This window comes from Halichoeres trimaculatus, unplaced genomic scaffold, assembly GCF_033239565.1.
Source record: "Halichoeres trimaculatus isolate MK-OKI-2021-1 unplaced genomic scaffold, fHalTri1.1 fHalTri1_scaffold_8, whole genome shotgun sequence".
Taxonomy (NCBI): Eukaryota; Metazoa; Chordata; class Actinopteri; order Labriformes; family Labridae; genus Halichoeres; species Halichoeres trimaculatus.
In genome coordinates, this window is record NW_027437186.1 from 32,050,615 (window position 1) to 33,204,047 (window position 1,153,433).

The 1,153,433-nt window shown below is 40.2% G+C and overlaps 22 protein-coding genes and 1 long non-coding RNA gene across 58 annotated transcripts; 12 read left to right on the plus strand and 11 right to left on the minus strand.

Moving 5' to 3' along the window:
• The first annotated feature begins 345 nt into the window (after positions 1-345).
• pax2a (paired box 2a) lies at positions 346-32,432 on the plus strand. Of its 7 annotated transcripts, none has more exons than XM_074675053.1 (12): positions 347-975; positions 2,363-2,528; positions 3,161-3,181; positions 3,617-3,814; positions 7,325-7,410; positions 7,539-7,658; positions 8,608-8,652; positions 16,532-16,707; positions 20,289-20,409; positions 27,965-28,066; positions 29,552-29,638; positions 29,839-32,432. In XM_074675053.1, exons 1-12 carry the CDS (start codon positions 933-935, stop codon positions 29,958-29,960), a joined length of 1,287 nt encoding a protein of 428 aa, XP_074531154.1. In that variant the 5' UTR covers positions 347-932; the 3' UTR covers positions 29,961-32,432. The 7 variants fall into 7 exon arrangements, with proteins under 7 accessions (XP_074531157.1, XP_074531154.1, XP_074531155.1 ...); XM_074675055.1 differs by having other exon boundaries at positions 349-975; positions 29,820-32,432; XM_074675056.1 differs by lacking the exon at positions 8,608-8,652 and having other exon boundaries at positions 346-975.
• LOC141794668 (uncharacterized) lies at positions 29,017-97,922 on the minus strand. The gene is made up of 5 exons (XR_012598544.1): positions 97,780-97,922; positions 94,852-94,897; positions 91,596-91,694; positions 90,113-90,175; positions 29,017-29,116 (listed from the first exon to the last, which is right to left on the minus strand). It is a non-coding gene; the product is annotated as an uncharacterized LOC141794668 (long non-coding RNA).
• cuedc2 (CUE domain containing 2) lies at positions 97,200-100,977 on the plus strand. Of its 2 annotated transcripts, none has more exons than XM_074675062.1 (9): positions 97,200-97,332; positions 98,164-98,249; positions 98,333-98,476; positions 98,589-98,650; positions 98,934-99,064; positions 99,167-99,334; positions 99,442-99,506; positions 99,626-99,686; positions 99,773-100,977. In XM_074675062.1, exons 2-9 carry the CDS (start codon positions 98,176-98,178, stop codon positions 99,917-99,919), a joined length of 852 nt encoding a protein of 283 aa, XP_074531163.1. In that variant the 5' UTR covers positions 97,200-97,332; positions 98,164-98,175; the 3' UTR covers positions 99,920-100,977. The 2 variants fall into 2 exon arrangements, with proteins under 2 accessions (XP_074531163.1, XP_074531164.1); XM_074675063.1 differs by having other exon boundaries at positions 98,167-98,249.
• A 661-nt stretch (positions 100,978-101,638) lies between these two features.
• hif1an (hypoxia inducible factor 1 subunit alpha inhibitor) lies at positions 101,639-110,071 on the minus strand. Its single transcript, XM_074675061.1, has 8 exons — positions 109,618-110,071; positions 105,565-105,815; positions 104,906-105,054; positions 104,676-104,821; positions 104,475-104,581; positions 104,197-104,260; positions 103,991-104,101; positions 101,639-103,690 (listed from the first exon to the last, which is right to left on the minus strand). The coding sequence occupies exons 1-8, from the start codon at positions 109,795-109,797 to the stop codon at positions 103,634-103,636; spliced, it is 1,065 nt and encodes a 354-aa protein (XP_074531162.1). The 5' UTR covers positions 109,798-110,071; the 3' UTR covers positions 101,639-103,633.
• Positions 110,072-116,619: 6,548 nt separating this feature from the next.
• wnt8b (wingless-type MMTV integration site family, member 8b) lies at positions 116,620-122,971 on the minus strand. Its single transcript, XM_074675769.1, has 6 exons — positions 122,730-122,971; positions 121,089-121,122; positions 119,689-119,827; positions 119,068-119,193; positions 118,838-118,980; positions 116,620-117,697 (listed from the first exon to the last, which is right to left on the minus strand). Exons 1-6 carry the CDS (start codon positions 122,798-122,800, stop codon positions 117,128-117,130), a joined length of 1,083 nt encoding a protein of 360 aa, XP_074531870.1. The 5' UTR covers positions 122,801-122,971; the 3' UTR covers positions 116,620-117,127.
• A 2,257-nt stretch (positions 122,972-125,228) lies between these two features.
• On the minus strand, positions 125,229-136,302 carry scdb (stearoyl-CoA desaturase b). The gene is made up of 5 exons (XM_074676196.1): positions 135,810-136,302; positions 134,868-134,998; positions 132,933-133,138; positions 130,009-130,241; positions 125,229-126,904 (listed from the first exon to the last, which is right to left on the minus strand). Exons 1-5 carry the CDS (start codon positions 136,057-136,059, stop codon positions 126,705-126,707), a joined length of 1,020 nt encoding a protein of 339 aa, XP_074532297.1. The 5' UTR covers positions 136,060-136,302; the 3' UTR covers positions 125,229-126,704.
• A 2,485-nt stretch (positions 136,303-138,787) lies between these two features.
• On the minus strand, positions 138,788-143,726 carry trmt2b (tRNA methyltransferase 2 homolog B). 2 transcript variants are annotated; one of them, XM_074675089.1, is made up of 3 exons: positions 143,579-143,726; positions 142,223-143,159; positions 138,788-141,100 (listed from the first exon to the last, which is right to left on the minus strand). In XM_074675089.1, the coding sequence occupies exons 2-3, from the start codon at positions 143,084-143,086 to the stop codon at positions 140,477-140,479; spliced, it is 1,488 nt and encodes a 495-aa protein (XP_074531190.1). In that variant the 5' UTR covers positions 143,087-143,159; positions 143,579-143,726; the 3' UTR covers positions 138,788-140,476. The 2 variants fall into 2 exon arrangements, with proteins under 2 accessions (XP_074531190.1, XP_074531191.1); XM_074675090.1 differs by lacking the exon at positions 143,579-143,726 and having other exon boundaries at positions 142,223-142,402; positions 143,064-143,118.
• A 1,212-nt stretch (positions 143,727-144,938) lies between these two features.
• On the plus strand, positions 144,939-149,653 carry dnajb12a (DnaJ heat shock protein family (Hsp40) member B12a). The gene is made up of 9 exons (XM_074675051.1): positions 144,939-145,106; positions 145,440-145,617; positions 146,621-146,766; positions 146,861-147,031; positions 147,624-147,703; positions 147,793-147,902; positions 147,998-148,170; positions 148,429-148,570; positions 149,055-149,653. Exons 1-8 carry the CDS (start codon positions 144,974-144,976, stop codon positions 148,548-148,550), a joined length of 1,113 nt encoding a protein of 370 aa, XP_074531152.1. The 5' UTR covers positions 144,939-144,973; the 3' UTR covers positions 148,551-148,570; positions 149,055-149,653.
• Positions 149,654-151,380: 1,727 nt separating this feature from the next.
• LOC141795384 (DNA damage-inducible transcript 4 protein-like) lies at positions 151,381-152,633 on the minus strand. The gene is made up of 2 exons (XM_074676229.1): positions 152,354-152,633; positions 151,381-152,248 (listed from the first exon to the last, which is right to left on the minus strand). Exons 1-2 carry the CDS (start codon positions 152,520-152,522, stop codon positions 151,749-151,751), a joined length of 669 nt encoding a protein of 222 aa, XP_074532330.1. The 5' UTR covers positions 152,523-152,633; the 3' UTR covers positions 151,381-151,748.
• Positions 152,634-164,503: 11,870 nt separating this feature from the next.
• spock2 (SPARC (osteonectin), cwcv and kazal like domains proteoglycan 2) lies at positions 164,504-202,899 on the plus strand. Its single transcript, XM_074676282.1, has 10 exons — positions 164,504-164,878; positions 179,924-179,969; positions 192,978-193,092; positions 193,430-193,535; positions 196,144-196,252; positions 196,389-196,523; positions 198,281-198,499; positions 200,272-200,334; positions 201,271-201,402; positions 201,948-202,899. The coding sequence occupies exons 1-10, from the start codon at positions 164,690-164,692 to the stop codon at positions 202,091-202,093; spliced, it is 1,260 nt and encodes a 419-aa protein (XP_074532383.1). The 5' UTR covers positions 164,504-164,689; the 3' UTR covers positions 202,094-202,899.
• Positions 202,900-205,786: 2,887 nt separating this feature from the next.
• tysnd1 (trypsin like peroxisomal matrix peptidase 1) lies at positions 205,787-208,506 on the minus strand. Its single transcript, XM_074675864.1, has 4 exons — positions 207,202-208,506; positions 206,732-206,862; positions 206,413-206,598; positions 205,787-206,243 (listed from the first exon to the last, which is right to left on the minus strand). Exons 1-4 carry the CDS (start codon positions 208,275-208,277, stop codon positions 206,041-206,043), a joined length of 1,596 nt encoding a protein of 531 aa, XP_074531965.1. The 5' UTR covers positions 208,278-208,506; the 3' UTR covers positions 205,787-206,040.
• Positions 208,507-209,442: 936 nt separating this feature from the next.
• On the minus strand, positions 209,443-214,205 carry sar1ab (secretion associated, Ras related GTPase 1Ab). Its single transcript, XM_074676459.1, has 7 exons — positions 213,591-214,205; positions 212,383-212,453; positions 211,914-212,033; positions 211,763-211,828; positions 211,582-211,685; positions 211,366-211,497; positions 209,443-210,609 (listed from the first exon to the last, which is right to left on the minus strand). Exons 2-7 carry the CDS (start codon positions 212,438-212,440, stop codon positions 210,493-210,495), a joined length of 597 nt encoding a protein of 198 aa, XP_074532560.1. The 5' UTR covers positions 212,441-212,453; positions 213,591-214,205; the 3' UTR covers positions 209,443-210,492.
• Positions 214,206-214,733: 528 nt separating this feature from the next.
• ppa1b (inorganic pyrophosphatase 1b) lies at positions 214,734-219,151 on the minus strand. Its single transcript, XM_074675723.1, has 11 exons — positions 218,948-219,151; positions 217,424-217,488; positions 216,960-217,013; positions 216,576-216,695; positions 216,364-216,450; positions 216,131-216,257; positions 215,895-216,022; positions 215,598-215,683; positions 215,399-215,474; positions 215,267-215,306; positions 214,734-215,170 (listed from the first exon to the last, which is right to left on the minus strand). Exons 1-11 carry the CDS (start codon positions 219,006-219,008, stop codon positions 215,139-215,141), a joined length of 876 nt encoding a protein of 291 aa, XP_074531824.1. The 5' UTR covers positions 219,009-219,151; the 3' UTR covers positions 214,734-215,138.
• A 1,482-nt stretch (positions 219,152-220,633) lies between these two features.
• Positions 220,634-224,773, plus strand: eif4ebp2 (eukaryotic translation initiation factor 4E binding protein 2). The gene is made up of 3 exons (XM_074676522.1): positions 220,634-220,956; positions 222,052-222,231; positions 222,755-224,773. Exons 1-3 carry the CDS (start codon positions 220,824-220,826, stop codon positions 222,784-222,786), a joined length of 345 nt encoding a protein of 114 aa, XP_074532623.1. The 5' UTR covers positions 220,634-220,823; the 3' UTR covers positions 222,787-224,773.
• Positions 224,774-225,973: 1,200 nt separating this feature from the next.
• Positions 225,974-229,257, plus strand: rps24 (ribosomal protein S24). 2 transcript variants are annotated; one of them, XM_074676460.1, is made up of 5 exons: positions 225,974-226,067; positions 226,728-226,793; positions 226,893-227,102; positions 227,556-227,669; positions 228,594-229,257. In XM_074676460.1, exons 1-5 carry the CDS (start codon positions 226,065-226,067, stop codon positions 228,597-228,599), a joined length of 399 nt encoding a protein of 132 aa, XP_074532561.1. In that variant the 5' UTR covers positions 225,974-226,064; the 3' UTR covers positions 228,600-229,257. The 2 variants fall into 2 exon arrangements, with proteins under 2 accessions (XP_074532561.1, XP_074532562.1); XM_074676461.1 differs by having other exon boundaries at positions 225,975-226,067; positions 229,173-229,257.
• Positions 229,258-282,690: 53,433 nt separating this feature from the next.
• On the plus strand, positions 282,691-422,867 carry zmiz1a (zinc finger, MIZ-type containing 1a). Of its 5 annotated transcripts, XM_074675574.1 has the most exons (25): positions 282,693-282,859; positions 316,659-316,775; positions 336,905-336,981; positions 378,621-378,729; positions 381,304-381,417; positions 388,135-388,240; positions 400,711-400,746; positions 408,732-408,867; positions 411,905-412,019; positions 412,133-412,353; positions 412,450-412,651; positions 412,743-413,024; positions 413,742-413,921; positions 414,056-414,124; positions 414,212-414,377; positions 414,476-414,617; positions 415,535-415,745; positions 415,911-416,016; positions 416,187-416,347; positions 416,454-416,521; positions 416,619-416,687; positions 416,769-417,052; positions 418,641-418,843; positions 419,285-419,572; positions 419,744-422,867. In XM_074675574.1, exons 4-25 carry the CDS (start codon positions 378,661-378,663, stop codon positions 419,849-419,851), a joined length of 3,336 nt encoding a protein of 1,111 aa, XP_074531675.1. In that variant the 5' UTR covers positions 282,693-282,859; positions 316,659-316,775; positions 336,905-336,981; positions 378,621-378,660; the 3' UTR covers positions 419,852-422,867. The 5 variants fall into 5 exon arrangements, with proteins under 5 accessions (XP_074531678.1, XP_074531675.1, XP_074531677.1 ...); XM_074675577.1 differs by lacking the exon at positions 419,285-419,572 and having other exon boundaries at positions 282,691-282,859; XM_074675576.1 differs by lacking the exon at positions 400,711-400,746.
• A 1,433-nt stretch (positions 422,868-424,300) lies between these two features.
• Positions 424,301-428,399, plus strand: ppifa (peptidylprolyl isomerase Fa). The gene is made up of 6 exons (XM_074675320.1): positions 424,301-424,517; positions 424,617-424,647; positions 424,750-424,838; positions 424,917-425,013; positions 426,476-426,551; positions 426,654-428,399. The coding sequence occupies exons 1-6, from the start codon at positions 424,374-424,376 to the stop codon at positions 426,787-426,789; spliced, it is 573 nt and encodes a 190-aa protein (XP_074531421.1). The 5' UTR covers positions 424,301-424,373; the 3' UTR covers positions 426,790-428,399.
• Positions 428,400-429,704: 1,305 nt separating this feature from the next.
• On the minus strand, positions 429,705-473,773 carry zcchc24 (zinc finger, CCHC domain containing 24). The gene is made up of 4 exons (XM_074675319.1): positions 473,255-473,773; positions 469,593-469,793; positions 436,927-437,091; positions 429,705-432,726 (listed from the first exon to the last, which is right to left on the minus strand). The coding sequence occupies exons 1-4, from the start codon at positions 473,492-473,494 to the stop codon at positions 432,613-432,615; spliced, it is 720 nt and encodes a 239-aa protein (XP_074531420.1). The 5' UTR covers positions 473,495-473,773; the 3' UTR covers positions 429,705-432,612.
• Positions 473,774-475,561: 1,788 nt separating this feature from the next.
• On the plus strand, positions 475,562-485,205 carry anxa11a (annexin A11a). 2 transcript variants are annotated; one of them, XM_074675762.1, is made up of 15 exons: positions 475,562-475,708; positions 477,394-477,684; positions 478,534-478,616; positions 479,235-479,591; positions 479,769-479,856; positions 480,975-481,069; positions 481,394-481,507; positions 481,634-481,724; positions 481,959-482,038; positions 482,120-482,176; positions 482,287-482,380; positions 482,504-482,599; positions 484,025-484,083; positions 484,348-484,470; positions 484,575-485,205. In XM_074675762.1, exons 2-15 carry the CDS (start codon positions 477,396-477,398, stop codon positions 484,632-484,634), a joined length of 1,686 nt encoding a protein of 561 aa, XP_074531863.1. In that variant the 5' UTR covers positions 475,562-475,708; positions 477,394-477,395; the 3' UTR covers positions 484,635-485,205. The 2 variants fall into 2 exon arrangements, with proteins under 2 accessions (XP_074531863.1, XP_074531864.1); XM_074675763.1 differs by having other exon boundaries at positions 479,364-479,591; positions 484,575-485,199.
• A 3,725-nt stretch (positions 485,206-488,930) lies between these two features.
• Positions 488,931-545,756, plus strand: dlg5a (discs, large homolog 5a (Drosophila)). Of its 3 annotated transcripts, none has more exons than XM_074675434.1 (34): positions 488,931-489,672; positions 508,092-508,160; positions 509,777-509,951; positions 510,384-510,527; positions 513,871-514,054; positions 514,892-515,151; positions 515,242-515,554; positions 517,239-517,469; positions 518,467-518,651; positions 518,742-518,867; positions 521,390-521,522; positions 521,685-521,812; positions 521,895-522,070; positions 523,368-523,471; positions 524,656-524,748; positions 524,964-526,010; positions 526,612-526,732; positions 526,832-526,976; positions 527,227-527,360; positions 527,489-527,578; positions 529,400-529,568; positions 530,178-530,255; positions 532,510-532,672; positions 533,167-533,300; positions 535,514-535,678; positions 535,774-535,957; positions 536,804-536,952; positions 539,732-539,902; positions 540,783-540,973; positions 541,067-541,210; positions 541,359-541,486; positions 541,595-541,704; positions 542,051-542,160; positions 543,683-545,756. In XM_074675434.1, exons 1-34 carry the CDS (start codon positions 489,369-489,371, stop codon positions 543,784-543,786), a joined length of 6,162 nt encoding a protein of 2,053 aa, XP_074531535.1. In that variant the 5' UTR covers positions 488,931-489,368; the 3' UTR covers positions 543,787-545,756. The 3 variants fall into 3 exon arrangements, with proteins under 3 accessions (XP_074531535.1, XP_074531536.1, XP_074531537.1); XM_074675435.1 differs by having other exon boundaries at positions 527,227-527,327; XM_074675436.1 differs by lacking the exon at positions 530,178-530,255.
• A 6,991-nt stretch (positions 545,757-552,747) lies between these two features.
• On the plus strand, positions 552,748-772,963 carry kcnma1a (potassium large conductance calcium-activated channel, subfamily M, alpha member 1a). Of its 20 annotated transcripts, none has more exons than XM_074675283.1 (33): positions 552,749-553,887; positions 619,189-619,353; positions 669,275-669,336; positions 689,125-689,218; positions 689,953-690,064; positions 698,810-698,885; positions 699,104-699,179; positions 702,162-702,332; positions 703,950-704,041; positions 711,215-711,325; positions 711,449-711,554; positions 711,677-711,759; positions 711,865-711,934; positions 713,756-713,911; positions 714,433-714,542; positions 714,712-714,780; positions 716,420-716,431; positions 720,378-720,464; positions 720,702-720,778; positions 727,390-727,563; positions 732,106-732,186; positions 735,831-735,924; positions 741,307-741,433; positions 744,103-744,327; positions 746,297-746,489; positions 752,538-752,651; positions 755,364-755,447; positions 757,209-757,339; positions 759,682-759,876; positions 760,420-760,538; positions 761,909-762,133; positions 763,263-763,291; positions 768,446-772,963. In XM_074675283.1, exons 1-33 carry the CDS (start codon positions 553,597-553,599, stop codon positions 768,595-768,597), a joined length of 3,963 nt encoding a protein of 1,320 aa, XP_074531384.1. In that variant the 5' UTR covers positions 552,749-553,596; the 3' UTR covers positions 768,598-772,963. The 20 variants fall into 20 exon arrangements, with proteins under 20 accessions (XP_074531390.1, XP_074531394.1, XP_074531397.1 ...); XM_074675285.1 differs by having other exon boundaries at positions 732,109-732,186; XM_074675289.1 differs by lacking the exon at positions 763,263-763,291 and having other exon boundaries at positions 552,748-553,887.
• Positions 772,964-793,088: 20,125 nt separating this feature from the next.
• On the minus strand, positions 793,089-1,099,040 carry lrmda (leucine rich melanocyte differentiation associated). The gene is made up of 7 exons (XM_074676073.1): positions 1,098,805-1,099,040; positions 1,096,970-1,097,070; positions 895,994-896,120; positions 894,479-894,618; positions 888,877-889,003; positions 830,071-830,155; positions 793,089-794,317 (listed from the first exon to the last, which is right to left on the minus strand). The coding sequence occupies exons 1-7, from the start codon at positions 1,098,844-1,098,846 to the stop codon at positions 794,238-794,240; spliced, it is 702 nt and encodes a 233-aa protein (XP_074532174.1). The 5' UTR covers positions 1,098,847-1,099,040; the 3' UTR covers positions 793,089-794,237.
• Positions 1,099,041-1,106,290: 7,250 nt separating this feature from the next.
• On the plus strand, positions 1,106,291-1,109,139 carry znf503 (zinc finger protein 503). The gene is made up of 2 exons (XM_074675046.1): positions 1,106,291-1,106,914; positions 1,107,293-1,109,139. Exons 1-2 carry the CDS (start codon positions 1,106,660-1,106,662, stop codon positions 1,108,718-1,108,720), a joined length of 1,683 nt encoding a protein of 560 aa, XP_074531147.1. The 5' UTR covers positions 1,106,291-1,106,659; the 3' UTR covers positions 1,108,721-1,109,139.
• The last annotated feature ends 44,294 nt before the right edge of the window (positions 1,109,140-1,153,433 follow it).

The following is a 1,153,433-nucleotide window of genomic DNA, read 5'->3' on the forward strand; positions in this document are numbered from 1 at the left end:
TCACTCTGTGTTTTTATTGGGATCCCATCATAAGAAAACATTTGAGGATCGTCTCTTTAAACAACACACAGCAGCCTGACAGCGCTGTTCCTCTCCTCTTCCCCCTGCCTTTAATTTCCTTGATTCCTCACCCCAAAGTCTCATCATTTCCCATTTCGTCTCCCTCCCCTTCCTGGCTGTCGGATGCAGGGACCTCCTCATTTGAGCTGCAGGTTTTTACGTGGGCGAATCACAAAGTGTTGGAATCTATTGCCTTTGTCTGACAAGTCATCCATCTCTATGCGAGGGATCTGTGGGATGGAGGCAGCAGCAGCAGGAGGAGGAGGAGGAGGAGGTGGGGGAGAGGAGGGGGGTGATCTGTGGGACTGCAGCTTTTAGAAACAGACACACAAGCAGAGGGGTTTCATTCTCAGCCCAAAGCTCCGCTCAGGCACAGCCCATTCTGGAGGAGAGGGGGACACACACACTCACATACACACACATACACACACAGTGCTCCGTGCTGCTCCGTGTCCATGTTGTTGTCATCTCCGCCCAGATCTGATTAGAGCGCGAGCCCGCCGCTCCTCCGTCAGAGGAGAAGGATTGTTTTTCGGCCGCTGCGGACCCGTGGACCCTCTGCGTTCCTGCTTTTGTTTTCCTCATCATGTCCCTGAAAGACAAACTGTGAGCCGCTCTGAGTCCATGTTGCTGCGGCCGGTGCGCTCTGCACACGCGCGGGTCATGCTCTGCACCTGACATCCTCTCTGCACACCAAGAGTTTGAAGAGGAGGAAAACTCCACGAGAAGTTGTTGACCGCTGCAGCCCGCGGACTCTGCCCACACGGACTGTTTTACTCTAGGTCCTTTCCTTTTTTTTTTACTCCTTGAAAGCTGCATTACCGGGCGAAACGGCGACCTCAGTCGATTACCTTTCTTTCCTTTGCTATCCAATGGATATTCACTGCAAGGCAGACCCCTTCTCGGCGATGCACCGTGAGTATCTGAAGAAGTTTACACACTGAAACTCTTATGTGTTTATCATTTCACCCATGTTAAAAAATTAAATCAGGTATGTCTGCGAGGATTGCTGTAATTTACAAAGAAAACCGACCTGAAAACGCGCGCTTAGAGATTTTATTTGGTTTAATTGAAGTCCATTAAGACTCGTTAGGTTTGATTCTTGGTGGAAGCAGAGGTAGCTCTCAAAATTATAAAACGCCAAAGAAAAATCAGCCAATTGTAGATTTTACTCCTAAACACGTCAAAGTTTATCCTGGAGAAGCTTTCAAAATTAAATGTTTAATATAAATTGATAAATGCAATACAAAAAGCCTTCTTGTTTTTTTAAATCAGAAACAGATATTTTAAAAGTAGTGTACGACTAAAATTGTTTGTTTTTGGCATAAATACATTTTTAGTGTAAAACTGTATTAACTCACGTGTTACTTATATTTAAAACGTCTGTTTGACTTCGAGCAGCACTTTCCCTTCAGTAACAAATCCACAAATTTAAATACAAAGCTTTTATGACCTGTGAAATGACAGTTACAGAGACTCCAGCCTGCTGTGTGTAAATGGATGTAAACGTCTCTCTTTATTCCTCTCCACTTTATTCACCATGTCTCTCTTAACATTTCAAAATAAAAGAGGAAAAAAAAAACAGAAGCAGAGCTGTTTATGTTTTCCTCCTCACGATATGAGTAAAGGAGAGCCGGACTCAGCCTAAATAATTGATTCCTCTTCAATCGCACCGTCCGCGTTTGTAATATGAGTTATCAAAGCTACTTTGAATTATTTACAATAATTGTGCGAGGAAAATTAAACAGGCTGAAACGTAATATGTGCGACATGTGTTAGGCTGCAGAGGAGGAGAGGCTGCTGGAAAATATCAGCTAGGCAGTCCAGAATTTTTTAGAATGGAGAAAGAGTTTGCTTCCTATTTTTTGAGAATTAAACCAGCCAATAAGGAGCGTTTATTTTGATATTTAATATAGATCTTTTATTTAATTTTATTTTATTTGGCTTTTCCTTTTTAAATTTTCCTTTAATTTGAATGTTAAGACAATTTTATCTTCAGCATATTACGTGTATATTATTATTATTATTATTATTATTATTATTATTATTATTATTATAAGGCCTGTTATTAAATCATCCCAGGACCAAACCCAGCATAAAATGTGATTGGCTCTGCATGTTGGCTACATCACACTGTATTTAGGTGGGTATCAGTATGATGTTATCCAACCTGTCATGATGTAAATAAAACACGTAGAGGAGACTAAAAACACACCATCTTGGCTCCGTACCCACAGCCCCCGGTTTCCTCTGCAGGTATGTAATGTTATGCTCCCCTGTGCTGCTGTTGTGTCCCACGCAGGGCACGGCGGTGTGAACCAGCTCGGCGGGGTGTTTGTGAACGGCAGACCCCTCCCGGACGTGGTCCGGCAGCGGATCGTGGAGCTGGCCCACCAGGGCGTCCGGCCCTGCGATATCTCCAGACAGCTACGGGTCAGTCACGGCTGTGTCAGCAAAATCCTCGGCAGGTAAAAAGAGGGGATCCGACACCACTAACCACCACCTCCACCTCCACCACCACCAGAGCCCTTTAATGTGTGTCAAACATCAATCTTCTATAGAGCTCGTATGTGCGCACCCAGCTCTATTTCAGCCTCAGTCATCGGTTATATAGGCAGGTCATTTTTTTCTTTGCCCTTTTTTGCTTGAACACAGCAGTTCTGCGTCCGAGATTTTCTATCCATCACCTGCAGCCTTTGCAAGAGAAAAGCATCATAATCATGAAATAAATTTTTGGAGGCCTGGCATAAAAAATACGCACAAAAATATCACAGAGGATTATGAGGCTGTAATAATTTAATGGGAGACTGTATGCGATTTAAAAACATGTCAAACATGTCACATCATCAACCTGAAATTACATTTTCAAGATTATTTAAAGAAAAAAAAGAAAAAAAGGGTTGATTTCAAATGTTAAGAAAAAAATGCATTTCAAAGCCAGTAAAAACTCACCTTTGACTGCCATTACCCATGAGCAAACACCACACTTTTATTTTTCATCAGTCTTCTTTAAACCTGAGATTTTAGCTCTCTATATATAATTCTATAACTTCAGAGCACAGATGCTGTGAGATAATATTTTGAAATATATTTTTTTCAGCTATCAGAAGGCATTTCAGAGGTATTTCATTTCACACACACTGAATGTTTGTCACCAACATTTACAGACAGGTCATGGTGGCATGTCGTGCATGCTGCTGTAAGCTCATGGAGACTGAAAAACGAGCTCCAAATTGTCCTTTGTATTGTCCGTCTCACTGCTTATATTGTGTGATTTTAATGACACTGCTTTTCGTGGAAAAATCTGCTCTGTTCACCAACCAGCTGGCACCCAGTTAGCCCCATAATACAGCACATACCCAGGCAAATAAATAGGTTAAAACCGCCATTATATTTAAAGGTATTTTTTTAAATTATCATTATTATTATTGGACACAAATTCGGCGGAGATTTTTCTCCACACAAACGGTTTTGTTACAACTTTCCCATCATTTAGACATGATTGTTAATTTAAGGAAGGATCAATTCAGGAACAAATCCCTCTGTCCCCATGCAGGTACTATGAAACCGGCAGTATTAAACCCGGAGTCATTGGTGGCTCTAAACCAAAGGTTGCAACTCCGAAAGTGGTGGATAAAATAGCTGAATACAAGCGCCAGAATCCAACCATGTTCGCTTGGGAGATAAGGGACCGACTTCTAGCAGAGGCCGTCTGCGACAACGACACTGTTCCCAGCGTTTCATCCATCAACAGGTAGGTGGAAATTTCAGTTTTTATTTAATTTAGTTTTTAAAAAGGCATGCCGAATGGTTTGAAAGTGCGTGCATTCTGTGTGGGGCTTATTGTTTTAGATATTTGACGAAAATTGTGCGTAAAATGTTTGGATGAGTAAGATTTTACTGGAAAACAAGATGAGACCTTGCAAGAAAAATCCTTCCCCATGCGTAATTGGAATAAATCAGCTCTAAAACAAGCAGATCTGTATTTTATCTTCACACACTGAGCTGTAGATAGCCCCAGCACGACACTGTCCCCTACCCAGGGTGGTCTCACATGTGCAATTCAATCCCCTGCGCGGCCCTCCACAACACAGCCAGCACGGGGGCTGAGGCTGGGGCCACGAAGAATCACATCTGTCTCGATAAAAACCGATCAATACCGCGTAACCAGATCCAGAGGCGGAGGGAAATACCCAACAAAGTCGTTCAATACGCGGACCACACTGCGACAGGGACGGCAGCAGCCTCTTTATTGCCTACCGACTGCTCTGTTTCCCAACACGGAGGGGAATGTGGAGCGACAAAACAGTTCACGTTTACGCTCCTGATGTGGCTGAACGATTCCAGATTATTCCAGTGAAAATCACACACAGCTACCATTAGTATCATCCTCGTTGTTTGTTATTATTTTGTTCTATTTTAATCTAATAAATCAAGAAATTAAAGGCTACCTCCGCGCTACAACCGTGTCGATTTATGCGTAAAAGGACTATAAAAGAGTTTCTGTTCCAAAGCAGCAGACACCCTACACCCTCACCTTTCCTCGTGAAGCGGGACAGCAGTGGACAAAGTGTCTTTAGACAGAGGACACCGGTGAAAAGCCCTCATGTGTGCATGTGTGTGCAAAGTGAAAAAAAGCCCCATAGTGGCTGCGAGTGATGAACTTTGGTTAGGAGGCACTGTTCCAGAGAGCTGGTCATCCGCATTACATTTTAATGAGCTGAAGAGAGTCTCATAACACAGGCAGCTAAATGCAGGAGATGAATCCTCACGAAATATGATGGAAATATTACAGAGCGTATTACAGCAGTGGAAAATATGGTTTCAACAGGTTATTTGATGCCTTCCTCTGTTTCACCTGTTGTTTGGAAATGTCTTTGAGGGTGTTTTGGAGATTTTCTTTTCATGTTTCACTTCTGGAAAAAGTTTGATAATGAAACAAATTATTTCATTTAAAACAAAAATATTGTCTGATTAGTAATTAAAACTAGACCTTTGGTAAAATTGTCAAAACTGGCTTTTTAAATCAAAAAGTAAATAAATAAAAACGGTTATTTATGAATCACTTTTTAAAAAGGCACAAATAGGTGCACAAAGGCAGCAAACTTCAGATTTTATATCTCAGGTTGTAAAGGAATAAGCACATTATTTTAAGATTTAAACGTATATCTTATCACTAAATGGCCCTGAGCTGCTTTTATTCTCGAGGTTTTGCTGTTTTTTATGTGTATAAAAGAAGAAAAGTTAAATTGAATTCCTGTGATGAACTGAATAGTGTTTGGGAATGTATCAAAACCTTAACTCCAGTAATACCTTTCCATAGTTTTCTCATTACCGACTGTTTTTAATGCAGTTACAAGCTGTTGCTCTTAAAGGGAGGAATGGGAAACATGGAGGAGGAGGAGGAGTGTGAGGAAGAGGAGTCAAACAGGCAGGCAGAGGCAGAGGGAGACAGACACAGTGGACCCCTGGTGGTCTCTGTGGTTACAGAGGTCTGACCTCTGCTCTGTTGACTAAAGAGGATGTCCTGGCTTTAAACACATTTTTCCTGCATGAATTATTAAAGATTACACAGAGACTGGGTTGCACTTTGTTTTGCCGCCGCAGAGAGGAGTTTCCACCCGCTGGAGACGCAGGCGTACCCAGAAGCTCCTAAGCGGCTTTCAATCGTATCGATCCACATTTTAATCTTTCTTTGGAGATTTTTTTTTTCTTTACAACACCCAAACACAGAAGTCGTTAATTCAACCATCCAGATTGCTTATTCAATAGCCACAACATAGACTTGAAACAAAGTCCTTGAATTTATGAGGCTCCCTCGAGTCATGAGGTCAGATAACTGTTGTGGTGAGATGTTAGAAATTCAAATAAAATATTGATGTGTGTTTTCTGGAGGAGCCTTTGTTGCCCTGCCTGGAGGAGAGAGTGTGGAGGACACATGAGATAGTGAGGGGAATGAAAAGAGTGTGATGTACATTTTTGGCCCCTGAGGAACTTAACCCCATCGCTGCCTGAGTCAGAGCTGATGGCTCTCTGCTGCATGCATGAAACCTCATTCTCCTCATCTGCAGTCTGTAAAAGTCTGTTTTTGTCACACCTCTCCTACGAGAGGGGCGTCCATGTGGGATTTTCTGTCGGTACACAACGCTGCCTGTTAGTCAATGATCTCACGTTCATCTGTCAGTCAAAAGATTACCACAGTCATGGTTTAATGTAATGCGATCACGTCCCATAAGAGCTAAAGCTGAGCTACACTAAATCCCACTCTACCTTGAAAGAGTTACACCAAACCTCAAATTTGCAGATGTGAGATTATCTCTAAGGCCTTTAATTTCACATCATCAGACACTTCTTTTATTTACTTTATGTCATTAAAACGCACCTGATGTGGCTGTAGGTCTCAAGTTAGCCCAGCGAGACTCCATTGTTTTCCTGTTACATGTAATTCAAAGACCAACATTTGCATTTGAGGGTTTGTCACTGCCATTAGACGCCAACTTTTCTATCCTGGAGTCCTGATCGATATAGACTGCGGTCTTCAGTGAGCCTGTAGGACTTCTGTGTGCAACAACAAGAAAAAAAAACTACAACAGAGATCAGAGGGGAGGCAAAGAGGAATAAAAGAGAGGAGAGGGCAAGATGAGGGGTTTGGAAGACAGAAATTGTGAAGTACAGTACAAAGAAGAAATGAGAAAAAAAGGGGGATGAGGTTTGGAGAGAAGGAGCAGTGAAAGATCAGCTCTGAGCGATGGGGAGATAAAGGGAGAGGGTGAGGAGAAAAGAGGGAGAGGGGAGCAGGAGGGAGATTATTAGAGTTGGCCAGGTAGAGCCAGTGAAGCTGATCATTGAGGTGAATTGATGTGATTTCATGCTTTGTTTGCAAGATCATTCAGACCAAAGTGCAATGAAGACTTTCCCGCCACATCACATCTTACTGCTGCGGGGACTTTATCATATTTCTAACCTCAGAATCCAGCGAGATTGAATCCACAATCTCAGGGGGCAGAACCCATTCAGCCTCACATAGGAGCACAGAGATTGGCCCTAAAGCCCTGAGATTGGCTATTTGTGACAGGGAAGGGGGGCCTGAATTTGAGGATACAAGTGGCCCCCAAACGGTGGAGCACTTGTACATGCACGGGTATAAGTGGAGCTGATGTGGCGTGTTTAAGTGTACCGGCTAGGGGCGCCCGGGTTTTGGTGTGAAATCTCCATGCTCTGGAAGCCGTATTGATTGATCCGTGTCTGTTGTTCACTTTGCCAGGATTATCCGCACCAAAGTCCAGCAGCAATTCCACCCGTCCCCTGATGGATCTGTCACGCCACTCTCCACGCCCGGACACACTATAGGTGAGCGAAGAGGAGGCAGCACACAAAGTAGAAAGCCAGGAATAAAAAAAACAAAAATGCACATGAACATACTTTTTGGATTTTGTCCTCCACAAATAAAAACACACCAACTCTGTTTCCTCCATCAGTGCCCAGCACGGCCTCGCCCCCTGTGACCAGCGCCTCCAACGACCCTGTAGGATCCTACTCCATCAATGGCATTCTGGGTATCCCTCGGTCTAACGGCGAGAAGAGGAAACGTGATGATGGTAAGAAAAACTTAACATCCATCCCTTTAATTCCCTCCATCAGCCGTCTCCTACATTTTTCCCTGTGTGTGTGAAAAGGGAAGAAGATGGCATTTATGACAGCGCTGCAGCCAAGTGTGTTTCTGTGTGCTGTCTCCAGTGACTTGTTATGTTGTATATCAGGCTGGGGCGAGTGTTAAGAAAGAGTGTTGTGATTCAATCAGCTTTTTTTTTTGATGCCCTATGTTTTACCATACGCCTTCAGAGCTGCATCTCTATCTCATGCCATGCTTAGATGTACTGTAGATATCCTATATAGCTGTCATACAACTCTAATCCCCCTTTGGGAAGGCTTCACTGCTGCTGCTTCTTACTTTTGTTTCTAAGATGAAAAAAAGACGGAAAAAGAAGCTGTGACTTGATTTTATCAGCTAGTTATTTTAGATTCAGCACTTAAAGTCACATTTTCACTAGATTTTATGTAATTTTATGATGTTTGAGAGCATCAAAACATCCAGTTTGACGTATTTTTCGGCCTGCATACTAGACTATACACTACCAGGGAGCTGGCATGAAAACAGACCAAGATATGCTCAAAGATTAAGTGGAAGCTTATCCAGTCCAAGCCAGAATTTCTCATTCCAAGGCACGAGAGTGGACACACACCGCCTCAGGGCTAATAGATTATCGGTTTTGCAAACAATTGGCTTTTTTAATGCCTATGAATTAACATGTCCCTGGTGGAGGCCTGAACAGGTGTAGGAACAGACCGGTGCAGGCAGGCAGGCAGGCAGGCAGGCAGGCAGGCAGGGGAGGGAGTGGGGGCCGCCTGTGTGTGTGTGTTTGTGTGTGTTTTTGTGTGTGTATGTGCTGCTTTGAGGGGGCTGATGGGATGATATGGTTGAAAATGATCTCAAAGCGCACTCATCACAACAGGCCACTTCCTTCTTTTATGTTTCTGTCTCTTTAGTTCTCTGGAGTGGCAACCACTTGGATGGAAGGAAAATAGGACATTGTAAGTTGAAGTTAGACAACCTTCTTCTTCTGCTTTGGTCAATCAGATCACAACACTTTCCTCTCTATTTACTCTTTCTGCTCTTTCAGGGTTATGAGCTTATGAGGATGAGGTGGGGAGGATGTTTTTTTTTTTTTGATAAATAATCTCCTAAGAAATGAGAGAAAATGAAGCTTAAGTGTCTGTAGAAAATCCTATTTTCCATGAAATGGTTTTTGGTTGGATATACAGTGATCAAAATGTGGCTCATTTAAAGCTGTTTCTCAGGGAAAAATAACACAAAAATGCCCTTTTTTAACAAGCTTGGTTACTGCTTGCAATTTTTAATTGCTTATATGTAAACAAAAAATTCCAGCTTTGTTGTTTTTTAACAAAACAAACCATAAGAAAAGTCTGAGCTACCTGAGCCCAGTGTCTCAGAGAAAAATCACCACCTAAAATGAAGAGCTTAAAGGAAAAATAGATCTGTAAATTGAAAAAAAATCAGAGGAAACTTGGTGCCAAACAGTGTTAATGTTTAAGTCTTAGATTGTATTTGCATGTTTTGTGTTTTTGTCTCCACAGTGCAGTAATTTGCCTATGAAAAAAGCACTGCAAAGCGTTGTAATAGTGGTACCCTGTGATCTCAGTGTGGCTGAAGTCAGCGGTTGCCCTTTGAGGAAGAAAAAGGTCCCCATTACTGGAGGGCTGTAGAGATAATGTAGTGTGACACGCGTTATGTACACCAGGTCCCCCGTAAGACGAGCTTCAGGGACATAGGTGCCATAAGAGCCATTAATCTGTCCTTGTCATGTGTTATTGCAAATTAAAAGTAGCATGTTACACTGGACAGCTTCGAGAGTGAAGATGGGAGGAGGAAGAGGAGGAGCGGGAGGAGGGAGGGGAGTGGGAACGGATTAGTTTTAGGATTTGTGCATGCACGTAGACACACCTGATGCAGGGAAATACGTGTGTGCAAAGTGTCTGTTTGCAACTTCAGATGCTCCTCGCACGGTGAACATAGTGACATTTAAAAGAATTTGCAATTCTGCAGAGAAAAGCTATTAATTCACAAATTAACATCTCCCCCTTCTTCCCCTCCTTCTATCTTGGATGTGCAAGCTATCGCAAAGACAAAAGAAATAGCCTTAAGGGGGGAAAAGAGAGAGTCTCAGCCCTATCTGTGCAGAGATTGGTTTGCATGTCTGCAAGCAGCGATACCAATTATGCCAGTGCTGGGAGAATGCGTCTCAATGCACCCCCCCATAACGCCCCCCTCCCCACCCTTCTCCTCCTTCTCCCACCACCACCACCACCCTGAGTCTATCCATAGCCAGATTTATTTGTGTATCTCATTACAGGAAATGGAATGTTGTTCCTGCCAAATGCATTAATAGTGGAGTGGGGAAATTAGCCTGTTGTACAGCATGCTCTCGCTCAGTCATTTAAACCTATGGTGGAAGTGGGAGCCAAGAAACGAGGGAGAGGACTGGGTGACAACTGCAGGGAGACTGTCAAATGTGTGTTATTACTCAGGAGGTCTTGGAGAAGTTCAACTTTCTAGTTTCTTACGAGTGAAGGGTTTGTCTAATACTGCAGGACTACATCTAAAGTGCTAATTTTTATCAAGCAGAGTTTGTTCATCTGCACACAGTGACAGCTCACTCCTGACCCCGCTGCTGTACGCGCTCAGGTTGATGTGACCTCACTGAATGTTTCTCTCATCGTGGAGCTCAGGGGAGGACAGGCAGCAGGGAGCTGTGGTGATAAATCAGGTGGAGAAAGCAAAGGTCATAAGTTGTGATTGTAGCGTGGGTGTGGGATGAGTGTAGAAAGAGCTTATGAGTGTGTGAGCAGGGAGAGGAGGGGTTCATTCATGACATCAAAAGAAAGAGTCGTATCAACCTTGTCTGATAGGTGCAGGGAAAAAATGAACACAGCAGCTGTTTTGATTTGTTCAAATGTGATATTTGGCCTTTTTTGGAGTCGTTCGTTGTGTATCTTTTAACACACACGACCCATTTGTGGAGTTCAAATCAGTTAGTGTATGGATTTGAACCTGGGCCTACACTGGTTGGCTAGTCAAGCCAGTCCATGACAATGAGTCAATAGGGGATCACTTTAGAAAATAAATGCATCCAGAGCGAGGCAGAAATAAATGGAATCATGAGCACCATGATGGCCCTGATGTGGGGAGAGGCTCAGGTTTTGAGAGGGGCCACAGAGCGTAACACAGAGACAAGAAGCTGTTAGGGCCCCGACAGTAGAGGAGCGCACAAAAGAGTCCACATTACATCCCTCCTCCTCCTCCTCCTCCTCTTCTGCTCTTCCTCTTCAACATTTAATTTCTCCTCTTATCGTCCATCTTCTCCCTGAGTCTTGTGAGTTCTCTTATAAACATGGCCGTGTGAGACCCCACGTACAGTTGTAAACAACGCACAATGAGAGCCGTCACAAAAATATAAGGAGCGAGAATTCACTCAATGGAGAGGAATCATGTCAGAGAAAAGTCAATTACGGGCAGCAATGCCGGGAATTAATGGAGCGATGCATTACTCAGCTTGAGGAGGGAGAAAAGGCGAGAGAAAAGAGGGGATACGTTAATTGCATTTTCCACAAATACTTGCAGCACAGGGTGGCAACGCTAAACGACAGACTGGTCCAGAGGAGGGAGGGATGAAAGCAGAGGAGGACAAAGGAATAGAGACAGGAATGGAGTAACAGGGAAGAAGGAGGATGCACAACAAAGATATCCTTCTCATCAGGTCATTTTAAGCTTTAGTCAAACAGGAAAAGATGAAACAAGAGGGAAAATATTGTATATAGTGCAAACTTATGTTATTTTAGCTCTATTTTCTGCAATTGTCTTTCCAAATTTGGAATATTTTGGTTCAAAATTAAGATTTTTTCATTTTCAAAACTAACAGATTTTAGGAGTAGGAGAAAAAATCAATGTACCCTATTATTATTATTATTATTATTATTATTTTATCCCTCTTGAGACCCAACGTCCACATATGTGGACATTTCATTTCTGCCTCTCAGACCCATGGTCCTTCATTTTTTAAAACTTTGACCTTTAGCCACATTTGGGAACATGCCCATGTCATCTTTTGGTGAAATCACAACATTACACCCATTTTAGCAAAAAAACAAAACAAAAACAAAACAAAGAATTTAAGTAAAATAACACGAAGAGAACTCATAACACAAATAATCAAACTTTCCGTACAAAGACCAGGTTTAGTTTTTATCCTTATCAGGTCTTACTTATCCCAAATAACAAGGTGAAAGGTTGAATTAAAATATACACACCGGACAAAAGCTCAGGCCTTAAGAGGTTAATGTTTCTAAATCATGATTTTTTTTTTTTTATTCAAAACCAATTATTTTTCTAATTCAAATTGAAGTCCTTCATTTTAGTATTTGTTTAAAAGCTGGGTTGGAATAAAGTCAAGATGTCAGATCCCCTGACTAAATATTAAAAACTGACACACATGTGACATGCATTATTTGGGGAAATATGGCGCCTGATAAAGTCTGTAGACATCAATATCATCATTCAACTTTTTCCACATGGTCTGGGGTTAAAAAAAAGCAAAGTAAAAATTGCAAAAATCAGAAATACTGAAAGTTGTAATTTAAATCGAATCCAAAAAAGTAAAAGAATCGAATCCAAAAGTATATCGTCCAACTCAGCTTATCACCCAATCCTCAGCCTCCCCATATTCTCGTTACAGACTCAAAAAATGTGATGAAGTTGTACTTTTATTGGGCCTTCCTGCATCAGCCTGAATCTGAGGTTTAGGATGAAAGTAAATAAAATAAACAGAGTGCTTCAAAACACCATCACCTCACTCTCAGAGCTGGCACCGAGTGCAAACATCACATAAGCATCTCTCTGCCTGCTGACAGTCAGTACACTGGTTGGTGGTGCTAAATCGAATTAATAAAGCTCTTAAACACGCCACAACATAACAGGATCTTAACAGCCATGGCAGTGCTGCTGCTTCGCTCCCCCTCCTGCCCACCCCACCCACCACCTCTCTCCTTTCCGCTTCAGAGCTTTCATAAATATAGCTAGCTTACAGGGGAGGAGTGTTCACCCTCTGGGTATACCAGTTTGTTTGTGCTCCCCCCCTCCATCTCTCTGTCTTTCTCTTTTTTCCTCAAGCATAACTGCATTTTTAAAAACATCAACAAATGATCCACAATTTGCGATGGCATCATTTCACCTATCAGCGGAGCACTCGCAGCCTCTGATCTGGGAAACCCCGCGCCATTGATTTACGGAGAGCGCCAGGCAGTGTGGAGGAATTCATTTGCCTTTCAAACAAGCACCCCCTCCTCCACCACCACCTCCTCCTCCTCCCCCCACCTCTCCTCTCCTCTCCTCTGCTCTCCTCTGAGTTATCTTATCACAGGAACAGGGGAGATGAAAGAAGGACATAAAGTACCACCGTGCCACTGCAGGACGTTAACATCCCCCTCAGAGACAAAGCAAAACAGAGCAACGTTTGATACCATTGTGGTCTGTGTCAAAGCAGCTTCTGTCATTGGTTAGGGATGTAAGTGTGTATAAATAGCTCAAGGTACATGAGGTGAGCTTGTTTGCCTCTTTTCTTTTCAAACCGTTAAGCAAAAGCGAGGGCTGTAATTTTCTCTTTAGGTTGATAAAATCTAAACATCAAGACAAACCATGATAAATTAAAGAAATATAAAAGGATTCAGTGTTTTAAAACAATGACGGTTTAGTGCCGGGATGTATCTTTAAAAAACATACAGCAAATCTCATCTAACTTTGCAAACTCAAACTTCTCTGCCATGGTAACGACTGGTTTGGTTTCTTTAATTTCTGGTGGCTCAATGAGGCCGAGCAGAACTTGTCTGTTAAAGCTGATCAAAGAAAGTATCAAGCAGAAAGTAAGCCGCTTTGGTGTTGATGTGTGAGTGTCACTGCTGGAGAGTCTTGTTTTTATCTCGCTTTGTCTGCTCACACTTTGGTGTTAAAACGAAGAGACGCAGTCAGCTGGTGCTGTGGGAGAGATAAGAGAGTACCTGCTGAGACACCCAGAGGGGTTGAAGAAACACAGCGAAAATGAAACAAGGCAGTCAATGAGACACACACACACACACACACACAGAATCTGACAGTCGAGCTTCACACCCCACTTGACACGCTGACTGTCAAAGGATGAATCTGATTTATTGCAGCTATCTTATGATATGTGTCAAACATGAAGCTCTAATGGTGAATTCTGAGAATAAATGATTTACTACTTTTACCATTTAAAGGCCGAATCAGTAATTTTTTGAGCAGATAAGTTTGAAATATTCACTTTCCTAACAGAGAGGTAAGGGTTGGGAAAATGATGTAGTCCAAATGACTTCAAACACTCAACAGCATCCTGGGTAGGGGTGCACGATATATCGGTACCAATATCCGTAGCGGCCGATGTTAGTCATTTTTTTAATATATCGGTATCAGCCAATATTTACTCATTAGCTGCTAGCCATTTTCTGAGCATCTTGAACGATCTTTCAAGACCAAAATAATATTGTTTTCTATGACTATGTCAACACCAAAACTAGCTAAGAATAGTAGACTCTCTTCTTTCATGTCTGTCTTCCTGTTTTTGATCCAAAAAACTGACAAAAAAATACTTTTTTGATTGTGTTTTTCTTTGGCGCTCTATCCTTTGATCCTCTCCATGGTCGTCTTTTCTTACGATTGCACCACTCTTTATTTCTGAACTACTTTGACACATCATCTCAGATTGTTTATGTTTTTTTCAACCAATATTGATATCGGTAAATATCGGTAAATATCGGTAAATATCTGTATTGGCCAAAATTTTGTTATCAGTGCATCCCTATTCCTGTGTTTCTTTCTGGACTATGTGGACTTTACATTTCTGCCTCTCAGACCCATAATCCTTCATTTCTTTTTTTTAACTTTGACCTATTTGCAACATTTAGGGACATGCCCATGTCATCTTTTGATGAAATCACAACATTACACCTATTTTAGTGAAAAAAACAACATTTTCAAGTACAATAACACTAATAACAAGCAACTAATAGGGAATTCATAACACAAATAATCAAACTTTTAATGACCAAATATAGTTATTATACTTGTTAGGTCTTACTTATTCCCAAATAGCAAGGTGAATTAAAAATTGCATACCAGACAAAAGCTTAAATAGCTCTCAACCAACCTTTAATACTTTATTCTTTATTGTTTGTTTACAGTAGAAATCTGGCGCCAAAAATAGCTCCAACGCTGTCTGTGAGCAGCTCGTTGAGTCGGCCTTATTAAACGTGAGCTTAAGCTGAGCATAAGCACGCTCCTCCACAGTGAATGACAAACAGTTGCTATTGATCCGGCTTCCCTCTTTTCTCAGACCAGCTGATACGAGGTAATTAATGACTCCATTTTCCTCTGTACCACAGACAACAATTGAGTTTCTTACAGCAACACCACTGCTGGCCCTCCACCCAAGGGAGCAGTTTGAAAACCAGAGGAAAAGTAAAACTGGAGTATCTCCTGGGGAAAAGGAGAAAACTTGATTCTTTCATAAATGTAGGACAAAGCTACAGTCAATATAGTTTATCAGTGAAACACACGCTCACACACACACTCACACCACATCACAGTCCTCTATTCCATTCGCTCCATGGATCTATTTCTTGGTGCGAGTCGGGTTCATCCTCTGGCCTCAGCCATTGAAAAAAGGTCAAGCAGCCGAGCAGAATGGCAATAACGCCCCTGAAATGGTACCATCAGTGGAACATGATTGATCAATTGAATTCCATAGCACAGAAAAATGTGGGATTAAGTAGAGTATTATACGCACAATGAGTTGAGGCATGATGTTCATTCCAAGTTCATTTCGCCTCCCCTCCTCTGCCGGCGGATCAGGCAATCAATAGCGGCCTTGCATATCATATATCACCACCGGCTCGCCCAGGAGAGAACATAATCTGCTGCAAATTTAGAATGACAGATTTGTATGGGAGCTAAAGCCCTCATTCGCTGTTGGCGGCCGGGTAAAAGAGAGGAAGGGAGGGCGGCAGGAGCCAGGGAAGTGGAGTGGAGGGTTCCTGGGATACTGGCTGGAGGTTTTAGCAGCAGAATGGTTTTTTCGTTCTGTGTTCAGGACTTGATGAGAGCGCACGGGGCAGAGCTGCTGCAGCCGCAGTGGCCCAGTTGATAGGGTCAGAGATCAGCCGAACGAGGGAAGCACAAGCTCATTTGTTTATATAGAGTGTGACCAAGTGAGGAAATGCATACGCTTGCCCTCGACGCCCCGTCCTCACTCGGCCCTGAGTGCGGTCCCCACTCCATTCTGTTTTCCAGAAGACAGGTAATATGCAGGGGGGGATGGAGGGAGAGCCAGGAGAGACAGAGAGAAGGGAGGGTAATATGTTCAGGAGGAAATAGTGCAGTTAAATAATGGCTCTCCATTTCCCGGCAGCAGAATGAGAGGCTCTGTATGTAATCGGCAGCCCCAGTTTCTCCTCCTGAAACACACGCTCTCCCTTACAAGTATATATTTGCACTGAAGGTAATCCATCAATTACCATAGACCTATCACATGATGACCGTGCTGATGGTGGCCGCGAGGAGGGGTGGGGGAGCTGCTTGAGTGAGTGTCTATGTGTGTGAGGGGGAGATAAAAGACAGACATGCTGGTGGGTCTCCCTGAATTTACTCCTTCTCCTCATCCGCCATCATTCTCACACCCGATGAGCTCAAAACAAATTTCTCCTCATGCTTCCCTCTCACTGCTGGAACAAAATAGAGTAAAAGAAAAGACTCTCGCTCTATGCCCTGATGCAGGTGTTGTTGCCTTCTTCCCCCTCCTCTTCCCTTCTTCCTTTCCTTCCTTCCTAGATGGGTCTGATGGCTCGGGCCCTGGCAGCGACTCTCAGGGCAGCGTGGAGAGTTTAAGGAAGCACCTCCGGGCAGACGCCTTCACCCAGCAGCAGCTGGAGGCCTTGGACCGTGTGTTTGAACGTCCTTCTTACCCTGATGTCTTCCCCACTTCAGAACACATCAAACCTGAACAGGTAGAGCTGACAGATTCCCTTTTTTTGCAGTATTTGCACAATTATCTTGCTCTCTTTGCTTCCTATCTGTCCTCAAACTCTGGTACCCAAGAGTGAAATAATCTTCACTGAATTCTTGGAGAATTATCTGCTACACACGCTGGCACAGGTGACAGAAAGCTTTCTACAAGCAACCTACGAGCCTACAGCCTATTCCAGTGGATAACCTTTATTTACATTCATTAGACTGTTAAACAACAAGAGGACTATTAATTTTTCCATTGGAACTCTATGTGGGTGCCCATGCAGCCTTAGCAGTGCCCTAATTGAGTTCATTTTCATCTCTGTGCGATCGCGGGGAATTACAGCGGCGATAAATCAGAGGGACAGCCCCTCAGCCTGCTATACAGCCCCTAATGCAGCTAATTACCAAAGTGATTTCTACGGCAAGATCAATACCAAAACGAATTGGAAATGACTTGCAATCACAAAGACTGGAGGAGAAGGTATTAAAAAGGCGAGGAGAAAGTGGAGGAGGGGGGAGAAAAACGGCATCAGAATAGTCCAGAAAAATCAGTTTTAATTTAATGTAATATTAATCAGGCTGCTTTCCACTCGCTCCGCGCGCCTCCTCTTTTCTCCCTGTTTCCAACACCCCCTCCTTTTCTTAAACTGGTGAAAAGGTGGGATATTAGGCTATTAGGGGCTTGTCTGGTGTCTGCGTCAGGGCATTAAAAAGCCATTTTGAAGAGGCCGGGCTGAATAGGCCTCATCCCTCCCACACTTCTGGCAGCCATGTGGTCGGGTCATTCAGGCCCGTCTGAGCTCGCCACTCGCCCTCCACCCAGCCCTGCCCGGCCCTGCCCACAGCCCATCTGCATGACAAAATGGCTCTTGTGCTGCTGAGGCCCAGCGGAATAGAGGAGAACATCCAGCCCAGTGCCAGGGAACAGTTGTAAGCAGACAATTAGAGTTTATCTGGGATAGAAGCAGACAAGACCGGGGTCACCAGCTTGCCCCTGTGGGACCCCCGGCCCATTGAGACAAACAGATGCACTCTGATACAAACACTCGCAGACACAAACGTGTGCACACACACTTGTCCTTTCAAAGAAGAGGAAGAAGAGTCAGGTCAGGGAGAGTCATCTCATTAACAAACAGGATTTATCACAGCTGCTAGCAAAGCCTTCGCCTCAGATTAGAAGGAAAGAAAAGGGACGGATCTGGACCTCACATCAGGCTGTAGCTGCAGGACACCAGAAACCAAAGTGCTGTCTTTTCTGTTAGTCGGGATGGGTACCTTTCACATTCGAGTCGATACGGTACGGGTGCCCGGTACCTGGCAATCAGTGTTGATACTCAATGGTACCATATCTATTCTTCAATATATAACCTTGCAATGCTGTGTTCATGTCTGGCATGGAAAGTCACATACTCTTCCACTTCCTCACAGTCACAAGGATGCATTTAGGTACCTAAACATGTAGCTTTTGATTTTACATGAATCGGTACCCGGTACTTCTGACCAGACTGAACAATTAATCAATTTTAAACCGACATCGCAATGTAATAGAATGCAATTTTCAAATCGCAAAGGCTACAATTAGAAAAAAAAAAGTTTCATGTACACAGACCTGGAGGGAATATAGTAACTTGTACTTGTTTTCCCTTAAAACCAGCAAAAGTCAAAATGCTGTTTTTTTCTGGTAAAAAAAAGAAAAAACCCGTGGGCTACAAAGATCCATCCAGTAGATCATTGAGCCACTTGATCACTTTTTTCTGTATGGTTTTACTCTTACTGACAATTGGAGGCCAGTAAAATTTCACAGTGTTCCTTTTTCTTTTTCAATTAAAAAAATGCAAAAAAGACTTGTTTCAATGCTAACAGTATCTTTTGTTGGTTAGTCATACCATAAAATGACTTAAAACTCATGTTAAGTGAACGATGCAGACGATAAAGGTCCCCCCAAAAAACGCATGCTTAATCGCAATTGCAATATTGGTCTAAAAAAATCGCAATTAGATTATTTTCCAAAACCAATCAGCCCTACTTTTGACAGAATTCAGTCAGTACCTATAAAAGTAACTAATTCAGTACTCATCCCTTTCTATTAGAGTAGATTTTTGGTAGAGGGATGTTAAATTCTGAATTACAACATATCATCTCATAGGGTAGCGTCACCCGAGGTTGTCCATCATTTTTGTTACCGGCTTTAAAATAGTCTCTTTTTTTTTTCAGATGTTTTTTTTTCTTTGAATTGTAATGTGAGAAGAGTTTTGTTTGTGTTGTGCGTCAGTCCAAAAATGGAGGATTAAGTGTTTATCATGATCAGATGTGTTGCATCATATCTGGTCACATAGTTTGGCATCACATTATGTTGCATCATCTTATCGTATTCTCTCCAGTATATCTAGGAATAGGTACCAAATTAGTTACTTTTATGGGTACTCAAATTCTGTCAAAAGTACCAGGTACTGATTCACCTAAAAACGAAAGGTACCATGTTTAGGTACCTAAATGCATCCTCGTAAATGTGAGGGAGTGGAAGAGTAGGCGATTGTCCATGCTGGACATAAACACAGCATTGCAAAGTTATAAACTGAAGAAAAAATATGTTAAATTGAAAAAATATATATGTTTAAGTGTTAAACAAATTGATAATTTAACATGAAAAAAGTACCAAAATTGGTACCGTTGAGTACCGATACCGATTGCCAGGTACCGCATTGTTTCAAATGTAAAAAGTACCATCCCTAGTTTCCTATCCTTTCCCATCCTATCATCAGTATTGTATCATAATGTATCATATCCATTGTAACGTTAAGTATTGTGGGGTAAGGAATCACAATGAATCATATCTTATCATACTGTATTAAAGCAGGAGCTGCATGTTTGACACACAAAAGATGGCCGCTCCTGCATTTTTTCACAATTTAATAGAAATCCAAAACATTTAGACGTTTAAAGAAGTAAAGAACCATTTGAATAAAAAGAACTAAAACAATACCAACTATCTGAAATGATTCTTAAACCATTATTTTTGTGTTCCTGTTGGAAACAAAGCACAAAGGCTGATTTTGAGGTTGTACTCCCCTTTAAAAAAAGCACACCACATGTCTCTCCTGTAACAAAGCCCTGAATGTCTCCTCCCTTGACTGGTCACAGGGATGACTGCAGTGGAGCACAAAGAGCCAGCTGACACCCCGTCCTTTCACTCCTCTCCCAATCCCTCTCTCATCCCTCTTTCCCTTCCTGCCTTCTCCTCAGACGAGCCCTAATGCATGCATACATCATAGGTCTTGGTAAAGCACGGGGAGCAGGGATGGGACGGGTTGGTTGGGGGATTGTTCACAGGAAATATTCAGGAGGAAATACAGTGTGAGGATCACAGGCGGCTTTCTTAGATACACCAGGGGTTATATTTCACATATTGTCTCCCAAACTAGTAAATCTGCTCTAAATCTGACCCCCAAATTAACTAAATCATGGCACAATGACCTGGAATGTGACATTCTTTTGTGTCCAAAGTTACTGTTTCTGATTTCCACCTATGCTTTCCTCTGCTGACACCTTCCTGCATTTGTTGTGTGCTTGTCCACAGGCCAACGAGTACTCGCTCCCCTCCCTGAACGCTGGCCTGGAAGATGTAAAGCCGAGCCTTTCCTCCAGCGCCAGCTCCGAGCTCGCCTCCAGTGTCTCCCAGAGCTACTCTGTTGTGACAGGTACAGTCTGACTCACGCTAGATTGATCCCTGAAAGAATAAAACACAGCTGCAGCAGGTCGAGGACAACTGTGCCAAGGCAGAGCTTGACACAGATATCGTGGCGTATTTTGCTCTGCTTTTTGCTGTTGAGACTTTTCGTATTGTTGTGATGTGCTTGAGGTTTAAACAAAAACAGAAAACAAAGATCTTTACAGCTTGATGTGACTTTTTTCAAATCCTTTGTCACCTTTAAAAAGTGGAAGAAGTCCCTGAACTCGACTGACTAAATCTCACATTTCATCAAAGTTTTCTCCACCAAACAATGCTAACTAATAACAGCCAGAATCAGTCCTCTGTTTTTGGCTCCACTTCCCAAAATTTGGTCATTTCTGACAAAGTACACTGCACCATCATTGACTCATCACTTTTATAGCTCACACATTTCCCAGAGAAATAAAATCCTCAGACCAAATGGGGGAAAAAAACTCTTTCCAGCCACTTTTTGCTGCTCTCTGTGTGTTTATTTTCCGCCAGACAGAGAGAGGCGATACATCATCTGAGCCCATTAAATCCTACAGGCCTTTCACACGCTGCTCCTAACTGGCTATTGTGTTAGCCTGGATTGGCCCGCTAACAGATTGACTGGGAGCACTTCTCATGAGAGACAGCTGCTGTTCTCGCCGCGACACGACGTTGTCATCAAAGGCTATGATAGCCTGTTGATTGACAGCGGCTGGAATGGCAGCGAGGCTGGCTGGCTGCCTCATGCTGAGGAGAAACAGAGACAGACTGATACAGCATCTCTGGTTTTTCTATCCTTGGTTTTAACAGCAACTCTCACCAAGAGCCAACACGTAAAGGCAGGTGCGCCGTATTAAATATCATGTAGTTTTAACTATCTGTATCATGTTACCCACCCTGTATGGCACCATGGCTTCTTTTACGCTGCTGTCCAGCTTGATGTCCGTCTGCTTAATTGAAATATTGTTGCTGCTGAGGCTCTTTCCCAGGAGGGGTTAGGTTTACTGGCTTGAGAATAATATACCAGCCTTTTAATAAAACGCCCATAATTATGCAGTGGGCATGGAAGTCAATGAGACCCCTGTGTGTATCTATGTGTGTGTGTGTGTGTGTGAGAAAGAGACAGAGAAAAAGAGGAGGAGGACAGCATGATTGAAAACTGCCGTGCTCCTTCTCAAATGATCCCTATAGTCCGGCCTGGACCCTCACACACAGCTACAGGAAAAGAAAGACCCCTTTTTTCCCCCCTGAATATGTGGGAGGTAGATCTGCCCCAGAAAGTTGGGCCTCAGGAGAAGAAAGGTGTGTTTTTGTCTTTTATGCCGGGCTCCTCCTATGAAAGCCGTCTCGCTCCGGGGAGCACACTCATAGCAGGTGGCCTTCAAGCCACCTGGGGGCCTGAGGCCTCCTAAAGTGAGGGCCACAGATTGCATAATGAGGAGGTGGGTCAGCAAAACTTTTCTTTAAGTGAAGTTTGACAACATGCTTCAGATTTGTATTAGAAATATTGATCTATCTGGGTGCCAAATTAAACCAGGAAGTAATTCCCAGTAAACTTTTATTGCTTAATTTTAATGGCTATGCAAAGTAATGTCTGAGGCGTTTGATTGGATGTAGAATGTCGGTGCATAAGATTATTTTTTCTGCCATTAGCAAACCCTGTAAATAGGAATGTATGCCAAGGCTGAAAAATGCTAAATTACCTTCCTCACTTAGGCTGCGATCCAATTATCAATAAATTACGCTCTCATATTGGATGGAGCTATGAGATTATATTCATTCTTTAAATGTTTTCTGCTCCCAATTAAAATTCATACAGTTATTGATCTTGTTGATTTTTATGTCCCGGAATTTGCATAATCTATTAAAGATGAATGATTAATGAAGTGCTCAGTTTTGCATTCCAAGGGCGCCAAAGCGGAGGCAATGTCGGCCATTTTTGTGTCCTCTGTTTACTCTAATGTGTGAAAGAGACAGTTACCTAGGGAGGAGGGAGGATGGAGGAATTAAAGAGAGATTTAGGGCGCTGAAATGCTCCGCTGGTAGTTAGAAAGAAGAAACAGTCATTTAACAAAGACTAGCTTTAGTTTTTAGCATAGAAAAAAATATTTATGATGTTTTCAGTTTGTGACATGACTTCCTTTGACAGTAACAAGGAGTTTATGTTATTGGGAGAGTTTGTCTGTTTGTTTGTCTGTGAGCAAAATAACTCAAAAGGTAACTAACGGATCTTGATGAAATTTTCAGGAAATCTTCAAAATGAGATAAGGAAGCAGTGATTAAATTTGGAGGTGATCTTGATCACAGTCTGGATCCAGGATTTATTTAAAGGATTCTTTATCATTGTGAGATAGGGCCGTTTTCACCATATGTGTGTATGACTCCACGATAAATGGTCCGATTGCTTTGCAAAACAATACAAGACAAGGTCACCATAATTTCTGACAGATGTTAAAGTACGATACAGATCCAGGCAATATTCTAGATACTAAGATCCAGAATATGAAATATGTACTGGGTCATCATGATTTCCAGTCTGCTGAAAGGGAGTATAACATTAAAGTAGGACTGAAGAATTGCGTGACAATCTCAATATGCTTGACAGCGCTCCATGAGAGCTTTTCTGGTTCAGTATATTTAAATATAATCATATCTTTGGTAGTATTGCAGATTTTTTTTTTACTTAGGAACTCAGTTTCTGCCTTAGGACTTGTTTTTGTCTGGCTCTGCATAGGTATGTAAAGGTAGTCTAATGATACATTAGCATACCAATGCATGGCCAACAATAACAATAATATCGTGATGCAGTGATTCATTTATTGACAAATGAAAAATGGGTTTGTGAATGTGAAGACCCATTTCCGCAAAGCTCTATCTATCCTCCTGTGTTTGAATATCTCTCTTCATATGAATGAAAACAGACAGAACTTTAAAGATGAAAGAGTTCAGGTGAGAAGAGGCTTCATTTTGGATTAATTTCCTCTAAAATGAGCCCACTCTGAGACTTGGCAGTGCCAGCTTTCCTCTGCCGGGTGGGGAACAACAAGCAGCCACCGAACCTGCAGCGCCTGGTGTGTGGCCTGGTGACAAACGGCTTGTCTGCGCTCACAGCCTCCAGCTCAGAAATTAATGTTTATATCAACTCCCACAACAACACACTAACCTGTAAGCACACATTTGATAATGAATAACTCAAACCATGGGTGGAGGATTCACACTTTGTGGCCTCTTTAAAAATCACAACAGCGTTTGGCTTTTATGGTTATGTTGGACTCAAGGAACATTTCCATTATTCAAGAGAGTGAAGGTAGAAGTTTAACTCAAAGATCTTGTGCGTACTGTAGGAATGAGAAAGTTCCCTGCAGATTGAACGTCAGCGTTTGAAAACAAGAGTTCTGTCAGTAAATGTTTGTGCTCAGAAGTTCCTCTGTGTATGCTTAAAAATGAAAGGCCCACTTGAGAGAGGCTGTTGCAGCTATATCTGGACGCATCGCTCTGAGGACGGCTGTAGGTTGTGAACAGTTCATTTCTATGGTTGATGGGGTCTGTGGACGTAGCAGAGACAGATGTTGGAGAACTCTATAGCGTCTCCACTCGCTCAGAGATGTGTTTGGTGGGGAGAAGAGTCCCCAAGGACCCCGAGTTTATCTTCCATCTCCATCATCAGAGCCTGTGATTTGACAGGCTCCCTTTACCCGAGCTCTGCCTCGTCTCCAGGACAATAAGCAACACCATGTCTGATTAGTTTCAGAGTTCAGTGGTCTTGAACGCAGCGTTTGTAGCAGTTGTTGTTGCATCGTAACCTGTTGTCTGTTTGACAACGGTTGCTGAGGGGCTGAGAAAACAGAAGCTAACGGCTGAACACTGGAGGTCTCCGATACATGGTGCAGACAGGCTTTGTCTGGTCTTTGGGGTTGGTGCCCTCAGTGTTGTCTTTAAGATTCTTGTCCTAAAGTAAGGGTTACTGCTGCAAAGTCATCCTTCTGACAACATAAGGCCTCATGTAACATGCCCAACAGGCCACTATTGTTGTTTCAGGCTGTGACTTGTAAAGGATGTTATCCAAAATATGAATTTATTAAATTATTCCCAAAAGTTATAAAAACTGTTAAAGAGCCAGACTTGCACTGACCAATGTTAGAAATAATGAACTGGAGAACTGAACATTTGCACTCATTCCAGTAGATTTCAGGAGATTTATGTCATATTTTTACTGTGCATGACACAAACTTTAAGTCTGTCCAATTAAACGCAAAGTCCACTCATTAAATATTTCGGTACATGTTAGAGATTCATGTCAACCATTCCTTTTAATGATTTGATCATATGTTAAAAACATAAATTGTTAAACCTTATCTGGCATTTGTCTCTATAAGATGAAAGCATTTCGTGTAATTGCACTTCTTCTGTCTGAATCCACTTTTACAGCTGCCACAGAGACAAAGAGTGGGAGAAGCTGCTGTGGATTCTATGGGAAAAACAGTCAGTTACGTTGCCTGATTTCCTGGCATAAGGTTCATAGGGCTGACAGGGTTGCATCCCCCCTTTCCATAGAACAGCCCTTATCTTAATGAGGAATCGCAACACACAGTCCTGTTGTAAAATAACAATGACGGGGGAAGCAGCTAATGAGGCTATCATGGTGTCGGGAAAGAGCCATCTCTCCCCGCAGGCCCCAGCGAACAGAGCGGGCTCTGCGGCAGACGCTGCGAGGCCGGAGACGGAGACAGAGCTCACATTGATTGCACGGGTTCAAGAGGCAGAGCCGGTGAAATGAAAGATGCCAAGACTCATCAGCCAAATTAGATCAAAGTGTAGAGTTCTGAACTGTCTGCAGGCCGATTGTTTGGGTATTTGTGGGAGTGATTTTGTTGTGAGAAAGCAGCCGTGAGATTATGTTGTTTGTTTTCCCAAAACCTTTGGGAAATTTTTTACGCATTTGAGCTTGATTGATCAGGCGCGCTGTGTTGTTGCAACATTTCACTGGTGTATGTTCCCCACTTAGCTGAATGAATTACTGCAGGGTGCATATGAAATTATTATTATAAGCTATGTAAATGAACAAACCGACTGCTGAAGACTTCTTATCTATTCAGGACTCATATGAAATGTCAGATCTGGAGTTTGATGGAAATGAAAAGGGTGTTGTTTTGTAGCGATTGTCGTCTTGCAGCACTTATCCATCTTTTGGACCATTTTAGGCGTTATCTCTAACTAAGCTTTTGCAAGTTTAGACCAACAATAGAGATATTTTCCATGTTGAATTTAAAGTTTTGATGAGAAAAGAGATGATAACATCAAGTTTAATTCATCTGACAGACTCCCACCCAACACATCCACCTTCCATAGTTGCAAACCAGTTGTGGTTTCCTTTGCCCTCTCTAGATCTTCCTCTGATGGGGACTCTAGTCCAGCTGGCATCTCACTCCACCATCTAGACTCTCTGGAGATTTTTCTACTCCTACCACACCACCCAGCCTCATAAAGCAGGGTCAGATTTACCCATAAGGCCCTGTACACCAGCGCTAATGCTAACCCGTTTGCTCAGTTTTTAAGTTCTCATTTGCAAACTCCGAACCAAAGTGTTGCACGTTTAGTGGCTCCACCGATGTGTACACAGGAGCAAAACTGACTATTTGCCCCTCATTAACAGCGCCCAGTCCTCTCCCCCTCTCCACCAGGCTGACCCCTTACTCATCTCCCGTTTTAACAAAAGGCCTCCAGGTCCTTCCAGCCTCGTGACAGGCCCGAGGTCTGAGGGGCCAGAGGAGGCCAGATCAGGGAAGGGAGTGTTGGGTGCAGAGGCAGGAGATGTAGAGCTGATGCTGGGGCCTGATTTGGACCTGAGTCTCCCTGTCCTGTGTGACCCTTCATCCAGTGCTGTCACTGTTAATTAGTGGACTGAATGTGCAGCAGACAGAGCACCCGATGCCTCGTTTCAGTTTAAGCTGCAGGGAATGTTTTTAGTTCAGTGGTAACTGAGCAGGAGTTTCTGGTAAGGTACAGACTGAACCTATACCCAGACTTTCACTTCTGCATCCCCTGGTTTGTTGCTGGACCAGAAACAGTTCAGACTATAGATGGGCAAAATGGATCAAACACACTGCAATGTCTGTGCATCTAGTCTGTTATTGGCTCTTATTTCAGACTGTGAGAAATATCATTTTAAGAAACATTACTTCTTATTTTCAGTGACAAATGAGTGATTTCAGTGTGTCCTTTGTTTCTTCAATTGGTTGTAGGTGATGAGGATTTACCTTATGTTTAAGAAAACAGCATAAAGGCACATAGCTCAGCTAGTAGGGACTTCGCTTGACTTGAGGTTCATTTGTTCAAGTCCTTGTACAGACCAAAGTAACTATGGCGTCTTATCATTTGTGTAAGTTCTCAGGGCCCTGTATGTGTAAGTTAGGGATGGGTACCTTTCACGTTTGAAACTATACGGTACCTGGCAATCGGTATCGGTACTCAACAGCACCAATTTTCGGTACTTCTGTGTGTGTTTATATGAATCAGAATCAGAATCACCTTTATTCGCCAAGTATCTTCAAGAATACAAGGAATTTGACTCTGTTTTAAACTGCACTCTCACAGATCAATTACTGTGAATAAAAAAACCCGATATATTTCAAAAGTAGAAAAAAATAGAGCTTAAATAAACATTAGTTATTGATTTTTTTAAATAAAATTAAATATTAATTTATTCAATAATAAAATCTCAAATTTTTACAATTTTAAATATTTATTCTTCGATATATAACCTTGCAATGCTGTGTTCATGTCCAGCATGGAAAATCATCTACTCTTCCACTCCCTCACAGCCACAAGGATGTGTTAGGTACCTAAACATGGTAGTGTTTGATTTTACGAGAATCGGAATTTGGTTGGTACCTATAAAAGTACCTTATTTGGTACCCATCCCTAGTGCAAGTGTGTGTGTTTTCAGCCTGTGTGTGTGTATTCATCTTCAGAAAACAGTGAAGAAAGAGAATTGAATTGGGATTGATGAAATGTATCATCTTCTTCTCTGAATTCTGTGTCCCTGCTAATGAAGTAAAAGTAAAATAGTCAAAGGAAGTTAAATGCCAGCCTTATTTTTCCTATGACCGCATAACACCAAATTTCTGTTAGCTAATCTGACATGTTATAATATCATAAAGACAAATGATGATAGCTAGCAGTAAAGCACAGATCAGCAGCTAAAGAGTAATGCTCCTTTATGACAGTGTTTGGATGCCTGTAGAGCTTAGTTAAGATTGGCAGCTTGGGTAGAAAAGTCTGCAGAGACTTCCAGTCGGTGACAGACATGTTTTCTGTACGTCGTCATCTGTACTTCCTGAACTTTGACCACACAGCTCTTGATGCCTGAACCAAACCAAACCACACTGTGCATCAGGAAGCAGCACCTCTTCCACTTCAAAACATTTCCTGTGAAGAGCTGTTTTTTTTAACTGCATCATAACAAATCCAGTGGAAACAGAAAATATGAGTTTACATATTGACCTTCTCTTTTTGTTGAATCTTTCTAAGAATTTCCTCCTTTGTTCCTGCAGGTCGAGACATGGCCAGCACCACCCTACCTGGCTACCCGCCTCATGTCCCCCCTACAGGACAAGGCAGCTACCCCACCTCCACACTCGCTGGAATGGTTCCTGGTGGGTGACACTGCTCTCTTTTTATGGGGCCATTAATTCTACTTTTACATGCTTTCTTTTCACCACACAGTCCCCTTCAGTTGATCTTGTTGAGAGAACTTGAGCTAAACTGAGTGTAAATGCTTCTTTGTGTCATCATGTAGCAAGTAAAACATCCCAGAGGAAACCTTGAAGCGTTTCTCCTGACTCACAGGATTGAAGCAGGCTTGTTAGAGCTTTGTTAGACTGCGGTTAGCGTGCGGTTAGCGTCCACGTTCGAGGACATTAGATGAACTCGATAGACGATCACCACAATCAGTGGCCGTGAGATAGGACAGTTCCTCTCAGTTACACTCCAGCTCCCAGCGCTCATTACCCTCGCCGTGTCCACACAGCGCGCTCTCCCCGGCCCCGTCGATAAACACTGCTTTTCGCCTCCCCGGACACCCAGGGCTGCCGAGCGTATCTCTTTCCCCTCTACTTAACCTGCAGTTCAGGTTCACAGCAAACAGTTAAGGGTCAAAACACAGAGGCGTGGAGGGCCTGTAAATATTTAAATCACTATCTCTCTCAGGGATGAGCTCGAGTTACACGACCAGCGGTGAGGATGCTATAGCTGCCAGCATGTGTAGATCTCTCCACAAACAACTGAAAACACAATTCCCTTTATTGCTCTGAGACTTGTTCCTCTCGCACTGACCCATAATCAAAGCAGGCGTGCAGTATTTACAAGAGTGTTACATTTTCAGATATACATGGAGGTAAACGCTGATACCTCAAGTTAAATTACTCTGCTTCATTGGATTATAAGACACTGGAGAGTGCTTCTCACCAAGCACACAAGCACAGCTCGCTTTTTAATCCAGAGGTCGTAGTTTTTCTTTGCACCTGAGTGTGAATGACTAAGATTTAGTGACCGGCCCCAAACACTGTTAAAGCAAAGGCCATTCTTCAGCAGCTTCATATAAAACCCAGCCTTTATAGTCTCGTAAAAAGAAAGAAACCTGTGGACCCACAGCAGCGCTCTCCAGCGTCCCCGCAGCCTCCTCTCCTCGTCCTTTCCTCCACGACCTGAGCAGGGAGGACAAAGAGTGAATGAGACTCTCTCAGAAGCTATTAGGGAGTTTTGAAGCGGAGCATCGTCGCTTAAAAGCAGGAAAAGAGTGCTGAAATTCTCACTTAAGGACATACAGGAGGAATCCTGGAGACTAACAGAGGATTAATAGAACAATCAATTTGCTTTGAGGGAGACAAGCAGCCAGGACAGACATGTCCAGCGCTGGGGGAGCTGGTTCAGGAGTGTCGATTTTTAAGTTACAGAAATGGAGGAAGAGGAACCACAATGAAATGACAGGGGTGGAAAATCTAGTTTGGTTAAAGAAGCATGCAAAAATTACATGTTGTTGATAAATTCAAAAGAAATGGCACATTAGATGATGCATCACCTGAGCGGGATGGAAACAGAAGCAGGGCTGGCATTAATGAAATTGTTGTTTTGTGTTGCAGGAGGGGACTTTTCTGGAAACCCTTACTCTCATCCACAGTACACCACTTACAATGAAGCATGGCGGTTCAGCAATCCAGCATTATTAAGTAAGTCTCCCATCATAGAGTAAAATCACTGACATAAACGGTCATTTTATCGGAACATGTTTTCATGTTTTTATAACTGGAAAAAGTGATAAAAGTCTTTGTTTTGTAGTTTTTTCTCACGTGTCTCACATCATGTCTGACCTCGTGGTTTCCAACGCCTCGCTCTTCTGTTAACTTTCAGGTTCCCCTTATTATTATAGTGCCGCATCCCGTGGCTCCGCCCCTCCCACTGCTGCCACTGCCTACGACCGCCACTAGTTACCATGGAGACCAGCTCAAACTGCAGGGCCATGGCTTCGGCCTCCATATTGTCCCCGTCTGAGAAACTCTGAGGTCAAAGGGAAGCGAGGAGGAGGAGAAGGAGGAGGAGGAGGAACCCGAGCTGCGACGTGGAGGAAAGATCTGCAAGGTTGATGCCGCTCAGCCTTCGCCCCCAGCTTCAGCGTTACACACTTTGGGGTCAAACGGTCTCCTGTGGGCGTCCAGAACTCACCCTGAATCTCTCACAGGCCTGAATATTTCCAGAATGACTTTAAGAGATTATATAAATATATATATTATAAAATATAAACTGAAGAAACCGTGTGAAGAATACCATGTGGAAAACAATGTCGTGGGTTTTTATTTTTGTTTCTTTGTTGCTGTTGTTGTTGTTGTTATTTTATTCATGGATCCTCACATTCCTTCATGTGATGAACTGCAGTATTTTTCTGCTCTAAAGAGAAAAGTCCAGGGGAGACAACAACGGTCCCGTAGCATCATGGTTGCAGCAGCTCGAACCTGTGTGGTGGGACGTTAAATAAGATCCTGGTTACTCGCTGTAGGACGGCTTCACTCTGGTGCTTTGACTACGTCTTCTGCTCTCATCCCTCCACACACATCAGATCCACACAGCATGTCCTACAACCGACCCTCTACAGACACCATCACTCTCCCTGTGGCAAACAATCAGATGTAAAAATGTAAATCATTTTCTAAAGTATTTTAAAAAACTTGGTGACTTTAAATTGACTCACCAGAATTTTAAATACTTTAAATCATTTTTTGTCACTATTTTTTAATGTAAAATATCAAAGATTTCTTCAAAGTAGATGTCACATTTCCCTCATTCTCCAGCCATGTCTGTGTCCATGCATGATCGTCTTTGCTCTTGTTTTGCACTATAACCTCAGCTAATTTAATTTATTTGGTACATTCACTAATGATGACATTTAATTAACCTCCAATTGTACACAAACCTGAAATATTTATAAGGAATTCAAAGTAGAGGAACATTTTTCTTTGTGTGTGAACATCTTTTCCTGAGGACCTGAGGAGTTTTAAGCCATGGCCCGATGGCGACATGAACCAACTCTCCTGGGTTTAACTTCATTCAGCTACTTAGTCACACCACTAGATGCCTACACAGTTTAGAAAGCTGTAACAGTGGAGCGATCCGACTGTAAATGAGCTTCAACAATTGCCTTACAAACCTGTTATTCAACCTAAATTCATGCCTGTTTAATGAAATTATTGCCTTTACAAACACACACTCACCCGCCTCCTTGATTTACATTTTTCTCTCTGTCTGCTCTGAGAGGAGACACTGACTCAGTTTGCTTTTTGGAAAAAAAAAAAACATTTTGTGAATGTACTTTTAACCACATTTGCCAAAGACTTAGTTTGATATTTAATATTTTATTTACAGTATATGTATGCATAAATAAAGCAGTATTATCTTGGAAATAAGTAGTCAACACTGAACCTGTACGGCAAACATAGCGACTGTAATGAAAAAGGTGAAATTCAGTGAATCCATCGGTTGCAACAAAATGCTGCTTTGTAGAATGATTTGTGAATAATGTGAAGACAATTCTTCTCTGTAAATAATGTCACACACACACACACATGCACACACACCGTTGCAGTATCATACAAATGTACTGGCTCCCTTTGTAGATATACAGACAGAAAAAAAACATGCATTACATTGTGTCTTAATGTAATGTTGTGCTCTAAAGGAAAAGCACAACTCCTGTTCAACCTGCAGCTACATGTACTGTCGTAGCAGGTTTCAGATGCTAACATCACGTAACTTGTCTTTGTCATTTTATTTTGTTTTTCATGATAATGTCATGATGATGTTTTATGTCACTATGCAATGAGTTTAAATGGCTTTCTGTATCATCTTTTGTTGTTGGGCTCAGAGTACGAAACCCCCGCGGAGAGCAGCGTAAAAAGCTACAACATCCAAAATGAAGATCAAACTGAAGTCCTTGGCAACAATCAAAGATATCGTCCTGTTTGCTGTTAGTAGATGTTGTGATCATTGTGGTAATCCAAATTACAGTCATCTGTACCTCCATGTTAAAAAAACCATCACAGGCGCCCATCTCTCCTCCTTCCCTCCACTCTTACAGCATCTGAGATGGAGTTTATTTTCACACCACACAGGCAGATACATCATCTGGTACCAGGGTTAACTGTCATTGTTAAGGGGCATCAGATATCAGAGAGACTGACTCTTCAGGAGAAGCTATCCTCCACATATTGCACTTGGGATTTGCCTTTTTCTGTCCACATGTAGCTCAACATATCTGGAAATGAAACACTGGTGCAGAGTGCGAACCACCTCTGAAGGAACAGGTCTTCTGCTGTTGTAAAGATGAAACAGGAGACGTGTCATGGACATTAAAAAAAAAAGGATTTCTGATGAAAATCTATACGGAAAGCCTCGTGGCCTCAATCATTGTTCTGTTTCAGTTCTGTTCCAATTCTTTTTGTGCACATGAGAAATAAATTCTTTTATATGTCAGTCGTTGACTCGGTGTCCCCTCATTATTAACCCCATAAGAAAATGATTCAGGGTTCAAGGTTCCTGGGGAGCGGGCTGGCTGTGGGTGTATTGATGTTTAGTTTTATGAACAGAAGCTGCTCATATGGGTTACAGCCCTCAGATAACTACTGGAAAGCTGCAGAGCACGCTGTGTGTGTGTAGCAGAGAGTGGGAGAAGACATGCATGTGGACGTGAACGGTGGGACAAAAACAAAATGTTCTGATATTGTGTTTTTTTTTGTTTAACGATTGTATAGTATGTTTTTTTTTGTTGTTGTTCAAAAATCTTCTTTTTTTTTTTTTTTTCTTTAAATTTCATTCCCTCGTTTAATTCTTTGTTTATAAGCTGGCTTGGAAAAAAGTTGAGAAGTCAGATCACCTGAATCAATCTTTAAAACTGACTCACATGAGATGTGGATTTTTTGGGAAAACATGGTGCCTGATACAGTCTGTAGACATCATCATTATTCAACTTTTTCACTTGGTCTGGTATTTAAAAAAAAAATCTTAAAAGCCCCAAAACTATAAAAAAAAAATCTCAATTTAAATCAAATTGGCAACCTAAAAATCATGAAAGAATAGGATGAAAAGTCTATCATCCCAGCCGTAATGGACATGTTTCCATTATTTTGATTGGGTTTGTCGTATTAGTAGTATGCACAATATATATCATTGTGATAACTATAGGAACTACTAGGATTTTTATTAATAAGCCCACACGCTCTAATGCAGCAAATGATGGTTCGCAGTCCACAAAGGCGTACAGAGAAGAAGCGCAGCCGTAACAAAACAATGAGAGATTAAAAGTGATATCACAGTTCTTGATGATATAATGTAACTGCTATTTGTAAAACATGCGCTGAAGGTAATCTGAGTTTTAAGGCAAGCACATCAACAGAAGAGTCATCCCAACACATGTTGAAGATTCATGACTCAGCAGAAGCTACTTCCAGCATTAGCAGCCTTGTGCTGATTCAAAATGCATGTGAATGAGAACTACAGGAAGGTGACCTGAAACAGCCTAGAGCTAAAGCAAGTTATGGCAAAAGTCTGTCTGATGACACATCTTTTCAGAAATATCAGCAACAGAGTTGGTGACATAAGTTTTACCATGGTCACATGGACTTCTGAGGGTGGTTCAGTAAGTATGCTCAGTTTGACGATACAGCAGCAGAATGAAGACTAAATCCTAAGATATCAGGCATCCACAGGAAGGCGTGCAAAAGACAATAACTGTAGGTCAGAATTGGATTTGTTTTTGTTTTTGTGTTGACAAGTTTAACTTTGAATTTGTGATATTAATATATGTGCATTGTCACTAAGACTACCCTTTAATACTCCAGGTGTGCATAAACAGCTCATTTTGAAACACATAAATGAATAAAATAAAACAAAACAAAACAAAACAGAAAAAACGGTTGGAACAGATTAATATAGCTCATCTGTATTTGCCCATAATATCCTCTGTCATGCTCAAACTGTCGTGCATCCCTAGTTTGTTTTTATGAATCTGTCTTCTCAGCTCACCCAGTCAAGGCTCATGACTGCTCATCAATAAGTCTGGCTGAGGTCCAAGTTTTCCCTCCCATCACTGTTTAATGCTCACTCACAGGGGGAATAAACCTGAGTCTCTTTGAATAACAAAACAAAAAGTATGGTCCACCTTTTACACCCAAACAAGGACACACACCAACACATTTCACCCACAATCTTCTGAAGGTTACTGAACAAACAAATTGTGTTGTCCCTCCTCTTTTTTATTATATAGTTCTTCCTTTTCTGTTTTTTCTTTAATTTCTCATTATTTTGTAACTTTCTTTAAAGCTCCTGTGTCAAAGTTAACGTCACATCTCTTCTTTTGATCTATTACTGAACATGTGTCATCATGTTTGTTGACAAAAACAGTTCTGCTTTCTTCAAATAGTTGAATGTAGGTGTCTAACTTTAATGTGTTAACCACAGCATCTGACTCCTACCCACATGGCAGCCACTTAAGGCTTTGAAAAGAAATATCTAGATATATTGAAACTTACAGTGTTGATTTTCTCAGTCAAACAAAGCCAGAAGTATCAGTTTTAGTCTGTTACGTAACACTGGGGAACAATTTGGGAAAAAGTTTGATTTTTATGCTGATTAAAACTAAAATTGTTGTGCTGATTCCAAAATTGCAGTCATTTTTTTTTTCTGGCACATCAAGTTTTCTTCTACACAGCTTAACCTCCAGATAAGCAAAATTGGAGAGAAGACTGTAGTAAGACTTTCCAGCTGATTAAGATGGGACTAATCTACAGCTACATTAGTGCGCTAGGTCAGTACTATCAATATCTGCAAACAGAAAGCTAGCATAATAGGAATAAAGGGGATCTGTGCTGGCTTTTCTCTTAACTTTCTAATCATTGGCATACAGTAAGTGCTTTTCATTTTATGCTGTCTCGTTTTGGTTTTCAAAGCTTGTAACTATTCCATTTAAGTGTTTTATTTACAAAGGTTTGTATTTCCTTTGTTCCAGATCATGTCTGCTCCTGTAGCTCCTCCAGTCGCCACATGCTTTGTAAAAACGTAATAGTGTTAAATAAACATTGCAGCCATGCCTGTTTCTTTCACATTTCATTGTATGTCAGTATTTGAAGATTTTTAAAAAACAAGCACAAATCTGTTGTTAAATATTTTTCATACTTTTTTAAAGAAAACAGGGATCATAAAGTTCAAAACTTTGATGTGATAGAGAAAACTGAGACCAGTTTTAGATCCTGTCCCCTCCATCTACTATTATCTAATGTAAGACTATAGAATGACGTTTTAACATCGTGTTAGTCGCTTTTTGTGAGATCAACAGAGATAAATGCTACTGTTAATTCACACGTCCGCTATTATCTAATGTAAGACTATAATACGGCGTTTTAACGTCGTGTAAGTTCCTCATTGTTTTTTTCCCTTTTTTTATTTTTATACTTACTGTGTTTAAAGTTTGACTTATTTATTTAAGGTGTTTACAGTTTGACTTCTTTATTATTGTGTTTACAGCTTGTTCTTATTTATCATTGGTTTACACTACAGTTCTTATGTTGACAGTTTTATAATTTAAGTTCCTTGTTTAAATTTAATAGTGTTCTGTCTCTGTCTTGAATCATGTTGGTATTATAATGATTTGTGATTATATACAGTATATATCCTGTGTATATCAATTAATTTATTACATATATCAGCGGATGTATTGGATATCGGTTTTTTTTTTTCTCCAGTATAGGTATCGGCCCCAAAAATCCCACATCGGTCGGGCTCTACCTGAAACACAATATTTTGTGTGCTCCAAACTGTCCAGCACCTGTGTTGTCTTGACATTGTCACTACACTAAAAAGAACCACAGCGTAATGTCTAGACTTTGTCTTAATTTGAAGACAGGATCATGCTAATGCTAGCAGGAATCAAAACAGAAATAGGAAGGATGATTTTATTTTGCTTTGATGCAATTGATTGATTCTTGTAAACAGCAGCTTTGAATTAAAAGAACAGAGCAGCTGCATGAAGTTATCATGGGAGAGGTTTAAAAAAGACAGAAAGACAACGAGGAAGGACAGTTGGATAGAAAGGAAAGTGTTACTCCAGCTTCTGACTGGAGTTTATTTAATGATGCATCGCTTTCATCCTGCTCCAGCACACTGCTGCTGCCTCACCTCCTCTCCACACTCTCCACTCTAAAACACACAAACCCACTCGGTTGATATTCAATTTCCCTGCTTCCTCTGCCTATTGTTTATTTCATGGATCCCCTGTGAAGCATCAAAAGCTGCTGTTTCTGTCAGCCCCCTAACTGTCCTATGTGTTTGTCATTCAGGCCTTGTTAAAAGATAAAAAAACACACACACACACATACACACTCACACTCCTCTCTCCCTCTCCCAGCTGAGAATTCCCAGTGGTAAAATTATTCCATTTAGACGGGAACTTTTTTGTCACTACCCTGTCTAAATTGGCATATCTGGCTCTCTCGTAGAAACCAATAAACTGTGAACCCCGGATGCATCTGTCAGTCAAGCTCATCTTTACTTTAGCGGGCCAGATGACAACAACAGGAGAATAGACACACACACACCAGCAGAATGGGGCGCACTGATTGGCTCTCATCAGTTAGGCATTACGAAAAGCACCTGTCATCCTCGGGGCTTCTCAAACGCCGCGCGGAGAGGCCCTGCCACGGGGGCCAACGGGCCTCGTGCAAAGATTTACTCAAACACTTCACCCTCATTGTCAACTTGGCTCCGTGATGCCCTGCAGCTAGACCTCTCTATGATTCATGTCTGTCACTGGTAATATATACAGTGAAATAAGCCCATTTTAAGAGCTGGGAGCAGGATGAAGCAATCCCTTGCAAACTTTGAGTTATGCAGACAAAAACATATTGTATCCAGTTTTATCATGTATACGTCTAACTTTTTTTGTAATCTTAATTAAACATCTTTAAATCAGCGTGTGTTATCTGCAGATCAAAGACCATATGCTGCAAAAGCTCAGCAAATGAGCTGCATATACAATAAATGACAAAGTCAAAAACACTCAAAACCAACCAAAAAAAAAAAAAGGAGAGTGTTTAATTTGTAGCATTTCCTTTAATTGACTCGCTGACTTCGGATTTTTTAATTTTCAGTCACAGCCTGTTTCACCAAATGGAAATCATGTGGGCTGTTGTAGAGTAACTGCTCCTGTTCACCACCAAATAAATCAAACTAGTCCCAGATTTTAGGAGTTAGATACTTCATTATTTTTCAGATATCCTACTTTGTATTTATACATTACTTCATTTATCGAAGTGCTGTTGCAAAAAAGTAAAGCAACTAGGAGCCCAAATGTTTATGGTGTATGTTTGAGTCCATAAAAAGTAACACCTAAAATGTAAAAGACTGTTTTCGTCCCTGACTTTAAATCTCTCAAGCTTTAGCTGATTGGCTAATAGCATCCGACAATAACCACACCTTTTGAACTAACTCTGCAAAAGTAGACAGTCTATTTACTTGTGGGTATTGTGTCAATTTACTTAAGATTAACGTGCTTTACATTCACAGCTTGGATGCCATGTTCTGGCTTTTCAAGCTAACTTAGCTTTTGTATGCTAACTGATAACCAAAATTAGAATAGCAAAAAAAAAAAATTTAGACTCAACTTTTTGTGGCCATCTTATGAAACTATGTTCAGGTTTCATTGTTTCTTGTTTCTCTTCTAAATTTGATTTAATCAACTTAACACTGTTTGCCTCAGAAGTTGTTGTGTCCAAAACCAAACAAAGGTTAGCGACAGTCTGGGAGATGACGTGACCAAACAGTCTCAAGAGAGGATTTTTGTACAAGGTATCTTTTAACCATCCTTATTTAGAATTTTGTGCTTTTTTGCTGATAATTTTATTTCATGATCTTAATGTGCAGAGGCAGATGCCTGGATCCTATTCTGACAAAGCCTCTGATTGTCAAGCATCCAGGGATTAAAATCAGTTGTAAATTGATACTATACAAATAAGATAATTTATTGGCTTTCCAGAAAAAAAAAAAGATTATCTTAACACAATGGTTTGGATGTCTCCTCAGATTCCTTCCTTATAAAGCTGTTGACAGCCTTATAAGGGTCCAAAATATTTCCCCCTTAAAGATGCTATGAGGAGGATCTGTTTTAATTGCACTCCCTCGCTACCTTGTGGCCTGGAGTCTCATGCATGCTGTTGTAAATTACTTTTAGTGAGGCGTGTGTTTGTTTTGGAATTAAATGGAGATCAGATCAAAACAAATTTTCTTTTTTCAAGACAACTTTTCACTGGATACAATGCACCGAGGTAAAGTATCTATCAATACAGTTACGTAGCAAACATTGTAGCAGCCAGCTATATGTTAGCGACATCAGCAGCCCGGTGCTCTGACATATCTGTAACTAACGTGACAACAAGTAAACACTGACAGTTTATAAGTAGTGTAGTAGCCGTCTATATATTGTGCAGCTGGCAGCCCAGTGCTCTAAGACATGTCTGTAATGTGTAACGTTAGTAAATCCTGGTTAGCTATGTCCTGCCAGTCATCTACCAATCAGAGCTAACGCAACCTCACTCTTCATTTTATTGATAGACTTTCAAGTTTGAACAAACCACTGCAGAATAACTGCTGACTGTGGGTTGGAATGAACATTAGCACAAACAGTTAAGCCCCTGTGTTATAGCCTTAACTAAAGGCTACTTAGCCTTTAGCTAGGGCTGTATCACCCTCCTGTTTAGCTTTCTTTGGCTCTTCTGTCCTTTTTCTGTCTGACAGTTTGGCCCCTGTGTCCACCATCACTACAAAATTAATCACAGAAATCATTTTCTTTTCTCTTCTCACTGCTAAACTTTGTCAGTCATGGTGTTGTCATAGTGACGTAGATGTGCCTTAAATCAATCCGGTCCTGGTCGACCCGACCTTGGGGCTAAGAAGTACCAATTTAAAATAACCTGTAACCAGCGATATTGACACTGCTAACCTCATCTTAAAGTGTGGATTATGATCAGGCATATATCTAGAAAAGAGAGTTTTTCAAGATCACTTTCAAACTTCTCACAGCCTCTTTAATATTTCACCAAAACTCAAGCCCAGAGGAAAATCTAGTAAAGGGCATACAATCTTTGTGGATTCGAATTTTGACCTTCGACTTTTTCCACTGTCTTTTCTCCAATTTTGATCCTGGAAACCATTTGACCAAACAACACCGAGTATTTAATATAAACATCAACCCTTCTGGTCTAGCCACAACAGAAAAACCTGCATCGATGTTTATTATTACAAACAACTTCTCAGCCACACAGGCCAAAGCTTCTACTTTGACCCTCAGAATATATCAGAGTGATTTTTACTGTTCCGAACATTAAAATCAGGACTTTGACTGGGCTTACTGTTTCTTGCTTCTTACTGTTAAGAGACTTAAGGTGTGTGGGGTGTATCTAAGAGTATGAACCCTGAGTGGGTTCAGAGAGCAGGTCCGCATGAATCTCTGATCTGTATTGTTCAGAGGAGAGGTGCGGTGGTGGTCCAGCAGTGACGTCCTGTCATCTGCCTGCATGGGAGCCTGTCATCAGCCTCATCATGTGGCTGTCAGAGTTGATGCTGGCGAGGGGAGAGGCCAACCCCGCTGTGTCAATCAACAAGCCCTCATTAGAAGCAGCTTTAATTAGTGGCTGCACGGGCGCAGTATTGTTCACAACGGCGCCTTCGTTAACTCTGTTAATCCCAAATGGGGGGTTTGAGTCGAGAAGAGGAAGCAGTACAGCAGCAAAAAGGGAAGATGTGGAGCTGCTTTATGTGTGATGAGTTATTCCCTTTGTTTACTGCGAGTAGTTTTGTCTTACATGGATTAAAAAGTGCAGTTCAAGAAGAAACTGCATTAACAAAGAGGAATATTTGGAAAATTCAGATAAGAGTTTTATAAAATGACCTTGATTTCACAGTCAGATTTTATCTGTGTGGCAAGGGAGTCTGAGAGTTCAGGCCTGCTCTCTGATGATCCTGATCCTGACAGAACGATGATTATGAGGTTATTTTCACTGTCGGCGGGTGAGACCATCCAGGCGACAGGGACATGACTTTGTGATGTTTGTAATGAGTGAGCATTGATTGACTCAACACTGCCTAAAGAGGTTTTTTCCCCCATGTTCAAGCTCAAAGCGGCCCGGGCTCTGTGTGCACTCTGTACTGTAGATAGTCTGCAATTAGAATAATGAGCAGTCAGAGTGCTGTCTGCAGGAGTGCTGCGTTTCTCAACCCAGGCCTCATCTGCCAACTATCTGCTATTACACCATTCCCATCCCAGTTAGATCAGTCAGCAGTGCAGAGCGGTCTCCCTTCAGGAGCTAAATTATCGTTTTGAATGGCCATTGTGCGACACATTGTGTAATTAAGCACTAAATATGCCTCACTACCTGATTATACCATCCTCCAATAGGAGCGGAGGAGCAGGTCGGTGCGTCTGTGTTTGTGTTTGCACATCAAGTGTCAGGGAGGGATTTGAGGTAAAGGAGGAAGTGGGTAACAAAAGGTCAAAATGTGCAAAAGGGTAGCTCTGACCTGCGTGCCCCCTTCAAGCTGAGAGGAGCTCTTCTCTCCGACCTCAGGGGGGAGGGATTTGTTTGAGTTTTGGTAAAAATGGAGCAACAAGAGCATCCAGCTTTCTGCAGGAGAAGAAGAAAAAGAGACGATCCAAAGAGAGGAGAAAGAAAAGTGGGAGGCCACAATCAGCAGCCCCCTCCACCTCTGACTGCCTCCCCACACCGCTCCAACACACACACACATCCACACACACACACCCGCCCTCCTCTACCCAACACCCAGTCACTGTCAGGCCAAACACATGATGAATTGCCCTGTCAACAGAATTCATTCAGGGACCAATTAATTCAGCAGAAATGAACTAGAGCCATCAGTCGCTGAAAAACTCAGTGCAAAGAGAGCAAAGTAGCCTCACTTCAGAAAAACGAGGAAGCGAAGGGAGGGAGGGAGGGAACGAGGGAGGGAGAGAAAGAGGAGACGAGAGGGCAAGCAGAAGAGAGAGGGAGAGCGTGGTGGAAGTTAGTCTGACAGAAATTGGTCATTTAATGCTTTAGCGCACTGGAGACAGCCCCTGTCATAGACGGAGGCATGGCAGGGGCTCCCCTGGTATTTTATTTATTAATTATCCTATGCAGCGAGGGGCCTTTAACTGTCTCAGTCCGGCCCCGTCAGCCCGGCTCGCTGTCATTTTCTCTCCACAAACAGATCCTTTAACACCGTGCTCCAGGTTAATGGACACAAAGCCAGCATCCAACCAGCCCTGCCTCCTCCCCCAAATACAGTATTCATCTGTACCTTATCCAGGTAATTACGCCTCAGACGATCTCTTGAATATGTTGCTGGGATGCCACTTCAGAGCTGGTGTGCAGAACACGTCTGACCTTTTCAACTCCCTACTTCATGGTGGCTACGCCTCCCGGGGAGGGCGGCAATTATTTACACCTTATTGGGTATAAACATAGTCCCAAATAATTCAATGATGACTGTGCACATCATCCTAAGAAAGGGCCAACTTGTGTTTACTTCCTGTCTATATGCAACTTCACTGGAAAAAACCTGAAACCTTACCAAGTGTTTTGTCTCATTTTTGGCAGAAAATAAATGTTTTTCCAGACTTGATATGAGCCACATTCACCTGACCAGTCCAGAAAAATGTCTTGTGTCAAATTGTTTAAAGACAAAATGAGGTCTCAGTTGCTTGTATGAAGTTAAAAATATTTGCCAATGGAAGAAGAGAAAAGTTACTTGTATCAAGACATTATTCTAGTTTCAAGAAAATGTTCACATTTTTCTTGTCCCACAACAAAGGGAGACTGTAGGTGGGAGGTTGGCTTTATACCCTCCAAGATCCACCCAACAAGAAATGGCTACATGTGGGTGTGGCTGTAGTTTTCCTCTCTTGCCAGGTAAAGTGAGGGGATTTTTGATACGATACGATACAATACGATACGATACGATAGGATACGATACGATAGGATTCGATAGGATAGGATAAGATAGGATAGGATAGGATACGATACGATGCGATGCGATGCGATACGATGCGATGCGATACGATGCGATGCGATGCCATACGATACGATACGATACGATACGATACGATACGATACGATACGATACGATACGATACGATATACTTTATTGACCCCTAGGGAAATTTGTTTTGGACTCGCCTGCTGCTTACAAGTTTCCACAATCTGATAAAACAAACAACACAAAATTGAATATCACCAGTACTGCACATACAGACACATATTGCACATACCCAGCTACAAAAGAAAGAAAACCACATAAATATTGCACAGTCCCTGCACCCTCAAAAAGGACTATTCAAAAACTAAACGGAAGTAGGAACAAATGAGGTTTTGAATCTGTTTAGTTAGCACACTAAGGGCGTGGTCTCGCTGGTCATCCAAACCGTGATGTGCTTAAGCACGATTGCGCCCCCACAGTGCCATTTCCCTGCTGAAGAGTACGGCCAGTGGTCGCAGACTTAAGCAGGTATCTCACACGTGCATGGCCCGCCTACGTCATTGTGAAGCATCTGTTTACATGAAGCATGATCCCATCAGAGTCAGAACAATGAAACACAGGGAGAACTGCTACAACTTTAGGGACCTTTTGACTTATGGTAAGTCGTTTTGGTCTGACCCTCTAAGACCCCCGCCTTGTTTAAAATGATTGTCGAATGGTGCGCTTGCAGTAATCATACGTCATGGATCACACACCCTGTCCACATGCTTGTGCTTGTGCATGAAGTAAACCATGCCGAAGCCCACCTATCTGAAGCGTGCCAGAGCAAAGAAGTGAAACATGCTCAAGCACGGCACGGTTGTGGTCACACTGGCTATTCAAAACATGCTATACGCTGCAAAAAACTGAGATCTTATCAAGTGTTTTTCTCTGATTTTAAGTAAAAATTCTCCTTTTATACTCGATATGAGCCATATTCAACCAATCAGTCCAGAAAAATGTCTTGTTTCAAATTATTAAAAAACAAAAATAAGGTCTGAATTGCTTGTAACAAGTAAAAAAAATCTGCCAATGGAACAAGAGAAATTTGTAAGAAAATTTGCTTGAAATTAGAATAATGTCTTCCAGTAACTTTTATCTTGTTGCATCGGCAGATTTTTTTTTCTTGCTCCAAGCAACTTGAACTCATTTTTGTATTAGAATAACTTTAAACAAGATGTTTTTCTGGACTGGTCAGGTTGAATGTGGCTCATATTAAGTGTAAAAAGACTTTTTTTTATTAGTCAAAAACTATTGATAAGATTTCAGTTTTTTTAAGTGTAGGGCTGAAACGTGCTTAAGCATGGCACGGTTTACCTGTGTGACAGTGCAAATTCTTCAGTAATTACACCAATAATTCCACTGCTGGATGACTTAAAGATAACAGAACTGTGCATAAAGCTTGTTATATAACTTTGATATTAACATCTTTTATAATAATGAGGGGTTTAACAAGTCTAACTTTGTTGTCTGCACGGGCTGTACTATTATCCACGAGGGCAGATTTTCTTTTCCCCTTTGTCTTTTTCTTTTTGTGCTATCACATAATTATTGCTCTTTGCTTTGCAAATTAGACCCCAACACCAAGCAGAGAGTGAGAGCGAACGATGCAAATTTCTTGATGCTTTGAGCAGCTGCAGTCCATTATGAGTGTATCGCCCTTTTCAGACCTCTTTTTTTTCACGTTCGACCAAAAAAAATATCCAAAGCTTTCAATTGTCAAAATTGGCAAACACCTCACATCTCTGTGTTTGCCAATTTTGACACTTGAAAGCTTTGGATATGTTTAGGCAAAAACTGGGATAAAAGATTCCAAGGTTTATAAAACTTCTTACGCCCATCATTCACTGCAAAAACCTGAAATCTTATCAAGTGTTTTTGTCTTATTTTGAGTAGAAAATGTCTTTTTAGACTGCTAATAGAACAAGAGAAAAGTTACTTGTCTTAAGACATTACTCTAGTTTCAAGAAAATTTTCAAATTTTTCTTCTTGCAGATTTTTTTAAACTTGTTACAAGCAATTCAGACCTAATCTTTATCTTTAAACATCTTAAAACATTTTTCAGGACTGATTAGGTGAATGTGGCTCATATCAAGTATAAAAAGACAACTTTTACTTAAATTAAGACAAAAACACTGGGTAAGATTTCAGTTTTTTGCAGTGTTTTTGTAGACAGTGAAATCTCAAGGGAAACATTTCCCAGTACTGCCACCTGTCAGGACAGGTTTCTGTAAAATATTTGTTCCTTAAATGCTCTTAAGTCCAGCAGAACTGTGCATGCCAGGAGCTGTTTTGCTGGCGGTGACAAATTAGCGCTCTGAAGGGCGATATCAACACCAGCTAATTAAGGTGTCGTGTGATTTTGGGCTCCAGATCAAGAATCTGCTGAATCATCCCGCGGGTGATTATGATGTCCATATGGTCAATGTACAGAGAGCCTGCGCTGGGGAAACACTATCGGCCCCTCTGCTGCTCTGGCTTTGCCAAAAGTTTGATCTTCCCTTTTGTGGCGGTGTTGGGTAGTGTTCATTCAAGGCTCTGAATAATTGAGCGCACCTTTTCTTTGAGGCCAGGATCCTGGTGGAAAACAAGGGATGAGGGGCAGCTGGGAGGCTGCCTGCGACTGGCTCCCCCTCTTCTCTGACATCAGGAAGTGAAATTCAACGCTGTTTCCACTGTCGCTCATTGATGGGCTCGTGTACCTTGGATGCCCCCGTCTTCATGTCACTTAAGGAATTATCACACCTCGTGCAACGTAAAGGTGATTTGAGGATTGGTGTCTGTCTTTGGAGCTGTATAAAACATATTTACATCTTTAAACCATTAAAACTACACAAATTCCTCATTTTTCTCTCAGTGAAATAATCAGTAATTACTCCAGTGACTCCAGGGGCTAATAAACCCATTTCTTCTCCCTGTGTCTCATTCCTCTCAATTCAGACCTTTACTGTAGTGCTCAGCACAGTGAAAACACACCTAATAGACAACACTGGCACACAAGGCAAGTGAACCTGACAAATGGAACAGAAACGCTAACAGAGAAGAAAGAGGTGCTTAGGCCGACTGTCACAGGTAAAGTGCTTCCCTGATTTCTGTTTACTCACCGAGCTCGAAAACTTGACTTGTTTTCCTGCAGCTTACTGAAGAGATTCTGTCTGTGAGTCAGCTGGCTGTCAGCGGGATTTGTTAGCTGAAAACACTTTTTTAGAAACAGATGTTGACAGAAATGTTTCTGCGTGATGAGTTTGAGGGGATTATAAGATCACAAATTACCCTAAAATATAAGCTTAAAGGATTTAAAAACACCTCTCTAGTCTCTCTGACCACTCAAAGTGCTTTACCAAGTCACATACAGTGTTGGGCTAATCACTTTAAAAGAATAGTTATAGTTAGTGATGTAATGATACACTCAACTTACAACTTGATACAAGTTCTGATACTGGATTAACGATACAATTTTCTTATTAATGTTTTCTTTTCAACAGAATGAGTTTGCAGACAAAATATGACTGTGTTTTCCAGTTGCAGAAATAACTTAAAGAATTGTTCTCAAACCATGCAAAATATAAAACACACACACACATATTTTTAATTCATAAAAACTAAAAAAAAAAAAATTTTTTCTTATTTTTTTTACAAATCAAAAAGATTTTCCTTTTTAATTATCTAAGGTAATTATTATAATTTATAAGTATATATAAATAATTATATATAATATTTTATCTTGAATAAAAAAATATATAATAAATAAATATTTTTAAACTAATCTCACATCAAAGTAACTAAATGAATAATACAAATAAACAAAATCTCCTCGAATAAACAAACTCAAGTTTGCATGTGTTTCTACTTTAGGATTAACATGTTTTTTTTTTCGTTCTTTTATTGTTGTTTTTTTAAGGAAAAACAGCCCCCTGCTGTATAAATGGGGCATCACAATATTTTTCTAATCATCAAATCAAATCACACAATTGTATCGGTTTTTAACTGTAATGGGATGCATCTTTACATCCCTAGTTATAGTAACTCATATCTTTCCCTATGAAGTAACTAGACTAGTAACAGAATAATCCTTAGTTAATGTATCTAGTTACCAGGGAGGGTAATTATTGTGTTATTTTTTTGAAAAACATTTACATATTTAAAAGAATTGTGGTTTTGAGTGGGTTTTGCTCTGAGACATTATGTACACTTCACACGAACATTCTTGCCTTTTACATCAATGACGTTAAAATAGTGCCTGTACTTCCATTTTGAAAATGTGGGTTTTAACTCACACACTGCTCTGGACTCGCCATTGTTGCATTGTTGTTCTATGGATGGGTACCTTTCACATTTGAAACAATACTGTACCAATGCCCGGTACCTGGCAATCAGTATCGGTACTCAACAGTACTATTTTTTGGTACTTTTGTGTTTATTAAGTAATATATATTGGTTTGTTTGATAATAAAATCTAAAAACATTTTAATTTAACATATTTATTTTTCAATACATAAACTTTCAATGCTGTGTTCATGTCCAGCGTGGAAAATTCCCTACTCTTCCACTCCCTCACACTCACAAGGATGCATTTAGGTACCTAAACATGGTACCATTTGATTTTACATGAATCGGTGCTTGGTTATACAGACAGAATTTGGTCGGTATCTTGGTCGGTAAGTACCTAATGTGGTACCCATCCCTAGCTGCATCTAATCTCTTAAATTGAGGTTTTATTCAACAATTAAACCAACCTACCTGAACTCTGGTTCCTACTGGCTAACCACAGTATTGTTCCCTACCATTAGCCAATCATCATTAGTCTTTCCTTCAGCAAAGAAAGACAGTCATTCATTAGAGTTGTTTCTTTAATTGTTTTGTTTATTTTGTTTGTTTTTTTTTCTGTTAAAACATATCGTAGATCTTATATATCTCTGTTCTCTTTTGTTTTGTTTTGATATGTATTTTACCTGTTTGAATAAACAAATAAAATTAAATGAAATGAAATTACAAAAAAAGAAAAACATTTTATTTGCAGCTCCTGTCCTGTGCCTGGCTGAGTCAGGTAACAGCTGTTAGTTATAAATGCACAGTAACGCACCACATTTTTCTGTCAGTTACAGTAATGGCATTGTAACGTTTGAAAAAGTAACAGTTAGTAAGGCTGTTATTTATAATGCCATTTTTACCAACACTGGTCACATATTTTAAGGGCCAATGTTATAAGCTAATATCTATTGTACACATTCACATACTGCTAATCAACAATGGGAGCAATTTAAGATTCAGTGTCTTGAACAAGGGCACTTCAGCACGTGGCTTCAGGATCAAATCCCAAACTTTCCAATTGAGAGACGCCTGCTTAAACTTTGACTTTTATTAGCATCTACAGAGGCTAAAATAAAAGCACTGTAGCTTTTTCCAGTATTTCAACAAATTCCAACATGACTCCAATTAAGCTCACAGAAGACCTCTTATATCATCTGCATATAAAATGATCGGGAATAAGAAATGTGGAGGGATCGGAATGAGAGGGAAGCTACATATGCACAGAGAGGAGCTGTGCTGTAGAATATAATTAATTAAATGAGACTAATTAGGAACATGAGAGCAGGTGCCAGGCTCGGAGCTGACAGGGAAGACAGCGAGACAACATGCCAGTGCAAAAAAGAAAAAGCACAGCCACAGACACACACACACACGCACACAAACACACACAGCTGCGGTTATGAGGGTGTATCGTGACAGGCACGGGGACAAAACAAGTTTCTGCGTTTTGTCATGTGAAACCCCGCAGGAATACTCCTGACAGGAAGCAGAGACCCAGGCACCGTGGGGGTCTCTTTGCCTTTGTCTCACACACATTCTCTTTATTATTTTGTTCTGCAATGGTGGAAGGAAGTTTGCACAAGCCAAAGATTTCTCTACCCTAATTATTTCAGCACTTGCTCAAGAAGTCTAGAAGTGGTTTAAATTCAGGGACTGCTTTTTCTTCCTCCCAGACCACTTTAAATGCTTCTTCAGCAGGGAACGTTAAAGAGGGGGAAATAAATTCAAAATGGTAGAGGGTGATTGGAAACAGTTAGCAGCTTTAGAAATTAGTGATTCATAGCACCATGTTTTTCATTCTGCAGACATTATGAATTTCATAGTTTGCATGGACTTTAACTATACCTCTCTGCGTTGAACTGTAACCTTAATCCCATGAGCAGTTTTCTTTATCAAGAGGAAAAACAGTCCATTCCAGTTTAGGTGCAATCCATAGAAAGCAAAACAAATTTTCAGTTTTAGTCCTACTTTAATGTTATACTCCCTTTCAGCAGACTGTCTGCTACAGTTTGGTGTTAGTTGCAGGTTTGTATAATTTGTTTCCTGACTGTGTTGAAAATGATGATGACCCGGTGCATATTTCATATTCCAGATCTTAGTATCCAGAATATTGCCAGAATCTGGATTCTACTTTTACATCTATCAGAAATTATGGTGACCTTGTCTTGAATCGTTTGCGAAGCAATCCGACCATTTATGGTGGAGTTATATTCACATATGGTAAAAACAGCCCTATTTCACAATGACAAAGAATCCTTTAAAAAAATCATGGATCCAGACAGTGATCCAGATCACCTCCAAAGTTTAATCACTTCCTCCTTATCCCATTTTGAACATTTCCTGAAAATTTTATCAAGATCCGTTCGTTAATTTTTGAGTTATGTTGTTCACAGACAAACAAACTCCCAAAAACACAACCTCCTTGGCTGAGGTAATAACAGTCACATTATTTTTTCTCTCTCCATTAATCATATCTACTTTGGTTCCTGACTATCTAATATCTATCTGTATCCTATATGTTGTGATCCTGTGAATAACATTTTGAATGGAAAAAAGAGCCACAACACTGTGATAAAATTCAAATTTTTTGATATGAATTCTCTGAAAAAGGGACTCAAATTAAGAAGTTTATCCAAAGTTGGAATCTTAAGAACAAACAATATAAAAATGCAGAGAAAGCACACACACCCAAAAAAAAACATTTAGAAAAGAAACATTTTGCAAGTCAAACAGCCGTTCATAGTTCAGGGGTTCAGGGTTGGGGTGGCCAATAAGTTTCATATGGGGGTGGGGGGTTGGGGGGGACCATGCCAACCTTGGCCACCAGCTAGATCCACCCCTGGCTTTTCCAGGTTTGAGATTTCAAAGACTAAATCATAAACAGATCTGACTATGACGAATGTTTTTTTGTGTATAAGTGCGTACCTACGGTGGCCAGTGTGAGACAAACGATTTGCAAAAACTGCAACACAAAGGCAAACACCACAACACAACCAAAGTACAGCCACATCGGGAGTAAAAAGAGGTTACTTATCCAAATGGACACAGAAAAGTTGTAAAAGTAAGTAAATGTTTAACTTCATCATGATAAATATAGCTTTGTAGAGGTGTCACCTTGTGATATCCTTCATAGCTTTTGTATTTCTTTATTTATGTTGGTATTACAGCTATATTCATCATAGCTTTAGTTACAAAAGAAAACAGTCATTAACTTCCATTGTGGCTGTACTTCCATTGTGTTGTGTGGCGTTGGCATTTGTGTTGTTGCTTTTGCAAATCAGCTGACACCTATCAGCCACCGTACGAATCAGTCAACATGTAATTCTGTAAAAACAAAGGAACGATTAATGGTACAGCTCCTGCTTTTAGAAACTAAAATTAAAAATAATGTATAATAATGTATAAATGATACCATAAGAATGCTTTAAGATGCATTAAGTGACTTAAATCACATTAGAGTCACAAATTTTGGTGCTCACATCTCTCCTTCCTGCTCTCTGTAGGATCATCAAGCATAGTCTGTTCACAGAGAGAAGTGTAAAAAAGTGAAAGCACAAAGCCAACAACGTCCAGAGAAGAAAGGAGCTTGTACTCGTTCTTTCTGCCTGGTCTTGACAATGAGGTTAAGTACTTCTTTGCACAGGGCCAGGAATAAAAATGTCACTTGTCCCCGCCAACTAGAAATCCATGTCAGTGTGCTGCTTGTAATGCCTCCAACACAACTTACTGTCAGGTTTACAAAGTGTGTGAGCTTCTGTGCTGCACTGCACAAGAAAACTACACAGTGACTGTAAGACACAGTGTCATGGGGGCCTGTTAACATTTCCTCTGTACTCTGAACAAATCAGCCGATTTTATTTCCACAGCTTTCTCAGAGGCAGGTTGCAAAAATGGATGTTAAATGTTTGGACCTCTGATTTCTGTTTCTTGGTTTAAGGATCATTTTTGTCTTTGTGTCTGATTTTTCTTGAGGTTTAACTTTCTTTGTTGAAAACACAACACAGCAGCATTTAGCAGGCTCTACGTGGTGCTGCAGCCAAGACTCTGCGAAGCGGACAGCTCAATATCCAGCCTTAGTGCAGCTTGTCAATGCAACACCAAACTCAAGACAGAGGGAGACGGGGGGTGGGTGTGGGGAAGGCTTTTTTAATTATCTGTGGTTGGGTCGGACTGTGCATCATCATTAGAGAGACTAAATAGCAGTGGTCACTGACTCAGGTAGTGGTAAACGGCACAATTAACAAGCTGAGGAGGGAGAACTGTATTCAATTTGAAAGCCTTCTCTCCTAATCCATCTCCAGTGATCAGCAGTGCTGCTGAGCTACGCCCTTTTACATTCAATTACATTAATCAGGTTATTACCCAGCAAAAAGTCAACATTTTAATCAAGAACTGGCAAAGTAGGGCAGGACATTACAGCGAGACGGGGCTAAGTGACAGACAGAGAGAGGAGTGATGATACGCTATTGAAGATTATCTTTCACTTATACAAATCTGCACGGCTTTGAGGTATCTGTATGCTCTTTCATCTTTTACTTTGTTATTTATCTGGTTATTTAAAACATTATTGTCATGAGTGAGGAGGTCGAGTGTGGCCGTAACAATATTAGCCAAGCTGTGTTAGACTACCACAGAAAACAATGTAGATACGTGTGAAAAATACACAAAAAACAAACAATAGTGTAAGACCCTGCTCTGACACGATCATATCATACAAAGTCTGAAGAGCGAAGCTGTTGAGTGATTATTTTGCCAGAAATGTGAGAAAAAAAATCTTATACTGCATACAGTAAACTTTGGTCTACCTCTCTGGATTAAAGTTTTAATTAGGTTTTATTTTGGTTCAGAAATCTTTTTGAGTCCACAGTTAGATTTACTAGAAGATCAAAGAAAAAAGGAGGAAAACATGTCCAAGGTTGTTTTTCTGTGCTAATTTGGAAATTAATTTTTAGTGAAATTTTCTGCAACTTCAAGGATTTGTCTGATTGGTTGCAGAAACAGCATCTTATGGACGTACACTGCAGCAGAACTAAGTCCAGTCCAAACTCTAACTGTACAGCCAGCTCAATAAACCCTAAAAGACCCACTGAGGGCCTTTTAATGGCATAAAAATAAGGAATGAAACGCTTTTTTTGACACCATACCCCCAAAAACAAAGAAATATTTTCAACAATTATGTGTTCCAAACACAAATAACTCTTCGAACATGGGATAAATCATCACAGCAGAGATTAATTGAAATAAACTTGAGTCTCTTTCCCATATTCAGTTCTGAAATCATCCAAAAACAGCATGAAGTCTTCCCTGTTGGATAAGGACGGTGAGGGATGAGAGGGTTGAGTCATAGGAGACATGACATCACAATCATGCCAAAGAAGTCACATTATCACGAGAGCTACACGACATGATGACAGTTTTTAAATCTTTGTGGTTCTCCTCTTAAACAGACTGCCTTACACTCCTTTCTGTCTTCTATTTTTTTTTATTTGATACTTTGCTTACGTTCAGTGCTTGAAGCATGGGCAGTAAGGGGCATGTTTTATGAGTGAATCCTGACTTTGCTGTGATTTCCGTCTTTTGCTGTTGTTGGTTTTATTTGATGAGTTGTTATTCCAGCATTCCAATGTGACAAACTAAAGTGTTTTTTCCAAACAGCAACCTCTGGTCTAAGAATATGAGACAATGCTGAAGTGCTAAAATCTGCTGTTTCTCAAGTGTCCGCTTGAAGCTGGCTCTGGAAGTACTGCAAGTCAGATACACACCAAGCCAAAAAAAGCCATTTTCAAAGCAGAAATTAATCTATTTACAGCCTGGTTCAAAAAGCGTCTCCTGTCTGAATCACTAATTTCACTATCAGCACACACTGTACGGGGGGGTGAATTTTTTTCTAACTCGGCAGTTCAGAGGGTATTAAGGTCACAAGCTTGCCCAATCAGAGGCACAGCTCAGGGTCACGTGACCAACAGGCGCCCTGTAGCTGTACATGAAGCCCTTGCCTCTACCAATATGGCCGTGGTAGCTGATGTGCTTCATTTTCTGTGTTTTTTTCCCACCATGCAATAAACTTTGGACAAGTCTTTGGAAATTGTGCAAATGTTGTTTATGGAAAACTGTGAGTTAGCATTGCTGTTTTTAGTGGTGCATGATCTTAGTTTGTCTTTATTTGTTGACTTGTTGTTTCCCACAAAAGTATGTTTGCATCATTGACTGTATATAAAATGGACAGTATGGCTCCACCTTTTACCATTGTACGGTTTTTAAGCCAAAATATCCTTGTCTGAGGGGCTGCCATTTTGCTGCCAGAGTCTACGCAGTAGAGAATCTGTGAAGAGCCAGGTGACAAAAAAGGTTCAATTTCTTTCTTTTGAAAGTCTTCCTGATGTATCTTACTATTTCCAAATTAAAAAAATAAATGAATAAAAATACAAGTATGGCCGCTGTCAACAGCAACTGTGATGTTAAACCCTTTTTTAACCTTTAACAAATAATAAAAAAGTAACTTTTCACAAAAAAAAAAAAAACAGGACAAATCAAAGCAGGCCAATAATATCTTCATGTTAAATATTATCAAATATTTCAATGAAGTTTAATTATTTTATAAAGTTTGACCACAGCCCCAATCAAACTTACAGGGGAGACAAAGTTTTTGTCCTATACTGCAGAAAGCCACCAGGGGGAGCAGCTTTTATGGTCGCCTCACTTAAAACCAAGCCCATTGTTTTACAGTGTATGGTTTGCATTGCAGCTAAACCTTTTAATTTCAACAAAATAACCACAGCTGATAAAGTTTGAAGTTCAGATTTGTATAACTCTTGAATTATCTCATCTTTTTAGTGTGGACGTCATGTTCAGCTCCTGTTAAGAATTCAAACACTTTTTCGGGCTGCAAATCCTCTCGGCTCTAATCCTTGCAGGGGTGTTGTTAGAACAGCAGGTGTGTGAGAAATGTAAAAACACAGCTGCAGGGTTCACATCCCAATGACCATCCTGATATTCTGAAAATCCTCTGACATGTCCCTTAAAGAAAATACATTCTCTAACACCAGCCGTTATTCATGTATGGATGGAAACAACTTGTCTAAATGTATGTAGAGCTACCCACAGTGGTCACGTAGGGGATTATTTCATTCACAGCAAAAAAAGAAAAAAAAAGGCAATTTATATGAATATGTGCTTACTTCACAACCAGTTCGAGTTGCCTTTGCTGACTGACTGCTGACTGCACACACAAAGTGAATCTAATTTAGTAGAACCTCTGGCTAAGCAGTAGTTTCGCACCCGTTTTCTCCAACTAACAGGGAAAGAAATCAATCCTCAGGCATCTATGACATTCAGGAGATGCTTGTCTTGTTTTTATTTTTTATAACTGTTTTTTTTTTCACTCCCACACCCTCACTTTTTGCATTTTGGCTTGTTAGGATTTCTGTGATGGCTGACCCGGGAATTGGGTTCTGATTAAAGGAGGGAAATTCTCGTTGTCCACGCGATAATGAGAGAAGACAGAGGTGAGAACAGCTCAATAGGAGAGATAACCACTCTTTGATCCAAACGGTCATGCAGAACCTATACCCGCTGCATCGTCAGAAAGTGCACCACGCTTTTAAATCTCTCCTCATGCTCTTTGGGGACAGATATCCACTGATGGATACACTAATAATGCAAAACTTCACCAATTTGAGCTGAAGTTTGTCTTTTGTTAATAATATGGTTTGCAAATGATAGCAAACTGTCTGCTCCTGTTTCCAGATCACAGCCAGCAGACAATTGCAATATGATAATTGACTTCTTACACTCAGTTACACACAAACAGCAGCCCAGCGACACGGCATCTTCACCCATTTTCAAAATATTAAACTGTCTAAATGCCATTTCTGGATCCCCACTAACAAGACCCATCTCAACTTAAGATGTCTTGTTAAATTGAGACCTTGTTCCCCAGTGGACTTAAATGTAAAACATATCTCTACCCTTGACAAGCAATGTTAATCCATTTAGTGTAACGAACTAACATGTCCCTAATTAAAATATGCCTTTTAATGATACATACTGACATCCTGGAAAACACTGTCACGCTTCCCTCCTTTAATACAGGAATATGCTAATTGCTTCAGTAACACTGGTGTTCAAATCCCAAAGGCTGCACCGCCACATCCTGAGGGAGACGCTGTGTTGGGGTTTTGAAACCTTAGTTCAAATGAATAAAAGCGGTTTTAATGTACTGTTTCCTGAAGAGTGTTTGGTAAAAAAAAAAGTGAGGGTGCTTTTGGGATCGACTGTTGATTTTCATTCATTTCCAGACGTTTAATTTAGTGTGCAGGCTCCTCGCTCTGCAGTCCTTCAGTCCACCTCTTTACCTTCAGGTGCTGGAGGACGGAGAGTGAGTATCAAGCTTCCCCTGGCAGCTCATTTAAAACAAATCAGGCTGATTGCTGAGTTTCTGCACTCACACAGCCCAGGTGATAAAGCAATTAAATCCTTCTAATTCTTCAGTTTGGAAAAGGCCCGCCAGGTAATCAACCGATGAACTCCTTTTGATACCTATGGTTTTTCTGCAGATTTTGTTTTTTCTTGATGTGTGAAGCTGATGGTTTGATGGGCAGCGAGGGGCAGGATCATGTGGGTGGGGTCTGCGGCCTCTCTCTGGCAAGGACCCTGGATGAGAGTCGGGCTTTAGTTAATAGGCTCTCTCTGGACAGATGAGGTCCATTAGGAGGTTAATTTAAAAATGAGCAGAGGACACGGAGGGAGAGAAAGAGGCGGTGAAAGACCAAGGTTTGAGATCAGACCGCACAGTTTATTGCAAAAGCAAAATGCAGCTTCAAATGTTTATTTTTCAGTGCAGCTAATTAAGGAGGCGATAATTAAATAACCGCACATCCAGAGGAACCTATAAAGCAGATTCTCACAAACTAAAAACAAGGAAACCACCTCAGCCTCCAGCACAACTGAGCCCAATCACTTTCCATCCATGAGGCCATTTTCTTAAACATTGAGGCATTGTTCAGATGCATGGACTGCAGCCCCTGCCTGCCTCCCAAATTTCCATTTCTTTCCCCCCTGCAGAAAAAGGCTGAATCTGATCCGGACCCATTGGTGTGTGGATAATGAAGGGGTTACCAGTAGCTGGGAGAGGCCCAGTAATTCTCCCTCACCAGGGGAGTGGGTTTTTGGGTGGGGTTTGGATGAGTAGCCCTGCTCCGTGATGCATGCACTCATGTGAGCTTGTGACAGACTTTACCCAAATCCAAGGCCAGACACCGACACTGCATGTATGCTATAGAAATACAGGATAGAGCAGCATTTTTCTGCTGCAGGAACCTTATTATGACACAAATGGGAAACTGTGTGCAGCAGCAATTCTTCGAAATTGATCTAATCTTAAAATAGGGTTGCGGTAACATGAACAAAATTCATGTTACATTTTTATTATATCGATAAATATATTTTTTATTATCATTATTATTTTTCCACTGCCAGCAGCCTGAATTTCTCATTCATTATTTATTTATTGTTGCACTTCCTCTCCTGACCACAAATTCACACTGTGTTAGAGTGGCGCTGGTCCCGTCAGCTCAAAACTGGAAGTCCATGACCAGAGAGTGAAAGGATGCAGGGTCATGGGTGGGATGGAGCGTATGTAGGGTGACCAGGTGTCCTGTGCTTTGTCATTTTAATCACTTTTGCCACGTCTCTCATATTAAGACAATGTCCCATATTTGATCGACTCTTGCTCTCCAAAATGCAGCAGTCTCTTTTCTGAAATCGTGATTTTCATCCAATAGCTGAAAGAGGGCTATTGCCATTACATTTGAGGGCTGTCAATCAAACATACGTGTGGCGTCAGGAGTTTATCAACCTGTCACCTGCACCCTCCTTACCTCTGCCCACTGACACAAAAAAAGGTAAAAGCCTCAGACACCAAACTGCAGATTTTGGACAAGAAACATAAAATTCCTGGGAGAAAAACGGAGCTGCTAACATGTTTATTTAAGGTTGAAACCAGTGCAGGGTGATTCACAGTGAGTATTTAAGGATCTTGATCAGTTATTTCTCTGCTCCGCATTAAGGTGAGCATTGTGCAAAGCGACACACGTCATGATGTAAAACCTACAGAAACAGCCTGCACAAAAAGTTAAAATGTCATCACTTGTGCCTTTTTGTTTTATATCACACAGTCTAGTTGACCCTGAGAGCTGTGAACATACAATGGATGTACAAAATTGCCAATACTCTAAATGTATACAATAATAATATTTCACAAGCTCTAAGAAACTGTTTTTTTTTTTTTTTGAACTTTTACAAGTCGATTTATTCATAGTTTTTATGAGTTTCATTTTCCTGTGACAATGCATTTCCTTGTCTTTTGAGAAAGGAAAAAATTTCCATTAAAGGGAGAAAAAAACAAAATCAAAAAACAAATGGGCATATTGTGTGCAACCAAATCAAATTGTTGTTATTTGTATAATAATGTCCTTTGTCTCATTAGAAGTATTAATGTTTCAGGGTTAGATGGTCATTAATTAAATTTTTAGTCTATGTTTTGGCGTTGTAGTAACATGTCCCACATTGTCCCACATTGTCCCGCACAAACGCACTCCTTGTCCCACATTTGGACAGGACCTGGTCACCCCAAGCGTATAAGACAGTGGCTCTCTTAACAGTTGGAAACATGAGTACTTTTTTACAGAAATTGATCCCACAGCAGTTTGCCTAATATGTAGGCAGAAAGTTGCTGTTTTAAAAGAGTAAAATCTTTGTGAATTAATGTAAGTACAGTCGCCATTTATAGGGGAAAAACATATAAAGCAGGTGTCCAGTTTTATTACTATTCTGCATATTAAAAGGATGGAAAATGCACTATTTTGGTTTTATAGGAGCATGTTGTGTCCCATGTTGTTCAGGTTATATTGCACTGAATGTCTTTTAAGACATAGGCCTAGTATTCATGCCATATGGATGTTCAGTAGTTTCATGCTGGGAAACACAGTAAAGAAGTGTTTTCATTTTCAAAATTACTTGTTTGACTATTTATTTTGCACAATTATGCTATAGGCATATTTAATATCAATCACTGCAACATGAATGTTTAGTTTTAGCCTTTGACTCTTCACCCATATTTGGTTTTAGCCCTTTATTTAAAAGAATTTGGGCTTTTAGAATCTAAATCCTCATATCCATGCTGACTTGATCATCTTCTTTTTTTTCTCTAAACGTGGGAGTAACCCAGCTCAATCTAAGGTCACAAAAATTAGCATATCATCTGGCAAAATGGTTAGCCAATGTGTGGGCGTCTCCCCGAGGGGGGTCACCTTAAACATCAGTGTTAAGGCACTAAGAGACCCCCGCGCTCTCCAGGGTTAAGTATCTCCACTTCATTATGATAAAGATGTTAACAACTACCCAACCTACCGACGCTGTCAATAGACATCCAGTCCCTGCTCCATCCAGCCCAACTCACCACCCCTCTCTCAGGACCCAGCCTCAGCCTCCATCCATCATCTGAATACTCCAGGCCCGAATCATTGCCGATCATTATAGTAACAGAGAAAGAGTGCCAGTGATTGGCCGTGATTGTTAGATCACAGGGACCTGAGGGGTGATCCATCATGCTGGGTGGCACGCTAACACCTCTGTGTGATGGGGTTCAGCTTGGGGGTCAGGGCCGGGTCAGCGGGAGGAGATCCCCTCCACGGAGAATAACCCCAACACTCACAATAAGTCACCAGAGGATCCAAAAGAGAGGAAATACATTTCCTAAATGATTTAAAATAAAATTTTCAGTAGGATAAGTATGACTCAACCCTTAGACAGCTCCAGTTTTTGATTGGAAAGAAATGTAAAACTGTTCGATGCTCATACTACTGTGGTATGATCTATGTACACAAGACCCTAAACAAGAGGTTTCCAGAGGTTTCAGTCATTCGTGGTTTATCAGATTTACTCCCTGTGCTTCTAAACATAAGAGGAGCTCATGACCCCACCCGACTTGTTTCTCAAAACTGGTGCAACACAGCACAGAGACCCCAGGCTACGTGTTGTCATCCAAATGAGATAAGTTTATTTTCCCTAGACCGGCATTTGTTCCATCAGCCTGTAGGGTCGCACACCACACTAAGAAGCAGTGGGGAGTCCTTCTCAGCACCTGCAGCTCTAGCGAGGTGGCCCGCTAGCGAGGAAAGGCTTTGGCCGCTGCCCAAATATCTGCCTGCACCTTCTGTGCAAACGCAGCAGCCTTAGGAAACCAGGAGGCAGCAATATTGTGGAACAAATGTCCTCTAATCTCAGCCTGCTGGTCCAGGGTCCTGGGTGGGGGCCTCCATGGTTATCTGATACAAACACTTTATGATCTTAAAGTTTGATCCTGGGTGGTGGTTACACAGGGCTAAACAGGACACATCCACAGAGGTGTCACAGTAGGAGTGATATTGAGTATTCTCTGTTGCTTTAGAAATAAAAAAATAATTTAAAAAATCTAGGTTTCTTCTTTCTAATCGACGTGCTTAGTTTATGTATAATAATACAACATGCTCACTCTTCTTTGGAAGCTGGCTTTGTAAAAACTAAATAGAACCCAGAATAATCAAGAGATCAAAAGTATGATCAAATAACTTACAAAAAACAACATACAGATGTTTGTCATGATTTAATTACCGTCTGGTTACTTTAAAACTGATGAAATAGCCAATTACATTCTTTAGCAGCCATCTTGGATCCTATGCTTAAAGGGCTCTGACCCACCCCCCTGTCCCTCCTCAATTTTGGTCTTTTGTCCACATGTAAACCTAATTTTAGGACACAGAGAACAGTGAACTTTTCTGCAAAAGCTTTGTGCTGAGGAACACTCACATGAGCCAAGATGGTGGACAACTGTTTTGTTTACATCTTCTTGGGACTGTTAGTACTAATAGCTTGTTTAGGAAGAAGCAACACTGTGTCTCTAAATAGTTATTAATTCACTACTTACACAGTTTAAAAAACTGTGTACAATTACCCCTTGCTCAAAAAGAAGGTCAACACACATGTGCACAGTGTACTTCTTTTCTGTTAAAGTAATTGACTGAATACACGTTTTACCAAATAAATCAGTAACTTGGCTTAGTATGCTCATGCTGGTGTTCTCAAATGTTTCTGCATAATCACTTGGACAGGGAAATTTATTTAACACATCCAGGGTGAAAAGGTTCAAAATAAAAAAAAAAAGAGAAAATAAGAGTTTAGAAATAAGTACTTACTTGTGTTTGTAACCTTTGATAAACTGTTGTGACTTAAGTAAAAATTCATTAATTTTCTTGTAATTGTTTGGTTGTAATTTTATTTTTAAGGGGTCTTACAGAAAAAGTCAAACTTTGGCAAATGAATTTTTATTTTATTTTTAATTATTTATTCTTTTTAAATATCCTCTTTTAATCAATACAAGTCCCATTCACCTGAAAAGTCCAGAACTGAATCTTATTTCAAGACTTTACCATACAAAAATAAGAACATAGAAGCTTGTCATGATTATAAATATCAGCCAGTGAAAATCAATACAAAATCTTTCTGATATTTTTTCCTTTATAAATAAACATCATACCTATTATAGCAGGTCCTTTTTCCTTATAGGTAATCAAAATTCTTTTATTTTTTTAAATCATTTTTTAAAATGTATTAATTCTATTTATTTTTTCTATTTTTTTTTTATTTTTTTTTATTTTGAAGCTTCAAGTATTTTATTTTTTATAATGGCCCTGGTGTTTTTGTTGAAATTGTAAGCCACTGTATTAAATGAAAGGCAAAATATATGGTCTAAAGACTACAGACCATAAAGCAGGTTCCAAGGTTCTCCGCTTTTTTTTTAAGACACTTACAGGCTTGTGACACCTCTGTTGTTCCTATTGTTTTTTAAGCTTTGTCAGACTGGTTTGCCACTCGTTTTTTCACGTCTATTGTTTCCCTTTAGCTCCTCTTCACACTAACAATACTTGATGGTTTGATCCACGTTTTCTACTAAAGAGTATTTGAATACGCTTGATGCAGTCAAAGACAAACATAGATCACAGCGACTTTGGGAATAAATGATCCTTTAGCATTTGTACATTTTGAAACTTTGAATTTATCACCCGGAGCAGCTCCTGCATACAAATCCAATCCCAGTCCATTCAGTCAGTGAAGAGACCTGTATCTTTTGTAGCCTGGCACACAAGAAGTTGCCCTGTGGAGTGTGTTATTGGAAAATAATATTTGAAATTATTTTCCTGATCACTGGTTTATCTCTTGGAATTCTTCCATCTTCAGTGAAAAGTTCTGCAATTTGAGCAAAACAAACAGAAAGGCAGTCATCTACAGGGACGGAAATTTATTTTTACTGTTCCAAAAACTGACTTTCCATTTTTCATAATCAGTCCTAATAGATAAAAATTAAACCTTAGAGTGCATGAAAGGAGAAGAGTTTTCTTTTTTTGTATTCAGCGTGCTCATCTTTATGACTAAAAGCTGCTGAGGTTGAGAATACACTGAGAGGACGTGATGTAAGGTCAAAGGCCACAAAGAGATCAGAGATGATACTGTACACAGAATCTATACATATATGTGTGTGTGTGTCTCGGGGTTCATGTGTGTGTGTCTGTTTGCTTCAAATGAGCAGTCAGCTGGGGGAGGAGTGTGTATCTATGGTAACAGTCTGGTCCCCAGCTGTCATGGTGAAGAAGACGATGGGTGCCATGAGCGAGGAGACCACTTAACCTCAGCTGCTCCTCAGCTTAGGGGAGTCAAGATGCTGCTGAAACCCTCACAGACCCACGCTTAATATGTAGACAATAACCCCTCCCACACCCCCTCCTCACTTCACAAAAGACGACTCGAAAAAAAAGAAAAGACAGAGCGAACAGGGTGCTGGAAGAGGAGTTCAGATTCAGCAGATGGATTGTTTAGGGCTGTAAACGAGGGGGAAAGATGATCAGATGTGGTTGAACTGAAGTGGATTGTTAGAGTAAGGGAGGCTATGTTGGAGCAGACTGGTGTAAACATCTGCCAGAGTTACATCAAAGTACCAAGACAGTATATAATAAACCAACAAGCATTAGTATTTAATTGTTAGATAAAAAATGTATTTCTTTGCATTATTCTTGATCCTTTTTTACCTTTGCTCCACACATGGTTTTACAAGCTGTTGTTTTACTGTTGTTGCCTTTATTAGGGGGAGTTCAAAAAGTCCCCTTTAGATAAAGCTCTATCATTTTTTTTACAAATTTATTGCTGGAGTGATGGTTTTCAAATACCACAGATATTTGGTACACTTCACTTTAGAGTAAAGTAGAATAAAGCCTAAGCGTGAACTCAAACAATGGCAACAAAATAACAGGAGCACCAGGTTGACTCCGTGACAAGTCATACCATTACTAATAAACTTTACCAACTTACTTAAGTTGGTAAGTTGGTTAATAATAAATTAAAAGCCAAACAATCATAATCATAAGAAAGAGCATATTCATTTAAGAAACAGTACACAGCTCTTCAGATTTCATGAAACTTAGACTGCTTTGTTGAGCTGGTTTGGGTTATAACAGTAGGCTAAAAAAAACTGTACTTAGTGTCACCTTTTTCCTCCATCCTAACAGTTAAGAGTGCCGGCTGTCAGTCAGGTAAGTGTTGCCTCTAAATGGGAAAACTTGTGACCTTAAAATCTTCTTAACTGCTAAGTAATATAAATTTAAAAAGGGGGGGGGCACATGTGTAGTTAGGGAAATGAGCTATTTAGACTGAGGTCTTCTTTTGTGCCAGGCTGTAGACATGTTTGCAGTAAAATCAGCTTTTAGCTTGATGTGTATGTGGTTTAGGGTCCTTTTGGAGCCAGCCTCAAGCAGACACTCGATGAACTGCAGTTTCTAGCACTTTAGTATAGATGTCATTTCTGGAGGTTGCTGCTTGCACTATTTTCATCTATTTTTTTGTAATCTTTGTATTTGGAGTGGGTCATTATTTTGTCTGGTTCATTTGTTGGCCATGGACACCAAACTTGTTTTGTCTTCAGTGATATTTTTACTATTTTTGCTCCTGTGTTTTTCTGGAGATCCTACGTGTAACCATGGCTGCATTGTTTACATATGAGATCAGCTGTTAGCAGCCTGTAGCATGTCACTGCTAACTGGTGCAAGGCCTGATGTTTCCCCACAAGGTGAGGAGAAGGAGGTGAGGACGATGTGCTGGTTCTCAATTGTGAGCTAAGAAGTGACGACATCGACCTATCCTTCCATCCATCTTTATTGGGAACGTAAGCTCTATCTCCAATAAGATGGACGAGCTAGCCGTGCTAACCCAGCAACAGAGGGAATACCAGAAGGCAAAGTAGCATCATGCTATTCACAGACATGGCTAACGGAGCTAACACTGAACATGAACACCAAACCGGAAGAAAATCACCTGCTGTAAACAAACAGGATCCAGGAGACAGAGACTGAACAGACTGCTGAAGAAGCTCAGTCCTGGACCCTGTGGAGGTGGAGGCTGGCTGACTGGACAATGATGGACAAGCTGTCAGCGACTATTTTCTTGTGAAGCTTTTTGCACTTTCTATACACTTTCTTACTTTTGTTTTCTTGATTGCTGTCGTGACTTCTTAATTCCCCCTCAAGGATAAATAAAGTATACTCTTTTCTATTCTATTCTATTCTATTCTATCCACACACTTCCACCATAGATGTTCACAGAAAGACTGCATCTAGAAAGACTAAATCTTTGCCCCAATGGATGCATCTGAGTTATAGTAGTTATAATACAGATTTCTAAGATATACATCAGTTTTTTGTTACACTCCTATTTTTGCTGTGTCATATTTCTGATTTTTTGTATGATCAGACCCAAAGTTAAATACTTGCATAATCATTTCTTGTAATTCAAAACTTCAAATGCCAGGAAAAATAACTGGTGATTAAGGTGAGGAAGCTTGAAACTCCCTTTCCTCTTTATGTTGAAGGACTTTGAAGCAGAACTTCACTGAAGTCTAATTATCATAAAGACTGTGGGATCCCTTTTATCATACCTGCTGTTAGAAAAGTGAATAATTTTGGGTTCACCAGATGACAGGGTTGGACTGACACACTTGAGGTTGGGTGGGGGGGTGGAGAGAGTGGGAGGAGGGAGGCAGGGCGGGTTGAGTTTGACAGGGTGTCGTCCCGGCTGTGACACGTATTGCCAGTGACAGAGGTCAGAGGGTCAGACAGGAAGGTCTGTTGTTATGAAGGGGAAGCGGTGTGCATTGTTCAGCCCTCTCTGACTGAACAGCGACGGCCTAATCAGGCATTGTCGCTGCTGCCCGACATGGACGGCACAAGCTCATTCTATGTCGTCTCCTCTATGTCCCATTGTCTCTTTGTCTGTCCCTGTCTCTATCGTTTCTGTCTCCCTCTTGTTTTACACATCCAATCCTGCGAGCAATCCTTCTGTCTTTCTCTTTACGTCTTAAAAATTCCTTGTTTTTCTTTCTCCGTGAAGAGCCTACCCCTCTGGCGCTCACACATCTCCCTCTAGCTTTCTGTATGTGCATGCATTTTGTGTGTGGGAGTGTGTGTGTGTGTGTCTTCGCCTCAGGCCTTCCCCTGGGAGGCTTCACAGGCTTTAGAGGCCAAATGAGGTGTAAGTCTATTAAAGGAGGCAGAGCCGATGTGCAGATTCACCACTATGGCTTGTCATTCAGGTGAAGTTAATTTCCAGTTGATCAACAGTCGATGTGCTGCAGAGGTGAGCGCAGGGAGTCTGACAGGTCAGCATCAAAACATCTACCATCTCACTGCTTCTCCAGGCAGCCTCAGGTGAACCTTTAAGACCTCACTCGCTTAAGCTGCGGCTCCTACTGAGCTTTATGTCGCAAAAGCATCCAACACGTGTGCGGGTCTGATCTCATTCCAAACACTGTCAAAGTTTGCACATAAATTCAGAGAATGACGGATTGGTACGGCACTCTCTGCACTTCATTTGCAATGGAGATTCTGTTGATAACCATTCAGTGGAAAGAGGAGAAAACAAGCATGTTTGTAGGCTACACATAGACTGCTGTTAGTGTATATGTGCAGCCAAATCCCAGGGAAGGACCGAGAGATTAAATAGGCCTGTTTATTCATATGAAGATGACAAATGTTGGAAGCTGGAGGAAAACCAAAGGCTCTGAGGACACTCTATTTATTATAAAAGTGCCTGTGGGTCAATGTGTTTTTATCTAAATCAGGTCCCAGCCCGTTTTATCAAACCAGACCACCAGGCGGGATGCATGTGTGTCTGCTTAACCTACTTCAGGAGGTGTTTTTAATACACGTGGAGTTACAGGTCATACTAGAACACTGATAGGCAAAAATGAACATGGATGTAAATTTATACAAAGAGACACAAGTTTCTCATTTTTAGTGATTAGCTATGTAGATCTAAGCATCGTGTCACAGCAGTAGGAAAGTGACATGAGAGCAGAGCAGCCAGAGTCTGTCAGGGATAATTACAGGTGATTCTGAGGCTAGCTTGCACTGCTAAAAAATTTAATTTGCTATTGATTTGATACTTAAATGGTCTACGTCCAGTCCCATCATTATAACATGGGAGCAGGGCTGCCAATACACAAAGAGCACTGACTCCTCTCAGGGTGACTCCAGAAGCCAGTGGGAGAGTTTTTTTAAACACTCTTAAAGCCACATGAAGTCAAAGGATCACACTTTGAAATATGAAGCTACTTTCTTAAGATAGTGTGGATTCTGATTATCTCTACTTTCCACAAGATCCTCTATTTATCAGAAGACTTTTTTTCCAGATGTGTCTATTGAACATTTTAAATGCCTACATATGTATCACAATTTTACTCTTGTTTTTTTTAACACTATCCTAAAGGAGTTGTTTTATTTTAAAGCTGCTGTGGGTAACTTCCTCTTTGTGGTGCCCCCTGTGGTCAAAGCACTACCTCATGCCTTTTTGTTAATCTTGTTCTGTACATCACATGTGGCATTCCCTGATAAATAACGTGAATATAAACCTGCTTCATTTTAACAGCCAAATGTCATCTCACTGTGAATATTTGCTGTAGAAAAAGAAACAAAGGGTTTTTTATCGTGTGTGTTTGTGTTATTGGTTGTTTTTGTTCACTTCCCCTTAAAACTGTACTACAGAGAATATGAATCTTGTTTCTGTTGTTTGCTTTTGTAGGTCCTTCAAAGACTTCTTGGTGATTTCAGTCTTTTCCAGGAACACCTTAAACTCCTAAGGGGCTTGATTGGTGCTAGCGTAACAGTGGTACCCTGTTTTTGACTCTTCAGTCCACGTTGGGCTCAGTATGGCGGTTATGTGCAGGTGAACCATTGAAATTGTCCTCTAATGATTCTGTCCAAGTGATCAGAACAGGATCCATGTTTTCAGTTCCATGTGAGCAGGTGGATCTGATCCTTAAATATCTTCTCTAATGAACTCCCTACATTTACCAATCTGATTACCCGTCATCAGACATTAGAGCTAACGACTGACTCTGGCATTTCAAAAGTCTGACTTGTTCGCCGTTCACTGATTGATTCATTTCGCATTATCTTTTTTTATTTTATACATTTGACAGAAATTTGACAAATATTAAAACAGGTATTTGACAAAAAGGTTCAGAGCTGACTGTACTTCCTCAAAAAGCTTAGATCCTGTAACGCCTGAACCACGCTGCAGATGTTCTATCATTTGGTGGTAGCCAGAATCATCTTCTACGCCGTACTGTGCTGGGACAGGAGACTGAAGGCAGCTAATGCTAACAGACTCATCAAGCTCTTCAGGAGAACTGGCTCTGTCCTCTCAGTTGAGCTGGAGACTGTGGTGAAAGTGTCAGAGACAGGGTTGGGACGATATGCTATTCTCGCGATTTGGTTCTATTACGATTTTTTGGGTGCCGCTTCGATTTAAATTGTGATTCTTGGATATTTTCTTTTTTTTATTTTAAATTTGCTTTTATTTTAAATCAGACCATGGGAAACCATTAAATGATGATGTTAATGTCTACTGACTTGGCAGGAGCCATATTTTCCCATAAAATGCACATCAAATGAGTCAGAGAGAAACATTTCACCCTCTGCTGGAGAAAAGTGGTAACTTTTTTCCAATCCAGTTTATAAACAAAGACTGAAATTAAGAATTTAAATTTGCTCAGCATCATGGACAACACCTGCACGCCACACCGACGTCCTGTCAGAGCTCCTTCAGTGGCAGACTAAGACCCCCAAGGTGCACAACCCCTTCTGCAGGATGGACACATAACATTCAAACAATCAAACAGACCTGGACTATTAGTGCAATATCAATCAATAATGCTATGTGTAATAAATATTAGAGTATTTGTTAGGTTCCCTAAAGTACAACACTTTATTTATTGGTTCTAATTGTGCACTGTGCGATAATTTAATGCAATAGTTATTTGATGTCTAACCTCATCATTATTATCATCCTAAATCTTTCTCACTCATCTGTTCATGGAATCCATTTTTGACATTCTATTATTTAATAGACACCTGTTCAGTAGTCTGTTTCTTGTTCTTTACTTACCAAGACTTTGCACTCTGTATTTTACTACTACTAACTTTGTTTTGTATTTTACACTCTAGCAACACAATTTCTCTCAGGACTAATAAAATCAATCTCATCTTATCTCATCCCGTCTTATCTTATCTACTCAACTCTGGCTCTAACACAACTTTACAAGGCGGGATATGATTCTTTAAATCCACAATAAAGATCCAGATTATTGCAGGGACTTCAATGTCCAACATGCTGTTTTATGTCCCAAGGGAAAAAACCCTGACAGTAACTCAAACCGAGGTTTTTGCCTTTGTCATGAAAAGGATAACTGTACATCACTTCACTGTGGATGAGATTCATGATGCCTCATGTTGTATTCTTACCGTAGTTACTAATTTTCTCTTCCCGATAACAAGCATACAAAAGGAAAACTGCAAAACTATCTGTTAGAAAGTCTGTAAATTACAGGGTGAACACAGAAACATACGTCTGCCTTCAAACTGTAAATTTCACTGTGATCTGTGTCTGCCTGCTCTGTCTGTTTGCTGCAGCTGGAGAGGGCTGAGGTCAGGAGCTGGGCTTTGACCTCTCTGGACCCATTTCTCTGACAGACATTTGTCACTCTGTGTGCTGTAATAGATTATTGACTACCTCAGCAGTCCCATCCCTCCACACAGCAAAAACCCACCAACACAACCATCTTTAACACCACAGAGAAGCAGAAGGAAAGACGAGGAAGCAACAGCATGAGGAGTATGTGTGGATTTGTCAAGCATCAGGGTTATTTGCATGTGTTGGGGAAATAAAACCGCCCCTGTTGTAACAGAATTAAATGGCTTTTCAGAATTCATATCAATACCTGAATGACGGGGAACAAGCCAAACAATCAGTCTGACATTTAAAATGAACTGCAGCACATTATGGACAGAAATTTATTGACACTGCGGATTAGTGTCGAAGAAAGCAGGAGAGTAAATGAGCTACAAAGCCTGTTTCTTTAAAAGAGGATGCGACACCGGTCTGTCTCTGATGAATTCAGGGAAAAGTAGGTCTTTCCTCCATATTGTGTGTTTTGTCTTTTGGCACATTCTGGGGTCCTTAATTGTATGATAATTCATCTCGGAGCACTAATTTACCCCCTGCCAGTTGCTTTAAATGTTGGACCATTTTGTGAACCAGCACACAGAATAAGAAATGAGCCGGTGGCCCAAAGAAGTGTGTCTTCCAGCTAAGAAGCATATTTATACCCATATTCTTCATAGTTTTTTTTAACTATTAGAGCTTTGGGCATATGAGTGCACATATGTGGTATTTTCAGATAAAGACAAGAGTTTAAAGTCTTGTGATTGGCTGTACCTCTGTCTTTTTAAGAAGCTCATCAAAATAGGTAAAGAAATGTTTTGATTTTCAAAGTAAAGCTTTAAGAAATTAAGAAGATATATATAAATTCTCTGCTACAACAATGGTGGAAACACTGTGTGGCAAATGAGCATCCTCCCCCGACATAATGATTCAGATCCAGTGCAGTGTGATGGTTTTGATGTGGCATGTTGGGTCTGCAATATGTCCCTCTCCAGCAATTCATATAATAACTACCTGCTGTTCCGATTCTTGGGCCCTGTCTGTCATGCGATCGGGGGACATTTAGGCTTATTTCGCCATTGCTTATTTAGCCACGGGAGGCCTATTAATTTCAGCAGGGCCTGTCCTCTCCAGGGGCGATCGCTACCCGCAGCACGCGCGTCCCATTGTTTGGATCCATTTACATCTGTGGTCAATGAATAATGACAGCTCCAACACGGCAAAACACATACTTGCACACAAATGTATTGGGCCATGTGCCGACACAAGCTAAACGCAACTACCCAAATGTAGGGTTAACGAAATAGGAGGATAAAATGAGCAAAGATGTTTGATGAAAGAAGGATTTTAATAAAAAAGCTGCTAAACCAAACAGAGCTGCAACTTTCCTTTGTGGTTCTACGCCCTGTTAGAAATTCTGCTGGTACGGCTGTTGTTTTGGCATCCTCCCAACCGTATTTGACCCATTAAATTAGCCACATTGGTTGATATGGTGCCATGCTAATGTTGAGGGTTTCTCTCCATCGGGTGCACAGACTCCTGGCACACGCTATTTCACTCTGGCTGTGCAAAAGAGCCTGTGCCACTGCTACCACACATCATAGAATATTAACCCTTTTCTGTTCCCTGGCAAATGCACCAGATGGCACAGCACAATAACAGCTGTCAATTTCAAGGCAGCGCCTCGTCGGTGGATTTTTTTTTCCCTTCCCCTTGCTCTTTGGGACGCTGGGAGGATTTTTTAAGACATAATAAGCGAGGCTGATGTGCTGTTTCTGATCGTAATGAATCAAATGTTACAGCGGAGCAAGAAGCGTGTTTCCTCCCTGGAAAAGCAGAGAGGTGTTACAGAGAGACAGCAACAGCCAAACACACATAAACACTCACACACACACACACATGAGTGCAAGGATGGAGCTGTGGAAGAAGAGATGTTGCACATTGAAATGTACGGCACCAGGTTGAGGTTTCCCCTCCTTCCACCCGAGCGATCGTAGCAGTCATGAGATGAGGTCCCTGGTGCCCTCTCAGCTGCCACTCTAGTTAAATTAAAACTGAGGCCTGCAAATACATTCCTCATTGTGGGCCTAAAGCACAGGAAAGTTGTATTTGGCCCAAGTGGCGGCTGGGGAATTGTCCCCCTAACCCAGTCCCATTCGCCTTATTTACATGATAAAAGCTAGAGTCGGGCAGAGCCACAGGCGCCGGGGCTGTGCGGTATTTTTCTTCCCTCCATGTATTCATTTCTTTTACCAACATCACTTCTTCTGCTTGTGACAAAATGATAGTACCAATTTAGATTTGGTCCAACACACTCCCTGGGAACAGGACAGGGAATTGCCTCTGTGGCTGTGACGTGTTTCTCTCTGACTCCTGCCTTCCTGAACCAGAGGGATGGAGAGCGGCCCATCAGCATGCGATTTGCCCTGAAGAGGGCTTCTACAGTCTGTTTTTGTGCAAGCATTTCTAAAAGATATTGGTAAACTATAAATTTTACCTGTTTAATTACACGGAAACATTTATAAAGAGTTCCAGGATGAGATTTCTGATTCATGTTTTGTTTTGTTTTATGTTTCCAGTCAAGTAGCTATGCATGAGGTGGAGTATGCTCACTCCACTGGCTTTTTCAACACCTCCTAAGATGAAGTTTACAGTTTTCAGGGGTGTGTTTACCATAGTCTTCTTCTGGCCATGTCCACATGCAGCCGGGTATTTTCAAAAACAAATACCCCTCTTCCTGTACAGGGGGCAAATCCGCTGATAAGTGCGGCTCAAGGCATGCTAAACCCAAATGTGGCAGTGATTTCCAGGTGTAAAACCTATGCCAGCCAATTAGAATGAGCCTCTGTCATTCAGTGTTGATGTTTGAGAACTGAAAACTCTGTTTACTGGCATCTACACGAAACCATGGACCCGGAGTTTCAAAAGTCTGTACTTTTTGCCGGAGTTTTTAGAAAACATTGTTTTTAGTTACATAAAGCTGTGGTTTCGTGTGGATGACATGCGTAAACATTTAAAAATATCTATTATAAAATAATATCTGGTTTCCCTGATACCCAGCTACGTGTGGACATGGTCTTACTATTTGCTCTTCGTTAAAGGGGCTGTGAGGAGTTTCAAAGTAATCTTAAAAGTCTCTCTAGATATCTGCCTGATTGTAATCCACACTTTAAAATGAGATTATCAACTCTGATATTGCTGGTTCCAGGTTAAGGTTGAATTGGTACTTCTCAGCTTCCAGGACTGAACTCATAAACGACAGATCTAGATCTCTATGACAACACCACACCAGCTGACAAAGTTTAGTAAAGAACTGCTAAAAATAACTTCTTTCATTTATTTTGTAGTGATGGTGGACACTGGAGCCTAACTATCAGACAGAAAAAGGACAGAAGAGCAGAAGAAAGCTAAACAGGAGAGTGATAGAGCCCTGTATCAGTTATTCTGCAGTGGTCTGTTCAAACTTGAGAGTCTATCAATAAAATGAAGAGTGAGGTTATGTTAGCTCTGCTTGGTAGATGACTGACAGGACATAGCTAACCAGGATTTACTAACGTTACACATTACAGACATGTCTTAGCACCGAGCTATCAGCTGCGCTAAACATAGACGGATACTAAACTACTTACAAAATGACTGTGTTTACTTGTTGACACGTTAGCCTACAGATCAGAGCACTGGGCTAACATAGCCGGCTGCTACAACGTTTGCTTGATGTCACATTTCAAACCGTATCGCTACGTGAAAAGTAAAAAGTTGTCTTGAACAAAGAAAATTTGTTTTGATCCGACTTCCATTTAATTCCAAAATAAACACACGCCTTGTTAAAAGTAATTTTCAACAGTGTGCAGAGACTCCGGGCCAGAAGGTGGCGAGGGAGTGCAATTAAAACAGATCCTCCTCATAGCATCTTTAAAGATCAGCTGTTTTTGGAAGTGTTTCATTTCCACTTTATACTGACAACTACGGGTCTGGCATATATATTTTAGACAGTTTTAGTCATTTTTGTGATGTATCAATAAATCCATGTCTTTAAACTCAAAGAAGAGACTTTCCATTTGTAATGGAGTCATTCCCGTGCAAACAAGGCCTTTGTTTCTCCAGTACCATATTTCGAAGAGGACTCATCTTGCTTCAAGATTACAGGAGTATGAAGAGAGTATTATGGATTTCTGGTGTTTTTCTCCTCAGTTCAATCATCTCACTTTCTCCAGCTGGAGTTATGAGCAGCAGCCTCACACTGTATAACTGTCACAGAGGTCATCTATCCCTCTCATGCCGTGCTTTTGTAACTCAATTTCCCACCTGGCTTGAGCTGAGGGCGACACACACAGAAGTCAATTCCAATAGCAGCTCTTCAAAGTGCATGTCCAATCGAGAACTCTGCAGTTTAACCTGAACGGACTTCATCAATCGCAGAGTTGAGGTAAATCAATTTTGAATTGACCCGAGTCCCAGCGCTCTCTCAGGTGACACTGCATTGTCTATACGTGCTGCACGTCCACACCTGACTCTGCTAAACGAATCTGACTTAATGACATCACACTGGAGCGTGTCAGTAACGTGCTTGCCAGCTAAATCCACGCTCTCATCTCTTCTCTGAGAGTCCTTTATGCCACAGGTTTCTGGGCCTGAGGCTGAGAGTAGGGGAGTGCAGTCAGCAGGAGGTAAAATCCATACACATCTCCTGAGATCTCATCACACTCATCAGAGTAAGAACTCATACAATCCTGCTAATGTCTGCGTGCCTGTCAATAGCGGCTCTCGCTGAGACAAAAGTGTGCTAATTAGAAAATGAAAGTACAAACACACTTTATCTGTCTGTGTGATGACGGAGGGAGTGAAAATTAGATGATGAAAAGCCAGTTAGGTAAAAACTGGAACACACATCATTGAATTTGCATGAGTCAATCGTCTATTTGTGATTTTCATAATTAGCAGAATACCTCTCACGTCTACAAACGCCCTCTTCATATCCCCCCTGCCATTTCTCCAGAATGGTATCCTCCCCCTTAAAGATTAATTGAAGCTGGGATAAAACAAAATGGTTCCCAGGGGGTGGCCCACTGTTTGTTATTCATGTGGGTCTGAAAACAGCAACAGTAAATCCTCTAAGTTGTTGTTAAGCTGGAGATATTACCATATGTGTGCCATTTCCATAGACTGACAGCTCCCTCTGGATCAACTGGGGACTATTGATCTTGCAGCACTCCATTTCAAGTTAATTGTGCTTGAAATGAGGTCCACACTCCCAGGCATACCTTTGTTTGAAAGGTGGATATTCATTTTTATTTGGCAGGATGTTGATATCACAGACACAGGATATATTCTATATTTAGTTTATGTTTATCCTGCAGAAGCAGTTTCTCTTGCAGTGATTGGTCAAACAGTCAAACACTGATAATAGCCTGGAGTACACCAGCGCTTGTGTGTTTTTCTCAGTTGTGATTGGGCAGAAATAATGCTCCTCCTACACCGAGAGAGAAGGCAATGGAAAGAAGCCAGTGTTGTATTCATTGTGTGGTGGGAAATAACAGCTCCAAATTCTGTTTTTGTGCAACTGAGAGGGAATGTGAGTGAAAGTAAAATGTTTACCTCTATGAAGAAGAAAAGAGAGGTAGATTTTTTCTTTCTGAAACAAGCACAACAGTTTTAAGGATTCAAAGTTGTCAGCTAATCTTAGTCAAAGCATCTTTAAACAAGTAATGCAACTTGGTAAAAACCTAATATTTGATTCCAGCAACCCCAGCATAAACATTTCTATTCAACTTATTTAGATGAATGGAATTTCAAGGGAATGTTTTATAATTCATTACTTAAGTGTAGTATTTATGTGCCTCATCTTCTGAATGCCAAAAGATGACACCTTTACTTAAATGTAATATTCAAGAACAAAATAAATTCAATTACCCTCTATTATAGGTTTTACTCTGTAATATATTAGCCATAACATCTATTTTCCTGATCACTATGAAGTAAACAGTGATTATATCTCAACTCTCTAGTCCTCTGACTTCTCAGAGTGCTTTTACACAACATGTCTCATTCACCCGTGTAAGCCACTTTCACACACTGATAGCAGAAGATGCTATGTTAAGTGCCCATCAGTGTTAACTAACCCCTTTTACATGGCTTCACACACCACTGGCCATGCTACCAGAAGCCATTTTGGTTCAGCGTCCTGCCTAGAGACATTTTGGCATGTGGACTGCGACCAAGAGGAAATGTGGCAGATCACTTGTTTGTTCAAATCTAGTGGCTGATTTGAAAACGAGGCCATGGTAGACTAATTGTTCTTGATCTTTGATACACTATTTTCCCTTTAAGGCAGACGTGCAGTGTAAATGTCTGTTAGTCGTACAAGCATACAGTTAGCTTCCTAGCTCATAGCTGACTCACAGCAGCCCATGAGTTTGAGGGGCACGTTTCTCTGGTTCCCAACCAGAACTGTGACTTTATATTGGCAACAATTTGTAAAACTGTACAACACAAGTTTATTTTTTTATTAATTTTTATCAATTTATCCTTAGTGTAATGTCTTTATTTGTATACTGAATCAGATCTCACTGTACCACCACATTGTACTGTACTGTAGCTAGGGATGGGTACCTTTCACATTTGAAACATTACGGTACTGATGCCTGGTACCTGGTAATTGGTACCGGTACTCAACGGTATCAATTTTTGGTACTTTTTTTGGCTGTGTGTGGTAAAAAATATCAATTTGTTTAATAAAGAAATATATATTCTTTTTTATTTAACATATTTCTTCTTCAGTATATAACCTTGCAATGCTGTGTTCATGTTCAGTGTGGAAAATTGCCCACTCTTCAACTCCTTCACAGACACAAGGATGCATTTAGGTACCTAAACATGGTACCTTTTGATTTCACGTGAATCAGTACCCGGTACTTTTGACAGAATTTGGTCGGTACCTTTTAAAAGTACCTAATTCGGTACCCATCCCTAACTGTAGCCCAGTACATGGCATCACAGTACACTGTTTCATATGCTAACAAATCACATCATGTAGTGTAGAAATGTATCGTATCATGTTGTATCATGTTGTATTGCTTTGTATTGTTTCCTTTCCTATCATATCGTATCTTCTAAGAGCGACACAATCCACTGACTGTTTAAAAAAGGGGCTAAAGACATTTCTTTTTAGTAAAGCTTTTAGCCACACCTGATGCTTTTAGGATCCTCTGTCACATGAAACTGTTTTAGCTGTTTTTAAATGGTTCTTACTTGTTTTTGGACAGTTTTATTGCCCCTTTTTATCTTTTCTAGTTTCTTATTTTCTGTTTTTATAAAGCTCTAGCTCTTTGAGATCTTTTGCTGAAAAGGGCTTTATGAATAAAATGTATTACTATTCATTATATTTATATTATATCATGCCATGTTGTATCGCATCATATCGCATCACATCGTATTGTATCTTATTGTATCATGCCACATCTCATTGTATTGTATCGTATTATATCATATTTTTCCCTAATGTACTGTGTCATGTGTTGTGACCTTGTGCTTTGTTGATTATAATAAAGTGTTAGTCACCTTCCAGGCATCATCATGAAAGACATGACAAGATATGGTTTGCTATAGTAAAAAATCTTAATGTTTTAAACTATGCACATAGAAATGACCTCGTTTTCCCTTTTAAAGTTCACACGCTGCAGGGTAATGCCTTTTGAAGTGTCATAATAAGGAAATTTGGACTTCTCGGAAGTAACCTGCCTCGACAACTTTAGCAAAACCTTGAGCATTACCTCTTACTTACTGTGAGCATGGATTTGTGTGCTCATAGTTGCTCTTACTTAGAGGATTAATGATGTTGTTGACCCAGGAGAAATTAATTGTTTCTAATCACACTGTTTCAAGCTAAGAAGGCAAACTTTCCCACCAACTGGCCAATACACAAGCAAACAAACAATTGAGTCAGTAATTCATCCACTCATTTGCAGAGATTATTCAAATACAAAGCCTTAACAGGAAACCTTAAAAGCTACTTATGTAAAAGTTCTCAATATTTTTTACTTGGCTTGATTGAGTGAAAGTCCTGATCAGGGAAATTGCCTGCCCTGTAAACCTGTGCCAGACCATGGGGAGGTGAACTTTCCTGCTGGAAAACACTGAAAATTCAATGGAAGTTTCACAGCTTTGTAGCTACTGTACGTACAGTATAATCCCTGTCATGATTAGGAGCAAATCGGATTAGCATATGTGACATATGTGTGTTTATACAGCTACTTTTGACAGCCCGACAGGAACAGAGTGTGAGAGGTAGACTTCCAAGGAATGAAGCAAAGTACAACCTCATTAAGACAAAAGAGAAAACGGTAAGGTAAGCCCTGTTACGGCCCAAATGCTGCCACTCACACTGATTAAACCTCTCAGTCTCAACTGCATCATAATCCTGCCCGGAACTTGTGAAGGCGGATTCCTGAGGAGGAGAAAAACATCCAGAGACGATACCAGATGAGTGTCAGCCGCAATCTGAGAACCATCCTGGGATATTCCCAGAGCTGATCCCTCTGAGGTAGAGAGCTGGCTCAAAGAGGAGAGATGCGAACCCCATCTTCCCCAGTAATCACTCCCACACCAGTGTAATATCCCTGTCTGTCGCTGGAACAATATCTGTTTGCAGATCACAACAAATAAAAGGTGTGTAATGGGGGACATTAGAGGGGCTCGCACATAGAGGCAGGATTTAATTTGCATGGCAGATTAGCCTCCCAGTCCCACTGGTGGGGCCACAGCCTCAGGGGCAAAGTCACCCCTTTTCTCCTTCCCTCCATCTCTTTTATTCCTTTATTAATAGGATCCAGTCGCTTCGAATCCATTAAGTCAATTGAGAAGACCCGTACATAATCTGATTTCAAATCCAGCATGAAAATACTTAACCAGTAGCGCTGGCCTCACGCTGGTATTCCCTCTATGAGCCACTGGAAGGTACTGTTAGGGAGGAAGGAAAGGATAAGGAGGCGCTGGCTGAGGATGAACTAAGAGCTGTACACTGGTGCAAGGAAAGAAAAAGTGACATATCTGTCAAGTTAACCAGTGTTCAACACAATATGAAAATCTCTGCCGAGGTTTTTAGAAAACTGTTTCCTGTCGTGAGTCTTTTTAATTTGTACTTTTTCCTTCTTTTAACAACAGCTGTGAATGTTCCCTGACTTTAAATGGGTTGTAACTGTTTCAACTCTTCAACCTCAGCTTCATCTTTGTTTTTCATGGAGAAATTCCCCTGACGCTGAATTTGTTTTGCATCCAGATGAAAACGAAAGTTAGGTAGAATACACAACCTCAAAGACTCAGGTACCACAAAATTAACACACAAGGGATAAAACACGTTAGAACAAGACACTAAGTTTGTTCAGTTTGTCATCAAATCCACCATCAAAGCATGAGGTAAAACAATTATCAGCCATCAGAGGTGAAATGAAAATGCCTGATCTACTGAGTCATAAAGGATTATTCTCTTAAAACCCAGCCTCCACATATGTGGACATTACATTTCTGCCCCTCAGACCCATAATAAGTCTTTTTTTTCCAACTTTGACCTATTAGCCACAGTTAGGGACACTGTGCATATCTTCTTTTGGTAAAATCACAATATAACACCTATTTTAGTGAAAAATAAACAATGCATTTAAGTAAAATAACACTACTGACAAACAGCTAATAGAGAACTCATAAAACAAATAACCAAACTTCACATACAAAGGCCAAGTTAAGTTATACTTATTAGTTCTTACTTATTCCAAATAGCAAGGTTAATTAAAAAATTGCACACCAGACAAAAGGTCAAGTCTTAAGAGGTTAACTTATCCTTGGTGGCAGGACTCCAAACTTCCAGTGCCAAATCATGATGCCTACCACTTCCTGCTTCTCATCTTAAAAACAGTGTTGCCACAGTTACCTTGAAAAAGTAATCAGATTACACCTTTAAAAAGTAGTCTACTTACTTTACTGATTAATCAAGTTTAAAAGTAACTAAATTAGATTAAAAGTTACTTTATTAGTTACATTCAGCAGCTGCCTACATCACCTGCAGCTGCATGATTTAGCAAAACTGCGCGATTGCAATTAAAATGAATAATAATATGAGTCCAGGTGTTTTGCTTTAAAGGAATATGCAGAGATTATTGGTAGTTGTGTTATGTGTATTTTACAGTTTAAAACAAAAAGATTATTTTCATACAACTTGAATTTTAAAATACAACTAAAGAAAGCTTTTGAAGCACTGCTGCGTTACATTTTAGATTTAAATGATTTTTTAGATGGTTTGTATAATTTCTTTTTTCTTTCTCTTTTTTTTTTTGTAAGTACTTTTTTGGGGTTATTATGCCTTTAATTGGATAGTAGAGAGGACAGTAGATAGCGTAGGGAACAGGGCAAGAGTGGGGAGTATCATCCAGGAAAGAGGCCACAGGCTGGATTCGAACCCGGCCACCTGCGCAAGGGCGAACCTCATAGAGCACAACCTAAACCACTTGGCCATCCACGCTCTGTCTATGTTGTTTTTTATCAGTTTCATTTGTTGTTAAAGCTGTCGTTCGTTGATCCTGTTGTTTTAAAACAAATAGGAAAAGATAAATTTATTAGAGAGTCTGCTCACAAAATCCTTAGTGCCCTGCTCGGGGCACCCCAGTCTAAAAAGTCCAGTCACGCCCCTGCTTGTCCCCAAGTGCCTTGTTGTAGCTTACGTTGTGTTGCTTTCCTTATTAACAATGGATTGATGCTTAAAAATTAACACACAATGACTTTGATAAGTAACTTTCATCTGATTACTGGTTTGAAAAAAGTAACGTGTTAGATTAGCTGTTACAGAAAATAGTGCTCAAATTAGAGTAACGCATTATTATGTAACTAGGTGAGCTGGGATTTGTAATGTAGAGGCCACAAAAGTCTAAAATATCCAACTTGATCTCCTTTAACTCATGACTGCAATTGTCACTTGACCTGAGTGGGGATGTTATTACTGTTAACTCTTACAGTGAAAGTCCCCCAGATGAAAACAAAGGAATTTTATCCTCTCCATTATCACTCTGACCATGTTGCTTTTGCACCAAACCTGAGTTTTGAACGTTCAAACCAAAGTTTTTTCAGCTATTGTCTGCCAGTGATTGAGATCAGAAAACATTTCTATAATCTTCTGTTTTATTTTGAAGGAAAGTAACAAATAACACATTTTCACAAAGCTGCTTTTTTCTGTCACTGCACCATGAGTAAAAATTTACTGCATGTGCATTTACACAAGGCCAAAGAATCCCTGAGTGTTGTGTACAAAATAAATACATGTTACATCTTCCGGGCTACCTATTTCCAAATCCCAGAGGAAGAGAAGGAGATTGAAAGAGAAAGAGGGAGAGAGAGAAATCACGGCTGGAGGCTTTTTGGTCTCTGCCCTCTGCGCACTGGCCTGACTGGGGCCAAGTTTCGCCTCAGTGCCCCGGCGAGCCTGAGCTTTACACAGGCAGACAAACACACACACGCACACACGCACACACACACACACATACACACTCACAGCTGGGGTTACCAGTTATTAGACAGCAAGAGGAGAGCCAAGTACACACTTTCACAAAATCATGCATTCATAAATACATTTACACAGCCTGAACTCTTCTCTCTACAACACATAACTGAGTGACATGGACGCAGGCAGCTTGACAGCTCGAGATGCTGCATAAAAGGTGCAGCGACTACAAATACAGCAGGCTTGTAATGAGCCTGCAGGGCTTTCTGTGTCAAAATGTTACTGAATACATTTATTTCAGGATAAGATTTTGATTTCCTTTACATCATCTTTGAAAATTAAGCTGAAATATGCACTCCAAAATCAATTTGTCGGCAGTTATCTGAGCTGCCTCTTGTGAAATCATCTAATCGTCTCTTTTGTATTGACTTTAAAAGTTCACCTCAGGTCTGCTGAATACGAGGTACTCCTCGCTAAAGGTGCATTATAAATGTTGTGATGTCAACCTTGAATTACATCTGTGCACCCCTCCAATCCACGTCTTATTAACATAGAAGGCAACAGCAGCAGCAACAATGTTTTGCTAACAGTTCATGCATTACCACTCAGGGGAGGGTTAGCACCATGCATCCCTGCATCTCAAACACACACACGTGTTCCCCAGTGTGATCCAGTGAGAAAAAACATAACACAACAGCGCTGATCAGAGCTGCTCAGCCCGCCTGCTTCGCACTCAGGGCCCCTGACAGAAGCAGTGATGTTTGAGATGCAGGGAGCCCTGAGTTTGTCTATCACTGATTAGTAAAAACTCCAGCTCAATTCCTGCCCAGCTGCAGCCGATGTGCACGCCGCCAGATCCTGACACGAGCTCTGAACAAGCTTATTTTTACAATAAGACATAAGTGGACTAACACAAGAGCTCATGTAAACAAAGACACACAAACAGGCGTGCATGGGATGTGTGCGCTCGCTGACAAATGCTCTGCCGTGTGCAGGAGCTGTTGTTTAATTTGTAAAACACAGCTCAGCAAAGCTGGAGCAAAGCAGGCAATTAGAGGCTCTTCTTCCTGAGCACTTGACTGTATTCCTTTAACCTTTACACAATGATTTATGTCAAAGGATTTGTCACCTTCGCAGTGGGGCCTTCACACAGGGCTTTTCAAAAACACACAATGGGGGAAGAGGAGGGTAAAAAACTTACAATCCTCCTGTGAGGATCTTGGAACTTATATAACTCCCAATTATCAAAACTTCTTGCAGCCTGTGCAGGCCTCCTCTCTGTTTGTAAGACTCACAAAATAGCTACAGTGCCACTGAAGAGTGTATAATGCCTGTGTGCCCACATGACTGGCGAAAACACTCCTGCTCTTTCTGCCCCGCTGAGTCCTGCTGCATAATGGGGGTCTTGAAGGCTCTGGGCTCAGAGCGGGCCTGCCTAACAAAGCCTTGGTGGCTTGCAGCAGACAGGAGAGTGTGTTTGCGAACAGCTTGCCAAAAACTAATTTTCAGGAGGTTTTCTGTGGGATGCAGTGGCAGCGGCATGACAGTGTGAGGTTTAGATATCTTGGTGAGTGGGGAGGGCTGGGGGTGAGATATGTAGGTCTTTTGTGAAGGTCCAGAGAGTTGGTTCAAGGAGAGGAAGTTCACAAATTGGGAGTTCAGAATAAATTTAAGAAGTAAGTTGGGTTTAGCATTTTGTTTTTTCCAGTTTTACACTTTTTTTTGTTTGTGTCATTGCACTGAATTTGTATTTCACACCACTTTATGGAGCAGTTTTTGGAATTAATTTCAGATTAACCGCACTGAGAAATCCGCTCGCACCAGGCTGCCAACTAGTCACGTATTTATTTCACTCAATCTGTATCCATCTCTCATCAGTTTTTTCCCTCTATCCCCTCACCATTCACTTTCCTTTTTGCCCCACAGTAATGTACCTGTTTACCTTTTGGGTGGTCTTGAGCCGGGCTAAACTAAAGCCCCAGTCCCTGCAATGTAAGTGTAGAGTAGCTGCTAATCCGATTTCAGGAAACAGCCGAGCCCCCACCTCTCTACCCCCTAACCCCTCCTTCGCCTGTCCCCATCTGAGCTTGCCCCTTCTCCTCAGAGAGCGGAGGAAATAAAAGAAAAACTGAGTGACAGTGAGAGACTCAGAGGGAGGAATATTTTAAAGATTTTAGTTATTGGAGGATTTTCAGCATTCGCTTAAACACCTCAGGAATACATAACCAAAGATCTAATGTGCATCTGGCCCTTTAACAAGGTGTGACACAGGGGACATATTACCTGCTCACTGACTGGTCTCTCCTCTGAGTCCACTCTGCCCTCTCTGGGACGTTACCGGGGCTAAACATAAAGCAGTGTTTCATGGTGCGGGGGGCTTATCTGGCCTCTGAAAGTATGTGAGACATGCCAGGAAACAAAGGAGCGTCTCTGCGCCCACTAGCAGGGTAAGCATATCCCTTTCACAGGCCACACATCTCTCTGGATTTACTTATTTGACAGGCTCATGGTGGGTTTTCAGGGGAGAAGGTCTGCACCTGGAGAGAGGCTGACCGGCAGAGCAAATGGACCTCTGCTGCCAGGGGAGAAGCAGACACCAGAATCAGTGCTAATCTCAGACACGGTAGTTTTACGAAGCTTTTACGTAACTATGTACTCTTTTTTTAATACACACTAGGAGTTTAAAATCAACCCAAAACAGGACTTGGTTTTGGAAATTTCAAGTTTGGGCCTTTGGGTACTCTGCACTTTCTCCACCAAGGAGGCCATGCTTTTGGTAGAGTTTGTCTGTTTGTCTGTGAACAACATAACTCAAAAAGTAACAAACAGATCTTGATGAAATTTTCAGGAAATGTTCAAAATCGAATAAGGAAAAAGTGATTAAACTTTGACAGTTATCCGGATCACCGTCTGGATCCAGGATGTTTTTAAAGGATTCTTTATCATTGTGAGATAGAGCTGTTTTCACTATTTGTGTATATAACTCCACGATAAATGGTTGGGTTGCTTTGCAAAACAATACAAGACAAAGTCACCATAATTTCTGACAGATGTAAAAGTACGATCCAGATCCTGGCAATATTCTGGATACTAAAATCCAGAATAGAAAGAATGTGAAATATGTACTGGGTCATCATCATTTTCAACACTGTCAGGTAACAAATTATTGTACAAACCTGCAACTAACACCAAATTGTAGCATTGTCTCCCATAAAAAGGAGGGTTTTAATCTCAATGGGACCAACCTGCTAAAATAAAGGTTACTAATAATAAAAGTTCCAAGTATTTTTTGCACTTGTTTTACAGTTTTCTAGAAACCTGTGCTTCACACAGAATTACAGAGGCTTCAATTATGTTCTGTAGAAAAATCAGCTTGTCATTGTGAAAAACCTTGTAACAAAAAAACTATTTCTTGGTAAGAAGGCTACGATGGAGGTCCAAAATTAACCATGTCACCATTTATTGTGCTTTTTTTTTGTCAAATCATAGTAATGCTGCAGTAGCATCTTCCTGTTTCCTGCTTCCTGTTGACGCCATGGTGGAAAATAACACCACCACCAAGCAAGGCATCAGGGTTACTGTGAAACTGCACCAGCCAAAAAGCCACAATAAGGTCAACAAGCTGAGAGACATTTCATTTAAGAGACTCTGAGACTGCTTAATTTACAAATGGAAAATAATGATTTGCAAGTTGAGATATCATCAAAGACTTTTGAGTTTGAGCTGCCTCTTGGGAGCTAAGCATAAAGGTGCAGCACATCAAACTGATGCCAGGAGGCGGCCACATCACAAACACAAGTTGGGCACTATTTTGGAGTGTGTCAATCGCCACAGATCTGTGGAGGAATATGACAACACTGAGGAAAACTTTAGTTTATTTGGTTCCTGAGTAAAACCTGCTTAAGAGTGTTCAAACTGGCTTTAAAACATCATGAAATGCAATACCAAAAGTTAAACGGGCTATAAGAAATGCAATACCAAAATTCAGCGACTCATTGTGATTTCATAGAATATCATTATTTGACATTCCTGAAAAATATTCACAATGTTCTGAACAAAAAAGACCAAATCAAGAAGTTAATAAAATATAATGGCTAAAAGTCCAAATCTTTAAAACCATACTACAGCTGTATTAAGTACAGATCAAGAGATGTTTTCACAATTTTTTCCCTTTGCATGACCCATATACACAAAGAGGAGAAAGTGGGATGATGAGAGTGTGTGTTGAGCTGGAGTCAGACTCTGCTCACCCTGAGGAAAGCATGGCCTCAACTGGCCAAACATGAGCAGTACAACCAACATCACCTCTCAGCTTCTCCCTCTGTCTGCACACTCACTGACCTGATGGAATGAAAGCCTGAAAATTACACAAATACAAAAAAAACGTTTGATATTCTTATTTTGGAGTATCGAAAAAAAAAAAAGATATTAATGTGGTGGATGCGTTGTACTAAAAAGGTGCCACAAGAGAGTAAAAGCACTGATACACTTTATAGAGATGAATATATCTGCTGGTGTATATTTGACATAATGAAGTCCCACAACACGTCCATGGATTCACACTCACACACAGCGAGTCGGGACAGCTTTGTGTGAGTGTGTGTGTGTGTGTGTGTGACATGAGGGGATCGGTGTCACTGTGTCACAGCTGATCCCTGGTGTACTGTCAGACAGCAGAGACCCTCAGGGTCCTCCTTTACTGCTGAGAATACAACAGTCCATACGGCATCTGTCATACACACTGAAACACAAGCCTGCATGTTTATATGCGTGGGTGCAAGGGTGGGTATACATGTCCCTGAGGACAACACAAGCAGTGTGTTATTTTTTGTGTGTTAGTGAAAGTATTTTGTTTACAAGCCCAATTCTGCTGACTCAATCTTCTTCACCTTCAGATTTAACTTGGAAAAATCATCCTAAACTCTAACTGAAAAGACTCATTCCCCAGATTTCCTCCTAGGTTTATTAGCTCCAGCTCAAATGATGAGTTTCCTAGTCACAGCCACTGATGGCCCTGGACCAGTTGCACTAGGATTGCTCTGTAAACAGTGAATAAGGACTGTGTTTTAAAAGTCTTAACTGTCACAAAAAGGTGTATTATGCCAGCTAAATTGAGTTTTTAGTCAGATTTCTTCCCTTCCCTCATTTAGAAGGAGAAAAATAAAGTTATCAGCGAGAACTGGACAAATGAGGAAGTAAATTGTTTGGGGTGTTTTTTCAGTATTTCTGCTTCATATTCTCTAATTTTGACCAGGTATCAGTATGAGGTTTTAAACACTAAACCAAAAATGCAATACATACAAAACTGTAAAAGTTTTGTATTAAATGAGTGCCATTTTTAAAGTGTACAAACTCACAATGACCGGAGAGCCTGCCCACTCATCTGTTAAACCACTGTGTCTTCATTGGGGCGACTCAGAAAAGTGCTGATCTGACGCTTCTCCAGCTGCTGTGAACAGAAACCTCTTGAGAAGGCACCAAGGAGCTGGGCCCACTCCCTGGGAAGACACACACAGACTGCTCCAGATTAACTGGTTTTCTTAATGTCTCCTCTCTGGCGAGGTTTCTTTCAGACGACTGAGAGGCAAACAGGCGCTGGTGAAAGACTCACTCCCCATTAGCGGAGGTAAATGCCTCTTCTGTGAGCAACCGGTTAAAGCAGGGAGGGATAAAGGGCCTCTCCACACACTTCTTCAGCCAGATTAGAGAGGTGACTCTTGTCTCGAGGATGTAAATGTTTATACGCACACAGAGAGGAGCACTCTACCGTAGAAACCTCAGCAGTGTCACTATTACGTTTATCATCAGGAATTCATGAGGTTCTGGTTGAATGCAAAGAAACGGCTCATGATGACACCATTTTCCTGCATTTAATCACCTTTTATAAGGTTTTAATCATGTTTCAATTATTTAGAATACCTTAAATTTACTTTTTTATTTTAAAAGGTTGTATGTAGAGGGTTGAGTCACATGTCCAGTATGTAGAGGCCAAAGCCCTTGGGTAGGCGGCCTTGGTTTGATTACAACCTGGTTTCCAGCTCGGACAACTGTCTTATCCTCTCCAAATATGGCAAACAAAGCCTGAAATTAAACTTAAAAGAAAAACATTTTATGTAATGATCTGACTATTTGATGGTACCCCAGCTGACTAAGAGAGAATTATCATTGGCAGATTATTTATAGATGACAATAAATCAGCCAAAATGCTAAGTTTTAATTAAAAATCTGAGAGAACTGGTTCCAAACTGAGGAAAATATCTTTGCAACTTTTTTTAAAATCTAAAAATTTAACAATAATCATTGGGAAATGGGAGAACAGAAACTGGCTTGCATTGTTTAAAGCCTTGTAGGTAAACATTTCAACTGGTGATAGTCTTTACCTTCTATGGAACGTGCTCTGAGTTTATAAATGTAAGAAAAAAAAGTTTACTTCAAGTTTAAAATAAGAATTCAAGGTATAACACGTCTTTTCCCTCCCAGTTTTTCCAATTCAAACTCTTCCTGAGCAAGCGGGAGGGAGGAAAAACGGCCCCTAATCACCGGCTCATTGCTTCCTTGCCAGCTAGCAGCCCCTGATTGCATTTCAGCCGAGAAGTAAATACTACATGCTCAGTTACCAGGTGAAATCAAGCAGGCAGATGTGTCTGCAGCCTCAGTAGACACTCGCTGGACCCTGCTTCTGTCTACCTGTGCCACAGAGTTTCTAGCCAAGTCAGCTGCTGTCGATCCGTGTTGCTGAGTAGGTATATGTGTCTCTGTGTGTGTGTGAGGGGCTGAGAGGGAGAAACTAGAGACAAAGTTTGGACAGTTCTTTAAAAAAATTAAACTCAGAATATGCAACTAACGAAATTGATTGACTGATTGGTTGATGGATACATCAGGAGCACATGAACTCAGCTTCCTGTAGTGTCCATAAGCCTGACTTGTTATGAAGAGTGTGCAAAGTGAAAGAGCAGCAGAGGTGTGTTTGCCAGAGAAGGGGTGAGAATACAATAGCCCTCCTTCCAAGGGTCTGTAACCATAGACTCTAATAAAGTCACTGCCTGCAAATAAAGAGCCTCTGTGCAGCTCGCATTACAACAACAAGGACGGCATTATACAACTCGGCTCGTTTTGAAGTACACAGCCAATTGTTGGACAGGAACAAACACGGCACAATGCGTATGATATAATATTGATGATCAGGTAATATCCCATAGTATTCTTATTTGTGGAAGAGCTGATAATGAATCTACATTATTGATGCTACTGTTCACTGTTACTTTATATGTTGCACTGTAAAAAGTTTCTTCTTCTTTCTCAGGAAATTTGGTTCAGTGTGTTTACAACTGACGGATTAATACTTAGTGAACGTTAATGGCTCCATCTGAATGAAACAGCGCTGACATCTTAACAACAGGCTGGAAACTTAATGTAAAGGGTGAAAAAGCTAAATAAGTATATAATAGTTTGAAAAACAAGCATCATCATTTCTTTTTGAACAGTCTGCAGAAGAAAAGCAGTAAGTGTTCAATTACATGAAGTAGAAATAAAAAATATAAGTTTAATATTAACTTTTAGCACATTTTATGATGCAGCTCCAAAAATAACAGTGAAGTATTCTGATGTTGCATTTTCAAGTGGTCAGTTTTGGAGCTAATTTGCAAACTGCATTGGAGGCAAATAGAGGCAGAAAATACTCAATCATTACTTACTGAAGCCTAACTAAATTTAAAAAAAAAGATTTTCAAGTTAAGAATATTAATTTTACTTTTTTATGAGTACATGTGAAAAAATTCTAGCAGCTGTGTCTGAGTAAAGCCAGCAGAATCTGACTTCATTCTTTGACCATTCACCTTAAATTTATTTGCATTCATATAAAGTAAAAAAATAACATTAAGTCTGCTTAAATTTTCTCACTTGTAGTTTGATGCAGAGATAGACCGATATGGATTTTCTGGGGCTGATACGACACTGATTATTAGTGGGAAAGAAGGCCAATAACTGATATTTGAAGTTGATATTCATTGTAGTGAAAATGAAAATATTGGCGTAAAAAATTTTGATTAATACAAATTCCAACACTTAACTGCATCTAAATGCCCTCAAGCATTTGTTTCTCAAACAGCTCCCAGGATCAGCAGCATGTTTCATAAAGTTAAATAAGCAAAAAATAGCATACGATTTTTAAAGTGATTAAAGTTTTCCAAAATGTCAATGTAACTACAACAAAACTGGACCGAATTGAGTTTGTGCTGCCTTTTACAGGCGTGTAATGCAGCTAAATTAATTTTCTGTTTGGTGACTGATTTTAAATGTTTTGACAATCTAGGGCTTCCATAGTAGACAGGGATAAATTCTGTGCAGAGAAGCATCAACACACAGCTCCTGAATGTTTGCACTTTGAAACATTTCTTATCATTTTTAAGAGACTGAAAGATGTATTCAAAACATTTAAAAAACAAAACACGTAAAAACATAGTGACTGCAGACAGCGGTGCGGCTGCATCAGAGCTGAAACAACACAGTTTTGAATTGGTTTCGTATCGGCTGTCGGATACAAAGCGGCTGATGCCCATATGCCCCGAAATGCCAAATATCAACCCCGATAATCGGTCTATCCCTAGTTTGATGTTTAAAAGGTGCTGCAAAACAAAACTAACATTTAGACTCTTCAAATGCATCAAAGTTGAAGTATAAGGTCCAATTAAACCTCTTAAAACCCAGCCTCTACATATGTGGACATTGCATTTCTGCCTCTCAGATCTATGATCCTTCATTTTGTAAAACTTTGACCCATTAGCCACATTTAGGGACACTGCCTACATCTTTTGGTTAAATCACATCATTAGACCCATTTAAGTAAAAAAAACAATGTATTTAAACACAATAACACTACAAACAAACAACTAAAAGAGAACTCGTAACACAAATAATCAAACTTCCCGCACAAAAAACAAGTTTAGTCGTACTTATCCAAAATAGCAAGGTGAATTAAAAATCACACACCAGACAAAAGCTCAGGTCTTAAGAGGTGAAACTGCTGCAAAAATGTGTTTGAAGAGATTTAAAGTAAAAGGTTTTCAGAACAGTATTCTGAAGAAAAGTTGAGAAACCTAAAAACTCCACTCCCCATTAAGAGTTTTCACTTCATTATTTCCACCTCTGAAGGATAAACACCCAAAGACAACAATGCAGAGGCTGAATAGACTCCCCTTTAAATGATATACACTTGTCTGTAATGTGTCAATAGCTGCATCCAGACAAAGTTTGAAGAAGCCTCTCTTTACAAATCTCAGGCCTCCCTGTTGCTAAAGGTTGTGACCCTGCTTCTTATTTTTCCTGGGGCTGTTGGGTTAATGAAGTAACAACAAACTGGGCCTGCAGCTAATTTGGAGTGGCACTTCCTGGCCCCTCTTTTCTCCGCAAAGACGTATTTCATTTTCTCTTATCTCTGCCTCGGTCATGTGGCTTTCCGCATGGACGCCCATGTCTCCCTCGGTTGCAGGACTAATGGAAACTTCGTTAATGTCATTAATCTGCAGACCGGGACATGAACCAAACACGTTTAACCTTTCTAGGAAGGCCTCTGCCACCGACGCTGCGGTGACTGTCCGCACTCTCTGGACTTGTGGCTCAGTGTGACGTGTAATGATTTGAGATTCTCAGTTAAAGTCACCTTGTAGGAAAATAAAACTTTTCCAACATGATTTTAATTGGTCCGCTGACGGCAAAGTTTCAGCTGGAAACTAGAGACAACCCTGCGTGTCTGTATACACTGAATATCTATCTGTTCTAATCAGCCTCACATGAGTGAGCGGCTGTTTATAGATGACAGCACTCTCACTTCCACCATGCACATTTAAACAATGGTAACGTCAAAAGACTGCTTAATGACTTATCAGGTGGCTGTGATTCCTGCCTCATTCAGAGCCCTTATTCACACATTCCAGCCGCTCCATGAATGGACACTGTCAGCCCCACATGTCATATACTTTCATTCATAAAGGAGAAAACAGGAGAGGGGGAGCGTGGGTGAAAAAAGGACTCTCTCTGGTAGGATGGGTAACCCAGGGGACATTTTCTTTTGTGTGGCGCTCAGCTTATGGGGCCAAATGCCAGCAGGCTTACCTCCACACTGTCTGTCTCTGTGTGTCCCCCTTTCCTTTGCACACAGTAATTAGGAGGATCTTAATGGAGAGGGGGTTTATTAGTGTCTGAGGAAGGCTTTAAAAGTCACTTTAATTAAGGGGGATTCTGCAGACAGCTTGTGTGGCGATGTCACCCGTTTTATAAAATCCTTGTTTGGGCACAACAGGAAAATAGAAGTGGGGCTTTAAAAGGAAGGGAAAAAAAGGCTTTGCAGAGGAAGGCCGTCTAGACCTGCAGTCAGACACAGAATGGATACTTTGACCCTGGCTGAGCATTAAGATGACGGTCATTATCTGCCAAGAAATTCCACATGTGTGCACGCGGGGAGCAAACACCCCCCTTTATGGAAAAAATTGGCCAAACGAACCTCCCGTCCCACTGCAACTGTTTCATTCAAAAGATAACCTCTCTTAAAATTTTGGGGGGATTAATTTATTCTTAGCATATCCTATGGCCATTCATGCAGGATATAAAATCCTAGATTATTTCCTGCTTGGTTAACCCGCATCCGGCCAGTCCCTCTCACAAAGCCATTCTAATGTTGCCATTAGTTATGCTCCTCTGGTGGCCAAAAGATTGATCCCACAGACTTGGAATCCAATAAATGTGTACATGAATGGCAGAGGGAGATAACACGTTCCCCACAGATAGCGCGAGGGGACAATCAGGTGCTGAAACATGATTGGAAGAAGATGATGAATGATAATATTTGAAATTAACCTCCACATTTAAGTCAGGGTTTGTCACTCGACTCATCTTTTTTTTTCTAGATTCACAAGGAGAGATAAAAAGACGAAGAATTTCAGGGAAGCCTCTCAGTGAGAAGACAAAAAAAGGAAACTATCTTACCAAAGACAACACACACACTCATAAAAAAGCCACTGTTGTCACACACATCATGGTGCTATAAAAGTAAAGTCCTCCACAATAACCGCAGCTGCTGAGGGAGCCTACAGAGGGGATCTGATAATAGGCCCGAGGGGAAACGACAACGCGCTCAGGGACCAGGGATTGTCAGGAAGACAGATAAGAAGACACAGGAACAGGTTATCAGCTAGTTTATGAGGTGTCACTCTGCTCAAACACTCACCTGTTCTGCAGGAGAATCACAGAATCACAAACAGGCGGCCCATTAATTCACACAGGGATCTCCCTGTTATGAGGCAGAGAAATGCAGACTGGTTTTACACCTTTCCTCCAGTTTTTAGATCAGGGCTCAAACAGAATAATGAGATTTTTTTACAGAACAATTTGTTTTTTTGTGTAAGAAATAATAATTCTATGAATATGCTTTTTAGTGGTAAATGGTCGAACAGTTTATACAGTATTTTCACAGACTCACTTAAAAGTTTAATAAAATAATTGTCTTCTAACTGTTGTGTTCAAGGGTGATTAAACAACATTTTCTGATCTCTGTTTGTGTCTATGTTGTGTGCCTATGCATACCTTTGTATTTCGGTGTAGGGTGTATGATGGAAACAGGTTTTATGTGTTTGTTACTTAACTGGCAGAGGACCCCTAAACACAACATTCCTGATGTAAGTTTACTTATTACAATGAAAACCAGGGAGTCCAGGTGGCGCCATAGCTTCCGTTTTGTTTTATTTCCTACGCCAAGAAGGTTATCTTTTTGGAAGAGTTTGTCTGTTTGGATCTTGATAAAATTTTCAGGAAATGTTCAAAATGGGATAAGGAAGAAGTGATTGAATTTTGAAGGTGATCTGGATCACCGTCTGGATCCAGGTTTTCTTTTAAAGGATTCTTTATCATTGTGAGATAGGGCTATTTTCCCCACATGTGTATATAACTCCACCATAAATGGTCAGATTGCTTTGCAAAACAAGACAAGACAAGGTCACCATAATTTCTGACAGATGTAAAAGTACAATCCGGATCCTGGCAATTTTCTGGATACTGAGATCCAGAATATGAAATATGGACTGGGTCATCATAATTTTCAACACTGTTAGGAAATAAATTATCATTAAAACCTGCAACTAACAACAAATTGTAGCAGACAGTCTGCTGAAAGGGAGTATAACATTAAAGTAAGACTTAAGTGTTGGTGATAATCACAATATGCTTGACGGAGGTCTGTGCTCTCGTATTTTTGTTTTTTGGGGTTTGGTGTCAGTCCTTTTTATGCATACTTTTTGGCACTTGTGCCTCTTTTTTCAGTATTTCGTCTTGGGATTTTTTCAGTACATTTTCTAAAACTGAAATAAAAATGTGGTCCCCAAAAATGTATAAGTATAACCCGGATCATTTTCAGTGGAAACCAACATGTCATTCTGCTTTCATCCCATGTATGAACTGAGAAAAAAACCTTGATTATGTCAGCGTGGAAACTTGATGCTATGCTCTAAAACAAAGGGAACCAGCTAAAAAAAAAAGTCAAGTGTAGTCTGCTCTATGAGATCGTATTAACTCTTAAAATCCATCAAATTTATCCAAATGCAAAACTAATTTCATTACTTTGAAGTTCCTCTTGAGCTGAATTTATTATTTAGCCATGAATCTGTTGAGAAGAATATTTTAAAGAGACAGCTTGACTGAGATGGATGACATCTGACCTGGGAGAACATGGAGGTGATGTCCCTTGTGGCGTTGCTGGCAGGTGATCTCCAAACAAATCCTGTGCAAGTGGACAACAGTGGACAGTGAGGGCCATTCTGAAAAAAAAGTCAAAACACAAAAAAAGCTTCAGGTGATGATACATTTCATGCAGCCTCACCTCACCCCTGGATAGTTCCCAGCTTCCTTACAGCATGTGCTGAATTACTCTGACTGTTTTATTCACTCATAGAGAGCTGACAGGCGAGTTTGGGGTGTTTTACTTTTAATCCAAAGAGAAAACGTATTTCCCAAAAAGAAATTATTCTAAACAATAAGAGACAATGGCAATTTTCTATTTTCCAGTGACTTCTCCCACGTATGATAGCGATCACCACATCATGAATAATTAAAGAGTGTTTTTGTTATCATCTTTGAGCAGCTTGTCCAAAACACTGCGGTACAGGGCCTGTAGAATGTGAGTATTTCTGAAAACGTAAATTTGAAATGTTTCTTGCATTATATTTTGCTTCTATGTTAAATAATGTGGATACATGACATGCCTCAGTGTGCAGACCACAAAGTCACTAAATCAGAGAGAAATTTACCCCTGCACTGAAAGAAAAATAAAAGCCACACTGTAGACTGCTCTAATGCACAGTTACATCCTCTGATTTTTTTATCGTTATTCTTTCACCCACGTAAATGGTCAAAACAAATGACAATCTCTCTGCAAAGAAGAGACGGAGCCCACAAAAGAGAGTCTGACAGCCATTTCCACAACAGATGTTTTTACAGAGGGGTGTCTTCTCTCCGCTGAGCAGTCTCACACATGAGAGACCCCCAAAAGCTTCAGAGAAACGTCCAGAAAACCAACATGTAAATTTGTAACTGCCACGTCTCTGACTAGCAGGCCCGCGCTGATTTTATTTCTTTCTTTAGGGGGTAAAAAACACAAAAGGCATGTCACAAATATACATATCAGCATGGATGATTTACACAGGCAGAGGGTGGAATTAGAACTTCAGTATGAGAAAAAGACAACAGACAACATCGTTATGTGTTATCATGAAAAGATAAGTCCCTATTGATCCGCTTTGTGGGCAAAGGCTGCACTATTGACAGGAAGACGGAATATGTCGGAGGGGCAATATTTCATACATTTGGCCTGCTCACTCCATCACTGTGAGAGGCTGTTTTTCTGGGCTGTATATAATAACACGTGTGCTCTTTATTTCCCTCAGATCAATGGTAATGCGAGGGGGGCCACACAAGATGGATGCCAGGGGCAGGTTAACCTATCGACTGCTGAACAGAGACACACAGACCGGGACAGGGAAACAGAACCATTCACTGAACATAAGCTGTGGCTGTCTGTGAACAGCACTGATTAGTGACACCTAACTTTTAGATGTTTAAGTCCTATAAATTAATTCACTTTTATATCAAATCTGTCTTCTGTGGTGAATCTGTGACTGTGTGGATGTTTGGGGGAAGTTTTCAAGGTGGGAAAAAATGGTCAATGAGCTCTCAGACCACTTCCTGGAGGAAGCAGACGGGAGGGCTGGCTATAGCCCACACAGGTGGCCCGGATCTGGCCCAGGTCAGCCACGCCTTCAGACAACCAGCCAGCTAATCTCATGCTAACACTACGAGCCCCATTCAGGGTCTAACCTGCACCTTTTGACGACACAAAAAAAAGCGCAAGAGTGAAATTTAATTAAAAGCTTTTGATTTGAGTGTTTTTAATGCTGTGCTTAGATCAACACAATAACCCTTTGAATGAAAAGACCTTCAAAACCGGCAGAAAAAGGTGAAACTATCGGTAAGTTTTAGATTTGATTAAAGACGGCCTCTGATTGCGAAGGAGGCCTTGTATTGTCAAAAGTTTCAATTAATTAAACTGTTATGTGCTTGAATTCACTCTATAAATACACCTTTTGTGATGCTTTAGAGATACAGATTTGTTAAGTGTTTAAATATTTTTTAACAAATTCGTCCTCCAATTAACGTGTGGCTCCCATCTCTGCAGCACAGGTGATTCAACTCTCTGATAAAGCTTTGCCTTTCTATTGCTGATGCAAAGCCACACATTCACTTAGAAAATACAATAAAATCTAAATATGAAGTCACTCTGGCTGAACTGCAGATCGAACATTAATAGAATAATGCTGTTCTGACAGACAGCTCGGAGCATTTTTTTGTCTAAAGTTGGGTAAAGGGTAATTAATTTGGCAATAAATCATTCAGTGTTTTCGTGAGTCTGATGAGAATTCAGAAAAAGAAAATCTCTTTGCTCAGACATCCCCTGAGCCAACCCCCTCTCCCCATTGTCTGTGTGAAAATGGAAATCTGTGCCACCAGTACAATATCCACATTATGTGCCCTGCCTCGACATTGTTGCATGACATGCTTGATTGTACGCTGGCATATAGGAGCTGAAATGAGTAAACATACCATTAGCACATATTAGCGCCAGGCTTCCTCTTACAGTAATGCGTAAGATAATACCTGTAAGATATTTCAACAGCCGTGTTTTTATACCTAGAAGCAACAGCAAATACATTATTCCACAGGTTATTCTCTTTTTATAAAGTTTGTTCGATAAGGTGACGCTATCTCACATTTTTCTGGTATGAAAAATTCACTAACAAAGATTTAGTTTTGTCAGTGTTCAATGTCATTTTTCTTTTTGCTTGAGCTTACTTCATCAGGAAATTTAGGCAGTAATGTTGCTTCAGGCTAAAAGTTTGACACATCACTTGTTATTATTGAGGGTATTCAACAAATGCATAGATTAACTTTTTTTTAATGTAGTTGTAAGAAGACTTCCGGGAGCAGACAAACATCCCAGAAGACTATTTCAAACTTGTTCGTTTAATGCTAAATCCCTTATTCGGGCAATTTTTACCTTCAAGATGAATCTGGGTTATATCTTCTTTGGTTTTCAAGTGTGCAAAAATGCTCTATTTGAACCTCGTTGGAATTTAAAAACTGGGTAAGTTAGTCTGAGGGTACTTCTGACAGCTGGTGCGGTCATGTATGTCTACTTCTTTCACTCACACAAAGGTCTGGAATCCATGGAATCGTATACCAACTACTGAACCACTGCATGTAAAGTTCAGAAGTCCTTACTCATAGGGGCAAATTAATAAATGACAAAGCTTAAAACCTTGAGAGTGTTTTCTATGGATGATTTAAAAAAAAAACACCACCATCAGTCCTAAGTACATGACTTAAACTCAGAACAAAGTTAGGATTAAATATAATACTTACAGACTGTTGAACTCTGACCTGTGTGTTATAGGGCTAAGGTGGGTTCCTGCAAAAACAAAAAACAAAAAACAAAAAAACACAGTTTTAGAAGTGAGAATAAACGCATTTGGATGCTATTTATACATTTTTTGTGGATCTAATGTTGGCAATTAATCTTCCCTGATGTGTTTCTGCTTAAAGGGAGCAAAAGCAAACCATCTCCATCAGACATGAGCAAGATCCTGCTGGTACTTATAACTCAATGCTGCCACCTAGTGTTGGGCCACTTTCACAAGAAAAGATAGGTAAACAAGTCAGAGGTTAAGGAGTCTCTTCCTAATAAATTTTGATTGGCTGAAAAAAATAAAGGATTGTTGAATTACTTGGAATAATGGCACTGGCCTTGTTTTTTATTGTTGTCTGAGACTAAATGCGATCCTGCAAGTTCAGATTTGATCCTATTTGCAGGATCATGTGGCCCAACACAACAATTTGCTGTTCAAGTGTGATCGTATAGCTACAGTTAATTGAGTGGAATGCATACATTCAGGAGTATTAGTTTGTGTTTTATGGCTGGCAGGATGTTCTCAGTGTCAGCTGTTGACACACACAGAAAACTGAGATGCTCCCCTGTACTGTACATTGTACACGCTCTGCCTCGATACCTCAGCCCCACCTGTCTAGCCATGAGCTCAGAGTTGAAACAGAGTTCAGCCAAGTTGAGAATTGTTCCTTGCTTGTTTTATCAGCGGCGTGTACCATATTTCTCCATGAAATACTACAGCCGGCAAGGGATACTGCCAAGCGAGCGGGGAAACAATTGAATGGGCATTAATGATTTACAGGTACATATCTGCTATAATACCAACACAGGCGGAGGTAACTGAGAGGAGGATCTGATGACATCATTGATGCTGCCTCAGATAACACCTTGATCATCAACTATGTATGGATCTGGCAAAAGATATAAGATAATGTCCAAGTGAGAGTAGGCTATTTACTGGCCTGATGCATGCTAGACCAGGCTCAGACAGGAACCAATATACCCAAAGCTTCATGTTTACTGAGCACAACATTTGAACAATATGGGTTGTTTCTAGATATGACAGCTTAAATTTGCATTGAAGCTAGATAGTAAAAAAGACACATAACTTGTGAGGAAAAAAAATGGTTCTCTAAAATACTGTATGGATTTAATTCCCATATATGAACACCTCAAATGTGTAAATAACTGAATAAAAATGTTGTAATTAAGACAGACTGTTAAAAATATTCCCACTTTAATACAATGATGCAGTTTCCTTGCAGCAGTAAATTACACTGCTTTATCTAGTTGATTTATCTATTTTATTTAAGTAACAGAAAAAGGAGGAGATGCAGCTATGACAATAGGATTTTTAAGCATTGAACAATGAGGCAAAATTTTGTTATTTCCATAGTAGACTGATCTGCCTAAAGGATGAATTTGAGCAAGTATTGATTGATTTATTAAATTTCAGATGTTTTCATTGTTGTCAAGAGTGGGTGATGTTGTTAAATTACTCATTTTGTCATGACTTTCAAACCAACAGTCTTCTAATTGACAGTGTAACATCAACAAATATAATATAAATTTAAAAAATCCTTCATTTGGGACAGACGGACCAAGAACATTCCGGGCATTTTTGCTATTTCAGTGACTCATATGATTCAATATAGATCAAAAATGTATTTAGGAAGCAACTAAAATATATTTCATCACTATTTCTTTGAAATATTTTTAAATTATATATTTTCTTTCAGTTACTTTGAAGCACTTTGAACTGTATTCTGATTTAAACAAAAAGTGCTGTATAAATGCAAGTTAATTTATTGATGAGTAGAGAGAAAAGGCTTCTGACATCTGCTTTCTTGACTTAATACCATTGTTCACAGCATTTTCAAAAAGAGAGGGGTATTCAGACAAGTGTGACTTACCAGAGCTCTATAATGTGTTTTATAATATGTCCAAAACAAAGGCTGAGGACCAAAGGTGACCAGGCCATTTCATCTGAGTGTCCTTGTTTCGATGATTCGAGTCCCTGTTTCGGCGATTCCATTATTTTCTGTTTGCTTTGCTTTTGTATTTTTCTTCCTTCTGTATTTATTTTTATTTTTCTATTGCCAAATTGACCGAAATAAATAAATCAAATCAAAATTTAATACTTGAAATACTGCTTTTTTTCTCAATCAGTATCACATAAATGATCTTAACCCTTTAACTTTTTTTAATGTTTTATGTATTTTTATCTGATGGTAGTTTGTCAGCCCTCTAATATTCTTTCATTCTCATCAGTTATTTATGTAGTTTTAATCTTGGCCTCGCGTTTCTCTGTTTACAATGACAGGAAATGACGTCTTAATGTTTGAATCGTGCGGGCTAACAAGCAGCGGGGGTAGAAATCCTCTAACCACTGCACTGACCAGCATCCCCACATAGATTTGGGGAAAACTTGCATCTTCATGCTCTTGTAATTTCCCATAGTAAGTTTGACTCTATTTAAATCAATCAAATACAAATAACTACTGTTTGTGTGGCTTCGAGCGTTACCGTTACCTCGATGTTGTTGTTAGCAAATTAGCCCCTACTTAGCTAGCGCTGTGTCGCTATCATCCCACTGATGTATCTGTGCAGAGAGGACAGTGAAGATAAACTAACCTTGGGATGTAAGCAGGGGAATTTCTTGTATGACAGCTAAACTCCTCTTCGTGTGACATTAACAGCAAAAAATGTGCAACAGCAACGGTTTGAGTCGTAAAAACGCAGCCGTTAGTAATTAACTATTAGCTAGCTGAAACTAGCATTAGGTAATGTCCGAGTGTAAGTAATGCCAGCACTGGACATGAAAACTAACGGTAGCGTGCTTATATTACTTTACGTGTGTCGTGTGACAACGTTGATTTGAGTTACTTCATTGTTATTCAACTTACTTTTCAAATGAAGACGTTAAGTAATTATCTCGACGGGAGACTGCTGGGTATCGTTGCACCCTGGTGTTACACATCTTGGGGTGTTGGCAGGAATGAAACCTAAAGACTACCTTCTATTAAGTTCACGCAGGTCATGCGTACAAATCCACGCTGACCACCTTACAATGACATCATAGGATGCTGCAGCGCCAGCTAGCTTTCACAACCAAGCCTTCATAAGAGATGCTTTTTTTAACATTCCCATGTACGCCCGAGCTGAGGGTGTGCCATATTTGGTGCGTGGACAACTGTCATGTTTGGTTGTATAAAGGGTGGAGTGACATGTACTTGTTATGTGTCTGCTGTTACTCAACTTAAGCCTCATCCTTGTCATCTGCTGCTCAGTAGGAGAACGCGATGGACCTCCACAAAATCATCCACAATGCTCTGCATGAATTCATTCAGACCTATATTCCTGATGCAGATCTAAGGTACAGTCCTGCTCATTTTTTGGAGTTCTCTTAAAATTTGTGCTTTAAGCAGAGTAGAGTAACTTTTTTTTCCTTCAATACAGCACATTGGATGATGTACTTCTGTCTTACATTACTGGAGTCCTTGAGGATCTGGGCTCTCAGCAGAGTGTGGAGGAGAACTTTGACGTTGAAGTTTTTGGAGAGATGTTAGAAGCTTACATACCTGGTTTTGCTGAAATTGACAGGTATGCAAACAGTCTTCATTGCTAAATGTATCATATTAGTGTAAAGAGTACCAGAAGCCTACAAGACTTGCTTTGTCATGATTTTTTTCATGACATTTTTCTCATGTTGCAGTGTCAAAGTCTGTGAGATGATGTTCAGTATGGCTTCCAAACTTGCCATCGCTCGGAGTTCAGGTATTACTTTAATTATTATTGCTATTGTTGTTATCTTATAAGAGTCATAAGAACAAGTAACTTCATTTAAAGCTTCAATGAGGAACTTTTATCCCATGTTGGACACTTTAATATGATCTTGACAAATCACTTTGATCTTAATGAAAGAAATGTGGAAGAAAAAAACGACATAGCCTGCTGTCAATCTCTTCATTTGACACCAACCCCACACCAGAATTTACAGGCTTTTGATATCTGTATTAAGATAATACATTTACCTGCAAATTATATGTTTTGCTTTCAGCTGAGGAACTAAACCATGTGTCTAAAGAAAGGACAGAAGAGATTTCACTGAAACACACCTCATCTGCTGAACCTCCACCTGAAAGAAAAACGCAGTGCCTTAAAAATCAGACAGAGGGCGCCACTGCAAAGGTTATCATCCCACATTTTGGATACTTGTCATTTACTTTGATCAATTTTGTGTTTGACAGTTGGTTTATTTAAGGTGATGTATTAATATGTGTACATTTCCAGCCACAAGTGTCTGAATGGGAGGCTCAGGAGCAACACCTGCTGGAGATGTTTCCCAAATGTAGTCTCTCTGAGGCTCGCAGCGCTCTGTCTATTGCCAAAGGAGACATGGATGAAGCTGTGCGCCTTATCATAGAGGGCGATGTCCAACTCAGTCCTACACCTCTCAACGTGAGTCTTTACTACATATAAAAATCTTTATTTCACTTAAAATGTTGCTTTAGCTACTGTTTTATTCATGTGTGATAACTATCTATTTGATTGTTTTCTATCCACAGGTAAACCAAGGGAAGAATTTCTCCTCGCTGGCAGACCAGAAACTCAAAGAGAGCATCCTTGAAAAGTGAGTAAGATAGCTTTGGTTGTGAGGAAAGAAGCACTGACCTTACTTTTTTGTTTGAGGTTTCTATGACTACTTGACTTGAGAGATAAAGTCATCTGTTTGGGGTTTTCATTCCACAGGTACATGTTAGTGGACAGGGAGGATGACAAAAAAACACACCGGCCTGTTGCCCCCAAAGATGTAAGCATTCTGTTTTACTCCACTTTCTTTCGTAGCCTCAATAAATTGTTTACATAAAAGTAAACTTGATGTTTTTTGTGTCACAGGCTCCAAAGAAGCTAGTCCGTTACCACAGCAATCAGGTGGTCACCACAAAAGGAGAGAGATACCAGCTCGTGAAAACAAATGAGACAGAGGACATGAAGAAGACGTACGTCAACCTCAAGCCTGCACGAAAATACAGATTCCATTGACGACCAGCACAACACTGTAAGAGCAGCTACTGACATTTTTGTTTACACTATTTATAACTTCTTGTGTTTATCTAGCCTGAATTTGTGAGGTTGTTTTTCCCATGTGAAGGATGGTATTTCTCAGTGAGTCAGTGGCTTATTCTCCTAATTATGTTTTTATTTTTCATTAAAAAAATCCTACCATTATATGCCTTGGTTGAAACTTTAAATTACTGTGTTTTATTTGAATTTCTTTGTATTTCCTGGAGAGCTTTTGAAGATTTGTGTGATATTTTGGTATGGATGTTGTAGCTTGTGTTCTGGATTGTATAACAGCTTAACCTCTCTATGTTTTGTCATCTCAGCAGGTCTGATGTTGCACTGACATTATTGATATTTTAAACACCTAAACTTTTGTTTAAATCTAGCTGGTTTTTGTTTTTATATTTTTATTTGGATTTACTTCAGTTATCCAGTATGGATTCCTGATTATCATGAACAAAAGATGGCGGTGGAAAATATGGTTTAATTATATCCTTGAATATATTCTAGTGGTGCTGTAGAGTGTTGTTTTTTTTCCGGGATATTATTAATCTCCATGGCTTTCGTTTTCTTTTTTTTAACAAACATGTAAAATCAGTGATGCCAATGATTTAAAAATCTATTTTTACATCGTATAGGAATACTGCTGTTGAAATATTGGATCATGTTTTGTGATTAAGGCAATTTGTTGTGCTACAAAGTTATTTTCAAATGTAAAAATTGGCATGCATATTTTATTTTAATTTACCTTTTGTGAAGCTGCTATCTGTACCTTTAAGGGTTTGATGGTTGGTCACCCTTGGCTGGATACTTACATCTACAGACATTCAGTTAAAAGCACTACTCTCACAATAATGTTAATTTACAAACATATATAATCCACCTATTGCTATCCAGATAACTTTGATTAATACTTTAGTGTTTCTCACAGTTGTAGTTTTTGTAGCACAGCCAGTTCAGTTCACAAAGCGATCACAAATCATGACAGAACTATTTTTTGGCTTAATAATCCAGAGTACAGCAATTACCCCTTAAAAGCGAGCAGAACATGCTGCTGGAGAACGTTTTAAAGTCATTTCCAAAAGCGTTCTTTATTTTTGATATAGATGTTTAGATTTGCAGAGTCTCAAGTCATGTATTTATTGTGGAGAAGCCCGTTGTGTGATTTCAGGGTCTGTTTACATCAAGTATCTGAAGTGGTCCATTGTCCCAGCTCCATGTATCTCATTTGTGTTGTGTGCAATTTTGCTTCGCTTGTGGTTGTTGGTTGTGAATTTTTTGATTATGACTGGATTCCTATTTGATTCTTGTTAGTTGTACATTAGGATGTTCAGGTTTATTTTTTACTAATACACTTGTTAGTGTTTGTGTTAATCTGCATCCATTTGGAGCAGCTATAATGTTTTTGATTGGTGGTATATTATATTTTTCCTGACTGTAGGTGTGACACATTCTAGGGTTCAAAGATATGCGTTTACTGATAGCAGTCATTATCAGAAGAAAAGCCGTCTTTAATTAGTATATGATGGTGTTACTGTAAAGCTTGGATGGTTTTACTTAAGCTATAAGTCACAACTGAGATCAACCCTGTGCTTCAAAAACTGCTGACGCACAATTTATAGTAAATAAAAACTAACTTTTGTAGATCATATTCTGTATTCTCTGCATTATTTGTTCTTGTTACTTTATTCAAAAGCAGAAAATGTTTCGATTTTGCACATTTTTTTTCTTGTACAGAAATAACAGCTTCCCACATTTCATAAGAGCTTGACAAACTTTAATTGGGGGAACAAGGAGGGCACATACTGTATGTTCACAACAAAAACAGTCATTCAGCAGTTAAAAACATGCTTGTATCTCTATGAACCATCGTCTTTTCAAACTTTAAAGCTGTTAAATGCCAGATTGAGAGCAGACATCTAAACCAATAAATAAAACCTCAAAATCAAGTTCCTGCAACATGAAGTGCTATGCTATCTTTCAGCAAGGCACAAAAGAGTAATCAGGAGTTAACTAAGTAACTGGAGAAAAATGACAATAATTGTTACATCAAGCAACCTGTGGGGCTAGATCTACACAGTATCAGCAGTTTAGAGGTTTAACTTACAAAACAAAAGTCAGAAAACCCCAAACTATTTAAGTGCTAACTGTTTTCTTTTCTGTTTTGCAGTCTACAATCCACCGATTTGTTTAGTTTCATGGGCAAACAAAGCTTTCATAAAAAGGAGATGCACATATACCAATTTGGCACATACAGCAAAATTTTTAAAGGGACCCTTTTGTTTAGTTTTAACTACTTTTTTAAACCAGTTCAAGAGAGCACTTCAATGTGTAAACACCTTATTATTCTTTAAAATATGGCTGCATGGTGGTTAAAATATGCATTTTCATGAACCTACAGTAATCATAGGAGCAGCTACAAGAGAAGAAACACTTTACTTTCCTACACATTACAGCATTCCTCAATTTTAGCTTCTTAATCACTACAAACTGAATATTTGTATTATAGCATGTTTGTGTTGTGCGTGAATCAGGTAAATCATACATTAAGCTCAGCATGCAACTGCAAACCTGACCACTAGATGGAGCACTGCAATCACAGCAGAATATCCTAGTAGATCAGACCATTAAATCATTTAACTAGTTGACCTTAACCACTCCGTTTAAGCATCAGACCCAAGACAGTATTGCCTGTAAACACTTAGATTATTTTCTTTCAAGAAAAGCAACTTAAAGTATTTTCCTTTCATTTATAATGAATCTATATCTGCACCCGAAACTGCAGTATTTTGTTTGTTTTTGATATTGCCTCAAGTACTAAAAGGAAGGGAAGCACATTCAAGAAAAACCTTGTAATATCATTCAACAAGCAAAAGCATAAATAAAACAAAAATCAATTCCTCAGCTAACATAACTTAGCTGCAAGCTGTCACACACTCCTTCAGATGAACATATGATCTCTCTTTTTCACACTCACACATTTTAATCATGTTTCCTCAGAGTTTCGTATCACTGGACTTCTGTGTTTTATTATTAAATCCATCTTTTTTAGAAACAGGAACTCCGGCTAATGACTGATTTAAACTCTGTAGGTGGGATGAGAGATAATCCAGACACAAAGAACTATTTCAAAACACATCTTAAGTGATCCTAAAAGGCTGCAATGAAATCCCTTACAAAGCTATCTGTGATAAAGATGATAAATTTGGTTATTCCACAAATTTTCAGCTTAAAGCTGTGGTATAATGTATTGATAAGACATTTCTTGTATTTAACAAATCTGAACAGTATACGTATTACCCCTTAACTCATCCATTAGTGGTCAAAATATTGTGGTTGTTCCATAAAACAAAATCTCAAATACCAGCTTAATAAATGCAACTAAATGCCCAAAGCTTGAGTTATGATAATCTTGACGAACACAGATTTTGATTAACATGTATTCAGACTTTTCTCACAAACACAAGGAAAAAGGAGACTTCCTCAGGCGGTATTCATCTTCATCAGAAGATTTTTGTTCTGTAATCACATTTGCAATGACCATGGCACTCGAAGACTGAAGCAGAACGGTTTCAAGATGGCCGCTTATTGCCATGCAGCGTTACTTAACTCCAAAGTCAGAATGAGGAAACCACACAAAGCAGTCTCTCTTGCACAGGCATACAGTTTCTCAAGCTTTCAGGGTGGTGGACTCTAACTGAGATCCTGATCATATCGCCCTTTGATCATCGTTTTCAGTAAAGGTCCAACCTACAGAGAGACAGAAATTCTTGGTCAGAAAAAGCAACCACTGACATATCACATGCTCAATTCACAGTCCCTGACTGCATACATCTTTCCTTTGCACTAAATCAGGTATGCCATAAATATTCACAGTAATTAGGTTGCTGGAAGGGCCAGTATACCCCGAGGATTTCATATAACAGGTGACCTAAATATGAATCTATTTGATGTTCTAGAAACTGACAGTGTAGCTTTAATGAGTGACTTCTACAAACAGCACAGGGTTTGAGGTTTGAAGAGAGATGGTATAAAAGCATTTGTTTTCACCTCATGTGGGTTTCCAAGTGCTTCTCCCAGCATCTTCTCGATATTTCTCATGATGGCCACCTTCTGATGAGCCCGCAGGGGGTATTCTATCTTCTTGGGTGTTGGGGCACCCTAATCAAAAGTGTCAACAAAGCAGCTGAATTATCATAAAGGACACATGTATGGCAGAGTTAGCAAGATGATTGTGGAGACTGAAGTATGCGTACTTTGTACCAGAAGTTTACAGTGATCGTCACTCCGCCGTTCAGCAAGGATTCAATGTGATGCCACCTGAGGAAAGAAGAAAAACATGAATAGCCTGATTCTTATAATTCTTGTGAGGTTCCTTTTTGTTACTAAATACCCTGAAGTCTCCAGACAGAACATCAGCTGTTTTCACGCATGCACAAGAAAAAATCAATATCGTTTCTTTGATTCAGTTCTGAGTGAAAGAGACTCTGGGCCTTTTGTTCCCATAGAGAACCAAAACAAAAGCACATCTTACCAATACATGGGGATGTAGAGCACATCTCCTGGGCCCACAACAGCTTCATAGCCAACAACATTTCTAAAATTGGGAAACTTCTCAAAATCTGGGTTATCAAAATCCACCTGTAAAAATAAAAAATGTAGGTTTATTGATCTCATAAATTAAAATATACATATTTCTAAAAAATCTGTCCTCCAAGTATGTTTAACAGCTCACCTGGCTCTGTCTGTCACATGGATGGTGCACAGGATAGGGATAAAGACACTCAAACTGGTCAGGGGGGAATAGGATGCATCTCTTATGACCTTTGATTTGTGCAAAGAAGTTCTGCTGCTCGTCATAATGAGCTGGCGTCACATTACCTGTAATTAACAGAATATCTCAACTTAATGCGACGTAGGAAGAAAATTAATAACAATGCTTTAAAACATTCTCAGAACCCTTACCCTCCATCCCGATGAGCAGCAGGTTGGATGTCAGCTGTCCCCAGTTTCTCTTGGCTTGCTGCTTGTTGATCCAATTCCAGTTGAAACCAAGAAAGTCAACAACAATCTTCTTGCCTACTGTGTCGTTCAGGGTCTGCTGCAGATAAACCCTGAAAACCACATTAAATATGATGTGAGCTACTGTGTTTCACAATCAGAGACTGAAACTTTTCTATGTGTTTGTAGAGCACACGTTTGTTTACAAGGTGTTTGTATTCAAGCAGACTACAACTCCTTAAACTATGAACATTGATATGACTCACTGAAATACTAATACAGCAGATATGTGTCAGCAACTTAAATAAGGAATTGGGAAGTGATCTGTGTGTGTGTGCTGTCAGGCCAAGTCAGGTCACAGCAAAGGGCCTTTACACTGCGTCTCCTGTTTTAATGCTTAGTCATTTACTCCACTTTCCTGTGCTGTATTACATTTCATGAGAGAAAATACCCTTCACTGTCACACACCTGCAGTACAGTCACATCTTGTTCCTGACACTTGAGATACTTGCCTGATGCAGCTTTAAAGACAAGGTGTTGTCTAGATTGAATACTATAGCAGGCTCAAGTGATATAAGCATAGCCTAATCATAATCATGTTTCAAGAAAAATATCCTTCTTACCTCTCTTCTCCTCCCATTTCTTCCATCATGTGCATTTTTTCTACAAATTCTGTGAACTTCATTTCAGTCCTCTGAGACTTGGGTACAAAGTTCTCAAACAGAGACATTTTTTTCTCATCATAGTAGAGGAATTTGTGCTTTTCTGCAGTGTAAACAGAGAAGTCTCCATTTCCAATGTTCTCCTGGAGGTATGCAATGTCCCATTTGAGAGCTGGATACACAAGGTTTGTGTCCGTCAGAACCACTGGTTCCTGAAAACAGATAGAGAACAGTTAATTACAGTAATAAATATTTTAAAAATGTTTGATTCAAGTGCTCTTAAACTTCTTAAACACAGGCACAATCTTTGTCAGGAATAATGCACTGCAGAGATGCTAGCATGCAACACCATTTTTAAAGCAAGCAATATGAAATAATGTATTTCTTAATTATCAAACTTTATTTCATTTCTAGTAAAAGCATTGATGCACTTTCTTCCACGTTTTTTATATGGTTCACAAAGCACTAGAAATTTTATTCAAACTTAATGAATGCAACTTGAGTCATTTTGAGTGAAACAGTTATGCACATGCTTCTCTGGATTGTGTTACCAACTTCCTAAAAGTAACAAGAAAATAAATCTATTTCTGTTTTCATTAACTTTTTGATTATAAAAGCACATGAGTACTTGTAGACTCACGTGCAGAACAGTATATCTCAGTTTATTACAGTTGATGTGCTGAGCACCGAGGGCTACGTGACTGACTGAACGTACACCGCTGAGCGCGCTCTCGCTCCTTGAGTCTCCCTGCACCGCCTGTCGGTTTCACTTTCTCAGGGAAGCGCGGTTAGTTCCAGCAGTCCGGGAGAGTGAAAACATCCGAAAAGATGTCTGTTTTTACTCTTCAGGACCACAGAGACTTTGGCCTCTCGACTTTTCCTCTTTTTCAGCTGTCGGCAACAAATTCAACCGAGCCAATGATGCTGCGACACTGTAAAATCCGGTTGTTTTGTGTAAACTCGGCTTCTTTTTCCATTTCATTTACGAAAATAAAGTCTCTTCAAGGATCTCATGCCACTTCACACAACTTTGGGGCACATTATAACACAACGTGAGCATTAAATTTCAATACTGATGTCTTATTAAGATGTTTTGACGGCGTGCTGAACACATGCCCATTTTGGGCACATCCGCAATGTTCTTATAACACTGCAGCACGAGCGCGTTTCTGATTGGCTGTTGGGTGTTCTAAACTAGCGAGAGCGCTGAATGAGGAAAGCAAGGAAGGGGACCCATAATGTGTGTCATAACATGCATAACTTTTCTAAGAAGTCTTTTTTAAGTTCATTTTCAACCCCACTTCCTATTTCACACTCAGTCTGAGTCAACTTCTCTTCATAGATACAGAAGTGCAAAGTATGCCTCCTACAGCCAAATTAAACTTGTGTAAATGCTGATTACAATATTCCAAATGTGATACTATTTTAATCACAGACTGATGATTATTTTCAAGATAATGCTGAAATAAGTGACCTTAGGGCAATACTACAACCCCACTCAATGTAACAGTCTTTGAATGATATATTGTCCATCAGAACAAACTTCATTTACATATTTTAATTCAAAATTGAATTAACTCACTAAAAGACTTATTAAAATCACTCTATAAGCATCTAATAGTTGAAAACTATTCTGTATTGAGCCTTAGTTCATAGTGAATCAGTTAAGCCAGTTTGTTGGACCTTTTCTAATTATGAAGAAAGAGGAAAATCCGTCCAACCACTACTTGTTCGGGGTATCAAAATCATGTTAGTCATTCTTGAATTTTACATTGCAAAAATTAACATTGAGAATAGTTCAAACGTGTTGAATATTCATACTAAAAGGCCTGTTATAGTACACTCGTGCATTCGTTCTAAATTTGATGCCAGCAGCATGTATAAAAAATAATATATCTTTACATGCAACAATCATTTCACCGTAACAACCTTTAGATTGAAATCACTATTATTGGTTTTATTATGGAAAAAAATCTGTCTCAGGCAATTTGCCTACACATTTGATGTCAAACTTTTTATTGCCCTTTATTTGGTGTGCTTTCTGATAATTGCATTCTTTGAAAGAGTATTATCGCTGAAAAAGTTGTTCCATTCACTACTGGCGCTGTACAATTTCATTTCAAAAATTAGCTCATATGTGTTTCACTTCCAGCAGCTACATCCATCTGACAACTACATTATCTTTTTGCTAGGAGTCCAATGTGTAACTGGTTTATAATTTCAATTGTATATTCCTAATGTATCTCCACTTCTCATCTTGATCCTGTGTGAAGTATGTGATACAGTCTCATGTCCTTGTATGCAGGCTTCAAATTTATAAGAACATGATGTTCATCATTTTAAGAACACATGCAACTCATTCTGATTTTTCAGAACAGTTCCTTAATCTGACTTGGACTTCTCTCAGAAAACTTAGAAATTAATTAGATTTTTTTGAAAATGGTGGTAAGTGATGCCCACTGTCTGGATGGCAGCAAATGTTACTCCATAAAAATTTGTTCAGCTTGACTGGTTTGTGTAAGCTACTTCTGCAATGGGCACTTTTTCATCTCCATACCACCTCCAAAAGCTGGCTTTGAACATTGCACCAAAGAAAACTGGATGGTTAACACAGTCCATAAATAAATAAATAAATGAATGAATTACTTCTCTTCTCATGGTACAGTTCTGACCTGCATTTAGGGATGTAGCGTCACACAGGGTTTATGGATAACACCTCTTGAAAGTCACTGTTGTTGTTGTTGTGGTTCTTGTGCCCGCACTGTAATTTTAACAACTCATGTCTGTTTTTAATGAAGCGCTTACCCAGAAATCCCCTCCATCCAGTAATGATTTCCAGCCTTGTTCCTTCTTAGACTCCCAAATTCTTTGCAATTTTACAAAGAGGAACATCTTTCCTCCTCCCACCTCTCCTTCTGAGAGCCTCAACCTCTCTGTCATATTACTAACCTGTTGTAACTTAACCTTATTAGTAATTAGATGCATTGTTAACAGCAAGGTGTTGTCTTGTTTTTTAAAGCACTGCACAACTTATTCCCACCTTTTCTGAAACATGTTGCTGGCATCAAATTTAAAATGAGCATATATTTTTCATAGCACAATAAAAACGTTCAGCTTCAACATTTGACATGTTGGGGTTTTTGTTTAGATTTGGGGTTGCAGTGTGGGATAACCAGCTGAGACAGTAGGTTTATGTGCAACAGACTAATCTGAAACTGGGTGGAAGCAGGAGAACTAATGAATGACAAGCATTGTGTGATCGTGAATGAAAACAATGACTTCTAGGGTGTGTAAAAACTCGTTCTCTAGTAAAGGTAATTATTAATTAAAGTATTATCTGATTTTTCTCCTGGCCAGGAAGAGCACCACATATGACAAGGTAATATATGAAAAATAAACATGGCACACAAACAAAACTGAACAAGGCTAACCACCTGCTGTTATTAATCACTGGCGTGGCCTTGAAACAGAATCCCTTCAGCATTTGTAGTTTATTTTGAAGTCACAGGACAAAAGGACTGTATGTGTTGCATGTTGAATGTCATGTCAGTGTAGACAAACATCTTTTGGATGGAGCTGGGATGCATTTATGGCATATTTTTGGGCTATATACTTAAGTCTAAGTAGATTGAGATGGTAGATTTTTGGGGTAATATATAAATATATTAAAAAGATACTAACGTGGCTTCCAATTCTCAGAGTAGTTTAAGCTTTTTATTTATTTATCTCTAAGCTGCCATCTTTGATTTCACCATTACAAATGGAAACACTGATGTCTAAAATGAGGGCAAACACCAGACTATCCCAAACAGTACAATTCACTTTCAGTTTCACATGAACAAGAAGATATTCAAGTGATCAAATACAATTTTCAGGCTAATGTTTCTAAAGTTAGTATTTTATAACAATATGAGTAGCATCTGGAAGCTTCCCGCTGTGTTTATTACTATTAAACGATATATAGGTCAAATGAGGTGCGTTCAAAGTTTCAGCATGCTAACTCCGCTTGTTTACCTCGTTATTTAATAGCATCTCTGCTCTGGGATCCGTATGAGACAGCCGGGGGATCGGCTTGGTTTGGAAAGAATATGTCCGCAGCTGAGACTCATCCCAGCCCCGGTTATCTACTCCAGTGAACGCGGCACCTCCTTCGCTGGTCGCCGGGTCAGCCTCTACAACGGTCGCCGCTGCCATGGTCGTCGACAGGCGCTGATGAGCAGCCTCCGTCCCCCGCTCAGTGAAACAACCAGAGGCTGGCTTTTCTTCAGGACTTCACCCTGCTAGGCTCCAGGGGCAGCGGGGAGAATATCATACAACCTTTCCCATTCACAGTTATCTAATTAGAAGAGACTAACTTGTAACAGGCTGACTCCTGAAACCCTCTCCGTGGTTCTGTTCCGTGGAGGTGTTTACACGCCGTGTTGACAGGAGCCACAACACAAACGACGCAACTACTCAAGGAAACACTTCTGTGGTTTTATGTCCATAATATCAGACACTGACACCTAGCGGTCTGGGTGAGTAACTGCGTGTGTTGTAAGGGCGTTACTCTACCACAGGAGGGAGCTACAGTATTTGGGTTTTTTTTTTTAGAGTAAATCAACCATAGAGTGTCAACGTGCAATAAAATCATCAACCACACCTGAAATGCAAAGTAAAGACAAGTAAAATATATAAATTTAACTATAAACATCTGATATAATAAAATGATATTATTAGTAGTATCTCAAGGAAAATCACAAAGCCACATGGCCTTACGTTGAGTTTTTGCCTTAATAAAAAGACAGTTTTAAAGTGTGCAGACTTAACTAAACTAAACTAAAGGGCTTGTATCTTTTGTTTACACCTCTGCTTTATGAGAACATTAGGTAAGGGAACACTTTTTTTTTTACTCCCCCTAGAGTTGGTCTTCTATAAAGTCTTCTATGCCAACAGTGCTGCAGCATTTGTTTTGGACTTTTAAGGTTTTTTTGTTTGTTTGTTTTTTTGACAGAGCAAAAAAAAAAAAAAAAAAACTTTTCTTTAATCTTATTTTATGTATTTTTGCTTTGCCTGAGTATTTTTTAAAATTCTTTTTCACAATTTTACTCATGCAAACCATGTCACCTTGTGTCTATATCATCATAAGGGGCACGAAATCAGTGAGGAAAGTTGGGACATTTCTCAGGGCCTGTGTCTCCAAAAAAATTTGTCTAAAAATTTAGTGTTCGGCCCAATATTACAGTTTTTTAGGGCCAGAAATACCAGTGTCACCATGTCAGTGTTTCTTCTGTGAAGTCTCTTGAGTCTTAACTGTCCTATCTGGCATTGCATGGTCCTTGGGAAAAACATCAAATGTGTATTCAGTTTAAAACGTTAACAAAACATTGGCTGGTAATGTTTAATCTACCCAACCTCTAAAACTTACATCAACTATATTTTCATTTTTATCTATATATTTTGTATTCTTGCATTAATTTTAAAAATATCATATAAAACAAATGACATCAACAAGAAAATACTGAGGTATTTCAGTTTGTTCACCCTGGCCCACCTAAAGTAAATAATCAGTATATTCTTAGTATAAATATTCTAATGCAGTTTGTCCTCTCTCTTTATCTTCCTAAAAAAGTGGTAATGACAGGCTGAGCAAACATTTTTGAAACCCAGAGTCAATATTTAACTTGAGTTAACATCATTCAGCATCACCGTATTGATCATCCACTGATCAGTCCTCATCAGAGAGCAGCACACACTGTGCCTTGCTCAGTGGACTGATCAGCTGATGCTCTGTTCTGTCAATGTCAGAGTGGTATTGAACCTCGATGCAGCACATCTTATCAATCACTTTGATCATTAGCACAGTGTATTTTTAACCCTCAAACAATTGTGTTCAAAAGTACAAAAGCGTTTCCTGGATTCTGCGCCCACTGGAAACAGGGAGCATGTTTTCTCCTGAGTCAGGTTTTATCAGCAGATCTCCTCAGCAGGGGCTGGTGTGGCTCCCTGTTGAGTTCCCATGCTCCATGTTTCCTGTGTAGATCAGTGAGCTGAGCTGATCCCTCTGATGCTCCTCTCTCTCCATTCTTTCAGCCAGGAGATCGACCACCCTGGTGAGTCTCCAGAGGCTTGTATCTCGATCCTGCTGATAGGAGCAAACTGTTGTCTTCTCCACTACTGTCAAAACAACAGCTCTCTCGAGGAGCTATTGTTACAGTCAAACCAAAGATCTTATTTTCAGTCTAATCATGACACTTTTTAATTGAGCTTTGTAGCCAAAGATGGCAACGGTAAACAAGTTATTTACTTTTTTTTCTGAGAAAATAATGGATGAAACTTTAAATTATCTTGTCCAGTATGGTTTAGACCCCCAACAGATGTCCCACTTAAGCAGAAACACAACCTCATGTAAAATGTAAAATGCACTTAGATGTTTCTTGTATAAGCATACCCCCATATCAACAGCCAGTCAAACTGATCAACTTGATTTGCTGGTTTATTTTTGTCCTTGAGGCTCAGAGTTTCTCACACATCATGCTCACCAAGTGCCTTTTCTGTTCAGTCCAGATTTCCTCTCTTGTCCTTTTCATTAGATATTCTTTTTCATGTTGTTTTCTTTAACCTGCTTAGGTTGAATCTGTGAGAACGAAGATACATCACGTGCAAAGGTATTTTAGTACAGCTGCATTTGAACTTAATTAACTTCTTACCTTAGCTTAAAGAAGCTGTGAGAAGTTTTTAAGTGGTCTAGACATATGCCTGATAATAACCCATACTTCAAAATGAGTTTATCAGCCCTAGTCAAGGTTATCCTTAAATGCTCCTGGTCTAAGTGTCTTTGACAACATCACACCAGCTGGCAAAATTTAGCAGTGAGAAGAGAGATCTGTGTTTTTCTCTGCTAAAAATGATTTCTGTGGTTAACTTGGTGGACACAGGAGCCTAACTGTCAGACAGAAAAAGGACAGAAGAGCAGAAGAAAGCTAAACGGGAGAGTGATAGAGTATGAGTTACAGGCTAAAACACAGGCTAAAGGCTAACACAGGGGCTAATAAAATAATAAAATGAAGAGTGAGGTTACGTTAGCTCTGCTTGGTAGATGACTGGCAGGACATAACCAGGATTTACTAACGTTACAGACATGTCTCAGAGAACCTGGATGCCAATAGAGCTAAATGTAGCTGTCTACTAAACTACGGTACAAACTGACATAGTTTGCTTGTTGTCATGTTTCAAACCGTAACTCTACGTAACTGTTGATAAACACATTACCTTGTCATTGTATCAAGTTTTCTTGAAAAAAGATATTATTATTTCTAAAAACAAGACCCAATCTCCATTCATTTCCAAAACAAATGCACATCTTATTGAGAGTAACATCTTTACAACAGTGTGCGTGAGACTCCTGGCCAAAAGGTGTCGCAGCAGTCTAATTAAAACTTCCTCCTCACATCATCTTTAAGCAAGCACAATAAATTCTAACAAACTGACACATTGTTATATTACTTTTCCTCAAACACTGCCTGCATGTCCTCCCCTCTGTACTCATCAGTGTTGGCTTTCTCTCACATTCACTCTGACCCTCGCCCCTCTAGGTGTTGTAGGTCCAGAACCCTTAAGCCATAAATCCTATTAGTCAGGGAGTCTGTGAAGCATTAAAGTCGTTTTCCCATCTTTTCATTGACTGCATTATCACTCGCTACCTGAGAGGGACCTGCTGGACTCTTACATAACCAAGATGTTGGAAAAATCAGTCAAGTTTTAAACTTGAAAGAAAAGCTTTAGTACACTTAAATGTTGAAAACAATCTTACATGTTTGCTCTTCTCTTTGGTTAAATCAGTCTCATTTTTTATCAGTGCTTTAAATAATCTGTAATGGATTATTAAACCTTGTCTTTAAACCTCACTCCTCTTCTGTGGTGTCACTTCTCTCTCCGCCACCTTAGGCTCATGTGTTTGGTAAAATTAAAGGTGGCAGGGCCAGCCTGGGAGACGGAAGTTCAGATCCCTCGGTCGGAGGTCGTGTCACTCTCTGGGTGGGGGAAAGTTGTGTAGTCTGAGTCATGATCGACGTTGCGTGCTGTTTCACACGCTGTTACTGGGCATGTTTTACTCAGGGTTGCTCCTTTTCGTTTCTGCACTCATGAGGTTGTTGAATTTGGAAAATCAAATCAAGTAAATGGAGCTTTTGCATACTTTTGTCAGTCTCTGGTTTAGATTACAAAGTTGATAAAGAGGTAAAAGACGAACAACTGACCCAAGTTGAGTCACAGTAACATGTCTTCCAAAACACTTTGGTCAACTTTTTTCGGTAAACACTGACCAGCACAAGGAAGTCTCAGGCAAAGTGGGGGCCATGGTCCCATGTGGGGCTTCCAGGGGGGCATCAGAAAATTGGAGGGAAGGGAAAAATGGGATCCTATTATTATCATTATTATTATCATCATTATTAATATATTATATTTTATTATATCATATTATATATCATTAAAAACACACCTCTTTGCACTGGCTTTTAATACTGGTTGAGCAAGACATCCATGATTCTTTTTAACCTTTTTTCTATTTATTATGGGGTCCTCTTTAGCTATTTATTGTCTATTTGTTGTTTTTACCGTTTTTATTCTCTTTTAACACATTTTTATTTTTATTCTTATTTTTATTTTTATTTTTTTTTAAACTTGCTTTTATTTGATTGTGTTCTAAGACTGTGCAGCACTTTGGTCAACCTTGGTTGTTTTTAAATGTGCTATATAAATAAACATGATTGATATTATATTATATTATATTATATTATATTATATTATATTATATTATATTATATTATATTATATTATATTATATTATATTATATTATATTACATTATATTATATTATATTATAATTTTCTTTATTTTATTTTATTTTATTTCATTTATTTATTTATTTATTTATTTATTTTATAGCCATTTGTCCTGTCTGTCCTGTCCATAATTGTCAGATTGTACCTAGCCATTCCTTGTGTGACAACTGCAGCTTCGGCATGATGATGTCATGATCTGTGTTGACCTGGTTGTTTTCACCAATCATTAAGCTATCTGAAAAAAAACTGAACTGAACTCTGAGGCTCTTACCTGTCTAACTACTGGCTACATGTAAGAAAGGAGTATCCCACTTTGGCTGACAGAGCCCTGAAATGCCTTCTCTTTTTTGCAACAACCTACTTGTGACAGTCTACCCTTTGTTCGTTTATAACTTCCTGGTCAAAACAAATGTAACTGAACTATTTAAAAGTGAATAAAAGTTGGAATATACATTTCTTCACATATTTTGAAACATTGTCTGATTCCAAAGGGGCTCCCTGGTCAGAAGCAAATGCTGTTCAGGGGGCCTTGGTCTAGTAGTTTGGGAACCCCTGGCCTAAAACATTGTCTGTTGCTCCAACAAGGTAGCGGTGTACTCAGAGGTTATGCACCAAAAGCAAGAGCAGGGGAAGTTCTGTCAGAAACATCAATTTTCTCTGTTTTATTTGGGTAAACTGAGGTCATCATGCTCATCACCATTCACACCGCCTGCTCCTATGACTGATCTCTGTTTGAGCTCAAAGGTGTGTCAAAGTGCTGAACTTTGAAACAGTCAAACGTGTTTCAGACATGCTTTCCCACACGTCAACTTACTGCTGTGTCAGCACAGCTTCATGAGTTTTTATCCTGACGTGGGGATTTTTCTGCAGAGTGAGCAAAATTACGGTCGCACCCAGGTAAAGATAAGAAGAAGTTTACCTGTTTTTAAGAGTTGTTGTTGAGTTCCATTCAAAATATCATCATGAAACGGTGTGAATGAACATTTTGTTGTGCCTCCGTTGAGTCAGTGAGTTGCGGCTTTTGCACAGAGCTGCAGGCCAAAGATCTTGGTATGCCAGGTCTTTTGTTGCTCAGAGGGTTTTTTTCATGCATGCCAGGCAGAGCAATCCAGACAGCCCACAGGGGTCATCAGAGGAGGGAGGAGTTTTGATTATGATCATTATGCAGTAAATAAGATGTCAACAAGGTGTTTCCTTGACACCTCATTGAGTAAAAGGAGGAAGGTGCAGAAATGAACGCCCCTTTCTCAATGGGCCCTCTAATCTCCTCTTTCATGTCCCATCTCGTCTGAAGGGTTTCAGCCTCGGCTGCCATGTGCGGGTCCGCCTGGGCCTGGGCCTGGCACCTCTTACTCGCAGGTGGGGTGAGTATCCTGGCAAGCATGTGTTTATAAAACCCACTTGTTTGGGCACAATACTTGAACTAACTTCTTTTGAGAGAACAGTGTGAATCTGTGCAAAGCCTTTTCCCAAAGTCCTTTGGAAGGCGACGGCCCATTGAGAGCAGAGAAGAAGGGATTACCTTCCTCGACAGTGGTGCATTTCCGAGAGAGCTGATTAGCTCTGCATTCATTGTTAAATCGAGCAAAGGAAGGCCCTAGAGGAGTGAAAGGACCCAAATAGGTGGGCCCAGAAATAAAACAGCCGCAGGAAGCCTTGCACAGGCAACCCAAAGTTTTCCCAACATTTCTTTCCCCCACTTCTGAGGAGGTGCGGCGTGAAAAAGGAGATTAGCATACAAAATTAGAGGCGGGATGATTTTTTGAGGGCAACTTGCCTCATGCCCTCCACCCCCACAGCCCTGCTCCGCCTGGACAAAGTTAATTAAACTAGTATTAAACAGTAAAGAAACTTCCAAGCGCTGAGTAGTGAGGGGGCTCTTTGAGGATTACCATGATGAGGAGGAGAACGGGAGGTATTTGTTGAGGCCAAATTGAGAAAGGCGTGATGGAACGAAGAGTACACTGGAAAGTTTTCCTCTCTCGTTGCTTTGGCCCAGTGTGAAGAGAAAGGTTGTGTTTACTGCAAATCATCAGGTATTAATGTCACAAAGAGTGTGTTGAAGAAGGATGAACACTTTCCACAGGCTGAATGATGAGTAAGACTGAAGGATTTATTACTTTCCTTACGTTTTAATAGGAGGCAAACCATAAAAGGCAACTAACGACAAAGAAAAACTAGCAAATGCTGTGAAATAAATTAACAATGTACATTTCAAAGTGCTTCATTTAATATACAATTAAATACAACAAGAGGGCAGCAGGAGTCAGGGCGAGACATGAGATCTGGCGGTGAAATTTGAAAAATACAAAGATTACTTCTCGGCTGACAGATTTGAAGCTGTGCTCTGAATACAAAAGCTGAATAAAGTCGTGTCCAATTGTCAAACTTAACTGAAGTCAAAGGTTTTCTTGTGTAAAAATAAATAAACCAGGCTGTGGGGAATTTTAACTTCAGAGAAAAACTCTTTAAATGCTTTGAAATGACTTTTCAAAATGTTGCAAAAAGTATAAAAATATATCTTAAATACATATTTACCAAAAAATCTACAAAGTGTTCGACCCTTCACTTCTCTTTAACTTTAACTTTCAATATAGAACTGACAAAAATGGTCTTACTGTTTGTTTTTTTGCTAAGCATGAGTCCAAAATAAAGTTGCAATGGTACAAAAATGACAACAAAAGATGAATGCTCAGTGCAGCTCAGTGCTTCTTCCTCAGTCTGAGGTTCTTCCTGCGGCTTCCTGCGCTCTCGTTCCTTCCCCTCTGACCTCCTTTCTTCACGCAGAAGTACTTGGTCACTGTCTTTCTGCACTGCTCGCACTTCACCGCGCAGCACCAGTGGAATTTACAATTACAGCTCGATACCATCTCAGCTTTGCGTTCCTCCACGGCCAGCCCACACTCCCCGCACAGCCGCTTGCAGCTCCGCTTCTCCCACTTGCTCAAGTTCTTGCCCTTCTTGAGGCACTCTCGGCCCTCCGTGCCCGGCAAACCCAGAGTGCGGTTTTCTAGGCAGTAGTCAGGGGAGTCCTCGAGGTGCACGAGTTCTTTGCGGGAGATGGAGCTGAAAGTTTCTGCGATGGCTCCCCGGCTGGCTGCGCTGTTGCCTGCTCCTCGGAGGAGGTCCACCTTCAGAGCGCGGTGGTACTTCTCCTTCAGGTAGATCCCCACCTCTCTGAACTCCGGCAGCTGCAGCCAGCAGGTCTGAGTGGTGCAGCTACCCGAGACACCGTGGCACTTACACGTCCTCTGCATGGTCCCTTTAACAGCCTGGGGACAACAGAAATAACATTAACTTCACAGAAACTTATTTATACCCTAATAAAGATAAATTCCTTCAACATGCTGTTTCAAAACACAAGACGTGTTTTCAGTTATGAGGACATTTGCACCATTGTAGGCAGATGCGTGTGTGTGTTACAGACAGGATGTCCTTTGTCTTTTGATTGATGTGTTGTCAAATTAACTGATTGTAAGTCTTCCAGTTAAGTAAAAAAGGGATGAATACACCAAAAAGAAAAAGTGATAGCTTCAAGGGCCTTTGCTGAGTGTCTTTGTCGTCCTCAGTGTCTCCTGACTTTCCCCGACACAAAAACAGCTGCCGTTTGAAAAGGAAAACGTTTTCTTTCCTCCAGGACGGGGTGAACTTTCTCTGGAGGTGAGGCTGAATCAAAGTTTCACATTGAGCTCCATTGTCCCTCCAGAAGAAATAGGAGTATTTATTTAGCATGTTCATTATCAACATGTTTTTAGTGTGAGACGACCCAATGGAGAGTCCTATTGAGAGGAGAAATAAAAAAGGAGTTTTTCTCTCTTTCTATCCCCATTTTTTTCTGTTACAATGATGCTCCAGGTGCCGTGGGGATCCCCGGGCCCGACAGGGGGGAGCAAAGGCACCGTAAACAAAGAGCACTTCAGCTGCACGCCTGTGGTCCCCTCGGACTCCCCCCTGGGGCCCAACAAAGACCAACATAAATGTGGGATCCTTATTGCAAGAATAAAAACTAAACACTTATTTAAAAAAGCAGCATAATACAGAATGCTGTGCGATGTCTGGCTCTGCAGGATCTCTAATTAAAGCTTGCACCAGTGATCCTCAGATTCTGGAGTAGAGGTATTGTCGTAAGGGGCATTCAGCGGTGGTAAATAGGCCCTTCTGGTACACCGAACACACTGTTATTATCGGGGACGAGTGGCACCTCACTTATAGCGACGTGAAAGGGATGCTTGGGTGGCACACTCAGGGTTATTCTGAGCAGGGAAAAATGATTCAAAAGGTGCTTCACACGGTGAATCAGTTGGAGGGCTGGGAGTGTCTCAACATTTAATAGGAGCTGCCACCCAGTTTACCTACAGTAAGATCCAAATACAAGCTCAAACATGAAGCTGGACTCAGAGTATCAACTGTACCTTACGACCAGCTTCGTTATTATGAAGATTCATCGCTGCTCGTGCATCCTGCCCAGTCTCCAGAGCGTCCACAAACTGTTTAGAGATGGCCTCTCCAAAGCCAACGTTGTCACTGCAGCCGCCCCACAACCAACCGTGACCACCTGTCAGACGAAAAGAGGCGCTCAGATTCAGATACTGTGCGAGAAAAGGGAGAATAACTTCTGCTGTGTTTCGTGAGTTCCTCTGACCTCTCTGACCGTTCCTGCTGTCGTCGCAGCCGCAGTTGTCGAAGTCTCCGAGGCTGCAGTTCCTCGTTAGCGTGTACATGACCCCGGCAGAACTGATAGCATGGACGAACGCTGTCTCACGGTTTGCTGTTGACACAAACACAAATTTAACATCGTAATCCCAGATTAATGATACATTCAAGGGTCTGAATCTTGTATTCGGTGGTCTTAATGTTCGTATTTTCCTTGAAAGGCGAGCTGATGTGTTTTTCAATTTTATTGTGTAGGATGGCTAAAAATTCAACAAGCTCAGGACAGTAGCACCAGTCTCAAAGGCCACTCTTCTTAGCTGAAGTTTATTTTGTGCTGCTGAACTCATTGGGCTTTAATAAGCTGCATACAGACGCAGTGATTCTGGGGGATGTTGTGATACGGATTAATGTGTTTGTTTTGCCTCCAGCAATCCTGCCGACTGTAAGTATCCCAACAGGAGGGGGTGATAAGCAAACATTTCTTTTCCTCAAAGAGATAAACCCTCCTCTCTAACATAAAACAGTTAAAAAACATCTTTGAAATCACACCAGAAAAGCATCACCCTCAGATTGAGGACCTTGAGGGTTCAGGGGAGGACTCAGGACTCACCGCTGCGCAGGCTGCTGTGCGTGGACAGCTGCAGAGCTCTCTCGGGGCAGTTCCAGCGGTCCCACGCAAACTGGTATTTGCACTCTTCGATGCCGCTCTGAGCTCCTGCTGCTACACTGCTGGAGTAGATCAGGTACGCCTGCAGCCAGAGAGACATGGGGATCTTAGAAAAACACAAACATATGCTCAAGATGCATCAGTGATGAGATTGGTTTGAGGCATCTGGCACAGTTTACTACAAAGACAGCAAAGTACAGGAGTAACTGCCTGATATATCCAAACCAAACAGCAGAAATATAAATTATTTCACACTGTGGCTGTTAAAGAGCAACCAGGAAGGGTGCTTTGGATTATTTTAAGACTTCTTCACTGGTGTATTTTTTCACTTCTCACCTTGAGAATTAAAGAAAATTTTGGCTGATACCGATATCCGATATTAATATTGCTGTTTTGGCTGATAACTGATATTTACTGATATCAACATGGTAGGGAAAAAAACAAAAAACAATCTGAGAAGATGTGTCTAGGTCGTTCAGAGAGAAAGAGTGTCGCTATCTCGTAAGAAAAGACGACCATGGAGAGGATCAAAGGATGGAGCGCCCAAGATTATCCTGATCAAAAAAAGTACGTTTTGTCTGTTTTTTGGATCGAAAACAGGAAGAGAGGCGTAAAAGAGAATCCACTCTTCTTAGGTAGTTTTGGTGTTTACATAGTCATAGAAAACAATATCATTTGGGTCTTGAAAGATCATTCAAGATACTCTGAATGAGTAAATATCGTCCCTCTTTTACACATCGGCCGATACAGATATTGATACCGATATATCATGCATCTCTAAATAAAGTTTTAGTCAGGATGAAAAGGCCAAAGTGATATATTTATATTTATAACTGTTGTTAATTTTGAGACTGAGATTATATAACTTTTAAGTAGCATTTTACACATAGCACTTTACTTTAATTCGGTTTGGGCTTCCTTTAACTGGTCGGATGTGTCCTTGGCCCTCGCCCACAGCTCTGCTGCTTCTTCAGACTGTGTGAACGATAATATAACTAATATGTCTCAAGTGGCCTTTGGGAAGATGGAGTACCTCCTCTTTCACAGGGGTCCGGCTCGCTAATGATGACCACCCACTACAGCTGTGCCTACCCTGGCCTCTTAAAACATTCAACCGGCAGACACACAGAGCTTCTGGATGAGGTCAAGTGTATGACGGAGGGAGGGGGGATCACAAAGGGGCTGAGTATATCACTGATATAACAGACAGGTGCCAATACACTCCAGTTAAGATACCACAGGGGAAACATGTAGGCTCACACTCCACCTCATCCTCGCTATTTGTCTCTCTCTGACTTTTGGGGAACAGGACGGGGACGTAGATCAAAAGAAAGTTGGCTTACCTTGGGTCCAGTCATCAGGAAATTATTCACTGACCTGGAAAAAGAGAAAGCTTATTCACTCAGGGAAGCTCAGTGTCCTCCACAAATTCCTCCACTAACATCTCTAATTAGTGCGCTTTGTAACATGTTAAACCATGACACCACACTAAACCTCAGAGAAAATATCGCTGAATCTGCTTAGATAAGTTAAAGGACTTTGTTTTCCAACATTTACAAAAGCTGGTTTGTGAATCGTGCCTTTAGCTGGTGTTTAAACTCAAGTAACACGTTTAATTACTCCTGCAATTCTTTCTTTCCAGTGAGTTTGAGCGTGCATGCAAAGAAGTCAAGAACGGGGTGTTTTTGAACTATTAGATCAGCAGTGTGAAGAGTTTGTATGTTGTTAATAAAATGGATTTCTCTTTGAGATCATCTTTAGCATGACTCCGGAAATAAGCTGCAGATGTTCAGAGGAGCTTTCACACCCTTTACACTGCAAAAAACAGAAATCGTATCAAGTGCTTTCGTCTTATTCTTAGTAGAAAATGTCTTTTTAGACTTAATACGAGCCACTTTCCCCTGACTAGATCACTAAAATGTCTTGTTTCAAGTAATTTAAGGACAAAAATGAGGTCAGACTTGCTTTTTACAGGTTCAAAAAATCTGCCAGTGGAACAAGAATAAAATTACTTAAAGGAAGATGTCAATCTAGTTTCAAGCAAATTTTCTAGTAAATTTCTCTTGTTCCATTTGCGGATTTTTTGAACTTGTTACAAGCCAGTCAGACCTCATTCTTGTCTTAAAATAACTTGAAACAAGACATTTTTCTGGACTGATAAGTTTAATGTGGCTCACATCAAGTGCAATAAGACAATTTTACTGTAAATAAGACAAAAACACTTGATAAGATTTCGTTTTTTTGCAGTGTAGCTTTTGCAGCTTTTGCAATTCATTTAGTGAAATTAAAAGCATACAGCACTTCTAACCTCTGTAAACAGCACCACTTTTACTGGAAATCTAAAAAAAATTTAGGCACATAAAGAATAGATAATAACTTGTTATTGAGGCTAAAACAGAATTTAAATTCTGTGTTGCCAGTATGTAAAAAAACAGTGTTTAATGTGCAGTAATAAACTATGGTAAACCCTATAAAACACATGTGTTTCTTTCCAAAAAGCCAGAAACTCTGTGGTCATGAACGCACAACTGGAAGCAAAACTTTTTTTATCCATTTAGTATAGAGTTTTTTGTGTTTTAAAGTAGTAAATAAACAAATGTTGGCCAATATTAACACAGAATTTGTTCTTAATGGCTTAAAATTGATTGATTGAGTATAAGAAATGTTATATTAGCATTTTATAGAGCTAACTCAGGGTGTGCAAACAAAGTATGAAACATTTAAGTTATTAAAAGTGGTGGACCTACTGGTGGCTTTCATAAAACAATAATTTAAAGCAAATTCCTGATAAAATATGCATTTCATTCACCAAATTTTCAAAATTTCTTTTAAAATTGGTCACAAATACTTATTTTTAGACATACTGTGATGAAAGAGAAAATGACTGTGCTGCATACTTGGAGACATTTGCCTCTGAAGAAACGCTCTGTTCCCAAATTAATCTCCAAAAAACAAAACACTACTTTACGGCAGAAGAAACTCACCAGCAGTAGCAGCACCTCATGTTAGCCAGCAGAATGAAGATGTAATAGAAAACCTCCAAATGCATGAACATCCTGACAGGTGAGGGGGATCCAGTCCAGAGCCTGCAGACGGTCCAACGATGGAGAGGAAACTGAGGTAGCAGCACATGAAACTTCTTCAGGAGGCTTCCAGGATTCAAGGAGGGGGCTCTGAAATGGAGCTGCTCTCGTCCCCAACAAGAGATTATCTGCTTAATTAAAGATTTTCCCCCTTCTTACTCTCTGGGCCAATCAGAGGTTTTGCACCGAGGAGAGACTGAAATGATCAAAAGGGCACCCTGGGCCTTCAGGGCCGGCCAACGGTGGGCTCCCTGCCTCCATTCAGCAGCAAAGGAAGATCTGTTTAATCCTATAGGAAAAGTGTAACACTGATCCCCTGAATTCCTGCCTAGAAAAAAGAGTTTATTTAAACTATCTAACGCGGAGGGATTAGGGGAAGATAGTCATCTGGATGACGAATTGTTAGCTGGATAGGAACAAAAAATAGGTCCATATCGTTTCCTCCTGCGGAAGCATTTCGTGGTATGACAAAGGTGTGATTCAATCAGTTTATCAACCAGGAGCTCGAAACGTATTTTTTTGAGAGGAAAGACAAACAATTACATTTTTTTAAGTTATATTCTCAATTTTTGACTCCTACAATGGAATAGCCCATGATTAGTGACGTGTATTTGGTTTTTATATTCTAAGTTATATCTATTTTTGAGATTTTTACCGTTCGATTTTATAACTTTAATTTTATTTATTTCTTACTTTTATAGTATTTTTTTTTTTTTAAGAAAAATATTTTAACTTTTTTTTTTTTTTTTTTTTTTTTTTTACCTCAGTTAAAAAAATTTTTCCCCAGAAACGACATTTTCCTGTCATCCTGCAATGCGCATGTCATCTGTGAATAAATTCCCCAGGGCAGGCAAACTCCGGATTCAGCACGGAGTGAATGCCATTGATTAGATAGGCTATGGGGACATTTGCATCGCTAATCCAGACGGTCCCTACCAAACACTGGATAAAAGGTTATTCCCCACTAACCCCGTCTGACCCGTAAGGACCCTTCCCTTCGGCTCAGGCAGCCCTTTTGCAATCTTCTTGTGTGCAAATTAGGATTAGAGAAAAAAAAGTGATTTGGAGGGTGAAGAGGGGAGGATGAGGTGGCTTTTGAGGGATGTTTTTGGATTAAGATTCAAAGAGGAATGACAAGTTAAAAGAGATATCAGCAGGATCCAGCATGGTGACTGTTTCCCTCCTATAACCTATTTCACACTGTTGCAGCAAGACAGTTTTAACAAGAAGGCATAAATGTTTCCACTTATTGAACTGAAGTGAAGTGAAGTATATGACTGGTCGTGGTGAGCTGTCTGATCTCCAATACGCAGTGTGACCATCACCACACTGAGGTGTTAATGCCATGGAGAGCTGTGGCCTGACAGTCAGTAGCCAATAGACAGAGGGCTGATGTCACTGTTTGGGCAGCAGAGATCAGCAGTGGTGGGGCCACTTACAGTGGCTACATTACAAAGAGTCAGGCATGGTGGCTGTAACTCTGTAACAGACTGCTGCAATCTGAGGGAAAAACATCAATTGAGACATGCACATGGCACTCAGTGCTTTACACACAGCACAGGAAACATGCACTGTGGTAAAGGTCTGCGGTGGAGGAGTTGACCAGCAGAGGGAGCAAGTGCACAGATCCATCAAGAGGTTTAAATCTGTGTCCAGTTCTGTCAAATTGGCTTTGCACATCTCAGAGTATGTTTGATTTATAAACACAGGGGATGCATTTCACTAAACAGCTCATGCATGCAGCAACACTGACCTGTAGAAAGCTGGAACTCGCACGTCAACATTATTTTGTGTGTCATAATGACACTATTGTTTCTAAGAATGAGCAACCTCCACTAAAATGGCAAGATAAAGACACAAGGCAATGTTTATTTTAATCTTGAAGCCACCAACAACAGATGAAGAGCCTGGATCGCAGACAAGTGTGTTTATAATTGTGTGAAAATGTGCAAAAATAAATAGTTCCTCTGCATGAGAAACTAATTCCTGAGTGTGATTGTTGTGCGAAAATTGGTGAAACTCGAAATGTCATTGGAGAATTGAGTCAAAGCTGAGAAAAAAACTGATATCATGAATTATTTTTATGAAGGTCTGACTTTGCAGGTCCATCCATTGGTAGAAAAACTCTTCTGTCTCTGATCATCTCTCGGATTCAACACTGGAGTCTGCAGAAGTGGACACACAAAGCTGCAAAACATACCTCTCAGAATCTACAGGGATCTGTCTTTGAGAAACAAAAGCACGTGTCAGCTTTGAAGTAGATTCCCATCACTCCTGGCATGCAGACATCTCACACCTGACTGAGATACTGCTCTAAGAGGTCCCTATATTAGAGTAAATATGGTAAAATTAGTAGCTGTTCATTGAGTCATTACACAAGTATGAGTTGGACATAATTAGTATGATCATATCTTTATTCAGTATACAAATAAGGAGTATTACAGAATTCCAACAAAACCAACAAAACATACTTTGTCACAAGTAAAAAATTTGGTTTATTTACGGTACATACAGCGGGCAAAAACATTCTTCGAAAAATGTGCCATTTTTTAAGGCGTTCAAACTTCAAGAAGTTAACACTGTAAAAAATTGTTGCTCTGTAAAAGAGGGAGTTTGACAAATATTACAACAGTTTGATTAGTGATATCGTAGCAAGGTTGGACATAGTTAAAGAGCAAAGTGTCTGGTTACAAAAAAAAGGTAAATGACAGTAACCAATCGTTTACTTTAAGAGTCGTTGAATGGTCCCTGTTTTTGTTTCATCTTAAATAAATGAATTCAGGATAAATAGAGACAGTGACCACACAACTAGAATCACAGAAAGAAAATTAAGCCCTAATTTTTTTCTCTAAACTTTCACTTTTCATCTCTTAAACAGGTGCAAAACCATCATATAAGGCATTCAGGCAAGAGTCCTGAAACATGTCAATATATTGCACAGTACAAAAGGTAAACACACCTCCTGCTCATGCCTCAATGGCCTTATCTGAGGGAGAGGGAGACCTTGTATCCGATTGTTTTTCAAATAAATGCGGGTCAAAAATAAATCTTTTCTTTTTGGAGTAAGCAATGTTTTTCTGTGTTTCAGTCCATAAAGGGGTTATGATAAGTATGAGGTGGCTGCATCACTCAATAAGAGGTATATTCAGCATAAAACCAAAAAATGTAACCTTCATTAGGAGCCTCTGGGACAGTCAGAGCCAGTGGTAGGGTGTGAGAGGAACCCAAAGACAGTTTACAGCAAACTGTATTCAAATCGAGACAATGATATTGAGTGTTGCCATGACGTATCATCACAGCATCTAATGGTTTAGTGAGGCTAGCTTACCAAAAATAAGGAAACTGTAGCTTAAATAGACTAAATCAGGCTGAAACAAAGCAGATCTCACAGACGTCAGTGATAGGCCTGTCGAGCATTGTCACCATTTAGAGGTTACAATAAAGCTTCAAAGTGCCAAAAACTGGTAATAAGTAGCACACTAACAAATTAGACATACAGAAGATTATTCTGTGTTTACTGCTTTTACACACCACTCACACAGACTCATTTGGTTGCCTTTCTACTGCAAAGAGGGACTTATATCTCAGTTAAACTATTTTATTCTCTTTGTACCTGTCTTATGGCAAAAAAGCTGTGCTTGCACATGTAGCCAAGTGTAGCAATGGCCAACAGTTGGTGAGGACACTTCAAAACTTAAACAAGACCCATACGATTTATAGAAAGCCAATATTAGTCTCAGGAAGAGGTTTAACTTATAATCAAAAGCATGAAAACAACCCTCCCTCCTCCTGCACCTCTGAAATGCTGCTATGCCTGTTGCTACGTACTGTCTTGAACGTGTTTGTTTTGAAAAAAGGTTTTAAAGGTTGCACCAATCAGCCACTTTTGTAGCTGACGTCACCTGTTCGCTGAATGCGAGCAGAGACAACCTCCTTCGACACCCTCTTGGGATCCGTGGCCAAACCCAGGAAGCACATGAGGTCAATGAAGGCGGTGGTGAAGTTGAGCCTGCAGCCGAACTCACTGGCGGCGTAGTCGAAGGGAAACGTGTGATGGTAGTTGTGGAAGCCTTCACCTGGAAAAGAAAACCAAAGAAAAAAGTTTAAAACGTGTTTTAACACAACTGAAGCCTGGTTTATACTGCTGCAGTGACTCTACGCCACACTGTACAAAGTGAGCACATCATGGTTGTGCGTGGTTGTGTTGACGTAGCTCTGCAGTACTCCACCTACACGCTTGTGGGCAGTGGGATTTCCATGCTAGCCAGACTGGCTGCGCCTGTTCATAATACAGTGATTATTGAAAAGAAGAAAGTAGAGGAGGTGTTGATTTACAGCCAATGCACAGCCATTTACAGAAATGTTGTAAATGTGGGACTGTAGCAACATTTTTTGAGGAGACGCATGCCATATGCAATCGTGCAAATCAAGGTTTCTGCATCATGCTAAGGGCTACAAAAAAAAGATCTAAAATGAATGAATTTAGCAGATCAGTGAGAATTAGAGTACCTCTAAAGGAAATTTTGTTTTGTTTCCTAAATCAATCTACTGTCATGATACTATTTTTATCCTGGTTTAGTCCCCTTTGTTGTCTTTTTAACATGTTTTATTCATGTTAGCACTATACTGCTCTTGATTTACTATACTGACTTTATCTTGTTTTACAGACTTTCAAGCTTTTGTTTGTAGTACTTCGAGATTTCTTTGAAATGTAAAGTGCATTATGAATAAAACGTATTCTTCTTATTATTATAATTATTACTATTATTATTACTACCTTGGTGGTCTTGTGGCAACTAAGAAATGTAAAAAAAAAAAACAGTTTAAATGTGCTCTGTTTGCTTTGTCTTAAATAAAATTTAACCCCTATTTTGTTTTTAATTTTACATTAATGGAAGAAATATGAAATTGTAAATATTTTTTGATTTTTTTTGCAGGATAGAGCGGTTCTGGGGAAATTAGGCTCATTATTAAGCCCTGTTAGAGCCTGATATGCAGGGTTGGGAGGGTTACTTTAAAAATGTAATCTGGTACAATTACAAGTTACCTCTTAAAAGATGTAATCAGTAACTTACTTTAAATATCTCAATATTAAAGTAATGTACCTGATTACATTAAATTACTTTTTGATAACTTCAATACTAAACAAGCACATAAAGACAATAGAGTATTAAAGATGTGTCATCTGCTCAGTGTATTTTTAAGAAACATTCAATAAAATCTCCTTTTGCACTTTTAAGAAATCAGGCATCCATATACTGAATTTTGAAAAAAAGGAAAACAGAAAATTAAACTATAATGCAAATTCAGGCAGTACACCTACTAATTCCAAATTATCCAAGTATTTTCCTATCAAACAGTATTGTTTACAAAGTTGACAGAAGATTTTTCAAAGCTTAACAAACTTGAAATATTAAATGTTGCATGTGTGCTCACTGTGCATGTGTCTGCTACATTGAAGTATATCCCATTTGATTTTATAATGTTATCCTGCTAAATAATCCCAGTTTTCATCAAATATACCTGTAATCTGATTACATATTTTTTTCTGTACTGTAACGGTAATATGTTTACCCTAACAGTGTAGTAATGTTATAAAATCATAGAGTGAGTCAATAATTTATGGATTTAAGGGTGCAAAGTGCTTCAATATAGAGCATAGTGTCACACACAAATGCCCCATATATACTTTAAAAAGCCTTTTGAAGAACTGACGCATGACCTCTTAATGATTTGGTGTTATATTCTCACTCTTTTCACTTTGAGAGAACAGACGACCATAAATGACTTGGGCAACAGAAATTATACGTAAATATAATTAAGTGTATACAGATATATAAACTAAAGGTTTAAAGTCTCAGAACAGCCCCATTCTTCCGTGTTACTGAAACTGAACCAGAGGTTAACTGACCAGAAGTTAAAGAGGTTGTGTGTGATACTAAACTGTAAATTACAGCAATAAGCCCTTTAATCTATAAATTATTGACTCACTCTATGATTCAGTTAAATTATTGCACTTTTAAGAGGCAAATATTTTGCCTGTCCCTGTTATGTAATTACTGGAAACAGGCAAAAGGTAATTACATTTTAGGCTCAGCATCTTGTGACATTATTGACATGTTATTACATTTCAGGTTTTATTACTTTTTTTTATTGCATTTCCATTTTTTGTTACATATGAAGCTCTAATGCACCTGGTTTGGACATCAGAGAGGAGAGCAGTTCCCTCAATGACCTTGACCGTTGATGTGCTGACTTTTCCTGCACGTCTGTTTTCATGTTTTGGTTCTGGGGGCCATGGCAGCATAGGTATTATCAGTGTTCTTAATATCTGGAGCTTACTTGAGCAGAGCCTGGGTCTGTTGCCTTGGCAATGCTGTTTGGGTGGAGGCCACTGGGGCCATGGGATTTAACTCATCACTGGGGCATAAGTGTTGGGATGGGGGCGGGTTTCCTGCTGTCATGGTTAGTGTAAAGTGTGCTTTGGTGATTACTGTGTATGCTTCAACATGTCAAGTACTTTTTATTGGGATCAGTAAGCCTTTAAGTTGTCATTAAAAACTGTCAAGTGTGAGCGGAGGTAGGAAATTTCTCCTATAGCAAGTTTCTTTTATGACTCGTCTTTCTAAGAATATAATGCCTTCAGTTTCTGGGTGCTTTGGAAGAAGAGTGTAACATGGAAAAACAGTTTCCACTAATTAAAACGGCATCGGTAGGGGAGACTAACAAGGTGAAAATTGAGCCCACAGCATTCATGAGCTACAGAAAAAATACCTCACTCCCAAGCTTGGTAGGAAAAAATAGGTGGGAAACGTTGGTTCAAGTAAGACCGCCTGTAATACAGTTAAACTCAAACAACGTCCCCCAGAATTATGCAATCATCAGTTAGCTTGTGAACTTAGCGCTGTTTTCAGACAACAATGCTCGGTTCTGTTTGCAGCATCAAGCCCCCACAGTGTCAGCCACCACCAATAAAGCCTTGACTCACAGGAAACAATGAGACTGAAAATAACATCCAACATATCAAATGCCTAAATTCACAGTTAAGTAACAGCTGAGCAACACAAAGTTTTAAAGCTAACAGTGGCACAGCACAGGTAAAATAAACAGAAAGCACTGGATTAGCACACCAACCATCTACAGATGATGAAAGTGAATGATGAGCATGCTGTTTCCTTACCTATGGCACTGAAAGCAACCAGTGGGTTTTCCCGGGGGTTGATGGTCTTATCATACGGCCTGTTGCCCCATATGTGTGCAGCACTGTTCACCAGCCAGGAAGCGTTGAGAACCAAAGTGTACCGCAGCAGCCCGGGGACAAAGTATCCAACAACCAAGGACTCGCCCCAGAAGTACCAGGGAACCAGTGTGGGCACGAGGAAGCAGAGGATCACCACAGAGAGCTTGTAGTGCCTGAGTCGGGAGAAGATGTTTTATCTTATACAGATCTAAAAGTACAGGAATCTTGTTTGGTATATCATTTCTCTGTCGTAACATTACTTCTTAGCAATAATAAATAAATCTCTTACCATTTGAAAGTCTGTTTATTTCTCTTTTAATGGCCACATTTTTGAGAAACATAAATTTATAGGATAAGCAGCAGAGTTGAGTGTGTGGGTTGCACCCATTAAAAATCAGCTAAATCTTCTATAACCAATGCCAAGTAGCGTATTCTTCTGTTGCTATTGTCCAGGCTCGTAACAACTGACCCAAAATGTAACAAGTTATTACACTTTGAGTTTTTATAACTTTTTTTTTTCATTTCAAGCCCACTACTATTGTTACATTTTGGGTCATTATTATGTTTCAGGCTGTTGTGGTTGTGTACGTTTCTACCACACACCTCTGATGCTCCTGACTATAAAATGAATACATTCTTAAAGGTCCCACATTCTGCTCCTTTTCTGCAGTTTAATGTGGATCGTTGATGTTTTCATGAAATGGTTGTAACATCTTTTGGTCCAAAAAGTCAATAAATCAAGCACAGCAGCATTGTTTCCAGGCTCTCATAGCCCCTCTGTTCAGATCGCTCTTATTTAGTGGGCGCGGCCTTCATATGTAAATGAGCCACCGCTGATACCGCCTCGATCTTCCGCATCACTGAGAGCTGTGCCACGAGCTCCAAGTACACAATGTTTAGAAAACAGCGAAGCTCGTTTACTGTCACATTACAGGCTAAAACAACAGGCTAACCACAGCTAAAGTTAGCATCCTGAAGCTAACACAGAAACAGGGGGGACACTGAGGATGTGGCTGTTTACAGCTGAAAATAAGCAGTGAGGAGTGGGCGGGGAGGGGGTCTGGGGGTATCTGCTTCGGTGGACCAATCAGGTCAGACTTGCTCCTGATTGGTCAAAAAAGGGAATCGCTGACGTCGGCAAATCCCCAAAATCCAAACAGCTCGTTTTAGGTCAGGATTTTACATTCACAAGCACTACTTGGTACAGGTTTTTTCATTAAATATCACATTTTGTGGACTGTGAGGAAAGCCAGAGACCCACAAATTTCACTAAAAGACTTAATTAAGTGATTTTTGCATTATATGGGACCTTTAAATTGCCAATTTATCTTGTTTTAATGGCAGAATAAGCTGTTTGGCATCGGAGGAGAAGATTTGGCAAAGTTATCATGGGCACAACCCACAAACTCAGCTCTGCTGCTCATCCTATAAGAGCATGTTCCTCACAAATGCGGCTCCATTTAAAAAAGAATTAGAAAGATTTTCTGTGGTATAAGATTTAATGTCAAGGAGCAAAGGTAGCACAAACCAAACACCGATTTATTTGTAAGTTAAAGCTTCTGTGAACAGCATTTATCTGGTTATCTTACAGACTTGAATTATCCAAAAAAAGCAAACAAGAACATCAGCCACAGGTATAGTTATTAATGTGTGATATTTTTTATATCAGAAACCCCTGGCAGGGGGTGGGAATCGGTAGAGGTGTCAAACTGCATGCTTCAATAACAGCCCTTTTTTCCTCCATTAAAGACTCGGGATGAGTCATACATGTGACTGTTTATGAAGACGGATTTGAAACACTACCAAAATATCAATACTGATGCTTCTATAGGATCTATAAAAGCAAGCAAGATTTTCCGGTTACTGGTGCTGTAGGGTTGGTATTAGATGATGCACAAACAGCCACTGGCCACATTTTCCACAGCACAGATTCAAATGAAGTGACAATTTTGCAATTAAAAGAAAGCGGGGCAGAATTTTTTCTTTAGAAAGTTCAATTTAACTGTGTAAAGCTGATATATGAGCACCAAAATCAAATCAAACAAAATCAAAATCCTGCATCATTTTTGGCCATGGTACCACAATCTTTAAATCGAACGCCTGCAAATGCCACACCAATATCTTTCTTCATGTTGGAAAAAGGGTTCAATTAAAGGCCATAAAATTATTTCCATCCTGCCATGAGGGCAAATATGAGCATACTAACATGATTATCTCCACATTTTGCTCATAAATTCACAGTAAACGCTCGACGGTGCCGCTCACTGTGTGGCTCCAGTTAAAGTTAATCTCCTTTGCTTTGGAGCAGAGGAGAAAATCTGGGACTGTTTCCAAAAAGGAAGAGATGTCGTCAAATGACCACTTAGAGGATACCACATGATTCGGTGCCTGGTGGTTAGTAGATCTTATTAGCAGCACGGCCGCTCTGACCCCGAGTTTGTAGCTGACAGTCCAGGTCCAGACAAGAACGATGGTCAATTTTCACATTTTTATCATTGAAAGATGACTATTATAATTTGTTTTAAGAGATTCAAACTTGTCACCTAGCAAATTGTTGCTATTATTATTATTAATCTATGGTTTGTTTTTTTCAATACTGTGTATATTGGGTAGTTTTAGTATTCTGCAGGTAGGTGTATCCTTTCAAAACCCTCTCAATTTAATCCAAAATAGCTCCTCGGAAGACAAGATCAAAGCAGAATCCCAATGAAGAGTGCCACCTTGTAAACCCGGTACCTCTCAGTAAATATTCAGCACTGTCACTTGATAACATATACTGTTGGGTTTAAATCTTCTGAGCTCATCTCAGACAGACTTATTTGCTTTGAACCTCCAAAACCATCCCTCGGTGATTATTTTCTTACCTTCTCTGGAACATAACCACTTTATCTGCCTTGAGGTCTAACAGCTCCAGCTTTTTGCCCTTTTCAATGACGTCAGGGTGTTTACGAACCAGCAGCCAGCCAATGTGGGAGAAGAAGAACCCCCGCGTGGCGTTGTGAGGGTCTGCATCTGTCTCGGAGTACTTGTGGTGGACGCGGTGATCCCTCGCCCACTCGTATATGTCATTCTGTTCATGATAGATGGGCAGAGTTAGAGAGGATTATGTGAGGCACACAAAGGCTTGCAGTATGATCAGATCATGTGACTGGGACCAAAATAAATGCATACCCCTCCAAATTATGTAAAATCCAAACTATTGGTGCTCTATTGTTGCAAGAAAGTGTGATACAAACTTCATCAAATTCAAATTCAAAGTCCTCCTGTGAGGATCTTTTATGGGTACAGAAACAGACTGAAATCCAAAGGGATTCCTCTTTATGATGGACAAAAGCAAACCGGATTTCAATATCATCATATTCAATGCTTGTCACCAATGGAACTAGGTGGGTGTCAGGAAAGCATGCCAAAAAAAGCTTAGTCTCGCATTTTCCACAACAAATGTGAACAAGGACTGATGTATTTTGACTGTCAAAATAAAGCAGGGTGACTTTATCTGTCACAAAACACTACCTTTTGGTCTTGGGGTTAATTCGTGCACCCCATGTACAGACAGCTCTTGACGACATGTCAGTTTCATGCTCTGTCCCCTGTTTTATCTTCTCAATAAAGGCGTAGAGTTGAAGAAGAAACTACCTCAACATGTACAGAATGAACAGCAGAAGCATGAAAGGCACAGCTTTGTCTACACTTTGTCCAGAGGGGGCGCCAAAACACAAATTTTATGCATGTAAAAGGTGTGTTTATTAACTGTTACATCTATTCAGGCTTCTTGGCTAAAAATGACAAATTAACTCTTTCATAAGTTACCATAATGATACTTTAGAGGATTAGCAGTTCATTAAAAACATCAAGACATAGGTGTCTATTCTAATTTTGCATCCAGTGCAACACATTGTCAAATCCTTATGTTACAAAACATTTCTCTGCTTCTTTCTGTGTCTAAAGTCAGGAAGATTAGATCTTTTTAAAGCTAACCTGAAAGTAAAAAACACTTAGCTTTGATGTTGTCACAGAAGAATTGGAGCTACTGATCATAAGATGTCTCTCAAAACTCAAAAGACCCCTTTCAGTGTGGGTGGACAGTTTCCAGCACTCCCTAGTCTAAGTTGCAAACTAGATCACTATTCCCTCCAAGAGTGTTTTTATATCACAATATCCTGCTTTAACATGCACTGGTTAAACTCAGGGTAAATTAAGGTGTAATCAGAGAAACCTGTCCTGTTCAGAGGATTATTCTGGGATCGGCCTCCTTGAGTCAAACATAGACTTTTCCACACTTTTTTTTTTTTTTCAGTTTTTGAAAGTGTTTATCCAAGATTCAAACCTTTTTAAGGTTCTTTTTTTTTTTTTTTGTTAATCATTTTTTGGATGGTTTTGTTGACAAAACAGAAACTGTCAAAAGGAGAACATAGACAAGAAAGAAAAAAATGTCATATATATATATATATATATATATATATATATATATATATATATATATATATATATATATATATATATATATATATATATATATATACACTGGATCCAAATGTACCACATATTCTAAGATAAAGTCTCACTAAGTTAATAAAAAAGAAAAAAATACAAAGGAAAATAATAAAAATAATAAAAATAATCACTGCATGTAACATCATCACATCACATCAAAAGAACTATGACTGTCAGTTGTGTGGCAGGGCTGCAAGACTGGGATATTGATCCAAAAAAAGCCCACAGGGTGACACGGCTGATATAGGTCAGAAATGGAGTCCAAGTTGTGTGAAAGGTGTTTTCAGACTTTTTCACACTTTTACCTGAAATGCCATGGAGTTGGCGAGGGCCAGGAAGACTCGCAGGGGAAAAGAAGCCTTATAGGATCTGTGGCTCCATAATCTGTGCACACCTGCAGTCACACCGAGCCCGCTGTAGAGGTAGCACACTACAGCTGGAAGAGAAGGAGAGAGGTGAAAAGGACAGGTACCTTCAGGGAAAAGTGTCGCCTGTGCACTAAGATTAATTTTCCTCTCTTGAGAGCGGGGTCACTGGGACATCATGTCCTTTCCATTTCAGCCAGGCCTCTTCATACAGAGAAAAGTTAACTGTGTGCAGATATGGGATGGTGGGAGCACGCAGGTCTGCCCTCACACTCTTTGTTGTTATAAAACCGCTGAATGTGTTTCTATGTGAAGCCCAGACAAGACTGCCCAGGATTTGAGAACCGGGGGCTTCTGGCTGGTAAAGAGCGGTCTGTTGTGGTGTCACGCAGCTCACAATGGGATGTCTATGGGAATGTTGATTGTGCTTTGTCTTCCTCGCTGGAATAATATGCAGCTCAGCATTGCAAAGAGAGGGGAAAATTATGCAGTGCCAGTGTGGAAACAAAGTTGAGACTGTTCAGGAATTCAAGTCATGCTGCTATAGTCTAAATGTACATGGCACTAACTATAAACTGGCTTAAATCACTGAAATGGCACCACAAAGAATCTGAAATAGTTTAAACTCACCAGTTAATTTGATACCTTAGAGATCAGCCCAATTGATTCAGGAGTTTACAGGCACGGAGTATGAAATTGGCAAGCCCAGAGTGACTCATACTCCATTATTCCTTTAGGCATGACCCCCTCCCCTCCAGCTGCTCGTACTGTGGTTAGCAACAGTCACACCACAGCAGCACATCTTGTTTTCTAAATGTGGCTTTTAGAGAAATGAGAGCTAATACAGGATGCACAACAACGCCTTCTATGAAATATACTTACTCCATGCAAGAGTTGAAAGCGATGCAGAAGGAAGGAGAATGAGTCCGTAGAGCGCAGCGATATGTAGGAGGGTCATCATTATGATATTTCTCCACACCAGAATCCTCCGCGGTTTGGGACCATCTTTTTCTCTGTAGGTGTCGTCAAAAACATCATCCACCGTCGATGCTTCTGCCATAGCACCTCCGTTCAGATGTTTCTCATCGCCGGTCCCGGCTGCGTGTTGAGTCCAGGTTTCCGTTTTGCTCATGTTGCTGGAGTGGTTCTGTAACAGCAGTGCGCAGAGGGGAAAAGGCGCAGAGATGTTGCTCAGTGAAATGCGTACAGCAGGGATGCAGGAACAAGAGAGGGAAGTACGGCGGCTGGCTGTGAACAAGCAGGAGGCAGAAGCGAGATCGCGAAGTGGTTAAAGCATGACTCTTATTCAAGAGGAAGAATCTGAGAGTCATGTCACGGATACGTTTGAGTCGTCACTGCCCCTCTTTAACGTCATGTTTCCTGGTGGTGTGCCTGATTTTGATACTTCCTTCTCTTATTTAGCATTACCCGGCACCACAGACAGGGGAAAATGTAGCAAACGTACTACAGCATTGATTGGACAAGAGATATTCCGTCAAAGTAAAAACCACAGAAGCACTTTCCACTATATGCACCACTCTGTCTCAAATATCAACTCTACAGCAGCCAGTCTGCCTGGATTAGTAAACTGATACCACTTAATGTCATACAGTGAGAAGAAGTATGCAAACCCTTCATAATAACCTGGATTTCTGCATAAAAATGGTCATTGAATGTGTTGATTTTAGTCACTCACACATTCTGTTAATTAATTTACCATATGTGAAACATGAAAAAGATAGAGTTCATAGAAGGACACCATGGAAGAAGCCAGTATCCAATAAAATAAAGTTAAAATAAAACTAGAAAAGCACTTAGAGAGCACAGACCTTCACCGAGCATACTGTGATTGTGACTCAACACTTTAGTCCTACTTTAATGTTATACTCCCTCTCAGCAGACTGTCTGCTACAATTTGGTGTTATTTGCAGGTTTGTATGATAGTTTGTTTCCTGACAGTGTTGAAAACTATGATGATGATGATGATGATGATGATGATGATTTGATTTATTTCGGTCATGTCAGCACACTTATACAATATCACACATTTTCAATAGATCACATTGTACATGTCCGAAAGGGAAGACGGGAGAAGCAGAGCTTATCTAGTCCCGTCCCCATTCCCTCAATATTTAGTCTCCTCTTTTCACATATCATCAGATTATTATGAATTTTGATTCCATTTACAGATGTATGACATAATTCTTGATTGTCTTTTAGTGTCCATATTTGATCGTTACTGTCCATCACTTGTCTTACAACATCACTTCATTCACAGTCCCAGTACATATTTCATATTCCTGATCTTAGTATCCAGAATATTGCCAGGATCTGGATTGTACTTTTACATCTGTCAGAAATTATGGTTACTTTGTCTTGTATTGTTTTGCAAAGCAATCCAACCATTTATCATTGAGTTATATACACATATGGTGAAAATGACCCTATCTCACAAAGAAAAAAAGTCCTTCAAAAACATCCTGGATCCAGACGATGATCCAGATCACCTCGAAAATTGAATCACTTCTCCCTTATCCAATTTCGAACAATTCCTGAACATTTCATCAAGATCTGTTCCTTACTTTTTGAGTTATGTTGTTCACAGAACAACTCTCCCAAAAACATAACCTGCTTGACAGAGACAATCAATAAAAAATAAAATAAAATAATTAATAAACTTCCCCAAGTTTAAAGTTTGCAAAAGAGCACCTGGATGCTCCACAGCACTACTGGCAAAATATTTATTGGACTTAAATGAAGTCTAAGTAAGGTCTTTACAATAGGTTCAAATGTGTTTTCTTGCAACTGTATAAAATACACACAATCATATCTTTTCAAGGTGTGATGCTTTTGGAAACAATAAAGAAATACCACTATCAAGGTGATGCTATCAAACTTAATGTTAGATCAAATAATATACATGTCAATACTCAGTACAACATCACTCCCTCCTGTGCTATAAAAACTAAGTGATGCACTGTCCAGATGTAATCACTGAATGCCTTGGCTAAGCTTGCTATGCAACTAAAAAAAGGAAACAACAGTTTATTAATTTGATTAAACGTTATGGATGATTAAGAGCGATGTAAATTCTTTTCAAACTAGTATATCTATATGAGCAGCACTGATATGCTGAGTTCACAATCATCCATTTTATGGCTGTGGACATCTGAAGCTGGCAGTAACACACACCACAATGCAAATATTTACAATTTGCATATGCAGAACCACTGTCTGTAAAAACGCATGCGCACGTCTGCTTACCTAAGAGATGCTCCACAAACCTTGAAGAGGAAAATGCAAAAGCTGCAGCGGTTCCTGTTGCACTTGAAATGAAAAATGACGGAGGTAACACTGCCTCTTTGATTTAGCGTGATGGATGTCCAGCTGTTGCTTTTTCAGGGTTCATCAGAGGGCGTTTTAAAGCAAGTGGGGATGTTGAAATTGATGATACATGCCTGGACATTTCATTGGCTGTTAGCTTTATGTTTGTCACCCCCACCCAACCTCTTTTTTTTTTTAACCAAGGGAAAGAGTTCTTTCAAAAGCACTGTCTGCTGACCTTTGTCGATCTTTCATAACATCTTTTAACTAACACCAAATGTTTGAACATGTAACAGCATGCTGCAATAATGAAAAGACATGACATCATGCAGCATCGGCAGTGTCAACATAAGACAACACTACACCATCTAACTAAGCCCCACTTTTGCTCCCCTCTTTCTAACAAACTGCACTGACAGTGAAGTTCAATGTAAAATCTGCAGCTGTGATCCTCAGTTGGTAAATTAAGACAAGTCTAACTTGGTATTTAACTCTGGCCAAAAATATATTTTTTCTGAGATATAGATGGATGGAAAATATATTTAAATATATTAACTTCATTAGTTATTTATTATTTATTTTTGGCGTCAGCATTTCACGATATATTCCAAGTGCAATAATGTAGATGAGATTTGATGTTGGCATCCCCACCTTCGAAACTCATTCGTTTCATTTAATCTTTTCTGTTTAGCCAAGCCATCATCACTTCTGCTGTTTGTTGTTTTTTATGTAACTGATTGTTTTCTTGTTTTTATGAAACTAAACTTCTGCTTTGAAAGGTAACCTTGAGTGTCATCAAAGGCTCCCTCTAATAAAATGTGTTCTTATTATCATTAAACAGAAAACTGCAATCTTGTTGAGTCATTAACCACGAAGCTGCACTGTGAACCATTGTCACATTTTACCATAGTCCAAATAAGGAAATATTATGTACAAATAAAAATTGAGGCATGTGACCTGAGCCTGCTCATTGTCAGCCCTGTGGCTGTGTTGAGGTTAAAAAAGTTCATTTCTCTGTCTCTCTGTGAACCCTCAAGAGACAGAATGACATCCAATGGGTCAAGGCTGCCTTGATGTAATGTCTGACCACACATGAACGGCAGTAACCTCTGAGGAACAAAACTTGGCCACTCTTACTGTACACTTAGCATGTCATGACCTGAAGTACACTGGAAATTACATCAGGTACTGAAGAGGCTCCAAGTGAAACATAACAGTGCCATCTACTGTTCAAATATAGGTACTACATGAAGGAAAGTCTTGCAGAGAAACTGTTAGCTGTTGCGTATAAAAATGTAATCACTATCACTGTTCAGAATATTGAGCAAATTTACCAAGCTCGGGAACTCTAAAGAAAATTAAAGGTGGCCTGGAGAACAAAGGCAAACTCTGTTAAAAAGTGGCTGATAGCACAAAATAATTTAACACCAAATTATTCTTGATCCAAAATTTTCTTCTGTAAGGACTTACACTTTTTGTTTCTATTTCAAATGATTATAACCTGAATTTTATGCAAGAATAGGATAGTGTGTTGAACATGAAAAGTGGGGATGGGTACTGAATTAGGTACTTTTATAGGTACCGACCAAATTCTGTCAAAAGTACCTGGTACTGAAAACATGTAAAGCCAAAAGGTACCACGTTAGGTACCCAAACGTATCCTTGTGACTGTGAAAGAGTGAAAGAGTAGATGATTTTCCATGCTGGACATGAACACACCATTACAAGTTTATATATTGAAGAATAAAATGTTAAATTGAAAAATATATATATTATTATTATTTAACAAAGTGATATTTTTTACCATATAAAAAAAAAAAGTACCGAAAATTGGTACAGTTAAGTACTGGTACCAATTGCCAGGTACTGGGCATCGGTACTGTATCGTTTCAAATGTGAAAGGTGCCCATCTCTTAAGAAAAGTAAGTTGGGCCGTGTTTTGCTAATTTCAAACACAAAATAACAATAAAATATAAAAAATAATGGTTAATTATTTAAAATTATAGTTGAAGTATCTCAAACATTCATAACTAGGAGGATGTCACCTAGGGTTCATAAATAAACTCTTTGGGAGAATTTCAAGTTAATTATTTTTGTATTTTTTAACGTACATTTTATCATCATTCATCACACAGCACTTCATTATTCAGTCCTCTTTCATCCTCCTAAAGCAGCCTGAGTCTTTTTAAAGGAGTTGGAGCCCACCTCTGAACAAAATCTTTTAGCTATCTCTCAAGAAGAAGCACCAGTTCACAGTGACGCGTATGTGGGAACATGTCCACAGGCACAGCCAGAGTCGGGGTAAAAGCCTTTCCTGTAAGTTTCTTATGATGGTCAGGAGGACAGCAAAGCTCCCTAAAATTCCTCATTGCCTCTCCATCTGGTTTACAGGAAACAAACACCAACCTGCGGATACCTGGCTGGTTTCGTAAAGCCCGGATCACTCTGTAGTGCAGGCCTGCTCGAGAGGGATTCACAACAGCTGCCCTGAGATCTTCACCTGCAGAGCTCAGCTGAGTCATAAGACCGGGAAGCACCACCTCTGCTTTCCCGGGGATAAACTGACAGTTCAGTACGTTATTGAGAGCTGCGTTGTGTCTGGCGTCTTCCACCGCCTGTTCAACAAGCTCTACACCCATGATTCTGTCCACTCTGCGCGACATAGTGATACCGATAGCACCAGTCCCACAACACACATCCAGAAGTGTGCCACCAACTTTAGCTGTTCCTGAACTCTCCCCCTGGTCTGGGACACACAGGTCTCTCACTGTGCGATACAGCACCTCAGCAGCAGACTGGTTCACCTGGAAGAAGGCGTCGGCAGAGATACGGAACTTGAAGCCCAGCACCTGTGATGTATGATACAAACAGCCATTAAAAAGGCACATATTAGAGGTTCTCCACTCTTCTCTGCCTCTTATGTTATACATGTATTAATTTAAAGGCATCAATGGGTTTAAAGTAGGTGTGAAGTAAAAATACACTGCAAAGAATTAAACTTTATCAAGGGATTTTGTCTTGTTTTCAGTAGAAAATGTCTTTTTAGACTTAATATGAGCCACATTCACCTGACCAGTCCAGAAAAATGTCTTGTTTCAGGTTTTATAAAGATTAAAATGAGGTCTGAGTTGTAACTTGTAACAAGTTACAAAAATCTGCCAATGGAACAAGAGAAAATTATAAAGATGCAAAATTTTCCTACTCTATCGCCAGATTTTTTTTTAAACTTGTTACAAGCAATTCAGACCTCATTTTCTTCTTTAAACAACTTAAAACAAGACATTTTTCTGAACTGATAAGTTGAATGTGGCTCATATTAAGTCTAAAAAGACATTTTCTACTGAAGATGAGACAAAAACACTTGACAAGATTTAGGGCTGAACAATTAATCGATTTTAAACCAACATCGCAATGCAATAGGATGCAATTTTCTAATCAAAGGCTGTGAGTAAAAAAAAAAAAGTTTCATTTACACAGACCTGGAGGACGTATAGTAACTTGTACTTGTGCTACCTTAAAACCAGCAAAAGTCAAAATGCTGTTTTTTTCTGGCAAACTCGCCCCCCCTGTGAGCTACAAAGCTCCATCCTGTAGAATGATTGTGGCTGGCAGAGCCATACCCCTTAATTACTTTGTTCTGTATGGTTTGTTACTCTTACTGACAACGGGAGGTCAGTAAATTTTTCCAGTGTTCCTTTTTCTTTTTCATTCAAGAAATGCACAAAAAGACTTGTTTAAATGTCAACAGTATCTTTTGTTGTGTTAGTCATATTCTAAAATGACTTAAAACCTGTGTTAAGTGAACAATGTAAGAGATAAAAGTCACCCCTAAAAAATTGTATGCTAAATCGCAATCGCAATATTGGTCTGAAAAAATCGCAATTAGATTATTTTCCAAAATTGTTCAGCCGCAATAAGATTTCTGTTTTTTGGATGGAAAGTCACTGGCTTGTTTTCATGGTGAATTTTACCTCCTCGTATATGTGTGGCTGACCGTAGAGGAGCTGATAGGGAGACTCCTCATGGGAGCAGCGAGTCATCTTGCTCTCCAGAAAGAACAATGAATCCAGCTGACAGATGGAGCCAGGCCCCCGTGTGAAGTAATCCACCAGCTCAGCCTTGTGGTGCGCAACCTCCTCCGAGGTGAGCATCTGTGGATGAAAATACACTATAGCCATGGTGTGGCCCTGAGCGTTGGTCCTCACTGTCACCTCCCTCCAATGGCCCCCAGTGTGGAACAGCAGGCAGGGCTCCAAGGAAGAGAGGCGGACAAAGTCCTGGTAGCATCGAGCCACTAGTTTGTGCTTCTCTGGCATGATGAGCAGGTGATCACCATTGATGCATATAATGTTTCTTTCTTTGCCTGTGCCTACGTACAACCCAACAGTTTTGGGGTTTCCATCCACTCCCCTGTTGACAGAAAATGTAGACTTGTTGCGGTAGCCATCCCTCACTGGAGACGGCAAAACAGGTAGTATAGGAAAGGTGAGTGTACTTCTCACAGGTGATGCGGATTGTGACTGTGTGTCATTTAAAAGAAACCCACAGAGCTGAGACAGAATCCTTTCCTGATGCTTTCGCTTGACCTCAAGTTGCTCATCATAACTCAGCCTCCACAGAGGAGTGACTGCATCAGCCAGCCTGTCCTCCCACGACAGATTATCAGTCCAAGTAGGTCTCCTCCGACCTTTTCTCGGCTGTCTCTGAGATGGCTGTTTTCTCTGGTCAGCTAGAATGGTTCCATTAGTCGAAAGAAACAGGCGTTTTATCCACAAACCGTGAAAAATATTATGTTTGTGAAATAAAACTGACCTGCATGTGACTGCACAAGCCATTTGTTGACTTTCACCAAAGCTGTATGACTTGCTGAGTGCTCTGCCAGCGACGAAAAGTGTCCATGTGGCAAATCTGCAAATTAAAACAAATCTGTTAGGAAAATACACTGCATGGCCAAAAAATAGGTCACACACTCTAATATCTCCTTGGACCACCTAGCTTTAATTTTTCACCAATATCTTGCATTGATGGTAGTAAAGTCTGACCTCTATACAAAGCCTTCTCCAGCACATCCCAAAGATTCTCAACGGGGTTAAGGTCTGGACTCTGTGATGGTCAATCCATGAGTAAAAATGATGTCTGGTTACCCTCACTGATCACTGACCAATGATTTGACCCTTCTAAAACAGCCTGACATCATCTCCACGACCCCGGGATGTGACTTTCAACATGGTTGTTTATGAACTCACTGCACCAGTTGGGGTTAAATAACTTATTGCCAGCTGAAAGATAATCACTCATGCAGTAATAATTCAATAGGAGGCTCGTACCTGTTTGTTTAGTTAAATCCAGATGGCGTTTTTTTCCGACCAGGTAGTGTTTCTAAAACAAACGCTCTTCCGAAAACATGCTGCATATTGCGTTCACTTCTGTGACGTATAATTCACGCGACCGCTCTTGTCTCTGTATGGAAGGCCAAGAGTGCCATAATTTCCCCCTTTATTTTTTTCTTTTTGTTGTTAAAACACAACTCTAGAAAAAATTGGATTTTCAAACAAATGGTGGAATATTACTATGGCAAATAACGTCCACTACAGCCATTATTCTACCTGCCTGCTATGATATTAGTGCCCAGTGATTTGGTGAAAGTTTAGTATAAAGTGTGTGGTATGTGACAGAGAAAAATCTGCAATACTCAGGTGTACCCAGCCTATGTCTAGAAAGCCATTGAAAAACTTGTGAATTAATAACTTGCAAATATCTTCTTTGTGCTTTTACTTGGCATAATGAGTGTCTTAGGCTCCCATTATCATCAACACATCCAGCCAGGTTGCATGAATTAAATAATTCAGTCTATTTTATGTACAGTCAATCATATAGACAGTTCCACTTACCAGTGTGCTTCAGGGCGTATACAGACCTGGACTGTTTGGTCCACTTTAAACGGACCAGGGTTCGTTTCCCACGCTGGTTTCATGCAGGTGTGAATAGACACAAACGAACCCTGGTGAAGACCAAACAACCTTTTTGTGGTGGTCTCGGTCCGCTTCCAAACGAACTGTGGTGCGGTTTGTGGTTCTCCAGTGCAGGTCTGAATACAAACCAAGGTCCATCCGAACTAACTACAGGATACATGCGCCTTTTGGGCCTATAAAGCCACCGTAACCTAACCGTCTTTGGTTCATACCTGATCCTCGGTCTTCTGTTTAGCCACGCTGTTGCTAGCATGTTGTGGGTCAGGACACGCAGAGCATAGCGTCTCCTTGCTGCGCAAATTCGTCTTCGCTGTTCCAAAATTTGAAACAGTGGATGTGTTTACAGAATATAGTCCACTTGCAAAAAGTACAATCTGAATACAAACCGCACTAAACTAAAATAATAAAGTCCACTTTTGGTCTGGACCAAACAAGTGGACCAAAGGACTTTTCTGGTCTGAATACCGCCTTAGAAAAAATAAATTAAGCCATTAAAATGTATCTTTTGGATCAGAGTAGGGTGTGAGTTACTGTGTGTTACTTCACGGTTATTCTGTGGGGGGGGGGGGGGGGGGGGGGGGGGGGGGGGATCTATTGTTTACTTATTTATTCATTTTTTTTTATTTATTTCGTAAGAATAACATTTTTTTTCTATGAGATTGCCCTTCACAAAAATGGCACACTCAGACTTCCATATAATACGTCACCTCTGCGCGTCTTGGGCCAAGTAAACATTTCCGCTGTGTCGCGATGGACTCAAACAAGGACGAAGCGGAGCGATGCATTAAAATTGCCCTAATTGCAGTTAACAACAATCAACCAGACAAAGCGAGGAAGTTTCTGGAGAAGGCACAGCGTCTGTTTCCGACAGATACGGCCAAAAGTACGTCGAATTAAAGTCTGTTTTGGTGGTGATTAGATCTCTGATAAGGGGCCGTCGCTTTGAAACCGAATCAGCTAACGTTAGCATAAACGACTTAACGTTAAACCAGCTGCTCCCACCAGACACTGGTACTTGTAGTTTTTGTAAGACCCCCACTCGCAATTCTTTTTTTGTATTTAGTACCTCTATGTCTGAAATTTCCACACGTCCTGTGTCTTATTAATCACTTTCTTCACCCCTCGTTAGCACCTTCATTGCTAACCGTTAGCATGCTCGTCTGTAAAGCTTTCTCAGGTGGTACATTTGAATAACACGGCTCCAATTTCTTAACAGACTTATTGGAGTCCTTAGCACAGAATGGAAAGCCTCCAGATGAAAACGGCAGTCATGTTAATGGAGAGGGACCCTCGATGAGACACCGAGGCCACGCAGAAGAGCCCGATGGGTCCGCACAGGGGGCCCCAGAGACAGCCAAACCCTACACCGCAGATCAGCTGGAGGCTGTCAGAAAGTGAGTTTGCATGAGATCCTGTCCAAGGCTAAAATATTATTTTTAATGTTTTTTATATCTTTATGTCGTGAGGAATTTTGTCTTTATTATAAGGTCAGTTTTTAAATGCTGGTTGGATATACAGTTGTTTTTTATGTTGAAGTATTTAATTTGTATCATTGTTTTAACTATAGTTATTTTCATATTGGATGTTTGTTGGAGCACGTTCAAATAGAGATAAAATAAGCATTTTTAAATAAAATCTGTAGACTTAAAACCGTTATAAGACATATATATTCAAATGTAAAAGGTGAAATGCTACAACCCTCTACAAAAGATAGACCATAGATAAAGATGACAAAGATGGAGAGAGACAAATATGATTAATCCTGAAGGAAATCCAGGAGCTTATAAGGCACCTGACAAATAAGCAAACATGAAACACACCCCTGCTCTCCAAATTTTAAAGTTAATCTGTCTAAGAATAAAAAAAACAAGTATGCAATAAAACCTTTGTACATATAACTAAAGCACTGACTTACCTGACACTTACTGAGAGCAATAAAGTGAAGTAATTGTAGTCCTGCCTTCTTTGAGAATGATCACACTTGTTGTGCATTAATATGTTAATATGTTAAGAAATGTTTGCTGTCGGAAGTTGAATAAGTAACAGTTTGGCAATGTTTTTCTTTTTAACAAAGCTTTTTAGAACAAACAAGGTCTGAAAAAAACCTTTGATAATATGAGATTGTTTTGAAAATGCGAAATTGGGCCCAAAAACAAAACAAGATTAGGAAATAAAATATCCTTGCTAATCTTTTTCTCAATGCTAGCTGACCATTCACAGAAAACATCTCATAAAATTCAATCACATGCACAGGCTGGCTGTGATAATCTTGAAATTATTGTAATGTTAGCTGAAAAATGTAGCTGTTGGTGCCACAAATGTTTGACGTATGTGATAAAACATTCATATCCTGTGGGGCTCATCCAAACATTTTTCTCACCACTTTTTTTTTTGCAGGATTAAAAGCTGTAAAGATTATTACCAAATTCTTGGAGTTGAAAAGACTGCTTCTGAGGAGGATCTTAAAAAGGCTTACAGGAAACTGGCCCTGAAATTTCACCCAGATAAAAACCACGCACCAGGAGCAACAGAAGCATTTAAAGGTAATTTAACTCTACTCTTTGGTATTGTTCTGTGCGAAAAAAGGCAGTGTAAGCTAAAAGGAATGGTGAGTTCATGCTTTTTGATGTCTTGCAGCTATCGGTAATGCATATGCAGTGCTGAGTAACACAGAGAAACGAAGGCAGTATGACCAGTACGGGGAGGAGAGATCACACCCAACCAGACACAGACACTACCGTGATTTTGAGGCAGACATTTCGCCTGAGGACCTCTTCAACATGTTCTTTGGTGGTGGATTCCCAACAAGTGAGTGAAGGCCAAAGAAATACAGGACAGTCACCAAGCTGTTGATTCAGAGACCTGAGAGTGTGTTGTTTTTTTAATTCAGGCAAATATCGCCCTTGCTTTAAAGTGTGTGTGTACAGAGTCTTTCTCCATTTGCTCTGCTCAGCCCTTATCGGGGAACGGTCTTTTATCAGATATGCAGGGAACAGTCAATGAGACAGAGCTGTCCGACTGGATGATCAGCCTAGTGAGCCTTAGCGTTTCTCCATGCAAGAAAGGCTGCTGCCTCTTAAAAGGAGCACGGCATTGTAAAGCCATTATCTTCTCATTAACATCTCCGGCATTTTAAAAGCTTTATCAGATTCATAGCAACACGTGGATGGTCTGCTAGTTTGTTTTGTTCGTCTTACTGGGATGTTCATGGGTGTTAGTTTACAAAATATTTGTCACACATAATTTGTTGTGAACAGAAAAAAAGTAAAGGTAGGATAGATCAGTGTAAACAAATATTCGTATCTCGAACTGCTTTGAGTTAAAAAAAAAAAGTTCATAAACACTAGATGACTCTCAGATCTGTGTTTGACGTCTTTCATTTTCTTCTATCTCTTTCTAGGTAATGTACACGTTTACAGAAATGGAAGAATGCACTTTGCACAACACAACAGGCAAGAAAGAAGAGAACAACAGAGAGATGTAAGCTCCTGTTTTTAAACACCTGAATTTGAGCTGATTTGTTGTACTTTGAATCAGCTAATAACCATCTTGTTTTTCTGTCCCATCAGGGAGGTTTGGCTTTGTTTGTACAGTTGATGCCAATCTTAATCCTCATCATCGTATCAGCTCTCAGCCAGATGATGGTCACCCAGCCTCCATACAGCCTTAGCTATCGCCCGTAAGTGCTTCACGTGGCAGGGAACTCATTCCCTTTGTGCAGAAATGTCACAACATTGTGTTACATTAAGGTTTTATATCTCCTTCATACATAAGGTCAGCTGGACACATTCACAAAAGGCATACATCACACCTGAAGGTGCCTTTTTATGTGGGGGATCGTTTCAATGAAGAATTTTCGGGGGCTAACCTGAAGACCGTTGAGAGAAGTGTAGAAGAAGACTACATTTCTAATCTCAGAAACAACTGTTGGAAGGAAAAGCAGCAGAGTAAGTGACAACGCCTGACAATTTATTACATATATGAGCTGACAATGAGCCACCATCTTTCTGTGTTTAATACCTGAATGAAGATTTTCAAGGACTCAAATAAATTCAGTTCATGTAATTAATTTCTAGATTCATTAGTTTCCCAATTCAGCTATTTGTGTCAGGGTTGTACTTTTGAAATGAAACGACACATCCTGAATGCATAAAATAAGCTTCAAAGTGTACACTCACTGACGTTCTCTGCTCTTGCTCTTTCAGAGGAAGGCTTGCTGTATCGTGCTCGTTACTTTGGGGATTCTGAGTTGTACCAAAGAGCACAGAGAATGGGGACTCCCAGCTGTTCCAGACTATCTGAGATTCAGGTTATATTAGATGGTTAGAAACCATGTGCACTCAAACGGTAAGTTAAAACAAAGACTACAGTCTCATTGCTCTGAAAATGTTACTGCGTACAGTTCATTTATCATAAAGAGTTGAGTGTTTTGCATGTTGCCAGTCACCAGACTTTATATACTAGAATACAGTGTGTTTTAGCACAGAAATTAGATTAAAAACCTTCCCTGAAATGTTTCTTTCAGAAGAGCTGTAAGCTCAGATTTATATTTATCCTATTGAGACTTGGAAATGCAGTTGCAAGCAAAGGGTGACACCTGATATTTGGGAGTCAGCTGTGTTGTCTCAGATGTTTCCTGTAAGCACTTTAATACACCAACACACCCCACTTGCAACCACAGAGCCATGTGGTGTTCAGCCTGTTCATAAAACCGGATCAATTAAGGCAGCTGGTGCAGAACAAACAGTTTTTCTCGTGGTTATTCTCCTGGTAAAGCATCCTGCTTTTTCTGTATTTTTGATATTAACTCGTGTCATTTTTTGTTTTCCAGGTTTGTCGGTACTTGAATCTCATTCGATGGAAACGGTTGAAGCCTACTAAAATTGGAGCATATTTTTCTGCAGCGAACCAAGAGAATCAAAAATGCCTTACGTGAAGTGGGCAGTGAACTCATCAGGGAACCTCTCTGCAACTCTGTGTAGATTGACTTCCTGTAGAACTGTGAGAAGCTTTGAGTTGACTGCTGACGTTTTCCTACTCTAGTGTCTTCAGGATGGTGAAAGCCTGTCTGGCGTCGTTGCGGTGGAAAGTCGGAGCATAGCTGTTTGTTTGATGGTAAATGAAGCTGCTAAGATAAGCTTTCTCTGTCCCGGTCTTTTCTGTTTTTTCTTTTTAACATTTTGAGAAACCTCATGGCCTTCTCATAGACAGATGTCTGAGCCACTCACAAGGAAAGTGTGTAATTTTTATAGATCTTACCACTGTAAATATTCATTTTACTTTTAACAGTGCAGGGTTTTATTGGAGTTAATATCATTTACTATAATGTTATTATGTGGATTTGCTTGTAGCCTGTTGGATCATAAGTATTGAAATCAATGCACAAAACAAAAGTAAAGCATATTTATTAAATTAACATGCTAATACTGTATGAAAGTTTCTTTAAATTAAAACTGTCCAAATGGTTGACTCATGCATAGTTTCTCTTTTAAAGACGACTGTGTCCACAATCTTTCATTTATCCATTCCTCTGCTTTTATGCAGAGATATTTGGACTGAAATGTGGAAAAAAAACTTGTTTGGTTCATTTTGTCTTCCTTGTGCATGAAGTTAGGGCCTAAAACCAATGTCTCGATTCTAAACTATATCATGATACACAATGTACATCACAATATTCTGATTTTTCCACTTTATGAGTTTAAAACTCAACCCTTTGATGCATGAAATGACACCAGTAACGATTCAAGCAGACCCTTTGGTTGGGTTTTTAAAAAAATGTGCATTTGCAAACCCCAAACCTGCAAGTGACAAGATATGCAAGCAACTTTTTTTCCTTCCTCTCATAATTTAGTTTTCTGGGAGTGTGCTGGGGAAAAATTACCGACATCTTACAACATTTACGTGTCAATTTGAACTCGATGGTCACAAAATTGTCATTTTCATACCTCAACAACCCACGATATATTGAGTATATTAGCTATATCCCCACCTCTACATGAAGTTACCACTGTCTTTTCTTTCACTTCTAACCGCTATGGTGATAGGGTCTGTAACCTCCAGCCATATACTATTTGAACAGTTCATAATTGGATACTTTTGAGTTCAGTATACAAAGTATTACAGTTTTAACTAAACATTTTAAAAGTATCCTGAAATGTTCCACCTCTTATAATGAACTATCAAGTGAGTAGTTATAGCTTTAGACGTGCTGTACAGCAATCATAGTTGCTCTTGGAGGTAAAAAAGTCCTGTTGCAAATTAAAGGTTTGGCATCCCATCTTAGTATCACAAAACCTCTTCAATATTATTTTTTTCAAGTACTTGTGTTGTTGGTGTTTCAACAAAAAAAGAAAAAAAATCACATCCTGGTAGTTTTAACAGACAAATTTTAGTAAGAGAATTGAGGCTTCTGAACTTTTTATTCTGAGGATGGGACAGCTACAAAGTCTGATTTTAGAGTAGAAATTTTAAGATTTAACGTCAGAAATTAGACATTTTTTTATTTAAAGTCAATTTTCAAAAAGGAATTTCAGATGTATATATGTATATATTCCTAAAACCTCCCCAAGAAATATTTAGTCATCCTCTTTACAGACTTACCACTACTTTAGAAACTTTTCTCAATAACTAAAAATTACCATTTGTCAGCATTCACTGGACCACTTCCTCTTATGACTTAACCCTCAGCTGTGGTTCAGCTGTGAATATGTTAAAAATAGATAAACAGGAATCACATATCTTTATCTGGATTATCTTGTTTGAATTAATAAACTTAAAGATTTATTGAAGTTGGTTTCAAAACAGGATAAAGGCTTATCACAACAAGCCTCAATTCTTAAGAATTCTAGGAATATTCTGCACTAGACCACCACATACTTAGCATGATTTGTTTGCTAATATGCTACACTAATAGTAACATTTATAGTCTGCCATTGTACTACCTGACAAATATTGCTATGATAAAAAAAAGGTTGAGAGACAGTTGAAGTTATTTCAGTCATCTTGGAAGATAAATATTTGAGCTTTCATGTCTATCCTACAATTAGTTCAGAAATTTGGCTTCACACCATACACAGTTTGTCTTTAATGCCAAGTCATTGTTTCATTTTGAAGAAGTCACACACAAATGCATAAAAAATAATTTATTTAATCATGTTTTTATGTTGTTGCAGGTACAAAACACTACAGTTTCAGATGATATTTGACTATCAAATACATAAGCCCTTCCCTCATGGGTGGGGTTTTACATTCATAAGAAGTTAAGTGACCCACTTTAAACATGAGTCTTCACTGATGAGTCACCTGCAACCAGGTGAGCAGCTGCCCAGACACATTACTTAGTTTCTTCAGCCTTGGATTACACAACATTAACCAACAAAGAGAGTAACATTTTATTTCAGGACCATCTCGTCAGTGCCATTCACAGTCTGTTGGAGCTGTGAGATACAAGACAATGCCTAACCCAGCAGCCTCCTTTCTTTGCTCACATGATTTCAGCCCAGTTTATCAGACACAGAGCGCCTGGTCAGCAGCACTCCTCTATCAGCAGCTCTCCTGAACTGTACAGTTTTCTCTTGATAGCCCTGAAGCTTGTGCTCAGCCTCAGGCTGTCTTGGTGCCTCGCTGTAGGTGACTTGCTCCCCTGAAAGAGCTTTTGCACCTTTAGCCACAGCCCATTGGACTCTGGCCTCAGCACCAGGGTCACATGAAAGGTCGGGACCAGGGTGGAGTCCACTGCTATTTGGTCCACAGTGCAGAGTGGGCCCTGGTCCCCTCTGTCCACACACAGGTCAATGAATGCCCCCCTGAGGCCGCAGGGCTCGCTGACAGCCAAATGGAGCAGCTCTTGACGGACGTAGTGCAGGAGACAGTCAGGGAGGATGAGTTTGGAGCAGCCCAGGATGTGTGATGCATCTGAGAGGCTCTGGGCGATAGTTGCTACAACCTCTGCAGCCAAAGTCTCCTCCAGAGGGTAACAGAAGAAGCTGCTGTCTGATTCTGACAGGGACATGTCTGCTACAGAACCTAACACAAATGAAACAGGTTTTAGTATTAAAGAAAAGAAAAATCATGAATCAAACAAAGAGACAGTAGAGCCTCCCCAGACAATAGCCTGCCTGCAGTACTCACCAGTTTCACTCCTGCTGCACTGAGGATCCTCTGTGACCCTCTGATTGATCCCTTTCAGCTCAGTCAGCCTCTGCAGCAGACTGCCCCAGGACAGCCGTTTTGAACCCCGACCCTCCACTGGAGATGGTGGGAAGCTGCCATCTAAAGACTGGTTACAAGAAAAAGACATCTGTACGAACAAACAAAAAGACCCGACTGTAAAAAAAAAAAAGTGCAATGGTGTCCTCGGACACTGGGCCCCCTCTCCTGTGCCAGACCAGCTGGAAACACAGTCTGCAACAATGGAACAAAGCAATAAATACCCCAAGCTACAAAACCACGCCCCCTCTATATTTCAACCAATGAGAATCCAGTGTACGTTCCGAGCTCTCTACCCTGCCTGGTAACATTTTCGGTCCCTTTGATGAAGTAAAGACCAAGCCCCCTTTACAGACCCTGCAGGCGATCGACCCCCAACAGGACTTGTTTATTTAGTTTTATGGTGACTCTTTCTACAGTAATTCAACCGTTTGACATTAAATTTAACCACATTTCATTCCAACCAATCAAAGCCCGTCTGTAAGATCCAGGCAAATAATAAAGCGACACACCCCCTTGGATTTTTTGGAGAAGAAAGACATGATGAAATTTCTGAAAAGATTCATTCCTGTGGATCCCACCGACACGTATCGCACGTAGGAGCCGTGTTTTCTCGGGGGGTGATGGGAAACGACGAGAGATGGTTTCAGCACATTTTTTGTAAAGTAATCCAAACAAAGCCTGTTAACTAATTTGTGCCTTATTTTCTAACATAAATGAATAGTACGGCTAAGAGTTGTATAGTGATTTCCCATTGCCTCTTTGGGTATTTAGGCCATATGTGTTAACAGCTTAGCAAGGGGTTAATACTTTTGTATGTGTGCATTAGCTTACAGCAAAAGCGTCAGAGTAGGCGTCATTTGTCCCCTATTTGTTCAAGAAAATTATTTGCAATGTGATTTACAACTGTTAAAACGAGTGAAAAAGTCCTGTTGATGAGCTCCCAGGCTCCTGCTTTATAACACGTAGCCCTTACATTCACTTACCATCCCCCACACTCACCAAAAGTTTTACCCTTTTTAGCTTAGGATCGAAGTTATCATCACTTATCAATTCGTGTTTGTTTGTCCTCACATGCGTGAAGTATTTTCACTTTTAACAGCATTTTTTTTTTAAATGTGTGTAGTGTTTGTTTTGAGTTTGATGAAATGCATTGAAGTGGGATAGTACAAAGGCCTCTATGAATGCAAGTAAATAGTGTTGTTTAAATGTAGTTTTTCAGGAAGAGCTAAAAATGCTGTCCTGTAAAGACTAGCAGCTCTCCTATGAGTAAACTTTATTTCAAAATTTCTGATGGCGAAAAAAGCCTTTACAGGTAAAAAAAAATAAAAATAAAAAAAGGCTCTAACTGTGGATGAAAAATTGCTATTTTTATTCATTTATTTATTTACTTACTATTCTTCCTGAGAAAAAAAAGTCATTATTCTGAGATTAAAAGTCAGACCTGTGACCCTAATCTGAGAACTCATCAGAAAAAAAAGTCAGAATTCTGGCTTTAAACTCAGATAACTTTTTTCTCAGAAAAAAATAGTGATAAAAACTCCTTTTTTTAATTTTTGTTTTTCAGTGGCCCTAATCCCCTTTCGCATCTACTCTTCATAGGCAAGGCAAGGCAAGTTTATTTGTAGAGCACAATTCATACACAAGGCAATTCAAAGTGCTTTACAGCTAACATAAAATAAATCACAGTAGGCAAAATAAAATCATTGCATAAAATCACATCATAAAACATTGAAAATGATTAATTAAATTAAAAGAGGAGAGTGCAGATAAAATACTTTCAGTTGTGATATGCAATGCTAAACAGAACTGTTTTCAGCTGGGCTTTGAACATTGTCAGAGTTGAGGCCTGTCTCACATCTTCAGGAAGACTGTTCCAGATTTTGGGGGCATAAAACTGGAATGAAGCCTCACCGTGTTTAGTCCTGACTCTGGGCACCAGCAGGAGACCTCTCACTAAGGTGAAGGTTCATATGGTTCTAGCATGTCCTTGGGTGCTAGATCATGAAGGGACTTGTAAAGAAGCAGAGCTGTTTTAAAGTCTATTCTCTGAGCCACAGGAAGCAAGTGCAGAGACCTGAGCGCTGGACTTATATGGTTGTATTTCCTGGTTCTGGTCAGGACCCGAGCAGCAGCGTTCTGGATGTGCTGCAGCTGTCTTACAGCTCGTTTTAAGAGTCCAGTGAGCAGGCCGTTACAGTAATCTAACCTGAAGGAGACAAATGCGTGGATCAGTCTCTCTAAGTCAGGTTTAGACACTTTTCCTTTAATCCTGGCAATGTTTTTGAGATGGTTAAAAGCAGCTGATGTTATTGATTTGATGTGGCTGTTAAAGTTCAGGTCTGAGTCCAATATCACCCCTAGATTTCTAACCTAGTTACTCACATTTAGAGAGAGAGTCTGAAGGTGACTGATAACCCTTTCTCTTTGTTTCTGTGGACCACAGACAATAGTTTCCGTTTTGTCTGAGTTCAGCTGGAGGAAATTGTTCTGCATCCACACACTGATCTGTTCAACGCAGCGACAGAGTGAATCTACAGGCCCATGTTCACCTGCCGTCATTGACACTTAGATCTGAGTGTCATCAGCATAGCTGTGGTAGGACACATTATATAGACTCACCGTCAACAAGTTTTCACTCCTTTATGAAAGTGTGGTAAGTTTGTTGTTCTGAACAACAAAAAGACACATTTAGTGAAAAGACAAAGCATTAACTTTAAAAAGCCCCCTCTATTCTAAAGTTGCATGTTCCACAAGCAGTTGTAATACTCTCAACATACACACGATGGCGCCCATGTACAAATTACATACAACAATGAATCTTCAACTAGTGTTGTTTGTGCATGTCTTTATGATACGCTCATGCCTGAATGCATCTATTGTTTTGAGTGATTGTATGCACAGACAATCTGTTCACATGCATTCACCATCTGTATATTACTGCTTTATTATTAGTCTTTAGTTGTTTCTGCACGCTCTGTATCTATGATGCATCTATCATTCAACTGAAGCATAATCTTTTAAATTGTCACTGCTTGGGGTTTAACAGTATTCATACCACTGCGTTGAAAAAAAGGAAAGCTAGGAAGGATCAGAGGAAACAAAGCGTGACAGAGGCGGTGTTTTACAATTCAAGCAGACCTGAGAGAGCTGTTATAGGCTGGCCAGCCTCAGGCTATGTAATTCATGTATAATGGATCTACAACCAAATGGATTGTTAGGGAGGTGGTTTTTATTTTCTGGAATAATTTGCTTTAATCTGTTTAGCATTAGTGTGAAAAACGTTAGAAAAACCTTTGATTATTTTTTTCCAGAGGAACAATTTGTTTCAGTGACAGCAGCTATTATGAGGCACTTAAATGGAGAGGGCCGTATATTTACACCTGAGTTGGCTCAGATTCAACTCTCTGTCTTCAAGACTCCTTCAATATGCTAGTGTTGTTAATTAATTCAGGGAAGAGTAAAAGGGTCTCTGGATTGTGTTTGCCAGGCTGTAGCCATAGCAACAACATGCTGTTGTGAGCAAGGTCCATCACATCGAGACAAATGTTTTGTTGAGAATATCCACTGTTTGAATCCCTCTGTAAATTTTTCATCACTAATCATGATGTGGAAAGTGCTTCGGTGTCAGCTGCTCCTGCATGGTTTAAACAATAAAAGATATAAAGTATCGCCCCATCTCATTGGTAAAAATATCCCAGCATGCAGCCTCTCATTCCTCTGACATCTGAGCTCTGTGTTTACCCAAAAAGCTGTTAGCTCTGAGTGCAGTTTGGCTTCGTGTTCCTGCGTCTCCTGAAGTTGGAGCTGGGACGGCGGTCCATTTAGGGTTTGATTTATTGCTGGAGGAAGCAGAAACAGACCTGCTCTCTCAGGGGAGTTCAGGAGAAACTGTGATGTTCGGCAAGTTTTTGTAATACACATTCTTCTTTATCAAAGCATTGAGACTCCCACACCTGCTTTAAACAGCTCATATTTCAAATATCAGCTGGAGTTAAGGGCACTTTCTTCATTTTGGCTGACCTTGAATCAGTAATGAAGTCTGAGTTTCTTTAAAGTTACTGTTAGGAGTTTAAAGCAGAATATAAAACTTACTGATATGATGTTTGTCTTGACCTTCTGTGGCAAACAAAGCCATCAGGGAGAAGATGTACCATTAAAGAAAGATATTACTCATGTCTGACACTGCTGTGGCAGGGCAGGAGTCACAAGAAGTGATGAAAACAACGCTGCCAAAACAAAATTGTATTACCTCACCCATGCCAAAGATTCTTTATGAGCAACACGTTTGTCTGTTTAAAGAAAAGCAGACTGAGATTTTGTGTTAAATTGCTTTACACCCTCCTGTTCAAGACAAGGGAAGCATGTTTTGTTTTGTCCGCAGGGGGCGCCAAAATCAATGCAAATCAAAATATCCTAACAGGAGCTTCAAGTAGGAAAACACAGCACATTAAAAGGACAGTGAGGAGTTTTTTATATTCTGATTTTAGTGACTACTTTGGACGAAATGAAAGTTCATGGTAACTTTTAGGGTGATGCAGAGCAATGAGATGATTAATTGTTACATAGAAACATAAAATTAACGGTAACATAACAATGAAAAACTTTGTAAAGTAATTCATTATTACCAGGTAGCTCACAAAAAGTGACTAGATGTACTTTTTCAATGTTACCTGTCACAGCCCTGGTATCAATATGCATGCTCTGGTATCTCAACAATTCTCTGAATAACTTAAATAGTTTTTTTCATTTCAGCTCAGTGCTGGCATTACATACATTTTCCATACCATTTTCTTATATCAAAGAAAAATGATAAGAAAATTATTTTTCTTAACTCTCTGCACCAACAGAAAAAGAACAATTCTCTGTAATATAAAACTAATTGGCAATAAATCCGATTTTAAGTCCAGTGTTATTTGCTAATTTACTCCTTATGGTCAACTTCAGACCATTCAGACCCAATACATGCACTCACTGGAAAAAACTGAAATCTTATCAAGTTTTTTGTCTTATTTTTAGTAGAAAATGTCTTTTTAGACTTAATATGAGCCACATTTGCCTGACCAGTCCAGAAAAATGTTTTGTTACAAGTTATTAAACGACAAAAATAAGGTCTGAATTGTTTGTTACAAGTCCAGAAAATCTGCCACATTTGCCAGACCGTCCAGTTGAATGTGGCTCATATCAAGCAAAACAAGACAATTTTTCTTAAAATAAGACAAAAACACTTTATAAGATTTCCTTAATTTGTAGTGCTACAGTTTCAGCATAAAAATATAAAATATTCAGCCATGTCTTTGATAATTTCTTTTTACCACAGGACTGAAAGAGGCATCAGAGAAAGAGTGAAAGTTTTTTTTTTACAATCAGCTAAAAAATCTTTATAGAGAATACATTTTATTTGTTTTACTTGGTGGAAAAACAATAAAACACCAAAAGGGTGTCCAGAAGTACTATCCAGTCCATATTGCTGTGCCTCTGTACAAGCCTTATTGTTAATATTGCTTTAATGCTATTAGGCACACAGGCTGCTTTAGCGCGGTTGGCACACCCATGATGAGCTGTGACCACATGACATCACACAGAAAAGGATCTTGATTATTATTTATAAGTTCTCTTACCGTGACTGGTCCCTGAGTGAGCCTATCTCTCATTTTAGAACATGTGCATTATTTAGCAATGTGCCAATGGTTTGCTTTTTGTGTTCAGTTTTGAATTAAAGAGGACTTGAAGGCTTGTTTTGACTGTTCTTTGAATCATCTAGTCCTCGAGAAACCCAAGTCTTACTGATCTTAATATGCTAAAAAAAAATATTACTATCTTAAGGTAGGGTATTGGACATTTAGTTGAATAAACTTGTTCACTGATTTTGCTCAGAGTTAAGCAGTAGAAGCATGTTAGCTCAGTGCGGCATTAACAAGGACAGGAGGAAATAGCAGGCCTGGTATGTCAACAAATTGCACCCAAAGGATCAATAACATGAAAACAGAATAAAATCCAAACCCCACATCACTTCTTCACATATATAAATCAAAACTTTGGTTTTATTGTTTAAACTTGTGTCAGAATTTAAGTTACATGGCTCACAGTCTCACGTACAACTGATGCAGGAACAATTCTGTAACCCTTTGTTTACAAAAGGAAAGCAAGTTATTACTCTATCTTCTGAGAAGCTACTGTCTGCCTCTCCATTGACTTGTCAACTGAGCATTATTTTACGTCTTGGCATGCAAAGCTCCTGCTGACAACAGCAGCCAAAAAGCTTTGTTAATAAGCATCATCCAATCTTTACATGTCTCCGCCCTGCAGCACTTCCAGCCATCACAATCAGACTCCCTCTCTGCCACACAAAGCCTCAGACATGGGGGAAACCACACTCACATGACTGACAGGGGGAGAATTTCCCCCGCTTTATAAGAAGATTACCTGAAACCCCTTATGGCTCTGTGACTCTAGGATTACTCAGCCTTTTTTCTCTTTAACTGGCTCCAACAAATGAGATGAACATTGTTGACCTGCCATGTTGCGCCCTCCTTCTCTGTGACTGTCACACCACATCTGTCTGTGAGTTCATGACCGAGCCCCTGCATAAATCCTGTGCAACAGCCTCAAGCTTTCTCCCTAATAAGTGTCTTAAAGGATGCGCAATGTTAATCACACTGCCGTTTTGGTCCATTTTATTTGACTCACTGCTCTTAGTCTGATTACTGTCACTGAGAATGAAGCGGGCTCATAGCAGCAGCGTCACAGCTCTGTTACAGCTTTGGCTCGGTTCTTGTGGTATGACTGTAGAAATCATAAAAATAGGATGAATCCTGTCACCTCCCGTTCATATCAGTGTATAACAAAAAGGAGCATTTCTTATTCATCGTTACTTTTTGCACATTTTTTTTAGCACGTTTAAGGAGATGATTTAACACAACTCACCATTGTCACACAGCTGCCATTCTCCAGCCATGTCACCCAGTGAGGGAAGCTGTTGGCGAATTACTCTAGTGCTGTGTACTAAGATGTATTACTCAAAAGAATACAATCGAGTAGCAAAATCTGGAAGAATGCTGTGAAATATATCAGAGAACATTACATAACTGCTATCCATCTGAAAATTTACCTTGATACTCTAACCATAGTGGTATCACTGTACTCTAATAACCTCTGCCAAGGGGGTTAGGGAGAGTTTTTTTGTGTGTGTCTGTGGACAACATAACTCAAAAAGTAACAAACAGATCTGAATGAAATTTTCAGGAAATCTTAAAATTGGGATAAGGAAGAAGTGATTTAATTTTGGAGGTGATCCGGATCACCGTCTGAATCCAGGAGTTTTTTAAGGAATTCTTTATCATTGTGAGATAGGGCTGTTTTCACCATATGTGTATATAACTCCAGGATAAATGGTTGGATTGCTTTGCAAAACAATACAAGACAAGGTCACCATAATTTCTGACGGATGTGAAAGTACGATCAGATCCTGGCAATATTCTGGGTACTAAGATCTGGAATATGAAAAATGTACTGGGTCATCATAATTTTCAACATTGTCAGGTAACAAATTGTAGCAGACAGTCTGCTGAAAGGGAGTATAACATTAAAGTAGGACTAAAGTGTTGCGTGACAATCACAATATGCTTGGCGGAGGTCTTTGCTCTCTGAGTGCCTTTCTAGCTTATATGAAAACATTAGCTTCCCTACAGTGTGACATTGTGGGTCAATGGCAACTGATGTTAAATCTGTTTCAAGTAAAAAAAAAAAAAAAATTACTGGCCTTTCTTCCAATCAAAAGTGAAAACATTTCCTCTCAGTTCAAATTCTGAGCCTCCTCAAAACGTAGCATTGATTTTATCATGAAAATCGTCACATTGTTGGACTTTGCATGGCTGCTATCTTGAAAAGTACTCATAGAGGGGCTCCATGTGTAGAGAAAGCACCCCATGTACGAATGCTTCAGGCCAGTGGTGCAAGGGCAATTGTGGCCCATGTTGAAAAACAGTGCCCGCATAGAAGTTAAAACGGATGCCAAAGTGTAGGGCTGGGATGATATGCTATCCTCGTGATTCAATTCTGTTACGATTTTTGGGACGCAGATTGGATTTAAATTGCGATTCTTTGATATTTACAATTTTTACGATTTTTAGTATGCTTTTTTAACACCAGACCTCGGGAAAAAGTTAAATGATGATGATAATATCTACAGAGCATATAATTTTCCCATAAAGTGCACATCACGTGAGTCAGAGAGAAACATTTCACCCTCTGCTGGGGAAAAGTGGTAACTTTTGCCCAATGCAGTTTATTAACAAAGACTGAAAAGGAGAATTTGAATTAAAAAAAAAAAAAATTGACGAAAATTCCCGATTTTGATATTGTCCAACAAAAAATCATACTATATTGTATTTCGATTTTTTTCTCCCACCCCTACCAAAATGCCACCATGGCTTGTTATAAAACCAAGGGGCAACACTCAGTTTAGAAAAATGAGGCCTATGTGGAAGTGCTAAAAGTTGCTGTTCATCAAGAATCTGCATGAGGCTGGCTGTAGAAAGACTGGAAGTCACGTACACACCAAACCAGAAAAACAGACTTTATGACATTAAAAAGTATATTTACAGCCTGGTTCAGAGGCGCTGGGTCTGAAATGTTGATTTTGTTATCAGCACACACTGCACCGGCAGGGTCATTTTTTTTTCCAACTTTGTGGTTTAGAGGATATTACAACTGTCTCATCGTCCAATCAGAGACACAGCTCAGCTCATGTGACTGACAGGCGCCTTACAGCTGTTAGAAAAGAAGTTCAAAGCCAGCGTCATATCCAGAGATTGGCTTCATTTCACTGTGTCAGGAACAGACGTGTGGAGTCACAGAGGCTACATCCATATGGAATAGAAAGCCTTTATTGTCATGACGTGACTTGCACATAATGATATTATAAAATCTATGGTTAAAACATGATAAACCACCCTCCTGGGTGGCAAAAACGCGCTAAAGTGTCTTTGAAAACACGCTGAACTGTGCTCTCTTCAGTGACAAGAACATGCTGTGAGTGCCTTTTTTCTCTTTTCGCCCCTGCTTCCAAAAAGTCTGTGCACGCCACTGTTTCAGTCCTGGGATCATTTTCCATTCCTGACATGATTTGGTGCATGTCATCCCCCTCTCTCCCCTAGGAATGTTCTCACATTTATGTTAGAACAATACTGTCTATGCCTGCTGTGTATGTGGTGTGTCAAGAAAAATTCCCATGTCACTTCATTCTTACACACAAACAGTAGGCGCTGGTAGAGATGAAGCCTTTTTTTTGTGGTGATTAATCTTATGAACTTATGAACTGATTAAGGAAGAACCCTAATGCTGAAAACTTCAGATATGTTTTGAGTAGTGTGCCAGATGAAATGAGTAAAGATGCATCACGTAACACGTTTTTCTAGCAGAAGACAAAGTGTGCGAAGTCCAGCTCTATCAAACTGAATTATGCAGCGTCGTTGTTACACATGAATTATTTTTACTTATTTGAGTGTATAGCTGTGTTGAGCAAAGATGCTCCCCACTTGTATCAAATTACTTGGATTAAAACACGCTTCATGCTCTCAGACTGATTTTATTACACACCAGTGTCTGCTCTGAGTTCAATCTAAACAACTTCCTCCCTCTGTCTTTATCTTTGCCTGTAAACTTGATTGCGTTCAGCCGAGAGATTAGGTGACGCCCTGTCTCGTGCCTGCCTTTATTAAGAAGGCCTCAAAGACACTCTTTTCAGGATGAAGTGAAGATGGCATCAGTTAATCCAGCATTTCAATTACAGGCTGTCATTCAGGGTGCCGCTCCGGGGAGACTGGCTGAGACTGCAGAGGGGAGAGATACGGCATGCAGGGCAGATTCAGGCAGATAATGTTGAGTGGTGCAATGCAAATCACTCTGCTTCCCAGTTATGTATCAGAAAACATGCTCCTGTTATCTGAGGGCCATTAACACAACAGAGCAGAGATCAACTGAGAACTTATCCAGGTCTCTGAAGCTATTTTTAATGACGTCTTTCAATCCATCGAGTTCACAATTCTAAGAATGAGCCACTGCTTTAAATTTACATTTTCAGATTTGTAGTCATATTACACTGTTTTTGACAAGTATCCTTTCCTGTAAGTAACTCGAAGACTTCAAAAAGATCACACATCCAGCTCTGAAGCCAGTGCTGTGGCTTATAGAGTTAATAAATGAATCATAAATGTGTGGCATGTTTTGTTGATTCAGCTCAGTGACTACAGGCTAAATGTACCACATGTGTAAGCATGAAAAACACACACGGTATGTTATTAATAACATTAAATATGGCTGTATTGCATTTAGGTGTTCCAATTCTTGGATCCTGATATACGAGGCCTATGTGTGCTCTCGCTCCGAGTTCTGGTTTAATAGGGCACTTGTTGGGAACTGTGCCATGGTTGATGTTACAACATTTTTGTTCTTCCATGTTAAAATGTATGCTTTAAGAGTAGCCTACTGCCAAAATGCAAACCCCCCAAGATATCACTCCTCAGTTGCTTGAAATCTGAAGAGATAAATCTCTTAAGATGACAATTTGATCGAGTCATGTGACATGGCTGAGGACTCCAGAAAACAAGGAAGTAGTCTTTTAGCTGTTTTTGGTTGTCAAGCTTGGTTTCTGTTGACTAATGTTTGTGATGGGGGCTGTTTGATATTGACACATTAGGCGCTGCCGTTTTGTCTTTTGGTTTTCCTCTTAAAAACAGACCCTGAATCTTAGGACGTCAAACCTATGGAGAACATTTTTCCAATTCCATTTTTTAATCCATTCTGTGCTTTCATTAAAAGTAAAAAAATATGGTTTAATTGGTTAGATGCAGAACCCTGGGAACTGGTGAGTGTGTCTCAAAGTTTCTTTGTAATAAGGAAAATTTAAAGGTAGATAATCCACAGATATCCTAGGGAACAGGATTAGGGTCACAAAAAAAGGTCTACAGTTTTTTTTATTACTATTTTTACTGAGAAAAAAAAGTCTGAATTCTACGGAAGAGGATAAGGGCCACTGAAGAAAACGTCATTTTTTTAATTGCGATTTTTCCTGAGAAAAGTCAGAATTCCAAGGCAGAGGAAAAGGGCCAATTAATTTTTTTTTATATTCTGTTTTTTTGTGAGGAAAAAAAAATCAAAATTCTTTCATTAAAGTAATAATTCTGATATTCATGTCAGAATTCTGACTTAAAATCATAGACTGTATAAAACATGGACGTAGTCTTTCCGACGTCACCCGTCTGTTTCTATAATGGAAAAAGACGCACATTGGCTATCACGGCCATATTGGTAGTGGCAAGGGCTGCACAGCTGTAGGGTGCCTGTCGGTCACGTGACCTGAGCTGTGCCTCTAATTGGGTTAGCTCGCAATCTTAATAACCTCTGAACTGCTGAGTCAGAAAAAAATTCACCCCCCCGTACAGTGTGTGTCGGTAGTAAAATTGGCGACTCAGACAGGAGACGTTTTTCCGAACCCGGCTGTAAAAAGGTTAATTTCTGTTTTAAAAATTGTTTTGTTTTTTTTTGCTTGGTGTGTATGTGACCTCCAGTACTTCCGGAGCCAGCCTCAAGTGGACAATTGAGGAACAGCAGGTTTTAGCACTTCAGCATTGTCTCATATTCTTAGCCTGGAGGTTGCTGCTTGCTTGAAACTCAAAATTATAAGAAACATAGTGAGAATTCTGTCTTTTTTCTCAAACAAAAAAAAGAGAGATTCTTTCAGTGGTCATAATCCTCTTCCGTAGAATTCTGAGATTAGAGTCAAAATTCTGACTTTTATCCGAGAAAAAAAAATTTGGACATTTTTTTTTCAGTGGTCCCAATCCTCTTCCGTATTTTCTTTGCCCCAGTCTTGAATTCACGTTGCTCCACTTTTTGCCACCACCTGAGCAACCCGTGAGTGGGTGCAGGGCGTCACGTGACATCAGCAAGGTGCAGCACGCTGGAAGCCCACTTTAACTTAAAACGTATAGATTTCTGACGTAGTGACGTATAAATATACAACTGTCACATAACAGCAGGATTTACTTTTCCTCGCATCATCCAATAGGTCTCTCCCTCCCTCCCTCCCTCTCTGTCTCTCTCAGCAGCAGCAGCAGCAGGAGCAGGAGGAGCAGGAGCATCCTCTGGGCTAATCAGTTGGTACTTCTCAATCCATCCAGCCTCAGCACCCTCTCCCCGCTCCCAGAAGAGGACAGCCGACAGCCGGTGTGAGCGAGGTGTTTTTGTCCGCTAACCATGGTGGGAATTACGGATATCGCGTGCCTTCTGGTCCCGCTGGTGATGCTCGCGGGGTCCACCTTGCAGACCGACGTGAAGAGCGCCAAGGAGGCGGAAAAAACGGGGAATTTCATGGAAGACGAGCAGTGGCTGTCCACCATTTCACAGTACAGCCGCAAGATCAAGCACTGGAATCGCTTCAGAGACGTAAGTCCGCCGTGTTGACCGAGAGATGCGCGGTAATGCGGTAGAAGAAACACGCACGGCTCTTTGGACACAGAGAATAGTTATCACACACTTCTTTTGTAGGAAAACACGAAAACTTGGAGCTGCTGTTGTGACAGACACACAGAAACAGAAACAGAAACACACTCTTTAGGAATTGGCTTTACAAAATAAGCTAATGAAACATCACAATTAATAACTGTTGGATCTTCTATATAGTAAATACATTATGTTCTTTTATATTTCTGCTGTTTTTTTTTTATTATCTTTTACCAAAGGCTGAACTGGACTTCTACTTTTAGTTTATATTTCTTTAACCTGTGCTACATTTTCTGCCCCAAAAACATCAACACAAATTTAATGTGTAAATCTAATTTGTGATTCTCTGTTTGATATTGATCTGATTTGAGAGCTTACATAATGCGATAAGAAGATGGAAATAGAAAATATGTAAGCAGCCTTGTTTACAGTCTTGAAAGTATGCTTTACTCTGGGCTGGTGTCTCTTTGTGCACATTTAACCTGATTCATTGCTCGTTGTGTTTTTTTTTTTTTTTTACATAGAAAATGTGTATAATTTGTGTAGATTATTGTCGTCCCAAAGCCAAAACCTGACTGGACTTTTCAGACTCCTTCTTCATTAGTCAGGGCGTTAGGACGGAGAGCTTCCAGGATTGAAAATATGAAGCTTTGCCAGGAGCTCTAGGTCAAAATAAAGCAAATGTTAATGTATTAAAACGTGAAAAGGCTGCCACCTTTCATTGTGAGTGCATGCCCCTCTCAGTCAATTAAAAGCAATAAATGTTTCAGTCCCACTTGAACAGCAGGAGGAGAATAGACCTTTTCCATCATGCTGCTTTTAATGTGGGTTACCTCAGATGTGTTTCCAGACGTGTCTCAGGAGATTTCCACAAACAACAGAATTAAGTAATTAGAGCAGAGAGGGCGCTGATTGATTGATGTGCTTATTCACCTACTGAACAGACTGAACTGGGTTGTGGGGATTGATTAAAGCCTGCAGGGTCTGCGCGGTGATGTATGGCTGTGTCGCTGAATGTATGGACATTTAGTTCTGCCTCCAGCTCTGTGAAATGATTACTAATGATCCCGACAGGATTTGGACAATAGTGCACTCAGATTAGGTTCCATATAAGTCCTGTTAATTGGGTTTTAATTGATCTTGGGTGGATGCTAGCACGTGATAGGTATCATTATTGGATTGGAAATGTGAGCGTTTGGTTCAGGCTATTTATGAGGAGAATGCAATATCGTTTCAGGAGGAGAAGAGAGGTCTTTATATGTGATAACAACCCCCTGGAGGCTGCGGTGTCGTTTCTGATCTGCATTTATATGCCTCCTTAAATCACAGATCCTGGACGTCCCTGAAGAAAAGGTGAATGTGTGTGAAAATTGGCTGCTGCCCCCTCTTGGGGATGGATTACTTTGGCTTTGATTAGAGGATGTCCTCTGGAACTGTACTTAGGGAAGTAATGAAATTGTGCAAATGGAAAGCTTAAGTCAGAATTACTGTGGGATTATAACTCTCTGGATGTTTCTCTGTATATTTGTAGAGCTCTGATCCAAAATGTTAGTTAGAGCGGCAACTCCGCTCTGAATTCAGCACATCATGACTGGCTGTGCATGAAAGAAAAAGGCTTTTTCATGTGAGAATAAAAAACAAAAACACACTCATGGAGAATCTGGAGCATCCTAGGATAGAAACGGCTCGGGAAAGTGGGAACGTCTTCCTAATGTTGCTTTAGGGATTTCCATCCAGTGTGAAGATGTCGTTTGCTCCGCTTTCCATTTTTTCCCTGTGTTTTAACATCAAAGCTGCTGCTGTGTGACACAAACAGCCCCCCTACAGAGCCACACTCTATCTTTTTCACGATTCCCAGAGGTGGCTGTCTTAATACGTGTGCGTGTGCAGCTTCTGTGCATGTTTGTGTTGAGTTAAAGGGCAGGACTAGTGGCGGTGGTGGTGTGGTGCGAGTGGTTTGTCCCTGGTGAGGGTGATGATGACAGGAGAAACATCAGAGAAGCAAACCAGTGAGCCTACCCAGGGGAATCGCCAGTGGAAACAGCTTTGATTTCAGCTCGCTGCCGTAGCAACAGCAGCTTGTGTGTTATGGTGTTGAAATGGTGCGTGTATCGCTGAGGGTTTGATGACTCTATTCCCGTCACCGGTCCAGTTTTAGGGCGGAGAAAACAACCTGGATTTTCTTTATATCACTCCAACTCCTGCTACCAAAAACATCCTCTGCTTTAAACTGTAACAAGCATTTAAGCTGTGTTGTTTCATGTTATCATTTGAGATAAAAATGTAAAACACGAGTTTCAGTCCAAGGAGATTATTATGCATAAAAGACTTGTGATGACACAGTTATAGGTATTCAGATTACACAAATCGATGTTGACTTGCTCGGTCCTCTGAGAGCTGAACATTGAATATTAATTCAACACTGGAAAGCAATAATCAAGGCTGCACCACATGAAAGACGAGCTCTTTTATACTCCCTTTTTGCACGCAAACCTCTCACACATAAAAGACACACAATGCATACTGCAAGCTGCAGAATGCACACTGTAAATATTTCATGTTTATTCTCTTATGTAAAAAGCAGAATCAGGATAAGAGGCTCTTTCTCTTCCAATAAAAATAGCTCCCACACTTCAATTTAATCTATTTCACAGGGAGACAAGGCGATTAGATTTAACAGTTACAGTCAACAAATAACAGAATGGGATACCTTCAATCCTTTAATCTGACAGGTGCACTCAACATTTCATTCCACTAATGCACCAAATCCTGGGAAAAAAAGAGAAACGAGGGAGCAGGAAAGGCAAGTCATGGTAATATAACTCAGAGATGGGAAAAAATATGAGCTCTTATGAAACTGAAATGTCATAGAACAGACTCTTCTTCAAGGTTTTCTTATAGAAATTGATTGAATTCAGGTCTGAAATGTTAAATTTCCTGTATCTTAATTCCTTATTGGATTTATAACACAGGGAGGCAACCAAACCCTACAGTCCCCCCTCATGATGAACCTTCAGAATCAAATAAGACAGCTCGTTAATGGACAAATAAGAGATGGAGACATAAAGTGGCTGGAAAAAATGCAAATACTATAAAAAAAAATACATCTTGTTCTTCATCATGTACCCATTTTTATTTGAAGCAGCCATATACTCTGAATAAAAATTAGTTTTGCACGCAGAAATTTAAGGACTCAATTACAGAGACGATTACATGTCAGCTGAGATCATCTCCCCAATCTCTACGCTGTCTATTTTCATTTTACTATGAAATTAAATGGCTCGAGACTGCTGCGTTTTTATGCGCAGCAGATCCAATTTAAGAGCAAATCAACAGTAAATTCAATTTTTTGCTCAACTTCGCTTGTAAAAAGGATACTGCGTATAAAATCACCAAGCCATGAAATTGCTACGATGTTTTATTCTTGTTGATTTAAGATGAACTCAGATATGAGTCTAAAACGGGTGATGATTAGGATGTAGCTGCACAAGTTCACCCAGATGAGGGCTGTTTATTGTTGGTATCCATCATGCATGCATAAAGGGCTCAGTGTTCATGATTTTTTTTTTTTAATATTTTATCATTTTCTCCGCCTCCCATCCAGAGCTGTCTGTGCCTGGCAAATCCTTATCTTTGCCCCTTAAGTCAAGCAGTTCTGGATCACGCTGTACCAACTTACTGCATGCACCTCCTCTCCTTTCGCTTCATTTTTAAAGAACAGAAACACTCCGTGCCAGCACGAAAAAACATCCCATCCCTTGTCAATGCCAGAGGATTAAATATGCAGAATGAACGAAGCACTTGCGGCAGGTTCTGGTTATCTGGTGAGAACATTTGACTGGAGGTTTTTACTTTAGTTCAGCCTCTGGTGAACTTCAAATGGCTTCAGTCCAGCTGAGTTTTAACACTATGGGTGCAGACCTTAGTGCTGTTTTTACACTTTTTCAACATTGCATATGATAGCATAATTGTGGGTAATTGCATCTGTAAAACTGGAGCCAAATACTCTATTAAAGACCATCCACATGAACTGTATATTATAATCTCAAGCCCAGCCCAAGTCTGGATCCCCTTTCATACAGCCCCTTGACTATACTGTCTGCATGTTGGAGTAGACCGCCTCTGATGTGTTCCTGCTATGAACTGGGATAACAGCCTATCAGAGATCCATTAATCTATCCAGACAAGCTTTGTTCTGGCACGTGCTGTCCCTTATTGTGCTTGAGGTTCTCTATGAAGCTGCAAACATGCAGATGGAGTGCCTCTCAAGCAGTTTTGGGAGAGGTGGTCTGATTGTTTGGGTTTTGGACAGACTGCTGGTGGGCTGCAGGGTGTCTTGGCTGGCTACCAGGGGCCTAGGTGGGCTGTTATTGAGTTGAGAGGAGGGGGAAAAAAAAGGAAAAGAAGCAGCTTTTCATCATGCGCTGCTTGCATGGCTACAGCTGCTTCCCACTGCAGTACAATAGCCACAGCTGAAGGGCACAGGTGCCGCAGAGACAGGAGACCACTTGATAAGCAGTGAGAAAAGGTGATAAATATGAAATATCTGAGCAGATGCAATACACAAAATTGAATAAATGCATATTCATTTAAACACTCCATACAAATAACGGCATACAGCTGTAGACAAGAAACACGGTCTACAGTTCCCCAAACAGATGCCAAAATTTAGCATTTCAAATGCATGACTTGTCAGTGACCAGCTTCTGCACGTCTGTGTTGTTGGCTGCATCTGGGAGCCGGCAAGCTGAACAGGTTGTTTGCTGCAGAAACCACCTGACATCCATCAATCTACCTGTAGTGAGCTGTTTGTGGGATACTTCAAGTGTCCTCAGAAACATTCAGGAAACAGACAGGTAATTAGCAACTGTAGCAGCCCCAGACAAAGTTGAGTATCAAGAGTTGTTCATTTCATGATTACCTCTCGTTTCAAAGTGCACCACAGCTCCTAAGTGATCATACTTGGCTTCTACATTTCAGTGAGACAGGATCAATTAATCACACTGTTTTTTCTTTGAAAACTAACAATAACTCTAAGTGGCAGTGGCTGTCCTCACAGTAAATGCCACCCAAGTGTTATTACCTTTGGGTATGTGCCAGACTGAGAGAGGCACTGCCAGTGTACACTCAGCACCTCCTGTAGCTACAGCAGCCGACAAGAGAATTTGATTTGAAAAAGTTGAAAGTGGGTGAAAATAACAGGATGTTTTAGCGCCTGAGAGCACCTCAGAGTGGGCCGGTTGAGAATGTGTTTCCTGTCATCAGAATACACACTCCCACAAATGCACAGAGAGAGACACACACTGTGTTTGAAGGTAAGATACAATAGCCCGTCAGTTTCTCACGGTCAGAGATAAATGAAGATCGACTTGAAAAGTATTTTCTTCTGACTGTAGCGTAGCAACACTGGAAGTTGTCTATAACAAAAAAGTGTGAGAAAGACATAAAAGTACAGTATTAAGTACATTATTTCTTGCTTTTACAGATCACAGAAAAATTCTATTACAGTTGGTTATTGTTTATGCTAATCTTTGCGCTTTGGATTAAGGAAAATGTGAGACATTAGCATTCCAAGCTAAGTTTGTCCTGCTAACTATCACTGCATTCACCAACAGCTTGGTTTATACTAATCTTTGGGTTTAAAGTTAAGGAAAATGAAACTCAATAGCATTCCAAGCTAATTTTGTTTTGCTAAATAGCATTATATTCCCCAGCAGCTAGTAAAACAACGTAAAACTCCTCTAATTTAACCTCAGTAGTTGTAAAAAAAAAAGTAGATACAACTTCAACAATGAGTCTAACCTAAAGTAGCTTAGCCTAGCCAAGCAGCTATACAGTCAGATTCATTAAGTTCCCTTCACTTTAGGTTATCTATCCAGAGTTTGAGTCATTTAGACAACCTAACCATAGTTTTATTGACATGCTAGCTTCCCCTAAAGATAATGTAGCTAAGAAGCTAACTAAGATCTGCACAGTGTTGTTGTTTTTTTCCACTTTTACCTCACACACTGAGTGTTTTTGGTATTACAGGTTGAAAAATAAAGTCTTCTTTCATGAATATCTTTTCTATCAAAGTCTACTGAATTTCCCCAGAATGGGTGCTAGGCTAACACTAACGGCTGCTCATTTTGGGTGAGAGAAAGTTTCCATAAACATTTTTCCTTATTTTAGCTTTTCCTGGTTGTATTTTTACATCGGAGTTATCTGGAAACATTGTAAGTCAGGGAGATGTAGTGTTTTTAACTACCCCAGTCACCAACATTAGCTAAGCCTAGTTACTAGCTTGGTAGCTGTAGCTTATACAATGTTTGATTAAGGAGCTTGCAATTGGACCTTGCCTGTTTTAAATTTTATTTATTTATTTATTTATTTATTTATTTATTTTCTTATTTTCTTATGATAAATCTACCCTTGAATATCTTCTAAAAGAAAACAACAAGTAAGCTAGCATTAATAGGCTAATAAAGGTAGTTGTCAATGTTTACAGAGGCTGATCAGATTTAAGAAAATAAGACAAGTAATTAATTTTATAGAATATGTTTGCTAAATATATATGATTCAAAAGTGGAGTAAATTCTTTTTTTTTTTCTGGCATGTTTCATCATTAAGCGTGAGAAGCTTGATGGCTGGCCCTGTTAGGCCGTTTGCCTTTTCCACAAGTCAAGCCAAGGTTCAGCACTCAGATTGTAACTCTCTCATCCAATTACACTGTCCTGGACTCCCCCGTCTCAAATCATTGGCTAATTCTTATTCTTCACTGAGACCCCACAAAGGCAACTTCATTGATTTTCCATTGTTGTTCATGTCTTTTTTTCCAGTTGAGCCTGGTGTTTTCAGTGAAGTGTGAAGGTTCTCGTTTGTACCAGATTCTCCTGTGAGTTGCCGACTGTTTTCTTATTCCCTTCAGGGCCCTAAGAGGCATGAGGGTGAATTTTATTTATAGCCAGTGAGTAGAAAGCTGGTGTGAGAGGATTTTGGTGCTGGCTTTTATTCTTATCATGTGTGGTTGTGTTTTTATTGAAATTTTAAGCTGTGTGTGTGTGTGTTTCAAAAGCAATAAGGACAAAGCGTGAAAGTTAAGAACTTCACATCAAAACCTTTTTTGTCCAGTAAAACTTTTCTCTCCTGTGCCTCCAGTGAAATGAAAAATGCTTGGCACTTTTCACATAACTACTTGCTATTTTCTATCATTTGCTGCTTTTACAGCGTTTCTGACGTCACTCATCTCTACTCGAGTGTTAAGGCTCAGAAATTAACACCTTTCTTGATTGAACAACGCTGGGAGTCACAATGCTCACTATTATCGACACTATATAAGTGTCAGGCCATTCAGTGCAGACATAAATGAATACCTTTGTCCTTCTTCAGTATGAAATCAGCGACTAATGTATCCAGCAGTGCAACAAGGACAATGTGTCTTTTCATCTGTCAAAGAATATCTGAAGGTAGAAATCGCTCTGCAAACTGAAGCATAAGAAATGCATAAATTATTCACTCTGAATTACTTTCACTGAGGCCGATGTTGTGAACTATGATTGCTTTATGCATGATGTATCTTTGTTCATGCATAACACCTGCATCCAGAGTTGCTTGACTGATATATGAAATCAATATGTAAACATATCTCAGAGAGAAAATATTCTCTTTTCATCTGTTTATGTTACAGAAATCATTAAAAACAGTCAGCGTTGCTAAGACAAGGTCCACAGTTATTCTCTCTTGCATTTTTTTCTATCTGTATGATTTAACATCACATCCCTGTGATGTCAAATAATATGGCAAAAGAACCAGAAAAATCCTTCCGTACTTACTGAAAGATTTGCTCCTCCAACAAATGAGGGATTTTCTGCCGTTTTAACTTCCATTTGTTTAATCCTTTAATTTAATAATCGGATGTCCGTGCACAAGAAAAACATGAAACAGTAGGAAAGCAAGCATGCTTTTTGCACCGTATCCTACCTTTATCACAGAAGGATTTATTTTTTACCCAATTAGTTCCTGTTTTAGCCCCAAGTTGTGTCTGCAGGTGTTTCTTTCAGGCTGTGTGTGACAGCATTGAAAGGTAAAGCACGCGGCCTTAGAAGCAGATATCTGAGCACAATAAGTCCCCCAGCAGTTGACACATAAAAGGTCCTCTTCCTCAATAGAAGCAGGATAATAAATTTGATTCTTGTTGGTATTTCTTCATCGCTCTGACTTGCAGCACTTTGAATTTATTCTGCAACTTCAGGCTGGACTTTTTACATTCTACAGTGCTATTTCTTCACCCTTATTTTGTCTATCGATCCAGTTCCCAATAGTTCTAACCCCCGCTTTACCTTTTATTACCCGGTCCTCTCGGCTCTCTTACATAAGCCTCTCTCTTGACTCGGGCTTCTTGTAAAAGAGGCAGCCTAGACTCTCAGTGTTTGATTCTCTGCCTCTGCTCTGCAATGCCTCGTCTTTCTCTCAGCCGTGTGTGCGAGAGAAATATGGAATCAGCAGGCTTGCTTCTTGTGCCCTGCAGCCCAGTGTGCATGACGATAAGATGAGAACATATAGGACAGGAATATTGTTGAGGGGGGTTTGTTTCATCTCAGGCATGTCTCATGTGATCTGTAATCCAAAGCTGTGAACACTCATTATGTGAATCTCGAGGTGGGAGGAAGTGATATGATACATTGCTGTATGTAGTTTCGCTACTAAAGACTACCTCAGGGCAATGTAACAGTCGTCTTTCAGCTTTATTTCATCATATTTTTTAGGGTCATGTTTTATGCTATAACAGCTCACTTTGGCGCGGTGCTACCAGGGGAAAAAAAACAAAGTGCATAAATCTTTCTTGAAAACATTCAATTCAAGAGGATTTTTGACACTGTTGTTGAATAATGACCTGATTGTAAGTGTTCTTTTTACAAATTAAATGATAAAACCAGGATGTTTTGCTGCTTGCTGCTAAGCTAATTGGTGCTTTTCATCTGTAAGAGGAACCTTAAGTGTACATGACCAGCACCCTTCTCTCTGCACCCACTTTGAAGGGGTCCTTGTGTTTGTACAAGCCCCTTTGTCCGTCACAGAGTTGACTGGGAAAAGGATGAAAAAGGGGAAACCTCAGCAGCAGAAGTGGTGGGCAAGCGGCCCGGTACTCGATGAAACCTGGAGGGAGATTAAAGTGAGGTGGATTCTCAGGGTAGAATGGTTCTTAATCTTGTTCTTCAAAGCAGGTGACTGCCAAATCAAACAGCTCACTCTCCTGCGCGTACATTGCTCAGACTTTCCTCCAAAGATAAAAGTAAGCAACTGCTGCTTCCCAAAGTGTCGAAGAATAACAATATATGTTTATGTGGTGGATCTGACTTGGCAGAATGTTGCAAAGAGAGCAGAGACACATTTCCCACAACTGTTTATCAGACATTTATTTCCAAACCAGCTGCAACAGCAACTATGGTGACAGAGGAATAAAACATTCACAGTTTTTCTGGCACACATAATCTTAGAGCCTTCAAAATCCCAATGAACATACTGCTGCATCTCCCATACGGCTGCAACTGATGATTATTTTAGCTATCGTTGATGAACCTGCGATTGTTTACTTGATCATACATATAAAGAAACAACATTTTTGAACATAGTTTAAGCTGACCAGATGCTACATTTATAAAGTATACCAAATGACATGAATGTATTGTCACTTAAAGAATCAATAGTATGGGCAAAACTAGGGATGCGCCGATACCGAACCAGGTACCGGGTATCGGTGGATCAGTGCCCCTCAAAGTTGGATTGGTATTGGTGGAAAGGGGCCAATCCGGGCAACCAGCTTTGTCCCTTTTCTATTTTACTGTATTCTTGGATACTTAATTTGGAATATTACCTCTGATGCACTTTTATGTTTTTTGCAGAATTACCAGTCTACAGTGTAAAAAATATTCGAATTGAATATTAATTTCTGCACATTCTGAAGCATGGTTTTTGACAAACTGCTGGTAAAAATTTAAATATTTTAGGGTTTAAATAAATATTAACTTCAGTAACTCCATATACTTTTTTGCCTTTTACCTAAAACATTACCAGTCTTATCCCACAGTAGGGCATACAGGTTGTTATTAAACACTTATATCGGATCAGTATTGGTATCGCCGATACCTAAAGCCCATATGAATATATTAGTATCGGAACCAGAAAAGTTTGATTGGTGCATCCCTAGGCAAAATAATACAAAATATATTGTTATGTCATCAGATTAAGAACTTAGTGGACCAAAAAGGCAAATAAATAAAAACGTGTCCTCGATCTTTTCACCTGCAGGTCAAACAGTACACCTCCTCTGCCCTACCACTATCTGTAGCAGCTAACGCTAATGCTAACGTTGGTTTAATGAACTCCTCATGGTTTTTAAAGGGGTGACAATTTAATAAAAAGACAAAATGAGTCCTAAAAGACATACCATGCATTTCACAACAAATAAAAGGAGTGTATGTTGGATTTTGTAGCTCCTCACCTCGCTGTTGAGCTCCCCGGCTTGTCAGCGATGAGTCCAACATGTTTGCGTTTTAAGTGCTGGATCATTGCAGTCGTATAGGTCATTTATACTACACTCCCAAGCTCTAAAAAATTTTTGGACTAACAGCTTTCTCTGGACATTATTCGTGTGTTTACTTGTTTCCCTCACCTGCCGTCTCGGCTTCTCCTCCCCCACGCTGATCTGTCTACATGTGATGCATAGAGCCCCACAGCCCAAGTCATCTACACTCCAGTCCAGTAGGTGGTGGTAATGCACCTTCAGGTAGTTGCCAACTGCTAAATAATCGGACAAAAAAGAAGAAGACAAATAAACTAACACAGAAGAGAAACTAATGCAGTAATGGCACAGTCCAGTGCATGGATTATGGAAAATCGTTGTGAGATGCTTTAACTAATCGATTTTTATTGATTTTATCGATTCGTCGTTGCAGGATATATGTGTGGTTCTGCGTTGGCAAATGTTCAGTGCTTTTTATGACCCCTGGTGCTTTCTTGATACGTTTGGATACCTCGTGTAAATCCTCTGTAGGCTGATATTAACATTAATTGTGAGAAAAGGTCAAGTGTAAACCTTCATCCAGCAGTCGAACTGGCACAGATCCCCACATGGGAGTGTTATTACCGCGTCCTTTGTTACTGATGAGGCAGTGGTGCACTCTGCTGTCAGCATGGACCAACTCCCTCAGGACAACCACAGAGGAGAGTGGTTCTGACAGCTGACATTTACCTTGACACACCTGTCAGTCACACACATGACCTGTCAGATAGCAGCACACACTCCCGTCAACCAGTTTCCTGTTTGTCCTCCTTTGTGATCAACCTGGAAAGCACAAAATCTGTGTTTTGCTGTTGGTTTTTTTGAGGTTATTTTCTGCTGCTGTTCTTTAAAGCAGGGCTCAGTTTTATCACGGACAGGCTCATCGTATCACCCCACAGTTATGAGGGATTGTGATCTGTCAATCATTGTTGTGAAGCTCAGCAGCAGGGTGAGCAGTGCAATGTTTGATGCCCAGGCGAAGCTTCCTGGCTTTGTTTATCAGGAGATCTTTCTGATATTATCAGGTAAATCACAGAGCTCCTGGATACAGCCGAATGCTTTCAACCCTGAGCTTGCTTCCTCTAATCACGTCTGTGTAAAAACCTGCAGTCTTTTCTCCAAGAATTTGGTCTGTGAGTCATATTTTGAGTGATATAACTCCTCTGCTGTGTGCCAAACTTGTCAACGTACTCTTGTATTGTGCACTCAGGAGAATTTATTTTCCCCGGATACATTTTCTGCAGCCTGTCTTTTATGAAATCATTGATTTCCAGTCCTGTCAGCGCGGCAGGACACTTCCCTCATCGGTCCTGGCAGAAACACAAATACAGAAAGGCTGCTAAATAATGCAGGAGCTGGAGCATCAATAAAGGAGACATGGGAGGCTTCAGATTAACGGCCAGGTCGTAAACTGTTTGAGCTCCTGCTTATACGTGGCTCCATCAGGCCTAACAAGGTTGAACAACATAACCTGCAATCATTCAGGAAGCTAAACTGGAGTGTTGAGATGACCTTCAGTCACACCGAAGTTTGCTAGAAGTGATTTTTTTCCTGGCAGGTAGAAAAGCTTGGCGCCGCAGTGAGTAGAAACCGAGAGGTAAAGTGCAGTGTGGTTGGTTTCCACGCTCGAATGCAGTCCCTGTCAGCGTTGAAAATATTTACCTCTGTGAAATAAAACTGTGAGGGTCAAAGAAGAGGGTCTCGGCTTTCATGAGGATTGCAGATTTTACGTACGTGTCAGGATTTATCGCCTTCCGGGGAGCTGTTTGGCACACACTTGCAGTACAGTAAATGTTTACGGTGATGAGTAAGTCATCGCTGAGGAGGAGGGAAGATGGCCGATTGTAAATATCCTGAAATAACTCAGGTTTATTATTTTAGACACAGAGATATGCTCAGAAAGGTGTACACCTGTACTTTTCCTCCTGGATATCTCTTAGATTTAAAAAGTGATGTGATGTGTGTGGATTTAAATGTGTTAGATTTATCCTTTACAATTTTATTTAACCAAAAAGGCACATCAAGTTAGCATGTGCTACTTGTTTGATTTGATTTGTACTCATATGCGTTCGGTTTTGGAGGAAATGTCATTCTTATGTCCCTTCAAACAGTGTGGAACAGGTGACTAAATCATTAATTGTCACCTGGATTATTGTACACCTGTGTGCTCCTCTGCATCTAAGACACAGCTGAAGAAATTACAAACTGCCCAGACCAGAGCTGCTAGGTTTGTCTTACATTTTCCTATAAGAACAAACACTGTCAGTATGCGCTGTCAACTTTCATGGTTAACTGTTGGGAATAGGCTTTTTTTCAACAGTTACATTTTTCAGTGACGCTGTCTTTTCTACTCAACCAGTTTTTCTATACAAACAAATTGTCAGATGCAGTTAGCTTCATTCAAATTTTACCAGGTCAGCTGACGATGGCCAGATCATGTTGCTATATCCAAAGTCAATGCCATAAAGTTCCCATATTCTGCTCCTTTTCTGCAGTTTAATATGGATCATTGATGTCTTCATGAAATGTTAGTAACATGTTTTGGTCCAAAAACCAAGCACAGCAGCATTGTTTCCAGGCTCTCATAGCCCCTCTGTTCAGAACGCTCTGATTTAGTGGGCGTGGCCTTCATATGTAAATGAGCCACTGCTGATACCGACCCGCTCTTCGTCACTGAGAGCGGCGCCACGTACAATGTTTAGAAAACAGCGAAGCTCGTTTACCGTAATATTACAGGCTAAAACAACAGACTAACTGCAGCTAAAGTTAGCATCATGAAGCTAACACAAAGACAGGGGGGACACTGAGGAAAAGCTCTTACATCTGCTCCACAGCACACAGCATTTAAAATACTCACATTTCCAGGGTCCCAGGTTTGTTGGCGGATGGTTGGTAATGTGCCTGGATTCAGGACCAGTCTATTGGCTAGCCCTCTGTTGTACTGTCCAAAGCCGGAAAAGCAGTCGGCCGTGAAGTGACTAGCACACACATGCACAGTTTTACTGAGTGTAGCTGGCACATTTCCTTGATAAATGAACTCTAGACACTTAGTCTTGTCTTGTTCTGAGATGGGAAGCTTGTGTATGGAACTATGTGGCTGTTTACAGCCAAAAACAGAGCAGTGATGGCTCTTCAACTTTGGCATTCCTTTAAGATCTGCATTGTGGGTTATATTAGTTGTAACTATCATGTGCATCATATATGTTTTGTTTTGTCTTTCTGTGTGGACCCCAGGAAGGTTAGCTTGTCATCTTGGTGGCAGCTAATAGGGATCCTTTTAAACAATAAACGACAAATGAAAAGAAAAGACACTTTCAGTATTAACAAACCTAGTTATTTGATTTGTTTACACATTTAGGGAGCTTTGCCCACATTAAAGTAGTGCTTTGCTAGGTTTTGTGATGCGGCCTGATTAGCTGCGCCTGCATGCTTAGCTTGGAAGTGGTTAGCTCAATCTCAATGTAGTTTGGTGATATTTTAATTCGAAAAAAAGTTCATTTTAATATTAACCTGTCAAATAAACTGTCTCGGAGTTTATGAAGAGGAAATATGCTTTTTGAAAAGTGCAGTGTTGTTGTTATTTTCTTAATGATGTATTAACTGTGAAGCGCCAAAAGGGACAAAATAGCGTACAAGAAGACCTTGATTGCATCAGGATAAATGTGTTAATGATGACAGTCTCTTCAAATCATGCAAAAATAATGGTGAGCATTAAAATGAAACATGATGATAGTTGTGTTTCTGTTTCATTGTGTCTGACCCACTAAGTTTTTTAATGGTTAAAATCACAATAAGGATTGTTTGAGTTGAAGAAGTTAAAGGAACGTTGGACCTTTCAGTAAATGTACCTCTATACCTTATGACTGAAACTTCTCTTTCTTCTCCACTAATATTGCCTTTTTTCTCTCCTTTGCTGTCATTTCACCAGGAGGTAGAGGTCAGTTCTCTTCAGCTTTTCTTAACGCTCCTCCAGCTGCCTTTGTAAAATGTCTTTTTTATTCATGACTCATCCCCTTGTCTTTTTGTGTCTTTATCTCCGCTTCTCCGTCCATTTTCTCCCTCCCTTTTTTTATTTCATATCTCCCTCAACTTGCCCATTTTAATTAGAACGACTAATGTTGTAATTAACTTTAAAAAACAGGCACAGCATTTTAAAGACGGCGCAGCCTCGGTGCCATATGTCTCACACGTATAGGCGCCGGGTGCAGATTTGTGGGGCTCATTTGCATACAGATGTACAGCTGCAGTATAAAGTCATCTGTCTTATGTGACTCACTTGGCTAATCATCACATTGCTGCATGCTTATGTAGACATGATAATCAATACGCTATGGTAATGCAAAGGATATCACTTCACTGCAGATAAAAGGCTGTTAATATGTCTGGCATGCTGTGTGTTTCTTCTGTGGTGCCAGTATATGATTGATTATTTTTTTCTGTTTCTGCAGGATGATTATGTTCGTACCTGGGATGAAAATCAAGGGTCTAATGACAGTAAGTCTCACCCCATCTTTCCCTGTTTTACTCCCCTTGAAGGCCAGACTGAGTCCATTATAAACTTGGATTCTGCATATGGAGTAATCTTGATGCATGTATTTCCATCTGGAGCTGGCTGATTAATTATATTTTTAAAATAAAAACAGTATTAGTAAAAGAAAGTGGTATATTAATAGTCCTTTGGCTTCTTGTTATGCATTCTACACACAAAAAAAGGAGAAAAAATCTGTGTAAAACATTATAAATTGACTACAATGATGGTGATGCTGTATAAAAAGTCTCCCTAAGATGTTGAGCGTAAGATCCATACTTCTTGATGCTTCTTTAATGGGAGAGATGAAATACTTCCATTATGGTATAATGTAAATCCACTGTTGTTTATTATTGTCTGCTTGATGGATGATTCAAAGCTCAGTATGTTTTGGCTGAATGGATGCTTAAACTCACTCTTCAAGGATGTATCCACCATATGCAAGCAGCGGCAGTTTTTGTCACCACGGTGAAAATCTCAGGGCATGTTTCTCATCATGTGTTGTTTTGTTTTCCTGTTTGGTACCTTAGTTGTTATTTTGTCGCCTTCAACTTCAGTTTGCGTTTTTGTTTTCTTTAAGTATGGGTATTTTCATCCATGTACCTTGAATCTTTAGCGTTTCCTGTTTTATTTCATAGTTCTTGCTCCCTGTGTGTCTGCTTATGTTTTACTTCCTGCTTTTGAGTGATACCCTCCTCTTTGATTACACCTGATTAGTTTCAGCTGTGCCTCTTTGTCACACCTGTGTCTCGTTACTTGCTATCCTGTGTGTGTACGTAGTGTCTGTGTTTCCTTCTGTTAAGTCTTGATTGTGAAGCAACTGGTTTGACAATGAATCGTGGAAATCTGAATGGACATCAGGTCATAACCATAGATCAAACAGTGATCCCCAAACCTCGAGCCGTGGACCTGTACCAGTCCATGGATCAATTAGTACTGGGCTGCACATAAAAAATACTCAACTTACGTTATTTCAGTTTGGTTTATTATATAATTCTGAAAGATGTTTTATTTTGAAAATGGCCGGATTCTCTCTTTCATACCAGTCTATGACTCATTCTTGATGACGAACCCCCCAAGCTAGCAAAATGGACAAAAAACAAACATCTTTGGAAAGTTTCTTAAAGCAGGGTAAAAGAGCAAGTGAGGAGACAGAAGAATAGCCCATCCGTGAAAATATTGTCTGACACTTAACTTGTCTGTGGCGCAAAAAAGGTTGGGGACCACTGGTATAAAACATGAACGTAGCTTCTGCGACGTCACCCGTCTGTTCCTTAAACCGTGAAATGAAGCCAATCCGTGGATGCAGCCACATTCGCTACAGGGCGCCTGCCGGTCACGTGACCTGAGATGTGCCTCTGATTGGAAAATCATATGATCCTTATAACTTCTAAACCACAGAGACAGAAAAAAATTCATTCATCGTACAGTGTGTGCTGATAGTGAAATCAGCGTTTTAGACCCAAGCCGTTTTTTGAACCAGGCCGTAACCAATGCCATAAAAGTCTGTTTTCATGTCTGGGTGTGTACGTGACTTACAGTCTTTCTGCAGCCAGACTCAAGCGGATTCTCGACGAACAGCGACTTTTAGCACTTTTGCATAGGCTTCATTTTTTCTAATCGGATGTTGCCCCTTGGTTTTACACATACACTTAAGTTATACCTTCATTCAGCAGACTGTCTGCTACAATTTGGTGTTAGCTGCAGGTTTGTATTCTAATTTGTTACCTGACAGTGTTAATATTATTATGACCCAGTACATACTTTATATTCCGGATCTTAGAACCCAGAATATTACCAGGATCTGGATCGTACTTTTACAATTGTCAGAAATTATGGTGATCTTGTCTCATATTGTTTTGCAAAGCAATCTGACCAATTATCAAGAATCCTTTAAAAAAGACCTGGATCCAGGCGACGGTCTAGATCACTTCTTCCTTATCCCCTTTTGGACATTTCCTGGAAAATTCATCAAGCTCCATTGGTTAGTTTTTGAGTTATGTTGTTCACAGGCAGACAAACTCTCCCAAACACATAACCTCCTTGGCGGAGGTAAGAACAACTAAAAGAGCTGTAAACTACCATTTGATAACAGCTAACAGTAGCAGTAGCAACCAACTTACTCTTAAAAGGCATTGAAACAAATATATTAGTTTCAACAGGCATTAACTTTCCCTCTCCATGACACCTCACAGTTTATGATCTTATATAATTTGCTCTGGAGACACAGACAAATATCCATTCCTGCAGTCCAAACAAGAAGAACATCAGATGCCTTGGATGAATGCTGACGTAGTAAAAGCAGCGCTGCATGATTTATTGAAACTGGATGTCATTAGCCTGTACTGTGCTGTCCATGGCCTGCGTTTGAACCGTGATGCTTCCCAGACCGTCAGCAGTTCATCGCATTCGACAGCTCTGTGTTTGTATACTGGGGTCAGCCACTCGCTGTCCACACTTGTTCTGGGTCCTCAGTGAAAAGGGCTGAAGGATGTTATCTGCTGTTTTATCTGCTTCAGCACATCTGATGTGACTCCCCGAGGAAACACTAAACATCGACTTGACTTCAACCCATCACTACCTTGTTCTGCTTCCTACTTTTTCCTCCTGCACTTGGGAAAAGGAGCCGTGCGCGTAGACAGACTGTCCTCCTCCTCCTCCTTCAAATCCTTCTGCGACTTCAGGCTTAATTGAGCCCCTGCAAGAGGAAGTCATGACAGAGCCGTGTCCCCGGCCATTGTTGCTTGATTTGCAGTTTAAATGAAGTCAGCTGAATGGCAGAGTCCATTAGCGCAATTTCCAGGGGCTTAATGAACCACTAATTATGGCTTCCAATGAAAGGCCAAAGGGAGAGAAGTAAAAGCATGAGGAGAGATGGAGACAGGGGTGCAGGCTAATTTGCCCTGATTTAGTCTTAAGTGACTGACATTAATATTATTCCTGTCAACTCTGGAGCAGTTTGGTGATGAGGAAATTGTGAGTTCAGGGGAAGAAGCATGTTTACCAGTGTAGGAGGGTGTGATAGGAAGAAAATTCACCAGAAAAAGCAGAAAGATGAAAGCTGTTTACTTCTACGAACACTGGAGGAGGTCAGAAGTCTGTAAAATCCCCAGGCCAGAATCCTGAACACCAAAACCTTCATGAGTTGTAGAATATGTGTCAGGTTCATGTATATCTACAGAGCTTTATTGGTCTTTTTGAAATCAAACCAGAGCTCCACTTCTGCAGCTGTTGTGATGATACAACACCAATCTTTGTCTTGAATTCCTAATTCTGAAAAGTAACGCAGACATCGTAAAATGTAGTCTGGATCTTTGCCCGAACAGGAAGACCCAGACTAATATTAAATCATTTGAAGTCATAGTAATCTCAAACTTTTGGCTTGTGTTGATTTGGGCGCCGCCTGTAGGCAGCACTTCTCGTGCTCTCACATGTCAGAGTTTTTAACAGTTCATCCCTAAATGTAGTTTTTGCCAGGGAAACTGAAAAATAAAGCTTTTTTTTGCAGTAAGCAGTCAATCACTCTGTCCAAATCCTATCCTCTGGATTTCTCACATGACATAAAAATGGTCAGTCCTGTCACTGAGGGTCTGTTTTTACATTTGTAGAACATAAAGAGGCACCAGTATTAATTTCAGTCTGTTTGATCACCAGTTTGAACCTCCTCGCTGAGCTTTAAATAATGAAATATTTTTCTCAGATGCTACATTTATTTCTTGTGATTTGGCTTTTAGACTTTGGGTTGGATGGAGAGTGTTGGTTGGCTTATTGTAGCTTCACAGTGATTTCCAGCTTAGTTTTAATACCACTCGTGACATAATTGTAATCATTATATCCGTCACTGAAAACATAGTTTAAGTCTTGATTGAGAATGCTGTGAAATAAATCACTTAACACAGTTGGACAATATTGGAATTACAACTGTTTTTTTCAGTTTTTTATAATTATTATTTTGCTGTTTTATACCTTTTAATTTAGAGAGTACAGGGCAGTGAATGGAGCAGGAAACAGGGTGAGAGTGGAGACTGATGTGAGGAAGGTGCCACAGGTTAAATTCAAATCCTAGTGGCCCTCTAAAGAGCTAGCCTCGTGGATCACAACCAACCGTGTGGCTATTCCAGTTCCTTTCTAAAAAAAATTCAGAACAATTCTTAATTCTTATTTTAAGCAATCTTTGGCCACACCGTTGTAGCCCTGATTCCAAAAATCATTGGCACCGGGTGTTAAAAGAGTTGAACCCTATAAAAATGAAGTTGGGTTTAGTAGAAGAGCTCAATATTGACCCTCTTTCATGCTTCAATTCCAATTTTTATCTGTTTATAAAAGCTGATCCTGTAGTGTTTCATTCTGTCTTATTGTTTCCTCAGTTTACTTAAAGGGGCAGTCAGGAGTTTGAAAGTGATCTTTAAAAAGTCTCCCTTCTGGATATCAGCCTGACTATAATCCACACTTAAAAATGAGATTTTTCAGCGCCAATATTGCTGGTTACAGGTCATTTTAACTGCTGCTTCTTACCTTCCTGTTTGGGTAGACCAAGACCAGATTGATTTATGGCACATCTAGGTCTCTTTGACAACACCATGTCAGATGATGAAGTTGAGTAGTGAGAAGAGATAAAACACAGAGCTGTGTGTTTTTCTCTGCTGAAAATGATTTCTGTGACTAATTTTGTGGTGATGGTGGACACAGGAGCCTAACTGTACGACAGAAAAAGGACAGAAGAGCAGAAGAAAGATAAACAGGAGAGTGATACAGCCTGAGCTGATGGCTAATTAGCCTTTAGCTAGTGTTCATTCCAACCCACAGTCAGCAGTTATTCTGCAGTTGTCTGTTCAAACTTGAGAGTCTATCAATAAAATGACGAGTGAGGATATGCTAGCTCTGCTTGGTAGATGACTGGCAGAACACAGATAACCAGGATTCACTGACATTACACATTACAGACATGTCTCAGAGAACTGGGCTGCTAGCTGTGCTAAATATAAACAGCTACTAAACTACTGACAAACTGACAGTGTTTACTTGTTGTCACATTAGCCTACAGATACATTGAAGCACCAGGCTGCTGATGTCGCTAACATATAACCGGCTGCTATGTTTGCTTGATGTCACATTTCAAACTATAGCATTATGTAACTGTACTGATAAATACCTTACCTCAGCGCGTTGAGTCCAGGAAAAAATTGTCTTGAAAAAAAAAAAAATTGTTTTGATCTGATCCCCATTTAATTCCAAAACAAACACACAGCTCACTTACAAAAGTAACTTACGACAGTGTACAGAGCCTCCGGGCCACAAGGTGGCGACAGAGTGCAGTCAAAACAGATCCTCCTCATAGCATCATTAAAGGTACAGTGTGCTACCATGTTTCCCCGGTAGCACAAAATAGACAAACCACAGCGTTTTTGTGTTTAGTGAGTGGCTGTGTGACCTGTGAAAAGACAAAAAAGAAAAAGAGTGGTTGTTTAACGCTGAAGAACTTGAACTGATAGATGTTTTTGACGGTAAAAAAAAAGGAGAGTCATTGTTATCATGCATCACAGGAGCTTTTTGTCATCATTGCCTCAACATCAAGAGGTGTGAGAAACGTGATCTGAAAACTGACTTTTAGAAATTTTCATTTTTATCCACTGCTTTTTTTGTGTCAGCATCTATATTAGATTTTATTCTATATTTTAGCTCATGTATTTATTGTTGATGCTTGTTTTTGAGTCAACTTTGGCTTTTGACTTTACCAAACCAACACACACATAGATCAGCAGCTCTAATGTTCGAAAAGCTTGAAACTTTCTCCGTGGTTCTCAGCTTTATGGTACTTTACTTCATTTCCCATAGCATAAACCCTTCATTCCTCACTCTGACACCAGTATGCTATCTCCCTCCATTGATCTACCTTCCTTTATGAGTGGCCTAATGAAGCGGAGAAGCAAAAAAGTGCAGATTCGTCCCTCTGAGGAATCTCTACATCAGTGTGATGTCTTTACTTCCCCAGCTCCCATGAGCCTGCAGGCCTCTTTCCTCAGTCGAGGCTGCTTCACCGCTGCATGGAGGAAGTCGGAGCTTTTGAACTGTCAACGCTCCTAACACACAGCCAGACGACGCCAAATTCAGGCTGAGGTGGAAATTTGCATGCAGGAGCAGAGCTGCGCTTCAGCCAGCGCTGAGCTGATTTAGGGAGAGGTCAGGGTAATTTGCAGTCGATTTCTGCAGTCGATTTCTACAGTCGATTCATCAATCAGGCAGCTGATTGAATCTCCTCGCTCTGAGGATGGTAAACACTGCACAGGAACAGTTGTAATGTTGGACTTGAGCACACACAAACATCCTCTCAAGTGTTTGTGTACAGCACTCACAAAATATCTGATCCTTTTATACGTACGCTTTCAAGTGTACCTTTATTTTTGAGACACTTATCTCAGCCAGGGAGGGCCAGGTGAACGGTGAATTGACGCTTTCTGGCAAGTCAATGGTTCCAGATCAATTGCAGACACCAAGGAGATATGGAAACATGCTGAGTACACGCTTTACAAGGTCTGCAGTTTGATTCCTCTTAAGGCTATTGATAGATTCAGCTGCTTGGGTGGCTCATCACACAAATAGTTAATTACTTCAAGGCACAATGCTTAGGTTTGTAGTTTTTGTGAAGCCTCTTCACAGCTACTGACAGCTTTTTTTCTTTTTCACAATATCCACAAAACCAGACTCTTCCCCTCACCAGGGAGTCTCAGCACTCTGCACACAATCTACACATCGCCTGTCTGGCTTGCTACAACTCTGAAACTCTAAAACCAGCCACTACAGTCCTCCAGGGACTTTCACCGCCCTTCTAACCCTCATACTCCACAATTTGTCTGCTACCACTCCTTCCCACTCTCCCTCCTCAGACCACCTGGGGCTGCTTCCATTAAATTCTAAAAACCCACGAACAGGACTGCAGAGGGATCCACTTGTATTTAAATCTAATCTTTTAAAGACATGCCTCACATTATCCTCTTGTTACTGAATCTCCTCTATCCAATATTCTCTAATTATGCTTAAAATAAACCCTGTTTTAGCTAAGCTAATTATAGCTTAACTTCTGCTAATTTCTCATTTAGTTTTACTAAACCCTAATTGGTTTTTAAAAAGAATTAAACTGTAAAAAGTATGTGATCAGTAAACTAAAGACTTCTGCTTTTCATCATTTTAAAATTCAGCCCCCTCGGCTTTACCCAGCCTCTTACGGTAACGATACAAAAACACACCTTGGATTAGCAGGCATCAGCATTTCACACACTCAAATTTAAGGTAATACATCTGCTTTACATGGATCACTTTTGCACATGCTGCAAAATCCAGTTTGCTTTTCAAGTAATAGGTAATAGATTATTATAATACTGATGAAATTATACGTGAGCAGTGGCTTCCTTATGTTTCTATAGTGACAAAACGACCAGGCTTCAACTTGGCTCCTTCTGTACATTTCTTCCTTGGGAGAACCTGATTTGACCCATAGACTGTAAAAAAAAAGGACGTCATCTTGCTTGGCACAAAGTGAGGTCTCCACAAAAACTGCTCCCCTTGGTGGCTGGCTGCAGTATAGGTCAAAAAATCCATCTCCCCAGTCATTTCAGAAGGGCTGTGGTCAAACTTAAAAAAATTAATACACCACATAGAAATGTTTCTCACTTTTGATTCTTTTGGTGATTTGAAGATATAATTTGGCTGCCTTGTATTCAAGTTCTCTTTTTTCTGAAAAGTTCCATTTTCATTAGTTATAAGAGGTTAAAAACGAGGTGGTGACATTACGGTTAACGATGGTTGACAGCTGCTGTCCTTGTGTTTTTTTCGGGGATTGTAAAATATGTTGGGGAGGGAGAACCAAGAAAAGATTAGACTCTGGAAAGACAAAAAAATAATAATTTTTGTCACCCTGCCCCAATCAGATTCTCCCAGAATCCCTCACAGTCTCTACTGCGCAGTCTCTGTCTGCACAACTGCTACAATGGCTGCGCCTGTGACGGGGGAATTTTGGCTTCAAAACCGTACAATGGCAAATGGGGGTGCCATGCTGTTCACTCTATAAACAGTCCATGATTTGATCCAAATAATGGTGCTTTCGAGGCAACCCGTAACTCATATATTTCCCACCTGTAACTTGTGAAAATGCCCTGGAACGGCAGTCGACCTTGTAACTTACGACCTGTGAACTCATACCTGATCGATGTACTCCAAGTTACAACTTGTGACGTCACATCTGTGCCAAAACAATATGACAGCCTCTATGGATGCAGTGGTGCTGCGCGTGACACACGGTGAGAAATAGACTTTACAACAATGTAAAGTAAATTCGAACGTTGCAATCACAATTTACACACACTATAATCTCTTATGTGTCCGAGACGGTGGACAAATGTGTCGCTAACACGAAATAGCTAATAAAAAGAGGGAGGGAAGGAGGGATGGAGAGAGAGAGAGAGAGAGCTATCATCACTGGGCTACAAGTGTAAACTTCTAGTCTGATGTTCACACATTGCACATTGGCAGCAACTCTGGCGTTCAGTGCATTAATCAACAAAAAATACACTTTAAAATAACAACGTATACCGTGAAATATAAAGTAAATACCTCATGTGCCATTTCCCCTCCTCCGTTTCACTTAAATAAAGAACTTGCAGGCTCCTTTGGTAATAGAAATAACCAAGTATAAATCTTTTAATTTCCGCCATGGTGGTTTGTTTACATCCCAGAATTCAAACCGAAGTTGTGAATTACCTGGAATGCTTTCAGGTCGTGACTCGGATATTTGCACTAGGAAACATTCGAGTTACGGGTTGCCTCAAACGCACCATAAGTCTTGGCACTACCACCAGCACTTGCACCGAACAAACACCTGATTCTTTTGATTAAAAAGGTCTAACAATGGACACAAACTGTCTTTGTTGGAAGCTTCAGTGAAAATTGGCTGCAGTGCTGCGAACTAGCCCACTGACTGTGACACTGTCTTAGTTTCTAGACCTGTTTGGGGGAAAATGTTGCCTCACATTTAACTATAAAAACTGGAAAATAATTAGAATTGTTCCATGTGACTGACTGGAAATCAGTCCAAGGTAGACGAGTCCCCCATCGATCATTACAAGAAAAACTGTGGAGATAATTGCCACTCAAGAGCAGCAGGTAGGCGCATGTAGCTGCAATTTGGCTCAATTAGACGCTTTTCTGTTGTGTTACAGCGTTAGAAAAAAACAAATTTGTCCCAACAAGTTTCCAGTGGTGAACGAATGATGTCAGGAGACATGTTTTGTAAGACTTCTTTTTTGGAGGTTGGTATCAGTCTCCTGCCTATCTCTGAGCAAAATCTTTTGCTTATTTGTTGCTCATTTCAATCTTTTGAGACACAATGTGTGGACCTTAAGGAGTGTTGAAGATGACTACAAAGAGACAAGTGATGAAATTTAACTGAGGAAAGAATTTTCGAAACAGTTAAGAGCTCTCATGTTTGCTGTTATGCCACACTTTCAGTCTCTGCTGGAGATCTTCTATTTGTTTATCTACATGCTCAGAATTTTAAGAGTTGGTAAATTGAATAAAGAACTAAAAGAAGGGGGAGTTTACAACTTATATCTATCAAACTGGCCCAGACCTGTCAAAAAATCCTAATGGGGTGTCCTGGCTGCAGATGCAATTTGTACTAGTCAGTAAATTGCAGTTAATTCACTTCCCACAAGGACAAAATTAAAAATCAGTCATGCAGTTAGAAAGTTGAGTTGTTTATAATATGAATCTCCAATGTTATTTTGTTGGTTTTGTCCTGGTGGAGACTTGAGCCTGTGCTTTCAATGACTAGGCCAAAGATTATAGACCTGCCAGAGTCCTGTCTGGACTAATAGCTTCTGCCTAGCTAACAAGATAATACTGATGTTAGAGACTGAGAGGGTAAATAGTAGATAAGAGGGGTTGATAATGAGGATGTGGACCAGGCTCTGCTTACGTTATCCTCTATCTGCAGGGATAAACCTCATGCAAATCTGGATTGGATTAGACTGAAGCGCAGGGAGCCTAATTAGGAGAGGTTTACTGCTGCAGGCATTAGTAGACTGCCATAGGAGAGACTTTGGAAAAGTAAAAATGGAAGTAGGTGGGTGCATCGAGGGGTGAAGCCTGAGAGTCTTGCCTGAAAATACACAGTGAAGATATTTAGTGAGAGGTGAAGACAAAAGAGAGGAGGAAAAACGTGGATTGATAGACAAGATTGCACAACAGGGGTTTCAAAAATGGAAAGAGTGAGAGAAAGCGGGAGGGGGAGAGTTCTCAGAAACACCAGATTGAGCTGCAAATCACAGTCAACCCAGAAATGATTCCCGGACCTCGGAGAGCCTGTTGCTATGGAAACGTCATCATTGCAGGCGCTGCTTTAATCCGTGGAAGCCTGTTAAGTTAACATGAGGCTCAGGCAGCCACCTTATGCTTCTGTACTCACAACACAAAGCTGTGCCAGCATTGTAGCCCCTCACCGAGGACGAGATTTATTTACAAATGTTGTGCTACGAGACGGCAGGATTGTCTGCTTCCTGTCTGCGTGCTCCTTTTGCTTATATTTGGGCTAAATCTCCCCTGGATAGGTTGGAGAAATGTATTGTTTACACTTCTCTCCCACCTTTACTGTTCCCCTGTTCTCTTTCTCAATAGTTTAATGGTTTGTAAAATTCAGCGCTGAAGAAAAGGAAGTTTTACAAAAGCAAGAAAGGCAGAAACAGACAAAGGGAGACAAGCTTGCAGATGTGCGTGAAACACTCTACACAATCAATGCCAACTGGTGTAAGAGAGAATAAGGCTTCAGTGTTGACAGTCTGAATGGATGAGGAGTCTGCATCTGGGCATTAATGCCTCCGAGCCGCACTGTTTCTCAGTCAGAGCAGTCAGTCAGTCGGTTATACAACCAGCTCAGCCATGACAGGGGGGTGTATTGTTTTGGATTTGCTTCTCAAATCAGATATCTGTCGGTTCGCTTCGATAATCCTGTGATGTGGGCAGCATTAATGTATTCAGCCACTGGAGAGGACAAGAGAGGAGAGCCTAAGCCTGCCTGATAAATTATAACAGTGCCATAAAAGAGGATACAGTAAGAGCAGGGGGAGGAAGAGAAGCATCTCTGTGAATAAGCCGTGTGCCAGTGGACTGGACTGATGGATAGTGTAGGTGAGTAAAGGCTGGGGGACACGATAGGAATCAAGTGTGACATCCAGGTCGGGCTCCAGGCGGCCTGTAAGAAACAGACAGCTGTGACATATGAGCGTGTGTGGGGGGGTGACACACCGTCCAGCTTTAGCTGCAAGCACAGAGTGTGATGAATGGGGCAGAGGGAGCTAGCCAGGCAGGCTTTAGCTAGCCAAGTTTACATCTTAGCAGGTCACCTGAAGCAGACCTTTCAATTGATGTGCGGTGGAACGGCAGTCGGACCTTTAAACAGCTGAAGTTCAGCCTGTTAAGAAAAAAGGCAATATGAAAAAAATATTTTACACTCAATAATAAGAAGAAGAAAAGACAAAGACATACTGTAAAATCTGCTGCACAGAGTCGAGATTTAGACATTGATAGATAAGTTGTATGAAAACGTCATTTTATTGGGTTTGGGTCCAGCCTGTGGCCTCTTTCCTGCATGTCAGTGTCCACTCTCCCCTTGTTTCCTGCTCTAACCACTGTCCTCTCTCCAATCCAATTAAAGGCATAAAAAAATTACTTAAGTGATCTTGAAAAAGTCTCTCTTCTAGACATACACCTGACTGTAATCAACACTTTAAAATGAGATTATCAGCGCTAATATTGCTGGTTACAGGTTATTTTGAATTGCTACTTCTTTGCACCCCGATAAGGTCGACCTAGACCTGACTGATTTGCAGCAAGTCAAGGTCTCTGTGACAACACCGCCGCGAAGAGATATCTGTGTTTTTGTCTGCTGAAAACGACTTCTGTGATTAATTTTATTGTGATGGTGGGCACATGAGCCTAAATGTACGACAGAAAAAGGACAGAAGAGCAGAAGAAAGCTAAACAGGAGAGTGATAGAGTACAAGCTAAAGGCTAAAACACAAGCTAAAGACTAGAACAGGGGCTAAACTGTTTGTGCTAATGTTCATTCCAACCCACAGTCAGCAGTTATTCTGCAGTGGTCTGTTCAAACTTGAGAGTCTATCAATAAAATGAAGAGTGAGGTTACGTTAGCTCTGCTTTGTAGATGACTGGCAGGACGTAACAAGGATTTACTAACGTTACACATTAAGGACATTTTTTAGAACACCAGGCTGCCACGTGCACTAAATATAAACAGCTATTAAACTACTTACAAATTGACAGTGTTTACTTGTTGTCGCATTAGCCTACAGATACGTTGGAGCACCGGGCTGCTGATAGCGCTCACATATAGCTGGCTGCTAAAACATTTGCTTGATGTCAAGTTTCAAACTCTAGCACGAAGTAACTATACTGATTGATACCTTACCTCAGCGTATTGTATCCAGTAAAAAGTTGTCTTTAACAAAGAAAATTTGTTTTGATCTAATCTCCATTTAATTCCAAAACAAACACACGCCTCACTAAAAGTAATTTACGACAGTGTGAGTGAGACTCCGTGCCACATGGTGGCGAGGGAGTGCAATTAAAACAGATCCTCCTCACAGCATCTTTAAAAAAGTCAGACATATGAAACATGCATATTTGGTCACATGATGCATTTGTTTTATTTTCATTACATGCTGAATATACCTGACCTGAAGTGCTGAGAAATAATGCATTTTTACTAAATGCCCCAAGACGCAGACAAACTTGTGCAATGCTGTAAAAATGTAGAACAAATGTACTTCAAAAAAAGAGAAGAAAACAATTTGGGATTTGACACGTGTAATAAATTTGAATGATGTGTGGGAGTGACACAGAAAAGACTGAAAAGTGAAGCAGAGAGAAAACTACAGTGCATCTCATTTTCTGTTTTCTCCCAGATGTAGACACCACTAAGGACCCCTGTCAAAAGGTTAAGTGCAGCCGACACAAAGTGTGTATCGCCCAAGGCTACCAGAGAGCTGTGTGCGTCAACCGCAAGAAACTCGAACACAGGTGAGTGTGTGCAGCCCATGGGCAAGATCTGATTGATTCCCACAACACACATAGTCAGGGAACCTTTCCTGTAAATGCACATTAAATTCAAACAGGTTTACAGTCAGGGGGGTTTGCTGGTCCTGGATCAGTTTCTCTTTCAGCGTGTTTGGACATCAGTGCAGTACGCCTGTCTGCCGTGTAATGATAAGCTGATTCATTCATAACACATGGAGCAGGACTGTTTGCTTCATGTCCAGGTTGATGCTGCGGCGTCGAGACTTTAAATTAGCTCTGTAGCTGCAGTCTTAACTGGACGTACAGAGGATGAAATGTTTGTGTCTGCTCTGTCCTGCAGACTGAAACAGCCGGCTCTCCGGTCTCCTGATGGAAACTGTCAGCCCTGTCCCATCTCCTCCAGCGGGCCTGTGTGCGGATCAGATGGACACAACTACGCCTCAAAGGTACGATGAAGCAGAAACACCAGTCTACCTTTATACAGTGGCTTTGTGTTTAAATTATGCTGATTCACACTGAGAAGGTATTATATCATGTCCTGTCTAACCCATTTTGATAAATCAGGGTTGATGATTACAGTTACTGTTTAACAACACCACAAGCTAAAGCTAAAGACAAAAGACAAGTCGACATCCCTTTTGAAGAGTTTAAAAGATTTTCTTGAACTGTACAAACCAACTCCAGCTTGCCTGACATTTTTTTTTTATTATATTACCTAGGGGCAGTAAGAAAAGATCAAGAGCTGTAGAAATCAAAAGAAAAGAAAATCATTTTACTTGTTTGGGCGACACTCAGTGACCCGTACAGAAGCAGTTATGTAAAAGCAAAAGGACAATATTTTATTAGAAATGGTGCATGAGATGAGTAAGAGTCTATCTTGGGAATGCAAATCACTCAGCATCTAAGAAGCCAGATGTTTCCTTCAGGAGTTGGTGGAGGGCCAAACGCTCAGCTGGCAGTAGATGTCAAATTAGCATCAGAAATATGTTGGACTTTGACTATGGACAGCTGCATGGGTAGAGTTGTAAATGAAATTCATACATCCAATAAAACCACATAGCTGAATACACGTCAGCCACTGGTGTGAAAAACTTGACTTTTTCAAGGGGATGTTGGATTTTGGGGCTGAAAAACACAAATTAAAACCGACTTAATACTTGAGTCAGTCCATTTTGAAATTCAGTGTTGCTGCAAATGTTAAGTTTTCATGAACTTCCTTTTTTTATTTATTTTTGCTTTTTTTGTGGAAATGTTAGTATGGAGGAGAATCAGGGCCACTGGGGAAAAAAAGGAGAAAAAAAAGTCAATTTTTTTTCATATTTATATTTTTTTTCAGAGAAAAAAAGTCAGAATTCTGAGATTTAAGTCAGAATCCTGTTTTTTTCCTTGGGAAAAGTAGTAATGAAAAAAATAGACATTTTTCTTTCTTTTTTTCCAGTGGCCCTTATCCTCTTCTAATTCCTCTTCATATTTGGTCCCTACTAAATGATGGTATTTTCCTGACTTATAAAGAGGGATGGGTACCTTTTACATTTGAAACGATACAATATCGATGCCCGGTATCTGGCAATCTTTTATGTTTATGTGGTAAAAAAAAAAATCTTTTAATGATAAAGTATATATTTTTTCAGTTTAACACATTTATTCTTCAATATATAACTTTGCAATGCTGTGTTCATTTCCAGTTTGGAAAATTGCCTACTCTTCCAGTCCCTTACAGTCACAAGGATGCATTTAGGTACCTAAACATGGTACCTTTTGATTTTACGTGAATTCAGTACCTGGTACTTTTGACTGAATTCGGTCGGTACCCATAAAAGCACCTAATTCGGTACCCATCCCTACTTATAACACAACTTAAAACCTACAGAATATAAAAGTTTCATGTTGTCAGTTTTCAATGTTATGCATATTGGCATTAAATCTGTCATCCAAGTGAAAAAATCCATTAATTGAGCGAAGTCATTTTAATACAGAGGCTGTCCTCAAATGATCTACCCTATCTTTGTTCCCTGCTACGTCCTTTCCTGATGATAAGGGCATAATAGCCTAAGAATTAAAACTAAAGAATAAATGCCTTAAACACAACGAAAGAAAGAGAAAATTGGAAAATTTGTTGAGTAACAATAGCTCTGCAACTCTGCACCCAACTCTGCGTATTTGCATACATGGTCTCCCTAAACTATCAGGAGACCCTAAAGTGTCAATTTTGTGTATCCAGCTTGTTTCTTCAGCCTAGAAATGACCAAAAGCCATCAACACAGCATCAAGTCTAACTGTATTGAGTAAAGTATATTTTCTTGAACTTAATCTATGATGAACCTGTGCATTTCTCTCAAAAAGGAAAATAAATGTCAGTAGAAATAATCACTGGGTGTAGGTGGAGGGTGCAAATCATTGGCAGTGGAAGTGAACAGCATCCGCCTCAAGAAAGAGTGAAAATGATGCTCATGTAGGTGTAGATTCAGCTTCACACACTCTATGTTCTTGCGTGCCTTGTAATAGCATATGTCGAGGTACTCAAAATCACTCAAGTCATCTCGACATTAACAAACACAGGTTACACTGACAGACACGTTGTGTTAGCAACATATGTAGAACAATATGTGCATCAGCCAGGTGCTGGAACCATCTTCACAGCTTTGACTGTGTTTTAGATACAAAGACATAATGTGCTATCCTACGTGAGGTGGTGACATAAACCTTGCAAATGCGGAGCTTAGCAGTGTAAAGAGACTCCCAGGAGGGAAGAAGGAGACAAAGATCCATGATACATGGCCTCACAAGGACCAATTGGTGGCTTGTGTTGACAGAATCCCATGTGTTTATTGATTTATGCTTTGTCTCGTGGATCACTATTCCTGACCTTGCGTGCAGGCAGAGGTTGTGAAACGTATACAGGAGCAATACCGAGATATGAATTAAGGCGTACAGTCGGTCACCTCATGAATATTTGATCTATGTTGCAGTAATAACTCATTTTTCTTCACCTTTGTGTCCTTTTGTTGATGTCGCCAGTGAGGATCTGTCTATTGATGTGTGTTTCTGTTGCAGTGCAAGCTGGAGCAGCAGGCATGTCTTACTGGGAAGGATCTTACCCTGAAGTGTGTGGGCCTGTGTCCTTGTCCAACAGCTGCCTCTCCATTGAAGGACAGTAAACACGGTAAGATACGACACATGGCAAAAGTAAATATTTACTGGCCATCACTGCAGTGCTTTAATTCTGTATCTCTGCATCACACCTGATTTGTTCAAAAGTCATTATCAGAACATCCTTCTTCTCTATCTGGCTTACACAGAGAGCTGCACCGGACAGGATCTGGCTGATCTTGGGGAGCGTCTGAGGGACTGGTTCCAACTCCTGCAGACCAATGCCAAGCAAAACAACAATAGCAAGCCCGGGGCAAGAACCCCAGCAGCCGGCTCCACTTCAGGTTAGAGCTACCTCTATAGACACTGAGAGGGTTCTCTTTACATAGCTTACGGCTGAAATACACCAGATGCGTCTTTATATTCAAGTCAATGTGTCGACTTAGGCCGAGTTTACACAACAACGTTTCATCCGAAAATGCTAAAACACAGTGAAAAAAATCTGTGTTTCAACGGAAACGCCGTGAGCAGGGCTGGCCAAGTAGTGGTGTGCCGATCAATCTAAAATATTAATATACTGATGCCTACATTGGGATCAGTGTTGATCAATGTTTGGGTGTACAGATTGATACTTAAGTTTCAGTTTCTCTTCTCTAGTACGAATTTAAACACACTTAGAAACACAATAAATCTTGCTTTGAAAGTCGGAAATGTATTGATTTTCATTTCATGTCATTTCATTTATGTGTGAGAGGAAGTGTTTTAGTAAGATCCCGTGTGTGACGTGGCTCCCCATAGTACCATGGTCATTTTTGTGGCTCTTGGTCTTTGATTGGTTGGCCACCCCTGGCCTAGAGACCGAAAAAGCTGTAGTAAGCATGCCAGGCCTGTAGTTGGCGCTATAACTGTCTTGTTCAGAAGCCCCTTTTGGTAGCTCTCCACCGAAGTAGGATTGGGCCGATCATCTGGTGTATTGGTGAATGCTAAGAGCAGAAGTGGAGCAACAGATGCTCATTTTGTTGAAAGACAGTCAGCAGATTCAGCAGCACATGCACAACGCAATGATCGTAACATCAGTACTGTCGTATGCACTCGCCGGGTGAGGCGGGGTGTGACGCCAGCGTTTCCACTGAAAATGCTGGTTTGCTGTTTACAACAGCAATGGCGTAGGCAGCGTTTCAGACAATTTCCACATGCCGTTTTCAAAAGTTTTCATTTAAAGTCAGCTGAAATGCTGTTTGCTTGTAAACAACACGGAACAAAACTTAAAACTTTTGTGTAAACGGCCCCTTAGATTAGGTCCGTTCTGTTGCAGTACGTCTGCGTGGCTGGTCCGTCATGTTGCACGTAATATGCAGCCATCCCATTTTTGACGGACGCGGAGCTTTGTTGCATAAATTCAGCCTAGGGAAGGTTAAGCGTGACCGTAAACTGCCTAAAAACACCCAGTGACTTAGAAATAAACAGACCGTGTCAAAATCAGTTTGTATTTAGTTTGACTATGATGACAAACTGACATAATAAGCGAAACCAGACCAGGAGTCAACAGGTTTGAGGTTTTACAGCCCAACATGAACGATAATCGAGACTTGTCAATGGAGTGGGAAGTTTGGGAACTTCTCGGTCACATGACTCCAGCTGTCCGTCGTCGGACTTAACATGCAGTTGGTTTAGGGTGACAAACGCAGTCAAGTCACAGCACAATGGAGTCGCACTGCAGACGTATCTGGTGTATTTCAGGCATTAAACCCTGTGGATTTCATCAGAATATCTGAAAACAGTTTGAAGGGTTGAACTCCGTCTCATAGTGGGATGCATTGTGCTCTGAAGCAGTAGAAAGTGCGCCAAAGATTGATGAAAAGTTGGCATTTGGTAAGCAGCAAGTCTTACTCAAACTCTCAAGTGGAAATGGAAATGGAAGAAACCACCTAATCCAGTTTCTAAGAGAAAATCCTTTTGAAACTCGTTACATTATTAAGAAAATAATAGAGGATTTGCATTGGAGATTTTTCCCAGCAGGCTGGCACGGTTTCATGTTCCATTTGTACAGCTGTCCCCTGATAAAAAATGAATGCTTGTTTGTCTGTCTTTGTGTTTGCAGTGCTGGACAGGAGCCTGGTGGCCAGCTGTAAGGACTCCATAGGTTGGATGTTTTCCAAGTTGGACACCAACGGCGACCTGTACCTGGACCAGGCCGAGCTGGCCGCCATCAACCTGGACAAGTACGAGGTCTGCATCCGACCCTTTTTTAACTCCTGTGACTCCTACAAGGATGGAAAAGTCTCCACCGCCGAGTGGTGCCTCTGCTTCTGGAGGGAGAGTGAGTATTCTGGGGTTTGTAGGTTTTTCATGCTAAGGCGGTCAACCTGCCCTCAGGTCTCATTACCAATATGCTGTGTGCTTGTCCGTCACTGTTTGTCTTCCCTCTTTTCCCTCGTGGGTTCAATACAGTCACTGTAAGGAGCTAAAAACATCCCTCCTGCTGGCTGACAGCCTGATTCTCTCACAGCTCTCAGAGATTTTGCCTGTCAGACAACTAGCCGAGCATGAACTTCAATCCAGGCTCATGTACTATTTTTGTTTGATAAAAGCGACACGGAGTGCGACCTCTTTCAGATTGCTCATGGTTACTAAGAAAGATTATTGACCCTCAGGAAATAATCAATTTTTACTGTTTAGTGACCAAATTCTCAAGAAATTATCCACTAACATCATTAGCATTCACTGTGGTTAGCATGTCTGTTTTTTTTTACAGTGATGAGTATGGTCTAATAACCCTCAGTGCTCATTTACCAAGAAATTAATTGATCTTTTAGATTTTTAGGTAGGCTAAGGGCCAATCCCAATTGTCATTTTTACCCCTTCCCTTTGTCTTACCCCTTTCCCTTTAGTCCTCTGTTTTATGGACCAAGGGGAAGGGGAGGCAGAGGGACCGTTAATTCACTTCCACTTCCTTAGGGCTGCAACTAACGATTATTTTCGTTATTGATTACTCTGACAATTACATTTTTGATAAATCGATGAAGCCCAACATGTTTGCGTTTTAAGTGCTGGATCATTGCAGTTGTACTGCCATGCCATGCAAGGTCACTTTTGCAAATGTTGCAATTAGCACGCTGTGTGTTTTTACTCAGCATGAAGTACTTCCAAACTTTGAGATTTTTTGGACAAGCGGCTTCTCTGGCTCTGTTATCATTCATGTGTTTACGAGTCTCCCTCACCTGCTGACTCAGCTTCTCCTCCGGCACGCTGATCTGTTTACATGTGACGCATACAGCCCCGCAGCTCAGGTAATCTACACTCCAGTCCAGTAGGTGGTGGTAATGCACCTTCAGCTAGTTGCCAACCGCTAAACAATCCAACAAAAAGGAAAAAGACAAATAAACTGAAGAGAAACTAATACAGTTATGACGCAGCACATTGCACCAATTATGGAAAAACATTGTTGACGCTTTTACTAATCGATTTTTAACAATTTTATCAATTTGTTGTTGCAGCCCTGTTCCAAACAAAACTCATTTTTACAAACTGCTGATGTCATATTAGGTTGACAAACTCACAGCAAACAGACACCACCACGATGCACCGCATCACATGAGTAATGAGACAACCAAAGCATGAAAGGCAAATGTTACAGTATTCAGAAGTTATATTATGTAGCCCACCGCAGTGAAGACCGTCCGCTGCAGACCCATCACCCCAGTCTGACATTGGTGTGTTTATTATTAGCTATAGCTATAGCTAATAGCTAATAGATTGAGTAGATTGTTATAACGAGCAATTTCAAAATCAAACCGACAGCTTAAAACATGGCTAATGTTAACGTGAGTAAGTAGCAAAGGATTGGATGTCTGATAAAAAAAATTGATTTAGTGGGAAATTTCTCATACCCCTTGGTTTCAAGTGAGGTCTGGCTGTGTAGCCCCTCCCCCTTGATCTTACAGAGACTTAGCACACCCCTTTACTACACTAAGAGGAACAATTGGGATTGTCCCTAAATGGCCAGCGTGTTTCTTTTATGCCTTGCTATGCTGTAAAGTGTATCTGCTTCTTTGTTTCTTCTCTTAAAATATTTTTTTCTCTTCTTTTTAGAGCCACCCTGCCTGGCTGAACTTGAGAGGATCCAAGTCCTCGATGGCGGGAAGAGAAAGTTTGGTAAGTATCTGACTTATCATAAGAGCAATTCAGCCTGAATGAATCTGTCTTTCCTGGTTGACGGGTTTCGAGGAGCAGATGACAAACAGGAGGCGGGGATTAGCGTCTGATCAGTCTTGTGGATTAGAACTTGATACTGACAGACGGCAAAGAAAAGCATCCAATAGTGTGTCATACATGTATGCCTGAGCAGGGGAATGTGTGAGTGTGTGTGTTTGGACATGTGTTTGTTAGCATGTGCAGACTGCAGATTTTGGCTCGCTGGCTGGGTTGTGAGTCAGGACTCTCCAAGGACACAGAGCAGTGAGGAGGGGGCAGTCCGCCAGCCTGACGCGTTGATGGACTGGACAGACAGTTCTGTTTTGCCTCGGCCTCTTGGCTTTCACCCACATTTTTTTTCCTTCTTGTACATAGTTATGAAAATAGCATCTTTAATAATTTAAAACATTACAAACCCATTCATCTGTGAAGAGCATGACAGTTTGATAGCCTACAAGGTTAAGTTTTGCCTCAGCAACTTAATCAATGCAGCTGCAGTATGCTGTGACTGTCCTCCTTTCTTCCTCATTCCTATATGTGAATACAGGCTGAATTTCTTTCATGTAACTGTTGGTAAATTGAAAACTTTCCAATCTTGTATCCTCCCACGATGATTAGCTACCTACCCTCCCTTGCACGCTGCAATATGCTGACTTAAAACTTATTCACCCCTTCACTGCTCTGAGAGCATATTTGTATTCATAGAATACTGAATTGGCTGCCACATATGCTGCATGCATTACATCCTCACTTGGGCGCTTTGCCATGTGCGATGAGGCGTGATTCATAGAGTTTGGAGGGACTGCATGGTATGGAAGATAAGGTCTCTTAGCCTACCTCACTCTTGTTTATTTGTGTGTTTTATCTTGCGTGTGTGTGTGTGTGTGTTGATGCCAGGTCGATTCATCCCCAGCTGCGACGAGGACGGCTACTACAGGAAGCAGCAGTGTGAGAGGGGAGAGTGCTGGTGCGTCGACCAAAACGGAGGAGAGGTAGCCGGATCTCGGATTCGCGGCAAGCCAGATTGCGGTAAATCCCACAGGTTTCAGATATCAGCGTATAAGAGCGAGATTTGAAGTTGAAAGCTGAATGTAGAAAGAAGGAAAAACACTCAAAATGTCTGCTGTGAATTGGCCCACTTCCCCGCAGCACCCCCTCACATGCATTCTGCACAAGGCTTCCTTTATGTTAAAGGACTGAGGCCCGATGCAACATAACTCACTGCAGGGACCAGTGCCACATTCATGTGTCCGGAGTCATTTGCATTCTAAAGAGCCGCCTGTCGCTGTGAGAAAAGTCTTTCAAGATAAATGAGGACTGGCTGGACTGAACCTGCGGCTGATAAGAATGAGTCCCCTGGCAAGGTTTAGAAATAGCTATTAAAATCCAGACAAAGTCAAACACATGCCCCCTTTTTTGCCCTTACAGTCGGTGTTTTTAAATTGATTTCGGCATTTCTCATTGGACTCCATTAAAGATGAGACAGAGCTATGCTGAACGGAATTCATTGCAATATACAAGATGGCCACTGAGGATAATTCAATCCCTGCATGTTTTTGTTTTTTTCTCTGCAGATGATGAAATGGCATATTCAGGTGATTTTGGCAGCGGGGTTGGATGGGAGGACGAGGAGGAGAAAGAAGCTGAGGAGACTGCAGAGGAGGCCGAAGAGGAAGAAGGGGAAGTAGGGGAGGTGGATGACGGGGGCTACATCTGGTAAAAAGTCGATCAAGCTGTCCAACATCTCTGTGATGGTCCCGAACACGCAAACACACACATACAGATCCTCAAAGAGACAGACGTGGGGGAGCTCACACACTCAGAACAAAACAAGCCTAGGAAAAAGCAAAGTGAGGGTTTTACAGGTTTGGAGAGGGGAGAAACATATCTCGTGGGAGGATTTAACGTCATAGGATGTTCTTAAAACGGGCAGGGGAAGGGGGATATCACTACAACGATATTATGGGTCTGGAGTCAAGAATTTTGTCCCCCATACTTGTGAATCTATGTTCTCTTCTGTTGTATGTCCTTTGAACCATCTTTGAGCAGTTTTAGCTGATACATAATGGAGACTTTTAAGCAGATAAAGGTGCTTGCATAAAAAAAAGAAGAAAGACTGGGTGCTCTTCAATACTTCACAGTGGCTTCTCTCATCTTTTACTTTCTGCTGATAAACAACGTTCAGATTACCAGTTTTGGAGGAAGCCACATTGGACTATTGAGACACACCTTTTACCTTTACCGTTTTCATGTCATATGCTTCGGCTCATATGTGACAGTAGTGCTCTGTCTCATTCATGACTTAAAAAAAATACATTTTTTCTCACGCATCACTCTTTAGCTTGTAAATAACGTGTGTATCAGAAGACAGATTGTCACCTATTAGTCCCGTTATCATTGCCTTGAAAGACTAGCAGAATATGCTGCCTGGTTGACAAGTGTATCTCGTATCATAATGTGGATCAATTATTGTGTTTAATAAAAAAATAAAATAAACTCGTCTATGTGGCCCAGCTGGCCACCGTACATCTGAGTCTGTGCTTTTTTTCCACTTTTTCAACCCCCTTTCAACTGTTAATGCTGAGCTGCCTCTGGGTTATTACAAACTTATATTTCTACCTCAAGGAATTTAGGCAAAGCAAGGCAGCAAGTATTGCACATCAAAAGAGTTTTGTACATTAAAAAATAAACATGGAAATGATATCAAAAGAGCAGAAGTGATATTAAAATTCATCAAAATATTTCATCAAAATCCCTTTTTAGAATTTAATGAAACTATTTACACAGGGTCTAAGAAGAGAGTATGCAGGTGTTCCAGGTTTGTTCTACATGACAACAGGTTGTTTTCAGAGTCTGGGGACACCTATAACCATGCTCGTGTTGACTAGTTAGCAGCAAACTTTGAGGTAATAACGAAATGTAATTTTCATTTAGTTATTCAAAGGATGAATGCAGAATCTCAGCACACCTGAAGGCACAGGTGCGCAGATAGAGGGCGTGACCCAAAACATGTCTACAAAGTCAAATAAAGGTTCCCACATGCTGTATCACTCTCAGTCATAGTTTCATCTATATTACATGTTGGTAAGTGTGGCCTTCATCAATTAATAGGTGCATCACAGAGTCAAACTTGATATGCAAACATTATTTTTTTTAAATTATAGACAAAACCCTTTAATCCCCAAAAATGAAAAGAAATTTAAAATATTTTTTGAAATGGGGCAACCATGCCAATTATTTAAAAAACATTTATGATTTTTTTTAGGGTCACAAACAACTGGAAACAATGGCAAATAATCAACATCAAGGGAAGAAGAAAAACAAAGTTGAAACCAAGCAATCTTTATAATCTTTCTTGTCTTCCTCGCATTGGCATGGTTGCCCCCATTTCAAAAAATATTTCTAATTTTTTTTTCATTGTTAGGGATTTTAGGGATGTAAAACTCTGTGATGCACCTGTTAATTGTGTTAAATGTTATCGCCCACTGGCAGGTGAGACACATCAAAAAGTTTGAGCCCCCCAGTCCTCAGATTGGTCAGCTGCACCACCTTTGGATGTATATACGTGAATAAGATGAAGGCCACGCTGACTGACACGTTACATTGATAGAACTATGAGAGTGATGTCAGTGTGTGGGAAATTTTCTTTGATTAGTTAGTTATTCATAAAAGTGTTGGAAAAAGGGGAATTATGGCCAGATGATGGCACTTGTTGTAAAATCAACATCAACAAAAGGTGTTACGATTCATTCTGAGGAGTAATAAGAGAGATAGGAGTGGCTACAGTGATCCCACCAAGAAGGAAAATTAATTTATGTCAGTGAAAAAGAAACATATCACCTTTAAATCAAAACAATGAAGTGATTTAAAATATGTCTTACTGGATATGTTCACAGTAAAATGTACTACCAAGCTCTATAAGATGAGTCTTTGTATGTCTAACAACAGACCAGAGACTACACAGGTTTTTTCTAACCAGGATTGCAGTGTGGCTCTGTCATATTTATACTTGTAGGTTGACCACTTCACAGAAAGCGCACAACTTAATTAATTTGATGGTCCTCCAGATGTGCTGTCATTGGTTTCCATGTGGTATCCTCAAATTTTTACCCTGAGAAGTCTGTGATAAACCCAAACAGATCCTATCAGCCAGACAAAAGCCATCGTCTGTCTCTGATCAGACCACTACACTCATGTTCCTGTAGCATGCAAAAACAAGTAGGTCATTGATTTGCTGGGGGATTACAGCATGTATGTTATTTCTCTTATCTGAGATTTCCTGCTTTAGACAGGTTTTGACAAACTGATTTTCAGGGTTTTAAAGCTAAAGATGAAATCTATCAGATCTGTAAAAATGTCAGACGGAAAGAATTTTAGTGAACATTTTAGGCTAAGAAAGGTCAAATATAATTTCTCATACTCAAATATATGCTGCACAGTCCTGCAGGTCATCCAGAAAACGACTATTTCACAGACATGAATCTCTTTGTAACTCATTCCCTTCAGGTCAATCTTATTGTTGGCTCACTTCTACCTCAGTCTGCAGTGGAGTGCAGCTCATAGCTTTGGAAACCCAGACGAAATGAGATACAGACCCATGTCTGCATGTCGGTACTTCTAACAGCACAATGCCTATAGAAAACTCACTCCTCAGCCTCCTCGGGACATTGCTCCAGCCTCTCTGCTGTGAATTATTCAGTCTGGGAATAGTGAAATAGAGACCTTTCAGTATGTTACAGAGTATGCGTTTCTCTGAGAGCCTTAGCCAAGAAAGCTTGTCTGAGTGTTGTAAAAAACTGAAATGTCATTTTCAGTTTCACATTTCACTTATAATAGAAATTAGTACCAATAATATCCCAGTGGATGAATGCTTGAATGTGTTAGCTGTGAGTGGGTTTGCCTGCCAACAGATGTCTGAATACCTGATACCGACAGCAAGTCTTCTGGCTACCCAGGGGGACCAATCATTTCCAGCAACCTGTCAGCCCATTACGCTGAATATTCCTCCAGCTTGGTGAGGAAATAAGCCATATGTAACAGGACCGGGTGTAAGGCCTGACAGAAGATCCTAACACATGCTTCCGGGGAAAATGTCTCATTTTTGTTGATGCTTCCCCTGCAAAGGCTTGGATGTCAGATGTAAAACTTAAGGACATCGTACCATATGATGCTTAGACTTGACATAAGGAGGAATATGGGTAATTAGTCTTTTATTAAGCCCTAAAGCTCCAATAATGTTACTTTGATATTTTAGTTGTGATAATGTGAGCTGAAGGTGATGAGCTTAAACAGAAATTTGCCCAAAGAAGAAAAAGACTTCAGTAAGATCAGTTTAATTTGTTTTAATTACATTACTATAACACTTCATAAAAAGGATTAAAACAGGTAAAAAGTGATTTTAGATTTTCGTTAACATGAAAAGGTCTTATAAATTTTTAACACTGTTTACTGCATAATTCTGTGTATCAACATTAAGAATTAAAGATTCTCATCTTAGTTAAGTTTACGCCACGAAACCTCTTTCTTGGTGCCTGTGTTTGTAACAAAGTGAGGTATTAAATAAACCACATTTTTAAGAAAACAACCTATTTAAGAAGTTATACTTGTAATAATGTGGTGTGAGCTTGGAAAACTTTTGTCTTTATTTATTTATTGTATTATTTTTTCTCAGAGTTTGCTTGGAGCACCCTGGAGCCTCCACACTCCTCTGACTTCTTTTTCTGTGGTGTCCAGCTCTCTGAACACACCAACATCTCTAGTTTGGTGAAACTGCTCCAACAGTTTGTTAAAAACGGTCACCGGGATGCTAAAGTTGAGGTGGGGGTAGGTGACTTTGGAAGCCATGTCCCTTGTGTTGCTGGACACTATACCTGCAAACAAAAACAAAATAATCATTTTGTATGTGTAGAAGAAAAAAGTGTGTCGTACAGCTGCTCTCTTTACATGTGAAGCACTGAAACACCAAAGCTATCTGTGGTCATCTTATGCCCCCCACTGATCAAATCCAGTACAGGATTTTTGAGTTGCAAGGTTTCTTACCCAGCAGCTCTCCTGAGTGTCTTTGCACAACAGCACCCCCGCTGGTCCCTGCTTGTACTGCACAAGTCGTCTGAAGCATGACAGGTTGGTTATTCAATAAAATAGCTTTGGAGAGAATACCACAGGTCAGGGACGGACCACTTCTCCGTCCCAATCCTCCATATCCCACCACAACAACAGAGTCACCTGGAGACAGAGAGATCAAGCTCAACATTTTTTATGTTGAGGTTTAACATCTGTAAAGACACACATCTCTTCTGACACTGAACGTACAAAAGAAACAGGTGAATTGGTCCAAGTTATAGAGATGAAAACGAACCTGGATTAAACCTCTGGGCCATCTGGGGGACCACAGCCATCATGATAGGTTTTCTCATCTGCACCAGAGCCAGATCATAGGGTGAAGATGCTTTAGTGGAAAACAGAACATCTCCCACCATATCATGGACTCTGCAGCATAAATGAAATAAACTGTCAGTTTAAAATCAGTAAACACTATGGTGATGATTGTTCTGACCAACTGGACTGCAAATCAGGTTGAAAAGACTTTAGGAAGAAGAGGGTTTTACCAGAAACTCATTGCAACACCCTGACTTTACAGAAATTTCTTAGAAAATTTCTTAACATCTGAAAACTTAACATAGGGATCACATTTTTTTACTTTTGTGAGTTTGAAGAAAGCACTTCTGTGTGGTGTTTTTCAAACGTTTTCATGTGATGTGGCAATAATTAGCTATAACATAAAGGTAAACAGATATTTCAAGAATATTTTGATGAGTGTGATGTCACCTGTCCTTGAGATGAAACCTCAGGTTGACCGTTGACTTCCCGTTGACGACATGTCGGCAGGTCACAATAAGCTCTGAGGTAACAACAACACCTGAGCCCCAGAACTGTCCACTGTCTACAAGGCACACAGTGGGATATTTCACAGATTTTTGAGCTGTGAGGGACATGTGGAGGCCTGCTTCCCCACCGTGGAGCCAAAAATCCTGGAATGGATCCTGAATGTTCACACAGTGAATGATGTTCTTGAAGATCGAGTGGATGGAGCAGACAAGAGTGAGGCCAATCCACTCGTTTGACTTCCAACCAAATGGCGACACAATGAGCCCAATGAGACGCACATCATTCATACTATTCAGCACAAACAATCCTCCTCCCTCTGTGCCTGGCAAACATCGAGCATCTGTGAGGATGACTGCGTTATCCTCCCCAGCAAGGTTGCTGATGATACCTCTGCTGAGGGTGCTGATGAAGAGATCCAGGCAGAGAGAGCCAAAAGGCGAGCCACATGCAACAACAGGGCATCCTTTCTGAAGAGATGAGCTGTTCTGCCAAGGTAGGGCACATAAACTTAGATTGCTATGTGCAATCTCACTTGCCTTGAGTACAGCAAACCAGCTCAGAAACTGTGCATCCCTGATAAGCTCCTCATCCTCTTCATCAGCATGGAATCGCCACTGGTCTGCCTCTTGGAAAACAGCCTGGAAAGCTTGTCTGAACTCCAGGCAGTTCACCAGCATCTGCAACTCAGCTGAAACTTCCCGCTGCTGTTTTCTTTTATTTCTGGAGGGTGAAAACATTTCTCCATGTGCATGGCTGGTGTCCAAATCTAGTTCTGTAGAAAAGCTGACTCGTATTTTGAGTCTTTTGCTGAAGCATTGTGGAGGTAAAAACCTGTGATCTTTGGAGATGAGGCCTTTGTTGTCGGTGATAAAACGAGAAAAAGGGAGTCCGGTGCATATCACAGTTCCAGTTTCAGGATGGACGATGACTCCGCTGCAGCTCACGGGTTTCTTGACCGAAAAATCTTCAAACACTTTGACTACACAGCAAGTTTTCTCTACCTCCTCGATTTCCATGTTGTTAGCAATACAGGTGAACTTTACCCATCTGCCGATAAATGTCTTGTGCAACTTGAGGGCGCTTAAAAAACATTGAAAATAAGCTAATTAAAACCTCTGCAGACCAGAAGTGAGACAAGAAATCCCTCCGCCACAAGTGAAAAGCCTAAAAGACAGTCTTCACATGATTAAAGAACTGTCTGTTTACGTTTTCTATTCCTCGCGGCACAATCAAAACGCACTCGTAGTTACATACTTCCTGATTGAATCTGATTGGTCTACGAGAAAGCGTGCGTGGCCAAGGCGTTCGTTGTGATTGGTCAGAATGTTGTGTTTAGAACCAATGCGCAGAAGGAGGCGGAATTAAAGAGGGACACGCACATAAGCGCTTTTGAGATAAATGCTGGATGGGTTTTTGTCAACAGTTAAAAAATTACCTGTTAATAAGCCTGACTGACCATTTGAAAATAAAAATGGTAGGTAAAAATAGGAAATAACTGAAAAGAAGTCTTAGAATTGCCTGGGAAAGGATTATTTAGTGCATTGTAAATGGGCACGTACATATGCAGCATACCGTGAATATATTTTCATATATCGTAAAGAACTTAATTTCCTTATCAGCACATCTTTTTTGTATTTTTTAATTGCAAATATGTTTTTTTCCATGGTTTAACAGTGAGCAGTGGATAATAAAGAAGAGATTTGAATTTATAATGGACATCATCATCTGGGATTATATTTTTTGAAAAAGGTAGACACTTATTAATTGAACCATCCATCCATTCAGTATCCCTTCCCCTTTCTTCCCCCTTTCTGGGATTCTGGGGTGGCTGGAGCCTATCCCAGCTGTTCTTGGGCCAGGGGCAAGATATACCTTGGACAGGGCTATCACAGGGCTCATACATCAAGACAGACAACCTTTCACTCAAACCAATTGGCTATTTAGAGTGACCACTTAAGCATGATGAGCATGCTTCTTGTAGAAAACCCACATATGCACAGGGGGAACATGCATATGGTTGAGGAATCGAACCAGGAACCTTCATGCTGTGAGGCAACAAGGCTAAACACAGCACTGCCGTAGCTGTTTCCTATTGTTTATGATAAACCTGCAGCTATTTAAATGAGACAAACTGAAAGGATTGTGAAAAATATTTATTTTGCTCAAACTGCACACATCATAACAACATGAACAACCCTTTGTAACAGATACATTTCTTCAAAGCTAATTTTTGTTGCAAAATATAAATAAGAGCTTATATACAAAATTATCAATAACATTGCTTTAAGAGGTTATTCTGTGCACATCTTCAGGCATCACCCAAGTACTCTCATAATATCACTGCATTTTAAGCAGCCACTAATCACAAAGTACTCAAGTCATTTCACAGCAATTAACCATCAAAAAAACAGGTAGTATGGCATCCTCACTGTGGACAAGTTTGTTACATCACTTGGCTGTGCTGATGCAGATACTTAACACTGCAATCGTAACATACTTAACACTGGTTTGGCTATAAATAAATATTTTCACAGCAAGATGTCAGTAATGCACTTGTGGTCACATTCATGTAATAGCCCTGTAAAAAAGTAACCATTATTTGATTTAAAAAAAGATGCAACAGCAAAACTGTCAGTATAAATGGATCAAGTAATTTAATGTACGCTTCTATCATTGACAAATATGGCACCAAATCTCTGCGACACTTTCCAAAACACTATTCAGAAGTTTGAAAATAAATGAAGTAACGTTTTATCTGTGTCAAACTTTCTTCATCTTCAGTCAAGAGAGAAGAACTCTTGGCACAGACTGGGAACCAAACTGACCTTCACTGTAAGTCAACACCAGCAGCTAAAAATAAACTAGGGTCAGAAACTGGTTCATAGCGATGACATGTTCTATATGGCAGACTGGATTCTCCTAAGGGCTTCAAGTAAATGTGGAAACCACACCATGAAGATTTAACACCATTCAGTCCAAATATTAAAGGCAGATGATTTCATAAGTCTGTGAGTTGCCATGGTTTGATTAATATAATAAATCTTTGAACTTGTGAAGAACAAATGCTATTTCAGCACAACTCTACTTGGAAAATACTCCAACTAAATAATCCTCAATCCTAAATACAGCATATGTAATAAAATATCTCTCAACAGCAGGTAGTTTTGTGTGGAACTTGTCTTTGTGTGCACATGTAGCACAGTAAATCTTGTTGAATATCACTAGAATAAGTCAGTCAATGTACTGGGAAAGCCAGCGGAAGCCGTCTCCATATCCTTGTCTCTTCAGCACGCTGCACATGAAAACCTCCATTGGCCTCAAATTTAGCTCTTTCAGTGACACATTACCCTGAAGGGAAACAAAAACACATATCAAAATGTAATAATTTTGATTTAATTCACAGCAAACATAGTGCTATTTCCTTAAGAGTGGATGAACATATACATCTATTAGATTCTGTGTGTTGTACATCACAGGATGTAGCACAGTGTCTGCAGAGCTCATTGACATGAATCACTGTCCTTTCTGCATCATTCTTTCTCCTCTGTTCTCATTTGCTCGTTTCTTGCTGAGAAACAGCAGGTGGTTAACAAGATTTACACTAATTAAGAAAATTTGCACAAGACAGGTATTGTGCCAAATGCTTCTTCCAGCAGCATATTATCCCCAGCTGTCATAGTATTTCATTCACAGTTATGCATGCCCTTGGCAAGCCAGATTTGTATCACAAAATCCAGAAACCAACAGTTTTCAGTTACCCCAGAGCAATAGAGGGTGAGAACACACTTTTCTGCTGTGCAGAAAAGTAAGTAGAGCTGGCCTTGCAACATTTGCAAAGCTCCTTTTTGGTATAATTTATTGAAAATAACCTTGAGAGAAGCAGAGAAAGGGAAATATGCCATTCTGGTGAGACAGTTGGATGAAGAGGTGTTGCATTCATAAAAATAAAGATGTTTTTCACCAAACATCCTCGCACAAGCTAGCCTAGACCCTTACATATAAAGATTACTTCATCTAATGCCTTTTTCTACCTCATTAGTGAAAAAGCAAGAACACAAATTTAGAAATATTCATAAAAGATGACTAACAACATATAATCATCACCTTTCCTGTTGTATGTCCATGAAGACCAAACATTCCTCTGAGGGCATCTTCACTGATGGCCTCAGGACGATCTATCTTATTCCCAAGGATGAGAACTGGGACATTTGAGATTGTTTCATCTGTTAACAGGGCCTGCAGACAGGAATCATTATAAAAACATAAATTCATTTAATCTACAGCTTTTTTTAAATAAAAGAATAAATTTAATGAACTTACATCCAGCTCAACTTTAGCCTCAACAAGTCGCTCATGATCAGCACAATCCACCAGGTAGACTATACCGTTAATGGCCGGGAGATAATTCTTCCAGATCCTTCTTGCTGTAAAACCCGCAATAATTTAAGTATTTCTCAATGATATGTGGCTGCAAATCAAAGCATGTTTCTTACAGCCCCACCTTGTGTGTGACCCCCAAGGTCAAATGTCGTAAAGGTCATTCCTGCAATGGTCAGCTCCTCAGATGCTGTGGACAGAAGAAAGAAGCACTGACTTTAGGTAAAAACACAACTCTGGTTGCCGAAGTGAAAATGTGAAATTGCTTGATTTACTTGGATGTAGCGTTGGCACGTGCTGTCCTAGCCTGTCATCTCTGAGCATGTGCAGGAGCGTTGTCTTTCCAGCATTGTCAAGACCGAGGAACACTAACTTGCCAGTCTTCTTGTACAACCCTAAAGATCAACAGAAATTCATTATAAACTTTTCTATTCTGGGTTTTGAGGGGATGATGATGAGAAGATGACCAGATGTCCTGCTTTTTGGGAAATTAAAAACATAAAAATAAATGATATATACATTGTGTACTTTTTCTGTGATGATTACTTGATAACGGTAAGGTGCTCACCGGCAAGACCTCATCTATAGATAAAATTCATGCAATTTTTGAGCTACAGGTGTTTCCAATCCAGTCGATTGTGTCCTTATGTTCTTTGTTATTATTTTAGAATTGTACACAAAAAGCTCAAATGTAATCTGTTTTGTCGAACACAAAGTTTGGAATGTTATTGTACAATATTTTACCCAATAGTTGCAAGACACTGCTGAAGCCCCGGTAGATCCAGTCGAAAATAAAAGACATTTCTTCTGACAACCTATAAAACAGATGATAGAAATGACATTGTTCATGATGCCACAGTAAAGATAAACACGGCAAAGTTCAAAAGCATCTCTCAGGTACAAGCTAAAGTTACAGTAAGTGTCAGATGATAGCTGTAAAAGCGTCCCTAATAAAAGCATCAAAGTACACTTTTGAAATGTATAGGAATTTCATGTAGTCTTGCAAAATGACATGGCTGTATTTCAGAATCTTGCACTGAAGCTCATTGTTAATGATTATTCCTGACCCTGGATTACTCTGTTGGTATGTGTAAGCTGTGTATAATCACACAGGCTTTTAAGAGTGAAAGAAAAGGTAAGTGAACTAAGAAAGAAATAGTCTTCCGAAGTTAGTTTTGTATGCAGAGCTATCGTACTGAGTGACACTGATCTTTCTCTGACTATTTTTATGACAGGTTGTGGCAAGGACACTTGATCTAGGCAGTCACTCCTGCCTCTCTCTTTCTGTCTCTCTCTCTCCCTCACACACACACACACACACACACACACACACACACACACACACACACACACACACACACACACACACACGCACCTGTCACTCTATGTGGGACTTGATGTGCTTGTTTCTGTGAGGCTTTCAATGACCAAGGCTTCTGGAAGTTACACAATTGTTGTTTACTTTACTCAGCTGAGTAAATCTGTAAACAACAAACTCAACTTTCAAATTTTTGTGATATGATATGATAAATTTTGACACAACAGATAGTGTACCGATTTAACCCTGTAAAAATGTCTGTCATGATATAAATGGCAGCAGGTTTTCGTGCAAAGCTCTGCTAAAAATATTCTAATATGACACCTAAAACATGGCGGGCCGTTAAAACAACGTCTGCGCTCCTAAAAAGAAAACTGCTCTGTCGTTTTCACCATTTCTGTTACAGTTTAGCTTTAAATATGTAATTAGAAGTAGCTCCATCCACCTGCCATATCGTTAACACCGACAAATTCAGTAAACATGAGCGCGCGAAGGGATTCGCCGGGACTAAACTCCATTATTTACTCTCAGAGACTGAAAAGTGGTTAAAAAAGAAGAAAACGGGGATTACTTTAAATTGCATTTTAATCTTACTTTAAAAAAAGTAAGAATAATATTTAATTTTCCGTATTACCTTGGTCTGCTGGTACAATAAGCAGTCCGGCCGTTGATATTTGGTCCAAGCCTAACCCGTCTGCATGAAGTTTGACAGTTAACCGGAACTACGTCACCAGAATGGCTTCCAAAATAAGAGAGGTAAACTTTCCAGCAACGATTCTCTTCACTACGTAGTTGCTTTTTCTTATTTAGAAGTAAATTTAACAGAATCGATGAGTAAAGACGAACAAACTCTAGTGCTTAAAATAAAAACAAAATTCATCACGTAAGAAAAAAAAAAACAACGGGAAAAAAATCATCATGTGTTTTATGAAAAAACAAAGATAAGTTTTACAAAGTTTGCTGTCACACTCAGCTAATTTTACTCAGAATTGTAAATTTCCAGAACTCTTTACAGTTACACTTTAACTCAGTATGCCATCATTTCTTTATTGGCACAACTATGATGCATACCTCCTCTTTTGCCTCTTATGTTGGATATAACGCACAGTTGCAAGACAAAGTGTGAGCCTTTTCTGCTGAAAGTGGTCAAAAAATGTGTTCTGATCTTTTCCAAGTCACTATAGTAAACAGTCTGCTCAAACTAATACCATATGAACAGTTATATAGTTCAATGTTTTGACTGAACACATCATGCAAACAATTGTTGAACGGTGGAAAAAGAATGTGAAACACGCAGACTCAACCCTGAGTCCAAGATTTGAGCTGTTGGTTGAAAGCTGCCTTGTCCCATACAAAAAAAAAAAAAAAAAAAAAAAAAAAACACCCACTAGTTTTGACTTTGCTATTCTCTTGAAGCATTATCTGCTTTGAAGGTTGACATGCTGTGTTTAATAAAAACATGAAAATCTATAGTTTGTGTGGTGTTAGATTAAGCAGACTGTGTTTGTCTATTGACATGACTTAGATGAAGATGAGAACACATTTCAAGATTAGTTTATGCAGGAATCCAGACGTTTCCAATGGGTTCATGCACTTTTTCTTGCAACTGCACAGATGGATGCACAGTAACAGAAAGGCAGTGTAAGGCACTGGACACTAGATGGTAGCAGTGTGACAATGTGCACCTCAAAAAAATACTAATAGAAGTTAAGAAATTTCCTGTTAACTCTTGAATTGACAAATAAGATCATTAAAATTTTAAGGCTTTGGAAAGAAAGGACAAACTGACTTTAATAAAGACAAGTTTTCTGCTGTTATTTTATTCAACAGTGCTAGGAGGCTGGGGCATATCATACACAGATTTCAATTTAAACCCAAGCAGCTTTATGAAAGCAGTTCAGCATCTTATACAGGGCTCTTCTACATGTACCTGTACTTAATTTATGAAGGCAAGTTTCAACAAGGTCTCTGTTAAATAAGCAACAATTCATTTGTCTACACAACATTTGAGTTTTCTCTTACTTTACAGTATCAACTGACTATCTTTTTGTCTACACCTTACCCAAGCCCTGCAACTGAGAGTTCATCCCATCATCCTACTTCCTAGAGTACGACCATCTACTTAAATTATTCCTATTATTGATGATTCTTTTGGTCTGCGTCAATCCAGACAGTTTCTGGTTTATTTCCTCTCGTAGTAGAACCATTTATCAACTGCAAATTTAAAAAAACAGATTCACATTGGGTCAATAAAGTGCAGACAGTTTTCAATTTCTGGAGATTATGTGAAAGAATTTCTTTTGAAAGTACCTGATGATGGAATGGGTTCTTCTTTTCCACAAGGACATGTCTAATAACATAATGAAACACCATTACAAAAACGAAGAAAAAGAGGCTGCAATACAAAAAATTCTCTGTGGTGAGAAAAGGACAAAATCTTACTTCATCAACAGCAGCTTTGGCCTCCGCAGCAGAGCAGCAATAAGGGCTGTCGCTCTCTGAGATACACGTGTTTTTGCTGTATTGCATGTAAAGAAAGTCGTTAATAGGCAAAAAACAGGAAATGTGTACAATTAAATGTGCATGTTTATAGAAATAAATCAACATTCAGCTTTAGCAAAAGAGTAAGAACAGTCTTTACCAGTTCAGTTTTCCAGCACTGGTTTGCTGGGACACGAGGGCCTTCCAGAAGTTGTTTGTGCTCTTGATTACTTCAATGGCAAAGTCCTGAAACAAAAAATATTAGTATAAAAGAATAATATATTTTCTAACCTAAAGTTCATGCCTGTAAATTGATCTGCCGATGTGAGTTAAAAAAAATAACACAAATTTTATAACAAAGGATAAACTTGGAAAAAGCAGAGAAGTGCTAAAAAATCAGCTTTAAACTCAACGTCTAAGTAAATATGTGTAATAAGTGAGGTGTGTTTGCAGAGACCTTGTCTTTGAACTCTTCGTTGAAAGCAAACCGGTTCTCTGGTTTTCCATCAGGCACCTTGTACCTCTTGAACCAGTCGACCGTGGCCTCCAGATAACCAGGTTTCAAGCGCCGGACATCATTGATGTCTGATTTTAGATAACAGGAGGGAAAACAAGATTAGTAACACAGATGTATGACTGCTCAAAAAGCTCAAACGGAGAAAAAAATAAAACATTAGTACATGGGACGCTTACTGTTCAAGTCGTTGGCTTCAGGGTCCTCAACATTGATTGCAATCACTTTCCAGTCTGTCTCCCCCTCATCGATCATGGCCAGGATCCCGAGCACTTTCACTTTGATTACCTCCCCACGAGAACACACCTTCACAGAACAAGCATGCAGTTTCACTTCTGTCGTTTTCTGCAGTGCAACCTTTTCCGCAGTGCAACCTTTTCCGCATTATAAACAAATAAAATGAATGTTGTACCTTAGTGCCAATTTCACAAACATCGATGGGATCGTTGTCACCGCAGCAGCCAGTGTCCCCATCTTTGTGAGCGGGGTCCTCCCATGTCTGAAACATTGCAGATCAAAGCATGCCAGGGGAATGAAGTGCCTTTGTACCGTATATCTCAAAAAGCTCTTTAGGATTAATCTAAAACCTTGACAAGAGTAACAGATATCTTTCAAACAACCTACCTGAGGTATGGCTCCATAGTTCCATATGTAGCCTTTATGTGGGAAAACATTGGCAACATATCGCAGTTTGTCCTTTTTCACATCTTGCTTTATCGGGTTCAGAAGATCTTTTGTAGCAATCTGAGAAAAATTTATGTTGTCATTACTTTAAAGTACATGATCTGAAAGTATTACATGTGTTCTAAAGGACTTTTTGTCAGACTGTTAAATGTTCAAATTTACATGGATGATCACTAAAAGTAATAATGCATTGTATCAAATTCAACATTTTTTAGATATTTCAACAGCCATAAGCCACTAACAACAATTCTAAATGAAGCCAGTAAATAATAAAATATAAAATTGACATTATTGAAAAACTGACACATAAAAGAGACTTCATACCTCCATCTTGGCATTCGTCCATTTTGGCACTTCAACTACCATGTGAAAGATGTTCTGTAGGAGTCAAGAGTCAGTCAGAATTAGCTTTAACAGATGACTGAAGAAGACAATTTAAAAATATACAGTGCTCATACAATGTACAATATTCTGGCTGAAGCCCTTCCACAAATAGGATTAATTGTTTCATGCAGATAAGATAATAAATTAACTTCTGCAGACACAAGTGATATTGACACAGCACAGGGAAAATAAAGACTAAAGGCCATTGCCTTTTGCAAATAGACTCTGACCTTGCAGTTATGGAGAGCATTACTTTGAACAGCTAAGTGACTGTAATTGATAACACAAAGTTATCTACATAAATTTCACAAAAGCTCTTCAGGTGGTATCTAAGATGTAGATTTACAGCTATAAACATGTTTATGTTTACGGGTTTAAAGGGCACAGATCAGATGTGGCCTTACCTTGCTCTGGTCAGCATATATTGGTATGTCGTGGAATGGTGAGATGTACTTCCCCTCAGCATTTTCTGTAAAATGTCAGATGAAAAATGAATGAAAATGAGAGGAAGGTATTATCTGAATGGTCCGTTTATCCCACATCTGAAACAGACAAAACTCTACCAAAACTCTGGAACCTTGAAAATTTGAAAAGCAAGCTTTCAGGGTGTAATACCTGCTGGTTTGCCAAGAGAGTGCACAGGTTTATGTAACAACTCAGATGGACTTCTAGGTTAATCTGTGCAAAAAAATTACTTGGTAATTCTACCCAAAAAAACAGATCGGAAACATGGTTCGCTGACAAATTTAGCACCCCAAACTGAGCTGAGATTTAACTGCCTGAACCACTAACCATTAACTCATCTTGGTTGTAAAAGGTTTGAAATTGAAGATTCAAGCCACTGTATCCGCCCCAGAATTTAGTTTTAAGTATCAGCGTACAGATACTTTTAATTTATTACCAACATTTAAAAATTACATGGGTTTAAAATATAAGTTATAATGTTTTTAATTTACAGTATATCGTAGTCCAGACCTGTCTTTTAAAAAACCTGCATTTTTACCATAAAGTAATGCGTCTGTTATTTCCACATAGGCCTAGCCAGAGTCACAGAGACAGTTTTGTTTCTTTTCTTTGTCGTTTCCTATATTATGAAGTAATTATTTTTTAACATTTTAACCATGTGAAACGTGGTGTATTAAAAGTATGAATATATCTGTATGTGTGTGTGTGTGTGTGTGTATGTCTAATGATATGAGTTGGGTTTTATTGCCGACTGTGTATTCAGAGACCTTGAATTGCATTACATCACTGAGTGAAGGAGTTACATGACAAAACCTGAGACTTGACTTAATTTGCCTACAAAAGCAATTAAACTTCACTGTAAGAGAGACACAAGAATACATTCATAATATAAGTATGGACAACCAGTAATTTTATCCATAAAACAAGAGAGGGTTCAGTCCAAAAGCTTAATAAATCATAGTCTTGTTACTCAGTATCAATGGGGTCATTCATGTCTAATAGGCAGAGAGGGCGTAGTTCCAGTCCTCCAACTGCAGGCTTTTATTGTTATATGTTCGGTGACGTGTTCAAGCACCTTGCAGGATTCCCCGAATTCAGTTGAACTTCCTTCAACGGGAGGTAGATAGTGTTCGGTCGATGATAGACATACTGTATGAAAAAGCAATTAACCCAACTTGGATCTGTTTCCAAGGAAAACCGGCAGGACTGGCTGGCGCAGGTTTGAAATGGTTCTACCAGCGCCATTAAGTACAGATATTACTCTACCACGTCAAGAATTTCAATCAGTAGCTTCAGTCTGTGGAGTAATATGTCAACGCTACAGATAATAACATGAAACAGCCCAGAAAGAATGAATGAATATGTGACACGTGGGAAGTTGCCGCTGGCCTGTCCAGGGGCCGGTAGGTGTTTGTATGGTCTTAAAGTCGCGAAATGTGACAAAACTTATTCATTTTACTTACTGAAGAAGACGCGGTAGTTCAGGGTGTTTGGGTTGCCCCTCTCTTCCACTGTGTAGCTCATGTTTAGGTGCAGCGTTGTGTTGTTGTCTAGCTTTGGGTTGAGGGATGGCGGCAGGAGAAACCGTCTTTCCAGGGTAGTGGGTATGGTACATGGAGAGGGCACAGAGCATGCGCACTAGACTGATGCGTTCAGATACAGTCGGAAATGTAGACTTTGAAATGGCGACCAGTTTATATGGACTTTGGCATTTTTTACAGAAAACAAATGTGAAAGTTAGGTTTGCACCTTTTACAACGTACTGTGTACAGTCCAGTGCCGTAAAGTTTTTACTTTGCACTACAGCAACTGTCACTTTTCTGAATCTGAACATTACTCTATGTTGCAAAAGCGTAGATGTGAGGATAAGCATGTCCAACATGTCTGTGTTTCTTCGCAAGGAAATAAAACAAGGAGGGAAACTCTTGTAAAAAACACACTCTTGTAATAACTTAGAAAATTTTAGTCTTCATGGGTGGAGTAATTTTAGATTGAGAATACATGTATCCATTGAGAAAAACGAAAAGTTAAAATTTAGAAAATGACTCAAAAGCTCATAAATAGCAAGGCTTTCAAATACACCATAACAGCGATTGATTACCCACACAGTTTTTAAATAATTTTATGCACAAATTCAAATTCAAAATAAACGTATTGACATAAAGGATATTTTTATTTATTTATTTATTTTGAAAGCAAGTTACCAAAGCCAGTGTTCAAATAAAATGATTAGAAAACACATGTTAATAACACCCTATTAACTGTCTTTCACAGACGCCTGTCTAACTAACTAACTAACTAACTAACTAACTAACTAACTAACTAACTTGCTCAATATCTATCAAATTATAAGGAAGAAATGATGTTAAGTTTTGAACAGCCAGCACTGCTACATGCATTGTGAGACTTGGCATGCAGCAGGAACTCCCTTTATGTGTTGGCTGGCAAATTTCTAAATGAATTATACCTTTGCCACTTGGAAATAAAAAAAAAGAAGAATTTGATTTTTTTTTTTTTTTTTTTGTAATTTTGCTTTTTGATAGACCCTAAAATCTTCATGATTTGTACTGGGTTAAAACCTAACAGAACTTTACTAATTTATTTGGGGGTCTTTGTTCATCATTTTTTTCAGTTGCACTGTATTTTTTTCAGAGTCATTTATAACAGCTTACAACTATTCCTGAGCTGTCCAAAAAAGAAAAATAAATACTTGTACTCATTTTATCACTACATACATTGAATCTATGATGTCATTGTTTTTTTTTTAACTTGTTCCACCCTTTTCCACCAGAGTGAAATGTCCAGTGATAATGATAGATGACTCAGTACTCACCATTCATTCACAAGTGAATGAACCAAAACCATTTAAGCTCTTACAAAAGAAAGTTACTTGCCCACAGTCCACAAGAAAAGAAAAGAAAGTTGTACATAAAGTAACAAAACTGAAAACATAAATGTATAAATGTGTGCTAAAAAACTCAAAGTAAATCTTATAATTAAAGTGATTCATTTTTCCAATTTATCACGTTGGAAAAGTGTTAAAAGTAAACTGAAAAAAATAAAATGTTTCAGATGCAGAAAGCATGATGTCAACACGCTGCAACGCCATTGGCTGTTCAAATGCTCCGCTGATGTCACATCCCATCGCAGCACGTCGTGTTTCCTGCCTTTGCGAGGGAGGGGACGGTGCTGACGGCCTGGGAGGACGAAAGGAGAGACAAGAAAGCTCTAGGGAAGCTATTAGAAAGAGGGGAACGGCCCAGGTTTCCACCGTCCGTCGGGATATAAACACCCCAAATTTCTGTAGCTGCTGAATTTGTCACCGAATCGGCTCTGAAAATGTCTACCGTTCGTCAGCTTAGCGAGAGCAGGGCCATCCCGACCAGGACGGTGTTGATCAACGACACAACGCAGCTACCTCATGACTATTGTACCACCCCTGGAGGCACTTTATTTTCTACCACTCCCGGAGGTAAGCTGGATAACAAGAAAACTATGATTTGCACGCTTTCACTAGCCTTTGCTGTTCATTTCACTGTGGCCTAGGCTGCCTTGTCATCCTGATCAAAACAAAAACAAAGCTAAGCCCCGCCCCCGTGGTGTCCGTCTGCTACCTGATTGGCTGTTTTGCAGCGCAGAGATTCTATTATCTATTTGCAATAACAGGTTCAGCAATCGACGACCCATTCATATCAAAATTGCACATAAATATAAAATAGCGCTTAATTTAAATCTGGTGTGTATCATTTGGTGCCATAGATTGAAGCTCCAGCGTTTGACTATTTCCCTTTAAACAAGAATGTAAACAAATCAGAGAGGATATTGAATTCATTGGAGCTAAAGAAAGAAGATCAGGAAAATCTCTTTGAAGTTTTTGATTTTTTTGAATTATTTATTTTTGTTTTTAAGATTTTTATTTGAAATCCTAGAAAGTATATAATGAAACATGGGAAAAAAATAATACAAATGTCTTCCCTAGCAAATATTGAGCCAAAGCATTTGCAGAATTTTTAATCGGTTTATGAATGAAAACTATTTACTCTTAGTCAGATACATGTTTGTTAAAATCCATTAAGATGAGTGTACTTTGAAGTACTGTTTTTTTTTCAAGTGAAAAGCCGTTTCAGGAAGGTTTATACTGCTTAGGAGTGACCTCTGTGATAAAATTTGTTATGCAAAAAGACAACCTGTTCTTGTGAGCCCAACATCTAAAAAACTCAAGTAGGGAATGTCTTTGAATTTGGCACACAGTTCCTCTTAGACTCAAGGATGGACTGATTGTATTTTTTTAGTAGAGGGTCAAGATGTCTATCTCTCTTTCTCGTGAACATGATATCCCTGGGTTATCTGAGGACAGCTTTAATCTGGCACAAACATCTTTTGGCAGTAACTTAAGAATCCTTTTGACAGAATCATTCACAAATGTCTAACCAGGTAAACTGACAACATTCATGGTGCAAGAGAGGTAGACATGTTCAAGGACAGCTCTTTGGGCTCACAAACAACTAACACCAACCTTAACGTCCTCAGTAAGAGCACAAGTAATCAATTTGAATATGTGTTGCAGGAACCCGGATCATCTATGACCGAAAGTTCCTGCTGGACAGGCGTAACTCCCCCATAGCCCAGACTCCCCCAGCTCACCTGCCTGTCATCCCTGGAGTAACCAGCCAACATGTCCTGAGGGAGAACAAGAAAAACGAAGCCAACAACCACATCAATAACCATGATGGCAAGCCCGCAAATGGTGAGACATTCAATTTGGCTTGAAGATGAAGCAAGTCTTTGGTTTGCAAAGACGTGATATTGTGAAAATAATGTTAGAAATTTATGAGGAAAAGTCATAATTTCAGTTTGTTAACTTGATGGGAATTATCCCTAAAGCAGTTGTCTAATCTTGAAGAGGAACATAGAGTATCTTATGAAGCTGTAGTGAAGTAGGTTGAGCATTCAATCTTTCAGCTCACTAGCACCAGACTGTCTGAAGAATTAGGATTCTGAAGTGATTGTGCAAGAAAAAGAACGGTTATGAAGAAATGCAGGCTAATAGGTAGCTTGTACATGCTTCTGCAAATGCTGTTTGTCCTCATTTGTTGCATTTCACAAGATAATTCAAGTTCCTCATTGTACTACAGGCAACTTCCAGCTCTTCTTATGTCACCAAATATTTTCTTTGTCAAATACAAAAGATATTGAAAAAGACATAAATACCAATAAGCTATTCCATTCATGTCTCAACACGTTTCTTTCTCTTTGCTCTTGTTTTCCAGGTGATGATGCCCAGTTTGAAATGGACATCTAACTGCCTGGGACCTCACCAGCAAAAGCAAATGACCTGGCATTACCCATGCCAGAGGCTTGGCTTGTAGAAACCAATGTTGTGAGCCCTCATGGCAGCCATCTTCTTTAGCTCTCTGTCTCGCTACTGGATGTAATGTGTGTGTGTAAACCATGGAGAATTCAGTACATCATACATACAGGTGCAACTCTGGAAGCAAGGTCTGTTTGTATTGGCTCCCATGGTTACCAGTCACAACCTCACAGTTAGGGAGCGGGCCTGAATATTAATTTCCCTGACACTTTGTGCAATTAGTAGATTGCAGTGCTCATCTTACAGCTCTCTGTGAATCAGGATGAAAAACAGAGCACACTATACAACTGAAGAAGAAAAAATCAAAAATTAAGGGAGGAAGTTTGTACTGAGTGGTAATCTCTGGTACTGGCCTTAGAATCAGTCAAAAGCTTTGATATTCATCACAGTCTTTAGTTTGTAAGATCCTTGTAAGCATGTATTTAAGTGATTTTGTTTTTGAAAGTACTTGAAAAGCTCCACAATCTAATATTGGTTGTTTGCTCTGTTTAGTTTCTTGTGATGGTCTTCAAAGGGATACCGTGTTGTTTTTTACTTTGCAATAAGGTGAAGATATGCCATTCCAACATTTCAGTAACCTTTCCCAACATAATTTGCAATTTTAGGGGAATTTTTTTTTAGTTTTGAACTACTTGCTTGATTTTAATCACCATGTAATATTCTAGTGACTGTATTCCCCAAAATCTGACAAGCTAATTGTAAATCTGGCAAGTGAAGACAAGCAGTTTATTGATATAATACATTTCAGTGTAGTATTACAATTTGAAAAACATGATCCAACTCAGTTCTCTCCTGTCAAGAAGAGATTATATTCTTCCTCCATATTTAACGCTTACATTTGTTTTGGCAAGAAACAAATTCCGGTAAGACTTTGCAACATCTTCCAGGTGTTTTTACTCATTCATACCAGATAAACTTTTCGATAAATGTGGAAATTGTTTATATCCCAATGCCACTTTTGGGGGACTACAATAATTTGAACTTGAATAAAACCAGATGTTTTATATGCATTTTATTTTGTAATACAACTAGAATGAAGGTTATTTGTTTGGATACAAGCACTGTCAAGCCTTTGGATTTGTTTCAAGTGTTAAGGAACTAGGATATATTATTTCCACGAGGCTTGATGGATGCTGACCCTTAATCTTCAAATCTGTCCCCAGTGTCCTTAATCTGTCTGACATTACCTTCTTCACTTGTGTGTCATGCCTGCCCATGCCTTACTCCACATCAATGCAGTACTAAGACTAGGTTCTTTGTTGTCAATTTGTACTTTCCAACAGATGTTTATTTTTTCACTGCAACATTGAACAGGCTACATCGTGCTCAGAAATTGAGCAAAGCAAATATTTTAGTTTCTTTTCTAATTGATTTCTTCAAAAAGCAGCTGCAAAGTTTGAGAGTATGATGGCATACATGTCCCGTCTTGATTTTTAAGATGGCATTGTGGTTTGGAGTGCCACATGTTCCTGCAGCCCCAATGATTTCTTGGGATTTTTTACACCACGATCCTCTGCATATGAATCACCATAAATTTCCTGTTTTTCATTTGTGTGACTGGAACCACTGAATGGCTGAACTGATGTCTATCAAAGATTTTATTTTTTCTTTTTGGCTTTGTGATTAATTCTGGCCATGTTTGCTGACCAACATGTTGAGGGATTGCTTTGAACCCATTTTGCATTGCACATTTTTAAGCAGTAAAACTCTTTCTATACGGTATCTTAATTCAGATTGCAGATTTATTTCAAATCAGTTTGGTTTGACAATGAGGGCTTAACATTGTGTGCGGAAAGAGATTTGAAACAAACTTACTGTAACTTTCTGTTCTGATTTTGAATAACTTTATTTCTGATGAAACTACAATGCCACTTGACATTGTTGCTGCAAGATCAATAAAGTTCCGTAACAAACAAAATTTGATGTTGTGTTTTTAAAGAAATTTAAATCATAAAAAAGTTTCAGATGTGTTGAAAACTGATCACCTTGCATAACAAACAAGCATTAAAACAAGAGAGGGCAGAGTGAGTGTTAAGAATAACAATGAAAGCGTATTCAACTTCAACCTAGGAATGGGTACCGAGTTCGGTACTTTTATAGGTAGGTACCGACCGAATTCTGTCAAAAGTACCAGGTACCGATTCATGTAAATTCAAAAGGTACCATGTTTAGGTACCTAAATGTATCCCTGTGACTGTGAGGAAGTGGAAGAGTCTGTGATTTTTCATACTGGACACGAACACAGCATTACAAGGTTATGTGTATATGTCAAATTAAAAAGAATTTAAATTTTATTATTAAAAGAAGTTGATTTTTGTTACCACATAAGCACACAGAAGTAACGAAAATTGGTACCGCTCAGTTATGGTTGCCAACTTTGCCAACAGGCAGAGAGATACGGGACGCGGGGGGTGGGGTGGGGGGTGTGTTCCTCGCTACACAGAACGGGGCGGGGGGGGCACGCACTGGGACTGGGTCACACGACCGTTAGCACGGCCATGGCAGGCAGCCACACACACAATGCATAGCACACAGAGAGGAAAAATATATACATCTTGCCTTTACCTCTGAGGCCGGGACAAACAACGTCCCGTACGGGACGCGCCTCTTTTGGCTCAAATACGGGACGTCCCGGCTAATACGGGACGGTTGGCAACCCTACGCTCAGTACCAATACCGACTGCCAGGTACCGGGTATTGGTACCGTATCGTTTCAAACGTGAAAGGTACCCATCCCTACCCTGATACAAACTAAATCCCATTAAACACACGTAGTAAGGTGTTGGACGGACATCTAGTGGACCACTAAAGTACTACTTAAATGACGATTTAATGTTTATTTATCCGATATATTTATTCTTTCCACAAAACGTTTCAAAAACACTGTATTAGACAATGATAAGTCAAAAAATGATGAAAAAAGCCGACCTTATTGATTTGTTTGTATAAACGAAAAATAACAACTTTCTCTGTACGCTCCTGCCGTAAGCCTCATGCAGTTATACATTTCGAAACGTTTCCTAGTTTACGTGGTAATTTCGATTTAAAAATAAATTTGAAGAAGTTTTTTCTTTTTTAATTTAAACTTTGGGAATTATTCTGCTCAGGCAAGACAGTTACGCACCTATACAATTTTCTACAGGCATTAACCCGGGCGCCTACCGGTCCTTCCTCCTTTTCAACGTCCCCTGAGCGAGGCCGGCGTCAAAATGGTGAGTGCTGAGACAGAAATCAAGAATAATCTTATCAACATCGAAGCCATCCTTTCATCGATTCACATTTCACGACTATGAAGTGATCACATATGATTTTCTTGTGATATAAAGTTGATATTAGCGCATTAGTTGCATATCTAAGTGGAGATTCATAGGCACCATCCCAATGCTACGTTCCCTCACTGATGTCCAGACGCATCACTCTTTACATCCGATATATAATTGTTTGTCCAACTGCCAGTCCTCGTTTCAGGACTGTTTTATTTTTTTGACATCTTTCCAATTTATACAGTTGTTGCGTTGTAAATGAGCGTTTATAATTTATTGTAAATAAGCCCAACACATAGCTTCTAGCTTCTAGTGGCTAACATTAGCACATACAGCAGTGATAATCATGGCAGGGCCGTCAGTTTTTAGAGAACACGCATGTGAAACAACGTCAGCACTGCTTACATTTCTTGTTCAGATAACAGGCTACATGTATGCTGTGGATATTTGGCGGTTTTTAGTGAAGGTGTTTAATCAGACAGTAAGGTGGCAGGAAGTGGATAGACTGTACCTGCAGCTTCATGTTGCTGGAGTCTTTCTCCTCTGTGATGTGACTCTCAAATGTGGATGATGTCTGATTAATAAGCATCATGTCTGTTTCGTCCTCAGAATGACACAGTGACAGTCAGGACCCGCAAGTTCATGACGAACCGGCTGCTTCAGAGGAAGCAAATGGTAAGCCCTTAAATCCTTCTGTCATTGTAACTGCTTTTGTTAATGCCTATTTCTTTTCCAGCAAACGTTCATGTCTTCAATTTTTCCTCTCTTGTGTAGGTCGTCGATGTTCTGCATCCCGGCAAGTCCACAGTCCCCAAGACTGAAATCAGGGAAAAACTTGCTAAGATGTACAAGACCACCCCTGACGTCGTCTTCGTGTTTGGCTTCAGGACTCAGTTTGGTGGTGGCAAGACAACAGGCTTTGCCATGGTGTATGACTCCCTAGACTATGCTAAGAAGAATGAGCCAAAGCACAGACTGGCAAGGGTAAGAAATGAGCTATTTGCTTGATGTGTGGTTGATCAGTGGATTTTATTTATTTCTTATTTCAAATTTTTCACCTGCATGCATGTGCATACTGTGTTAAAATGCTGCAACAGGAAGCAACGAGTGTGTTATAGTTTTAAGTTTTTTAGAAATATGTTTGACTTTAGAGCACTTGCTGTTACCCTGTTCTCTCAAAATGATAAATTTAAGAAAGTTGTGCATTTAGCCTGCACATAATGAGCAGAATAGAGGAGAGCATTACTTCCTGGTTAGAAACATTGTATTGCAAATAATTATTATGTTAATTTAATTGCTGCATATGACAAGTTTTTTGTGCTCTATGGCTGTATGTGGAAGCAGTACAGATGAATAAATTCTGACAGATGATTCAAAAGCCCACCAATACAGTGTTGAACAGTGTTGTGATGGTTAATGCCTGTTTCCTTCCCTCAGCACGGTCTCTATGAGAAAAAGAAGACCTCCAGAAAACAGCGCAAGGAACGCAAGAACAGAATGAAGAAAGTACGAGGCATCAAGAAAGCCAGCGTGGGCGCCGCTGGCAAAAAGGTATTGTAACCCTTCTGCCCTAACAGACACATTCGTGTCCACTCTTTTATCTGTTCACAAAAGTAATCCTGTCTTCTTCTAGATTTTCTTTTCATATTGAAAAGCAGTGACAGCAGATAACCAAAGGCATCTTTCTTACATTCACTGCTCTTTATCCTTTCTTGACTTTCATTGCTTAAATATTCTTTTCCCACCTGCTAATCATTGTTTTCCCTACTCTTTTACTGTTTTAATTTCCTTTTGTCATATTTCCAATCGTATCTAATGTTCTTCGGGAACTGTAGAAGGTAAATATCCCTCATAAATAGACTAACTGCGGTGTGCAGATAATCCAGGAGTGTTAGATGAAATCTAACCCCTTCCTTTAAACCCTCACCTACCCATGTGAGAGCCCCAGTGTTAATGCCTCCCTCTGGATGTACGCAATGCATCCATGATGCATTTGAAGTGAGAAGATTTGACCCCCCTGGTTAATACCCACCTGGTGATCCTTTTGTAAATACTAATTTACCTGCTTGCACTGAAAGTGTTGCAGACCTGTTTTTAAAATCTAATGATAGTGTGAAAAGACCCTTCAGCTTGTAAAAGAGAGAACTTGAAAAGTCACAACTAATAAATCAAATATTTTTGATAAGTTTTACTTTACTATCATGATTGTTTACCCAATGCGTCAACTGGCACACGGTAACTTTTAATAGATTTCTGAATTTTAGAAAACTGCTTTAATGATTAAAACCATTATTTGTATAGTGGTATAAAAACCTTCCACTGTACCATTGAAATAGATACTGTGTATCATATAAATATTTTCACTCTAGGAATCCATTCACAGATCTTTCTGTTTCATGCTTCAGTTTTCAGCATATTAATCATTTTGTATCATCTTTTGTTCCTGATGTTGCTTCCCATGGATTTCTTTTGCAGAAATGAGGTGTCATTGTGCAGGTATAGCAGCAGAAAAAGCATGGTGTGCCATTGTGAAAAGACACATCATAAGCCGATAGACCTGAGCTGTGCCTTGCATGTCACGCCCAATTTTCCCTGCAGTGACCCTCTACCTTCTCTTTCCCGTGTTGTTAAACTCAGTGTTTACAGGTTTCCCCTCTGCCTCAGCCCTTTGAGCTACTATTTCTGCTAAACTAGACCTGTCTTTTAGCTTTTACCCACATATGTGCTTTGAAATGCTTCAGATCTGTAGTTTTGTAGAAGCAGAAATAAGGTGCAGCATGTGGTGTGGATCTTACTTTTATTCAGTGTGTTCAGTGTAGGGCAGCTGAACTAAAAGCTTGCCAGTGTGTGTTTCTCATAGAAGTCAGTTTGAAATGGTTTGAAGTGTCGTCACTGTTTTTAAACAGAACTTGAAGATGTTGGGGTCATTTTTGTCTTTCCCAATATCTTCTTAACTGAAGTTGTTTCAGTTTGCTGTTCTAAACCCAACATAAGCTTGTTGTTGTTGAAATGTTAACATTTCAGCTGTTTAATTCTGCTGTTTTCTCTCCACAGTGAGCCCGGACAGCCGGCGAGGATCTCCGTGCTCAAGATGTTCTTGTATATTGTCATCAAATAAAAGTTTTGAAAAAAATGGAAACAGTCTCTGCACCTTTAATTCCTTTTTGGCTTAATTGAGTTAATCTTTTCAAGCAGTGATTGTGATTTTTTAAATGTTTTCACAAAGCTTTTTTGAGGTGGGAATTTCCTGTGTTTCTCCTCAGTGCAAAGTGTAAAATATATGGAGAGATGAGGAGTTCTGTCATCAAGACTCCATCAGCTGTTGGAGTGTCAACTAGAAAAGCACCAATTCGTTACACATTATGATGTCCCAGTACATTTAATATTCCGGACCTTAGTATCCAGAATATTTCCAGGATCTGGATCATACTTTTACATCTGTCAGAAATTATGGTGACCATGTCTTTTATTGTTTTGCAAAGCAATCTGACCATTTATCATGGAGTTATATACACAAATGGTGAAAACGACCCTATCTTACAATGATAAGAATCCTTTAAAAAAAACATCCTGGTTCCAGATGGTGATCTGGATTGCCTCCAAAATTTAATGAGTCTTTCCTTATCCCATCTTGAACATTTCCTGAAAATTTCACCAAGATCCATTCATTAGATTTTGATTTAAATAATTCACAGACGAACTCCTAAAAACATAACCTCCTTGGCAGAGGTAATAAATACCTGCTTTGTAAAAAGTTTGGTTGTTAAGTGCTTATGTGTGACCCCAGAACCATAGTTGGTGTGACTCCTCTCACCTATGTAGACTTGTTTTTGTTTAGCAACAGTGAGGCTGATATGATGATGATGTTGTTTTGTTCATTTTAGATATAATAAAGCATATCTTGGGCGTTCTTATTGTTGAATTTGTCTAAAACCTTATGTGTCATTTCTGTTGGTTAGCAGTCAATACTTGTGGCTTGAGCTGCTTCTGTTGGTAGCTGAGTTTTTGCTATTCATGAGCAGCTTTCACAGAAAGGGCATCAGTGCTTTTCTCTTAAAAGCATCTTGTAATTTCTACATTTCAATTCTTGGTACATCGATTTCTTGTACTGGGCTTCCAGATTTCACAAACTGAACTCATGTTGGGGGTGACATCCACACCTGTGGTTTTGCAATGACAGCACTCCAAAGCAGCCAAAAAAGTGATCATTTTCAGCTCTTTGTACACTTGCTTAATAACCATGCTTTTAAATCTGAGTCAGAGTCAACAAAGATTTTGTATTACCCCCAAAATCTTTTCAAACAAGACCCTACCACCCCTCAGTGCTGTAGATCTTTCGCAGTAGTGGTTTCAATCTTGTGTAAATATTCAGCTGTAGTAACTAAAATGTCCACTTGAGGTCTCCCTCTATTAAAGAAACAGAAAAAGCCCTTTGCTGACGCTGTTCCCAAAGTATTTACTTGTTGGACAAATTATTGACCTCTAACTCATCCTGGGCAGACTCTCTGATAGCTGAACACTGCTGCACAGATATGCCATTCTTGTGCACTGTTGCTTTTTCCTGTTTATAAACACCGGTTGGAGCAGAATGGATACTCGCTTTGCAGCGTGACCTTTTCAGATAATTTGCATAGAAATACCCTGAGAGGGTGTGTAAATGAAGTGATTAAAATGCCGGGGAATAGGCTGTCTTGAGGGCAACCCCCCTACACCCCACTTTATGACTTCCTCCCATTATTCCCATTCCTTAATGGATATTTCCTCATAGCTAGGTCTTCCCATTGAATTCTTCCTTTTGATTTGGAGCAAGAGAAATGTTAAATTGTTGTTGGCGGTGTAGTGGGAAGCTATGATGCCACTGTTTGTTAAATGAAAGCATGCATCAGTAATGGAAACTTGTGTATAATGCAGCAAAATAACATCTGTCAGCCTCCATTAACCTTCGCTTTTAGGATGTAAACATCCCCCAGAAGCTTTATCCTCAGTGCCGGAACTATTAAACCTGCAGGTAAAAGGCCACACCAGAGCTGTCAATTATACAGGTTATATATAATTGTCTCAACCTTACAGTTTGACACATTTTTCTGCCCTTAGAAAGTGTGAATGTAGGCCAGACATCTCTCCTCAGTGTGTACAGCACCGGGGAGAAATGGGGAAAACAGTAGCTTAGAGGCACTTCCATTGACACATTTTGAGTTGTGGGCTCTTCTTTCCCCGTAGAAAGGACTATATTTATACCCAGCATCCCTTGTGGGCTTTTCTTCAATCGATGCCAAGATTAAACACTGACAGTTTATCAAGATAATTTGGACTCTGACAAACACAACAGAGGACAGGAGTTACTGTATCAAACCTGCATTGATTTAGTGGACAGAACCGTTGCAAAGGTGAATCTATTAAAGGACGATCCATTTTTATGCAGAGTACAGGAACACGAAACAAGTTGGAACCCAAATAATTGGACTTTATTTCTCCCTCAACAGAAACTGAAACCCACTCTGACCCAGAAAAGAGCTGGCAGCTTCATTTATCTCAGCTAAAGTGAGTGTTAGTGCCACTGCAGAGCGTGAGAGTGGGTGGGTAACTGTTGCTTAGGTGTGGAGAAGAAAAAAAGGTGCCAGCGACAGAAAAAGAAAAGGCAGTGGGGTCTCTCACGGCTCGACAGTGCTCTGCTGGTGTGTGGTTGTGGGAGGTTTGACATAAGTGGAGCTTTCAACCCAGGGACTGGGAACAGATGGTGTTGGGAAATTAAGCTCCTCTCTCTGCAGCCCTGTCGGTCCGTCCCAGGAGTCTCTGCCTCTCTGTCTTTGTCTCTCTTCTTCTCCATCCCTGCAGCGTCTTTTTTCTGTGTCCCTTCACGCTTTCCTCTTGCTCTTGTTTCTTATCATCTGGTCTCTGCTTTTGTTTTGAGAGAAATCAGTTTTCCTCCTGTGTTTTTTGTGAAATCAGGAAGGAGGATGGCTCCAGTAGGATTGTCAGCAGGCACATGTTACAAACAGGATCTTACTTAGAAAAATAATTGGAAAAGAACAAAAAAGAGGGTTGGTGATGTGATTCTATATGATTTTAAAGGTTAGAATGCAGGCCTGCAAGATAATGTTGAAAGTGCATCAACTCAACACATTAAAGAGTGACTATCTTTTATTTCTATTAAAGCTCTTGAGAGAAGTTTATGTCTGGTTAACAAAATTGATGGTGAAGCCTCTTCGTGAGTTAACACACACAAAACCACATGGTACACACGTACAGGCAAAAATCAGTTAAGAGATAAGATGCAATACTACGTCCACAAGGGGGCACCAAACTCAATACAAACCAAAGGTCCCTCACAGGAGCTTTAAGGTAAAATATATCTTGAACAGAGGAGTCCTTGCCAAGAAAAAATCATGATTATTATCCCATAGAATAAATAATAATTCTATCAGACTTCATTTATAAAGCACTTTGCCTACACAACAGTGGCAAAACAAAGTGCTTGACAAAAGAAAAGAATGAGTAAATAAAAAAATAAAATAAACTGAAATAGATGAAAAAGACCTAAAAAAAAAAAAGAACTTAAATAAATACATAACAATAATAATAATAATAATAATAATAATAATAATAATAATAATAATAAGTGATCCAACAACTCCCCTGTAAATCTACACATCAGCGTACAACTCTGGAGACCTTAATGAGGAAACACTAAAGGTAAAATAAAATGTTACACTTAAAATAAAAAATAAAACAAACAAATTAAAAGAGACAAGTAAGAAAATAAAAGAATTAATATACTGAAGCAGTAAAAAAGAAAATTATGTAAAACTAAAACTGTAAAATACAGAATTAAAAAAGCCGATTGAAGCAGTGCAGTAAATAAGAAGAAAAATAACTAAGTTAAAACAGATTAAAAGGTAAATAAGTTTTAAACTCTAAAAGATGAAGATGATATGCCTTTAAAAAAACAGAAACAGATCGTAAAAAAATTGCATCAAATAATGAAGTACTGGCATTTATTCATTTTTCTTTCTCTGTTTTTGCGGTGATAGATGGTTTTGAGGAACACATTTACACCCTCACAACAGGTGCGGTTTTAATAGCTTTGTCTCTCTCCATGCAGAGATTTGCAAAGAAGAAAACAGGCTGAATTTCTGATGACTCACTGTGTGTGTGTTTATGCCAGCAGACACATCAATAGCTGCAAAAGATGTCAAAGACAATGCTCTAGCTGTTTTCCAGTCATAATAGTGTGTACACCAGTTCATTTATGAGCAACAATGTGGCTCTGAACAGCAGCGATCCGCTTCAGACTGTATGTTTACAATGATGCTGTGATGATTTCTGCGAGGGGCAACTTCGTGCTGTAAAGTGTGGCCGGGCATTCGAGGATGCTATGCATCTTAATGAGGTATGTGTCTCTTGTTGGCCTCAGCAGGGGAATCATCACAGCTCATTTTGCAGTCCTGCAGTGTCCTATCAGCTTTGGCAGCCTGCGCTAAGTTCACTCCATCTGCCAGTTGCTAGGTGCTGATATATAAAATGATCTGTGCCTTGGTAGCCCCTGAGCACCAGGGAAGTGATTTGCTTTTGAGGACAAACTATGTTTCCTGAATCCTAATTATCCTTTTTGCATCACGAGCCTGACGTGTTTTTGTCATTTATCCCTCTCTGGAAGCAGCCAAAGAGGAGAAAAAGCAACAAAAAGCAGCAGGGACTGCAGCAAACTACATCAGCCAAAACAGACAGAGCTCCCATGGATATACTGTAAAGTCTTTGAAATGCATCAGTTGTATTTTCCATCAATCCATTTTCACAGGTTGAGGGAGAGGTAGAAAAAAAATGTACCTGCTGTCTAATTCTGGCACTCTGACTGCTGTGCACACACATGTGGAAAATCACTTCTCAGTTTCAATCATGTGAGCTGTATTGAAACCACTCTGTGGTCTTTTTTCAGACTGTGAACACGCTGTCTGAGGCTCAGAGGACAGCGGACTGGTGTGAAAGCGTGTCTGCCCACCTGCCACCTACGTCCACAGGAATTTTGTTCATTTTTGTTGGCAGAGGGTAGACGGTAGAGCAGGAAGAAAAGGGAGCAGGGGAATAATGTGGCTGGTTTGTACAGGAGGAGAGAAAAAATGTCTCTGCTGAAGGGGAGGTAAAGGAGAAGGGGAGAATCAGGAGGGTGCGGTAATGAGAAAGGGCAGCAGATGTGAGTGACAGTATGATGGAATGCTCTGTGTGATGACCATGCTGTACTCTACACACTGAGGTGTGTGTGTGTGTGTGTGTGTGTGTGCATGCACTCACTGTGAAGTCATGTGCGTATGTGCATGTCCTTGGGTTTTAGAGAAAGGATACTTCATTTAGGCTTATCAGGTTTGTGCAAAAATATAGTCGTGCCCTCCTCATCATGTAGCAGGCAATTCATCATAAACCATCGCTTTATTAATTAACTGAATAACGCTGCTTTGTAATGACAAAAAATATATTTTTCATGTTGTATATCATGCACATATCTATAATCAGTGCAGCTCCTACATTGCTCCATTCTTCATATGAATTTAATATAAAGATGGTTGTGATTATGAATCATTACTTTCCTGACAAGAGGCAGACGATGAAATCCTTCCCATCTCATGCTGATCCGCAATTACCAGCAGTTAGCTAATTTAGCTAATTTAGCAAATGCAAACAGCTAGCAGCCATAACTTAGACCCAGTGAAATCCATTTTATGTTTTTGATTTTCCTGAATTTTACAAATGACTGCATTTGCTCACCTGAAAATTGTCTAATTATGCAGTGGGTCAAAAAAAAATTCAACAATGATCAGTTTCTGCACGCACAGCCACGAATTCAGCAAACTTACGTCTCGCTTTAACTGTGTTAGCGTAAGGGAAAGTTGGTTGCTAGGATGCTGCCCCTCTGTGTTCTATAAGTTTTTGATAAAATGTGTTGGTTGCATGTTTTCTTGATAATCCATGTGATCTTTCTAACATACAACATGTTAATTGTGCTACATAAAGCTAATTCAGGATAGTATATCGCTTAGCAGTGCAATAAGACAGGAAAAATGGGTAAACAAGCTGTAAGGGATTGCGCCAGCCGATGAGAAAAAGGTCCTTTTATGTACACCTCTCAAGATCCAACAAGTAACTTTCGAAAATTATACAACACATCAAAATGCTAGGATAGAAGTTGTATAAAATCAAAAGTAATTTGTGAGTTTCAGTCACATTGCTTTTCAAATCATTTAGATGATTTGCTAGCTGGAGATTTAGCCTAACAAAAAGTGTAGACACAATTAGCCTTTAACTATCTCTGCTCTTTGTCCAATCAGCTAGCTTACTTGACTTATCATCGCATTTGTAAAGTGAAATACTTTGAAACAGTGTGCAGAAACCTAGCTTCATGCTTAGCTGGATGCAAAGTAAAAAGGCTTAGCTTAGCACACAGAGACCTGAAGACCTTTATACTGGATTTTCTGCTGGTTTCAATCATCATGCTGAGCTATGCTAACAGACTTGTGATGCTAGGTGTAGCTTCACACCAGGGATGGAGCCAAGATTTCAATTTTGGGTGGGCCAAACCAAATTTTTATTTTTATTTATTTATTTATTTATTTTATTTTATTTATTTATTTATTTTTTGGGGGGGGGGGGCTTAAATTGAAAAAAAAGTTAGTAAATAACGATTACTATATAGATATAAATTAAGTACTGTTACTATGTATGTTTTAAGGCAGATTTGGTACCTTCTGCCTCTTTAGTATTTGATAAAATTTTGGTCCATCAGTTGCTTTCAATGTTATCAGCCAAAGAGTAGCGCTCTAATGCACCAATGGGCTGCGCCGCCTCAACTTTCCATGTATTATAGGCTGTAAGAGCAGTAACTTTAACCACAGTTCAAGAATCTACACTCTTTCCCAAAAATCATTCTCTAGTCCTGCCGGTATAACACGAGACTGAATGAGTTGTAACTTTTTTACTGACAGGCTAAAAATGGCCAAACTTGGCTCATTTGACAAATACAGGGCATCTAACAATAACAAACCAAGCATAAATGACACAATTTTATAATAGTTCTCTTCAAAACTGATTTTAAAAATAAGAAAAGAAAAAATGGAGGGGTCCCTGCCACTGACCGTTAGACCCACCCATGACACCGCCCCTGCTTCACCTCTAACCTGTTAACAGCTATGTGCTCAGTTGTCTGACCTAACTCCCTTGTAGAAGATAAGAAGCATACACGATATCTTGGTCCTGGTCTTCAAATGTCAATTCCAGTATCTTGTAAAAGCTTCAAATTACATTTATTGGAATCCACCAGAGAGGAAAAGAGACACTATATGAAGATCTAAGCTAAATTACATCCCTCAAATCCAAATCAGTTTCTAACTCGTCCTTATTCCAGCCAATAACTGCATATGGACAAATTTATAGATTCAATTTGAGAACAAAACGCTCCCTCGAGCAAAGCCTGGTTCATTTTTTTCCGATCAATGAAACAAATTTGTGTTTGGGCTTTACATTGCATGATACAGCATCTAGAGTAACAATATGACTGTGTTACATGGTTTTCCAATAGCAGTCTGAATCCAAATTGTTTCAGTCTCTTGTGGTTGCACAGCAATTTGATGTAGTCTCTCTATATCATTGGAGAACACGCTCAAATTATAATGGACTTTTCTGCGAGTGAGGGTGGGACGGGCTCGTGTTTGGACCGCACACAACACTTGGCTGCCTGTACGACTGAGTTACTCTGCCATTTTTCAGCCTGTGCACATTCCTCCACTCATTGGTATTCCTGTTCATATTACCCTCTTCAATCAGCGGCAGAGAAGCTCTGATTAATGGCAACAGTGAGAGCAATCTCCCAGTGATTCATTAAACAGGACTGGCATGAATAAAAAGAGAGATTTGCTCATATTGCCTCTCAGATCCCATAATATGTTCTGTCGCTGGAGTGATGCATAATTCATGGTGTTGTTAGTGACTCTCAACATATCCTCACATACAGTACCAGAGCTCTATGAAATGAATGAAAAAATAAATTACTCATCATCCTTATATCAGATCATCGTTGGAATAATTGGAGTACCATGTTTAAGTTTAGGGCTTCACATTCACAGCAGTCCTTTAAAACTTGCTCAGATAATAAAATGAAGCAGATTTTATAGCTGTTAAAGTATCTCGGCAGTGGTACATTTTTTGGATACCATAAGTGTTAGCATGGCTACAAAGGAATAAGAACATAACCGTGGATTTGTAAATAACAAGAAGCTCACCCAGCTCAACAGAGTAAATATTTAAGTATATAACAGTCTGACCCTTTTTGGATGATTTTTTTTTCTTGAGTTAAGCAACACATCACCACTACTCTATTTCAGATTTCAAGGTACTGGAAACATTCCTCAGAGAGTTTGGTCCATATTGACATGATAGCATCACACAGTTGCTGCAGATTTGTCGGCTGAACATCCATGATGAGAATGTCCCGTTCCACCACATCCCAAAGGTGCTCTATTAGATTGAGATCTGGGGACTGTGGAGGACATTTGAGTACAGGGAACTCATTGTCATGTTGAAGAAACCAGTCTGAGATGATTCCAGCTTTATGACATGGAGTGTTATCCTGCTAGAAGTAGCCATCAGACGATGGGTACACTGTGCTCATAAAGGGATGGACATGGTCAGCAACAATACTCAGGTAGGCTGTGGACTTTAAACCATGCTCAGTTGGTACTAAGGGGCCCAAAGTGAGCCAAGAAAATATCCCCCACACCATTACACCAGCAGCAGCAGCAGCCTGAACCGTTGATACAAGGCAGGATGGATCCATGCTTTCATGTTGTTGAGGCCAAATTCTGACCCTACCATCTGAATGTGGAGCAGAAATCCAGACTCATCAGACCAGGCAACGTTTTTCCAATCTTCTATTGTCCAGTTTTGGTGTTGCTGTGAGAATTGTAGCCTCAGTTTCCAGTTCTTAGCTGACAGGAGGGTCACCTGGTGTGGTCTTCTAGCTCATCTGCCTCAAGGTTGGACGTGTTGTGTGTTCAGAGATGCTCTTCTGCAGACCTCAGTTGTAACCAGTGGTTATTTGAGTTACTGTTGCCTTTCTATCAGCTCCAACCAGTCTGTCCATTCTCCTCTGACCTCTGGCATCAACAAGGCATTTTCACCCACAGAACTGCCGCTCACTGGATATTTTCTCTTTTTGGGACCATTCTCAGTAAACCCTAGAGATGGTTGTTGGTTAAAATCCAAGTAGATCAACAGTTTTTGAAATACTCAGACCAGCCTGTCTGGCACCAACAACCATGCCACGTTCAAAGTCACTTAAATCACCTTTCCTCCCCATTCTGATGCTCGGTTTGAACTGCAGCAGATCGTCTTGACCATGTCTACATGCCTTAACGCATTGAGTTGCTGCCATGTGATTGGCTGATTAGAAATTTGCGTTAACGAGCAGTTGGACAGGTGTGCCAAATAAAGTGGCAGAGAAATGAGCTGAAACTTCAAAACAAAGAAGTCGTCTTTGTAATGTGTAGTTTAAATAAGAGGACTGGTTTAACCCAGCTGGTGGAGCAGGTGTTTACATGCATGTACAGAGAATAAAGTCCTCATTGCACTGGTGGTAGAATCAATTCCCCTTCCTGAAATGATTTGCTCCATGTTACTCTTCTCACTCCCCCACATTTCCTGTCCCTTTCTCAAGCTGTCTAATCAAATAGAAGCTAAAGTCTCCAGAAAAAGAGCCCGAGTAAAAAAAAAAAAAGAGAAATAGCTGAAACTGTTGCTTGGCTTGTAGCAGATTTGTAAGACAAAACAGAACTCCTCACCCACTGTGCCTCCACCTTTGCACTGGACACAACCCATCTCCAGAAAATCACCCCAGCGCTCCCATCCAGCGTATTACCATGGATTGATTTCTATCAAACATTACCCCTGCAAATGTGCATGAGCATGGGCCATCAGGCGAGCGTCATTACTGCCGCTCGTTTACCAGGTAAGAGACGATGGGATGTGACAGGGGCGGAATTAGCTTTGTGTTGGCTCTCCGTCACTCTCATCCCTAACTGCTGCTGGGTGGAGGAGCATGATTAAAAGGATATATAATTCCACCCTGCACATTAAAGACCCCTTGGCCCACTTTCCCTCCCTCTTTCACTGTGGAGCACACAAAGGCTGCACCCCTGGCTGCTCTACTGTAGTGCTGCGATGGTAGCCTCTCTTATTCCTGCTGCCTTTTCTTCTTCAAGGTGATTGCTGATCTGAGAGATAAAATGGATGAAAGCATCCAGGTGGAAAGCCAATCATATCGAGATTCCCTGTATTGCTTTTTCATTATAAAGCACCTACATGAAATGGTTGTAGCAGCCGGTGTAACTGAGCTGAGGCCGTGTTTCTTTACACTGGCTCTATAGCGGTATCTTTAGCTCCGAGCAGCCTGCTGTCTCATTGAGCAGTGTTAAAAATCAATAGGCTCTGACCTTACCTCTGTCAGGAGTGATGCTGGAGACCCCCGTCAGGACACAGTATGTCCTTCAGTGTCTCAAAACAAGTACCGGTGAACTACTGAAACCTCTGGTAAGCACTGTGAGCAGGTAAGCAGCCTACTTAGAGCCTAGAGCTTGTCTAGTTAGAATGACTGTGTTTGTTTCAACAGGAAGTACTGGGAATATTGGTGTTAAAATTTACATGAGGAATATTTTCTTTTGTTTATTTTGTCTTTTTGCTAAAAATTGATATCAGATAAAGAAAGGAAGCGCAAAACTTAATTGAACCATGGGGACTACTACTACTACTATGAGTGAATGTAGTATGTAATAGGCACTGCATACTGCCTACTTTTTTTGCATGTAGTATGGCGGTTCTGTTTGGTCTGTTTTGTAGTATACTACCCTGGTTTTCAGTTGCGGAAAGCAGAGCTACAACTGATGATTTTTTTTATGACTATCATTATTTTCTATTTATATAAAAAGCACAATAATAATAATAATAATAATGTTTATTTATATAGCACCTTTCACAGAGAAAACTCACAAAGTGCTTCACAGAATTAAAATATCAGTCGTTTCCACAAACAACAAATAGAAAACCACAGAGAAAAACAAAGATTCATAAAAGATCATGATCAGCAAATTACTCAACATGGTCAAGGAAGGCTTGCCTGAACAGGTAGGTTTTAAGTTGCTTTTTGAAAAGCAATGGATGTAGCATCCCTCAGGGTCTGGGGGAGAGCGTTCCACCATCTAGGTGCAACTGACTCAAAGGCTCGGTCTCCCCGGGTCTTAAAAAACAAAACAAAATAAGGGTAGATCGTGACATTTTGGTTATTTTGTTAATCATACCACAGCAAGAAACATCATATTTGATTTTTTAATCTTACACCAAAAGTTATATCATTTATTTAAAAAAAATCTGGAGGTGATTGACTTTTTTAAATTTTTTTTACAGCTGATAGAAAAAACACTTCCATATAATCCACATATGGTTAAAAAAAGTAATTATTGGTTTAAATAGGCTTTAATGAATTTGTAGACGTAAACAACTGTTTTACAACTAGAAGTGACAAGATTTACCGATGTTTTTCCTCATCACTTCACTTCTATGTTGTTGTGTTGTAGTTGTATTGCTGGCTCATTCCAGTAGATGGTGGTAATGCACAGAAACCTGCCACCCGCATTGACAAACAGCGTTAGCGCCATGCATTGTGGGGAAACAGCATACCAGGTAGACTGGTTTGTTGCCTACTGAGAAATTTTCCTGGCTCACTAGGACATCTGGAAGTTTTTGGCATACTGCAGATTTTGCAAGTTTTCCATACTACCTACTACATACTAAGTTTCGGCCAAAATTGTATGCACTGCTAGTGTAGTATGTGGTTTGGAAAACAGCCTAAGTGCTTCTACAGCCACACACACCTGCTCTCATTACCTCTTTTGGCTGATTTATGCTACTGCATCTGCGTGGCTTTGTCCAGACAAATGACGTCATTTTTGCACTTATGCCCTTCAGGCGGAAAACTTCTGCACTGAACACACTTGAAAATTTCTATCCTGTGGGATGGAGACGTGTGGACAAGATGGCGGAAGAACAGCAGCTCCTAGTAGCTGAAGTGAAATACAGGCATCTGTATGACTCTCCACACAGAGATCACTGTGATAACTGAGTGGTAAATAATTCATGGCATGAAATTGCGTCCACTTTTGGCAGAAAAAAAAACAGTTAAAAGAACTGCAAAAAATCCATGGGACAAATATATAATGTTGTAAACAAAGACAAACTTCTTCGACTCTTGTTTAGTGCTCTGGTAGACGTATGTTTGTGATACACTGTCCCCTGCAGTTTGGGACACCAATGGACGCCGCACAGGGTGCTAAAAAGCATTAAAGCCTCATGAGTTTGCTCATCTCGTGCATCTGATTGTTGTGTGTCATGTTCGCGCAGAAAGCTAACACAGCCTTAAAGGCCTCTCTCTTCATGCACAGCAACAGCACACATGAGCACACAGGTCTCCTGCTGTGGCAATAAGAAAGTTACAAAAGGATACAGCCAAAAAAAAAAAAAAATCGCTCCAACACCTATTTTAGCATGCTAATGTAAGCATTTACCCAATATCATCCCTGTATGATGAAGTGAGGAAACAGAAAACTGTTTGCACAGCAGTAAACCTTCTCGGTGTAATGACTACATCAATGACAAAGTGGTTGATCCCTACAATAAATACATATATTGTTTACATTTTTCTGATTTTAACATCCTACCAGCCCACACTTTCCTTCAAGAGAAGACTGTATCTGCCTGAAAACCAGTGAAATTGGGTCATCCATAATCACGTATGGAAAATTACACCTCAGAAAGAGTGATTTCTTCCTGTGTCAGTATTTCAAGTTGTGTAGATGGATTAGGGTAGGTGTTGAGAAGCCCATTAATAATTAAGAAGAACCCAGAATATAAGCTGCTCCCTGTTGTGCAGTCAACTGCACTGGCACAAAAAAAAGAGCTGGGATAGACGAGGGGGGATGAATAGTGAGAAGTGCTTATGAAATATGGATATCAGAAGGAGAGCAGATAAGGGGAGTTACCACGAAACTGCTCACATTTTGGTTTAATATCCTAAAATTAATGGAGAGAATCACTTAGTTTTTATGCTAGATGAGTTTCAAAATAGCAAAGCTAACACTCTTACTGAAGGTCAGCTGTAAATATAATCACAGTAAGCTCTACATTATATGATAAATGACATCCACACACTCACATCCTGTCAAAACATGGCTGCATGTTTTCATCAGACTACAGAAACAGTCTCCAAAGAAGATTATCTATCTGATATACCAATATAAGCCTCATTAGCATCCATTAAAAGAGGAACAATTTCTTTAAGTACTTCCCTCTGCGTGTTTGTAGAAGAAGTGGTGTAAAATAGCTCACCTAGGTAATCCCTAATGGCTGCTGTAACGCATGCATGATTTCCTGCCTGCTGGCGCAGCTATTCCAAGAGCAACAGCTATGATTATCGTCCCAGCGGTGATGTTTATTCCCAGCGAGGTTCAACCCAGAATCTGAGACATCTGATGCAAAGATTTAACATGAAACCTGATCAAATATGAAGGAAATAAACTGCATTGTGACTGCTTCTTTGAAGTTTTAGTTGACAGAGTAATATTCTTCACTCACACAACAAAATGAGTGCTGCGGGCTTACTGGAATAAATCTGTGTTCCTGCGTATTTTTAATACTGGGTAAAAAGGCAGCGAGAAAAGAGCAAGCACAAGCTTGTCTGTGAACCTGTGCCATCATGAATATTTACTTAATACCCCAGAAGACTAAAGCACAAGGAGACTTTAACTTGAAATGAGTGCATTATGAGCTACTTGAGCTGCTTTTATGCCAAATGTTACACGCTCTGTTGAGCAAATGACTGCAGGATTTGCTCTGGCCTGACCACAATATTAAGATTTAACATCAGTGCTGACATAGGTTGGAGGAAAAAGCTGTTTTGTATTCCCTCTAGAAGACCAGCATCATATAAACTAGCGGGGAGGGTAGCATGCTATCAATGGGCTGACTGGCCGAGCAGCTCTGGCGTTCAGCTTCAAAGAAGCGCCTGCAGGCATCGTTTCTAATATTGTCTCAGAGTCTGTGTTTTTCACAAAACTACTGATGCATGAGTGGCCTGGAAAAACAGAGGGAAACATCAAAAGTGCTTTTGAAGTGCTGGGGTTTTGTCAGGCCTAAATGTTTCCACCTGAATCCTGATTTCCATCATCTAAAGGCGATGAACAGAGTAATATTTGGATCGATAAACAGAGCAGAAACATGTAGGGAATGCGCTTCTCACCTCTAGAAACAAGGTGATAACACACTCTTCTTCATGTGCTAAAAGAGCTGTTGGACCATCTTTCTCGCCGGGATGAACAGCTGTGTTTGCCTTATGCACAGTTCATATTGGGCGTTTTAATCTGCAACCAAAACAACACTATCAAAGTGGAGGATCTGTCTAATTGTACTATCAGTCAGGACAAACACAGCTTGAGCAGCTTTTATATTTCTCCCCCTTCCTTCACACGCTCTCCTCTTTTTCTCACATACGAACCACATGCTCATATGTAGCATTACGTAACACAGCCGCTGCAGAGAGTGTTGTCTCCAGAGGGGATGTGTAAACAGCTGCAATGTCTTTGCTGTGCATACTTCATCATCACAGAATAACACAACACCCCAGGAATCCTAGGGAGTAGAGATGGTATGAGTTGTAGTAAGACGTCCATGAGTCACTCTTGGTTACTAAAACTGTTTTTCCAATGCAGGAACTTCTACCAGGAACTAGAAATTTTAGGAGGCTCACAGTACAGCTCCACTGGAGAGACTGGGGGTCTAAAAAAGCCACAGGGGCTTTAAAGGTTCCTGATAGGTGGGTGATAATTTCTGGAAGTATCGACACGTAATACTGATAATTAGAGACTCCGTGCACAGAATTTGATTGATTGTTTGATTGATTGTTTGAAAATGTTTATTTTGAAAAATGTAAAAGAAAACGAATATCCCCCCCCCCCAAAATCCTTTTTAAAGATACTTTCATCCACACACACTGGAAAAGCCTGCTGATAAGTGTGGCTCAAGGCATGCCAAACTTATATTGGGCAGTGTTTTTCAGACGCAAGACCTGCGCCAGCCAATCAGAATGAGCCCCATCCGCTGTGACGTTTGAGAACCAAAAACTCTGTTTCCCGACGTATACACAAAACCATGAAACAGGAGTTTTACCAAAATCTTCATGCTATCCAATCTGGATCTGTTTTAATTGCACTCCCTCGCCACCTTGTGGCCTGGAGTCACACACACTGTTGTAAATTATGTTTAATGAGGCGTGTGTTTGTTTTGGAATTAAATGGAGATCAGATCAAAACAAATTTTCTTTGATCAAGACAACTTTTTTTACTGGATACAACACACTGAGGTACAATTACATTACGCTACAAATTTAAAAGTGAAATAAAGCAAACGTTGCAGTAGCCGGCTATATTTTAACAGCATCAGCAGCCCAGTGCGCCGACGTATCTGTAGGCTAACGTGACAACAAGCAAACACTGTCAGTTTGTAAGGAGTTTAATAGCATCTATATTTAGCGTAGCTGGCAGCCTGATGCTCTAAGACATGTCTGTAATGTGTAACATTAGTAAATCCTGGTTATGTCCTGCCAGTCATCTACCAATCAGAGCTAACGTAACCTCACTCTTCATTTTATTGATAGACTTTTAAGGCTAATTAAAGCTGCAAGCAGCGTTAGACGGGTCCTCTGAGCTCATGCCGGTTTTGCCCTACTGTTATGGTATTGGCCCCACTGTGTCCAACAGAATAAGACAAACATTTTATCTCGTCACTACTAAACTATGTCAGTCGGGTTGGTGTTGTCATAGAGACCTAGACATGCTGTAGATCCTGGAAGCTAAGAAGTAGCAATTTCAAATACCCTGTAACCAGCAATATTGATGCTGATAATCTCACTTTAAAGTGTAGATTGCAGTCAGGCATGTATCCAGAAGGGAGACGTTTTCAAGATCACTTTCAAACTCCTAACAGCTCCTTTAAGTTTCCAGAAAACATCGTTTTTTATGACATTAAACTGCAGTTTTGTGTGGATGACGGGTGTTAATGTTAAAAATATATGCAGTTTTCCACATACCTTGCTACGTGTGGACATGGCCTTTACCTCACCTCCTGCTAGGTCGGTAGTACTTTACACACCCACAGAGACTTTTAAGGTTTAGCTCTTGGGGACACAGACTCTTTCATATGCCAGCACACTAATTTGAGTTTCTTGAAAGGTAGTTAGACCTCAGCAGGAACTCTGATAATGTAGAGGTAAAGAAACCTTTTAGTCCCTTTGAAAAGCAGCAACTGACGAGAAGTGCCGGGTACTCTAGGTGGAAACCAGCTGTGCTTTTTCTTTTTCCTCATATTTCAGAGTTTAGATAAATTATCCACATACATTTAACCCTGGATTTGTGATTAGAATAAGTGGATCAAATCGCCATTAGTGTATTTAATGTTAGTTTTCCCAGCTTCACTCACTGCAAGAGATGGACAGAAATATCAGCGCTGCACTCTGGGAAATAGCTACCCTGTCATGCCTCTTCAGTCTCTGACCACCATCTTTCATCCTCCAGTCCTCCTGATGCGGTCCCTCTCTGTCACTGCAGATCAGCCTCACAGTACAGTAAGCCTCTGCTTGTTTCTAATTGGAGTGATGACAGAAACCAATCCCAAACCCCATGACATGTCCAAATGTGACCACTTAAGTACTTAAAACTCATTAAAACTTCGCAGCATGATCCTTTAGCTCCACCTGGCATTTAAATATCAAGTATCAGAGATAAGTATCATCAACTGCTCTGATGAGAGTCATCTGTAGCTGTTGTTTGAACCATGACTCTTCATTAAAATCTAATTATACAGAAGTACGGTCTGTATTTATTGGCTGTTTATTAATATGGACTTGGGGCCTTCATCTCCTACCTGCCTTGTTGACTCTAACTTATTGGAGCCAAGGCAGTCGTAGAAACAAGCTGATTGGTGGAGCCAGGGGACTGACATCACACCCAAAATATACATTTCAACCTGGAAAGCTGCTGCCTTGGCAACCACTGCCCCCTTAACTGGTTCCTCTTACTCCCACTGTCTCTGAGGTGTCATGTTCACGTGTTGTACGCTACATGATAACGCAAATAAACCACTGGGAATAGCCAGAGGGAATACGCTGCTGTCAGTGGTTGTGTCCTCATCAAACTACTAATGATGATGCAACAGAGCAGGAGATTATCTTAACTCCTGATCAAGGTTAAAAAGTTGGTGTATTGATAGTAGATGATTGCAAAAAGACTCATTAGAAACAGTACTCTGTATCAGGATGAGGCAACATTTAAGCTAAAGTTTTGTTTTTCCGGAGAGATAAACTTTTCAGACATGTAGAAGGCTCTTTGATGGCTTTAATTATGCTTAAATATTTGCCAAACTTTGCACGACACTCTCTTTCTGTCTTCCGCTAACTGTTCTCATAGTTTAGATGTCTTGGAACAGCCACCCTCTACAGGACTTTGAAATCGTCACTGATCTTAACACTGTAGGAGATTTAAGCCCTGTTTCCACCAAGCAGTCCGGTTTGGTTCAGAACGGTTTGACACGGTTTGGTGTAGTTAAGCCTGATCCTGTTTGCGTTTCCACAGCAAAACTGTGCCCTCTCATGGTAGGTGGCGTGTAAGCCGGATGCCAAAAGCTGCAGCTGTTAAATAATAGCATGACGCCGGAAACACAGTTTACCCCACCAATAAATCCAACAAAGAAGAAAGATGTGACACAGTGGACAAAGAGCATAGATGGAAGACATGCAGCAATTTGTCCTCTCTGTGATTGGCATGTAGCTCTTTGATACAAAGTGCAATCAAGCTTTGTTTCAGAGAATTCTGTGTGCAGCCAGGAGAAATGAAGCTGCTGTCGGGGAAAGTGACGATTCTTCCAACCAATCAAGGGTCTGCAGTGTTGTAGCTCCACCTTCCCAGATCGGATTGATTTTGGTCTGGCACCCATATAAAAGGGTCCCAAAAAGTGAGACAGCTCGTCTTGGTTATTTGGGGATCTGTCCCGGGATAAGTCAGTGGCCACAAAATGTGCACTGTACCAAGAGGAACCGAACCTGACTGCTTGGTGGAAACGCGGCTTAAAAACCGATTCAATCTCAGAAGGTGGAGCTACAACAACTGCAGGCCGCTGACTGGTCGAAAGAATCGTAACTCACTACGCGATGGCAGCTACAATTCTCCTGGTGGCACCATAGACTGTGTAAAACATAGACGAAGCATCCGCGACATCACCTATCTGTTCCTGAAACCATGAAATAAAGCCAATCCGCGGATGCAGCCATATTTAATATGATGCCGGTTATGAGTTTCGTTTCGAACAGCTACAGGCGACCGGCAGTCACTTGACCTGAGCTGTGTCTCTGATTGGAGAATCAAACAATCCTAATAACTTCTAAACTGCTGAGTTAGAAAAAAATTCACTCACCATACAGTGTGTGCCAATAGCGAAATCAGTGTTTCAGATCCAAGCAATTTTTTGAACCAGGTTGTAAATATGCTTTTTAATGCCATGAAAGTCAATTTTTATGGCTGGGTGTGTACCTAACTTCAGGTCTCTCTGCAGCCAGCCTCACGCAGATTCTCGATGAACAGCAACTTTTGGTACTTCCGCATAGGCTTCATTTTTACTGACCGGATGTTGCCCCTTGGATGGCTCACAGCCTTTTCTGAAACAAAGCTTAATTGCACTTTGTATCAAAAAGCCACATGCCAGTCACAAAGAAGATGAAATGTTGGATGTGTTCCATTGTTGCTCTATGTTTACTGTGTCGCGTTTTTCTTATTCGTTGGATTTATTAGCAGGGTACGCAGTGTCGGGCTGCTATGACATCACGCTATTATGTTACTGATGCGGCTGTTGGCATCCAGCTTACACGCCCCCTACCATGAGGGGGCCCAGTTGGCTGTAGAAACACAAACAGGACCAAGCCTAACCGAGCCAATCTATAAACATGAAATCTTATAGAAGCTTGAGTAATCAAATGAGACTTCAGGGGATAACGCAAACAAAGAGGATTATCGACATTGCTACTGGACCAGCCTGGCATGTGTTCTTTCAATCAGCATCAAGTTAACACAAAAAAGTTGACTAATTTTGATGCAAAAACTTGTTGACCCATTCTCACAGGTGTTTCAAATCAGTTGCAAATCAGGTACCTGATTGGCAGTACCTGGAGTACCAGAAGAAGAGGAAGAAGACGAGTCAGTAGCCATGTTTACATGAGGAGTTTTTCGTCTTTCCGAATGGAATCTTTCTGAATGACTTTTCCTAAAACAATAGTACACATGGAAAGGAATATTCCAATCTCTGGTCTACATGCGCCACTATAATCAAACAGAATACTCAATGGGGCATGCCCGGAAAAACGTAAACATGTCATGTCATCAAAGACAGAGGACAACAGTTTTTTTTATTATCATGGTATTGCAATACTCTGTATTGTGAGTGTCCGTCCAGTCTTGAATTATGTTGAGTTCTTCAAAGTTTGGATCAAAAGCAAACTTTCCTCCAGTGCTGACTGCTCGCCGCCATTTTTAAAATTGAGCAACGTCTCTAGTTGCGTCTTACGTCATATCTGAGCATGCGCTTAAAGAACGCACCCTGACAACTTTCCGTCTGAGTGGATACATGATACCTCAATCGGTTTGGGGAAAAGAATATTCCACCCCTATGAAACCGATTAAATGTCCATTCAGGTTAGCACTTTTCTTTCGGAATGAGGTGTATACAAAGGTTAGATTCTTTCCATTTGAGCAAATAAACCGAATGCAAGAGGAATATTTGGGTCCGTGTATACGTGGCTATTGGCAAAACTTTTCATGGGTGAAACCCACACTCTGAGCTCTGCTGCTTATTCTACAAATATATGTTCCTCATGAATGTCTTGTGTTCAAAGTGAGCCAAACAGGTTTTGCCAAAAATTCAAGATCTATTGCCAAGAAGCAGCATTAAAACAAAGAAACAATCTAACAATCACAAATTTCCTTCTTTTTGGTGTTATGTTGTTCTTATTCACCTAATAACTCTTCCCCCAACCGCTCACACTCTTTCTCTGTGTTCTGTAAAGCTGCGCTGTACTTCCTTTCCCCCTTTCTGTTTTTCACGTCATTCAAGGGTTTACACATCCACATGCTGACAGATGTGGTAACACAGACACACGTACACTCTTTCCACACACAAGAGGAGGCAGTTGGAGTGGGCCGAGGACACATTTGTCACTCTGGCAGGCAGGCCTCCCATTCTCCGGGTTGGTGGCCTGGTTTCTGCACGGGGGCTGGGCACCTCCCCGCCTGTGCTGCCTAGTAACTGTCAGATCGAGGCTGTGATTTATGCAAATTGGCAGGCAAGGGCTTGTGGGTCAGCCGCGATATGTGGTAAGACCATCATTGGGACAGGGTACAAAGGCGAGTCAACAGAAGCAGTCACACAGTCCGCCCAGCCAGGAACACTTTTCACCGCTACCGGCGGCGAGATGAAGGTTAAAACTGATAAGTGAAAGGTGATATGAGTTTATCAGGGCTGCTCATCATGTCAAATGGCCCTAAAATGAAATATTTCAGTGTGATTTCTTTTTACAAAGTGGTTTGATGAATGAGTAGAAATTTTTCAGGGATCTCAAATCCATTTTAGCAACATCGAAATAAAAGAAAGCTGAAAGAAAACTCAAATTCTATTTTGAAAAATGACAAAAACACAAGTTCCTGCATCAGTATCTTCTGGTGAATCCTCTTGTTCACATCGGAATTTGATAGAAAACACCCGTCTCCAAGCACGCATTACTGCTGAATAAATAATGAGCGTTTCAAGCTAAAAACACTCCACAACACACACAAATTTCTCCCGTCCTCTCGAGAAGACAAAATGAGAGAAATATCAATCAATCATGCTGCCAACTTCTGGACTCAAATCTGTCCCAAATGGATCTCAAACAATCAAACACCTGCTCACTTTGTTCCCCAAACACTTCAGATGATTACTTGTGTGCAATCTGGCACTGTCCACCCGTGCAACGCTTCTGGAAAGAGCTCACAAACAAACAAGCTAACATAATGACCGACTGCTTTCAGCCCCTCTTACCTTTATGTTACACAGGAAAGCTCGCAGCCACTCATCTGAATCACATCGTCACTGATCTGTCAACAAGAAGTGCATCTTCCCATCCAGGACGCAAAAGCAGAAAAATTATATCTGCAAACAAAGGAGTAGTTTCATCATGATTCATCTCAGTGGGTATGAAAGAGCAGTGAAATAAATCAGACATCACATTTAATGTTTACCCTTGTCTCATACAGATCCTCATCTTATTCATTTTACTCCTTTTACATTTTACTCAAACCTGCCAAACCAGAAACCAGTCATGTACACTGAAACAGTAATGCAGACTACAGGGTCAAAGCTTGTGCTTTTCAAATTCATTTTCTGGAAAAGAAGAGAGAAAAATGTAAAGTCTGTGTCGTGTTAAAGAGGGTGAGCGTAACGCCTCGTTTCCACTTGTGACTTCCTGCATGTGACTGGTGTTTGTAGATATGTAGATATGATGTCAACACAAGGAAAACACTGTCTTTATGAATGAACAGAATCCTGAGACAGCTAGCCACAAGAGAGAGGATAATTTTCTTATCTGGCACAGTTTCAGATGTACAGGAATGTAAGCAGGTCCAGTATTACAGAGCAACAAATGACAATGTCGGCCTATACCAGGTATGTGGCATGTTTGATAATTACAAAAGTTGTTCCCATTTACTTTAGCATCTCATGCTAGCTAACCAGTTCTGACAGGATGACATTATTCAGATTCACTTCCTGCTAAACCTGGATGAACAGGTTCTGTCTAATCCTACAAACTAACCTGACGGTCAACATAAGCAACTGTCACTCACCTGGGATTAGAAATTAGCTTGTTAGGTAGTTAGCCGCCTGTAAGCTACTTTAGCTAGCTGAAATCTAAGACAGTTTTAGTTTTATGAACCAGTTTGTGGCAAATCTTGATGGATTATTTAGGAGGGAGGAGTTTCACAGACATGTTGAGTATCAAAGAAGTTCAGTATAATGGTTTCCTTCAAAGGGCCAGATGTAACTGTAAGACAGTATTAAACGTAGCTAAATGTAATGTAAAACAAATGTAACTATTGCTTCAAAAATGCACCATCTGAAAAAGACTTTGAAGCATGGCAATTTCTCCAGCCATAATAAAGCAGGTTTTTAGTTTTCATTTTAATTCTTGCTCTGTTTGTTGTGTTTCTTGAAGGGTCACTTTTGTCTCCGTGTTTGGTGTCATGCTAACGTAGATTGTACTCTTTAACAACTGCCATGGCCTCATAACACGAAACACATACTGTTTTTTCTTCTTGAAGCACAAACATTTATTCACTTTATATTCAGCCTTCCATCTGCATCAACTTTTCTCCTCCTGGACATTTTGGGATCATTATTTTATCTCTTAATTCCACTAGTTCGGAAAACGGCACTGATGTGAAAACACTGTAATCTAGTGGCGGGATGCCCTCACTTCATGGGTAACATAGTAGATATTATGGAAAACGTGGTTTAAGACGATCAGACCTTTTAAGATGTGCAATAGAATGACAGGACTGCTTTACCCACTTCCCTACACACAGGATAGTGAAAACTAGACTGAGGCCCCAATTACACAACGTTTCATCCGGATATGCTAAAAAGCAGTGATAAAAAAATCGGAACACGGAAACGCTGAGGGACTGAAAACACTGTAGCAGGCATGCCAGGCCTGTAGTTGGCGATATAACTGTCTTGTCTAGAAGCCGTTTTTGGTCGATCACCACAGAAGTAGAGTTGGGCAGATCATCTGGTGTATCAGTGAATGCTAAGTGCAGAAGTGGAGTAACAGATGCACTTTTTGTTGAAAGACAGTCAACAGATTCAGCAGATTGAGCAATACAAGCACAACACGGTAGTTCGCGACAATCGTAACAACGGTACTGTTGTACTGTTGTATGCGCTCGCGTGAAGCAGAGCGCGACGTCAGCATTTCTACTGCAAACGCCAGCTTACTGTCTTCACGGCAACGGTGCCAGCAGTGTTTAAGAAAAATTACACTTTGGAGGACGTTTTCAAAAGTTTGCGCCGTTTCAGTGTAAACTCAAGGCTGAGACGCAGCAAAACTTTTGTGTTTCACCCAAAAAATGTTATCGTGTAAATGGCCACTGAGTCTAAAATAGACCACCAGGGAAATTGGAAAACAATAAAGGGACAAAAACAGAAAGGGTTTCAAAAACAAATGTCTTTAAAATTTTAACGGATAAAAATCTGTAACTCTCAGAAAACTGTTTAAAATTCTGCATATTCAAACTCAACTGTGTCAAAATAGGAAAAGACACATCTGAAAACATAGAGATTCATCAGCCACAGGTGAATCAAGCGCAGATGAGAAAAATTAAATAATCATGCAGATGGGGATAAAAAAGACAGGAGTCTCAAATCCTTTGGCTTATCTAAAGCTGCTCATCTATGTTAGATAAGAAGACGTTTGGAGGGTTAATTTTTCATTAGCATGTTTGTTGAGCATGTGTTTTTCATGGAGTGCCTACCTCCTGCATTTTAAAACCAATTCAGGACTTTATCAGCAAAGCTTTGCTTAATAGTGTTACCAGTGGTCAAAACTCTACCAATGCTTTTATTCTTCTTGTACTTTAGCAGCATAACTATACATTTGTTTTATTGATTGTCTTAAATTTGAGGGCAAAAAAAACTTTTTTCATTTTTTTACTGTTCAAAAAAAAGGTTGGTCATATCATGGCAGAATCCTTTGTTGCGCGTTATCCCATATCTCATCCTGTCCTCATCAGCTCCATATTTTTTTAATGCCCTATTATTAGAATCCCTGTAATTGTTTGCAGGTATTTAAAAGGCAATAACATGCTTTTGTTGTTCCCTCTGAACCAGGTGAGCCAGATGTTCTTGGGCAGAGAATTCGACATTACCATCCTCTGATTCAAACAGTTGCTCTTTCTATCCGAACAGCTGGGCGCTTGTGGAGCCTGGCACAGTTTAATTAGTGTGAATACATTAGGTCTGTGTGAGATCTTGCTACCTGGCAGGGGTTAGAGCCGGGCAGGGACTGCAAAGGAGCAAGCTGCACCAGCGGAGCTCCCGGACCCTGCAGTAATGACCCTGCCAGGCTGACACGACACTCCCACCTGGGGGACCGCTGCAGCTTTCCAGTGACAGATGGAGGGCTGCTGAGACAGGGGAGCTGGACTGGATCACTACAGGCTCACAGAGCAACCATTAGACCAGCCACAGTGCCAGCATGTCTTTGTGTTGGCTGCACCTTTGCCTGGTAAGTAACGTAATGGTGTGAGCAGACAGACAGCCCAAACACTGAGCACATGTTTACTCCCTCATTTTGCACCAATGGTTATTATTTCAAAGTGTTACACACGGGGGAATCTGTGCTTAGATCCAGTTAATGTTTCCATGTTTTAATACACATCCTTTGACCTCTCTATAATACATACAAACAGAAGCAGGGGCTCGCAACATAATTAAATTCAAATATTACTCCCATAAGATGTTTGAGGTTGAAATATTTTAGTGGGGTTTAAAGAAATTCTGCATGAAACAGGACACGGAGTACAACTTAAATAGGCGGTGCTTTAATTTTAAGGCTCACTAGGCTGCAGAATTTCACATCAGGGTTATTTTTTGTAAAAATGCAATAAAGATGAACCAAAATGTCAAAAAAAACTTTCCCCCTCATAGAAATAAGAGCTCATAAAATTAAAAGCAGAGAGCTATACACTTCCCAACAAAGGAAAAGTGCAGTTTTAAGTACTCTGGGGTGCTGGTTTAGCTTAGTAGTCAAATTGCACAACTATGAACAGGTTATCTTGTTTCCTATCCTGGATTTTCAAAAGCCTGATTGCAGAGGTATTTTCAGAATGCATTACCGTCTGGTTCACCAGGAACCAGGCTGAAAAACTATAAATCAGACGTAGAAGTATCTTAGTATTTAATACCGGCATGATTTAGTGTCAAACTGTTTAGTTTTAATTAGTTTTCGATGTTAAAAGGATGACTGATTGACTTGCAGACTCCAACTGTGTTCTGCACTGGATTAGCAGAGAAGTATTAACATATTGTTTCATGTCTGAGTGTTCAGTTATGGATCAAGGACAGAGAGCAGTTTCTGATGCAAATTGCTGAAGTTTGTTTCCCAAAGTTTTAAAGTGAGTTATTAGCCTCTTTGAGCTGTGTGTCACAGCCACTAAAGCAGCTGCTTCCCAAACTGTCATGAGGGTCGCAACAGCCAAACAGGCCAGGCCAAACACAAACTAACTTCATGCTTAAAGAAGTCCTGCATGCATCTTACTTTTTACCTCCTGATGTGTTTTTACATCACAATTCTGTGGTTCAGTTTGACAACTTTTGCTGAAAAGCAATGGACAGAGGTCTCATCTGTGACCTTTGAGATTTCAGGTTTGACTGATTTGATCTGCCGATTGTGTATAAAGATGGATGATGTGTCTTCACCTCCTCATTTTGAACAAAAGTGAAAGCAGAATGAATTTGGAGCCTGTAGAGATCAGATGGTGGAGCCAAGACAAAAATGGGAAAGGCCCCCCAGGTAGATGAAGTTTTGATGTCATATGGGTGCCGGTAGTAAAATTAGCGACTCAGACAGGAGACCAGGCTGTAAATAGGTTAATTTCTGCTTTGAAAATGGCTTTTTTTGGCTTGGTGTGTATGTGACTTCCGCTACTTCCGGAGCCAGCCTCAAGCGAACACTCCAGAAACAGCAGATTTTAGCAGTTCAGCACTGTCTCATATTCTCAGACCTGAGGTTGCCACTTGAACAGAAACTATGATTGAGGAATATTTACATATTTTAATTTTTATGTTTGGGATGTTACCTAAGAGAAGGCAGGTTTTATGACCTTTGCTTCAGCCAATCAGTAGGGGGAGCTCTACTGATAAGACTTATCTGCAAGGACCCCGGGGCAAGATTTGTGAAAGCTTCAAGGATTTATTGAACTGATACTAAGAACAAAAAGTAGCAAATAACTCAGAAAAAAAATGAACAAAGACCTTAGTAGGTGCTGGAAAACCACAGTTATGAAGAACTAAAAATCTCAGGAGTGCCTGGCCTTAACAGACTTGAAAACAAAAGCACATGACTGGAAACATCAGCATAACAACCTGACAAGACAAACAGACACAGGACAAAGGGAGACTCAGGCTGTTTTCGAATTCGCCTACTACATACTGCTTATGAAAGTAGTATGTAGTAGGCACTGCCTACTACATACTACTTTCATAAGCAGTATGTAGTATGACTGTTTAGTTGGGTTAATTTTTCTAAAATGCTACACTGGTCTTCTGTTCGAAGTAAACAGAAGTTGGCTACAGCTGACTTTTTTGCCCCCAAAAACTTTATTGAAAATGTACAAAATAAACAAACCACGAGTAACTTATCTGCAAATATATTGCCAGAGAGAGCATTTTATATTAACTTTCAGTGGTGGAGATGATGGGGATTTAAAGATAAAAAAGAAATGGCTCTTACATTAATATTCCTCTGCTACTCCGGTTGTTGTTGCTCCGCTCTCTGCCATTTTCACTTCTGATATGGGACCAGGCGCGTTGCATTGTGGGTAATAGTAGGCGAAGCAGACTGGTCCGATGCATACTGTGGATTTTTCCCGATTCAGTACGTCATCGGGTGTTTTTCTCATACTACAACTCTGACATTTGTTCGCATACTGCATACTGCATACAGCATACTGCATTTTGGTCGAATCAGTAGGCACTGCTAGTATCGTATGCGAATTTGAAAATGGCCACAGAGTATACATACATGAGGTAATGAGCCACAGGTGGAAACAATGAGGGCAGGGTCAACAATCACAAGAGCGGGAAACACATCAGGACAGGAGGTGAAGTAATCTGAAACAAGAGGAGAGCCATTACTACAAAATAAAAACCAGACAGGGCAACTAAATATCACTCTGAACTAAAGGATCTGAGCTTAACATATGAGACGAGACATAACATCTAGATCTTTTGGCTTCACTTTTGGGGACCTGCCTTGTCATTCATCATTTTTAGAGGTTAAATTTCTGTCTTTTATGTCTTTAATCTGAGAAGATTAGAGTGGGTAAAGCATAAAAACAGGGGAAAAAGAGTGGAATAATGTGGTTATAAATTTGCACTGAACCCAGGTTTTCTACTCAAGGCCTTAAGCCTCTGTACATTGGTCAAAGGACTTAACCACTGGGCCAAACTGGCGTCTCATGGCTTCCATCTTGTCAATCCCAGTGTCCTGGTTCACCTAAAGTTTTAAACTTTGAATAGGAGGATCAGGCTCATCTATGATGTTTTTAAATTCTTTTATTCTGACGTATCGATGAGAGAATTCATCTGAAGCCACCACACCTCCACCATGTGGGGACTTCCATGGCTCCCTCTGATGACCAGCTCAGCTCCTGTGTTCCAGTCAGCAGAAAAAGGAGCTCTTTGGTCTGGTTTGTGTTAGTGATATAATCGTTAATAAATGAAAGGTCTTCCATCACACACCCTAAGGCAAAGACTGGCGGCTGGCTGGGACTTCACTGGCAGCAGGAGAGTAAGGGGAATGAATGTGACAGTTCTCATAAAAAAGACAGGGATAGAGGGATTGAAAAGAGAGATAAAAGAGGAGAAAAAAGGAGGAATAGAGCACACCACCTTTAATACTCACTGTCCATGTGCTGTCCTGAAATGCTTGAATCTAATGGGGGACAAGCATGCAGCACCTCCTGAAGGTTGTACAAGCGATTATGCCACTTAGGAGTCTTTGACAGTCAAGGTTGTATCGGCAAACAGACACGAGGTGCATTATAATATAATGTTCTGTATTCTGTGTGTCATCGACCCTTTTAGCTGAGACAATATCAATCTTCTGAGTGTCGCTCACGATCCTGTGTCCATGGTGACCTAAAATCCTGTAATCCTTCTCCTGATGGAATGAATGTGCTGCTAAAGATAAAAAACAGATGCTTCAATTAGTTTTCCTTTTGTTGTCTTTAAGTTCAATCACAACTTTTTTTCTCGTATTTACCTAATTTCCAAGAAAGAGCTGCTTGTAAAAGCACGCTGAGACACATATTTCACTCGAACCCTCTACCCGAGCAGAGAGGGGAGCTCCTGGATAAGAAAAGCAGATGTGGAGGGAGGACTTTGCCAGGAAGAGTTGATGTAACAGTTTCTGGTCTTTATTTCGTTCACAGTGCTGTCTGCCATCAGGGGAGACGTTAGCTTTGCTGTTAGCGTGTGCATTTGTGTGTTTTGACTATATGTGTAGGGAGTGTGTGCAGGATGTGTGAGGAACAGAAACCAAAACTTACTGGAAGCAGCAGACACATGAGATCGTCATAGGATCCATGATGTTTTTTCATCAAAAACAAATCATTTAGAGTAATTAGAGACAAAATATAAATTACTTATCTCTGGAAAATGTTGAAATCGGTCCAGTTATACTTGCACTGTGTAAATGTTACACAGCTGCATTTCTTTAACATGTGTGATTATTTTCCATAATTGTAAAAAACGAGATAAAACCCACCTAGCACTTCAGCCTAGTCAGCCAGGGGCCATGGTTTGGAGCACATAGTGTCTGTGTTGTCACTACCTGGAGCTTGTGTTTACAAAAACTTGGGTCTATTGAATGTGGCAATTTCTGGTGTGATACTTTAAGGTATTTCTTGTAGATACCATGGGTGGTAAGAGCTGGCATAGAGGGAAGATGGCACCAGGACACCAGAGCTAACTGCTAAGCCTCCTTGAAGTGTTGTGAGTCTGACTTTATGAAACCCCAGTGATGTACTGGCTCTCAGAGCCCATCTGTCCCCATCTATCTCAGATTGTGGGAGATTTTAGGAACCATGTGGTAGACTACATAACTTATCCACAGAAAGCAGGGGTATTAATGGGTTTCTTCACTAGGAGCTTATCCTTCTTATAAAGGCACATGTACCTTGTGTTAATTTGAAAACCCTGATGCTAGCATAAATATGGCTACAATGAACTTAGGATTTTGTTGTTATGTAAAAAAGAAAATAATGCATCCTATTATGATCACGTCTCCTAAAACACTCAAAGATGACAAATTGGGGTGTCATTGCTCTACTAGTTTAAGTGAGCGCCACATGTGCAGAGTTTGTAGTCCTTAACTTTGTTGAATTCAGGAGGAGTCACAGCAGTATTTAAGAGACCAAAAGTAAGAAAGTGTATAGAAAGTGCAAAAAGCTCCATAAGAAAATAGATGATGACAGCTTGTCCATCATTGTCCAGTCAGCCAGTCTCCACCTCCACAGGGTCCAGGACTGAGCTTCTTCAGCAGTCTGTTCAGTCTCTAGCTGTGTCCCAATTCAGGGGCTGCAGCCTACGGAGGCTGGATTTGAAGACCGATTACGTCACAGCGGTGCGTCGGAGGCTGTCCCAATACGGAGGCTCCTCCAAATGCGGCCGACGAATCTGTCCTCCGTTTCGGGGGCCGCGAAGGACGGGTTCGGTGAATCCTTCATAGCCTCACATATCCCAAGATTCATTGCGTATGGATGCCGAACATGATGGACACGGGCGAACTCCAAAAGGAGTCCTGTTTTATACAGATTTGAAGAATTTCTGGCAACAACTATGTGATTGTGTTTTTAAAACGTGAAAGAATATTTTGTTTTTCTGTGTGAAAATGTGTTGTTTGGGCTCTTTTCAAGTAATATACAGTGGAAAAACAATTCTTTATGAATCTTCTCATTATTTTATAAAAATATGTCCATAAATGTAAATTCTCTTGGGAAAAAAACTTACTTGGAGTTTTTATTTATTTATTTATGTATTTTTTTACAGGGAATTCACAAAAGACATTAAATCATTTCAGCAGCTTTTATTTTATACTTATTTATTTATCATCCCCCCAGCACTTGATCAAATGTTGAAAATGTACGTTGTTGCCTTACTCTCATGTAAATGGTAGATCTATACTCTATCAATAGGGATAATAATAATACAAATGATATAATGATAAAAATGATGATAATAATAATGATAATAATAATAACAATGCAAAGTAATAAAAAGATAGTAAAAATCATCCTGTTTAAATGTGAGGTTTTGGTTTACGTGTGTTTAAAAGTAATGTAAGCCTGACAGGTGAGGGCGGTGCTGTGTGACGTCGAGGGTGACAAACAGGAAATGCTTCGTAGACCAGACCGTCTCAATTCAGTTCGGTCTTTGCGGTCTTCGCAGGCTATAAAGGCCGGGTCCTCCGAAGGCTACAGCCTCCGTAGGCTGCAGCCCCTGAATTGGGACACAGCTCATGTCTCCTGGATCCTGTCTGCTCACAGCAGGTGAAGCTCTTCCAATGTGGTGTTGGTGTCTGATGTTAGCTCCGTTAGCCATGTCTGTTAATAGCATGATGCTACTCTGCCTTCTGGTATTCCCTCTGTTGCTGGGTTAGCACGGCTAGCTCCTCCATCTTATTGGAGATAGATCTTACCTTCCCAATAACAATGGATGGAAGGACAGGTCGATGTCGTCACTTCGTAGCTCACACTTGAGTACCAGCACGCCATCCCCACCTTGTGGGGAAACATCAGGCCTTGCACCAGTTAGCATTGACATGCTACACGCTGCTCCAGACAAACACAGGAGCAAAAATAGTAAAAATATTACTAAAGACAAAACCACTTTGGTGTTAACCATCAACAAATGAACCATACAAAGTAATGATCCACTCCAAATACAAAGATGATAAAAAAGAGACAACAAACTAACAAGAAACGGACAAAGAAGAGAGAGCTGCTGCAACAGGCAGCCACAACCAACAGGGCGGCGCCTTGCAACTAGTATAATTAATAATATAGTATAAATAATGGACATAGTCTTTGTGATGTCACCTGTCTGTTTCTAAAACAGATTTTTGAAGCAAATTGGCTGGTGGGGCCATATTGGTAGTGGGGTGGGCTTTGAGTCACCACACTAACAACTATAGGATGCCTGTCAGTCACGTGAGCTGATCTTAATATCCTCTAAACTGCAGAGTTAATTTAAAAAAAAAATCCACACCACCCTGTACAGTTTGTGCCTTATAGTGAAATTAGGGATTCAGGCGGTAGACGTTTTTTGTACTAGGCTGTGAATTTGTTTATTTCTGCTTTGAAAACGGCTTCTTTGGCTTGGTGTTTTATCTGACTTCCAGTACTTCCAGAGCCACCCTCAAGGAGACACTCAAGAAACAGCAGATTTTAGAACTTCCGCATTGTCTCATGTTTTCAGACTGGAGGTTGCCACTTGTTCGGCTTCAAACCTTAAACATTTTCTGCATTTTTTCTCCAACTCTCTGTTCTCCTCATTTCCTGTCTCTCCTCATTGTCAGTGTGAGAGTTTATTTTTAGTTGTCCATCTATTTGTTTGTTTTCCATCTAGTTCATGAAAGTAGAACTAGTAATCATGGATAAGTTTTCTGCTTGGCATGAAAAAAAAAAAAAGAACGCACCTCAAAAAGACAAAAATAAGAATGCAAAAAGGGAAGAAAGCCCTATTCTAAATCTTTTCCCATCATGCTTTGTGTTTGACTGACCTCTTGGTATGTTAATTTGTTGTTTTTATGAGCAAAACCAATTTTTTTGTGCTTTTGTTTTTGTTTTTGGTTACGGTCAGATTTCAGAGGATGCTGATGGGTGCAGTTTAAAGTCATTTTGTGTATTTTGTGTAAACTCACTTCATGCCTCCATAGCTGAGTTAGACACTGCTCTTGCATAATTACAGAGGGAAGGAGGGAAACAACCTAAAATCACAATCAAATAACACCTTAGACTAGAATAAGCTGCTACTGGCACTTAGTTTGTTTTTCTCTAACAATACAGTCTCCCTGTTTTGTACACTTTTGCATCACGATACCATTTTGTCACACCGGGACTACACACAACCTGCTCCCCCTCAACAACTAGAGTCTGCTTTAAATGCTCAGGAAGGTGACAAACTATCCCGCCTGGCGCCCAAGTATAGAGCGCATTCAGACACGTTGCACCAAGGGACAGATATATTAAAGTTAATGGTGTTAAAACTGGAACCTCTCCACTTTCCATATGGCCCATTGACTGCAAGTAAACACTCAGGATAGAGTGGCTGCTCCTGCCAACAGAGGGCACTGTGTGATGTGTTTGGAGGACGGTAACTCGCTGTGAGGGCTGGAGGTTGAAGATACAGAGAGAGGGATAATTATATTCAATTAAGCTCGGTGCCATCTTTTCCTTATACCTCCTACACACTCCAGGGATGGAAAAAAGCACACTGCATCTGGTGGTGACAGGAAATAGAAAATGCAGAATTAAAGCAGCACATGTTTACTGTCCTTCAAGGTTTCCTGATCATCTGGGATACATGTGCAGGATTCTTTTTTTCATTCTGTATACTGGTTTGGATTAAGGAGGAGCTGGAAAGCATTAATGTGTGTTATCACTGCCTCATGTATCCTCTCGGTGATTTACCTCTATGCAGTCTCTCCACTCAATCATCTGCTACTGGTCTCTAACAACCCACCTGATCATCATACACCTCCCACTATCCTCTCCATACCTCCCCCCTCTTTTCCTCTGCCTGTCCCCGCACCTCCTCTCTGCTGGCAGACACAGAGTCAGCATGGGAGGAGATTAGCTCAGTGTGTCAGACTCAGGGGAGAACCTCTGAATATTCAACCAAAGACCTTTTACTTCACCACTTCTTTTATGTGTGTGTCTACTTTGTGTTCTCAACAGTGCTGAAGTGCACTATTACCTGAAGTCATTCATTGCAACAAAAAATATTCAATATATTGTGTTGCAAACTCTGGCTTGGAGAAACAAAGCTGATGCAGAAGTGTTAAAAGCTGCAGTTCATTGAGGTTCCTTTTAAGGCTGGCTCTGTAAGTATCAGAAACCAAGTACACCAAGCCAAAAATCATTATTTTTACAGCATCAATAAACATGTTTACAGCCTAGTAGAAAAAAACACTTCAATCTGAATAGATAATTTATCTGACAATATTCAGATCACAGGTTTACCCAATCAGAGGCACAGCTCACCTGTCACTGTTAGTGAGGAGGCTCAAAGCTGCCAAAGTTTAGCATTTCCAATATGGCTTCAGACCACGATAGGCTTCAAAACTGTATCAAAACCAGACTTTACAGGTGCTGTAAGAAGTTTCTAAGTGATCTTGAAAAAGTCACTTCTAGATAAATGCCTGATCGGTTATAGGTTAACTTGAAATGCTACTTAGCATCCCAATAACACCCTGCCAGCTGATGAAGTTTAGAACTGAGAAGAGAGATCTGTGTTTTGACTGCTGAAAATGACTCCTGTGATTAATTTTGTAGTGATGGTGGGCACTGGAGCCAAACTTTCAGACACAAAAAGGACAGAGGAGCAGAAAAAAGCTAAACAAGAAAGCTTGAGCTAATGGTTAAAAGAGGTTAAACTGTTTGCGATAATGTTCATTCAACCAACAGTCAGCAGTTATTCTGCAGTGGTCTGTTCAAACTTGAGAGTTTATCAATAAAACGAAGAGTGAGGCTACATTAGCTCTGCCTGGTCCAAGAGCACTGGCAGGACAGGACAGGACCAGGATTCACTACCAAGATAACTTGTATTGTATTGATCAGCACCAGACTGCTTGGTGGAAACGGGGCTTTTACAGCACCGGGCTGCATATATATATATATATATATATATATATATATATATATATATATATATATATATATATATATATATATATATATATATATATATATATATATATACATATATATATATATATATATATATATATATATATATATAGACCCAAGTGCAGATTAAACTAAAAAAAATGTGTATTTAACTAAACTCAAGACACATAATGGAAAGCGCTTCAAAATCAAGATCCAAAACACATTTACACTGGAAAGAGAAGAACATACAAGACCAGAAGACAAGATGCAACCATGAAACACAGAGACTATTGACACAAGGTTATTAAAAATATATGTAACAAGATGCAGGTAATACGTGGAAACACAAGGAGAATGTTTGATAATAGGATCACTGACAGGAAGAATGAGCAATACCTCCAAATAGTGAAACAGCTCTTGTAGCTAAAGACCAGTGCACTTTCTTTTTACCCCTGACCTGTTGCCGTTGCAAGCATCCTGAAGTCTCCCTTAGAAGAGTCTCATGATGTTGTCCTGATGTCTGTCAGCTGATTGATAGAGGTCCTGAAGCAGCAGGATGACCGTGTCCAATGTAGACTGAGAGTCTTCAGACAGAAACCAAGTTATGTAAGACAACTGTGAGGCTGACCGAGAGACAGAAGGAAGTTTGTGAACATGTCAAGGTATAAAGAATATATATAATATACAGAGCCAGCTACGCAGTCCATGGTTTAAAGTCAGACTTTTTGTCACCTGTGGATAAGTCATTTTTAAGGTCTGGCCCCCTCAGTCTAAAAGGTCTTAATACGGCCCTGCTTGTGTGGATTAATTATTTACTCCAAAAGGTGACTGGCTCCTTCTGTGATGGTGTGATTTAGTTTTTTCCTTAGTGGTTTATCAATTCATTACAATAAGAAGTATACAGAAGTATAAACATGCATCAAGGGAGTCCCTCGTGTCTTTTTTTTATTTCACTAAAGAAGAGGAAGGAGTTTCCTGTTGTGGCCTCAGTATCAGATTGTTAGTCCAGCCATAGTTACACCCCTCATCTGCTCTTTGTGCCTCTTCTGATCTCATATTATTGTGTGCACCCTGATTGTGTGCTCTCCCTGTTGTCTCCCTGCCCTCGAGACGTCCTTGGCTGACAGTGTCTGCTCCGTGTGGATGTAATCCTGGTGATACATGGTAAACTCCTGACCCGTCTGCGCTGTGGCCTCTCTGTTAGATGCTATTACGCGGGCCTCTAATTGCTGCTGACATTCATTTACCCACTAAGGCTATCACCTTCCCCATTACACCACCGACTTCTGTCTCTGGGATTTAGCCTGTGCCGCAAAGGGGTGTGTGTTTGTGTGTGTGTGTCCATAATATACAGTTCAGGGTAAGGTAAATGATGCTAACTATTCTACAGCAACACTTCATTGTTCATAATCAAAGAGAATGTTCAATCCTCCTCCCCTGCCTGTGCTACAGCTCGGTCACTTGTGTGTTGTAAAGCAGCCGCCGTCTTATCAGCAGTCCCTCAGAATGACAATATTCAGCTTGATTACACAGGGAGTTATCGTCCCAGAACATGCCAGAGACCCACCTGCATTCTGCACCGTGATTTAAGCTCCTGTGAAATATCTCTCTGTGTATTGTGTGGCTTCTCCGTTGTTAAATCTTCATTACTTCTGATGCCTTCCATGTACTATTTTGCCAAATTGAGTGTTTTTTTCTCGAGCTAATAAAGGCAAATGGGATTTAGGAAAATTATAGCTGCAGCATCTTCACCCCTGCACATGCTCCTACTGATTTTGGAGAGAAATTCCTCTGAATGTTAATGAGAAATCATAACAGGAAAGCTGTAGAGAGCTGTATATTGGCGGGGTCAGCCTGTGTCTGTGTTTCAGTGAGGAAGAGGGCAGCTCACCTGATAAGATGGCATGCAGGATGTAGGAACAAAAGAGAGAAAAAAGAAGGAAATGGTTATTTTCCCTTTTCGATGGGGTTCCTTCTTATGATCTGTACCTCTTACTGGTCTCTAATGTTGGTGACAGATCCTTTAAATCAGCTCAAATCTCTTATTTTTGCTCTCCTCTGTGTTAGTTCATGTGGTGAGCCTCTAATTGACCGTTTGACCTCTCACCTCCTGGAAAAGGACTGCAGTGCAGTTTGAGCAGATCTAATCAATATTTTTCCATCAACAGTGGGTGAAAAGGTGCCTGTGTGAGGTGTTTCTGGATCACTCAAAGCTAATCATATTGGTCTACAGTTCCACTTTGCCCAACAAATGTTTTCATGTCCTTCTGCTCTTTGTTTTCATTTCACTTTCAGACGGTTTTAATGTTTTGTTTACTCTCTTTGCTCTCTTTGCCGTCACACAGCAGGCAGCTGTTTTAACCAAAAAAAAGCTCTAAAAACCCACCGTATTGAACACCTGCTTCCCCCAACCCAGATACTATCTGTTGTGGTGGAGCATTTAGCAGCCCAAAGAGCAGATACTCCTCCCAGGAGCAGGAGAAAAACAAAACAGAGACAAAGGGACAGTGGCTGTTAGACTTTTAATCATTAGGTGAAACGACAGCCTGTTAGTCTGTCTCTTTTTTGCACATTCTTTTTCCATTGCACTTTTTGTAATGTCCTCATTCATTTCACTTTATGAATGTTTGTATATATTTTTTTCTTTGTGCTTGTTTTTTTAAATACTTACTGGATCTATAATTTTTATTTGTGATATTTAGTGTCTATTCAAACATGTTTGTACAGAGAGAGTACAGCTCAAACAGGAGTAAAATTTCGTTCTTTTTCTTTCTTTTCTTTTTTTTTTGAAGATACCCGGAAAATAAAGGCCATTCTTATTCCTTGGCTCAAAAAGGTCATTCAATTTTTCAAAAATATCCTTCAAAAGGATATAAACTATCCCTCTTCCCCCCTCTTCCCCCCTTTGTTTACAGGAGGCGCCAAAATTGACCTGCGGCTCAGTCCCGCCCTCAAACACAACGAGCCAATCACAGTGTGACAATCTATTTCTTTATACTGGAACATTCTCTGCCATTCTTCTATTTAAATTTCTTGTAGAAACTCAGTTTTCGTTCTGTTCGTGAGTGCTTTTGAGTTATTTGACGCAACATGTTGTCACTTCGCTGGAAATAAATGTAAAGTTATCTCCAACATCTCACATGTTAGCTTAAGTTAGCCTAATGTAAGCCTTAACGTTAGCTCCTAGCTGCGTTGTTTATCATTTCACGTTGTTTGTTTGGAGTTCATTGGCTTATTTTGTTCTAGTTTTTGAATTCTGGTGATCGTATATCATTGTGTACAACAATGCTGATCCTCTATCTTGTTGTTTGAGATGATGATGGTAACGAGATGTGGTTTAGACCTGTAGATTTTGTCTTGTAACTAAACTTTTTGTGAACCTTTTCAACAATAAAATGATTCTTATATCCCTCCAATTTGTGTTTGAAAACATCCACCAAAGTGAATTTTTTTTCAGAAATTTCACAGCCACCGTTGCCGTGTAAAAAGCAAGCTGGAGTTTTCAGTGGAAACTTGACTTCACGCTCCACTTTGCACAAGCGTATACGAAGGCACAGTTGTTATCATTGTTGCAGGCTACCGTGTTATGCTTGTGCTGCTGACAAAATGTGCATCTGTTGCACCACTTTTGCACTTAGCATTCTCCAGTACGCCAGATAATCAGCCCAGCTCCACTTCAGTGGAGATCTGCCAAAAGCTGCTTCTGGAAAAGACAGTTATAGCAGCACCTATAGGCCTGGCATGCTTACTACAGCATTTTCAGTCCCACAGCGTTCCGGTTTAAACTGAGATTTTTTTTGCATTTTTGGGTGAAACGATTTGGTGTACGCTGTTGTTGCTGTCCATTCCCAAACTGCAGGGGGCAGAGTATCACAAACGTACGTCCATCAGAGTACTAAACGAGAGTTGCAGAAGTTTGCTTTTGTTTATCCGGACATTTTTCCAGGTTCTTTTAACCCATTTTCTGCTGAGTGTGGCGGCAATTTCAAGTCATGAAGTATTTACTACTCGGTTATCACGGTGATTAATAGTCACACAGATGCCTATATTTATGCACTTCGACCACTAGGAGATGCTGTTTTTTTTGCTTTCTTGTCCGCACATCTCCATCGGGCAGGTTGGAAATTTTTCAGGAGTGCGTTGCGTGGAAATTTTCTCTGTGAAAGAGACCACACCAGGGGGCGTAGGTGCGAAAATGACATCATTCGTCTGCATGGAGTGAGTGGAGAGAGGGCGTGGCTTAAACATAGGTCAAATGACACAAACCAAAAGTTTCTCAGTGGAGCTTTAATAGATACATAAACTGCAGGAGTTTTCAACTTCCAGGAGCAAGTTCAGCCCTTGCTTCTCAAAAAACTGGTTTTAAATCACTGAAAAACATTTATACATCATTAATTACAGCAATTATAAATGCTTAAAAACTTGTATCTATATTATACCCTCCAGAGCCTCTGGAAAGAAAGTGGTACAAGCTGCAGTCTGAAGAAGGCTGCCATCACAGCTCCACTTGGTGTGTCACTATTTGATGCAATACTCTACACATGAGAGCTTATATGTATGTGCAGTTCTCTAAGAGGGCCATTTGGAGAGCAGCAGGTCAATACACATTCATAGAGAGTGCATTTCCCTGAATGCTTCAACAGTCTGTAAAGCCTCAGTGCCACTTTCCACCATATTCTGCTTACTGCATTAATCCATCGTACAAAAGCGTCATTCTGCGCTTGTAGAGAGGACACTTACACACACACACATACACACTCAGAGACACAGTGGAGGCCCGCATAGACACACATTTTCACAGCTTCAATGGCAGAAAATCCATACCCCTTTCTGGGAGGAGGAATTCCATTAGATAATAGATATGGAATCCATCTCGATTCTCCACCTTATCTTCTCCCGGGGTGAAGGATCAATACTGGGGCTTCAGCTCAACTGCCAACAATAACAGGAAATAGATGGGAAGGCGCGAGCAGCTCGGAGGGCCTGTAATGACACTTTCTTGGCCACCCCTGTAATGCAAATCAGAGGGGGAGTTAATTGGTGAAAAGCTGCTTTGGTAATGAAGAGGAATGGGAGCTGATGTTTGGAGTTTATGAACCGACACAGATTAGTTTGTTGATTGTTCAGAAAATAAAAGCACTTGTGGAAAATCTACAAAATTACTGTTGTACTCTGGAAACAGTCAGACAGAGAGGAGGTCTCATGCACAGATATCCAGTTATCTGAACAAATGGGTGTGCACACAGTAATGGCTTCTAATTTTCCACAGTGCTGCGGAGGTTTCCTGTCAGAGCTGCCAGGTGCCGTGTTTACAGAGACCGTTGCCTGGTAACGCATTCCAAACAGTGCAAGGATATGAGGACGAGGGAGCAGCGGTGAGGTGAGCGCAGGGTCAGGTGCTACACAGGGCTGTATAGATCCTGGCACAGTGATAACGCTCTCACAGGGACCTGGGTGGTTCCTTTTTCTCTTACACAGGATGAGTCATGTTGTGTTTGTGTTACACTGGGTCCCGTTTGTGGCAACATGTGGGAGGGTGGTGGTTGGGACGTTTACAGTTTCGCCGGTCATAGAGGGCCAGAGTCCGTTCTGGCTGAGATGTTTGCACAGCTAAAACACCACTGATTGCATCATATCACAGAGGGGTGTCAGCAGCAGAGGTGGAGCATGGAGAGCATGAGTGTCCACTGGAAAACTGCAAAGACACACCAACCATATCAGTCCTGTTTGAGCACAGAGGGATTAATTATAAGATCTTAAAGGCACAGAAAGGTTTATTCCTGACAACTATCTTGGACTTGAGACAGATTACACACAAGAAATTCTTCTTTTGCAGCCCAGACTCAAGACTTAGGGCCATTCCCAATTGTCACTCTTGCCCCTTCCCCTTTGTCTTACCTTTGCGTCAAACACATCTCTTCAAAAAGAGATACCACTCAATTCCTGCTATGCCATCACCCCTAGACACTTGCTGGCTGTTGTAGGCAGAGCGACTTTTTATTCACTTCCAAACTGAAAACATCGTTACAAAGTGGTGATAAACTGATGTCAGATTAGGGTGACAAATTCACGGCAAACAGACTTCACTATGATGCACTGCATTACATGGGTAATGAGCCAGCTAAGCTATGAAAAGTAATGTCAAGCTAACGTTATAGTATTCAGAAGCACACATACGTGTAGCTATTATTAGCTGTAGCTGTAGCTATAGCAGTGTTAGCTAGATTGTTATCACGAGCAATTTCAAAAATACAACCAACAAAACATGGATAATATTTATGAGGAGTAGCAAAGGATTGGATATCTGATAAAAGAATATGGATATCATGGGAAATTTGTTGTACCCCTTGGTTTCAAGTGAGGTCCTGGTTTTTTCCTTGTTTCAAGGGCTGTGTTGCCTTTTTCCTTAGCCCTTCTCTTTAACCGTACGGGGAATTTGGACATCACTTCACTAAACGTGCATGCGCAATCAAGGGTAAAAGAAAAGATTGTGGGCTGTGTCTTCTCTTCACTTTCTTTGAAGTAATGGTGTTTTTTTCCTTCTGAAGTGAGGTTGTATGAGGTACTTGTCAATAGTATCATGTTGGAGAACCAGCACAGAAGCTCAGCTATCAGCTACTTCAGACTCTATCAGCTCTACCACATGATTTGTTGACCTTTAAGAAATTCCTATTCACACACTTGTGTTATTGTGAGTTAACTGTAGAAATCACTGTAGAAATCACTGTAGAAAATTTCAAGAGGCTTACCCTTTTTATTCTAAAATTGATGTAAAATTCCAGTTGACTCATAGATTACAACATAGCAGATCAGTGTGCTGAAGGCAGAGGAAGATATCTTCATTGTATCTGAAAGCTGTGGCTTTCTGACTCCAAAGTAAAATGTTAATCATCCTCAACTATCTTTGTTCTGATCTTATATCCTATCACCTGATGGGTTTTTTTTTTTAAGTTATTTAGGGGCATTTTTGCCTTCAGGACTGGAGTAGAGAAACAGGCGATGTGGGGAGTGGAGCATAGGAGATGACGTAGGATTGTAACTGGGGGTTGAATCGTCGTTAACCAGTGCCCCAACTCCGCATTTGAAAATACTAGTTCTGCAATTGGTCCCTCTGACTGGAATGTGTTGTACTTAACTTGTTTATCAACCATGTTTCAATTTAACTCAGCTAACTCACATCTTTCATACGAAGATGTAGGCTACAGTGTTTCAAACTAGGGAGAAGCTGTGAATTTTGTATATTTGAATAATCATTAAATAATAAAAAGTTGCAATGAGAATGTATTTTTTAATTCTTAAATTACAGTTTTTACAACTTCCACCAGACAGTTATAGTTATAAGGTATCTGAAAGCGGTTTTCTATTTGCAATTAGACAAAAACAACAACAAAAGCTGCCATAATATTACTTAAATAACTTCCAAAAAAGTTCCAGTTGCCAGTAAAAGAGGTGTAGAGATTCAAACTGGAGGGAAAACACAGAGTCCATAAAAAATTAGCGAAAAATAAAATAAAATAAAATAAAATAAATACAATGGGAAATAAAATAAATGAAAAAAAATCAATAAGTGCAATACACTCACTTAATATGATAATAACAAGGAGAAAAAATGAAGACAAAAATAAATGTTGTTTGTATTTATTTCGCTTTTTTATCATTTGGGATTCTTTTTATTATTATTATTATTATTTGATTAAACTTTTTATTAAGCATTTTCTGCTTTAAAAACAAATCTTTAATGTTTAGCTTCCAGCCAATCAGCATCATCTTCAGGCAAAATGAGGTCCTTATATTTTACTCTCTTACACTGTAAATAACCGTTATACATAAAATACTTTTAGTTGTTTCTTTAGTTGCTAGCACTTTTTCCTTAAAAACACGTGCTAAACTTTTGTTGTCAATGATAATTAGTGATAATAATTTTAAGAATTAGAAATAATAATTTTCATTATTTCATGGTTTTGTTGCTTGGGGTCAAATAAGGTTTTAGTGCCCTTTCTCTCACGCTATTTCTTTCTTCGCTGAGATTAAAACCAAGCAACTCTTTCATCACAGGCTCTACACCCACAGCCTCTGTAACAGGCACTTATACCAACTGTGAGAGAGACAGTGCTGAGCAGCATCTGGATGTGATTGTCATGGATGTGCTTGGTCTCATTCCATAACTAATCCTGTACTGTGATATCTGCCTGGTACATACAACCCCCAGCCCTCCAACCCCCCAAAATACTGACTGAAACAAACCAGCAGGTGGTGCTGTCCTCTGTGGTTTCACCATGTTTTCAATGCTTAAAAATATTTTGGCATTCCCAATGAAAGCCATCTCTGCATATTAGGTTTCCCACTGTGTTTTCAGCATGTAGGTGTTAAAGTAAATGTTCACATTCTGCAGCTCTCAGTGAGTCTGTGCTACGATAAAGTAGATGAAAAGATGAGGCCTTTATGGATTATCAAGATACTCATGATTACAAGTTGAGAGCAGCACGCTTTTCCCTCTGATCTCTACCAGAGTCTTATCTGCTGAAATGGAGTCACATCTTCACGGACAAATCCCTGTAATGTCATCCTCAGCGCCCAGGGGAGACCACCCTCACTGGAAGCAGGGTGGTGATGGGAGCTAATTTCAACCCACACAATAGATCCCTCCCTACCACAGCCTTGTTAGACTACACTATAAAAGACAGTGTGTGTCTGTGTGTGTGGGTATTAAACAGAGAAATGTGCTGTCTGAGCATCGCCACTCTGTGGAATTAAGGTCATGTTTTCATGCCTCTCGAATACTAATAACAGAAGATTGAAGCTTCCCTCTTCATGGACACATAACGGTCTAATCATGGTCCTGATGGATCAGAGGTGCAACAGAGAGAAGACAGAGTGTTCTCACAGATAAAATCATACAGCAAATCTCATTAGGGAGAAAGATCAGGACGTGATCTCTGGTTTTGATTGAGTATTGAGCCTTTGTAGCGGTGCCTTTACTGTGCCTCACTCTCCTCCCTGCACAATGATGTCATCTGTGGGAAGGTATTTCTCCCAGACACAACCTGTCTGCTTCTGTCAGGGGCCGCAGTAACTCGAGCCGCCTTAAAAGTCTGGGAGTGAGCGCCGGTCACTCGCAGACAAGGGCGTTATTTATTTTTTCTGGAGGAGATTCAATACCTCCTCCTGCTGCTCCTTGGCTCCGAGCACCGTCCTGAACTCTGAGGCTCTGAACACTTGCCCTCTCATGAGAGGCACGAGAGGTTGTGAGCGTGAAGAACCATGGAGAGTGTTGGGCTGTGAAGCATGATTAGTCATTGTTAATGTATATGAGCACAGAGATTTGGGATGGCTGAGGCTCTGAGGTAGACTGCAGGCTGTGTCGCTGTTGTTCAAATGCTAAGTAGATATTGTTGGAGTTTCTTTGCAGTGCCAGAGACATAAGTGAACTTTTCAGCTGTTTCCAAAAACTAAACTGTAAGTGTTCTGTGTTTGTCAAGCACAATAAAAAAAAAACAATACTTAATACAAAAGCATTGCATCAACATCTTAGTCTTATTCTAGCTGAAGCTTAAAAATCAGGCAGCATCTACTTCAACATTCATTGAGGCAACGTTTGATTAAAGCTCTTTTTTAAAGCAAATGTGGAGAGGTTTTTTTTCTGGTTTTAAAGTTGTCTCACTCTAATATCTGTCTGTCCCAGTGGTGTCCACAGACTTTTCAAGGACAGGGGCAAAAAGAAAGAAAGAAAGCACAAACAGCCCGTTCTTATCACTGGGGGGAACAAAGTTCTGTAAGTTTTGGGGGCATTTTTGACATGTTTATCATGTATTAAAAAGCCAAGAGGGCAGTTGACTGTGTTTTACCAACCAGGAGGGCATTTTAGCAACCATTTTTGCTTCTCAAGAGAGCAGTCTAGTATGTTTTAACCAGCCAAGGGAGCAGTAGTGAGCATGCCAGGCCTGTAGTTGGCGTGTAACTGTCTTGTCAAGGAGCCGCTTTTGGTAGATCTCCACTGAAGTACAGTTGGGCCGATCATCTGGTGTATTAGTGAATGATAAGAGCAGAAGTGGTTCAACAGATTTTGTTAAAGACAGTCAGCAGATTCAGTAGATTCAGCAGCACAAGCACAACATGGTAGTCCGCAACAATCGTCACAGCGGTGCTGTTGGACTGTTGTAGCGTGACATCAGCTTTTCCGCTTAAAACGCTGGATGACTGTTTACATGGCAGTAGCATTTAAAAAAAAATCCACTCTGATGGCCGTTTTCAATAGTTTGCGCTTTAGGTCGGCTCAAATACCATTTCTATGTAAACACGGGGTTGAAACGCAACAATATTTAGTGTTTCACCCTAAAACCAGTGTTGTGTGAAAGGCCCCTCAGTGTGTTTTGCCAACCAGGAGGGCACTTTAGCACCGTTTGCTAGCTTAAAGAGCAAAATGGCTTTCACAGTTAAATAAAAGACAAAAATCTACTGTCTTTCCCATTCTCTAGTTCCCCCCAGTATTACATGATACTGAATGATTCACATCTTTTTTTAACAACAGGCTAAAAGATTGCCAAACTTGGCCCCTTTGTATAAAAATAGGGCATCTAACAATAATAAATCAAGCTTAAAAAAGTAACTAAACTTCATAATATTCCTCTCTATAACTGTTTTTTTAAAAAAAATTTAGAAAAAAAAGAAAGATTCAAAGAAAAGTTTGAGGCGGTTAGAAAGTGGGTGGGCCTGGGACTGTTGGGCCCACCCATGATGCCGCCCCTGCAACGTGCCAGAGATACAAAGGGTCACACTGTCAACAGGAAGAGGTGAAGTCATAAATCCAAAACTCTCAGACTCTTCTCATTGAATTGATTTGTCTATGATTGGATTGTCCCTGGCATTCCTGTTTCAGAGTTAATCATTGTTTCAGGGTTTTGACCAATCAGGATCATGTATTTAACACAGCTTGGAGATTAGTCTAAAGTCCGGGTAACAAGACAGAAAAATTGAGTGAACGGAGTGAGTCATAAATGTAGGTTCACATCAGGCTTCCGTACAAAACCTCACTCAAAAACTCTCCATTTTAACCAGCTTTTGATAGCAATCTCTGCTTTGTAACAAGCATCTTGTGACTGGAGTTAAAGAGGAAAACAGCCTGGCAGACAAGCCATCTAAGCTATAGAGCCTATTTCTCAGGATGACATTAATATAATAGCGCTGGTGCCCAAAACAACTTTGTATTGATTCGCATAACCTTTTAAGCCAATCGATTGCTGCACTCCAGCTCAGAATGCTTAGGCATGGGCATGTTTTCAAGCAAAGATTTGTTGCAGAGTTGCATGTTAAATATTGTGTCTCGTGTTGCCTTTTCTGCTGATGCCAGACTAATTCATCTTTCACTTTTCCATTCAAACGAAGATAAAGTAAATTGTTAGGGCAAGTTATTAATACCCTCCTTCATTCATCAGTTTCTTGAAAAGTGTGTATTCTCCAGGGGGTTTATTGGCATCACTTCCATTTTTGAAGTTTAAATGTTGTCTCAAAGATAATAATACTCTCTGACATGCAGTTTGTTATGTGATTTTTCAGTGCCACGCTGACTCATGTTACCCTGTTTTTTTTTTAATGGTCTAAATGTTTCCCCACGTCATGGTGACTCATACTTAAACTCAGATTCTTCAGATCTGTTTGACCCTGAAGGGAGTTCATGGAAGAGCTGAATGGCTGAACACAGACTGGGGAAAGTGACTGACAGTGTGAGGCAGCTGCTGTGAGGGGGGCTGGATGTTTTAGTAGTTCAGATGCACCAAAGCATTTAAAGTGGACATTGTAGTCACGGCTGTTGGTAACCTGCCTGTTTGGGGACACAGTGAGGAGTTTCATATTCTGATATTGTCTTCTGGGATAAAGACTTCATTTCCCATAAGCACCATCACCCATTGTCAGCAGTATCTGTTTTATTGTGTTAACAGTTTAATGAAATACAGATCTACTTCACTGTGTTAAACAGCTTGAGTTACAGCTAAATGAATTAACTGTAACATAAAAATGTAACCCTTTAATTTGTGATTTTTTAGCATTAATTAGTTTGTAAAACATGAATAGATGAACCTGTTTATCTTTATCAGTCAAACCAGGTGTCATAATGTGTGCTCTGATGTCTCAGTAAATGTTTGAATCACATAAACATACACATTGTTTAACAAGTACGCCCTTGAAGATAAAAAATAAAACATTTTAAGGGATTATGAGTCCACTACAGGAAGCCCTTTTCAAGATGGCCGCTCTCATGGAATTATCAACACACTTTTTTTTTTTTTCAGGAAAATCATCACTAATTTTGAATAAGTTGCAGTGAGAAAATATCGAAAATTTTCCTTTTTTTTTTTTTATTTTTATTTTAAAGAAGTAATTTCTGCATTTAAGTTGCCAAAACTGCCCAATTTATCAAATGTGACACAAAAACATACCAAAAAGATAATGATAAAGCAATATTTTGTGGATTTTGTTGAAAGGTTGATAAACATCTCAAATTAAGATGAAATTAAATTTTCTGTTGTTTTTTTTTAATTAGTAGTATTTTGTATGTATCAGGCTCCAAAGGGTTAATAGTAGCAAAACAGGTGTATTGTCATAATATTAATGGGACAAGTGAGCTGAGATCTTAACAAAACTATTGAGAATGACCTGTTTCCACTGGAAAATGGATTAAATAAAAAGTATGGAAGTGTGTCAACTTTGGGCTACCGTAGCTTGGAATTTAAATCATCCTTTTTCTTAAACGCTAAACTCTAAACAGAATACTCTTTTAAAATAAAGTGTTAAATGTTGAATATTCATTATATTTAAAATGATACAGCCTAGCACTAGACCTACATGAAGCCCGTGCATGCATGCATGTATGTAAGGAGGTGAATAAGCTGAATTAATAATGTTCAAAGTCCTCCTGAGAGCTGCTCTGAGACTAGTAAGGTAGCTAGTTGTGCAGTCAAGGATGACACAGAGGTTGAAGTGGTCACATATTCACTCCGCTCTCTTCCTATCCCTCTGGCACATGTTCTTCCCAAGGTCAAACACTGCATTGCATAATAACCAAAAAAAAAAAAAAGGGCCAACACACACGCATGCATGCATACCGTGCAACAATGAGGGGAAATGGGACTAAAAATAGCACTATCACTGCTGCCATCACCGCAAGCATCGGACCACCACTCCTCCCTTCACATCTCATAACTAATGCTTCAGATGCAGCCAAGAAGAGTTCCTTAACTGAACACTGACCTGAACTAACACACAAACAACAACCATGCAGGAATGTGTGCTTTAAACATGTTCCTTGTTTCCACCGGTGACGTGGAAACAACTTGTAACGCTTGTGTGTTAAAGCACAAAATCCTTTATCCCACCTTCCTCTCCTTTATCAACCCCCCATACTTGTTTCATCCCCCTCTTCTCCACCTCCTTCGCATTGCCTCAGGGAGCTGTTAGCTATCTGGATGCTGGAGCTCTATTGTGAGCACTCATTGATTGCCTGTGTGCTCCCCACAGCCAGTCGGGGCCAGTCAGCATGGGGCCCCGGCTGTCTGCCTTATCTGCCGCTGCTCAGTCGACACACATTGCGGAAAAGAAAAAAAAAGGAGGAGAGAAATGGAGGGAGAGAAAAAGACTGAGAGACAGAGGGAGAATTTATAAAGGGCTGTCCAAGCTTCCAGGAGCCAGTGGTTGTATCATCTGTTTTCTGTCCCTCTCTTTGCCTCCTTGTTCTTCTCGCAGCCAGAGACAATCAATGGTGCACTCAAGCACACATCTCTGGTCCTGTTTTAAAATAGTGCTCTTCTTCTGCCTTTTCTCTGCAGGAGACGATCCATTTACAGCACTGCATTTTCTCCACTCTGCCTGAATGTTAACCTCTGTTTTCCATCATCTCATTTCAGCCACTTTGTCACACACAAAAGCACAGGATTTTCAAAATGGGGACAGCCAACATGCAACCAAGCGGAACAGACTATTGACCTTGCAGATACACCAGGTTGTTGGGATCAATGCAGTGTCAGGACTATAAAAAATGTGGTCGTGTTATTTAAGAAAAAACAACAAAAGACAAACCTGAGTGTGTCTTTCATTTTTCAATTAGTTCAATTAAAGAAAGTAAAAATACTACAAGAGGTAAACCAAAAAAACAACATGACGATGAAATCATGGGCAAGTGTGGTCTCAATTTCTTCATCTGTGATTTAATTCATTCATCCTCAAATTTCTGTTTGTAAGACCTTGGATAAAAGGATTTCCCCAGAAAAATATGTAATGATGACTTTGTGCCACCTTACAAGAGTTCTCTTGATTCTTTATTTCTGTTTTTATCTAATTACCCTGTCGACAGATTGAGGATAAACCCTAATTTGTTCTTGTACTTAGGTACTGTCAACACACTATATGCAAATAAAACCAAGTAGATACAAATGAAACAGGAAGGTTTATTGTACGAAGAGGTGAAGGGGCAATTGATTTAATAGAAAAATACAATTAAAAAATGTGTCTGTCTTGTATTGTTAATTTTTTGTTTGTTTGTTTTTCTTTTTTTTTGTTGTTGCTGTTTTTACGAATTATTTAATATTCATTTATTTAGTTATTTCTTTAATGTCACATAGTTGGGAGACACATTTTTCTGACACCATATCACTTACAAAAAAATTGAAATATTGTCATCCTTATGTTGAATTTTAAAAAAATATATTGATTGTGAAAAAATGATGACAGCAAAAAATATTCAAAAATAAATAAATATATATATAATCATAATAAGTATAAGTGATTAAAGTACCAAAGAAAAAGGAAATCAAAATCAATAACAGTTTTAAATTATATCTTTAAGAAAATTCAAAAACTTGGTTTTATTACAGTCATAGGTGACTAAAGTCAAACTGGTTTTCCTGTGACTAGCACTAGCAGAGCTAGCACCACCAGCCCTCACTTTTCCTTGCTGGTAAACATCAAGGTGCAACATCTGTTTCAGAAAAATGAAGCCGATGAGGAAATGCTAAAAGTTGCTGTTCATCAAGGATCCACTTGAGGCTGGCTGCAGAAAGACGGGTACACACAAAGCCACAAAAACTGCTTTCTACACCATTAAAAACATATTTACAGCCTGGTTTAAAAAAATGGCTTGGGTCTGAAACTCTAATTTCACTTTTAGCACACACTGAAGAAGGGGTGAATTTTTATCTGACTCTGCAGTCTAAGAGATATTAGGATCGTCTGATTGTGGTATTGGAGACACAGCTCAGCTCATGTGACTGACGTGTGCCCTGTAGCTGTTTGAAAGGAAGCTCAAAGTTAGCATCATATCCAATGTGGCTTCATTTCACTGTATCAGGAACAGATGGATGATGTTGCAGAGACTACATCCATGCTTTATACAGTCCGTGGTCTACATGCATGGCATGTGTTGTTTGTACATATTGCTTAACCAGAAGGCGTAGAAGCCAGCTTAACTTGATGCAGCATACTTACAACTTTATATCCAATATCTAGACCATAATACAGCAAAATCGCTTTGTGCTCAAAGATAAGTTTGGTTGGTGCTTGTTTATGTGCTAGTTGTAGATTTATGTGTAGCTGCACAACAGCTTACATATATTGGACCAACATTTTGAGCATAAATTATAAAAATATCAATATTTTTTTTGACTGATGACTATTTCTGTTGCAGGCTAGCAAGGCTAATGAGGGTCAGTTTAATGTCTACATCCCTAATGGGTTACATTGAACTTATCTGTTGTAACTATATGTTACTTTTAGGAATCTGCAGCGTTAGTCATGACCAAGGGATGGCATGGCGCTATCCCCACTAAAAGATAGCAGAGTTGTAAGCAACAGTAACACTGCCAACAGCCAGGAAATCCATCCATCTTGGCATGAAACAAACTTTTTTTTGGCCCTTCAGTGTGAAAGAGGTATCAGTCATTCAGTAAGACACCACTGTTCTGATGATAGCACTTGTTTATCAGTATTTTAGTGTTGTGTTTTCGACAGCAGGGTGGCACTGTAAACACCCATCACACCTCTCTGTGAAGGGGGTGAGCTGATGTCAGCACAACTGAAAGTCTCCCTCCATCATGTAGCTACATGAGGCCCCGGCAGCATCCATCACTCCCCCTGCTGCAGCTACAGAGAGGAGCCTTGTCGCCAGCACAAAGCCTACAGCAAGGTGGCCGAGAGAGACGTACATCATCCTGGGCTCAGCACGAGTCAAAAGCCAAGCCTGGCCTTGGTCGTCACCCATGTTAAAAGGTCTAAACAGTTTTTCATATGTTGATTTAACACTCACCAACACAATGCAATATGTATTAACCTTGTAGGAGCATGCATCACCGGGAAAGCTCTTTGTTCTGTGATGCATTCATTGAGCCCTTTGAAATGCTGCTCGTACAAAATTATACACCGAGCCAAGTCTGGCTGGAGTCACCCACCTTTAATCCATCCATCTTGTTGGCAGCCATCTGGTCGTATTATTTGGGGGCTGGGGCACACGTGTTGATATGAAAGCCAGAACTTCTGACGACAAACCATTATTTGAATGCAGGGTGACCCAAACAGCTGCAGACTCCTGACACCCATGACAGGGCTTGTCACCTTGTGTAGGTATGAAACAAAACTTGATGGATGATCCAGAACACATATTATAATAAGTCTAAAACCTTTAAGTGGTTAAAGCCAACAATAGATCTGAAAGGTTTTGATCTCAAGCTCTAAAACATCCATCAAGACACCTGAACTTACTTCTGTTTGATCAAAACAACAGCCCAAAGCATCAACAAGCGGCCATTCATTATTCACGCGGCGGCAACTTTCCTCTGATGCAATGCTAGGGGTTGGAAGCTAATATACTTTTATGATGTATTTTCAATGTATTATAAGTTCCAGGTTTAAACGTAAATATGAAAATGATAAACTGCTTTAAGATAAATCAAAGCATAAAAAAGAGGATTAAAAAAATAATCTGAAGATGTATGTAACATTAGCAGGAGGTGATTATGTGAATTAGAATCACAACAGGATGAGCAAGACTCCTATTAAAGCAGAGGACAGGGGTACGTAAACACATTGTGGCGGGTACGTGGAAACGTTTAATAAATTTTGATTTCTACTCTCTTTTGGGACAGAAGTTCCAGTTTCTACTTTCCTCCCCTTCTTTAAAACTCAACAGTTTTCTCCAGATTTTGTTTAACAAACCTCAGATGACTGATGAAAAAAGTAAACTGCTAAAGTGAGTCTGAATATAATTCTAATTGGCATGAACCCGAAGTTTGAAGTTCCTCAGGAGCTGTAAATAAGGCTTGGAGTCCTGTTTACAAACAAGATTTGAGGTCACACATGACTGACTGACTTTTGAGGAAAGTGGCCCTAGTGGTCATTGAGTATTTCTGGAATAGCGCAGTATGTGTGAATCAAAGTCAATATCACTGTTTGAACTTAGCAAGAGGAAAACATCAACAACAGAGGCAGTGTCCCAACAAAGACTCGGGTCATCTCGACAAGCTATTTCCAGAGGGAAAAAAATCCGATCATGAGTTCACAGCTACAACCCTGTGACATTGACTGCTCGCCCCATCTCCATCTAAGAAACAGCCCCCCCTCCCTGGAATAAAAATGACTGACTGCCGGAGCTGGTGATGTCACTGACCGCATTTGTCCCCCATCAGTGCAGAGCAGTGCACCGCTTCAACCAGGGGGGCTGGGCCGGGGCGTCCGTCCTTGAGACACTGATAGAGATACCCCCACCTCCCCAGCCCCCGCTCTGCTACTGATACCCTGCTCAGGCCTTCAATGCCTCAGTGTCAGGAGCCCTGCAGGCAGGAAGCTAAAAAGGATGGCAGCCTCTTCCTTCCCCTCATAGAGGAGAACGGGCCAGGAGGAGCTGCTGACAGGAATTTGACCCCAAGACTGATGACATTATGTTAGAGGAAATTGTGAATTACCTTCTAACAGGCCTAATCTTGTCACCTTTATTGATAATCTTGTATCTACATTCATCAGCCATGGGAAATTGGGTGTTTGCGAGGTGCAAACACAGACTAACTGGATGCTTCTTAGCAGATTGTTTATTTGTTATTGCTGATCTGCCACTCCATTGTTCTTTTTTATTTCTCCCCATGAAAAAAAACAGTGAAGAAATCCTGTGTGCAGGCACAGCATGAGGAGTGAGTGATTCTATCTGATGCACTGAGAGCTGAGCGGCCCTCCCTCTGGGCAGTTCAGCCTTGCCTGACTAGGAAGAGAGGGAAGAGCTTGTGTGCACTGGCGTGCGTGTGCGTGCGTGTGTGTGCGTGTCGGGAGGGGAGACATTGTTCCTTGACGTCACCGCTCAGCCCAGCCTGCCGCTGCTCTCAAACACGTCTTTGTTATTCCGAGGCTTCCACCAGAGACCGGCCATCCGCAAAACACGGAGTCCCGCCTGCAAGGCTGCTGGAGCGGGGCGGAGGCTGCAAATGGTTCACACACAGAAAACAGAGCAACCGGACGCAAACATAACCACGTGCACAAACAAATGGGAAGCTCTGTTTAGCGTAACGTGATATGTGAAATTGTAATAACAACAAAGATGGTTTGAATTTGTGATATATATTTTTTTTAATTTAATAATAATAATAATAATAATAATAATAATAATAATAATAATAATAATAATAATAATAATAATAATAATATAATAAATTATCATTGTAATGAAAATAAACATGTTTTGAATTTGTAATAAAAAATCTAATAATAATAATAATAATAATAATAATAATAATAATAATAATAATAATAATAATAATAGTTATAATAAAAAAATATTATAATTATTATTATTATTATTATTATTTAGACCCTAAAGAGTCATTTTGCTTAAATTCTGCAAACAAAATACCTTTAGAAATAAAATTAACTTGATTGTGCAAAAAATACTGTGGTCTTGTTGTGGGAACAATAAATATTTTGCACTATTTTTTTTTAAACAATTTATTATCTTGTGGGAGGAAGTGAAAACAACTTTTCTTGGTGTACAATACGTGCAAACAAGATGATTACTGTGATTTTGAAACTTTTGGGATCTCATGCTAATTTTTAGTGTTCATATCTACAGTTATTAATGGTACATTTTATAAATAATTTTTATTATTGAGCAAGTAAAGTGTTTCCAGGTTTTTATATTAACACAAATAGCCTGTAAGACGTTGTTCTTCCTCCCAATAAATCTTAAAAAGTAAGATTTTCTAAATTGCAAAGGTATGGAAATTTGTTTATTGTTGCTTTCTTGCTTTACTGTACACGCTAAATCAACAATTCAATACTTACAGCTGTGGTCATCTTTTTGAAGCTGTCAGTCAACAATAAATAATATCATAATAAACAAAAACAAATACATAATAAAAAAATGAGGTACATTTTAATTGATGGCCAAATTGGTCGGTCAAAGAAATAGGCAAAAAAAAACATATTTTTTCAAACGTGTAGGTAATTCGACTATTATGACAAGGAATTTTTAATTGATATAAAACAAATATTAATGTTGAGCTATAAAATCACTGATGGTGCACCACACGAAACCAGACAATAAGAGGAGCCATGCGCCGCACTCCGCTCCAGTGTGAACTGTGGCGTTAGCAGCCCATTAGCGTGTAGTTACACCTTTGCACTCAAGTGTCCTTCCGCGGAAATCTAGACCGCGTTTTCGGAGCGACCAGCCGAGCACGGCTCTCTCTGGTAACTGAATAGCCAGTGTAATCTGACACTTCAACTTGCCGTGCTCTACGGTAGTTGATTCAGTCAGTCACTCACACCGTCTCCGGGGCTCTCGCGTCGTCTTTGTGAAGTGCAGAGAGCGAGAGAGGGGAGCGACGTAAACACGAGGTTTGGAGGAACAATACGCGGATTCACCGCTGAGGTCCGTAGCTGAAAGTAAGTTTGGCGCCTGGTTATTTTTTGTTCTAAAGCGGGGTTTGAATGCGTGTGTGGCTTGTTAAAGATGGGGTTGCCTCCCGCTGGACACAGACAACCTGCTAACAATAGGGTGACCTCCTGGAAACCTTTAACAGCCGCTGATGAACTCGTGTCAGAGGGGGCAGATTGTGGCTGTGCGAGCGGTAACGGAGCGCCTTTACGCGGCTTAATGACCATGCTGTGTGTGTGGATCTCATGTTCCTGCCTTTTGTGGACGAGTTACGCTGGAGCGAAATAACCAAAGTCAGCGTGTCTGCAGGGTTATATCTGGATAGGTGCATGCATTATGTGAGGATAGGAATTTGCTCCTAACTCGGAGTGATTGCGGGTCTGTGTATTTGTGTGTGCGTCCAGGGCGATCAGCTGATTGCTTGGTTGATGCTTAACAGAGAATGTATGTCACTTAGCTAACAGTCAGCGCTGTGACTGGGCTTGTTGCTATTATAAGCTACCTGTTGTAATGCAATTAGCAGGCATGTCCGTATGTTACTCTGATATCTAACTGTTAATGCAATGCACTGTCAGTGACATTTGCCACCTTTAGGTGCACTGATAACACTGATTGTGTTGATTGGGTCTTCTGAGGCATCATTCAAAGATCAGTGGGCTCTAATGTGAGGACATTAAGACCCACAGGAAGACTTTAGGGCTCTCTTGCAAACAAAAAGAGACAACTTTAACAATTATTTAATGTAACATGTCTTTAAAGACAAAGCACAGGTGTGTTTCTATTTGTGTGCAATGCAACCTTGTGGCATGCCTTCAGTTTAAATGAGCATCTGAATCCTGGATGAAGACCTGCAGCAGTGCCATATTTCCTAAATCCCTCTGCAGCCAAGTGTGGATGTGCTGCTTGACTCAGCACAGCCCTATATGCCCTAAGTCTGGAGGACCCTCCCCGTAAAAATTCCTCCCATCTGGATGTGAGGCCAGCCGGGGCAGAGCACAGCAGAGAGGGGGCTCCCAAAGAGGAGGAGGAGGAGGAGGAGACTGCCACTCTTTCATTACAGTGCACCCTGTTACAGGACAGCTAAACTTTGGCAGAAGGCGAGAAGGAACCTTTAGCCTTGTTAGTAAGGCTTCGAAGTTAAAGGAAGCAGATCCTCAGGAGCTGTGAAATTTGTGTGAGCCCAGGAAAATTCTGCACTGTATCTGATCCTGTTACCATAATAGAATAAGTAGTTTGCTGTAAGAAAATCAATCATTCTTAAACGCATAAAAGCTCCCACGCTCTTTGAAAACATAGAAGTTGAACGCAGTCAGTATGTGTTGCAGAAGTATTGCACACGATTGCAGGTGCTTGTGTGGTCGCTCTTTGTATCTGAGTCTAGAGAGTAAGTGTGTAAAGTGTAAACAGATTTTGGATGGGTGCACCCTCCAGTGTCTCCTTGCTCGGTAATTTAAATTGGTGATGTAATGAAATTGTTTCCGCGGCAACACTTGTCAGCGGCTCCACATTAATTAGTGCTGTTAGACTTTTTCTCCCCTTCTTCTTCTTCTCCTTCTGATGAACTGAAGCAGCGTTAAGTCATCACAGCGAGGCATGAAAAGAAGGCACGCTTGCTCAGAGTGGGTTACCTGATAAATTGTGAAAGAAAGAGGGCAAGGAATTAAAGCCATCTGCAACTGTTTGAAACTTGGATGTGTGTGTGTGTGTTATTGTGTATGTGTGCGTGTGTGTATGTTTGAGTTTTCTTTCCTTCTGTTGTCCCTCCTGGGGCCTCTCTTCAACCAGCCAGCCAGCCAGCCAGGCTGTGAGACGAGACAGAAGAGTGTCTGATTCACTAAACAGGCTAAAGGCTCCACTCACTTTGAAATCAAATTTGGCTTTTATTTTTAAAGGCTGTAAGTATGCTCACTGAGGCTGGACTGTCTGGACCTCCACGCCATAATACGAGAGAGATGGTGCCGGAAATATGTCAGGAAATCTAAAACAGAGACAGACACTGGCAGTGTTTAAAGAGTGCAGCACAACATGAGGATGTATATTTATGTGCAGCTGTGTGTTTGTTCCCTGAGAGAAAACAAGGAGACAGAACGAAGGAGTTGCACTTTTGAAGCTGCAGCAGGAGTGACAGGGATGGATAATCGTATTTCAAGGACTGAACCCACAAGCCATGAAGCCCCCTAAAACTGGAGCAGAGTAGACTCTGATGTCCATGATGTAAAGGTAAAAGGAATCAGGAAATTGCATCATAATGAAGCTTAAAGCAGCTCTCCTTACCTGTGACACATTAGTTAAAGAAGCATGCTGTGAGGTACAGCTGCACATACAGTGAGTTCTTAATTTCAGCGGTATCCCAGTGTGAGCATTTGTAATAATTACATCGCATAAGTCTGAAATTACTGCAATAAAAATGTGAACAAGCAGTGCTCACTCATTATGTGCACATTTTAACTATTGAACAGGGGCCTTGAGTTTATGTTCTGTGCTTTAAAATCCTTTTTTGATGCAGTTCAACACTGTTTGAGTGCGCTACCAGCTACTCTCAGCAAACCAATCCCCCTAGATTAAAAAAAGGGGATTCAGTAGACACGCAAGTTACTTGCACATTTAAATTTTTCATGTTGTGTATATTAAATTTGAAGGCAGATGATGTAGAGCTCCCCCTGCTGAGTGGCTGCAGTATAGGTCATAAACCTGTGACCAGATGGAACATGAGTCAAACTTTAGATCACGGCGAATCAATTAAAAATATGGTCAGGCTGGATTTTCAGACTAAGGAGAAATGACATGATTTTTAGCAGCAAAGTTAAGCTGCTGTGGATCTCTCTTGAGCTATGCAAGTCAGCTTTGTTGTAGCACAACTCCAGTTGTGAGATGCAGTCAAACTTTAAATTTTATCCGCCCCCTCATGAGATCCCTTGGGAGAGTTTGTACAAAATGCGACATGTTTTTTAGTGTGGTGTCTTTGGATATTATGATCTTTCAGCACTGCAATGCACTCATTGCACAGCAAACAATCAGACTGGTTTTTGGACTTGTAAAATAAATAAATACTTTTCAGTCCACATAGGGTTAAACTTTAGATTTTCCTTGCTGAGTTTCACCTGTGTAGGGCTGCTAGTGTTAACTTTTCAAATGCACCTGCTTAATGCCACAATGCATTATGGGTTAGTTGTAAGGCTTGGACTAGGCTAACTGGACTTAAGCTTATACACATCAGAAAAATGTGTCTGTGACTTTATTTTGTCCTTAATATGATAATTTTAGTCCAAGTGATCTGTTTTTGGAACATGTTTTTTTTTTAAGTTATTTGAGTTTAAGAAGTTGATTGATTGGCAGCTCTTGCAGCATTCTGAAAAACAGAACACTGGAATAAGTCATTTAACTTTCTGTAGCCAATAGCCATAAGTATCTGCACCAGATCAATACGAGAAACTGATCTGTTGTAGATTGCACTGACCATGGGGATTTAACATCTTAACGGCAACTTTCTGGCATGTTTTGGTTAGCGTCGCTGGTCTGACGTCAATCATTAGCAGCCAGGTTGCTTCGGTGTATGCCTTAGCGCCACCAGAGGGATATTTTTGGCTTCATGTGTCACAATGGGTGGAAATGAAGGCATGTTATCGTTACACATCGCTGCCACGTTCTTGCATTACACTTCTACTTTAGACAAGGAGTGTTATCAAAATGTCAGTTTGTAAGTTTTAACATTGTTATCAGACATTGAAAAGTGAGTATTTTAGTGTGATTTAATGTAGTTTAAAATGTGCTGTCGTAACAGCTGAACCTGATGTTATCAGAACAGCAATGATGGATTTGTTTATGCCTTTTTTACAAGGATCAAAGTTTGCAGCCACAGCTAGATGAGGAATGTTGAACTTGGAGACAATATTTATGTGTTTATGGGTCATTGGGTCAAGCCAAATGTTGAGCCGCTCTCATGTCTCATCCATCAACACCCTTTTACTCCCTGTCATTTTTAATATGCAGTCTACAACAAGTTGGATCAAAGTCTAGGGTGTTGAATCTACAAACAACTCTGAACTTTCATTCCTTGTTCGTCTGTGAAGCTGTAAGTGAGCGAAGAGATAAGAAGTAAGAAAAGGAAAAGAAAACAATCACACATGTCTGAGTAATAAGCTCTTCATTACTCAGCGATTTACCAAGTTAAACACTCTGTACTTGTGTTTCCAGTGTGCCGGCACAGCTGCAGCCTGCCAAGTGCTTTAAACCTGGTGAACGCTAATTAATGTTTTGACAGCCTGACATTTCATCTAGCTGTTCATGTTGGTTCAAGGAATACTGTGAAATCACTGCTCCCTTTTCCCTGACTGTACACTTGACATGGATTTTTGTTGTCTGGTGTCTTGCTATTAGCCCAAACTCAACCACCCACCCACTGGTGTCCCGAGCAGAAGCCAGCCTTTGTCTCAGTCTCTCCTTCGCTCCTTTTCTGTCTCACTTGTGGTTCATCTTGGCACAACTTTTCATCTGGACTCTAGCTTTGTTTTCAGTGTGCCTATTTAAGTTTTTTAATAAGGAGAAACTTGTGTTGCCTTAGAGTGTTTTTAATGGCTAATTTTGAAAAGAAGTCTGAGAGGGAGTCACACCTTTGAAGTGTTGAGGTTGAAACCTCGTTGTCAGACTCTTAACTACTTCCTAAACGCTGTTGTAATTCCACCAATAAGTCTGCAGTTGCGCTCCCTTCAAGTTAAATCAGCTAAATGAGGAAATTAAGCGTCCAGCTTTTGCAACTTTTTCTGCCGGGCAGCCATGATGACATCATTCTGTATGATGAGCCAAAAATCAACAAGCAGGCTGTGCAGGGATCAGAAAACCTCCATGGCACATGCATGTCAGAGCTACAAACCGTAGCCTGTGGTTCTGCTTGTGGCCGGTGGGTTTAAAGCCCTGAAGTGTCTGAAAGCCAGAGGAGTCATTGAGAATAACTCCATGAGCAAGGCATATCTGACCTTTAAGCAGCAGCAAACAGCATTGTTTGGCATCCAACCGAGGAAAACACTGACTTTGCTGTGCTGCTTTCAGGTGAGGAAAACAGGGCGGTGCAGTCAAGGAATCTTCACACTCAGCAAAAAACAAATTCCTTGAATAAGAACAAATCCAAGAAATAGTGTTCTCCTCTGAAGCCCCTTTTTACACATCAGCTCCTGACTTTTTCCAGACAATTTCAGGATTTTCAGAACCAACTTTCTGGGGAATTAGTCAGTGTTGGATGTGCAGCCAACAACTGAAATCTACTAAAAGTTTTGGCACCAGTTGGCTCATTGTTAAAGTAGCTACAGGTTGGTTTGTCTGCTTTTACTCTTTGCTGCATGTCATCCCAACTCCTCTCTTCACATTTCCTCATTTTGATCAATCATTTCAACTGACACCTACCCGCCACTTTCACTTTCATGCTCGATAAAAAAATAGAAAGAAACATTCATCTTTGTGTTGATGGATATGTTCTTTTTTAGGTCTTACATAGGCAATAATAATAATAATAAATAAATAAGAAAAAATAAAATAATAATAATGATAAATAAATAAGAAAAAAATAAAAATATATATTATTATTAATATTAAAATAAAAATAAAAATAAACTATTTTTATAGGACTTTTCAAAACAGAGTAACAAAGTTCTTTACTTGAAAATATCAAACAGTAAAAGGAAATTAAAGAGAAGTAAAATTATAATAGTAATAATAATAATAATCATGATAATAAAATAATAATAATAATAATAATTTTAATAATAATAATATAATAGTAATAATAATAATTTTAATAAAAATAATAATAATAATAATAATAATAATAAAAAATAAACTGTATTTTATAGGACTTTTCAAAACAGAGTAACAAAGTGCTTTACTTGATAAAAACAAACAGTAAAAGGAAATGAAAGAGAAGAAGTAAAAGAGAAGTGTGAGGAGAAATTTAGAAATATATAAAAGGCTAAGAACCACTATCAAATAAAGGAAAGGAAACATTTGTAAAATAAAACCAGTAAAAGTTTAAAACTATTGAAAAACAAAGAATTAAGGATTTAAAATCCTGCCCATGATCCTGTCAAAGAAGAAAAGTTCAAAATAAAATAAAAAGTAGTGTCTTCAATTTCAGTCTTTTGTAACTAGTGAAAAACGTCTCACAGGAGTTTCAGTAAAAAAAAACAAAAGGCAGACATCCGTGCCTATCAGGAAAATCTTTTGCAGAAAGTGCAAATTGTGAACAGTGTAAACACCTCGCCCACTCATTTGGGTCTACTACCCGCTGAATTCACACCTCAGCTCACCCAGACTTCAGGCAGAGGAAAAGTCAGGTGAACTACTTTAGCAAACGTTCACACATGCACCCTTAATGGAAAATATTGGGGAAATTTTGAAGAGCCCTGAGCTTGTGTGAAAAGGGCTTCAGGACTTTTTTTCCAAGGGTGATTGGCTCATGTTGCCTTTTCCCACTTACACCCATCTGAATGAATCTGACCCTTTTCAAGCCGTCTGTTCAGATAGTTAAATTAAGGCTAAACATTTACCAAACTTCTGTTTCTGAAGAGCTGTCACTTCAACCTTAAGTTACCAAAAACATCGGGGAGACACAGTCCATTAAGTGCTGTTTTTTTTCTGGGACAAGAGAGTGAACCAGAGTGCAGAGTGAGGACAGAGTGAAGAGAAGAGTTGCCGGCTCGCCCCTGTCACCGTCTCATGCATGTTTGATTTGACGTTTCTTTGAGAAACGAGTGCAGGGGACGTCACAATGGCCCATGTCCTGTTCCCCTCCGCTGAGAGGCTGGGGCCCTTGAATCATAAATGACACCCGGGCCGGCCTCAACCAGGGAACAATATGAGAGTCTGCGCCCGCACAGGAGGAACAAAATGTTCCCTCCAACCATCCATCCGTCCATTCGCCCACCGCTGCCGCCTGCACTCAAGACTTCACACCATCGCAAGCAATTACCCTCACTTTTTTCCTCCTTTTTTTTAAGCGCTGATGAAATCCTCACAGAGCCTGTCTCGGCTGTGTGTCTGTGTTGTTGTTGTTGAAGCGCAGAGAGAAGGGGTTAGCGATAGAGAGGGAAAAGAGATAGTATGTGTCTGAGTGAGTGGCGTTGGCGTGTGTCTGTTTGGCTTGTAAATCCTGTTTAAGCTAAACAAACTCATTGTCCTCATCCTCCAACTGTGTGCTTTGTGTGTATGTGTGTGTATGCTCCCCCCTCCTCCCTCCTTTCTCCTCTCCTCTCTCTTTCTCTCCTTTTGAGTTGTAAGTACAGTCACTAATTAGTCCCCTCTCTCTCTTCATGCTGGGTCAGTGGGTTTACGGTTTCAGCGCTGATCTGCTGTGTTTGCCTTGTCTCTCCTGATACCGGAGCAGCGCCTGCGAGCCAGCCAGCAAGCCAGCCAGCGCTGACTGCTGCTGCAGCCTCCTCCAAAAGGGTCTTCACACCTCGCACGGTGTCCCACATGGGTTCATTTGCCAGACAGACACTCAGGACTGTGCTCGAGCCTGCTCTCTTGCAGCTTGAGTTCATGCCAGGTACCAAGTCCAGTGGAGAAGAGCGCCTGCAGGGTCGACTTAGAAAGTTGAAATCTCTGCTTCCAACAAAAGTCATGATGCCTATAATTACTTGCACAAGTACAATCAATACTTTTTCTTAATATTAGAAGTTACATGTTGTGTTTATATTATCATTATTTCTATAAACAGCCTCTTGTCTAGTCTCAGAGTGCGTGGCATGTTGATTTTCTGTTTGCGTGGGAGATGGGGAGTGATAGCAGAGTTTCTCTGAAGCCAGTCGAATTGTCTCCATCGTGGCCTCCAGAGATTCATACTTCCTTGTTTTCTGACAAAGTAAATTAACAAGGATAATACTAATGCAAAGGGACAGCACTTATTCTTCCCCTGCTATGTCGGTTATAGGGGGGAGAAAGGGAGTCGAGCATTATCTGCTCTGATTCTTTCACGCAGAGAGTTGCAAAAAGCTGAAATATGGTAGAAACTGAAGAGCTGCTGCTCATGTTTCATTGCAAAGACGTATTGCATGCATATATTGTTTTTTCTTATGAGGATTGAGTTTCAAGCAGAGGTATAGCTGCGCACCAGATTGATTTTTCACTTGTGCTTTTGGTCTGTTAATGAAGCCCTCTGTGGTTTTTACAGAGAGCCCCTCAAATCATATTGGCATACAATCTTGAGCTCCACTGCCCCACTAAGACTGTTTTCTCACTGCTTTCCGACATCGCTCAGGGACAGAAAAAGTCTATTACTGTGTGCAGTGTGTTTGCCCGCTCTGTGCCCTCCCTTTCGTTTTGACACTGGCGGTTGAGCCAGCCGCTTTCCCAGGGTTCTAAGGACTGACATCCCTTTCATTTTCCCGCCTGGGCGGCTCAGATAAAGGGGCATATTTTAAACCTCTGTGTGGATACACCAACTGTAAAGAGAGACGGGCTGGTGGGCCTGGGCCGAGCTGCAGCATTAACTTCACACACAGGAAACGAGACAGAGGGATGGAGAAGTTAGGGCCCTGATTGGGGTGTAACAAACAAAGACGTCAGTTTTATTAAACAGTGATCTCAGCGGTTTGTGAATCACAGTACTTCATCTGGCTGCAGACCTAACTTTGCGGCCATCACTAACCTTACCTGCAGTCTCTCTGCAGATAACCCATTTCTCTCCTTTAGTCCTGCTCTATTACAGGAGCAATGTGTCTCACCACTTGTTTTCTAACCTCCCTCTGTTACAAGTACGTCCTCCCAGCAAACAAAAGCCACGGTGGAAGCTGTCGTTTATCATATCAGTAATGAGAGCAGGCTAATCGTGTGTATTCCAGAGACAGCAATGATACACTGCTTGGCGCTTGCCAGGGATCAGCCTCTAAACAATGTTTATCATTGTCTCCCTGGGCTCTTTAATTATCCAGCAAACATTATTGACATAACAGCAAGGGTGCCTGTGTTGTATGATTTTAAAAGAGCCTGGGTTGCTATTATAAAATTGTGTGCTTGCAAAAATAACAGCAAAGAGATTTTTGTTGTTTCAAGGTTCTTGAGCTTGAGTTTGACATTATTTGTAATACATAAATAACTGTGCTGTTTTCAGAATGACTGACAGGTTTGTTTTTCCTTGTTAAGTCCTGGCTTACTATCACACAAACTGAAAGTGAAAGAAAAAGCTGGGTGGCAGTTTATTACTGGTTAGCTTCCTCATGCTTGTGCTGGTTATGCTTTGTTCTGACCAAGTTGTTTTCTGACAGTTTAACCAGACACAGTTTTATTTTCTAGATCAAAATACTGCTATACTGTGCCACACACTATGAAGTTACATCTGTCAGCTGTGTTTGTTTACATCTGGGTTGTAGATCACTATAGCATTGTTAACCTGATACAGCCCCGGCTAGTGGTGGGTTGGTACACTTTGGTTTTGACGCAACAAATGACCAGCACTTCAGCAATATGATGATACAAGTACTATTTATTATTTAGCCAACTAGCAAGACATTTAATTGTTTGGTTGCCTGAACACACACATCCAAAGTCAAATGGCAAACCGTGTGAGAAAGTGCTGTAAGAAGACGGCAGGATGAAAACTTTAATCAGAGAATCGTTAAGAAATGTTTCAATCCATCGATATCGTTAGCCTTTGTGCTTAACGATTCCCTTATCAATTCTTGACATTGTGCCGGAGCCGCCGGGCCTTTCTTAGCTTAGCAGTCAGATAACGTTTACCAAGAAAACTCTGATTCAGGATTTTCAGCTTGAAGTTTTACTGAAGAACTGACTTCATAAAGAAATGTACATTACTCTCTCTCAGGAGATTCATATTCAGTACATTCAAAATGGTATAATTCACCTTATTTACCAAAATAACAAAATAGGGCAAGCTTGATGCTAACATATATCGGAAACTGAATTGATATGCCAGCAATTAGCATAAATCAGTATAACTTCAGCTTCAGAATAGAATTTCAACTTTCATCACAGAAACATATCACATCAACGCTTTGTAAAAAATACTGAGAATTTCAAATGTCAAAAGCTAACAGGCAATTGAAAGGCTCATGGCTGACTTCATAACTATGCAAAGCTTCCTAACAACTTAAACCATTGCTACAACCACTTTGAGACACTAGATGGCCTACTTGAATTATTAACATATTACAACACAGTACATCAACGTCACATTGTGTGCAGTTTTTACCTGTTTCTGTATAATAATGCTGAAATATCCAGACTCAGAGACCAATTACATTTTATTCACTTACAGTTTAAACTCAATTAAATGTTGTTGACACAGAAAACCTGTAAAGCTACTTTTTGTACCAAGAAAATTCACAACAGGAATTGATAAGGGAATCGATAAAGAATCAGATTGGTAAGCAGAATTGATAAGGGTACCTGTATTGACAAAATCTTATCAATTCCCATTCCTACTCTTGTCATCTAGTTGGGCCTTTAAGTAACATAAAACATGCATTTACCAGCAAAAAAGTGGCAATAAATTACATGATAACAGTAAAATAAAAACACATCAACCTTAAAAAACAACAAAATCTTAGTTCAAGCAAGAAATTAAAAACATGGCACACTAAGAATGGTTACAGCTCAGTTTTGCTTTCAGCCAGCACTTGACCTTAACAGTGAAGGATTTGAAATCTGTGTTCAGTTTGATTTCAGTTGGTTATCAATTCCAAAGTTTTACCTCTTTAACAGAGAAGGCTGACCATCCAAATGTTGAGATAATAGGGGTGTAACGGTTGACAAAAATCATGGTTCGGTACGTACCTTGGTTTTAGGGTCCCGGTTCTGTACATTTTCAGTACAGTATGGAACAACGCAAAAACGTTTGCTTGTTTAGCATGTTTATTAAACCAAAAACTTGCCATTATACAGCGAGGGGGGAGGCTCTTCAAGCTCTGGTTGGTCGTTAGCAGCAGCCATGATGCACAATTCAGACACAAGCTCCTGTGGCTGCTGAAGCTCTTTGATATTCATCTTCTGACTGGCTCACTGTGAGACGTCACGTCCACATGATATGCACATGATCGCAAAGCACAAATCACAGACCACTTTCCTCATGAATATTAAAACACCTTCCCTGCTCAGCCAATCATAGACGAGTACTCACATGAATATTAAAGAGCCATGTGCAACGGCTAACGTAAACTTACTGTACTCGTTCGAATACAGCACTGTACCGAACTAAACGGCCTTATGGAGCGGTTCGGCACTGATACATGCACCGTTACACCCCTATGAGATAGTATACAAAAAAGAGGTACTGCTTTGCCAACAGGGGGCACCCAAATCCATAAGTGGTGTCACTTAAAAGTCAGTGTCAGAAGGTTGAAATGCTGAGCTAACATGCTAACATGATTCTTGCTTAAAATCTCATCTGTCATTGTAACTATTTGAGCATCAGCCCTTAGCGTTAGCAAGACGACAGAGCTAGCTTCTTCATGGTGTTGTTGTGAAGCATCAACTAAACAACTTCAGTTTCTTCTTAAATAAAAAAAAATAACATCACTTTGTGAACAATTAGCCTTCAAGCACTCAACAGGAGTGTCTATTTTTACTTATTATCTCTAAATTAATCATTTTCTCAAGTTACATGCCAACTTTTTATTTGTAAACAGCTCAAATTAGCTTTCTTATTGATGCTCTTTCAGTCAATTTCCAAGTAATCCATCCAGTAAAAAGAGGCAGTGGAAGTTGTTAAGAGCTCCTCTGTGTCTGCTCCTTTCCAAACAACCACCCATTACTCCAGATTACATGCATTAGCAGCATCTAATACAGCTATTACACATCTCAGCCATATTGCTTTCACAGCCATCCTGTAACCTTTGCCTGGCTGCCCGGTGGGAGCTGAGTGGAAGCTGAATGGCATGTGTTGACATTGTTAAAGAAACACGTGAGGACATCACACGTTTCATGTCTGACTCATTTATTAGGAGGGGTGTGTGTGTGTGAGTTAGTGTGTTTGTGAGGGGTTTAGTTGTCAAACCACAGCCTGACCTGCAACATCTTAAGGGTGTTGCTCAATGTGCTGCCAATAAAATGTGAATGGAGTGCGCTAATGTCAGTGTGTTTGGTGGTTAGCGGTGGTCAACAAAGGCAGCAGGAAAACAACAGACGGACAGACATGTCTAGGAAGTATGAATTAGGGCCAAACTGTATGTCATCTACCCCCACATATTTACACACACACACACACACACACACACACACACACACACACACACACACACACACACACGCACACACACACACACACACACACACACCTAAGTCTTCCTCTTGTCATGCCTTTGTAACCATGTCTCCCTGGATATCAAATCAGCCTGATTGTACAACAAGAGAGGAGGTGTGTCTTATTGATGGGTGCATGAAATCACCTTTGCTGTGCTGTGTGTGTGTTTGTGCATGCTGCCGTGAAATGCGTGTGTGTGTGTGTGTGAGAGCAAGAGAGAAGGAGGTGGGGGGTGGAAGCAGCAGCGGTGGCTTGGGGTGAGGTCCTGCCCTGATTTTCTCTGGAATTCCTTTGTTTTTGGAAGCCAGAAAGGGGGAAACTGAATCTGCGTAGCCCGAGGGGTCTCCGCTCCTTGAGAATTCTCGGCACACACACACGCACGCACACACACACACAGATGCACACATCTCTCTGCCGTGAGCTCTGATGGTTTTAGGGGTGGCTCTGTTTTCAAAGCTTGGAACAGCCAAGGTGTTTTTCACCTTCCAGAAATGAAAAAAGGCAAAAACAAAAGAGATGACTGAACCAGGCAAAGCATCTCATGCCTGGAGGGAGCGATGCTGCCCAAACGTAAATTTGCTCGGTATGAGCTCTGGAAGTCAAAGTCAAATGTAGATCTGTCGCTTAGGACGCAAAAGATACCTTTCAATGAATGTGGATGGAAAGCACAAGCAGAAAAAGCCTTTTCCTGCTAAAAAAAATCATAATAATGAAAACTGTGGCAGGGATTGCCTCATGTTTTCCATTTTTAATGAAGCTCCTCTGCAGATTAATAAGGTTTTTAACAGCCTTTCATGGCCACTGGAAGGGCCAAGGCTGCTGTAGAAATGTCGTCAGTTGCTCCTGCAAGCTGCAAATTTCCCCTCACATTCATGGCTCATTAAATCTGATAAACCTCGGGTAATGGTGTTAAAATTGTACAAAGGTATCTCCATTTACGCACGGCCACAAGTTTTCCGTGACCAGATCCTTATCTGGGGGGCTGTCGCTTTAAGTAACTAACTTCCACAAAGCCCAGCTTTTCCCTCTCGTTTGAAGGGGGCTCGTGTTGAGCGAAGGGGGGGTGTTGAATAGGCTTGTTGCCTGCCTCTATTGAGCCAGCTTCATTCTTTCTGTCCCCTGGAAGAGGCAGGAGGCGGGAGGGGGAGGGAGGTGGGAGGTGGGGTTCAATAGAGGGGAGATGGCAGCGGAAAGGGGGAACAGGAGAAGGGCTGGAAGGTCTGGTCACGTGAGTGATAACAGTGTTCGTGCTGGTCCCTTTCAGGCTGTCACAGTAAATCTGTTTGACTTGTCACTTTGTAAATCATTACGAAGGCTAAAAGCCTCTCTATTGGATTGTGGAGGGAGAGGGGAGGCAGCAGGTTTCCTTTGTGCCTCCTTTACGATGATGATAATCAAGTTTGTTTCTGGCCATCCTGCTGTGAAGCTATAATTAGCTTCCTTTTTCTCTTTCTCTCATCTGCGTTTTTTTGCATATCGCTCCTCAAAGAGAAGTTAGAGTGATTCAGTTTTGGTTCTGAGGTCATACGCTGAGTTTTGTGTCAAGGCGTTGGTGGCTTCAGAGTTTTACAGTCATAAATAAGACGTCTGAGCTTTTCTAATTTGTTCAGAAATGCATAAATAATTTAATGGAAACCTGTTTCTAGTACTTCATTTCACAGGATGCTGAATTAAAGGGATGGTCGATACCAGTTTTTTCCAACCGATACCAGTACGAGTACTCCCTCTTGAGTACTCACCAATACCAAGCACTGATACTTTTGATACATAAAATTTCAATTAAAAGTGACAGATAATCTTGAACAAAGACCATTTTTAGGTACCTAAATGCATCCTTGTGACTTTGAGAAGGTGGAAGAGTAGGTGATTTTCCATGCTGGACATGAACACAGCATTGCAAGGTTATATACTGAAGAATAAATATGATAAATTGAAAAATTATACTTTATAAAACAAATTGAAAAATATTTTACCACTTTAACACAAAAAAGTACAGAAAATTGGTACCGTTGAGTACGGGTACTGATTGCCAGGTACCGGGCATTGGTACCATATCGTTTCAAATATGAAAGGTACCCATCCCTACAAAAAACTAGGGGTACGACAAAAAATAATATCAAAATATCAAGCTTTTTGTTTGACAATTTCATATCCTGATTATTTTTGTCCAAAACATTTTTTTCAACTTTAAATCCCTCATTTTAGTCTTTGTTTACAAGCTGGGTTGGAAAAAGTCAGATCTCTTAAAAAACGCATATATTTTTTTTGCTTTGAGTATTGGCTGCTGGTATTGGCAACCTTTGCAAGTACCGATACCTTAAAATAAGGCTGGTAGCAGCCTGATACGTGCACTGAAGTACTCACCCATCCTTAGTGGGATAGCTGCACAAATCTCCTCCACACCTCAAGTTTTAAAGGTGACAACCAGAAGTTTTGTCAAACTTTGAGACTAGAGCTTCTGAAAATGTCTAGAAAATCTAAAAGAGGCTTATTACTGGCATCTCTGCTAGCACCACACTGTTTGTTTAGCTTTTATAACATCTTATGTTATCAGATCAGTCTATTCTCTTCAACACTTATCAATTTCCAAAGCTGCATTTTATGCTGTCGGAGGCTGATTTTGGTGTTGACTTGAGCTTGCAGAAATCAGTATGATAAAGATCATTTTTTAAGGGAAATTATGGAATAATTGTTTCTTATTTGTGCGTTATATTGGTATTGATGTGTATATAAACAAGTGCCACTGAAGCTAGTGCGACCCTAATCTGTGCCAGTGTTTCTCCAGTGTGTGAGGTCTCCTCCTCCAGGTCAGTCAGGGTGACAGTCACAACTTGAAGTGTGTCTCAACAAGCAGAACGTCTCTCCTTCCAACCGAACCAAACTACTCTGACTGAAACATGACAAAGCAGATCATGTCTCCTTCAACTTCTGTTCATCTTTCTTTTACCTCTTTTCCATGCCATCCATTTCCCCACGGTTTTCTCCCGCTTTTGCGTTCTCTGCCCCCGCCTCTCGTCTTTGGTGTGTGTGCCAGCAGCACTCATGCCTGGAACAGAGCGCCTGGGCAGACATCTGTCGCACAGCATCCCTGATCTGATCTGCGACTCGAAGCATCGGGGTCACGAAGAGTAGCAGTCGTCAGTCCAGACACTGTGGGAGACGGGTTTTGTGTGTTTTTGGTCTTTATGCTTCTCTTTCTCTCATTAAAATTCTCATTGCACACAGCGGCGCGCACACATGGGTGTTTCGGCTGTTTGTCGTCTCTGCGAGCAGAGCGTCTGTCGTGTGAACCGTGTTGCACCACTTGGCTGGCTCTGCCCCGTGTCTGCTTGATGGAGCTCTGTCTTAGACTCACAGGTGCAGGGAGCAGAGGGAAATGTGGTCTTTATCTGGCTGTTCATCAGCTGCAGTGATGTGCAGATGATCTGAAAGGAGAATTTTCTGACAGTTAAACTGGAACTTTGTGCCTGGGGCAGAGACATTAATGACAAAACCAATGACAGAATGAAGAAACAGGTGTTAATTGTGGCTGTTGCGTTGTGTTAGACAGAGATTGACATACACTGTGTCTGCCAAGTTTGATTCTTCACATACCTTCTTGAGAGATGACTGCCTGTGTATTGATCCCTCTTTATGTTTTGACATTTATTGGTGTTGCAGCAGCTTTTATTTAAACCATGAAACAGGTGAGTTCATACTTAGTGACAGGACGTGTTAATGCTAAGCAAAGATGTCAAAAAAGTGGATATTTGAAGAGAGACTGTCATAAAAAATTAGCGTAACTCTCCTTTAATGTTGTAGCCTGTTAACAAAAAAATCACTACCAATCTATTTTGAATGTAAATACATTTTCTGACACTGTCAGATTGATTTCCTGCTCCCTGGGCTGTGAATTTCGCTAAAATATGAAGTTAAACTTGCAGAGACTTGATCGACACAGCTAATCCATCATAGATCACAGAGTATTTAGTTGCCCTTGAGTCATGTTATCTGAACTTAGTGATGTAGTCGACAGCAGAGAGTGAAAAATCTCCTCCTGCTGGGGCATTTGAAGATACTTCAACTTCTAAGATCTCAGCGAAATCTTTTACATAACAAGAAACAACTAAATTCACATGCTCCTTCTCACATCCCTGTTTACTCGCTTTGCTTTTCTGATTTGATTTTCTGACAACACATCTTGTCGGCGCACTGTTTTCCAGCATGAGATTGTCAGCTCTCAGATGTCGCAAAGTTTTGAAATTGGGTCTCTGTTTTGCTACTAAAATACCACACGATTTTTGAGCAGCTTTGATAAGAGGGCACAAAGGTCAGAGCGAGTCTGTGATTAAAGTCTTGAACAAGTTTTAAAGTAGATTTCTGAGGCACAACAAGACGTGTCTGAAAGGAACCTTAAATAAACTTCTTGTGCTTTTGATGAATTATTTAAAAAAAAAAAGGCCATGCAGGGAAGAGGCTTAACATGCAAAAGCAGAAGACAGCAAAAGACCGTTTTGTCCATAGGGGTGCCAAAATGACACAAAATGAAAGCATCCCTGAGTTTCATTTCACCTGAAAACGAAAGCAAAGGAAATCAGGCACTCACCGGCCACTTTATTAGGTACACCTTGCTAGTAAAGGGTTGGACCCCCTTTTGACTTTGCCTTAATCCTTGGTGGCATGGATTCAACAAGGTACTGGAAACATTCCTCAGAGAGTTTGGTCCATATTGACATGATAGCATCACGCAGTTGCTGCAGATTTTTCGGCTGAACATTCATGATGAGAATCTTCCGTTCCACCACATCCCAAAGATGCTCTATTGGATTGAGATCTGGGGACTGTGGAGGCCATTTGAGTACAGGGAACTCATTGTCGTGTTGAAGAAAGCAGTCTGAGATGATTCCAGCTTTATGACATGGAGCGTTATCCTGCTGGAAGTAGCCATCAGAAGATGGGTACACTGTGCTCATAAAGGTATGGACATGGTCAGCAACAATACTCAGGTAGGCTGTGGACTTTAAACCATGCTCAGTTGGTACTAAGGGGCCCAAAATGAGCCAAGAAAATTTCCCCCACACCATTACACCAGCAGCAGCAGCCTGAACCGTTGATACAAGGCAGGATGGATCCATGCTTTCATGTTGTTGACGCCAAATTCTGACCCTACCATCTGAATGTGGAGCAGAGATCCAGACTCATCAGACCAGGCAACGTTTTTCCAATCTTCTATTGTCATGATATAGTTCAAATTTGCACCAGTCCTCTGTCTCTGTTTCTTTCTACAGAGCTCTGTTTGGCTCTGTTTCAATTGACTACGAGCGCAGCATATTCAGAATCGCTGAAAAAAGCACAAATGTTGGCAGCATTGCAGAGGTCTGGGGTTATGCTACAAAACCAGCACTGTGGTCCTTTACGATAAAGCGGTAGACCCGTTTGATTAACTCAAAGCCTCAGGAAGACTCGGCTCTACAAAGCTCCTGAGTCACTGAATCTGAGGCTGCTTTGATTGGGTACGTCTCATGTGAGTGAGTCAGCAGTGTCACAAAGTAAAAGGCCAGCATGTGTGACAAGCTGATTAGTCTCCTGTACGATGCCTGTCCACTTCCAAAAGGTGTATCTGAAGATCTTGTTTACTTGGAAGAGATGGAAATCAGGCTGAGATAAGATGAATACTTGACATGCTGGTGTCTTTTGAGGGATAATTGACCTGTGACACTTAATTGGCAGGACCTCAAGCCCATGATGGGGGCATAAACTGAATGTCAAAGCAGATGACAAAAAAAAGTTCACTCATTCATCAAATTCACCACATAGACGAGCCATTCACTGCACTGCTGCGCTGATTTAATATTAGAACGGCTCCTATGACCAGACAAACTCCTGGCCAATGTACACTTTGAGGACATTAAAAAAACGAGCCACGCTGCAAATTTCAGATAACATTCACTAAGCAAATATTAACTGGCTGGCTCCGTGCATTAATTCAGTTCACTTACAGAACTACAGCCAAGCCTCACAGTGTGCTTACACTGTATAAATCATGCTTAAATAGGTTCATGTTTGTGCTCAGTAACACCCATTCACCTTGATATATCTTTATTTGCACTTTCTTAATACTCCTCACCGGGCGGGTGCACATATCCCACACACACCTTTGTATTATTTATCATCTATGTGGTTATTTTTTTATTAATTGAAAGCAGCCACTAGAATTAATCATGTTAATTAAACACTTTTTTTAAAGTTGCAAAACCCAAGCAGGATTGAATTATAGAAGTGAAGACATTTCTCTGTCGCTGGTTCTGTCATATCACAGCAAATCCATGCTGCATTGTCCAAGAGTGTGTATCCTGAAGCTGACTAAAGGCAAAGTTGAGATAAGGAGGAATATTGTGAAACAAAAAGTTTCGTACTCTTTCTGATTCTTGGTAGTCTAAAAGAAAAAAACAAAACAAAACAAAAAAGAACTTTGGGTGTGGCTAACATTAGCAGAGCTAGCACCATCAGCCTTCAACCCTCCTTGCAGATTATTTAGTACGCAGTCACACTGGCAAACGGTACTGTGCTTAAGCATGCTCCAATCCTAAAGTCCAGATTTTTTGGCTGGCGTAACCACAGAGGGATGTCCGAGTCCGATACCCTGATCAGTATCGGTGTCCGATATGGCTTTTTTTGGAGGGTCAGATAGCATCGGATTTTGAGTGGGACCAATCTAGTTTTCACGTGCTTTCAGCACCATCATGCTTTACAGCTGCTGTAAATCAAACCATACTGCAAACATGTCCGCTGTGTGGGATTACAATTTTCTGGCTGATCTTTAAAAAACCTGACCTGCCGATACTGATTTTTATTTTTTGATTTTTTATAACTGATGGAATATGCCTTCAATGTTCCAATCTTATTTTTATAAAAATCATTACACAATACTTGTGAAACAATAAAATCTTAATGTTTTAACTTTAACAACCAATAAAGTGTCCTGAGTTTTAGGTCTGAGAGCAAAAAGCAACAATGACTGGCTGTCAGACCTTCCCTGAGGTATATCAGATCAGTTTCATATGTAAGGATGAGTCCATCACCGATCTCGGATCCCCCAAAATCGGCATCGATCAAACGGCCAGCCGATTGATCAGTGCATGTCTACAACAGAGTACGGGATTTATCAGAGAAAGGTATCGGATTTGTCTGGTTCATCTGGAGTAGTGTGACCTCAGGCCGTACTCTCCAGCGGGGAAACGGCACCGCTGGGGTGCAATTGTGCCTGAGCACAGTTCAAACATCCAGACAGTGACAGTGCCCTTACTTCCACATGTCTGTGCTGCTTCTTGCTGAGGTTGAGTGGGTGTGCGCTGTGCTTCCCTATGAGATACAACCTGTGGTAGAGCATTTGTGCAGCTTGTTGCTTCAAGACAACTTTTATTGGGAATTTCTGGTCTACAAAATGTTAATGAAATTTACCCAATCGTACAGTTGCCTTAAAGCACATCTTGAGTGGGAAATTTGGAAGTTGGGATAAGCATCAATCGCGCTCTCACATCTTAAAAGACAAAATAATCCATCAGATATTCTGAGTGTGTGCCATGCTGTGTCTGTGTCATCCTCATACGCTCTCATTAGCTGGTAGCCGTTACCTTGACAGGTCAGAGCAGGGTTCAACAAAAAAGGTCTTACCCAAAACTTATGGGGAAAAAATGTTTCTAAGTGAATAAAGTCGAGTCTGTAACCCACACACCACTTTATATTGTAAACATGTTTCACGTTTCGAAGCATTACCCTTGATCCTGATCCGCCAGCTCACTTTTTTCACCTGAACTCGTCAAACTAGAAGTTTCTCCAGGAGAATCCTCTTAGTGTCCTCTCTGCGTGCTCCGGCTATGCAGCAGCTCGGAAAAGGTGTTTTATAGCGATGACAGGCAAGGTCGGGCCGCTGAAACAGGACAGTGTGAGCGGAGAGGGGGGGTGGTGGGAGAAAAAGGGGAATTGAGCGGAGGAGGAGGGGGGTAGCAGAAGGATAAAGAGAGGGAGAGAAAGTGAAAGAGTGTCACTGCAGCTCTCCTGATGTCCCACCCGCTCTTCAACCGCGGCTACAAATCAAACCGGACTGAGTGTCTGCTGGCGCCGTGCCATGACACTGATCACTGGCACACAGAACACTGTCAAAACCATCTTGATGGGTTATTAGGAATAGTCTATCATTTCATATCACTTTGCTGCAGCTCTCCTGACGTCCGTCGTGTGTGTGTGTGATGTGTATGAAGCATTTTGGACCTTGGTGGAAGGTCTGCAGGGATGGAAGCACATTTTACACACAGTAACCCTTCAAGGTATGAGATGGAAGGATCTCAGCTGATCCCTTAAAGTCACTCCAGAGCAGTAAACTCTACGTGACTCCGGTGTGTGTACATCTTTACGTGCACTGTGTGTAACCTTGTGGTTGTTTTAAAGGGTTGCAGCAGTGTTACGGCTCTTTGTGAGTGTCGCTGATGCACATCGCGTCCTGTGTGACTTTGACCAGGCGAGCCTTGCAGCTTTACAGAGCAGAGCGCGCCGGATGTATAGACTGAGCTTTAAAAACACTCTACTGCAAAGAGGGAAGGAAAATAAAAACGCTGCTTTGCAGGTCGCCCCTCCTTCCTCCCTTGTGATTGAAACATTTAGAATTTTCCCATTAACCCGCATCACTCACAAGAAGACCTCCGCCAAAACGCCTCCTTTTACACTTAGGCTGTGAACAATTTTGTAATTTGTGCTGTTATTATCTCAATTTGCGCAAGCGAAAAAACGAGAGGATGGGAGAGCGCATTGTGTGCCCTTTGATTAAGTGGGATGTTTGAGCGCAGGCCCTCCACCTTCAAGAGAGATTTGATACTTGAAGGGTTGAAGTGTTTTTGATGGAAACTCCATTAATGATTGATAACAGGAGGAGAGCGGTTAAAAATCTCCCTGCTGCAGCACCATCAATTATTAAACACGCTCTCCTTGCATTTTGGTGGCACATAAAATATCAGTCACCATCTTGAAATCTTGAGTTGATAATATCTGTCAAAGGAATTGAGGCTTTGTGTTGACTCCCCAAAAACCTTCCTGAACAGGCGGCTTGTATGTTGTGTGTTTTTAAGACAATCCTGCAACTGATTGCAACAATTAGCACGGGTTTGTTTCTGCTACTTCCTCTCATCAAAGGAAAACGTTTTTAGACTTCTAAGACATCATTTATAAATTCTCATTGATATTATCAAAGGTTTCATGACTTATTGATTAAAAGAAAATATGTCAGGAACTGAAATTGAAAGGTTATTTTTAGAAATTATGTTAGAAAAGCATTAGTTTAAACTGTTTTAAAGGCAACAAAATGTTGTATCCGAGTTGTATTTTGACGAGGTTGTGTGCCATGAAATACTTCATCTAATAGCTTGAATGATTCAGCCAGTCTTCATGTCGAGAACCTCACACACACACGGCACATGTCGAGTACGATGTTGAGGGACTGAGTGGATGTTTGAAGTGATGCTGGAGATTCGTGTCAGCCAGTGTTTGAGTGTCGGAGTGCGTGTCAGTGCAGCGGCGGCAGAAGTTCTCCGGAGCTGAGAGCTGATTTGAGCTGCACGGAGACGAGCTGACAGGCCTGCAGGCTTCTCTGTGTCATCGCCAAGGTTCCCGTCAGCGCAGAGCACCGCTGTACTTCCACGCAGACCCCCCTCCTCCCTCCTCGATTAAGTCTTTATATTGCATGTGGCAGTGGCAGAGCAAAACGTCCGGCAACTCTGCTCAAAGTGCTCCAAGGATGCTTGGAGGCACGCAGAGAGGAGACGTTTCCATGATGCTTCAATTGGTTTTCAGCCTTTTATTGCAGGTAATGGTTATTGGCTCACATTTGGGCTGAAAACACCCTCCACTGGCTTTATTTGATGGTATTGGACTCTTTTTGGCTCATTTTTTTTAAAAAGAGCTGCACTATATCACCAGTCAGTGGATGGAAAGAAACTATATCCACTTTATTGTTTACGACAGATTCTGTTGGTACAACTTAAAATATTTGCTAGTGTATTTTTTTTTTATAAATGGGAAATATAGTTCAAATTCAAAAAGACTTAATTTATCCCCAAGGGGCAATTAAAGGGACAGAGAGTAGGAAGTAAATAATGTAAACACTGTTACAACTGTAGAGAAAAGATATAGAACATACTACTAAATCCAGGAACATAAAACTAAGAAATACTAATTGCTCGAATATTTTTATAATAAAATACTAAAATATTTAAATACTAATAATACAGGGTGCAGATGGCTTAGCGGTCTAGGTTGCACCCCATAAGGTTTGCCCTTAAAATCAATTGGTACCAAGTTTCAATACCCAAACAAATACTTGACTGTGAGGGAGTGGAAGAGAAATAAAAATGTTTAATTGAAAACTCTGAGAAAATTTTCTTATTGGAGAAATTCTTATCTATGAGCACATTAACACACAAAAGTACCAAAAATTAGTACCAATGGATACTGGGCATAGGCACTATATCAGTTTTTTCTCCGCCAAAGAGGTTATGGTTTTGGTTGAGTTTGTCTGTCTGTGAACAACGTAACTCAGAAACTAACAAACAGATCTTGATGAAATGTTCAGGAAATGTTCAAATGGGATAAGGAAGAAGTGATTAAACTGTGGAGGTGATCTGAATCACTGTCTGGATCCAGGATTATTTTAAAAGATTCTTCATCATTGTGAGATAGGGCTGTCTTCACCATATGTGTATATAACTCCACGACAAATGGTCGGATTGCTTTGCAAAACAACACACGACAAGGTCACCATAATTTCTGACAGATGTAAAAGTACGATTCAGATCCTGGCAATATTCTGGGTACTAAGATCTGGAATATGAAATATGTACTGGGGCATCATAATTTTCAACACTGTTAGGAAACAAATTATCGTACAAACCTGCAACTAACACCAAATTGTAGCAGACAGTCTGCTGAAAGGGAGTATAACATTAAAGTAGGACTTAAGTGTTGCATGGCGGAGGTCTACGCTCTTTGAGTGCTTTTCTAGTGTCAAATGTGAAAGGTACCCATCCCTATTCGCCCTCAAGTGGGTGGCTTAGGTTAGAACCCAGCCTATGTTCTGTTTCCCACATGCTATCCCCTATTATCACCCTGTTTTTTATGCAATCCACTGTCCTATGCCTTCAAATTAAAGATATGAGAAATAACTAATTAAAAAAAACAAAAAAAAAAAAACTAAATGCTTAAAGTCTTGAGTATTGGGAACCAGCATGATGGGTGCAAATGGCATGAGGATAACACACTTCTAATTGTTATAAGAGAAATATCAAGACTCTTCAAGTTTTGGGGTCAATGGATGGTCAAATAAAGGAGCTTGTTACAACATCACGACTTGATTCAATGCAAAAACCATCTGCTGAAATGGAAAGTAAAAGTAAATTGCATCCCTGAATGAAACCCCCATTTGTGCGTGTCCATATCTAAGTTAATTATTGACTAAAGATGGAGTCTGTCTGCACCGAGCCTTTATATTTGTGTTTATTTTCCTGGGAAAACAACCTCAGCCTCTTTCAGTGAGCCTGAGAAAAAAAAAAAAAACTCCTGCAGATTTCTATCAACCCTAAAGGATGTACAGATAGAGATGAATCATGACAGCAAATAAAAAGTAACAACAATAAAGTGACGGCTGCTCTTATCTGAACCCTCATCGCCGATGTCTCTCTGTCGCAGTGAGGCACCGCCGCGTGTTGCCCGTCCTGTGTCAACAGCGTTGTATTTACATAAGCTGTTTCCCATCACAGCCGCTGCTGCAGCTTCTGTCTTGAGCACGCAGGGGGGGCTGCGATGGCGAGGCGGTGTGATTAGATTTACAGATGGAGATTAATGTGAACAGAGGTAACAGCACAAAGGCATAAATCACAAAGAGGAGGCTGGAAGCACTGTGTTTGACCTTTTGAATGGTGATAATGATGCTGGAGTCAGATACACTGCTATTGGGCCGGTACGACTTTAGACAGCAGTGTCGTAAACGCAAGATGTTTGAGTCCCTGCAGGATAATCTGGCTTTTTGCGGCGGCAGCTATCAGTGAAGAGAAACGATCACGAAAGACATCAGGTTTATTGTTCGGTGCGTAGCGTCTCCATATGATGGCTGTAGTTAGAGGCCAGATTGCAGCAACCCAGCTGACGTTCATGTGTGTGTGTGTGTGAGTAAGAGGGTTAATAGACAGGGCGGACAACACTGGAGTGCATTTAGATAAAAGTGACAGCATGTATGAAGCTGTCAGAGCATTAAACGCTGTACAGTGAAGGAATAAGTAAATGCACTCTCTGCACGCACACACGCTGTGACACGCTGATACCTGGCTCTCAGGATTTTTAAGAGGGAGTGAAACCTGTCTGTCTGTTTGTCCATCTCCCTGTCTGTCCTCACAGTGCAAACCATCAGCAGGGTTATTAAAGGAGCCCTGTGGCTGCCACTGATAAGGCCTGTAATGGTTGCCGGTGCTGCCACTGACAGCTCTGCCTGCCTGCGTGGCAAACACAAGTGTCCTGGCCGGGGGATTACTGCCTGCTGCCATTTCTGCTGATGCCTTTCTTTATGTTATCCCCTCCACTCACATGTGCTGCATTTGAATAACTTGGCTGATGTTGTAGGAATGGAAGTCCACGAAATCTTTCCCTGCTGCACACAGATGACGGCCAAACGCTGTCACACGGTCAGACCTTCTTCTCCTTCTTCTTCTTCTCTTTTCTTCCTTTCCTTCCTTCCAGTGGCCATAACTGGTTATTTACATGCTCTGTCACTTACAGGGAGGAGTGATGCTGATGGGTTAGGAGGCTCACTAATCCACTCTGCCGCTGTCATTAGAGAGAAGCAAACAGACTATTACCACCTCCTCCTCCTCTTTCTGCTCATCATAAGCCTGCCTGAACCTCACACTCACACACACACACACACACACACACACACACACACATATACGCGCACACACACAGCTGTGATGGAGAGTGCCTCTTGTTTCTTTAGCTCTGCTGAGTGGAGCCCTGCTTTGGTAATTGATCCTGTTTGCTACACGGGGAGGGGGAAGAAGGAGAAGGAGGCCCTAAGTGTTGTCAGTTTGCTGCATTAATTTTTCAACCATGGCCAGAGGAGGGGCCCACCGCAGAGCTCACTCACAGGATCCACGCTTTCCTTTAACGCTGCTGCTTTGTCCGTCTACATTTACATCTGTTTATCGCTGGGAAATCTAAAAGAAGTCCCTCTCTGTGAGACTCATTTATGATTCATCTGCTCGGTCGCAGCCGCCTGCTGATGACATATTTGTTTTCCTCTGTCTCCTCTCAGAAATAGCCTTCTGGTGGTTTGTGCGACTTGTGCCTCCTTGTCTGGCTGTTTGTTGCCTTCTCATGGCGTACAGTATGCGCAGCTGATAATAGACAGACCTCATTCTGTGCTTTTTGATCCCAGCTCCAGGCTTTGGTCGCTGACTCACTGGTGATGTCACCGAGCCGGCTGAGGAAGAGGACTGAGCAGAAAGGAAGGCTGTTTAACTCCTGCTGCTTACTCTTGTAGACTTTATTATTGCCTCTGTCTTCTTCTGTGCTCTCCTCTCTCAAAATACACCTCCACTATTCATCAAATCCCATCATGCTTATCTCAGCACTGGTCAGTGGATGGAAAGGAAACCATTGAGAGATTTCTGCGTCCGTCACAGCAGTATTAGCGAACACTTCCGTGAGTCACTCAGAGGTGCTCACAGCCACGCAGGACGTCACCGCTGACATTTGTTACAGATATGAGTCATGTGTTCTTGCTCTTATTTAATTCTTCCAAAGTCATTTAAGTGTGACACATTTCTTTTTGCACCTTCTAATGTTCGTCGGATGCCGGGGAGATGTAAAGTAGCTCAAAGCACTCTGCAGTTGTCATGCAAAGTGTCTAAAAACTGCTTTGTGAGGATGCAGTTTGTAAAGCGCGCGGTGGGGGAGAAGCGCCTCCAGGCTGTGATGGAGTTAAGTCATGATTTGGAGTTATAGCAGTGCGCTCTGGGAAGTTACTCTGTCCTGAAGAGTCAGGATGGGTTGCATGCAGGGGGAAAATCTGCTCTCAGGAAGAATCAAATCTGATTTCTTTCACTTGATGATCCAACAAAGTGTCTGGTCTGACGTGGAAACACCCCAAAATCTGTCTCTAAAGCTTTCCACTCAGGCAAACCTTTCAAACAGTTTATTTAAAAGTTTGGAATCTGCACCAACAAGTTTGACAAACCCCAAAGTATTCTTCAAGTTGATAAATATTTAGAAGCAAAAATGTCAAACATTAGAGGCTCCAACATTCTTTGAGGAATGATTCTCTCTGACATTTTCTGAACCACAAGTTCAGGTTTTAACTTTAAGTTTGATGGAGAAGCAACTTGGAGATGTAACTTTAGTAGTTACTGAAGATGACGTCACATCAAGACAAAAAAGAAATCAGATATATCAAAAGTTTCAGTTCACTCTAAGTTCTGAATCCTACATTACCCACAATGCAGCTGGTCTTCTATAGCCCTGTTGACACCAAGCGCATCAGTTTGGTTTGACTTGGCATGGCACACATTTTACGGCGTTTCCACTGACTTATCTTGTGACAGATCCCCCAATAACCGAGACAACCTACAGCTACAACAATACTGCAGACAGTTGATTGGTCAAAAGAATCATCACTTCCTGTGCGACAGCGGCTTTATTTCTCCTGGTGGCACACAGCCTTCTCTAGATGAGTCGTCTCGTGATTATTTAACAGATGCAGCTATTGGCATCCGGCTTACACACCACCGACCACCAGGGGGCATGGTTGGCTGTGGAGATGCTAACAGGACCTGGCTTAACCGAGCCAGCTACATCTGCTCCCTCTAAGTCAGAGCCCCGGCTTCCAATGCAGACTCTGTTTTATCAACTTAAAGGCTTTAAGCCCAAACAAAGATAAAACTTCTGACTTCATCAAGGTCATTATTTAGACTTTAAATGATCCCAGTGGGCGACTGCAGCTCAGTGGTTCGAGCTTTAGAGTTAGTTTGATTCCAGGTTCAGCAGTCGTGCTGAAGTGGCCTTGGGCAAGACACAACACCTCCCAAAAAACCCAAACTTCTCATAACATCAATACTGAATACAGTCAAACAACAACAGTCACATGACTCCACAAGTGAAACTACCTGAAACAATACTAAACAGAGAATGATGATCATGTGACATTTTTTGGGAGAAAGCTGACGAAGCGTTCGAAAAACCCGAGTGTAAGAAACAGATGTTTGACTAAAGGTTATAAAACGTTGTTTAGTGTCCCAGGCTGACAATTATGTGTTCTCATTAGCTGAAGTGATAAACAGATAATTAATCAGTCAATATTAACTTTAGCAGACAAACTGATATACATGTGTGTTTGCTGCTTAGTACAATGAAACTACTGTGGAGTTTAGGATTAAACCTTGTTAACCTTTCATATTTTGATTGAAACTGTTTTTTGTTTTGTTTTTTTTTGTTTTTTACCACAAATCTTTAAACAGATTTCAATGGATGAGCCTATTTTTTCAATTATAGTGAGAGAAAACATTGCTGCATTGTCAAAGTCTGTTTTGTATTAGATTTAAAAAGGAATAAACTTTATTTATCCACTATGTGGGATATTATCTTTGGCACAACAAATTAATGATCAGTTGGGAAATATTTTTTATAAACCATGATCAATCTAATGGGGCATTTCGGACATGACTCTTCCCAAAATGTGGTTTTCAGATGATCTTACTGGCTGCAATCACCACTTATGTTAGTTTCCAACCTTATGAATATAATTTTTAAATCTAGGGCTGGGACGATGCGCTATTCTCGCGATTGAAACGGTTTTTGGGATGCCGATTCAGTTTAAATTGCGATTCTTCGATTTTTGCCATTTTAAGTTTGCTTTTTTAACACCAGACCTTTGGAAAAAGTTAAATGATGATGATAATGTCTGCAGACTCTATCAGGAGCCATATTTTACCATGAAATGCACATCACGTAAGTCAGAGAGAAACATTTCACCCCCTGCTGGAGAAAAGTGGTATTTTTTTTCCAAACAGTTTTTAAACAAAGACTAAAATGAAGAATTCAAATTTGAAAAAAGAAATTGATTTTTTTGACAAAGAATCCCGGTTTTGATATTGTCAAACAAAAAATCTAGATGTATTGTTTTTCATTTTTTCTCCCACTCCTATTTAAACCCATCATAAGTTGCATCACACAGTATCTCTCCTGAACAGTAGTGAGATGTGTTACCTGCATTGCGTGATTGGTTGTATTATAAAACCTGACCTCATCGTGTCCTTCATTTCTGTGACTCTACCTTTTGGTAAAGCTCCAGTTCCCTGACCGTTTAACCTCGACACGACTTCACACAAACACTATAAAAGCCAGGGCAGGGCTGCAGATCAACTGTGTGATTTACAGCATCTCTGAGGTCACACAGGTGAGAGTTCTTTCTTTACCTCTCTCTGTTTTGTACCATCCAACAGGTGTGTTTTCTCACTCAGGTGTGTGATACCTCTCCCCCCTCTCTCTGTCCTCCCTCCCTCCTGCCAGCTCAGCTAGCCAGGACAGGCCTCCTTCCACTCCAAAACCATGATTGCATTCTTGAACTATTCCACCCCCTCCTTCAGAACAAGAGCCCTCCGCATCTCTCTCCCTTTCAAGTAGAGGCTGTCGGCCGCGTCGTCCCCTTTGAAGATGTAATCTTGGAAAACACAGAGACATCTCCGGGATTATCTTAAATGTCTTCAGTATGTCAACAGCCCGGCCCTGTTGTGGAGCAGTGCTGGGCTGTTTAAAGGGTCGGGCTGTGATGACAGCCGAGGAAAATGCCGCATCGTAGAGGTAATCACAGGGTCAGCTCGGCTGACTCCATTCAGGGCCGGACTCCTGCTGTTCAAACTGGATGATAACACACACACAATGAAATGATGTATTCCCCCATGCGGCAGGGCTGTGTTTACAATGGAGGGTAATAGCAGGCAGTGGAGTGCTCAATAACAGATGGTGTTTGTAGGTGAGGTTCATGTATGTCACTGCATTTTAAGAAATGTTATGAAAATCAGAATGAGGAAACATTTTTTAACCAAGAGGAAGCATTATTAAGTAGTCACAAGAGGGAGAGTTACTATACACCAAATTAGAGGCACGTAAGTGGGCGCTCCTTGAAAAGGATCTTGACTTTGTAATCATATCAGATGTTATCAGAAGGAGATTTTAGGAAGGGTAAGTGCTCGGAAACTAAATCAGAGAGAAGCTGCCCGGGGAACACGTTGTTATCATAATTACCTGCTGAGCGATGACTGCACAACCCGTGTTGATGTTGACGCCGGAGCTGCCCTCTCCTCTCTGCTGTCTTGTGTGGGCTGCTGCTTTCGACACATCTCTTTGTGCTCCAGTCTGTGTGTGTGTGTGTTTTCCTTCTCTCTTCCATTTTTTTCTCTCTTTCAGCCAGGAAAACAGACTGTAGGGCCAAAAACGCAAATATTGTTTTGGTGAGATCTGGCTGGGAGATTTAGGACAGACTTGCGTCAGTGTTTGCGTGCAGGCGCTGGCAGGATCCGATGCTGCTCCCGGGAACTGAGGCAAACCTCATCTTCTCCGTTTCAAACAACAACCTGCTCCTGCCTGCATGGGTTTTCTTTATTACAAATGATCTGTTTGAATGAAACGCAGCCCCGGCCGTCTCTCTGTTGGCATTTAAGCTGCAGGAAATAACAAATGATGATATCAGAGCGGGAGAGAGTGAAGGAGAGACCACTCAAGGAGGAGAAACACTTGACCTGTTTGTTTTGGGAAAATGGTATTCCTCTGCTAATTTCCTCCTGATAAGTATCTGACAGCTCCTAGTAAAGTGTTTTATCTTGGCTGGAGGGAAATGGCTTCTCTCACTCAGAGCGCCGATCGATTTCAGACACACTGCTGCTTTAAATTGCATTCTCTCGTTTTTAGACTCCCTGTATTTGCATAGAGGTAATCAATTACATATATTAGCCTTTTAGCTAACACGGCCTTTCCACTAGCAACCATCCTTCCTTCCTTCCTTCTTTACCCCTCCTGCAAAATCTTCCCCCCTAACATCATCGACTGCTGTTTGCCATGTTGGGGGGCATTGATTTTTACTGTTCTGCTTCTCTCTCTGGTTTAACAGTTGATGAGTTGTGTTAAGACGCCCAGGGACAACCCTGCCTGTTTTAAGGAGATGAGGTCGGCTTTTATAGCTCTCCTGCCTCCTCAGCCCTGGATGATAAGGAGTGTGTAGGGTGTGTATGTGTGTTAAGACTATAGGATTCCCCACAGGAAGCTAAAGTAAACGTTGTGGTGTTAAGGGCTTTCAAGAGACAAACTCAGGCTTTGTCATATCCAGTGTTTGGATCACTTTAAAGACTTGATGCAGAAAATTGGTTAACCTCCATCAATGAGTGGCCACATCATCGGATACGGTTACCAGGAGTGAAGCGTTAATGGAGTAACACAAGAAGAGTGGCTGGAAGAGTTTAGATTTAGTGACAGGAGTTTTTGAATCTCTCTGCAGCACCTATAACCACCCACAGCTCTCACACACACACACATGCACAAACACGCTGAGAAGTCATAGATACAGACACAAACCTCATTTAACACGATTAGTTTCTTTGAGGATTTTACCGCAGCCTCTCATATCCGGGATGAAAGAGTTCACACTTCTGACAGGGAGGGAAGGAAAAAAAAGCGCTGGAGTCTGCAGAAGCAAGCACTCAGCTTTTCACTGCAATATTCACCACATTATTAAGGAACACATTGCTTTGTGCTGTGTTGCTCTCAAACACCATCTGTAGTGTGCTGCTCAAGTGGTAGCAATTTTCTTCTAGTCTCGTGTCTCTCATGCAGTATTACAAGTGAAACTCGATTGCAGATCTCCGCTCTGCTCGATGTTCTAGCGCATTTAGTTTCTCATAAACGTTCGCATTCTTCAGTGATTGCTCCCCAGCAGTCTCCAATATGCAGGGATGCACTGCACCCTCGGTGTTTAGCTCCTTCTTTGGCTTTAAGTCCTCATGTCATTTCAGAGTCAGACAAAATATTTGCACTGTATTCCTCTTGAAGTAGGAAACCAGTCAAAACTTTGCTTTTGTGAAGCCTTATTGGTGTTTTTCACCTTTGTCTGGTCACTGTAGAAATATTTCACCTACTGAATGAAACCAATTGAAAATCTGCTTTAATACAATAATTGGATTTTCAGAACTGAATGTGTGGCCAACTTAACAATGTGATATTCTAATCTTTCTCTTAAAACCCATAACCTTTACACACCGGCTGCACACACACATTTTAAAGAGGGTCCATCCGTGCGTGTTATAGCTGGGTAATATCAACCTAATAGGCTTACCTGTCAGCACAGTACGGGACGTAGACCCTGTAAATCACATTTGTCTGCGACACCTGCTCGCCTCCCTGCGTATTTATGGCTTTCTCCTCCGCCCTGTCCTCTTCTTTTTGGCCTCAGTCCAAAATCAACCCCCTCTTCCCACAGTATGTGCCTCAGTATGTTCCCTTCTTCTCATGAAATAAATGAATGAGCAGGTGTTCAGATGTATGGGGGGCCCCAGTCCATCCATGAACCCCCTTCTGCTCCAACCATCCATGTATTGTTCTCATAATGTTAATAAAAAGTAGTAGAAATTTAGCCACTGGCATATTTCAGCCCAAAATTGGCCCATTTTCAAAGTTAGCAACTTACTTTCACCATAATTTGAAAACATCAAGTTCAACATCACATCTGAGAAGGATCCCAAGGTGTCGACAGGCTCAGATATTCCAAAATAGTCTTTCCAAATTCCTCCAAATAGTTACGGTAAAATCTGTTCTGCTTTCTAAAAAGTCTCGCATAGATCTCTCTGTACAATCCGCCAAAACTTCTTCGACTCTGATTAAAAGTGCCAAGATATACAGTACCTCTTGGAAAATGGCCACCAGGGCAGCCCGAAGCAGAAGCTTGTTTTCACGAGTAGGAGAAGATTGTAAGTGATGAAACAAAAGAGGAGACAATAAAAACGGTGTCTTCTTGGTGCCAGAAGAACTTAATTTAAAAGAAGGGAAGTAGAGCGCTGTGTTGCTCTCTTTCTGTTCTGATTAAGAGTTTCTTCAGTCACTCTTTGCAATATGTTCAACCTAACATATTGCAGTTTTTAGTTTTCTGGCATTGGGTCTTTGTGTTGGAGTTTGGGTGCCTGTCCCTTTAAGAAAAGTTGTAGTGAGGATTTTAGCCTACATATCTCTAGGCTAGTGTTAGGTTGATTAAGCTAGCCACTTTACTTTTTGTTTACAACACAGTGGGCAGGACAGCTTGGCTGACTTGGGTCAAAAATGTGTTTTACTCAAGATGATGAGAACATAAGAAGATTGAAAAAGTTTTTAAAATGTTACTAGCTAGCTAACTTTCCCCTTTTTAATTCAATAGCTTTAGCTAACAACTTAGCCAAAAGTTGACTGTTCCTACTTGGTTAAATGTATATTTACAGCTCTGTTTCTCTGCCTGCTTCCAAGGAAGAGATGTGAAACTTAACTTCTAAATCTACTCTCAAATTGTTAAGAGTTTAAAAATGATTTTGAAATGGTTGACCAAAGTTTCAGGGAACAAAATAGGTGGGTAATGTTGTCCCAAACCTCTAAAAAGTCCTTCAAAGATTGCTCCCAAGCCCCATAGTCTTGGGAGGGGATGTAAGGATTTCTTACAAGACTTAATGTTGGTTTCTTGACTGCTGCTTTAAACATCAGTGATCTAAGCTTAATACATCCGCTCGCTCACATGCTGATATTGACAGATGCTAATGTTTGCTAACTTAGTTCAGCCTGCCTGTAGAACCAAATGAGAATTGAATTTTTCACTTGATATTGGCTCTTGTGCCAATCCATGACTTAAACTGTACAAGGGATACTTAAAGAAATCAAGGTTACCTACATGGATTTTCATCAAAGCTCTCTTAACGGGACGTCCGCTAATAAAACGTAAGTGCATTGCAGATATCAGAGACTGAATGACTGCTAAGCTAATCCTGAAACCCTGTGTGTGTTCTTGGCCTCTGCTGGATTTGTATGGGCCTGTAAAGGGTGCAGCGAAGCAGTGAGGAGAGACTAAAAGAGGTGTATTAAGGCAGTGAATCTCGCCGCTGTGTGTGTAATGGACTCAGGATGAGGGCTGACCAAGAGCCAGGCTGCTGATAACCTTTAGGAAGGACATTGTTCCAGTGCGGTGGGGGGTGGGGTCGCGTGGGAAGGCGGAGGGGGGGATATACAGGACAGGACTGCTGCAGTACACAGGCACGGCAGTTTGATAGGTGGTGCAGTTGTTCATTGGTTCATTGGCTTTCCGGCAGGGTTAGGAGGGAGAGTAAATGGGGCAGTATAGCAAACTCCCTCATGGCTTCCTGCATACATTTTTCAGCACCGGGGTGTATTTCTCTGTGATACATTTGTCCTCTGTCTGAACCAGGTTCTCCCTGGCACTCCATTAAAAGAAATTTAACAGCCTTTTCTTCTGTCTTCCTTCCCTTCAGATCACCGCTTAAGGAGGGGGTCAGCGAGGGACTGTGCGTGAGGAATACATGAAGGGCCGGGTGGGGGAGGGGGCGGCAACCACAGCGGCACTACCAGCAAGGTCAAAGTTCACACAGGTAAACAGATTTTTCTTCACTTATTCCACAGCTTTGTCGCTGTGCACGCTATTTGGTGGCTCTCTTTTTTTCCCCCAAACTTCCTTCATGGAGCAGACCTGGCACGCAAATGTGAAGTGAGGGAGTAGTGTGGCTGGTTTTGATTGGACCCTCCTGGGCTGGCGGCCTGGGAGGAACTGGGAACTGAGCAGACTGCAGCTGCTGTTTATGAGGAGCTGTGCAGGATCTCATTTGGCTCAGTTGAAAAAGAAAGCCAGCCAGTCCCCGACGGAAAGCCTGTGGCCAGTGTCAATACTTGGAAAATAAAACAGAAAAACATGATGCTATGATTCAAGACACATTTGATTCCAAGAACTCAATATTTTCAGTATTTCTCACTGTACAGATGCATGTTTGGGAAATAGGGAAATAGACTTAGAGCATGTGCAATATAGCATTTAATGTAACCCTGTTTTAACTTGACCCTATTTCCAACTCTAATCTCAAACCCCTGCTGCTCCACTCTCTGGACTTTTGTTGATTTTTTTTTTTTTTTTGCAGGATTCTCAACCACCTCATTTGTTTATAAATTGAATATCAGAAATGCAGCATCCAAAGCAAGCAATTTCTACAGTTCTTCATAGGCACTGAACTGGAAACTTGGTCATTTTTGAAGTAGGTCCAGAGCCGTGTAAAACTCTGCCACCTAGCTCCAATTTCACACTCTTTTCTGCCTTTCCTCCTGTATTCTTTGCTACCAGGGATTAAGAAGGATTGGGGGGGTTTGTGAGTGTGGGTGGGTGCAGATCCAGGAAGCAAATGGATAAATAAAGTGCTGGTTAATCTTCCTTAGTGCAGTGTGTGTGTGTGAACACTGAGCAACTGAACCACGCGTGGAACATCTGCCCTGCACACAAACACACATGTGCACGCAGATACCTCACATACACAAAAACACACACATGCACTACTCGCTGGGATCAGCCGAAGTGATAAGCACACAGACGTCAGAGCACCGAAAGCGACAGGTTTAACACACATACACTCACAAATAGACCATCGGCAGAGTGACAAGTAGAGCAGAGTGAAAGAAAAGGAGACGCTGCCAGCCGACAGAACAGAGCTGCTGAATGTGACAGCCCATGACTGCAGACACATGAAAGTATAGGAAGACAAGTTTTACTGCGCTTCTCTGCGGCTGTCGTTCTGAATTCTTCTCGCCCGGTATCCATGGACTCATATCTGTTACTTTTTTTTCCTCCTTCCCTCACATTAACTCATACTCAGCCTACAAATTTTTGATCAAACAACTGTGCAATTGAGGGAGAGTTTGGCCAGACAGCCAGCCGAGATGAGTAATGTGGAGCTGCAATGGTTTAATTTGTTTAGAAAGCCTATCATCGCTGCAAACATGTTACACGCTGTTGCCGTTTACAGAGGACTGCATTTTCCCCTGCAGTTTAATTGGATGCATTTTTAATGTTAGCAACACACAGAGTGAGCACTGTTGACACTGAACACTGTGTCCGTTGTGAGGCCATGGAGTTGGGACTGAGGGGAGAGGAGAGTGGGCATGTATAAGTCTGAGTGTGCGAGTAAGAATAACACTATAGGGGAAATTTCAAGTTCTGTGTTTGGGTAACTGCTTTTCTATGGCACCTACTTAAAAACATGACTACACCTTAGGGCCACTGTGAATATGTCGATCTACTGCTTGGTGATCTCAGCAGCTGTAATTGGGCTGCTTGTGTTTCTCTTTACGAGCTTCTGTTGGTTGTAGAAAAGTTTGATGGTGAATACAATCCTAAAAATCTGCATCCCAAGGTAAATGGAAAAATGTGAGCACAATCATTATGGTGATTCTAACCCTGTATACACTAATAACTACACAGTAGGAATACCCAGCATGATTTCTATTAATATAAGGGATGGGAGTGGTTTCCAAATATTTGAGTATTTGAATATTTGGAAACACTTTACTTGAAGAAGTATTCATAAGACTGAAATGAGACTGTCATAAAGATGACATGACATCCATCATTAAGTTAAAGGAGGCTTCATACATGTCTATGAATGTTGTCATTAAGTGTCATTCGGCCAACTATATCAACTTTTAAGGAAAGTTGACGTTGTTTGGGAAAGTCTTTGTTATTAAAGCTTCTCATTTACAAAGACATCGGCAGGTTATGTTGTCTTTTTGTCACCTTAATACGTTTTTTTCTTAGGGATGTTTGATAACCGATACCAGTCCAAGTACTCCCACTTGAGTACTCACCGATACTAAGTACCGATACCACAAGTGCTTTTAATACATAAAATTTCAATTAACAGTGACAGATCATTTCTAGACACCACAGAGTCTCTACCATTAAGTTTACCATAATACAAAAAAATCTAAGTTAATTATTTGTTTTTAATAAAATTAACAAAAGTGGAAAAAAACTTAAAACTGTCAGAGTTTTAGTCATTTTTTTTTTAAATAAACTGAATAGTAAAAAAAAACATTTTAACTGTTAACTCTCCCTGATTCATTAATATTGCCTAAAGAGGACCTGATGCACATTTGCTGTGGTGTTAAATTGAAGCAATGTAGCGCCAACTACTGGCAGGAACACTCACTGGGTGTAAGATTTTCTTGCTTTGAGTGTTGGCTGTTGGTATCAGCAGCCTTCACGAGTACCAAACCTTGAAAAAGGCTGGTATCGGCCTGATACTGATACTGGTATCAGTACTCGCCCATCCCTATTTATTTTTTCAATTCCATCTGAATACACTTTTCCTTTTTGTTTGAAAAAAAAGCTTCTTCAATAACATTACAATATTCAAAATATCTTGAGAAAGCATCAGCATCTTTTGTTGGTAAAACTGGTGCAGCACTACCTAAGACCTCTGAGGTGTAAAAGAATTCTGGGGGGAAACGTCTACAAAATTATAAACAAACAGATCATAGCCAGTCCCCAACAATGAGCTCATTTAACATAAACTCTGATGAGAACAACTTCTGAATTGCACTTACAGATTGCATGAGTTCAGCATTGACTGTAAAATAAATGGACGTCATCTTGCTCGGCTCGAAGGGAGGACCTGGTGACTGGCTGCAGTACAGGCCAAAAAATCCATCTCCCCAGTCATTCCAGATGGGCTGTGGTCAAACTGTAAAAATTAATACACCTAGTTGAAAGGGTTCTTACATCCAATTGTTGTGGTGATTTAAAGGTATTATTGGGCTGCCTTGTATTCAAGTCCTATTTTTTTCTAAAAAGTTTTGTTTTGATTAGTTATAAGAGATTAGAAAATTAGGCTTTACATCACTTTTAACAATGATTGACAGCTGCCATTCTTCTGTGTTTTTAACGGGGATAGTAAAATATGTCAGAAGAGAGAGCCAAGAAGAGATTAGACTCTCGAAAGAAAAAAATACATGTTTTTGTCACCCAGCTCCACTCAGATTCTCTCTGAGTCCCTCACAGTCTATACTTTGCAGACTCTGGCTGCTAATGGCTGCGCCTGTGACGGGGGTATTTTGGCTTCAAAACCTTACAATGTTAAACGGCAGAGCCACGCTGTCCACTGTATATACAGTCAATTTATTTGACTGGCATTTAAGTGTGATAAGGCCATCATCCTCAGCTCCACATCTTTGCCTGTTTCTCAATTAGCAAGAAATTAGCCGGAGCGACCACTACAGATTCGGTGTTATACATCTATCGGCTTCGTAACGCCTCTTTAAAAACCTTCAGCCCTTTTCATATTGTGAGTCTGCACCCAGCTCTATAACACAGATCTGCTGTCATCCCACTTTTGTACATTCATATCGATCTCGCAACGGCTAATAATTGGTGTCCAAGCATGCGATCTTACAGTGTGTTGGGGTGTTGTTGAAACACAAGGGCTAAACACACAGTGTGAGTTTCAGATACGCACAGTCACACACAGTGTTTGCTCTTAAACACTAATTTTCAAATGACATACTAATAGAGAATCAGAAACTCATTATAAGACATCCCCCTAACTCTTGTTTCTTTCCCTATGTTTTGCATTTGCCCTTTAACTTCTTTTTTTGCTCTTTCTTTAGCCGCTCTTTGTACTTTTATCCCCTGAGTATTTATATATGTCGTTTCAGGTATGTCCTGTATGTTTCCTTGTTTGTAGATGTACCACTGGTCTGTAACAGGAGTTCACAGGTATAAAAAGACAGAATAAGAGGAAAATGCAATCAAAACTCTCATTCTTTGAGGAAATTCACCTCAGGGTGCTGCAGCTTAGGAGACTGTGATGATATTCAAAAACAGGAATGTGTATTTTTATCCATGCTGAAGATATTCATTGTGCTCACCGTCTTATGGCCCATTTTTTTTTCACACACACAAGCTGGCCTTTTTTTGGATTGTGAGCTGCAAGAGGCATCTCACAAACAGGCAGAGGTATAAAGTGGTGAGAGTGGGAGGATGAGAGAGAACATTGTCTTCTCTTTTCCAGCTTAGGGACAGAGCAGAACAGGTTGTGTGAGGATACTTGCTATCCTTAACAGCGTCTCACACTGCCTCAGGGCCACCTCTGCCTCTCTGATGCGGCTGCGAGTTGTGTTGTGAAGAGGAGTTGGAATATGAGCAACACATTCCTCAGTGTCAGGTGGCATTCCTCGTACACTGCAATTACAAGAGTAACACTTTTACTTTGTCATGTTTTAACAAATTTGGTTGAACAGCTGAGATTAATGTCTTAAGAATGATTTTCTGGGATAGATTTGAATCACCGTTTTCTTGTTATACAATTATGACTCATTTAACCTGCTAAGTGGATTAAGTGTGCCACCAAAATAGATCAGGATGCATGATGGAGGTTTGCTGTCTTACACACTGGGCTTTATAAAATGTGGTGTAACGGTAGAAACTCTGAGTTTTTGTCCCTTATTTTCTGTAGTATTTTGTCACTTATTAAAGTTAATACCTATTATATATATTTAACATGCAAAAGATCAAACCCAGGTCTGCACAGTCTGCAGCAGAACAGATTTTTTTGTCACTCATAGTTTCAGAGTTGAATCACTCTGTTAGCATCCCCTTGTTTGCAATTTTATTGATATTATTACATATTTGATTAATATTTTGCCCAAATATTAGCATTCCTGTGCTAGTCATATCACCAGTTCCTTGTCCTGTTTCAGCCTCTGCTTGTTTGTGTACAGAAAACTATGGCAACTATTATGCAAGTGTATTTTGTTAGAGTAGGAGCTGATAAATGAGCGGCAGCAGTTAGATATCCTGCAGTTATTACAGAGAAGAAAAGCAGGCAAACTTTGGAGGTTACAGAATTGACAGCTAATGCGAATCCGATGCGCAATGATTATTGAAATGTTGCAGGAAATACGATGCCACACAGTAGATTAAAGACAGGGCATGCAGTCTGTGTCGGTGTGCGTTTGCGTTTCCACAAAGCAGACCAGTTCGGTTCGTCTCGGTACAGCACGCATTTTGTGGCGTTTCCACTGACTTATCCCAGGACAGATCCCCAAATAACCAAGATGAGCCGTCCCACTTTTTGGGACCCTTTCGTATGGGTGCCAGACTGAACTGATCCGCTCTCGGAAGGTGGAGCTACGACACTGCAGACCATTGATTGGTCGGTAGAATCATCACTTACCGTGCAACAGGGGCTGTATTCCTCAAGGCGGCACACAGACTTCTCTGAAACAAAGCTTGATCACACTTTCTATCAAAGAGCTACATGCCAATCACAAAGAAAACGAAATGCTGCATGTCTTCCATCTATGCTCTTTGTTTACTGTGTCACGTTTTTCTTCTTCTTTGGATTTATTAGCAGGGTAAACTGTGTTGCACTGCTACGGCGTCTCGCTATTATTTAACAGATGCGGCTTTCGGCATTCAGCTTACGCGCCGCCTTCCACGAAAGGGCACAGTTTGCTGTGGAAACACACTAGGCTTAACTGTACCAAAATGTTAAAATGTGGCTTAAATCTGGCTTGTGCAGCTAGTCTCCACCTTGAACCTGTTTTGGCTTCACTTTTGGGGATGTGTCCTATCCCCCATTGTTCATATAGAAAACACTTCTGATTGATTTTTCTCCAAGGACTGATATGGCTGTAAACTTTTTTAATCACTCTGATAGTTCCTGCATTTTAGCAAACACTGCTCTGTTGCTCCCCATGTTTGCTCCACATCGTTGGCTACTACTGCGTAATAAAACTAATTTACTTTTATTTGCTTCTTCTGCATCCTCCAGTGCATCAAGTACTTTGTTTAGCTTTCATTTCTTAACCCAGTCAGAGTTATTGAGCGTTCTTAATTAATTGTAGACCCTCCATAGCGCGTCACGTATGCAGAATATGGAAAGAAAATGAGATGGTGTTGTAGATTATACTTTTGTGAAGTATGTGAAAGTGGTTGACAGGATTTCAGACACTTGAGTTGTGAAAGGAGTCTGTGAATAATTGGGGTAACAAGACGAATCAAAACCTCAGACTGAGAAAAACATTATCTGAAGAGAAAAAGAAGCCAGGAAGAAAGTGAAGGCTTAAACTGTCCTTCGTTAATATTTATTACAGTTTACAGACAGACCTTGACCTCGTGTTTTTTCTGAGAATGAGAAATGGAATTGGTTTATTGTCGTGCTCTCAGGTCTCAACGCCCGCTAAGGTGAGCACAAAGTCATCATGGCTAAAGTAAATGGCTGAAATAAATGGACAAAGCTTGGAACAAAATGTAATTATGCCTTGAAATATCTCCAAATGTTGATGTCATCTGAAATGACATCACCCCGGTAGGCCGCCATCTTTGCTCGCCTCTTTGTCCATGATGTTATCCATCACCGGGTCTCTCTGTCTGGCGTCGTCAATTACCCAGAGGAAAATAACATTAGAGGCCTGAATGGGACACGGAGCCGTGGCAGGCCTGACATGGCTGTGTTATATGATTACACAACCTGTTGGCTGTCCGCCTGTCAAGTGTCTCCCCGGCCCTGATGAATGGCTGTAATATGCCGCGCATCACAACACGCCACGCCACACACTCATTAATGGCTCCTCATAATGCACGGGACGTACTCCTGATGCCGTTGCAGGATTCACAGAGAGGGGGAGGAGAAGGTGGCAGTTGTAGCGCAGGAGTGAGAGCGAGAGTGAGAAATGGCGTTCATGAATACTCCAACCTTGTTTCCGTGTCGCCGTTGAAGGCAGTAAACAAAAGGAACATGGAGCCCTCATTTAAATAATTTCACAATTACTCCATGTGTGGCAAGACGCCAGCAACACAGGCTCATGTAACTCTGCACAAATGAATGAGGGATGATAGAAACACGCTAACGAAAAGCAAAGAAAGGAAAAAAAAACTTGGAGTAATTATCTTTAAAGTGTGACACACGTTTCTCACTCGCATACATTCCTGTCCATCTGTGGCCCATTTGCATAGATTATCAGAAACGCAGCACGCATGCCAGTGTGTGAGGACATTACAATAGAGATGCTGGAAGAAAGAAGATTGAATCTGTCGGATGCCGTGTGAAGCTTAGCTGATTGCTCTTTCTTTCAGAGAATTAGGAGACACGCCACCCAAGATCCTCAGAAACTACTTGACTCTCAGCTTAAACAAACAGATTTGATTCTCACAGAGACACTGCTGCGAGAAAGGGTTCAGCTAAAGTCTTTCTGAGTGAGCTATTTTTCCAGAGGAAAGACTGAACCAGTTGCTGTGTTGCAACAAAGTATTTTTTTACAAAGTGTACCAGCCAAAGAGAGGTTATCTAAAGCCTACATGACCCTCAGCCACATTACATGCTGGTATTTATGGCCCTGTCAGACTTTTAGTGTGCAATGCCTACTGGGAAACGTCAGCCGCATTGCGGGAGCCCCATTGATAAGCACATTCTTTCTCTGGATTTGACATGTTTGCGCTCAGTAGTCTGTGCCTTAGCTTCTTTCATGTCCTGTATTTTAAGGTTGTGTTTTTATCGAAAGAGACACAGATGTTCAGAGATTTCCAATTTCACCTCGCTCAGATGTGCCAGGCGCAACGCCGTGGAGGAAAGTAGTGAGCTGTGCTGCACCTGCCGCGCGTGTTTACGTCTGTGCGAGAGGAAGAGACAGAGGAAGACAGTCTGTCTGTAAGTTGTCTGTGGAAGTGTATGTGTCTCTCTCAGCACAGCTTGAGTTTCTCAGTTTGAAATGCAACACCTGCAGATGTGTCTCGTAAACTCCAGCCTCTTCCCCATTCAGGGGGGACCATTGAAACAATGCAATCAAAGTATCTCTCAGTGTGGGGTGAGGAGCTTGAGTGTGGGTGCACTGGAAAACCTGAAATCTTATCAAGTGTTTTTGTCTTATTTTTAGTAGAAAATGATTTTTTAGACTTAACATCAGCCACATTTACTTGACCAGTCCAAAAAAATGTCCTGTGCCAAGTTATTCAAAGATAAAAATTAGGTCTGAATAGCAATTTTTCAAGCAAATTTCTCTTGTTCAATTGGCAAATATTTTTTTACTTGTTACAAGCAATTCAGACCTAATTTTTGTCATTAAATGACTCAATACAAGACATTTTTCCTGACTGATAAGTTAAATGTGGCTCATATCAAGTGTAATAAGACATTTTTTACTCAAAATAAGACAAAAATCATGATTAGATTTCTGTTTTTTTTTGCAGTGTGGTGTATATCTACCCTCCTTTATCTTGAGTGTTTAAGAGATTATCTGTCATTATAACCGGGATCATGAACAAGATACATGCATTACCAACTTTTTTCATACAACATAAAAACATCAGTGTTGCATGTCTATTGTATGATTTTGCAGGTTGAAGGCATCTTAAATAATATTTTAACCAGTTTAAAAGACCAGAAAAGCAGAGTTTTGTGCACAGTTTGGCTGTAGGTAAACACTTTTTGAACACTGTGCATCCTTATGGAAGCTGAGGGTTGCGCAATAACTTGAGAGCAGCTCAGCTCTCAGCCTCTCTTGAAGTAACAGGTAAAGTTAGTGTTATAAAAAATTCAGATTATTCAACATAAAATGTGTTTCTCTAGAGGTAGGGAAAATGTGGAATACATTTAAGATATCGTAGGTTGTTGCATGTGAGATGCATAAAATGACTGTATTGCAACAATTGAGTAAAAATAGTCACGTGTTTTTGTATTAGGAGAGGAGGGGAAAAAGACGCTTGCACTGCATGTCTCATCAGTTTTAGATTCACATTCTCAGATTTTCAGATTCTTAGATTAAGGGGCTTGTTTTCTAAAGTTTAGTTGCTTATTTGGACTTTCTTTGCTGCCTAATCCCTGCCTGATACTGAAAATAATTAACTTTAGGATGCATGATATATTGGTATCAATATCTGTATCGGCCGATGTTGGTCATATTTTTTAACATATCAGTATTGGTCGATGTGTAAAAGTGGGACGATATTTACTAATTAGCTGCCAGCCGTTTTCAGAGCATCTTGAACGATCTTCAAGACCTAAATAATATTGTGTTATATGACTATGTAAACACCAAAACTATCTAAGAAGAGTGGACTCTCGTCTTTGATCCAAAAAGCAGGCAAAACATACTTTTTTTGATCGCATTCATCTCGGGCGCTCCATCCTTTAAGCCTCTCCATGGTTGTCTTTTCTCACCATCACGCCTCTCTTTCTCTCTGAACTACCTCGACACATCTCAGGTTTTTTTTTTTTTTTTTTATACCAATATTGAAATATCAGTGGATATCAGATATCGGCCATAACAGCAATATTAATATCGGATATCGGTATCGGCCAAAATTTTCATATCGGTGCATCCCTAATTTAACTGCATTGATTTGGCTTGAAATAAAAAGTTAGCTTAACTTAACCTTGTTGTGATTTCCCCTTTTTGTAAATTTTGGTCTGCTTGAATCATTATACTGATGTCATGTTATGCATCAAAGGGTTGAATTTAACATTTATATAGTGATATAGAGGAGAAATCAGAATATTGAGATATATTTCGTGTATCTTGATAGAGCCCAAAAATACTGAGATATTGGTTTTTGGCCGTATCACGCAGCCTTAGGTTTCTCAGCTTTTTACCCAGTTTTCAACACTGGGTCTATTACTACTGAAAGATTCACACATTGGAGCCACTTTTTTAGCTTGATTTATAGAGTTTAGAGTTTCCTTGCTGGCACTTCTGGGTTGTTCTGGAGACAGTTACTCAGCTCAGACAAAAAAAAAAGTTAGACTAACAAAAAAGAAAAAAGAGTCAACCTGGGGTCTTTCTCTTCCTGATTATCTAAGAGTTTTAAGACTATCACATTGCAGGACAGAGGACAGTGCTTGTGCTATCCATAATATTAGCAGTTCTCTCATAATCCTGTCCCTTTAGTAAAATATAGAGGTCATAGGTCACCGACAACCTGTTGACAACCTGCAGATTTATGCAGCATGCACACACACACAGCCATGGAAACACACAGGCAGCCACAGCCCACTTTTTGGCACAGAGCTCTGGAGCAGTGGTTTCTTATTGCTGCTGATCTTTGGGTCCTTCCAGCTCCAGATACCAGAGCCTGAGTTATTCTCCGCTCCGCTCCCTGACCCACCTAATTGAGAACGGCTGTGTGCGAGGAGGAAAGAGCTAAACAGGCAGAGTCAGGGGGGAACATACAAGAAAGAAGAAAGAAAGAGCAACAGAAAGGCTGAGTTTGACTTGTGCTGATCAAGTGGAGGATGGATGTGTGCGCAACAGTCGCCCTCGTGGAAGCCAAACTTCCTTCCTCTACCTCCTTCTACCTGGCCCCCAGCCAAACAGAGCCAAGCACAATGTAGCTTTTTCAATATAGTATCTGATAGCTGTTGGAGAGAAGAAAAATGAAGGTTCAGAGGGGTGCAGGAGAGCCTCACATGAAGGTAAATCAAAGCAGAGGGTTTGGAAGAAGAGCGGTAAGCTCAGTGACAGCTGCATGCATGTCGTAGTGGGTGACGGTCTGTCCGTCTGTCAGAGCAGATATTTCTGTCTGTTTAGTGCTGCCTTACTGGCTGCCAGAAACACTCCTCATGTCATCGCTGGGTGCCTGCTGTCACAGGCTAAAAAGGAGAGAGGGAGCGGAGTGTGTGTGGCTGCATGGGTGTGTGTGTGAGGGAGAGTGACAGAGAGAGTAACTCAAGCAGCTGTCTTGAAAGCTCCTCCACTCTGTCAGTGCATCTTGAATCTGTTTTTCCCCATGGTGCCTCCTCGGTTAGACAGTTTTTTAGTCAGTTGCTTGGTCAGAAGTCCGACCTTTCTGCTGCTAAAGATGCACACTTTTGGGAAATGAGCATGTTGCACAGCTTGTGTTGAATGATGGGATCAAAAACACTGTGGATTAATACACATATGTCCCGTGCGGGCCAGGCTTTTAGGCTGTAATTAAAAAAAGATCACTAACTTTGATATCATACTTTTGACTGGAGCTTCGATCGCTCCTGATATATTTCTTGTCATTGTCATGTGAAGATTACAAACTGAAATGCTTCTTTTTGTACATCATACATCCATTTATAAGGTGGTATTATGCATTTTTACATTCCACAGTTCAAATATTGGATGTTGATATTTAACATGGTGAAAGATTTGGCTTCTGATGTAAATATGTGTTGGGGAAATCCCAGGATGAGACTGCAGGGTAATCTGAACAGCTGATTCAAAAAAGTCACATGAGAATTGGGCAAGATTTACACAAGATTTGCTCAAACTTGACTTGCCTTAAAAAGCTCAATAAATGTCACACCTACTGAACAGAAACATGCTGCTTTGTTCTGTATCATTGGTTATTTTCTTTTTTCACCCCTGTTGAATTTTTTTGGTTCAGATTTAGGTCAACATTTCAAAATTTGTCAATTTAGGTAGAGAAACATTACTTTGTTGCATGGCAACAGTGGAGGAGGCTTCCAGAGTGCCTGAGGGAAGGAGGCTTGAAGGGCTATTTGCTGAAATTAAGGTTTTCAAAAACACCAACCTGACTTAGAAAAGGCTTTTTTAACTGATAATGAAGTCAAGCTACTACAAAGCGATCATGTCAGCTTTGTAGAAGCAAACAGCTACAACCCACCCACCTGTTAGACAACACAGCCGCGTCCCTGATTATGCAAACTCATGTCTAACTCTCATTCTCTATATTATGTATTTATCATTTCTATCATTAGTGGACACTTTAAGGTAAGGTCTGCAGGAATTTCCGTTATTTGTCCGTAAACACAAATTCAAATTGGACTCCTCCTCTTTGGCTCAGTGCCAGCAGCAGCACACACCCACACCGTCTGACTGTAACTGCGTGAACACATTCACTAGCCCAGCAACCACCTGCGGTATTGTGTTTCTACGTGGGAGAGCGGTGCCCCTTGACTTAGCAGAAAGCTAACCCCGTCACTCTTCAAGTGCTCAAAAGCGAGAGAAAGTTGAGCAAAGCTTCACCCTCATTTAGTAAAAAGCTTTATCTATTTGGCATTTCATTTCCCTTTGGTTGTGTTTTTCTTTGTCTGTGCTACATCCACTAATGTAGCTAATCGGAATAGCTTCTTCCACCCACTAATCAACATGCAAAGTCACTTGCGTACTGGACGTACTGTGATTGGGTGATGTAACCACACTTACTCTCTGGCCAAAAACATCCTGATTTGACCAAAACATCAACATTCAGGCAGAGGAGGGGGGGTTGAGGCAGACACAGATACTGATACATATATAGAGGTCTAGAAGTAACAGTTGAGCAGGATTATTCCTGAAAAAGTTGACATTTTATTTTTTGGGAGAATCCTGCAGACTCTACCTAAAAGGAACTGCAGTTTTCACATTGCACTTTTTAGCTCAATCTGAGTTTTCTCTCTGCATTTTGTTTCAGTCTGCATGTTTTATTCACACCACGATAAGGAGGAACTGACTAGTGAAAGAGGGAGACTCCCTGTTTCTGTGTGTGTCTGTCTTTTACAATACATTTTAGAGTTTAGAATCTGTTTCTGGAAAACCAGACCAGTTTTGTGTGGTATATTCTGTGAAGCTTCCCCAGAGTTAAGCACCGTGTTTTTCCAAATCGTCATACTCATGCTGTACGCCCAAAGTGCCAGAACTGATCGCTGGTGAATATCTCAAAAACTTGTAGCAGCTGTAATGAAAAAAGACAAGTGTTAGGTGGCTGAGCCTGTCAGTTTTGTGTAGGAGGGACACTTTACATGAAATATTAAATAAGGGTAGTGCTCAGTTAGAAACCCTCCTGGGCAAAATGACTGTGAGTGTAGGTGGCACAGAGAGAAGTGCAGAGCTTTAGGTTCTTGTGTGCACTGGTGGCTCCAAAAATTAACCCAGGCTCAGTCTGCCTTATAGAAAACATTCAGTGTTTTTCAGTTTGTGGATTTGTTGGAAAAAACTGCGAGTACTTATTTGGATACTTGTCATAACGGCTGTGATCATTTAACAGTTGAAACTAGCGTGAAACATGCGGGTGATTTCACCGTCTGCACTCTCAGCACATGAACAATGAACCAATCTCCTTAAAGCATCTTTCAACCCTGGGTTTCTGTTTCTTACTAATATGCTGTATTTCTGCCTTTAAGTGCTGGCCATTGACTGTTTGATTGCAATCATCTGTTGTGCAGTGCTGTCGTCTGATTATAAACACGTGTTTTTCACCAAACGAGATGGCCATCGAGTGAGGTAATGGAATCGTGCAAAGATATTTAAGAGCATTAGTAAGGTACGAGGCTGTGCATTGGCTCGCTGGTTATCACGAAGGTTTGTGCAAAGAGAAGAAGCTTCTTTTTGTTCAGTGTTGAGTTTGCATGCTCCCTGGGTCTCAGTGAAGTTTTTTTTCTGTTGCTTTGTTTATCAAAGGGACCTGCTACCTGAAGTTGATGGAAAGATAGGCATGGTTGAGATGTCTCAGCAGATACCTCTGCAGCTGTATTTTGGACTCTTAACAAAACATTATTTTGATGATTTAATGGCTTGTTGAAGCAGGGTCACCTAGTTCTCTGAATGTAATCCCCATGCTGGAAACCCCCCTGATTTTTAACCGCCATGCAAACTTTCACAGATAGACTTATAATTTTGTGGCAGCCGTGACACCGTTGGTCCAACTTTAGATTCTGTCCTCGGTGTTAGCTTCCTGACAGTCCCGTAACCACACACCAGTGTTTATGTTCTTTAGGTTAACACGGTTATCTCCATGCGTAACCTGAGCCCTCCACCTACATGGGCACTTGGCACACACATGTGTGTGGTTGCGTGTGTAAAGTGTGTGATCTTGCAGCTGCAGGACCCGTCTCTTTTCCCCCAGCGTCTCTCTCCAGAAAGAGCTGCAGGGACTTGCCAGTATTTTCATTCCCTCTGGAGGCATTTCCGCACGCTAACAAAGCCCGGCCTGCGTGATGAAACGGGGAGGAAGCAGCTTTTGTGGAGGGAGCAGCCAGTTTTTTGGTGTGTGTTTTGTGTGCGTCTGTGTGTCTGTGTTTGTGTGCGTGCTGACCCTGTCTAACAGTTTGTTACATGCAGATTTACTTTTGAGCTTGTAATTCAGGCTGCTCCAGGCTCTTGTTTGCTCACAAGCCTGCTGTAGCACGAGAACAAACCTACTCTGAGTCCCATTCAGAAGACAGAGTTACCTCCTGTTTGCCTCTAATTAACTACTTTAATACTTAGCTTGTAGTTGGATTGGTTAACGTTTTTTACAGAGCTTGTTAACCACTTACCTTTCTGTGCAACCGATGCCAAAAGGAAATGTGTGCTAAAGCCGAGGTCAATGACTGGAATCAACCACTAAAAGTAAAAAACTAAGGATTGTAGAGCTCACATAAAACATTCCTTAAGCTCATGTCTGAAATGGATAAAACAGTGGTTTAAATCAAGAACATTTCAGCTGTTTTTTTAGTTCAGTGTCAGGGTATTAATATTTCTCTTTGCTGTTTGAAACCCTTTGTAAAGTCAGTGGTTTCCAGAAATAACTGAGGTGAAAGCTCACACGAAACATCATTCCTGCTGTCTCACTTGAGGTCATGACACAGCTACCAAAATCACATTCAAGTAAAAAAAAAAGGAGCAAAAAGCAAAGCAAGATCCGGCAACCGCAGTGTCGCTAAAACTGTATCTTTTTTTTTTTTTTCTCTGGGGTTGCCGACAGAGTCAGCGTCCTGTGGGCCCTGTGACACACGCTCATGCCCATAAACAGGGATTTGGTCCTCTGGAGAAAATAACCTTGATAATTACTGGGTGCATTTGGACCTGCCCACAGCAGAAGGAGGAGGAGGAGGGGGAGGAGGAGGAGAAGACAGGGGTGGACTGAGAGGGAGAAAAAGAGAGCCACATCCGCTGGTGCATTCCTCCATGCTGTGTCATACCGGTGCTGAGTTTCCCCTCAATTTGCACTGAGATTTCCACAAAGCGGAGGGTGCAAAGGTTTACTGACGCAATGCTCCGGGCTGTGGACAGTGACATTTAAAGTTTAACAAGGCAACAAGCTGCACATTCATGGACTCCCTACGGTAACAAAAAAACAACAAAAACTGTTTAAAGAGTCAAATGAGGAGCTCCACAACAATGGGACACTCCGCCTGGTGACCTAACCCTCCATGCGCTCATAGATTTCGCCTCTCCTCCTCTCTTTCTGCCTTCCTCCCCGGTCACATGGTCTGCCTGGTCTGGCTGAATTGGCATGATGACAGCAGCCAGAGCCGAATGTCTGTGGTTGGCTGGCCGCCCGTCTGCTCGCCTGTCATTCAGCTGGTTAAAGAGGCCTTGTTGAACCGCTGCACTGTGCCCGGCTACTACGGGGCCATTCATGCCTGCAACGGCAGAAAACAGCCAAGTCCTGTCATCAGCGCCAGCTAGCACATACCAATTTACTACTGGAAAATGACAAGGGCATTTTGCTTGGTAAGCACAGACAGTTTCCCCCCACCGAGCAACCTCGTAACCCCTTTCTTTCTGTTTTTTTCAACGTTTGGATTACATTTCACAGAAATGAGAGGCTTCTGTCTGACAGAGCATCTCTAGACAAACACTGTTCAAGTCTCAAATATGTTCTCTGTCTCTGTTGCATGTACGCCGCCTACATGGAGTGTAAAGCGAACTAGACTGATCTGTTCCCAAAGGAGTCGAACAACAACAGCGCGAAACAACAAAACAAATCCTTTGTGCCGCCTCGAACGCCGGAAATTTCAAACAGAAGACTTTAAAAATACAGTTTGTCACTCTCAGGGAGATTTTTTTCCTTTCCTCTTTGCTTGACAGTTGTTCTTTGTGCCTTTGGCTAATGGCAGCTCTCCTTGCCACATACGACCTGTGCCTTTTTTTTTTTTTACAACCGTCCTTTTCTCAGTCCCAGAGTGACACGCAGAGTGAGGACATCCATGAGAGCCATGACTTCATCCAGAGTCCCCCTCCTCTCCCTGTATAGTCATTCCTCTGTTATCATCCACACTCTTTCTCGTTTGTCCTTTTTTTGCGACTCTAGTCCTAACATTTTCCCGCTATGATTAGCGATAGCGTGTTTTCCCCAGCCAGTGTAATGTCTAGAGCCTCCTGTGTCCTTGGAAAGCCGCCTAATAAGCTCAGACACACACTGCTGTCTCCAGCGCTCCGCGGGCCTATTCTCCAGTGTCACCCAGCTCACACTGAGGTAAACAAAGACTGCCACACACACACAAACTATCCAAGTGGTGTGCTAATAGACCAGCACAGCAGCCCACTGAGGACAGCGTCTACGGTAGCTTACTAACGTTGACCTTCCATGTGCCAATCACAACAAATCTGCTCCCAGATTTGAATATGAGGAGGAGAAGAGTGTAAATTGAAAGCAGAAATCCCCCCGGTGTGAGACAAGATGAGCCTCTGAATAAATTATTCAGATGGCAGCCCCTTTTCCTGCATGATTCTCGCCTTCTGCTACGTTTAATGGCATCTGTGACGACGCCCATTGGAGATTAATCCAGATGTAAGACATTTGTGTGTGTTTCTGTTTCTCCCTCTGTGTGTGTGTGGCCTGCTCACCCTGCTTCTTGTGCATCCCGTCGTGTCGTATGATGGGGAAACAAAGCCTCAACAGGGGAATTTATTTCGCCTCCGCAGAGGGCTGTAAATAAACAAGTAGTGAATCAATGCCTCCATTTGTTTTTCTCTGATAATTCTGCCTGTGTCGCGAGGCAGAGTGACAGTGTGTGTGAGTGTGTGTGTGTGTGTAAGCTGGTGTAGCTCTCAGCAGCCATATTTCCTCTCTGTGAGAGTGAGGAAACACGCCACCCCGGCCTCATGTTTCATTTCCAGGGATCAGTAAATTACTGTGTGCTTTTTTAAATCACTCATTGCAACTCATTTAGTGCCATGATGGAGCATTTGTAAGAGTGGGAAATAATACCAGCATTAGATGTAGTGCTTCTGAACTACTCCACCAACTAAAGACTCAGAAATAGAAACTACAAGCTGCAGCTGAACAGAAAAAAATCAGCAGGTCATCAATGTGAAATAACCTGTGTGCGAGAATGTAATTTCCATCACACTTGAATCTGAAAAGGTGTTTTCTTGCCTCTCTTCGAGTCACTGTGAGGTTTTTAACTGGTTTTAGACAGTCTCACTTACACAGATGCCTTTTCATGAGCTGCAAAAGAAAAAGATTTAATCAGCAACAAGTTCAGTTAAAACTTTGGCAGGAAGATTTTTTATCTTTTTTTTTACATCATGTTATCAAGTCAGACCATCAAGAATGACCTTACAGACTTAAAGCATGTGTTCATATTTATTCTATTCAGAAATTTACTGGGACACAGGAGCAGACATCATCACCCTAAGGGTGTCACAGTTGCTGAAAACTGATCACTCTTCACAAGTTAGTAGAGCAACAGAAATAAATTCAAACTCTTTGAAATAAACACATCACCTTACCACTCTGCGTTCTGCAAAAGTTGGCTTTAACAAATCAAAGTGGATCTTTATTCTGACTAATGCATGCTCTGACAAGAGCTACAGCTCTATGGCATTGGATGATGGCTCTTATGGGAAATGCAGTCTTCATCCAGGATTACACTACCGATTACCACCAGAGGGGGAGCCAGAATGAACACAACCTCAACCTTTCTGACAGTGTCTTTAAAAGATCTGTTTACCAAAATTATAATTAGGGATGGGTAGCAAATTAAGTACTTTTATTGGTACCGACCTAATTCTGTCGGTAGTACCAAGAACCAATCCGTATAAAATCAAACGGTACCATGTTAAGGTATCTAAACACATCCTCGTGACTGGGAGGGAGTGGAAGAGTAGGAGATTTTACCTTTCTCCGTGATTGTATCACGATTTTTGGGGTGCCGATTCAATTTGAATTGCGATTCTTTAATACTTGGGATTTTTAGTTTGCTTTCTTAACACCAGAACATGTGAAAGAGTTAAATGATGATGATGTCTGCAGACTATATCATGAGCCATATTTTCCCATAAGATGCACATATGGTGAGTCACAGAGAAACATCTAACCCCCTGCTATAGAAAAGTGGTAATTTTTCCAAATCAGTTTATAAACAAAGACTGAAATGCAGAATTTGAATTTGATTTTTTTTCTCCCATCCCTTTAATATGTTAAAGAATAAATCATTAAAAAACTTTGCGATTTCATCATTTAAAATGTTTGATATCTATTACCACATAAACACACAAAAAAGGACCAAACACTGGTTCTGTTGAGTACCGATACCGATTGCCAGGTATCGGGCTTCAGTACTGTATCTTTCTAAATGTGAAAGGTACTCATCCCTCTTGTTGCAATTCAGACATTCTCCTGATTGCCATGTCTACTTCTCAGATTTCTGACCTACAACTTTCAAGGTGGAAGAACTTTTGTACCTAAAGTGAAATGTATATAGTCAACTGTTTTTCACCTCTTTTCAAATAAACTTTTTTTCTTTATTTTCCTCTTGACACTGCAGTGAACATTTTCTTGTTGTTGTCTTGAACACAAACATGTCTTTCACCTCCTGCTTATTGGTTTTTGTTCACAGGCAAAAGTCTCTGACTCAGATATTTTTCAGCCTCTGCTGTTAAATCTCCAGGTATAACTGGAGAGAAATGAAAAAATGTTCTCTTCTGTTTCTTAAAAAAACCTGTTTTATTATTTAATGGGTGAAATGACCCTTTAAATCAGGTGACTAAACTGTTATTTTTCCTCTAATTGTAGCTCTGTTGCCTCAGTAACAATAACGAGTAGAGCACAGGTGCTTTAGATATGAGGGGAGGTTCATGTATTAGCCACAGTTCAATGACTAACAGCATCAGTGAATAATGGTGTTAGCAGAGTGAACCGCAGCTCCAAAGGTGTATAAACCTTTATTAGAAGCTATTGTTTAGCTAATGCTGCTGTTGGTAATGCCAACATGAGAGCCTCTAATGAGCTGATGCTTTACAATAGTTTTCTTTCCTCAAATACCCCCCTCTGTATCCCACATCCAAGTGTGAAATAACAATATCAGATCATATTTAGTTAATTAAACTCATATGACTAATTTAATTTGACTTGAATATGGGGAAATGAATAAATCATGGGGGCGTATTTTGCTTGCTAGCGCCAGTGTTAACAGTAATTAAATGTGGGGCAGTCTGTAGCCTCTGAGTCTTCTTTACGCCTACCGTACGAGTGGAAAAAATCAAGTCAAATGTTTTTTGGAAGCGTTTGCACAGAATATTAATGAAAAGATGTGGGAGTTTTCAAACACTGAAAGTAAAAGAGTTAAAGATGCAGTCCTGTAACGTAAGCTAGCATATTAATTGTAAGTGAGCGGCTGTCCCATTAGGAGATCTGCACTCTGAGAAGAAGCCAGAAGCAGAGAAGAAGAAATATTCCTCCATGATTAGAGCCTGGAGAGTTCAAAGACAGCTGCTTCTGCAACCAAGAGTGGCGCAAAACACTCACAAGGAAGACGAGGAAATCAGCTCACATTTGTCATTTGAGTGTTTTATCTTTCATATTTGGCGGGGATTAGAGCCGCACATTCTCTCCGGCTCTGTCAGTCCTTGTTATGTGCTTCCAATCTGTCAGAAGCACGACAGGGCGCTTTATTACATCTCGATAAATGATGCCACCTAAGTCTTGTTTTCCTATCACTAAAAAGCAGATTGTGTTTTGTCACGCTCCCTGATGTGCGTTGCATTCTGTTTTGTCTCATTTTAGACTCGCTCTGTGATTGATGAGGATTAAGAAGCTGATTTCGCCTAATAGGGAACACAGGAGCGTCCTCATCCACACTGGTAAGAATGCTTTCTTCGAGACTGTGTCTTCATCCAAACAGCTGATTCGGCGATGCACACATACTTTTGCAAACAAGATAAGAAGGCTGCAGGTTGGGTTTTTAGTTTTTGTTGTTTCATAGCATCCTCTCACACACAGGGATTTGGTCCCAGAACAGAAAACACTGATGAGATCTTTAAAAAAAACAAATTTTTGGTCCCAAGAAAAACAGAATCACACTGATCTTTCAGATTTATCTTCAACGCAGATCATCCATGACAAAAAAACACTCTCTGAAGAAAAGTTTTAAGTCGAAGCACCTCAGTCATGATTGCATAATGCTCACATGATTAAATTGCTGCTAATTTGTCCTCTTTGCATTGAAGGCAGCTTGTTTTTGTCAGTTAACAGCACAAAAAGAACCCAAACACGTTGTGACGCCAAGCCCTTTTGCACGTCATTGTGCTGCTTTTCTTCTACTGATGTGGTTTATTTAGAAAAATCCCATTCAAAGGGTGTTTACAGGAGCACATTTTTGCACCATTACCTCAGCCGTGATGCCTTTCTGGCTCGGCTTCAAGCTGTCCCAAGGGTGTGAAACCTGAACAGCAGTGTTAGCAGTGTTGAACCAATGGTCTGTTACCATGTATGGTTATTGATCTACTTCTATCAGCGCTAATATCAATCTTAAAGAGGGAGACAAATGCTAAACCACATGTCCCCTGTTCTGTTCTGTTACTCTGCTCCTTTTGATGCAGAAACAGGCATGAACACTTTGTTAAATCAGCCTTTGAGGGGCATGAACATTACGTTTTCTGTTATCCTTTCGACTGCATGAATATTAAGTGATCATTTAAGCCCTGGCTGAGAAGAAACACTCCGTTTATTGTCATTGCAGTGTCAGAAACCTTTGACTGACGTGATGGAAGATGTAATTGGGGTGAATGAGGATGTGAGGAAACATCAGACTAAAGGGCGTCGCATTACGCCCGACACATTCACAAAAAGGAGATCTGTCCCTCTGCCTTTGTTTGGTGGGCTGTGCAAAATGTCGACAGCGTAGTTTGTACACATGTGAAAAGGCATCAAAGCACTGCAAGGTGAATAATTTTTGGTGGCATCTGCACATTCTGCAATATGCTAATGAGCAAAGCTGCAAAAGCCAGATTGCCAGGAGAGAAAGAAGAGAGGAGATGGAGGGAGGGAGGAAAAAAAGAGGGAGGGGAACAGAGTGGAAAAGAGAGAAACAGACGGAGGCTGGTGTAAATTATGGATGCAACCTGCGATTTCCAAGAGGAAAAGAAAAGGCAGAAAGAAACCTCAAGTCATGCATATCAGATTACGCATTTACCACGTTTTCTTATCATGCTCCGTGAGCAAACTCGAACACAATCTGGCCTCTGTGTGTGTTAGTGTGTGTGTGTGTGTGTGTGTGTGTGTTTGAAAGAGAGTGACACAGAGCGAGCACTTACACATTCATCCATGTCATGTTGTGGGGAGCTGTGTTGTGCTGTCAGGCGTTCTTTAAACTTGATATGACGTTTGTGTCTGAAGCCGCGGTGACTTTCGTTGTGCTATTGTGATCTGCATCTCATCGTAGTTAACTCATAAGATATCACACCGTGGACACACACAGCTGTAAATCTGTTTAGTTAGAGGATGTGTGAATGACTGTGCACCCCTTAAATCAGTGGTTCTCAAATGGGGGTACGCAAGATTCAAAAATGTTCACAAAATAGCAACCAAGCAAAATTCCTTCAAAACTACCTATTCAATCAACATTTAGAATAGAATATGATAAAATAAAATAGAAAATACTTAATTTATCCCTGAGGGGAAATTTAGGAGGAGTCGCAGCAGCAATCAAGAAAACAAAAGTAAGAAAGTGTATAGAAAGTGCAAAAAGGTTCATAATAAAATAGATATTGACAGCTTGTCCATCATTGTCCAGTCAGCCAGCCTCCACCTCCACAAGGTCCAGGACTGAGCTTCTTCAGAAGTCTGTTCAGTCTCTGTCTCCTGGATCCTGTCTGCTCACAGCAGGTGAAATTCTTCCAATGTGGCTTTGGTGTCTAGTGTTAGCTCTGTTAGCCATGTCTGTGAACAGCATGATGCTACTTTGCCTTCTGGTATTCCCTCGTTTGCAGGGTTAGCATGGCTAGCTTGTCCATCTTATTGGAGATAGATCTTACGTTCCCAATAGCACGTCGTCCTCACCTCCTTGTCACCTTGTGGGGAAACATCAGGCCTTGCACCAGTTAGCATTGTCCTGCTACAGGCTGCTAACATCTGAGTTCACATGTAAACAATGTGGCCATGGTTACATGTAGGATCTCCAGACAAACACAGAAGCAAAAGTAGTAAAAAATATCACTGAAGACAAAACCAGTCTGGTGTCCATGACTGAGCCATACAAAGTAATGATCCACTCCAAAGGCAAAAATGACAAAAAAATGACAAGACACAGACAAAAAGGACGAGCTGCTGCAACAGGCAGCCATATCCAACAGGGCAGTGCCTAGCAACAATTTAAGTTCATAAACTGGATTTTATATCCAATAGACACTAATAGTACAGCGCTGTGTTTTACATCTTTTTTTCCAACCAAAACTGCTTTGCAATCGTGAGGGGGACTTTGCAGGAAAAAAAAAAACCTTTCATAAGGGGTACATCACTAAAAAAGTTTGAGAACCACTGCCTGAAATGACACACCTTCTTGATAAATGTTTAGCTTTACTCGTGTGATAGCTCCAAGAATGCTGAGCTACCTGATTTCTCATCCTAAAAATACCCCGTCTCTCTCATATTGTATTTTGCTTGCTCGAGCAGTTCCAAGTTAAGTAAAAGTGAGTATTCGTGTCCCACTACCACATCCCACCCTCGTGTGCCAGTCCCCTAACAGCCCGTGTGAATAATGGATCCATTCTTGAGTCGTGTCTGTGACTGGGGGCCTGTGCAGTGGTGTGGTTTCCCCACCAGAGTCGGAGGTGGAGGAGACAGGAGGGGGCTGCTCAGTCTGGAAATAGCTCTGCCTGAGCCGGGAGCACCTTAGGTGGGCCTCTGCGCCAGCCTCACCTTCCTTTAACACGCTAAAAGTACAACGCTGCTTTCTCCAGTCGAGATGAAATTAAACTTGTCACCAATCAGCTGTGAGTTAAAGATTCCTGCAAAGATAGGAGGAGAGTTGGAGAGAAAATCTCTGAATTCTAAGAATTGGACCTCAGCCATGTCGCACTCAAAGCGAGAAGTGTCTCCAAGCCGGGGAACAGAAAGTATGAAGCCACCCTGGAATTTGCCTGCATGTAAATGTGTGTTAATGTGCAAAGTAGGTCATTTATTTGGAGCAGGGACAGCCGTAGTGTGCCTCTCTGGAGCGATGTCAGAGCAGGGAATCGTTTCATAAGCAGACACATTGCTGGATTTGGTTGAACTGCGCCAGGGATTAACATATGTCGTGTTTTTGTTTATATGTCAAACCCAAACGCTAATATACCAAACAGGCGGAGGGAAGGAGGAGGAGGTGGTGGATAGCGGGGGTGGTGCTGAAGGTGAAAATGGCTGTGGTCAATCCAGAGAGAGCATCAGTAACCACAACCACAGATAGCAGCCTAAAAATCAGACTAAATCAGATTACCAAACAAACAGCTAAGAGGATTAATTCTGCGCTCTCCCCTCTGCTCCTCTCTTTCTCTATCAGACGGACAGTAAATCTGCAATCTATAAAATCCCTTCAGATGATTTTCTATTTTACTTTCAGCCCTGGTTTGTGGCCACATGTCCAGAGTGAGGCTCTGTCTGCTCTCGGTGAACTCTGCCCTTCGCGTTCTGCCTGCAGGCCTTTGGAAATTGCTCCACTAAACAGGGTATCATATCGGCCTTTAAAAATATCTACACGAGGTACAACATGAATCTGCCCCCCCGCACGCCATCGTGTTCTGTAGTGCTGTTAAGCCTCATAGTGTTATAATAACCTGCCACACTTGCTGTTAGGAATAAAGTAGTGTTGAGAGACGCCTGTGGCTCTGTGGCTGTCACTTCTACAAGCAGAGCAGCGCTCACCGGCACATGCCTAATTAATAGGAAACGTAATATATGGAGGAGAATAATTACACCTTGTCCCCGGCTTTCACAGATCAAACGTGGCAGCCTTTATTTGAATCAATCTCAGGAGTGATTGTTAGTATACACCGAATCAGTCGCAGTACGTTGAGTTCCTCCAGAAATAAAAGACTGTAGATTAATTTGGTTAATATTTCATAAAGCAGAGGGCATTTGAGGCTCTGCAGATTATTTGTTCTCAGCCAGTATTACACGCAGCTGAGCTGCGCTGTGCGCTGTGCGACCGCATCTCTAGAGCTCAATGCCAAGACAAGGCACTTGCTCTTTAAAGTGTTTGTCTCTGATAGTGTTGTTTGTGAAACGGGAGCATTCAGAGCCTTTTACCTCCAACAGATCTGATTCAAAGGGCGCCGATTCACGCGCAGCATCCTATCGCTCTCCCTCGCGCTGATAACTGCTACCACATTTGTATTAATATCCTCTCTGGTTCTCTTTGATATCAGCTGATTCACACCTCGTCTAAACACAGACGTACAATACGGCACTGCTCCTGACAGCTTGACAAACTGACAATCCCACTCTCAATCACTCCCCCTCCCTCCTTCCTGCTCTCCCCGATAGAGCCGTATATTGTAACCAACAAGACTGTAATCAGCGCTAACCTAATCAAATCATTGCTCCAACAAGCAGCCCTGACTACCGGGCTTCTAGAAAAAAGAAAAAACACACCTCTCAGATCAGGCAGCAGGCAAGCAGCGTGTACAGCAGTTTGTACTGTAAGCAGGCGCTGCTTGAAATGTCAGGAGAAGTAGGATTATATTTTCGAAAATGTCACTGACAGCATAATAGCCCAGAAGAAGAGCATCTCATGCTATGTTTGTATCTGGTGTCAGCAGGTGTGAAATGTGACTCTGTGCAGTAATAAAAGATACTGTGTGAGAATGTGAAAGTAAGCAGAATGCAGTTTTTGTTGACTGAAAGTGGCGTGTGATTGGCAGAGTGAGCAAACCGTCGAATTAGTCATTAAAGTGTGTTTTTAGATCCGCACGAACAAATGCACATCTCCAAACCAACTCATTATCAGCAGCAGGGAAGCTGCCTGGGCACTGTTACAACTTGTGTGTGTTTGATTGTGTGTCTGTGTGTGTGTGTTCCAAGATTTGGTTAACTGACTTGGCTCGCCCAATCACATCACCACAGAGGGTGCAGCCGCTCCGGCCTCTGTTTCATTTAGTGGCACCCACGCGCTTGACTCCCTGCCATGAAAACGCACAAACACTCATTTTCTCTTTTCTCACAAAGCAACAGACATTTCCACACGCTCACACGCACACAGCTGAATGAGAAAGTGATAGAGTCAGAGAATGAGGAAAAAATGAGAAGGTACCATTAAGCTCCTCCGACAGTTTCTGCCAGCAGACATCAGGAGGTTGGAAGAGCCGAGTGTTTGTGTGTTTGTGTTGGAGAAGAAGGTAGGGGGTGTTTGACTAAAGCAGCAGTGTCGAACTTCTCTAACAAAATCAGTTCTCTTCTCTTCAAGTGTGTGAGGAAAACAGTGCGTTGTTGGTAACCTGCTGTGCTGAGCTTGTAGCTGTGTATGTTTGAGTGTTTTCAGAGGCTGGTTTTAAATCATGTTGTAGGTTTGTGTTACACTTTATGTGTACATATTACACTGTCACGCTAAAAGTGTCTGCTGGATATGAAGTGCTTCCAGAGCCAGAAAACTACTGTATTGTTTACACTGTATGCACAAAGTGAAATACATAGGACTCTATTTTTCAACATTAGCTCTGTGGAAATGCAGAATCAAAGCAGCTCCGGCCCTGTTGAAACAACTTTTCACCCAAAAACGCTAAAACCCAGCGCAAAATATGTTTCCACAAAAAAAAAATTCTCTTTCTTTTTTCAAATTTATGTCCTTCACTTGAGTCTTTGTTTTTAAGCTGGTTTGAAAAAAAAGTTGAGATGACAGATCCCCGAGTAAATCCTAAAAAGTTACTTCCATGTGATGTTCATTTTTTAGGAAAATATGGCTCCTAATATAGCCTGTAGACATCATCATTCAACTTTTTCACTTGGTCTGGTCTTCTAAAGTGAACTTAAAATTGCAAAAATCAAAAATATCAAAGAATCACAAATTATATAAAATCGGCACCCCCAAAATCGTGAAAAAAACGGGAGAAAAGCATATCGTTCCAGCACTATATAACGCTGTAGTAAGCATGCCAGGACTGTAGTTGGCGCTACAACTGTCTTGTCCACAAGCAGCTTTTGGTAGATCTCCACCAAAGTAGAGTTGGGCTGATCTTCTGGTGTAATGGTGAATGTTAAGTGCAGAAGTGGAGCAACAGATGCACATGAGTCGGCTAAAACGCTGTTTCCATGTCGACAAGAGGCCGAAATGCAACAATCCTTTTGCGTTTCATCCTAAAACCATTGTCATGTGAGCGGCCCCTACACCTGATTTTGAAAAATGTAGCCTTTGCAAACGAAACTACAGTTCCTCAAGTGTCCACTTGAGGGTGGCTCCAAAAACAAGAAATCTCCATCAAAGCCTGTGTTTAAAATTTAATTAGTCCAACGGATATCACAAACAATTTATAAACAATTAATGATGAAAAATCCGAAGAAACTGCAGATCCTCACACTGGAATTTTTTATTTTAAGCCTTTTTATTTTGAGGTTTTCTAAAATAAATAACATTTTTATCAAAATAAGAAAAGAAAAAAACAGACCTTATTTCACTCTGAACCTGTCAAACATATTTGCTTTGCTTCATGTCAACAACCAGTAGCTGATCCTAAACCCAAACAGTATTAGAGACAGAAAAGCTCTGGTTGTTCTGCCAAATGAAGCCTCCTCCTCCTCTCCTCTGTGTTCATGCTGTGAAACAAAAGGCTAGTTTGGCCAAATCAGGACTGACATCATTGGCAACAGCTGCAGGCGGCGTGTACTGCGTGTTCCATGTGTGTGTCTGCGTGTTTACGTCTGTGTGTGCGTGTGTTTGTGTCTGTCAAGATGAGGTGACCTGATTGCTCAGCTGAGCAGCGAGGGAAGACCCGGCCACGTGTTGTCAGAATAGCACCGATGTAAAAACACAAGAGATGGACCACAATGCACCCTGGCTGGCAGCCCCTCCCTCTGAGGGGGCCTTCGTGTTTTTGTGTGTCTCCCATCTACACACGCCTGCCCATGTCACAGCAGATTTAGGAATGAAAAATGATCCACTGTTGGCTATGCATTGCTGTAACAGCTCCCAGCTAAAGAAGGGCAGATCAGACTAAATCCCATTTTAAAAGTCCTTATCTTTATTTGCGTCAAATGAATGTAGACTGATTTCAAAATAGTCATGGTCTCAGATGGTGGTCGCCACTTTGGAAAGGCTTGCTCTGACTTAACTAGAAAAAGCAAAGAGGTGGAGCTGAAATGGGCCATCAGATGGTGAGAAATCAGAAACCCATCTTTCAGCCAAATCAGCAGTGCTGACCAGAGTTCTTAACTATCAGTGACTCCTAGCTATGATATAGTCAAACAGACAAGTCACAGAAAAAAAGAAACAATATAAAATAGTGATTCTTTTGCACCAGGCTTTAAAACTGTTTTTGGTTTTCAGTGTTTCCCCTACTATTATTTTTTGGGGGAAGGCCTGCCCCCCTGTAGTCGAAATTATTTTATTTTCCTTATAGCGCCAGATCACAGCAGAAGTGATTTAGAGTTACCACCCTCATAAATCAGGTCTATACCTTGTTTTTTTAATTTAACAAACTAAATAGCCTTATGTTATTCATCTAATCTACATCACGGGATGTCATTTGCACATCTTTGCGTTCACATTCATCCTCACGCTGTTTTCCCAATCACAGCGCCATCCAAAGCCGTAAACCCAGGGGAAAAAAGTGTGTTTTGATTGACAATTGCCATTTTAATTTGAGCTCCAATTGGATTATTCTGCTTTTCGACCCAACCTCTAGTGGACATTCAAAGAAACTGCAGCTTTTTTGCTTCACTTTTCAACACAGTAGGTTTTCCTTATCTGCATCTGGACCTCATCTCCTTTAGTTGAGTCCAGATTTGTCTCCTGAATCTTTTTAATTGGTTTCATAAACAATGATGAGCTTAATTAATGTTTATTTTCTCAAGCAAAAATAGTGCCCAAAGTCCAGACAATAAAAATAAAAATACCTAACACAGCAGGAGTTAAAACTTTTGATTTAGTGTCATTTCATTATGAAATTAGATGTTTATGTCAGTTGTAAACTGAATGTTCTGCTTTCACTCCCAGACTTGGCAAATATAATTTGCTAGACAAAGGTTTTCTTGTTTAAGTACGGTACGTTTTTGATAATAGCAGCTAAAAGAAATCAGCACAGCTACACTTTTCTCCAAGCATAATAACCACAAAAGGTGTCTTATTTTCTAATTTTAACGGACTCAAACAAACAAACAAAGCCAACTCTCCTCTGGGTTGTTTTTTTACCTGTTGTTAAATGATCCTGATCGTTTATGTGCTCATTGAGACATTTTTCCTTTGTTAAATTCATACCTCAATAAGGCTCATTGCTAAAACTTTTCTCTGTAAGATGATATGTTTTAATTTTGCAGTGTAACAACTTATGCACATTGTTCAGGTAAATGAGGGAATGAAGGATAAATCAGATTAGCCAGATAACCACAGGCTCTATCCCAATTAAAAATCATTTTTATGAGTTTCTAATGAGACATCCTTACAAGTTGTTCTCACAGCCAAAGAAGAATCTGACATTTAAGTCTGATATTTTGAAGCTCCTGTGCTTTAACCCCACTAACAACCAAAACTAAAGAAGATCTTTGCACTCCAAAATAATTTCCCTGTCATACATACTTTGATTCTTTTATATGAGCAGGGAAACCAAAGAACTCTTTACAGCTTGATGTGGGAGTTTTTTACTCGACCAGCTACAGAGGCTGACAGTCTGTAAAACAGGCAATGAAACATGTCTCCCTCTGCCTCAAGGAGCTGTTAACCCACTTAAATGAGCTGAATTTGTTTGGGTTTCACTGGAGAGTTTTGCTATTACACGATGGCAGAAATGATGTGTGAAGAGGCCTTACAGTTTCAGACCACCTGCAGGATTCGGATCCTTTTTAAACATCAAATATGGTCCACTTTTTCAGATTTTGATGAAGAGTAAAAAGACTGTGTTTGGCAGCTTTTTCCCTGAGGAGGGCATGGAGCATAATGTGAGCAGCAGTTTGTTAGTGCCAGTAAAGGTGGGTGGCCTCATGATTCACTCCTTACAGCGTGAACACATGAAGTGCCTTTTCAACACACACATACAAACAGAAATTGGCCCCCAACCCCCCTGGGGCCTCACCTCACTGCCCTTGTTGCAAACAGTGTGTTTGTGTGTGAGTCTTAATAACCTCACTATGACCATCCCACCCCTGCTGCTCTGCCTTATTACTCCCTGCGCACCCTTTCTGTTTCGTCCAGAAGAAGGATAAGAGATAGGATGGATTTCGGGCAGCACCTCGGGGGGCTGAAGAGGGGAGGGGATCAGGATGGAATGAGGGTTGCAGGTTAGGAATGGCAAAAGTGACGAGAAGAGAGAGGAGGCAGAGAATAGAGTAGAAGGTGGGGGCTGGAGGTATTGACGTGGTTGAGATGGATGAAGGATTAGTGGGTCTACAATGAGCTCTGAGCTGCTGCTGCTTCCCCTTTGACAGCAGCCTGTGGTGAAGTGGCTCCCCTTAATGAACTGTGAAAAAGAAAAGGATGTGCTTACATACGTGCACTCACATGGACGTGCCATTTATAATGTAGAAAGCTGCCTTCAATCCACTTCAGTCTGTTTGCTCGTGCTGGATGTCAGAGCTCCAGTCTTCAAGGAAGCCTTCTCATTTTTCAATCTGAGCAGATCGAAATTAAACATGATTTATTCTAGGGCTGCAGCTAACGATTGTTTTAGAAATCGATTACTCTGACGATTATATGTACGATTAATCGATGAATCGGAAATAAAAGGATGAAATGCATGATAGTACAATTCACAAAACCAGACATGCGTTGTCATTTTAGTAAATGACAAGTGTTTGCTTAAAGGTCCCATATTCTGCTCTTTTTCTGCAGTTTAATATGGATCATTGATGTCTTCATGAAATGGTAATAACATGTTTTGGTCCAAAAAGCCAATAAATCAAGCACAGCAGCATTGTTTCCAGGCTCTCATAGCCCCTCTGTTCAGAACGCTCTGATTTAGTGGGCGTGGCCTTCATATGTAAATGAGCCACCGCTGATACCGCCTCGATCTTCCGCGTCACTGAGAGCGGCGCCACGAGCTCCGAGTACACAATGTTTAGAAAACAGCGAAGCTCGTTTACCGTAACATTACAGGCTAAAACAACAGGCTAACCTCAGCTAAAGTTAGCATCCTGAAGCTAACACAGAGACAGGGGGGACACTGTCTTACATCTGCTCCACAGCACACAGCATTTAAAATACTCACATTTCCAGGGTCTGAGGTTTGTTGGCGGATGGTTGGTTATGTGTCTGGATTCAGGACCAGTCTATTTGCTAGCCCTCTGTTGTACTGTCCAAAGTTGGAAAACCAGTCGGCCGTGAAGTGACTAGCACACACATGCACAGCTATACTGAGTGTAGCTGGCACATTTCCTTGATAAATGAACTCTAGCCACTTAGTCTTGTCTTGTTCTGAGATGGGAAGCTTGTGCATGGAACTATGTGACTGTTTACAGCCAAAAACAGAGCAGTGATGGCCTTTCAACTTTGGCATTCTCCTCTCCCTGCTGCTACAAAATCCCAACAGCTTGTTTTAGGTCAGGATTTTACATTTACAAGCACTACTTAGTACAGGTTTTGTCATTAAATATCACATTTTGTGGGCTGGGAGGAAAGCCAAAGACCCTCAAATTTCACTAAAAGACTTAATAAAGTGATTTTTGCATTATATGGGACCTTTAAAGATATATACAAAGAAACAACGTATTTGAACAAATTTTAAGCTGACCAGATGCTGTCAAGTAGGTGTCGGTAATGCACCTTTAGCTACTTGCCAACCGTTAAATAATCCAACCAAAAAGGAAGAAGACAAATAAACTCAAGACAAACCAATACAGTAATGACACAGCAAAGTGCATTGATTATGGAAAATGTTGTTGACGCTTTTACTTAACGTCTTAACCGATTGATCATTGCAGCCCTAATTCACACAAAAGAATAAACCAAGATACATTCTGTTAACTCTCTTCTTTGTGTCCTGTTTGAAATGCTCTTTTACATAAAATAAATTCTTGCACAAACCCACTTACAGATAAACATATGCGGACATGGAAACACAGGAAGTGAACTTTTTAATCCCAAAAAACTTGTTACTCTTCATGTCAGCCTCCACAGTCTTCACTAAACTCTCAGTTTATTGATAAAAATGCTTCTACACATTAAAAAATGTGAGCATTGCACACTGACTTACACTTTCTGTCTCTTTTGTTACTCTCTCCACACACATACACTCAGCCATAGCAGCAGACACGGTACACACTCCTCATACTACCTGTTGAGAAACAGTTGTTTAAAGGGAACATTTTTGGTGTATATGAGAATAACATGCAAGAGTTACTTGAGTTCAGGTTTTGTGCGTCACTGAAAGCTCCTTTGTGTGCCTGTTGGATTGTTTGCGTCGTGTGTGTACTTAAGTGTGTGTCTGTGTAGACAGAACAGGTGTTTCTGATTGTGTGTCTTGTGTGTCTCTGTACCCATTTCTGTGTGTTTTGAGCATGTGCCAAGGTCTGTCTATGTGTGTGAGTTTGCCGTGCACATACATGAGCCAGAATCCAGAGGGTCAGGTGTCTGTCTGCTCTCATGTTGGAGTAGAAATCCGCGGGCTTGGATTACAGCTGGGGTCGTCCTCTCTGCTGCACAGGCCTCAGAGGTCAAAGGTTACACCGTGGAGGTATGGAGAGGGAAGGGCTGGTCTGTCTGGGCTACTTCTTACGCACACACTCTAACCAGACAAACACACATAAAAACCAAGGTCACATTAGCTGTCTAATCTGTAGTGACAATAATGATTAATTACATTTTAATTGCTGTCTTTGTGCTTACATATTAATCAATCATCCAACGGCTGCAAAGACAAATATTTTCATGTTCAAGTTTTAAAAGTTTTTATTTTATTGCAGATCCTCCTGTCACACATGCACTCCTGACAACTCCTAGAAAATGTCATGTTCCAATGTGATCCGTTCACACATGTCCCTCACGTTAGGAAATTTTACCCTATGTCACTATGATGACAGTTTTTGACTTTAGTGCTACATGTTGTTGGGAATTTCCCCATATCAGTGGAAGACTGAAGAATTATAAGAAGCAGAAAAGAGTATAAAGCAGCCTCATTGGTTGGAGAAAATAGGCCACACCCACTCACTTGCAGGGAATTTTCCTTAAAACTTTCTACAGTGTGATCACAACATCTAGTGGAAAAATGCCTGCATAAAGTGAGTTTAAAGAAATGTATCTGTTTGAAAATTATACAATTAGGGATGGGTACTTTTCACATTTGAAATGATATGGTACCGATGTCTGGTACCTGGCAATCGGTACTGGTACTCAATGGTGCCAATTTTCGGTACTTGTGTGTGTTAAGATGGTAAAAAATATCAATTTGTTGAATAATGAAATGTTTATTTTTTCATTTTAACATGTTTATTCTTCAATATATAACCTTGCAATGCTGTGTTCATGTCCAGCATGGAAAATCGGCTATTCTTTCACTCCCTCACAGTCACAAGGATGCATTTAGGGACCTAAACATGGTACCTTTTGATTTTACGTGAATTGGTACCAGGTACTTTTGACAGAATTTGGTCGGTACCTATAAAACTACCTAGTTTGGTACCCATCCCTAAATATAGTAGAATAGAACAGATGTTTATTGCCATTTGCACAGGTACAGGGCAGTACAGGTACATTGAAATTTTTTTGATTTATAAAACCATAAAACTATAAAAATAAAACTAGAAAGCAACAAACAAAAGAGTAGAAATGTAAATTCTAAGTAGATACATAAGAAATAAATACGAAGTAGACAAATAAACTGTGCAAAAGCTATACAATGTATCAGAAAGAAAAAAATACAAAGAAGTATTTTCAAAAAGCCAAAGGGATTTCATCAGAGAACTAAGTTACATGAAATTCAAAAGTGTCCATGTGAAAGAAATCCTGATTGAGCTTCACCCTTTGACTTAAGCCATTGCTTAATAAGAATTTCATGCCTCTGCAGCCCTATACCTCTTGCAGCTGAGCGACCAAATAGCAGATACTTTGTTACCAGGGCAACGTTTGGTTTTGCTATCCTAATAAGTAAAATTATTCTCATCAATCATGAAAATTACGACTGTAAGGTGAAACTGGTTTCCTTCCATGTTTGCTAGTGCATGTAACAGTCTGAGTAAAAGCTGCTTGTATAAAGTGACTGTTTCCTCAGAGGGTCAGAGGCTTAAATAATTAGTGGAAACTCAGTGCAGTCTGACATGTCAGTGTGTCTGAAAGGCAAACTTTCAGTGACACCACAGTTACATAAGCCCCATTGTCTGTCTCTTTCTGTCACTCTCTCTGTCTTGTTTCTTCCATTCACCCCTCCTCTTTCTCTCTTTCCTCCTCTACCTCTCTCATACAGGAACTGGCCAATTTCCTGAGCCTGTTTTTCCATTTTGCTTCTCTGTACGTGTATCTTTACATGCATATGTTTCTGTGTTCCTCTGTGTGCGACTGCTCCTCACCCTCCGTCTCAGCCCGGCTCCCACTTAACAACTTAAAGTGTCACAACAGTTTAATTTCAGTGGGGAAAAAGTGGCTGGAAAATGACCTAGTGTTCAGTTTAAAGCAGGTTATGACTTTTTCTGTGTGATGCTCTGAAAAATACTGAGAATAATGGGCTTTTGACTTCTGCTGGCACTTGGGAGCAATGTTTTTAAGTGTGGGTACCTGTTCTGTTTGTTTTGTTATGTTGGCAGTAAACACAGTACTTCTAATGGTTTTACACTGTTCGGCTGAACTACAGGTGGCTGTAATGTGCAAAGACCTGTGGCAACGTGACACCAAAGAAAGAAAGGAATGAAACCGACAATAATTCAACATTGATAAAGTACTGTCCTCAGAGTTTTTATTGGTATATACTTATATTACAGTTTAATATACAGTTCAACTGTTGGTAGGAAGGTTGTTCAGCTCCAGCAGCTGCCTTCAGGTCTTTATGCAAATTTCTCCAGGGCTGTGTCACAGTATATCACGCCTCCTGACCACCTTCCATAAACATCATAATCTATTCTGCTTTAGCATTACACTCAAAGTTGCAGCAGTGTAGCACATAGATAAATTGATGTTGTTTAATTCCCTGTCTAACTTTGGTATCATTTATTATACACTGTTTTCCCATAGCAGGAATTGGACTTTCTAAAAGAAAGTGATCACCAACAGAGGGATAAACTCACGCACCTGATTTGGTTGAACTTGTTAAGCAGCGAGTCAACCTTCTGTTTGCAAAGTTGATGTGTCTCCAATAGGGCTTAAAAACTTATCAAATTGAAACCGATCTGATATAATACAATTTTCAAATTGCAAAGGCTGCAAATAAAAAAAAAACAACTGTCATTTACCTAGATGTGGCGGCAATACAGTAACTTGTACGTGTTGTTCCTCAAAACTTGCAGAAGTCAATCTGCTTTTTTATTTCTGTGCGCTACACGGATCCGCAACAGAATAACTGTGGCTGACAGAGCCATACCCTACAGAAGAGGATTAGGGCCACTGAAAAAAAAAAGAATCTGTCCAAATTTTTTTTATTACTATTTTTTTCTGAGAAAAAATTCTGAGATTAAAGTCAGAATTCTGACATTTTTCTCTGAATTCTGACATTTTTCTCAGAAATTTATGGAAGACAATTAGGGCCATGGAAAAACAAAACAAAAGAAATCATCAAATTTTTCTTTATTACTTTTTTTCTGATTAAAAAGTCATTTTTGAGTAAAAGACTGAGAGTACAGTCAGAAGTCTGAAATTTCGATTTTTTTTTTAATTTTTATTTTTATTTATTTTACCAGTTGCCTTTATCGTCTTCCATAATATCCCTTGTGTACTTTGTTCTGTATGGTTTGTTACTCTTTCTGTCAACTGGGGGTTGGTAAAATTTGACAGTGTTTCTTTTTCTTTTTCAATTAAAAAGTGCAGGAAAGAAATGTTTATATGTTAACAGTATCCTTTGTCGTGTTGGTCAAACTATAGAATGACCTTGTGCTTCTGTATAGTGAATAATGCAAGAAGATAAATGCCCACCCCCAAAAACTGCATGCCAAATTGCAATCGGAAAAACTGGTCCAAAAAAATCAGAAAAAAAAAAAATCAGATTATATTGTCCCGATCCGATACAATGACCAGTATTGGGGCCCGATATAGCTACTTTTGGAGGTTTGATTAGTGTTGGATTTTGTTATGTGATCGGGACCAATCCAGTTTTCACGTGTTTTAAGCACTGTCACACTTTATGGCTGCTGTGAATCAAACTACGTTGGAAAGCAATGAAAGTAAAACAGAATCAGAGTATGGGATTTATCTGACAAAGGTTTTGGTATCGAATTAGTATTGGATCAGTATCGGCAAATCAGATCTGTATTAACAGATCAGTTAAACTGTATCGGGATATCCCTACAAAAAACTGCAGGATCAAGGGCAACCAATGATGCCTGTTGCGTGTGGAGAGTGATGGTTGGTCCAACAGAAGAGCCACCGTGGCTCAAATTTCCATTTCTCTGATGGAAACCTGTCAAAACATACAGTGCACCTCGGCTTGTTGCACATGGGGCTAAAAAGTTGGCTGAAATCTAAACTGGCCCCTATTGCGACCTCAACTGGGTGACAGTGGGAGAAGATTGCCTAAAAGATCATGACAACAACTTCAAGGTGTTGACTCCAATGTGCTTCCAAATTCCCCAGATCCCTAGTCTTGCATCTGTGGGATGTTCCAGACATCTGAATCTGATCATTGGGGATCCTTCACCTTATAACTAACCAAGCTTGAAGGCTCAGCTGTCTTAGTGCCAAATACCACAGCACACCTTCACAAGTCAAGTGTGAGACCTAAGAAAAGTGGTCTACACACTATTAAACATGTGTTCCTGTAATGACAAGTGATTGGCTGATTAATGTTAATCACTACAGAGTCAAACTGTCAGAGTTTTGATTGAGAATTCTCTGCCTAAAGTGGAGCTGAATGTGAGGCCTCTTCAGAATTTTAGGGCATTGATTATGCTAACGATCAAGCACTTAGAAAACTCAGCATGTTTGTTCCAGTTTTTTGTCTCTAGAGGAGTGAACATTTGATTGCATTGATGCAATGTTTTAGTAGAGCAGCGATGAATATATTGATTATGAAAATTTGTTCACAAGTGAGCGTGATTTAATCTCATATTTGTCAGCATGCCTCTCTAATGGCTCGCTCGGCTACAGCGTTCAGGATCACATCAGACCAAGCCAAAGCAACAAGGGTAAACTTGCCACTGTTCTTCCAGCAGGAATTATTATCAAACATAAAGTTCATTTAGTGCCCAGCCCCAGCATGTGTGTATGAGTACATGTTATTTTTATGTGTGTGTTTGTGTTTGTGTTTGTGCGGCTCGTGCTGCCTGGGTTGATGAGGGAGATCCTTATTGCCCCCGGCACAGTGGCTCATGGAAATCAATGTTTGATTTGCAGGCTGCTTGATAAAGGATTTAATGCTGAAGCAGAGCCCCACTCTCACCCTCTGCCGCCCCTTTCACAGCACAGAAATTACCTTGTTGAGTCCATTTGCTCATTTTGCCTTCATTCAGGTCTGTGTTTGCAAAGTGCAGGTATTTGACTCTCATCATGTGTGTGTTTGTAAATGTTCCAGCGCTTAATAAGATGGTTGTGATTACCTGAGAGCCTTTGTCCCCTCCAGACGCTGCATTTGTGTGTTTTTGAGTGTGCATGCAGTGTCCAGAGTGCTGTATAACCCCCTCACCCTCCCTGTTCCCGGTGTGTGTATCGACCAGCCTCTGGAATGGAGAAACGCCTGCCCAGCACACAAAATCAATGGCTGCTGTTTTCTCTCCTCCAACGGCCTCCTGTTATCTGCAATGAATACAAAGCACATATTGTAGCACACAAGACACAACACTCATACACCTCATCTTTATGTGTACTCCCATTGCGCTACAGTGGCAGGGTCACAAACAACCCTGCAGGAGATTGGGCTAAATTACTAGTCAGTTACACTTTATTGGAAGAAATATGGCTCTCAGTGTGTGTTTTATCATTCGGTGCATTTGCAGCCGAGGCCTCTGTCACCTAACGAGACTTGAGTGGGACCTACAGGGCTGCAGCTTTCATTGCGCTGCAAAGTTTATTATTGCTTCTACTGTATACACTGTGCTGTGCCAGCAAATCAAACAAGGCAGCTGAGAGTGTGAATGAAACATCATTCGTCTTCCATTGTGGTGATTAGCATTAGCAAAGTGGCCAACAAGTGTTTATTTAGCTAGCAGGCAGTCCATTAGATCAGGCCTTTTTTTTGCCATTATGCAAGCAGCCCCCCCTTCCTCATCCTCCCCCTTCTCCCTCTGTCTTTCTCTCACAAAACTAGCTCCTAAACTCCTTGTTTCTCCCTGTGAAAGATTATAGGTAGAGGAGGGAGAGAAGAGGAGGAGGGACGTAGCAGATTAGCGGCAACCGTCCGGCGGGTCCGTCTGTCTGCCATCAGAAAATAGAATTCATTTGTGTGAGCCAGATGCTTATGCTCAGCGCTCTGTGTGTCGGTTTATGCATCCATGTGTGTGTGTTGCTCAGACAGAGGAGAGGATTGGCCTCTGGGCTGGGGGTAGGGTGGGGTGGAGGGTGTTTGATGGTGGTGAAGTCAGAGGTGGGGGCTAGCTCACATCCGCCAGGCAGCTCTTGTACTCGCATCAAAGAGAACAGCCGGAGCCTGATGACTACACAGCCTGTTTAGGGCAACCTGTACAGTATAAACACAAATGTGTACGGACATATGTAGAGAGCGCACAGGGCCGCTCCACTCCTGCTGTGATTCCAGGAAGTGCTTTAAGCAGCTCTATCCATTAGTTCTAAGAAAGTCTCTGGTTCTTGGTGTAATTCCAAGATAGTAACTGAGGACAAGAGATGAATAAACACTTTTAATAAACTTTTGCTCGTCACATGTTTTTTCCGCTAGTTGTTCTGATTTCATACCAGTGGTCCTGAAGTTGATAACAACCAATAAAAAAAATACTCTTTTGTGAAACAATAATCCAATTTTGACTTGGCTTGGTCTGAAAATGTAATCTCAGATTATTTCCTACTCAGCTTGATTTATTATTTGAATTATTTATTCTGTTCCTCCCTAAATTAAAAAACACCCATAAATTACAAAGACAGGACTGCACCATATCATATATAGAGGACCAAAACTGCCAAAATAAAAAAATGAATAAAAGTGAAAATAAAAACAAAAATATAAACATGTAAACATTAGTAAATGAAAAAAATAAAAGTAAAAATAAAAAACAAAATAAAAACATGTATACATTAGCAAATGAAAAAAAACACAAAAGTAAAATAATAAAAAAATACAAAAATAGCTCTGTAAATAGAATTAGATATCAATAAATAAGTAAATAAAAGTGTTCTTCTTTCATTTGTATGCATATGTGGTAAACTAAAAATCACAAAAATCATAAATATCGAAGAATCACAATTTAAATCAAATCAGCACCCCAAAAAATCGTAATTAAATTGAATCGCAAGAAAAGCATATCATCCCAGCCCTTGTCTCAAAGTTAAAAAGTTTTATCCTCTCTTCTTCCTCTTTTGTTGTTGCCTCAGTCAAAAGGCTGATATTTAATGATACATTTTATTTCTACATTTATTTTTGTATTAATTTTTACTTTTATCATTTTTTAAATTATGTATTTTTTTTATTTTTGTTTTGTTTTTCAATTTTATTCATTTTTAATTTCGGCAGTTTTGGCCCTCCATAACTGTAACCTTAATTACTGCACAAAATAAACTATGGGGCTGTTGTAATCACTTCAGTTTCTGACACCTACTTGTGTTGCTTGTTGAGTAAACTTGTACACTTTGCCAGCGCCAAAGATTTGCATCACAGCACTCACATGAATTCAAGCATTAACTTATTTTCATAGTTTTGTAAAACAGTATATTTAACACCTCTTGTGTTTGCCTGCAGCTCCACACAACTCTTTCTGTCAGTGCTCGTACTCCCTGAGATTTTATTGTCTGGACTAAAAGTCTGTGTTGGAAATCATCCCTGATTGCGACCCCAGCACAGAGGAGTGAAAGCAGACAGGTGCAGTGTTAACAGGCCGAGGTAGGGTTACCACAGAGGCGATCAGGGTCTTCTGTTCATGCATTCAGGACTGGAGCGCAGGGGTTGATGGATGGACCCAGACTGGAGATCTCAGGGAGGGTGGTGTAGCAGGATGCTGGAGGAGGTCTGTGGAGTCCCTGAAGGAAGTACTGTAGGACAGCAGGAGGAGAGGAAAAAAAGAAAAAAAAGAGCTGTCATTAATCAAGCTCCCTCCACCTGCCACCTCTCCTCTCTGCCTCCTGTCCTCTCTTCATCCCCCCTCTCATGCCCCCCATTCTTCCTCACCACTTTTGTTCTAAGTCCAAGTGCAGCCCTCTTTGTAAGCAGCTCTTTGGTTTGCAGTATACTCGCTCCCTAACATCACCCTGGGAGGTGTTTAATGCTATTACAAGGTGGCAGCGCCGGTACTCTGCCCTCCAACAAGGAGAGATGGACTCATGCCGGTGCTAAACACGACTTAGTTATCTTAATTCACTTAAACTCTGGTTCCTTTGCCCCCTGCCACCAGCCTCTTAACTTTCCTGGTCAGCACAGCCCTCTAATGCTCGCCTGAGACCGCTGTAATGCCAAAGGTTGCACTTTTTGCTGCTTGGAGGTCAGTAAGAACATTACGAGGCGTTTCAGCAGGTCAGACGTCTTGGCAGGAGCTGGTTTTATTTTCTTCTTAGACGCGTCTGGCTGAGGAGGAGCTTGAACAGGCTTCCTGCTTACTCGTAATGAACTTGGTTTTCAATGTGTCTGATGGAGAGTTAAGTCAATTAAAAGCTTGGGCGACAGCTACTTTGATACTTTTTCCAACAAAAATGCCAGAAGTTCAGTTGTGGTTCAGATACAAAAAGGAGGCTGTTTAAAGATGTCACCAAAAAGGGATGCCAGTTTGAGCTCGAGAGTTTGTAGGGAGATATTTTTTAGAGTTTCTGACACAGATGAACAATTAATGAATTGAAGAAGTAATAATCAACACCGACAGCGCTGCCCTGTCAGGATGTTCTTAACAAGATTTGTGATCTTTCCCAGATTCCTTTAGTGCTTCAGGCTGTTTATATATAAATTATCATCCAGGTCGACTAGAGACTAATTAAATCATTGAACAACACAGCCCATGCATAACTGTACTACCACTCTGTGCACTCTGTGGACTGATAGCAATCTTGGGGAACTTACTTTTTGCATTCACATGTGAAACTTTTACAGACAGTATTAAGGTTAAATGTCTGCACATTTTCTAAAAGAGATAAAGATATATAACTATTGCAGTTCAAACAAAGGAAAGTAGCCTTTTACACACAAGCTTTTGGGTTGGCCAGTCAGATCACAGGGCATCATTGTTGGCCACTGTATGGAAACCAAGTGTTGCACCTCCGTCGGAAATCAGAAAAATCAAAGGGTTACTGTCAAACAATGAAGCCAACATTTCAAACTGCTGTTTCTTTGGAAATGGTTGAACTTTTTGTGTAAAGATTTTGGTACCAACTGAATCTTTCTGCAGTTACTTGCCCGATTAATCTACAATCAAATAGTACCATGTTTAGGTACCTAAACACATCCTTGTGACTGTGAGGGAGTGGAAAAGTTGGCCATTTTCCACAATGGACATAAGCACAGCATTACAAGTTTATATACTGAGAAATAAATATGTTAAATTAAAAATGTTTGAGATTTGCAACTGTTGAGAATAGTACATCTACCTTCTTATGTAAGTAGTTATCTGGTTTCTTACCAATACTTCATTGCTTATTTATAGTGTATCTAACACTTATTTTATGTTACTGTTTGTCCCTATTCATCTTATTTACAACTATTGTATTTTGTAAAGAGCAATGGTAATACCAAATTTCTCCCTGGGATTAGTAAAGTATTTCTGATTTCTGATTCTGATCTCATGATTTAAAAAAAAAAGACAATTATTATCCCATCAGTACAGACACAAAAGCACAGAAAATTGGTACCGTTGAGTACCGATTGGAAGGAACCGGGTAGGGATGTCCCAATACAGATCTTTTGACTTCCGATCTGATTAGATTTTTTCACATTATTTTTTGCCGATACCGATCCAACACTGGTACAATACTGATATGATACCAATACCTTTCTGTTGTAAATGTCAAATCATATTTGTTGTATTAAAGTGAGCCATGTTGGTACCTCCTTGAGGAACACTCACTTTACAAATGTTGCAAGACGCTGTTTTACGATCATTGCTTTCCAAAGAGAAGTAGTCCCACACAGCAAACATGTTTGCGGCGTGGTTTGGTTTACAGCAGCAGTAAAGCGGGACGGTGCTGAAAACGCATGTAAACTCGATTGGTCCCAATCACGTAAAGAAATCTGATGCTATCTAATCCTCCAAAAAAAGCTATATCAGGCGCCGATATCGATCAGTGTATCAGCTAGAGACATCCCTTGTATCTGTATCGTTTCAAGAAGTAAAGAAACCCACCACTTGTTATATACTGAAAACATACTTGTCTATTGTCCCACCTTGGGCTTTTTCTGTTTAAATAACTGATGCAGAAGAAGTCTCTCTGGCATGATGAGACATTTATACAGTAATTATGTATTAAACTACCAACAACATAAACAACAGAAGCCAGTGCAGAGGAATAATTAATAATCCTTCTCTCCCTCAGCTCTTTAAAACGCAGCTTTTCACTGCATTTCTTCCTTATCTGCAATCTCTCGCCTATATATTAAATGAGCAACAGTGTGGGCTCATTAAAAATGCATGCTGCGCATTGAGCTTAGGAGACCAATTATCCCACCTAGCTCCTTTACAATGGCTGATAATAAAAGCCCCTGCAGTCGACCACTCCCCGACTGCCTCGCTGCCTCAACCACTCTCACCCCTAACCTCCCTCTTTCTTCTCTCCCCCCCTCGCCCCTTCTCCATCTCCCAGTCCAGCCGCCTGTTGTCTTCACACCGGATCATCAGTAAACAGGCTTTTCACTGGATTTGATGGAGTGCAGTGTTTTGATCTGTTGGGATTTGAGTGTGTTTGAAAGGGGGGGTAATGCTGCTGTGCTCTGCAGGTGGCGATGGACAAAGGTAGCACAGACAGAGAGAGGTAGACATTTGAGCACACAAGCAGACAGAAACACACATAAATGGACTCACATGTGTAGATGAGACTTTTACTGCTCACATTGTGTCATCATGCTTTCTGACAGGAGTGACTTGAGAAGATCAGAGCGCCTGGAGCATCGAGGCTGTTTCCCGCCACATGCTGTACATCAAATATAGATGCGGGTGGAAAGCAATTGCATCACTGGAGCACTTTAAAGCTCCCATACGTGCAACCTGCTCATCAAAGGGCTTCCATCACTGTGTACATATGGCACTATATAATAACTATATATAACCCCACCACCTTCTGTATGTACACGGGTTTGTATGTGCATCCCTGGTGGTGTAGTCTTTGAGGATCAAACGTGTTGCGTAAGATTGAAGACAGCGTGTAAACAGGGTAGAGGATGGAGATATGATTGTGTTACTGCAGCTGAAAATTAAGTTTCTTTAAACGTATACATCAGAAACACAAAATACCGCCTGTATGGGTGGTGACTTCTGATGTTGATGAGGAATTTCTGAGCAGAGAGATGCACAAAAGCAATCTGGCTGTTACGATAGCAGGAAAGATGTCAGCGTAGTTTATCGGCTAATTAAAGCATGCATTTCACTCACAAAATAAACATCAAAGAATGATGTAAACAAAGTCGAGGGCTGTTTTGCAAACCACATACTACATACTATGTGTGAATGTTGTATGTAGTATGACTGTTCTGTAGGGTCTGTTTTGTAGTATACTACTCTGGTTTTAAGTTTCAGAAGGCAGAGCTATAGCTGCTGTTTTTTTTACTTAATTTTTCACTTTTATTAAAAATGTCTAAGACAAACTGGTAGATTGTGACATATTGGTTATTTTGTAAATCATACCACAGCAGAATTGTTTCTTTTAAAAATTCAGGAAGAAATTGAACTTCTATTTGTAAAGCTGATGAAAAAACTACTTCCATATAATCCACGTATGGTTTATAAAAAAAGGTAATTATTGGTTTTATGTGGGCTCCAATGAAATTGTAGAAGTAAACACCTCTTTAACATGTAGAACTGACAAGGTTAACCAGTGTTTCTTTCTCATCACTTCACTTCTTTCTCACGGAAACAACACAGCATTAGCATTTGACAATCTGTCTAACATTAGTGTTGTTGTATTGTAGTTATAATGCCGACTCATTCCAGTAGATGGCAGCAATTCACCGAAACCTTCACCCGCTTTGACAAACAACCATAGACTGTATAAACATGGACGTAGTCACCCGTCTGTTTCTGAAACGGAAAATGAAGCATATCGGCTATCGCGGCCATATTGGTAGTGGCAAGGGCTTCACATAGAGCTATAGGGCGCCTGCCAGTCACGTGACCCTGAGCTGTGCCTCTGATTGGGCAAACTTGCTATCTTAATATCCTCTGAACTGCCGAATTAGAAAAAAATTCGGTGTAGTGTGTCCTGATAGTAAAATTAGCGACTCAGACAGGAGATATTTTTTGAACCAGGCTGTAAATACGTTGATTTCTGCTTTGAAAACAGCTTTTTTGGCTTTGTGTGAATGTAACTTCTGGTACTTCCAGAGCCAGCTTAAAGTGGGCACTTGAGAAACAGAAGAGTTTAGCTCTTCCACATTGTCTTATAATCTTTGACTGGAGGTTGCTGCTTGCAAACAATGTTAGCGCCGTGCATTGTGGGAAACAGTATGCCAGGTAGACTTGCCTGTTACATACTAAGAGCATACTACCCACTACACACTGGATTTCGGCCAAATTAGCAGGCACTCCTTGTGTAGTAGGTGGTTTGGAAAACAGCTAAGGTTAGGAAAAAGTGAGGTAGCCATAGCATTATGGGTAATATAGCCTCATATTTTGACTTGACAGACATAGGAGTGAAACTCCAACAAATAATATCGTTGTTAAAAAGACTTCCTGTAATGAGTCTGACTGTGCTAATAGGGTCATAACTTTTAATTGATAAGATAATAATAATAAAGGAGCTTGAAGTGAAAATAACTGTGACTTTGTGTTTTGCCGTAGTGTGTCATTTACTCAGCCATGCAGCCTGTCAAGGCCAGGAGCCGCTCTTGATTTGTTCACTCGCTGAGGAAAGCCCTCCTTCACTCCCTGAAGGTGTTGTTAAAATCAGACAGACTTCATTAATAGTCTGATCTGGATATAATTAAGAAGGAGCAGAGGGCAGCCAACAGGGAGGGAGACAGTGAGGAGGAGAGAGTCTCCTCCCAGCTTTCTTGGTAACTCCCCTCTTTCACTGCTGCTGACAGGCCAGGGAGGGAAAACCTTAGAGAGGAGGAGGAGGAGAAGGAGGAGGAGGAGGTCAGCGGAGTGTGTTTTCCATGAAGCTTGACCCTCTTTGTGTCATCTTGTAGCAGCTTCTTCATGAGAAAGGTCTATTACCGCCGAGCTAGGAGATGTTTTGGCTCATTTGTCTGCGATTAGTCTGCCTGCCTGTTTTTGTTTTGTGTGTGCGTATTATCCGTAACACACCCATGCACATGCACTCGCATACCAGTGCTTCTCCCCTTGTGTTTACGCAGCACTGGGTGGAAAACACAAATTGGAGACAGAGCGTTCCCCGTCTGCGGGGGCTTGGAAGAGGGTTTGGGCTCGGAAAGCTGGCTTTCCTCTCAGGAAGTGTTGTTCCTCACCGCTCTCCATAAACACTGGAAACGAGACCCAAAGAAAATGTCCCCGACTCACTATTTCCACTGTAAACAGGCAGACATACACATATTATACTGCTCCTTCTCTTCATTTCTCTCATATGTCTCTTCCTTTTCTCTGGCAGAAGTCTATAAATTTTCCCAGAGGAGAATGAAGTAAGCCATGCAGAGTGTGTAATCCAGAAAGCCAAGCCCTGACCTATGCAGATCAGCTGCCTCAACTTTTAAACTGAGACGTGTTATTTCAGAGGCTTTGCAGAGTCTCAGCTCGGAGTTTGAGCACAATAACTAGCAAACAGAGACCACAGTGTTTTATAATAACAGTACTTTCCTTTAACTTAGACACAGAAATGTTTTCTAAAGTGCAATAATAAACTTCTAGAGCTCTCACAGTCTTTTTTATTTTCACATTTTTAGGTTTCACCAATAAGCAAGAGGATTCACTTGTGTACATAAAACCTGTAGATCCCACTCAGAGTTGTGTAAATGTTACTTTTCAGGCTTAACCTCTTCAGACCCAGGCTTTTGTATGGTGTGCATTTTTTCGTTCACCTTGCTTTTTGGTAACCATTAACTTTATATTCGCCCCTCGTGATCATGGCATTTGGTGTTTGTTCTTTGTATTTATTTATGGTAAATGTCATGATGTGTATTGTGTGGCATATGAGTTTCCCCATTGGGGGTTAATAAAGTAATCTTTTCTTATTTTATCTTATTTCATCTTGGGATAAGTACAACTTAATAAGTGTAATAACTAAACATGGTTAATGTACAGGAAGTTTGATTATTTGTGTTATGAGTTCTCTGTTAGTTGTTTTTTAGTAGTGTTATTGTACTTGAATGCGTTTTTTACCTCTGCCTAGGAGGTTGTGTTTTTGGGAGAGTTTGTCCGTCTGTTTGTCTGTGAACAATATAACTCAAAAATTAACGGATTATGATGAAATTTTCAGGAAATGTTCAAAATTGGATAAGGAAAAAGTGATGAAATTTTAGTGGTGATCCAGATCACCGTCTGGATCCAGGATTTTTTTTTTAGCATTCTTTATCATTGTGAGATAGGGCCGTTTTCACCATATGTGTTTATAACTCCACGATAAAAGGTCAGATTGCTTTGCAAAACAACACAAGACAAGGTCACCATAATTTCTGACAGATGTAAAAGTACGATCCAGATCCTGGAAATTTTCTGGATACTATGATCTTGAATATGAAATATGTACTGGGTCATCATAATTTTCAACACTGTCAGGAAACAAATTATCCTACAAACCTGCAACTAACACCAAATTGTAGCAGACAGTCTGCTGAAAGGGAGTATAACATTAAAGTAGGACTAAAGTGTTGCATGACAATCACACTATGCTTGGCCCTTTCTGAGTGCTTTTCTAGTTTTTTGGTAAAATGGGTGTAATGTTGTGATATCACCAAAAGATGATGTGGACACTGTCCCTAAATGTAGCTAAAATGTCAAAGTTAAATTAAAAAAATGAAGTATCATAGGTCCAAGAGGCACAAATGTTATGTCCACCTATGAGGACGCTGGGTCTTAAGAGGTTAACAAGTGGTTTTATTTCACTGTGCAAGTTAGAAAGGAAAAAGCTCTCTCCATTAATTTTACTTGTCAAGTATCCATTCCCACACAGGAGCATTATGCTGTAAAAATGCCATCAATAAGTCCAAAAAACCTCAAACAAGACTTGAAATGTTCTCAGTTTATCACTGTCAGATTTGACAACAGGGTGCAGGACTCTGTAATCTATCACAGACAAGCTGGCCGCTGTGATTTAACGCCCGTTTTAACCATTAAAGTTTCATCTTTGCTTGTAATTCAGCGCTGTGACACTGCAGATGCAAAGAGACGCTGCAGAAACTGATGCACTTTGTCGCAACAGCAGCCAGACGTCACATTTTGCTGCCTTCTCTCCCCAGTGAGGTTAAAACACTGAGCTCACTTTACCACCCAGCCGGCTTACACAGCACCCTAACCTGTGTGCGTGCAGAGGGGGGGCGAAGGAGGAGTGTCGGAGAGGAGGAGGGAGGGAGGGAGGTTGGAAACCCTTCTTTTTTATTACATTTCCTCCGCAGTGAAAGAGGAGGCAAGATGGACACTCCATATCTCCCCGCTGCGCCAGAAAACTCATCTAAATGGAAAACACATTGTCTTCATTATTTTGCAAGAGCTGAAAGAACGGGGTTGTCATGGTAACAGCCATCTGAGTGAGTGAGCGCGAGCGAGCGGGCGGCCGAGGGGCTGGTTTTAGGGCCAGAGGAATGGAGAGAGAAAAAAAAGGAAGGGAGGAGGTGGGAGGGAGGGAGAGAAGGAGCAAGGAGTCAGGAGAAGAGGAGCGAGAGGAGAAGGAGGGGGTTGCTGGTGGAAAGAGAAAGAGAAGAGGGGGACTGAGATGAAGAGGGTGGAGATGGAAGAAAGACAATGAGGATGGAGGGAAGGAAAATAAGAAATTGTGGAAACAGACAGAGAGGAAAGAAAAGGAGCAGTGGGAGAGAGGAGGAGAGATTTGTGTGAGGGAGCAGGGAGTGCCTTTTCCAGAGGAGCCAGACAGTGCAAATGGCCAGTTAGTGGCTCTCAGAGAGCAGTTCAGAGGCCCTTATTAATTTCAAGGGGCAGCAATATGGAAGATTTAAACTGTGTCTCACTGCAGCCAGACTGTTTGTGCGAAAGTAGGAGCGTGCACTCAGACGCACAGCGAAAGAAGAGCTATCTTTGCACGCTGAGCTAACATTAGAAGAACTGGTGCTTTGGTAAACACGTTGAGGGGGGCAACGGGCTCCTTTGCGCTCTCACTCTGCCACTTCTGCTCAGCCGGTGATCGACAACCTGCCTGCCGCTGTCTTTATTAGTCGCTCCCTCAGAACAGCCCCTGGCAAGCAGCAAAGCCCAACACCATAACGCCCTTCATCAAATATTTACCCCCTCCTTGAATCTACAACCTGCACCAAGGCCACATCAAATAAAACCAAGTGCCAAGGCGATATCTAATCCAGTCCAATCCTTCTCCGTGTCATTCTCTGCCCCTTTCTGTGCCGGGCTGGATTTTCACGACGCTCCTGTCAGTTTAGCATCAAGCGAAGGATTAGCTCAGTTGCCATAGAGAAAAAGACCCTCATGATTGTTTATTTACAAGTTTCTGCTCTGTTTTATAGCCAGTGGCGTTTGTGTGACTGAGGCCTGACACGACATTCTTGTGAGAGCCGCTGGGCGATTAAGGAAATTAAAGTAATTGGCAAAGTCTTTGTCATGTAAATACTTATAACCCCCCCGCCCTCCTCTGGAGTGTTTAGCTTGGCCGTGACATCCAACCTGGTGCTGAATTATTTTCATTGTTTGGGATTTGAAAATGGGATAAAGGAAAAACTATGGGCTGTACTAAAGGATGGATGACATGACAGCTCTCCAAAAGTGAAGCCTAGGCTGCAAAAAAACCTGAAATCTTATCAAGTGTTTTTGTTTTGTTTTTCAGTAGAAAAAATCTTTTTAGTCTTGATATGAGCCAAGTTAAGTTAAGTTGTTTAAAGACAAAAGTAAGGCCTAAATTGCTGTAACAAGTTTAAAAAATCTGCTAATGGAACAAGGGAAAAGTTATTTGTCTTAAGACATTAATTCAGTTTCAAGCAAATTTTCTAGCATTTTTTTTACTTGAGACATGCTATTCAGACCTCATTTTTCTCTTTAAACAACTTGAAACAAGACATTTTTCTGGACTGGTAAGTTTAAAGCAACTCATCAAGTGTAACAAGACAATTTTTACTCAAAATAAGACAAAATCACTTGATAAGATTTCATTTTTTGCAGTGTAGCTTCATCATGTGAACACATGGGACACGGGTCAAACTTCAGAATTCAAATTTATGTTACAATAAGTATTCCTAATATAGTTTTTGACATTGATATCATATAATAGTAATTTATTTAAGTGCTTAGGTCCTTAAGTAATTTTGCTGTCATAGTTATTTGATGTTTTAAATAGGGGGGCTCCTTTGCCGCTGTTAAGAAACTGCAGGACTCAAGTCTAACCAAAAGAAAACACTTACTTTTCTGCAAGTATGAATGTCTGCTTCTCACGAGGCCAAGTCGAACAATCTTTGCCTTCAATTGTATTGTGGCCATAGACTGTATAAAACATGGACGTAGCCTCCATGACTTCACCTGTCTGTTCCTGACACTTGAAATGAAGCAAATCCACAGATGCAGCCACATTTGAAATGACCCTGGTTGCGAGGTTCCTTTTGAACAGCTACAGGGCACTCTGTCACATGACCTGAGCTGTGTCTCTGATTGAACAGTCAACAATCCTAATAACTTCTTAACTGGTGAGTTAGAAAAAAATCACTCAGTGTGTAGTATGTGCCTATAGTGAAATCAGCATTTCAGACCCAAGCAAATATTTTGAACCAGGCTGTAAATATGCTTTTTTTTAATGTTGTATAATTCCTTTTAATGGCTGGGTGTGTACGTGACTTCCAGTCTTTCTGCAGCCAGCCTCAAGCAGAGTCTCTATGAACAGCAACATTTAACACTTCCACATAGGCTTCACTTTTACTGACTGAATTTTGCCCCTTGGTTGTGACAGGAAGAAGAGGCGGGCATCAGTGATGCTGGTTATTCAGTTTTTAAGGCAGACTCTTGATCCAACACATCTCTAGCAGAATATGTCAGTTTCAATAGTGCAGGTATTTTGGCTTTACTTTTGTACAGATGTGTTGTCCACCATTATGTACAGTCATTATGAAGAGCTAGATCACACACAGTTGGATTACATTTCTTGAAGCTTCACTCAAGGCTCAGTTTCATCCATTTCTTTCAACATGTCTGGGTCAGTTCAGTTTTGCCCAGCAGTGGAGAGTAAAACATCAAGATTGGGAGAAGAGAAATGTTAAAGAGCTGTTCAAGCTTCACAGGATCTCTCAGCACTGAAGCCATGAGGGGAATTATGTTTGTTTTCCCTCTCATCAGTCCTCTCCAGATGTGCAATCATGGTGGAGGGAGGAGTGACGGCTGTGGATATGACTGACCAGCGTTTAGGCGCAGAGACAGCCGTTGGCCTGCTCTGCCTGGCTGTTTTTTCGGCCAGCTGCGTGGCTGTCTGCAGGTCTTAGTGATTCATGTCACACTGTAATTGGTTTACCTGCTCCCTGTGTGTCTGCGCTCTGAGTGGACCAAAACAAATTACCCAGGGATGACCTCTCGCCATCTCTCTCCCCCTGCTCCCAAACCATTTCCCCCTATCTCTCCCTACACGTCTCTCTCTGCCTCTCTGCCTCCCACTACATGTAATATGTTGTATGAGTGTTTTTCTCTTTCTCCATCTATTTGCCTCCTCTCGTCTCTTCGCGTTCCCCATTGCTTACCTTGAATCTCCAAACACAGCCACAGAAGAACAAGAGTTTCGAGAGAAAGCATATCAGAGCTCAAACACACACATTAAAGCCTCCTGACGCTCTGAGATGTGTGTTTCTGTGCCTGCTCGCGATGTCAAACATCATTTCAGCATGTTACGCACACATGCATGCGTGGAGATAAGCTGATAGGATGGACTTTGTGTAAAATCAGAAATAAACACTCACACCAGTGGATTTCTTTGTAGCACTAAAGGAGTGTTTTGTGGAAGCTGCAGTGAAGCACATTAGCCTTTCAAAGCTGTTTTCCTCTGCGCTCACTGTGCCAAATCGTACCTGTGTGGATTGTCCCTTCTGTGAGTGAAACTGGTGCTCTGTGTACACCATTAGGCTGTTTCATTTTCACAGCAAGCAGATGTTTTGTGTTCTTTGCAACTCGTGGCCTCACTCTGACACACGCTGCTGAATAAACACACACACACACACACAGAGCAAGATGAATGGGTTCATCATTCTTCCCTCTAGTCGTGTAGGAAGGTCTCGCTGTCTCCGAGGTTATTTAGCCGTTACTGCAAAATCCACTGTTAAAGGATTTCAGTGTGCAAAGCTCAAAACAAGATTTGTTTGTATTTGTTACATTGACTGAGCTCGTATCGGAGGAGTTGCTGCATCTACCAGCAGAAATGGATATTTTTCTTGTGGCCTTGAACTAGTCTTTTATTCTTTACCAACTTAAGAAGATTTCTGCTGTATGCAGGCTGGTTTAGTAATCGATAAAATACACTTTTATTGAGAGCATTTCAAATCAAAGACATTCTTACTCTAAAAGTATCATAGAAAAAGAACATTTTCTGCAACTTCACATCAATGATCTGATTCATTTGGCCGGTTTATTAACCTGCATTTTTGAAATGACGAGTCAGTACACCCTTTTAACTAAACATGTTTAAAATAGGGCTGTCAAATGCTTAAAATATTTAATCGCAATTAATCATATGATTGTCCATAGTTAACTGGCGATTAAACGCAAATTAATCACACTTTAAAAAAAAAAATCTTTTCCAAATGTACCTTAAAGGGATAAATCCCAAGTTTTTAAACTTAACAGCCTGTTCTTTTAGGCAGCTCAACACAAACTGATAGACCTCATGAATCACAACAACAGATGCACTGTCCAACAAGTACTTTTGTTTGAAAAATAAAAAGATAATTCCAACTTCACACTTAAAAAAATTATCTCACAGAATGTATCACTCTGCAGCCCTGTATACTTGGCCACCAAGTGGTATTTGAGGACGCGGTCACACTGGCTTTGGCATGGGCTTCAGCACGGCTAACTTCATGCTTGAGCACAAGCACGTGGACAGCGCTTATGATCCTTAACGTATGGTTGCTGCGAGCGCACTTCTTGACAATAATTTTTAACAATAGCGGGGTGTTAGAGGGCTGTGTGGGACCAAAACAACCCAGTATCAGTGGGAAGGCGCCGATTCATGTTGCCAATCCAGGCAACCAGCTCTATGTCTTTTTTTCTACGGGCGCTCCTGTAGGGGTGGGTAAAAATATTGATGAATCAATGCTACCGATGGGTACCGAATTAGGTACTTTTATAGGTAACGACCGAATTCTGTCAAAAGTACCGGGTACCGATTCACGTAAAACCAAAAGGTACCATGTTTAGGTAACTGCATCCTTGTGACTGTGAGAGAGTGGAAGAGAAGGTGATTTTACATACTGGACATGAACACAGCATTGCAAGGTTATATATTGAAGCAGAATTATGTTAAATTGAAAAAATATAGATTTTATCATTGAACAAATTTATGTTTTTTACCACATACAGACAAAAACTGTACCAAAAATTGGTACCCTTAAGTACCGGTACCGATTGCCAGGTACCAAGCATCAGTACCGTATCATTTCAAATGCGAAAGATACCCATCCCTAATTGATGCGTCGAAATATTGCCTCGTCCAATTCAATATCGATTCAGCAAATCCTCTGATTCGATTCATGTCCTGGCAAACTGGGGGAGTGTGCGTATTATTCACGTTGTCTGGACGAGGGCCACAAGAGACCAAACAACAACAAAGAATAGCAGCAGCATAAAGCCAGATCCTTCAGTTTTAAAGCCTGGCGTTTGGGTTGTTTTCAAAAGGTGAGGTGACACACTATATATGTTCACATGGGGCATGAAAATTGATAGTCAAAGCAGTTAAATCAATATTGAATCGAATCGATATCAAATCGAATTGTGAGGTTCTAGCACTTGCACTTTCTTTGATTTTTTGCTGCATTACCAGTCTATAGGGTATAAAAGTTCACAATTGAATAGTAATGTATGTACCTTCTAAAGCTTTGTTCAATATTTTATAGTTTAAATGAAAATTAACTCCATTAATTCCATATACTAATTTTTCTGCCTTTTACCCGAAACATCACCATTCTTATCCCACAGTAGGTCATGCAGGTCATAATTTAGCACTGGTATCGGATCGTAACCAGAAAAGTTGGATCAGTGCACCCCTAGGTGTAACCATACCCCAGTCAGATAAAATGCTTTATGTGAATGCAGTAGTTTACATTCAGCTGTACTGCTCTGCTCTGAGAGCTCCCTGCTCCTCCATGTGTGTATGTGGAATGCAGCAATGTGAGAAAGGGGAGAGCAGACGTCTCCTCCCTTTTATGGCACATCTGTAAAAAACAAGGTGCAGAACAGAATGAGATTCAGTGACAGTATATATGACACTGTGACACTGGTAAAATCCAGTGCAGCATGTGTGGAGGCGCGGAGCACAAGCAAATCCAGGCAAGTGTGATTGAAGAAATCTTGCAATAAAAGCATCTGTTATTAGAACAATAAACATATTTCATGATGAAATGGGAAATAGACATTTATTGGATTGGAAACAGAGATTAAAAATTGTAAAAATAACAGACTTTGTGAACTCTAACGAAACATTTTATTGAATTGAGTTTTGAATGCAGTCAGCTGTGAAAGTTTAGAAAAACTGCAAATTAGATTTGGAGATGCTTCGGTGACAGTTACTACCAGAAGTTTTTGTTAAATTATTCATTTTTATTTCTTTTATTTGTGATACTTTAACTTTCCCCCAGCAAGTCATGGACTGTCTTTGATATCACTAATGATCACACTTAGTCAGTGTGCTGTTGATCAGTTCTGCTGTAATTCAATACGCAAGGCCGTGGGTTTGTCCTCATCACTAAGGTAGTGAAAGTTGTGTTTGTGAAGTACTCCTTGTAAACTGTTCTTTTTGTTGATCCGTTTAATGAATGAAATTTTCTGAACTGCTCTGGCTGTACTCTGTATATTGCCTCACACTGATTTTGGGCTCTGTTTCTTATTGAGGAGAATTTCTTGAGGGTTATACTGGTATTTTAGATCTGACCGATAAAGACCAGAGAGAGTAATGGAGGTTGTTCTGCAGCAGTTTTCGAGAAAGGACTCTGCTTTTGGAGTGTCAAAGTGAAGGGGAATGGAGGGCACACTGGCACAGATATATTTTTGCTCTCCCTAATGACACCAATACCATTTCATGGCTTACTGAGCAGATTGAATCACACTCTCTCTTTGTAAGTCTCACTCCCTGCCCCTGTCTCTGTGTTTCTCTTTCCTGCACACACTTCATCACTCTCCTCTCACACAGGCTATCACGCGCACGTTCGTATGCTACCGTACGTCGATGTGTTACACTCACCCCACTGGATGTTGTTTAATTGCATTTGGGTCAGCAGTTTGCCGGTGCTGAAACCAAAGGACATGGAATTTGTCAGTTTACCCATTCAGCAGTCGCAGGGGGCGGTGTGTGAGCTAACAGCTCAGCTGGAGTCAGGCCCATAAGGTTAGCTTTACACAAGCCGCTCAGACTGCGCTGTCAATCACTCACGCCTCTCCTTTCCTCTGCTGCATTCGCCTCTTCCCGTCTTAAAACGACCAGACGGTTGTTATTCCACTTAATAAAGCTCGTGAGTTTTATGCACTCTTCCTCTGAGAGGCAGTCCTGTGATGACCCACTGCAGCGATAAAGGCCACACATTGGCTCTGCGCTCCCTCACACTCACACACACATACACACATTGGCCTCTTCCTCTGCACATCACGAGTGATCAAATCTCGCCTTTCTTGACCGTGGAAAATGGTATGTGGCAGCCAGGACATACAATCTTTCCCAGCTGGTATTTATAGTCTTCAGCAACTGGAACATTGTATGGAATAAGGAGTTCATTCACTCATCATGTGACGCTCAAGCTTCATTCTGCTCATGGATGACCTGATTTCCTATCTTCTGTTGAGATATTTTGCCTTTTTCTCATTCATTTAATGAGACAACAACAACAAATAAAAATACATCATGAATAGAAAAGTGGTGTGAGGATTTAGGTTTATTGACATTTGAGGAGATTATTGATCAAAGTTTTTAACCATGACTCAGCATGTTATAGCACACCATCCTGGGGGTGCAATGTTAAAGTACAAAGGCATAATGATGGAGGATTATCTTTCAGCTCTGTTGCAGAATTGCAGAGTGTAAGAGACCAGTGTTAATTTAACACCCTGGGACTTTTGACCATTAGAAAGATGGATGGAGATCAATAAACCTAATCAACACGTCCATTCACAGAAAAAATGCTGGAACATGCCGTCTTAATCTCTGTGTAGTTCATAGAATAGAATAGAATAAAAAAAAAATCATTCATCCTTGAGATGAAAGTAAGGAGTCACAGCAGCAATCAAGAAAACAAAAGTAAGAAAGTGTTTAGAAAGTGCAAAAAAGTCCATAAGAAAATAGATGCTGACAGCTTGTCCATCATTCTCCAGTCAGCTAGCCTCCAACTCCACAGGGTCCAGGACTGAGCTTCTTCATCAGTCTGTTCAGTCTCTGTCTCCTGGATCCTGTCTGCTCATAGCAGGTGAAGTTCTTCCAATGTGGTGTTGGTGTTAGCTCCGTTAGCCATATCTGTGAATAGCATGATGCTATTCTGGTATTCCTTCTGTTGCTGGGTTAGCATGACTAGCTTGTCCATATTATTGTAGATAGATGTAGCGTTCCCAATAACAAAGGATGGAAGGACAGGTCCATGTCGTCACTTCTTAGCTCACACCTGAGAACCAGCACGTCATCCTCACCTTGTGGGGGAACATCAGGCCTTGCACCAGTTAGCATTGACATGCTACAGGCTGCTAAGAGATGATTACACATGTAAACAATAAGGCCATGGTTACATGTAGACATGCACCCATTAATGGGTGCAGATTTCCTTAATTTAGGGGGGGATCGGTGACCTGCCCATCCTTTCATATGAAACTGATCTGAGCCATTGTTGCTTTCTGCTCCGAGACCTAAAACTCAGGACACTTTATTGGTTGTTAAAGTTAAAAAGTGATCGTTGCACCCCTAGTTACATGAAGGATCTCCAGACAAACACAGGAGCAAAAATAGTAAAAATATCACTGAAGACAAAACCAGTTTGGTGTCCATGACCAACAAACGAACCATACAAAGTAATGACCCACTCCAAATGCAAAGATGACAAAAAAAGAAAAGAAAAGATTACAAGAAACGGACAAGGAAGAGAGAGCTGCTGTAACAGCTAGCCACAACGGGGCGGCACCTAGCAAAAAATTAGTATTAGCTGCATAAAAACTGCCTTTACAGAGGAGAAGTTTAACATTTTTTGTTTCGTTTTTAGGCTAAAACAAGCCAAAACCGTTGCACCCCTGCACTCACTTTCTCACACATTGATCTCTCTCTGATCCGGCACATCCAGTGGTGAAAAAAACGTCTGCTCCCGTGGGTATCTGGTGGCGCATACCTGCAATACTCCACAACTGAAGCTCCGTATTTATAGACAGCAACAGAGCGGCTCACATATCCCCACATCACAGCTGTTTGCATTGCAGTGTGGGGTGTCACATAGCCGCCCGGTCCTCCTGTGGTTGTCACATTAAAACAGAAGATAAACAAACAGCAACATTTAGAGTTGATTTTGTCCACCCCTGGGACATGTCATTTCCAGTTTTTATAGAGGCGGATGGTTATGATGCTGCAGTGTGAAGGGGTTTTTAGAGGCCGGAGGGAGCGATATCAACACCAATAGGAGGCTTTTCGAGGAGAGGGTGAGAGATTAGTGGAGGAGAGGATTATAAAAATAATGTGAAGAACAAAACAAAGAAAAAAAAAAGAGATAGGAAGCAGAAAGTGAAGAATGTAACTGAGGACAGAGTGGACTGAACCAGAAAGAATAAAGGCAATGAGAGAAAAAGGGGCTGTCTGGGTACGGGAGTTCGCCACTGGAGATGATAGCATGTGTGTGTGTGTGAGGGCTGGTGGCTTTTTACAGACACTCTGAGAGCAGAGATTGTTGGAGGGAGAGCGCGGCTGTAGCACAGCTGAGTGGTGTTGATTGGCCTGTTTGAAAACACATGAACTGCGGACTGAGAGAGAGCGAAAGGGAGGGGAGAGGAGCTCCGTGCACCGGGAGAAAAGTGTTTGCTCTGTGCCGTGCCACGCTGCAGCCCAAACCACATTAGAGCAAATGAATCCATTCCACCTCCTGTTATGGCAGCTCCCGCACAGGGCCCCAGGAAGGAGGAGGGAGGGAGGGAGGAAGAGTGGCAGGAGGGTTGAGATATGAGGGACAGAGAGAGGAAAATGATAGAAACGGAAAATGGAAGGTGGTGGAAAGGAGTCACATGCTGGGTGGCTCTAATGATGTCTGAGGGCTACAGAAAAAGGAGCAGAAAGCACACAGTGGAGAGGGAGGAAGGAGAAAGGAGCAATGGTCATATAACTGATGAGGAAGAGGAGGAGGAGGAAGACTAAGCCTTATGTTCTCTTTTTCCTTTCTGTTGTTAAATAATGTAGATGATCTCTGCCCCCATAGAAACCAGATTAAGCATTTACACATGAGCAGAAACATTTTTTCTCTATGATACTGCAAAGAAATCCAGGATTATTCGACTAAGATCAGCATCTGTTTGCTCTTCATTTTCCTTCAAGGGTCTTTAAAACATTTTCAAAACAAAACACGCCTTCACAACTGTAATATACTGTGAGTTTATATGATAGTTTTGTGTCTTAACCATACACTGTAAACGGAGTGGACAGTGTGGCTTCTCCATTTACCATTGAACAGTTTTGAAGTCAAAATACCTCTTTCACTTCCTTATATTTTTTTTCTTTAGAGTCAAATCTTTTTTTGGCTCTGCCTCCCAACATATTTTACAATCCCAGGAAAAAATACACAAGAACAGCAGCTGTCAATCATCGTTAAACGTGACTTGGAGCCTGGGGATGGGTACCAAATTAGGTACTTTTATAGGTCCTGACCGAATTCTGTAAAAAGTACCGGGAATCAAGTCACGTAAAATCGAAAGGTACCATGTTTAGGTACCTAAACACATCCTTTATGACTGTGAGGGAGTGGAAGAGTAGGCAATTTTCCATGCTGGGCATGAACACAGCATTGCAAGGTTATAAATTGAACAGTAAATACTTGAAATCAAGGAAATTTGAGATTTTATTATAAACAAATTGATATTTTTTACTACATAAACACAAAAAAGTACCAGAAATTGGTACATTACCGATTCCCAGGTACCGGGCATCGGTACCATATCGCTTCAAATGTGAAAGGTACTCATCCCCAGCAGAGCCTCATTTCTAATCTCTTATAACTAATGAAAACAAAACTTTTCAGGAAAAAAATGACTTGAATATTATGCAGCCAAATAATATCTTCAAATTACCACAACAATCAGATGTGAGAAATATTTCTACGAGGTGTATTAATTTTTTTAAAGTTTGACCACAGCCCATCTGGAATGACTGGGGAGATGGATTTTTTGACCTATACTGCAGCCAGCCACCAGGGGGAGCAGTTTCGTGGCGATCTCACTTCAATCTCTGCAAGATGACGTCCTTTTTTTAAACTTTTTACAGTCTTTTCTATTCCCAGATTTGCAGAGCTCAAAGTTGACCTCAGAAAGCAATAACTTGTTGATTATTTGATGCAGAAGTTTTATCTGTATTAAAGTTATAATTATCATATTTTCACATCTTTTTATTGATACCATCCACATCTAAACAACAGACAGGACTGTAGTGCAGTATGAGCTCCTGTGTATCCTCCTCCTCTCTATGCACACAAAGGTTCTCGTCATTTGTCTGAAATGGGAAATCACTCATCCTATGACTGATCATACACCACATGTGAGAGCGTGTGTGTGTGTGTGTGTGTTCCTGCTGATAATGACGAGATCATTTCAACTCTTTCTTTTTTCCTCCTCTCTGTCTCTTTCCCCCACTGAGCCCAGGCCTTTTTGCCCCTTTCCTGACATACTCCACTGCTTTCATATTACTTTGCTTTTGTTTCTGATCTCTTATTTCTTGCCCCACTTCCCCCAGTGTGTTCGACTCAGGAAAGAGAGAAGAAGGGAATGAAAAAAGCACAAGAAAAGTGTTAGTTTTAGGACAGCAGGAGAAAAAAAAACAGATTTTGATTATTTGTGGTTTGTTACTTGCTCTGGTTCACGGCAGCTTCCTCCCACTCCTGTTTAAAAGGGGGGTTATGATATGAACAGCATAATTAGATGTGTAATCCTTTGCTGTGCACCTCTGGTAAGGAGCTGATTAAGATGTTTGGAAGACAATAAAGAGACGTCTGCAGCCTGTGCGAAGGGAATAAAGAATTAGGAGAGATGTTTTTTTCAACATTCAGGAGTTAATTTGCTCCAACACAGCAATCATCAGTGAAGAAACAGAGGAAAGAGAATTCCATTTGCTGTGATGATATGACGGATTAAGCTTTTATTTTGACAGAAAACTCAGAGGTATGAGGATGTGGGGCTTCTGCCATGTTTCCACTGAGGCATCATGTGTTACGCAACACATTTTCCCCCCATGAACACAAAGAGGGGGCTGTGGTCGTCAGAGTGGACAGTCGATCAGGTGGATTGACGTCTTATTTCAGTTAAAACCCCCTGAACAGATGCAGTGTCCATCCAGTTCACTTTTTCCCTCTTAGCACCCGAGGGCCCATCTTATCATGACTAACAAAAGCAAGACTCATTGGTGTGAAAAGGAAGGGGGAGGAGAGATTATAGGGTAAAAGAAGCAGAATTCTCACCCTTCCAGCTCTCCTAACAGCTATTTGGTCTTAGCTTCAAGTGTTGGGACAAAGAGAGAAGAAGGGAGCTGGAGGAGAAACAGTTAATCAATAGCCACAAGGTCAGATGGCCAGCGCCGGGCAGGAGCGTGCCCTGTTAGCAGGCCGTGGAGCTGCCTGGCTCGCTGAAGGGGATTTGTAGCACTTGTCAGGGGCTTAAAGGAGCCCTCTCTGGACCACTTGCTCCGGGTGGAGTGTGGTGAAACAGACATGCTGGTTGGCAGCTTCAGAGGAAGAGGGAGACCTCTGCTGGACGCTGGGTGACACCACAGCTCAGGAGAAGTAGGCCACCCAAAGTTCTGGTCAGATTAAACGCGGTCAGGGTGGCTGTGTGCCCTGCTGGATGTTAAATTAGCTGCTTGGTGGGGACTTTTTCACAGTTAGTCAGCAACCACTGCAGCATCATGTCCAAATGACCCCAAAAGGAGCATTTTCCTGCCCACTCTCTCCTGAAATGTAGCGGCTGTTGTTTAAGACTTTGTGCGAGTGCACTCAGAGTAATTCTACTCCGGTAATGCTTAAGCTCAGGGGATTAGTAATACACTCTTATTCTCAAGGTGTTCCTTTGAAGTTTTACCTTTACGCTTAATCAAAGTGAAGAACTCCAGCTTTTGTATTTACATGCTCTTAAGTCTGTGTGTAAGAAAAAGAGGCAGAAAAAGAGTGTGCACACTCGTAACGCTCTTTCAAAGATAAACCCACCAGACTGAGCATTACACAAAAAAACCCTCCCGAGCCGAGCGCTGTGCTTCGTATTCGTTCTGTCGATCTGTTTGCCTCAGCAGGAGATCTTGGGGGACCCTTTATCAGTACAGAGCAGCTTTCTAGAGCCCCACACCCCCCACCTGTGGTTTCCTAGTTTGCCTTTTGTGTGCAGGAATGTGAGGCGGACCAACACTGATGGAGATAAACACACAGAGATGGTGAGGGATGAAGGCTTCTCTGGCAAACCAGCACGATGCCTCTTAATCCAGCCACAGCCAGTTTCTCTGGGATGGTGTGAGAATTAAGCACGGGGTGGGAATTATTCTGCTCTGTCTCATTAATGTTGTATTTGAAACAAGATAAACTCAATAAAAGAGATGTTGAGCCTTATCTGTTGCAGGATGTGGACGTAAATTAGCTGATAAACTTCCTGTGGAGAGATTTAAAAGCATGCATCCTTTCTCAGACACTAAAACTGTTGATTTTTTCTTGGGATGCACGATATATCGGTATCGGCTGATATGTTCTCAGTATCTGCGGATATTTACTCATTAGCTGCTGGCATTTTCAGAGCATCTTGAACGATCTTTCAAGACCCGAATAATATTGTTTTCTATGACTATGTAAACACCAAAACTACCTAAGAAATGTCAACCCTCTTCTTTTATGTCTCTCTTCCTGTTTTTGATCCAAAAAACAGACAAAACCTACTCTTTTGATCACGTCTACCCCGGGCGCTCCATCCTTTAATCATCTTCATAGTCGTCTCTTCTCACAATTGCGTTGCTCTTTCTCTCTGAACTACCTTGACACATCCCCTCAGATGTTTTTTTTTTCTTTTTTTTACCAATGTCGATATCGGTAAATATCAGAAATCGGCCTTAACAACAATATAAATATCGGATATCAGTATCGGACAAAATTTTCATATTAGTGCTTCTCTATTTTTTTCTACACAAATCAAAAAAGTCCTCTCTTATTTTCATCATATTTCTGAGTCTGTGGTGGTGCAGCCGTGGATCCTTTTAGTTTCACACATTTGCCAAAAAACAAGACACACTTGGGGCGGATCAAGTCCTCCGATGAGTCACTTTTTCTTGTCTGAGAATTTGTCAAGCTGCTTTAAAGCTGTTTGAACTTCATAGACTGCTTCACATGAATAACCCGACGAAAAAAAAAAAAAAAAACATGTTCTCACGGACGTTTTTCTTCCTCTTCTTTTACAGAGTAAAGAGCTTTTAATGGCGTCCCGGTAGAGGCATCAAGATGAACACGTTACCATCAATGGACCGGCACATCCAGCAGACCAATGACAGGCTGCTGTGCATCAAACAGGTGGGTGCAAAGACGCATGTGTTAGCAGCCTGTTAGCCTTTAGCGCCTGTCAGGACAACGCAGATACACATCATCCTCACTTTCTACAACCTTTTCTTCTCTCAGCACCTTATATGGGCATCAGTTTTTCTGGCCATTAGCTGCAGTCACACAGATCATGTTGCACAGGGTCACAGGGAGCAGGGGGAGGCAAATCTGGCAGTGAAAACAACTTCAAAGCAACATAACTGACTCTCCTCCTCCGTTGCCCCGCGCTCCCTTACATCACGTTCCTGACTCCTGACGTACGCTGGCCCTTGTTGTGGTTTTTGTGCCTAAATGCTCCCTTGCCTGCCAGCTTTCAGGAGACTCCTCTCAGACAGACACAGAGAGGAAGACACAGCCAGTCAGACAGACACAGAGACAGACATAACCCAGGGCTACCGCCTCTGCCTGTGATTAATAGTCTACAAGAACTGGCTGGCTGGCTGTGGGCTCATTTGTTTATACTATGTGGGTGTGATCCTTTATATCTCCCTACATCCATGCGACACAGAGCCTCACAGTGAATCAGGGAGTGATCGGGCTTTGAGCCTGCGATTATGAGGTGACATATCCCTTTTCCCAGTGCCTCCTGTTAAACCCACCCCCTCTTCATGCTCCTGAGCACACGCCATAATAACTGTTATCTAAACAGGCTCACCACTTTGCATGTAGTGCTTTGCCTGACGTCAGTATCTCTGAAAAGACTTATTGCGAAGCTTTTCTCGAATTCCTGCAGAATTGACACTACTCACTTCACAAAGCCTCCTCAATTACTCTCTCAGGCGTCACTGATAAGCTCTAAATAGCCTGAGTTAGCACGTCTAGCTTAATAAAGGCACTAATTGAAGTTTGGTTTATATACTCCTCAGCGCAGGCTGTAATAGAAGACGTAGTAAACCAGACTTCAAAGGCAGAGTAAGTCTGAGCGTGTGGCGGCTCTGCCAGCAGGGTGTTGTTTCTGTTTGGGGAAAGCCGCTGGCACGGCGCCATGTGTTGTGCAGCTTTGCATGCATCCAGGTATGCACAGCACAGCCTGATCCTTGACTGGCCCTGAAAGGAGGGCGAGTAAGTCCATCATCTCAGCGAGGACGGTCTGTCAAACGTCTGGCTCTTTGTCTGCTCAAACCCATCACTGCTGCTGCTGCTGCGGCTGCTTCCCCCACCCTCCCCATTCTTGTCCTCATCCAACCCTGAACAGCAACAACAACATGATCAACTCAGACCCTATCCAACCTCCTCCTCCTCCAAAAGAACTCCCCCCCTCACACCAGAGTGGAGGTTGTCAGGCAGAGTCGGTGGCAAGAGCTGCAGCAGGAGGAGCTGTGAGTTCAGATCTAGACAGACAGCCCCTGCTGTGCCAGTTCTGATTCCCCTCGCGCTGGAGGCTGATACGCCTCCCATCAAGCAGCAATAATGCCAGATTATATCACTCATCTAGAAAAGGCTCTTCTCCTCCTCCTCCTCCTCCTCTAGCCTCTCGCTCAGCAACAGCATCTCTCCATCGTCAGTCAAACCCCCTGTGAGAGTCCCCGGCTAACTCTATAACGGCTAATCTTCACATCAAAAAAGATGAGTCACTCAAGGCCCCCTCTCTTGAAGCTCATGATATCATTGGAGATTTTCTCTGCGGGGCGGTCTCAGGCCTGACATGGTAGGCCCCGTTCACACCGAAGAACCGTCTTTGTCACACGCCGCCAAAAAGCTGCCCTTTGAAACACACTCACCTCTGCTGCCCCCTAAAGACAATAGTGCTACCTTCTCTGCACGAACACACAAAACAAAACGCTTCAGCTCCAGATGAGAATAATAATAAATGCTTTCAAGTGGGCTCAATCTAGCCGACTGAACGAGCTGCAGCTCTGCGCCATTTCAGAGCTATTAACCTCCTGAGCCGTGAAGAAAGGGAGCCCAATTTTAAAACCGCTTATTGTGTCCTGCCAGCCCGAGTAGCCTTCAGACACTGGGAAGAAAAGACTCGACTGTTTCAGGCCTCAGTGAACAAGCAGGAGAGACAGACAGAGACTGAAAGAGATTAGACAACACACCAACGGCGCACATTGAGTCTGCACACATAGCTGCCAGGACCAAGGTTGTTTTTCTTCCTGCACAGCCAAGGCAGCCAAGGCAGCCAGTGGACTTGTGGTGCCGGCCGGGGCTCTGTTACACTCTGAAAACAGGCAATGAAAGAGGGGAACAGAGAGGAGGAGGAGTGGAGGGAAAAAAAAAAGGTTTGGTTGCTGTGTGGGTCATGGGGGTGAAGGCTGGGTGTTGCCAAGAGAGATTAACAGGAAACACTGGCATCATTGTTGGTATGGGTGTGATCTTCTTCCCACAATGCATCAGAGGACTGAGTGGGCGTACATTGGAAGGAGTCAAGGTCCTCACAGGGTTGTGCAGAAACACAAGACACTAAACCGAGGTAGTTTAGAGGGAAAAAGCAAGGCTGCGAAACGATTTGGTTTCAATGATTTTCCAATTTGTACCAAAAAAATAATGCTCATTATTTCTCATTGTTTCTAATGGCCGTCTTGTTTCTCTGTGTTTGCACAGCACTTACAGAACCCGGCCAACTTCCACTCAGCGGCCACAGAGCTGCTCGACTGGTGTGGAGATCCCCGGGCCTTCCAGCGACCTTTCGAGCAAAGTCTCATGGGATGTCTGACGGTACGCAAACAATAATTATGGTTTTCTTTTGGGTTTTTCAGGTACTTTTTAGAGGACAGGAGCAAAACAATAATTAGATTTTTGGATACCTAAAGTAAAAAAGACAGACTGGTTTGTCCAGTTCTGCAGAGTTTATTCTCACACTTGTAATGACTTCGCTTTTTTTCTTCCGGCTATTTAAGCCAGACGGTTTGTAACTGTACTAGGCTGCAACAAGCACATGTCACATGTCCAGACATTATCAAAGGCCGACAGCGACACAGGTTAAAGTCCTTGACACCCACTGCTTCCCTCCACTGAGTGCTTCACACACACACACACATGCACACACAAACACAAAGAGGCAGGAACGAGACTGTGGGCAGCCAGTAACCCCCAGCTACAGCTTTTCAGTTCACCAGTTACCATTCATCGATTTGGCCTCAGAGCCAGAGAGCTGGCCTGCACCAGGTGTGCAGAAAGCCACACACACACTTACACACACTCTTACATTACATTCACAGTCACATGTGTGGAAAGAGGCTTTGGAGCAGAGTTGAAAGTTTCATGCGTGTGTTATCACTGAGATCAGTCTGTGTAACACTGAAGGAACATTGTTCGCAGACTGAAGTGGTAGCGTGAGCAAACAGATAAATGCTCATTAATGTGCAAATCACAATAAAAGCCTCTTAAAGGCTGATAAAGAGCTATACAATGGAGCCCACCACTGAGATCCCTCTCAGCATGGGGCTGCTTCCATCAGCTAAATTGTTTCATCAGACTCAGAGAGCAAACAGCTTCTTATCTGAAGACTTAGTGCGTACAACAAGTCTGTTCATTCTTTCAAGGATTTAAGCAACCGCGCTGGCTTTGTATCAAAGCGCTGAACTGAAATGTAAAGATGGCTGTGCATACATTCAGTCATGAGATTTGTGGAAGCTGAGTGAAAATGAATGTGTGGCTCGTTTTAAGATTTCTTTGCTTCTGGCATTTTGTATAAGTAGAGGTCACCCTCAGGTTCAGGGTGGATTGTCGCTCCAGAGTTAATAAAAGATGACACTAAAGCTAATATTAGCTTTTCTGCTTGATATTTTATACCCTATCATCATGATTTCACCTTCAAACATTTGAGTCAAGATTTTAACAGGGTATATGACAGAAAATAAACACTGGTGTCTCTGTAAGATGTAAAAACCAAAAAAGACCATCAGCATGAAGGAGTATGATTCTTTTATGGAGCATTAAATGCCTACAACCACTGCCACAGGGTAGATGTCAGACAAAGTGAGTTACAGCATTCTGCAGGAACTGCCCTTTTTGTAAAGTTAACCAGGCAAAGATTAAACGCTGGGGTTCAAATTTTTCATCAGAAAACTCTTTGTAGAAGAGTCGGTAAAAGAACGGCAAAGTGTTGTGAGGTACCACCTCATTCACAGGTGGAGGACCAGAATCTTCCAGCAGGAGCTTTAATATGTGTAACATTCATTTAAAATTATGTTTGTAAAATTTCTTCCATAGATATCAATGAAAAAAAAAATAATTGTACATTAGGAATACAAATATATTCCAAAAAACAAAGGTGGTCTGAGATTAAAAAAAATAAATAAATTGTGAACAGATTAAAACTATAAATACTAATAGAATAGAATAGAAAATATTTTATCAATCCCCAATTTATCCCCAATTCAGGAGTCACAGCAGCAATCAAGAAAACAAAAGTAAAAAGTGTATAGAAAGTGCAAAAACCTCCATAAGAAAATAGATAATGACAGCTTGTCCATCATTGTCCAGTCAGCCAGCCTCCACCTCCACAGGGTCCAGGACTGAGCTTCTTCAGCAGTCTGTTCAGTCTCTGTCTCCTGGATCCTGTCTGCTCACAGCAGGCGAAGCTCTTTCAATGTGGTGTTGGTGTCCAGTGTTAGCTCCGTTAGCCATATCTGTTAATAGCATGATGCTACTCTGCCTTCTGGTATTCCCTCTGTTGCTGGGTTAGCACGGCTAGCTTGTCCATCTTATTGGAGATAGATCTTATGTTCCCAATAACAATGGTTGGAAGGACAGGTCAATGTTGTTACTTCTTAGCTCACACTTCAGTACCAGCACGTCATCCTCACCTCCTTCTCCTCACCTTGTGAGAAGACATCAGGCCTCGCACCAGTTAGCATTGACATGCTACAGGCTGCTAACAGCTGATTTTACAAGTCAACGATGCAGCCATGGTTACATGTAGGATCTCCAGACAAAGACAGGAGCAAAAATAGTAAAAATATCACTTAAGACATAACCAGTTTGGTGTCAATGATCAACAAATGAACCATACAAAGTCATGAAAATAGTAATGAAAGTTAGTGAAAATAATGAAATAATGAAAATATAAAAAAAAAAAAAAAAAAAAAAAAACGTCAATGTCGTGAACTCTGTATCATATATTGCATTGCTGTATACATTACAGTCCGTTTAGGGGAGATTTCGTTAATCAATGTGCAGTTTCTGTGCAGCTGTGTAGCTCTTTCCAGGACCATCTGTTATCAGTGTGTGAAGTTTGCTGCTAGCTAACAGTCAAGCTCAGTCTATGGTTAATTTAAAAGTTGTGAGTTTAACGTGTCATACATTTAGGGGTCTTTGTGATCAAATGTCTTATTTATATCTTATTTTAACACTACACTGCCAGATTCTTCCAGTACACACTGATGATGCCCTGATGAGGTACCTCTCTCTGGATCTTATATTTGTATTTGATCCAAATGTGTGTGTGTGTGTGTGTGTGTGTGTGTGTGTGTGTGTGTGTGTGTGTGTGTGTGTGTGTGTGTGTGTGTGTGTGTGTGTGTGTGTGTGTGTAGCACCAGATGGTGAAAAAGACTTTTATAATGTGTTCTATTTGTTTAGCATTTGTAAGTAATTAATCCCTGTTTCTGTTAAGATAAGAGAATTAAGAAGTAGTCTTTCAAGGATTTATATCTTGTGGACTCTCTTTGATCACTATCATTTTGAGGATTCTCTCTAAAAACCTTTTGATAAAATATGCAAGTTGTTTTCAAGCTGATTTTATGAGTTCTGTATCAGAAGTGTAGGTCATGTCAGTGGAGGCAGACGTGTCTTGTTTCTGCCTCTAGTTCTGCAGATTTTCAAAAACGCCCACTTAGATCAATAGGAGCTGTCTATCACACACACTCGCTTCAACTACAAGCAGAAAGAAACGAGCAAATTGATGCTTTTCTTCCTCTAACATGTATACAAACCAGAGTCTGTGTGGCCCAGTAACCCTGCAGCCTCCTCTTACCACACTGTCTTCATATTGACAGGAGTATGGGTCTGGATGTACATCCTCAAAGGGAGATTAAGCTGAAAAAGGCTTATGAGGTGAAACACTGCTAAATCCATGTTGAATCTATGCTAGCCTCTGTAGCTGGCTGCCTGCCCTCTGCAAACTGCAGGGCAGACTCGCTCAAGCAGGAAATTAAACGATTGACAACAAACATGATTCGAGTGTTTGTCAGACTCTTCGTTTTCAGCGTGATGTGGCCAGGTTGAAAGATTACATCCTGAAACATTCATCCCTGGGATCTCCTCCTTGTGGTTTCTAATGCACATAACATAATTTATGAATCACACTCCATCGTCTTCATTAAAACAATCAAACCCAACACGTTTGTTGACATCACTTAAATCCTGGCACTTTATGACTGCTGCCTGCTGAGATCTTGGCACCCCAGCTGACCTTGTTAATGGTAATATGTGTTTTGAGGTCAGAGGGAGCAGAGGGGTTGTCATCTGTTAGCTGATAAAAGCGGGAGAGCTTTCCCTTCTAATAATGATTTACTCCTGTCTCCTGAGCTCTGTTTAACATCACTCAGCACCCCTTAAACTGCAAGAGCATCTGGAATGCTCCTGATTTATATATCCACTGAATGGTCTGCCTCTTTTGGAGTCATTAACATCACAAAAAGAGTAGATCTACACTTCTTTTGGATGGCTCTTCTTAAAAATGGAGGGAAATGCGGATTTTAACCTTTGTTCACCCAGAAAATGCTGCATAACCATACTTTATAAACTGTTTTTCTGTGCGTCTCACCTCTTTTTGGCTTTATATAACTATTATCCAATGAGATACATCCTAATACCTATTATTTTCACATTTCTGTGGTCAGTTTGGGTAATTCAACTATCAGCCTTTAGCCCGGAGAAGATCTCTGTTCAGTCTTGTTTGAGGATAACCTCTCAGAGACTCCCCTTGCTCTGCAGAGCGTCAGTGATTTGGCTCTTTTGCCTCTCTTTGGAGGTTGATGCAGTCATCGGGCTTGTCCTGTTTGTGGATCAGTGGAGCAATCCAGACTGAAGACTCCACGTTAATCTCACCGTGTCTGTGTGCAAGAGAGCAAGTGTTTATTTCACGTGCGTCTGGAAGAAACTCAAGGGCAACAATAACAGAGTCCAAATGTAAACATGATTAAGAAGTATTACTGCTTAATATCAGGGAGAGGAAGAGCAGATGCATTTATTTCATGAGCATTCATGTGTTAAAAGTTTGTTGACTCATTTCCAGAGCTGGTCCAGCTGTGTGAAATTATTCAAATGGAAAAAATATGAGGAAAATATTTGGGATAAAAACCAACCAAACAAAGAAAGTTAGCTGTCTGTGATTAGTTCTATTTTTCAGTACATGTTATGGTCGAATATTACATTTGTAAGTAAGCAAGTAACATGTTTTAGATGGATCTTTATTAATAAATGAAAAGGTAAATATAAAACAGCATTTTTCCATACATCATCACAGAATTTAAACCAAACACCAACCAGTTCCTGCTTTAGATTTCACAGTGTCATATTATTCATTAGAATAGACGACGGTGACATCAGCCCTGTGAGTGCAGCCACCAGCCGATGCTGAGCATTTTAAAATTATTTATTAATGATTAGATGATTAGTTGATTAGATGCTGAACATCATAAGAACAGCTGTTCAGAGTTTCTATATTACAGTGCTGTCTGAAACGTTGCATGTAGTTTCAGTAATAACTCCAGTCATGCACTGATCCATTACCACAGTGTTTTTGGCTCTGTAGTATCAGTAGTATGTAGTATCTACATAACACTGGCAAGAACAGCTCCTGGCTACCTGGGATCCCTCATCCAGGTCTGCACACCCCCTCGCCCACTACGCTCTGCTTGTGAAAGACGCCTGGTGCTCCCATCCCAGTACTGCTCCAAATCTCTAGCCCAGGGGTCTGCAACCTTTACTTTCATAGGAGCCATTTTTCCTCAGCTCACCTGGATTAAATTCATTCAGGAGCCACAAAATCTACTTTATCTTCACCATAAAGACAAAAAGTGTATAAATTTGAAACACATTAGAGTAGCAAATAGTTAGCTGGAGGAGAAGATTTTGTGTTTATAAAATTGTACGTTATGTCTCAGTTTTTTATTTTGAATAAATTTGCAAATATTAAAAATTTTGAAAACTATGTAATATCATAAAGTTCATAAATAAAAAATAAGATATTTCAGTAAGTTTGTGATTTAAAAAAAAAATACAAAAAAATGGCTGAAAATGCAAAATATTTTAAATTTTAAAACTGTTTTAAAATTTCATAAATTTGCAAAAAATATATAGAAACTGTCTTTTCACAAACTTCCTCCATTTTAAATTATTTCAAAAAATTTTTGGAAAAATGCAGAAATGTAAAAAAAAAAACGAAATCTAAAAATTTGCTAAATCTTAAAAAAAATTTTTTGAATTTTTATTCCTAAATTTGCAAAAAGTTTACGAAAAAAATAATTGCAAAAAAATTGCAAAAAGTTTAATAAATAAATAAATAATGAGAAAAATAATTTCTTCATGGTCAAGTTATAAATAAAAATTCTTTATTTCATTAATAAATTTTTTCAAATCTACACGGAGACACAGGAAAGGAGTCAGAGAGCCACATGAGGCTCCAGAGCCGCAGGTTGCAGACCCCTGCTCTAGCCAGACTCTTCTCCTCTGTTGTGCCCAAATGTTGGAGCAAATTACCAAACTTTATACGAGCCGCAGAGTCCCTTTCTACTTTTAAGATTTGTCTGAAGACTCATCTGTTCAGGGAACACTTAGACCCTTAATCTGACCCTTCTCCTCTTTGTCCTCAGGGTAGAATGAGCCAAAAGGTCTCCAATCCAGCTCTTAGCCAAATTTCGCACTGATTATTGAATATGTTGAAGGTTGAAGTATTTCGTGGCAGCAATGAGCTGTGGTTAGTTATGGACAAATTATTCTACATGGGGAAAAAATAAAAAAAATCTTGCACTCAATGGCAGCACCTGCAGCCAAATACACTACCTGTGGATCAGTTAAATTGCCTTCAGCTTTGATTACTGCACACATTCACTGTGGCATTGTTTCAATAAGCTTCTGCAATGTCACAAGATTTATCTCCATCAAGTCTTGAATTAATTTTTCACGAAGATCTCGCATTGATGATGGTAGAGTCTGACCACTGTCTGTCAGCAATCAGTGAGGCTAACCAGGAAAAAAGGCTTCAGTTTGCGAGGAAGCATAAAGATTGGACTCTAGAGTTGGAAGAAGGTCATGTGGTCTGATGAGTCTAGATTTACCCTGTTCCAGATTGATGGGTGCACTTCTGTCTAAATTCTTGCTCGTGTTGTCAGCAATCAGGAATATCTCCCTGTCTGAAATGGTTCAGGAAAAGAAAACACTCTCCTGGATCATCTCTAGTTCTCATGACCTGCGCCTTCCTCCCCTCAGGTGGTGAGTCGTGTTGCAGCTCAGCAGGGCTTTGACTTGGACCTGGGCTACAGGTTGCTGGCTGTGTGTGCTGCAAACAGGGACAAGTTTACCCCCAAGTCTGCAGGTAAGACCCAACATTTCTATTCAAACACTTGCAAGTGCATGCTCATACTTCATCCCATTTACTGCTGTTGACGTGCAAGACAGTGACCGACACAGTGCTCATTGTTTTTTTGTGCTATAATTATTCAGACTTTATGGAAACGGAAAATTAAATGCATTAAAGTCAGAAGTGATTGATGTGTTGTGATGAGGCCATGAATGCACATGTAGCAGCTTCTTATTAAGCTTTGATCACAACAGATGGTTTAAATTGCTAATGATGTTTTAACTGTTAATACATAAAAAAAAGAAAGAATCATCAAAATGATCTGATAAACTGTTCTGTCAAATCATGATATGGGATTATTTTTGATATCTACAAGCAACTGCAACCACAGACATTACACAAGAAGCCCACAGGGCATTATAATGTCAGATATTTTTAGCCTGCATTAAACATTAATGTGCTATTGAGATGAGCTGTCTGGGTGGTAGCCTCACAAAAACAGTCCAGTCAACAGTCTTTTCCACACATGTGCAGTCTGCATGCACACATACACACGCAACGAGAGAGAAAGACAGAACAGAAACCCTTCCTTTAGACATTTATCTCTTGAATCCTCCACCCCCCTCTGGATCCATACCTCCCTTCCTCTCCCCTCGTGCTCCCACAGTCCTGCAGGAGCAGCCTGTTCTTGTACATTTGTCAAAGTGAAATGTGCAGAAGCAGGAGAGAAAGAGAGACAGAGAGGGGAGAGATGGATGGCCGGGGAGGTGTCGCTGATGTGTGCTGGAGCGCTCACTCTGCCTGACAGAGACCTGACAAAGCTGTATCCATCCAGTCAGAACACAGATAAACCTTAGTGCGGCAGTTACATAAATGAGAGCAGCTAGAGTCAAATATTTGGATTAAACTGTCTGATTTTTCCTGTTTTTGTGACAAGAAAATATGTCAGGGTTTCATAACATGCGTGGATATTTTAGGCAGTGTTGTGACTGAATAAGCAGGGAGCAGAGAGGCATCAGTTTCTGCTGCTTTTTACCCACATTGCTGCTATCATTCTGACATTTGCTCTAGCTGAAAATATCCTCTTTCAGTTGTGGTGGTAAGCATCTTGTTTGGAGGAACTTAAGTGGTCAGACAGACGTCAGTGTGCGATATTGATCGCTGTATTTCTCTCTCTGTCTGTGTTCCTGTGTCGGTGTAATGCGATTGTTGTGCAGGCTGCCTGTCTGCGCCCGCCTGACAATCAGAATCATCCTCAGGCCTGCTGATGGTTCTGGGATCTAATAGAAGACAGAACAGGGTTTCAGGGAAGAGCTGCTTAGGCTCGGCGGACAAATGGGAAGTGTGGTGTGATTTTATAGTACAGGGTGGTGGGGGAAGGTATGAAGCAGCCAGTCATGAGAAGAGTCAGGGAGGGAAGCTGTTGGGGGTGGGAGGCAGATGTGACTCAGGGGCTGATCTTACTCACTGAGCATCCGTCTTCCCACCCTTACAAGGACGTCTGTCTGAGAAAGCAGACGGGAGGGCGACGGGGGAGACGTGCCGCACACTTTAACTCAGACAAACATGCAATTGTCTTACAAATGGATCAACAAAGAAGCAGAGGAGCATTTAGCTTTTATTGCTCTGTTAGCTCCGTCTGTATGCTTTGATTTAAGTGTCTTAACTTTCTCTGCGAGTGCGTGTATCTGTGAGTCTAATTGTGCTGCCCCAGCACTATCCACATCCACGACAGCCCGCATGGCGACAGCAGGCCACAGATCTGACACCTGAGAGCCCAGACGAGGGCCGATGAGTCTGGGATTCTCTGTGTGGGCTCCTCAGGGGGGAAGAGGAAGGCTCTTAAGACTGCGGATCAATCCTACTGATGCTTTCTTCCAGAGCATCAGTGAAGGAGGAAATTGATGGAGCAATTATTGCTATCCTAGTTTTTTAAGCGGTTTGTCAACTTGAGCTGAAATTAAGTCGTTAAGATCACTAATTGTTACAGAGTGCGTGCAAAAAGTAAAAAATAGGGCAGATAATTTTGCAGAAAAACTGTGTTCAAATCAAAGCAGCATTCAATAAATCCAGTAATCCTTGTGTTGACGCTACTGAAGGATAATCAGATCTACAGAAAAAAGAACAGACTTAACATCCTGTGTTTATTAAGATGTTTGTGTTTTTTCTATCTTTTTTGATTTTACTCCAATCTGGAGAACCAAAACATAAACCACTAACTCCTAAAGTTGCACGTCTCTGATTATGCAAAGTTGCCCTTTGACATCTGTCGAGTAAAGTTGAGAGATTTTCAGCAACATCACAGCGCTGCTGATGAGCTGTCTGCAGATTGTGACCCCGCAGTGAGGCCTGAGAGGGATTAGCATGTTGCTCTAATCTGGAATGAGCCACAGAAGAGATTTATCATGTTGTTAGGCGAGCTAGCATTAGCACTGTTAACTCTGCTGCACAGCTTTAGCATTTCCAGCAGCAAGTTCGATACAGCTTACACTTGAAAGTTGTAACTTCCAGGTTTCAGGATCTTGAGCTCCTTTGTCACATTTTTCCTTGGATACTCTACAAACCTTTTGCTGAATCTTCTTCCATTTGTTGGTGTTTTCAGGGTAATAATCTGCAGCCTGAGCGCTTCATTAGATAATAGCTGAGCTGCTGCCCCACAAACACACACCGCACTAATAGACTGAGCTGCTGCTGTGAAGTTCAGCAGACAACAAATCAGATTAGCCACGTAATCTATCGAGGATTTTACTGTTTCCTTCCTCAGTGAATCTGCCACCAAGCTCTTAGCGGTTTGTTCTCTTTTATTATGAAGCACAAGGCTGCAGCAGTAAACCTTCAAATCGCCGTTAAGATGAGTTCTGCTCTCTTTGTGACAACTTTCTTGCCTCATGTAGGGGAGACCGGGTATGGTTGTAACACTTTTTGCTTCAGCACCTCCAACTCACTGAATTTTTTGGTCAGAGTTCTCAAACTTTAATGCAAAGTTCTAGAGGTGTCCCAGTCCGATATTGATATTGGATATCGGTCCGATATCAGCAAGAAAAACAAGTATCGGTATCGTGTCGGAATGCATCTAAAATCTCCGATATAAACAGTTTCTGTTACCCATTGGTTAATAATAAATGGGTCAGTTTTTCCTCATACCTACTGTTGCTGACTACTGTTCTTTGTTTGAATAATATAACTTAATCAAGCCTTTTCTAACATGACAGACACACTACAAAATAAGTAATAAAAGTATGTTTGTTTAATGCTGATATCGTATCGGATTAATATCGGTATCGGCCAATACTCAATGCTGCAGTATCGGTATCGTATCGAAAGTGAAAATGTAATATCGGGATATCCCTACAAAGTTCCCACATTTGTTTACTACAAATAGCGCAAATTTAAACTTCTATAAGAATATCACAGACCTCACCAGGTGATGTCAAATACATGGTGGTCCTTTGTTACAACCATCCCCACTACCAGGGGTCGGTAGTAACAGTTCAGGACATCACTGGGTCCAGTAACTTACACTGGGATATCACCAGTTACCTTCAGCTTCTGCAGTGATTTGTAGTAACATGGCAGATCCCATGTGACTGATCTGACTGACTTCATTAGATGCTTTTTTAAAAACATCTGCAGGCATATCTCTGTCAGTCTTTCTTTTCATTACCCACTTCTTCTTGGGAGTTTTTTGGCTTATGGCAAATCAGCTGAAAGTTGCAATAGCGCCACCTACTGTACTGATGTGTGGTTCTGGATTTAGCAGTTGGTTCTAAAACCTAAATTTGAAGTGTTCTGTTAAGAAAATTGAGTATCTGTTTTGTATTTTTAGCAGTTTTTCCCAAGACATACACTTTATTTTATTGCCTTCCTTTAGTGGACTTTGTGCAGAAGTATGACAAAGTGTTAAAGGCACACTGTACTTCCAACAAATATTAAAGCAAGTTTTTTTTAATAGTACCTTTTTGGCACATTAAAGCTTAAAAAAAAAAGAAATTAAAGTAAACTTAAAGCAATAAACATTGGTCCAAACTGTGACAGCATCCATGTCAATGTGTAGTTTATCATTTCCATACAGATACTGACGCAAAAAGAAAATGTCTGTCCTTTCTCAAGTTTCTAAAGCCACGTAAACAGGCACTTGCACACACAGGCTACATGCAAATTAGGGGCCTAAAAGAAAAACATCAATGAAGAGAATCCTTTTGTCAGCACAGTTACTCATCGTTCTCAGATCAAACAAAAAACAACCAAACAAAAACCAATCTAATGTTGTGTGAGGGAAGGACTTTCAACCACAGGAGAACGTTTCAGTTCTCTTAACGTTAAGCGAAAAGCTAGTGTTTAGCTAGCTGTATTAGCATAGTGGATTGACATTAGCATGGGAAAATGCATCACATTTTGCCTGAGACACTACAATTTATTCTGACAAAAATCAAATGGTTTTATCTGGAATAGTATAAGTACCGAACAAAGTGTAGTTTTAGTAAAAAAGTTTTCTCTCTCACCCCAAAACCATTTTTTTCTCTGAAGAATCTGCATGCACCTGATCCCAGCCCTGACAATCACCACGTGTGATCAGGTTTTAAGTGGGTAACTATTGAAATGATTATATGACTGAATGGTGGAATTGGTGGTGTTACAACTCTACACATGTTACAACCATACCCGGTCTCCCCTACTCGGTGACGTCCGCTTTTTTAAGGTTTCAGTCTTCTGACTCAGTTTGTGCTTTATGTTTGGAACATGACTCAACTCGCTCTGGATTATGAGTAGCTGCTCCCTGGAATGATCACTATGTTCCTCGAAAAACCGCCTTTAATGTTTAAGTCATAATGCAGGTTGCAGCTTGTTGTGTCTTCGTCTAGATGAAATAATGTTTCAATAATTTATGTTGGCGTTGCATGTTATCAGAATACGTGCAGCAGTTTAAGCTCAAGCTGTTAAACCAGCAGGGAGTTGTAAAGATCTCTTTTATGTTCATGAATGATAATGTTCTTTGATGTTTTTGTTGTTAGTTTCTCTTCTTCGGCTGATTAAGAGAGCGTTTGAAAGTAAAAAGGGAAAATATGATGAGAAGAGCGTAGCTTTGTTCTCGACGGTTGGTAAAGTCCCCCCACCACCCACTCACATCTGACATTAAAAAGAAAGAGTCCCAGCAGAGCAGCAGAGCCATCAGCGCCCGGTCAGTCAACAGAGCGTGCTGCTCGCAGGGCGATCACATCAGGAAAACAACCACTCCGCTGTGTCAACAGTGACAGAAAACTTCCAGGGTGTGGTTGTAACTCACCCTGTGTCCTGTGAAACACACACAAACACACACAGAGCTCAGGAAAAAACATCACTTCAACAACTCCTATAATTCAGAGTGAAAAGAAGTGCTCCCATTAGACTTTCATTGCACACCCTCCCCCTCCCTCATCCTTCAACATTTCTTCCACTTATCTGTCTCAATTTACGTCTACTTGATTGATTTTCTCACCCCGTCTTTCTTTCCATCTTTGAGCTGCGTGCGTAGAACTAGAGGAAGGTGTAGGCATCCTTTGTTACTGACCCAATCAACCTTACAGACTTTTATATTTAATTACTGCTGAGTAAGAGCAGCGTGCTGAATTATTAACAGGAAACAGAAGTTATTTTTAGCACACAGGCCTCTCCTCTGACACTCTCCAGCAGTTCGCTTTAGATGATGAAACCCCTTCGCAACCCCAAAACTACCCTCAGAACTTCACTATTAAGTTTGCAGAAACAAAGCTCATGGGGAACTACTTTATTAGGGTTGCTGCATTCTGCGCCCTGGGCTCGCTGGGTCCTCTATCACTCTCTGCTTAATTGGTTTGACTCACACAGTTGCAAGTAAATTCATTTTCTTAATATCCCAGCTGAGCCGCGCCACAAAGAAGACTTTGTTTTTAGTCAAATCTGGATGAGCAAATGATTTAAATCCTCTTTTTGTTCTGGGTTGACTGATCTGGCACCCTCACCTCAGAACCCAACCCCCTACCCGTCACCCCCTCAGGGGCTTTTGACACACCCTTTTCAAGTGATATTTCTGTCCAACAATGCCTCCGTTGTGTGTGCGTGGGATATTTTTTTTGAAACTGTCGATGACTGAGCACGTCTGTCACACAAAAAGCCGCACAAAAGACAACTTCCCTCCGCTGTCACAGGGCCAGTGGGCTTTCCCCGCTCTTCAGCTGCGCGGCACGTCGCAACTTTTTGGTGAGAAGAGAGACAACTATGACAGTTCAGATCCTCTCATGATCATTCACTCATTTTTCTCTGGTTATGTTCAGGGGCTGTTGAGGAGAAGGTGAACTCTGATTCACCCCCCTCAACCTGCCTCGTCTTTAATTCAGCTGCACTCTGCTGCTCTCTGATGTGATGTAAGTTGGATTTACAAAGTTGCCTCTGATGAAGACGAGGGGATGTTGTCAGATTAGATTGTCCTGCAGGCAGGAATCCCCGCTCTGATAAGGCTGATAGCTTACAGCCTTTGTAAAGATTGATCTTTACATCTCATACTTTCTTCTTCTCCCACTTCCTTTTTTTCAAGCGTTGGCTTCTAGCCAGCCTGCATAGCATACGAAGCTCCACCCCGTATGCAAGTTTGCAATCTGAGCTCTCAGGGTTGTTTCTTCTGTTTTTTTTCACCCTTCCTGACAAATGGCAGCCACATTGACAGATTATGCATGTGTGACTCTGTGTGTGTGATAGCACTTTGGAGTAACAGGGCAATGGAGCGCTAGGCTGACTAGACTGAGCACATCAATAACAGCACCTCACGACAGAGGTGAGAAGCACTGATATCTTACCTTCTCTATCTCTGCTCCTGTTTGTCTGCGTCGGCTCGCTGGCGTTATCTCTTCCTCTCATCCTCCCTCCTCCTCTACTGTCTCCTCTTCTCCCTCTGTCTATCCAATCCCCCCTCCTCCATCCCTCCTACCCCTCCTGCTGTCTCGAGAGTGTGTTGGAGCCGGTAGCAGGTACAGCAGGAGCCCATTAGTGCACAGCCCTTGCTCTGATTGGATAAGCCGGAGAGAAACCGGGAGACTGCCTCTGAATAATTGATGTGCATTGTGCAGACGCTGGACAAGGGAAAAAAGACAGATCAGAGAGCAAAGGGAGGAGGAAGAGGAGGAAGAGAGTGAAAAAAAAAAGACAGGAGAGAGGAAGACAGGAGGAGTAGAGAGAGGAGGAGGAGGAGGAAGTAAGAAAGAAAGAAAGAGTGAGCAGAGTAAAGGATATGTGCAGAGAGTGAGAGTGATAAGGCGCAGGCAGGAGGCTTTGGGAGCAGCGAAAGCTTTGAGAGTTGCCACCGGCCTCTGCGGGAACAGGAGCATTTGTGACACTTGAGTCTTTTTCTCTGCGCTATGAAGGGAATGAGATGAGATGTGCAGGGACTTTGCTTGGCTCTGGGTAAGTGTGTGTGTGCGTGTGTGTGTGTGTGTGTGTGTGTGTCTGTGCTATCCATGCGTGTATCCCTGCACAGAAGTATTTGCTGTATTATTTGCGTGCATGCGTGGAGCAGGATCAGGGGTTAGGAGGCCAATAGAGCAGTTCTAAGAAGATTAATTGGAGTTGGACAAACTGAAGCAGATTAATTTCATTTTTAAAAACTAAATCCACAACACTTTCATCATACACTCTGTGCTTTAACTTTCCTCTTGCACCTGTATTATAGGCCTTGAATTGTGTTGGCTTTTATCTCCTATCTGGTGTGAGTGTAGGCTAAACACTGGCTGCTCACCCAAGACAGGATCAGGATGGATCAGCTGACCACAGGTTGACCTACATGCTGTTCTGTCATAAGGCTGTAAGTGGGGTTTTGTGTGCGGACAGTACATCCTGTTGGTTGCGTTCTGGCTTGTTTTTGGGCTTTGTTGGTCAAGGTTAGAGAGGAGGTTGTGGATGCACATTACAAGGGTCAAGCTTTGGGTGAATGTGAGTTATCTGAACAGGATTAGATCATGCTTAGGGAAAGGAGTGCAAGGAGAAAACACATTTGAGGTTAAAGAACTTTACACAAATGCATTTGTTTTCATCATCAGCTTCTGATCACCTGGTTCCTGGTTATTCAACAGCTTTCCTCCAGGAGCCCAATCCCTGTTAGTGTTGAGCCCCAGTGTCTATGTGTGTGTTAGTGTTTCTATGTCAAGAGAAGATGACCCACTTTCCACTGTGGATTCTTTTTTTAAGTTGTTGACCTGTGCTTGGGGCCAGAGCCTGTCTGTCTGTCCACTCATTAGAAGAGAGAAGAGGAGGAGGAGGAGGGGGAGAGTAGTCATGGAAGGACAATGCAGTTAGATAAGCAGACAGAAAGGCCTCCTTTTTTGTTTTAATCCTCTGTGGTGTGTTAAACTATTCAATGCACCTCAAATGTCTCTTCTTTCATGAATGAGGAAAGGTTAGCCGGGCTATAAAAGCGACATGATGCTGCAGGCGCTTCAATCAGAGCTCCGTCTAACCTTAAAAACGACAACTTAATTGTCAGGCAGCTCTTATAAACAATCACACAATCATCGGTTGACCTATGCGGGAAATACAATAACACACCCCGTCTAGCAGCTAGCTGTTAGCGAGCTGCAGCACTTCCGGTTAGCCTGAGCGCCCAAACCATCTGCATCCTCACATAAACCTCACTCTCAGCCACACGCAGCCACTCTCGCCTTCCTCTTTCCTCCCCTCCTCTCTGGCTGTAAAGCTTTGTTTGTACTCAACACACCTCCTGAGTACTTCCCATCAGGCTGTTTAGTGACTCATTCATGACATTTGACTTTGAACTGTAAGCTCACGGTTTGTTTTTGCAGCATGTTTCAGCTCCTTTTTTTTCTGTGAATCATTACCATGCTGGACTAACATCCTCCCCCTCCCTCCCTCCCTCCTGTCACTAAAAAGCGGGTTGTGTCACATTTTGTTGCTTTTAATTAAAGAGAGGAATTTCAGGTAGGACAAACCGATGGCAGGTATTGATAACAGCGAGGGTGGTGCTCCCAGCAGCCCCCCTCCAGGCGATACAGAAACGCATCTTGCAGGATGTGTTTCAGGAAACACTTGTAAAATTCTCCATCCTTGTTAATTGCCTCCATTTCTATTCTGCTCTGCCGCTGAGGTGTTTTGACATCTCTTCAAGAAGTTCTTCCTCTTACTAATTCACCTGTAAAAAGGCCCGCAGCTGGAATGTCATCTTTTTTTAATCACCGCCTCATCTTTTATGAAACAGCAGCCCGGAGAAATCTCAGAATTCTTGATTGTGTTTTTCACCCTAATAGTTTCATTGGAAGGAGAATAACAGTGTGAGGTTAAAAGACACATTGTGGAAGGAGAGACAAGGAGTGTGTCTGCTTATAATTAGGCGTGTGATATTTGTGAGTTCCCCTCCAGTGGTGGGGATCTGCACGCCGCTGATAAGAGCAGTTCATTCATAGTCTGCCGTTCTCTGATGCTTGTTCTAGTCGAGTGAGGAGCTTTACTGTATACTTCACAAAACCCAGACACCGACTGTGTTTGTTTACCCACCCACACACACCTCTCTTTTCATATTTACTCTCCTTTTTTTGTCTGTTTTTCTACGTATGCTTGTGTCTACTTACCTGTGTTACCGTGTGTGTTTACATGCCTTACATGACTAAAACTGTGCATATTTGCGATGTGACTCAGACGCTGATATTAGGTGAGTGTTATCTCGCTGTGTGTGAGGGATCGTTGTGTGTTCTGACGGTTTTCTGATACAGATGTGGAAGGTTGTGACCCCCAGGCTTAGTCCTGTAAGCAGGACGCGCTGACTCACGGAGCATGTGACGCAGATCCACCGACCACCTGTATTTCATATTCCACTGGCGATGTAGGTCAAATCTGCAGGTCAGAGCCGTAACCTCTGTCACAACAAATGTACCCAAAGCACACCTGCAGTGCCGAGCGTGGGATGTGGTATGTGGTCTGTGATGTCATTCAAAGAAGGTTCACGGGGTGCAGAAAACATCCCGTCATGTAGAGCTGAGAGGGAAGTGATGCAAGGGACCTATTTTGACTGAGTGTTTATAGCTTTGTTACTTCACCTCTGAAGTATTTTAGGGCATTTGTTTCTAATATGATACAGAATAGTATCATAGTATTGAAATGCACCAATAAGAAAATTTGGCAGATACAGATATCCAATATTAATATTGCTGTTATAGCCGATAACGGAAGTTTAGAGATATTAATGTTGGTTAAACAAAAAAAAACAATCTGAGATGATGTGTGAAGGACAACCATGAGAAAAAACAACCACGGAGAGGATCATAGGATTGAGCTTTGGAGTTTTGTCCTTTTTTTTTTTGATCAAAAACAGGAAGAGAGACATAAAAGAGGAGAGTCCACTCTTCTTAGGTAGTTTTGGTGTTAATATAGTCAAAGAAAACAAGATTATTTGGATCTCAAAAGATCGTTCAAGATGCTCTGAAAATGGCCAGCAGCTAATGAGTAAATATTGGCCCACTTTTACACATCGGCTGATACCGACATGCTAAAAAAATGACCAACATTTGCCAATTTTGATATCAATATTGCTGCCTATATATCCTGCGTCCCTACATAGTATGTATTTAAATGCCATACTGCATCGAGGTGCAGCCTATTGAATTGAATGTAGAACCAACTCTGTCAACTCAGACTATTTTACCTCTATGGAGTTGTTCTGATTTATTTTCCTGGGATTTCCCCCCTTAATATTCTTGTGAATGCATTTGTAGATTGTAAACTGTATTTATTTTATTTTTGTCATATTTACTCTTTCAGCCAGGTAACTTAATCCTTATCAGCTGTTTTGATTAACTGATTATTTTGGGGTCACGATGAGAGAAAGTGTGCAGGTGTGAGGCCACCACCTCCTATTTAACATGCTTGGTCCCTTGATCAAACTGTTTGCCTGGTGAAGGTCTAATACTATTTATTTGCAAGTTGGACAATGTGCAGGTGTTTCCCTGTGGGCTGAGTTTGGTAACATTTGTAGAGGTAAATGTTGGTCAGAGAGCAATGACATGAGAGAAACAATATTTTATATCAAATTTAATAAAATACTGTGAGTAATTTCTAGCTGGTGACAATCTGAAAGTAATACTGTTGCCTGTAAATGTGCCATCAAAGCAAAAAAGATTAACCAGACTATCCAGAGGACTGGCCAGGGTGGAACAGCCCAGCTATAAAATCTGATTGGCTACTCAGGGTGCCAAATCAAAATCGTGTACTGTGATTGGATATTGCCTCATTAGAGGTGGGACTTTAAATCAAGCTTTTAGAATAAGTTGTAGAACCAGTCCCTTAAAAAAATAAGCACAATTTTTCACATTGAAAAATTGCCTCTGGCATTATTTTTTTGACAGTTTGATGTCATCTATAAGTCCTGTAAGTACGTTTGAATTGTGACACTGGAAAAAGTCTAGCAGGAGGTTTTAATATCACCTGCTCTGTTTTGTTACTTTGAAATCACAGGTGTATGACTGTATGGTTGAAGTAGATACACTGCAAAAAAACTGAAATCTTATCAAGTGTTTTTGTCTTATTCTTAAAGACAAAAGTTTAAAAATCTGCCAATGGAACAAGAGAAAAGTTACTTCTATTAAGATATTATTCTAAAAATTTTCAAGCAAATTTTTGTGCAAACTTCTTGTTCCGTCAGCAAATTTTTTGTACTTGATACAAGCAATTCAGACCTCATTTTTGTCCTCAAATAACTTGAAACAAGACATTTTTCTGGACTGATTAGTTGAATTTGGCTCATATCGAGTTTAAAAAGACAATTTTTACTTAAAATAAGACTAAAAAAACTTGTTAAGATTTCAGTTTTTTTGCTGTGTAGGATCAGCTTAGACTTGAACAAATTCATAAATACTATTTATTCATGTGTGTGTGAACATGTATGTTCCACTTCTCTTGTTTGAGTCAGAGTCTAAGTTGTGCAACCCCAGTCACAGGAGCCTGAACACGCCTCTGTTGTCACCAGGAAGAGTTCAGTGATAGTTGTGACAGCTAAAAGAAAGCAGGATGAGATTTTTTCAGGCCAAACTGCACTTACCGTACAAGGAGGAAAGGAAATACGTTCTGGTGCTTTGACCTCAGATGCCACAGTGACACAAACTTTAACAACTTCAGCACAAACCGCTTGAGTTTTGCGTCATTTTGTTTGTGTTTTGCAGCTCCCAAGTGCACCCAAAGGATTGTGTATCACAGATGAGACAGATCACTTAAAACTTCCATAAATTCTTTGCTGTTCAAACATTTTAAAGTTTTAAGCAAGTCTCCATCGAGCTTAGTTTGACTCGACGCTCCACCCACACTTTGAATGTTTTGTTCCTGTGGCCACCAGCACACAGAGACCCCTCATATCCCACCAGAGCTCCGACATGTCGTACCTTCAGTCAGATCCAGCCGTCATGCTTTATCATGTTTGGTGTTCATGCTGAATCTAATAACTCTGCCCCTCTTAAAAATGTGTAATTTGAACCCCACAGAAACCAGCACCTGCAGGAGATGTCAGAGTGACTCAGGTAGAGCTTTACCCTCCCTTCTGGGCTGCAGCATCTCTCTTTTGGCTTGTGACCCACACACAAACATTCCTGGGGAGGAGGGGATACGCCCACTCCCTCCATATCCACCTGTCCTCTGTCTAGCATCCTTCCATCCATCCTCCCCCGCTCCTCCCTCTGTCCTCATGTCTGGTGCTCAGCCAGAGGTCGTTGATGAAATTCTGTCAAACTGGCCCAACGAGGAAATGAACAGAGCTGAATTCTTGAAGGCAACCAAATGAGAAAAAAAACACACTAAAAGTGAGAAACTGTTCAGATTTGGGATTCCTCTTTTTTTTTTTTTTTTTTTTTTTTTTAGCTATGTTCAAAGAGTTAGCTCCCATTAATGCCTGGTTTGGGTTGAGTGTGATTTCTGACACAGAGCTGTCTCTCTGCAGGGCATGTTTGAGTTGCTCTGCCTCCAAGCTGTTGAGACTAAAGCCCATTTGACATGCTCTTCCCTCTGGAGAAGTTGGCTGAACAGAGAGGGGGCAGGATGGGGAATATCATTGACTGCTTAAATGGATTCCATTACACTTTTGCAAAATGCATGAATTTATTTAAGTTTATTTTTTTTTTATTTTGCAGGTTTTTATATCACTATATTTGTCTCCTGCATAATGCTCTGTACCCACACAGACTTACCTGCCAGTGTTGTACAGACTTCTGCCTATGATATCTTTTATAAATTGCTTCTTTTTATCATCCCACACATTGTCTCAGAAGGCTTCTGTGTCTAGTGCTGCGGTGTTCATGCTCAGAAAAGTGTACATTTTATGCAGTATTTTCTTCTCTGTCCGTCTGTGTTGTTACTGAAAATATATAATAGAGCTGCATGCTCTGTTTTTCATGTCTCTATTAAAGCCTGATGTGGGCAGTGTAGGTGATGAAATGCAGCTGAACAGCCAGATCTTTGGTATTTTTCTCAGACATGATGTGAAGGAAAAGTTTTTAAAAAGGAGGTAAAACGTGAAAACACAAAGCAAATTTTATTTATTTCCTTCAAGCTTCTCAGGGGTGCAAAATTCACCTAGAGCTTTGCCAGGAATTAATCAAGCTATGAGAGTAATTGTAAAGTGTCCTTGAAACAGCTTAAGGATGGTAAACAGCACCTGTGATCACCACCATCTAAATTAACTCAAAGCAGCTTTTTCAACAAAAGCCTTCGAATATCATCTCTGATACCTGCCAATAAGCTGGTGTTTGACAAATAGGATAAAACATCTAAAGAATAACTTATTATGTCATGGTAGTGATGTGTCTGTAGATTTATATTGGCCAGGGCTTGCAAAATTTGCACTTCTCAGTTGAGTAACTGCAGACAGTTTGACATTCATTCAACCAAAGAAAATTTGCAAGCATTGGTGCACTGCATGCAGAAAGTTTAGTCAGAGCTAACATGACAACCAAACAATGGTAAGATGCTAGCAGTAGGGTTGCCAACTTTGAGGCAGAGAGATACGGGACGGCGGGGGGGGGGGAGTCTCTCGCTACCGTACAGTCTATGCTCGCTACACAGTACAGCGCGCACGCACTGGGACTGGGTCACACGACCGTTAGCACGGCCATGGCAGGCAGCCAGACACACAATGCATGGTGCACAGAGAGAAAAAATATATGCATCTTGCCTTTACCTCTGAGGCCGGGACAAACAACGTCCCGTACGGGACGCGCCTCTTTTGGCTCAAATACGGGACGTCCCGGCTAATACAGGACGGTTGGCAACCCTAGCTTGCAGAGATTACAAATTTGTAACTGGCAGCTAATTAAGCTCACATTAACACTATTTTTTACTAAAAAGTTTAGCATTGTTATGAAATAACACACTTTGCAAACATGAGAAGAGTGTCAGGTGGATGCTTGACATAGCTTGAGGCTAGCAAGATTAGCAAACATTTGTGGAGTCTCCCAGAGAATTTTAGTTTGGCTAAGCTATCACATTTAGCATTACATTAATGGGATACTAACAGAGATTTTGATAGTTCCCAGCATTATCAAAAGAGTTATCAAACATTAGTTAACATTAATAAGTTGATAACTGAAAGTCTTACAGTAGGCAGTGCTAGCAGACCTTATCAAACATCAACAAGGTGCTAGCAAGATTAGCAAACATTTGGGGGACAATTCAACATTAGCCTGAATTCTTAAAAATTAGCTAAACATTAGAAGTTGATAACTGAAAGTTTAACAGTACCCAGCTTTATCAAAATTAGCAAAAATCAACAAGGTGCTAGCAAGATTAGCAAACATTTGGGGGATAATCACAATTAGCATTACATTGATGGGATACTAGCATTGATTTTGATAGTACCCAGCGTTAACAAAATTAGCAAATGTCAACAAGATGCCAGCAGAATACTGAAGAGAGCCTGAGCTAGCAAGATCAGCCAACATTTGCGGAAGAATTCAAAATGAGCCTGAATCCTTAAAATTCAGCTTGCACCAGTTAGGTGTTAGCTGAATGTTTAACATTAAGCAGCGCTAGCAGGCATTCGCAAACATCAACAAGGTGCTAGCAGAATTTTATTATGATTAGAGCTAGCAAGAGAAGCCTTTTGTAGGGCCTGCTAGGGAATTTGACATTAGCCTAAATTCTTAAAAATTGGCTTACAACAGTAAGGTGTTAGCTGAAAGTTTAACATTAGACAGCACTAGCAGACGTTAGCATACGTCGACAAGGAGATAGCAGAAATTTGAATGTGATTAGAGCTAGCATGATAAGGCAACATTTGTAGGATCTACCAGGGAATTTAACATTAGCCCAAATTCTTAAAAATTAGCTTAAATCAATACGGTGTTAGCTGAAAGTTTAGACAGCACTAGCAGAAGTTAGCAAATGTCAACAAGGAGCTAGCAAAATTTTATGAGCTAGCATGATGAGGCAACGTTTGTAGGGTGTGCCAGGGAATGTAACATTAGCCTGAGCTTTGAGAATTTATAAACATCAGAGTTTGCTAGCATAGACTTCAACAGTATTTATGATTAGCAGCATTAGCTTCACTTTGGTGGTAAATGAAAGTGTAGCATTAGACAGTGCTAGCAAACGCAGGAAAAATCTGCCTGATTGTAGCTGAGACTATAATAATATTTTCTAAGCTTTCACTCTTTGGCATTGATTTTATCTTCTTGCATTTTTGTGTGTTTTTTATTTCACTTTGCTTTATTGCAGGATGCTAACAAGTTACACCCACTGGGGCCCAACATAACACTAAAAAATGCTTCATGTTTGGCTTTAAGTTGAAATTCCTTTAAGTGTTTATCTACCAAGTGGGGTTATCCTCCCTGAGCTAGCTCTGTTGTATCATGGTTCACACATTTACAGTGTCCAAGCATCAGATGATAAGCTATATGTCTTAATTTAACCGGCAAAATGAAAAGCTCAAACACTTTAATCACACACACACTCAGGCACACTCAGCGCTATCAGAGTTCATAGTAATTAGCGTTGGGGTTTGCTTGTAAAAGAGGACTTGTACACCCACTCTGTCATTAGTTAATGGGCCTTGCAGCCTGTTACCAGGGCTTACTCTGGCTCCCTGCAGATCCCAGAGGGGCTGAGGTAAGGTGAGAACGAGCCTGGGCTTCTGCTATCAGTCAGCCATACAGCATTAAACACAGCCTGCGTGAGGAGGGCCCATATGTCTCGGGGCATTACTCACTTAGAAAGCTGCAGCTTCTAAGAAACGGAGCTGTTGGGAGAGGGTTCAGGAGAGTTCCCGGAGAAATAAGCTTATGTTCTGCTCTCTCTGCTGGCCGGGGACTAAACAGACTAGTTGTTACTGTGTCAAAGCCCATTATGGGGACTCAAATGAACTCCAGAGACCTTGGTCACCTAGACAGGAGTCATGTATCTCAAGGGGTAGTTTGAAATGCCTTTCTTTGCATTCATGAATTCATTTGGATGCGTCTGGTGGTAGTGTTAAGGTTTGAATGAGCAGATTAGCTTTACCGGATGTGTATGGGCACAGATCCTTCATTTAAAGGTAGGGAAACACTTCTTTTAACATCTTTGGAAAAGGGAGTCAATGAAAGTGATAATTTTAGTGTCATATATGAATTAACTCAATTAACTGTAGTCCCAAGTCGTAACACTTTTCTTTCTATTTGTTATTGAAGTAGACACAAATTATCTTTTTTCACACAATTACAGCCCTTCAAAGTGTGATAAAGTGCTTTCACACAACACTCCAGAGTAGCCTACACTGACAAACAGTAGCTACAGTCTCTCCAGATTATCCAGTGTTTGGGCAAAGCTCGACAAGACTCACCATTAAACATTCAAACTGCATGCAGACAGAGGGATAAGAAAAACATCAGTTCTCCTCTCTCTGTCTGTGTTGGGAGAAAAACTCGAACCATTTCCCCCCAACCGAGCTCCGTCTTTGATCTCTGTGCTGTAGAATTTGCTCACCAGGAAGAGAAGTTACTATTTCATGACGCTGTAAATCTATGGTCTGATTGTAGATCTGAGGAAGGTGATTAAACTTAACATCATGTTTCGTGCTCGTACATCTTTTTACCATCCTTTGTCATTTTGGTTAGCTCGGTGGAGCTTTTCTGTGACTCTGGTGCAGCTTGTCCTGAAGCTGTAGACTTGAATGAGGCTTAAAAAGCTGTCCTTGGCTCTCCTCCACCAGGAAGCTGTGAATGATTTGGGCTTTAGTGTTGATAAAATGTAATAAATGGGACAAATACAGAGGGCAGGCAGGCGTTAGAAAACTTGGCTTGTTATTTCTCTCCGCTCTTGGCACCTGATCCTCTCTTCTCTTTAAGCAAAGTTAGCATAACACCTTAATTACCTTTAATAACAGTTTAGACAGACGGATCACAATAGAAGTTGGAGTTGTCAGATGAAAACTGGGAGGAAGGTGGGTGTGTGCGTCAGGCTGAAAGCAGGGAGGCGTGTGGTAGTTGTAGTTGTGGGTGTGTGCTGGTGTTGGCAGCTGGTTTAACTCAGGGGGACGATGTGGTGAAAACAAGGTCATGTACACTGACTTTACTAAGCTGGCTAAATATGCACATTGCCCCAAGCAAACCTCACTCCATTATGAATGACTTCTGGCCTTGGCCGTGTTAGATTTGGACGCTCGTAGCCACGCTGATATGATAAGTCGCTGCTTCTCTCCTGCTCTCCCTCCCTCTCAGAGCTACTCCATCACTTGTGCTCACTCTGCGCTGATCTTTAGGTCTAAATGGTGGGTTGCCAGTTGAAGAGACGGTCCCTCGGTGTGGAGGTGGTGATTTAGTGGGGAGATAAGCTCTCTGTAATGGCAGGGTGGAATAATTCCTCTTTAACTAGGAGGCTTGGCTCTCTCCACCCCTCCAGAATAAAATGTTACTGCTCCTCTTCTTTGTTCTGCATTTTATCTCCTCTCCTTTTCTGTTTCTCCTAGAAATGGTCCCAAATCAGACTCAATTTTAATTGTTTAGGGAATTTGATACATTATTACTGGGGATGCACAGATATGAAAACTTTAGCTGATACCTAGGGATGGGTACCTTTCACATTTGAAACAATACAGTACCGATGCCCCATACCTAGCGATTGATACCGGTACTCAACAGTACCAATTTTTGGTACTTTTTTGTGTTTATGTGGTAAAAAATAACAATTCGTTTTATAGTAAAATATATAGGGATGCATGATATTATCGGCACAATATCGGTATCGGCTGATAAAAGCTTAGAAACACATTTATCGGTATCGGCTGATAAAAGCTTAAAAACACTTTTATCGGTATCGGCAGATATGAAAATTTCTGCCGATATGCACAGCCGATAAGGTGCTATTCAGTTAGGATTATTATTACTTTCCATCTGAAAAATAAGCTCCTTAAATAAAATGTGGCACTTCATTTATTTGCACCGCAGAGCTCTGTGTCTGTCACCAGGTTGTTACAGTAGCTCTAAAATAATCAAATGCAACTTGGTTATGTTTGAAAATGCATTGTACATTTAAAGTTTATGTGATCTAAAGAAATTATTTTTCTGTATTTCGATACTGAATGTCTTTAGTTTGAAAAAATAATACATTTCTTATTTATGGTAAAATCAAATGTTTTTTGTCTTGTTTTATGTGTGTTTCTTAAACAAATAAGACACAATAAGAGTAACATATAAATTAGAGTACAGGATAGACTTGGCTTTCTTTACAGTGAAAAAACAAACAAACTCGTGATTATCGGTATCGGCCAAAAGAGTTTGTGATATATCGGCATATCGGATATCAGCAAAAGTCCAAAATCATGCATCCCTAAAAATATATGTATTTTTTTTAATTTAGCACATTTGTTCCCCAATGTCCAACATGGAAAACCGCCTACTCTTCCACTCCCTCAGAGTCAAAAGGATTTAGGCACCTAAACATGGTACCTTTTGATTTCACATGAACCGGTACCCGATACTTTTGACAGAATTTGGTACCTATAACAGTACTTAATTTGGTACCCACCCCTAGCGATAGCAATATCTGATTTTAATTTTGCTGTTATGGCCAATAACCAATATTTACAGATATGAATATTAGGGTAAAACAAACAGATAAACAAAAAAACAATCTAAGATGATGTGTTGAGGTAGTTCAGAGAGAAAGAGTGGCTCAATCATGAGTAAAGACGATCATGGAGAGGATCAATTTGTCCGTTTTTGGATCAAAAACAGCAAGAGACAAATAAAAAAAGAGAGTCTACTCTTCTTTAGGAGTTTTGGTGTTTACATAGTCATAGAAAATAATGTTATTTGGGTCTTGAGAGATTGCTCAAGATGCTCTGAAAATGCCGGCAGCTAATGAGTAAATATCAGGCGATACCCATAACATATTGGCTGATACTGATATTGATACTTATATATCATGCAACCCTAATTATTCCTTCTTAATCCATCTTAATAAAAGTTGTAGATGCAACTCAATGTGGACAGCTAAATTCAAACACAAACATTTCATTTTTACACATTCAATCATCCATTCTAACGGACAGTTTTTGTTTCCTGTCTCATAAATCTTCACATTGCATCGCCAATTTCAGGGTCACAGACTGTGTAATCCTCCTGCATGCATCTTTCTTTTAACATCACATCTTTAAAAAACCCAAACCTGGTAACAGCTCTTCCTAAAAGCCGGTGTATCTGGGTCTACACGGCTAAAAATAGCTTTTTAAATTATTAAATGAGGCTCTGAACACAGTAATCTTTCCTTTTGTTTGTTTGTCATGCTGACTTCCTCAGAAATCAAAAGCAGAGTGTTAAAGTGAGCTAAAAAATCTGATTGATTCAGAAAAGACAAAATGATTTGGGGAGGAAAAGATAGAATCGAAATTGGCTCATCATTTACACACAGGAGAAAATATCTCTACTCTTGGTTGGTGAAGAGGACAAGAAGGCTGTAATTAGTCGTCAGAGATAGGAGAGGACATAGAAGAGATGATGAGTGAAGAAAGTGGAGGAGAGTGAAGATATCACACTTTCTTATTTCCTGCATAGATCCTATCTGTAACCCTCGATCACTCAGCTTCTGTCTGCTTCTCATGCTCCATTTCAGCCGCTTTCTCTCTGTAGCAGAATATCTGGGAGGTCCTTTTTGCTCTGTGGATGGATTTCAGTTTATATTTTACACTGCAGGTAGAGATGGTGTGATGTAACTGTTGTGAAATCCACACAGCTGAACAATCGATCGGGTTCAGTGAGTTAGGCTGCCCCCTGGAGGCTTTAGCAATAACTTCAGGCTGTAAACGTGTATGTGATTCACTGTCGAGAGACCTCACCGGGTAAACCTATTCATTTGATTTGTTACAAGTGTTGTTTAAAACAAAGAAAACCCTGTGCCACAGTTCAGACATAGAGCTGCAAACGTCCACCTCATGTTTCAATGTGCTAACCCATCTTCATTCAGGCAAATCTGTGTGTTTGTGTGTGCTGTTTGGGAGCTTAAGCTTATGTTTATGTGTGTGTTTGTGTGTTTTCCCTCGCAGCCCTGCTGTCGTCGTGGTGCGAGGAGCTGGGTCGTCTCCTCCTGCTGCGTCACCAGAAGAACCGGCAGAACGAGCCGCAGGGAAAAGTCCCCATGCAGCCCAGCATGAACAGCATGAAGCCTGGCCTCACACACAGGTCAGTGGGGAGTCTCCGAGACACCTGCTGTCTGATGAAGACAGACTGAGCTAATCATTTAGAGAAAACACATTTTCTGTTAGATTCAGCGTCACTAATTTAACAATCCAACTAATTTAACAAAGCCATTTCTCGAGGATCACCATGTGCTCCTGAAAAATTATTAAAAAGGGGCAGTAGAGGAAAGTCAGTGGAGTGCAGTTCATGAGATTTTTTATTCATCAAAAATCAGCCCAATCTGACGTTTGCTCCATGTGCACACAGCATCAAAAAGAGAGCTTGTTTCAGTTCAAACAGTTCAGAGGTGTTTTTTATGTTGTCAGCATGACTTCAGGCCTTATATATAAATATAAAATCAAAGTCTGTCTCATGGATGCTGCGCAACAAAGTTAGACACTTCAAAACTGAGATTTTCTTCATCTGTCTTTTCACTTTTTGAAGATCGTGTAGAGAATTAAAATTTGCTTCCTTGTTCTTAAGTGGTGTTAATCTTTGGGTTTAGTTTTTTTGTAGTCAGTTTAAAACACTATTTTTACACATTTTGGTTTTGGAATGGTGAAAAAATACTAAATACTCCAACTTTCCACTTTTATCAACGAGAGCTTTAGCAGTGAGTTGATGAATGACAATCTGATACCAAGAGAAACTGCATGAGACTTGAGTACTTCTTTTATGTATGAGACAACATCAGACTTGTCTTAACATGACTCTCCTAAAACAAAAGTAACAGCTCAGTGGAGTTTGCAGGAAGCTTAAGAATCAGTTTGTAAGATGTGTTGAGTATGAACACCTGTGTTCCCTTAAAACGGGCTAGCTTCCTCCTACTTTTTTGATTTAAAAAAAAAAAGAGGAAATTTGGGTGAAGAAGTGAAGAGACCAGTATAAGACTTGTTAACAATGGCAGTGTAAGCAGTTTTACCCGGTATTTCATAGAGGTGTGAAAAAATAATGTTACGGCAATATACCACGTCACTTTGACCTGAGATAAAATATTGATATTTCAACTCTTAATATCCATATTTTTGTTGAAATAAAAATTCATACTTTAGGTGAGTTTGAAGCACAGTACGTCTTTGGTACCTCCACTGCGATAGATGGCGCTGAAGAGCTACTCCGCTGTATGTTACCCATAAACTGAATAATTAATATTATCTCAAAGTTTATTCCAAATATTTTATTCCTAAACTTGATGATGTGGGTTTTGATGCCGTAAACATCAATGTCCTCTCTGTATTCTTGGGTCAGCTAGTTTAAGGTTTAAGGTTAAAGGTTTTCAATTTTAAGGTTAGTTTTTACAGTGTAGCAGACTCATAGAATAATAATCATAGTCATGTTTTGTCCAATATTAGATTTTTTATGAGTAACATTGGTTACACCAAGTGACATTTATCAGTTTCACCGACTGACCACATCTTTTACTCAATACCTTCTTTGCAACATTAGTTCAAGTGACAAACTTGAGACACTTTGTGTTTTCAAGACAAGTGTATGTATGAAACACTGCATCTGACTTTCATTATTTCAAACACAATAAGATAAAAAAAGTTGTTTTCAACTAAGTATTTAACTGGGTCGAATGTTGCAATTTATCACAATTAGGGATGGGTACCAAAGGTACGTTTATAGATACCAACCGAATTCTGTCAAAAGTGCCGGGTACCGATTCACACAAAACCAAAAGTTACCATTTTTAGGTCCCTCAACTCTTGTATTATATTATTCAACAAATTGATATTTTTTACCACATAAACACAAAAAAGTACCGAAAATTGGTACCGTTGAGTACCGGTACCGATTGACAGGTACCAAGCATCAGTACCGCATTGTTTCAAATGTGAAAGGTACCTATCCCTAATCATAATATTATGATATTGTGATATAATTGTATCATGACCCAAGTATCATGATGTGTATCGCATCGTGAGTTTCTTGCCAATTCTCACCCCTAGTATTTGATATCAAGTATAAACATTGTTATCACAACATCCTTATAAAAATCAATACGTATAAACTACTCTCATGAGTTTGAGCAAAAAGGTTTCAGTTTTGATTGCATTGAACCATTATTTTTTCTCTTAGTGAAACATAACTCCACACAACAGGTGGCTAAAAGCAAACCAGATGTAGATGTCAGAGGAGATTTAATGAAAGAGTGCAAGAGAAAAGAGAAACATTATGTCCTCTTCTTTTCTCAAGAACTTAAGATGCTCTGCACCAAGCTTATTCATTAGAATCAATAACAAAAACCATGAAAGAGAAGTGTTTCACACAGACAAAGGATTTCTATTGTTTGAATAAGAGCCAGAGCAGAGCTGGGGTGATTAAGGGTGCAGAGGAGGAACAAACTAGCTGTGAGGAGAGCTGTGAAGTCATGTTTTTAGAGAACATCGTGTGCTCTCATGCCTCTTATTCTCAAAAAAAAAAAAGTAGTCAGCCAAGACAAGTCTTGTTTGCCTCTGCGGAGGAACTCAGGATAATGTTGTGCCTTTATGAGGAAATATTGAACATGTCGTCCATTCCAAGAGCTAACCTCTGAGCGAAAACAAACTGCTCTCCAAAAACAGCAACTCTTCCCATCGCACTGGCCACTTCCCTCTCCCCATGAGGATTCAGCTTGTTTATCATATGTAACAGAGCTTCATATTTCCAGTTGGTATTTATTTTAATCTGGATGTTAAACATTCCAACTGCACTCCACTGATTCATATCCAAAGGCTTTTCAGCAACTCAAAGAGATAATTGAATCGTATTGGTGTGCATGTTTGTGTGTTGACATTAAACTGCTCATCGGCTCATTTGGAGCTTTTTTACTCAGCTCTCTGTGAAGCCATTAGCAGATAGCCTGGCTGAAAACATGTTTTGAAATTGAAAGCCAGACTTTGCAAATTGCCTCACATTTTGGCGGGAAGAATTCCCAAATTATTCACATTTTTGGACCAACGTACAGCTCTGCTGGCTTTGTGTTTGCTCTTTTCTTGGCCGGTTGAATCTTAGGGTGACATCAGGCGCATGATTTTTGTTTTCATCTGCTTTCCAGTGATGGATCCTTTCCCTATGACTCTGTCCCCTGGCAACAAAACACCAACCAGCCCCCTGGGTCATTGTCTGTGGTTACAACAGTGTGGGGCGTGACCAATACATCCCAGAGCCAGGTATGTCCATGCATGAGCTGCAGCCAGTCTTTATGTTCAAACATAATCAGTGCTTGACTTTTTTTAACCAACATAATGAGTGTTTTTTTCTCCTGTGTTGTTTTTTTATCCAGGTGCTAGGTAACCCAATGGCAAACAGCAATAACCCCATGAATCCTGGAGGTAACCCAATGGGATCAGGTATGTCAGCCAGTGCAGGAGGGCTCAACTCACCGCAGTTCAACTCTCAGCAGCAACAGTTTCCAAACAAAGGCGGCTCCAACCAGCCGTACATGCAGCAGGGCATGTACGGCAGGCCTGGTTACCCTGGAGGTCCTGGGGGATACAGTGGGAGGTAAGCGACTGCATCCAGCTTTTTTTCTAAAAGATAAAATCGAGCCAAGAAAGCCCACTTTAATGATTAAAACATGAGTTCTGTGTTTTTTTACAGTTATTCTGGAGGGCCAAACGCTCCTCCAGGAGGGATGGGAATGACCTCCCACACACGTCCTCCAGGTGACTTCACTCAGCCAGCCGCCGCGGCTGCAGCTGCTGCAGTCGCTGCCGCTGCTGCTACAGCAACAGCCACGGCAACGGCCACAGTGGCAGCCTTGCAGGAGACGCAGAATAAAGATATGAACCAGTATGGACAGGTACAGAGCCAACAGATGCTAACAGCTCAAATCTGCTCAGAAACATGTTATACCAAGAAATCAAGAATAACAAAACCATTTTTTCCCCCAGATGTGTTCATCGTTCCAAATGGGCCCCACACAGGCCTACAACAGCCAGTTCATGAACCAGCCAGGTCCCCGAGGCCCCCCAGGAGGCATGAATCCAGCCAGTATGGGATCAGCCATGAACAACCCTAACATGAGTGGTCCCCCCATGGGCATGGGCCAGGCTCGGACCCCGGGCATGGGGCCTTTTGCAGCTCACGGCCAAAGAATGCCTCAGCAGGGGTACCCCGGTGGACCACGACAGGGAATGCCTATGCAGGGGATGAAGAGGCCGTATCCTGGAGAGGTGAGTGGAAATATCTCATAATTGTACCAATCTGGGCTCTTCTTCTCTATTTCTTTTTTCTTTTTGCATGTTGTCTGGCGTTGAAAACATGATTGCATTCAGGTGGCAGAAAGAGAGCAGCTTAGGCTGGTTTGTCGCTTTAGTTGGCAGAGAAGCGTGTTCACAGATAGCTGCAAAATCACTTAACACCTTGTGTATGCAAAGTTTTTCTCTTTCCATTTGCTGCGCTCGTCTATGCCAGCTAAAATCGTTCACCAAAACACAAATTTCCTTTGATGTGAGTCAAAGACTTACTAACAACAACCACACTTCCATAAAACCAGATGTTTTCAAAGATGGATCACTTTCCCACAGTCCTGGTGGAATGTCTAATCTTTTTCATGCAGTTTGATAAATTCCTGCATTACCATCACAGCACCAAGGATGAGTGTTTCTTCATTCATTACAAAGAAAAATGTGCACAAAGCAGTGCTCAATATGTGAGCTTTTAAAATTTTTTAGCCCTCTTTCTTGTCTTTTTTGTCTCCTTTCCTAACTTCCCTTGGTTCGTGCATGTTTCCCACCTGTTCCGATCAAATTTGCACAAACATGCCTTTCCTGTGTCTGCAGCTGAAGACTTGATTGCATTTGACCCTGCATCTGGGAAGCAGAGCTCTTTGCATAGCATGACACTAAAACACATGTTTAATGTCTTTTCCTTCCACTTGCTTCTTCCAGGGAAGTTACGGTGGCCAGCAGTACGGGCCAAACAGCCAGTTCCCACCACAGCAGGGCCAGTACCCGACGTCAAACGCCTCCAGGCCACTGCCGTCTCCTAACTATCCCGGCCAGAGGATGCCAGGGCAGCAGGGCCAGGGACAGTACCCCCCTGGCATGCCTATGGGCCAGTACTACAAGGTCGGTGAAACACCGCTTCTCATCCTTCCATCCATCTTCTGAACTTATCATTGACAGCACACACAGGAAAATATGCATCATTACTGCTGTAAGTAAGTTTATTTAATTAGTCTTGCTTCTCATTTCCTTTCCAGCAAGAGCCATTTAATGGTCAGAGCACCAACTTTTCTGGAGGTGGATACTCCTACGGTCAAGGCAACGGGGTATGTTTTCAGACAGACATGGCTGTTCTGTATTAGAAAAGACTCAATACAGATGTTTTTATTATTGCAATTTTCTACCTTTTACAGCCCCCCAGGCCCGGGAACTATCCCCACTCCCCGGTCCCTGGAAATCCTACACCACCCATGACCCCCGGCAGTGGAATTCCCCCCTACATGTCGCCAAACCAGGATGTGAAACCTCCGTTTCCACCTGAAATGAAACCAAATATGACAGCACTTCCACCGCCTCCGAGTGAGTACCCCAACGGTTCTGCAACAAGGGGTTCATGTCCCTTTCTGTCACCAAAGGTTAACCCCGTAACACCCCCTCCTTTTTCTCTTTTCTTCTAGGTAATCCCAATGAGGAGCTGCGGCTGACGTTCCCCGTCAGGGATGGGGTGGTGCTGGAGCCTTTCCGCTTGGAGCATAATCTGGCCGTCAGTAACCACGTCTTCCACCTTCGACCATCCGTCCACCAGACCCTCATGTGGAGGTAGGACCATTGAAAGAGCCTCATTTTTAAAGGGTGTGCAGTAGGGATGGAAGGGTCCACAAAATCCACAGTTCGGTTCCTATCACAGTTTTTCGGTTCGGTTTGGTGTTCATTGTTGTTTTTGACACTTTTATTTTTACCATATACCCTAATCGTCCATCATTAACAATGATTTTTAATCAATTATCTCATTTGTAGTCATGAAAAACCTGAAAGAATGAAGCTGTTGCCCATTTGAAACATTATTAAAGCTGAGTGAGCATGACATCTTCTCAGTAGCTCAGGGTCTTGCTCACGAGTTAGGGGAACATGGAGCGAGAGATTGATAGACGGATCGGCCGGCAGTTATGCGAACGCTATACAGTTTGTAGTGAAGAGAGAGCTGAGCCAGAAGGCAAGGCTCTTAATTTACCGGTCAATCTATGTTCCAACCCTCATCTATGGGCACAATTGTGCCGAAAGAACAAGATTGCAGATACAAACGGCTGCAGTCCCTATCCCTAAGGCTCGGACATCCAGGCTCGGAGTAGACCCGCTGCTCCTCCGTATCGAGAGGAGTCAGATGAGGTGGTTCGGTCATCTGGTGTGGACGCCTCCTGGGCGCCTCCCTGGAGAGGTGTTCTGGGCAGGTGTAGACCCAGACCTGGATAAGAGGTGTAAAACAAAATGAAATGGAACTTCTCAGCTAGGAAAATCCTATTGGCTGGCCCATAAGTCTCCAAAAGTCACTAAAAGACACTACTGTCCAAGAAAAAAGACAAACAGGAACTGTAACAAAACACATTCACCCTCGAATCTCACCATAAACCATTTCATCTCTGGTGTGCAGTGATTTGGGGGCCAATTAGTATTGTTGATGAACATTTCAGATTTCCCTTTTCCCACTAAACAACTTACTCACACCGTTGCTCCCACAGATCAGACCTTGAGCTGCAGTTTAAATGCTACCACCATGAAGATCGGCAGATGAACACCAACTGGCCTGCCTCCGTCCAGGTCAGCGTCAACGCCACGCCCCTCACCATCGAACGAGGAGACAACAAAACCTCCCACAAACCCCTGCACCTGAAGCATGTATGCCAACCTGGAAGAAACACCATCCAGATCACAGTCACCGCCTGCTGCTGTGTAAGCAAACACCACTTTCCTGTACTGTATGTCTACAAACGATTTAAAAATGTCAAAGTAAATCTGTAATCAGCAGAAAACTGGGAAGATTATCACACACAGGATGTGAAACACGAAGGGTTGAGTTTGATTTTCACTTTTCCATGTTCTCATGTTGCTTTGCAGTCCCACCTGTTTGTGCTGCAGCTGGTCCATCGGCCATCTGTGCGATCCGTCCTCCAGGGGCTCCTTAAGAAAAGACTCCTTCCTGCAGAACACTGCATCACCAAGAGTATGCCTCATTTTGTCTCTTAGTGTTGTTAATATGCAAAAGTACATCTTAATTACACAAGCTCGCATCTGTTTCTCCTTATGGTTCACTTAAAGACAGGTCTTAATGCTCACCTGCAACAAAATAAAGCCTTTACTCTAATACACTTTCCTTTTTCTCTTTTTTCATAGTCAAGAGGAACTTCAGCAGCGTGGCAGCCTCGGCTGGCAACACCACTCTAAACGGAGAAGACGGCGTGGAGCAGACAGCCATTAAAGTGTCGCTGAAATGCCCCATTACCTTCAGACGCATCCAGCTTCCTGCACGAGGGCATGACTGCAAACATGTCCAGGTGTGTTTGAATTACAGAAGGGATCAAACTCTTTAATCCAGAAACTGTGATGTAGCTTTAAAAATGTAAATATGAATTTGGTTAACTCTGCTGTTCTTGTTCATAGTGCTTTGATCTGGAGTCGTATTTGCAGCTGAACTGTGAGAGGGGGACGTGGAGGTGTCCTGTGTGCAAGTGAGTAAAAAGTGACTTTTTTAAGAGGTAAATTTGGGATCAACAGCAAGGAAAGCTCTAAATGCAGTTTATCTGATGTCTCTTTTTCTCCTTCCAGTAAAACGGCGTTACTAGAAGGTCTGGAGGTGGATCAGTACATGTGGGGAATCCTAAATGCAATCCAAAAGTAGGTTTCTCACCTTCTCCTTAATTTTCGGATGAGGTTTAGCTTTTAGTTTTTAACACTTTGTTTTCCGTCCTTCAACAGCTCAGAGTTTGAGGAGGTCACCATCGACCCCACATGCAGCTGGCGACCAGTCCCCATCAAGTCCGAGCTACACATCAAAGAGGACCCTGACGGACCAATCGCCAAGCGCTTCAAAACCATGAGTCCCAGCCAGATGACCATGCCCAATGTGATGGAGATGATCGCCCAGCTGGGGCCTGGTCCTGGACCAGGACATGGACCTGGCCCCGGACCTGGTCCTAACCCATACCCTCCACACCCGGGTCAACATCCAAGTGGAAACGGGGGAGATTATCCTGGAGGAGGTAAAAAAAAAAGAATTGTGTTGTGTTAGTTCCTGGAAACCTTTAAGGAGAGCTGTACTCAGTTAAAGATGTTGAAAGCATATTTCCCTGAAATAATGACAAATAAAAACAATTATTATTATTATTATTATTATTATTATTAAAACACTTCCGAAAGATTTTATTTTGCAACTTTTGTGTTGACTTCAGTCATGAAGTTTTCAGAGCCTCAAGTTGCGAAAGTGGAAATGAGTCATTGTGAAAAAAACTGAAATCTTATCAAGTGTTTTTGTCTCATTTTCAATAGTAAATGTCAGTAAGCCACATTTAACCTGACCAGTCCAGGAAAATGTCTTTTGTTTCAAATTATTTAAAGACAGAAATGAGGTCTGAATTTCTTGTAACAAGTTAAAAAAAAATCTCCCAATGGAACTAGAGAAAAGTTTCTTGTTTTAAGACGTTATTCTGGTTTCAAGCTAATTTTCTTGCAAATTTCTCTTGTCCATTGGCAGATTTTTTTACTTGTTACAAGCAGTTAAGACCTCATTTTTGTCTTTAACTAACTTGAAACAAAGACTTTTTTCTGGACTGACCAATTGAATGTGGCTTATATAGAGTGTAATAAGACATTTTTTTTTAAATAAGAGAAAAACACTTCAGAATATTTCATTTTTTTGCTGTGCAAACCTGTAATCTGTCCAACAGCAGATTGTGTATAACCTCTCTGAAACATTTAACTTCAGTTAACATTTACATAACTATTTTGATAGCTTCAGTTGCCAGTCTTCTTCAGACCAGCATGGTGTTTAAGTTGTTTATAATAATGTCATTATAAATGAAATAGAAGTCTTAGCTCTTGAAAAAGGCTGCTTGTGATTTAGAGGTGGCTACACTGGAAAAAAAAAATGAAATCTTATCAAGTGTTTTTGTCTTGTTTTCAGTTGAAAATGTCTTTTTATACTTAATATGAGCCACATTCATCTCACTAGTCCAGAAAAATGTCTTGTTTTGTGTAATTGAAAGACTAAAATGAGGTCTGAATTGTTTGTAAGAAGCAAAAAAAAATCTGCCAACGGAACAAGTTGTAAGCAAATTTTGGAGCAAATTTTTCTTGTTTCATTGGCAGATTTTTTTTTGCTTCTTACAAACAATTCAGGCCCAATTTTTGCCTTTAAATTAATCAAAACAAGACATTTTCCTATGCTGACCAGTTAATGTGGCTAATACCAAGTAAAACATGACGATTATTACTGAAAATAAGACAAAAACACTTGATAAGATTTCAGTTGAGTGTACAGGAGCCAGGAGGCAAGTGACTTTTGTTTGCAAAAAAATAGCATATGTGTGTAAGCATAAGCAAATCTTCAAAACAGCACTAGATGAACATTTTAGAAATACAGTAAAAAACCATCATCAAATCTGGAGTGTGACACAGAAAAGAGGAATAAAAGATCAAATCTATCCTAGTTTAACTCTATTGATCATAAAGAGAACGATGACCTGACTGAGATAACATGATGACAGCTGTAGTTTGAGTTCTCTCACTGTTTGACTGTTTGAATCACCGGTAACACCGTGACATAATGTTCTTGTCCTCTTGTCGTTCCAGGCAACAGTTACCACAACCAGGGGAGCTTTGACTTCCCTCATGGGAACCCCTCTGCTGGTGGAGTTGGAGGTGGGGGAGGTGGTGGTGGAGGAGGTCCTCCTCTGAATGACTTCATCCACGGCCCACAGCTTTCCCACCCTCCTGATGGACCTGGTGGACTCCTCTCCCAGGACAAACCTCTCAGCCACGGCATGAACGATGCAGTAAGTAGGGTTGACTTTCAGGGGCCGCTTGCTTTGAGAAACATCACTTAACAATCAGCGTTATGCTGCTTTTTCAGTTTATGTTTTCTGCTAAGTTATCTTGTCTGGAAGTGTAATCCAGTGGAAATCTGCACATGATTTGTGCCTCAGTGAAATGAGAGACTCAGTTATCAGAACAAGGTGCAGCCTGTGCCTCTAGCCAGCATGTGTGCTCAGTCATGCTCACATGCTCATGTCACCGTACAATGTTGCAGCTGTACATGTCTGCCGATCACAGCTTCCATTTATAAAGCCTGTTTCATATTATTCACGCTGGAACTCATTCCGCTTTTCCTCTCCTTCTTCCCACACACCTCCCTCCTCCTTAACACTCCACCTTCTTTCTCTTTCACCCCCTCTCCTCCTCCCCCCGCTGTCCCTTTCTCCCTCTCACACCTGCAGATGTCCCATCCCGATCAGTCCCATAACTCCATGCAGCAGATATTGCATGCGTCTCCCCACCCCGGCAGCCAATCGGGGCTGCCCTTACATCACACTGGCCAGTCAGGGCAGCCCTTGCATCACAGCGGCCAATCACAGCAGCCGCCTCGCCAGCAGCAGCAGCCTCAGCCGCAGCCTCAGCAGCAGCAGCCGGGGCAGAACAGTCACCCTCACAGCGATCTGAACTTTAACCCCTCCTCGGAACAGATGGGTCAGGGCGCCCAGGATATGCCTGAACCCTCGCTGGATGTAAGTGTGCTCGCTTTCAGGCACCATAAGCTTCCTGTTAACAGCTTAATGTCTGCTACAGCTGCTCTCATCTCTTTGCTGTGTGCTCTATTTGTGTTGTGTAGCTGTTTAGTGACAGTTTTCTTGACTAATTATCTTTCTAAAACATCTTTTCCTTTCGTTTATCTCTAGCTGCTTCCAGAGCTGGCAAACCCTGACGAGCTATTATCATACCTGGATCCCCCGGACCTCCCCGCCAACAGCAACGACGACCTACTCTCCCTGTTTGAGAACAACTAGCCCTTCACTTTCCTCCTCCTGAAAAATCCTCCAGGAGTCGTGGTGTGTTTGACTGTCCGTCCACAGACACGTCACCTGTCTCCTATCCAAGCTGCTTCCTGTGACCCCGCCCTCACTCACACACTCACACACACACATAAACTCCCTGGACAGTTTTGTGTGGCATAGGAGTAGACTGAAAAAACGAGGCATCTGTTTGGGAACTCCACGGGAGGAAGCAGGATCGCCGCTTGCTCTCTTTTTTTCCTCATGTAAAGATTCCACGCACCAGTTCCACCGCTGACTCGAACACAACTTTTACAGCCGTTGGCGGACACTAAAGTGATATTATATAAATACATATATGATATTTGTGACTTTTCAACTGAAAACTGTGCAGCTATAATAATCATGTGTAAACTACACGGAGGAGAGTGTTGTAGCTTTGTTTTTTATCATGAGTTTCCTTTGTGAAAAAGAAAAAAACAATGTCTTGTTTGAGTGTTTTTAGCCTTTTTGAAATGTGTTCTTCCAAAACTTTGGCACATGCCGATGACCTTCAACCCCACAAGAACTTTTCAGCGTGTGCGTGTGTGTGTGTGTGTGTGTGTGTGCGAGTGAGTGTGTGTGTGTTTGACAGCTGAATAAGTTATCTGAATCGGAGCACTGAAAGGACAAGCTAAAATGTCCTCCGGTGTCAACAGAGGAAATGAGTGCACATTGTGCAATGCAGTGTGAGTGTGTATATACCCACGTGTGTGTGTGTTTATGTGTCCTCTTTGTTTGCCTGAAAACATGTGTGCGAGAGAGACAGCTGAGGGTTGGATTGGAAGAAGAATCCATCCCCCTCGGAGCTGTCCGGTTCCTCTTCTCCTTCCCGTCTGTCGTTGTTTTCGTGTATTTATTGTAACGTTTCGCTCTTCCTCATCAAATTCTGCACCGTTTTGTTCACAAGTGCATGTGTGCCAATGGCTCCTGTTGTCTTTGTCCAGCCTAAATGTGCTCGATCAAATCTGTTCTCTGTCTTTGTATTTATTATTTTATTTTCTTCAGTTTTTATCATCACTTTCTTTTTCATGTTTCCTCTTTTTCCCACGTTGACATTGATCAGACACTCAACACCAAAGGTGTCCCAGGCTTTTGTAAGGGGGTTTTTGTCTGCCTGGATGTTATATCGGTGTAAGGGCGGGATTCAAACATCCTACAGACGTCAGCAGAAATTTTTGAATCACTGTATTTTATACAAACGTCTGTGTGATTGTACTGATCTCTCTTTTTCTCCTTTTGTCGTTTTGTTGCTGTTGACCTGCATCTTTTAGGACAAAAACATCCTGCATGATCCAACAGTGTTTCCAGACCTGTTGTATATACCCTTTGTGAATACTTTGTGACTGTACAGTACTGTACCTATCTATTACTGGCAACTACACGGTACTGTATGTCTGTCAAGGACCTCACACACACACACACACACACACACACGCACACACAGAATCCCTCATAAACAGTCCGATATTGTAAGAAAACGGATCTAAATGCACTCTCACTGGCCTTGTACTGAGTTACTGTGTATTGTGTACAGTTTTCCATGACAAAGACAATGCATCAGTGAAAGGGATTATTTCAATCACTCAGCAGGCGAGATTTCAGAATTTATTTCTCTTTTGATATAAAGATCAGTCAGCTTTAATGGGCTGCTTTTTCTGTCTGACGTTGTTAATGCAGCTTTGAGGTCCAAATTTTCTTTGGAAAGCAATTTGCCTAAAATATCGGAACAAGTGACCTCGTCCTTTTTATTTAAAGTGAGAATGTGTGGCACATCCTCTGAATTATTTTGAGGCCTGATAATGAGCTTTTGATAACTATACTTTGCAAAAATGGGTGAACATGATTTGTGTATTTTTATTTTGTAAAAATACGCATTTTATATTGTTTTAAGTTATTATTCATCCTGTGTTTTTATAACAGTTAAAATTTGGTTTACACAGTTTTATGCAGTACAGTCAATGGATTTAAAATATACTGTATATTGTTGATAAAAGCTCCCCCATTAGAGATTTTTTACCTGTTGGAAAAACCAAATAAGACTTTACAATTACTCTGAATTGATCAAATCACCTGCATATAACACAGCTGAAGGATCAGATTGTTTGTGTTTGTTTCCGTGTTTGTTAAAGACAATGCACTGCCGCATTGGGAGGTTTAATTTCCCTACACAGTGTGTAAGTATAACCTTTCACAAAACCACGTCTTTTAATCTGAGCGACACAAATTGTACTGTCTGGCTGCAGACTTTGGAAATTGAGGGTTTAAAAGAGAATGCAATTAATGTTGTCAAATGAAATTTTAGGGGAAGGCGCCCTCCTGTTTGCGTTGCACGGAGAGGTCGTGGCTGAGGGTTCGGGGTGGGGCTTGGGGTGTGAGGGATACGTGTACATACTGTAAATGACAAATAGAGACACGTTAACAGAAATGTATTCATTTTCTCCAGGAGGAGTGTGCATAGTGTATTTAGAATTTGTAAAGCTTCCATCCTCCTGTCAGACATTGAATTGGCAAAATGAGTCTTTGTTTGACTGCGTCTGTGCAGACCTCTTTAACCACGCCTGTTCATTCATGTAAGATACTTTATGTGCCCCTCCACGTGGGGTTTCCAAGAAAAAAGACATTTTTTCCTTTGTGTAATATTAAACCTCTGTGTATTTCTCTATTACCTGTGTACTTTATAAAGGTGCTACAAAATTATGAAAGCCTTTTGAGGTATAATTGGGACACGGAGACACTGAGCTTTGAGTGGCTCTGAAGAGTTGTTTCCAGATTTACAGTTTGTAAAAAGAATTTTGTCAAATTTACAATTTTTATGCAATTTGGCAAAAATATGCTATAAAGGTACAATCTGAAGTGATTGGCACAAAAAGTGGCAGTTGTCTCTTTGGTTTTGTACATTCTATGTACAATCATTTCATATTCTAAACTGGTCAGAAAAACATTGTGATTTTTAGTCTTGCAAATCTGTATGTAGTTAGATGACGTGACATCCTAATATTTATCTAATAAATATGTATTCAGATGAAACACAATTAATGGCCTCTTTGTTTTTTGACATACAAACTGCACACAGAAATTAATAGACTTTTACATTAAGGAGTTAAATAAAAGTGAGGTACTTAAACAATCTGGTAGCCAGCAAAAGTAGCAGTTGAGGAGCTAAAAAACTGATTAAGAGTAAGCTGTCATTTGTCCTCCAGTAAAAGTTTCAGGTGTCAGGTATTAGGATAGAACTAAAGTCGATAATATTCATTTGAATACTTCAGTTAGTGCCTGTTAATGTGCATCTTTTAAATTATAAAATTAGCTCTGGTTTTATGAAAACAAGTCATAAGATCTGCTGTGAAGAAGACCAACATCAAAAATTAGTCTATTCAGAGCTTAAAGGTTTCTGTTGATGCGTGTGTAGCGGCTGTGTACTCGTCGTTGCGTTGTGTGATGAATCAGGCAAAAACTTCATATGTCTCTGGCACCAACTTGCCGAAAGGTTTCTGTTGATGCGTGTGTAAATACCAGCTCTAATTCAATCAATATGAATCATTTAGATTGCAGCTTAAAAGCCGTGAAGAGAAAAGTTTTGAGGATGGTACAAACTTTGCTTTTCACAGTTCTTATGGTGGCAGTTTGAATAAACTTGAGGTGGTGAAGAGTGATTAGATAAATTGCAATAAATCGCAAAGTCATTCCCTGCCATGAAAACTGACTTTTGTGAAAATCAAAATTTTGCCATTTTGCAGATTTGTGCAATACTCTTTTTTTTTAACTCAAAAAAAAAAAAATGGTGATTATGAATGGTAATATTTATACTTCTCTTACTGATTTAGCTAAGTGTGCACAGTAAAACAGAAATGTGGCAACTTCATTCCTGCAGCTATGAGCCAAGACTGATGAAGCAAAGCCCCTATGGCCATAGTTAGTTTTTCGGTATTTGCCAAGCACGTGTTGAAAGTTGGTCTTTTTTTTTTTTTTTTTCAAAAGTGGTTTAAAGTAAATGAAGAAAAGGAAACACACACACACACAAAAAGAGAAATTATTTTTCAGAGCCCAGAAGATAAAATGCTTATGTATGAATGACATTTTAGTGTAGCATTTTATCAGTCATTCCAGAGAATCTAATTAGAGTACAAAGGGGAGGGTAACTTTCTTGCTATATAAACATAAACAAAATATTTCTAGTTGAAAACCACTAAAACTAGACTTTCAGAATTAACGACTTTACTCTCACTGTATAAGGTTGAAATCTTGACCAATAACAATTTTCTCAATGTTCTGTCAAATTCTGATTCAAATATATAAGACATTTATGGAAAATAGCCTGAGAAACAACCTTTTTGTTTCTGCTCATCATAAAGTGCTCCTTCACTTGCTTCCCCTCACCACGCGGGGTCGCTGTTCATGAAGCGCTGTACTGTGTGACGTCACATGTAAACACCAGCAGCAGCAGCAGCAGCACTCATGGCCTGTTTGTCCTCCTCTCACAGTCAGCTGAGCAGAAATGTTGCAAATAAAAAACCGCATCAGATACAGCTCTCCGGGTATCGCTGCAGCCAAGCTGTTTTCCTCCGGTCCGTCCCAAAACCCGGTTGTGTTTCTGGATATCGAGGCTGACGGCGAACCGCTGGGAAGAATTATCATTGAGGTAGTTAGCTGGTTAGCATTAGCCTCCTGGCTAAAGACAGACTTACTCTGTGAAGACTTTGATTCATTTAACTAAATTTGACTTTTTTAAATCTTGCAGTTGAATGCAGACGTGGTGCCAAAGACTGCAGGTTTGTTTAATCTCTTTTCTTTTGAAGTGATATTTTTATACTCATCTCCAGCTGTCCTTGACTTGTTTTAAAATGAATTAAAGAGACCACTTTTGTTGACAGAAAACTTCAAAGCTCTGTGCACAGGGCAATATGGCTTTGGATATAAGGGATCTGTGTTTCACAGAGTCATACCTGAGTTCATGTGTCAGGTAAGAGTTACAGTAAACGTTGTATAATATAAAAAGTCTTAGCTGTGTTTGTTTACATTGGATTTTTTTGTGTTGCAGGGGGGAGATTTTACCAACCATAATGGCACAGGAGGGAAATCTATATTTGGGAAAACATTTAAGGATGAAAACTTCAAATTAAAACATACTGGACCAGGTATGTACTGTGGCAGCTCACATGTATGATAAATGTTAGAGGTCAAAATGAATCATCCTTTAATCACTGATAAAACGACATGTCACCCATTATTATTCAGTATCAGTATTGATGCTGGTTAGGTTAAAGCAGGGGTCTGCAACCTTAACTTTCAAAAGAGCCATTTTGCCTCAGCTCACCTGGATGAAAAACTTTCAAGAGCCGCAAAACATACTTCAACTTCACAATAAAGAAACAAAATGCATAAAATTCTAAACAAAGGAAAAATCTAGTTAATAATTGAAATTTAATTTAAATTAGTATATCAATTTGAAAAATATCTTAAAGAATGAAATTCAAAAATGTGCAAAAAAAACATGTAATTTTGCTTAATCTTTAAATTAGATTGTTAAAAAAAAATAAAAAAAAATTGCAAAATAAGTTTAAAAATGTAATTTAAATAAAAACTTCAAAAATTTGCGATATCCCCCCTTTTTCTAAATTAGAAAAAAATGTAAAAAAAAAAAAAAAAAAAAATTGGAAGAAAAAATTGAAAAAAAATTGAAAATAAAAAAAAAATTAGATAAAATTTGAAAAAAAAATTGAAAATAAAAAAAAATCCCCAAATTTCAAAATAAGAAAAAAAAAAATCACAAAACAGGTCAAATCTTTTTTGCAAGAGGTTATACATATTAAGTACAACAAAATGTTTAACTGTGATTATTTGTAATGTCTGTATCGTTCATAAATATCCTCTTTCACAAATATCCTCTTTAAGAAATATTACAAAGAAATCTCTATTAATAATATTTTTCAAAGTTACAAGGAGCCACTGCAAAGGAGTCACAGAGCCACATGAGGCCCTAGAGCCTTAGGTTGCAGACCCCTGGGTTCAGGTATTGAGAGATGTGTTCTGGGGCTTTTGATTTGAACAGGAACATTGGTTGATAGGTAATTGCACAGAAAATGTTTCAGCAACTTGAATGATCATTGAAAAAATATATATTCTGAATGCACATTATTAAAAATTCAGAACATTTTTTCTACTTCGTGACATTTTGACGATTTAAAGATGGACCAGTCCTGTCCAAAACTTTTCCACATTACAATCTGCTTTGATTTTTCTCTGTATTTTTATTAAAGTTGACTCACCACTAGGTGGCAGTACTTTATTCAGTGCAAACACCAAAAACCACCTCTTATTTAGATCTAGCAATCCCCAGGTGAACGACCTACTTTTGCACTAATCAGAGTAACTCCTTTCTTGAATAAACTTAATCCACATGCTGTTTATTTGCTAAATTATTTAAAAATGCTGCATCATCAAAAGTTGCATCACAGAACATAAAACACACACAGTTGTTGAGTAGCATCATGATTCTCCAAAACATTATTGGGTCAGTGCTAAAAACAGGCTAGAAAGATGTTTTTGTTGTCTGTTTTCAATCTAACTTGTTTACTTTTGGCCTTTTAATCTCTGCAGGAACGCTTTCAATGGCAAATTCAGGGCCAAACACTAATGGCTCTCAGTTCTTTATCAGCACGACTAAAACTGAATGGTGAATACTTTTTGCTGAGGGTTGTCCTCAAACATCTTGGCCGTTACATCTATATTGATTAATCTACAATCAGCTGACTGCACTTGTGCCTCTTTTTTACAGGCTTGATGGCAAACACGTGGTGTTTGGGCAGGTGAAGGAGGGACTGGATGTTGTCACTAAGATGGAATCCTTTGGTTTACATGATGGAGGTGTGATCAAGAAAATTGTCATCACTGACTGTGGGGAGATCAAATAACAGCAAAGATGACACATGGACTTCAGTCAGATGACTCACTATGCTTTCATTTACTATATAATTAACTTCCCCACTGGACTGCGGAGGATGAGGCATCCCTGATTGACTTCTCTTCTTGCCCTAAATCAGATATCGTGTTGTTTCCAGCAGTTTAAAGTTACCCATATTTATCATCCAGGCATCACATTTTGTAAGATTTGTTGCTTTTAAACAAAAGCTTATTCACTGATTCACTCTATCCCTGAATACAAGCACCTTCTTTTTCTAACTTTTAACTGAACAGATCTACTTTGTATACCCATCCAAAGTCTTCCACGATGTAAAATGTTCTTATTGTGCAATTATTCCACATTTACAGCCTATTAAAGGCCGGTTTTCAGATTTTATAAGCTCTGCTCTCAGTACAGGACATTTGCTCTCTTGTGCCACCAACCCCGCTGGTTTTAAAGCTTCCTGGAAATGATCCAGCAGCTTTTTTTAGACACCAAGCTCTCCAGTGCAGGGACTTCCTGTCCATCAGAGCAGGATGTGACATCATGTGACATCCACCTACAGTGCAGCCTGAATATCACATGAATCTGTTTGACAGATGATAGACCTTTGGGCTACAAGCTCATTGGACACAGTGAGTGCAGATGATTTAATCTGCTGGACTCGTAAAGCAACCTGAAAATGTCCTCAGCGTGAATGTGGGCTGTTCCTCTCTTTCACTGTGTCTTTATTTGAAACCCAGAGCGCCCTGAGGAGAGGGCGAGAGAAAAGGAGACCAGGACATGTCTGAAAGCCAGAGACTGGGTGGTGCTGCTTATCGAGCTAATACTTTATGAAAGTAAATAATGAAGCGATGTGAAAAAGCAGCCCTTGCTCCTAAATGAAACCATATGCTCGCTGACCTTCCACCGTTTGTTTGAATTCTCAGATTACATTGTTGCTATAGAGACTTTTCAGCTCTCACTCTGTTTGAGCCCAAGATGTTGTAACAAACTTGATATAATTTGGGTCCCCACCCTCCGGTTTAGTTTTAGTTATTTGGAATGCACGTCCAATATTGTGCATGGAAACTTGGCTGGGAAGGCGGCTGTGCTGCGGCCAACGTTTAATACACACATGCAAAACAATGACATCTTTACAGCTGGCACAGGCTGGTTCTTCAGCTGTTAATGTCCGCATCCATCAAACACCACCCATGTCTGCTGGTGTCCTTTTTAATGTTTTGCTTTTCCTGTCCGCAGTTTGTCTGAAAGTGTTGAAATCAAGACCTGTCAGCTCGATGTGTCTGTTATCTTTCAGCACTTTCACAGGGAAGAAAAGTTTAACGAGTCGCTCCCCCTCCTGTGTTACACAACCACCATGAATAATCCATTAAAAACCTCTTTTCGCATCTATATGCTTCACAGTCTTGTGTAAGACCTCGAGCTCACACGCTGTGACGATGAAAACATATACTCTCTGTAATGAATGTTACACAGGCTGCAGCTCTCAGAAAACAACGTGTCGCTTTTGGCTGAAATCAATCTCCAGAAAGAACACCCTCTTAGTTACTGGTAAAAACAATTCAGCAGAAGACCCAAACAAATGAAAGTGCATAATCCAAGCAGTCCTAATTCAATATGACTTTTATTCATCAAACTCGACAGCACTAAAATGTTTTCCCAACTAACAAATAAGGCACATTTTGGAATGCCATTTCATGGACATGAAAAACAGACCTGTGGTCTACCCTCAAAACCACTACTGTCCTTGTTTCCCAAAATCACCGTCTTCCCTACCTCACGTCTGTGTTCTGTCCAATTCAAATATTACATTATTGCAATATTTCATAACAAACATCTTGAATGATACAAACAGTAAAGAATACAAACAGAACTTTCCAAATAGACCACATAAGTGTTAACACATTACATTCAGTAAATATGTATTATTCATCAAGGCTACACTAGCGTAAATGAAATACTTCAGGACTAATAACAATCAGAAGTTGCTGATAATGTTAGAAACAATATGTACTGTAGCAAACTACTGTAAAGTATTTAAATAAGTATACATTGCACAAAGTAATATTTCATTCAGATCAAACACATGCACATGCAAACTCGAAAACAGTTCTTTGTCACACACGCTTTCTTAACAAAAGTATACACTCTCTAAACTACTAATAACACTATAACATCTTATAATAGTTCCTTGTCTTTGCTGCTTTAAGCAAACTACATCTCACAGTTTAATGTGCTCATACAGTGGTGAGTATCCATCACTTTTCAAGAAGAAAATAAAAGATTTCTGCATGTTAACACAACTGATCTTCATACTACTGTTTACAAAATGAATACATAGGACTGTATGGATGTAAATGGCAGCTCATAATTAGTTACATGAAGCAACTGGATAACATTGCAGTTTAATCAACACTGATAACATCATAAAACAAAACACAAAATACAATGGCTTATATTTGAGAAAGGGTATTAATTATGTACCAGCTTTTTTTTTAATAATATTCTATGTAGACATCAATATTTCCTTCTTAGTGTAACTTTGTTGCATATTCTATACAAAAAAAGTGTTGTAAAAAATCTTTCCATAAATATTTCTGCAGGATATCCCCTCAGATTCTTGTAAAACATAAAGAAAAAAAAACTCCCAGCTTTGTTTTATTCTCAGCAACAGGCCCTTCTTCACGCACAAAAAAAAAGCTTCAATATTGCATAACACTTAACAAAGAGCTACTATCCTTGAAAATGATGGCCATCAAATATATACATAAAACAGTCTTTCTTTGTCAGGGAAATAACTCTTGAGTTTTCGCAGATTGCTTTAAAACTTTCAACATCTATTAGTGTTCCAAAATACACATCTCATTCATAGAAAATCACAAATTTGAGCTGAAAAGGTACTAGAAAAGTCAAGTATGTGTAATTCAAGACATTACGTCTGAAAGCAGAGATTTCTACTTCTTTTTTTCTTTTACAATTGTTCTACATCAACTGCTTCCATTGGCTCTTCCATTTCTTACGGCCTCTGCATGACGATCATCTCAGAGGACCCTCTAACTGGGTTTCTGTTCAGCCAGGACTCTGAATCAAAATATCATCACTTGTTCATGAGGTTAGTCTGTAAGGCATCATTGGTATCTACTCCTACTGCCACACGCTACGATGTGGACTGTAAGGTTTAAATGTGGATAATTGTTAGGTTAGTGGCGTTGATAAAAGAAAGATGTTAATAGCAAGATTTTTTTTTTGTTCCCAACAGTTGCAGGCTGATAGGGTATAAATGTGATGAAGTCAGGAAAGTTTTTACACTTGTAGTAATATAGATACACAATCCTGATTTTAAAGGAGCACTCCAACAATTTAACTCAAATTTAGGGAGTAAAACTCAAACTATAGAAATGGTCCTTCTGTAGCTCAGGTGGAGCTTTGTCAAATTAGCGGCGATATCATCATCATGTGACGGTCATTCTGCTCAGGATTAAATAAGATTTCTAATGAGTTGCATTATGGGAAATGTAGGAACCAAGTGTTTTCAGGGGCTGAAGCCAAAAAGAGGACTAAAAGTTTGAACCCTCAGCTCCTGCTGTTTTTATTGACTCATGCACGCCTCCCAAGTATTGAACTGAATCATGGGAGTGCCCCTTTAACTTTCCAGATGGAATAAGACAAATTTTCCCCAAACCCTAATGTACCATTATCAGCCACTGCAAACTCTCCCACTATGGAAGGTGACCATGTATATCTTCTTACACACCCACAGATAAACACTGCTACAAAAGGTTTATAGAAGAAAGGACAAAAAGTGAGGCCCACAGATTCATGTGCGACTTCTTTCTGTTTCAAGGACCGTCTGAGAAATAACATCTTTGTTGATATTCCATGACAACAGACCACAGTAGGATTGTTATTGCCAGCTGGAAATGCTGTTTCATTGAGCCTGTGCCTCCAACTCAGCAAACTGCATCAAAGCGGACACCCACCATGAACGTTCACACTGCGTTTAGAGAAACTTCATCATTGCCTTGACCTTTAGTTACCTTTTGACACCCTGAACCTGCATCAAACTTACCTATACATTACATTTACAACATATACTGCTCCAACGCTGAGCCTGTCCCTACGTTTCTTTTTCCAATTTCAAATGACCTCCTAGTCCTGAAAGTTCAGAATGATGTAAATCTTTTTAAGGCACATACATTGTGTAACAGTTTGACATAGAGTTAACCAGCTTTTATAAGGCTAGAAGTACAGTACATATAAAATAGTTCACGATTCCTTTAAAATGCTCCTATGAAGGCAGGTTTCTGTACGTAAAAACTACATATATATATTTCCTCTATAGTGCTCTGAGTGTTCACATGATTTATGTAAACAGGACATGTACTGCTCTTCCTTTAAAGACATTGGTTTACATCTATAGGCACTTATATTTATAAAAATGCATATACACTTCAGTATAAACATCAGCACTTTCAATATATCCTTAAATTTTCTGCTTCACCTTTAAAACCCATAAAATCCTGCTGTTTCTCTCATCCAACCTGAAAATCATTCAGTTCTCAGTCACTGCGCCTCCTGCTTCACTCCCCTTGCACTGCTGTCAGCTGTTGGACATTTTTAGCTTTAAAGGGTGCAAACCCTTTGAATGGCAACCAATTACAAATGCTGATTCTGCTCCAGCTGCAAGGCATTAATTGGCACTAAAATGTGAATTCAAACTCTCTGAACTCCTTTTAAACAAGTTTTAGCTTTGTTTTTAACTCTTCTGTAATGTCACAGTGGTAATGAGACTTTTTTGTCATGTTTTATCGTGCTAATCTGTGGTTAGCAACTCAGTTCACTTTTTTTAAATGTGTGTATTTTCTCCTGCATAGATGAAACTTCTCATGGTTTGAAATGAACACAACTCACCGATATAACATCTACATCCGTCCTTTCTAGCACTAAAGATAGTTGAGAACAAAAATACTACAGGAAGGGTGTATGAAATCTTATCTGTTGGCAACACACTAAATCTAGACTAAGAGCGAACCTAAGCAACTGAACCTACAGTAGTATCTACAGACACATGGAAGCAGTGACAATAATGCGATACACAAACATACACATTTCTTTATGTCCCAGTTAAAACTCAAATTGCACACTAGACCACAAGAAAATAAATAGGCCAAATGTAAGCTAGGGATGTATGGCACATTGTCCCTCAGTTAATTCACAGTTAATAAGATGACCCTAATATGGCAAGACATCACAGGCCTCGTATACATACAACCATCATGAGAGACCCCGGTTAAACGTTCATCACATTACCACACGCTCTCCACGTGGCAGGGAAATGGAAGGCAGATCTCTGTAAACACGAAGCCAACAAACCCCAAGGTGAGGTAATCTACTGAGACCGACACTTTCAGCGAAAACACTGAAATGCTAAATTCAACGCTGTACATCGACTTGGATCAGTGGTGTTATGTGATTTTGAATGCACGTGGCATAAAAAGTCACTGATTTTGGCAAGTTTTTGCTTCTGATAAAGAGCACTTTGAGATCCTAAGATAAGCTGTTCCTCTCATTCCTGGATTTAATCTTCAATACTGTCACAGAAAAGGAGCGATAATAACAGGCGGTGGTTGAAAAGAGAAGGAGGATAAGAGCTACAGTCTATCTTTGAGGTTTCTGGGAGACAGAGGGGGCAGGGACACCGATGTGTGCAGATCAGAGATGTCTGAAACCTTGATGTGAATCCAGCACGGAGGAAGTGAACAGCCTTGATGGAGGATGAGCAACACAACCCGGGACACAGAGGTCGCTCTGTAGTTCTGGGTGAAGATGATTATTGCACACGGCGGCAGTAGTAGCCCAGGACTTTACATTTCTCGCAAAGGTGCTGCGGGTGCTCTTTACTCTGGTCGGAGACGTCAAGGCCATCTGGTTTCTCTAGCGGGCGCTGAGGAGACAAACAGTGGACAAAAATGAGTCATATTACTCACTCGAGTCAGCAAATGAAGCAGCACCCACACAGCATAAACCTCTTGAGTTTTGTAAGCAGTTTGTTTGGCACCAGGATCAAATGAGCTATACGCCTAACAACACCGGCCCTCGCCGTTACAGACGCATTCGTGCGTACAAAACATTTAGTTTCAGAGTTAAGGCAACACACCGTCAGCTCTGGAGACTGCAGGACATTTTTATGATCTGGTATTAAAGAAAAAGATCCAGTTTGCATTCGATCGGGGTGACCTGTATGGAAATATCAGCTAAAGCAAAGGCTGTGTTGGACTCATTATTGAGGACAAAAAGAATCAATCTGAGCCAACGTGTTTGGAGGTTATTTTAACAACCTGTCTGGAAACTTCTGTTCCTCATCTATTGTTGTGTTTTTCTTCTTTAAAACTGCTTTGAAAAACAGCATTTAGTCCAAGCAGTCTAACTAGAGCAATAGAGGTTACAACGGGTCACCAGTTAGAGATATTTCAGTCGCCCACTAATGAGTCTGCCAGGAATACAGACTTTATTATCGGTGCGTCAAAAACATTATGTTCTCTTAAAAAACTGGAAATTCTGATGTATATTTTATGAGGCCTCCTTTAGGAGGAACGGGGTTCAGACGTCCTCCCTGCTGATGTGTTCTGAGGAAGAAACTAAAGCTCATGGGAGTCTGTTCTGAAGCTGCTGTCTGAGTGTTTTTCCTCTGAAGCAATCAGTAATAACTTATAGTGTGGTATGTGTGTTTGGCGTAAAGGCAGAAATCACATGGACTTTGCTCAATGTTTGAGGTCAAAGTGTGGCGAAGGATCCCTCAAGCAGATAAATTCAAGTTTTTCTTGCTAAACAAAATAAATTTGACCAAAATATCCTGCTTTTCTTTGTTCTAACACAGTTGACTTCTACTGGTAACTGAAAATGAAGCTAAAATTGTATCTTTTAATTCAGGAATTTTATACTATAAACTTTGCAGAATGACCAAGAAGATTTTACATTTGTAGTTGAGACTGCTAAGCGTCAAATAAACTTTAGATCCGGGCAGCAAAGCCAACACAGCAGTTGGAAGCTAACAACTTGGTTTTCTCAAAAGATGCTATTGCTAATGGGTCCCAGTGGCTACCAAAATATAGTTCTTCTTTGAGTTTTTAGACTTATCCACCATTTTTTTTAAGAGAATCTAACATTATTTTGTCCAAAAAAAGAAAGAGCGCTCGCTTGGCCAAGCAGTTGCTATCTCTCGTTTAATGTCGGTTAGCTTTTACATTAGCTTAACTGTTAAAGGGGCATTTTAATCAGCAGCTCCTTCCAGAAAATTATCTGTTTTAGACTTTATAGAGGGTATATACTGGAATCTTGAGGTTATTTTCGATATCTTTTAAAGACTTTAAAAAAAAAAACTTTCAAAAAATGTTAAGACTCCATTGCAACGTTTAGCTGTTGTTAGCAACCCATCTTTGACCGTTGTAGTTTGCATTTTAACAGAAATGAGGTAAACAGAGAAGGAAAAAAGCTTGAAAGAATAAATGAAACTAAAGGCAGGTTTATTGACATTTCCTTTCCCACAAAAAGTAAGTTATTTCATCTTTATCTAAATTTAGGACATGTGCATGAGATTGTGTGATTTGGTTTCTATCATCTCCTCTGTGTCCATCAGCACATCATTGATGACATGTAAGTGGGCGGCCCTCAGGCGATGTAGCCCAGAGTACGCCACAGACACATCCTTCTTTTTTTTTTTTCCACACCACATCACAATGTTCATTGTAATTTACTTTGCAGAGCATATGGACTTGCATGATTCATTGTCTAAAATCCTGCACGTCCATTTGTTAAGTTATGGAAGCTTACGACTTCACCGGCCAAATGCTTAAAGGCCCAATCAGGAGACAGAGGTGGGAGCATAGACTGCAATAAAATGGACGTCATCTTGCTTGGCTCTAAATGAGGTCGCCAAAAAAACTGCTCCCTCTGGTGGCTGGATGCAGCATAGGTAAAAAAAAAAAAATCCATCTCCCCAGTCATTCCAAATGGGCTGTAGTCAAACTTAAAAAAAATTAATACACAGAAATGTTTCTCACATCTGATTGTTGTGGTGATTTGAAGATATTATTTGACTGACTTGTATTGAAGTCCCCTTTTTTTCTGAAAAGTTTTGTTTTTATTAGTTATTAGAGGTTAAAAACAAGGTTTTACATCAGGTTTAACGATAATTGACAGCTGCCAGTCTTGTGTATTTTTTTCGTGGATAGTAAAATATGTCGGGAGGTAGAACCGAGAAGAGATTAGACTCTTGAAAGAAAAAATAATTATTAATTTTGTCACCCAGAATCTCCCAGAATCTCTCACAGTCTTTACTGCTCAGACTCTGGCTGCACAACTGCTGCCAATGGCTGCGCCTGTGACGGGGGTATTTTGGCTTCAAAACCGTATAATGGTAAATTGCGGAGCCACACTGTCCACTCTATATAAATATATATATGAAAACATTTTTGAATGGCTCTTAACCAGATGGACTATTTCTGTGGGGGATTTATGGAACTGTCCGTCTGGCGTGTCAGGCTAGTTTGTAACAGTCACGAGGAGGACAATAAATATTCATGGATACTTTTGGAGTCAAAGTTTGAATACCAATAAAATTTAATACCTCATAAAATTACAATTAAGACTTTTTTAATACTTTTTAAGGGCCTTAATTTTCCCATAACTGATTTATCAACTTTTAATACTTTCTAAGACCCCGCGGACTCCCTGTTATAAAGATGTATGAAGTAACTTACGATCCATTTTGCTGTATCTCATGTTGCCGACCCTCAAAGCTCAGCGCAGTCAAGGTGGTTTGCAATGACTAAACTACACATGTCCACCATCACACTTACTGAAATCATGCCCTTGGCATAAAACGAACACTATGAGCGCTCAGGAAATATATTTCCCGTCTGAGAGGGTCAAATATTTTATGCATGTGGATAGGATTGGAAAATACATATTCAGGTTATTTATGGGAAACCACAGGGAAGGAGTGAGGGAGCCGTGCTGAGAGTCTGAGCTCTTTGATACTCGAGGACACAGAGGTTAGTGGTCCATTTCAAACGCTGACAGGGGGAAATATGTTAAGTGGGTGACATTGCAAATGCAGGGAATTTGCTTGCCTATGTGTTGCTTTGCCGCAGGATACAGAGGCAGAGAAGGGTGAGGTTTTCCTACCAGTGAGCTCAACGGTGAAGGATGGTTTTGATTGAAGTTGGCTCAAGTAGGCCTGTGGCAGTGTAGATGTAGTATTTAACCAAAGCCTTCTTAAGAGTGGAGCTAATATCCTGGTTAATACCTCACCCAGATGCAAATGAATGAAAAAGGATTCAGCATAAATTATGCATTCAGTTTTCATTGTCGGGGAATGTTATAACGTCTTGCCAGAAATTTTAAGTAAATTTGCCGAGCAGTGTCCCCCTTCCTGCTTCATTTCATGCGACCGTTAACAGAGTGAAACATGTTCAGCCGCAAAACTCGGAGAAAGAACAGAGCCTCCAGCAGTACACCTAATTTTATTTCAGGAAGTGGAATTGGAAGAATGTGGAAAAGCATAAATATTAAAGATGAAGCACTGCAGATAAATATATCTCTCGCTGAAGAAAAACTGTGAGGATTCCTTCTCCGGCGATCCGTCTCTTTAGTCAACAGGCTGTGAGGAACACATCGGAGGTTAAGCCGAACAGACAGCTCACCAGCACGTTAATTCCTCTGAGCATTAGCTGCTGTGGAAAAACACTCCACGGCATTTTGCTTCATATGACTTCACTTGTTCATATTATTCAATGTGAGAGGAATTCCTGCAGCTGTATGAGCCTTTATTACCCCAGAGTTAGTTTGTGTCTGTAAGCCATTAATAAAGAAATATTTGTTTTAGATTTGTTGATGTTCACTAAATGATCCTCAGCTCTTATCAGTTGAGAATCGTTATTAGTTTATCCAAGACTGGACTTCTACCAAAGCAGCAAAAGCAGTTCTCGTGTTATGATTTTTATTTTTGTTTTAATGAGGCCATCTGGAATAACCTCAAGACAAAATGCAGCCATGCGAACCAGAGTCTGGACTCTGTTAGCGTTGGATGTTTTTTTACTTTAAGACATTACCGCAAGCTTTCAGGGAGAATTTTCCACCATACCTGTTTGTGTGGATAGACGTTTATGTGGCATTTGATACATTCTTGTCCCATGTTAGCCCAGGAGTTGCCGCTCATCCACTTCCTTTTACATTTCGGGCACTTGTACTCGCCGAAGCATCTCTTCTTCCCCTGATACGGTGTCAGCCCTTCACCTTTGGGCCTGGCCTGGAAAGAGATGAATAACGTTTAGAAAAGTTTGCACATTTGGGAAAGTCATTACTCCAACATTCATGACCAGATACACTGCAAAAAACGGAAATTTAACAGGTGTTTTTGTCTTATTTTGAGTAAAAATGGTCTTGTTATACTCGATATGAGCCATATTCATTTATCAGTCAAGAAGAGGGATGGGTACCTTTCACGAAGGCTGAAACGATTCGGTACGGATGCCCGGTACCTTGCAATCGGTATCGGTAGTCAACAGTACCAAAATCCACTACTTTTTTGTGTTTATGTGGTAAAAATACCAATTTGTTTAATGATAAAATCTGTTTGTTTTTTTTCCAATGTAATATATTTATTCTTCATTATATAAACTAGGGATGCACCAATCCAACTTGTCTGGTTCCGATACCAATGCCGATACCACTGTCTATACCTATGTCTATACCGATGTCGATACCTATGTCGATACCTATGTCGATACCTATGTCGATACCTATGTCGATACCTATGTCAATACCTGGGCTTTAGGTATCAACAGATACCGATCCGATACCAGTATTTAATAATGACCTGCATGCCCTACTGTCGGATAAGACTGGTAATGTTTTAGGTAAAAGCCAAAAAAAGAATATGGAATTACTGAAGTTAATATTCATTTCAACTATAAAATATTTAAATGTTTACAAGCACTTTGGTAAAAACCATAATTCAGGATGTGCATAAATTAATATTCAATTCTAATACTTTTACCCTGTAGACTGGTAATTCAGCAAAAAACAAAGAAAGTGCATCAGAGGTAACATTCCAAATCAAGTATCCAAGAGCACCGGTCAAAAAGAAAAGGAAGAAGCTTTTTGCCTGGATTAGTACCATGGATCAGCCCTTTCCCACCGATATCGATCCAGCTTTGAGGGGCACCAATACCTGATACCTGGATCGGTATCGGTGCATCCCTAATATAAAATTACAATGCTGTTTTCATGTCCAACTTGGAAAATCACCTACTCTTCCACTCCCTTATAGTCACAAGGATGCATTTAGGTACCTAAACAGGGTACCTTTTGATTTTACGTGAATCAGTACCCGGTACATTTGGTAGAATTCGAATTGAACCTATAAAGCAGTGTTTCCACCAAGCAGTCCAGTTTGGTTCAGTACGGTTTGGCACAGTTTGGTACAGTTAAGCCTGATCCCGGTTGCATGTAGCTCTTCAATACAAAGTGCAATCAAGCTTTGTTTCAGAGAAGTCTGTGTGCCGCCAGGAGAAATGCAGCCGCTGTCACCGGGTAAGTGATGATTCTTTTCACCAATCAACAGTCGGCAGTGTTGTAGCTCCACTTTCAGAGAGCAGATCGGTTCAGTCTGGCACCCACACGAAAGCGTCCCAGAAAGTGGGACAGCTCGTCTTGGTTATTTGGGGATCTGTCCCAGGATAAGTCAGTGGAAAAGCCACAAAATGCACGCTGCACCGAACCGGTCTGCTTGGTGGAAACGCGGCTTAAAAATACTTAATTCTGTACCCATCCCTTGTCAGAAAAATATCTTGTCTCAAGTTATTTAAAGACAAAAATGAGACCAGAATTGCTTGTAACAAGTGAAAAAAATCTGACAACGAAACAAGACAATTTTGCTTGTAAGTAGCAAAGTAGTTTTTCTCCTGTTCCATTGACAGATTGTTTTCACGTGAAACAAGCCATTTATCTGGACTGGTCAGGTGAGTGTGGCTCATATTAATTCTAAAAAGACATTTTCTACCGAAAATAAAACAAAAACACTTGAAAAGATTTTAGTTTTTTGCAGTCTAAATAAAACCCTTTTCTCTCTGTACCATGCCGAGTAACTCTCTTATTCAGCTGAACAATAACGGTTGGCGAGATTTGACAGCAGGGTGTGTCACGGCTTGTCTCGCTAATATCATACAGCACACCCCTACACACAGTTCCTGCACAATATACGATCGTCTAATTGACATTTACTTCAAATACAGCTGTTTTAAATTGCTCCTCTGATTCTCGTGAGGGAGATGATTACGAAGAGTCAGTCAGCCATGAAAAAGCGTAGCCCCAGGGCAATATCGTTGGGAGGAGCAGGAGAATGACTTCATGTTGGCAGCTTTATTTAGGCCAGTGTCACAGCACTGAGGGGAAAGACTCAAATTTTCCCCTAAAAACATGACACAAACAAGTGTCACTAAAAGGGTTAATCACGCCATCGCATGACTCTCTCCAAAAGAAACACATATGCAGAGTGATTAGTAAGTTTGTCAGAGCTTTTCATTACCAATCAGGGCCCAATCATCAGAAAACAAAGAAAACCCATCTCACGGACTAGCATCAGCCAAGAAACAGTCTTTACAAGCATGGGAGCGGTTAATTTAGTCAACAAATTTTTCCATTTAGAGGAGCAACATAAAAAGTTTGGTAGCTGGGATCTGTTTTATTTTGTCAAACTTTGAAAACGCTTTCATGCACAGATAGAAATCTGATACACCAGAAAGAAGCAATCTTAATGCACAGCATGCAACAGATGGCAGCTCTCCAGAAGGTTAGGAAAGGTTTGCAAAGTGAAATCAGACCTGCCCAGTCTTTTCCTGCAGGACTAGAGATTGTTTTCATAATCACTTTAACATTGGCTGCAGGTTTCGGGGTGAACGTGCGGGGTACAGGGCGGTAAGACAGAGAGGAGGGGCACAATCCGTGTCCCTGGTATTTTGTCCCAGCCCGTGTGTGAGTAATAGAAACTTTAATAAGCGGCATCTGGAGCTGCCCTGATAGACGTCAGCACTTTGCATCAGCAGCGGCAAGCCGACGTTAAGTATGAGCGGCTGTGCTTCAATCTGGCCCCTAAACAGCATGACCTCAACCTCACTGTCAGCTTCCCATCTCCCACTGTGACAGCAAGAAGGCTGGAAAATCTGACTTCTGCTGGCCTGCAGCGCACCAGTTTATACACAGTGACAGAGTTGATCTTATGCAATCAATGTGTGATTTCAAAGACAATGCCTTGGCAGTATTCTGATTAGATGCTCTCCAGAAGATGGATTTAATGTGATCAAACTGCCACTCTAACTCTTTAAAACTCAAAATCTGCTCTGACGATAAACATTTCCCCTAATATAATAAGCCTAACTACTTTGACCTTAAACACATTCTGCAATGAGAGCTCCAGGAGGTCTAACCTTAACCCTTCTTCTACATATGGAAATCTTAACATCAAATTTCCTGCAACAGTTGTTTCTTCAAACGTACAAAACATAAAACCTCTCCCTGACACTGCAGCCAGGACTCAGCGGGACAGAAACAGCTCTCATCCTCCTCATGACCATTCCTCTCCTGCTACATGCTGTTTCCAGGCTCTGGCCTTGGCCTTTGGCTGTGCTTCATGCTCTGTCTGCAGCTGAGTGCTTTCAGAAGAGATAGAAGCCTGTTTTCAATCATTCTGAAGATGCTTCTCACACACAAACCCACACATACCTATCTTAGTTTAGGAAATAGTTGCAGTGTTGGTTGTACAGCTGATCAGTTGTTCTCTCTGTGTTTATAAAGGTGCAAATGTAAACAGTACACTGAAAAGCTTTTTTAAGTTAGTCGAGAAGTAATAAACCAATGTTTTCACCATAACGAGTCATTAAATGCTCTCATTCAACTATGACATTGTACAGTGAATACCCAAGGATAACAAACGGAGCAACACAGTGATCGTCATTAACATGGTTCCCCCATTCAAAGGAAGGGTTATCAAGTCCAACAATTTTGGCTGCCATATTGGAAATGCTGACATAGCCCAGCTTTTGGTCAACCTTGCTGCAAAGAGGTGGAGCTTAAGCCTCCGGTCAAATAGCTCTGCACCTGCATGTCAGTCAACCCAGCCATCCCCATAACTTCCTAAATAAATACCAAACTCTTAGTCTCAATATCTTCAGAGCTCTAAAAAGTTTATACAAATGTAGAACTGAGCTCTTGAGTTGAAAACCATTTTTGTAGCAGGGTGTAAATGTGTTAACTCTTGCAGTAAAAATGAGCATTTTAACAAATGCCTGTATAAAATGTTGACATGGTGTCAGTGAAGCAAAGTTTTTAAGCCTATCGACGGAAGATGAAATATTTACAACGATGACTCAACCTTTTTTTCCTTTTAGTCGACCTCCCATTATGCACACTGCAAAAAACTGAAATTTTATCAAGTGTTTTTGTCTTATTTTAAGTAAAAATTGTCTAACTATACTTGATTTGAGCCACAGTTAACTGGTCGGTCCAGAAAAATGTCTTCTTTTAAGTTATTTGAAAACAAAAAGGAGGTCTGAATCGCCTGGAACAAGTAAAAAAAATCTGCCAATGGAACAAGGAAGAAAGCTGGGAAATTGGCTTAAAACTAGAATAATGTCTTAATGCAAGCAACTTTTCTCTTGTTCCATTAGCTGATTTTTTTCAGCTTATTACAAGCAATCAGACCACATTTTTGTCTTTAAATGACTTGAAACAAGACATTTTCCTGGACTATTTAGGTGAATGTGGATCATATTACGTCTAAAATGACATTTTGTACTTTAAATAAGACAAAGAAATTGAAAAGATTTCAGGTTTTTGCAGAGTAAAAAGGTAGAGTCATGGCTGCAGTGAGCTAGCCAATCAGTCAGGTCAGCTGTGCTTCTAATTATGCAATACTAACCAGTTCTAAAATGGTGAATCCCTCTGCACATTGTGTTCTGATACACAAGCTACTCATATCAATATAGTTTTAAAAAACAATTACCACGTAAATTGGCCGTAAATGTGTGTTTCTTTTTTTATGGACCTGTCTGATTTTGGAGCTCCTAAAGCCAGCCCCAGGTGGATACCTCAGGAACTGCAGTTTTTTTGCACATCTGTGTGGATTTTACTCTTCAGCTCTAGAGGTTGCCATTTGATATTGTCTTATAACGAGGGTTGTCTTAGACTTAGGCCAATATGGGACTTGAGTAAAAAATACTTTTTCACTTGTTTCTTACAATAATGTCTAAAAATCCACTAATGTAATCTCTGAAATGAATGATTTATAGTCTGTTGTCATATATTTAGTTTTTTTTGGCATATGGTTTTTAAAAAAGAAAGCTTTTTGGATGTGACAATGGAAAAGTTTTGAAATAGTTGAGTATTTGAAAAACAATAAGCTATTATATCCATATGTTATAACGTGAATGAGCTGATACATAAATAAAGCAAAAGCAAATTTGCACTGAATTAAGCTGTTTGACATGAAAAATACATCCCCATTCTTCACATAATGTACCCCCACTTAAAGTTTTGCAACTGCAAAGTAATCTAAAACTTATTTGGACATTTCTGATGATAAATGTGAGCTCTGTAGCCACATTGTGGTCAGACCATTGCAACACGCTGCCTTTCATGGAGGTCCCAGATGAAAAGCAAATTTTGGTTCTGAAGTCATAAACTTGAGCACCACAGTTGGCATTGCACATTCTGCTGGACCCCCAATACATGGGAACCAGTGTCACACTAACATCTGGACCGCTGCGCCACTGCTGCCAGCGAAGGCGGGAGGCTGGGAAGCACAACTACAGCTAATGCAGGAAGCTTTGGGTTTCTGCACCTACACACAAACATACAGCGCTTGTCTTTTCACAGACATTGCCGAGCTGTGGATTACGAATCAAAACCCTTTGGTGTAAACATGAGGAACACTGAGTAAATGTTTTAGTTAGGCTTAATTTCCAGGAAAATAACCTCACTTTGCTGCCTTTCAAGCAAGGGGCTTAAAGCATTCACACCACACATGGTAGAATGACTAATTTAATGGAACTGCGTCATCCCAGCACAAAACACTCTGGAGATAATGCAGGGGAGGATGTGTTTTGTTTTCCCTTGCGCTCTACAAATAAAACCATTGAAGCCCGAGCTAAATGGACATATCTGAGCCACTTAGAGCATTCTGGGTGTGCGTCAAGTGGAAGAAAAGGTTTAAAACACAGAGTCGATTGATGGAGTCTGTGTCAGGAGAAGGCAAACTGCGTTTGTTGTATCACTTTGACATTACCCGATTGCGTTGAGTCAATGTTTGTTTACGTTCCCGAGGCTAGAGCCCTGCGTGTTGTTGAGATAAGGGTCAGTGTGGAAGACCGTTCAGAAGACAGTGGAGCTACAAAACCACATGTAGTCAACCACATCCTCATTTGGTCCAGATCACAGCAGGGACTCATCATATTGCGCACACACTGCGGGTCAGTGAACTGCTAAATGAAGCATACACACACATGTGATACACACTTTCATTGATGCAATCTCAACGCACAACACGGCCACACACAATGCCTCTGTTTCTCTTCCCTCAGGTCCCCTTTGACGCCCAGTTTCAAATGTAGACACATGTAGACAAATTCCACATTCACAAGTTTTCATACACTCCTGAGACACAACTGGAAAGTCTCAGCACACAGCTTCCTGCACGACTCCCACTGCAGATTTCAGCCTCGCTACAAGTACACATATCATTTTTTGGCTTATAATGCAGGATTAATGAGCTCCTGAGATGCATTAAGTAGAACAAACAGTGCTGAGCAGGAGGCAATAAAAAAGGAGACGAGAGAACAAGATGAACAAGAACGTCAGAAAGCTGATTAAGAGATACACAGAGTTATAGGAAACAGCTCCCTGATCTTTACTGGGTCTCAAAAACCTGCTGCTATAGAGGGATTACAACGCCGGATGTGCGCGCAACTTGGGTGTATAACGGTTTTTCAACTGACGTGGAGGGGTTAACCACCAAAAAATGCATTTTTTACTAAATATCATCACTTTTACAGATGGTAAACGGCTCCTAGGTTTGTGAAATAGCAATGAGTGGACAGAAGAGATCACAAATAGGTGGACAGATGATTTTTAGCGGGGAAATTGAGCGTGTACCCAGAGAGCAATTTAAACACACAACTGTCACTCGATGCCGTAGACTGTATATAGAGTGGACAGCGTGGCTCCGCCATTCATCATTGTACAGTTTTGAAGCCAAAACACAGCCATCACAGGAGTCTGCGCAGGAGAGACGATGAGGGATTCTGGGAGAATCTAAGTGGAGCTGGGTCTAATCACTTGTTGACTCTACCTCTCAACATATTTTACAATCCCCGGAAAAAAAAAACACGAGATCGGCAGCCATCAATTATCGTTACACATTGCCTAAAGCCTTGTTTTTAACCTTGAATACAAGACAGACAAATGTTATCTTTAAATCACCACAACAATCGGATGTGAGAAACATTTCTAAGAGGAGTATTAATTTTTCAAAGTTTGACCACAGCCCATCTGAAATGACTGGAAAGCCAGATTTTTTTAACCTATACTGCAGCCAGCCACCAGGAGGAGCAGTTTTTGTGGAGACCTCACTTAGAGCTGAGCAAGATGACGTCCATTTTTTTTACAGTCTACGCTCGATGCTCATGACTGCATTATCTGTTGACACTTACCAGACTGTGACGTACCAGGACGTAAACGTGAGTCAATAAATCAGAAACCCTCCCAGACCAAAAAAAAAGCACACAGACTGCTGAGTCTGAGACCGGTTCATGATAAAAGAACCAGAAAACTACGTCCAGAGTTAATTATTTACCTGCAGACATTGGTGGTGTTTCAGAGTAAAGTGTGACCCTGTTAACTGGTGACTCTTGGCCTTTAGCCAGTGATACTGTCGGTTGAGAGTCACCAGTTAGCATGGTCGCTATTAGCTCCAAAACACCGGTTGCTCTGTGACAGTCAAATCTTGATAGACGTTGCCTCAGTTGTATAGTATCGTTTCTAGAAACTCACCACAGAACAACCTTACATTTTAATGCTGATTAGGGGTTGGCGTATCGATCTAAATAACGATAGTATCAATACCAAGATGAGTATTGGTGTTGGATCAATACTAGCGTGATGAGATCAATACTGCAGTTACTCTTATGTCGTCCATCAATTTACTTTACTTTCCTCCGTCTGCCGCTCCTCTGAGCAAATGTAATTTTTTTTCCTAAAACAATTGTGGTGGTAGAATAATTATTTTATTACTTTTATACAGTTAAAATTTTGTTTTATTGTTGGGGTCAGTTAATAAAAAGCATTTTTATTGCCTAAAATCATTGTGTTGTGTTTTACCATAATCATAATCAAAATCAACCAACTCAAGGCAAAATCACAAAATTATTCAATGATCACTACATTTCATGTATAAAATATCGGTATCGGTATCAGTATCGGCGATACTAGCCCTGTATTTACTTGGTATCGGATCGGTACCAAAATTCCCAGTATCGCCCTCCCCTAATGTTGATAACAGGTTGAATTTAGTGCTTAAAAAACGCTGACTGGTCTGAGTGAATGGAGCTAAACGCTGCTTCTGTGGTCAGGATGCGTGCACATCTTTATGATGACGTAGACGTATGATCCCTCTATAGAATCAGACTCCAACGTACACACATACGCAGAAAAATAAAAGTGAAATAACACCACAGCCGCCTGACCATTCTGCATTGGGACCCTATGGTCAGCCCCCTCTCAGGAGGGTGGAGAAAGAGAAGGAGAAATTGAGAGAAAGAAAGAGGAGGAGGAGGAAATCTAAATCCAAAGCAGATGGCCTCCATAGGGGCAGAACACCAGAAACACTGAGAGCCGTCGTAAAATCGCTGCTCTGCTTTCAATTAGAGCCATACATTTCAGAAACAGAAGAGAGGAGAGAGAGAAAGGTGGAGGGGGGGTGGATGAAAAAGTGTTAACTAACCACTGTAACTCCGGCCCCAGCTCCAGTGGATTGTACTCATTATCATGTGCAGGAATGTGATTCTCTGGAGCTCCAATGTAAAGTCGCATATATGCTGAACAAACAGACTGATATTAGGAATTTGAAGCATGTGCACCATTACAGGTAGATTACTCCATTTGAAGAGGTGTTTAAAGGATCCCGGTCTAGACGACACCCACTGTGATGCCTTTAAATTTCAGGATAATTGAGTTAATACCGTGAAATTGATTGAAAGGAATGCAGCCCAGGCATTTGACTCCGACTCTGCAGTTTGAGTATGATTTCACCAAAATCCTACTTAAAATTCAGCCTCAGTTTATGTCACACAAAGTTGTCTATTACTGACCACTGGAGGAAAAAAATGCAGCCCAGACCACAGACTGTCTGAGGCCTAAAGGTGATCTTGTGTTTGTGTTGATCTCACATTCCAGTCGAAGAGTAATGAGCAGTGGACAGACACCAGACTGAATACGCTCACCCAAAAACCTGAACCCTTAATCCTCTGTCTCCAGCTACAGGAGAGGTTAACCTTGGTTTAATATTAGACGTCCATTCCTCGCCAAACCAAAGAGGAATCATTCTCAGCTCTCAAGGTTGTGGATTTTTACTCGATTCTTTTTTGACATATCAGAGGAGACGTGAACCTACACTGGATGTTGAATCCACATATCCCCTCAATGTACAACAAACCAGAGGAGACAGAGCAGTAAAGCTTCGGCTTTTATGCAAATTTAACATGCCAGTCAGCGGTTTGTCCGCTTCCACAGAGAAAAACAAGGAATTAAGAGGATATAACAACACTGAGGTTTCGGAAAATGGTTGGTAGTAATTGTATGCAAACACTTTAGTGGACTGGGTTTGAAGAGCAGACTATTTTTTGGCAGAAGCAGCTCAGCTACTTATGAATAATGCAGAATTTGTGAGTGTTTGAAATTCCTTGAACTGAAACTAAACATTTAAAATGAGAAATGATGGTTTGAGTGAGAAAAAGAGAGGAAAAACAAAAGAGTTTCGTGAAAAACAAGGGGAATAAATGTATCCCTTTGTACGTTTATTTACACGAATGTGGTGTTCATTAAACCAGATCTTTGTAGTTGGCTGCCTGTGGGCAAAATCAGTGCTCATATTCACAAATATCTTGAGAACTTTCACATAAAGTCAGAGCCTGGGACTGCTGAAACCTACGCAGGTCTTCATCAGGGCTATTGTCAGCCGCATCTTGCACACCTGTGTTGAATTTTCTATCCAGTTATTCTCTTTGAATGTGCAGGTCTGTTGGCTACAAGCAAGAAAATTATAATCTATCAAAATGAGGAAAATGAGAGAGGTTAAAGGGGATAAGAGGAGGAAAAGGACATCTTAAGTGGAGAAGATAAATGTTAAAAAACGGTGGGGTGAAGCCAAAAAAGGGATCGTTACAGATTGTATAACTTTGTATTTCTTCGTCATTATTTCAAATAAGCGATTCAATCTGTAGTGCAAAAATGTACATAAAGGTCTCTCGTGTAATGAGCTACAAAACCAGGGATCTCAAACTTGTGCCATGGAGGGCCAAGAGGCTGCAGGTTTTCTTTCCAACCAAAAACTCCACCAGCTGATTTCACTGATTACCTCACCTTCAAGCAGAGAGCAGGGGTGAATCAGTGAAATCAGTTCAGTCAGACAACTCACGTTTGAATTTTTTATTTAGCAGCAAATATATTTTATGTTTGGCGTCCAGGCTCCGGCCTCATCACCCCTCACAATAAATCTACATGGTGACTTTGAGGAGTGATGAGCAAAACATACTGAACATAATCCCCCCGGAGCCTGTAGGTGGTTGCTGGGGTGGTGGTGGGGGCAAAGAAACATGCAGCATTACAAACGCAGGGCAGCCAAGGCATTGACAGGCAGAGAGGGATGAGAGACTCCCGGTTTAAATAGACCGCCCAATTGAGAGAGTGTGATTGCAAGATGGTTATGACGTGTGAGACACGTGGTATGTGCATAGCAGTGCTGCTCGAGTTGACTGCCTGAACTAGCTCGCAGGCTCGCCCCATTTGGTGGAGTTTTTGGTTGGAAAGAAAACCTGCAGCCTCTTGGCCCTCCATGGCACGAGTTTGAGATCCCTGCACAAAACAATTAGACTTTCTCTTATAATCACAAGAGCCTTACTTTGAATCACCAGTTACCCACCAGTGTGTGATAACCCACCAGTATGTGATACAACAGATACACATCGGCCACTGACACCAGTTCATAAAGATGGGTACCTTTCACATTTGAAATGATATGGTACCTGGCAATCAGTATCTGTAAGCAATGGTACAAATTTCTGGTACTTTTGTGTGTGTTTACATGGGAATAAATGTTAATTCATTTAGTAATAAAATCTCAAAAATTTTCAATTTAACATATTTATTTCTCAATTTATAAACTTGGAATACTGTGTTCATGTCCAGCATGGAAAATGCCCTACTCTTCCTCTCTCTCACAGTCACAAGGATGCGTTTAGGTACCTAAATATGATACCTTTTGATTTTACGTGAACCAGTACTCGGTACTTCAAACGGAATTTGGCCAGTATCTATTAAAGTACCTAATTCTTTACCCATCCCTACTAGTTCATTGCACATAATTTGCCTGTGGTAAATGCTAGTTAACATAGTTGATATCCACTAACATTGATGGGTTTTTTTTGCAATTTTTTGCATCTCTGAGAAAAAGTGTTAAAAAAAGAAGATGATTTTGTTGATGCCAATACCATTATTTATTCCACTCATAGACTGTAATGGAGGTAAAGAAAAAAATGGAAAATAAAGCAAAGTGGGAATTGCGGCCATATTGGAAGCGGCGAGGGCTTCATTTACAACTGAAAGGCGCCCGTCAGTCACTTAACTTGAGCTGTGCCTCTGGTTGGGTGAGCTCATGATCTTAATATCCTCTGAACTGCTCAGTTAGAAAAAAATGCACTCTCTGTACAGTGGGTGCGATAGGGAAATTAGCGATTCTGACAGAAGATGTTTTTTTGTACCAGGCGATAAATAGGTTAATTTCTGCTGTGAAAGCGGCTTTTTATGGCTTGGTGTGTATGTGACTTCCAGTCCTTCTAGAGCCAGCATCAAGTGGACATTCGAGAAACAGCAGATTTTGGCACTTCCACATCATCTCATATCCTTAGACCGGAGGTTGCTGCTTGATTGGGCTTATCAGTTCCCCCTGTGAATTTTCTGTGTACAATAAGTCTGCTTTCCAGTTTTCTGTGTCAACATTTTATTGAGATTATAAGTAATAAACATGGGACTGGTCCCTGGATCTGGTTATCTCTGGATGTAATTAAATAACAAGAAGTCAAAACCTTGGCAAACAGCCGCGCCGGCTTAATGTCAAGAATGGAAAAAGGAATGGTTCAGCAAAGGCTTATAATGTTGATGGGTTGAACCATTTTTATTCAATACCTGACAGGAACCGCTTATCCATTCCCATCTCTACTGCTTATGCAGCCAGATAGAGCTTGAGGCCGTGTCCACACATAACCAAGTATCCAGGAAACCACTTTTTTTTTCCTTTTTGTTTAGGCTAAGGGGCAACAAGCGGTTTAGAAAAATGAAGCCTATGCAGAAGTGCTAAACATTGCTGTTCGCCGAGGATCCACTTGAGGCTGGCTGCAGAAAGACTGGAAGTCACGTTCACACCAGGCCAAACACACGGGCTTTTACAGATTTTACAGATTGACTTCATTTCATGGTATCAGGAGCAGACAGGTGACGTTGTGGAGAGGACTTAGAGGGGAGAGGATTAACGTCACTAAAAACAATGTTTTCTGAAAACTTTTGGATTTTAGAAAACTCAGGTTTCATGGTTTCATGTGTACGCTCTTGGTTCTTTAACTCAAAGATGAATGACTGGAGTTCATTCTGATTGGCTGGCACAGCTTTTTCATCTGACAAACACTAGCATGTATGGGTTTGGCATGTTTAGAGACGCACTTATCAGTGGATTTTTTAGAGTGCATGTGGATGAAAGTGTGTTCAAGGCCTGAATCAGCTCATCCAACTAACATTGTGAATGTGTAATGAGGTAAACTGGTCAGAGCAGTAGGCCTTTTTTAGTGTTTCAAACAGATTTTTTTTTTTATGGCCTACCAACAGTAGGAAAATCCGAGCGTATTCTTTACAACAACCATTTTCCAAACATCAAAATCAAAACGTTGATGTGTTTTAGATAATGTGGAGCTCTCCTTTGATTTGATATTCCCATCATCTTGCTGTAGACCTACATGAAACCCAGACAGGTCAGTGAGTCACAGCATAAGACTTCCATTCAGCTACGAAAAAAACACACTGATGGAGAAACAGCCTAAGGTTGTTTGTCAGACCACACCAGAAGGAGCTGAAACGTTTCTCGAGTCATATGGGGCAAATATTTCTTGCACAATTATTCATAGTGCGCACTTTGGTTTGGATTGACCACATCAAGACAAAGAGGACGTGAGAAGATGAAAATATGCAAAGAAAAAAAAAAGGCTTTCACACGTCCTGTTGTGTTGCTAATCGACGGAAAGAAAGAGCAGGAAAATAAACCCTGCTTATCGAGAGGAGTTGTTTATTGGTTAAGCCCGTTTACTCTTCATAATCCTGTTTTCTGACATCACAGTGACTGAAGAATAAGATCTGAGTGAGCTGTGAAGTCGTCAGCCTGTGAGTCAGAACTGAGGGCCAAGTGAGGCCGTGCAGATGGCCACTGCTTCAAGTCTCTCACAAGAATGAGACTGTCACCACCTCAGCTGTGTGTCACTGCACACAGAACAAGCATTTTTTTATTGGCTGTTTCCGCTGCTGGACTAAACAGCTCCGACCCCGCGCCAAAACCTCAGCCAGGTGCATTATGGGGGGAACTATTTATCAATCCCACCATGCACTACAAGCTCTAAATACAGCCACTGTTTTCAGTGTGTCTCTCTTTTTTTTCCTCTGCCATCTTTCTCACCTCTCTCCTCCCCTCCCTCTTTCTGGACGGCTCCTTTGCGGGTGCAGCTGTCCCCTTCTAATGCCTGTAAAGAAAAGTGGCCCAGGCTGAAAGTGACAAGGGGAACAGGTGGGCTGTTTAAGTGATAAATTTGCCCCTAATCGAGCACAATGCCCTTCTGTTTACGAAAAACATTGTCCCTCCAAGAGGGCTGTGCAGAAAACAGAGACAGGCTGCCAAAGTATGGAGCCTGTTTAAAGAAATATAAACCATCAAATCAGTGAGTAAAACAAATATGTTGATTACAGTCAGATGCATTCAATCAAAGTCTGAATTCTGTGACTAATACTTACTTGACCTAAATGTCATTGTGCATTGCATGTGTTACACAAGTTAACAACAACAATGATTGTGTCACTCTGATGTTTAAGATCAGCACATGCAAAGTAGTTGGAAAATACTGCAGAGTTATTACAAAGTCATGTTTTTTTAAGTATCCCAGATAAAGCTGCCTTAATCCTGGCTAGCTGGCCCCGGCCCCAAACTGCTGGGCTGCTCCCCAGCGTTCCGAAGCGCTCCGATCACTAGCTAGCATCTGGAAACCATCAGTGTAAACAAAAGGAGCAGCGGAGGAGCTCAGGCCCCGCTCCGCCTCTCTGCATCCCCCAGGACATCACTCAGAGAGCAACACAAGAACACCAAACCAGGCCCCGGAAAACCTGTGTGTGTTACATGTGAGTGCGCACGAGTGTGTCCGTGCAGCGTATCTGTGTCTGCTCTTGTGTTGTCTTCATCTCAAGATCTGCTTGGTTTGGCTGCAGTTCAGATAGAGATAGATTTACAGATAGAGCGGATAGGGTTCAGTCCACAATGTTAGCTTTGAGTCTTTTTTGAGTTTTTGTTTGGTTTGCTCATTAACCGTAGCATTTCTGATAAGACTCCTAATTACTTTAATGTGGTTTCAGTTAGCGTGCTAGCCTTGAACGCTGCAAGGAGGGGGTAAGAGAAGCAGGAACCTGGATGTGGTTTCAACCTGAGAACTGGTTCTACTCTGTGAAACATCAAAAAAGATCAAAGCATCAATCTAGCCCGATCCTTCTCTGAGACACGACAAGGAAATATTTCCTGAACTTTTCATAATAGTGTTTCAGTAACTGTATATCTATTAATCATGTGGTTTGGTCTTTTTTTCGGTACAGCTGGAGTCTCAGAAATGTGGTTCTTGCAGCGTTTAAGCCCTGAGCCTCAAACTTAAGCCAACTAAATGTTGCTTGTAAACACAAACCACAAAGACATCAGGGTTTTGTAGCGATGGCTTCAACCTGCTACATGGATGTGGTTTTTCCTTTGCACATTATGACGGTATGTGCAGCTTTTGAGCAATACATGCACTCAAACACTCAAGTATTTCAAACAGCAGTGACTCAGTAAGTATGCTAGCCTGAACAGGGTAAACCACTCTTGCATAGTGGACTGCAGCATATTTTCTGCTTTCTTTAAGATACGCTTTCTTATCTTGTATGTTCAACTCTAAATATATACCACAGCATTACAGAAACCACGAGCAGCATATAGCCTCTATCATTCACCCTTTGGCTTATGCAGAGCTTGCACCATGATCCCAGAAAATGTAAAGCATTCCCAAAAAGCACCTTTAAAACAACTCAGTCCTCATTGAGCTGAATCATGAACCAATCCTCGTGATACAACATAATTAAAGCTCCTGTGTGGATTTTTGAAGTGGTTATGAAACAGGCTGAAATTAGTAGTAATGTCTTTTTCTGACCCACAATAGCAGACAAGGCCTTCAGGGAGAAGGTTGAGTATTTCTTAAGAGACATTTTTAATGTGTGGAACCAGTGCTGCAGGGTAGGTGTCACATGAGGCACTGTACAGCTGCTTGAAAAGTCTTTATTTGCTTTTTACACAAGAAAGATTTAAAGGGAGTGATATTCTTAATAAGCATGAAGAAGTTTTTGTTAAATAGATATAACTTTTACTTTAATAGGACAATTAGCGAATTAGCAAAAAGAGGTACAGCAGGAGCTTTAAATACAATTTAAACATAACAAGTTGCAAGTGTTGTAGGTCTGCATACTTTTCCTCTGTACATTAAGCTTAAAAGTTCCACTCAGAGACTTTCAGTTTGTGTCAGATTTGGCACCCCCCTGTGGATAAAATGGGTCATTCAGTCCCTTTACTGTTCTTGTGGTGTGTTTTCGCACTAAAAATCTCATCTTGGGTACTGGTGTGGCCTTGTGGTTAAATCATGCGCCATGTTCCCTGCTCTATCCTTTAAATAGAAGTATAAAAAGCCAAAAAGATTACCAAATAAAGACAATAAACTCATCCTGAAATACTTAAACAGGTAAGTAACAGCCATAGGTATCACAACAACAAAGGCTGTTTCTTCAGCTTACTGTGACCAACTCTGACACTGATTACAAGCATTAGAAATAAAATGTTCAATACCGAAACCATCTGCCTCTTTATCAAGAGTCTTGCAGGTCACATAGAAAGCATCAGTAGAGATTAAGTTTGTGTCATAACCAGCCAGAAATCACTTATAGGAGCTTTAAAGTACAGTTTAAAGCTAAACTACTGAATTGTCAAGTCTATTTCATATTTTCCAAAGTGTTCACTTTGTGCTCAGCTTGAAAAAATAATTTCTTAGTAAAATAAGAAGCAACAGAAATATTCAGTTATACCTAAATGTGTGGCAGGTAGCAGAGAGCTTGTTTTGTGAGCTAGTGCCAATCCCCAAGATCTATTTGTAACACTTTCTTGGGAGGAAAAAAGCATGTACACATATACCTCATGTATAACTACAGCCTTTCTGTTTCTCTTTGCCCATTCATTTTTCTTTTCTTTCCTATTTTTTTCCTTTTTTCTTTTTTTTTTTTTTTTTTGCAAATTGCACGTCTTTCACATATTTTTCAGTGCACTATTTTTATTTTTATTTTAAATTAAATGTGTATTTATATTTTTTCTTCTCAATACAAAGTTTATTATTATTATTATTATTATTATTATTATTATTATTATTATTATTATTATTATTATTATTATTATTATTAATTTATTTTTCTTAATACTTAAGCTCTATTTTTTCTATTTTTGTAATATTTAGTGGTTGTTTACAACAATTGCAGAGAGTGTGGTTTAACCAGAGTCAAATTCCTTGTATTCTTGAGATGAAGGGCTAGGGCTATTCTGATTCTGATTAATAGGACCCATACAGCACATATGTCCAGGCCATCTAAATATAGTTTGTAAATGTATTTATGTATGGCTAAAGTAGACTCACAAAGATATGTGACATTATTACTTAATATGACTTGTCTTTCCATCACAGGTCAGTCGCCCAGTTGTCTGAACCTGCACCCATGTGGGTCAGGGAGCTATTCTTAAAAAGGTCTCATATTAAAGAACCTCTTTATTCAGATGTGCTTGACATTTCATTACTCTATAAAAAGCAGTTTACCAGCACATCCCAGTTGTTTCCAGGTCTAAATATGCTCAGGAGGCATTTGTGCTGTCATGAAGTCTTTTGCTGCATTTATCCTCTCTCTCAAGTGTGCTGTGTGGACAGGAACACAGAGATAAAAATGTGTGATGGGGAGAGGAACCATAACAATTCTGGTCTATAATCAAGCTGGCAAACAGGCAATCGTGAAGCATCTCAAAACCAACACAAACCACCAGCGTTGGCTTGTTAAGGTGGGCAGAGATGTGTTGAAATGACCTGAAGGTTTAAAGGGAGCAGCGGTGATGCATTTTTCCCTCCTGGGTTTCTGGATTCAGCTTTGAGGTTACAAGTCTTTATAAATGGGTTTGTTATCTCACTGTGATACAGAGGGGAAGATTGGAAGAGGACAACCACTCTAACTGTTTTAAAAAATAACCACAAGTCCATTTCCAGCTCCATGGTGACGCCAAAATAGCTCATTCTAGGAAATGGCCTCTGCTGGCAGCAGAAAGTGTACTGTGTCTGTGTGTCTTTGTACTGTATGTGTGTGTTTCTGCTGAACAAGACTGATACTGCTACGGCAAACACACACACACACAGAAAAACTCTTTCTGAAATGATCCTTTAGTAAAACGAGGTTGGACATTCTCTCTATCAGAGTCCTGAAACAGTCCTGGACATATCGCTGGTGTTTAGTCTGTTCTTTGACATGCTGAGATATCACACAGGGAAAAGGTAAATCAAGACAGCTGTTCCAAAGATAAAACATCCCACAGCTGTCAGTCAGGTTGATAAGTAGAGATGCTTTGCCAAAAAGTATCAAAAAGGTATTTGGGGCTTTTAAATGTCACGAATGCCCGCTGTGAAACTGTTGAAGAGTACACTGTATCATAAAACTGTTTGTTTCAATTCTCTCCATTGGTTCACTTCAAATAAAGCAAAAAAAAAAACTCAGGCAGGACTGTAAACACAAGCTTTTCAACTTCCCTTTGAAACCACAGATAACTTTTTCGTTCTCCAGACCAAAAACATCCATTTTCCCTTTTACCGACCTTTAAAATCAGATTTTCAGTCTGTTTCCTGAACTGAGCAGAGGATTAAAACTGCTATAAAAACAATGCAGCAGTCAAGTACTTTTTAAGAAATGGAAAAGTTGACATAACTTCTTGCTTATCTGTTGATTTAGATTAAAATTAATCACAGCTAAGTCATCTTTAATGATGTTATTGCTCACAAATTAAATTCTGGTGACCTGCAATATCTGGTTGTTTTGATAAACTGGGGGTGGAGGTCTTGTGTTATGAGTTGTTGTAAGCAGCTGATTTCAGTGTTATGACTAATAATACTCATGTATGATTTTCCCACCCTATTATAAGGATATATTCATCTCGATATCAAGTTTTACTGTCCTGTTTCATTGGTCATGTGTGGACCTGTCATGTCAGCTCATGTGCTGAAGTGTCCGTGGTCATGTGTGTCTGTCAGGGTTTTCTCCTCAGTAACAGCCCCACATCATTCATGTCCAAGACAGCTGCAGAGGCGTATCACCATGCCAGCGCTCTCCGTGCCAAAACCCAATTCCCAGATTCCTAGATTTCCACAACCCGGCTTCCTTAATCGTTCACGGATCTCAGTGTCATGTTCTGGGATGACTGATGGACACCCCTGAGAGTCAAGCGTGTGGGTGTTTTGATTCTTCCCAATAACAACCTCTTGTTTTAAAAGCTGATGTTTCTGACAGAAAACTTTACTCACTCTTCATGCTTCATTCATAGAAAACATGAACGCAGGCCAAGTGGGCCTTGGAATCTGTCCTGGTTGAACCCAGAACCTCAGATCTATCAACTCACCAGCTTTTCACAGGCGTAGGATAAGTTTACCATAGCCCTACGCTTACCATATTTACAGGGCGTTAAGGGCTAAAGCTAAGTGAGACCGTGGGTGTGAATTCTCCCCCCTTTGCCCTCCCTAGCCCTGGACTTTTCCACTAAGCCTGAAAAGTTGTGCAGCTGCACAGCCGCGTTGGGTTACCCGGCTTGTGAATGACAAGAGCAGGTTGGGTGTCAGACTGGGGCATACAGAGGTGCACAAAACATCTTGTCATCTGCCACAGGAAGATCATTCTACTGCTATCTATGTTTGATGCCCGTGTGTGTATTTGGGTGGATGTATTTGTGAGTGTCTCTGTATATTTCTGTAAGTCTCCCTGCCGGATATACCGTACACGTGTGTTGCTAATCTCAGTGTTGATGCTATATCCGACCTATGGCCCTATATGGCTACTAAATTCTCTTGCTATAAAGGCTCTTTCTTTGTATAACTCCTCAAAATAATATATGTTGACAGGTAGAGGCCACATCTGTTTTTAAACACGGTCGTCTGTCTGCTGTGACACCATAAAAGAAAGAAGCCGTCTCATGCTGCATGTCTCCAGCATCCCTGATAAGCCTTATCTGTTTACAGCCCCCAGCCCCTCTTCCTCACTCTTTGCTAACCTGATTGAGTGAGTGTTAGAGCAGAGACAGACGCAAGGCCTTCAGAGCCTTTCGTTGCGACTGGAAGGAAGATCAGGGGGTCAGCCTGTGAAAACATTCCCATGGCGCACCTCCCCCTCACCCTCATCCCTGCCAGAAACTTCCCGACATACTACAGGGCAGTGTGTACAGTCAGAGGAGGGACAGAAAAAAAATATCTGAAGTGAAATGCAGGTTATTTTTTTTCAGTAAGTAAAGGGTCAGACACCAAAATCTATTTTCAAGTCAACATTTACCAAAGCAACCACACAAGTTTTGTGAAAAGACCTAAAATTAAGCTGGAGTTAGAGGGAACAAATTGCAGCCGTAAAAAAGTAAGTAAACAAAAAGGCAAAGTATGTTATTTCCTCAACAAACACAGTCTTTATAGCTCATGGACTGAGATGGCAAAGATGCCAAGTACGAAAAATGTCAACATTGTGGTCTGATTATTGCGTAATGTGTTGTGATTTCATAATTCAGGAAACAACACTTGATTTATATCCTTTATCATTCAGATCGGTTTGAGAGCACCTGCATTCAGGGCTTTATTTAATCTGTATTTCTGTGGCTGAGTGCATGTAGAAAGAAACAAGTGTTTGTTTGTGTGATACATGTGTGTCCCCATAAGGCTATTTATTTTTATCTTATTCTCTCATAATGACTTTTCTCAGAAGTTCTCTTTAAATAAAAGATAAAGAACATTTCATGCCTTTTTAAAACAAATTTTTGAAATATCTTCAGACCAACAATTTTTCAGTGTTTAGATAAAAGAAACCCTCCAAGCATGTTGACTTTTTTCTGTTATTTAATAGAGAAAAGAATAAGTCCTTTGTGGGCCATTCTCCTCCTTTCGCAACTTTCCTCAAATATTTTTTTGTGATTTCATGTTTTCATACCACTGGGAATAAATCCAGCACAACACTCCTGCAATAAAATGTCCATTGGCCTTTACAAATTGTGTCTTAATCTATGCCTTACACAGCACTGATCCTTGACAGAGCTGGGGATTCTGGGTAGCCTGCCAGATCAGGACTTTAAGTTAGTTCAAAACAAAAGGAGAGAAAAACTGCTACAATATCAAAACCACTGAGGAGGCCCCTATAGTCTATATGTTGACATATAGACAAGCAGACTGTATAGGACCGCCTGTGTGGTTTGTTGTTGTAATTCTTTTTTCCTCTTAAGATCCAAGGCTCTGTCCAAACATACTTGAGTCTGACGCACCACCGTGATGCAGCGAGGGCCCTGCTGGGGGAACAATACTGGGCCTGCCTTCCTGACCTCTCTGTCCGACAGATCCTACGGGCATACAATGACTGCCTTAATTACCAGCCTCCATTCCCACCACTTGGGCTTTCCCCAATGGTGCCCATTCACAACCGCAATCTCTCCCTAAGGTGCCCATTCAAGCCCAACACAAAGCCAGCAGTGTCGGTCCCTGATCTCTTGACATCGAACCCAGAGCTGTGTGCCAGCACTCGCAGCTTCACAGTGTCTCTGTCTGTCCGTCAGTCCGTCCGTCTTCTTTGTCAGTCTGTCTCACGGAAGAATCTCTGTCGTTCACATGAGACAAGAATTGGTACTGCTTTGAGGAGCAAATAGTACAGTAACTTGTTCAACACCAGGGGGATACAATTTGAACTTCCCCTCAGGGATTAATAATGTGTATCTTCTTCTAGTTCAACCACAAACCAATCAACCAATGAGCATTAATCTAACTGGTGTTTTGGTGTGACTATTTTTGATATTTTTATTCATTAAAACTAAAGAAGGGGTAGATGTATGGGCTAGAGTCCAAGAAAAATTTCCACAGGGGAACAATAAAGAACGTTGTATTGCATCCAAGCTAATTCACCTTGTATCATATTGTATCATTTGTATTGGGGTGAGTATTGGCAAGAACCTCACGATAGGTGTCACAATACTTGGGTTACAATACAATAATATCACAATATCACAATATTATGATATATTATGATATTCTACGCAGTTAACTATTTGATCAAAAACAGCTTTTTTAATAGTGTTTGAAATAATGAAAGTCAGATGGAGTGTTACACACTTAACTTCAAAACATAAAGTTCATCAATTTGTCACTTACTCTACTGCGACATTAAACTAATGTTGCAAAAAAGAAATTGGGTGAAAGATGTGGTCAGTTGGTGAAACTGATAAATGCCACTTGGTGTAACCAATGTTACTCCTAAAAATCTGATATTGTGCAAAACATGACTCAGATTATTATTTTATCGGTCAACTACAGTGTAAAAATTAAACTTAAAATGATTTTAAACTAACTGACCAGAGCATGAAGAGAAAGCATTGCTGTTTACGGCGTCAAAACCCAAATCATCAAGTTTAGGAATAAAATATTTTGAATATACTTTGAGGTTATATTTATTATACAGTTTATGGGCAACATACAGCACAGTAGCTCTTCGGCGCCATCTATTACAGTGGAGGTGCGTAAGACAACTTGCCTAAGGTATGAATTTTTATTTTAACAAAAATATTGATATTTAGAGTTGAAATATTAATATTTTATCACAGGTTAAGGTATATTTATTGCTGTATTCATATTTTTTCACACCTCTATATTGTACCATATCATATCGCAATAATTCACATCATTTAATATTGTGTCATGTTGTAATGTGTACACTGTACTATCTGATATTTCAGTACTGAGCCATATTGGCCTGTAATACATTGCATCATGTCTTATCACAATGCACCATATTTGTACCGTATCCTACCAACCGTACTGTTTCATTTCATATCATATCATATCCTATCCTATCATATCATATCATATCATATCATATCATATCATATCATATCATATCATATCATATCATATCATATCATATCATATCCAATAATGTTACAGTGTATTGTGTTGTATTGTATCCTGTAGTATCAAATCATATCAGAACTTCATGGTGGTTTGATGATCTAAAGTCGTTTCTCTGAGTAAGTCCCAGTAACCGCTGCCTTTCTTCCCTTGTTAATGAGAGGGAAGAAAGGTGAGCTTTCACTAACTGTAAGAAAATAAATGTAGAAAATGACTTTAACTTTTTATTATACTATTTAAGTTCAATCTATTTAATATGAGTGAAATTAAAGGGGCCTGACACAGTTTTTCAGTCAGAAGGTAAAACCATCATCTCTGAGTTGTTTTTTGTTAAACCTAACCAACCATCAAAACTCAAAAATATATACCGTGTGGTGTATAAGATTAAATGCAGAAAAGTTAGAGTCTCTAAAACCATTGCTGTTCTGTCTTGGACAATAAAAGGCAAGTTAGTGACAACCAGAGCAGTTACCAGTTAAATGTACAAAGGACTGGTCACATATGTTTCATACTGTATATGTAAATTTGCTTATATAAATCCTGCCATGGTACATTTAATTATCCATAATGGCTTATTGTATGAAGGTTACATGACACAACACTAGCATTTAGTACAAGATACAACACTCCCTGCTGTGTGTGACCCCTGACCCCGTGATCCCTCCCTCCTCCCTCAGTGAAAGGAGAACCATCCTGTTCTAGTTCCTGGGGCCTCAGTGTGTGCCTGTTGACCCCCATAACACTGAAGCTGAGTTAAGAAAACAAGACAGTGCTGTAACTGTAACTGAGACACAAACTATCATTATTATTTATGGTAGTCCTGATGATCTGTTATCCTTGCACTGTAAATGTTTGGCTGTAGAAATCAGAAAGAAATCTTCAGGTGCCAAAAAGTTACAAAAGGGAAAAGCAAAAGGAGAAAGGATTCCAAAATGAGCCCTGACCTGGTTCTCTCATCCTGCTGAGACAAGCTTACATAAAGCAATGTGACGAGCAACTGCCCAAAACACATTATTGTTTATTTGCTTTGATTAACTCCAGCCTTCATCACAGTGCTGGCTCAGCTGTGTGACAGGAAAAAGATTTACATAAGAAATTCTCCACGTTAAACGAAAAGAATCTTTAGAGAAAATGGGACAATACATTCTTAGTTTGGTGCTGATGGGAGCTGAAAACTCCTTTCGAGAGGAGGCGACTGATAGATTTAGTGTCAGCTTAGCCTCAATACAATAAATCATTTTTTTAAACTGACACTAAGTTGGAGGATTGTATGATATGTCTTCACACAGTTTGTTTAGACATCTCATCATATTACAGCGTTAAACAGCTGTAAGTTTACCTGACTAGATCTTACAACACTTCCCTGCCTCCCAGAGTTGGGGTTAGAGGTGTCATGGTTACCAAAACAGGAAGTGGTGTGATTGTTGTCTCAGCAAAATTCTGAGAGGAAGACAGGGATTTCTATACAGAACACAAACCAGCTGGCAGGAAACCGTGCTTTTATCATTCTTTTAACTTTGATTTCCTTTCAGAGGAAGTGCCCTGAGTCCCCTCTCCCCGCTCCTCGCTGCCTCTCTGCTCGTCTGCCCTCCGAACCGTACCTCCACTGTGTCTGACACAGGACCACGCATACCCAACTCTTCAAATCACTACAGCCATGTCAGATTCAGGGGGTGAAATATGAAGTGTTCTCTCTGGACAAATGTTGAAGTGTGGCTGCAGTGTTGAAAGATTGTTTATTGACAGGGTTAACAAACTGCAGGATGCACAAAGACGGAGAGATTGTAACAAAGACAAGAAGAGAGAAAACAGCTGGCTGAGGCGGAGGAGAATGTAAATACATGATTTCCCTGCAGATATCTTGCAGTGAAAGTCAGGAGGTGGTTGGATAGAGATTGGAAAAGCTAAAGGACAGATGTAGGATCTATGTTCCTTCTCCTCCCAGGAACATTAGCCTCCAGGGGCAGCTAATGTCTGTAGACATGTTGGTCCATTTAATCTGTTGAACTATTGAATAATAAGCACTGAACAATTGAGGAGACGGTTTCCTGAGGCTTGAAGCTGTGCATAAAAATATAGGACTGGGCTCAAGATTATTCAGGAATGTTCTGTTTGGATGGAAACTTTGGATTTTATAGAAGCGGGTAAAAAAAGGAAAGGGACACAGCGTTGGTGAAATCTCAGGAACTGCTCCAGTTACCCACAAGCAAGGCATTTACACTGTTTCTGATTAAGTGCCATAGCTGAGACCCTAACTGCAGAAAACCCAGAGAGTACTCGAGCTTCCAGATGTGAATGTGGTCGACTACCCCAAATTTTCAAATACTCACCTGGGAGAAACACCCATACTCAAAAATTCTTGTTAACTGGTAAAATACACGTAGAATAAACAGTCTGTCGGTTACAGTTACACATACTTCTGCCCTAAAGAGGACCGTTCTAAAGATTTTGACTAAAGAAACTGGAGTTTATTTTATCTCTAAGCCAGTAAATCTAGCTTGGAATAAATTAAGAGAAAAGGTCAAGGAGTTTGAAAAGGCTGAAATCATCAGAGAGATGTACACAGTGCTTACAGAAAGCCTTGTTCTGACATAGATTCCTCCCAGTGTGTATTTGACACATTATCCCCTGTGTCTGGCCCAGTGATTCTCCCAAATAACAAATCGAACATTAAACAAAGTGGTTTCACAATTACCCTAGTACCAACCAATTTGTTAAAAGCATTACTGCTCCGTCAAACGAAACATCAAAACAACCACCGTGTTTGTCATGACAGACAGAAGTGGGCAGCAGTAATGACAAATCATCAGGTCTATCACCAGGACCCAAGGAAAAACACACATTTGGGTGAGTCACACATTACTCTAAAGTGTGATGTGCTTCAGGTGTGAAGAGCCCCCCCACTTTCACAGCTCGCCTCAGGTCTCTGCGTTGACACTGTTATGGGAGATTATGGCAACCATTTGTCACAAAGCGCAGACTGCTGCTGAAATTACCACCACATGAGGTGTGAGGTCCATCACAGTAATTGGCATATGGTCACGGATAGAGATCTGCTATGTGCCAGAGGAGATACAGGCATGACTAAATGGAGGGCTCCACTGACTGACAGGGACTTTGGAGTGAAGACATGTCATCACTTCAACTTCTGAAAGTAAAACAGAAGAAGATTCAGTGTCAGCATATGTCGCACATGGGACACATTTGGCCCATGTCAACACACTGTAAGGATTGTGTCAAGTCTGATATCACTACAGACGAGTAGCGGAGGATTAAAAACCATATAAAACTTATGCTATATATACACAGGCTCAACAGACAGTGTAACTTGAAGAACAGAAGGCTCTTTATACTGCTGCCATAAAGACAGCTCTGTGCATGGATCAATGAGCGCCATGTGTTTCTGATGCTTCTTCTCTATCTGCACTTTCATCTCTTCATACAGAGGGAAAGATCCGGAACATTCATGTTTAAGTGCTTAATGTGTTTTTAATTTGGTGCGCCTTGCAGCCGGCCAAAAGGACACTTTTTCATCTGAATTTATCCACTCGTTTTATAAAACATATATAAACAACATGCTGCATATGGCTCATAAATGAGGTTTCATTGCCACAGTGGTTCTTTGAGCTTGAGTTTAGTTTTTCTATTACCAATACCACTGAATTACTGTCCATTACCCAGAAGGCGACAGGAGGCAGCCGGGTAGCTTAGCTAAGCACAAACACTGAAAACAAAGTGATACAGCGAGGCTGTTTCTTGTTACATTAAGCTCACTTATTCACACTTTGTATCTCATTCGTCTAGGGTCTTAACTTAATTTTCTGCTCTATGGCCTTACAGCTGAAAGGCTCTAAAAACTCATTGATAATACACTGTGCCTAATAGTTTCAAAAAGCTCCTAGTTTCTTCTTAAACACTCCTCAGCCAGAGTTTAATAACACTTAAATTAGAAAAATCTTTATTGGTGAGCTGCTTTTTAACTGTTCAGAAGTAAGCAAGACCAATTTCTCTTTCCACCAATCAGTATTCAGTTACACTTTAACCATTCATGAGTTTACTTCCGGTTGACTAAAATGGAGGAGTCACACTTTTCCACATTCCCACTTAGAGGCCATTTACATGACAAGTGGAAACGCAAAAGTTTTGTTGGTTTCTGCCTCACGCTTACACAGAAATGGCGTTAAGTGGAAACGCTGACGTCATGCTACCCTTCACACGAGTGCATACAACAGGACAACAGTGTCGTTCATCGTCGCAGACTACCATGTTGTGCTTGTGCTGCTGAATCTGCAGATTGTCTTTCAACAAAATATGCATCTGTTTCTCCACTTCTACGTGTAGTATTCACCAATACACCAGATGATCAGCCCAACCCTACTTAGGTGGAGATCTCTCAAAAGCGGCTTCTGGACAAGACAATTATTGTGCCACCTACAGGCCTGGCATGCTTACCACAGCGTTTTCAGTCCATCAGCATTTGCGTGTAAACACAGATATTTTTCACACAGTTTCCACTGCGTTTTAGTGTTTTCGAAAGAAACGTTGTTGTGACTTCTACTTTTTTTGTATGGTTCTTTTGAAGACCATAAACTGCCGCTAACAACCAATCTTAATCAATAACATCCTTTCACGCTGAAAACATGTCTGGTAAGTCAAAGAAAGAGGAACTAAAGAAGGAGGACTTGGCAACTAGTGCCATCATGGCTATGCTAACAACAATGCTAGCAGCCCACAAGTTTTCCCTCCTGTCAGAATTTAACACTGCTTTTTCTAAAAATAAATAAAAAAAAAATAGCTGGATAACATTCTGACCACACTCCTGGACAACCAGGATGTACTGGCCATGGACACAAAGCTAACAACAGTGGCCGAAGAAAATGCTAAGCTAAAAGCCAAACTCATCAATTTGAAAAGTAGATGTCAGCAGAATAATACAAGGATTGATAGCCTCCCCAAAAACATTGAAGGTCCCCACTCAACAGTCTTCTCTTCTCAGCTTCTAGTAGAAGTTTTTGGTGAACAAATGCTAAAGTCAGCCCCAGAGCTGGATCAAGCTCACAGCTTCTTAACAGCTAAGCCAGCTGTTGGCTTGGAAGCTGGGAGCCAAAATAAAGTATACTTTTATCATCCATAATTGAGGAGCAGTTAGATCAGAAAGAAAAGATCTTTCATGGAATAGGTGAAAGGGTGAAAGCAGGGGTAAACATGGATGTTACACGTTTATTTCAAGCCTCCGGTCTTGCAAAACCAATGTGGAAGTGTTCAAGGGTGCAGTTCCTCAAGCCCCAGAAGCCACATACACGCTAGTGAAAAAGCCAAAACAAACATGTTTACAACCGTGGTCAAAATTGATCCTGATATAAATATATCCATCATTAGTTTTAAAGATGGTTAAGACGCAGGTGTGGCTAGCTTGTCAGAAAGCACATAGCTGTTAGCAAGGCGGCTAAAGACCCTCCTTAATGCCACCACTTTGCCTCTTACTGAGTTGATGTCCCTGTTTGATACAGTCTCTGGTTGTCTCTGGTCATTTGCTTCATAAAAAAGTTTTCTGCTGTCAGCAAAGTGTTTGAACTTGTCTTGAAAAATAAAATAACATGCCCAAGAAACTGTCCTCCTGGGGGCCTGAATCAGAATGGTAAATGCATTGAGACCAGGAATGGGGAACAGTAACTCAGAGAAACACATAAAACACACACACACACACCAGCATACACACCAGCAGCAGTCACAACCACCCCCACATACCCACAAACCTGCATTCCTGCAAAGACATTTTCCATGAGTTAATCTTCAGGGAGACATAGCAAGAAGCTGCCGTTCAATGCATCATTTTGATCAGAGGTGGAGCCAACTGTTGCAGGGATTAGTCTGCTGAACAGAACCAAATCATGAGTGCAAGTGGAAGACATCTTGGACGAGGGCCAGAGAGTGGCAGTGAGGGGCATTCTGCTCATAACTGGGGGAGCGACCTCATTTTCCGAATAAAAGCCAGTTTACATAACACCTCTGTCCCCATGACAGGGAGCACTAGGCAGCTGCTGCCAGGCCTGTGGCTCTCACTCAACTGCTGAGAGTTCCCTGAAAAATGATTCTCTCAGCACAGCCACAGCCTGCTGCTGCTGTGTTTACAATATATTCATGTTACAAACACAAACAGAAGCTGCATATGAACTCTGTCAACCTCAAATATTCAATTGCCTTACAAGTCTTAGATCCTCACAGCAGGTGAACAGTGGTTCAGAGTCACACTTTAACAATAGGATGAGAGTCAATCTTAGGTTCAATGTAAACAAATATAACGGGTCTGTCTCCCTTAGTAGTTTCTGATTTGCTAACCCTGTTTGTGGCATTTTGCCCCAGATCTATTGGTTCCTACTAAAGTGAATCTATAAATCAGTCTTAAATCACTTAACCCCTTTAGACCCGAGCTTTTGTCTGGTGAACAACTTTTAGTTCACCTTGCTATTTGGAATAAGTAAGACCTCATAAGTATAATAACTAAGCTTGTTAATTGTACACGAAGTTTCATTATTTGTGTTGAGTTCTCTAATAGTTGTTAGTAGTGTAATTGTACTTAAATATGTTGCATTTTTCACTAAAATTGATGTAATGTTGTGATTTCACCAAAAGATGATGTGGGCAGTGTCTCTAAATGTGGCTAATAGGTCAATTTTTTTTAGTATCAAGGGTCTGAGAGGCAGAAATGTAATGTAAAGAGGTTAAAAGTAGGAATTTTCAATACTTTTTTTTTCAGACCAATACCAGTGCAAGTACGCCCTCGAGTACCCAATGATACCGAGTACCGACACTACCAGTACTTTTAGAAATAATTTGAATTATTTTGAATGATTCAAAATAAAGACAGCACAGTTTCTCTGTCTTTATATCCAAAGTATAACACAAAAATTTCAGACTTTATGATTTTTTTTTAAATAAATGAACAAAAGTGTAAAATAAAAGTAACAACTGTCAAATTTTAAGTATTTTTTTATAAACTAAAGTGTAAAATAAAACTGTTACCTCCCCCATTCATATTGTCTAAACAGGACCTGATCATAGACTGTATAAAACATAGACGTAGTCTCCCCAACGTCACCTGTCTGTTTCTGAAACGTAAAATGAAGCACATCGACTATCGCAGCCATATTGGTACTGGCAAGGGCTTCACGTACTGCAATAGGGCGCCTGTCGGTCACGTGACCCCGAGCTGTGCCTCTGATTGGGACCGCAAAAAAAAATCTCTGGACCACACAGGAGACCTTTTTTTGAACCAGGCTGTAAATAGGTTAATTTCTGCTTTGAAAACTGCTTCTGGCTTGGTGTGTATGTGACTTCTGGAGTCAGCCTCAAGCAGACACTCGAGAAACAGCAGATTTTAGCACTTTCACATTGTCTCATATTCTTAGATTCTTAGGTTGTTGCTTGGACCTGATTTGCCGTGGTGTTAAACCGCAGCAAGTAGCGACAATTACTGGCGAGGAGGACTTGCCGGATGTAAGATTTTGTTTGTCTTGAGTATCGGCTGCTGGTATTGGCCGATACGTGATATCAGTACTCCCCCTTCCACTTGAAAGCATAAAAGTTTTCCCAATCCAAACTAAATAATAAAAGTCATAACACACTTGACACACTAAAACATATTGAGGTGTAATAAAGATGAAGATTGAAACTGTATTCAGCATGTAACTCCCCATGCTGCATCAGGATGACACATTTTTAAAGACTCTGTGAAGCAAGAGCCTCTGTTGTCTTTGGCAAAGCACCTCTGAACAGGACAAACAGTCGGCAGAGACACATTCATCCTCCAGTGCATTCCAGAGCAGGCAGACACCATGGGCACACAATGCATCAGTACACCTTGAAATGAAGTGACGGTCACAGAAAAGTCTTGGCTAATAAGCTCATCGAACACTCTTATGTCACATCTGTTATTTTGGTCTCCCACTGGTTAGGTTTAGGCAGAACTATCTTTGGCCTGGCAGCCAGAGACAGGTGACCGAGCAAGTGATGTAGCTCAAATGGAAGGTAAATTTATGGAGAAAAGAAGCCCAGGAGAGACCTAAATAACTGCGCTGGTGTTGGACTGTGTAGGTGTGGAGGCTGTTTGGAGACACTGCTGCTTTTTGAGTTACTGTTGGCAGTTTAACGAACAGCTGAAATATAAACCAGAAGACAGCTGAGTGTGCGATTGAGGTCCACTCCTCAAAGCGTACAACTCAGATTGATTTCACAGTGTCTACTGTTGACGGGATTTGGTTTAATAAACTTTTTAAGCCAAACTGAAGATAATCAATTTAAATGCACCGTGAACTTTACTTTCAGCTTTGGAAGATAAATAAACCGTATAATGTATGACTTAATGTTAATCTGCTTCAATGGGGGAGTATCAGTATCATTTGATCAATGGTCAAATCAACAACTAAAGCTGTACTCAAGCAAAATGGAGACAAAAGTTGCATTGCATGATATTCTAAAGCCCCATATTCCCTTCAGAGCTGTCAATAGATGATCTAATTCCCACAAGTCGCAGTCTGGAGCTGTCCAGGAGATATTTCATCAGTACACAGGTCTTTTACAGACCTCCAGGGACCAGTCATCATATGTCATAAAGCGAGTCAAAGCATTTTAATCTCACATCTGCTCCTCATTACCATTCCATGCAAGAGAAACTCAGGGCTGGGGTTAGGCTGTTGCACCTCACCCAGGGGAAGGGAGAGAATAAAAAAATAAAACAAAGGGAGAGGCGAAACAGTGAGACAGAGCGGAAAGACAATATGAGGCATCACTAGTCCAAGAAATAAAAAAACAGCTCCAAAATATTTCATATATCTAAGGGAGGGTGCTATTGTGTTTTTCTCATGAAATCAGATCACTTCCAGGCCGCAGTCCTAGCAGTGGAGTTTGTTTTACAAGGCGCTACATAACACCACAATGACAGATTCACCACAGCAATTTCATACTCCATTCCTTTCCGAAGAACTACTGAAACTCCTCAAACTTCACTTTTATTTTACTTGCTATGAGTTATCCCTCATTAAAATCTAGTTATCACGCACCTGCACCAACCTTTAGCAACACACCAGGCAATAAACCTGGTTTGTTTAAAAAGATGCTACTGCCAACACTTAGTATGCAAATTGACAGGAATCATTTAAAAACCATAACTCTCCTCTTCCTTACCCTGATGAGTTCATATTTTAGGAGATGACAACAGCTGGGACCACATTATTCGCACGTTAGCGCTCCTAACCTCCATGCTCGCCCTCAAGATGGATTTTGCATGGTGCCTCACAAAGAACCTGTATCCGAGCAGACTAAGTCATTGGGAAAAGCGAAAGCAGAGGAATGCAACTGTGACTTTCCTCATTATTGAGATCCCTTCAGCTGTGTGTCAAAAAGGCAGGCTGTTTATACAGACACAGGCTTTGCTTTGGATTTTTCGGATCGTGCTAAAATGCTAACAAAGCTCGCCTGATGATCTGATGCAGTCTCACCTTTGACCCTCGAATTTGACCAACAAAGTTTATTAATAGTGTCTTTTATGCATGGTTTCTTGCAATGTAATGATGTGGTAGTTAAGATGCACAAAAGCACATGTACACAAACACACACACACACACACACACACACACACACACACACACACACACACACACACACTCACACACATGACTGCTGAAGACAGAGGCCAGCCTGTTTAACAAGTAGGTCAGACCAGAGCCAACGAGAGGGAGAGGGACAGAATGCACCAGCATTGGCCGGAGCAGGCGTGGCTTTTGGTGCCATCATTGGCTTTAATTTACCAAACAAAAGACACTTTTAAAAGTCTAAAGTGACAGTTATTTCAGTGCAAAAACGAAAAACATAAGCCAAACAATTGCATAATAAGGTATGTAAACTCTTAATGGCATGTTGAGTTATGTAACGGGTGTTGAATGTGACTCACCTGAGGGCAGTCTTTGATGTAATGGCCCTTGTTGAAGCACAGGTGGCACAGGTAGTTCGGTGGGGGCCTTTTGTTGGGTTTTCTGGGCTCTGAAGAAAGAGAGAGGTCCGAGAAGTGGTCGGTCAGGGAGTTGAGTCCATCCACAATGTTGTTCAGGGAGCCATAGGGAGACACATTCTTATACACGTTGTTGTTTAAGGCCTAAGAAACAAGAAAATGTCAGAAAAAGTTTTTAACTCATGCTCACTTCAAAACATCAACAGCATCTTTAACGTCTCAACTTTTCATGTATCAACAATCAACAAGTAGGACTTGATAAAGACCGTGATGCACTACATAAAAAATTATAAGACATTACTACATAAAATGCTGCATTCCTAATTTGGAGTGTGAAAACCCTGAGATAAATCACCAATTTCCGCTCTGTGCTCTCTGTCCTATTTTCTGTTGTGCAAAAAAAATGAAGGACAAAAAAACATCCAAGATCATTTCTCTCATTAAATTCAGAACATCTGGCCAGAGGCCCAGCTGTGCTCATGAGCTGGAAAAGTACTGAGCATGTCCACAGAGAAAAAGACAGGACTTTACAGAGGATGACTCATTGTAAACAAGATGGGAGGCATGTTCCCCGTCGCCAGCCTGTGGAACATCAGCAGTGTCACCATGCACTGTTGGCGGTAAACTAACCATGGTCAGTGTTTGCAGCGTGCTCAGAGCCACAGAGCGCGACAGTGCATGCCACAGGGCCCAGTGAATCCATGGAAGATGCCATCTGAATATTAATAACAGGGAAAGCATTGCCTGCAGTCACTTATTTCCTCTCTCATTCATGCCTTTCTCTGCTCAAAATTCAGCCCGGAAACGACAGAGAGGAACTGACCTCTGGGTGAAATTATGCTGATATCAGGACAGACTATTTTTTTTTTCAGATATTTCAGATGGCAGGTCATTAAAAAAAACTGTGATCATGATGTCATACCATCTAATGTATCCTGTTGTCATCACATTTAAGAGTTTAACTGCACATACAACAAATGTTTAAGAGCTCTCAGTAAGTATGCAGGTATGATGAAATCCACAGATAAATCCCCTCTCATTCCTGATCTCTTCTCGGGGCACATGTTTGTGTCTGGGAAATGATGTTAGCGTCAATGTTTAATGTTGCACAGCACACAAACTTAAGACTTGGCAACCCCACTGAGGCTGAAAGCCAAATCTTTATCTGCAGCCTGTGAGATTGTCTTGCTAACCAGCTCCAGCTTTAAGACCCATGTTCATTTATTGCATGTAGTCGTCATAAATCAAGCGTCTCGGCTCTGTAGTTTCTCAAGTTTTCCATCTGCAGTGTGTTTTTCGTTCTGTGTAGAGCTGTGTACTATCACGCCTGATGGCAATGAACACGTTGGTTTGATGCTACACAAAAATCTGAGTGCACACTGTCAGTTTTGTGCAAATATAAAACAGGAGACACAGCTCACTTGATGTTCCTCGCAGTTCTCTCGTTTTTTCTTGTGTCAAGCCAAAAGAAACAGATTTCACACACATCTGCTAATGGCGGAGTGAGACTGTTTGTTTTGAGTTTCTGTGAGAGTGAAGAAGCGAGCTAGTGAGTGAGGAGGAGAGTTTGTGTTTATGTGTGTGGCGATTGATGTGTATGCATTGGCTTCAACGATGAGGACAAAACTGGTTCCATTATCAATCTGTTGTGTGTCCTTGCTGAGGCTTGATAATCGCAGGAGATCAATTATCAAAGATCTAGAGTCCAGGGATGAGGTTTCACAATACAATCACACATCATTTTGTTTCAAACAGGCCTGTGGTTTCTGGTGAGACGTTTTCAGGTGATTGATGAGATGTAAGATAAACTCCATAAGAAACTGCAATGGGTTATATGAGTCACTAATGTTTCAATTTACATTCAAGAGTTTTTTCTTCTTGGCCTGGAAATGATTGGGGAGAAAAAGTAACAAACATTCCCCCAAAAAAGGCTGTCAGCATGTAAATTGTGGTAAGCATTCTTGACTTCTGCCACCATAAACAACAAATTCATGTATTTATCACAATTCAGCTTCAATTAGTCTGTTGTGTGATCCTTGAGTGCAATGACAACCACATTTTTGCATTACTCATCTCATCATCAAATCTCTGCAGTGGTTTATTTTACTTGGCTTTGCCTGCAGAGTAAGTTGCAAAATGCTCCCCCAACCCCCACCCCACCCCTTAAACCGTTTCCAGACTGCCTATGTTCTCTCAGTTTGAAACACTTCATACTCATGGGATTGTATGGCATTACACAATTGCGTGTAATGTATAATGTGCACACCCCATTATTCAGAGGACTGTTTCATGTTAAATTACTTCAAAAGGCCTCTATGGTTACCAGCATAATAATGGACACTGACTCTAGATGGGGAATATACACCATCCCTCCACTAGAGTTTCAAACACATCCCGTCATAGTAATATAGATCTAAGAAACTCAACTGCAGTGTAATCAACACACTAGGAGGCTAAGCTTGCTATACTTCCCTTACACTGCCACTTTGCCTGCAGTATGTGATTATTCTGTCTGTGTGTGCTGTCCTAGTATGTATGTGTATTTGTGGGTTAGGCTGTGGGTGTGGTGGAGGTGCTGGGGTCCTTTTTACACTGTATGGTCTGCAGGATCAGGTTTGCAGCCTGCATACATTATCTGCATGTTTGTCCCTAAAATTACACAGAGCTACAGAAATAGACAATATGTAAACACGGATTGATTTTGTTTGCACAACCAGGTCTATTTGGAGACGGCAGAGCTCAGCAGGAGGCTGCAGTGGCCTGCTGTCTCCAGACAGAGGCGTGCAGGGGATGTCTTTACCTTCCTATAGACATATCTTAATTTTTGCGCAACACTTTTTGCTTCAGTTTGAATTAAATTCACCAGTAAGCTTCAACATACTAAGACACATTTTTGATTAAATTTGGGAACTTTGGGTGTTTCTTAAACTGTTATGTGCTCCTACAATTATTGACCAGTTCTTCCTCGTTAAACACGTTTGATCTCAATGGGACATATCTGATTAAGTTCAGGCAGAATTTCAAATAAATGTGAAAGATATGAGATAAAATGTTCAACTTTTAAAACACTTATTGTGATATTTAGCTTTCTAACTTTGTCCTGAGAGTCTAACTTTCTTGATTTTATAAAGTGAGACACCTGAAACATAATACAACTGCTCCCACTGACTGAATATCTTGGTGAGTTTTGTAGTCATTTACAGCTGCTAGTGTCATGACAACACTCTTTAAAACAATGATATTCCTATGTGTTTCTTTTGAATTTTAATATTTCAGTGGTGTTTATATAAGCCTGTATCCTTCCTGTGTCATATAACCATACCAGATGGGCCTAGTGATACTGCTTGATCCATGAAGGACTGTGTTTCCATAAAATTTAGAGCAACACTCTGTAACTTTGTTTTAGTGAGACCATTAGAAGTTCTATTAGAAACAGCATGACTGTTCTGTTTATCTTACCAGAATAGCCCATGCTGTACACGTTAAACCATTTGCTGCACAGACATGCAACAGTCAACATATCAATCAGTTGTGTCTCATACTGTAGCACATTCAACCACAACCCCGCTAAGTGAAATGTTTGTCAAATACATGCCGTCTTTCACCTCATTCCGCTGCAGCTGAAAGAAGTTGTTGAGATAGTTGGAGTTCAGGGAAGAGCTCAAGTCCGCCGCTGCGGGAGTCTTGCTGAAATTGAGATCCGGGTGGGAAGAGTTGGGCTCGGGTCTGAACGCGTCAAAAGCGCTGGTCTGATGGGGGTCTTGTAAAGAGAGATAGACCCAGTTGAGAAGTTGCGCAGGCTGGTACACCGAGGCACTCGTGTCTATGGCAGACAACAAGCTCATCTTTCAATTCAAAAGGCAAAGCTGGATTTTCCACCGCTGATTCTTGGACTGCTCTCAACTCTTCTGCCGTCTTGCTTTTCCGTTCATGTACCCCGGCAGATGGCAAGTGCTCCTTTTTCTCTTGCCGTACAGGGCCCTGTCCTCCTCGCACCGGGCGCCTCGTCCCAGTTTGATGTTACTCAAAAGTCATTGCGCTAACATGTCAGTATAAAAAGTTTTTCCCTGCTCCCCATGGTCCGCTATCTGCCTTTATTGCAGAGGGGCAGCGAGAGGTTGTTTGAATATGTGATCAGGACGACGTTGCGTCATCGAGGACGCTGGCCAATCAGCGTCCGGCTTTCCTGAATATTCATTCTTGGTTTACTGGAGGAGACAAACTGTTCATCAGACCTTCCTAACTTTGCTGTTTCACCAAAGGCATTCCTACTAAGTCTATATATTTTCCAGACCAGACTTCGAAGTGTTTCTAATATTTCTGATTACTTTTCTGTCTTTTAAATGTAGGCTCTCTCTAACATTTGTTTTCTCTGTAGGTGTTAAAAGGTAGTGTGTAAATGTGTGTGAATGTGGGGGCGTGGGTGTTTATTCAGGGGCTGAAGTGTTATCTTGCATTTAACTGACTTGTCTTTGTGTGATTAGTGCCTGTCCTAACTTTAATTATTTCTTAAAGGTAGAGATCATTAATTTATATAAGTTTTCTTGGGAGGTTTTTAACTGCAACAAAATAAAGCCTTTCTATTACAACCATTTGACAATACTGATGGAATTAGGTCATTAATGATTAAAATCAGCATATCGTCTATTATTCCCCCTCTTTCTCATTTTTTCTTGTATACACTTTATTAGTAGCCTTTAAGCATGACTTCATTTATGATGGGAGGTATATTATACAGTCTATGTGGGAGATGTATAAATAGCTCCATCTTGTGGCAGAAATCCTTATTACATATTGCGCAATAATCAAGTGTGCATGTACCAAAACCATAACACATAAAGATAACATTAGTGACGTGATGGAAAGTAAAACAATACTTCCGTGTATGTAGTTTTCAAGACAGTTCAATCAAATCTTAGAACAATGATCTGCAGTACTGTTTGGAAAACAACATATTACAGCTTGTACAGTCAAAACACTGATATTGACCCAGACTATGGATGAATTATTTTCTTTATGAATGGTTTATCATGTGTCCACATAAAAATGTATTAATTGCCTTGCCTTCTGTCTTTCTATAACAACTGGAAGTACCTCATTAATTTGTGCAATATATGTAAGTGCAATAGGGTAATGTGCAATACATATTAAGTGAATTAGGGGTCTTTGCAATTTACAGTATGTTTTACATATGTATTGGTTTTAGAATTTAGATCTTAGCTTTGACTGTCTTTTTTTCTTCTTATTTTTAGCTTTATGTTTTTTTTTTTTGTTTTTTTGTTTTTTTGAGTGACTGATGCACTGATTGGTTGGCACTTTTAATCTCGTTGTACATGTGACAATAAATAAAGATCTATCTAGATCTATCTAATGAAAGAAGGAAAAACTCAATGGCAGTTTACAATATATATATATATATATATATATATATATATATATATATATATATATATATATATATATATATATATATATATATATATATATATATATATATATATATATATATATTGCCTTACACGAAGGCTATCTGGTTGGGTAGGCCAATTTAAATTCTGGGTAGCCTACTTGTTGTGCTCTTTTTGTTGTCCTTATTTTTGTTTTCTTAGTCATTGTCAGGTTATCAGGTTCTGTACAACTCGTTTTTGTTATTTATAGAAAATGAAAACACCTGACCTTGCCTATGTATGTTACACTGGGAACTTTTAACAATAAAAATCAAACATATTATATAAAAGGAAAAGAATAATCATCATTATTTTGTCAATCAGGTCTGTTACGTGGCAGGACACTGTTCCTTTCAACACTCCTGTATTTACCTTTTGTTATGTTTGACGCTGATGTGTCACATTTTCCATTATGCCAATGATATTTCGTATATGTTTGAGTCTTGTATTGGCTGTTGTCACATGGTAAGGCTGGGCTGTCACTGACGGACAGATGGGTGGGTTCCATAAATGGAAAGTATGAGTCCCACCCACACCAACAGTTAAACACAGACAACACTGGGACCGCTCAAAGAAGTGCTTTTTTCAGGAAGAGACTACGAACAGAGTAAAGTAAGTACTCAAATCTATCAAATACTCAAACATGTCGTGGCACATTCGTTGAATGCTGTGTAAGCTAACATTGTAAGTTTCGCTGGAGAAAGTGTCAGGTATTTACGGAGTCAGTTTTTAGAGTTACGTTACCTCTCCTGTCCCGACGTAGTCTTTAGCAAACTATCGTTTTTATAACTGGTTCACTAATGCTAAAGTAACCATTTAAGGCTACAAAATCCTCTTAGCTTCTCGATACTGGCAGAATGTTTTTCGTTTGTCTCGGTTTTTCGGTGGTTAGCTTCCTGGCTTTAGCCTGGATCTGTGTAAGCAGGGCTTACTTGACAGGGCTGATCTTGGCGTATTATGTAAATTGCACAAGGAGGTATCTCAGCTAGTTACCCCAGGAGGCTTGTACAGGCCTCAAGCAGAGTTTTCTTAGCCTGCCCATTGCTAAAAAGGAAACTTAAACTACAGTTGTAAGCTTAGTTTGGTATAATCTGAATGGCATAATTTAAATGTGCAGTTAGAGGCTAGCTATTAGCCAATGACCTAATACTAATAAAGTTGTAACGTCTTGTATTTGACATGACTAGCTTGTTGTCTTCACTAGTTTTAGAAGGAACTGACACACCTATATCAGGAAAAAAGAAGTAAAGGAAATTCACAGGATGTTTAAGTTAAGTTACAGTCACTGTCAGTGTGTTGTGACACATCAAGTGTGGTTGTTACCCCATACTGGTGACTGAACTTCAGAATATGTAGCTCTGAAGTGATAGCTATCTTTGTTAGCATCTCTACTCCCTGAGCAAACATGGCTTTGCATGTTTGGGTTTTGCAGCTTGAGGTTTTGTAAGGTCACAGTTTTGTTACAGTTTGAGGTGTTAAAGCACGTTGATATGTGTTTGTACCAGAGCTATCCTTCCCTGAAGTAGGCCAAACTTATTATTTGATTAAATGTGTTTTCACTGTTTCAGTTTTTCCATATTGGTGCTTTCAGTTGGTATCAGTTTTATCTGTTTTCTAACACCAGCAGTGCCTACAGGGGCAGTATGTGAGAGGTTAAAAAAAGTCACATCCTCAGTCATTGTGACTGTGGTTAACTCTTCCTCTCATTGATCTGAAAGTTTTTCATGACCTCTGTCTCACCTCATCCTGTGTGCATACTGAGAAAGAGTTCATTTGTAACCATATAAATGCAAAGTAGAAAGACTATTCCACTGATGTACTGAAGTCAGTTTTACCATGGAACAAGCAGGCTTATTTGGATACTGGCTTTAACTTAGGGGTTAAGGGAAAAGGAACATCTTACCGCTCCAGTGATGAATACGTTGCCTTTCATTAAACTGCAGCAACACTGACTTGTGCTTTTTTTAAAGGAAAAACTGCATTGAATAGATGGCTGAGCTAGTAGTAAGAAAACAGTAGTAACTTAGCGGGAAAATCTGTTGAGGAGCCTTTAGTTAGCTAGAGTGAAATAAATTATCCTGATATCAAAAACCACAACAAACTGTATACCACAACATACTTTTCTCCTTTCATTAATGGAGATAAGGAAGGCAGATTTTTCTCTTAATGCCATGTCATGCTTTCAATATGAGTACATTTATACTACATGGTATCATTTGTGTTTTATTGTTGTTTTTTTAACACAACAAGTTGTTTTTGGAGCTCTTTTATTGATACTTCTGTCTTTTATTTAAAAGGCATGAGCTACCCTGGATACCCTCCTCAGGCCGGTGCATACCCTCCACAGCCTGGCGCTTACCCTCCACAGCCTGGCGCTTACCCACCTCAGCCTGGAGCTTACCCTCCTCAAGCAGGGGGCTACCCACCACAGCAAGGCGGCTACCCTCCCCAGGCTGGGGCCTATCCTCCTCAAGCAGGGGGCTACCCACCACAGCCTGGTAGTTATCCACCTCAGGCAGGAGGTTTTCCTCCACAAGCTGGAGGCTACCCTCCACAGGCTGGGGGCTACCCACAGGCACCACCAACGGGTAGGCTGTTGCTGAACACTGTCAAAGAGGTTGGAATGCATGAAACATTATTCAGTGAATATTAAATAACTTCTTTTACCTACTTGGAAACATAAAAACTAGTGTTAGTTGGAAACAGATAGCCATTATGTGTAGAAAAGTAACAAAATCAATTTAAAGCATTGCTTAGACTCTAAAATTATGCAACCAAACAGAATGCAAACCCTTGAAATGGTGTGAGGAACTTTTAGCAGGGAGTCTGCACTTCTCTTGAAATGTGGGGCTTAAGTTGGGGTGCAGTGACTTCCTTTGATCTTGCAAAAGTGTGTTTCTGCAAATGTTTTCAAAGTTGCAACAAGCCACCAGTGACTGTGAAGGCCAGAAACTGAAAAATAAGTTAACCATTAGTAGACCTCAGAAAATGTGACAACTTTCACTTTCACTAGAAAATAAAGAAGAAAATATGGTCATTAGATTGGTGGATTTTTATAAACTTTATACCCTTTCTTCTTCTTTAGTGTTTGGGTGATGCAATTTTTGGAGCTAGTTAAGAGAGGATGACTCAGCATGTTGTGTTTATCCGTAACAGAAATCATGGGACTTAAAGTTAACAAGTATATTTTTTCCCTCAAAACAAACAAACCTCTACTGTTGCTAAGAGAAGCAAGTCTCCAGCCCCAATCTTAGACATAATACTCCCATTCTCCGTCCAGCACTTTTTCACCTACACGTAAACTAGTTGGAGCGGGAGGGTTTCAGCGAAGGAGGTCATTCTCATCTATGTCTGATATTCTCCGTTCTCTCACACACGCAGTAGCTCAGTGCATCCTCAGCTCTTCTAAACAGCTCTGTCTTTGTTGCCCACTGCAGGCAGCTGGGGAGGTGGCCCCGCTGGTGGATATCCGTCCATTGGTCTTGATAGTATGTCCAACCCTGGATACAGTGCTGGCATGGTAAGTTTAACCTAAAAAAATCTGCCCCTGGCACCAGAAAAGTTTTATTAAATGTGCAAAACAGTCATCAGATAATTGACTTGAGTATTCCAGTTAGAATGGTTTACACAGCCGTTCAAGGAATATCCCATCCTTTCTGTTTACGGTAAGACTTCTCTAAAGCCAGCTTCTAAAGACCTCAGCATCACAATCTTCTTCATCAGCCCCTTTTCAGAGCTCTTTTGCATGAGAATGTCAGTCACAGTTTTCAGCCTTATCCATGCTTTTATCAGTCCTATGCAATTTTTTTCATCCTTTTGTTTGTCCTTATTCATCATCTTGTCTGTGTTGTATTTTCCTTTGTGTCATCATCACTGTTAATTTCCTAGCATGGCCACACTTTCTTTGGATGATGTTTGTACCCCCAAAAATACAGCATTTAGGAGTGTTAAATTTGTTTTGTTTTTCCAAATAAATTAGTTTAGGAGAAGGTTAATCTGCTTTGAAATTTGGAAAGCAGTATTAAATTCAGTTTTAATCCAAAAAAGGTGTGACCAGTTACCTGCTTTCCTCAAAATATGATACAAAGATTTCTGTACAACTGGATTACTATGAGATTCAAATCTTTCCAAACCACAGGTTAACCAGATGTATGCAGGTATGGGGGGGTTTCCCACACAACCCCCTGGGGGGTACCCTGCCGCCCCTCAGCCGAGTGGGTATGGTGCCCCCTCCCCTAACCAACAGTCATTTGGCCTGTACCCACAGCCAGGAGGGGGCATGCAACAACCCCAGGGCCCAGGGATGGGCTACCCAGGTCAGCCCGGCCAGCCAATGCCAGGATACCCACAGGCACCATCACCCAACCCACCCATGGCTGGTTTTGGAGCAGCACCAGGAGGTGCCCCAGGGTACCCTAAGGTCCCCTCACCTAATCCGTCCATGCCTGCCTATGGGGGAGGAGGGGGAGGCATGCCAATAGCTCCAGCTATTAATGTGAGAACCACTTGACTTTGTTTGCCTTGAAGCTTGAGGAAAGAATCATCTGTCTTCTTATGCTCTTTGTCTTATGCTTCTTATCACACTATTTTCATCTCTTTATTATTATAAAAAAGTTAACTTTGGTGTAAATAAGATTTTTTTACAATGAAAAATTCTCTCTTGCCCTCTTAGAGAGGATTCAGGGGAACAATCAAGGACTTTCCTGGAGCTGATCCACTAAAGGACGTGGAGGTTCTGAGGAAGGCCATGAAGGGCTTTGGTGAGTGTTCCTGATAGAGATAGTTATCAGAGTGGACTTCCTGTTATTGAGCTGTAATAATATTCAAAATACATTGGATATTGATCATTAAGCTTTTGTGTATGTTTTTCACCAAGAACTACTTCAAGTGTAGTTTTATAGTAGGCAGTGTAGTGTTTTATAATAGGGTCGTAGTTAGCTAGTAGTTGTTGTGTTTTATTATTTATCTTTTTTCTCAGATAGAAGGTTCAGAGCCATGTTGGATAATTGAAAAATTAGTAACATTAAAATAGGGCTGAACAATTAATCAAATTTAAACCAACATCAAAATGTAATAGAATGCAATTTTCAAATCCCAAAGGCTGCAATTGAAAAAAACAAAACAAAAAAAATTAAAGTGCATTTACTTTAGTTTCTTTTTAATTTTATAAAAAAGCACATTCCACATGTTGACATATTTCAGTGGTTGAGCCGGAGATTTGGTCTTATTTACATTTCTGCACTATATTTTATGTGAGATCCATAGACAAGAGGATTCATATTTATTTTTTATGTTATTGTTCATAAGAGGCCTGTTGTTCTGCAGTGCTTTGTTCCTTTCTCTGATTTTATTTGAGGTAATTAATGATAATTTTATTACAGGTCTATAAGGCCTAAAGTTAAATCAATCAGTCAATATTCTACTGTGATTGTAACAGTTAAATAAAGGTATATGTTATTTGTAAACATGACATGTAGGCCTGGCAAACAGGAAAAATTGTTTGTTTGTTACACTATCCTTTGTTTTGTTGGTCAATAATGTAGAAGATAAACATACCCCCCCCCCCCCCCCCCCCCCCCCCCCCAAAAAAAAAAAAAAAAAAAAAATCGTGCTAAATTGCAATCGCAATATTGGTAAAAAAAAAAAATCACAATTAGATTATTTTCCAAAATCGTTCAGCCCTACATTAAAACCAACAGAATCCCTTTGCCTGTTAATGGGCAAAATAAGCTGTATTCAGGGGCAGCCATTATTTTACTTTATACTTGAGCTCTTCTAATATTCATATTATATTTTGTAGTTTATGTAGTTTATTGGTATATTTCAGGACAACTCTGCAATCTGCCTGATTTAAAATTTTTGCCTTGTATTTTTATAGGAACTGATGAGCAAGCCATCATCGACTTACTGGGAAGTCGCTCCAACAAGCAGCGTGTGCCTATGCTCCGTGCCTACAAAACCTCATATGGAAAGGTAAAGATTCCTCTGCTCTTGTTCTTAATATGAAACACTGATTGTCTAACAGCTTTTCACATTTTTCGCTGAGAAGAGAATCTATTGACAAAGTTTGAAATGTAGAAACACTTCCAGATATAGAATCAAACACGCCTTAGTTTACATCACGCAGTAGTGTATAATGATGACAAGCAGACAACAGGTGATGGTGCTGCCAGTAAAATAGAACAGGGATTAGATGTCTTCAGGCTCAGAGCTCATTATAGCTGAGCCACAGAGCTGAGTTTCACAGCAGTAGTTAATGATGGTGGAGAGTTATTCTAAGTATGTTTCCATTTTCAGGATCTGATAAAGGACCTGCATTCAGAGCTGTCCGGTGACTTCAGGAAACTTGTCATGGCCACACTGAAGACTCCAACTGAGTTTGATGCCTATGAGCTCAACAGTGCCATAAAGGTAGGCTCTAAAAATGCCTTGAGTTAATGAAGCTTTGCTTACAAAAAACTAACAGGAAGAACTTTGACTTCTGCAAGTCCAGCAGTTGAGATTTTTCAGTTTATCATTGCTCTGACTTCTTAACAGGGAGCTGGAACAGATGAAGCCTGCCTGATAGAGATCCTGTCCTCCCGCTCCAATGCTGAAATCAAGGAGATAAATCGCATTTACAAACAAGGTGAGATGCCTCAAAGCTGTTGATGTTCCACTTTCCTCTACTGCCCGGTTCTGCTGCAGCTAATACTGCGTAAAAGGAAGTTTATTGTAACAGCAGATTAGCTCAGGCTATATCTCAACATCTGGGTGTATATCCATGGAGTTTGTTTCAGCCTCATCAGTCACTGTAGTCTTTATTCATATATTTTTGAGGTGTTTGTGTTTGTTCTTCTCATTTCTTTTTCTGCCATTTCAGAATACAAGAAGACACTGGAGGACGCCATCAGTGGAGATACCTCAGGTCACTTCCGCAGACTCCTGGTCTCACTCGCCCAGGTATACATGTGTAGCAAATGAATGAACAGTCTTACAATTACTTTTCAGGTTGAATTACTTACATTTTTCTGTATTTTGTAGGGTAATCGTGATGAACGAGAACATGTTGACGTCTCTCTGGCTAAACAAGATGCTCAGGTAGAGTCTGCATCTTTCTCCTACATAATAAGAGTCTGATAAGTTTCAAGTTTCACTTGCTTCTGTAATGATTGCAAACATATGATCGTTAACACACAACAATCTCACAGGCCCTGTATTCTGCTGGGGAGAATAAGCTGGGAACAGATGAGTCCAAATTCAATGCAATTTTGTGTGCCAGGAGCAAATCCCACCTCAGAGCTGGTAATCTTTATAAGCTTTAACATTTGAAACTTATCGATGTATCACTGAGAACAAGATCAATTATGTTGAGAAATAAAGTATTGTTTCTGTTTTATGGCTAATGGTTTGTGTATGTGTGTGCAGTGTTCCTTGAGTACCAGCGCATGTGTGGCAGAGACATTGAGAAGAGCATCAGCAGAGAGATGTCTGGAGACCTTGAGAGCGGCATGTTGGCAGTCGGTAAGAACACACACACACACACACACACACACTCACACACACATGCACATACACATGTTTGAAATGAAGTCTCCTTCACATTATTTGTAAATGATGAGTGTAAGAGGGAGCTTGTCTGCAGTTTGAGTTTGACACAACACTTAACCATCAAACATTTCCCATGCTTATTATGTCACACATAGTTACCTCTGACTGAATTAAAAAAAAAAAAAGAAATTGTTGCTGCTTAATGCATTTTCTCTGTTTTTTCCTCTTTTGCCTGACTTTTCTCAGGGTTATGGTACAGTAACCTGTTTGTGGATATGATTTCTTTGAATTTCTCCCCTCATTTTCTACATCAAGTGGATGCTTTCATTGTGATGTGGTGTGCACTGGAGTGTTGGGTGTTTTCAGATGCTGTGTTTCAATCCAGTCATCTGAACATTCTTTTACGTTTTAGATTTCACATTCATACTGTTTCAAACACAACTTTGTTTAAAGCTGTGTCAATCAATATTTGACATGAAGGTAGCAGAAAACTCTTGAGTCTTGCTTTATTTTTATCAAAATTTTCAGCACGATATTTTTGTCGTTATTGGTATCAGTCGATATTGGCATGTGAAATAAATATTGGATATCGGCCAACACACCAAATTCTGCCAATATTGGAAAAGGATAAAGTAATGGGCTGAAGCTGCATGTATTTTTTTCACAATTTACATTATTTTGTTGTGATTTTTTTATGAAGAGCATCATTCAGCTTTATTTTTTATCTTTTGGATTTTTTTGATTGAAAGCAATTGTCATTAATAAATTTTCAGTTTCAAGTATATACTTTTTCTTATTTTGCGTAAGATATGAATATTACGAAACAAATGTGATAAAAGTGCACCATAGTACAATATGCTACATCCAATACAGAAGAAAGTTGATAATCTCTGCAATTATGCACACAGTAAAAATATCAGAATCAATATCGTTAACTGCTAATTGAGTTGTTAAATATCGGCATATTGGATATCGGCAAAAAATCTAATTTTGTGCATCCCTACTTTTCAGTACTAGCAGTCCCTTTTGATGATATAGACAAACAGATCACCAAATGCACTGGCTTCATTTTTTCTTACAGTAGTGCTGCAGTGTTTTTTTTTTTTTTTTATAACAAGCAAAGTCATTCAACCAGCTATAAAAATATTGACAAATGCAGCTTTAATTTTTCTTCTTACCATTCTGTAACTTACCTTTGATGTTTGCATATGCAACTTCCACAATTCATGTTCCACTTCACACAATATTTATTACTTTTTTCCTCATACTGGCTTTACAGGGATGCTATAAGAATGTATATGGTAGTACAGTTATTTAGTTATCTTGGTTTTTCTATAAACAGAGCTTATTATAAAGAGTTTTATGCATGTGTTTGACATGACTTTTTCCCTCTTTCAGTGAAGTGTATTAAGAACACGCCTGCCTACTTTGCTGAGAGGCTCTACAAGGCCATGAAGGTGAGACCCCCTGACTTCTGTCTTCTAAATGTGTCTCTAGTTGTCATTCTCTGTACATTGCCAAACAGGTGTATCAGAGTGTCAATGTCGATCTCATTGTGTGTTCCTTTTTGCATCGTTGTGTGTGTGTGTGTGTGTGTGTGTGTGTGTGTGTGTGTGTGTGTGTGTGTGTGTGTGTGTGTGTGTGTGTGTGTGTGTGTGTGTGTGTGTGTGTGTGTGTGTGTGTGTGTGTGTGTGTGTGTGTGTGTGTGCGCACGATTTCAGGGAGCTGGAACAAAAGACAGAACCCTGATCCGAATCATGGTTTCCCGTTCTGAGGTTGACATGCTGGATATTCGCCAGGAGTATGTTAAAAACTACGGCAAGTCGCTGTACACACACATCTCTGTAAGTACTGTCACCGTATAAAAAGGGATTTGGTTATTTAAAAGTATGTTTTATTAGACCACCTGTGTTCGAATAATTTGCTTATATGTCTGTTTTATTGACAGGGAGACACATCAGGAGACTACAAGAAGCTCCTACTGAAGTTCTGTGGAGGCAGTGACTGAAAGGGAAAAATATCTGCTACATTATGGAAATGTTTTTATATATCAATTTTTTGCTTATCTATATGCACTTCAACAAGCTTCAAACTTGCATGCCGTGCCAGTTCAATCATTGCAGAATGCCAATATTTCTACATATTCTTTCTTTTCTGTATACATATGCACTAAAGGTTTTATATTTTCATGTTTTACATCTTTAGAGAATATTTGTGTTGAATATTTGTCAAAAAGCCATACAATCAATTTACTGCAGATGGATTTAAATTTTGAGAGCTGTATATTTTTAGATATTTCATTTTGAACCGTGCCAATATAATCAGATATCTAATGATATCTGGCACTTTTACCAGCTACTCTCTGATGTTTAGCACAGCTGAAAAGAGAAAGAGACATAAAATATCAAGCAGCTAAGTACCAAAGTTGTATGTTTACGTTAGCAGTTGTGTAATCTCTTCTATATTTTATCTACAATTTCTTGTTCAAAACAAAAGTGCTGTAAGTGCAACATTTTCTCTGTTCTGTTTTTATCATTTAGCCTGTAAAACTCACGTTTTTACATTTCATAATTTGTCAGTGATTTTATCCTGATGAGTCTCAGAAAATAAATGTTACGTATGCACATTTAAAGATAAGAGTTCATAATATGCCAAGAAACAAACATAGCAATTTTAAATTAAATCATAACATTAAGCTTTTTTAGAAACAGGTATTTCTAAAATATCAAATGAATGTTGATAACATGCATCACCTATTTAAATGCATTGTCATATAAATGGCTTCTATAAGTTTACATTATATGATACTTATCAATATCTGTCTGAATGACCTTCTCATGACTGCTTTGAGCATCTTCTCTTAGCATTACATTTGCTTTTCCAGTAGATGGCAGTGATGTCTTCGTTCAGTCAGAACTGCTACACCTAAAGGTGGAATTTCAACAAGCAGAGCTACAAAGTCTAAAAAATAATAAGTCATAAAGGAATTGATAATTCAAGGCAAAACAAGAAGTGACCTCATGCTCTGACACCATATATTTTAGGTCTCATGGTCAGTGATGTACAAATCGGTTGTGACTTTTAAATACACACCATTTCACTTAATCAATACAGATACATACTTTTTTTCTCCCTAAAGGGGTGTAAGGCCACTGTGCATGACTGCACACAGAGCTCTCCATACCTTATTACATCCTGTTGGCTTCACTTAAAATACCGCTGAATGCACTTGACTGTAGAGACACGGCTCAGCTCTGCTGGCCACATCGCTATGTGTGTGTGAGTTAACTGCACTGCGATCAATAGCTCTGTGAAGTGAGGAGGGGGGAGCCCCGTGGAATTAATGGCATCCATAAAGCTGCCTTGGCCACATTTAAAAAGTGTAGCATGTCTGCAGTGCTGTTGAGCAAGGGGGGCACCCTTGGGTTAGAGCCATGCTGGAGGAGGCGTGTTGAAACTGACTGGAGATGGCAGGAAAGGCTTGAGGGCTTCAGATAGATGTTTAGATTATAATAACTAGAATTTTAATTATGTTTAAATGCGATTAGATCAGTTTTGAGGAAGATAATTTCGACATGACTGTACTGGTTATATAAGCATGTCTGCCAACAAAGAGTTTTGATGTCATTATGAGCAGAAACCTCCATCTGTTGCGGGCATCAAGGGGACGGTTGTATAATTCGCTGTTAATTAAAAAACACAAATTTCCAGATTATACGTCTTTCTCAAGGAGTCTAATAATTCCAGAAACCTCCCATGGTGCCTTGAGGTTTGAGGTAATAGTACCTTTACATTCAAACTCTCATAAAAGTGTCAGTGTGATGATGAAAGAGGAAACTTACTCTCCTCTAACATGTCTCCACTGGCTCTTTGTTCAGTTAGTCTGCTTCACCCTGGAAGCACTATCTGTGTTGTATATATGTGCTGGATATAAAATAAATGCACCTTGAGGAAGGATGAATTGTGTGGATGCAGTAAATAAAAGGGTGTGGCTGATGAAGCTGTTGTACAAGTCTGCAAGGACAGCTTTCTGCAGCTCTTTGCAGACAGACAACAAAAAAGCACTCCAAAAATCCATAAAATTTTCAGTTTGAGACAATTAGACCGGGATAAATGATGGAAACCCTTTCTGACAGTCTCTTCAATAAAAGATAAAGCTATTATCTGGCTTGATCCAGGCTGTCTGATAAACAAATCTGTATAATAATATTTCAGTAAACAATCAGACAGCTAAACACCAGCCCTGTTGTCTAAATAATAAACTTGTTTATACCCAAAAGATAAAAAGCATCAGCCTGTCTTTTCTATTCTAATGCATTCAGGGCTCAGAAGTAGGGTACAGACACAACCATCCAATCTGTGTCAGCTATGGGGACCTGCATCCCTTTGATATGAATGAATTGTAATTAATTTTTCATCTAGAGGGATAGCACATAGTCGCCCAAGCTATGGAGCCAGCATGGCAGACAAACAGAGCGAGGGAGAGGCAGTGGGTTGTAGATGTCACAATGAGATTCAGTGCATGCATGAATAAGGTCACGGTTTGAGAGGTATGCCTGCAGACGCCTGCCTCTGTGCCAACAATCTTTATTCGTCTGCAGACTGGAAGCGGGGGCGCATCCATCATCATCATATTGTATCTCACAAATCCCTCTCAAAAACACATTTCATTTGTCACTTTCACATTTTGCTTGTATGTCCACATATGGCTCGCTGCTCTGTCGTATCTAAAGGACAGACACAGCAGATGCTAAAATGGTTGCAGTGCAGCTTGCATATAGAAAAAAAGAGCATACGCCTGTGGCTGCTGCAACAGTGTTATGCAAGGACTGAAGAGAACCCTTATATTTTTATCACTGCATTAGCATTTTTCTTAAATATCATACTTCATGTAGGAACAAGTAGAGAAAAAGGATTTTGTGACTCGATATGTCATGTTTTAGATTAAAAGATTGGGCTGTTTTTAAAACAGCTAAAGGGATAGTTTGCTTTTTATTGAGGTGGGGTTGTATAAGGTAGGCTTCTTCTTCATTGTAAATGTGTGCATCCCCCAAGGGATGCCGGTCAGTTCACATGAGCTCAAAGTTGACACACCTGCACCACTAGGTAACTCAAGACCTCACCTGCTCTGCAGTTATAAAACAATTTCTCTCATTTCTTCTCCTGTTCTTTAAGTTTCATTTCTGTAAGCCCCAGCTGTAGCTATATTCTCTTGTGTCTACATTAAATGACATGTCACGGTCGTTGTCTGAATCACTTATTATTTAGTTTGGTTGTAGTTTTGTGCCTTGTGAAGATTGGTGCACTACACATTTCATTACCTAAATTATGCAGCCATTATTAGTAATACTTTTACTTCTGTCAAAAAAGTACCTTAAACAACCTGGAATTTCTGCAATTGAAAGCTCTTGTGAGAATTTCTCATTTAATATCTGTTTTGGCGGCTCTTGGTAGACTTGGTAGACCAAGCAACACAACAAAAGTCAATTTATATTAGCTATTTTCGAGAGGAAAAGGCTTTTTTGCTTGCAGTTCATAACTTCTCCTGACATCCATCCCCTGGCAGCAATTTAGGATATCAAAAATAACAATGTAGAAATTGTGCATCTTTATGCTTACGATCTTATTTGTTTTATAGAAAAGGAAATTATTTATAGTCAGATTGAAATTCTGACAGGAGCTTTAAAACTACAAGTTAAAATTCCTTAAATGTATATTAAAGGTTTAAAAGTATAGAAATAGACATCCAGAAATAGCTTATTACAGTGTTATACCACAGAGCTGGATCATGTTTTGTAGGTGCATTCATGTGTGAAGTCAGTGTGATGCTGTTTTAGGGTATTTGGTGGAGTGGTTGCTATAAATTAAAGTATAGGATATTATATTATATGATATACCCCTGGCTTTGTACTCTGTAAAATCTTTTTATTTTTATTTTACCCAGAAGTATGCATTTTTTTTGTTAAATAATATCAGAAGTTAAGTAAACTGTTAAGTATATTTTAAAGTACAAGTCTTCCCTCCAAACCACACCACAGTAAAATCAACAGTTTAAATAACTGGTTGCTTTACTCAAAGATATGGGCATTGTTTACAAACATTTTCTACTACTGATATTTTTAAAACATCTTCAGATTTTCATGCAAATGATCTCCATTCTCATTTTTTCCGCTTGGGATCTTCGACGTACTACAGGCTGATGTTTACGCCCATTGAAGGAATAGGTGTGTTTTGGGGAAGCCCCGCCCCGTTTTACCTTATATGGTCGTTGAACGGCACGTTGATTGACAGCGGGCAGCAGCTGCTGAGTTGCTCAGACATGGCGGAGGATACAGTGTAACTGAGGATCAGCGGCGGAGTTACGTGAGTTTTCGCAGCAGTTGAGTCGTCAAAGGGCGCATTAAATGATCCACACGGAGAGGACAATGTGTTCGGCGGAAGCGTACACTGAGGGGAAGCAAAAAACGACCTGAACTGCCTCATACGAGTAAGATGGAAAAATGTATCGCTGTTTAGTGCAGTCAACAGCCTTGGGCAACAAATATGGCTTCTTGTGCCTTTTTCATTATGCTATAAAAATTGATCTCCCGTTCAACCTAATGCCGTGGTGGCTCCGGCTAACTTCTGCAAGCCGCGATAAGTTAAGTTCAATAGTCGCTCGGTACTTTTGATCGCTGAGGATTTTACATCCACTTGGCTGTCTGGGGTTAGCTGGGAAGCTACGGAACTACAGCGGATAGCAATGGAGCCAAAGCACAAAGAGTTGCTAGACCAGTGCCACCAGAACTTACTGGAGTCCATAACAGATGCGGACCGAGTCATAGAGCTCCTCATAGTCTCTGGTACCTTGAGTCAACTCGATAGGTTCGAGCTGGACCAGAACTGTTCGTCCAGCGCCGAGAAAGTGGATCACCTTTTGAAGATGCTGATGAACAAGGAGAGCGACCATTTCCTCGACCTGTGTGTGGCCCTGGAGAAGGCATACCCTGACCTGTATACCACCCTGTTCAGCAACAACGGCGGAGGACCTGTGGACCACTCCACCGGTAAGATCTGAAACCAGAACCACTCACCAGCACAGTCCACTCAAAGCTGGGAAACGAGTGGACCAGGCGCTGCAGAGTAACCCCCAGCGTGTGTAGCTGCAATCTGGGTGGTCTGGCGCAGGAAAACCATGTGTACATCGCTCCACAGCAGTCTGGAGTATGATTTATTTAGAAAAGAAATCTGTGCTAATTAATGATAACTGTTCACCTGCAAAGAAAGGCATCAGAGGCTCTTACAACACTGTTACACATCTGTTACTGCCACTCTGAATGACATGTTAAAGCTACACTATTACATTTACAATGCACACATGGTTAAATGTATAAACATAAGATGCTCTGCAGATGAAATGTTCACTCATTATTGTTTTGGCCAAATTAAGATGTGAATTAATTAAAACCAAAAGCCAAAACATTTAGATCAATGCACTGACATCCAACGCCAACCCCACTTTGTTCCCACTAGCATGATATCCTTATGGTACATTAGGTAGCCTGATGTGTTTCCATGACAACGGCTGACATGTTGGTCCTCATCGACCTGTGCATGGGGGTGTGTGTGTGTGTGTGTGTGCGTGTGCAGCCTACTCATGCATGCTTACAAACCTGAAGCCTCAGCTCACCTCCACATGTGGTGAACAACAACAAAAAAAAATAAAACCCAACGTGAATCACATTCCCTCCTCTCTGGCAGCATATTTAATCACACTTCATCCATCATTTGATTTGCACCGTGTCCTCAAAGCAACTGCCTCTACTTGAGCTTACATGGTTGTTATTTGCACAGAGACAAAGGGCATCCAAGTGTAAAAGCCTTGTCTAGTTTTGCCTGTTTTGCTTTGTCTGAATGACTGAAGCCAGTGGCTTACTTACAACCGGCGTCATGCCCTGAGGGCCTGAATGCAGGATGAGCCTTGAGATTTAAAAGTGGGGAGGAGATGCAGAGTGATGCGTCTAGACATATTTAACATGTACGACATCACTCTCACCTAGCTGGGACTTTAATTTGGAAGGGAAGTGTCTTTTTATCTCTTAAACAAACACTGCGATCAATAGTGCACACCTGTCGAGTGATGGCGTGTTGAGGAAGCAGACCGGAGCAGGTACTGCTGAGTTTGTGTCTTGCTGCTCCACTGACTGGATCTGCTAATGCTGCTTAAAGCTTTATTACCTCCTTGTATTGCTTCTGCAGAATCACACACATCCTGAATTGCACTCACAGTTGTTTACATGCTGCAGACCTGGTCGCTGTGTTTCCTCCCCTCTTGCACTTACACTGGACTTGGCAATGTGGATTTGGATTTTTCCTCGCACACCTTGTCCACACTGGGCCTCAGAGTTGACCTGCACTGTATGAGTAGAGAGTGAGCACCAGGAGTGAGTCAGCCTTTGGATATTCAACAGAGGATTAGGCCCTGCTCCTTCTCCTCTCCCTGGGAAGACACGCTTTATCGTGCCTCCACAGTCCCCACTATTAGCTGCCACGCTCTCAGGCTCCTTCTGTTTCAACTGGAGTGTCATAGGTTCCTTTTTCCCTTTTTTTAAAATGTGCTTTTTTATTATCTTTAGTGTTAGTGATCCGGCTGATGCGATTACCACGTTTTAACCACACTTGCAAGAGACCGAAGACAAGCCAGTCACAGAGCACCTCCAGGCAAAGCGGCTGGTAGAAAAAGCACATAAGCAGGCAGGCAGGCAGGGAGGGAGGAAATCTTCAGTCAGAGCCCCGGTGTGGCTGCGAACAACAACAGCGTGTGTGAAGAAGGGTGAATATGAGTGTGTGATGAGTCTTGCTGATAGCAACCTGCTCTCAAGTCGTCCTCCTCTCATGCCGCCTTGCCTGCTTTTGTTCTCAGACGTGCCTCTGCTTTGCCAGCTGAGCCTTGGTACACGCACACTTGCTAAATCATCCGCACTCCAAAGAGACATCCTCACCCCAGAGGAAAAGCATACAGATGCACTTAGAAATCCTCACTTGTTTTAAAGCCCGGGCTCTGTAAATTATTTCTGTTTTGCCGACAAACCCCAACACATTTGCTGCGGAGAGCTTACAAACAAACCATCCATTATTTAGCCTGTTTTGTGCATCATGTGCCGAGGGACTGTGGCTGACAAATTCTCTAACTCTGATTCAGAGTTGAACAGTCACTCAGACTTTGACAGAAGTTTTGTTACAAAATGGGAGAGCACATTTCTGCATTTGCAAACAGAATCAAGTTAGTTTCTTAAGTGATCAAGCTGAAGTTGATGCTGTGCCGCGGGTTGTGTGCTTTTCCTCTCAACACCGCATTAACAATACACCTGAAGAAAAGTAGCAGAATAAGAGATGTACCTGCACATCCCCCTGTGTTTTTTTTCGATTCGAGCGCCTGTTACAGTGATTTAAACTCACTCTGAGAGGAGGGCAACACAATTCTCCCTGACAGGATGCAACGTCCACAGTCCTCCCCCTCTGCTGTCTGTTTGACTTCATTTTCTCGTTGTCTTGGTCCCTCATTCTCATGCTTTACTCTTTGAGTCACTGCATCATTTGTAACTTTCTTTCCCTCTTTTCTCTGACTCATTATGTTTCTGAGTGGCTTCATTTCTGCGCACACTTAAAAAGGGGGACACGGCACACAGAGAGACAGAGGAGGGTGATAGAAAGAGGGAGCAAGAGAGGGGGAGACAACAGGCCTTTTGTTGAGGAGTTGAGCAGACCCAAAGTGCCCAGTCAGCAGCTTGCTCTGTGTACTAGGACATAGGCCAGTGTGTGTGTGTTTGTGTGTTGGAGGGGGTGTTCTCCTTTCTGTCAACCAGTTTCTGTCCCAGTCCATAAACCACAGCGGACACACTAGATGAGTTATGACCCTGACGCTCTTGTCACCACAGCTCTTAAATATCTCCCATGGGCTCAACCTGGACTGCTTTTCTTCTCCTCTTCCTCCCTCTCCTTCTGTCAGCATCAGTGTCTGTCACTCAGTGACGCACGCTGTCACTCACCTCAGCACTCTCTGCACCTCTGCCAGAATTCATCCCCCTTTTTCCCCACGTGCTCACTGTGCAGCAGAGGAAGCCATCAATTCATCTACTGTTAGCTGCTGTTTCTGCTTAGCTGTGATTGATGTCATTTGAGTGGATCGCATTTTGCACAAGTTGCCCGCGTGAGTTTTATTACATTGCAGTGTCTCTGAACATGCAGCAGTGTGGGCTCCAGAGGAAGCGGGCCAAGTTACTGTATCCCTGTGCTGTGATTTAAGTGAGCCAATAGTGTATGGGAATGAAAAGTAGATCAAAAGTCAAATTCATCAGCAGAATTTAGAAACTTGGTTAATTATTGATAAGGAAGCTAAAACACCAAACTGGACTCAGTCTTTCTAATGCAAGGAATCCAATCATTAAGTTGAAATCTGCCATCATTAAGCTGTCACCCGTTGCATGCTGGGGCTGCACAGCGAACTGCAATTTCATTGGTATCATAATAAGAGTGTTCACCACAAAAGCATCACAAAAGTCTGAGTTGCAATAAACAAAACTACTGCATGGTGGAGATTTCAAGGCCCTTTGTCAAGGAAATCACTGCAATGGCTTACTTCCAGTTATCTGCAACATAGTTTAAAGCTGCATCCATGCAGTTTGGATGTTCCTTGCAGAGAGGAAACATAACATAAACATGATCCAACAAAAACACAGGCAGATTCTGAGGGCCCAAGTCTGAGATTGACTAAGGTTAACTTGAAAACAGTTGTGGGGTCTGACAAATCAAATTTGCCATTCTTTTAGAAATCATTAGGAATGCACTGATACTGATCGGTGGTATTGGTTATCTGTGTATCGGTGCCCTTCAAGGCTCGATCGGCATCGGTGGGAAGAGATCCTTAGTACTGATCCAGGCAAACAGCTCCGTGCCTTTTTTTTTTTTTTTTTTTTTTTGTTACCAGGGCTCTTTGCTTCTTGATTTGAAATGTTGCCTCTGATGCACTTGCTTTGTTTTTTGCTGCATTACTAGTCAACAGGGTATAAAAGTTTACATTTGAAAAGAACTGTGTACATCTGAAGATTTTTTTTGCTGGTAAACATTTAAATATTTCATAGTTTTAATAAATATTAACTTCAGTAGTTATATGTTTTTGCCTTTTACCCAAAACTTTACTAGTCTTATCCCACAGTAGGGCATCCAGGTATTGGTATCGGTATCAGAACCAGGAAAGTTTGATTGGTGCATTCCTAGAAATCATGGATGCTGCGTAATCTGCTTTAGCGAGCGGTGCATTCACCTGCTCAGTGTAAACACCCACTTTCAAAATCCAACATCTGTGATAGTACAGAGATGCATAAGTGCCCAGGGCATGGGAAGCCTCCACATCTGTAAAGACTCCATTATACCGACAATAAAAACAGGCTGTTGAGCAATATATTCTGCCATCAAGACACTGGCTAGGTTTACAGGCAGTCATTAACCCTTTCAACTTGGAATATTAGCAATAACCTGGTTGCGCACAGCCATGCAAACACCAACAACCCCTTTTAAAAACTGGGATATGCTCATATTCTGTTTTTTAAAAGCCCAAAAATCACCCCTGGGTTACTCCTTTTCTAACCCCAAATATTTGGTCATGTATATGCCTATCGGGACATCCTCATCCAAAGGAACATTAATTTCTCTTCTGTTTGCAAGGAATCTTGGTCCTTTGAGTACTGGAAGTACACCATGCTACTGCTGTTGCTATGGATACAGTAAGAAGAAGCAGAAATGACGCACATTGTCTTATGACGTTCCCAGTGCATTGAGATGTCGTCTGTCCGTCGCTGTTTTGATCGGTGTACCATGTAAAGAGGAATTACTTTGTCTGCTCATGCATGTAAACAGGTTACTCTGAATGTTTCAGAAACCAGGATATTGACCTTTACCTAAATATTGACTACATGTAAACGTAGCTAGTGATAGGTATGCATAAATGCCCATGGCATAGGAAGCCTCTACATGTGTTAAGACTCCATTTATACCAAACAGGCTATTGAGCAATATGTTCCGCCATCAAGACAATGACTTTTTCAGGGAAAACCTATTTCGTCAAAACACCCTGCACATAATACAGCAGTCTTCTTACCATTAAACAGCTGAAGTCCTACATCAGGCGAGAATTTTCTATGAAATTCCCAGAAACTGGTTTGTTTACTGAGTGTTTCCAAATGAGGGATGATGCAACTCAATGGTAAACATGCCTCTGCTCCAACTACTTTTTATTGTAATGTGTTGCTGGCGTCCAATTCAAAATGAGCTCGTATTTTCCGTTAAACAACAACACAGCTTTCAGTTTCGTCATATGATGTCTTTGCACCATTTTCAGTGAAACAAATGATTTGCAAACCATCAGAATGTGTTTTATGCTAATTTTGCTCAGCATCCTAACTTTTACTGGATCTGGTGTTCTGTCAACATGTTCAGAAAATGAAAACTAGCTCGGTTGATGATTAAATCATCACCGCTTTTGGCTTTGAGTTGAGTTGTAATTAGCAGCGTTAGCAGTATAGAGTTTCTTGTCCGTAATGTTGCTCAATAAATCCATCTAATCAAGGTCTGACTAATGAGAGATTGACCCCAGCTCTTCACCTCAGTTATTGATGTTAATTAATGTTTAATTCAGCTGTTTTCGAACACCTTTCAAGAGTTGAATGTGTATATTTTTAAGCATTCATATCAGCAGGAAGGTTCATCTTCATCCAGCCAGGAGGCTGTACTGTGAAACAGGACTTCATTACCATTTTACACATGTTCCTCCGCTTCCTAATTACCCCACGAGGTAGAGGAAATGCCAGCGTCGAAGTGTTTACCAGTGCAATGAAGTCATGGAAATATCCCGCTTCTCTCCCACCTCGACTCGTTTTTCTTTTCTGTTTTTTTTGCGTCTCTATTCTTTGTTCTTATCTATTCCCTTTCCTCTCCCTCCATCATGGTGTCCCAGCTTTCTCTTCCTCTCACTTTGTCATCCCACCATCTGTTAAACTCTCACTCCTTCCTAACAGTGTTGTAAATAGTCTTTTAAAATCTGGCACCTCACTCCGAGTCCGAATTTGACTTGGTGATCACCTGCAAACAGTGACGATGCTGACGCTTCCCTCTTTCTGCACTGAACTTGAACTTTTTTCCTTGCACTGAAATGCCCTGGGGTACAATTAGTGACGATGTAGTTTTAATGATAATGGACTGATTTTGAGCCAAATCCCAAATGAGACGGAGACAGACCGGAATATTTGATGATTATTTTCTGTCTGCTGGGCTGTTTTGGTGCATCAGAATGATTCACTTTGAAAACATGACACACTAAATGAATGCCAGGAGGGCCTTTCATTGGTGCACACACACCATTAAACTCATGTGTAGTAATGTACATGCATAAAGGCACTGGATGTGTCACCATGCTTTAACATTATGTTATTTGCACAGTGGGATATGTTGGACTCCAGGGGTGCAACACATTTTCTTCTGCTCATAAAACAATGAGAAAACCTACCTGATGTGTTCGGGTCTAACCAATCCTTCTGTGCGCTTTCCCTCTCCTTTTTCTTGGCGACCTTTTTGGAAAATTACTGTGCTGTTTAATCACTGAATTATCTCCTTGCAGTTTGAAAACGCTCTCTGAATCAACATATTCTCCTCCGTGATTAGACGTGAAAAGAATGTCACATGGATTGCTCAAATTCCAGCAGTGGGCTTATTCCACACAGACAGGCTTTTTAGCTGTTTGGCCTCATATTTGTACTAGCTGCAGTTTGTAGCAGAGCATTTGGAGGACATGTTGCAGACATCTTTCACCTTTTTGTTTTTGACCCAACCCTTGGCAGAGGCAAGCTGTTCAAAATAGAAATGATGTCTCATTTATGCTGAGCAAGGGCTCTTTGCAGGGGAATAAAAACCCATTATGGCTTGCTGATAATCGGCGGGGCTGGAGTGCACTCAATGTTTTTTTTTCCTGACTTTGGTGCAGGAGGTTTAGGACTTTATAGGTACTGTCCTTGTTTTTCCCCTGATGTCCCAGCACAGATCCAAAATCTCCATAAGGCTGAATCTCAGGGAGATTTCAATCAAACAGTCTTATTTTGAGACATGCCGCAGGGAAGATTTGGACCTATGAGTGAACAGGGTGGGTGGGTTTGACCAAGCAGTGAGTCAGGCGGTGTGCGTGCAGTGGAGTAATCCTGCCTCATGGAGTCATCATGTTAGATGTCTCCATGTTTATGCTTAGTGTGGACTCCTTAAATCGGATGATCAATCCTTCGCCCCAGCAGCGCGGCCTCACTGGCACGCCGCCCGGAGTCTTTGTCCATAGTGTCACAGCCTCCTCCAGAAGTTAGATCGTCTACATGACTTACTGGAAGAACAAGCAGGGAATCATGGGGAGGATTTGTGCTGGTGTGTGGGTTTACAGATTTTGTGATGAAGTGTGTAGAGTTGGGTGTATCAGGTGAGGGGATGTCAAATCTTACATCTATATTAGAGATGTTCAGGTCCAATACACTGACGGCTAAAATACACCGGATGCGTCTGCAGTGCGTCTCTGTTCTGTAAGAGCAAACAGATCAAATAGGTTTCATTCAAATCAATCTGTCAGCTTACACAGGATCCATTCTGTTTCAATACATCTATGTGACTAGTCATGCCGTCATGTAGCAGGTAATACGCAGCCATCCAATTTTTGATGGCCACTGAGCTATGACGCATTAATTCAGGGTAGGAAACATTGAGCAGGACAGGAAGTCATGACCGGAAACTACCTAATAACACCCAGTAACTTTCATGATAACACACACTGTGTCAAAATCAGTTTGTATCTATCTTGACTCAGATGATAAACAGACATAATGAGCAGAGCCAGACCAGGAGTCAACTGGTTTGAGGTTTTACAGCCCAACATGAAGGAAGAGAGGTTTATCAATGGAGTAGGAAGTGTGGAAACTCCTCGGTCTGTGACTCCAGCTGTCTGTCAGTCATCCAGCTTTATGGACTGAGCACACAGCGGGTGTATGTTGACAAATGCAGTCAAGACCAAGCGGAAACCTGTGGTCTAAGAATATGAGACAATGCGGAAGTGCTAAAAATCTGCTGTTTCTTGAGTGTCCACTTGAGGCTGGCTCCGGAAGTACTGGAAGTCACATACACACCAAGCCAAAAAAAGTTGTTTTCATTTTAGAAGGGGGTAATTTTTTTTCTAATAACCTCTTCAGAGCATATTAAGATCCCAAGCTCACCCAATCAGAGGCACAGCTCAGGGTCATGTGACCGACAGGCACCCTTTAGCTGTACGCGAAGCCCTTGCCACTACCAATATGGCCGGTATACCGATGTGCTTCATTTACGGTTTCAGAAACAGACGAGTGATGGTGGGGAGATTACGTCTATGTGTTGTACAGTCTATGGTCAAGACGCAGCGCAACAGAGTCGCCCTGCAGACATATCTGGTGTATTTCAGGAGTGAGGGTGGGTATTGGCCCTCAATTTGGCTATTTTGGAGAGTTAGAAAGCATTAGATTTAGTTATGTGATCAGGACCGATCCAGTTTTCTCATGTTTTCAGCACCGTCCGTCACGCTTTACAGATGCTGTAAATTAAACCACATTGAAAACATGTCCGCTGTGTGGGACTACTTCTCTTTGGAAAGCAATGATAGTAAACCAGCATCTTGCAATATTTGTAAAGTGAGTGTTCCTTGAGGAGGTACCAACAGGGCTCACTTTAATACAACAAATATGATTCATTATTTACAACAGAATTGCCAAACGGAGTACGGGATTTATCAGAGAAAGGTATCGGAGCGGATTGGTATCAGCAAATCATATCATGACAAAATCGGATGAGATAGGGAGTCAAAAAATCTGGACATCCATAATCCATTTCATGGTTTTTGCAAAGTGAGGATAATCCAAAGGTAGGGATGAGTCCCTTTCACTTTCACTTTTGAAACGATATGGTACTGATGCCTGGTACCTGGCTACTGGTATCGGTATGCGATGGTACCAATTTTTGTGACTTTTTTATGTGTTTATGTGGTAATAAATATAAATTTGTTTAATAATAAAATCTTGAAGTTTTTTAATCTAACATATTTATTTCTCAGTATATAAACTTGCAATGTTGTGTTCATGCTCAGTATGGAAAATTGCCTACTCTTTCACGCCCTCATAGTCACAAGGATGCATTTAGATACCAAAACATGATACCATTTGATTTTACTTAAATCAGATGGAACTCCGTCTGTACCTGTAAATATATCTGATTCAGTACCCATCCCTATCCAAAAGGTCAGATAGCAAAGTTACCCATCAGCCATCTGGATCTTATCAATCTATTGAAACACCTCGTCCGCATTAACCACCTTATTCTGGTTTAACCACCTTATTGCAGTGATGACTAGTGAGGTTGACAACGTTTAATCTTGAAGTTGACTGAGCGACCACATCCCGAGTAGGAGGGATGGGAAACTTAGAGTATGTGCAGAGGATTCAGAGCAGCCAGGATCCAGAGGTCTGAGGGATGCCACAGTAAAAAAGCTGCTCTCCGCTCCTCTGGCTTTAATGCTGACACATCCCTCTGTTTTACTTAAGCAGAGGGATTTAAATGACAGGGTAGCTTTCAACCGTATTATTAGTGTTGCTATTATTTGCGGTTCTCCAGTTTAATGACTGTGCAGCTGAGGACACAAAAGCAGAAAGACCAAAGACTATTACGGCTCGGCTCATTTCTTGGTGTGTGATTTATTTATTTATTTTCTGGCACTTCTGCTCATTTACAACGAGAAGAGCTGATCACGGCTTATGAAGATAAGCCCACAGTATTATTTAAGGAATACCAATCCCGCTCTTCTGTCAAGTGGCTCTGAAATGTGTGTTTGAGTGTGTGCTTAGGAACAGACTCCACGGCTCATCAAGTGGTGTTGTGTGATAAAGAGTTTGAAGACGGCACCGTGGTCCAAGTGGATCATAATCAAACTCTTCTTCTGATTTTGGAGACGCTCTCATTGTCAGATAAGAGAATTTTCTCAAACTGCTGAATAATTTAGTCTCACCCGACGGTGGAAGCCAGACTTTGCATCTCTCTTTGATAAAGCTCTCCTCAGCCAGCCTCAAAAAGAAAAAACTCTCGTGCTCTTCTTCTCCAACACGCCACAGAATCTACTATTCCTCTCATCCAGCTTCACCATGGCAACGCGTGTCATCTCGCTTCATGTGCTGGAGAACGTAATCCGGTTGTCTGGAGCAACTGTTGGTTGATTGGGAGGGAAGGCAGAGGGGAAGTGGGGGATGTGGATCCCCTTAGGTAAGGCGAGCCCTCCCCTGACCTATTTAGATCACAGCGACAGGCCTTTGTTACGGCCGCCTCAGGTCCTCCTCTGGAAACGCTCTCACCTTTGAGTCTGCCTCTTGTTTGGGAATCAGCTGCAGAAGCTCTTTTCATATTACCATATTTCCTGTAATGGCTGCTCTTGAAATTTCCCACATTTAGTGGTGTCCTGATTTAAATACCAGAATCATAAAGTTTCAATTAGTGTTTAAAATCAGGTATGGACGAGAATGCCCAGTCTTAACGTGCCCAAGCTGTACACAACGACTTTTAGATTTTAACAGTTTTTAAAACTGCTGCAGACCACACGCACAACACGACAACAATTGGATCACACACACACTATACACTTACATAAGACCACCAAACCAAATACTTTCCTATATTTGGGTCAACGATTCTTTGGACATGACAGAAGCTTGCGTGACGAAACGTGACTTAAAAAGACGAAGGGTGACCAGTGTCATCAGTGTGTTTTCTGTCATGCAGCAAAAAACTAATGTGTGAATAACATAGATATATTTCCCACTTGACTCTGGTCCAGTTTTGTTTAAGTTAAAGCTATGGGCAACTTTTGGTGTGGATTGACTTTTACACCACTTGTGGACTTAATATGTCTTACCTCTTGTTTTATACATGTGAAACCAGTGTTTTTTGACTGAAAAAAATGTCCTGTTTTTTTAAGAAGTCAATTTTATCACCTATTGAGATTATTTGCAATGAAAACAGGCAGTTATTACAGCCAGCTGTCAATCATCTGACACCCACTGCCTTACAGTGGTTTCAGGTTATAGAAGTGACCGGGGCAGTGACATTAACTATTTTTGCTCACCAGAGTTCCCAGAGTTACTGGCCACTCTGCATTTTTTCTTGCCACAGTTTTAATGTTGGATCATTGTATTTAATATGGTTGAAGCTAACTATAGCATGCTAAACTCACTTGAACTGGATTTACAACCTTTTTAAATGTAAACGACCCCTGTGGACCTTCAGATCAAGTCTACATAAATGTTTAACGCTTCAGATCATTATCAGGTATTCAGCTCTGATAAGGTTGTGTGTAAGGTTATACTCTATATGAAAATATGCAGTCTGTTAGGACAAAGTAATAAAAGGAGTAGTTTATCATTGCATATAATAAAAGTGGTAAAGGGGTATAGAAGATTTATTGAAAGATGAAAACTAAACTGAAAAAAGCTTGCAGGAGACACTGTCTGCTTAGATATTTATTTGCAACGGTAATTTTTCCGTAATAAAGTACCTGTTTTCTGGACTGTAAGTATAACTCCAGAGTGTAAGACACTCCAGTCAAAAAATGTGTCATGACCAGGAAAACAACAGTAAGTATTTGTATATTAGGAGGTTTACATTTTTTTCCTACAGCCCCTTTTATCGGTGACCAAGGTAAACGTGTACTTTCTATCCTCTACGCAAGCTCCTCTCCAGGTGGTTTAGTATTTCAGATGCCATTTCAGAAAACTACAATTAAATAGCTCAACCTGCCAAAGTGGCTAGTGGAAATGGGGGTTGTGACGGGTTGGTGGTGGGTGTGAATGGCAAGTCCTAGAAGTGGCAACAGAGAAATGATCAGGACTTTGTGATGGTCTTATTTGCTTTTGAGGGTCAGAAAGAAACATCTGGATGAACACGTCAAAGATGCCTCACAGTGCCTGTAACTTTAAAGAAACAGCACTACTGAGAAGTAATGTAGTTCTTCTTAGTTTTGTTATTTTGGAAGATGTTGTCCACAGGAAGTCATATTTATAAAAAAATATTAGGGATGCACGGATATGAAAATTTTGGCCGATACCATTATCCAATCTTAGTATTGCTGTTATGGCCGATAATTTATATTTACCGATATCAGTATTGGTAAAAAAAAAAAATCTGAGATGATGTGTTAAGGTAGTTCAGAGAGAAAGAGCGGCGTGATTGTGAGAAAAGACGATCAAAGATGGAGCACCCGAGATGAACGTGATCAAAAAAGTATGTTTTGTCTGTTTTTTTGGATCAAAAACAGATAGAGAGACATAAAAAAAGAGGGTCCACTCTTCTTGGGTAGTTTTAGTGTTCACATAGTCATAGAAAACAATATTATTTGGGTCTTGAAAGATTGTTTAAGATGCTCTAAAAATGGCCGGCAACTAATGAGTAAATATTGGCCCACTTTTACACATCGGCGGATACCAATATTGATACTGTTGTATCCCGCATCCCTGAAAAATATGCCAAAAATGCTGAGAAGCTTCTTGTGATACAGCCATCATAGTTGACTTAGCATAAGTGCTGCCTCTGTCATTGAAAATAGCCAATCATAGCACATGATTTTTGAAGTTTGGCCAGTTATATTTAAAGTGAGGGCCATGCCACCACTGGCCCCACCTGTGTATATGCCCCTGGAAATACTTGCAATGCACCCTTTGCATGGATGTATCAGCAGTAATGGATCTCTTAAAACAGCAAAGAAGAACAGACATCCCGTCATCTTTTACAGCACTAGTAAAACGATCTCAGCGTGGGGCTCGCACAGCTTGTACTGATAAATCAGAGCTTCCCTTAAAAAAACATTAGTGTTTCTCCAATGCTTTAAAGCATACTCAAAGGAGAAATGTGTCAGACAAATCTCCTCCATACAGGATCTTTATTTTGAAGGTTATTCATTTATGAGCACTCTCAGTTCTGTCAAACCATCAAATGAAAGAACAGTTTTGTTTTTCTTCAAATCTACTCGTTTAAAGGCTCCAAAAAAGACGTGTTGGGACATTCCTAGTTGTCGAGAGTCAATGTTATTGAATTCAGTTTGATTTTCTAGCTCTGATGTGTCCTGATCGAATGGAGACTTGTAGATTCTTTCACTGTAGACAATCAGATCCATGCTGCCCTAATGGTTGCCTGCTTTATTGATGTGCTGAACCTCTTTACAAATGATCAGCTTCACTGACTGTGGCTGCTGCTAATTGCTATCAATGATTAAAAGCCTGTTGGAAAAAAACAGCTCAAACCGCCGACCCATCGACCACGAGATAGCTGGCTCTTATCCGACATGCGATCTATACGATTGCATTTGTGGGTGTTACAAGGTGAACTAATCCTCTCGTGACACTGATCTCAACATTACAATTTTTGTGCACATATTTGTCATTGCAGCCAAATCAAACACCGAGCACTGTCCCTGAAGTGCCCTGTTCGTGGGAGTCAAAGCTGTCTGTTGATTTGCGAGCGTCCTTGGTGTTTAGAGATTACTGGGATTTTAATTTATCTGAGTGTTTTTGGTTTGCAAATCACAAACACAACATTTAAGAAGCCACATTTTACAGCTTTTTTGGCACAGAGCTTAACTGAGTGTGCGGTAGTTTTTTTTAAAGACTTAATCCCTCAGCTGAGATGGCATTATACCTCTCAGTGGCTCACGTCTTTTACTAGAGCTCCGCGTCAGTCAGATGCAGGGTTCAAAAGTTGCTTTTAAATGCGGCTTTTTTCGGAAGGACTAATGCTCTGCAGACCCTGAGTGGTTCTCATGATGTCTGATGGAACAATATGAAATCAAAGCTGCGTGCTCCGAGCGTTTCGTAGAGTAAAAGTGTCGAGCATCAGGGAACGTCAGAACAGATTAAAAGCCTTTCCACCCTGCTACGCTCTCTTTTTTTCCACTGACTCTCCCCTTCCTTCCTTCTTTGCCTCTTTGTCTCTCAAATACACTCCCTCCTTATCTTCTTTTTACGACTAAGTAATGCTATCTCCTTTCATCTGTCCTCCATGCCTTCCCCTTGTTTCCCCTCTTGCCCCCCTCTCCTCCTCTCTTTTCTCCTTTCCTCTCCTCCTCTCTGTCTTGCGGGGCCTAAGATGGAGTGGCTCCGTCGCACAGAGCTCATAGTTAATTAGGCTTGGCCTTGTCACACATTGAGGGCTGGAGCCAGAGTTGTTGCTAAACCCAGTGGGGAGGCAAGGACAGAGATGGAGATCTGGAACAGTTGGCGTCAATCTATTGCCTGCTGCTGACAAAGCCAGAGTCCATTCCCCTGCCCTGCACACAGGAGGAGTGAGTCTGCGTGTTTAGGGCGCGTTTATCACATGATATTAGATTATTACAGTGTTGCGCCAGTTCTTATTGAGTCACACTGTTACATTTTGAATTTTTTCTTTTTGTAACTTAAATATTGTGTTATTAAAGCTCCTGTGAGGCTCTTTCAGTTTTTATTATTTTTACCACATCACTGTTTCCTGATTTTGCCAGTCTAAAGTAGTATCCTAAGAGGAAAAATCTTATCTTGCTGTCTTTGTCATCTTGACTAGGCGCTGCCGGGGTGGCTGCCTGTTGCAGCAGCTTTCTCTTCGCTGTAGTTTTTTGTTTTTGGCCATTGATACCAAACTAGTTGTGTCTGCCATGGTGTTTTTACCATATTTGGCTCCTGTGTGTGTCCAGAGATCCTGCGTGTTACCATGGTTGCATTGTTTGCGCAGAAGATTTCACCTGTTAGCAGCCTGTAGCACGCCAATGCTAACTGGTGCTGGGCCTGGTGTTCTCTACAAGCTAAGGAAAAGGAGGCGAAGATGAGGTGTTGGGGCAGAGGTGTGTGCTAAGAAGAGATGGCGTCGACCTGTCCTTCCATCCATTGTTATGGGGGACGTAAGCCCTATCGCCAAGAAGATGGACAAGCCATGCTAACCCAACATCAGAGAGAATACCAAAGGGCAGAGTAGCATCGTGCTAGTCACAGAAATGGCTAATGGAGATAACACCAGACACCAATGCCACATAGGAAGGATTACTTACCAGTTCAGTCCAGCTCAGTCCTGACCCTGAAGGCTGACTGGAGAATGATGGCCGAGCTCTCGCCTCTGATGGAAGTTTTGAAACCAAACTTGTATTGAATTGATCCTTTATTGATTCCCCTATCAATTCCTCTGGTGAATTTTCTTAGTACCAAAAGTTGGCTTTACAGATTTTCTGCGATGACCTTTTATTGAGTTTATTTATAAATAAATATGACACAACACTCTTTGTGTTTAGAGCTGCGTGTCGACAAATGTTTCAGCATGTTGGTGGTGTTGCCACCCTTGCATATTATAGAGTTGCACAAATTGCACTTTGCGCTGTGTCCTTATTTTGGTGAAATGAAACCAAACTTTCGGTCCTTTTGATCTCTCTTTCATTAACTTAAAAATTCTTCTGCTGTCTGAGTGTGATTGATGTGGCATGTCACATGGCAAGGTTTGGTAACTCCAGCGTAATGTAAAGAATTGATGAGCGAATCGTTCTGCACAAAGGCTAATAATGTCGATGGATTGAACCATTTATAACTAAATTTTAACAGGAACTGGTTATCGATACCTATCCCTAATTGCCTGTTTGAAGGACTGTAGCCTTTGCCCATGGGATGAAAGAATAACTGTGAGGGCAAACTGGTTTGGTTTCATACCCCACTGGAAAGAGTTTGAGTCTTTATCCATTAAAACTTAGATTCAGTGGTTTTGACCTTTGAAACTGTAGGTGCAGCAGTTTGTGCTTAAATCAAGGAAATGATCAGCTGATTTATAAATGTTAAAATGACTGCGAGCTTTGTCTCTAAATTTACTCAGTTAAGTTTTAAAATGGTCAATTTTTTAGTGCTAGAATTGTCAAGTAGTTAGATAACTCATCAATTGTAATCCCTTAGTTTGACTCTGTCTAAAGTTGGGCAGTTAAATTGACTTAGATTGTGGTTTTGGACGTTAAAAAAACATACTAAAATCTAAATTTTCTCCGACTTCCTTTGTTGCTTTCAAAGTTCACACCCTCCTTCCTCGTCTTCTCCTTGTAGAGACACACAAAACAACAACAGAGCAGCCAGCAGCACAGGCTCGTCAGCTGTTTGGCACTTGTTCAGTTTTGCAGAGTGAGAGACCTTTAACGCTGTAAAGCTTGTTCAAAGCTTGCTCGAGCAATTTATTGAAACATCTTCAACAGAGGCATGCAGTCGAGAGGGAGAAATGTGTCTCACTACAGCGTGCGTAGGACTGCAACAGCCAACATTAGAGGACTTGTATATTATCCCCATTTGATCCTGTTTGAAAAAGGAAGGGACATGGTGCACTGGAAATCACTGAAATCTTATCAAGTATTTTTGTCTTATTTTCAGTAGAAAGTGTCTTTTAAGACTTAATATGAGCCACATTTAACTTATCAGTCCAGAAAAATGTCTTCTTTCAAGTTATTCAAAGACAAAAATGAGGTCTGAATTGCCGTAACAAGTAGAAAGAATCTGCCAATGAAACAAGAGAAAAATGATATGTGTAGTTTGAAGCAAATTTTTGAGCATATTTTTCTAGTTCCTTTCTAGCAGATTTTTTTCACTTGTTGCTAGGGATGTCCCGATATTACATTTTCACTTCAGATACAATACAGATACTGCAGCATCTGCAAGTATTGGCCGATACCGATATTAATTCGATACGATATCAGCATTAAACATGCATACTTTTATTACTTAAATTTGTAGTATGTCATGTTCGAAAAGGCTTGATTAAGTGACATTATTCAAACAAAGAACAGTAGTCAGCAACAGTAGGTATGAGGAAAAACTATGCTCATTAACCAATGGGTAACAGAAACTGCTTATACTGGAGATTTTAGATGCATTCCGATACGATACCGATACTTGTTTTTTTGCTGATATCGAATCGATATCTGATATCAATATCGGACTGGGACACCTCTACTTGTTGCAAACAATTCAGACTAGGGAAAAGTACCTTTCACATTTGAAACAATATGGTACCAGTACCCGGTACCTGGCAATCCGTACCGGTACTGAACGGTACCAGTTTTTGGTACTTTTTTGTGTTTATGTGGTAAAAAATATCAATTTGTTCAATAATTAAATATTATTTTTTTCAATTAAGCATATGTATTCTTCAATATCTTGCAATGCTTTTCCAGCATGGAAAATCGCCTACTCCTCTACTTCCTAACAGTCACAGAGATGCAGGTACCGAAACATGGTACCTTTTGGTTTTACGTGAATCGGTACCTGGTACTTTTGACAGAATAATAATTCCAACTAATTTAGACCTCATTTTTGTCTTTAAATAACTTGAAATGAGACATTTATTCTTCACTGATGAGTTGAATGTGGCTCATAATAAGTCTGAAAGGACATTTTCTACTGAAAATAAGAGAAAAACACTTGATAAGATTTCAGCTTTTTGCAGTGTGGTAAAACAAGTGGTTTAAATTATCCTTTGCAGCAGCGTAGCTCCTCACCACACGAGTTGGTCTACACCGTCACACCCATACCTGTCCTTCCTGAAACAATGAATGGTAGGAACTTATGTTTACAACAAGACATGGAGGTGTCTACAAACACAAACAAAGTGCTGTGAATGGCATCGAGATAATCAGTACATTGGTATTTTCTCTAGTTTTCTTCTTAGTGTGAATCAGTCAAAGTCTTTTCTTTAGTGCACCTGTGTTTCAGTCATTTTCGTCTTGCAGCAGCTCAAGCCTCAGCAGTGAGCACAAGTCTTTAGATGTGTCCTTAAAGAAATTCTATCCCTCTTGTCGGCCATGTTTATGTTGCCCTTTGGAGCAGGGACTCTGCAGTATAATGAGGATCTGCATAGTCTCCCTCTCCTATGGATTGTGTCGCCTGTGTGAAATATCCCCCAGCTTAACTGTGTGTACAGCTATTCAAAAGGAGAATCGTTTTCTCTCTGTCTCTCCCCACCTCTCTTTCGCTCCCTCTCCTCTCCCCATGTGCTTGAAATAAAAAGAGAAAATCCCATTTCAGCCGTGACATTCTGCCTGTGTAGCAGAAACATACAGAGACTATACATCAAAGCCAGGCAGGGTGCACAGTGAGGGGAAGGAGGTTTAATGACGACTGCAGTCTGGAGTTATAATATAGAGCTACTCAGAGGGAGTCTTGAAGTTATTATTCCAAGTAGAAACCCTGCACCAAATTTATTTTACATGTGTGCAGGGAATATGAAACCAACTGTGTGATATTCACTTCTCCCGTCATTGATCAGGCGGTAAATTGTAACATGTGTTATTGGTTCATCAGTCAAGCAGTGCTTAAATCTGGATGTAGCTCATCTTTCTGTTTTTGTCTTCCGGCAGGTTCCACATACAGCGTCCTCTCCACGATGCCTTCTGACTCAGAAAGCAGCAGCTCCCTCAGCAGTGTTGGTACGTATAATGACCCCAGATGCCTGTTCTGATGTATTTGTGTCAAGCCAGGTCAAACAGGGTCTTTACTGCTTCAAAACAAACCATTACAGTACAACCGAACAAACACTGACTGCAAAACAATCCGTGGGAGGTTTACGCTGATATCACTGCAATCGTTTAAATAAGAATAATAAATACACACTCTCCTCTGGTCCTCTTTTTTCTTAAAGGAAGCCATGTTTGCTTTTCCTGAGTTTTGACAAAGGTCCAAATGACTCAGCTGTGTTACATAAACCTCCAAAAGGGCCGAATGTTGAGCCAAAGATGGACATAATCCTCAGATTTCCAGCCATGTTTGTTCTTTTGCAAGGAAGAGAACATCCTAAAAAATGACTTTCATTATTTGCCTTTTTTTCTATTTTGGCAAAACGTCTTTTTTTTTTTTTAACCTTTTTTTAACTCACACCGAAACAGATTGACCTTGCTACTTCATCATTCTCTTCTCTTATGATCAATCAAGTAGAACTTAACTCAGAAACAGTTGAAACCATAGACTGTATATAGAGTGGACAGCGTGGCTCCACCATTTACCATTGTACGGTTCTGAAGCCAAAATACCTCCCGTCACAGGCGCAGCCATTGGCAGCAATTGCAGTCAGAGTCTGCGCAGTAGAGACTGTGAGGGATTCTGGGAGAATCTGAGTGGAGCTGGGTGACAAAAATAATAATAATTTTTTCCTTTTTGAGAGTCCTATCTCTTCTTGACTCTCCCTCCTGACATATTTTACTATTACTGAAAAAATACACAAGAACGGCAGCTGTCAATCATTGTTAAACATGACGTAAAGCCTCTTTTTAAATCTCTTATAACTAATGAAAACAAAACTTTTCAGAAAAAAAGAGCCAAATGATAATCTTTAAATTACTACAATAATTGGATGTGAGAAACATTTTCAGGTGTATTTATTTTTTAAAGTTTGACCACAGCCCATCTGGAATGACTGGAGAGCCAGATTTTTTTACCTATACTGCAGCCAGTCACCAGCAAGGGGGAGCAGTTTCTGCGGCAACCTCACTTCGAGCCAAGCAAGATGACGTCCATTTTTTTTAGTCTATGGTTGAAACAACAAGATCTTATAACAGGAGCATGAGACTAAGAAAAAGAAGACCCTCAAATTTACAAATAATCGATTACTGAATTCTTCTGTGTGGGTTTCTCTTCATCTGCAAATACTCCCAAATGTTGCGCTCCAAACATAAGTCTCTAGTCATTTAGTATCCACGCATAAAGCAGCAGTCACATTACATCACCAAATCAAAATCCTGTCACTTCCTCTTGTCTTACATTTTCATGTGAAAGATTACTGCTGGTGTATTCTTGTAAATGCAAGATATATTTTTGCTTACGTGCAGCACACAGAGCAGATTACATCAAGGTCCCATATCATGCAGTTTACTGCAGGATTAAAGTCTTCCACTTTGGGATGCCAAAGTTGGTTGCTAAGGTGGAGCCCACATTTTATGTCAAATATCAGTAAAACTTGAAAGATTCTTTTAATGGGATAAGAATGTTTGTTAATGATTACTTTTTGTAAATGATTACTGAACACCATCCCTCATCCTCTCTGACGCAGGTTCTCCTGTTAACGGTGAAGCGTCCTCCCCACCCCCAGCTATCAACGACAACCGGCCATCCGGCGACAACCTGGACACCATCCTGTTCCAGCTCCGCCAGGTGACCAGGGAGAGGGATGAGCTCCGCAAGCGTCTGGCGTTGGCATCGCCTGGGACCACCTTCGACGACTGCAGGTGCAGAAAAACTAGCTTGACTGCCAAGTTGTTATTACTGTTATTTTTTTTCCGTCTGGTTATGCTTTGATTAGACTGGCTATGAAAATGTCTCCAATACTGACTGCGGGGTATTTTTGAGCTGAAACCAACTGTGAGCTGATTTGAGACTCATTGATTCAGAGCAGAAAAGTTAGGATTTAACAATGTTTGCTCTCTAAGATCATCAGAGTCATTATGGGGTCAAGCTTCGGTTGATATGTTTACATCCACTAATTCTCTGTTGTTAATGTTGACTCTATGTTGCAGAAATGAGGCGCTGACACTGGCTGCTTAATCATGCTTAATGTGCTCCTCTTACCAGATGTTTATTGTGTAACAAGCTGCTTTGCTGACAACAGTGCACACTTGTTTTGTGTTTACATCTGTTTTTGTTTTGTTTTTCATCTCAAGGCCAAATTCTAAAGCCAGCCATGACTATGAGCGTCTGAAAAGCCAGTGCATGAGGGCCATGGCAGACCTGCAGTCGCTCCAGAACCAGCACACCAAAACACTCAAGAGGTGCGAGGAGGCTGTGAAAGAGGCCGACTTCTACCAGTGAGTGCTCAAAGTGTCTGATTCATATTCTCTGTTACTGTTTGGACTGGACTCTTTGAAATCTTTGAGATTTAAGTTGAGTCCTTTGTCAGACATTCTGACCTAAATGCTGCAGAGTGTGTGGGTCCGAGCTCGTTAATGAAGTGCAAAGGTTGGATATTGATGATGAGCACTATGTCACAAGCCACCTGCTGCTTTTCAGCCCAGAAACAATTAACTTTTATTGCATTGTTTTACTGGAACCATAGCGAGTACTGGCATGGTGTTGCAATTAACCTAATTGAAAGAACATCCCTTGGAGCTACAGCTGGCTTTTACATCGAAAGCGAATTGGCAGTACGGAAAAACAGAAATGCACGGCCTTTAAAAGCTGGAAAAGGAGTCATTTATGTAATTGAAGCATTCAACCTAACAGCTCATTTAAGCTGAGGCTCAAACTCTGCTGTAAAAGCTGATCATACGCTGTATTAGCTGTGTGAAAGTATTACTGGTTATGATATTTTACAACAGAAAGAAGCAGTAAAAGTTGGCTTTAGGGGGATTAAATTGTGCATAAATTCAGGTTTATGACAGATTCCAGGTTACATGGATGCCTCTCTACAAGAATAGTAATAAAATTGTATATCTAGTTAGTTAGCATTCGTTGCTTCTCAAAGCTCCTGTTAGGAGTTTTTCACTTTTTTGAAACAGCATAAAATGAACGTCCTTAGCTCAAAATGACTTACAAAGGCATTCAGCATTCAGTCTGACTGTCTCTATCTCAAAACTTTTAACGTCTACAATTGCTGGTGCAGGGTAGGTGTTAGACAAAAACATTTTAGGGTGATGTTTTTGGCTTTTCCAAGAACACTGGATGAGATCTGTCTTCGTCATGTCATGGCAAATAAATCAAATAGGTTTCCGTTCAAGTCAGTCTGTCAACTCACACTGGATCCGTTCTGCTGTAGTCCGTCTGCATGGCTGGTCCGGCATGTCACAGGTGATACGCAGCCATCCTATTTTTGCTGGACGTGAAGCTGCAACACATAAATTCAGTGTAGGGAACATCAAGCAGGACAGGAAGTTGTGACCAAAATTTCAAAATGAAACAAACTGCATCACAATCACTTTGTTTTTAGCTTGAATACAACAACAAACAGATATAATGAGCGGAGCCAGACCAGGAGTCAACATGTTTGAGGTTTTACAGCCCAACATGAATGAACAGAGACTTGTCAATGGAGTGGGAAGCGTGGGAACTCCTCGGTCTTGCGACTCCAGCTGTCTGTCAGTCAGTTTGGCGGACTGAATGCGCAGCCGGTGTGAATTGACAAACACAGTCAAGACGCAACAGAGCTGAGTCGGACTGCAGACGTATCTGGTGTATTCGAGGTGTTAGTGTACACTGGGCATCTAATCTGGATAGTTTGGGTCTTAATGCAGTAGCTTTAAGGACAAATGTTTTTCCTTTGCATGGCCTGTTTGAGCCCAAAATGAAACAATGACTCCAAATGTAATAAAAAAAAAAATTATAAAAACGAAAATGTAATAACAACTCTAATCAACTTTTTTACAGTCTGCTGTTAAAAAGCAAACTAAAAAATCTGAAAAATTGAAATATCGAAGAACTGCGAGAATAACATATCATTCCAGCCCTATTATCAACCAGTAATTACATGTCAGGCTTTATTCCTTTTTTTAATACATATTGGGCAGTGGTGATTGCTCTAAGACTGCAAGGGAAGCTCAGCTTCCCCTAAAATGTCCCCAAAAAGTGGTGATATGTTCTGCTGTGTGTACATTTCATTGACAAAATATGCGCTAGAATTCCTTTTTTTGTTCAGAATCAGCTACCTATCACAGGTAACCGGCTCCACCTCCTTCTCATTCATCCCCGCAGCGTCTCAGGGCTTTAACACAGTTGGACCCTGAGCGTCTTCTGACTTCAGCGGGGAAGCGTAAAGTGGGTTGTTCCACTGTGGAAACTGGACAGTCATTGGATAAACGCTGGGCTTTGTCCCGCCCTGGACGCTGGGCTTCTGCATGATGATTGGATGATCTGTCTGAGGCCAAATCCCTTTTTGATTGACGGTGAAATGAGCCAGTCAGCCATCTTGAAGTTTAACCCTCCACCGGAGCATCTTCTCAGTTGTTCTGGACTGACCCAGAGGCTTTGTCGATCCCCACCGAGTTTACCTTTCTTATAAACGACGAGTGTTGAGAGAACACTGGTAAAATCGATGGTCACAGATCATTTTCTTGAAAAGGAATGGAGGGGTAGAATTTACATTAAAATAAATAAACAAATTTATGATGTAGGCTGGAAAAGCCACCTCTGACATTGGGTCACTGTTACATATCAGGTTCCAACCTGGCCAGGGGGCCTTGCTTTCCCTACTTCAGCTACAAATTAACAAAAAGATCCTATACCTTTACAAAAATTAGAAAAAAACTCGGAGTTATTAAAAAAACTAGTTTGCCATCACAGGGCAAAGTCTGCTCTCTGTAACACAAAGCAGAAAGGATGGCGACAGACTGAGGTGATGACATGATTTGAAAGTTTTGTTTGATTTTATGGTGCGTGGTGTCCCTGGTGTTACAGATCAGTTTATCTTTGAATGAAAATGACTGTAAGCAGATGAGATGATAAGATTTCAGTGGGAAAAAAGAAGTTTGACGTCACTGATGCGTAGATCTACGTCATGCATTGAAACTGCTCTGCAATAATAAAATCTGATAACAGCTTGTTGAAAGCACTGATCCTGCTTTACAACAGGGTCTTTTAGGTCTGCTGTCTCCTCTCACCAACATGAAACACTTTATCACAAACTACTCACTGATCACATCTGGTAGCCTACTTACATCGTCTCCTACTCTCCTCCTCAGCGTGGGATCATCCCGCTCTGAAAATGAAATGCAGATTCCCTCACTGAATAAATACAGGCATTATATATCCTGTCTTTCTTTCACAGCCCGAATTTATAAACCTCCTCATGTTCAAGTGACTGATGAGAGATAATAACAAACATCTCATCAACATGAGACACAGCAGAAAGATGTTAAATCTTGGCGTGACAAACTAAAGTTTCTCGCAGCAGCTCTGAGATGTGTTATCACTGAGGACAGATGAAATAAAGAGGAATTAAACTCCTAGAGATGAAGATTTGCTCCACTCAGGAGTTAAGCCTCTCAAATAATGTTTATCGATGAAATTATGTTTTCCTATTCCTCAAATTTCAACATTTGCATATCCTGCTAGGTTTCCCGGCACTGTTTACCTGAAGCCCTCAGCTCACCGTCTGTTCTGTGTTTGCATGTTTAATCCGTCTCCCCTTATGTACACACATTCGTTTCCTCTCCCCAGCATGCTGCACAGCCGCGTCCTGGGAGAACAGACGCAGCTGAAGGAGGAGATGGAGACGCTCAGGAGGGAGAACGCCCAGCTCGTCCGGGAGCACAACCACGTGAAACAGAACTGCGAGGAGCTCAAGCGACTGCACGGACAAGACCAGAAGGAGCTGGCAGACCTTCGGCTGCAGCAACAGCAGGTAAACAGTCCACACGTGTTCACACACACACACACACGTACGCTCATCACACATGTGGGTGTGTGCTGCAGCTGACCAGATGCTGTAAGGGCATGAGTTGCCTCCAGATATTTACAGATGTCAGAGTAAATAAAATAATCCAACAGCATCAACTCTTCATTTTGAGGTCATGCAGTTTGGAAACCCAAACGTTATCACTGGTTGTCTTTTATGCACTGAATACTGTGTTCAGCACAGTACAAAGGTGCTTTGACCCGTATTGGACAACTGTGCACTACTGTCTCACACAGCACCCATGGGAACACTGCAGTGCTTAAGAGCACAGGGCAGCCAAGCAGAGGGAAGTGCACACAGAGCATTTCTGAAAAGGGCAGGCGCAGAAAGAAAGGGCTTCTGCTTGGGCAAAGGGCACACTGACCCAAACCGTGCTACTACAAGATCAGTGAATACGCAGTGTGTTGCTGCGTAGACGAGGTCAATGCAGCCCTGGGGTCACAGCAGCAGGAGGACTACATCAGCTAGACCCGCAGTAATGAGACATCCAGTCCCAGAGGGGATGAATAATGCAGTCTGAAGGACACTCCACACATAGAACAGATAATTTTGCAGCCAAGCCATTTAGTTTCTGTGCTTAAAAGCATAAAAGGAGAAACGTCATTGTCTTATCTGGCAGAGGATTTGCTCTCACTGTAAAAATAGAATCCTGCCATCACTTTGATGCCATCTGCTGCTTTAGGTGGGGCACAGCAAAAACAAGCTTAGCTCATTTTAATCATCAACAACAATCTGAACAGCATCACTTGTTTATCATTTGACTTTTCCTCTGCTTCTCTCCAGGTAATGAGAGAGAAAGGCTCCTCAGAGGTGTTAAACAAACTGTACGACACAGCCATGGACAAGCTGGAGGGTGTGAAGAAGGAGTACGACGCCCTGAGCAAGCGCTACAGCGAGAAGGTGGCGAACCACAACACAGATCTGAGCCGTCTGGAGCAGGCTGAGGAGGAGAATCGGAGGCTGCAGAAGCAGATGGACGCACTGCTCAAACAACGAGACTCGGCGATGCACTACCAGCAGCAGTGCTCCACCTCGATGAGGAGGTAAAGGCGTGTGCACACATCCAGAGGACATATGTGATGAAACTCAGCACATGAGAGTTCACACTGGCGTCTCATATTTCTCTACCCTAGGTTTGATTCTGTGCAGCAGGAGCTGAACAAGTCCTTGGCTCAGAACAAGGAGCTGCAGAGAGAGATGGAGCGCCTCCAGTCCGAAGTGACCCGCTACAAGAACCTGCAGCTGAAGGCGTCCAAGGACTGCGATAAGTTCAAGGAGGAGAGGGACTCTGTGTTCAACGAGTACCGTCTCATCATGAGCGAGAGGGACCAGGTGATCAAGGAGCTGGACAAGCTGCAGACAGAGCTGGAGGCAGCCGAGGCCCGACTGAAGAACACATCCTCAGAGAGAGTGGTGGCCAGTGAGGAGCTGGAGGCTCTCAGACAGGTAGCTCGCTCGGGATTAGGGATGGATACTTTTCACATTTCAGATGATACAGGGTACCAATATTTGATACTTTCGTGTGTGTTGTAGGAATGAATATTAATTTTTTTAATACTAAAATCTCAAAGTTTTTCAATTTATCTACTTATTCTTCAGTATATGAAATTGCAATGCTGTGTTCATGTCCAGCATGGAAAATCGCCTACTCTTCCACTCTCCCACAGTCACAAGGATGCGTTTAGGTACTTGCACATGCTACCGTTTGATTACCTCCACCGAGGAGGTTATGTTTTTTGGAGAGTCTGATTGTCTGTGAACAACATAACTCAAAAAGTAACAAACAGATCTTTATTAAATTTTCAGGAAATGTTCATTATGGGATGAGGAAGAAGTGGTTAAATTTTGGAGCTGATCCGAATCACCGTCTGGATCTAGGATTTTTTTAAAGGATTCTTTATCATTGTGAAATAGGGCTGTTTTCACCATATGTGTATATAACTCCATGATAAATGGTCGAATTGCTTTGCAAAACAATACAAGACAAGGTCACCATAATTTCTGACAGATGTAAAAGTACGATCCAGATGCAATATCCGGATACTAAGATCCGGATTATGAAATATGTACTGGGTCGTCATCATTTTCAACACTGTCAGGTAACTAATTATCGTACAAACCTGCAGCTAACACCAAATTGTAGCAGACAGTCTGCTGAAAGGGAGTATAACATTAAAGTTGAATTGAAAATCTACAAACAGCCTGTAATTTCTCATGAACAGTTTTTTCACTTTTGGACACAATGTGAAGGAAATTAAAGACGGTTTCAGATCCTGTGCATGCTCTGAGAGACAAGCTGGAATAGATAATCTGGTGATCCTTTTCTAAATTTCTACATCAGTTTGCTTTTTCGTGTCTCTGTGGTAAATTTATAACCCAACAAGCTAAAGACTGAGCTAATTTGCTAGCATGGCTCTATTCCAAAGTAACAAAATCCATCTACCTGCAGCTGTAATAAACACAGTGAATCTTTTCTCTCCACCCTGCAGCCTCTACACTGAACCCTCACAGGCTTTTCAGGCAGTGCCTGAGTCCATGACGTGGAATAAAAATGCTAATTCATGCTAAGCGAAGCTCACTGGCTGCAGACTGTTCCAACATATTTACTGCACAGACTTGGATGGTGCTGATAGTCTCATGTAACCTGCAGCCACAAAGTGGATGAACTTTTTACTTTCTAAAGTTGTAATTTATTTTAAAAGTTGGATTTCAAGGTTTTCTTTTTTTACATTTTGAATGAAACTTTTCTTGTCATCACTCATCCCTCACAGCTTCCCCAAGAGACATGCCATCTCACTGACAGTTACCGAGTTAACTATTTCCTCAGTGAGAATTTTAGATCGACCTGTCAGGTTTTCACTGCGTCTCTTCGTAACTTGGGCCAGGCGTCTACTCTTTAGTCAGTGGATCAAAGGCCATATTCACCAAGGACACTGCATAAAAATAGTTCCGCTCCACCGCCTCCTTTTTGAAGAATATTACCGAACACTGTGCTTGACAGACAAAAGAGATTCCTAACTAGTGTTGGATGACTCTGCGTTAGCCCTCAGATCATTTCTTCACATTGCATTAATGACTCACAGATCTGAGATGCCCTCATTCCATTTCAACCGCCTTTGTTCTGTGCCAGGAGTTGAACTCGTCGCTGGTGGACCGCGACCGGGCCATCTGCGAGCGCAACGAGCTGCTGGAGAAGTACTGCCACGAGGTGAAGGACAAGGCCGAGGCCCAGAAGGAGCTGAGCCAGGCCTGCAAGGACATCGAGATGGTCCGGGAGGAGAGGGACGTGGCCCGCAAGGAGAGGACGGAGGCCATCATTCAAAGGGATCAGCTGCTGCGAGAGTACTACCAGGCCAGACAGGTAACAAACACACACTGCACAAAGTCAGAGGTTACACAAGCGATAAGAGCTTAGTGCTCCCAGGAAGCAGTCAGCTTGTGGATTACTGTGTGTCAGCGCTTTGACACAAGTGGATTTGGGTCATACCTCTGACTGGACCTCAGGATGGTCCTCTCAAAAACCTGCGGGTCGTATCTTATAAACCTTTAAAAGCCTTTTAACCCTCTGGATCTCACAGTGAGCATTTCTTCTTTTAATGTGATGCTCAGGAAAACCAACCCCTTTTTTCAAAGTTGTATTTTCACATATCTGTTATGATTAGGCATGCAAGATATATCAGTATCGACCGATGTTGGTCATTTTTTAACACATGGGTATCGGCCAATATATTATCTGTATCGGTCAATATTTACTCATTAACTTCCAGCATTTTCAGAGCATCTTGAACGATCTTTCAAGACCCAAATAATATTGTTTTCCAAGACTATGTAAACACCAAAACTACCTAAGAAGAGTGTACCCTCTTCTTTATCCCGGGCACTCCATCCATTGATCCTCTCCATGGTCGTCTTCTCTCACAATTGCGCCACTTTCTCTCTCTGAACTACCTTGACACATCATCTCAGACTTTTTTGATATTTTTTCCCAGTACTGATATCGGTAAATATTGGTAATTGGCCAAAAATTTCATATTGGTGCATCCGTAGTTATGATATTTTAAAAAAAGCTGTTTCGGCAAAAGCCCCAAATTCAACATTTTTAGTATCATATTAAAGATAAAATCCTGCTTTCAAAAAATGCAACAGCTTTTTAGAGACCGCTTGAATGTCTAGTTCCTTTTCAGCTGCTTCAGGAACATTAAAAAATCCTACCATCGTCCAGAGGTTTGAACACAAGGTCTGTTTTTGATATTTCATACACTTTGTCAACCTGAACACATTGTGTATTCTTGTATAGTGCAATGTATAGAAACACAGTGAATTATTTAGTCTCATCCATGTGTGCTTTTTTTTTTCAGAAACAAGATTCAGCCACCCTAGACATGGAACGAGCCAATAAGGAGATTGAGGTGCTGAGGAAACAGTACGAGGCCATGTCCCAGGAGCTGAAGGAGGCCACACAGGAAGCTGAGGTAGCCAAGTGTCGGCGGGACTGGGCCTTCCAAGAGAGGGACAAGATTGTGGCAGAGAGGGAGAGTATAAGGTCAGTGTGTGAAGACTTTTAAATCTTTTGATCTTGTAGAATACAAACACTGGATGCTGATTTCTGGTCTCCTCTCCTCTCCCTCTCCAGGACGCTTTGTGATAATCTGCGGCGCGAGAGGGACCGGGCGGTCAGCGATCTTGCTGATGCCTTGCGTAATCTGGATGATATGAGGAAGCAGAAGAACGATGGGGTGCGGGAGCTCAAAGAGCTGAAGTGAGTCTAACAGGAAACGTTTATTTACAATCCGAGGACGATTCTTATGTATTTGAACAAGCACAAACACACTCCCTCTGCCTTACACTCCAAAGCCAACATCTTGTGCTGCACTGTCTTTGTCCATTCGAGCCATTGTGCTCAGTGTGTGGCAGTGCGTAAGCTGTGATATTTTGCCTTCGGAGACTTCACAGTTGTTTGCCTGGCACCATTTCTGCACGTCCGGATTAAAAGTGTAATCCGGAGAAGCAGCAGTGTTTTGGGCACACATACTCAGTCTCTCACCCTCTTTACCTCCATCTGCCTTTTAACGTCTTCATGTTGTGTGTAAAAGCTCCCCCTGCTGGATAAAGTGTATACTACAAACATTTCTGACTCTCAGCTCTGAATGAAGGTTTAAGTACGCTGTGACTTTGAGAGTCTGGTCTGTAGAGAACAATGTGGGATTGAGGTTTTAATGTCACAGCCCCACCCTCAAGGCTTGCCTCAGTGGGACACCATATATCTAACTGACAGCAGGGCATTGTTTGTGTTCCACTTTAAGTTTTCACGTGCATAAATATAACCATGGAAGCACAAGAAGTGAGTTCTTTGTGTATCTGAGGAAGGCTGTAAGAGATAGTTTGAACCAGTTAAAGAATTTGTGATAAATATAAAACAAAACTTAGGCAAGTAATTTTATTGGGAATTGTATCCAAGATATTTTTAATCAAATCACAGTACACATTAAAATACATGGTCATCCCAGTCAGAATACCAGATTATCTCAGATTATCATCAGAAAATCATATTTTTTTTACATCTGCATCTGATTGCATTCAAAAAACAATAAAACCATAGTTAGATACTGAAGGGATACAATAACAAACACGTTATCAGGCGATAAAAGAAGTTATATTGTAATAAGGGATGGTAAACAGGTAGTTATGTAAATTAGAGTACTGACAGGTTGAGCAGGAGCTGGTGACATCCAGTGTTTTTGTCACAGTGTCAACAGGAAAAAAAAATTTAAGTTATTTTTTGGGGCTTTTTATGCCTTTAATGATGAGAAGAAGACAGTGGATAGAGTAGGAAAGGGGGCGAGGCTGGGGACTGACATGCACAAAACAGGCCAAGAGCTGGACTCAAGTCTGGGCCACCTGCTTGAGGGCGAACCTCATGAGGCGCAACCTACACTGCAAGGCCATTTGCGACCGGCAATAGGAAGAATTAATATGGATTGATTCAATGTTTCATGTGTATGATCAAGTTATCCCTAGCACACCATATTGTGGGAGTTAATAACCGTTATGGTAGGTTTTTATTAGGGATTTGCGATATTGGACTTTTGGAGATATCCAAGATATCCTGATATTTAACGCTCATTTAGCCGACCATATTTTTTCTGCGCACTTAGTCGCAGAGATCATCATCTCTCTTCTTTATTGGAAGTAGTATATTGTATTACAGTGCATACTCTTTATAGGTACCGACCAAATTTCGCCTGTAGTATCAAGTACCAATCACGTAAAGTCAAAAGGTACCATGTTTTGGTACCTTTTGACTTTGAAGAAGTGGAAGAGCAGGCAATTTTCCATGCTGGACATGAACACAGCATTTCAAGGTTATATATTAAAGAATAAATATGTTAAATTGAAGAAATTTGAAATTTTATTATTGTAAAAATTAATTTTTATTACCACATAAACACACACAAAAGTACCGAAAATTGGTACCGTTGAGTACCAATATCGATTGCCAGGTATCGGGCATCGGTACTGTATCATTTCAAATGTGAAAGGTACCCATCCCTAATACTCTTATCACATTTGCTATGTAATACATAGTTTTTGTGCGAAATAAGAAAAAAATAATACTTGAAACTGTTTATATTCATTTATGACAATTGCTTCTTTTGAAACAAAAAAAATCCAAATGAGAAATCACAACATTAGCCTCAACCAGGGCAAATTTGGCCAATTTAATAATTAACAGTCTGTTAACATAAGCCCTGTTCACAGGAAACTTATAAGAAGTGCAACTGTACAGCAATTAAAACCCAACTGAATAATATGGTTTACTTTGATTAATGGTAAATGTTCCCTAAAGTTGTCAGATACACATACCTTACAGACTGCTGCTTAAATTCAAGTTTAACTTAAAACAGGAGCCAAATATGGGACTACTCAATCTGAACTGTGCAAACAAAATCACAAAAAGTTCAAAAAATATCTGCAGCTTCAGCTCATTATTATATCATTTTATGATATCAGTGGACCTTGGAGTGTTCTTCTTTTTAAGCCAATATCAGCCGATACTGATAACATGCCAATAAAATTGTGCATCCCAAGTTTCAACCAATCAGAATCAAGATGATTCAGTCTTTCCCTTTGATGAAGTTTTCTCTCCCTCCTGGTTAAGAAATATAAAGTTTCCAGTTCTCACACTGGTTGTGTGTGACTGTTTCCCTCTGTTGTCTCTGCCTATCCATCCCCAACAAACTAACCTTTGCCCCCCCTTGTGCCATGTCTGTCTTTGTTTAGAGAGAAGATGGAGAGCCAGCTGGAAAAGGAGGCCCGGTTCTGTCAGCTAATGGCCCACAGCTCGCACGACTCCGCCATTGACACAGACTCCCTGGAGTGGGAGACAGAGGTGGTGGAGTTTGAGAAAGACAGGGTAAGAGCAGTGCTCAGCTCTCATTACTGAGAGCGATTTGGTGACACGCCAGTCTCCCCAAAGCGAGCAGAGCTGCTAAGGCTGCCAAAACTTGATGATATTGAAGTGAGGTTGTCAAAATGGACAGATTTATGCTGACGTTCATATTATCACCCTGTGCAGGAGGACATGGATTTGAAGGCACTTGGGTTTGATATTGCTGAGGGGGTAAATGATCCATATTTACCAGGAGATTGTGGAATATTCGTTACAAGGGTGGACAAAGGAAGTATCGCAGATGGAAGGTTGAGGTATGAGCCGCTTCAAGAAGCTTTTTTCTGTCTTTAGAGTAGGTTAGAAAAAGCTTCATTGTGTGTCTTTTTTTGTCTCCAGAGTTAATGATTGGTTATTGAAGATTAATGACATCGACCTGGCCAATAAGGACAGGAAGCAGGTGGTCAAGGTGGTCCTCAATGGCGGGGGTTTGATCAACATGGTGGTACGAAGGAGGAAGTCTCTGGGAGGAAGGCTGGTCACTCCGGTTCATATCAACCTGATGGGGCACAAAGGTACGTTCTGTTGTGGGAACATTTCAGGGATACAAAAAAGGGACAAAATGATGTGCTTTTTTGTTTCCTTTTCTATTTGATTGCAAATGATACACCTGGAATGTAAAGAATTAATTCATTAGGCAAGCTTAAGCTCTAATAAATTCTTAAATATTTAAGTTACAAAAAAGATTTTGGAGCATGATTTTGTCAAGTTGTGACTATGTTTTCAAAAAATATCCATATTATACTGAATTTAGAGGTATTCACTATTTCTATGCAAGACTACGCTCCCCAGAAATGTCCCTCATCATTTATATCACAGATTAGCCAAAGTTTGAAATAGTTATGACTCAAAAATCACATGGTAACTCAGTTGACATTTTCTCAATTTTTTGGCCCTTGTGCTCACTACAGACCTCGAACATGGCACCACTTGACTTCAATCACCTCATATTTCTGTGCGTTTTCTTCACAGTTTGCTTTTTTGACATTTATAGTAAGAACACCAGAAAAACACAGTTGACGCTCAATTAATGCGCCCCATGTACAGAGAATCATTTTGCTGAAATATTGATGATGAGGAGTTAAAATATGTAACACTTTCTTCATGGTTCCCACCAAAAAGGATGTGACTTCAGTTGATTTAAGTCATGTGACTTTGGAGCAAACCATTGCTGATTTATAGGGCTTTTTTCAAAGGGCAACACGGTTGTCACTGATTTTTCAGACAGAAAAAAATGAATTTTATGCATCTAAATTATTCATTTAGTTTTAAAACACCTTTGTCATATTTAAATGAATATTTCAACTAAGTTATACTGAAAATAATATTCACAAACGTGCTCTAGTGTTAATTTTGAAGAGCAAACTTGACATTTGTAATAAAGTAATATACTTTGTATATTATATTATATATATAATATTATTTATTATTATTATTATAATATTATATAATATTATTTATTATTATTATTATAATATTATTATTATAATATTATATATATATATATATATATATATATATATATATATATATATATATATATATATATATATATATATATATATACTTTGTAATATACTTAATAAAGTATATCTTATCTTATCTTATCTTATCTTATTTGAGAAATCGGACAGCACAAAAACTGTAAATTCCAACACATGATTAGCATTTTTAGCTAAATAAATGATGGAACCTATTGTAAAATTGGTCATTGCTTGAAATTAATACTTAGTAAAATTGGTAAATATATCATATAATATGTCTTAATACTTCATGTTGTTGCCCAAACTTACCGTATCCTCTGCCTCTCAGACAGCGGCATCAGTCTGGAGGGCGGCGTGTTTGTCACTGCCCTCGTCCAGGGCAGCCCAGCAGCCCGAGAAGGCTCCCTCACAGTTGGAGACCGCCTGATCGCAGTGAGTCTTAAGTTTTGCCTTTTATGAAAATCCTCTTTAATTATTATATTTTTTGATTCTCCTTTCCCTCCACATCCAACTCTCTCTGGTTCACACAGCCTCCTTTGGCTTTCTAATCCAGGCCTTGCTCCTTTCAAGTATCCACACTCCAAACCCCGCTAAGATAAGGTGGGATTTGGTTGAGTGTGTGAAGTCGAGGAGTAAAGTCTCCTGCTTTGAATAAATCCTCAAAAGAAGAAAAAAAAGCTTGCCGCTGTGAGGGGCTAGGTGGAGCTGCTGCTTCAGACACACACACACAGGGGGAAGTGGAGGGAAAGTGTCAGAAATGGAACTGTGCAGCTCTGACTTTAGCAGGAGAGATGAGGTCACATTTTAAACCTAATCTGCCATTAGCTGCAGGATCTTAACTCCTGTTCGTTTGAATTAAACATGAAACCTGTGCGTAACCTTTAAATCCCAAAGAACTTCAATATCTCTGCTCTCCAATTAGTGCACCCTGATATATTTAAGATGATAGCTCAGCTGTTACCACAATTAGCAATGGTAAGTACAGATGATGTGAAGAGATCTTAATCATGGAGGAGTGTTATGTTTTATCATGCTCCTGTGGTTGTTAATCACATTACAGAATCAGTAGTTAAATGCTGATATGCCTTAAAAGAAGAAAGTCCAGAGTGCTGAACCTGCTTTTAAATATGCATGGGATGCAGCTGGATTCTGGTATTACACGGTTTAGAGACGCTCTGTAAAATGTTTCAGACTTGTTTGAGGCAAGAGTAGAAAGTTTTTTCCTGAACCTATTCGGAGATAACTCTCAGCCATAATGTATTACTCACTCTGCACCTTCATATCTGGGACCATTTATAAAAGAAAGTCTCTCAAGTGGAGCCCATTGTGATGGAAATGAGTGGATTGCAGTGTTCTCCAGACTAAAATGTGCTGGCCTAGATTTCTTGCGGTTTCCACGCGACAGCAGAGCGCGGCACAGCTCAGGCCCCAGGCGCACTCCCGATCAGGAGATATGTCACCTGTATGTGTTTGTAGATGTGCATCTGACACTTCTACAAACACACAGAGGTGACAAGTACGAGAGCCCCGAGCCTCAGAGAGGAATCAAAAAGTTGAACTTGCTTTGTTTTAGTGTGGAAGGGCCTGTCCTTATTTTTTAACGTCTCCCTCCCCAGATAAATGGCATCGCTCTGGATAACAAATCTGTGACAGAGTGCGAGGCTCTGCTGAGGAGCTGCAGGGACTCTCTCAGCCTTTCTCTCATGAAGGTGGGCCACGCTCTTCTCTCCTTTTCTGCTTCATCTATACTTAAAATCTTCAAAAGCTCTCTCCTACTTTAGCGTGTCCTACATCGCAGTGTTATAACTTCAGCGTTGTGGTTTTGGAGAACTTAATTATCCGAGTCATTACCAACTCATTTTCCAGGGTATCATTTAAAATGATGTTCATTAAGTGTTACTAATTCCTTCACCCGTCCCCTCAGTTCTTTCCTCACAGCACATCAGGCCAGAACATCTTCGAGAGTCTGCGTGATTCATCAGAGAAGTCCAACGGCCGCCTTCACCCCTCAGAGATCCACTCCCGGAACAGTCGCAACCTCAAACACAACAGCTCGACGCAGACTGACATCTTCTGCCCGGATGTTGGGAGCACCAGCACAAGTAGCATCTCTGGGGAGAGGCGGAAGGTCAGGGGAGAATCCGACGAGGCGTACAGCGACATCAGCAAGCCGTTCTCCACGGGGTCCCTCCACGCCACCAGCCTCCGACCGGCCTCTGACTTGGGCACAGGACGCTACAGTGCTTTCCAAGAGTGCTGTCCCTACACAAAGGCGCCCTCCTCCCTGCCCTTTGACCCTGTGTCTGCCTCAGACTGCATCACCATGGAGACAACCCTGGAGAAGAAGCACAGTGGGGGCACGTGGCCAAAAATGATAGTTGGGGGTATGTCGGTGGCACCGGATAACACCAGCCCCATCACAGCAGCAGCTCAGCTCTCCATCTACAAATCGCCAAAACAGAGGAAGTCCATCTTCGACCCGGACACTTTCAAACGCCCTGAAACACCTTCCTCTAAGATGGAGTACATGGCGGCCAATCAGATTGCCGTGGTAGCCGCGGCTGCTGCAGCTTCACACTCCCCTCAGCCTTCGAAAACAGAGTCCCTCTCCTCCTCATCCACCCCTACTCCAACTCCTCCCACCCCACCCACTCGCAGTGACTCCTTTAAGTTCAAACACAAGCATCAGAGCAGCTCCGCCTCCGACTGCACCATCACCTCCGACGGAAAAGGAGAGGCCGCTATCTCCATGGCAGCGGGAGAAAGCAGGGAGAGGAACGAGAGGGAAAGAGACAGGAACGGAAACCACTATTTCCTGGACGGGAAGGTTCTGACCTCGAGGAAGTCATGTGACGAGGACATTGGGCGAACCCGAGGGGAGGAGCCTGAGGTGAAGAGGCCCCGCCCTAAATCTGCCCCTGCTCTTCGTCGCAGGATGACCCCTCAGACTATCACTCTACCTTCCTTCCAAGTAAGAAAGAGTGAAAACTGTAGTTCACAAATGAACGTAGAGTAACTCAAGAAGAAACTGTTGCTCTATAGAGCTTTAAAACATAGATCTTCAGACTTAATGTGTTTAATTTCCTCTTGTAAAAATCTAACTTTGCTTAATCCTGCACTAATTCAAGCAGCTTTATTAGAATCTTTCCTAAAGACGACATGATCCATTTTTAAAGTGTTTGAATTTAAAATGGCACCAACATTTCAAATCTTCCCAGCGGGCCAGAGAATCCATTTTGTAATAGAATTTACAGCCTGGTCAGAGTTATGCCTCCGGGACTTGCCTCTTAGCCAGCGTGTCGGAGTGATTGATGCTTGCTCTGGTACAGCCACCCAGCCCAGGAGCTGAGTCAGAGCCTGGGGCTCTCACATCTATGCCTGGCTACCTCTCCAAGTAGAGAGGAGACGCAGTGGGGGATAAATGTTCATTTTGGCGTAGTGAGATGTTCATGCTGTCATTTTTCTCATACGGTACTTGTCTCCAGCAAAAGGGTAGAGGGTTTCTCCCCAGACACAGTGGTGTTTTGTTACCCTGCAGGGGAGACGGTAACTGTTTCTGTCGTTCATCACAGAGCTACTCTAACGATGAGCATTCGCCCGAGCCCCGAGACATGCTGCGTTCCTCCCCCAGCCGCTCCCACAGGCACAGCGTCGGCTTCGTCCCCACCGTTTACAACGGCTCCCTACCTCCCAGTGAGTTTGTCAACTGTTTGCATGAAGACGCTCTTAAACACGCCCACAGTAATCATAGGCTCCAAACCCTCTCTCATGGCGGTGTGTCTGCTTCACCAGATTCAGCCCACCGGGGTCTGGCGCCCTGCCCCGCTGTGACGGCCGTGATGAGGAATCCAGTGTACACCGTACGCAGTCACCGCGTTCACACCAGCAACTGTCCATCTGTCGCCTCCCAGATCTGTCACCAGCACTCCCACACCAGGTTACCTCCTTTAACACCTTTATTAGCCTGTAATTAAAGCGAATATCCAAATAACTGGTCTTTTTCCCAAAGGCTAAATCACCTAATTAAATTTTGTACTTCTGCTGCATTTCTCAAATACAGTCTTGTCGTGTTTTAGCTCAGCCAAACAATTCAATTAACGCTGCCCTCTGAAATATCCTACATGCTCAAATAACTCTACTCACATAATTATATCAACATTTCCTGAAGCTCTCTTTTTCTTCTGTAGCCCACAGCACCAGGGTCGCCTGAGCCTGGACCTGAGCCAGCAGAAGCGCGCGGGCGACTTCTCCGAATCCTCATCGTCACGCAGCAGCAGAGCTTCACACGGTACAAACTCATTGCCCTCCAGCGCACGACTCGGTCAGTCCTACACGCACGCACACACGCACACATTTAAAGGTCGCAGACTGGATGTCCATGTCTCTTTTTTTACTTTTCTGATGTTACGTCACAGCGTTCATTTCTTTCTCTTCTCGTCCATCTGCCAGGTTCTTCCAATAATGTCCAGTACCGCACAGAGAGGATCAAAATCCCCTCCACTCCCCGCTACCCCCGCTCCATGCTCGGGTCAGACAGAGGTACTGTGCTGGTTTACAACTGTTACATCTGTAGCAGCTCTTTGCAGATCAATCGTGTTTTCATGTCTGAGGGCACCTTTGTCTGGGACCCTGAGTAATAACAGCTATGTATCTGTAAAGTCTTAGATTAAAGCAGTAGTTTTGTTGCAGCCAGCAGATAAAAACAGCAGCAACTGTGCACACAGCTAAAATATGGAATGAGATCTAAAATTTTGTTTAAGATAGGGATGCACAATATTGTTTTTTTTTTACTGATATGCTGATATTTAACTCATTTAGCCGATACTGATACCGATATTTTTTTCTGTGCACGTAATTGCAGAGATTATTAACCCTCTTCTGTATTGGAAGTTACATATTGTATTATGGTGCATTCTGTTATCACATTTGTTATGTAGCATTTATTTCAAGTGCAAAATAGGAAAACTAGATACTTGAAGAGAAAACTCCTACTTGAAAACTGGATGATGCTCTTCCTGAGAAAACCAAAACAATACCCACAACCAGGGGAAATTTGGCCAATTTCATAATTTACAGTCAGTAAACATAAGCTCTGTTCACAGCAAACATATGAGAAGTACAACTGTACAGCAATTAAACCCAAACTGAATGAAATGGTTTACTTTTGTAAATGGTAAATGTGTCTAAAGTAGTCAGATACATGTTCCTTACAGGCTGCTGCTTAAATTCAAGTTTAACTTTAAACAGGAGCCAAATGTGGGACTGCTCTATCTGAACTGTGCAAGTTCAAAAAATATCTGCAGCTTTAGCTCATTATTATTTTGGTTTATTATATCAGCAGAATTTGGTGTGTTGGCCAACATCTGCACTGCAAAAAAATGAAATCTTATCAAGTTTTTTAGTCTTATTTTCAGGTTTAAGCTATTTAAAGACTGGGGTCTTTAAATATGCTTGTATTAAGACATTTCTGTAATCTTGACAAGCACATTTCTCTCATCCCATTGGCAGATTTTTTTACTTGTTTCAGGCAATTTAGACCTTGTTTTTGTCTTTAAATAACTTCAAATGAGAGGGGCTCATATCAAGGCCAAAAAAACATTTTTACTAAAAACAAGAGAAAAACATTGGATAAGATTTCAGTTTTTTTGCAGTGTGATACTTTATTTTTCAGCCAATATTCACCGATACCAATAACATGTAGATAATATTGCGCATCCCTAATTTAAGAATTAGATTAAATTAAAAGATCAAGTTCACGAAAAGGTCTTCTTTCAGTCAAAGTTGCAGTGTTTGAAACTTCCATTGAAGCAGCAACTCATTGTGTGTTTTTGGTTTTCAGTGCCACAGCATCAGTCCTCGCTCACTTAGTTTATTTGATTGAATCTGAGGAATGATGAGGTTATACCTCACACCCAGAGTGTGAGCTTTTATTTGAAAACAGGGCCACCAAAATTAAAAAAAAATGTTGGTTAAGTGATCGGGAAATGACTCAGGGCTAAAAGGAAATCAGTGCAGCTTAAATCATCTGCCTGATTCTTTGTGTGTTCAGCTGAAAGTGATCCCCAGATTTACCTCCTCATGAAAAGCTGATTTTCAGTTATCTTAAGTTAAGAAAAAAATTCTCCATGCATGTTTAGAAACTTAAAGCATCAAATCTCCCATCAGAAAGCTCAGGTAGTGATTTCCTCTTAAAAACTTCAGTGTTTACTTTCCCTTTACAAAAACCTCCAGATATGCCGGTAACTGAGCTACACCTGCAGTTGAGTTTTAAACATCTGTCCTTGTCGTGTATCTCCCTGCGAGTTGTAAATTTAATCTTACACAGCACACACTTCATCTCTCCCTCCTGCTCCTCTTCAGGCTCCCTCTCGCACTCGGAGTGTAGCAGCCCCAGTCTCATCACGCCGCCACAATCACCACTCAATCTGGAGACCTCCTCGTTCGCCAGCAGCCAATCACAAGGCTCCATTTCCACTTTACCTCGGATCTCTGTCAGCCCCGTGCCGATAGGGGAGCGCAGGAAAGACAGGTACGACTGCAGCAAACTCTAGGAGATTGAAATTTCAAAAAGCAATAAGGCAGATTACTAACTGACAAATATCCCAGCTGGGTGACACGCCTGCGCTGATGTGATATTGTTCAAGGCATCAGATGAAACTCTGACTGTTTCATATGTTTTCTGGCAGGATCGTTAATACCTGTAACACATGAACCTCAGAATAAAAATCAAACAGCTGCTTTACAGATGCTGATGGAGAGTACGATGATAAGAATCCCTTCAAAGCGGATACAATATGGCCGACATCTGCCCTCAGGGATCTTCCGAGGCTATTTCAAAAGGCGTTGCCAGGCAACAGGTCTATCATGACCAGAGCTGTGCAATCCCTCATTGAAATTCAGACTGAAATCCTATTAAAACTCTTGAAAAAAGTCGCACAAGTCTCTTGCTGTTTTGAAAAAAAGAGAAGCAGTGATGTGTCAGAGTGTTGGAATTTGATTTGTTCTTCCCTCCGACATTTCTGTCTCATTTTGTACCGCCGACACCTCTCTGTCTTTGACGCTGTTACTGTCTCTGTATGATATCTGTCCCCCGTTCTCCTTTTTATCTTCCTCCCGCTTTCCTCTCTTCAACCCTCAGATCTCTTTACCGTAACAGATCTTTTCTAAGGATTCCTCTGGCTGCAAGGCCGAGGTTCTCCTCTCTCAGGAGCCTCAGGTTCGTTATTTATCAAAGTGCTAAAATCAAGGGAATGCCCCCCACCTTTCCTCCAAGTTCACGTCGTTCCCATGCTTCAGTGAAGGTGGTTAGATTAGGAGCAGAATGGTCCTGTTCAGTTAAATATATTCAAGTTGTGGTGTTTCTTCCTCTGAAGTGTATTTCCTATCCCTATGGCGACTTCTTTGCATGCTACTGTAGCAGCGCCTCCAGATCAAGTTAAGATTAGCTCCTCTCGCTGAAACTCAAAGGTTCAGTGTTATGTTGACATCCCATCGGTCTTCCTTCATGCCAGAAACCCTCCTGGATCTCAGCTATTGCATGCAGCGTCCATGCTCTTACATGACATGGACAATATGCATGCATTTGTTTTGGCCCCGAGCCGCGTCACCCTTTAGTCTGCAGTATGGATGTTATGCAATGCTATGATTATAATTCAGCCCTGAGCTTCAGGGTCATGCTCTTGTTTGTACACCACCACTCTGTTTACCCCCGTCACTGGCTGCTAATCCATCCCTCTGATCTGCCATCATGGATTTCTATTCCATGTCCGATGCAAAGTTGTTATGAAGACGTACAAAGTCCCGTACAAATCTCCTTCATGGGTAGGGATTCTGACTTGCTTGTGCATTTTGGGTTTTTGCACATGGTTCTCCGCTCTCTGCACCCATCCTCCTCCTCCTCCTCCTCTTCCTCCTGCTTGTTCTTCTTCTTCTTCCTCTTTTTTTTTCTTCTTCTTCTTTTACTCCTTCTTCTTCTTTTATTCCTTCTTCTTCATCTTCTTCTCCTCCTCCTCCTCCTCCTTGTTTTTCTACTTCTACTTCTCCTCCTTTTTCATCATCTTCTTCTACATCTCCTCCTTCTTCTTCTTCTTTTTCTTCTCTTCTACCCCTCCTCCTCCTCCTTCTTCTTCATCTTCTTCTTCTCCTTCTTCTGCCTCTTCTTCTACTCCTCCTCCTTCATCATCTTCTTCATCTTCTTCTTCTTCTTCTTCTTCCTCTTCTTCTCCTTCCTCGACTCCTCCTTCCTCTCCTCCTCCTTCTTCTACTCCTTTTTCTTCTTCTTCTTCTTCTTCTTCTTCTTCTTCTTCTTCTTCTTCTTCTTCTTCTTCCTCTTCTTCTGCTTCTCCTTCTTTGACTTCTTCTTCAACTCCTCCTTCCTCTAGTCCTCCTCCTTCTTTTTCTTCTTCTTCTTCTTCTTCTTCTTCTTCTTATAATCATTATTATTATTCATCTACTCCTCCTTCTTCAACTCCTCCTTTTTCTTCAGCTCCTTCTTCTTTTTCTTCTACTTCTACTCCTTCTCCTCAATTTCTCCTTTTTCTTCTTCTTCTTCTTCTTCTTCTTCTTCTTCTTCTTCTTCTTCTTCTTCTTCTTCTTCTTCTTCTTCTTCTTCTTCTTCTTCTTCTTCTTCTTCTTCTTCTTCTTCTTCTTCTTCTTCTTATTATTATTATTATTATTATTATTATTATTATTATTATATTCCTTCCTCCTTCTTCTTCAACTCCTCCCTTTTCTTCTACTCCTACTTCTTCTTCTTCTTCTCCTTTAACTCCTCTTTCCTTTTCTTCAACTCCTCCTTTTTCTTCTACTCCTACTTCTTCTTCTTCTCGTCCTTCTTTAACTCCTCCTTCTTCTTCTACATCTTCTTGTTCTTCTTCAACTCCTCCTTTTTCTTCAACTCCTTATTCTTCTTTTTCTTCTACTACTTCTCCCCTTTCGTTTTCTTCTTCTACTTCTACTGCTTCTACTCCATTATTTCTCCTTTTTCTTCTCCTTTATCTTCTTCTTCTTCTACTCCTTTTTCTTTAACTCCTTCTTCTTCTTCTTCTTTTTTCTTCTTCTTTTTCTACTACTCCTCCTTCTGCTCATTCACCTTCTTCTTTTTCTTTGTCTTCTTCTTCTAGTTGTTTTTGTTCTCCTCCTGCTCCACCTCCTCTTCCTCCTCTTCCTCCTTCTTCTTCTTCTTCCTTTTCTTCTTCTTCCTATTCTCTTAGCCAGGCATAAAAAGTTGTTCTGGTGAGATGATCAGTTTACAGGCCTGGAAGGAAATGTAAGATCAGGATTAAATCTTCCTGAAAGAAATCTTAGTGTTAAATTTGGGCTGGATCTGATCTTTGTTTGACAAGAGAAAAGTCTTGGGTAGAAGCAACTCTCCAGAGCTGTAAATAATACATCAACCTCCTCCTGTGTGGTATCCTCTATCTTCTTTTCCATCAAGCCACTCATTCATGTACATCCATCTTCCTCAACAGGCCATATTTGGAGGAACCCCGCAATGTCATTGTGCACAAAGGTGCAGAGCCGCTGGGCATCTCCATCGTCGGCGGAGAGAACGGAGGGATCTTTGTGTCTAAAGTTACAGGAGGTAGCATCGCCCACCAGGCGGGTTTGGAGTATGGAGACCAATTACTGGAGGTATGAGCCACCTACTGTATGTCGAAAAGGTTAGAGCTTCAAACTGAATAAAAAAGAGTGCAGTGGAGATGTGTGTCAGGGAGTAGAGGAGCGCTGGAGGAGTGTAACACCAAAACTGCTTTTATATTTCAGCTTCAAAGGCTGCTGCCTGCCATACATTTATCTGTGTGGCTCTGCTTCCTTGAAGACTGCATTCATTAGTGTTGTCACAGTTCCCAGGATTTTAATTCTTGCTGAATGTGTTCACTGCAACTAAAATGGCTGAGCAAACTAAATTGAATTGCAATCGTACAACTAGATGGCACGTATTCTCTGAGTAGATGTTTTGGATTTCAGATATTTTCATGTGAATGAAATCATCCTGTCGAAATGAAGCTATTTGCAAACTGCTGCAGCTTGCACTCATTGTAAATTTCACGTGTTTGTTTATCAGAAGTCTTAGGTAACCTGCTTTCTACTAAAAACCCTCTCACTAATCCTACTGTCTCTTCTAGTTTAACGGCATCAACCTGCGAAACGCCACGGAGCAGCAAGCTCGTCTCATCATCGGCCAGCAGTGTGACACCATCACCATCATGGCCCAGTACAACCCACACATGTACCAGCTCGGCAACCACTCACGCTCCAGGTAACATGCTGTTTCTTTAAGGATCAGGTTTGGGTGTTTGGAGGGGTGAGTTTCCCAGGTGTGCAGCACGGAAGACTCCTGAATCAGCTCCACTAAATGTTAGGGTTTAACTCTGACATGGAGATTTATACTGCTGTTTAAGGCCAGGTGTTACTGGAAGAGCCAGAAAGTGTACAGAGTCAAAAAAATAATGTGTCTTGTACATGTTATTAAAGGGGCTGTGAGCAGTTTGAAAGTGATCTTGAAAAAGTCTCACTTCTAGATATGAGGGTGGGCTGAAAAGTTTGTAGCCTGACTAGGAAGGAGTTATGCCATAGTGTTGAAACGAGGCATAAATTCAACACTTTCTGACACAGCGTAGTTTATTTTCAGATTAACTGACACTGATATAGTGTATAAGGACTTTGAAAAGTATAGCCAGAGACATTTTGTGTTGTTATCAAATATCTTCAGAAAAAAAGGGTTAACCCCCAAGGGCATTTACGCCGACATGGTTGATACATAAGAGGAATGATGCTCCAGCTTTATCAACTGTAGAAAAGTGGGCAGCTGAATTCAAGAGGGGTAGGGAGAATATTAAGGTGACCCAAAGTCCAGGCACCCTGCCATGGCAACAACCCTGAAAACATTGACTGTGTTGAAAAGTAAACCATGCAATAAGTGTCAGAAATGTTTAATTTAATGCATGCCAAGTTTCATCGCTATGGGGTAACTCCTTCCTAGTCAAGCTATAAACTTATCAGACCACCTCCTTACATGCCTGATTATAATCCACACTTTAAAATGAGATTAAAATCACCGATATAGGCTATTTTGAAATATTACTTTGTAGCTTCTTCATCGAGTCAAGCAGGACTCGATTGATTTACTACATGTCTAAGAATTTATGACAACACCATACCAGCTGACAAAGTTTAGAAGTGAGAAGAGAGATGAGCATTTTTCTCTGCTTCAAATTGATTTCTGTGATTAATTTTGTAGTGATGGTGGACACTTGAGCCAAATTGTCAAACAGAAAAAGGATAGAGGAGCAGAAGAAAACTAAACCATAGACTGTACAAACCATAGACTGTACAAAACATAGACGTAGTCTCCCCGACGTCACCCGTCTGTTTTTGAAACAGAAAATGAAGCACATGGGCTATCTCGGTCAAATTAGTACTGGCAAGGGCGTGCAGCTATAGGGCGCCTATAGGTCACATGACCCTGAGTTGTGCCTCTAATTGGGCGAGCTCACAATCTTACTATCCTCTGAACGGCCAAGTTAGAAAAAAATTCACCCCCCGTACAGTGTGTGTCGATGGTAAAATTTGTGATTCAGATAAGAGACATTTTTTGAACCAGGCTGTTAATAGGTTAATTTCTGCTTTGAAAACTGCTTTTTTTTCGGCTTGGTGTGTATGTGACGTCCAGTACTTCAGAGCCAGCCTCAAGTGGACACTTGAGAAACAGCAAATTTTAGCACTTCCACATTGTCTCATATTCTTAGACCAGAGGTTGCCGCTTGAGCTAAACAGAAGAGTGATAGAGTATGACCTAAAGGCTAACACAGGGGCTAAACTGTTTGTGCTAATGTTCATTCCAACCCACAGTCAGCAGTTATTCTGCAGCTGTCTGCTCAAACTTGAGAGTCTATCAATAAAATGAAGAGTGAGGTTACATTCGCTCTGGTTGGTAGATGCAGGACATGGCTAACCAGGATTCACTAAAAGTACACATTACAGGCATGTCTTACAGCACCGGGCTGTCAGTAGCACTATATATGGACGGCAACTAAACTACTGCACAAACTAACAGTTAGCTTGTTGTCATGTTAGCCTACAGATACGTAGTAGCACCAGGCTGCTTGTAGCGCTACATATGGCTACAGATGTTTGCTTGTTGTTATGTTTCAAACAACAGAGCTACGTAATTGTACTGATATCCGGTAAAAGTTGTCTTGAAAAAAGAAACACACGCCTTGTTAAAATTCACATCTTTACGACAGTGGCAAGCTGGCATAAGACACCAAACTTTAAAATGAAAAAAAATCTTTATCAACCAATTCAGCCTTAATCAAACTTAACAAGTCTTTTGCATTTCTTGGAGATCTTTTTTTGTATTCATACTGAACAGCTCCTTTCCACATTGTGCTTTAACTTAAACCTCATTTGATGTCACTTCACTAATGGAACGGTAACGTTACCGTCACTGACATGTCATGTTTCATGCAGCTCTCGTCTGGAGCCGGTCAGCACTCAGTCGACTCCCCAGGGGAGCGGAGCCGCCACGCCTGACAATCACTCCAACATCGATACACTCAGCGAACAAGACGAGGGCACGCTCACCCCCTCCTCCAAGCAGACCACACCCACCACCAGCCCACACAATTTCATCAGGTAACACCAAACTTTTACAGGAAAACACAACAGCTCAGCTCTGGTCATTTGTCAAGTGTGGCTGAAACACTTCCTCCATGAAACTTGCTCTGTAGGATGCCGTCTGAGGGCAGCAGGAAGGTGGGTGAGCCTCGGCTTGTGACGGTGCGCAGGCCCGGAGTGGAGGTGGGAGTCATGCTCTGTGGAGGGAACCTGCGAGGCGTCTACATAGAGAGTCTGGATGAGGACAGTCCTGCCAGAGGGCCTGATGGGCTGCTGCCTGGAGACCTAATTCTGGAGGTGTGATACAACACACACACACACACACACACACACACACACAGCCTGTTGCTGATGTGATTCTCTATGCATTTAAACTTGTAGTCATGCATCCAACAGATTTCTCTTTTTGTGCTCCTCCTGTTTGTTGATCAAGTTGTTTTACTTTGTCCTGTTAAAATGTTTGGATCCTTTTATTTAGTCGTAAAAGGAGAAAGATTTTGTGAAGTAGGCGTTTTCAGCTTCACAAATGGACTTGCTGTAAGACAGTAAAGACTCGTAGGCGTAATATCAGGTTTGGACTCATCTCAAAGCTGAACTCTTACTGTATAAGCAGTTGCAAAGCTTTGTGCGCTGTTGTTACTTTACACTCCAGCACTGCCAGGAGGAGCTGGCACTTCTCTCCTGCCTGTCATTATTCTCCATTGATCTCCTCCTTGTCTGCGTTCTCTTTCACTCCGCGCTGGCGATCCATCCAGAGCACCGCAAACTCATAATAGACAATTCCTGGCATGCTCCCACTTAGCTCTCCGCCACGGAGGCTGTGCTCTCTGAATCGCTGTGCAGCTTTGTCATCGGGCTGCACAGCATCAGTGTGTCCTTCAATCTCCCATCTTGTTTGTTTTTCTTCCCCCGTACATGGCACAAATCAATACTGCGACACTTTAATACAGCTGAAAGCTTGGAGGAAATGTGGCTGTTTACTAGTGGAAGATTCACAGGCACGGCAGATGATTTCACAGATGAGAGTAAACACTGACCAGATTTCACCCTGAGTTTGTCGTCTTTTCCACGGATTCTTTAAGTTCACTCTCATTTATTTTTTCTCTCATCTTCAAACCTTTTCTTTTTCCTTTTTTTCTCCAGTACAACTCGGTGAATATGAAGAATAAGACGGCAGAGGAGGTGTACGTGGAGATGCTGAAGCCTGCAGAGTCGGTCACAATCAGGGTGCAGCATCGGCCGGATGACTTCAGCGTCATCAGAGATGTCCCAGGAGACGGCTTTTACATTAGGTACATGCACACAGACCGTTTTGCAGCGTTTATGTGTAACCGCTCTCTAAAAGGGTCACACTAATTTTCCCCAGGCAGCCTGCTATATATAGAAGCACCACTGGAGTGCCTCTTGGACAATCTTTCTCATCCAACCAATTATGTCCCAGATCCAGTGTGTGACTGCAGTGATGCTAATCTCTGCACAAATTTAGGCGATCTAATCTCTCTGCACACTACACACCACCACGGCTATTTTAGCACTCTGTTTTCACGCCATTAGAAAAAGATTTGATATGAATGGAAAATGAAGCTCTAAAATAGTCTGTTTTATTGTTGGGAGTCTGTTGCTGCAGCTGCCGCAGTCACTTGTCATATAGGCGAGTGGGCTTGTGATGTCATCAGCAGTAAATACACTCAGACCGCCTGCCTGTCACAGATAGGCTGCTCTGAAATGACTTACGTGACTCCGACCAGCTGTAGGAAAGAAAGACCCACACTTAAAGTCAATGTAAATGGTGCACTCTCCTAGGGATACCTCAAGGAGCTGTGAGCTCTCCTCTCTTATTAAGATAACTTTGTCATAAAATTCTCAGACGACACTCTTATTCTTAGCCTCTTGTATGTTTATGGTTGCCTTTCTGTTTACCTTAATGAGGTCGTCTCATTTCAGGCTTGATGTGAGGAACATCGTCTCATTCTGAACACTAGAAAAACTAAAGAGATGATATTTGACATCAGGGCCTGACAAGCCATAAGTGGAGAAAACAGGCCGTTTGTACCAACTGTAAAAAGAAGTTGATAAGTGGTATGCATGAGCCAGGTCAATGGCCCGAAAGAGCGTTAGCTTTAATGGAGGTATACCCCACTGATAAAGGCGCCAACGACAGGATTACAGCGCCTGTCGGGCTGTTTAAAGGCAGACATTGCACGATATGTTACAGTTTTAGACGAAATATGCAAAGACCATGGACAATCCTTTGGAAAGGTGGCAGGTCACTTTTTTGCTTAAATGTGTCTGGGTCCTTCCAAGATGTGTGTGGTGAAATGTTTGAGTTCATAAACTGCTTTAAAAGTTATTCATCGAGATACTGCGGCTTGTTTCGGAAAACAGCTTTCATATTACTAATTTTATTATTGAGGTTTTCTACTGTGCACTTGGAAACACCACACACATTTACTACTAATATTCAAAATCACCAAACTTTCTCTTTCTCTTTGTTTACCTGATTGACTCGCAGAACGCAGCTGTTTTTGTATGCTTGTAATAAAACGTCCATTTCTCCAGCTAAAAAAAAATCTTTTCTTGATATTCTCTCAGACATGCGCAGTTCAAGTTTGTTTGATGGAGTTTTCCAGAGGTTCCCCTTAACTATGACATAATCTACACCTGCATCTCTTTCATGGTGTAACTTCTTAACTGTGGCTGATTATTTGCATTCGTGCATAAGGCTAACGCTGCAGCCAAACAGGCCGTTCCATAACAGAGCGTTACCAATGGTCCCGTTTGTTTAATGACTGAACGTGCATATGGGCCCAGGACTTTTAGATCACATGACTCTGTTTCAATAAGTCACAGTCTAATAGAGCCGGTGGACTCGGGCATCCACATTAGACTACTTACTAAAGAGAGATGTACATTTTGATTCCTTGTGTGCCAAACTTGCCCAGAGACTGCATCTCTTCATAGACTCAGATTGTTCGGTGTTGGTACGAACGTGATGCTGACCTTCTAAAATGCTGTCATGTGGAATCTGATCAGATATGGGATGGCAGCCTGGTTCAGCTCCTTATCTGTTCAGTGTAAATTAGACATGTACTGATCAATCGGCCAGCCAATCGATTGGTGCCAGTTTCCTTAGTTTTGGGTGAACAGTGATCAAGGATTGGTGATCAGCCTTTGCTACATATCAAACTGATCTTCTCCATTATCAGGGAAGGTCTGACAGCCAGCCATTGTCGCTTTTTGCTCTGAGACCTAAAACTCAAGACACTTAATTGGTTGTTTAAGTTAAAACATAAAGATTTTATTTTTTCACAGGTATTGTTCAATGATTTTCAATAACATACGATTGGAAAATTGAAGGTTTATGCTGTCAGTTATAAAAAATAAGAAATAAAAATTGGTATCGGCCCAAATCGGTATCAGCAGGTCAGGCTTTTAAAAGATCGTTGATCTGTGATCGGCCAGCAAATTGTGATCGGTGCTCCCCTAGTGTAAATCAAAGATCAACAAAATGCTTAAATGTGCTATGAAAGCGATAGGCAAGAAAAATTAACTTGTCCCTTCTAACTAACCTTGAAAATATTATCGTCAGCCCTGCGCAAAACATCTTCAACAGCTCTTCTCATGTTCTTCAGAATGTGAGTTATTGCCAGCTGAAAGACAATTCAGAGCTAGCAGAGTTAGTAGTTATCGCTTTAAACTCTCCTTTAGTGACGTGTTGTCACAACTTTGTATCTTTATATTTATTTTTTTTACACAGGCATTTTATTGAATATTATATTGTATATTGTAGATTGGTATGAATGTATGAATGGGTAAATGAGTGATGTATTGAATGAGTAAATGAGTGATGTATTGAATGTTAGTAGCATTGCACTTATGTCTATGAAAAATTTACCTTTGGGGACATTAAAGTTTATCTTATCTTATTTTAAGGATTCTCCACACTTCCTGTCTCACCCTCTCTGTAAATCTCTGATTCTTCATCTCCTTCTCCTCTTGCCAGTTACTCTCACTTTATCAACTTTTCAGCTCCGCTCTTTGTAACCTTGCCATCTCTCTCCCTCCCACCAGAGCACTTTATGACCGGGTGGGGGAGGCCGAAGGGGACCTGAGTTTTAAGAAGGATGACATCCTGTACGTGGACGAGTCTTTACCAAAGGGCAGCTTCGGGACCTGGATGGCCTGGCAGCTAGATGAGAACGCGCAGCAGATCCAGAGGGGGCAGATCCCCAGCAAGTACATGTGGGTGGAGAATGAAATGCACGCTTAAACACACACACACTCTCACACAGATACACAGACATCCCTGAGCTAGTGGACAGTTTGTAACAGCTGTGACAACAATCTATGCCACACTCAGATAATGTAGGATATGTTTGTAAGGTCTCTTTCTCTTAGTAGGTTTCAGACTTCTGTGGTCTCTGCAGTCATTAATATTTCTAAAACAATCTCTCTTTAAAGGGGCTGTGAGGAGTTTGAAAGTGGTCTTGAAAAAGTTTCCCTAGATATATGCCTGATCGTAATCCACATTTAAAAAACAAGATTATCAGCGCCAATATTGCTGGTTACAGGTCATTTTAGTCTCTATGTCAACACCACGCCAGCTGATGAAGTTTAGCAGTGAGAAGAGATGAAACACAGAGATCTGTGTTTTTCTCTGCAAAAAAATGATTTCTGTGTAATTTTGTACTGATGGTGGACACTGGAGCCTGACTGTCAGACAGAAAAAGGACAGAAGAACAGAAGAAGATAAACACGAGCTAATTAGCCTTTAGCTCGGGCTGTATCACTCAATAATTTACATTTTAAAATGTGGGTGGTGTCATTATTTCCTAGAGTAGCAGCAGCAGGAAGATTTTCAGTAGTTGTTGATTTTTTTTTTTTTATAACTTGGGTTAGAAATGTGATTAGTATTTATGAAAAGTATCTAAAGATCTCCAGTTTTTAGATCTGCAGGAATATTTTAGTGCTGATGCTGTAGAGGCCCTTAGAAACAGGTTAACTAGAATGTGCTCTGGCCCTACCCAACAGATGAAACACAAGTCCTCCTCATCTGCTCCGATGAAAACATGAGATTTCTCCTTATTTTGGGTGTGTATGTGATTGTGTGTGTATTTTGTAGGATGGACCAAGAGTTTTACCGCAGACACAGTGTGACGGATATGAAGGAAGACTCCGGAAAGACTCTCTCTGCAGCCGCCCGCAGATCCTTCTTCAGGAGGAAACAGAAACACAAGCGCAGCAGCTCCAAAGACAGCAAAGAGATGGTGGCTCTGGACGCCATCAGCACGGACTCCATCCCATTTCTGGAAGGTGAGAAGACGGGTGGAGGTGTTTTTCATTAAGAAATGGCATCAAGTGACAAAGTATGTGACGGCAGATTAATTTCTATGCTTTTCGTGCCAGACTGTGTGAGCCTGGCTTACCAGAGGGTCCAGAAGGTGGAGTGCACCTCTCCCCGGCCTGTCCTCATCATCGGGCCGCTCACTGACCCCGTTAAGGAGATGCTCGTCAAAGAGTCTCCGGGGAAGTTCTGCAGATGTGTACTCGGTAAGATATTTGATTTGAGGAAGATAAAAAGTTGATGTACTTTCTTAAAAGTATTTCAAGACAGGAAATTAGACTTTACTTCTTTAAAAACAACTTTGATATGCTTTTATTTTGAAAAATTTTGTACTCCTTCATGTCACGTCTGCAGAGGTGATGAAGGCATCTCAGCAGGCCATTGAGCGTGGCGTCAAGGACTGCCTCTTCATCGACTACAAGCGCAGGAGCGGCCATTTCGATGTGACGACTGTTGCTTCTATAAAGGAAATAACAGAAAAGGTATCAGCTGGAGCTTTTCTTATCAAGGATCGATGAAGACTGATAAATAAAAATCAAAACCTATGAGTTTATCTGATTAAGTAATGCTGTGTTTTCTCTTGGACACAGGGCTGTCACTGTTTGCTCGACATCGCCCCGCACGCCATCGAAAGGCTCCACAGCGTCCACATTTATCCAATAGTTGTCTTTGTGCGCTACAAAAACGCCAAGCAGATAAAGTAAGTACAGAAAACTTTTTCTTCATGAGTATAGTACCATCGACCAAGCATGATAAGCTTTCACACTCCAACCCACCGCGAACTCATCCGTGCGTCTAACAAAGCAACTGCACCGATCATAAACTCTTACATAATCTGACACAGCTGGGAAACATCCCTGTTTAGTATTCTTGTCACTTTTCCCTCTACGAGGTTTTGTCATGAGTTCACAAAGTTTGAACAGGAATAACCAAACAGTGTTGGTGCATTCAAAGAAGAAAAGTGACGGATAAAGTTAGCTCAGTTGAATTTCAGAAACCATTTTCTGTCCCAAAGCCTTTGACGAGTCTTTTTTTTTTGTTCACAGGGAACAGAAGGATCCGGTTTATCTGCGGGACAAAGTTTCTCAAAAACATTCCAAGGAGCAATTCGAAAGTGCGCAGAAGGTTGAGCAAGAGTACAGCAAATTCTTCACAGGTTTGTTCAGGATAAAAATTAAAGAAACACAATAATAAGTCTGTTGTGTGCTGAAATTATCAACAATGAAAGAATCTATTTATTCACTACACAGTGAGGTGTTTGTAGAGGATGTGATGTTGCCCACTGAACTTTGCTTTGAAGCCTCGAGTTTGGTGTTTTGGCTTACGACATTTTATTTTTCTTGCATTGAATCAGAGGTCAATGTCTTACAGCTTTACTGTAAATAAAACCCCAAGCAATGCCCTTCTTACTTACTGTTGGATAAAATGCAGGTTTAAAGAGGCTGTGAGGAGTTTCTAGGTGGTTTTGAAAAAGTCTCCCTTCTCGATATATATGTCCAATCATAATCCACACTTTAAGATGAGATTATCAGCGTCAATACAGGTTATTCCTAAATGCTACTTTTTAGCTTCCCGATCGGGTCAAACATGACCAGATTTACGGCACGTGTGAGTCTCAATGACAACAAATCTTGTGTTTTTCTGCGCTGAAAATTATTTTTTGTGATTAATTTTGTAGTGATGGTGGACACAGGAGCCTAACTGTCAGACAGAATAAGGACAAAAGAGCAGAAGAAAGCTTAACAAGAGAGTGATAGAGCACCAGCCAAAGGCTAAAACACGACCTAAAGGCTAAAGCCCTTGGTAAACACAACACATATATTTCACGCATTATTATTATATTAAGATTATACAATATTTTTTTTTTTTTCGGACCAAGGTTGATTTTCCAAAGTTTCGCTTGCGACCAATCAAAACGCTCGTTTTTGACCAGGCACATACCAAAACATTCAACATTGATTGGGTTCGTGTCACAGCTCCAGGTTCTATAACACCAAAGACATAAAAACTACAAAGTCAACAGTTGCAAAGACATTGTTTGGAGGACAATAGCTGCGGAGATTGAATATGACGCCTCCAACTTTTTTTACGCCGTGCTGTTGCCTTTGGTGTGCAAAGGCTTTAAAACACGAGCTAAAGACTAAAACACAGGCTAAGTTATTTGTGCTAATGTCCACTCCAACCCACATGCACCAGTTATTCTATTGTGGTCTGTTCAAACTTGAGAGTCTATCAATAAAATGAAGGGTGTTGTTATGGTAGATGGACATAACCAGGATTCACTAACGCTACACATTACAGACATGTCTTAGGGCACCAGGCTGCCAGTAGGGCTACATAAAGCCGGCTACTAAACTATAATACAAACTGACAAAGTTTGCTTGTTGTCGCATGTCAAGCTATAGCACTTGGTAGCTGTTGATAAATACCTACCTCAGTGCTGTATAAGAAAAGTTGAAGAAATGTGTTTCGATCCGACCTCCATTTATTTCCAAAGCAAACAAATGCGTTGTTAAAAGTCGTCTTCACAACAGTGTGCTTTGACTCTGGACCAGAAGGTGGCAATGCTGTCCATTTCAAACAGATCCTCCTCACAGCATCTTTAAAATTTATTTTGAAAACCAGAGACTACATCCACACAATCCTCACCCCTGTCTCTTTTCCCCTCTCCCTCACAGGTATTGTCCAGGGCGGCACCCTCCCGTACATTTGCACTCAGATCATGACTATAGTTGATCAAGAACAAAGTAAAGTCCTGTGGACTCCACTCGGCTGCCCCTAGAGGAGGCCGGCTGCCACTACAGTGAGCTGCGGCTATTATCTCCATTCCCTGCAAACACTAATTAACCCTTTCACACTATACCAGTAGGTACACTGCAGTGAGCTAGCTCTGTAAATTATTGATATTTTTTTATTTTGTCTTTGTTATGGTTTATAATCAGAGCCTCCTTTTACTTCTGATTACTCCGGAGCAGGTTTCGTAGCACTGGATCTCGATGTTAGAAGTTAATTCAGTCTTCCCTAAGGGTTTCTGGTGGTGTATTTGTAATGCTGCATTGTAAGCGTCCGTTTACAGTTAAAAGATGAGTCTAAATATTGATGTTCAATATTAGCTTGAATGCGTGTCCCTCCCCATGTGAACACAAACCTCAACACTAATGAAGTTCAGCCACCTTGACCCACTTGTGTACCAGATGATATTTGTGGTTTCCGTAACAATTATGCACCCATGTGTTGACTGACAACTAATTATGTTTGTGCGTGTGTGAGTGTGTGTGTGAGAGGAAACATTGAAGCTGATGATTTCAGTCACGTTGAATCATGGTTGCACGATAGCATGATGCTATCAAGGAGAAATTGAGTGCCAGGATCAGACATCACATTCCTCCTCCTGTGGTGTGTCATCACAAAAAAAAGCATCAAACCTCTTGAAGTATGTAGCTGTGGTCTTTGCTGAACCCAACTGCCTGCAGTGACGGCCATGAAACTCATAAAACACATCAATGTTTGCTCTATGCATTTTGCTTCTATAGTAGCCGGGTGTGTGGACGGTTCATGGGCCTTTCGGAAGTGCCTTCGGAGAAGAAGCCTGATCTCAAACCAGCCTCTGTTCACTCAGACAGAAACATTGGTCGGATTCAGAAAGGCTTCAATCTGAGCTCCAACGTACCGTTTCGCCAAACGTGGACGAGATGACTCAGAGGCTGCGTTGAGATCAGATTCACGTAGAGCGCATGACAATGGCGAGGTTATGAGGGTAGGTCGAAGCGGCGGCCAACGGGTTAACTCCTCAGAATGCACTCCAGGGCTAGACAGACCACTGTGTAACTACCATTCTATCTCTTTAACATATATTTAACAATATAGAGTATAACATATACAGTATGCAGATACATCTGACAAAAAAAGAAAATATATATAAATATATATTTCATGTATTTTCACTAGGTCATACGCCTAGGATTGTCTGGCGGTCGAGTCATGTCTTAGCAGGTATTAGCATGTTTCTTTTTTTTCTTTTTGAAGAATTTATTTTGTTTTTTTTCCGTGGTCGGTTGTCAGTCACTTATCAATGTACTCATTAAAAGAGACACCATGAAGCAAAATTTGCAGGGTAATATCTTTCAAGGATTTTCCTCTGATCTGTTTAAATGTTAGTGACTTTTCATTGTTATTTAATTGTATTTTTTATTCAGGAGGCAAAAAATATTGACAGAAATATTCTGCCCTTCTTCAAAAAAAAAGAAAACAAAAACAAACAAAAAAAAAGCATCCTGTATCTTTATTGTGCCAAATCCACTAAGGCAACTTTATCCTTTTTATTTCTGTTTTGCACTCGTTTATCTGTTGACCTTAAACATGTAAGTGTTCCTAGGTTTCTGGTAGACTTTGAATAGGTACTATAATTTCTACTGAAACTAATTCACCTTTTTATCTCTTGCATCAGTTCCTTACATTTCATTGATGGCCTTTTATTTTTGATCAGTAAAAAAAAGGATCACTTCTTATTTGAATTTAAAAAGGGATCTATTCTTGCACAGTTTTTCAAAGGAAAATTGGTCCAAAAGTTTAACTATTGGGCTGAAGCAGAAGTAAAGTGTAATGTTACTATTTTTCTGAGTAGATAGCGTATGTTAGAGAGCGCAGGATACAACATGAGATGGTTGTGTTGATAGAGAGGGTCTAGTTACCAGGTACTGATTGAACTTTTCTTTTATTAAAAAGAATGTGATTTGTATGTTGAGACATTAACATGAGAATAAAACTCATTTTCTGTATCACTACATGGACTCTGACTCAGTTTCTCTTCTTTTCAAAATAAGATGCTTTAATCCATCATCCTGTTTATTTTCTCTTTATGAAAAATTTACAAAATGCCATTAAGTTTGTTTACATAATTTTTGAAAATTTTGTTGTTATTTTTATTATTATCATTATTTTATTCATCTATTTTTAATCTTATTTTATTTTTTTAAAAAAATATTTTTTTTATCTATTTAGAAAAATGCTATACAGAACTTACCAATTACAACTATTTTTTTGCACAACACAACATATAAATGAAAATTAAGAAAGCCAAATACTAATAAAACAAAGGAAAAGAACAGTGGGCAGAAGCATAGCTAATTAGCTCTCACCCCTTTAGCTAAACAAAATTAGCATTCATACAGATACACATACATATGTGCATACTTGCATACAAACACATGCACCTAAATAGGACAACATAAATACATATATACATTCAAATTGGCTTCCCTGCCTCTTATCCCCATGCAATATCATTGAATTATTGATAATAATTATGATGAAAGCAGAGCTGAGAGAAAATGTTTTGCTAATGTCCCCCCTGAAATGTGACGTGTCCTTGTGTAAGGATGAAAGTAAATCCATTTGGCTGAAAGCAGCAGCTGATGAAAAGGCCATCACTTTCTGAGAGGAGATAAGGATGGGGTGACAGTATCACAGAGAGAGATAAAGATGAGGCTTTGCTTCAGTCGGTGACGCAGACGCACTCTGCTTTATGCACACCTTAAAGAACACGCAGACCTCAACTGCTCCTCAGAGGCACTTAGTCCTGTTTGTTGTCTAAAGGTGACGTGTTAATGCTTTCTGCCTTCACACCACAACAGCAAGTCATTGATAATATGTTGTAAGATATGAGTCAGCGAGCAGTCTATAGGTTACCTGATGTGAACATTCAACAGGATCTTTCCCTTAAGGATCCACCCTTTTTGGTGCTTATGTAGGATACAAGCGACAAGGATAGAGCTGGAATTGTTTTTGTTTTTTTATTTATTTCATCTCAGGAGACATTGTGCTCATCTCCATATACAACTTTGTATCAGTTTTGGTGTTAGCTCAGGATAAAATAGTACATCTGCAGACTTTGTCCTGTATGGGCTATGTTTTCAGACCTAAAAGTCTCTTCTTCATTCCTTTAAAGTTGTTGTCAATGTCTCATTCTGTGGGATAATTAAAAAATTAGAAGAATGATCCTTCAGAGTGATATAAATCCTCTCAACTGACACCTCCCTCTCACAGTGGTTACAGGTAGGCTATTAAAAATTTACTGTATAAAAAAACAATCTTGTCACTGAGGTTTTTGTCTCTTTACTGAACTTTACATATTTTGAGATTTTTATTTGGGTGTCTTCTCTTCCATGTATAATTTTTATGATCTGCCTGTTTCATTTTGCTGAGTTTATGACATTTTGTAACCTGGATTTTGATAAGTAATCCATCAATAAATATATCAAAGGAGGTCTTTAAAATTAGTCATCTATAGCTTAATTTTTTTCTCACTTTCTGTCTCCTGAATTTTTTTTTTTTTGTGTTCTCCAAATCAAAGTAGCCCAGATGTTTTTCATCTTTTTTTTTTCTTTTTAATTTAATTTAGTTTTTTTAAAAAACTTTATATAATAATTTCTGATGGTGTAGAAGAAACATATAGAAACATATAGGAAAAGTGGTCTTAAACTCAAGTGCTGTAGAAATTCAACAACCTCCCCAGTATAAATAATAATAAAAGCTTAAAAAAAGAAACCAAAAAGGATCCACATTGAAACAAATAAAAAAAAATCAAATTTCATATATTGAAAATACACATGTAACCCAAGATGAAAATGAGAAATATGAGAAATATGAACATTTTTGTATCATTTTTGAAAAAATTCTAAATAGATGAACATAGTGCCCCTTGAGGTCAAAACTCCCAAAATAAAAGACACTTATGTTTTAAAATGAGATAGGAAAAAAAACTGACAGATTTATATTACTATTATTATTATTATTATTATTATTATTATTATTATTATTAATAATAATAATAATAATAATAATAATAATAATAATAATAATAATAATAATAATAATAATAATAATAATAATAATAAATTATTATTGTTGTTGTTATTTTTATTATTATTATTTATGTATTTATTTATTTATTGACATGCTAAGTTTTTACCTTCCAGTGAACTGAACATCAAAAACAAATCTCTTTCAAAAGAGTGACTGTGCCTGAGGCTGGTACAGTCACATATTTTTTTTTTTAGTCTTGGGAAAAATGTAATTCATCCTGTGATCCCTTCAGAGTAACACATCTCTGTTGGAGGCGGTAAATACGATCTAATCTTCAGACTCAGCAAAATACTTTATTTTTCTCCTAAGCTGGCACTCCAAGTCTGGAGAGTTTGATAAATATGGGCTCAGTCTTGGGAACATGATTAACACACACTCTGTCTGCACTCCAGGAAAAACTCAGCAGTTCTCTGAAACGTGTTTTTCATGTAATTGGACGGCCTGTAGCTACACACCACATCTTGCTGGTTGATTGGTGGCTCTATACCTCCAGGCTGTTTCCTCAGAGCTCCGCTTTAGACGTCACGTGTTTCTCTGGCCAGTGATGTCACCATGAATGAGTCCCCTCCAGCTGTCTGTCAGGTTCAGTGGGGCAAGAGAGCACCAACATGTGTGCTGTGGTGAATGCAAACAAGGCCTGTAGATGAATGTTGGTGGGAAGCTCATTGTTATAAAGAAGTGTTGAGGTCTACTCACTTTCGCTCTCCAGCTATTAAAGTGTGGAAGTCTGTCCTCCAAGTCCCCTTTTGCCTCTTTTAGATTGGGGTAAGGTCTCCAGCCCTCCTGCTGAGGTGTCTGTTTCAAGACAGCTGCTGACAGCTCAACTGAACTTGAGAAGTCTTAAGTCTGGCAGCGAATCATCTTTGTAGTCCTCGCTGGCAAGCTGCAACCTTTCCTGTCTCAAGGCATGATGGGTCGAAACCATCCCGATGGCCCCCAGCTTTTCCTCGAGCATGTTACCTTCAGCATCTCCAAATGTCCTCAGGGATTACCACCTGCCTCCTCTTGTGTTAATCTCCTCGTCTGTCAGCGCTGAGACCCTGTGGCCAAAGTTCTGCCGGCCCACAGAAACAGCTCAGCCAACAGCTGGAGCTAGAAAGGATGATCAATTCAAGCCCCGAGCGCTGAGGACGGCAGCAAACACCAGCAGGATTTATGCGACACATAATGTGAGGAGCATGTGCTGCTGATGCTGTGGCTTTCTGTGACCTCTGTGGACTCTTATTGTTGCTGTGGTGAATGTCTCTCAATGGGCCTGAGTATTTATGGCTGTAATAATGATTCCCCTGCTGTTGTCTTTGCTTGTGCATTCATCAAATGAAACTAATATGCAGAATCAATTTTAAGATATTGCATTTGTTATTATGTGAATCCAGTGCATTAATAAACATTATTGCTTAATAGAAGCTCATTAACCAGACCTCTACTGATTTACACCTCACGTGTTTCTTTAAAACACCTCTGCTTAGTTCACAGGATTGGAATAAAGACATTTCACCATCATGATGTGTTGCTAATCTTAGTTTTAACCCTCTATGGTACCAGTTTTGGCCTTTTACACTCAAATAATACATCCCAGTTGTCATGAAATACTTTTGAAAAAAGAGAAAAGACCTTAAGAAACCAATTATAGTGTTTGATTTTGCCATATGACCCTCTGGAGGTCCTACAGAATCCCTTTTTGCAGACTTTCTTGCAAGGCCAATTTCCCTCCTCAGAACTGTCCAGTAACTTTTTTTTTTTTTTTTACCAGGCCTCACTCAATCTAGAAAAAATGTTTTCGTATTAATTGACAAGTAAAGCTTAATCTCTATTTGTTTTATTTACTTTATTTGCTGATTCATTTAAGAAAATGTGTAAAAATGCAAATGTTTCCCTGAGGCAACACTGTACCATTACGGATTCACCATAACAACATTTTGGTCTCTTTTTTTGGGTTTACAGACTGTTTAAAAACAAACTCAATAGTCAGTGTTGCCTGCAGGTAAAGTTCAGACATGAAACCTTGTGAAAAGAGTTATTTTCTAAAGTTTTTACTTTTTTGGCATGTTATGTAAACTGTTGAGGCCATTAAGTATTATCCATGTGTTTTTGAAAAAAAAAAATGTGTTGAAATACACTCACCGGCTACTTTATTAGACACACCTGTCCAACTGCTCATTAAAGCAAATTTCTAATCAGCCAATCACATGGTAGCAACTCAATGTATTTAGGCATCATGGTCAAGACGATCTGCTGTAGTTTAAACTGAGCATCAGAATGTGGAAGAAAGGTGATTTAAGTGACTTTGAACGTGGCGTGGTCGTTGGTCTGAGTATTTCAGAAACTGCTGATCTACTGGGATTTTAACCCACAACCATCTCTAGGGTTTACAGAGAATGGTCCCAAAAAGAGAAAATATCAAGAGAGCAGCAGTTCTGTGGGTCAAAAGTCCTTGTTGATGCCAGAGGTCAGAGGAGAATGGACAGACTGGTTGGAGCTGATAGAAAGACAACAGTAACTCAAATAACCACTGGTTACAACCGAGGTCTGCAGAAGAGCATCTCTGAACACACAACACGTCCAACCTTGAGGCAGATGGGCTACAGCAGCAGAAGACCACACCGGGTGACCCTCCTGTCAGCTAAGAACAGGAAACTGAGGCTACAATTCACACAGCAACACCAAAACTGGACAGAACAGAAGATTGGAAAAACGTTGCCTGGTCTGATGAGTCTGGATTTCTGCTCCACATTCGGATGGTAGGGTCAGAATTTGGCGTCAAACATGAAAGCATGGATCCATCCTGCCTTGTATCAACGGTTCAGGCTGCTGCTGCTGGTGTAATGGTGTGGGGGATATTTTCTTGGCTCACTTTGGGCCCCTTAGTACCAACTGAGCATGGTTCAAAGTCCACAGCCTACCTGAGTATTGTTGCTGACCATGTCCATACCTTTCTGAGCACAGTGTACCCATCTTCTGATGGCTACTTCCAGCAGGATAACGCTCCATGTCATAAAGCTGGAATCATCTCAGACTGGTTTCTTCAACATGACAAAGACCAAACTCTCTGAGGAATGTTTCCAGGACCTTGTTGAATCTATGCCACCAAGGATTAAGGCCGTTCTGAAGGAAAAAGGGGGTCTGACCCGGTACTAGCAAGGTGTACATAATAAAGTGGCCGGTAAGTGTATTTGAATTACTCTTTTTTCATTACTGACCATTACTATGGTAGAGTGTCGCCTCAAAGCAACAAAACCCCCCAAAATATTTATAATTTTTAAAAAATGTTTATATTATCTTTATTTGATCTATTTCAAGATGAAAAAAACAAAACTTGTTTTCCTAAGTGGCATTATTATGCGTACCATAGGGGGTTAATTCTTCCTAAAAGTATCACCGTAGATCCAGAAAGAATTTCGAGGCTTGATTAAAATATTATAACATTTAAAAAACACATTCACAGGAGGATCCTCCTATTAAGCTGCTGTGGAGCTGCATCATTGGCTTTTAATGTGACAGTTCACTGTTTTACCAGCAGGAGGACAGAGCTGCTTCCTCCTGGTGCCTGAACACTTACTGATCTGATGCTGTGCAGTGAAAACCACAAAAACACACACACTGTTGCATCAGAGGGCTATTTTAGAGAGTGAAACATCTTGTGTTGTTTTTCTGCAGGGTGATTTAAAGCAGACTTAACAGAAATAAAGGAGATGAAATACTAAAATGTTAAATAATCTATTTAGAAAATGTTCCTTTTGTTTTGTATTTATTAATTGTATAAATGACCCACTTTATCTGTTGTCAGTGGGGTCAAAATGCGAGCACAGACATTCATAACTCTAAAGCACATAATCAACATATTGCCTTGTCTTTAGTGTTTTATTGTCCCTCCACCCCCTGCAAAATCCACACCCTTAAGTTGAGAGATTCTGTTACAGCAGCTGTTTCTGAAGAAGCCCTGATATTTACTCAGACATAAATTACAACCACACCTCACAACATATATCATAAATCCTTTCACGCCTTTTCTTTAGCATGTTCCTCAGAATGATTACGATTTCACAGGATGTCTATCAGGGTCAAAAAAGAAGCAGTGGATGAAGTATTTTTTAATTATCTTCCCATGCACTGAGTGCACCAGAGGAGTTAAGACCCTTTAATTGCACTTTCACTCACCTAAATCATTCCACATGACCTCTGACGTGACACATTATTGATTATTTATTGCAAAGCTCCTCCAAGAATTCTGGAGCCTTGTGTCACAGGTGGCTGTGTGCACCTGCCTGCCCATGCTGCTCAGGGGTCACTGGTTATTCAGGGCCCAGGCCGGCCAGCTGTTTCCCTAGATCCCCTGCTCTGGCTGGCTCTTCAAGGGACACTAATAAACTACTGCTAGCCATGCCTCATCGTCATCACCAATCCACACCTGTTTCTGACCCAAGATGTGAGCTTGAAGCGTGAGTGTATTACAGTAACTGATCAGGACATTCATAAAACTCTCCCTCTGTATGTGTGTACATGTGGGTGTGTGAGGGAGGTTTTTTTTTTTATCAATCAGGTTCATTACTCAAAATGAGAACAGGGACACCTATGGATGAAATCTACTGAAAGAAGGGAGCACTATCCTTAATGAAAATCCAGTACAATAACATCCCTCCAGGGACTGACAGTGCTTCACTCAGTGATAAGTAACCTCACTTTACTGTCGTTTTATATCCTCTCGTATCAATACAGCGCTCCTATGGGGGCTGATCATTTCCTGTGATTTCTATAAACTGAGCTATAATCTTTAAATTTAACAGTGGTCGATATAGTTCCTCTCCAAAGCCTCCCTGTTTTGCGACGTGCGTCATTGGCGCGCATAAAGACGCAAAGGCGCAATTGTGTAGCCAACCTCTTTAATACACCCCAGCAGCGTAGAGTGAGCGCTCGGCACTTGGAATAAACATCGTCGCGCTATTACTGCCCTCTGTCCATCTTTATTATTAGCGCTTCGCTCCGCCCTCCTACCTGTAAATCTCCCCGCTCTCCTCTGGAGCGGATCTGACAGGCGCTCTCAGCTGGCAGCTCCGTGCCAGGGCTGCAGGGGGACCGAATGGAGGCAGTGACATCCACCCGAGCGCTTGTCCTTTTTACGCAGAATTGACAGCGAAAACGCCCGCAAGAATATGTAGTCTTCGACACTGCGGTGACGACTAACCAATCGTTGAATTAAATCCCATCTATCTCTGTTTATGATTTTTTGTTGCAACCCGTTCACAGTCGACTGACGCTTAAGGAAAGTGAAATCGATTCTCCGCCTGCTCATCGACAGGGAGCCCTGAATGGAAGACGGCTAGAGAGGTCGCCTCGCCGAGAACAGGCTGTAACATTTTTCTCTGTCGTTGTGCTCACCACCACCTGAAGTATCATTGGCAGCCTCGACGGCTGCAAACGACGCCGCCTTCACTATGGCTTTTGGCGTGGAAGCGCCAGGAAAGCCTTCAGATTGAGAAGATTCGTCATTTTTTTTTTCCGCGGATTTAAATGCCTCTCTCCAAGGGCCACCGACCCGCTTTTCTGCCCCGGTTCGCGTGTGCTGCGTCGCACGCTGTCACGAATAAACAATTCATAGGCTTCTAAAACACAGAAAGAGACTCCATCGGGTGGGTGAACTGAATCTACAGCGGAGAGGGGGGTTTTTCCTGAGCAATATGGCTGGTGAGTGGGGCTGGGGACGCTGGCACAGGCTCTCCAAGGCTCCTAAATGCTAGCTGAGGCGGATGGCACCGTTCCCCATGGAAGCGACAGCTCTATGAGGACAAGCAATATCAATAATAATATAAATCCGGACTCTTCAATCTTAATATCCAAGATGGTAGACGTTGTCATCCCGTTCTCGTCTGAGGTGCCCTGCGACAATAATGGACAGCGCATGTGGTGGGCATTCCTCGCCTCCTCCATGGTGACGTTTTTTGGGGGTCTCTTCATCATCCTGCTATGGAGGACGCTCAAATATCTGTGGACTGTTTGCTGCCATTGCAACATCAAAAACAAGGTATGTCCACATGGCTTTGAACGCCTCATCATGCACATGTCGCTGTTTGATTTCTGCATGACACTGGCCTGACCTCTTCTTCTGACATGGCTCTCATTTTGCCAATGACAGGCAGAATCTCCCTTCCTCATTTGCACCAGAAAAGATATCAGGAACCCACTGTGATGCTAATGAATGCATGCCTTAGATATGATTGTTAATATCCACTGGCTGTGTTTACCCACTCCCACTCATGAGTGAAAGGTGGTGGTGTTGCATGACAGATATGGGTTAGATAAGAGTGGAGCAGATCCTTCCTTTTATGTTAAACATCCTCATGTCACATAAGCTCCAAACTCTTATCCTGAAGGAGCAGCTTTCAGGGGTGCTTACATGAGTTTAATTTAAGCAAACACATGATCCTGCACATTCCACCACTGAGACCTAATGAAGTCCACTGAGACCCCTCATCACGCAGACCCAAAGACATCAAGGCCGTCCCTTAACTGTGTGCAACATCTCTGCAATAACAAATCCCTGGAAAGACCCGTCCTTAAAAAGATTTCTGTTCAATCTTTGTGCCCTGAATGTGTTTGTGCTGCATGTGAGATGTCTTTGTGGAGCGATGTGGTAACCTGTCTGCAGGACCAATATAGAAGCAGGATAAAAAGGGCAACTGGCCCTTACTTTGCTCGGGGTGGCCTGCAATGAGGATGAATCATGGCTGAATCATGTGTGTATTAAAGCCTGCTTCATACGTGACTCACACACACTGTAGTGTGAGGGGTCCCCTGGCTGATGAGGGGGGTAGTGAGGAGGTAATTTGCTAAAAACATGGATGAACATTTTGTGAAATGAAGAAGACAATTTTCTGACTTTTGTACTGAAAAACTGAAATCTTATCACGTGTTTTTGTCTTATTTTCAGTAGAATTGTCTTTTAAAAGAAAATCTGCCAATAGTACAAGAGAGAAGTTACTTTTATTAAGACATTAATCTAGTTTCAAGCTAATTTTTGAGCAAACGTTCCTCTTCCATCGGCAAATCCCTTATTTTGATTCGTTACAAGCAATCCAGACCTTGTTTTTGTCTTTAAATTACTTGAAACAAGACGTTTTTCTGGACTGGTCAGATGAATGTAGCTCATATTAAGTATTAAAAGACAATTTTTACTTAAAATACAACAAAAAACTTGATAAGATTTCATTTTTTTGCTGTGTGTTTTTGTTTCATTTCTGGAAAAAAAACGACAACAACTATCTAATTAGACACAGAAGATTGTTTCAAGATGTTACAAGCAAGTAAACGATTAAGGCTCATTTTATATCTTTTCTTCGCAATCAAAAAGACAAAAACCCTCTCTTAGTTTTGATTTTTTTGACCAGACTACAACTTCAGTCTTCAATGCAAAAGATGGATACAACATAATGGCAATACTAGACCGAAGAAAGAGACAGTGACCACAAACTTCCTTCTTCTTCTTCAAATGTTTTGGTTCTGTCTGATTCAAATGGATGAGCTGCTCCGTCTCTGTCGTGTCCTTTCAGTGGCCTCTGTCCTTTTTGACCATTCCTGTTCAGTTTTATGACAGGTGGGAGACAGGGCAGAGAGTCAGCATCCTTTCCTGCATAAATGGCAGAAAATAGACGTCACAGATGTCAGGCGGAATAAGATGCAACACAGCAACAAATATTTGCTCTGTTCTTGGTAATTCTGTCCCCATGCTGATTTTATATTTAGATTAATTAAATAATCAATGTTTATTTATGGGCAATCAGTGGGGCCATATTGAGACGACTTTATTATACCATCTGCTGTCAAATGAATGACTTCACTATGATCCTTACTTCTAATTTCACAGAGAATCAGTAAAGACTTCCTTTTAAATGTGGGTAAACTTGCACAGCAGGAACACGTTTATTCTGTTAGAGATCATTTAGGAGATATTAAATCCAAGTTTGAACAACTTGATGCAGGAACAGAGCCAGGATTTCAGTTTTGGGTGGGCCTTAAATTACAAAAGTTAGTACATAACTCTTGAATGAGTCGTAACTTTTTTTACGTACAGGCTAAGATTATGGCTCCATTTACAAAGACAGGGCATCTAACAATAAAAAAACAGCATAAAGTGACAATTTTTTTTCTTTCTTCTTTAAAACCATTAAAAAAAAGAAAGAAAGAAAGAAAGAAAAAACATATTTTTTCAGAGAAAAGTTTGAGGTGGGCCTGCCGGAAAGTGGGTGGGCCTGGGATTCTAGGACCCACCCATGACGCCGCCCCTGACTTGATGTAGGGATGGGTATCGAATTAGGTACTTTTATAGGTACAGACTGAAGGGAAAACCAAACGGTACCATGTTTAGGTACCTAACACATCCTTGTGTCTGTGAGGGAGTGGAAGAGTAGGTGATTTTCCATGCTGGACATGAACACAACATTTCAAGGTTGTATATCAAAAAATAAATATGTTACATTGAAAAACTTTGAGATTTTACTAGTAAAAAAATTAATATGTATTACCACATAAACAAACAAAAAAGTACCGCAAAATTTGTACCATTGAGCACCAATACCGATTGCCAGGTACCGGGCATCAGTACCACATCGTTTCAAGAAAGGTACCCATCCCTAACTTGATGCAATTAAAAAAGTGTAGTAAGCCCCAGATACCATAGAGATGTTGAAATCAATCACATATCAACACATCTCTTGACAAATATGAACATAAAAGTTTTGTATTTCATGATTTTGGACAGAAAAAAGCCCCAAAAAAACCCAAAACCAATCATCTTATCATAAAGCTGAGTTAAAAGTAGAACTCATCTTTAGGCTTATGGTAAAACATTGCCTCATCCATACCACCTCAACTTTCAGAGAGATTTCTTCCATGTGTTATTTGAGGCTGTGACTTGGCTGTCAGCATCCTGTCATTTTGTTCAGCCCGCTGGATCCATGTATCAGAAATGGCACCAAACCATATGCCATCCCTCATATTTCTCACCGTCTTGCTTGGAAAGGGATGAGAATAAATCATGCAAACATAATGAGGGATCCATCTTGTGGCTGCTGGTGGGTATCTGGTTGCATCTCATCTCTTGTGAATGAAGAAAATGAAAGCGTGTTTTTGTTCTTCTCGGCCTGGTTGTGTTGCCGTGTTTGAGCGGCAGAGCCATCCCGTTGGGTGACTTTGCTCGGGGTTGACACTTGGCTGCTGAGGGAAAAGGCTTGTTAGGAGTATTAAGAAGGGGGGGAAACTGGATCTGTGTTCAGCTGACTAGTGCCGGCCGGCCACGTTGGCATGTGTCAGAAACAGGATGCATAGTTGGCTCGGGAGGCCGGGGAGGCTTTCTCTGGCAGTATACTGAGAACCCGGAGTCAGAGGCAGAGAAATAGAGGTGGAAACTCTGAGGGAGACACAGGAGGAAGTGGAAACAGGGGGTGTGAGGGTGACGAAGGGTTTGAGGGGGGTGTTGCATTGCATGGTGTCAACCTGCGCTCTGCCGTTGACACACAGCTGTGTCCTAATTCTTTTAAACGGCCCTCTTGTCTGTTGGGATTATTAGCCAGAGGTCATGGGTCACAGAGAGAAAAACATGAAGGGAAACATTTTGAATCTTTGAGATACGAGCTTGTTTGATGGTTGTGTTTGAAGAAGTGCAAATCCAGCAGCTTGTAAGTCTCCTTGTTCGGCTTCAGCTTCACAGATCTTCTTTTCATCTGTGTATTCAGATGTTTTCAAAGCAACAATTGAAAACAGATGTAAAGTTTTGCAGCTAATCGGCAACGGTGCTTGAAGAAAACAGCAGATCTGTGATACAGTTTTTTTTAACTGTCATTAGAGAAGAGTGACATTTATTGCCTAATGCGTTCAACTTTCAGTTGGTAATACGGCTGGGATGATATGCTATTCTCGCGATTCGATTCTGTTATGATTTTTTTGGGGTGCTGATTTGTGATTAAATTGTGGGTCTTCGATATTTACCATTTTTGCTAATTTTAGATATGCTTTTTTAAGGTTGATAATGTCTACAGACTATATCAGGAGCCATATTTACCCATTAAATGCACATCACGTGAGTTAAAGGGAAACATTTCACCCTCTGCTGGAGAAAAGTGTTAACTTTTTTCCAATCCAGTTTATAAACAAAGACTGAAATGAAGAATTTGAATTTTTTAAAAAAAGGAACAGAATCCCGATTTTGATATTGTCATACAAAAAAACCTGATATGTCGTGTAACAATTTTTTCTCCCATCCCGAGTTGGTAATGCACGCAACCTTAGCTAGCCAGCCAAACAGTTGTTAATACAGATTCAATAAGAGCTTAAAATTTCTTTTCTGTTGTTCAGATGACAAAATAAAGGAGATAATAGCAGCCTCCCCTGAGCTGAGTCAGACAGTATCCCTGGGTATCACTTGGGTAGTTAAGACGCAAATTAGGAGCTAAGTTTAATAAATCTCCGCAATGGCTTCTTTCAAGCTAGGAAATATCTTCCTGCAATCTTTGATCTTAGCCATCATAATTCTGTTCTTATCTTTAAAATGCTAGGTCATGCTAGTTTCTGTGCAATTCAAGGCCCATTTATGCTCAAAATTACATATGGATATGGATACGGACCAAACGGAGCAGTACCAGCGGAAACCGTGGAGGCATTGTTGCTGTTGCTACCTGATACAAAGTTCTAGTGAGACAAGAAGAAGAAATAACAATGGTGGAACTTTCGCTATGTATTGAACTGCCTGTTTTAATCTTTTACGCAAGAGCTACATTAGCAATACTCCTCCACAGTTGCCATGTTTGTTTTTGAGTTTCGTTGTCATAAACTTTAGACTCTGGGCTGCCCCCCCTGGTGGATGTATCAGTTAACTACAGTACCAGCTGATAGATGTATGTGAGCAGTGAAGGTAACATTGTTTGAAAAGGACAGATACCTTTTTTGTTTGTAAATTGGCCTTGAGTGACCTGAAGTGAGAATGTGTCGTAGTGTGTATACATTTATTTCCATCATCTTGTACAGTATGCTGTATTCTGGTGTTTTCAGCCTCCATGTTGTTGTTGTTTTTTCATCTCGATCTCTCTTTTTGTCTGTAAGTGGATCTCCCCCGTGTGGAGTCATTAGGGTTATTATCTTGGCTTATTTAACAAAATTAAGGGTCCTATTTTGGTTAGCGTACCTGTGGGGGTATTCTTTCTTTCATGAGCATTGACCTGTGACCGAATGCAGGGCTTGAGTCCGTTTTGGCTCACAATGTTAAAACCACAAATACGGCACAATCAGATAAAATGCAGTTCAGTATTTTAACACTTATAAAACTTAAGACATCATCAACTTTACTTTTTATTTGTAAGAGATAATGTATGATGAGCGTGTGGTGATTATGAGATAAAGACTCACGATGGGGTGAGGCAACACCCTGACCCGAAGTCAACAGGAGTTTTGACCAATCAGAGTCAAATATGTATCTCTTTTATAGATTTATTTGTCTTTAATTATTTTATTATATTTATTATTATTATTTATTTTATTTCATTTCATTTCCATTTATTAAATGTTTCTATTAATAGATTGCATTAATAGATTGTAGCATATTTATGTGCATATGTAGGAGTATACAGATTATTTTTGTTTTTGTGCTTTTAGTCATTTGCTTAGTTGTTTAATGTTTTTATTCTTTTATCTGTCTCAAAGCCTTTTTCTTCATGACGTTATGTTGCCATTTTATTCTCTCCCTTGTTTTTTTTCCTCCTCATTTGATGTTTTAATTTTGTTGCCTGTACAATATCTCACCTCCCTTAGCCTAAAGTTCTTTTCTCTGATTCTATGACGTATTTTATGTCAAAACAATTTTTAAATAATTTGTTTTTAAAGGTGCTGTATAGATAAAGTTTATTATTATTATTATTATTATTATTATTATTATTATTATTATTAATATTATTATTATTTTATTTTATGTGTAACTCTGATAAGATAAAAATTAATCTTTTGACTTGTGACTTATTTATCACAACATATCATGCTGCTATGTTACCATTGCTTTAATTTACTTTCATTTACTTTAATGAAAGGGTCCCAGCATGCACCAGGTCCCCGTCCCCCTCGCCTGGTCTTACAGCTTTGTGAGAGGACACCCTGCTTCTGACAAACTCTCCCTGTTACTGCAGAGCCACTGAGCCTTAGGAACCCAGTATAATCACCTTTTTACTCCTATCTCTCCCAAACAAGACAGGGCAGTCGTATTGCAGACAACATAATAATGTTTTACAGCTCCTCTGGCGTCTCTGGGGTGAACTAAAAAGCAGGGAGAATGAGCGAAACAACATGAAATAAGAAAGCAAACCCATATTGATTTTTTCCAACGCTGTGCTGGTAATGGAAACATTTATAGCATCATTTATCTGCTGAGTTTTCAGACCATTTTTAAACCACAAATCAACCACATTTGTTATGAGATTATCCTCCTAAGTCCCACTGCAAACACCTCGTCTCCGGCTGTCTGGATGAGCCTCATTATTTCATTCTGTTTTCACAGCACAGTTCAAGACTTCACTTACTCGAAATAAGGGGCTTCCTACATCACTCAAGACAAAGCTAATGCATATGCATGAGTGAAATATAAGCACAAGCACTCAGTGATAGTGAAGCGGAGGAAACCACTGCCATGTTGTTAGGCTTATTAGCACAGAGCCTGCTTTATTTTCTCTTCCCTTTGCACTTGTCTTGCTGATATTTTTGAGCGTGGCTGCAGGTTTCTGTGCTCTCACTGCTGTATTGTTATCTAATGGTGTAGTTATCCACTCTGCGTCATGCCACCTCCAGGAGTTCTTATATGACGCCCTCTGTTATTCAGGCTGCGTGGGGAGGAGGAGTATTGAAGCTTTGAGTTTGTGGCACCGACTTCTGTTCAAACATGAATGGTAGCATCATACCACGGAGGAAATAAGTGTTTTAATAAAGCTTGACTAAAATATTAGAAATACCTGACAAAGTCTGCTGTACGCTACAAAATAAACAAAATGAGCCCCAGTCCTGCTTCAGTCTGGATCTAAAGTAGCTCATGTTGACATGCTGACATAGTGTGTATTGCCTTGTGCAGATTTTTTTGTCATATGAAAGTTAAAAGACCTGGTTAATGGAAGTTTGGTGTTTGTTCACATGAGTCGCAGGGTGTCAGACATTCATCCACACCACTGACTCTAAACTGATGGATAATAGATGTTCACTGTCTCACACAATCCATAAATAACACCAGAATACGCCTCATAAAGGAGCTCTGATGTATTGTGCTGAAGACCATTCTAGAGACACTGTTGTGGTGAAGAAGGAATATTGTATTTGGCCTCCTCTTCTTATCAAAAACATACAAACAAACAAACAAGAAAAACAAACAATAAAAAGTTTACTCATTTCGGCACAGTCTACAGCCGAGTTGTCGTTGTTTGAAGTAAACACTCAGAATCATAGAATTCAGTCACCCTTTTGTTTGTGTTTATTACATTTTTTATCTCCTCTTCTTTGCTGATCTTACATAAACCGTACCTTAGGCCTTGTTCACTTGTAGCCGGGTATTTTCAAAAATGAATACCCCCTCCTATTCGTTTTTTAAAATATTCCCATCCACACACACACGGGGAAGTTTGCTGAGAAGTGCAGCTCTAAGCATGCCAAACCCATATTTGTCAATGTTTTTTTAGACATGAACCTGTGCCAGCCAATCAGAATGAACCCTTGTCATTCCTGTTGATCAAGGTGGCGGCGCACAGTAGTGCAGCGGCTTCTCGCGCTCCTTGAATTCAGCTGTGACGTTTGAGAACCAAAAACCCAGCTTTCCAGCGTCTAAATGAAACCAGAGTTTTCCCAAATCTTCACTTTGGTTGGAGTTTTCAGAAAACATTGTTTTCATTGTAGTAAAACTGCAGTTTCGTTTGGGCCTAAATGTAGGTACCTTAATAGGTACCGACTTAATTCTGTCAAAAGTACAGGGTACTGATTCACGTAAAATCAAAAGGTACCATGTTTAGGCATCAATGTGACTGTGAGGGATTGGAAGAGTAGACAATTTTTCATGCTGGACATGAACACAGCATTGAGTGGTTGCATACTGAAAATAAATATGTTAGATTGAAAAAAAGAGTTTCATTTTGAAACAAATTGATATTTTTTTTTACCACATGAACACAAAAAAGTACAGAGAATTGGTACCATTGAGCACCAATACTAATTACCAGGTACCAGGCATCAATACCAAATCATTCTAGATGTGAAAGGTACCCATCCCTACCTTGATAAATGAAAATATATGCAGTTTCCCAAATACCCAGCTACCTAGACATGGCCTAAGTAGTAAGCTAGAATAATTAAAATGACGAAAAAGTAAAATCTGACCATTTTCTATTTATTCAGTTATTTATTAGCTTTTAGCTTGAAGAAATCTAATGTCCAAACTGTTAATTTGGAGGAGGTGAGCTTTGAAACCTATTTTGGGGATGAGGCTCCAAATGTTTTGGCTTCACTTTTAAAAGCTGCCATGTCATCCATCTCTTGAGACATCTGTATTAAACCAAGAGCTTGATCTTACAATATTTTCTCATCCTGAAGTTGATCAGCTTTTTATTATTTTATTAGTCTACTGGAAATGATTAATGATAATGTAATAGATCATTTTTAAAATAAATGTAAATCTTAGGTTTAAAATTTTGCTCATGGTCTTGTTTGAGCTTTTTATTTGTGACAACTTTCAATGAAGTAAATAACCCAAATGATCAGAATCCTCACCATCACCATCAGCTTTTTGTAATTTTTGAAATCTCACATAGAGCTGTAGGTAATCCCTTAACAAGAAGCTCTTTTCCATGCAGTTACAGTTGTTTATTGCTGACTAAGTGATGCTGTCACTTTGAAATGATTTATAAAGAATATATTTTTCACACAACAAAAAACAGCATTAAAAATCCTCCACTACAGTTGTTAGAGTCTCCATTACTTCACACAACAGATCCCCCACAGGTGTTCATAAAAATATCTTCATCTGGAAGTGTGAAGAAGAACATTCTGCAGCTCTGCATCAGTAAGAGGAGGAGAGCTGATATTAGACCTGTGATGTGCGATACAGTAAAGCCACTTCCACCTGTCACAAATAAGAGCAGGCCGAGATGGTTTGCTATTAAAAGTACCTGCAGTGTTTACACATCAGCTGAACTGACAAACAAGTCAGAGTTCATTGTCAATCCAAACTGCGCTCTGTAACACTCCTGGTGAGATAAATAAGGACTACAAAAATACACCTCCCACCTCAGTACAACAGCCTCCCCCTCATCCCCCTGAGGTGCAACATTTGAGTGTTTTATGTGCATTTTAGAGCCAACAGCCGTCAGGATGGTGCAGTGGTTTCTGTTCAAACAGCTAAAAGAGAGGGATGATAGAGGAGTATACATGCTCCACCTGCACAATCTGCAACTGATGTTTAGCTCTCCTTCTAATCTGGATGATTTGAATTGGATTACCTCTGTTTTTGTGCTATCATCCGCATGTTTTGTGCATGTGAACCCGCACACGGCTTTGATATCTTTCCTGTACTGTTACTCCTTCATTTGCATGTGTTTTCTATGCAAGACGTGACAAAAAAACTAAATGAAACATCATGTTTGGCTGCTTGTGTACATGTTTAAATCCAGTGTAAATATTTGATACCTGCACTTAAACATTTATGCAACTATGTGCAGCTTCTGTTTACATTTACACTCATGCATACCTCTTTATCTCCTTCATCATACTTTAAATTGATTCAGCATGTTTAGCTTCTTGGATCCATTATTTCATACTTGTGTGTAAATATTTCACACATCTATATTCTGTCCTCTGTTTTGATATCTCATGTTTTCCCTGTCTGGGAGTGCATACACCACATCCTCCCTCTTTTGACTCATTTATTTTTTATTTTAAGTGTAAATAATAGAGATGTCATCTACTTCCCTTTCATCCTGGATCATTTGTATTGAGCTCCTGCTTTTTTCCTCATGTCTGTGTGCTGCTGCTCCAGTCCAGCGTCCCCATGGCAATCATCGGATCATTAAAGTTTCATCTTATTTAATGAGAGTTTGATGTGCTGTGTGTTTGGTTCCCCTCGCTGAAGGCAGGCCCGACCCGGCTCCCGTGATGTGACTAATAAAGAAAAGGTGAAGTGAGGACACATCTCGTGCCTAAGCTCCATTTATTCTGACCTTTATCAGTCTGCAGTTAGAGGCTTCCTGATAAAGCAAACGTATTATCTATTAAAGACTTAACAGCTTTAGGTTTAAAGTGGAAAGGTGACACTGTTTTCTGTAAATCTGATTTTTAAACCACTTGGAGAAATCTGTCTTATGATCAGACTTAAAATGAGACATGGCAGCTTGGTGGATTTAAATCATTACAGTGCATTTCCATAATTGAAGATTGTTATTGATTTTTATGCTCTAAAGCAAAGCCTTCGCTGCAGAGCAATTCATCAAAGCAGACTTTAAAACCACCTCACTGTTGCATGTTTCAAAGTCTGTATCCACATTCGTGTCGGCCTATGCGACAGGGAAATCCAGATCCATGGCGGAGTGAGCGTGTTATGCCGGGACACTCTTACCTTAAAGAGGAATGGATTGCGGAGGTGCCTGCAGAGAGGAACTGTTGTGAGCCTGTGTATTCCTTTGTGCTTGGCAACCGACCAGCTGCATTTCGCCAAAGCAGCACAGAGCACACACCCTGAGATCAGCTGTCGCTCTCACTAGCTCTAACTTGCTTGCCTTCCCACACTATCTCATTGAAATTCAGAGCTAATTGAAGAAACAGAATGTGCTAAGCTAAATCCTGATTAAACTGGATAACCCCAAACACCTACCATCCGACAACCTCCTGTGCTGCATTTATGAGCACTTTTTAAAAACTCTGATCAGCCTATCAGGGAATGTGTGTTTACATGGAGTACTACACTGTGCTCCTGCAGCCAGTGGTTGGTTTGCATGTGCCTTGTCATTCGCTGTTGGCTCTTGCTTCATGTGATCATGCCCCACAGCTGTCCTGGAGCATGGCGTGATCAGTTTCCGACACGGCTCGCATGCCTGCTCCCAGACATTTATTTTAATCGGAGGCAGGGCTGCATGTAATGGTTATTTCATTCTTATTGGCCTGTCAATCAAATAGTGATTTATTTAGTCCAGGGGTCTGCAACCTTAACTATCAAAAGATCCATTTTGCCCCCTCTTCCACCAAAGAAATGTGGTCTGGAGCCCAAAAACTTGTCAAAACTGTCAGCTTAGGAAAAAGTTAAGTCACTTTCTTTCCTCTTTAATTTGGTACTTTTCAGAAAATGCTTTGTGCTTGTTCTGAAAAATGTCTTTCAAGTTTACATTTTTTGTTGTTTGCTATTTTTTTGCCACATACATGCATATTTAAGTTGACAACTTAGTTTTTTTTTTTTTTAATTCAATGACAAAAAGGTATCACCTTCAACTCCAAGATAACTTAGCAACAAAACAAACAAACCAAAAAAAAAAAAAAATCACCTTTTGTTTCTTAATGATTTTCTTTGTCAAGGCCAGAAGGAGCCACTACAAGGAGCTGTTTGCTGCTCCAGAGCTACAGATTGCAGGCCCCTGATTTAGTCTATAACATCTCCTATAATGTTCGATACGCTCAGCAATATCTCTTGGACTGTGAGGTGAAATCTGTATGACTAGCTGTTTTCATTATAAAAACAAAATGAACATCTGGGTTTTCATTTTGCAAGGGATTAATTGTTTGTTTTTAAAGATTATTTTTCAGGCTATTCAGCCATGACAGAGTCAAAGAATAATGAGAGTGGGGTATGAAATGTGACTCAAATTCGTAAAACCTGCGCTTACTGCAGCTATTTTAAAGCTCCTGTGAGGAACTTTTGGTTTGTGTTGAGTGGACAGCGCAGTACCTGCTGTCTCTTTGCTGAGTTTTTCATGTCAGTGCATACATTTTATTACAATTAGTTTAGTCTCACTGCGCTTAATTTACACAGTGAAAATCTTTGTCTAGATGAATAAAAAGACAGTTTTGACATCATGAGTATCGCTTATATCCACATATATCCCTAGCCAGTGGTTAAATATATAACTATATGGAAATAATCAAGGCTTATGTTGATGTTCTGGTTTGTTCTTGTAGCTCATTTAAAGGCATGCGTATTAACTTCAGTTTGTTTTATGACCAGCTGAAAACTCCTCACGGTGTTTTAACAACTCAGCCAAATTGGAGCCCTCTGTTGAGGCTGTAAAATTTTTATGTATAGATTTTATAAGCAGCTTGAGTATTTTCTCAAATCCATTGTCCTAATATAATTTCATTACTTTAATGTTGTGTTTATATTTATTACCTCTGCCAAGAAGGTTATGTTTTTGGGAGAGTTTGTCCGTCTGTTTGTTTGTTTGTGAACAACATAACTCAAAAAGTAACAAATGGATCTGGATTAAATTTTCAAGAAATGTTCAAAATGTGATAAGGAAGAAGTGATTAAATTTTGGAGGTGATCCGGATCACCGTCTGGATCCAGGATTTTTTTTAAAGGATTCTTTATTATTGAGAGAAAGGGCTGTTTTCACCATTATTTCTGACAGATGTAAAAGTACGATCCAGATCCTGGCAATATTCTGGATACTAAGATCCAGAATATGAAATATATACTGGGTCTTCATAATTTTCAACACTGTCAGGAAGCAAATTATTGTACAAACCTTCAACTAACACCAAATTGTAGCAGACAGTCTGCTGAAAGGGAGTATAACATTAAAGTAGGACTGAAGTGTTTGTGACGATCACAATATGCTTGGCGGAGGTCTGCGCTCTCTGAGTGCTTTTCTAGTTTTGATTTTTAACCTAAAGGAAAACAACTCCTCTCCCTTTTCCTTCTGAAACCCTGCTCCCACCATCAATGCTGTGCCATTTAATATGCAATGAAGTCAAACTTAAAAGGAGAGAAACAATGACAGCCAACACTTCCAGAAAGCACACAAACTGCTGCTCTGCAGCTGCTGAGCTTTTAGCAACTACGCACCCAGTTGAAACTATGCAGATTCACTCCAATTGGCTGCTTCATTTCAAGCTAACCCTGATTGGTCATTTGATTCAGTCTGGATCAGTTTGTAAAGAATTAAATGAAGGGGACATGCTCAGACTAAATCAGACACATTTTAATCTATTGCTTTAATAAGTAGTGATAAAAATATGTATGGATGTATGTTGCCTACTGCGGCTTTAAGCTGGAACGAATTTGTTTTGTCAGCGGGGCTTTCAACACTGACATGGTTCATTACGTATAAAAATGATGCAGTTGAAATGAATGGAAACTGAACTTGTGTGACTGAGAAGTGCTTTAAAAAAAGGTGGCTTCATTTGTTTGCTTTTGAAATCAGACTTGGAAAAGACAATAAAATTGTAAACCTCTTTTGTTGGTTTCTTGATGGAACAATTGTTGATATTCTTTCTCAACAAGAGGTAGCTGAAGTTTTTGAGAACTCGTGAACTTTCCTCTCCCACACTCCTCTGAGGTGGAATGTGTGACTCACAAGTTATTTTTCAGTGCAGATCCTCCCTTTCTCGCCCCTAATCCCTAATTCTCCAAGCCTGATTCGATGGCCATCTAGGGACAACTGTAGTGTGCCATGCTGATGTATGGTAATCCACAGACAAGGAGAGGCTATATATCAGGCAGCACTATGTATATCATGAGGCAGACACAGAGGTCAACCCCCCGTACCCAAACTGCTCTCCCCTGCTGTCATGCTGTTATGTCTTCTTCGGCCAGTCACCGGACTATTAAAAGGACTTCCACGCCCCAGGAACTATTCTGAGGTCAAAGGTCAGAGGGGAAGAGTATACCTGGCTCCACATGGGGGGAGAGTGAGAGACTGGCTTCCTATCATTGGAAATATGTAAAAGGGTCTAAGCCACCTGATCCTCGCCGAGCCACACTGGCAGTTGGAAACCATTCACACACAGATCTGCTGGTTGAGAGCGGCTAGGCTAAGCTGAGGCCTGCAGGACGCAGATAGCTAGCTAGAGCCAGGCTAACCAGCGGGATCACGGCTTATGGTTTCTACTCCACCAGATTTCTTCCACCTCTGTTGTTGTCCTGAGACTGCTTAACATCAGAGGAAGTTTGTGTGTGTGTGTGTGTGTGTGTGTGTGTGTGTGTGTGTGTGTGTGTGTGTGTGTGTGTGTGTGTGTGTGTGTGTTTGGTTGTGTGGGTTGAGTTCTCTCACCACAGCCAGGCCGTGGAAATTTTAGCTACTGCAGCAGTTTTAGGGAGAGGGTTGATGTTGTTTTGAAAAAGCTCTGATAATCACTTGGATTTGTCTTCAACAGGTGTTAAAGCTGGAGTTTAAAAGGAAAGCAACACGTGGTTTCTTTAGCTGTTCTGTCCTCTGTGGTACATAATCACCTGACATCTTCTCCAGCTTTTGTTTTATAGTCATGTATAATTTACCAGTCTCTTTTTATCTTTACAATTTTTCATGTCAGAGTAGAACACGATGTTGGTTATTTTTTTAGAGCCATCGATCGTTCAAGATGCCATTTTCAGAGCATCTTGAACGGTCTTTCAAGACCCAAATAACATTGTTTTCTATGACTATGTAAACACCAAAACTACTTAAGAAGAGTGCACCCTCTTCTTTATGTCTCTCTTCCTGTTTTTGATCAAAAAAACAGACAAAACATACTTTTTTGATCAGGATAATCTTGGGCGCTCCATCCTATGATCCTCTCCATGGTCGTCTTTTCTCACGATGACGACACTCTTTCTCTCTGAACTACCTCGACACATCATCTCAGATTGTTTTTTTCTTTTACCAGTATTGATATCGGTAACTACCGGTTATCGACCATAACAGCAATATTAATATCAGATATGGGTACCAGCCAAAATTTTCATATTGGTGCCAGTGATGGATACCTTTCACATTTGAAACGATATGGTACTGATTCCTGGTACCTGGCAATCAGTAGTGGTACCGAACAGTACCAATTTTTGGTACTTTTTGTGTTAATTTGGTAAAAATATCAATTTATTTAATCATAAAAGTTTTTTTTTTTTTTCAATTTTACATATTTATTCTTCAATATATAACCGTATAATGCTGTGTTCATGTCCATTATGGAAAATCGCCTACTCTTCCACTGTCTCATAGTTGCAAGGATGCATTTAGGTACCTAAACATGGTACTTTTTGATTTTTTTATGAATTGGTAACTGGTACTTTTAAAGGAATTCAGTTGGTACCTATAAAAGTACCTAATCCGGTACCCATCCCTAATCGGTGCATCCCTAGTCTCCACAATACTTCACATTAATCCTAGTTTTCTTGAGAAGAATGACCTCTCTCTCTGCTGTCAGAGCTGGAGCATCTTTACCATAAACTGTTGGAAACATGGATTCAGTCTCCATGATGTCATGCATCAGTTTCTAGACTGTTTTGAAACAAATAATAACAGTCACCATAATGGAAATGCTGCTCAAACCAACTTTAAATTGACGAAGACTTTTGCAAATTGGTGAAGCCGAGGCAGGATTTTAGCCTCGTGACAATCAGCTGCCAGTTTCTTTTTTAAAACAGGCTATAAAACATTTATATGTTATATTAAATTTATATCTGCTGTCAAAATTAGCATTTTAACATGGGAGCTATTTTGGGATTTCTGAGCTTTTGCAGCCAGCGTCAAGTGCACTTCTGCATTGGCTTCCTTTCTCAACCCCAGAGGCTGCAGCGAAGTTTTACTAAACATGACAAGTAGCCTGGTATGAAATCTTCTTATTTGGTGCCATGGGAGAAATTTAGACATTACTTGAGTTTATACAGTTCAAAACTGATTGAAATAAAGATACTAGTTTAGCTTACTCCTTTTTGCAGGATTTAGTCCCTGTTGTTTGACTCCTGGCTTCAGCTCTTTCTAAATCAAGAGTGAAAAGAGCTGGAAAAAGTCCCAAATAAATTGATTTATTTGATTGCTTGATGATAGGTTTATCTTTCAGGTTATGTTGTTGTGGGGTAACTTTGGTTTGAAGTTCATGGGAAAAGGCTCTTGAAAATGGCAAAACTGTCATCTTCTGCTATAAAAAAATACAAGTAGTTTCCACAGTCTTGCCAAATTTATCCAAGATAGCCTCTGAGTAATGAGAGCGCAACTTACAAAATGTCCCTGTAGGGAGGGCAGATATTAAAAATGTGAGTCATTAGAAACTATTTCAAGAAATTGCATCATGTAACGCAACATCGTACCAGAAGACACTTCTGTTGGAGGCATTTTGCAAGATTAAATTTTCTATTTTCAGAATGTTTTTGATCAATGTCTCAGTTTTTAATCCCAAATTGCTTTGCATACGATGCGACCAGGTTTTCAGAGTCGCACTCATTTTTGTCGCAGATTAAAATAGTAGAGTTCGATTCCTTTTCAAGTCTGTCATCCAGGCGCTCAAATACCATAAATTTCCCATCATTCTTTGCCACTCTGTGTAATAAAAACCTGTCAAGACTAGTCTTTTCCGTCGCTGATTATCAGGCAGTCTGAGCCATCTCTTATAATTTCCCTTCATCTTCCCTCCACTCCCCTCAGCCCATCACTGCGCCTCAGAAATCAGGGAAGCCAGCGGAGCACCGCCATGTGCCCATCAAAACATGGTTAACGTTATAATTGGTGCTTTGAGCTGCGTGCTCTCATGCAGGCAGAGGGAGGGAGGGATGGAGACAGTGTGTGTAGAGGACATGGCGGTGACCTTCAGAGATCTCAGCAGGCAGTGTTTCTGCTTCCTATTTACAGAGCAGCTCTCTCTTAGCAACAAGCATGGCACTGCTCACACACAAACATGCTCAAGCTCAAGTTTTTAAAAACAGGATGGGAAAGTGTCAGGATCACTCATCACCACTAACCCAGCCACCACACTCAGCAACCTGTCTCAATTAACCTCCAAAGGGGCTAAGCTAATATGCTAATTGTCATTCTAGCAGGCTAACAGCCGACTCATGTTTCTGCCTGTGTGCATGCAATGTGCATTTATAGCCGCCATGCTACGATGCTAAGACTGCATCCCAGCCGGCACCTCTTCGTGAACAGGGCACTCTGCGTGGATAAAGGAGCAAATTATTTTATGGTGAGACACAAGTTGGGCTGACAGTGATGGGTAGTGTACGAGCTAAGCCTTGTTAGGACATAGTTGTAGCTCAGTGATCGCACCTCTTGACTTCTTCTGACATTTCCAATGTGGTGTAGCAGAACGAAAAGCCCAGCTGCCAATTACAGCCTTGTGTGAAGCTCGCTGACGTGGTCTCCCAGAAGGTTCACTCAGGTTCCCCCCTGCTGCCCGCTGCAGCTCTGAAGAGACCTGAAATGTATCTCGAAGCGAGTTAGCGAGGCCCGTTTCAGAGCGACGTGAGCTTTGTAAGACGATGCGCCTGGTGTTGAGCTCCAAATGACAGCATGTGTAGACATCATGTACAGATGATGCACAAAGTGTATGGGTTCATCGCTGAATGCCTCATTAAAGATAGATGATAATGTAGAGCTGTCTTGCTGCTTACTGACAGCCGCATGCCATTGAGATGAAGCAACGCTATAATTGGTCAGCAGTTGTGAGACTATTAAATTGCCTCGCTGGCCTCTGGGGGACCATTTAGACAGAAGATACTTTTAATCTGTATTGATAAGTGTCTTCTCCTGAGTGGAGGCCATTTATGACACCATGGATGAATTTATAACTTTACAACAAACAACATGGAAACATTACTCTAATTATTTTATGATAATCTTTATCATAAGCCTTCATAGGAGTCACTGGGTTGCACATTACTAAATCCAAAGGTTGGTGGTGCAATCCTAGCTCCAATCTTATCAAATGTTTTGTCTTATTTTCAGTATAAAATGTCATTTTGGACTTAATATGAGCCACATTCACCTGACCAGTCAAGAAAAGTGTCTTGTTTCAAGTTATTTAAAGACAAAAATGAGGTCTGAATTGCTTATATGAAGTGAAAAAAATCTGCCAATGGAACAAGATAAAATTATTCTATTTTCAAGCATATGTTTAAGCAAAATTTTCTTGTTTCATTGGCAGATTTTTTTTGACTTGTTACAAGCAATTCAGACCTCATTTTTGTCTTTAAATAACTTGAAACAAGACATTTTCTGGACTGATAAGTTGAAAGTGGCTTATATTGAGTACAATAAGACAATTTGTACTTAAAGTAAGACAAAAACACTTGATAAAATTTCAGTTTTTTGGAGTGTGTAGTTAGTCACACACATAAGTGTCGCTGAAGCAGGACACAATATACTCCCAAAAAGCACATTAGTGAGCTATGTTTTGGTGTGTCAAGCCCATTTCTCATCTGGTTTGCACTGTACAGGGGTTAAGATTTTTATAACTCTGACAAATGAAGGTATTAAGGTTAGGAGTTTACCTTTAAGCCCTCTTCCAGGCTGGCCAAAAGCAAGGTTTAGGAAGCATTTCCAATATGTCAACTATCTTTGTTGGGCTTCAGACAGCCTCTTTAGAAACCAGAGGATGGTCTCACCGAGACTACGTCCATGTTTCATAAAGCCTGAGGCCATGTTCACATGTAGCTGGGTATTTTCAAAAACAAATACCCCCTCCTCGTTTGTGTTGAAAAATACTTTCATCCAGCATGCCAAACCCACATTTTACAGTGTTTTGAGACCCTGAATTTTCCAAAACCTTCACTTTGACAGGTGTTTTCAGAAAACATCGTTTTTAGTGACGTAAAGCTGAGGTTTCCTGTGGATGGCAAGCGTAAATATATAAAACTATATGCGGTTTCCTAAATACCCAGCTACATGTCAACACAGCCTCAGACCAGTTTTCCACATTGGGCTGCTGCCTATGTCTGTGTGTTGTTATTCCTATTCTGGCAGACGTTCTTAGTATCCTTTAATAGGTAATTATTAGGCAAAGTATAGTTTCAATTTCCATAGATAGATGTGAGATTCCATAAGCAAGTTGGTCCTAATGGCAGAGATGGCAAAAGTACCCAGATTCCTTACTTGAGTAAAAGTAAAAAGTATTTTTAGTCCATGATTCACTGGCTGCAAAGCTATTAAACACAGGATCCTTTTTATGGAATCTAGTTTGGCAATGTTATTGTTCGAACAAACACCACCTGCCTAGTATCCTAATGTACTCCACTATACAGTCCTTTGGGCATTTGTATTGTACACTTAAGGTTAACACATCACACTTTTGAACGCTGAGTTTTGAATCACAATTGGCTTCTAAACTATGGCATCACAAATCATGCTCAAAGGCCCAACTCTGAACCCCTTGATGCCTGTTGTAGCAAATTTGCGACATACCCTGTCAGGTCTTGATGTAGCTGAAATTACCTGTGTATCTCATTATTACCTGCTGAGTCATATTCTACCCATACCAAAGATCGTATCAGTCAAAATATATTGGTCAGGGGATGAACAACCTAGTTATAACTATTGTGTGTACTATACTCAAATTTAAAATCTCTACTCAATTGAACATCTGTAAGAATGAAAAAACACATAAACAATCTATTTTTATAATTGTTAATTAATTCAGGCAGTAAGAGGTTAATCAACCTTTTTAACAGCACTATTTTTTAATAGCACTTCAGGCAATGATTGTTTCTCAATGCTAAGGTGTTGTGTGTATTGTGAGTGACACACCCAGGGACTACAGGTGAAAATGACTAAGCTTCTCTGGCCAATGGGTGCTACTCCTGTGACTGCTTTCGCCCCTTACTGCTGTCTTTTTCATGCAGCTGCTCAAACGTTAGTGGTGTAACAGGTGTGGGTGGAGTGGTAGACCTGCTCTGTAACACACACACCTCACACACGCTTTGGCTGTATACAAAGTAACGAGCCTTTTAGGGTAGAAAGTATCAATATTTATGTTGAAAATGTAACTGAGTAAAAGAAAAAATCATCAGAGAAATAAATACTAAAAGTACAAAGTACCTGAAAATCTACTTAAGTACAGGAACGGAGTATTTGTACTTTGCCATCTCTGCCCAATGGTTAGCATAGGATCCATGCTCCATGTAAAAGCAACAGGTGTCTGTTATGAAGCCGCTTGTTATTGCATCAGTGCCAGATGTGATGTCTCATTCATGGGTCCTGTCTTGTCAGATGGACTTGCATAATACTTGGAAGCGTACATGTTTCCAGTTAACACATTCCTCCCTTTCTCCTCCATAGCGGCATAGAATTTGCATATAGAGTTGTGGATCAGTGCAGGCTTTTCTGTGCTATAATGGGAGCAGTGTGCTCTATATCCAGTCTGAGGAGGTCATCCTACAGTAATGTGGCCATGATTAATTTTTCAAGCTTCAGAATCCAAAATAGATTGCAGCATTATTGTCTCCCAGATTGGGAATGTGCAGATTTGAGAGCACAATTGATTCTGAATGGCCAGCAGATGCACAAGGATACGATAAGAAGCTAATTTGTAATATTGCTCTGACTCTCATAGTCATCTCAATGTGCTGTGTTGTTTTCTTTCCCACTCTAAATGTGGTTTCACGCTTTAAATGCTTCTGGATGGTTTGTGGTTTGTGTGGAAATGTGTGGTTCAATTATGCAGTTGACCAGAGGAGCAGCGCGGATTAGTCCTAATATTCAGACAATGCAGAGCTGCTCCTGAAACATGGAATCCATTTGGCTTTAGTGACACACAGCAGTCATGCTGCATCTCTGTGTTTTGGCAGGATGCATTAAACATAATGGCCATATGCCTCTGCTATTCTGCACAAGTGAAGCTTTTCAGCACCATGGAGAGCGCAGCAAAGAGACTGAGGAGAGCTTCTCATTTACTTGTGTGGATTATTTTAGATCTTTTGAGTGCGTACAAAGTGGTTGCTTGATATTTCATACCTGTAATTTGTCAGTGCAAAAATAAAGATTACAGAGTAATTTCTCTCAGATGTAATAGCTTTCTCTAAAAATTAAAACAGATTTTTCATGTAATCTGTCATCTGAATATCTAGTTTTAACATCCAAGAAAAAGGCTTTGAGATAAAAGCTGTTTTCACTGAGGTTGCTCCATTTGAATAAAACAAATTCAAAAGCAAAAGTCATCCAATTGTGCACACTACTAAAAATGTTACCCTCACTTTTTTGGGTTTTAATCGTTTTATAGCAGCGGCTGATTTTGATGGAGTAATCGACTTGACACAACTCATTTCACAGTGCACCACCCAGCTCTTAAACTAATGCTCAGAAAATGAACAATTAGTTGGAGTCATTACATGTTAAAAGCAGGGTTCAGTTGGTTGAATTGAAGCTGTGTGAACAGGTTGTTGAAACAGCAGCAGGGGAGCGGTGCTGCGTGGCAGGATGCTCTGAATATTACTGAGATTTGCACTGACGGTGATAAAGAGTGCAGAATCTGCTGGTTAAAAGATCAAAGTAAGGGTTTTTCATCATTCCTCACACACTCGCTACCTTCAGGGCTTGAAAACACGGTATAGTCCTTTGTACTTTTCCTGGAATCCAATGTGCAAAGGGTGGAGTAAATTATACTGAGTTCAAATGTATGTGCTTTTCAAAAGCCTCCTTCAACACTGATTGAAGAAAGTGGAAAGTCATGAAAAGATTTTGCGTGTAACAGCCACACTGACAGCTAAGAGATCAAAACCTGAAGTTTGTAATTCAGGGCTAAAGGAAAGGGCTCTCTTCATCAAACTCCATGGAAAACTGTTTTATCACATTATGCATATTAAACTGCATAATGTGCAAAGTTGACATTTTGGCCTCAGGGGCGCCAGTGGGAAGAAGCTCATGAGTGTTAAGAATTGACAGGGCTCATTCTTCAGGGAGGGTAAATGCACTCTGTAAATGTCATGGATGGAAAATGTCACGTCAAATTAAGCTGCCAAAACATTTGGTGTGAAGCAGTATTTTTTCTTTAAAAAAAAAGAAAAGAAAAACTTTGTGGTCCAGAAATCAGGATTCTGAGAATTTTTTTCTGCAATGTGTGGCTAATGGACAGAATAAAGTTTTTCTTTTTTTAGGATGAAACCTGCAACTGTGCAAGAAGTGCAAACCTTTGAACCAGGCAGTAAATGTGTTGAGTTTTCTGTAAAATAGGAATACAAAACATAAGCTCTTATGGGGATTCCCTGGCTTTCTTAGACAGCTTCAAGTAGATATGCAAGAATCTACAGTTGTATTTACACTGGAAAAAAAACAAAATCTTCTCAAGTGATTTTGTTTTATTTTAAGTGAAAATTATCTTGTTATACTTGATATGAGCCATATTCACCTCATCAGTCCAGTTTCAAGTTGTTTAAAGACAAAATGAGGTCTGAATTGCTTGTAACAAGTAAAAAAAATTCTGCCAATGGGGCAAGAAAAATTTGCAAGAAAATGTGCTTGAAACTAGAACACTGGCTTAAACAAGTAACTTTTCTCTCGCTCCATTGGCAGATTTTATTTACTTTTTAAAAGCAATTCAGACTTCATGTTTATCTTTAAATGACAATAAACCTGACCTGAAATTATGACTAAAACACTTGATAAGATTTCAGTTTTTGCAGTGAATTTCCACTATGACTTTTCCTCTCATTTTGGTTTTGAACACCATGGTATCTGTGATCAGTTACATTTGTAAAAAGCCTATTCTATTTGTAATAGAACAGAATAGAATTACTTAATTGATCCCAAATTGGGAAATTATGGTGTTATACCAGCAGTTATTATTGTCAGAGCCATGTGAACAATGAGATATATATATATATAGAAGTACTCAAAATAAAAACAAGTAGGATTTTAAAGAATATATATATACACTAGTTAACATGACTGCTGGTTTTGAAATTAGAAAGAAATACAACAATAACTAAAACATGTTGGCTGAATGTAGAGAATCTGCAAAAAGCTGCTGAAGTTGATTTTATTTTTTGCTTACAGACCTTGGTTACAACTTGTACAACTGTTGTTAAACTGTCACTGATTATAATCCACACTTTTAAGTGAGATAATCAGCACCAATATGCATTATTTCTAGATGCTACCTCTTAGCTTCCCCATCTGGTTGGCCAGGAATTGATTTACAGCATGCCTAAGATCTCTATAACACCACCGCGCCGGCTGATGAAGTTTAGAAGTGGAGGAGAGGAGAAATCTGTATTCTTCTCTGCTGAAATGATTTCTGTGATTAATTTTATAGTGATGGTGGACACTGGAGCCTTACTGTCAGACAGAAAAAGGATGGAAGAGTAGAAGAATGATAAACAGGGGAGTGATAGAGCGCGAGCTAAAGGCCATAATGCAGGTTAAACTGTTTGTGATGATGTTTGTTCCAAAACAAAAAATAAAATGAAGAGCGAGGTTACGTTAGCTCTGCTTGGTAGATGACTGGCAGGACATAGCTAACCAGGATTCACTAACGTAACACATTACAGACATGTCTTAGAGCACCGGGCTGCCAGCTTTGCTAAATATAGAGAGCTGCTAAACTACAGTACAAACTTACAAAGTTCACTTGTTGTCACATGTCAAACCGTTACGCTTTGTAACTGTAAAGTTGACTTGAACAAAGAAAATTTGTTTCTATCTGATCTCCTTTTAATTTCAAAACAAACACGCGCCTTGGTATAGTTACGTCTTCACGACAGTGTGTGTGAGACTCTGGGTTAGAAGGTGGCGAGGCTATCCAATTAAAACAAATCCTCCTCACAGCATCTTTAACTGTTCCTCCTAACTTTGTTTTATGACTTTTAATCATACTATATATACATTTTTTGTGCACGGTTGTCCTTTTTTTTGTAATCGTGTAGTCCACAAGCAGTCTCGAGAATCAGATACTATGCGATAAATTTGATAAGTAAAAAAAGACATAAAAAAAATCTAGTACTACTCAAGCCTGACTGACAGAGTTTGTCCTCTGAAGGCTTTTTAAGCAGTTTAGTAACTTTCAAAAACACTACTTTAAAAGACCTCACGAGGACTAACAGTGTGTGTCCTATTTTTCCTGTGTGACATGGCTGAGAGATTTTGAATGAAAAACACTTAAGCCATCAGGAGTGGTCATAATCTCAGGCGAGAGGAGTGGGCTGGCACATCTGCAGGAAAAAAAGCAGTAATGGTCTGAAATCTTCAGGGAGTGGGCGGATTTGAGGCTGAAAGAAGAATCCCACGCAGGCCTTTAATTGGGACTTTTAAGGAGTATTTAGACTTGGACACGCTGCAGAGTGCATAAATGTGTTTTGTTTTGACAAAAGTGAGAAAAACACGGCAGTAAAAACCATTACTGTCTCAGAGTCGTGACTGCAGAGTGCTAGTCGTAGTGACTTGTTTGGATTTTGGGATAAGCTCTGTCAGAAAACTGCACAGGGAGAAGATTGATCTCCATTAGTGCCAGAAGTCAACAAGTCAAGTAAGGATTGGGAGCTTTTAAGTTCGTATAATAAGTCTGAGTAGACGCAATTACTTCAGACACTTCGTTGTAACCTTGCTCTTTAAATTCTAATCCGTAAGATTTCCCAGGAAGGTGATTTTTTTCCTGCTCTAACCTCCAACCTTCCTTATTACTCCACTGCTTACTACCTCTGATCACAGAGCTCTGGTTGCATCAAACTCTTCCTAAGCAGCTTATTTGTCTGAAATATACAGAGACTGTGCTGAAGAATTGATGGTGTTCATTTTAGCTTCAGGTGTTTTACATATTTTTTGATTGAAAGCTCATTGCTGCTGCTCCCGTACGCCTCTGTATCCTCTGCTTTGTGTTCAGATAACACACTGAAGACTCAATGAAGATAAATGATACATGGATGAATTATATAAAAAGAATAAAAAGTTGCATTGTTTTGTCGAATGCTGTATATTTGATTAACCCTGGGAACGTTCGGAATTTCATGACAATGGCAGATGTTTACATTTAGCAGTTACCTGAGGCTGCCTACAGGGAAATACATTTATGCACCTTTTTATTCTGAATCTGGAATCTTGAAACATTCATCCATCACAGGGAGGGAATCATTCAGCTCTCAATAAACTTACACAGAGAAGCGATTACAGAAAGTGCAAAGTAATATGAAAGAATCTGATTGTGTTTGATTTAATTATTAGAATAATTGCCTAAGTCATTTTTTAATGACAATTTTACCAATTTTACATTGGTAAAATTGCTTAAAGCTTTAGCTAAAAGGATCATGCTCTGTAACCCCCCCTGTAAAACAATGGCCTATGTTAAGAGGGTGACTTAGGCCATGCTATTTCTAGCCTAAGTCAAAATTTTGGTTTATTTAGGATTAAATGTGTAGCTGGGGCAATTTAACAAGCTGTCAGGATGGCGGCTCACTAGCATGAAGGCTTGGGTATAATTTTGTGAAGTAATTTAGTCAAAATTTCACAAGTTATAGTTTAACTACAAATTTAGCTACTGCTAGCTAGCTACCTGTTCCTGGCTAGCCCACTTATTTCTGTAACCAAACATAAATGAGCGCAAGGTGTGCTGACTTTAAAAGAAGTTTCAGTTCAGCACAGAAATAAGTGCCAGAGTGACTCCTCTGTATTTGTTTATGTTTTGGTTTTCTAAAGTTGCATCATAGTAAGCGCTCTCAACACACTCTGTCCTATAGACAATCTCTGACGTATCTGTTAGCTTGTTTGGTTTTGCTTCTTTATCCAATTGTTGAGCTACCCCAAGCTAATTTCTGCTCTGAATTATACGTCTTTTCGTGGCGGTTAAGCCTGGGAGACCTTTTGTTTGTAAGCAGAGCATGTATGAACAGAAGTTAATTTGGTTGTATTTGGTTTTATTTTCTGTAATATGACAGTTTTAAAGTGGTGGATTCAACCTGAAGTAAAGTCCAGGAAAAGCAAGCCAAGTTTGGGTCCTTGTTAGCTAGCTGTCTAGTTGCACGGACAGTACACATGGCAATTATCTCCTTAAAAGTTATAAAATTAAAGAAATGTTTTTGCTTTTTGGTTGGAGATGTATGAGTATGCCTACTCAGCGTAGGATTGACCTGATATTTGTTCAATTTAGGTTGGAGTTGTTTACATTTTGAGTTTGCTTTATGGAATTAAAGGACAGTTCATGGTTAGGTTTCCAAGAGTTGTCTAAACTGGATGCCTCCTGACCAATTTGATTAACCTGATATTTGATTAATTTAGCTCAGAGTAATTTCAGTTTTGAGTTTGCTCTATGGAATGAAAGGGCAGTTTAAGCCAGATTTTAAGTTGCCTAAGTCAGTTTATTCTTTAATATTACATGATTGACCCGCAGTGTTCTCTGCATGTCATCAGGGATTGAAATAATTAATAAATATCATATGCTCTATATTTTGTAAATTTTTTTGTGTGCCCCAGAAACTTGAAAAATGACTCAGACCATTGTTTTAATAGGGTGACGATATGCGTTTCCCTGTTTGCTTGCAGTTTTGTCTATGCAGCAGGGGTCAAAGAGAAACTTCAGAGTACAGTGTTATTAAACAGTGCCATGCACCCATATTTTTGACTGATTAAATAAAAATTGTTTCTAGATTTATCAGCTCCAGTAAACTTGTGATGCTTCTCATTCTAGCTTTTTTAGCCCCAGTTTTCTTGATGAATTCACGCGACCGTTGCTGTTCTGCTTGTTCTGTTCGGTAACGCCGGACGTGTTTTTGTGGATATTGTTCTGAAAGCTTTGCTAATCTGTGCTCTGATCTTGAAAAAAAGCTGGGATAGGAGACTGCTGAGCAGAGCAGCTGCTCTGCTGCACACAGTTTCAAGTAAACACAATCAACAGGGGTATGCTGGCAAGTTTTAGAAAGCTACAGGCATTTTCTTTCTGTATCTGTTCAATCTCCCTCATTCCTCCTTTATGTTGAATTTATATCCTTTGTCTCTGTCTTTCTTCTCTGCTTCTCTTCCCCATCATTGTTTCCTCTCCCGTACGACTGTCCCCAAGTATTTTAATCTGTCATTGTCCTTTACTTCTCCCTTGCGTCCCCCCCAAAAGAGCCTCGGTCTGAGAACTGTGGCGGCTGGACAAAACTGGTGTCTGCTGGGAAGCCCCTTTGTTGTTCATTTGGCCGTCCACCCTCAGGGATGGAAACACAGAGGGGGACAGATCATAAGAGATATCACAGATGACAAGTGGAAACAAAGGGATTGTTATAACACTGGTAAAGACTGGCCCTCAGCAGTCAATCAGAATTAGAGAGCATGACAAGAAAGAGCTGAAGTGGGAAATGACAGACAGCAGGGAAGGGAGTAAACAAATGCAACCCTCAGCTGTCACTATCTGATGATTTACGAGAGCATTAATAGTGCGTTCTCACTTTATTACGTGGTTATTTACCCTTCCTCTTTCGGGTATTGACCCCTGCTTAGGGGATCAGAAATGGAAAAGTGTGACCTGAGCTTACCCGGAGAAAAAGCCTTTCACCTGTCTCGGGGTCAAAGTTGACGAGGGTCGTGGGGGAAATTAGCCGTCTGCGTGTTCTCACATGACAGAACAAAGGCGGAGTGGGTTGTCTTTTGAGGTGAAACCCTACCTTTGCAAGCCGAACCGCTGCTATATCCTCTTCCTGTGGGACTAGCCCTGGCCTGCTAACATGGCTGCTCTGTAATTACTCTGACACGCAGCCTCTGACCATTGCCGCCACGCTTCTGTCGATCAAAGCAAGCCGGATCTTGGCGGAGGCGTGTGTGTGGGTGTGAGAAATGCAGGGTTTATGCGATTTAAAAATGCATGCTTAGCAGATAAGAACAAAGACACACAAGTCGGGAAATACATCTGCCTTGTTATAAATAGATAAAGAGGATCTTTTCTTAGCCTTGTTCAGCCCTCTGAAGTCTAGTCGTTACGTCCATTTCCACACTCTGGTCCAATAAAAGAAACACAACCTCCTTCTTGTTCTGCAGCTTTTTATAAGACAAAAGATTTATTTTTAACACCAACATTGAAAATTCATGAGTTTTCTCTGTGATGTCTTGAGTTTTCATCTGTCTTTTTAGTGAACTGAGATACAGAGAGGGGACTTGGAACAGCAGTGGGAAGCTAGCGGCAGGATGGCAGCGCCTGTGATATATAGAGATTGCAATGCATAATGTGATTTAGTGCTGTCTCCAGGCCAGCCTTGGCCTTGCTGTTTTTATTCACACATACAGAACACACACACACACACACACACACACACACACACACACACAAGCACACACACACACAGATACACCTCAGCTCCCTACGCACAAACACCATTAAAAGCATTAGCAGTCTGACATTTAGGCTGTGCATGACACACAGGTGGGGGTTTGCTTTTCTGTGCAGCCTCTGCAGCGGAGTTTGCATTCACGGAGGAGAGGTAAGAAGGATTTAAAGAAACTGGTGGGAACTTGCAAAAGAAGTCAGGGGCAGTTATAAAGGAAAAGTTACAGAAAGTCTGCTCTTTTTCTTTCTGGCAAAGAGTTAGATGAGAAGATGAATACCAGCCTCAGTTCTGTGAGGTAAATACTGAAGCTAATACCATCAGATGAAGAAAGTGCATACGTTCTGACGCAAGTTTTTCTTCACCCTTAACTCAACAGTTGGGTGACGGAGGATACTCCTCAGCTACTGGTGTGGTTAAGAAAATATTTGTTTTAACTTTGTTTTAATTGATAATTTACCTGAAACCTTCTGATTTTGGGTTGTATAAAAACGCAATCACAATTTAAAGATTATTGGTGATTTATTTTCTCTTTGTTTTGTTGGGAAGGTTTTTCTTGTGCTTTTGTTGGTGAACAAGAGATACTATGGTTAAGTCCCCTAAGATGCACCACAAAACAACAACTCTACTTTATTTTATTTCATTGTCTACTTACTTAGCCTTTTTGTACCAGGGTTGGATATTGGCAAAAACCTCACGATATGATACGCATCACGATACTTGGGTCACGATACGATGATATCACAACATCACAGTATTATGATATATTGCAATTTTTCTACACAGTTGATTGAAAACAACTTTTCTATTTTATTGTGTTTGCAATAATAAAAGTCAGATGCAGTGTTTCATACAAACACTTAACTTAAAACACAAAGTGTGTCAAGTTTGTCACTTAAACTACTGTGACATTAAACTAATGTTGCACAGAAATTATTGGGTGAAAGTGAAAGACGTGGTCAGTTGGTGAAACTGATAAATGCCACTTGGTGTAACCAATGTTACTCAGAAAGATATCTAATATTGCACAAAACATGACTATGATTATTATTTTATCAGTCTACTACACTGTAAACATTAAACTTAAAATAATTTCAAACTAACTGACCCAAGAATAGAGAGATAACATTGATGTTTACAGTATCAAAACCCACTTTGTCAAGTTTCAGAATAAAATATTTATAATATACTTTGAAATCATATTTATCATACAATTTAAGGCAACATACAGTGGAGTAGCTCTTCAGCGTTATCTATTGCAGTGGAGGTGCTGAAGACGTATTGTACGTCCAACTCACCTAAAATATGAATTTTTATTTCAACAAAATTATTGATATTAACAGTTGAAATATCAATATGTTATCACAGGCCAAAGTATTGCGATATATTGCCGTATCAATATTTTTTCACACCATTTTTCATACTGTGTGAGCAAATAGAAACACCAAATTCCTGGAAAAAAAATCTGGAAAAATTGCCAATAAAACTTTTAAAAAGAGACTTTTTACCACTTACTCTGGATGTTGAATCAATTCTCTACCAGAGAACAGGCACATTTCAAAAATATCAAACTTGCTTAAAATGTTGATTTAATATCACTGGTCGGGATACCTGGAGTTTGTGGCACTAATAAACTGAATCCTTGCAGCCACATGCTGCATGTGCCGCTTTTATATACAGCCTGTAGGAAGCACCAGTATAAATCATAGTATCCTACTTTCACCAGTTTGTGGACCTCTCTCTGTTATGGTGCAGCCTTGACCTCCTGGCGACCAGTTCATAGAGGATAACAGGGTTATTTATTGGGACCCAGTGAAAGTCACGCTGAAGGGATAATAGAAGACTGATGTTTTATTGATTTGATAGCCTGCCTGAAGGATTCTGACTGTTTGGAGCCAAATTTCAAATCACTTTTGTCCCCTAACCAAAACTGAATAGAATGCCAATTTTCATACACACATCTTCACTCTTCTCACGCTTCAGCTTTCTGGGTTTTAATTTGAAGGAGCAAACAAAGCAATCAAAAATTTTCAAACTTAGGCTTTGGGGCTCAGAGGAAGTCCCTGTTTTTTCTACAGCGTTCAGAGTCAGCCAGCATTTCTTGTTTTGTTATTTCACTGACTGCTGAGGACAGATGCTTTGTACAAATTCTGAAAAACGAAACAGCTGGGAGCTCTGTTTGAGTTCCATGATGACTCTTCCTGTAAGAAAATCACCCTTTTCCAGCTCAAGATGTTGTTAATTATCATTTATTTTTCACATTTTTGTGATACAGGTATTTTTAAACTAATTACTTGTCTGTTACATAGTTAATGCACATCATTACACTGATGAAGTGTGTCGTTAAGTCCATGCACATGTATTTCCCATTAGTCCTGGATCCTGTTAATGTCCTCCCTGCAGTATTCAGGAACTGTCTTAACAATACAGCCGCACTTTGAGTCTTACACCTACAATTGCTTCATTTTATGGCCTTTATCGCACAGCAGAGCTCCTTCAAATCGTCCTATAGGAAACGTATAATACAGTGGAGGAGCTACAGGTGGAACCCCTCATGAATAATGGAGCAGCAGTGTGTTGTTCGTTTGTTGTATGGACACAGATACTCGTCCTGAATTATTGATGGGACCAAGACAGAGCTGGGAGGTGGCATTCTTTACCCCTGATATTCATAAATCAATAACGAAACATCCCTCTGGCTATTTTTCACAGCATACAAAGCATCATGCATTCCCAGGGCCACAGGTTTTACTGTTGGTTGTTTTCAAGCTGGGCCATTTTTGGGTTACTTATGAATACTGTTGTTGCAGGAAAGGAAGTAGAGGGAAGAATAAATTATAGATGTATGAAAAATCCCCTTCTTTTGAAAACATTTACAAAAAAACCCCAAATGGGCTTAGTATACCTTAAACTGAAAGCTCTAGGTTGAGCTTATTTCAGTATGCACCTAAAGAATGACATAGTCTCTGCAAAGACGCTCTGGAGCTCAAAGATGAGCATTGGAAATGTCCCAAACTGCTTAAGAAAGCAGTAAATAAGCAGAGTTGAAGCCATTGCTGAGGCACCAGGTAATCAGCTGCAATTCTCCCACCTGTCAGTCAAAAAAGCTGTTTTCTCCTGTTATCCTCTTCCATATGTGACTGGGTTCATAGATCTAGAAATAAACCTCTAGGGTCAAAGGCATGAAGTACATTTCTCTGTTATTGACCAGGAACTTGATAGAAACCACATGTAGCCGTGGGGCAAAGTGATAATTTGATGATCACTCGCTGATCAACAAAAGCAACTAAAGAGGAGAAATTAGGGGTGCACCTATTACAATTTTCTGGCCTATCAATGATCACTGATCCTTAAAAAGCCTGACCTGCTGATGCTGATTTGGGCCGATACCGATTTTTGTTGTTTGTTTTTTATAACTGACAGCATATACCTTCAATGTTCCAATCTTATTTTATTGAAAATCATTGAACAATACCTGTGAAACAATAAAATCTTATGAAGTGTCCTGAGTTTTAGGTCTCAGAGCAAAGAGCAACAAGGACTGGCTGTCAGACCTTCCCGGAGGAATATGAGATCAGTTTCATATGTAAGGATGAGCTGATCACCCATCATCGACCCCCGATCCCCCAAAATTAAGGAAATTTTAAATTTTTAAAGGCCTTGAGGCAGACTGCCTCTGTAGCTGGCACATCATACATCACCACGATTCTCATATGAATGAAAAGACTTCTATTTGCCCCATTATGTAAGTAGAAAAAGCAAAGGTACGGTGGTCGACAGCTGTCAGCCAATTTACAAAAGCGACAACACGAATGTAAACGCAACAATGGGAATGCAAAAGCCACAACACAACAGAAGTACAGCCACAACAGAAGTTAAGAGGACAGTTTCCTAACAGACACAGAAAAGTCGTGAAATTACGTCTTTTTTAACTTTAGCTATAATAAATCTAGCTTTAATGCCAACGTAAATAAAAAAATATAAGTCTTTGAATAGGGGTTAGTACTTTTCACATGTGAAGCATTACGGTACCAATGCCCGGTACATGGCAATTGGTACAAGGACCCAACGGTACCATGGTACTTTTTGTGTTTATGTGGTAAAAAAATATGAAATTATAAAATATTGAAATAATAAGATATTTCTTTTTCAATTCAACATATTTTTTCTTCAATATATAACCTTGCAATGCTGTGTGCATGTCCAGTTTGGAAAATCACCTACTCTTCCACTCCCTCACAGTCACAAGGATGCATTTAGGTTCCTAAACATTGTTCCTTTTGATTTTACATGAATCAGAACCCAGTACTTTTGACAGAATTCTGTTGGTACCTATAAAAGTACCTACTTCAGTACCCATCCCTGTCTATGAAGGATATCCCAAGGTGACACCCCTATGAAGCTTTATTTATCATAGATAAAGTTAAATTTTTACTTACTTTTACAACATTTCTGTGTCTGTTTGGATAAGTAACCTCTTTAACTTCTGTTGTGGCTCTACTTTGGTTGTGTTGTAGCATTTCAATAGTGTTGTCACTTTTGAAATTGTGTTTTTCGCTCTTGCATTCGTGTTGTGGCTTTTGCAAATCGTCTGACACTTACCAGCCACCGTACAAGAGGGGAACTCTTGGCCTTAATGTAGTGGAAGAGTTTTGCAGGTACATTATACATTATCAGGCTTCTCATATAAATGAAAAGACTTCTGTTAGCCCCATAATCTAAGTGTAAAAAGCAAAAAAGTTTTGTCGTAGCCTTAATACCATCAAATTAAATGAGATCACAAACTCCTTTGCTTTAAATGGTCATTATATCACAGGCTTTAACAAGGTTGCCTTAAATTTTGGTGCCCCAAGTGGGAAACTGCAGTTGTTTCTTGCTCTTCTGCACTGGCTTTACTTTTCACGACCAGCTCTTCCAAGGTTGCTGAATTGGATACGCTGTACACTAAGATAAATGAAGAATCCCAGCAGGCTACAAACAGAAAACCCCAGCACTATAGATCTGCTTCCTTGAGCAGTTTTGTCATGCCACAGCAGTCTACTTGTAAAGAATGAGAGCATTGCTGAAACTAAATTACCGGATATTGAGCATCATTTTTTGATTTTATGTATTTTAGCTGTAAATTATTTTTTTTTAATGTCTTTTAAGAGAAATTCAGCCAAATTACAAATGGCACCTTTCCTTTTTTTTTCTCCATCTGACACTTTTTCATACCTTTGTCAGTAGTTCTTATGTATTTATGTAAATAATCTTTTGTTATGGTTTTTAGATTCTTGTGATGTGACAAAATTAAGACTCCACAGTGGGCAGAAATTCCAATACAAGCGTCCCTGGACTTGTTTTCACAGAGTCCTGGGTGTTAGTTCTACCTACTTTTCCTCCCTTTGTGTCTGCCTGACTCCCTTGTGTTTTGACTAGAGAGCAGAGGAAAAATCGATGGTCCCCTTTCGCTAGACACTTGTAGGAAGTGACCCCAGGGTCCTGGGCATTCTGGGAAAAAGGATGTGATCAGCGGAGTCTCCTGGAACAACCCGGCAAAATGTGGCTGTAATCCTGCTTTAATAGTAAACAACAGCTGTAGGGCTGCAGCGTTCTCTGATTAAGAGGGGATAACACAACCTCAGTGCAACTTCCCAACAGTGTTTTGCTTTACATCAAATATGTTGTCTTTCTTGCGTGTTTGCCAAGTAGAAAAAGATAAGAAGTGAAATATTTCTTCCTCCTCCCTGTGATGGAATAGGGTAAAAAATGGCTTCAGCTTTTTCTATTTCTGACCTGCTGCTCCAAGATAACTAACCATGTCTGTTATAGATGTGTTTTATGAACAATCTCTGTATAGCATCACATTCAGGTGACCTCATCAGTCTTTGGGATCGACCAGCGATTCTGTGGGTAATAGGACAGGCAGAGAAATGGTCTTTATGGCACACTGAGGCTGTACAGAAATGTGTTCTGGTCACATGACGAACATGCACACACAAATACACATTCACACATGCTCAACCGAGACAGCCCGGGGTGTTTGGTTTCTCCCCTTTTGCGTAATGTTTTTTCAGGCACACTGGAGTCTTCTTGGTCTGTCATTGTTGAGCAGCATTTAAAATAGACCGGGGGGTATTTGGAGGCAGCTTAGCCACAACTGCAACACACGTGATTGAATTAGAGTGCTGTCAGTTGGGTCCATTATAGAGATCCTTTGGATATTTTCCATCAGCAAGTTGGTCAAGAGGGCATCTCCTCCTGTTACACGACTTTTCTTGGGAGTGTTTATCTACGCTATGTTGATTGATTAGCAGTTACTAGCTCACAATTTAATAAAGCCTGCTATTTAAAGCTAAACTCTCCAATATTCAGTGTAAAACAACAACCAGAGGCTTTCTTTATAAATCAAGGGTAGAGTCTCAGTGTTATTTGGAGACTTCCCAAGCAGGTCATCCTTTGGGAAAAGCCAGGACTAGATTTTGAGTGACAGCAAGTTTAAAGGATCAACAACGGAAAGACCCCAAGCATGAATGACACAGCATGTGAAGCATGTGAGGGGTCTATATTGGCTCAAGAGGTATAGCACACACTGGCCACTCACCGCAGTATGTGATCACATTAAAGCTCAGTGTGAATAGTGGCATTCTTAAGTTACCGCCGCACTGCTCTGTCCTTGTCATTGAGGTTTCCTTGAGACTTGGCTGCTGTTGGTGACATTAGACCATTGCAGGAGAATATATGTCTTGCAAAGCCCAAGCCGCAAGGATTGAGTGTGTACCAAGGTTGCACTTGGACTGCTTTTCACCCTCTACTCAGCTAAAAATAACGTGATGGTATTTTGGTATTTTGCCACCTGTGTTGTAAGAATGCCCTTCCTTGCCTACTGCTCCACCTTTAATGGGAAAAAAAGAGGATTAGCAATGTTTCACCTTCATTTGTGTCATAAATGTGACTTGACTTATGAATCTATTCTTAGGATTGTGAATGTATATCTGCATTTGAAAAGCTGTAATTAGCCTAGTTTCCATTTTTTCTTTGCTCCAGTTACCCTTTGGTTAATCAGGGTCCAGCTATTTGTCCCCCTTTGGTACGAACTCTTTCTTGTAGAGCTGTGTAGCCAAATTGTTGAGCTGCTTTGTGCTGATGTGAATTTCTTGGCGGGTGAGGTTGCTCTTAATTTTCATCTGTTTTTTGCTTTTTATTTGTTGTATTTATTTATTTTTTTTTAAGTTCTCAAATATGAATGTCTGGATATGAAATGGCATTGTTCCATCAAGCAGTCTGGTTTAGATCAGTTCGGTTTGGTAAGGGTTGGCTGGGTTAGGTCAGGTCCTGTCTGCGTTTCCATGCCCAACTGTGCCCCCTCGGGACACAGTGTACCCCACTAATAAACCCAACGACAAAGAAAAACACAACCAAGCGGCAACCTCCGGTCTGAGAATGTGAGACAATGCAGAAGTGCTAAAATCTGCTGTTTCTCGAGTGTTCGCTTGAGGCTGGCTCCAGAAGTAGCTGAAGTCACATACACACCAAGCCAAAAAAAGCTGTTCTCAAAGCAGAAATGAACCTATTTACAGCCTGGTTCAGAAAATGTCTCCTGTCTGAGTCGCTAATTTTACTACCGGCACCCACTGTATGGGGGGTAAATTTTTTTCTAACGCGGCCGCTCAGAGGATATTAAGAACGCGAGCTCCCCCAATAAGAGGCACAGCTGAGGGTCGACAGACGCCCTATGGCTGTAGGCGAAGCCCTTGCCACTACCAATATGGCTGCTATAGCTGATGTGCTTCATTTCCCGTTTCAGAAACAGACGGGTGACGTCGGCGAGACTACGTCCATGTTTTATACAGTCTATGAACGCAACACATTTTACAAAAAGTAACTATTGGAAACACCCAGTAGTTTGTCTTCTTTGTGATCAGAATGTGGCTCTTTGTTGCAAAGCACAATAAAGCTTTATTTCACAGAAGGCTAGAAGTGTTATTTTAGGAATAAACTGACACTTTCTTTCAAAGCTAATATTATAAATTTTTGTTTTGTGATCACAACTTTTTATCGCACAATTGTGACTTTTTATTCATTCTTATTTTTTTTTCTAACTGGGGGTAATCAGCTTCCATATGTTATAGATTGTTATTCTCTTGTACTTCTTTTGTAGGTTGGGTAAATAAATTGCACACCAGGGCCAAAAGTGGACGTCAAAAGAGGTCGGGACAGGAAGTTCCCACTGATACTCACTACGAAAATAAAAGTCCTGTACACAGAGCAGATTTCCCGTAGCAGAGGAAAGTTACGACTACAGCCTGCATAGAAAAAAAAAAACAAAACAAAACATTAACTAGTCCTGCCCTTAACTTAACTTACTAGGCCTTCATTTTATATGAATTTATGACATTTTAAGACTTTTCAAGGATGTGCGGACACCCTGTCCATTTCATGTTGAGCTGAAGGCCACAATAACCAAGAAAAAAACAGAAAAATGCTTGGAACATTTCAGTTTACTTTACATGAAATGATTATAAGGAATACTAATTTCTTACTGTCTCAAAAATCTGATGGAAAATATGAAACATTTCAAGATAATCTACTATGTTAATATGCACCAATATATTCCAGTCTTTTAGCAGAAGCTTCAATGTTTGCTTCACTTATGGGGAGCTGTCACGTTGTCCATCTTTAACTGCAGTTTTCATGTGTCCATTTTCTGTTGCTGCAAAAGCAGGAAATCTTCCAGTTCATGCAGGGCTGGAATGACGGCACGATGAGTCAGTTAACACTCATGAATTGGCTCATAAAGAGGAAGGAGTCTTGCTGTGTAAAAGAACACTTGAAAATGTGAAATGGTTAAATGAATAAAACGTTAGCACTGGGCTTTTCATCACATTCACTGTCCTGGAGATGGAGAGTGGGTTATTGGGTCGTAGGTGGTGAAACTGTGGTTCAGCGCTGATATTGACAAGGTTACTGCTGCAGCTGTCGTGTCACTTCTTTGAGCAGATAATTCAGTGGTTTGAAATTAGAGCGGACTTGATCTGATAGATAAACCTACGGCGCATGATTTCTCAGTCTTTTGGATTGCAGTGCTGTGGTGTTATGTCTCACTTCCATCTCTCTCAGGGTTTTGATTCTCACGCGCAGCAGGATATTTACAGTGTGAACTGAGTCTCTATAAACAGCAGCTCGTCCAGGGGTGGAAAATAATTTATATTTAAAAAAGCTTTTATGTATCTATTAACACTGGAGGTGAAGGGACTTGTTAAAGGTTCCCTGCAGTTTCAATCACAGGGAATTCATCTCCTCTTGTTATTCTTGATTTATTGAACGAGAAACTCTGAAAACGTGCTCCATGCAAACTCTCACTTCTCTGATCACTCTTCTCTTCCTCGTCCGTGTCTTTCTCCTCCCTGTTTTACTGCTTCTGTCCCTTTCTCTACCCCCGTCCTCCAAACCTCCCCTCCCACACACTCTGTCTCACACACCTACTGTCTGCCCGCCAGGTCTCTGTTGCTAGGCGACAAGCAATGAGCGATGGACTGCTCTTATGAGAGCGACGTTTGTCCATCATGATCTTATGCTTCCCTGTGCACTATGCTCACACACACACACATGGGATGAGATTTTCCTTGATAGAGCTGTTGCTGATTTCTATGAAGAGAGATTAGTGCTGTTAGAACATTTGACTCCCATCTGTGTGTCATATGAATATTAATTTAACTGCTTTAATTTGAAATTTCACTTATTAGATTTGTAAGCCTTGGTTTTAAAATGAGCACAGTGGTACTCTGAGTAATTTTAAACCATATTCAGTCAAACTGTAATGAGACACTCTTTGATGAAAATTCAATCTATTATTTAAATTGTGAAAAATTGTTTTCACTGATATCAGGAGTTTAGTATAAAAGTATCAAACTAAAGCAAGTACTACAGACATTTCTGAATAGCTTAAAAAAAAATAAAAAAATATATATATATAGTTTTTCATTTATTTATTCATTTTATTTTATTTTGTTATTATTATTATCATTATTATTACTATTATTATTATTATTTCTATATATATCTTTGTGTTTATATGCCTTTCTGTGTATGGATGGATGGATGTGTTTATTTATGTGTATATGAATATATCCAATATATATATATATATATATATATATATATATATATATATATATATATATATATATATATATAAATGTGTGTGTGTGTGTGTGTGTGTGTGTGTATGTGTATTTCTGTATATATGTGTTTGCATATATATTCTATCCTTTTAGTGCATTAATTACCTTAGACTAAATTCATTAAAAAAAAAAAAGTTTCTTTAAACTTTCTGTAACCATTCCTTTGTAATTTATAATTTATTGAATGATCAGCTCATTTTGTCGTTCTATACCCCTTACTACTTTTGTTATTGTGGGAGGGTAGGAGGGTGGGTGGGTGACCTTATATATTTATGCTCTGTTGCTTTTCTATTCTTTAAGACCAGTGTTGTTACCCATTGGAGATAAAAAAATTGTTATTTCATGACCGACCTTCTTATTTTCCTTAATATTGATATCAATAAAATGACCTTTGAAAGAAAGAAACTAAAGCAAGTACTTTGAACAAAATTTACACATCCGGTATTTATTGTAAGTTTTTAAATTGACTGAGAAGCAAATTATAAAATCTTTACTAGGTGATCGTCTGGTCATCATACAGGGAAATCGCAATATTGTTTCCCCGTCCATACGCTGTAATCTGAAACTGCAGCTGAACATGCTTCAACAACCCCCACCCTCCCTCCTGCCCTCACGCCTTCTCATGTTACCAAGCTGCAAATTTCCCTGTTGCTTCATCCCTTTTGATTAGTCCCTTGGGCCTTGACGGCTTTTATTTTGACAAATGAGCTTGGTGTTGAGTGCTTAAAAGCACTTACAGCTGTATTGATTAACAGTGGCTATTAGCCGGTGAAGGGGAGAGGAAGACATCCTTACAGTAAACCTTCACTGGCCGTCCGCAGCCTGTTAAATAGACGCACTAAGGCTGGGGGATTAGTGATGTGGCTTTCCTCGCCGCTGCTGTTTGAAGAGAAGCTCATGAGCTGGAGGTTGCTCTGCTGCACCAGGCGTAATGCATCGAGATGAGTGGATTACCAAGGCTCACTCTTAGCTTCTTAAAACCACAGATGAAGTGGTAATGTAAACCGGTGTCATTATGATGTAATGTATGGAGTCAGTCACATTAACCTTAAGTGATGTTCATTTGACAGAAAAGGGAGAACACTGCACAAACGTATCCACCTAGCATGTTAAACACAAATTCAGTTTGAAATCAGACCAAGTCTTCATTTAACTGGAGCACAGAGTACATGGGATGGTTTGACCTTTTAGATTCTGATGTGGAAAGCTTGAATTAAGAATCAATAACTCCAACTGACTACAACTAGAGGGGAGAAAACACTTAAACACAATTTATTTAACATGGCTTAGCATGAAATCACTAAGTCTGGATGGATGTCCATTTGGTCTGCAGAGTGTGGCTAAAATTAGCATAGCTAGCACCACCATCCAGCTCCCTGGTCCTGTGTTTGTTTTACCAGACTCATCTCTTCAAAGACCCATTTCCAGATCAAAATAATAACAAACTGTGCCGTGTCCCCATATGCAATCAGTCATTTTAATTGTCTACGTCAGAGTAGATTATCACAGCATTTGCCATCATTAACTGGAGATGAAGTCCTGGCTAATGGGGGGTGGCTCCGCTACAGCTTATACACAATGTACAGCTGGCTTTTGGGGCTTAAGACAAAAATTATGTTGTGCCAAAAAGCAAGCGTTAAAATGTTTTGTAGACTTAACACAAACATCCCTAGTTCCGTCATTGGTTTTGTGCAATATGGGCATTATGCTGTGTGTTGAACTGTACGAGTGTATGAGACATTGTGTATATGTAAACAGCTTTTTAATTATTAATTATTATTTATGGAGGCAGTATGATGTCAGCACTGACTCCACAACAAACTTCCCCAAAGGGATGATAAAGTTTGCGCTTACTCTTACTCTAAACAATATTTGGTTCCCACCAACAGGGTTGGGATGGGTATTGATTTAAGTACTTTTATAGGTACTGCCCAAATTCTGTTTGGAGTACTGAGTACCAATTCACGCATAAACGCATCCTTGAACAGGCAATTTTCCATGCTGGACATGAACACACTAATGCTAGGTTGTATATTGAGAAATTAATATTTAAAATAGAAAAAATGCATGATTTTATTGTTACACAAATTAATATTAAATAACACATAAAAAGCCAAAAAGTGCTGAAAAGTGGTACGGGTTGCCAGGTCCGGGGCATTTGTGCTATTATTTTAAATGTAAAAGGTAGGAACAGCAAAAATATTTTTACTGTTTTATTTTTTTCATCTATTTTTTCTATTTAATTCAGATTGTTGCACGTGTGATTGTTACTTCCTCTTTTTCTCTATTTTTTTCAATTATGAGGTTACAGATTGTCTAATCGTTCTTGGCCTTTACCTTTATCAAGACCTAATTTACTTAACAGCATATTTTTGAAAAATGTTTTGTACTTTTTTAGGTTTTGTGTTTTATCAGTGTGTTATACTGTCTTAACTTAGAAACTTAATTGTGGTTTGTTGGCTAGATTATTCTACACTCAAAAATAAATAAAAAATAAAATCCTGCACCTAATGGCAGCACCTGCAGCCAAATAACTTGTAGCACTGTTGTCACATTAACCAGGTTTTCCTTCTGTCTAAATTCTTGCTTGTGTTGTACTTCACTTTGGACAAAAGCATCTGCTAAATCAAACTGTAGAACTGTATTTTAATTTTTAGATTTTATACATGCAGTAAAGCGATTAGTTGGAGCCACTCAGCCACTCCTATTAAAGATGACGTCTTCTGTTGGCACAAACATTTGCTTGAAAAAGGTCTTTGACCTTTGACGAAATGCAGTATTAAAGTTATTCTCTCCGGAAGTTGGCCAGCGTGCGGGAACTTTTCTCTGCTATTAAATGTGAAAAGTAGGAGAGTACACTTCCTAGCACAACACTGTGTTTTTTTTTCACTATAATTCAATTAAAAGCAGTTCAGGCTAATTGGGTATTGTGTGGGATCAGTTTATTTACTGGTTCACACTCAGATTTGAAGTTGTACCAAGGGCTGATACTGATGCTGGTGATACTGCTATCCAATATCTTATACACATTAACACTTTTTAGTTAATACCAAAGGTTAGTACTGACACTGCAGTGGACCACAGAGGATTCAGAGTATTGTAGTTTTCTTTTGCAATGACAGTAAGTCATTGTCTAAAGTGCTTGAAGCTGTATGATTGATCCCACATCTTGTACACACACACAAAGACACTGTCCTCCCTGCCTTTGTGTCTTCTGTATATTTCAGGAAGTAAATCCCTCCAATGCAAATGCAGCCGTGACACATTCTGTGTGTCACCTCCACTGACTTGTCCTTGGGTTTTGTGCCACGCTGCAGTGATCAAGTACACAGTGTGTTGACACCAGAGAAGAGCTGATTCAGTCTTCATATCATCTCATGTGAAAGCTCTTGCCAACTCTTTCTCTCTAACCCACCCTGACAACACTTTTTATTTTTGTGCTGAATTTTCCGTGTTGTTTATTTGAGCTCTTCAGCACAGCCTGTAGGGTCGAATTGCTGACTCTGGGGAGGTGGTTTTCCCTCCCGTCATCCTACCCGTGTAAGCCACCCCCACACCGCAGCGCCATCACAGGGAATGCCTCTTGCGACCTCAGGCGAAAGGCAATCCCGCGATGCTTTCTGTCAGCTCCTCAAATCCCCAAACCTGTTCCAAACACAACAACATTGCCACAAACAGGAACAGGCAGATCACGGCGGAAACTAGAGCTGACGGGCGTCTTACACCAAACACTAACAGTGTGACTTGGATGCTTCCTCTGAGCTATGTTCCTCTGGTCGTTTCACTTTACAGTACCAACCCTTTGATTTAGTTGAGCAGCACACAGTCAAAGAAAGACTGCGCCTGTATGCCTCAGTCCTGCCCAGCAGCCTACTTTACACTCCAGATCACATAGAGGCTTAATGCTGCGCAGTACGGTCCAGTGTTCCTCTGAAGGCGCTGACCTTTCATGTAAACACACAGATTGGTTCGCCGAGCTGCCGTCTTGCATAATTACACTGACTCTCTGTAGGCTCAGAAGCGTGTATCCTCACTTGCTGCAATGTTTCATCAAGACTCCAGTCCCTCCTAATGGGTCTTGTTAGCTGGGGTCAAAGTCCTATCTGTCTGGGGTCACCGTAAAAGAAACACAACCTTCCCTGTGGAGCAAACTGCAGGGTCTTGGTGTTGGTTGATAGGAGAGCACAAGCCATAACAATCCTCTTTGTGTTCTCTCCCTGTTTCTGCTTCCTTACTCCAGGGTTAAAACATGCAAATTCTGTATGAAGGAAGCTGATTTATTTTACCCGGTGGGAGGCGAGAGATCTAAATTTAAACTGATTAAATTAGCCTGGAGTTAGAAAATCATTTGCACTTCCATTTGTTAGCCTCTGAGCTGTTCTCAAATCAAGGGCAAGAGTCTGAATCATTAGACCCAGATGACTGCCTGTCTTCTCAGTCTATAACAAGAACATTTCCCAGATAACATCATTGACCTTTGTATTGCGCACGAAAACTGACTACCTAATCAATGCAGTTTTAGAAAATGAGAAGAATTTGAGTCTGAATTGGCGTTTTGCTCTCCATTAACTTTTTGGAATCGCAACAATTAAGCAGAGGAGCTATTAGGGATGGAACGGTTTGTGAAATGGTTTATGCCTCACGTTTACACACAGCCGACCTAAAACGCAAACTATTGAAAACAGCCTCCAGAGTGGAATTATTCTGAAACGCTGCTGACACTGTTGCCGTGTAAACAGTAAGCTGATGATTTCAGTGGTAATACTGACGTCACACTCCGCTTTCAACAAAATGTGCATCTGTTGCTCCACTTCTGCTCTTAACATTCACCAATACACCAGATGATTGGCTCAACTCTACTTCAGTGGAGATCTACCAAAAGCAGCTTCTGGACAAGACAGTTACAGCACCAGCTACAGGCCTGGCATGCTTACTACAGCGTTTTCAGTCCTTCAGTGTTTCTATGTAAACACAGATTTTTGTCACTGCGTTTTAGCATTTTCGGGTGAAACGTTGTTGTGTAATCAGGGCCTCAGTGTGAGCTCTGATGGCGGCGGTAAGAAGTAGTGGATAAACCCGCAACTGAGTGTTGCCAACTTATAGTTTTTGGCGCTTCATTTAATGACTTTGACCCTTCTGGAGAGTTTTTTTTTTTAAAGACGACCATTCCTGTGACTTTTCTGAAGTTTGGAGAATCTGAAATTAAAGCGTGTTTTGATCTCCTCAGTGGTCAGTGTGTGCTATTGTGAGCCCCTCCTCTTTCCAGAGCAGATGAAATCACGCAAGTGTGTGTCTCATTTGGTCACGTATGCTGGTCCCCAGCCCAGATAAAGGAGGAGGGTTGATATCTAGACATTAAAAAATAAAAATAAAAATTGACCAAAGAAAGTTTATCTGTAGTTCTAAACATATTTATGATGTTGTGTTTTACCTGCTTTCTGTCTCCTCCACGTTATTTCTCTTTCCTACAGAGTCCATGATACATACATTACATTACATACAAATGGATTATTTATGCAAATTAGATAGCGGCGTCATTTAATACTTCTGGGACAGCCAGTAATGACTTTCCTCACTGAGGATGTAGCATGTTGAAACTAGCAATGTCTCCTCCATCTTAAATGATGTTTTATATGGGAAACAGCCTCATTCTTTCAGGTTTTTCATGACTATACATGACAGAATTGTTTAAAAATAACCTGTTAATGCTGAATTGTTAGTAGGGCTAAACAATTTTGGAAAATAATCTAACTGTTATTTTTGGGGAGTGACTTTTGTCACTTAACACAACCAATAAATCATTCTTTTGTGTGACCAACACGATCGTTAACATATTAACAATTCAATCCTGTGGGCCAGGCCTGCATGTTATGATTAAATGAGATGAATGCATGCATGAAATGATACCAATAACATATCTTTATTTAACTAGTATAGCCACCGTAGAAAATTGACAGATTGATTTAAATTCAAGCATTGTGGACGTGTAATATTTCTGCCAGAAAAAACAACATATTGACTTTTGCTGGTTTTAAAGGGGAGCAAGTACAAGGTACTATATTCCCTTTAGGTCTGTGTACATATTTTTCTTTTTCTTTTTTAATTGCAGCCTTTGCTGTTTGAAAATTGCATTCTATTACATTGCAATGGCAGTTTCACTTTGATTAATTGTTTAGCCCTAATTATTAGGGAATATGGTAATTTAGGGTATGAAAAACAACAATGTACACCAAACCGTGGATTTTGTGAACTCTGTATCTTTTTTTTCGGATTGTCCGCCTTCAAATCAAGACCTAAGCTTGTCTCAGTAAATTCACATCCCCCTGCGCACGGCCCTGCCATCAGTGCGAGTTTTGAGAGTATTATTGCATCGGGAGATGATAAAGGTAATGAGACCTGTCTCTCAAGCAGAGAGAGCCTAATCTCCTTGGTCTCTTCAGGCTTCTCTTAAGCCCCTGGAGTGGAGTGGAGTGGAGTGGAAAAGAGAGGAGAGAGTGAAAAGGAACGAAGAGGAACTGAGGGAAAGAGAAATGACAATGAAGGTAGAATGGGAAGATGGAGGGATGTGTGGCGATAACCTCAAAGTCTACCTCAGGCGTTGATTTATGGTTGGTCAACCATGACTGTGGAGAATGGTGGTTTGATTGGGAAGCTGATACAGAGGAGTGGACGAATAAAAGAGGACAGGTTAAGCAGTACAAGCGCCCTGACTGTGGAAAAAGAAGGCCCACTAAAAATTGTCAGAGAGCATCACATCCCATGAGAGGGAGAGCAATCCACATCCACATTTCTTTGTGAGTCAAACTGCTCAAAAACATTTTTTGGACGTGTTATTTTATACATGCACACCTGCTCGCTTGGCATGTCGAAAGGCTTTGCTCATATTTAGTCATTCATATCTTATGCATGGACTGCTATGCTCAGAAAATGTGTCCCATCATGCAACAGCTCCCACTCATCTGTTGTTTTGTTGTTACACATTTTCTGGCGGGGGTGAATCATTGAATAACAGAATTGTTTTCTTGTTGGCTGAATCCAGATTTAAAGGGGCCATCCTGTAGAGCTTGAAAGTGGTGTTGAAAGGCATTGTCACGCATGCATGAATAAAGATGGATGGCCGTTGCCTGCGGAGGTGAATTATTTTCTATCTGAAGGTGATAAATGTGAGCATTGTGTTGGGTAATCACACAAACATGTGTCATAGCAGCCTTCTTAGTGGCCTAAAATGTAACGTTCCAGGTACCCCAACCTAATTTTTGGACACTGTCTTTTGGTTTTTGGTGTTAAAGTCATGCTGACATAACAAGAAGAGTGTGAAAGTCTGAGTAGCAGTTGGAAGTGATGGATGAGTTGAGGATCCATCCTCACGATGGAGCAAAGGATGAGATCAGCAACTACTTAGTCCCTCTTTTGCCTCTCTATTAAAGCAGAGGCTGTCAGTAAAGATACACGCTTTAAGGATTTCACTTCTTTAAAGCCCCTGCGGGGGACTTTTGGTTTGTGTTTTATTTGGTGTCTACTGTGGGCAATGTGCTTTACTCTTATCCCTCCTGATGAAAAAAAACCCCATCAAATGAGAAACCTCCATAAGAAACTCTCAGTTTCAAAACTAATATGCACTGCAAAAAAATTCAGAAATCTTATTAAGTGTGTTTGTCTAATTTTCAGTAGAAAATTTCTTTGAGGGTGTGTTCACACCTGTGGCTCATTTCCTTTGTTCCGATTTAGGGGCAAAAATGATACAATTGTAGTGGTTGTCACTTGGTTTGTTTGTGTGCACAAGGCAAAAGTTTTTTGCGGTCAAAAGTTGCAAACAAATGCCACACGCGATTGTTTTTTTTCTCTCATTGGTCAGAAATAATACCCAAAAGGTGTGGAGTTTCCCTTATCTTTATGGAGCTTCAACAACGTGTGTGGCTAGTTGGCGTTATAGCGTTTATGGCTCATGTAACCGTGTGCACTATATGATTAGCATATGTAGTTTTTAAGATTCCAGACTGCGATAAGGCACTTTATTTCTTTAGCGACTCATTGTCCTCAGTTATTCAGTCTTCTTTTCCCCTGCTGCTCTGGTTGATTCTTTTATTCTTTCTTCTTCTACTGTTTTGACTACTACTGCCCCCACAGTTATAAGTCAGTCAGTCACTGTAAAGGAACCGCAACAGGGCTTGAATGGAAACGAGCCAAGACCACCTATTTTAGGTGAGCTCGACCCCCTTGTTTTGTCCCGTATCCGAGCGCTGTGTTCACATATGCCCAAACGAACAGGGGTTTTGGGGCTGCTCACTGTTTCCGAACAACTGCCCCAAACGATCCAGGTATGAATACACCCTTAGACTTAATATGAGCCACACTCACCTGACCAGTCCAGAAAAATGTCTTATTTGAAGTTTTTTAAAGACAAAAGTAAGGTCTGAATTGCTTGTTACAAGTTAAAAAAAAAATCTGCCAATGGAAAAGAAAGAAAACTTACTTGTATTATTCTAGTTTCAATTTTCCTTGTTCCATTGGGAGATTTTGTGTTTACTTGTTACAAGCAATTCAGACATCATTTTTGTCTTTAAATAACTTAAAAAAAAAACATTTTTCTGGACTGATAAGTTGAATGTGGCTTATTGTGAGTCTAAAAAGACATTTTTTTACTGAAAATAAAACAAAACACTTGATAAGATTTCAGTTCTTTGCAGTGTGAAGGTTGCATTTCTTTGAAACCCACGCACACATGCTGAACTGATGCTTCTTTCTTTAGCACTGCAGGATAAACTTTTAATTACTCTTACTAAAAAGACAAACAAAAGGCAAATATTTCCTGATGCTTATTCAAATAATGTGTGCCTGCACAATTCAACTTTAACCGGTTATCGAGATATGCCCTTGAGTTGGGTCCTTTGCACATTTATCTTTGAATAGGTATGCATAAATAAAAATTATCTACAACCTTTTGTTGCGTCAAGCAGAGCAAACATGACCTATTTCTTTCATTTGAGTAAAGAACAATTGATTGTTCATTGTTAGCTTCTACAACTACATTTCAGAACCTGTTTGCCGCTAAAAAATTTATCTGCTAGTCATGTCTCTGTGTTGCTCTTTACAGAGAGGGGCTCATTGATCAATGCAGGTTAGACAGCAGGGAGCCAATTAGGGCAATTGCTACCATCTTGGTCGTTTTCCTCACTTACTTTCTGCAGAAAGTAATGGGCCCCGTGTTTCATCCGTCTGTTGTGGGCTGAGTCGCTCATTGACAGAAGAGTCCGTCTGTATTTAGGAGGGAAGCTCATTAAGGTGTTCTGAGGGCAACGGGGAATCAGGGCTCCGACAGGTGACTGCTTGATAAGACTTGCTGTGGGCTAGCTGCTGTTGTTGTTGTCTGCTGTTGCTGCTTTTTAATTTCACTTGGGAGATGGAAGAAACAAGAGAGGAAAGGCTTGGAGTCTTTAGCTTATTAGTAGGATCCAGAGAAATGTATTTATACAACTCAGAAGCAACCTGTTGAAAAAGCACAGAGAAATACACCCTTATCTGATTCAGTTTAAACAAAGAAACAAATATAGTTTAAAGAAATCTGCCTTTAAATTAACATATTTTGAAATTATTGAAATTATTAAAATGTGGATTTCTACAGGAGTCACTGCAGATGATTGTCACTTTAAATCAGATGCAGCCATCTGTAACTTACGCAGGTCGTTTCTTTGAGCATATCTTTAACTTTTAATTTCGATAAGTTTAAGATGTATCATTTCAGTCTTTAGCAAGTGTATGGAATTAAAGCGTTCAGAAGGAAAACAAAGTTTGAAATGCTAACTAGCTAATAGGTTGTAGCCATACACTGTTTATAGAGTGGACAGCGTGGCTCTACCATTTACCATTGTACAGTTTTGAAGCCAAAATACCCCCGGAACAGGTGCAGCCATTGGCAGCAGTTGTACAGCCAGAGTCTGCGCAGTAGAGACTGTGAGGGATTCTGGGAGAATCTGAGAGGAGCTGGGAAACAAACAAGAAAAATTATTTTTTCTTTCGCAAGTCTTATCACTTGTTGACTCTACCTCCCAACATATTTTACAATCCCAGAAAGAAATACACAAGAACGGCAGCTTAAATGTGACATGAAACTTCGTTTTAACTAGTGAAAATGAAATTTTTCAGAAAAAAAAGACTTGAATACAAGACAGCCAAATAATATCTTCAAATCACAACGACAGTTGGACGTGAGAAATATTTCTATGAGGTGTATTAATTTTTTAAAGTTTGACCACAGCCCATCTGGAATGACTGGGGAGCCAGATTTTTTGACCTATACTGCAGCCAGCCACTAGGGGGAGCAGTTTTGTGGCGATCGCAATTCGAGCCGAGCAAGATGACGTCCATTTTTTTTTTATAGGTCTATGATTGTAGCCCTGAAATGATATCAACAGACCCTTTAAAGCTGTTTTTGAGGGACACACTCTTTTTAGCAGACTGTTTTAGCTACTTTTGGTCACTATACACTTCCACATTTGCTCCTGTAACAATGTAAATTTCCCAGTTGTGGGATGAATAAAGGTGTAGCTTACCTTGTTTTTTTTTATCAAAAGTGTTGTTCCAAAGCACAAACCTACTAGCTACTCTATGAATGGTAGTGTAATCAAACTTTGTCTTTTCCAGGCTAAACCGATAACCGTAATATTTACAGGAACATTGGTCGTTCAACAATAAAATAAGAAAAAATTCAAGTGCTTTTAAACTTGCAAACAAAAATTCAAGAGTAGAGACAGAAAGAGATAGCGAACAACCAAAAAATGTCATTTGACAAGATGAGAGCTAAACAGTGTTGTACAGTTCTCTAGATGCAGTAGTGGCTAACTAGCACTGGTTGATAGCTAGCAAGATGTTAATCCTCATGTTTAAACTACAAAGAAGAAGACAGCCAACATGTTGGTGCTTGATGCTAACTTGCTTGCTAGCCTTCTACTTGTTTTAAACTCAAAGAAACAGAAGTGACGTGTTAATGTTAAGTGCTAGCTAACAAGATAGTTTGCTACAGGCTTTTAAAATTAAAAAGAATGTCTAATGATGTAAAAATATTCAGACACTTTTTGATTTTTACCACTCAATGTAAAAACTTTTTCTTTTTGTTTCTTAATTGAAGTCTTTTAGCCATGCATATGTTGCTCCAGCAGCTAGAATTTAAGCTAATTCATTTAATAGGCTAACTGCTAATGTCCACTCTACAACCTTTTTTTGTAAATGTTTATTCATCAGGATATCTTGTTGAATACTGTGAAAAATATCTCACAGAATGGGTGTATGGGGGCAAAAAACAGGCTGTTAAAAAAATAAAAAAATAAACATAAAGAATGGCCTCACTTTTAGCTTGTAGTGCTGTACGCAGCTGCAGCTTTCCTGCTGGTGATAGAGCTCTGGTTGTGAAGATATGATTTCGCTCACAGGCCCCTCTGTAAGGAGGTCCAGGCAGGCTGCAAGCTTGGAGGCACACTATTACTTCCTGATTCATAGGTGTGGTAAGTGATACGGACACAAACCAAGACCCAGATGAAACAGAAATCAATCATTGCCCCTAACACACATATACAGCGTATACAAGCACAAACGCACACACTCCAAATGGTCTAGCGTCCCTGAAAGTGCAGTTTGTTGGAGCAATAATATAAAATAGAGTCAACCTTCAGGGTGTAGCTGAGCAGATAGAGGTTGGTGTTTCCAAACAAGAAGAACATACAAGGGCAATGACATTGTGCAGGAATGTCACAGTAGCATGTAGCTGCAGCGTGGTGAACAATTTTCCAAGGAAAGTGCAGCTTAATAAGACTGGAAGATTTTTTTAATCTAAGTATGTATTATTCAAGAAAGTAAAAACATTAAGCTGCTTGTTGGCAGTCTTAATGTTGTTTCCCTTAAATGCTCCATATATTTATTTTTGCCAGTCACAGTAATTGATGTACATATGCTGGGCAGTTGTGCAGAATGGTGCATTTGAGCCTCAGGTTATTTAGCCACTGATGTCTATAGGAAGATAAAAGCGGATGTCATTTAAGCATGTTTTCCTTTTCTTTTGCATTCCGCCTTCTTTCTGATTGGATAACATGGTATGCAACCCCCTGGGGAAAAACATTGTAGGTCACAGTCTGGGTCAGAAAACATCTTGACAATTTTCAGTACCACATACATAATGTTCTCCTTGTACAAAGAATCAAAAGCTTTTAGAAAATAATGTATGTAAAACTGCGATTTCCGTCCTTGGCGTGATAAACTGCTGCTTCTGAATTCCTCTCATGTCAGCAATCACATTGAAAAGCGGTAGCCTGGTTCATTAAACGGAAGAATTTGAAGCATTGCCTTTCAAGTCCTGGTTAATTTGCATAGAAAACAAGAATGTCAGCGTGTGTGTATCACCATAGAAACAAGCAATCTCCTGACCAATAATTGCATGTGCACACAGATGACAATGTGATTTGTGTGGTATGTAATGACTAGGCATTAATGGTTCCTTTTTTCCCTACGCTACCATTTGTTTAATTTGCTATCCTTTATCGGCATTAGTGTAATTATGTTGTCTCTTATTTGTTTTCATTGTGTTTCTTTGCAAGGGTGATAACTCTTTTTAATGTTCGATTTCCGTTGTGATTACAGGGGCAATTATGTGTGCTAGCAGTCAAACACATTAGAGGCGAGGACCAGCCGAAGAGGCGACAAGCGTTGTGTCTGAGACGGACAGTGTGATGGACAGCTGCTTACCTCGTTTAGCGTGAACTATAAAGACTCATGAACAGGAGCAGGAAAGATTGTCAGGTGCAAATTCCACATTCATGTGGTGTCTCTCTGGGTTTCTCAAGGTGATGGAGGGTGCCAAGAAAAATCTGATATTGATTTTATGGTCTGAAACTGCTGTGGTGCCGTTTATTGCACAGCCACATTGTGGATTAAGTAAACCTCCAGCCGGGTTTGTCATCCTGGGCCCGTATGCATGTCTAGCCATTAAACAAACGGGACCATTAGTCCTAACGTACCGTTATGGAACAGCCTGTTTGGCTCTCATGTTAGCCACATACACTATGAAAGCAACACAGGTGCAGATTATGTCATATTTCAGGGGAACCTCCTAGAAAACCCAATTCAACATAGTCAAACTGCATGAGAAAAGCATTTTTTTGCTTGAAAAATTGAGATTTTTTACAAGAATACACATAGATGAACAGCTGTTATCAGTAGCTGGGTTTCCATTACACTTTTTTCGCAAAATAAAAGCAATATTTCTGAAGATTTAATAAAGAACAATTTCCCCTTGCCGGTGTTTCCGTCAAGACCAGAATTGCGCACAACTTGTGTAAAGTAAAACACAATGTCCGTCCGGACACTGTGCTCATGATGATGCCTGTTCTTGAACATTAGTGTTTTTATTCACTGCTCAAACTGTCGGCCGTGATCACACTAACTCAAAACAGGCACGAACAAAACACTAAATGAAGATTATCATCTCTAGCTCACATACTCTCACTCACGCACACAGACCGTCCTGCCAGAGTCCGTTTGTGTGGCAGTGTACACATACAAGGAGGTGAGGAAGGTGCGTCGTTATGACAGAAAGGTGTTTCCATTGCACTATTGCAAGAAACTTTAATCTCAAAACTTCTGAAAAACCACCTCATGAGAGTGTAAAAAATTTTTGTCGAAATTTGAGAGGTTTTTCGAAAATGTGGCGTTTCCATTACCATTTATTTATTGAAATTTTTATGTTTTGCGCAATTCTAGGAAACACAGCTAGTGAGTCAATCAGGTAAACAAAGAAAAAGAGAAAGTTTGGGCGATCTTTAGCAGAGTAAATGTGTGTGGTGTTTCTGAGCGCACAGTAGGAAACCTCAGTAATAAAATCAGTAATACGAAAGCTTCTTTGCAAAACAAGTGCTGCAGCCTAGTACCTCCATGAATAACTCATTTTCACCACACACATCTTGGAAGGACCCAGACGTATAAAAGCAAAGAGCAAATCAAACTTGTAAAACTGGCAGTGAGCCTCGCCGGTTTTGAGACTTTGATTATCTCCCTTTTCTCATCTGTTCTCTGAAAAAATGTCCTCTGTCTTTGTATATTTAGTCTCAAACAATACTGATGGCCGAACAGGCGCTGTAATCCTGTTGCTAGCGCCTGTAATTATGGGGTATACCTCCATTAAATTTTATAATCTTTTGGATAACTAGGCTCATGCATACCACTAATCAATTTTTTTTGCCGTTAGTTCAAATGGTCTGTTTTCCTTGCTAATGGCTCGTCATGCATACAGGCCTTGGTTGTTTAAGTTCCTTAACCTGCAGCTAAGCTATTGCGTCTGGAGGAAATGGAGATGCAGTCTGCCATCTATTCATTCCCTGTGACTTTTCACCAGAAAGGTTTGCAATAAAGACTTAAACTCTCACTCTTTTTTATGGCTAACATCTCAAGTTTTGCCTCATTTAGGCCACCAGCCGTCTATTATCTGCTGACATTAAGATGATAAAACTCAAAGCCTTTACACATGACAAGTGCTGACCTTTCAATCTCCCACAATTCACTGCGGCACATCAGCTATTTATATCCAAGACCGCTGGGGCTTGAAACGTTGTATCAATGGAAGAGGTGCAGCACAGCATTATGAATCAACAAGACAGTACATTGAAGTTTCTTTTTTCTTTTATCCCCCTCCAGTCGAAGGGAAGAAATGACTGTAGCGGAAGTGTTTTTATTCTGTCCTCTTTTGTTCAACGAGGACGACATGAAAGAGCGTACATCTTAGACAGCGTGCGCTGCCAGGCTTACATTACGTTCTTTCATATCACTGTCTTATTGTTTCTCATCGCAAGCAGAGGAGACGTCACAGCTACAACAAAAAAAAAAAGCTTACTTGGAGTGCAGCCATTTTGAGGAATCACTTCCTGCACCGTTGTGTGTGTGTGTGTGCTGTCCAGTGGTGATGCAGAGGGATGTAAACCTTTTGGCTTGTCCTCCTGTTTGCCCACATCGGTAATGTCATCCGTTTAGTGCAGTGTCCACAAATCGTCTAATCCTACCCTGGCCTGCAGTGTTTCAAAGGCCTGGCACAGAGGGGAGGAGGAGGAGGAGGAGGAGGAGGGCTAATGTGATTTTGGAGATGGACAACCTTTTATAGGGACTGATGTTTTGGTTCCCTTTGTCAAACCCATGACAACACTGTGATTTCACATTTGACAGGCTCTTTGATATTTCAGACCTGTGCTTCTCTTATCGCAGTCATAGTGCACAATGCTACAATTTAAGGTAAAGAAAATCATCAGGAACTCAAACCCACAAAAACTTTAACTGTGAAATTTAGAATCAAATGTATAAAGTTGTAAGAATGATGAAATAAAATAAATGAAATAATAAAAAACTAGAGGAGCACTGAGAGAGCGCCACCAAACATATTGTGATTGTCACCAACACTTTAGTCCGACTTTAATGTTATACTCCCTTTCAGCAGACTGTCTGCTACAATTTGGTGTTAGTTGCAGGTTAGTATGATAATTTGTTACCTGACAGTGTTGAAAACTATGATGACCCAGTACATATTTTTTTTTAATGGATCTCAGTATCCAGAATATTACCAGGATCTGGATCATACTTTTACATCTGTCAGAAACTATTGTGACCTTGTCTTGTATTGTTTTACTAAGCAATCCAACCATTTATCATGGAGTTATATACACATATGGTGAAAACAGGCCTATCTTTTATGATTGAGGATCTTTTAAAAAAGTCCTGGATCAAGACGGTGATTCGGATCACCTCCAAAATTTTATCACTTCTTCCTTGTCACATTTTGAATATTTCCTGAAAATTTCATCAAGATCCGTTTGTTACTTTTTGAGTCATGTTGTTCACAGACAAACAAATACATAGACAAACTCTCTCAAAAACACAACCTCCCTGGTGGAGGTAACTACAGCTAAAGTGCTGGAAGTGAATCAAAACACAAGTTCATAAACACAGTCGCGTATCCATAGTTTCTCGTCTGTCATTTAGCGTGTAACAAAAGGCTCAAAGAGAAACGACTTTGGACAGGTTGATATTCTGTTGAACAGTCTAATCGGAGCACTGTTAGATAGTAAGACAGTCGATTACACATTATACTGCCATTGATTTGCTTTTGTTTCATTTTGTTTCTTCTTTGTATTGTTATCTGGCTTAATTCCCTGTTTTATTTTGTAGGTCTTGATCCCTGTGTGTCTGTTTTGGTTTTACTTCCTGCCCTTGATCACCCTTATTAGTCTCACCTGTGTCTGATTACTCTATGCTTATAGTATCTGTAATCACTCCCCGAAGTTTATTACATCGTCTCCTGGGCTCCCATCATTCCTTTGTCATTTCAGTAAAACATTTTTTAAATTTGGCCTTCTCAGACTTTGGAAATAATTTTTTGTTTGACCTTTTGCTATTTCGTGAATAAACCTGGTCTGAGAAAAGTCATAGAAAAACATTTGCTCTTCATGGTTGATGAATGAAGAGTAGTTAATCTCAACCTCTGATCAAAGAAACACAACACTAAGAAGTGTTTTAGCTTACTCTACAACTCAAAGTTTCCTTTAAGTTTCCCTTAAAAAGTGTGGATCTCATCAATATGGTAAGTGTGTTCACTTTATCTGCTACACCACATGTGCAGCGCTGCTCAGCCTCTGTAAATCACAGTGGGGTTGAGATAGGAAAATTGTACTGATAGCATTTACAATTAAGAGTGCCGTCTGGAGCAGACTGTATTCAGGGGAGCACCTGTGAAATCCTTTTAGTTAGGGGATCAACAGGCTGTAGGTCATTGGGGGCCAGCAGCTCTATTCAGAGTGCTGCTCTGTATTTGTGCACTGATGTTTAGCAGTTTATATAAGGAGGGAACACAACTGAGAGTTGTTCTGGTAGTGATAACAGTAGTGCTACCAGCTTGTGATACTATTGTGTATCATTCAAGCTAATCTTGACAAATGAAGGAGATGCAGTGGTTCTCAAAACTGCAGTTCCATGTGTGTCCACTTGGAGATGGCTGCAGTAGCACTGGAACCAAAATACAGATACATTTAAAAAGGTCACCTTTTTCCAAAGAACATCATAACTCAAAAATTTACAAGGGAATCTTGATGAAATTTTCAGGAAATGTTCAAAATGTGATAAGGAAGAAGTGATTAAATTTTGGAGGTGATCCACTTGACTGTCTGGATCCAGGATATTTTTTAAGGATTCTTTATCATTGTGAGATAAGGCCGTTTTCACCATATGTGTATATAACTCCTTGATAAATGGTCGGATTGCTTTGCAAAACAATACAAGACAAGGTCACCATAATTTCTGGCAGATGTAAAAGTACGATCCAGATCCTGCCAATACTCTGGATACTAAGATCCAGAATATGAAATATGTACTGGGTCATCATCATTTTCAACACTGTCATGTAACAAATTATCGTACAAATTTGCAACTAAACCAAATTGTAGCAGACAGTCTGCTTCTCTAATTATTTTGTTGTACTGCTAATATTTTGTATCAATATTAGCCAATAGGAACCGGAGAGTCTGAATTTGTATTGTGCAGTATTAGAATACCTCAGTTATGTAACAGCGGTCAGTTTTTTGAACGGTGCTGTGATAAAAGCATTGGGGATTTCTCTGTGGCGGAAATACATCACCTAGGTCACATGTCGCTCCCTGTGGCCTGGCAGTAATTGGCCAATCACATTTGCTGCTTTAGTTTTTTATGGTTCAGCAGGCAGGGCCTCAGCAGAAAATAAAACAGCTTTTCTCCACTCAGGGATGTCAGATTCATCCTGCATATGTGTCCCCCCACATTAGCATGTATAGAGGCTTCATACTCTGCCCCCCCTCTTCCCTTCTGCTGTGACCCAGTGTAGGTCTATAACCCAGGGACACAGGGTAACTGTACCGGCATTAAAATAGCAAACAGGGGGAACAGAGCATGTTATGAGATTCACTAGTTTCACGTCTCCCTGGGTGAGGCTATAAATAGCCGCTCACTCTGGAATAGAGTTTTCCCCAGTGATGCGGACGAAAGCCAGAGGAACAGCTGCGCTTAAGCCAAGTCCTGTTAGATCAGCGGAGTCACATGTACATGTTTCTGTCTCTGCCTTGTCTTTCCTTGGTGTCTTCATCTTTGTCTCTGGTCTCTCACTCTTCCTGTTCCTATTGCCCCTGATCTGTCCTGTTTGTCTTTTATCCACTTGTTATCTCTGTCACTGTCATTCCCCTTTCTTCCAGTCTGTCTGTCCTGTGCCTGCTCAGTTTCCTGAATCTCTTGATGTCCTATAATTTGTGTCATTCTGCCATTATCTCTGCCCTTCTCGCTTTGTTGTCTGTCAGTCAACCCCCCTCCCTCGATTCCTGGTGTGAGTGGGTGTCCTTTTTTGTCTCTCTTACCCTCTGTCTCTTTGTCCCTGTCCTGTTTTATCTCCATCAGTCTCTCTCTTTATCTTTTCCTGTGTCATCTTTTCTTGCTCATTATTACCAGACCTCCCCTGTGTACTCTGTTAATTGGTACATTCCTAATATTAACAGAGTTCATCTGCCTCGTTATAAAAAGGTTTTTTGAAGCAGGGAGATGAACTAAATGCCTTTTGAAAATAGACATTTCAACAGGTGTTACAACACTTCATAGCAATGACTAAAGAGTAAAATGAGAACTGATGTTTGGCAAATGCTGTTATGCATTCCCCAGACTGCAGTTGTAGTTTTATTCACAGAGGGTGAATTCCTGCTTACTGTAAGTGTTTATTTATTCATAACTTGTTGAAAAGGCAACGATCACTCATTGCCCAATGGATACTTGAAATTTTATACCACAAGAAAAATGTGTGAATTCAACCAGACCAGAGACAATTTGCTTTTATTTAGGGATTCATGATAATGTATGTAAGTTATCAGTATTGGACAATATTGGCTTAAAAATAAGATATTGGATATCAGTCAACACACCAAACTTCACTGATATAATAAATCTATAAAATATTGGCCTTAAGCTGCAGAAATTTTTGCGATTTTTGGTTGCACAGTTCAGATTTAGTAGTCCCATATTTGGCTCCTGTTTTAAGCTAAACTTAAATTTAAGCAGAAGTCTGTAAGGAACATGTAGCTGACTCATTTAGGCACATGAAGACTCAGCCAAATTTGCCGTGGTTGTGGGTAATGTTTTAATTTTCTCAGGAAGAGCATCATACAGCTTTCAAGTAGGATTTATCCTCTTAATTTTTTTTTTGTTTGAAAGCAATCGGCATAAAAAATCAGTTTCCAGTGTATATTTTTCTTATTTTGCACAAGAAATAAAAATTACACAACAAATGTGATAAGACTTTGCACTATAATACAAAACGCTAATTGCAATACAGAAGAGAATTGATATTCTCTGCAATCATGTGCACAGAAACAAATATCGTTAACCAATATCGGCAATAAATCCAATATTGCACATTCCTACATTTTCATAAAGTGCAACATAAAATTGGAGTCAACACATCTCAGGAAGGATACACAACACATGAAACCTCCAAACCGTCAATAGTAGTGTACAAAAACTGTGCCATTACTGAGTTAATGTACTCTAAGAATGTTTCTAAAAAATGAATTTTGACAGTAGAGGTCGACCGATATGGGTTTTTTGGGGGCAGATGCCGATGCCGATGCTTTCCAAATTTGGGCAGCCGATGCCGATATGCATAGCCGATTTTTCCAATTTGATATTCAGGCCGATTGTTAAATAAATATATATTTATCACATTTTTGTGAAACGCAGCAATTTCTGAGCAACTAAAAGAAATCTATTACAACAAGTCGTGTCCAGTCCTCTGATAATTTATTCAGCTTTCAAAACAATGAAATATTTTGTCTGAGTAAACACACAATGTAACAAGCAGTAGTAATCATTCACACTCTTCGTAAAATGTCAAAAAAGAAATTTAAACTTATTAATATAATTTGAACAAAAGTATGTAATGTATCCAAGTGGTTCCACAAGTTTGAGGTGCTCATCTTTTTTGTGCCTGATCAAAAATTGTGTCATTTTATACAACGGCTCAAAAATCGGCTTTTTAAAAGAAAATATGGCCGATGGCCGATAGAGACAAATGTCCAAATATCGGCCCGATATATCGGCTGGCCGATATATCGGTCTACCTCTATTTAACAGTGACTTAAACCCAAATTTTGTTTCCAACCAGCATGATAGTCTAAAGTTTAAGAAAACACATAGGAAACAGTCAAAATGAGCATAATTATTTAACTCACAGAGTCTGCAGTTAGAGCATAACAAATTGGTTCACCAAGAGAAGCTAACATTAGCAGAGCTAGCACCACCAGACTTAACATTCACATTTGCTGGTGAGCTCAATTTGACCAAACCAAGCTTTGAGATGCTTTCTGTCATTTGGATTGTTGAGCACTTAGCATTATGTCAGTCGCCCATAACCTGACGTACAGTCCAACAGTGCAGCTATGTTACAGCTCAGACCCAACAGATAAGAATGATGTGGGATCTACAAAAGTGAAAGTAGTAACTTAAGATTATCTAGTCTAGTGTCATTAAGATAGTATTAATTAAAGTAAAAAAACAAAACAAAAAACTTTATTGTTCCTTTATATTCCAGTGCAGCAGCAAAGCTTTCACTGAGCTGCTACTCAATGGAAAACACAAGGGATGAGTTTTCTCTACAGTGAGCTGTTTTCAGTTGGATCAAACTAAAAATAGTTGCATCAATTTGCATGCCGGCATCATCTATCCTGAATCTGTCATGTGAAGAGAAGAGAAACAAACAGCACAGGCATGTCTGAGTAACTTACATTAAAAACATTTTTAGAAAGTCACTTTTTGAAAGTCTAAACTTACAACAAAATAAGACAGTTCTTTTGGTCAAACTCATTGTTGCAAACAATCTACTGTCCTCTCTAGCATTATTGGCACATTTACTTGCATTGTTGTAAATCAGCTTTAAAAATCCTTCCCCCTTTTTAGACCAGCTCACAAACCCCTCCCCTTCCCCTCATCTCCCCTCTCCCCTCTCCCTGTCTGTGTCCCTGTCCCTCTCTCAGTTTGACATCACAGGTGTGTTATATTTAGCCAGCAGATGGATTCTCCCATGGCAGCCTGCTTTGCTGCGCCTCTCTCCCTCAGCTCAGGCCTACCCTTGGCCTCTCAAATGAACTAGAAGCAATTCCTTGTTTACACTGTCTCTTCAGATCTGCCCAACCATCAGTTTATGACTGCATCCATTATTCATGTGTGTTTCTCTCCGCCACACACATGCTCACACATATACAGACACACTGTCCACTATTACAGCTGCTTAATGTCTTATATCCTTTCTGTTCCTGCTTGAGTCAGCGCTTAGGCACAACGGATAAAAATAAACAACTTAAAGAAATGGAATCTAATTCTCTATTTTCTTAGTATATTTATGCTGTCGTTTCTTGTTACACAGTGGTTTTAAGAGTCTGTGGTGGTGTTGGAAATCACTTTGTCATTCCCTACTCACTTTATAATGAATTGGATGTAGGGGACTATAGTCCACTCAAAAGCAAAATTTAAACAAGATTTCAGACAATTTTTCCCTCACTTGCCACTTCGCTGACTTATGGGCGGCTGGTAATTTACAGTTTTAATTTTCTTACAGGGCAAAACAGCACGGATTTCAATGATAACTAATATTATACTTTGCCTTTTTTTTACAACAACTGAATGTAATAACTAAGTTTAGTACAGGTTATCTAAAAAAAAAAAAAAAAAGAATTCCATGTGTATTGGCGCCACAACTTATGTTGTGTTTGAAAATTACAAGGGCCAGTGAATGCACCATCTGCAATTGGCAGTTAAGTAGCCAATATCTGTGTTGTGTGTTTCTCTGCTTTGGAGTTGTGAGGCGTGCTCTTTGAAAAGTTAAACAGAAAGCAAAGTGCTATTCTTTGACAGTATGTCATGTTGTTTCTTGTTATTAATGATCATTAACCATAAAACTGGACATTTCCTATGTTTGTGTCGCAATGCATAATGGTATATATTGCTTGCATAGTTAGCATCTCTCATTCTTTATTTTTCAAACTGCATTGTGGGATATGTTGAGTGGTCTATATAGGGTATGACCATGCTCACTCAGAATTTAGACAGCACTACAAAATAGTATTACGATCCAATACATTACTATTTGTTTTGCAGTGTTAGCAAACCTGAAAATAAGTTGGAAATATTTTACAGGTACTGTAAAAGTAAGCCCACTTTGATTTATTGGAAGAATGACTCTTAAGCAAATCCTTGAAATTTGGTAAAATTAAGAAAGCCATGAAGCTATATTCATCACTGAACGACTGTAATTTCCTTTAAGTTTTCCCTAGGTTTTTATTTAATTTATATCTATTTAAGTTATTACTAAATCATATGGCCCCTTTTTTATCCCTTTATGTCCATGCTGCTATTTCATTACACTTATGGTTGAAATGTTTCTTTACACATGATTGAATTCGCTCAACCTGAAATTTGTTTGTATTATTCTGCATTCATCTATGCCTTTTTTTTTATTTTTTTATTGATATAAAGTTCAATTTAAAAAAAAAGCTAGAAATATTTATCACAAAATTACTATGACATGATTTATGCATGAGGGCAGTCATAGCATACCTAGCAGCATATATCTGACAGAATCGCAAGCTAGAGGTAAGCACCTGTGCTTTAAATGTTTTGCCTGTAGCTAAAATTAGCATTGCATTCATACAGAAGTATCCTCAAAATTAAAAACTTAAATTAGGAATATTTCACGCAAAATAAGCATTTAAACATTTTTGGGGGGATCTTTTTTAAAGAAAACAACCATTTGAAGTGATTGTGCATTTCTTGCTAGCAAAACCTGTCAGCTAGTTGCTAGCAGTAGCTTTAGCTACCTGTGGCTCATAGCTGTTAGCTGTTGGCTGTAAAGATGCTGCAACATGATTCATGATTTTTAACAAATATTGAGGAAACAACTCAACACAGACACTCCTGATATGAGAGCTAACTGTAGCCCTCTTTTGATTTGTACTATTGGTGCTAACTGCTCACATAAAACATAAAGTATAAAGTAACAAACAAAAGAGCTACTAAACCAAAATACTTGCTGCTGAACAAAATCAGTGCCCCATACAAAACACCTCTTAAAATGCTGTGGTTTGTCTTCTTTTCAGTAAATATATTTCATGACATCCTTGTTTTGTGTTTTACAAGACATGATGCTGCGTTAGCTAACCTGTCACTCAGCTAGCAGTACTTGCCACAAAATGCTGTGACAGGAATGATGACTGAAGGCACTTCTGGCATGCTTGAAAAGAAATCTCCAGCGAACAGAAGCCAGGAGCAGGTAGCCTGACGCTTCTGTGAGACGTGACTTGCGTCTTACAGGAGCTCCTCTGTGATGCGGCATGTTCAAACTGTGATATATGTGGAGTGTGAGGCTAGTGGGGCCCTGTAGTCTACAGTGCCGAGCATGGACTCGCACATACTATGCCACCACAACATGCCTGGAGTGCAATCGAACAGGCACACAGCCAATCAGAGTGAAACCTTAGACATCCTTGTGCACGGTGACCCCCAGTGCACACGCACACACTTTGCTGAGTATTTGGAGCATGTGACAGGTGAGACGCATGTTGGCTACGTAGTACTGACAAAGTAAAGAGGGGTTGGTGGGTCACTGGGAGTTTAAGAGAAGATTTAGTCGTCAGGAAGCATTTTCAGTCATATTGAACTATCTACAGCTGGAATATCCCTCAGCTTACAGGAAACAGAACCACACATACAGCTCTGTGAAACGAGTTTGAACTTGTAGATGTTGTTTACATAAGGGTTTTAGGAAGTAATCCCTTAATATCTAAAGATAAGTCTGCTTTCAGTAATGCTTACTAAATGCTTGAAATTGCCCTCGTGATAGGTGCTTTAAAAGTTTGTGAGTCTGCTAACACTAAGCTGTTTAATGAGTATATAAAACATGAGTAACTGTGTTATCCACCGTGATTCTCAGATCCCCAGCAGCAGGAGCAGATAATGATCTTATGACTAAGTCAGGCTTTTTTTGGCCAGTTTATTGGCATTGTTATGGAGTCGCAATCAAATTAGGAAAATGGCAGCTGTGTCCATGCCGTATCATTATGAAATGTAATCCAATTTTGACGAGACAATCCCCTTCAAATGGACAGAGCGCTCTCTCGGGCTCATCAGAAATGGCATTGCTCTTTAACCATGCAGGAGTTGCAGAGTGGTTTGTTTTTGTGTGACAGAATTGGTGACCCGGACCTTTGGGTGGCTGCTTGTTGTTGCTCAACGCTCTTTGCTGGAATGGAATGTGTCGGCTGCAACAGCAAAAACAAACTTGCTGTAAACACAGATCTTTTTTTATCTACATCATCATTTTTGAATGTGGCGAGGTCGTTCAGATATACTGTCGGTTCGAGTGATGGGAAACAAATTTTGCTTTGTTGACATAGCACATAATCTGTTTTGATGGCTGCTTGTCAGGTGTCACAGTGAGGAGGGACACTAAAATGCTGCATGTGTGCCCTGCAGTAACGTGAGCATGCCTTCTTGGAAAGAGCAATTGGCTGCCATCAAGAGGTTTATAGTTATTGCAATTCCAGGGATTCCCTGTGGACGCCATTTGCTTGGCCTCACCCTGTGATTTTATGTGCACGCAAATTTTCGTCTGAGTCTTTGAACATGTTTCTGCGATGCACGGTAGGAGTTTGCTGCCTTGAAGGCTGGAGAACACAGCAAAATCTACTCATCCCTTTTTCTGCCAGCAGGACAGGGAAACTGAGTGCCTGCTTGTGACAAATCAGGAGTAAAGAAGTGAATGGCTGGAGAGAAACAGCTGCATGCAGTGACTGTGCCAAGCAAAGCATGTCAATGAACTGCCATGCAACTCTGCTCACTCAGTCAGACAAAACAGAGAACTTTGAAAGGCCTGCATGAGAACAACAGCCTGAGTGGCTCCACCCGCAGGAACAATTAACCCACAGAGCCGTATGTGTGCAGTGGAAGGAGGGACTGAACATGCACATTCAAACACACACGCTCCACATATGTCGGATGGATGTTATCATGATATGATCTCTGTAAATGCAGCTTTTTTCTGCCCTGAGCGTGTTATGGATGTGGATGTGCAGTTTCAGAAATACACAAGCCCTGAGCTGAACACTGAAGTTGTTGTTTCTTAAAGCTCCTGTGAAAAACTTGACAGGAAATCCAAACATACCGTTTGATTTTACATGAATCAGAACTAAATGATTATTTAATGTGGAATATGTTTTAAAAAAGCATCACACTTTAACCTCTGACACCGGAGCCTCAGAATTATTACAGGCATTAAAAATTTTAAAGTATAGATTTTTAATCTTCTTGTTGTTGGTCTTGTTTGCTTTTGCAGGTCACTGTTTGATTCCAGTCTGTTTAATAACTAGAGATAGACCAATATGGATTTTTCCAGGCAGATACCGATACCAATTATTTGTAGTCAAAGAGGCCGATTACTAATTTTTTGATGCTGATATTAATTTGCAGTCAATGTGCAAATATTGGTGTCAAAATTTTAAAACAATAAAAACTTGAACACTTCACTTCATTCAAACACCTTTAAGCATGAGTTTATTAAAAAGCTTCCAAGCTTAGCAGCATGCTTTATAAAGTGAAATGAAAACTTAAAAAAAAAAACAGCTTAAGTTTTCTACAGTAAATAAAGTTTTCCAAAATTTCAATGTAACTGTAATAACTGTAATAACTGCACTGCTGATTGGCTGTTTCCCAAGCCATGGCTCTACTTGTAACCAATCAGATGGTGCTGTGGGTGGGACAGTGCTGAGGACGGAGTAGTGACTGCAGACAGCTGAGCGGCTGCATCAGAGCCGCAACACCATAGTTTTAAATTTGTTTCTCATCGGCCGTTGGATTGAAAAAAAAGGCAGATGCCAATATGCCTCAAAATGCCAAATATCGGCCCCAATAATCGGCCCGGTCTATCCCTATTAATAACCCATCAAAAACTCCTCACAAGAGAGGATTCGTACTCACTTTGCTGAAGTTGTGAATAAATTAAATGTTCAAAATTCCCAAAATATCAACTACAGACTCGACTCCCTTCCTTGTATTTTAATACAACTGAAAAAAGTAAGTTTGTCAGTAAATTTTATTTAGAATATCACCTTCCATAGAACAGAATCACAAGGTGCACCACAAAAAAATATAGAATATAAAATAAGATCATAACAGCACAAAAATAACAAAAGCAAAAAAAATAAAAATGTTGTTAAACAGTGAAATAAACAACTAAAAAATAAACTATTTGTACAGATAGAGTCAAAGGCCTGCTTAAATAAATGCATCCTTAAAGATTTTATAAAAATGAGAGACAGAGAAAGTCTCAGCAATGCCCTGGTACCATTCACAGTAACGCTCCTCTTGGATTGGCTGATCCCTCCAGCTCCAGCGAGGTCAGAAAAACACGACCCATGTATAGAAAAAACGGATTCCTGACATTTTCCAGTACACCCCCCTGCTAGCACCTCACTGCTGTTGCTCGAAAACATCCCATTATAGTTGTCCTAAAACCAGCTGATTACATGAGGGGCTAATGAGTTAAGGTATTGCAGAGACTGTTGCACTGATGGGCATACTTGTCGATAGTCATTTGCACATTTTATGCTCTACCACAGGCGAGTACATGATCTGTCTAATAAAGCCTAGGAGTGGGGGGGAGTTTCTTGTTTATTTTCCTCAAACCAGGATTTTCTCTGGTTATTGTTTCCAGGACATTGATTCTTCTTGTTAGAGAATTAGATTTGCCCACAGCTCATAGCGTCCTCTATCCTCTTTGTGAAGTCACACATTAGGTTTGTTCTTATTCTTCCCTTGTAAACTCTTCTTATCCCTAAAGCAGGCCACATCTCTGTTTCTGTTCGATACGCTCCATTTCTTCACACAGATTATTATTTCTTTCTTGCAGGAGGCTCAGAAGGTGAACAACCCGGCCAACAATGCGGCAGCAGACAGACCGAAGGGTGCCGACGAGAAGGAGGAGGCCCCGGCCAGCGAGGTGGGATGGATGACTTCTGTCAAAGACTGGGCCGGTGTCATGATCTCCGCTCAGACGCTCACTGGCAGAGTACTGGTAGGTTTCTGCTCTTTAATAGGATATAAACATCTCAAACCTCAAATCCCAGCTGCAATCCATTAGCGCTTTTTTGACACTAATCATTCGCCCAACCCATTCGCCCACAATTAGATAAGTGCAGCAGTTTCCTCAAGCAAACAGTCTGCTACTTGCTTTCACACCCAAGCTGGCTTCAGCATTAATCCACTGTTTAATCCACTTCCATGTCCGCATTACCTCACCTGTTTTACACAGGTCCCACCGGAGACATACTGTGGGGCAATTAATTTGATCCCCACAGATGCTAGCGGATGCTCAGTCCTCCCTGAATCTCAGCTGGGTATTTGGCTGGCACTGTACGGTCTTCTTTCTGCTGCGATGACCTATGTGCGGCACGCTGTAACTCACTCCACTGAGCCTCTGCCAGCTGAACCGATGAGTGTGCGTGTGTGTATTAGTGCGTACATGTGCGCGTGCGCATGCTCGTGTGTTTGGGAGATTTATCTGCCAAGTACTGGGGTAGCATATGTGGTGTTTGTGCAGTAGGTAAGAGGCTGTCACTGTGGCTTTTCTTTTGGTATAAATTACAGTCCCTCTTCCCCCCGCTGACCCTCTCTTCTTTAGCCTCATCCCTCAGTCTGGCTTTAAAATCTTTCTGCACTCTGAGCCAAAAACTGATCTCGCAACATTGATCTGGCTTTTATATAAAAAGCTTTGATGCTATTAAGCTGCTCTCTACTTGAATTTAGTTTTCAGATTTGGAAAGAATTATTCAAACACTGGAAAAACCAACATACTCTCTTTTAGAAACAATCAAATGACTTTTTTTCATCCTAGTGCTGCACATTTAAGCATCAAACCTTCATCAGAGATTTTTTTTTACTTTTAATGGCCCTGTGAGGAGTTTCATGTTTTGTTGATTCTGGTGGCCTCTTTGGAAGTTATCAGTATTGTTTCTCTAAGATGAAAACTACATTTCCCATGAGCACCATCAACCACTGACTTAAATAGGTGCAAATCAAATAAACTGAAAATATATATTTTTTAAATTTTGAGATGAGCTGATGTATTTATTTGTAGTTACAGCCTTGGTGTCCTCATGTGTGCTTTGCTATCCCAGTTAATATAATTTACATCTGGTTTATAGCCATTCGCTCTTACCTATAGAAGCCTTGGTTTTCCGTCTAAATATTTTAACCCAGAAACCTTTTTTTTTTGCTTAATCTGCTCCAGTATCAGCCATGAGTATAGACTTTGTGTCAAAGAAAAGCACTCGAAGAAAAAAAAAAACTTCCCCCTGCTCGCTTACATAGTTTCCTCCTGCCAAACTTTCCAGCAGAATACTAAATATAGACACTTCCAGGTGAGTGTTGAACATATCGAGTCTGCTTTCTCTCCCAGAAATTCAGATTCAAACACAGGCCCTGAAATTCAGCTTAAAGAAATATTCAATCTTATTGCTGATAATCTCATTTTGTTATGGAGGTCAAGAAGAGGCAATTGTGTCCTAGTAGGAGCATCATACAATTAGTGTTGTGTCAATAGTTTGCCTCCAATACACCAGATACGTCTGCAGTCTGGCTCAGCTATGTTGCGTGTTCAGTCCGGTAAGAGGTATAGGGCTGCAACTAACAATTGTTTTTAATGTAGACTAATCTATTGGTTATTTTTTCGATTAGTTGATCAATCACAATTATTTTGTGTTTCAACCTAATTTGGCCTTTAAAATGCACAGACCTTTAAAATTCAGCCTGTGTGTTGCATTATCACTTCATTTACCCAGAGTTAGGTTCTCACCTCTGATTGGTCAGCCCTGTTTCTATAATTCATGATGACATAAAAATATAAGTACAATACAAAAAAACAAACTGAAAGAAGCAGGTAACAAGGGAATTAAGTTGTTTTTCGCAGTGTTGGTTGGCAAGACCGCTTATTAGTGTCTTTGGGCTTATTTCCTAATGTTTAGTTACTTATTGGGGCTTGCTTTCCTCTCTGTATGATCCCACCTGACTCAACACGTTGTCCTAGCTCTTCATCACAAGGCATTTGGTTTCATTTCTCTACATGCGCTACTTTCACTTCGCTCATGCGGACTCCGTCCCTCCTCCTCCCCTCTGACTAATACCAGTGCAGTGTGAGCTTGAGAGTGGGAGCTCCATCGGATAATCGTCCTCTCTTTAAAAAGTTTGGGGAGTTTTGACACTAGTTTGTGACTGAGATCCTAAAAAAACTGTTTGAAAAGGAGAGCGAAGTTGACTCTCTAAACCACATTATCAGACCGTAAACACCGGGAGCTGTTAGGCTGTCCAAGCCAGAGATGCAGAGCCTCCGTCCGGCAGTGCTGTTGGGGCGCAGAGATATTTCCTCATCAATAGATAGATAGATAGATAGATAAAATACTTTATTCATCCCTGAAAGGAAAACCATGTAGTATTCCTCATGTATGAACATGTAAGATCTTTTCTCAGAAAAGCATCTGTTAGCATGGCGCCTCATGCAATGAACTGAAGTTATAGATGAGCATTACCCCCTGGTATTTAATTTCACCATATGACAACAACAATAAAAACAATAATGCGAAGTGTCGACTGTTGAAATTTACGTCAATTAATTTTTTATAGTCGACGAGTCGATTATGTCGACTAATCGTTGCAGCCCTAAAGCGGTGTGACTGGTAGACAGCTGGAGTCACAAGACCAAAAAGTTTCCGCACTTCCCACTCCATTGATAAGTCTCTCTTCATTCATGTTGGACTGTAAAACCTCAAACCTGTTGATAACTGCTCTGACTCTCGTGGTCAAGCTACGTATGATCTGAATTTGACACGGATTGTTTGATTGCGTCCGGACTAGTCTTGCAGCTGGACTGCAACAGAGTAGATTCAGTGTAAGTCTACAGATTGACTTAAATGGAAACATATCGGAGCTGCGATGGAGCTGAGACGAACATCTGGTGTATCTCAGCCGTAGAGATGACAAACCGATTTAAAGCCTAGAATTTCTTCTATTGTTTAGATTTTCACATTTACATAAGTTATCGTTATTCACTGATGATCTCAAGGACAAATTCTTAAGTTACTTTTTGTAATCCATCAGTGAAATTAAAAACAGCCTGTTCATTAGCATCTGTCATGTGCTCCTCCTCTTAACTTAGCAAGATGTTGTCATTTAGCTCTACTGTGCAGCAGACAGTCAGCTATCAGCATGCTGCTCTAGCCTCCTCCTATCGCACAACACATAACCAGGAAACTAATCAGCATGTAAACACAGCCTGTTTCTGCTTCAGCAGCTCCTCAACAGCAGCTTTAAGTTGAAACAGTCTGAGAAATAGAGCGTACAGATTGTGCCTGAAGATGCACTGACAGAGTTTACAGGGTTATGCATTGTGTAAGTGAATCCATCACCCTTAAGGATGTGAAATTGAAATGAAAACAATCTTTTTGTTCTATTCTTAGTCCTGCCTTGTCTAGCCTTCCCTTTAGAGTCTTAACTTGCATCAGAGTTTTATCAGCAGTGTTTGTGCTGCACAGACATCCTCTGTGCATCTGCGCTCTGAATGAAGCTGCAGTGGGAGTTCAGAGCTGGATGGATCCAAACTAAAATACCAACACTGTCATTGTTAATGTTTGCAGGAATGTGACAGTTTCTTCATGGCCTGGTGAGAATAGCTGGGAGTTAAGACAGAATCAGGGCCTTTCATGGTGAAGGAGATGAGGGATTCTGAAGAGAACTGTCAATTTACGAAATGAGTCCTCTTTCATCAGTTCCCCACTCACACAGCTCAGCTGGCACGGACACAGCTCCCTCTCGCTTTCATCTTCTGCTCTGACTGAGCGCTCCTAATCTGCCCTGTATGTACGCATATATATGTGTGTATGTTTAAAGAAGAGAGTCAGACACACCAGAGAGAGACAGACAGGCACATGGAAAGTGAAACAGACAGGGAGAAATAAATACACCGGTTGATTTAAACAGAGTTTTGAGGTGGAGAGATATCCCGGTGTATCACCTACTGTGATTTGTGCTACTTCTGGTGGGGTTGATAATTGTGCCCAGCAGGCTGTGTTTGCTTACGTGCTCAGTCTAATGATATGCAGCACAATATGTACTGATGAGCGCTCGGTGGAGGTGAATGAGCATCTCCTCATGTGGGTGGAATGTGTACATTTGTGGATGCTTGTTTGCTAGTATCTCTTTGCATAAACAGCATGTGCATGTTAGCTTCTTAATCCAGGTATCTTTTCAAGTATGTGCAAAGAAATATGTATGCATGCATATGTGTGTGTGTGTTTGTGTGTGTGTGGGTGATTTTTTTAGGACTCTTGCTCACCCATCTCTGCAGATCAAAATTGCAGAGAGTATCCGTGTACACAGAACCTGGCCGGTAACCATAGCAACTGCTGTGTAGTGGCGCTCAGTCATCTGACATTAGGGGGGTGTCTGCCTGGGCAGAGCAGAGCAGAAATAACACGCAAGCACACACACACACACACACACACACACATACACATACACTACAGGTGAGATTAAAGCTCGATGCAGGCTCCTTTCTATTCAGGTGGAAAAGCTGGAGCCGAAGCAGATTGAGACAGATAGCCTCTGATAGGCAGGGAGGCAGAGCCCTCCATCCCCGTTCATTTGTCTATCTTGATGACTTCACCGCCAGAGAAAGATCAAGTGCACCCCCAGGCTTATTGAATAGCCAGACAAATCTAAATCCACCCAGAGCAGCAGCTTGGCCCAGGAGTCCCCCATAATTTTTGCCCACCATGAGCTAAATTACCCACTGCTTTGTTAGCAGTGCCTGGTGTCAGCTTGCCAAACAATTGACTGTATGCAAAAATGGACGACTTGTCATTATCTCTCTTAGTGGACAAAAGGGATGCCAAAATACCCCCAGCATTAGATATTGACATACAGCACTGGTGGTGTAATTGGACGTAGAGTCTATGTTCTGTGATGGGTTTAGCTGTATAGATGCCCTGGCTGAAACACCTTGACCTAGTGGTTTTCAAAGTGGGGGCCAAGGAGCTCAAGGGGGCCCTCAGAAAATTGGAGGGCAGGGAAAAATAGAATCAATTTATTTATTTATTTATTTATTTTCATTAAAATTTATATTTGTTTTAATTTTTTTTCCTTCCTTTTTTTCACATAGAATGGAATAGAATAGAATAGAATATTCTTTTATTGATTCCCCAAGGGGGTAATTTTTTGCCACTGCAGCTCACAGAAAAAGTAGATAATGCATTATTATTATTATTATTATTATTATTATTATTATTATTATTATTATTATTATTATTGATAATAATAATAATAATAATAATAATAATAATAATAATAATAATAATAATAATAATAATATGAATAATAATATGAATAATTTGAAATTAGAAAATGTAAAGAAATATTGAAAAGTAGCAAAACAATATTTACATATTTACATAGGAACAAGATAATTACAAAGATCAGCACTTAACAATGAATAGTGAGTACTACAAGAGCCTGTTTTTTTAATACTGGATGGCATAGGGTGTGAGTTCAAGTTTGTGTGTTATAAAGTCCTATTGCAGTTGGAAGGATTGACCCAAGGTAGCGCTCTGTCTTGCAGGGTGTAACCATTGTCCTAACACAAAATGTAAAGTGATGTGTTCACGTTTGTGATTATATCTATTGCGTGGCAGCTGCAACTTTAGCATGACAATGTCATGATCTGTGTCAGCATAGCAGTTTGCACCCAATTATTAGGCTATCTAAAAACCTGAACTGAACTTTGAGCCTCTTCCCCTGTCTACCTACTGGCTACATGTAAGAAAGGAGTATCAGTATACCTTTGCTGACAGTGCCCTGAAATGTCTCCTCCCTTTTGCAACTACCTACTTGTGTGAGTCTGGCTTTGGTTAGTTAGACTTAAAAATGCATTCCTAAAGTTGACATTTCTTTAGATATTTTGTTTTGCTTTGTTTCCAAAGCCAGAAGCAAATGCTGTCCGGGGGGCCTTGGCAAAGTAATGTTTGGGAACCCTTGCTTCAACCTATTGATTAAACAGCAAAGTTGGGTGGTAGTGTGATTTCAGCATCTGCAGTCCAATGGGCAAGACACCAAATGCTCCACTGCTTCTGGTGGCATAGCCAGTTACCTTAAATATGACGAACTGGTTTCATTTTAAAAGCACCAATTCCAAATTTCTAAGATTTGTGGATTTAACAAGTCATAGAAATATTGGTTCCACTCTCAGTTAACAACAGCGACATGTAGTTGAGAGCCCTTGAGCATGGGATTAGCATCCTAGCTATTCAACCATAGTCAATTTACCATCACAGTACACTCCATTTAAAAGCGTTAAATAAATAAATAGCAACATTTTTCAGAACATTTAACTCCAAGACATATTTTTTTATGATCAGAACAGAGTTTAATGACAGTAATCATACTGCAGGATGCTTAGGTTGATGTGTGGTTTAGTCACAGAGCCTGACCCATGTCCCATCTGTTTGCATGGGAGAGGCAGGAAAGGCAAGGCTCTCAATACTTTAGTTTCATTTTTTATGGAACTCATCCATCTTTTCCTGCCATCTATGCTATGCCTCACTGGGTGGGATTACTATCTTTCAAAGAACAAAGCCTGTTACGCTGACTGATGCCACTTTGCCAAACAGCTTTTCTCTGATGGGAAAGGAATTAAATGAACCTGCATAACCATTAAGACCATACATGTGCTGCATCTGGCCATTAAAGGAGTCCCATCACAGAGCCAAAGGCTATCGGAGCAGAAAGCTATTATGGCTCGCGTCATTGCTCAGACCACGTAATGACAGTAAACAAAGAGCAGCAGGTGCACACAGCCACATATATGTGTGTGTACGTGAGGGCTGATGAGTACATCATTCTGCTTTATGTGCTTTCCAGAGACAAAGGTGCTGATAATATGTTGTTTCTCCAGACTGGTCGTATGTCAAACTCTCCCGTCTTTGTTTGATCATGGCCTCTGTAACCGACATGCATGAGCCTCCATCACAAACACACACACATAGCACGCACACACGGGGCTATATATCCAATTTCGATTAGGCCTTGTGTCACCTTGTGTGCCTTATAAAACACCACGGGGAAATGATTGATGCTGGTATGAGCCAGCGTTGCTCCTCTGTGTGGGTCTTCAGCTTTTTGTTTCACCCATCACCTTTACAATATCAGATGATCAAATATTTATCACTTCATTCTCACATAATCAGCACCCAGTGTACTCTTCAGTTGACACAGCTCAGGGTCAGAGGGAAAGACATGAGAGGTTATGAACTTAAATATAATCGAACACGATGCACTGCTGGTAATGTAGTCATCAAAAAGTCGCAGTGGTGGCTTTAATACAAAAGGTTATTACTCAGACGGAATATAAATACTACAGCAAAAAAAAGGAAAAAAGAAATTGGATCTGGTTGAGTTAAGGTACTGAAGGACATGTCTATCAGTGTTTTGATGCAGAGCTGGCTTCATATAGTTTTCAATTATACAGAGTACTGCTTATATATTTAAAATAGAATAGAATTGTAAAATCAAAATATTTAAACAAATAACACACCCTGAACTCGCCTCAAGGAAAAACCGAAACAAAAAATCAGAAAATTAAGACAGGGAACATCTTGTCCTTTCGTATCTGTTTCTAAACTTTAGGCATCACTTTCCTGTGGCTTTTCTGTGTCATACATGCCCCAGTCCTACTAACAGCAAAGTTGCCCTACATTGGGAAAAAACTGAAGTCTTATCAAGTGTTTTTGTCTTATTTTGAGTAGAAAATGTCTTTTCAGACTAAATATGAGCCAGATTCACCTGACTAGTCCAGAAACATTTCTTTTTTCACTTTATTTAAAGACAAAAATGAGGTCTGAGTTAGTTTTAACAATTAAAAAAAATCAGTCAATGGAACAAGAGAAAAGTTACTTGTATTAAAGCATTATTCTAGTTACAAGCAAATTTTTCTTGTCCTCATTTTTGTCTTTGAACAACTCAAACAAGACATTTTCCTGGACGGGTCGGGTGAATATGTCTCATATCAAGTATGACAAGACATCTTTTCCATAAAATAAGACTATAACAATTGATGAGATTTCAGTTTTTTGCAGTGTAAAATATGCCAAAGTTGACTTTAAAAATCTTGGATAACTAAATTATTAGATCAAAATAAACTGTGTTTGAAATGTTAAGAGTAGAAAACACAGATTGTTATGTGAAAGTTCAGGGAATAAAAATAGCTGGGAGTATTTTTCTTGTTATCCTTACTTCCAGCAAAACAAGTCACACTGCAAAAAGTTGAAATCTAATCAAGTGTTTTTGTCTTATTTTAAGTAAAAATTGTTTTGTTTTACTTGATATGAGCCACATTCAACTTGTTAGTCCAGAAAAATGTCTCATTTTAATTATTTAAAGACAAAAATAAGGTCTGAATTGCTTGTAATAAGTCAAAAAATCTGCCAATGGAACAAGAAAATTATGCTTGAAAAAAGAATAGTGTCTTAATACAACTTTTTTTTTCACTTGATACAAGCAATCAAGACCTCATTTATGTCTTTAAACAACCTGAAACAAGACATTTTTCTTGACTGGTCAGGTGAATGTGGCTCATATTAAGTCTCAAAACACATTTTTACTGTAAATAAGACAAAAAACAATTGATAAGATTTCAGTTTTTGCAGAGCATCCAATAAAAATCTGAAGAAACACCTCTTCATAGGCACTTCTTTTGTCCAGATTAAAAGGTTGGGGGCTATTGTCCTTATTTTAGTGGCCTCTGACATGTGTGACCCCCATGGCCAAGATCCCTTGCTGCATGTCTTCCCCCGCTCTCAATGCGTATACTTTCACAGTTTCAGTGGAGGATAACGTGATTGCAAAATGAAAAGGTGCCACAAGCAATCTGAAGAAAAAAGAAGTACTGGAATTACCACTCACTCAGTCCAATCAGTCATTTGAAAAATCATTTTCCCAACAAGGATGGATTAAAGAAATATGATACACCAGCAGCTGTAGTTAGCATTCAGATGGAAAATTGTTTTGTGTGGATTTGACTGAAGAAAGGTGAACCAGAGACAATTTCAAAAGCTAAAGGGACAAAATCACAGACTTTATCCACTTCAGTGCCCAGATTTTCTCAGGTAGTGGACCATGAAATTTCACCTGCCAGTACGGTATTTGCCACTGTGTCACATATCTTTACATGCCCAGCCTGGTTAGCAATGTTAGTGAGTGCGTTTACAGGCATCTTAGACTGGACTGAGCTTCGACAGAGTGAGACTGGATTATTAATTTGCATGTCAATAGCTTAGTCAGACCAAGAATAGACTAAGCATAGCTTGATCAGTGGCGTGGCGTGGAGATTTTTTTTGAGGAAGCCAAGTGAGACAAAGCCTGTTATCTGTACTTTTTTTTTAGGGAGTGGGGTACATAAAAGGCTATGTTGCAGTTTGTATCGCTATTTCATGTAACGGACCTGTTAGAGTGCCCAGAGAGCGCTCGTTTTACTTACTTTGAACACCGACACACGCCCTTTAGCTCTCCCACCCTCACTCACTCATTCACACACGTACATTGTCCTCTTGACTTAGCTTAAACATCGTATTAATTAATTCAACCGCCCACTTAAACACACAACCGGCCGCTTCATGCACACTGCTAATGTGCTAACCTCCCTGATTTCATTCAGTGGCTCGAGGATGACGATACTGTGATTTGATTGGTTTGAGGCCAAAGACGGGGTGGCTTCCCTTTGCACAGTCTTGGTCAATCACAGATGAGCAGTGTCATGACCACGGCCTCATCTTATTGGTTAATCATTCTTGTTTTTTTCACCAAGGGATGCCAACTCTGCTAAGCTTCCTTGCGAACAACAGCGTGCAGTATCGTATTTTCACCACGCATTCGCCACAGAACATTTACGAGGGCGCTGTTTTACACATTGTAAAATGCTCAATAACTAGAGGAGAGGGATAAGGAAGAGATGACGGTGACAAAACACAGAAGAAGTATCGAAACTGTTAAAAAGGAATATTTTCATTAAATCACAGCTACAGTCTAAAAAAAGAGAGGAAGCATGGCTTCCCTTGGCCTCCGGGAGAAAACGCCACTGAGCTTGATAGATACATGTAGATAATGCTACTGCTATCAGACTGCGGTTGGCTTTGGCAGGTCTGATTCTCTTTTCTGCATGTATACTCAGACAAAATTAGATCCCTGCTGTGTCTTAACATTCAGGTTATGACCTTAGTCAAACTGCTGCATGTGCATTAACTTAATAAGTGACACAAGTTTTACTATGGACAACTCGTGGTCTAACTGTTGGATGAAGATTTAAAACTGACTTGAAAAAAAAACATGGTTGCATACTCAGGTATGCTCTGGTAAACAGTGGAGAAGTAAATAGAAATCAAAGAGTTGGAACTGTTCTTCAAGAAATGCAAAGAATGCACGTATGAATCTTTGCTCTCTAAATGTTAGCTTCTATTGCCTCCAGGTTTTCAGAAACTACACTTTTAAAATATAGAATGGAGGTAAAATATTGATTATTATATTAGTCTTGGCCAACAAGAGCAAGGAATTTTAAGAACTGGCTTAAAAAACATTTTGTGTGTCCAGATAAAGTGAAAGAATTTCAGAAAAGAAATCCTTCAGTTAAAATCAGATACCAGCGAAATCTTATTCAATGAAATAAGAGTATTTCTCTCTGCTACTTCATTCCTTAAAGAAAAGATGAATGAAACAACATTTTCCATCTGTTCCAAGTATTTCAAAAATGTCTTTTTAAAGACCTGTGATGAAGGTGAAGAAGCCAGTGGAGACTCATGCAGAGCAGGAGGCATAAAGCGACAAAGTGCCAGCTACAGCTTAAGAAGGAAGTATCCCAGTGAGCCTGGAGACAGCTGTCCACACACAGATACTGCTTGCAGAGTGTAGGTGAAAGGCAAAGCACCTCTGGTCTCGCAGTGGACGGCTCATCAGTCTCTTGACAAGCGTATCACCCCAGTTGCTTTGTAGAAAGACCTCATTAAGCACTCAAGGGCACACCATCCTGGGAAATGACTAGCTGGACAGCTGGAAATGGGAGCAGGCAGGATCCTTGCACTGCATCATAATTGATTCCTGCGTTCATGCTGCGGAAACAACGTATGCAATCCCATAATGTCGGACAAAAACAGCGAGGATTATAACCTCTGAATGTAGATATCTGCCCTGTCTCTATGTGCAGTAGATTTGCACGGCATGGTGGGTCCAGAAATAGGTCAGCCCTGCCATCTTTCTTAATGGGATCTTGGGTGGCAACCAGGGACCATCTGTTCACATGGCCCGTTCCCTAAACCCTATGGTCATCCCTCTGCCTTCCCATCCACCCACACACTGCATGGGACTCTGCATGTTGACCCCTGTCATCTGCGAATACAACACATCTGTCCCTCCCTGCAGCAGCACGTGCACTCTAACCATGATTGGACCAAATCTGGCACATTTCATCACCAAGAACACATTTTGCGGAAGAGCATCTAACCGGAAGGCCATATCTGTGCATCATGCGTTACCTTTACTTTTCTCATTCTCTTGCTTATATGTGAGAACATTTGCTTACAGTGTGTGTGTGTCTTGGCAGGACACAAGGTGAGATTGTTCAAAGTGTGTACAGACTGTGGGTACGCTTCACTGTGTTTCCGTGTGTCCTCAAACTTCCTGTTGGGGAGAAAATAAGTGTGAATGTGTACTCTCACACCCTCTGTGTTAGCCTTCCTGCTCACAACAAGAACAGCTGCCATTCAGAGTTCTACTTTTAAGCACTTCACATGTCACTGCAGCGTGTGTCAGACCTCATATAGAGCACATTTTTGCACAGGCAGTCCTTGGAGGTTGCATATTTGTTTTGCCAGAGCCGCCGTTGGGTCATGCCAGTGTCTGTTTGCTTCCCGCACAAACTAATGTGTGTGTGTTCTTTGCCCAAGTGTGCATTCAGTATGTTCCTCCATGCTGTGTGTGTGTGTTGTGAGCATGCATAATGCTCTAATGCATGTCTGTGTCTGTTTAGGCTCAATAATTATGCTTCCCAGTCGAGTGTGTGGAACTAATTTATTTCCGTCAGTAAACTCTGCAGTATGGATACAGCTGTCAAAACTCCTTCATCACGCTCCTGCACGACAATAGCCTCATCCCTCTACATGAGAACATATGTCTCTGTATATACATCCAGACATTCGGGTAATGTTTCTAGCTCAGAGTATTGCATGGAGGCTTTTACTACATTATGTTTTATCCATCCATGGGGAGCAGTGAGCAGCACAGATAGAGAGGCTCAATAAGAAGTCTGTGACATACACTGACAGGCTTATGAGAGGGTCAACCTGAACAAATAGGTGAAATTATATGAACAGTGAATATTTAATGATTTTTAAAGGGTTGCTCTCTCAAAGTCAAACATTTAAACAGGAGTGACCATTTCTTCAAAGCGTTCACACTTTATCTTTTCTTTACAAGAGCACCAGCTTTTATTTCACCAGAGATTATCCCCACAGGGCTCCTTGTCCCCAGCAAATACAGATACACAAATTAAAGATAATAAAACTTCTAAATTGAACTGTAAATGGTTGAAAAAGTTGTATTAATCTATCTTTTCCTGTAAGAATGGATGTTAGAAAACTAAAACCCAGGCTGCTTCTGAGTGGTTTTAGGGTTATTTTGAGTAGTGTTATTTTTAACAGGGAATTCTGATTTGGTCTTAGTCTTTTGAAAAACACACCATTTAGTTTTAGCCATATTGTAGTAATCTTAAATCTTTTATTTAAAGTTCCCTTTCTCTCTTTATTTTTTTTCTTTTTTAAATAACGATACAAAAACAATCATGATACAGGAATAAAAATAAATCCAAGGGAAGTTTATTCATACTTTAAATTTACACACACATTACGCTCTAAAATAACAAGAGAAAAAAACAAAACAAATAAAATATAAACACATATATACACATATACACACATACTTACACTTGCACATATATATCTACACATACATATTTGCACATATACATGTAATCTGAAACCTTTTTCGTCTTAGTCTAGTTTTAGTCAACCAAATATTAAGAGATTTTCGTTTAAGGTTTATTATTTTACACTGCAAAAAAATGAAATCTTACTAAGTTTTTTGGTCCTTTTTTCAGTAAAAAAAGAAGCGGAGAAATGTGCTTGACAAGATTAGAATGATGTCATAATTCAAGTACATTTTTCTTACCTCACTGGCAGATTTTTTTTTACTTGTTACAAGCAATTCAGACCTCATTTTTGTCTTCAAATAACTTGAAATAAGACGCTTCTCTGGACTGGTCAAGTGAATATAGCTCATTAAGTCTAAAACGATATTTTAAATTTTTTAGCAGTGTATTTACTAATTTATTTTAAGTATTTTAGTTATATCGTATCAAAACAATGTAAACAACCTAGCAGTTGTGAAAACATCCTCCAAACTGTGTCAAGTTCTGCAAACTTGTCTTAGTTCCCCCTTCTGTGTAACTGCTGCTGCTGGTGAGGGGCTTTCAACAAAGGCTTTTACCTGTTAACTTATCTGACGTTGCATCATACTATAACGGTATTCAAATACTTAAGTATTACGTTATAACGATACACAATTCATAAACATGGACAGTGGTTTGCAGGCAGTATTGTTTTGTCTTTTACATCTTGTCTTGCCTTTTTCATCCTCTCCATCTGGAGTTTCTTTTTCTTTGAGCAGCTCGTCTTATTAACAAAGTTTCTGAGTTTGTCACATGTGGCTGCGTCAGACTGTGATGCTTTTCTTTTATTTCTTCCCTTTTGAGCATGACCTTTGCTCTCCTTACTGCCCTTATTCGGGGGTTTGTAACATAGAATGTGTAATAATAATAAAGGTTTGTATTTGTTCTCATGATCCTCTGACAAGCACTGCTGTGTGAGTGTGTGCATGGACATGTTGTCAAGGTAACGGTCCGCTGCCTATGAGAAAACAATAATAATAAAAAAACCTCCGGTGCAGGAAGCCCAGGGACAGCGTTATCAGCTTCCATGTTACTTTTCAACCCTGTGTCCCTCCTAACATCTTTGTCTTGTCTTTATTTGTTGACGAAAGTGTCTGTTATATTTCATTGTCACAGTCTTTGTCATCACGTCTGACTTTATATTTAGTTTTTATTTAGTTTTCATATGTGAAAAAGGTTTGTTGACTACTATTTTTCATCACAGTCTTCATCAACAAAATTAACACTGGTTTTGAGAGTTGGGTCCATTCAGTCCCTGTCATTCATTAGTTTTCACTGCCTACTGTCAGTCAGAGGTCTCCTGTACAAAACAAACAACATAATGAATCAAAACTTCACCTTATATAGATGTGTCCCGGCTTGGTCTTCTCAATAATCTTAAGTGGGGTTTTGATAAATTTAAACAGAGCTGTCACTCTTTAGCTTGACTATTTTTCAAGTCACAAAAAAATGCTGGCCTAAGATTCTGACTTGGCTTGAAACATGAAGAGGTTTGTCAGCTAGAAACAATATAATGAGCATATGGCAGACTATTTGTGTTTACTGTGCATCTTAAAGATAAAGGAAGGGATCAGCAAATTTTGATGAAGGAGTCGGTGCTGGACTGAAATCTAAAATGATAGATTTGCTTCAGTTTTGAATTTGACATCCAAGAGGAAACCTGACGGAGACACATAAACGGATAAACACACACATGCACGCAAACATTTTCACTCATAGCGTGAGTGTAAAGTACCCGAGAAAGTGAGAGATAAACAATCCATAACTGTTGAGACCATCGCCCCAGGAATCTTTAAACACTTTTCTCAGAGCACTTTCTTTGTAAATTAATAGCAGCGGAAACAGACTAAGTATCAATTTTCCATCTCTGCTCAGCGTTTGATAACCCAACACTTTCTCCAGCTGCGTGTTCCTCGGTAATGAAACTCTGCGCTCTCTTCCCTTAACTCAAACTCATTGCACTCTGGAAGCTCGGCACATCCTCCAATTTCCCCTGCTCTTGAGTTCAGCAAGCTGCATCTCTTATTTGTTTTTTTTTTCATTTGCTGTAATTTATCAGTTGAGTCGATGGCAATCGAATTGGCATCGACTTAAATCCTGTGAACGGTGATAAATTATTATTGTTTGTGCTGGAGGGACCATGGGGGACCAGCACTGCAGCAGAGAGAGTGAGAAGGAGGGAGCAGACGGAGGGAGATGGGTGTGGTGCCAGCAAGCGTCTCTCATTGACATGGATGTACGTGTGGGGAAACAATAAATCGTTACAACTAAAGGCACTGTGAGGATAACACAGAGAATAAATAACAGTTTTTAGATCGTACAAAAGTATTTGATTGATGTGGTACTTAAAGATGCTATGAGGAGGATCTGTTTTAATTGCACTGTCTTGTGGCCCGGAGTCTCTGAACACTATCGTAAATTACTTTTAGTGAGGTGTGTGTTTATTTTGGAATTAAATGGAGATCGGATCCAAACAAATTTTCTTTGTTTAAGGAGCTTTTTACTGGGTACAACGCGCAGAGGTAAGCTATTTTAGCACCTGTGTTATTGAGTGATACAGCCCAAGCTAACGGCTAATTAGCCTTTAGCTCGGGCTGTATCACTCTCCCATTTAGCTTTCTTCTGCTCTTCTGTAGCTGAGGAAAACACGTATCTCTGTGTTTTATCTCTTTTCACTACTTAACTTCGTCAGCTGGCGTGGTGTTGTCATAGAGACCTAGACTTGCCATAAATCAATTCGTTCCTGGACTGGAAGCTAAGGAGTAGCAATTTCAAATAACCTATAACCAGCAAAGAGAGACTTTTTAAGATCACTTTCAAACTCCTCACAGCCCCTTTAAAATGAATATTTTTACAGACCAAATTAATGTTTCCAAAGTCATAGTGCAGAGGTTAGCAATGATGAATACTAGTGAGGTTTAGAGTCAAATAAATATTCACATACAAGGAATTTGTGCAAAATGAAGAACATAGAAATTGGTTATCGTGGTTTGACGGCTGCAGTAAGTTAAATTGACATCTCCTGCAGCTCTCATGATCTTCTTTTATGTACAATAGTTTTAGGCATGTATATAGACCCGACTGTTCCTCTGTATATGTGAGCACCATTTTTAGCCATATGCAGCATGACTACATCAGTAATAGCTTTCTACTGTGTTCCTTTCTTGTCGTGCCCGATGCAATAGGAGACTTATCCCGCTTACACTGGCTGCCTTTCAGCGGGTGTTTGTGCAACTCGTAGTGAGACAGATTTCTCCCGCTCGGCTGCATGTTTGAGATGCTGGAATAGATTGGTTGTGCCGCTGCGTTAAGTTGCAGCAGCCTTTGAACAAACTTTGCAGCAGACCGTGGTTTGTTTGAGGTGTGACAACACAAAACCAAACCAGTCGCAAACAGCTGACAAGACTTCCTGTTTTGAGGACAAACTCTTCATTAACGCTGGCAGCCATGTTGTTGTTGTTGTTGTTGTGTGTCTCTGTAGGAAGTAAACGAGGGAGGAGGCTGTGAAGTTGGGGAGCTCCAGGAGGAGGAAGGTGGGAGAAGTTAAAGATGAACTCTTGGGTTTCTTTTTTCTTAAGATTTGACAAAAATACAAATGAGTTGTCAAAATCACTGTATGGCTCAGGTTTAGATACAAAAAAAACAACAGTAATCAGCACACCATAATTAAATAGTAAATATCTAAGAGTAAAATAAGCTCATGTCTCAACTATGGGTCTTCAAAAATGGTTTGGAAACATTCAAGAGTAGTCCCAGATCTTATTTGTGTTGTGCTAACAGATTACTGCAAAGGCTCAGTCACCTCTGGGTCAAGCATAGTTTCAGGAACACTCAGAAGCAGCTGATTGGTTGACCTCAGGGCCTTAGCTGCTGGAGTATGGACATAGGGGTAAATTAAGGTGGTGCCAATCCATTAAAGTCTTTCAATTTTAAAATTGATCCTTTTACAGCAAAGGTCTGATGTGGTAAGCAGCAGTATTGGGTACTAGCTTCAGACACTGAATAACTGGTCGAAGCCCACTCATAGAATTACAATCATCACAGTACAAAATGTTAGAAATATATGCATCACACTCTCTGAATTTTTAGGAGAGAGGTGGGACTTTATCTCACTTAAGGGTCTAAACTGCTGGAGGCTGAGGAAACCATACCTCTGAACCAAAGAGTCCATATTAGACCCTAAAGGTGAAAAAGTTCAGGCATCCAATTGTTCAGGGTTTCCAAACCCTATGACCTCAATCTTGTTTTCAATTTAGTGAATGACAACCAGTTATTTTTTTATTTTTTATTTTTTTGACAATACACTATGGGCTCCAATAAGGGTGAGTATTGGCAAGAACTTCGCGATACTAGGTCACTATATCATGATATCACAATATTGTGATATATTGCGATATTCTACGCAGTTAACTATTTGATCTGGAACAACTTTTCTATTTTTATTGTGTTTAGAATAATGAAAGGCAGATGCAGTGTTTCACACTTAATTTGAAAACATAAAGTGCATCAAGTTTGTCACTAAAACTACTGTGACATTAAACTAATGTTGACAAAAAATTATTGGTTTAGAGACGTGGTCAGTTGGTTAACTGATAAATGTCACTCTGTGTTAGCAATGTTACTCATAAAAAAATCTAGCATTGTGAGCATTGTGCAAAAAAGACTCTGATTATTATTTTATCCGTCTACTACACTGTTAAAATGAAATTTTGAAGGATTTTAAAACAACTGACCCAAGGAAACATTGATGTTTACAGCATCAAAACCCACATCATCAAGTTAAGAAATAGAATATTTTGAGATTTTGAGATTGTATTTGTTATACAGTGTGTGGGAATATACAGCAGATTAGCTCTGAAGTGGAGATGCAGAAGATTTATTGTACTTTCAACTCACCTAAGATATTCATTTTTATTTTTAACAAAAATATCAATACTCGCAGTTGAAATATTGTTATTTTATCACATGCAAAGTATTGTATCTATATATTTTTTAACAACTAGGCTTGAATTAACTCACTTTTAGGTGTCAGAGGCAAGGATGTTTGAAAGTAGACCTTTGAGGCAGCTTATTAAGAAAAATAAAGAAAATAGAAGGGGACCTGAAACAGAACCTTGAGGGACACCACAAGTCACTGGGGATGACTCAGAGGAATAATCAAATAGAAACTTGTAAACAAATGATTTTCTCATTAGTCTCTGCAGATTAAGAATGCTAGAAGCAACAGTAGATGTTAATTTTTGAAACTGAAAGGTAAACACTGCAAAAAAAGAACTCCATGGTAGCAGAATGAACATGATATGTTGCCCTTGTCTTGAATTTTTGTCATAAAATATACTTTTTCTTCATATAAATGTATTTTTTTTTATATGTGTTATTCTGACTGCCAGAGAAAGCCAGAAGTGTGTATGTTTTAAACACATTTAGATGAAGCTACTGAAGTGATCTTGTTTATTTAAAAACTGTTTGCTTGTATATTTTTATTGGTTGCTTTTAGTACGTGATTTAGTGCTACATGTCACATAAATTGGATGTGGTTTAGATTTCTCACATACCCCAGCAACAGGTCAGCTGTGCAAGAGCAGTCATGCTGGCAGGGTTTATCTGGGCGGCCGCCACATAAGAAACACAAGTCGTGTTCAGAGCGTTGGGTGAGTTTAATGGAAGGCGGGAGGGATGTGGGGGGAAGGGAGGGAGGGAAACGGGGGATGTCATCGGAGGAAAGATGAGCAACAGGGAGCCCTGCCATCCCGCTGCATCGTTTTAGCTGGTAAAAAATTCACACGCTGCTTCCACCAACATAGTGTTGCACATCTGAGCATGCTAACATAAATCCAGGCACACTGTCCTGTATTATATTCTACTGAAAACATCTCATTTCAGATGCTGTCAAGTAAAAATAGAAGAGTGTGAGAGTGTGAAACAAATTGAGCTACAGGTAGAGTTCCTCAGCAGTAAGCTAAACATAAATAGAAAGATTAAACAGAGTTTGAACAATACACCAGGGTAAGCAAACAGTATTTTATATCATCTGTGTAGTAAAAGTAATATATGTTTCTCCCTTGTTGCATTTAATTGATCAGCATTACTGTGCTTTGATAATTTGCAGCACACAGGGGAGACTTTTACAGCCCTGGGATGGTCTGTCTCACTTTGTCCCCATGAATGATTCTCCCTGCAGCTCCCCTAAAGCCTGTCATAACTCTGAACCGGTCTGCGGAATGACTCATCATTACTTGTTCTTTTTCTCCCCTATCTATTAACCCATCCATTTGCCACCTGGGCCCTTATTGCTCTCCCTTCAGCCTGTCTCTTTCCCTCCCTAACTCAGCCCTCCTCTCCTGCAAAGGTCAAGAGAGCAGACGCAGGAGTGATGTTTCACTTAGCTGGCTGCCCAGCCTTCTCCTTATTAGATCAAAGTCACCTGTGACTTAGCAGGCAATGTGTCTGAGACAGTGTGGCGACAGAGCTTGTTCATTTGTTTCCTTTAGTCTGGGCCTGAAGGGAAAGAGTCAGCACATTCATTCTGAAACTGCTCTCAAATCAAATCAGACTTCAGTAACTGAAATATATGAGGTAAAAAGTTTTAGTCTTGTAGTTCATAATTTGTTCCGCCAAGACATCCTTTGTGGGAACGACTCTGGTGGCATCACCCTTGGAGTGTGTTGCGAGGAAATCCAAAAACACTTAGCTAATTGCAGCAAGCCTACTGTGGCTTTTAAACAACTACCCAATGCTATTAGATGATTAAAATATTGCCTTCCTTAAGAGTCAGCATATTCCTTTTACTTTTTAACTAAACGATTATTCATGCTCTGCTGAAACCTGAGGCTGAGGAGCTACAGGGTTGTTGGAAACAAGATTACAGTTAACGTCACTTCTGCTCTGAGCCACGTGCTAAAGACGGACAGATTTGCAGACAGATAGAGGCACGAAATCACAAAGCAAACAGTCAGAAGACAAATATGCAAACAGACGAGCAGAAAATTGCGTGCAGACAGTTAGAGACAAAGTACACCGTCACAGAGGCTGCAGACATTCTCTTATTTGTCATTTGGAGCCCCCTGTCACCTCCCAGACAGCGCTCTCCCTGTCTCATTTTTGTCATGGCCGCCTGGTACGGTCTGAGGGAGGAGGGCTGAGTGACTCAGTGTCTCTCAGATGACGCACACCTAATGGATCAGAACCTGCAGCATCACATTGATTCAGCTGCATCTAAAATGGATGTCGCTGCCAGGTGCTTTTCATAAAGCTTTCCAAAACCAGGATTAGACACAGGGGGCACTACCAAGATTAGAAAGAGACAAGGAAATTTCCCTCAGTTGAAATTCTGCTGATAAAATGTGTTTCTCACATATTTTTGCTGATGCATGAGTCTTTCAAAGCAAAGTCAAACAAAAGAGAACTGGAAAAAAAGGTGATTACTGTCGTATTCCTTGCTGTTTTATTCTTGCATGACTGCTCATGCGAAAGTGTGTTCATGTTTTATCAGTGCTTTCGTTTTTTTACTCAAAGGCTGGGAGACTTTTATCACATATCCCCAGCCATCTAATGTCCTCCAAATCATTTTGACTTTAAAAATAGAAAAATAAATCTGTTGCAGTGTGAGTTTCCCTGTTACAGGTAGAAAACAAATCAATATTGACAACTAAATGATATTAAAGTAAGTGGAAGGAAGAAACTTTGTATCTCATAATTCATGCTATGGGTAGTTCTACAGGTTTGGGGGAAATTCTAACTTTTTTACTCCTTACATGAAAATGTGTGATTCAAAAATAATTTACAGCATACCAAACAAGTGCGCTGTAATACAGGTGTTAGCATAGAAGCTAATACCTTCAGTTTCTTTATCTTGCTTGGACAAGCTTTACCTGGGTTTGTACCCCGTGGCTGTTCTGCATTATACTTAGCCGCTATGTTGGCCAAAGCTGCAGTCGAACCAAATTTGCTGATCGTGAATTTCCGAAGCAACTGATGCTATAGATGCTTCAACACAAACTCAAATTCCTGCTTACTACCTAGTCTGTATGTTAAAAAGACTCAAATTTAACATGTTTAGACACAAAGCCACTGTCTCTGCAGGTAAACAATGGTTTTAAGAGTGACTAACCATAGCACAGCTAGCACCACCAGCCTGTCATGTACCCTGCAGGTTATTGCTACAGTTTGGCAATTTAACTAGACAACTTAAACACAACTATAGAGAAGAGCACTGCCAAATACGGTGCTACAAGTTACCACCTTGTACCTGTGCTTGTTTACATCTGGGTAGTAGACCATCAAAGCATTATTTCTTTATCAGTGACAGTGGATAGAGTTGGAACAGAGTGAGAGTGGGGAAAAATTTGGGAAAAGAGTCAGGTTGGATTCAAACCCAGGCCACCCCCTTGGGGTGAACCTCACAAGGCGTGACCTAGACCAGTGTTTTTCAACCACTGTGCTGCAGCACACTAGTGTGCCAAGAGATACTGTAGGGTGCAGTGGAAATAATCCAGTTTCACTTTATTTTTCTTTAACTACTGATAACATGCCCTTGTCAAGTTGCTTTAAAAGTAGGGATGGGTACCTTTCACATTTGAAATGATATGGTACTGTTGCCCAGTACCTGGCAATTGGTACCGGTACTCAACGGTACCAATTTTCAGTACTTTTTGTGTAAATGTGGTAAAAAATATCAATTTGTTTAATAACAAATCAGATGTTTTTTTCAATATAACATATTTATTCTTCAATATATAAACTTGCATTGTTGTGTTCATGTCCATTATAGAAAATTGCCTACTCTTCCACTCCCTCCATATTCACAAGGATGCATTAAGGTATCTAAACTTCGTACCTTTTGATCTTATGTGAATCAGTACCCGGTACTTTTGACAGAATTCGGTCAGTACCAATAAAAGTACCTGATTCGGTACCCATCCCTATTTAAAAGTAATGTACTTTCTTACATGTCAGTAGGTGACAGCAGGTAACTAATTGCCTTAATACTCAGTTTTAGTGACGCATTTGACAGCAATGGAAATGGCGCTAGCTTGGACACAAGATATGACTAGCATATTGGGTCTACAGTAATTAACACATAAAAAATCCTTTGACTGACTTGAAATTTTTATGTCGATGAAGCAATCAACTTGCAAATTCCTGGGGGATCAGTTTGATAGGTCATAGGTTCAAATGGTTCTTGTATATAAATGTCGCATGTACATTATTATGGCTTTACAGGCAGGCTTAAACCATGTGTTTATTGCCCATATTCTTTAATATGATAATGATACCATGCTTTATTGCTCAAAGATAATTGTAGGCAATACTCTCTGAATCGTTTTTGTTCCAAATTCCCAGAACAATATTATGTATTTCTCTGTTGAGTTGGGTAAGGTATCACACTGTTAACATTCAACATTTCCTTGGTGCAGGTTTTTAACGCTGCATGTCAGGTGCTCTGCGAAGCAGAAACTGCCTCCACTTTTCAGTCTGTTTCACCATCTATACATCAGCAGGTCTGAGTCACACAGTGAGAAAGAGATGGTGTGGGAGTGAAAGGATCATTGGAGATGGGGCTGACCGCATCCCTACCTCTGCTTTATAGGGTGGACAGGTTATTATTGCAGTAACATCAGTGCTGGAAGATAGATAGTATGGCTCTACTCCCTCTAAAACTGAGCTAAGAGGCAACAAAAAGCAACTGTCACATAATGTTTTATACGGATGGGAAACACCTCCCTACTGTGCTGTGCTGAGGCTCTGAAGGTGAAGGTGATTGAGTGCCAGCTTTCTGTGTGTAGGCATTGCTGTGTTATATGCTTCGTATTTCAGTCTTTTTATGACCGCTCTATGGCTCCCGTGACAGTGTCATACCCGGTCGTAGATATGGTCTCAGGTTCTTTCTGAATATGCTGTTGTCACTAGTGTCATGTTTGTGCCTCTAATTGCTTATCAGAGGAGTCAGCACAGAGGGGACCATCTGCTAAGCCAGGTTTCAGATCCGTTTACCCCCACTGGGATTCTGTTTCCTGGGATGGGACGGCCAAACAGTGTCCCTAAAAAACATCACCTTAACCAGCCGGCCGCTCACTGCTCACAGTTTCCATGAGATCATTAGGGGACTATCACAGGTGATGTAAGAGGCACAGGAAGGAAGGGAGGGAGAAGGAGAGATTATCACATGAGAGGGTGAGTGAGAGTGAGGTATGAAGAGAAAGGAAAGCAAGAAGAGAAGAATGCATATCAGAATCGATCCGGACATTGATTTTCTACTTTTCTGAGAGGCCAGAGGGCATATTGTTATTCAATTTCCATACAGTTGATTTGGTTTCATTCAAAGACTATTAAATAAGAGAACCAATGTGACATTGACCATTTGTTTGGTGACTGCAGATTTGAAGCCATGACTTTGGCATTTTGGTTGCAGCAAATTTGCCCTAAAAGTCCATCCCTGTGGTTGTTGCATTAGCTGTCTAATGAGTTGGTGAACCAGCCTGTCTCAAGCAAAATGAGATTTCTGGGAGATTCCATTTCTCGTGGTTGCTGACCCGAGTTAGCAATTAACGCTTGTGTGGAACGCTGCAAACTTGCGACTTACTCATCCACATCTCCGGCAGTAATGAAGGAGCCTGCGAACTGGTTCTGTTTCTACTGCCTGTCAAGCCAAATAACTTTGACACCCAAGTGAGTCAGCGTTAACTACTCGACGCTCTTGCCCTGGGGTGTCATATAATTAATTTTGATCAAGAATGGAGAAAAGACCCCGTAACAATCGTCTTCAAAACATATTGTTTTGATGATGATAACTTTAATAAAATCTTAACAAACAGACAAGAGGAAGCATTCACGTGTCAAAGTTACCGCGCCATTTGAGCTGTAGAAATCAACAACAACAACAACAACACCATCAAGGATGTGCTAAAAAAAGGAGCACTGATGGTTGCACCAAGTGGTCAACATGTTTAATCCACCTCTTGGCTGAATACTGAAGCTCACCTCCAGTGACCAAACTTTGAACCCCATGTTGACTGATGCATTGCCTCTAATCTTCAGCCCCAGAGGTGGCCACTTTGTAAAAACATCCTGTGATTTTTTTTTTACCCCAGTTGCCAAATATTTTCGAATATGTCTCTCCGCCTCTGCCGGGTAAAATTTTAAACAAAGTCTTGCTTTTGAGTAAATCAGAGAAATGGAGACGTTTTTTGGCCTTGTTACTGAGGCTGTCTCGTATAAAAGCCAAGGGAAGGTGCTAATGAAATGGTTTGTAGCTTTCTCTCCGCCTCTGGCTCTAAATTGCATCAGTATTGACTTCAAAGCCTCAATGCATCAAAGACAGACCAGAAGCAGTTTGACTTTTCTCTCTTTCCTTCCCCACTTCTTCCCTCCTCTGCTTTTTTCGGACGCAAGGGAAACGTTTCGAAGTCCTACTCTGTGTGTACAAGGACACAGCCGACGTGACTACAGCAACTGAGCTAAACGTTCGCTGATTTTTGTTTGGTTTATATATATACTATGCACATGGCTGCTCTTAAAGTAATCGTTGGATGCAGTTATGGTAAGGGTACTACTTTACAGGATGTACAACTAAGCTTAACTTCTTGTACCTGCTCACATGGCTCTGTGCAGATGTATCCTAAAACCAGACTATTGCTGTATGATTTTGTAGTTCAAGTATTAGGGGTGGGAAAAAAAAATTAACCTATCATAGTATCAGGATCTTTTAAGAATGAATTTATTTTTTAATTAGCCAGGATAGTCCCGTTGAGATAAGGAGATTTCTCTTTCATTGGAGACCTGAATAATAGTGGAAGTTTAACAACTTTAAATTGTGTTTTTTGGTTCAAAAGCCACCCTGTTTTTTTCTTTTAGCAAATTGAAGTCCACCATTTTAGTCTTTATTAGTTGGGTTGGGAAACAGTGGAGATGTCAGATCCCCTGAATAAATCTTAAAAATGGACTCACATGTGATCTGCATTTTTGGGGGAAATATGGCCCCTGATAAAGCCTGCAGACATCATCATAATTCAAATTTTTGACTTGGTCTAACATTTAAAAAGCAAACGGAAAATTGCAAAAATCTGAACTTTTGCAATTTAAATAAAATTGGCACCCCAGAAACTGTAAAGAATCAAATCAGTAGAAAAGCATATTGTCCCAGCCCTATCAGGCATATTGACCAATCACAGATCACAGCATGCTCTTGTATCCACAGAAAAAAAGGTTTGGATAGCAAAGCAAGCAGATGCAGTTGGCTGTAATGACATCTCAACTCCCATCAGCAGTTTTCTGATTACATTTTTTTTAATTTTGAAAAGCAGATAACTCCATTTAAAAAGGATTAAAATCTCCACTTCTTTAACAAACCTGTACAATGTGCACACAATTCTCAAAGCCAATTCTTGACCAGAATTCCTGACTTCCTTGAACCCGTGTTCTGATATTTCAGTAAATTTAAGAGCTGATCTAGTATAAATCACATTAAAACTAGTTTCATTATCGGGTTATGCACCTGAGGTGTGTCTCAGTGAAGCCTCTGTGTAATGCTCTGTGTACAGTGAAACTGGGACTCACCAGAAACAAATGAATGGATGTAAGGATAAGGAATGTGATGAACCAAAAGGACAGTTTAAGTCACAAACAAATCTGAAGGGATGAATTTAGTAGAAACTGACTCTAACTGCTAGCACTAGCATGCCCAAGAAGTTAGCCCAATTGTTCAGTCAGTAGCCAATGTTTCATCTGCACTGCAGGGTTTCTGTGTCCATATTTATAAAGATATGACCAGTGTCTTCCATTAACTTGAGAGATTGTCAGAAACAAAGGAAAGCTCAGTCTTGGGGCTACTTAAAGGCAGTTAGGAAAGTGTTAGCCTCCCTCTGGCAGAGGGGCTAAAAGGCTGCACACTCTATCCTCTGAAGACAGAGTGTGTCTTGCTTTTCTGATCTGCTTTTATTACTTTACTGCCGCTGTATCTCACTCTTTGACACACGGCATTCATACTTATTCCCACAAGTGGCCCATCACCGTGGCAACATCACATCTCTTATTCACAGGAATCAGCTTCGTGCCCTCAGTCTGTGTCTGGTTTTGTTTTTCTCTCGCTCCACTGTCCTTGGGTGCTTTCATTCATTATATCTCATCTTGAAATGAGTTTGAAGGTGCAGTTCACTGGATGTTTTAATGAAAGCAAGTTTGTTCCTTGCTTCAGAGCTGGGCAGCAGATACCACATCTCATCTCATTCTGAAATAAAACTAATTTTCTTTGCATAATAAATGTGGCTTGAGGTTATCTGAGACCGCATCCCAGAGAAAAACAAGTGGCTTGGTCATTTCATCAGAGTCTTTAACTCAAACTTTGCTTTGAAGAGACAAGTTTGATGCTGTTCAGAGGATGCAGGGGAAACAGAGGATCCTTCTATCTAAATATGCATTCAGTGTTTTTAGATAGATGCACATTAGCTTCATTTACACATGAGTGTAAAATTGACAATAATAATGCTTTGACTTCAGACAATTACAGAATGACAGCATTTTTATAAAGTGATCATTACAATAAAGTGTATTTTTTTCAAGTAAGACCGCCATCTACTTTGAGTGATGATCTGCCCTCTTTCTGTAAAACTATGTATGTATTGTGTTGCGCCTGATGCATGATCTGCTGCAGTCGATCTGAAAGAGCTCGAGGCATCTGATCCCTGTTATTAACATCCTGATTGCTGAATATGAGGTCTCATGTTTGATATGAAACTCCTCACATCGTTGTTCTAAACTCGCGTGCAATTGCCATTCTTCTTTTTTCTAGTTTTTGCTGTTGCAAAATGTATTGTTGAAATGCCTTGCATGAATCACCTGCTGTGAAAACAACCAGAGCTGTGCTATACGGGCGTCGTTATCTTTATGAAACGTGATGCTGATGTATATCACATCAAAAGATCATACACAGGCAGATCGAGATAAACAGCAGGAGGTCGAGCGTGATGTGCCACTGTATGTATGTTTGTGTGCACCTCTAAATAACAGAACAACAACAAAAAAAAGTTGGAAGGGAAAAAAAAGCACATTTGATATGTAAGGTGTTAAGTTTGTGTTACAGTGGGAGCTCAAATGGTTCACAGGAAAAGAATAATGCAGCTTTAAGGAAAGTATAACAGAAATATATTTGAGACAGAAGTTAAAGTCTTTGCACACTGAGTCTGTTTTTACTAGGGATGGGTACTGAATCTGGTGCTTTTATACATGCCAACCGAATTTTGTCAAAAGAACCAGGTCCCGATTCAGTTAAAATTTAAAAGGTACCATGTTTAGGTACCTAAACGCATCCTTGTGACTGTGAGGGAGTAGAGGAGTAGGGGATTTTTCATGCTGGACACAGCATTACAGGGTTGTATATTGAAGAATAGATACATTAAATTTAAAAAAAAATCATTATTCATTATTAAACAAATTGATATTTTTACCAAATAAACGCACAAAAGTACCGTAAATTGGTATTGTTGAGTACCAATACCAATTGCCAGGTACCAGTATTCGGTACCGTGTTGTTTCAAATGTGAAAAGTACCCATCCCTAGTTTTTTAAATCAGTATCCCCCCAAAAATGTCTCTCAAAGACAACTTGCATACTAAGTCCGATGTGTTTATTTTTCTATTAATTGCAAAAATTCGCAGTAAAAGAAAAATGGATTCATCAAGTAGTGATCAAACAATTGACCCTGAGTTGCAACCGTAAATATTTTTGAGGTATGTACATGCACACAGACACTAAACATCTTAACATTGCCCGAAAAAAACATGTGTCGGAAAATGTGATATTGCAAGTAGCCTACGGTGTCTCTAAATAGCCAAACTATCCTGGAAATGCTGGAAACGAGCTGGGAGAATACGGACAAACGCAAAAAAAAAAACAAAAAAATCGAACTTGTTCCGAAACAAAAAAAAAAGGACAGGTGAAAGTTTTGCTGCAAGTGTACAAACATGGGATCAATTTTTTTGAACTTGTGTAGATTTTGGAAAAAAAAAAAAAAAAAAAAACAGACACAGTGTGCAAAGACCTTTAAGACTGGAAGTTGCAGTAATTTTTTTCTATGTGAATTTAGAAATATTTGCCTCATTCTTATCTGTAGACAAGGGTCTATCTGCATTTGCTTGAGATATGAGTGTTCACAGCAGCTTGATGTTGCACTTTCAATCACTCATGAGAATTAGGGCATCTGGCTTGTAAAAGGCCTGCGTCTGGTAGTAAACCTATAAAACCCTTGATCTCAGGGGAGCTGATTGCCTTCACAGCTGCTGAACTTTTCACTGACAAGCATGTCGGATATTGAGTGTCGATTCTGTGAGTCAACAATCAATTGTAGCGGACGGACGATCTGAAGAAAGGTGAAAGCTGATGGACACTGACGCAGAGTTTAGTTCAGTGTCTGCTTAATAAGGGTCAAGGCCTCATGAGAGAGGAAACAGGAGTGTTCTGACCTTTTTTCTGTTCAGGCACAAAAACTCAAACACAGCAGTATTCTGGGGAATATATGCGAAGCTCCACAGGATGAAAATACTGAAATGACAAATTCAATACAAAATGGACTTTCTTTAACCGAGAGGGTAGGATCCTTTCCTTATTTCTCCCTGCTAAAGTTGGATAAGCTATCTTCTTGTGAGGGAAACTATTAATAATCCACTGAATGACTAACTATAGGAATAAGTGGAATTCATAATTTATAACCCAAAAGGCAACAGAACAGAAAGCACGAGCAAATTACCCGTCTGTTCCTCTCCCCTGCCGTATCTCTGAGCACACTGAGGGCTCTGTAAGTATTAATGAAATTAAATATAAAGTATTTTGGGTTTATTTAAAATTTAATGAGAGACTTTAACTCCAGGCTGTAAATTATAGCTCTGTTTGGTGAAAAAGAAACCACTCTGCGTGTTCTCTGACACCTCCATCCCTCCTGCTGACGGGTGAAGGTATTAAAGATGTGTTAAGGTCATTCATGGCAGGTTCCAGGCATCCACCCACATTATTGACCGAGCTGGACAGCAGCTCAGTGTACGGTTTGATCTACTGTAGCAGGGAGGACGGCTGCTGCTTCTTTACACGCAGACTGCCAACAATAACAGAACACAGCTTTCACTTCTCCGCGGATCCGCGTCTCATCTCTCACCTTGCTGCGAGCAAGCAAGCGAAGGAGCGAGCTTTCCCACCTTATCAGGAGCCGCTGCATTGTTAGCGAGCGAAAAAGTGGGCTCTGGTGCGGATGATAAACTTCTCATTAACCTTCAGGAAATTAAACGAAACCTTGATTTAATTAGATAGAGATCATGTCACTGCTGCGTCTCCTCGGAGATGAAACCTATGAGCCTGTGGGGGGTAGGTCTCTTGGTGTTTGGAAGCTGAAAACAGGATTGGAAGCTGTATTGTTCTTGCATTCAGACGGTATTGGATCCATTTGCCTTATTGGAGGGAAGCTGAAGTTTTTAATTCCATATTTGGCAGAGCTGGGCCGTTACTCGGGCAGCCAAATGCAGTATGACACTTTCTGGAGAAGGATGAAAGGTTCTGCTGAATTCTGCAATATTCATCAGACGAAGTAATTGCTTTGCGTGCATTGTAACAGAATTGGCATTGGTGTGATATAGTTTTGATAGTATTAACAATGGCAGGAGTGGTTTATGCTATGATTAAAGGCACATAATGGAAGTGTGCGGCACGGACGACAGTTTGTGATCTGAATACGTTATGACCTGCAGACCAGATGGCGAGCACATTTTAGTATTCACACAGCACACTTTCTTCGCCTCTATTGTCTTACTGTGAAGTAAAGTGGTCATTTTTCATTGTTACCATGGAAAATTGGTACCAGTTGTGTAAATGTCAAGCTTACTCTCGGATGATGCATGGAACAATTACAGCTCTAACGATTTTAAAATCAAGGAGCAAAATCATTTTGACAAAGGTGTCAAAAAATCCAAGTGTATTGAAAGATTGACACAAATATAGGCATAAAAATCAACATATTTACCCTGATTATAAAAATGACTCACATGATGATGCATTTAGTGCACAAAAGTTTGAAATTATACAATTGACCTTTCATTTTCTAACAACTCCCACTCGTTTCTATACAAACTTTTCTTTCTTTTCCATCACATTTTCTTCAGCTGACTTACACTCACGCTGCCGCTCTTTGGTGGAGTAAAACATCTCTGAAGGCATTATTCCATCACAGCATGTTAGTTGGTGACAAGTCTCAAAGCTCCTGAACGTTATCCTCACAAAACCAGGACAACTCTCAGCAGGTTGATGTTTCATTCATGGGTGTGTTTGCGAACAAATACCTGAATGGAGCGTTCTCGCTCGGTGTCATGTTGTCAGGCTGACAGGATTCCCTGCACGCCGGCAGTCAGCGGAGAAGTCGGGTGGGAGATCAAGTATTTTCTTTGACTGAAGCTTAATAAGATACGAGGGGGAAGAATAGAGGAGATTGGATTCCGCTAGGGGCCAGCAGGGGGGCATGAATTATTAGCTGAGGGGCCATATTTAGCTGTGACGCAAGAGCATATTTTAGTGAACTGTGCTTCTAAATTTTAGCGATCAACCTTAATGTCGAACCACCATCGCCTCATTTTGATTTAATCATAAAATGAGGGGGTTTTTTTGGAAGAAAGGAGTTCTTATTAAGACTCAGAGTTCTCTCTGTGCTTTGCTCTTGTTTCTTGTTTCCTGCTCCAAAGTGGCAGCTCTTGATCATTTCACCTTTGGGAATTAAATTGAAAATAAAAACGAAATAAGAAAATTGTAGGTTAAGTTTAAGTGCAGAAATGAGAGTAGTCTGTTCATAAGATAACTTAAAGCTCCTGCAAGAAACTTTTGATTTGTTGCCTGTGTATGAGCTATTTTACTTATTTATTTGTTTTTCTTTGGATCACTTACACAATCGCCACAGAGGACACTTAAGGTAAACCAGCAGGTGGATTCTACTAGAAAAGCACAAATGAAGTAGTGATTTGAGTAAGAGAAGAAGACACAATTTTTACCACTAGTCCTCACAGATCTAACATACTTTGTGTGTCCTGTGGATAAATAAACCAAAGAAATGGTTCGACATTCTTTAAGAGGAGCGTCAAAAACACATCACTCTGTGCACCAGATAGTGACTAAAATCTGGGCATTATTGTTGGATTTGTAGACAAAGCAGTACAGCCCAACTTTGATAATATGCAGTTACACATGCATCCTTTAGACTTTTTATTTTATTTGTCCAGTTTTTGATAATGACCACGCAGCAACCTCCAGTCTAAAAATAAGACCATGCTTAACTCTGCTTGAGTGTCCACTTGAGGCTGGCTCCAGAAGTACAGGAAGTTACAAACAAACAAGCTAAAAGGAGCAGTTTTCACAGCAGAAAAAAAACTATTTACAGCCTGGTACAAAAAACATCTCCTGTCTGAATTGCTAATTTCACTATTAGCACACACTGTATGAGACGTGAATGTTTTTCTAACTTAGCAGTTTAGAGGATATTTAGATTTCGAGTTCGCCCAATCAGAGGCACAGCTCAGCTCATGTCATTTGTCATGTCATTGACGGGCGCCCTATGTGGAGACTACAGACTGTAAAAAGAAAAAAATGGTCCTCATCTTGCTTGGCTCGAAGTGGGGTCACGACAAAACTGCTCCCCCTGGTGGCTGGCTTCAGTACAGGTCAAAAAATCCAGCTCTCCAATCATTCCAGATGGGCTGTGGTCAAGCTTAAAAAAATTAATACACCTTGTAGAAATGTTTCTCACATTTGATTGTTGTGGTGATTGGAACATATCATTTGGGTACCTTGTATTCAAGTCCTCTTTGTTCTGAAGATTTTCATTTTCATTTGTTATGGGAGGCTAAAAACAAGATTTTACGTCACGTTTAACGATGATTGACTGCTGCCGTGCTTATGTTTTTTTTGGGAGGATTGTAAAATATGTCTGGAAGAAGAGATTAGACTCTGGATAGAAAAAATGTAATTATTAGTTTCTTCACCCTGCTCAACTCAGATTCTCCCAGAATCCCTCACAGTTTCTGCTGCGCTGACTCTGGCTACCAATGGCTGCGCCTGTGACAGGGGTATTTTGGCTTCAAAACTGTACAGTGGTAAATAGCGGAGCCACACTGTCCACTCAATAAATGGTCTATGGTGGAGACTCAAAACCTCTTCCCTTCCAGTATTTGCTTCAAAAATCTGTTTCCGAAACAGATGGGTGACGTTACAGAGACTACGTCCATTAATTAAACAGCTCGTGTGAATGACATGCAGGTATGGAATCAAACCAGACCACCTTGCGTGTAGCATTTAGACATTGGGTGCATTTATTAACATCTGAGCTAAATTTGTCCCCTCGCTTTTATTTCCCAAACAGAGAAATCCCTCTCCTGCTTTCTCTTAAAAGTCACATCCATCTTGTGATAGTTAAGTTTAAGATATGTCATCAAGCAGCGCCTGTGTTTTTTGCTTTGAATCATGTCGTGATGCACAACGCCCTCGTCGAACATACATGTACACTTAGCTCTTGTTTTCTTTTGCTTTGTGAGTTCCTGCTTGCTGTTCTCCTCTACCCTCCATGACCTCAACCCAGCTACAAGGACTCAAAACCATCTCAATCTCTTTGTTATCATTTTCTGTGGAACTTGTAATAAAAAGGCTCTTCCTTCAGTGTGCTGTAAATCAGCCTTGACACCCACACCGCAGCAGCAGTTACAGTCTGTAAAAATGACAAAATGGAAAAATATCAGTCTATTTGCTGATGATCTCTTCTTCTTCTGTTGCTCATAAAGAGGCATTAGAGTTTATTCCAGTCAGTTTTGTAACCAGTTAAAGTCAGAAAATACTGTCGTGACACTGCTTGCATCCTGTAGCAGACATATTTGTTTCGTTTATTTTCGTCTACCTTGATAGCAGAGCATGTAACCCAAATCCTCCTTTTATACCGGAGCGAGAAAAACATCTTTTTTTAAATGTTTGAATGCAACTCATTTGATTTTCCAGTTCTTCTTCTTCTGTTTATCTTCTCCTTACACTGCTCTGGCTCGGTTGTGGGCAGTGGCACACATTCTGACACTCCAGATAACCCTGAGGTTAAGGTACACGTTTGCCGACCTGCGATATCCAGCAGCGAGAAACCACACTTTACCCAGAGTTCATCTGTGCGTGTGTGTGTGTGTGGTGTTATGTCACACAGAGAGCTTCCACTGAACTCCCACATTAAATTTTTTATACACGGTTTACCTACCACTGCTTTCGCCTTGCTTGAAGCAGCTGAATGGACAGATTTGATGAAAAATAATGTTTCCTTTTATCCTCTGAATTCATATGCGTTCCGGACATTTGGGGACTGCAGCAGCTTGATATTCTTCAGTCTGGAAAAAGAAGCGTTGAGAAGCTCATGTGGAGGATTTAAGGTGTTTGAGTTGCAAAATTCTCCCTCTCAACGCCTTCAAAAGCTATTTGCAGGCGGGTCACATGCATCCTCTCATCTTCTCCACTCTGGCATAATCCCAGTATGGGTCCTCCCTTCTGTCTCATGATGCACACACACACACACACACACACACACACACACACACACACACACACACACACACACACACACACACACACACATGCACACTCACATATGTAAAGGTTGGACATATTTAGAGGTTGAAGACATACTCACATGATGTATGCGCACACTTACACACTATGAGGTGAGGACAAGGCGTGCATGGACGTGTGCACACTGTGGCATTTAAGCTCTGGCTGTGCCTTGAGGACGTGCTCTAATATTCTCCATCCCTCTCCTCCTCTTCATCCTCTTCCTCCTCTTCCTCCTCAGCTGCTCTCCCTTTTCTTTCTCTCCCCGTTCTCATTCTGTCTCTGCCACGAGCCATTTTCTGCCACCTCTTAATGCTGCTCATGTCCCACAGGGGGTGGGGAGATGGGCTATCTCTAATATTCTCTCCTCCCTCCCATCTCCTGTCACCAGCACTACTTCCACCTCCATCTTTTTTATCTCCTCCTTCTTGTGTCCTTCTCTCCTCTTTTTGTCCTCTTGAAATCCTCTCCGGACACTCAAGGGCAAGGTTGCACGGTCGTCTCTTGGGAAGGCTGCCATTAGATGCAGGATGCAGCAAAGAGAAGGGTGTGCTGTGTTTGTGGTATCTGGAGCGTTGCGTACACCTCGCAAGGAGAATGAGTTCATGTCTTTGTGATGTTCTGATTCCAAAGTGACGAGAGATGCACAATCTTACACAACCAGCTCCACACAAACAAGAGCTATATTTGATTTGTATGCGCGTTTTTTTTACCGTTAAAGGTCAAACTAATCTGTTCAAACCATTGATTGTATGGAGAATCGACAGGGTCACTCCATTTCTGTCCATTGTTTGCTCTGAAGCCAAAAGATCGCCTCCATGGGTGCTGACATCTGCGCTGTTGGAGCCAGGGCATACGCACAAGCAATCCAAACATGCATAAAACTTACTAAAAGATTCATGTGCTGATTCGAAGACTGCTCTTTTTTAGAATCAAGTCGCTTAAATTCTGAGACATAAATCAGCTTGAGAAGAACTAACTATCATGACCAAATTTTATACTTTGATCGATGTTCCCTCTGGTTTAATGGCGGAGGCGGGGTTTATGACCCACACTGTCAGCAGCTCTGCTGTAAATCTCTTGCCTTCACCCTCATCTAAACTGTCCATTTCAGGATGCAGCCTATGGTTCAAGTTTCTTGGAATAAGTTTCTTTTCACATTGAGGAAACTTTGATGACCTTGTTTTATTGTGCTCTAATTCAGTGGAACCATAAAACGGTCTAGCAGGCTGACAGGACAAGCCACAACTTTATCCAAACTCTTATAGAGGACGGCTGGTTCCAGACAGTGACTCCCACCTTCAAACAGAGTTTTTCTCCTTTCAACAGGGTGTGGGTTTAAGTACCAGCATGAAAAACTCTGCAGTTTACTGCAGATACAGTTTGTCCCAGCAGCCAACAGTGACATCTTATATTGTGTTGATGCTGTAAAAAGAGAAATTCTGTGCTATCTTTTGACTTTTTCTTTATGTTTTTTAACCTCTTAATTACTTTGTTTGCCTACTTCTAAAGAAACAATGGGCTTCTCTTCTCTGTAAAGTTGGCTTTTGCAGCTTTAAGCCTGTGTGTCTTTGTAGTCATGTGACTAGGGATGCACCGTTATGAAAATTTTGGCCAATACCGATATTAATATTGCTGTTATGACCGATAACTGATAATTACCGGTATCAGCATACCGGCATGTTTTCCTTGCCCGCTCTTCTTAGGTAGTTTTGATGTTTACATAGTCACAATAGAAAACATACAAAACAATATTATTTGGGTCTTGATAGATTGTTCAAGATGCTCTGAAAATGGCTGGCATCTAACTTTTACACATCAGCCAATGTCGATATGTTAAAAAGATTAACATCAGCCAATACCGATATTGATACCGATATATCGTGCATCCCTACATGTTACTTACAGGGTTTTTCACACTGGCATGGCTCTGTCTCGGTTCCCAGACTTTATTTTGAACTGGCTGGCATGTTCAGAACAGGAAAAAAAATGGTTGAAAAGTTGATCCACAACTGGAACCACAAAAAAGTTGATACCTGTTCACGAACCATGACATCATTGGTGAGCGTGTCTTATTCTGCGTTGATAAAATTAGCAGAAAATCAAGAATCAAGGTTAGGCCCTCCCACTTTTGTTCTGCTTAAACTGGTATGAACATGAGCTGGTTCTCTAGAAAGCATAAAGGTTCCTATAATCCAGAACCAGAACCGTGCCACAATGTCAAAGCAGAGGTTTCAAGAAATGAAGTAAGAATACTTTACCTTACATAAGTAAAAATTTTAGGATCTATACTTTACTTGAGTACTCATCTTTTAGCCGCCTTTTTACTTCTGCTCCTTACATTTTCAGGCAAATATCTGTACTTTCTACTCAGCCCATTTTGACAATAGCCTCACTACTGTTTCATTCCAGCTTGTCATCGTTCAAAAAGACACACACCAAAAAAAGTAAAAAACAATCCTAAAAGTGCTGAAATTGTGCTATTCAGTAAGAGTGACTTTGATTGTGGATGGATGAGATGTTTAAATGTAAAAGCATTCAGACACCCTGTTGGTTTGTACACGATCCATCACACCTGCTCATGACACAAAACACGCCACACTTCAGCGGGAGCAGGACTCGGGAGGGGGGATCAAGTACATGAACTACCGGCCCCTGTGGCACAGCCGAAGCTTTTGACCTTAATGGCGTTCTCCTCCTTTAAGTTGCTTTTACTTTTATGCTTTAAGTAGTTTTAAAACCAGTTCTTTTACACTTTTACTTAAGTAAAAAGTTCAACTTTTACAAAAGTCTTTTTAAACCCTAGTATCTATACTTCTACTTGAGTAATGAATGTGAATACTTTTGACACCTATGCATAAAAGCCTTTACATCCCCCTTTTTTGACACAGCTAGTGCTAGTGCTAGTTTCAGGCTAGTGTCTAGATTAGCACCAGTTTTTTGTTCCCACTGGCTCCAGTTGTTAAAAGTAGTGCTTATAAAACACCAACTCTTTTCTGGGCCACAGTGAAGAACTAAATATGTCAGGGGCCTAGGAGGAGGTTATTGTAACTAACAATCAGTGGTGGAAAACAGCCATTTTTAAAAGAAAAGCTGCCCAGCGAGTCGCCTGTTACTTTGTTGAAGTTTCTCATTCAAAACTTCCATGTTTGATGTTAATGGTTTATGAGAACACTCAACACAAGCTACTATTGTTTGTAATCACACTAGAAAACAGTAACTCTGCTCTGTATAACCCTCGTATGAATGTGTCCCACATCTCTGAGCAGAAAACAAGCAACACACACAGAAGTTGGCTGCTGAACCACCCATCGCTGGTGATGCAGATGCACTGACTTGAGCCTTGTAATTCTCAAGCAAACAATAACTTACCTTAACAGTAAAACATCCTCATCATCTAATTAACAACCCACTGAGTCTGTTACAGTATGCAGTGACATGATGATGTTTTACCGTGGCGTGATGACGTGGCTCCAACTTGACTCCTTGCTGATGGAAAAGGTGTAACAGACTCTGAATCACATCCACCAATTCACGCTGGTGAAAAACTTTTAATGTGATATCAGACAGAATTTCTTATGGATGAACTCAAAGAGGATGAGAAACCAGTATTTCTCCATCTGGATGTGTAGTTATTGTCGCACACTCCTCAGTGTGGCTCCTGCACATGCACCTCATGGTGCTGTGAGGGTGAAATAATAAATCATGAAGCTCTCGTACTAACACATCTCCTTTAGTGGAAAAAAAATACCCTTCTTTTATGAATTAATGACACCACAAAGAAAGTTTCAGAGGAGAATTTTTCAGACAGGTTGTCTCATCCTTCCGTAACAGATCCCCACAGGCCTCCTCTTCATCTCTCGCTGACAGATGCTCATTTTAGTAGCTGTCATCCTGTCAGACCTGAGAGGCTTTCCTTCATACTGCCCCCAACACACACACACACCTAAACACACATACACACAAACCCTCTCACCTGTCAGTCACTGTTTTCCTGTTGCCTAGGTACGACAATTTGTGGGCATCAGTCTCATGAAGGCCAGCAGGGTTAAATGGAACCAATTTCAGGGGTGCAGAGCCAGTGGTTGTAGTGTGATTTATGAGGCTGTGTGTATTTTCAGACATAAAGTAAATTGTGGGGGGCTGCCCAGCTGATTTACAGCTATTTCTTGAGCTTATGTAATACTGCAATTTATCGAAGACCAAGTATGATTGCTGTTTTTCTTTTTGAAAGGAGTTGCTTATTCCTAGACTTTGCCGTTAATAGATATGGAAATGGGCTTGTGTGTTTTTGTTTATTAAGCACTTACTCTGGCTTTTGTAGTTATTTTTCATTCTCATTTAATCTGACAAGTGTTTTCCAGTTAAATTAGTTAATTCTCTTGCTCATTTAATGTTAGACATTGTTGAAAATGCTCATTAAAATTTCCAAAGCTCCACTTAAGAGCTTTAAATGTTTCTTTTGTCTAAACCAACAAAATATGAAGTGCACAATTAAGCCTGAGGCCCACAGAGGATTTGAGCATTGTAATAATCAAAAATGTGACCGTTTCATTTTGGCTTCAAATTTGCAGCACTGCAGCTCCCCTGTTATTTTAATAGAGTGCATCTGTTAGGTGTGGTATATCAAACATGCATGCCAACACATTAACTCCAGCTGTTCATGCGTGCTCCGCTGCACAACAATCTTTGTCTGCCTGTTGTAGCTTGTAAGTTGCACCTGTCCTGCTGATGATGCCAAAGTTCATTTAAGACTGAGTCAGCGCTCTGAAAGTGTTACATTTCACACCATGATTGTATTTTCACACATCAAAATCAAGCCCGCTCTCAGTAGTATCGCCTTTCAATTTTGTGCAGTGTGTGATTTCCAGTAGATGAGAAGCTTCCAGATGGACGTTTCCACGGACAAACAAAATGAACAATGTCAAACTTTTGTAACTTTTCAGGCCTGTTGAGAGGATCATGACTGGCCTCATGCAGTCTGTATCTGTACATATAGAAGAACAGAAGTGTATCCTTTCCTCACTCTGACCAATCAATCTCCTTTTTCCTTTGCTACATCCAGCAGCTTTAAGGTTGAAACCAGTGTGACATGAGGAGGAAGGCTATGGCTGCTGGCGTGACGAGACTAAACACCTTTCTTCTGTTCCAAAACAACCTTTTCTTCTTCTAATCTAATCTAATCTAGACTCCTACTTTTTCTCCTCCTCTTACATCTACCTCAACTTTTTATCTCTTCCCTCTTCAAATGGTTTTCTATTCCATCATCTTTTTTTCTCCACATCCTCTTCCTTCTTCTCCCTTCTTTCCCCTTCTTGGTCTTCTACTTTTCTTTCCTCTTACATAATTCATTCTTTCATTCACACCTTACTCTGTCTTCTTCCTTTTTTTTAATCTTATTCAAATAGAAAAGAATAGAATGAAATAGAATAGAATAGAATAGAATAGAATAGAATAGAATATTCTTGATTGATCCCCTGTGTGGGGAATCTGAGCGTCACAGATTCTAGGCCTGGGCCGATAACAAACTTTGCTGGACGATATGTTGTCCCACAGTTATGTCAATAATGGATATTATTGACTTTATTTTTTGAGACCAAATTAACCACTAATATAAAAATAATATATCATAATATGCAGTACACCTTTAAAATGAAATAAAATTTTATTTCTCATCAGTATTAGAACAAATGTGCCCAGGTGCTGAGAGTGATGCACAGAGTGAACCCTCTAGTCATCTCTGGGATCCAGAGCCTTCAGCCCTTTGCTCCCTGTTTCTGGAAGTCCCACCCACCGAACATCCATGACATTGATCATTGATTATTTTCAGATTCCACCTCAAAACCATCTATTCAACTGACCTACTCTATTTGACTGTCATCCATCTTATCTTTTAATCAAGTTCTTTTAACTTTTGCATACATACGTTTTCTTTTTTAACTTTTGTTGAACTGTTTTGTTTTATGTTTTGTATTGGAAGGCGCCTTGAAATATAATTTATTGTTAATATCTCTCCTTCTTTCCATTTTTTCTGTCCTTACTGAATTCCTTCCTTCCTTCCTCATCCAATTGGTGTTTTCTTTCTTTCTTTCTTTCTTTCCCATCTTCCATACTCACCCCAGTGGTGTTTTCTTTCTACCTTTTTTTTCTTTTTTTTTTCTATCCTTCCTTCCTTCCTCCCTTCCTTCCTTCCTCCCTTCCTTCTTTCCTCCCTTCCTTCCCCACCCTATTGGTGTTTTCTTTCATTCTTTCTTTCTTTCTTTCTTTCTTTCTTTCTTTCTTTCTTTCTTTCTTTCTTCTTTCTTTCTCTCTTTCCCTCTATCCTCCACACTAATCCCATTGGTGTTTTCTTTTTACCTTTTTTTCTCTTTTTTCTATCCTTCCCTCCTTCCGTCTGTCCTTCATGCCTCCTTCAACCTATTGGTGTCCTGTCTTTCTTTCTTTCTTTCTTTCTTCCTTTCTTTCTTTCATTCTTTCTTTCTTTCTTTCATTCTTTCTTTCTTTCTCTATTTCTTTCTTTCTTTCTTTCTTTCTTTCTTTTGTTTTGTGTTGTCTTTTATCTTTTCTTCCTTCCTTCCTTCCTTCCTTCCTTCCTTCCTTCCTTCCTTCCTTCCTTCCCTACTTTCATCCTTCCTTCCTTACTCCATTGGTGCTTTCTGCCTTTCCTTTTTTCCTCTTTTCCTCCTCCTTTTCATCACCCCCTTGATTCTCTCTTTTCTTCACATTTTTCTTTTCTCTTTCCTTTCTTTCATTTCTATGTCTTGTCCTTCTCCACAGTAATATCAGTATTTTCTGTGATCATCTGTGACCCTGAGAAGAAATAAAATCCCTCTTTCCCCTGTGGAGGTGCAGGTCGTGTCGGCTCACACCTTCATGGAGCGGTGTGCGCTCTCTCTCGGTTGTGTGCTGAATACTGACAGATATGAAAGACACGTTTGTGTCCTTCCACCAATCCTCTATTCACCTGCTCCATACTCCAGAGACCATCACCACATAACCTTGATAAAAGGAGCTGGCGGTCAGAGTGTCAGGCAGGCGAAAATATGAGCAGAGGAGAAGAGCAACAGGGCTGTGTGTTATTCTCCAAGCAGAAAAATCCGATGTTAAAGCGTGGTCTGCTTTTTTATTTATAAGTACACTTAGAATGAACTTCTTAAATGTATTCAGAGGGTTTTTATGAAAGAAAGATGGAATAAACAGAAAAACAAAAGCAAGGTTGAACATGACGCACAGATGTGCTTCTGTCAGTGCTGATGGTGAACAGAAAAGGATTTGTTCATAAGACTGAAAAAAAGAGATGTTTTATTGTTTCTAGACACACAACAAACATTTTAACAAATTTAATATTGTTCCTTTTTTTTTCCTCTTAAAGAGCTTACACAAATACCGCTACACTGCTTTCTCAGGCTTTAAATAGTCATTAATATCTCCCCACTGCCTATAATCATTTATTAATTTTACATTTCAGGTCTTGTTTTAATTAGTTTGCTTCTTTTGAAAGTCGAAAATTTAATTGATGGACTGTATTCTCTTTGACATTTATATTTCTAAAGATAGGAGCCGTTTGATGTTATGAATGAAATAATGATAAAGGAAAGTAGTTTTTTTCATCAGTCAGTCTGTTTGGAGGCAGGAAATTGAAGCTCAGTGGGTTGAAAATGAATTTTTCAATTCTTTGATAACCTGAGACTGTGGGTTGTTTTCAAAGCTGTTACGCCTTAAAATCAGAGCTCTACATGTCTCAACACCAAACGTGGATGAAAAAACATAAATTCTGTGTTGGTTAATCTTTCAAGGCTTGTGCTCATGCTCTGAAAACCAGATGACCGTGACCGCATTCATTTTTTATCACCCTCCACTTTCCAAAGCTCTACTTCTTGTCCAACCTGTAGGAACGCTCAGGCCTGAATCAGTATGCCTGTGTTCATCCGCTCAGCCACACAGCTGGATCAGTAGTCCAGGTTGAGTTCTGCAGCGTGTGACCAGAATACAGATTTCGTTTTTTCTGACAGAATGTCAGATCATGACTACACCAGCGGAGCCATCTCCAGCCCCTCTGCCATTTGAAGAGGGGTGAAAGAGGAGATCACGATGTGTGCTGATGTATGGATGTATGCCATCAAAGTTTAATGGAGGTTTCATTTGTTGACATTTCCCCTGTGGGGGCTGCTCACTCCGCCCTCTTGTGCTGTGACAAGAGACTCTTTTTCCTTTGGTGTTGAAACCTGCTTTGACATGAAGCATATTCTCTGATTATGTTGGAGAATCTTGTTATGGAAGCAAACATCCGTAATGGATGCAAATGTTTGCTTTGCGGTGTAAACATTGTCACAATTTGATCACAGAGGGAAAGCTAAGGATTTGCATATGCTTTCTGTTTCAGCGGGATAATTCAGTCTGAAAAAATCAGGGATAAATATGAATGGATATCTTCAGACTGCAGCTCCTTTGGTGTGTTTGAGCTCTAAAAAACAGATGTGTACAATATGGGATTTAAGCCAAGGAAAGCAGGAACAGTACACTGGTTTGGCAGCTCTGCTTGGTCATGGACCTCTGAAATCCTCTCTGGCTGTGGCATCAATCAGACATTTTGGAGCTCCTCTTTCTGGCTAACCCAGCAAGCCAGGCCGGATTAATGACCAAGCTTATATTGATACCACGCAGGACTGACGGGCATTCTCGGCGCCCCACTGAGGATTCCCACTCGTCTAATCTTGGAGGAACCATTAAAGGTTCTTAGAAAGTGTTTACTTCAGTGTTTGACAGGAGGAAAATAGCATTTTTCTAGATGAGATTGCCTCTCATTTCTCACCTCACTACTCTAGCCTGAGGGATATTTATTTTCCAGCCTTTGATGTCGACCTCTTGAAGCTCTCTTGTAATAGCATGCAAATCAGCTCACAAATCGAGCTGCCTCATTAGCCTCCGGCTCAGGATATTTATAATATTTTTCACAAGTGGGTTTCTTATTTTAACTTAAAAAGCTGTGATTAAAAGTTCAACTTAGATTTATTTTATTATTGGCCAAGGCTTTATTCAGAAGATAAATGAACAGGAGAGGGTCCACAAGGCTTGGGACTAAAACTCTGTTTTGAAGCACTGAGAGTATCCGCTGGCTTTAAAAAGCCTGTTTATGTCCTTCAACCGTGAGGAAATAGACAGTCAGACTCTCAGTGACTTTGGATAATATCAGTCCTCTCCAATGTCGATGAGTCTAAGATAAAAACTTTGACCTTCTCAACATTTTTTAACCTGACCCAGCCCATCATAGTTTTCAGCCATCACAGTATTACGCTGCAGCCAGAGGCAACTATTTATCATGGGAAGGTGGCGCCCTAGAGCAGTGTTTTTCCAACTGTGGTCCGCTATGACTGTGAGTAAATTGTGGGGGGAAAAAATGTGATGTGTTTGGACGTCCTTCAGCAACAACCCAAGAAAACATCGACCGTGCTGAGAATAAACCATGCCATAAGTGTCAGAAAATGTTAGTTTCATTATTATGGCATAGCTCCTTCCTAGTCAAGGAACAAACTTTTCAGCCCATCCTGGTAGATAAAGTTACATCTTGGTTACAACACAGAACACATGTTGTGTCTTAAACCCTCTTAACATTTGTACCATTTATTTGTAACAGATTTCTTTAAATAAGTTTATGATTTGAACTAAAAAAAAAACTATACCTAATAAAATTTCAACATCATAACACATCGAATCTCATTGTTTTATGTTTATCTTTGGTAGTTTTTCAGCTCATCACACACACTCTGTGAAGGTGTGTTCACAGAACCACCATGCAGGAGGATTTCATGTCAGCGTTCTCCTGAACTGGGTCGTCAGCTTTTAATGTGTGGCGATTATACCTTGTCAGCCCACATCACCTGTCTGTTTGGCTCTGTCTGTGTCTCTGCCTGCACTTAGGGGACAGAGGAAGTCATTACACAGGAGCCGTGTCAGAGGAAGTGTGTGAAACTTGGCTTCAGGGCACTTCGTATTGCTTCCACTGCTGTGATGAGCTCACAAAATCCTCCAGACTGCCAAATAACCTGAGAGTGTTGGACGTACACGTGTGTTTATGCATGTACATTAGCGTTATGATGATGTGTTAACAGCTCTGATGGTGTCATGCGAGAGCTGCCACCCCAGTGCTGGATCCTGTGACCCACATGTACATGAGCGAACATATAGGCACGTTTTTTGCTGCCCTCTTTTGCGCTCTCAGTCTCCCAGTCCGGCTGTTAAAGTGCACGTCGGAAAACATCTGACAGTCTTGGCTTTGCACTTTAAATTTAGAAAGGGATACAGTAATGAAAACCTGCACGGCTATTAAAGAGAAATGGTAGACATCACGTCCGGATTCTGCTCCTGCTCTGACTGACACCGTCGTGTGGAGTCTCGCCTCGTGTGAATCATGAAATGTGCACATTAACAACCTCATTAGGTGCTTTACTGCTTTTACAGATGCAGCAGCAGCAGCTTTACTGGGCTTTCCTTCTGCTGCTGAGTTTCTTTATTTAATTTCTCACTTTGTTGTGGAGGCGGAGGGGATGCCCCCTCTTATTATTACCATTCTTGTAGGTTTCCCCTGAGTGTTATTACATTGCTCCTGATTTGCTTTGGCGGTTGCTTGGTTGGTTGTATTTGGTAGATTGTGGGTTTGAGGTCGACAGCTCGCCCTCGTAGACATTGTGTGTGTGTGAAGGGAAAGTGTGTAGTGTGTGAGAGGGGAGACAGGATGGGGGATGTAGTGGAAGGGGTGGACGGGCTTTCACAGCTGAATAACTGGGTCAGTTTAAGAAGATGACGCTTCTGATCTCCTCAGCTCATCGTGGGGTGTTCACTGTTTACTGCTCGGCTTTTCAGCAAGCGAACACTGCTCACTCCACTTTTTTTCAGTGCCCCTTTTTTCCATTTCTCTTCTTTTCAACCTCTCTGAGCCTGTTACTTCAAAAAACAGAATAGGCATGAACTAGCTGCAAAAATTTCTCAGAGAATATATGAGTATTGCAGCATACACTGAAAGCTTATTGTATTTTCTGTGCATTCAGTTTTCCTTAGACTTGCTGTTGTTCACTTAGTTTGAAGAGTCTGGTTGTATTTATTATTATCTCTACTAAAGATGTTTGATACCACTATTTTCAGACCAATACCACTACATGTACTTCCTCTTGAGTTCGCACTGATACCACTAGTAGTTTTGATACATACAGTTTCAATTAACAGTGACAGATCATTTTGACAGCATAGTCACTCTGATGCTAAGTCCAAAATAAAACTCAAACAACTCTTTCTCTCTGAGTGAACAATTTCTTTTTAATAACATAAAAAGCGCAAAATAAAACTAACAGCTGTCAGAGTTGTAGTATTTTTTTAAATAAACTGAAGTACAAAATAAAAAAGCTTAACTGTTTACTCTCCCTGGTTCATTCATGCTGCCTGAACAGGACTTGATGCACATTTGTTGTGTACTAATTACTAGGCAGGGGGACTTCCTCAATGCTAGAATTTTTTGCCCTGAGTATCTGCAGCCTTCACGAGTACTGATACCTCGAAATAAGGCTGGTATTGGCCCGATACCAGTGCTTGCCCATTCCTACTTTTTACAGTTTTTTAAATGTAACCCAGTGAATCAAACATGAATACACCTGGAGAGACCTCAGGTCCCCATGATGTCACCTGTCTGTTCTTGGTACTGTGAAATGAAGCCAATCCGTAAGTGCAGCCACATTGGGTATGATTCTGGCTACAGGGCGCCCGTCGCTCACGTGACCTGAGCTGTGTCTCTCACGTGACCTGAGCTGTGTCTCTCACGTGACCTGAGCTGTGTCTCTCATTGGACAATCAAACAATCCTTATAACTTCTAAACCGCTGAGTTAGAAAAACATTCACTCACTGTGCAGTGTGTGCCGATAGCAAAATCAGCGTTTTAGACCCAAGCTGTATTTTTTAATCAGGCTGTACATATGCCTTTTAATGCTGTAAAAGTCTGTTTTTCTGGCTGGATGTGAACGTCACTTCCAGTCTTTTTGCAGCCAGCCTCAAGCTGATTCTTGATAAACAGCAACTTTTGGCACTTTTGCATAGGCTTTCATTTTCTTAACCAGATGTTGCCCCTTGGTCTTGAACCAACAATGCAACATCCACCACCATCAGTGGAGGTGTCATGCATGCTATACCAAGATACGTATTTGTATTGATTCGTGATCATATGCACGTAAGGTGTGAGCTCAGAAAGGTGTTTCTACATGCTGGGGGGGCTAGCATCAAAGTCACAGGGAAAGATGTACCACTGTGTACAAGTTTTTTTTTTTTTTGAGCTGGTTGTACTTAAAAAAAAAAATCCAAGTAATAAATTAGGAATTTCATATGATTAAATCTTGTTTTCCTTTTAAGGCATGCATTCATCCTGGTTTCATATGACCTTTTTTTTTTTTACCAAAGATCCAACACAAAAGTCAACTGCAGTCTGGTGTGAGTTTCATGTATGACATGTTTTGCCTGTCTTATACAGCCCTGAGTTTTTACCCCTTAATATGGATGATTAACGAACTGAAGAGGTTGAGTAAGTTGAGTTCCTTCTAACTTCCTCTTCACTTTTTCTCAACTGTAAAACTTGTAGTTCTTCTCAACTTACAGGCTTTGTAAACTCTCCTTTGGTGCACCAAAAGTCTCAGTATAGGTATGTTTTATTATGCAGTATTTTAAGAGACTCTGAAACAGACTTTGATCTGTAAAATCCGGGCTCCTTTTGGCTTTGGTGTCACCTTGCATGTGCACACACCTCATTATGAGCACACAGTGACATGCACACGCTGTCGTCTTCATTCTGAAATTGCTCAAACTGAATTTGTTTATGTTTTTAAAAAAGGTTTGTTTAAAAAGTTTCACTCCTGCTTCAGTAATATGAATATTGTAAGTTTATGTTGCTTCTGTTTATTTCAGTAAAACCCTCTGATCCGATCAAGTTTTTAAAATTTCTGCTGAGATACATTCAATGCTCCTCTTCTTGACCTAAACATCTTGTGGGAAATGACATATCATAGCTCCAGTGTTTGAATCAGATAATCCCCTCCAGTCAACTGCTTCCTTCCCCATTAAGACCAGCAGAGTGCCTCTCATTCAGAAAGCCTGATTTTATCTCCGAGTTTCAGCTTGAGCCTCCTCCCCGTCTCTTTTGTTTGGAGCATCATTGATGCTTTCAGCTCTTCCGTTATTCCAGCCCCGGACAACCCTGCAGCCAGAATCGCCATCATCCTCCATTCAAGCGGCAAACCATAAAAGATGCAAGTAGAGAGGGGTGTTTACCTAATACCGCTGCCACAATGCTTTGGATCAATCTAAAGAACCGTCACATGAAAGTAATCAGGCTCCCACCATCAATAATGAATGGCACAATCATCAGAGACAGTGGGCTCCCTTTGTGAGGAACGTGAATGAGAGAAAAGATCGTAGGGGAGGAGCTATTGGAGCTATTGTGCATCGCTACGCCAGTCAGCTGTTACAGTGATGCTTGTGATGAGAAATGTGAGGAAAGCTGTGATGTTGCCAGTGTTTGTCCTTTTATTTCAAAGGTGTAGAGCTGGAGGAACATAATCACAAGAAGGCTGAATCATATTTTCTGACTTTTAAAATTCTTCAGATGTCTTTGTTTCACTCATAAAAGTAAATGCTGAATGTTTTTATGTACTTGAGACTTCAAAGTTTTAGGGTTCAGCTTTTTACAATACGACTTGTACCTGAATTCACTTCTTTTCTTTGCCATTCTGAGTCTTAAACCTGATCTCGTCTGAAGCCTTTCAGAGCTCTCTTATAGAACCAAACACGTGTCTACATGCTGCACTCAGGTGAACGTCACCTTACCTTACTTTACTTATCAGTCGTATGGAGGAGCTGAAAAATTAAACAGACCACAGTCCAGCGGGTCTCACACAATGAGTCAGTATGGAAGCTGAGGAGTGCATGTCAACACTTGATAATGGTTGTCCTCTCTAAGCACTTCCTCTCAACACTCCACACACACACACACACACACACGCACACGTTGCTGCCTTTGTGTGCAGCTTACAAATCAGTGTCCTTGTCTTTGCTTCCGGTGATAGTGCCGGACTTCTCTGCCTGTATTTAACGGGCTGTATTTGCTGACATGGGGTGGGGGGGGTGCTTCCATAATTAAGCTTGTGCTTTTAAAAATTGTTGTGGCTGGCTCAGTACAGCAAGTTAGCTGTTTTTTAATTCGCTGATTGATTCTGCAGTAAGTAAAGGGCGTGTACAAACTTTTTGACTGGCATGTCCTAACTGGTGCAGAGGTAGCATTAAGTATAGATGCACACAACTATTCAAACAACATGCATTTATTTATCCGTCCTAAATAATTAACTTATTCCCAAAGTGTCATGAACAATTCATGTGCAACAACTCAAGGATGCAAATGTTGACTGAGCCGTAAGCTATATTTATCTATTACTGCCAGATGAAGTCATGTTCTCTGCAAATATCACAGTAAAACCACCTGCTTCTTTAAATCTAGTAATCTGATGCATAACCATGCTTATTTCAGCAGTATTGCACTCTCAGCTGCAACATGTTCACGACAGTTTCATGTTTTGGATACTCTGTTACCTTTGTCTTTTCTTGTGCCTACAGATTTAGGATGTTCTGTAACTGTTTCCTGCATTTATATACTCAGCAAACACATTCCAATTCTTCTATATTTACTCCATCTGCATTGTTCATACTTTAACTTTTTACATTCTGTTATCATTTCCCAGTTTGTGCTCAATCTTGTTGAAGCTCATGTGCCCCTTGTGGACAAAGCAGTACATTTTATTTCTATGTTGTTTCCCCATGTATATGTTAAGTTGTGTTCTCATCCTGCCTTCTTTTAACTATGAAGTTGACCCTGAAAACAACAACAAATGTTACTTCAATAATGTACTATTTACTACCTCCTCTGACACCTGTTACTTTGAAGAAGTTTCAGAAACTAAATGTTACAACAACACTACAGTCAGTCTTTGCAGCATACCTTGCCTTGTTTGCTTTCGTGCATCCTAAAGGTAGAATCTGCAGGAATTTCCGTTACTTGTTTGTAAACACAACATTCAAACTGGGCTCCTCCTGCTTGGCTCAGTGCCAGCAGCAGCGCACACCCACTCCCTCAGACAGTGACTATGTGAACACACTCTCCCAGCAACCACCTGTAGCATCGTGTTTCTACGTTGGAGAGACTCTAGAGCCGTGCACCTAACTTGGCACGTTAGCACAAGCTAATCTTGGGTATTTGACACATACCTGGTTAGCAGAAAGCTAACTTGCATTGCTCTTTGTCCCGTGCTGCTCTCAAAGTTACGGAAAGTGAGTGAAAGTCGAGCCAGCTTCACCCTCGTTTGGTAGAAATCTTTATCTGTTCACTTTGGTTGTGTGTTTCTTCCTCGGTGCTACGTCCACTATCCTAGCTGCTGTAATTAGCTTCCACTCGTGATCATCAAGACGCAAACTCACTTGCACCCTGGGTGCTTTGTGATTGGCTAATAAACCATGCCATGTAATTCTTCTTAAAAACACCCTGAAACAACCAAATAAATCATCAACATACAGGCAAAGGAGGGGGTTGAGGCAGACGCAGACACTGACACCTATGAAAAGAGGCCCAGAATTGACGATTCAGGAGGAATATTCCTGTAAAAGTCTCTTTTTGAGGAGAATCCTGCAGACCCTACCTTTAAAGGGGCATTAATTTTTGTGTCAGTGTGTTTCAAGACCAGGAAAAAAACTCACAGAAGCTTAAAGATCTCTCAAAGACGAGAAACTCTGTATCTGTTCACTGTCATAAAAAGTTACCTGGGGCATACGGCAACACAGTTGTTTGAAACAAAAGTCCCACTCCTGACTTGGCGGAGTGGTGATGTCAAGTGAAATGTATACGCTGTCAATCAATCAATCAACTTTTATTGCACAGATACAAATGTATGTGACAAACCTATTATACCAAGGAGATCTCATGACCCTTTAAATAAAAAAACAGGTGTAGACCATGTGCTTTTTGTATTGTTAATAGAAAGCAGTCGTAATGAAAAACTTCCTTTTTTCAGACTTACACCTCAAGCAAAACCAAACTCATCGTTGACCAGCCATCTGCTGCATCCCGACGGGCAAAGAAACAACTTGATTTGCCTTTTTTTAATCTCCCAAACTGAATAAAAGTCTTGTTTGCTGTGTGGCATCGTAATGAGCAGAGTGGGAAGACTTTTTTTTTTTTTTTAGCTCTGTTCCTGAGACTAATTCCTCTTTTCCTCTGTGTCATTCTCTCCCCAGGTGGTGTTAGTCTTTGCGCTCAGCATCGGGGCCCTTGGAATATACTTTATAGACTCCTCAGAGTAAGTATTCATCTCATGACCTATTTTCTGAAATGAGTAAAAACTTCACACATGGCCCAGCAGCTATACTGGTGATGCAATATAGATAAAATGAACTTTGTATTTATTTAGTGCATGCAATTACACTGTCCTACATACTGCGTCTGAATAATAGGTGCACATGCATCCTTACTCATCTCCACACACACGCTGCAATCTCTGAAATGCAAATTCACACCCCCACAAGTACACACACACGCACACACTCACACACATGTACATCTGCATCTTAGGATTTTTCAATGGGAGGCCTGACAGTTTCCATGGTAACAGAGACAGGCTGATACAGTACAGTATGTGTTGGGGAGCTTGTTCTGTGTGTGAGTAAGTGAGTGTGTGTACTGTCAGTTTATGCGTATCCCTGGCTGGCAGTCACCCAAAGACAGATTGCAGGCCTGGCATCTCTCCGATAACCACTGCAGCTACTTTCACACAATCCAGACCCAAAGTGCACCTTTTAAAGGGAGAGTTTGATGTTTTTGAAGTCTTGTTAGTTTCTCTCTGGTAGAAACATTGACTCATTAGTTTTGGCAGGGATCCATGGTGGTGAGATGCTGTGTTATCAGGTTGAAATTAACACCAGCTAGCAGATGAAGCTAAAAATAAGTTTCCTTCCTGGTTTACATCGAGCTTTGGAGAATATTTGGGAATGAATTGCTCCTTTTTCTTATTTGACGGTACAGGTAGTTTTCTTGTTTGCAGATCCCATCAGCTATTTTATTTATTTATTAATCTATTTGATTTATTATTATTATTATTATTATTATTATTATTATTATTATTATTATTATTATTATTATTATCATCATCATCATTATTATTAATATTATTTTATTTTATAATTTGTTTACTTATTTAAAAATATTCATTTATTATTATTGTTATTATTATTTGCTCATTTTTGTCTTTCTTTCTACTGCTTTCCGCAATATTTAGCTTAAAAAAGCAGAACACAGCACTGGAATGTGTTCTCTTTAAAACACATTAAATTGAAATTGCAAGTCTATCTCATGCTTTTGAAACTTGTCACCACTTTACTTCAGCCACCAGTTTCTTTGAGTAATACCCCAGCCAAGAGTGCTCTGATTTTTAATGGAAATAAAAAGCGGCAGTAGCTTCTTTCCAATTATGTTAAAGTTGATGAATGTGCCTCTGGCATTGAAAAACTAAAATGTGTTGCCATCTCCTGATTTGACTACGCTGTATTTCATGCACCATTGATTCTCTAAAATAAAGCCTCAAATATTTACTCTGGTGCCGGCAGTTATGGGATGTTTACTGCAAAGAAACCATGACATGTAAAGATATAAAACTTTATGATACTTTCTCATCATATATCTTCACATGGTAGCTACAGCGCAGCATGTTATCTATGAGTTACAGCTAACTGTAGTTTCCTCTGACTGTAATACACCATCTGTGAACTTATAAGCCTGAGGCAACTATGCGTCTATAAGAGAAATGGAGAGGCAATCTAAAGTGCAATCTAACTTCTACAGTTTCATCTCTCCAGCAGTGGAAAATTATGCCAGACATGAATCGAATCTTCTGTTTGTACAGGATTAAAGTCTCTACTCTACATCTTAATCCCTTGTATACTTTTATTGCCTTCCTTCTTATAAGAGCCCTCTTTGATATTCAGCTCCAACCAAAGCAGATTTACAGCAAATAACAATAAAAGTATGAACATTGATCCTACACAGCAGTTATAATTAAAGTTCAACACAAAATAAGCCCGTGTACGTTATTAAAAAGGAGGTTGAAGTGCTCTGTTTCTAATCATGTCTGTGAAGTTTCTCAGTCTTCCAGGTCAAAAATGTCAGAGCTTGATCTGCCAAAAGGCAACTGGACTTGTTGTCTTAAGGATGTTTCACATTTTCTCTCAAAGACTTTTTAAGCCTTAAATCTATACTTTCTTCAGAAAGTACAAGCCTTAAGGGTTGTCAGGATGCTAGTGTTACCTCCCTGAATCATTTACTCTCATCATCTTCTGAACATTACTCCATAAAATATGTATGTTTCTGAGTCATACCTGACCTTGTGAATGATCTCCAGTTAATATTTAATTTAAATGAGGGCTGCATGATATTGGGAAAAAAATTGCAGTATTTTAGTTTCCTGAGATGTATATAGCCCTATTTTCTAAAGGTTACTGCTTCACTCTGTTCAGCTGAATTCTCCCTGAAAAGATGATAACAGACTCTCACTTTATTGCCTCTGTGAACTTGCCTATTTATGTTAGCAAAGAGCTTTAAACATGTTGAAACCTGTAAAGTATTGATATTGATTTATGATAGTTCCTGCAACTGATTCTTCACACAACAGGTCAGATTTTCTAATAACGTGCTCCTGCACAGAGGTCCTATCCTTTTAGTTTCCCTCTGTGACCAAATAATATTACAGTGATGTTTATTAAATATAAGCACATGCACATTAGCTCACAAATTTGTCTTCCTCCTGTGTTATGCCTTTTTTTGTAGGCTCGAACATTTTGCCACAGATATGAATCAATGAGAAGTTATGTTTAGAGACGTTTGTAGAGCAAGCATAGCAGCTGAAATACACCAGATGCGTCTGCAGTCCATCTCTGCTCTTTCACGGCACCAGATCAGATAGGTTTCCATTCAAGTCAATCTGTCAACTTACACTGGATCTGTTTTGTTGAGGTCGTGGCTGCACTGTCATGTTGCAGGTAATACGCAGCCATCCTAATTTTGACGCACGCAGGGCTGTGTCAAATCAATGCAGTGAAGAAAAGATCAAGCGGGACAGGAAGTCGTGATCAGAAACTACCATAAAGCACTCAGTTAACTTTCACAGTAAAACAAACCGTGTCAAAAACAGTTGGTATTTAGCTTGGCTATGACTACAAACAGACATTATGAGCAGAACCAAACTCAGAGTCAACAGGTTTGAGGTTTTACAGCCCAATATGAATGAAGAGAGACTTATCAATGGAGTGGGAAGCATGGGGACTCCATGGTCTGTGACTCCAGCTGTCTGTGATTTCAGCTGTCTGTCAGTCATGCAGTTTGTCAGACTGAACATGCAACAGAGCGGAGACGGACTGCAGATGTATCTAGTTTTTTTGAAGTGTAACACATGGCATCTATCCCATAACCTTGCAGTTTGAAAATTTAGCACATGTTGCGATGATGATAATGAAGTGATATATTGTCTAGCCCTAATTTAAATATTATGAAAACAAAAGCAACATCTGTCTCCTTGGACATAGAGAAAGCCACTAAATGTAAACAAGGTTGAATAAAACCCAAACCCTGCCATGGTGAATGCTGTTGAATAAAAGGACAGTTACATATAAGTATGTTATGTAATGCTACTTTAAATAATGCAAATCTCATGTTCGGAAGTCATCAAAACAATGAACCTGATCTTAACAGCATGTTGGATTTGACACAGTGCATCTCAATGTGTACTTAACCTTGGAAAGGTTTAAAATCATCTGCTCAAAAATAAGACCGACATTGACTTAAAAATGATCCCTGCACTAAGCTGACACCTTAGCCAGCTTTCTTGACAGTTACCGATAAGCTATTCACCAGAAAATAAAGGCTGAAGGTTTGAATGCTCAAGGTTTGCAGAGATACAACACACTATGACATTAAACATGTGAGGTAAAAAGGAGAAAAGCTCAAGTGCAGTTTGATTTGGCTGCAGAGCTGCACTTTCTCTCATATTTCCTCTCTTCCTATCTTACTCTGCACTTTAAGTGTATTTCAGTGTGAGTTGGCTTCCCCGAGGCATCGCCCTGATCTCTCTGTGCTCCCATTAAGCTAAGGCCCTCTCCACCCTCATCATCGTGATTAGCTCAAGCTCGTCACTTGAGTGTGCCCGTCCTCTCAGGGGGGACTACTGATCAACCCAGAGCAGGTTCAGTGGACTGTGGGGGCTTTAAGAGCCTAAAAAAGTGCCAGTCCTGTTATCATACAGCCAGTTACTCAGCACTGTAACTCATACATGCCATATGACTACAGTTACATCTGGGCGAGGGGCCTGCATCTAAATATGGCTCAAATGTCTCGAGATAATATCGGTTTCTTCAAAGTTGATGTCTACTTTTGGTAAATTAAGTCAGGGCCTGCATTTTTTGATTAAAAAAGCAGACGCAACAAACAAGTCTTAACAATATCCTGGATATTTATCAGCTCAGGAATGATGTGTTGATAGACTAGAATAGAATAGAAAATACTTAATCTATCCCTTAAGGCAAATTCAGGTGGAGTCACAGCAGCAATCAGGAAAACGAAAGTAAGAAAGTGTATAGAAAGTGCAAAAAAGGGCATAAGAAAATAGATGATGACAGCTTGTCCATCATTCTCCAGTTCAGCCATCCCCTACCTCCACAGGGTCCAGGACTGAGCTTCTTCAGCAGTCTGTGCAGTCTTCACTGTCTGCTTGCTCTGTTAGCCATGTCTGTGAATACCATGATGCTACTCTGCCTTCTGGTTTTCCCTCTGTTGCCTGGTTAGCATGGCTAGCTCGTCAATCCTATCCGAGATAGATCTTACGTTTCCACCTTACGTTGGATGGCAGGACAGGTCGATGTCGTCACTTCTTAACCCTGTCCTCACCAGCATGTCATCCTCACCTCCTTCTCCTCATCTTGTGGGGAAACATCAGGCCATGCACCAGTTAGCATTGACATGCTACAGGCTGCTAACAGCCGATTCTACATGTAAACAATGCGGCCATGGTTACATGTAGGGTCTCTAGGCAAACACAGGAGCAAAAATAGTGAAAATATCACTAAAGACAAAACCAGTTTGGTGTCCATGACCAACAAATGAACCATTTAAAGTAATGACCCACTTCAGATACAAAGATGACAAAAAAGAGAGGAAAAAAATCACAAGAAACGGACAAGGAAAAGAGAGCTGCCAAAATTCAAATCTTAGAAAAATCAACTTGAATTTGCTACATTGCTAAGTCAGTAAATGATTTAGTAAAAATATGAGTGTGATTAGAGACTCATGTACACACAACACAAATTATCAGGTGTAGGACTATGGAGGAGAAGAGAGTGCCTCTGACTTCAAAAATCCTGTCTCATTTTCCCATTCTGTATTCATTGTACACATGGATTTAAAGCAGTGAAAACAGGGGAAACGGTTGTACCATGGTTGTGGCTTAATGATAGACGGTCAGCCTCTCCTAGTCTGGAAAGGTTTGCTGTTCAATCCCATCTTCTGCAGTCTACATGTTTGAGTGTCCTTGAGCACAAACACTGAATCCCCTGATTGCTCCGTGGCCAGCCAAGTGTAAATGCACATGAATGGTGATGAAATATGTATGAATTGTAAACAGTGTTGCATTCTATTTTCCCTTTTGTGAATGCCATTCACTTCAAGAATAACCTGCTAAAAGACACACACTTTGACACGTTCCACCTCTAAACACCACCCTCTGTGTGTGTGATTACAGTTATGAGAAAAAAGGAAATAACACTACATGCATGAATGACCTTACCACCATATGCAAACGTTAAATTGCTCTTAGGTGCTTTCCCGCTGACTGTTGATGGCTGGGGAAATTAATGAGCATGGATTTGGAGGTCACTGTTCCTGTAGTAGTAATTACTCTGAGAAATACTGAGGGTCTTAAACTACTTAGTCATGAACTGTTAAAATCACATGTTTTGCTTCCCCCCTTTTCTTTGGGATTATGAATGTATTCCTGTTTGTAGGAGCAGGAGAGACATGCGGTAGAGTAAGTGTGTGTGATTTGGACCTGGAAAGGCTGGAGCTGCTCAATGGGCTTTTATGCCTACTTCAGTGAAGCGAGGAAGCCCCTTGGGGAAAGGACACCAGCGCTGGGTAAAATGCTGAAGTCTACGTGAAATGCACGTTTCTGGTGGCCGGCCACGAGTCTCTGGAGAGCTGTTTTGTTGCTGTCTTTCGACAGGTGGGGGCTTTCCCAGCAGGAGCTGCGTCGGCTAATACCCCGCAGCCAAAAGAGCCACAGAAAATACATCAAAGCGTTTAGATGGATGAAGTTAGAAAGGAGGGAATTGTTAATTGGCTGCCCTCCCAGTTGAGAACAGAGATTACTAGTCATTCACTTGGCAAGTGTGTTGTTGCTTAGAGGACTTTTTTAATTTATGAATGGGAATGTAGCTGAGAATGACCGCCCATCTGTTCTTTAAAAAAAAAAAAAGGTTGTTTATCACAGATTTTCTGTGCAGCACATAATAACACTGGATAAGACGCTGCCTCTTCTGCTCCTCTGCAGCTGGCTCCTCTTGAAACCGATGCTATTTTGGGGATATTTTCAATGGGAGGATATACTGCGTCCTCTCTGACTCACCTCTGAACCTGCTTTAATACCTCTGCTCATCCTTCATCCTTCATCCCCTCTTTTCCCTCCTGCTCCGCTCTCAGGGAAACAAATTGACTGGGATGTAGGACAGAGTCTCCGCAGGCCTCTCTTAAGGGGATGCCCTTGTTCCTGCTCCACTTCTGTTTCTATTTCCTCCTGCTCTCGGTCCCTCCTTGTCACACATACAGAGAGCTACATGCGCACACTTGCAGAGTCACGTTAACAAGCAGGAGCACCCACATGTCCAGACAACAGGGTTTTGTCTTTGCCCAAGAGGCCTCATAAACAGCAGGCTGTAACTCTATCATGAGTATGTGATCGATGTCAGCACTGAAAAAAGAAACAGTGCCTGATGACTAATTAATAGGGTAAGGTGAGAAATATGGCTGAGATGTGTGGCCGGCTTGGCAGACATTGTGGCGGTGAAGGATAACCTATATCAGGAACTCTGTTTCTTAGGTTGTTGACAGTAGTTGTCAGTCAGGTTTGGTTAGTGGACATATATATTTTTTTCTGTGGATCAGAAAGGGACCTTATTACTGGCTTCGTTTCTGAATGGCTTCAAATTAAAGCTTAATTATCCAAAACACAGCAATTTCTGGCATTCATACTTTAAAACGGCTCCAAATGTCTTTTGAATGTTAAATATTTCCCAAATATCTTCAACCACTACTGTCTTTGAAATAATTCTCAAATGATAGCGTAGTTTGGAACAAATATGACACATTATAACAATACTGATCCAAAGTTTGATGTAAGCCAAGTCAGAAATATTATATTTTCTGCAAGATGTTGTGCTGAGAAGTCTTATGCTATAGCTGTGACTAGGTGACTGGGAAGAAGTGGAAGAGTAGGCGATTTTTCTTTCTGGACATGAAAACAGCATTGCAAGTTTACTGGAAAGGCTGGAGCTGGCTGGAGTTTATGCCCGGTACCTGACAATCATTACCGGTACTCAACGGTACCAAGCTTTGGTACTTTCTTGTGTTTATGTGGTAAAAAATATCAATTTGTTTAATAATGAAATATTAAAAAAATAATAATTTAACATATTCATTCTTCAATATATAACCTTGCAATGCTGTGTTCATGTCCAGCATGGAAAATCGCCTACTCTTCCACTTCCTCACAGTCACAAGGATGCATTTAGGTACATAAACATGGTACCTTTTTGGTTTTACATGAATCGATACTCAGTACTTTAGACAGAATTTGGTTGGTACCTATAAAAGTACCTAATTCAGTACCCATTCCTAACCACATGAACACATAAAAGCATCAAAAATTGGTACCAATTGTCAAGTACCAGGGATCAGTATAGTATTATTTCAAATGTGATAGGTAGCCATCTCTAGCTGTGACAACACTTATGTTATAAAGGAAACTTCTGTGCAGTTTTGTAAAATTGACCCTTTGTTTTTTGTTGTTTTTAGCTTTTCAATTTTAACTTTTAGCTCATATCTTTGAACTTTAGTTGTTTGTCTTGTATGTTTGTTATTTCCCTTGAGTTTTGTATTTTTTAAATCAACCTTTACTTTCTGTGCTACACATTACATTTATTATGCAATCTTAAAGCTGAACATTTCAATTCTAAAGTCCATTATTCAACTGTTCAGTCATCACAGGGATTGGATCTCTCGGAGCAGGAAACCAGAAATGAAGAGTCAGTCTTCACAGCAGAGCTTTTTAATAGCTTGTGTAGTTCTTGGTGGGTAGATAAGAAATTAATTCACGTCAGAGAATCAGGGTGATAGAGGATTCATAGCTTCAGGGTTTTTTTTTTTACCAGAATAACAGACACAATAAAAGAGCATCAATTAGTTTTTTTCAAGTGGCCTAAAAATTTAAATAATAAATAACACTTTTATATATTAACAAACTATAAAGACTAGGACAGGCAGCAGTGAGGATTCATTTGAAAAAAATATTCGGGTAATCCTGAACCCAGATTGCCAAGTTCTTCTGTTCTGCTGTGTGTAGGCAGCTCCTTTGATGTGGTCAGTGACGTCAGAGCTGTTTAACTCTGAGGCTTTCGCACAGTCTGTGAGTTTTGTATGACTCAAAATACCAATAGGAGCTCGAAGCACTCATTCCAAAATCTATCAGAGAGCAAATCTCTAAAAATAACCCCTCAATTTTATAACCTCTCCGTATTTTTCCCCACAGGTTATTTCCCTTTGAACGTGTTATATTTAACAACTCAAGAGGAAAAACAGAGAACATGAAATGTCAAGATCACACCTTTTTTTTTATACAAGCTTTTGTGACTGTTTGGAATGATACATAGCTGTTGTGTGAATATGGTGCCTCTCCCTTTAGGCTGCAGAATTTTAAGCTAACTTTTTAACCAACTACTTACTTATTCCATGCTAGATTTGGAGATTTACCCACCAGACATTTGCAAATTTATAATGTAATAAAGCATTACTGGAGTCAGTTTAAATGAATATGTTTTTTTTTTTTTTTCATTTTTGGTTTAGAGTTACATTAGCCTTAAGTTGCCAAAACGCAATTCTCATTCTCATTTTCATTTTCATTTTCATCCTCATATTCAGGAAAAAAAAGAATTTTAAATTGTTATGAGAATCAGAGTGTATTAGTATATGTATCAGTTGATACCAAAGCTCAAGTATCAGTCAACAAAGTCGGATTGGTGAATCCCTACTGTTATCATTTTACCTTAATTATCTTTCAACATTTTTGCTGTGAAATAAATGATTTGAGAATTACCTTGATTTTGAGTCTTCAGGGATATTTTCTCATCTTTGAGGGAAGAAAAGCAGGGTTGTCATATAAATCTTATTTCCCTGTACTGATAAGGGCTAATTTCTATAAATTAGAATACATTAAAGCCACCGCTCACAATTTCATTTGCTCCACAATGTTAATCAATGTCTGGATAAGCTCTTTCTCATTTGGCGTGAAGCAAATAACCACAGCTTTTATCTGTAAATTAGTTTGCAACCAAAGGTGCTGATGTGATGAGTGCAAATTAGCTTTTGTAATCCAACGCTCGTTTGAATAAATTACTGTTATGTGTACAGTGTTTCCCTTATGAAGCTGAAGATCCTTGTTTACACTTTTTCAAGCATTAACATTAAAATTCCAGTGAGAATTTTCTGCTGTTTTCAGTCACAAACTTCTTCTTTAGACTCTCAAATAAACCTCTTCACAGAGTAAATGGTAGTGAACAAGTTATTTCTAGGCGCCGTCTCGTAGCAGCTCTCTTTTTTTCGTCTGTTTCTTGTAACTTTTTTAATCTCTTTTTCATCGTTTTTGCATTTGTAGTGGATCATTGCTTTGTGTGGCTCATTTGTTGGTCATGGACATCAAAGTGGTTGTGTTTTCAGTAATATTTTTACTGTTTTTGCTCCTGTGTTTTTCTGGAGATCCTACATGTAACCATGGCTGCATTGTTTACATGTGAAATCAGCTGTTAGTAGCCCGTAGCATGTCAATGCTAACTGGTGCAAGGCCTGATGTCTTCCCCCAAGGTGAGGAGAAGGAGGTGAGGATGACGTGCTGGTTCTCAGGTGAGAGCTAAGAAGTGACATGGACCTGTCCTTCCATCCATTGTAATTGGGAATGCAAGATCTGTCTCCACTAAGATGGACAAGCTAGCTGTGCTAACCCAGCAACAGAGGGAATACCAAAAGGTGGAGTAGCATCATGCTATTCACAGACTGCTAAAGAAGCTCAGTCCTAGACCCTGTGGAGGTGGAGGCTGTCTGACTGGAGAATGATGGACAAGCTGTCAGCATCTATTTTCTTTTTGCACTTTCTATCCCCTTCTTACTTTTGTTTTCTTGAATGCTGCTGTGACTCATGAATTTATCCTTGAGGATAAATTAAGTATTTTCTTTTCTATTCTATTCTATTCTATTCTATTCTATTCTATTCTATTCTATTCTATTCTATTCTATTCTATTCTATTCTATTCTATTTGTATGCATAGGGAAAAAATGAGTCACATTTTTAGCCTCCTTGAGGACTATTTCTGCCTATTGCCCTTGTTGATGCTGGAGTATTTCTTACTTTAGTAGTGGTGTCTTGACCTAAATCAATCATTTAAGTGCTAACCTGGCCTCCTTTCAGCTGCAGACCCCTCCCTGCTTTGTCCCGCACACGTACTTGCACTCTCCTCAGGAGAAATGCTGCTTGACATTCAGCTGTAGTGCTGGAATCACAAATTAAATGCACTCATATTTTTCCTCTCGGGTTCAATACTGATTGAAAGGGCTGACTTGAATCCTGTCAATTAAGACTATGACTATTAAACTACATTCTGGGATGCTTAAGAGCTTACTGGAGTAGCGAAGCATTGATGAAGTGTGAAGAATGACTCAGACTTCTTGTTGTGAAGAACAGTCAAGCCGACAGCACAGTGTTGTTATTGTTTTCTCCGGGGGGCAACCTTGCAGTTGCTCCTACAGCAAGCCAAGGTTATGTGCAGGCCAACAAAGGGCTGGCTCCTGCTGACTGACTAAAGGTGTTGAAGACTATTTTTAGAATATCATCATCGATGTACTCCTCTGCCCTTGGGATCAAATGAGTTCTACCTCTGGGTGCGTTTCTGGAGAAACAAGGGGCTATAAAGCAAGGAAACAGTTTACATTCTGAGTCAGGAAAGGATGAAAAGAACACAAACACAACGGCATGTTGACAATGAGTGGCAAACTTCAAACAATGACTCAATATTTTGTTTTTTTCAGGAGGTCGGTTACAGTGTTTAGAGGTGGAGGATGAAATTATGGCGACTGTTGTGCAGGATTTCACCAAATCAACAACACGATGACTTGGGTTTATAACAGAAGCACAGGAATCTCCAAGCAATTTCCATGTGGCCTAAAACTAGCATTGTGTGCTATATTTATATATGAGACAAATTGTCTTGGTACCACTGGGAGCTCAGTCCCCCTCCCTTTTCCTTCTGTCACTTTCACATCTCCTCCTCTTCCTCTCCCTCTTACTGTCACGCCTCCTCCCTTCCCTGCCTGTCTCTTTTATCTCCTCATGTCTTGCTGCTGTCTGTCTTTCTTTCTCCCTCCCCTCCTTCTCTCCCTCTGTCCTCTCTCCTCCTCCTGTCAGGCCGGATGGTGTAACCCCCGGCTATGCTAGGGCTTAAGGACTAATAAGAACTGTGGTGGGTGGATCTATTTTCTGCATGCAGGAAAACTGGCAGCGTGTGGTCAGGAATCCCTTGTGTTTGTGAAGTGTAACGTGACATTGAAAGGAGGAATGACAGTTTTTTATGTCTTACATGCTGTTGGTGTAGGAAAAGGCGTAAATAGTGGAAAACAATAAATAAATCCCTCCAATAGGCTCTCAGAGTTCATTCAGAGTCAAGTAGGTGGCATGAAAGTTTGAAACCCTTCACTTTCACTCATAACATTGTGCTGTTAACTGACACTCAAGGTAAACAATATAATTTAGGGGTGAGTTTTGCAAGAACCTCATGATACTATGCAATCATCACAATATTGTGATATTCTACACAATTAAAGAGGCTGTGAGGAGTTTGAAAGTGATCTTAAAACAGTCCCCCTTCTCGATATATGCCTGATCATAATCCACACTTCAAAATGAGAGTATCAGCTCCAATATTGCTGGTTACAAGTTAAATCAAATTGCTACTTTTTAGCTTCCAGTCGCATCCGGACCAGATTGATTGGCAGCACATCTAGGTCTCTATGACAACACCTCGCCAGCTGATGAAGTTTAGTGTATTTTTCTCTGCTGAAAATGATGTCTATGATTAATTTTGTAGTGATGGTGGACAGAGGAGCCTAAATGTCAGAACAGAAAAAGGACAGAAGAGCAGAAGAAAGCGAAACAGGAGACTCATACAGCCTGAGCTAAATTTAAACGGCTACTGAGATACAAACAAACAGGCAATGTTTACTTGATATCATGTTAGCATACAGATACATCAGAGCACCAGGCTGTCAATGTAGCTAACATATAGCTAGCTTGATGGCACGTTTCAAACCGTAGCACTATGAAACTGTACTAACGAGTCCCTTACCTTGGGCTATGGTATCCAGTAAAAAGTCGTTTTGAACAAATAAAATCTGTTTCGATCCGGTCTCCTTTTAATTCCAAAACAAACACACGCCTCACCGAAAGTAATTTACAACAGTGCGGAGACTCCAGGCCACAAGGTGGCAAGGGACTGCAACTGAAACAGATCCTCCTCATAGCATCCTTAACTTTTTGATTGAAAACAACTTTACTTTTTTTTGGTGCTTTAAGTAAAGTTAGATGCAGGGTTTCAAACATAAACTTAACCTAAAAAACATAAAGTGCATCAAGTTTGTCTCTTAAACCACTGTGACATTAAACTAATGTTGCAAAAATCTATTGGGTGAAAGACATGGTCAATTGGTGAAACTGATGAATGTCACTTGGTGTAACCAATGTTACCCATAAAAAATCTAATATTGCACAAACATGACATGATTATTATTTTATCAGTCTACTACACTGTAAAAATTAAACTCAAAATGAATTTTAACTAACTGACCTCAGAATATAGAGACAATATTTATGTTTATGGCATCAAAACCCACGTCATCAAGTTTAGGAATAAAATATTTTGAACATACTTTGAGTTTATATTTATTATACAGTTTATAGGCAACATACAGAAGAGTAGCTGTTTGGCGCCATCTACCACAGTGGAGGTGCTGTAGATGTATTGTACTTCCAACTCACCTAAAATAAACCTAAGATATTAAGAGTTGAAATATCTTTATTTTATCACAGGTCAAAGTATAAGGATATATTGCTGTAGCAATATTTTTTCACACCACTATGCTCTACAGAATCATAAAATATGAACCTAATTCTTAGGGACAATAGAGTTAACAAAACAAAAAACAAGTATTAGTCTGTCCAAGTAATAAATAGAAGCCCTGCATTTCCTGTCTGAAGCTGAAGAAAACTGTTACGCCAACTGATGCTGTTTTATTTTCCTTTTCTTTTGCTATTAATAGTTTTTTAGGGCACGGCTAGATTAAAGCTCTTAATAAGTGCAGCTCTTGGTTCGGCGTAAGGACTACATTATCAGGAGACACTGTTTTGATGTGAGCTGTGTAGCTCACTACATTAAAGCTGTCTGTTATTGGTAGTGACTCACAGCTCCACTCATACAGTTGATCTAGTTCCATCTGTTTGCTTCTGATTCTGCTTCATCTATTTCTCCTCCGTGAGCCAAGTTGTGTTTTTGGAAGTCTTTACCTCAGAAGATGAAACGGTTAAATATTTTAAGCTTTCAGGGGTTTATTCTGATGATAAGAAACATATCCTGCACTTAATCTCATCGCACTGAAATTCTTCTTGAGCTTGATATAGAGCGCATAGTTCTGCCTGATGTGTCCTCCCACTGTTGAAGCTAATAATTAGCCGCACTGTATCAATAATTGTCCTAATAAATGACTAGCTTAAACTCTGAGTAGAGCCATTGTGTGCCTAATAATTGAAAGCGAAGACAAATTCGATGTTCCACTGAGCCCCTGCTGCGTGCTGCCATGCTGTCTCCATGCTTTAAGAATGCTTTGGGTCATGTGACTGTAGACGAGCGGATATTCAAAATTAGGCCAGAGCTGAGCCTAGGGGAAAGCGCCACAGTGACCACTCCAAATGGTGTCTTCTCCTTCAGTATGCACCATCTGTCTGTGTTTGGGCTCATATGTGCTGCTCACAAGTGTATTTTTATTTGCATGTGCGTGCCTTCTCCGCCACAGTGGTCTGCAGGGGTCAGCTAAGGTTGTGGTTTCATAACAGTTTTTGAAGCGAGGTCACATTAGCTTCAGTGGGTAGATTCGTGTGAGGCATAGGGCTGTCCCCGAAAAGTCAAGGATTCCTACTCTCATTTAAGAAGACCCCAAGTCAGCACGCATCCTGTCAGAGGAGTCTCTGCGCTGTTACGTAATTGTACACAGAGCAACACAGAGAGGTCTCCTCTTTTCCAAAACGGTTTCAAAGCGATGCTTGGAACAGGCAAAGACGCTGAATGCAACCTTTTATTACAGCTGTCAGAGATGTCAGGCATGTTTGGAAGATGAGCTGATATGAGTGGTTATTAGTGCTCTGTGTGCTGGGTTTAAGATTCCTTCAATGCTCATTCAAGAGTTTTACAGTGAGCAGAGTTGCACTCATGGGTCTCCTCTATTAAACAAATGATTCAGATATGTATAGTAAAAGCATTTATGTACAGCCAATTCAATTTGATGCCTCATGATACTGTAAGATTTGTTACAAAATGTTACAAAAGGTCGCGATTCAACTAGAGATAGACCAATATGTTTTATTTCTGGGCCGATACTGATATATGGAGCCAATTATTATTATTTTTTTTCTATCTATGTGTTTTTGTGTATTTTTAAATTGTATGTCTTAACTGTTTATATGTTCTACCTTGCATTTTCATTATTTTCCTGCTAATTGTTAGCACCAACACACCAAGACAAATTCCTTGTATGTGGAAATGTACTTAATTTCCAAAGTTTTTCCAATAAATCGTGTTTCCAATATTTGAATATAACTGAAATGTTATTTTATCTTTCACTTAGCTTTTTATGAGTCCAAACAAAAACAAAACTTGACACTCTCCACTGTGCACTGTGCATGCACAGCTCTCACTGCTTATTGGCTGTTACCTGAGCCATGGCTAATCAGACAGTACTCTGAGTGGGACAATGCAGTGGCCAAAATAAGGCCAGAAGGCCAAAATAATCCAGTTTAAATTGGTTTATTGTAGGCCAAAAAAAGGCAGATGCTGATATGCCTCAAAATGCCAAATATTGGCGAGGCCAATTACACTGGGGAGCAAGATTTTTGTTGAGTTAGGTCTGACAGCTGTTTTTAACTAATTTCTGGGTGCAGGATCCAAACCTGATTGCAGTTTTTCTCTATCACGTCAAGTTTTTGTACTATTGGATCCCTGTTGTCTTAAACATATGAAAAAATAAAATCTTTACTTGACAGATATGTGCTTGTTTTATAAAAAATCTTTAAATATTGACTTACAATGAAATATGAAAGAAACAGGCCTGACGGCAACGGTTATTTAACACTATTATGTTTTTACAAAGGATACGGCTACTGAAGGAGCTACAGGAGCAGACATGGTCTGGAACAAAGGAAATATACTGTATACCTATGTAAATAAAACACTAAGATGGAATAGTTACAAGCTTTGAAAACTAAAAAACGGCATAAAACAAATAGAACTTACAATGATATTCCCATGGTTACAGATTAAGAGAAAAGCCAGCACATATCCTCTTAATTCCTACTATGCTAGCTTTTTGTTAGCAGACACTGATAGTACTGACCTATTGGGAGCTGTACACACCTCTCATCACACTGTCTCAGTACAGCTAATCAGTGGAGTTTTGCTTATCTGGAGGGTAAGCTGTGGAGACAAAAACTTGACGTGCTAGTTTTAATCAGCATAAAAATCTGACACAACAGGATTTTTTTTTTCAAAGCGTCCCCCAGTGTTTTTGGTCTATCCCTGGATGCAACATGACTTGTTGCAGGCATGCTGCAGCCTATGGTCTGAAAGTTTGAAGCCTATGCAGAAATTTGCAGTACCTACTTGAGACTGGCTGCAGGAGTACAGGGAAGCAAAGACGCACCAAGCCAACAAAACTGATTATTACAACAAAAATCCAAAGTCAAACAAAGCTAGGTAAGGTTGTTATAAACCACTCTTTTCTTCCATCTGACCAGTTATGCTGCGCAATAGACAAGTTATGAGTTTGTAGGAAATATTTTAACCAGGTAACTACCGGGAAACTATTGGAAAAATCTTACATAGTTGTTGGGAGATTCTGCTTGATCTGATACCTTTAAAAGAAGTCTGAGTCTTGTACTGACCTTGGGATGATTGCTTTCGCCTGCAGACTGTTCTGATAGAAAATGGGAGTGATTCAGAAATAAATTGCCGATTCTCAGGCTGAACGTAAGATTCGTGCCAGATTTCTTTTAACACCCTTATTTATTTCAAAGCCTGAAGAAAGGAGGAGCTAGTGGAGAGTGAATAATTGAGTGTTGAGGGCAAATCAATGTTAACACTTTCAAGAGGTCAGAGAGCAAGTTAACCTTTGGTCTGAAATCCAATGACGCTCCATGAGGAAATGCCTTTTAACCAGACAAAGTCACTTTTTCTTAAACAACTGCTCCATAAACCAGACTCATGTTAATCATTTTGGACATAAGTCTGGGTCGGGCGTCTTCTTAAAGATCACATCAGTCCTGAGGACATGCTGGAGACAGACTGCTGATGAATTAGAAGCTGGATCATCCTCTTGGAGCAATACGTCTTTCGTGGCATGTCTGTACTCAGTCAGCCATTATAACGGACCGTCATCTGATTAGATGTTTGATGCTAACTGGAGGATGATGAAGCCTCGGTGGAGGTCTTCATTATGCATCACACTATAGATTGAAGATCTCACAGTGTGGCTCCAAAGACTCCATGCATACAAATATCTACTTAAGCGTTTAATTGGAACGTATGGGAGTTAATGTGTACTCTTGTAATGGCTTCCCGTGTGTTCCCTTGCCTGTCTATATGTTCCCAAAGGTTGCATATCGCCAGTTAAACCATGAGCATATTCATGTTTTTCCCACAGCGGGATTTCCTCATTCATTACTCAGGAGCACGGAGCTAAAAATAGACTCGTGACTGAGTGAAGAATAGGCTGTGCACACTGCCTATTATTGCTTTTGTTGAGAGCACCCACTAGATAATGGTTAATCATCACAAGGTAAATATTAAGATGGATTACATGATGGACCAGACGGATCACGACTCATTTATCATCATCTGCCATTTTCTATGCGACACCCAGGCAGTGACAGTGCTGGGCTCAAAGGAGAGACTCTTCTCTCTGTGCGGGGTTTCTGTCATTTGAGGAAGATCTGTTGGAATTTTTGTGTCTGACAGACGCTGAATAATTTAAGCTTGCTGAATGCACTGTCACATCAAAGCAAAGCTCAGAAATACCAATTTCAGTTTATTTTCAGCCGTTTCATCTCAAGCAACGTCTTTTATCTCGGTATATGACCCTCTAGGGCTCAGTGGAGGAATCGAAGGGTGTCAGGAAATTTCAAAGGCTGAACATTAAATTTGTATCAAAATGGTCTTTTAAATGCAATCTGGGGAATTCAGTTTTAATCCAGGATTCTGATCAAATGAATTCACATTTTTAGATTTCTGCTATGAAAGGAAAATTAACTGGAAGAAAGGATGGGTTACCTAAGCATCATTAAACCTTGAGAGCTGTGTTGTATGAGTCCTGTGTGGTGAATCAAAATGTTATTTTCATGGATCTGTTTTTATTTCTTGTTATTGCTTTGGTAAAACTCTGCAGGGCAATTTAAAAACTTGAGATCAACGTTGATTAAAAATGAGGGAAATGAGAATTTGAGTAGTTTTCTCTCAGCAATTCTTAACTCAAGTACACAGCTGATCATATGCAACATCACACACTTGTAATGTTGGTATTTTTTTCGCATGTTGTGACATTTCTTTATCCTGGTATCTGGTATCAGTGTATCGGTGCTCCTCAGCCTGGATCCGTATTGGTGGGAAAGTCTGATCCATGGTGCCGGATCAGCAACCAGCTCTATACCCTTTTATTATTTTTTTTTTTTAATTTTACCAGCACTCTTTGCTACTTGATTTAAAATGTTAGCTCTGATTCACTTTTTTTTTTTTTTTTTTTTTTTGCTGCTTAACAAGCCAATAGGGTATAAAATTTTAATCTTAAATTTAAATTTTTCTACATCCTGAAGCATTTAAATATTTTATAGTTTAAATAAGTATTATTAACTTCAGTAATTCCATATATTCATTTTTTGCCTTTTACCCAAAACATTACCAGTCTTATCCCACAGTAGGGCATGAAGGTTGTTATTTAACACCAATATCAGATCAGTATTGGTCAATAACTAAAGCCCAGTTATTGGTATCAGTATCTGAACCAGAAAAAAATGGATGGGTACATTCCTAATTTTAATGTTGTCTATGTTATATTTTTTTTACATTGGTTTGCAAATAGCAACATAACAACCATCAGTCTAGAACAGTGGTTCTCCAAAAGAGGGATTATTTGTTTATCAACAATGCCAGTTGGGCGTGTAACTTGGGTGCAGAAGCACTGGGGAGTATAACGGTTTTTCAACTGACGTGGAGGAGTTACCCACAAAAAACGCAATTTTAAACTAAATATCAGCACTATGTCGGGTGGTAAATGGCTTCCAGGTCAGCAAGTGGACAGATGTTAGGTGGACGGACATTTGTAGCTGAGAAATCCAGCATGTACCCAGAGAGGAGTTTAAACACACAACTGTCACCCGATGCTCATGACTTCATTATCTGTGGACACTTAGCAGACTGAGATGTACCAGGATGTAAACCTGTGTGAATAAATCAGAAACCCTCCCAGACCAAAAAAAGCACACAGACTGCTGAGTCCGAGACCCAGTTCATGATAAAAGAACCAGAAAACTACGTCCAGAGTTAATAATTTATTTAATTTAGACGTTGCTGGTGTTTCAGAGTTAAGTGTGACCCTGTTAACTGGTGACTCTCGGCCGTTAGTCAGAGATACTGTTGGTTGAGAGTCACCAGTTAGCATGGTCGCTATTAGCTCCAAAACATTGGTTGCTCCGTGACGGTCAAAACTTGATAGACGTTGCTTCTGTTGTATAATATTGTCTCTAAAAACTGACCACAGAACAACCGTACATTTTTATGCTGATAACAGGTTGAATTTAGTGCTTGAAAAATGCTGACTTTTCCGAATGAATGAAGCTAAACGCTGCTTCTGCGGTCAAGATGCATGCTCCTCTTTATGATGAAGTAGATTTATAATCCTTCTATAGGTTATTCAATTCTGTTTTGACCTCCCAAAAATAAGAGTCTGCCTCAGACCAGGATAGCAACACAAATAACAGCTCCATGCCTGAAATAGACAAAACCATAACTGGCAAAATATTATTAGTTCTTAGAAAAATATGTGTAATGGGATTCACATTCACGAGTTGCAGCGCACCCAAGTTATTTTGATTTTTCTGCAGGGAGGAATTAGCCAACAGTAGCATGAAGCTAGCACATCTTTAGCAGCAGGTAATAAAGAGTATTTCATTAATCAGACACTAATAGTACAGCACTGTGTTTTACATCTACAAAACAAAACATTTCACAGGGGATATATCACTAAAAAATGTTTGAGAACCATCAGTCTAGAAAATAACATAAAAAGGCCCTGGGGTTTTCCTTTCATATATTCACAAGGAACATAGACATAGAGCATCTTTGCAAACTATATCATCTCTGGTGCTCCGGTGTTTAACCTTGTAATAACATTTTTTTCTCCATCTCTGTCTTTCCTCTAGCCCTATAGAATCCTGCCAAAACTTCTACAAAGATTTCACGTTACAGATCGATATGGCCTTCAATGTCTTCTTCCTTCTGTACTTTGGCCTGCGGGTAAGCTGTCTCTCTTTTTCTCTTACACACACTCACACACAAACACAAACACAAGTATGCGCTCAGTCATACATGCATAAACTGACATAGATTCACACTCGCAAAGCACACACTCAGTCATACATGCATAAACTGACATATATTCACAGACAGGCTGTTATACAAACTGGCACAAACAATATCCCACAGTGCCATGTGGGCAGGCTGTTTTAGGTACGAACTGTTCTTTCCTTCTGCTTCCTGCACCCTCATTTGGGCACCTAACCCCACCTAACCTCACCCCATGTTTATTCATTTATGACATTTGATATTTTTAATGAAGGTGCTCAAAATGACTGAAACAATTAAATGTTCCAGACAAACATTTTACTGCAGACATCACAGGAGTCGCTCCTCACACAGCCTGCCTTCAGATATATCTGACACTCTTGTAATAATGTTGCTAACATGACTGTCGTGCCAGAGCAGCATTCCAGTGCTGCAGAACGCAAGCCTGACATCCTGAATGAATGAATAAATAAACTCATAAGCAGCTTACCCCACCAACCACTCGCATGACTCAGCACGTGGGGTGAAGCTTTTTGTCGTCCTATACAGCGTCTCTGTGATGCCAGGAAGAAAACATGGCATGCTGTTTAAATAGAGGGCTGTGGTGCAGTGCTGGGGCTGTGAATTAAAGGAAATTACAGCCATGATTTAGTGTGCAAACCCTGTTTTTCATGTGTTTTTCACAGTTCATAGCAGCTAATGATAAGCTGTGGTTCTGGCTGGAGGTCAACTCAGTGGTCGACTTCTTCACTGTCCCTCCCGTGTTTGTGTCTGTCTACTTAAACAGAAGCTGGCTTGGTAAGTCTGCATGTCTTCCTCTGTCTCTGTTTCAGAAAATCAAATATTTCATTCCCACTTTTGCTTCTTTTTTTACATTTTTACCTCAGTCCTACCATCCCACTACTCCTTATGTTCTATTATTTATTTTGCCCTCTATCTTCACGTTATCCCCCTCTTTTATCAATCCCCAGTCCCACTGCCCCCGCCTCCTAGTCCCCCTTCTGTCTACCCATTACTAGGAGTGTGTCTGTGAGGCGCTGTTGCTCTGTGCTGCAGTCAACTTTCCCTCATCATTGAAAGTGACAGGGCTGGGTTCCTCTGATGTTTCAGGGAGCACAAACACAGCAGAGTGGATGGGCTAATGGGAGTGAGAGTGACTCAGAATTGGGCTGTTATTCTGTGTGTATACGTGTGTATGCGTGTGTATGTGTGCGCCTATCAGACTCATTGGTAATTGCCGTGTTCAGGCCTTGCACCTGGAATACCCGCACAGCGGTGTGTAACTGCCATCTAATGGGTTCATTCACTCTCAGCCCAAAAACTGCACACGCAAAACCACGTGTTCTCCCCATAGACACACAAAAACACACACAAACACACTCTTGCATGAGAAGATGGGAAAACACCCTAACCTGCATTATGCAACGACCTAGATTTCTCCGAGTATTGTTGTCCAAATTACACTGAAGATGAATTTCTTTGTTGCCGTACGCTTCTTTGGTTTCACTGCTACACTCCTTTAAAAACCACACACTCATGAATATTCTTACAATGCAATACTTAATGAAAAGCTAACCCAGTTTTTCTAAATCTTCCTTTCAAATTGACTTATGTTTGTGTTTCCTCTTGGCATTAATACCTTTTTTTTTTTCCTGGTAGTATTGTACTTATCGTCCACCACTCATATAAGTCACAGAACTAATTAACTGTGGACATTTTGACATGTCTAAATAGCAAATATTGCTAATTAGAAATATTTATGATGGTTTAGGCCCAATTAGCTGCTTCAGGATCAATAACCTGGTATTTAACATGTTTTTGTTTCCATTTTGTCAATTATCTTAGGATTTTTTTTTGCCTCAAAAATAAGACAAAGATTTTATTTTGCTGCTTGGTGTCATTACTTAGTAGCTTTGGGTGAGAGCCCGTTTGCCAGCTTGTAATTTAAATCATCAGGACTGACATCACTCACCTTTTACTAACCAAAACATGCATCTAACTTAGCATTATATATTAGAGATTACTCAGGTTTTTACATTTGAGAGCAAAACAGATTATGTTTGTTGTTTTAGTATATTTTCACTTGGTGACCTGTAAAGAAACTCTGGCTTCCTGCTACAGTCCAAAAACATGCTCATCAGGTTATTGGTCACTCTAAGTTATCCATTCATGTGAGTGTGTGCTTGAAAGGTTGTCTGTCCCTGTGTGTTAGCCCTTCGATTGACTGGCAACCAGACCAGGGTGCCCTGCCTCTCGCCTAAGACAGCTGGGATAGGCTCCAGCCACCTGCCACCTTATGAATGAATGAATGAATGACCTGTAAAGAAGGCTGCAGGAACTGTCAGTCAAATTTTTTTCCAGAATAAAATAACCAATTAAGACTAAAATTGTCAGAAAATGGACACTGTCTATAAAGACAAAGACCATGGGTGGAAAAATGTATTTGACCTGTTTTTTACTTCCTTAGTTTGACCCATGTTCCATCTACCACGTAAAAAGGCAGCTATACTACCACCAGGGGGAGCACTAAATGTTTTAGCTTCACAGTGTGTGAACTTAAATGGCACAGTCAGCTTGTTATGTTATGTTGACCCTGAGTACAGCAACACTGATAGCCAATTGACATACATCCAAAAAACTGAAAAGGAAGCAACTCCCATAGCTGTTAAGTTGCCTGCATCACAAAGGTGAAGAAAAAGAGTGAGAGGTGCTACAAATGTTCATATTGAAGCAGTGGTGTACATAGGGAAGGGGGCGGTCGCACCCCCTTGTGGCCTAATTGTTGAAAAATGCCCGCTGCAGTGCCCTCCTGGTTGGCAAAACACACTCAACTGCCCCCTTGGATGGTTAAAATGTGATAGACTGCCCTCTTGGGTGGCAAAAGCACACACTGTATGTGCCTTTTTTCTTTTCTTTTTGCCCCTACCTTTCAAAAAGTCTGTGCACACCACTGTATAGAAGCCAAATAATGCAGGTTTACACACACACTCTGTTGTTGACTAGTTACATTCAAGCCCTGATTGGTTGTTTGCTTCAGACTGCACCATTTTTTTTTCTTGTTTTTAAAAACCGAATACAACAAGGTGGGTGCCCACAAACCAGAAACATTAAATCAAAGACATTTATTGACCAAATGTGATATTTAAACCAGACTCTTGTGAAGTAATGTTACCTACAGTAGCTTTAACTGGATTGACTTCCATGTCAGCAGTGAATTATGTTTATTTGACCTCAAGTACAACAATATATACAGCCTTACATGTGCAAACTGAGATTGGAATCAGACTTGCGACTTTCTGTGTTCATATGTAGCACAGATACAGCACTTTCTGCTCTATAAGTGCCTGTTTTTACCTGAGATCACTAAATCTGTGGAGTAATTTAAAACCCTAAGGTCTTATCTCAGAGGTGATGCTGTTTTCTCAAGCTTTGTAATGAATTAGACACACCCAGGTCGAGTAATCTGGTCTCATGATTTCACGATGTGAGGTGTCCTCGTCTCATCCCCAGAAACCCGTTGGTGTTAGGGCCTTGATGAGGATGATGAAAGCCTGTGAAACGGTGGTCTGGCTGCTGCCTGACATTATGCAGTGAATAATTACCTGTGATAATTCAATACCCTGCAACTGGGGGAGAAAGCAAAGCCATTTTATGTGCGTTGCTGCTGCAGCGCGAGTTGTCGTGTTCAAACATTAGCCAAGAGATGCCCTAGATTCCAGAGCTAATAATACACAATTATATTTGTTACTTTTACTCTGAAAAGGGAAAAATCTTGAGGATCAGTGTTTTGTTAGTGTGAAATAAAAAAAAAAATTAGGAGCATGTTTGTTTCTGCAGCGATGAACATACATAACCACAGGGCGTTATAGTAGGAGAACACCCACTGGCATGACTCAAGTCTGTGTTGCAAAGCCTCAGTTATAAAATTAACTGTGTGTAGATGTGCAGAGGGATATGGTGTACCATAACAGGCTGGTGATAGCTGTAGAATATTAATGGGGTGCTAAAAGTGCCTGTTAATATTCAGGCTGCTAAGAGTTAGGGCAAGGACTGTGATTAGCTGAGCGTATCCTGTACTAGACGGAGGACATACAGTACACTTTGCTGAAAGGAAATTGGACTATTAATCAGTGTAGTCTTCTAAAATCGCAAAATATATGTACTCTCAGATAGTAACCTTTGACATTTACTGATATATAAATAGGAGTCATTCCCCTGAGGACTGCTCCACCTTTAATAAGTCTCCACAGCTTGACAGAGACTTAATGGCTTTCCTAATAAGCAACAGGCTGATCCATAATTGGTGCTACCTTCATTTAGTTAAGTATATAGTATATGCTGCCTCTTAACAAGCTTTGTTAGAGGAAACCCTGCTGTGTTGTTAAGTCTGTGTATTGTACACCTCATCCCCACTGGATTACTTCATCTTTTCTTCCCTTTCATTGCCAGGGAATACACACCACAGCCAGAGTAATACATCATAATTACAGCACCTCTCATTTCACTCTTTCAGCCCAGGTCCTGCATGAGAAGACCGTTTGAGATCCAGTGGAGGTGTACTTGGATTATAAAAAGACCACTAATAGGGGTTCTGCCCTGCGCGGTGTGGTGCTGTGTTCGCCCACTCTGCAAACTATATGCCGTATGCATTTCAAGTTATGCTCTCTCTGCCTCTGCAAATTGGACATTGATTAAGAGGAGGAGAACGATGTGCGGCTAATGCAAGAGGGCACGCAGAGTTCTTCCTCGGAAAAAGGAATTAATCTCCTTTAACTACTTGAGCTGAGAATTGCTCCCAGGAGAGTCATAGAACTGCGTAGGATTAGACTATGGCTGCTTAAAAGATGTTAGAGGCTCTTGTGGCTACCAGGGACCCAATTCTCACTCTGTTGTTTCTCCTTTAACATCACAAACCACACGGGGCTGCATTAGAGTTTGTGCTGTTTTTAGAATAGCCGCATCATGAGCTTCTTTAAAGACAATCCAAAGTGTAGATTTTATTGATTTGTTTTTATGATCATCTCTTTAAACTGATGTAAAGCTACACAGGCCTTGAAGTTGCACTGTACTGTTGTAGCCTCTGGGATGACTCCAATTCTAACCTGACACTGCCTCCTAGTGGTGTTTTAGTATATTGTTTGTTGTTCCCATGTGGTGTTGCTGAAAGACACTTGCAGTACCTGACATGGGCATAAATGCACCTGCTTTTAATGGCCCCTAGGTCACTGACAGGAAGCTCTGTGTACATTCATTAATCTGACTTTTTTAAAGTTTGAAGATCTCTCATCTGTGTCATCATACCGTTATTTGCAGATTGGAGATTTGGTCCATCAGCAGAAAATATGTTATCTCAATATGATAAAATGCTTCCTGTTCTCCGAGTGAGAACAAGGGCTCTATACTAAGCAGAGAACATGTGTGGGAGAGTGTGTGTGTGTGTGTTTAGAAATGCGTAGCATCCTATAATCTAATCCTGGCGGGGGTTGACTGTCAGTTTTATCCCACATGAAGCTTCCCCACAGCGCTGATTGATAAAAGGTCTTACGAGCCCACTCTGCCAGGACATGTGACACAGAGGCCGTGCCCTGGCTCGCAAATCCTGAATGAAGTAAGAGTGGGCACAGAGCAGGAAAAACCTTTCTGAATGAGCATCTGGCGGGCTGACACTTGTGTGTGTGCATTTGTGAGTGTGTGTGTGTGTGTGTTAGTGTGTGTTTGTGCAAGAGGCTTTGGCATGTGTGGGAAAGAGATTTTCTCATACGTGGACACGTGTCCATGGGAGCAGAATTTCATTGAGAGATTTTCAACACATGCACGCACAAACACACGGGCACACTTGTTTTACTCTACTGGTGAGGACACTGGATTAACTCTCAGCACATTCATTCTCTTTTGGGAAATTAGTGCTTCATGTTGGGAGGCCAGATTCAGGAAAAGTCAAATCACATCACCTATTCTGAAAATATTTTGCTACCGCAATCATGCAAGTATAAAACTGATGGAAATGCCCTCTAAAATAATGTTCTGTTTGGATGTATTTTCTTTATTGGATCTTTATATTTCTGAGCTTGTTTGAGTGGCTTGCCAAACATAAGCAACTTTAGTAAAACACTCTAGCCAGGGAGGGGATCAAGTAAAGTAAATGGGTTATTCTGGAAAATAGAATCGCTTCAGGGTGGACCTGAACCCTACTATTGGTGTCAGCATCATGTCTCGCACAGTCAGGTTTCTGTTTATATAACCACCCTCTCACTACACATTATTCACCCATTTACCTGGCTAAAGAGACAAAATCTCAACATTATCTTGCTTTATGGGCATAAATCAGGGCTAGGATGATATGCTATTCTCCTGATTCAAATCTAATATGATTGTTGGGGTGCCGATTCGATATAAATTGCAAATTCTTCGATATTAATGATTTCAAGTTTGCTTTTTTTTAACATCAGACCATGTGATAAAGTTAAATGATGAGGATGTCTATAGACTATATCAGGAGCCATATTTTCCCATTGCCCATTAAATGCACATCACCTGAGTCAGAGAGAAACATTTCACCCTCTGCTGGAGAAAAGTGGTAACTTTTTTTAATCCAGTTTATAAACAAAGACTGAAATGAGGAATTTGAATTTGAAAAAGAAAAACAATTCTTGACAAAGAATCCCGATTTTGATATTGTCAAACAAAAAGTTTGAAAGTTTTTCCTCATTCATAGTAGGATATTTTGCTGCTGTAATAAACAGTTGTGTAAAATAACATAGCACCTGTATTAGATCCTTTCGACTATAACTTTTTTGATGGCGACTTCTCAATCCTTAATCCTCAATCAACCATTTCTATAACAGAATGAAAGACATGGTCAGTTGATAAAACTTTGTTGTAACCAAATTTCTAATGAAAAATCTGATGTTGTGCAGAAAAGTTGCTATGAATACGATTTTATCAGTCTGCTATACTGTAAAAATAAAATATAAAATGATTTTAGACTCAAAAAAACATTGATGTCCTTCCTACGGGAAGGTCTGACAGCCAGCCAATGTTGCATTTTGCTCTGCGACCTAAAACTCAGGCCACTTTATTGGTTGTTTAGGTTATAACATGAAGTTTTTATTGTTTCACAGGTATTGTTCAATGATTTTCAATAAGATAAGACTGGGACATTGAAGGTATATGCTGTCAGTTATAAAAAAATACGAAATAAAAATCGGTATTGGCCCAGATCGGCATCAGCAGGTCAGGCTTTTTAAAGACTGGTGATGGGTGATTGGCCAGAAAATCGTGATCGGTGCACCCCTACTTCTCATGATTTTGTAGTTACACCATTTGACAATTTAATGGGACTGATTCCTTAGTTGGTTAAGAATGGTAGAAATGTCATATGAAATACTATGACACCAAAAGAAATGCAAACTAGACATTTAAACAAACATTGAACATATTTTTTTAACAAGTTTATAGTTGATTTTTGACATCGACCTTTATTTATCATGGACCCAACAACCAAAGCTAATCCTGTGTTACAGTAATTTGGATGTCGTCTCTTTCACTCTGCCTTTTGTGTTGTAACATCCTGCATAGCTTCTTCTTCTGGTGCTGCATCTTCATAAAAGTGCTGGACTCCTATCCTGAGGAGATACTGCTAACATGATAGTGGTGTGTTGGATTTTGAGTTTTGAGAAGACACATTAACTACCTCTTCACCAGCCTGCACCAAACTGCAGAGAACTCCGTAGTAGGAGAATCAGATTTGACGATTTAGGTAACTCTTTTTGGGAGCATATTGACTTGAGTTCTGTGTGAAGAGTCTTTTCATTGAAAAAAAAGAATATTATACAAGTTTGTTGACATTACAAACCACCAGATAGTACTGCCTCAAAAATATTTGGGGTTATGTCATGTCACAATGACCTTTAAATTCTCTGCTTTTTTATATTAAGATATGAATCCTAATCTGATCAGGGTGGTTTCCATGTCAGACAAAATCTAATTTTACTCTGGCTTAAATGACCCCAGCTGTTGCCTGCAGCTCAATGTCAAAGAAATGTTTGATTTGCCATTCAAATCCAGGAAACCAGCTCTGAAGTCAGGAATATTTTTTTTCTGTATCCTGCTGATTTTTAGGAGGGGTCCGGACCTCTTTTTTTAAGAAAAGTGTTTCAACACGTTAGTGTGGTTACAGAGAAGCAGAGGTTAATTGTTAAGCCCTCAAAGGTGAATGAGAAAGGTAAATCTGTTTGGGCTCTGAGGATTAAAGGCACTGTTAAAAAATGAAAGAAAAAAAAACCCTACCTGTATTAGAGCTGACATTTTTCTCACAGCGACAGTCCCCGGCAACACTGACAGGATTATACAGACCAACACAATCCCAGCTGTCAGATTTTTTAACAGGTTTTTCTGCATCATTGACCGTCCTGTAAACAGCATTTGCTGGTTTTTAACCAAAATGGATCTTTTAATATTGCTGTTGCTGTACTGAGGAGTATTTTTTTTACATGAAAGCAAAGGCCTTCTCTTTTTTCAGCTTTTACAACGGCTTATCTCGTCACTTTCCGGAGGTGATTTTGAAATACTGGTCCTGAAATATTTTTTGGCTCTTGGATTTTTTATTCTTGTCTTGAAAAAAAAAAAAAGGGAAAGGCTTTTCTTGGAGCGGGATTTATTCCAAAACAATGATTCCTCCTAAGCTCCTTGTGTACCGGCATACACATGCTGATGCTAATTTGGAGCCTTCTCCGGAGACGAGGAGGCGAAAGAAATCTGGCGGCGATCTGTTTCAGAATGGGTACAGGGTGAGACAGGGCCATCAAACAGGAGGGTATCACTCATTGTTGTGCTGTTTACGCATACTCGCCAACTGGGGTAAGAGCAGCAGTTATATGTGTGTTAAATCTTCTCAGAATATGCTTCATAAAACCATTAACCTAGAATTTGAAGTTAAATCTTAATAAATAAAAAAGCTTCTTTTGGAAACATGTTTGGTGCAATCTTCTAAACCTGACAGTTGTGAGGTTTTCATGTCCCTTTCTATCAAACACACGTAGGCTGACATGCTTTCACACATGCTCCATGGGATCAATCATGTTACGTAAAGGGACAATGAGGCAGGTGTCTCTTTGTTCTATAATCCTCAGCGAGCTGCTCCTGAAAGCAGACTGAGGTTTGTTTAAAGTAGGCCACAGGACGTTCCTCCTGACTTGTTTGGATGCATAAATAATTCCAACACGTCATCTAAAATAAAGGGCCTTGCTTTCTGTATCCTCATATTGTGTCTCACACACTAAATCTTGCATCATGTGGTGCTTGAGTGTTGAACAGAATCATTTGGACCATGAAATCTGACTGAACTGCTCCTTCATTTTTACTGTTTAGTTTTTTATTTTCATACAGCTGCAGCTCAGATTTCTCTGCTCCCACTGTAAAGATAGTTTAAAAAACACCTCATTTATGGATAAATGTGAGAATAAATGTCTGATGGGGGATTATCATTTCACATGTGTCCTAATTCCCAACTCTCTGTGTCTCTTTTCTCTTTTTCTGTCACAGGTTTACGATTTCTGAGAGCGCTTAGATTGATACAGTTCTCGGAAATCTTACAGTTTTTGAATATCTTAAAAACAAGGTAAGTTTATCAACACATCTAACCAGGGTGGCATCTTCATTCTTTAGGTGTCTTTGAGACTTTATTGTCCCTTTCTGTAATTTGCATTTCACATTTTTCTGATTTCTTTTAACACTTTTATCCTGGCTGCAAGTTTTGGATAACCTTAAACGTGACTCTTCTTCGTGAGCTCATTTTTGGGTCTTTGAGAGTTTTACAGTTCTTCCTCTCCTAAACAGCAATTCTATCAAGCTGGTGAACCTGTGTTCCATCTTCATAAGCACATGGCTCACAGCTGCTGGATTCATACATTTGGTAAGTGGACAGATGTGAGGACCTGTAAGGTGTAATGACTTATGAGCTGGTGGCCTGTTGCATAACGTGGGGCACAACGTCCAAAGGAACCAAAATATTCTTATAGAAATTATGTTTTCACTTTGTTTGACCGATTGGTGTGAAGCTCAGGTAATGGGGTGCTTGTTCCAGAGATGACTGTCATGCCTGATTGCCTCTAAACAGGCTAACGGCTGAAAATAACTGCTGTTGACTCACATTAATCGACAAACAGGTGTGTTAATGTGATAAAGCATTGGCTGATGCAACCCAAAAAATGTAAACAGAGTGAATTCTATTTTAAATAAGGCATTACAATTAGAGTAACCTACTGTGAAAGTTTATCTGTGAGATGCAGCACTTTTCTAATCCTGATGGTTCAGTTCATCATTTTTAGACTGAACACACATTTTCTTTAGTAAGGATGCACCAAATCAGCTCATGGTACCAGGGAAATTATAGCACTGATTGACGATATTACCCCAAAATCAGCGTAAGCAATTGAATGAAACTCATTTGAGCTATCTGTGTCCTAGGGCTGAACAATTTATCGTTTTCAGATCGGAATCGCAATTTTAGACAGTGCAATTTTGAGATCGCCAAAGCAGCAATTTTTTGCAGCGCTCCTGACTGACTCAGGATCTGTTGTGTCAAGTATTATACACATTCTGTTTTACAAATTTGTAGACAATCTATATGTTAAAAGTGCTGGTAAGCAGGTCAACAACACAAAGCCTCTGTTTAGGAGTAGAAGTTGATGAAAACAGATTATTTATCATCGCTATTGATGATTAAAAAATCGTGAATTGCAATATCTGCCAGAAAAATTATATCTTTTCCTAAAATCGTTTAGCCCTACATGTGAATATCCCAAAGCTTGATTTGAAGAAAATCGTGAATCGAATTGAAATCACAATATCTGCCAGAAAAATCGCAATTCAATATTTTCTTAAAATCGTTCAGTCCTACTGTGTCCCAAAACTCCCTCTTGTTTACTTGGTCATTATCACTGACAAGTTTACGACTACACATCAATAATATTACACAATTGATAACGGGACTTTGGGGACTTTCCGAGTGATTTGGAGGTCTCCCTTCCAGATTTTTTACGTAAACATAATCCACATTTTGAAATGAGGCTATCGGCACCAAAATAAGTTATTTCTAAATGCTATTGCTAAGTTTCTTGATCAGGTCAATATATTGGGTTTAATGTTTCCATAATGTTACATGCTGTGTCTCAGAACACCAGGCTGAGAGTTGCGCTAAATGAGCTGGCTAATAAATTACGGAACAAACTTACAAAGTTTCCTTGTTGTCATACCTTAAACCATAACACTACATAACTGTTGATAAATACCTTACCTTGTTGGGTTGTAACTGGTAAAAAGTTGCCTTAAACAAAGGAAAGAAAAGTTTAAAAGAAAATCTAATATGAGTCATGTCATTAGGACAGTGTGCGCGTAATTCCTGCAGACAGTGTTGCTGCAAACCAAGTAACTTTCATTAATAGGACTTAAAAAATCTAGATCTCAATCTCAAAATAGTGGTTATTTAGGGCGCTATAGGCTGACAATGTTAACAGAATATCTTTTCATATAATTATAAAATAAGGAATAAATCATACAACAACCTTCCGTCTAAAAACATAAAGCATATTCACAAATGCTGAAAATGACTTGGGGCTGGTTGCAGTAGCAACCACATACACCAAAATCAACAACAACAACGCCTTTACATCAAGAATGAAGACATTTTCTACCTGGTTAAAAAGTAGGCTTAGCTATCAATTTGATAATTATATTTGAAGTTATGACACATGAGTTTTTCCCATATAAAAGCATTGCTGATTGGCTGATTGGCTGACAGGCAGTGAACCTTGAAGCTTTTTGCAAAGAGGCAAGAGGCCCGCCTCTGTACCTCGTTTAAACTCAAATGAAGCGATGTTGAGCTCAGCATTTCAAATATGGCTCCTGGCGCTGATATGCTTCAAAGTCCATATCAGAAGCAAATTGTTGATATCACTGACACTGCATCCTTATAGGATACACTCTATGGAATAAATCCATCACCATGTTATTTGCCAAAGTGCTATTATATGTTTTTATATTTCAAACGGCTGTTTGGTTTAAGTGTTGTACATCAATGCTAAAGTTGCGCAGAGATGCAAACGAGTATCCAAGGATGAGGCTGCTCTTGACAGGTTGTTCAGAAAGTAACACAAGAACTAAGTAAAGGTTAAACAAGATTGGCTTCCTCAAATATTGAACCCACCCACCCACCTGCTTGTTAATGTTTGGGATGTTTTGTTCCCCAATTGGGTTTTCAGAGTCAGACTTTGGATATAATACAGCCATATTTCATGTTTTGTAACTTTAAAGAGAAAAAAAACCAGCTCACTTTTTGACAACAACTCTATAGCTAAGCCATCAATGAATAAATTAATCAAAATCAGTATTAAAACTAAAATTATGTTATTCTGAAAAAATAATGTCTTTGTGTTATTGATAAAACTATGACTAAAGGGGGCTAGTATGGCCTAGCATTTTAGGTCATGCCCTTAGGCAACCTGAGGTCTCTCCCCAGGTCACTTCCCACTCTTGCCCTTCTTCTTTCTTCATCCACTGTCCTCTCCTTTCTGAATAAGTATAAAAAGCTTGAAAATAATAAACTGTATAAACTAAAAAAAAAAAGAACTGTTATTGCAAAAAAAAAAACCCAGCTAATCTGTTGCTCTTTTCTCCACCCACTGAAGCATCAAACTGTTTGTCCACTAGATGGTAGCCTTGGCTCAGTACATACAGAATATGTGGTTCCACCCAGCAGAGACAGACACATAATCACTTGTAGCTGGATTTAATCAGATTTGATTAGTGGTGTTTCTTTATTTAAAACCCTGTTTACAAATTGGTGGTTAGGTTTCTGTCCAACTGTCTCTCCCTCCTTCCTGGGTCTTTATTCTAGGTGGAAAACTCAGGAGATCCATGGGAAAACTTCCAGAATTCCCAGTCACTTTCCTACTGGGAATGTGTCTACCTGCTGATGGTGACGATGTCTACAGTGGGCTATGGGGATGTCTATGCAAAAACCACCTTGGGGCGCCTGTTTATGGTCTTCTTCATCCTTGGTGGTTTGGTAAAATCAGACTTTTCTTTCATCCTTCTTCCCCTTATTGTTTCCTAAATCCTGCCTGTCCCCATCAATAGACTGTAGACCACTGTCCACACTGAGATGTGATGATAGATAAACGAATAATTAAGTTATATGCTTTGATTATTGTGTTTACTTTATGATATTACTGGAAATGTCGATCTGTTTTTAAACGATAACCTGACATTGCCTGATGAGTAACTGTAGATTCTTTGTGATAGTGTAGTTGTATCCTCTTGTTTAGCCTACTGTATCTTGTCTACTGTAGTTACAGTACTATGTGCTCCTCTGTTCCCTCCCCTTATGTGTCACTCCTCTGTTTGATTAGAGTATAAGCTTTTTGTCTGATAATGTTGTTACTATTCTCTTAAAAGCAGTTGCGGTTTCAGGACACCCCTCCTCCCGTGTCTCCTCCCACAATTCCAACAAACACAGGGGCAGGGAGATGAGGCTTAGGCCGGCCTGACTGTTACCATAGCAACAGCAGCCTCCCGTTCCCTCCCTCTTTCTTTTTTTCTCTCATCGTCCTATGATCTAGCGTCCTGTTGGGCTGCCACTAGTTCAGTCTTATGCACACACCTTTAGGAGGTCACACACACACACGCGCACACACACACACCCTCCATCTTCTTTTACAAAAAGAAAAAAAATGGAGGATCCAGCCAAATAGCAGTTTCTGTCTTCTTTATTTGGACACATATCACTATGCTGTAATGTGCTGCAGCTGTGTGGATGTGCTCTGTGTTGTGGCCATGGTGATAGGCTGCTTTTTCACAGTGCTGAGAGCCCTGGAAGTCTTTAGGCCAGTACCCTTGCCTGCATCCTATCAGCAGCAGTGGCTAAGTAATGACTTCAGGCTGGAGACGTTTTAGAGCCAGAGATCATATTAAACTCACATCACTTCTTATTATTCTTTGTAATGTATAGGTACACTTTCCAAGCATGATTTCAGTTTATACTTTACAAGAGTTAGGCCCCTTCTTTGTTCCTTATTCTAGCTGTAAGCCTAGATGTGCAGTGTCAGTGAGAACCCCTTTGTTGTTGGTTGGCTAACACCCTCTGTTAGGAAATCAGGCTGTGAAACTTTGCAAAATGCATCCAGCTCATTTTCCAGCCCAACAAATGAGTCTTAATGTATTTTGCAGCTGTGGACCATCAGGTTAGCCTATTCAAATCAACCTGCCCGATCATCTGTGTTTGTTGGACAAAACATGGCACATAGGTTTAAGTCTCCTTCAGCTTTCAAAAACCAGCCCTCCAGAGAGGTTTTGGGTGCTAACACAGGCTGAATACGAATCAGCTGTGACGAAATTCTCGCCCACTCATCAATTCTGTCCCTTTAGCCTAAAAAAGAAAAATGGGGCTAATATTTCTGAAGAGGAAAAATTTTGTAGCCTTTTTCCTGTGTAAGATCTCTCTCATATCAGTGAAGTTTAGAGAGTCTCAACATCCACTGAGAGAGTTTTTCACTTGATTTTCAAAGCAGAGTAATATTTTTTCCCCTCAGAAATCTGGATTCAGGCACCAGCTTCCCCACCACCCACTCTGCGGCGTATTAGTCTCTTTTTTAGTCTCTTCTTCTGTCTTCTATCTTCTCCTTAGGCCATGTTTGCCAGCTACGTCCCTGAAATCATAGAGTTAATAGGAAACCGCAAGAAATATGGTGGTTCCTATAGTGCGGTTAATGGGAGAAAGTAAGTATTCCAGATGGTTCTGCTGTTTTTCTGTGTGCGGTAGAACCCTCTCTGCATGCCTTTTTCTTTTTTCTGTTCCATGCATGTAGGCCATGTTTGCTCGCTACGTGCCAGAAATTGCTGCTCTCATCCTTAATCGGAAGAAATACGGAGGGAGTTATAACTCGACACGAGGCAGAAAGTAAGTTGAAATCCAGACAAGGTGTGGTTGTGTGACTCAAGTGCACCCCCCTGAATGTTAGAGTTACTGGGGGTTAGTTAACTTGACCTTTCATAGAGGAGTAAAGTTACTTTTATAGAGTAAAGTCACACTGCGTGACTGGAGACCTTGGCCATTAGGACACTCGTCCATGCCCCTTTACTCTTTCTTTCTCTCTGTCTCTGCCCTCTTCTTCTTTCTCTGTCCATCTTCTGCCTTATCTGCTTCTATCTGTCCTCTGCTCAGAGCTTTCCTGAACTCATTTGTGTGCCGTTCATTTACTTTCTTTGTCCACATCCTGTGTTGCGCTTTAAGTTGGAAGTTAGAGCTTTCATGACTACTACACTTAAGACTTGCAGTTTTACTAACCTGTGGTGCTTCTGTGCAGAATATCTGTGCATTATGTGTTGTCCCTTCTTATTATATTCAGTTCCAGTCTCCCATTGATGCAGTCTTACCTATAGATATGAATTAGCACAAATAAGAAATAGTCATGAAACCCCTACTACCCGCTTCTAAAGGATTTGATCCACAAGAAAATAGAAAGATTAAAACATCTGCAAGTGCATTATTATTGGTGGTCTTTTTAAGCATCATCAATCTCAATGACCATTGCAGGATACGATTTCTTTTCTTGTTTCATTTTGCTTGAGTTTTTCTCTCTTTTCTCGCATGACTTTCGGTATTACTTTTTATTTTACTGCTTAATTTCTGGCATGTTCTTTATGACCTGCAGTCTCGTGGCTTTTTTCATTGATTGCCAACTCCATGAAAAAGCCCATCTTCCTCTTGTCTGTCACCGCTCGCCCATCGCATCATCAATGCTTGACATAACTCTGGCCCTGATCTTCAGTCAGCTCCCACACCCTGAATGCTGGATGCCTCGCTCCCATTGGAGGCTCTCAATTGCTTTTGGCTTGCTTTTGCCTGCTTGGTGCTCGCCTGGTTCTTGTGTTATGGAGTGTGGTGCTGGAGTTTGTCTCCAGATGCTCTTTTTTTTGTTTATGTTCATGTGTCATTGGCCTCTTGCAGCAGAGGTTCCAGTGCATTGTGAAGTATATGTGACACTGTGGTCATTTCTTTTTGCTCCGCACTGGATTACCACAGTTCTCTCTGTGCAGTTCTGTCCTCCCTTTGTAGCTCAAACCTTACTGATATTCAGCACACAGATTTATTGGGATCCAAATGTGGTGTGTTCAGAACAGTCAGGGTAGATTTTCTTCGTTTCTTCTCTTTTCTTCTCATTTTTCTCTGTAACACTCAACATTTACTACTTGGCTGTCTTCTCTTTCTCGCTCGGTTTCTCCTTTTCAATCTGACTCTCATCTGTTTCAGTCACTCTATTCAGCAGGAAGGATTCTAGAGAGTCAGCACAAAAAAAGAAAAAAAAAAGAAAGGCCTTTGTTCGATAATGTTTGCCTGTCATTGAGATAAGATTGATGAAATGTTATGTTTGGCCAGTGACCTCAGCTTGGACTGGCAGATGGGTGTTGAGAGAAGCCCCTGTCAAAACGGAGGATGGTTTCTCCCACACACTTTATTTTCTGCCTCTCTCTTCTCTTTCTGGTTAGGCATTCAGTGCAAACATGTGGGAACAATCAGAGGATGCCCACCAAGCACACAAGCTTAGGAAGGCACCAAGCTCTTTGCATAATCATTTTGATTTATATGCGTTTGGTGTTTACATGTATAGGAGCTGACACATAGACAAACGTGGTTTGTCATGTGGGCTTAGGGTTTACATCAGAGTCCATTCATTTAGCAGCTGTCAACATAAAAAGTCGATCATGGAAATGAGATTAGGAGATTACAAGTATTCGTCTGATTACAGAGCTCCCAAACAATGAGGTCATGATACATTATGAACTATTTTAAATGTAACCCTTATTTGATCTAGCCCGAGTTCTGTCATTTCAAACAGCCCTTGAAGGTTACTTGGAAGTGAGAGGGAGCCGCTGACTGAATATCTGTTTCATGCTTGTGTTGCTTATAGTTCTCTGTGCAGTGTAGCGTACACCCGTGAGCGCAGTGACAGCCCTCAGCCTGTGTACGCTGATATAATAATGACAAGTGTTGCGTTCTGTTGGCGCCCACTGCACTCGGAGGCTCTGTGGTTTCCATTATGGCTCCATGGTTTCCATTAGCCTCGACTTCAACAGAGGGAAACTGGCTTCCACCCTGGCTGAACTCTGACATACACCTTTCAAAGTCAACTGTAAGAGCTAGCAACATTAGCTGTGCAGGCTCAGAGAGTCCTTTAGTGCCAGGCGTTGAACATACACACTTACATAACTATAACAAACAAAACCAGCTTCAAAAACACATTCAGATTATGTAGTTTGAAACAAGCAGTGCACTTTTTTATTTACCGGCAAACTTATGGTGGTTTCAAAAGTTTATTTTTTCAGAAGAGAGCATTTAAATTTTCTGGCTCTTCTGGTATTCACAAAATACTGAATAAAATATTTCTGAACACTTCAAGTTCACAAGTCGTGACCTTTCTGATAAAGTTTGAGAAATTGTGGAGCCCAAGGAATCTGGTTTTCTTTACATTTTTTTTTATTATTTTTTTTTATACTATTTTTGAAGTATTTTGTAAAGATATCACTATACTGTATAGGGATGGGTAACAAATTAGCTACTTTTACAGGTGCCAACCAAATTCTGTCAAAAGTACCGGGTACCGATTCTCGTAAACCCAAAAGATACCATGTTTGGGTACCTAAATACATCCTTGTGACTGTGATGGAGTGGAAGAGTTCAAGAAAAAAATTTCATGTTTTATCATGACACAAATTGTTATTTTTTACCTCATAAAAAGTACCGAAAATTGGTACTTAAGTTCTGGTAGTGGTACTGGTCATTTAGTACTGGTACCAATTGCAAGGTACAGTATCGTTTCAAATGTGAAAGGTACCCATCCCTGATACTGCAACATGTAAAAATTGTATTGCAACAATCTTCTTCAATGCAGATTAACTGCTAACATATTTCTAGCGGTCTCATCTTGTCTAAACATTAGCTTGAATCGACTAGCATTGGTTCAGCATCAGCATTAGTTTGTTGTTGACAAGGATTTTAAGAGACCTAGTTTTGCATTTCATAAAAGGTACACTGGAAAAACTAAAATCTTATCAAGTGTTTTTGTCTTATTTTCAGTAGAAAACGTCTTTTTAGGCTAAATATACACCACATTTACCTGACCAGTCTAGAAAAATGTCTTGTTTCAAGTTGTTTTAAGACAAAAATGAGGTCCAAATCTCTTGTATCAGGTAAAAAAAAAAATCTGCCAATGGGACAAGAGAACAGTTATGTGGATTAAGACATTTTTCTAGTGTTTACCAAATTTCTAGCAAATTTCTCTTGTCCTGTTGACAGATTTTTTTACTTGTTACAAGAGATTCACTGCTCATTTTGTCTTTAAACAACCTGAAATAAGACATTTTTCTGGACTGACCAGTTGAATATGGCTCATACAGAGTATGAAAAGACAATTTTTACTTAAAATAAGACTAAAACACTTGATAAGATTTGTTTTTTTGCAGAGTAATATGGAGGAGGGAAATAGGAGGTCGCTTAAATTGCAACATTTGATGATGGTTCTTGCTGCCAGTTTCATCACTGATCTAAGGATTAGAGCAGTACCAAGTGGGTGACCTCTGTTGCTGATGTTTGAGCTCTGTTTGTTCATTTTGTATTCCTGGGATGTTCCCTGACTGCATGATTTGTGTGCACGCTCTGTTATACCCTTTTGCATTTGATGTGATTGTGTCCTGAGATTTGTTTAGTTTCCCAGGTGATGTGTATGGTTTTCTTGTTAAAAAGTTCCTTTTTATTTGATTTTTTTTGTTTGTTTGTTTTGTTGGTTGTTTTAGTGGTGTGGATTACTTAGGCTGTACCAAACAACCAAGTTAGCTAGCTGAAAGTTACTGTTTTATTTAATATGATGGCTTCTTTTGTCTAATTTGATGTCACTTTTGTACCACACAGAGGGAAAACTGAGGAGTTTATGACTATTTTTGTAGCTTTAGAGCAGGAACACATTTCTTTCTTAAATACAAGAGAAGCAAAATTTCCTAAATTTACCAGGGGAAAAAAGTTTTGAACAGAGAAAATTAAGTTTTACTTTAAATACTGGTGAAACACAACACCACATGCGGTTTTTTTAGAGGGCAAGTGTGTTTGTGTGCGGATGTGTTTTCTGTTTTAATCATTTTCAGCTCCAGGTTCTCTAAGTGAGTGTTTGTCTGTGATTTATAACCTAATGTTGAACCCTTGCTTATAATACACCATTTAAATTTGTATATTCCTCCTACCCTTGGAAAAGGGCATCTGGATACAGGGAATAGGAAAACATGAGTGATGTTTTTTGTCTCTTGCAATGAGAGACATCTTGTGCCAAATACTGCTGGCTGCCCACAGACATCTCAGCTCATCAGCTTGTAAGACCACACGGCCTTTTTTGCTTTCCTCTGGCCAACCATGCAATCACGGCTGCTCGTTAGATTCTCTTAAAGGACAGAGGCGACATCTGTGAAGACCATTATGTGCTGCAGCATCCACAAACTGCCATTCTCTCAAAATATCTGTCATATAACTTTGCCAAGTCCACTTCAGTTCAGTCCTACCCGGTCCATCTGGTACTGGATAGTGATCTGGACTATGGCTCTCATCTAACGTCAATAAATATCTCTGTTTCCTTTAAAACTGCCAAACTCAGTCAGAGTTCAGTCATGTTCTATACGATTTAAGACGTCAACTTTAACAGTTAATGCTTTAGCCAGAGCCTCCTCTGTGTGTTTAAGTGCCTTCTAATGGAGCGAAGGGAACAAATGTAGTATGATGACAAGAACTTGAACAGTGAACAAATATGACCACGGTACCTTTTTTTTTCACTTTAGGAAAGAGTAACCTTATACTCATTGTGTTAAACGCAAAGCTGTCCAGGACCCAGGCCCTCCAAACATAAGTGGTTCATTTGTCTCCTGGCACACCCTGCTAAGTAGTGGATAAGGCCATTGTCATTACACAGATTGCCTTACAGGTCTCTGTAGGGTAATTAGGGTGTCTGCTGAGTGTCCAAACTAATCCATGTCAATATTAAGGCTGGGTTCCACTAAACATGTTTGGGTTTCTCATTTAGGGGTTTGGCAGTATGACTTGGTGACATTTAACTTTAACTCCGGAAGGGTAGCTCAGCTTACCGGAGTGCAAATGAAGCATATAAAGTGTCAGACTCCACCGGATTAGTGCAAAGTGATTAAATTACCTGTCATCAGTGATTGAGCTGTAAATTAAACCATAGTTTAAAACACATATTTTAAGTGTTATAGCAACATATCTTTTAACTTACTGTGACTCAAGCAGGTCTACAATACAAATAAAGGGCAGAAACAAAATTATCCTTTCATGTTTGGCATATTCTTGTGGTAGCACACTCAGGGTAGACAGCTCGAGTATTATTAAAAACATCTTGCCACACTAAGGTGTATGTGGTCAATTAACTGCTCCCTGATTGATAAGTCGCTACAAATACAGTAGAAATTTAAAATCTGGAGAGAAATTGGGCCAAATGAAAAAAATGTATCCCACAAACCATGGGCTAGTGTTAGCATTTAGCCACATTTTAGCAAACAACTGTGTTCAAATATCACAGATATGAAGGAGCAAGTAAAATAACTGTAAAGAATAATAAATTTTTTTTGCAAGTCCAGTGACTATGTCTCTAATCAATCTTTTTCTCAGAGTCTTGGCTAACTTATTTGCCCATTTGTTTAAAGAAAAATGCAGATGTGTACACATGGTTTCACATCCCGCCACAGTATTGAAGTTTGTTTTCTTTATCATAGAAGTACGGCAAATCATAAGTAGCTAATGCTATTGTTAGCTGTGCTCTGATGTTAGCAAATAGGTTGTGAATATGTTTTTGATCACTCCAGATTTCTATTGCCTATTGTTTTTGCACCTGCTGATCAATTGTAGAGCTGTAAAACAATAACAGCTGATTAGATTGTTGATCTTTATGTGACTTACAACTTGAACAGTTGTACAACATGATTCCAGTGTGTGAGTTTCCCTCCCTGAACAAGATGTCAGAAGAAACTGCAGGGGAAGTAACCCAGATTTAATTACCTCAGACCAAGTAGTTGAGTTGTCAGTTTTGGGACAATAAGAAACATTTACAGAAGCACCACAAGTTTTGTTGTTAAAACGAGACATTTAAATTAACTTGGACAGTCATTACCCAAATAACCCAAATGATTTTCATCACGTAGTTGGAAAAATCCAGAGAGTTGACCTTTGACCCCAAAACTTAATGTCTCAAGTGCAGTCGGAGGACAAATAGGGACACAACCTCAACTCCAAAATGTTTCCAATCTTTCAATCTTTGCTTCTGTAATCAGCCCTGTGCGCCCTCTGACAGATCCCTCCGCTCTAATGCATCTCATGTTTTTGCCAGGGGACTCGTCAAATTCTGGGGCCCTGTTTAGAATTTGTGTCAACCACAGGCCTCCAAATCACTTTGAAAGTTTTCAGTAATGTTCTGTATAAAAAGCACCAGCATATTGATGTACATGTCTTTGTCAACATCCATTCAGCTCACAAAGGGGCGGTTTGGCTGAAGGGACAGTTTTTATATTGAGAACGGATGACAATCCAACCACTGTGGGCTGTATGATTATATCTAGATTTTCTAAAGTGGTTCAGAGTTGAGTGTTTGATTGCACTTGTCGTGCAGAATTTAACCACTTTCATTATGAGGGGGAAAATATTCACTTTTATGGCAAAAAAGATATAATTCAGTTACTTGTTTGCTTTGAAAAGACATTTCTTGACATGTGTATAGTTTTTTTCATTCTATATTTGAGTTAGATGTTAGAGTGCTTTGGTTTGACTGATTATCTTTGGGAGACATGCCAGTGTCTGCAATGATTTATGTCGACCACTCAAGATGATTTCTTCCCCCCTTCCAGGCATATTGTGGTCTGTGGTCATATTACCCTCGAAAGTGTCTCCAACTTCCTCAAAGACTTCCTACACAAGGACAGGGATGATGTCAATGTAGAAATTGTTTTTCTCCATAAGTAAGTTCAGTTTTTCCTCCTTGCTATGTTTAGGATTGCCAAGTTTAATGCTCAAGTCAGCCTGTGAACATATGCAGCACAAATACTTGCTCTTACAATCCCCCTCTTTTCTGTGTATGCCAGTATTTCCCCTAATCTTGAGCTGGAAGCCTTGTTCAAACGACATTTTACCCAAGTAGAGTTCTACCAGGGATCTGTTCTCAACCCTCACGATCTCGCCAGAGTGAAGGTACAGTCAGTGACCGGACACAAACAACACAGCAGCGTGTCTCTGGTCAGAGTTATATCTATTTCACTACAGCACAAACACTGTTGTATTTACATATCTATCGTGTGATACTTCATGTATAGATCGAGTCAGCAGATGCCTGTTTAATCCTGGCCAACAAATATTGTGCAGATCCTGATGCTGAAGATGCCTCCAACATCATGAGGTATTAAATCTACATGGCTTATATCAGTGGTCTCTGAGGGGATACGGTCTTAGTTTTCATTTTTCCATGTCTCTGCATTTTCCTTTTTTTATTTCTATCCTTTAGGGTTATTTCGATCAAGAACTACAGTCCTAAGATCAGAATAATCACACAAATGCTACAATATCACAACAAGGTAAGAGATTTTGGTGCCTTATGATGTGTTTTGTATCTAAGAGTGCTTCATCAGTGTTGTGTGTGATGCGTTTAAATTAGGGATACAATGATCCAACACTGCTGGTCCCGATACTAATACCTGGACTTTGGGTATTGACTGATACCAATACTGATCTGAAGCCGGTGTTGAATAATAACCTGAATACCCTATTGTGGGATAAGACTGGTAATGTTTTGAGTAAAAGACAAAAATTAGTACTTATAGGATTACTGAAGTTGATATTTATCCAAACACTAAGTGTTAAAATGTTTAATATCTGTTTGGTTAAAGCAATGATTCAGAACTTACAGAAATGACTATTCAATGGTAAAATTTATATCATTTTTTAATCATAGTTTAGCCTTGGCGTGAAGTTCGATCTAGCTTTGAGGGGCTGGATCCGGCCGATACCAGGATCAGAATGGTGCATCCCTAATTTAAATGAGCTTTATAGTAACTGTTAGTCGTATGACTGACTATAGAGGTTGCTCAGTCCATTGCGGATGTGTCCCTTTGCCCCTAATTGTAGGAAATTGTGAAATACTAAGACAATAGAAATATCAGCACCACAAATACTACTGAGTGTTTCTTCCCAAATTTGAGGGTTTTTCTTACAGCATGTCAGAGCTAATCTCACTGTTCAGCCAAATGTCCCACATTGTCACTTTTACATTTTCGGGGAATAATTAAAGTAGTGAGAGAGTAACACAAAGAGAAAAAAGAGGAGAACATCAACAGAAAAAAAGAACAAATAAAAAAACAAAAAGACCCCCCCCCCCCCCCCACACACACACACACACACACACACACACACACACACACACACACACACACACACACACACACACACACACAAAACAAAAAAACAAAAAACACGTTTATAGAATAATGCACCCTGGTTGTTTGTTGGTATGAATTTATTTCCTTAGCACACTATGACCTGTCAACATAAAGATATTTTCAGGCACCCAGTATTTGTTATATTATGTTATATTATACTGTACGCATATTATTGGTCTAATGGCTAACCAAGGACCTCTTAAGAACTTTGCATATCATTTGAAATAGCTTGATACTGTTTGGATGTCTTTATCTTGGCTTAGGTCTCTGCAAGTTGACTGACAGCTGACTGGGGGCAGTAGAAAAAAATCGATGTATCATATTATCAGGGTTTTTTGTTTTATGATTCAAATTTAAACCATGACTTATTGTTCAAAAATCTTTTTTTTTCAAATTTATGTCCTTCATTTAATAAGAATAATAATACATTTTATTTGTGGGCGCCTTTCATGACTCTCAAGGTCACCTTACACAACAAAGTATAAGAACACAATCAGTGACGTAAAAACAACAAACAGAAGTGAGGATGGCGAGGTCAACCAGAAAAAGCTAGATGAAACAAATCAGTTTAAGTCTTTTTCATACACTGGGTTGTAAAATAGTTGAGATGTCAGATTGCCTGAATAAATTCCCCTAAAAACTGACTCTTATGTGATGTGCAGTTTTGGGGAACATATGGCTCTTGATATAGTCTGTAGACATCATCATTCAACTTTTTCACTTGGTCAAGTGTTAAAAAAGCAAACTCAAATTTAAAAACCACAGGAACTATTGAAGAATCACAATTTGAATCGAATCGACACCCCAAAAATTATAAAAGAATCAGATCAGAAGAAATGCTGAGTTTTCCCAGAAAGAGAACAACCAAATTTCCCCGAAAGTTCCACTTTACTATTAAGAGTATTAAAGTATTTGCTAACTTCTCTGTGTCTTTTGACCTCTGCCTTTATTGTGATGAAGGCCCATCTGCTGAACATTCCAAGTTGGAACTGGAGGGAGGGTGACGATGCTATCTGCCTGGCCGAGCTGAAGGCAGGCTTCATTGCCCAGAGCTGTCTGGCCCAGGGCCTGTCCACCATGCTTGCCAACCTCTTCTCTATGAGGTCTTTCATTGAGGTAACGCAGAGGGCAAGATTAACCTTCCCTGTCTTAGTCTCTTTCCTCTGTAACAAGTCATAGTATGGATGAATGAATTCTCACATTGCGTATTTCTAAATGAGATGATTTATTCAGGGATTGTAGATGAGGTTACCATAAGTGGACACCGTATGCTCCCTGCTGACAGATGGAGCTGATCTTTCAAACACAGAACATTTCCCAGGAAATTTTGACATCTTTGTCCAGAGAAGGACTTCCATCAGAGTGTTTCCAGTCATCCTGGCACGTCATATTTTAATGTGACATTTCATATGGAATCTGTTCAATGTTTCTGTGGCTCAGAATTGAAGAGGTGCTTGTCTCTATCAAAGAACTGTTCTCATGTCAGGAGGATGATGGATCAGCATATAATGACCAGGCTGAGGTTGTGCGGAAGAACATCTGCAGGCCACATTGAGTCTTTATTGGAAGGCAGAAAGTGTTGCTTTTTTCATCTTTTTCTGCTCCCTTGTGACATTTTCTTGCTTTTGTTTTGCCAGATTGAGGAGGACACATGGCAGAAGTATTACCTTGAAGGAGTGGCTAATGAGATGTACACAGAGTATTTGTCCAGTGCCTTTGTGGGCCTCTCCTTTCCCACTGTCTGTGAGTAAGTATCCCTCTTTCCCCAGCAAGCTTACACCCACTGCACTGTGAGGTATGTAACAAGACTGGAGTGGAAAACAAGACAAAGACGTTTAACAGAACTTAAAGATGCTTTAAAAAAAACTCCTATTTTCTCTGACCTGTTTTCTCTAACGACTGTGGCCGTTTCACAGGTTGTGTTACGTGAAGCTGAAGCTGCTCCTCATTGCTATCGAATACAAGTCCGAGCAGAGAGAAAGCAGGTTTGTATTTTGGCTCTTTCCTACGGTCACACAAAGTACAATTGTGCAACAAGTGAACGACTGTATGACCTTTACCTGACCCTCTAATAACTTTTTTTTTTTTTTTTTTTTTTTTTTTTTACACACTTTCACTCAAAACCTCATTGCTTTTTTATTTTTCATTTTATGATGCTCACTTGTTGGACAATAGATAAAAAACTGTGCGTATAGGAAGTATTGTCACAGTTTTTTTTAATTTCATCCATTTTTAAGTGATTGGTAGAAAGCTAAATGAACACAACAACACTAGGAATCAGAACACTGACAAAACTTAACAGCCTCCTTGAATTTACGTTTTTGAACAACTGTCATTATTATTGATCAACTGTTTGATCAAATCCTGATCACATTTGTGCTACGACTAGACATCATCTGGTTTGGCAAAACAAATTCATATGATTATAAGATGAATATTTACTGTAATTCACTAGTAGAGGAAACTAAAGGGTGACAGGTTGTATGATTAGAGTTTGCTAAAATTGAAATATAGTTTCAGTCACTTATTTGGTTGATACATTGAAATGAATTCTGGAGGAAAAATAAGCTACTGCTTCCTTTAGGTAAATTTTGTCCTTTCATTTCATAAATGCTTTAAAAACCTTGAAGCCACTTCACATTAAGATCTCTGATATCATTACTTCCAATTTTATAACAGTGTAGGGATGGGTACCAAAATTGGTACTTTTATGGGTACCGACCAAATCCTGTCAAAAGTACCGAGTATCTATTTAGGAAAAATCTAAACCTTGTGACATTATACATTACATTTACATTTTATATTGAAGAATAAATATGTAAAATTGACAAATAATTACATTTTATTATTAAACAAATTGATATTTTTTACCACATAAACAAAAAAGTACCGTTGAGTACCGTTATGGATTGCCAGGTACCAGAGATTGGTACCGTATCGTTTCAGATGTGAAAGGTGCCCATCCCTATAACAGTGTGTTATAACACAAAACAATTTAAAGTCAACACTTTAAACAAAATCCAAATTTCCAAATCTCATCTGGCAGTCGCCCTTGACCAATCTCAAATATTTTATGCATAATTGTAAGGGTGCGTAGCTAATAAAATATATTTTGAGACGTTAAAGACATAAATGCTGTAGCTCAGTTGGTGAGCTTCATAGCAGTTCAGTGCTTTATTAACCTAATCATATGCTTATGTATCAAAAAGTGCCAATGAATGTCCAAGCTTTTCAGTATCTTTAGTTTAGAAAAGTTATTAAAATGTTTATTTCTTCTTTTTTTATTGTAATCATCTCAAAAAAGCATAACAGCTTCTTTCAAGACAATGACCTGCCATAACTTTCAGTGCCATTTGATTTTCTCAGTTTTGTCATGCCATTATTTAATTAACTATTATTGATTGGTCGTTTTTTTATTGTTTGGTAACAAACAGTCATTTTTAGGTGCAAGGACCTCACCATTGGACAAGCATGAAATAACTGATGTGTATCTGTTCATAGTTGTGTCACCTGCTGACACAAAGTGTACCTTCTTAATATGCAGGGCAACCTTAGTAACATTCTCCTCTTCCTTTATGCTCTTGATAACTGTTTGATTTGAGATTTTTTTCTTGTTGTTTGCAGAAGCCGAAAGCGGTATGCCCTCTACCTTATCTTACTTCCAAAGTTCCACCAAATCTCCACCACTTTAAAGCCTCTGACTTTGGGAGTTTCCCCCAAGGATATTTTTCCAAACCCTATCTCGCAGGCCTCCTTTTCTAACTCTTTTTATGGTGTCCCTTGTGCTTAATGCACTAACTTCTTTGCAGGCAGAAACGGATAGATAAATTGGACTGTTTGTAGAAGTGCTGTTTCTTTGTCTTTGCTGTTGTCGGTGTACCAAGGCCAAATGCTCACCCTCTCCATATCTACCTCTTATTTGATCTTTTCAGTTTTGTCCTTGACCAGTCCTTTGCTTAGTTGATTTCTCTCACTTTCAGTTTTTTTCAGTGTTGCTCAGTTGTTGCCTTCAGTATGTGAGCTTTGCCAAGCTGATTATTCCACTCATGGTGTGTCGTAATCATTACCAGAACAGTTCTTCATGGTTCTTTGTCTCAGTATTCCTGAGAAGTTTGTCTGCACATAACTTAGACCTTAGATGTGGTTTTGATAAAAACTTTGATTTAATCCTGGAGTAATTTGAGCTACTATTTGCCGTTGCTAATGGCAGTGGCTGGTAAACCAGCATGTGTTTCCTTCATTTTATTTATCTTTTTTACACCAGCAGCACATTTTGCACACTAGTAAAGGCATGGAGCTGTTGATTTTGGATAGTAATAAGTTTATCCAAACTAAAATTTGACAACCAAAGGCTGTGATATTTTCAAACAACCCATATTTCACTTTTGCATTCCATCACATCATCCTGTTCTCAGAGTTAAATGTATATCATATGTGCATGTTGTCCGTCTGCGTATGTGTGCGATCACCACAGGAGTGAGAGTTTGTGTGTGCGTGCGTGTGTGTGTGTGAATTCATGTGGGTCTCAGCCACCATGTACAGTCATGCTCGTGCGTCTTTCGAGTAGATGTCCTTAAGTGGGGTCACTTCCTGTCAGTTTGGTGTTTGAGAAACAATCCAACTGCACAGAAGTTACTGCAACCGTCTGCATCTACGTACCTGTCCTTATACCTGTACTGCAGTGGCTATGCTGTTCTGTTTGATTAATGTCCTCTTCATGCCGTTTGGTAACTGCATGCTATGATAAAATCACTGAAGGTGTTATTGCTTGCCTTGTTGCTCACAATATGAGGTTTTGATGCATCCTAAGCTTCTATTCACCAGTTTGCGCGCGACAGAAGAAAAATGTCTTGGACTGAATCGTCTGTAAAATCTCAGATTTGGGCAGCAATGTTTGTGAAAAGGTCTTGATTTGATCTGTATCTTTCTTTTGTTTTCACTAAAAAGCATGCTGGGCGTTATGCCTGTTTACTTCCCTGGGGGCCATTCAATCTGAGTGAATGTTCAATGCTAATTTACCTCTTGCACAGAAAAATGTGGAATGAACAATAGAAACTGCATGACTGATGCAATTTGACCAAAGCACTATATGTGTATCGATTTAATTGCTCCCTTAATATTCTTGTTTGTTTTCTTCTAATGTAACCTTTACTACAGCCCAGAGGAAAGATGGAGGGAGGTAGAAATGTTGTTAGACGCAGTTTGATTTCAACACCGCCAAAAACTATAACACAGAAGTTTCAGTCAAATTGCTAAGAAAGATCTTTCCCAGATGTTTCTCTAAAAACTGGCTGAAACACTGTAAGTTTTTAGTTTTCTGGTCACAAATTGAAGTTATTTCAAAGAGAAAGTATCAGACAAACATCTTTCATCTGGGCTCGTATTTTGAAGGAGTGTAACACTTAAAGGTTTGTGGGTTCAGTGTTTAATCTCTTAGTTCACACTCACATCATTGATGATTGTTGCCCACAGGTAACCATTAATGAGCAGGGTGTGTGTGTGTGTGTGTGTGTGTGTGTGTGAGTGTTTGAGCATACAGTATGTGTGTGAGTGTGTGTGGTGTCTACTCTGTCTCAGTCTAATTAATGGGGAATGATACAGCCAGTCACAGAGTGAAAGGGTTTGACTTATACAGAATATCCCTTTATGTTTCTTTTTAGAACAGCAATCATGTGATTTTATACACAGTTTTTAAAATTCAAGATAAAATATATTTAATATAATGCACAAATTGCATGTAAGTAAATAGTAAGCCTTTATGCATTTAAATATCTTCAAAGCTTCGACTGAATAGCTGCCTCTTGTGCATCAGGTGCTTAATCCAACCTTAAACTTTGTTATATTTCTGGATCAAACTTATATACACTCACCGGCCACTTTTTTAGGTACATCTTACTTGTACCAGGTTAGACCCCCTTTTTCCTTCAGAACTGCCTTAATCCTTGGTGGCGTAGATTCAACAAGGTACTGGAAACATCCCTCAGAGAGTTTGGTCCATATTGACATGATAGGATCACACAGTTGCTGCAGATTTGTCGGCTGAACATCCATGATGAGAATCTCCCGTTCCACCACATCCCAAAGGTGCTCTATTGGATTGAGATCTGGGGACTGTGGAGGCCATTTGAGTACAGGGAACTCATTGTCATGTTGAAGAAAGCAGTCTGAGATGATTCCAGCTTTATGACATGGAGCGTTATCCTGCTGGAAGTAGCCATCAGAAGATGGGTACACTGTGCTCATAAAGGGATGGACATGGTCAGCAACAATACTCAGGTAGGCTGTGGACTTTAAACCATGCTCAATTGGTACTAAGGGCCCAAAGTGAGCCAAGAAAATATCCCCCACACTATTACACCAGCAGCAGCAGCCTGAACCGTTGATACAAGGCAGGATGGATCCATGCTTTCATGTTGTTGAGGCCAAATTCTGACCCTACCATCTGAATGTGGAGCAGAAATCCAGACTCATCAGATCAGGCAACGTTTTTCTAATCTTCTATTGTCCAGTTTTGGTGTTGCTGTGTGAATTGTAGCCTCAGTTTCCTGTTCTTAGCTGACAGGAGGGTCACCCGGTGTGGTCTTCTGCTGCTGTAGCCCATCTGCCTCAAGGTTGGACGTGTTGTGCGTTCAGAGATGCTCTTCTGCAGACCTCGGTTGTAAAAAGTGGTTATTTGATTTACTGTTGCCTTTCTATCAGCTCCAACCAGTCTCGCCATTCTCCTCTGACCTCTGGCATCAACAAGGCATTTTGGCCCACAGAACTGTTGCTCACTGGATATTTTCTCTTTTTGGGACCGTTCTCTGTAAACCCTAGAGATGGTTTTGCGTGAAAATCACAGTAGATCAGCAGTTTCTGGAATACTCAGACCAACAACCATGCCACGCTCAAAGTCACTTTAATCGTCTTGACCATGTGCCATGTGATTGGCTGATTAGAAATTTGTGTTAACAAGCAGTTGGACAGGTGTGCCTAATAAAGTGGCCGGTGAGTGTATTTTTACAAAGTCACTGAGTAAAAGAGAAGAAGATAAGCTGTTCATTCCCTAGCATCCCACTGTCGAATACTAACCAAGATATTGCAGTAACTCTACATTCTCTGTACTACAGCCATGTCTCAGTGGCCATCATAACATTTGTTTGGACTAGATGACTGTATGGAGTGTTGATAGTAAAAACCACCTTGTGGCCATAATTTTAATTCTTTCAACCCTTTTCACTTCTTACACTCTACCTCCCTGTCCCATTTCTCAGTATCATTCTGTGAAGAATTAAAATTCAATGTGTGATCATGCTGTTGTATATTCTGTCCTTCCATGTGAGTATCACATCAGCTGATTGCTCAAAGTCAGAGGAGCAGGTGTGATTGTGATAACACAGAGGATACAACAGAGCACTCCAAACTTTAGCGTGTTGAGAATGAAACTAAAAAAAAAACACAATCCAGATAAGCACAGTGCAGGTCTGATTTACGGCTTCAACCAGCGTGTGTAACATTCCTCTTGATTAGCGTGTTGTGAACATGAGCGCAGTGTTGTACAGAAATTAATGAGCATGATTTGTCTATTTCTCTGATTACCCAGCATCCTCATCAACCCAGGAAACCATGTCAAGATGCAGGAGGGAACACTGGGATTCTTTATTGCCAGTGATGCCAAAGAAGTAAAGAGGTAATCTGAAAAAGCACAAAAGTACAAAAAGCACCAAAAGTAAGAAACTTTCTGTTTGGTATATTTTTTCCTTGTTGTAACAATGCTTTGAGGTAATAAATCTGACACTGTTCTGCCAAATCTTCTCCATCAATACCAAACTGCTTATTCTGCCTCTAATAACTGATCTTTTATTGGGTGACAAAGACATTTTGATGCTTAAATTGAGGAATTTTGTTTCACTGTGTCACATCTTAGGGCGTTTTTCTACTGCAAAGCTTGTCACGACGACATTACTGACCCCAAGAGGATTAAGAAGTGTGGCTGCAAACGACGTGAGTAACTTTCCCTTAATGCCCCACCGATCCTCCCCTCCTTCCCTTCCTCTTTCTCAAAACTTCCTGTGGATCTGTGTCTCATTATACTTCAAGTTTGCCTAGTGTGATTTCTAATATTATACCTCTCATTGTGTCATTGTTTTCCCTATTGTGGCACTGTGTTTTTTAAGGTAATATACTGTCACACCATCGTACCCCTAGGAAAGTGTTTATTACAGGTCCCATTTGAGCTTCCATAACATCCATTATGGTATGAACATCAGTCAATATCCAGTTTTTGTTTTTTTTTTTTTTTTAATTCAAAATGGAGGTATTCTCATCTTTGAGTGTTTTTCTTTTTTGGTTTAACCATTTAATCAGTACAAACTGGGAATACTGGGAGCACAATGAAGTGAATAAGACTCCTCTTATGGGTATTGAGGTCACAAATGATGACAATTCAATATGTTTTCTCTTTCTTTAAAGAAGCTGTGAGGAGTTTTCCGTGATCTTGAAAAAGTCTCCTTTCTAGATATATGCCTGATCCTAATCCACGCTTTGAAATGAGATTATTAGTGCCGATATAGCTTATATTGAAATGCTACTTTGTAGCTTCTTTGTAGCTTCCTGATTGAGTCGAGCAAGACTGGATTGATATATGGCACATCCAAGTCTGTATGACAACACCACGCTGGCTGACAAAGTTGTTAGACAGAAAAAGGACAGAAGAGCAGAAGAAAGATAAACAAGAGAGTGATAGAGCACGAGCTAAAGGCTAACACAGGGGCTAATCTGTTTGTGCTAATGTTCATTCCAACCCACAGTCAGCAGTTATTCTGCAGTGGTCTGTTCAAACTTGAGAGTCTATCAATAAAATGAAGAGTGAGGTTACTTTAGCTTGGTAGATGACTAGTAGGACATAGCTAACCAGGATTTACTTGTGTAACGCATTACAGACATGTCTCACAGCATCTGGCTGTCGATGATGCTGCATATGGACGACTACAAAACTACTGACGGTTTGCTCGTAGTCACGTTAGCCTACAAATACGCTGTAGCATTGGGCTGCTCTGCGAAAAACTGAAACCTTATCAAGTGTTTTTGACTTATTTTAAGGAAAAATTGTCAGTGTATTCAACTGATCAGTCCAGAAAAAATGTTTTGTTTTAAGTTATTTAAAGACGAAAATGAGGTCTGAATTGCTGGTAACAAGTAAAAAAAAAGTCTGCCAATGGAACAAGAAAAATTTGCAAGAAAATTTGCTTAAAACTAGAATAATGTCTTTAAACAAGAAACTTTTCTCTTGTTCCATTGGTAGATTTTTAAAGTTGTTACAAGCAATTCAGACCTCATTTTTGCGATTAAATAACTTGAAAAAACAAATTTTTCTGGACTGGGCAGGTGAATGTGGCTCATATTATGTCTAAAAAGACATTTATACTGAAAATAAGACAAAAACACTTGTCAGATTTAATTTTTTTCAGTGCATACATACAGCCGACTACTGACGTATGGTACAAACTTACATTTGCTTGTTGTCACGCCTCTAACAACAGAGCTATTTAGCTGTACTGGACAATAGCTTACCTCGTCGAATTGTATCCAGTAAAAAGTTAACTTAAACAAAAGAGAATTGGCTCCAAAAACAAACAAATAAAATTCGCATTATTAAACGGTGTGCGTGACACTCCGGGCCAGAAGGTGGCGAGGCAAACAGATCCTCCTCATAGCGTCTTTAATGAACCTGAACTTTACCATGAAGGCAGGAACCACACATGAATTCAGCCTGACCTGAGTACAGCAGTCACTTGTCAGGGAATGTTAGTTGCTTGATAAATAATTCAGATGAATGTCCAATCTTTTCACGTGAGGTCAAAGACAATAACAGTAAGCAGCCTGATTCAGAGAATGCTGAATCAAAAATAGATAAAAACCATTACTTTCTTTTGTCTGTGCCATCTTAATTATTCAGAAAACTGTTTTCTCTCCCAGCTCAATAGACTCAAAAGCCTTTTGCATTTCAGTTTCATTTAAATGAACTGTTTATCTCCCTTTGCTTTCTTTAATATCTTCATGTCCCAGACTGCGATGATGGACATGACGTTATGTTTTGTCTTATTACAGTTGTTGCAAACAAGAGAGTTGCATTTAGAAAGATGACAGTTCCATTACTGCAATGGAAGTGTGTCCTACAGTATGTTTTGTTCTATCATGTTTTGTTCTCTTCTGTTGTTTTCTCATGTTTCTTTATGACCAGTGACACACTTTTGATGTATTTCCTCCCCTGCTGCCGTTGGAAAACAACACTTTATTTTAACTACTCACTGGTAGTGATTTATTGTGAGTAAAAGGAAATGGGTGTACAGTTACCCAGAGTGCAGTGCAAGTGTTTTATTCCTCTTCAGCGAATAGTACACTGTATCTATGTTGCATGTACCAGTGTAGCTTCTGCATCCCTCTCCTCGCCTTTCATTTCTACACTGTTCTCCGACCAGACCCAAACCAAAACAGCAGAAATCAGAACTCCCTCCAGCGCCAGGCCTTCCATCAGCTAATTCCCCCACTAGTTGGAAATGACGATTAGTTAGACTGTGACTTAATCGGATGCGGCTGATGAGGTCTGCAGTTTTTCCTCTCCATTTGATCATCAAACCAAACTCATATTTGGCATTTGGAAGGCAATCTGCTGCAAGTCTTATGTCATTGCCCTTGATTAACCTCCTCATAGTGTCATGCTCCATGAAAGTACAGAAGAGACATAATAAAAATCTGAGAAGTCATACAGCAATCATTGATTTAGAAGAGCTAACACAAGGAAAAGTAAATTAACAAGAACCACAGAGATCTAAAAGGATCTGCTCTCTGTCAAAGAAAGTTTTGTGAGCGGCTGTACTTTCAGAGAGCAGAAAAAGTCCTTGTGGGAAGTTTTCCAAATCCTTACAAGCTAGGTTGCCAAAACACAATCAAAACAATCTGGTCCCTCTTTTCTCCCCTCTCCTCTGTGATTTCAGCCCCTTTATAATCTCCTTCCTCTGCCCTGGGCTGACGTTACAGAGACATTTAGTTCCTCTAAGAGTTGAAATGTCACCACACCAGGCTTGCTCATTTCAAATCTGGACAGTTGTTGGGCCCTTTTTCGCACTTTTTCTACAGGATGAAATGTCCTCTCGTGCTCTGCAGTTAAATTGTTATAGCATTAGATTGCCACTAGATGGCGACGTCATGCCAGAGTCATGTCCAATAAAACAACATTAAGTGTTGATGTCTGTAGAGGACACCCAAATCCCCTGAAACCTACTCAGCAAAAATGCAAGGATCAAAACTGTTCATTCAAGGTTAAAAAAATTAATCAGTCCAAATTTATTTTGTTATTAAGTCGTTACAGTTTATAGGATATGAAGCTGTTTTGGGGTGTGTGATTCTACAAAGAGTTTGCCTTTCCTTGTGTTTATCACTCAAAGTTCAGCTCTCGAGCTCCTGTGACAGCATCATTTCTCCTTGCACTCTTGCTGAATACGGAAGCTTTAGGGGAATCTACCAGAATGGTGCTTTCTTTGGGACATTCTTTGTATTCAACATAGTGCCCTGATAACTTCTGTTTGAGTACGTTGTGTCTTGGTGGATTATAAGAGATGGTCACTGATAAAACCCATGCAGACAGTTTATCAGGGCAGCCATCATGTTGAATCAACAATTAGGAATGCCCTGAAATGGACACCTTACAACTCTAGGCCAGAATCTGGGTATTTGTGAAGTCAGAAGTCAAAGACATTGTCAGCGTGTGTGTGAGTGTGTGTGCGCGTTTGTCTTGTGTTAACCATTACCCCCCTTCCATTGTGTCAATAACCAACAACGTAACATACGTAACATGTGGTCCGAATGCCCAAGCAAAATGACTCTGAAGTAAGAACTTCCAGCATGAAGTGATAGCTTTGCTGCACTTGTCTGCCATGCCCTCCAAACTGTTTCTACACTGAACAGTTATCTCTGTACCTCTCCTTGTTGCTGAGACCAAAAACACATTTACTGCATGCTCACAATGCACATGTGCATGCTGCAGGATACAACGCTCCCTGATGCCCACATCCCACGGGTTACCATCCCCGTTTCCCCATTCACTCCTCGGCCAAAAGCTGAAACGTAATCCTTCATTCAAGATCTTATTTTCCGATGTGACTTGGAGTCAAAGATGCTGAAAGTGACTCTGTGAAGGTGCCAGACAGTATTAGTCTGCTGTCTGTTTGCACCTTGGCAATGAGGAAATGGGTACCAGGGACTGTTTCTGCCCAGAGTCACAGCAATCTAGATGTGCTACTCTTGGGACTTTCACTCCTGCTTCCCTGGGGGTTCAGAGCTTCACACAAACACATATACACCCTGCCCACAGACAGAGAATGGCTGTTTACTTTATTTTGGCAGCAAATTAACTTCTTTTCTATCCCATCCTACCAAAATAAAAGCACTCAGGACATACACTTAGACGACATAAATGAATAGAAACACAGAAATATACAGTCTTGAGAAAGATGTGCTACTCTTTGCTTTCAACAGCTGTCGTTGTAACCTGCAGTCCATGAGTTTTCAAACCAAACTTTTGTTAAAAAAAAAGTTTTTTCAAAATAAACTTAATTTATTTAAGTGTCTGAAATATTGAATTTACAACTATGTTAAAAATTAGCATTTTTGCAGATGCAAAATTGAGTGGCAAAAGCAAATTTGAAAACAACATATAGCTAGTAGTTATAAATAGTTATAAAAACACAGGTTATATGACTTATACACTGTAACAAATTACTGTAAATTTAAGAGAAAATGTCAACAGTAAGATCCTGTTATGTTTGAATACAGCACTGTAAAAATTGCCCTGTAAAATAACAGGAAAATACTGGAAATGAGATTGCCAAAATGTTACCTTTACTTCGCATTTATATACTGTACTGTCTATTATACAGTGTTATACTGTAGAAATCAATTACAGTGCATAGTGCAAATAACTGGAAGTTAATGGCCAGTATTTGCAGTAAAAGTTTTTAGAGTGTATAAATATTAAAAGTTCACCTGTGACCAACATATTGGGACACAGTGCATTTGATATGATGCTTAGTATGTATAGAACATGAATCTATAGGCATAAATGGGAACCAAAGGTCATGTCAGCTGCATCGAGATCTGACTGGGTATGTAGCAAATTCACAACAACAGGCATCAGGGGGTTAATTTAATGAGTTTAGACAATATAAAAGTTTGTTCAATGAAAGTTTAAGTATTCTATTCCTTCAAAGTTTGATATGTCAGGAGATTTCAGATGAAATATCAAGAAATCAGCAAAGTTTGTGCTGCATACTCATTCCAAAGCCAAACTTGGTGATATGAGCAAGCCTTTTTACAATGCAAAAAAATGAATTCTTACCCTGTTTTTGTCTTATTTTAAGTAAAAAGCATTATCTTTTTATACTTGATATGAGCCACATTCAATTGACCAGTCCAGAAAAATGTCTTGAGTTGTTTAAAGATAAAAATGAGGTCTAAACTGCTTGTAACAAGTACAAAATTTCTGCCAATGGAACAAGAGAAATTTGCCTGAAACTATAATGAAATAATAATGTCTTAATACAAGAAACTTTTCCTCTTGTTCCATTGGCAGATTTTTTTTTCACTTGTGAAAAGCAATTCAGGCCTCATTTTTGTCTTTAAATAACTTGAAATAAGACACTTTTCTGGGCTGGTCAGGTGAATGTAGCGCATATTAAATCTAAAAAGACATTTTCTACTGAAAATAAGACAAAAACCCTTGATAAGATTTCATTTTTTTCCAGTTTACAGTCTGGAAATACAAAGATAGAAGTTGTTTAACAACTAATATATGTTGAAAAGATGAAACATGCATGCCAATGTAACTTTTAAAATTTCTATCTTGAAACTAATCAAGTATCTGACAAAAACAGTAACCATTTCTTTCCTAATGCAGTCAAACTAGTGCACACTCATTCACAGTAGAGTGAAGCTTCCCCTGGGGGGTGGAGCAGTGAAACAGGAGGTCTGACTATACAGTAGCATGAAGTGACCGTTTTAGCCAGTAGAATAGTGCGATGCCTTGGACAGAGCCGCTACAGCTGCATGATGGGATACAGGTACGTGATCCACACCTTTAGCCATCTGGATAGAGGGTGTATAAATGTACGAAACATTGTATGAAGTTTGCTGCTGAAGACATTGCTCATGCCTCTCTTCCCCTGAATGCCTGCCTCTTTTCTCCCTTTCCCCCCCACACCCCTCTTTCCCCTTGGTACATTTTTGCCTTTTGACTTATTACAGCCTTAGCACACAGCTTGACCCCTTAATCACATCAGTGTGTAGAAGAAATAACGCGTATTATTTTAAAATGTATCCATCATGTTGAACTTATTGATGCTCAAATTTTAAGAACATATGAAATGAATGGATTTCTTAAAGAAATCTTCGCTCTTTGCGAGTGTTTGTCAAATTTGGGGCTCAAGTCTGTGGAACCAGGTGTCTAAGGCTTGCACTGTCTGATGAAGTTACCTTCCGACTTCCCCTGGATGAATATTTCTCCTTTTGCCATTAACCTGCTGCTTTTCCTCTCCTCTCATCCCAAAACATGACTGTAGCCAAGATGTCCGTCTACAAACGAATGAAACTGGCATGTTGTTTTGATTGCGGCCGTTCAGAGCAAGACTGCTCTTGCATGTCAGGCAGTGTACATAGTAACATGGACACCCTTCAGAGGGCCTACCCACTTTCCTCTGTCTCTGTTCATGATTGCGCAACCACTTTACGTGCCTGTAAGTTACACCGCCCAACACATGCTGTTACATGTCTGTGGTGTGTGCTCCGTGTATTGTACCATGCAGAGGTACCGTCCTTACGTGTATGTGTGTGTGTGTGTCTGTGACGTTGTCTATGGTGTGATCTGTTTGTTGTGACTCCATTGATCGTGTATCGGTGGCTGACGTGAAGTTATTGTTGAATTTTGATTTTTTATGACCAAGTTTTTCTCAGTGACTTATTGGTTGTGTTTCTATCAATCTACAGTTCTAGCAATGTATCGATTTCTCTATTCCTCTACTTTTTCTATTTATGTATGTCTCTCTCATGTTGTTAGGTTTATTTAAATTCTCTATCCTTTTTTTCCCTTGGTTTTATTTTTATTACTTACCATGTTCACTCCCGCTGTTGATTTCATGCGTATGTGTAATATGTGGTGGGTAAGTGGTGGTGTGGCTCTGTGGTGCTGCTGTACTGTACAGTAATGTAGGTGTTAGATATGTGGCTACCGCATGCTGCGTAAGTCATGCAGTTGATTGTTTAAACCTGTCGAAGGTAAGATGTTTATACATACACACAACTGCAAAGTGATATTTAATTTCTGAGATACTTAAATGCTGTTGTATTTTCAAAGTGTTGAGAATAATCTTTGCTTTGAAGGCTCTTACTGTAAGTCCTATGAGTTAAATCTGTTTTAAGTTTTTATATGTTTTGATTTCTTTTGTTTTTCTTTCTTTTTTTTTTTAACTTTGACCAAACTTTACTAAGAAGAAGATTACAGTAGTTTTAAAAGTCTTCTGTTATTTTTTTTGAAGAGATGACAAAAGGATGGTTGGGGAACACCGGAAAAAAACTGAAATCTTATCAAGTGTTTTTGTCTTATTTTCTGTAAAAAATGTCTTTTTAGACTTAATATGAGCCACATTCACTTTAACAATCCAGAAAATGCCTTGTTTCTAGTTATTTAAAGACAAAAATTGGGTCTGAATTGCTTGTAACAAGTTAAAAAAAATCTGCCAATGGAACAAGAAAATTTGCTTTACACTAGAATAATGTTTTTAAAACAAGTAACCTTTCGTTTCAAATCTTTTTATTAGGTTTTCTAATACAGCTGTAAGTAGGAATTTTCAGGTCAGGTGCTCTGGTTTGTTCCCAGAGGGGCAAAAATGTTGCCAGGTACATTAAAAAAAGGGAAAGAAAAGAAAAATCAGGACATGGTGACAGACATCACCTGTCATCATCGTTTCCCTTAACAAACAACCAAAATACATAAATTCAAACAGCACAACAACAACAACAACAACAACAACAACAACAACAACAACAACAACACAAAAAAAAGGAATACGAAGTAAGTAAATGTACCTAAATGGAGAATAAAAAGAATTTGTTAAAAAAAAAAATAATAATGACAATAATAATAATGATAATAATAATAATGATAATAATAACTATAATAAATAAAGGGGGGAAAGGGTGGAAGGGGGGAGGCATCCAGGTGCTTTCTGGGTGAATTTTCTCTTTCGAGAAGAACTTAAAAAATTTGCAAGAAAATGTGCTTTAAACTAGAATAATGCCTTAAAACATTTTTTTTTTCTTGTTTCATTGGCAGATTTTTTTTTAACTTGCTAGAAGCAATTCAGACCTCATTTTTGTCTTTAAATACCTCGAAACAAGACATTTTTTTGGACTGACTGGTTGAATGTGGCTCATATCAAGTGTAAAAAGACAATTTTTACTTCAAATGAGAGAAAAACACTGGATAAGATTTCAGTTTTTTGCGGTGAAGAGCACACTTTCTTTGTACGGCAGGAAACTGGACAAAACCTAGATGAAGAAAAAGAGTTGAGAAAAAGATAATGAGACCCACAAAATGGGGATGTGAGCTTGTTAAAGACAGGTAGGAGAAGAAAAAAAAAAGTTCTAGGAGACCCTTTGCCTTCCTCATTTCCCTTTGAGGGGATAGGAATACTAAATTGTGTGTCAATTAGACATGGCAGCAGTAGGACTCTATCAAAGCGTTAGGTTCAGACATACAGATCTGATTTCCTTCTCAACATTCTCCCACCGTCTGCAGACTCAGCCTAGATTAGTGTCAAACATGCCATGATGAGTTTGGCTTGGCCTCTTGTAGTTCGGCCTGCGCTGATATCCCTTGGTACCAATTACTCGCCATTACATGGTTACTGATCTCACTTCTCCCTCAGCCCCTGTAGGATTTCAGGAAAAGCCTCCACGTCTTAGATTTCTTTCCTTTTTTTTTAACTCTGACTTTGTCTGAACAAAGTGAGTTTAGTGGAGGAGTGCGTTGGGCTTTGTCAGTCGGGGATTGTTGGATTTCCTCTCCCCATTTCCCGTCTTTTTATCCAGCGGACTGAGAGGATAAGACATCTTTGTCCAGGATGACTTCATGCTCTTGTACATCTGAACCAGATTTGTCTAGGCCGGGTTCTTGGATAATTGATTCCTTGGATAGCACTCAGTCATTTGAAGCACCCCGTGGTCTGACGCGGACCACACACATACACACACTGTAGGACACAGACACCTCTTTAGCAATGAAAACTCAAAGCTCTTTGTTGTTCTTTGGGCTTTAACAGCACAATATTGCATTAATATCTTTTTGTCTACATGTGTGCAGAATTCTGTTGCTAGCTGGAAATAATATGGGACATGAGCTCGATATGAAGAGTAAAGCATCTGTGTATACAGATTTTTGTCTTCCACTGTTAAAACTTTGAAGTATCACCTCATGTATTATTCCGAGTAGTTCAGTTGAATCAGCTTTGTTTTGGGTTTGTATATTAGTGTCATATTGTCTCTTCTTGTGACCTAAGCTTGAGCAAAGAAGGCCAAGTTCCCTCAGTGAGAAAAGCCAGAGACTTGACAGTTTTCTGTTAAATACAAGCCGAAGCTTCTGTGAAGCTGTGTCGCAGACAAAGGTTGGGTACCCTTAGCTCTGGGGATGCTTTTGGCTAGTCCATGGCCTTTGGGCTGTGTGTGTGAGCGCATGTCTGAATCTCGTGTGTAGGAAAACATGCACTCCTATCTCTTTTTCTGTGCATGTGTGTGCATCTGCATCTCATTGTGAGGGACCTTATCTATGGTGACACGGAAATTATGTTTGCATTTTCATTTTCCCAGCCCTGCTGGTCCGTCACCAAACTTGCCCTGACAGCTCCTGTCCACCAGGCAGGCTTGGGTTCCACCCCCCGCTACCCCCTACCCTCTGTCCTACGCCGCCTCGCTACGCCCCAAATGCTAGCCAGTTAGTCCGTTGCCTCGGCGATGCAGGCAGATTGCTAGAGACAGATGCCAGGGCAACTGAGGGTCCCTGTTGGAGGATCTGTGTCATAGGCCAGCCCTGGGCCCTCACAGTGACCTTTACTGCTGGAAGAGACTCTGGAAAAGAGTCGGAGTGTCAGCAGCACAGAGCTTAGTTCAAGTGCCCACTGTACCAGTCCTTGTATGGGCACCAGTCTTCAGTTTCCTGTGAAGGTCAGGAACATGAATCCCCAGATGATGAATTTTGCAGGCATAGATGGACTCATTGATCAACCCAAGAGCATTGACCATGTTTGAAAAGTTCCCATTTTTTACAGTTTCCATTTGGACTGCATGCAAAGAGAAAGTCTTGATACACTTATGCTCTGTGAGTGCTCCTGTTTTGAGTAGCAATTGTCCGCTGTCTGTGTTTTGGACGCCTACATGCACTCCAGTATGTAGCTGTTGTTGGTGGCTTTATTTGTTCTGTGTACAGATTTCACAATATTCATCACATTTAAGTCAAAACCTGAAAAAGTTAACACAAAAAGAAACATTGACACTGAAACTGTATGACCTCAAAAAATCGATTTTTTAAGATGTAAAAAATGAAAAAAAAAAAAAAAAATCAGCCATTAGACTTTCATTTCATCCAATCAGTACTCTTCCCTGACTGCATGGCTCACTCCGTGAACAGACATTTCATTTCATCCACCTGTCTGCTTTTTTTTGTACCATCAAATCCCAATCAACCGTCATCAGTTTTTCCCCACTGATTTAATTATTTATGACTTTTATTTTTGCTCTGTGCCATCGTGTCAGTACCTCATCAGAGTTTCATTTGATTTCATTTCCATCCACCACTCTTATGTTGATGTCTCTGATGTGCCTGTTTCATTACCCCCTTTCTCCCTCTGTGTGACCTGCCACTTGTCTTTGCATTCTCCTCAGCCAAATATAAGTATAATGGATGTGTCAGATCACGTAAGTGTGTTTCTCTGTCCTTCTCCATTCTCCCCCCAGCTCTGTGTTTAGACCATAGACCCCTTGCTGTGTCTCTGTGTTAGTTTTGCTTTGTTGTCCCGTATCCTTTAAGCACATACTGATGTTGTCTTGTGTCTTATACTGAGACAAAGTCCTACAGACTGTTTACTCATACTAACCTGTCATAAAGTGATAATATAAGGAAACTAAATAAGTTCCTGGTTTTAATAGCAGTTAACTATAAATAAGTTTGTGTTTGATAATCCCTTGTAGTTCCATGAACTATTCTTTTTGTATTGTGCTGCATGTAGCAGCAGATGGCGCTACAACACCAGGGAACAGTGGAAGTCAAAAAGAGGCTGGCGTTCGATTCAAAGCTGATTGCAATTTAGGTAAATCTTTAATATATAATTGTTAAATGCTTTACTATTTAAAAGTTAAGAATATATTTTAACACTGGGAAGCTATTTTCACCTCTTACATATTATATGCATAATTGTATTCCTGTATTTTCTTCATCAAGCATAATGTGATTGAAGACCAATCTTTTTTTTTTGTTCCTCTTTGAAAAAGAGAAAAACTACCTGGACTTGCTGCAGTAGTAGTATGAGATTTACCCTCTCATCAAAAAGTAACAAAACAACAATGCATGGCAAAAGAAAGCTTTTTCATGCAGTTGCAACGCACATGAAGAACAAAGCTTGCTCATGCAGCAAACACCGTAAAGGAAAGCCAGCTTAGCTCACATTCAAAAGTAAACATTTTTAGTTGTTATTCCACTGCCTCATCATCCAGTTTACGTTGGGTCACCGCGATCCGATAAGGCTTGCATGCAGGACAGAACCATCATGTGATTAGCATTTCAGGAAGGGACAGTTGCCGTCTGGGTTGTTCAGGATGCACAGTGGACCTGCCAGAGCGGGTGAGCGCTCTCTAACGCTGCACGTGTTTGACAAGGGCCAGATGAATCCAGGAGCTATCGGTGGCGCCCCGTAAATCAAGGAGGCAGCTGACGGCAGGGATAAACGTCTGTTTATCGCCCGGGGCCACCCAACCATACCCTCTTCTCCAAACAACCAACCAACCACTCTTCTACCAAAGACAGGAACAAAGCTCCTCCTCCCCCTTCAAGTTCACAAACCTTCAATATGTACTAACAAACGGGTCGAATGTGCAGCCCCGATCGAATTTGATGTTTGTGAATATCTGGATGTGTTTGGTGATATGACAGAGTGTACATCTGGTACACATTCCCATATCTGACATGGTGGTGCTGTTAAAGGAACAGTACAAAAAACTACATTAATGTTAAAAACAGAAGTAGTCCATTTAAAGGTGAATGAAACTATATTTAAGAACAAAACCTAAGTTTCATCTTGTAAGTGTTTGGTTATAACAGTTTAAAGGAGTCATCCTATGAATTATTGGTGATTAAATATCATTTTAAATGAGAGCAGTGCTGCACATTATGCTTGATATGACACATTATCTGATTGGATCTGACTTGCTTCAGACAAGCTGTGTCTGCTTTGTTCTACCAGAAAATGTAGTGCAACTGAAAAATGCAACTGAGATTCTTATTTTTAATTAATGCATGTCACAAATGCAAAGTAAATTTTGCTCTGAGTGTTGTGCAGAGCGTGTGTCAGGATATAAAAAGAGATGTTAGAGCACCATTTATGAAACAATGATAAATGATTCCTTAATTTTTGCATTACTGATAGTAGCATTTTCTTTTCCAGTGGGTGTATGATCCCTCAGCTGTTAATTATTAAATTGTCAAATAATTTTCTCAATTTAGTCGTATTTAGTTTCTTTAAAAGATATCCTCATTAGCAATAATTGAATCACTCCTGAAATCTCTGAAAGAGCAACAAAGGCATTTTGAACAAATGTTCAAATTATAAAAAAGACAATTTTCTGCATTTTTTTTTCTAATATTTTGAAAACTAACTAAATAACTATAATCAATTCAGACTTCTTACTCTTTGTATTCTCCATTGTTTGACAGTAATGGATGAAGTTAGACCGTCTTTTCAAAACCGATCAGTTAAAACCACCGGCTGCACCTCCACCTCCATCACCACAAATGCATTCCTCCCCAACACTCTGCACCCCAACCAGGAGCCCCTGGTCAACCCAGGCACAGTCAACATACCCCTCGTTAATAACCGTAAAGGAAGCCTGCTCCCAGTGGGGCCGGGGCCTGGGGCCAACCCCTCGAAAGTGCGCCTCAGTATCTCAGGTCCAGGAGACGTGACGGCCAGATCCCTGGCTGAAAGTCGGCTGAACCGGGCCCGCAGTCTGCCGGTGAAATACCGCTACCACCCCAGTAATGCCATGCTGCTCAGTCACAGTAGGCACCGTAGGTTGCCCCCTTAGCGGGATGCATCAGCCAGTAACCCCGCCTGTCCCGTTCCTTCATTTTGTCTTGTTTGCTGCATGACGGTTCACTCTGCTGGAGCTGCTGTTGCTGCTCCTGCTGCTTTGCACGGACTTGCCTGCTAGTGGAGTGGCTGCTTCTGTCTACATGAAGAGACTTCAAAACAGAGAGTGCTAAAACATGGGAACTTAGAAATAACACAGAGAGCTGATCACTGATATTTATTTCCAAGAGTGTTGCAGGAGTTGTGAGCTCCGAGGGTATTGATTTTTTGAGTGGCAATTCAAGTTTTAACAGTTTACTGTAAAAGCTGTTATTACTCAGTGGCTGGAAAGCTTTCCTTTTTATTGTTATACTTATGAAATGTGTAACATTACTGTTCATAAATTGGGTTTGAGCCAGGAGGAGTCTGTCAAACAGTATGGAAACAGTAATGTGTATTTTCTGATGTAGTATTCTCAAAGTATGCAGGAAAGGGAATTATTTGTAAAGTGGAAAGTGCTTGTGATATTAGCTATTCCAAAAGCCCAATTTCATAAAGGAAATGTCAGGGAGTGACATTTTATTAGAAGGCAAAGCCGTATTTTGTATCTTTTATTAGCAGAATTAGGTGACAGCCTGGGATGGGTGCTCAGACAATAATGAATTTCCACATGCTTGGAGTAGTCACGGCTTGCAGCGTGCACATTGATTTGCACTAATATCATGCTGTGTTATTGATTCCTAACCAAAGGACTAATACGGGTTTGAAGTGACAGTGCACTTGGCATTTGCGCAGAGAGGGTGCAGAGTGGATAGACTATCCGGGTGCCTGTCTGAAACTCAGAGACAGTGGAGAAGATGAGACTACTGTTAGCTTCACAGAAATCTTCAGATGACTGGGCCTGGCCTCACTACGGCTGTTTTCTCTCGTTCGTGCCTGGGACTTGAGCAAAGTTTTAATTGAAAAATGACCTAATGTTGCACAAAAACAGTGATATCATTTCAACTTGAAAAAAAAAGACTTATATTCGCATAATCATAGTCTACTAATTCATCAGTGGGCCCAGCCTTTATGCTGTGTGTTGAATGTTAGAGCTAGACCTGTAGATGAGGCATGATGCGTTTAGTACTGCAATGATTGGGTGGGCTTTAGATCGATTTTTAAAAATTATATTAGATCCATTTCCATAACCCTAATTTATCTCATTGTCATTGCTTTTGCCCGTGCTCACTGACAATGACGATCACATGGCAATTAATGGCGTAGGTAAGCATGGTCACTCTGATGCAAACTGCTAAAAGGTCCAGTCCCCTGCACAACTCAGAGTGTGTACCGAACGAACACATTAGTGGATCAAGGCCCTGTAAAAGTGCACCTTACAAGAACTTTAAAATGAGTTTTAGTTCCTGAGCCTTCTGTAACATTTTCAGGTCGTAACTTTTTTGTTATCTGTGGTTTTTCTGCCTTTCTCAGATTTACCGTTGTCCGTTACTAATGCTTTTTCTATATTTTCTCAATTTGACACTGAATTATTAATTTTCCTTTTCCTCTGTTCAGTTTTTTGTTTGCAATGATTGATTGTTTGCAATTTTTTTTTGTATCCATATCAGGTCCAGCACGCATTCTCAAGCACCTGTCTCTATTCTGAAATTCTCTGCGTGTTTTTGCAGTCGAAGACGAGCATCCGTCAACTCTGTCGCCCAAAAAAAAGCAGCGCAACGGAGGGATGCGAAACTCACCCAACTGCTCGCCCAAAATGATGAGGTAAGAGACGTTGATTTCGTTCTCCTTCACGCCTTCAAACAGAGAGTGAGACGGAGTCAGACATGGGGGGGAAGAAGGCGGGGAGAAAGGGATGGAGGGACGTGTGTGAGAGATACTTCACAGGCTGATGGTGAGATGGTGGGAGTTTGGGATGGATGGGAGGGGGCAAATTAGGGGTGGCAGAAGAAGGAGGTAAGAAAGTCTGTGAAAGAAAGAGAAAGGAGAAGTGCCCTGTTAGACTCTGGCTGTTTAGGATGGCATGCTGTCAGCTGTTAATGACAGAGCTGAAATAATATTTCTGTCATGAAAAGTGGCTGTGAGGAGCCGTTTGAAAACTCCTCTGGCTTTAAAGTCCCAGCTGTCACCTCCCCCGGTCTGGTCCACATGTGCTCCTTAAACAATGCTGGCACTAATGACACCAGCAACCAATCAGAGGGACCTGCATGGTTACTTTGCCCTCAGGCTACTCCTCTATTGTGGGAACCCCTGTGAGTACTGTTTCTGGTACTTAAGGCCATATGTGAGATGTATCATCACAATCAAATATGAATTCAAATATTACCTTCCTTTTATCCTGTCCCGTGGAATTAGACTGCTGCTAATTGATTTTGAAAGATAAAAGGGGGTAGGTTTTTGTGCTTCCCTGGATGCGAGGCGGGGTTAGCAACACGATAGCGTGGATGATACAGAGAGGCCGCGCTGTGCGGATCGGGACGATGGGATGAAGGCATGGTGGGGAAGATTTAACAGGACAAGAACACTCATAGCTACGCTGCCCTTTTCTCAACGAGAGGAAGTGTTATGGTTGTCGTTTTTATGACTTAACAATTGGAAAAGAAGGAGCACTGTGGTTTTTGTCACACGCACTTGTCACTTTCAGTAAAATAAGCAGCACTGTATCTAAATTGTGAGACTAAAAAAATAATCTCAGGATGAAAGCAAAAACAACTTAATAATTTCAGTTTTTAAATGCTGCAAACAAGGATGGTGTTTGACTATGATAAAATCAAAGAAGTAAAAATGTCTCTTTTTACTTTTAGTTCTTTCTTTTTATATTTTCTGCTGTTTTTTTACACTGTGGTGTGTTTTCTTACATTCTAGTGGAGGTCTTTGTATGTCGGTCTTGCTTGTTTCCCTTAGGCAGCGCTCCCCTCGCCGCACTGGCATGCCTGTGTGATTTGGTCCACTATACCAGTCGGCCTCCCCCTCAGTTCTCCACAAAACAAGAACTTAATAAGCCTTCACACTTGCTGAACCATTAGCCCAACACAGAGTCATACCCTTCAGTCTAGTTTGCAACAGAGCATCATTTTAGATGCCCTCGCTCAGAGGGAGAAAGCTGCTACAAAAACAACCAGACGCTGGCACGTATCCAGCTAACTGCTTGTTTAAAAGCCTGTTTAGTTTGCCTAACTTAAAGCATAAAATCTTTTCTTCTCTTCCTTTTTTGCTTAGGAGATGGTCCCTGTTTGCCATGTAATATATGCATCTTTGCTTTGATCTCCCGGTGATAATAATTCTCGCAAGTTATTTACTCGGTTTTGAAAACGCTTCAAAGCAGTGTCAAAGTTTTCTCTGCTTTAGGGGTGCTTCTGTATTCTGCTGGCTCTTGGGTACTGAGATGACAGGTCCTCTGTTATAGGTGTAGCTTTTTTTTCCTAGTCTTGGCCCTCAGCAAAACATCAAATTACCCATCACGGTCCTCAGCCCCCCTTCTACACACACAGCTGCCCTGTCAACATATAACACCATATATATTAAGCAGTCGTTCTTTACAAGGTGGATTTTATGCACAATGAAAAGTGATTGTTTGAGGTAGCCTTAGGGATACTTTATTCTACAAGCAGGGAGGGGGATAACACAGTCGAGAGCTAGCAAGAGAGCAAGCATACGTATCAAGTATGGTTTTTACAGGACCTGCAGCCTGAAGGCCTTTGTAAATAAATAATGATCAACAGATTGGCTGTGGGCTTTTGAAAAGCATGCCTTTGTCAGTTTGCATGATGGGGAAAATTTTCAAAGCAAGAGGCTGCCTTCATAGTCTGGCAGAGGGGGATTGGGGGAGCACGCCCATCCCTTGCTTGTGACTGCAGAGTGATACACTGGAATAACTCAACTCTGTTTGAAATACAGAGGGAGGGAGGAGGAAGGAGAGGGGGTGAGACACTGGAGTGAGATATGCTGTAAGGGAAATATTTGTCCTATATAAGAATGCGTCTGTTCAAATACAGTATCTCGCCTAGGGATGGTATTTGCTTTGCAAACTGATGCACTGTCAGCTTATTAAATCCAGATTTAAAATGATGTAGATCTGTTTTTGCCATAATAAAAACTGCACTTTCAAAATCCTGCTTATCAACACTTTTTTTGTTTTTAGAAATTTAAATCTCTGTGTTTTTGTAAAGATTAAGGATTACAGTGAATCAGTGTTTGCACGCTAGCTGACCTACCCTTAGCACATTTGCTTTGGTCGTAACACAGTGGCATTAACACTGCTCCCACTAACCTTTTTGACGGGTCATAACTGACGACATGCATCCTATCACTGAAGATGTCACAGTATCATCCACAGCTGATATCCCTTGGGCGTGGCACCACAGCTCAGACGTCATGTCTGCTCTCCCTAAGACTAGTGGCAGGTTCAACCCGAGGCAGAGAGAAGGCAGAGGGAGAAGGAGGTGTGTGGAGCCTGTGACAGGCTGCCAGTCACACAGCTGACAGCTCTGTGAAAGATAGCTGTCTTGGCAGAGAGAGCTGGAGCGGCAGCCTGCCTGCATGCGCCAGTCAGCCCCTGTGTGGAGGCGAGCAGAGCTGAGCAGATTGAAGTGACGGGGGCTCTGTGGAGTTGATTGGCGCAACACGCGCCTCTGGATGAAAGATTCAGGCTGAGTGTAAAAACACTAAATGCTGTCAGTGTTATTATCACCTGCACCAACTGATAGAGGGAAGAGGGGGAAGAGAGCTGGAGAGAGGGTGGCTAATTGACAGCTCCTTTTTTTAACTTTTACTTTTCCTGCCATGGTATGCAACCCAAATGCAGGCTGAAGGAAGAGGCAACATCAAAGCCTTGTCAGCGATGACAGTGTTGATAGACGATAGAGAGAGTGATACTGAGAGAGATGTATGTCAGATTCTTGAGATGTTTTCTCCCATAAAACTCAAATGTGTGTCTCTCTGCACTTTCCTGTTTTTGGAGTCTGCATAGTTCTGTTTTAACCGAGAAAGTCATTATTTGGGTTTGACTGTAAATAAACTGCTCTGTGTTGCTGTGAAAGACGAACAACTACAGCATTTTGAAAAACAGCGCTAAATGTTTGCACTTAGTCTCGACCATAGACTGTTTATAGAGTGGACAGTGTGGCTCTGCCATTTACCATGCCCCCGTCACAGGCGCAACCATTGGCAGCAGTTGTGCAGCCAGAGTCTGCGCGGTAGAGACTGTAGAGAATCTGAGTGGAGCTAGGTGACAAAAATATTAATTATTTTTTTCTTTCGAGAGTCTAATCACTTCTTGACTCCACCTCCAGACATATTTTACCCTCCCCGAAAAAAAATACACAAGAACATCAGCTGTCAATCATGGTTGAACGTGACGTAAAGCCTGGTTTCAACCTCTTATAATTTATGAAAACAAAACTTTTTTAGAAAAAAAGAGGACTTGGGCGCAAGGCAGCCAAATGATATCTTCAAATCACTACAACAATCGGGCGTGAGAATCATTTCTATGAGGTGTATTAATTTTTTAAAGTTTGACCACAGCCCATCTGGAATGACTGGGGAGCTGGATTTTTGACCTATACTGCAGCCAACCACCAGGGGGAGCAGTTTTTGTGGCAACCTCACTTTTTTTATAGTCTATGGTCCTGACCTGGGCTGTATGCAGGAAAAACAGACAGTCTATACTAACGGTGAAAAAATGTTGATGAGTGGTATACATGAGCCAGGTTAACGGCCAAAAGAGCGTTAGATTTAATGGAGGTTTACCCCACCATTACAGGCGCTAATGGCAGGATTACAGTGCCTGTTCAGCTGTTCAAAGGCGATGCGTTACCGTGTGAGATGAAATATGCAAAGACAGTGGACAATCCTTTGGAAAGGTGGCGATGTGTAGCCATACAGCAAATTTAGATTTAGTAGACAGGACATTTTTTCAGTGAACAGATGAGATAAGGGAGACAAACCAGCTTGACTCACTGCCGTCAGTTTTATAAGTTTGATTCGGTCTTTGCTTTAATGCGTCTGGGTCCTTTCAAGATGTGTGTGGGGAAATGTTGGAGTTTATAAACTGCATTAAGAGTTATTCATGGAGGTACTGTGCATTGCTGCAGCACTTGTTTCACAAAGGAGCTTTCATATTACTAATTTTATTATTGAGGTTTTCTACTGTGTGCTCTGAAACACGCATTTACTTTGTTCAAGATTGCCAAACTTTCTCTTTCTCTTTGTTTACCTGATTGACCCTCGGATAACAGCTGTTTGTCCATGTGTATTCTTAAATTATATAATCTCCATTCCTCTGGTTAAAAAATGTTTTTCTTGATCTTCTCTCAGTCACACGTTGCTGCTCGCCAGGTCTATTGCTGTTTATGAGTAGTAGACACGCGCAGTTTGGGTTTTTTGATGGGGTTTTCCAGGAGGTTCCCCTTAATTGTGACATAATCTGCACCTGCGTCTCTTTAATGGTACAGTTGGTTAACTGGCTGATTTTTAGCAGTCATGCATGCGGCCAACGCTGCAGCCAAACCGGCCGTTCCATAACAATACGTTGGACTCATGGTCGCGTTTGTTTAATGGCTGAACGTGCATACTGGCCCTGGTGTTTTAATGGTAGAATTTTCTGGATTGTTTTTAGAGGAACTGTAAGAACACATCTTGTAGAATAAGCAGGAGGAAAGGAGAGGTGGTGCAGCAGGACTGACAGGAGCTGTTTCATGGTCAGTGTTACACCGGATAAAACTCAGCAGCCCACTGCTGTGGATTAGCCTGTTTGGTTGTGACATGCTGTTGAAACATTAATGGCCATCAGTTGGGAAAGCAAAATGTGATTGGGCAAATTCCTGAAATATTTAAAGTGTGAGCCTGTTGGAGCTTTTACTGTTCGCGCCGCATGGCGTCAGGAACTGGAAGGAGAGGGTAAAAGCTGGTAATTGGCCTTGCGTTGTCATGCCATTCAGTCAGTAGCACTCAAGTCTCGCTGTTCTCTGCACCGCTGCAAACACAGGAGACTTTTAGTCATCTGATGACTTGACATCAAGGACAAGAAGGATTGTAAAACCTACTTTTCTTTTATACAGATGTAAAAAAAACTTGTTTTCTTTCACCTCTGTCATGGTACCAATCACAGAATAATCTAATAACACACATTTTTTTCTGTTCCACCAGTCGACACGACCCCCTTCTAATCCCTGGAAATGAAAATATTGAGAACATGGACATGAACGTGAAGAGGTATGACTCGACAGGGATGTTTCACTGGTGCCCATCAAAGGACATCGAAAAGGTCATCCTGGTGAGTGGGCCAAGAAATCTGAAGCTGCAGTCCCCTGATGTTTGTAGAAAATGCACACAGAAAAGGCAAAGTATGCTCGGGAGCATTCCCCTAAGTTTTATAGTTATACGCTCACATACTAATATGTATTGAATTTCTCTCAATGCCTCTCTGTTGTTTCAAGGTGAGTTTGTTGTTTATTTCATATATCCACTAAGGATTTATGAACAGCATTTTGACATTCCACGCATGGGTTTTTCTTGGGTGTTTTAACAAGAAAGCAGTTTGTAAGCATTTAGGTGTGTCGTTCGACAAACATGTAACACAAGAAACAGCCAGGTAGAGCTCCATTAAAGTAAATCTGTGGCTTCTCTGTGATGATGATTCCTTAAAACAGAACTTCAACCATCACTAGTTTGATCAGGATTGAACGTTTTTGCTCATGTCAGGCTGAGAAATAATCTTTTATTGGGCTGTGAGAAAAAAAATCATATCGTAGTATCAGGATTTTTTAAAAAATGATTTTAAATTGTAATTTTTTTTTTGTTCAAATTGAAGTCATTCAGTTTAGTCTTTGTTTACAAGCTGGGTTGAAAAAAAGTTGAGTTGTCAGATCCCCTGAATAAATCCTAATAACTGGGAAAATATGACTCCTGATATCGTCTGTACCAGGGGTAGGCAACCTTTTCCATGACTCGTGCCACTTGAAATACACCCATGCCCAAAGTGCCGATACTTACTTCCTTCATAAAATCATCAGCAGTTAATAGGAAGGTCTCCTTTATATATTCCCTGTCTCGCTATGCAGTGAGAAATGGTACAACTTCCCCCTGGTGCCTGGTTTTTAACAGGAAGTTTTGCATGTGTTGCTGTTTAGCATACTTTGCTAATGTTGTTTTCATGTCCCCAACTTAGCTACACAATTGATGCCCTACATACCACTCTTTCACAGCAAAGGGTGCTTATCACCCGATCTCTGTCAATCTCTGGAAATAAATCTGTACTCCCTACTTCCAACTATGTTGGAAAGAACGACTGGAACTTGGTTTGCTTGCCATGATAACACCACTAAATGGATGCGATTGCAAGCTAGCAGGCTGACCTCCCAAGAGATTTGCAGTAACGCACTTGCAAGACACATTCAAACACTTGTAACGTCATGATTTGAATTTATATTGAAAGTGATTTTTTACAATTATTTATAATGTGCTCATTTTCTTGAGAAGTGTTAAATAGAATACAATACAGTAGTTTTGTCATTTTTTTCATTTAGTCCTCTGCCTCCCTGTAATTAATATACCTCATGTGCCAGCTGTGGCACCAGTGCCCTAGGCTGCCTACCCCTGGTCTATAGACATCATCATCATCTTTCAACTTTTGCACTTGATCTGGCATTCAAGAATTGAACTAAAAGTCGGAAAAATCAGAAGTATTGAAGAGTCACAATTTAAATTGGATTGGAACTAAGGATGGGTACCAGATTAGGTACTTTTTTGGTACCGACCGAATTCCTTCTGTAGTACCGGGTAACGATTTGCTGAAAATCAAAAGGTACCACGTTAAGGTACCTAAACCCATCCTTGTGACCGAGATTGAAAAGAACAGTAGGTGATTTTCCATACTGGACATGAACATGTCATTGCAAGTTTATGTACTGAGAAATAAATATGTTAAAGTGAAAAGTGAAAAACGTGGAGATTTTATTATTTAGAAAATTTAATGTTTATAACCTTAGTAACACATCAATGTTCCGAAAGTTGATACAGTCGAATACTGATTGCCAGGTACTGGCCATCGTTACTGTACCGATTTAAATGTAAAAAGTACCCAACTCTAAGTGGAACCCCAAAAGTTGTTAAAGAATCAAATCAGTAGAAAAGCATATCGTCCCAGCCCTGATTTTTTAGACATGTTAATTAAAGGTGAGAAGCAACAATTTTAAAAAACAGGCATTTGCCGAACCTTTCGGCCTTTCTTGGAGTTGTCTCTGCGTCATACTTTTTGTTGTGTTGCATCTCGGGTAAACAAAGATGCACTTACAGACTCAAACAGGCCGACATCATAGAGGCATTTAGTTTATTTAACATAGACGCAAACTTGCACTCAATGCACATCAAGCCGCCGTGACAGGCGACAGATCTTAAAAGCGAGGCTTTGCATTCTTCTTTCTTCGCCATGAACTTCATAAAGCAGAGGAGCTTTTGTTTATTTATATCTCTGTGATTTTTGACAGGGCCCTCTTCATACATTCTCCATATGCCTGAAATCTTACAAACTGCATTCTCCAGTCTGATTGAACCTAAACACAATGAAGGGAGAGACCTCATGTTTTGTTCTTGTTACAGTGCTCTTTTTGACTAGTCCATAAACTGCTTATAAACAGAATAGTGGTTAACCAAAGTTGTGCTTATGTATGAATACAAAGGATACATTTTAATTTTATACTAATGAATAAATGAATCATCCTGTTAATTGGTTAACAAACTATTTAACACAGGTTTATAACAGTTTATCACTGAATTTGAGCCACAGTTTTAACCTCATGGACATTAACAGCTTCATTTCTTTTCTGTATATCTGTGTTTGTCACTACAGGTTCACATCTTCCTCCTCTTGCTATCAGCACTCTTTCTCATCCTTCTCTCTTTCTGCTCTTCCTCCTCTTTCCTGTGTCCCTCTTTTCTCTGCAGACCCGGAGTGAAGCCTCGATGACAGTCCTGAGCGGTCATGTAGTGGTCTGTATATTTGGGGATGTCACGTCCGCTTTAGTGGGGCTGCGAAACCTGGTGATGCCTTTAAGAGCCAGTAACTTCCATTACCATGAGCTAAAGCCTATAGTGTTTGTGGGCTCGCTGGATTATCTGCGAAGAGAGTGGGAAACGTTGCACAACTTCCCCAAGGTGTCCATATTACCCGTAAGTATCCCCGAGCACCAGACACATTTTTAGCAAGAGACCTATACGAATAAAAAAGACAGTGGCTACGTTTACATGCAGTCAATATTCAGGTTAAGGTCAATATTCCACTTTCTGAAATATTCAGAATAACCTGTTTCCATGCGTGAGCAAACAGGGTTATTCCTTTTTACGTGGTGTCTCGATCAAAACAGCAACACATACCATACTGTAAACAAAGTGCTGCACACATAGACAAAATAAAAAGATAAAAACATAAACATAAACCAAAACATACTTAAAACAATTCAAAGAAAATCAAAAGGGAATAAAATCGGGCAAAGAAACGTAGTCTCGCTGACTCTAAAAGCCAAAGACTAAAACTGAGTTTTAAAACACTTTTTATAAGTGGACAGTGGAGGGGCCTCTCTAATGCGTAAGGGAAGATAGTTCCACAATGATGGAGCATTAGAGAAAGCCCTGTCCCCTCTGAGCTTCTTCCTGGACCTCGGCACCTGCAGGAGCAGCTGGTCGGCTGACCTGAGGGACCGAGAGGGTGAGCAGGGGTGAAGAAGCTCAGAGAGGTAAGGCGGGGCAAGATGATTCAAACATTTAAAAACAACAACTAGAAAAGCACTCAGAGAGCTCAGACCTCCACCAAGCATATTGTGATTGTCACCAACACTTTAGTCCTACTTTAATGTTATACTCCCTTTCAGCAGACTGTCTGCTACAATTTGGTGTTAGTTGCAGGTTTGTGCAATAATTTGTTACCTGACAGTGTAGAAAACTATGATGACCCAGTACATCTTTCATATTCCAGATCTTAGTATCCAGAATGTTGTCAGGATCTGGATCGTACTTTTACATCTGTCAGAAGTTGTGGTGACCTTGTCTTGTATTGTTTTGCAAAGGAATCCGACCATTTATTGTGGAGTTATATACTCATATGGTGAAAATAGCCCTATCTCACAATGATAAAGAATCCTTAAAAAAAATATATATAATAATTTAATCGCTTCTTCCCTATCCCATTTTGAACATTTCCTGAAAATTTCATCCAGATCTGTTTGTTACTTTTTGAGTTATGTTGTTCACAGACAAACAGACAAACTTAAAATCAACTTTAAAAGTCACAGGCAGCCAGTGAAGTGATGCCAGTACCTCTCTTTTACGTACAACGTATGAACACATCTCAATACATGGAGAACATCATGACGCAATTTGCTTGGTTTCAGCTTCTTCCTACTGTATCCATAGCAACAGCAGCAACAACAACAGCAACAGTACAGTGGACTTCCTGCACTCAAAAGACCAAGATTCCTTACGAACAGAACACAAATCAATGTTAGAAAAGGAATAACCCAGGGAAGATTTTTAGGTTTTTAAAAACTGGAATATAAGAATATTCCTTTTTTGTTTTTTATTGTTGTTTATTGTTTACATGGCTGTGTGCAACTGGGTTACTGCTAAAATTCTGAATATGAAAGGGTTACTGACTGCATGTAAACGCAACTGTCGACATTTTAAGTTACACATGAGGGATCGTCAGTTTGATTCGATCACACGTTACTCAATTGAATGATCACTCTGTAACAGTGCAGTCAACACTCCCTCATACAGAGCAGGGACACATCCTGCATATCTAAAAAGGAGTTTATGTGTTACAGCTGCAGTGCCCATCACAGATGGCGTGCCTCGCTGCCTTAGAGCTTGTTAGGCCTGGCTTGACTGATGATCAGAGGAGAATCCCAAACACAGCCCTCAGCACAGGCTAGCCTTTAGATTAGTCCATGCTAGTGATTCTCCAATGCCCGCTTAGATCAGTGGAATGTCATAGCCTAGAAACAAGAATACTTGTTAACTAATTTCCCAAAGCTCCACTCCGCTCACTTCATGAATTTGTTTTTCTCTCCTATGTCTGTCTCTTGTCTGCATTTTGTGTTCTCTCTCTGTCTTGCTCTTTCTCTCTGTTCCCCTCACCCTGAAGGGTACACCATTAAGTCGCGCAGATTTAAGGGCTGTCAACATCAACCTCTGCGACATGTGCGTAATACTGTCAGCCAATCAGAACAATATCGAAGACGCCTCACTGCAGGATAAGGAATGCATCTTGGCATCACTCAACATCAAGTCTATGCAGTTTGATGACAGCATTGGGGTCTTACAGGCTAATTCCCAAGGTAAGGAGCCTCCTATTAGACTTCATGTGCTCTGCTGCCCAAAGGGGACAGGTTGTGGCGGGGAGGAAAGACAGCAGTCAAAGATGGAAGAATGCGAAGGGAAAAGATAGAGGAGGGAGAGTAAGTGGATGTAGTCTGTCAAGCACAGAGCCTGCTAAGTGCTCTTAGTTGAAATACCCTACAAGTTTCTTCCAAGTGACATCCTTAAACTGACTTTACTGTAACTCCTGAAGAAGTTCACTCAAAACACTGCGTTGATTGCCTCATCAAGCCTTTGAAGAGTGTTTACTCCACATAATTTCTGATGATTCCAGTCTTGTCCCTGGTAATTACATGCTGCTAAACCTCCTTGATAATATTTTTTAATGATGTAATCAACATGACTGTGTCATTTGATGTTGTTCCCCCTGATCTGGTGTCTGGCAGATCGTCTGGAACAGATTGTTGATGTTTGCAGACAAACACACGAACCTGGCATCCCATCAGGCCTCATCATCATTAAGCAGCAAGTACAAATCACCAGGCAGGCCAATTCAGCTGCTCCTCATTAGTCACAACAAAACAGTGACACATGCACACACACACACCTTTCTGTTTGAATGCATGTGCACACGCTCGGGCACTCTGCTCACACACAGGCGGCATTTTTTGCCACAGTTTTTCCTCAGGAATTCCTCAGTTTATGATTAGCCCTGGAGGCATGACATGCCTTGAGCACAGTACTATTTAGTGCCACCACAGTAGCTGTTGTAAATACAAATCAAAGTTGAAGGTCCAAGAGGCCATTTATTTTTTTAGAGCCCAGCACTTCCACATGTTTTAGTAGAATGCCAATGTTGTTATTTCAGCCGCCGTGAGTGAGTGATGTGCTGTCGATAGCGCTGCCACTGAGGAACAATACGCAGGGTAAATCTTAGAGCACGTTGCTCTTGGGAGCAGTACTCACAGAAAGCCACCTCAGTGAGGAAGCCCACTAGCCTACATCCTCTCTCAGGGTCGATGGATGAAGCCTATTGTCATCAATAATTGGGTCTTACATCAGGCGCCCATTTCAGAGATAAATACTTCACTTTAGAAAACACACACACACACACCACAGGGACAAGCAATCATGCATACACGAGGAAACACACGCACATATCCACACACTGCTGTTGTATCATAGGTATTGCTTTGGGGATTCCTTCCTCTTAGCACTGCTCCTGTACACACACTGTGTGTAGAATTTAAAACAAGAAGGTGCAAATGAATAAGTAAACATGTGCTTTCCTGTGGGAGAGCATCTCACAGCTGCTGGAGCATGTAGTCAACCACAGAGCAGAGCGGTGCCCGGGGGGCTACAGGGATAAGGGGGTTTGTAACCCAGATCTCACATGTCTATTGTACATTGTTGATGAATAAACAAGGTTGAAGCCTCACAGGGACAACAAACAGCAAGAAAAGTAGATACAGTTCGATTAGACGGGTTTTCAAACTTCTGGATTACAATTTTGAAAACAAAATTGTTGTGTTGATTGCCAGCACATGACTGAAGAGGTTTCAAAAAATGTTGGTAAACAAGTAGGTAAACAGAAAAGATAATGAAGGCGATAGAGTTAAGGCCTTTCCATGCCAACAGCAACCCAGGACGCAAACACAATCAATGTTGACGTTTTGGTATGTGACATGTCAACAACAAGCATTTTGATTGGTTGGATGTGTACGCGTTGCAAGTAAAACTTTGAAAATTGACCTCGGCAATATAACATTGTTGGTGTGAAAGCTTGCATCGAAAACAGTAGGTGTGAAAAAAATAACCTGCAAAATATTTGTGTGAAAAATATGCGTCTGGTGTGCAAAGGGCCTTAGGCAGGGTTGTAGTTTTTTTTAAGTATGTTCCATGTCTTTTTAAAAAAAATCTTTCTTGCAGAGCTATTTTAATGGTTACATGATATGTAGAGTAATTTTTTCATCATGAAATGATGTTTGTATACTTTTTTGGTTAGAGAAGTCAAAAAATTCCAACCAGCGTTAATGTGTTGTGTTACATAAAAAGTGTACAAGTGTTTGCACTTTACTATAGAGGACTCAATGACTGTAACTCTACTTAGTTTTTGATGAATTTTTCGAATTTTAAATGCAAAGAAATCATTTTACAAGGGTGGGCTGAAAAGTTTGATGCCTGACTAGAAAGGAGTTATGCTATAGTGATTGAACTTTTTTGACACTTATGGCATGGTTTATTTTCCAACACAGCTGATTTTTTCTTGCATTGTTGCCGTAGCAGGACGTCCAGACCTTGGGTCATCTCCCTACCCCTGTTGAATTCAGCTGCCCACTTTTCACAGTTGATAAAGCTGGAGCATCATCCCCTGATGTAGCAACAATGTCAGCGTGAATGTGCTTGGGGGGTTAACCCCTTTTTCTGCTAATAATTGATAACACCACAGTGCCAAATTTGATCCATATTCACCTGGTTCTACTTTTCAAAGTCCTCAAACACTACATCAGCATAGGTTAATCTAAAAATAAACTATGCTGTAAATGTCAGAATAGGTTGAATTTAATGCAGGCCAAGTTGTACCACTATGGCATAATGAACTTTTCAGCCCATCCTTGTATGTTTGAGTTAATATTTTGCCTCTCTTTGGCCTCATGAGACTCAAGCTTTTGTCTTGTGTGCATTTTTTTTTTTATAAAAGTATAAAAACAAAACTTGGTCTTTGTACAGGAAGTTTGGTTAGTTGTGTCAGGAGTTTGCTTTGAGTTATTTGTAATCAGTGTTATTGTACTTAAATACGCAGTTTTTTCACTGAAATGGGGATAATGTTGTGATAACAGGAAAAGATGTCAATATCAATGCACTTTGGTAGGCCACTGGCTGCTGTATAAATAAAGCCAACATTAACAGTAAAAAGGCGCAAACAATGAAAACAATTTAAAAAAAAGAGACAAAACTAATAAAAACATTAAAAGCATAAATCAACAATAGATAGACATAAAAAGACGCAATAAAAGTGCCTATGCTGTACCAAAAGCCAAAGTAAACAAGTGTCTTTAGAAGAGTTTTAAAAGTGCAGAGCCTATTTGCAGTCTGTACAGCTTAAGGTAATGTCTTCCACAGAGTGAGAGCCACAACTGCAAAAGCCCTGTCTCCTCTAGATAACATGGGCCGTGTCCCTAAATGTGTCTAATAAGTCAAAGTTTTATAAAATGAAGTATCATGGGTCTGTGAGGCAGAAATGTAATGTCCACTCATATGGACGCTGGGTCTTCAGAGGTTAAAGACATCAAAGAGTTAATCCAGCGTATCTCTTTGCAGTCTTCAGGCTCTCTGTCTGGAGTTCAATAGCTCACTTTGCGATTTCAGAGGCGTCTGTAACCTAACAGCTTCTGATAGCAGCACAGCAGCAGGCCTCGTGTATCCCTGTTCTCACCAACAACCCCTGTTTGCTGTACATCCAGCTCTTCCTCTGCGGCTCTGTACTGTCTTTGTGTTCTCTGTCATACAATAAGAGCAATGTTTCAGAGGCACTTTCCAAAAACTTGCTGTCACTCTCCAGCAGAGTACACATCACCCTTTATGGACATCGACAAAATGATGTTTGCACTGTCTGAGCTCATGCTCCTTGGTTGACTCAAAGTGTCAAACCTCAGCTATTTCCAAGTTCAGTAATTGGAATAACAAGAGTTATGATTACCCATGCTTCAGTTCAGTGTGTGCTTCCTGCTGTGCACTAAACTATTTGGTGTATTTTCTGTTGCAAAGAGCTGGGAGATCTCTTTTGTAATGTAAGCAGCTCATTGAGTGTCTTGACAGGGAAGGCACACACACGTACACATACATGGAGAATTTGCAATCCTTTTAAAACTTTGTGACCTGAATATATTCCCTGCATTATGTTTCCTTGGTGGTAGCACTATAAGCTGGCATTTTGCTGTAGTCAGCACTAAATGATGGATGTCAAAACACAGTTGATGCATTATGCATATAGCATTACAGATTTAAGGTGTTTACTTGTCACTTTGAGGAAATGCAAAAATGTGAAGTCATGTGAATTCTCACTCCTGTCACTTGCACTTGTATTTCATGGTTCTCAGCCACGCCACTTCAGATAAAAGGTTTTCCGGATTCACTTCACCAATTTTATTGTAACAAAATGAACAACATTTAAAATTTATGTCTGCCCGTTGATGGAGGGATGCGAATGCTAAATATGTCTTAGCTGACCTCTAAAAGCTCTGTATCCATACTGCAGTTTTTAGACAGGTGCCTGTTCACTTAGCTTTCTTCTGCATCTTCCTTTTTTCTGTCAATCCACACGTTTGAATGACACAGAGAGCAACACTACATCGTCATGCTGAGTGGGCTGACATACACTTTGTATAATGGTGGTGATACAGAGTTCCAGGTCACTTCCTCGTGTTTGTGCGACAGCTCTGATAAAACACACTGATGAGAAATGAACCGTTTGCTTCGACTGCATTTTTTTTAAGCCTTGAAAAAAGGGTTGTTGCACTTCTATACAAACCAAAACTCAGCCACAAAATTACAGAAATGCCTCTGAAGATTTCCAGTGGGAGTTAAAGGAACGAAACTGCAGAAAACAACACAGTGGTGGTTTGATCTGTATGCTCTGCTCTTAAACAGCATTTATATTTCTTATTTCTAGAATTTCCTCAAACTTTTATTGAAAGATATTTATATGGATCAGTGTCTGTTGTGTCAAGTTGGATGAACCAGATTTCTGTGTAAAACTGAAATTCTGTCATGATAGAAAAAAAAAAACACTAAGAAAATAGCAAGCTTAGCATGACACAACTTCTAACTGTTCTTTCTGTTGGTTATTAACAAAAGTTAATGGACAAATTGGCTAAAAAACATTAATAGATAAAAATCCTTCAATTTTAACCCTTTTCAACTTAACATTATGCTTAAGTTGAAATGTGATAGTTTTGTATAACTCAGCTTCCTGATACAATACAAAGTGCTGACTGATTTTTCATAGTTATGCACTTACTTTTTACAAGTACCTCACATGAGCCAACTCAAAAAAATGAAAAAAAATGTCCCTTTAAGAAGTCAAATGGACAAGAAAACTCAAAGACAACTTCGTTGGTTATAGACTTTTCCCTATAGATAAGTCAAAGACAGAGTGCTATATATTTTCTCTATTATTTTTAAAGGGGCTGTGAGAAATTTCTAAGTGATCTTGAAAAGTCTTCCTTCTATATGCCTGATAGTAATCCACACTTAAAAGTAAGATTATCAGCACCAATATAGGTTATTTCTAAATGCTACTTCTTAGCTTCCTGATTGAGCAGGACCAGATGCTGAAAAAGATTTCTGTGATTAATTTTGTAGTGATGGTGGACACAGGAGCCTAATTGTCAGACAGAAAACGGACAGAAAAGCAGAAGAAAGCTAAATTGGAGAGTGAGAGCACAAGCTAAAGGCTAAAACACGAACTAAGCTGTTTGTGCTAATGTCTATTCCAACCCACAGTTAGTAGTTTTTCTGCAGTGGTCTGTTCAAACTTAATAGTCTATCAATAAAATGAAGAGTGAGGTTACGTTAGCTCTGCTTGATGCCAAATATAGATAGCTACTTAGCTACTGTACAAACTGACAGTGTTTACTTGTTGTCACATTACAAACAGCAGCACTACATAGTTATAAATACCTTAACTCAGCCATTGTATCCAGTAAAAAGTTGTCTTGAAAAAAAATATATATATATTTTGATCCGATCTCCAAACATTTCCAAAACAAACACACGCCTTGTTAAATGACCTGTCTTCACGACAGTGTGTGTGAGACTCCAGGTCAAAAGGTGGCGATGCTGTCCAATCAAAACAGATCCTCCTTACAACATCTTCAAATTACTTCTTCATTGACAAATTTATTTTTGGGATAATGTAGTGTGTAGTTTGTGACAAGATGATGTTTTAAAACCTCTTTTTATTGTATTCTGCTCTTAACCCAGGATGTTTTAGGACAGAAATCAACTCATTCATGCCACCCAGTTATATTGTCTCTAATTTCTATAAATACTTGTGTCACGTTTAGGTTTCACGCCTCCTGGAATGGACAGGTCATCTCCAGACAGCAGCCCAGTACATGGCTTCGTGCGTCAGGCTTCCGTCACTACCGGATCCAACATCCCCATCATCACAGAACTAGGTAAACCTGTCTCCACCCACCCTTACTGCCATAGTGCATGCCATAACCAAACAACCCCAGAACAACTCATCAACTTGGGCTGCACAAGGGTGCAGTGTTGGCGCTGTTGCCTCACAGCAAGAAGGTTCCTGGCTTGAATCACTGCTGGGGCCTTTCTGTGTGGAGTTTGCATGTTCTCCCAGTGCAAGCATGGGTTCCCTCTGGGTACTCGGGCGTCCTACCACAGTCCAAAGACATGCTCTTTAGGTTGATTGGTCACTCCAAACTGCTGGTGTGAGTGTGTATAGTAGTTCGTCTCTGCCTGGCGATCTGTTTAGGGTGGGATCTGCCTCTTGCCCACTGATGTCTGGGATGGGTTGGATCAACTCAGTATGGATTTTTTAGAAACATTTAGCCAATGAAATTAAATCATCATGCTTTGACTAAAAGTTCAGACTTGTTGAAATTAAACAGACTTGTGGCTGAGAGTTGTGGGAATTTTGTTTCTGTTCATGGCAGCTTTGCCTGTCCCAGGTTTACTGGAAAAAAACTCAAATCTTCTCAAGTGTTTTTGTCTTATTTTCAGTAGAAAATGTCTTTTTAAAGTTGATATGAGCCACATTCACCTGCCCAGTCCAGAAAACATCTTATTTCTAGTTATTTAAGTACAAAAATGAGGCCTGAATTGCTTAAAAACAATTAAAAAAAAAAAATCTGCCTATGGAACAAGAGAAAAGTGACTTGTATTAAGACATTATTCTAGTTTTAAGCACATTTTTCCTGTTCCGTTGGCAGATTTTTTTTACTTGTCTCAAGCAATTCAGAGCTAATTTTTGTCTTCAAAGGGGCTGTGAGGAGTTTGAAACTTGATTGATCTGATCTTGATTGACAGATTGATCTGCACAGAGATTTCTGTTTTTCTCTGTAAACAAAATTCACAGCCTGAGCTAAAGGCTAATTAACATTTAGCTCAGACTGTATCACTCTATAACACAGGGGCTTAACTGTTAGTGATAATTTTCATTCCAACCCACAGTCAGCAGTTATTCTGCAGTGGTCTGTTCAAACTTGAGAGTTTATCAATAAAATGAAGAGTGAGGTTACGTTAGCTCTGCTTGGTAGATGGGTGGCAGGACATAACCAGGATTTACTGACGTTACGCATTACAGACATGTTTTAGAGCACCGGACTGTCAGCTGCGCTAAATATAAACAGCCACTAAACTACTTGCAAACTGACAGTGTTAACTTGTTGTCACGTTAGCCTACAGTTACGTTGGAGCTAACATATAGCCGGCTGCTACATTCTTTGCTTGGTGTCACATTTCAAACCTCAGCGCATTGTATTCAGTAAAAAGTTGTCTTAAGCAAAGAAAATTTGTTTATGGTCTGATCTTTATTTCATTCCAAAACAAACACACGCCTCTCTAAAAGTTATATATGACAGTGTGCAGAGACTCCGGGCCACAAGGTGGCGAGGGAGTGCAATTAAAACAGATCCTCCTCATTGCATCTTTAAATAACTTGAAACAAGACATTTTTCTGGCCAGTGTGGCTCACATTAAGTCTAAAATTTTTTTTTTTTTACTGAAAATAAGACAAAAACACTTGATTAGATTTCAGTTTTCTCCTCTCCTTATGTGTATTATTCCATCTGGCTAGCCTAATGAAGTGGTTATTACGTAAGCTGCTAGGACTGGGAAGTATCTCTGCTCTGAGGACAATGTTGACTATTGTAACCTGAGCATGTCAGACAGGCATTCTTAAGTCCACAGCTACATGTCCTGCAATTTGTCCATTAATGCACGAGAGAAACTCGGCCTGATGGAAAGGGTTAGAGAGGGAGAAAAAGAAAGAGAGTGAAAAGGTAGAGAGGAAAAAACTGCCTTGGTTGCAAAATGGGTCCATTTATTAATAACAATGGCAGTGGCTGTATTCCCACTGGTGGTGGGGACTCATGAAACTTTCAGATCTCTGAGGGGGCTTCTAAAGCAGCAAAGACCAGCTACTCTGTCTCCCCTGACCCAATTAGGGAGCAGTGGAGCATGAGGCCAGCTAAGAACAAGCCAGAAAGAGAAAGGAGTTACCTAATGTTACATGTAACCGCGCCAGCCATTACCTGCAGAGAAGCTCTCCCATTAGACCGCCGGCTGCATACGTAATGATCAAAACTAGACGCTACCCATGTTGAAGTCGTCAGTTGTTGTCTTTGACTCTGCACTAGGAGCTCTTATGTTTCCACAGCTTGTTTGTGGCTAATGAATTTCACAGCTACAGCAGCGCAAGATGTGATAACATTGTTGGTCAGGAAATGAAGAACATCCAGTGGAAATAATGGCAGCATGTCTCACTGGTACCTTTCCCAGTGCTGTAATTGCGTTTGCATATCTTCAGCCTGCAGAGCCAGATTCAGATTAGAGTCAAGTTGAAGCATAAACATGCTTAATCTGAGTTGCATGATCAATTTTGTTAGCCTAGCATTCAGAGTAGGTGTGTGTATGGAAAAAGCCTTGTTAATCCCATTCACTGTTTCACACTAAAGAATTCATTGTTGTTGTTGTTGTGGTCCAGGGCTGTGACAGCTTTGGCTTTGTATCCACCATGAATGTCTTGGAATAACTCTGGAGTTGACACAAGTGCTCTGAAACAGAGAAATGCCTTTATTGCAGTCTTTGAAACTGTTTCAATAACGACACCATTTCTCCCCCTCCCTGCATTGTCTCATCACCATTAGCTAAACCTGGCAAACTACTGCCATTGGTTTCACTTAGTCAGGAAAAAAAAAGTGGAACCAACATACAAATGATAACAGAGCTGGGTAAGCCGAGCCTTTGTCCTCTGCTGCCATTTGTTCCTTCGCTCCGCCGCTCTGCTCCTCATCAGCTTGTCTTGATTTATCTGGCTGCAGTCAAGGCCCTCGCTGCTCCCATGGCTTCACTTTGAACACATTTTTATTCTTCGTTCTGGTTGAAATTGACTGTCTTGTTTTTGGCCCCTTTTTTTAATGATTTTTTTTTCTTTTTGGGGCATTTTTTTTTCCACTTGCGTTTGCCGAGCATCACTTGGCTTTTGATCATGCTCAGTCTGTCCTTGTGGCTGTTTTCATAGCAACACCCCCTGCCTCTCACCCCCCCTTCTTTCTTCAAGCACGTACACACACACACACACCATACACACACACACACACGCAGTTCACTCCTTTGGCCCGGGCCTGTTTGCATCAGCCTCTTGTCTCTTTGACTGACATTTCTGTTCCACAGAGCACAGGATGCCTGGGAAGAAATCAGATATCAAAACAAAAAAAAAAACTCAAGATCAAACCATCTTTTAAGCTGTTTATTTATTTTTAAAATTTATTTTCCAGTTTCTTTTTTATCTCCTCCAGACCATATCTCTGAGGCTCAGATATCGAAGGAGTCAAACAAAAACTTGTATGATGCTTCTTTTTCAAGTAATGCTGGTTCACAGACCTTCCACTGCCCACCGCTGCTAGGAATCTAATTCAAGGAAAATATACACACAATACAACTTTAACCATGCATGAGAGAGGAAACAAGAGTCCTGTTATTTTAGGGGTGATATCCATCAAACTGTGCCATTCAGCTAATTTAGGAAGAGGACTCGTCGTTAATGAAGAGTTAAGAAAGCTTTTTATTATCACCTGGCTTTAATTTGACTTTCAGACCACAGGTAAATATTTCTCTGAAGGTGATAATGTGACATATTTGTCCAGGAAAGCTCTGAAAAACCAAGCATGATTTTATAAGTGCATGATTTTTTAATGTGACATAGAAGCCATTGTTGAAGTCTCATTACTTATTTATTTTACTGTACGCATCAAAATAAGATCCAAACACAATTTTTCTTACTATATAGGGATCAACAGCCAGCGTCCCTCGACTAAGACTCTGCTGTTTGTGGTTTTGTATCTTACAAGATATACTGTATTTTTTTATATAGTGCATAATTTATTTGACGGTTTCATCTGATGTATTCAAGCAAAGTATTTTGATGTGTGATTCAGAATTTGGGGACTTCTACAATGGTTATCACTGTGTGTGCAGAATGATCTTGAATATTATTCACTTCAAGTTGTTTGTTTAAATGTTTGAGATGCACCCTGCATGAGATATGTATAGAGGTTTTTATTGTTATAAATAAGCAAAATCACTTTTTAAGAAGTTGATATACTCTTTTCACCATCCATACAATTATACTGTACATGATCAGAAAACATCAAAAACAGGAAGCACTTAAGAGTTTCAAATTAAAAGAAAGATTATCTGTTGATTGTATTTAGGAAAAAAAAGTTACTGCTAAATGTTCCTGTTTCGATATCAGGGGGACTGTACATTTTGAGATTGTATGGGAAAATATAATGTAATGTAAAACTGATGTTACATTATATTGCAAAAAAACAAGTCCTGGATCAGTACCTTTATATCTGAGACTGTTTTATTCAGTTTTCGATTTTGGTGCCAGTGTGTGTGTGTGTGAGTTTGTGTGTGTGTGTGTATGTGTGATTAGCTAATGCGTCTTCACAGTACCAGTCCCTAACTCCCACTCTCCCCTCTCCCAGTGAACGACTCAAACGTTCAGTTCCTGGACCAAGATGACGATGACGACCCAGACACGGAGCTGTACCTCACTCAGCCCTTCGCCTGCGGCACCGCCTTCGCTGTCAGTGTGCTCGACTCTCTGATGAGCGCGGTGAGTTCCCAAACGCCCCGGCTGTACTGTAGTGTTTTTCCAAATAGCTTTCCAAAATCCTCTGTTTAAAAAAAAAAATCAACTTTTTGGATTTACTTACTGTTCAGTGTTTACAGAGCGATATTCAGATGTTTAAAAAGAGAAAGAAAAGAGAGCTTTCACACCAAATATCTGGAGATGTTGTGCCACTGGTTTACACTTGCGCATTGTGGCACAGCGAGAACTTTACGGTGAATCTGACTCCAATGAGTGGCCTCAGAAATTCTCTGACTTCTTCTGCTTTTTTGATGTTCACAGAACGTCATCGGTGCATTTTTGTTACCTTTTATTGAAGAAGTATTTCCATAATAATCATTACTATTTGAGTACTCTTACAAGGATAGTAGCTGAGAGCCTCATGATAAAAAATGCACAGAAAACAAATTGAGAATCAAACGAAACAAAGTTTTTTAACTTTAAGATGGAAAGCAGCATCCAATTATTAATTCATGAATAAATTCAGTTTAACTTCAAAGTAAAAATTCAAGTAAAAAATAAACAGACTGCATTAAAATGCACCACCTGCTTTGTAAAATAAATTATAAGATTTATTTTTCAGTTCAAGTTTTAAAAATGAAAGAGTGAAATCTCAGACTGGGATTTTTGGTTCATAAAATCTGCTGCAGACAGACAGAGGTTTATAAATCAAACAGCACAGTACATCATTCACACCTGGCTGCTCCTCTAACACTGAAAATAGGAAAATTTTTGGCATCTTTAGCTTGATGTTTTGAACTCAAACAGCCGTATTAGATTTTTTTAACAAGGTGAGTGTAAAGGGTTGTTTTAATGGCAGTGTCACAGCCATGGCTGTAAAAGGCCAGAGAAACGCTCTTTCATCTTCTGACAGTGTCATTGCTGCACTAGAGATAAGATAAAGGAGGAGGGTTGAAAAAGAAACCCCCCTCTACACCTCATTTTTCCTCTCCCCTCCTCTTATGACCGACTGCGGTTTTCCCCTTTGGTGCTGTGACGGCTTAATTCCAGCAGCCCTCTCGGTGAGTGAGAGGTTAGAGGGGCGTGCAGAGCGGAGCTGAGCAGGGAGTAGAGCAGGCGTCAGCTGTAGTCTGGCACTGGTCAGAGGTGAAGCCGGCTAATGGACAGTGCTCATCCATCATGAGGCTCCGCAGGCCTGTCAGGGGCCCGGGGAGAGGAGCTGCCACTCTGGCCCGGCTGCCGAGTGACATCGGCTGTCTTCACACGCAGCAAAAGCAGGTCCTGATCGGCTTGAAGGACAAGAGAACCTGACACCCGCAGAGAGCAGTCAAATCGTTGTTTCAGAAGAGAGGCGGACATCATACAGTGTGTGGAGCTGTGTTTCCACAGCCACAGGAAGTGCACTGCCTTGTGTTGCTGCCTCACTGTATATAATGTAGCTTCATGTTAACTGTTCATAGAAACATCATCGTGTTTTATCCTTTCAAATGTGACTTAAACTCAATTTTTACAGCAAATTGTGAAAAGGTTTTTTCATCAAATTCATTTCAAAATACCTCTCATAAAACGTGTGAGCATATTTATTTTACTTTTAGAAAATAATGAATTATCAAAGAATTGTCACCTTAATGTGTTAATTAGATTAGCTAATTAACTCATTTGCTGCCAGACATTTTCAGAATTTCTTGATCGATCTTGTTTTCTCTGACTATGTAAACCCCAAAGCTACCTAAGAAATGTGGACCCTCTTCTTTCATGTCTCTCTTCCTGTTTTTTGATCGCGTTCATTTCTGGTGCTCCATCCTTTGATCCTCACCATGATCTGCATCGTCTTTACTCATGATGGCGCCACTCTTTTTCTCTGAACTACGGCGACACATCCTCAGTTGAAGCGTGAACTTTTCTGACTTGCAGAGTCTCACTATGTCTCTGTCATCTCATATCTTCTCCTCATATCCATGCTGTGCTCTCGTCCAGAGAGCACACCGCTCTCACCCACAGTAGATTACAAGCATGAAAAAAGTGGATTTACAAATCCTCTCTTCTTTGTCTTTTCATTTGATTCGTCATGCATTACAATTTTGTAATGTCCTAGAATTCAGATTCTTTATCTAGGGACCTCGAGCAGATATTAAAATGGGATTAATTAGATTAATTAATCACAAATACTGTAATTAATTAGATTAATTTTTTAATCACCTGACAGCACCAATAGAAATCAATAAAAAAACATGACTTTTCTCCACACTAAAAGTCAGCTCTGTGTAAGGAGACCTGTGTTGGGTTTCTTCCCACATCTCACTCCTCCTCCTGATTGTGTCTTTGATGGCATCTGTTAACACATCTCCCCTGCTTCCTCTCCTCAGACGTACTTCAACGATAACATCTTGACACTGATTCGGACGCTGGTCACAGGGGGAGCCACACCAGAGCTGGAGGCCCTACTGGCTGAGGAGAACGCTCTCCGAGGGGGCTACAGCACACCGCAGACACTGGCCAACAGAGACAGGTGTCGCGTGGCTCAGCTAGCCCTCTACGACGGGCCATTTGCTGACTTGGGGGTAAGTGGATGTTTAAGCGAAGATGACACATTTTGGCACTACCCAGCAGCACACATCTGGCTGCCTCCACTCCTCGCGGTCCTTAATCCGATGTGAAGAACAGTGATCACGCAAAGCAGGCCTCAGTGGGTGTAGATGGAGGAGGATTTTTAGAAAACATCCAGCACTACAAAGCAAATTCCAAGTTTGATTGGTTCCAACCTTGTTTTTGCAGCTTTTTGTTATTGCCATACAGAATTGAAGTAATTTAGCTTTTTCTTAGTGGAATTGTGGCAGCTTTTTAACATTGCTGATTGTGTGACTTTAAATTGCAAACAGCTCATTCTCAAGCAATATAGTCTCAGCAATGCAGAACACTCACCACAGCTTTAGTGGAGAATTAGATTTTCTCAGGCTGCTCTAAAGTAAAACTCTGACTGTGTGTGTGTGTGTGTGTGTGTGTGTGTGTGTGTGTGTGTGTGTGTGTGTGTGTGTGTGTGTGTGTGTGTGTGTGTGTGTGTGTGTGTGTGTGTGTGTGTGTGTGTGTGATCTTCTGTTCAACAGGACGGTGGCTGCTACGGGGACTTATTCTGTAAAGCTCTGAAGACGTACAACATGTTGTGTTTTGGAATCTACAGATTAAGAGACGCTCATCTCAGTACACCCAGCCCGTGTACAAAACGGTAAAATATCTGGCGTTACATAGAGAATGAAATGAGTACAAAACTAAACAAGAGACTGAACACTGGAAAAAAATGAAATCATATCAATTGTTTTTTTCTTATTTTCAGTAGAAAATGCCTTTTGAAATTTAATATGAGCCGTATTCCCCTGACTTGTCCAGAAAAATGTTATTTCAAGTCATTTACAGACAAAAATGAGGTCTGAGTTGCTTGTAGCAAGTACAAAAAATTCTGCCAATAGAAAAAGAGAAAAGTTCCTGTATTAAGACATTATGCTAGTTTTACTCAAATTTTCCAGCAAATATTTTGTTCCACTGGCAGATTTTTTTTTTTACCTGTTACAAGCAATTCAGACCTCATTTTTGTCTTGATATAACTTCAAACAAGATATTGTCCTGGACTGACCAGTTGTCTTTGCCTCATATAAAGTGACACAAGACCATTTTAACTTAAAATAACACAAAAACATTCAATAAGATTTCATTTTTGCAATAAAAAGTGTAAGTAATGCAATTACTTAGTTCTTCTTTTAATACTTTAACTATTTTTGTATACTTTTTAACTTAACTATCTATTACACTGAAAAGAGAAGCTTTCCAATCTTGTTGCGCATTCTGTAAAATAACAATAAAGGCAATTCTGATTCTAGTTAAAGATTGAAATATTTTCACTGCCAAAAACTGAAATCTTGTGATTTTGTCAAGTGTTTTTGTTCTATTTTAAGTAAAAAATGTCTTGTTATGCTTGATATGAGCCCCATTCAACTCATTATTTCTGAAAAATGTCTTGTTTCAAGTCATTTAAAGACAAGAATGAGGTCTGAACTGCTTGTAACACGATGGAACAAGAGAAAATTGCTAGAAAATTTGCTTGAAACTAGAAAAATGTCTAATACAAGGAGCTTTTCTCTTGTTAAATTGGCAGATTTTTGAATATTCTGAAAATAAGACAAAAACACTTGATAAGATTTCAATTTTCTTTTACAGTGTCGGGCAGTAAAAGTCAAACTCATGAAATATTAGTGAGGAGTATTAAGCATCCATTTAAACATTTTCCTCATGAAATATTTCTCTCTGTATCAAACTTTCTTGTGTTACATAGTAAATACAATTTTTCACAAGATTTTTCTTTTGCTAATACTTTTGTTAGTATATTTTTTTATGTCAAACCCCATTTCTTTGAATCAAAACTGATGTACAAACTTTTTATTTTCAAACATATTTGATTCATTTTAGTCCCCTGTATTTAACCACATGTTCTTCAGCATATTTCTGTGATGTTATTTGTTTAAAGTATGGTGTTTTTGTTTCTTTTTGCATTGCTCAGGGTCAATAAGAGTTTAATATTTCTCTACCTTTGTTCCTGGACAGATACGTGATCACAAACCCACCGTACGAGTTTGAGCTCGTGCCCACAGACCTGATCTTCTGCCTCATGCAGTTCGATCACAATGCAGGCCAGTCCCGGACAAGCTTGTCCCACTCTTCCCACTCCTCCCATTCCTCCAGCAAAAAGAGCTCCTCTGTCCACTCCGTCCCGCCCTCCAACCGGCAGAACCGCAGCAGTAAGACCCGGGAAGCCCGCGACAAACAGAAGTAAGTGTGCTAACCCGTCCTGTAGCGCTGTAGCCTGCATGCTGACTGTGTTACTCTTAACATGTAGTTTAAACCTGTGTGTGTTTGTGTGCAGACTGTGGTGACACACTGTTACACACTGTGTATTGCGTGTCAGTGATTTGTTTGTGTGATGTGTGTTTTGCATCCATTGTGTGTTTTCTTTATAGTCATCTGCATGTGGTCTTCGCTCTCACATCACAGCAATCATAACATGACATTTAGGCATTTAGGCTCCCTTTGAGGAAACCTGGGCTTCTTTTTCATAGTCAAAGCCTTTGCTCCCTTTATTTTTGTGACGTGTATAAACAGTAAAACCACTTGTTTGGGTGGTAAAGCCATTATAGTTTGGAGGAACTGGCTTTAAAAGCCTTAACCACAGCCAGAAACAATGACATATTACAACACAACACACACACAGTTTGTCGTTCAGTCTATCTGTTGTTTCTGTCTTAGTATTTAACCGTTTGGTGTCTAACTAATATACATGTGTAGTATAACTGTTGTGTGGTGGATATTTGTGCATAATTAGAGCACATGATCAGTACGATCATGGATGTAATGTATTGTGACCGATCTTTTGTAGCTGATATGGATTTAGTAGCGCTTTTGGCTAACACTACCTATATGCTCATTAGATCATCTCCCATAAGCAGTGTAAATATTTTGTTATTCATGGTGCATCTGTACTGCTTTATTGCATGTCCATGTTGGTAGCCTCTTTAGTAGGTTCTTATTTCCAGTTTTGTTTGTTAAGACTTTTAAAAATATTTTACATTTAGTGAAAATCTTTAATCTCTGTGTTAAACAGACTTAACCCCCCTCAAAATATATACTTGAGAATATTTTTTTTATAAGTGAGAGTAAGAGTAAGGTTTTTTCAAGTGTAACCACTCCAAAAGCATGCAGATTTGTTACTTTTCTATAGGACATAGAAATGATTAGATGGTAGATAAGCCTTCAATACATCTTGAACTGAAGATGTATGATACTGTTAAAGTTATAGTCGTAATAAATATACGTCTTGGTTAGATAAATAGTCATTTGTCAGTTGTGTATTGACTGTAAATACGACTCACTTACAGTAGATTACTTACCTCTCTTTCTGAAGTGCAACAAGGATGAATAGAATGGGCCAAGGTATGCAAGTTAACGATTCTGCATGACTTAGCCACCTTTACTGGGGTTCTGATCATAACTATGTCCCCTGTGGGTATTGTTATGACGAGGGGAGTTTGTTTTATTTCTTATGTTCTTCAGACGTTAAGTAAACCATGCCTCAGTTTAAGTTTTGCTTTCATCTGGAAAGCAAACTGTCTGCTGCTGCTCTTGCCTCCTCCCTGCCATGATCAGGACCATCTCCACATTGCATGAGGTTGAAACGACCCCCCTCTTACCCCCTCCTCCTCCTCTTTCTTTTGTGCCTTTACTTCAGTTATTCACTTAATGATATGAATTTTCCTTTCCTCCAGAGAAACCTTTCTGCACATTGTTTTCCTCCATCATCTATCATGCCTTTTTGATTTAATCCAACTTGAGATGGTTTGCATTGTGTGAGAGGTCTGTGTGTTTGCGCATCTTCCCTCTAATTGAATGCTATTACATGACTGTAGCAGACTTCTAGGTGTCTATTTCTTAAAGCAGTGTTTCTCAAATTTTTTCAGACTAAGGACCACTTATCCCCCCAGAAAAAACACTTGCAGACCATCAAGAGCTAAACAGCCCCATAGAACAAACTGATATAAACTATAAACTCGAATCATACATCTTACAACTTGCTAGGGCTGCAACTAACGATTATTTTGACAAAGGATAAATACGCCAATTATTTTTACGATTAAAATTATACATTTATTCCTCCAGTTCCCTTTATTTAGAACAAGTATTTTTCACAATGACGGTGACTAGAGTAGAAAAGTGCTCTTAGTCCTTCATAGTGTTTTTTTCCTTTTTTTTTTAGAGTAAGGGAAATATGGACCTGAAAATCTGACTACATTACTGATATATTATTCCATAATACTTAAAATTTCAAGTATTTAAATACAAGTACTCCTTCTTGAGTACTCACCGATACAGAGTACGATACTACTAGCACTTCTGATACATAAAATTTTAATTAACAGTGACAGATCATTTTGATCAAAGACAGCACAGTCACTCTGACATTAAGTCCAAATAAAACACAAACAACTCTCTCTGAGTTTAGAATTTTTTTGATAAAAAAAAAAAATGATTTGACAGTTGATACTAGCAACTGTCAGAGTTTAAATATTTTTTAAAGTAAATTTAAGTGCAAAATAAAAAAGTTTAACTGTTAACTCTTCCTGGTTCATTCATATTGTCTGAAAAGAACATGGCGCACATTTGCAGTGGTGTTAAACCGCAGCAATTAGCAGCATCTAGTGGCGAGGAGGACTTGCTCGATGTAAGATTTTTTTGCAGTATCTGCTGCTAGTATCTGCAGTCTTCACAAGTTTGATACCTTGAAAAAAGGCTGGTATCGGCCCGATACCAATACCTGGTATAGATATCGGGACAGCTCTAATTTAAATATTAAGTACTTAGATTAAATTAAATTACTCAACGCTTTTATGAACCATTTTTTGTAGATTTTATCAATTTGTGTAGCAGCCGAACAACTCGCACCCCCACTCCCTCTTTTTCTCAAATGTTCCATTAAAAAAAACGCAATTTCCTCATGGTCGTTGGGGACCACTTGGGGGATGCTGGTGGACCACCAGTGGTCTGCGGACCACTATTTGAGAAACACTGTCTTAAAGGACAGTTGGTTATTATTGTAATGGCATCAGCATAAAGCAAAGTGTAACAACATGTTGCCAAACCTCGATCACAGCTCGCATGTAGGTCAAACTGATTCTAAACCCCCTGATGCTGCCAATTGCATACTTCTTCACAGAACTTTAGCAAAGTATGTCCATCCCTGTGCCATCGGTCACACTAAAAAAGTGGGAGGTGTGACCAATTTAGAGTCTAAATTGAAGGGGGATATGAGTCTGTAAGTCCCCTTCTTGTAACGCTGTGCACCTGATATGGTGGTTTGAGGCGACATCGCTGAGTTTACCGTATCAGCTGCAGACTCTGGACAGAGATGGCAGACATCTTGCTTTACCTCAGGCGCAGTTCTGCACATCAAATACCTGTGCTGTAACACGTGGCCCGGCAGCTTAATGCACACTCACGCACCTGCACACACAAACACACAGGTCTGGATGTACCTGAGCACATACACACACTCACACACACATGCTATTTGTAGAGTTAAAATTTGATATTACAACTTTACCCATAAGGAAGTGACATCTTGAATGGCATTGCAGATGTCTGAAGTGCCAGAGGAGAGTTTAGAAAACTTCTGACAACTGGCACACTTCTTTCTCATGCCCTGCTCTGAAACACTGCTCTCTTGACCTAATAAAGATTGATTAAGGAATAAAATGGTTAAAGACAAAATATACTGGAACAATCTAATGCACAGAGACTGTAGCCTCACCACAGTGGTCACTGTTGGACTCCTAGCCGTGACACTTTGCTGCATGTCATCCCACACTCTTTACTCCCCATATTTCTTGTCCTTCTTCAGCTGTCCTATCTGATACAGAAAAAATATGTGAAAGGATAAGTTCAAAGGAACTTGTATGAGATAACAGCTTCAATGGTCAGGTCATCCAAATTACAAAAATGTACTAAAGACATATTTATTCTAAAATATATTTTTTCCCTAGTTTTTGCTTTTGCACTGTAGTATCATATACTATAGCAGCAGTTCCCAAACTTTTCAGGTCGCACACTCCTTTTACCTCATGACTTAGCTGACGCACCCCCAATGCACGAAACATAGAAAACGAAAAGGCATAGTCTCTACAGCCACATATACAGTATCAAGTTAAAAAATAGGCTAAAGTTAAAAGAACAGAATGTACAATAATGGGCCTAATGATCTCTCACATTAGAAACTGTGGGAAGAATAACAGTAAGTAACAATATAATAATGACAGTAATAAGATTTGAAAGTCAAGTATGTTCACTGACCGATAAATAGCTGTCATAACTATGTAACAAAAACTCATTATTTAAGTATTCAAACTGTAAACACCCATTAAAAAGTGTTTGAATAATCTATTGATATTTAAGTATTTATTTATTGATGCAATATTAACAAATAATGGTGCTCGGCTGCCATTACAGTTACATCATGCATCTCCAAACGGCAGCTCGCAGACCACACTTTGGGAATCCATGTACTATAGTATGATTTCTAATACTATAGAAATTATATAATAATACTAATAATACTAATATGTGACAATAATGTAGTATAATACACTATAATTGAAGTGAATGGCTTTTTGTCTGTGGTGCTTGCAGAGTAGACCCAATCAATTCTTTTACATCAAATAAATCAAATAACTACACACAACTGAAGATTCCTTATATTTTCTGATGATCAAAGCAACATATGAATCTTCATAGAGATTAGCTTTGAATTGTTTTTCCTCCAGTCACTTAAAAAGTCATTTAGGATGTATAATTCCAGATAAAAATACATTTTTTATACTTGTGCTTTTGTGTCCTAGCTATGGATGGGTACGAGTAATTGAGTTCTCAAATACTCGCAGTTGACCACACCTGTGCGAGCGCTGCTTTTGGCGACATAACAGGGCACATGCAGTGTTACACATACAGCTTTTTGTCCTCACCGAATTGAATACACTAGGTAGGAAAACTATTAACAGGATACTAACTTTAGAATTCTTCAGACATTGCCTTCGGACACTGAGCCAGATATCAGCAAAAACAACTGTTTTACAGCAGCTACAGCAACTCAAGAAACATGTTAATATAGAAAGCAAAAGCAAAACAAACAGATCAGTCTGCTACACCTGCGACATGTCAGTCAAGAGAAGTAATGTCTGGAAGTGCTTTGACAAATACTATGAAGTTTATGTGCAGTTGAAGATATCTTGGGTTAAACTTTCATGCCATTGAAAAACTTGCTTCACACTTAACTCATAGACTGTATAAAACATGGACGTAGTCTTGCCAACGTCACCCGTCTGTTTCTGAAACGGAAAATGAAGTACATCGGCTATAGGCATTGGCCATATTGGTAGTAGCAAGGGCTTCGCCTACAGCCGTAGGGCGCCGGCCGTCACGTGACCCTCAGCTGTGCCTCTTATTGGGGGAGCTTGCCATCTTAATATCCTCTGAACGACCGCGTTAGAAAAAAATTCACTCCCCGTAGTAAAGAGAGCCGGTAGTAAAATGAGCGACTCAGACAGGAGACGTTTCTTGAACCAGGCTGTAAATAGGTTAATTTCTGCTTTGAAAACGGCTTTTTTTGGCTCTGTGTGTTTGACTTCCGCTACTTCCGCAGCCAGCCTCAAGCGAACACTCGAGAAACAGCAGATTTTAGCACTTGAGCGTTGTCTCATATTCTCAGACCAGAGGTTGCCGCTTGGCTTAACCACATGCACTCAAAGCACAAGGAGGAATGTCAGTTGCTAGCCCTGTTAGCACATGTCATTGTGACAAAACCAGAGCAGAAAAGATTAGCCTGCTAGTAACCAAAATGCTAACTGGAGATATGCTCCCAAAGATGTATGTAAAGTCTTTAATTACGGCCCTATTTTTATTTACAGTCAGTATAGAAATAATCTGCGAGTATTGAACTAGTAATTCACTGGATATTCCAAGTATTTCAAAGTGAAGTTTATATGCTGCAAGACTCTTGATAGACAAATCTGATTTGGATAAACAAAAAAGAAAAAAATTGTTGAAAGAACTTGGTTTGAAAACAGTTGCTGTAAGTGCTTCAGACTAAACTCCATCCATTTTTTAACTGGGAAATCTTGTGCTTCAAAGAAAACTGTCATCATGGTTAAACAGCAAGAAGAAATTAGTATTTCTTTTGTAATCTGGGAGACCTGAATCACTTCAAAAATGTAACAGAAACCGTCAGGATCATTTCTTTGTGCTCATGTTGAATTAATGAAATGAAATAAATCAGTTAAATTTTATTCTGACAGTTTGGAATTGTATCCATCTACACACACAGCTGCACCTGATTGAAGAATAACACACAAAAAATGACATTTTAAATTGGCTCAGATCACCAGAACATGAAGTTAATCCGGACCTCGCTGTTTGATGCTAATCAGAAAGAATGCCATGCAAATCTATCGCTTAAACTGAGGCAGTATGGTTGTAAGTACTCCCATGTTTCATCCTTCTTCAAACTGACTCTACCTTCTTCTCTTCCTCTGTCCTCTTCAGAAAAGAAATGGTTTACAGATGAACCAGAAAATGCCTACCCACGGAACATTCAGATCAAGCCCATGAGCACTCACATGGCCAACCAAGTCAACCAATACAAATCCACTAGTAGTCTGATTCCACCGATCAGAGAAGTTGAAGATGAATGCTGAACACAGGGTTTTCTTGCTGACTCACCAGACATCTGTACGCTCTCGCAGAAGAGACGGGAAGAGATCACCTGTGAAGGAGTGATGAAGATGATGATGATTACAGGGATACTGAAGACTAAAACATTTCTCTTCACTCATTCTTCTAATCAAGAGTCGGACAGGAACCCGAACTGGAAGGGACCTCCTATGTGTATACCTTTAATGTTACTTCCATGCTCTTGGACATTGTTTTATTTATTAATGTATCCATAGTGATGTACATAATGACAATCAAATAAGGATTGTACAGCCCCTTCCCCCTAGCACTTTTTGGAATTATTTTAAGAGTTGACAAAAAAAAGAGTACTTCCTGTAATTCTTTGCAATAGTTCACCTCTTCGTGTGACCAGACTCAACGGCTGAGACCTCTGGTTCCCTGAGGATGAGGGTTGCAGCGATGAACTGATCATATCATCTCCCAAAGAACCGCCCAGATGCTTCACGTCAAACCAGCTGGGTTCATCGACTTCACATCTCCTGTCTGCTTCTGTTCTATTTGCACTAAAACTGAACAAGTTTCTTTTAACTGGAACCATCTGATTCCCCTCCAGGAAATGAGGAAGTAGGTGAAGAAGGGAAGGGAAGGAAGGGGGAGGGCGACTTGGCTTCAGAGGCATACTAATCTTGTTCTTAGGTTGTTGTACATCATGTCGTTGCTTAAGGTTTGCTACTTCACTGTTGACTTGTCATGTTGAGTGAGAGCATTCCAGTCCTGCAGAGCAAAACCATCCTGCAAAACAGTAGACTTAAAAAACTCAGAGAATGGTGCGGTGTCTGTGTTTGCTGGCTGAAAGAGAAAACCCTGTTCCTACATGTCTTCTGCTGATACGTCAGATCATAATGCCTGTGACTCTGTTTTCAGCTCCTACCGCATGATACGTGCCTGAGCCCTTTCTATAACAGATACAGCGTGGTCGATCAAGCTGCGAGGGATGAAAAACAACCTACTCTGTCCTTCATGCGTTCAGGAGCATTCATGTTTTGTACAAGCTGTGTGTGTGCGTGTGTGTGTGTGTGCAGCTGTTTGTCCTTCAGGTGTCGCGCTGGTCAGTGCTGTCATCTCTTCCATCAGCTTGTAGGTAACGATGCACCTTGGAAGGAGCAGCATGTTTGATTTTACTCTAAAAGTGGAAGTTAATGTAGAATTAAAACTGTAAAAGAATCTAGAGGGTTTGGATCTATTAACAAAAAAAAAAAAAATGTTGCATCAAAAACCAAAAGTCCCAACTATGTCTGAGCTGAGCTAACACGAACAGCAGCCGCGTGCCCACCGTTGACACACGCCGTGATATCTGCGGCAGAATTGGGATCACAAAGACGAGTGGTGTACTTTCTGAATGTTTTTTTTTTTTGTTCTGTTAGAAAAATAAATGTCTGAGGAAAGAAATGCCACATATTGCATAAAAGTGGGCATCAATGGGTCCCTCCTTTGATCGAAGCTACTGCCTGGCACAGGGTTGGCACAGAGGCAGTAAAGAGCTTGGATGTTCTCTGTCGCCAATCCAGATGTCACATGCCTCAAAACTCTCAGGAGTTGAAGCTGCTGTGTTCGGTCCCCTTTGAAGGGAAAATGCTCAAACATAGTTGGGTGAAGATGCAACAATGCTACAGACTACAAAAAAGGATGCTGGAGAGCAACTGGTGTTCTTTATGCTAGCCTGTGAGTGACAGGAGATTGTGTTTTACACATTTAGGCTCTGAAAGATCCAAATCCTGCTGTGGTTGTGATGGAGGTTTGAGGTGGTAGCCTTGTCCACCTAAAACAGAAACTTACAAAACTGGAGTTGGTTGTATTTATACATTCAAACATATTAATTTTATATCCATAAACATGATCGATTTGTACTTATTTTTCTAGTCAAGAATCAAGTAAAACCAAGTATTATAAGATTTAAAAGACTTAAATTATATCTTTAGTTTCTACATATTGAAGGATTTCGTCTTGTATCATGTTAATTTAACGTCATACTAAACTAAAGATTATTTTTCTATCGCCTCGCCCCCTCTGGAACAAACTGCATCACTCTGGAGCCAGTGAAGCTTAGACTAGCTTGCTTTGTGAAGCCACCATCTTCAGCCTGGCAGCTCAGCTCTGTTGAGTGCTTGTAGAAATAATGAAAAGCTCATCTCCTTTAGTTGCACAGATGAGCAATTACCACTGAATAATGTGTCTACTACTGCTAAGCATTGCTAGCTGCCAACAAGCAGACAGAGGATAGGTGCAGAAACGGGGGGTTAAATGTGTTTGGATGGAGAGCAGATCAGAGAGGAAAAAATAACAAAGATCGCATAGTGTGCAGGTCAGAACTGGAGACCTTCATTAGATATATTTGACCTAAATTAGGTCCATGCTGAGGAGGAAACAGTGTCTACACGCTACAGCACAGTGTGCTGGTGTTTTCCACTCAATGTGACAGGAGGAGGCTGTCTGCTTTCCTCTATAAACTGAAAAAGAAAACTAAATCTGACAAAAAGAATCTATTGGGAACATGGAAAGACATAATATTGTGCTAAATATGTTTGTGTAAATTCAATCCATAATATAGGCCACATTTCCTTTACAAACCAAATGATCTGAGGTTCTTTGTCTGTCTATTGGGTGTGGTGCAACTATACTGAAGCCTCATACACATTGTCCTGAAGTGAACTTTTGAACTGTGATTACATCGTTGTCACACTTTGTAGCAAATAGCTTTCTGTTCAGAAAATATGTGAGTAAAATGTATGTATAATTGGGTTGTTAACGGCTTACTTGCCAGCCTGCAAAATAAGGAACTACTAATTTTTTGAGAATGGCGATGACTCATTATACATAGAATCGACAAACTGATTGTTAAGCTGAAAAAAAAGACAGATGTGTATCTTGAAAATGAAAGATCTTGGAATCTCGTAGGGATGTAGACTTGATTTAGGTAGGACAAGTTAGGCAGGATTTGATCTGGTTTATCAGCCATCGTGAAGATGGACGGTAGCACCAATTCAGCAAAGGTTATCAAAAGAGAGAACATCCTTAATTTTCCTGTTTTTATTACTTTGTGTTATTACAGGGTTTACATTCCATTTTGTCAGCTTGTCATCTGTCACAGTCTGCCACAACATGCTTTTAATTTGTTTACAGAGTATTTTTGAGGTACTTAAACATAGCATTGCTCAGAAATAAAATGGTACATGCTGCAAACTAGCATCAACATGACGTCACAAAGTAATGCACCATTTGTTTTCATTACACTTGATAACTGTGCTTTTTCTACCTGGACCCTTATTGTGCGACTCATTCAGGCATTATTTACGACACTGGACTGAGATGTCTCTCCTTCCTTCACCTTTTGTCAAACGTCTCTTTAGATGTTTTTTTTTGTTGTTGTTTATTTGTTTTGCATTGTATACCTCTAAAGATTTTTAGAGTGTTTTTGAAGTGCCATGAAGAGTTTAGTTTAGCAAGCATCCTTCAGTCATTCAGGGACACACGCTCACTTGTAGAGAGCTGCGTCCGAGTGTTTTCCACTGTGAGAGCGGTGTCTTGTACTGGCATGGAGAACATCCAAGCCATCAATGCCTCCATGCCAGTATAGTGCCAGGCAGTGCACGAGGTCGAGAGGAGGGCCCATATTAAGTCCCACTATTGCGAAAAGTGGCATTCAGGAGCTGTTGGTGCAGAGATGAATATGTGACCCATACTGTCTCTGCTGTGTGCTTGGTTCTGTTGTTAGCTTGTGTCACGTAATGTAGTTATATATGGATGACTGAAAGATGCAAACAGTGGCCCAATGCCTCTAATATCTCGTATTGTCCACTGAACAAATCAAAGACTATGATGCGTCATACATTACTGTCATGGTATGTTGCATTGTTCTTGTTAATCTATTTTTTGCTGTAAAGGATGGACATAATAACTTATTTGCTGGGAATTGTAATAGATATTATAGAAGATAAAATACTTATGGGGACGGGAGGTGGGTCACAAGTCTTAATAATACATTAAGATTGCATTCAGCAATTTTGATGTTTCTTTTTTTAAGAAAAGTTGCATTTTTTTTTGTTAATTTCTTTGGCTGCCTATCAGTTCAGGAAGCATTCAGGACATTGCTCTTGCGTATCACAGATAGGATTTGTTGGCACATCGTCATTGCAGCGAACAGGACTTTGACATAGCAGTCTAATTAGTTTGGATGTGTTCTAGATATGACAGATAAATGGATTATTTGATGGTGCTGAGTTGATCTACCTGACTCTGTCAAATATAATCTGCTGATAAATATACCGTCTTGTACAAAAAGTTTGTACATAGATTGTACATGGTTTCTTTTTGTATTTTCTCAAATTAAAATGGATGTATTTGTGTTCTAAAATGATGAAACTCTCCTTTCTTTTATTATTTTAACCCCTGATCCCAGACTTCTAGTGCGTACTGACCACAGCATACCAAGAATATGTCTTCTCTTTTGGAGATGCTCTTTTCAAGGGGACTCACATCCCTTCTTGTGCCAGTTTTTCCTCACTTCTGTTACATCAGCTACCAGGGCACCCACACTGACAGGTACCACTAAAAGAGACAGAGGTGTCAAGTAACAAAGTAAAAATACTTTGTTTCCTTACCTAAAGGTATAATTGGTGGTTTGATTTAGATACACTTTTTGTTATACTAGTTAAAATGATCTATATGTCCTGATGGCAAGCAATACATGATGTGTTCCTAAATGAGTGCGAATAATATCCGCTATCTACAGCAGGAGAAAACCCAGGAAAACATCAGCCAATTACATTGATTAGAATCCAATCTGTTTAACCAATCAAATCCTGTCCTGCCCTGCCGTTTTGCCCTCCTCCTGTGCGTACACTTCACCGGCGCGCACTGCCCCTGACTCAATGCGTGTTCCCGAGTTGAACGGTGTACAGGTTCGCACTCAGCAGAAGAAAGGCAGAGAAACTACCCATACCCCGATTACTGGTGACCACTCCTCCAGCTAAACAGAGCAAGAAAAGAAAGACGGAGGCTTTCTTTTCTTGCTCTGTTCCCCTGCCTCTAACTACTGCCCCTCTTGCTTGACCTGGGGCCTGTCCCCTCTGAGGTACTTGGCTCTGGGCTGTAGTCTGGATCAGAGTCTAATAAACTCTCACCACAGGGGCTCTGACAAGCAAAAGTTTCCTTACCTCTAAATAAGACATGACTCGACGTAGTGCAACACATAAAATGATGCAGAGTCCGTCTTTCAGATATTCACAATCATAGTCGCGAATCAGCGACACTCGTGCATGTGAGCGGGGGCGTTGCTTTGGAGGAGCTCCAAGGGGAGGGGGAGGAGGGGCTAGGAGGAGTCCTGACGAGATGCTATATTCAAATTCATGCTAGTTTTTCAACCCTGCCTTTAAGAAAAAAATTTGGGGCATCTATACTTTACTTGAGTAATTATTGTTTAGCCACTTTTTACTTATACTTCCAACATTTTCACGCTGTACTTTTCACTCCACACATTTTAAAAAAGCCTGTTTCATTCCAGCTTGTCATCATTCAAAAAGACACACACCAAAAAAAACTAAAAATCTATCCTAAAATCGCTGAAATTGCTCCATCTGGAAAGAGTGAATTTGATTGTGGATGGATGAGATGTATAAACAGAAAACCATTCTAATACCATATTGGTTTGTACACGATCCATCACACCTACACATGACACAAATCACGCCAGACTTCAGTGAGGACATTACAGACATATGTAGCATAGTAGGAAGAATAGTTTTGAAACCAGTACTTTACAAATCTTGTTTTTAGTTGTTTGTTTTGGTAGGTTATAAAAAGGAATCACTCTTGATTTCAATCTAGGGCTGAATAATTTTGATAAATAATCAAATTGCATCATTTATTTGTATTTATTTTTTTATTATTTTATTTTGTTTCATTTTATTGATCTTTTTATTTATTTATTTTTATTTATTTATTTTATTTATTTTGTTTTACATTTTATTTTATTTTATTTTTATTTATTTATTTATTTATTTTTTATTTTTTTTTATTTTTTTTTTTTTGAGGGGGGGGGGGGGTGTTAAATAATTAGCAGTAAATAAGCACTAAATAATTATATGAAATGTCCAACACAATATTGTCAACAAATAAACAATTATTTCTTAAACTTTTTAATTGAAAAACTAAAAGAAACCCTGTAAAATTTTACTGTCTTCCATTTGTCATTAAGAGTAACAAGCCATACAGAATAAAGGGAACAAGGGGTATGAATCTGACAGCCACAATTATTCTACTGTAAGGATCTCTGTAGCTCAGGTTTTTTGCCAGAAAATACATTTTGGCAACATCAGCATGTTGACTTTTTTTGTTTTTTGGAAAAAAAGAGTACAGGTTACTTCAGCCGCATTTCCACCAAGCAGTCCGGTATGGTTCATCTCGGTACGCATTCTGTGGCGCTTCCACTGACTTATCCCGGGACAGATCCCCAAATAACCAAGACGAGCCGTCCCACTTTTTGGGACCTTTTCGTATGGGTGCCAGATCCACTCTCGGAAGGTGGAGCAACAACACTGCAGGCTGTTGATTGGTCGAAAGAATCATGACTTACCGTGCGATAACGGCTGTATTTCTCTTGGTGGCACACTGTCTCCTCCGAAACAAAGCTTGATTGCATTTTGTATCAAAGCGCAACATGCCAATCACAGAGGACGAAATACTTCTTGTCTTCCACCTATGCTCTTTGTTTACTGTGTCGTGTTTTTCTTCTTCGTTGGATTTATTGGTGGGGTAAACTGTGTCACACTGTTACGGCATCATACTATTATTTAACAGACGGGGCTTTCGGCATCCGGCTTACACGACGCCTACCATGAGAGGGCACAGTTTGCTGTGGAAACACAAACGGGATCAGGCTTAACTGTACCAAACCTTACTGAACCGAATCGGACTGCTCGGTGGAAACGCAACTTTTGTTCACTTCAGGTCTGTGAACACAAAACTTTTTTTTTTTCTTTTAACTGCAGCCTTTGCAATTTGAAAATTTCATTCTATTAAATTGTGATGTCGGTTTCAGTTCGATTAATTGTTCAACCATATTTCAATCTGTTTCATGATCAGTCCGGCTGTAAGATAAAATAACTTATTTTTAGCATTAAAAAGCTTAAAAATAATAACCCATCGCTTTTAAAATACAGACCAATATCAAGAAAAATAATAAATCTGAGTGTATTTTCATGTCGCTTTGGAAAACGCTGTGAACATAAACACACAGGTATCTGTTAAGTTGCAACAGAGCCAGTGTCTGACCTTGACCATCACCAGGGGAGCCTCTGCTAAACGTATATTGTATTTATCAATCCCCACCCTGCCTAAGGGTCGGTGACCCCGCGGTCCAAGTCGCACCGCCAATCCGCTTATCCATTGAGCCCGGCATTAGTCTTGATTTACGTTAACTGACATGCTATTAGCTGCTCCATCACTTTCACCTGTCAGCCTGTCAATCAACAGGGATCCACAGTGATGGGTGGGAATAGCATTCGAATCACATCCTGTCCACACCAGCTCGTATATCTCAGCGGAGGTGGTGACAGTGGATGAGCAAAGGACATCATACCAGGTATCTCCGCCGTGCTGTCATGTCAGTGCTGCAATGTTTGTGCATCACATCAGGGTGTGCAGCATCTAAATGTGGATTGGGTTTAAAGATACATAGTGCAGGAAGGGATGATCTATGCAGGAAGTAATCCTCTTTCCCCTGTTCGAGCTTTAACATGTCTGAGCAGACGCCTGGTCGATGATAAGCATGTCATTAAACAGAGAAAGTTAAAGGATTTTTTAACCTTTATGTGTGAGGCAGTAATATTCCAGCTGAAATCATCTGCGTGAGACACTCGGTGCTGAGCAGTGTGTCGTCTGTGTCAAGGGTACCAAGATATCTCCTGAGAATCCTTCAAACATCATAAGCAGCACCAATCTTTAGGTGTAATGATGAGGCGCCCTCCTCTCCCTCGTAGCTAGAAATCAGTGGACATCTCATACATCTCGGTCCTGCCTGCTCCTCCTCCTCCTCCTCCTCGCTCCTCAGCTGAAGTGTGCAATTTCACACTCCAGCGTCAAACAGCCGGACAGAAGGGGAATGTATGACCCACCCTGGCATTTGTCCTCATTTCTCTCTCAAATGTGCAAACACTATTACCCTTGGGTTATCTTAAGTGGTGTGGTGAAGATTCGCAGCCTCTCCTCCTCTCTCCTCCTCGCCAGACACACCATCAAAAAACACGACAAGCATCGGGGGTGAAAAGACAGAGCGAGGCGGAGGGGGAAAGCGATGGAAATGGAGCAGATGTTTGTGTGGCTGTTGATTTGTGGCCTGATAAGGGTGCTACACAGGCAGCTGGAATTGATGGCTTGTTAGTGAGGACGGGCCCCTCTGTGAGTTGTTTTCAAAATGATTGATTTACAATAAAGTGGCTCCGGGTGTGTGCATGCAGGCAGAACTGATGCAGATCGATCCCACTGAAATTGATTGATCAGCCATTTAGCCTGGCAGTGTGTTTACCGAACGAAACCGAGCAGGACTCTCCCCTTCCAAGCCCTTCCCATAAAGCAGAGGAGAAATGCCACCTCTGGGCCTGTCTCATTGCTTTAGCAGTGGCAGCAAAAACAAGCCATATCAGAATATGAACCATAAAAACGTAATCATACAGTGAGAAACACTGGCATAAACGTTTACGAGTGTGTACTTTATTCTGCTATCAACGTGTCCTTCTGCGACTTGGAGATACTGCGCCTTTAAAAATAATGACTTAGGTGCACTATGCAAGGGGAGGAAAACTGCTCGCCTTATCGCGGTGTCACATTGAGACTTTCAGGGGAGGCGTAGAAATAACTAATAACTGTGAATTTCTGTAAACAAGCCGCGCCTTCTCAGCCGTACTTAAAGCTGACACCACAACAACCTTCTCCTGTTTTAGTATTGTTTAGATGACTATCATACATAATATAGAAAAGCCTTCAAGTGGTAAAGAGTCTCATCGATGGGAGCGTCTTTGGCTATTTTCCCAAACAGTGCATACGAGGGTCTCCATGCGTGTTTTATAAGAAGCGGAATTGATGGCTGCAGCACAAGGACATTATTTACAATATGACCCCTGTGACTTTTCCTCACTTCCTCCCCGCCAAAACAAACCTCTCCACCACTCCGCCGAGGACTTAAATCACCTGTCCTCACACGCCTCATCCTGTTATTTGGATAATTGCCAACAAGAGCAAGCTTTTCCATTCTCACGACAGCATGCAGTGGCACCATCATGTTCCTTATTAACAATTTTACACACTTGGTCGCAGCGAGAGGGTGTCAGAATGCCAATAATATTTACCGTCTGCTGTGCGGGCTATTCAGGGGAGGCTGAGTGTTGCTGATTGCCCTGACAGAAGCTGACAGCGCCCCGAACCTGAGATCCCTGCAAATCGACTCAGCAGAGTGTCTTCTTCCAGAGGCGGCAGGGTGTGCCTGTGGCCATGAACCAGGTGATGGAGCACAACACCGCTAAAGTGTTAGTGCCTGAAAACAAACAAAGGGAACCTGTCTCTTTATCTTTGAGCATGCACAGGCTGATACAAGATCATCATTTGTATCAAGAAATCAAAAACACAGAGCCTCAAGGATTAGGCCTGACATCATAAGGAGGAGGAGAACAGCTGAGACTGAAAACACATTGTTTTAGACTCTCATGCCTCTGGATATTTGACTTACAGGAGTTAAAGTGCATTTCTAAGGCCCTAAATGTATTTAAAAAGGGGTTGATTTGAAGTTATAGTCAAGGGGCCAAATCTAAAAGTGCCTTTGTCAAGTCTTTTGTGGACATGTTGGGAAACAAGCTGTTAATCTATTTTTTAGTTAGAGGGGACCAAAAGGTAAAATTCTAGAGTGGTTGTCAAGTTGAATTTTTTGGGTGGAGACTTTTGCAATCAATTCCAGGCCAGTTTTCAGGTTTTCTGCAGAGGACGACATGATCACAATAAATGGTGACTATCTTCACAACTGAAAGGGTCATAAACATTAAATTGGTATCAAATATAAGCTAACAATCATGGGCTGCCTACTAATATGTCATTATCAAAATTTGTGACGTATTTATTTTCAAAATAGAGCTAGAACATGTAAAAACCTTTCTCCATCCAGAAAAAAATGTTTTTTTCAAAGTGAATATCATCAAGGGAACATGAGATAGTACCCCCAGACCTCTATCAATTAGTATCCCACTCTATAAGCAAGGGTCATGCCCATAATTTTTATAATTTGATCTTTTTAATATTATCATTCCAAAATAAAATTAACAACTGGGCTGAGCTTTTAAAGGGGACATATCATGCTGATCCGTGATTTAATACTTACATATAAAATAATAAAGTTGAAAACAAGACCTAACACCCCCTGAATTCTCAAAAAATGAGATATTGTATTTTTTGTGATATCCTAGAATGAGATTTGATGCCTCTGAAAATAGGTCATTCACATTTAGCTTTGAGATTTTGACCTCAATGACGACATGAGGATCCTTTCTTTTTATTGGAGTATTCTGATAAAGCAGCTCCTCCTCTGTGAAGTCAGTTAGTCACACAACCGCCACCAAGGGATACACCCACCAAGAGCCCAGTATAAATAAAGCTCCCTACTATCTCTGGCTAACTTGACTGAGTGCTAACATAGTGACGAACTGACGGTAGAGGCGATCTTTAGACTACACTTTCAGCACGATGGATAAAACAGACAGAGAACAGTGAAGGAGCAGGATGGAGCCCTGTTATAGAAATAGTTTATTGGTGAAGTCTGCCTTTATTTCCACGTATAAACTATACATGTTACAGTACCGGTTTGACTCATCACACTGAAGCGTCCTGAGATGATCTGTGTCGAGGTGGATTTTCTTCCTCCTGAGCTGCAGAACCGTCCGGGTCTGACTCGGGGTCCAATACAAAAGGACGTATCCTACACTCTGCCATTTTATTAGTGCTATCAATGCCTTACGGTGAAGTTTTGGCAAACAGCAAACTCGCTCGGTCTGCCCCATCCAATGTGGCGATTTTGTAAATACCGCCATGCTGCAAAAACCGCCCCCTGGCTCTACCCCCCCCCGCCCCTCTGATAGAACCGGCCAATCAGAGCACAAAGGGCTGTGACATTGCGAGGTTACTGGAGGTCATTCTCCAAACGGAGCGTTTCAACGAGATCTTCAGAATGGCCTAAACTGAGGATATTGAGAACGCTATTGTGGGGCAATGAAGGAACTAAATGACTTGTACTGAGGGCAGAAATGCTTTACAGGCATCCTAGTCTGGCATAGTGAAAAGGAGAAACAAGCATGATACGTCCCCTTTAGGGACGTGGTCACACTGGCAAATTGTACCAAGCTTAAGCACGCTCCAACCCTGAAGTCCACTTTATTTGGTCAATGTGACCGCAAGTGAGCTGTGCCTTTGCACGATTCACTTTTCTGCTTTAGCACGCTTTGGGGAGGAGGGCTTCAGCAAAAGCCTTAACATCAGCCAAAAAGTCTCTAAAGTTGTAGAAGTGTTCTTCCTGTCTTATTGTGCTGACCCTACTGAGAATGTGCTGCATGTAAACAGATGCTTCACGATGAACTAGGTGGGCCATAGGTGCACCTAAAGTCTGGTTCACACTGGAGTAGTATGACTACTCTACAGCGGGAACAGTGCTGCAGGGGGGCAATCATGCTTGAGTACAGCATGGTTCAAATGGCTGGTGTGACTGTGCCCTAAGATCATAGCTAAAGACTGAGTGCTAACAGATGCTGCGATTTGACTGACATAACCATATTTCATTGACAACTGTAAAAGTCAAATTATCCAAAGTGACCCAAAGTTCTAAAAGCCCTGTTTGTTTTTTTGTTTTTTTAAACATTACTTCCAGTTTGTCACTGGAAAGTGGACTGCAAAAAGTTTTCTAGTCTATATCATAAATAAATTCCACAGTCCAGATTGTTAGCACTTCGCAAAAACATGCAAAAGTATCCCAAACCTGCTCAACTTGGCATAAGTAACATTCCCCTTCTCTCTGCTTTTGGGAATACCTGTTGCTGAAAGTCAAGCCTAAGCTGTTGGGTTGGTGTCGGCTGCATGCTAATTTCTTGAGATAAGTCCTCTAGTTAAAGCTGTTTCTGGTTGAGGCGCTGTTTATATTTTATTACTTACTAAAGATTCTCAATGAGGGATTTTTTTTAACATCAGGACACATTAGCAGTTTTGTCCAAGTCATGCCCAATATCACATTAATGGACAAGGTTTTCTGTCGGCTTTCAAAAGGATCCATGAATATAGATTTTTTTTTTTTTTTACTTCTGCCATTGAGAATAAACTGTCCATTTTAAGTGTCATTATGGGTCATTTGGTAAATCAATGAATGACAACATTTGAAATAATTCCCAGAAAGAGCTGTAGGGCAGATAAGTGAATCGGTCGTCTTCAGATTAGTGAACCTTCTCAGTCAATCCATCCAGTCTGCAACGATTTCCATACCACTGATGTGAAAGATGTTGACACCAATTATAGCATTTCCCTTTGACCCCTACGACTGCAACTGGAAGTGTTAGACATCTGAACACACACACACACACACACACAGATACAGTTCACACATATATGGTTACAATATATCATGTCAAACATATCAATATGTGTGTGTAAAGACTGTGTGTTGGTGTGTGTGACAGAGACAGAGAGCAGCACAGACAAAAACAGAGATCCAAAGAGCGAGCCCCATCCCAATTCAGCCGTGATAATAGTTTCCATGACAATGAGGCATGCTCAGCGCATCAGTTGTGGCCCAGATAAACAGTGATCCTTTACGAAAACAAGAAGGTCATTACAGCAGCTTGTCAAATCAATGCCCAGTGTGTCCAAGTTGATTAAGACATCTCCCCTCAGCTCTGACACTCTGTCAATAGCAGCAGGCGCACAATGCAGTAGAGGGAGAGGGAGTTAGTGTTGGAAGATTCCTGTGTGTGTGTGTGTGTGTGTGTGTGTGTAGGATAGGGGTTGGGGGGTGTTCTGCTCTTTCTCTTGCTCTGCACATACACACACACACACCTACGCAAACACACGCACAGTACTCAGATGATTGGAGTGAAATACCCATCAGTCAGGGAGCCGAGGTGGACTAATGATTCCCTGTGCTGCCTATTAGAACTACATGACAACTCAATCCTGCTCACGGAAAGAGAAATGGAGGAGAGAAGGAGATGGGATAGGAGGGAGGAGGTGGGGGGGCAAAGTAAAGGAGGGGTTGTTGAATGAAGAGACAGAGGAAGAGAGGAAGACAAGAAAAAGTGACCTTGTAGCAGCATCATTTGAGGCTGAATTAAATTGGCGAGAGCAGCTAATCTTTACCTGAGGGCGATTAACAGAATTAAAGGAGAACAACAAAGGCACGGGGGTTGACTTTTTCGCTTTTTTCTGTCTGACACTGCCATTTGAAATTTTCTCGGATGTCCTCACTTGGGAAAGTTGGCAAATCTGTCTCTTTGGGCCTGTCATTAGTGGCTGGGTTTTCCATTTAACACAAAAACAACAATAGATTCCTCAATTTTTGGAGGGTTGTCACTGTAACTTAAAATTTATCATAAAATCATCTAGAAGCTTCCTGTCATTCTTGTGTTGCAGATTTTAATATGCTTCTGGAGTTTGGAGTTCTGGTTCCAGAGAATAGGTGGCTTTTAGTTGGGATTGATTTTTTTTTTTTTTTTTTTTAATTCATTTTAAATAATAATTATTTTTTATTTATTTTTTTCTCTTTTTTTCTCCTTTTCTACTCTAAATATTTGATCTGTTTCATTTATTTATTTATTTTTTGTATTATTTATTTATTATTTATATATTTTGTTATCATGATTATCACACATATTCTCGCTGAATTTTAAAATGATACAAGTCTATCTTTATTATTGTACCGGTTGACAGAAAGAAAAAAAAATATATATATATATATATATATATATTTATATATATATATATATATATATATATATATATATATATATATATATATATATATATATATATATATATATATATATATTGTTACAGATTAAACACTGTGGTTTTTTCCCACTCAAACATCTTTGAACACATTAACAGTATTTTTTCTTCAAAAACTTTTCTCCTCATCGTGAAATAATTGGATTCCATTAGTGAAAAGTGTAATACCACAAGTTTAGCCTCTGCTCTCGCTCTTGTAGCCTCTCTCTTCTCACAGGCTAATCAATATGTTTGGAAAGGCAGACAAGGTTAGGCCTGTCAGCCTGTCTGAGAGAAAAAAAAAAATTGCTAATACCCAAATGCGAAGGTTCACGGCTGAAGTTTACCCACACATAGAGGAGAGGAAGAAAAACAGCCAATAAAACCTTTAGCTCAGGGACATTCTGACTAACTCGAGTAAGTAGTTCAATATTTTCTGCTATTGGCATTAAATCACCATATGCATATTTGAAATGTTGAGTGATTTGAATGGTATGCTGTGAGAAGAGCTCAGATTTAACCCTTTGCATGAAATGTGAACACCCCTTCAATACACAACATGGGTCAAACTGATCTTAAATCATTTTCCATGTGATTTTATGCTTGGTGAGTGGTTTAGTTTTGTAACTTGGAGCTGTGAGGAGTTTCTCAGTGATCTTGAAAAAGTCTCCCTTCTAGATATATGGCCTACTGTAATCCACACATGAGATTATCAGCCCCAGTGTAGGTTATTTCAAAATACTACTTTATAGCTTCTTCGTAGCTTCGGGTCAAGCAAGACTGGATTAATTTACGGCACGTCCAAGTCTCTATGGCAACACTACGCCGGCTGACGAAGTTTAGAGGTGTGAGAGAAGTTTAGAAGAGAGATACAGTTCTTCTCTGGTTGAAAATGAGCTAAAGGCCAAAACACAAGCTAAAGGCTAAAGGGGCTAAACTGTTAGTGCTAATGTTCATTCCAACCCACAGTCAGCAGTTATTCTGCAGTGGTCTGTTCAAACTTGAGAGTTTATCAATAAAATGAAGAGTGAGTCTACGTTAGCTCTGCTTGGTAGATGACTGGCAGGACATAGCTAACCACGATTTACTAATGTTACACATTACCGACACATACAAACTAACAAAGTTAGCTTGTTGTCACGTTAGCCTACGGATACGTCGTAGCACCTGGCTACTAGTATCGCTACATAAAGTTGGCTACAGACGTACGGTACAAACTTACGTTTGCTTGTTGTCATCCTTTAAACAACAGCACTATGTAACTGTACTGATAAATACCTTACCTCGTTGTATCCAGTAAAAAGTTGTCTTGAACAAAGGAAACTTATTCCAAAACAAGCACACCTGGTTAAAAGTCACATTTTTAGGACAGTGTGCATGAGAAGGTGGCGAGGCAGTCCAATTAAAACAGATCCTCCTCATAGAATCTTTAAATAGTCCAAGTTTTCCTTTGGTATAAGAGTAAAGATCCTCAAGTTAGTACGGTCTATAGCAGAACAGGTTTTAGTGATCATTCAAAACATTCGCCACATGTGCTCTCCATGTCCACTCTGCCAACTCTGTGCAAATGGTGAAGAAAATAAATAAATAAATGAATAAATAGATTATTGGTTTGCATAAAGCATACCAAAAGAGCATTGTATTGCCGCACCTTGCTCCACAAACCCGTTTTCATGTTGCTTACTTTATTTTTTAGATAATTTTCTTGTGTGCTGGGTAACCCCACACATTTACCCCATTCAAGAATTTTGCCTGTACCTTGTTTCTCATCCTTCACTCATAATAGCTGATACCATTGTTCAGGCTATATTTTTCTGATAAAATTTCCATTTCTTTTTCAAATTAAATCAGTTTTCTTGCTCTTTTTCTCAGTGACACTGAGACTGCTTGCCATGCTTATCCCCATTTATGCTGCATTTGCATGCACAATTGGAACTTGTTGGATAAGGGTTTTCCAAGACCACCCCCCCTGGACATATTACGTTCTGTTCCTGCTGTTCTTTCATGGTATAATTAGTTAATCAGCCAATTTTGGTAGTTTTGCACCCAGCCCCAATGCTATGACTTTTTCATTACGCTACGTTCTGACAAATGGTTCTGTTTGTGTATTGAATGGTCTTGCATAAGGGCCTTGGTAGAGACCTCTGCCTGCATTTATGAGTAGAACTGTTGATCATGGCATCCATAATCTTTGTTTTCATTTCTTTCCAATCCATGATTTACTTCATACAGGCCAGACAGGGACACCCAAAAGGCCAGATGTGGCCCGCAGGCCGTCTTTTGCCCATGTCTGCCCTACATTAAACAATGACGTGTTAAACATCTCAAATCCTTCAATGTTTCTGTCTGTTATGGTATCAAGTTTGTCCAATGGGCTGACACCTGTGATTTTCAACATTACAAAACAGCTAAGAAAGAATTATCAGTCGAGTCACTGAGGATTAGGGGTAGACTGATTATCGGCGCTGATATTTAGCATTTTGATGCATATCTGCATTTGCCTGTTTTTTAAAATCCAGCAGCTGATATGAAATTAAATTTAACACTGGGTTATTATGGCTCCGATACAGCTGGGCCTCTCTGTCTGCAGTCGCTACTCTGTCTCTAGCATCGTCCCACACACAGTACCATCTGATTGGTGACACACAGAGCCATTTTTTGGAAAACTTCACTTACTGTAGAAAACTTAAGATACCTATTAATTTATTTTTAACGTTTTCGTTTAACTTTATAAGACATGCTGCTCAGCATGGGAGCTGTTTATCTAACATATGCTCAAAGGCGTTTAAAAAAAAGTTAAGTGCTGAAGTTTGTATTATCCCAAATTTGGACTCCACAAGCATCTTCACACGTTGAATGAAATTTATTTGCTAAGAATGTTCGATAATTAACCCGTTTTGCCCCACCGGCAACACTTGTTGCCGAAGAGTATTTCTGCTATTTTCTACTTCCAATAAAAAAACTTAGCATTACTCATTCAACTTTTCAACTTATATATTTGTAGACAACTTAGACAAAGATTTTGGTTCATGAAAAACAGTTTCTGAGTAGTTCCTGTCACATGACATCATCTGCTTCCTGCTCCTTCTGGCGGAAGAGGCATTTGAATAAATTTCTGATGATTTTCTCCCAAACATATTTTTAAATTATTTAATCATTCAAGTCCCTAGAGTATCCCTCCTCCCAAAAAATTGGACCTGGGATAAATATTTTTTTTGTTCATGGACTTATTTCTGTAAGTGACAACAAAGGTTGGTGTTGGGCATATAGCTAGACACTAACTAAAGGAAAACACTGCCTGCAGGATTGCTCATAATTTACTTATTAGCTGCAATTTTCTTGACACACAAGTACTTACCATAGCTAATGCCCACACCTACCAACCTCCACACACACCACCTTATCAAGAAATTTATTATAACTATTTTATTATTTTCTTATAACTTAATTATTATAATTATCATTATTTCTTTATAATTATTAGGTGATTTTCCTCAAAACAAAGTACAAAATGGAAAAAATAAACACATGATTCAGAGGGACTCAACTGATAAAACAATATGCCCTACAACTCTGGAAAAAAAAATTTGGGCATAAATGGGTTGACTTCATATGACTGTTGTTTGGTTAGCAAAATAACAACAAAAGCAATATAACTTTTACATATTACAAATAACTGTGCTGCTCACTCTGGACTGCAATTGAGCGTCAACAAGCTAGCTCTAAATTCTGTCCTCCAGGGATCACATACTTAAAACATAAGCCTCTTTCCACTGACCACCAGTATTACTGCCATAAAAAAACAAGATTGGCTGCAGTAAATAGCCGCTCACCTTCAGAGTATTCATGATTCAAGGATTTCATTTGTGCTACTCCACCCAGAGGGAGGCGAGCTGGATCTCCATGTCCTTAAGAACGGCCCTAAAACAAATCCACCTCACCTTTTCCTCACAATTAGTCACTGCTGCGTGTCAAAAGCGGACTGCTTCTGTGTGTCACTGTCATCGTCCAAAGCCGAGCAGAGCAGTTTGAGACGCTGCCCTCCAGAGGACCCTGGAGATACGATCTGAGTGCCGCAGGAAATACCACAAATTCTGACATGCAACACAACACATTCCTCCCTCAGGTCACACACACACTGTGGGGCTCATAATGTGTGTATTCATATGAAATGTATGAACATTGTTTACAGTTCAAAGACGTTCATGGGAAATAATCTCTTTCGAGCATAATTCCTGCGTCTAAACGCGTCCTGTGGTGATCCTCAGCGACAGTCACATACAGTGAGGTTCAGCCGCCAGTTCACAGCTGAGTGTGATATCATTGGTACAGTGGGTACACATCGCTTGGCTTTATGTACAGTACAGTGTTTGTCCAAGTATTCTCTTGTGCCTCAGTGGAGTCGTACAGAACTGCCCATGTGAGAAAATCCTCCGTGTCTCCTGAGGGCTTTTATCTGGTTCTTGTGCATGTCCTGTTTATAGATAAACACACGCACAAACACACAATCAGCCACCCCGAGGACCTTGCAGAGAAAAAAAAAGGGCAAATGCCAATATTTCCAGGCCTCTCCTTTGATAGGTTTGATTGTTCAAGTCAAGCTTGTAAAATCAATGGCTGATTATTTGTGTCATGTTAAGGACTCGCCTCAGGGCCTCAGGATGTGAGCATTAAAATGCAGATATGACATGTCTTCTTCCATAACCTCTCGTATAAATACTTTATGTTTTCTGCCAAATTAATGTAGCTGTTGTATTAATGAGCAGTAAAACAGAAACTGTCTCTTTTAATATGAATCTATTAAGACGCAGCCATTGGATCATGTTGTGTTTAAAGTGTAATTATGAAAAGAAAATGTAGGGGAGACGATTATCAACCACAAACAAAGACCCAGAATCCCACTCAAAAATTGCATCAAACAGTGTTTCACTTCAAAACAAAACCCAAACAAAAACATGTTGCATTGTTGTACAATATTTAGCGGTGACACTGACAGTGATTAATATTCATGAGGCTGTGACTTTGCAGCCCCTCAGGATGCTTAAATTAATTATGCTAACAGGGTCATTTAACTGCTTTATTCAAAGCAAGCAATTCTCGTGCAATAAATGACACAATAATTACGCACACACTCCAACAAGATGACAGTGACAAGTGGAGGAGTGACACACTCATCTCCATAAAGTACAAAGAACACATTTACACACGCACAACAAACAAAAAAGTGAAGTAAAATCCATACAGGCGAGATGAAGGAATAAAAAATGTGAGCAGTTTTATATCTGCTGCACTGTTCCTCTGTTTGAGTAGTATATATGATTTATTACCACGTGTTATTATTTAGCGTTATTCATCTTCTCTGTCAGCGCACACACAGGGGTAATAGAAATGCCAGCGAGGTGGCTGATTTACTTAGTAAAATTTTCACATCAAGGCTCGCGAGGCATGATTGGAGTCTGTAAGAGTAACGGGAAATCATGCATTATGTAGGCAATGTGACACGACCTTGAGACTTCTCAGCAGAGACCATACATTACCATCAGAGCGACCTTCCCGTCCCTGAGATACATCTGATGTGTTTAAGGCTGTTTTACAATGCATTAGGAGGCCTTTACATGTGCTGAGCTCACTTTATTTGCTCATACATTTCACAGGAAGAGTTTAGTGTCAGGCTGATGGCGACCGTTCACACTGACTGAGTCACTTGTCGAGACGAATGAGCTCGTGGAAGGAGGCCTCGGTGGCGGATAATAAGCATCTCAAAGCAAATTCCCACTTTTCCCTTTTTATTTCCCTCCAATATAAAGCACATTTACTATTCAGTGAACCCTGCTGATTCCAGCTCATCATGTATTCTCACTCGCTGCGATTGATTGACCTGCATCTTGAAGACAAGAGAATGGATATAATTTTTCCCACCGAGTGGTGGGGCGTCAGGATCAATATTCTCACTGTTGGTTAAGCTTTTGCAACCTTTACAGCATCGGCTCTGATCGATCTCTCTCACATAATTGTCTTCATTTTCAAATCAAGTTATGCTTTTTTTTTCTTTTGTTCATGCTGATGACATTTGGAAAGCCTCATGGTGTTCATACATGACCCCAAGAAACACCCGAGGTAAAGGGCACAAAAACACAGATTCATTAACAGCCTACATTTATTGTCCGTGTCTGCCTCTTTCCACTTTTCACCCCTCTGCTATAAACATGAGGAGAAAGCCAGGCCGTGTTGTATTTCCATATAAAAAGCCCCATAATTACAGGGGGGATGAAGATGGTTGTTCCTCTTATCAGAGGAAATGATAAGGGAGGACCAGGCCCTGTGAAAGAACAGAGTCCATTTTGATATAATTGGCAGTGGAATTATTTATGACATTAATTGCCACATTATCGACTGGCTGTCAGCTCCTGTGTCAGTCTGTCCATCTTTCTTAGCAGAAAGAGCCAGCTCAGCCCGGTGCCCACTGACAAGCTAATTACTACAGCACAACCCTGAATGACAAATGTTACTCATCTAAGACCAGGGCCCGGATACAAGCGCTGACCCCCCTCCCCCAGCACTCTTATGGGTTAAACCGTAGTGTGCTGCCAAATGTCTTCAGGTGCAGAGGAGAAAGAGTTTTTGAAAGGGTGGAGGGGGTTTCTGGAGCCAGGAGGACGGTGAAATCTAAATCTCACCTCTTCTGGTTGCTGCTCTGCTATCAGTGGCCAGTTGTCACTCAGAAAGACAAGTCCTTTTTTTTCTGCCTCAGCCTCCTTGTAAATTTGCATTAGCTCATGCCAGTCAGTCATCAGGCTGGGAGCTGATATGGGGTGACGTTTTGATTGGTCCTGATTTTTTTTTCTTTCTTTTTTTGACAGTAAGTCAGACAGCATTGTGCCTTTTGGGGAGGTGAATTGTGCTTGTGTTATATGTAGCTCAGTATTGCTGTGGTGAGACTCGGAGACTCTGACCAAGACAAAAAAGACACATGAGAGAAGCTACTGGATATGTGGGAGACTTTTTTCTGCTAGGAACATAGCTGGGCTTGCTTCCTTTGAAGGGATCAAATTCATTTCTAATTTAGGAAAAAGTTAGGTACCACAAGAAGCTGAAGAGAACTGGTTTAACTCCTGTAACACACAAAGGGTGTATGTACATGTGGCAAAAGTCTCTTGTGGTCCAAATTTGTAAACAAATGTCACTGCAATCGATTTTTTTCTCTCATTGGTCAAAAGTCATATCCGAAAGACGGGGAGTTTCCTTATCTTCATTTATTCATTCATTCATGTTCCTACCTGCTTTCCTCAGGGAAGAACAGCCTTTTAGCATCAACAACGTTTGAGGCTAGTTTGCGTTATAGCATTTATCTGGCTAACAGTATGTGCTATATGATCAACATCTGTACATTTTTCAAGAGTCCTGACTGCACTTCGATTAGGCACTTTTTTTCTTTACTGCTCCTGCACGTAAACTCACAACCAGTGTTGGGAAGTAACGATTATTTTTCGTTACGTTGCCTAACGAAACTACTTTTCTCTGTAAGTTCTAACGTAACGCGTTACTTTTGTCATTCTTAGAATTAAATAGGTGCGTTAGTTGCGTTAGTCGCGTTGTAATGAAGCACTCCCCGTTCCTCCTCCTCCTCCTCCTCTCACTAACGCATGGACGAGGAGCGGTGAGCTCTCACACTAACATGAATCTGGCTGCTGAGAAAGCGAGTGATAGTGATGATTGGTTAACAAAGGGGAACTGCTGACGGTAAGCCAATCAGAAACAGAGTTGGGCGGGCCCATGCTGCTGCACACACACAGACATGAGTATGATCAAGCGCGCGCGCACACACACAGTAAACAAACACGACAAGATAAGTAGCAGCGAGCAGAGTACCTCACAACCATCTACCATGGAAGACAGCGGTGCCAGCTTTGCAGGATGGAAGTACAACCATTATTTTGAATTCGTGGAGGTAAAGGCAGACGACACAAACATTGTTATGAAATGCAAACTCTGCCCAGGGCAGAAACGTTTATCCACGTCGAAATCCAGCAATGCCAATCTTTTAGAGCACCTGACCATGAAACACACGACAAAGAAAGTAGTCACAGTTGCACTGCCAAATGGGAGCAATTCTGGTTCACAAAAACAAATATTCCCGTCAATATTTCTTAATCTATTTGTTGTGTTTTTTTGTTCCACTACATGTCATAAAAATAGTAGCTAATGATAAAGTTGACCTTTCTGTTACTGAGCCACCAACGCTTTTTTTTAAGTAAAGTAACTAGTTACTAGTTACTTTTATAATTTAGGAACTATTAAAGTAACTAATTACATTCTCTCAGCACTAACTATAACTATAACTTGTTACTTTTTAAAAGTAACTTTCCCAACAGTGCCCACAACTCATTTTCCTCTTCTTCTGCTGCTGTTGTTGATTCTTCTACTTCCTCTACTGTTTCGACTGTACAGTTGTCAACCAGGCCCATTACTGCCCCCATCACCACAGTGTGAGCCACAGTAATGAGTCAGTTGTGCCGATTGCTGGGGCAATTGTGTTCTCACCGCACCAGAACTGCTACAGGGCTCGAACGGAAGCGAGCCGAAACCACCTATTTTTGGGGATCTTGATCCACTTTTTTTTTCCTGCATCCGAGTGCGATCACTGTGTTCACATATGCCCAACAAACCGGACTTTCTGGGGGCTGCCCACTGTTAATGAAGGACTGTGTTGTCATTGTGGCGCTGGCTGAAGCTGATAAGCTAGCATTTTTTCAGCTCTTTTGGTCCTTTAAAACTTGGTCATAGACCACTTTGTGGCTGATCTTTAAGTGGTTTCAGTGGATATGAGCTGAAAACAAGAGATCTTTTTTTCTTTCAGTTACCTTCTTGCATCATTGAGAACTAGAGCATAAAAAAAGTGTGTTTTTGCTTTGAAATGTTGGCAAAGAAAAATATTTTTGAGAAGAGATTGCAATATTGGAATATCTACATTTACATTTACATCCTGAAAATAATTAGAATGCAGTAATAAATCAATTTTGGGCCTTAATTAAGTCATGTGTTTTGAATGTGTTTCACTATTTTCACCAACAGGATGCCATTTAATTTGTAGCTCAAAAATTAAAGGCAGCAGTAAAATCCCGCCCCAGAAACCATGTTCAGGCATCCAGCTGGGGCTCACAGAGCTGTATCTTTGTATTTTGAGAGCACACAGAGTCGGCGGCTTGCAGAGAAGCCTGCAGGGCTACTAAAGCAGAATGTCACTGATCTGCTCTGATGAAGTGGCGTGCCATTTGTTCATCCAGGAAGTTCTCAAGGAGCAGCAGCAACGACAGAGCTGAGGGTCACAGAGGGCATTGCCTGCAGGTAGATCTGTGGCTCACACCTTAATTAATCTGCAGTGCATGATGCCAGGTATCCCATTCATCCCCTCGCATACACAGGCGCATGTCAGGCATATGTCAACCCGCTCTGGCACTCCCCGCCCATCCCATAATGCAGTTTGTGTTGGTGTGGCAGCTCGGGATGCGTCCCTGACGAGGATAGGAAGTGACACACACCAAACTCGGTGTGTCCCCCAGCCAGCTCCGGTGGCTCGGGGCCTGTCAATTCCAGCTCCATCAGTGGCACTGGCTCAATGGCAGTGCCTGTGACACATGTCACAAAGTTTTAAATGTCTGCTCTTTTCAGCAGGATGGCTGGGCGCGCGCTGCAGTCAGGGGAAGGATGACATTTTGTGTCGTGTGGGGGGAACTTGTTGTGGCTCCCCTCTTCCTGCCTCCTCCGGCTGTCAGTCCCACTTTCCTCTGAGCATATCAAAACACAGACAAATAAACCTTGTCATTTTGAAACGCCGGCACTAGTGACCAGCCTCCTGAACGGCATGTCAGCTGGAATATGGTCACACAGTCCTGTAGGAAGTGGTGTGTAAACACGAGCAAGCACGCATGCTCTAACACGCACACAGTCTGTGGACTAGCAGAAATGTTTAAGCTGAGAGAAATAAGAAAGAAACCGATTCAGACATTGTGGACAAACATTGCATGAGGCTATCTCTGACCTTTCCTTCATCTGTCTGTGGATGATTGACGCGCTGGACTGAAGCTCAACAGGGTTTTTTTTCAACTCCTAAATGCTGCAAGTCTCTCCTCTTTTTCTCATCCCTGTGGTTTATTTATCTACTTCATCCCCTGAAGAAGTACATGATGTGTTTGCAGATGTAACCAGAAGTTACAAAGGGCTTTTAAAATGCTCTCAAGTTCCAGAAAAAAAAGGAGTATGACAAATATGAACATTCAAATTTAATAAGAGCAGTGGAGACACCAAAAAACATCGAGCCACATATTTATTTAACAAGAAACATTTTATTTCAACCCTTTTAATCACCTGAAGGTATTCAGCGATGACAATTTTCCATCGGATTCATTACATCATGTAAATATGACATATTTTCAGATCAGGGTGTTTCCTGGAAAGCTTGAAATTCAATTAAAAAATGGCAAAGACTATAAAAACTGTAAAGATATAGCAGTTATAAAACCAAATATAAGCAGTTAAAAATAATGCACTGAGTCATACTTTCTTTTAAAAGATTCATTTGGTGCATTTCAGTCAGAAGCTGAAGCCTGAAAGGTAAAAACATGAAAACAAAATCTCACTATTTATCATATGTATTGACCTGAAGCACACACCTCAACTCTGCTCTCACTTAAAGCTCATACTGGAATGGATAAACTTAAAAACTGCATTCAATATATCTCTTTCAGGCATGCTAACATATTTACAGTGTATTCATTCAACACAACTCATTCAAACAAAAGAAGAAGCGTTCAGCACTCTGCCACAAAATGAAAAATACACTCTGAGGATGCCCCGAGTTCTGACCAAAGATCTTAGGAATGTCTTTCTAGGCTGTCTGAAGCTCCTGTCTCTGCAACGTCTTAATATTCTCAACAGCAGATATGTGAGGAAGTGTGTGTGTGAGTGTGTGTGTGTGTGTGTGTGTGTAAAAGGAGGAGAGAGAATAAGAGAGATGAGTCCATGTCAGGCCCCAGGTGTGTGACCGTCACCCCTTTCACCCTTGATTAGTGGCGGTAGTGGACGGGTGATCCATCATGGCTGTCAGAGAAAAGGATGCAATTGGCCGGGCCTGTTTTTCACTGACCATGTGTAAGGAAGAGAGAGAAAGAGTGTGTGTGTGTGTGTGTGTGTGTGTGTGTGTGTGTGTGTGTGTGTGTGTGTGTGTGTGTGTGTGTGTGTGTGTGTGTGTGTGTGTGTGTGTGTGTGTGTGTGTGTTCAGAGTATGTCTGGAGTTGTGCGGCTGCTGTTGCTCGGAGGCAGTCGTGTCAGTGAGAGTGTCATCTCTGACTATGACTCGGAGCTGGGAGCAGTGAGGCAGAGACAGACCCAGCACAGCAGAGGAGGCCTCAAACTACGAGGCCAGAATAAAACTTTAAAAGCTTATAAAAAGAAAAAAAACCCTTGGATAACTCTTAAGTATAATCTTCATCTCAAATCAAGCTCATATATCAGCAGTGGTTATAATAAATAAGACAGATTTGATCCTTTTCCTTCTGTTTACATCCATTATAATTCATGTCCCTCTTTGTGCCTGAGCAGCTGTCCATCAGAGCTGGTCGTTCCGGATGAATCTGTTGCCTTCTGAGTGCTTGCCATAGTAGACGTAGCGGCATTTGGAGAATACCCCTGAAAAACACAATGAGAGTCAATCAAGTGACATGTAGGATTGCATGTGTTACAAAACTGATTGTTTTTAATTAGTAAGAAAGATTTGTTCACACTGAACATCATTTCAGACTAAAAATAGGCATTTTAGTTGGAATGTAGTGATACACTGATCTGAGGATATAATTTGTCATGATACAGAGCTATTTGCAATGCTGGGTTCACATTTTCTCAAGAGTTTCAAGTGAGTTTTTTAAATAGCCTTATGCATAGGTCACTTTCTTGTTCAAACAAATAGACTTTTCTGAGACTTTCCTTTGTAAGAACACAGAAGGAAATATTGCTAAATCATAGTTTAACTCATCTACAAAAGTACGTTGAAATAGCTCAAAAAAAGTGCAAATGTTAACTGTTGTGTTAGCAACTCTCAACTGTCATGTTTTCACAACATTGTCATTACTTTGATGTAAGATCTGGGTTTGTTATACTGTTGTTGAAATGTTGGCTAAACATCATCATCACATTGTCCATTGGGGTTTTCATAATATCTGTTATGTTGTCGCAAAAGGTGTAAAATTGTTGTGTGAAATAATAGTCTCATGTGACTTTGGCAACTGGGGATCGGTATCGAAAACCAACTCCTGCTAAGAACTGAAAAAGAAATGTTTCAATCTATCAACATCGTTAGCCTTAAAGCTGAACAATTCTTTACGTTACACCAGAGCTGCTGGACTTTACGTCAACTAGTCTGCTGCAGCTATCTTAGCTTAGCAGATAGATAGACAGTTTCCCAGGATTCAAAATCCTCAGGATTTTCAGCTTGAAGTTTTACTGAAGAATTGAACACACAAAGAAATGTACAATACTCTCACACAAGATTCCTATTAAACATATTTATCATAGTACATATCTCTTTATTTACCATTAAAGATATAAACTAAATAGTGCTGGCTTGATGCTTGTATATTAGGGTTATTGCAGTGATATGCAAGTGGTTAGCATACATCAGTCACAACAGAATTTCAACTTTCATCACGGAAACACATCACAGTTACTCTTTCTTGATAATACTGAAAACTCCAAATGTCAAAATACTCAGGCAAATGAAAGAAAAGTCACATGCAGGCTCATGGCTGGTTTCATATCTACGGCAAGGTTCCCAACAACTCAAACAATTGCTTTAACCACTCTGAGTCACTAGATGGCCTACTTCAGTCAATAAGATGGACCAAACAGACGTGCAATTTTTACTTAATTTTTTTATTATTTATTTCCAGAGATATCTAGATCCAGTGACCAATTTCATATCTATTTACTTATAAACTCAATTAAACGTTGTTCACACAGAAAACCCGTGAAGCTAATTTTTGTACAGAGAAAATTCACAGCACAAATTGAATCCATAAAGAATCAGATTGATAAGCAGAGTCAATAAAGGCATTGGTATCAATAAAATCTTATTAATACCCATCCCTCGTAGCAATATTTGTTTATCCTCTAGAGTCAACTCATTACATTCTGTCACTTAACAGTACAATTCTCATTGAAGTCACAGGCGTGATGGATGTAATAATACAACAAATAGAAGTTGCGTGCAGATAGCGTCCTCTGCTGTTTCAACTGGGTGTTGTTTCACATTTTCATCTCACCTATTTAAATCATTCTTTATGTGTGTTTATTTTTAAAAAAATCTTGCAAAACACTGTTAGATCCAAAACTTCATATTTACTAATATAACTATAGTGTTCGAATCGTTAGAGAGTTATATGTACTACAGTGATTCACCAAGCATTGATCATATTTTTTGTGTGCTTTACATCTAATGTCAAGTTCAATGAAAACAAGTCCTGAAGTTTTCTTTTACACGGCTGATAAAAACACACAAAGTACAGCTGTCTTCTCAGATGCAGACGCAACTCTAAAAAACAGGGTAATCATAAAAAGCCAAATAGGTTCTTTGTTCAAAGTGATCATACGCTAAATTTGTTTTGAAGTACCGAGTAAAGAGATCGTAACAAAAAATAAAGGCCTCCTTGTTATCTAAATTGCACAGAAAATTATTTTTGCAGCTTAGTAAATCAACGTAATTCACTGCAGGGCTGTTATAAAAGCATATTCAGATCGGTTAGTGCGCTTTAGTATGTAACAGATAATAATTACAATGTGCTCTTTATCCTGAGACCTCCTGAGGCCTCCAAAAATGTCCCGAGTGAGACTACAAAGAAGCCCACAGAATGATGTCAGTGAAGCTTTTAAATACCAAAAACAAGGCTCTAACTGCAGTGTGGTGGCCAATTTGCTGCGGGTTCTTAGACCTTAAGCTCACAGGCTGTAAAGCATGTCAAATGTGAACACAAGCCCTGTTTGCTTACACTCAAAAGGGTAACTTTAAAAGGCAGGGTCATCACATAAGCTATTATCCAACTGTTCTGAAGTATGGGTGGTGAAACAGCAACAACAAAAAGCTAGTTTTCAGATTTAGTTTGGGGGATTCTGAGGGGTTTTGAACTGGTTATAAAACAGACTAAAATAACTGGTGTCTCTTTATGATCAACAAAAGCAAATCAAGCTATCAGCATAAACACTTTTCCATAGAAAAACACTCTTCATAAGCTACTTTTGACTATTTCAGACTTTAGTAAAACGACAAAAAAGTGAAACATTTTTTATTAGTTCTTCAAGAACATTAATTTATATGACATGTAATATGAAATCTTAAAAATATTTCTTAAATGTCAAAATAAATACCTTAAAATATTGGAATATTTCATTTTGAGTAAATGACTATTCAAACAGAATGAATACCATTTATCACTGAGTCCAATTCAGAAAAGGCAACCACAATCACGAGGATGACCACTGGCTTGACAGTTGTTTAGAAGGTGATCATTGTCATCCTCCATGAGGAGGGTAATCCATTTGAGGTAATCCATTGCTAAAACGCCGGTTGTTCACAAAGTGTTATTACAAAGTATAGCATTCGTCTTCATGTTGATCAAGGGGCCACATCTGGTTAAAAAAAATGAAGTCTATGCTGAAGCGCTAGAAGTTGCTGTTCATTCAGAATTCGCTTGAGGCTGGCTGCAGAAAAACTAGACACACACACCCAGCCAAAATATAAACTTATGCAGCATTAAAAAACATATTTACAGTCTGGTCCATAAACAGCTTGGGTCTGAAAAGCTAATTTCACAATCATCACACACTGTAGAGGTTTTTTTTTTCTTATTTAGCAGTTAATAAGATATTAAGATTACAAGTTTGTCTAATCAGGTTCCCTAAAGCTGTTAGTTAGTAAGCTAAACGCCTGCTTCATATCCAATATGGCCTCCAGCAACAATCAGCTTCATTTGGAACAGACAGGTGATGTAGTGAAGACTAAGCCCATATTTTACTGACCTACCATATCTATTGTATTAATGCAGGTTTTAATGAAAAACTTTTTTTTATTTCAAATTTATTTATTTTTTTCTTTGGAGTGATAGAAAACATTTTGACCACTTAACAAACTTTTCTTTTCTTTTCTTTCATTCTTTTTTTGCCACACTTGTAGTTATTTGTGTAAATAGTCAAACACTGGAGCTTGAGGTATTACACCATACACATCATTCTTACCATGTTGCCCCTAAATGAGGAAATTTGCCTCTTTACAGTCAGATCAAGAGAGAGGCTTTGAATTTGAAGGAGACTTTAATTTCGATTCTTACGAACAACCCAAGAAAACAAAGGTAAAGAATAGATATTCTAAAGTTATAGGAGTATGAGTTATCATAAAGAAGTTACAAGAGGTATTTTGTTAAAGCTACAAGAGGAAGCAGTCTGCCATGGTAAACTTCTTTAAAAAGTAAATTTCAAACTAAAAAAGAAACTTAAAGTGTTTGCATGTGAGACAACATGAGCAGAAAAAAAAAAACATTGCCTGATCAGACAAAAAAAAAAATGCCAGAACAACCGACAGCGCCTGTTGTTGCAGTAAGAAATGTGTCCCTGTCCAGACTGAGGACTGCCCACAGCTCCGTGACTGCTCTGCTCTGTCTCTGATGTCACAGCTCTCACGCCGCCACTTGATGATTGTGGCGAGCTGCTGCTAGGTGTCACCTCTCGCCAAATGAGGCAAGGACAAGTGGCATTAGTGCTGTCAATGATCCTCCGACAGCAGAACAGATACAGCTTTCGCCAGGCTTCTTAAATAGACATCAAGTGCATTATAAAAGGAAAGAGGAGGGGGCGGGACAGCTGGAGACGGAACAGGGAAGAAGAGACTTATGGGAGCGGCGGTGTCGCAGAGGGATGAGGGGTGCTTCGAGCGCTAAGTCCAATCACATAATCCAAAGAGACATTGTCAAGGGCGGGGAGAGAATGGCAACTAAGTGACAGAAAGCAGAGACGGGGACAGAGATACTGGTGCCATATTAGTGCCAAGCATATTCTGATGCCACCCTCAATTCTAACCAAACTTGACACATCGCTCTCTTCCCCCCCACTCGCTCTGACTCTTCAAAGTAGGCTCCACCAAGTCACACACACACACACACACGCAAATATAAAGTACCCAGCCGTACACACAAAGACACACACACATACCAGTCCCTTGCAGCAGTAGTGGGTGTTCTGTCAGGCGGAGGAGCAGTACAGCAGCAGCAGCAGCAGCAGCAGCCCACAGGCCCGGGGACAAGCTCAGTCAATCTAAATCTGGACTTTGTAGTGGAGCAGTGCTCATTTCCCCTCATAGCCCAGCTACTTGAGGTGATCCAAACACTGAAGTGTGAGGAGCTGTCACCTCCGATAAAATCCAGGACCAACTCCATGCCTGCCTGCTCCCCTGGTGTGTGAGGGAAACATATACGTGTGTGATTTCTTGTGTGTGTCTGTGTGTGAGTCTCTGACAGTGAGGTTGTGTTAGGCGGGGGAAGGAGAATTCCAGCTGCCGTGATTCGCCTGAGGATATAGGTGCCACGGCTGGAGACTGGGCTTGACACCGCAGGACTCCGGGTGTCTCACAGCGCTCTGATCACATGGGCGCTGGGCTCTTTCACATATTCACGGCTTACCCGGCGAGAAAACTCACTCTCTCCAGGAGTAGGGTTCTTAAAGAGATTACCCAGCGAGGTACCAGAACCAAGGCTCCTTAAAGACATCACCTTGAGGGGATATATTTGTAGGTTGCAACCAAAGCCTTTCAGAGATAACCTTCACAGATGAAGGGACTAAAGCTAAAGATCCCTTGAGCCTTCACACTCTGCCGCGCTCGTCACGAGCCCACAGGGACCGAGGAGGATCGGAGGGAACACTTTCTGAGACTCTCCGGCACAGATCAGGATGCTTTAGAGATGTATGATCAGTAAATCAGCAACAGGGGTTTAAGGAACAATTTAATCTGATACATAGCTGGACTCTGATACAGTAGTTGAAAAATTTCTGAAACAGTTGTTGCACTTTACACATGATGAGTAGGGATGGGTATTGATAAGATTTAACTGATACCAATGCTCTTATTGATTCTGTTTATCGTTACGATTCTTTATGGATTCGATTTCTCCTGTGAATTTTCTCTGTACAAAAAGTAGCTTCACAGGTTTTCTGTGTCACCAACATTTAATTGAGTTTCTCTGTATGTTACTTAATAAAAATAAGTCAAAACACACACATTACGTGATGTTGATGTACTGTTTATTATGTTTTATTATTGACTGAAGTAGGCCATCTAGTGTCTCAAAGTGGTTATAGCAATCGTTTAAGTTGTTTGGAACCTTGCCGTAGTTATGAAGTCAGCAATGGGCCTGCACGCTACTTTTCTTCCATTTTTCTGTATTTTGACATTTGGAGTTTAGCACTTGCATAACACTGCAATTACCCTTATATATTAGCATCAAGCCAGATCTATTTCTTTATATAACTTTTTGGTAAATAATAAGCCATTTACTATGTTGAATATGTTGAATAGGAATCCTGTGTGAGACAATAATGTGCATATACTCATAATGTGTGTATTTCTTTGTGTGTTCTGTTCTTCAGTAAGACTTCAAGCTGAAAATCCTGAAGTACAGTTTTCTTAGGAAACTGTTATCGAACCCCAAAGCTAAAATAGCTGCAGCAGAATAATCGACGTAAGGTCTTGTAGCTCCGGCATAATACTAAGAATCAATAAGGGAATCATTAAGGATATAGGGTAAAGATGTTGATGGATTGAAACATTTCTTATCCATTTGCACAGTAACCGGTTTTGAAACCTGTCTTCAGTGTTGCCAACTTTGCGATTTTGTCGCTATTTTAGCAACTTTCTGGACCCCCCCAGCGACAAAATTAGAGGAAAGCAACTAGCAACAAATCTAGCGACTTTTTTTGGTGGTTGGTGGCTCCAAGGTCACGGGAGAAAAGTTACAAAAAAGCGTTGTTTTCTGTCTTTTCCCGTTCATGCATGGCCAACTGTACACTGCGGGCACTAGGGCGGTTCAGTTGACAAGTAGGCAGTCTCTTTTCATTCATGTTGGACTGTAAGACCTCAGACCTGTTGACTCCTGGTCTAGCTCAGCCCATTATGTCTGTTTGTCCTTGTAGTAAAGCTAAATACGAACTAATTTTGACAAATTTTGTTTTATTTTGAAAGTCACTGGGTGTTTCAAGGCAGTTTCTGGTCATGACTTCCTGTCCTGCTTGATCTTCCCTACCCTGAATTTATACATCACAGCTTTGTATCTGGCAATAATATTATCTTTAACATGACGGACCAGTCTCGCAGACGGATACAGTGTAAGTTGACCCCATTGACTTGAATGGAAACCTGTTTGATTTATTTGCCGTGATGGAAAGGAGACGCACTGCAGATGCATCTGGTGTATTTCAGCTGTGGTGGCAATGGTCAGCTGTCAGGGAGGTTGCCTAAAACTACTGCAGTCTGAACCCAGGCTAGGAATAAAAGGAGTAAGGAAGTACATTAAGGTGAAAAGAGTAAAACAAATTACCAAGAATGCATTGCTTTCTCCCAGTAGGTAAAAAAGTGCATGAATGTGTCTTAATTTTCTGTGAAACCTGACCCCAGCTCTACATATATATATTCCCAGCACTACATTAAGCAGTGTGTTTTGTACATAAACACACTCCAGTTCACCGTGTCCCCCTTCACAGCGAGAGCCCACTCTTATTATGAGAAAAACCCTGAGAAAGATGGTGCGGTTGGAGATAGAGAAGGGAATAACTGAACCACACTCACTCTTACATAACACCTTGTGAGGCCGGGCTCATGCCTGTGGGGTTCCCGCCTGATGAGCTGAGACTTAATAACAAGTGGTACAGTGCCAGCGCCAGTGGTCTACAATATCCTCTGTGTATCCTGAGCCATGGCTGAGCACACTTGAATCAACACCCACAATCTCTACCATACGCACATTATCACAACTCATGCACACTTTCATCTCCTGCACACAAACACGGCACACAGTGGGAACAGTGGGGGCAGCCATTAAAGTGACAGATGAACAAAGTGATGTGGAGGCTAATGTTTCCATCATGCCCTGGTGGAGGAACAATCAGGCCTTTGTTGTGCATATGTCTCACAGCACCTTGTTGTTTTTAAGAAGAGTTGCTCACTGTCTTGTCTTTATTAAAGGCGGTACAGTGTGTTTCTTGTAGCCTCCTCTCGGTGATCGCTGCAGTGTAGGTTCATAGTCACACAGTCTGGTCTTTTCAGAGCTGATTACCCAAAGCATGTGTCCTCTCTACAGGGGCTTGATGGGCCACTCTGCCACAGTGTGAGTAAACCAGCTGTACAAAGCCTCCTATGTACAAGGCTCTATTTTCAAACCCACAAATATGGTTGCAAATGTTTTTGTTTCATATTGTGAATGTAAGATTTTTTTTATTGAAACAACAAATTAGTAAAAGAGGTTGAGTCATGTTACAATGGCTCTGTAACCAATTAATTATGCCAAAAACTAGCTCAATCCAAGGTACAATCAGTGAAACTTTTTGCTTTGATGAGGAAAGTTAAAATGGCCAAGGGTCTGCAACCTGCAACTCCAGATCCTCATGCAGCTCTTTGACTCCTTTGTAGTGGCTCTTTGTAGCTTTAAAGAATATAATTGAGATAAAGAATTTTTGTTTTTCTTACAGAGGGTACTGATGACTAAAGACATTGACACTGAATAAAATCATGTGTTAACATTTTGTTGAACTAAATACTCTTCACATCTGTCAATAAAGCCAGCCACCACTCTAGTTTACCTCCAACAATGACTACAGCCCACCAACTTTCCTTGTACCTGTGGCTAACCTCAAGTTTTACACCCCTAGTAAGATGACTAAAATCTACAAAAAGACAAATCTGGTGGTAATTTAGATTTTCATTCTGTGTGGATGGATTCAATTAACTGCTAAGATGCCAACTTAAGTTACATGCTTGATATGTGAAAAGACAAAAAAAATTAAAAAAAATTTAATGTTTGAAGTTTTTTTCGACATTTTAAATTGCTGGAACTTTTGCTTTTTTCCACATTTTCAACATTTTTTACAATTCTTGCAATTTTCCTTTACAATTTCCTAAAACTTTAATTTTTAAAAAAATATTTGCAATTTTTATTTTATTTTTTCAAATTTATTAAATTTCTTTCTTTTGCATTTTTAATTTCAAAAAATGTCAATTTTTGAATTTTTTTGAAATATTTTTAAATTTATGTAAAAGAAAAAAATAAGACACTACATGTTTATTCTTGTAAATTTAAAAGTATAACAATATATATAGACAATTATTCACTAGATTCTAACAATGTATAAAAGTTTAAAAAACTATATGATCTCTATTGTGGTGACAAAGTAGATTTTGTGGCTCTGGAGTGACTTCAATCCAGGTGAGTTGAAGCAAAACGGCTCCTTTGAAAGTAAAGGTTGCAGACCCCTGAATATGACTTCCCTAAGCTTTAATAATGCAAACCACTACAGACCAGCTCATATATTTTAGTTCTAGTTTCTTTCCAGGTACATTCTTAAATTAAGACCTTATCTCCTTAGATCTTTAGTGTCCAAGTAGATTTTTAAAGCCTGAAAACACATTTTCTAGATTCGGTTAACCTCACATTTTACAGGCACTAAGGGGGAAACAGTTAATTATGGAGACTAATTTCAAGCTGCGGAAGAGATAAGTCCCATCTTGAAGCTAGTCTCAGTTCCACTTTCCTCATCAGGGTTTTTTTTTATGTCTTTCTACAAAGAAGAGCTTTGTGTGAGTACACAGAGCAAAAATATAATCAACCAGTTGAATTACAATGCTGCAGTGGAAATGTTACTGAGAAAAAAAAAAAAAAAACTTGGGGAACATAAATTTCAGAGGGCCAATTGGAGCAAGTGAACTCCAAACGTCCCTTGTTGCTTCCTCTGTTTATTACACGTGTTGCAGGGAGATTTGCAATACCCCGAAGACTGTGGCCAAGTCATCACACTGGAAAAGCTAGTTAAAGTCAGAAAGGATGAGAAGAGGCCAAAATATCACGATGGGGCTCAAATTTGGAAGTTTAAATCAGGTCGCGATTATTTTAGTTAATCCCAAGCTCAGACTTTTTAACTTGTCTTATGGCCATAAATGGTTATTATGTAATGTGTGGCAGTGTTACATCAAACTACTTTATTGTAGTACAAGTAAACCAACAATCTGAAGAGCAGCTTTATATTAGACAAACTACTTCACTTGATTCTTCACCAGAAGAGCCAATTTCTTTAGCAATGGCTCATAACAGAATGCTAACATGTACACTTAGTTTGTGCAACCTTTTTATATTTTTTCATATCCAGCAGCTGTGGGCACAAACTATTCATCCAAAACATATTTTTCTTGCTACTTAATAAAACGTTAACTTCTCTCCAACACGTGCAAAAGTTAAAACAGATCACTGGTAGTATATATCTCAATGGCAATGGCAAAAAAATGGCCGCAGTTGAAAAAGTAGCTCTTCAACTGGTGGATATTATGGACTCTCTAATGCGACATTTTTGCACAAGTACTGCATGAAATTATTGTAAAGAGAATTTAAAAAAAAAACTTTTTTTACATTTCTCCTTTCAGCTGAATTAAACTTGCAGTGCTTTTGTGCATCTGACTGAACCTGCAGGGATATCCACTGCATTAAAACAGAACACACTCACAATTGTGCATGCATGCACACACACTTACAAGAGATAGAAAGAGAGAAGTCAGCGAGAGGAGGGAGATGGAGTGGGTTTAATGATTGTTCCCTGCATACAATCAGCTTGACTCTTTTCAAGGGCCATCAATATGTCACAGAGAGACACATCCAACGGATGTAGCTTTTAACATCAAGGTTATCTATTCTCGGCATGGATAGCCCCCTCCTCTCTGGTTTCTCATCCCATCTCCTTTGCAAATCTTCCTCCCCTCTCGTTTCAACTGCTCCCACTCTTCTTTTTACCCTTCTGCTCACTCTGTTTTTTCCTTATTCCCTCCCTGATTCCTCCCCTTCACTTATTGAATTCTCTAGTTTTCTTTCTTCTGGCTTCATCTCCTTTTCTGTCCTACCCTCGAGTTTGGCCACTTAACCAACAATTCCATCAGTGCTGCCATCCATCAGTGCAAAAACGCAATAAGAAAAAAGCCAATTAACAAGGCAATTACACTTTCAGTATTATCTCTGAGGGCTGAAATAACACTGCTGGGCAGGTGGGGGGTGGGGTCAGCCGGTGCTGGGGGCAGGCATCCATAAGAGTTGGTGCAAGAGTGACTTATGGGCTTGGGGCGTAGGCTGCTGTGAGCCAGGGCTATTATTGTGGACACGATTCATCTCCGGCTGTCCTTTTATCAGTTCAGCCCAACGTCATGAGATGGAGTCGCCACCTCCTCTCTGCAGGGAGGCCTGCAGATAGATAACCCCCCTGTGTCCCATAAACCAACAGCCAGTGGACTGATTCAGCCTACTGAGAGACGGGCTGGCACACAGCACGCTGCCATGCATCAGAATGGGATTGTTTCACTTCGTAAAGGTTTGTTGGATATGTGCATTGGTTTTTGTGCATTGGTTAATTAGGAAACAATAACTTTAGAGAATCTTGTGAATAAATAGACTTTGCAATGTGTCTGGTTTTACCGGCATACAGTCAGGTAGAGTGGATTGTTTTCTATTTTGTTACCTAACCATTTGGAGAAAGTACAAACAAACCCTAGTCTATACTGACCAAAGTTGAAAATTACACTGCTCAATGGTTTGGAAGTACCCTTCTGTTTCTTTTTTTATTGGTGTTTTGGTGCTATTGTAAGCAGAATGAATATGAAATTACGACACTATAGCACCAGAGAGCTTTGTTGTTGACAAATGGGTGTAGCCATTTTGAACCAAGCCAACTACATTACCCCAGCCTTAAGGAACCATGACAAAGATATGCTCCTGAGTCTTCTCCAGTAAGAACGTCAATAAAATCCAGTCCTCTTTAAAAAAAGACTATTAGTTTCAAAGTTAGCTAAATAATTTCAACAATAATCTATAAACCCATTGTTTCCTGTATTGCTTCTTTTTCTGCTTTTATTTTTCACATATTTATTAGGACTGTCAGTTTAATCCGTAAATTAGATGAATTACACCACAAATTATATACCATTATACAAATTAACGCAAGATTAACTCATTGGCTCCATTTTCAGCGCATCTTGAAAGATTTTTCAAGACCAAAATAATATTGTTTTCTATGACTATGTTAACACCCAAACTACCCAAGATGAGTAGGCTCCCAGTTTTTGATCCAAAAACAGACAAAACTTACTTTTTGCCTGAACTTTTCTGACTTGGCGTGTCTCACTATACCTCTGTCATCTCATATCTTCTCCTCATATCCATGCTGAGCTCTCATCCAAAGAGTACACCGCTCTCACCAACAGTAGATTACGAGCATGATCTTGATTGACAAGCTCCGCCAGACCCCGCTTTCCCCAGCTGAAAAACACAACTTACTTCTATAGACGCAGTTAACACAATCACATTGACGTCTATAGACATTAATGGCAGCAAACACAGACATTTTAATATTGGCCAGTTGAAAAAAACATAGATTTACAGATCTTCTCTTCTTGGTGTATTTATTTGATTAGTCATGCACTACAATTTTGTAATGTCCTAGAATTCAACTGCTTTATTTAGGGACCTTATGTGGATATGAGATTTAAATGTGATTAATTAGATTAATTAATTAAAAATCCTATAATTAATTTGATTATTTATTTAAATGTGATTAATTAGATTAATTAATTAAAAATCCTATAATTAATTTGATTATTTATTTTAATCACCTGACAGCACTTATGTTTATAACAAGAAAGAAAATGCTCAAATGTGTCCACACTATGTGTATTCATTGTGGTTAGACAGAAACTTTGTCTGGTGGAGTGAAATAAAAAGGTGTGTGAGAGACTAACAGGAGTAAGAGGGAACTTCACCTGAGTCAAATTTATTGATGGCACCTTCATGAGGACTATCTTATTGTCATCTTTATGATGCACATTCCTCACAAAAGCAGTGATATTTTAATATGACACGTTGACACTTAATCCATTCTCACTCCATCTTTACCCTACTGATAGACTTGTCTGTCAATAAATTAACCATGTAAACAGCCGAGGTGTCACCCGTCTCTCTTGGGTCTCAAACAAACTCCTGCGTGTAACTTTGAAAATTGAAGTGACATTTGTCCTCTCCCAATAAGAAATATTTAGTCCATTAAACATAAATAGCTGTCATTATGATGCATGCCCTGGGCTCAGGCCTTCCCTGTTCCCCTCCTGGCTGTTTACTGCGGCCAAACAACTGCAGCGCCTGCATGTTTTCAACTTCAGCTTATTGATTAAACTTTTAAATAGCTGCCATATAACCCTGGGACATCAGGAAGATTAATTTGCGTCAATGTTCATCTGTAATTCATTAGCCATTTATACTCTCCACATCCACACAGGCTATCAGGGAAATGCGCCCCATTTTTCAACCAGGCAGAGGCTGGGGAGACGGCAGAGGAAAAGAGGAATGGAAGGAGGGCAGGAGAGACAGGAAGGAGGGGATTACACCGCCCACAACAGAAGAAGAGTGTGCAGCAGTAAAACATCCATAGATTTAGTTTAATACTGAAAAACGAACGCTTATACACAGTAATGATGCTGTTTTGTAGAAAAAGATGAGGAAATGAACTTAATACCAGCTCTCAGGTGTGAATTAATTATAATTTGCAGTAACATTCTCGACTGAGAAAGCCCGCTCAATGATACACCTGTCCATCACAGAGGAGGAACACAATGTACCTGTTGCTTTCTCTGTTATTATTGAGTCCTGGACGTCAGAGTTTGCAAATACTTCTCACCAGGCAGCCTGGCATGTTGTATACTCCCCGTCAGTCAATCAGCTGCAGTCTGTAAGCTGTTCAAGCATCGTGTTTCTCCTCCACAGCAAGTGTTCTGACACACGGTGTGCAAAGTAGACCAGGAAAAGAGTTTCAGTCATCCCTTATAGGTCAAACAGGCGCAAAACAGCAACAGACGTAAAGAATCAAACAAGAACACAACGCAAACCCATCGAAACCTTCACCAATTCTCCTAAACCTTCTTCTCTGAGCACCTATAGCTAAGCCACGCCCCTCTATACTCACTTGAATGAACAATAAACGTTCAGTTACAGGTGCTATGGCAGGTGTCACAGCAGGAGACATTTCACAGGAAGCTATTGATGATTTTTGGAGACAAAAAGATCACATATCATTTAGAAGTAACCAAAAGGGTTTAAACTCCACATTGGAGAGATTTATGAATCATTTTATTGTTGAGAAGGTTGAAAAAAAGCTTCATCTGAAGACTAAATTTACAGGTCCCAGTGCAAACCTGATAAACAGCTTCTGGTTAGCATCAGCATCTCAGACAACAAGATCGAGGATCAGCTTTGGTCAGGTCAAAAATACATCATTTTTACCATCTTTACCAAGATTGCATCCCATGTAGCTACAGCAGAATGCTTGACAACCTTAGTTGTCTTGGCTATTACACATAAGCTAATGAAGCTAAACTCCAGCAGCTAACGTTAGTTTAACTAGAGGTCTTCGGACAACAGCTAACAATGATGTGCGATCACCAAAGAACAAGAACTAGAACAAAACAGGCCAATGAACTCCCAACAAACAAAGAAACATGATGAACAACCCTGGGAACTAACGTTATGCTAACTCTAGCTAACTGCAATGATGGTTCTGGTGTTAAAGATACCTTTACATTTCAATACAGCAAAGTGACAAAACGTTCCCTCATATACAATGTTGGCGTACCTTAAAACAGATAAAAAAATCCTCAATTTTATTAAAGTTGAGTTGTTGTTATGGCTTACTTCACAACTTTATCCAAAGAATACACTTTTCTCGCTTGAGATGTGTCTTATCAAAGAGTTAAAAATACCAAAAAAAATCACCCAGCCTCCCAGAAAACCTTGTGTTAGAGCTGCATGTACCCCATGAACACTATTTGGTCATTTTTAAATTTAAAATATAAAAAAAAAATTCTCATAAAACCAAACAAAAAATGACTTCCTGCAATGCATTTCAATGGAGATCCAGGAAGGGAATGTCAGAGTGTATGTGAACGGCTATACGCACCGTGATTGGCTCATTGGATTTAAGGGCGGGACTTAGCCACAGGTCAATAATGAGAAGGTATAGTCAAGAAAAGCTGGTAATGTGAGTAGGAAGTCCCAAATAGACCCCCTACTCCTTAAGTTAGACTACAGCAGTCCAGAAAGCCTACGAAGGTCGGCCCCTTTTGAGGATGAAACACCAGAATTAGGACATGGTGGAAGTTTGATAGGCTAACTCTTGTAAAAAGTTATACTGCATTTTTGTGGCATTTTTTCCTTAATTAGATTGGACAGTAAATGAGAGACAGGAAATGTGGGGAGTGGACAGAGGGGGAAGACTTGTAGCAAATTGTTGAAGCTGTGACGGGAAGTGAGTGACTGAAGAGTACAAGGATTTACCATGGAGCAAATAGTGCGTTTATTTGTATTTCAGTCACAATGGTTACCTGGTCTCCTTAAAATTTTGCTCAATGGTTAACAGCTATAATTGAGGCCAAAGCTAAATCAATCCATCTCAAGACACCAGAAGTGTTTACAGTGCTGCACTCATGATTTTTAGTGAAAAAAAAAAACAAGAAAGAAAATGGTATTACCATCATAAAGTCGGAATGGGTTTACTATGACTTTAATGACTGCTGAGGAATCCTTAAACCTTAATGTCAACACTCTCTTCGGTCTTGGTTCGTTTTGACTTGGTGTACTTTTCCTCCTGTTGTTGCAGCACAATCTGTCAGTAGGTGTTTGTTTGTTTGAGACTCCATAGGTAGGTGGGAGATTATTAAACTATTGCTGTGGCAGTGTCAAAAAGTGAAACAGAAAGATATAGAGGAGAGATTTAGGAACTGTGTGCATGACTCAGATAAAAACAACACAAACACGAGTGCAAACAAAGGATAGGAAAGTGGAAGTGTATGTGTGTGTTTGTGTGTGTGTGGGTGAGTTGAAAGATTTGCTATTGCCACAGGCTGATAGGCTGTCAGGGGAAGGTTGCTGGGTCATGGCTCAACCAGCTCTGATCAATACCAGGTTGATTTTGCCACATGATTCTCCCTAAAGTGCAACAATAACACACTCTGTATGTTTTATGTGCTGCAGGAACTGAAAGCTTCTGTTCTAGGAGTGGCCAGGTCAAAAGTGATAAGAAAAAACAGAGAAATGCGATTAATATGTGGAATGAAACGTATAAATCTGTAATTAGACAAGCAGCAGTGCTCATACTGTGTGTCGCTTCTGTTTTTGAGCTTATCAGCAAATAAAAAATGAAACTTTATCACTGTCAGTTCACTAAATGGCTATAATCTAACACTTTAAATTGGGGATGGCATTATTCATTGATGGGTGAATTACTGTTATAACCAGATGAATGCCTATCAGTCTTTGTATTTTAAACTTATGAGGATGGGAAGGAAATTGAATTCTGGGGCACATAAATTTTGACTGAAGAGAGAGATTACTGTTGTGGGGGGTCTGATGAAAAAAAAATGGTGAAATTAATTTCAGTGACATTTATTCCACAGACAGCCAGAGGAGAACACTGGTTACAGTAGCTCTGGAGGCTGCAGATAAGAGAAGGGAGGTTTAAAGCTGGGGGTATCAGACAGTTTACAAAGTCCCCTTGTGGTGTCTTTCTCAAGGCGTCCAACATCATGTCGACAACACCCGCTTTGCATATGAACACACACAAACTCTCCTGTAAGCAGAATAATGACAAGTATTTACTGCTGGAGTCATCGAAAGGGTTCGTCTACCCTTAAGGGTGCATGAAACCACTAATGACGCCAGTAATCATACGAGCTCATTTATTCTGTCAACATGTGGATCCCAAATCACCACACAAGCACACCACGCCTCCTGACACTGATCGATTGTGTTCTTCATTACACCCAGGATTTCTAATTAAAAGAAAAGCACAGATAAGTGGTTCAAACCTCTGCCCGAAATAGGAAAAAAAAAAAAAGTGAAAACTGCAATTAGGGGTTTGGCTGTGTTCGGTAATGGCGCCGTTAATAAGGGCGGCTGGCGAGTCACTCAATGAAGGTTTAATCACTGGGACAGGATTCAATAACAAAAGAGCGTAATATTAATCACCAGAGAGTGATAACTTCACTGTTCATCTCTTTGACATTGGAGGAAGGGATGAATTAATGATGCTCTCCATCTGAACACATTAAATAATAATTATCAGGCAAAACAGCATGAAAGGGACTGCATAATGAACCCCATTGTCAGGTCAATTACAACCACATAAAACTGTTCAAAGGGAAGTAGCTTGTTACTAGATAGTCAGGCGAGAAAGGACAGCAGTGGCTTTATCAGGGGAAGGTGTGTTCAACCTGTGCTGTCAAAGCTTTAAAGGTGTCGAAGGGTTGAAGCGGAGTTTAAACTTAGAGGGCACCCAGACTGTCTAGCCTACTGTAAAAAAAAGCTTGAAACGTTCAGCGAGGCGTTCACTGTCGAAATTGGGTAGCAAAAAAGATAAATGACGTGACAATGACAGTGTTTTTCTGGCTCGAAAGCAATGTCAGTCGCTAAGTGCCATGTTAACTAAACTCAACCACACAGACAATGATGGACTTCACGCGTCACTGGACAAAATGGCACCTCGCTACCTGTCAGTGGCAATTTCCATCAAATCAAACATGGCCGGCAAATTTTGCCACAAGAGGAACTGCTGCTGGAGTTTTACACATGCATAAAAAAACACGCGGATAATAAAGGCGTGCATTGTGGAGTAGTTTCTCCCTTCATCACACCATGAAATCGACAATGGCTGCTCCTTCAGTCAGCACCAGGTACGTCAAGTTGTCCTCTAGCCTCTCTTTTCTGAACTCCACATCAATTACCGCATGACTGCTACCACTCTGAGACACTCTCTTAAACAAACAGCCCGGCAACCTCCAGCGTGACACATATCAATACTAATCTGACGTCTTGTTCCACAGTTGTTCCCCTCAGACCTCTGGCTGGCTGCACCTGCCTGACCGGAGTGCCCAGGGTTGGCTGTACTCCTTCACACTTCCTTCCCCCGCAGACATCAAACACTTATTACTCCCCATCCAGGCCCTGCTAACTGACTGGCCTGTCTGAGCCACACGGGGACCCCATTATTAGAGTCATTTCAGTGCCCATCCTGACGCCTGTTAGGCAGTTCTCTACCTGGGGCTCCTGCTCCCTGCCTGCCCGACTGAGTGCCTGGCCAGCCAAACAGTGATTGGACATGACATGGTGACAGAAAACAGGGGAGAAGGGCAATAGAAATAAAAGAACAGAGATGGCAGAGTGAGGCGGGCAGAGTTGGGGAGAGAGGAAGGTGGGTATGTTAGCAAGGGGCCCTCATGGCGCAGGGCGTGCCCATCAACACGGATGAGCGTTAGCCGTGAGCCGCATGTCACAATGATGGAGGGGCCGGATCACTCACATCAGAGCTTCATCTGACTGGAAGATATCAATCTCTGGGCCTAATCTGAAAGGACATGGTAAAATATCCTTTAACATTGCTCTCCCATCCTGCCTTTGTCTGCCCCCTGTTTCTGTTTCTGTCTCTCACACAGCTGAAAACGTGTGTAACCTTCATTGTTGGGTCTCAATCCACCCACACTCATTTTCACATCCCATTTCCTCTGTCTCCAGCACTGACAGTCAAATTATGACGGACAAAACAGCACCTTGACGTGCAGTGGTTTGCACACTTTGTCACAACGTGGTGAGACCAAGAAAGAGAAACAAAAAGTACAGATCACTTCACAGGTGAACGTGGATCAGGCTTTGTGTCTCTTGTGATAAAGGGCTGAAATTAAAATTGGATTAATACTTGTGTCAAAAAAGTGATAGAAATATACTTTGCTAAATTTATTTTTGATATTTTAATTTCATGAGGCTTAATAATACCCCACAAAATCAAAACTTAATGATTCACACCATCTTTGTTTTTTGTATACATACCACATAAGGGCCTGTGTCCACTGACAGCATTCATTACTTTGAAGGGAACTCTGTAATCTCATTTCCAGAGCTTTTATTAATTGATTTTCTTCGAAATAGATTAGAAAAGTTACTTTACTGGATTTCTGCTTCTCTCAGACTTGATTGCCAAAACTGTAATAAATTGCTCTCATGCTAACATTTATTTTTGCAAATTAAAAGGGAAAGAATATTTCCCTGGCATTAGCAAGTAACTCTTGATCTGGAAAGAGAAACTTAGAAATAACAAGTTGGTTTCTCCTTCACTGGTGTTGTTGACAAATGTGACTTCAGAAGTCCTGCCCTTTCTTAACTTTGACTGGTTGGTGAATGAGGAGCGATCCTGATGGACACAACAGTGTTACACAAGTTGAACAGGATTTTTCACTGAGAGCCCCATGAGTGCAGCAACCAAAAACAAAACTGACATTGAGGGTGTTTTTTTGACTTGGGATGCTAAAACCACTGAGCTGTATTAGTTTTGTGTTCAACAAAAACCCTTGGTGGACACAGGCCCTCATATGCACATTATTTTTTTTTAATATATGTTCAAAGGATTTAAAAACATACTAAAATTAAAGGAGTTGATGCTGGTTTTTATTTATTCATTTTTTTGTTTGTTATCATAAATTTAGAAAGTTTTGATTTGTAAATCACCTTTAAATAGTTAATAAATAAAATAAATAATAATGAAATTACCCTACCGTTGATCTTTATTTGTCATCTACTTATACAAGCCGGTGGTTAAATACAGTGACTGCATTGTAAGACCATTCAAGAGAAAATCTCACCTTAAACTGCTAAAGTGATAATAATGTGAAAAGTAGGGATGGGTACCGAATCAGGTACTTGTATAGGTACTGACCGAATTCTGTCAAAAGTACCGGGTACCAATTCACGTAAAACCAAAAGATACCATGTTTAGGTACCTAATTACATCCTTGTGACTTTCAGGGAGTGGAAGAGTAGTATATTTTATAATATATATAAATATATATATATAAAAATATACATTTAAATAGAAATATATATATGGAATAGGAGTTCCACAGTGGAGTGTCTTTTATCAATGTATTTACTGTGTAATCTGTGGTCTTTAGTGAGCTGCATGCTGAGACAAATTCTGTGAAAAACAAGTTACAATTATGAAAAATATTCTTGGTGACATCATAAACTGCGTGAAATTATGGCATTGCTAAAGTGCATGCCGTCATTTCCTGCCAGATTTTAAACAAATGAACCTCCAGTAGCCAATCAGGTGTGAGGCAGAGGTGATGATAGGTTTGTGTTGTGAGGAATATTTCATGCCCCTCTGGCCTCCCTGTGCCCCACTCAGACGGATGGCTCCACTGTAACTCTACTTCTCTTAATTAATATGACATATCCCCTGTTCATATGCAGAGAGTGAGGGGGGGCACAGAGATAAAGGTATGAGGGGATGATTAACTGTGCATCTGTCCCCTGCTAGTGAGAAATGATCTTGCCTCCTCTGCTTTCTCCAGTCCTCCCTCCTCTGCGCTCCTCTCTTCATTTCCATCTCCCTCCCTCTTTCTACACTCCCTTCTTTATCTCTTTGGCTTTATCTCCCTTTCTCTTACTCTCCTCTCCTCTACTTTCCCCCGTGACACTCTCGGACAGTCCCCAGCCCCCTGCACATCTCCTGACAGGTAGAATAATAACGCTCGTACATCACTGCCCCGAAAAGTCCAATAACCTAAATCTTCACTTGCCACACACCCCGGGACTCAATTACTTTATTGACATGTAATCTTCATAAGGAGAGAAATATTGAGCATGTAAGGTCAGCCGGTTATGAAGACATATTATCATATTATCTGCATGAGGGTTGTAGGGGCTAGGACCTGACAAAGCTAATTATAATGGTACATGTTTCAGAGCTCAGAGCGTATTATCTGCTTGGCTGCTTGGTTGAGCCACAGCTGAGGTATAGAGGAGAAGGGGATGAGATTTCAAACCTAATAGGGGCTGGGTGTCATCCCAGGGCATGGGAATTAATGAAGCCAAATATTATCGACTGCACATCACAGCGCTAATATCCTTGATTTGTTCGTTGTATTTGTCAGGATTACCTCGCCATAGTCTAATGGCCAACAGCAGATCGCAACTCAAGCTGACCGAGGAGACGATACAAGAAGAAAAAGATATCCCTTCAAGTATTGTATGAAAAGTCTAAATTAGCTGTTAGTGCTGAGGCAGGAGCCGTTCTTCAGCCGAAATGTCACATGGGGTTAGTGATGGCAGGAGGGACGGCGCTCATGGCTGTTATCGCTTCTCTCCCAAGGTTATCTTACTATCATCCTTTCAGCCGCCTGCAATACAAACATAACCAGAGCAATCATACAGCATATTCTAAACTAGGTGCAAAACAATGGATATGTCTTTACCATGAGGGTTTAGGGAGGAGAAAGTAAAACTGAGCTTGTTATTTTAATAATGAACACAGAGGATCAGAGTGCACCAAAGGGAAAGAGGGCTAGCCCTGAGACATAGCATCTCAGGGTCACAGCGTGCACACTGAGACTCGCACCGCAAGACATGTGCACATGTTCATTTCACTTTGTCTAATATCATGCCCTCCTCCCCTGTTTTTATCCAATTTCTTAGCTTGGATCTGCAGCTGGAGAAGATGCCTAAAACTGTGCCGAGATGTCGGCCAGCGCTGCCAAAGGTTACGTGTTAACACTTGCTAATGGTGTCAAATGGAGAGACATATTTTTGCTTTCTTTAAAAGGTCTTCAGGCACTCAACACTACAAACACTGAAAAATTCAACTCACTTGCACTTAAAAAAAGAAAACACTTTCCAAAGTTTATAACATTTTGATCCAATTCTCCTGCGCTTAAGCCTTGAAACACAAGAAAAGAATAACATCCATCTGAGTATGTATACAACAGAGTTTGATGGCGACCAATTCTGAAGGTTGAGTTTTGAATGCATGTTTGTCATGGAGGATGAGGAATGAAGCAAACAGACTTTTAAATCACAACAATCTGGGATAAATTCATGTTTGACCAAAATGACTTAGTCAATCCAATCATCCTGCACTGCAGCGACATAACATGCCAGAAACTATCTATGAATCGAATCATGATGGTGAAACAACTTGTCCGCTCGTATTATCATGACAGGGAAACCTGCTCCGTCTGTTTAAAGCGACTTAATCAGCAAATCAAAGTGACAGATTAAAAGGTTGCATTGGACTTCGAAGCATTTCTCTGACCCCCCTGGTCTTTTCATTCTGGTGAGCTGGAATGTTGATGCTAAAATATACATAGAAGAGCGGCTACTGCCTTTTACTGAAGCTTTCCTTTTTTTACTTTGAAAGAGATATAATGCATGTCAGTCTGAGTAAACTGCTCAGACATTCATATCCAGATGTCCTTATAGAATTTAAGAAAGCCAGGACAAGCTGATCCATTTGGTTCAGCTCAGATGTGGTTCATTCAGTGGGAGTCAGGAGTAAATAAAGGCTCAGGTCTATACAGTGTTGGGATAACTGTCTTCACCCAGCCAATGCAATGAATAATCTAAATGGCACTTTACGTGTGCTATGCTGATACTCCAACAATAGTTTGTGTTCAGACATCACAGCTTAGTGTCTACCAATTGTATATTGATGCCGAGGCAGTTGACAATAAATCACTGGATTCACCGGTGAGTGAGAAAAACAGTTTAGACAACGGCCCAGTGGAGCTTACAGTAATTGACAGATGAGTTCAGCTCCTTCCACCACGATGGCTTTGGAGCATTGAGGGTACCTGGATATCAGTGTGTGTCGGTTTGTTTTTGTTTGTGGTTGAACCAACAATACTCCTAAGTAAACAGCATCCACAGTAATGCTCAATGGGGCGATAGCTTTGTAAACCTTGATGTGTGTATGCATCAGGAAGTATTCATCTTTTAGTAGTTAAATGACAAACATGTTGTTTTCTTGAAAATAAAGCTAATTCATGGCTCAAGACTATTAGTGCGTCCCAAATCGCATACTTCCATACTCAAATACTCAAAATTTTGAGTATACTGCGTCAAAATGAAAAACAGTATGCATAGTATGCAAAAAATGAGTATGCAAAAGTACCAGGATGATGTACTCAAATCAGCCCGGATTTTGAGTATGCAGCTGTGGACACTTAACGCACTCATTTCCTCCTCTGGCAGCATGTATAAATGTAAGTTATTGATGTTGTTTTTTACACGTGTTGTTTCCACCAAGCACCATCAGCTGTTGACGTTGTGTATGTGGTGTAACTTGTTTTTGTTTGTTTTGTTCCGTGAATGATAGGCTATGCCAGTGTTTCTCAAATCCGGTCCTGGGGACCCCCTGCCCTGCATGTTTTAGATGTTACCTGACTCCAACACACCTGATTCAAATGATCAGCTCGTCATCAAGCTCTGCTGGAGCCTGATAACGAGCCATTCATTTGAATCAGGTGTGCTGGAGTGGGGTAACATCTAAAACATGAAGGGCAGGGGGTCCCCAGGACAAGGATTGAGAAACACTGGGCTATGCTAATGCTAGTTGAGCTAACAGCTATCTCGAATGCTAAAGCTCATTGGGCTAACAGTTACCGGGGCCCTAGCATTACCCGGTGAACCAGGCAAATATAATAACAAGCGGGTTAGACCCTGCACAGTGAGTACATGACAAGAAGCACCACTCAGACATTTAATTTGTGGATGTATTTTAACTGCCACAGCGCCCCAGTAGCTCTCTTGGTAGCTTCAGTCAGCTGCACCGACCCCCATTAATAAACTCTACACCGCTGATCATGTTATTAGCTGTGTTTAATATACTACTGAAAAGGCTTTGAAAATTTGCTGGCAAATAGTGGCGGTATTTGGTGGAAACACGCTGGAAGCCGGTCACAATTAGATGTAGAAGAAGAAGAGGTCGACATCATGTCATCATTCCCGGTAAGTACGGCGCTTGGCAGTATGCAATTTGGGACAGCACTACACCCTCAAAATTTGCGCACTAAGCCAGTGAGTATGTAGTATGCTTAGTACACTCAATTTGAAAATTTTGAGTACACAGTATGGAAGTATGCGATTTGGGACACACTATATGAATATACTCACCTAAGTATGCGTTACATTGAGTTTATTTGGAGCAACAGGAAGTTTGAACACTACTTTACTATGTAAGACAATGCAGCAGTATGAGAGCCGTCTTTACTAAGTCCTCTGAAAAAAGACTCACTTTCTGTGAAAATACCAAATTTGTGTAGTGTTATAATGACATTTTACAGGACTATCTTACATTAAATATTTATAAATTACGGTTTCAAGCCAACAAATGTCCCATAGATCTTTAATAGATCTTTAAATTATTCAATTTCGGTTGTTTTATAACCCAACCCCTGGGTCATTATAGCACCAGCCAAGCAGTTGTTAACTTGACCCAGGAGGATGGGTTGGTCCATTTTGACCAAACAGATGAGATAAGTATTCTACCCAAATTCTGGGTCAAATTAATTACAATTCTGGGTTGTTTCAACTACATGTATTTGCTTACTAATCTATCCAAATGCTTGGTTAAATTAACTGATACACTCGTAAAAAAAAGCTTGGTGACATTTAACTTCATTTTAAATATGTTTTGTAAAGTCGGGCATGCAGACTTCGGTCCACGCTGTGGAACACAGACAACCGGTCTGTGCCATGGGACACAGACAGTCATGTCATGACATGAATGGCACAACAGCCTTTCATCCATGTAGCGTAAGGCAGGGTCTCATATCCATTGTGTTCCCTCCTCACTCACGGTAACAAAAGTCATCACAATATTGTGGTGCTCTACACATAAAGCCTGGTGCGGTGTCTGATTGGTGGAGCACGTCTATCGAAGTGATGACAGTCCATAGGGACTTGGGTTTGTAACCGGAAGGTTGCTGATTCAAGTCCCCTTATGGACTAAGATTGAGAATTGGGCTGATAGTGGGAGAGGTGTCAGCATTATTTTCCTGAGCACTATTGAGGTGCCATTGAGCAAAGGCACCATACCCCCCAAACTACTTAATGTTGTGTGTAGCTTTGGACAAAAGTGTCTGCTTAGTGAAATTGTAAATTGTGAGGTTTGAATCACAAACAACCTCAGTGCTGGGTCAACTGATGTATGTTGGATTGAGAGATTTTGACTCAGCACTTGAGTTGCACAAAAATAACCCTAATTCAAAATAAACAACCCATAATGGATTAAACATTTCCAAAAAAAAAATAAAAATAACTCAGCTGTTTTTAGTGTGTATCATCCAGTTTGGCTAAGTGTCACAATACAAAATTTCCTCTTCTTCTAAAAGCATGCTGTGTAATTTCACACTAGTACCCCTTTACTAACTGCATATTAGTGAATCCATGGCATGTATAGCTCCATTACGATCATCCCCGACAGAAAGGTTTAGTGATATAGCACAGCTGTTAAGCCATGCAGGATGTGTTGTCACCCAGCGTGATAAACTGGACCTAGAGTGAATTGGAATCTAATTTGTTGGAGCCATTAACCAGACCAGCATTAAGGCATGTTTTCATCTTGAATGATTACTGGGTGAGATCAGTTACCCTTGAATTATGATCCACAGTCAACTCAGAGTATAATTCATTAAAAACATTATGATTAAAACAAATGATTCCACATAAACCAACAAGACAGAATATTTAAAAAGGACTGAGTCTAATTTTGCTAACTTGCTGCAATTTACAATCTAGTATGTGGGCATAAACATCCAAAGTAATGCACACTGATTACAAATCTACAAGGACTCACTGAGGTCTGACCCTGTCTCCTTTAGCATGACAAGTTGTCCAGCATCTGCCAGCATGTAAGCAGCCATTCATCAGAATGAAGGGTAGCGGGCCCTCTCACACCGACAGACTCCGCCTGCTCACCAAGCAATTTGTTTCAAGGGCTACTGACACAGAAGAAAAGTGGTGGACCCAACATCCATCCTGCTGTAAAAATATCCAAATCCATCTGGCAGCTAACCCCCATCCTAAATTATCGTGATGGACTCCCACCTTTGGAAGAGGACTACACAAACCTGCTCCAACTTCTGACTGTAAGTATGACTGGAAAGCACAGGCTGAACTTCAGATATCCCAAACCACCACAACAAATCACACTGGGAAATGAATAATGCCTCAGCTGCATTAGCAATAACTGAACTCAGAACTAATTCTAGCAGTCAGACCTATTCACTTTGGATGATTTATGTCCTGCTACTTTCCTTGAAAATGACCAGTGCAACTGGGAAGTAGACCAAGGTCCAGGAGAGCCAGAGGTTTGTTTTTCCAAGAGGGCCGGGCCTGCTTGGAAGAACTCATGGCCTTGTCGATCATTCTGAAATATTTGGAGTATAAGTCAAAGTATTACTTCAAACTTATGTCTGTTTGAGAAAGTACATTTGGGCTGGTTTAATCATAAATTTGGGAAATTCCAACCTCATTTTCTATTCTGAGACATGAAAATTGGCTGATACAGACAACCCAACTGAGACTACAATAAATATTAGAGGAAGACATGGATTGTGGACACTAATGGCTGCAAGAACTTTGCATCATTTGTGGGAATCTTTGGTTGCAAGATTTTCGTTAAGCTGGTGTTAAGACTCTTGTAGCATCATAAAGCAATGCCTCAGATCAGCTCAGTAACAACAGCACACCTCTGCCCATGGGATGTAACACTCCTTATTAAGGCAGATTACCACAGTAAGTAAGACATACTTAGTTTTGTACCTCTGCAAAAGAAGAACTCACAAACAAATGTCTTGGAAAAACTCAGAAGCCGACAGCCCCATCTTTCTACTTTAAGTTTTTGCTGTATACATCCAACATCACTTGAAGAACTCAAAACACTCAGGAGACTCCTTCAGCGACATCAAAAGGCACGGTAAAAACAATAGTGTCACTGACATTTCCCCAAACCCAGCACAAACAGAATTATTCACACACTGTGAGAGCAGTGCCATCCGATAACGGAGAGATAATGACACTTGGTTGAAGGCAGCTTTCTCAAAACAGTTTCGAGCTGGCACGTCACAGTTCGGCAGTTAAGCCTGTCATGGAAGTAGAGGAGGTTATCCTGGCATTTTAATCTAACCTCCTTCCGAGGAGGGGAAGCATAAAAGGTGATTTTCAGGGTTAGCAATAACAAGGACAGGCCTGCCTCCAAAAATGAGCTCTCATCACTCTGGGTGCGGGCAGTGCAGTGTTTTGTGAAGCTGCTGTGAAGGATTGCAGGCCTAGTTTGCCTCTTCCCCTCTCGCCTCATCCATCTCCATAGACCTGCTTTAATGGATATTCATGTAGCTGAGCCAATCCACTCCTGGGAGGAATAATACCACATCATCTGACTCACAAAGAGGAAATAGAGCCTGTCCTCGTGCGCAGGGAGTGTATACCACTGTGATGTGCTGTGATATGCAGCAGGAGCTACCTCCCCAAAGAACAGATTGATGTGACTGTGACTGAATTTTCTGGTTCCTGTTCATTCATTACAATTCAAGGTTAGAGACGTGTGTTGGGGAACTGGATTAGGAAGAAGTGTCCAGTGAGTCTGTCTGTTTGACTTGCACCCCATGCACCATAAGAGCTAATGCTTTCACAATAACTCAGATCTATTTAGTTATATCAATTGTATGCCCACGGTTTTGTTTGCTCTTGTAGATCATACAGAGGTATCACCAATTATCTGGTTTGAAATTCAGTTTTATTTATCCATGCTAATTTATGCAAATTGTAGTATTCAATTTTATTAAGAAATGTTTTCATGCTTAAACTGATTATCATACGACTATCTGAAAAAATTGATGTGACACAGAAAAAGGGGAAAAGTCTCTTTAGGTCAATTTGAATTTTGTGGCATCTCTACTGACTAATCCCAACACAGAACCCTGAACAAATGAGACGAATTGTTCCACTTTTTGGGACCCTTTTTCAACTTAACTATTAATCACGGGATTGGGACGGTATGGGATAAAAAGTTGATGGGAGCAGATGGGAGTGGGAACCAATCAGGAAGATAAAATATTATATGTGACATGTGCCACCATTTTGTAGTTTATTTCCAATAAGCCTACACTCTAACACGGGTGAAAAGAACTACACTTCCCAGAAGCCAACAGAAATCCAAAAAGGAACAGGGAGAAAATCCAAAAAATTTAAATAAGGGGAAAAAATAGGAGCAGTATAGGAGTGGGGGTAATTTTGAATGGGAATGGGATGTGAGTGGGAGGCACTTTACAAGGAGTGGGATGGGACAGGAGTGAAAATCCACCCCTGTGTCACTCTCTAGTGCCAGACTAAACCGATCCAATCTCTGAAGGTGGAGCTACAACACTGCAGACCATTGATTGGTCGAAAAAGTTATCACTTACTGTGCGACAGTGGCTTCTGTATTTAGTCTTCTCTGAAACATTCATTAGTGGGGTACACTGTGTCACACTTCTATGGCGTCACACTATTACGCAACTGACGCGCCTATCAGAATCTGGCCAACTCGCCACCTATCAGTAGGTGGCATGGTTTACTGTTAGAACGGTAACAGTACCAGGTTTAACCAATCCAACCCATACCAAACTCTACTGATCTAAACTGGACTGCGTGGTGGAACAGGGCTAAACTATACTGCAAAAAGTTTCTTTTGATCTGCATGGTCTTGTTTGTTACATTATGTCATCAATAGAGATTAATAGAGATAAATATTTAACCGAATCCATGTTAGATTATTAGTCAGATTGGATACTTGATTCTGATTGGTCAAAACGTAACATTTGTAATAAATCCTCAAAAGTAAAAGTAGCCCTGGGGACAACCTGATTTCCTAAAATGTATCAAATATATTGACTGAAAGGATTCCACCTTTTTGCCTCTGCCTGTTGACACTGTGGCAAAAAGCATCACTTTCTGTTTTAGGCCAGTCTTTAGAGTCTGGAAAGGACAACAGTTGCCCAACACTGATGTGGAGCAAAAGCCTGTCTTGCAATCCAGGCAAACAGAGGCAGAGCTGGCGAGTGAATCCTTTAGGGTCAGATTGGTAAAAAGTTTACCAATCGGTTAGTGATAACAGAAAAAGTTGAGACAATTGCGTGATTTGTGCTCAGACGAAGGTAAACTGAAACTGTCCAGAAACACTGACATGAACATTGCAGCACCTTTGTTTGCCTTTGCGTGAATTGGAATTTTCAATTTAACTATTTAATTACAATGTTAACTTTTTGGAATTTTCTCTATATTTTATAGTGTTATCTAATTTTCATACTAATTTGTCACTCGAAATATCTGAGATTTGCTCTTGTAAAAAGTTATTGAGCCATACTGATTTTGAATCCTCACAGATACAAGATTCAGCACAGTAAGGCTGTTATAGAAGAGATATGAACATTATATAAAGTATAAAAATTTAAGAAAGGGTCCTGCATTTCAAATATGTAATATAAGTAACCAGAGGGAGGAAAGTTTGCATGTTTATACAGACATTTTATGGGTTTAATTTTTGCAGTATGTAAGAGAAAACTAACTCTGGGTCTTTTGAAACTTGTCTCAGACACTTCATCAGCTGCAAACTGGGAAAGACAGCAAAGAACTCGAAGCTTCGAGCAGTGACGAGTGCTGGGGAAACAGTTTTATGAACCCAGTACCCGGGAAGGCGGCCATGTCTTCACTTTGTCAACTCACCTCGTACAGTTTGGTGCACAGACTCACTCAACACGGGCTGATGGTGTATGGCTGGCAGTGAGATCTGTGTCTGGCTCATTCTCTTTGACAATATTTCATCATCTGTCATTTTTTGATGTAAGCTGCACGCACTAAATGTTAGCCCAACATCAGAAGTTTACAGAAAGCAGATCCACAAAGGCTACTCTGGACCAGTGAAGAGGAAAAGCTTACTCTTTGTTCTTTCCATATGCCTCGTTTTTAGTTCTGCGGGCCAGTGCAAGTCTTTGTTTTTAGAGTGATGTTTATCAGGGGACAGATCCTGCTGGTATAACCATTACTAGGCTGAGTGAAATGTAGAAAGAGCACGCTCGTGTGTCCAAATGGGAAACGTCAAAGGTGCTCTGTCTTTTCTCAGCGCCTTCCAGAGAGGACATTTCCATACTCATGCAACATGCCAAGGCAGTCCAAACCAGAGAGGGAAGATGATCAGCAGAAGGATGAGAGCTTTATTTCTAACTGCAGAGTGACATCAGACAGAAAAGGACGGAATCACTCAAGATAAGCACGGAAACGACACCGGAGTGAAGAAACAGATGTCTGAGGTAATATTTCAGTTGATTTACAGATGATGGTAATCAGTAGCGCATGCGTGTACTTGAAATAACATGATTTTTGGGAAGCTAGTTTCTGCATTCACATCAGCATCTAATCCATTCCGTAATAAATAAAACAATCAGCTCTGGTTGTTTTACAAGCGACAGACATTTGGGAATTATATTTCTGTTTGGGTGCATTCACTTTTTCAAGCCGTCAAACTCACTAAGTACTTGCGCAGAGAACATTAAGTCATCAGTCAAAGCAACAACCTTTCCCTTCATATTGACAACAGCTAAGTTTCAACACTAGCAGTTTTGTCATCCATTAGTCATGTATCCCATCCAGATGTCGGGTGGAGGGAAGGAGGGGAGGAGTGAGATAGCAGCAGGTGTAGATCTCTCTGAGCCCAGCTGAGCTCTAAAAGGCAGTGCTTAGCACCCACAGCTCTGTCATCTGGCCTCTCCCCTGTCTCCGCCAGCCTTTCGACAGCCCATTCCTCATCATTTACCCCTTTTTGGCAAAGCCCAGAGCCTTTCTAATGGGCCGCTCTGAATGCTTCCAGATGTTTGTTTATTTGTTGTTCAGCAACTATAAAACAGTTTACTCTTAGTTTGGATCTGTTCCCATTTCTTCTTCTTCTTTTTTTTTTTGTAGGGAGTTGTGGCACAGATCACCCCGACATGTAATGAAAGCAAACCGCCGAGCGAATGTGAGACACCCCATGGGCGTCATCAGGAAGGAGGCTTTTTTTCCCCCCCTTTTGCTTTGAAGGCTGCTTTCCTCTTGGGATTATAATAACAGTTGTGCACCATTTAAGATACATACATACAAAGTAGCTGGAAGCAGGCCCAGAACAACAAGATTAAACGGGCCCAGGGCTCACACTGCAAGGCAGATTTCAGGCATCTTTCCTTGTGTGTTTACTCTGCTTGAACAAAGATATCCCTTTCATTTACTGCTGTCACCGCTGAGGGATGGCCTTCTTGAATTTTATCTGATACCTGAAAAAATTCTACTAATCCCTGGCCTATTTATTGATAAAACAGCAGAAATAAACAATATATTTGATTAAAATCTCCTCCTCCCTGCACATGAATATATCAATCATGTCTGCAGCACCTCTTTTACATACCTGTGAACTACCGTTATAATTAGATCATGAAATAAACCTGTGAATCTCACTTCAAACTGTGTCATCATCAGGAAATGACACACCAGGAATAAATAACCTGGTGTATTGTTTGCATACCGGAGTGATAAATCTGTATGTTTTGGCAGATGAAGGCAGAACAATATGTGGTTTAACACGATGGCACAAGCCAGTGTTCATGAAGATGTGAACTACTCCAGGCTGGGACTCCTTTTTGGACTGTTTGGATTTAAAGTTGAGCTGACAGTCGGACCAGCACTGAGACTTAGAGTCAAGGTGACAGTAGTGGAGGATCCTCAGGCCGCCCTGCCAGACCATATACTCCACTCCACTCTGTGTCACGCCTCCACCAAGACACACTGAAGCCCCCACCATGCTCCCACACTTTCCTTTTGTCTGATTCTCATTTTCGAGCCCTGTTCTCTTTTTAACCCTTACACTCTCACTGTCTTTCCCTTCTTTCTTTATCTTCCCCTTCTGTCGATCTCTAAAATCCTGATTGAGATTTAACTTCTTCCACTTCTCCCCTTTCCTGTTTTGCTCCGTCTCCTCCAGCTCGACTCCTCCGCTTATCCTGGAGTTGTGTCCTTGCTCTCCACCCTTCTCTCCCTGGGCAGTGACCTGCCAGCGCTGCCCTCCTCTGGGAGCTCCTAGCTGCTGTAATTACCTCTGGCACCCAGGCTCTGGGGCTTCCACACAGGTGACACATTGGAGGGAGGGGGTAGTAGGTGCAGAGATGTTGAAAGGAGGAAGAGGAGGTGCTTTCTGTGCAGCCAAGAGGGGGATGTCAGATGTGCTCCTGATCTAGAGTTGGGATAAACCATTCAACTCCTTGTTTCTCTATGAAAAGGGATGTTTATTAACCTTTAAAAGAACAATTATCTCCTTTATATTCTGTAAATAACTTCAAAACACATAAAATGCTTATTGAGGTCATTTTCCACATAGTAGTAATAGTAATAGTTCCTCTCTCTCCTGCACTGGTGAGGTTTCTCTGTTTATATTATACATACTTCATATATTCGCAGAAACAAAAAGCAGACCAGGATATACAGTGACACTAGAGAAGCTATACTTCCTGTAACCGTGTATGATCTCTTTAATTTACCATGCATGCAGGAAAGGAGTGTTTCATTCAAGTACTTAAATTCCTGCAGGATAGTCTTTCAACCCTATTGTCTATTTCCTGATCTTAATTCAGTAAACGCACAGTTGTTTGGAATTACTGTCTGGAGGAATTTGTTTGTTGCTGCATTGCTTTGCTGCGGCTTTGTTCTCCATGAAAGAGGAGTTACTGTGACCGTCTCCAACACATAAAGAAAACTGGAGTATGTCTAAGATGTGTAAATAAAAGAAAACAAATAACAAAGAGCCGGGGAAGAGGCTGGAGGCAGGGACATGAAGAGGAGGTGAAGGGCGAAGATGAGGGCTGTGTTATCTAAGACTGCAGCGCTGCATCATAAAAATAACAAATGGAGGCTGTCAGTGCTGTTCAGATCTTAGACGGAGGGGGAAATATTTCATGTGTCAGATCCTCTCACCTTTAAATGGACTGTTCTTAGCCAGGTCTGATTGTGACAAAGCGCAGGGCTCTTCCTGTCCTTACAAGCAGGGAGAGCTGCCACCGTCCACGCGTTCATGACATAGATCTGTCCTTGGCACCATACGTGGGGGGGTAAGGATCCTCTCTGCTGACCTGTTATGCTGCTATAAGGGGGGTCCACTCATGAGGAGTTTTGCATTGTGGGAACAGTGATGAATGTCTCAGAGACTCCAGACTGCGGATGTGCAATGCTAGTCTGCTGAACAGTTAACGTTGTCACGTCTGCAAGTCAGCACCACCACAGTAACTCACTCACATTCCACATAAAATGACCTGAAATACATGTTATATGTTATGCTTAAGCTGCAGTGCATGGCTACTGTCATGATGCTATAATAGCTACAACCTGGATGTAAGCAAGCACAGATGATAGCATTTTACCAAGAAAACCCCTGAAGAGCTGTGTCTGGTTGAACTTGCATATAAATATATAACCAGCACAGGCGTGAAGACCCCGAACTATACAGACGACAAAAGACTAGTCCCTGAAGTGACCGACACAGTCATGAGCATCACATACCCCTGCAATACTCCACCAAAATGCATGAGGGCAGTGTCATCTGTATATCGTGTGCTTCTGATCCCGCTGTTTTCTTACTTTTTCTCAGTGTTTTTGAGCGTATCATGTTATGCTAAAACAGGTGGCGGCAAAGCAGTTTTCACAAAAAAAAGGATAGAAAAGAGTTATCAGTGGAGAATATTGTAAGTGAAGGGAGCACGATACCATTCAATGGACCAATCACAAGGCTTCTAGTCCACGTCCTTTTGATGTGTAGTTAAATTTGGCAGGAAGTGCCAATCAGCTATGTGTGTAAGCCTCTGCATAGGTATAGAGATTATGCTGACCTATGTAGAAGCTACTGATCGATTTAATACAGAAGTACAAGCCAGGTTTGAGACAAGTCTGTGTGGTGAAATTTAGTCCTGCAAAGCCTGAATCATACCCCAAAAAAAGAAATAAAAGAGAAAAAAAAGATACAGCCCAAAGAGTTTAATTCAAATAAACAAATATTCCTTCAATACTCTGTTTTCTAAATAGCACTTTTGAGGAGTTTGCTTAAGAGCTTTTACTGAAAAAATTATGAAGCCTGGAGGCTTTTTTGGTTCACCTGCAAATTATTAATAGTGTGATTGATACAGGGACGTAAAACACACTGCTCTTCAAAAATAACACTCTGATCATTTTACGATTTAAATGTTGTTCTAACTGCAACTTCTTGACAATTAGAAATGATTTTCCTAAAAAGAAAAAAAAACTCAAGGAGGTAGAATACTTTTTTAAGATTAACAGGTTTTTATTAGGGATGGGTGAGTATTGATATTGGGTTTCGGGGCCAATACCAGCCCTTTTTCAAACTATAAGTACTCGCAAAGGCTGCTGGTACCAGCAGTTGATACTCAAGGCAAAAAAAATATTTTATTTTATTTTATTGTATTGTGTTTTTTTTTATATTATAAATTATAAATATATTATTTAATTATATTATATTATCAAAAATAATTATGACTAAAAATTAACTAAATTATAAAAAATGGCAAAAAATCTCACTTCCAGTAGATCTTCCTCGCCAGTAAATGGCCCTACATTGCAAACACATTGCTTAATACCATGGCAAATGTGTGTGAGGTCCTGTTCAGACAACATAATTGAACCAGAGGGAGTTAACAGATAAACTATCTTATTTTGCACCTAAGTTTACCTTTAAAATAACTAAAACTCTGACAGTTCTTATTTTTATTTTGCACATTTGTTGATTCATTTAACACAAATAGTAATCTCAGAGAGCTGTTTGTGTTTTGTTTTGGACTAAATGGCAGAGGGCCTTTGTTTAAAATGATCCGTTGCTATTAATTAAAAAAATTATGAATCAAAAGTACTAGAGGCTTTACTACTCGATATTGGTGAGTACTCAAGTCCTTGAACTGGTATCGGTCTGACAAAAAGTGATATCAAACATCACTGTTTTTTGAGTACAGTTTTTATCATGTTGATGATGAGAGGTCTTTAAAACTCATGTATCAAGTATGACTTGTTAGGCAAGTGAGGGTAAAACTTGATTTATATAAAAAACAAAATTAGTTACTTTGAGAGATCCATATAGTGAATTCTTATTATGATATTTTAAAAACAGATGATGTTAAAACAATGATAAGTGTTTATTAATGATGATTTCCTTTCTGCAAGTTTGAGTCGAAGAGTTTGTTTAAATTTACACAAAGCCAGTGTACTTGGTTCTTGGTACAAAGCCCTTGAGAGGAACTTGACTTGATACCAGTTTTGGTACCCTCTATGGAAAAAGTAGTAGCATTTATCCCTTCCCTTATCTTGACTCTCATCCTGCTTTCTGTGAACTGTCAAAGTAATGCCCATGGAAAATTTTTGCCATGGAAAGCGTAAACAAATCTTGTTGCAGCAGTGCACAGTTAATCTCTTCATCTGATACCAAACCCGCAGCAGTGGTTTCAGGCCTTGAAAATAACTATATAAAAATACTCGATCTTTACGCTGATGATCTTGTCTTACTTTCATGTGTCATGTAGAAGCATCACTTTTAATTTCAGTCTGTTTCATAAGCAGCAGAAAAGTCTTCACAGGAGGGAGCCGTAAGCAGTCAGTCAACAGTGATATTACATTTTATGTTAGTGTTGTGTGATGAATGGAATTTAAGAGCTTTACACAAAATCCTCACAACTCAATTCGAGGACTGAGTCTTTTAATGAATATGATTTCTCAGTCAGAACTAGAGTGCAGTGTTTGATGTTAAAAAAGTTGCTGCACAATTACATCAACTGACAACGCTGGGTCAATACGAGGCCTAATCAATGTCTTGTATCCACAGATCAAGGATGCTTCATCTTGTTTTTATGCACTGTGTCCTCCCACGCATGCATTCAGATCAGAGTTAACCCAGATTACTCTGATTTACGAGCACTATGAACACATCACACAGCCAAGATGAGATCAATAAGAATAGAGAACATCTTCAAACTGGTCTCGAGGTCAATAGATTCCCACTCTCTGTAGCTGTTTAGGGTTATGACTGACATTTACATAATCCTCAGGCTTTGTTTGGCGTTGAATGTATGTATGATTATAAACTGTGTGTGTCTGATTTTGAGGAATAATTTGGCAGATGTATGTACAATTGACCTGACTAAAAAGGTTACAAAGCCCAAAGGTCTCTTTTCTCCTTCTTACCTTTGTGGTTTCTTGCATCTCTTGATCCTCGGGGCAGAGGAGTGTAGGTCAGCTGCTGACCCTCGGTGCCAGGCTCAATAGGTGGCTGGAAGAAAGAAGAAAAGCAGATAGGATGAGTATTTAAAGAAGAGAAAGATTTTACTGCAGCTGACTGTTATAAACCCTTTGAGATTAGTTCAGGAAATATTGGAAACACTGCTCTTGTTTTATGACACACAGCATCGGGACATGTTTTATGACTTCTTGCGAGTTATAGAGCTATAGTCCAGGCTTTGATGATCTGATATACGACATGGTGAGGGAGGAGAGGTCCTAACCTTCACTGAGCCGTGACCTCCTGCAGTGGTCAACCAAAGGGTAGACGTCACTCACTCTGAGCAGCCAGACGCAGCCCGGTGATGCAATGGTAGCCACAAATGGCAACAAATGACCTCTTTACACTGGATAGAGGAGCAACGCTATTTACATCTGCTTAACAGGCTGTGTGGGACAGTATTCACCTCTTTTGGACTTTCCATCAAACAATCTTTCAAGGATTTAAATGAGCCATTTCATTTATTCTCAACAGGATTATTTTATGGACTTATTCATCTGCAGAACTTTGTTTCAACATCCTTCAAATAGTCCAGACTCCCACGATCATTGGGAGTTGCAAATCAGCCCTAAACTGAGCTGTAAATCATCTAAGCCCAGCCTTCGTTTGACATCTTAATGGGTGAATGAAGACTTGGCTATGAAAAAAGACAATGGCTGTTTTCCAAATTGCCTACTACATACTGCCTACTGCTTTTGCATGTAGTATGTAGCTCGGCTGTAGTAACTACTCTGGTTTCCAGTTTTGGAAAATGGAGCTACAGGTGATGTATCTTATTTTGCCTTTAATATAAATTTGCAACACAAACTTTGGAGAGATTTCAGCATTTTAGTCATTTTTAATTTTACACCAAAAGTTATATTGTTTACTGGAAATAAATCTGGAAGGAATATTTGTTTTTATAGCTGATGGAAAAACCACTTCCATATGATCCACGTATGGTTTGAAGAAGTGAATTAGTGTTTTCTATGGGCTTTAATGAATTAATAGAAATAAATGCCTCCTTTACATCATTTCACCTCTATCTCACAGATTGACTAACGTTAGTGCTGTTGTTTTGTAGTTGTAGTGCCAACTCATCCCAGTTGATGGCGGTAATTCACCTGCTATCCGCTTGGACCAGGGATCTCAAACTCGTGTTATGGAGGGCCAAGAGGCTGCAGGTTTTCTTTCCAACCAAAAACTCCACCAGCTGATTTGACTGATTAGTCCCTGCTCTCTTCTTGACGGTGAGGTAATCAGTGAAATCAGCTGGTGGAGTTTTTGGTTGGAAAGAAAACCTGCAGCCTCTTGGCCCTCCATGGCACGAGTTTGAGATCCCTGGGTTAGACAAACAGAGTTAGCGCCGTGCATTGTGGGAAAAAGTATGCCAGGTAGACTGGTTTGTCACATACTGAGAAATTTTCCTGGATCAGTAGGACATCCAGGGATTTTTGGCATACTGCAGATTTTGCAAGTTTTTGCATACTACCTACTACAGACTGAATATGAGCCAAAATAGTAGGCACTACTAGTGTAGTAGGTGGTTTGGAAAAGAGCCATTTTGTATGAACAGGAGTTAGAAATGGGTAACGAATTAGGTACTTTGTAGGTACTGACCAGATTCTGTCTGTAGTACAAAGTACCAATTTATGTAAAGTCAAACGGTTCCATGTTTTGATACCTAAACGCATCCATGTGACTTAGAGGGAGTGGAAGAGGAGGCGACTTTCCATGCAGCATCCCAAGTGTGTTCAATTGAGAAATTAAGGTTTTATTATTAAACAAAGTAATGTTCATTACCACATTAACACACACAAAAGTACCGACAATTGGACAACTGGCAATCAGTATAGATACTGATTGCCAGTTACCTGTTATTGGTACCATAACGGTCCAAATGTGAAAGGTACCCTTCCCTAGCGAGAGTGTTTCAGTTTCCAGTAAAAAATGAAATACATGAATAAAAACACCTTAAGATTCAGAATTGTTTTGTGTGTGTGTGTTTGTTACAGTAGTAGTTTCAGTATTTTTAATCTGAAAGGTATTTAAAGGTTCATTGCTGTTGTTTTTACACATTTTAAAAGCTTATCTATGGACTTGCATCGCAAATAAGTTGTGTGGCAGTGCAGTGGATGTAGCATACTTGTATAAACATAATTAGACATTAAATAAATAGCTACATTAATAACCTCACAAAGGTTTGTTTGGGTTTGTTTGAGCAGAGAACATATTTCAGAAACCATGAAATGTATCTTCCCCACATCAACATTATGCCACATTTTGTGTCGGTCGATGGCAATCCAATTAAACTCTGGTTGAAATTGGAGCTGTAACAAAAGTAGCGAGAGGAAATTGCAAAGCAGTGTAAATAAAAATGCAAGCCAGTGTGCTTAATACCCCATTGTTGAAATGTTGGGTAAATGTGCGATAGATTTCTGGCAGTGCAACCAGGATAAGCTATCGATTGTCAGCACTGCAGAGGTTCAGACTGAAGCAGTGTGAAAAATGCTGCTTTGGGACACAGAGAAAACAGAGGCCTGGCTCTCAAAGCATGCTCCCATACAGGTCAAGAGTTTCTTGTGTTGTTCTTCTTTTTTGTCGACTTTCAAGGTCCAAAACATCCTCTTCCTTCCTTTAGCCTTTTAGCTAGCAGAGCAGGCAGTTTATCATGACACAGCGATATCTGATGCCTTTGCAGAAATACTTTCCTCTCCTGCAGGAAGGAATTCAGCCGGCCTTTAATCATAAAGAGAGACTCAACTGACAAATACATATTAGAGATGGTTCGGCGCTGCATTTTTCCCACTTTTATTGTTGTTCCTCTACATGCCCATGCATAACCTTGAGAAATGGCACGGCTTGCACTCTTAAATGGAACCATATTCTTCATGGGCTAAGAGAGAGCACTGTGAATTGAAAACGATCACATAATGTGCTTTTTAGATAGCATCTCTGAAAGGCATTAAGGTCTGGCCAGCATGTGTGTCATATTACAGCCGAGGGAAAAATGGCAAAATAAGCCTGTCTTGGGACCTCACTGCATACATTCTGGTGGACCCAAGAAAGTGTTTGGAATAGAAATACTGTTTTGACAGCAGACCTGCTGCTCTTGACCTCTGGAGTGACTGAAATCTGTTAAGAAATATCACTGTATGCTTGTACGCTGGACTCGCGTGGAATGTGAAATACAAGAAGTGGAACAACTCAAAATAAGAACATATTGTGCATGCGATGAAAATGATGAAAACAATCAGGTATTCATACTCGGTTGTTTTTCTGTCTGCAGCGCTGCTTTAGTGCATGCTTGAATGGGCTATTTATCACCACCCTTCCTATCCACAAAAAAGTCTCTTCATTGTAGTGATTATTATGAGCTAACAGAGCAATTCAGGCATAAAGGCAGAGGTTAGCCCTCTCTATTTGATCTACCTCTATGCTCTTCTTAGCTACTGAGTTGCACCCCTGCTTGCTTCATTTCCTGGCCTGCTTGAAAGATCACAAGCGTGGGCCTCTTCTGGCCTGTGTGCCCCCCAAAAAAGCCTTGTCTAATCCTGCGGCTTGCCCACAATTAATCTTCCTTGTTGCCATGTCATTAACAGCACCACCCACAGACTGTGTAAGGAGGGGTTACTGGAGGAGGAGGAGAAGGAGTGGGAGGACACTGGATAGAGCCTTTGGCTGCCTCCGCACCCTGGTTTTACTCCTATGGGAGGTTAGTTGACTCGCTTTAAGTATCACCACCCACCCGGTCCCCCATGCTATGCTAAGCTACGCATGACACCACCGCTTCACCTCCTCCGTATCATGCCTGCTGATCAAACAGCCAGCTCCATTCAACATCTGTGGTTGTCACTTCCCGTCCTGTCCAGCAGAAGCATTTCACCCCTCCCACAGAGCATCAATCAGCCAGCTTTCCCATGTCCCGATCCTCCCCTTTCTCCTCGCAGACGTCCCCTTCGTAGCACTCCACATCTGCTCTCTTTCAGTTTAGCCAATGATCTGTCCAGGGGATGAGAAGCAGGGGTGATTATGACGAGAAAGGGTAAAAAGGAAAGAAATATCTCATTTTGCTTTGAAGGGAACTATCTTACTCTCTTAATACCCAAGCTTTTGTCTGGCAAAATTTTTAATTCATCTTTCTATTTGGGATGAGTCAGACATAAGAAGTATAACAACTAAACTTGGTCTTTGTATTTGATGTTTGATTATTTGTGTGATGAGTTCTCTATTAGTTCTTTGTTATGAGTGTTACTGCACCTAAATATGTTGTTTTTTTCCCACTAAAATGAGGTGATATCACCAAAAGATGATGTGGGCAGTGCCCCTAAATGTGTTTTTAAAAAATGAAGAATTATGGGTCTGAGAGGCAGAAATGTCTGGGTCTTTGGAGTAAGGATGGGTACCTTTCACATCTGAAACGATACGGTACCGATGCCTGGTACCTGGCAACTTGCACCGGTACTCAACAGTACCAGCTTTCAGTACTTTTTTTGTGTTAATGTGGTAAAAAAAATATCAATTTGTTTATTAATTAAATATAAAAAAACTAAATTTAAAATATTTATTTTTCAATATATAACCTTGCAATGCTGTGTTCATGTCCAGCATGGAAAATCGGCAACTCTTCCAGTCCCTCACAGTTACAAGGATACATTTTGGTACCTAAACACGACACCTTTTGGTTGGTACCCATAAAAGTACCTAATTCGGTACCCATCCCCACTTAAGAGGTTACTTCTTTCTACAGTTGACATAACTTGATTCAAAGCAGATCTAACAATACAGAAACACTTTGTCACTCCATGCAATTAGTGTGAGAAATATTTCCATGTAAAAATCATACAACGCCTTGCTCCCAGAAATGTATAAAGACAAACCCAGAATGCTCTTTTTATAATTTTTTCTCACATGAAATGCCTCACAGTCTCAGGAGTGGTTTGTTTTTGTACCTCTTCCCCTTTCTGTGTCCCCCTCTCCTCTGCTCTCCTAGTTGTTCCTACACTGAACAGAGGGAGGTGCTGCTGTGTCATCTATTCAAGATGCTCCAGGACCCCCTTCTCCTTTTCTCCTTCCTTCTTTCCTTCCTTCCTTTCTCTCTGCTGTCCAGATTAGTCTGCTCATCAAGCTGAGCATTGTTTTAATTTGCTGGGCCCGGGGCATATGCTGAGTGTTCACATCATTATTGTCTCTGTGCAATGTGAGTTATCACCACAGCTTATGATAATGCAGCACAAATTTACAGGCTGGGGGAGCGCCATGGATTCTGTGATAATAAAGGGTGGACAGAGGGGAGTGTAAAGAGGGAAAGAGAAATGAAGAAAGTGTGTGTATGCGTGTGAGTGTGTGTGTGTGTGTGTGTGTGATGGGGGGAAAATGGGTGGCGGCAGTGAGAGGAAGCTCTGTTGGATGTCATTATGAAAGATGATTCCTGTACGGGATAATACATCACACCAGCGCTGTCTGTCTTCTCCTTTTCGGTGTTGTTATGCGAATAAATGCTGATAAACCCAGAGGCAATAGTGATTATTACTTCCAACGTATCACCAGGAGAGAGGCAAGAAGAAGGAAAACACAAGGAGAGCCACGTGGAACCACAAAAACCACCTCCGCAGCGGGGTTCCTGAAAGTATGAGATACCAAAAGTGTTGGCTTTGGAAGTCTTTAGATGCAACAAAGTTTTAAAAAGTTTCGTAAGATTGGTTGTCGTTTCAAATCTTGATGTGTGTTATATTACGCTGATATCAAAGGATCTAGGGAGAGTTCCCAAGAATTTGATTATGACTCCAGCCCATGAAGAAACTCTTCTTGCACAAACTGTTTCTCTCTCGCAGCCGAGGCTCTGGTGTCATCCTCGACACAGGTGGTTCCTGCATTGCCTCATCTCACCTCCCTCCTCAAGACTGACCGGCAATACAATCTAATTACAGCCGCGCTACAGAGGGAGACCAGTGTAAACACCAGGCCTTTTTATCTCCTTATACATCTGGACAAGTAGACAAAGTGCTAAAAGGAAATAAATGTGGCCTGACAGCCACATCAAAGAGTTCAGCCAGAGGCTTACTGCTACTTAGGGCACAGGAATGTTGTTGCTAAGCATCAGCCCGCAACCTATCAGGGTGCAAAGAGGGCCCTGTCCTGCCTTCGAGAGGGAGAGGAAGAAAAAGAGAGAAGTAGAAGAAGAAGAAGAAGAGAGAATGAGGCAGGGTGGAGGGAGGAGGAGGAGGAGGAAGGGGGGGGGGCGCTGACATTGAGGGGAGGCTAGGGACTCAAGGAGATTTTTGTAGCTTAAAGCAATTGTTGGAAGAAACAAGCCTTCTGTTTTGTTTTCTCTTGACACCACTTCTGCTTTTTGTGCTTGCAAAAGACATGTATAAAAATGTCTTTTGATATGTTTTCTCTTTGGGTCTATATCAAAATATTTCTTTTGTGTCTGCGCATGGAACTTTTTTTTTTTTTTTTTTTTTTTGTTGCCCGTCTTGTCTCTGTAAACTGGTGCTGCTTTCTGATCATGTTAGAGATCAGAGGAGACACAACTTGTGAACTTATTTGAGTCAACATTTAATGCTGGCATGACACGTTTATTTCTTCACTAGATGGATTTTTTTTTTTTTTTTTTGTGCGTGTGTTTCATGTCTCATGCTTGTGAAGTGAGGGGTTACGAAGACTGAAACACTTTCAGAAATAAACAATGAAGAGAGAGAAAGTAGCTTGCAGCATGTTACAGCATTTAATAGCTGTGATGAAAGGAGAAACGCTCTAATCCTCCACTAGAGATTCAATTTAGCCCAATATTTATAACATAGAGGACAAAAAGATGAAAACACAAGACTTGAAGCTCGAAGATTGGGAAGTAGCAGTTGATGATTTCCTCTCTTTCTATAAATCTCAGCCTCATAATGTGGCTTTGGGGATTAGAGGAGATATTATGATGTGTTTTAAATTGCTGTTTTGTGCAACAGACACATTAATTCTGTTTTCTTAGGTAATGGCACGGGGAAGCACATTCCATGTAACGGTGCCTGCACTTGTGGGCACTTCAGCAGTCTTTTGCTCAGCAGGAACACCGCTGAGCGTGTGTTTAATGATTTACCAGTTCTACTCCAATGAACCCCGCTCTGAGTAAATGTATCATATGATCACTGATCACAAGAGCAACTGTTTCAGATGTTCCGCTCGGGGCACGAGGCACATGGAACGAACCGGCAACAGCGAACATGGCCGCCTTGTGTACGGCTACGCGTCAGGCAGGCAAAGGTTGAGTGCAGCTGGACGTTAATCATCCGTAGCGATGACTCATACATGGTAATAAGGCTCTATTTGTTTTGAGGTTGAGATTTAGAAAGTCACTCGACCTTTTCTGTGAGCGTCTTGCAGGATAAGAGGAGGTGATCTAAGGCGGAAATGTGCGCCTACATTACAGGTACGCAGCACAATTAGCTCGAGGCTATTTCTCATTTCAGTTTATGACCTTTCCATTGGGACAGGTTCTAAAGCTCCAAAGCTAAGAAGACAAAGAAAATCCTTAAAGTTGCATGAATTAGTTAAACTCTCATAAGACATCTTATTCTAACTTTTTAAGCTAAATAAAAACAACTGTTTCACGTTTTTCATGAGTTTCAATCTCTTTTATCTCTACAACAGGAAAAAAAAAGTCAGTGTTCTGATCTACCTGTGACAAAAATCTTTTTTGTCAGAGTTTTATTTAATCGAGGGAAAAAAGGAATATTATCTGCTCCAAGTATGAACTACACAAACACACACATGCATAAGCAAAACCACCGCAAGTAAGCAGTGTGACATATCATGAGGCTTTCTGTTCTGATTAGGGGCTGTAGCAAACGTCAGGGCTGTTTTCTAGAGTGTAGGATGTTTAATAATTGAAGACTCCGGGAGCGGGCCTGTCACACCGGCTTGTCTAGAATGTTTCCTATGCAATTAGACGCCGAGAGACATTTGAAGAGGACCCACAAAAAGAGGCACAAAAAGTGACATGTGAACTTAAAGGAAATTAGCTCTTCACACGAGTGAAATGTGAAGGTTACTTAGCAATGCTTAACTCAGACTGCGGCTGTGTGAAGTGTGTGTTTGACTCAGCCGTGCTACGAAAGCTACGAAGACTGCGATTTTTCTTTACTTTGAGGCGGCTTCAGTCAGTGAGATCACAGAGAGAATGAAAACTAATTTTGACTCAAGGCATACGGGAAGAAAAAAGAAGAAGAGAGAAAAAAAACCTGAGATGTGTCGAAATAATGAGATCTCTTGATGTTTTCTGGGAAGATATGGGATGATGCAGACAGATGCACAACTCACATCTTCACCCAAGGACACACACACACTCACACACACATGCACACTGCTGTGGAACATTTAACCACAACTTCAAAACACACAAATATGCATGTGTGCAACATTAAAAAGCTAAACCGCACACACAATTGTGTTAGTTTAGTGTACGAAAAGAGTAACACACATGTGCTCGCATGCTCAGTCCTAATCATGCTCAAACCTAATATGATTAGTTGGTTTGCACACATGCAGACTTGTAGGATGTAAATAGAGCACAACCACAGCTATCTTGATGTACAATCTCTGACCTCAGCTCATTGAAAGAGTTCTGTGGTATTAAGTACGAAGAATTAATCATTTCAATATTTTTCCGGGTTTTATGTGTTATATGATTCTGAAATATACTTCGATGTCATTTAATATGAAGGGGCAGGTTCACATTAGCTTTTTGCATTTGTAGGTATGTTTTTTTGGTTGTTGCTGTCATTGTTTTAAGAGTAAGATTATTGTATCATTGCTGCTCTTTTGGCAACATTTTTTTTATTTTTTATTTATTATCCCCCCCCCCCCCCCCCCCCCCCCCTTTTTTTTAAAAAATTTGTGTAAGTTTCAAATAAATGAAATAAAATCAAATAAAATGTATTGATTAATTAATTTGAAATTTGTTTTTTTAAATCAATATTCAAAATATACAAGGAAAATTTTAAAAAAGTAACAATAAGTAAAAACTAACAAAATGTTTAAATTAAGCTGCTCAAAATACTAGCATTTCCTCTTTTTTATTTTATTATGATTTTAACAATTATAATAACATATAATGATATTAAATATATTATATACTACATAACAATATAATAAGATACAAATACAAAATAATGATTCTATAAATAAATATTATATAATATATCATAAAATAATATAATACAATATATATACATTTTTTCTTTTTTTTTGTATTATTTCCTCTTTGTTTTTTTCTTCGTTTTTCAGTTTTTTCTATTTGATTCTATTTGATTTAATTCGAAAATATTAAATTACATTATGGAAACACAGAAAATGAATCTGCCCCACATCCGTCTCGTCTCTCCTCCAATCCCTGACAACCTTTCACAAGAAATTCCCCCCATCCACATCTCTGACTTCCATGATAACACTGTCATCCTCCACACCTCTCATAAGTCACAGGCAAACGACCCAGATCCTCCGTCGCGAGACAGAAGCCTCTGCGGGCCTGTAAGCTGTATCATTACACCATGTCATCTTTATGGCACGGAGCAAAGCCCAGCTCTCTAATTACACTCTGCCTACTCCATTTACCCAGACAGGGTGAGAGCAGCAGGCAAACAATGCATTAAAAATGGAGTGCTTCCCTTCGCTCTATGGATGCCTGTGTTCTTCCACCGGTGGCCGTCGTTGTCCCTCGGTTGTTGTTGTTGTTGTTTTTTCTCTAAAAGCTGTGGAGGAGAGATAGCCGAGGTGCCTTCCTCTCCTCTTCCCTGCCTCCTTTCCTCTCCTCTTCAACCCTTCCCATGGAAGGACTTATGAAGGTGAGTGGCTATGTGACAGGCCAGGAATAAAAGAGACAAACCAGGGATAAAAATTAAATAAAAAGTAGCTGTCTTAAACAGTAATTGCACTCCTTTGCTGAGCATGCTTTCAGATATATAAACCTGATTTACTGTCGGCGTTGCTGCCACAAATCAGAGGGCCCTCTGAGAAACACTCGTGCTATGAAATTGTTTAATCTCATCAAGTTCTGCTTTCACAGCAGGCCATAAATCACATAGTCTTTGTTATCATAGACCTCCATGAGCGCCTCTGAGGCAGGCAATGGATCGTGGGTATATATAATCTTGACTGCGCAAACAGCAGGGTCTGAGCAGCCTGAAATACTTTCATATTAGCCGCGGTGCAGCTGGCGGAACACAAGCGTCCTGATGGATATCTCATTTCCTGTGCTCTGCATCTATTTTCGAGCAAATTATTACTGCATAAATTTCTTGTCAACAGAAACAGCCAATTAATTAAGTTAAAAATGCACTCGTGATCACATCAACGCACCGAACAGGAGAGCCGGGCGCTTTTCCAGGAAGCGGATTTACAGCAGGGGTCACCGTAATGAAAGATTTCAAACTTCGTCATAAAGTCGCAGACAGGCTTATATCTACACGGGAGCTGCAGAGCGCTCCAACACATGACATATTTGCATAAAGTTTATTTATGTGAAGATGCTGGAGGACGACAGCCAGGGCGAGGGAATAAAGTTTACAACCAGGAAGCGAAATGTCCGCCAACTTCTGCATCTTTAGCATTTCATCAAAGATTCGCACCGAGGATTGGATTGGGATCATGGAAGTGCCTTTTTTTCAGCATTTAAGATACAAAATATAAACATTTAACAGAGCTCACAATCTGAATGAATTATTCATTATGTATGAGGGGCTGGGTGTTTGTGGGGGAGGTGGTTGTTTATTCAGCTTGGGCCGTTTATCAGACAGTGAGGATCCCACGGCGGGGATGAGCTCCGAGATTTATCTGTGTTTGGGCTCCAAAGCAGATAAATCAAGGGGTGTAATCATGCTCTGAGTGGCCCAGCTGTGACCCCGGAGTGAACTAATGACACAGGGATATCTAAGCCCCTTTTCCTGTTCCTGGGTTAGGCCCTTAGGTTAGTCCTCCTGTCAGACGCGAAGCTAAAGAAAGACACAGAAAAACCAAGGGGGAAACTCGCGGCCCTTCATGTCCCTTTGTCCTGTTTACACAACACCGCAGAGCAGGATTGTTCATGCACTACTAAAAATAACAGTGTCAGAACAAAGTACAAGCAGAAGGCTACTGTATAACAATGTTTGCTCAAACAATAGCAATGAGTATCGATTGCGAGTGTACACATAGCCAGTTTGCGAGCTGCTTTTCACAACAGTGCATGTAAAAGATACTGCTGTTTGGCCGAAGATGTCTCCCATTCCCTCCCAGAGCTAAAGGCTTTCTCCTGGACCGAACCCGCTCTGATTTATCATGTCTTCTGCTAGCAGGCTGTCCGCTGATTAAGCCAGTGGAACTTTGTTTCACTCTCCTCTCTCTTTAATCTGTCTCTCAGCGAGATAAATTAGCCAGTGCCGTGCCAGCTCCTGCTCCCTTTACTTCCCTCCCTCCGTCTCTTCCTCTCTGCTTTTCTCTCTGTTTATCTTTTCTGTCTGTCACACATTGAGAAGAGAGCAGACACATCTGCTCCTACGCCGCTGCAGGAGATAGGGCTGGGCTACATCCCTTGGTCAGATTTAGCTTGGAGTGTCTGTGAGTGAGAAGGAGCGAATGAGTGTGTTTTTCCTCTCTTCTTCTCTCCTTGACAGCATTCTGTCAAACAATCCCTCTCTCCTTGGCTGGGCTTTTGCTCTTTGTTGTTAGCTAATAAATCAGGGAGTATTTATGATCTGCAATCCCTATTCTTAGTCCTTTAATGGCGACACGTTTGTGGGTGAATTAAAGCCGGGTTTTATTCACTAGGCTTTTGGCCAAAGTGAGGCCTGGGTGCCTCTGCCTGTGAATGTTTTCCCTTCTCCGCTCTTGCCCGGGTGGTAAATCACGCTCATTGTCAGGCAGTGCTAAGTTAGTGTGCGTCATTGGGGAGTGCAGGAAGCACTGGGCATAATTCTGTCCATCAGTTTAATTTATTGTATCGGTAGCTTTGTAATCTCTGCTCCATAAATTACAGGAGCTGACAGACAGGAATTTGGTTTAAAGGCGGCGTTCATCAGGGTTTTGGCCGGCTCTTTTTCCTTATTCCTCTCCCAGCTTTCTACTTTTATATTCAGTCGTGGAAGGCGTTGAAACCTCAGAGAAGGAGTGAAGATATGCACCGTACCTTGTGCTATTCTCTCCAGTTATTACACAGATATACTAGTATGTTAAGTTATCACCTATGTGGTTATTTAACAAAAGTGAGTTGTATAAGAAAAGCTGAAAACAGAAGGAGAATCAACAAAAGGCTCCTGGTGTGACCTTGTTTTACTGTTTTCATTTTTTTTATTCCAGGTGAGATATAAAGCCGAGTACAAGGGCACTGCTGCAGCATCTGCTTTGCAGATAGTGCACTTGGCTCCCCCCTTCATGCCAGTGAATATAAATCAGACGAGGCATCTCAATGCTATGGCCTGACTTCTAGAGACCAACAAATCTTTAACATGAGATTAAGGCCTCAGAGGGATCATCTATCTCTGGGTGAGATAGAGCACTCCACTGGCAATGTGGTTTCACTGAGTGGGGACTGATGTGCGTTTGAATGTACAGAATGTCACAGGTAATAGTTGGACCATTCACTATTCTTATGAACTGTGGATTGGTTTTGAAAGTGAGGAAGATGGGATGATATTAGAGCTATAAAATCAAGAGCTAATTATTTAACATCAAATGTAAACTTGGTTTCAAATTGAGCAAAGAAAGGTTGCCAGATATCAAAGAACTTCTGAATTGATCCCTTTACAGCATATCGAATCTTTTCCAGTTGAACACGGTACATGACCTCTCACCATTTATGGTTTGAAACCGTAAATGTGGATGAAATTACATTTTAGGATGCATTGCAATTGTAAGAGTATATGTATAGATTTCTCTGTCCTTGTATGTGTGTGTGTGCCTTAGCTATATATTTACACTAATTTTCTAACTTTCTTATTATTTTTGTTCGTTGGTTTATTTGTTTTTTTTTTTTCTTTTTGTGTGTGTGTGTGTGTGTGTGTGTGTGTGTGTGTGTGTGTGTGGGGGGGGGGGGGGGGGGGGGGGTAAAAACACATTTGTGTAACGTTAATGCATATGTGTAATTGCTATTATAAACTAAATAAAAAGACCTTGATCAAAAATAAATTAATGAATAAATGTAAATTTGAATTTAATTGAATTGAAAAATCTTTATTTATCCTGAGGGGCAATTACGGTGCGTACAACGAGAACAGAAAGTACAACAGACAGACCATATTGCACACCAAACTCAAATCTACTATTTAACATGCTAAGATCATAACTCTAAGAAAATAAACCGTAAAACAATTGCTCAGATAATAAAAAATGCCAAAAAGCCAATGAAATACTGGGACATAATATCTTACAAAAATCCCTGAATACTGGAGAACAATATTGGAGTTCAAGTAGTGTAAAGCAAAGTATAGAATAGCTTTCTTATATGAGTAAGTAGACAGTGAGGAGGATTATGGATGTTTTGAATTGAGGAGCAGTTTCAGTAATTTTTTTTTTTAATTTGGTTATGAATAGGGGTTTACCAAAATTTAGTGAAATGAGGAAAAAACGATAAATAAAAATCTAGGATGCAATAAAATCAAGTAAAAAAACCCGCAAAGGGTCCAAATCTTAGTACCTGGCTACATTTACTCCACACAAAATATTCATTTTCTGCAATTCTGGCACTGATAATGTGGGATATGCTGTATATTCATGCATTAGCTCTGTATTATAAATAACAGTGAGTTTTTGAAAGGTCCCATTCTGGATCAGCACGTCTCCTCATACACTCTCCTCTGCATCAGGCCACAGGAGGCTGCTGTCATTAGGAGATCATAACTTTGACATACAACCGTCTTTATGTAATAAACTTAATTTATGTTAGTTACTTTTGATTAAAGCTACAGCAAAGGCAGCGTCAAACCGCCTGTTGCAGCGTGTTTGCTCTGCTTCAACATGTCTCTGTATCAGAGTTTGAGTAAACACTAGCTGTCAATCATCCTCCTTCTCATCAGTTGATGCTCACGTGAGCTAAAGCTAATGCACCCCTTCAGTGTAATTCTGAGGGTCTGAACAGGAGATATGACTCCTCTGTTTGTCTTCAGACTGATCCACTGAGAGCTGTCAGCTGCTTCATAAACACACACACAGTGTTTGGAAGGGTGCGTTTGATTCATTCTACCAGACTGCCCTGTCTGTGGAACAGCTTTTGTGGATGGGTGTCATTTTTCATGAGGATAGGACATTAATTTCAAAGGTAAATTCTGCTCTATTTATTGTGCTTTAATACATTAAACATATTATAAATCCTAATATTATGCCTAATTCTAAAAAATATGATACCAGTTATGTCAGTAAGACAAAAAAATCAATTCTTTGAGGAAGTGGTGAAAAGACAAGTATCAAAAAAGGAAAATCCAAGATTACGACTGATACCTTTTTTTATGATCTACTGAAACAAACAGGAACACCATTAACTTTAAAGCCCTGTGTTTGTTTTAAATGTCTTAAAATCAATGACACAGGGTAGGTGTCAAACTCTAAGATCAGCCTTTTTCTTCATTTTTTTGACCAAAGATACACAATAAGAAACATATTTTAATGTTAAAAGATGGCAGGATGAGATTTCTTGATTGTAAATCACTTCTAAAACATGTAGAGGAAAAAATTCTGCAAAGAAATAAGAGGTCCCATTTTTTTACATCAACCAAAGCTTAAGGTTTCTCGCAGGAAGTGTTACATGACAGAAATCTGATCTTGAGTGTTTTTTTTTTTCTCCAAAGCGATATTCTCCTCTGTATGTAATGATCAATCATTTTGCAATGAGTGTTTTGATTTAATCGCAGTAAATTTAAAGGATGTTGGCTGTGTCAGCTAAAAAAAGCAGACCAAAGCTGCCAATTATACAATAAAACATGCGTTTTTTTCCACAGCGTGAGTCTCCTTTGTGGATTCAACCCACCAAAAGCATCGGGCGCTGATACAAGATGCTCCGTCAGTGGATGTAATTGTGCTTAGCATAAAAGAGAACACAGACTGTGAAGACCTAACAATGAACCATATCTCCCTGTAGCCTTTTCAGCGCGCTGCATTTACATATCAAGCCAGCAGCTCTATATGTAAACACATTCCATCAGATGTCCCCATCGCAGCCAATGAGAGCCGTTTTCATCCACCTATAGCTCGCGCTGGCTGCGTCGCATTAGACAAAGTGAAGGAGGCCCAAAAGAGACATCTCATGTCACCACCCAAGAGAGATAATGGAATTGTTATACATCCTTGATCACAGACACTCTCACGGCATCTTGCTCTCTTTTTCACTCATCCTTTGTCTCAGTGCTCTTAAAGTCTCTCTGTCGCTCTCTCACACACACACACACACACATGCGAGTAAAAAATTCCAGCACACTTCAGTGCGATAGCTCCTCTTCTCTTTCAGGGTTTCATCTCAATAGCTTTTTTATCTGAGGACTTCAATTTGCAAGCCTAGCTGGAAGGCAGCTCCTCCTGATATGTTAATTGCAGGGTACTTAAGCGCTAAAAGATTAACATAAAACCCTTTGGAAACAAGCTAATAGTTTATGATAATTCGTGCATGGCCTTTGTCTGTCTATCATTACATTGCCTCTAGCGGTAATTTTATCAAGGGGCTGTAAAATATCATTTAAACAAGTTCACTTGCAGATAATTAATAGTGCAAACTGTACCGTTTATTCGAGCCGCACTGGCACCATTAACAAAACCGCAACAAAGCTATAATTAAAGTATTTTATTTTATTAACCTATTCATAACGTTGTGTAAATGATGACACAGAGTCAGAGGGTTTTTTTTCTTTCTCTTCCAGAAGCACTGTCACCAGGGCAATTACAGCAACCCGGGGTTGTCTCCTCAGTTAGCAGAGCTGATTGAAGCTTTTAAATTAGCAGGTGGGTGCTCGGCTAGCTCACCTCCCACACACAGAGCGACGGCACACACGCAGGAGTGTTACGCACCAGCACCAGGAATCTGCTGAGCTGACAGATTGGAATTTGTGCTGTTTGCCAGGGAAGAGAGATTTAGATTGAGACAAAGGTTTTAACCTGGATTTGAACCTGTGCGGGCTGAGATGAAAAGATTCCAAGTGGAAAGCAGAAGAAGATCACAGCAAAATAAGCTTAGTTAAAAACACCTCGCAGCTCAGGGGCCTGAACTGGTGCAGTGCTGTGGGTATGATCAGGGGTGTGCAGCGGCATCATATCGCAAACTTTGGCTCCAAGACTCTTTCAGAATTTCTCCTGGTGGTTTCAAACTGTCAAATCATCACCCTATTAAATAAAGGCATAAGTCATATTTTTTTCAAGTTTTTGGGAAAACACAAATTTTTTTACCAAACACAGAGCATATTATATTTTTTAATCAATTGAATCACTGTTGACATGCAGATAACATTGTGTGTCAGTCAACAACAGGCAACATTAAAGAATAAAGTGACTTAGGCCAGTTCTACTAACATTGTAGTGAGACTTAGCCAACTTTAAACCTGGCTTAAACTGCCCTTTTAATCCATAAGTGCAAACTCAAACTGAAATTATCCTGAGTTGAATTAAACAAATGTCAGGAAGACCAAACTGGTCAGGAGGCAGTTCCTCACTTCTCCAAGTCTTCTTTGCTGGGTTTTCATTGAACTTCACCCATTTCCAACATCCAGTTTTGACAAAACTGACCATTAACTGTCCTTTAATACCATAAAGCAAACTCAAAACTTATACAACTCCAACCTAAATTGAACAAATGTCAGGTCAATCAGACGCTGAATAGACATACTCATACATTTCCTACCAAAAAACAAAAAAAAAATCTTTGGTTTTAAATCTTTGAGGGGTATTATTGCCTTATTCTCATTTATGTTTGGTTACAGAAATAAGTGAGCTAGCCAGGAATAGGTAGCTAGCTAGAAGTAGCTAAATTTGTAGTTAAACTACAACTTGTGAAATTAAAACTAAATTACTACACATAGTGAGCGCCATCATGAAAGCTTGTTAAATTGCCCAAGTCACACATTTTATCCTGAATAATCCAAAATTTTGACTTGGGCTAGAAATAAAGTGGCCTAAGTCACCCTCTTGACATAGGACTTTGTCCTATAGGGGGGTTGAAGAGTATGATCCTTTTAGCTAAAGCTTTGAGCGACTTTACCTGAGATGGCCAGCATTATCAAGAGATGATTTAAGCCAAAAACTCATTTTCCTCAAAAAATGACAAAGCCATCATTTTAATAGGGTGACGATACACAACAATCAGCTTTTGTAACTGTCCACCAGAATAATGGAGCTTCTTTACAAAGATTGTAAACCACAAACAATCTGTAAATGCTTTTAAACAAATGGAAAGTGGAATGCAGCCTCTTGTGTTAGAAAATGAAGAGTTTAAAAAACTGAAGTTCCTTGAGAATCAGAAATATGTTTACCAAAATTTAGGTTGAGTCTGCATTTCTTATATGGCAACTGACACATTTGATTTTCAAGAGAATACATCTATATTTTATACACTCCAACCAACTGTAAAGCATTGATAATATTGTAGAAAATGCATTAAATTTTCTTGTAACTTTAGAATATTTACCTCCGCCTGGGAGGTTATGTTTTTGGGAGAGTTTGTTTGTTTGTCTGTGAACAACATAACTCAAAAAGTAACAAACAGATCTTGATGAAATTTTCAAAAATTGTTCAAAATAGGATAAGAAAGAAGTGATTAAATTTTGGAGGTGATCCGGATCACCGTCTGGATCCAGGACTTTTTTTAAGGATTCTTTATCATTGTGAGATAGGGCTGTTTTCACCATATGTGTATATAACTCCACCATAAATAGTCAAATTGCTTTGCAAAACAATACAAGACAAGGTCACAATAATTTCTGACGGATGTAAAAGTACAATCCAGATCCTGGCAATATTCTGGATACTAAGATCTGGAATATGAAATATGTACTGGGTCATCATCATTTCCAACACTGTCAGGAAACAAATTATTGCACAAACCTGCAACTAACACCAAATTGTAGCAGACAGTCTGCTGAAAGGGAGTAGAACATTAAAGTAGGACTACAGTGTTGGTGACAATCACAATATGCTTGGTGGAGGTCTTCGCTCTCTGAGTGCTTTTCTAGTTTACACACTGTGTTAACAGTAAACAAATGTTTGTTTGTTTTAATTTTTTTTTGCAAACTTAATTGTTCTAAGAATAATTTCTTTTCTTTACTTTGAAGCACTTTCAACTATTCCCCTTGTATAAGTGGTTTTTAATAGTTTTGTATTGTTGATTTTTGTATTAAGTATAAGTTGACCTTATAAAAAGCTTCCAAACCAAAGCACTGATTTTCCTCCTGTCACATTCATCACCACATGAAAATAAAAAGCCTGGTTGTATGAGGCGACTGTTGTTGGTTAATAAAGGCATGCTTGTACATTGTATGTACACTGTACTTGTGTGAATATACATGTGTTTCATAGAGACACATTGGCCCCTTCACACACACAAACGCTCACACACTTTCTCTTTCAGACACACCATCCCTCTCATGAATAATACAAAAAGTCCTTTCACCAAACAGCTCAAATAGCTATTCATTCATCTGCATACCTGGAGCCTTGCAAAATGATTGGCCCACCATTACTGCTCCAAAAAAAAAAAAAAAAAAAAGGAGAGAAATGTTCCCCAAACAATTTGCTTCAAAATGAGACAGGAATGATTCTGTTCTTTTCAGCGCCAGAGACAGGTCCCTGTGCATAATGATGTTAGCGTAATGGGGTGACAGATAGACTGGGAGACCATGACATTAGCATGAGAGACGCACCAGTGAGCAGCCGCTCAACTGTGGTCTCAGAGGGCCCTCAGACATACACTCTGAACATCGTTTGTCTCACAGCCCTACGAGCCTGACAAATGAAGACATGTCGTGTTTTATGCCAGGCAATATACCATTCCACTTTAGCAAACACATGACTTAATGACGGAAGGAAACCTGCCTCTGCATTACACAAATGCACTATCTCTTGTCTTATTAGTGGAGAATAAGCTCATTCAAGGTTGGATGGAGAGCAGAGACAACGTCTCTGCCTTAAGGATATGAGATTACAACACTCACAGTTAAATGAAACAGAGGTCAGCCAAATTAAATAATAAGAGGCACTAACTAATTAAGTTTAATATCTTTGGATGGCACCTTTTCAACAGGTTACATCCTGGAAATACACTGAAAAACTACAGCTTGGCCCAGTAAAGATCTGACCTACAGTAAAAGCTATTTCCAGGTCCAATAAACTTAAGGCAGGCGTGACAGTCAGGTGGAGAACACCACTCCAGGACTGTGTGTCTTTAGCAGTGTAACAAATTCACAACCTAACCTTTGGTGAGTTATATTAAAGCTTCTCCTTTGTGTTACCAAAGAACAGAAAAGGAAATGAGATTGTTTAAAATGCTAAACTCTGATCCTTGAGACTAAAATATGCCAAAAATCTAAATATGGACAAAGCATCAAGTCGACCACTGAAACAGGACTACACTCAAAATAAAACATGCTAACAGCACAGGTATAGAGTCAAAACAGCAGGATAAAAACAATTCACTTAAGTGCATTTGTTTAATTTTTTGTTTATTTAGTTGTGTAACTAATTTTTAAACCTTCAACTCCTTTTAATTAAATGACTTGTTACTCTTTTTTGGTGTCCAAAACTGACAAACACTGCAGTTTTCCTTTGTTATATGTGGTCAAATGACAAATTATTAAGAGAAGATGCACTTTAATCAGGAAGAGTAGAAAAAATGTCCAAGTCCAAATGTTGCTTGGCTACAGCAAAGTTTCAGTTAAGTTACTGAACTACTAGTGTTAGCTTATCAAAATGATGAGTTAAAGCTCCTGTGAGTATCTGGGGTGGGAGAATAATTTAAAAATCGATATATCAGGAATTTTTTGTTTGACAATATAGGGATTCTTTGTCCCAAACTTGATTTTTTTCAGAGTCAAATAGTTTATTTCAGTCTTTGTTTATGAACTGGATTGGGAAAAAAGTTACCACTTTTCTCCAGTAGAGGGTGAAATATTTCTCTCAGACTCATCGAATCGGCACCCCAAGAATCTCGAGAATAGCATATTGTCCCAGCCCTAGTATTTACCGTCATAATTTTTATTCAAACACTGCAAAAAAGCATGGATGTCAGCGACAACTAATATTATACCTAGCGTATTTTTCCACAATAACCTCTAAATATATTAAGTACATTTATTACACTTTTTTTTTTTGGTAAATAAATACCTTCCATGTATTTGCGCAAGAACTTATGCTGCGTTTCAGAGTTTCACAGTCCATTGAATGCATCACTCATGATTGAAAGTTCAGCGGCTAACATCTGTGTTTTGTACTTCTCTGCTTAGAGTTGTGAGACATGCTCGTCTGAAAGTTAAACAGAAAGCTACGTGTTATTCTTTGACAATATATCATGTTGTTCATGTTATCAGTAATCAGTAGTCACGTTATCAGCCATTTCTTCTGTTTCAAGTGCAATGGTATTAGCTTAAATAGTGAGCATTGCTCATACAATACTTCTCAAAATGCATTATGGGATACATTGAGTGGACTATAGAGTATGACCATGCTCACTTAGATTTCGGACAGCACTACAACATGACATATTCACTATATAGTGCACTGTACAGTGAATAGGGAGGGATTTTGGACACAGCCACCATTAGCTTTAGCATGGATTTAGCATCTATTTCATGTTTCCTGATACCTTAAACACTTACACAGGGTAGGTGCAAGATGAGCATCCTTTACAACACTTTGTTCTTTGATAAATTTACCACATTGAAAATTCATGGGCTGGCATCAACATGAGAATTTTTCTTATGAAACACGCAGAGGAGAAAGGAAAGGTATCTCTTTGTCAACAGGGGGCGCCAAATCTACAACAACTGAAAGTTCATCGCAGGAGTTTCGAATTCAGACAAATATCTTTTTGCTGTTTTTTGACTGTTTATCCTGTGCTGCTTGTAGTGATGTGTATAAAATGTTGCTACATGCAAAGCCATGCTGTTGTACTGAGTATGAGCACTCTGCAGTCTTGTTTAATTTTGCTTGGGTTACAACACATCCACGATGGTCCAATCTCCTCTGGGCATATCTCTTGCAGTATATTTAAGTGTCAGAGTTTGTTAAACCTCTTGAAAATATGGAAATTTAGAAGTATCACCAAGCTAGAGGAATGTAATAACAGGTTTATAAGAAGCAGTGCACAGCATATAACATGCTGTCAGAATCGAGACGCTACAGACGTGAGCCACAGCCGAAAAAAGTTTGAGCTCTGACAGCCCCGCCATCCTCAGCACGACACTGTGGAAGGGTGAATGCCTCCTGTAAACATTTATCTTCCTTGTGAGTGTGTGTCTGTGTGTGGTACGGCCTGGCGACAGGAGACTTCTCTGAGGCTTTATCTGCAGCATGACAAGACAACCTGTAATATACGAGCATCTGGAGCTCCTCTTCAAACACAGCCTTATCTCACGCCAAACATTCCCCGAGGCCAGAGCAGAGCACGAGTGGCCCAGACCAGACCAGACAAGACCTCACACCGTCTCACCGTATCCCACCCAACCCGTGAGCCGAGTGGCCGGGGCTCACAAGCTGGGAACAGTCCATCAAAGCCAGTGTGCGTGTGTTTACAAGGAGTGCTCTATGAGCCCTGCCTCGACAGCTGAGAACAACAGTGTGACATTACAGTGACGGAAATCGTCTGCTCTGAGTTTTCCTCCGTCCTGCTAATCGTGCTGGAGGTTAATGGTGTTGCACTCAACACAAATGGACATGATCCTTCTTCATCCGCTGACTTAAACATAACTGTTGAGACTAGAACTAAACAGCCATCACTCATGTTGCTGTTTGGGGGAATTTATTTTACATCAATCTTAAGATAAATAGTGCAGGCCATTACTGATCTTTCAAAGGGTGGCTTGAATGAGCTGTATGCGATCACTTTCAAAGTGAGTGATAGTAGCATTCAGAGGTTGTTAGAAAATCTTTAAAACAACTTTATCAGGACCACCGGGTAAAAATGACGCCGAACCGCTTGCTTTAATTGAGATTATATGCTTAAAACACAGCAGACGTTATGGCCCTAAGAGGCCTTTCTTTTGACAAAACCACTGAAGTAAGTGTGTGAAGAGAAAGACGCTCAGACAGGAGTCTCTCTTCTTTTCTCTGCTCCGCTCGGACCGCTGCCTTCAGCCTGCCTATGGGGGGGATGTAGACATGCCCCTCTCTGGGGCCTGTACATACGGCCTGTGCCTCACTTCAAAGAGAGGGCATGAGGGCAGTGTAACCCCCCTCCCCTCCCTCATACTAACTCAGATCCAACGGGCTCACAGCTGATTCCTCCATGTGTGTGAATGTTTATGTGTGTCTCACTTTGACTCTCTCTAGGCCCCTCTAGCTTTCATTTCAGACCGCTTTCTAGCCTCTTGTTGGCTTTCTCTCTGTCTCTCCCTCTTCTGAAAGACAGATAGAAAGAGATACAGACATACACTGCAAAAACTCAAATCTTATCAAGTGTTTTTGTCTTATTTTAAGTAAAAATTGTCTTATTGTACTTGATATGAGCCACATTCGCCTAGCCGGTTAAGGAAAATGTCTTGTTTGTAAGTTATGTAAAGACAAAAATGAGGTCTTAATTGCTTGTAACGGGTAAAAAAAAATCTACCAATGGAACAAGAAAAATGTATTCAAAAATTAGCTTAAAAGTGGACATTTTATTATTGATCCAAAACCAAGTAAATACAGAGCTAGTATTGAATATACCGATACTGATACAGATACCGATACCGATACCGTTACCGTGGCCGATACTTTTTCATTGCAGCATTGCTGACTTTTGGGTGTTTTGTAATTTTTTTTTTTTTATTATGTAGTTAGAACCTAGGACAGAATTTGGGCAAAGTTTAAAGGTGAATACAAAATACCATTAGTGCGAGAGAATGCAAGACTTTTATGCTTTTTAACACCCTGCGCGGCGTCCGTTGGTGTCCATTCCAAAACTGCAGGGGGAGGGGGTGTATCACAAACGTACGTCTTCCAGAGTACTAAACAAGAGTCGAAGAAGTTTGCCTTTGTTTATAACATGACATATATGTCTGGGAGATTTTTCCAGGTTCTTTTGACCAATTTCTCTCCTGTGTCCGCAATTTCATGCCATAAATTAATTACTATTGGATTATCACGGTGATCTTTGTCTGAAGACTCATACAGATGCCTGTATTTCACTTTGACTACTAGGAGATCCTGTTCTTCCGCCAGCTTGTCCTTGTGTTTACCTCCGGCAGATTGGAAATTTTCGAGTGTGTGCAGCGCGGAAATTTTCCGCGTGAAAGGGATCGTGCAAGGAGGCGTGGGTGCAAAAAAGATGTCATTCATCTGCATGAAGTTGCACAGACAGATCTACACAGACACAGTCAGGTCGCCACTTTTATAAAACCGCAGCAGTCATTGCATGCAGGAAAAAAAATTAAACTGGAATATCAATCTTTCTACACTGGTATCATTCAATATCAATACCAACGTTGGTATCAGTATCATTGATATTTGGATCGATCTGCCCATATCTCCTTTTAACTTGTTTCAAGCAATTCAGACCCCATTTTTGTCTTTAGATAACTTGAAATAAGACATTTTTCGGGACTGTTCAGGTGAATATGGCTCATATTAAGTCTAAAAAGACATTTTGTACTGAAAATAAGACAAAAACACTTCATATGATTTCATTGTTTTTGAAGTGTCCAGCCCACAGCTTGTGGGTCTAACACTGTATCTTTCTTTAAGGACTAATCATGTAAGACAATACTGTGCAATCTCTAAGCATGCGTCTCACAAGCTCTCGTCATGATTTACATGCTTTAGGCAAAATATGATCACTACCTAATAAGGCCTGAAGACAAAAATTTGTGGGAGATGGAGAGTTTGAAAAGAAGAGTGAAGAAGGAGAGCTGAGCTCAGTGGAAGTGGCACAGGGAGGTCTGGCCTTTACAAATCCCTCCTTTTCTGATCTCTTCATCCAGATGAAAGAACAGCGGCAGGAAAGCAGGATTATGTGGCACAATTGCGCTTTCTCCCGAAACCCCCGACTTGATCGGCTTTTACTAGGGCCTTAATCATTTTCAATTAAGCATATTCTGTGACATCCTGTAATAGCTACAGTGCTGCTGGTTTTTGAAACTCTCCGGCAACCCCCTGCGCTCCCCTGAAGCCCCCGTCTCACTAAGCCTCTCGTTCTCAGACAGCTTGCCTGTAGTGTCTGCTGACAATCTGAATGGGCCTGAACTGCAACTTGTTGTTAAGGTGCCAAATAACCCATTTACCAGATGCTTGACAAGGATGTTATTTGGCGCTTTGATTGAATGGGCTTTTGTGCCGCTGAAGCATTGAATTAGTGTTGTTTGTTTGTGGAAGCCCCTGGGATCCTCCTCTGTGTCACTGTTATTTTTGTGTTTTTTGGTCGAGGTTCCTTTTGGTATGATAATCAATATCTAATCCAACTACTACAAAGCAAACAAGCAGCTATTGTATACAAACGTCCTTCTCACAAATCCACCGGCTGTTGAAATGATTAATCCCGACATTCAGCCGGCTAAGAGTGCATGAAAACGTCTTCAAATACAGCCTCTTAAGATGTAAACTGTATTTGTAATTGTCACAATGATTTCATCCATGACAGCTTAGTTGCCCTCTGTTCATTCACCAGGTGCTTAATTCCAGTCAAACTTCCAAAGCTCGGTGTCTCTTGGGGGACTCCATGTCTCAAGGACTTGACTGAGACAGACAGCACCATTAGCAGGCCCTGGACCAGCCCCAGCCCTGACAACCACTCACAGCTGGCAATGGCAGGCAGAGGAATGGGTCCTTCTTTCCTTCAGCTTAGGCAGGGAGAAGTGAAACAAACGTCCATCACTCATTCAGTACCCAGCAGGATGGTCGGCTGGTTTTGAGGACGAAGGGATGGAAAGACAGAGCAGAAATGGCATCCAGGCAGGAGAGAAATGAGCTAGATTTGACACTAAGGGAGCATCCAAAGAGAAATTCTAACTCAAAAAAGTGACTAAACAAACTTTAGATGATGGTGTTTACAGTCATATTAAATAAGAAAAAGGAGAAATCTTGACAGTTATCTATGTTGGCAATACACACACACTGCAAAAAACTGAAGTCCTATAAAGTGTTTTTGTCTTACTTTAAGTAAAAATTGTCTTGCTTTACTTGATATAAGCCACATTCAACTTATCAGTCCAGAAAAATGTCTTGTTTCAAGTTATTTAAAGACAAAAATGAGATGTGAATTGCTCTTAACCAGTAAAAAATCTGCCAATGGAACAAGAAAAAAATTGCTCAAAAAATGTGCTTAAAACTGGAATTTTGTCCTAAAACAAGTAACTTTAATGTTGCTCTGTTGGCATTGGTTCTTACAATTCAGACCTCATTTTTGTCTTTGAATAACTTGAAATAAGACATTTTTCTGGACTGTTCAGGTGAATGTGGCTCATATTAGGTCTAAAAAGACATTTCTATTGAAAATAAGACAAAAACACTTGACTAGATTTCAGTTTTTGCAGCACACTTTCTCATACAGACATGACACAAATATGCTTTCATTATAGTTATAGGTCAGAATGATGGAAGAGTGGTACCAATAAAAGGTTGAAGAGAATTGAGATTTTAAGAATATATATGTTATATCAGGAGTATAGTCATTTACTTTTTATGAAAAAAGAAATGGAATCTACAAAAAAAGAAGTATTTTTTTGAAGAAAAGTGGTGACTGATCAAGATATTAGTCATAAAAGAAAAAGTTGTACATTCAATAGAAAAAGTTGCATAAGCTACTATTCAACTTCATGTAAAAAAAAAAAAAAAGAAAGAAAAAAAAAAAAAACATTACGACAATAAAAAAAAAGCGAGGAACATAGATCTTCTTTGCAGTTGAACTCAACAGCTGAGGACATACAGTCGCAGCAGTAATGTGCACAAGCCAATCAGATTGCCCTTCAGTTTCTTACACAATCTTTTCATAACACTGATACTTTTACAGAAGAATATGGGGTTGATGTGCTCAGGATTCAAGATGCAGTTATTTACGACAACTCCGCTTCACCAGAACATCAGCTAATGAAATAAATCTGACATAAAAAGAACAGTAACCATTGTGTTTTCCCCACTGGTTGCTATAGGTTTGTCTTGAAAACAGGCTTGTCTTACCCAGCATGTATGATGAGATAACTGTGAATGTAAACTATTTTTATGAAGTTTAAACACACAGAAAATACTGATTCCTCGCAGTGCTTTAATAATAAACTGATGTCAGTCAAACTGCGGTTTCGGGTTAGTATAGACCTTCAAGCCTCATAAAAGCAAGCACCATGTTTCTCTCACAGCTGGAAATAAATATTTTGGTTCTGAAGATCTGTTTGTATTACAGCTGTCTCACAATCATCCAGAGTTTTATTCTCTGCAGCTGTGAGGAGCTCCTCTGGTTTTTCACTGCAGTGTGGAGCTCAAATAGTCTTCATTGCAAAGATTTTACATTGAAGCACTTTGTCAATATCACAAACCCCTGCTTATTTGTTAATATCCGTTTGTCACTTTTGTTGTAATCATGTGACCTTATTATATGCTCAGAACAACACAAAGTCTTTCATACAACTTGTCAGCGGCATAGACAGTAAAAAATGGATGTCGTCTTGCTCGGCTCAAAGTGAGGTCACCGCAAAAACTGCTCCCCCTGGTGACTGGTTGCAGTATAGGTTAAAAAATCAGCTCTCCAGTCATTCCAGATGGGCTGTGGTCAACTGAAAAAAAATTAATACACCTCGTGGAAATGTTTCTCACGTCCAATTTTTGTGGTGATTTGAAGATATCATTTGGCTGCGTTGTATTCAAGTCCTCTTTTTTCTGGATAGTTTTGTTTTCATTAGTTGTACGAGGTTAAAACAAGGTTTTGCATCATGTTTGATAATGATTGACAGTCGCAGTTCTCGTGTATTTTTTTCAGAGATTGTGAAATATGTCTGGAGCTAGAGTCAAAAAGTGATTAGACTCTCGTCACCCGGCTCCTTTCAGATTCTCCCAGAATCCCTCACAGTCTTTACTGCGCAGACTCTGTCTGCACAACTGCTGCCAATGGCTGCGCCTGTGACGGGGGAATTTTGGCTTCAAAACCGTAGAATGGTAAACAATGTCACCACACTGTCCACTCTATATAGAGTCTATGGTCAACGGCTTATGACTTAAGAATAAAAACAAATTGATTTAACACTTTAAAAACCCAATTAAACATTTTAAAAGACCTTGTTTAAGGTATCAAAGAAGAAATGTTTTCATATTTTTTACATGGTACAAAGATACAAACAGGTTTAAAGGTTTTATTTACCCCATAAGCAAAGTTTTTCCCTGAAAACTATTCCATGTAGGTCTTTGTCTCCCCCTTTGTCTAGTTCATAGTCTGAATGTGCCAAAGCGCGCTGCCTTACTGTTGTAAAAGAGCAAATACACAAGAAAAAGGAGAAAAAAGAAATCATATAATATCAAGCAGAGTGGATTTAATGAAGTCAGCCGGGTGACAAAAATAATATTTATATTTTTTTTCTTTCGCGAGTCTAATCAGTTCTTGACTCTAGCCCCTGACATATTTTACAACCCCTGAAAAAGTTACATGAGAACTGCAACTGTCATTGATTGCTAAATGTGATGTAAAACCTTGTTTTTAACCTCTTATAATTAATGAAAACGAGACTTTAAAAAAAAAGAGAACTTGAATAAAACGCAGCCAAATGATATCTTCAAATCGCCACAGCAGTCGGACATAAAAAACGTGTCTAAGAGGTGTATTATTTTTTTTTAAGTTGACCACAGCCTATCTGGAATGACTGGGGGGACTGAGATTTTGACCTATACTGCAGCCAGCCACCAGGGGGAGCAGTTTTTGTGGCAGCCTCACTTTGAGCCAAGCAAGATGATGTCCATTAACCACTATTTATTCATTGATTTTATTTACAAACTGTGTTTTGGAACAACACTGGTGATGACAGTGAAGCAGAGTAAGGATCCACACTAAATTTTCTGCTCATACTGAGTTTAACAGGATAAACTACTTAAAACTAACACAAACATCCTCCGTCCTCTCCCCCTTTCTCACACACTGCCACACACTGCCACACACACTCTGTAGTAAGTTTTGAGTCATGTCTGTCTGTCATTATCAGCTTAGATAATGTCTAATAGCGTCTTCAATGGAGAAGCCATCCAGCGTGGGGTTGTTTCCGCGGCTCGCTGCAGCTCATTGGCTGGGGTCTCTACTTTCTAATCACCTTTCATTACAGCCTTCTGATCCCCAGCTTTCCTTTGTGCACCGCACTTCATCGTCTTTATTTTCTGCTCTAATTGCATGTGAAAGATGCCCCCTTTGATTCTGCCTGCATGCCAAAGTGCTATCAGGGAGAGGGTGTCGAAAAGTGTCATGTGTGTCTGTCTGCTTTGGAGGATGAGGGAGCCACGCATTCACCTGCTGAGGACAAACCCGTTTCTCCCTGAGATATGACGTATCTATCAGCAGCTCGGAGGATATCAGCGCTGTCTGTCAGCATAATAGCAAAGGGTAGGGGGTAACAGGATCGGAGAGGGGAGGGGTGAGGGGGAAAACAGGGGGATAGGTGCTTTGAATTGAGCTCTTGTTGTAAAGAAGCGAGTCTTGTGTTTAATTTACTGTGGCCTTCTTTAACCGATTCTCTTTTAATGCTTGTCAAGAATGAAAATAAAAACCTTGACTTTCCTTCGGTGCCTTTTTATTCTCTTTCCAAATGCCATCATTTGTTTCTGTTCAGCGGAGGTTGTGTACCCTCCATGTTAGGCATGTTCACTGTCAGTGTTTAACCTTTTCAATTTGATGTCTCCAAGACCTTTGGTGGCCACTGTACGGTTATGGAAAGCCTTACTGTCTGCTGCTTTTACATCCCAGTTTCTCTGCAATAACTCATTAAATGCACGTCTTCATCAAAGCAGAAAAACACCCTGCACATTGGCACATTGGCGCATATCTGGGTGTAAAAATGAGCTTACGGCAACATTCAGGCATGTACCAGGGCCAATCACAGCATACACCTGATCAGGTGTTGATGAATATGGCGGCTGAAAACAATCTTAATTTACATAACATGCCCCTAAATGTCCAAGGTTCAGCTTACCGGACCAACAGAATTTACGACACGGAGAGACGCATTACAGGAAAAAGGAGGCAGCGGTTCGACAACACCATAGCAACAGAAGTAAAGAAAAATGTCACAGTGATGTTTTGCAGCTGAAAAAGTGGCGTCAAAGTGCGTCAGAAAAAAACTTCTATGCATGAAATCACTGCAGACTTTTGCAGCGTGGATGTGACAAAGGTAACTACAGCAGAGCTTGAAACATTTAATTTACACATCCTTTGTTTATACATTGATCAATTAATCTGTGATGTTGGACGATTAGAAGCCACAATATTATGAATTATTTGTGTTCAGGTCCAAAAAGATAATTTTAAAAAATTGTTTTGAGCTCTGAAAGAAGCTTCAGGCTCCAGTCTGAACCTGTCATAGATTCAGGAGGGAGTAGAGCTCTCACCTGTTCTGCATCAGTTTCAGGCAGAAGTGACGAAGGGACAGACCAACCTGCACTGTGTCAGATACAGATAATAAAACATTGTCAAAACTAGTTCACCTGAAAACTAATCACATTTAACTTCATTTGTGGTCTTTTTGTTGCCTGGACAAGCTGTGTGTCAACTGTGTGCAATTACACACGGATAGTTTCACAAGAGTTTTATGATTATTTGTACCATAAACTGTATATAGAGTGGACAGCGTGGCTTCGCTGTTTACCATTGTACGGTTTTGAAGCCAAAATTCCGCCGTCACAGGCGCAGCCATTGGCAGCAGTTGTACAGCCAGAGTCTGGTAGAGACTGTGAGGGATTCTGGGAGAATCTGAGTGGAGCCAGGTGACAAAAACTATACATTTTTTTTTCTTTGGAGAGTCTAATTACTTCCTGACTCTACCTTCATAAATATTTTACAATCACCCCAAAAAATACAAAAGAACGGCAGCTGTCCATCATCGTCAAATGTGACGAAACACCTTGTTTTTAACCTCTTGTAACTAATGAAAACGAAGCTTTCAGAAAAAAGAGGACTTGAATACAAGGCATGCAAATGATATCTTAAAATAACCACAACAATCAGACGTGAGAAACATTTCTACGAGGTGTATTCTTTTTTTAAAGTTTGACCACAGCCCATCTGGAATGACTGGGGAGATGGATTTTTTTTTTTTTTTTACCTATACTGCAGCCAGCCACCAGGGGGAGCAGTTTTCGTGGCGACCTTGCTTCGAACTGAGCAATATGACGCCTTTTTTTTTTTTTTTTTTTTTTTTTTTTTTACAGTCTATGATTTGTACCAAGAGACAAGCACAGGTTGTTTGTGATCCAACTTTTTTGCTGTGAAATACTCACTTTTTCACACACAGTTCACGTTTATATGATGATATTGTGGGGAGTTGAATTATCATCTTCACAGTAAATTCTATAATCAATACAGCTTCCTCCAGTTCGATCCAGCGCCCTCTGAATGTTCTCTGCAGAGACTTTATCATGGACATGGGAGTTTACTAAGAACTGTTAACAGTATCTTTATTTTTTTCCAAAGCGAAAAAGGAAGCACATTTTTAATACGAAGAAATCAGCTGATGACTTTCGCTGCTCTTTCATGACAATGTATTTTACAGATTGGCAGAAGAAGAGTGAAATGTTAGAAACATGTTTGGTGTCATATCTAATTCAATGATCTAATTATTAATCTAAGAACATCAGTGTTTCTGTTTGAAAATGTTTTGCGCTCATGTGATCTAATAATTCTCCTCCACAGACAGATTTCCCTCCCTGCACCACGATGCCCACTGACATGAAACTTGCATACTCAAACTCAGACCTGGCGTGGGATTTGAGCGCACCTGAAAATGCCAATCTGTGCATGGAAAGGGGCGTACACCCATTTTTCAGGCGTACACACGTTTGAAAAATGAGGAAGACTGAGATTAAGGTATGGCTCACTCTTTGAAGAAGCTACGCAGTGCTAAGGTGTTATTGTGGTAGCTAACTCGCTGCAGGGCTCTTGAGCGGTCTGATACCAGTTCATGGTTCAGCCGGTGTTCCAGGAAGGGCAGACTGCAGCAGGAGAGCCGCAGCAAGACCTCACTCTGACAGAATCTAATCAAGAGTTGTCCTAACATATTACAACTGACTTAAGCTCTATCTTTCCTCCCAGTTAAGTCTCATTCACTCAATATCAAAATTACCAGGAAGACAGAGACAAGAAGAGAAAGCGAGACAGAGGGAGCAGATTAGGAGACGGTGAGGGGAGAAAAACACACACACACACACACACACACATACACACATCCCTTTCGGACTGTAATGGAAGACTACTTCCGGCTCCTATTTCGGCATATGCCGCAGAAAGATAAATGAGCGCTCCAGTACAAAGAGGAAACAGGTTTTCTATCTGGCATGGCACTATTTACTGACATTAAGAATGATAATATCAATCAGCGCGCTGTCAGCAACCCAAGTGGGCTGTGAGGAGAACAAAGGTGCCACTGTCTCCCCTTTGATGCGTTTACAAGGAGATGTTGATGTACCTGCCATTCAGGTGCAAATAATGTCATCACCACACACCCGGATCAGGGCCTGCTGCTCCACCTTCCCGATGAGTAAAACTGCCCAGGGCCCTTTCCCAAAGCTCACGTTCATGGCTTGGAAAAATAAAGCTGATGGGTTAATGAGCTAGCAATCAACACAACAAGGAGAGCGGCGGAGCATCGACATGTCTGCACTCCTCGTCTCCCTCTGAAATATAGCTGTGGGTAACAGATTTTTTTTCCTACCTTCAGCGGTGATGAGCGGGAGAAAACACACGGCAACAGCATCAGGGACGCGTCTGTGTAATTACTTTTGGCCATCTTTCAAACCTTTCTCTCTCCGGAGAGAGATGTGTGACAACATATGACAAGAAAGCCAACAGGCTTTCCATACAGAATAATGGAATCCATCATCGCTGAGGCAGACACACCTGTCTGGCTTTGAGAACAATGCCACACTGCCTATTTATTGGGTGCCAGAAAAGTTTATGTTTGTTCGGTGACAGTGACAGCAACTTGATCCTTTTCATTTTTTGGAAGGGGGATCTCAAGCTTTGGGGAAGGAAGGGAGGAGGGGAAAGTCTGACTCACATATTTTCTTCTCTCGGCGGTGCACAGTGACTTCTCTTTCTTCCTGATAGCTGTCTGCTAGGAAGTCAGAAGACAAATAACAAAGACTGTCATTCTGCAGGAGGCTTTCACTAATTCTTTTTTTTCCTCCGCCGCAAAAAGGAAACGTATTATATCCTTTTGACACTTCAAGTCCAGCGCCATCTTAATCTTCTTTGGATTTGTAAGATATGGAATTGCGTAGCAAAGCAGAGCAGGGAGTGATTTAATTATTCATGCTAGTTTGATATCTGTACCCAGCATGAACATAAGTGATTAATAAGAAGAAAACAGGCTTCGTGACTGGCAGCGTCTGCCACAACCATTTCACACAAAATTAAAGGGCACTGTCAATAAAATGTTGAGGTAGCTCGAGAACAGATAATGACGGCTGCAAATTTCTGCAGAATCTAATAAGGAGAATAATTACCTGATTTAATGAGTGAGTGTGTTTACCGCACACATTTGCAGGTTGTCTTGAGACAAATATTTGGCAGACAAGAGGTGCAAGTTCATGCATATTAGTGACTCACTTTGACATTTTTTAATTTCTTTCTTTAGGCATTTTTCATGCACTTATTTATACTAATTTAAAAAGGACAAATTCAAAGTGTCAAAATACACTTTGGAGATCAACAAATTTTGATTTAGCCATACAGTTTGCTGTTGTTTTCTCGCCGCTCAGCAGGCTATCACCTCAGTCTGACTGTCAGCCAGCCGCGTTGATGGAACAGCGCTGCCTGTCATCTGAACAGTTAATAATTAGGCTTCCTCCTGCCACAAAACAGAGTGCCACAGTGACAAAAGCCAATGGCAACCGAGGTGGCGGCTTGGCTGCTGCATTATAAATAGTCTGACCGGATGATTAATGAGAGGGGCCACTGAGCTAAAGCAGCAATCTCGCACACAGACAAAAGGCTGCCTGCACAGCTGCCTGCACACACAAAAAAAAAATTAAACAAAACACAACAAGACAAGCCCTGTCCCCGGATAGAAACAAGAAGTGAGGCGCGGTGGCAGGAAAAGTGGAAACACGCCAAGTAAATAAATTATTGAATTCTGACCGACAGCTTATGAAGACTTTATTTAACCTCTGAGCGCTTTTGGGGGGATCCTCATTAACATTTTGACACGCTCGGTTGAATGGCGAGGTCAGGCAGGTTTAGAATGCAGGGGAAGTTCAGGAGAGACGGGCAGATTCTTTTGTGATGATCAAGAAGACGGCATGGGAGGAAAAAAGGAAAAAAAATGGCACAAAGGAGAGGCTTAGATAATTCAAAAAATTTGAGAAGCAATGCCAAAACCTTGGAGGACGTAGACGCCAAACAAAGGTTTGGAGAGGAGGGCGGGTTACAATGGCACCAAGGGGAGACCTCTCTACAAAGTCCTTCAATCTGCAAAGAAATCACAGCAAGGAGCTATGTGTTTTCTACAAGGCCAAACACATGTTGGTGGTAAAATCAGACAGTTTTCAATAAGAACCTGTAATAAAACAGGAAATGTTGTATGTGTTTTCCAATTTCAAACTCAAACTGCTGGAAATACCTCTTGTTAAGTAAAACCATCTATCTGTTAAAATCATCAAATGTTCTCTGCTTGTTTCCCTTCGCCATTTCAGGTTTGGAGTTTTTTCCTCATTTCAATCACCTGCTTTTATAACCTTCAAGGTAATAATAATAAGGGCTGATGTTCCCATTTCCCATTTTCAAATTATACTCCTCACACTACACACGTCAAATCAATCAACACCTGACAGCTACAGGTAAGGACACTGACAATAGTGACAAATATCTGTTTTTCTCTCCAGGAAAAGTTCCACAAACAAACATGGATACTCTTTTTCCTCTACCTACCTACCTACCGCTCGACAATTATCCGGAATATTTGGATGTACGGTTTCTCCGAGCAGGTTTTTCCATTTGATGGGCCTTATTCTTCCTCTCCACTTTGCCATGCTCAGCTGGCAGGGCTCTCAGTCGTCACAACATCTCCTTTTAATGCCCCTGACAGGGGGTTATTTGCTCCCATATATGTTTTCTCTCCAATTACACCATGGCAGGCTGGAGGCTGCCAAACCACGCCGCTGAGATGCTGATGGTCACCTCTTTGACTAGTCCTTCCTGCCTCCTGCACTATATTTTTCATCTTTTTAGATTCTATTAGAGACGAGGACTCTCTCATTTGTCTGTCCTTGGTCCAAAGTGTTGTTTAACACCTGACAAGCGTCAGCAGCACAATGCCAACTACTATTTGGTGGGAAAGGTAATATTCGACTTCTGTTCTCAATTTTCCCCCAAGGTGTATGTCTGCTAAGAATACGGTATGAACATTTTCAAACCCAGAAACATCCTGAAGAAACAGAGTTTTGCATTCAGTGTGTTTTGTATTATGCTTGTCTGAGCAGACGCAGCAGATGTAGCCTGGGCGGCATGGGGATTTAAATTACAACACACACTTTCTTAATTATGTCAAAGTGTTCCAAGTTGAATATTTAATACAACACACAACGCTGATCTTCATCAGAACACGGTGATTAGAATAATTTGCTTGATTCTTTGTCTCTGTTTGCAGCAATCATGTTGATCAAAGACAAACTAAAGTGATACCAAGGGACCGATAGCTCAAATATACAAGATGCAAACCCTCAGAATCAATAGAGCAAAGCAGACAGCATTCGTGAGTATAGCTTTAAGCTAAGTGGGATGCCAAATGCAAAGGCTGCCATTGATACCACAATGAAAAATGCATGATTTCAGAGAGAGCGCTCTTTTATCTACAAGGCAAGATCAATAGTGGGAAGGGGTTATGGAATCAAAGTTGTTTTGCTGATGCAGTAGTTAACTGACACTCTTAAAAACATCTGAACACAATTTGAGAGAACAAAGCGTGCTAAAAACACAATTGGAGGAGAGTAAGGTGAAGTTCTGTGGGTTGGTAAACTTTCTCTTCACGTTCAGGAAGAAGATATCAAACGCTGCGTGTACAGGGCAACACGAGTCAGATTCATTTATCGCTGACAAGGTCTGTATGGGGATCAGAGGTGCATGTCTTTGTTTCTTAGCTTGAACTATGGGGAAATAAAAATATAAATTACAAATTTCTAAATCAAAAGACACAGTGTTTGTTTTTAGACAAAAGACAGTGTGCTCTTCTCTATTCCACTCTAATCCGGCCTCTTTAATCTGCAGTAATTTAGACTGATAAAAGACAGTAGCTATTAAAAACAACGCCAAACATCTACCGAAATGAAACGCACCCTGTTGTGCCCTTGCAAATATCTAAAGCAGTATTGCCTGTACTGTACACTCAGAGAGCGCAGACCTCTGCCAAGCACATTGTGATTGTCACACAATACTTGAGTCCAACTTTAATGTTATACTCCCTTTTAGCAGACTGTCAGATTGATAATTTGTTACTTGACTGTGTTGAAAATTATAATGACCCGGTACATATTTCATATTCCGGATCTTAGTATCCAGAATATTGCCAGGATTTGGATCGTACTTTGTCAGAAATTATGGTGACCTTGTTTTGTATTGTTTTGCAAAGCAATCCAACCATTTATGGTGGAGGTATATACACATATGGTGAAAACTGCCCTATCTCACAATGATAAAGAATCCTTTAAAAAAGTCCTGGATCCAGACAGTGATCTGGATCACCTTCAAAATTCGAATAATTTTACCTTATCCTATTCTGAATATTCCCTGAAAATTTTTATCAAGATCTGTTTGTAACTTTTTGAGTTATGTTGTTCACAAACAGACAGACACACTCTGCCAGAAACATAACCTCCTTGGCGGAGGTAAATATTTGAACGTTAAAAGAAAGTTTAATGCATTTTCTGAAATTGTATCAATGCTTTACAATTGGTTGGATTGTATCAAATATGGATGTTTTCTCATGAAAATCAATTGTGTCAGTTTCCATATAAGAAATGCAGACTCAACCTTAATTTTGGTAAACAACGTATTTCTGATTCTCAAGGAACTTCAGTTTTTTTACACTCCTCATTTTCTAACATCAGAGGCTGCATTCCACTTTCCATTTGTTTAAAAGAGTTTACAGATTGTTTGTGGTTTACAATCTTTGTAAAGAAGCTCCATAATTCTGGTGGAAAGCTCCAAAAGCTGATTGTCTTATATAATCATCCCCTTAAAATAACGGCCTAAGTCACTTTTTGATAAAAATGAGTTTTTGTCTTAAATCATCTCTTGATAATGCTGGCCATCTCTGGTAAAATACCTTAAAGCTTTAGCTTAAAGGGAAATGCTCTTTAAGTGTCCTATAGGACAGTGGCCTATGTCAAAAGGGTGACTTAGGCCATTTTATTTCTAGCCTAAGTTGAATTTTGGATTATTTAGCATTTTAACAAGGTTTCATGATGGCGGCTCAGTATCGTAAAATGTTGTGCAGAATTTAGTCTAATAAGTTATAGTTAAACAACTAATTTAGCTACTTCTAGCTAGCTACCTATTCCTGGCTAGCCCAGGTATATCTGTAACCAAACATAAAAGAGAACAAGGCAGTAATACCCATCAAAGTTTAAAAAAAATTTTTTTTTTTGCTTTTCGGTAGGAGATGTACGAGTATGCCTACTCAGCGTATGATTGGCCTGACATTTGTTACTTCACAGTGTTAAAAATTATGATGACCCGGTACATATTTCATATTCCGACCTTAGTATCCAGAATATTGCCAGGATCTGGATCGTACTTTTACATCTGTCAGAAATTATGGTGACCTTGTCTTGTATTGTTTTGCAAAGCAATCCAACCATTTATGGTGGAGTTATATACACATGTGGTGAAAACATCCCTATCTCACGACGAAAAAGAATGCTTTAAAAAAATCCTGGATCCAAATGACGATCTGGATCCCATTTTAAACATTTTCTGAAAATTTCAAGAAGATCCGTTCATTACTTTTTGAGTCATGTTGTTCAAAGACAAACAAACAAACTCTCCCAAAAGGAGAGGAGGTAATAAATAGCACGGCCCACCCTCACACAACATCTGAACATTGATTTCAACGTGATGCTGACAGAGCTAATGATTCTGTAACTCAAACCCTGCCTCCACCCTGACCTTCGCCCTGTGAGCGGACTGAGGAAGAGCCAGCAGCTTTCAGCAGGGGCTTGGGCCTGTCTGGCCTGAGAATGTGACAGGAGACAGACAGAGGAGAGAAGAGTGAGGGTCACAGGATGGTGGAATAGAGACACAAGAGGGTGAGACGGAGGGGAGGATAGGAGACACAAAGAGAGGAGGAAACATGAGAGAAAGAGGGAATGAAAGTGACTGAGGATGACTGACAGACTGAGGATTCGTCACAGGCAAAGAGTGAAGGCTCAGGCCACAGAGGGACCTGGTGAGAAAGCTAACAGATAGCAATCTGAGTTATCACTCCGTGCTGCGGCTAACAGCTAGCAGCTACCCTGTCACTGCCGCCTAAACAAGCCCAATGTTTTCATCTCCATATACACAACGCGGCACTCTGTCTTTTCTTCTGATGGAGATAAGATGTATAAATTATGAGCAGCTGACAAAGTCTACTCCAGCGCCCCCGGCGTCTCATCAATCACTAGCCTGTGTGTCAGCAGGTAACTGACGTGGCCCCCGGAGGCACAGCCCTCTCTTTAGGTGTACGAGTGCTTTCTTTTTTTTTTCCTTTTTTTTTTTGAGTGTGTGTGTGTGTGTGCGCAAAAATGTGTGTTTGCAACCGTGCAATTGGGCTTTTGTGCATGTCTGAGTACTGCGAGTGTTTGTGTGCATGTGTGAAGGTTGTGTGAACAGCTGATTCAGGCTTAACTCCACAAAAAAAAGGGGAAAAAAAAAGAAATACACACAACTTGCGCACAGCAGCCAAACAAAAACAGCTCCTGACTGTGTTTGTGTGTGTGTGTGTGTGAACTCAAGGTTTTACCTGGAGGTTATCTGATGTGCTGATACACTCCAAAGAGAAAGTTAAATGCTTGGAAGAAGGAGAGGCATGATGGCCTGAAATCGGCAAAAACACAGAAAAAAAAAGAGTGAAATGAAGAGCAAGGAGAGCTTTCAGGGTGGAGTTGTGGAGGCCAGTGGTAGACCACCCAGTTTGATTATTGGTATTAAAAAATTTCCATGACCCTCAGCTTTCCAGGTCTTCCACAAACCTCGGTCTGGGGCTTTTATTTGCACAGACATGACAGATATACCTTCAAAAATACACTTTAACTGCATTTCTAAGGCACTGAATTCCCTTTTCACAGACATAATAAATGGCAACACTTCAGCGTTAGACGCATCATTGCTAAAGTGAGCAACATAATTACACTGTGTGTCAGCAAAACAGCATAATTACAAGCTACAAGTTGTCAGTGTCGGATTTCACATCGCTCCTTTTTACAGGCCCATCAAAGTCCTTTTCTTCCAACGCAAATTAAGGGCTAATTTTATAGCAATAATTACAAGCTGAGGTGTCCAAACATGGGAGACTACACGGGTATTAAACACAGTAAATGAAATGATTGCAAGTCAAACACACAGGTACTTGGAAGTTAAGGATTTTGTGCCACTAATTTGATTTTTTCGCCTCAAGCTCCTTTTTGATTATTTCAAAAGAGGCTGTTTGGGTTAATGCCAAATTTCAATTCAAGGGCAGCTGATGTGGAAAAAAGAAATACTTAGAAATAACAGCATTCACTCAAACTCTTATTCCTTTCGGACAGATAACCTCGAACAACATCACCCCTGCAAAATTACACAATGTTTGTGTACAAGGCCCAAAGCAGGTAGCTGTTTTCTCGCGCACTCTGTATTGATCCGCTGTCTTGAAGTGAAGTTCAAGAAGGAGAGAGTGAAGGCAAAAAAAAAAAATTTGACTCCCTATGGGGATGCAGGAGAAACAGCTCATCTCGGCACCAAAGAGAAGGAGGCCTGTCATGTTTTGTGTGATGAGCTGAAAGACTAGAGGAGGCCTGGAGCAGCGGGGTATTCCTTCCCCCCATAAACAAACCTCCAAAAAAACAAACAGCTTCGCCCAGCAGAGAAGGAGACAGGACGGTGAGACAAGAGGGAGGGGCGGACAGGTGTCGGGAAAGAATGACACGCGTGACAGAGGGCAGTCAGAGAGGAGACGAGAGGAGGAGCTGAAGCCTGGCGTGTTTTCATGAAAGAAGCATCAGATTCCCTCTTTCTACCCTGCTGGTGTGGATTCCAGGCCAACGCTTCATATCATAATCACGCTTCCATCACGTGACTCATGTACTGTACTCCATTAGCATTAGCATAAGAGCTAAAGAGGTATCAGTGATTCTTGTGTTTCCTGGGGGGTCAAACACAAAGAAACACTATCTCTGAAAGCCTTTCTCCAGAGAAAGAAGAAGATGTCTGGAATCCGGCTGACAAAAGCACTCAGTCGTCTTGAAATCTGATGAGTCTGACAGGATGTGAGCCCATCTGATCCGCTGCCGTCTCAATGTTCCCTTACAGGGGGTGGAGGCAGGGGGAAGATGGGACTGCTCCTCGCTGTGCTTTTAGCACAGGTGTGATGAAAGTCAGAGCCGCCGCAGCTCGGCCCGTCTCTCTCGGATTACCCCGAACACGTCTGGTGATGGACGCTGCCAGTTGGCAGACGAAACTTGCTGGGAAGTGATGCCCACAATGTGCCCGACCCATCTGCCTGCTGCATGGAGACAGCGTATCAAGTGTTCCCACGGGACACTTTTATCATATCATATTAAATGTCTGGTATGGGTTGCAGTGGTAGGTCTTATTAAAATAACTGATGTCACACAGACAGGGACAAAACGGTTTGTTTCAGTCTGACTGTGGACGTATGTGGCATCTCCTAGGGCTGTTTATCATGTCAGGGCTAAAAGGAACAAGCCTGACAAAAAGTAATAAAGAGAAACAGATAACCTTTGTTTTAGTTTACGACACAATCCACCAACAAACTTCTTCACTTCCTGTATTCATCTGATCAAACTTCATAAAGTAACAACCCTTTCTCTGCAGCAGCATGGAGACGTTATCCTTGGAAAAAAATGGATGTCCCAGTGATTGCTTAAGTTATTATTACATCTCACAGGATATCATATTACAGAGCTTCATCGAAGGCTCTGAGGAAATCAGCAGACCAATTATCTTTAGTTGTCTGGTGTCTGGCCTCTTTCACTGCAAACTTTAAATCCTGTCATCATTCATATTTTGAATTAAAGACAGTTTGATGGCTTTCTTTGTGTTTCTTTAAACAGACTGTGTAAAATCACACAGCTTCTCCTTAGTGAAGCCAAAACTTTCGAAGCTCCCCCTAGCTGCAGCAGGACTCCATGTGAACAGATGAGACAAAGCATCAAATTAAAGTTCTTGTAAATACATGTTCTAATGAGCTTTTTAACTGTTTTTAAAGTCAGTTTTAATTTTTAACTTCTACATGGAAGCAAATCAGACTAATAAACAAAGCCAGTTAAGAAAAAAAAATATATATACTTAATACAAGAATACATGACATCAGAGAGGTTGCATAACTTTGCACTTTCAGTGTGTTGTGCATTGGGTTGTTGCTGGAGCGTATCCCAGTTAGCTTTAGGCCCAAGGCAGGGAACAGGTAACCCACAGGCAACTGAGGCCCCATTTCAACCAAGCGGTTCAATTTGGTTTGTCTGAGTAAGGCATGTGTAGGGATGGGTACCTTTCACATTTGAAACAATATGGTACCGATGCCTGGGACCCGGTAATCAGTACTGGTTCTCAATAGTACCGAATTTTTGGTACTTTTTTGTGTATGTGGTAAGAATATCAATTTGTTTAATAATAAAATATGTATGTAAAAAACAATTTAACATATTTATTCTTCAATATATAACCTTGCAATGCTGTGTTCATGACCAGCATAAAAAATTGCCTGCTCTCCCACTCCCTCACAGACACAAGGATGCATTTGGGTACCTAAAAATGGTACCTTTTGACTTAACATAAATTGGTACCCTGTAGTTTTGACAGAATTCGGTCGGTACCTGTAAAAGTACCTCATTCAGTACACATCCCTAGTCATGCATTTTGTGGTGTTTTCATTGACAAATCCAGGGACCCAGACGAATCGTCCCACTTTTTGGGACCCTTTCGTTGAGATGCCTGACCAAACCGATCCGGTCCCAGAGGGTGGAGCTATAACACTGTGGTCCATTGATTTGTCGAAAGCATCGTCACTTACTGTGCAAGAGTGGCTGCATTTCTCCTGGTGGCAAACAGCCTTCTTTAAAACAAAACTTGATTGCAAAGATAAGAGAAAGAAGACAAATTGCTGGATGTCTTTCATCGTTGTTCTTTGTTTACTGTGTTCTGTTATTTTTCCTCGTTGGATTTGTTAGCGGAGGGCACTGCTAATGCACTATCTGTCTACCAAGATGGGGGCACGGTTGGCTGAGGAAACGCAAACAGGATCACGCTTAACTGATCCAACCTGTACCAAACTGTACTGATCTAAACTGGACTGCTTGGTGGAAACGGGGCAAGAACATGTACACTCCGCATTGAGTTTGACCAGCTGGGGAACTGAACTGGGAACCTTTTTGCCGTGAGCCAATAGCCTCATCCCCTGCACACAAGACTTGTTATTTTTTTATTTGTCTAAGATTTTGACCGGAGTGTAACTGGACTGATTTAAGATTAGTACATTGCACAGAAGTCAGACCTTGAGAATCAGTTCCAGATTGCAATGGACCGCCAGCTTCATATTGAATCAAAATGAAGCAGTCAGAGAACCTCCTTTGATAACCACCAAAAAATGCAAATAAATGGACACTAAAAAGTCCAAAAGTGGCCATAATTTAGACAATGCAAGGTTGCTCCTTTCATCAAGACAAATACAACAAAGAAGAAAACATTTTCACACAATGGTGACGCTGGAGCGTTGTTGCATAGACAACCTCCACCCTCTTCACTGTCCATCTGTGCCCTGTCCCCCCATGCCAGTCCTCCACATCCCTCTCCAACACTCCCATGAATGACTGAAGAATGCAGTCTGAGTGTCACTTGACCCCTCTGCCCCCGCACTGACCTCTCACTGCACCCTGGGCAGCCCTCACTCTTTCACATATTTCCAGCGCTAAACAAGAATGTCTCCCTCTCCTCCTCTGTCTCTACTTAATTTCCTCTTTACCGCCGTCCAACTCTCCCACCACCCTGTTCATCACCCCTTTTTCTCCTGCTATTCAAAACCTGAGAAGAGAAAAAAAGGGAGAAAAACACCTCTCCACTGGTAGAAAACACAGGGACGAGAGGCTATACAGAGTGTGATCGTTGGGAAAAGAAGGGGGGTGGTGTGTTTGTGAAACGCAGAGTGGGAGAAAGGGTGTAGATTTAGGATGGATGCATACGCGAGGAGCAAATGTAAGGGCGCACTTCAAAGCTATATATCAAAAGAGGGATGATAGCCTCTTAAATCTTTCCAAAAACAATAGTGAAGGCTGCAGACCATAACGTGTATGACTACATTTAAAAAACCAAGACTAATCTGAAACTTCTGACAGGCTGACATTTAGGACAGGTGTAAGAAACTTTGTCTCTGTTGCCACTGCACGACTTAAATGCTATTTAAAAAGCGGCCTCACTTTCAACCTTCCCTGAACACTTTATCTTGTAACATAGCGTGCCTTCCTTGGGCTAAATGTGTGCGGTGCTGACATTGTTGAAACTGTATGTTCCCTCTCTGTCACTCAAACGTGAGGCTCCTGACAGGCTAAGCCCTTAATGCACCAGATTTGACTGGTTAATCCTGTGGAAAACCGTCTTTTTGTCTCTCAGGTAGAGAGGTCGCACAGCCAGGCCTGCCTTCCCTCAGCCCTACAGTGTGTCTCCGGTCTTAGCCTCCAACCTAAACATGCTCCAGCCCTCATCGCTGGCCTCTTTCACCCTGTTCCACAGCCGTCTCCCCACCCGCATGCATGAGCTACAAAGCTGGAGGTGTCAAGACTACCTGTCTCAACAGACACCCCCACCCTCCCGTCTGACCTGCGGATCGCCTTCAGGGACATTAATTATAGAGTAGTTTGACTTGTTGAGAGGAGAGAGACAGACAGAGAGGGGGAGCAGGGAAAGATAAATGCAGAGATGTTGTTGCAGAAGCTGTCACCTCCTAATCATGTCATCCCGCTGTACAGAGGTGATGCTGAGGTTTTACTCGATCAGGTTTCCCATTCATCATCAGGCCTGGTTGGTGCTGGTGTTGGATGGTGTTGGAGGAGCAGCAACTGTCATTTTCCCACAGAGTTCAAATATTTTACAAGGTAACACCCACAACTAACTGTTTATACCAGCCCATAAGTCCTTCAGGATCTAGATCAAAGATTGCTGTATGACTTGTTGCACCAGCTCTGTATAAGTTATGTCTAATTTGGTGTGCAAAGTCAAAAACCAAACAAGATGTTGTCTATGATGGTTTTGGGTCATCTAGGTCACCGTAAATCCAAGATTTATCCGATACGGCAACTGGACTTGGTATACCGTAAAATACCAAATAAACGCTGGGTTCCAATTAAACGCCAGGTTCCAAATAAACGCCAGGTGTAGCAGCACGTTTAGCAAAATAGACGCCCGTTCCAAATAAACGCCGGGGGTATGGTAAGTTACTCGGCGCAGCCTACGAGCCGCAGGTCGTAGTTACAGAACACACATGCAAACGCTGAGCTCACAACTGACAGTTGACTCTTGAAAACTGAGTTTTGTAAAAGAAACATTATCAGACTGTACTTTATTAGTAGTGGTGCAACGGATCATGATTGATCCGTGATCCGTTAGGATCGACGTAATCTGTTCGGCACACACATGACCCTACAGCAATGTTTTTGTCCAGCAGAAGCCCGGAGCGCTCGCACCAAACACCCCCTCCCTGCTCGTCTGCCGTCTGCTCGTATGCCCCGTCTGAGTGCAGACTCAGATGAGCCCATATTTTACTTGACCCAAAACACAAATAAACGGACTCCCACTGAAAAAATCTGATATCGGTCTGCATTCACGCTTTATTTAGAGAATTTTCAGCGCGTTGCTTTCACACAAAAACACCGCTAAATAAGGCTCTAGTTCTCATCGTGTCGTAAAACGGCGCTACCTCTGCTGCAGAGCCACAGCTGGGTACAAGGCACTCGCCGCTTAGTGCATCAGTCCACGTGCGGCGTGCTAGATATAAACAAACGCAGGTAGTCTGCCAGGATGAATTATGCAATAACAACGTAAAGATGAGGAGGCTTTGAAGAGTCAAAGAAGAAGACGTTACCACTTCCGCTGAATGTTATTTCCTGGGAAAGAAATAAACGCCTGTTCCAAATAAACGCCCGGTCCCAAATAAACGCCTGGTCTGCTCAGTGATTGAAACAAATAAACGCCCCGGCTACTATTTGGTATTTTACGGTAGTTCCTCGAGACGATTCAACTCTCCTTGGAAAGCTTCTTCATTTGGAAGTTAGGCCTCTATGGGTGCAGTCACAATGGCCATCCATACCGTGACGTACTCAAGCCCGATTGGCCTCCTTCAGTGCCTTCCCCTGCTGACCAGTACAGCCCATGGTCACATTACGCCAATATAAGCCAGACTTAAGACACACAAATGTTCTGCCTATGTCATCACGGAGCGTGTGTTTACAAGATGTGTGGTTTTGGGTGAAAGGAGCGATTACACCATGTATTATACGCCATGCCTTTGTTGCATTTGTGTGCTTGTGCATGAAATGTACGCAAAACTGGACTTTAGGGTCGAAGTGTGCTTGGACAGGGTGCCCTAAGGGTTGTCAGTGTGCCAGTGAGTCACAGTGGGGTGTTAGAGGAGACATTAACCCAGTTCTTTGGAGTCTTGAGGCTTAGTTTGGCTGAGGTCATCCCAAGCACAGTTGTTACCCTAATTTCTGAGAAATGTTGAGGGGAAATGATGGACAAACTTTATGTTTAAAGCTGGTATTATCCATTGTTTGTCAGGTTTTGGCATTCCACATAGAGAGATGGAAGGGCAGGGAGCTCTAACAGAGCCATGTGACCAAAAATATCTTTTTACACTCAATTTATAATTCAGATGATGAGAGTAGCCCTGACTAAACCAGCTTTTTGTACAAGGTGCAAGATTTGAGCTGTAACCTTTGCTAAGGTTGGAACAATCCTGAATCAGACTAAAAGTTTAGGTTTTATTTGATCTTAGCTTTTTTTCTGGGGCAACAAAATGCTGAATACTAAGTCTGATTTTATCCGTCATCTTGAACTTGGATATGCATTAGTTTTTCCATCAAATGAAAGTCATTAATAATGAATGCATGCTTTGGTTTAAAGCAGGGGTGGTGTCATGATTGGGCTCAACGGTCCCAGGATCACCCATTTTCAGACAGGCCCACCTCAAACTTTTCTTTGAAAACCTTATTAGTTCTTCATTTATTTAAAGAAAAAAAAAGAAGCTTTAAAGGGGACTATTATAAAGTTTTGTCACTTTAAGCTTGGTTTGTCATAGTTAGATACCCTTAGATACCAAGTTATAAAAAGTTATGACCCATTCGGACTCATGTTATACCAGTAGGAATAGAGACTAATTTTGGCTAAGACTGTAGATTTTTGTCTTTTATTTAACTGTGGTTAATGTTGCTGCTCTTACAACGTAATACATGGAAAGTTCATGAGGCGCAGTCCATTGATGCATTAGAGCACTAGTCTTTGGCTGATACCATTGAGAGCCATTGCCATCTGATGTGCTAAAATTTAATAAAATATCAAAAGATAAAAAAAAAATCCAAATCTGCTTTAAAACCTATATAGTAACAGTATTATATCTATATCTATATAATAGTAGTAATTTAGTAACTTTTTTTTTATTTAATGCCCCCACCAAAAGTGGTTTGGCCCACCCAAAATCAAAATCCTGGCTCTGCCCCTGGTTTAAAGTGGAGATAAAAATCAGTGTTGTTGTTGTTTTAGGACATGGCATAAACTGCCACCTCCATTTCTCTGCTCCCGTGTTTGTCCCAGCAGCAAAAACAAAAAAACAAACAAAAAAAAAAAAAAAACAGGAAACATGGATGGATGACAAAATGACATTTCCTTTAAGTCACTGTGTGGACAGCACTGTCTACAAACAAGCATGAACAGACACTGAACTGCCACCATGTGATCAGAGCGATCTGTCCAAACAAATGCAAGCTTCTCCTGCGCATTACCGTGTTAGATTAGACGACTCTCGGTCATTTGATTCCCCGCCGTCTCGACAGCTCTTGTTTCTAATGGACCGAGTGGGATTTCACAAAACTGCAAAAATAGGGAGAGGTCAACGTGTTTGAAGGTTACCCCTGTCGCGGAATCACAATAAATAACGTTCAGGTGTGCTATTCCCTGTCAGGTGAGTGTCTTAATGATGCCAAGTTAACACATACTAAATAACAGTGTCTCCCTACGCTCTGACAGCCTCAGAAATAATTGACCAACGTGCTCCAAACTGAGACGCAGTAGGCAGAGAATTCAATCCTGCAGCTGACAGAACCCATTGAGCATGTCACTAGATTTTGCATTATACACAAAGCAATGTCAGGTCAGGGATGCGGCCTCCTGCTAGTTATTTGCGATTGCATCTCTGAGGGTAAATTACCTGGCTCTCCATAATATGGTCTAGTTAACTAATTTCCTGACAGCGCACTGTCTCATAAGAAAAGTCTCAGATATACTGCCTGTCAAAACCATGATGGACTGTTTTTTTTCCTCTTTCTTTTCTTTTCTTTTCTCCCAATGCTTGGCAGCCTCTCAACGACAAGCTCATATTCAATATCCTCTCCCGGCGTGCCGGGAACATCTCTAATTCCAGACAAAGACGCACGGCTGAGAATGAACAAAAAGAAACATAACCTTATTATGTTTGAAGGCTACTAGGAGTGTGTCATTTCATCCACAAGTTCCCATGCAAAAAAAAAAAAAAAGAAAAGGAAAAAAAAAAAGGAAAGAGACAGCTCGGGGTGTTGTAAAGTGGTGTAACGTAGTTCTAAAGCTCTTGGTAAGAAAACATGGAAATCCATTATCTATTATCCTTTTGACCTCGGCACACTGACGAGCACACATACAGTATACAGTGTCCTGTCATTTTGTTGTTCCACATGTGTAAATCACTCACTTTCTGTCAGAAAAGAGGCTCTGATAACAAAACCTCACCTCAACAACGGGGTCACCGGGAAACTGAATCCCACCGCAGACAAAGCAAAGTTTTACCTGTGAGAGCTCGGCATGCCACTGATAGCGACAAAGACGACAATAGCACAGTGATGGTGTGAAGACTACCTTTAAGCTACGCCGCGCAGGGGAAACAATACAGACACAGAGAATACTCCCTCCTCCCACACGGCAGCTCAACAGTGTTTCAAAGTTCACAACGCTGCACCAAGGTCTGCCTACCCTTTCTTTTCTTTCTCCCTGTGTTCTCATTCAGCCGGACGGTGTGGCCTATCATCGTCTCCACAATGACAGTAGGTGGAAACGCTAGCTTTCATTACACAAAGTATAAATAGTGTAATCTATCAGCCCTGCCAATCAGAATGATTGATTATGGGCTGTCAGGGAGGAGAGTGACACATTAGAAAAGTTTGGTTAACAATGCCTGTAGCTGGTGCGGGGCTGCTGCCACCCAGCCCAGTGATTAATGTGTTGTCAGCCTGTAATCCCACACCCACGCTTAATGAGGCAAGAATTTATCATCTCGGCGGAGTGGCAGATGTCAGAGGGGGGAAAGGAATCCAAGTGGCTGGAAACAATATACTTTTTCTAGCCCGCGCTTGACATGTCTGACAAGCTCGAAAAACCACAAAGAAGGTCTGTGTAAGCACAAACTTCAGTGGAGGGACTTTCAGCTCTGGCTGCGTCCTCTGTTGCATGCTCATGAAAGTCACTGCTGAAAGAAGACTCCATCTCCATTAACACTGTACCGAGGAACACACACACAGCTGGGTATAATGGATCAAAGCTCAAAGAAGTTGTGGGAAAAGTCTCAACTGCCATGTCTGATTGAACATTTGTCACTGTGCAAAGACAGAATTTAATTCATCTGCAAAAAGACAAAACAAAGCATTTATTGCCTCCACTTTCTGAAATCTTCAACTTCTTGTTTTGCTTTCTACCTTGGTTTTTCTCAGGATACATCAGTACTTGGGCACCTCATAGTAAAAGTTCCTCTACCATGTGCGATGTGCTTGTTTAGACTAATTAATGATTAAAAGTTCAAACATTCACTTATATTGGCCACCCTCTACTAGTTGGAGCTGTAGCTCTGATCAATGTCAATTTGACGGTTGTAACAATATGTGCTATTCCAACCACAATATTTTCCAAAAAACTTCTGTTCACATCTGGTGTATTAAGCTTTCCGCACAAATGTGATGTGGGAAAAAAGGATGCGCGGAATGAGCATAAGAGAATGAGTGTGGCTTTTATACTTTTTAACACACCAAGCTGCAGGGGGCGATGTATTGAAAATGCACCTCTACCACACTACTTAACCAGAGAACAAGTCTTTTACACTGTTTACAACATTTTTTTTCTCCAATTCCTCTTTTTTGCCTAGTTTGGTCACATTTTGACGCAAGGAATTGTTCATCACACAGTTGTCACAGCAATCTCTGTGTGAGGAATTATTTAAGCCACGTTTCCACCAAGCAGACCGGTTCGGTTTGTCTCAGTACAGCACGCATTTTGCGGCGTTTCTGCTGACTTATCCCAGGATAGATTCCCAAATAACCGAGACGAGCAGTCCCACTTTTTGGGACCCTTTCGTGTGGGTGCCAGACTGAACCGGTCTGCTCTCAGAAGGTGGAAAGAATCGTCATTTAACTAGCAACAGCGGCTGCATTTCTCCTGGCGGCACACAGTCTTCTCTGAAACAAAGCTTGATTGCACTTTGTATCAAAACGCAAACGGGATCAGGCTTAATCGTACCAAGCCTCGCCAAACCGGACTGAACCAAACCGGACTTCATGGTGGAAACGCAGCTTTAAATGCCAGTATTTTTCGTACTTCAGATGCTAGAAGCTCCTGTTCAGGAATAAGACATTTTCAGAGGTGTGCAACATGGAAATCTTCTTCTTGAAAAGGACTGTGCAAGGCTGCCAAAATGACGTCAGTGGTCTGTACAAAGTTGTGTGTACCTCGTGGACTCCTCAAGCACAGACCAAGCTTTCGGAGCAGAACATCAAACCTGCACAAGTGACCATCCATCTCACTGATATGAAAGCAATGTAGAAAATGGAGGTCGAGTGTCTGTTGTGTGAAATAGTAAGATGTGTCATTTTTAATTAAGCAGCATGAAACTAGCACCAGCACTGGTTACTATCTGGGCCAATGCAATAAGCTGACAAATGTTTCATTGATTACCAAAGTTTAGTACCTTTAGGAGTGAGCACAAATTGATCACATATCTGCTTCTAGATTTCAATCAGATGAGTGTAAACATGGCTGTTATATTGGAAAACAAAAGGAACACACTCCCTCTTTTCTCCTCATTCAAATTCAAGTCAGATCTAGTGGTCATGTAAACCCATTATCTTTCATTTGCAGACAGCATCACTTCATTTTTAACTCTGATTGAACTCAACTTTGACTGTTTTCTGAGTGCTTTGATTGGTTAACTCAACTTTATATTTCCATTTTATCTAGTTCTTAAAAATCATCATTTAAAGGTTAGTCAATCAGATAATCAGAATAAGAGAGTGTCATTTATGCTAATCATTTTCTCTGACCTTAACCAGTGAGGTTCATGTTGTACCATTCCACCTGAGATTCTGGGCTTTATGTTTTGAAAGATTTTGGACTCTTAGACTCTAAAATTACATTCTGAGAGTTTAATCCCAGAGGTAAGTACACTGAAAGGGCCTGACAGCTGTGTTTGATGTTTGAAATATTTGGTATAATGTGTAAATATTTCCCATCATGCCTTTAATGCTCCATTGAACCAATTTAGTTTTTATACATTGGTTTGTGTTGATTTTGGCGCCTCCTAGTGTACACAATAATGCATCTCTTAATTAACTTTGTCCTGTAAATGTAACTATTTTCTAATTAAAATAAATGATTATTATACATGTATTTTAAATTCTTTATCTTCTTCTTTTTCTTCTTTATCTTCTTCTTATTATTATTATTATTAATAATAATAATATTGATAATAGTAATAACAACAACAACAACAACAATAATAATAATAATAATAATAATAATAATAATAATAATAATAATAATAATAATAATAATAATAATAATAGCAATAATAGCAATAATAAACAATTATGATAATTAAAATTTTAATTCTTAATTTTTATTAACCATAAAGAAGAATGAATGCCAATTTTATTCTGTTTCACAACCAACTCAAAACTTCTCACGGGAGCTTTAATATGTGTGTCTCAAATGAAACTGCTGCAGAGAGAAGTGTAAGACTCTTCTCTGATAACAGCCACATGACTCATTCAGAAATCAGAAACACACATTTTTCCACAAATATATGTTAACCTTCACTTGAGATGACTTTTAAACAAATGTGACACTTTTATATAAGCCCCATCCACTTCTTTTAGCTGAGACTTTAAGCTCCAACACTCATTAAGTCTTTCAAGAGCACACAAACATCTGCATTTCATTAGCAACAACAACTTCACCAGAACTATCTGATAAAAATCTGAAAGTGAATTAAAGCGAAGCGGCCTCGTGAGGGCGCATGTGACAATCAACTTCAAAGCGAAGCAGAAACGCGAGTGCTGAAACAGTGATTAATGTGTGCTGTCAACATCAACTAAAAGAGACAGGCAAAGAAATAACTGATCTCTTTGAGAGATTTAAAGTTTGGCACATTTCTGTGGAAACACCCGGTGGGGTAGGAGGGGGAGAAAGATAGATGGATTTTTTTTTTTAGAGCAGAGAAAACACTAAGCCAGCTGTCTCTCATTAGGCTAGCAGCATCTTCCTGTCACCAGAGAGACCAACAGGGAGGATTAGCTCTGATTGGACTGATAGGCCAACGCACTGGGAAGCTGCACTATGTAATAGCTAAAAGCGTCATTTGATAAGAGGTGCAATTGAAGAGATGCCTTAGTGGCTATCATGTTGTTGCTACAGTGCATGCACAGGGATTGTGGAGTTTTTCAGCCTCTTGGCATTTCATGAAAGAAAGCTAAGAGGAGCATAATGATTGTGAAAAGTAGGACTCTGAGCAGAATTTCCTTTACATATGTCCAAAAGGTGTTTGGTGATACGAGAGGGTGCATCTGTGTTATTTCCCTGTAGCTCTCTGTTTCGAAAGAGAACTCTGAAAACAGTAAGGCCTCATAAAAACTCGGTCTTTCCCAAAGGCGAATAAAGGATTAAGTTGGAGGAGCTTGTATAAAAAGAAAAGCTTTGTAGCGTGCCAATCCCAGGCACTCACTGTTATTACACTAATAAAATCTCCACAAAGACGCACATATTAGACAAGAAAAAGAGAAAAATTACGTGAACAATCACAGACTTGTCAAAGTTTATGAAAACTTTTTTTTTTTTAGGAGAGGGAGATGTCTCATTATAGTCGGCCAGATTTGGCCCGTTTTCTGACAGGCCTCAAACTCCACCGCTAAAACACAAGAGACGTCGAGACAACAAATGCTTCACCACAGAGGCGTTCCTCCTCTGTACTGGATGCCAGCAGAAGGAGAGGAAAATCAGTTAATGCAACGCGGCCACTTCACTGTCTCATAAAAGCCCTTGCAAAACACGTGTTTGTTTTTATGCTCTGCTTTTTGCCAAAAACGAATAGTACATCTATCATCCCTCGCATGTGAGAGTGACGTGACACTCGGGTCATGCACCCCATGTCTCCAGGCTTTGAATGAGGCCATAAATCAATCTTGGCGTTATTACTTGCAATTAATTGTGCTTTAAAGTTTTACAGTGTGTTTATGATATGCAGGGCTTGGATGATTTATGTGGACAGTGTGAGTCACTCCTTCTAATTGCTGTTGTTTCCCCGGCTTATAACCCCGCTGTGACCTCTCAGCTTTTACTGCCAAACTGCTCCGTTTTGGGCCTGTCCCATCGATCCAAACACACAGACGGGCTTCAAGACTCAAAAGGCAGTTACAGAGTGAGATACATAATCCCAGATACTGACAGACAAATACACATACCTGAGAGAATGAACATGTGGCTGCTTGGAAATATCCTGACGCAAACAGACTGTTTTTCGTCAATCATGCAAACTAAACACGTCCAAACAATTATAAACAGCTGTTTTAACATTTAGGGTATGTTGTCATGGAAAGAGGGAGAACAGCAGTGTCTCAAGTGATGCAATTAACAGATAACGTGATATTATGTAAGACGGGGGGAGAGCATCATTTGAAAGCAAGCAGATCACAATATGTCAGGGAGTTTATTTGTGGGAACATAAAGCAGAAAGGCACCAGTATGGTTACAGTTTGCCCACGACTCAGATTAAATCCACAGTGGTGTCCTTAGTCGACCTACTGTATGCACGATGATTTAGGGATGTTTCACAAAAGAAAGGAGGCAAATCACAGCTCTGTACGAGGAAACAGAGGATCTAGCAAAGAGGGTAATAAACTTGTTTCCACAGCAATCTGTTGGGTTACATTTCCTTCCCCTGTTGAGAAGCATATTCTCTGAGTTTTCTCTGAGGACACATTTGTTCAGTAAAATGATTCAGCAAACTCACTGAAGGCGCATTCACAAAGCTCTATATTGCATGCTGTTTGTTATGTTTGAGAGCTTCAGGGAACTCATAACTCTTGGAGCACGGAGATGAACGTGGCAACAGACTTTACGGGGTACATTTGAGATTTGAAAAAGGAAGCAAAACAAACCCAACCTGTAGCAAAAAAAGCCTCTCCTTGTTTCTAGAGTCCCACTGAAAAAAAAGAAGAAAAGGAAAAAAAGAAAGCCACAACCATGCATCACATAATGCACAATCATGGGTCCAAAACCAAGCAGTCTATCTTCGATTTGGACAGCTTCCTTTAGTGCAAACTTAAAATGAACCGCTGTCTGCTGCAGAGTAAAACAGGTTAGTGTCTGGGGAAGAAAAAACTGAACTGAAAAGATCCACTTGAGGACTTTCCTGGCTCTGTCACTGTCAATTCCCTTGAAGAACCGTTACCCTGTGTGCTGAGACTCATGGGACCCTGGAGCTGGCTCAAGCCACCCTGCAATGCAGTCTGCTTTACATTATACACAGAAGGATGTGGAGGGGGAGAAAAAAGTTGTGCTCATGCTAGAAAATCAAGTCCAACACTTGGTCCAAGCGAAATCTAAGTGACATCCGAGGAGCATTTATACCCGCTGACGTAGCTACCAAGCTGTGCTCAAAGAGGGAGACCATGGAGTTAGTTCATTCACTGTGAAACACTCTTAAACATGTGGCACGGAGCAAATGTTATTCTACCAGTTAAATTTGCTACGCACCTTTTTTTTAGCAGAACTTGGGATGTGAAAACAGAATGTGCTGTCACAGTGTTTTGATAGACATGGCCAGTTTAACCCAAGAGTTCGACAGCATAATGCGGCCTCCGTGGCAGAGTGGAGGGAGGTGGAGGAAACGCAGCCAAAAGGCACCACATGTATTTTCCGAAAGCAGCCCAACACCAGTCCAAATGGCTCTACGTGGTTTAACGCCATTTCATTCCATGACCTCTAAGTCCTCAAAGAGAATTATCACATTATAGCATTCCAACACGCCCAATTTCCCAAAATACAGCTCAAGGCTTTTCCACCCTGACTCTGTTTAGTGTTGTGGTTTTGGGAAAACACTTCAGTCGTCCCGGCTTTTTTTCCTTCTTTTTCTTTTTTTCTTTTGTTGGTTTCTTGGTTTTGTTTACTTCAGGTATTTATACATATTTTCTCCTCACTGTCTTGTCTTCACCACTTTGCATCCCTATCTGTCCAATTACTTGTCCTTTCCACTCAGAGAAGAAATGAATCAAAACCAAAAAAGGGGACATTAACACGCTCTCACTGAGAAGTAAACACCAAAACATACAAATAAGGAACAGTTTCTTGTCACGCTCTCGTGGTGTCTAACAGTCCTTTGCATGAACACACGAGATAACAATTCCAGAAGTGACAACATCATAGGCAGTGTTATTACTTTAAGACCCTTATCCGAGAACAGTTCTTTGTTTTTGTGGTCATTTTGTGGGATTAAATCATCATGCAAATATTAGGCAAAGTTTCAGATGGTTGCGAAACAGATATTGGATTCGAGAAGCTGCTTTGTGGTGATTGAAATGGGGAAATGTGGCGGAAAGTTTCAGTAGTAGAGGAAGTTGCCTTAGCCACCAATCTTCTCCACATCTACACCAGTTTTTGTTCTTTCCTTTTTCAGTATACAGATCAAGTCTAATTCCTACAGCGAGAGTCATCTGATTTCTCACATTGTGGGTCATTAAGAGGAGTGTTATCTGGATTTTATCAGCCTTGGAACTGAAAATCTGATGTACCAGACACATTTCTAATACCCTTTGATAAGTGGGCTGCATCCTGTTTGACTAAGCAAGTATGAAATACAGAGAGAGGTACTTTATTTTGTAACAGTATTTTACCAAAAAAAGGACACCATATCCCACAAAGCTTTGACACAGTGCCACATTCTAACAGCTTGCATCCTCCTTCATTAGGTCTGGATCATGTGTTGAAAAAATGTGATATACAGTTGAATAAATAAATCTTTTGGCATTCTGGTTTAGTCAAAAATATCAATCCGTTCAAGACAACAAGTGACTGATGAGGATTAGTGGAGCCAGTCCAAAGCCAGTGATCTAATTGGACCGCCCAGGAGTCTCATGCACACTGTCGCAAAGATGTGACTTTTAACCAGGCATGTGTTTGTTTTGGAAAAAATGCCTCCAATCAAGTCAACTTCTTACGCAATGCAATGAGGTCAGGTATTTTTCAGCCAGGTGACAATTATTTATATATATTTTTATTTCTTGCGAGAGTCTAATCACTTCTTGACTCTATCTCTTGACATATTTTCTATCCCTGAAAAAAATACATATGAACGGCAGCTGTCAATTATCGCTAAACTTGACGTAAAACCTCATTTTTATCCTCATATAACAAATTAAAATGAAACTTTCCAGAAGAAAAAGAGGACTTGAATACAAGACAGCCAGATGATATCTTCAAATCACCACAACAATTGGACGTGAGAAACATTTCTACGAGGTGTATTGATTTTTTTAAGTTTGACCTCAGCCCATCTGGAATGACTGGAGGGCTGGATTTTTTTTACCTACACTGCAGACAGCCACCAGGGGGAGCAGTTTTTCTGGCAACCTCACTTCGTGCTGAGCAAGATGACGTCCATTTTTTTTTACGGTCTATGAGTGTCACAACGACAAAACATAAGGTCCTTCCATGTGTCGGTAACCAGCTATAAGTAGCGCTACTAGCAGCTCAGTGCTACAACGTATCCTTAGGCTAACTTGACAATAAGCTAACTTTCAGTTTGTACAGTAGTTTAGTAGCTGTCCATACGTAGCGCTGTCAGCCCAATCCTGTGAGACATGTCCATTATGTGTAAGGTTAGTAAATCCTGTTTATGTCCTGCCAGTCATCAACCAATCATAGCTAACGTAGCCCCACTCTTCATTTCATTGATAGACTCTCAAGTTTGAACAGACCACTGCAGAATAACTGCTGACTGTGGGTTGGAATCAACATTAGCACTAACAGTTTAGCCCTTTTAGCCTTTAGCTTGCGTTTTAGCCTTTAGCCTGTGCTCTATCATTCTCCTGTTTATCTTTCTTCTGCTCTTCTGTTCTTTTTCTGTCTGACAGTTAGGCTCCAGTCTCCACCATCACTACAAAATTTATCACAGAAATCTTGCTTGACTGGTTGGGAAGCTACAAAAAAGCTACAAAGTAGCATTTTGTAATAATCTACATTGGTGCAGACCATCTCATTTTAAAGTGTTGATTACGATCGGACATATCTAGAAGTGAGACTTTTGCAAGATTACTTTCAAACTCCTCATTTGCTCTATAAGCTTGTTTGAAACTTTATCCAGTTTATCTCCTTTTTCTGTTTTCTTTCATTTTTCTTTCCCATTAAAAGTACTCAAAACTCAGAACACATACATAATGTTTTTCTTGGTAGTGAAGGTTAGTGGTCATTAATCTCCACACGGGCTGTTTAATGTCTTTATTTAGATTGCATGTGTGCCCTGTCCTGTACAACAACCAGTCTTTGACTGTCTGGTTGTGATTCAGTCAACACGGAAAACATTAGAAACGTATGAAAGTTATGGCGTTCCAGTTGTGCTAAAGACCATAACTTTTTTTATCAGAACCATGTGCTGCCGCTCAGTGCCCTGCCATAACGGCTTGATTGAAAAGGAGTTATAAGTGCGGTCACAATCCGCTCCGACATGACTCAAGAGAGGTCTAAAAGTTCAGCTGTGTCTTTCTTATGGAGAGGCCATTAACTATTCCAATGCATACATCATGCAGTGGGAAGGATCTGATAGAAGGGGATCTTTTTTCACTCTAATGCTGTCATAAGTGGGCATGTTTCACTCTGATCCCGCTGCAGCTGCTGCTGTTTCTATGGTTTCAATTTATCTAGTGTAAACAGTAGGAAAGAGTTTTGAAAGGAAAATAACTGAACACAGGGGAGAAAAAAAACTTAAAAGACACCGAAAGTCAAATTATTACAATAAATAAACATTTGAAATCAAGTCCGTGCTGCCGTATTTTTCCTCTTGCGCTAATTGAGACTCAAATGGTGGCGCGAGCGACAGCCAGACAGCTAATTACCATTCTTTGTAATGAAGCAAATGGCAGACAGTGTAGCACGGGCCACTGTTATGAGCAACACCCTGCTGTACCAGACATAAAAGCAAACACAAATATCTAATTATACAATCATCTCTCCTCATGTTCTTTCTGTGTTGCAGTCATTTCATTAATTGGAGGCCCGCACTATCGGTCAGCTTACAATCACTCTGATGATGTGGACAATTAGAGCCGGGAGGTACTCATGGCTCATCATGTCAGCAGGAGTTGACACATCACATCTCATCTACCTCAAAAGAAATGTTATGAAAATGCTGCTGTGGCGACCAAGAGTCCAGGCGAAGGATGTTTTAAAGATGCTCTCTTCAGTGATAATAAGAAACAATGCACGGAGCAGGAAAGTGTGTACGACTGTGCACACTGAAGGGTAGAAGTGTTTGCATCAAAGATATAACCTTTTACTTTGCATAAGGAATAACTAATCACACACAGCAGGTTCAAAGACACAAAAACACACACATCATGTCAGCGAGAATCAATGATTATCGCTTCTTTCATCCCGGGCTGCCGGGACAAAGGCAAACATTTCTTTCTCGCTGTCAAGCTATGTAAATAATATCTTATAAAGTGACTTTACGGTGCCAAAATCCATGTAGAGGTCTTTAGCTTTTTTTTATTTAAAGAGAATGAGCTGTGTTTTTATTCCACTTTCCTCTATCTACCAAACATGTCACATTGAGGTTAAATTATTTCAGTCTTTTAGTTTCCTGCTGTTCACTTGCATAGAAAACAAGAACAAAGCATAGCATCTCACTGATAGTGCTGATTGTAACGATAAAAAATGTATCTCGCACTTTTAAACCTGAAACTGACTCTAATGCTTCTGATTTGTCATTGGATGCCTTCGGTCCTGCAACCCTGGATCCATTTTTAACTTCCCAGGCTCACTGTCAGAGCCCCAGAGACCTTGAGATGACACAGCTCAGCGATCCGAACAGTAAATATTTCATGACCTTACAATTACACGAAATCAAATCTAGGCAAAAGCTGTTCATTTATATTGTATTATCAAAGGGGTAGAAGAAGAGAAAAGGGGGGGAAAGGGGTGAAGTGGGTGTATCTATGAACCTCCCGAACTCTAATTAGTCTGTGTGGCCCAAAACAAGAGAGGGAGGAATAAGTGCACGGGCTGGGGATAATTAAGCGATTGTGAGCGGCGTGTACGTGAGCTGTCACTCCAATCGCCAGCCATGTCACACTTGGCAACACAAGCGCGACCGGACAGCCGCCCGTCGTCTTTGATCTGGGGCTCATGCATACGGAATCAGGTCAGGCTGTGGTCACACACATTTACACACATGCGCTTGCATGCAACACACACAGACGCACACTTGAAGCGATAGGAAAGAGGGACTCTTTGTAAAGGGCCACAGTACTGGGACCTCTCTTTAAAGGGAGCCTGACAGTCAAGCATGCACAGGAAGAAAAGACGGATAAAGGGGGAGAATAGAACAGGGGAGAAAGGGATGAATGAGGCAAATCCACCCAAGACTTCAGAGGAAATTTAAAACAAAGTGAAAAAAATGGGCTGAACTTACAGCTTCCGACTTGGGTTTGACCACTTTCATGAATGCTCCTCTTGCTTGTGCCTCCATCACCTCTTTTCTGGTTACTTTCCTGGTGTCCAGAAACTTCAACTGGGGCAACTTGTGCAGAACAAAATACCTGCAAAGGAAACAAATGAATCAAACTTAAAAAGGTGAAAAAGCAGGCCTCCTTTTCCAACAAACAGAGAATCTGAGGAAGTGTGTTAACCGTCACAAACTAATCAAACTGACACATTTTCTAATATGTAAATGCACGCATCAACTAGACTTGAAAAGAAGCCTTGTTTACAGAGATTTAATGGTGATGCAGATTTAATGGTGATAGTTTCTTGTATGTTATAACCTTCAAAGCTGATAAGAATAAGTGCAACATATAAATAGCACGAAAGGAGATACAACCCGTCTGCCAGAGCTGTCATTTTGGCAGCATCACAGATATCTCTCTAAGCTTTCAGACACACTCTGTCTTTCATTGGGAGGGAGAGAAACGTCAAAAGATAATGGTTGGAATACATAGATGACAACAGATCCTTTCACAGGCTGGCAGGGATAGAGGAACCAGTATGTCAGGGTTGAGCTGGTAGCCTAAAAAAAAAAAAAAAAAAAAAAAAAAGAGGACATGCATGCAGCACCTAAGTGGAGGGTGAGAAAGGACGGGAGGGGATATGGGCACAGACAAGACCTGTGCGCAAAGAGCCGTGACAAATTGATGATGGCGATGGCGATGAGGGGAGATGGCAAAGCTCGTGTCAAGTTTTCAACACCTGAGGATTATAAGGAAGGGATGCAGGGAGCCCGTTTAGACTGACACGGAAGGAAAATAACTGAGCAGGAGCAAGGAGGAAAATGTCTGCTTTCATTTGAAGGAAAATAAAACAGCAGCAAAAAAGGACTAAGACAACTCCTCCATCCATCCACCACAAAGGCTTAGGATACTTCTCATATGGACATTATTACACAGTAAAATGACCTGCTCCTGACCCCTAATAAGAGCCCCTTTTCCAGCACTCAAATCCAAGAGGCCCCCCAAACCCATCCTGTGTCCCCCATCCTCTCTCCCTCCTGAGTAAAAGGACTTTGTTCGGAGCATTTTTATGATGAAATGTGAAGATGCCCTTGGGAGACATGCAGTGGGGTCATTCTCCATAGGTAACCTACCATCACAGGGTCAGAGCAGATGACAAGGCTCTGTCAGCCAGTGGGGATATTAATGATTCAACCCAACCAGAGAGGGGGATAAGAGAGCACAGAGAGGAGGAGGGGAGGGTGGAGGATGACAGAGGCAGAAAATAAGCTCATACACTTTATTTAGTGTTACCAAAGGCGTTGACAACAATATGATATTTACTGCCCTAGAAGAGCTTGATATAGAATTTACTGGAACTAAATTAGACAATAGGCTCAAAATGTTCTTATATCATTATCCTACATTTCATGTAGGATACTGAAAAAAAAAGTGTATTTTGAGTTTTTTGTATTTTGAGTGTATTTTGAGTAACTGGGAAGAATGAAAAATAACATACTTCAAATAATCAAAATTTAAATTTCTTGTAATGAACACCTTGTCTGTGTCAATGTTGGCGCCCCCTGTGGACAAAATTGCTCTTCTTATGTCTTTACTTAATTTATTCTATATATGGAAGTAGTGTTTCTCAACAAAAATACTTAAAAAAAAACAAAAAAAAAAACATATCACATATTAAAACTCCTGTAAGAAACATTGTGTGAGTACTAGTTTTGGCACCCCCTGTGGTGAGGTAGTGTTTCTTCAAAAAGAAAAAAAAAGAAAAAACTTGTCAGATGAACTTGTCACTCATCCAAAATATGTATTGTGCATAAAAAAGAAGCCAATGCAAAAGTGCTAACAACTGCAGTTCCCCAAGTGTCCACTCGAGGCTTACTCCAAAACCTTAGAAGATCCCATCTACGGCAATGTTAAGATGTCCATTTCCTTTGCAGAGAAAAACACGTTCACAGCCTGCTATAAAAAAACAAAAGTGGTCCGACTATCTGCTGTCTCTCTGGTCAGCTGGTAAAACTGATAAATGACAATTGGTGAAACCCAAGTTTCTAATTAAAAAAAACAACTAATATTGCTCAAAAAAAATCCTATGGATATTGAGCACACTGCTACACTGTAAAAAATTAAACTTGAAATGAATTTAAACCAACTGACCCCAAATAAAGAAAGAAAACATTGATTCCTACAGCATACTGACTTGCTCAGTAGAAGAAAACTCATATCATCAAGTTCAGAAATAAAATATTTGAATAAACTTTAAGATTACATTTCATAACAAATCACTTATGTTATCAGTACACTCGCATAACTTCTGGGAAGGTGAATTATTTAACACTAGTCATGCTTTTGTAGTTACACCATTTGACATTGTAATGGACATTATTCTTTAATTGGTTAAAAATGGTAGAAATGTCATATAAAATACTGTGAAACCAACAGAAACGCAAACTACACATTTGAACAAACATCTAACATGTTGCTTACAAGTTTAGAGCACGTTCATGATTCCAACCCTTATTTGTCACTGTCTCTCTTACCCTTTGTGTGTTATTTAACTATAACTAATTTATTCTTAAGATGAAAAAGTGTGAATTTTTGAAAAATTAAGCATAATTTGGGGCATAGAGCTTAAGTGGGTAGATTACAAACTAGGAGGCTAAAGGCCCATTTCTCGACTGTCTAAAGTCAAGTGTTTCCAAAATGGTGAACACCACTAGTTAGCTTTAAAAATCAATTTTAGAAAGTGATAGGGGACGTCACAGGGATTACATCTATGTTATTATATTGTCAAAGGCTTATAACTACCTTTGATCTGTCATTATGCTCACGGGTTTTTTTTTTTTTGGTTTTTTTTTTCTAAAGCTCATAAAAAATAATTGGAATCAATTTGGTATGTTACATAACCAGCTACAAACTCTTTCTATAGGAGCTTTAAGTCCTAGAGCTTATGTTTGTTTATTTGTTATATACTTCCACCTTGATATTTGTTGAATTGTTCTGTATTTTTAAATATTTGATTAGCATACTTTCTCAGCACATTTTCTGGAAACAACATTTAATTCAAAGCACATTAACTGAACACTATTTGTACTGTCTTTTTAAGTTTTTCTGTGGACCATTCTTGGACATTTTTGTTACAGATTAGTTTTCCTCCAGGCACCTATTGGTACACTGTGTATCCTACTAATAAAGTGTTACCACACAGTGTTTACACTTGGTTTAACATACGCAGATGATAATCTAAAACCCAGACCGTCATGCAGCTGTGTTTATGGACTTCAGTGAACACAAAGAGCAGCTGAATGTTGAGGCACCTCAGGCCCAAACTCTTTGATCTGCAGAGAAAGTAGATCTGACAAGCTGATAAGTCTCCTCGAGATAAGAGGTTAAAATGTCACATAAAACGTGTTCTTATTCATGCGTCACAAAGACAAAGAGACAAGAGAAGTCAAGTTTCGGCTTCACAAACAGAACAGTTTTAGAGGAGACACCATCCTGTGAGCAGAGTGCTGCAGAACCACCATGAAGCTGTGAGATTACAGAGCTTTGAAATGTTATTGTAGTACAACAAACGTCCACTGAGCGCATGCATTGTCATCGAAGTACAGGACACTTAACCTCCCTACAGACTACACAATGCCGTATGAATGAATACTGTGTTTCTATGTCATTGCACTAATTGGGGCACCGAAGCAACGCACCAGGCTATTTCACTTGAGAGACCCAGAGCTCCCAAGGCACTGGGCTGGGTATTTATTGCCCAAGGCCAATGCTGTCACGACCTGCATGCAGCCTAACCTTGTCAGACATGAAATCTGCATCACGCTCAAACTGATGTTTTACTATGTGACACATTATGAATATTACATTACAGGACCCTAGACGTTGTCAGTCAAAACAGAGCAGCTTCTCTCACCAGTAAGAGAAGCAAGTGAGAAGAGTGGGAGAGAGGGGAGGGAAAGTGAGAGAAAGGAGGGAGACAAAAAGAGAGAAGAAAGATTATTCAAGAAAGGCAGGGCTGGTAAATGATTAATAGGCAACACAGAGTCAGAAACAAGCACTTAGGGCTAAAACAGACAAAAGAGAGCATGCTTTTCGCCTTTTATCGCATTTCATGTAAAGGACCCTGACAAATGGTGGTCATATTGCATGGCTTGAGGCCTAGCTTGATGTTTAATGCATCATCTGCTCTGGTAAGGCAGGGTAGTAAACACTCATTTGTGGTGGTGACTAGTCACACATGAAATCCATTTTGCAAACTGGAGTGTAGAGGGGCTGGTTGACAAAGCTTTTAGAGTGATGTGGTTGAGTCCACAGTCTGCTTGTGAAATGTTTGAGGGCTGGATGTTACAAAAAAAGGAACATCTCCAAATCCATTACTTAGAAAAACTATCACTCTGAAGTGTCTGGCTGAAAAAAATATTTGTTTTAATTCCTTTTGACCTTGATTTCACAAGGAATATTCCTACTGAAAAAAGTCTCCTACCAAGTAATCGTCATGAAAGTCGCAGAAAAAGTCCAAAATTAATTAACCTAAGCGTTAAAGCAGAAAGAAAAGACTTCAAACAGTGAACTAGCAGACTTTGGCAACAAGATATGATCATCCAACAATGGTCCAATGGTCAACAACTTTCATTCCTGTTTTTAAAATCTTTTGTGTGAATCAAAATCTAGTTGTAGACTACGGAGGAGGATCAGGGCCACTAAAAAAAAAGAAATGAGTCCAATTTTCTTTGTTTTCATTACTACTATTTTCTGAGACAAAAAGGTCGAAATTCTGACTTTGATCTCAGAATTCTAAGAAAAATGTATTTTGACATTAATCTCAGAATTATGCATTTTTCCTCATAATGCTGAGAGTAATATGGAGGAGGATTAGGGCCACTGAAAAAAAAAACCTTTTTTTTTTTTTTTTTTTTTTTTTTACGATTATCTCTTAATTCCAAAAGGCAGAACTATGACATTAAAGACAAAATCCTGAGAAAATAATCAGAACTCTAAGATTAAAGTCAGAATTCTGACTTTTTACCAAGAAAAAAATAGTATGGAAATTTTGGGGGACTTTTTTTGTGTTTTTTTTTTTTTTTTTTTCCCAGCATCCCTAATCCTCTTCCATATATTAATATCAATCTCAGAATTCGAAGAAAAAGTCAGAAAATTGATTTTAATTCCCCCCCCCCCGAAAAAATAAAATTATATTTTTCTTTTTGGATGTTTTTTTTTTTTCTTTCAGCGTCCCTAATCCTCTTCTGTAGATAAAACTCAATCTCAGAATTCTAAGAAAAAGTCAAAGCTTGACTTTAATCTCAGCATTGTGGGAAAAATGTAAGAATGCTGAGATTTCTTAGTTCTTTCTTTGAAAAGTAGTAACGAAAAAAATTTGGACATATTTTTTTTTAGTGGCCCCAATCCTTCTCCGTAGTAGACATCCTTAAGGCTAACAAATGAAAGCACAAAATGTACACAGAGAGAACGTCATCTCTCTGTGGATCTGTCTTTCCAGAAGGTCACAGTAACATCTGTATCATCCTCATGTGTAAAATCATCACAGCTAGTGGTGTATTTACAGACCTGTATCTCTGGTAGTCGTCTTCATCCTTATCCAGGCTAACCAGCTGGTTGGGGCAGGCCTCGTTTCCCAGCAGGCTTAGGTACTCCAGTGACGGGGTCACGTCAGCCAAGTGTTCCAGCAGGGCCTCGATATCAGTCAGGTGTCAAAGGGCGGATGTCAAGGACCTAGCGCTGTTAATTACATTAGCATTTACTCCCCGCACAGCCCCTCCCACGCCTGTCTGCGCTAAAACACGTCACTGTCAAATTTACCGAGCTGCTCAAAGGGGCCAGTCACCGGCTTTGTGAGAGCGGGCAGACAGAGGGGCAATTTAAGGTGCGGGCTTTGGCATATAGTAGTGACACAATTTGGCTGCCGCGCTCTCCCCCTTTTCTCTCGATCTCTTTCATTTCCTAGGTGGCCGGGTGCAGAACAGTGACAAAATGATGGATGCCCTGTGGTTCAAACAGTCCGTGCTTCCCAGAGCTGTGCTGTGGAAAACTTTTTCTCGAATACATGGAAAAAACAAACAACCCCTAAGCAGGCACATTCATCACTAATACATTCACTTGGAAAATTGAGCCCCAAAGTGTCAAAATACAACTGCACTAATGCAGCACTCGAGCTTTAAAAAATGGCACCGTGCCACGACAGGATGTACATAATTGGCCTATTAGCATGTGCCGACCACTTCACAAAAAAACCCGAGCACACAGTCCCAGACGCACACTTCAAGGAGCCCCAGTTTTAATGTTGACTCTGGAAGTGTGTGTGTGTAAATGTGTGTGAGAGAGTGTGAGCATCGTTACCCAGTAGGATCTGCATAACCAGAGGAAAACAGGACACATTGCTAAACCTGTTCTGAAGCTTGGAGGGGAAGTTCACACATTTTTGACTGATCATAAACAGCCTCGCAGCGTGTCTGTGTCTTGGATTTAGGGGTGGCTGTGCAGAGCTCTGCTTTTAATGTGTTTACTTTGGGCGGTGGAACACACAGGGCCGTTATAACCAATGAGCCAAATTGTGAGCATGTGCTAGCGCGTTTAGTGACAAATTAAATAACAGCTTTATTTTATTCCAGAGTGGTAAAACAGTAAAATAAAGCATAATGCAAGTGCAGAAAATATGGTTTGAAGAACTTTCCCTTTAATTTAAACTAATTGATATTACAAGACCGCAAGTGCATTACATCAATTCACGTCTCATTCCTGCAATGTATTTTTAATTCAACACTTTTTATTCTCTTTGAAAATAAAAACCCTCATCTGTTGTGTTGGCTCTAAAATGGGATTCCACTAGAGGTCCCTGTGGTTCAAAAACTAGTCCTGTGTGGAGCTCTGTGACACAAGTTCTTCTAGTTTCTTCTGCAGCTCACACACCTTCCTGACAAACTCTGGCATCACTGTTTTTGATTTTTTAACACATAAATAAATTTAAGCTTGTTTATTCTGATACCCACACTGATAATCCACATCAGCACAGAAGGCACTGAATCAAACTGAGGAAGATGCTGAGTGATTAATTTCAAAGGATATTTGGTTCTTATTGAGTGTGAGGGTGTGGAGGTTGGGTAACCTGGGAAACCGGAGGTCATTTCCGAGAAGATTGTTGTCGACGACCAGCTCTTCCAGCTCAGTGAACATTTTGAGGCCTGCCAGTGACCTGCAATGACAAGGCAAGAGAAAAAAGTGTTAGGACTCTAAATCTGGTCAGCTGTTATAGTGCAGGAATAAATATTTCAGCCCTGCCTCTTTTAAAACGCCGGGAGAGTATGGGTCCGGGCCTGTCAGGGAAGTGAATGACAAGAATTAGTGGTGCTGAGCTCCCCTGGCATGGTGAGGCATCCTTCAGCGGCTGGCAGGATGAGGGATGGGGGTCACTTGTGAGTAGCCAGGATTCAAAACAAAAGGCTTCAGAAATGCGGCGGGCAGGATGAATTTGTCAATGTCTTGTGCCTTGAGGCGCCCAGTTTCGCCTGACCCTAACCCTCCATTCCCAAGACAAATCACTCTGTCACAGTTCACCTTCACTCCCCAGACACAAATTTAACTTGTCATCCATCATTTTCACAGAGGAACCGGAATACACTCGCAATCACACACGGATTGGAGGGGAAACTTTTTTTTTTTTTTTTTTTTTAACAACAGCGGCACGATAGGGGTTTAGTGTCTGGGTTTTAACATCAAAGAACTGAGTTTTGTTTTGTTTTTTAACGGAAGAATCCTGCTTCTTTTCATGACGCATTGCAGGAAAGGTGAAGGGGCACTTCAACTCTTTTCCTCTAAGCACAGGCATAGAAATGATGGAGGGCGGGGTTGGGAGTGCTGTTAGGGACCTGCAAAGTTCAAGTCATGCAAGGTGCACGAAGGCAATGTGTGTGTTGTGTCTAATCCTTCATACTGTCAACATGCCATGTTAAAGCATCCTGGGGGACTTTATTGACATTTAAATCTGCCAGAGCTTGACAAAGACAGTCCACTCTTCATATCTGCAGCTCACATGACAGATTCAATAAAAAAAACACAATGTTTTCAAGTATTAGCCTTGACATTACCTCACAAGCTTTAATTTGATTGCTTTCTACAAATTTGTGTCTAGATTCAAAAACAAACATGCAACCTTGACTTTTAGTTACGTAAATATGAATTCCAGGAAGCAGTGTCACATTACAGGATGACAAACTCAAGATACAGTGAGGTCTAAACAGCTGCAGTGTGAACTATTGCTCCTCCCTGGATCTGCGAAGCATCAGTGGCTGCCATGATACACACCAGCTTAGAGCTACGTAAATATTACACCTTTATCATGACAATCTGCAAATGGATGGCGAGGGGTAGGAAGCTATGGGGGCAACGCAGGATGTACAGTCACATCCAGAGTGGAAAAGTATCAACTTAGTGCAAAAGAAGAGGAAATATACATAAAAAGGTGATAATTTGGAATAATGCAGCACATATTTACACCTTGCCTCCACAGAGTCAACCCTGAGCCACAAGATGAATTGTTGCAGCGATGATCACGGATGGAAAATTACAGATTGCTAATACACTGTTTACTTGCAAGTTAAAGGGAACAGAGCCGCCTTGTTTCAAAGAGCCATCAACATTTTGCAAACACATACTGATCCCAACAACAACAGCTGACAGCAGCTAGCCTGTGTGCTGGCAAAGCTGCTGGCTGACAACCTCTTATCAGGTCTGATTAATGCGCTGGCAAGATGGATGAACGCAGAGATGTGCCAGTTTTTATGAAATCCTGTTCTGTTTTTCCTCCCCCCATGATGCCTCTTTTTTATGACAGCAAACAGGCCCATTAGGATTGTAGACTTAATCTACAGAGAGCATAAAAGAGAAGTGCATCTCAGATAGACTGTTGGATTCCTGTAAAGCTTATTTTGTAAGTGGAGTCTGAGCATACAGTAGTTGGGATAAGAATATGCTTGATAAAATCCTTGAAGAAAAAAAACAGTTTTGCTGAACTTTCTGAAAATCAATTTGTAAGTATGAGTGTGAGGAAGGAAGTGCAGTGAACTTTTGTCCTAAACTAGTCATTGATTTAATAGGCAAAAGTATATTTTTAACATATTTATTTGATGCTTATTTGTTAAGGAAAGATATACATGGACCAACTGGAAACAGCGATCCAACACAAGCATTGCAGTGTAGTGTAATATCTGTCTTTGGAAGAGCTATAATGGGAATAAAATTTAAAAAAAAGAAAGTTATTCTTACAATGTAAAACTAGAAAAGCACCCAGAGAGTGCAGACCTCTGCCAAGCATATTGTGATTGTCATGCAATACTTAAGTCCTACTTTAATGTTATACTTCCTTTCAGCAGACTGTCTGACACTGTTGAAAATGATGATGACCCGGTACATATTTCATATTCGGGATCTTAGTATCCAGAATATTACCAGTATCTGGATCATACTTTTACATCTGTCAAAAATTATGGTGACCTTGTCTTGTATTGTTTTGCAAAGCAATCCGATCATTTACCATGATACCACATATGGTGAAAACGGCCCTGACTCACAATGATAAAGAATCCTTAAAAAAAATCCTGGATCCAGACGGTGATCCGGATCACCTCCAAAATTTAATCACTTCTTCCTTATCCCATTTTGAAGATTTCCTGAAAATTTCATCAAGATCCGTTTGATTCTTTTTGAGTTATGTTGTTCACAGACAAACAAACAAACACACAAAAAACACATTTGGCAGCCATGAAGCATCAAAAAGTCAGATATGAGCACAGATTTAAAATTATTTTGATTTTCTCAATGACATGGCCAAACTCAAAAGTGGTGAAACTTGAAAGAAGTTTCAGGTGAATCTACAGGATTTTACTCCTTTTACTAAAAAATCAATCCAACCAAACACTGTTTCTTAAACACAGCTGAACTGACATGAAATTTAACACTCCATCTGAACTGTATAATCTTTGCATCAGTTTGCTGAATGGCAAAATAGCAGACCATGGTAAATAAATATTACATTAACCTTTCACAGAAGTTGCTAACTAACTATTACCACCTGTAAGTGTGCATATGTTTGGGGGGGGTGTGTGTGCGAGTGTGTGTGCATGATGGGCTGCAGTCCTGTGGGTTATGTTATTAGCTGCTCGGTTAAAGGGAGCCTCGTGGCGCAGGAGGGAGCCTTATTAATTGTTGTTTTCATGTCACCACTGCTGCGTGCACTTGCTGATTTAATCAGTTAAATTCACAGCCAGGGGAGAGCCACTGAGTCCCATCCAGCATTAACTACAGTGCCGGGATTGAACTTCTAATACTCTCCAGCTTTCTCTGCTCCCTCTGCACATTTCCATGGCTGCTTTCATTACTTTTTATAAGCGTTCTTGTTTTTAATGTGCGGCTTGGAAAACTAACAAAGTTTAAGCAGTGCAGTAAAAGTACCCCACTTCAAAAACGAGGGGGGAAAAAACAGAGTAGCTTTTGCTTTTAACAAAACTAATGAGTATAATTGACTTGCGTCCTGGAGCTTGAGAGATTTGGAAAGCAGCAAACACAGGGTAAACACAAATAATCATACAAGTTTATGGCAGCTCAACAAAATACATTTTTGCTGAAGTGTTTGATAACTCAATCTTATACATTAACATATATTTAACACTGCTTTTTTAGCTAAAATTTTAATTTAAAGCAATTTTCGTCAATTTACTGCTACCATTGGTGCAGATTTGCTGTGTTTTAGACTTTTGCTAATGTGACATATACATGTAAAATAGTTAGCTACTGTTACTGATGCAATTTCTATGCAAACAAATAAACTATTTGGAGAAATTCAATAAATTTGTGAGTATATATAATTTGTGAGTACACATAATAAAATAGTTGCTATCTATAAACAAACAGCTGCTTTAGAAATGTAAAACCGTTTCATTATTAAAGCTTTAACTAGCTAAGAGACAGAGGTGGGTGAGGCTGCCGGGTGGGTGGGGGGTGGTAGCTTTAACGAGGTGAGCCTATGAATCCTCTCCTTGTTAAGATAATTATGATCAGCCTCATTGTCAGAGCTAATACTTCACACGGCCTGTCTTTACGCTTTGACGACCACTTAGCCTGTGTAAGCTCGCCATCATACATCACACAGCCCCTCTGTGCTTCAGTCCGTGTGTGCTTTGGAGCTCGTATAAGTGCCTCATGTACGAGCCGAATTTTAAATGAAGTGCCATGATCCTGTTCAAACTCACAGAGTGTGTGCAGTAATATTTGGCTAGATGAGAAACTCTGCTCAGGAAGCAGTGCAGGATGGGAGAAAAACACAGACAAGGACACAAGAGAGGAGACACTGACCCGCAGAGCAGGCCTGCCAGATCAATACACTAATACTAATGCAGACATAGTGATTGATAAACCACTGCTGACAACAGAGGGAAGAAAACTCTCGACCAGTATTGGCTGAAATGTCACTCACTCCTGCCAATGGTGTGTGCTAGTGTCATGTCAGTTATCCTCAGGCAACACATGAGGGATGGAGGACGGCGGTCTTGGCTCTTTCCCATGTGTTACACAGTCTCGCCTGTTGTGTGCTGCTTTAGAAACTAAATGAACCTCAGTTTGCAATCTTTGGAAACTCTGACGTTGGTAGAGTTTTTTTTTTTTTAAACATGATTGAGTAATATTGTGAAACAACCTTTAAGTTTCCTTGATGGCTTTAATAGTGAATGAGATCACTATCCCTGCAGATAGTGCTGCAGAAGTTTCTGAGTCTTTTGTGTATCTAAGTGACACATGCATACACTTTGAAAGCTGTGGAGCCTTCAAAGCTGCAGCCCTTCACAGAAGTCCAGGAAAGCAATGCACTATTATTTTATATGGAGGACCTGAGCTGCAGAGTGACAGCCATAATGGCGTCCTGCTCAAAAGGAAACAGATAAATGCTTGATGAATCGACCAATACTGAAGCCATGATGGCCTTCATATGCACATAATGGACTATTCAGTGCACAATTCAGATTGCCTGCCAGGATAAGGTTCTGTAATGAATGGGAAAAGGAACTGGGCCTGAGAAACCCAGTATATGGACTGGCTTTAATAAACTTAATAAGAAAGGTGAAGGCAGTCATTCAGCAGGAAGCAGTCAGGAAATATTCAGAGGTTTTTAACCCTTTTGTATGCTAAAACAATCGTCTTTATTTAGGAAAGTTATCAATATTCTTAACTGTTTCATCATAAATCATTGATTTCCAGAAAAATTCAATGTATTACAAAATATCAATATAAGTGCTGTCAGGTGATTAAAAAAATCCAATTAATTACAGGATTTGTAATTAATTAATCAAATTAATCACATTTTAATCTCATATCTGCTCAAGGTTCCTAATAAAGAATGTGAGTTTTAGGAATTTTACAAAACTGTAGTGCATGACCAATTAAATGAAAACATGAACAGAAAACATGAAGAGATTTGTAGATCCAAATTTTTTCAACTGGCCAATATTAAGATGTTTGTGTTCGCTGCCATTGACGTCTATCAAAATCATGTTTGTAAACTACTGTGGGTGAGAGCAGTGTGCTCTTTGGATGAGAGCTCAGCATGGATATGAGGAAAAGATGTGAGATGATAGAAGCAAAGTGAGACGCTGCGAGTCAGAAAGGTTCAGGCAGCTCACGCTGATCACAGAGAGGACCAAAGGATGGAGCGCCCAGGATAAACGTAATTAAAAAGAGTTCATTGTGTAATTTTTTTAAATAAAAAAAAACAGAAGAGAGTCAACTCTTCGTCGGTAGATTTAGTGTTTACATAGTCATAGAAAACAATATTATTTGGGCCTTGAAAGATCATTCAAGATGCTCTGAAAATGGCCGGCAGCCAATGAGTTTATCCCATTAAATTTCATAGCCCATTAATTTGTGTTGCAATTAATTAATCTAATTAATGAGTTAAAGTGACAGCCCTAATAAATATACACTTTGATGAATTTCTTGAACACTTCAATGATGCTAAAAGACCTGTTAGAACAGATGTTGTTACATCGTTGCAAAGAGATGGAGGGAGTACAGTTCATATTATCACAACAGTTAATCACTTTTTTGATGGAAAAACAAACATTTTAAGAGAAATTTAGAACCGTTAGTGCACTTAGCTTCCATTAGTTTGCTCCAGCTGCATTTCATCACTCTAAGCCTCCAAAGAAACACACATAAACAACCCAAAAATACCAAAATAAAACAAACACTATCAGGATTAGCTCATGTTAAATAAGACGACATTATCAGAAAAGCAAATTAATGCCCTGCAACCCCTCGAGCCCCCCTCAACATCCTCCCTACCACCTCCACACAGAGCTGATCGGGTCTGTTCCAGCAGCTTTCTCCCCTGCAGCTACACTTTATGGCCTAAACACGTCTCTGTACATGCATCTGTGATGGCGACGGTAAATTAGACTGTCATTATCTGTCTCTATCTCCCCCCACAGCTCCCCCTCCCTCACCCTCACATATAGACAGTCCCTGCTCTGTGTGGCACTCCTCTCTCTGTGTTTCCAGGCCTCAGGTGGCAGTCATTTAAAGATCACACGTCCAGGACACACACAGCCCTCCCTGAATGCATGTCAATTCACACATGGGAAGGGGATTACACGTCTCCTCCTAGGCAGCTGCAAATTACTATTAATGGCGATGCAAATCATTAGAGTACATTTGGCGCCGCCAGCAAATCTCCTCTTTATGTGGGTTCACTCTTAATCTGTTTTGAATATTGCGCTATACTCGCTCCTGACAAGCTATGTGTAAAAGCATCACTAGCTACAAAGCTGTCAATTGGAGGTGGCGTGTCAGATTGAACTTTACACGGGGTTTCATCATTTCCAAAAACAAAAATATCTTTTTAGAGAGCATAAACAAATCCGAGCAAGAAGAAATCTGTGAAACATAATTAGCAAAGTTCTTTGTTCATGAAGAAGTTAAATATCGCCGCTCATTACTTCATGCTATATGAGGCTATTATGTGAGAAGTGCAAATTAAATTGTTGGAAATGTGTGCGCCATGGTGCGCCTGTCGAATGTTTAAAGCTAGTTGCGGTGTGTCTGAGTGATAATACCGCTGTGAATCCTGCAGCGTCTGAGTTATAGACTACCCCTGTGGATATTCCTGCTGAGTGTGTGAGGTTAATATTCTCTCTCAATGTCATTAGCGCTGGCAGAAGGCCTGAGAGCACTGTGAATCAGACAGGGACTGATCCTGTCAATTCACACACGCACACACACAGATACACACACACACATACACACAATGAGCCAGGGCCAGACAAAATCAAAGCCACTGTACTGAGGTCAGCATCACCTGGCCTCATGCTTCCGCTTGCAGCTCAGATCCCTGTCTGATTAATGACCCGGGATCAACCCTGACCAAGGGATAAGGACTTGACAGACATTCCTATCAGGTCCAGACTCGTAAGCCCTGTTGACCCCGGTTTGGTCTGGGATGGAGTCTAAGCTCGAACGATGACCCGACTGAGGAAGAAGAGAGTTAGGAGCATGCTGTCTGTACAGACCTGGTTAACATTTATCAAGAACAAAGACAAACTGTTTCCTTAGAGGTGTGAAAAGAATAAGATTACGGGAGCAGAAAGGAGGTTAAGACATCTAGATTGGATTTTTTGCCGATATCTGATATATCAATTAGGGATCAACCAATTATCGGCTGTACCTATTATCCGGGCCGATATTTGCCATTCTGGGGCATATCGGCGGCTGCCTTTTTTTTCAATCCGACAGCTGATATGAAACCGATTCAAAACTGTGTTGCTTTGACTCTGATGCTTCTCTGCACAGAATTTCTCCCTGTCTACACTATGGAAGCCCTAGATGGTCATTTAAAATTAGTCATGTAAAACCAAACAGAAAATTAATTCAGCTGCATTACACACCTGTAAAAGGCAGCACAAACTCAATTCTGTCCAGTTTTGTTGCAGTAACATAGAAATTTTGGAAAACTTTATTTACTGTAGAAATCTTTAGCTATCTATTTTTTAAAGTTTTCATTTAACTTTATAAAACTTGCTGCTGAGCCTGGGAGCTGTTTAATAAAGATTTTTTTGAAGGCATTTGAATGCAGTTAAGTGTTGGGGTTTGTATTATTCAAATTTTTTTTACGCCAATATTTTCACTTTGACTGCAAATGAATATCGGTTTCAAATATCGGTTATCGGCCTCCTTGCCTACTAATAATCAGTGTCAGCCCTCATTTCTAATACCGATATTTAACCACTCATTTAGTCGGTACTGATATTTTTCTCTGTGCACATGATAGCAGAGATCAACTGTCCTCTGTATTAGAAGTAGCATACTGTATTATGGTGCATACTCATCACATTTGTTATGTAATATTCATTTCTTGTGCAAAATAAGAAAAATATATACTAGAAACTGTGTATTTATTTATGATGAAAAGGTAATTCCTACTTGATACTGTTCCTAGTAAATTTGGTCAGTTTTATAACTGGCAGTCAGTAAACATAACCCCTGTTCACAGGGAACATATGAGAAGTGCAACTGTACAGCAATTAAACCCAAATTGAATAAAATGGTTTACTTTGGAAAAAGGTAAATGTACCTAAATGAGTCAGATACATGTACGTTACAGACCGCTGCTTAAATTGAAGTCTAACTTAAAACAGGAGCCAATTATGGGACTCCTCACTCTGAACTGTGCAAACAAAACCACAAAAACTTAAAAAAATATCTGCAGGTGGATTTTGGCGTGTTTGCCTATATCTGATATTTTATATTAAGCCAATATAGGCTGATAACATGCTGATAATACTGTGCATCCCCAGACATATCACCTGTGTTCACAGTGTTGCAAATATCAACACAAACTTGAAAACCCTTACAGCAGCTCTTAGTCTGGCAGTTGGAATAAATATCAAAAACAGAAAAAGTGATATCTCAACATCTCTTTCCAGAAAGGTGAATATCATTTTTAAAGTAACAGAAATGTTTGTTTCATGGTCAGACAGAATGACAGCCACTCCCCATGATCAACTTTACATTGTCCACTTTGAAATACATCATCAGACAAGCCAAGCAGTACGCTGTTGATCCGAGCTCCTCCACAGCTCTTCCCTCCCCACGCTGTGCCAGGTCTGTGCTCGCAGTACGGCCATGCGTCTTGTGAATGTTTGTATTGAAAGATTAGTTGTCTATCCACATGACAAACAGCCTACCCTCCTCAGTGAGCGCGAGCTGAAAATCAATTCCCTGATGGCATCTCAGACAGTGAGGACATCAATGCGGCACAAACAAGCGCACACACAGGCTTCTCATGCATGCTACACAGGCTCAGACCTCTTTAAGTGTTTATAATACTGTAGAATTACAGTGACAGAGTCAATAAGCCATGGCAGATTGTAGTGAGCATGCTTTGTATTAACCACTGAGTTCTGCATGGAAAAAGGATGTAGATAAATATACTTGTCATACTTATATCTACACACACAGACATCCACATTATGTATATAAATCAAGAAATTGAGATTTTTAGGGATTACAAGTTTTCTGACAGGATTATGTATAGAGTGTTCTGGGGACTTCTTCCTATCTATCTATCTATCTATCTATCTATCTATCTATCTATCTATCTATCTATCTATCTATCTATCTATCTATCTAGTTAGCCACCTGGCTACCTACCTACCTTGCAACCTTGCTAGCTAGCCACCTATCTACCTACTTGTCCACTCACCTGTCTGTTTATCTTTCTGCCTAGCTGCAGTTAGGGATGTGTACTGAATTAAGTACTTTTATAGGCACCAACCAAATTCTGTCTGTAGTTCCGTGTACTGATTCACATTAAATCAAATGGTGCCATGTTTGCTACCTAAACGCATCCCTGTGACTGTGGGGAAGTGGAAGAGTGGGTGATTTTCAATACTGGACTCAGCATTGCACTTTTTTTTTTTAAAGATTTTTTTTAACAAATTAATATTTATTGACACGTAAAAACACACAAAAGTATGGAAAACTGGTACCGTTGAATACTGATACTTGGGATGCACCGATATGAACATTTTGGCCGATACCGATATCCGATATTAATATTGTTCTTATGGCTGATAACCGGTATTTCCCAATATCGATATTGGTAAGAAAAATAAAAATAAAAACAATATATATTAAAAAAAAACACAAAACAACAAAAGCAATCTGAGACAATGTGTCGAGGTAGTTTAGAGAGAAAGAGCGGCGCAATCGTGAGAAAAAATGACCATGAAGAGGATCAAAGGATGGAGCACCAGGGACGAACATGATCAAAAAAGTATGTTTTGTCTGTTTTTTGGATCAAAAACAGGAAGGGAAAAATAATAGAAGAGAGGCAACTCTTCTTAGGTAGATTTGGTGTTTACATAGTCATAGAAAACAATATTATTTGGGTCTTGGAAGCTAATGAGTAAATATCGGCCGATACTGATAACATGGATGATATCGGTATCATATTGAATCGGTACCGTATTGAATCAAATATGAAGTGATATTTACCTTGTTCTACTCGCCTAGTTACCTGTACTGCTTACTAGCTGGCTATTTACCAACCCTAAAACCTACCTATCTTTCTAATTCAGATATTTTCAGAAAGGAATCCACTACATCAGATCTACCATATGGTCGACTGTCCATTGTTTCTCATTATGTCTATCTTTCATCATATCTATCCATCTTTGTATTGTGTCTTGACAAGCTCCCTTTGCTTATTTTAGTATCCTCATAGTGTATATACCTGTCCATCATATCATACAACCTACCTATTATTAACTGCATATATCTTTCTATCACATTGTTAGAAACTACCATTAACATGAAAATAGACCAACTGTATAGTGAATAAAAAAGTACAAGTCCACATGTATCTTTTGTTGCATTAAAATAAAGGGAACATTGAATAATAGATGGTAGGATCTTTGAGGAAGAATCCCTCAGTGCCCTGTCTGTCTGCACACTCTGTCATTACAGTGTTCAGGCTCAGTGCTTGTCAACATTTCCCTGAGAGAGGAGGGGAGCCATCCTGCATTACGTTTGAGTGAGTTCAACTGTCAACTGCCAGCCATTTGTATGCCTCAGCATCCACCTAATAGCAAATAATCACTACCCCCGCGCTCTCTTCATGGCAAATGATCGATGTTGTCTTGAAGCCTGATGGATGACCCTGCCACAGTGATGTCCAGGCATGCATTAAAAACCACCTCTATGAAATGCCTGTCAGTGTGATGAGGCGGCACGCGCAGAATCACATGCGTGTGCACAAAGTGACGCTGAGGAATGCAAGCGCTGGGATAAAGGAGAAGCGTGAGGGAAAGCTGTGATCCACAATAAAAAAGCGGAGTTAATTTCTTAGCATTAGTGGAGAATTTTATAATATGACAGGACCTGTGGTGTGATTGGTAGACAGTATTAGTAGAAATAGACTGCTCAGGTACCACCTGGGATGCTTCTCTTCCTCCTCACCCCACTCCCCCCCTCTCACTAACACACAAACAGCTCCCTATTACCCTTCAGTGTTCAGATTAAAATGCACAGCACCACAATCTTTGATCTCCCACTTGCTGACACAAATCCTTTCAAGCCTCAACATTTTCCTGCAAAGGTAATTAGTGCTAATTAAAAAGTTTCGAAAGCAGTCTACGGCTGCTGCTGTTGATGCTGCCGCTGCTGGTGGTGCACAGGCAGATCACCCATCTAAACCCACCCCTCCTCCTCCTCCCCAGGTGCTGCGGATGTGTGTGTCAGCTGTGTTCCTGCCTCTTCTCTGCAAAGGATCCCATAACTAGACAACACAAGTGAGCCTGAGATGTTTGCAGAAGCAGGAGGGAAGCCCAGTAAGGGGTCTAACTGCAGGTTCTGCCCCCACTGACAAACCTGTGCTCTGCAGGAGGACATGTAATGACACATGTAACAAATACAGATCCCACAAATGGAACAGGTGTAGTCTTTAATTGGGAAATCCTAGCTTGGGGAGCTTGTAACAGTGGAGTAATTAACTTGATAAGGGATTCAATTTGCTGGAAATATCATCACAGAGAAACATATCATTTAGCATAAGCTGCAATTTGCATAATGACAACAAATGCAAACATTCAAAACTCTTGTGGCATAATGGATAAACACATTTGCAGTTAAAGAACTTCCTGTTCTGCGTGTTTCTAATAATTCGAGATAAAGTCAATCAGTGCTATCATTCACTCACGGGCCTGCCTTATTGCTTTCAAGAAGCAGTTATTATAATATAATTAGCTGCCTTTCTAGCATATTATTAAGCAGCTTGCTGAGTGTCAGGTACAGAGGCGTCTCAGAAAATGACACACAAAAACGCAATGTCGTTCTACAACGTTTCAGAGAGATAATTACATAATCTCAGCATGGAGAGCAAGCAGAAAAGTGATAATTAGACAACTATTCCTGCCAATTAAAGTATCATGCCTTTTATTTTTTCTCTCAGTGAGGAGGAGACTATACTGCCCTGCAATGTACAACATAATGTGATCATATCTGCCATGTCCCAAAAAGCTAACGATGACCTATTATTGTGCTTGAAGCAAGATAAGACAATAAAGGCCTTCAAAAGCTAGTAAGGTCAGGAGAATGCAGAGTTTTTCCAAGTAAAAACCATGAGTATGTTTGAGCTCTAACAAGCCTATTAATAGCCTTAATGATTGACATGCACGTGTCAACAAGAAGAAGCAGAGAAAAAAAAACAAACTTATTGATTTGACCTTTGGGATAGTTCCTTCACTCATCGTTGTTGTTTTTGCCTTGTCTTACACCTCGCAGGGAGATAATAGAACATGTCACCGCACAAGGCATTTTGAAATTGAATGCCATCATTTTAATTTAAATGTTACATTCCCTGTGACATCTCTGTCAATGCATAATTGGCACTAGATGTACATATTTATCATTCAGCGTGAGACACTCAAAGACACCGACAGATATGTTACTTTGATGGGTTGACAGTCAGATGCAGAAGAAAAAAATAGAACAGCAAATCAACTGTCGCGCTGTCAGTTAAGCTTTTTGTCACAAAGTTGCACATAAACATGCATGATTAGAAATAGCAAACGAGCTGTAGGCTGGAATCATTGTCTATGCTCCAGAAGTGTCTAAATAGGCTTGTTTGATCCAAGGAGGGGGAATTAAATTCAGAGTTCAGACAAAGAAGAAGATAACAGTCGATGATGGACACTTATTGGAGGAACACCAATAAGTATAATGGCAAACTTAACTTCAGCGTAGAAGTGCAGCAACTTGTGAAACAATGGCGTATTTTGAGCTGTATGACAGCAAAGCACAACTCACAGCCTGCTGGCCAAATGAGGATCTTCATAAAGCTCCTTTAGTCATCTTTAAAATATAGTCAGAGTGAAAAATTATGTGGAGAGGTTGGAAGAAAGATTTGTTTACTTTGAAAGAATACGTCAAACGATACGTCATAAAAAAAGTGGAGTCAGGTGTCAAACTGAATCAAACATATGTGTAATGAAAGTTTGTGCAAATTAAATCAAAAACTTAATTTACAAAGAAAAAAAACATTGTTCACTGGAAGCCTCCAGGTTGAGAAATGATGACACTGCAGAACTGCAGTTCCTTGCATGTTCACTTGATGCTAGCTGAAAAGGCATATGGTTCAACATTAGCTCCTACGTAAAACCTCCTGTGGGTAGTTTTTGACTGGTTAAGGATAATGCACAAATTTCTACCAATTTAAGACTTAGAAGGGTATAAGGGATGACAATGACACAACTAATATAATATCTATGTAATAAGATATCAAATAAGAGAAGCAATGTTAGAGGCCCTTTGTCCAGAGGGGGCACCAAAACTGACAGTTTGCTGCACTAACTTGAGTTGTGCCTCATAGGCTTTAGACTTGACTTGGACTTGTGCTCAAAAGACTTCACACTCGACTCTGACTTGGCTTGAGAACAATCATTATGTTTTCTTTTTTGGTGTATTATGATTGAGGGAACTCTGACGTGCGCTTTCTTCCTCCAGCTGCTGCTGTACCATTCGTACATACATTTGGTTACAAAAACTTCAAACGTGACGGCACCAACAAAAGGAGAGCTGGCTGCAAAGTCTGCAGTATCCCAACCAAAGATGCTGAATCAACCACATCTGACCACTGAGCCAGCACAACAGGGGGCAAGATGTACTGCAACTATCTTCATGTTGGAAGGATAGTTTTTTTTACGGTAAGCATTCGTTGTGTGTTTTCTTCATATTGCATTGCAATGACCTGTTTAAAGTAATCATACAACAAACAACTAATCAGTGCTGCTACTGTATGCTAATAGGTAGGAGTGATAATATTACAGTAAACGCTTTGAATTCTTTTCATAGATACAGCTGTGCAGTATTCTCAGTAGACCAGATAGCAGCATATGTAAAAACCTAATGAGACTTATTTTTCCGAGACTGGAGACTTAACTTAGACTCATGCCCTAAGACTTGGCACTTGACCAAGTCTCACCTCACAAAAACTTGAGACTTGTCTTGGACTCGTGGCCAAAGACTTCAGACTTGACATGGACTTGCAAAAAAAGACTTGTGAACATCTCCGACACAAACAGGAAGAAGCAGTAACATAACCAACTTCACATTGCTGGACATATTATCATATAATATCTTATGGACCTTTTTGCACTTTCTATACTCTTTCTTACTTTTGTTTTCTTAAATGCTGCAGTGACTCCTGAATTTCCCCTCGGGGATAAATAAAGTATTTTCTATTTCTATTTCTATTTCTATTTCTATTTCTATATTCACAGCCTGGTTTAAAACTTTTTGGTCTGTGTGACTCATGATTGGGGTTAAATTATTCCTATTTTGCACATAAAGATAATTAGGGCTGGGCAACGATTAAAACTTTTAATTGTAATTAATCGCATGATTTCCCTGATTAATCATAATTAATTGCATTGTTAATTCAAAATCTAATAATGAATTCAAAAGCAGTGTATTGTGCACTTTTATTGGAATGTTCTGCCATATGAACAAAAGTGCCATAACATCTGTCATGCACTAAATCAGTACTTGTTATACAGTAATAGTTAAATCACATATTTATTGCAAATCAAATTTACAAAATGTAAATACAAAATTAAAGCTTATTGCCACGGTCAGGGCATTAAAGTGATACTCCGGGATGGAACAAGTTGGGTCCTATCACAAGGTTAAGGGCAGAAATTACCCCTACAGCAGTGTTTTTGTGCAGCAGAAGCCCAGGGCGCACACACCAAAGACCCCCTCCCTGCTCGTCAGCCGGTTTCCTCTGCACTCAGACGGGGCCAATTTTTACTTGACCAAAAACAGAAATAAATGGACTCCCACCGAAAAAGTCTGACATCAGTTTGCATTCACGTTTTATTTAGAGAATTTTCGGCGCGTTACTTTCACACAAAAACACCGCTAAATAACGCTCTAGTTCTCATCGTGTCTCTTCGTCCTGGCAGACTACCTGCGTTTGTTTATATCTGGCACGCCGTGCGCGCGGACTGATACACTAAGCGGCGAGAGCCTTTAAGTTCCATGGCGTTGCCCCTCTTCTCCATGCTTGTTTTGGTTACTCATCGTGTTTTTCCGACAATTTCACTTCCGGTTCGGCCCCGGTCAGCAACAGACATTTATGAAATAAAAGCTTGTGAGCAACATGCACTAATGTGCGATAAAATATTCAACGGTGTTAATAGATTGACGGGTTAACGCGAAAATAATGCGTTAACTTACCCAGCACTAAAGATAATATAAAGCCTATGAGTTCTACAAATATTTGCATATTGAGAGGCTGAGCGCCTGCTTCAGCTCAACTTAGAGCTAGCTCAAATTTAAGGCAGCATTTCCAATATGGCGTCCATCATAACAAGACTTTAGGACAGCGCCACCAAAAACTGACCGTTGACTCAAAAGAGACTATGATTGGAAATAGTGACCCCCTCAGCACTTTTTTTTTCCTTTTTCACAAATGATCCCTACAAAAACTAAATCAAACATGCTGCACTTCCTGTTTAATGATGCCTTATCCATCACTAGTTTTTAGATTTAGCTGCTTAAAGGCAGGTATGTAGTAGTCTGTCTTCTCATTGCAAACCCCTGGCAGCAGTTAAGGAGCCAGGGACAAGAAAAAAGAGAACAGATCCCTCCCACTCTCACTTTTTCCCCACTGTTTCCCTTCTCCGCCTCTCTCCGTGTCTTACCGCTGGCCCATTACCTTTACAGAGTGAGGCTCATTAAAGAAGGCAAGTTGAGTCAAATCTTTCTGTAATTCAGCAGAGGTGAATTGCTGTCAACATCATTAACCGTCATTTCTCCAACTCACTTCAGTACTTATGAAGTGTTCTTTATTGTGTAATGATCCAAATCTCAGCTCTAAATCGGCCCCTCTTCAAAGGCCCTGGAGGACGTACCACCCATGCAGCCGTCTGACATGCTAGCAGGCCAGATTAAACGTGGCTCCATCATTACGGTCCTCTTTGTGCTTAAACAGATCCAGCGTTTTCATCCTGCGCTTCAGCTAGCAGGCACCGTTCCTCAGAGGGAATGAAGCGGAAGAGGGAGATCAGTAGACTCGAGACTAGAGCAGAAAGCTGCATTTCAAATGTGACTTTCTTATCTTTGAAGAGCCATATCCTCCACAAAGAGTGCACTTTTTTAATGTGGTTGGTGGGATCACAAGACCAGATTTCTGCCAATAATCTTTCCCCACCCCCTTTCTGTGTTTTAAAACTGTTTACAGATACTTCACTGATCTCATAAGGCCATTGGTCAGGCTGGCTCCATGGCTAATTACAGTGAGAGCTGCCCTGCTTGTCATGCTAGATGTCCTGTCTTAGGAGAAGCCTTCTTTGTGCCTCTGCCATTGTGTGTCCCCTAGTGCTCAGTATCATGCTATGAGATGTCCTCCAGGCCTTGTGTTGGGGGGAAGCCTCCTTTGTGCAGGGACCATTGTGTGTCCCCAGTGCTGAGCCCCCTGCTAGGTAGGAACACAGACAAAGTGCAGCAGGGGGATGCTTCTCAGGGCCCTAAGACCTACAGTAAATCTTCAAACAATTTAGACAAACAAAAAAGGCTGCTGCGCCGCGCCGAGAGTAGACAAGGAAAAGCAGATGAATAAGCAACATCAATTACTGGGGCTTTGACCTGCAAGCCCCCACACCATGGCACACATTTCACACCAAATCGCCCCAGATTGAAGTTGACACTGCTGGAGTGGAAACACTGACCCCTCACAAGGCTATAGCTTCGAACTTAAGACCAGAGAAAGGCAGGGGGGACTGACAAACTACACAGACCAAGGCCAATGTAAAAGGGGGTGCAAGGAGGAGGAGGAGGGGTATGAAAAAAAAGAAATAACACGCATAATAGGTCCTAGTTTGTTTCAAAGTGAGACAAAATGGCTCAATTTGAGCACTTAGGCCATCGAATTGGCCCAGCTGAGGTACAAGAGGAACATGCGAGGGGACAACCGCATCAGGCCACTGATAAGGTGCCTATAAGAGGAACAAAGCCGGATGTCCAACAGGCTTACCAGTGAACCTGAGTGGGACTGGACCCTATTTAAAGGCTTGTTTTAGCCTCCCAGCTTTACCCCGAAAAAGTGCCGCTTCCCCTGAAGCCTTTTTAGTTGGGCACATAAAGCCTCCCTTTACTTTGTTAGCTCACACAAAGGTAAAATAAACACACGGGTCACATTTGTTCAGCACATAGTACTCTGCTCTCATAAAAGTTCCTTGAAGAGAAGACATACATCTTTAAGTGTTACCACTTATTTTCCGTTTCTACACTTTTTCAGCAGACTTTTGTCATTATCACGTTGATTGAAAAACCTCAAAAAAAAAGAGCGTCACAACAGGCGTGAAAAATCACAATCCAATCACAGTTTGTCAATACAGTGTTGATTAATCTAATAACAAACTGCTCGGGGAAACAGGCCCCAAAGTTGACATGACGGCATGGAGTCTAGCAGTAGCTTAGCAGCACACTGACATGTTTGGGGGGCATCAAACTCCACATCGAGACAGTCCTCACAATATCCCAATTAGCCAAGGGGGAAGCAGAAAATATGTTTCAGGTTCACAGAGCAGGCGTGAAAATTAATGATATGACATGGCACACAAGAACAGATCAGCTCTTTTTATAGATTCATGTGAGGATGAAGCCAAAATGAAAGAACTCAACTAAAGTTCATCGTCTTATGAGGGAATAAAGAAGTCTCTAGAGTCTGCCAGTGTGTTTAAGTAACTTTAAAAGGCAATAAATACAGCAGTTTAAAGAGAAAGGAGAAGGAAGGTCATCGTCTTGCAAAAAGGATACTTCTGTACTCAGAACTGCAGAACTAGCAGTGCTGAAAGGTTAAAATGTCCATTACAATCCCAATCACAATCATTTCCCGTTTAATAATATGAACATTACGGAGGTCATTAGCAACTTTAATGAAAGCCTAAAACCAATTTTGCCTTCATGAAACCATGACACATTGACAGACAGACAAGACGGTTCCTCACACAGAGCTAAGCACTGCTCACAAAGAGCATTAAATCCCAACATTATCACAAAGTGTTAAACCCATCTAAAGGCTCCACATGTTCCACTAATGTATAGGATTAAAGGCAGAGCACCTGTTTCAAACAATAGAGCCAATAGCAGACATTCAAACGGAATAATAACGGAGCCTGCACCAGTCAGTCAGTCAGTCAGGCAGCCAGGCGGTTGTCTTTGCAAATGGAAATCCAGAGAAAGGTGGAGATGGGAATCATTTTATCTAGTTGACACACATTACAACGGAGAATCTCAAAAGAGTAAGATGGAAGCTCTCAGGTCAATTATGGTGTCAAGGCTGTCAGCTCGCAGTGAAATATATACCTTTGAAGAACACTTTACTCGAGGGATGGGGTAAAAAGGATGGGAAGACGTACTGTTTAACCCAGAGACCACATAAGAATATCAGAGATGATAGAGTAAAAACGTGGCATGATAATGGACCATTTTCACCGAGCACACTTTGTCAAGGAGGGCCGACTACACCCACTTTCTGAAGGGTGGCATCGAGGAATATCAAGCTGGTGGCTGAAGCTGAAGGAAAGTGCTGTCCATTGTCATTATTAGAATAGGAAGAGGAGTTTTATTCTGTCTTTAGACCTAACGGTGGCTCAAAAAAAAAACCATTTGGTCTTTTGATGATTTTTGTTTGAGAGAACATTAAAAGCAAACTATGAGTGTATTCAGTTGTTCTGAAACAGTGAGCTGCCCCCCTGAAAGTCTGGTTTGTTCGGGCTTATGTGAACACAGCAATCGTGCTCAGATGCAGGGCAAAACAAGCGGGTCGAGATCGCTAAAAATCAGTGGTCTCTCCTTGCTTCCATTCGAGCCCTGTAGCGTTACCTGTACAGTGAGAAGACAACTGCCTCAGCAACCAGCACAACTGACTCATAACTGTGGCTCACACTGTGTTGGTGGAGACAGTGATAAGCCTGGTTGACAACTGTACAGTCAAAACAGTAGAAGAAGAAGAAGTAGGCATGTTGTTGATGTTCCATGGCTGTTCTTCCCTGTGCAAAGCTGGTAAGAACATGAATGGACAATTGATAATGTGAATACACCCTAAGTCAGTGAGTGAGTTTAAGGCTGTATTCACATCTGTGGCTTGTTTTCTTTGTTCCAATTTAGGGGCAAAATGATACAATTGTAGTGGTTGTCACTTGGTTCATTTGTGTTCATAAAGCAAAAGTCTCTTGTGGTCCAAAGTTGTACACTATTCTCTCATTGGTCAGAAATCATACCCCAAGGGTGGGGAGTTTCCTTCTCTCCATTCATCCATTCATGTTCTGACCTGCTTTCCACAGGGAAGAACAGCCATGAAGCATCAACAACGAGCGTGGCTAGCTTGCGTGAGAGCGTTAATCTGGCTTATGTAACAGTGCGCACTATATGACCAACATATGTAGTTTCTCCAAGAGTCCCGACAGTGTTAAGGCACTTGTGGTTGTGTTTGCACTGCAAAGGAACCACAACAAGGCTCAAATGGAAGCGGCCCAAGACCACCTATTTTTAGCGAACTTGACCTGCTTGTTTTGTCCCGCATCCGAGCACGATTGCTTTGTTCATATATGCCTAAATGAACCGGACTCTCCGGGGGCTGCTCACTGTTTTCGAACAACTGCCCCAAACGATCCAGGTGTGAGTACACCCAAAATGATGGGTCTGAAATGATGGGCTTTGGCTCATTGGTAGATAGGAATGGGCACCGAATTATACTTTTATCGATACCGTCTAAATTCCAGTAGTACTGTAGTACTGAGTACCAATTCTCTTAAAATCAAACGGTACCATGTTTAGGTACCTCACCACATGCTTGTGACGGTGAGAGAGTGGAAGAGAAGGGGATTTTCCATGCTGGACATGAACACAGCATTGCAAGGTTCTATATCAAAGAATATGGTAAACTGAAAAACTTTGAGACTTTATTAACGAACACATTAATGTTTATTACCACATATTCACACACATAAGTACAGAAAATTGGTACCGTTGAGTACCGATACTGATTGCCAGCCTCCTTTGTGCAAATGTGAAAGGTACCCATCCCTTTTGGTAGAGCGGGTTATCTTCTTCCTACATAGCTCAAACCCAATCCAGTGATTCTATAACTTTTACTCTTTCCATTAGAAAAAGAGATTTGTCTGAATTACTTAAAATACTTCTATAAGTACTGGGCTACACTTTTTTTATTTTTTTTTCCGAAGATCTAGGGTGAGTGAAAGAGTAACAATCTGCTTGTCACAGAGTTGGCAGTTCAATGCCCAGCTCCTGCAGCTTACGTGTTCTTGGGTACAAATTGTCTCCAAAGGTAAAGCAATTGACGTGTGAATGTGAGTGACTAGAGACTGGTTGTACCTCTGCCATACATGTATGAATGTTGAAGTGACATTTCCTCTAAAAAGAGCTATACAAGAGCCATCAAAGTAAAGACCATGCACCATTTCAACCTTTAAAATACAAAGTTACACACACTCATAGAAACTAAGTCCTTTTGTATTCTATCCTTCAAATGTAAATGTCCTCGCTCTCTGTTCAGGATATAAAATACTAACCTTGAGACGATGAGTGACAGAGGGAATTATAGGTAATTGTAGTGTCAGAAAGGGAGACAGCTGTATGATGAGATTCTGTGTCATTTAGACAATCAGAAACTTAAGAGCCAGTGTGACACATTTCTCCCCCCTCTATCCGACAGGGCTCTGACATGGCTGGTGATAATTTCCAGGAGAGAGGAAAAAAGGAGAGGAGTGAGTGGAGAGAGCACAAATGAAAATGGAAGTCAGAGAAAGAAAGGTGTGATTCCCTCGTTTTTCCATATGCAGTGTGGGCCAAGTGATAGCCCGTGTGCTGCATTCATTGCCACAATCCAGACGAAATATCCCCTTACATGTCAACCTGCCAGCTAGATAAGAGGTGTCTGAAGCTCTGTATGAGATTAATACTTCCTAGCGAGACATACCGCAGGATGTGGAGGAGGACTTTTGATCTCTCTGTGCGGAAGCCACTTCAACAACAATACAAAACTTACCACAGTAAACACATATTTACCCCTGAGGTCAGATATGGACATGGGCGCTCTGACACAAACACATGCAGTGCAGCTCAAACACAAACGGGGAATAACAACATTAAGCGTAGTTGTCAGTGCTCACACGTTCAGTGACGAATAGGAGATAAATGAAAAGGATGGAGTGCCTGTCAACATAATGAATTCAATAAAAGCAACATTGTCTGCTTTGTCACATTTCAAAAGCAGTGACATGTAATTACAGTTATTTGTAGAAATAGCCTTCATTACCATCAGTAAAGGCCCCTCCATTTGAACCAATGGAGGAAAGCCAGAGACCCTTTTAATGGGAATATGTTATGATATTGTAGTTTTCAACTAAACGTAAAATAAGAAACTTCTTTATTTAATTAAACAAAATAAAATACATCAAATTTTGAAAGTTAGTCTATTGACTATTAATGTTAGTGATGAAAAACTAGTTATCTCTACTTTGTCTGTTAAGGAAATTGTAAATATTTTGGTATGCATTAATGTAAAGTGAATGCTTCTAAAGGTTGTTTAGGTTTTACGAGTTTTCTTAAGAGTTGATTTGTTTCACTAGTGCTTGAATATGTTCGTTTAACAACTGTATTTGCTGGTTGTTTTGAAGGCCACAGAATCATGAAACCATTGCCAATGCCATTAAGTTCTACATTTTCATTAAACAGGCACTTTTGTCCAAAGAGACGTACAATACAAGCAAGAATTTAGATGGATGGAAAAATATATATTCTTTGTTTTTTGTTTTTCAATAATGTAGAATAATCTAGCCAACTAACCACAATTATAAACAAAAAATATACTTTAATCTTCAACAATATTCCGTTATTAGTGCTGAAAATTCACTATGCGCTGGGCTTTAGGCCTCGTGACTCATTCTACTCCTGAGGACAAAGAGAAGAAGGGTCAGATTAAGTCCCTAAGTGTTACCTGAACAGATGAGTCTTCTGACATCTATTAAAGTAGAAAGAGACTGAAGATCGTATAGAGTTAGGTAATTCATTACGCCATTTGGGAACAATAGAGGAGAAGAGTCTGGCTAGCGATTTAGAGCTGCACTAGGCTGGGAGCACCTGGCGTCTTTCACTAGCAGAACGTAGTGGGCCAGAAGGAGTGTAGACCTGGGTGAGGGACCCCAGGTAGGCAGGAGATTGTCAATGTCTTGTAAGCCAGAAGAAGAGCTTAGAGATGCCACTGGAAGCCATTGAAGAGAGAGCAAAAGAGAACAGCAGGATGACATGTGTCAGTGCTGCTGCATTCTGGGTAATCTGCAGAGGTTTAAATGTACACACGTTGATTGAAGTCATAGTTTGGTTTTTCAGTTTGCATATTTCAGGGTTTTAGGTTTACTTTTCTCACCAGTGTTCTTGTGTATCTTGAGTTCCTTTGTGATTAATCTTTACAAATTCTTGTCTTGTGTTTTCTGTGTTTCCTATATTAGGCCATGCCCACATGTAGCTGGGTATTTGGAAAACCATATATATTTTTATACATTGAGGCCTGTCATCCACACGAAACTGCAGTTTTATGTCACTGAAAACTGGGTTTTCTGAAAACTAGTATATAGTTTTTGCTCCTTGTAGTTTTGGTTTGGTTCTTGTCATGTGTGGGTCTCTTTATTCTTATACTATATTATTGTCAGTTCAATGTCTGCTTCTTGGTTTTCTGTGTAAGCTTTTCAAGAGTTTTGGATTTTGTTTCATCTGAAAGAGTTTTTGGATTTGGGGATTTTGAGTTTAGTCAAATAAATCATTTTTTCGCTCATTTGCCACTGGGTCCTCCACCTCCTTGTTTCTTCCAGATTCCAGACAGTCATACTGTGAAAAAATGTAGCTCAAACTCAAACCCATCAGCTTGTACCAATTTTTTAACCTTTTTTAAACCACAGAAACAGACAAATTTTAGTTCAAAGAATCATGCCACAGTGTTCAAACAAAGCTGAACAGTCCCTACTAATAATACTCAGTGGGTTATTTTTAGGTTTTTGGGGACTTTTGCCCTTAATCATGTTATCAGCTAACCTGATTCAAGGCTACACATGTAAACACCATAACTACATTAGACTAATTCAGTTAGGCCCTCTAGTTTGATTTTGAGAATCCAATTCAGCATGCATATCCACCAGGGTGTTGCAGAGGTTACATAAGAAGCCTCCACAGAGATAGTGTAATTACATTTACAGTAACTATAAGTCCCGTCCACGAAGGGGCTTTTGAAGACCTTGAGTAGAAACATAAGCTGTGAAAGGTCAACTTGAGGGTCTTGTGTTTCTGTCACTGCCCTTTTTCATAACGTTTCAAAACAAATGTAAGAATGGTGTTATAGGTTACGAGTGCACAGTGATCTCAGTCACAGCAGATTTGGGAGAAATACTTCTTAATTTTTCTCAGAAGTTCAAACTTTCCCTTTTTTAATCAACACAAAACATCAAAGACTAAACAAAATTACCACATAATGAATTGATGGCACAAACTGATGGCACACAACTTAGACATCTACTCTAGTTAAAATGCCAAAACAGTTATCATGATGTCATGTAAGGGAAACTCCAAAATACTCCAAATCCAAGGCACCAATAGAGAAACCAATGACTAAACTATGCATTTAACTAATCTCCTGTTTTCAGAAGGGTCTGCTAGCTGTTTGGGAGCATTCTTCATCCTCCTTCTGGGAATGGTCTCAAAAATGAATGACACTTTCAACAGGAAAAGATTTGAGGATGAAGACAATGACGTCTTTAAGGTGCAGTCAACTGGTAGTCTTTATGGTGCTCAGGCATGCTATAACCCTTAAGTCCGGTTTGTTTGGCCAGCATAACCGCAAGTAGCTTCAGCAAGTAGCTTTGGCAGAGAGGTGGGCTTCAGCACAGTATACTTCATGTTCAAGCACAAGCATTAAGTATGACCCATGATGCACAATCGCTGCGATCGCTTCTTCTCTTTAAAAAAACAGTGTACGGTACGGTTATGTTGCTAATAGCTAGCTCTGCTAGCTTCACCCCTGCCATCTCTTCAGACCCTGCCTCAGCCCCCTTGTCATCCAGTTTTGGTGATGACGATGACAATGAGACGGAGGAAGATGAGGAAGCAGGTGGAGACACTTCAACCCCCACCACAGATAGTGCCTCTCCAGTGCCCAACAGCTATGATTTCCTGAAAGGAGGCAACTTTCCAGACTCCATGCAGCCTTCTGACGATATGACCAACCAGGCTGTGTCCTACGTCAGCTATAGCCACAGCGACGTCAGCGATGACGTAGGAAGGCCATGCGTGTGCCTTAAGTATTAAAATTAAATTGTTTCATTGTTTTGAATCATTTATAGAACAGCGTATCAATCATTTTACTACATGCACCTTTGTGCACCATTTTATTTGTTTTATTTAGTTATTAGCTGCACTTCTTTTATGTACAGCACTCTGTTTCAGATGTGACTGTTTTCAAGTGCTTTATAAATAAAGTTGAGTTGAGTTGAGTTAAGTCTGTTTCATATTGTAGTAGTGTGGCTGCGGGTTGACTTCTCCAGCGGAGGAATGGTGCTGAATGGGGGCAATCATGCTTGAGTATGGCATGGTTTGGATGGCCAGTGTGACCACGCCCCTTTTTTATTTTTCCTTCGTTGAAGGCATATTTACGAAAAACTGCTGAAGGATGTAGCAAAATTCAATAATGTCCATGACACACCATCTGAAACAGGAGCACCAGTGTTATCCACCTGCATTTATAAGATGATGTAAGAAAGTTGTACCTTGCCCTCTACTTTCTGTAATCCCTCTAAAAAGCTGGTCCCAGAGTATCGAGTGCTTCTTAAATGTGATGCCTACTGTGTCACTGTGATGAGGACTACTGTACTAGTTATAAATACACACTTGAGCCTGGTTTTTGATAGTGCTTTTTGCAATTTTTGTGTTTTTGTGCCAACTACAACACTTTAAACAGTAGGCTAAAGAGTATGGTGTGAGTATTTTCTATATAACTATCCTGTAAGCTCACATTTTGATCAGTATTTCAGTATTGCACATACTTAACTCTCAAGAAAGATAGGGAATGAAGTAAAATAGCACAATCCCAAGCTACCTTGAGCTAATGAGCTGTTTAATTATATTTCATAAACTGAAAACATTTATGCAAGTTGGGTTGGAACCACGAGGAGGTTGCCTGTGGGGCTGATTTGGCCAATGAGTTGCCAACTAAATAACCCGGGTTTCAAATATGCATCTCACATTTTTACCACCTAAGTGACAACAAAACTATTATTTTTCCATGAGTTAAAAAATGATAACATGCAGAGAAAGGGAAAACCGACACCGTTGTTTTCAAGGTAACAATTAGAGACACCCACTCAACAGGTAATTTTTTTTAAAATTTGGCTAACACTGAAATGTCACTGACCACATTATTGCAGGAGTTTTGTATCAAATGGTTGTGTTAAGCTACTAAAGTGGCATAAAATAGTCACCACAGTGTCATCCATTAGTGGTTATTCTTTTAGTGCAGTACATCATAGTTCCATCAACCCTATTATGACCTAAATTACCCTAAATTTGATATAATCCTTCAAAAACACACAATAGGGTCAATACACCGTCGTAACACAAACATCTTAAAAAGCCAACATAAAGCGCTGCCGTGCTGAGAAAACAGATGAAGCCCTGAACAGAGAGAAGGAGAGAGTGCCTTCCTTCTCCCCCCCTGTTTCATTCCCTCCTATTTTTTCTTCCCTCCGTTCTGCAGTTGTGTGTCCTGACCTTGCAGCTTCTATGGCCCATCCATCTTGGGCTGCTTAGCCATTTCGCTGGCTTCATACTGCGCAGATTAACACAATTCATCACCACAATCATCCTCCATTCATCACCCTTTCCAATGAATGTTTTGACATCCAGTTAATTTTCTGCTGATGATTTATCAAATTATAATTACCATGCTCTGAAGGGCTCATTTATTATGTTGATACATGATAATGATGCCAAAGTGGATTGAATTTTAAGTAAGTTCTCCCTGCGATTATAACATATGCGTTATTGTGAATAATGCCCCGCGATTTGATTCTCTACAGCCTAATGACAGTCCTAATGTTATAAAAATCAATGCGGAGAAAAAAGGAGACAAAGTGAGACTGTTAATTCAATTTTTTTACAGAACAAATTGTTTGGCTGGGGTGCAGCAAGCATGAAAAAGTTCAATTAGATTCAGAGCTCCCATCTTGGATGCTCAGTAATTAAAGAGTGCACTAATTCAATCAGGGGGCAGGACTCAGGCAGAGGGAGTTAGGCTGTTTCTTAATAGGTTATAGGTTATTTCTCACATACTGCCCTCATAGGCACTTCATTAGCCTCCTGCTTTACAATTCACTCAGCTTTTCAGCCTCATTATTATCCAGGTTTATTAAAATCCAATGGCTGCCTATCTATTTCTATTACTGAGGAGCTGACCAGTCGAACGCGCTGGGTCATTGTTAAGGGCAAACACACTAACCGCTGTTTATGAGCACTGAAAAAGGAATAGTAACGGCGACCGAAAATGTGTTTTTTTCCTGTGTTTGTATTAGCAAAGAGTCATGGGAGCATAACTGGGATGGTATGACCTGAAAGGAGCTCAAACACATCCCCTTGAGCCCTCAATAATAACCTTTCTGCATATGATAGATGATTAAATCTTTTCAACAGAGCGGAGGAATCAACAAGGCGTAATTGGATTTTATTTGGTCAGTTTTTTTGTCCACTGTTTTTGCACAAGTTCTGCACAGGCCCCGGCATTTGATCCCCCGACCCGTGCTTCGACACCATAGCTAAATCACCGGTCAGAAGATGGAGGCGGTTTGTGCACTGCATTCTGGGGGCACAGGCAACCAGCTCAGGGAGATGAGGGCTTAGGAGGTGTTAAAGGTTATTGAATGCAGGAGAATTCTCCTGGCGGCGAAAGCATTGTTTACAGCTATCTATTTTTTTGACTCTTTGCCCTTGGGCTGCGGCCCATAAACAGAGCTGCAACCCCCTCCATCCACCCACCCACCACCTTCCCTACCACACCCCGGCTAGTGGAGAGCACAGAGCATAATTGTGAGTCCCCCTTGGATGTCCCAAAAGTGAAAGATGTGTCTGGTAAGTGGGAGAGGTCAAACACGAGCATGGATATTTATTACATGCACTGCAACCAGATGGAGGCGGCCCATCCATCAAGCAGAGCTGTCACGCTGGTCACAAACGTTTCCCATAAAGACACCCCCTCTCCTTCACCACCACCAGCCCCCTCACTGCCTCTCAGTTTCTGCTCTTCGAAAAAGTGGGAGGTCCATCCGCATGGGAGGAAAGGGAGCGGAAGGAATGGAAAACTTGTTCTGCACAAGTTTAAGATCAGCACGAAACCTTCCCAGTTCGTTGGCTTTTCCATGACTCCACTGCTCTCACTGTTTTTTCCCTCATTAGTGCTTTCTTTATTTCTCCTGGCCTGTTTTTAGTGAAAACTTTTATCAATGCTGCTGTGACCGGGCGTTATGGACGGTCAGAAAGGGCAGAAAAGGGAGGCAACCAGGCAGCTTAGGGAGATATTAAAGGAGAAGAAAGGGGGAGCAGTGGAAGGGCGTTTCTGACACTTGCTCCCTCATTCATCAGGCCCTCATAGGCCCGTCGGTGACAATGAAAAGATTTCACAATACAGCCGCGGCAGAAACTCATTCTGGCCCTCATCCATCATGCTCAGCCCGCTAGCCGTTCCACTGACCTAATCTGTGATGCCTCGCTGCCCGCACCCCGTTCCTTAAAGGCAGGCTTCATTACTGTGAGGGAAAGCAGGAGATAGAGGCCGGGGGCCAAAGGGCCCGGAGGAGAGGGCCGCAGTAGTCAGATACACACACAGACTTAAGGTACATAAAACACTGAGACAGCTAACTGTCATGATCATCCACTTCCCAGAGCAGAGAAGAGTGCAGAGCATTGTCAGAGATGATAGGGAAAAAATATAAATATAGCACGAAAGAGAAGTAGGGTGTTACTGTCGGTCAATTTAGTCTGATTAACTTTGAAAACACAATCTCACTGTCATGGAAATGTCCATCCAGCAATCTCACAGCCTTCCTCCCATCCATCAATCAAGTGATTAGGCAGCTTGTTACTGTCATGAATAATTTCCAAGTGGATGACTGATAGATCTTGAATCAGATATGCCAAACTCACAAAGACAGTTGAGCTGAGTTTGCTTGAGATGCAATCACTGGGCCATCCTGATAAACCTCTTTTCTAACCCGCACACACTCTGCTTCAACCCTCTACACCCACAGTCTGTCTGCTGTACACTCTGCTGCAGACTGCTGAATGTTACTTAACCAAAAAAGGGGGTTGGACAGAAGGAGGTTGTCTATCTGACCCTGAACCTTTTATTATGAAGCTTTGGTCCCTAAACCCCTGATCTGGCAGCCCTCCTTCCTATCCCCCTGACTGGTCTGTCTTCAGACCCTGTTGTCTGCTGGGTAATGGAGCCTCTCTCTGCCGTGAGGGACAAATTCACTCAGGTCTCTCAATTAACATTTAACATTTTCAATATTTCACTTCGAAATGAATGATGTTGCTATTGAAATTATGAAAAAACCAGGATGCACATACTAAAATAATCAGGCAAAAAGGTTGTGAACATGTGAAGAGCAACTATCCTGTCCAAGAAGAAATTGTAGACCATAGCCTACAGGTTTTCTCTATCCTCACAGAGTACCTGGACAAGAGTACAACAAACAAATAAACATGAACACATCAATTCTCCATTAATGTTGCCTAGTGAAATGAAACATTGGAGCACCTCTATGAAAAAACACATGTTTTTCTAAAGAGATTCCACAAAGAAAAATCTTGAGTTTCTTCAGTTTGTAATCATTTGTTTTTCTACAGCAGAGGCTCTCAAATTTACGGAGGACACCAACAGACACCCACAGCACTAGCAAGTGGGATCCACCACATGCAAAATGTAAAATTTGTAGTTTACTATGATGGAAAATACCCAAAACTTAATTTGATTTTAATTTTTTAGTCATTAAAATTTCTCATTGTGAATGTTATTTTCAAGTTTCTGAACTAGCACATGGTCCATATCGCTTCTTAGTAAATAAGACTAAGGCTCATAAAAAAATGCCTCCTTTTTATACTTTTTTTTAAAAACACAAAACATTACTTTGTTATAAATTTGACCATTAAAAGACAACAAGATGAGGTATTGTCAAAAAACATTGACTTTACATTATGGGAGATGAGGGGAAACATTTTGTCCAAAAGGGGCGCCAGACCAGAATCAGTACAAAGCAAGCACAGCAGCTTTAAGTTGAGATAATGTCACTAAAACTTTTTTTTTCTAATTTAAACTTAATTTAATTGAATTTAATTGAATTTAATTTTAATTTTATTATGATATTTTTTTCCAAAATATATTTTAATAATTAATTTTTAATATTTCCACCTTCAAAAATGTAAACCCAAGTATGTTAAAGTAGAGCTACACAACATAGCATATTAGTACAAACAACAAAAACAAAAAAAGAATCCAGAAGAAAAACAGTGTGACGTGTCTGAGCTGAAAATGCATGTTTTGCTAGGTAAGTTAGCCTATAAACCACAAACACTGAACAGCTGTACAGTACATGGTAAATGTCTATCTCTTAGCGTTAAAGCCAACATAATGAGTACTTGAAAGTTACAGTCCGTCAAGTCTGGATGATAGAAGTAGTTTCCTGTGTAGCTGTTGCGCAGGGTGTGATTTCTGTCTCAGTAGATACTAAAATGAAATGCAATTTTTTATCAAAGTGTATTAAGAATGGAAATGAAAACTAACAGCATGAAATGTGTGTGTTTTGTATATGTATCAAAGTTCATTTGCAACTTAGGTTCATCCTATACATAAACATCTAAATTGCTGTCAATGTACAGTATGTCTGTACATTCCTGCTGTTGTGCAGATCTTCACACAAGTAACAAACCTTCCTCTGTCTTAACATATTCCAATACACCAGGAGTGCTGTCCAACATAATCCCTGTGAAAGAAGAACTCCTCCCAATTTGCTCTCAGCTTTCACTCACTGATCGTTTTGCCATCCGATCACTTATTGCATCACATGCTTCCATGTTGGGGGGCTGGAGATTAAAGAGACAGCTAATTGACAGGCAAGGCTGCCCAGGAAACACCAACAAGACAGATCAAACTGATGGGAAATGTTTACAAGCCTTACATCAGCACAGATAAGATCTGAGGGAGGGATTTTCTTTAAAGCTCACATAAATCACCAACATATCAAAATATATACCATTGTGATTATTTTTATCTTACGGATGCAGACAAAGCTGGAGTATGATGAAGGTGTTTACATCGTAAATATACCTCAGTGGTTCCATTATAGTAGATGCTGTGTTTTCTTATATCTTTCTGGAACAACTATCCATCCATGTTAGCTTTAAAATGATAGTTCCCTCATGTTGTACTATTACTGGCTTCAAATCTAGCCCTGTAATTAAGTTAAGCAATGCAAAATCATCATGGTAGAATCTATACACAGCATAAATGTTCCTACAGCCCCAGAAGTCAATAAAAAGCTGTGTAATTCAGTAAGGATGGGAGCATTTCCTGTCTGAGCGAGATGCTTTTATAGAAAGCCGTTAAGGAGGAGCAGAGTCCTCAAGTGATTTTTTGACAATTTAACTGGTTCTCCTGACACATTAAATGACTATGCTGACAACTTAACTGCACTGCCAATCAATATTTCCTATTACTCTCATTGTCGGAGAGAAAATAAAAATATGATGTTGAGGTCAACTCGGGAGTGACAGGGCATTACGGCCCTATCAGTGCTGCTTATTAATGCAGATAGCCCATCACACATGGAGAAGATTCAAGCCCAATGTGCTTTTTGAAGGCATTTTTCTTTTTGAGAAACACTAAACTATGTCATAAAATATAAAAATCCTTTGTGATGTGGATCAAGAATTTAGCTGGCAGGGAAAATAATGACTTTTTGCAAATTGCTGATGTGAATTTTAAGGCATGTAGTAATTGTTCAAAGCAAAGGAAGCCTGCTTTACAAACATCAAATGATTTAAATGCAACAATACCATAGTAAGCTGCTTAACTCCACCCCCAGCATTACAACCCAGCAGCTTCCACATCATTGTGAGGAGGAGAAGACAATTAACCAGGGGTTTAACCTGTCAATCATGTCCTGTCAACCTATCACACTTGCACTCACAGGTCCGCCTCCTACTTAACTCCCTCTGTGATATGCTGCTGGCAGTTTGGATGGCTTGACTGACGGCAGTCCTGATCCTGGCACTGGGAGGCGCCTCTGTGGACGTCTCGGACATGAGACAGGGAGATTGGGGTGGACGTGTGAGGGTGAAGTGAATGAGGCCTTAAGGATAAAGGGAAGTTACAGAAATGTGCTGTTCTGTGCTTATCAAATGTGCAAAGCAGCATCGGGGCTCTGCCACTGTGGTGATGATGAAGAAGGAGAAAGGGGAAGACAGATATTCTGAACACAAAGTTTAACATTAAACACTTCAAAAGTTGGATGTGTATATATGGAGGTCAACTCACAACTAAGTAACCCTTACTAAGCTAACCTTGCAATCTGCACTACTCAGTCTTAACATGCCTCCTAAATACAACTGCTTCATATACAGGGAGCTGTAACACCTAACATCAGCGTTATGGATGTGCACATTTGGTCAACCATGTTGCTATAGTTACGCAACAGTTCATCAACAGTTAATCAAAGTATTTATTAGAGGTGAGTATTGGCTAGAAGCTCACGATAGGGTACGGATCATCATCATCACTTGGGTTGCAATATGATAATATGCCAATATTGTGATATATCATGATACTCTACTCAGTTAACTATTTGACTGAAAACAAATTTTCTATTTTGTGGTGTTTAAAATAATAAAAGTCAGGTGCAGTGTTTCATACATACACTTAACTTGAAAACAGAGTGTATCAAGTTTGTCACTTAAACAACTGCAACATTAAACTAATCTTGCAAAAAAATATTAGGTAAAAAAGTGGTCATATATCAACGATATATTGCCTTATCAATATTTTTTCACACTTTTAGTATTTATGTTTTATAATTGTAGACTTGTAACGCTGGACTAATGTTGTGTCCAAGCTGAACAGCAGCCACCTACCAATATCTAGGGTTAGGGGCCTGTGAATGGGTACTTGTGCTTTACTACCTAGATATAAACAAGCACAGATAATAGATGATATTTATAGTGGGGCATGGTTCAGCCTTATTTTGATCTAAAAAGAAATAGAGATGAAGTTGTATTTAGGCTGTGTCTGATTAAACTGGCATGCAGCCACATTAACTGCAAGGCATACTGAGGAGTTGTCTTGATCTGTACTGTGATCTTGTGTTTAGAATAGAAAAGAATAGAATCAAATATACTTTATTTGTCTCCAAGGGGAAATTCAGGAGTGACAGCAGCAATACAAGAAAACAAAAGTTAGCATGTCGTCCTCACCTCTTTCTCTTTTTAACCTTGTGGGGAAACATCAGGCCTCGCACCAGTTAGCATTGACATGCTACAGGCTGCTAACAGTTGAGCTCATATTTAAACAATGCGGCCATGATTACATGTGGGATCTCCAGACAAACACAAGAGCAAAAAAGCAAAAATATTAAAAATATCACTGAAGACCAAAACCAGTTTGGTGTCCATGACCAACAAATGAGCCATACAAAGAAAATCAATTAAAAAAAAAAAAAAAAAGAATAAAGCGGTATTGTAATTTTGGTCATAGTCATTAATTAGGGGATAATTACAAATGATAACAAAAGCAGTGTTAAAATTCAGTATAACAGCACAAACTTCAGTGTAATAATGCTAAAACAAAACTTATGTTAGCATATGTCAGTAAAAACTAATAAGCAACAACTGGTTTCAACTATAACAGCCCATTTTTCTCCAAACTAAATGATTTGTCTTATGAATTTTAATGAGACTCTTGCTAAGCTGTACAAACAATCCTGCAGACCAGCTACTTGGTTAGTTTGCTTTGTTAATTAATTTGTTAACCTATTTACATGTTTCAGTTATCGTAACTGGTGAAATATTCATCTGTTGACAGTTGTATAGGCGTCCTGTGTGACTCAAAGGTGACAGCTTGATCAATATTGACAGAGCTTTTGAGGTAATGACGATAATTAACAACGTTCAGAAAAACCTGACAGGGATACATGTCGTTATAAGTCTCTGTTATGTTGTAGTATAAGCACTGCTGGAGCTCCTATTGCTCAATCACACTTGGTGTTAGCTGACTACTTATGTTTATGACATGAAGAAGCATCGGTTTGAGCTTGTTTGCCTCTATTCTCGTCCTAACAGGGCTATTTAAATGCCTAAGTGAAGTTTAGGAAGAAAGAAGAGAGACAGAGTGAGTGGTAGATTAGGCGCATGTAGGCAGAAATATGGGCTGAACCCGTTGGCTGTGTATCCCATTACTTTGCTCTCTGCTTCCAACCCTTTGGATTCCATACCGTTCTGTTAACCATCAGCAATTATCTCCCTGTCAGAGCTAAAGGTAACAAATTTCCCCCCATCCAGCCAGCCGCTATCATCCTCTGGACACCAGCATCAACTGACAGCAGCTAAATCACGCCAGCCAGCCAAGACTCCTGACAGACAAATGCACTACCTTGGAAAACCTGGGCCCATCACTCTAAAGAGAGGGGAGGGGTGGAGGAAAGGAGGGGAGGGGCAGATGGAAGAGGGAGCTTCTCCCCGCTGACCTTATACTTCTCTCTTTTTTTTCCCTCAACCCTCCTCTCGCCGGAAGAGATGAACTGCCCTGTATTCTGTAAGCACAGGGCCCTGTTCCCAAATAAGAGAATTATTAATGGAGCTTTCCTTGGTGCTGGTTTATCTTGTACCATCACACCAGGTCCAGGTTTCCCTCTTTTACAGATGGACACAGAGAGCTGGGGCTATGAGTTATCCACACAGCACCCAGCAACAACAAAACAACTCTAAAGCCAAAACTACAAACACCATATTTCTGCTACGAGGGAAAAGTACAAAAACCTATTTTCAAGAGGAGAGAGAAGCAGAAATTGATGCTATGTGTCCTATGAACTATCAGCGTTAAACATAGAGTCAACACATTTTTTACTCCAGCTCGGAAAACTCAACTAAATTCAGTCAATGCATGAAGTTTAATATTTCAAAATATTATATCAATCAATTTTGGAAAAAGTTCATATCTGTACCTACTTCTGTCACTATTCTGGGAGTGATACTTGTGCTTCCGATGATAATCTGACACTCAGCACGCAAAACACAGCAGTAAACAGGTTGATATGTGACACACGGGTGGTCTCAGGTGAAGCAGTGCATTGCGTGCTCGTGCAGATTAGTGTGATTAATGTAACGGACTGACAGGTAAGGTTAGGAGGAAGAGCTGACTCCTATTCTAAATGACGTGACCTTTATTGTGGGTCAAACACATTCACTGTGAAAGTCATTGGCACGTCTCTGCAGCTCCATGTATCACCTTTCTAATCCTGGCTGCCAATCATGTAGATTTTTTTTTTTAATTTCTGTTTTAGAACCTAGCACTTTAAGTATGTATGATCCAGCTCTGCCACGGTGCAAACAAGCTAGACTAGGAGGTGTACATTTGAATTTCCTGTGCATTACTGTAAGTGGTTCACAGCTCTAACAGCTCTTCCCATCAGATCACATTAGCATACTCCTGCAGGTAGATTTCTGTGTGTGACACCCTGTATCAGTAGGGGTGAGAGAGGAGGGGAGCTGTACCTGACAGTGACCTGTCAAGCCAGATAGGATGTGTTTAACGATAAGCTGTCTGCCTGGATCACACACGCGCAAAAAACACACAGATACACACGCACACACTAGTCCACAACTCAGCTTAAGGAGAGCTCAATGACATTTCAGATCCTCAAAGGTTAGATGTAAGAAGCGGAACACATGTGATCTGAGTCCTGTTTTCCAAATATCAACTGTCATTACTTCCAGGAGATAATTTGATTAAGTACACACTTGACATTGTACTAAACAAGCCTCACATTAATATATCAGCACTATCATATAGACCTGTTCTGCTATTAATGTACTTCAGGGCATCCACAAAATGATACAAATATTGGAAGAGTGTTGTTATTGAAGTTTGCTGGCATAGATGGAGGGCAGATGAGGAGCTGTTGGTCTGAATTATCCCTGGTATGAAAAAGAAGCAAGATGCTGCAGTGTCTGCAATCCTGCAATCCGGGCAACAACTGGTGAGTCCATTTTTAAAGTGATACTCCGGGATGGAACAAGTTGGGTCCTATCACAAGGTTTAGGGCAGAAATTCCCCCTACAGCAGTGTTTTTGTGCTGCAGAAGCCCAGAGCGCTCGCACCAAACACCCCCCCCCTGCTCCTCTGCCGGTTTCCTCTGCACTCAGACGGGGCCATATTTTACTTGACCAAAAACACAAATAAACGGACTCCCACCGAAAAAATCTGATATTAGTCTGCATTCACGCTTTATTTAGAGAATTTTGAGGGTGTTACTTTCACACAAAAACACCGCTAAATAAGGCTCTAGTTCTCATCGTGTCTCTTCGACCTGGCAGACTACCTGTGTTTGTTTATATCTGGCACGCCGCACGCGCAGACAGACCGGATTGCAGGATTGCAGACACTGCAGCATCTTGCTTCTTTTTCATACCAGGGATAATTCAGACCAACAGCTCCTCATCTGCCCTCCATCTATGCCAGCAAACTTCAATAACAACACTCTTCCAATATTTGTATCATTTTGTGGATGCCCTGAAGTACATTAATAGCAGAACAGTCTTGTTTAGATCAGTACAGTTTGGTACGGGTTGGTTTCGGTATAGCCTGGACCTGGTTGCGTTTCCACAGCCAACTGTGTGTGATGCATTAGCAGCGTGACACAGTGTACCCCACTAATAAATCCAACAAAGAAGAAAAATGCAACACAGTAAACAAATGGCAACGGCGAGAAACATCCAGCAATTTGTCTTCTTTGTGATTTCCATGTGGCTCTTTGCTACAAAGCGCAATTGAGTTTTGTTTCAGAGAAGACTGTAGCCGCTGTCGCACACAGCAAGTGACAACTCTTTCAACCAATCAATGGGCTGCAGTGTTGAAGCTCTAACTTCTGGGATCAGTTAAGTCTGGCACCGAAGGGTCACAAAAAGTAGGATGGCTCATCTCGGTTATTTGGGGATCCATTCCAGGATTGGTCAGTGGATCTGAACTGATCCACTTGGTGGAAATGGGGTTTAAGTGTGCGCAGACTATCTCTGGAAAAATATTTTATGTCAAACTGTTTAAGTCTATGGTTAAAAGCTAGGTAATATATAAATGACATGAAATAGAATAAACTTTTTACTTGCAGTGAGAGGGTTTGTTTATTGAATAAAGTCTTGATCCAATATTATCCTTTACTTTAAATGTCAATCACAATCGTAGTAGCCTAATTACAACAATCAGATGGTTTTCAAATGTCAAGTCTAATGTCAACATCCAACTGTAAAAATAATCAATTCTGAGCACATAGCAAAAAATCAGTTATTCAGCTAATGTTTCTGTAAATGCATTCATTGTATAGTGAGCTACTTGTAGCAACTTCCATCCAATACATTTAAAGTGAAAAAGCATCAAGTGTGCTAACACACAGCTGGTACAGCAGCAACAATCTCACTACAAAAATGGGCACAGCAGTCAGGACAACAGGGGCAAAATCCAAGGTAACCACAAGGATAGAATTGTACTGTAAAACAAGACAACCAGGGTGTACTGGTTTGACTATAGTAATTGGAGGTCTACACACACACACACACACACACTTACACACTCACAGCAGGCCTCTGGGCAGGATCAATATTTGTTGGGATTGCACCTTGTTCCAACAATGTAAGATTTACGGCAGGCGTGGGGGATTTACACTTTGTCTTTGAAGCAACTCATCAGTGCAACCCAATTACTAACCCCAGACAGACAGCATTAACATGGGCCCCGCCGCTGCTTTATGGCCCCTCAGCCTGTCTCATTCCAGCCTCTTCAGGCGCTGCCACCATAACGGATACTACACTTAAAATGTGCTCACAGGGATGAATTCTCAGTCTTTCATTACTCCTGCCTTGATTTACTTCATATCATTTCGCTGCTATAGACAAAGATAACATGTTGTAAATTACCCCCATCCTGTCTGCTTGTTTCAGCACTGGGGCGATTGGTGGACGGGGGTGAGGTGGAGGGGGTGGGGGCAGTGGCAGCAAGAGGGGGGCTCAGGTGTGTGTGTGTTTGCCCTGACAGAGATATATCTCTGTCACAGTGAATTGTTTTGTCTTTGTCAAACTTCTTCAACAGACTGAGTTGTGCATTAGCGTCTGGAACATGTTGAAACTGACCACTGTTGAAATGTTTTGTCTTTTTCTCCCTTGAAGATGGCTAAATATAGGCAGCCATCAAATACAAAACAAGTTTCAGGAACAGTCTGTCATGTGTGTTGCCATATTGCCTCATTTTTTACTGTAATGTATGTTATCATGTTGTGCATTACCATGTAATGACATCTTGCATGGTATGGCACAGTATTAAGTTCTTTTGCACTGTTTTATAACTAGCTGTATGGTATCATAGCACAGTGTTTCTCAAAGTTGGGTCCCTGAACCATAGCTAGGGGGTCCGTGGAATAATTTTTCCAAAAAATTATAAAAGTGTTCTGTATCTTTAAAAAAGCATCTCAACAAACTGGGGTCTCTTCCACCAATAAAATCAGATTTTTTTTTTTTTTTTTCGAACATTCCTGAAACAGAAAAAAAAATCTCAAAACAAATAACACCTTGGTGCAGTGGCGTGCACAGACTTTCTGAAGGGCAGGGTTGAAAACAAGGAAAAAAGGCACCTATGGCGTGTGTTTCCATTAGGGCTGAACAGTTAATCAAATTTAAACCAACATTGCAATGTAATGCATTGCAATTTTCAAATCGCAAAGGCTGCAATTAAAAATAAAAGTTGTGAAGTGCGTTTAAAAAGTGCAATCCACATGTTTACATATTGCTTGAGCCAAAAATTTTTTATAAAAAAGTGCGCTCTATATGTTGACAAATGTCAATGGTTGAGCCAGAGATTTGGTCTTATTCATATTTCTTCACTTTATTTTGCGTGAGATTCATAAAAGTGAGGATTCATATTTATTTTTTATATCATTGTTCACACCAGGCCTGTTCTGTAGTGCTTTGTTCCTTTCTCTGATTTTATTGAAGGTAATTAATGATAATATTACATGTCTACAAGGCTTAAGTTAAATCAATCAGTCAATATTCTGCTGTGATTGTAGTAGTTAATTAAAGACATACTATTTTTATCAATTCATGCATCAATTTATCTCATTTCGTCATAACACGTGGGCCTGGCCTAGAGGAAAGAATTGTTTATATGTTGACAATATCCTCTGTCTGTTGGTCATACTATAGAATGATTTATTGCTTATGTTTAGTGAATAATGTAGACAAGAAACATCCCCTCCAAAAAATCGCATGCTAAATTACAATATTAGTCCAAAAAAATCACAATTAGAATATTTTCCAAAATCGTTCAGCCCTAGGTTTTGCCACCCAAGAGGGCAGTTAAGTGTGTTTTGTCAACCAGGAGGGCACTTCCACACGTTTTGACCCCTGAGATGTCACTTCAGAGGATGTTTTTTATCAATTTGGCCACAAGGGGGGTTGGACCCCCCCAACCCCCACCCCTTGTCCACACCACTGCCTCGGTCCAATATAATCTGAAGTGTCATCATGTTCTTTTCTGGTTTAGCACTTATTGCTTGGTACTTGCTGATACTTAATTGCTTATTTTATTAAATACCTACAACTTATTTAATGTATGTCCCTATTCATCTTATTTCCAGTATTCCTGATTCCTGATGTCATATCACTTATCACATCATATTATATATATTATAGTATATATATTATATTATACATTAAATCATACTATATTATTATTGTATTGCCAAATTGATTCCTGTTGTGTTGACTTATGTAAATTGAATAGCATCACATTATGTCACAGTGTAACGCATCATTCTGTATCATATCGTATCCTGCCGTAATTTACTCTACATCTCCATTTCCAACCGCACTGTATTTTATAGTATGTCTGAGCTTAATGTATAAAATACTGATTGACATTGCTCCCTGTAGGTAAAAATAAGAAACAACAGTGATAGTGGCACATATTATAGTGACAGAAACCATCACAAAACTATTGTTTTCCAGAGCAGGTGTCATTTTTTGCCCTCAGGCCTCTGGCAGAGACTACTAGGTCACTTAGACTCCCTGGGCCACTTCTGACAGTGCTGTGTGAATTTAGGGAAGACCATGCCACTGGCTCCAATTCTCCCTTAAACACACACAGTTACAGCCACAGGGGCACAATTTCTACCAAAAGCACTTTACAGCCTGCCAGTCACAACAGACAGTGGAGAAAGTGCTGTATCATTCACTTTCAGAAAACACTATTATTTATTCATTGACAAATGAAAGGCTCGTCCTGATGATGTCAATTTTCACTTAGACAAAAAATATCCTAATTTCCTATTCAGCTATTCATACCTTCAAGCTGGCACTTATAGAAGAAAATGGGAGCAGTACACTTGAAAAATGCAATTATCAATATAGTTGCTTTATTTCCTTTCTTTGTTTTCTTAAGAGGTAAAATGTTGTGATTGTGTGTGTCACTGAGGAGAAACACTTGTGTGGGCAGTTGGAAACCCCCCTTGTCCTCTGCGTAATTCCCTCCACCCTCCATCCTATTTCAGCGCTTGATAACTAAGAACATTAGTTTTATGCCACTTGCCAAGCTCAAATGAAAAGAGAGCTAACTTTAATGACACCGCAATTAATCGGCCCAATAGACAGACAGCTAAAAGACGAGATATTGACTTCATTAAGGATAATGTATTATGTCATTAAGTCAGTAGGGTCACCTTGTGTATCATACAAGCCGGTTAATATATTGGCATTTTCCACGAATAAGATAAATTCAGATGTGAGAGATAAAGCTGATTAGAAAATGTTTCACCCAGGGAGGCGGGGATGCCTGCTAGTCAGGGGCTGCTGTCAGAGACAAGGAGACCTCCAGAGGGGAAAGAAAAGGGATAATGTGCTACCAATCATACTTTATCTGAGGCCAGATTGATTGGCTGCGGCAATTTAATCATTATTGTTTAGCTCTAATCTACAAAGAGGAACACTGCAGGCACGGATGTCTTTATAGCAGCATGTCATCAGCCTCATTCATTTTCCCGTGTTAGCGTTGTTTTAAGGCTTCAAACAACACGTAACAGAGATTAATACAAACTTGCAGTCATTGACCTTGAAAGGTATGAAAAGAGCGGCAGATTTTTTTGTACATATATTGATCTTAACCTGTCATCGAAGCAATTCTGGCTTTATTATATTCAAAATAATATCTGCAATAATACAGGACACATATTCAGGTCTCATGATTCCACATATTCTTCAAGCCGTACAATAAAATTATGTCAAAGTCTCCCACTCACTTTTTCCCACGACATGTCCCTCTGGAGTATCCAGAGATACCTGCCCTCCACTGCGACCTTGCTGCTTTCTTTTTTGGGGGTTTCTGTGATTATCGGCAGTTTCTCATCTGGTGGAGGCTCTGCTCATTTGTCATGATTATTGCTGAGTTCTGGCCTGTCATTGGCTGCAAGAGATCAATGGCTTCGGACTCTCCCCTCTGTTGTATGGGCAGGCCAAACAGCTTTTTCTCAGCTAAATGAGGCTTTCCCTCCATCCATCCATCCATTCTATCCATACAGCCTTCTTTCTCTCTGCATCTCCCTCCTGAGTCAGTTCATCAATTTGGTAGTCTATATATCTTTTTCTCTCCAATCAGTGCTGACATGGTCTCTCTCTTTCAGGTATTGAAAACTCCAAGCTGTGGAGTCACAGCTTTCCATTAATGATTTGTAAATGAGCTTTTCTTGCTCTTTCAAGTGGATATACACACCCACAATATGAGGCTTGAATCAAGGGAACATTTTTCTAATCTTAAGAGCAAAAATTAAATCCAAATTAAGCAAAAAGGCAAGGTCCTATTTTACATTCAAAGCTGCAGCTATCTGTTTTGTGTGTCTTATTGTCCATTTTAAAGCTCCTGTAAGGAACTTTCAGCGTGTGTCAATTTTGTTGACCCACAGTGGCCAGAACAGTATCTCTTTTGTCTTTTGTCTCACAAAAAAATTCTCATATTGCCTTTTTTTTCGGCAGCAGAACATGTAAACAAAGTCTGATTTAGCAACATGCTAATCAGTACAACCAGCACCTACCCCCTTCTACCAGTTGTTTTACACACTAAAAAATAACTTTTTGGAAGAGGTACATTTTTATTAGGGCTGGGATGATATTGTATTTGATTATATTACGATTCTTAGGGTGTCGATTCAACTTAAATTGCTATTCTTCACTATTTCCGATTTTTGCATTTTTTTTTAAGTTTACTTTTTAAACTACAGACCATGTGAAAACATTTAATGATTCTGTATATGTCCACTGACTATATTGGGAGCCATATTTTTTTCCAATCCAGCTTGTAAACAAAGACTCAGGATTTGAATTTGAAAGAAAAAAAAGGTTTTTTTTGACAAAAAAATCACAATTTTAATATTGTAAAACAAAAAGTTCTGATACATATTAGGGGTGGGAAAAAAAATGCTAAATCTGGATTTTTTTTGTCAAAAAAAAAAAAAAAATTACAAATTTTTCATCAAAAAAATCCACTATTTTGCGAATTCAAATTCTTCACTTCATTCATTGTTTATGGACTGGTTTGAAAAAAGTTACCACTTTTCTCCAGCAGAGGTTGAAATGTTTTTCTCTGACTCACGTGATGTGCATTTTATAGGAAATAGCGTGCCTGATATAGTCTGTAGACATTATCATCATTCAACTTTTTTATGTGGTCTGGTGTCAAAAAAGCAAACTCTAATTGCAAAAATCCTAAATATCGAAGAATCACAGTTTAAATAAAATCGTACTCCAAAAATCGCAATAGAATCAAATCATATCGTCCCAGCCCTATACATATGTAAACTGATTTTTTTCTCCCACCCTTAATTTTTATGTTGATGGTCTAGTTTGCTTTAGTAGGTCATACAGAGGTAACAGCCTATTTTTGTAGCATTTTTTAAAACCAGATAAAAATCCATCAAAGGAGCTTTAATCTGGTGATGTAGGTTCTAAAAAAGAGAAATGATAGATGTTTGATGGACAATTCTCTCTATGTCCTAAACCTTTTCTTTTTCAAAGCTAGAGGGTTGTTTGTGTTTTTATAAACTCATCACTTGCTCCCTGACTTGAGTCAAAGATTGCATGAATGTCACATGCCCCTGGAAATAACATCAAACTGCAAGATTTCTCACCATCCATCTTTAAAATCCTAACTAACATCCGTACACAGTCTCTCAATCAATTGCTAATTCTGTAAGGCTTGGCAGAGTTCACAAGTCAACGTATTATTATGTGATGATCTGTAATGATAAGTTCTCAGAATAGCTCTTTTTTGATTATGTGAGTCAGTGGTTAGTGGCCCTTTAAATATCACAGTTTATATTTGTAGAAAATGAGACTGTAATTTAATGTTCAAAGAAGCTTCAGAGAACTTTAATTATGGGCCTTTAATGACGAATAAATTATGGCAAGACTAATTGCTTATGAATGTGGAGACACAGATCATGGCTCCCGCTGTAGCGCACATACTGCAGCTACTGCAAAATGAAGCACGCATTTTACTGTGTGGTTTCTACTGCAGATTATGTGTGGACTGCTTTGTTGCTCAGTTTGCATTTACTAACCATTATGTGCGCTTATAAAATGCAGCACCCAATAAATGCACATCATGAAAATGTCTTTAAAACCGGTTTCCATTAAATGAGGCCGGAACCGTCATGTCGCACCAAAGCAATGCTGGAAAAGTGACACTGTCATTATTGCATCTTGACATGCTGCATCAATCATGCAGTGTATCAGCGCAGCATACATGAAGCCCCATCACAGAAGCCCCGCGAAACAAAGGCAATTGCTCCAGTGTGAAAAGCCATTGAGCATACATTCATGTCAGTAATCAACACCCAGGCCTCTCAGATTCTCCTCGTGGGTCGCAGAATTAAAGTGCCTTTCACTCAAGGTCAAGGCAAAGCAGACGAGCTTTATTAAATGTATTCCACCACTTCATGTAAATGGCAAGGGATGAGCCACTGTTGTTATTATCGGGCTGCCTTTGTCTTTGTTCTGGGCACATCAGGATATTCAAAATCACAGAAAGCCAACTATTTTTAAGATAGATGTGTACAGAGACATCAAAATGTTGAGGGAAATGTAAAAAAAAGTGCTGGGTCTGTGTTTAACGTCATGATGTAGATTTGAAGCAGTTTGTTGCTTAAGGCGGGTACACACTGCAGGACAAGCGGGCTGTTTCTTGTCCCGATGTCCCCCTTTATGATCAAAGCCAGCAAAGGCTTGATTGTCTGATGTTTGCAAATAACAGTGTATCTGAGTTTTCTGTGGTGTGGGGTGTGTTAACCATGTAAAGCCTGACCCATCAAAAAAAGGCCCTAAATTCTAATGTTGGTGAAACTGAAATGTTTATTAACACTTTTAACAAAATCAACAAGAACTATTGCTATTTCATGTTCTTCATAATACATTTTCTGTATAACATCTGACACACCAGGTGGTTTTGGCAACTATTTTGGTAATTTTGTGAGTAAATATGCAGTATTTCAATGCAGAAAATACTAATTTAAGACAAATGAATCAAAATTAAGAAACTATTCTTACTGCAACTTGATGGAAAAAGAGTGTAGATGATTTTGCAACAGCAGTCATTTCCAAAAAGACCAAACACAACTTCATCTGCCTGTAGTGGTATGTTCATCCTCAAGGGGGCAGAACACCTTTTTTTCCCTACATTTTGAAACTGGTTTTCAAGGCAATTATTGATCTTTTTAGGTTTTTTAAACTCATGAAACATTTGTCATTATAGGGTTAGGAGTGATTTTATCTGGTTGGAGTCGCACGGAAGGCTTCTGATATGGAAGTTCGTAGATAATGAACATGTTAAATGTTTGTGACTAGAAATTCTTAAGTGTGTGGGGTTCCCCAAGAGAAGCTGAGCAGACTTAGCATGTAATGTCACAACGTCAATCAGGACGCAAGCTAACTCAGCTGACAGACCGAAGAGAGACTAAGAAATCTATCTGGAATGACCACTTTAACCGCCACCAACTCACACTGTTATGTATATGGTTCACATTTCCGCCGTCTCCATGACTTTTTCCACAATTGTTTTTTTTGTGTGTATTTTTTCGATCTAGGGGCCAAAAACAACTATCATTGCATCCTCTGTCATGTTTGTTTACACCAAAGTCATGTTTTACCACGTGAGATTTGGAATATTGAGTATGAAGTAGGGATGCTCCAACAATGAGTATGGGTGGGAAAGGATTGGTCCAAACTTGACACTAAGGCTAAACTATGATTTAATTTACAGGGTATAAAATCTACAATTGAATTGTCATTTCAGTAAGTTCTAAAGCTTTGTTTGCACCAAACTGCTGTTAAACATTTAAACACTTCTAGTTTAAATAAGTATCAACCTCAGTAATTCCATATGTATGTTTTTACTCAAAATATTACCAATCTTATCCCACAGTAGAGCATGCAGGTTATTATTTAACACTCGTAATGGATCAGTATCGGTATCGGTTGATACCCAAAGCCGAGGTATCTGTATCTATATCAGGACCAGAAAAGTTATTAGGATGGATTGTATCCTGCCTGCTTTTGCTCTCCATGCAGCCCCTTCCTGTCCAGCCAACATTACACAGGATACAGACATATAACTGACAGATACCAGAACTCTTCCTTACTCAAATCCAGGTCTCTGCCCACGGATTCTGCATTTTCATGTAGAATCTGTGAGGATTAAGAACCAGCTAGAGTCATGCTGACATTAGTTATAAACAGAAGTAGCTCTGCAGATTGTTAAAGGTGCACAGAACTAGTCGAGTGCCACCTGCAGAGTGAGTTGGAAGGCTGATGAGTTTTATCACCCTGCCAAAGCCTTCTTCAGGAACTTCTAATTGACGGCTGGGCCTGTTCCTCTGTCCCACACAATTTCCCGTCATGCCTCTCCTGCTGCCACACAGCTCTCACTACTCGTACCTTGGTTCTCCACCTCCCTCTTCTTACAGTCTCTCCCTCCCTCTCTCCCTGTACCTTTTGTTTTCACCTATATCCGTTCTCCATCTCTTCTCCTTTCTCCCTCCTCTGTTCCTTCAGCGCCTTGGCTTGGCTGAGCAGGCCTGACAGGCGGATTCCTTTGCTTTTTGCCGTATTAAAGCCACTTTCTTGCTCTGACAGCCTGCTCTCTCCTGCCACCTCATAGCTCTGGCTTCACACTTCTCTGGGCAGCCACTGCCTCTTGACAGACCACTGTCACTTCCCATCATGCTCTCTGCTGATCGCGCCTCCCTTCCTCCGCTGCTCTGACACCCCCCATACTCACCCAACCCCTCCCCGGCAAGCTCGCGCGAGCCCACTTCCATACCAGTGCAATTATTTTTTTGACAAGCCATCCATCAGCCTTAACTTTAAAAGCACTCTCCACTGATATCCATTGTTAAGCCCCCCTTTGCAGCTCCTGCCTTCTCCCTCCAGATAGAGCTTGCATGAGAGAGTATGATATCAGACATCACCAAACCTACCAAAGCATGTAAATTTACTTTGTTCTCCGCTATGTTTCCAATTTCACGTCCAATTTTTCGGTACATTATGCGTAGTTGTTGTGCCTAATACAATGTTGTCAAAACCCATTAGAGTTCACTCCCTTAGTCTCCTCTGAAAACAGGTTACGATTGGTATTCTATATGTGTAAGGCACCATCTGCAGTTGAATCTTATTAAAATTATCTGTTCAATTCTCACGTTCTTCGGTCAGTGCAATTTGCAGGCATTAGCAAAGACACATATGAAAATGTCAGCATGTCAACTAATAACAACGAAAGCAAAGGGAGTGCATCGCTGCGAGTCAATAACGCTGCCGTGCTGGTGACACAAATTTGATGGTAATCTAAGAAAATGAATAAGGAGGAAAAGCTCTGCGCATTTTGAATTGGAATCTCGATCCGTGTTGAATCATTTGGCGCTCTTCCACTTGGCCTACATCTTAGCCTTGCTGTAGAAAAAAAAGGGAGGGGGGGCATGACAACAAAGTGCTCTCCCATCACTGCTGTCTGGTGCGCTCAAACTGCACACATTACATGTGCATGATGAATTGGCTGAATTATGCACAGCTCAAATGACTGTTCTCTTCTTCTGACCAATGCCTCCATTATAACAATGAGATGCTGTGAGTGGATACGGAACAAGACTATTGGGGCCCAAAAGTACAATTAGCAACACTTCCAGTGAATTCATAAATATTGTAGCATCTGAAGAGTATTTTTTGTCAGACTCCTCGAAAGCTGCTGCATGATGGGGAAGACTTTTTGACGCATGCTTATTTCTTTTAGCTCCTTTAAATTAACTATGAGGTAACTCTGAGTGCTCCATTTGATAGAACAGACCATCTAATTCTTATACCAAAACTATAAAACATGAATGGCTTTACAAGACCTGCATTAATTAAAAGACAATATAATTAATTTGATCACCTCAGGTTTGCACATGCTAATAAATCATTTGTGTACAAAATTTAGTCAAGGAGTGCCACAAGGCTCTATGTTTGGGCCCATTGTTTTTACCTTATACACCCTACTCTAGGGATAGGTGCCAAATAAGCTACTTTTAAAGGTACCAACTGAATTGCGTTTATAGTACCAAGAACCAATTCACTAAAATTACCTGAAAGCATCCTTGTGACAGTGAGAGAGTGGAAGAGTAGGCGATTTTTCCATACTGGAAATGAACATAGCATCATATGGTCATGTAATGAAGAATAAAAATGTTAAATTCAAAAACTTTGAGATTTTAGTGTTAAACAAATTAATATTTATTAAAACATAAATACACAAAAGTACAGAAAAATTGGTACCATTGAGTACCAATACCGGTGTCTAATGTGTACTTCCGAAGTCTCTCACCATCTTCGGAGAGCTGCGTTCAGGGCAGCCTCTGGTTTTAGCGTGCTGTTTTACATGCTAAAAGTTGTAGCCGTAAAAAGCGTAGATTTTTCTTTTCAATCAAATTTAAGAAAACCAGTCATTGTGAAGTTGATGAAATTCTCCCATCTTCTGCGCCATGTTAAGACATGTTTCCAGCTTTGTATGTGATACATTCAGGTACCCTCGGAAATTTGAGAATCTGACAAATACCCCAGTGTTTTCAGATTTTAGATTGGACAAATGGCTTGTTAATACCAGTCATGCAAGAATAAGTGGTATTTTGACCCCACCAACGGGTTTGGGATCCAGAAAGTTTTAACTTCGAACTAACAGGATTAAGTTATATGGACTTAATAAGCTTTAACTATTATTTTTTACTTTTCAGTAGTGTTAACACACAAAACAAAAAACTGTGCTGTGTCACTTTCTTACTTCTTCAGCAAAGTTTATCTTCCCAAACACAAAAATTGTATCAGGACTTGGTATCGGCTGATACTCAATATTAAATAATCGAGATCTGGAGCCAAAAGTGCTGATCATAGTTGAAAATGTGAAAGGTACCCATCCTTAACCTTACTTCTAAATAGTATCATGATTAAACTCTCATAAATGTTTAAAGCTACGCAGATAATGCTCAATTATACTTATTACTGAAGGCAGATAAAATCAATTTATTGGCTAAATGTATTACCAAGATTAAGTATGTATTGTGTGGTTGTGTTGATTCTGATTGGTCAACTCCCAAGAATAAATAAGGGAAAACCTGATCATACAAATCTGATGAAATCGTTCAAAAAGGAGTTTTGTCACATTTCACTCCAGCTGGTTGACAGTGAGGCAAAAATATCAGTTTGTTAATCAGTTTGTTAAGGTTATTGTAATTCTGGACCCTGTCCTGCAATCCAGGCAAAGACAGTAGAGCACCAGGTGCAGATCACTACAAAGTAACCCAAGCTATGAGGGGTTAGTGATAACAGCAGCGGTGTTAAATGTGTTTCTCACCTTTGCAACACATAAAAACAGGCTGAGGTCAGTGAGTTCAGCACCAAGTAGTGAAACAAAAACAAGTTATCCACTCCAGGCTAAAAGCACAACGGGTTTGGACCCAAGGCCTGCACAGTTTCACAGGCAATTCATAAAGAATATTGAAGACAGGCAAACAAGAAGTGACAAATTTGCTATAGCAGCACAACAGAGCTTGGCTGCCACACTACAGAACCACTCAGCCAAGTGAGTTTGTAAAACTTTAGGCCAATTGCATTCAAAAGCCACCCTTCAACGAAAGGAAACACAATTAACAGGCTGATACCAGCGTGTGTCTGGCTGACTTAATGAATATCAAATTATACACAAACACTAATAAATCATCATTATCCCCCAAATCTTAATTGATCCCACAATTAAACATGACAAATGCTACGAATGGCAAGTCTTGACTTTATTCGTTCCCTATAAGGGACTATTTATCTTTCTCTTTTCCTCCTGCGTCATAGCTAATTTCACATTGCTCGTGTCGCTAATTAACAGGGACAGACAGACAATTTTAGTGCAAGGTAATTTCTTTTGTTTACAGCAGGGAGCCTTCTGTTTCGAATAATTTTCCAAGGCTCTTAGGAGCTCAGTTCTGCAGCTAATGATATCTGTTCCAACCTCCCCTTCAGTTTCAGACTAATAATTCCTTTTCTGTTAATTTTCTCTGTTAATTATGTGAAGCATTTTAATGATTCATCCCACTTTAGCAATAAAAAGAGGCTTTGAATAAACAACAACAAGATGTTAATTTGCAAAGATGCTCTTGAAACAGTGATGCAGCTCAATGAGAACTCTTTAAAATCAAACCTTTTTAAGTCTGAAGACTCTTAATTTCATGCTCGTGTGCCGGAATGCATCCTTTTGATTGCATGCTTTCCTACACCTGCACTCTCTGCGTGTACACTGACATGTTTATTTGAGCTGTGTTGTGTTTACACCTTCTGCAGATGCTGAGTCGAGCGCACCGCAGACACCTGCCACTGTCGGTGGCCTTGACAGCTCTGGTCCCAGTAAAGGGAGGCAAGACACCAGCATATGGTTATCAATGATCCAGATGGCTCCTGCTTGTCTCTAGACTGACAACTTTGCTCCTCCATTATCAAACACCAGTAATTAACCATAATCAAGTAGGTGTTAATTAGACATAATGAAACAATTTCTGTTTAGGCAGAGCCTACTATTTGCCAATTACTTGTAATTATATGCACTAAGCACTCGGGTATAATCTCTGCCAGTCAAGCAGCAGGGCTGTGTCTGTTTGCTAGACTAAAGAGTCTTTTGTTTTGTCAAAATTTGGCAGATTTAAAGCTGCGAGGCTCTGATTGGCCAGCCTGTCATAGCTGCCTGAGGGGGGAACAAAGGGAGCGTCATACTTCTCAGTGACAGCACCAGGGAAGTTCGTCATTCCTGGGAGAGGACGGCTGTTAATCAGTGTGACCCTCGACCTGAACCACCTCTCCACAACACCACTGGTGGTGCACACCTGGAAGGGATGCAAGTTTCTGGGGAAATTAAAGCTGTAAATTTGTTTACTGAAGATCGGAGGAGAGTTACTGCTAAGAGAGGACTGGGGCGAATGGGAGACAAATCTGGAGGAACGTCAAACTTACGAGGGATAGAAGAGGCAAAGTGTCCATGAGAGAGGAGTGAGGGAGAGAGGACAGACTCTATGATACTGGTGTTGTTTCTTGTTTTTTAAAAGAAGCTGACACTCCTCTTATAGCACAAATATTATCCCTGGGATAAATAGTTTTAATAAGTAGAAGTTAGGATTTGATAAGAACACAAACTAAAGAAGGATGTGTGTATCTTTTGCTTGTATGACACAGTTGATAGCAGCTGATAAAGGTATAACAAAATATGATATAGGGCTCACAACACCAAACAATTTTTGTCAAAACATCACAAAAAAAAACATCTTACATTAAAAAAACAGCTTTTTTTTCCTTTTTGATGTTTGTCTTTTCAGTTAGTCCTCAAAGAATTGATTCTAATGTCTCGCTAACATAACTCTCACTTTTATTTTAGAATTAGGAGTAATATTAGGACTCACAATATATTCATTGTATTACAGCACCATAAATAGCGCAGGGTTTGTGTTTGAAATTAGTGTCCAATCCTAATGAAAGATAGCGCCCACTCTAACCCTAACCACGTCTTGGCTAGGTGAATAAATCAAGCGCACCCTGAACACCTTTAAATGAGCAACCACCACCCATTAAAAACACCAGCACTTAACTTGATGGGGCTATTAGCTTTGTGCAAGTACATTAGCTTTAACTTAAGCAAGCATCAGCTGATGCAAAGGATGATTGACAGTTAGCGTTTTCTCAAACTCTGATGCAGAGACATGTTGAAGCAGGACAAACACATTGAAACAGGCAGTGTGACGCTGCCATTCTGTAGTTTGATCAAACGTAACTAACATTACTTAAAGTATGTCATGCTAAGACAGCTGTATGTCAAAGTTATGGTCTCCTAACGACAGTAGCTTCCTGTACCTCGATGCACGTACAGTAGAGCGTGTGAGGAGACACGCTGATCCAGATTGACGCGTCTTTGGCCAAACCTTGCAAAAACTTGTTGTTAGTCATACAGAGTTATTCTATAACTATATATCCCAAATTATCAGCGCCAGACTTTTGGAAAATGAATATTTCGTGCAGTCATACACTAAAATTTGGCTCTTTGATTTTATTTTGTGCATCTCTAGAATTTCACAGTTTTAGTTACACCCCTGTGATCTTAAAAATTGAAAGAAATTTAAGCTATACCTGTATATTTTCAGTCATTAACCTAACATGATCATTACAACTAGTGTGTAAATCTAACAATCTATGATATGATTGCATATGGACATTAAAATAAGCCTGTCTTCCTCTATCATGTTCTGCAAGGACAGTTAGCTAATGTCACAACAATCCCTGAGCCATGCAGCCACACATACTCAAAGACTTCATCATCTGTTGTTTTCAAACTAATCATTCATCTGTTCTGGCAGAGTGTCTAAATGTGAATCCCACAAAAGTCAGCTGTAAATTTGAATGTCACCAAAGTCATCTTAATTAAAGAGGACCATGGCTGTAAAAGAGCCCGTTTGTGTGCCTAGTTAGTCATTTCTCTAAGAGGCATCAACAAAACTGTAAATAAGTCATTTACAGTGAGCCGCTAATCACAGAGGCCATAACCCAGGACCGGCCCTCGCCCATAATTACTGCGGGCCAGAGTAATCAACAGCACATCATCTGCTACGAGCTGGAAAACTACTCACACTTACTCCACCCAGGAACTAAATACTGTGTCCCAGGACGGAGGACACAGCCACCCAGTGTGTGACTGGATATACAGTATATTTGTTCATGGTAGAGCCAAGAGGCTAAACTTAGAGCCCAAACTTCATCCAACATTATGACATCTGTAATGCCACTGATGACTGAAAGATTAATTCAGTCTGAATAGGTCACAGTGATCTATGTTTAAGCTGCAGTTATTCTGATTCTCAAACTTTTTATGATGACTGTGACATTAAGTGTTAGGTCTGGATTCATGCCTGTGTTTGCTTCAACCTTCATAGGTTTATTTTATGATAAAAGACAGTTACTACACCACACTGTACCCTGCATTTAAAGTCAAATTTCTCTCAGAGTTGATGTGTCACATGGTTGCCATCTCCAGAGTACAAGCAGCTGGATCTGTGGAAACAACTCGTTAGTTTTTCTGGAGTTGATCTTTTTTCCATCAAGCTGCCGTTTGCAAACTCACAAATGTTCCTGAGTGTTCTGCTCTACTTTGTGTTGATAATGGCGCCCCCTGTGGACAAAGCAGTAATAAAAAGATATGTGTCCGTCAACAACCTGGCGGCTCCAGTCAGTTAAGGGTATAAAACCAATAGAGGTGTGAACAAATATTGATGTGGCAGTATATTGTAATGCTTTGACCTGTGATTAAATATTTTAACTTTTAGTATAAATATTCTTTGTTAAAATAAATAAAAATCATATTTTAGGTGACTTGGAAGTACAATATGTCTCCTGCACCTCCATGGCACCGAAGAGCTACTCCACTGTTTGTTGTCCATAAACTGTATGATAAATAGAATCTCAAAGTATATTCAAAATATTTTATTCCTTGGTTTTAATGCCCTTAACATTTTTTTTTCTTTCTTTACTCGGATCAGTTAGTTTAAACTCATCTTAAGTTTAATTTTTACAGTGTAGTAAATAAATAAAAAAATAAATAAAATAATAGTCATGTTTTGTGCAATCTTAATTTTTTCATGGGTAACATTGGTTAAACCAAGTGACATTTATCAGTTTCACCGACTGACCATGTCTTTCAACCAATGTCTTTTTTTTTTTTTCAATGCAACATTAATTTAATGTGTTGGTAGTTTAAGTGACAAACTTGAAAAACTTTGTTTTCAAGTGAAGTGTATGTATGAAACATAATAAAATAAAAAAAAGTTGTTTTCAGTCAGTTAACTGTGTATAACATTCTAATATATCACAACATTGTGATATTGTGATATTATTGTGTCATGACCCAAGTATAGTGATGCAAATCGTATCTTGAGGTTCTTGCCAATACTGACCCCTAAAAAGCAACAACTAAAAGTTAGATTCAAAAACAAAACAAAAAAAATCTATCTCTTTGCCATTGCTTTTTATATTTCATATATAGGTATCAGTTCAAGTTTCAGACTGTCTCGCAAGCAGTTAAAAACTCCTGACTGGATCTTTAAGGTGGTGATTTTTCGGCTCAGCACTCTATATCACTACAGCTCAAAGATTCATGGCTATAAGATGCTTTGTTTTAATACTAGCAAGGCTTCTGTGGGACATGGAGATAAATAAGATGTCTTGCAGCTTCTGAGAAATGAAGTCAACCTAAATTCCTCCTCTGGACCCTCTACCCATCCTTTGTAGTGACATAGAGATATGAGGAGGAGTGGATGGAGGGCTGCTGAGGTGCTGAGGCCTGAGCTGCTTGTCAGCGCCATGACTGATCACCGAGGCCAACTCTAAAAGGATTGCTGGTGGAAATAAAGACACCAGCATGTCAGCTGTAAGCTCCTCAGAAGGACCCATCAGACAAGCGGATGCGTATTGACAGGCCAGCGACAGAAAGAGAGAGACACAGGGAGATGAAGGGGAAGAAGGAGTGAGAGAAAGCGTCCTGAAGTCACTCACCTTGGCACGGGCTGCAATGTCAGCCGACCCCGGCGGCCATCACTCTCCGGCCCCGTCCGAGGTATTATTTAAAGCCAAACAAATATCAGGCACTGAATGTCACCGCAAGGACACCCAGGCCTCATCTCCACCAATCAGTGTCCAGGGTTTCAAATCACCCTTTCTCCTTCCTCGGCCGACAGATCCATCTTCCTCATTCCTACACCCTGCTTCACACCCCCATTCGACCCCTGACTACCACATTGAGGGGCGGCACCGTGCAACAGATTTACGATCCCCCCGTTTCAGGCCGAGCACGATTTATTGACATTAGTTGTCAGCTTTCTTTTTGAGAAATTGCACATAGAATTAATTTTAACTACATCTTAATGTTAAATATCCTGGAAACACTAAATTTCATGGTAGGTGATGCTCACAGCAGCATGAGCATATATCAAGTTCCCAGGGCTTTGCTAAAAGACCCTTTTTTTTTAGACTCTAATTTAATAAGAAGCAGCTCATAACCGCTTCATCTCAGCTGTTAATTACACATCCTTTATGCTGAGGAATGATCTTGGGACACTATTTAATGCATCAAAAGTTTAAGTAATTTAATTTAATTGTTTTTATTACTTAATCATGTCCAAGGCCACATAACTTGACGGTGAACAACCTGAACAAGGTATCAGAGAGTGTCAGTGTGGAAGGAGGATAAATGGACTGCTGTTTAACAAATTTGCCCTTCACATGCAACCACTTCTCTGAAACAGAGAGTGGTCACGTTTTGTGTCAGAGATGTTGCATTCAGTGTCATAAAACAGCAAAATGAGACTATTTCAATATTTAAATCACAACAATTAAGTTAGAAGTATTTCCCTTATCTTAATTTCCAGTAAGAAGTTCCCACCTGCTAACAATTAAGACTGAAATGATTACAGATGCCTCTTTATGACCTACAAAAGCAAATGAGATCAGAGGCACTAATACTGTTATGTTTTTTTTTGTTTTTTTGTCTGTAATTTTTTTTTTTTTTTTTAATGTTTGTTTTGTAATGTCAAAAGTCGTTGACAGGTGGTTGGTGTCAGCTAAAAGCCCCAAAGAGGTAATGCTTTGTCCACAGGGGGTGCCAAAATCAACACAAACAAAAAGTCCTTCACAGGAGCTTTAAGCTAAGTTTAAAAAGCACTTTATATTCTTATTTCACTCTGTAAAAAATAGACTTGTAGACAAAAAATCTCCAAATATTTTGATTGATTCAACACCACAGACTAACATTGAGGTGTTCTCTCAAATGAAGTGATCTAATGTTCATATTTCTTTAGAGTTGATTATCACCTTTGGATGAGGGGAATGGGGGATCAAGTATTTGCTGTTGTAGCACCTAAACTTTGCACGTAAAACAAGCCTGTTCTCTGAATGTTCTTAAATCTCTTCTCAAAACCCAACTTTTTCTCTAGCCTTTAACTCACAGATATCCCTCATTCTATTTTATTTATAAATTTAACTATTTGATTGTTCTTTTGGTGCCTTCTAATGATGTCTTAATTATTTCAAAATTGTTTTAATTGTTTACTATTTTATTTTTATTTATTTTTTTGTATTTCACTAGTGTTTCTTTTGTCTCATGTTAGCCATGTCATTTATTTTATTTTATTTTATTTTATTTTAATTTAATTTAATTATCTAATTTCTCTGTACAGTACTTTGGTCAACTGTGTCTGTTTTTGAACTGCTTAAGAAATAAAGTTTGATTAGGTTGGATAATTAGTTGTCTTGAAAGCTCTTCTGCAGAGTTTTAAATTGTTCTGAAACAAACTGTGAAAACCAGGGCTTTTTTTTACATACTTTTCAAAGAAAACAAGACCATTTGCAACAACTCAGATAGTTTCCCAACTTTAGTTTGTAATGCCTTAAACAGCATGAGGGGGTAGATGTCACACCTGGTTATGGAAAGCGTACTTGAGACCCAGATTTTTTAAAAACTTTTTCCTTTAAAAATGTTTACCGTAAGTGATTTTTTTTTCTTAACTCTTTGCAGAAAGGAGAATGACATTTTTTTTTAAGAGGTATCAGTTTGTCCAAGGGGAGCGCAAAAATCAACACAAACAAGTTCCCAACAGTTTCAAGGCTTTAAAGTAGAGATTCAAAACGCGTTGCCAGGCCATGGATCCTCCTTATTTTATATGGGAAAAAAAATCTTCCAAGTAAATGACATCATGCAATGTCTCTTTTTGTAAACAGTCTTTTATGATTTATCTGAGATCACATCTGGCGAAATATGGTGACTCTTACATGCACCAGGGAAGTCGTAATTGTTAATTGTTGGCTCAAACCAATAAGTTTCGCTGAGTCATGCTTGCTTTAAATGCCTGGTGGTCTTTTTTCTTAATGGGAAAGTTTTCAGTGTCATTTGCTTCAATTGTAGCAGCTGCTTAAATCTGATTGGTTGGAGAGGTGATTGGTATGTCTTAAATTTAAAGACTGGCGTGAGATTTAGACATGCAGTGATACCTAACATCTAACAAGATATACCGATTGTCAAATTGTTGATCCACATGCCTTCATCTTCCCTCTGAATCTCTGCAACCCCCAAACAACCCCTCATAACCCCAACGTTGGAAAACATTGCCTTTAACAGACATTGTAAGTTTTACAATATGAAACATAACGTTGAGTTTATAGATCAGTTACATCATGTTCAGCGTAGCTTATAATCACTGCTTACATAATGCATTAATAAACAGAAACCAACCTAATGCACTGAGTAAAACAAAAGGAAAATAAAAATTTCTGCTCTGGGTTTCTCGGTTTTGACGACAGACTCCAAAGCAGCTCGGCCTAAACAAGAAACCACAGTGACATAAATCACAATCTCTGCAATAAACATGTAAATCTTGATCGATATGTACTTGCCTTTTTCTCTTTTTCAATAACAGCTGCCGTAAAGGCCTGCTGAGCACAAGCGGCCATAAAAGTATGTAAAATAAATTAGGAGAGCATAATGAGAGGCTCCAGCAATTCGCCCATAAATATAACATAACGACCACAACTAAAATGTCAGGGAATCCAATAAATCAATTTCTCAGGGACAGGCCGGCCTTTATGTGCAGAGCACACAGTCATATTTATAATTCTTCTTTTTTCATGTCACTGGATCTCATTTTTTGGAGAGAGGGAGGGAGAGGGCAGCCGGGGAAAGGCTGCAGCTCAACACAGGTCTCTCTAACATGAGGAAGGTTTAATATGTGTTCTATGTGATTCATCACCATGACATGGACACCTGAGGCCTGGGCCCGCTCCATTTCTACTGCCTAAATGGTTTCTTGGGGACTTTCCTACACACGTGTGCACACACACACACACACAAAAACACACACACACACAGCACAGTGTAGAAGGCTAAGAGAGATAGAGGGGAAGGGAAACAGAGAGATGGGTAATGGATTGACAGAGAGGGCCTCATTTAAAAAGAAAGAGCTATTTTGTCCTTGCCATGTAATAGATTGTGAGTCCAGAGTCGTCCAGTGTCACCGGTGTGGGAGGTAATTCACTGGTGATGTAAAGAGAGTGGGAAAAATCCAGGAGAAAATGAGATGATTGAGATTACAAGCCTATTTCAGAGAAGCAACAACGCTAAGAGAGGAGTATTCATAGAGGCACGGGGGGTTACAGACCCATCACACCTGCTGAGAGTTACTTCAAACTTAATAATGCTTTTATTTACTCTGCCCGCTCTTCAGTTCGAAAACTTCACATCTCCACGCTGAGTGTCAGTACACCTCTGAGCTCTGCTTGTTCAGTGACAATAGAGCCAAACATCCAACAAACGCCATACACTCTGTTCCTGCTGCAGCATTACTTCATTACATTACTGACATCCCCACACAGACGTTTAGAGGCAGCCTCACAACTTGATGTTTGACCTCATAAGAGCAGCGGGTTGTAAAAACAAATAAATCTAGCAGAACAGGCGACTGCATAGGAATGCAATTATTCTAATAGCATCCCCAACAAAATAAGTCCAGTCAGTTATAGACAAACTAATAAGGAGTGTGTGATTGATGGTGGGACCATGGAGCCTTTATAGAGAGGAGCACACACACACACACACACACACTTTCCTGCCTTTGTTTCTATTGGGAAAGACTGGTGCAAAACTCTCACAGAGCTAAGAAATGTGATGCTTTTGAAGGTCTAGCAGGATGTCAGGGTAACAATGTGGTAAATATGTCAAAGGTAGATTACATCAGTTTAGTTTAAAGCAAATGAGACAAAGAGAACAAAGAGTGGAGAGATGTTTCCCAAAATGTGTTGCTGTGGTTCTCTTGGAACTGGAGCATGTCTTCGAAAAGCTTGAGACCACTACGGATTGTTCGGTTTCATCAATATCTACAGTTTTTATTGATTGTTTATTTTTGCTAGGTTGGATGAGTTGAACCAAAAAATAAATCATTCATACATGATAATATTTTCCGTTAAAACATCAGTTTGTATGAGAATCATGTGGGTGTCTGACTCAAGATCTATTTCACAGACACGTACAGTCTGCTTTTTGATTGTATACTGTAATATAATCTTTCAAGTTATTTAGTCAAATAACTCCCAAAGATCACAAGAAGAGGATCCATTTCTGAGTTCACCATTTATTCAGGTCACAGGTAAGGTTTACGGTGCTGGTCCCAAAAGAATGAGCCCCGATATCCAGGAGCAATACAGTTTTATAACAACCATTGGTACGCCTATTCAGAGGTTGAGTTTAACTGAACACCCAAGAGTAATTGGCCGAGTAATTGCAGGATTTTTATTTATTCTTTTATTTTTTGAGTTGCAAAGAGGAGAAGGGTCAGCTTAAGTGCACAAGTGTTCCCTAAACAGATGAGTTTTCAGACATCTCTTAAAAGTAGAAAGGGACTCTGCAGATCGTATAGAGTTAGGAAAATCATTCCACCATTCGGGCACAACAGAGGAGAAGAGTCTGGCTAGTGATTTGGAGCCGCACCAGATAATGTTTATCTATCTGCCAGATAAACATAAATCAACCCTGGGACTGTACAAGAACATAAGACTAGATAAATGCTGAGCGACGTCAATTTGTGTAAAAATATATAACAATATGTTGAATACAAAGGATTTAAAGGTTTTTCAAAAGATGAGAAGAAAAATCAATGTCGCAACTGTTTTTACGCAGATAAAAAAGTTAAACATTGGACAAATCTAACAACAAAAATGTTTCATTTGGTAAAATAATATGATATTAGCCTATTACTTTCAAAAACAGACTTTTTTATACGGAATCTTGTTTTTATTAAGTTTTACAACTATCTTAATTACAGATAAAGATTAATGAAGGACAATACATGCCTTTGGAAACTGAACTTTCACATTTGATGGGGATAAAATTAAATTAGGTTTAAATGAAGCACACCATCAGTATGTAAATATTTTAGGGAGTAAATAATGGTCTGCTTATTGGTGTATAGTCAATCTATTTTTTAATAACATATGAATTTTATTTTGTTAAGGGCAGGAATTTTGGCCTCACCATCTCATAACATCATGTTCTGGGTCACCATGTTTCTTAGTTGTTAAACAGTTATTTAATGTCTCTGCTGCACTGGTTACCAAAGACTTCAAAAAGTCTTCATAACTGCCTCGGTTGTTGGGTAACGAGTCCTACTTTTTGCTACTGTTTTTACCATCCTGTCTGTTCCAGTAATTATCAAATATCACAACATGATCTCTTTTTCTCAGATGTATTTTGAGGGGAAAAATAACACTGTCTTATATTCAGGACATTAGAAGTAGTTATTTCGGACCCTTCCATTAACTTCCATTTGAGTTAAGCCAAACATTACCAAATACCATATTTGAGTTGATGTTTTAAGTACAGAGCTTATTTGAACTGTACTTCAATCTCCACTTAAGATCTTTGGAAACATTTGAAAACATTTCCAGTTCACTTGAGCATTAGTGTTTAAGATTTTCTAACTGAGAACTGGAATAATTTTGACACCAAAAAATCTACAAGAACTTGTTCCATTTCTGTGACACACAATAACAGCTCTGATAAAAGTAGCAAAGTTTGAGGAATATCTGGCTTCTAGGCCGCCTTTTGAACAAACTTTGTCTCTGCTTTTTTAAGAAACATTATGCAATCTTGTCTGAAAAATGACAATATGTTCGAGTTGGATTTGATGAAACAAAAGGGCTCTTGTCACGGACTTACGGCTCAGTGTAACACTATGCAAAGTGTAACCCTGTTCCACGTTTTCTATTCCGTCCTTAAACTGTGTCCATCAGCCACGGTCTCTGGAGGTGGCTTGCTTAAGAAACAATTAAGGGGGTATACAGAGCCATTTGCAGGCAGCAGGCCTTGCTGGGCAGGCCAGCCGGCTGGAGTACCTTTCACAACTGATTTATAACACTGTCGCCTTGGCAAGGCAACATAATTAATAGGAGCATGGACTTCTAATTCCAATGACTTCCTCACCAAGTGGTTTGCGTTTGATTTATGATGACCGGCAACTTTGCATTTTATCAGTTCATTCACTCATTATTTATGCTGATGATCAATTTCAGTGGGTCGCTATCATCTTACTTGCCACTAATCAAAGAGAATTAGGGTTCACTGCATTATTTAGAGGCTGCTAATTTATCTTTGAACTAGGATAAAGGGTTAGTGGTGGGAGAACTTGCTGCAGTACAACCAAGTGGCAACCCCTGCTATTGAAAAATGAAGCTAATGGGAAGTGGAAAAACTGCAGTTCAACATGTGTCCACTGAATTTCCATTCTTTATTTTAACTGTTTCATATTCTTTATTTAAAGTGTTCATCTTCTCTATTTCAAACTTTTAATATTCCCTATTTAAATCTTTTATACGTTTTTTTAATATCCTTTATATCTTTTGTCTTTGACTCTGAGAGAGCCCCCCACAAGATTTCCAATGTGTCTGGACTGTTGGTACATCTACAAATGGCAAATAAAAAAACGTGAATCCCTTGAATCCTTGAAGACTTGACCCAAAAGACAACAGATCCCAACGAGGTCCAATATTACCTTGGGATGCACCAATCAAACTTTTCTGGTTCCGATACCAATACCCAGGCTTTGAGTATTGACCAAGACCGATAACAGTGTTTCCTCTTCCATTACATGAGGGTGGGTGGCCCGCCATCCCTGGAAGTCAAGTTAATTTCATTTTCCATACAGTGCCAGATCACAGTAGACATAATTCAGAGTTACCTCTCTCATAAAAAAGGTCTATGCCTTGTGTTTTTCTTTCAATGTACGGACTAAATAGCCTTGGTCATAGCCATAGCCACTAAACCCAGGGAGGCTATAAACCCGTGGCAAACATCAAATACCGATCCGATACCAGTGTTTGATAATAACCTGCATGCTCTACTGTGGGATAAGACTGGTACTGGTTGGGGTAAAAGGCAAAACATGAATATATGGAATTACTGAAGTTAATATTTATTTAAACTATAAAATTTGTAAATGTTTACCTGCAACAAATGCCTCAGAATGATGGAAATTCTATAACAGTAAATTTGTATACCCTGTAGACTGGTAATGCAGCAAAAAAAATAAATAAAGTGCATCAGGGGAACATTTTAAACTAAGTAACTAAGAGCGCTGGTTAAAAAAAAGGTATAGAGCTGGTTGCCTGGATCAGCACCATGGATCAGCCCCTTCCCAACGATACCAACCCAGGATCTGCATTTGTGCATCTCTAATATGAATGTGCCAATTTTTACAGCAGAATCAATCCTCAGGTGTTAGTTAAGATGGTTTCCTAGTGAATGGAAATGGTAAATGCTGCTAGTCTCATTGATCCATCCACACCACATTCACACACCGATGGTAGGGTGCTATGGTAGGAACCATCAGTTTAATTAACACAGTCATACCCATTCACACACCACTGACCAACAGTGGGGGCAATCTGGGGTTCAGCGTCTTGCTCAAGGCCACTTCAGCATGAGCTGGAAATCAAACCCTCAACCTTCCAATTGAGAGGCAACGATTCGACCACTGAGCCACAGCCACCTCTTGGTACATCACTGAGACATATTGATTATTTTATGGCATAATGAGCCAAGATAGTTTTCTTATTGCAAATCAAAATACCTGCATATTGCATCTGTGAAGAGTCTTTAGTGATGCCAGCCATCTTTAGACACCAGGCTATTGACTCAGTAACTGACCGACCATGTTTTTAAAATGCATTAAGGTAGCAGAAACATTTTCAGATGAGAGTTTTAACAGCATCATATTAAATAAAACCTGGCCTGCTTCAACATGCAGCCAACCTTTCCCCATGTAAAACAGCAGGTCAATCCATCGGCTATCTATTAAGCTTGACTTGTCTACGCTATTAAGTAAATTAGGGTGGAGAAGTGAAATACTAAATTCACAGAATCCACCTCCTCAGCATGCAGTGTAATTGCACTTCAAAGGTGACATATTCCCGATTTCTGAATGATGAATATAAAGCAGGCTCAATTTGGTGGAATCAGTGGGCATCATGTTGACCAGACACAGCCCACAGGCACAGATGGACATATCAAAGCAAGACGTCTCTCAAAGTGTCAATATCTGTGCTCATCATTTCAACACACGCCCAATCTCAGCCAAGATGATGCACAGCATTCTTGATAACTGTCTGCTGACTGAGAAACTTGATTTACATGAGATCAGTTGATTTATAAGTATATTTTCCTTCACTTCAAAGCCAGTTAAAATTATTCAGTTGGCGGGCATTAAAAATGCAACATGTAATTCGTGTCAGATTGACTGATGCAGCTCAAGCTCTAAGGTCAAGTGGCTACACAGAGGGAATACTTTAACTCCATAACTTCTCCTTGTTTGGGTGTTTAAGAAACAAATTAGCAGAAAACTGCTACCATCATAGCTTCACACACAGATAAAACATGAAACTTTTTAATTTTGTCCAATATAGTTCAGGAAAAAAGACCAAAAATGTTTAACATCCTATTGTATGACGATGTGGTACTTGACAGGATTAGGAATTGGTGGTGTACATCACAACACGCTTTCTAAAAGCACAGGTTTCCATACTAAATGAAGTAAGCAGGGACTCCACCAGTCCCTTTGAAACAAACACACAACCAAGTGCAATTTACTGTACAGAAAATGAAAAATGCACTCTTCACGTATTTGACAACAGGTCCAACGCAAATGATCAGACTCCATTTGTTAGCCCGTTCCCTTCCCCTGATTCCCTGAGTGATAAATTGCTTTTAGCGAACCGCAGGAGGCTAAGCATTCTTGACATTTTTTATTGATTTGCATGAGCTATATGCATGTAATCCTGTTTGTAGGTAAATCATGGCACAGGCAAATTCTAGTCACTGTGGGTTTACTTTGGGGACAGAAGATTGGAGCCACCACATGGGAGGTGGAAAAGAGCCAGGCAAGGTGGGAAAGAGATGTGGCCGCCCATTGGAATCTGGGAACCTCTATTAAGATTTATAGGTGTTGGGATTCTACGGACCTGAGGCATTATTCATGGTAAAGCTTCTCTGTCTGGGCCTGTTTATAAGACGAGACAAGGCTGACTAAGATGGAGGCCCTCTACAACAGGGCCAAGCTGCTCGAACACGGGGCTCAGGCACCTGACATACCCATGGCATCAGCTGCAACCATTCAGCATCTAGGGGGAAAAAACACACACAGGTTGGCTCAAGATTGACACTGAGTGGTACAACCTGAAGCACAGATGTCAACTTTTATCACCAGAGAAGTTCCAGGTTTTCAAGGCAGTGTGGAGTTAAAAGGTGAAGCCATGCAGGTCGAGAAGACGTTCCAGATGGAGTTATTCAGACTGACAGGGTGGTGGTAAGAAGCAGTTGTCAAACAATCAAAATGGGACTCAATCTATTTAACAAAGCTCATCATCGGATCATCGGATCATTGGATAGAGAGTCTGCAGGTAAACAATGTCCGTTAGTTCACCAAGTGGGGCTAACGCTAACAGAGCTAGCACTACAAGCCTTCCACACAACTTTATCTTAATTTTCTAATTATCAACACCGAAAAAAAGTCCAGTCCAACACAAGCCTATCCATCTTCCATGCTTGTTGACAGGTAGCAGGAAGTAGAGCTTTACAGTATTATGGCAGCTGTCATTAACCAGAACTACAGCTCCAGCTAGAGGCAGGAGGCTTTACTACAGCTGAGGCACAACATTTGATTGACATTTTAAGCCGACACTTAGAAACATATTCACAATTCATTTCACAATTCATTTCACAATTCATTTCACAAACTAGTAATTCTGGTGTAGAATTGTGAGGTGGACAACATTTAATTAGCCTGCAGACTCAAACAGCTGATCTGTCCCCTGCAGGTGGAGGAACTAGTCTGTGGTGCATCCACAAATAGTATGAAAAAGTAGTATTTAAAAAAAAGCAAAACTGTAGTGCACATTCAAAACAGCATGAGTGCTCTCTTCAAACTTTCTGAATTACTTGGCCCTGTCTACAGAACGCTGTAGCCTAACCTGGCACCCACTGTGGCTTGTAACCAGGGACGTAACAATGCATTGTAAGACAGTTAAAAATCGATACAAATGTGTGACAATTCAAATCATCCGAGAAAAAAAAAAAAATCATGATGCACTATTAATTCAAACGGCAGAGAGTGTTTTTTCCATTATGAAAAAAAAGAAACAAAAAAAAAACAAAAAAACAAACATGTATATCCTAAACTAGGAACACATGCATACCTTAGATTGTTTATTTTAGGAGATTTTGTTAAATTGTATAATTCATTTATCTATTTTGATGTGAGATTTGTTTAAAAGCCTTTTTTCTTCTTAATATTATTTCACTTGCACTTTTAAGAAAAGGACATAATTTTTTTGCAGTTTATTGTACCTTAAAGAATTAAAAAGGGAATTCTCTTTAATTTGTTAAATATATGAGAAATATATTTTGCAGTGTTTGTACATTTAAATATATGTGTGTGAGTGCTTTAAATTTTGCATCCATTGCATAGTTTGTGGTTTGCTTTTTTTCCCCTCTTTCATTTTTGGTCATATTTTGTCTGCATGCTCTTTCAGTTATAAGAATTGTGTAATTAACCCTATATTGAAAATCGTATTCAATAATGAGTTAAGTGCATTACATCCCTACTTGTAACTCATGCAATCCCACTGTTTGTTAAATTAATGTAATTTAGTTTTGCATCAGTTTACACAAGTCTGTTAAGCTCAAGGTGTTTTTGCATTATATAAACATTTTCACAAAGTTTACTTTAAGTTAAAGGGAAAATTACCAAAGTGTTTAAAGTGTGCGATCAAAGCATTCCAGTCATTTATTTGACTAATTTATCAAACATTGTAATTATGTCTTAATGTATGGGCTAGTTAAAACAGCAGATTTTAAGTTACTCATCTTTAACTTTGTCCTAGTATAACCCTCGGCTTACTGAGCCATGTGGCCAAGACTTATTCGAAAAGCAAACCAAGAACCGTGGTTCCTTGTTTAAGAAGCCATGGTGATATTCAGTTTATTCAGCAATTTCCTGAGAAAGCCACCATACTTTATTTGGTCTTATTAGATGAAAACACAAGGATCACCTTCAACTTTATTAATGACGGTACTCTGGATGAAAGATGCTGGTGAAAATCTGCAACATCTGTTTGCTGCATTCACTTCTCAGCGGGCTCCACCTATTCCTCATGCCTAATGATGCTGATCCACACTGCAAGTTTTACGGACAAATGTGTGTTTGGCCACATTCATCATCCTGAATGAGTGTTCCTGATGAGCCATCCCCTGGCCTGTTTCACTCTTTCTACCATACGTTAACAAATGACAACCCCTGCCACATGTTTTCCATTTGGGAGATACAGTGAGAGGCAGGGAGGGGGAAAACAGGGTCGAGGGATTCAGAGGGCTAAAAGATGGGCAGCTTCAAGGGAAAAGAGTCAATGATGCCTGTTCTTCACAGAATCACCACCCGTGTGCCATCAGCTAGCCGCAGCACCATGAAAATACATCAATTATATAATGCCTTAAAGGAACAGATACATGTCAGTGCCATAGCATAAACCTAAGTCCTTCATGAGTGACATTAGCAGTCACCACACTTTGACTGTAGGTGGACTATAACCCCAGCAGCCAGTGGATGTATCCCTGCAGGACCACATGAAAGGGCAAACAGAAAATATATGGATATGGCCAAGAATGTTAACTTGGATAAACAAGTCGATGGTCGTTCAAAGTCCTGGGGAGTTGCACCCCTAATAAATCATATTCCTTTTGATGTGCAGCTGGTTACAAGTTTAGAAGAGGGGGATGGTTTGAACAGACGTGAATCAGACACCAGGACACGCCGCCCGCTCCTCTCAAAGCCTGGGAATCTAAGTTTAGTGAAACTCTAGGGACATGTGAGGGTAGTAAATAAGTTAGAAATAAGGTCAGGAGTGAAAACAGACTGTTGGATGTCCTTGGACCCAGGGAAAGAGAAACAATGCCAGAGTAGCTAATGCACTGGGGAAACTAGATAAAGACAACTCCAACAAAAAAGGGAAGGTTGTTAAAAAAAATAAGCTTTTGCTGGAGAAACTAAAATCTTGATGTGTTTTCATGGAAACCATGTATGCCCTATTCTCCCAGCGAAACAATAGTGTGCTGCTAGCAAGAGCATACGATGTAAGTCAAAGCTAGCAAATAATTTTCCACCAATATGAATATGTCAACCAATAGTATCAAAGGATTGGTATTACTGGTCAATACTGAAGTCTTTGTGCCCAAAATGGGGAATAAAAGCAAGGAAAACACAGTATTTGAACATCTTAGACACAACAGTAGCACTGCTAGCTTATCTTTCATGCTGCTAAATTCAATCTTCAGGAATGGCAGAGCTGGATTCTGGCGGCCAGGCCTTTGCCTTCAAAACATCGACATCAATGCTTGGATGTTCTGGATCAGGATAAGCCAAATAGTCCTGCAGCAGCTGAGATGGATGCTCATGAAAGGAATATTCAGCATGAGCCAGTGTAAAAGTATCCATCACGCAAACAGCTGGAGAACTTCAGCTGGACTGATGGGATAAATCATATCCAGGAAGCCAAAAACAGACACAGCGTGAAGCCGAGCCCAGGGCTAAAACTCCTGACAAATGCACTTTAAATGCAGACGAGCTGCTAATTGTCAGCTGCTACCTCCTGTTACTCCAGGATACTCGATGAGCCATTTTCAAGACTGGGGCTTGCCAGTTGATGTCAAAGTTGTTTGTGGCTGTAGTATAAGTATTGGACTGAACACTGGTTTTAAAAAGTGAAAAAAGTTTGCTGGGTCAAACATGGCTTTGGTCGTGACAGTGGACAGCTGTATGTTTTTTTTCCCACTATTGTTTGTTTTTTGTCAACATTTGTTTGGATCATTGAAGTCTATAGGGGATTTTCAATCAGTTTTAAGCACTGATGCCAAGCATGCAGACTATTTCCTTTAATGGTTGTGGGTAGTTGGCCCCACAGGAGCTTAAAGAGAAGCTTAAGAAACTATGTTTTGGGAAACATCAGCCTTGACTCATAAGCCTTTTGGTCTATCTTAGTTGCTCAGTGAAGTCTCATCCCACTTGTTTTTTCTTTCAAAGTCTTTGTACTAAGACAGCAAAACAAGGAAACAATGAGTTTCAACAAATACCACATGTATCACATTGCCATTAGTTTCCTCATAGCAGAGGTTCTCATACTTTTTTGGACCACAAACTCCTTTCAGGTTAGATATTTTTCCAAGGACCATCTCATTAACATAGCACAGGTTAGCATAACATTAAAACTATGGAATAATGAAGTCTGTAGTACTTTGCAACAATAGAATTAGGCTACATTTATTCTTCCCAAGTAATTAATTTCGTAAGCTTTGAGTAAATGTGGGCTCTTCTGTGTTTTTTTTTTATTGTTGTTGTTTTTATTGTTGTTGTTTTTACTGTTGTGCATTATGAATTGATAAACATGTCAAAAACATCGGTAATAATCTCAGCCACTAAGCTAAATTTTGGGATCGGTACCTTGCACAACAATACTTTTAAAACAATATGATACCAATGCCCGGTACCTGGCAATCAGTGCTGCTACTATACTGTACCAATTTTCTGTACTTTCTTGTGTTAATGCGGTAAAAAATATCAATTTGTTCTACAATATATATATATTTTTTCAATTTAACATATTTATTCTTCAATAAATAACCTTGCAATGTTGTGTTCATGTCCGGCATGGAAAATCACCTACTCTTCCACTAATTCACTGTCACAAGGATGCGTTTAGGTACCTAAACATGGTACCTTATGATTCTATGTAAATTGTTACCCGGTACTTTTGACAGAATTTGGTCAGTACCCTTTAAAAGTACCTAATTCGGTACCCATCCCTTGCTAAATTGGGTGGGAGTGTTGGAAAAAATAGCTAATTTTACTGGTGCAAGAGATTTCCAGTTTGTTGATATGCTTTTTCAATGATACATTACACTTTTACAATTGTTTTTAAATTATTCCGCGGACCATCAATCTACGGTTCGTGGACCCTGCTTTGAGAAACGGGCTGTATTTGTTAAAATAGGTTAAAGAAATAAAAATATAAGATGTAGTACTGAAAGAATACATCAATAAGTAGTTTATAAGTCTCTCTTTCAAAGTAAAAAAACAAAACTGACTGTCCAGGATCTCCGAAGCTTTCAGCTTTGGTCATACTGTGGCTACAAGAGACAAGAGCTTAAGGTGGTGACACATTTGCAGTGTATTTCAAAAAAGTCAAGCTAGATCTTTTAATCAGGTTAAAAAAAAATGAGTAATATTGATTGTCATTTAATAGCCTGTCCCTGTTGATCAATGTATATACCTGTTTTAGTTCCCCCCTTTCAGCCAAACTAACAGCAAGCCAAGACTTCAAACTTAGGAATAGGATCACACAGTACCATGTTCCCTTTCCCACACTATGATAACAAAGATGGCAGACGCGGGTTGGTGTGATTCTCCAAATACATCAGGGCCAATTAGAGGTCCCACTCTACTTAAAGTAATAATTCTGAAAATGATTACTGCTGCAAAACATAAAACCAGAACATGTGCACTCAGCTGACCTCCAAAGACTTCTGCAACTTGAAGAAAACCCCAGCTCGCCTGTGATGTCTGGAGGAAGCATATGTCATCCCTGCTGGGTATCCAAACGTGTACCCTATTACGACAAAGTCATTCCCCTGCATAAATATTCAAACCGACTTTATGGCAGTAAATTCATTAATGTTGAAACAAACACAATCTAAAAGTAATACATGAAGGTGGAGATGTTTATTATGGCATGTTCTGCATTATGAGCTGTGAATGATGAATCACGGGGAGAGCGTATTAGTACAATTTTCTCTGGGCCTTGTAACAACAAAGTTCATAGACACCAAATCAGTTTCAAGGGAACCCGGGGGCTACAAGTGCAAGACTGCTATATGAGATATTCATAATTTATGTGCACTTGATGTAGTGATATGTAAAAAACTTCAGAGGAATTTTAATGGGCTCGAGGCTGAGAGGGAGAGAAAAATCTTTGAGATGGTTGTTTGGCTTTTTTTTTCTTCTTCTTTCCAGCAAATCACTTCTGCACCAAAAGGAAAATAGAAAGTTTTTGAAATCTAACAAATTTGGCCATTGAGCCTGTAATCATTGAGAAAAAGGGAATTTCATCTTCTTATTTCAATGCTTTATTGATCTGGTGCCTTGGTTCTCATAAGCTCCATTACATGGCCCAAGCAGTAGCCGGCACCAATGTCCAATGCAGTCAACAAAGGAAAGCTATTTCCATTGATCAATGTCCTTCCACACATAACAGATAGAGATTGATAATACACTTCAGCAAAATCCTACAGTCAATTAGGGCTTGATGAAAAAAACAGTCCTGTGCAGGCACAACACAAGGTGTTAATAATGGAGAGAAAAATAAATCACCAAAACTGGAAAGTCTATCCCTTCCCTTTGGATGAAACCATAATTTATTAATCTCTCAGACAGATGGCTTGTGTTTGTGCAGGCTATTGATCAGCAGTAACCTTTTATTATTTGTTTTCTCCATTAGGAGCACAGATTAAAACAGATGAGAGTTGTATAACTCACTAATGCCCCGTATCAGGGTGCACTCTCTCCGCTCTGGAAGAATAAATGTTTTTACTGATGCTCATGTGGAAGAAGAAATCATTGCGGAGGCGGTTGAGCTTGCATATTAATTTGGCAGCCTTTTCCTGATGGTGGGAGTGTCCATGCCGTCTGAGCAGCCTTATTTAAATCAACTCAATGCCAGGTCTGATGAGGAGTGAAGTGAATGAGGCCAGGTTGAAAGAAAAAGACAGGTGAGTGGACAAAGAGGAGAGGAAATCAAGCAGACAGAGGCAAGTGATTAGGAGACACTGTGGTGACATGGGACACAATCTGTCCAAACCTCTAGTTAAAGCATTTATGTCAAAATAAATTAACAGGATGTGCTTTCTTTTATCCTAATGTATGGTTATGTACGAATGTAATACTTGTCCAACTTCTGTAAAGCAATCAATTTGTTCATTGATATAGAATAGAATAGAATAGAATAGAATAGAATAGAATAGAATAGAATAGAAAATACTTTATTTATCTCCGAGGGGAAATTCAGGAGTCACCGCAGCATTTAAGAAAACAAAAGTAAGAAAGAGTATACAAAGTGCAAAAAAAGTCCATAAGAAATTAGATGACGACATCCCATCCACCACTCGTCCACCACTCTCCAGCCCAGCCAGTCTCCACCTCCACAGGGTCCAGGACTGAGCCTCCCCAGAAGTCTGTTCAGTCTCTGTCTCCTGGATCCTGTCTGCTCACAGCAGGCGAAGCTCCTCCAATGTGGCGCCGGCGTCCTATGTCAGCTCCGTCAGGCATGTCTGTGAACAGCACGATGCCGCTGGGTTAGCACAGCTAGCTCGTCCATCCCCCGGGGCTAGATCCCACGTTCCCAACAAGGATGGATGGAAGGACAGGTCCACGTCGTCACCTCCCAGCTCACATCCGAGAACCAGCACGTCGTCCTCACCTCCTCCTCCTCAGCTCGAGGGAAATCATCAAGCCCTGCACTAGTTAGCATTGACATGCTACAGGCTGCTAACAGCTAATTTTGCATGTAAACAATGCAGCCATGGTTACATGTAGGATCTCCAGACAAACACAGGAGAAAAGTAGTAAAAAAAATATCTCCGAAGCCACAAAAAGTTTGGTGTCCGTGACCGACAACGAACCACACAAAGTGATGATCCACTCCAAATACAAAGATTACGAAAAAGAGACAAAAAAATTACAAGAAACGGACAAAGACGAGAGAGATGCCGCAACAGGCAGCTACTTGGGTAGCGCCTAGCAACGGAATGATATCTATTTCACATCAAAAGTTAAGCATTTTGGTTGGCCCTATCTCGCAACATATTTAGAAAAACAGAGTTTTCATATTGCATCTATCATCATTTAATATTAATTTGATTGTATTTATTCAATCACAGGTAGCCACACCCAATTAAACCCCTTTTTTCACCGTCAGTTGAACTCTGAATTCAAGCTTGTCTTCATTAGTGATCATCATCTATCATCTTCTCACCATTTAAGTTTTCCCTGGGGAACAAATACCAACTTCTCAGTATTTAAAGCCAGTGAAACCAGCTGTTGGTGTTAAATGATTTCCAGCCAATATTTCCTTCTTCATGTGGCATGAACACTGCATGAAAACGCCACTCCTTGGTTTCAGGATCATGTGTTTCTGGTAGGTTTAACAGTAGATAGTAAATCACACTGAGGCTGGATAAAAGCTGCATGAAATCAAGAAACCAGTCTTCTTGTGGTTCGCTTGTAATTAAGGGGTCTTGAGTTAGCCTTCAGACGCTCTTTAATCAAAACACCAGCAGCAGAGAGTGTCGGTGATATTTGAGGCCCTGCGACCTCAACAAATGTCTCAGCATGTTGCTGGTGTTTCCACCATTGCTTGAAATCACACGGCCACAGACACATTGCTCTGTTAGTGTCAATAGACGTAAACTTTATTCCAACTTTATGACATGGAGCGTTATCCTGCTGGAAGTAGCCATCAGAAGATGGGTACACTGTGCTCATAAAGGGATGGACATGGTCAGCAACAATACTCAGGTAGGCTGTGGACTTTAAACCATGCTCAGTTGGTACTAAGGGGCCCAAAGTGAGCCAAGAAAATATCCCCCACACCATTACACCAGCAGCAGCCTGAACCGTTGATACAAGGCAGGATGGATCCATGCTTTCATGTTGTTGAGGCCAAATTCTGACCCTACCATCCGAATGTGGAGCAGAAATCCAGACTCATCAGAAAAGGTATTGTATGCATTTTGGCCTGCAGAACTGCCGCTCACTGGATATTTTCTCTTTTTGGGACAATTCTCTGTAAACCCTAGAGATGGTTGTGGGTTAAAATCCCAGTAGATCAGCAGTTTCTGGAATACTCAGACCAGCCCGTCCGGCACCAACAACCATGCCACCTTCAAAGTCACTTACATCACCTTTCTTCTCCATTCTGATGCTCGGTTTGAAATGCAGCAGATTGTCTTGACCATGTCTACATGCCTAGATGCATTGAGTTGCTGCCATGTGATTGGCTGATTGGAAATTTGCGTTAACAAGCAATTGGAAAGGTGTGGTTAATAAAGTGGCCGGTGAGTGTAAACTTCAACACTGATCTTCATTTAAATGCCTTTAAGCATATGTTTATAAAACCCAGGCTCAGCAGCATGTCTCAAAAAGTTAAACGTAAACTTAAAAAACTGGGACTGGGATGATTAATACAATTCTATGAGAGTGCTGCCTTAACTTCCTTTCAAAACATACATATCTGCTCTCTGGAGCTTCTCCACTTGGCAAACCTGTTCCCCTCTCCACAGTGAGTGTGAGTACTGTGCATGCACAGCTTTCACTGCTGATTGGCTGTTACTTGAGCCATGGCCTTTTGTGTGACCAATCAGATGATACTGTAGGTGGGACAATGCTGGAGACAGAGAAGTGACTACCGGACAGACCAGTGGGGCTGCATCAGAACCAAAAAAAACACAAATTTAATTATTTTTTATCCCCCGTTGGATTAATAAAAAGGGCAATACCGGTATACCTCAAAATGCGAAATATTGGTGCTGATAATCAGCCTATACGATTATCGGTCAATCCCATCTGGATCATGTTCTGGATTCTCATTCTGGGATTTGATTGTTGTTGTTAACTTACAAGCACAAGTGTTACAATATTTGATGAGGTAATGAATAAACTTAAAAGACAATATTTTAATGATACAGAACACAAAAGCAGGCCGTATAAACTGTCTCCTTTTGCTCAGAAGAACACATTCCAGATAGGGGAACTTCCACATTAACTTGACTTTTGAAAGCAAGCGACTATAATTCTTACACTCTGCGGTACAACCAAACCAAGCAACTTTAACCAAAGGATATAACTCCTGGAAAACCTATTGCAACACACTTTATATAAAAAAGTACTTGGCAAGTGGCGCTGCTCTATCCTCAGATAACTGGACTACCAGCACTCTACTGTACAACAGGGCCGCGAAAATCCCACAGCCAATATCCACAAAAAATGGTCCACAAACACACGAGGGACTCAACTTCAAAAATAGGCCTTGATTGTGCCGTGTGGGACAAAAAGCATCACTCAAGCTAACCATTCCTCCATCTTTCACTGATAAAACCCACTTTCCATTCATTACCCTTTATCATAAACACAAGTCTACGGGGAAGCAGGGCTTAGAAGTGGTTAAGCCTGTCCCTGGTTTCCTATTTCTGGGGAGCATTTATCTGATGATATATATTCCTTTTGGTAAGTGAAAGGAGTTATTCTGTTTCCAACAGGAAGGACATTGATAGGGCATTAGGGATTTGTTTATTTCAACTCAAAGCCACAGCATTTATCTGAGCATAAATTTCGCTGCGGGCACAGACCAAATTATGTCTCAAGGCAAGATAAATCACAAGGCAGAAGTCAAAATGCCAAGTGTTTCATGATCCCACACAGAGCCTTGATGGCAGGCTGCATTTTACTAAAAGCTATGTTGCACTGTGAATTTTCAGCGACAACAGCCTACATGCTCCCGCTTGTTTGTGACGAGACTGTGATGAGTGTGACAGCTGTCATATGCGCGTCAACTGTCTAGGTTTTAGACACTCAACAGAATGATGTGATTTGAAAAGAAGTTCATCTGTCTCCCTAATAAATCCATTGTCTTGTCTTCCTTGAACAAAAAATGCCGTGATGGACACATCCAACATTGCCAAACAGGCTAAGTGAAATATTGTAGATGCAGGGAGCTCATTCAGTTTAAGTGAGAGTGAAAAGTGAGTTGATTTGCTTGAGTAAACAACTCAACATCACTCTCGCACAAAATTGACAGACGGGACAGGGTGGGTTGACAATTTAGAGAGATATAAATTACCTACAAACATTCAAAAAGAAAAAGTAGATTTTTTTCGTTTGTTTGTTTAAGACAAGCCAGACATCAAGAGCATCTTTTCTAAAGTAGGTATTCTGTGTTGGTTCAAATGGCAGACAAAAATATACTCCTGCATGTTTCCACATAAAGTGTTGTTGTTTTGGCCCGGTGTCTTTTCACATGATGTGTCAAAGAGCTGCAGGCAGAGCCCGTTAGAAAGGCCTTCTTACATAAACTCCTAAACTTAGCATCCCTCAGCTGTGACCTAGGCAACAATGCCTCCTTATATCCCCGAACAGAAGCTGTGGAACAAAACTCAACAGCTTGTGTGGAGAGGAGTTGAAGGGTCATGTAAACTTGCAGCGGACTAGAAGGCTCGGGAGTGAAAAGGGGAAGAATCCCCTTTTCAATCCTGACATTGTTTGTTGAGAGGGATCCCTGCCATCGCAAACATCAACCCAAATTTCTCGACAGACAGGGCAAAGAGAGGGGACAAAGAGGGTTCACAACAACATGATAGTGTTTTAGCAACGTGGAGTGTGTGTGTGTGTAATGTTAAAGAGGTCGTCTCAAGCTCTAAACGCTGAGCACCCCCTGGGGTTTTGGTGGGATTTTCTTTCAGTCAAAGAGCTGGATCTTGCTGGGGGGATGCAGACGCAGCTGAACACCTTTGATTGTGCAGCTGATAACTACAAAAAAAAAAAAAAGTTTAAATGGTGGTGCAAGCATGAAATTTGGCCCAAATATCCATCTTTAAGATGGCAACTTTTTTTTTGTTTCTATTGAATATTCATTAACGCATCTGGAAATTCTTCACTCTCCTAGAAAAAAGGCAATGGCTGACAGAAAATTAAAGATGGCAATAGATTTTTCAGAAGGGTGAAATTTCTGTTGTATGATAGCATAGATCACAGAAACAGAGGTTTTTGGTCTATACCGAGGTTTTTTATGATGTAGTTGGATAGCCACACCTGGATTAACAGGTTGTACCAGCACAGACGAGTCAAGCCAAGGGTAAGTGGGGCAATACATGACTTGTTCATGTATATTCACATGGAAGGTCACATATCACACGGGACCTAAATGGCAGTGGATAAGACTAGTTGTATAACTGTCCACTTAGCACCACAGCTTTGCGACTTTACTCATCTTTCTTCACTCTTCTTATCTCCTGTAGATGTTGGGTTTCTGTCAATAAAATACAATTTTCCACCTTGAAAAATGGCCATCTTAAATTTCCAGGTGTCTAACATCTGTATTTATTTATTTTTCCAAAGAGTGTCCCTTAAAGAGTATCTTCGCCAAAATTCATGCTAGCATCACCGTTTGAGCTACTGAAATAATGAGCAGTCGATAGAAATGGTGGCCATGGCAGCCATCTTGAAAATGAAATCTCCAGTGTCTAACGTAATTTTTCAAAAGAGTGGTCGTAAGGCAGTATTTATGCCAAATTTCCGGCTGCACAGAAAGACACTGACCTTTTTAAGCTTCAGTCAAGTACTCAGTTTTTAAACAACTTATCTTAATTTGCTCCTGAAAAAAATATATAAAGACACTGTGATGTGACATGTTGTCGTTTTGTCCACATGTTTATGGACGCTTCAACATGGACAAAGACAATGTTTCTAGTGGCGTAAATACTGACTCACACGGAACTTGCCCGTTGGGATAATGCAAGTGAGCCCGGTAATTTCCCCTCGGGGATCAATGAAGTATTTCTGATTTCTGATTCCTGAAAAAGGCCAGAATAACTCTGTTTGATGAACTGTTGGGGAAAAAAGTGTACTTTGACAGCCGGGATGAAGATCACCACCTCTAAGTCTGAGGCCATGGTTCTCAGTCGGGAAAGGGTGGACTGCCCACTCCAGGTTGGGAAAGAGTTTTTACCTCACGTGGAGGCGTTCAAGTATCTCGGGAAAAATGGAGCAAGAGATTGTCAGATGGATCAGGGTGGCATCAGCAATGATGCAGACGCTATACCAGTCCGTTGTGGTGAAGACAGAGTTAAGCCAGAAGGTCAATCTACGATCCAACTCTCACTGCGGTCACAAGTTGTGAGTAGTGACCAAAAGAACTCTCTTTTGGTCACTCTCTCCTCCCTGGGGAGGTGTTTCAGGCATGTCCAACTGAGGGCAGACTCCAGGGAAGACCCAGGACATGGTGGAGAGATTATATCTCACGACTGGCTTGGGAACACCTCCGTATCCCCTCAAAGGAGCTGGTAAAAGTAAGAGGATTTTGAATTGTGTGACGATTTTGGCCCCAACTGTGTACAAAACGAAACATCTAATCTCAATCATCTCACTTCATCTCCTTTGTTAAAAAGCAGATCTGTTAATCAGCTGAGAAACAAAATAAGTACGTGCCTTTGAGGCTGGATTCGCCTCCACACTGTGTGGCCTCTGCATGAAAACAGGAAGATAAATTACAAGTTTCTTAGCAGTAATTATTAAGTTCAAGCTTTGCAGCTGCAGACTTTTAAAACATTCCAAACAAGTGATCTGGGAAAACTTTCTTCCCAGAAAGCCTGGATTAAACCTTGAAGCAAATAATGTGCTGTTTGAAGAATTTTAATGTTGCTAAGTTTTCAGAACTTGAATCTATCTGTAACACTTTTGCCTGACATGTGGTGCATGCTTGTGGTCAAATCTATACTTGCATTCCCAATTCTCACAAGGGCTAGAAATACCCATGGCTAACTTCAAATTGTATGGCATTACATGACACTGTAACCCATGTAAGAGGTCACAAAGAAAATGAGGATTTGAATGACTTAAAAAACCTTCCGCCCACGTCTTTTTGCCATATGTTACAGAGTTCCTGGCGTCCACAGAGAGCCAGACAAACTCGCTGCTCTGATCACTAACTAGCCAGCCAATCAAAGCCTTCTGGCCATGGAGCAATTATCTGCTCTCCCCAGCATAGGTGGAGAATGAACCAGTAACCCTTGCAGCTCTCTTTCTCTGTCTCCTGAAATAACTACAAATGCCTAACATACTCCGACACTTGTATGTAAAACAGAAGGAAAAAAGGATTCTTTTAGCTCCGACTGAGCTGAGATCACATTACATGCCATGCCAAGTGCAAAGCCTGAAATTGCAGGGGTGGATTTTCACATCTCACTGTTGCAAGGCATGAATTCTTGTCATTAGATCAATTTATTTCAATGTCATTTGTGTGGGCTAGAGTTGTCTAATTGAATGAAAGACATCATGAGTCACATTAGACGTGACTTTGCTGGCTCTTTCCAAGCTACCTACTGCACCAGTGATAAAATATCGCAGTTTTCAGCTCAGACTGCTCAGATACACAATCTGAAGGATGAAACTGGAAACATTTGCAGCGGTCTACATTTTGTCATATCTGTTCAGATGAGCTCAGGAGTCAGACTTGAAGAAGAGTTTCATGCTGTCACATAAGGAGGTTACATTTTTGTGACTCACCAGGCTGACCTCAGCGGGACGCCAAGTCATGGTGGATGTGGGTAAAGACGAGCTTTAACAAATGCTGTTTGATGTGCTGTGAGTCTTGGTTGCTTTATGGTGGGTTGCGTCCAGTAATTACACAGTGAGCTAAAGGGAGAGTGATGGTGCAAAGTGAAAAAGTGTGTTGGTGCTTATTTTTGTCTCTAATGCAGTGCTGTCATCAAATTTGTCATATTCTTTCTAAGGCGCCAATGTTTGTGTTGTTCTTCCAAGTTGCCAGTACTGTGTGACCACTGGATATTACCTAGTTTCCCCATTCAGAATGTATAATAAATATACCTAGTTCCTGTGATGTCACCTATCTGTTTCTGATGCTAACTTTTGAAGCCTATCGTCTGAAGATGCCATACAGGAACATAACTTCAGTCGACATTGTTTCAGATTAAGAGGCAAGGTTGAACCTTTTCACCAACAGCCACAGTGTGCATGTCTGTCCCTTAAGTCAGCTGTATCTTCAACAATGTGAAACTTCTAACCGTAATATCTTTAAAACTGCAAAGTTACATGAAAAACTAACTCCTAGAGTGTGTTCTACTTGAAAAATGTGTATATTCCTACAATAATTTATTCTACCAGGCTGTCAACTATTATATTTGCGGTGAAAATTTGCTGTTTTTTTAATTGGTGTGTATGTGGTTTCTGGTACTTCTGGGGCCAGTTTCAAGTGGACACTCCAGGAACTGCAGTTTTGAGCAACTCTGCAACAGCTTAATTACTCAAGTCCTGCAGTTTCTGCTTGGCTTACATCAAAGGCTGTAAAGGAAAATGGACATAATTTTGCTAGGATGAAGTGAGGTTGCCACGAAAACTGCTCCCCCTGGTGGCTGGCTGCAGTTTGTCGTCAAAAAACCATCTCGCAAGTCATTCCAGATGGGCTGTGGTCAAACTTTGAAAAATTAATACATGCCTTGTATTCAAATTCTCTTTTTTCAAAACCATACAATGGTAAATGGTAGAGCCTTGCTGTCCCCTCTATATACAGTCAATTGTTTAAATTCACAAACTGCAGTTTCATGCCATCCACACAGCAATACAAACACTTACTGGGCATACACATACACACAACCTTATGTGTCAAAGATGGTCAATATGTTGTTCTAATCATAAATACACATCTTTAAAATGAGAAATTCTATGAAACATTCCCCAAGGAAGGAGTTGATTTCAATTACATGATGCCAAGAGACTGTTCTATCATAAAATTAGCATATTGTCTATTTAAGGAGAACTAAAATTAACTTAAAACCTCCAATACTATTCAGCACACACACACAAAAAATGATTTGGAGAGTATTATTTAATGTATGATTAAGGTGGAAGATAAAAAAAAAAAACTGTGGAGAATGTACTAAAAGTGAAATTAGAAATGTTCATCCAAATTTTAAGTGAAATTTTTAAAAACATAAATGAAAAACCTTGGCAAAGAGAGATTTCCAGATTCTATGTACGTGTTTTTTTTAAAGGATGAGGCAAGTTTTAGTGTTGATAATCCTGCTGAAAGGGAAAAGGTGTTTGCCTGTTTCCTAAGGAACACGGTGCCCAGGGGCCCTTGGCTGCACTGGGCCTGATTGTAGGGCCTGTGTGAAATCCAAACTGACTGATCCAGGACAGAGCCAGGATTACACCACTTCCCCCTCTGAATTCTGTCCTCCTCAACAAAGAGCTTCCTGTAACCACAGTCAAGTGAGCCGTTAGTTAGCCAGTGGAGACGCTGAGTGGTGGTTCAGGGCCACTGTGGGAAAAGGCAGGGGACTCCAGCGTCATGTTACTTTTCCTCCAACATAAAGCCCGAAAGCCCCCAACCGGCAGCATCACCACCCACCACTTTGCTCCCAGTGCCTTCAGGAGGTGTCGGGTTCTGGCACCTGCTGGAGGCCCTGGCAGGTTCATGCCTCTGGCAGGTTCAGATGTCATTCCAGCAAAGAGCCTGTCAGCAGCTCGGTGGTCAACAGGGTTCACTTGCTAAAGTTTATTTTAGCAATCGAGGGCAATAGCCTCAACTGGAAAAACTCATATCGTAAACTTCCCAAGGTATTAAAAAGACAAAAAAAGAGAAGCCAAAGCACAAAAGTTGAAAACAATGTTTTTATGACATGCTTGGTTATATTGGTTATCCTTCTTTAGATTCAATAAAATAAGGGTTACATTAGTAATCTCTTCATTTCCTCATAAATTTACACATAAATTCTCATAAATGGTGGGGGTGGACTTTCAAAGATGTAAATAATATGTGCAATGCCATGTCAATGATTATCTCATCTTGGTTCTGGAGCTGAAAAGATGACTGGGAGATAAAGTCGGTGAAAGACAGGCATGGTATGTTCAGGTATTTAAAATCTAGCAGCACAAAAGAGTCATCCACAATGCCAGTCCTCTCTTGAGTGATGTCTTTAACAGCCTGGGAGTTGTCCATACCAAGTTTAATTATGCCACACACACACGCGCACTCACATACACACAAAAAAAGTGTTCTTTGTTATGTTCTAAATCACAGTGCAGTGACATCCAGCTCAATAAGTCTTTCTAGAACAATGCACCCAGTGCCATCGACATCCTCTCACTGCATACAAAGGTGTATCATTTGGCTGGGAATGATAATTAGAAGGAGAATCTACTGAAACTGTCAATGTTAGCATCAATAGAAAAGGCTCTTAGCATCCATCATTCTGCAAATCAATGACAATTTTCAGCAATGAGTTCAAGAAAATGAGAGCTTTGAAGCTGCAGAAGAGAAAATTTTAGACCTTTTTTTTGTAATTGTTTACCATTTTCCCAAAATTTGATTACCCTCGATTTACTGACCAACGTCAGGTATCTATCCTCTAAACCAGTGGTTCTCAAATGGGGGCAGGTGAACCCCTGGGGGTACAACCAAGCAAAATTCCTTTCACACCAATTATTCAATCAATGTTTGAATCAAACAAACAAACAAAACAGTACAATGGTAAATCAAAACATGTCACACAAGTTTAAATTCATAAAGTGAGTACTATGTCCATTTCTTATGATCTAGAAGCTTCATTTAATCTCATCAAATATGTATTGTGTTCAGTGTGAGAAGGGTATATGACAGCTTTAAATGTAAGAAAAGACCAAATTTAATTATTCAAAATGATGGCACACAGAATTTATACTATACCCAACAGGTGTCTTTGAAGAGGAACACAAAATCTTCAGTTAATATGACAACATTTGAACTTTTCAGAAGCTCTCATTGGGTCATTTTCTGTTTTATACAGGTAAGGATGGGTACCTTTCACATTCGAAATGATACGGTTTCGAAGCCCGTACTTGGCAATCGGTATCTGAACTCAATGGCACCAATTTCTGGTTCTTTTGTGTGTTTATGTGGTAATAATATTAATTTCTGCAATCATAAAATCTCGACGTTTTTCAGTTCAACATATTTATTTCTCAGTTTGTAAACTTGTAATGCTGTGTTCATGCCCAAAATGGAAAATTACACTCCTTCACTGTCACAAGGATGCATATAGGTATCTATAAAAGTACCTTATTTGGTACCCATCTCTACATATAGGTCCTGCATGCATGAAACTAATAAAGGTGATACATATCCCTTAGTTGTCCCTGTGATCCAAGCCTCAAGTGATTCACAGTTTTCAAAACGGTGTTCTACTGTTTTTTGTGTTGTGGCTGCGCCTGTATGCTTAGTTTTTTGTGACGGCTAAAATTTGAAGCTCTTCATTTTTTTTAACAAAACAAAAAGCAAAAAAACCCACCACTTATGACTTTTAACCAGTTGCCTGTTTCTTTAAAGTGAAATGTGAAAAGTTAAAAAAAAATGTTAAAAGGCAGTGGTGGTGTTACAATCCATCACTGCAGCAGCAGGAGTAGAAAGGTGCAGCCGTAGCTTAAACACAGTGTTTCAAAATAAAATACAGCCCTACGTACTACACACTTTGGATTGTTGTTAGACAAAAGGACTATTAGGAGATGTTGTATTTAACTCTGGGAAATCAAATTGACATCCTCTTCTTTTTATGGTGCAAACAACCTATGATGACATCTCCTTATTAGTCAGTAATAAAGTGATGGTAGCTGCAGCTGCAAAAATTTTTTTGCAACTATACACCAACTTAACAGAATTTCTTCCTGAAGTGTTATAAGGCTGCCCAAAAAAGGATAAGGTCAAGGATTATAGCAGGCAGAGAATATAAAAAAGATGTAAAACAGCTCAGAACTACAGGCCGGGCAGAGGCTGCTCCCTGGGCCCATATTTATCTCCATTCCTGACAAGTTTAGGGCTGGGGTCAGCAGGTGTTGGACTCAGCAGGAATTGAAGGTCACTGACACCGGTTTTGGACACTGAAAATAAACGTGTTACTGCCGGGCACATCCCAACGAATAAATTAACACTGCAGCAACGCAACACTGTAATCTTCAGAGAGGTATAAAGACCAGTTAGTCAGGCCTGGAATCTCACAGAGAAAATGAGAGCCACTTATCCAATAACGAGAGCTTAATGAGGGTCCCTTTAACTAGCTACAATGTCTCTCTTTCCCTTGGAGAAACATTTGTCTTGCCGTACAAATGTGATTCATGCATCATTTCTATTGTGAGAGAGAGTGCTGTAATAACCGTATAAATCACTAAGGGCCTAGGTTGGGGTAATGAGACTTAAATCTCTTAAAACAACACCATGAACTCGGCTGAATGATAAAATGATGTGGTGGAGGAAAATACTACCTTCTCTGGGTAAAGCTACACCACTCTGCGCATAGGCACGTATGGCTTTTGGCAGTGCAGAAGCCCTACTTCATTTAGCTCTGACAGGCAATTTAATACCACAAAATTACTAACCTTAGCTTTGCAATTACTTTTCCAGCTCCGAACATTTTCAACCTCTCTGTAGATGTAATCTTAAGGCGAAGGCCCCAGGCGAGGGCAAACCCCAAGGTCTTAACTTACACTTTCACACGAGCACTGATCAGACAAAAGTGGAGAACACAGGAAATGTTGAGATGATAGCTCATCAATTTATGGAGCACAGCAACTCTATATCAGAGATCGTGGTCTATGCTTACTATGTTCCTCTGCTGCTTGCCAACATAATGTAGCTTGTGATCATGCAGCTGATAGCTAATGCGAGACATACCCTGACCTAATCTCATTAGGCTGAGGTTATCAAATGTGTCACTGATGCAAGCTTGATATTATTTGTGAGCTCATAAAAGGATAAGCCAAGTGTTTATTCCTCCAGCCTCATGACGAAAAGAAAAAGACAGAACAAAAAAGTTATTCTACTAGGGAAGCAAAGTATTGTCAGCACGTCATCAGTTTCATCAGTTTATTGGCTTAAAACTAAAACATTGGATATCAGCCAACATGCCAATTTCCATATAATGAAATAATAAAATAATAAGCTGAAGCTGCAGATATTTCTTGAACTTTTTATATATTTAGTTTGCACAGTTCAGTTTGAGCAGTCCCATGTTTGGCTCCTGTTTTGAATTAAACTTGTATTTCAGCAGCAGTCTGTACGATACATGTAGCTAACTAACTTAGACACATTTACCATTCACCAAAGTAAACCATTTTATTTAATTTGGGTTTAATTGCTGTACAGTTTCACTTCTCATATGTCCCCTGTGAACAGGGTTTTGTTTACTGACTGTCAGTTATGAAACTGGCCAAATTTGCCCCAGTTGTGGGTAATGTTGTGACTTTCTCAGCTTTCAGGTAGGATTTATCCTTTTGATTTTTTTTTTTTTGTTTGTTTGTTTCACAAATACACAGTTTCAAGGAAATCCTTCCCGATCCAGTACTGAGTAAAATTCAGGTTGGTATAGGCGATACTGATCCCATGCAATCTGATACTGATGCTTTATGTAAATACATGTTATGTGTCTACATCAAAAAAATTAAAATAAGTGAATTTCAAGGTTTATCACTAAAATGAATTTGCCAATATATAAATAAATAAATGCCACGGTAATTTCAGAAGTTTGTCAATGTGTACATTTCCAATTATTAATTTTAATAGTTAAAGCAAATTAGACAGCTGAGATGATAATATTAGATATTTTATAGATTAAATGTCTTTTTTTTCATCTTTCAAAGTATATATTTTTCTTAACTCACCATGACCGTTTTATTGCAATTTTTTTGGAGTAATTTAATCACACCTGGTGTTTGTAATCCACTTTAAATGATCAAGTCTTTGGGAAACTTTACCTGCATTCATCTAGGCTTTTTTTTCCCAGAAGAGATAATCTTCTTGATGCACATTTTATTACTCCAAACAAACTCATGCAGCTCTTTATTGAAGCATGTATTTCTTTTGTGACCTATTTCATAACCATATCTATTAATTTGAAAACTCCAACAGCAAAAGTGCTCTACATATATCACAAACGGCGTCTTGGCTGTTTATGGAGCTAAAATAGCTCTTCCGCTTTTGGGCTTTGCCATTACACAGCATGCAGCTGTGCTTACGTATTACGCACTTACTCAGGCGGAAGAAAAAGTAGTTCCTACTGAACAGTGTATCATTCAGATATGTTCTCAACAGTTTGGTTACTTTCACTGTGTTCCTGCTCATGATTTACATGACATCATATGACTGAAATATCACAAGTATCAATATTTTGGTTTGAGAATTGATTTTAGAGTATATTATATATTTCAGTATCGATCCGCACATCCCCAACAAGAAATGAATGTTATATAAAAATGTGAGGTTGTGATTGTTTTTATTCTCTTTTAACACACGTTTTATTTTTTAAACACTTGCTTTTTTGATTGTTGTTTAAGACTCTGCAGAAATTTGGTCAACCTTGGTTTTTAAATGTGCTATATAAATAAACTTGATTGATTGATTGATAAGAGTTTGCACCATCAAACAATATGCTACTTCCAATACAAAAGAGAGTCGGTAATCCCTGGAATTTTGTGCACAGAAAACAATATTGGTATCAGCTAAGTGAGTTGGTGAACATCGGCATGTCGGGTATCAGCAAAAAATTCAACATAGTGCATCCTTGGATTCTACATGTGTGCCTTGAATCAAACCTCCCTACACTGACTTGAGATCTCATATCTCATTCAAACACATATTCAATAAAAAAAACAAAAACATCAGTCATTCTCATTTTGTCATCTAAGCATCCAAAGTAGAACCTTAGAAAAGTCATATTTAATTCCCTGGTGGCCTTTTCACATTAAGGCCTGTTTTGTCAGCAGGGAAGAAAGGGGGAATGATTTGTACTGATCAGTCTCTGCTCTCCTTCGCACCTAACTGCAGCTTTACTGGGCTCCTGACAGATGTGTCCCCTGCTGCCTGATTAAAAATGGTCATTTCTGCAGCACACAACGCCGTGCGGTAACCTTTCATTTGAAGGATGATTGCCGCACGGTGACACGCACTCCTCCGTTTGTTCATTTTGTCTGTCCGTGGCGAGCGTATTGACATTCAGATTTTGCCCATGCTTTCATCTTAGAACAGATGTCACTGTTGGCAAGTCGTCTAGACGTGAACAGCAGGTAGGACAGAGCTCAAGGGGCAACTGGAGACACGAGGCAGACGTGACAATGTGCAAAACAAGTTGCTGTTTTACAGCAGTCTGTCATCTTTTTCCTCGCTGCAACTCCCAATGACCCTCATAGAACATCTGCCTGCTGTGCTGGGCAGGTACCTGTGCCCTCCCCTTCCCTCTCCTCGGCCTGTTTCTCATACTCACAAGCCACTGTGGTGCAAAAGTGAACACCATCTGAATTATGGAAACCTTCACTCATCCACGACAGGCAGAAACACGAGCCTAAAACCCCCTGTGGTGGGCTAAATCCCCTTGCTAGCACAAATGAGGATATTATAATGTTAGCCCTGTTTGCACGGGGTGTAAACTTGTGGAAGTGCTGCTATCAGATAGGGTATCAAAGTCAACAAGCCTGTTGCTTTAAGCTGATCCTTCTGTCCCCAGGAAAACTTGTGCTCTGTGAAAACCCAGAGGAGCCTTCAAATGTTTCCCTGAGTGCAACTTGATCCATTACAGACAGAGTCATGCAGCTTCCAGTGCTATCAACACTCCATGCACAGCGGGGCCACTCTAATACCCCATTCCAACATGGCAGCCAGCACTTGAAAAATCACACAGCTCGGCAGAAGGAGTCCATCTACTGAATGTAACAGTCATAACTTATTACCACCTGTTGAACTGCAGTTAAACTACCATATCCACCAAATGTAGCCCCCATTACTTTATAATCTGTTTGAATTTCTGCAGGTACTGGAGATACAAAAGTGACACTTAACCTGCAGATTTCTGCTGGAAGACACAGATTACTGGAGTTATGCACATTAACACTCAACAAACCTGTGCGCTGGACATAGGCATGCTGTTTTTCAAGGTGGGCTCTTTTATATCCTGTTTGTCCTCAAGCTTCTGGGGCTCTGTATATAAAATCACACATTAGGAGTTCAATGTTTTCTCTGTACCTCAAATTTCCACTCCTTTGCAGCAGGATTGAGCTGACAGCTGGTTTGATAGTTGCCTCGTCATTGGTCATAAAAATGATTCATAGATGAACTTGATAATGAGCTTTACAATTAATGAACACATTCTGCTTTGGCTCTGCACAAATCTAATCAAATAGGTTGGGTTGTTACTGTAATAAAGCATTTTTGAAGGAGACAAGTTTAAAAGTGAAGTGACTAAATGACTATGTGAATGACAAAACCAGATTTAAACTGTTGAATGTTTTAAATGGTGTACTATAGAGAGAAATCTGGTATCACATTCTTACATGATAAACAGGAACCACTTGGAAAGTTTGCATCTGGGCCCTTTCCTGTGATGTGTTGATGGCGAAATGTCTCCAAACTTAAAAAGTTCTTAGATACGCTGTTTGTTTTGTTTACATCGCAAAAACTGAAATGTAAGCAAGTATTTATGTCTTATTTCTAAACTAGAAACTGTCTTGTTTGACTCGATATGAGTCACATCCACCTGATATGTCTTGAATTGCTTGTAAAATAAACAAAAATCTAACAGTGAAGTAAGAGAAGACTTACTTGGGTAACTTCTTGTAATTAGACATTTATCTTAATTCAAGAAACTTACACAATTGGTTGGGGATGGGTACCGAGTTATGTACTTTTGTGGGTACCGACCGAATTCTGTCAAAAGTACTGGGTACGGATTCACATAAAATCAGGAGGTACCACGTTTGGGTACCTAAATGCATCCTTGTGACTGTGAGAAGGTGAAAGAGTAGGTGGTTTTCCATGCTGGGCATGAACACAGCATTGCAATGTTATATATTGAAAAATAAATGTTAGACTGAAAAAACACATTTTTTTATTAAACAAATTTATATATTTTTTTACCACATAAACACAAAAAAGTACAGAGAATTGGTACCATTGAGTACCGGGACCGATTGCCAGGTACCGGGCATCTGTACCATATTGTTTCAAATGTGAAAGGTACCCATCCCTACAACTGGCAGATTATTTTCACAATTCAGGCATCTCTGTCTTTTCATAACTTAAAATATGACATTGTTTTCTGGACTCATACCAAGTTTAAGAACCTGCAATGACTGACTGATGACAATTAAACTCATCTGTATCTGAATTTAGAATATTTACGGTTAATAAAAAACACTCTTCCAGGAGCTTGATATTGTTAAGATAACAATTGACTCCTTTTACCTATTTTCACATATAATACATGTAATAATACTTATTATATTGTCATAATTATCTATATATATATGTGTATATTTCAGTCAACTGAATAATGGTTCTGCCACTTTTTTGTTTGTGTCTGTAAACACATTTACCAACCCAGGATGGCCACTGCTAGCAAGACTGCATGAAGATGGAGCAAATGAAAAAAAATGCAGATATAAATGAAATGAAAGGGATTACAGTAAACTGAATTTGAAAGAAAAGTATTTATCAGACATATCTATCATGATATTCAGTAATGTTGGTTTTAACATTGGTGCTGCAAACAGCTGCTGTGTAGTAAACTTGTATTTCTCTTTTTTTAATAACGGAGCAGCAGAGATCCATCATACCATGCAGATCAGCTGATTGTCATCAGATGTCGCATCCATGCAAACATTCAAGCACCTGGTCTATGACAAAGCTGTACACTGATCAGTTATCAGTTCTGCACCTTCCCCCAGCACTTGTTCGACGAGGCTTGTTTTGATATGTTTACAGACAGCGTTAATAAAGTCATTCACTCTCTCACAAGTGAAGTTTTTAAACTTGCCCTTAGACGACTCTCTGATTGTTTGAACAAAGTGATCTGGTTGTCAATCACACCAATTTTCTGTCAATCAAACCCAACAAGGAAGCTGTCATATCATCTCATCACTGCCCGTCAGCAGAGTGATGACAACTGCTTTGGACTGCAGTGTCCACACAGAGGAAACTCTGAGTCCAGAAACAGCCACCAGGGCACAGCGGGCAGAATCATGTGGAAAAGCTCCTTGGGTGATAAAGGTACTTATAACCCTACATATATTTATGGATACCATTAAAAACAAAACTGCTATAAAGAAAATAGCTGACTGCAGAGCAAAAAGCCCGAAGGACCCAATTTCCTCCTGAAGCACCTGATGGACACACTGACAAGCAGATTGCTTTCCAGTACCAATTTTTGGAGCATGTGAAAAATGGTCCGCGCTGCCGGTATGTGGTCTGAGATGAGTCATAAATCTTGTTTTATCTCCTCCGTGGTGGTAGCAGAAAAGGATGAGTTGCTTTTTTTTCATCTCATTCACATGTCTATCTGTCTGTTATCTGTGCCCTTGAGCAAAGATTACTGATGCCCTGTCTTTGATATATGACACATCACACAGAGCAGCTTTTCATCCTGTGAATTAACCCAGAGAGGGAGAGAAGGAGAGGAAAAAAAATGCAAACCTGACTGCTATCAGCCAGGGGGGCTGTCTCACTGCTCCTTTGTGCTCCTTTGCCCCCCTTTCTCCCACACATGATCCCTCCTTTTGCCTCATATCCCCTCCTCTTGCCTCTCTTCTGATATTCAGCAAACGGGGAGCAGAGAGCATCATGGGTAGCCAAGTTTGGTGGCAAATTGTTTATCTGACCTCTGCACGTCTCTGCATTTTATAATCTAGTGTGTGTCAGCCCTGTCTCATCCCCATAACAAATAGCCCCTGTCACTTCCTGCTTCCTTTATCAGAAGCAAGAGGTAAGGCGAGGGCCACTGTAAGTAAGTAACTGCACCGGAGGAAATCTCCTGCAGAAAAACAAAAAAAGGAGAAAAAAAGGAATCAGAGTGAGTGATGAAAGCAGAGATTCCCATAATGATGCCTCAAGAGCAGAAAAAAGGATAAAAGGCAGAGATTAAAGAAACAAATGGTGGCACATTATGTGTTAACAGCTTATGTATGTCATGGAGGAAGAAAGAGAGTGCGATGGGCTTTCAGGAGAATATTGCTGCTGTTTTACTGTCCCGGGCGAGGGGAATATTTTATCATTCAGTAACCAGGAAGGCAAGCAGCATCAAGTGCAGCCCTAATGCATCATCTCCTAATACATCTGAATAATGGTGATTTAAATGAGTAAGACAAATAGCAGTGACCACTTTGTGCAATCTAAAACAGAATGTAAAATAACACATTAGGCCCGACTGCCACAGTGGAAATTAAAAGACTCTACATTACAGAGTAATAACCATTCTTCTTCCGACTCCAGACTTCATTAACCCAAAGCTAATCTCCCACTCAAACTCCCCGATCTTCACATGCCAAGAGGAGAAATGCGCGCAGTAAATACTGCTTGTTTTGTGTTTGGAACCGGGCCACGAAGCAGAACACTGTCTGCAATTTTTTAAAGTAATCTAAAAAAAAAGGTCATAAATAAAATATTACACCACAAGGAAAGTGCTGCTATCCATTACCATAATGGCAACGTTCATGATCTATTTCATTAACATGCAGTCTTTAACCCAAACAAATGTGCTCCTCACCCCAAGTTGCTTTCCCATTTGCGTGATACAAATGTGCTCGTGAGTGTTAACCTGGAGAGCTGCAGGTGTGATGCATGAGCGGCAAACAACCACAATAAAGCAGCTCTGTGTGCTGTGCTGCCAACCTCACAATGAATTGGAGTAATACATCCTGCTTTTGGATGAGATGGCATCATGGGAGAAATCTGCAATCAATAAACTGTCAAATAAATAATGTGGCATGTACACTGCCCCGCAAAAACAAAAGGTCACAAACTCTAGTATTTTGTTGAACCGCCTTTAGCTTTGATCATGGCATGCATTCGCTGTGGCATTGTTTCGATTGATAATGGTAGAGTCTGACCGCTGTCAGTCAGCAATCAGTGAGGCTAACCAGAAAAAAAAGGCTTCAATTTACTAGGGAGCATAAAGATTGGATTATGGAGCAATAGAAGAAGGACATGTGGTCTAATGATTGACCCTGTTCCAGAGTGATGGACCACCAGGGTAAGAAGAGAGGCAGATGAAGTGATCACCCATCATGCCTAGTGCCTACTGTCCAAGCCTGTGGGGGCAGTGCTGTGATCTGGGGTGGCTGCAATTGGTCAGGTCTAGGTTCAGCTACATGAGACATCATTTTCACGCATTGATAGGCAAAAACAGAGTCCAGACCTTAAGCCCATTGAGAATGGGATGTGCCGGAGAAGGCTTTCGCTGCAGTCAGACTTTACCATCATCAATGCAAGATCTTGGTGAAAAATTAATGCAACACTGGATGGAAATAATTCCTGTGACATTGAAGAAGCTCACTGAAACAATGCCACAGCGAATGCATGTTGTAATCAAAGCGCAAAGCAGTATATATGAAGGGTGAGTATTGGCAAGAACCTCAGTGTACACATCACGATACTTGGGTCCTGATACGATAATATCACAATATCACAATACCATAACATATTGCAATATTCTACACAGTTAACTATTCGATTGAAAACAACTTTTCTATTTTATTGTGTTTGAAATAATGGAAGTTAAAGTTAAAGTTAAACTACTGTGACATTAAACTAATGTTGTAAAGAAATCATTGGTTAAAAGACATGGTCAGTTGGTGAAACTGATAAATGTCACTTAGGGTAACCAAGGTTACTCGTAAAAAATCAAACATTGCACAAAAAATGACTATGATTATTGCTAACTCTACCAAGGAGGTTATGTATTTGGGAGAGTTTGTCTGTTTGTCTGTGAACAACATAACTCAAAAAGTAACAAATGGATCTTGAGGAAATTTTCAGGAAATCTTCAAAATGGAATAAGGAAGAAGTGATTAAATTTTGGAGGTGATCCAGATCACCGTCTGGATCCAACATTTTTATAAATGATTCTTTATCATTGTGAGGGCCATTTTCACCATATGTGTATATAACTCCACCATAAATGGTCGGATTGCTTTGCAAAACAATACAAGACAAGGTCACCATAATTTCTGAAAAATGTAAAAGTACGATCCAGATCCTGGCAATAATCTGGATACCAAAATCTGGAATATGAAATATGTACTGGGCCATCATAATTTTCAACACTGTCAGGAAACAAATTATCGTACAAACCTGCAGCTAACACCAAACTGTAGCAGACAGTCTGCTGAAAGGGAGTATAACATTAAAGTAGGACCAAATTGTTGCGTGACAATCACAATAAAGGAATAAAGTATTTTGAATAAACTTTGAGATCACATCTATTATACAGTTTATGGGTACACTTACAGCAGAGTAGCTCTTCAGCGCCATCTACCGAAGTGGATGTGCGGAAGACGTATTGTTCTTCCAGGTCACTTAAAATATGAATTTTTGATTTTAACAAAAATACTGATATTATATTTACATACAATATTTTATCACAGGTCAAAGTATCTTGATATATTGCCATATCAATATTTTTTCACACCTCTACTGTATATAATTGTAAAACTCTCAATAAGCCATATGCAAACAGTAGAACCCTGCACAAGCATGTTATGATCAATGGAAATTTCCAGACAGTGTAAACAACATCCTAATAAAGGCATGTGGTCTGACAGGAGGACTCCAGCCATGAGCTGACAGTATGCCCTGTGTCACATCCACTGAGAGCAACCCTTCCTGTGTTTATTTCTCACACTGACATTCACACAACACCGTTTAAAAGATGATGTGGACAGCAGCATCCATATGTGTGAATGACTGCGACATAAAGCTGGAGGGCACAGAGGCCTACTTTCTGCCTCCTGTAAGTGTTAATATAACCTTTTCATCTGCTCGCCCAATGGCTCTCCTGAATCAATTCCCCCTCAGTGTCCCTCAGCGTCTGTACAACTGGCACCTCCACAACTTGTTCCATTTGTTATATTGAGCTCCATCTGGCCTCGGTCATTTGGCTTTTTAATTTAGTTGTCTCCAGCTCTCTAATTTGTCTCGCATTTACAAATGGCATCGGTCGCCCGTTCCAAGCTGCCCCTCGTCAGCGGCAGGAATACATTTTCAGCAGCCGTCGGGCCGGCTGTAAATCTGTAATGCCGGGTTATTAATAGATGGTAACAGATGTTTACTGATTGTTGATTACCAGTCTTGTTGACCAGGGAAATCTGTTCATAAATGGATGGGGATTTATTGCAGAGCAGAGTATGGACATCTGAAAGAGAAAATGGGAAAATAATGCCAACTTTTTTTTCACTGGAAGTCATCACAGGGAGATTTTTAACTGTGCACTGCATGGATCCAGGGAGAGGATGGACGGCGAAGAGATTTCACTTAACTGGAAAGGAACGAGACCGTGAAATCAGATAAGAATGATGTCACAGGTAAAGACTGAAGTGTATGGCAGACAGTTGAAAGTTGATATGAATGTCATTAATCACTGCTAGTGCTCTAAATGGGCCAGTGTGGTCTGGTACACAGTGTCAGGACTCTGTGTCTCTAATCAACACTTCTAGTTCTCTGCTTCTCACAATTTCTCCTGGGGATTTATCAAAGCGTCTTTATTATTGGGCACAGTGTGAGACTTTGATGCTCATTTGTCTGTTTCCACCAGAGAGTTCTCTACTGAAGCCAAAAGTAACCTAAGTTACAATCTAGAGAACAGCCTGATGGGGAATTGTATGGGAGTATGTTGATGCAGAGAAAGTGGATGTCTTGTTATTACTTTGTAAACAATATTCTTTTACATGCTTAATTTTCTGTTTTCTGCCTCAATTTAGCTTCCCTTTCTGACTTCTGCAATTTACCCAATAATGACAAACTTTTTTTTAAATATCAGGGCTTCTTAATGTTAGAAAAATAATGCAACATGTGGTCAGATTGTTCAGTGTTGGGGTAATAACATAAAGCGAAGGGTATGCATATTAGGGATTGGACGATATGCTTTTCTCCCGGTTTGATTCTTTCACAATTTCTGGGGTGAAGATTCATTTTAAATTCTGAATCTTTAATATTTCAATTTTTTGCAATTTTTAGTTAGCTTTTTCAGTACTAGACCATGTGGAAAGTTGAATGTGCTGATGATGTCTAAAGACCATATCAGGAGCCATATTTTTCCAAAAATGCACATCACATGAGTTGGTTTTCAAGATTCATTCAGGGGATCTGACATCTAATCTTTTTTAGCCTAACTCATCAAATAAAGGACTTAAATTTGAAAAAAAAAAAAAAAAAATGTTTGAACCGAAAAAATGATTTAAAATTGTTTAACAAAAAAATCTTAACTCATTCAAGGCAGACATCGCAGATTTGCAACAGCTAATCGCGAGTGACTTAATTACTCCACATCCACATTTTATGAGACTTTTTTCTCAGAAGTACCACTGCAGAGCTTAGTTGTGCATTAGCAACAAATAGTTCCCCACCATCCCACCAATTGGCAGAGCTGTGTGACTTCCAACATGGCTGCCTCCTTGGTTTCACCGAAAAAAATTTTCAAGGCATCAATTTCATGTAAGTTTCACTACCAACCTGCATTAATATGAAACCAAAACTGCGTAAGATGAATCCTGACTATATATAGATACAGTACACACCAATTGGCAGATTGTATCTTCTTTGGGGTTTTCCCTAGGGGTAGCTTTATTACAATGCTAGGTCAGAATTGTATATAACTACCCCATATGATATTTTCCCCCAAGTATCTGATTTCTTGTCTTACTAAAAATTAATTTTAACCTGAAAGGGTTAATACTTAATACATGGATTTTTTCTCCCACCCCTAATGCAATTGTGTTGCTATGTTTTTCCGATGTTTTTCTAGTTTTACAAATGCATATAACACAGATTCATTCTTGTTTAATCTATGTAAGTAGCTCCAGACTTCACCACAATCTACAATAAAACATGTTTTCAAAAAAACTTTAAACTGACACTTAACAACCTGAAGCTGATAACTCAAGTTGAAGCTGATATCTTTCCTGTAGTTTTTTGTAAAACCAGATTCCATCACAGACGTCACAGTACGATAGCAGCCATAGCTCAGCCACCCTCCCAAAGGTCAATGCAACACAAAAGGAGTATGAAAGCAAAAAATGTAAATGTAAAATGAAAGTAAAATGTTGTTTTACTTGAATCTTTCTTTCAAAACTACTGCAATAAAGTCAGACTATCATCGTGTGCTAACTGCAAATGTTCAAAGAGCTAAACTCATAACTGTGCATTTGCATTTTAAGTCACTGACTTCTGTTTTCTGCATTCTAGTGTTTGTAAAACTGGTTTGAAGACTTTTTTTTCTACAACTCGAGTGAACCTTGCAAACTACTGTCTCTCTCTTATTCAGTCTTCTTCCTTTTTCTTTATGACAGCACAGCTAGAAAGTCACTATTTGGTCACAAACACTTTCTTGACAAACACATCGCTGGGAAGCGACATGACACATTTCACTTGTCACTCATCAGCAGTCACAGCTGGCAGGCTGGTGATCAATCTTTCAGTAAGCAGGTGACAATGACTGACTTCTCTCAGTCTGCACATCACTTTAGAAAAAAGCTCCAGTGAAATTATGATTAAATGTTCCCCAAGGTGAGCTGGTACAAATGTACGGCTCGTGTCAACCGCCTTATTTCATTATATTTCTGTCCAGTTGATGAAATATGAATTAAGACTTCTGTTTGATCATTTATTACAATACATTTTTTAGTCAGTGAATTCAATTTTTTCCCCTTCTCTTCTTAAAAGAGTAATCATCTCTGTTTACAATTTTCCGTTTACAGACACTGTGCCGAGAAACTGGGGAGGCACAGACAACAAGTTGCAAACTGTGACATGTTATAAAACTTTAAAGCAGGCAGTAAATAGCTCTGTCACTCTATCCCCAGTGTTATATTACCTGGACACATTTATCTGACGGGTGGTAAATCTCAATTCCTCTTACCCCCCAAAAAGGTAAGAAGACACGCGGGAAAGTGAAGCGCAGAGAGAGGTGCAAAAAGATATGACTAGTTAATCAAATGAGCATGATGTTTGGAAAGGGAACATCATTAAAGATGTCAGCTCGGAGTGGCAGCAGTTTGTAGGAATGAAAGCGTGAGTCTTAAAAAGATAAGTTCATATGTTTCCCTGCTGCTGTAGAGTTTACAACACTCCCTGGAAACAGTCTGTATTCCCTGATATTTTTTTACAGTTGCTTCACCTGCCTGATATTCCTCAGCCCTTTCCTTCAGAAGCTGTCAAAGCCGCCAAGTATAATATATGGCCTCTCCAATGAGAACAGCTGTAGCCACTCTCTCTGCTGCTGCTGCTACCCTGCCCTGCATGAAATAATACATCAAGATTAATTGATTTCCCGTCACACTCTCAGAGAAAAGAAAATTAATTTTCATGTATCTTTTCCCCCCAACCCCCAGCATATGAATTTTGTACATGGCAAGTAATTTAAGTTTTTAATTATTCATAAGGACTAAAAACATGATAAAGTGTTCCACCAAAGGCCCCAGGGCTGTAGCCAAAAGCTCAATGTGTTCTGAGACAACAATAGCAGTTCCTGGTGCCTATATAAATAATAAATGTATTTACATGTATTTCCCTGCATCTCGGGTCTGCCCCCGCCTCTCTCTTGTTCCTTTATGGTCCAAGGAGAGTCAATGTTAGCTCAGAGAACAATGAGGGTGATGAGTCACTGGACCAGACGTACATGAACACATCAATCAATCACAACCGTAAACAAAAGCCTGAGTGATTCCTGAACCAGAGCTGAGAAAACAAGAAAAGCTTTTTAGGCGCTTTCTTTTTTAGGTATGTAAAGTCAGAGAGAAAAGTAGCTTATATGAAAATCTCTTCAGGGGCTCCAACCACTGAAAGGTAAAGAACAGGAAGTTTTCTATGACACAAAGAGTGTTTAATCTCTAAAAATAACTGCAATAAGCTACAGTTCACACTTTATCTACTACAACTACTACAGCAACTAATATGACTTCTGCAACCACAAACACTGCTGTGGCTGAAATATTATCTCCTACTGCATCTGCTCCCAACAATATTTCTTATGCTTATACAACAGTATACTGTTTCAACTACTTCAACAACTAACATCATGTGTCAATGTTATTATTATTATGGTTGTTATTATTTTGCTGGTATTAAGATGATTTAAAACAAGATAGACGTTATTGATCCTCGGGGGGAAACGTATCTGTTGCAGCATACAATGAGCAAGTGAAAATACATTACAATGACTCAAATTTAACAAATTAGACACAAACTAGGTGACGAGTGGTATACACCAGAATAGAGTACACTGATTCAAACAAAATCAAAAACAATTCTTGGAATGTGAAATATAAATTCCTTAATCAATTGTGCATGAACATGCAGAACAGTTGTTGATAAAAATAAGTATCATGGAGTGAGTTAAATTGCATTGTGAGGTACAGAAGGGAGCAGAGTCATGAGTCGTTATGTTTGTCATCATATTGATTTATACTTAATGCTACAACTACTACAACTTTTACAGTAATATATAGGGATGTCCCAATATCACATTTTCACTGTCAATGCAATACCGATACTGCAGCAATGAGTATTGGCCGATACCGATATTAATCCAATACGATATCAGCATTAAACATGCATAATTTTATTACTTATTTTGTAGTATGTCTGTCGTGTTAGAAAAGGCCGATACTTGATTTTTTCTGATATCGGACCGATATCCGATATCAATATTGGACTGGGACACCTCTTGTAATGGATATATATATATATATATATATATATATATATATATATATATATATATATATATATATATATATATATATATATATATATATATATATATATATATAAATATATATATATATATATTGGGATGGATATATAGATAAATAACTATATTAAGAAGACTGTCTTGACCCCACAGGTGAACAACTGTAGTTTCTACTTAAAGAGATTCTATACCCAAAGTCACATTGAAAACAATGACTCAATCAATGTTGAACAAATATTGTTTTCTGATGAAACAATCAATCATCACATGAAGGGTAAATATGACAATAACATTTAATGAGATCCTGAAAGCTGCTGCTTTGTACACAAAGCACTTTAATCAACTCAAGCACTTAAAGCTACATTTTCACACTGGTCTAATGACGCAGTAAAAGAAAACAGAGAACTTTCGAATATAAAACAAGCAAAGTGTTAGGTAGTCATCTTCAGTTTGAGCAGACACTCCAACAACTCACTGCAGTCTCATTACTTTGCCATGTGTTGTGATGATGTCCAACTGAGTGTCAGGGGGTGATTGAGAGGTATGTCTGCTGTGAGAAGAGAGGACTCTGCCAGCCAAGAGAGGATGCCATGCCACTGACGCTGTGGCAGCATGGGGGCCTGACTGGCAGGCAAGGCTGCAGACTGATGTGCATGCAGCACCCTGATCTGAAATATGGTACACGGCCACAATGAGGAACAAGCTTGCACGCAGGTGCCAGAGTGGCAACAGGAAAAGCTTTTGTTATCAGTTTTTTGGACTCTCCTTCCTTTATTTATCCATGTTAACTCTGTTTTCTTACCATATACCACCACACACACTTATGCTCCAAGAACAAAGGAATGATTAAAGTATTAAAGTAAAGAGCCTCTACAACCCCCCCTTCTGTCATTTCTGATAGTTAGCAAGAGTAATTATGAGGTGAGATGTTTGTGCATGCACGTGTGATGTCACATGTGCATGTGAGTGTGTGTGCATGTGTTAATCTTCTCGATGCTCTTACTGCAGGACTAGTTAAATTGGTCTGTCTGGCAAAAGGTTCTAATTATGGTTGTAGAGCTTAATTAGCATTTAGTGTAACACCACAACAAATGCTGTAAAATCACCCTAATTCCACACTAAACCTCCTCAGCGCTACACCTACAAGCTGCTTTGGTGTGCAATAAGAATTAATCGCATCACACCGCAATAGACCAATCATGCACTCCTGCTGAGCGTGTTAAATCATTTTTCACTCCTTCCACATTCTCCCCATCAAAACCTATTCCCAGGAAGCCTAATAAGCACGTACGCTCATTAATACCATAAAGCTTAAATGATCTGCAATCTCAAAGCATGCTTTGGCAAATTAATAGGCCACTGACCCCAAAGGATGCTGGTGTGGAGTTTTCCAATGGGATTAGAAGTTGATGGTAACATGTTTAAAAGCAGGGTCTGCAGGATTTTCCTAAAAAAATAAAATGTCAACTTTTACAGAGATAATCCTGCTCAATTGTCACTTCTGGGCCTCTATACACGTGTGTCTGTATCTGTGTATGCCTCAAACCTTCTCCTCCGCCTGTATGTTGATGTTTCGATCTGCCTGTTTGGTTGTGTCAGGATGTTTCTGGGTGGGGAGTAAGCCCTGTTACATCAGCCATCGCAAGTGACTTTGCGTGTTGTTTAACAAGAGGATGAAGCTATCATGAGCAGCTACCATGGTGGATGTAGCACGTAGCTAGAAAAACACAACCAAAATGAAACAAGAAGCCAAACAGATAAAGCTTTTTCCTAAAGGAGGGTGAAGCTTGACTCGACTTTCACTGGCTTTTGAGCACTTGGAAAGCAGCATGGGACAAAGAGCGACGTGAGTTGGCTTTCTACTGAGCAGGTATGTGTCAAATAACCCAATGATTAGCTTGTGCAAACATGTCAAGTCGGGTGTATGGCTCTTGAGTCTCTCCCATGTAGAAACACGATGCTGCAAGTGGTTGCTGGGCTAGTGCATTTAGCTCCGGTTGGAGGCAGTGTGTGTGCTGCTGCTGGCCCTGAGCCAAGGAGGAGGAGTCTGGTTTGAATGTTGTGTTTACTAGCAAGTAGCAAAAAATCCCTGCAGACCCTACCTTAAAGATCAGCAATAGTCTGGAAGCTAAATTTCAAATTTTACCATTGTGATGTGAAACAATTTTTGTACACAGAGGCACTTCGAAAAGTTTAAAATATGGTGTTTCTTAGCAAAAACGCATCTTCTCAGGTTGATTTGAAATATTATAGGATATGAAACCTTAACAAATCAAAACACTTATTTATTCCACTGTAAAATATATATATATATATATAATTTTAGTTGGAGTAATGTAGTTTTCTTGGCTACTGGAGCCAGACCCAAGTGGACACTTGAGGTACTGCAGTTTTCTGGTTCCACACTGTTTTTTGATTTGTGTCGATCAGATTTACCATATGGTGTCTTAATACGCACTGATTCTTCTTACAACAAACTGTGCCACGTTACATAGCACTAGTCCTCCCAAAATCAGTCAGCGGTGACTCCCTAACCAATAATGAACACCCAGAATTGGCTGCTATGAATACAGATTACTGTTGGGAAAGAAATGTGAACCTTCCTCCCTTTAACTTATGGTAAATGGCAACCCTGTCTAATGAAACTGTACGTTGTAAGGCAATAAATTCACTCTAATAACTGGGTGCACAGGGCCCATCTGTTCTGACATGGCAAGACACACAGATGTGATGTGAAATCCAGGAGGGAACACAGATAATACTTGATATGGATGGTTGGTTATATATATGTGTGGGTATGGAAGACGAGGAAGATTGGTGGAAGAATGCAGCTACTGATCGATGACAGTTATAAGAAATAAAAATCTCCATTTGGTTTTTCAGCACATGGCATTTATTGCAGCCGACTGATATATTATTTACTTTCCCTGACATCTGGAGTTAATGTTCCTTATCTTGGTAACAAAAACAATTTAGAAAGGCAACTTCCACAAGTCAAACTATGCCATTTCCCAGGCTCCTCTCTGCTATCTGTCTCCATTGAAATATTCCCTATTTATTTTGGAAAACTTAAACAACTGCTGTTGTGTCCGCCTAGAGCTGGCATAAGCCAGAGCAGCAGATTCATCATTATAATACTTAGCACTGAGGGAGAAAAAATGCAGAGCTGCACTATATCCCGAGCATGATTTAGGCCCTACAGAGGCCACAGGAATTCAAGCTGTCAAAGTCTGAAGTAAATTCAGTTCCTGTAAATAAATAGGGTGTCCAATACTCGCTTATGCTATCTGGTTCCTTGGACCAATGGGAGGCTCCCTGACTGCAGTTGTGTTCTGGCGTTTTGTAAGCGTGTGAGGCAGAATAAAAACCAAATGAGGAAATACAGCCATGTTTCCTCTCCGTTCCAGACCACAGTAAAGTGTAGAGAGAGGCTCCAGCAGATTTACAAGCAGGGAAAACAAAACACAATTTCCTTGTCACCACAAAGTTACTCAGATATTTCTAAACTGACAGATATTGACAACTACAACGATGCCATGCAATGTTACAAAGCAGATGTGGGAGACATTGTTTGTGCTACACTAAGTTACGATGGCAAGGTTTCATCAATGTGTCTGTAACTAGGGTGGCACACAGTTTAACAACCAACATTGACATTGGGAGGACACATGTATGAGAAAGCACTCATGTAGACATATTCCAGTAGCTAACATTGCTATAAACTCTGGGTTTATGATTCATCATCTGCAGGAAGTCCAAGGGCTGGAACATAAAAACTGTTCAGCTCTGAGAGGTCCGGCAGAGACATACATAGAGGTTACACTGCAATCTACAAGCCTGACTGAATCACTGAGCACAAGGTCACAAGACTGATACCACAGTTAATACCAATATTAAAACCAAACAAGGGTGTTATCTAGAAGGGAAAGACTCAGGTTTGAGCAGACAGAGCTCTTTCCCCCGCACAATTCTCGAGACAGAGTGAGTATGTGAAACAAAAATAAAAAACCACAGTGGGGCAAAAGAATAAATTCACTGTCTTTCGTTAAAGCTGAAAAATTCTAAGGTAACCAGATGAAAAACCATGAAAAATATGTAACAGGCCTCATCACAGCAACAACAAAAGCTGGAACACATTTGTCTAGCTCTGTGAAAACAAAAATTCAGAACTTGCCACATTTGCCTTTTCATAAATCTTCTAAAAGAAAAACTGGTTAACTATCTATCATGGTGCTCAACTCCACATTTTCTCTGCTGGAACACCATTTCAAAGAGAACCCCAAAGCCTATTTATCTAAGAGATAGCAGCAGTGCTGGAATATGTGCATGAAAATGGATAAACAAACCTTAAGCCTTCAGATCAAAGAAGAAAAAGATATGGACCCAATACTCTTCCCTGTGGGATACCAAATTCCAGTTTAATATGCCAAATACCTAAAACCGGTATGTTCAAGTTTGAGTAAGACTTGCAGCATGCATTGTAAGGAGTATTTCAGTTATTTATTTAATTTTTTAATATGGCCATAGGAACCTTTAATGTTCTAATTTAGGGCAGATATGATGTTGAATTTTGGGGATAGAGGGGAATGATGTACACTGGCTTGTTTCCTCTGTTCATGCGATGCCTAGTCTACTAACTGTCTAACCTGTAGTCCCTGGAAACTGATTCATTTATAAATGTCATTATATTTCATTATAATTCAAAGAGAAAATTTAATTTCCTATGGTAAAGAAGACACTGTTATCCAGTATTATTAAAATATATTTAAAACGCCATGCCTTGTCCTTTTCCTAACCCTAACCCTGTGTTTTTAATAATTTCTTGAATGAAATACTTTACTTACAGATGCAATGAGGAGAATATGTTTAAAATGGACTGCCCCGCCACCCTCTGGCCCGAAGTCTCATACACACTGTCGTAAAGACAGTGACTTTTAGCCAGGCGTGTTTGTTTTGGAACAAATTTTCTTTGTTCAAGACAACTTTTTACCGGATACAACGCGATGAGGTAATGTATTTGTTAATACAGTTACATAGCGCTGTTGTTTGAAGTTTGACAACAAGCAAACAATGTGAGTTTGTACCATACATCAGTAGCTGGCTATACGTAGCACTGCTAGCAGCCCGGTGCTATTATGTATCTGTAGGCTAATGTGACACCAAGCAAATTTTCAGTTCAGACAGTAGTTTTGTAACTGTCCATATGTGGAGCTGACAGCCTGATCCTGTAAGACGTGCCGGTAATGTGTGATGTTTCATTGATAGGCTCTCAAGTTTGAACAGACCACTGCAGAATAACTGCTGACAGTGGGCTGGAATGAACTTTAGCACAAACAGTTTAGCCCTTTTAGCCTTTAGCTCTTGCTCTATCAATCTCCTGTTTATCTTTCTTCTGCTCTTCTGTCCCTTTTCTGTCTGACAGTTAGGCTCCATTGTCCACCATCACTACAAAATTAATCACAACATTGTTTTCAAGCAGAGGAAAACACAGATCTCTCTTCCCACTTCTAAACTTCATCAGCTTGGGTGGTGTTGTTTTAGAGACATGGATGTGCCGTTAATCAATCCAGGATCAGGAAGCTATGAAGACGCAAAAAAAGTTTCAAAATCACCTACATTGGCGCTGATAATTTAATCTTACAGTGTGGATTACAATCAGGCATATATCTAGAAAAAATATTTTTTCAAGATCACTGAGAAACTCCTCACAGCGCCTTATTCTTAAAAGAAAGAAAAATGGATCCTCAAACTATTTCTGACCTCTCGTGAAAAGGGTTTAGGTTAATATGGTATTGGTGAGCAAAGGTTGAACCTGTTTGCAATATTCTTTTATTTAACATATTGTACCTCAGGAGTCTGTGGTGTGATAAATCATTAAACACAGTCGTTTAAAGTCGTCTAGACCATTGTCTGATTCAATTTTACAGCAAAATGATCTCCAGCAGCAGCATTTATGTGCTATTACAAGAACAGCAACCAAACATTGTTTGCATACTTAATGTAAGTTGTGAAAAAAGGTCAGGCATTGTTGTGACAGATACTGTAAGAATATGCATGGATGAGATTCTGCACATAATGCACTTTAGGCTTGTATGTGGGAGCTGTATTCAATATATTGGGCAGAGTATGAGATTTCAAGCTAAGGAAATAAGGGAATAATAAAGCTCCTCTTTCTGCCATCTCATCATCATGATTTAGTGTGTACTCTATGCAAACATCTTATCTTTTCATTTCTCATGGTGAAACAAACAGCCAGTAAACCCACCCTTTGCTTTGCTCCGGTCCCTTAAAAAAAGAAAAGCAGTTTTGAAAAATGTAGGGCTGCGAGCTAGCCTGCTTCTCACTACTAGCTGACACAGGCATTTATAACCTTAAAAATGACTTCTGGGTACCAGGTATCCAATTATTCCTTAGCCAGGAAGCAGTGCTAAATGGAGCACTGCAATGATTTACTCGCAACCTCTCCTTTTATTAAAACACTTTGTCTTATTGTTTTATTGATTTACAATCCGTCCTACTTTTTTGGCATCTGAAAACAATCAAGGCACAGGGCAGCAGAATGTTTGGACATTAATCGTTAAAAGACAGTGTTTTATTCCTGGCCTGGGGTTTGCTGCACCAGCTGCTGTGCATTCTGGTAAGAGGCAGTGATTTATGACCCGGCAGCAATAACGATGAGGCGTGCTCATTAACATATCGACAGGCTCCAAGATGGATCATCAGCATTGATTATTTCATGGCCTGTTGATGCCATTTGTTAAAGGGAGAGGGTGAGAGGGAAAGGAGGGAGTGGGAGAGTAAAGGGGGGAGAGGAGGAGGAAAGTGATGGCTTGGAAGGTGTGAGGATTTCTCGCTTGAATCCTCGCAGTGAGGGAGAGAAAGACAAAACCCTGACTCCTTCAATCACGGCAGCCATCACTCTGCTGTCAGAGGGAAGAAATCAATGATTGACAGCATTTAACTAGTCCTCAGCACTCAGCAGATCCATACAGAAGAAAGGTGCTCAGTAGGGAGGGCCATACAGATCTGTCTTTACGCACGCTGTAAAACATTACTTCACAGCCAGTATTACAATATCAATCAGTCAATGTCATTCTCTATTCAAACAGAGAGACAGCATACAGTGGGTGTCATTTGTGTTTAGTATGCTATGTCACGGAAAACCCTTACTCTGCTTGTAAATCTAATGGCGAGTTAACAAACATATAAGTCTGTCAGCATTAACCCTTACATAGCATTTCAATCACACATTCACGTTTTTAAATCATGTACTTTCCATCCCTGTTGGCACATTGTAGTGAAGCCATGGCTGCATCTTTGCTGTTGCTTCTGCCATGACGATACATAGTGCATCTCAGCTCTTTAGAACGGTACATTTCATTTTCACTTTAAAAAGCGTCTTACAAACCAATTTTAATTGGTGTCTGTGCGGTAACATCTGTGAGTTTTGTTTGTTGATATCATGTGATTATATGCTAAGGGTTTTTTTTTTTATCTCAAATTATGCCCCCCTTTTGGGGCATAGTCTGGGATTTACCTTTCTTCTCCAATGTCTTTATTTTGTATCTATTATGGGGCGATGGGCACGCTAGCAGCTCCTACGTTTCTGCCGTTTCCTGTATTCCCATCAGGGTATATGCTAAAATCCTGAGGTTGATTTCAATACCTTTTTAAGACTTTTTAAAAAACCTTTCAAAAAGTTTAAAGACTTTATTGCGACTTTGAGTTGTTGTTGGCAACCCATCTTGCAAATGAACAAATGAAACTAAAGGCAGGTTTATCAACACTCCCAAAACAAGTAACAGCAGTTATTCAAGGCCAACTTGCTGAAAAAAATGAGAAATCATTTCATCATTATCAAAATGTAGGACATGTGCCTGAGATTGTGTGATTTGCTTTAATGCTGTATTGAATTTCTCTTTTTAAAACTAGTAGTGACTTTAATTTATAGCTGGTGTATTTACCTCTCACAATCTTTATTGTTGTATCTTATTGTAACTAGAGTCTTTATGTGTTTATTGTATTTTATTCTTTTCAATTTTTGTATTTTTCTACTGATTCCGTCAATTTCTGCTGTTAACACAACAATTTCTCAGTTTGGGATCGATAAAGTTTTTCTATTCTATTCTATTCTATTTTATAACTTAATCGGCTGAATGTTTAGCGCCAAATCAGGGGACAGTTGCAAGGAGGAAAATAAATATTCATGGGTATTTTTGGAGTCACAGCTCAAATACCTATAAAATGTAATACCTCATAAAACCACAATTAAGATTTTTCAATACTTTTTAAGGGACCTAATTTTCCCAACATTGATTTATCAACTTTTAATACTTTTTAAAACCCCGTGGACACCCTGCCCATGTCACTGTGTGTCCCTGTATGTTTTGGATGGGATGTAACCCAAATGTAATTTCCCCTCTGGGATCACTGAGTGTTCTGATTGTGGTTCTATTTTTAACTTTGGCGTGACTTAGTTTCTTTGCATGATCTTATTCCCTTTCATTCCCTTTTATTCTCTTTGAATTGTTTTTAATGTTTTTTTATGTGTTTGTTTTTATCTTTTTATTCTTATCTACCTGTACAGCACTTTGTTTACAGCTTTGTTTGTTTTTAAAAGTGCTTTATGAATAAAGTTGGTATGGTATGGTTTTTTGTTAAAAGAAAGACATGCAGATACTTGGTTGAGGAATCAAAAGCGTTACGAACTTTGTGTCCAAGGGAAATTAATATATTACCATAAGTGCGTTGAGTTTGAGGTGCCATTTTTGCAGCGAATCAGACTGCTGTCAACAGACAACAACATCACAAAAGCCAGCAGGGCACTACGTATGACACTAAATCCAAGTTATTAAATTGAGGTCAACAGTGTGGAAGACCCGAGTCTTAGGACTGCCCTCAGGTTGACACACTAATACAAAGTATCATTTATCATATCCATGTTTACAATGGTATTAATAGTAGAATAAAAAGTTGAAGATGTCTCCTACCTCCAAGTGATGGTTACACACCAAACTTATTTGTTTGAAATATAAATCCACAGGTCAAGGTCATAAAGTACATTTGATTTAATCCTTAAACTAAGGAGCTGGTATAAATTGCTTTACATTGTTAATATGGATTAACTGTTCTGAAATAAAAAAAAAAACAATCAAATTATACATATTAAGTTAACCTGCCCTGAAACCTCGAAACCTTTAATAACTGTCAAATCACTTACGGATAAGAATAATATTATTTCTGAAATCAATGTTGCTGTAAATGTTTCGGTCAAATATCACGTTTAATCAATGTTTTGCCGTTAGCAGTCACAGCATTGTTAGAAAATCATTCACCGCTCCTAACAGACCCACTTCCATCTGACAGCAGCTATCTTGAGCTAATTAGTCAGAAAAATAGGGAGTAATGGAAAAAATATCTGCATTGTATTTGTCCATTGTATTTCCCCTTGAAGTAGAAAAATCACTCTTATTGCCATGACTTCACAAAATATTTTTTTTCTAAACTTAATAATTCATCCACTCTAAAAGTACTATGCATTAAATTGTACTTAACAAAAAGTTTCATGAGTACTTCCTTCAAATAGCATTTACATTTTTCTTGGTTGTTTGCACACACATAACACAGAAAACCCTGTTTGTTCAAAAGAAAACTTTGCTGTAACTTTAAGCGTGTAAAAGTAACAAGTGTTAATATTTGTTTCAATAAAGTGATGCTTCAACAACTTTATCACCATACTCTACAAAGATAGCTCTCCTTTCTCCTTTAGAGGTGCTGTTGTTACACTGATAGAGTTGCCATGGTGACAGGTGCTAATTAATGGACCAATCATTCATTATTGAGTGACAGACCAACCCAGCTCTGGCCCTGACTGGCATGCTTCTGGACGACTGTCACAGAGGAACTCAAAGCAGCTGTAACCCCTCTGTGAGGGTGAGACACAAACATGTTATCACACATAAACAAAATCATTAACACACACTTACACACACAACCAAATAAGTATTAGTACAGGAACAAAGGCAAGCATGTAAAGACAGGCTCACACCCACACATGCAATAAGCACACATGAACAGTGCACACACACTTGGTGACATGCAACTGACACATATTTACTGTTCAGTCTTTGAGGAGGGGACAACACCACACACACACACGCACACATAAATACATACAAATACACACATTCTTTCATACTCAACTTTACTCACTCTCTTGTTCAAAACAAATCAAAGAGAGACCATTTTCAGACTTCAGATTTTCTAGATTTTCTGATCGGCCCAACTCTACTTTGGTGGAGATCTACCAAAAGCTGCTTCTGGACAAGACAGTTATAGCGCCAACTATAGGACTGGCATGCTTACTACAGTGTTTTCAGTCCCTTAGCATTTCCGTGTAAACCCAGATTTTTTCACAGTGTTTAGCATTCCCAGATGAAATGTTGTCGTGTAAATAGGTTCTATATTTGAGTACTATATGAATGTCCAAACAGCAAAATGTTCTCTGGTTTGTGGAAAGTTTTGAGCCCTTGATTGGTCTAAAAATTCAGCACAAGGCATGACAATTGGCTTGGCAACTTGAGGTTAGTGAACAGCTAATGGCTATACTGAATATTAGATTTTATCATATATTTACAGAATTATGTCTACAAGGAAACACTGATTTAAGGCTGGATCAGAAGGTCATGAAGAAAATGATTTTACAGTAGAGATGGGTTCCAAATAACCGACCAAATTCTGTCAAAAGTACCAGGTACCGGTTCACGTAAAACCAAAAGATACCATGTTTAGGTATCTAAATGAATCTTCTTCCCTATGATACAGTGAACTCTAGCTTGAAAGAAATCAAAGACACAGTACACCCTACCTGCCAATGTGTGTATGATTTTAAACAACACTGCCAATGGTATGATGATCGCCAACAGCGGCAATATAATCATCAGTTGAAATTGCAAACTTGCAGTAAAGTTGCAAAGACTATCACTGAAAGCTTTGAAAAAAAGAGTAAGGGAATTGGCACACAACACTTCAACTTCCTGAAAGGACTGAAAACTCAAACAACATGCAAACAGAACCAGCTTACCCAATCCTCTTGTCTTGTAGACTAAATAAATTAAAAGCTACAAGAAAAGCAAGTCAGTCAATTAAGTCACCAAGGGCCTGGCCTTCAGGTGTCCTTGGAGGACAGGGGGGTGCAGAGCAGTTGTATTGCTGTGCGTTGATGTGTGTGTGCAGAGGGTAGTGTCTCCCCTCCTCTGACAGTGGGGGCTTGCCCTGCCTCTTGTACTGTAAAGACGAGGGCTTTAAATTGCTTCCGTCACCGAGGCCCTGAGTAATGAGTGTGATTCTAATCGCAGTTCCTGGGGCCATCGACATTAGTCTTAATCTGAGCGGGGTGCTCCAACGCCACTGACAAGTAATGCAGAGCAGGTAGGGGCGTAATGAGAGGACGCACGCACACATGCACGGGCGCACATGCACAGGTTACCCCACCCAAGATGCAGAGGAAGGCTTTTGTAATAAGAACACAGCTACTAGCTGCTCTGCCACCCATCTTCCTCCTCCAGGGCTGGTTAGGTATGCAGAGGCTGTGAAAAATGGCGTCAACCTACAACACAACACTACTGCAGGGAGATTGGGGTGTGCAAGGAAGGAAAAACAAATTCTAGTATTTTGTTTGGCAAGCTCAAAGTCTACACAACAAAGACTGTATGCCGCCTATCTTAAATGGTTTGATTACATGTGCTATGTTTGGAATTTGGGGGGTTTTCTACAGAAAGGGTCAAATAAATGAAGTTTTCATGAGAACTTAGCTCTGTAAACTCATTCACATAAATACAGAGATGTATTTATTTGAGTGTTTTCATGCTAAGATAAATACAGTCCTGTGTTTATTGTTCTCGCAATGAACTCGTCCAGCCCCTGCACGCTGTCACATGCTGTTCATATGCACTATGGGCAAACACGCATCGAGGCTGAGAGTCCACCGGTACTGGGTTAGTGAAGGGCTAAATTGCTGTGGGGCTGTGAGTGGCTGCATAGCCGAGCAGGTCGTTCCTCTCTGTCTCTCTGTGTTTGCCTGTGTTAAACTCCCTCCTCTGCCCTCATCCATCCTCTCATCCAGTCTCCAGCTCTGTCCATCTATCAATCCCAGCACTTTGTCAGAGCCCACTCCATCCTCGCTGCTGCAATAACAAAGAAGAGGGGGAGAGACAGAAAGAGGGAGAGGTGCACGCAATAAAGCAAGAGACAGATTCAGAGGGGACACAGGAGCAGAGGGAGCAGGGAGGAGGGCGGCCACTGCCTGCGAGCCTCGTCACCGGGGAGCTTTTCACCTCCCATCTGCATCGGCGCTGATCTGCTGACAGGGGCCCTGACGTGCGTCGCCTTCTATTGCACAGGCAAGCAGAAACACTAATGCCGCGCCCAACCCTACCTGGACCACTCACCTCAGCTCAGACAGCCGGGACAGGCAGCTGGCGGAGAGGAGGTGGAAGGTGGCAGGAGCTGAATGGTGACTGAGGTGAGGACAGGTAGCAGGAGGGAGGAGAGAGAAGGAGTTGTGAGGATAAAACAGTAGAAAACACAGGGACAGAGCAATTCAAGCAAAGGGAGATATCAGAGAATTTTCTCAATAAAGGAGCCTGTACATGACCTCAAAGAGGAGACCTAGAATGAGACAACTGATGGGGACTTGGGTTGGAGCTAAAATATCCTCTGTTTTCTTGCCAGCCTGTAGAAAGAGGCTCAGTTTGTTTCCTCTTCACCGTGCATCGATAGAAATCACAGGGAGAAAATGTCTCCTTAATTACGCCTTGATCAGCTACCTGTCAGTGGTGGTTTAGAGGCCGAGCAGGATTGTGGGGCCTCACTGACCTAAGCACTCAGTCTAACAGAGACGCAAATGAGAAGAGGGTGCTAACGCTTGATCACAAAGTGCACAAAAGCTCAACAGAAAGTAACTTGAGTAGGGATGGGTACCTTTAACATTTTAAACAATATGGTGCGGATGCCCAGTGCCTAGCAATCGGTATCGGAACTTTTGTACATGTTAATTTGGTAATAATCATAAATTTGTTTAATAATAAAATATCAAAGTTTTTCAATTTAACATATGTATTTCTTAATATATCAACTTGCAATGCCGTGTTCATGTCCAGCGTGGAGAATTGCCTTCTGTTCCACTTCCTCACAGTCACAAGGATGCGTTTAGGTACCTAAACATGGTACCTTTTGATTTTACATGAATCAGTACTCGGTACTACAGACATAAGTCAGTCGGTACCAATAAAAGTACTTAATTCGGTACCCATCCCTAAGCCCAAGCAACTTTTTATATCTTAAAGTCTTAGAAATCAAGAACAGCTGATCTGCCCTTCGATGTGTGTCTTAAATGGGACTGTGCACTTTTTAAATATTATACAAATTAGGGATGGGTACTGAATTAGGTACGTTTATAGGTACCGACTGAATTCTGTCAAAAGTACCGGGTGCCGATTCACATGAAACCAAAAGGTACCATGTTTAGGTACCTAAATGCATCCTTGTGACTGTGAGATAGGGGAAGAGTAGGGGATTCTCCATAGTGGACATGAACACAGCATTGAAAAGTTATATTTTGAATAATAAATATGATAAGTTGAAATTCTTTTATATTTTATTATTAAACAAATTGATATTTTTTACCACATTAACACAAAACAAGTACCGAAAATTGGTACCGTTGATTACTGGTACCAAGTGCCAGGTACAGGGCATCGGTACCGTATCGTTTCAAACATGAAAGGTACCCATTCCTAATACAAATTGTAAAATATCAAAGGACTGAGGACAACTGGAGGAGAAGTGACTTAATTCACAATTAGGATTTCTGGCATTTGGTACCTTTAACCTCTTAAGACCCGAGCTTTTGTCTGGTATGCATTTTTTAATTCACCTCGCTATTTTGGATAAGTAAGACCTAATAAGTATAAGAACTAAACTTGGTTTTTGTACCAGAAGATTATTTGTGTTGTATGTTCTCTATTAGTTGTTTGTTAGTGGTGTTATTGTACTTAAATACATTGGGTTTTTTCACTAAAATGGATGTAATGTTGTGATTTCACCAAGAGATGATGTGGGAATTGTATATAAATGTGGCTAACAGGTCAAAGTTTTAAAAAAGTCTTAAAAAGTATCATGGGTCTGAGAGGCAGAAATGAGATGTCACATATGTGGACGCTGGGTCTCAAGAGGTTAAGAAATAAAAGCAAAGTGGGAACAAAATCTGTCTTGCTAATAAGCATTTGCCACAGTATCTGTGATGAGAGCATAAAATGTGACAGGTCAAGCCTGAAATTGCAGCTATGACAATAAAACAATGTGTTGTGTAGCCCAAATAAGCTTACAACTAAATCCTGGAGTTTGATCAATGAAGCCCAGTGGAAATACCGTCAACCACTGTATTGTGCAACAAATATCCCAATGGCACCATGTTTTAAGAAGTCTGTAGGGGAATAAAACATCTTCAGATCCATCACAAATTACCAACCACCGAGCTAACATTGAAATCTTACTAATTTCATCACTAAGTAGCCAAGCATGGAAAATTATTTCACTCAAAAAAACTTAGAATTCAACTCATGCAGCCAAGTCAGTGCGTGTGCTTCTAATTCATACAAACATTGAGGCTTAATCTTGGTTTACAGGTTGTTACTGCTAATGAAAACAGCATCACCGCAAAGCAAGCACCATGAGGAATGATCAAACATGAGAGTGTACATCTTCAAAGGCACAATCTGGCGATGCTGATGATGCTGTAATGTTGCCGGCTCTGATCAAAGGCAAGCTACAACACAAAATTATGGTGTGATCATTAGAAATGTAGAGGTATAGGGATATGTCGAGCGTAAAAATTACACTGATAGGTCTGCGAAGATGAAACATATAAGAAACAAAAAGGTCAGGTTGCTCTTCATACAGGATTACTGATGTTCTGAGGATAGCTTTGTGTTTTATTTTACCAAACCCCCCAAAAAACCCAACATCATCAATCACAATGGACACACTGTCTAACTGCAGGTAAAACACAAGGAAGTCCAATTACGGCAGGTATTTTACCAACCCTTAACATTTGTTGAAACTATTTTTATTGTTGTTGGGTTTTTTTTATTTACAGGGACATTAGTTAACCTTTCAGTAAGTATGCTAGAGTTAGCCAAAAGGCTGTAGCCCCTGGCCAGATGGCAACATAGAAAGCACAGGATGAAATAAAACCAAGCAGGATAAAATTTTCAGGGAGTCAGTTATTAGAAAACAAGTCACACCTTAAAGCTAAACATTATTAGACGCAACACTTTGGTCTGACTTCAATGTTATACTTCCTTTCAGCAGACTTTCTGCTAAAATTTGGTGTTAGTTGCAGGTTTGTACCATAATTTGTTTCCTGGCAGTGTTGAAATTATGATGACCCAGTACATATTTCATATTCCAGATCTTAGTATCCAGAATATCACCAGGATCTGGATCGTACTTTTATATCTTTTAGAAATTAGGATGACCTGGTCTTGTATTGTTTTGCAAAGCAATCCGAACATTTATGGTGGAGTTATATACACATATGGGGAAAACAGCCCTATCTCACAATGATAAAGAATCCTTTAAAGAAATCCTGGATCCAGATGGTGATCCAAATCACCTCCAAAATTTAATCACTTCTTCCTTATCCTATTTTGAAGATTTCCTGAAAATTACATCAAGATCTGTTTGTTACTTTTTGAGTCATGTTGTTCACAGACCTCCACAGCAGAGGTAAAAAAAAAAAAGGTATAACAGTAAGTAACCATGGAAATGAAATATATGCAAGACAAAGAGGAAACTACATTAAGTAAAGATGTTCATATGTAGCATCCATTGGACCAGTCTTGGTATCAAAAACTTGTACAAGAGTTTTGTTTTTTTTTTCTTTTAACTGTCAGAATTTCCAAAACAAGAAGATATATTACTCCAGTATGTTTTGACCCAACCTTTTTCTTTTTTTTCCAATTAAGTTTTTATTTTGAGGCTTTTAGGTCTTTCATAAAAGACAGAACAGCGGGTACAAAGTTGGAAACTCGGAAGAGAGAGCTGGACACAACAACATGCAACAAAGGACCACAGGTTGAAAATGAAACAGGGACAATTTAGCCATGAAGCTAAACTTGCACCCTGGGTAGTTGCTGTTGTATCTGGAAGTTAAAAGTCTTTGGATTATTAAAGGGAAAGGGGCAAAATCTGACTTTATAGATGTCAAAAGGGCAAGAAGACAGCATCTGTGGCAGAGGTGTTTTGGCTTCACTTTTGTATAGGAGGAAGAGGCAGGTCATCCATTTTTATATATAGATTATTACTTTAAATATCCCCTAAATCTAAAAATAGATAATAAATAACTACCCAAATACATGCGTTACATGTATCCAAACTATCCAGATACAAAGCATTGACAAAGTGGAAGATGCCAATGACCATGTAGCACTGCGTGGCTGTGTATTCACATGCACTCCGCATTAAAAACTAGTACGTGTCCTCGTAGCTTAAAGACGGAGCGCCGTAACTTTGGCACCTTCTCTATTTTCTGACATACATTGACTGGTGTCGCAAAGTTGAAACGACATAATTCAAGAACCACATAAGTCAAGGACTTCCTGTATTACTCAAATAACACTTCTTAAACACATCAAATATGGTGGTGAAGTTGACTTGTCAAAGAGACATCCTGTATTTGAATAATTTCCACAAGTTCCACTTTCTCATCACATTGACTTAATCTCTTTTCGTCACTCTTTCCCACATTAAGTGGCAGAAAAATGTTAAAGTGTGAAAGTCATGTCAATTAGGTGAGAGCAAACCGTATAAACACCGCCCTTTTTTACTGCAGGCTACATTACTCACTTTCAGAAACAACCAATTCTGCTGATTTTAGCCTTTGTGAATTTGCCTCCAAACACTGCACACACTTAAACAAAGCACACAGTCTTTCTCTCTCACTTCTGATGCAGTTTCCAATCAGCCGACACTAATTAGACAGCAATAAACTGTTATTAATCGGCTGGACAGCATACAACGAGCCTGATATAAATGGTGGCTGTCAGGCCTTTATTCAGGAACCAAATGAGTATTCTCAGTTCACTGCCTGTGTGAGGCATCACCACCTATGTCCTCTAACAAATGTTCACTATTCACCGTACTGTTAATAGTGTTGGCCCCGCTCACACACACACACAGGAGACACACACACACACACACTGTGGCAGTAATATACTGTCTCTGAATTTAATGTCATACGGTGTCCAGAGTCTTTCAGAGGACACAGAAAGCAGGACCATCATTCTCGCAGCTTTACAGGCACTGAAAGCAGCCTCTGCTATTCATCAGCCCTCCAAAATAAATGTCTCATAATTAACCTCCTTCTTCCTCTGTCTGTATGAGGTGGACTAAGCACCCTCTTTGAGACCTCTTCCAGTCCGACTTGCAGATAACGGCCCTAATAAATGAGAGCCCTATTTACAAAGTCAGCTCCATTTTAGCCAATCTGTGCCTGGAGAGAGCAGTTAGAGTCGGAGAAATGAAAATGTGTATCGACAGAAAGGAGTGGGACGAGCTCCTCTAAGGCAGCCAAGACAATCTATTGAGGCCATGTTTTTCAACGTCTTGATTTCTAACAGTTTATCAGGTCTGTGAATGGCCTCACAAGAAGGGCATTTATGATGGAATGTGATTGGATTACACCGAGCGCTAACCATGCGTGATTGGTTTAGCTGGAAAATATTAAATTCCTGTCTAAATGGACCGGGGGTCGATATTACGTCTTCTCCACTGGAAGACGGGAAAACATGAGGGGAAGTCAGAGGATTTGATATTTTATCACTCATTTCATGCCTTACTGCAGCAAGGAGACTGACACTAATGCATTGGGAGGACGTGGTGCTGACAGCACCCCAACATATTCATGTCCGATCACCCCTGGATCAAGAATCCTCCGGACTGAGAATAATCCATTCTGAAAAGATGGAGTGGAAGTGGGTGTGTTCGCCTGTTTCTCTCATAAGTGGATCTGAGGAGAAAAATGAAGTCATGGCCAGAGAGATCAGAATTGACAATGAAACTGGAGCAGAAGGGGGAAAAACTGCGTGGGCGTGTGATTTCTTAACTGTTCAAGAGTACAGGTTTAGTAAATCACCAAATGTGAGCAACAAAAACAACACGGTACGAGGACGAGGAAGGAGGGGAGAAAATCAGTGAATAAATTCAAACTTTGTGTCCTGTGAAGAGCAAATATGAAAAAAAGGCTTGGGAGTAATGAAAGATTGTTTATGTATTCTGGCATGAAATGGGGCGGTGTTGTGAGGGCGGCAGGCGCGAGGAGACGGATGGACGGGAGTGACAGGCCGGTATTCATCCTGCACGCCCCAGCGGCCGGACTGCTACTGGCGCTCGACAGAGCAATAAATCACCAGCTCTCCAGTCTGTACCTACAGCTTATTACATCCAAGATGACAAATAAATAATAATCCCTGTCACGCCAGGCCTTTGCTCAAGGATTGAGCCAGAAACCTTTTGCTCATCACTCCTGATCTTAAGTGAAAACACTAGAACAAGGGAATTGAAGGCCATGCTTTACTGAGCTTATGAAAGTTGGAGGGGAGGAGGAAAAAAAAGAGAAGGGAGACAAGAATGAAGGGGGAGAAAGTGGGAAAAAAGCAGGGCCTGGAGAATGATGCTGCCACTACAAAGCCTTTCTGGGTGTGAAGGGAAATGATCCAGTAAAGAGGGGGATGTGGAAGTAGGAGGGGGAGAGGAAAGGAGTGAAAGGGAATTGCCCTTGTGCTCTGCAGGATGAGTGTCGCTCATTCAGTTGAATAGGACTCTGGAGGATAAAGTAAATCAAACTCCTTCATCACTAAACAGGAGCAGCAAAGTGGACGTAAACAGCATGTGCCGTTTAGGTTGGAACAGCTTACCATACCATAACAATCCTACAATTCAACACACCTCTTATTAGCGTGACTGTGAATTACACTTAAGATGAAAGTTTAATTAAAAAGTGCATGTTGGCCATAAACAGAACAATAAGGAACAAAAAAGATTTCTCCACAGACTCAAGGAGCTGTGAGCTGACTAAGTATGGTCTAAAACCACGAGTAGAAACACTCTTACATAACAGGCTTAGCGCTTGTGTATGTGTCATCAAGATCAGACTCCTACCTTCTTTGTCTTGTGTCTGTTTCTTAAACATTGTCGGTTAAAGTGGTCAATTATACTCGATTCCACCCCCAAAGAGCTGACTAAACAACACATTGTGGAGAAGGACTGCGTAGAAATGTCTGATCGCTCAATACCTCCCTCTATCACCCTTTTAAAAACAAGCCTTCTCTCTTAAACAAGACACAATTTACTTAGCCCTGTCCCGCCATAAAAATTAAAAGCCTTCAACAACAACAAATGAAACCGCAGCAGGCGATCGTAAATCAGATACGTCACACTCACCAAGCTCACCCAGCCTGGGTATTTCATGGGCTTCTACACCCTTTTTGAAGTGTTTGCAAGTGTGTGTGTGTTTCTACAGAGGAAATAGGGGCCTCTGATTAAAGAGTGCACTGTCATAAAGGTTACTGAATTGCAAATGGTGCTCTCCATCTTCCTCGTAATGGAGACTGGTTAAGAGGGGAGAGGGGGAGAGACCATGATAGGAATATAAACAGGGAGTCTCAGCCAGTCCCCCAGTCTCAGACTGAGTCCCGGTCCCTTCACAGCCGCCACAGGAGACATTAATCACTGGATCACCAAGCCATGCTTAATTGCGAGTTGTATATCATGGTGCATACAGTGGCTAAAGGGGGAAGGAAACTCATTATTTCAGTGTGCAGGATGCAGGGCTGGGTGCGCCTCATCTGGACTCCACCACCTCTCTGTCACAGTACACCTGGGACTGAGCTCAATGTGACAAGGAAAAATGGAGTACGCAGTCACCTCCTAATTAATATAGCTCTGCCACGATTGTTGTACCACTAAGGACATTCAAGACTGATCATAAACGTACTCAAGCGATCCCACACAGGGATGTCAGCAGCGGCCTGGGCTGAAGGAGCGTGAGTGACATATGAGGATTCATTTTATCAGCAAAATGCATGTGATATGTTAGCTTGTCGCCTAAGATCGCCGGCTTATAAGTGGTAGCATTTGCACTGTCAATAGTTGACGCTTAAGTCAAGGTCGCGAAGTGCTTCCAGGAGAAGCTTTTTCAGCTGAAAGAAAAATGGAACCAGCTCCCAATCGGCCACTTTTATTTAGATTTCTGCAAGTGCTTCTGTAGGCAATATGCTAATGAGAGGCACTTGATAAATGACTCGTAATATTTCCCAGACATTTTGCTTTCCCTCAGAAGTTTGCCAATCTGATGCAGCTTGAAGATAATAAGGCACACTCCGTCATTATATCAATTTTTGTTACCCAGATATTTCAGCCTGTGTTAGTAATGATGAGCAAAAAGCAAACGAACCAAGGGCAGAGCGTGGCACCATTGATCAAACACTGTCATTTAAGCGCTGCTAATCCTGCAGACACACAGAGGGACACACATACACAACAACCCCCCAACACACACACAGAGATACATACATAACAACCTGAAATAAATGTATATATACATTACTTTGTGCATGCATGTATGCATGCATGAGTGCACCAAAAGACATGCATTAGTGCACATGCTACACAGAGAGATACATGCAAGCAGAGGAACAAAACGTAATGGGGTGTGATTATGGAAAATTATATTCACCATGTACTCCGGGTTGAATAAAGACATTTTGATATTTCCCTGAAATACATCATTGGTTTATATGTTTCCTTAGCAAGCAAAATATGCAGTATCTCATGTTAATGACTTTTAAAGACATTAAGTCTGTTCAGATCGAGTTAATAGACCATAAGTAGGCTATTATTCATGACTGCCAGATCTTTGGACGTGACATCTTCTTCATGTTCTCAGTGTATTAAGGCTTTCAGGATTAGACTGTACAATTAAATAAAGGCTCACTCCTTTAAATGAGCATTATATTGTTTTTTTTCAGAGCCTTTTTGATTGTGGGCATTAAGTATCTATAAGAACATTTTGTTCCCAAGTGAACTCAAAGTCAAGTGGTCTAAATGGTACATCTCTAAATAACAAAAGCTCTTTTGTGTTAACTTCGATTGATATCAGTATGAAACTAGAAAAGCACTCAGAGAGCAGAGCTCCGCCAAGCATATTGTCACGCAACACTTTAGTCCTACTTTAATGTTATACTTCCTATCAGCAGACTGTCTGCTGCCATTTGGTGTTAGTTGCAGGTTTGTACCATAATTTGTTACCAATGGCAAAAAAATGAAATCTTATTAAGTGTTTTAGTCTAATTTCAGTTTTAAAAAAATGTCTTTTTAGACTTAATATGAGCCACATTTAACCTGAGTAGTCCAGAAAAAAACATATTGTTTTGAGTTATTTTAATACAAAACTGTAGTCTGAGTTGCTTGGAACAAGTTGAAAAAAAAATCTGCCAATGGATCAAGAGAAAAGTTACTTGTTTTAAGAAATCATTCTATTTTCAAGAACATTTTTTTGCAAATTTCTCTTGTTCCATATAATAGAAGAATTTTTACTTAAAATAAGAGGAAAAGACCTGATAAGATTTCAGTTTTTTGCGGTCTGACAGTGTTGAAAATGATGATGACCCAGTACATATTTCATATTCCAGATCTTGGTATCTAGAATATTCCCAGGATCTGGATCATACTTTTATATCTGTCAGAAATTATGGTGACCTTGTCTTGTATTGTTTTGCAAAGCAATCTAACTATTTATCATGGAGTTATATACACGTATGGTGAAAACGGCCCTATCTCACAATGATAAAGAATCCTTTAAAAACATCCTGGATCCAGACGGTGATCTGAATCACCTCCAAAATTTAGCGAATTCTTCCTTATCCCATTTTGAACATTTCCTGAAAATTTCATCAAGATCTGTTTGTTACTTTTTGAGTCCTTGGTGGAGGAAATTAAATATCAAGTCATTAACTGACCTCATGATCACTACTTTCAAAGATGGCTGAATAATCCCTCAAACCCTCAGCACTGGACCACGCTCATGGTCAGGATTTCCTGACTCCAAGAACTATGCTTGACCCCAGCCCAAGTTTAGCTCTTTGCTCTGCATCATAAAACTCTTTGACCTGGGAGGAAGGAGGTTGGAGGAAGGGTCAAACAACTGCTTCATGGTTAGGCAAGAGGTGAGGGACAGGTCCCATATAGATGTGAAAAAAAAGTAGGGGCCAAAATGCCTGAGAAGTAGTTACTGAGAGGTCAAAGTGCACTCAGAGTTCACTGGGCCGGCAAAGGACACAGAGGGGAGGGAGGAGAGAAACAGGCACAAAGGAGAAGCAACACAGAATGCTAAACTGACATGGAGTGCTTCCTTCACCTCAGTTTCCTCCAATGGGGATGCAGGAATGGGAGGAGGTGAGGCTAAGATTGAAAAGAATGAGGTGGAAGTTTTCTCCCCCCTTCTACACTTGCTCTTTGATCTGCACTGACACAGATCCTGTTGCTGATAGCACGCTGTCTATTGCTAACTATATGTGAACAAAACAAACCCCAAGTTCAGGCAGCTATGCTGCAGATTACAACATCGACATGCTTTCTCCAGAGATCCAGGATCTTCATAACAGCCTGTCAACACTGGTAAAATGAAACTGTCCAACAGAAACCTCAAACATAAAGTTAGAAATCTAACACAATAGATTCTTAGTGAAAAGATCAAGAAGGCAAAAAATGCAATAAGGCACAAGGAAGAAACTGAACATATTTCAAGTGACCACTAACAATGTTTCATCAAAGCAGCACACAGTTTTTCTGGGAGTTTTAGATAAAAATGCTTAACTTTAGCCAAATTAACATCAAAGTTTGGCAAAACAAAGAAGGAGTTCTGCTTTAGTCTTGGTGGTTGAGGGGGATGTCCCAGAGACACCAATGTCATGGCAGTTCAACAGAAATTCCTCAAAAAATAGCCAGAGAAATTTATATGCTAGGCCTAAAAGAGGTATCACTGCACCCCTGAGTAAACTCTGTCAAACTATTCAGCTAGCAATAACAGAGCTAGCGCCACCAGATATCAGTCTTCGTTGTACGGTTAATATCCACATCTCCACTCTCTGGATCCACCTGCAGCCAAACTGTGGCCATGAAGCAATCTGTGATCTTAACTTAAGCTGTAGGTATCAACAGTAACTGCAGCCTAGGCTGGGTGAAGGCTCCAATATGGCGTATGATTGGCATTTTAGACAAACAGCGCAAAAGAAATTTAGAATTTGTTCAACCAACCAGGAATCCTGGTGTCCATTAGTGAGGTTTAATAATTATGTCTTCTTAATCTGCACATTCCCACTCTTTGAAAGCTTTGCCTTCTTCAAAGAATCGATACAACTTTTGGAAATAACTTTTCAAGCAACCTTAACTATAAAGAAAATGTATGGTACAATTTGGGAAATATGCATTTAAGTGTCACAACCAGGTGCTAACATGTCCACAGCAAGGACCAAACAGGAGCAAACTAAGGTCATTCCTAAAACTGTATCTTAGTTGTTAAATGTTATATTTTTAATCAAATGACATTAAAATTGGTTAGAAAATGAATAACATCTTGAGACTCAGCGTCCACATATGTGGACATTAAATTTCTGCCCCCAGACCCAGGATTCTTCATTTTTTAAAACTTTGACCTAATAGCCACATTTGGGGACACTGCCCACATCATCTTTTGGTGATATCACAACATTACTCCCATTTTAGTGAAAAAAACAGTGTATTTAAATACAACACCAACAAGAACAACTAACAGAAAACTCATAAAACAAATAACCAAACTTCATGTACAATGACCAAGTTTAGTTATTATACTTATCAGGCCTTACTTATCCAAAATAGCAAAGTGAGTTTAAAAATAATGTACACCAGACAAAAGCTTGGGTCTTCAGATGTTAAATATGTCGTTGGAGACCACAATCCAATAAAAAGATATTTCAGAAAGTCCCTGCAGAGGATCTCTACAGAACCAGTTTCCCAAGCTTTTGCCCAGATTTAGGTCCCAACTGTTAGCACCAGTTCATCAACTCCCTTTTAATTAAAAAGATGCTAAACAAGCTCATATCCCCTGAACAGGACACTGCAAAGCAAAAAATCCAGCATACCATTTAAAGACATGCACTAACAGAGGAGGAGTACAATGGGCAATTAACAAAGCACCAAGAAGTCATAAATCCCTCATTAGCAAACAGTCCTGTCACTCACTGCTGTGGTAGCAAGCAAAACCTAAATTCCTCACTCCTCCGTCAGGCTTATTTTGTTAACACGAGTATATGTTAGGGACCTGGAAGCGAATGTAAACACGATTCTATGAGATCTCTGCGCTGTCACTTACAGGGGGAGATTGCTCGCTCTGATTAGAAGCAAAGCGACACAGGCTTAGCTGAACTAATATTTGTACGGCTGAGATAAATCACTCCAGCTCTGTTCTTCCACATGCTAGTCACTCAGCAGTGATGGACACAGTTAGGCCCTTCAGACTACCAGGCCTCATGGGCTCTCTGACACAAAATACTACATGAGATGTAATAAGTCAAGATTAGACTAAGTGGACTGAAATTCTCATTAGTAAGTTTAGAAACAATAGTTCTTTTGTGCTGCATTTGCTTTTCATTTTCAGATCTAGCTATTCACAAAGGGGGTTTCCTAAACAGTGTCTGTGATGGCTGGAAAATAAAAAAAAAAAGATATCCAAAAATTCACGGTGATGAAAGCCCTCTCAATAAGCCTGCTGTGCTGTTGTGCAGCTAAAACTGTATTACACAACTCTCACAAACTCTGGCAGGTAGTAAATCAGTCAACAGTAAATGCCATCTTTTATCAGATCATAAAATCTGCTTGTAGGCATTTAATTTCCCCCCCTCTTGTTTTAACGGGGAAACAGGCAGCCTAGAGAAACCATGTAGTGTTTTTATAGAGGTTACAGGAAAAGTAGAGTGTGTGTAAACAGGGCTAAGCCGAGCACTTGTTATGGATTTGTTTTTGCCTGCGAGCGACAATAACGCGGCGGCGTGCCACTCTTGTGAAAGCAGGTATGAGTGTTCTACAGATTTTACTTGACAGATGAATGAGGTAAGATTGCAAATGAATGTTTGTTTTCACACAGTTACTATGCTAATGCTTCAAAGCAATACCTATGCTGCTGTTAAGGTGTCTCATGGGAAACCTTAAGGCTTGGAATTAGAGTCATAGCTTTGTAACACAGAAGTAGATGAACCCCTCATGTTTAATCCTCATTAGAGCCACGTTTAAAAACAACAACCTCTCTGTTGGTGACCTTCTCTTTGGACTCCCTTGATCTGTGTAACTAACACAGCTTTTTCCACAGAAGGAACTTGTGGGGAAACAGTGCATTTTTATCACTGGGATCAAAGTCTTTATTATTATCCAATGATTCTTTTTATGCAATAGAGGTTCATTGTTTTGTGGGTAGCACTTTCCAAAAGTACAGGGACTTTTGGGTTGGCCTTAAATAACTGAAGATTGCAGATTGTTTAACAGCAAATGTGGCCTTTGCACATACCAGCAATCTAACCCCCCCCCCCTAATTTTCACAAGTCAGTACACCTGGTGGCAAACTAGGACAACAATGGGTTGTAGAAACTTTTTAAGTTCTGGAACTTTTGAGTCCCAGATGTTTCTGGTAAACCATTAAACTTTTTTTTGCTCTTGCCAGTAAAAATTATCCAGTTTTGTTATCAAATACTGCCTTTAAAGGTGCAATGAAAGTATTTTAAAAAATCAAACAACATGAGGCAGAAGGAACCATCTAGTTCCTGGAACTTTTAAGTTCCAGACATTGTTAGTTAACCATTTTACTTCTTTTTTTTAGCCTTGCCAGTTTAAACAGTCAAACTTCACCATCCAATTCAGCCTAAAAATATGCAATGGCAAAATATTAAAAACTGAGACAAAAGTAGGCCATAGGAACTTTTTAGATTCTGGTACCCAGTCTTTGGTTGTTTTTGTGGATCTGATACTATATTTTTTGTCCTCTCTGAGTAAGATGATCACAAGTTTACCTACAAAGCTGCCTTGAAGTATGTGATAATAAAACATCAGATGAATAAAAATTCTGTAAATATGTTTTAGAACACATCCAGGTACCAGAACTTAATATTCCAGTTAATCTAGGTGGAAAAGCAGCTTTTGGTGATTATTTGCTAATAAAGGCATCAAAAAAAAGTTCAGTTCTCTGGTGCAGCTATTCTCCTCCTTGGCCTTAAGGGGCAGCCTTCACTCACTTCTTGACTATTTAAAGGACTCTGTGTCTGGACTAAATTGGCTGAGATGGGCCTCGCCCAAGCCACTGCGTCACCTTAACCCTTAGCTAAATCTCCCCGGCCTCTGAGAATGGCAGCCCTTGTAAACACTATTCACTGTGCTCCCTTTTACACTAGGTGAGGTCAGAAGTTCAGCCCCCAGGTTTTAACAGTTAAGGCCGAGCTGTGAACCCGTGACCTCCTGGAGTGAGTAGGAAGAGGGGGGAGAACAAGAGGGAAGAAAAGAAGGTAGGGGGGGTCATCCCTCTTCAATGCAGAAAGGCTGGATTTACAGCTGCATGCTGACTGCATTGCAAGCACAGCAGAAAACACCTGATAGCATCTCCTTGGGGGAGGAACCGCCCGACCTCTTTGTTGTCTCACTAACAGTCATCCCAGCACCATAAATCATGTTAATTACTTGACTGATGGAATAAATCTTAAAAAGTCAGTCTGTGGCAGAGAGGCAAGGAGCAGGAGGTTCCCGCACTGCAGTTCTGCTAGCTCAACGTTATCTGTCATGCTGTAGTCACTGTGTAATCCGTCCATTTGTTGTTGTCGGAGCAGGACTTTTGAAGATGTGGACAGGCTGAGGGAGGGCCGGGTGTTTGTGACACTGACATCTTCCAGTAATCCATCTTGCAATGGGTGGTCTCTCTGAGGGAGCCTTTTTTTAAAACCAGCGCCCGTGTTCGACTCAGGATCAGAAGCTTATGGTGTTGAAATGCAAATTACAAGCCAGGGAGTACAAGGAAGTAGTAAATCTTTGTTAAAAGTATGTTTTTGACATCAATTTCTCTGCTAAAGGTTTAGCAGCTGGACTATTCTCGTATGAAAATGAGGAAAAAGTTATTTTTGAAAGCCGTCTGTCGTGAAAGCATCCATAAATTACACATTTATCCTCTATTGCTACATGCTGCCAGATTACATGGAACTACAACGGTCCGACTCAGAGCCACAGAGCAGCATGCCAAAGACATGAAAGGTCATTCACACACAATAACAATCCCTCTAAGAGTGCACTCACAGGCTTGTGGGTAATTACAGTTCTTTCGCTGGAGTGTTTTGTGTTTCGCTTTACTTGTTCTGTCTCAAAAGCTAACAACCACTCATTATTCACGGTTTGAGTTGGGCTCCTTTTTTTCCTTCAGCAGGGCAAATTACACACAAGAGTGACAGCTCTCAGAGAAAGACAGGACCAACAGCCTCGCTGGGTTCTGGTAAGTGCAGTCTTAAATCAAGGGGGCAGGGACGTTGACTACAGCCCTGCAGTCTGTTGACTTTGTGGCAAGGGCAGCAAAGGGTTGGAGACATGGATATACTGTACTCCTACAGTGCCCACTGCAATAAACTGCCTTCCATAGCAGCTATAAAGCCTCAGTGATATACTATTCGAAGACTCTTTTCCAACACTTCATATCTTAAAAACTGCGATCTTTCCACTGCAGAGGCTCCCAGTACTAATTCTACCATGAGGAGTTTATTGAGGAGTGTACATCCACGTGTCTCAGAGAGAACTCAGAGCCCTTTAGGCCTCCAAAAGAGGGGCTAGCACAACCCAAGCATACACAGACACCACATAAACTAACACAAATCTAACTGCAAGGAATTTGCCTTTGGATGGATTTACTATCAATGACACTGTCAGTGTCAGAGCTTATTATCCCAGTGAGGAAAACAGGGTCTGCAAAAAGTACCCAAAACTTGGTGCTGTCTGTTGTCTACTAGGGGAAATCCTTCTTCTCTCAGAGTCACTAGACTAGAATTCCTAGATCCCCAACAGGGAGGTCAGTGTTGAGAATTTAACATCAATAGTGCAGGAATAAATGAGCAATTGACTGAAAATCGCAGTGTTTCCCCCTTGGTGCACTGTTTAATTGCTTTGCTATGGTACATAACTTTTAGTGTGCAGCTGATGTGGCATCAAAGTGTACTCAAGACCACCATGTGAACATCAAGATGATCTACAGTGACCAAAAAGAATAAGCGACTTTGTCTACACACATACACACACTGGGTGGTGATGGATTTCATAAAAGAGGGCAAATAGAAGACACATGTTTTCATGGTTCTTTAATTAGATCAAAGACAAAATGAAATTCTGCTGACATTTAGGAACCTAGGAATCTAACAATGTTTCTCTTCTTTTCTTCACACGCTGGTACCAAAACTGGTACCAAAACTGATACCAAATACTCCTTCAGTATCATTGCCATGAAAGAGCTTTTTATTAATTCCGCAATAACTACAAATTGTCCCTGTCATTTTTTATGGCCTGGAAAAAAGCACTACAAGAGTCAAAAAGATACAAAAAGAGCCAGCATTCATGCCATCACAACTGAAGCTTCTTTGACTTCCCTCGAGTGAAAGATACAAAAAGAGCTAGCGTTCATGCCATCACAACTGAAGCTTCTTTGACTTCCCTCGAGTGAAAGATACAAAAAGAGCTAGCGTTCATGCCATCACAACTGAAGCTTCTTTGACTTCCCTCGAGTGAAAGATACAAAAAGAGCTAGCGTTCATGCCATCACAACTGAAGCTTCTTTGACTTCCCTCGAGTGAAAGATACAAAAAGAGCTAGCGTTCATGCCATCACAACTGAAGCTTCTTTGACTTCCCTCAAGTGCAGAGGGGAATTAAAATGTTCCATTTAAAACATTAACTTCTTTACTTTAGTTTTCCTTGTTGTAAATTAAATAGGGACGGTGGCTGGTAGGTGTCAGCCAATTTGTAAAAGCAACAACACTACTACAAAAGCCACAGCACAACAGAAGTTAAGAGGACAGTTATCCTAGTGGACACAGAAAAGTTGTGAAAGTAAGTAAATGATTTTTTTTCTGTTTTAACTTATGATAAATATAGCTCTGGTGCAAGCATTATGACTAGGGATGCACCAATCCAACTCTCCTGGCACTAATACCGATACCGATACCTGGGCTTTGGGTATCGACTGATACCGATCCGATACCAGTGTTAAATATAAACCTGCATGTCCTACTGTGGGATAAGACTGTTAATGTTTTGGGTAATAGGCAAAACATGAGTATAAGGAATTACTGAAGTTAAAACTTATTTAAACTATGAAATATTCAAATGTTTACCAGCAAAACAGTTGTTCAGAATGTACACAAGTTATTTTCAATTTTAAACTTTTAGACTCTGCAGACTGGTAATACAGCAAAAAAAAAAAAAGTGCATCAGAGATAACATTTTGAATCATGTGGCAAAGAGCACAGGTAAAAAAAAAAAAAAAAGGCACAGAGCTGGTTGCCTGGATTGGCACCATGGACCAGCCCCTCCCCACTGATATCAATCCAGTTTGGGGCGCACCAATACACCAATAACCGATACCACCGATCGGTATCGGTGCATCTCTAGTTATGACATGAATGATTCATCAAGCTAAATATAAGATGATATATTACTTGTAAATAAAGAAATTAAAGTACTATAGAGAGTATCACAAGGTAATACCCCTATGAAGCTGTGCCTGTTGGGATTAGGGATGGGTATTGATACGACTTTAATGATACCGATGCCCTCCTCGATTCTGCTCATCAAGCCAATTCTTAATCGATTCCCTTCAATACAAAAAGTAGCTTTACAGGTTTTCTGTGTCAATAAAATTTAAGCCTGTTTACAAGTAAATAAATATGAAATTGGTTGTTGGATCTGGATATCTCTGTAAATATATAGAAATAGGTAAAGATCTCACATCAAGTGATGCTGATGAACTGTTTTACTATATGTTATTGACTGAAGTTGGCCATCTAGTGTCTCAAAGTGGTAGTAGTTTAAGTTGTTTGGTACCCTAATGTAGTTTTGAAGCCAGCCATGAGCCAGGAACTTAATTTTTCTTTTTTCTTAACTATCGTTTACGAAGGGCAACTGCGATATGTTTCTGTGATGCAAGCTGAAATTCTTTTCCGAAGCCCAGGTTATACCAATGTATTCTAACCGCTAGCATATGAATGCAATTTCCTGTATACGATAGCATCAAGCTAGCACTATTTTGTTCCTATTTTTTTGGTAAATAAGGAGATTTATACTATGTTGAATGTATTGAATAGGTATCTCTTGTAAGAGAGAAATGTACATTTATTTATGTGTCCAGTTCACCAGCAAAACTTCATGCAGAGTTTTCTTGGGATATTGTTCAATATCTGCCAAGCTAAGACAGCTGTTGCAGCTTTGGCACAGAGTGAAGAATCGATAAAGGAATCATTAAGCATAAAGGCTAACGATATCTAACTTTAAACATTTCTTTTGGTTTTCTAACAGGAAGCGGTTTTTGATACCCATTCCTAGTTGGGATAACTGACCTCTTAACTTCTGTTGTGGCTTTTGCGAATTACCCAAACCTATTGGCCACCGGGGTTTAAACCTGCGACTTACAAAAATGTGATCCAGCCACCAAGTGTACACCTCTGAAGAACAGCTGATAGTTATCTTTGGAATAACAGAGGTCACATGTTTCAGAAAAACCTTCAGTCAGCTCTAATTGTTTTTGAGTAGAGACAGCTTGGAAGAACATGAATGTATTTTACTCAACAGCAGAACACAAATCAGTTTTTCGTTTGCGTTTGAAACCTCTCAGACCTTCAAACAGATGTTTCACCTTCCCACAGCTACAATGAGCCTGCTCTCCTTTAGTCTCTCCTTCCATTTCCACATGCAAGATTATCATGATAATACAAGTCAATACTGCTGTATTGATCATGGCATTTACCTTGACTTCTTAAGAAAGGGCTGCCAATAAAATCAAGCAAAAATGAATGAGCTGTCCAGGCAAGCTTTTCTGCAGATAATTAATACATCCAGAAGATCATAAAAGCACACCACTGGACTGGAAGAGCTCACAGCTCTACAGCAAAGACCCCCATGACGCTCGGCTTGAAGAGGAATACAGTTGTATGATGTGAAAACCAGACAAGTGTTGATGCATTCCTGTTCACGCAGGACTCCACTGAACCAAAGCCCACGAGCACATTCAATTATTCTTCTCCTAAGCCATTACAGGGAGAATGGCTAATATTATCTCTGCCTAATGGCAGATAATACACAATATTCGGGAGTTCAGTGTACTGAGCATTTGCACAAGCAGTAGTAAAGTCCCACACTTAATCATCCATCTGGTTCTCTGGGGAATAGGCTGGATAAGCCAGGGGAACGTTTCTGTTGGCACTGAGGCCAAGCTACACACGTGCATCAGTGAAGCATGAGGACAAGGCCGGGGCAGGTTTGTAAGTTTCGTAACTGCAGAATGTACAAACTAAAAAGACAAAAAGGCATTTATGTGCTTCTGCATTAGCAATACTCAGGAGCTTGACGAACAATAACAGCTGGGGAAAGAAAATAGAGTCAAGGTTGGACAGATATTACGCAATCTGGCATAAAAACTCAGACTGAAACTGACCTAAGTTATGCTAGAAAGCTTCATAAATTATCAAAGAGCTCCTCTACAACTTGCATTCTTAATTTTGCTCTATCATTTCCTCTGGGGAGCAAACTTAAATAGATCACATTGGTTGAGAACTATTATCCATCACAGCTTCCCCATTCATCTCAAATGCATAATTTCTTTGGGTGATGTGTTGCAGTTCCCAATGCATCAACATTATTTATGGTATGACATTATAAAAGTAAGTGCATAATTTATGGGTCTAAATTAATGCACTACCTTCCGTGTGCTGTCTGTTTTTCAGAGATCCAAAGCCAGATTGCTGCATGCCAAAACTATGGAGCAATCCCATTTAGAGCCAGGAGCCCACAGCGGCCGTGATTTATGACAGTAAATTAAAAAGAATGAAAAATTTATGATAGCAATTTGTGGGCAGTCATAAAACTATTATAGAACTTTGAAGTGGCGTTTTGTCCTTTTGCATGTAAGTGATGCAAGATGATCCAATGTTACAGAAATATCTTCACTCTTGAAAAAGACAACCAGTGACTAGTTGTGGCAACAGTGTGTATCAAAGATGGGAATTTAACTGACGGGTAATTTTATTGGATCTTAATGAACACCAGGGCTTCAGAACTTGAAGCATCCCTGCAGCCGGTACGTGCTGGCTAAGTGCAACTTCTCTTTTGCATGAAATCGAAGCCCCAGCTGGCATTTGAGTGGATGCCAAGCCATGATTGAGTGAAAGCCCATCCTTGACTGACAAATGACATATTAAGCTTTCAGTCAGCAGGGGGGAGAAGCCAGGCATGTCAGTTACCTGCTACAGCTGAAACTCCACTTGTCAATCTGCCATTGGCAGGGCTAAACAAGATCTGAAATGTTAAAAGCCCCTGCACACCACAGTTTTTCACTTCCTTGTGTGTCCCGGGCACTTAGACATATCAGCCATGTGACGGCTATGAATCAGTGTCTGCCATGAATGTCAGAGTATCGCATTCATAAGTGAAATACCATTTGTTAGGCCTGTGGGCATGCTCCTCGAGTTTCATGCAGGATATAAGAGAGCATCAAAATGACAGACAATTGACTCCTGAATATTAATGGAAAAGTGACCTTCAGTAAGAAGACTACATCAACAGGGTAAATTTTCACGACATGTCTCCTATAGGCGAATTAAACCCGCCCATTAAAATAGCAGTGTTAAACTTAGTGTTTATGTGTGTAATTCTGCATGTGTCATGCCCATGTGTGGGCCATTAATAAAGACCTGAGTGTGCGTGTGACAGAGGTCTGTGGGCAGTGTTGGGCAGCTCTGAGTGGCCCTCTCCTTGACTCTGAAGGTGTTGATTATGGATGATTAATGGCTTAAAGGAACAGAGAAAGAAAGGTCATCTCCTGGGTTTAGGAGGGAGCAGCTACATTGGGAGTAATTAAGACACTTGTGTAGGCATGATTAATACGCACACACTGACTGTGCTGTGCACAGTAAACAAGGAAACCATATGGCTGAGCTGTGGACTTGAGCTATTTTCACACATATAGGAAGATCAAATAGTGCCTGTGTTGTATACGTCCACAACTTCACAGCACACGATTTAACAGATGTAATTATTATCAGCTTACCTGTTTGGAAGGAATTCACCCAGTCAGGGAAGCACAGGATCCAACACAGCGGGCAGACATGGAAAAGAGAAAATACATTTAGTACTTAGGTTCACTTAAGTCCAACAAAACAAGTTGTGAATGTCTTACCATCCTGTCATGTAAATAAGATAAATAAAACATGGACTATTCTTCACTTTGGTCAGGCACCACCCAAGTGGCTGCCTGTCGTGTCAGCTCTATCTTCCTTTTCCGTTTCTTGTCATTTTTTTCGTCTCTTTTTCGTCATCTTTGTATCTGAAGTGGGTCATTACTTTGTATGGCTCGTTTGTTGGTCATAGACACCAAACTTTTTATGTCTTTAGTGATATTTTTACTACTTTTTCTCCTATGTTTTTCTGGAGATCCTACATGTAACCATGGCCGCATTGCTTACATTTGAGATCAGCTGTTAGCAGCCTGTAGCATGTAAATGCTAATTGGTGCATGGCCGGATGTTTCCCCAGAAGCTGTGGCAAAGGAGGTGAGGACAACGTGCTGGTTCCAGAAGTGACGACATCGACTTGTCTTTCTACCCATCATTATTGGAAACGTAAGAGCTGTCTTCAATAAGTTGAGCAAGCTAGCCATGCTAACCCAGCAACAGAGGGAATACCAGAAGGCAGAGTAGCATCATGCTATTCACAGACATGGCTAACAGAGCTGTGACTTCTGAGTTTCTCCTCGGGGATTAATAAAGTACATTCTATTCTATTCTATTCTATTTTATTCTATTTGTACTGGAGATGTGACACTGACAAGAATGACTTACAAAAGTTGAAATATTTTTTAACTTGCATAAAAAGCATTGAACCTTATTCGGATTTACAGAAGAAATGGGCACCACATCCTAAAAATTGCCATTGGTGGACACAGGCCCTTAAACAGATTATAATAAATATCTGTTCTATGCAACTCTATGCCATGTCTTATTTTTGTATTCTATTATATATTTCTATCTTTTTGATTCTATTCTTTTCTACTTTATCTCAGCTCTATTGCATGCAACGCAGGAGTGATCTACATGTTTCAACAACTATTCAAACGTCTGGCATGTCTCTACATACTTGATTAATGCAGCTGATGAGCTCAGGCTTCATTACATGGCTGCAGCAGTTCAGAGTAGCATTTGGAAATTAAGAAGAGCCAACCTAAGATGACCCACTGCCACAGAAAATCAATCAACATCAATATGTTCCCACCACAGCCCTCTCCAAGATAGAACACATCAGCACATCCTGTAACCCCCTCTAAAGCCTCCTCATATTGCATCAGCCCTCATGTATCATATAGCGTGTACTCATGGGTAACACGTCAGGTTGCACTTTTGCCACCACAAAACTGTCATAATTATCATCCAGATATCCTGATGGATGGCTGCACTAACCACACATGTAGGGAGGCATCTACTACATATTATAATGGTAATATTATCTTTAATTACACTCCAGTAATAAATAACACTTCTGCCCCTGACTCATTTAAGTATTCAGAAAAAACAAGAAGTCAAACTCGGGCCTCTTTCACCATGGTGGTCTTCTCTGTCATGTGACAGACTTCTTCAGAAGGATTAACTTCACAAGTTAGGGCAGCGTGGGAGACAGGTGTCACTTCACTCCAGTAAGCAAAGCTAACTTTCTGCTCTCTCTGATGTCTCACATCTGATTAGGAGGCCTCTAACGTGACACTGACAGCCCGACTGCATGAGATCTAAGGTTAATTTTCCTGGTAAGGAAAAAAACAGAAAGGTTCTTGCAAGATTTCTCTTGTTAGATTCAAGCAGCAATCATGCTTAAAAGACAGAAATGCTCATTACACATAAGCAGTACTGCTTTTATCAATGAAAAATAGTAACTTTCTTTCTTTCTTTAAACATAAGCAAATATTTAAACAGAACAAAACTAATGCATAAACAGAAGTAAACAGACAAAAAACCACCAAAAGCAACCAAGGAGCCAAATAAAATGTCATTTGCATGTTCTTATCTAGTTCAGCCTTCACCTTACATAGTTTATTTTACTACAGAAGCAAAATACACAAAATACTAATAACACGGTAGAAAAAAATGGTTATAAAGAGATGATTTGATAAATAAGAAAAGAATAAAAGAATCTGAATCACCCTTTGGTTAACTTTATACCGTCATATCCTTTTAAGAATCATGTTTGTATATTTTTTCTTGAATTGCTCTGTTTGGACATTGTTTATCTCATTCTTAAGACAGTTCCAAAGTTAAACTCCATGAACCGATACACAAAAACTTTTTCTTGTGGTTCTCACTTTCACATTTTTAAAATAAAACAATCCCCTCAAATTATAATTTTCCTCCCGTAAACTAAACCTGACCTAAATATTTGCTGGAAGTCGATTATTTCTTTTAAACATGATTTGAGCTGGTTGTTATTTTTTTAAATCTGTTAATTTTAACAGTTTTGACTGAAGGAACAATGAATGTGTATGATCTCTGTACCCTGCTCTGTTAATGACTCTCACTGCTCTTTTTTTGTAGTATGATTGTAGTTGTTTCATGTAGTATTTTGAGACTTTGAACTGTAATTTATTCATGTAGCACCTTTAAAAACAAATTACTAATCAAGAACTTTATCAATAACAAAGAAAAAATTCTGTATCATATGGTTAATGTAATGTCCATAGCCTGCCCAGACTATTGTTAGAAAATATGTCAGGTGGGGAAACATAAGTTTTAAAAAAAGCAGCACCCCCCAGTGTCAAAAATGAAGTCAATGCTGATTTGAACAAAGCTGCAATTCTTTAAGTGTCCACTTGAGGCTGTCATCTAAAGCCACTGAGTTCAGATCAGAGCTGTTAAACACATTTCACAGCAGAGCTTGGACAGTATGCGTTTCTCGGGATTTGATTCTGTTATGATTTTTGGGGTGCCAATTTGATTTAAATGGTGATTCTTGGATATTTCCGATTTTTGCTTTTTTTAGCTACTTTTTTTTAACACCAGACTAAGTGAAAAAGTTGAATGATAATGATGATATCCACAGACTATATCTGGAGCCATATTTCCTCAAAAAATTCACAAATAAACACAGTTTTTAGGATTTATTCAGGGGATCTGACAACTCAACTTTTTTCAACCCAGCTTACAAATAAAGACTAAATAAAAGATTTAAATGTGGAAAAAAAAACAATTTTTTAGCAAAAAAAAATCACGATTTAAAATTGTTAAATAAAAAAATCCCGATACTACGATACATCACTTTTCCCATACCTAGACTTTAACATGTGGTAATAAAATGTCTCTATATCTCACTTTTTTATTTCCATAAAACCATACTGAATCAGAATTGATAAATGAATCGGTTAAAACTCCATTTGCAATCTTTGAGCTTTATATTTTGAATTCAAAGACCAATGGGTGTCATTATCAAGCATCAAGTTGAGAAAATGTAGCTATTGTGGATGCACAAAAAAACTGCAATTCCTGACATGTCCACTTGAGCTCATTTGAACAACAAAATTTAACATTTGTATCCTCTGACTAAACATTTGTTTTGCTAATTTTTACCATTCTTTTACAATTTGTACAGGTCCCTCATCCGTTTAGAAGATATTCTGGGTTCTGCATTTATTTGTATAATTAGAGGAGTGGTTGAATTGACTGATAAGTAGACGAACGTAGCTGTTGAAGTAGCACCTCAACTTCCATCTCATCTGAGTTGAAGTTGGGTTGAGTCAGCATTTCCAATAAGGCGAACACCATCTCGGGCTTCACAACAGTTCTTCACATATATCATATTGCACGACACAATTAAGCTCATGATGACTGATGAATGTGATGGCCACCAAGGACTCATACTAATAGTGTCATTAAAATAATATCTGACAAAGGTCTTCAGCTGTAGCTTGTATCTAATAATCGCTGACAGTAGAATAGTTCAGCTCTAATCACTCTGACTAAACTCATTATGAAAGCACGGGGGCTTTGGGGCTGGAGCTGCTGAGAAGTTCAGGGAAGTAGGGACTCTAAGGAGGGGAAGTGGAGGCGAGTGTTGATACATGCCCAGAGAGACAGTGTGCAGCTGGGAGAGACACAACCACACTGTTCCTACTTCGCCTCCGTCTTTCACTTCCTGTTACTCATCTGTTTTCAACTCAGAGATACAAAAAGAAATGTTTCTAAGTTCATGCATTCTTGCAAAGTTAAGTCAACATTCATTCAATGTTCTCTTAAATAGGCAGAGCAATAACTGATTTATGCTCTATGGGGTAACACACAGCTGTCTCCTCCCGATACTTGTCGAGGCAGAAGGCCCCATGTCAGCGTCTTCTCAACTTAATTGTAAGTGAGTTCCAACATCAGGCCTACAGTATGCTGCCCGGCTTCACATGTCAAGAAACAGAAGACTACCGGGGCTGACAGTCACCAAGCAGCTCCACACGCTAACCCAGCCTCGGAAAAAACAGAGGCCCCGCGATGTGATAGCACCACACAAGACAAAGGGATGGGCTCCATATGGCCAGGAATCACAGCCTTCAAAAAGAAAAAGAATGGAACCGTGAAGAGAATGAGCCTGACAGCGCCAAGAAGCAAGCAGCATGGAAATGGGAGCCCAGCCAATACAACGCTGAATTGGTGCTAAAGCTGTTTATAATAGAAAGAGTGCAGAGGAGATCCGGCTGCTTGAATAATTCTGTGTTTTAAATAAAGGGGAATAAATTCTTTGTGTGAGTATCTTCTCAGTTTGTAGTCTCTTTGTTTTTAGACTTTTTTTTGACAAAGTTTTGTGGGTTTCCAGGATGACTGTTCATGTAGAAACAGTTTTAACCGCTCATTCATCAAAGCCAGTCCTGCTCTGTGCATATTTGGACAATCTGGAAAACTCTTACTCCTGAGTAAGATAGAAAGCAGGACTTTTCACTTCCTAACACTGAGTGCGCACAAATGTTGGCAGCATATTTCCTGTTGGAACCCTGTGTCTCCTTTGTCTCATCCAAGTTTGTTAAACCGCTGTCATTTCAATTGTTCTGCTATAGAAAAATTATAATCCACCTGTCAACAATGACAGGGTGTTGGAAAACTTGGATAATGGATTGTGTAGGGCCCTGAAATTCCAACCAGGCCACTTACCGCCAACTAAAACCATTAGACAATGACAATACGTTTTCAGTTTATTTGAAAATGGCACTGAATCACTTTTCATTCTCTGACCATTTTACCTCAATCAATTTCCACAGCAGGACCTAAAACGATTAAAGTCACTGTGGGGATATTTTAGCTGGCAATGAAACAGATTCAGATCAATATTGACGCCTCTTTATGACCCACAAAAGCAGCGTGGATCAGTGTGTCTGTGAAGTACTTCTAATGCATTTAACCACTGGCTCCAGGTCGATGTGAGACAAGACGATTCACTGCATCTTTTTCTTTATTCATTTTGGAGTGGCGTTAGAGGCACATGTGACTGTTGACAAAACAAAGGGAGGATTGCATTTTTGGGTCAGAAAAAAGGACGGTATCAGTACAGAAATGGGATGTACTACTTTTTCTACAGGGGGCGCCAATATCAGCACAAAAAGCAAGTTAGCTACAGTGACTGTGAGATGAAAGAACAATATATTGACTTGTTTGAAACCTTTTTTTTTCAGACCAATACTAGTGCGAGTATTCCTTCTTGAGTACTCAGTCTGCAGTTGAGTTCAAAGTAAAACATCGACTCTCTCAGAGTTTTCAATTTCTTTTTAATGAAATAAAACTAACAACTGTCAGAGTTATAGAATTTTTTAAAACAAACTAAAGAGCAAAATGAAACGGTTAACTCCTAACTCTCCCTGGTTCATTTATATCGTCTGAACAGGACTTGATGCACACTTGCTGTAGTGCCAAACCATAGCGCTGTGGTGCTAATTACTGGGGAGGAGGACTTACTCAACTTCAGGTTTTTTTACCAGGAGTATCAGCTACTGGCAGCCTTCATGAGTACCAATGTCTTGAAATTAGGCTGGTATCAGCCCAATACCCGATACCCAAGGTCCATCTCTTGAAAACATTTCAGCAGGAAGCTAATACTTGAGTGTGTCTTAGCAATAGCTGCCATAGGGATGGGTACCTTTCACATTTGAAACGATACGGTACCAATGCCTGGTACCTGGCAATCGATATCGGTACTTGTGTGTTTATGTGATAAAAAAAAATATCAATTTGTAATTGATAATACAAAATATTTTTTTTCAACTTAAGATATTCATTTTGTTGATATATAACCTTGCAATACTGTGTTCATGTTCAACATGGAAAAATGCCTGGTCTTCCACTCCCTCACAGTCACAAGGATGCGTTTAGGTACCTAAACATGGTACCTTTTGATATTACGTGAATTGGTACCTGGTACTTTTGACAGAATCCGGTTAGTACCTATAAAAGAACCTAATTCGGTACCCATCCCTAAGCTGCCATGAGTACTGATACCTTGAAAATTAGGCCGGTAACGGCCCACTACCCGACACTCGAGGTCCATTCCTTGAAAAAACTATTAAACAAAAAAAATCTGGCAAACATTTCAACAGGAAGCTAACACTAGAGTGCGATTTAGCACCAGCTGCCATGTATATAGGCTTTGAATGAAAAAAGTGCTTCTGTTCTTTTTTTATTGCTTTTCTTGTGGGTAATGAACCTTAAAGCTCCTGTTATGAACTTTCTGCTTGCATTCATCATAGTGCCCCCTGTGGACAAAGTAACACCTCTTATCTTGTTGTCGATCTTTTACTGTCCCTGTATAAGTCAGATGTCCCCACAAAAACCTTATCCTCTGACAAACTAAGGAGTTCCTCACTGCAAGTATCTGCTGTGGTAAAACCAAGACAAGGGTTTTATATGATCTTGTGAGACGCCTACCTTCTGGCAGCAGATGTAAGCTTTAAATATTACAACACAGAAACTGCCAGTCTTTTCACAAACAGTCTTGTTTGCTCTTGTAGGTGATAAAGAGGCATGACTCATGATTTCAGATGGTTTCACAACCAGGTGCAAACACCTCACAGGAGCTTTAAACATGTCCACAATCAGAGATGTGAGCTGTTTTTAGCTAACTTGTTCAGAGTTTTGAAGGTGACAAAAAAATATACATTCCCAGAATTTCAAGAGTTAAGTTAAAGACTTAGAGTAGCGTCCTCATGGAGAGGGGAAAAAAAGAGAAATAATGTTATGTTAAGATGGTTGGAAATCTAATAACACCTTGATCCCTACAGTGACCTCGGTACAGTCAGCATGCTGCTGGTTCACAGTTAGTTCAGCGTTGTGTAGGATTGGTTTTGTTCACACTCGGGGCCAATACACCAACAGCCCACTGACAAAAGCTGAGAGAGATCTCTTTGATCTCTGTGCCTCACTAAATCAACACCAGACAAGGTTCACTCAAAGGTCGGCAAAGTCATCTGATCGTCACATTCCAAAAGCAAAGTATTTCATGACAACCTCGCCTTGCACTCCAACAGGTTAGGTGTCACCGAAAGTTCAGGCATGACAAAGGAAGATGGACAAATTAATCGTGAACTTAAACACTTAAGAGAAGTCAATAGGAAATGGTGCGTGTGATTGTGTTCCTGCAGTTATGGGTAAAGCTGTGTAACATATGGTTTTTATTTTTCATTCATGAAAGCATCCTACTTTGTTTTGTCCAGATTCATTTTTAAAAGGTAGCATAAATAGAGTGTGATAGTTGTACGTTGCAGAACAAGAAAGACAGGTAGCTTTTGTTAGCATAAAAAAACACGTCTCCATATGGAAATAGAAAGCGAGACTCAAGTGTCTCTGGGTGTACATCACTTCACACCATTTAAACAGATTGTGTACACATTTCCCAAGCTTTGATACTGAGCAGAGACTGGGATAGCAACAGTAATACAGTCCATGTTCAGATCACACAAACACAGCAGTTCCCTGTGCTATACAACCATTTACAAAGGGTCACCAGTCTTCACAGGAGACCAAACCTATCATAACACAGCTGTGAGCACAGACCTCCTTTGTATTCTGAGAAAAGAAAGAGGGGGGGTAAAAAGATGATCCAATTAAAGTTGTATATCATTGCGCTCTCTTCTGTCAGTGTGTATTCCTCCAGCTCTAATAGAAGCCAGCTCCTCCCAGGCAGGCCGGTACAGCGCTGTAATTACACCTCTTCCTCTGACAACCTGCATGATTGTTTTCCTAACACTGTATTACTTCGTTAGTACTTTCCAGTGCGCGTTATTTTTAAACTGTCAGTCTGGCCCGACTCATCCGCCGCCACCCCCCTTCTCGATCCGCACTCGTCTGTTTATCATAACAATCATTAATAACTGTCACTTGCCAACAACCATAGAACAAACTCATTGCCTCATTACCATGTTGCAGCGTTTGTTCCGGCGCAGCGCCTGTGTATCGCTCACAACAGGGCCAAGCCAATTACTTTGCTGAAATGGAATCGCATTAATCAAAACTTAACAAGGTGGCAAATTTAAAGATATCACATTGCAAAAGACGGCATAACTAATATGTCACTGTCATGGTGGCTGTGGAGGTATGCAGCAGGCAAGCGGGACTAAATATATCACCTGCCGGGTTCCGTATGAATTTTGACGTTTCGACGATCTGAGAGGTATCTTGGACAACGTGGACAGTGCAGACCCCAAGCACTGACTTCCTTGTCTTAACCAGACATATAGAGGGCAGGAAAGGTGGGAGAAGACAGTGAAAGTGTAAGAGAGACAGAAGAGTGACACACAAAAGTGAGTTTAATAAAGCTGAATAAAAGAGGGAGGACAGACGTGTAAATCCTGGGGGCAGCAGAGAGACAGGAAGAGTGCAAAAGGAGAAAAGTAGGAGGAACAGAGAAAAAGAAGAGAAGACATGGGAGGTGCTTAAAAGTCAGAGGAAGGGTGGAGAAGCAAAGAAGGTACAGAAAAGGAGATAAGGACGAAGGGATGGACAGGGGGAGCAGTGAAGTAGAAAGGAAGAGAAGGAGAAGGGGAGAAACAGGAGAGGGAGGAGGAAGCGCTGTGCGTGTCTCTGTGAGCGCCAGCAGGCGGCAGTTCATCATGTCTCCCTTCACAGAGACGTTTTCTTTTACACTTTAAATGATGATACTCATCAATCACAGCCTGACAGCTGCATCAAGCCAGCTGCAAACATGCAAAGGCCAGCAGTGTGAAACCTGCTGACGCCACCCATCGCTGCATACAGGAGGAATCAGTCAGCTCCTCGGCCTCCACCCAGGATTTATCTGCTCTCACAACACAGCAGCAAGCTTTTCTCTCCAGCAAACCCAAAGTAAATACAATCCATTTTAAGAGAAGTGGCTCACATGGGTTTGGAGAGGAACAGGTAGGATTTCTCTCTGTGGACAGGAGATTTGTTAGGCTTCTCAATTATGTAGACCTAGAAAAACAAATTCTGAGAAGATAAATACTGTTGATTAAAAGAATAAAAATAATGAAATAAATATTATTATTATTATTATTATTATTATTATTATTATTATTATTATTATTATTATTATTATTATATTAATATCATTATTTTTTTCATACTGATTTTAAGAGAAGGGTTTGGAGAGGAACAGGTAGGATTTCTTTCTGTGGACAGGAGATTTGTTCAGCTTTTTAATTATGTAGACCTAGAAAAACAAATTATGCTAAAATAAATACTGTTGTTAAAAAAATTAATTAAATAAATATCATTTTTATTATTATTATTATTAATAATAATAAAAATATTTCATGCTTATTTTTTATTATTATTTTTTTGTTATTTAATATTCATTTAATTTTCAAAGTTTTATTACTCAAGGAACAGTGACAAAAACACAATCACCATAGAACTTAACTTTCCAAATCTAAAAGTCTCTGCTCAAGATCAGCATGAAAATCTATTCTGCTGACGTCTGTACCCACCTGAGGGGTCTTATGTTTCATCAGTATGTTTAGTGCCATGTGTGTGACATTAATACAGCTATGCTACCATCAAGGTAGCGCCCTCCATACCCAAAGTGAGTCATTGTAATTGTTTTTATGCAAATATGGCTAAAGTTTGGTTATAATTAAGTACTGGCTGGCTGGTCTAGGTGTTAACTTGGGTGCATAATTCCTGGCTTGTTTAAACAGATAGCAGTATGGCAACACATGGCTGCAGCTCAGGAAAATGTGCATGAAGTCAGAGATCCTCACTCTCAATGTGAGTTTTGACTTGAATTGTGGAAGAAACTGTGGGATGTAATTACATAAAACTGGATTATGAAAACATAACATCTTCAAAAGTTTCAGCAAATAAATAAATTAATTATGATGATTTTATATGTTGAGAATTCCTAAAGGATGAAAATGAATTTTGAAGTTATGGATAACTTAAAATGCTAGGATGTGCTTCCTAGTCTTACTGAGATTCTCTAGAAACTAGAACCTGCTCATAAATTATGCATTATGAATCTTTCATTTAGGAAGACAAAAGGGAGTCCTTGGTGCCAGAGGTTATCCATACACTGCTCATGCACACTACTGGTCTCAGCTTACTCCCTCCAGCCATCCTTCACTTTCTCCTCCTCCTCCACCTCCTTTTTATTTAGCGTTCTTAGTGACTGCTCATTCCAGGCACTCAGACAGAGGCGGGGGTTGAGCCGAACAGAGCCGAGCAGATGGATGCGAATTCAAAGTTTCCTGATCTTTAGCAGAAGTTATGGAGGGTTATCTTTGGCTGTATATCTGGGCCCTGGCAGCTCTCCCCTGGTGATGAAGGATTAAGCAGCACAGCTGTCTCTTCCCAGAATGATGCAGTGCAGTGCTCCCCGACACGACAGCATCACTTAATCTTAATGTCCGCTCCTCCAGCGCAGACGCACAGGACAAAGCCAATCAGCATCACATGCCACGGGGATGGACCCTGCTGCCTGGCCCGGGAGTCTCTCACCCTCACAGGCCGATTAATCAACTTCAGACAGCCCAGTTCAATCCCGACTGCAGCTCCCCCTACTCTGATCTGCTCACTCTCTCCTGCACACACACACATACACACACTCAATGGAACTGTTGTGATGTATAGAGCAAGGGAGGGCTACTATGCAGGAACACTTATCAGATTGCAGTCCACATTATGCATGTCTTTGTGTTACACCAGGAGAGAAAGGTAGTGAGCTGAGAGGGAGGGAGTGAGTGGAGTAAGGAGGTGGGATATTGAGTGCTTACACCTTATTTCTGTCACAGGCCACCTATTTGTTGCGAGATCCATGAGCTCCAATAAGGGCTTAAAGAATAATGACTAATGCTCATTTGGACAAATGACTCTCTGGGAGGTCCTGAGCCAGGATTTAAATCCTATCTGATACCAGAGCTCTTTACAAGGAGACAACGCACTCCTTTGCAGAGCAGTTTTGACTTCTGATTTCACACGATGGCTTAACAGACCTGGATCCAGATCAGAGGAGTGCATTAATGCATGTCGCACACAGACAGACAGACCATAGAAAATGGCTTACACTGCCCCAGAGAAAGGGAAACCTCAGGGGAATTTACGCTGACATATCAAACGCGATTCATCAAGTCACCCAACAATTACAAAAACCACCGTGAAGACAGACAGGGAAATAATATGCACGGCAGAATGATGTTTGGGAAAACACACCCGAGTGTGTGTTTATGACGTCCTGTAGAGCCCTGGTTATGCGCAGATATAGAATATTAGCTCCATAACTTATTCTCAATTGCAGTCAGTCTCATTACCCACGGGCATTTCCCTGTTTCATGGAGTGATGAAGCGCGTTTCTGCTTCAAGTAGAAGAGCGGGGCGTACACAACATTAACACATGCAGGACTCTCCGGCGTCCTATCTGAAAGGCCACTTTGATTTAGGAGAGCTAATTTAGAGCAATAAGCATTGAATGCCATGAAAGCATCACAGTGCTCCTGGTATACAGTATGACCTTGAATAAGTAGTAAAGCAACATAATGTGGTTCTTTATCTGCAGAATACTCTAATCTTTCTTTCACACAGTGCTGCTGTATCTAATATATGGGTGCTTATATAGCGCCTTAATAAAAGACATAAAAAGGGAGATGTTTACATTATTGTATCTGTTTCACCACTGAACTGCAATTCATAACAGGAAACCACTCTCTGCTTCAACAATAAAGCCTCGTTTTTATTGCAATAGAGTTCATGGGTATAAACAAAAGGAATCCATCTTATTAGTCGACTGAGGTTATGAAACAACTTCTGGTCAGATATGCGGCACAATCTGGGTTTGATTTCTTTATCTGTCATTCTCAATCTCCTCACAATGCAGCCTCTTAATCTAATAAGTTATTCAGGAAATATGATATTCACCAAGCAGCCCTGGTCATTTACACATAGTTAAGTTGTTTCTACCAGGATAATTGCTGTTGGCAACAACACAGCGTACCGCTCTGGCAGTTTGTGATGGCGTCGGTGGGAGTGATTTTGGAGCTTTACCGGGCAGGCTAAAGGGGGTAGTGCTGTGGCCAAAATGAGCAAAGCCCTTGGCAGATCCCAATCAGAGCTTTTCCATGAGGAGCTTACAAAGTAAGACAGGGCAAAAACCAGAACAAGACTCGGAAAAATAAATCTTTTCAACCATGGGAAAGTCCTCCGCCAAACTGAGCTCAGCCAGTTTTCTGTGTATTATCACCAGTTCATTAGAAAAGGATCTTATTTGGGGATTAGCAAAGCAACAACGTGAGGAAGGAGGGTTTTGGTCCCAAAAGGTGCAAACAACACAATGTGGAAAGATATATTAAAGTTAGGGTCCTAAATGTTTTCACCAATACTTTCAACACTTAATACTAACTCATAACATGTGGAAGCTGAGACGGTGAGTATTGAAAGATATACCTAATAGATGAGTGTAGCTAATGCAGGGCTCAGCAATCAGGTTAGCAATACAAACACAGGATGTTCCAAGCAAAGCAAATAATTTCCTAATTTCCTAAGATCATCTTTATTTTATCATTATGAGTCTGAAATGTTGTTTTTATGTTGAGTCTAAGCTGTAGTGCTGCCACCTGCTTCTAGCCAAGGCTGTAGCCCTGGTTAAGATGGCATCTCACAAAGTGGTTTAGCAATATTTTTATCAGTAAAATGGAGAAAAAGTTGTATACAAGCTGCGTATGGTTAAACTGGTAAGCAGTCACGCAACAGGCCAATAATAAAACCAGCACAGGTAAGTGGACCTTGAGCTGCAGGTGGGATAGATGGATTAAAAAATTGTGATTAGAAATGACTATTCTTTACAGTTTTTTGCACATTCAAGGTTCGTTTACACAATGGTTTTAGGGTGAAACACAAAAGTATAGTAGCATTTGGGCCGCTTGTTCACACAGAAACAAGGTTTTAGCCGACTGAAAACAGCCACCATAGTGGAATTTTTCTGAAACACTGCCACCATTGCCGTATAAACAGTAATCCAGTGTTTTCAGTGGAAACGCTGATGTCACGCTCCACTTACAACAGAACACGATACCTTTGTTGCAATCAACGTGAACTACCCAACTCTACTTCGGTGGACAGCTACCAAAAGCTGCTTCTGGACAAAACAGTTGTATCACCAACAACAGGCCTGGCATTCTTACTTTTCTAGTCTCTTAGTGTTTCCATGTAAATGCTTTTTTTTTTTTTTCCCGGGTTTTTGCATATGGGTACAAACACCGTGAAAACAGGGCCTCAGACTTGTTGGTATTTTTGATGCCAACTAACAAGGGTGTTATAAAGTTAATAACCCCTAATGTCCAACGTTTCATTCTTCTTTCACAAAAAAAAAAAAAAAAAAAACAGCTTTTAAACTTTTAATAAATTTAACATCAAAAATGTGGTTAACATGGTTAAAAAGTTGGAAACTGGTCGGGTCAATGTGTCAAAAAGTGGTTTATAAGCACCATTTAGTTGCTGCTTCCCTCTGAAATACACATTTCAAGGTAGCTGCCACTCAGAGTCCTGGCAGTTTTGTGATGTTTTCAGCCAATTCTCAAACTTTAAATGGGTAAAAAGCCTGGCAAGTTGGGTGTGAATTGCAAGCTTCCCAGTCGGCTACTTTTGTGAGCAGGATGAACCACAATTCTTCTTACAAATTCAAACTCTGATTTTTTTCCCCAATGTTTGTTTGCTTGTTAAGTAACTCCTCAGAGTTAGGAGTTAGAAGAGTACTCACTTACTTACTGTTCATTATGGAAACAGCTTTGACCCATTTTCTTAGCTAAAAGTCCTTTGTTTTCTTTTTTTTTGTTGACCCTTTCATTTTCCTAAAAAGAAAGTGGAAAGATTAAAAGCGCCCTTTCGCACTCTTCACACTGCATCACCTGACCTTAACACCACAATAAACAATATAGTGGACAGCACCCAAAACAACACTTAAAGGGATATTTACTGTGTTTTTTTTAACCCGATGACCACTGGCTAGACTTTGTTTTAACACCGTCAGCAAGGCATAATTCTTGGAAAGGGAGCTTAACCCACTTAATACTGATGTGAAACTCTGAAAGCATAGTCCTGCAATAATTTCCTTCAACCTTTGTCCAGCTTGTTTTCATAAGGATGTTTTGTTTGCAGGATTACAGATCAGCTTTGGCTGAGTTGCTTAAGTTCGCAAGAGCATTTAGTGTTTGGTAAATTGGCTCCATTTAAGACTGTTTCTATGTAAAGTTGATGATAAATCAATGAGGACAACCATGGGCTTTTGGGTTGTTTAGATGTAGAATAAGTTTAAATGGACAAGTGTGACAGTATTATTAATTGACACAAAGATAAAGCCTGATAAATAGATCATTTATGTTAGAGAATCAGGGTCTTGCCAAGTTTGTGTTAAATGTAAAATCTGCTTAGTCCACAATTCTTAAATACCCCAGGTCACTCACACTTCGGTGCTCTTGGAAAATAAGAGGCTAATACAGCGCCCATGATATACTGCAGATAATATAAGCTGCAGCCTAAATATTACAGTGCCATTACACTTTTATAGATTTCTACCTGTGGTGTGAAACCATCAATGGTCTCCTAATGATATGATGATAGAGCCAGGACGTAGTTCCATTAATTCATCATTCTATATTCTCCTCCACAGCTTCCAGAGAGCCTGCTAATACAGACATCATCTCCTGTCCCACGCACATAATAAAGGCCTGTCAGATCCACGGCGTTATTAATTAGCACTTCTCTGAGGTGAAATTCAATCAATTGCAGGGCCTCTGATAGCTTTTTAGCAGGTTATGCAAATCGAATGTGACCAAGCCCTGTCGCTGCTGGAGGAGAAAACCTGGCTCCAATGCACAGTCACTCCTCAGACTCCTCTCCACCTCCTCCTCTTTCTTCTTCTTCTTCTCCTCTTCTTGCTCCTGTCACGGTGTTAACACATTCATTACTTCAACATTTGAGCTCTCCCAGCTCTGATAGCATCAGCCAGGGTGAGAAAAAGAAAGGGAGAGGAGCGAGCTGGGGTCTTAATGTTCATTTAATTAGAATTAGACATACAGCATGTGGAGTGGAGAGGGTGACAGGCCCTGCAATGACTCACCTGAGGGGTACGGAGAGAGGCAGCACTCAGACACCATGAGATCATAGCGCTGCAGTAACAGATACATGGAGGTATTTGATCTGTGTGGGTTGACAACTGTGAGCTTTGAATAAGACTGGAATTCAGTATCACAACAGGTTTATGGAAAGATATTGAGCATATACACTCACTGGCCACTTTATTAGGCACATCTGTCCAACTGTTCGTCGACGCAAATTTCTAACCAGCCAATCACATGGCAGCAACTCAATGCATTTAGGTATGTAGACATGGTCAAGACGATGTGCTGCAGTTCAAACCGAGCATCAAGTGACTTTGACTTTGTGGCATGGTTGTTGGACTGAGTATTTCAGAAACTGCTGATCTACTGGGATTTTAACCCACAACCATCTCTAGGGTTTACAGAGAATGGTCCCAAAAAGAGAAAACATCCAGTGAGCAGCAGTTCTGTGAGACAAAATGCCTTGTTGATGCCAGAGGTCAGAGGAGAATGGACAGACTGGTTGGAGCTGATAGAAAGGCAACAGTAACTCAAATAACCACTGGTTACAACTGAGGTCTGCAGAAGAGCATCTCTGAACACACAACACGTCCAACCTTGAGGCAGATGGGCTACAGCAGCAGAAGACCACACCGGGTGACCCTCCTGTCAGCTAAGAACAGGAAACTGAGGCTACAATTCACACAGCAACACCAAAACTGGACAATAGAAGATTGGAAAAACGTTGCCTGGTCTGATGAGTCTGGATTTCTGCTGCACATTCAGATGGTAGGGTCAGAATTTGGCGTCAACAACATGAAAGCATGGATCCATCCTGCCTTGTATCAACGGTTCAGGCTGCTGCTGGTGGTGTAATGGTGTGGGGGATATTTTCTTGGCGCACTTTGGGCCCCTTAGTACCAACTGAGCCTGGTTTCAAGTCCACAGCCTACCTGAGTATTGTTGCTGACCATGTCCATCCCTTTATGAGCACAGTGTACCCATCTTCTGATGGCTACTTCCAGCAGGATAACGCTCCATGTCATAAAGCTGGAATCATCTCAGACTGGTTTCTTCAACATGACAATGAGTTCCCTGTACTCAAATGTCCTCCACAGTCTCCAGATCTCAATCCAATAGAGCACCTTTGGGATGTGTTGGAACGGGAGATTCTCATCATGGATGTTCAGCCGACAAATCTGCAGCAACTGTGTGATGCTATCATGTCAACATGGACCAAACTCTCTCAGGAATGTTTCCAGTGCCTTGTTGAATCTATGCCACGAAAGATTAAGGCAGTTCTGAAGGCAGTACTAGCAAGGTGTACCTAATAAAGTGGCCGGTGAGTGTACTAGTGATGTAGAGGTTATTATACAGGTGGGTTGTATGTATTCTTAGTCAGAAAGCTGTGCCAAGAGAAAAAAAAAACATGAAAGAATGTCTGAGTTGTTCTGTGATTATAAAGATAGACATTTGGCTACTGTACAGTCATCTATCACTACAAATGCACGCTTACATGAAAACATGTGAGGATGAAGACGGCTAATGGCTCCAAAATCTCTCCTAGGAACCCATGCATTTTTCATGTCGTCGTAAAAGGACTGTCTGTGGTAAAGCTAACGGCGTCGGACGCTAATTGATCCGCGCCTTTAATGCGTGTGAAACACAGGAGTGCAGAGCAGCGCAGCATAACTGTCATCTCAGCCTTTTCCCTCTAATGCAGCCATAAATCGTGTAGCCGTCGCCCCCTCAGTCAGATGTTTTCATTACTAGCATATCAGTTTTATTGAAATTACTGACATCTGCATGTTTCAATAATTGTAGGTTCTGCAAAGCTGTTGTAGCAATTTTAAAAAGAGGGGGGAGGCCGCGCTTTGCGTTGTGGATCAATTTCCAGCTCTCGAGGGACAGGAGAGGGAATGTGGTATTGGAAAAGGCACAGGGGCCCTGATAGATTGTGTGGTTACCCCGTGATGGAGACAAACAGTTTAATCCGGTGTAAATCGGCAGGCGCAGTGTGAGATTGTTTTATACAGAGATGTAAATTGCATTGTCAAAATCAGTCATCTTCCAGGTATGGAGCTTAACAGGAGCCACTTTAGAATGAGAAAGACAAACGCTTATCTCGCTCCGCAAACCCTGGGGGGAGGCTCGGAGCCACCTGGAGCTAGCTCTCTCTTTGTGAGGACGAAACGGCGTCAAATGAGAGGAAGCACAAATACCTGCTGAATAAGGTGTTTGGGATTTATCAAAGCTGAAAACTATGACACAAATTTGTACGTGTAGCCGGCTGCACTGTAGGTTCTTATCATTTCAGCGTAATGGGATCCCGGTGCAGCGCAAAACAAACAACACCACAACCTAATATAATAGACAGTATGAGACTGGGAGGTTACAGCGTGGAGGTAATGCATGTGTTCCTCCTGTTTGAATTATCTATGGTCTATCTATGCATAATGCATACTGGGATGGGTCCCATTATTATGGCGTAGCCAGGCAAATGAAATATCCCTGGAGTTTTCCCGGAGACACAGTCCACTAAATCAATGCAGCATTTTGATAAAGCTGTGTGTCGAGATAATAAGTCAGCAATAACTACTTGCAATCATTTCATTAGATACAGTATGGATGATACAGTTAGGGAAATGAGAAAAAGAGGGTTGAGTCTCTAATGTGGAAAGTGCTGGCTGTGTGCCTCTGTGTGTGTGTGGACAGTAACTGCACCAAGTCTGTACTCTTTTACTGGTTAGCTCAGGCCTACGTGCATGTAAATGTTCCTGCATGAAGCACAAGGATGTGTGTGTGTGTGTGGAGAGTGTGTGAGTGTGTGTGCTTTTGGTGTGACTGGGACTAGACTGATGAGGCTTTAGTATATCTGTCAGGCACAGTTTGGGGATTGGAGGAGTAGGCGTGCAGGAGCCGGTGGCCATACATCTCTATTACACTAGATGGTCACCACAGTGGCCAGCTGTTTATTCTCATTAGCTCACATGCTGGCCGTCCAAACCGACTCTCTACAGCCTCGCACGAAGCCAAGTCCACCGTGGTCTGGTCCAAACCGGTCCAAAACAGATGTAGCCACATTCTGAGAGTGTTGTTTGCAGAGTTTAACAGTCAGTATATTACAAAAACCTGCAGTAAAGGCAGGAGAGAAAAAGAAATGAAGGGCACACAGAGCAGAAAGTATATCGGCAAAAATCAATATTGAAGATCAATGCTACCCTGCAGCCACTCAATACGTCCTCCCATGTTCCTCCTGTCCTGCGTGTTTTGGGTATGACATCCGTTTTCTACATTACAATTGTTGCCTGTTTGCCTCGTGCTGAAAATGCAGAGGTGTTACAGTGAGGCGGAGGTATTAGCGCACTCTCTCGGTGTGGGATATGAGAGAAAAGGCTGCTTTTTCATTGCGGTGCACAGACAAGGCTGCAGTGAGAAAAGCTAATGGCTATGATTAATGACAAAGGGCCAGAGGAGAGCCGGGACACAGACGCTACATATATCATCCTCTCCCATCAGTCAGTGCACCTCCCAGGACCCTCTCGGCAGAGAAGGGGGGGAGAGGAGAAGGAGAAGGAAGAGAAAGAGAAAGAGAAAGAGGAGGAGGAGGGGTGGAAAAGAGAGTAGAGGAGAAGAAAGGGAGAAACAGAGCAGAGGAGGAGGAGAGAGTTATCTACTCCTACTCCTTTACACACAGGAATTGCTTCTCTCTTTCTTCTTGGGGGAAAGTGAAAAAAACAAGTGACAAAGAGGTGATAAGGTGAACAAGAAAATGGCGTGTAAAATAACTGGGAGATATTCTGTGAGAGAGGAAGGAGAGAAAGAGAGGAGTCCGTGATCGCTCCTGATTTCAAGCAACTTGACTCTTCGCATGCCGGAGCCACATTTCCAAGGTCTTATCTGCCATATGGTCGGCCCTGTTTGGATGATTTATTAGGTGAGGAAAAGCGCACTGATAAATTTTACTGTGTTTCCCTGCATAGGCAACCCGCGGTGTCAATAACAAAACTCAGGCGTCTTTAATGAAAACTTTTAGTACCGAAAGGGTAACCATCTATTTATGAGTCACGATAATATTACACCGGCGAAAAAAGAAATTATCTCTGCTTCTCACGCATGCAACAAAAAAAGGGCCTGAATTGGAGCAGAGGGGGGGAGTGCAGATCATATCCATATGTCAGCAGCTCCCCAGCGCCCTGCATTTAACATGGCGCGGGTGTATTTCTGCTTAATTGAAGCATTCAGCTGTTTACAGCTCACACAAAAACAGCAAGGGTTTATTTATGGCCAATTATAGAGTAGTGTTTTGAGTGAAGGAGGGCCATTATGGATTCCAGCCCTTTTGATTCTAATTAGTCACCGTGTTCAGGTTTTTGGTTTACATGCCTGATTTACTGGGGGGAAGGCGGCAGGGGTGAGAATTAATTTCCTATTAAACAACATATGCCCCTTACTAAATCAGACAAAAGCTCACTGAGGAACAAGACATGAAAACAATAACTGTAAAATAACCTGTTCTGGTGCTGCCGCGTTTGCATCTTAGCTTTCTTATTTACGTGCAGAAAATTAAGAAATGTGCAGAAAGTGTTCATAAAGATATCTAACACTGCTTTATTTAGTGTGTAGTTAATATATTTCATAATAATCTCTTGTTTCCCAAGTTTGTGTGTGCATCTTGTATGTAATAGGTCGTATAAGTAGTATTCAAACATGCTGTTGATGGAAAGGAGATTGAGGTTGTACACTGTTACAAACACTTTGGCATATTGATCGATGACTCATTGTGAAAAATCTGAGGCTAAAACTGGGTTTTTATTTCAGAAACAAGCTGTTTTTTTCTTTTGATGTAAAAAAGCATCTTATTGCTGCAACCTTTTTACCTGTTTTACATTATCGAGATCTGTTGTACATGCATGCCTCTGCACAGTGTCTACTATGATTGACACTGATACAGCCTACAAAGCCTCATTGAGGTTCATTACAAACTGAACACAGCAAAAAAAATAAAATCTTATCAAGTGTTTTTTGTCTTATCTTAAGTAGAAACGGTCTTGGTATGCTCAATATGAGCCACATTGAACTTATCAGTCTAGAAAAATGTCTTGTTTCAAGTTGTTTAAAGACATAAATGAGGTCTGAATTGCTTGTAATGGAACAAGAAAAATTTGCTCAAAAATGTCTTTGAAAGTAGAATAATGTCTTAATACAAATAACTTTTCTCTTGTTTCATTGGCAGATTTTTTTTTGCCTGTTACAAGAAATTTAGACCTCATTTTGTCTCTAAACAACTAGAAATAAGACAATTTTCTGGACTTGTCAGGGGAATGTGGCTCATATTAAGTCTGAAAAAACATTTTCTACTGAAAATGAGACAAAAACACTTGATGAGATTTCACTTTTTTTTAGTGTAAACCTCTGACCCACCATTGTGAGTTGCACTTCTGGGTTGGATGGTCTGCTTTGGCGACCCGAAGGCTCACACATAGGTACACCTTCATCTATAAGGCAGTCCTTGGCCTGCTTTCCCACTATTTATGTGTTTTTATCATGCAGAAAAGTACCAGACAGGACTTTCTGCGTTCCCAGGATCTCGTTACGCTCTCTGTCCCAAACGCTCAGACAGAAATTGGAAAAAGGGCCTTTGGATACTCTGCACCCTCATTGTGAACCAGTTGCAGGATGACTTCAACCAAGGAGCTGGTGTCCTTCAATGTTTTTAAATCTAAAATGAAAGAAATGGCAGCTGGTTCTATGAGATGTCAGTGTTTTAGCCGGGTTGTTTGAACAGCTGTTTCCCAAAATGTGATTTTAATCCATAATATTGTGTTTTATTGTATTGTATTGTATTTTGTCTCTTTTTGTGCTTCCTGTCTGTAACTTTGTTTTGCTGCTGCCTGTCTTGGCCAGTTCTCCCTTGAAAAAGGGTTTTTTTTAACCTCTTAAGACCCAGCATCCACGTATGTCATGACATTTCATTTCTGCCTCTCAGACCCATGGTACAGGAGGTCCTCAACTTACGTGGTTCTCCACTTACGTCGTTTTGACTTTATGGCGTCAATAAATATATGTACATAGGAAAATAGAGAGGGTTTTAAAGGTACGCTGCTCTGTTCGGAAGCTTCTACGATGCATTCCAGTTTTTGACGCAGAGTGCGTATGAATAAACAGCTACATGGTCATTAGCATTGTCCACTTTGTCTCGAGACGCATCATAGTGCCGATTGTTTGTGTTTGTCCATAATTTTCTTGGTATCCTCACCTTTTTCGGATCATGGACACAAAAAAGAAAGCAGAATCTTCTGGCTTTGGAAAGTTATTTAGAGATTTAGGGGGTATTTAGGGTAAAAACCCAACTTACACGGAATTACAGGTTACAAGGTGTTGTAGGAACAGTAACTCTAGAACCGCCTATAGTTCATTTCCTAAAACTTTGATCTCTTAGCCACATTTAAGGAAATTACCCACATCATTTTTTTGGTGAAATTACAACATTAAAGTGAAAAATTTAAGTGAAAAAAAAACAACATATTTAAGTACAAAAACACCACTAACAAACAACTAATAGCAAACTCATAACACAAATAATCAAACTTCCTGTACAAAGACCAAAGCAAGGTCAATTAAAAAATGCACCAGGCAAAATCTTGGGCCTTAAGAAGTTAATCTCAATGGGACCAACATGGTTAAATAAGGGCTAAATAAGATAAATAAAAACTATAGTTGTAAGATAACACAGAAGTAACTTGAGATCTGTGCTGTTGCCAGTTGTGAGTTACTTAAGTGTTTTATTATCTCCAGTTCCTGATCACAAATAAAAAAACTCTCCTTTAACTGTCCTTTCCCTGTGGACTGACAACACGTGTAAGCTATTCATTACGAGAAAACGGTTTGCAACAAACATGTGCCAACAGCTTCTCAACAATGAGCTGTTGATTTGCAACTAAATAGAAGTCCTGATCTCATTCAAGATTTCATTTGCAAACCAAAGGCGGCCCTTTGAAGTACAAATACCCCACATTTAACAAGTTTAGAGTCACAAAGGTCACGGAGGACAAAAGGAGTCATTCAGAGCTGTGTCAATGTGTTACCAAAATCTTCTACCAGTTTTCATAATGCAAACAATAACCCAAAGGAGGCCGGGTGAATTATAATGGCACAGCCCGAACATAAAACTGCATCTAAAATCTAATTACTAAGAAAAGAACATCATAAAAATAATGGTGCATAAGATTTAATGTTGTTCCCTTGTTTTATGATCAATGGATAACCAGCACTGTTCCACTTTGTTCCTCTCTTAAAGCTTTTTGACTTATTTATGGGGACTGTGTAGCAATTAATATTGCACAGGCTGCATTGTCATTTTTCAAGCCATTTCCCAGGAAATGTTCTACACCCCATAATGGCCCCTCGAACGCTGTAGCTGTCATGTCCTGGACAGCTGCATTTTTACAAGACAAACTCAGACACGTCACACTCGCCTCTCTGCGGACTAACTTGCTGCTCATTGCCACATAATAAACACACACATGCAAACACAGCCGCACACACACACACACACACAGAGGCCAAGGCCAGCAGCTGTTAATAGCTGCACGGAGAACTTTGATTAATATTTCACCCCTTGTTGCAGAGCTGCCATGCGAGTGTCACCTTCCACAGAGTGTCCCATGAAACCTTTTTCTTTCAGGGACCCTGCTTCGCCAGGTGGAGATGATCAATCTGGAAGAAGGATCCCCCCTAAAACCTCATCAGGCTAATTACGGTGTAGCCATGCAGCTCTGATGCATGTCCACGTCCGTGCCTGTGTGCACACATGTTTAGGCAGAAGGTTTGGACTGTCGCCAGGTTAGCATAGCGGTAGCATGCTATGTCAAGGAATTGAGACCTCAGCTTTCAAATTAACAAGCACTGGAGCACAACTCAAATCACTTCCCCAGTGTTCAATCTTAGCCTCCAGTTGGTCCAACCTTTGACTCCGTTACAGGCCGTGCTCGATCCGTCTCAGGGGAGGAGGTTTGGCTGTGATACATAACAAACACAGGCATGAAGGTGTGAAAACAAACTTGGCTGACACACCTGGATGTAAACCAATCTCTTCTGCTTAGAAGCTTCTTTTTTTCATTGTTGTTGTCAATTAATTGGAGTGGAGAGGTGACAAAAATCTTGAATATCAACATCATTTTCCGTTTCACAACTTGGAAAAAGCTGACAACGAATGTGACAGCATCATTAAGTGGTAACACAGTCTGGGCAAACAAAGACTTCAGTCTTATTCAGACAGAAAAAAAGTATGGTCCACAAAAGTATCTGAGTGATTCGATAATTAAGGGAACATTTCGGGTATACAAAAACATGGCAAAAAATATGTGCTAGTTTTTGTTTTATATTCTATTTGATTGCAAATGATGCACCTGGAATGCATTGGATTCATTAATTGGCATGTTAAGGACATAAGTTGTGACTATCTTTTCCAACATAAATCCATATAATACTGAATTTAGAGTTTTTCAACATTTCTATGCAAGACTGCACTACCTAGAAATGTCCCTTATTATTTATATCACAGTTGAGCCAAAGTTTAAAGAACTGTGACACAAAATTCACATGTAACACGGTTGACATTTTCACCATTTTTTTGGCTCTTGTGCTAACTGCAAACCTTGAACATGGCACCACTTGACTTCAATCACCTCATATTTCTGTGCATTTTCTTCACAGTTTATTTTTTAAACATTTATAGGAAAAACACCAGAAAATGTTGGTAACACAATCGATGATCAATCAATGCCCCCCATGTACAGACCAAAGACTGTATATAGAGTAGACAGTGTGACAGTGTTACCATTGTACGGTTTTAAAGCTAAAATTCCCCCGTCACAGGCACAGCCATTGAAGCAGTTGTGCAGCCAGAGTCTGCGCAGTAGAGACTGTGAGGGATTCTGGGAGAATCTGAGTGGAGGTTTATTTTTAGTCGAATCACTCTTTGATTCCACCTCCTCACATCTTTTACAATCCCCGAAAAAAAATACATGAGAACGGCAGCTGTCAATCATCGTTAAATGTGACGTAAAACCTTGTTTTTAATCTCTCATAACTAATGAAAATGAAACTTTTCAGAAAAAAAGAGGACTTGAATACAAGACAGCCAAATGGTATCTTCAAATCATCACAACAATTAGACTTGAGAAACATTTCTACAAGGTGTAATCATTTTTTAAAGTTTGACCACAGCCCATCTGGAATGACTGGAAAGCCAGATTTTTTGACCCATAATGCAGCCAGCCACCAGGGGGAGCAGTTTTTGTGGCGATCTCACTTCGAGTTGAGCAAGATGACGTCCATTTTTTTTTCAGTCTATGGGAGTAGTTATAATATGCAACACTTTCTTCATGGTTCCCACCAAAAAGGATATTACTTCAGTTGATTTGAGTCATGTGACTTTGGAGCAAACAATTGCTGATTTATAGGGTTTTTTATAAAGGGTAACACAGTTGGCACTGATTTTTCGCGCACACAAAATGAATTATTTTATCTATATAAATTATTAAAACAGTTTTTGAAACACCTTTGTCATATTTCAATTATTATTTTAACCAAAAATACTGAAAATAATATTTACAAATATGTATTATAGTATTAATTTTGACGAGCTAACTTGACATTTGAGGAATAGGACAGCACAAAAACTACAAATTCCAACACCTGATTTGCATTATTAGCTAAATAAATCATGGAACCTGTTCTCTTTCTGTATTAAATAAAAGTGAAATATTAACCAAATGACCCACTGTAAAATTGGTTATTACTTGAAATTAATACTTAGTAAAATTAATAGGTATATCCCATGGACATGAAATATACCCTTAATTATAGAACCACTCATCTATAACATCACAATGATCGAGTCTACCATACGTAACCTAGTACACAGTTAAATAGGATTATTTCTATAGATATAAATATTTAAGATGAACAGATATTGCACCCACTTCTTAGATGTTTTTAAATAGCTACTTTTAATCAAAGTGTAATGATCACAGACCCAGAATCACAGACGTGCCACATGTGATAATAATGTGTTATCAATAATAACCCTCCCTCCCCCATCTGCTGCCACAGACTGAATGTGACAACAGCACCAATAACACAGCAGTGACATGTGCATGAGAGAAATATGAGCATATTTGTGTCATCCCACACCTCGGCGTGTACGGCGCCGGATGGCACAGCTTCTCTGTCAGCTGTTGTCTTTTGTTTTCACACACCTCACACTGGTTGCAGCACCTGTCTCTCCCATTCCTCTGTGAAGAGCGTGCACAAGGAAAGCGGATAGAGAAGGTGTGTGTCACCTGGGGTCCTCTGACTGAGAGAGGCTGTCATGCCCATCACTGCCCCAGCAGGCCCGCCAATCACACACACACAGGCAGGCCCACGCTGAGACAGGGCCAGAGAAAACAAGCAAACAAGACAACAATCGACAACAATCTTTAAACATGCTTGTCATTCTCCTCAGAGAGATTTCCATTTCAGCTACTTAAGCGGGGTATGAAAAACACGACAGCCATCGCCAACAAGCTCTAAACACGACTCTGGTGTTCTCCCTCCTCTGAGAGATCACACATTTCCAGCCATTTAGTGGAGAATGAGAAGCATCTGCAGATTGAGAGGATTGGCACAGCACGCGTTGGCGTGTCGCAGCCTGACTGGGTTGAGCGCGGTGTGGCGTGTCATTTTTGGGCGCGCTGTTGCTCAACATCAAGAGAAATCGATGGCGTCTCCACAGGGGCAGGGAGGCCGGTGGAATAGAGGAGCTTCTCAGGTCTGTTTGAACTCATTTTCTTTTCTGGGCGGTTGCCCCCTCGCTCAGCCCCCTAAGGCATCTCCCTCACAGCAGGCCCTGACAGCTTGACACATTGACAGCTGCCGCTGAATGACAACTGATTTGTACAAATTTCAAGCCTTATAAATCTACCTGTCACAACAAGAGCATAAAAGAGCTCGGACCCAGCAGGTAATTCGGAAGTGGTGGGGGAAGAAGAAAAAAGGCCTGCTTCCTCCTCCTCCTCTTCCTCACACCTGACAGGCCGGTCTGAGAGGGAAGAAAACAGCAGATAGAGAGTAACAAAAAAAGACAATGTGGCACCTTTTTTTTCTCTTCCTGCCGGTACCATCATCCTCTCCTCAGGTCCACTTTGAATAAAAAACGGTGGAACTATTTTCTTGCCAACAGGCGATCGATCGTCTCATTTAGAGATTATAACGACTGGACTGAAAATGGAAAAAGTGCAATTTTGTTTTACACCAACATTAAAGCATTGCCACCTGCTACTCTCAGGATTATCACAACAGTCTGCTTCTGGAGGCTCTCGCTGGGTAAATGAGTAGGCTCTTTTTACGGTATTTAAACAATATCTGATACTGCACTGCTGTACTGCCCCCTACCTCCCCTCCTCAAACACCCGCCCTTCCCCGTCTTTCATCTGTTGGTAATGGCAGACCTGGCGGGCAAGGCCTATAGCTGCAATAAATCCTCTTCAGGAGTATATCTTATAGCGAGATATAAACTATGAGAGACGGGGGCAGAAGAAAAATCAATAGAAGTGACAAACAGAGAAAAGGGTTTATAATTCTAAATGAGTTGTCTCTCTCATTTCTGCGGGGATGATGGTTTGTCTGTTCGGGCTGAGAATTTACTGCCTGATTTTCAGGCATGTAAACAGATTAGGTTTGTTGCTTTTGTGTATCAGTTTTGGATGTTATTTCTTGTAGCTAATTTTGATAATAACCAATTCTTTCATTTCAAGAATATGATATTACATTCTTCAAACAGAGCAGCAATTATTGATCATTTTCAAGCAGATATTTCAAGTAATTTCCTGTTCCTGCTTTTCTTTTTTAAATTTTAACAGTCCTTTAACGGTTTGCAGAAGTTCAACAAGTCAATTGACAAAAGAAGAAATTTTAAGACGTCACATTGGACTCTGAAGTTGTAGTAAGGGATGGGTACCAAATTAGGTACTTTTACAGGTACTGATCAAATTCAGTCAAAAGTACCAAAGTACCAGGTACCGGTTCACTTAAAATCAAAAGGTATCATACTTAGGTACCTAAATGCATCCTTGTGACTGTGAGGGAGTGGACGAGTAGGTGATTTTCCATGCTGGACATGAACACAGCATTACGAGGTTATATATTGAAGAATAAATATGTTAAATTGAAAAGAATTTGGATTTTATTATTTTTTAAAAATTATGTTTTTGACCACACAAACACAAAAAAGTACAGACGATTGGTACCGATACCGATTGCCAAGAACCATATCGTTTCAAATGTGAAACGTACCCATCCCTAGAAACTACCCAGTTTCCACTTTTCGTGCAACTTTCTATAGACATAAAGACAAATGCATTAACCCTCTCAAGGCAGATGTTGCAGATTTGCAACAGCTAATTGCTAGAGACCTTATTACTCCACATCCACGTCTTATGGGCCTTTTTTCTCAGAAGTACCACTGCAGAACTTAGTTGTGCATTAGCAACAAACAGTTTCCCACTATCCCACCAGTTTCACTACCAACCTCCAGTAATTTGAAACCAAAACTGCATAAGATAAATCCTGAATATATATAGATATAGTACGTGCTAATTAGTTGACTTTATCTCCTCTTGGTTTTTCCCTAGAGGTAGCTTTATTACACCCCAGAATACATTGCATGTGAAGGTCTGTCTCAAAAAAGGTCAGAATTGTATATAACTGCCCCATATGATATTTTTCCCCAAATATCTGATTTCTTTCTGTTACTAAAACTTCATTTGAGCCTGAGAGGGGAAAGGAAGAGATTATATGTAGATGGATCCCCAATTACAATAGCTGCTAGTTGCAGCCCTTAAGCTAGCACCAACACTCCTCTGCTTTCTGTAAACACTCCGTTAAGATGAAGCCCTGTGATCTAACAACTCCAGAACAACACACTCATCTCTGCTTGTGTTTGGCCTCACTTTAAAGGAACAATGAGAAGCAGATCAGGTGATAACAGCACATAGGTCATCCAGTCTGTGTGTTACAGTTGATCCACGCTGAGCTCTGTATGCTCCCACTGTTTAACAGGAATCACATACCTGAGTCTGCTAACTTTCTCTTTGGTTGGTAAAGACTGGTGTCAGACAGCTACAGGCGATGGTTATGACCGGGAAAAAACTGTACAGTATACTGGGTGGATCATGACGGTGAGCAGGATTCAGTGTTTGGCAGATTTTGATTTATAGTCTTCCAATTTTTCTGTTTTGATATTGATTCATACTGAAGGCTGTGTTTTAGTGATCTCAGCATGTCTGAGAGATTTAATCAAGTTGTAGATGAATAAAGTTCATCCAAAATTTGCAGATTACAGATCGATTTTGGGGTCTTTTTTTGGCAAATGTTAGTCTTATTTTAACCTATTCACTAGATTTACAGAGTACTCTTTTCCACAAACATACACACCTTCACCTCTGCTTACTCTTAAACCAGAGGTGGGAATTGCAGGATAACTTTTAGCAGGATACAACATATTAAGATATGATATGATACAATGCAGTATGTTACCATTTAATGGGATATGGTACAATACGAAAGGTTGCAAAACATTACAATGCATATACTATATGATATGATACAGTAGTAAAAAACACAATACTAAAAGTATGATTTGATCCAATGGGATAGGATATCATAGGGTAAAACATAGTACATGGAAGTATGAGGAGAATATGATTCAATAGGGTTTGATTTTTTTCCCCTCATCAAAAATACGCCCTTGAAGTTTCCCCAAAAGAACTCAACTTGAGTTTTGGACGTTTTCCCCAACATTTGTTTTCTCAGCAGCATTGGAGCTGCATGTGGAGTTGTTTTTAAAGTAGATTTATGAACTCAGCTCTGTTTGGAAGAGAAAAACACTTGGCTTTTCTAAACTCAATCACTTACTCTTTCAATATTGTACAACTGCCGGCTAAACCTTCCCCATTTGCAAGTAGGCAAAACACTCTAATCCTCCATTTGTGTGTATTCATCCCTGTCCTAAATGTGCCCTTCCGCACTCTAACCCTCAAAGACCCTTCCCTTCATGCAGCCACCGACCCTGCTGTTTGATTAAGACTTAGCCCACTGCTTTATCCCTGGACAGGACCCCGGCTGGGCCAAAAAGCACGAGTTAAGCAAAGGGATTATCAGTGCCACTCCCATCGAGGCAGTCAAACTGTCACACAGATCAAAGTGGTTCCCAGCTGAGCCGCAGTCATTTTAGGCAGGTGTCCTCTCGTATTCTGATGCCGGGACGGGAGCACACACTCTGCCGCTGATTGTAAAAGGGACCACAGGATTGTTGGCCTTGCATAAGTGGAGCCACAGCCGTACATCATTGGAGGATTTGTTTCTGGTGAGTCAGTTTGAGTGAGGGGTAATGTGTTAAGCTGGAGGGGATTGCTGTTGATCCCAAATCAAACTTCAACGAGACGATTAGTGTTTGCTTTCATTACATGATTGTCTTTTTTACTGCTTTCATATAAACAACACCAAAGAAAATAAAAGTATTTTTCACACAGAGCACAAAATTCAGATTTCAGCAGCAAAGAAAAAAAAAGTTTGTGCCTATTTAGCATTTCCACTTGTAGATAGGTATGGATACTAAGCGTGCAAGATGCAAATCATGCAAACTGTTGCAAAAGTTAAAGAGCTCAATAACGTCTGTCACTTCATCAAAAAGCAGGACTGTAAACTACTGGTGAGCATCTGATTGACTCATTTACAGAGCCTACTTTAAAGTTTATAATGTTTATGGGGTCCTCTGTTCCTGACATGGGATTCATCATTCAATGATTGGACAAAAATGAAGTGTAGACTACTTAGTGACAACATCTCTTGTTACTTTTATGCTGTGAGTGGACTTAACATTGTCTTTCAAGTTGCAGGGGGCAGGGCCATCTTGCATACAACAATAATACATTTATTTGTGGAAAACTTTCAAAGTGCTTTCATATACATAAGCACAACAAGCAAGTGGGTCTTTAGAATTGCTTTGAATACCTGTACCGAACATCACCATCAAATGTCAAGACAGAGACAAAAAAGCAATGCATAACTCTTAGGTTTGATCAGGAGCATTTCCTCATCAACCCTGAAAAAAAAAGAAAAGATTATTTGAAGAGAAGACACAGTGGACATCTCTCCAAACATCAACCTTATGGGAGTGCTGGTCAGACTTGAAGCCTTGTTTTGGCGCACCACAAATACACTGCAATAGTACATATCACAACGATCACTGGTTTGACTCTGTGACCCCTTTGCTGCCTTTATTTCCTCACTTTCTACTCCCTAGGTTTCTTGTTCTTTTTCAGCTGTTTCAATAAAGATAGAGACCAAAATGCAACGCTCAAAAGAAAAAATTTATTGGAAAAAAATCTACTTTTCTACTGGAACATTTCTCTTTATTCCATATCACACATTAAAACATACACCAGCGACGTAAAATAAAACAATATACGGATCAAGTTCAGATTTTTATCATGTTTTGAATTTAAAATGGGAAAGTTAAATTTAACAGGATTTCTCTAAAATTTAAAATGTCAATATATACAGGAACAGTCCTGCTCAATCGTTACTTCTGTATCTCTTTACTTCACGTTCACCGATCAATCACTGCCAATTTCCTTAATTTTAGGGGATTGTTGATCGGTGACCAGAGATCGGTGATCGGCCCATCCTTACATATGAAACTGATCTTATATTCCTCCGGGAAGGTCTGACCGCCAGCCATTGTTGCTTTTTGCTCTGAGACCTAAAACTCAGGACACTTTATTGGTTGTTTAAGTTAAAATGAAAGGTTTTATTGTTTCAAAGGTATCGTTCAATGATTTTCAATAAAATAAGATTGGAACATTGAAGGTATATGCTGTCAGTAAAAAGTAAAAATCAGAATCAGCCCAAATTGGTTTCGGCAGGTCAGGCATTTTAAAGATCGGTGATCGGCCAGGAAATTGTGATCAGTGTACCCCTACTCTATACCTGTGTGTCCGTGTCTTTGTCTGAATCAAACCCCTTCCTCTGCCTGTGTGTTGATGTTCTGGTTGTTTCAGGACGTTTCTGGCCGGAGAGTTAGCTGCGATTGGCTACCTCAGCTAATTGCAGTATGGGAGTGGAAGACGCTATCCTGAGTGGCTATGACAGTGGATGCAGCACATACCAAGAAAAACACAAGCAAAGTGAAACTAAACACCAAACAGATTAAGCTTTTTCCTAAAGGAGGGTGGAGCTTGGCACGACTTTCACTCACTTTCAGGCTCTCACTTTCAAGAGCAACGTGAGTTAGCTCTCTGCTAACTTAGTATGAGTCAAACAACACCAGTATTTAGCTTGTGCTAACATGCTAAGTCAGGTGCAAAGCTCTGGAGTCTCTCCCATGTAGAAACACAAAGCTACAGGTGTTTGCTGGGCTAGTGAGTGTGTTCACGTTGTCATGGTGGGAGGAAGTGGGTGTGTGCTGCCGCTGGCACTGATCCAAGGAGGAGGAGCCCAGTTTGAATGCTGTGTTTACCAACAAGTAATGAAAAATCCTGCAGACCCTACCTTTAAAGACTGATGTCTATATAACAGTATAAAGTAACTGTGCCTTCTTTATTTCATTAGATGATGAATTATACTAAAAATCGATGACTAGTTGTTTACAAAAAAGTCTTAGTTGCCGCCTCACATCCACATTCTGTTATTTACAGCAATAAAGTCAGAGTCAGATGTTTGTACTGTGAGATCACAGTTGATGACAAGAGTCCTGTACGTCTTGATAATTTTGTCAAACAATGGCATGACAAGCAGCAGAGCCATAAATAAGTGAACACAGACTGTGGTGTGACAACGCTCCAGCGGGAAGACAGCCTAAACTCAACATGTCCCTCAAGACCTCCCAGATAATTCTGGCATGAATTCCCTTCCCTCAGCAGCCCCAAACATCTGAGAGAGAAACTGTTAACAGAGGAAGAGGAAGAAGAAAAAGAGTGACAGAGAAATTAAGAGGAAAAAGCTGATGATAAAGATAACCGGAGAGATAAAAAGATGTCCACCCAATCGTCACACAATCATGAAAGACCCTGAACGGTTCTTATTATGGCATCTGAAGCCCAGCTGGCCTTGGATCCTGCAGGTCGGCTGTAGTTCAGCTGAAGGTCTTGTGATCTGGGGTGTAGGGGGGGAGGTACTTGGCTCCAGCAGGAGGAGTTGAGACTGGAGGGGCTTGGTGGGGCAAAAAAAGGGATGACGGATGGGCTTAGGGGTGAATGCCAAAACCATAAATCCAACCTCGGCCTGACCCCCGGTTCCTATAAAGTTTATTTACATTTTCACATAGCGTCCACCTCTAAAACGTCTATGTTTAGACATCTCAAAGCGGCGTGACGTGCCCATCTATCTTGCCACTGAGCTTTCACAGAAAGGCAGGGAGCTGAGACCGGTTTATCCCACTCTGACCTCACTGACTGTCTGCTCATATCCTCCCATGTTCAAGGATCAGTCAAAGGATCTTTTATTAATTGCAGGTTTGTGAAGGGAGTTTCTATTTATACAACCCGCCTGCTGCCACAGCCTGCCTTCTGCTGAGCTGTGAGTATGTCTGAGGCATTTAGAGACTTTTAACCTGCTGCACATTGTCTTTGATGTATTTCCTTCATCCAATTCCCAGATTCATTTACTGATGTTTATTTGCATTGATTTAAGCCTTTATTTAAAGATTAAATGAGATTAACTGGAAGACATTGGCAGTAAAGTACAAACCACAGTATCACATTTCTTACAGTGGGGCGTCGTGGGGATTGTGTCTATTTACACTTCAGTTCCTTTAATGAGTTTCATTCAGAAATCAGTTAAGCCCTACTTAAAATGATTTCCAGGAACGTGAACACCAAACTACTCAACTGTGATTACCAGTAGCACGGATTCGCTTTCTTGCAGCCAAAACGTTGAACAAAACAAAACAATAAACACCAAACGGAGCTCACATTCTTTTAACTCTTTTCTTCTGTTGCTGCAAAGAGAGATAAATAAATAACCAAAGGCAACATCCTGCCGTTTCACTTTCCCGCAGCCCCCATACGCTGCTCTTTTTGATTTGAGCGCCCGTTGAGAAACCTTGTTTGGACAGCCATGGGGTGGAGCTGCCAGGCTTATAAGTCTGCCACAGAACACAGGCGCAAACAGGGCAGCCCGCAGGGGTCCTCTCATCGGCGGTGGGAGGGGATTCTACCACCTTAGCGGGTGAGAAAGGCACAGTATTATTACACCCCATCAAGGAAACTCCAGCTGACAATAAATCCCTGAGTGCTTTACAGTGCAGACAGTGAGCATGGAAGAGTGCCACTGAGTGTGTGAGGCAAAGGGGGGAGGGAGAGGAGACAAGGAGGTGAGAGGAGGAAGGAGGGGGGGAGGCCTATCCCTCAAAAGGCCATAAAGCCTTCAGGCTGTCATTCAGGGCTGGAACCATGGCAACAGAGGGTGTTTGGATATCCTTTTTTTGGATGTTACAGATTTTAGGAGCACACTTGATTGGTCACAGTTATTACTGTCCTTTTAAGGAAACGCACGTCTGATTTTATGAGGCAATTAGAAATAAAAAGCTCCGTTACTTCTCTTTTTTTTTTGTCACAACCCTCTTTATGCTTTGGTGTGCTAACACGTGCACAATACTTATAATTTCATTGTAGTTTAAAGGAGGGATCACAGTGAAAACCAATGTACAGGGCAATTGGCTGCAGGCAAAACCATTACTCGAAGAGTGTCCTGTCAGAAAAATCTGCCAAGAGCTAAGAAGAAAAATACACACATAAAATAATCACTGATGATTCTGGGCTGGTTTTGCGGTGGAGACAGCGCTGCACGGCCTTGTGTGAGAAAACAGGGAACATGCCTAAGTTATTACTGCAGGAAGGCAATCTGTCAAAGCCAGGCTGTTCTGGCATAGCCAATACCACTGGTGAGATCAGAGAGTCAGATTCTGCTTGCAATTACTGCTAAAGGACCTTGGATGCAGGCAGCCTGCTATCAATTATTTCCCTGGCCCTAGACACTTGGAGCTGTCAAAGCCCTACTGTCTTCTGTTTTGTAACAGAGGGCCCTCTGAGGCTCTGAGGAAGCCTCGCCTCTCTCCGACAGCAAGGGGAGATAGTTTGTGTCATTAAGTGGTGCTATTATGGATTCACACACTCTTCAGAGTATGTTTTTCTCCTTCTTTCCCCGCTCCCTCCGATCTGTAACTGTACTGTACCGTGCCATCTCAGCCTGTATCTGTTTCTCTGTTTCACTCACTCCATGATGAGTGGATTAAAACTAAAAAGAGAAGGCAGACCGCGGAGAGAAGTGTTCTGTCTGACAGCTCTGACCCGAGTATTTATGGTGAGGCTCTCGGCTCTGATTTTCACCCTAGGTACTTTATGTGCACTGCACACGTCCCCCTCGGAGGGTGCAGAGATCCCCTGTGCCCAGCTGAACATTTCCATGGCAACTGTTTTTTTCTGTCCAAACTGTGCCCAAAGAAAAAGGTGCAACACAAACACAAAAAAGACAAAACATGTGTTTACTTTGTATTATTTTATAAATCTAAATATCTCTCAAATACTTTTTCTGTTGCTTCAAGTGTAAATTACCCCTAAACTATGATGATGAGGCAATTTAGCAACAGCCTAATGTGATAAAGTGAAATTTACATATGGACCAATGAGCCACTTATTTGTTTCATTTTGTTGTGCATCCTTCCTCCTCGTGGAATAAAGGACAGACAGGGAGAGATTAATCATTTTTCCACAGGATGACATTACTTTGGCCCACTCAGCCCTGAGCTGTCCCCCAGGGCGAGCCCCTGGATCATCCAGGACTGAAGATCTGGCACAAAATGACAGACCCCCCTCTCCACCCCACAGTTTCTGCCAAGTTCCAGGACCTTATCACTGAAAATTACATTCTTATGGTAAGCAAATGTGCTCTAAAGCAATACTGCAGTCGCCAGTTGCATGAGACTGTCAGCGAAGGGAGGAAAGGTCATCATCAGCTGTGTGGGTTACTGCGAGTAAAATATGGCACATATGGAGTGTGTGTGTATGTGTGTGTGTGTGTTTACAAGTGTGCACACATGCACCTAGCTGGGGTTCAAGGGATGATAGTGAGGTTATTGTCATCTAAGCTGCTCAAGGTCAGCAGGCATCATCAGCTCAGGTATTATCTCCTCACACAGACAGATAATAGACTGCAGCTTTGTCCTTGGAGCTGAGAGGTGTGGAGAGCTGGCCAAGCCATTATTATTTTTCTTTGATAAAATTGGACTGATGACTTTTACATATGTATCCTACTAGAGATTTTTTTTTAAAAACCTGATATAAAAATTTACTGTATGACCAAAGTGAGATGAGGGAGCTTGGTGGAAGAAGAAGAATCAAAATTGTAATGCATGGGGAAGGTGTTCATTCATGAGTTATCAACCTTTCTCCCACAAACAGACTGAAAACAACAATGCAAATGCATTAGATTTAGCCAATATTTTTTCATTTAAACACTGTTGGTAATAATGGTATCAGGAAATTTATGAACACACCAGACAAAGATGCTGCTCCCTCATGCACCTGTTTTTTAAAGGTGCCTTTACCTGCACTCTTATTAAAAGTCAAAGGAGAAAAAGAGAGGGATAGTACAGCTGGGGTGTTTCTGCTTCAACAAGATGCACTACAGTTTTGTAGAAAATCTAAGTTTTGTTTTGTTGCAAAGATTTTAATACAGTCAGGGATAAGGATGGGCACTGAATTAGGCACTTTTCAAATTCTGTCTGTAGTTTCCAGTTTCACCTAAACACATCCTTGTGACTGTGAGGGAGTGAAAGAGTAGACGATTTTCTGGGCATGAACACAGCATTGCAATTTTTTGAGAAATAAATATGTTAAATTAAAAAAAAAAAGATTTTAATCATTAAACAATAAACATATTGCCACACAAACACACTTAAATGCCAAAAATTGATACTGTTGAGTATCAGTATCCATTAGCAGGTACTGGACATCTGTACCGTATCATTTCAAAAGTGAACGGTACCCATCAATGAGGGACAGGGATGAGTCACACTCAGTGAAGACAGAACTTCTTCAATTCAATTTTGGGTAACAACAATTTTCTGAACATGTGTTTTCTAACATTTGCCTCTAAGATAAACAAGATTTGTGTATAAAACCTGGTGAAAATCACTTACGTTAAAATCAAACCGTGTTGCAAACATGTCCGCTGTGTGAGACCACTTCTCTTTGGAAAGCAATGATAGTAAAACAGCATCTTGCAAAATTTGGAAAGTGAGTGTTCCTCAAGGAGGAAACAACAGGGCTCACTTTAATTCAACAAATATGATTCGTCATCTACAACAAAATCACCCAATGGAGTACGGGATTTAACAGAGAAAGGTGTTGTATTGGTTTGTCATCGGATCGGTATCAGCAAAACATATCACGAAAAAATCTGATCAGATCGGAAGTCATAAAACTCTGTATCGGGACAGCCCTAGTCTCAAGTCTTAGCTTGATGCAGAATGCAAAAAAATTAAAGAAAAATAATAATAATAATATTTTTTTTTATGATTATTATTTTTAATTTAAATTTTAAAAATCTTGAAAACTAAGTTTGTCATAATCATGCAGTTCTGAGCTCTGAGTGTCAGTCTTTAAGTAAAAGACAATATAAATTGGAAATAACTACTTAATAATAAACTTTATTGATGCAGCACTTTTCAAAACAGGGTTACAAAGTGCTTTACAAAATAAAAATGAACAATAAAAGAGAAATGTGAGGAGGACAAGGTTAAAACCACAAAGGAAACTTTCTAACCCTCAATGGCTCAAGTTTTCTCTGACTCCATTGTTTCCTTTAACTTTGCCAATGTGACTATAAAAACTACAACACAGCAAATTGATGCCCCACTTAAGTTACTTGCGTCTCTTGCTTTGAGTAGTCTGGAAACAACTCTGTATTCATAAGAGAGGAGATGAGCTGAGTCGAGTATTTTAACTGTCTCTGCAAGAAAGTCTTCATTCATTTCATCATCCTTTCAGAATAAGATGCAGAATCTCACACAACACCAACAGCTGAGATTGACGAAACTATAAGAGACATGTCACTCAAACTCAGGAAGCTGTTTACATCATCATGAGGGATTTTGACAAATATGGAAGAGGTGAGGAGATTATGTTCTTCCTCCGTGATTGATACCAGATAATTGTTTTCGTAGGCAAATTGAAGTTTTGCTTAAAGCCTTATCTCTCTTTTCTTAGGTGGGTTTAGTCGCGCACGGAGAGGCTGCTCTGAACTTTCCAAATACACCGTGAGAGATTGGGAGGAACTCACTCTGTCACAACCTTTTGTTGAGGGTTTACAGCTTAAACCCATCACCCTATACACCGGTGACCCCTTTTCCCCTCTGACTCGAAAGTTACTCTAAACATCAAACTCTGGATTATCTTTTGATTTCCTCTTAGGTGAAAGGAGTTCTTAAGTCCACAGCTGTGGGGCCTGACAGACAAAAGAGGAGGAGGAGAGTCTGTTAAGTTACCATATTTATCATGACTGGGTTACCTCTGCTGTCAGAACCTTTTTTCTTCCACATGCTAATTGGCGATATCTTCCACACTCCTCCAAACCCCCCCTAAATTTCTAAATTTCACCCCACAGTACACCCTTTTTTTAAATTTTAAACCCGCTTTCCCTTTCCTCGCCCCCTCCTTGTCCCCCTGCTTCCCCCCACACAGACCCCCCTCTCCCTGGCTCGAGGCTGTCCCTCTCCGGGGGGAAGCGAGGTCTGTCAAATCGAGTCGAAAGCCTATTAGCATGCTAATCCACAATAAAAGCTGGAGATCTCCCGGGCTATATTTGTCACTTCCCTTAGGTCCAATCAGACATATAAGGAGGTGTTGATAACTTACACAAATTTCACTGATTTGCTTTAACGCTAGATGCTGTATGTGAGCTTTTGGTGATCAGACACACAGCAAATCCACTAAAGAAGTGGGCTTTTTAAAAGAGAAGGTTCAGGAAATTCAACAGCAACATGCTCTGAGTTCAAAGACGGTGTCTAGAAACTCTGTCCCTGTTTTATCTCAGACTTTTTGTTTTCACTTTGGTGCATAACTGTGGCTGACCTTTCTGACCCGAAGCATAAAAACAATACTCAGTAACTCTTCATAACACACGCCTCAAACTTCCACCCTCTCCCTCATTGATGGTATCTTCCAGTGTTTGCTGCACAGAGGATTGTGGGTAAGAAAACCCTCAAAATATGCATTTTTATACAAGTAATCCAGCTCATTTACTTGCATACTAAATTACGTTGAGGTATTGGCAAACACACACACACTGACATTCATGGCAGACCTACAGAAACAGAGAGGGGTCAATTTAAGCCAATCTGACCACAAGGCCAGAATGGCTCTTGAGTGATAGCATCAGTCTTGTGTGTATGGTGAAGGATGTGGATGAATCCAAGTCTGACACTCTATAAATCTTTGAAAAGTTTAAGATGTGGGTTATATGTTGAACCAAGGTTGTTGAAATTTTCAATTACTTCAATACTTTTAAATTTAGTGCTCTGAAACTACACAGTCTCTGTTATTCTTCTGTTTCACAGAATCAAAAAAGAGCAAAACTTATGGGGAAAACAGATCAACTCATATTTTTTTACTCAAGGCTGTTGCAAGGAAGGGAGAGCTAGCAGCGCAGATGGTTGATCAAATTGATATGGAGAGAGGTAAAATAAAAGACCTAATGAGTAGCAAAAAGACAGATTATGAGTTTTTCTGTAAAACCAGAAAAATTCCTAACATATCAACATTTCCACACAAAGCGCAGGAGGGTGCAGAAATGTGCTTGTTTTGTACTAAGTCTTTTACGTTCTGTTCACTGTGTGTCACTCTGCTCTGCCCTCTGTCTTAGGCTCCATTTACACAGCACTATTTCACCCTAAAATCAGGGATTCAGCGTTTCTGGTCCCGATACCAATACAGATACCTCGGCTTTGGGTATCCACCGATATTGATCCTGATCCGATACCACTGTTAAAATACATACCTGCATGCTCTACTGTGGGATAAGACTCAATCAATCAATCAAACTTTATTTGTATAGCACTTTTTATACTGGATTTTGTAATACAAAGTGCTTCACATGAGAAAAAGATAAAATAAAATAATAAGTGGAATAAGAAGCAGAAATTGCATAATTACATAAAATGAAAACATAGGACCCCCACAATCCCCCCACCACCACCCCCAAACCATACTCAAAATACACACTCACGTACTCAAACACATGAAAACATGGAAAGGAAATTCTGACAGAGCAGAATAAGAGGACTGAGGAAATGCCATCCTGTATTAAAAATGAGGAAACACAGGAGCTAAAAGTAATATGATACTTAAAAATACTCGAAAATACTAGAGGGTAAGATAAATAAATGAGTAAATAAATAAATAATTAAATAAATAAAATAATATAACAGTATAAAATAAAAGTTAGATAAATAATATTGTAAAATGAGATTGTGTAACATCAGGTGCGTAATGAAATCAACTAAAATTGGAGAAGCATTTAACAAAAAAAAATAAAATTCCAAGTAAAATAAAAAATGAGTAAATACATAAAATAAAATACAAATCTGACTGAAATGTAGTAAAGAAACAAAGTAAAAGGGTTAAAATAAGTTACATTTAACATAAAATAATATAAATACAATCAGTTAAAAGACTGATAATGTTTTGAGTAAAAGACAAAAATGAGTACTTATGGAATTACTGCCGTTAATATTTATTTAAACTAGTATTTAACAGCAGTTTGGTTAAAAAAATGCTTCAGAATTTACAGAAATGACTTTTTGACTGTAAAATTTTATACCTTGTAGAATAAATCATAGCTAAGCCTTAGTGTCAAGTTTATACTGATCTTTTCCCACTCCAGCTTTGAGAGGCTGAATAGGCACCGATACCTGATACCAGGATCGGATTGGTGCAGCTCTACCTAAAATGCAAAAATGCAGAGGAAAAAAACCTGCATTTATACAGAAACTAACTGTAAATGCTGTAGTAAGCAAGCCAGGTCTGTTGTTGGTGCTACAACTGTCTTGTCTAGAAGCAGCTTTTGGTAGATCTCAGACAAAGAAGAGTTGAGCCGATCGTCTGGTATATTGGTGAATGCTAAGAGCAGAAGTGGAGCAACAGATGCTCATTTTGTTGAAAGACAGTCAGCTGATTCAGCAGCACAAGCACAACATGGTAGTCGTGACGATCGTAACAGGAAGCAGAGCGTTAAATCAGTGTTTCCACTGAAAACGCCGGCTTGCTGTTTACATGGCAACAGTGTCGGCAGCGTTTCAGAAAAACTCCACCCTGGAGGCCATTTCCAAAAGTTTGCGTCTTAGGTCGGCTAAAACACAGTTTCCGTGTAAATGCAAGGATGAAACACAACAATACTATTGCGTTTCATCCTAAAACCACTGTTGTGTAAACGGCCCCTTAGCCTCTATAGCCTTTCCACCAAGCAGTCTGGTTTAGACCAGTACACACTGTGTGTGGCGAGCAGAAATACAGCCACTGTGGTACGTTACGTGGCAATTCTTTCAACCAATCAACAATCTGCAGTGTTGTACATCCACTTCCTGGAATCGGTTTAGTCTGAAATCCCAACAGAAGGGTCCCAAAAAGTGGGGCGGTTCGTCTCTGTTATTTAGGGATCTGTCCTGGGATCAGTCAGTGGAAAAGACACAAAATGTGTGCCGTACCGAGACAAAACAAACTGAACCACTTTGTGGAAACAGGTTCAAAATGCTAGCTGCAGGAGGCTACAGCTACATCAACACTAGCAAAATTTCAGTATATTTTTTATGAATGGTGACCATTTTGGTACAAATATTAACCGGTTATGTGGCATACTGATGTCTGCAGTAGACTCACCAGACCCTGCGTGATTCTATTTTCAAGTCATTTGATTAAATCCTTAGATAATTTTTTTCTTACATTGTATTTAATTTAAAATCTAAAGAAAGTGAAACTTCAGCCTGCACAAAAGCCTTTTTTCCATACCAAAAACTTCAAACCATGTACCGTATCTTATATAAGTATTGGATACACACTGCACAATCCAAGTCAAAGCAACCCAGTTTGTTATTGTTCCTCCATGTATCTTCCTAAGCCGACTCATCTCCTTCTCAAATGCTAACCGTTCCACTCATCCTAATTCATCATCTATTTTCTGAACTCTGACACAGATACGAAGAGAAATCTAATGCAAGATGTCTGGCAGCAGCATTAACTTTAAAAAAAACTTCTCCTGTTTCTCTGAGAACGCCAGGCACGGCTCGCTCATAGGGAGATCACAGAACATGGCCGCTGTGGTTTCGCCTGCTACCATCAATCAGACCCCAAATGGCTTCCCTGACACCACCACAACTCATTTTCCAGCCTAGCCACCATCTTGAAAAGAGCAGTAGGGGAAGAACTGGTGAGGAAGTCGGGGTGTTTTTTTAAAAAAGAAGGGCTTGAAAGGTTGGCTAAAATCACAGCCAAGTAGTCTCCTCACAATGGGTTTCCAAACACATCATCCAGAAAAGAGCAGGAGACGCAGTCCAGGTGCACACCAGCAGTGAGTAAGTGAGTCCGCTTGTCAATAATGTATGTTTGAAATTTCTGACACACACGCTCACCCCTACCTTACCCCTCCCTTGTTAAAGCTATCCTCTCTTCACACTCCTCTCACTATATCTTTTACTCGTCTCTCCTTTCTTCCCCCCTCGGCCCCTCCTTCCCCTTCCCTTCCGTGTGCTGAGGCCAGAGTCAAATTTACAACAACTGTCAAAGTCAGGGATGACAGATAAATTAATCTTCTCTTCATGAGTTTACATCCCAGGCATCTGGGCTGCTGATCTGGCCCCTAACAAGCGCAGGGTCTCAGCGAGCTGTCTTTTAAAGCTGATGTTTTCATGGCCAGAGATGAATTACCCTGTCATGAGAATCTATTTATACAGCAGTTACAGGGTGGGGCTTTGGATGCAGGACAGCGTGATTTCATGGGTTAAGGTCCCCTTGAAGCATCTCTTAAATCTGGTTCTGTCTGACAAGCATCAGCACCAGGTTCATTTTTAGACGAGTTTTGGGTTGAGATTTTCTTCACATGTGCAGAATTATTGTTTTTATCTGCAGTTTCTGTCTGGCTCGTCCTCTGAACATTCCTCCAAACATAGATCCAAAAGTAAACTTCACTTTGGTAGTGGCTCCATTAGGGAAATCACATTAATGTAGAGTGTAAAAGTGTATAGAGCAAATGTAAATTCACATTCATCATCCCAAAGTCAGAGAGGAGGTGGAGTACGGGGGAGTGGGTTCCCCCTGTGGATCATGGACCCATTATCCAACTCAAACAAATTCCTGCGTGGACTCCCACAGGCACTAAGTGAGCCCAAACTGACGGACAGGTGTATTTTGACAAGACATGAGGGCTTTTCCATTTTGCGAGTTACATCAGTGGAGTATGTTTTTAACAGGCTATTTTAACAATCAACATAAAAGCATCAGGAACACACAGCAGAACAAGGAGTGTCGAATTAGCTTTCAGCAAAATCGGTCTCTTTTCATTAAAAGAAACTAAAAGTCAGTTAAAGTGTCAGAATCAGCAGAAAATTCTAGTGGATTTATTTATTTCACCTTTATTTTACCAGTTAAAGATGTTTGAGAACCAGTTCTCATTTACACACATGACCTGGCACAGCCTTGGAGTGAATATAAGAGCAGGGAGCAGCCTAACAACAAAACAACATTTCATTAAACCTAAGGTTTGATTTGTTTTCTGTATTCCTCTCCCTTTTGAAACCATAACTCATTAACAAACACAAGCTAAGAGCACAGATCAGTCTGCACAGCACATCTTCAGTCAGTTCATCACATAGGTACAACAGATTCAGATTGCCAAATTCATTTCAGCTTGTCCCAGTCTAACAGCTCTACAGGCAGCAAACCCGAACCCCATCAACAACCAACATCATCCAAGAGCTGTATGCCTCTGGGATTGATGCTAACGTGTCAGTTAATCATCTATAGCTCGTGGTTAGCATTTAACAGCTTTAAACAAAGACTGTAGAGCCAATTCACAGTTTCTGTCTGCAAATCAAACCCTGTTATTTCTACATTATTACAGCCCTTTGTGTAGTACATGTTCTGATCTGTTTCACGCAGGTCTAAGCTCATAGGCAGGAAGTAAATAAGACTGAGGCTTCTGTTTGGCAAACATTAGCCTAGAAACTAAACTGACTTTCTTGTGGTTCACTTGTTGCGACTTGGTTTTTAGTAGTGGTGGGAGAAGAAATGGATACACCGGGATCATTTCGTTTTTCAAATTCAAATTCTTCATTTCAGTCTTTGTTAATAGACTCGATTGGAAAAAAGTTACCACTTTTCTCCAGTTGAGGGTGAAATGTTTCTCTCTGAGTCACATGATGTGCATTTTATGGGAAAATATGGCTTCTGATATAGTTTGTAGACATTATCATCCTCATTTAACTTTTTCACATGGTCTGGTCTTAAAAAACCAAACTAAAAATTGCAAAAATCCTAAATATTAAAGAATAGAATCGGCACCTCAAAAATCGTAATGGAAGCAAATCGCGAGAATAGCATACCGTCCCAGCCCTAGTCTTTACTATGCCGAAAATATAACACTGCGTGTTTGTAGGAAGTAGAAATGCAAGCTGGCTGTCCTCAGGAGAAGAAAAAAAACTTGCTGATTAGCTTTCATAGAGCATCATCAAGCAGACTTGTAGTGGTTAACATCCTGCCTCCTTTTGCTCTCCATGCTGAATGTTTTTCCTTCATGAGCCAAAGCCCACTAATACCTGAATGGTTAATTGTGCTTAGACTCCAAACATATTTTAAAAGGAAACTAGAACATTTGCTCAATCAAAGATCTAGACCTGAGTACAGAGTCTACATTTGCACATAAAACCTGTAAACAGAGTTTCTTCCAGCAGTTGTGAAATTCCAGGAGACTGCAGCATCAAAACTTTTCATGTCATGTGACCCCAAATACTAACATTTACAGCAGCTAAAATGCTGATTTGGTGAGTTTAACAATTGTCACCTAAACTAGGTCTACAAAATGGTCTTAGCATTATCAATATGTATACAAATTTCAAAAATCACTATTGATATGCAATCAAGAAGCATAGTGGCTTATTATTAGTATTTATTAAGCACTTAACACCTTATTCTACACAGCCTTATTCTATCTCTATTACAGTATGAATTAAGATATTCTATTATACCAACTCCTAATAATGAATTATGAGCTGTGAATATTTCTTATGCTTTGTTTTTTCAGGGTCCACATAATTTAAGATTTCAAAGTGATAAAGAAAGAAATTAAAATTACTGTTCTTGTGGTACTGCCCCTTTACAAGGCCCTAATAACCCACACTATTATTCACATCATTATTCAGAAACATCAATGCTTTTATTCAAAGTCAACAAGGGATAATTAGGAGTTAATATAATGAAAAATCTTTATTCATATCATAATAGAGGTTAAATAAGTGCTTAATAAATGCTAATGAAGGTCTAGTATGCTACTTATTTACATATAAGTATGCAACTAATTAATAGTGAATATGTGTTCCCTAATATAAAGTGTTACCACAAATTTTATTGTTTATAATCCAAAAAAACTCACCTCTACAATAACATAACTCTGTGTTAACATCTTAAAATATTGTGTGTCAGAGTAGCCAGTAAAAAAAAAAGATAACTGCAGTACCAGGGTTGACCACTTGGACTACTGGTCTGTTTGATTATCTGTTGAACAATGCTCTCTCTACATTTTTTGTGTACCTTTTTCTGTGAGTAAAGACAGAGTCTGCTGCTGAATACACAAACTGTCACAACGCCAGGATCAGAAATTGTAAGGGGTCTACTGAGGGAATGAAGCAAGCAGAAGTTCTGCACTTTAGGTCAGCGAGCAACGTTTGCAGCTGAAAGTGTTCCTGTCACATGACCCAAACATCGCACACAGCAGTGTGTTTGTATTCCACCATGATCATGGAATGAGAGTTACAAACGTGTAACCTGTTCCTGAAAGTGCTGATGACTTTCCTCTTTCACTCTTTCTCTCTCTGCGCTTGCTCTCACCTCTCCCTCATTCATCTTAAAATGGATTGCTCTGTCACCTGGACTAACACTTTACTGAGAGCAGCCATCAATACTTTTTGTCAAAAACTGCAGGCTGTGCCAGACATGTCATCAATCACCATTTACATAAAACAAAGAGCTTTCTATGACTGCCAGTCAGCGGCAGGACTGCTCTGACTTTGCTGCAGATAAAAGGAGCTGCTTCATGGGTCCACAGAGACACTGACTGCACTACAGGCCTACATGTGTTGTCAATCTCCGACCAATTGCTATTGGTTTGCAAATAGCAAGTGATAAATCAATGGAGCAGAGCTATTTGATCTCATCCATAAGACTGGAGGTGACCCTGGAGCTTTGAGGAGCAGCTCTGAATGAAAAGACAGGTTAATGCTTAAATGGATGGAAATAGCACCGGTGGGGAAATGACTGTCATAATGTTACCAACAAATTCCATAATGACAGATTGTCATATTTATAAGCATCCAGACTAAGTCCTAATGACAAAAAGCAACTGTAACATTTGATGGCTTCAGCAGCATCTGCGGCATGTCAATGTCCACCTGTGTTTGGACAAGTTCATGAGTCAAGAGATATGAACGGCATCCTCTCCCCCCACCTCCCATCAACCCGTCTCGCTTAAAATAAGCCAGCATTGATATGAAACACACACCGGTCTCTGAGGCCTGGCTCATACATTCACAGTTTCTGACACCCAGAGGAAAGCTGGATTTCATATAATTTATTTAACGTTAGAAATATGGTAATCTTCTTTATAATTGTTCCCCCTCCAATCCATTTCTCCAGACAAACACGGCAAGCGGGCCAAAAACTCTGAGATAATCTATTCAGCCGATATGGTTTGTTATTTTAGAAGTAATGTATTGCATAAGCACTAAAAACTGATTCACTGGAAAGTAACAAGATTTCTTCTGTTTTCTTCTCACCTAAGCATCGGCAAGGACGCACACATGCATGCCATGTGAGCGCACATGCATGCTAACACACGCACGCACACAAAGAATTCAATTTGGAAACCATCATTGGAGCGCAGAGGAGAACTGAAAAGTCATATTGCTATAATGCTCAGATTATCAATCATTCTGACAGTTTATTGGCTTTATCACTGTACATACCATTAAAATGATGTCTGGCCCAGATTGTCAGGGGGCAAACATTAAACAGGCCGGGATTAAAATGCAGATCCCAAACACCTTCCCCTCTGCTAGCTGAAATTGCACAGGACCAGGCAGCTGACTTTGGATTTGCTGTCAGAGGAGACATCGCATCAACACGGAGCCAGGCTGACGAGTAGATAGATAGTGTCACACTCAGGAAATGCAGAGGCTTCCCTCTATTTATCACACGCTGTAGTCAGTCAGTGCACTAAAAGAGTGATAACAAATGAGGGGAAGAAACATCTATTAATCTCCCCTTGCACTCCTAATCAGACATCATTGGCAAACTCCTTTCCACTGGAATGACACGCGGCTCGGCTACAGCTCATGAAGGAATGTATTAATACCAACACTGGTGCTATTAAAAGTAATTTTGGTGGCTCTGAAGCAGTGAGGAAAGCAAACATCCGTATTTCAAAAGATCTTGACAGTTAAAAGGTTGTTAATGGGCATTTAAATGCTAGTGCAGCTGCCAAGCCGGCAAAGAGAGCCATAAAGCAAAAGAAACAGCTCCTCTCTCTCAAAACCTTTAATCAGAGCCGTGTAAAGGAAATATACCGCTCAGCTGCTGGGGTACAGCAAAAAGAAGTTTGACAAAAAAAATCTCCCTTTACTTTTGCTAAAGTTTGTGTCCTCCTTTCTGTTTTCCCACTAATAATGTGCTCTCTGTTGAGGTTTTGGGGATGATTATGCATAAGGCAACACATGCCACGCTGGCAGCGTCAGTAAAAAAAGAACGATTTTACAACCAAACTAAAATCAAAAGTTAACAACAAATCTTAAATCAAAGAGTTTTTATTACAGATGTTGTAAGCATATTTCCCGTACTAGTGACTTGTTACATGGTTTGAATCTGTTGCAGATTTTTCTTTGTTTTTAAGATTGATGAGCGGCCAGGAACCGAGGGTAAAAGCAAATGTAAAACAATGAGAAAATGTGGCACTTATTTATTTTTTGTTGATTTGTGTGCACAGATTTTTTAATCTGTAGACATGGTTCAAATAGATCACCAGAATCAGAATGTCAACAACCGCAACTCTGACAGCTCGCATTATGACTTATGATGACTGGTAGACTGTATCTTAATAATATGTATTTAATTACTGAGGCTTAATTTGAAACTGTTGGGAGTTTTTTCATTTGTGTTGACTTTGGCGCCCCATCTGGAGGAAGGAGTACCTCTCCTCTCTTTGCTGATTTTCTTCCAATAGTTTTAAAAATGAAAATAAACACACAGACTCAGTCAACCATGTCTTTGTTGGTCTCATTTGTGTTTTTTTTTATAGAAGCAATAATATTAGTTCAAGTTCATTTGTAACTAACTGAAAACTTCTCACATTAGTTTAAAAGTTATAGGGAAGTTATCAGTGGCATTTAAATTGACCGGAGTAACTATTTTATGTCTCATTTCAACACATTTTGTTTCTTTTTCTTTTATAACCTTAACTGCAAACAGACTCAGAAGATCTACAATCTATACCAAGATTTTTAGACCAGGGGTTCTCAGACTCTTTTAGACCAAGGACCCCAGGTGAGACATTTTTCGTAAAAACCCCTCATTATCATAACATTAGTAAGCATATTTTAATACAATGAAATGACGTACTATGTGATACTTTGCAATGACTGAATTAGGCTACATTTATCTTAAAATATGTTTTAAAATCTGTTTTAACTTTTTTTTAAATTTTGTTTTGTTTTATTGTATCTTAATATTTTTAACCAGCTTTTTAATTGAATTTTAATAGTTTTCTTTTAATGTTTTCTCTGTAAAGCACTTTGAATTGCCTTGCTGAAATGTGCTATATAAATAAACTTGCCTTGCTTTTATACTTTGCAAATTAGTAATTTTGTATTATTAAACCTTTATTTAACCAGGTTAATGAGATCATTGAGATCAGCAGATCTCTTTTCCAAGAGGCCTGACCAAGAGTAAAATTTGAATAAACTTTGAGTGAAATGGACCAGTACTTTTGTAGCACTTTTCTAGTCTCAGACCACTCAAAGCGCTGCACACTGCTAGTCTCATTCACCCATATACACCACATTCACACACTGATGGTGGATTTCTTATTGGAAACCATCAGTTAACAGCTAATACATTCATGCCCATCCACACACCACTGACCAACAGTGGGAGCAGTTTGGGGTTGCGTGACTTGCTCAAGGACACTTTGGCATGTGACTGCAGGAGCAGGAATCGAGCCCCACCCACATGTAAATGTTGGTTCCAAGGTGTTTTTAGTTTTGACTTTTTAATTCTATTTTTTTTGTATTATTGTTGCACACTATGAAGTGATAGACATGTCACAATCATATCAGAATTGATCTCATGGCACAAAACTGGGCTGGAGTGTTGGAAAAAAAGCTGATTATATGAGTGCAAGAGGTCCCACTTTGTTGATATGCTAGCACACTTTTACAACCATTTTTAAATTATTCTATGGACCCCCAAGCTATGGTTCACAGACCCCTGGGGGTCCTGAAACCCCACTTTGAGAATCCCTGCTTTAGACAGCATGGAGCATAAAAGACAACCTTTATAGCTGCTACATATAAGTTGTCAAACTTTTTCAAAAGCAGAAAAAAAAACTGTTACTAAAGTGACTGTGCCAGTGTGTTTCCTGTCATGATGTGAAGAAATTGCGCAAGATAGTTCTGAACTGATAGTTGGTCAACTGGGGGAGGATGCAGCTGAAGATGAAGACAAACAGATACCAAATTAAAAAAAAATCAACTCTAAGATCTTATATGCAGTCAAATTTAAACTATATAATACATATGGAAGTCCTGCTGAGGCTGCATTGTTCATATTTGCTGAGAAGCACATCACACATCTGTTTCTTTTACAGCTTTATAGAGATCATACAATCCCAAATCCCCAAAGTAGAATGATTATATACAATAAATAATTCAGCAATGAAAAAATCAGTGTAATCTAAATTCAGTCTGAGTTTTTTCTATTCCTAAAGTTGTTTTTCAGTTTAATTGCACAGTTAAATCTTCATGTGATTTTCTAGCTGTTAGAGTGTAAAATTTCAAACACTCTTCGTGGTGTTAGAGAGGGTTGCATAAAGTGACAGGATATCCAATGGCTGAGTGATAGACCAGATACTGAACATTAAATTCCTCAGATAATGAAAGAATCTTTGTCCCAAATATGAGAGGGAGGAAGGAAACTGCTCACCCAATGGTCTCATGACACACCACAAGATCTTACTGACACGTCATTTCCTTGTTGCTCTCCCAACTTTGGAGGAGAGGGTCAACAGAGTTTTCACTTTATGGCTTCAAAATTATCCAGAACAAGTTAGCATTTAAGCTAGCTGTTAGGGCTGAACAATTAATGCAATTTTCAAATCCCAAAGGCTGAAATTAAATTAAAAAAAAAAAAAAATAACAATAAGAGTTTCATGTACACAGACCTGGAGGTAATATAGTAACTTGTAATTGTTCTTCCTTACCAGCAAAAGCAAAAGTCAATATGCTGGTTTTACTGGCAAATATATCTCACGTCTAGGGCTTAATGTTAATACAAACAGTCAATATTCTAATGTGATTGTAATAGTTAAATATAGATATGTTATCCATATCAATTCAGGCACCAACTCATCTAATTTTATCATAACATGTTGACCTGGCCTACAGGAAAGAACTGTTTGTGTAGCTGCCCTTGGCATCAAATAACACAAGGAAGGGACCGACTGGTGCTCAATCTTTTATTCCGTTCGTCGTGAAACTAAACACATACAAACATTTTAAATATTTACAATAAATATAAAAAAATTTCTTTCATTGCTACAAAATTTCAAAATATCAAAAAAACAGTGACAAACACTGGGGTATAAATAGGGATGGGTACCAAATTAGGTACTTTTACAGGTATCGACCGAATTCAGTCAAAAGTACACAGTATCGATTCACGTAAAACGTAAGGGTACCGTGTTTAGGTATCGTAATGCATCCTTGTGACTGTGAGGGAGTGGAAGAGTAGGAGATTTTCTATGCTGGACATACACACAGCATATATAGTTATAGTTACATATTGAAAAATAAATATGTTAAATTGAAAAAATATATATTTTATTATTAATCAAATTGGTATTTTTTACCACATAAACACAAAAAAGTACCCAAAATTGGTACCGTTGAGTACTGTTACCGATTTCCAGGTACCAGGCCTCGGTACCATATTGTTTCAGATGTGAAGGGTACTAGGGCTGAACGATTTTGGAAAATAATGTAATTGCGATTTTTTTAGACCAATATTGCGATTGCTATTTAGCATACGTTTTTGTTTTTTTTGTTTGTTTTTGTTTTTGTTTTTGTTTTTTTGTTTTTTTTTTTTGGGGGGGGGGGGGGGGGGGGGACTTTACCTTCTGCATTGTTCACTTAACACAAGTTTTAAGTAAATTTATAGTATGACTAACCAACAAAAGATACTGTTAGCATTTAAACAAGTCTTTTTTGCATTTCTTCATTGAAAAAGAAAAAGGAAATCTGTGAAATTTTGCTGACCTCCAGTCGTCAGTAAGAGTAACAAACCATACAGAAAAAAGTGACAAAAGGGGTATGGCTCTACGATCTACTGGATGGATCTTTTTAGCTCACAGGGGTTTTTTTTGCCAGAAAAAAACAGCATTTTGTCTTTTGCTGGTTTTAAAGGGAGAACAAGTACACGTTACTTTATTCCCTCCAGGTCTGTGTACATAAAACTTTTTTTTTTCTAATTGCAGCCTTTGCGATTTGAAAATTGCATTCTATCACATTGCGATGTCAGTTCAAAATCGGTTAATTGTGCAGCCCTTAAAGGTACCCATCCCTAGGTATAAATGTGCAAACTTATATTTTTACTAAAGTTCACTCTGCCAAGGGTGTGAATTTGGCTGAGACAGGACTCTTTCTCTGTTAACACTGCTTGCTGATGAACAAAAAGAAACAGTCAAAAAATACAATTACAACCAAGAACAAAAGATTTAACGCTACATACCTGTTTCTTATTTTGGTTTACCACACACACACAGGAATGTGCACCTGATTTCAAATGACAGAATTGGCGTGTGATGACACACCCAGCTTCTATGCATGTTCCGGGGCGTGTCACCCAACCACAGAGCGTGAAGCTGAAAAAAGTGCCAGTGGCCACTTACAGTTTATGTGTTGACAGCATCCTTTGTGGTGTTGGTCATACTATAGAATGGTTTATTGCTTGTGTTTAGTGACTAATGCAGAAGATAACCCCCCCACCCCCACCCCCAAAAAAGGCATGCTAAATTGCAACTGCAATATTGGTCCAAGGACCCTTAAATCTCTAAGCGAGCTGGTGAGCAGCCTGACTGAGCTCTTTTTTCAGTATCATGTGTGATCACAAAAACAAATGGAGTTGTAAATGACGGGTTAATTGCAGCATATAGTTTTGATCATGTGCTACCCTTCTTAATTAACCGTCACAGCGAAAACGACTTCCTGCCAGTGTGAACCCTGCAGACGAACAGACGTGGGTCCTCCTGTACGAGAGAAGGAGGGGGGGCTTTGAAGCCTGTCACAAAAGGCTTGAGACAGCACTGTTCTTCTCATTAATCTCACCAACAGAGGAAACGAACAGACTGACTGGGCCCGACATTTTTTTGTTCACTCATAAAGAGAAACACAGAGGAGCTGGGGATGAAACTCCACACATTATGAAAGCTATTATCCTCAGCTGCCAGTCTCAGTGAAAGAGAGAGAAAGCTGGTAATCCAAAACTAATAGGCAGAATGAGAGGTGTAAAAAAAAAAGAAGTAGGGGACTGGGTCAGATCATCTCCCTCTCCCTCTTTTTCTCCTCCAATTACTGACAGACAGTTGGGAATATGAAATGAGACTGAGGAATGAGAAATATTCATATTTTCTCTGAATGGTATTAAACCCTGACAAAGTAAAAGAAAATGGATGCTGGTTTCAATTTTTGACAGTGTATCAAATCTGACAAGATATTAAACTGATCTCAAAACACAGACTGTCTGCATCAGTGCCAGGGGAAAATAGGATGTTCTCATCTTGGCTCATACAAGAAAGATTTATTACTAAAAAGACACAAATTGACATTTTCTAAATGACGGTTCCGATCCCTTCCTTTCACCTTTATCTTTCTTCATTATCAGGCAAAAAAAAAGGAGCACAGCCCGATGTTTGCAGCAGGACTCAACTCGGGGAAAATAGCGGCCATGACATAACTCAAAGTGCTCGATCTGCAGACAGTCACTGCAGACAAAATCCCTTCAAATCCTTGATGACTGCGGGACACTCATCTACCACACACATCCATCATCACAGAGGTTGCTAGAAGGTCGTTGGTGCTTCTAATATAACAGACTATCCAACATCCAGGGCAGAAAAACTTACTGAGAGATGCGCAGGCTTACAGGGTTTTCCTTTTTGACTTTTTAAAGTTTGATTACACGGATTATAATTCCAGGCTGTCTTTATGCATTCTTTATCATGAATCTACACAGTACACATTGAAGAAATGAGTTTCCTCCCTCATCTCATCCATTTTCAGACATAATAATGCACAAAAACCACACACTTGCATCACCTAACACCCCCAGAGAAATTTGGTCATACAAGCCTTTTCTCGCTTCCGGATATTCTTTTCAATTCTGGGTACCTCGAGCATCCTCCACTGGATCTACCACTTCAAAAACACACCTCATGAAAAAATCAGGAGGCCTGTCTGACATGTGTCCCTGTGCCCTGATGGCATGCCAACACCAAAGACCGGCATTGATTTTCTGTAACGCGGGGTCGGATTAGCCCTCTACAGGGATTAGCTGCCTGTGCAAGGCCTCGGGGTTCACTATAAAACTAATAATTAATTTAAACAGCCGGGCCCATGGAAGGATACGCTCACTACACGTTCACAGCATGAGGGGGTGAGGATGAGTGACGGACTGTCTGGCACTGAGTAAAGGAGCAGCTGTGTGTTTATATAGGCATACTGTATGTTCTAGGGTTACATTAACGCAGTCCTCCACTACACATTTATAAAAGTTTATAGAGTTTAATGTGTCCCATAAATCAGAAGTCTGTACCATTTGGCTCTGTTTAAAGACAACATGAATACTAGGTATTGTTTTGATTACAAGGTAGTATTAAATGGAAATGGAGACATCCTCCAACACATCCCATCCTGATATAACTAAAGGTCTTTGAGGCTGTATTTACTCATATGAATGGGGAAAAAATGCTAAGTTAGGTATTCAAACCAAGAACCTTATTGCTTAGTACTGCACAACTGTACAGCCAAAAAACAAATATATAAAATGCAAGTTAACAAAAAATACAAAGTAATTCAATAACAAGAGCAAACAGTATGGAGCGTGCAGCATCAGTGATGACATGGTTGGTCCTCCATATGAAGTCCAAACAGGAGGAAAAATGTTTCCACTAGTAGCACAGTTCCCCTGCTTGACATGTATAACTGCAGCATAAAGAATCAGGGCACAACCAGTAGGGATGGGTACCTTATTAGGTACTTTTATAGGCACCAACCAAACTCTGTCTGAAGTACCATGTACTAATTCACGTAAAATCAAAAGGTAACAAGTTTAGGTACCTAAATGCATCCTTGTGACCATGATGGAGTAGAGGACTAGGCATTTTTGCATGCTGGACATGAACACAGCATTGCAAGTTTAAATATTGAGAAGTAAATGTTCAATTGAAAACTTTGAAACTTTATTATTGAACAAATCAATATTTATTACCACATTAACACAGACAAAAATACCAAAAATTAGGTACCCATCTCTAACGACCAGTGTTATTTTTCCAGAGCTGATCCAGATCAATGGTAGTTAACAAGGCACATAACTGATATTTGGAGCTGGTATGCATTAAAAAAAAAAAATCTTTCTGTTGAAGTTGAAATTTTGGTCCTGTCATTCAAAAAAATAGGCTCATTCCTAACAAGGCACCGTGGATAAATATCTTCAATAGCAATAAATGTCAGTTTTTCATGCATGAAAATTCTACACTTCGACACTTCATGTATGTATCCACCAATCGTACACACATTCAGGTTTTAGCGTGTTGGCCGGTGATGGGAACAGACCTTCAGTAAAAAATAAAAAAACATAATAATATTTGATCAATCAATTAATTTTATTAATGATTAAATGAACACTGATATAAACAATCAGTGAAATGCTGAGTATCAGCCAACACCTGAAAAAACCTATAGATCCGATATTCATGAAATCCCGCCACTTGCCTGAGAAATTTTTGTAAGAGATCTTTATACACTGTGCTATATATATATATATATATATATATATATATATATATATATATATATATATATATATATATATTTATATATTTATATATTTATATATATGTATATATGTATGACTTTTTTATTATATTATATTTTTAACAATATTTTACGTAAAGTGTTTTTTTTATTTACATTTGTTCCAAGAGAGCCCAGTCAGACACAAAGTGTCAGGTTCCTTGTATTCCTTCAGAAAGTTTCCTGGAGAATAACGGTGACTCTGATTCTTGAAATACAAACACTGAAATAATATCACTTCTATTTTCTTCACCCAAACTTCCAACGGCATCGGTAACATCTGACTGGAATCTTGCCTTCAGATTACAACTTCATCCCATAGTGAAGGGTTGACTGTCAACTAAATTTCTCAGAATCAAAAGTCTGTAAAACAACGATGGAGGAACACACCAAATTCAGCTCAGCTTCAACCATTCTTCTTCTGTATTTGCCTTGTAAAACTTAGCATAGTTAGCTTTATGCTAAAATTGGTAAGTATAGGACCTTAAATTAAAAAAACAGTAACATCTTTAACTATGATGTGACTTTAGATGACTGCCAAAAAATAATAATGTTTCTTATAGATATAAATGCCTGACACAAGTATGCTGTTTATTAAAATACCTATACAGGCAGACACTGCGTGTTACTGCCGAAACAAGCCTAAAGCTATATGGAAAAAAAATCTAAGGACAGATGTGTCTTTTACTTGAAGTGAAACAAAAACAATGGAAACCATCAGAAGTTGAAGCGTTTCTCTGTTATCCTCCCCCTCCTCTTACCGAGCTGCCAATAAGGTTGCCATAGTCAGCAAAGGTAAAGAGATTTCTCCTTCTCTTCAAAACACTTTGATCTGACTGACACACAAACGGCCCTCAGATCACAAGTCTGCAGACCCTGTTGGGCCTCTCTGCCTGGTCTGCTTGTACATGTACACTTGGTCCCTATGAGGATTCCTCACCCTCCTCCCGTTTCCCTTCGTCTTCCCTTTATCCCTTCTTCTTCCTCCTCCTCCTTCTACTCCTCTTCCTCTGCTGTTTGGTGCTTTTGAAACATCTGAGTACAGACATGTTCAGAGCTTTGGAGGACCCAGGGGCCTGAGATTCCAGACAGAGGGAGAAAATAAAGAAACTCCACAGTGCCCACGGTGCAAAAGCTATCTCCCTGTTACCACAGGGGAGAAACTCTTAAACATCACCAAACGTCTGGACAGACGGAGGAGATCAGAAGACTGTTTGGTTTGTTGTGCACATAATCATACTGTCAGCTAATGGTGCAGCCGGCAGCTCACAGTGGAGCAGCTATGATGGAAGTCGATGCGTTTATCCTAATGCAGAGACTGCTTTCTGAGGAGAAGAATCGTCTACACAAGCTGCTGGCCCAAAAATGGAAGGGTTGTTACTCGCAGTTTTCCAGCACAGACGTGTCAGCATCACAGACATGAAACATGCCGTCACTGTTTCTTATCTCGATATGTCCCTGGGTGGAAAAGTGAGGCAACAGCTTACTGATGTCTTGCAGCCTGCCTGACCATTAAAACGTACTTCCATGCTGATGGATGTCAGATGTAGCCTTAAAAAAGCATAGCATGCCCTTGATTTTTGAGCGTATTCCAAACTACAGTTTTTAAAACTTAGCTTTCATACTTTGCAGATAAAAAAAAAAAGTTAAAAAAACAGAGGAGTGAGAGTGTGTGGGGTGGTGGTGGTGAGCTCAGTGCCAGTTATCTCTCACAAATCTTTCTGTCCAATACCGATATTTCGGGATGGCGGCTCGGAAGGACAGTCAGTGGTTTTTATAAGTGAAAGCTGTGAAAGATGTGCTTAAGTTTATCTGAAATGGAAACAGGAAATGGCTTACAGCTGTGTGGAGAATGTGGCACAGCTGTCCAGAGACAGGAATGGTTTGAGCATTATGAAAGAAAACAAACAAATCTAATCGCAAAGGTTGTTGGAGGTATGAAAATGCAGAGCAGGCAAAATCGAATAGCAAACATGTAGTACAGTTTATCACTTCACGAGTGGCAAACCATGATTAAACCAGACGTAAATCACAGAGGGTTAAAGATAATTATATTAGCCTCTTCATCTTCACTGAGATGCAACTCATGAGGCCTTCAAGTGCTGCTACATCTAATAACAGCTTCCAACAGCTTTTTATGGTCACAGGATTTACTCATCTACTGACAGCATTCATCACGCAGCCCTCTTTAAAAAATCATCCCCTCAAATTCAAAACATGGCAAAAAGTGCAATCATCCTCCAGAATCTTGGCATGGGTAAGCCATGTATCTGTCTTCACTTTTCACCCCTGGGCCGTCTAGGAAAGACTGTGGGAGACTGAAAGCCATGAAGCGACCAAAACTGCCTGAACCGTACCAAAGGAAGCTCCTTTGTTCCTCTTCCAAAACAGGCTCCAAATCTTTTTTTTTCTCCCTTTTTTCCCATTTGGGAGCCAGCCGAGGGAAGTAGAAGTATGGCAGCTCCTCTCCATGCTCACTTCTAATGTGTTCCATGCCTTCCAGTTGCTTACATCATCAATCTGGGAGATGGCTAAGTGAGATGGGGTGAACATAAACAGTGCTTGAGTTATGGGCGAAAAAGAGACACAGGTTGTGTTTTGAGCATAACTCGGCGCCCTCTTCGTGTTTCTTTTACGAGGAAATGCTCACATAGAGAGGTCCTAATCACTCCTGGGCATCTTAAACGACTCTGCGTGTGTTATATGCCTTCACACCAGCGCCACAGAGGACAGAAAGCAGCTTTAAGATATTGAAATTCATCCACATCATCAACTTCAAGCAACAAGCCTGTTATTGACAGCCTCGTGCCAGTCCTAATCATCTCCTCTTTAATGCGTGGTTAAAAATGCACACCCTCGTGTCAGAACCTGAGTACACATTAGCGCTCCCAAAATCGTCTACTTACTAAACATGTCACTAATGAATTAAACATCTGACTTTTTCCCCTTCTTTCATATTTACATGGTGTTTCTGCAGAATTTGTGTAGTCGCTGTAAAGTATTTAATAAGTGTTTAAATATGTACAAGAGTCAAGATCTTAGCCGTTCAGCGCATGTTTACGCGGAATCAAAAGCCTCTGCTGTGTCTGTCAAAACGAGTAAGACATATGGACAGTTTGTTTTTCACTTGCCAAAATAGAAAGAGGGAGTGTGTCCACTTGGGCCCCATCAGGTCAAATCATAAAGATCCATCACTGGCTTTGCACTCGGCTAAAACGCCAAGGAAACATATTGTAGATTTTAAGACCCTTTTTATTCAGCCAGACTGTGTACTAAAACTAATTGGATTTCTGTCAATGGAAAAAATATATCCCTGGGACAGCTTTGAACTCAATAGCTCTGACTATCCAACAGCACATGAGGGAGTGAGACCTTGCCACATGCCAAGCACCGGGGAGGAAAATTAAATCGGTGGTCAACATAAAATATTAAAATAGCATGGTATCGAATTTTTGAAAAATGATGTCAGCGCTCATTATGGCCGGCAAGGCAGTGAATTAAGCTATATTTAGTGGGTGATAATTGAAATCATAGCTGTAGTCATTACCGCTGACAAGTTTCTAAATAATACCCAATAAATCCCATCTTTTTAGCAAAGTCCCCGTGACAGCTGGCAGTGCCGAGAAGTATAAAGTAGAGAAACAGAATCTCCTTTCCTTTCTTTTCCCTCCCCTTCCCCCCCTCCCCAAAAACTCTTCCCTCTCTTTCTCTCTCTCAGAGCCAATAAAGTGTCAGCTTTTATTCTCCTCCTCCAAAGTGTTGGCTAGATGTCAGCAGACCCTTCTAAAGCTCTGCCACTGCAAGCTGAAGGCCTGTAAATCTCTGTGTCAGTGGCACGCCATCCGTCTTGGGATATACAATAAAAAATGTGACGCAGTCATAAAAGGAATGGCATCACTGCCCAGTATATATAATGTGAACAAAAGGAACATAAAGATGTTCCATTCCATTCGGGATCCAAAACCACAAGATGGCCTCATATCGAAAGAGAGGGGAGGTTGAGGAGAGCAGCTCCTGACACTGATTAACAGACAGTTCATCTGCCATGAGTTGGCTTTTGTTGTGTTTTAACCGTGAGATAAAGATTTATACCACAGAAGTTACACATCGGGTAAAGGATATGCTGCTGATAGCTGTGAGACTGGCTGCTGCAACCAGCTGAAGAGATAAGGATGACACTATTCTGGATTCTCATCATCAGTAAATGTCATGAAAAGAGCAAACCAACAACAATGAAACTAAAAGAGAGTATCTAAAGCCCACAGAGACCAAAGCACAACAGTGAACTGGTTGATATTTTCCTCCATAATCCAGTTCAAGTTTCCTTTTAAATGACAAGGAAATTAGTTATCATAACATTCCTAGTCCTCTTGGTCCAGAGTAAAAAAAAAATATCTGTAAAGCTTTTATCAGACTCAGAATCTGTTTTTATTGGAAAGTGCATCTGCATATACAAGGAATTTGACTTGGTGTATTGTTGCTAACAGTTAAAGGCCCATTTTTGCTCAACATTGCACACAGATCCGGATAAAGATGGAGCCTTCTGACCGTGCTCTGCATCCATTCCAAACAGAGCAGTACCACCAGAAACTTTTAGGGCAGTGTTGCTGTTACTACCCGATACATAGCTTTGGTAAGACACGAAGAAGAAATAACAATGATGGAACTTTCACAATGTATTAAACTGCCTCACCAACCAACGCCGTCTCTATTTTTGTCTTTTACGCAAAAGATACAATAGCAATAAGGGATGGGTACCTTTCACATTTGAAACAATACCGAACCGATACCCAGTACTTGGCAATCGGTATAGGTACTTTTTTTGTGTTTATGTGGTAAAAAATATAAAATTGTTTAATACTTAAGTATAGAAGTTTTTCAATTTAATATATTTATTCTTCAGTGTATCACCTTGCAATGCTGTGGTCATGTCAGGCATGGAAAATCGTCTACTCTTCCACTTCCTCGCAATCACAAGGATGCATTTAGGTACCAAAACATGCTACCTTTGGGTTTAATATAAATCGGTACTCTGTACTTTTGACAGAATGCGGTTGGTACCTATAAAAGTACCTAATTTGGTACCCATCCCTATTAGCAATACCTTTTCCACAACCGCCATGTTTGTTTTAGAGTTTGTAGTTGTCATAAACTTTTAACTCTGGGATGCCAAAGCCCCAGTGAATGTACAGGTTAATAGCAGTGTCGACATAATAAGCAGTGACGTAACATAGCTTGAAAAGGACGGACATAAAGGGAGTATAAATGGGCCTAAACAAGGAAATAACGTGAGACCAGCAACTACTTAAATACAGAATTAGAAGCTGCACACTCTATAAAATAGAATATAAAAAGTTAAGATCTAAAAAATACATAATATACAAATTAGAGAATATTAAAAAATTAGAAACAAAATATACAAGGTGCAATGTGGAGCTGTGAATACACATGCGTTTCGGCAGCTGTATTCTCTCTCAATGTCCATATTGCCTGTTTGTCAAATAGATAAGCCATCTTTGGTGACTAACATTCAGCTAACCCTTGAAAAATCAGTCCAGCTGAAATTGATTAGATCATCCCTGACTGCAGTCCCATGTTTAGCTCCTGTGTAGAGTTGAAAATCGTCATAAAAATTAACTGAAATCAATTCTGATTGTTCCACAAATGAAAACAAGACTGAGCGTTTCTACATAGTTATCTCTGACATTCTTAATAACTGATAGATTAACTGACAGCAGGCTTAAAAAGTCGCTTTGTATGTTAGCAAACGGAAAAGATGTACTATTTTGGCCACAGGGGGCGCCAACCTCAGTGTAAATGTAAAGTATCATACAGGAGCCCAGTGGCATATTGATGACAGCATTAACTTGAGTCATTTTCAAAACCAGTTAATCAAAAATCTTTAAAGGACTTTAGCCCTTACACTGTTTCACTACATAGAACAAATCCAGGACCCAGTGACTCAGATCCTCAGCCCTAACTGTTCTCAGCACCTCAGAAAGTGTGTTTGCAGTAATCGTATTAGAGGAAAATTCTGATATAACCTCAAATTGAAGAGACGGAGGAACTAGACAAGCCATCCATTAGACATAACATCTTCAGCTCTATATCACCCTGTCAGTTTCCTGAAGTATCACCTCATTTAGAAAAAAAGAAAAACTTCTCATGTGAAAATTAAAAACCACAGAATGACTCCAAATATCAGCGTCCTTGATATGAATACATTACTTCCTGCCAGACCTTGTCCCTCTCATCTGTCTGGTTTAAATCTCACTGGGCTGTGTGAGCTCTGCGTTCTCTCTAATTTATGAGACACAGATCAGGTTATCCTAGAATATGGGCCTTAACAGGCCTGATAGATCGGATATGGAATATATTTCCTCAGCAGGACTGAGTGCGCCACCACTATTACCAGACACACACACACTCTGCGCTCCCAGTTAAGTGATTTGAGGACTTCATACTGCCAATGTTTCATATCCTCTCCTCCTAACTGACACTTTATCTGCATACCAGCATCTCTGAAGATTGAACACTTAGGCAAGACAATGACAGGCTCTCGTGCTGTTGTCACTTCTTATTCTAGGACCGGTCTAATGCCTCATACTGGGTTCCTGCCAATAACCGACACCCCTCCTCCCCTCGCCATCAAACAGCCAGAGTCTACCTAGCTTGGATGGAAAAGGATCACTTGATGTCTGTGACACTCATTTGTCAATTAGCAGGCCCCTTCCCGTGTTGACATACAGCAACTTGAAAGACGGAGCGGCGCCTGTGACGAATTAAGAGAGACAGATGAGTGAGGCATGAGCGGCGGAGTAATACTATAATGTTCTTTAGATATGAATATAAAACGACACAGCTGACAGGCCATACAAGGTTTTATTTCATTTCTCAGTGTACCAGGCCTCCCTACTTTGTCTTCTTTGTTCTCTTTTCATCAGAGCGCTTACATCTCATTTTGACAGCCGGGCGACATTTAGAGCACTTTCGTTTTAAAGCTCGAGTTAGCATACTTGATTTGTCATTAAAATGCAAAACGCCTGCCATCACCAACATAGCCAGGGTGAGCACATACCCCCTCAGACACAGACACACATACTGTACATGCACACACATACACAGGTAGCAATGCTGTTTCCAATGTGGGCACAGTTTGAACAGAAGCCGAACTTAAAGTTAAGAGTGTCAGTTCATCTACTACTAAAAGAAAAATAGTATTAAATTTAGTGATTAAAGGGGCTGTGAAGAGTTTCTAAGTGATCTCGAAAAGTATCTCTTCTAGATATATGCCTGACCATAATCCACACTTTAAAAGGAGATTATCGGCACAAATATTACAAGTTACAGGTTATTTAAAATTGGTAGTTCTTATCTTTCTGATCAAGATTAACAGGATCAGTTTGATTTACGGCACGTCAAAGTCTCTATGACAACACCAGACCGATTGACAAAGTTTAATAGTGAGACGAGAGATCTGTGTTTACTCTGCTCAAAACGATTTCTGTGATTAATTTTGTAGTGATGGTGGACACTGGAGCATAACTGTCAGACAGAAAAAATGACAGAAGAGCAGAGGAAAGCTAAATGGGAGAGCGATACAGCCCAAGCTAAAGGCTAAGAGACAAGCTAAAGGCTAAAAGGGCTTCATTTCAACCCACATGCAGCAGTTATTCTGCAGTGGTCTGTTCTAGGGATGCACAATATATCGGTATCAATATAGGTATCAGCAGTTGTTGGTCATTTTTTTAACATATGGGTATCAGGCGATATGTTATCGGTATCAGAATATTAACTCATCAGCTGCCGGAATTTCCAGAGCATCTTGAATTATCTTTCAAGACCCAAATAATATTGTTTTCTATGACTATGTAAACACCAATACTACTTAAGAAGTAGAAGTAGAAGAACCACCTTATGTTGTGTCTGTCTTCCTGTTTTTGATCCAAAAACAGAAAAAAAAACCATACTTTTTTGATCACGTTTATCCCGGGCGCTCCATCCTTTGTTTCTCTCCATGGTTGTCTTTTCTCACGATTGAGCCACTCTTTTCTCTGTGAACTACCTCAACACATCATCGCTGATGTTTTTTTTGTTGTTGTTGTTTTTTTTACCAATATTTGTGTCGGTTCATCCCTAGTCTGTTCAAACTTGAGAGTATCAATAAAATGAAGAGTGAGGTTACACTAGCTCTGCTTGGTAGATGACTGGCAGGACATAGCTAACCAGGATTTACTAACATTACACATTACAGACATGTCTTAAAGCACCAGGTTGTCATCTAAGCGAAAGATAAACTACTAAACTACGGTAAAAACTGACAGTGTTTACTTGTTGTCATGTCTACAGATACGTCAGAGCACCAGGCAGCCTATGGCACTACATATAGCCAGCTACTACAACATTAGCTTGATGTCACGATTCAACCGTATCGCTACGTAACTGTACTGACAACTACCTTACCTCGGCACGTTGTATCCAGTAAAAAGTTGTCTTGAACAGAGAAAATTTGTTTCGATCCGATCTCCATTAATTTACCACAGTGTGCGTGGGACTCCTGGCCTGAAGGTGGTGAGGGAGTCCGATTAAAACAGATCCTCCTCATAGCATCTTCAAGATATTAAAAAAAATGCTTTGGCCTAATTTTGTATTATGCAAGCTTTAAATTTATCATTCAAAGTAAAACCATTTTGATATTTTTATGATGCATGTATTGCATACATTGGTGATCTGACTATATCCAAACCAGGTGTGAGTAAAATAGGCAGGGGTTAGGCTAAGGTTAGTGTTTCACAACTGCTTTCATTGCCAAACATGATTTATTTATCAAGAGGCCATGTCAGATTGAAGAAGAAAGGTTGTCACTACCCTGAAAAATGTTTGAATTGCCGTGACTCACAGACATGTGTCCTCCTCGTACCTCATGTGTCCAAGGTAGTAACACTGTGTGTAACAGATGCCAGCCTCCCAGTCACAGAGGAATCATGTCACGACAGCACATGCCCACTCACTGCATTGTGTACACACCTGACCTGGAACAAAGTGGACGACACAATGCCACCCATGCTAGTCCCGAGACAGAAAGCTCACAGTGAGCCACACTTTTCAACACATTGATGAGACAGGCTGACAGTGCTGCACACACAGGGAGAGGTGTGGGTGTGACAGCCTGCTACCATAATTTCATCCTGCCATTACCTGCCCAGCCACTCACAGTTATGCTCACAGAGACAGGTGCACCAACGCTGCACCAAGCATACAAATAAACATAAACATATGTGCAGCACACACAAAAACCACACAGCACTCAGCTAAAGGTGGTGCCAGTACACTGCTTCTCATTGTGCCTCATTGTCAGCCAGGAGGATGAGTGTTGTCAATTGAGCTGACAGAAATAAGCATATTAGCTACAACAAACTCTGGCAATGTCTCTCTCTCCATTTGAGTCAAGCAGCACGGTGAAGTGCACGATGCCCAAGGCAGTCCGCCGACTTTCTCTCACATGTGCATCTGTTTACACCTGGTTTGCTTGAGCTGACACTGAAACGAGGTCACGGTGTCAATTCACAAATGTCTCAACTACCTGACATGCAACGTCAGGCGGTAGATTCTTGAAGGATGAGGCTACATGAAAAAATGATGATTGATTGGGGGAAAAAATCTGCAACAAGGAAGAATCAAAGCAACTATGTTGTTATAGCATCAAAGGATCACGGTTATTTTATATGCAGATGATAACTGCCTTTACTTTTCTTTGTTACCTGTTAAAACTACCGGCGCACTGCAGGCATAGAAACTCGTTTCATTCACAAAACAAAGCAAGACAAAACCAATGCACTTTGATTCTTTCTAAAATGCACTTGCACGGTGTTACATTTTGGCATTAATAAACAGCTTGGTTCAAAAAAAATCAAATTTAGTCTGAGTTTGTCTCTGTGTTTGTTTGTCTGTGAACAACATAACTCAAAAACTAATGAACGGATCTTGATGAAATTTTCAGGGATTATTCAAAATGGGATAAGAAAGAAGGGATTAAGTTTTGGAGGTGATCTGGATCACCGTCTGGATCCAGGAATTTCTTAAGGGATTCTTTACCACTGTGAGATGAGCCGTTTTCACCATATGTGTATATAACTCTACAATAAATGGTCGGATTGCTTTGCAAAACAATAAAAGACAAGGTTGCGATAATTTCTGACAGATGTAAAAGTACGATCCAGATCCTGGCAATATTCTGGATACTAAGACCCAGAGTATGAAATATTTTTGGGTCAGCACAATTTTCAAGACTGTCAGAAAAACAAATTATCGTACAAACCTGAGAGGGAGTATAACATTAAAGTAGGACCCTAACCCTCTCTGAGTGCTTTTCTAGTTTGCATACCTTGGTTTTAGGGTCACAGTTCGGTACATTTTCGGTACAGTATGGAACAACGCAAAATAGAGGTAGACCAATATATCTGCCAGCCGATATATTGGGCCGATATTTGGACATTCGGCCGTATTTTCTTTTAAAAAGCCGATTTTTGATCCATTGTATTAAATGACGCAATTTTTGATCAGGCACAAAAAAGATGAGCACCTCAAACTTGTGGAACCACTTGGATACATTACATACTTTTGTTCAAATTATATTAATAAGTTTAAATTTCTTTTTTGACATTTTAAGAGGAATGTGAATGGTTACTACTGCTTATTACATTGTGTGTTTACTCAGACAAAATATTTCATTGTTTAGAAAGCTGAATAAATGTTAAGAGGACTGGACACGACTTGTTGTAATAGATTTCTTTTAGTTGCTCAGAAATTGCTGCGTTTCACAAAAATGTGATAAATATATATTTATTTAACAATCGGCCTGAATATCAAATTGGAAAAATCGGCTATGCATATCGGCATCGGCTGCCCAAACTTGGAAAGCATCGGCATCGGCATCGGCATCGGCCCCCAAAAAACCCATATCGGTCGACCTCTAACGCAAAACCATTTGCTTGTTTAGCATGTTTATTAAACCAAAGACTTGCCATTATACAGCGAGGGGGGGGCTCTTCAGGCTCCGGTTGGTCGTTAGCAGCAGCCATGATGCACAATTCAGACACAAGCTCCTGTGGCTACGGAAGCTCTTTGATATTCATCTTCTGATTGGTTCACCGTGAGACGTCACGACACGAATCACAGACCACTTCCCCCATGAATATTAAAACTCCTTCCCTGCTTAGCCAATCATAGACAAGTACTCACATGAATATCTAAGAGCCATGTGCAGCGGCTAATGTTAACTTACTGTACTGTTCGAATACAGCACTGTACCAAACCGAACAGCCGTATGGAGCGGTTCGGCACGGATACATGTACCGTCACACCCCTAGTTATTATCATGGCCCACTTAACAGCAGGCGAGCAGCCTGTAGCTGTCAGCAAAGAGGCTAAAGGCCCGTCTCTTTACCTCATTTAACTCAAGTAAAGCCAGGTTGCACTCAACATCGCCAATATGGCCTCACCCGCTTCATGACTCTGCATCACAAAGAAATTGTTGGTGTCACAGAGATCATGTCCATATATTACACAGCCTATAATACCGCTGCTCAGAAGATACTTCTGCTAGTTCTTGGCAAAGTCATTCTGCACAGTCTTCTTTGATCTCTGTGAAACACTACGTGATAAACAAGTCTTGTCCAATCATAAATTCCCTTGTTGTGACATTGGTGTATAAAGTGAAATACTTCAAAATTGAATACAATGCTGATGAATACAGCCAAAAGATCAGATACAGAGACAGAGAAACAAAAGGAGGTGGGGCAGGACACACTGTACAGTGTATAAAGAGAGGAAAGCTGTAGGTTAGGTCATTCTGTGGGGAAACACTTAACTGCACTTGAGACTGACAAGTACCTAATGTAACCCCAATTAGAAAACATATACAGTCCTGCAAGAGCAAATGTCATGGGGATATTCAGGTCACGATGAACTGCGAGGCAGTATTTAACGCCAAATCTGTCAGCAATCTCCAATCCAGAAAAAATAAAGTCGTCTTTCTCAGGAAAAGCTTCCCTTCATTAAGCTGTGAGTTAGGGGCCTCTTAGGTACATTCTTACAGAGATCAGAAATACTGAGGAGGTCGCCCTGCTGCTGTTACCATGCAAGTTAATCACATGTGGGGCTGCTTATTGGGTTTCCCAGCCCCAACCATCCTTAACCTCATAATAAGTTCATATACACTCACACAAGTGCAACAGAGAATAAGAGAAATTACGAAAGGGAAGTTAGTGTGTGATTGGTAGAAGAGTTCATGAAAACATGTATTAATTCTGCTGGGATGGATAGAGATGCAGCACTCGCAGGGAAAGTATGAAATGTTTTCAGCTAAAAAGGAAAATCATCTCCTGAGACACGTTTTTGTTACTTTTCTGCACAGGTTTTTGATGTGAACCCTTCGAGCATGCGGTCCATGGGAGAAAGAACTGAAGCACTATGTAACAGATCACTTTGCCCAATAGCAAACCATCAATCAATAGCCCACTGATATATTCCTCACATGGTTCAAGAGTACCACTTCATTACTTCTGCACCGCTTCTCTGCCCACACCACCCTTTGAAGTTTGGTAAAGATATCTGACATCTCAGATTAGCCAAACAGAGAATTAATAATGAATTAGTAATATCTGAGTCATAAATAATTCATTCTAAACATCAAGCTCTTAATGTGACAGGTTCAAGGGCGAGAAACATAATGTGGGCCTTGATCTCTCCAAAAGCAACACACACACACAAGTGTTGTTTCAGTCAGATTTCATAATGCTGTTTGCTACACACCAGGCCTCCACTTCCTCTGAGGTAACAGCAAGACATCTATTATTCAGCTGTCCAAGTGTTCAGTACCCTACACATAGCAGTCATGATCAGATGGCAATCAATAGAGTTACTGCAGTAGCTGCTGTTCAGGGACAAGTTGTTTGATAATACCTCTACATAAAGCTTCTTAACTGAAAGTGGTTATGCAGTTATAAGTTTGTCATTTTACAGGCTGGTTTAGTTATGAAAGTTGAAGTGAAAGAGGAATACAGGTCCACTCACAGAAGGTTGGGTCGAATTGTTGGGCAAGATGTCCTGTGTACTTATCAGATGTTTTCCCCAACAGCTCTTTGCGGTGGACAAGATGACTTTCAGCAGCTTTTCCACTTCACCTCATGTTTGCCATGCTAAAGAAAAATGCTCACATACCATGTGGCATTTGTAATGGAATATATAGAGACAGAATTTGGGCTGTACCTATGAAAGTACCTAATTCAGTACCATCCCTACTAAAAATGTTAAAATGCGACTCATTTCCTTGTCGAACACTGAGTAATTCAAATTCAGACTTACAGACTTGTCTTAAGCATAATTTATTTTAAACATGGCTCTTCTCAGAAACACAGATTCTGTGGATAATTACATCATATTGGTTCCGTTAGCTAACACTATCAGAGCTAACACCTGTAGTCTTTAGTCCTTCTTGCAGGTTACAGAAAACAAGCATGTATTGGTTATGCATTGCTTCTGTCGAGTGATTTTATGCCAGCTTAAAGGGCAACTCTGGTTTTTTGACACCTGGACCTTATTTATAGGTGTGTGCATGCTCATATACTCACACAGACAAACAGCGTGCAGCTCGGAGTCCTTCAGAAGTTATTTTGATCAAGCTGATTTTAGCCGCACTTAGCGGGGGCCACGGCAAGGGAGCTTCAGCGCGGGACATAATCTCTGCAAAATCACTCATTTCAGCTATATTTTTTCATCCATCGCCAGTGCTGCACAATGTTTGTCTGAGTGAGTATATGAGCATGCACACACCTATAAATAAAGTCCAGGTGTAAAAAAAACAGAGTTGCCCTTTAACCAAACAAAGCTTACATATAACTTAACCTCCATTTTTTCTAAATCAAAAAAACTGTCAAATTTTACCATGCTGCAAGATACCATCTATCATCTGTGCTTGTTTACATCTGGATGATACAGCATTATAGTGTTACGGGAGTCATTATCTGGAGCTACAGCCTCTGCTAGTGGCAGTTGCATGTGGACAATATCTGACTGAATTGTGGGGCCACAATGATTCCAATATCAATTTAAATGACTTGTACCCCTGTGCTGGCTGTCAAGGGTAATGATGTTTTATTGACTTAATTTACACATAATCTAATCATTACACAATTTAAGCTAACAAGGTGACACAAGCTTGTCAAAGCCGCTGTCCTCTTATCTACTCATTTTTTAATGTTGTGAATATATCCTACACGTAGAATGAATTAAAAAAAACAAGTAAGAGCTAAGCTTTGCTTCACTTGCCATCTTGGACATCTTAAGATTACAAAGTGACTACTGCAGCATCCTTTTTATATCATATCCAATCTCCTTTATCCTTACTAGCCAATGTAGAAAACAATAAGCAACTGTGTTCAGGGTAGGCTTTCCCGCCATCGCCATTTCAAAGATGTTTTATAAGTGTCAATGTCAACAAAATTCCCACATATACACAGTAAATATTAAGTCATATAGGTTCAACTATAGCGAGACAAAACCTCTTTCAAATTCACACAAATGCAGCGCCTAGCTTCATCTTGAAACCCCCAAAAACAGTGTTATTTCAGGTCTGAACATGTGGTATAAATGATGGATTTTGCTCTATGACAAGATGTAAATCAGTTAAATTGAGGACTCCACAGCTCCAGCACAGACAACTGCCTCAAGACAACTATTTCATCAAAAAAAATTGCCTCTATTGAGCAGCTTCATGGCCTGACAGTCATGAAAAGGGTTCAGAAACAAAAGCACCTTACAACCATCATCTCCTCTCTTTTACTTGCCAGATCAACTATGCCAGCCCTGCTGTTGAAATGGCAGCCCCCTCTGAAGCAGCTGCCATGAGGTGTTCCTTCATGTCCTGACAGAGGAATCTTTTCTTCTATTTTGCCCCCGAATTAGCATGTCACATTTATCGATCGCGCCTTTTATCCTGCCCCAGCGTGGCACCCGCCCAGCTCTAACACTCATTCAGCCCTTTGATGTTCTGATGACACTCTGGACACCTATAGACTGAGGGCACAAATTCAATTGCACCTGATGTAAAGACGCATGTCTCCGAGTAACAGACAGAGAGGGAGATGGGGGAGAGATTGAGACAGCACATGCTGGTGATTATATGTTTGTGGCGTGTGCATCGGTCATCTACCTGAGCTGATTGAAGCTTAGATCTAGCCGTCTTGCGAAGTGGCCGTATGTGTCTCCAAGGAAGTCTGGGATGTCCATACAGTCATGTCCGATGTATGAAATCTGAAAAAAGGGAGAAAACGACAGGATGAGTGGAAATATGCCAAAACATACAGGATCAAGTCATCAATCACCACTTATTACAGGGTATATGCTGATATCCTGAGGTTAAATTCAATACCTTTTTAAGACTTTTTTAAAAACCTTTCAAAAAGTCTTAAAACCTTATCGTGACAATAAGCTGTTGTAAGCAACCAATCTTTGACAGGTGTTGTTTGCATTTTGACATAAATTAGGTAAACTGAGAGGGAATAAAGCTTGTAAGAATAAATGAAACTAAAGGCAGGTTAATTTACATTAACATTCTCACAAAAAGTAACAGTGGTTATTCAAGGCCAACTTGCAGAAAAAAAACCAAGAATTTTATTTCATCATTGTCAAATTTTAGGACATGTGCTTAAGATTGTGTGATTTGCTTTCCATCAGCGCTACATACGGACTGCTAATAAACTACTGTACAAACTGAGTTAGCCTACAGATATGTTGGGCTGCTAGCGCTACGTATCGCTGGTGCCTCACAAAATTACAACTTTGCTTGTTGTCACGTCTCAAACAACAGCGCTACATAACTGTATTGATAAATACCTGATCTCATCGCGGTGTATCCAGTAAAAAGGTGATTTGAACAAAGAAAATTCAAAACAACTCAGATCAGGGGAAGCTTTCTCTAAATTGTAGGAATCCAAGATCTCAGGTCACCAAAAGTCTGAGAAATTTTTTTTTGGAGGCTTGAAGAACTCTTGTGATCTAGAGTGAAATATTTTGAGATGCTAAAGATTTTTCTAGATCCTCACGCAGGTCTGTGATGAGTGTGACGAGCAGAACGATCGTCCAATCACCAGGTGTGGTTATTTTTGAAGGTTCAGACCCTGAAAACATTTTCCAACCGGATGGACTTTTTCCGTGGCAGATATTTGAAACTGTCTGTCTTTGGAGTCAAAGCTTGAACACCAATAAAATGTAATACTTCATAACATTAGGGTTAAACTTTGTAATATTTTTAAGGGCCTTAATTTTCCCACAACTGATTTATCAACTTTTAATACTTTATAAGACCCTGCGGACACCCTGTGTTATTTCCATTATCTGCTCTAAATCACAGCAAAATGCATCTCATTACACTGTAAATATATGTAGGTGGTATGATTGGTACTCTTTTCTAGTATTAGTTACATAGACCCCAGGTTTTTCAAATTTTTCCAACACTTAGTAACTTAGTTGCAGTCATAATAATTTAAATTATTAGGCTAATATTTAAAATGACAAGCTTACAGTATGGTGGTGATTGTGTGGCACCATTCAGTGATGAATAATATGAAACTCTTCATTGAATATAACTCATATTTATGATTCATATGAATGATATAGGATGCTAGGCTGTATGATGCAGCTGTTAGCTCTGCAGAGAGCTTGTTTCTTCCTGTTGCGCACAGTTACAGACGTGTGACTCTGCAACAACATTATTGTTGAAGATATATGATAATTAATAAAAAAAAAATTAGCAGTGTAACTTCAAGAAGTTGTAGAAGTTGTAGGAGGAGCTGCAAACTGTAAGTCACGACTGTAACATTAGCTACAGTGAGTCACATGACACCAGTGATGGAGGAGAAATAAACAGCATTCGCGTTAATTTACGCACTCTTAAACTCCACATTTTCAGACTATCACTGAAATAAGACGACGGAAATATGCGGAGGGAGACGTAAGTCAGAAAAAAAGTTTCCACAACAAACTTACTTGGGTTCCATTCAACGCCACTAACGACTCGTTCTGTGCCATTACTTTGTCCTGAGGATGACAGCCCGCGTACCGTGCGGTCAGATAAGCTGTCTGAGTTGATATCCGGAGTCCTGCGCACGACAAAGACACGCTGCTGTCAACATTAAAAGGTGATATCTGTGGAAACAGCCCGGCTACGTTGGAGATCTGCTGGCGCTTTTCAAATGACTTTACAGTTTCCGCGTGCCGATGGAATCAGCTGACCTGCTGTTGTGCGGAAGCACGTGGACACACTGTGTAATAGTGGTGAAATGTCAGTGCTGCTGACTGTCTTCTGATGAAAATTTACCCCTCAAGAGTATGAAAAAAGTATCTTTCCATTTAATGCATATGCCTTGCTCTAAAAAAAAAAGTGCTCTTCAAGAATGAAAAAAAAAAAAAAAACTTTTGAAAAAGCTGGACAGCCTTATTTTCACTCTCTGGCACATGTTAGAAGCTGATTTTGAAACTAGTCCACAGGATTGACTACAGGAAAGTTATTGAAGCATCTCCCATTACTCAACTGACATCATTTTTGTTTAATTGTCAGGTACAAAAGCGACTTAGTTCTGTCAGGAGAGTTCAAGATCAGCACTTTTTGTCATTTTATCACACTTGTGACTTTATCTTTATGGGTTTTTTTTATTTTTATTTGGGGGGTTTGTATCATCTTTTAGACAGGCTGCCTGTAAAGGGACAGGAAATAAGGTTGAAAGTGAGAGTCACAGTCTAGAGTACAACTTGCAGTCAGTGTATTAAATATTTACTAAGTGTCAAACCACTGGCCTAGTAATGGATTTTTTTTATTTTTTGTTCAAAAGAAAAAAAAAACTTCAATGAATTTGTGTAATAAACCAAACTACATCCAGGAAAATTTCCAGAAGGAATTAAATTAATCCTGTGCTTGGCTCCTCCCCTCTAGTTGTGTAAATAATACCAGGGTAACCTATTGGCCCAGTTGTTATTAAGTGGATTTGTATTTATATTTGTCCGTGCACTTTTTATTTTCCAAAACTTTCAAAACTCAACAAAACAACATTTACATATAAAAATAAAAACCCCAACTAAATTTGCTAGGATAGTCAGAAAATATAGTTGTGTCTAAAAGTATACTGTGCGAATGTTTAAATGATATTTTTGGAGATAGCATCTACATTAAGCCTTCCCAGCACGGAAAATAGTTAAACAGCAACCAGTATGTCTGAAAAGTGCAGCTACGTAGAGGTGCTTAAAACTGCAATACCTTTGACAGCCACTTGAAGCTGGCTCTAATTCAACCCTGAAAGAACTCCACGTGTAACTGCCCTTTCGTGGAGCTAATTCCCTCATTCATTGTAGTTTTAGATGTGGTAAATATTATATCTGGCTGTGTTCATGCTGTTGTGTTTTTTGAAACTTGTTCATGCACCTGAAAATGGCTTGCAGTGCAGTCAGATGTTTAATTGGAAGCTAATGCTAGTAGTGCAGATTTGTATTGTCTTTCCCTGTCAGAGGAGAAAAGTTGTGACAGTGATGAAAGTGATAAGAAGATCCAAGACATGCAGTTCTTATGAAACCTGGTTTATTTTACAATGGCAAGTCCGAAATTGTCCATGAGGTCTATGAGTTTTAAAGCCAGCTAACATCATTGCTCGAATGTCATTCTAAGGGGACCTCTGACTCATTAGTGAAATAACTCCACAAGCATTGTCCATGTGTCCACCTTTTTCCAAGTATTTGTTTTACTGGTTTAGCTGACCATCCAGTTTCATTAAGCTTTGGTTAATCACTGGGGTTTGGACAAAGGATACTCCTGTTTGGGATATTTTCTGCTGAGCCACTTCTTCTTTGAACCACTTTTCACTGAAAAGGAAATCTGTTGACGACATATTCTGTGGGGTATTAAACGTGACTCAGATGTTGTTCCTCAAAGAATTGAGGCTATTTAACCGTGTTTTCCCATTTCCCTACTGACAAATAAAGTTCCCAGATCTAATCTGTCTGCACATGTCTTTTTCCCTGAGCTAGTAGTTCTGTGGAGACGTCATCCTGACACTGTATTTATACCTGTTGGTTCCACTTATGATTGCCACTGTTTATGTGAAGTAAACTTTAATTTTCATATACTGAAAACAAACTCCTTTAGAGGTATGGTACCTTTACGTCTCCCTATGAAGGGGCAGATCTAAGGGTTAGTCTGAGGTGGCCATACCCTCCAATAAACAACTTGCACTGTGTTGCAACAGGCTGCTACAGGCTTTCTTTGCATTTCAACTTTGGGTATCTCCTTATAAAACTCTAATATTTTCAAACCATGAGATTTAAATGTTACCACTGTGTTTTACAGTAAGACATACACAGGATTGTGACACAACTCTCAAATCCCCATGACTTTGTCTAATACTTTATTATGATTGTTCATTCCCCTTAAAAACTGTTATTCGTTTAAATTTCAAGAGTGACTCTAGGAACAAGCTGTTCCCAAATATAAAATTAATCTTCAAAAAAGAGTTTATAGTACAAGTTGTGCCCTCTTAATGACTTAATCTTTTCCTAATAGCATCTGGAGGTATAAATAACATGGAAGAATTTCTTTAAGTAACTCAATTTACTTTAAGAGCATTACATTTTAGCTGTGGTGAGTAGAAGACCAGTCAGTAGCAGAGAAAACAAGACAAGAAGTGTGCAACCATTAACCACAACATGGTATGAGCAAGGCAGTGTTAAAGGACTAGGTGAATGAGAAGTCAAAAGTCGCTATGTACAAGACCTTATGCATGTGCTGCTGTTATTTTGGCATCTGTTAAGAATACAAATAGAAAAGACTTCATAATTTATTTGATTGTTTATTTGACCATTGATGTCACTATTTAAATGTTTTTTTGTTTTTTTATTTTTTAATGAAAGCTGCATATGCTGTCTTCTAAGCTATATCAAGACAATTTCTGTCCCATGTGGGGCTGACAATAGAATCTAAATCTATCTATCTATCTATCTATCTATCTATCTATCTATCTATCTATCTATCTATCTATCTATCTATCTATCTATCTATCTCATAGAAGCCATCAGTCCATTTATGACATTAGTCGATACTTTATGGTGGCCAAACTTAAAGAGAAAGACACACACAGACAGAGAAATGCAGCCACAAAAACTACTATAACACAATATTTCAATATTAAATGTCAAAACATAGAATTATTCAAAATTAAGCAAATTATGGTTCTTACATTGCATTCTATCCCGTCAGTGGCTCCAACACTATCTATCAACTACTGACTACCAACCTATGGGACCTGTAACTATACATACTCCTTTACATTAATGTAAGTAAGTTAAAGTAGCTGTTATTGCATATATGAAAGGGCAAGTAATGCTATTTAATTATTCATACACATGTGCACAGATGTACTTCATGCCACCCCGCAAAAGTCTGGGCCCCTGCCACCCGAGTCCAAAAATATCTGGACACGCCCCTGGCATTGAGGTGTTTGATGTTTGTTTTCAAGTCTGATTCTGGGTCATATTTAATAAAAGTTCAGTGACTTTAATTTTTGGCATTTTTTGACATTAGAAGACATGCTGTCCCTATCTGCACGCATGATATTGTTGTCCTTTGGAAGGTATGGAAGTATGATGATAAAAGAAACAAAATTTGTGATTAACCACTGCATTGATGACAAGATGTATTACATAAATGTATTTAGCTAAATATCAATAAAACTGTTTTTACTTAAAAAAATAAAGGAATTAAAAAAAAAACTGTTCTCCTAGAGAAGGCATTGCAGCCATATCAAGCAGCTTTTCTGCTTGCTGTGTCCATGCATCTTCTGCTGTGTTTTGTTAAAGCTCTGACACAAGTGCTGTGTTTAATTAAAGTGTTTGGGGCTTAACTGCATCATGTAAAGAGGAGCAGAAAGTTTGGAAACACTATCTTTTCCCTCTGCTTCGCTGTATCCAGTGTGACGTCACGTGGGACCTCCCACACGCGGAAAAGCTCCCTTTCTCCAGCTGCTCCTCGCGGAGGGAGAGAGCGCGCGAGCGTCTTCATGGCTTCAGTCTGAACTGAGCTGCTCACGGTGCGTCAACAGACCTCTTTCTGAATGCAGTGCATTACAACAAAAATGGTTTAAACCAAGAGGATTACATTTTAATGTTATTAAAGTGTTATTTTTTTTAATCCGGTTACTTTTCTGACGTTTCACACCGGAGCTTAGTAGGCAATGATTCCAGGTAATGTGGTGTCACGGACTTTCCTGTAAACCTCTCCTTCCTTCTTGGAGTTTTAGAAACCCTTGGTGTAGCCTCTCTCATGCATGCGGTTAAGTAGTTTTATTACGCTCTTGTAAAGTCTGTATTTTCTTTAATGAGTTACTGGTGCAGGAGATTAAAAACAAGGCGTGTTGTTAGGTTGGGGATAGAATATGGCCTGAAAGTGAAAAACAGAGCACAACCAGTTAGAATACATTTAATTATAATGACTTTAAGTTTATATAGAGCTCCAAAAAGTCTGATTTGAGAACAATAACCTTTAAATTTTAAATTAAATATATCTATGTATGTTCAAGTGTTATTCATTTTGATTTTACATTTATATGGCTGTTAAAATAATAATTAAAAAACTTTAAATTGAGTCTTTTTTCTTCACAGAAAGCAGAAAATTCGCCCTAGAATACGGCTCAGAGCAATCCAACAAGTGCAACATATTCTCGCGAAATGTACATAGTTTTATTTGAATGCGGGGAGTAATTCATGAACACGTCAATGTTGTGAAATATACGGGGATATTAAAACTTTCTATTTAAATATCGTGAATTATGGCCGCAAAAACGTGTTCCCATTTAAGGGGAATGCCGAGCATTTTGGTGTCTGGTGCAGGAGCCCATTCGTCATACGGACAATAAAGAGGGTTTTCGCCTGACAGTGAAAATTTATGGCTGCCCTTCTTTGCCCTAATAACTCACATATTGTGTCACGGACTGACAGCCCTTGCAGAAAACAGCAAGCCTGTTATCAATCACACATCTTTGCATATTGTGAAACGTCCCCCCCTCTTTTTTCCTGCCAGGCAGAAACTCAGAAACATTTGAAGCAGTGGAGCTGCGTTCATTTGGACTTTTTTCTTCTTCTCATAAACTCACAATGGATTAAAAAAAAAACTGCTGGCCTTCTTTAAATCTGTGGTTTATTTATATTACACATGATCTTTAAATTGTGACTGAAGTATTTACAGAGAAGACAATTATTGCCAGTTTTCATTTGTTCATACACAGTTTATAGAGCAGTCAGTCAGGCAGGCCTATGAACTGAAGCCAGTCTTTCCAAATAGATTTCTAATAGTCACAACATTATTTTAGAAATGTTTCACTTTTTCTTATGCTTATGTAATGTCTTCAATAAACTGATTTCAGTCACTGTGTTTGTCATTTTAAATTGCATGTGTCATAAGCTAAATTGCCTTGTGTGTTTTATTCACAAACGTTTTGTACTTTTTTCCTCATAAAAAATAAAAATCTATTTTGCCCCCTGACTGTCCACTCCAGGTTTTCTTGCTCTCCAAGTTGACCTGTCAAGCAGATTACCACAGAAAGAGATTAATGGCAGAGGCGGGTTGCAATAATAATCGTTTTGTTTGATGTGACAACTTTGATAGGCGTTGATTTACTAACAAACTGATAGGCTTTTAATTGAGCGCCTCCATCCCGATTGAGATGAAAGGAAAACCGCATTGAAAAGCTGCCCGATTGCCCTCGAGCCTCAATACTGATTAGCCATCTCAGCGGTGAATAGTTCAAGGCATTTTAAACTTCTTTTCTCCGCGGCCTGACACACCATTTCTCTTCTTTTCTCTCTGCCTGTCCGCTTTTCTGCCTCTTCAAGAAATAAATCATTTTCATTGTATGTAAATAAAATCGAGCTGACATCAATATAAAATGTCTGGAGTTCTTTTTTGTTCCCGGGCTTTGTTATTCTTGTTGCAGATGACAGTGTGCCCGAGGCAGATGACAGGTTTAAACAACAATAGCAGACTCGTTAAGCCAAAATGGACAGGGTTCACTTTTTTCACCGGCCTGTCACACATTATAATATTTGAGCATGAGTGTTTACCATAGCAGATTTGTTAAAGTGAATGAGTATCTTGCAGATAAATGATTAAATATTTTACAAAAAAAAAAATCTTTAAAAAAAAAGTATTTTTATATAGTATTTCGGATTAAGTTTTAAGTGTCTTTTCGTCATAGACGCCGTGTTTTTCCCCAAGGCTTCCTGTTAACTACATAATCGGCCGATTGCGGAAAAAGCACTTTAGCACCTCAACAGCCACTTCACAGAACATGTGAGCCGGACTGTCTGCAAGTTATTAAAGTTTCATCATGCGTGCCACCTCCGAGGTGTCTGAAAAAGAACTTTAAAGTTACAGACTTGTTAAAGAACCGGAAGAACGGATATATTCCCCCGTCCACGGAGTTTCCTCACACTGCCTGGACTGGGGAATAATCATCTCTTTTCGATGCTTCCTAAAAACTGAACCTTAGCTCGAGAGTCGATGTATTCTCTCCTAAAACTTGGTGTCTCTTGCAGAATGTCTCTCTCCCCATTTGTTCTCCTCCCGCAGTCACACTGGCATGTAATCAGCCACAATAGCTGACATAAATCAAGCGGCGGATTGACAGCGTCTGACAAATAACTGATTGATTGCGGTGGAGCAGAATTGACACTTGACGGAGGGGTGGAGATAGAAATAGAAGGGCGGTGTATATTATACTGAAAACATGTGACATTCACATCCCTCCATCACTACATTGGTCTATTCCTGTCAACGCTTGTCTGTTTAGGGAATTCAAGCTGAAGTGGTTGGTTTTATGTTTGCCGGTGGGAGAACAAGTCCCAGTGGTGGACGTGCGTAATACGCACACGGTATGCGCATACTTTGGCCAAAACTGCTGGAACACAACGAAGTAAACACTTGAAAAGATAGCAACACGATTCAGACTAAAATACTTATAATATGAACTTTATGAACGAGCATTTTGTGGCTAAAGTTCAGTAGGAGGCGCGATCCTTCTGCAAAGCTGCCGGTGATATGTGTCAGTTTTCACAGTACTCTGTGATAGACCAGGGTCTAAAAAGAAAAACAGATGATTCAAATGTTTGCTTCTTTACAGACAAACATGCCAAAAGCTTCCAAAAACGTAAATAACCCCGTTTGGTTTCACGTCTTACAACAAAACGTGCATAATGACTTTGTAGACCAACTCACCTTTGATTTTAAAAGTGTCAAAAGAATATGTTGATACTTAAAAGTACATGAGAATTGCAAAACTGCTTTACAACTTATTTTCTCTTTCCCCCGTGGTCAAAGAACCCCGCAGACCCACTTCTCAGAAAGTGTAAGTGTTCACAGCAACCAAGATATTGCAGCGAATCTCCTCCCCCGAGCTGTCGAAATAGAGGCGCTTACAAAGAGGAGAACGTCACATCCCCTTGACCCTCCAATCACCTCAGGGTCCCATTTGATTGGAAGGCGGCAAAGGCTTTAATCTCGGACTAATTCAGCTGCTTTTGAAGTGAAAATTTCTACCAGTTCGTACTTCGGGAGTACAGAGCGTGGACCTGCAGACAGACGCACACAAGGCGCAGCGCTCATGGTGCAGGACGCAGCCACGGATCTGCGATAACCTCGCACAGTCTCCTTCCAGCTGCCGCGCCTCGCTCCTCCACCATCAGGATTACCGATTATTGAACCTTTTTACGATCTTTTTTTTTCCTCGAGAGAAGCTTCGAAGCTTTTTTTGATTTTCTTAATGAATCTGGTGAAAGCATCGTCGTTTCATTTCCTGACTATTGGGACATGATCACGTCGCCCTCGGCGTCTGCCTTGAATAATAGTGATATTTGTGCAGCCTGGGAAAGCAGCAGTTCTCGGAATAGCAGCTCAGCGAGCATCAACAAGCCTTTTCTCCACTCCGCACCTCCGTGTGATCCACTACGGCAAGCAAACCGAATCCCCATCAAGGTTTTGAAAATGCTTACCGCACGGTCGGGACACATTTTGCACCCGGAGTATCTGCAGCCTTTGCCTTCCACACCGGTTAGTCCCATAGAGGTAAGAAGAAGATTTTTGATATCCGTGAAAATTGAATATTTTTCGTTGGGCTGTGTAACTTAGTGGTGCTTCGTGTCACTGCGTTTTGGAGGCTGTTCCGGGAGAAGAAAAACAGCCTGATCTGTCTTAATGTGTCTTTATTGTTTAAATTAATAACACGAAGTGTGAACTACCACAGCTTTTTCTTAGAGATGTAATAGAATTTTAGTCTGGTTTGTAAAGCCGTGCGTAAACGCCATATATGCCTCTCCGTTTGGAAATGTCAGTAAATACTCATCTTCAGAGGTTTATTCTCTTGAGTTATTTTTAAATTGTGAAAGTGGAAGATCGATTTGCGTTTTGATAGCATTTATCAACATATATTTCGTCTTTTTGCAGTTAGATGCCAAGAAAAGTCCGCTGGCTCTGCTGGCGCAGACCTGCTCCCAGATCGGCAAACCGGACCCACCACCCTCCTCCAAATTATCTTCCGTGACAACAAATGGATCTAGTGAGAAGGATTCTAAATCTGGTCCTTTGAAACTGAGCGACATTGGTGTGGATGACAAATCTAGCTTCAAACCTTACTCAAAACCTTCAGATAAGAAGGACTCGTCTACGGGCGTCTCAAGCGGAGAGAAGTCTGGTTTCCGAGTGCCGAGCGCCACCTGCCAGCCGTTCACGCCGCGGACAGGCAGCCCTCACTCCAGCACTTCAGCGTCTCCCATGCCATCAGAGGGCAAGTGTGGGGACAGGGATGACAAGAAAGAGTCTGACTGTAACAAAAATGGCACTACGGACGGCTCTGGCACCACGAGCCACAGCAGGATAAGCGTGAGTTGTGGTGGAATTAACGTGGAGGTGAACCAGCACCAGGAGACGACGCCTGGCACTAAAACCAGCTCCTCGGACTCCCCTTCTGTAACTTCCGTTTCCTCCGCATCCGTGCTCGGGTCAGGACTTGTGGCGCCGGTTTCTCCTTACAAACCTGGACAGACAGTTTTCCCTCTGCCTCCTGCTGGTATGACATACCCAGGTAGCTTGGCAGGGGCCTACGCAGGTTACCCCCAACATTTCCTGCCCCACGGAGGGAGCTTGGTAAACGCACAGCTGGCTAGTTCTCTGGGCTGCAGTAAGGCTGGATCCAGCCCTCTGGCAGGAGCTTCTCCACCGTCCATCATGTCTGCCAGTCTGTGCAGAGACCCTTACTGCCTCAGTTACCATTGTGCCAGCCACTTAGCAGGGGCAGCCAGCGCTTCCTGCACGCACGACTCAGCAGCTGCAGCTGCCGCTAACGCCCTCAAATCCAGCTACCCACTCATGTACCCCACACATCCCATTCACGGCGTCCACTCCTCGGCGCCCACATTTAGCGGACACCCTCTGTACCCTTACGGTTTCATGCTCCCAAACGACCCTCTCCCTCATGTTTGTAACTGGGTGTCAGCAAATGGACCGTGTGACAAGCGTTTCTCCAGCTCAGAAGAGCTCCTGAATCACCTGAGGACACACACTGCTTTTACCGGGGCGGAGAAGTTGATCTCCGGTTATCCCGGGTCTTCTTCACTGGCCAGCGCTGCTGCAGCGGCCATGGCCTGCCATATGCACATGCCACCGTCAGGAACCCCCGGGAGCCCTGGAACTTTGGCTCTCAGGAGCCCGCACCACGCGTTAGGACTCAGCAGCCGCTATCATCCGTACTCGAAAAGCCCCCTGCCGACCCCCGGGGCCCCTGTCCCCGTCCCTGCCGCCACCGGCCCATATTACTCCCCTTACGCACTGTACGGCCAGAGACTCACCACAGCGTCAGCGCTGGGATACCAGTGAGGAAAAGACTGAAAGTTTATAGATCTAAGAATGCAAATATAAAGACTTTTATAATAACAGCGCTAAACGTATGGACGGGCTCCGTGGACTTCTGTATTTATTTATATGTCGGCTTAAAAGCAGGCGATAATAAAGCTGCAAATGGAAAATATTTGAGCAACTCAAAAAGTGCATTATGTTGAAATTGAACTCTATAGGTAAAGTGAAAACACACACACAGAGACACACACATACACATACATGTTAGAGTACTAATAAAAAAGTAGGGGTCCTCATTTCGATGTTAATTTGAAATTGCTATGATTGTATTTGTTCTTATTTAATGTCTCATGGAGAAGAAAATAATTTACATGCATGTTTGTTTCTTAAATTTCAGAAATTGTCCACATTTTAAATTGCCGTTATTTTTCAGGTGTACACCTTGGAAAGAGAATTGGTATTTTTTTGTATGTATTCTGGAAAAAATAAGAAACAATTCTGTTCCATATCTCCGTGTGCCTCTTTTCTGCAGTTTGATCTTCGTTTAATTTACAAAACCCTGAAAATAATTCCTGACTTGATATGTATTTTAATTTATATTATTTTTAAATGGGTGTTAAATGAATATACAAAACGTCTTGTGGGCTGTTCCGCGACAGGCCTCTAGATTTCGACACTTATCAGAATAATTAAACTCTGTAAACAGAAGCCATCAAGACTGTTTATAAAAACTTATGCATCTTTAACTTCGTTCGGTGATACAGGATTATATGCTGTAGATTTAACGTTAATCAGTGCACACGTGGTAAAGAGCTAAAAACTGAATTAGGATGGGAATAAATAGTGTGTGAGTGTATGTGTGTGTGAAAGAGAAAAGAGTGTGTGAGAGGTAGAGAGTGAGTGTTTTCAGAGTTAAACTAGCTTTAGAGTGTGTTTTTATGATGAGTGATGATAACCAAAACACTTCTTTAAGGCGGAGCTCCTTTTTTAGTTGGTGGCAAATTATCAGCGTAAAAAATTCTCATTGGTGAAACACGCCTGGTAAAAGTTGGACAACTGAGTTTGTAGGGGTTTAAAATATAATGAGAGCACTTGTGCATTTTAAAACTCCGGAATTAAAAAAACAGTTGTAATAGGAACTATTTGACGACTTTAAGCGAAAAATGGATGTTAAATTAAATTTTAAATGGTCTTATTTTGAAGTTTACGCTGAAAGCCTTCCTACTTTTTGGGGCATATTCATAATTTGACCCGTAGGCCAGTCAGTCTGATGTAATAATCCGATATGTGTTCATTTTCTGAATGGATCAGCATCATTATGCTGCTTCTGATTTAATTTAATTAAAATAATCCTTATCTGCATTTATAATAGTCTTTTTTAATTCAAAGAAGTGGAATTTGCAAGATTCTAAAAAAAAACAAGTAGTATTGTGGTATGAATTTTCCAAAACTTATAAAAAAAAGCTTATAAAAAAGCTTATAAAAAATATAAATATCCATATTTTTTGAAGAACTTACGATTTCCTTTATAAATATCCCATGTACGGTTGTACTTTTCGTCTTTGTTGGTTCTAAGCGCACCGAAACACTAACAATGTTAGCACTGTTGCTATAATTGTGTGAATAATATTCATGAGCAAAATCAGAGGCAGTTTTATTATTCCTATGATAATAATTCTCTCTTCTTGTAAAGAGAAAAACGTACAAATCAAGACTGACACGACCAGTAACACAGCTACAATTAATTTTCATGATAGTACTTCACTCATGCTAAGCAAAAAAATGTATGCACACGTGTGTTGTGCATGTTCGTTTCCATCTACCATCACTAACTTTGCCTTTCAGATCTTATGGACTCTGTTGACCCAGCTGCAGCTACAGTCCTCGCTATTTATTTACATACACTGTCCCTTGTCTTTCTCACAGCGGTTATTCAGATGAAACAAACTCCTCTCACGGTGTGTATGAGGCCCACACGCGTCCTAAACTGATGTAATGACGGTGAAAGGGAGCAATTTCCATTTCTCCCCACATCATGGTGGCTGTGCTCGGAGGGTCCCGGTGGAAGGCAATTTATCATGTGCCCCTCCCCCTGGTCCTGTCACCGGAGGAACAGGCAGGCACATGTGTGCATGAATTACCAACCCTCCCACCTATCCAGCCCTCCCTTCTTCCTCCCTCCCTCCCTCCCTGGCTTTCTCCCTCTCAGTGTGGAGATTTGACACAGAGGAGAGGGAACATGGGGGATTAGAGTGTGTGAGAGAATTAAAGTGCATATTCACTTTGTCCATCAAGGCCTGGGAGAGCTGAGGTGTGCAGGGGCCAGAAGTGAACATCAAACCACAGCAATCTGATAATGAAGATATGAGGCTGAAAAGTTTAAATATGCAGTTTTTAAACTTTTTGATTTGAATGAAATTGGGTTAAACAGGATCAAAACAATAAAAATTACCCATAGTGAATGAGATGATGCTTAAAGGGGATACAGCTTCTAGCATGGCTCTAACAACATCTACAATTTTTACTGATACATAAAAGTCAGAAATCACAAACTTTGCACCATACCCTAAAAAACTGAAGCTGAACATTTAAAGAAGCTGGAGCTGTCATTACACACTGAATATTTTCAAGATTACCAAGACAAACGTCTATGGAGACCGTTGTTTCTGTCACTACCTCATAACTATCCTCCTGCTTAGTTTGGCTAATGGTGGCTCAGTCTCAGAAATGCATCAAAACTTAGTTTTCAAGACTTGCTTCACAAAATGCAACATAAAAAAGTCAGAAAAATATATTTTTAAGGCACTTTAAAATTCTTAAACTTATTCATTTTTAATTTTCATATGACTTTTATTAGTTTTTTGGAGAGGAAATGAAGCACTATTTTTTTTGTTTGTTTGTTTTTTTTGCTTCTGCTGCTACAGTGCCCCTGTGAGCAGATACTGAAAAATAAAACCCCAAATATTCAGAAAATGTTTAAGTTATGAGAAACCAGTGCTTTAGGAAATAAAACTGTGTGTGTGAAGGAGCTGTAGTTGTCATTCTGGATTCTTTGGACATACCTGTGTCCTCAGAGAGAGAGAGTGTGAGACACACACACACATACACACATGCTGCAGGAAACCTGGCAGGACATCTGGCAAAAGGGAGAGAAGGGGGGAGCCCAGGACGTGACTCACACACCTCACCCCATATTCAACCCTGCTGAATTACCACCACTAAAGCTGTCATTAGTGGGTGTGTGGCGCGATATAAAGACATGTCGTCGTCTGCAGTGGCAAGTCTATAGTTTGTCTAACAGCTGTGTCAATACGGGGAAGCTGCTGTAATGTTCAACCCCACGCCAGACACAAGTCAAAGAGCGATTATTATCTTTTATGTATGTGTGGTATCAGGATGCAATTACAAAATAAAAGCACTCGGTGATGGGAAAAGAGGCCTATCAATAACGGCTTTGTTTGTGCTCTTACTTTAAGAGTGGCTGATAGTTCTGACTTGCAATTATGTTTCACTTACAAATACATTTTGATTACACACCACAGGGAACCATCTTTGTTGCCATCGCAGGCTTTATTTACATCGACTAATGTGCAGTGCATATATACCTGTAACTCCTCTACGCCCTTTCACTTCAGTAGTAGTAAAGCAGTAATCTTAGCCAGCTGGAACACCCACTATCATTATCTACGAGTGTGATTTATGGTTTTACAGGCTGTTGAGGTGTCCACAGCTTTGTGATTGCATTAATGAAGTCATAAAGTGAGCAGCAGGAAACAAAAGCAGGGACTCTAGTTGTAACTAGATCCACTACATCAGGACAATCCACACTAAATCTGCTTATTATCCAAGGGATTAAAAAAAAAAAATCAACATTGTTGTTAGTCACACATCGCATCCATCAACGCTTAAGCACCCTTTCCTGACAGATTGATCCTGGAATGTAGACTCCAACTGAGAGATGTACTAGAGGTAATTTGGTTCTCAAAATGTGTGCCAAGGCAGACAGGGATCCCTCCCAGCTCTTTTACATGTGGTTACCCTCCTCATTGATTTACAAATGTGAAAGTGCTCATCCAGGTGATGTGAGAGAAGTGGCTGTGTTGATCTATCCGTGCCACTCAGATCTGTAACCGGCGCGACACTTTCTTGTGCTTAGACAGCCTAAATGAGGTCATTTCTGTCTGCTTTGGGATGTACTGTGCGCCGGGGTGTTTTAGTGTTCAGATAATTTGCCCATTTTCAGATTCTGACAAAGAATATTTTATGGAAATGCGCCCTTAATGGAGTATGTTGGAGTAGTATGTGAGCTGATGAGGTTGTTGTCTGTCACTGATGAATGTTAAAAGCAAAGAAAATGTCAGGCTCCGGCTCGGCTCCAAAGGGCTTTTTGCCTTCATTTGAAATGCCTCAAACTCTGCATCCTGAGGGCGTTACAGCGCACTATCACAAGGTTATTCTAATTGTTTGAAGCTGTGTGAATAAAACACAAGGCATCTCACCCAGTGGACTATCAAAGACACAGTCACATGGCTTAATTTGAGATAAAGGCATTTGCTTTCCGAGTGTTTTTTGGCAGGTTGAGGTTTCAGTCTACCACATAATTGCTGTCTTCGGTTGTTCTCTCTCATCTGTGAGTAAATCCTGATGGTGTGTCAGCGGCCCTACATGACAGTATGAGCACATGATGTCATCTTCATGGGTGTGGGCTCCCAATTACCATGACTCACATGCTTACTAACTACATAAACCCAGGTCCTCTATTATATTTGATGAAGATATAATGACTGTACAAAGCTCCACAGTTTTATAAGTGTTCCAGGGAATGTCCACAGGCTGAATACTTATTAACTGAGTGACTGATTACTTCTGGCTAGGATTGTGTATGGCATGCTAGCATGCTATGTAAAACAATAACAGGGTCCTGGGTTGTATTTTTGTGTTGATAGTTCATGGGGCTGTGTGACTACAAGCCTTTTAAGTTCTTCTTCTTCTTAGCTTCAAATACATGTCCCATTGGTTAGGCTGAGTGGATGATGTTAGATATTCTGATTTATCAATTTGTAAAATTAAAAAAAAATGTAATCAACACAGATATCTAATAACCAAACTGTGACCTGTTCAACTTTAACATTTTAAGGTCATGCATCCATCAGTCCATCCATAATATTTACGCTTATCCCGTTTGGTAAATATGAACAGTATGATTGCTCCCTTACATTAATTTTCTGTGTTGATATTACGGCTGTCCAAATCACTTCTGAGTCCCTCACTTAACAGAACATTATTAAGTAAGAAATAAACTGTTGACACAACTTCTTGTATAGCTCAGCATGCGTTGGTATTGACTTTTTGGCCTTTATGACTTTTTCTTTGGTAGCAAGTCGTAGAAGCCGTTGCTGCTTGATCCACCTACGCATCAAAACTAATGGCTGGATGCAGAAAGCTCAGACACACTCTCAAAGGGGTTTTCAAAGAAAATCAAGAAACTGAAGTGGGTGTAGATGAAGTCAGGTTCAAGATAAATGGAAACGACCAAAAGTTACTTTGCAAAAGTAGTGCAGGGTGGCTAACCCCTGACCACCTAATGATACTTACCTAAACATAACAAAACAGTTATTTGTGATAGATTTTTTTCTGTTGTGAAAGTTAGCATACTTCCATGATAATGTCACTAATGCTAATCTGAACAGTAAGTATTGTGAATACTTAGGGGCATGCTGAGTTAGCTGTTTTAGTCACTGATCTCTCTCTGCTGGTTTTTACCTTTTAAAGACTTTTCATACAAATAACAGACAGGTGTTAGCTTGATTTCTCACCTTTTTTACCAGCAACTGTCCCAGACACCTGTGCTCTAGTTTTTGGGGAATATACACCTTATTTAGCACCGATTAGCATTTCATATCTGAACTTACTATACCTAGAATATTAGCTTGATGTGCTATACCTACCACTAGATCCACTGATTTACACAACTGAGTGTATGACAAGTTAGCTAGGTTAGCTTTTTTTGTCTTCTGAAGTAAATAAATAGATTTCTTACGTAAACTACTTCCATAAAAGAAAGCCATTCAGTGGGAGACATGACAACTAATGGACTAGCTAATTGGCTAACTGTTTTGCAACAGCAACAGATGATGATTGGGTAACTTGTGTTTTAACTTGTGTCTACCTGAGGTCCCTCATCCAGGTCTACACTCCCTCTCGCCCACTACACTCTGCTTGTGAAAGACGCCTGGTGCTCCCAGCCCAGCGCTGCTCCAAATCACTAGCCAGACTCTTCTCCTCTGTTGTGCCAAAATGGTAGAATGAATTACCCAACTCTATACGGTCTGCAGAGTCCCTTTCTACTTTTAAGAGATGTCTGAAAACTTATCTGTTCAAGGGAACACTTAAGCACTTAATCTGACCCTTCTCCTCTTTGTCCTCAGGAGTAGAATTAGTCAGTAGGTCTAAGACTCAACTCTTATGATTTTTTAGCAACACTACTAAATTTTGTTGAAGTTTGAAGTATACTGTTCCAGTAATTTATTGTGGTTTGTTGGCTTATTTTACCCCCCCCCCCCCCCCCCAATAAATAAATAAATAAAATAAATAATAAAATAAAAATAAATAAATATATATATATATATATATATATATATATATATATATATATATATATATATATATATATATATATATATATATATATATATATATATATATATATAAATAACTAAATAAATAAAAAATTTCACTTAATGGCAGCACCTGCAGCCAAATAACTTGTTGCACTGTTGTCGCACTAACTAGGTTTTCTTTTTGTCTAAATTCTTGCTTGTGTTGTATGTTGCTTTGGACAAAAGCTTCTGCGAAATGAAACTGTAGAACTGTAGAACTGTACTTCACATAGCTCTTTTTCAGTGACATCACTTATACTAAATATGGTCATCATTCAAGGTGCTATGATTATAATAAAAATAAAAGTTTCCAAACCAGTGGTTGACTTCACATTGGCCATATTCATTGGAAGCTTTTATCTGATTTCAAAACAGTGTCACTCAGATACTGATAATGATTCAACAAGACACGCAGAGTTAAATGAGTTAAGTGTTTCAGTAAAAAGTTTGGTCAGTTAGCAATCAGGTGAAGCCTTTTTTCCAGTTTAATGTTTTGTACTCAAGGCTGATACTGCCGTAGGATTAGCAAAGTCACAAATGTAGATACCAAATGTTACTTTAGACAGAGAAGCTGACATACTAGAGCTTTGCTAGCTAAAAGAGCAAGACGGCTATGAACAGTTTTAAATGTGTATGTAGACATGCAATTGTTTCACTGCACTTGAGGGAGAAAAGAGTTAAGCTGTGTGCATTTGCATTATTCAGACATTTATTGTGACACTGGAGGGCACATAGTGACTCCTGCTGCTTTAGATATTAACAGGGTACACATGGTCACATTTCATAACCTAACTATAATAAAGCAGATATTTAGCTGCAAGCCAGTACATTACATCATCACTCTGAAACCCTCCAGTTTTTTTGTTTTGTTAAAGAGAAAAATCTGTATTCCATTTATTTGCTTCTGAACAAATGCATGCTTTGGTAGGAGCCTCATCTTTACTACTGTTCATAAAGGTGCTAATGGGAAATGTCGTCTTCACCCAGGGAAAACACAAAAGGTCACCAGAATCAACACAACATTAAATCCTCACTGGGATTTTCTTTCTCTTTTTTTCTTTTCTTTAGATTTTGAGGAAGAGAATTAGTCACAAACACATAAAGAACCATACGGGAGACTTAATAGTCCCCTGTATACTGGTTGTTCTCTATAGGAGCATTATCCAATTTAAGGAGCTGCTGCAGAACTAGAACTTTCTGTATACAGAAAGTCAGGAAGGGTACACTCCTCTGTGATATTCTCCAGAGTTTCCTGGTCAGAGCCAAGTGTGAAAAACAGCAATATATAACACTTATGTGATTTATGAGAGCTATATTTATCACGTTGATATAAACTATTCCGCTATTACCAGCCTCCACATTACTCCAGCAATTCATTCATGTCATTGGCCCAAACAATTCCCTCCCCTCGACACCGCCAAGCCCAAACCAAACCACTTCCCTTTCCCTGCCTGTGCCCACATGACTTTCAATAGAGACTTCTCCAAGGAAATAAGAGGAAAGGGGGACATTTCTCAACTCATCCACATGCAATAAGTGATGATGCTGCGATGTATCACACATTGATCTGAGGCATTTGGGGGAGCCGGGTGTATTAAGAAGGGAGCGCAGCAGACTAATGGGCCTGACTGGGAGACAAATTGGGCCAGACGTACAGCAACACAGCCGCAGGAAATATGGGGACTAGCATCACTTTTATTGCTTTAATGCATTTTAGTGTTAACCGAGAAATTGAACCTCAAATTACCCACAATCCATTTGTTTTTTCCCTTTTGTTGGTGTCTTCTGCCCTGTAGAAGGTGCTGCAGAAGGTGTAGTGAAAACATTAAATGTAGCTGTGTGCTGAGCAAGCAGGAGCCCTGTTTTTCCTTTTGAAATAAGTTACTTATTAAAAACAATGGGCTTTTTTATCATAATGAAGAATATTAAGAAAATGCTCTTTTGGGTTTCCTCTGAATATTACAGATATGGGAAATGATCTTGAGAACGGGAAAAATGAAAATGGTGAAAAACAAAGGTACTGAATGTATGTATGGCTGAATGTATTTCCACTTGATGAAAAAACTCTTGAGACAGATTTTACATTTTGCGTTCTTATTAATACATAGGCTGTCTATGGGGCAGGATTTTCATGGTTTGTTCACAAGTAGTTTGTTTTGCATCATGTACACCTGTTTGTACAGGTTTATTGTATGGAAAAATAAAAACTCCATGAGTCCAGAAAAAGAGGCAAAGACTGTTAATAATTAGTGATGTCCTTTAAGCTTTTTGATAACTTATTTAAACAGTCATCTGCATATGAGTGCAGCTAACAATCCAGGCATAAAAGTCATCCACTTCAACTCAGGGCTCAGGGAAAGGTTTTACAGGTCATAAAGCAGACTGAAATGAATACTGATACCTCTATATGACCTACAGGAGCAGGAAAAATGATCAGCAAGAACCCTGATTTTTTTTTTTTTTATTATTATTATTATTAATGCCAGAAACTGATACTAGAGGTTGGGGATGAGAAAAAATGACTAACTGCAAGCTTCTGAAAACAGACCTCTCTATTTTGCCTTTTTCCATTGTTAAAAGTAAAAAATAAATAAATAAAAAAGATAAAGTAATAATAAATCAAGATACCGATTTTAAAAAATGACCTACCACCATAAATAAATGAGTAAATAAAATTAATGAAAATAAATAAAATCAAACAAATCTGTGGCACAAATACTCTTTGGTATGAATGTTAAATGTCAATAGGTTAAGACTTTAACTACAACAAAATAAACATTCAGCACTTGTGCATGAACAGGATAAAGATGGCAAAAAGTCAAGAAATGCTGCTTTGTCCACAGGGGGGCACAAAAAGCAACACAAAACTGAAAACTGTTCAGAAAAGCTTTAAATCTACTTACTAAGTTACTTTTAGTAGTAACTCAAGTTATCAAATGACCAAGGAAAGGGGCAAGGAAAAAGAAGACGTAACGCTTATCTATCACAGCAGTTACCCTGAGAAGCTAAATTGTCATCAATTATTAGATATGTGAGCAATAATTTAACAAAGCTAAGTTCCTAAAATGACCTCATTATTATATGTAGCAAACTGATCTTGAAGTCACCCCATCACTTTCACCATAGACTGTATATAGAGTGGACAGCGTGGCTCTGTCATTTACCATTGTACGGTTTTGAAGCTTAAATATATTTTTCTTCTTTTGAGAGTCGAATCACTTCTTGACTCTACCTCCCAACACATTTTACAATCCCTGAAAAACATACACAAGAACTGCAGCCGTCAACTATAGTTAAACATAATGTAAAACCTCGTTTTTAACCTTGTATAACTAATGGAAATGAAACTTTTCAGAAAAAAGAGGACTTGACTACAAGGCAGCCAAATGATATCTTCAAATCACCACAACTATCGGACGTGAGAAACATTTCTACGAGGTGAATTAATTTTTTTTAAGTTTGACCACAGCCCATCTGGAATGACTGGAGAGACAGATTTTTTGACCAATACAGCAGCCAGTCACCAGGGGGAGCAGTTTTTGTTAGGACCTCACTTCAAGCCATGCAAGATATTGTCCATTTATTTTTACAGTCTATGGCTTTGACAAACAGTTCAGATCAGTTTAAGTTACATCATGAACTTAGTCGAGTTTAGTTTCTATAATGTATTGTAAATGGGGATAAGTTTTCAACTGTTTCTGTTGACTTTCATTGAATAAGGAACAAGGTTGCAGTCTACATCTTGTCTTTTGTCAGATAAAGAAAGCCTATTTTATCTGAATTTCATGTGTTATCCTACAGACAGTCAGACAGTCCAGCTCAGCTGCCGACCTCATAGTACAGAATCTACAGAGCTCTTTCCTCCATCGTCTGAGACTCTGAACCTCGGAACCTCTATATGTAGTGAATTTGACGGCGACAAAGCTGTTGCAGTGCCTTTTCAGAATGACCTTTTTTTTTACCATTTCTATTTATTTATATTTGATTTATATGGTTGTAAGTGACTGCAGAGAAAGCGTTCAAAGTAACAAGCTCAGAGCTAAAATTCACTCGTATAATGTAGACTATTTAAACAGCAGAGATTTATGTGCGGTGCTCGACATCCCCCAGAGTTTGGATTAAGTGCACCGGTTTTATGTGACAAGAAACTGGCTTTCCTCTGCGACCTGAGGCTACAGAGCTTTTTGAAAGCCAGAAGTGTTGTGACAGTCATATGCTGATCTGCTCCCTCTGTGGACACACAGCGTGCGAGTGAGATGGGGGTCACACAACGCACAGGAGCTAATAGAATAGTTAATTTTCTTCAACATGGAAGCTCTGCAAATGCACCCTACAAATCTTTGAGGCGTTAAAGATCTGCACGAAGCAGCACACACTGACGCGCTCGCATATGCACACACCCAAGGAGTCAATCAAAAATAAACAGATGAAATCTACAGAAATTTGAAGACAGAAAAGCTGTCAGTGGGATGATTCCCACCACAAAGAAAGCAGGAAAGACAAGTGAAGGGATCTTTTGAAACCTTAGGTAAATAAGAGGAATCAGGCGTCGAACATCCAGGTAATAACTGATGTTAGGACTTGGCATTTGCTCTGACATGCATTTGAGACAGGAACATTAAAAGATATCCACCATTTGACAGGTATCACAGTTCCCCCAGGCGAGAAGGATTCTCATTTTGATGAGTGTGTCAGTCACGGTGAAGCCTGTCGACAAGCTAGATCTCAAGCACTGACGTTCAGGAATAACTCTTGCCTCAAAAAATTACAAATGGAATATTTGAATAGCTGTGTGAAGGAAGGCTGATTGTGGTGAAAGTACAAAATGTTTTGTTTTGGCTTCTTGAGGCTTTAGCATTTTTAAAAACAAAAATTTCAGCAAGGCTCTCCTCACCTTCCAAAAAACACCACATAGACTGCTCTAAGCCAAGGTCTATTCATCACATGTTCCAGGATAAACATCATTTCCCACATACGATGCACTGGAGAGCTTTTCTCCTTGTGTTATTCTCTGAAACAATGCAGGAACGCATTGATTTGAAACATAGCCTAAACCATCTCTCCTAGTGTACCAACAGGAGCGTAATTGTGCAAATTCCCAAAACAGATCACTCATAATCAACTTCAATGAATTAGTTGTGACTGAAGTTGACAGGGCTGCAGAGAGATGGCGGACGACACGGGGTTTTAAATGCCACGCTCAGCGCCAAGTGTGAATGGTCGCTCTGTATGCATTTTTCACTCCACCGTGTGCCATGTTCGGTATATGACACTCACGCTGATTTACTACCCTCTCCCTGCTAAATAATTTACAGGGATATGGCTCTCTGTGCTTTTAATGGTTGTTGTATAGACCTGCTTGCCTTTAAAATGTTCCACAGGCAAGCAGCCATATGCCTGGATGGATGGGAGACCTCTCAGCGCTGATTAATAAGCTGCTCAGCGCTCAGCTGCAAACAGGGTGTCATGAAATAGCGCGTAAGCAGAAGCAGCCGAGCTGCAGCTGAATGTGTTGTGTGCTTTGTATGCGTTTGTGAACAAGGCCCCGGTCCAGGTAATGCGCATGAAAAATAGATCTGTTTTAAATTTTGATGTATGACTTACCCCTAGTGTTCACATGGGAGGCCTATTATGAAATATGAATGGGTTTGTTTTTTGGCAAATGCTTGTGTTTGTCAGTCTAAATGCAGGTTCAAAGAAAAACAGCAAGCCCAGTTTATTGGTCTGCAAACAAAGCCGAAGAATACCAGTCATTACTGTGTCATTCACAATTCATCTGATGGATGTCAGCCATCAAAACGCATTGTACTTTTACATATCAGCCTCTGTTAATGATTAATGCTTTGTACAGTTTATTGGAGTTTGAGTCAATTCTTTTGTCACGTGAGACCATTTTTCACTGAAGTGTTTGTTCTGGAGCACCTGTTGGTTATGCTCTTTGATAAAGTCTTTTGATGAATCTAAACCAAGCAGAAAACTTCAAAGTCAACAAAATAAAGGGCAGACAGGCCAAAAGCTGCAGTTCCTGGTGTGACCACTCGAGGCTGGGAGTGAGTCATTCCCATCCCCCATTAGACCCCATATCAAAACACCTTCTACTACTACCACGTACTTTTTGCCACAAAAAATACAGAAGGGTTAACATTTTTTTTACTACTCTTAAATAATAACAGGGTTAAAAGTTGTGCCGCAAGGGCAGCGTAGCTTTGAGTGACAAGTATTGACTGCACAATACATTTAGTTCCCCCCCTGTGATGTCACCCCATATGAAGGATACATATAATGAAATAAACAATGGAGAGGTAACAATCATATTTTACCATAGACTGTATAGTCAATGGATGTAGTCTCCTCAATGTCACCTGTCTATTGCTAAAACAGATTTTTGAAGCAGATTGGCTATTGGCTATGTAACAAGGTAAATTTCCGCTGTGAAAGTTTTTTGTTTTTTTTTGGCTTGGTGTGTATGTGACTCCCGGTACTTCTGGAGCCAGCCTCAAGCGGACACTCGACAAACAGCAGGTTTTAACACTTCAGCATTGTCTCATAAAAATATATAAAAATTGTAGTTTTAAACATGTGGGTTTATGGGGTCTACCGGGCTTTTAAAGCCAGCCTCAAGTGGAAACCTGAGGAACTGCAGGCTTTTGGCAGTTCAACCCTGGAGGATGCTGTTTGGTGACAGGTGAATACAGTTAGACATTTGCTTGGTGTCCTTTTAAAATGTTGCTTGCTGTGAGATTGTTGTACCAAAAGGCATTAAAAGAGGTCTCTTACAGGCATTTTTCACATGGGTGCTCTAAAAGTATTTATCTGAAAAAACTGTACCTGGCCTTTTAGCTTGGTCATTTTTTGTTATGTATCTGCAAATTGTTGTTGTTGGCTTTGCCCTACATGGGAAACAACCTGTTAAAGTGACAAGTAGGTGGTTATTTCCAATTATCTGGTTTGGTTTGATTCATAAGCTGTTCTTTATAAATGGAAAACAAACAAAAATTCCTTAATAAATAAATAAATGTATGAATAAATGAATAAATAAATTTAAAAAAAAAAAACACTCAACAAAAACAATCAAGTTAATTCAGAGCCCTAATGGTAATGTATGTGTTTAGTTCATTACCTTCCTGTTACCCATTTTCTGACTCCATCAAACAAACAATGGTAGCTAACACTGAAGTTGAAGCTTCAGAATGCCAGCTGGTGTTTACGGGTGATGTGAGGTTAACTTCAAACAGTCCCTGGCTAACTTAATATAGTCAAAAATACACTCCTGCCTATTATGTGTACGAACAATTTGATTCAATCAACATCTGGGGGAGTTGTAGGTATTATGGGGTATCTGCTTTGATTTAATCTAATATATTTCAATTGTCCGAAGTGATCACATTGTTTTTCAGAATGCTATTAGCAGACGGGCTGCAGAGGTTTATACAGTCAAAGAAGAATCCTACTGGCTGTACAGACCATCAGCTCCTGTTTGTCTATCCAGGGCTCGGTGACATGAAAATGTTTGAGAAGCACTGCTTCAGACAGTCCAAAACTGCAGGGAGGCAGCCAGCATTTTCCAGTTCAGAGCTCAACACAGCCCAGCATGGTTTCGACAGGTTGAGTGCCTGCATGCTTTCACTCTGAAACGATGGAACAATATCCCCTTGTTCCTGGCGAACAGAAAGAGAATCAATGTGACAGCAGTGAACAAATATGAGGATGATGGGGAAGTCAACCATGTGAGATGCAAAATGCTTTTTTCCCTCTCGTAAATCTCGTGAACTTTGAAGCTGTAATTGCTAATTTGATCTGTGAGCTGCGTGATACCCTGTCTCATGGTAAAATCTTCCGCTGTCTGTCAAAGTGTCGGTTAGGAGTTTGAGATAATCACGTTTGAGGACAATGGATACATCATGCATCAAACTGATATCACTGTTTGCATCTTCTAAGCTGTGAAGACAGCTAGAGGACTGATTTTTAATTAATAACCTTTGACACTAATCATCAAACATCATTCGTTTAATCAGTCATGGATCGCTTCTGCAATGGCATGGTCACTGAAAGGGGCGGAAAAACTGTGCCTGTCCATAAAGATACTCTTAACATGCTATTAAGTTTTACTGTTAACTGTGGTGACGGATACTTGACTCATAGTCTGATCATGCAGGCAGTAAAGTTTCAGTGCGTAACAAGCAAAATAATAAACTGTAAGATGCAAAGAGAACTGCTGCTTGAACAGAAGAAAAAGCGCAATAAAAATCGAAGTGTAACAAAATATGTGCATTTATTTTAAAGTGCAGTGGAAGAGCGGCGCTGTTTCTGGTAATTCTAAGAAAGAGAATATTATATGAAATGTGTATGATACATCTTTTTTCAAACAGCTGAATGAAACAGCTGTTCAGTCGGAGAAAACTAAGCATAAGCTGTGCATTCCTCTTTTTTAACAAGCATTACCACAGATTTACTTTCCCTGCCCTGATTACCTTCTCCGTCCTCTCTCTTTGACTCTTTTCGGCTGAAACACACATTACCACCCGAATGAAAGCTGCCTTCTACACATTGCACAGTTGTCCCTGTATCTTCTGTGTGTTATTTAATGGTTCATCCATCTCATCTGTTCAGCTAAATGTGCTTGTTGAAAACTATCTGCGCCCAGGCCCTGCTGCAGATTTAATTTCCACACACTGTACACTGTGAGCTTTTAGCTCCTCTCGTAGCCGAGTCTCTTTGGAGCAAAACCTGGCTCTTGGCCACAAAAAAGTCCATCGTTGGAGTATCACATGGTTAGTGGTGTTTCCTACGGCTATATTTATGTACTCTAACTGTATCCCCTTTCATTGAAACTCTAACCGGTGGGTGATTTGTCTCCATAAGAGAGTGCCATTTACAAGCAGCCATGCTGGGGTGGGACCCCGACCAGAGGACTTGTTAATAGCACACATCCACTTCTCACCAGATGCTGTCCAGAACAAACCTGCATATACAGAGAGAGACGTCCAAACCAATTTTCTCTGAATGCTGGACACAGTGTTACACTTTTGGGGAGTTTAATGTAACGTGCATGTTTTCTCCAACTTTTTTATGTGGCCCTGTACAGTAATGTAGAAAGTAGGTGAAAAGTGCTGTTTAATTTGAAACATTTGAGAAAAATAAACAGGAGGAAAACAGGTATTTCAGTATTATAGTGGTGACTTTTCACAGATAAATAACCAATCACCCAGTGCTGGAGAATTAAATACAATAAAAACTACAAATTTAATTACATTTAAACTTTAATCAATACTATACTTTAAAAAGTTAAGGTAAAAAAAAATGGTCTCCTGACTCGTGCCAAAAATACTACATTTAAAGACAAGAAAATATTTCCCTGTGCTTCAGCCAAACACCTGTGAGTCCTAAAGACATCAGCCAAAAACAGCTTACTTTTCTCTTCACTAGGGGACAAATGGCCAAAGTACTTTACTGTCCGCTGAGTTATTGCTGACCTTTTGACTTTTTTTAATCTGCAGCTGCTGTTATTTCACATCTGTAGAATAATTTCACACTTTAATGTTGATTCAGTATCCTAGATGATTCAAAACTTCAAATTTTTAACTTCAACAGTTTTGGCACTTATGGCTCAATGCTTTTTCACTCTATTAAAGCTCCTGTGAGGAAGTTTCTGTTTGTGTTAGTTTTGGCACCCCCTCTGGATAAATTTGAGACCCCTATGTATTTGCTGATTTCAACCTGTACAAATGGAGGTAGTGGGTTAAATTGTTAAATAAACAAAAAATAAACAAAATAAGAAGTGTATATAGGCAAAGATTACAAATTACAACATGGAAGTTGTAGTTTTTGTTATTGATGGTCTTCTTTGGTTTTCTAGGTCTAAAGAGGTATTAAGGCCTATTCATGCTCACGTTACATATGGAGCCTTATGTCCATGCTCTGTCCTCATCTACGGAGAGAGCAGTACCACCAAAAGCCGTAAGGGGCAGTGTTGCTTTTACTACTTCATTGTCAGTTTTAGTGAGAAACATAGAAGGAATAACAATGGTCAAACTTTTTCAAGAAAATCTGACGAAAGTTTCATTGAATAGTTGAACTTTTTCAAGTAACTGCCTCACCGACCTTCTACAACGCTGCCTCCATTTTTGTCTTTCATGCTAGCTTTTTCTATTCATGCTAGCTGTTCATTAGCAATACCTCCTCCAACGTCGCCATGTTTGTTTTTGAGTTTGTTGTTGTCATAATCTTTTGACTCTAGGCTACCGTCCTGGAGGCTGCAATGGTTAGCAGCAATACCAACACAAAGGACCCAAGTTTGTTTGAAACACATGTACACATTTTTGTATGTAAAAGGAGCATGAATGGGCCTTTCATGTTAATATCAGTTTGTGTCATCAACTGTCAAAAAATCCTCAAAAGGAACTTCTTCAATTGGAAGCTTCACATTTTGTCGAGTAAAGCTGTTGACATGTAACCAGAATTCCTTTGTTTGACATGTTGATAATCAAACACTCCCTGAAAAGTCAAGTTATGAATGTGTTATGTTAAAGTAAACTACAGCTATGGTGCATTTATTGGAACATGCTGAAGCAGCAGGCACTTGTACGACATCTGACAGCCCATTCATCTTGGTTTCTTGGCCTTCTTTTACTTTATTGGTCACACGTTGTATGTACTATCAAATAACTTAAGGTTTTAGTCCTAATCAATAGTAATTTAAAATAAATTTTTCTTGGGTGGCATGTTTTGTCACCCCCCACCCTCAGTCCAGAAACTCCTGACCCATTAAGAGAAGATAGTCCATTTCCTGAAACATGTGGGGCGTGGACTTTAAAAAGGAAGCTTTTTAGATCCACAAAGGCCACTGAGGGCACCTTAGATAGACACTATACACACTGCTTTTCACTACTTGGATCAATTTTGAAAGTCCCTGCGCCTTGATGTAATTGCCCTCCATTCCTTAAAACATGGAAGATTTATTGAAAATCAGATCTCAGGTTATGGGCCTCGATGACAGCCAGAGAAAAATGCAGAATTTACAGTCTGCTTTTACAGCCGGATTTCAGAAGTAATTGTTGCGGGACATGACGGTGAGTTAGCAGTTATAAACCTGTCCTCCATATAAATTACCTAATCAGTGGATCCCAGTGGTTATATAAATTGAGCCACTCATTCGTCTTCAATGGCCTGTGTGTGCATATAAAAACCACAACGACCATCATATACTTCGCAGGAAAGGGGGTAGCTGCTGCTGTTTACAGAGTTAGGGGGGAAATGGATGACTTTTTGCATGCTCAATCAACTGTGAAATGTCCATTTAATCATCCCCAGAAACCCCCCTGGTTTATTTGTGCTGCAGCACAGATTTACATTTCCAAACATCCCCCATATTAATCATTACTTCATCACGCCCTCTAACTGACAAGAAGCATAAACCACCTCAGTGTACTGTGCTGTCGACTAATGTGTGTACGTTTCTTTCTAGGGGCGTGTGTATGCTTACATGTGTGTGTATGCATGCACTTTGAATGCGTGTGTGTACATGGGTGGGTTGGTGAGAAGGAAAAACCTGCCCTTTTGATTCACTCACCACTCACTCTGTCCAGCAGAAATATTGAGTTTTAGTGGCATGATTGCATTTTTTTTGGAGTCCGCTGAGATTTGCGAAATACAACTTTTCATGCCGAGGAAACCAAATGGGAGTCACTCGCATGTACTTTTTCTTCTGGGGAGGAAATCAGAATGATTGATGTTATTTTCCAGGAAACAACATCAAAGAAATACACATAAAGTGAAAATGTCAGGTGCTATCATTTTTTTAAAGGGTGAACTGGCTTTAAACCAAGTTTGACTTTTTTGGTTGAAACCCTTTGACAAAACGGTAGCAGGAATGAGTTGAGGTCAGACTTTAGCTTGTTGCAAAAAAAAAAACAGCATCCTGATTTGTCCTCTGCTTGGAGACTTGAGTGATTTACACATACAACACTGCAGCACCTTGGCAGAGCCTCTCTACCTGCAGTCTTAATGAAATTCAGGAGGTTTCACCATCAACAATGAATCCTTCATAAAAGAGTGAAGTATGAGTTTATCACCCGGGATGAGAAGCATGTTACATTTGCCACTTTAAACAAGATGAATGGGTCACTCAGCCATTTACATTCTCATACATTTTTATGACTCTGCCATGAAGTGAACTTGATCTATTGGTAACAAGATAAATGATGGGCATAAAGCTTTGGCAGTTCTGACTTTAAACAATCTTTCATTCTGTGCCAGTCTTTTACTTTTTACATGACGCACCGTCTGTCTTCTCAACCTTGTGCTCAAACACTTGAACAGGAAGAAGGAAATGGCAGCCTCTTTTATATCCTGACAGAAGTCTGCAAATACAACATGGAAATGTTCACCTACATCCACTGTAGCCTTCTAGCTATGTAACTAAGGGTATTATGTGTATAATAATAAGCATAACTGAATGTTAGTTGTTTTGTGTAGGGATGTGATAATCTATTTAGTTTGGTGGAAGTGCTGCCTCCGGTATAAGAATATGGGACAATGCGGAAGTGCTAAAAAATGCTGTTTCTTGAGTGCCCACTTGAGGCTGGCTCCGGAAGTACTGGAAGACACACCAAGCAAAAAAAAAAAAAAAAAAAAAAAAAACAGTTTTCAAAGCAGAAATTAACCTGTTTACAGCCTGGTTAAAAAATGTCTCCTGCTTGAGTCACTAATTTTAGGGAGGATATTAAGAATGCAAGCTCGCCCAATCAGAGGCACAGCTCAGGGTCACGTGACCAACAGGTGCCTTATAGCTGAATGCGAAGCCCTTACCACTACCAATATGGCCACTATAGCCGATGTGCTTCATTTACCGTTCCAGAAACAGACGGGTGACGTCGGGGAGACTATGTCCATGTTTCATACAGTCTATGTTCCAGAGCAAGGGGCAACATCCAGTTATAAAAAATGAAGCCTTTGCTGAAGTGCTAAAAGTTGATGTTCATCGAGGATCCACTTGAGGCTGGCTGCAGAAAGATAGGAAGTCACGTACACACCCAGCCATAAAAACAGACTTTTACGGCATTAAAAAGCACATTTACAGCCTGGTTGAAATAAAAAAACGGCCTGGGTCTAAAATGCTGATTTCACTATCAGCACACACATAGCGGTTTAAAAGTTATTAGGATTGTTTGATTGTCCAATCAGAGACACGGCTCTGGTCAGGTGACTCACAGCCAGCATCATGACCAATGTGGCTGCATCTGCGGACTGGTTTCATTTCACGGTATCAGTAACTGATGGGTGTCAATTTTCCAGAGCAGGGGTCACCAGGTGCCCACAAGGCATATTCCCAAAAACAGCACTGCTTACAATGGAGCTCCTTCCAGAAATTTATTTATGTTTCCTACCACTATTGTTGTGTTAATCACTGATAATAATTGTGAAAAAACTAACATTAACATGTGAGCAGTCTCTTCAGATAGTGGTACTACTACTACTTTTATTATTGTTATTAAAAAGTGATTTGTACAATTTGGTTCAGGAAGTTTGAATCAGACAAGTAGCCTATCGTACCACTTATTTATTAAAAAGGTCAGAGACCCCTGCTACAGAGATTGTACAACAAATGCAAAATATAATGGATATTGGATGTAAAAGACCCATCAAGGAGAAGATGAGGAAAAAACACCAGCTTCAACAGAAATCTGTACAGGATCCACCTGGGAGAAGTAAGAAGCTAAAGTTCCTTGGACTGTTGATAATGTTACTGTAAACTAGCTGCTAGCTAGTGGTAACATTAGTCTGTGACATGACTCTACAGGATGTTTAGTCTGTTAAAACTCTAATTTCAAGTGGGCTGGAAAAAGACTGTCACTCACTCAAATTTAACCAAACACTTAAAACACTGAGATGCCATAGCATTATTGGGCTGTTGTTCACATTGGCAGGCTAATAATCATGTTAGCAAAGATCTGTGAAGGAGGACAGGACAACCATTGGTGCTATACATACATGGTCAACTCTAATGGAGACCACAGAGTAGCATGTAGTGCAGATGGAAGCTTCACAATGAAATTGCTAAAACAAAAGAGTTTTCATTGCAATAACGATTGGATGTGCTCAGAATTTCAGTAACACATGAGCACAGCTGGGTGGCAGGAAGTATCACCTGTCAGACAGTGAGTGGAGCTGTCTGAGGGATGATAGTGAACTACCTGTCTATGTCCATGTCCATGCATTTCTTTTCCTCTCCCCCTAATTCTTTATTGTGCTGTGTTAGCATTAGCTGGTTGAGTGTTAGCACTGGACTCATTTCAACAGCATAATTTGTTTCTGACGGCCACCTCACTGAACCTTTTAGCTACACAGACAGCAGATTAAAAATGTAGCCTTCAGAGCTCTATGGATGGTCCTTGTGGAGACCCTAAGACCTCTTTGGTGTAATTTGAAAACAGCACATACTCATTTAGTCACTGGTGAGTGAGGGTGTTGGAGCACAGACAGAATGATGGAGGACCCAGTGCGGCTAAATGACAATTTTATTTCTTACCTTCACTTTGACTGGAAATATGATCTGTGCTTTTTTCTTCATGACAGCTTCGAAGCTAACATTCAGCAAGTGAAAACATTGCTGTCATCTATTAACTGTTGTGTAATACATGCCAAGGACCATTACGGACTATCAGCAGATTTTGATGTTAACATGGAATAGAATAGAATAGAATAGAATAGAATAGAATAGAATAGAATAGAATACAAAATACTATTTATTCATCCCCAAGGCTAAATTCAAGAGTCACAGCAGCAATCAAGAAAACAAAAGTAAGAAAATGTATAGAAAGTGCAAAGAGGTCCATAAGAAAATAGATGATGACAGCTTGTCCGTGAATAGCATGATGCTACTCTGCCTTCTGGTATTCCTTCTGTTGCTAGGTTAGCATGGCTAGCTTGTCCATCTTATTGGAGATAGATCTAATGTTCTCAATAATGATTGATGGAAGGGCGGGTCGATGTCTTAGCTCACACCTGAGAACCAGCACGTCATCCTCATCTCCTTCTCCTCACCTTGTGGGAAACATCAGACCTTGCACCAGTTAGCATTGACATGCTACAGGCTGCTAACAGCTAATTTCACATGTAAACAATGCAGTCATGGTTACATGTAGGATCTCCAGACAAACACAGGAGCAAAAATACTGAAAATATCACTGAAGAGAAAGCCAGTTTAGTGTCCATGACCAACAAAGGAACCATACTAAGTAGTGATCCACTCCAAATGCAAAAATGATGAAAAAGAGATGAAAAAAAATCACAAGAAATGGACAAAGAAGACAGAGCTGCTGTAACAGGCAGCCACAACAGGGAAGCGCCTAGCAGCATGCATTTTGTAGTGGGTTTTGCTTAAGTTAGGCTAAAGTAATCTAAAGGATTAAAACAGCAACAACAACAGACACCTTTTGTTTGACTATCCACGCCTAGGCCTGTAATTTAAACCCTGATGCACGATGCCTTTACCACTAGAGGCATCGCAGCTCAGAGGGAGGTAGTGAAAGAGGGGGAGAGCAGGGGTAAAAGCTCCATCATGGAAAAGGGAGCTCCTGTCTGCAGCAGTGGTCCGGGACAAAGCTGAGAGCTCCCAGACGCCCTGTATGATTAATGACTTATGGCCACGCTGTGTGGAAGCCTGGTAATTAGCTACAGGCTGATTAAAGACAAGTAAACTTCTGCTGATAACCCGATTCTGTTTCTCCCCAGCGCCGACACTGGCATGTGGAAGCTCTTACTGCCAGGGTTGCAAGAAACAGACCAACATTGAGTATGATGAATGTAGTCTCCAACAGGCGTATACAGGCTCTAATTTAAAACTATTTAGCGTGTGACATATTGGCATTGTGCTCTCTCTGTCTCCCTCAGTTCATGTTCGTGGTTGGCGATGGAGTCCAAGTTTCAGGGGGGCTGTTGTTTTGAGTCTGCGCCTGGCATATTCATGAATAAAGTTTTGTGTTGGCTCCCTCTCTGTGCTCCCCCTGGTCATAGATTTCCCTCCAAACATTTGCATTCTCCGTCGTCGTGAACAAGAGGAGTGGCAGCCTGCCACGAGAGTTCGTCAACTACTAGATTTTTGCATTTCTGGCTGTCCAAAGAAGAGACAGGAGAGCTAACGTGGGGCCAGAAAGTGGACAGCATTACACTGGATTTACCTTATGAGCTGAAATGAAAGCAGACTTAGCTCAGGCTTGACGAGGGTAAAAAAAGCATCCAAGTACTTCGCCACTTGCCAAAACGACCCACACAACCATCCAAAGATTTGTCTGTGTGTTTTTCATGAGGTGGGACTTTTTCCCTAAAGTGAACAGATGGAGCAAAAGAATAATGGAGAGAAACATTAAATAAAGCTGATGTCAGTTGTTTTGCTGTTGAGCTTCCAGTCCCACAGACACTGAATTTAGCTTCAGTGTTACTTAATAAATTCTGTGCACTGTCATCATGCTGAGCTGATGGGAGTGTAATGTCCACACAAGGTGTTACGCAACAGTCATATTGATTTCCTCTTAAAATGCAGCATTTAAGATGAGAGCTGGTTTTGTAAATGTTAGTTGGCTGCAAGCTTACACTCACTGGCCACTTTATAAGATACACCCTGCTCGTATTGGGTCAGAACTACCTTAATCCTTGGTGGCATTGATTCAACAAGGTACTGGAAACATTCCTCAGAGAGTTTGGTCCATATTGACATGATAGCATCACACAGTTGCTGCAGATTTGTCGTCTGAACATCCATGATGAGAATCTCCGGTTCCATCACATCCCAAAGGTGCTCTATTGGATTGAGATCTGGGGACTGTGGAGGACATTTGAGTACAGGGAACTCATTGTCATGTTGAAGAAAGCAGTCTGAGATGATTCCAGCTTTATGACATGGAGCGTTATCCTGCTGGAAGTAGCCATCAGAAGATGGGTACACTGTGCTCATAAAGGGATGGACATGGTCAGCAACAATACTCAGGTAGGCTGTGGACTTGAAACCATGCTCAGTTGGTACTAAGGGGCCCAAAGTGAGCCAAGAAAATATCCCCCACACCATTACACCAGCAGCAGCAGCCTGAATCGTTGATGTAAGGCAGGATGGATCAATGCTTTCATGTTGTTGAGGCCAAATTCTGACCCTACCATCTGAATGTGGAGCAGAAATCCAGACTCATCAGATCAGGCAACGTTTTTCCAATCTTCTATTGTCCAGTTTTGGTGTTGCTGTGTGAATTGTAGCCTCAGTTTCCTGTTCTTAGCTGACAGGAGGGTCACTGGTGTGGTCTTCTGCTAATGTAGCCCATCTGCCTCAAAGTTGGACGTGTTGTGCGTTCAGAGATGCTCTTCTGCAGACCTCGGTTGTAACCAGTGGTTTTTTGAGTTACTGTTGCCTTTCTATCAGCTCCAACCAGTCTGTCCATTCTCCTCTGACCTCTGGCATCAACAAGGCATTTTGGACCACAGAACTGCCGCTCAATGGATATTTTCTCTTTTGGGACCATTCTCTGTAAACCCTAGAGATGATTGTTGGTTAAAATCCCAGTAGATCAGCAGTTTCTGAAATGCTCAGACCAACAACCATGCCACGTTCAAAGTCTCTTAAATCACCTTTCTTTCTCATTCTGATGCTCAGTTTGAACTGCAGAAGATCGTCTTGACCATGTCTACATGCCTAAATCCATTGAGTTGCTACAATGTGATTGGCTGATTAGAAATTTGCGTTAACGAGCAGTTGGACAGGTGTGCCTAATAAAGTGGCCATTGAGTGTATTCCTTTATTGCAAGTGGAAAATGCTCTCTAGTGGAAAAACTGTTTATGTGTGTTTGAGGGGCTGTGTTAAAGAAAAGGACAGTGCCACAGGGCAACCGTATGTGTGCTGAGATGAAATGCCCGACCACCCGCTCCTCTCCTTTTATCACCCTTCTCATAATTAGGTTGGTTAACATACAGCCGCGTATGCAGTCATATTGACTGGAGGCTTAATCATATTAGTATTGAGTTCCCGTCCCTGCTCGCCCCAGGTGACGCTTGTAAGTCCAGAGTTATGGCCCTAACCTATGGGAGGAAATTAGCTGTGGACACAAGTTTGCTCTTGTTCTCCACCCCGCGTGTGAAAATATTTAGCAGGCAGGGCGGGCAGGCGGGCGACAACACGGTGAGAAATGGACGAGGAAGCACAATGTTCTACACGGAGCACCAGTCGCAGGCATGAAAAATGCAAGAAGAGCAGAAAGAGGTGCAGCGCATGTTAGTTTGCCTGGCAGTCCATTAGGCCTGATAGACATTTCACTTACCAAAGTCAAATATAACAGTCTAACATTCATTAATATGAGGAAGGGTCCCAGGAATCAAACCCACCATCTGGTTAAGACGACAGTATAATCTACAACTCATGATTAGGTCTAAGGAGTGGAATTTCACTTTAATCTTTTTCAGGGGCTTGAAATTTCCATCTGCACCGCGCGGCACATCATTTTTCTTCAAGACAAATGTGCTGTTTTTCATGTTCCAAAATTAGATCAGAAGAAAACGATTAATCATGTCACGGCCTGGGAAAGGAAACAAAGATCTGATTTTTCCTCTCTTCCCCCTCCCACCCATGCCCCTCCTCTTTCCTCACCTCTTCCTTTTCTTCCCCCTCTGTGAGACCTCCCTCCTCCCCGCCTCCTTCCTGGATCTCTTATCATCCGCCTTCCCTTTGCTCTATTTTCACCCGTGTTCTGGACAGCATTCCTAAACCATATCTCCCTCCCTGTCTTTGTGCGAAACAGATATTTTTCTCCTCATGGCTCGGCCCTGACTTCAAAAGGACGGATACGTGGGCTTGATGATTAATATGAAATGACGAGGCGTCTTCAATTTGCATAGCCTTCCCTGTTCTCCTCTGCCCTCCCTTTGGCGGTGAACAACAGATGGCGGCCTGTTTGTATGTGACACCACAACCGAATCTAAACCGGGAAGAGTGCAAGTCACCGGGACTGCAAATTAGTGAGGCCACACAACTGTCAGGTGCTGGCCTCCGCTGACAGTTGTAGCCCATTACGGGAACATTGATGTTTTCACAGTGTGACAAAAAGGATTCCTTTTTTCTCCCTCCTTACAGAGGACCTGTCTGTCAGCCAGCTCTCAAGTCATAACAAATCACTGGCACTCAGCTGAGCCTGAGCATTGGGAGCGTCAGGGGAAGATAAATGACCTGCAGGCCTTTGAAGTGCTTTGGCAGTTCAGATGGCTCGGCGGCGCTGACAGAGAAATATACACAACAGCGTAACCAATAATGAGAACATTAAACATTCCTGCCTCCTGACAGGCTGACAGGAAAGCCCAGCCTGGCATCAATCATCTTCCGAGGCATAACCTTGACAATTAGTCTCCTCTCTGCCTCCAGCTCTCACCCCAGACTCCAATACCCAGACTGCACTTGCTGCCAGGCTCAAGGCGGATATAGGATGACGGGGTGACGATGACAGCAGGAAGACAAAAAAAAAAAAAAGAAGAAGAGGAGGAGTGAGGGGCTGCGGTCAGTGGACAGAGACGGATCTCCTATTTGTGTATGTAGGTGACAGAGGATGTGGGCCAAAACATCCAATCATGTTGGGGTATCAGGTTGGATTTATGGTGTCATCTTAACCTGGCTGGTGGTGAAGACTCAGCGTTTGGCTCACTCTTCATTCACTATTTACCTTCCTCTGCCAGTAAACCTCAGCCACAGCCACAGCACTTCTGCTGCTCACAATAACAACACATTTTGACTGTCCCATGAACAGTTATTTGGTAATGACAAGCTGTTCCTGTCCTTACTTTTCAGGAAGGGAGTGTTGCGTCTGTTGCCATGCAACCTTGAAAGCCGCTCTAGAAAAACGGCTAAAATAGCTAGCCTTTTGTTTTAACATTTGTATAATTAACAATCCCACTGAGGTGAAACTAGGGCTGTCAAAAGACTGATCATTTTACTGATTTTTATTAGTTTGTTGCAAAAATCAAGTCTGAGCTCATGTGCTTAAACTGACATTATTTTGCATTTTAAAATAGTTTTTAAGCCTGTATTCAGAATGTAAAGCCTAATTAGCAGTGTCTCAATTTGGGAACTAAATGTTCGCAATGAACGACCACTGAGCTTCCTTACAGTTCAGCTTCATTCGTTTTACTCCACAAAAGGTTTTGGCCACAATATAAACCTTGTGTATCTGATTTCCCACACTATTCAAAAGTCTTTGAATGTTACCACACTCAGACATAAATGAGGGGGAGACGATCACACTGCTACGTTAGCAGAAGACTGACAACTGTAGTTACTCAAACCTGGAAACTGTACACATATAGCACTACAAATACAACAGTAACTTTTCAAAACACTTTATACTACTGTTAAAATAGCATCTGTTTTGAAATTAAATGTGCAGGAGCTAATTCAAAAAAACACAAAAGATGTGACGATAGCCGTCGCCATCTTGGCTCGCACATAGTAACTTTACTATGGAATTTACTCATTCATAAACACATAAAGCTGATCTACTTTAACCAGTATAAACAGATGAAAATAATGAGGCCCGACCACTGAGCTCCCTTGCAGTTCAGCTTCATTCAGCACAATGAAGGAGAAATGCTAGCTCTGCTACAAAAAGTGTTGATATGGAGGAAAACCAGCGCCACACTGCCTCCTGTCGGTGACACTGAAATGTCCAATTATTTGGCTATCACATCCAAAAAAAAAAAAACATAAACACATTACATAAATGCGACTACACCACACTGGAGCACAGTATTGCAGTTAAAGGTGACACTTATGGAATAACCTGGACAGAGACTATAAAGAAACCAAATCACTCAGTATCCTCAAAAAAAAAAAAAAAAAAAATCAAAACCAGCATATTAAAAAAAATATTCCTGACCTTGAAACTTGAAGAAAAATATATAGACAAATAATTAAAAATTAAATAAAATTTGAAAAATATATTAATAGCAACAAGAAATAGTTTAGTTTTTTTTCTGACAATTTTTTTTTTTTTTTTTTTTTTACATTTTGGGAGCAAATGGGGCAGATATAATAATACTTTTTCAACTTTCTTCTCCTTTTTATTTGTGTGAGATTTTCATTTTTATTTATATATTTTACTCATATTTTTATATAAACCTTATTGAAATAAAGACAAACTAAACCAAACTAATTGCATCATATGATCTTAACTTTTAGATCAGTTAGTTGAATAAAAGCTGTGCTGCTGCTCCTGTGTGGTCTGAACAGTGACTTAGAGATCGGAGACAGAGACTAAGTATTTCATCCACAGGTCCATGGCAGATCACACACTCCAATAAAATGCTCTACCAGTTTTTAATGATGCGGCTGCTTTATGAACATCAGTTGGATTAATTGTGCCTGTGTGCTTTGCTCATAGGTGGTTGCTCAATCAGTAATAGTTTATTTATTCTGGGGTAAATTCAAACCTCAAACTCAAGTTCTTCTTTTTACTTGTCAACTGAGCCCTGTGAGAGTTTTTCTTTTAAATGAAACATGCCATCTGAAAGGACAGTGGTGTCATTTTCTTTTCATCACTGCAGCAGGAAGCAGGAACACACTGTGGCTGCTTGACTACGGTGTGCCAAAAGGGACTTACTTCAAAAGTGTGCACCTCAGCCACTGAGATAAGGTAAAATGAAATTTGTAGTAAGTTAGACCATGAAGAAAAGCTTGGCTACTTTGAAGGAACCAATAAATACAGACAGTCTTACATGAGCAAATTTCATTTTCCCTTTATTTTTATTTATTTTATTTTATTTTATTTTGTTTTGTTTTATTCTTTATTATTATTTTCTATTTTATTTATTTTTATTTTATCTTTTATTTCATCTTATTTTTTTGGATAAATTTGCAGAAAGAAAACAACTTGTTAAAACATGCTATATTTCTTAAATATCAAAACTAACCATTATATGGAAGCATCAAAATATTTTTCACTTTGGTTTCACCAATAATTACTGTTAAACTTTTCAGACAGTATGATTTCATTGCCTGCAGTCTTCCTCTGTATGGAGCAAAGACAATCATGCACTGTACTAATCTGCTGACAAAAACTCTGTTGAAAAAAAACTTTGAATTACTGTATTTTAAATATTTTTTTAAGTTTATATTTGGAGTGACAAGGAAACTGTGAAGTATTTCAGAGCCCAGAGCACAATCCAAACATGCAAGTCTCTCAATAAAAGGCCCTGAAACAGCAGGAGCAGGCAAAGCTCTCCAGCCAAACTGTTGCTGAGTACAGTATTTCACTTGTGTTTCCTCCATTAGCCATCCGCATGTAAATCAACACAGACAAGCTGACCCCCAAAATGTTTATGTTCTCCGGTTTCCAACACTTGCGCACAGCTCTGGCCGGACATTTTGTTGCCGCACTAGAAGAGATGATTTATGTGGAATGAAGACATTTCCCCTTTGACTAGCACATTTGCAAAAAAGGGTATGTCAAGGATGTGAAGAGCCGGGTACAGGCAACCTTTCAAGAGAGTATTTTTTACCCCGCTTATTGGAAGAGCAATAAATATCTAGGCGACAGGGCCTTCTCATGGTTACAAAGCTTACCTGCAACTGAGCTGGATAATTAGCAGGCCCTGAAGATGATGTATGACTTTCATTACCCTTTGGGACGGGGCAAACTAAATGAGGACACAGCTAATTGCCGTGCAAAGCAGTCTGGCATGATGGGGAAAAATGCAGACCCTGCCTCTCTCCTTCACTCAGAGCTCCTCTCCGTTGAAAAAGGAGGCCCTGTTGCGGTTGTGGGGCTGTGATCTCCCTCTCCTCCCTACCTCGCCGCCTGCAGGAGTTCACTGACTGTCCATAAATCAGCAGCTGCTTACAGCTGAAACTACCCTGAGTCATCAACATGCAATAAGCTGAGTGACAGATTCCACCCTGACTACATTACACCCTCAGTTCAAACAGGCTTGTTCTCCACTCTGGTTTCTTTTCTGTCTCACCTCCACTCTTTCTCTGTGTCTCTGTCACATCTTGAACTTCTTAGAAACCCGAACCTATCCAGGCACAGTGAGGATGAAAAACAAAAGCTGGTATAATCATACGATCTTCTTCTCTGCCAAGTGTGAGAGGGAGGGGGGAGGCAGAGGAAGAGGCTATAAGCAGACCTGGTACTGAAAGTGTTTCCAGAAGCGGCCTTCTCAGGAGCTCCAGGGATAGAAGCTAATGTCTTAAATGGTGGGGTTAAGTATGTTGGCATCCGTTACGACAACCCCTGCTCTCCAGCTAAAAGGCCAATTCAAGCAGGCTTCGCAATCAGAAAAGTGTGAGATGAGATCATTTATTGCAAGATTTATTCAGAGATCATCATTTTGGAGTAATTGTAGGTCACAGAGTGTGTTTTTTTCGGAGGCGCCGTGTACACAACAACGTTTCACCCCAGAGAAAAAAAATCTGTGTTTACACAGAAATGCTGAGGGATTGAAAATGCTGCAGTAAGCATGCCAGGCCTGTTGTTGGTGCTATAACTGTTTTTGTCCAAGTAGAACTGGGCCAATCATCTGGGGCCAGTTGTCCAAAGGTAATCCAATCGAGTTTTGGTTATTGGATTGGATGAAATCCTGAAAATGTGTTGTTTAAAAGGGAAAGAAAGATTTTAAAATCTGATATGATCACATAACCCAATCCTAGTTAGTTCATAGGATTTGGATCACTTTGATAAAAAAAGCAAAAAACAAAACAAAACAAAAAAAAACAGGATTATTCTGATCCCAACATGGGGGTAGGACTTAAGGTAGATTTCAGGAAGAAAATGTAGTAAAACTTTAAAATTGGTTAGATAATACAGCATTTGTTCACTAATACTTTTGTTTGTATTTTGCTCTTGACTTGTTGAACCACAACAATGATAAAGTAGATACATTTAGTTAGGCTACCAATGAAGCCTTTCAGTATAGTAAAGTGAAAACAAAGAGAAACTGAAAGAGCAGAAGCGAGTGTGTTAATTTTTTTCTAACTCGATAGTTTAGAAGTTGTTAGGATTGTCCAATCAAAAGCACAGCTCAGGTCACATGACTGGTGGGTGCCCTGTAGCTGCTCAAAGAAAAACTCACGGCAAGCGTTGTAACAAATGTGGCTGCGTCTGCGGATTGGCTTCATTTCATGGTTTCGGGGACAGACAGGTGACGTCGCAGAGGCTACGTCCACGGAGTCTGTGTCCAGGGAGGCTGTTTTCATAAGTTTGGGTTTTGGGTCAGCTAAAAATGCCATTTCCGCATAAATGGGAGGCCGAAACACAACAATACTTTTGCGTTTCATCCTAAAACTATTGTCATGTCATGCCTTTGCTAGCAAGGTACATTTGTTTAAAAACGCTGATGCTGATGGTATCTGTTAGGCCTCAAATACACCAGGTTTGTCCGTCAAGCTCCACTACTGACAGACAGCTGGATTCATGTGACCAAGGAGTCCATTGATAAGTCCCTTTCATTCATGTTGGGCTGTAAAACCTCATACCTGCTGACTTCTGGTCTGGCTCAACTCATAATGTCCATTTGTCATCGTAGTCAAGATAAATACGAGCTGATTTCGACACGGTCTGTTTTATTTTGAAAGTCACTGGGTGATTTTAGGTAGTTTCTGGTCACTACTTCCTGTCCCTCTTGATCATCTCTATGCTGAATTAATAATAATAGGATGGCTGTGTATTACCTGCAACTTGTATTACCTTATCCAGTGTGAGTTGACACATTGACTTGAATGGAAACCTATTTGATTCATTTGCCGTGAAAGAACGGAGACGCACTCCAGACGCATCTGGTGTATTTCAGCCGTTAGTGTTTGCCCACTTGTAGGCTTCAAGAGATCGCATTTACCTCTCAAACATCATCTTAATTATTTCACATTAAGTGTCAGTGTAGTAATATGTGTTGTATTTGATCAGATTTATACTTTCTGATGTGACACCTCCTCCGTGCTTTACCCTCAATTAAGCTAATTTCCATCATTTTACATTTTAATGGAGGTCAATCCACGCATAACAGTCGCTGCCCTTTCCCTCAGCGATGCCAAAGACCTATAAAATACTTAGAAGCAGCTCTATCACCCAATGATTTTGTCAGCCATGAACTTAATTTACTTCACTTGAAGCAACAATCTGGAGCCCATTAATTTCCCCTCAGCGTAGGGAATGAGCTCTTTTTGAAACTATTTCACCTCTTACTAATGAAGCAATTGTTTCGTCTCGCATGTGTCAGCTCGCGGAGCTTCACTAACCTCACACAGACACAGAAAGGCTTTTGAGCTGTCAGGAGGGGTTTTGTTTGTTTCCGTCAGCTGAGCCGATCTGAGACTTGAAAGGTACAGCTCGGTTTTAGATCCTGATGAAACGGCACGGTCCAGTGATGCGAGGGTGTGTCTGCTTACCGCTCAGGAGATAATCGCACGAGTCAAACCACCAGACTGCACCTGCTCTTACGTTCGCAGAAATTAATTTGGTTTTGATAAAGTTAAGTGAAACACTAATTATTCCTAAGAGCATAGCTATTTTAGTCTTTGTGACATTTACCGCTTCGTAAACAAAAATAACCCTTAGATGTCTTTGTGTGTTTGCAAGACAACAAAGCTTTTCTGCAACTATGCAAACAAGTTTATGACTCCTTTCTTTCTTTCATTTTTGTTTCAACTTTCTCTTTTATTTCTTCTATTGATTCCAACTCATCTGCGCCCACAGACATCAAATCCCATTACGCGCTGCTTCGTCAGAACTCATTGGATCTGCTGTTTTATTTATACCGACAGAGGGTGAACTCCACTGTCGCTTGAATTCCTCCTTGTCCTGGATGGAACTGTTTGCCGAGCCCAGCGAGAGGAGTGCGGGGCCGCGGCGATGCCTCGTGTTTATCTCAAGGTGAGAATTGTTTTTGTTCTCACCATTCTCACAACGTGTCTCCCTCCTTGGCCTGCAGCTCTGTGGGGCATGTATGGAGAGGAGACGAATGGGACTGGTGATTTTCAGCCTGTCTCTTGTTTTCTATTTTATGAGTGTGTTTCTTTTTTTTCTTTATTTTTGAGGAGATGAAAAGTCTTTTGAGGTCTTGTACATTCAACAGTCCATCAGGTCCTATGAGCAGTGTATAGGATGCTTTTGACTCACCCCTTATTTGGAATTCTGCTTATGGGCTCCAGCTTGAAGTACACCTCAGGTTCTGCAACATAAAAGGAAAGAGAGACAAACATTGGAAACTGTCAGAACTTAAAAAAGATTTACAGTCAAACCACCTAATTCTAGTATAACTATCAATAAACAGTATTTAAACAATGAAATGAGTAACAAAATTTCTTACTTGAAGCAGTCTGTTGTCACAAGTGAAATCATTTCTTCCCTGGCTGAAAAGTATGAACATTTCTTGTTCCAGCACTAAATGTACTCATATGTGCTTTCTATATAAAAGACGCAGCTTAAAGGGGACATATCATGCTTGTTTCTCCTTTTCACTATGCCAGACTAGGATGCCTGTAAAGCATCTCTGCCCTCAGTACAAGTCATTTAGTTCCTTCATTGCCCCACAATAGCGTTCTCAATATCCTCATTTTAGGCCATTCTGAAGATCTCGTTGAAACGCTCCGTTTGGAGAATGACCTCCAGTAACCTCGCAACGTCACAGCCCTTTGTGCTCTGATTGGTCAGTTATATCAGAGGGGCGGAGGGGGTAGAGCCAGGAGGCGTTTTTTGCAGCATGGCAGTATTTACAAAATCGCCATATTGGATGAAAAACACAGATATCATGTAACCCAATGGGCATTTAAAGGGCTAAAATAATGTAAAATAATGAAATATTTGGTGTTTTTGATTAGGACTAAAGTTAATAGGAAGATCTGAGCAAAAAAACATTAAAAAAAAACCCAACATCATTTTGTCATCTTTACACAATTTATACTTACAGATAGGCTTTAAATTGTTTGCAAACCCCTCAAATCAGTTTTTATTACCACATCACACAGTGTCTCAGCATTTTTAGAAAAGGGTTGTATAATCTCTGAGATACTTGTCTCTTGTTAATGAATTTGCTGAGGGTAGCATTAATGACAGGGTTTGTTTTTCATTTTAAAATACAAGTTGTCAGAGAGGTTATGATAAAACTAAGGTCTAATTTAACAACACTTTGACGCTTCCTAGTTTGAGGCTTTTAATCTTAAAAATTAAAGCATATGTCGAGTTAATATGAATCCTTCTTTTGCTGTTCCCAAATTTTCAGGGCAGCAGGTTTAATTATTGCTGTTGTAGAAACAAAACAGTCCCCTAACAAACCCTTGTGAGACAGAATCATAACACATAACTTCTGTTCTTCATCAATTGTTAATATTGTGTTTCTTCTCAACCACTACAAGCTCTAAACAGAGTCAGAATTTTGAGCGATTTTAATGTTATACCATCAAAATTCTTGTTCTGAAGTGTTTCTTGACTGATATTATATTCTAAAACATTTCATTTTGTTGTTGTTGGCAATGAGAGAATAACAGGAACAAATGAATAACAGTGAGGCACTATTTGAATCCAACAAGCTGTTGTGTAATGAGGTACAAATGAAACTGTATCCGCACATCGCCCAACTTTGTTTGTTTTTTCATAAACTCGGGGCCGGCTGCTGAAATAAAACTGGTGAGGTTTTGAATGAAACCTGACAGGCACCAATAAATCACACTAAATCATGAATCGATAACAAATGCATTCTAAATTATGAATAATGGCAGAGCAGTCATAAACTAACACAAGCACAACTCAGCAGGTCATTCATTTCATGGCAGCACAAAATAAACAGACACATTTCTTTCACGTCCCTAATAAATTTCCCCGGAAAACTCAAAGAACAGTCCACCTGCTTTGAATAATTTTTAATTTCCCTTTCTGTCCTGTCCCCATTAGGTATTCCACGGAGATATTCACCAAATTCTTTCATTTACCTCCCCCATATGCATCCAATTACCTTCCTCGCTGTACCGGGCCAGTGCCTGGTCTCTCCTGAGTGTGGTGCAGAATACCCCCACCTGTACCTTAAGCAAACTCTCTGCTTGTTTTATCATCTGTGAGAGGCTGTGAGTCATTCAGCCGGCGCTCTGGTGGATTTGGGCTGGGCTTTTGGTTTGATGTCTTCTGGCTCTGACCGGGAACACCTGCATCTCCTGTACTCTTTCTCCCTTTCCTTTCTCTCCCTGTCTCTGTTTCCAGGCTGATCTATTAGCGGACTAAATAGCTCAGCAGATGTTCACAGGCCGGCGAGGGAATCAGTTCCCATCCTTGTGACCACTTCAGCTGGAAACTGTACGCGTGGTGCAGGGACACACATTTGAGTTCATTCATCACTGAATCATTTTAAGCAAACAGTTCCACCGGGCGTCATCAGAGCTAATTTCATTAAAGACGACCCCTCAGTTCTCATCGAAGAAAACATGGTCAGGTTATTACAGCTTTGAGAGAGAAGTAATTTGTGTGTGATTAAGATATGTAAAAATAAAATGTAAAAAATGTATTTTTGGAAGTTTTCTCTAAGGCTAACACTTTGCATTGTTACCTCCGCCAAGGAGGTTATGTTTTGGGAGAGTGTTTGTCTGTGAACAACATAACTCAAACAGTAACACATAGATCTTGATGAAATATTCAGGAAATGTTCAAAATGGGATAAGGAAGAAGTGATTAAATTTTGGAGCTTAGATAGGGCCATTTTCACCATAAATGGTCCGATTGCTTTGAAAAAACAATACAAGACAAGGTCACCATAATTTCTGAAAGATGTAAAAGTACGATCCAGATCCTGGAAATATTCTGGATACTAAGATCTGGAATATGAAATATGTACTGGGTCATCATAGTTTCAATACTGTCAGGAAACAAATTATCCTACAAACCTGCAACTAACACCAAACTGTAGCAGACAGTCTGCTGAAAGGGAGTATAACATTAAAGTAGGACTAAAGTGTTGCGTGACAATCACAATATGCTTGGCAAAGGTCTGCGCTCTCTGAGTGCTTTTCTAGTTTAAAACTAGCTAAAAGCTGTAATGAAATAAAAATGTTTCTGATTTTTCTCTCTCAGTGGTTCCAGTTGTTTCTATATAACTCTGCAGGACAAAGTTCAACTTCAAACTGCCAGAGGCAACAATTTTTTTTCTTTTCCTTGTCACCTTTGAAGAGGGGCTATTGTACTTTCACATATTCTAAACATGAATAAATTAACAATTCTGAATGGTCAAACTAAACATGCAGATTTTCAAACCTCTAAATGAAATGTTCATATGCTGAAGATGTCACTGTTACTGTATGTAAACTGCCTTATATGGTCATTTCTTATGGCATGAAATCTTTACTAGACCTGCTAAAATGATGAAGTCATTGCAAAAGAATCTGCTTCCTGGTTCATGACATGTATTCAAACTGTCCAATCAGAGGAAAGGGGGTTTGTCAAGTGTGAAGCCTTAAAGAGATGGCAGTTCAAGTGTTTCAGGCAGAAGCTGAAATAAAGGTTTGTTTTTTGTAAACACTTGTTTCATGTGTGAGAATTTTTTTTCAGCTGTAAATCATGTAAAGCTACGACAGGGATACAAGAGGGACATTAGAAAGCTTCAAGAAAAGCGCGATAACCCCTCTTTAAATGTATAACCTGTGGTGCCCTGTTGGGCTCACGGTTTAAGTGTGCACTTATTTTGTAAGCATTAAACTTGTCTTACCTCAATTTCTACTACTTACCTCTCTTTCTTTATCTTTCCTAACCAATAAATGCAAAAATGCAGAAAAATATAACCTAAATGTGGCTTACAAACTTGACATGTGGCTTATGAACCATCAAGACCACTCAGGTCATCTGGAACAGGTCTGCTTTCAGTGCCCAGAGCCAGACACAAACATGGTGAGGCAGCATTCAGCTTCTATGCTCTAAATATCTGGAACAAACTTTCAGAGAACATCAGGCCTTCTGAAACTCAATCACACTGCCTTTTGTTAGTATATTTTAAGAAATCATTGTAATATCTTTTTAAATTGCACAACTCTGCACTGCGACTTTTATGCTAATATCCTAAAATCTGTTTCAACCTCATTTTTTTCTTAACATTTTATTAAATTTCAACATGTAATAATACTTAAAAAAAAAAACTATACAAATAACATTTACCCCAGCAATGGCAATAATGTATTGCTGTACTATATGACAAAATAGTATAATAAGATAATAATAAAAAACATATAGAGACAGGAAGAAAACAATGACCAAAAATAAATTAAAAAAAAGATAAAAATCAACAATAATAATAGAATAAAAGTATTAATTCGTAAGTAAATTAAATTAAAAAAAAAAAAAAAACTGACCTGAACTGAACTGAAAAGGCAGCAGCAATGGCAACTTACAGACCTCAAGTTATTACAACTGTTTAACCTTCTTTTTTGACAATTTATTCTACTTTATTTTTTGCCTTTTTAAAATCGATTTTTAATTGTTTTCTTTAATATGTTGGCTGACCCTTCAATGTATATTTGTATCTCTGTAAAGCACTTTGATTTGCCTTCCTGCTGAAATTTGCTATATAAACAAACTTGCCTTCTACCCTGTTATGAAGAGAAATGCAGACAGAGTTTTGTTTTGGTACATTACTGAAAAGATAAAGATATAATCTGGTCAAAACTTGGCCTCAGGTGTACGCTGTCATGACCTCCAGTGAATTTGCAAACCTCACAGCAATCAGGATCACCCCAGGCGAAGCTCAGCTACTGTACTGGTAGCTAGCAGGGTTGCAGATTCATCATGGTAAAAGCAGATGGTGTGAGACACAGCTACACAACAGTAAACAGTCATAGAAAAACTCTGTCCCTTCTTGGAGACCCTGATATCAATTAATGTTCTAGGATGTGTATTTCTTTTCTTTAACTCTTTTGGACATAAATCAGCTTCATAAACCTGATATATGATGATCTGTAACTTTAGCTCTGTGTTTTTGGCTGCTGTATTCACTGACGTCTGACTGTGTGAACTGCAGCTGAGGCTATGCTAGGTGGTGATCTCGTGTTCACACAATGCCACTCCTTTCCCTCACGCTTTGCCCTCTCCCACAGGTCAACCCTGCTCAAAATAGGCCCTGAGTATGTGTTTTTAACACCCTCTGTGTTGTGACAGGCTGGACAACAGGATGCGGCTGCTAATGAATGCCTCGGAGACATAAAGGTGTCTTAATGAAGCAGCCGGAGAATGTCAGTAACGGGTTAGAGGACAGAGCAGAGGACACGGGGAGAAGAATCAGTTACTTTCTTAATGAAATTAACTGGCATGGAGTTTGATTGATAAGTTGATTTGGCGTTAGCTGAGCCCGTAGATTTGGAAGTATCGTAGTATTTCCTGGGCTGAACATATGGTTTGATTCACTAAGCGGTTCAAAAGGACAAGCCTGACAAGGAGAGGTAGGGATTGAATGACATTTTTGGTAAGAAGGCAATAATTTATGCTTCCCCATGCCAACTATTAATACCCGGCCCGGCTGAGCACAGCACCACTTATGTGGGTCTTAAAGGCCAACTAGGACGTGTTGTCACTGGTGTTTTTATAAATCTTGCCCTCAGGAACGCAGCTCTAAACACATGACTGGAAACCGAGCTGTGACTGATGTGTGCACCGTGCGTGTGTGTGTGTACGCTGTCAATATAATCTAAAGCACCCGGGTCTATGGTCAAGATTTCTTGTGGCACCCTCAACTCTCATTACACTGGATCACAAATTTCACTGCAAGTTTCTTTGAGAAAATATCAAGACCAGGGTGAGAAATTTTGTGGTTGGCTGCAAAGAATTCATGCTGAAATGAGGTGAAAGAAGGAACTTATTACAGAGGAAAAGGTAGCATTGAGTTATTTTGGGGGGCAGTGAATGCGAGTGTCACATCATCTCACGGATTTTAATTAATATGTCTCTTAAAGATTTACAACAGGAGCTATTTTATGTATGTAAGTTGAGAGAAGAGAGATCAGGGCTTTGCTAGCTGTCAGTGTAGCACTAAAAGACTGCCGTAAAGAAGTCTTTGCTCTTTAGAGAATTTACTGGCACAGCAAGGGACGAGGAGCCACTAAAGGGTAGATGTTTCTGGACCTGACAGTTTGATGGCCGTGTGAAACCTAAGAAAGGCCAGGCTGGTTTGTTTTCAAGCTGTTTATAAACTGTACCAACAAGCTCACACAGCACACTGAGCTGCTAATTCATTGCTTACTTTAGTCACTCAGCTTGAGATAGCTCATGACTATCACAGTAGTGAGCGTTGGGGTGATTTTAAGCTAGCTGTACAAGAGGAAGATAACTGCTGGGTTGTAATGCGCAAGCTAGCACACAGGAAACAAAACAGAGGCTAACTCCAGCTGTTCAAAGAAAGAGTTGGATATCCTCATCTGCCATTTTTGATGAGTGTTGAAGCCACACACATTTCTGCCACATGAGGAAAGCAATAAACATAGCCTAGCTTTGCATAGTGACCAGAACGTGAGACTCAGATACTTTGGCTTTGAGATGTTTGAGCTAAGTATGGATTGGAATTCAGATCCAGTGCCACACCAGAATCAGTTATTATGCAGGTAAAACAACAGAACTAGAAACTGTCTGCTAGCTCACAGCCCACAGAACATCCTCATCTACAGCCACAGTGCTAATCTGAGGTCCTGGGGTTCCTGTCAGGTTCACAGGAGACTTGTCAGCTCCTTGGGGCACAAATGTTTGCCTGTCAGAGCCTCTTTCTCAGCAATGGATGGAAGAACAGTTTCTCACTGTGAGGCCTGTCCTTTCTTTCAGTGTTGGTTTACAGCGGAACATGCAGAACACCTCTGACCCTCTGTCCATCAGCGAGCTGGTTAGATGTCAGGGAGCTTTGGGAACAAGACTGGTTGATGGGAAAGTCTGTAAGCATGTGAGGATGAGCTGCAATCATCACTGAGTACACATGATTAAAAAATCTGTTTACTACAAACATCTGAATTAGACTGTTTTGCCCAGTAGGATTAGTAATTGTGAGAAATGTCACTCAACTTCAGTTAGAGATTTAGAAGGTGCTAAGGAAGTTGATGAGGAGCTCAAGCTTCCAGCAGCTGTCCCAAAATAAAACGGCAACAGGGTTAATTTTTTGTTAACATATATATTTATTTAGGGCCTTTGCCTTCATTTATAGGACAGTTGAAGAGAAACAAGAGAACTGGGGAACAGATAGTGGGGGGAGATATTCAACAAATAGTTGAGGAAAAAGGCAAACCAATTATCACTAAAATGAGGACTATAGCCTCTGTATATTGGGGACACTGAAACTTTTAGGTCAACAGCGTAACATCAGTCCATCTTCAAAAGTTACACAGTATCAGAGATCAACATTTAGTCTTCTTTTATGTTGTACTGATTCTGAAGCATTTTTTTTTTTTTGATGAAGACTGCATTTCCCATGAGCACCATCACCCACTGTCAAGATTTTGCTCTATCGAAAGCTTGCAAATCTAATTTCCTTTAGTCAAGATAGCTTTTGCAGTATGCCCAGAATGATGTAATGTTTTGATTTGTTGGGTAACACTTTACTTTAGAGGTCTGCAAATTTCATCGCATTTAAGGGTAAAAATGAGACCTTTTTTCTTTTCTTATTTCTTAGAAATGACCCCCAAAATTTCATGAGGATTTGGTGAAAATTAGCACATAACTTCTGGCCAGATTCTGTTTTGCAGTGCGCCTGTACGCACAGTGTCCATCACAATCAGGTAAGACCAATTTACAGCCCCACTCTTGGTGAATATCACATCTGAAGCCTTCAGTTGTATCATGTAAAACATTATACGCCTGATCATAAAGGTTTATTATTTTACATCTGATCTCAACTATGCATATCAACAAACTGGGAACTAAAGAACTTGGTGAAATTAAATACCGAATAGCTACCTATCAACTGCTTATTGGGAAATTAAATTGTTCACTGAACATTTCAAAGGAAATTATCCGAGGAAACAATGAACCTAACTTCTGTTTTCAAGAACTGAGCAGCTATTTATCACCTGCTTCTCTGGAAACAGCAGAAACGTTGGAAAACTTCTAAAAACAATTTGTGGTGGGTTGGGATTTAATGTCAATTAAATTATTTGCTAATCGTCACCTTCTTACCTTGTAGTTTGGAGTGAATTTCAAAGAAACTGGAAAAAAACTATAACCTATCAATTGTGACTTGTGACAATAAATTTGGACATTATTTTAAAGAAGTTATGTGCTAGTTTTAAAGAAATAAGAAAAAAAACTTTGTCTTATTATTACCTAAGTGTGATGAAATTTGTGGACCTCCAAAGTAAAGTGTTACCATTTGTTGCTTTATAAAATAACAAAATGCAGCCGTGGCTTAAGAAGATGACCAGGGGTTCTGGTTCAATATTACTCATCAGTAATGTAAATATGCACACAATGAACTCCTCTGACCTCGGATAGCAGTGAAGCATTTACATGCTAGCATGAACAGCACATCCTGTACATAGCCATTAGCTCTTTTAGCTAGCAAAGCACTGGTTGTAGATTCTTTCTGTGTAATAAATCACATTTTATAAGAAAACATATGACTTTTGCTAATCTTGCTTTAGTATCAACCAAGTGTAAAATATTTTGTCATGAGAAAATTAAGAAGACTGTTGAATGAATTTATTTGGAATGAATTTTGGAATTTATGTAGAGGCTGTTGAAGGCTCATGCATCCTGATCAATATTGGTCTTAGAGTGTGTTTTCAAAAGCTCAACAATGTGGTAAAATGCCAGTCTAAGATTTATTAAACAGAAATTACACACCCATTGGAGCTTAAGTGGAATTTCTCTATAAAGTAAAGCACTATATCAAGCCCATGTTTGCAATATGGGCTACGGGTATTCGATTCAAGAGGCCAGCGAATAAATCCTACTAATATTACACTGTTACGAAACCAGAGACAGAATGAAAACATCATGTCTTCCTTTTCAACTTTATGTGTCTGTTTATTGGGATTTAATTACGGCTGTTGGGCAAGTTAAACACACTGGGCTGTAATCTTAAGTATCAGTCAAAATAGCACTTGGTAAGCACCAGTTGACGTGGGACTTCAGAGACCTCCGGGGGCACGGTCGTCCCTCAGGGGTCTGGTTTCACCCCTGCATGATTGAGGCTGCCCAACCTGACAGGCCCACCTGCCCAGCAGCTAAAGCCAGCTGGCCCAGACAATGATTAACGGCGAGCGTAAACTTACTCAGCAGGGTCTCAGACACATTTGTGCATTCACTCACACGTAGGGGTGTTACATGACGCTAAAAGCTATTACAGAGCAGGGGCCCCGAACCAAGGCAGGAATGACATCCATAAACGCTTAGTGGGACAGCGCGGCACAGTTATCACTTTTCAGAAAGAGAGACACTCGTTCTTGTCAATAGAGGCATGATTCCAGGGATCAATGGGGCAGATTTATGCACTGTGCTATTTGAGAGATTACCCCCAAACTTGGATCTCGTAGCGGCCTTGAGCTTTCACCCCCTCACTTCCTCCATAAAAAGAAAATGGCATCATAAAGAGTAAACTGGGCTTGATATCAGACTCCCTAGCTTTAATCCCCAAGAGATTTTGATACCTTTGATTTTCATTTTTCAAGGCTGGTGCACGATTAATCTTTTGGTGGGATATAAAAACTAGCTCTCGGAAAGTTCCTTAAAAAAACCTTCAAACTCTTTCTATTTTTTTTTTTTCAGAGGACCAAGGTCTTTGACTGGAACATTACCAACCTTACAAAATTCACAGGGAGCCTCATGCATCAGTCATCTTGGAAAGGCTTGTTAGCGATCTTTTAGGTAAGCAAACATATTTTTTTAAAGAAAGGAGCAGCTTTATGAAATCGATAAAATCAGACTGAATATGACAACTGAGCCAAAACAGTGATCTGCAACTTTTCTTCAATGCCAGCTTTGCTATTTGGAGGTATTCATCTGGATAACATATGTCATTCAACGCTATGGAAACACCAGGAAATAAAGATGTGTAAGCAGCAAGGAGTCAGGACACATAGGTTAGGATACTTAACACAGTTATTATCAACCCTAAGATATCATTTAAGAGCTTCTTTGTGATGTGTTATTAAGTACTTTGAATTTTGTACTGATAATGAGTTTGGCTGGATTTCGGTGTTTGAAAAGTTCTGTGTTTGAAAATCGTAGCATAAAATTCACAAATTGGCTTTGATATTAATATGGTATAACTATAAATTAAATCTTTTGGGTTTTATTTCATTTGAAAATACAAAAAATCCTTGATTAAAGTCAGATTTGAGTTCTGCTGAATAATGTTTTTACAAAGAGACAGTTTGACAAACATAAGGTAGGTATTCACAAATTTGCTCTCTCATTCAACATTATACGAGTAAATATGATTTTATTTCGTCATTCATTTATTTATTGATTTATTTATTTGTAAAAGCCTCTGTTAAGTTTTGTCAGAAAATTAATTTCACATTTCTGTTTAAAGCTCCTGCCAGGGACTAGTTGGTGTTGATTTTGGCGCCCTCTGTGGAGAAAGTGATACCTCTCATCTCTGCCCAAAAATCTTCCAGAGAATCTCCTTTTTGACACATAGGTACAGAGAGAAGGGATGTTATTGACTTTCTGATTTGGGACCCTAATCTTATAAGGCTAAAAAAAAGATAAGATAAGATAAAATAAGATAAGATAAGCTTTATCGTCCTAGAGGAAAATTCATCATGGACAAAAGTGCAGTGCTGCTGCTCACATCCAATACATCATTCATTCATACATTCATACAATGTACAGTATAATATACAATAACCCACCTGTCTTAAAATAAATAACTGAATAAAAGCTGTGTTTACTGTTGCATGCAAGTGACACAACACAAAAAAGCAACAAAGGTTGGTAAATGTACTTAAGCGGCCTTACCTGCCTAGGTAAGGTCTAGGAGTGGAAAACACAGCACTGTAGCACCTGTGGCGGCTTATAATGCAGGAAACAGCAACAACAACAACAACAAAACAAATTAAACAAATCCTGAGATTAAATCAAGTCTTCAGTCCTTGAGGGGCGTCATTTTTTCTGCAACTTAAGTGCAACTCTTACCCAAGTCAGTGATTCCCAACCAGGGGTATCCATACCGGGTATCCGAACACACTGCAGAAATATTCAATAATTTCTTTTTCATTTGGAAGTACCACGAAAAACCAATCAATAACATGGTAGGTGTGCACTACAACTAATTTCCCCAATAACCTGTGGCACAGCCACACCAATATCAAAACAGATGCTTACCTGCAGCCAGTTAAATATGAAGGACAAGCTCAAGTGTCTCATTAAAGCTCAGATGACCGATGAAAAGAAAGTAAAAGTGCTATATATACAACAAAGGCAGGTTGATTAATTTGAATTTGTGTTTAATTTTGATATTACTTATTTATTTGCAGGGCAACATATTTATTTTTAGGTTTAATTTGAATTAAAATGAAGAAGAAAATGCAAGAGAATTAAATGTTCAAATTAAGGAGATCAAACAAAATGATTTTTATTTAATAATCAGTTGTGTTACGTTCTACTTTTGAAGAATCAACAACATACATGATTGAGGGGGAACTCATGGCACGACAAAAGGGCTCAGGAGTACACAAGACAAACATAGACTGTATATAGAGTGGACAGCGTGACTTCACCATTTACCATCGTATGGTTTTTAAGCCAAAATTCACCCGTCACAGGCACCGCCAATGTAACAGTTATGCAGTCAGAGTCTGCGCAGTAGAGACTGTGAGGGATTCTGGGAGAACTGAATGGAGCTGAGTGACAAAAATATATATATTATTTCTTTCATGAGTCTAATCACTTCTTGACTCTACCTCCCAACATTTTTTACAATCTCCGAAACAAAATACATGAGAATGGCAGCTGTCAATCATCATTAAATGTGACGCAAAGACTTGTTTTTAACCTCATGTAACTAATGAAGATGAAACTTTTCAGAAAAAAAGAGGACTTGAATACAAGGCAGCCAAATGATATCTTCAAATCACCACAACAATCGGATGTGAGAAACATTTCTACGAGGTGTA

What these genes read in the sequence shown, in the direction of transcription:
- pax2a (XM_074675053.1), top strand. Translation starts at nt 933, where the DNA reads ATGGATATTCACTGCAAGGCAGACCCCTTCTCGGCGATGCACC. An exon ending in AGCGTTTCATCCATCAACAG is followed by an intron (nt 3,815 to 7,324) that starts GTAGGTGGAAAT and finishes TCACTTTGCCAG; the next exon opens with GATTATCCGCACCAAAGTCC. An exon ending in CACGCCCGGACACACTATAG is followed by an intron (nt 7,411 to 7,538) that starts GTGAGCGAAGAG and finishes TTCCTCCATCAG; the next exon opens with TGCCCAGCACGGCCTCGCCC.
- cuedc2 (XM_074675062.1), top strand. Translation starts at nt 98,176, where the DNA reads ATGGACCTCCACAAAATCATCCACAATGCTCTGCATGAATTCATTCAG. An exon ending in GGTTTTGCTGAAATTGACAG is followed by an intron (nt 98,477 to 98,588) that starts GTATGCAAACAG and finishes CTCATGTTGCAG; the next exon opens with TGTCAAAGTCTGTGAGATGA. An exon ending in GGCCTGTTGCCCCCAAAGAT is followed by an intron (nt 99,687 to 99,772) that starts GTAAGCATTCTG and finishes TTTGTGTCACAG; the next exon opens with GCTCCAAAGAAGCTAGTCCG.
- hif1an (XM_074675061.1), bottom strand. Translation starts at nt 109,797, where the DNA reads ATGGCAGCGGCGACCGTTGTAGAGGCTGACCCGGCGACCAGCGAAGGA. An exon ending in AGATGCTATTAAATAACGAG is followed by an intron (nt 105,816 to 109,617) that starts GTAAACAAGCGG and finishes ATCTGTTTTCAG; the next exon opens with GAACCAGTGGTTCTGACGGA. An exon ending in GAAATGGGAGGAGAAGAGAG is followed by an intron (nt 105,055 to 105,564) that starts GTAAGAAGGATA and finishes TGTGGTTTTCAG; the next exon opens with GGTTTATCTGCAGCAGACCC.
- wnt8b (XM_074675769.1), bottom strand. Translation starts at nt 122,800, where the DNA reads ATGTTCATGCATTTGGAGGTTTTCTATTACATCTTCATTCTGCTGGCT. An exon ending in TCCTGATGACTGGACCCAAG is followed by an intron (nt 119,828 to 121,088) that starts GTAAGCCAACTT and finishes CTCTGGCTGCAG; the next exon opens with GCGTACCTGATCTACTCCAG. An exon ending in ATAACGAAGCTGGTCGTAAG is followed by an intron (nt 117,698 to 118,837) that starts GTACAGTTGATA and finishes TGTTGTCCCCAG; the next exon opens with GCTGTTAAAGGGACCATGCA.
- scdb (XM_074676196.1), bottom strand. Translation starts at nt 136,059, where the DNA reads ATGAGCAAAACGGAAACCTGGACTCAACACGCAGCCGGGACCGGCGAT. An exon ending in GTGGTTATGTTCCAGAGAAG is followed by an intron (nt 130,242 to 132,932) that starts GTAAGAAAATAA and finishes CTCCCGACTCAG; the next exon opens with GCACTACAAGCTCTCTGTGG. An exon ending in GGTTGCTTTCAGTGCCATAG is followed by an intron (nt 126,905 to 130,008) that starts GTAAGGAAACAG and finishes TTTCTTTTCCAG; the next exon opens with GTGAAGGCTTCCACAACTAC.
- trmt2b (XM_074675089.1), bottom strand. Translation starts at nt 143,086, where the DNA reads ATGGCTTGTGCAGTCACATGCAGGTCAGTTTTATTTCACAAACATAAT. An exon ending in AGCCACACATATACGAGGAG is followed by an intron (nt 141,101 to 142,222) that starts GTAAAATTCACC and finishes CATACATCACAG; the next exon opens with GTGCTGGGCTTCAAGTTCCG.
- dnajb12a (XM_074675051.1), top strand. Translation starts at nt 144,974, where the DNA reads ATGGACTCAAACAAGGACGAAGCGGAGCGATGCATTAAAATTGCCCTA. An exon ending in TCCGACAGATACGGCCAAAA is followed by an intron (nt 145,107 to 145,439) that starts GTACGTCGAATT and finishes ATTTCTTAACAG; the next exon opens with ACTTATTGGAGTCCTTAGCA. An exon ending in TACAGCCTTAGCTATCGCCC is followed by an intron (nt 147,903 to 147,997) that starts GTAAGTGCTTCA and finishes TTCATACATAAG; the next exon opens with GTCAGCTGGACACATTCACA.
- LOC141795384 (XM_074676229.1), bottom strand. Translation starts at nt 152,522, where the DNA reads ATGTCTTTTTCTTGTAACCAGTCTTTAGATGGCAGCTTCCCACCATCT. An exon ending in GTGCAGCAGGAGTGAAACTG is followed by an intron (nt 152,249 to 152,353) that starts GTGAGTACTGCA and finishes CATTTGTGTTAG; the next exon opens with GTTCTGTAGCAGACATGTCC.
- spock2 (XM_074676282.1), top strand. Translation starts at nt 164,690, where the DNA reads ATGGTGGGAATTACGGATATCGCGTGCCTTCTGGTCCCGCTGGTGATG. An exon ending in GACACAACTACGCCTCAAAG is followed by an intron (nt 193,536 to 196,143) that starts GTACGATGAAGC and finishes TTTCTGTTGCAG; the next exon opens with TGCAAGCTGGAGCAGCAGGC. An exon ending in TGGCGGGAAGAGAAAGTTTG is followed by an intron (nt 200,335 to 201,270) that starts GTAAGTATCTGA and finishes TGTTGATGCCAG; the next exon opens with GTCGATTCATCCCCAGCTGC.
- tysnd1 (XM_074675864.1), bottom strand. Translation starts at nt 208,277, where the DNA reads ATGGAAATCGAGGAGGTAGAGAAAACTTGCTGTGTAGTCAAAGTGTTT. An exon ending in AGGTTTCATCTCAAGGACAG is followed by an intron (nt 206,863 to 207,201) that starts GTGACATCACAC and finishes TTTATGCTGCAG; the next exon opens with AGTCCATGATATGGTGGGAG. An exon ending in GGCCCAGAGGTTTAATCCAG is followed by an intron (nt 206,599 to 206,731) that starts GTTCGTTTTCAT and finishes CTCTGTCTCCAG; the next exon opens with GTGACTCTGTTGTTGTGGTG.
- sar1ab (XM_074676459.1), bottom strand. Translation starts at nt 212,440, where the DNA reads ATGTCTTTTATTTTCGACTGGATCTACCGGGGCTTCAGCAGTGTCTTG. An exon ending in CAGTGTCTTGCAACTATTGG is followed by an intron (nt 212,034 to 212,382) that starts GTAAAATATTGT and finishes GTTGATCTTTAG; the next exon opens with GGTTGTACAAGAAGACTGGC. An exon ending in CGTGCCAACGCTACATCCAA is followed by an intron (nt 211,829 to 211,913) that starts GTAAATCAAGCA and finishes TTCTGTCCACAG; the next exon opens with CATCTGAGGAGCTGACCATT.
- ppa1b (XM_074675723.1), bottom strand. Translation starts at nt 219,008, where the DNA reads ATGAGCTACACAGTGGAAGAGAGGGGCAACCCAAACACCCTGAACTAC. An exon ending in GGACGAATGCCAAGATGGAG is followed by an intron (nt 216,696 to 216,959) that starts GTATGAAGTCTC and finishes AATTTTTCTCAG; the next exon opens with ATTGCTACAAAAGATCTTCT. An exon ending in TGAAGCCAACGACTTGAACA is followed by an intron (nt 216,023 to 216,130) that starts GTAAGCGTCCCA and finishes ATCTAAAATCAG; the next exon opens with ACATCAATGATGTCCGGCGC.
- eif4ebp2 (XM_074676522.1), top strand. Translation starts at nt 220,824, where the DNA reads ATGTCTACCGTTCGTCAGCTTAGCGAGAGCAGGGCCATCCCGACCAGG. An exon ending in ATTTTCTACCACTCCCGGAG is followed by an intron (nt 220,957 to 222,051) that starts GTAAGCTGGATA and finishes TATGTGTTGCAG; the next exon opens with GAACCCGGATCATCTATGAC. An exon ending in TGATGGCAAGCCCGCAAATG is followed by an intron (nt 222,232 to 222,754) that starts GTGAGACATTCA and finishes CTTGTTTTCCAG; the next exon opens with GTGATGATGCCCAGTTTGAA.
- rps24 (XM_074676460.1), top strand. An exon ending in TGCTTCAGAGGAAGCAAATG is followed by an intron (nt 226,794 to 226,892) that starts GTAAGCCCTTAA and finishes TCTCTTGTGTAG; the next exon opens with GTCGTCGATGTTCTGCATCC. An exon ending in CAAAGCACAGACTGGCAAGG is followed by an intron (nt 227,103 to 227,555) that starts GTAAGAAATGAG and finishes TCCTTCCCTCAG; the next exon opens with CACGGTCTCTATGAGAAAAA.
- zmiz1a (XM_074675574.1), top strand. Translation starts at nt 378,661, where the DNA reads ATGAACACGTTACCATCAATGGACCGGCACATCCAGCAGACCAATGAC. An exon ending in GGCTGCTGTGCATCAAACAG is followed by an intron (nt 378,730 to 381,303) that starts GTGGGTGCAAAG and finishes GTGTTTGCACAG; the next exon opens with CACTTACAGAACCCGGCCAA. An exon ending in AGAGGCCGTATCCTGGAGAG is followed by an intron (nt 413,025 to 413,741) that starts GTGAGTGGAAAT and finishes TGCTTCTTCCAG; the next exon opens with GGAAGTTACGGTGGCCAGCA.
- ppifa (XM_074675320.1), top strand. Translation starts at nt 424,374, where the DNA reads ATGTTGCAAATAAAAAACCGCATCAGATACAGCTCTCCGGGTATCGCT. An exon ending in CGTGGTGCCAAAGACTGCAG is followed by an intron (nt 424,648 to 424,749) that starts GTTTGTTTAATC and finishes TTTTGTTGACAG; the next exon opens with AAAACTTCAAAGCTCTGTGC. An exon ending in ATTAAAACATACTGGACCAG is followed by an intron (nt 425,014 to 426,475) that starts GTATGTACTGTG and finishes TAATCTCTGCAG; the next exon opens with GAACGCTTTCAATGGCAAAT.
- zcchc24 (XM_074675319.1), bottom strand. Translation starts at nt 473,494, where the DNA reads ATGAGCTTGTTGTCTGCCATAGACACGAGTGCCTCGGTGTACCAGCCT. An exon ending in ACATCAAAGACTGCCCTCAG is followed by an intron (nt 437,092 to 469,592) that starts GTGAGTCACATT and finishes ATCTCTTTCCAG; the next exon opens with GCCAGGCCCAAAGGTGAAGG. An exon ending in ACGTCTATCCACACAAACAG is followed by an intron (nt 432,727 to 436,926) that starts GTATGGTGGAAA and finishes TTGTCTCCTCAG; the next exon opens with CGCCCGCTAGAGAAACCAGA.
- anxa11a (XM_074675762.1), top strand. Translation starts at nt 477,396, where the DNA reads ATGAGCTACCCTGGATACCCTCCTCAGGCCGGTGCATACCCTCCACAG. An exon ending in ACAAAACCTCATATGGAAAG is followed by an intron (nt 481,070 to 481,393) that starts GTAAAGATTCCT and finishes TTCCATTTTCAG; the next exon opens with GATCTGATAAAGGACCTGCA. An exon ending in AAATCGCATTTACAAACAAG is followed by an intron (nt 481,725 to 481,958) that starts GTGAGATGCCTC and finishes CTGCCATTTCAG; the next exon opens with AATACAAGAAGACACTGGAG.
- dlg5a (XM_074675434.1), top strand. Translation starts at nt 489,369, where the DNA reads ATGGAGCCAAAGCACAAAGAGTTGCTAGACCAGTGCCACCAGAACTTA. An exon ending in TTGGAGACCGCCTGATCGCA is followed by an intron (nt 523,472 to 524,655) that starts GTGAGTCTTAAG and finishes CTCCCTCCCCAG; the next exon opens with ATAAATGGCATCGCTCTGGA. An exon ending in CAGATCCCCAGCAAGTACAT is followed by an intron (nt 539,903 to 540,782) that starts GTGGGTGGAGAA and finishes TGTATTTTGTAG; the next exon opens with GATGGACCAAGAGTTTTACC.
- kcnma1a (XM_074675283.1), top strand. Translation starts at nt 553,597, where the DNA reads ATGCTAGCTGAGGCGGATGGCACCGTTCCCCATGGAAGCGACAGCTCT. An exon ending in TTCTGTACTTTGGCCTGCGG is followed by an intron (nt 689,219 to 689,952) that starts GTAAGCTGTCTC and finishes TGTTTTTCACAG; the next exon opens with TTCATAGCAGCTAATGATAA. An exon ending in CTTAAACAGAAGCTGGCTTG is followed by an intron (nt 690,065 to 698,809) that starts GTAAGTCTGCAT and finishes TTTCTGTCACAG; the next exon opens with GTTTACGATTTCTGAGAGCG.
- lrmda (XM_074676073.1), bottom strand. Translation starts at nt 1,098,846, where the DNA reads ATGGCACAGAACGAGTCGTTAGTGGCGTTGAATGGAACCCAA. An exon ending in TGGCGTTGAATGGAACCCAA is followed by an intron (nt 1,097,071 to 1,098,804) that starts GTAAGTTTGTTG and finishes CCCTTTTTTCAG; the next exon opens with ATTTCATACATCGGACATGA. An exon ending in GACGACTACCAGAGATACAG is followed by an intron (nt 889,004 to 894,478) that starts GTCTGTAAATAC and finishes TTTCCTTTGCAG; the next exon opens with GTATTTTGTTCTGCACAAGT.
- znf503 (XM_074675046.1), top strand. Translation starts at nt 1,106,660, where the DNA reads ATGATCACGTCGCCCTCGGCGTCTGCCTTGAATAATAGTGATATTTGT. An exon ending in CACCGGTTAGTCCCATAGAG is followed by an intron (nt 1,106,915 to 1,107,292) that starts GTAAGAAGAAGA and finishes GTCTTTTTGCAG; the next exon opens with TTAGATGCCAAGAAAAGTCC.